The following is a 1103846-nucleotide window of genomic DNA, read 5'->3' on the forward strand; positions in this document are numbered from 1 at the left end:
AAAATTGTCACGATCCATTTTAAAAGGCGGCCATCCTCCAAATGGATGTGCAGCGAGCAGTGAATGTGATGGTGAGAAGCGCCTGCGTGGAAAGCATCAGAATCCAAGAATTACCCTGCTTTTCTTCCTTTTCCTGGGAGATTAATAATGGGTGGGGCAAGGCTGGAGGCCAAAGGGATTTAAGGATCACAGGCGAGGTGTCCCCAGGGCTCCGAGGGGAAGCGTGGAGGCTGTGTTTTGCACGTGGAGGGCGATCTTTGGATGAGTAGTGCTTACTCAGCACCAGGTCTGTACACGCAGGGTCCGCAGATCAAAGGATGGAGGCCAGGGGCTCGCTGCCAAAAAAGGTAGCCCATAAAATGGGTTATTAAGCACCGAGAAATGAGCTTTGGCAAGAACACTCTCTTACACGTGCAGGAAAAGTGATCAAGGTGAGGAAGACAGTAAAAGTCTGTAGCAGCCGGAAAAAACTGGGTATTTTTCAACCCAGATGAAAAGACGGAACAGTCAGCATGGTGATGACCATAAGCAAGCGACATTTCCAGCAACGGGAGATCATGACTTTAGGCCGTTTCCTCAGGGAAAGTTGGCTGAGGTTTGGGAACTTTGGGCTTCTCTGGGGCTTCTGTCTGAACAGTGGGGCTGATGATGGATTTGCGATGGCTGAGGCCTAGTGGCAACACGATGATTAGGGAACAACTCAGAATCGGTGGGAAGGGCTGTGTCCCAAGGAGGGTTCCAGTCCTGGCCTGACCCATCCTCCTCCCCTCATCTCTTCCGGTTTTTCCAACAGCCAAAAGCAGTCTTTCTGTCTCTCTCTCTTTTTTTTTTTTTAGGGCAGCACGTGCAGCATATGGAGGTTCCCAGGCTAGGGGTTGAATCAGAGCTGTAGCTGCCGGTCTACACCATAGCTCAAGGCAATGCCAGATCCTTAACCCACTGAGTGGGGCCAAGGGATGGAATCCACATCATCATAGATACTAGTTGGGTTCGTTACTGCTGAGCCACAACGGGAACTCCCCAAAGCAAACTTTTGCCAAAGCCTGGGTGATGGGTTTGTGGTATCAGCTATTTGGGGTCAAGGGAGCTGAAAAGAGTTCAGTTGCCTCTGTGCAAGTCTTACTGAGGTCTTTCTTTCTTTCTTTCTTTCTTTCTTTCTTTCTTTCTTTCTTTCTTTCCCTTTTTGTCTTTTCAGGGCTGCACCTGTGGCATATGGAGGTTCCCAGGCTAGGGGTCTAATCAGAGCTATAGCCACCAGCCCACACCACAGCCACAGCAACACCAGATCTGAGCCGCATTTTTGACCAACACCACAGCTCATGGCAATGCAAGGGTCCGCAACCCATTGAGCGAGGCCAGGGATTGAACCCACAACCTCATGGTTCCTAGTCGGATTCATTTCTGCTGCACCACAATGGGCACTCCTTACTGAGGTGTTTCTAAATGATGGGTGAGCTGATGCCTTTTGGAGGACTGGAAACACAGGAAGGAGACAGGAACTGACGGTGTTGGGGCGTGTAATTCTAAGAAGGGCTTTCAGGGAACCAAGGAGGTTGAAGTGATTTTGAGAAAACAAATCCAACCAAAAGATGCATTACCAGAAAAGAAGGGGAATTCTGTCTCTTACAGGATGATGCCTGGTTCTTTGGCACAGTTTATGAAGCCCTTGGAGGGGGGGTGTCTTTCCTAGCCTGCCTCCTGCTGCTGCACCAGCCTTGCTACAAGACTATCTGCAATTCCACAGGTGGACTGTAGGAGGCAGCCTTTCAGATGCCCACCACCTTGTAGAATCCTATCCCCTTGACTACTACAGAACGATAAAGGTCATGAGATGTCACTGTCTGGCTGGCAGACTGTGGCCTTCCTAGTTTGCCTGTTTCAGTGGAGCCGGTGGCCACAATGAAAAGGACTGCGTATTGAGGAGCTGAAGGTGGCCGCCAGCCGGAAACAAAGGCTCTCGGTCCAACAATCCTCAAAGAACAGAAATCTGCCAACAACCCCTGAGCTTGGAGATGGATTCTTCCTTCAAGCGTCAATTGCTACCTTGTGAGAGGCCCTGAAGGGGAGGGCCTGGCTAAGCCCAGGCCAGACTGCTGCCCCAAAGACCCTGAGGGATGGGGAATGCGTGTTGTTTAAAGCCACAGAGCTTGCGGGTGATTTGTTAGACAGTGCTAGATATTAACGTGGAACCCTTGCAATTTCATGAAAGTGAAGTGGTGTACAGCAAACTTTTGTAAAGCAGGGGTTTCCTGTGTTAGGGGGCAGATGAATGAACAGTGCAGAATGAATGCATGATGACAAAACACCCACGGCTCCATTTGGGGGGTTTTGGATGTGGAAAACAGGAGAAAGATTCCTACAGGCTGCCTGTGGCCTGGCCCTTGGAGCTGGAGGGGCTTGACATGAGCTTCAGGGTGGGGTCACGGCCAGAAGGGCTAGGTGCCCAGAGAGGACCAGACTCTACTTCGCCGGCTTAGGAGGTGATGGAGGAAGGGTCCAGTGGAGGCTGGAGGTGAGTGGTGGGAATTGCCAGGAGGCAGAAGGGAAGGGAGGTGATCTTTGCCCCCCAAGCTTTGACAGAACAGAGACGGAGCAAGAGAGAGGAGGATATGGTGCTTCTGGAGGGAGGTTTAATGCTCATGTGCGAGCCCCGCTCATCAGGTGATGCACGCTTACCCTTGGGGTGCAGTTTAGTGCCATGAGATTGATGTTGTGCCCCCAGTTTAAAAGGCCTTTGAAACTTTACATGTTATAATTTTACATGCTGTAATGTCTGCTTATTGCTTGGGCCACCCACCATATCGTCTTGTTTAACGTTGCAGTTGATGGATGGGGTAGGAGAGTGGAGGGCCCATGGGTGGTGTTTGCTAGGGATGAGCAGAATGAGAGAGGGTTGTGGTGCCAGCTGGGGGTGGGGGCTGGGGGGGGGCAACATGGGAAAATCGAGAACACAGAGGACCCTGCACCAGAGGCGAGATTGCTGATGCTGGGAGGAGCCACCCGTGCTTTTTCACACCAGGAGGGGGGACCCCCCCCAAAGAATACTTGGTTACTTAAGCCCCCTGAGCTCACCCCAGCCCTCTAATAAGCACCCAGCATTGTACGGAGGTTGGGGACACTATGACAAGACAGAATAAGTTTTCTAAGCTTTAGGAGCTTATAGCCAGCAGAGAGCTGGTGGGTGAGGGCAGCAGACGTGTAGATGGTTCCAAGTCAGAAGGGTAAGCTCTTTGAGCAGGGGAAGGAGGGTGCAGACACACTGTGGGGTGCGGTTAGGACAGACTCCTGGGAGCAGCTGCAGGGCTCAGGCTTGGAGGACTGAGAGGAGCTGGATGAAGGAGAGAGAAGAACGAGGTGGGGGTGAGGAGAGGGAACAGCTGTGCAAACGAGGCCTGCCAGGGAGGCCAGGCGCACAGGGCCAGGCGCTGTCAGCAGGACAGACGTGAACAGCTCCCCTGTCTCTTGTGAGTGTCCTCTCTGTCTCCTGGCGATGGGACCAGGGAGGTGGGGAGGGATGGGTGGTGGCGGGCGCTTTGGGGTGGGATGCGCCTGTGGAGAGAGCCTTGAACCTGCAGGGCTTCCAGGTGAGGGTGGAGGAGAGTCCAAGCGCAGGCTCAGCACGGAGGAGGGGAGGAGTCTGGAAGGTTCTCTTTGGGGCCCCTTGAGCGGCTAGATGGGGAGTGTCCACATGTCCCCCCTTGAGAAGGAGAGTGTCCTGAGCTGCCCAGGCTGCCATAGTGAACGACCATGGGCTGCGTGGCTTAAACCACAGAGACGTATTCTCTCACAGTTCTGGAGGCTGGAAGGTCCAAGATCGAGGTCTAGCAGACTTTGGTTTCTGGTGAGAGTTCTCTTTCTGGCTTGGAGACAACTGTCTTCCTGCGATGTCCTCAGGTGGGGGGTGGGGGGCAGGGGAAGAGAGATAGAGAGAGAGGAAGAAAGATAGAGATTCCTTTTCTTATATTCCTCTTCTTCCTCTTCTTATAACCCAATCCTATTGGGTTAGGGCCCCACTCTTAAGCCCTCCTGTAGCCTTAACTACCTCACAAAAGTCCCATCTTCAAACACTGTCACACTGGGGGTTAGGGCTTCAACATAAACATTTCAAAGGACACGGCTCTGTCCATAGCAGGTGTTTTTGTCCAAAGACAGGAGGTGCACCAGACCAGAGACAGCCCAGGCTTCCCCTGCTCTCCGGCTGCATGCCCAGGTGAAGGGCCAGGCTCCCCCAGGCGTTGAGTGGGGTGCTGGGGCATCTGCCTGGATCTGAATTGACTTCATGCGCCAGGGATGCGGAATGACATGTTGAAGCTCTGACCTTTCTGAGCTGACAGCACCCGGGCTCTGCAGCGGGTGTGATGCTTGTCATTAGGGGCTAAGGCCCTTGCCTGGATTGTATCTTGGTTTGGTCCTGTAGGTGTCCACCTTCTGAGAGTGCCTGTTATGCTGCTGGTGTCATTGGGCAAGGTCACTTCAGGACCAAGGAGAGAAGAGTGTTTCACACCCATTATCTCACCAGCCAGCGTGATGGACAGAATGCCTCTCCTGGATGAGCTCTGAGGTCAGCCTATAAAAACCTACCTGAAGGCTTGGGCCCAGCAGACTTGCTCTGGGTTCTGAGCCTCCAGGAGGGGGTGGGTTGAAGTTCTTGAACTGCCAGCAGACTTGATTCCATCATAGAAAATCCCCCTTCTCCAGGCTCCTCCATCTCCAATCACTGGTTCTGTGGTCCATTTGGCACCTGGACATGGGGACACTGTCTTAACCAAGGGAGGGAGTGAGGCAGAGGCAGAGGCAGAAGGTGAGGAGCAGAAGCCTGTACCTCTGGTGACCTGCAGACCCCATAACCCGGCCAGACTCCGCCTGGGGAATTAGCCCACCTCGAAAGCACCAACTGTTTTTCTATTAGAAAGTAATACAAGCACATTATAAAAAGTTAGAAAATATGGAAAAGTATAAGGAAGAAAAAATTGTCCATAATCCAACTATTCAAAGCCCCTACTGTATGGTATCTTTTTTCTGCTTTAATCCATAATACTTATATTTGTTTTATCAAGTTTCATTCATATAATAAATCTAATTTCATTTTGATTTTTAAAAAATTTCTATTAATATAAGCCTTTTAAAAGTTATTACAAACTTTGTAGACTATTTTATTATTGTCCTTTTTTAACTTTCTGAGTTAAATACTTTTTTTTTGGTAATTTAGTAATGTAAGTGTTTTAGGCAATGCCATTTCTTTTGGAAAAAGTCTTTTGGGGCAGCAGTGTATTTTTATTAATAGTACTTTCTGGATTTTCTATGTTCTCAATTTATATCTCCTATTAGATTTACAAGTTGATTATTAAGTATTTTAAAAATTTCTAAATGGCGAGCTTTTACTTGTTAAAGATCACTTAAAATGGCCATTATTCAAATTTGTTGATATATCATTCCTCTTTGCTGTACATTTTCAGTTATTTTTTTTTCTTTTTCTTTTTTTTTTTTTTTTTATTTTCCCACTGTACAGCAAGGGGGTCAGGTTATCCTTAGATGTATACATTGCAATTACAGTTTTTTCCCCCACATTTTCAGTTATTAACTACTTAGTTAATATTGTGTTGAATGAATATCTTTGCATGTGAATCTCACTCAATGGAGTGATAAATGCCACTAGGAGGCTAAAATTGATTCCTGAGAGTGAAATAAATCTTATTTTCCCCCCCGCCCCACTTTTTAGGGCTGCACTCTTGGCATGTGGAAGTTCCCAGGCTAGGGGTTGAATTGGAGCTACAGCTGCCTGTCTACACCATAGCCACAGCAACCAGATCCAAGCCATGTCTGTGACCTATACCACAGCTCACAGCAACGCCAGATCCTTAACCCACCGAGCGAGGCCAGGGATCAAACCTGAGTCCTCATGGATAACAGTCGGGTTCGTTACCACTGAACCATGATGGAAACTCCTCATTCTTCTAAAATATAAGGCACACATATAAATGTGGTACATAAACAAATATATCTGTGGTATAAAATGGTGAGGGGAGACAAGGGGAAAAATGTCTAAAAATACTATCTAGTAAAGGGCCGATAATAAAAAGGAAAGGTTAAGAGATCCTGCCTTAGGGTAGAGGCCCAGAAATGGAACCACTAACTCTAAGGGCTTGAACACTGTAAGAAGCTTGACACATATTTCCAGTTTGTCTTCTACAAAGGCTGTGCTGCTATATAGTACTTCTAGCAATATAATTGTTTTATCCTAATGATCCCTTATGGAAAAAAATACCACCTATGAAGTATCCACAAAGAAGAGGCCTTTTATAATCCAATTCTCATTTTGAATATTTAATAATTAATACTGTTAAGAATACAAGCTTTATAATCAAACATATACGAGCTGTGTGACCTTGGGCAAGTCACTTCACCTCTCTGAGTCTCAAATTCTGAACTGGAAATATAAGATTTTAATTTTGTATGAGCGAGGGTTTTTACTTGGAATTAACAGGGATTTAGTCTGACCAGCTTACATACAGAAGAACTTTTCCGACGGAATTTAGGTAGCTCAAAGAATCACTGAGAAGGCTGGATCGAACCAGGCTCAGAAAAAATGCTGGAAACAAGGGAAGAGCCATCTGCTCTACTGCCTCTGGAACAAATTTTTCCCTGTCCCCTTTCTTTTTTTTTTGCTATTTCTTTGGGCCGCTCCTGCGGCATATGGAGGTTCCCAGGCTAGGGGTCAAATCGGAGCTGTAGCCGCCGGCCTACGCCAGAGCCACAGCAACGCGAGATCCGAGCCGCGTCTGCAACCTACACCACAGCTCACGGCAACGCCGGATCGTTAACCCACTGAGCAGGGGCAGGGACCGAACCCGAAACCTCATGGTTCCTAGTCGGATTCGTTAACCACTGCGCCACGACGGGAACTCCCCCTGTCCCCTTTCTTTATGCCACTTGTTCCTGATGAAAATCTAATGGTTACACTATGTCCCACGCCCATGTCCTGGTTGCCCGGGGAAGGAGAAAGCACGGGTCTGGGCTTTGCTGCCTCTGGTAGGCAGTGCAAGAAACAGAGCCCAAAGCTGGTAGAGGGAGAACTTGCCACACCTGGGAAGGAGGACCAGATGCTGGACCACCAAGGACACAAACGACAGAACATCTCCAGACATCCTTTGCATCCCTTCTGAGGGCCTCTGGGAGGATTCCAAGAGCGGATGCAGGGAGAGTGCTGGCATTTGGGAAGAAGTCACCGAATGGTGGGTCTTTCTATTAAGTAATGATTCTTTGTCGTAATGCAACTCCAGCAAAGCCAGTCTCCTCAGGTCAGCCCTACCTCCTCCTCCTCTGATCCAATTCTGGCCATCCTGCACAGGCTAGATCAAGTCCATATTCACGATACAATCCTCACAGACTCAATTTCTCTTCATCCCACCACCCCTTTAATCCACATCCCCTTTCTTCTATTTGGGGCCTAATTACATACGACCTCGTCTTTCTCTGGAATTTTATGCCCTGTGTGTGTCCCTCTCCTACCTGACAAAAGGGGCAGGCCATTTGGCAAATGCAGGTAGCTGGTGGCAGTGTTCAACCTCCCCACCCAAGGGCTCAAGGGCCCGTTTTCTCTGTGACCTCGAGATTGTTACCTCTCCTTGGGTCCAGTGCCAACCCTTGGTGGTGAGCTCTGTGGACAAATATCCGTCATATGTCCGCTCGTTCATTCTTCCCACATGTATTGGTTGATTGCACAGGTATAATGATTATGAGGAAAGAGAAAAAGACACCTGTTTTCGGAGAGTCTTCTGTCTATTGTAGGGGGGCTGTATTGTTTCCTGATTGTCTCATAGTTCTGGAGGTCAGCAGTCAGATGGGGCTAACACCAAGATGGGAGCAGGGCTGCATTCCTTCTGGAGGGTTTAGAGACAAATCCATTCCCTTGTCTTTTCTGGCTTCTAGAAGCTGCCTGCATTCCTTGGCTTGTGGCTCCCTGCCTCAGGGTCTTTAAAACCAGCAAGGATGCATTTCTCTGTCTTCACATCTCCTTCTTATTGACTACAGCAGCCATGACACATTCTTTTGTTTGTTTGTTTTTGTTTAGTTTTTTTTCTTTGTCTTTTGTTTTTTTCAGGGCCGCACCTGCAGCATATGGAGGTTCCCAGGCTAGGGGTCAAATTGGAGCTATAGCCACTGCGATCCGAGCTGCGTCTGTGACCTACACCACAGCTCACGGCAACACCCGATCCTTAACCCACTGAGGGAGGCCAGAGATTGAACCCGCAACCTCGTGGTTCCTAGTCAGATTCGTTTCTGCTGCTCCATGATGGGAACTCCCCCCCTCCTTTTTTTTTTTTTTTAAAGGATTCATGTGATTACTCTGGGCCCACTCAGATAAGTAGGCATCCTTGGGAGCTGCTTTTCTGACAAACACAGGTATGTGTACTACTAACTATAGTTCAGTGTCATGAGATGTTCAAATAAAGAACCGTGGGGTTTAGAGGAGAGAGGGGCCACTCTGAATTGGGGAGAGGGGGTGAAGACAGAGGGAAAAAGAATTCATCAGGTCCCTTAGTCATGTTTGACCAGAAAGCTTTATGTAGAGTGGTGAGCAGATACTGAGCACGGGGAGGTCAGATACAGACAGGGTTTTCCTTATTTATACTAATTTAAAGGTCTTTTCTCAGCCTCCACTACTTTTCACTCCCTCAGAGCCTCCACTTTAGGGGCTGCAGGCAGCATCTTTTGGATTTAAGCTCAAGGAGTTATGGTCTGGTGGAATGACCTCTTACATCTTGATGAACATCTTTTTAAAAAATTTTTTTTGTCTTTTTCTTTTTAGGACCACACCCACAGCATATGGAGGTTCTGAGGCTAGGGGTTGAACTGGAGATAGTGCTGCCAGCCTACACCAGAGCCACAGCCACATGGTATCCAAACCATATCTGTGACCTACACCACAGCTCATGGCAACGCTGGATCCTTAACCCTCTGAGTAAGGCCAGGGATTGAACCCGTATCCTCATGAATATAGTCATATTTGCTGAGCCAAAGCTGGAATTCCCAGATGAGTATCTTTTAAAAGTCAAGTGGGTTTCTCAATTTTCTCTCTTCACTGGAGATTTTTCTCTCCTGATTTTCCAATCTTAATCTTTCTTAATTCTCTGGTTGTATACAGTATCTATCATCTATCTATTTATCTAGTTATCCAGCTATCAAACCTCTGTCATCTCTTTTACCACCAACCAGGTCCTTAACCTGATCACATTTTCTCTCTTACTTGCTTCCCAGGAATCTCTAAAGACGTATTTCTAAAGCCCGCTCTAGGACGAGTTCCCGTGTCGTGGCTCAGGGATTAAATAATCCGATTAGGAACCGTGAGGTTTCGGGTTTGATCCCGGGCCTTGCTCAGTGGGTTAAGGATCCGGCGTTGCCGTGAGCTGTGGTATAGGTCGCAGATGAGGCTCGGATCCCACATTGCTGTGGCTCTGGCGTAGGTCTGATTCGACCCCCTAGCCTGGGAACCTCCATATGCCGCGGGAGCGGCCCTAGAAATGGCAAAAAGACAAATAAATAAATAAAGCCTGCTCTATTTTTGCCAACTTTTCCTGGACCAGGAGACAAGAACTCCTTTATTGCAGACAAATTAGAGAAGAGACCAGTTCCTTCTACTCCAATGTTATCGATCACACCTTCCAGGTGCATCTCAGGGACTTGTCCCTTATGCAGAGCCAGAGCAGAAGGAGGGGCCAAGCCTTGCTGACTCCAAGCTTGTGTCTTCTCAGCACCACAGAGCTCACCCCCTGCTCCCAACAGGAGCTCCACATTAGGACACACACACACACACACACACACACACACACAGAAAATAATGCAATAGATATGTTTCCTAGAGGATGGAGGGACAGACAATTGGAAACTGAGGAAAGCAAGAGACACTGCTGAGGGGCTGGGCTGGGAAGTGGTGGGAACACACAAGTGATGGAACAGCCATTGCACCATCTGGCTCAAGCCAGGTTGCTGCACATACCACAGCTCTTCAACACAGGCCCAGAGCCCCAGGGGTACCTTTCAACTTGATCCATAGCTTCCAGAGCTTGGAGGCCGCATTGTTTGTGTGGTCCAGGGTCACACCCACTGGTGGACCATGTGAGGCCCTTTGGAAAGTCCCAAGTGGTTGCGGACTATCTGAAAATTCCAGCTCCCACAGTAACATTTGAGTGGATAGTGTCCATGTCCTTGGATATCTGATGCATACCAGCCCCAGCTCCTTTGAGCCTTTTCTGTTTCCTCCCGGAGGCTGGGGGCCTCCACACCGGCCCACATGATGAGCAAGCCCACCAACTCCTTGCCCAGATGGCAGGAGACTGCTTCCTGCTTTCAGTTTGAGGACAGAGATGAGTAGCTGTTTTCAGCTTTGCAGGGAAAGTCTGAGGGGGCAGGGAGAGAGTGGATCCGCCCCAAACCCTCCCGGGCCAGCTGCCCTCTCAGGTGACAAGGAGTAAAGAAGAGAGATGGGAGGCAGTGAGGTCTTGGCCACTCCACCGAATGCCAGCGACTTAGAGGTTCTCTTCACCCCACCCTGGAGGGCCCTGATCCTTAGGGACAGGGGAGAAATCCATCATTCTTGTGGGGGAAGGCATTCTTTGCCTGCGATAAGCCAGGAGGAAGGACAAGAGAGGTAGCGATGAGAGATCGCTGCCTTCCGAGAATACTGACCATCAGCAGCAAGCCTCCGAGGGAACTGCCATGGCACCAAGCAGGACAGAAGGTGGCCCAGTGCTCGAGACTGAGGTCCAGCCACAGGGGATGGGAGGAAGCCCCATGAGAATGTGGGCACTGGAGACTGAAGGCAGGCTGGGCTATCGATCCTCTTCGGGGGAGGGGGGGTATGGGGAGAGCTGAGCAGAGCAGAGGCAGGGCCAGGGCGGGGTTGGGGGGGGGCACCCTGGAGGTGTGTGTGGTGCATGGCGGGGCTTGAGGAGCCTGCGGTCAGTAAGTGGCCCCTGCTGTTGGGATGAAATCAGGGGCAAGCCTCTCAGCCTGAGAGGAAAGGGAATAGCAAGATGAGAAGAAATGAAGTGGCAGGAGGGTGAATCCGTCCTGGAGGGACAATGTGACATATTGGAGTGGGGCTGCCATAGTCCAAATTCTGATTATGATTCTTTTTTTCTTTTTATTTCTTATTCTTTTTTTATGTTATTTTTTTAGGGCTGCACTTGCAGCAGATGGAAGTTTCCAGGCTAGGGGCTGAATTGGAGCTGAAGCTGCCCGCCTACATCACAGCTCATGGCAACACTGGATCCTTAACACATTAATCAAGGCCAGAGACTGAACTATAGTCCTCATAGATACTAGTCCAATTCATTGAACTCCCAGATTATGATTCTTTTTTTTTTTTTTGTCTTTTATCTTTTTAGGGCTGCACCCATGGCATATGGAGGTTCCCAGGCTAGGGGTCCAATCAGAGCTACAGCTACCGGCCACAGCCACAGCAACTTGGGATCCAAGCTATGCCTGCGACCTACACCCCAGCTCATGGCAATGCTGGATCCTTAACTCACTGAGCGAGGCCAGGGATCGAACCCACAACCTCATGGTTCCCAGTCGGATTCATTAACCACTGAGCCACTACGGGAACTCTCTAGATTATGATTCTTATCAGCTGAGTGAATCTGAACAAACTTCTGGGTGTCTCTCTACTGTGGGTTCCCCACTGATATGTTACGAGGGTAGCTGTCTTCATTGCATCACCAGAATTTCATCTGTAGAAGCGCTGTGCTTTGCAGGAAAGCCATGCTGTCCTGTTTGCACAAGACAAGGAGAGCAGCTGGGGGGAGTTGGGGAAGGTGTGAGGATGGGCTGTGTGTCACCTCCCCTCCTCTCGACTCTTTGAGTCTCCAGCCAAGTTGTTCAGCCTGTGAATGATCTGGTGTGGAAAGAACTTTGGGGATAACCAGCAGAAGGGGTACAGCGCTGTCAGGGCTGATGTGGAGCAAAGAAGCAGCATTAGGCTTTGAATGGGGTTAGGGGAGGGGCTCAACTGACTTCCCAGTTCCAGGCAACAAAGAGTTTAATGAAACCCAGCACCTTGCAGGGCACCTATGAGGAGAAGGGTGGGAATAAAGCCCCCCATCAGCTGCCCGCAGGAAGTCAGGAAATCCCAGACTTACTCTTTAGCCTGCGAAGTCGACTCTCAGGGATGGATGGGACCCTTCTGTCTAGGTTTCAGGTTCAAGGAGGAGCTTTAGGCATGAAAATGAAGCCAAAGTCCACATACTGATCTGGTGCCAGATGGGGTGAGTCAGCTCAAGGATGAGCTGGTGCTGAAGCCCCCACCGCCAGGATGGGGCTGTGGGATAGCTGAGGAAGGGCTGGGCTTTGCCACCTAGAATGGCATCGTGGTCTCATCTTTCTTGAATTTGACTGATGATTGAGAAAAAACAAATTATGACTACTCCAAAATGATCTTCATGTTCCTGTCCTGAAGTCAAACCTCAGCGTTTAATAAACAGCTCAGGAATCTTTGTTGCTCTGTTAGCGGCCAACAATGCAAAGTCGTGTCTTTTTTCCCTCTGGTTCATTTAGTTTCATTAGTCTTGTTTTCAACTAACCTGCTTCATTTCTTTTAACCTGGTAGCACATCTACATAAAATACTGAAACAAGCAGAGGTAAAACTTGGGAAGAAGAAGGTGTGAACAATTTTATACATTTGTAGCATATAAATTTCCAAAAGCTGACCTAGGGAAGTTTAAGGCTTCTTGAGTTTGAAACTTTTTCCTTTGCTACATACCTGCCATAGAAAATTAAAATTACTGACCATTTACAACTTTATCTTTCCTTGAATATAAACAGACACACCCCAAGCACAATTTTCTCCCTCCAGGCGCATTCTGAAAGATGCATCATTCCTTGGAGAGGTGGGTGGAACCCCGCTCTGTCTTTCCTCTGATGCGTTCAGTTCAGGCAGCGGTGATCCCCTTCCTGGGAGTGGGGAGTTGGAGGGGAGTTGGATATGAGGCCACCAGGTGCCACCAGATGACATACACACAAAAGCACCAGGCTTTGAATTCATGGGGTTGGGGTGGGAGCCTTGTGGGGTTGGGGGTGAACAGTGAAACATCTTCTTTTGGTTAACCCCCCACCCCCATCCCGCCCCTTAGGGTTGGACTCTGTCCTCAGCCTGTGCCCTCCCCTCCCACGTGGTTGTGACGGCTGCGCTGGGTGTGGACCGTTGGCTTCCAACGTGCAGGGCATCCATCTCCGGGCAGGAAGCTCGTTTCTGTTGGAGCTTCGGGAACACTGTCTGGCGCAGGCTGTTTTCCCAGATGCCACCTGGAGACGAGGAACCTGGTGCAGGTGCTTTTTATAGGCGTGCTCCCTGGGGGGGCGTGGCTTGTGGCTAGCCAATGGGAGGATGTGATGTGAAGCGAGGTCCTGCTTCTCATCATCACATCACAAGGAGCTGTGAGTGGCGCGGGCGCATGTCCTCCTGCTCAGAATCAGGGGGTGGAGGGCTGGCTGAGGGCTGCCTCCAGGGTTCCCAGTCCCCGGGCATCTGAGGGCAGCCCCCAGCGGCGGTGGCAGTGCTAGCTGTGGGAAGTGAAACGCCGGGCAATGGTCACTGAAGGGAGAGGACGTGGACATGAGACAGCCTTGTCCTCTCTGTTACCCGCACGTCTCGACGTGTTTCCAGAAGTCTCTCACTTGTTTCAGCATAGGAACGAACAACCTCAAGTTATATCCGGATGAAGAAACGGCTGACCTAAAGTGAGCCACCTCCAGTTGACTCTGCTCTCTCGTCATCGCAGGACAAGATGGCTCTGGTCAGCGAGGCTTTTCTCTCTCCTTCTTGGAGGAAATTCAGCCGAATTGGGATGAGCGACCTCTGTCGCTGGCTCCTGCGAGTGGCCTGAGGATGGATCTGCCAGCACTCACCTGAGGGCTCCTTCTTCACGACCTCACATCTGGCCTCTGTCTATCTCCTTTTTCGGGGTACAGTGACAGGTCCTCGTGATCCTCCAGCTTAGCCCTCTACTTTCATTTTAGCAACACTATCCCCTAGTCTCCTCCTCTGTAGCCTTGTTTCGTGCCTCCAGCAAACCTGGATAGAGAAAGACCTACTCTGTGCCTATCACTGTTTCCAGCCTGGAGAGACAAGGATGAACAAGAGGGATGCCATTCATGCCTCTTTGGAGCTTGAGGTCTGGGATGGAATAAATGGGAGATATTGTGGGTGTTGGTACCCAAGTGCAGGGTGCCGAGGGAATGAGTAAAGGGGATGCCACCCAGGTAGGGGGGCTAGGATGCTTCCTGGAGGAAAGGACACTTCATTGGAGACATAAAGGGAGAGTTGGCATAAGCCAGGAGAGGGACAGCGGAAGAATGCTCCAGACAGCGCCAGGAAAGGTTGAGGCAACAAGGAAAAAACTCCTATTATTGAAGAACAGAAGCCCCAAATAGAAAGCTGGAAGAGGGAGGCAGGCCTGGGTGGACAGGCAGAGGCTGGCTTAGCAAGGGTGGGAAGCAGCGGCGGCTCCCTGCCTCGTGCAGGTTCTCCCTCACCCTGGGCTTCTAACCTGACCTCCCCCTGCCTGAAAAGTCTCCTTTCTAGCTAGCACCCTCCTCCAGGCTTTCCAGGTGAGTCATTTGCCCTCACAGGCATCATCCCACACCATCCTTGCCTGTTTCCTGTGAGCAAGCCAAAGGCGGGATTGTGCTGGAAAGGCCTGGCAGAGTAAATGCTGACAATCTGGGGCTGAATGAACCAGGGGACCAGGCCCGTGTCCTCGAGGGATGCCCACGGGCTGGCCTGGCCCCACCAGTGAGCCCACCAGCCTCCCAGGTGAGACGGTCTGGGGTCAGCTGAAGAGGGTCCACAAGAAGGGGAAAGAGAACACAGGGGCAGAGACGGCCAGAGCAGTGAGAGATGGAGAGAAAAGGGAAAGGAAAGAAGAGATTTGTCAGGCTCTGGGAAAGGGAATGCACATGCAGTTTGTACAACTGGAAAAGATCTCAGCAAATTGCCTTCCAGACAAAAGAATACGGGAGAGAAGCAGGGTGCAAGAGAATCACAGGCCACGTCAATGTGAAGAGGCTGCCACCGAGGCTGAGTGATGGTGGCGACTTGGGTCTCAGCCTATCAGATAAGGGTGCAATTCTGAGTCCTCGGAGCAAATCAGAATGGTCAGTCCCTGCTGCAAGACTGTGGTTTGCTTTTATGGCTTTAATTCAATTGAATTAACCGTAATAACCAGGGCTTCTGTTTGCCTCTCTCTCCAATTCAAAAGGGGCTATTTTAGCTGTTGGGCACGAGGCTGCTGAGCTGAAAATCAGAGCTGTGTGCATTCGCTCTCAGTTTTCGCTTGTACTGGAAGGGCAGGCTGATCTTGTAAGAGCTGGATTACAGCAACAGGAATGGAAATGAGTTACACATGGCAGCCAATGTAATGGCTAATTCTGTCGCTTCTCTGCATCTGTGAGCCCCACGGCACTGGCCAGCATGCTAGGTAAAGTGCAGCATTTGGATGCTGGTGCCCCAGCTTTCTTTGTTTACTAGCTGTGAGATCCTGAGAAAAACCCTACAGAGGGGCCTGTAATCCATAAAGCAGGAAGGATGGCTGCATCTACTTCTCAGGGTTGTTTGGGGATTTGATGTTACACATACAGCACAAGCCATGGTGTATTCAGCAAGTGCTTTGTAAGTGCTACCAGTGACGCACATTTGTGAAAAGTCCACAAAATCCCTCTTGTTCTCAGAGGGGTGAAAACAAGAGACCTTTGCTGGTACGGTAAAGGCCCTGTCTCCCCTCCTCCCCACCTCGTGTTGGTGCTTTTACTCTGAATTCCCAAATAAGTTCTCTTTGCTCCAGGATTAGAAGGGACCTGGCAGAAGTTCCTGCTGTGGTACAGCAGGTTCAAGACCCAGCATTGTCTTTACTGTGGTATAGGTTGGATCCCTAGCCCGGGGACTTCCACATGCCGGCCTATGCCACAGCAATGCCAGATCCAAGCCACATCTGTGACCTACACCACAGCTCACGGCAATGCCAGATCCTTAACCCACTGAGCAAGCCCAGGGCTCAAATCTGCATCCTCACAGAGACATTAGGTCCTAACCTGCTGAGCCATAATGGGAACTCTGATTTTTTTTCCTTGTGATAAGATCTCTTAAGATCTACTCTTCTAGCAACTTTCAAATATAAACTACAACGTTATTACCTGCAGTGCAATCCATCCCTAGGACTTATTCATTTTGTAACTGGAAGTTTGTACCTTTTGACTCCCTGGACTCCTTGGTTTCACACCCTTCAGTAAAATCAACCTGCTTTGAACCTCGCCGAGGTCCATCCTCAAGCCATCTCCACATCTGACATGTAAAAGCTCTGAGCACTGCAAGTTATTTCATATCTCATGACTCGCATGGGACTTTAGAACCAGCATTTGCCCACTTAAAGAGTGTTGATGAGCTGCTGCAGAATTGTTAACGTGTTTGCTTATAGGATGCTACTCAGGACTCCCAGACCTCCATCAGGGCCATTATATAATTCAAGGAATGCCCCTGAACTACTCCTCTAAAACTGGAAAATTCTGAATCACCTCTCTTGGACCCCCAGGTTTCAGAAAGGGCCTGCACATCCCTAACAACGACGGCCAGCCTTTCCAGAGCATCCCCAGGCATCGCACCTTGGAGCCCCCATATGGCCCTGTGGGTGGTTCTGCTGGCCTCCCTGTTTGGCAGTGGCTGATACACAGAAAGGTTAAGACACTGAGTTGAGTCTGCACCTTTGATAAGCGTAGAGTCAGGACTGGAGGAGGCAGCCTGGTGCGGGGCCTCTGTTCTTCGCCACCTCTCTTTGCTGCCTCACCCTCATGGAGATGTGAATTCCCTGTTTAAACTGGAGAAAAAACAGTATTTTGTGATGGTTCAGAACACAGACTCTGGAGGCAGAATGCCCAAGTTCAAATCCCAGCCCCATCACTTAAGAGCTGTGTGACTTTGGGCAAGTTACTTGGCTTCTCTGTGCTTCAGTTTTCTCATCTGTGAAATGGGAGGAACAATAGTACCTATTTATTTCTTTGGGTTGCTGTGTAGGTAAGTGAAGTCCCACCTGGCCCATGTTAGGATTAACTCCTTTTTTTTTTTTTTTTGTCTTTTCCTGCCACATTTATTAGGAAAACAAAACATTCTATGTACAGGACATATCTGTGAATCTGTGCCAGGGGTGAGGGGTTCACTGGAACCTACAGGAGGCCCACGGCTGGAGGAATTGCTCTCATCCACATGGTGCCTGCAGAAGGGCCAGGGTCAGGGCAGGACCTGGCCAAGCAGGACCCCTTCCCGTCCAACACTCGATTCCTTCTTGCTTGTCTTTGATGGCCACCCGCAATCGCTCTTCCAGCAGGGAGAGCTTGCTGATGAGGTCTGTGATGACATTGAGGAGGGCCTCCTGGGGGGTGTAGTCCGGTGTGGTCTGCACTGGGACAATGATCTTGTGCTCCCAGGGGTGGGGGACTTGGCAGCCAGCAAAAAGCACCTGGGGGTCCTTCAACAGCTGCGATTTAATAACATTTCCTAGCGTGTGGTCTTCCTTGTCGATGGTGAACAAACAGGCATTGGGTGCCTTGGTGTCCTTGTGGATGGTGATCTTTTCATCTTTGAAAAGTAAGAATGACTCAAAAGCAGGAAGGGCGTGCATCCAAGCACCGCAGCCACCTCCAGAGGTGCCGCTGCCGCCACCACCACCACCTCAGAAACCTATAACCCCAGGATTAACTCATTATTTCGTCTCTCCTGCATGCAGCTAATGCAGCACTAAAGAATCTCACTCTGGAGTTCCTGTCGTGGTGCAGTGGTTACCGAATCCGACTAGGAACCATGAGGTTGTGGGTTCGATCCCTGGCCTTGCTCAGTGGGTTAACGATCCGGCATTGCTGTGAGATGTGGTGTGGGTGGCAGATTCGGCTCGGATCTGGTGTTGCTATGGCTGTGGTGTAGGCTGGTGGCTACAGTTCTGATTGGACCTCTAGCCTGGGAACCTCCATATGCCATAGGCGTGGCCCTAGAAAAGATAAAAAGACAAAAAAAAAAAATCTCACTCTGTGTTAGTTGAATAGATTAAGCTCTAGGGGCAAGTCATGATCCCTTTTACAACAGGGGTTAGTGTCATCCTTGTCCAGTAGTGTCTCCCATGGGTTCCGAAGGGTGGCTGTGAATCAAGGGCTTCCAACTTCATAGCACAATAAAATGGAAAGATAGGAAATCACACTTGTTGGCCCTCTTACCACATTCTCAATTCCAAAGAAATTCATTTTACCTTATCACATTCTTACCAGAATGTTTGTGTATTTTAGTTCTAGAGGGGTATCTCTGGGAGGGGGAAAGAGTTAAACTTTTATAGTTAATACTTTAAACCACTTCTAAATACAGGCCTGTTTGGAGAAAAGGTAAAAGAGCATGCAGATGTCTCACTCTGCAAAAGAACCACAGGAAACCTCCTTTGGCAATGTTTTCCCAGGCACTTTAGAGAGATGAAGGTCAAGGTGCAGAAGTGCCACCTTCAGCCTGTTCAGGGGCATGGTGCCCCTGGCATCTCCCCTGATCAGCCTGGTCCCTGCCCCTGGAGCTTCTCTTTCCTGAGCCTTCTAGAGGCTTCATCCTGGGCGCTACATGGGGGCTCTGCAGCTTCCACATCACAGGCAGTTCAGACTCAGTGGAAAGTTTTGAGGGTCACCTATTCTTACATATGCTGGGGGAAAAACCCTTGAAAATGACAGGAAAGGCCATCCTTTCTCAGTACACAGAAATTATATTATGACTCCTGGAAATTGCAACAAGAAAACAGAACAAAGAAAAAAAACATCAACATTTCATTCTGTCTTGAAAATTCAAGTACGGAGGGATGATATATTCTGGCAGCTTTGTGTTTCTCCTGGGGCTGACTCTGACTAGATCTGCAGTTCTCAAGGACTTTCTGGATGGCCATGGCAGCCACTGGCATTGGGGGTCGGTGTGGCCAGGGCTCTTGCATCCTGTGGTGGTGGGGATGTGACACACAAGCAGAGGGGCGTGTGCTGTGGTTGTGCCCGTGGGCAGGCAGCCTACCGGCCTGCGCTCTAGAACAGCTGCCAGTTCACCCCCTACTTGTGGGGCTTCGGGCAAAGAACTGATTCTCTCTGCCTCAGTTCCTTGGCTGTAAATGGTGAGAATACTGGCCTCCCAGTCACAGGGTTGCTGTGAGCATTAAATGAGTGAGGACGGGCAATGTGTTTAATGCCTTGGACATAACAGCTAATCACTGTGTTGTTTATTATTGCTGAGTTCCAGTCCCAGTTGTGCAACCAACCTCTTTTAGTCTTCATTTCCTTCTTATAAAATAAAGTAAAAATACTTACCTTGGGGCCATTAAAGTTTAAATGAAATAGTGTACAAAGTGGTGTTTATTGAATTGGATTTGATAAATGGCAGCTTTCCCAGGAAGGACTTTTTTTTTTTTTCCTTGAGTCCTCTGCACTTTCTTAGATTCTCCATGACATCTTTACAAACGCAAATCCGGTAACTCTCCCCAGCTTCCCTGAGGAGACAAGGTGTGATCTTGGTTCAGAATGGCACGAATTGAAGTGGCAGTGAGGAAGGAGGGCAGCCCTCCAGCTGAATAGAAATGGAAACGCCCTGGAAGGAAACACTGAGAAAGTTGCATGCGATGCTAGGCACTGTTCTAAGAACACACTAATTTATTTCAAACTCAGAAACCCTTTGAGCTAGAACTATTATAATTTCTATTTGCAACTGTGATCCTTGAACAGAAGCAGGGTTCAGACCTCCAAGCATTTGGCTGTGGTGTATGTGTGTCCAGAGCCCACAGCCCTGGCCTTGAAGAGGTGCTCTCGGAGGAGAGAGGAGAGGTTGGTTAGAGTGCTGTGAACACCAGGCTCACCTTTGATTTAAAACAATTTCTTTAAGGAAACGCTAGTCCAGTTATTCTTTGTCACCAAAGCAGCTGCAATCTCTTGTCCTGCATGTCTTCATAATCGTTTCTCCCACTTCCTCTCTCCCCTTCCCCTGGCCGCCTCATGGACACGGATGCAGACAAAGGAGGCCAGAAAACTCCAGTGACTGCACACAGTGTCCTTCTCTGGGTCACTCGATCACAAGGTCAGCACAACAAACACCCCCCTGCAAGGACTGTCCCTGGGAAGTGGGGGGAGGAGAGGCGAGCAGGGCCGTGTATCTGTCTCCTACGGAGGCCAGCCTGGGGAGGCTGCTGATTAGAGGTGGAGCATTCTGGGGAGGGCAGGGGTGAGGCGGAGGAGGAGATGGGAGCTCAGCGGAACACCGCATTTGGGCATTTTGGAAGAGTCCCCAGGAGGCTGTAACTGGAATGTGCTTTGGCACCTCCAATGGCTAATGATCACTGCACACCTTGTTACCTTATTTCGGTAAGAACTAGTATGTGAATCGATCACCCTAACACGCATTATTTTTCAAGCCACGAATGTTAGAAATACAATCCTGATTGTTAATGCTACTGTTTGAGGGGAGGTGGGGAAAGATTAGCCAGCCTCTGAATCACCCACATGTAGTACATTCCATGGTGTAACTGGAAGATCTTATGTTCGTTTTCCCAACCAGAGATAACTTCAAGCATCATCATTTGTGTAACACCTAGTTTATAAATTATCTTACATACTTTACTAGGCTATTAAAAAATTCTGTTTCAGATTAAAAACCCTCTCAAAATAAAATCTAAATATCTTTCTTCCTGGGCACATCTTTCACAGGAAGAGTGGAGCTTTCTTTTCTCCCTTTATTGAAAGATTATATGGCTCTCAGGAAAAGAAAGCCACTGATGTTAGGTGGCTAAGGGCAAAGATTTAGGTTGAAGAAAAACTTGGGAAGATCTGCCTACTTGGGAAATGAAGAGAGTTTTATTTCTTAGAGGATTTATGGATTTACGTTTCCTCCAAAAGACAAATGACCCAGGAACACTTTTTTTTTCTCCCCAGCACTAACTCTAATCAATTACCTTTGTTACTAAAGAAATAAATAAACTCGAAAGAGTTAACAGAGTTAAAATGCACCGGATTCTAGTGTTTGGGGTTATCTGAAACTTTTTGTTGGGGGCGGGTAGGGGGCGTCCATTCTAGAGCTGAGCTTTAGCGGATCCCCTGTTATGGAGTTATTTTTCCTTTTGCCAGGAGTCTTGATCCACATGAGACAACTCACACAGGCTTAGAAGAATCACAGCATGTCAGGGCTGGAGGGCCCTTGAAAACGTCCCAGGCTAATGCCCCGCTTTACAGTTGGGACTTGGAAGGGCAGAGAGTGGGAACGAACGACTCTACTCTCCTGGAATTACCCAGCGGGGGCTGCCCAGGGTTCTGGGGTCGAATCCAACCCGGGGCTCACACAGCCCTTCTCTGCTCCCGACCCTCTCAGTCTTTGGCGACAGAACCCCTTTCTGCTCCGTCTGCACTCCAGCGCCCCCCCTCCATCAAACCAGGGGTGCGGACGTGTGAAACATTTCCACACTGGACCGGCTCGCGTACAGGCTACTCCGCGTCGGGCTCGGCGAGCGCGGCGGGGCGACGCCGGCCGGGGCGGCCCGGCTCCGGCGGGGCGGCCCCGGCCGCGGCGCGCCAGGCTCTCGGGGGTCAAGTCCAGGTTGCGGCGCAGGAAGGCGGCGGGGGAGGGGCGGCCCGGCCGCGCCCCCACCTCCTCTCCCCTGCGCCGTGAGCGGAATGTTGGGACCGTTCCACCGGCGTGGTATGTCTGCATAAACATCATTAGCCTCCCGAGGCGGCACGTTGTGCATTTTCAATTTCGCCCTACGAACTGCGGCCTCCCAGAGTTGGAGAAGAGGCTGGAGACCTCGCCTCTCCGCTTTTCTGTTGCATCCCCGGCGCCCGCTTCCGGGACACCAAAGAGAGGGGAGCGCCCAAGCGTGAGGTCCCGGCTGGATTCTTAACGCACCTCATTTGTGATATTATCGTTGGCTCCGGAGGAAATCTTTTCTACTCACCTGAAACTGACAAAACGTAGCTTCAAATTAGGGTTTACTTTTTAATCTCCTGAGGGGCGAGCAGGGAGCAGAATCATCTGGCCCCTCTGTCTTTGGCAGCACAAGCCCTGGCAAGTGGCAAAGGCTGGACCTCAGTCCCAGGCCGCCCGGAGGTCGGCGCGCTCCGCCCTACTCCTTTACTGGCCTCCACGTGTCCACCCTCACCTGTGTCCCTGCCATCGTCCCTCAGGCCAGCCCACTCCCTCCTCCTCCCTGCCTCGCTGATTTCTCAGAGCACAGGCCGAATTCAGAACCTCCTTTCAAATCCACTACCTAAAAAATATCTACCTCAGCATCCTTAAATCCTCTGCTTTTCCCTCTTTGATGGGAAGCGCATCATCCTGCCGCTTAGGGTAAGAAACCTCAGAGCGGAGGAGACTTCCTTCGGGGTTCGTATTTTAAGGCAGATCATACATGATGGAGATGATAAAATCCCCATGGCAGTTTTGACTTTAAACATGAGGCGAGTTAACAAGGAAAGCAGCAATAAATTCAGCCCAGGGCATGACCCAGCACTAAATTGTCTCTTACAGTGTCCAGATTTCTAGCTAAGTTGTCAACCTGACATCCCCTTTCCCTGCTCAGCCTCTTCAATTCTCCTTTCAGGTTGTGCTGTTGTTTTGTTGGTTCGCTTTTGTGTCACTGCCAAGTTATGTCTGCCGTCATTTTCCCCACCTCCACCTCATTTTCGGACTCTGTTTTCCAAGTTCCTTAAGCATGACCAGGGTAATACACCCACAGCCTCCCTACTCAATCTCTCAAGTTGCTTCCCTGGTAGACGTTTTGAAACAAGCTCATGTCAGAACGTTTTGTTCAGTCTCTCCACATATAAGCGGGTGAAAGATGGAAGGACTTGGTATTTGCTGGAAGTGAAAACACGGGAGCTGCTGGCACTGACACCAGAATGTTCTTCTTGTTCTTTGCACAAGGTGATCGTGTATCCTTCACATTCTGGGTAAGAACAGCCAATGAGAACAGGTTGCCCCCAACTGGAGCCCCACAGTACGGGGAGGGTTAACCCAGAAGCCCTTAATGTGCCTGAGTAAATAGTCTGGGGAAGGATTAGACCATGTTAAACTAATAGGCTGATAATACTGATAAAGTTTTCCCAAAGATTCTTTCCACTTTATGATTAACAGTTACTTTTCTTCAAAGACAATTGGGTAAATGGTGTTGGTTTTAGGGCTTGGATCCCTCCATTCAGATAGCTACACAACAAGCCTGCAGTACCCATGGTATTATCTTTCCTGCTCCTGTTAGAAGGAAACCACGATATCATGACACACACATCACGCAGTATTTTCCTCTTGATGTTCTACGAGTCAAAATCAGGGAGATCAAAAGCCGTCAGCACACTGAATAAGCTTCTTAGAATAAAGTGTCCACAAGGCAGACAACTCCAGCTGCCCACTGGACAGTGTAAGAAGGGACGGGCAAAGGAGGATTTTCCTCAGCACATGAAAATCGCTCAGAGCCCATCTCTACTGGTGGTGTCAATTGTCCTCTGCTTCTTGCTCAGCCATAATGATAATAAATAACAATAATAATCATATTAAAACTGCTAATTCTTACTGGACATGTATGATAGGCCAGGCCCTATGCTGAAGGCCTGCTTACATGATCTCATTTAATCCTCACAACACGTCAGTGAGCTGGGTCCCTGTTATCCCCAATTTTATAGATGAAGAAATGAAGTCAGAAAGCGGTTATGTCCCTTGCCCAGGGCCACACAGCAAAGAAACAGAAATGAATTTAGAGCAGCACTTTGAACTCCTACACTCTCCTGCCTCTCGTATGTCTTCATACGGAAAAGTCAGTGGCAAAACCAATCAAGACATTTCATAAGATCTATTAAATAATTTGGAGAAAAGCTACTAGGAAGGGGATATTTGGTATGAACTCGGCACCCCAGCCTCAAAATGGCCCCTCATTTAGATAGGTTACATCACCTCCAATTTGAGGAAGGGACAAAGAAACTCAAAGAAGGGGAGTAATTTTGTTAAGGTCTGGGCTTTTCCTCTGCACACCAGCTTATGCCCATGTGTGGGTACATACGTGCGTGTGTGTAGGAAGGAGGGAAACAGACAAGTCCACTTAGGATGAGTAGCAAGAAATGAAGTCTTTTGTTTACTTTTTAAATATTTATTTATTTATTTATTTAGTCTTTTTGCCTTTTCTAGGGCCGCTCCCGCGGCATATGGAGGTTCCCAGGCTAGGGGTCGAATTGGAGCTGTAGCCCCCAGCCTACGTCACAGCCACAGCAATGCGGGATCCAAGCCGCATCTGCAACCTACACCACAGCTCATGACACCGGATCCTTAACCCACTGAGCGAGGCCAGGGATCTAACCCTCAACTTCATGGTTCCCAGTTGTTAACCACTGAGCCATGATGGGAACTCCACGTCTTTTCTTTAATAACCTGTCATCCTCCTTAAACTCATATCAAGTGACTGCAGCTGCTGGGGTGTCCCTGAAAAAGGAGAGATGGGGTGGGTGGGAATGACTGTGGTGAGCCTCAGGGGTCAGGGGCTCTGGGGACTGTCCCTGAGGACAGATAAAGTCTGGATGGTGGCAGCTGAAGGGGCACAGGCTTGGCAAAAGGCTGGACTCTTAATCAGCATGGAATAGCACCACTTGTAGGCACCACACAATGTCGTTTCTAAATCCTCTCCCCACACTCAGACAGCAGCATGTAGCTCTAGGTCTCGACTGTTGAGAAAAATTTTTGCTAAGATAGGCCCATGTGAATCAACCTCAAGTTCAGAGTCCTGCTCTCCCTGCAAGGGACTTAACCCCACAGAGGAGAACTGTTCCACATGCCAGGCTCATCTGTCTTGTCTGCTTGTCAGAGCCTCGCAGAAGCTCAGGGTGAAGAAATGTCCTGTTCCAACCTTCAAACAACGGAGAGCGTTTCTCCAGCCACCTTCACCACCTCAAGCTGTGGTGCAGTTGCAGAGAAACCTGACAAGTTCCTTCAAAACTGGAAACAGGAAGCGGCCACACATGAAATTTTGGACTCCTGAATGTGAGTTAATACATCAAGCAGCTGTACTGAATGTGACCATGAACTGGTGTTCCTCTGAATGCACTTAATAGCACAGCCAAATTTGAACTTCCTGTATTCCCCTGCAAGCATCCTTGCAAATCTGGCCTCTCGGTGACGTGGGTGAGCTGAGCATTTTTAGGACTTGGGGACATTGTGTTAAAGTGGAGGCAAAGAACATGATAGAGAAGAATGATGTATAAGAACAACAAGGTGACCCAGGAAGAGAGATGAGCCCTTCTAACATTGGAGACTGACTCTGAGAAGAGCATGAGGGTTCCTACCATTACATAAGAATAGGAAATATTTTGTAGGAGACTTAGTAACGTAGTAACTATTGAGCATTCTAATGCAGCGTATCCAGATGAGTGTGGGAATTGGTAGCTGTTGAAAGCAAGGTCCTGATTTGTAGATTTACAGCAACCTCTCATTGGCCAAAGAGATGGACCATAGCTGGCTTGTTTAGGGAAAGCAAGGAAATGTTTGAGGGATCTTCAAAATCCTTGGGCTAAAAGTCCATATGAAACACTATTCAGGCAACTTCCTCGAGGCTAGGAAGTCAGTTAGTTTTGTATTTCTGCCAGTTCTAGAAATAAATACAATACCTTGCATCTTATTTAAGCCTATGATCTCACTCTGCCCTTCACAACAGCCCCGTGAGGTAAGTGGCCCATAATCTTCTTGACGTCTGTTCTGCGGATGAAAAACAGTCAGAGGGAGATTCAGGGGCTCGATTCCGGCTTCCAGGTTGTTTCTCCATGGGGCCTGGGGCCCAGGTCTTCTGACAGCCCTGCGGCTATGTCTCCGCCAGTCACACAGAATAACCTGCTCAGTTGTCACATAGTAAATGCAGGGTGTGTCTAAGAATGGTGGGGGTGCTGGTAATAGCTGAGTGTGGGGGTGAAGAAAAGATAGTGGAGGACACCTGGAGATGATATTCTGCTTCTTCCCAGGGCGAGGATAAAGGTTGAAACATGAACATGGGGCCCGTGGGGGTTCCCTCCCATCACAGGCTCCTTTCCCTTGTCCCCGGAGCTGTCTCTGGGTGAGGATAAGCACCGTGATTCATGAGTTGCTAAAGACTTCGGAGGAAACTACTCTTATATAAACACCACTGATGTGGAATAGCTGTAGAGATCCAATTATTCAAAGTTGACTTTTATTGTACTTTCCAACTGAATTTGTTGTCATTCCTCATCTCTGTCCCTTTCCTTTAGTTGAGAGGTTTTTTTTTTCTTTTCTTTTCTTTTTCTTTTTTTGCAAACACTCCTATCTCGGTAGCTTCATATAATTAGAACTGACTGTCTTGCTTGCCTCACATTGAAAATGAGTGTTTCTGGGAGTTCCCTGGTGGCTCAGCGGGTTAAGGATCTGGTGTTGCCATTGCTGTGGCATGGGTTTGATCCTTGGCCTGGAAACGTCTGTGTGCCATGGTATGACAAAAAAAAAAAAAAAAAAAAAAAAAAAAAAAAAAAAAAGAAAGAAAATGAGAGTTTCTGAGCAGTGTGCACTGATGATGGGCAGGCATGTCTGTCAAGTTGGGGCTCCTCATGCACCAGAGGCCTCTGGGATCACCAAGCGCATTTCCATCAAGCCCGCAGGAGTAAGAAAAGCCTGCAGCACTGCAGGTGGAAAGGCTGCCATGAGCCCTTTTGGAAATGATACCTGCCACTTCTGCTTAGATCCATTGTCTAAAATTTGGTCACAGGTACACACCTACCTATGGCGCATGCAGGGAAGACATCCTGATTTGTGCCAGGAAAGAAGGGAATGGGTTTGAGAAAAGCCAGCAGCTGTACCCCACTGTTTCTTCACATAGGTGTTTTTCTTAACAGAGCAGTGCTAGGCCATGAGCTTGGACCCAAAATCAGAATGTGCAGGGTGACTACCTGGATGGATGAACCACTTATGTGGAGTAAGTCCAAGTATAGCAGAGATGCCTCTACTGTAAATGCACTCTTTTAGGTTGAAAAAGGTTTTCAAATAATCAAGCTCGTGAACTAAAACACAGGAAAAATGAACAGGCAAAAAGAAAGAGAAATGCCTATAGGGAACCACTATTACCATTTGATACATTTTCTTGCAGTCAATAGTTTTGAGAATATTTTTAAATTAAAATAGTTTTATTTAAAATCCATTTCCAAACTTTCTGTTTATTGACATTTAAACACAGACTTTACGTGATTGCAGTAGGGGATGACAGTAATTTTTTTTTCTTTTTACAGCCGCATCTGTGACATATAGAAGTTCCCTGGGTTGGAGTCTAATTGAAATTCAGCAATACCAGATTCAAGCCACATCTGTGACACCAGATTCAAGCCACATCTGTGACCTATGCCACGGCTTGTGGCAACACCAGATCCTTAAGCCACTGAGCAAGGTCAGGGATCAAACTCACATCCTCACGGACCCCTTGTCGGGTTCTTAACTTACTGTGCCACAAAGGGAACTCCAAGAAGAAATATAATTTTGAGGCTTATCATTTTTCATTCTCTAATAACATTTTAGTGTTATTTAGTGTTTATTTAGTGTTATAGTGCATTATGACCAACAGAGGACATTTTGGCACCCATTTTCATGAACTCATTTAAGATTTTCCACATTTTTTCACATATCAGTACAGTCTTCATATTTACAATCTTTAATATCATGTATATTTTGCTGAGTTTCAACTCAACCATAATAGACTTAATTATCCTCTTTTTATAGATTTTCATTTACTTTTCCCCTACTCTGTAGTGTACAGGGTTGGTACCTCATTCAGATCTCCTCAAATCCTTTTCAGCATTTCTGTGTTAATAGAAATGCAAATCATTTTAGTTTTTTTAGAAGACTACCTGGAAGAACCTATTACAATTTAAAATTCATATGCTCTTTGACTCTAAAATCCCTTTTAGGGACTGGTGATTTTATTTGTACAGGATAGAGTCTCAGAAATAAGATGTTTGGATAGGAATAGAGATTATTCATAGTAGCAAAACAGAAAAAAAAATCACCAAATCCCAGAGGAAACTAACAAAAACATGGGAACAAAGTGATTATCCACTAATAAAATATTATGCAGCCATTAATGAGAATAAAATGGAGCTATACCAGTTGAATTGAAAGGATTTCTATGAAGTACTGATGAGTAAAACAAAATGCAAACAACTGTGTAGAGTGTATAGAGTATGATTCCATTTCTGGAAAACAGGACAGAAATTTTAAAAAGTCTATGTGTATAACATAGATGAGCCAAATAAAAGCACAGATGTATTTATTTTCCAGCCACAAACTATTTTTCCAAGTAACTGGAATACTGATATTCAAGTGAAGGTTATCTGTTTCTCTAGAGCAGAAATTATCACCCATTTCCAATATCTAATGAGAACAAGCACCTTAAATATGTGGTCCAAAGACATACATTTAGAATCCAAGGACTTAAGGGGACATTTGCTTCAGAGGCACAGAGGTGATGCCATTCTTTTTTTTTGGCCACCCAGTGTATGGAGTTCTCAGGCCAGGGATCAGATCTGAGCCACAGCTGTGGCAACACTGGATCCTTAACTGGATCAAACCTGCATCCCAGCACTCCCAAGACGCCGCTGATCCTGTTGCACCATGGCCAGAACTCCCCATGCTATTCTCAATTACGTAATGATTTTGTTTTACGTTTTCAGTCCTGCTTTAAAGGTGCTATGACACTTTTTTTCTGGAGGAAAATAAAATAATGTGATAAAGAGTGTCACTTCGAAATGATAGGGATGACAATAACTAAAAAAGTGCTTATATGTTCTAGATAGTGGGCAAATTGCTTTAAAGATATTACCTTACATGTCACAATTCTGAGTTATTATTATTCTCTCCATTTTCCAGAAAAACCCAGAGAGATTAATATTTATCCAAGGTTATACAACTTCTGCGTGGCCAAGCCAGACTTGGAATCAGTGTCTGGATTCAAACCTGTGTGCTTAACTGTCTTCCTAATGGCCTTTCTTTTTACTGTCTTTCTGTAACATGAACCTCTTTCCATACATGGAATGCATGCATTCTTGAAGTATCATAGGTAGAGTTCATTTTGGGGGGTTGAAGCATAGTTTTTTATCGATTTATATTTTAAAATCAGATATGTGTCCCTAAGGTGTCAATGGTGGTCAAATAACATTATACATTGTCTGCATGTGTATCAGTACATATCTATGTCTGTATGTTATATATGTGTATATATATATATAATATAGTATGTGTGAGTATACATATAATATATGTGCATTGTGTATACAGAGAGTAAGTGGTATAAATGCTGTAGAGTAGCATTCTCTTGTTTGGGTTCTATGTGAACTGTTACTTATCTTGTGTGTTTTTGCACTCCTTTGAGGATTTTGAGAGAGGTTGGAAGTGGTAGATACAGTGGCAGGTCACAGAGACCTTAAACATCCCTAAACAGGAATAGTTTGAGGCAATTAAATTAATTTTTTTTAAGGGCTGTGGGTATGGCATATGGAGGTTCCCAGGCTAGGGACTGAATCGGAGCTACAGTTGCCAGCCTACGCCACAGCCATGGCAATGCCAGATGGAGCCATGACTGCAGCTCACAGAAACACCGGATCCTTAACTCATGGAGAGAGGCCAGGGATCGAACCCACATCCTCATGGATACTAGATGGGTTCCTTTCCACTGAGCCATGACAGGAATTCCTAAATTAAAATTTAAACACTGTTTTTGTTGTACATATTGGTTGTTGCGTAATTATTAAGATTATTTTGCACACTGATTATTTAACATAGTGTTTTAGCTCCTAATGGCATTTCCACTTTCAATAAAACTCAAGTTATAAATAGAGTTGGAAAGAATGTATATACAGATATATGACTGAGTCACTTTGCTGTACAGCAGAAATTGGTACCACATTGTAAATTAATGACACTTTAATTTAAAAAATAGAGTTGGAAATATATTAAAGAGAATAGAATGAGATTACCTATGCTGCAAAGTGGAACTTTTGTCCCAGACTTTAAAATAACAAAAACTTTACAAACAGAGAAGATTAGTGGGATAATTGAGATCTCCATGTTACACTGACTGGTAAAAATATAGGAGTATTATTGGGCATATATCAAAATGTTTATGTATTGTAACTCTTGACCTAAGTTTCTTCAATACATTAAAGGCCATATAAAAATAATAAAATTCACAAAATCAATGACTACTTATGCTCCAAATGTTTGAAGAAAGATACTGAATTCTTCCTGCATAAAACACCAATGTCTTCCTTCTTAATGATTTCAAGGTAGGGGTGGGTTTTCGTTTTCATGAAGTGCAGCCTGGTCCACAGAGCGTTCATCTGTACAAAGGTGGGCGTGTCCCTCCTTACTATTATTTTGATCCTCATTTAGACCCTCCCATAGTTGGAAAAAAATATAGCTAATGGCTGGGAATCGGGATGGCTGTTTGTAGATCTGTTACTGAATCTTTCATGAATTGCCCGAGGGGAGAAAAAAGTAATTGCTCTTTCTGTAGGATCACAAGGTTGGAAAAAATGTTCATTTCCCATGCCAACTCTGACAACTTGGTAGTTGTTTCTTGGAATAAAAACAAGAAAAGAAGAATTTGAGGGGTTAATTTCAGTTTTGAATTTAGTCAGAGTGCTCTGGGGCCAGAATTTTATGCTGGACTTCTGAATTGACTGTATTTGGTAGATTGACCCTATTGCAAAAACAAAAATGTTAGGGGAGTTCCCATCATGGCTCAGCAGAAAGGCACCCGACTAGTATCCATGAGGATGAGGGTTCAATCCCTGGCCCTGCACAGTGAGTTAAGGATCTGGCATTGCCATAAGCTGTGGTGTGGGTTGAAGACTCCGCTCAGATCTGGCATTGCAAATCAGCTCCAATTTGACCCCCAGCCTGGGAACTTCCATATGCCAAGGGTGCGGCCCTAAAAAGCAAAAAAAAAAAGTTAGATGAAAAAAGTGCTTGAAAACTACTTTAAAATATATAGTTAGGCTGAAAGGAAAGGAAAAGTCATGGGTTTCAAAAACAAAAAGGGAACTCAGAGAGGAGGGAACCTCAGAGGGTGCTGAGATGACTTGTGGGCATAATGGACATGGGTGTCTGTCTTCAGAGCTGAGTGCTGGGAGGATTAGTGCTACATGGTGAGGAGGCATGGCCTTGATGTCTGGGACTGAGGCCCTCAATACGGGGGCCCTTAAAGGGCCACCAACCTTCCAGAGGGAGGACTGTAAAACCGTAATAACAATACCTTAGGGTCAGATAGGCTCTTGCTTTTTTTGAGGCTACATGATTGTTTATTAATTTATTATTTTAGATAGGCTCTTGCCTATGCCGTATTCTCTGACAGGATGCTCTTTTCCCAGATATTTACATAATTGCTGTCTTCATTTTCTTCAGTATCTGCTTAAATGTCATTTTGTCAAAAAAGGGTTTCCTGATCCCTTATAGAGTGCTTCCCCAGAACTCACTATCCCCACACCCTAATTTATTTTTCTCCATAGCAATAAGGTATTTGCATGGGACTGTAGTTTAATTCCTATTTCCTCCCACCAGAAAGTAAGCTGCATGAACACGGGGACTTTGAATTGCTTTCTGCTGGTCCCTAGTGTCTGGATCTGGCAGGTAATAGGTGCGCAATAAGTATATATTGAATGATTGGATGGGTCCTGAGCAGAATATTATAGATACAAATCCATACCTAGATGCATCACAATAAAAACTGCCAATATCCAACAACCAACAAAAATATTAGAAGAATCCAAGAGGAAAAAAGACAGATTACCTACACAGGAGTGATAATCAGTTGAGGTCAGAATTATCAAATATAAAACCAAAGGATGGTGGAATATTGATAAATTATGAAAAAGCAAAACAGTCAACTTGGAATGAGTAAGCAGAAGTGAAAGTATAATGAAGACACTGCAGATAACAGTGAGTCTATTAAAGAGCTACTTAAAAATACACATGCATTGCCTACTTAACTCTTAATTTGTTTCTGAAAAATCAGACATTCTAAATGAAAGCACTGCCAAGCCTATTTCCCATTATATAAAATGGGAAAAGTTCTAGTTCATTATATGCCAACCCAAATGAGTAACTACTTTCCTAAAATACATCCAAAGCACAGCAAACACATTCACATATAACCATCAAACACTTAAATAAACAAATGCTTAAACCATCACTTCCTGATTACAGAATAGTGAGCATGGCTATTAACAAACATCTGTTTGGAAACAGCAATGTAAAGCATCTCTTGTCTTTTTTTTTTTTTTTTTTTTTTTTTTGCCATCTCTTGGGCTGCTCCCACGGCACATGGAGGTTCCCAGGCTAGGGGTGGAATCGGAGCTGTAGCCGCCGGCCTACGCCAGAGCCACAGCAACGTGGGATCCTAGCCGAGTCTGCAACCTACATCACAGCTCACGGCAACGCCAGATCCTTAACCCACTGAGCAAGGCCAGGCATCAAACCCGCAACCTCATGGTTCCTAGTTGGATTTGTTAATCATTGAGCCACGACGGGAACTCCTAAAGCATCTCTTTAGTGCCTGTAACATACAGATTACACTTCACTGACTCCTAGTGGGCTTTTCAATATGTCCTCACATGATTCAACCAATTGAATTTTGAGTAAAACTCTGGACTCTTCTTTCACATTGCTTTGCTTAAAGTGTTAATTAGATTTTTGAGATGTACATATTTTTTTCTATAAAAATACATCCCCCATATATAGTATTCAGAAATACGTAAGTTTTATGAAGTTTGGGAATTAAAGGCAGGAAGATGTCAATCTAAGAATTAGTTTTCAGGGTAGCCCATATTTCTGTAAGAAGGAAATGGAAACCAATGGGAAAAAAAAGATCTCGGTAAACATATACATGTTGTTTAATAAGCACAGAATAAATAAGCACTGATGTAAAAAACCAAACAAACTAGAAGCAATAATACTGACTAATTGGAGAGGGTTAAAAATAAATTGGAATTAAGACACTGGATAATAATATGGCTGGCAGGAGAAGTGAATGTCTCTTGCTTTGTTTGAAAGGAGGATAGAGCCATTGTTGACTTTTGATTTTATTATGTGCTCATGTTAAAACTTTTTAATAGTAATCATAAAATAATAGAAATGTAATTTATAACTTCACATCAATCAAAGGAAACAAGAGAAAATAAAAGCTTGATACCATGCATGGCTAGACCATGGAGAAAAAGAAGCCAGAACTGTGGTCGTAGAAAACACAAAGATGTTGGAAATAAATCAGAGTATGAGTAAACAAATTCTTCAGTTAAAAGACAGGAAATCTTGGATTGTGTTGAAGATGCCCAACTATATTCTGTTTATGAGAGACATGGCTTAAATGTAATGGTGCAGAAAGATTTTAAAAAAAAGGATGTGAAAGAATCTTGTTAACTATCAAGCTATTTCCAAATGGGAAAGACTTATTAATTTAGGTTATATCACTCATCAGGTTATTCCATAATTATCTTTATTTCATCATCTATCCTGCTACAGTGTGAACTTTTTGTATTTCAACACTATCCTAGCATCTGACACCTAGTAGGCTCTGAATAAATATTTGTGAAATGAACATATGAATAGACGAATGAACAAATGGACACGATAATAAGTGATCCTTTGGCATTTACTATTTTATCTGTGGCAGAGGGCAGAGGATGTTCTTTTCTTGAAGTTGGTAAAAAGTCCCATGGGTATTTTTTATTTTTATTTTATTTTATCTAAAAAATTTTTTTATTTTAATTTTTTTTCTTTTTGCTTTTCAGGGCCACACCCTTGGCATATGGAAGTTCCCAGGCTAGGGGTCAAATTGAAGCTATAGCTGCCAACCTACACCACAGCAACACCGGATTCCCCAACCCACTGCATGAGGCCAGGGATCCAAACCACATCCTCATGGATACCAGACGGATTCGTTTCTGCTGCGCCACAATGGGAACTCCCCATGGGTATTTTTCAGATGCCGATTTTATTTTTTATTGCAGCTGGTATGAATATCTTGGTTATTTTTTTGTATATTAGGTCTTTATTTCCTACTTTCTGCCCTTTCTCATTCAATTGACTCCATGTTACTGACTTTCTTCTTCTTCTTTTTTTTTTTTTTTTTTTTTTTTGTCTTTTTAGGGCCACACCTGCGGCATTTGGAAGTTTACAGGCTAGGTTGAATGGGAGCTACAGCCACAGTGACACAGGATCTGAGCCGTGTCTGCAACCCACACCACAGCTCATGGCAATGCCAGATCCTTAACCCACTGAGCAGGGCCAGGGATTGAACCCAAGTCCTCATGGATCCTAGTCGGGTTCATTACTGCTGAGCCCTGACAAGAACTCCATCCCTTCTTGAAGATGAAATGATGCCACATACATCTGATTTTGTAAAGCCTGTTTTGTGAGTGTATATTGTATCTTATTTCAGTTTTACTTATTTGTGTTGCCCAAGGTTGTGAGGATAATTATTTCTGAAAATTACAAAAATGTCTTAAGGCAAACACACCCTCATTTGTAAACAATGGTTGTGTCACTTAAAGGGTGCGTATAGCTTGGTAACCATTGGAATTAGAACAGTTCCTATCAACGCACTCTGTGAGGCTGTGTAGGATCAGGGAGGCATTTGGTGGGGCTCTGTCATGTCTGTGCTTGTCCCCGAAGGGAGGCAGCCCTGTGCTGGTTTCAGGCAGGTGTGTTTAGAATGCAGTGACAGTTCTTAGTCCATCCTCTGGGAGACTAGAGGCAGGAAACACCACACGACATCCTATTAATAAAAGGACAAAACCACTTGGTGGTAATTAGTATCACCATCATGACTAAACATAGGTGTGAGCCAAGTTGTCCAGTATGTTGCTTATTCTAGAGAAAATGTTATCTGGGTTTGGCTTTTATCATTTTGCTATATTAAATCCAGCTTTACATTTTTGTGTGTGAAATGCTCTAAAAACATTGCCTCACACCCTCAGTTTAATTCCACATGATCAACGTCGAGGTGGAGACTGCAGGACACTAAACATCTGGATATTCCCAAACATTCAGTTTTTCGATTAAAGTTTGCTTTTGTTGATGTGGACTTGCCAGCCTTCCTTGACACTTCTGACTAACAACCAGCAAGAAAATTTCCCAAAGTAATCCATCTAGGTGTTAGTCAAATGCAGAGATTCCTTACCAAGAATGAGTTATTTGTACAGAAAACAAGCGAGCTAAAATGCTGTATTTCCATGTTCTACATTTTAAATCCTCTTTAGGCTTATTGATCAGCTCTGGATCTGGCTGCTCCAGAGCTTGACACTTGGGCTCGGGACCATCTCAGGAAAGGCCTGTGCTGGGAACCTGGGCATTGCCGAGGGCTCTCTTGGGCAGCGCACATCCAAATGGGAACTCTGAATCCTGCTGAATGAGACCTCCATCAACAGAGAAGACGAATCATAGGGCTGCAAAGTCCCCAACCATTCCTGGGCTAGAGGCTCCCATGGATAAGGGATTCTCAGTGCTAAAGCAGGAGAAGACTGGGTAGACCCAGAAGGTTAGTCGCCCTGGGGGGCTGCAGGTCTTTTGGGGTTGTGGCAGACATCACATGGAGCCAGTTTGTGATAACCTGAAGTGCCTTTCCTGGACCACCTCTCCTGCTTAGTGCATGTTGATTCCCTTTAGAGAAGATGTGTATTATTTCTTTGTTTTTTGAAAACTTTCTGGTTCTTTAAGGTATGGCTAAGATGTCACTTCCTTGTGAACTATCATGATTCAGCTCTCCATTCTCAGTGGACTGCTTCCCATGGATACCTCTCTGTACTTCCAGAAGCCAAAATTTAGCTCTGAAAATGGAAAAAATTTTTGTAAGTTACTTGGCACAAAATGTGACCTGACTTACAGTTATTGTCAAATATGAACATTCATATACTTTTTTTATGGCCACCCTGGCAGCATAAGAAAGTTCTTGGGTCAGGGATGGAATCTGAGCCCCAGTTGCAGCAACACCAGATCCTTTAACCCACTGAGCTGGGCCCAGGATGGAATCCCAGCCTCCATAGCAATCTGAGCCGCCATTGTCAGATTCTTAACCCACTGCATCACAGTGGGAACTCCTGAATATTCATACATTTATGCTGCATAAATATATTAATGTGCTTGATGACAGAGGGATGTCCAGACTCTGATGTGGGTGTTAGTTGATCAATGGTACATACACTCCTTTATCTGTCTAGAATCTGAAAATTTCTTACATGAAAGTGGCCTCAAGCTTTCCGATAAGAGATAGTGGGCCTGTACCTCTAAAGGGCACTGTTTTACTTGGCCTATTTATAGTTACTTATTTGTATCTTTCTGAGCCTCAACCTCCCTATCCATAAAATGGGAACAATAAATTCTGTCCTGACATATGAAATGAAAAGTGTTGCAAACAAATAAAAGGTATTATTGCTATAAGTTCTCTCATCTCCTTTATTCTAGTGTGTTTTCTATTTTAGTTGTTTTTGAGTTTCTGCAAAGAACCACCCTTCTCATAGCTGGTGCTCAACAAACATCCCAGTGAGATCCGAGTGTTAGACGTGTGCTCAAAGTGACAAGTTCATGAATGCTTTTCTCAGTGTCACATTTTGTAAGTCAAACTTATCATTATGTTAATCTATAATGAATTCCCAGAAAGTAACCAGAATATGGCTATTAAAATGCTTCCCCTTCCCTGTTGACCGCAACAGAAGACGAGTTCATTTGGCATTCAGCAATCAGAAATGACGTGACTCATTCAGAGTAAAGCAGTGTTCCTATGATGGGAGTTTGACCAGAACAATCGTACACAAACAGTTGGTCTTTAACTTAAAAACCATCTACTGCAACAAATAATGGGACACTTTTGACTGGTTCAATGTAAATGCCAAGATGAAAGAAACGTGGAACGGAATCTGTATATTCTCAAATATCGAGACATCCGATATCAGGAAAGCATTGTTCTTAATCCTTAGCAATCTAGAAAAATAATTGGTAATCTGTCACTCTTTTAAAGCCAGTTTTCTCATAGGTGACTTACAAATATCAATAGTGTCTTTTTTCAACTATCAATAATTAGAGTTCACAGGGAACCTGGAACTTCCCAACTCATGCAGAAATCCCTTCTTAGCACCTTTCTTGGGCAGTCAGCCACCCTTCTACTTGATAGTGTTTATGACGGCAGATCATTGATTCCAGAGGCAACTGTGTTTTCAAGCAATTCTATTTGCTGGAAAATAGTCTCTGATATCAGTCCAAAATCTTCCATTTTGTAACTGGCACTCTGTGGTTTCAGTTTTGCCTTCTAGACTGTGAGGGCCAGATGTGTTTTTCTTCCCATAATGACAGTATCAGCCAGGAGGGTGCTTGGTGGCAATGAGCAGAATACCTAGCTACTGTGATTAAACAAATAGGAGCTTGTCTTTCTCAGAAAGCAAAATATCTGCAGAGAGACAGCCCAGCTGTCTCTCAAGGGTTATAAGTACTTTCTTTCTGTCCACACTCCTGTTCTCAGTGAGGTTTCTGCTATATCCTCCAGTAGGAAAAAAGAAAGAAGGGGAAAGTGAAAGGCATACCAGTCAACTCTTCTTAAAAGTGAACAAAAACTTTCCTGGAAACCTGATTCATCTTTCTCCTTGGCCAGAATTGGGTACATGTTCACCTCTAGACTAATTAGTGGCCATGGGGATTTATTACTAGGGTTGGTTTGGACCCATCATGATTCTACCCCAGGAGCACGGGTAGGACCTCTTCTTCCTGAGATCGAAGAGTCTCTTTGGCCACCTAAACAAATCCACTTGGTTTTCATGGAGGAAAGGGGTCGGGTGGGGAGAATGGATGCTTGGGAGGCTGTAGAACAGAATCGGCCCACTTCAAAGATCCAAAGACTGCTCTCAAATCTCCCTGCATTTTTTTCTCTTCAAGTTTATAATGTACTCAGTTTCTTCACCCAATTCTCTGCTCCTTTCCTTGGCGCCTGGTGTACAGCTCCAGTGTGGGCCTGGACCGCAGCCCTGTCTTCCCGTGTGCTCGGCACCAGTGTCCAGCGCAGCCAGTCAGACTCCACAATTTCCATCCCCACTTCACGGGCTGCTTCTTACAGAGTCTGCGGTCAATGCTTCACTTTCATGGGAATCACCCCCAAGTCATACCGCTTATCCAGTATCTGTGTAATTGATTTTTAGAAAAAACCTCAATGAGGCCTACAACGTGCTGATTTGGGGAACCAATGTATTAAATTACACTAAGGATTTATTTTGGTTAACCTTAAACAGCTGTTCACTAATGAAATATGTTTAGAGGACGAAGACATGAATTTTATAAAGGGCCTTTTAGAAAATTTCTGTAAAATCCATAGGCAGCATTGATATATTTATTACTACATATGGAACTAAAAGAAAAACTGTCACCTCTTCATGTTTCTTTTTGCTTTCTCTAAAACACTTTTTTTTTTTTTCCTGGTACATTATTGTGTGCTACCACTAGGCCACACCAAATCAATTTGATTTATGCTATGACTGAGAAGAAAATAGAAAGTAAAGCACAATGACTTTAGTATGTTCAATAATAGGTATGTAATGGGCAACTTTTGGAAATATATTGTTTCACGAAATTTCAGGAAATACAGAATTCCAGTTCTAGGTGCTTTTTGGTCTAAAGCACTTTTATCCAACATAGGATTAATGTGTCTTGAAAAGCAGAAGTGTTCACAGTTACACTGGAATGATCACATTTGGTCTTGTGATACCCAGAATGTCTCCAGCTACTTCTAGGGTTGGCATAAAACACTGATGATGAATGCCAATGATTTCAATTCACTTGAATTATGTATAGATGAATAAATATAGATAAACTAGATATATAGATGGCATGTAGAATTTATAGGAAGAGCAAGATCTGTTATGAAACTTTGTATCCAGCATAAGTTACCAAGTATCCAAACCGTTATAAATCACAGCGACATATTGTAATGCGGTTTTATAAATATTGCAGTTACTTACTACAAGAATAAGTGTGTGGGTCTTAAGGCCTGTCAGGAATGTGTTCTGAACTTTAGAAGTGCTTCACAATCTGTAAGAGATTACTCTCTTTGAATCTATAAGAAGCCACTGAGATAAGACAAGATATTTATTTCACAAAGCTTATGAATAGCTCTATAAGCAACCTGGAAAGAACCAAGCTGGCTTCCAAACCCACATACAAAATTGGAAGGATCCTATGTTAGCAGACTTTTACATTACACTGTTGTCAGAGGCATGTGAGCACGACAGTATTTGTGAGTTATGCCCATGCATTGAAATGAATACATAAAATAATAAATTAAAAAAATCCAGAATTTGAAAAAATGTATATACTACTTACAATCATATAAAATAGATGTACAGCCTTAATAATAGGAGAATGTATAGAGCTATCATGAAAAGTTTAAGGTGTAGTAGGTTCTTTCTGTATTTTTCAAAACTAAGTTACTGGCTCATCCTGGTTACAGCTGAAAAGAGTGGTAAATTTTATCTCTAAAGAGCAATTATGGGCATCTACAAATTGAAAAAAACAACTCGGCAAACCCACTCAGCACTCAGAAACCAACCACAGATACAAAGTATCTGATGAGTCACATTTGTACTTGAAACACTGCTAAACTGGGTTGAGAAACAGGGGACTCTGTGGTGTTCTGGCTTCGGGACACTGCCATCTCTCCCCACCTCACCCCAAGCTCAATCCACACAGAAGTTCTGCTGGCAGCAGGTTTTGCTGGGTTAGGACTGGCAGCTTCTCTACCATAGTTGTGAGCAGCTCACTTGATTTGGTGGTGGTGGTGTTGTCGGTGAAAGTGACAGTCTCAGAGACAGGTGAGTGAACATGCCAATGGCTTCAGTCAGGTCACGGTAGTGAGTGGGACAAAAGATACCTGACTGAGGCTGCCTGACTGCATAGCAAGGAGGGAAAGGGCTCAAGCCAGCCATGGTCCTGACCAACCCTGAGGCTGTGCACATACACAGAGGAGATACAAAAGGGCCCAGTGGAAAATGATGTCTAGGAAGACTTGAAAACGACTTGATCTTTGAATCTTTTTCTACCCACACACGGATCCACTGACAGAGGACAGAAGGCTTTTAGGGGCTTGAGGTGGTTGAGTACTAGCTCTCCTCAATCACTGGCTGACCATTAGGCTTTGCCGACACAGGAATGCCATAGGCATCCGGGCTCAAAAACAATAAAATCAATGGAGCCAAAAGTTGTTTGAAAAGAATTTTATTTTTTTTTTTAATTTTTTTTGGCCATACCCATAGCATGGGTTCCTAGGCCAGTGTTTGAACCCAGGCCATAGCAGCAACCGATGCCACTGCCGTGACAACACAGGATCCTTAACCCCCTACACCACAAGAGAACTTCCTGAGAAAATTTTTTTTTTTTTTTTTTTTTTTTTTTTGTCTTTTTGTCGTTGTTGCTATTTCTTGGGCCGCTCCCGCGGCATATGGAGGTTCCCAGGCTAGGGGTTGAATCGGAGCTGTAGCCACCGGCCTACGCCAGAGCCACAGCAACGCAGGATCCGAGCTGCGTCTGCAACCTACACCACAGCTCACGGCAACGCCGGATCGTTAACCCACTGAGCAAGGGCAGGGACCGAACCTGCAACCTCATGGTTCCTAGTCGGATTCGTTAACCACTGCGCCATGACGGGAACTCCGAAAATTTTTTTTAAAAAGACAAATTTTTATCTAGCCTGACCAAGAAAAACAGAAAGAAGACACAAATTTCCAAAATCAGGAATGCAAGATGGGACATTAATACTAAACTTACAGAAATTAAGAGGATTATAAGAAACGCTAAGAACAAATTATGCCAACAAATTTAAAAAATTAGATGAATGAAAATTGGTACTTTGTATCTTTCAAAGAATTGGTTCATTTCATCAAATATTTAAGAAAGAAACAATCCCATTTATATGCAATGTCTTCCTGAAAAATAGAAAAGGAGGTTGACAGGAGCCCAGCATTACTCTGATATCAAAACCAGACAAAAAAGACAACAAGACAACTATAGATATTTATGAGATATCCCTCATAAACATAGATACAAAAGTCCTCAAAACTTTAGCAAATTGAATCCAGTAATGCACAAAAAGGAAAACATGTTATGACCAAGTAGGATTATTTCAGGAATGAAGGCTGGGCTGGTTCAATATTTGAAATATAGGGAGTTCCTATTGCAGTGCAGTGGAAACGAATCCAAATGGGAACCATAAGGTTGAGGGTTCGATCCCTGGCCTTGCTCAGTGGATTAAGGATCCGGTGTTGCCGTGAGCTGTGGTGTAGGTCGAAGACGCAGCTCAGATCCTGCATTGCTGTGGCTGTGATGTAGGCTGGCAGCTGCAGCTCTGATTCGACCCTTAGCCTGGGAAAATCCATATGCCATGGGTGTGGCCCTAAAAAGACAAAAAGACTATATATATATTTGAAATATAATTCATGTAACCAAGATATTAACAGACTAAAGAAGAAAAACCACATGATTATCTTAACAGACACAGAGGAATATTGAAAAAATTCAATATTCATATTTTTAAATTTAAGCAAAATAGAAATAGAGAGGAATTCCCTTAATCTGATAAACAATATCAATAAAACCACCACGGTAAACATGCTTAATGGTAAAAGACTGAATGCTTTTCCCTTAAGGTCAGGAATAAGACAACATTACCCTGGAAGTCCTAGCCACAATAAGGTGAAGGAAAGAAAAAGCTTTTGTATTGGAAAGGAAAAAAAAAAAAACCTTTCTCCATTCACAAATTGCATGGCTATACTATCTACCTAGAAAAATCCCAAGGAATCGTCTAGAAAGCTCCTGGAATTAGCAAGTTTATCAATGATGCAAGATACATGGCTAACACACAAAAACTATCATATATCTATCAACTAGCAAAGGACAATTATAAATAGAAATTACAAAAATAACACCAATAGTGACAAAAAAAGAAATACCTAATTATAGATCTAGCTAAATATATGCCAGTCTGATATGTTGAAAGTGATGAAATACTTATGAAACAAATCAACAAAGTCTTAAATAAATGAAAAAATGCACTTTGTACAAGGGCTGGAAGGCAATAATAGGACATCGATTTTTCCCATATTGAAAATAGATTCAATGCAATTCCAGAAAAATATCAAAAGGATTTATATAAATATAAACAAGCTGATTCAACGTTTTTATGGAAAAGGAATTAGTAGCCAAACCAGTTTTGAAGGGAAAGAACATGATGGAAGATAGATTGAGAAAAAGAATGTTTATATGTGTATGACTGGGTACAGCAGAAATTGATACAACACTAAATCAACTGTACTTTAATTTTAAAAATTAATATACATAAAAAAAGAAAATGAGCAAAGTTGGAGGACTCCCAATCTGAAGATTTATTGTAAAATCATAGTCATCAGTGGAATGTGTGATGGACAAAAGGAAAAGCACATAGATAAATGCAATAGAATAGAGAGTACAGAATTAGAACCACACAAATATGGTCAACTTATTTTTGACAAACGCAATGGAGAAAGTATTGTCTTTTCGACAAATGGTGTTGAAATAAAAGGATATTCATTTATATAATAAGAACCTTGACCTAAACCTCACACTTTTACAAAAATTAAAGTGAATCAGAGACCTAAATATAATACGAAACCAGAAAACTTTTAGAAGAAAATCTTTATGACCTCAAGTTAGACAAAATTTTCTAGATATAATACCAAAAGCTTAATTGATAAAGGAAAAAAATTGATAAAATGAACATTAAAATTAAAATCTTTGGCTTCGAGCAAGTCACTGCTAAGAGAATAAAAAGACAAGCTAACTGGGTGACAATATTTGAAAATTACATATATGTTAAAGGACTTATATTTAGAATGTATAAAGAGCTCTCGAAACTCAATAAGGAGAAAACAAACACAATTACATAAGCTGATGAAAAATTTTAACAGTTTACCAAACAAGATAGCAAAAAAGTACATGGAAGGAAATTTACTATCACTGGTCAAAGGAAAAAGAAAATTAAAATCATAATATCTTAATGAGAATTAAAAGAATACCTTAATGAGATACTATTATGTATTTATTTAGAATGGCTAAAATACAAAGAAGCAGACACATAAACCCTGACAATACTGAGGGCCAGTAAGCATTCCAAGCAGCTGGAAATTTCATATACTGTTGGTAAGGAAGCAAACTGACATAGCCCTTCTGGAAAAGCTGTTTGGCAATGTCTCATAAAGTGAAATATAAATTTACTAGATGGCCCAGCAATCCTACTCTTAGATAGTTGTTCTAGAGAAATGAAAGTTATGTTCACAGAAAAACCTGCACATGATTATTTACAGCAGTATTATTCATAATGACACCAAACAAGCCAAATATCCTTTAATGGGTGAATGGATACACAAGCTGTGGTACATCCGTATATGGAAATATTTCCTCATCAATAAAAATAATGAAATATTGACACATGCAATAACATGGATGGATCTCAAATGCATGATGCTAAGTTAGAAAAGCCAGACTCAACAGGCTGCCCATAAGAAGTTTCCATGTACATGTCATTCTGGAAAAGCCTACGCTATAGGGGTGGAAAACAGAGGAGAAGTCTTCTAGGCAAGGTGATCCATTACCATGCTTGCCTGGGATGATCCTAGTTTATGTCTATTATCCCAGCTTTCTGTCTAGTTTAGTAATTGTCCTGATTTTTAAAAAGTTTAAATGAAGTATTTATTATTATTATTATTAATTGCATTAAACAAAGCTGAATATTTGGTAAAACTTTCAATTGGGAGAAGACTTTCTTCCAAAGGTGTCTAACAGACTGGAATTCTCATTTGAACATGCTTGGAATTTTGACAGAATATTGGAAATAATCCAGCTTTCTTTTTCTGGCTCTTTATTGTTGTTCTTGTTCTTTCTAGGTGTAACGCAAAGAATACCTCCCTTTCAAGAACAGCATGCAGGGTGCTTGGTGATAACAGAGAACAGCCAGTACATCCTTTTGGTCTGAGCTGGCATTCGCTCCTACTGGCTGTGCTGGGCATGTGGTGTAGCCACTACCGTGCCAGGGCCCAGGCTGTTGCACATGAGATGCACGAGGCCAGTAGACCACTAGTCTTTCTGCTTCCTCCATGGGAAACAAAACTAATGTTAAGTCAGGTCTGTGTGGAAAATGTACAGGAAGTAGATGCTGAGCAGTTCTGCTGCAGAGCATAGTCCAAAGGTTCTTGTTAGAGCGTTGTTGGTACTTATTGGACAGTGTCACACATTTTGCTTTATTTTTATTGGTTAACATCTTTCTAAAATTTCGTAATAAATACCTTTAGCACCAAGAAGGCTGAAAGTCCTTATTTGAAAAAAAAAAAAAAAGTGCATAAACTGCATGTTTAAGGAAAAATGAACTGCTGGATTTCTATTTCTTAAGAAAATTGATGATGAAAGTGTTAAGTGACACAAAGTATTGATTAACACTCAAAGCACTATAGCACTGGAGTTCCCTGGTGGCCCAGCAGGTTGGGGATGTGGTGCTGTCACTGCTGTGGCTCAGGTCGCTGCTGTGGCACAGGTTTGATCCCTGGCCCCAGAACTTTCGCACATTCTGGGCACGGCCCAAAACAAAACAAAGCACTGCAGCATTAATACTGTCTGAAATAACTGAAGAACTATTAGCATCTGCTTCAGGCAATGGATGTTTGCCATCAGGCCAATTAGGAACAACTGTGGCACCCAGCAGGGCTGGCTAACTTACTAGCTCACTAACTAACTTCCTCCCTCCCTCCCCTCCTTGCCTCCTTTCTTTTCTTCTCTCATTATTTTATTATGTGAATTTTCAGAATTACAACAGACTAGTATAATGAGCCCTGTCCCTTGCCATCTAGCTTCATATCAAAAACTTGCCAGTTTTGTTTCATCTATCTCCCTCCAAATGTTTATTTTTGCTGAGGTTGTTTGTTTGTTTGTTTGCTTGTTTTAGGGCGGTGCCTGGCACACATGGAAGTTCCCAGGCTAGGGGTTGAATCAGAGCTGCAGCTGCCGGCTTACACTGCAGCTCATGGCAACACCAGATCCCTGGCCAGGATTGAACCTGTACCCTCATGGATACCAGCTGGGTTCGTTACCACTGAGCCACAAAGGGAACTCCCTGCTGAGGTAGTTTAACATAAATCCCAGAATCATGTCACTTTACCTATAAATACTACACTATACCTGATGATTTCTTCCTGCTAGCAAAAGGAATACGTGTTCACTATACAGAATTTGGAAAAACACAAAGGGAAAATTAAAGTTGCCCATATTTCCACAATCTAAGTCTCTGATAATATTTGATGTTTTTCTGTCTAGACTTTTAAATTACGCATGTGTGTGCACATGGGTGCATGTCTGTGACCCAGTTATGCACATACATGGGTATATGTGTATATTCAGAGTCATTTATTTAATGTCGTATCTATCATATGTTAGTCAGTTAGAAGGCCTTCCGTAGCAAGTAATAGAAAACGCAGTTCAAACTTGCTTAAAGAGTAAAGGGGACTTTGGGGCTTTTCTGAAGAGAAGTTCCGGGACAGGCAGCCTGGCTTGCCAGCTCTCAGATCAGCTCCACTATTAGTCTCTGGATGTCTCTTATGTTTCGATGGGCTCCTTTCTCAGGTTTACAGGCTCTTAGATCCATCTTCATAGGGAGAAAGAGCATCACTTCTCTTAGCTCTTGAACAAGAGTCCTGAGATCTGCTCTGATTGGCCCACTCCTGAGTTAGTCACTAAAACAGGAGACCTGGGATTACCCTGCTTGAGCAACCAGCATCCTTCAGAGCTAGAGCTGGGAGGAGAAACACAAACATCATGCTGGCCATCCAGCTGAGAGGAGGATGGATGTTGGAGAGGCGGCCTCCATGTGCCTTATTCTGTGTCTTCCTACTTTCTCTATCCGTCTGTCTGCCTGCCGATCATCTATCTATCTGTCTATTTATCTATCTATCCTTCTCCTTCCCTTTAAGACTTTGAAATTTTATTCAAAGCCCCATTCACATTCAGGGTAGACATACCCCCTCCTTGAATGTCTCAAGAGAAACAACTCATCAAAACTTTCATGTGAAAGATAGACTACATGCAAGGTTTTCGGGATGAGGGATATGGGGAGGAGTTTACATTGTAGTGATACAAATCACTTAAAAGAGAATACTACAGAACACTCTAATACTGTGGTTCTCAACCACTGCATCGGGGTGATATCCCCCCCTTCCCCCTCCTCCACCGCCAGGAGCATCTGCCCATGACTGAAGACATTTTTGGTTCTCACAGTGCTACTGGCATCTAGACCCATGATAGTGCTAAACAGCCTTCAATGTGCAGGAAAGCTCTCCCCCTCCACAGTGAATCATTCAGCCCAGAATGTCAATAAGTGCTTTCACTGAGAAACCTACTTTGAGATACTAAGAGTCCTTGGGTTTGACAATTCCTGTTGGTTCCTTTCTACTGTTCCCTCTTTATTGCTCTCCCTCCTCTCAGATTCCTATTTATTTCTAATAGGGAAACTTTAGATATTCCCCCCCCCCTTTTTTTTTCTCATCTCATCATAGATTACGTTTTTGGGCTCATACTTCTACCCCAAAAGGTTTAATAAATTATCTTCCTTGGAAGTTCCCACTGTGGCATAGGTTGCAGCTGCGGCTCAGATTTTATACCTGGCCCAGGAATTTCCATATGCCATAGGTGCAGCCCCCCAAATTAAATTAAATTAAAAAATATCTTCTTCTGCAATTATAGTACACTCTCTAAGAGGAACTTAATTGCCATTTATTAAGATAATAAGAAATTACACACCCATGGGATTATACTTGGGATAACAGTGGATATTCTTTTGCTACATATTTTTTCAGTTAATAAAGTATCATGAACATTTTCCCATTGCTTACCTAGTATGATGCTGTTTGCCAAATAGTTCTGGTCCTCCTTCTTTCTAAGCCCAAAGTAGGATCCCACTCCTGACTCTCTTGGGCTGGGTGGGGCCATATGTCTAGTTTTGGTCCATGAGTTGACAGTGGAAGTGACTCATAACCAGGCCAGAGTGTTTAATTGCTTGACACCATTCAGAGCTCTTTATTTCCTTATGGTAGGGGGACCAGCAATGTTTGAGATAGAACTCCTCCATCAGCCTGGATATCCAAGAGACCATGATGAAAAGAGGCCCTTGGCGTGAACTACATGTGACACAAAAAAGAAATCTACTTTTGCTATTTTACACCAGTGGGCTTTGTGGTTGGTTGTTACTGCAGGATAACCCGGCCTATCCTGATTGATATATCTGATACCCACTCATCAGTTTTGCTCCGAGGCTTACTCCCCATCATCAGATGAGGGTGACCATGTTTAAGATCCTGGAAGTTTATCTCCATTGCTCTACACCAGTAATTGCCATCGTATTATTCTTCCCAGTGATCAGTTTAGGAGTAGGTATATGACTCTTTTCTGAGATATAACAGGAGAGCTCCTGGGAGCTCCTGAGAAAGGTTTCCCTGATCCTAGTTAAGAGGCCTGAAGAGACAGTTCTTCAGGCCTCTGGACATTGCTATAACTGGATATGGTGTTCAGAGACTTTGCAGCCACTCTGAAAAAGTGAGGGAAGAGTACCTGAGGCAAATCTGAGCCATTGCCGACGTCAGAGCAGAGGGATGGAAAGAACCTGGTCCTTGATGACATTATTGAGGCTTGCGATCAACTGGCCTGAAACTCTCCTTACCTCTGGACTTCTGACATGTGTGAAAATAAAATCTCTTATTTTAAAGTCCGTTTCAGTCGGTTTTCTGTTACTTGACACTGAAAACATCCAAGTAATATATTGTTAAGTTGACTTCTGTAATGTTATTTTAATTGCCTCTAGAGCATGTCTAGACTATAATATATTTAATTATCCACTGTGACTTAACAGTTAGGCAATTTTCCACTTTCAGTCACTGTAACATAAAGAAGGTCCCTTTCTGCAAATTGTGCCAAATAAAATTGCAAGCATTTTTCTGTTTCCTAAGAACAGGAGGCCTGCCTTCTTTTGAGCCAAATCTTTCATTCATCCACTCATTTTTATTTTGTGAGTTCCTATGATGACAGAGGCTCTGGATGGGACAGTAACTTAAAACTGACAAGATCCTGAGTAGGGTAGCTCCGGAGACATTGTGTTCCTTTGATTTGGAAAAACCAACCAAGAGATGTGACACTAATTCCCACCTATGGGTTCTTGCAGAAAATGTGACAGCAGATATAGTGAGCAGAGCAATTTTAAGTGTTTCAATTGGTAATACAAAGTAAACATGTATTTAGCATAGAGTTATGGCTCCAGACTTTAATACCTTAGGGAAATCCACAATTTTCTCTGCACGAATTCGTTTGTTTGTTTATTTTATTTTTTGTATTTTTAGGGCTGTTCCCAAGGCATATGGAGATTCCCAGGCTAGGGGTCTAATTGGAGCTGTAGCCGCCAGCCTACGCCAGAGCCACAGCAATGCAGGATCCGAGCCGAATCTGCAACCTACACCACAGCCCATGGCAATGCCAGATCCTTAATCCACTGAGAGAGGCCAGGGATTGAACCTGTGTTCTCATGGATACTAGTCAGATTCGTTTCCGCTGAGCCACAATGGGAACTTCTATGCATGAATTTAAATTACCTATTCCTTTATTTATTTGTCTTAAAACTACTTTATTGAGGTTTAATTGACATACAAAAAGCTGCAGATATTTAATACATACAACTTGATGTGCATGGGAATAAGTACATACCTATGAAATCATTATCACAATCAGTGCTTGTGATGCAATGATAACTTGTTCATCGCCTTCAAAAGTTCATTCTTGCTCCACACATCAAAACCGTAATGAGACAGCACTTTACATCTATTCGAATGGTTAGTATTCAAAAAAAAAAGGACAAGTGTCGGCAAGGATGTGGAGTAAAGGGTACCCTTTTATGGTGTTGGTGGGGATGTAAAATGGTACAGTCTTTATGGAAAACACTATGGAGATTTCTCAAAAAATTAACAAAAGAATTATCATTTGATCCAGTCATCCCATTTTGTGTATATTTGCAAAGGAATTAAAATCTGTGTCTTAAAGAGATGCCTGCACTCCCATGTTCATTGCAACTATTACTCTCAATGGCCAAGATATGGAAACCACTTAGATGTCTATCGACAGATGAATGGACAAAGAAACTATGATGCAGCATATACATGGCATGTAGAACCTAGATATCTGGGGATGGTTCATAGTTCTGTTTCTGGTTTGCTGTGTGATATCAAATAAGTCACTACACTACTCTGAGTCTCAATAGCCTCATTAACCAAATGTTGAGTTAAAAATGAAATCACTTCATTGAGTTATTTTGAAAATAGCATCTTTATAAGTGCAAAAGAGCATTGTTGACAGGGAGACATATAATTTTTACTTTTTGCTTGGATTTTGGAGGTTAGTTAAGGGGAAAATACTTTGAAAGTTGAGTTTCTAGACATTTGTTGTAAAGAGTACTTCTAATTTTTATTACACCGTGATACATAATCATTGCTGAAAAACAAAAGCACATGCTCACATACACGTGCACACATACGCACACATTCTGAATGTCAAAGTATCTTCTCAGTGTCTCACTGCCCTTGGCTTCTAGTCAATGGGAAGCAATGACACTGCACATCTTGTCTTTATATGGAGTACAACTGATAAGTATTACCCTTTAAATTTTCTTGTGATTTTTTTAGGAGATCCTTCTCCATTCAGGTTTATGTAAATAGTCACCCATATTTTATTCCAGAAATTCAAGACTTTTTTGAATATTTCTGTAATTAGTCCACCTGGAATTAATTTGATGTAAGGTAAGAGACATGTATCATTTCACCATTGTGAGAGACACACAATAGCCTTTTTTGAATGACCCAGCCTCTTATCACTGATTTCAGTACCAAGTTTTGCCATACACTAAGTCACTAAATATCTTGAGAATGTTTCTAGATGAGCTATCCATTCAACTGAATTGACTGTCCTTTGCTCAATTAGTACCACATATTTTAATTACCTTTATTTATAGAAGGTTTTAATGACTTTATGTGAGGCCCTCAACCTTTCTTTTCCAACATCAGTTGGCTTTCTAGCAAGTTTCTTTTTGAAGATCTTGTAGAATCCTTTTATTTTCATATTACAGACATTCATGAAAATGCAGAAAAATTTTCAAACTCTCAACAATATAAAAATTTAAGGCAACAGCCAATATGATGCCAGAGGCAGTGTGTAAGATTTCTAAATCCTAAGGAAATTGGAGCTGGATTTAGAAAATTTCTAGAAGATTTGATTGCCACTTGAAAGATTCCCTAACTTTGCTGCCTCTGAATATACTCTGAATATATACACCTTTATGATGCAATTAGTTTGCATTTTAGTTTTTTTATTTAAAAAAATTTTTTAAATATATATATATGTATGTATATATATTTCTGCTGTACAGCATGGTGACCCAGTTACAATTATATATATATACATTCTTTTTTCACACATTATATGTTCCATCATAAGTGGCTAGACAGAGTTTCCGGTGCTACACAGCAGGATCCCATTGCTAATCCATCCCGAAGGCAACATTCTGCATCTATTTACCCCAAGCTCCCAGTCCCTCCTACTCCATCCCCTTCCCCCTTGGCAACCACTAGTCTATTCTCCAAGTCCATGATTTTCTTTTCTGTGGAAAGGTTCCTTTGTGCCATATATTATATTCCAGATATGTGATATCATATGGTATTTGTCTTTCTTTCTGACTTACCTCACTCAGGATGAGAGTCTCTAGTTCCATCCATGTTGCTGCAAATGGCATTATTTTGTTCTTTTTTATGGCTGAGTAGTATTCCATTATGTAAATATACCACATCTTCCTAATTCAATCATCTATCAATGGACATTTGGGTTGATTCCATGTCTCGGCTATTGTGAATAGTGCTGCAATAAACATGCGGGTGCATGTGTCTTTTTTAAGGAAACTCTTACCAAAGTGGATATAGAGGGAACATTCTTTATCGTAATCAAAGCCATTTATGACAAACCCACAGCAAATACAATACTCAATGGAGAAAAGCTGAAAGCCTTCCCACTAAAATCTGGAACAAGACAAGGATGCCCACTCTCACCACTGTTATTCAACATAGTATTGGAAGTCCTAGCCCCAGCAATCAGACAAATAAAAGAAATAAAAGGCATCCAAATAGGAAGAGAAGAGGTAAAACTGTCACTGTATGCAGATGACAGACATTATATATAGAAAACCCAAAGGACTCAACCCAAAAACTATTTGAACTGATCAACAAATTCAGCCAAGTAGCAGGATATAAGATTAACATTCAGAAATCAGTTGCATTCCTGTATTCTAACAATGAAATATTAGAAAAGGAATACAAAAATACAATACCTTTTAAAATTGCACCCCCCAAAAATCAAATACCTGGGAATACAAGGAGGTAAAGGACTTATATGCTGAGAACTGTAAAACATTAATCAAGGAAATTAAAGACGTAAAGAAATGGAAAGATATTCCATGCTCCTGGGTTGGAAAAATTAATATTGTAAAGATGGCCATACTACCCAAAGCAATCTACAGATTCAATGCAATCCCTATCAAATTACCCATGACATTTTTCACAGGACAACAAAAAATCCAAAAATTTATATGGAACCACAAAAGACACAGAATTACCAAAGCAATTCTGAAGAACAAAAACCAAGCAGGAGGCATAACTCTCCCAGACTTCAGGCAATATTACAAAGCCACAGTCATCAAGACAGTGTGGTACTGCTACCAAAACAGACAGACAGACCAGTGGAACAGAATAGAGAACCCAGAAATAAACCCAAACATCTTTGGTCAATTAATTTTGACAAAGGAGGCAAGAATATAAAATGGGGAAAAGCCAGTCTTTTCAGCAAGCATTGCTGGGCAACCTGGACAGCTGCATGCAAAGCAATGAAACTAGAACACACCCTCACACCATGCAAAAAAATAAACTCAAAAATTGCTTAAAGACTTAAATATAAGACAAGACACCATCAAACTCTTAGAAGAGAACATAGGCAAAACATTCTCTGACATCCACCTTACAAATGTTTTCTCAGGTCAGTCTCCCAAAGCAAAAGAAATAAAAGCAAAAATAAACCAACAGGAGGGACCTAATCAAACTGACAAGCTTTTGCACAGCAAAGGAAACCAAAAAGAAAACAAAAAGACAACTTACGTAATGGGAGAAAATAGTTTCAAATGATGCAACTGACAAGGGCCTAATCTCTAAAATACACAAAAACTTATACAACTCAACAGCAAAAAAGCCAACAACCCAATTGAAAATGGGCAAAAGACCTGAATAGACATTTCTCCAAGGAAGATATACAGATGACCTACAAGCATTTGAAGCAATGCTCAACATCCCTGATTGTTAGAGAAATGCAAATCAAAACTACCATGAGATACCACCTCACACCAGTCAGAATGGCCCTCATTAATAAGTCCACAAATAACAAATGTGGAGAAAAGGGAACCCTCCTGCACTGTTGGTGGGAATGTAAGCTGGTACAACCACTATGGAGAACAGTATGGAGGTATCTTAGAAAACGATACATAGAACTACCATACGACCCAGCAATCCCACTCTTGGGCATATATCCGGACAAAATTCTTAGTTTTTTTTTTTTTTTTTAATATTGACTTCCTCATCAGAGTATGAACTCATAATAGGCCAGGGCTATTCTTAGATGTCAGGACATGGTTAATGCTCACAGAACATTTAGTGACTTAATGGTACACAAACTTCTGTCCTGCAATTCCCAGATGAACTTTTCCTCTGTCTTTGCAGGAGTACAAGGTCTTAGGATATCGGAGGCTCACCAGCCCCTCACACACTGCAGAGTTGATTGATAAAACTTCGCTAATGGAGTCTTCCCTGGTTTCCTTCTTCTGTTTCTTTCCTCTCGGCAGCCTAGCATGTTGGAATTAAATAGCATCTCTGAAATAATAAGTATCTTGACCAAGGGTGGCCACTCTTGCACTTGTCTCCATTCTTCCCCTGATTCTGAATTCACCTGGTAGCCTGGTAGGTAGTGGGCAGATGAGCAGGTAAAGTTGATCCTATCCAGTTAATTGGGGGCCTCTCATCCTTCTACAGTCCTGCTTCTTTACCTCTGTTTCCAAAAACTGCCTTTCCTCCCCACCTGTGATATAGCAGGTACTCAACAAGTGTTGCATTCTATCCAGCTCCCCAGTGGGAGAGCCTGGCAAATAAGGTCTCGTGGAGTCTGTTAACATTTTCAAAGAAAGAAAAAAAAATTAGGATTGCTGCTCTGAGAACATGATGCATTATAAGGGAAAAATGCCTCCAAACAACTTCAGTTTCCATGTCCAAGTAGAGCTGATGCATTCAAAGGACCTGATCTAAGCCAGCGTAACGGACCTTGTTTTTGTGAAAGTAAGGAAATGGGAACTCAGCATGGCTCTGAAGTTTGCAGGCTCTGGCAGAGACCAGGAAGGAGGTGCAAGTTGACAGACCTGGGTGCCAAGGTCAGGAATATACATTATTCTTTTTAAGTTAATCTTCTTGGGTTTTACTTTATAAGGACATTGGCAGCTTTCCTGATAGTTTCTGGGGACCTACATATGTAAAATGAAGAAACCAAAGTTTTTTCTTGACCTACAGGATGAACTGGTCAAACTGGTGGTGGATGGATTGGACTAGGGGCGGCTGCCCTGAAGGAGACGAACTTAGCCCACAGGGTGGTCCAGGCAGCTCTTCTGTGGTCAGTGGAATTCTGGGATTGCCGTGCTTTTACCAGAGGAAAAAGAAAATTGTGTGATTGAGCTCTCGCCTCATCTTCTCTGTTTTTCCATAGCAATTTTATTCGGCTTAAAGTGGAACGTCAGAGAATTCCCAAAACCCACCAGCACAAATCAGCCTTGAGGCTGGAGATAATTTCAGCGCTTCTTAGGCGACAACACCTTTGTTTGGATTCAGCCCCCAGCCCTGGGGGTGGGGGTGGGGTTCAGGACAGAACCTCCCTGTCACATTTCCCGGGCCTACTGCTCCCTATCCTTTCCGGAGGGGCTCCTTCCCTGATGTGCTTCTGAGCATCAAACCCGCCCCATCCCCCGCAACCCCCCACCCGCCTCCCGGCCCCACGCTGCACCCTGCTGAGCCCAGGCCTAGCCCCAGCAGGGTCATCCTGCTCAGAATCAGAATGACCAGGAATCAGGGACACCTTTCTGCTCAGTCTGGTTTCCGCTTTGCTAGTTTTCCTGGCTGGTGATGTTTGCCATGAAAGCCTTGACTGCTCAGTCGTGGGAGAAAATATTCTCTCAGGCCCTCGTGGGGGTGCATTCTGTATAGGAAGGAGAGGTGCAGGTGGTTGGATTCCTCTCTAGCACATGGAGCAAGGCTTGAAGGGCTTCTTTGGATTCCAGCAGGTAGAGAGCATAGGCCTTGGGCCAGTGACCTGGGGGGTGATGGTGTGGCCTTCTGCCTAGGTACTGACCTCAGACCTCAGATCTTAGGAGGATGCACCTGACCTCTGAGAAACAGCCCGGACTCAGATTGGGCAGATGCCTCTTTGGCCAGGCCTGTGGCTTTGCAGCTGGGAGGAAGAAGGGACATTAGGGCTGGTTATGCCAGGTTAACTGTGGGCACAGTGGGGTGACACGTTGTAGCCAGACGGTCATCTCACACAGAAACAGTTAACAGTCGAACATTATATAGCAGACACCAGTGACTGCCTCTTGTAACCCCAGAGGTAAGACAGGAACAAGTGTCCCAGAGTTTTACAGGATTCTCTGCTCAGGCTGGACCATGGTCCCTTTGCTACCATGACTATGGTGCTTACCAGGGCCCACTGCATGTCAGGGCTCAGATAGGACTTGTGTTAATCTTACAAACATATCTTCTTATCAAAATTTACAACATCAGGATTTCTTATCATGTCTCACCAGAAATGAATCTGACTAGTACCCACCAGGACATGGGTTCGATCCCTGGCCTCACTCAGTGGGTTAAGGATCCGGTATTGGTGAGAGCTGTGGTATGGGTCGCAGAGGCAGCTTGGATCTGGTGTTGCTGTGGCTGTGGCATAGACCCGCAGCTACAGCTCTGATTGGACCCCTAGCCTGGGAACCTCCGTAAAAAGACCAAAAAAATAAGTACAACGTGGTAATCCAAGTAGTACTATTGCCCGTTTTCCTTTTCTCTTCCCTTTTGTTATTTTTACCATTAGAGAACCTGAGGCTCAGAGAGGAACAGCAGCTTGTTTCATGGTCACAGAGCCAAACTCAGATCATGTCACACACCTAGAAGGTGGTCTATGAATGGTGGTTGGGGATGATATTTAAAGAAAAGTAAAAGACAGGTGATTTTGTGTTTTTATTCATTTCTTATTAATTTGTTTATTACCTCTCAGGAGCAGAGCATTAACTTTTAGCATCATCCTAATTCCTCATTCCTTGTAAGGGCTGTGTCTGTTGTGGTTTACTCTTTCGTCTCTCATCCCCATTGCTTTCTCCCCTAGAGGCGCCACACCACTCTGGCACATGTCCTTGGGTGTGTGTGTCTATATGTATATATATATCCTTTAAAATGTATATAGCATTGTTTTACAAAGGGGTACATGTTAAATTGTAGACATGGCATTTCACGATTTCTTTTTTCTGAATTTTTTTTTTTTTTTTTTTTTTTTTTTTTACTTTTTAGGGCCACACTTGCAGCATATGGAAATTTCCACCCTAGGGGTTGAATCAGAACTACAGCTGACAGCCTCTGCCACAGCCGAAGCATCATGGGATCCAAGCCAAGTTTGTGATGGACACCACAACTCACAGCAGTGCTGGACCCATGACCCACGACCCACTTAGTGAGGCCAGGGATCGAACCTGCATCCTCATGGATACTAGTCAGAATCATTTCCATTCCTTCTCAATGATTTTAAGTTCTCCAGATGGTGCTTTCTATCCATCTGGCTCTTGCCTCCGAGCGCTACACTGTATTTCACAGCACACGTCTACATTTCCCTAAGGATGGCTACCCGGACCACCGCCACCTCTCTGCTACACAAATCATGTGGTGTTGGGCATCCCGGAACATGTGGGAGTTTCTCCGAGGGAAATATCAAGGCACTGTACTTTCTGTGGCAGGTCAAAGTATGAAAGGAGAGCTGGACAGCCGGAGATGGTGTAATATTTATTTTAAATGCAACCAATAGGAACTGGAGGGCACCCCCATTAAAGGGACTGCTCTACAGAGAGAACCATTAAAATGAATGTAAATCACAGTAGCTTCAGGGACAGTTTAATAACTATCTGACTTTTTATTGGGTGAGCAGGAGATGTGCCAGCTTTCTCCTTACAGAGTCTTCTGGATCTTTTGTAGAAAGAGATTCTATCTGAACTGCTCTGGAGATTACCGAGGGCAGAGGGCTGCTCTGGGAGTAATGGCCATAAATCCAATTAGTAACTCACTTTCTCTTTTGCCACAGGCTCCGTTTTCCCCAAACACATAGAAGATAATTCCACACTCTGGAACCTGGTAAATCCTGAGGGCTCCGTGATAGCATGCCACCAAGACACAAAGGTTTCTTACAGGAGGAAAGGGCTGGAGGGATACACAATAAACTGGTAACGCTGGACACTCCTTTCTGTGGTGCCAGGATGGGTAGTGAGGGGCCTCAGCCACTTTATTCCGTACACTTTTGTATTGCTTCAAACAAAAATGTGTTCCTGCCTTACTTGTGAAATAAGGGGATGGGGGGACCTTTACGGAATCTCTAGAGAATTTTAGCAAGATTAGAGATCAGAGAAATACCACTTTTAAGGGTGGAGGAAACTAAGGCAGTTAGGGCATTGAGGTCACATGAGCCTGCTCCAAAGCGGGGGGTGGGGGTGAGGTGGCGTGGGGCTGCCCTTGACCTCTTGACTCCTCCACTGGTCCAGGGGCCAGTCTCCCTTCATGGGGCTAGAGCCCTGGCTGAGCCTGAGGAGAAGGGTCTTGGATTCCAGACTAATACTTGTTTGGAAACTTGCCTACTTAAGGAAAGAAGTTCTTTAATGCCTAATCTTTATGAACCCAAGTAAAGAATTGAGATAGGGAGGTCCCTGGTTGTCTAGCAGTTAAGGACTCCAGAGTTGTCACTGCCTTGCCTCAGACTGATCTGTGGCTGGGGAACTTCTGCATGTGGTGGGGTGGGGTTGGGGCGGTGGGAGGATGGGGGCAGGGGCATTGGCCTCCCCCCCCAAAGAATTAAGATGCCTGGGATAAAAATAAAATATGTATCAGCTTAATTTTGATTTTTTAAAAAAAAATTCCATAATGGTTTCACTTTTGTTTCCTCTGAGATTGAAAAAATAAACCCTGAAAACAGCTTACCTGGAGGATGGAAGCTGTCATACAGGCTCCTTTCTTTCTCTTATTACATCTATACTTTTTTTTTTTTTTTGGTCTTTTTGCTATTTCTTGGGCCACTCCTGCAGCATATGGAGGTTCCCAGGCTAGGGGTCGAATTGGAGCTGTAGCCACCAGCCTACACCAGAGACACAGCAACTTGGGATCCGAGCCGCATCTGCGACTTACACCACAGCTCACGGCAACGCCAGATCGTCAACCCACTGAGCAAGGGCAGGAATCGAACCCGCAACCTCATGGTTCCTAGTCGGATTTGTTAACCACTGCGCCACGATGGGAACTCCTACATCATACTTGTTACCAAGCTATTTCTTGTGGGTTGGTAGTTTTGTTAAAGTTATGAGTGAAATAAAGATCTGAATGATTAAATCACCTTTTATATAAGCTTATAGAGAAATGCACACAGGATTTGGGTTTGAATCCCAGATCTGTCATTTACTAGTAACCTTAAGCAAGTGATCTAACCCTCTGAAGCTTTACTTTTATTATTTAAAAATATGAATGATTGTAGTTCCCATGATTACTGTGACTATCCAATAAACTATTCTAAGGAGGGCTTTCAGTACAACGCCTGGCAATAGTAAGCACTTAATAATTATGTCCATTAGTATTTTAACAGGTGCATATTTAAAATTATTATTTTCCCTTGGACAACTCCAGGGATCAATGAGATATTTGTTAGGTAAACTGGTATCTTGAATTCCTCAAAAGCAGAGCCTGAGATAAGGATTTGAAGGCAGGGTGTTTATTCAGCTGATTCCAGGAAGCACAGGGAGGACGGGAGTCCAGGAAGAGAAGAAGGCCAATAAATGTACCTCTGTGGGCAACAGGACACCACCCTGGGACCTTTCAAGGGACTGTGTGGCACAGACTTCCAAGAGCAGGAGGTGAGCACCTACACTACAGCGTCTTAGACAACTCCACAAGTGTAATCTCCATTTGGGTTTTGAGTGTGTGCCACCTTTGCACTTAGAAAAATTTTCTGTTGTTTTAAGTCAGATTAACTGTCTCTTATCAGCTGACTTTCTCTTGGGTTGGACCCAGCCCTTCGACTACTGCAATCTGCTTTGTCAGCTCCTTCTCTATAACCTGAAAGAGGCCATGGTTTATATGGTTTAGGTTCCGGCATGGTAAAATCACCTGTGATACTTAAGTTTACCACTTTGTTTCAGGTTGAGGTAGGCAATCTCTTAGGCTCTGGATCTTAAAAATTAAGTGAAGGAACTTCTGGAAATCATGACCCCCTTTTTTTTTTTGTCATTTTAGGGCTGCAAGTGCAGCATATGGAAGTTCCCAGGGTAGGGGTAGAATTGGAGCTGTAGTCGCTGGCCTTTGCCACCGCCATAACAACACGAGCCATGAGCCAGGTCTGTGACCTACACTGCAGCTCACAGCAATGCCGGATCCTTAACCCACTGAGAGATGCCAGGGATGAAATCTGCGTCCTTAAGGATTTTAGTCGGGTTCATTACTGCTGAGCCACAATGGGACTCCTCATGGTTTGCAGAGAACACCACACTCATTGCAGAGCATCCCATAGTTTGGATATATTTAATTTCAAACATAAATCAAAAACATAATTGCGAGAAATATGACCATATTATGAAATTATTAACACGAGCATTCAAACACACAGGTCAGTTAAATGTAATTGGCTTTTCATGGGTATCCACTAATATTTGTTTGCTAATTGATCATTAACTTGTTATCTGCTGGAATTTGCTAGCAGATAAGCAATGGTAGGCACCACAGGTATAAGAAAGATATGTGGAGAGACATATTAAACACAGATCAAAATGTACCCATTTTTACATTAATCTGAGATAAAGAATCCCTAATTCCTTTTTCAGGGACCCCTCTGCTTAATTTATAAAAAAACAGGCATTTGAGAACCTATTTTTAAAAGGTTAATTAAATGATTGCATTGCCAGTTTGGGGTAATGTTCACTAAACAAAGTGAGGAAAATCCCATGATTCCTAGCTACTTGGAAGTTTCTGAGTGTGGTCACACAGGTTCTACCTCTTAGCAGCTATGAGACCAATGTGGGAACCTCTGACTGGACTATGGGCACTGACCATTCTCTTGGGTTATCTGAAATTGTATACATATAATATATTGCTTTTACTGGGAAAGTTTTTGTTTGTTTGTCTTTTTAGGGCTGCACCCATGGCATATGGAGGTTCCCAGGCTTGGGGTTGAGTCAGAGCTGTAGCCACTGGCCTATACCACAGCCACAGCAATACCAGATCCGAGCTACACCATAGCTCTCGGCAATGCCGCATCCTTAACCCACTGAGTGAGATCAGGGATTGAACCCTCGTCCTCATGGATACTAGTCAGGTTCGTTAAACACTGATCCACAATAGGAACTCTAGGAAAGTTTTATTGTAATATTTTGCTCTAAATTGAGCAGTAAACAAAGCGAATATAACTAACTCACCTGCCTCTTTTGCCTACACTGTTCCTTGCTCTCAGACTTCCTTTTCCTAAAACTGGAATGCCTTCTACCATCTTTACTTAAGGACTAGCTCCGCTCTCATGTCCCCACAGAAGTGTACCCAGCCGGTTCAGCCATTGGTCATGGGGCCTCTCTTGAATCCTTATGATACTTTCTATACTGCCCACTTGATACTTAGTACCACCCTGTATTGTCAGTGACTTCTCTCTGTCTCTCTGTCTCTGTCTCTGTTTCTCTCTCTCTCTCTCTCTCACACACACACACACTCTCTCTCTCTCTCTCTCACACAGACACACACCCCCTCCTATCTTTCTAAACTAAACAAACATAGTTTGTGTTTTATCACTGTTTGCGTCCAGCAAATGTGCCCCCCCACCCCCACACCCGCCACACATAGGGAGCATTTGCAAATATATGTGAATCATGTAATTGGGCATTGCCCCCAACATCAGTTACAGACTCACTCTACCAAACATCACTGTTTCTCAAAATTAAACAACCTAGAGATCCCTTAAAGGAAAAGAAAGTTATGCACCTCTAGTGTTGGCTTAAATTTTTAAATATTAGTTAAATATGTTTAAGTATAAAACAAAGCATAAACTCCCTATGTTTATATCTCTAATATGACTATGAAACTGAAAGATTACAAGTAATGCAATAAAACTAATATATTCGAATTACTATTAATTTAATGTGACAGATGCTGCGGTTTTGCCGAAACTAAATTGCTGTTCAGAGTGAGAATGTGGTGCTGGCCACTCTAATGCAGGCCCTCTGTGACTCAGCGCATTGTGCTGAGGTGCCCTGTGCAGCCTCGACACTTCCCATCCATGTTCTCTCTTGGAACCAGCACGTCACTTGACCTTTGTTTGGCAGGTATATCATTTATGCGTTCATTTTAACTTCTCTTTTTTCTCATTTACCTGTAACAATGAATGTACTTCCTGCCATGGACATGGCCTTAAACAGAGATACTGTGAAATCTTGTGGCAGTACTTTGTTATAAGTTGGTCATCTGGATGATAATGATTGAAATATTATTAGCTAATATTTAAAGACTATTTACTTTGTGACAAATATCTTCCTTTTTTGGCCACACCTGCAGCATGCAGGAGTTCCCCAGGCCAAGGATTGAACCAGTACTGCAGCAGTAACCAGAGCCACAGCAGTGACAATGCCAGATCCTTAACCTAATGAGCCACCAGGGAACTCCATCAAACACTTTTCTACATCTAGATTATCTCATTTAATTCTCACATTAACCCCCCTGAGAAAGAAGCTATTATTATCACTGTCTTATTGATAGGGAAACTGCGGCTCAAAGCAATCCAATAGCATTCTCAAACCCCTGCTACTCATAAAGAATTTAAACCCATTAAATCTGACTGCAGAACCTGAACACAATATTAATAATAATTTATTTATCATTAAAATGATATTCAAAATTAGAAATGTGTTGAACAAAATGAACACACTCCAATGTTTGATGTTGTCATATATATACCCACAATTCATCACACACTCTGTAATCACACCTATTATTTTATTTTATTTATTTATTTTTTCGCGCTGCACCGGTGGCATGTACCTCCAGGCATATGCTACACATGGAGGTTCCCAGGCTAGGGATTGGATCAGAGCTGTAGCCGCTGGCCTACACCACAACCACAGCAACTTGGGATCCAAGCTGCATCTTTGACCTACACCACAACTCACGGCAATGCCGGATCCTTAACTCATTAAGCGAGGCCAGGAATCAAACCTTCGTCCTCATGATGCTAGTCAGATTCGTTAACTACTCAGCCACAACAGGAACTCCATGCCTGTAGATTTTTGAACCACTAAGTACAACTGCAGCTATAGCTAGGTAAAACGTGAAAGAATTTAGCTTCATGTCCACAATCAATGAGGAACTTTACTGATAAAAAATGTCACTTGTTATTTTCAAAAAATGTAATATATTTAAAAGAGTTGAGCAGTATGTGTTCATACTCTCTTCTGCTATACCATGCAAATTGTGTCTTCATTCAGAAGTTAACTGACTCTCCCAACACTCAGCTTCAGTGCAATCATTGCTTGCACGGAGCTCACCCACGAGGCAGAGAACACCCATGACTCCAGTTTAAAACCTGCAGGAGCCAAGTTCTTCTGAAATTGGAGTTTGCACTTTTCTTTTAGCTTATTGATTCAGGTTTGCCAAATTTCAGTAGGCCCTCACTCAATTTGGGAAATATGCAGACCTCTTTATTTCCTCTGATTGACAAACTAAAGGACCTCTTAAGACATATGACATGACCGGTGTCCTTCCTTATTCAAGCAACTGATTCTGTCAGGAAAATGTTTGGACAAGTAAAGGATATAGCTTCAGTCCCAACACCCTGTCCCCCTCCCCAGCTACAGCTACACCATACACATTTAGTCAAATCTCTTGTTATTCTTTTTTTTTTTTTTTTTTTTTTTGTCTTTTTTGTTGTTGTTGTTGCTATTTCTTGGGCCGCTCCCATGGCATATGGAGGTTCCCAGGCTAGGGGTTGAATCGGAGCTGTAGCCACCGGCCTACGCCAGAGCCCCAGCAACGCGGGATCCGAGCCGCGTCTGCAACCTACACCACAGCTCACGGCAACGCCGGATCGTTAACCCACTGAGCAAGGGCAGGGACCGAACCCGCAACCTCATGGTTCCTAGTCGGATTCGTTAACCACTGCGCCAGGACGGGAACTCCTCTTGTTATTCTTTTTTTAAAAAAAAATAATAATGTGATTAGCTTACTGGTTTCTGTTTCCCAAGTAAACAGGCAACTTAGGAATGAGAAAAAAAAGTTTGTACATTTTAGACCTATAAGGAATAATAATGAATTTCCTTATCACACTACAAAAGACATTAATTTCTCTGATTTATAAGTCATCTGCTGCACCCCTCGCATGCTCCACTGGCCAAGGCTGGACCCAGTGAAGTAATAGACAAAGACTTTATCCTTAAGAAGATTACAAGCTTAATAGCATATATTGGAGTCACGCACATCAACGAAAATAACTACATTTGGAGTTTGGCTAGTATCCCTTCCATCGTAAAAACAACTTAGTTGGGTAAAATTTGAGTGTTATTACCCTCACGTAGACGAAGCCATTAGGGTACAGGAGGTGAAATCTAAGGTCATACAACTAATTAGTGGCTGAGCCAAATCTAGAAGTCAGATTTCCTTGTCTACAGTTTCTCTCACTAGACCAAATTGCTTCTTCAGACCAATGCAGATACAGTGTTCTAGAAGGTATTTAGATTTATTTCTCAAGTTGATCCGGCTCCATCCTGAATATAAAAAAACACCTGATCTGTAATTGGAGCCGAGAGTATCAGCCACTGCCAGAGTTGATGATTTCGTTACCAGCTGCTGAAACACTTCAATGGGAAGACATGAAATTCCTGCAGGAAATGACTCTAGGCAGTTCTGAATAAGTAAGGAAATTAAATGACTAACTTCAATGTTTCCTGGTTTTTGTCTATCTTAATTAACAATTTATTTTGGTAAAGGAAAAACTGACCAACTTTCTAACAGTCAACATGTAAAACTTAATATTTGTTTCTAGTAAAACCATGATGCCCATGTCTGCTTTTATTTAAAGAAAAGGAAAATACATTTTTGATACCTTTCAGTAACCATATTTATGAAATGTTTCCTCTTTAAAAAAATAATTATAGGCGATGAGTGTGGGAAATATCAATTTCCGCCTCATAGTTCCCAAAGGTACACTTGAGAAAACTGTGTTGATTATTAACAGGGCTAATATTTTTGTGGTAATGTTATTACTGAACCCCTACAACAATTAGAGTTTGGGGTTGATAGAGGTATTGCAGTCAGAATATATTTTTGAATTCTATCTTAGATTAAATACAGCATGGATCTAATTGAAAGTTACTATTTTTTTTTTTTTTTTTTTTTGTCTGTGTGTGTGTGTGTGTCTTCTAGGGCCACACCGGCGGCATATGGAAGTTTCCAGTCTGGGGTCAAATCAGAGCTATAACTGCTGGCCTCTGCCACAGTCAGAGCAACTTGGGATCCAAGCCACGTCTGCAACCTACACCACAGCTCACAGGAACACCAGATCCTTAACCCACTGAGTGAGGCCATGGATCAAACCCGTGTCCTCTTGGATCCTAGTTGGGTTCACTACTGCTAAGCCAGGACGGGAACTCTGAAAGTTACTACTTTCGATACATATTTTATGTAGTTCTTACTTTGCCTTCATTCATTTTTCAACAGTATTTAATGAATGTATGCTATGTGCCAGGCTTCTAGGTGCTGAAAATACCGAAAAATTAAAGCTCAAACTTCTAATTTACCCCCCCACACACACTTTTCCCCTTTGGTAACTGAAATTAAATAAAGGCAATTCTATTTGGTGTGACCAGCACTGCTATTAACAACAGGGGTGGTACCTTTTGTTGAACAATATGATAAGCCAAGTACAGAACTTTATGCATGTTTTTCCTTAGTCTCACAACAGCCCTATGTGTAGTATGATTGTTCCCACATTATAGGTAAGGAAATTGGGACCCTGATATGTTAAATATGTTCCCTGAGGTTCCAGAACTAATAACACCAGACATAGTTGGAGTATGATGTCACCTCTGCCTCCTGAAAGGAATGAAGGAGATTATCTAATCTAACCCCTCGTTTTACATATGGGTCAACAGAGACAGCTCTGTGACCTGTCCAAGGTCACAGAGCCAGGGAGCTGGTGGCAGGGCTGGGACTTGCTCCTGTGGGAGCTCTTCCTCTAACCTGTGCTGTCACCCCATGAAAGCTGCGAAAGCCAAATTCTACAATTCACCACCTTTTCAATACATGTCCATGGATAGTTACTGGTCAACAAATCCTCCCTTGGGGCAAAGTTGTCTTGACCCCTCCCTCCTACCGTATTCCAAAAAAAAAAAAAAATCAATTCCAAGTGGGCCACAAATCTAAATATGAAAGTCAAATCAACAGAGATTTAGAAGAAGACCTGGGAAAATATCTTCATAGCCTTGGGGCAGGCGAAGAAGCGCTGACAGCAATGAAGGTTACAAAGGGGCAAGATGAATTACCTTAAAATTAAGAATTCCTGTTCCTTAAGGGGTACCATTAAAAAAGTGAAAAGGAAAATCAGAGTAAGAGAAAATATCTGCAATATGTATACCTGACAAAGGCTCACATCCAGTATGTGTTGTGTGTTTATTCCTAAAAATAACGGCCAAAAAGGCAGCTAATCAACAGAAAAACGGATTAAAACCTTGAACACAAACTTCACAAAAGAGGATATGCTACTTAGCTAATTAACACATGAGAGGGTGGAGTTCCGTGGCTCAGAGGTAAAGAACCCAACCAGGATCCATGAAGACTTGGGTTCAATCCCTGGCCTCGATCAGTGGGTTAAGGATCCAGCGTTGACCTGAGCTGTGGTGTAGGTTGTAGACGAGGCTTGGATCTGGTGTTGCTGTGGCTGTGGCGTATGTAGGCCAGCAGCTGCAGCTCCGATTCGACTCCTAGCTTGGGAACCTCCATATGCCATGGCTGCAGCTATAAAAAGACAAAAAAAAAAAAAAAAAAAAAAAAAAAAGACAAAAAAAGAAAGAAAGAAAAAAGAAAGGGTGCCCATATTATTAGTTATTAGGAAAATGTGAATTAAACCCACAATTTTACACTATTATACATACTTAAGAACAATTAAAATGAAAAAAATAGGAGTTCCCATTGTGACTGAGCAGGTTAAGAACCTGACTAGTATCCATGATGATGTGGCCTCTCTCAGTGGGTTAAGGATTCGGCATTGCTGCAACCTGTGGCGTAGATCACAGATGTGGCTTGGATCCCAAGTTGCTGTGGCTGTGGTGTAGTCTGGCAATTGCAGCTCTGATTCAACCCCTGGAGTGGGAACTTCCATATGCCACGGGTGTGGCCCTAAAAAGAAAAAAATAGACTTCCACTCAGGTTTCTCTCCAAATGACAGGGAAATGTATTTCTTTTTCTCTTTTCTTTTTAAAAATGTTACTGTAGTAAGAACATTCCACATGAGATATGCCTTCAACAGGTTTTTAAGTGTATCATATTGTTTTCTACAGGCACAGTGTTGTACTGCAGAACTCCAGAACTTATTCATCTTTCGGAATTGAAATGTCATACCTGCTGATTAGCAACTCCCCACAACCATTGTCCCTGGTAACCACTATTTTATTCTTTGCTTCAATGAGTTTGCCATTTCAAATAGTTCATGGGAGTGGATGCAGAATTTATCCTTCTGTGACTGACTTATTTCACTTGGTATCATGTCATCAAAGGTCATCCGTGTTATCATATGTTCTATGAGTTCCTATTTTTTTTTTTTAAAGCTGAGTAGTATCCTATTGCATGTATATCCCACATTTTCTTTTTCCATCTACCAATGGGCATTTCCACATCTTAGCTACTGTGAATAGTGCTGCAATGATCCTGGGAAGGCTAATACCTCTTTGAGATTCTGATTTCAATTCTTCAGAAAAAATATCTGGAAGTAGGATCTCTGGATCACATGGTAGCTTTGTTTTTAATTTTTTGAGGAACCTCCATATTATTTTCCATACAGACAACACCATTTTACATTTCTGCCAACCGTGTTCAAGCATTTCAGTTTCTTTACATCTTTGCCAATACTTGTCTTTTGCTTTTGTTTGCTTGTTTTTGCTTTTTGTTTTTGTTTTTGATAACAGTCATCCTGACAGGTGTGAGGTGATATCTCATTGTGAAGAGGTATTTCTAAGTCAATAAGGATAAATTTTCTTAAGCAAGAAAGGAATTCCTGCTTAAGAATCTGTTGTATCAACGTATTAACATACTTATAAATATGAAGTGGAAACTCAAGAGAGTTATCTTAAAGAGAGACACTCTGCAGTTTGACCAAAATTGGAATTGCTGTCCTGTCCTCTGGTGGCTGTGTGATCTTGGGAATGTCATGTAACCTCTTGTTAATGCAGCTTTCTTGTCTGCAAAATGGGGGTGTAAATAATCTTGTGGGTGCACCTATGCATTTTGAAAACTGGTAAATAAAGGAAAAGAATAAAGCACTTATTTTTCTTTCTGGGTATTTCAGCTGAGGAGGGAGGGTTATTTTTTTATGCTTCTCTTTCGCTTTTTTATGATTTTAATTTTTTCCATTATAGCTGGTTTACAGTGTTCTGTCAATTTTCTACTGTACAGTAAAGTGACCCAGTCACACACACATATATACATTCTTTTTCTCACATTATCCTCCATCATGCAACATGGAAGGGGACTAGATATAGTTCCCAGTGGGGCTATACAGCAGAGGAAAGTTATTTTTTACATTACAGTTAATAAATGTGGAAGAAAATGATAGAGTTGGCAAATTACCATTTGTTACCCTGATGAAGTCATGGTTCCAGGCTACAATCCTCAGGGGCCAATAAACTGTTAGGTAAAGTACTGGTGGGAATTTTATAATTGATAGGTCAGACTGACACTCCCCTGAACGCACGGGTCAACCTTATTAGCACCTAAAGTGGGACGAGCACCCATTTGTACATCTTGATAGGATAAAAATACAGAGCTCCACTCACTAAACATTCAGTACCACCTGCCAAAATTCCAACCTGATGCTAATCAAGCCTCTACCAACCAGGTTTAAAAAATGTGGAGGAGAGAGGAACATGTTAAATGACACAAGGAGGCTACAATTTACCACGTACATAATAAAGGAAGTCCCACAGAAAGGATTACTAGTTTCTACACAAATAAATAGCACTAGAAATAGACAAGAAAGTGGGGGGAATTCCCTTAAGGTATCCATCAACCATATGCAATATGTGGATATTTTTATGACCCTGATTCAGACAATTCAGCCATACAAAGACATTTCTGAGACAACTTGGGAAAATCAAAGACTGAGAAGAAGATGATATTAAGAGTTACTGGTAATTTTGTTAGGTGTGGCAATGATATTGAAGTCCAATAAGTCTGATAAAGCAAAAAAATCCTCATCCATTAGAGAATTTTGAATTGGAATAACATGCTGTCTGGGAATTGATTTAAAAACTACTCCAGCAAAAACTAAATGTGTGTGTGTGTGTGTCTGTGTGTGTGTTTGCGTGTGTGTGTTGGAGAAGACAGAGACATGAAAGGGAAGGAATGATTGTTGATAATTTTCAGGGCCAGGTGGTAAGTAAGAAGGGATTCACCCTACTATTTTATTTTGTGTGCTTGAAAATTTCCACAATAAAAAAATACATTTTTACGCCAAAGCAAACAGACACCACAAGTCAAATTTGTACATAAAATCTGCATAAAGTTTCAAAACAAAACACTTCAAGCAAATTTTCAAGCTTTCAGTGGTCGCTTCCAATGACCTAGGCACCAAGGAACACACAGCAGTGGTTGTCCTCTGCCAGGGGTGGTTGGGAGGTCTGAGAAACACCGAAAGCATTGATGGAAAATTTACAATCAACTGATCAAGCTCTGAAAAGTAGATGAACTAATGCCATGTTTTTTAAACGGCTGCCCATGGCCTTTATTGAGACACAGAGTAAATTTAGTAGATTCATCATTTTAAAAAAAGAAAGAGAAGGTCCCACTGTGGTGTACTGGATTAAGGGTCCAATTGCAGTGGTTTGGGTTGCTGCAGAGGTACAGGTTCAATCCACAGCCTGGCACAGTGGGTTAAAGAATCTGGCACTGCCACAGCTGTGGCATAGGTTGCAGCTATGGCTCAGATACAGTCCCTGGCCTGGGAACTTCCATATGCCATGGGTGTGGCCAAAATAAACAAATAAATAAAAATAAAAAATAAAGTAGCAGAATAGAAATAATAGGATAATTATTATCCTATAGGCTGTATCCCCCATAGCAGGAAGTTACTCCTATCAGTTCTGATGATGATTTTCAGTTCTGTGTGTTTTTTTTTATTAAAATGATATATTTGGGATATACCATTGCATAAATTTAAGGTGTTCAACATGTTAATTTGATACATTTATGTATTATAATGTGAGTGCCACTGTAGTGATAATTATCATCTCTATCATGTTACATAATTGTCATTTCTTTTTAGTGTTGGAATAATTGTTCTAGTCTCAGCAAGTTTGCTGATCATGCTACATACAACATTGTTTGTATTCACCATGCTGCGCAGTAGTTCTCTAGGGCTCATTTACTACTCATGGCAGATTTGTTAAATAACATCTATCTGGAGTTCCTACTGCGGCTCAGCGGGTTAAGAATCTGACTGCAGAGGCTCAGGCACTGAGGAGGTGTGGGTTCAATCTACTCGCCCACGAGGTGGGTTAAAGGATCCAGTGAAGGTCGCAGCTGCAGCTCAGATTCAATCCCTGGCCCAGGAACTTCCATATGCCCTGGGTGTGGCCTTAAAAAAAATAACATCTATCCTACCCCCACCTCCCTCCCCCAGTGACCACCATTTACCCTCTGTTTTTACAAGTTTGACTTTTTTAGATTCCACGTCAGAGTGAGATCATACAGTATTTGTCTTTCCCTGCCTGACATCTCCCTTAGTGTAATATCTTCTAGGTCCATTCACATGGTCGAAAATGACAAGATGTCTTTTTGAGTGTGCTCATTAATCGGTGGGGGATCTGGTTAAAAGGCTGATTTTGACCTAGCGAGTCTGGGTGAGCCTGGGATTCTGCACGTCCAAGGAGCTACCAGGTGACACGGATGCTGCCAGGCTGTGGACCACACATTGATGAACAAATGCTTACAGCTCACACACGTGATCTCATTCATTCTTATTCCCATCCTCCCTCCTCCTTCTCTCTCTCTCTCAGAGTAAACTTAGTGTGTGATGAAATAAAGCCTTTCCAAATCAAAGGGAAATGTATCTTCCTTCATCTCTTATTTCCATAGATCACTTGCTCCCTTATCAGCTCCAAATAAAGCCCTATTAAAAATGGTGAGTGATATCCAATCAGCATATGCAAAACAGCCCGTTGCAGTGTAGTGAGGCTGAGAAGAACCCTTGTTGGGCCAGTTTAAATGGGGATGAAGATGAACCCTGATGAGAAAAGTGAGATCCCTTAGAGCAGTGCTTGTGGGGGCCTGGTGCTCCTGGCTGTTTGTGGCACTGTGTGTTGGATGGAAGCCTGAGCTGTGGAGTCTGGGCCATGCCAAACCCTGCACACAAAGGTGAAAAGACACAGTCCCTGCCCTCAAGGAGCTTACAGTCTGTAATGACGAGACAGACATGCCAACATTACAAAAATGGCAGTAGTTACAAGCACTAGTGGGAGGGAGCAAAGAAAGAAAAACTAGTTCTGCCTGGAAAATTCAGGAAGGTGTCACCAACCATGGAGCTGGAGTTTTTAATGTGAGGCTTCGAGGTTGAATAGAAGTTTGTTAGAGAAATGGGTAAAGGGCAGTCCAGGCAGCAACCTGCATGCGCAGTGGTCTGATGTGCTTTTCTGGGTGTGACCACGTCACCCTTTCTTGTCTCTAACGGGTGGTTTTTCTAGGCCACCACAGTCACCCTGGGGCATGTCAGAGCCCACTGATATCTTCCCCTTGAGATGTGACACCTGTCATTCTGGCACCTGTCACCACATGGGGACTAATGGGCTCCCTTCCACAGCCAGTTTTCAGGACCACATGACATCTGTTTCTTTCCTACCTTTTCCAAAATGCACTTGCAGGCCCTCCATGCAGCCCCTGCTCTCTGTAGAGTCTCAGTTTCATCACTTAGACCGCCAAGGCATCTGAAGCATCTTCCTTTTTCTGTTCCTCAAAAATCACCAGTTTTCTCTCTGGGAATATCTTTCTTGGGCTGCAGCAGAGGCATCTGAGCCTGGGATGCCCCGTCTCCCAGCCCCTCAGGCACCTATTCCCCTCCCCCACCTTCGGACCCCTCCATTCTGCTCACAAACATGATACTTCTCCCAGCACCTATGGGATGACCTTAAACCCAGTTATTTTCTCAGGCTTCTTGAGAAGGTGGAAAGTGCCTTACTCAGTGAAAGTCTCCTATCCCTATCCCCTCCCCTCATGCTTCCTCACCCAACTCTGTGTCTGCATAAGAGCCAATGAAGGGAGGAAGCCATGAGGCTGCCGCAGCCCCCCTCCTTCCCTTCACCTCTAAACCCCCTCCCCTGTATCTCATCTCCTCTTCTGGCCTCCTCTGGACCGTGGCTCTCCTTGAGGCCACCACCCCACATAGCCTCAGGGGTGCTGTGTCCTCAACGCCTCAGTGCAGATGAGGTTAGACCATTCTTTTGTAGTTCCCCACAGCACAACGAAGACACTTCAGAAACTCCTCACAGGACGAAACAGAAGATCTGGGGAGCAAACTAAAGGAGTCGCCTGAAACCAAATTATCTGCCCAACACGATTGAACTTCCTCAGGGACTTTTAGTTTGAGGATACCTGACTGCTGGTTCCATGTGGCAGAAGGCGTTTTCCTCTATCTGGAAGTTTCTTCAGGTCCTTCTCTTGAAGTCCAGACTCAAGAAAATGAGGCCCAGAGAGATCTAGGAGTTCTCACTTCTGCTCACCTTCTGACCTTCAAGGTCCTCACTGGACACCAGGCTTTGCGGACACAGAATGTCCACCTTGTTCATGAGGTGAGGGTAGGGCCCTGACCCATGGCCTGAAGAGATCAAGATCAAGCCCTTCTCAGTAATTGTAACGAACCCAACCTCAAAGAGACCCAGGCATAGCAACACAGGTGTGGTTTCATTACAGAATTGCCATAGACAACTATCATTGACCACTCTGTCACCTGATTAACTGGTCTCCTTAACTTTCCTTCCCCTCCATCTCACTGAGACATTGGATGTCACTGCTCCCCTCGACACACTTTTTCCTCTTGACTTCTGTGATGCTTGTTTTGTCCAGTTTTTCTCTAAGTTCTCAGACCACATCCTATTTTTGCTGCCTGCATTTCCTCCTCTTACTTTTTGCTGCCTGCATTTCCTCCTCTTACCTGTCTGCCTTGCCCACAGCTATGTCCTTGGCCCTCGTCTCTCTATTCTTCCAACTGCTCTCGGCTGAGCTGATGTTTGTCTCCAGATGCACCCACTAAATGATGCCAGGACACTGGAACTACTACTGACTCTTCCCTCTGAGGACACAGCTCCTCCCTCCCAGCCCACGGTCCACCTGTGGAATACTCGCCCCTCAGACACCTCAAATAAACCCACTGTAAAGATATATCCTTTCTTGTCCACCTCTCCCCAATCTAATGTCAAGTCGGCCTTTGAATCCACAATGCATTTTCAACATTTTGTTTGAAGAGCTCGAATGCTCCAATGCCTTACATCCTCAGAACACATCCTTTAACTAGACATTATCATCCCCACTTTACAGTAGAGACTGGGCCTTGCTGAGTCCCAGGGTCACGTGATTAGTTAGCGGTGGGCCTGGCTCTGCGCAAGGGGTGACCATGGAGCTTAGTTTATGCTTTCTTGGGGCACCTGAAAGCACCCTATGCTGTAGTTATTTTTATAATTATTTAATTCCTGTGTATGCAAACCCTTGAAGAGTCTTCTTAGGTTCTCCTTTCAGTGCCTGGCGCCAAGCTTATAATTTGGAATTTTTTTGGGGGGTCTCAATTCTGAAAATTTTATCTCACTAATGCAAATAAGGACTCTTGACCCAGTTTGTGGCTTATAAAGTGTGGTCAGTGTATACAAATGCCTTGAACATTGCAGGAAATCGATAAATATCTATAAAGTTGAATCATGTGGACAAACAAGCCAGGCTTATTTCAGATTTGAGAGGGTAAATGATCCTAATCCAAATATAATGCTTTATTCAAACAACAAGCATAGATTGCAAGTGGTCCCTAATTACTAGCACTTGTGTATGTTTAGAAAGACTGATGTAACCCTGAAGAAGAAAGACCAGCTTTTGGCATCATCTCACTTCTGACATCAGAAGACAGGGAGAAAAGCTGACCATGGTCTAATTTTCTTGGTGATGACTTTGTTCTTACATAAAATTATTTTTCCTATAAACTCCCCTCTGTTTAATTCTCATCCTTTAATTTCAGGGAGAGTATACCCACTAATTGGTAAGAAATGCTGGTATTCACCATTCTAAGATGTTCCTTCAAGCCTGCTTCTTATAGGAAGTATACCTTTTTCTAAGCATTTCTAGAAACTGAAAATTAGAGGTATGAACTTATTTATTCCCTCGATTTTACCACCGATTGTCTCTTATACACCTTCTTTCCTGATATCGTAAGAGAAGCCCCATGTTCTCGTCAGCAGCATTTTTCAAATCACCTGCTTAGATGGCAAAGGGTTAACCTCATCAGTAGAATGAATTCTCAGCAACTGGAGACATACCAGGGGGTGCTGTCTTTATCATGACCTTTTCTCCTAAACCTTGGGCCTAGTTCATTTCAGAATTCAACTTCTGCCATTAAATCTCAACATGAAGTTACTTTCTTCATATGCCAAAATGCAAGAGACTGTTGGAATGGAAAGATCCCTGTCATTTGTTTGCAAATGACTGCAGGGTTTTCTTACCCTTCTACTCTTAAATTCATAGCATCCTAAATTCCCCTCTTTGAGGGGAGATCAGTTTTTCTTCGAATAGACAAATGGGAGAACAGTTCTCAGAAGGTCTGACAACACAGCACTAGATAAATTAAATCACCCTATGTGTTGTTGTCATTCAGCAAAGCCGTTTACAGACAGAGCTATTTTGAAGCCATTAAAAAATGCTATTCATCTCGAACTTGCCATCTGCCTTCTGTTTCTGGATTCGTCCATCGCGTTAGCTAAGAGATTAGTCTCAGCGGCCAACTTCCCTCTAGTTCTCTCGTGACACTTGGGGAGACTCTTATGGGAAGAAGGCAATTTATTTTAGCTGAAGGACCACATGGCTAACTAGACACAGCAATTATACAAAGCAAATGTATCAACTTCTGCCACAGGAGGCAGGAGTTCCCTTTCTGGTCATTAATAATGAACACTCTTCAGTAAGCAGGAAAACATTTACCAAATAAAAGGGCCTATTATAGACGATGCCCCAGGCAGCCAAGAGCCCGCGTGGCCATTGAGGAAAGAGCGAAGCCGACCAGACGGAGCAGCCCTGCTACTGCGCTGGGTGGTCCTGGGAGCATCTCTGGAATTGCCACAAGATATGACCTGATGGCACTCTGTACAGAAATGTCCAATCCGAAAAGAAGTGGCCTGGTCTTTTCTATACTGCAGTTCCATTGCTTCCTTTCCTGGCAGCTGCATAATCGGGAATGCCGCGAAATCAAAACTAGGAGGAAGGAAATTAGAGCCGGGAAGTGTCAAGTTGATCTACTGCAGCACTGGGGGCGGGAGTGCCCGGCAAATTCAGCTTCTGCCCGACCCCCTCTCACCACTTTACCCCCCACTTAAAACTCCCTTTCTACACACTCCTGAAGCTCTCTGGAGGCTCCTGTTTGCTCACATGCTTAGGCTGTGACTTGGCCTACAGTCACTCATTCTGAGGACTCTTTTGCAGCCGTTTTAATGAACAAAACCCCTGAAAAGGTGCTGACATTTTAATGCCTCCTATTGATACTTTATATTGAGACAACAAGCTTTGTACTGCATTCAGAGCCCTTGCAAATCCGAATGCTCTGGGGTCTCGGCCACCTGGCTCCCACGTGGGGTATAATTTAAAGAGACATGGAACACATGCACATACATGCTGCTTTCATGTTGAAGACTGCCCTGACCATTGCCTAATTAATTTTCAACACCTTTGTGAGGTAGATGTGTATTGCCCTGGCTTCACATGTGGATGACTTCAGGCCGTGGAACGAACAAATCCAAAGCCTCAGGGCAGAGACTGTGTCTTTGGTGAATTCTGTGAAGGGTGGAATGGTGACACAGTAATAGCAAAGAAAAAAAAAAAAAAAAAGGAAAAAAAAAGAAAGAAAGAAAAAGCCATTAATAATAGTGTGATGAAACCTGTGGCTTCTCAGCTGGTTCAACATGTAACCTTGCTCTGGTGCTTTACCAAACTCCATTAAAATTTGCTCTACTTGATCACAGACTTGTGAGTTGAATACATGCATGACTCCCTTCCAATAAACCACAAAGGATGGGATGATGAGAACCAACTTGGCAATCATACACTGACTTTGAAATTCAAAACACTTTTAAGACTTTCAAAATGTTGTTTTTAAAAATGTAGCCATGAAAGACGTATCCACTGAGAGGCAATATGGACAAAGGACTGATCTGGGTGCTTGGTGTCTTTCCGTCTGGACTTATTGTGCAATGGTAAATAAAAAGACAGAGGTGATCACCACACAGAGTGATAGATACAAATTAGGGAAGCAGACAACATGTCATGGGAGTGGACTCACATGAGGAGCCCCCAAACCAGTCTTGGGGAGTAGGAAAGACTTCCTAGAGAAATCCTATCAAATGATATGTAAACCGATATCTTAAGGACCAGGAGAAGTCTCTCAGCACAAGGAATGGGACTCGGTCATGGCATATTGGGCCCAGGGTCTGCCATTTTGGAATTTCAGAGGAGAGAATGAATGTGGAATATTAGTAAGACCAAGCAGCCTGGTTGGGTTCAACCAACTCTATCTTAGTTAAAGCCGCCTACTTGTCCCTCCACATCTTTGGAAGATAGGTCTGCTTCTCAAGGAGATGGTGCAAGTCAGTGACTTAGGAAATGCTACGCTTGAGGATTTCTCTATATGCTATTGGGAATGAAGGCACATAAAAGGCAACCAGTCTTAAAACTGGAGGAAAGAAATGTTTATACCTCTCATTTTCCATTTCTAGAAATTCTAGAAAAAGGCCTACTTCCCAAAAGAAGCAGGTTGAGAGGAGCATCCTAGAGCAGGGCAGAGTCCCCTTCTCAGTTGTGGGAAACTTAACTGATCATAAAGAGAGGAGGCAAAAAGCAGAGGAAGGAAGGGAGGAAGAAAAGAAAGAAAGAAAAGAAAAAATTGGCAACTGAGTTCACATGTAATGGGAATAATCAACCTGGTAAGAGAGTTTAAGAAAAAGATTTCTGAAAGAAGCCAATAAAAATTGACCCTTAACATGGACATTCAACCCTGTTCGTTATTCATTATTTTACTATCTTTTTAGTCCACAAGGAAAGTTCATGGAATAAACTTAGTCGTCATTCAACAAAAGCAACTATTCTTTCTCTTGGCCACAGGCAAGCAACGTCAGACACAAGGAATTGAAAGTGCCATTTTTATTTTCATTTAGGTGACTTTTGGGGAAAGGTGACAAAGTAAATTCAGCAGAATTATGATACCTTCTCATCTTGAACTTAATGAAATGGAATGAACAATAAATAGATAAAACCGATAAATGATATGGGAGCAATGCTCTAACTTTGGAAAGTGTCTCAAAATGGAAGACTCTGGAAATTGATGTCTGGTCCAATATAAAATTCCTCCAGAGAGAGTTCTGTGGAAATGAGGTACAGACAAAATTCATAAAAATCTCAACAATCTTGTCCACCCCCATCCTCCTTCCATTTGGGGAGTAGCATATGCCACCCAGGGGTAAAGATGAGGCATGCCTTTTCTGAGAAATTCTTCCCTGATGCCCTGGGATAAATAATACTCAATGGTGAAGAAGAAACCATGTCTTGCCTTTTTTTTTTTTTTTTTTTTTTTTTTAATTGACTGGAAGGAAGGCAGGAGAAATTCTATAGAAAAATCTCTAAAAGTTAAAATTTTCCAATAAGAAATTGGGCTTTTAGCAGAACAGGAAGAGAAAAGAAATAAAACAAAAGCCATGGAGGATGGGGGTGGTCCAAGGGAAGATGCATAGGAAGCTCACAGGGTAGAGGAAGGGCCCATCATCTCCAAACCCCTTCCTTATATTTTACTCCACTTAAGCTGAGGGCATTTGCAGCTGGGAGAGGCAGACGAGCCAGGAGAATGTCTTCAAACTAGGGAAGATTGTCTCCAACAGAAACAATAACTTGAATTGGGAGAATAATCCAAAATTTGAGGGCATGTCTTGAGGGAACAAGACACTCTGGAATTCTTAAAAGAATCCCAGACAAAAGAGCTGAGTCAGAGGTCAAATTTATGGATTACAATTAACAACCCCAAATTTATTCCTTTCCCTTGCCCCAGCAAGGGAAAAACAGAAAGTAGGGAGTTCCCATCATGGCTCAGAGGTTAACAAACCTTACTAGTATCCGTGAGGATGCAGGTACGATCCCTGGCCTCACTCAGTGGGTTAAGGATCTGGTGTTGCCGTGAGCTGTGGTGTAAGTCACAGAAGTTGCTTGGATCCCGAGTTGCTGTGGCTGGGGTGTAGGGCGGCAGCTACAGCTCTGATTATACCCCTAATCTGGGAACTTCCATATGCTGCAGGTGCAGCCATTTAAAAAGAAAAAATTGCAAACATTGGAGTTCCCTAGTGGCTCAGTGGGTTAAGGATCTCATGTTGTCACTGCTGTGGCTTGGGTTTGCCCCTGACTCAGGAATTTGCACATATCAAGGGCACAGCCCCCAAAAATAAATAAATAAGAATTAAAGAATAAATAAGAATTAAAGAATTACAGAATAAATAAGAATTAAAAAATAAAAATTGCAATTAAAAAAAAGAAAAACATAAAGGAGAATATAGAGTATTAGAACACAGAGGAAAGAAATGGGGAAGGTGTCAGGGAAAATCCATATAGTATAGATATATATCACACATATATATACACACGTATAATATATATACATATGTATGTGTATTATATACATATATACACACATACCTATATACACCATACATATATATGTGTATATATGCATATATCATACATGTATAATACATTTTTTGGAGGCAAGTAAAAGATGTGCATAGAGCTATACCCATCAAACAAGAATAAAATAAAAAGAAACCACACCACGGTTATGCAATGACACTAGGGCAAAGAAGGGAAGAAATTTCAATAGCTTTGAAAGGCAAATGGAAAAATCATCCTCAAGGAAGACAAGAGAGGGAACAGGAATACTTTCTCTAACTAATGTTTTACACTCACACAGTACTGAAAGAGAATAGAAATCTATGACAAGAGTTCTTAGATAGATCTGGATTGTTCTTTACTTAGAGTGAAACACTTTTTAACAATTACATTAGGATGCCACCTTCCCATCAGTGCGTTTTTATGCAGTTCCCACATTTTTCGCTATTAAAAGACAGCATGCTGACTCTATTACTTAAAGGCAAAATAATGTGAATGACAAAAGTAATTTGGATAAACAAAGATAAAAACAAGTAATGGAATGGAGAACATATGCAATGTGTATAAACTGACAATGGAATATTATTCAGGCTATCTAAAGAACTCTGACCAATAAGAAAAATATAATCCATCTAATAGGAAAATAGGCAAAGGGTGTGTGAAGACACAGGTTATTCTAAAAGAGGAAAAGGCAAATGTCTAGTGAATATATGAAATGATAATCAACCTCACTAATAATAAAAATTCAAATTTAAACAATGGGTTTGCATTCTGCTTCTGGAAAATAAAAAGTAGAAGTGCTTTTCTCTATCCCTCCTGCTAAGTACAGGTAACACTGGGCATTACTAATAAAATGAAAGGTAATGAGAAGGTAGCGAGAAGAAGGAAGACCAGCTAGAGACCCGAGAACCCAAGGACCAATGGGGCCGTGAGCCCCCTGGGTTTTCTTTTGGCCTCATCCATCCCAGACTAGGGGCTGGAGAAGTGGGTGCTTAAGAAATGCCAACAGGCATAGACAAAGAAGTCCAAGAAGAGCCTGCTCTTTCTGGTCGGAAGACCAGGAAAGGGAAACCTGGAGAGACAGAATACTTTTAGACAATAACTGGTCTACCCAGCTGGATTCCACAGGATACTGTGGCCCCATTTCACACCTCCAGCAGAGGCTGAGAGGGGAGCTGAAGCACCCCTCTGCACCCCGCAGCACCACCCCACATTGGTTGGTATCCGAGAAGGAAGTGAGGAGTCAGGCTTTCATCCCTACTTGAGGTAATGAACTGTCCACTTCCCCATTACAGGGGTACTTGCGGGTCCTGAACTTCCACCCCCACATGAGGACTCAACATCAAGAACATCTAAAGAACACTGGAACCTCATCTGTAAAAAAAAAAAACAAACCCAACTGGAAAATGGGCAAAAGACAGGAACAGATGCTTCATTAAAGTGTATATACAGATGGCCAGTAAGCACACATTAAACATCCCTGGCTTTAGAGAAATGCAAATTAAGACCATAAAGCAATGGAGTTCCTGTCGTGGCTCAGTGGTTAACGAACCTGACTACTATCCATGAGGATGTGAGTTTGATCCCTGGCCTTGCTCAGTGGGTTAGAGATCTAGCATTGCTGTGAGCTGTGATGTAGGTCGTAGATGCGGCTCTGATCCCGCATTGATGTGGCTGTGGTGTAGGCTGGCTTTAGCCCTGATTAGACCCCTAGCCTGGGAACTTCCATATGCCTCAGGTGCACCCATAAAAAGACAAAAAAAAAGACCGTGAAGCAACAAGAATGTGGAGAAAATGGATCTGTCAGAAACTCCTGGAGGGAAATGTAAAATGGTACAACCACTGTGAAAAAGAGTTTGGCAGTTTCTTAAAAAGCTAAATACTTACCATATGACCCAGCAGTTGCACTCTGGGCATTTATCCCAGAGAAGTGAAAATTTGTGTCCACCCCAAAACCTGTATATGCTGTTCAAAGGCAGCTTTATTAGCAATAGCTCCAAACTGGAAGCAATCACAATGTCCTATGACAGATGAATGAGTACACAAACAAGTAATCCACCTAAAGGAATACTACTCAGCAATAAAAAGGAACAAGCAATGATAAAAGCCATAACTTGGCTCTCAAGGGCTTTATGTAGAGTGGAAAATGCCAATCTCTAAGGTCATAAACTGCATGATCGCATTTATGTAATATTTTCAAAATGACACACAATTACAGAGGTGGAGAACAGATGAAGAGTTGCCAGGAGTCAGGGATGGTGGGCAGGTGTGATTTTAAGGGGAGCGGGGTGGGGGGGATCTGTGTGGTGATGGAATAGTTCTGTATCTTGGTTGTGGTATTGGTTATACGAACCCATAGATGTGGTCGGTGAGATAGACTATACACACTTTATACCAATGTCAATTTTCTAGCTCTGATGTGGTTCTGTCCTTATATAAGATATAGCCATTAGAGATACTGGATGAAGGGTACACAGATCTCTTCCATCTTTGCAACTTGCTGTGACTCTACAATTCCTCTGAAAGAAAAAGAAAAACCTCAGTGGGGTATGGTTTTTTGATCAGATTGGAAAACACTTTAACATTTGATAGAATCAGTCAATTCAATTTGGAAGAGGGCTAGAGAAGAGGGACAGTCATTCTGAAGGGTAGTTGATAATGTCTATGATTGCTAAACATGCACAATCTTCCAAGAGATTCTAGTGTTTCCTCTAAAGAGTCAGCCATGTGAAAGGACAGAGACATATAAGGACTCACTGTGATATTGCGTGAGGAGTGAAAAATGAGGACAGACTAAATGTCCGTCAAAAGGGAAAGATTAAGTAAATTATGATACAGTCATATAATGAAATATAGCAGTTAAAAAGAATTAATTACATTCCTATGTAGTAGCAAGATGAGATTTCAAAAATCCCCCCACAGTGTTAGATGAAAAAAGCCAATTACAAACGACATATATGGGATAATACCATTTTTAAAGCAAACACATAAAACAATACTATGTATTTCCTCTAGACAAATGTATATGAATATAAAAATATTAAAAGCAAAGTTATAAAATTCTTCAAAGTCCTAACTGTGCTCACACCTGATAAGGAGAAGAGGAGAACATAAGGAGATTATATTCATCAAGCATCACTGGGCTGATTAAAATTAATATGACCCTGCAATCATTTTTTATAAAGTCTGTTTTATTCTTTCATTGTACAAATAGTTCATCCCAAAACAGTGACTATTAATGTTTTGATCTTTTTCTTTTTGCCTTTTTTCCTGAGCATATTTTAACTGAGTTGTGATAGTGTATGCACGTGTGTGTGTGTGTGTGTGTGTGTGTGTGTGTGTGTGTGTGTGTGTAACTTTGAACATAGCCTTTTAGAAATCTAACATAAGCATTGCTTCCTGGTATAAACACTGCAAAGAGATTACAACAAAACCTATCATTTATTGAGCACCAAAGATTCACCAAGTTTGGGTCCTAGGTGTATTACACACGCATTATTCCTAAATCTTACCACAATCCTAAAAGTTGTTACTCTCCTCATTTTGCTAAACTGAAGATAAAACTGAGGGTAGAAGAGTTTAAACAATAGGTCTACGGTCACGAATGTGGCCTGGATCCCCATCCAGGTGAGGTGTCTTCAAAGCTCATGCTGGCTTGCTGAGCCTAGCAGTCTTCATCCTGTGGGTTAGTCTGACAAACATTAAAGCTGGAACACTTCCACAAAGCCACTTGTGGAAATTCCCATGATTCCCTGCCAATTTGACAGATGAACCAAGGAAGTAAACAGCACAACTGCCTTTCCTTAGAAGGGGAAGGGGAATGTTACAGCAAGATTTTCCCTCAAGTAGCCAAAGTTTGATAAATACCACTACACCACTGCCTATCTCAGGAAAGAGCTGAAGGAAGTAATAGATGATGGCTGACAACAGCCAACAGCCGAGAGAGAATATGAATAGCCTCCCTTGATAGACAGCCCTCAGAAAGATTTGATGAATAGTCTCACATTGCCTTCTAGGTCCTTGCTCTAACTGCAGCAACAACAACAACAGCAGCAGCAGCTAAAACTTATACTGATGTGCCAAGCAGTGTTTGAAGCACTGTTTTATATAAACTCATTTAATTCTTCGCGGTGCCAACTTACATATAATACTAACAGGGATAGAATAAGACAATTACATCATGCATAGCATAATATTGTCAGAAGCAAGGATTTTACCTCCAAGTACCATAATTTAAAAAAAATCAGCCAATTTCTCTTATTAGCACACAGGCTCCACTCAAAGCCCTTCACAGCTCACAGTCATCCACAGACCTGCAGGGAAGAAAAGAGGACACCAGCTTTCCGATGTGTGACTGCAATGCCATCATCTCTGCCTGTTCTGTGCAGGGGCTGTGCTAAGTCTGTCTGTGCAGGCTGAGGGGCAGCCATGACATTAATATGTATTGCCCCATTTAGCATTTGCAGCCTGAATGGCAATTCTGAATGATCTTTAACTGGGACACAGATAAATTGCTGATCTCAAGGCAGGGGTCAGTCCTGTGGTCCACGTGATGAGCACGGTACTGAGCAGGGAAAACTGGCCAATCTAATACTGCACATCTTATCTATTGTATTTATGATTTAATTCCACACAGGTGTTGACTGTTAGTGATATGCTCCCTTGCCCTGAAGAAATAGTTATGCAAAAAGAGAAAGAAGGAGCAAGAAAAAGTACTCTATCAGCTTCACTTACCTCCTTGGGGAATTAGAAATGTATTTTCTCTCCCTAAAGGATGATCTTTTGAGAAATAAAAACTCTACTTCCAAATAATAGTTGACCCAAATTAGCTCCATTTATCCTTTGGAGATGTTAAATATCATGTGTTTTCTCTACTTAAGAAATAAGGAGATTAGTGGCTTGCCCTCCCTTGCACAATCAAAAGTCAGTTCTAGGAGGTCTTTGACCCCAAGACCAGACGGTTCAGCTAAAGTAAGTGAAAGGTTGAGCAATGATCTAGCTTACTTGAGCAGTATACAAACAGCCAGTACAGGTCACAGGGGCCAGAATTCCATCAGGACCAGAGTTCCTTTGGAATCTCAATCCGTAGATATCTTCCCAAATGCTCTAGAAGAGAGATTCACACTCCAGAAGGGCATGTCCCTCACAATAAGCATATCAGAATTTCAGGGAAGATGGGGTGGGGGTGGGGGATGGGGGGAGAGTTGGAAGACGCAAGTCAATTTCATAATGCAATTTTATATATGAAAAAGGAAAGGAGATGCCTATTGATTTCCTACATGAAGGTAAGTAATCACAATCAAAGTCTCTTTAAAGAGAGCAGGACATTTTGCTTTCAAAATAGGGCTGTTGACTTAGAAATATTGCTCTAAAGCTTAAACTTTCAAGTCTAAATTGACGCTCCATGTGTAGGAAGCTCAGAGATTAGGTATGCAGGCTTTGGAGCCAGACTGTCTGGGTTCAAATCCTGGTTCTGTTGTCTGTATGACATTGGCAAGTTGCCTTAAAGTTCCTAAACCTTCATTTCCTCACTTGCAAAGTGGAGATATAGTAGTAAGACTTCATTATAAGGTGTCATGGGAATTAAATGGTATGATACATGCTAAGGTATGTGGAAGTGTTAGACACTTAGGAAATGGTCAATGATCGTAACTATTATTCCTAGACATCATTCTTTTTTTGATTTCCTGTTTTTCTCTGGTTCCGTTCAATCTTTCAAGGAACTTCAAGTTCTTGTCAAATGTTCAGTCTTGTTCCAAATGTATTTTCTCTGGTTCTAAGAAATATATAGGCATAGTGAAGTTCATCAGACATAATGTACCATGTGTTCTGTGCACCTCTCCATATTTATAATGAATAAACATTTGAAACAAACAAAAAATGTTCTTCTCACCCACCGTGGAGTAGACATAGTTGCCTACCCAACATCTATTCTCCAGTGGCCAGGGGTTCCCTTATTAATGGAACCCCTGGCCAACCTCCTAATGCCTTGTACTTCAGAGGAAATGAAACCTCATCCCCAGCTATAGGGGATGGATCCTGGGTCATTTAAACCAACCGTGCAACCATTTCCCATGCTGAATCTCAGACAGACGTGAGAGAAAAACATGATTCTCTTCGTTAATCATACGCCCATACTGTTGGTGTTTGTGGGAAGACGTGTGTGAACAACACTCCAGCAAACCCCACACAGGTCCAAGTGAAAGCCACTTCTTTTAAATTTCTATTCCTTTCCCTTCCTCTATTTCCAACCCCCAAATGATTCTTTTTCTCTCTGTTTCTCAGTTCCATTTGGATAAAACACATAACTGTTTTCCATGAGGCAAAAATAAAGTAAAATTAGAAGTAGACATGTGACATGTGGAAAAGTTATTGAGGCTCTTCTACATTTACTCCTAAGAAAAGACACAAAGGAAGAGATATCCTGTCTTTCTTTCGTCATTGTCTTGTCTGGATGCGAGCCCTGGGACTGCTGTTGCCACCTTAAAACCATGAAGACAGACCATGGGAGGGCAAAGCAGATAGACAGAAGGGGACACAGTAGAAGGGTGATAAGAACCTGGGGCTTTGATTACGTGCTGAGCCACTGATGGTACCAGTAGGAAGCCCTTAGTGCCACTGGACTTACGTGAATTGATTTCCTACTGCTTAACCCAGGGTGAGTTGGCATTCTCTATTCTTTATCTCCAAAAGTATACTAATACACAGCATGTAAAATCCACATTAGAATATCTTAAAGAAGAAGTCAGAAGGTTTCCCTTATGGTCCTAATATCACCCTTGATGTCCCTCAAAAACCCCTTTTATTCACATCAACTTTTTTTTTTTTTTTCTTTTGCCTTTTCTAGGGCCGCTCCCATGGCATATGGAGGTTCCCAGGCTAGAGGTTGAATCGGAGCTGTAGCCGCCGACCTACACCACAGTCACAGCAACGCCAGATCTGAGCCGCGTCTGCTACCTACACCACAGCTCATGGCAACACTGGATCCTTAACCCATTGAGCAGGTCCAGGGATCAAAGCCGCAACCTCATGGTTCCTAGTTGGATTCGTTAACCACTGAGCCACGACGGGAACTCCCACATCAACTCTAAAGTAATCCTAACTATTCAAACTATGTCTGAATCCAAACTCTTCTCCCCATCTCTGCTGCTAATCCACTCTAATCCAGACCCTGCCATCTCTCTCCTGTCCCACAGCAACAGCCTCATAGCTGCACTATCTGTATCATGCTTGTCCCACTCTGCAATCTGTTTCTTTCCAAATTGAGATAAAATTCACCCTATTAACCTTTAAGGTGTACAGTACAGTAGGTTTTTCATCTATTACCAATGTTGTAAAACCAATCAACACTCTCATTCTTTTATCACCACCCCCCAGAAGAAACCCATACCCACTAAATGCTCCCCAGCCCCTGGCAGTCACTAATATAATCCATTCTGAGTGCAGGAGCTGGAGTGATATTTTCCAAAGATAAATCAGCTCATGCCACCTCTCTGCTTAAAATTGTTCAGTGGCCTTGAATAACATTTATTTATTTATTTATTTCTCTCTCTCTCTTTTTTTTGGGGGGGGGGGGCGTGCACCTGCAGTATACGGAAGTTCCCAGGCTAAGGGTCAAATGGAAGCTGTAGCTGCTGGCCTGTGCCACAGCCACAGCCACAGCAACTCAGTACCTGAGCCACATCTTCAACTTACACCACAGCTCATGGCAATGCTGGATACTTAACCTACTGAGCAAGTCTAGGGATGGAACCTGTGTCCTCATGGGCACTACTTGGGTTCACCACCGTTGAGGCATGACAGGAACTCCCACATTTAAATGCCATAGCCTGACCTAGAAGACCATTCATGACCTGTCTCCCTCTCCAATTTCATCTTGCACTCTTCTCCCACTCGCTTGCCAGGTTCTGGCCACAAGCCTTCTCACACTTTTCAGACAAACCAGTTCATACTTCCTTCAGGGCCTTTTTGTCCTTGTTCTCACTCCTCAGATGCTCTTTCTTACTTTTCTAATCAGTGCCATCTCATCATTCAAGTTGCATCTCAAATGTCGCCTCTCCAATGGGTCTTCTTTGCCCCACTGCTCTTTGGCATCACTCCTTTTAATTTTCCTCAAAACACTTATCACTCTTGGAAATTATGATGTGCACATTTATTTTTAAAAAGTAACTGAACTCCACGGTTTATTCAGATTTCCTTAGTTTTTGCCTAATGTCCTTTTCTCTTCTAGGACCCTCACCAGGGATTCCACATTGCACTCACTTGCCACGTTCTCAAGCTTTCTTTGTTTTTGATGACCTTGACAGTGTCGCAGAGCTCCGGCCAAGTATTTTGTAGGATGCCTCTTTATAGAAATTTGTTTGATGTTTTTCTTATCATCAGACTGGGCATGTGGGTTTAGGGGATATAGCATAGAAAAAAGTGCTATTTCATTCACATCGCACTCATTTTTTTTGTTTTTTATTTTTTACTTTTTATTTTTATTTTTTGTCTTTTGTCTTTACAGGGCTGCACCTGCAGCATATGGAGGTTCCCAGGCTAGGGGTCAAATTGGAGCTGTAGCCGCCAGCCTATGCCAGAGCCACAGCAATGTGGGATACGAGCCCCAACTGCAACCTACACCACAGCTCACGGCAACACCAGATCCTTAACCCACTGAGCAAGGCCAGGGATCAAAGCTGTAACCTCATGGTTCCTAGTCAGATTCGTTTCTGCTGCACTACGACGGGAACTCCCCACATTCATTTTTTAAAAATTAGTTGGTCACCTATCTCTCCCACTGTTAAAATGTTGAGCTCCATAAAAGCAGGAACTGTTCTGCTCATAGCTTTATTCCTAGAATCTAAAATAGCATCTAGCACACAGTAAGCCTCTTTAATTACGGGCTGATTGAGTTAATGGATAAACTAATAGAAAAAAATGACCGATACACTGCCTTTACCCATGCATTTCATTGTTTGGCATGTGAAATGAAATGCGGGTAAAGAAGATTTGTTGAGCATAGGTCAAAGGCACTAAAACCCTTTCAAATAATCTGGCATATCCATGAGATAAATCTAAACCCTCATGTGAATAAATAATTAACCCAAGGCCAATGACACACTCAAAATCATTAATGAAAATTGATTTTCCTTCTCAGTGGGGCTGCTTCTCTCAGCCGCTCCACAATCCCATCTGCAGAGTCAGCCAGGATTCATTATTTTCACTCATTTCTACCCAAGGTCTTCTTCTTCCTGAATGATGCTAGCCTCTGTGAATTTAAAAAAAAAAAAAAAAAAAAAAGATATTTGACTTGGTTGACCTATTCATGAAAAGGGTATGAGTGCTTTCATGTAGGTAAGTTTCAGAAAGCAGTAAGTCTCCTCAGAACAATGAGCTAAAACATGATGGGAAGCTTGGCTTGCCCTGTAAAGAAAGCAGGGAGAAGATTACTGAGCCCCCGTGGCAGAATCAAGGTCTCTGCCAACTGATTTCATGGATGTACGGGAGCAGGAGGAGCCTGTCGGCAGCCAGCTAAATGCCTTTCCAGGAACATGGTGGAAACTGATTAAATATATATGCAATCACATGAATTGATAGAGGGAACCTGAGGGATGTCTCCAGCCATTAGAACACCAAACACCAATGGGGTCTCCCTAGCGGTCATGAGGGAAGTTCATTTTCTGGCACAAGCTCTCAGAGAATGAAATCCCCGAAAGGAAGAACTATTTGTATTCCATTCAGATTTCATTTAACCTTTTTCTTTTGGAAGCCCCAGGAAGCAAAGGCACATTTGTCAAGGCTTCAGGATGAATGAGGAAAGCTTTTCTGCATTAAACTTGCAGATATTCAGAAGGACTTACTGGAAAGGCAGCCCTGGGGTGGGAGTAGGAAGACATTCACCCTAGCTGGCCAGGCACTTGGAGTCTCAGCTATAATCACCTCCAATGAGCCGATTTCTTAACTGTGCATAATCCCCCAGTCAATTGATTTGAACATGAATTCTCCTAGGTAATTAACTGTGTTGAGTATTTCTGGTCAGAATATTTATTTTTCCTAAATATCCCTCAGAATATTGTGATTTATAGGTGAAATATTACCAAGTTATAGAAGAAATTTAACTAACGTTATCTCATTTAATTAATACCATTGTGACATATTTTGTCTCCTTGAATCTATGATGCCTTCAATGGTAGCGTTACGGATTTTTTTTTTTTTTAATTTAAAAATTTTCTTGTCTTTTGTCTTTTTAGGGCCGCACCCGTGGCATATGGAAGTTCCGAATCAGAGCTGCAGCTGCCGGCCTACACCACAGCCACAGCAACTCGGGATCCGAACCACTTCTGTGACCTACACCACAGCTCACAGCAACACCATGTCCTTAATCCACTGAGCAAGGCCAAAGATCGAACCCACATTCTCATGGATACTAGTCAGATTTGTTAACCACCAAGCCACGATGGGAACGCTCCACTATAGATTTAATACACAGCATTTGGGGAAGAAAGAAAACAATCACAAGAAGACACATCCCAATTTCAGAAATGTTAATATGTGGGGAAATTTACAATATGGAGCCGAAATTTGGGATGTCAACACCAAGCGAGTGCTGGCAGACACTGAGAATTCCCAATGAATTCAGTCTTCAAAGCCCATTCATCTCTCTGGTAACCATGAAACCTCTTGGGAACTGGCATCAGTGTTTAGAATTACAGATTTCCTAGGACTCCTCAAACTGAGCTGGGCTTGGAGGCAGCCTGGAAGACCATCTTGGGGCCACCTCCCCTCCCATCCCTCTACTTGCTCAGACAGGACAGTAGTGCAGTAGCCCCCTCCATTCATAAGCCCACCCCCAAAAGGCACAAGAATTCAACCCAGCTGCCACTGCTGGCCACTTCTCTGTTCCTCACCTATCCAGTTTCTCACTTTGACCAGCACTATCCCCACCTTTCATGAATTCTCTAAGCTCCCTTCTGCGTATTCATTCAGCCTTCAGTTCCCATGGTCCTCCAAATTACAGCCTGTACAGTAATCCTAATAACACTGCCATTTTTACCCAAGGTATACAGTCTTCCTCTCTTACAACCAAAGAAGAATTTTGGGATTTTCCATGTTTGGTATAGCATTATAAAGCACCACCAACACTATCATATCAACAGCTAGCATTTATTGAGCACTTACTGTGTGCCAGACACTGCATGATGTGTATGATCTCATAATTCACTACAACAACACTCTGAGTCAGATATGTTATTATCCTCTCTTGCAAATGAGGAGAATGAAGCCTAGTGGGTAGGTCCCTTGTCCACGTTGACACAGCTAGAAAAGGAAAGGTTAGGACTCTACCAGATCAGCCTGGCTGCAGGGAGCAACCTCACAACCAGTGCTCTGGATGACCTTGCCTCTGCCAGAGGTCTGAAGCTGTTGTACAAATAGCTCCTGTGGTTGGGCTCCTTGGTTAGATGGAGAGGTGAAGGAGAGAGAGGATCTGAGGACCAAGCTCAGGGTCCCACCTTGGGTAAGAAGGTAGCAGCAGCATCCTTCTTCACCCATGTTGGAAATTCAGGAGAAGGTGTGAATCCTTTCTCCCTTCCCCAACACTGTTCAAAGCCCCCATTGAGCTCTGACAGTTTTATTTGTTTCAGGACCATTAGAACTTCAAGAACCACACAAAGGTTACTATTCATTTCGAGACCTTCCAAAGCTCCCAAGCCTATGCTTTCAGGAAGCCTTGAATCCTCATCTTAGAAGGTGCCCATCAGGATTATTAAATGTGTGCTCTTCTGGCTACACTGTGCTGCAAACGGAGGTTTTTACACCACACCCAAAAATCCTATCAGCTGGGGAGGAAATGAATGTCTAGATTGTTCAATGTTTGGCCCTGGCTTTTTGAAAAAGCCCACAGGTAAGTTTCACTGGTAGGAGGAAAGAATTGATGTTAAAGTCCCCAGGCAGAAGCAGTGAGAGCGGAAACTGAGTCAAAGACCTCTCCATGTATTTCTTCTTTAAAAGAATCAGCCTGGCCAAAGCACCTCTGGGATGACTCACAGATCGCTGCCTTCGGCCCAGGCCTGAGCCTCGCCTGCCTGCTGGGTTTTCAGAGTTTCTGGTGAAGCCTTCAGTGTGCCATGCAGGAAGTGAGGTCATGATTGCTTTGGCATTTTGGGTGGTGTTTATCCCCTGGTAGCGGCTGAAGTTTATCAGCAGGCTTAGCCTTTGCACTTTGAGAAACCAACTATTATCTCACTCACAATTTAGAATAATAAAAAAGTCCATGGCAGAAAAGCATGCAGTAAGTAAAGATAAAGAACAAACGGGGGGGAATCCAGCGTTGCTGGGGATATTGGCCTCCAGAGCACACATCCTATCCATGGCCTCGGGGGCCAGCAAGAAAGATCCCCTGCAGTGGTAACGAACCTGACTAGGATCCATGGGGACGCCGGTTCAATCCCTGGCCTTGCTTGGTGGGTTAAGGATCTGGCATTGCTGTGAGCTGTGGGGTAAGTCGAAGATGTGCCTCGGATCCTACATTGCCGTGGCTGTAGTGTAGGCCAGCAGCTGCAGCTCCGATTCGCCCCCTAGTCTGGGAACCTCCATATGCTTCAGGTGCAGCCCTAAAAAGCAAAAAAAAAAAAAAAAAAAAAAAAAAGAGAGAGAGAGAGAGAGAAGAAAAATTCCCCTGCATCTGATATTAGCTTTCAGTTAAGAAAAAAATTAGAGGGAGAAATTTAGGAGCAGAGAAAGAGAATGTAATATGATATTTTCAGTTAATTGTTTAGGTATAGCTGCTTCCTGAAGTGACCTGCCGTAGGACACGGTTTTAGGGAGACCACATGTGCTTCATCCTGGAGGCTTGTTTCCTCCCTGGGAGCTGTAATCAGAGCAGTTAAACGTTGGAACACCCTCTGCAGTAGTTGCTGGAACTGACTTAAAGGACCTGGGGACTGCTGGTCAGGGAGTTGGCACAGAGGTTTTCAGCACCAGGCGTGGCACCAATTGGACTTTTTTTTTTAACTGCCACACCTGCAGCATATGGAGGTTCCCAGGCCAGGGTCAAATTGGAGCAGCAGCTGCTGGCCTACACCACAGCTACAGCAACACCAGATCCGAGCCACATCTGCGACCTACACCACAGCTTGAGGCCATGCCAGATCCTTAACCCACTGAGTGAGGCCAGGGATCAAACCCACATCCTCACAGACACTGTGTTGTGTTCTTAACCCACCAAGCTACAACGGGAACTCCTGGATTTCTGATTTGGTTCTAAGTCTGAGATTCTATGAGCATTATAAATACACCGAGAGTCAGGGTTGTTATCCTATAACACTTTCCCCTGGAGGGATCTCAGACTAAAAAGAATGTAACTGCACAAAAAAAGTCATTGCAAACCTTACTTTAAATAGCCAAAGCGATGGAAAAGTAACACAATGTTGTCATTGAAATGATCTAAGATTAGTTAAATAACTGAGCCACTATATTATTGTTAACTGGAAAGCACACACATAGATGAAGATGTTAAATAACTTGATAATTTATAGTCATTCAAGCAAGTGGGAAGGATTTATGCAAACACAGGGATTCTGGACTGATTTCTTCAAAGACCTTTGCTTTTTTTTTTTTAATTTTATTATTTAAAAAAATTTTTTTCTTGCTTTTTACGGCTGTACCCGTGGCATATGGGAGGTTCCCAGGCTAGGGGTCGAATCAGAGCTGTAGCCACAGGCCCACACCACAGCCACAGCAATGCCAGATCAGGGCGCATCTATGACCTACACCACGGCAACACCTGATCCTTAACCCACTGAATGGGGCCAGGGATTGAACCTGCAACCTCATGGTTACTAGTCAGATTCGTTTCCACTGCACCACAACTGAAACTCCTGCTTTGCTTTTTTTAAAAACTGGAATATATTGTGGGATTTCGAGTACATGGTTATAAACCCAAAAATATATATTTATATTTACAGTTTTAGGACTATTGTTAAAATAATTGTTAAAAAAGATTGAGGGTACATGATGCTGAAAGACAAAAGTTCGAAATAAAATGCGGACCTTATGAATTATCCTGTGGACTTGATGCTCAGAGTGAGAGGATCACAGCCCACAGTAGGATCAGGACATTCCAAAGGGACACAAAGCCTCTTAGTGGGTCAGTTTGACCCTGTCCAGGCCTGGGGTCTCCTCTGCTGCCTCCATCCACAGAGGGTCAGAGTTGCAGAATGGAAGCTTGTGACAGTGACTATAGAAAGTGTGCAGCGGTGGCTAAAGTGTTAGGTGTAGAGTCAAGCAAAGCACATTAAACCTCTTATCTGCATCTTGTTAGTTCCGTCACTTTGGGTGAGTTGATTAATCTCTCTAAACCCCAGTTACCCTGTGAGATTATTGTGAATATTAAATGCATCTATGGGTGGCCAATTCACTAATAGCCTAACTTTTCATTACCCATTGGGCCCTCAGGTCCTCACAGCCTTCTTTTTCTGGTTTGATAGATTCATTCTTAAAACACCTTCAAATCCCTTTTCCTTGTCTCTCCATTGTCCTGGTCGAGGAAGCCCCAACTGGAATGGACCCATCAAGCCATGCTTAGGGTTTCATCCTGATTCTCCCACTTAATGGGTGGAAGAAATCCTTCACACAAACTTCACACATTTCCCTCAGCTCTCAGCACCATTGGATTCAACTGGCTGCTCTCTCTCTGATTTCTTAATACTTTAAAATATACTTTAAAGCTCTCAGCTTCATTGTTTAAATTAAAATTAGGTTTCTTTTGTTTTTTGTTTTTTCCTTTTCAAAGGACAATGATATGACTTTTTACAGAAGCTGGAAATAATGATTCTACCAAAGAGCAAACCCTTCAGAACATGGAAGGTCCTTCCAGTTTTGGATAGAATCCTTCTCGCCCTGTCTTCTTTGTGTGTGTGTGTGTGTGTGTGTGTGTTTGCCTTTTCTAGGAGGCATACATATGGAGGTTTCCAGGCTAGGGGTCTCATCGGAGCTGTAGCCACTGGCCTAGGTCAGAGCCACAGCAACAGGGGATCCGAGCTATGTCTGTGGCCTACACCACAGCGCAGGGCAACGCCGGATCTTTAACCCACTGAGCAAGGCCAGGGATTGAACCCGCAACCTCATGGTTCGTGGTCGGATTCGTTAACCACTGAGCCATGACGGCAACTCCTTGCCCTGTCTTAAATAAAGGACCGATGTTCTCACCATAAATTCTAGAGTTTCAGAACTCTGATTCCTGGGGACTGAAGAAAACTCAAGGCGAGGCAAGGTCAGCAGTCCCGGTAATCCTCTGTGTCAGCCTCCAAGCTGGCCATCAGCTGACTCCTCTTCATTACTCTTCAAAGGCTCGAGAAGTGGATGGATTCCACCGGCGAATCACAGGACTTCAGAGAGATTTATAAATACCTAGTTGGTTTTCTTTCAGTTTCCACCGAGGTCTGAGTGGGTGGGGGAGGGGTTGGGGACTGCCCAGTCTCTAGGGTGTTGACTGACAGGGAGCAGACGTGATTCATGGGCCTGGCCTCTGTGAGAGAAACTCTCGGGCCAATGCTAGCAACTGCACTTTCACAAGTGCTCCTCCAGGGCACTTTCTGTCTGCAAATGTCTGCCTTCATTTGGAAAGGTTCTTTTTTTTCCATGTCTTTCACAGCTATGGTAATTTCTAGCTCTAGGAAAGGGGATGAGGGAGTTCATGTCTTGCCAGGGGTCCTGGAGGAAAATGAAACCGTCCTTGAAAATGAGTTACTTGCACTGTGCATTCATGGCGTAAGTAAAAGCTGAATGATAATGGGAAGAGTTACTCATGTACCGTAACAGACACTCACTCCATCTGGCCTCTTCGTGCCCACATAGTTCCTTACACTAAATGAGGTTAATGGGAATTAATACATATGTATTAGGGAAAGAAGAGCCCCTGGGGACATGCACTAAGTATCAGTAGAGGGCTCTTCCCTAGGTAGACAACAAGGGTGCCTGGGGAAGCACTGAGTAATGGTGGAGAGATGAATTGCATATAGACTAGTCAATGTCTTGCCAATTAAGCTTCCTGAATAGGATATCTCTGAGAAAAATGCTGGCATCAAAGCAGTTCAAAGCGTTGCTTTTTACTCTGCTATTTCACAGGGCACTTTCTCTCCACTTGGACTTTCCTACAAATAGACAGTAGCAAGATTTTTTTTTCAACTTACAAGAAAAAAAAATCCTTTGAAATTGTATCTGTAAGAACAGTGGTCCCCGAGTAGGAAAACCAGGCATTGCACGAGGTGATGCTTGATAAAGAATGTCCCTAAAATGTGTGGCCAAGCTGTGAATTTCTACCTGTCCATTAAGAGTAGAATATCTGAGCAGATATTCTTGCATACTATCTCTCCTACTCATATCAGGGCTACCTCTAGTCCATGCTCTTAATTATTTATATCATGCCCACATTGTGAAATATATATCATGCATTATGAGCATTAGACGGTGCATCTCCATGGCTTATATCACAGTACTCTATCAACCCACTATGTAAACAACTTCTCTCATACATAGGCCAGCATCATTACCCTGATGAATTGATTTTGTTCAGACCCTGTGTACATATTAGAGCAATGTTTTATCACTATATAGATATATACACACACTCAATACTCACTGGTGTTAAGATAAATATTGTGACTTTGTGGAGAGAATGGCCTCATTGCATCAGATGGTCCTTATCAGGCATGCAGATAGCTCGCCAGCTTGTAGCTTGGTTGTCTTGCTGTTGGGGTGCTTCCCCTTCTCATCCAACCAAGGAAAGGGTTCTGTTCTTCATCAGATCAGATGGTCTAAGTCTGTGTAAGATGGTCAAAGTCTGTGTGTGCTGCAGAGATCTGAAAGCATCTTGTCTGGTCAGTCAGTGAGTCTGACTGAAGTTTTTGCTCCAGTGATTAGCATTTATTTACCACTTAGCAGTGTATCCTGAGCACTGTGGGAAATACTAAGGAACACTTATCCTTTGATAGAATGTAAGCAGAAATGATTGGTGATTGAAATTCTTTGTTTTTAAAATAGATTTTTTGAAATATAATCCACACATTGCCAAAGTTATCCAGTTAGAGTGTACAGTTCAATGATTTTTAGTGTATTCAGAGTTGTGTAAGCATCACCACAATCAACCTCAGAATATTTCCTTACCCATAAGATAGATCTTATACCAAACGGCAATCAATCCCCATACCCCATCCCCCAAATCTCCCATCCCCAGGCAACTACCAATTTACTTTCTGTCTCTATGGATTTGCCTGATCTGGATAATTCATATAAATAGAACCATACAATATATGGGCTTTGTTAACTGATTTTTTTCCTACTGGGCATAATGTATTCAAGCTTCATCCATGATGTAGCATGCATATATCAGCACCTCATGTCTTTTCATTTTATTCCCTTTCATTTTGTATTCCTTTTTACAATGGAATTATATCCACATATGTTTTCATTTGTCTTGGGTGTGTAAGTAGAGTGGAATTGCTGGTAATTCATATTTAATATTTTGAGGAGCTGTCAGACTGCTTTCCAAAGTGACTGCATCATTTTTCATCACATTTAGCTATATACAAGGGATTTCAGTTTCTCCACATCCTTGTCAACACTTGTTACTATCTGTCTTTTTGATTATAGCTATCCAAGTGGGTGTGAAGTGTTATCTCACAGTGGCTTTGATTTGTATTTCCTTAATGACTAATCTTTCATGAGCTTATTGGCCATTTGTTTATCTTCTTTGAAGAAATGTCTGTTCATATCCATTGCTAATTTTTAAATTGGGTCACTTTTTATTAATGAGTTGTAAGGATCTTTTATGTATTCTAGATACAAATCCCTTATCAGGATTTACAAATATTTTCTCCCATTCTGTGGATTGTCTTTTCACTTTCTAAATGGTCTCCACTGAAGCACAAAATTTTAATTTTTATAAAATCTAATTTACCTAATTTTTGTTTTGTCACTGTGCTTTTGGTGTCATATGTAAGAAGACATCGCTCCTAGTCTCAGGAAATGAAGACTTTCTCCTATGTTAAAGTATTATTGTTCTTGTTGATCTTTCTAGTTGTTCTGTCTATTACTAAAAATTAGATAGAGAAGTCTCCAATTATTACTTTTGAATTATTTCTCCTTGAAATTCTGTCAGTTTTTGCTTCTTATATTTTGGGGCTCTGATGTTAGGTGAACATGTACTTATAATTGTTATAGCTTCCTTCTGAATTGACCCTTTTATAATTATAAAATATTCTTTTTTTGTCTCTAGTAACAAGTTTTGTTTTAAAGTCTATTTTGTCTGTATTGGTATAGCCATTCTGGCTTTCTTGTGGTTGCTGTTTGCATTATATAGCTTTTTTTCCCCCATTTTTTTATTTTGCATTCTGAATATATAAAAACCTCTACAAAACAAAAAGAAAATGGCAAACAATCTTTATGCATTCCCTATGATCCAGCAGTTCTACTCCTGAGTATACCCATGACATGTTGGCCTCCTCGATGACCTTGTCACACACAAGCACCACCTCCAGCTCCAACTTGGTGAGCCAGGCTAGTGTCAGTTCCAGGTCCTCCGTGCAGATGAAATTGTCAGTGTTGAAGTCATAGCTCTTCAGGCATAGTTTGCGGAGAGCTGACTCATAGAGCATGAAAAACATGCCCACAAAATCACTGAAGGTGAGATTCCCCTCCCCATCCTCAGAGGGAGCCTCCACAATCCTTTCCTTGAAGGGATTCTCCCAGAGCTCCAGCATCTGGATGATGAGGCTCATGGGCACATGGACAAAGGGGTTCTTCCTGTGGTCCACTGGGAGGAGGTTGGGGACCAGTTCATAGAATCGCATGTGCAGCTTGAGGATGTACTTCTTACTGAAGAAGGTTCAGTCTGGGTAGTTGTCTGCTTGTTCCCCATGGTGGCCGTAGTACCATCACTCAACCACCTGGGCCTCACCTTCCATCAGCACTGCCCGAGCCCCAGGCCAGTGGCCCTCTCCAGATCCTAGATAAGCATGATAAGCATTCTTCAGTATGTGTATACAATGGAATATTAAATGTCAATGGGAATGAATTGTATACAACCACACACAATAATGTGACTGAATCTCACAAGTGTAATAGTGAGTTAAAGAACAAAAAGAATGCATCTGAGTCTATTTAGATAAGGCACAAAAACAGATAAAATTAATCTATGCTCAGTCAAGACAGTGACTTAGATGGAAGGGAAAGAGAGTTATCCTTGCTCTGTAAGTTTACCTTAGAAAAGAGAAAATGAGGGGGGATTCTGGAGGGCTGACATTAGTGTTTCTTCATCTGGGTGTTGGTAACTCAGGTGTGGTTCCTTTTTGAAAATTGATATGTGTACTTTTCTAGAAATACATTATGCCTTAATAAAAAGTATTTTTAAAGGACTATGACTTGAAAAATATATGGAATGTTTTGCATTTTTTAAAAAGTTAGCATATTTTGAAACTTGACAAAGATGGCACAAAAATTTTTGACCAAACTCATGAATAAGATACAAAACAAATAAAACACTAGCAAATCTAATCTAGCATTATATTAAAAAAATAATGATCTAGGAAACCATGAATGATTCAATAATGGTAAATCTAAAAACATCATTGATCGCATCAATAGGTCAAAGGAGACAAACATTATGTTCATCTTGACAGATGTCAAAGGCATTTAACAAAATTCAATATCCATTTCTGAAAAAATTTTAAATAAATTGCATATGGAATATTCCCTCAATATGATTAAAAAGTTATCTCAAAACTAGTAGCTTACATCATACTTAAAAGCAAAACTCCAGAGCAGTGTTTTTCAAATTTGTTTTGTCAAGGAAAATTATTTAAATGATAATATATTGAAGAACTACCAGTAGGAGCACATGACATATTTATAACAGTATGTTAAGATGGGACTTTTCTTGCTGACTCAGAGTTGCAGCTAAGGCCCTCAAATTTGAGAATAAATACAATAGTTGTTAATCATCGCCACATCCTGCTCCTCTTTGAAGGTGTTAGACTGTCTATACAGAATGGGCTAAGAAATTGTGAAATCCTCTGCAGTACTAGTTTACTCCCCTCTAGACTATAAAAGAGAAAACAAAAAATTCATTATAGTTGAAAGAATACTGGGTTGACTATTTTTTTTTTCTTTTTACTTTTTAGGGCCAGACTTTCTGCATATGGAAGTTCCCAGACTAGGGGTTGAATCAGAGCTGTAGCTGCTGGCCAGAGCCACAGCCCCAGCAATGAGGGATCCAAGCTGTGTCTGCAAACCTACATCACAGCTCATGGCAATGCTGGATCCTTAGCTCACTGAGTGAGGCCAGGGATTGAACCTACGTCCTCATGGATACCTGTTGGGTTCATTACCCCTGAGCCACGAGGGGAACTACTGGGTTGATTATTTTTCTGGAATGGTTAGTAGGACATATATCTCTCCCATGATGGAATGGAGGAGGGGTCTTCAAGTCAAGACGTGGGGCTTTAAGAGTATAATTTGAAAGTTTAACACATGTCCTCTTGTTAGCAAGAGACAAGAACCGTGAGTTCCTTATGGGCCAAATGGAATAAAGCTGGATTGTATCATCTTGAAAAAGTCTGTAGCCAAGGTGATTCCAAAGAGGAGATAAACCTGTAGAAATCAAGGTGCTTGTCATCAGTAGTTAGAGGAAGGGAGCTGTAGGTGAGCAATCCTAGCAGTAGTCATGGTGGGTTACAGAGGAGAGAGCCCTGAAGAACACACAAGAGGAGTCCAAGAAAGAACTTGTCATCCCAAGGAGTGTACTATATGCAAAGAGCGTCCGCTCCGGTACAACTGCTTCAGCCAAGTAAGACTTTTCTCTCCCTTAGCTTGTCTTCTCTTCTCCTACATTCACCCAAATTCCCAGCCTATGCCCAGACTTTGAGGGGTTTAAAATAGCAGCTTGCAAATAGATAAGATGGTGCAGCCAGATATTGGAGAAGTTAGCCAAAGTGCTCAACCCCCACTGCAGCCTTCCAGGACCCCAGCGAAAGGGAGGTATTTTCACTGAGATGATGAACTAGAGATATGCGATTATTATACAGGATTTAACTTTCATTATCAGAAAAAGACCAGGTAAACTATGGACATGGTTGAGATTTAAGATAGGAGAGGGGAAGGGGTCAAAGAACAGGTCTGTAAGGTATGTGCTGAGAAAGAATAAAGTTGCCTTTTCTTAATGCCCCGTGAATTTGAGCTCATTCAATAAATTCAATGCATATACACACACACTTCTATGCATTTACAAATACATAATTTTTGCAAGATATCAAAAAGCTGACTCATACATTTTTTAAACATTAAAGCAGAACAGAGGAGTTCCCATTGTGGTGCAGTGAAAACGAATGAACCTCACTAGTATCCATGAGAACATGGGTTCGATGCCTGACCTTGCTCAGTGGGTTAAGGATCTGGCGTTGCCGTGAGCTGTGGTGTAGGTCACAGATGTGGCTCAGATCTGGCATTGCTGTGGCTGTGGTGTAGGCTGGCAATTGCAGCTCCGATTCGACCCCTAGCCTGGGAACTTCCATATGCTTCAGGTGAGGCCCTAATAAATAAATAAGACAGAACTAAAATCAGCAATACACTTAGGAGAAACAAATTTTAATTGCTAACTAAACCAATTAGGGGAAACAAAATTCAGTTGTTAACTAAGCACAAAATACTACATGGATGTGGAACTTGTTGATACAGAGGACAGACTATGGGACTTAAGCATCTGCAGATTCTGGTTTCCCCAGTGGGTCTTGGAATCAATCCCTTTTGGACACTTAGGGACCACTGTATACCAAAATAAATCAAGGATATATTTATTTTCCATTTTGTGCCATCTGATAAGACAGAAGAGATTAAAATACAAAAACATCATTTTTGGGGTCTGTTTAGCTCACATCCAAATTGTGGGGTGGTTGGTTTTTTTTTTGTTTTTTTTTTTTTGTTTTTTTTGGCTGTACCCACAGCATGTGGAAATTCCCAGGCCAGGGATTGAACTTGAGCCACTGCAGTGACAATGCTGGATCCTTAACCTGCTGAGCCACCAGGGAACTCCCACATCTAGTTTTCATGAAGCCTGTTCCTGCTGAGCTGCATCCTCATATACAGTACAGCATTACCTCTCCTCTTATATTTTGTTTCATTATAGTATTACACGGAAATTACATTATTTACGGGTAGAAGAAAAAGATCATTAACAGCGTGATTATCTTCCAAACTCCCCTCAGGCTTACTGGGGTCCAATGGAGGTGTCAGAGAATGTTCAGTCATACAACATACACTACGCATCCAGCATATCTCTATTTACAGTAGAAGAAAATCTAAAGGAAAAAATAACTTTCATTGTCCCTTACTACCTGATATTTATTTGTTCAAGTTGGGTATTGTTTCTTCTTGGAGAGTTTTCATCTGTGTTTTTAGAAACTACAGGATGAGAAAGATAATCTTGTCTTTGAAGTTTTCTGACTTTGGGCCTATTTATTTAAGATGGTTTCAAATACATCAGACTGCTTTGCTTTTATTGCCGACTTCCTTCTTTGATTCAAGCGGAATTTCATTGTATAAAGAGAATTAAGGATTTGTTCATCGTTAGGTGTCAAACACTGGGCTGAATTTCTTACAAATGAATTTAATGCTTAAACTTCATGGTAGACACCATTATTAAGCATGAATGAGGAAGCAGAGGAGAAGAGAAAGTAATTCGTCCAGCCAAACTCCATTACTCTATAGAATCTTCAGTAAAAAGCAAAACAAAGCAAACAAAAGTAAACAAAACTAAAACTTATTTAATAAACAATAACATAAGTGAATGTTTATAACGTGATCAGTGATTATTAAATAAGCAAGATGATGGTAAATGAGGCTTGTGGCAGAAGCCATGCAGTTTAAAAATGACAATAAAAAAATAAATGCACTTCAAAACCACTGTAAACAAAAATGAAAGGTGAACCAAAATCTCAAAGATAACTGGATAACTGCAACTTTCATAGCAGGGAGAGGATCAGTAACGAAAAAGAAACTTTATAAGTATTACAGTAGACAAATTTTTAATAGTAAATTTTGCAAACAACATGAACAAGTATATTACAGAAAAAAGATCACAAGTAGAAAGGAAAATGTTTCATCCCACTAGTAGTTATAGAAATGTAAATTAAAGCAATATCAAAAAATAGATTCTTGGAGTTCCCATTGTGGCTCAGCAGGTTAAGATCCCAACTAGTATCCATGATGACAGGGGTTCGATCCCTGGCCTCACTCAGTGGGTTAACTAAGGATCCAGTGTTGCCACAAGCTGCAGTGAACGTCACAGATGTGGCTCAGATCCTGCATGGCTGTGGCTATGGCGTAGGCTGGCAGCTACAGCTCCAATTTGACCCCTAGCCTGGGAACTTCCATATGCTGCAGGTGCGGCCCTAAAAAGAAAAAAATAAAATAAATAAAAATAGATTCTTCCCAACTATAAGGAAGAGGAAATGGCAAATCAGCAGGGATCCAGGGGAAAGAAAATTCAGCAGGTCAGAGACAGGCAGAGAGAGCCTTCAGGTAGACAGAACTACGGAAAAAAGGTAAATCACACCAGGCCTGACTGCACTATGGTAAGAAGCTGGTGAAGTTGGATATTTGGGTGACAGGAGAGACTAGAAAGATATGGAAGAAGTATTCAGTGGTGGACTTTACTATTTTCTTGAGATGACTTACTGGTTTTTTCCGGGCTTGGCCAAGAAAAAAATGAAAACAACATACCAACATACAACATACCAACATACAACATACAATGAGAAAAGCCACAACAGTAAAAATAAATGAATAAATAAACCAGAAAATCCTATCATGACAGGGGTTTGTTTTCTTTGCCATTTTATTTTTGTAGAGTTGTTACAAAAACATGAAAAATCTCACTGGCTTGAAGAAATGCTTTTTAAATTTTTAAATTTTTAAATTTTAATTTTAATTTTATTTTATTAAAAAAATTTTTTTTTTTTTTCTTTTTAGGGCCACCCATGCTGCCTATGGAGGTTCTCAGGCTAGGGGTCGAATCAGAGCTGTAGCCGCCAGCCCACACCACAGCCACAGCAATGCCAGATCTGAGTCCATCTGCAATCTGCATCAAAACTCATGGCAACACAGGATCCTTAACCCCCAGAGAAAGGCCAGGGATCGAACCTGTGTCCTCATGGATGCTTGTCAGATTCATTTCTGCTGAGCCACCTCGGGAACTCCAAGAAATGCTTTATTAGAGTTGATTCACAATGTTGTGCCAATTTTGAAGGAATGCTTTTGAGCCCAAAGGCAGTAAGTGGACTAGACCCTCCCAAGTTGTCTCTGCTCTGACCCTGGAGCACCTGGTGCAGATGCTCAATCATTCCTCTCCTCTGTGAGAACAGAGAATTTTCAGGTCTCACCATGCAGGGGATCATTTTCTTTTATGCTAGACTCTGGGAGCTATCACGGAGCTCAAAAGAGTAAATGCCATTCATGAAAGAATGACTGTCCTATGAAGTCCTTTAAAAGTTCCTTTTCAATATAGCATTTCGGGGGGAGGCAATTTTATATTTGCAATCATCTATAGAAAACCAGCAACTTCTAAATCTTTCCCGAAGGTGAAAAGTATGGGGAGGAGAGAGAGGGATACTGAGGATGAAGAAAATAAATGAGAATAGCAGAAATGTCAGCCCTGAGAAGCCTCTCTGAGTCATCAGAGGACTCTGCTGGACATTTCTGGCTGAGGGTGCCCTCCTGCTAGGTATCCCAGGGTCTGACATGCAGTCAGTTCCCAGACCGGGTTTCTCTGTGTGGCCACTAACCATCTATCATTGTAAATACGCTCAGTCAGTTTCCTTTCCAGTACAGATCTTTGCTGCCTTACCCTAAGATGTATTACAATAATTCAGGTTAATTAACCTCTGAGGTATTCATGTTACTGCAAGAGGAGCCTCATCCAACTCTCCCACAGGGATGATTCCAAAATTCCTCAAAATGAGGATGTACCTCAGTCCTTAATAACTGTTCATGTTCAGAGTTCTGTCCCATCTTGGAAAACAAACTCAGCCCTGCCAAGAGGTATTCTCTCTTTTCAGTAAGAAGCCTGTTATATGGGCACCAACTTGTTATTTTGGTAGTTGAAAGGCAATTTGATCCTAAGTCTAGAATTGATTCTTAGTTAACAGTTGATTAAGAATGTGTTGGTGACAATAAGCTGCTACTCTGACCTCCACCCAAAGGTTTATATTCTACTAAGGCTCTGCCTCTTCAGACCCAGTGTGGCAATATTGATTGATTGCTAAAAGAACCATTCAAAAGCACTATTTTAGAGAAGTGTTCTTCTCATTTCCACAGCATCTACATAATCACCTTGAAGATTAGAAACCAATCTTGCTCTTGGGGCTTTTCACTACTTGACAAGAAAGCTGGCATCCTTGTTGACTTCCCAAATAAAAAAATGCTCCAATACAGGGGTGCTTCTTTCCTGGGCAGTTCTTAAGCTCTTAAACATGGCTTAATGAACTAGTGGGACGCTTCCGAAAGTGTTACAATCTGGTGTTGATTTATTCTCTTCATCTCATACTCTCCCAAATTATTATTTCACTGGAAAGGAAAACCAGCCTATCACAAAGTGACGCATATTCCTAAGAAACTTTGGCAGGTAGACCTTAACGATCAGGAGACTGCAGTGGCCCCCCCATCAGTCTCCACCAAAGGTAACAATAGGTACCAAGGTTTCCTTGCAGGTGATTGTTCTTTCTTTCTTTATTTCTTTTTTCTTTTTTTGCTTTTTAGGGCCCATACGAAGGTTCCCAGGTTAGGAGGTCCAATTGGAGCTACAGCCGCCAGACTACACCACAACCACATCAACACCAGATCCAAACAGCATCTGCGACCTACACCACAGCTCATGGCAATGCCAGACCCTTAACCCACTGAGTGAGGCCAGGGATAGAACCCATAACCTCATGGTTCCTAGTTGGATTCGTTTCTGTTATGCCATGATGGGAATTCCTGTCCTTTCCTGTGTTCATTAAAAAAAAAAAAGAAAAAAAAATCTGATACACAGTTTCCCCAAGTGACCCAGGCCTGAGTGTCTGTGGGGTTTTCTGCCATGTATTCTGCAATAGTGAAAGGTAAAGGTCTATCCTAAGGTACTGTGTAACAGCTATTGGGTTGGGTGACTCAGGGCACCAAAGTGAGGACGAAAGCTGACACTGGCTCCAATGAGAACAGAGGCACAGAGGATGGTGAAGCAGTGGGTGAATTTCAAAGCAGGCAGGTTAAGATAACTCCGATTACTGTTACTGTTGACAAAATGAATGGTGCCTTCAAATGCTGGACAGGAAGATGTCCAGAAACTAAGGATGGTTCCCTTTTTAAGGCTCCCATTGGAGATGCTCACAAACTCCCCTGTAGGTGCAGGGGTCCTGCGGACAAGTGTGAAGGGAAACATCTCAGGCGGTGAAGCAATAGCACCACTTGCAGACTCTGATGGTGCCGAGGGGCAGGAAAGAAGCCACTCTTGGTTGGCAAACTCTAAAGGGCTCGGGAGTGAAAGACTTCAGAAGAAAAATTCGTCTTAAGATGAGGGGTAATGAGGATGCCATGGGAAAGATTTTGAACTCAAGGTCAAAGGATCTTGTTTGCAATTCCCACTCTGCCTCTAACTAACTAGCTGTGTGCATTTTGGCAGGCCTCATCCACATTCTGAGCCCGAGTCACAGCTAGAGGGTGTTAACCAGTGTCAAGCTTTCCTTCAGGAATGGCGATGCTATGACGTCCCTAGAGCTGACTGGAAGCTCTCTGTGAGGAGGTGTGGCATTGTGGAACTGCTAAAGAGGTTCTGATTGCTGGTAAAGTTTGCAAAGATATTATCTCCCATCATCAGAACTCAAACATCCCTGCACGCATCAAATCAGTGACCCACTGGCTCTCATTCAGTAGGTTAGTGTATCCCTTTTCCTACCACAGGGCCTTTGCTCATGCTAGTCTCACCACCTGAAATGCCATTTTCCCTAGTCTGAGCCTTCAGATTTCAGCTTAGATGTCACTTCCTCAGATGAGACGTGATGCCCCACCAAACGTTCCCAGAGCACTCAGCACTTTACTTCATAGCACTCATCAAAGTTAGATTTCCATTCTTATTTGTGTAATTATATCATTTTCTCTTTTTCACTGCACTTAAGCTCCATGAGGACAGCAGCCATTTTCCGTCTCATTTAATATAATTTACTTTAACAGCCAGCACCTGTGACAAGCATATATTGACCGTGTAATAAATACTTGTTGTAGACTGAGCCGATGGGAGTAATAATCACTTTTCTTGAGTACCTGCTATTTCAGGCCAAGTGAAATCTTGGATTTACCCACTCTCTTCCAAAAGAAACAGCCACTGTGGTAAGATATTTGGATTAATAACACCATTTGATGTTTTAGTGTGCATAGCATTTCCACCCTGTCGGTGTGCTGCAACAAAAGCTTCTTATAATGGTTTCCAGAAGGCCCAAATTTTTCAGTCATAGGGGATTCAGTCTGATAGACTGTAAGCTAGTTAGAAATTTGTGAATTTTTTTTTTTGTTGTTGTTGTTAACAGCACTGAACTCATCCTCTGTCCATTTGAAAGTGCTTCTCCTCCCTCTGAGAGCCGGCAGCAGATTACTCATTTGGTTTGAAGTAATCTAATGAGCTATGACATGGAAGCTGAGTTTAAAAAAAATAAAAAAGTATGGCTAACTGAAATGTTAACTTTCAGTGGCTTAACACACTGCCTATATACAGAATTGGCAACCGAAGGTTTTTTCCCCTCACTGTAAAAAGCTGTGAGGACGACAAACATACTGTTTTGATTAATAAAGTAACAAAGCTCATGAATATGGGAGGGCTAGGGTAACCAACTGGGCTGAGGGTTTTCTGAGAAGAGGATCTTTTGGTGCTAAAACTAAAAGAGTGCCTAGCAAATCTGGACAGAGCACCAACTGGGAATCCCCAGCTTTGTCCTATATCTGGGGTGAGGGTGAGGGTGGGGGTCCCACTCTGGGCGAGTTGATGGAGTTGTCTTTCCTCATCTGTTAAATGAAGCAATTAAAAGATGACTGATGCCCCTGTCAGCACTGAAATGAATGGTGTTCAAGATTCTGGGAAAGGGGAGTACTGTTGTGGCTCAGCAGATTATGAACCTGACTAGTATCCGTGAGGTTGCCAGTTCAATCCCTGGCCTCGTTCAGTGGGTTAAGGATCTGGCGTTGCTGTGGCTGTGGAGCAGGCTGGTAGCTGCAGCTTCCCTAGCCTGGGAACTTCCATATGCCACACATGTGGCATCCCCCCACCCCAAAAAAAGATTCTGGGAAAGGAATAGATAATGGTGCAGCAGTAGTGAAGGTACAGAAACTCCTGGGAAAGAACAATTTAAAAGTTAGCACTTGTGAGCCTTGGTGGCCTTAGGATGTCACACTGGAGCACAAAAGAGTTGGGGGTGAGTTAAGTGACTCTGTCCAGAGAGCTGACGGAGTGTGGATGATTCCACACACATTGGTCCATTAAATTGACTTACTCCTCATAACAAGTCAGTGGGTCTGGGGGTTGTAATTTACACGAAATAGATATTTGGTTTTCTTCAATGTTCCAGGCACTGAGGTCCTAAAACCCATGAGATTTCCTAAGTGATTTCCTAAAAGTGATAAAGCTACCTTTTGTTATGTTAATAAAATGACTTTGGAAAGTCTCTCAGAAACCTAAGGGTGGGAGCTAGTTGCCAGGGGAAACAAACCCTGTCCTCCACAGAACAGAGAAAGGCTGTCCAATGGCCAAAGATAGCATATAATGTGCTGTGTAATGAAGCCTTCCTAAAAACCTAAAAAGACACAGTGGTCCCTGATGGCTCAGTGGGTTAAGAATCCAGCCTCGTCACCACTGTGGCTCAGGTCACTGCGGTGGTGTGGGTTCTATCCCTGGCCAGGGAACTTCCACATGCCACAGGCATGGCCCAAACAACAACAACAAAACAAAACAAATCAAAACCCTCAAAACCTAAAAGGACAGGATTCAGAGAGCTTCTGAGTTGGGGAACACGTGTAGAGGGGAACGCTCGAAATGGCAGAAACCCTGTGTCCCTTCTCACAATATCTTGACCCTGTGCATCTCTTTTTTCTGGCTGTTCTTGAGTTATACACTTTTATAATAAACTAGCAAATGCAAGTAAATGTTTCTCTGAGTTCTGTGAGCTTTTCTAGCAAATTAATCAAACCCCAGGATGGGGGTCTTGAAAACTTATGATTAATAGCCAGTAGGTAAGAAGCATGGGTAACAACCTCCACTTGCCTTTGGCATCTGATGGGGAGTCCTGTTAGAACTGAACCCTTAACCCCTGGGATCTGATGCCACCTCCAGGTAGAGAGTGTGAGAACCGAGTTGGGTTGTAGGACCCTCTACTGGGGTGGGAGAACTGCTTGGTGATGTGAAAAAGCACATGTTGTAATTGTTGGAAGTGGAATGATTCTCAGGACTCCCGTTTTATAGGTGAGGACATGAAGGAAAAAGAGGTTAAGTAAAATCTTGCTTGGGAGGTCACCCAATGGGTGAGCTATGAACTTGTAGATCATATCAGCCCCACCCTCGGCCAGTCTTGCCTTTACTTGGGGACTCCTTCAGAAAGGGCTGGGAGAGCAGAAGCCCAGTCTGCTGCAGGTTCCCTTGGTGTCAACTCACCACAACCCTGTCCTCACAGAGCATCCAGAAACAGCCCAGTGGCACATGATCCTGCATTAGGTTTTGAATAAGAAGCCCCCCAGCCCCGGGCCCTGCCTGCTAAGAGTGTGTGTCTCAGCCTGTGCCTTGTGAAAAGATGCAAAAGAACATTGAAGATGATCAACCTTTTCATACAGAGCTTGAACTTCTTCAATCCAGAGTGTGCCCTCCCTACAACCAGGCCCCTGCAGAATGAGGGGGCCAGGAGCACACGCAATTCCACAGGTTGGGGAGCCAGCACTCAGAAACCTGTGGGGGTGGGGGGGCGAGGGGGAAGCTCACCCCAGAAAAATGCAGAGCGGGAGAGGGAAGCCCAGAGGAGGAAGGCACAAAGGTTAGTCCTGCTGGCAGGCAGAAGATAAGGTTGTGGGTGGAGGAGGAGAAAGGTAATGTCAGCCAAAGGCAATAAACAGGCCTTCCATGAGTGCCTCAGAGCAACACTGGGGAGTCGAAAGAAATAAACCCATTAATAAACGAGAAGGGAAGGAAATGACTGCTTCAAGAATGTCTGGGGCACTCAACTATTTTAAAAATATCTTGAGCGAGAAAACTAGAGAGGCCCTGCGAGAAGAGCAGGGGATCAGCGTCAACTTGACAGCCCCAAGAGCTAGTGCTTAGAGAGCGCAGCTGAGCAGCCGAGCAGCCGAGCAGCCAGCGGTCTGCTTGTCAGACAGGTGAGGTACAGAAAACTGTCATCTGAAGGAAAAGTCCTCCAAGCTGGTATTTTCTCAGAGAGAGAACATCGCAGCTGCCTTGCGTTGATGTACCCAGCTTTGAGTCTTCTCGCTGGCTCTGAGACTTCAGGCCCTTTTCCTAGACTCTCTCTGCTTGGAAGTTTCCTCATCTACCATGAAGAAACAGAACAACAGTACCTTCCTATGCAGGCCCTTGTTGATTACACAGGAGCATACAAATGAATGCTTGGTAAATGGTGGTAGAGATTTGCATTTGCAGATCCACAATCTCTTCCCTATAAAATCCCAAATCCCAAACAACTGAAAATCAAAAGGGTTTTGGTAACTCACTTGGCAACAGTGATCCGATCTAAAGTTATCTGATAGAGCCAACCTGACCTGATGCTAGACTCTATTTTGTATTTACCCTGCTTAGTGGGAATATTCATACACTTGTCCTCAGAAATATTAATGTGCGTGATAAGGGGGTGCCAGTTCAGACCCCAATGGGAGATGTTACATAATACACAGTATCTGCATATTTCTTCTCTGAAATCTAGAAAATTCTGAGTCATGTTGGTGCAAAGGGCTTTCAGAGACGAGCTCGTGGACCTGTATCACAGTGACTCTCATGTTCACCCCCACATTAGGAGCAGCACAGCTCTGGCGTGGAATCCTGACCTCACAGTCCAAGCAGAGGATCAGACTCGGAATAGGCTCCTGTTAAATTCCATGAGGGCCTGGCTCCACCAGCACTGCTCAAGAAAATGGCAAAGCGGGGCCTAATTTATTAGCTGTTAATGTTGTTACACAACAGACTTGATCCCCGAGTTGCAAAAACCCAGTTGGAAGAGGTAAGAATGTAAAGTGATCATAATAACTGAAGCGCTAAGCTCAAAAAATATCTGAGTTTCAGTAGTCAGAATAACTCTAAATCTCATGAAAAACTTTGAAAAAGAAGCACAGCTTCTATTTAGCCTTGCATTCTTCTTCTGTTATGGTTTAATGTCAGTCCTATCAATTCCAGCCAGTGTTTTCAGCACAAGTATATAAAAAGGAAGCAGCAAACCTCACCAGTGTCTGCAGCTTTCATAAAACAAAGAGAAATGAAGATCCAAGGTAGAACTGGAAATCTGGATATCCAGATCAGAGGAAGGACTATGCCAGCTGGCTGGTCAGGATTTGAGGAGTAAGGGGGGTGAGGATGGCAAGGGTGGTAAGAGTGTGTTAACTTCGGCATCGGACAGGGGGATGTTGGTAAAGAGGAAGGCAGTGCCATCTTGCCTGGGACTTTTCTTCCGTAGGCAAGTGAGTGTGTGTGACACATCACACTGCCTCACATTCTATCCTTCATCACGTCTCTCTCTTCCCCCCACTCCCTGCCGTGAACACACTGGAATAACTGCATTTCTACCTGCAGTGCTGTAGCAGGAAATGCACTTTCAGCAACCCTGCTGGATCTCAGGCGCTTTGGTAACTGCCACCCCAGCTCACCCCTAACACATCACTGCGTCTTCTTTCCAGGTTGCTAAGGAGGCTGGTTGCACGGTGGTTAGGAGCATAGCCTCTGAGTTCCTGTGCTGGAGCAAGAATCCCAACCTTGTATGAGCTTGGTCAAGATACTTCTTATCCCTCTGTTCAGTTTCTATTTCTCGAAAAAGGGTAACAGCCATCACACTTTATTCATGGGGTTTTGTGAGGATTAAATGAGATAATTCCTGCCAAGGATGACCACAGGGTACATAATTCCTCCAACCATGGACTCAGAGTCCTCTGCTTGTGGCAGATCTGGGGCTCTCAGCTACTCTAAGCAACCCATCTTTCACAGACATTCCAATCCCTAGAAAGATAATAGAAACCTAAAAAAAAAAAAAAAAAAAAAAAGCATTTGAGGTCTCCCTGGCCAACAGCTATTAATTTGGGAACTCATTTTCTTGATTATATTAAGCCCTCAGTTTCCAAATTGTTTTGCTAAATTACTCTGGTGCTCCCTATTTTCCTAATCATGGCCAACTCACTCCAGGCTCCTTTTTCTCTTCTCTACCCCTCTGTCAGTTGTGACAGTGTCCAGGATAATCCCAGTTGTGCAGTTTTGCTTTGAGAGGACTAACAGGATGGGACCTGGACTGAGTTTACAGGCAACATGGTGGCACCACATCTAAGATGCTTGTCCTGTTGAGGTTCTTGCAAAACTCCCAAGTTTTATTGGCAGATAGGATTCCAGGAATCTTTTTTTTTCAATTCAGATAAGAAATTCTAGAAGAGAGACCATTTAAATAATACATTTAGAATTTGAAAAATGCTCCCTGGCCTTTCTCCTACTCCTGATTTATGTCGAGAGACGTGTCTTTGATTGGTAGAGCACTCTTCTTTATTTTATGCTCCCAGAGCAGTTGCATCATCAAAAACAGGAAGGGCAGGGCTATAACAGGACTCAGGGTACCTCTGGGGACAGGACCAGCACCACCTCAGTCTTTGACCTTGTCCTCCACAAGCTGGTCAAGACACAGCAAAGGCATTACTTACTGAATCCTAATTCTGAAAGGAGTATGGGAATTACTTCAGTAAAATAAACATTAAGAATTTAAAAACAAGAGATGAGAATTAGAAGATATGAGAGAATAGTTCCATGGAATATGTATCATATTATTCAGCAAAAGTAAGAAATGTCTTTAATATTAGCTAGAATGTCATCCAGAGATAATTACAAAGCCTGTTAAGCAACCCCTTAACAAGCAGTGTGACTGCTGCAAGGCACAGTGGCAAGCACTTTACGGCGTTATTCTCTTGAATTCCATGACATGAGTATGGTGGCTGTTTTGATCGGCCTCGAAAGAGAAAACTGAGGCTTAGAGAGGTTTAGGAGGCTCGTAAGTGAGGAGGCCAGGATTCACGTTTAAGACTGTCTGTTGCCAAAACCAGCAAACTGTTACGTGCCTTTCTTGGTCAACATAGGTTTTTTTTTTTTTTTAGAATTGATTATTTCAGTCATAATACAAGAGTATTGAATATCAGTAGTGAATGCAGAAATGTAACCAGATTTTCTTCCTTCTTTTTAACATGCTCTCTCCTATTTCTTGATGATTCCTCCATTTTCCTGATGATTCCCTTTTGCAGTTTTATTCATTTATTCACGTATTTATTCATCCACTCACTCATTCACTTATTTGCTCTCTCTCTCTCTCTCTCTCTCATACACACACACAGGGATTACTATTATAATCACTGTCCTTGAAGAATTTATAGTGAAATCTGTTTAAAGTTCACTACAAAGTGTAGATTCACACATTTTACCAGTAGATAAGAGTAAAGAGACATAAGGGAGGAAAAACAGTGTGGAGACAAAGGGAAGAGAACGCCTGCTCAAGAGAATGTTATTCACTGATGGCCATTTGACCACAATCCTGGCTGTTTGTAGGCTGCACTGGGAATTCCTAAGAAGAGAAGGAGAAGCCTCTCTGTGTGCAGGGTAGAGAGTTCATGTTCTGTTTCTGATAAGGAGGGAGTCTGATCTTCTGAGACAGCACAAACATGTGCATCTTCTGAGAAGGCAGGGCTGGGTTAGCCTGTTGCTTGACTGAGGGCCATGCTGACTGCCTACAGATATTTAAAGGGTGTAAACGAAGACTTTATTGTTTTAAAGCCTCTTAGTACTAACTTAGTTTATTAAAGATGCAGGAGAGTCTTGTGAGACATTTCTGAGCCTCAGATCCCCAGAAACGTTGGATTTGGGGCCTGGGGCTATAACACAGCCAGAGACAGGACCCTGGGCACTGGGTCTGGACAGACTTGAAGAATGTATCAAAATGAGGAGACGAAGTCACAGAAGACAGTGGTCCCTCCAATGGCCTCCATAAAGACTTCATAAGGGAGAATGATTCTAGAGCAGTGGAAAGTACTCACAGAGTTCCCACTGTGGCTCAGGGGTAATAAACCTAACTAGTATCCATGAGGATGAAGGTTCCATCCCTGGCCTTACTCCATAGGTTAAGGATGTGGTGTTGCTATGAGCTGTGGTGTAGGTTGAAGATGAGGCTTGGATCCCATGTTGCTGTGGCTGTGGCATAGGCTGGCAGCTTCAGCTCCGATTCAACCCCTAGCCTGGGAACTTCCATATGTCCTGACAGACAGAAAAAAAAAGAAAGAAAAAAAAGAAAGAAAGAAAGAAAGAAAGAAAGAAAGAAAGAAAGAAACTACTCACTCCACTGAGGAGAGAGGAAAATCAGAGGTACCCCCAACTGTAGGAGGAATCTAGAAGGAAGGCCTCCAGCTCAGGGAAATGGAAGGTTGACTGTCCAGCCTGCAGATAACCAGAGACCCATTTCATCTCGTTCCCCTATGACTGTCCACCTTTCTGCTACATCTCTTTGGAACTTCCATGAACGCCTGGGATGAGAGCAGGGTAAAGGCCCTTAGTGTCGTTATGTTCCTTTTTGGCAACTCTAGTGAAAGGCTCTCTAGATGAATTTAGAATTACTAATGATTATGAAGTAGTTAAGGTTAAAGTTTCTTGGAACACTTAAAGATATCATTTGTCCAGATAACAGGTCCCACATTTTTATGGATAATTGGATTTGGGAGATATACACATGAATCTGAGGGTGGAAGGGGGATGTTGTTGCAAAACAAAATGGAAACACGTGGAAAGGAATCATGTCATCTATTGTCCAAGATGAAGGCTGACGGCACAGAACTTAGATTTCTAATGACCTGTAAATGCCCTTGGAGAGTCAGTGAATTGATGAAGTCTTTTGACTGGAGTAAAGTCACATAATTAAGAGATTATTTGTAACAGACCCAGCCAACCACAGGGCATTCAGAGCAGACCAAACCTCCAATCCCCCCACCCCCCAAAAAGAACCCCCTCTGGAGCAGATGACATGAAGATGGAGAGAACTTTCCTTCAGCTTTACATAAGAGGTGGCTAATGATTTCTTTACAAATACTGAGTAGTATAAGTCCTAAACAAGAGGCAAAATGTCTTAGTTTCATCCAAACACTATAAATGAAGTTAAATGGGAACATACGGTTATTTAACATTTCTATAGGACTGTCTTCTTGCCAAAAGATTTATAATCACTTGTTCCTTAATATTCATAACATCCCTCTAAAGCACAGTTTCCCATACTGGGACTTTGAGGCCATGGGGATGGTGGAAGAATTCCAAGAGGGTCATGGGGATTGGAGCTGTAGTATTTCAAACAGCTGTCTGGTGGCGATGGAAAATTGTAGGCTGGAGGAGGGAGGTGCGGGGCTCTCCCACTCTGAGTTCCCTGGGCAAGTCTCCCCCTGAGACCTGGGCCCCTTCTCAGGATCAGGCCTGCCTCTCTCCAGAATGCTAGGCTCCACCTATCTCCTCTCAGAATCACCAGCTCTTGCCTGAGCTTCTAGAGAACATGGCATAGAAGATTTGGGGACCTGTGTTTGAATCAGCTTTGGATCTTGCTCACCGGATGACTTTGGCAAGTTTCTTCCCCTGTCTGAGCCTTAAGTGCTGCATTCGTAAAATGTTGGATAATCATACACGCTGTGCAGAGTTGTTATAAAGAATGAATAAGGAGTTCCCGTAGTGGCGCAGTGGTTAACGAATCCGACTAGGAACCATGAGGTTGCGGGTTTGATCCCTGGCCTTGCTCAGTGGGTTAACGATCCGGCGTTGCCGTGAGCTGTGGTGTAGGTCGCAGACACGGCTCAGATCCCGCGTTGCTGTGGCTCTGGCGTAGGCCGGTGGCTACAGCTCTGATTCGACCCCTAGCCTGGGAACCTCCATATGCCACGGGAGTGGCCCAAGAAATGGCAAAAAGACAAAAAAAAAAAAAAAAAAGAATGAATAAGAGGGATCATGCAGTATTTGTCTTTCTGTAACAGGTTTATTTCACTTAGCTTAATATCTTCAAGGTTCATCCATGATATTGCATATCACAGAATTATCTTTTTTCTTTTTCTTTTTTTTTTGTCTTTTTGCTATTTCTTGGGCCGCTCCCTCGGCATATGGAGGTTCCCAGGCTAGGGGTCCAATCGGAGCTATAGCCACCAGCCTAAGCCAGAGCCACAGCAACACGGGATCCGAGCCGCGTCTGCAACCTACACCACAGCTCACGGCAACGCCGGATCGTTAACCCACTGAGCAAGGGCAGGGACTGAACCCGCAACCTCATGGTTCCTAGTCGGATTCGTTAACCACTGCACCACGACGGGAACTCCCTTTCTTCTTTTTTTTAAAGGCTATCATTTCATTGCATGCATAGACCACACTTTTTTTTTTTTTTTTATGCTTTTTAGGGCCGCACCCTTGGCATATAGAGGTTCCCAGGCTAAGGGTCAAGTCGGAGCTACAGCTGCCAGACTACACCACAGCCACAGCACCACAGGATCCGAGCCACATCTACGACCTATACCACAGCTCAGGGCAATGCCAGATCCTTAATCCACAGATCAAAGCTAGGGATCGGACCCGCAACCTCATGGTTCCTAGTTGGATTCGTTTCCACTGTGCCATGATGAGATATCCTGGACCACACTTTCTTTATCCATTCATCTATCAGTGGGCATTTACACATCTTGGCTCTTGTAAAGGGTGCTGATATGAACATGGGAGTGCTAACATCTATTTGAAATCCTGAATTCAATTCTTTTAGATAAATACCCAGAAGTAGGATTGCTGGGTCATATGGTAGTTTCTATTTTTAAATTTTTTGAGGAACCTCCATACTGTTTTCCATAGTGGCTGCGTCAATTTACATTCTTACTAATAGGGCACAAGTGTTCCATTTTCTCCACATCTTTACCAACACGTGTTTTCTACTGTCTTTTTTTTTTTTTTTTTTTTCTTTTTAGGGTTGCACCCTTGGCCTAAGGAAGTTCCCAGACTAGGGGCTCAATTGGAGCTGCTGCTGCAAGCCTAAGCCACAGCAACAGCAATGTGAGATCCGAGCCACATCAGAGACCTATGCCAGAGCTTACAGCAATGCTGGACCCTTAATCCACTGAGCGGGGCCAAGGATCGAACCCTCATCCTCATGGATACCAGTTGGGTTCTTAACCACTGAGCCACACTGGGAACTCTTTTATTGTCTTTTTGATAATAGCCATTCTGACAGGTGTGGTTTTGATTTGCATTTCCCTGATGATTAGTGATGTTGAGCATCTTTTCATGTGTCTGCTGGCTATCTACATGTATGTCTCTTCAGGTCCTCTATCTATTTTTGATTGGACTTTTTTGATATTGAGTTGTGTGAGTTCTTTATATATTATGGATATTAACCCCTTACTGGATATATCATTTGCAAATATCTTCTCCCATTCAGTAACCTGCCTTTTTGATTTGTTGATAGTTTCCTTTATTGTGCAAAAGCTTTTTAGTTTGAGGTAGTCTCCTTTGTTTATTTTTGCTTTTTTGCTCTTGCCTGAAGTATGCTCCTGCTTTTATTCCTAAAAGTCCTAGCTTTACCAGAGGATGGTGACTTTTGTTTTCTGGGATAATCTGTCTTCCCAGAGGATATAATTGAAATATGATAAGATTTTTTTAAAATGGAAATAGGTGATTTCTTGTCTTAAATAGAAAATTTATGCCCTCAGTTGTGTTCATGGCCATGAGGATACTGCCCTTCACAGAATTTATCCCATAATGAAAATTTCTTCACACTTCCTTATGTTCCAGGTTCTAATCTTTATTTTATTTTATCTTTTTTTTTTTTTTAGGGCTTTACCCATGGCATATGCAAGTCCCAGGCTAGGGGTTGAATTGGAGCTGCAGCTGCTGGCCTACACCACAGCCATAGCAACACCAGATCTGAGCCACATCTGTGATCGACACCACAGCTCACACTAATGCCAGATCATTGACCTACTGAGTGGAACCAGGGATTGAATATGAAACCTCATGTATACCGGTCAGGTTCATTACCACTGAGCCACAATGGGAATTCCCTCCAGGTCCTAGTCTTTAAACTGGATTGAAGAAGGAAGTTAAGGTTATAGAATTCCATAACAGTGGTTATGATGGTGGTGCCTGTGAGCAACCGTAGCCTTTTATTTTGGAGCGTCACTATTTTAAATGGAAGTGTCATGTGATCAGAGTTCCAGAAAACTGAGCAATTGGATGATTCGGATACTTAGTAATAATGAAAAAGTCATCATTTAGTGTGTTAGTGAGTCAGTGGAAGGAGAGAAATTTCCTTGTGTGCAGCCCTGCAGCTGCCAATCTCTATAGGTGGAGAAACTAAAATTTGCCAGCTAAGAATTGTCTCTCATCCATAAAACCTTTCAGAGGAGATTTCCTCCTAACTTAAATTATAGTCCTGGCCCTCTCCCAACATAAATTTCTTGCAAATAGCTGATTCAGAAAGATGAGTAATCAAAAGGGAACTATCACAGTACCTACAGAAAAAGATGAAAAAGAAATAAGAAAAACAAATGAATAAGAGTTCAAAAGAATTCCCTAGAAAAATATTTCCACGAATTTTAAAAGGAAAAAACAACTCAGTGAAGCAATAATCTTTAATTTAAAAAAAGAAGCTCAAAAAAAAAACCCAAAATAAGAAACAGATATATAATAGTTGAGAAAATATTTAGCAAGACAACAGGAAGTAAAATAAGAACTGGCAGAAATTACAAAGAAGATGACCAAGAAATAAAGACCATAACTGAACAACAGAAAAAAGATTAATTCAGCTGGGAAGACAAGAAATACTCATATGATGGGAGTGAGGAAAATGAATGAAATTAAATAGAAATGAACAAAGGTTTATAAAGGATTAGCAGGGAGGCAATAGATATGAAAGGCAGATAGTATATAAAATAATACCTTAAAAAGAATAAAAAAGTGTGGAATAGGAATAATAGTTTGAGAAATAAAACTTTAACACTTTCCATATATAAACAAGTGGATAATTCAGAATTGAAAGGGGCTACTCTATTGTGGGAAAAATTAACACAGAATGATGAATTTCGAGACATATCCTCTAAATGCTATTGGACTTTAAAGAAACAAGAGAATCCTTTGGGCTTTCTGATGGTAACATCTATAAAGAGACTTGAAAAAACTCAAACTGGTCTTAGTTTCACCACAACACCCAGAAGAGATAGAAGAGAGTTTTGTCTACAATGACTAAAGAATTTTACACCCAACCAAATCATTTCCAAATCAAAAAGCAAAAGACAAACATGCTGAATATGCAAAAACTGAGAAAAATTTAATCCCATGTATGAGACGTTAGTTCACTTTTATTGTGCTTTTTAGTGCTAGTCAATATTAAACTAATGTATAAGGACTCAACCCCAAAACTACTTGAACTGATTAATAAATTCAGCAAAGTAGCAGGATATAAGATTAACATTCAGAAGTCAGTTGCATTTCTGTATACCATCAATGAAATATTAGAAAAGGAATACAAAAATACGATACTTTTTAAAATTGTACCTCACAAAATCAAATACCTCGGAATACACCTGACCAAGGAGGTAAAGGACCTATATGCCAAGAACTATAAAACTTTAATCAAAGAAATCAAAGAAGATGTAAAGAAATGGAAAGATATTCCATGTTCCTGGATTGGGAAAATCAATATTGTAAAAATGGCCATACTACCCAAAGCAATGTACAGATTCAATGCAATCCCTATCAAATTACCCATGACATTTTTCACAGAACTAGAACAAACAATCCAAACATTTATATGGAACAACAAAAGACCCAGAATCGCCAAAGCAATCCTGAGAAACAAAAACCAAGCAGGAGGCATAACTCTCCCAGACTTCAAGAAATACTACAAAGCCACAGTCATCAAAACAGTGTGGTACTGGTATCAAAACAGACAGATAGACCAATGGAACAGAATAGAGAATCCGGAAATAAACCCTGACACCTATGGTCAATTAATCTTTGACAAGGGAGGCAAGAACATAAAATGGGAAAAGGAAAGTCTATTCAGCAAGCATTGCTGGGAAACCTGGACAGCTGCATGCAAAGCAATGAAACTAGAACACACCCTCACACCATGCACAAAAATAAACTCCAAATGGATGAAAGACTTAAATATATGACAGGACACCATCAAACTCCTAGAAGGAAACATAGGCAAAACATTCTCTGACATCAACATCATGAATATTTTCTCAGGTCAGTCTCCCAAAGCAATAGAAACTAGAGCAAAAATAAACCCATGGGACCTCATCAAACTGAAAAGCTTTTGCACAGCAAAGGAAACCAAAAAGGAAACAAAAAGACAACTTACAGAATGGGAGAAAATAGTTTCAAATGATGCAACTGACAAGGGCTTAATCTCTAGAATATATAAACAATTTATACAACCCAACAGCAAAAAAAACCAATCAATCAATGGAAAAATGGGCAAAAGACCTGAATAGACTGTTCTCCAAAGAAGATACACAGATGGCCAACAAACACATGAAAAAATGCTCAACATCGCTGACTATAAGAGAAATGCAAATCAAAACTACCATGAGATAACACCTCACACCAGTCAGAATGGCCATCATTAATAAATCCACAAATAACAAGTGCTGGAGGGGCTGTGGAGAAAAGGGAACCCTCCTGCACTGTTGGTGGGAATGTCAACTGGTACAGCCACTATGGAGAACAGCTTGGAGATACCTTAGAAATCTATACATAGAACTTCCATATGACCCTGCAATCCCACTCTTGGGCATCTATCCGGACAAAACTCTACTTAAAAGAGACATGTGCACCCGCATGTTCATTGCAGCACTATTCACAATAGCCAGGACATGGAAACAACCCAAATGTCCATCGACAGATGATTGGATTCGGAAGCTGTAGTATATATACACAGTGGAATACTACTCAGCCATAAAAAGGAATGACATAATGCCATTTGCAGCAACATGGATGGAACTAGAGAATCTCATCCTGAGTGAAATGAGCCAGAAAGACAAAGACAAATACCATATGATATCACTTATAACTGGAATCTAATATCCAGCACAAATGAACATCTCCTCAGAAAAGAAAATCATGGACTTGGAGAAGAGACCTGTGGCTGCCTGATGGGAGGGGGAGGGAGTGGGAGGGATTGGGAGCTTGGGCTTATCAGACACAACTTAGAATAGATTTACAAGGAGATCCTGCTGAATAGCATTGAGAACTTTGTCTAGATACTCATGTTGCAACAGAAGAAAGGGTGGGGGAAAAAATGTAATTGTAATGTATACACGTAAGGATAACCTGACCCCCTTGCTGTACAGTGGGAAAATAAAAAAAAATTACAAAAAAAAATTAAACTAATGTAATTAATAAAGTAAATATACTTGATATACATAGAACTCTATACCTTGAGACTATATTTTTCCAGGTGCTCTTTGAAGATTCAAAAAATTAACTATATATACAAGACTACAAAGAAAACATTAATAAATTCCAAAAATTAGAATTAGTATAGAAAACCTTCTATACTTTCTTCAAAACAGTTTATTTAAAAATTGTAATAAAATTAGGGGAAAAAAGAAAAATTCTCCTACCTGAAAATGCTAAAATACTTTTTTTTTTTTTTTTAATGGCTGCACCCACAGCATATGGAAGTTCCTGGACCAGGGATCAAACTCACGTCTCCACTGTGCCACAGCAGGAACTCCTAAAATAGTCTTTCTTACCAGGGATATATAGCATCAGGGATATATTTGAATAATATTTTTAAAAGTAAAAATAGTTAAATAGTGTATAGTAAAATATATAGGATAGACCTAAAGCAGAACTCAGCAAAATTTAATGGTTTAGTATTTACATTAATAAAATGAAAAGTAATAAATGCCTAGGCATGTTTAACCAAAAAGTAAGAATTTAACAAAAAAAAATATAAATTATATAGAAGGCAATTTTAAAATGCTATTGAGAAACAAAGGAAGAGTTCAAGAAATAGAAAGGCATACTATACTCTTAAATGGAGAGATTTAAAACAAAAATTTCAATTCTCCCTTAAAAAAATCTGTAAATAGAATGTGGGCAATAAAGATAAGGATTTTTAAGAACTAAATAAACTGCTTCTAACGCTTATAAGAAAAGTCAACAGGCATCATTTCACTTCTCGTTAACAGTAGATTTGGTTATTTAGGTTATCCTTTCCACTGAAAACAATAAAAAATTGAATAAAATGTTAAATAAGATCCTTCTCTTTTAAAGCACTGAAAAGCTGACAAATAACAAGGAGCTACCAAGTCATTAGCGTTTGCCATGAACGTCTTTGTTGATCAAGTTAAATTTCCTTGGCTATAGTTTTAATAGTGTCTCAGAATGAAGATAGAATGCAAAGTCCAGGACTCCTCCAAGGTAGAAAGGATCTCATAGGAGACTTTCAACCACATTAAACTGAGACTCCCAAATGTGAACCAGGGGTAAATCTACTCCCATCCCCCCTCCCCAGTGGACCATGAAGAGAGTTCCTAGACACTAAGCAAGTCAATGAAAAGAAAAAACAAACAAACAAAAAACCTGTCCCTGATGGGATGTCACCTTTGAACCACTGGCCAGCATCTGCACATATTTATAGCCCCAAATGCATGCCACTGGAGTGGGGCAAGAAACTTCAAGCTATGGATTTAATTTAAAGTGATACCAAACCATAGTACTCCAAACACTCAGCAGAAGCAAAATCTAATCCTCTCTAGAGGGAGACACTTTCATCCTAAGCCTCAAGTATTTGTACAAATGATTTTTCATGGGCTGTAAGCAATGCAGTTGAAGTCCACCAAATGCATTAGAAAGCACAGCACCATCAGTTAGTGCCAGCATAAATAAACAGACGGCAGAAGGAGCCACACATCTTCAGCTGTTGGAATAATCAGACACAGAGTATAAATAGCTATGCCAATTTTATTTAAATAAATGAGAGATAAGCTTTGAAATATCTGCAAGGAATAGAAGACAATAAAAAGTGACATAGAGGGCTTGAAAAAGAACAACTAGAACTTATAGAAATGAAAAATATAACAACAAATGAAAAATCAATGCATGAATGTGGCAAAAAAAATTAGACATGATAGAAGAGAGAATTAGAAAACTGAAGCTAGTGAGAATAAATCATATAGAATTGTAGTGCAGAGAGGCAAAGAAATAGAATATATGAGAGAGGCGTTAATAGATTGAAAGTCTCTCTTCTCGAAGAAAGTCTTCTTTCTCAAAAGTGTAAATGGTGTTTCTGAAGGCAAGAAAAGAAAAGAAATGGGGGGGGCTGGATTGATGAAAAAGTAATAATAGATCTTAAATTTAAATGAAAAATAAATTCATACCAAGGCATAATCACAAAGAAACTGTAGAATATTATAGACAAAGAGATTTTAAATTTTTTATTTTTTTATTAATGATTTTCTTTTTTTTCCATAGTAGTTGGTTTACAGTGTTCTGTCAATTTTCTACTGTTCAGCCAAGTGTCTCAGTCACACACACACACACACACACACACACACACACACACACACACACACACACACATATATATATATATATATACATTCTTTTTTTCACATTATCCTCCATCATGTTCCATCACAAGTGGCTAGATATAGTTCCCTGTGCTATACAGGAGGATCTTATTGCTTATTCACTCCAAATGCAATAGTTTGCTTCTATTAACCCCAAGCTCCCAGTCCATCCCACTCTCCCCTCTCCCCCTTGGCAACCACAAGTCTTTTCTCTAAGTCCACGTGTTTCTTTTCTGTGGAAAGGTTCATTTGTGCCATATATTAGATTCCAGATATAAGTGATATCATATGGTATTTGTCTTTCTCAAGTAGTATGAGAGTCTCTAGTTCCATCCATGTTGCTGCAAATGGCATTATTTTGTTCTTTTTTATGGCTGAGTAGTATTTCATTGTGCATATATACCACATCTTCTGAATCCATTCATCTGTCAATGGACATTTAGGTTGTCTCCATGTCTTGGCTATCGTGAATAGTGCTGCAACGGACATGTGGGTGCATGTATCTTTTTCAAGGAAGGTCTTGTCGAGATGTATGCCCAAGAGTGGGATTTCTGGGTCATATGGTAGTTCCATGTTTAATTTTCCGAGGCATCTCCATACTGTTTTCCATCGTGGTTGTACCAATTTACATTCCCACCAACAGTGTGGGAGGGTACCCTTTTCTCCACACCCTCTCCAGCATTTGTTATTTGTTGATAATTTTTTTGTTGAAGTATAGTTGATTTACAAATGTTGTGTCAACTTCTGCTGTTCAGCAAAGTGACCCAGTCATTCATATATATATATATATATATAGTATATATATAATCATGTTAGTTTCCATCATGTTCTATCATGAGACTGGATATAGTTCCAGTAGGACCTCATTGCTTATCCATTCTAAATGTAATAGTTTGCATCTACTAACTCCAAACTCCCAGCCCATCCCACTCCTTCGTCCTCCGTGGCAACCACAAGTCTGCTCTCCATGTCTGTGAGCAAAGAGAAGATCTTAAAAGCAGCCACAGTTGAGGTGGGGTGGAGTGTGATGATTAATGAATAAGACTAGCCCTACCAGATGTTAAAATACATGGTAATGTGCTATTAATTAATACCTCATGGTATTGAATGGTATTGTTACGTGAGTAAATAAAAAGTCTACATAACAGAACAAAAAGTCCAGAAATAAATCAATGATATATGGAAATTTTAAGATATGACAAAAGTTGGCATCTCAAATCAGTAGAGAAAGATGGTTTATTCAGTAAAGATACTGAAATGTATAAGCCTCTGGGAAAAAACACATACTTGGACTCCAGCCTAACACATTATTTCAATTAAATTCTAGATGAATCCAAAATTTAGAAGATTAAGGAAAAAAAGTGCTAGAAGGAAAAATAGAATATATTCTAAAAATAAACTCAAGGGTAGTAAAGGCTTTTCTCTGTATAATTAAAAAAACTCAGAAACCATAAAAAAAAAAGTGGTAACTTTTACTACCAAAACCACTATTTATTGTTTTTGCTTTTTAAGGCCACATCCGTGGCATATAGAAGTTCCAAGGCTAGGGGTCAAATCATAGCTACGGCTGCTGGCCTACACCACAGCCATAGCAATATGGGATCTATAACCCGCTGAGCAAGGCCAGGGATCAAACCCTCATCCTCATGAATCCTAGTCGAGTTCCTTTCCAGTGAGCCATTTTGGGAACTCCCCCAAAACATTTTTTAAATGTGTCTTGCACAACAATATCATAAGTGAATGAAAAGTAATGAACCACAGCTTACATCATGGAATAAAGATAAATTTTCCTTAATGTATGAAGAACTTGTACAAATAATAATCTTGAACAAAAAATAATCAAATATAAAATAGATAAAAGCCCTACGTCTGACCAAAAATCACAATAAAACTGGCTTCTAATCATTTAGAGAAATGATAAAAAGAGAAATGCATAAAAAGAGACATGCAAATTTAAACTAAAATGTAATACTACTTACTCTTCCACTATAAGGCTGACAAAGATGAAAACATCTGAGTATCTCGTGTTGGCAAGGATGGAAGCAGAGGCTCCTCTGGTAGAATGTAATTCAGTGCTCTCTTCTTGGAGAGCATTCGGTTCTCTGAACCAAGATTTTAAATCACATGCTCTTGGATCCAGCAGTTCTACTTCTAGGAATTTATCTTACAGATAAATTCACAAATACATGAAATAGAGTGCTCAGGAATATTCATTACAACATTGTGAAAACAAAAGCTTGGAAACAACTTAAATCCTTATCTTATCTTAGGGGAACTTACGAGCCTCATGCCAATTGACTCCCCCGCCCCCAACCCTCTTATCGGGTCACTTGCACAGTACCTGGCACACATACACGCCTCAGGGCCCTTGCACATGGCAGAACCTTCAGAGGACACCTTCTTGCTCACCTACTAATTTTACAAACAGTTTCAGGAGACAGCTCAGGTTTCCAAGTTCAAAGAAAAACTAGAAGAGTAGAGAGGAAGAATGACTAACAGCAAAAGTTATCAGCTTGATAAAAGAAGACAGTAAATGGATTAAAAAAAAATCAAAAGGAACCCCTGCACACCCCCATCTGTAACATGCCATGCACAATTCATAGCTTTCTACTTTTCTGCCTGCAGAATCTTTGAATGTATGTTTTAAACTTCTTAACACACATATTTACCTTTATTTGACTTTTCTACTCACATGTCTGCTCAAATTGCCCATGAAAGGGTCATGAACAGGCTTGGATTTACCTAATGACTAGCACTCCCGCTCCTGGCCTATGCTGCCTTCTTTCCCCTTTCCACAGGGATGCCCTGTATCTGTCTTGCTGATGTGGAATTCTGGGGGCCTCTGGGGTTCTGCCCTCCCCTCTTTCTCCCTGTGGATTCTCCCTCCTGGCATGCTCACCACTTCTGTGATTTCCTCTGTCGTTGGCAATGCTCCCATTACCTGTGACTCCAACTTACCTCTCCTTGTGAATTACACCTCCATTAAAAACTCTTTAAAGCATAATGCCCTTTAGGTCCATCCATCCATTCTATTGCAAAAGGTAGAATTTCCTTCTTTCTCGTGGCTAGATAATATTCTATTGTGTATATATATCACATCTTTATGCTAAGTGAGATCAAGTCAGACAAATCAGAGAAAGACATATAGTATAGGATCTCACTTATATGTGGAATCTAAAAAAAGCAAGCTTGTAGAAACAGAGAGCAGAGTGGTGGTTACCAGGAGCTGAGAGGTGAAGAATGGGAAGATGCTGGTCAAATGGCACAAACTGCCAGGGATAAAAGATGAATACGTTCCTGGCCTCTAAGGTACAGCTTGGTGACTATAGTTAATGATACTGTATTACGTACTCGAAAGCTGCTGAGAGAGTAGATCTCAAATGTTTTCACCACAAAAAAGAAAAGGTAATTAATTATGTGACGTGACGGACCTGTTAGCTAAGGCTTTTGAAATATATGCGGGTGAAAGCAACATGCTATACACCTTAAACTTACCCAGTGTTATATGTCAATTATATCTCAATAAAAACAAAACCTCAAAAATTGTTTTTAAGCAGATCTCCAAAGCCCATTGCAAATGCTTCTCTGCATGAATCTTTCCTTCCTCCCTGCTGGCAGAACAGTGTCAGCCCCCTCCCTCCTCTTCCTCCCATGTATTTTCAAGGGGGCAAAAAAGGTTCTTGGGGGCAGGGGTGGCAAAAATTCTATTCTTCTTATGTACAAAGCACAGACGATGTAGAGCATATAAACAGATACATCGCACAGCTGTGGTATTCACATTTCATGTGGGCGGGGAGATTAGGGGCAAACAATTCTAAAAAGGCTCCTACAGGGGTGATAATGAGAAGAAAGCTGAGAAACACCACTCCTAACATTTCCACCAGGCTGAGGAAGAGAACTGCCAAACTCAGTTTGTCCCAAATCAAACTGTTCCCCCACATTTTGCCCCCAAGTTCATACCTTACTCCTCCCATCTTTTTGTCACAGTGAATGCCAGTGACCCAGCACCCTTGCTAGGATTCTCAGTCATACTGGAGCACACCTGCTCTCACTGCTCACATCTAGTCATGACCAGCCTGCCTGGCTGACCTTTGGCCATCTCTCCTGTCCATTCCCTCCTGCCATTCCAGCCACCTGGCCTCGTCATCTCTTGCCTGGACCCCAGCAACAGTCCCTTAAATGGTTTTCATTCACTTCCCTACTCCAACCTACCTTTCACTCTGCCACTAGAGAGAAATGTTCTAAAACACAAACAGATCATTGAATTTTCATGTATTCCAAGTTCTATCCCTGTTTGCTTGAAATATAACATCTCTAGCAGAAAATATAAGCCTTCTGCCCTTTCCTGCCTCCTCCCTAGAGTCGTGTTCTATCCTAACACACTGACTGTGAGCTTTCCCTGAAACTCATTCTATCTTTTCATCCCTCTCTGTCTTTTCTGTACCAAGTCTTCTGCTCAGAATTCCGTTCTCCTTTCTTTTTACCTGAACTCCTATTCCTCCCTCAAGGCCCAGTTCAAATGCTGCCACTTCTACTGAGTCTCCCCCTTCACATGATTCCTGGCAGAATCATTTGTTGCTTTCTTTGTGCTTTGACACTGTGATGTCCATGTTTATATAGCAGTGAATGTACCACATTATTTTCCAGCCAGACTGCGAATTCTGAGTGAGGACACTTACCAAATCAACACATTTATTGAAAAAAAAAAAAAAACACTCTGTTTGGGAGGTATTGTGCTGGGTGTCAGAGCAGCAGTGGATGAACGTGGACTGCCTCCATAAGAATCTGGTGAGGAAGACACACTTCAGTAAATTAACAAGTGACTGTTTAAACAGAGTTGTGATGAAGGCAACGAAGGAAAAACATGTGATACCAGAAGTGTAAGAAACAGGGAAATCCACCTGTACCTGAAGGGATGGAGAGAACTTCCCCAGAGAAAAGACTTTTAAACTAACAAACAAATGAGTTAGCCAGGGGAAGGGCGGGGGGAGAGGAGAGATACCCAGGCAGAGGGAACATCACATGAGGATGCTCTGTGGCAAGAAAACCTGAGATGGTGGAAGACCTGAAATAAAACAAACCAAAAACCAAACACAATGTGGACCCGAGGTGTGGTAAGGCCAGGGAGGTGGGTGTGGATGACAACTGGTGAACTGATTTATGAAGGAAGGGGTTACTTGCTTAATATGAAGGGAGAACTTCATACTGTTTCTCTACATACTTCCTGGTGCCATGTGCATGGACCACTGACCTGGCGTTACACCAGGTGCGACCACCATTGTCATATAGTCTAAAATATCAACTCAGACGTTCTTTTCTCTATGACTAAAAAAAGGCCAAAAATTCTGATAGAAATAGATGAATCATGCTCAACACATCTAGAAATACTCGTCTCATTATGCTCAGTTTTGAGATCTCAACATCTTGTACAAATGACTAAACAGCCCATTGAGGTGTTCAGGACCTGATCTTGGTGCCTGGTGCCTGGGTGAAATGGTACCAAGTTAAGTAAGAGCAATGGTACCAAGTTAAGTAAGAGCAATGATACCAAGTTAAGTAAGAGCAATGGTACCAAGTTAAGTAAGAGCAATGTACCCGAAACTCCAGGGTCAAGTGTCAGGCACATGAATATGAACAGGGGGCAAAGAAAATATGGAAACAATGTGCTCAACCCTATGACTGGTAATGCAGCGGCTCAGAGGCAGCTTCATCCTGCAGCTTCTCTACCGTCATTGTCATCTTGTACAGGATACATCTGGGGGCATCTGGAGGGCCCCAGCTCTTCCCGCACCAGAGTTTTCTCAGCGTTGCCGGTAGAGATGGAGTCAAGTGAACTGGTTTGTTAAGACAAGCCAGCCCATGTTCCAGGAGTCTTGGAACATCTGGCCATCCACAGAAATGATTCACCAGTGGAAGTAGGTAGACAGTGTTGGAAAGAGAGAGGAGACTGAAAATAATAGCTCCCCCGAAGGATAGAGTCAGAGGCTGGTGACGAGTCATGGTTGCTGCTGTTTCTGAAAATTTCCCTCAGTTCAGGCAGAGAGTGGAGTCCTGGCTGCAGATGCCCAGGCCTGGGGAGAGACACAAACTCAGGGCAGCTCTGGGCAGGTCCAGCCTGCAGGAGGGCCAAGAGGCATCCACTGAGGCGGGACGTCAGCGCGTGAAGGCTGTATCCCTCACCGCTTTCTCCCAGAAGCCAATGCCATCCTAGAGCCGCACATCTTTCCCTAAAGATTGTGATTCTCAATAAATCAGGACACACAGGCTGGTGTTATTAATGAAACATGCAGAGGTTGTTGGAATTGCAAGGATGTTCAGGCGTTGTTTTCTTTTACTTTCTTTTCTTTTTCTCCCGCTGTTCCCTACACTCCATGGGTACAGAGACTTCGTTTGTCCTGTTTCCAGTTCCATCCTCAGTGTCCAGCCCAGAGTAGGAGCTAAATAAATATTTGCTTAAGGAAAAATGGAAGGAATGTATCTAGCCCAGCCCTCTTAGCTTGCAGACAAGGAAACTGGGCAGGGAACAGAAACTTGCCCAGGGTCACGCAGCCAGTAAGCAGCAGTGGGAGTGAAGCCAGCCAGGCCTGAGTCCTCGCTCTGTGCTCCCTGCACACTGAGCTACTACTCACACTCAGCATGGCTACACCTGTTTCACTGAGGGCAAGAGATACCTAACATGAGGTTCCCTGTGGCCACTGGACTGGGGGAGATGGCATGAAGAGGGTGTCGAGGGCACCAAGAAAGTGACCTTAGAGGAGGCGGGGGTGGCACTGAGGGCTGAGGGCTGTCCATCAAAGCCCCAAGGACACAGTTTCCCAGCTGGCTGTGTTTGCCTAGAATCATTTTTAATAAAACTTTGGAGAAAGCCGAAGTTCCTGGAGCAGTGGAGGTGGATAGCTCATCACTGGCGCCAGACCACACGGTCTTGACTGTATGTGGACAGTTCTATAGTCATTAACACTGACGGTGTGTGTGCTTCTCTGTGTTTTGGCTTTTTTCTTTTAATAATCAGACAATAGTTTACATCTGTGTGTTGGCAAGGAGCCATAAAGAGGAGCATCCAAACAAAGAGGAGAAAAGCCAGACTAGCAAGTGGGCTGGGAAAGAAAACCCAGATTCTTCGCCTTGAGTCCCCACGGATGAAAGGATTTAAAGTTCACCGTGGGGGAAGGGGAGACAAGAGGAGAGAGAGGCCTTTAAGAATTACCAGTGGATACAAAAATGGCCATTTTTTGAAGCCCATTTGCATTTAGTCTCATATTGCCTTGTGGTCTTAAAAAACCTCTCAAATTTGAGGCTTTGAGAGGGCAGGGGCATTGGGAGGAGCAGCAGGGAGAGGCTTAGGGCTTGGGAGTGGAGTGAAGGCCTGCACCCCACCCCCATCCTTCTCCCTCCCCCTCCCCCATCCCCCGGAGGCCCTGGACTGGCCGGAGCAGAGCCCCACCTGACTTGCAGTCCGGGTCCCAGAATAGATGGATTCTATTTCTGCCTGCAGCCAATGGGGTGGCAGGCGGTGACTCTGGGTCCTTCGAGACTGGGCCCCAGTTCTCAGGTCTGAGGGCGGCTCCAGACTTGGCCAAGGCTGGGTTTGCTGCTGGGTGTGAGAGCGGCACAGACATTGGATTATATTATAGCGGCACTGACATAAAATTGTATTATTTCAGTCTACCCCAGTCTGTGCTTTGGGGCGCAGAATTAATAATGCTTTGAAAATACCTGCTTCTTTGATCAAGCTACTGAATGGAAACACCCACAGGGACCAATGTGCCTATGGGTTGCAATCTGAGTGGGTTTTGGAAACTGGTGCTCAAGCAGCTTGTAGGATCTCTACTGAGAGGTGGTGAAGCTCCACAGGCTGAAGTCCGGGGAGGCTGCTTAAGGTATATTCAGGAATCAGAAGTAGTTTAGTATTACTTTTTTATATTCTAATTTAAAAATTAACAATCTCCTAATTGTTGAGGACGTTACTTGAAGGGGACTGAGAGGTAGGTTTATTTTACATGCAGGTTGAAAAGCATAGACTTCCAAGCCAACAGAACGCCCATATAAACTTCAGGGATGCAGAGTCTTTTGTTTGTTTTTAAAGCATTTTTAGCATAAGGACACATTCCAAACATATAATAAATAAGGACGTGCTTGATAGTACCAGTAATGGCAATGACAGTAATAACTGAGAAAGAATAAAGGAAGCTGGGGGAAAAAATGAAGGCCCTAGTGACAGCTACTCAGATGGCAACCTACATAAATTAGTCAGTTTCCTTATCAGAGATTTACATGTTAAAACCACTTGATATAACCCAGCAGGAAACTGAACAAGTGATTCTATGTCCAGACTTGGAAACAAAAATAACCGCTCAGGGCCTACACACATTAGTTTGTTCAAACTTGCGCTGATAAAAGTCTTTTTGGCTGGAGCTGTAGTGTGAGGTTATGAGACTGGAGGGCTTGGTTGGCGCATGATTGACACTAAGACAATTGCCAGTGCTTCATACAGGAAAGCATGTTTGATGAAAGTTTCGGCTGGTCCCCGATAGCCACTGAGATGCTGCAGTGTGAGAGATGGCATCTGATTTAGCATCCTTCGTAATGAAGGAGAAAGAAAACTTGCTCCATCAGCGCTACAAAGCATGTTTAGCCTCTTAATTTGGCTTATCGTCATCTTACATCCAGCACACATGGCCTTGTTCATACTCACACATACCTACTTCACATTCTCCTTTTACACTTACACTCATCCTAGGGTTTCTTAGTGTTTCCCCTAAGAGTGAGAACGGTTGTGAAATTTCTGACTTGTAACATTAGGGACAAGCAGACATCTGCCTGTCAAGCCCTTCTGGCCGAGACCCCATGGCTCCCCCTGGCAGCCCCAGACGCCTTTCCACACAGTCTTTCTCCAAGAGTTCCCTTGCATACCACATGCATGTTCTATTTATATGTTTCTTTGTCCTGAACAAGATTTGGCCCCATTGTGTGGGAGCAACACCAGAAAAGAAAATAAAATCCATCCACTGAGAGAAAATGGATATTGTGGGAGCTTGGAGAAATTTACATACTTTGCTCATTCCATTTTCTGGTGATGTCAGAGCCAAAGAATATCCCTTTTAAAAAATCACACACACATTAAAAAATGCTGGTCTCCCCAGCTCTGTCCATCACTCGGACTGTCATGCAAAGGAGAAATGTAAATACTCCCTTGCCTGCTCCCCCCAGGCCCCCGCTTCTATTTCCCTCACCAACCCCCTAAAGAACCTAACAAATTAGTCCAGACTCCATTTGGATGGAATTAAGGGCCTGTCTGCAAAAGGGTGAGGGGTATTAATGGACAGGGGTTGGGGGTGGGGGGATGGGAAGAGTAGTGGGAATGCGGACCGTGAGTCTGGGTGACCGGCTCCAGCGTTTTATGAAGACAGAGAGAAGGGCTGGCTGACACTTTACAGATTGGGTGTAACGTTCAGGGAATTTGGCATTTCTGCCACAGGGCTCCGGCCGCCCTGCTAACCGCTTTCCTTCTCCCTGCTGGTAAAAGTGCAGGAGAAAAGGGTTAAATAAATGTTTGTGATATGATAAGGTGCTTGTTTATTCAAGGAATGACAGATTATTGGCTCCAAAGGCAGCCCTGAAAAATAGTACAAAGGAACTGGCTCTCCCCTCACGATGATGTGATTTCCTCCTAAGATTCTGCTCTTTCCTAGGAACAATTTGCCCTGGGAATGAAGAACGATGCCTTTCCTGCAGTGGGAGATGGACGGTCTTGGTGTAGAGGGTTGGAGCCCCAGAAGCTGGCTGGGAACTGGGATGGCTGGTGCTGGGGAAGCTTCTCTCTGTCCTGGTACAGGCCCAGCTTCCCCCTGGGCCCCTGAGCCCAGGAGGGAAAGGATTTACCTGCTCGGGAGGAGGACTTCTTCCTTAGGACATCCTGTGTGCAAGATCTTCCTCCAGACACAGACCGCTGTGTCCATCCCATAGCCATCCTAGCACCCTGCAAATGTGTGACTGCACACACATTCGAATATTTATAGGCAAACACACCCTCCATACGTGAGCTTTCTCCTGTGGGCTCCAGCTATTTCCTAGCTGGTCCCAGAGGAGAATTCAGATCCAGATGCCACAACAATGAGACATTCCCCTAATGTCTGCGCACTTTTCTCGGGGGAGGAAACACCAGGGCCTGCCAACCCCGAAAATCACAGGCAGGCCTGGCCTGGGGCCCTGGAGGCACAGACCCTCCATCCAGTGCTGCCTGAGCTGGGCAGGCCTCACTGTGCCCTGGGCACTGATCATTCTGCCCTGCTTCTAGATGCTGCCCAGAGCCGGTTCCTGCCCACAGAGAAAGCATTCTGCTCCTCGCAGCCTCCCACCAGAACTCCCCCTGCACACACACCCTGTGCCTGGCATGCTACAGAGAGCTTGTTCGCATACTTGCTGAGTAGAAGGGTTAGGACAAGATGTTTGGCATAGTTCTCATTTGAAAAGAACTCGGTGCCAAAGTCAAACACCAGGGGAAAAAAAAGTTGTGATTGAACTGCTGTTTTTCCAGGATCCTGGGAACTACTGTGTGAGTCTTACAATAGGCCGCCGCCTTATCAGCCAAGGTGCTTGTCTGTAGGACGTAAGGCACCAGCCTGGGGAACCCAGTGCCCTTCGGACACGATGACTAAGGCTGACTGTGGGGCGTTATCACATCTCCACGTTTGGGCTATTTTTATGATTGCGTTCAGTACTAATAGGGCTTGTGGAGTGTACACAGCCATGTGCTCATTCTTGAACTACACAAGATAAGATCCCTGTCCCAGGGAGCTTACTGCCTGACTTTTGCAAAAACCAGATGGCAGAAAATGGTTTCCCTCTGCCCATCAGCAATGATTGAGGGGGTGGAGATGAGAAGGGGTGCAGTCAATTCATAACTCTCCCAGGGTGGGACCTCTGCTTTGGCATTTATCCCATGTGACGTTTTAATCATGGACTGTCTTTCCCCCATCATCTGCTGCTCCATAAGCTGCATCTCCCAGGGACGCTGAGGATTTAAGCTAATTTGAATATCAGCTTAATTAAAGCATCGTTAGATACATAAAGATGCCTCTCGGGAGTTCCCTATGTGGCCCAGCGGTTAACCTGACTAGGATCCATGAGGATACGGGTTTGATCCCTGGCCTCGCTCAGTGGGTTAGGGGTCCAGCATTGCCGTGAGCTGTAGTATAGGTCCAAGACATGGCTCAGATCCCTGTTGCTGTGGCTGTGGCATAGGCCAGCAGCCGTAGCTCCAATTCAACCCCTAGCCTGGGAACTTCCGTATGTCATGGGTGCAGCCCTAAAAAGCAAACAAACAAACAAAAAAACTCAACACATATTACATGCATACACACTCACAAATATATCATGGATTCTGAAATTAGCTGAAATGGTTTTTAGTCTGCAGCAGGGCTATCAGAAAGTATAGATTTGAGCTTCATTGTCAGTCATGTTGTGCTGCTGGATCAGTAAGGACCCACCAGGACACCTTATCAGGTGATTTCTGTCTCCAGGACAACTTCTGTCTCAGTCTGCCCCCAGCTGTGAAAGGCAGCAGAGCAGGGGTAAAGGGCTACCTGGATCCACACACCAGCACCACTGTCCCCAGAAGAACTTCCTTGCCTGTGACCTTGAATTTCAGGATAGTCCCCTAACTCATCAAGGCATTTGCAACTGCTTCAGTTTTCCTGAAGAACAAAAATACATTTTATGTCCACAGGGGAATAGTCTTATGAAGGGTACATGCCCTGGGGCCTCTGCAGATCCCTGTGAGAGGCCTCTAGAATCTTTCCCATTATTGGCAAAGGAGGAAACTCACTCCTCTATGCCAGAGTTTTCAATTTATGTAGTATTGACATTTTGGACCAGAATATTCTTTATGGCAGGGGTTGTCCTATGCATTGTAAGATGTTTAGCAGCAGCCCTGGCCTCTACTCACTGGATGCAAGCTGTACCCTTCCAATCATGACAGTCAAAATTATCTTCAGACATCACCACATGTCCTGTGGGGGTTAAGGTCATCCCTGGTTGAGACCCTCTGGCCTATCCAAACTTGGTGAAGTGTTGGCAAATCATGACCTCTGGGCAAAATCTGGCTTGCAGCCCATTTTTGCAAGGCTTATGTAGGAATGGTTCTTACATTTGTAAAGAATTGCTAAAAAAAAATCAAACAGGCGACAGAGATTATCTGTAGCCAACAAAGCCAAAAATATTTACTATCTGGATATTTTTTCTTTTTAAAGTTGCCAACTGCAGTTCCAGAATGAAAGAACACATCTTTGCAGCCATGAATGGGTGTACACCTAGCAAGTAACAATGAATTTTTCTTCTAGGTTTACACAATCAAAGTGTCAGGGAGGAAAATTTACCATTCTCCTGAAGGAACTGTGACCTTCCATGGCAATCGCTCCACAAAGAGATCAAGTTGAACAATGCATACTACGTGTTTCTTACTGCCCAGGGCCTGGAAAATGGGTCTTAGTATAAAAGTTAAAGTAACTCTAAGTGCCGTTAATGCATGTACAATTTCTAAGGCTTAACACAAGAGAAGTTTATTTCTTGTCCTGACGCAGTCTAACTGGCTATCTTTTAGGTACCTGGGCTGAGGGAAGCTCTGCTGTAATGAACAGGTAACTTCTCAAGTTATCCTGAATGTTGGCATCCCGCTAGAAGACGGAGGAAGGGAGAATGATGAGACACCCTTGAGAGGTTTCCAGGGGCCAGGCTTGGAAGTGATGCTCTTCATGTTCACTCTCATGTCATTGGTCAGAACTCAGTCACATGGCCACACCTAATGGCAAGGAAGGCTAGGTAACATCGTCTAGCTGTGGGCTCAGGGAGAAGGGGGATGGGTTCTGGCGAACACAAAGGAGAGTGTTCCTTTGCTTTGCCACCAGAGGAAACTTTGTATAAAACTGGAAATTGGTCCCTCAGTGATGACCAAGAGACAATGCTAAGAGGAAAGCTAATATTTGAAAGCCGTATTCAGAGCAAATAAAAACTTAATTGTTTGTAATGTCATGCAGAACTGCCTGCCTAGCCCTGATGCACTGGGCTTGGACACAAAAAAGACATCCCTCCTCTCTCCCCACTCCCAGCTCTAGGTCCAGGGCAAACCAATCCTCTGGCCGCTAAGTGTTTCTCAATCCAATGCGGGAGTTGGACGAGCTTCAGGATTTTGAGAGCTTACCTACAGCATCTAAGGACATGGGAGGACAGCAGTAGGACCAGGAAGAGACCTGTCAGAGACCCCACCACATTATCATCACAAAAGATTTGGTTCCTTATTCAGATATTGTCTTTTCACAGGGTACAGCAAGGGATGCCTTGGGAAGAACCTGGGAGAATGGTTTGATCCTCTCACAATCTAGTGGGTGAGAAAGGTTATAGAAAACCCTGTGACATTCAGCAATGTTCATGCCAGGATAAGCAAAGAGGAGTGACACAGATGGTTCACTTGAGGGGGAGACAGGCAGGTAGAAAGAATTTAAATTCAGCATGGTAGGAGCTATAAAATTGTTCTTCATGGAAACTAACCTGTGAGGTCCAAGCAGACTTCCTAGAGAAGGAGGCATTCTCTTGGAAGCTGAGTCTTAAAGGATTGGATATGTGACATGTGCTTGCAGAGGAGGAGGGAGAAAGGCATGGGAGGGTGCTCTATGAATAGGACACAGTAAGAATAAGCCTGGAAGCACTGAAGAGCATGGCACTGAAGAGCCACAGGGAGTCTCGTGTTGCCAAAGGATAAAGCCAGAAGTGAGGAGTTGGAGAACAGACAAAGGTCATAAAGGGCCTCATAACTCACGCAGGTGAACATGCCTTTTTTCCCACAAGCAATAGGAGGTCATTGAATGGATTTTTCCTCCCGGGATTAACATGGTATGATGGGATACATCATTCTCCCCCATTACGCTAGAATAGTCCCAGAATTGTCTTATGAGGAAACTGATTTTCTCATTCTATTTTTGGCTTTTTAGGGCCACACCTGCAGCATTATGGAAATTCCCAGGCTAGGGGTCAAATAAGAGCTGTAGCTACCAGCCTACGCCACGGCCATAGCAATGCCAGATCTGAGCTGTATCTGTGACCTACACCACAGTCCATAGCAACACCGGATCCTTAACCCACTGAGCAAGGCGAGGGATCAAATCCACATCTTCATGGATACCAGTGGCGTTCATTATCGCTGAGCCACAATAGGAACTCCATCTTACTCTTTTAAATGATGAAACTAATAAATAAACACTGCAGAAGCTTTGAAAAGTGTACCAAAGCACATTCAATAAAAGGAAAAATATTGCACATAAATTTGCTGAGGTAACCATTAACAACTTTTAAAAACACATCCTTTTGGTCTTTCTTCTCCATATTTTAAAATAGCTGAGATTATAAGTATTACAAATATTACAAGATTAGTTTGTTGTTGCTGTTTTTTAGTTTATTTCATATCCATCTCCCATGTCTCTGAAAATGGAGCCAGTAAGAAGCTTCCTAACTGGTTGCCCTTCTGCTTTTATCCCCTCCCAACCCCCCTTCTATTCTCAACACAGAAGCCAAAGTAACTCTGTTAAAATGTACAGAAAACTATAAATAACAATGAGGGGGGAAAAGTTACATGCACACTCACAACTTAGAGTCCCACCATTAATATACCGGTGTATTTTTTTCCTAGTCTTTTTCTCTATGAATATTTTAAAATAGCTTAGGTTACATGGAATATAGTATTTTTTTTTCATTTTCTTTTAGCATAAGCCCAACTTTTAACAAGAAGTCAACTGCACATAGTAATATTTATCAAGTACTTCCTAAAGCATTTCCCATTCATATAATCTTCTAAATAATCTAGATCCCCCACTTCTCTCCTTGGCCTCGGTTCAAGAAAGACCATCACAGAGTTCAGAATTGCTAGTGCAAGAGGATGGGATTAAGATGGTGGAATAGAAAGACTGGAGCTCAACTTCTCTCCTAAAAACAACAAAATTTACAACCAAATGCTGAGCAATCTTCAACCAAATGGACCAGAAACTTTCAAAAAGATATCTTACTCCAGAAGACAAAGAGGAGGCCACATCAAGAGGAAGGAGGGGCAATTACACGATATAAGCAACCCCATACCTCCCAGGTGGGAAGCCCCACAGACTGTAAAGTAACTGTATCACAGAGACTCACCTACAGGAGTGAGAGTTCTGAGCCCCACATCAAACCCCAACACATGGGGATCTGGCACTGGGAGACAGAGCCCCTGGAGCATCTGGCATTGAAGGCCGGTGGGGCTTGTGCGCAGGAGCTCCACAGGACTGGGGGAAGCAGAGACCCCATTATTGGAAGGCATACACAGATTTTCGCATGCACTGGGTCCCAGGGCAAAGCAGGGTCTCTGTGGGAATCTGGGTCAGACTTGGTTGCCATTCTTGGAGGACCTCCTAGGAAAGCAGGGGTGAATGTGGCTTGTTGTGGGGGGAAGAACATTGGAAGCAAAGCTCTTGGGAATCTTTACCAGAGTGTGTTTCTCTGGAGGTGGCCATTTTGGGAAAATCTGACCCCACCCATCAGCACTGAGAAGCCCCAGGCCAAACAACAATCCAGGTGGGATCACAGCCCTGCCCATCAGTAAACAGACTGCCTAAAGACACCCCCCCCCAGGGAAGGGGGGAACCACCTATAATATCACCCAGAGACAAAGCCCCACCCACCAGAGGGATAGGAATCAGCTCCACCTACTAGTGGGCAGCTATCAGTCCCTCCCATCAGGAAGCCTACAGCAAGACCCCAAAGTACCAGCTTCAGCCATAATGGGGGCAGATGCCAGAAGTAAGAGAGGCTACAACTCTATTATCTGTAAAAAGGTCAACACACCAAAAACTTATAAAAATGAAAAGACAGAAAACTATAACTCAGATAAGGGAGAAAGAAAAGACCCCAGAAAAACAGATAAGTGATTAGGAGATTCTCAGCCTCCTGGAAAAAGACTTTAGACTGCTGATGCTGAAGATGATGTAAGACATTGGAAAAAAAAGTGGAGGCAAAGATTGATAATTTACAGGAAACACTGAGCAAAGAGATATAAGATATAAAAATTAAGCAAGAAGAGATGCAAAATACAATAACTGAAATAAAAAATTGATTAGAAGCAGCCAATAGCAAAACACAGGAGGCAGAAGAATGAATAAGCGAGGTGGAGGACAGATTAGTGGAAATCACAGATGTGGAACAGAAAAGAGAAAAAAGATTGAAAACAAATGAAGAGAGTCTCAGAGAACTCTGGGACAATGTTAAACGCACCAACATCCGTATTATAGGGGCACCCAGAAGGAGAAAAGAGAGAGAAAGGGACGGAAAAAACATTTGAAGAGATAATAGCCACAAACGTCCCTAACATGGGAAAGGAACCGTTCATTCAAATCCAGGAAGTGCAAGGAGTACCATATAAAATAAACCCAAGGAGGAATACCCCGAGACACATATTAATCCAACTGACCAAGATTAAAGACAAAGAGAAAATACTGAAAGCAGCTAGGGAAAAGAAACAAATAACATACAAGGAACCCTGATAAGGTTATCTGCAGATTTTTCAGCAGAAACTCTGCAGGCCAGAAGGGAGTGGCATGATATACTTAATATGATGAAAGGAAAAAAACCTCCAACCAGCAAGGCTCTCATTCAGATTTGAAGTAGAAATCAAAAGCTTCACAGATAAGCAAAAGCTAAGAGAACTCAGCAACACTAAGCCAGCTTTACAACAAATACTAAAGGAACTTCTCAAGGCAGAAAAGAAAAAGCCACAACCAGAAACAAAAATACCACAAATGACAAGGCTCACCAGTAAAGGTATGTATGCAGTAAAGATATAAAATCATCCATGCACAATTATGCCACTAAAATCAGAAATCATGAGAAGAGGAGGGTACAAATGCAGGACACTGGAGATGGACTTGCAATTAAGAGAACAACAACTTAAAACAATCTCATATATATATAGACTTTTATTCAAAACTTTAGAATAACTGCAAACCAAAAATCTACAATTGATACACAAACAAAGAAAAATCAACACAAATACAACAATAAAGATAGTCATCAAACCAGAAGAGGAGAGAACAAGAAAAGAAGTGAAGAAAAAAGAGCAACAAAAACAAATCCAAAGCAATTAATAAAATGGCAATAGGAACATACATATCAATAATTACCTTAAATGTTAATGGACTAAACGCCCCAACCAAAAGACATAGACTGGCTGAATGGATACAAAAACAAGACCCATATATATGCTGTCTTCAAGAGACCCACTTCACTTCTAGGGACACACACAAATTGAAAATGAGAGGATGGAAGAAAATATTCCATGCAAACGGGAATCAAAAGGAAGCTGTACTCATATCAGACAAAATAGACTTTAATATGAAGAATATTTTAAGGGACAAGGAAGGTCACTACATAATGATCAAAGGATCAATCCAAGAAGAATATATAACAATTTTAAATATCTATGCACCCAATATAGGTTCATCACAATATATAAGGCAACAGCTAACAATCTTAAAAGGACAAATTGACAATAACACAATAATGGTGGGGGACTTTAACACCCCACTTACAGCAATGAACAGATCATCCAGACAGAAAATCAATAAAGAAACACAGGCCCTGAATGAAGCATTAGACCAGATGGACTTAATAGATATTTATAGGACATTCCATCCAAAAGCAACAGAATACGCATTCTTCTCAAGTGCACATGGAACATTCTCTAAGACTGATCCCCTCCTGGGCTACAAATCAAACCTCACTAACTTCAAGAAAACTGAAATCATATCAAGCATCTTTTCCGACCACAACACCATGTGACTGGAAATCAACAACAAGAAAAAAAAACTGAAAAAAACACAAACACGTGGAGACTAAAAAGCATGCTACTAAACAACAAATGGATCACTGAAGAAACAAAGAGGAAATTAAAAAATACTTAGAAGTGGAGTTCCCGTCGTGGTGCAGTGGTTAACGAATCCGACTAGGAACCATGAGGTTGCGGGTTCAGTCCCTGCCCTTGCTCAGTGGGTTAACGATCCGGCGTTGCCGTGAGCTGTGGTGTAGGTTGCAGACGCAGCTCGGATCCCGCGTTGTTGTGGCTCTGGCGTAGGCCGGTGGCTACAGTTCCGATTCAACCCCTAGCCTGGGAACCTCCATATGCCGTGGGAGCGGCCCAAGAAATAGCAACAACAGCAACAACAAAAAACAAAAAACAAAAAAAAAAAAGACCAAAAAAAAAAAATACTTAGAAGTAAATGACAACAAAGATACGACACTCCAAAACCTATGGGATGTACCAAAGCCATCCTAAGAGGAAAGTTTATAGCAATACAAGCCCACCTCAGGAAACAAGAAAAAGCTCAAATAAACAAGCTAACTTTACATCTAAAGCAGCTCAAGAGAGAACAGACAAGACCTAAAGTTAGTAGAAGGAAAGAAATCATAAAGATCAGAGCAGAAATCAATGAAATAGAAACAAAGAAAACCATAGAAAAGATCAATGAAATGAAAAACTGATTCTTTGAAAAGATCAACAAAATTGATAAACCCTTAGCTGGACTTAGCAAGAAAAAATAGTGGACTCAAATTAATAAAATTAGAAATGAAAAAGGAGAAGTAATAACAGACATCACAGAAATACAAAGGATCATAAGAGACTACTATATGCAACTATAAGCCAATAAAATGGAAAACATAGAAGAAATGGACAATTCTTAGAAAGGTACAATCTTCCAAGACTAAACCAAGATGAAATAGAAAACATGAACAGACCAATCACAAGTATTGGAATTGAAACTGTTATTAAAAAATTTCCAACAAACAAAATCCAGGGCCAGATAGCTTCACAGGTGAATTCTATCAAACAAATATTTAGAAAAGAGCTAACACTTATCCTTCTGAAACTATTCCAAAAAATTGCAGAGGAAGGGACCCTCCCAAACTCATTCTATGAGGCCACCATCACCCTGTAACCAAAACCAGACAAGGATACCACAAAAAAAGAAAACTACAGGCCAATTTCACTGATGAACATAGATGCAAAAGTCCTCAACAAAATACTAGCAAACTGCATCCAACAATACATTAAAAGGATTGTACATCATCATCAAGTGGGATTTATCCCAGGGATGCAAGGGTTCTTTAATACCCGCAAATCAATCAGTGTGATACACCACATTAACAAACTAAAGAATAAAAACCATGTGATCCTCTCAATAGACACAGAAAAAGCCTTTGACAAAATTCAACACCTGTTTCTGATAAAAACCCTTGAGAAAATGGGCATAGATCGAACCCACCTAACATAATAAAGGCCATAGATGACAAACCCAGAGCTAACATCATTCTCAATGGTGAAAACTTGAAGGAATTCCTGCTGAGATCAGGCACAAGACAAGGATGTCCTCTCTCACCACTACTCTTCAACATAGTTTTGGAAGTCCTAGCCACAGCAATCAGAGAAGAAGAAATGAAAGAAATCCAAATTGGAAAGGAAGAAGTAAAACTATCACTATTGGCAGATGACATGATACTATACCTAAAGAATCCTAAAGACTCTACCAGAAAAGTGTTAGAGGTCATCAATGAATTTGGCAAAGTTGCAGGATACAAAATTCACACACATAAATCAATGGCATTTCTATATATTAACAATAAAAGATTAGAAAGAGAAATTTGGGAAGCAATCCCCTTTACCATCACATCCAAAAGAACAAAATACCTGGGAGTAAACCTACCTAAAGAGACAAAAGACCTGTACTCAGAAAACTGTAAGATGCCAATGAAAGAAATCAAGATGACACAAATAGATGGAAAGACATACCATGCTCTTGGATTGGAAGAGTCAATACTATCAAAATGACTGTAATACCCACAGCAATCTATAGATTCAATGCAATCCCTATCAAATTACCAAGGACATTTTTCACAGAACTCGAACAAAATATTTCAGTTTGTTTTGAAGCACAAAAGACCCAGAATAGCCAAAGACATCCTGAAAAAGAAAAATGGAGCTGGAGGAATCAGGCTCCCTGGCTTCAGACTATACTACAAAGCAACAGTCATCAAAACCGTATGGTACTGGCACAAAGATGGAAATATAGATTTGTGGAACAGGATATAAAGACCAGAATTAAGCCCACGCACCTACAGTCAACTAATCTATGACAAAGGAGGCAAGAATATACAATGGAGAAAAGACAGAAAGTTCAATAAGTGGTGCTGGGAAAACTGGACAGCCACATATAAAAGAATGAAATCAGAACACTCCCTAACTCCATATACAAAAATAAACTCCAAATGGATTAAAGACATAGATACAAGACAAGACACTATAAAACTCTTAGAGGAAAACTTATGCCAAACACTCTCTGACATAAACCATAGCAACATCTTCTCAAATCCACCTCTTAGAGTAATGGCAGTAAAAACAAAAATAAGCAAATGGGACTTAATTAAACTTAACAGTTTCTGCACAGCAAAGGAAACCCTAAACAAAATGAAAAGACAACCCAGAGAATGGGAGAAAATCTTTGTAAATGAATCCACTGACAAAGGATTAATCTCCAAAATTTATAAACACCTCCTATGGCTCAATACCAAAAAAACAAACAACCCCATCAAAAAAATGGGCAGAAGATCTAAACAGACAGTTCTCCAAAGAAGACATACCAGATGGCCAAAAAACACATGAAAAGATGTTCAACATCACCCATTATTAGAGAAATGCAAATCAAAACCACGATGAGGTACCACCTTACACCACCCAGAATGGCCATCATCAAAACGGCTACAAACAATAAGTGCTAGAGAGGGTGTGGAGAAAAAGGAATCCTGTTACAGCGTTCGTGGGGTTGTAAATTGGTACAACCACTGTGGAAAACAGTATGGAGAGTCCTCAGAAAACTGAAAATAGAATTACTATTTGACTCAGCAATCCCATTCCTGGGCATCTATCCAGAGAAAACCATGACTCAAAAAGACACATGTACTCACTCCGATGTTCATTGCAGCACTATTTGCAATAGCCAAGACGTGGAAACAACCTAAATGTCCATCGACAGAGGAGTGGATCAAGAAGATGTGGTACATATACACAATGGAATATTACTCAGCCATTAAAAGGAACAAAATACCAGCATTTTTAGCAACATGGATGGACCTAGAAATTATCATGCTAAGTGAATTCAGCCATATCATGAAACACCAACATCAAATGCTATCACTTACATGTGGAATCTGAAAAAAGCACACACAATGAACATCTTTGCAGAACAGATACTGACGCACAGACTTTGAAAAAACTTATGGTTTCCAAAGGAGACAGTTTGGGGGGCGGGGGGATGCACTGGGGGTATGGGATGGAAACCCATAAAATTGGATTGTGATGATCCTTGTACAACTATAAATGTAATAAACTCATCAAGTAATAATAATTAAAAAAGAAAGCCCATCACAGAACCACAGAACTGGTCTGAATTGCTTAAATCCGCTGTAAAATTGCATTTTAAATTGTGTTTTGGTGTTATGTTCTCAGCTTGTAAAAGAGATAGCATTTTTAACATGAAATTTGCTGTCGTGTTTGCTTTAAGGATGCTACTGAGGTCTTGTCCACTACATCAGGCAATATCTTCCTTAAGAGGCCTCAAGAGAAACATTCTTCTCATAGCTTATTGCTAAAAAAATGTTTTGCTTCTCTTTAACAGAGAGCATGAGTTTTTAGGACACTTACTGACAATGCAAATCAGGTAATTCAATGAATTCTCGTTTTTTTATTGACCCCTGGGAGCTTAGAGCTGGCATACTATTATATGAACTAGTATATACTATGTGGTATTGTGTAGTATGTGGATCAGTATTGCATTTTTAAAATAAAAATCTTTACTGCAGACAATTTTGGCCCACACGCTACACAATACCAACATATAAGTTTAATCTTTTGAAATCATCATTTAAACAGCAAAAGACCAAGAAGTAAAATTGAGTCAATTGATTATTTTTCAAAATATTTTCTATGCACATTACCCTCAGTTTCCTTATTGTGGTGACTCATACAAATACAGAAAACTATCTCATGTTAAGTGAGGCATGAGTTGTGCCTCAGATACTAGCTACCATGTAGATCTTTATGGCATAAATTTGTGTCCTAAATTTTTATCTGGCCTTGTCTTATTCTATTCTTATTTTCTATTCCCCCAACCCCCTGATACACACACACACACACACACACACACACACACGCACACACGCACACACGCACACACGCACACACGCAGAGGCATACCTCAGAGATACTGCAGATTTGGCTCCAGGCCATCGCAATAATGCATATACCACAACAAAGCAAGTTATACTAATTTTTATTTCCCAATCCACATAAAAGTTGTGTTTATAATCTACTGTAGTCTATTAAGTATGCAATAGCATTATGCCTAAAAAAAATACTTTAATTTAAAAATACTTTACTGCTAAAAAATGCCCAATTATAGTGATAACATCAAAGATTGCTGAGCACAGATCATCCTAACAAATATAGTAATAATGAAAAAGTTTGAAATATTGCAAGAATTACCAAAATGTGACACAGAGACACAAAGTGAGCAAATGTTGTTGGAAAAATGGCACTGATAGACTTGCTTGATGCAGGTTTGCCAAAGACCTTCGATTTGTAAAAAACACAGTGTCTGTGGAGTGCAATAAAGTGAGATGCAACAAAATGAGCTGTACCCATTCATACATACCTATATGTATACAAAGTGTGTGTGTATGTGTGTGTGTGTGTGTATGCATGTATTTCCACAATGCAGTATCTCTTATGGTATAGTAATTTTTACAACATTTTTGGAAGGAGATAAGGTCTAGATAAGTATACTGTCATACAGATGATGGGCAGGGCCAGTGTGGAAGCAGAGACTCTAGTTCGAGAAGTCTGGCACAGTGATAGGCAATGCTAGTTTGACCTGGGGCCATGAATGCTCACATGGGCAGAAGGAAATAGAACTGAGAATGATTCGTAGGCATAAACATCTCAACTTAATGCCTGATTAGTTGGGATGGAAAGAGACATGACCTCAAGGTTTCTGGCTTAGACTATAGAATTACCAACTTGGGCAGGGAGTAGTTTGGGAGGAAATGTGAAGAATTCATTTCTGAACACAGTGAGTTGAAGAAAACCATCTAGGACAGCCAGATGGAGATTTCAAGCTTTCCCTACCACTCCATTAATTTCCATGTATGTTCATTTGCTCCCATTATTTTTGTCTGCCTGGAACACAGCCACCTTTGCTTCTAATAGTGACCAAACTTGAGCCATCTTTCTGAGTCCAGTTGAGTTCCTATGCTTCCAAAAAGTATCTTTGCCCACTTCATTCTTCTTACCTTCAATAGCACTTGTTATCAGTATTATATTAGAGCAAAGACTTGAAGCAACTCATGTTGCTATTCCACCTGTTTCATCTCTTATTGCATATGTGAATTCCATCTACTTATTCATTCACCAAATATTTAGTATAACCTATCCAAATATCTTGTGGTCTTGCCCTCAGAAAGCTGGCAGTCCTTTGGAGGAAGAGACAACACAACAGCAACAAGTCACTCTAGGCCTCTTAAAGGCACATGAGATCCATCCTCTTCTTTACCCTTTCTCATGGTGGCTTGCTTAAGCTATATGTAGGGACAACTTCAGCAAACAGCATATTAAGCAGAAGATTACTGATTTAAGCTTGCAGAAGAGAAAATCATAGCAAACCTTGGGGGAGGAAATGTGATGTCCTTCTGGGCCACCAAAATTCTCTTCTTATACAATGGGAGTTGTGAGAGCAAATAATGCAGACTGTCCCTAACATGTGGTTTTCATCCACTGGGCCACGTTAGGTCTGCTCATGCCAGGCTCACACTCCAAAAAGGCAAAATCTTATCTGAAGCTCTGACATGACAGCAATTGTTTGCTCTTGCAGGGTGGACTTGATTTTTAACAGCAGCCCAGAGGAATTCCAGTCACAGCAGTAAAGACCCTTTCTGTTCAGATGCATGAGGCATGAGAAGCGACTTCGTGGCAAAGCAGAAAGGAGTCAGGAGTGGGCAGGGAGTTGGAAAGGCACATGAAGAGTTGTCTTCAGGCTTTGGATCAGCCCTTAACTAACTGCTTTGACTTTGGCAAGCTGATCCCTGCTTCAGTGCCTAATTCATAAAAGAAGGTGGCTAAAAAGGTGATATTTCAGGATCTTTTGTGTTCTTCTCCATATGTGATTTAAAAAAAAGTCTTTCAGAATGAGAGGCGCTCAAAGTGAGTTCTCTTGTGCCCCTATTATGTCAATGGAAGATCCAGATGTAGAAACTACCAGCTTTAGAAGTTAGGCAATTTCGGGGTGTGTTGTCAAAAGGAGTTGTCTTGGAGAAACATGCACTTTTCCAGTGCATGAGTATGGTTTATCGAAAGGGCCTATGATGCGCCTGTATTGAAATGCTGTTCTGAAGTCGTTGCCCTGGAGGGCGAGGGCACCATGGATCAAGTTCCGGCCTAAACTCGCTCCTGAGGAGACTCGGGACAAAGTCTGAAATCTTTCTAGATGTCAGTCTTTTTAATTAAAAATAAAGGTTTCTCTTCCACTTTTCATCTAGCTCTCACATTTTATATCTTCTCATGAATTGTGTGTGTGCACACGTTGGTATGTGTGTGGATTGTGGGAAATGCTTTGGATAAAATTGCAAGCTCTTTTAGTTTTCCTAATGACAATGTCTGACAATTTCTAACAATCTGAAAACATTCTCTGCTTTCTTTAGTACACCATAGAGTTGTGAAAAGCAAATAGGCTTTGAAGGCTGAGACACCTGGATCCAAGGCCCACCATTGCCACCGCTGCTTATTGAACAAGTCACTTCTGATTCAAAGTTCTCTTTCATCCTCCAAAAGCTGCACATTATATATCACCAGTGTATGTTTTTGTTGTGATAAGTGACTGGTACAGTCCATCTTTAAGGTGATAACTCTTACAATGCCTGCAAGCTTAATAAAGACATTTGAGTTTACTGATGAAATGACTAGTGGATGAACAGTGAAGTCATTTTTTTTTGGTTTATTCTAAGAAAGAATGAGTTAACTTCTCCATGTAGGAGGAAAAAAAACAAATGCACAAACTCTATGGGCTCGGTTTCTTTGTTTATAAAATCAAGGGGTGCAGCAGATGATTTTTAAGGCCTCTCTCTGAGTCTATAATTTTGGCTCATAAACTGGATCTGGATGTAATTCCAAAGCAATTCAAAGAGATAAATTCCAAAATGGGGTTTTAAGTATAGCAGCATCATAGTAATAAATTAAGTATGACTACTTTAGGGGACAATATTCATTTGGATGTATAATTCAAGTCAGGTTATTTTAATAATACATATTGAATGCTTACTTTGCTACATTCCAGTGCTTTGGTAACATTTTGTGGTTCCACTTCAGACATGTGGGAAGAACAGGAAAAGATGGCAGAAATAGATGGAGACAATAGGAGGTAGGAGTTTAAGACAAAAGCGAAGTGATCAGGCCAGGCTGGTTCTGTCTTCTCTTGGCTGGACGAGGACTTGATTTTATAGTATGTCTTACTTTACACAATGAATCTATTCCTGAAAGAAGCTTAGAAACATTTGTAAATTGAATCATGTCTTAAAAGTACCATAGCTGTGTCCTACTGAAAACACTTCCGTGATAAAGCTTTTTGTAAAAAGAGATGTTATTCTCTAATTCTAAATCTATATTGGATCTGCTTAAAGGAAAGTTCAACTCTAGTTCTTTTCCTGGAGAGGAAAAGTGATGTCAAACTACCCTGATGAGGTCCCGGTGTGGGAACAGCCTGTCTGGCCTCCTGGGCTCTCTGGGGAGAGTAGATAGAGAGAAAGAATAGACACATATTCCAGAACTGGACTTTGAATGGGCCTTTGGCCAAACTTGGCCCAATTTCTCAACGGAGAGAGAGCACTGACCAAAACTGAATGCTGACTCAAAGCCAACTTGCTTTGGACACACTGTCCTCTGCCAGGGAAGCTCAGCACCCTCTCCCTGAGGTACTTACCCAGCCAGGGGAAGGAAATGCTGGGACAAGCAGCTTTGCTCTTTCCCCTTCTACCTCTGGTTCCAGCTTTTGTGCAGCTCTCACAATTCGGGGAGGGGGAAAGGAGGGGAGAAAAAGACTGGCTAGTGGAAGGAGAGGCAATAGGGCCACCCATGAAGATGCTGGGCTTAGAGAAAGCCAGGGAAAACCAAGGGGGAGTCATTGTGTAAGAAGAAAATTTGAACAATCTTGGGGACTAAGGAAAAAATGAGGAAAGGGTTCAGGGCAACCACATGAACACAAAGGAAAAGAGGAGGAAAGGAAGAATCCCAGGATGGAAAGTGAACTGGGAAGAGATACAGAGGAGGCTAGATCAAGCTGAGAGCAATTTCAGGTGCTAATTCAGATCCGAAGCTCAAATCTTTTTGATTCAGAAAAATGTCCTGTGATTAACCCTTCAATGTGAAGCCTAGTGTGTAGAAATTTCCTTTAACTGTAGCTTCTTTACATACATCTGGGATGATGAGAAATTTAGGCATGATAGTTCATTTTCCAGAAAGATTCATGGTAGGATTTCTAACTCTGCAGAGGCTGCATTTGCAGAAATTATAACAAGAATGGCTTGTTAAAGTGTTGATGAGGGTTGAAGAGGAGGGGTGAATGTTCAAAATCAGATTGCCATGCAATTTGAAATCACTACTTTAGTTTTGATGTAAACGTAAGCAATTTTAGAATTGTATTACTAAATTACTGGGATACCAGGCTTCCAATATCCAACATGTCATTTCCTGGAGGAGCGCAAGCACAGAGGACTCAGAGCTAATTTGAACATCCATGTCACTTCTCCCCTTATAGCTTGATTGACAGACTAAAATTGTTTGTACGAATCTTAGTTCTTTTCACAGTACCTGTCTTCCTGGAGGTAGATTCCAGGTAGACTCGTCAGGCAGAAGAAACACATGGGAGCAGAATCAAATAGTTTAAGCAACCCACACATTATGGGAACCACCTTTGGGAGATAACCAAAGGTAAGAGTCAACATATTTAACTGCTAAGTCATAGGACCAGCCAATCAGATCCTACCCTGGACACAAACAGCCCCTATCAGCCCCGGAGATAACACTCCCACAGCAGCTGATCCTTCTTCACAGAGTTGTTTGCACACTTGCAACTATGTGCCTATTCAGTTGCTATTATTGGTTCAATATCTGCCTTCCTCTCCAGACTGTCTGCCTAATGAGGGGTTTCCCTAGGTCCCCAATGAACCTTTGTGATCAGACACCAGTGACCCAGGTAGAAAAGACTTCATCTTACTGTATTGCGGCCAACTTCAAAGAAGTGGCACGGAAGGGTGGAAAAGTCCTTGATATTAGGACAGCTGTGCTCATGTCCCAAATTCGCTGTTGACTCATGTGATTTTGGTCAGGTCACTTCCCTGTCTCTATTTCTGACTCCTTTGCTAGGAAACTACAGGACCAGATTTGGTAACTTCTGAGGCCAATTCCAGCTCTTAGAGTCTGCGATTCAGCTTGCTCATTAAGTGGACAGGGGAGATTTATCTGTGACCAGAACAAAATGTTAGGAACCAATGAAAGTTGCCAAATACCATTCAGAGAAAAAGTGGGAACAGGATTTTGTATGAAATGTGCTTGGGTTGCACAATGCAAATATCACTTTGGTGAGAGAGGAAGGCCACGGGATATGATTACTTGATCTGCCACCAAGCTTCCTGCACAGCCCTGCAAGCTTTGCAAGCCCTGCAAGCTAAAGATACCTATCACTCTTGTTCAAGGTCCACTTCCTACTGAGTTGTCACACTGTTGAATTATTGCTGAGGTGAAGTCCAAAAGGGGAAATATTTTGCAACCTAGGGTTGGACCCTGGAGCTCGACGATCATGACTGATACATATTTTCCCAGAAACATCCAGGGCCACACTGAGGAGCCCTCGTACCTCCGTGCACCACTTTTGTGAGCTCACCCTGACAGTGGTGCTGTGGTTCCCCAAGCATTTTCCCAAACAAGCAAGTGAAAACATTTCCTTTTGCCTCTATTGGAATCATTTCTTTTCTTTAATTATGCATGAAATGAACAAGACTTTTTCAAAAAATAGCTCAGTTTAAAAAGCAGTTTAGAAACAAGGTCATATTTGTCTTCACAAGAAGAGTCATCAGTGTATTAAGCCAGAGATTCCTGAATCATAACACAGATGCTGCTCTGACAGTTGCTGAGTTTTAAAATTTCCAGGATCCTCAGAGAGTTCTTCTTTATGGGGGTATTGGCATGCTTGCAATTATGTCCCTAATCACTTTTGGTAATGCTGATTATGACATGATGTGTTCAAACACTCTTAGGTAGATATTCAAGAGCCCCAGCTTTTCCACCAGTTAGTATATGAGCCTGAGCAAGTCCCTGCCTCTCTGAGTCTCTGTTTGCTCTCCTGTGAACTATTCAGCTGGACATCCAAAGTTTTGAGCTCTACAGAGAGCCTCTGAGGCCTGGATGGGAGGACCTCACCCTTCTCCTCCCCACCAAGAAAGAGATGGGGACCTGGGCGTCCATACCCAAAGCTCTATTCTTTCCTTTACATATATTCAGAGTTTGCAGAAAGTTTCCCTGAGGAAAGGACACTTCTGCTTATAAAGTGTTTGAAAAGCACAGGATTTGGAGTTCCCCTTGTGGCATAGCAGAAATGAATCCAACTAGTCCATGAAAATGCGGGTTCGATCCCTGGCCTTGCTCAGTGGGTTGGGGATCTGGCATTGCTGATCCAGCTGGCATAGACGCAGCTGGATCCTGCATTGCTGTGGCTGTGGTGTAGCTCTGATTCGACCCCCAGCCTGTGAACTTCCATATGTCACAGGTGCAACCCTAAAAACAAAACAAAACAAAAAAAAAAAAAAAAAGAAGAAAAGAAAAAGAAAGAAAAAGAAAAATGCAGGATTTTATAACCTCTAAACATGCTCTCAATTGTAAAAGATGTCTCCTGAGTTCATGTTCACATATATTTGTGAACTCAGGTCTATACACGCTTACACACACACACACCCTCCACAGGGCAAAAAAAATAAGATTGTGTCACATCCCATGGCTCATGTTGAAAGGAATCCTGTGTCATTTTCTCTTCATGCCCCAAGGAAGTCCCAAGATGTTGCTGGGAGGTGGGGCAGCTCTTCATGTGGCTGAGAATTCAGCTGAAAATGAGTCAGAGGTGGAGCTTTAGCTTTTAGAAAGGAAGCTGAGGACGCATTTGACTATACCTTAACTTTATACAAGAGGAATCTAAGACTTGCCCAAGTGACTTGCCCAAGGTCATGTAACAAGTTGGTAGTGGAGCTGCTATTATAGGTCAGGTCTTTAAGTCCCTCCCCAATGCCCTTCCCAGTACACTGTGCTCTTAGGAAGAGATGGCACTAGAATGGGATATTTGGATATCCTGTATTGATGATTCAAAAGTAAAAAAAACATTTTACCCACCTTATCCACCTCTGTGGTATGGGGTTGACCTTTAGATCTGGCAAGACCTTAAGAAAATATTGCGTGTGCGTGCACACACACACACACACACACACACACACATACAGAGGCATTTTGCCCAGGGGATAAGGGGCAATGTAAAATCTTTGGCAAGTAAATACTTCAAAGCTTCAGAGGGTTTATCTGAAGAAGACTTTGAATAGAGTGCGATGTTTTATGGCTTCTCCTAATCCCCAGCAAATGTGCCTTGCTGAATAAGCAGAAATATTTTTAATGACTGCTAGAGAGCTACAGGCATAGATCTGTGACTAGAGCTGGATTTCCTGGGACCCTTAGTCTCCTGCATTACAATCTTGGAGAAAGAATTTGTATCTGGTTCTGCACTAATGAATTTGGAGGGCCCAAGGCTTTTCCCTCTAAAAGTTGTCTGAAAGTTACTCTTTATTCAGTCCTATCAACCATGATTTCTATCACTGCTAACAACTTCCACCTCTACCTCCACCTCTACCTCCACCACTAATAACACCTTGTCAGTTCATCTTAGCCTCACAGTATCCCAGGGAGGTATGTCATATATGAGTCCAAAAGTCCTTCTCCAGTGGGAAACGGGTGGTTGGCCAGCACCCTAAAGGGTTCAGTATAGCTTGTTGAGTTCAAGCTAGGAGGACAACACATGTCTGAGGAAGACGAGGGGAGTCAGGTCAAAGTGTGGGATACTAGAGGTCTAGAGAGACAAATGTGGTTCAAGATTCAGGGAAGGAGACTAACAGCAAGCTGAGTCCCTGGAAGCTGAGGGGCTATGAAGGTAGCAGAGCCTGGAGGTCAATGTTGGGGCTCTCCCAGCATTGTTCTGTTGTGGCCCCTGCCTTTCCTGCTTCTGGGGCCTCTGGGCAATTCCACCCCAGGCAGCAGCTTCAGAAGGGTTGGAATTATGAGAATTTGTTCAGTCATTTGGATCTTACACTCAGCTGGTTGAATGAGCAAAATGGGGCATTTTCAGAGAAGGCAAGACTTCAGGTTCTAGGCTACAAATTCAACAACTGTGGCTTTTTGAGGTCTCTTTCAGGCTCACACTGGGTCTCCTGACCTTAACCTCTATTTGCAGAAGTTCCACATTAGAAGAGTTCATGACATGTCCTCAGTCTTGTCCCCCTCTTGACAATTAAAACTCCTTTTCATGAGATGGAAATTTTAACTGTTACTTGTCCACTGTGTAGACTGAGATGCCAAAGCACATCTAGCATGGTTTAGCAAAACCTACTAAATATCATAGGATAAGGAAAGGTACCAAACTCATACAGAGAAGCTAAGTGAAGTAGAATTTCTGTTGCCTCTACCTTATGCAACAAAGGAAAAAAAAACAGGAATTGGGAAAAGTCAAGGATAGGATGGGCATGGCCTCTCCCAAGGCTAAATCTGTAGGAAACTGCTGGATGGTGGAAGGAAAATTCAGGAAGGAGACAGACACACACTTTAAAAAATATAATAAGTTACAAAAGTGATTCATGCAGGATATATGATTTGTTTTAGTGTAAATTTAAAAGGAAAGTCGAAAAATGACAACACCCTTCTACCTGAAGTTAAAATAACCTGTATCCTTTCTTTCAACCTCAGGTATGGTAATTCTTTACTCCATAAAACGGGGTGGAAGAAAAATAGCTGTGACTCATATTCCATGCTGAAAGCTTGCAGATTTTTATTACAAGAAGAGGTGATGGATGGGAAGGTCCAAGGAAGGCCTCTCTTATTACTCCCAAAGTAAGTTTGTCTTTTATTCTCATGCCATGGGTTTGGAAGGTGGAAATGCTGACATTATGTCAATTGTATTGGGTATTGACTACTGTGTAGGAAATTTTTAAAATGTGACCCAAGTCTATTCTGTTTAAAAGAAACTCATTTCAAATATAATAACCAGGCTGAAAGTAAAATTATGGGATAAGATATATCATGCAAATGCTAATCAAAGGAAAGCAGAAGTGGTTATATTAATATCAGATAGAGTAGACTTCAGAACAAAAAACATTATCAGAGATAGAGAGGGACATTATTTTAGGGTAAAAGGGTCAATCAACCAAGAAGGTATAGCAATTCTAAATGCATATGCACCAAACAATAGAGCTGCAAAATATGTGAAGCAAAAACCAATAAAACAAAAAGGAGAAATAGACAAATCCACAATTACAGCTGGAGACTTCCACACCTCTTTCTCTCTCAACAATTGATAGAACCACTCCACAGAAAATAAGGAAATAAAAGAAATCACCAACACCATTAACCAACAGGATCTAACTGACATTTTTAGAATACCACCCAGCAGTAAAATACACATTCTTTTCACATCTCTAGGTAACAGACAGAACATTTCTTGGGCATAAAACAAAACTCAAAAAATTTTAAAAAGTTGAAATTATAAAGGCTGTGTTCTCTGACCACATGGAATCAAGCTATTAATTAACAACAGAAAGATATCAGGACAATCTCCAAACACTTGGGAAATAAACAACACTAATCTAAATAACCCTAAATAATCCACAGGTCAAAGAGGAAGATTCAAAGTAAATTTAAAAATACATTCAGTTGAATGAAAAAACAGGATAAAATTTGTGGGACATTCCCAAAGCAGCGCTGAGAGTGAAATTTACAGCACTAAATGCCTCATTAGAAAATAAGATAGGTTTCAATGAAATAATCTAAGCTCTCACCTTGATATTTAGAAAGATAAAACTAATATAAAATTCAGTAAAGTCACAGGATACAAAATATATAGAAATCGGTGGCATATCTATACACTAGTAACAAACTGTCAGAGAAATTAAGAAAAAAATCCAATTTACAATTGCATGAAAAAGAATAAAATATCTAGGAATAAATTTAACCAAGGGGACAAAAGACCTTACCGTGAAAACTATAAGACAATGCTGAAAGAAAATGAAGAAGACATAAATAAATAGAAAGATATTCCATGTTCATGGATTGGAAGAATTAAAATTGTTAAAATGTCCATATTCCACAAAGCAATCTAGAGATTCAAAGCAATTTCTATCAAAATTCCAATGGCACATGTCACAGAACTAGAACAAATAATTTTAAAATTTGTATAAAACCACAAAAAACAGGATTGAGAGCCCAGAAATAAACCCAAACATATTTGAATAACTAATTTATGACAAAGGAGCAAAGAGCATACAATGGGGGAAAGAATAGTCTCTTCAATAAGAAGTGTTGGAAAAACTGGACAACCACATGCAAAAGAGTGAAGCTAGATCACTATCTTATACCAGAAACAAATATTAACTCAAAATGAATTAAAAACTTCAGTATAAGACCTGAAATTGTAAAATGTATATCGAGGACAAAGGAACTAAAGGTTCTAAAATAACTTTGAAAAAGAAGAATAAAGTGGAAGAATTCAGCTTACTCTATTTCAAGACATCATACAGCTGTACTAATAAAGACTATAGTATTGGTGGAGAAATAGACACTTAGATCAATGGAACAGAGCAAAGAACTGCAAAATAAATCCCCACAAATGTGCCCAACTGATTTTTGACAAAGGAGCAAATGCAATTCAATGGAAGAAAGATACCTTATCAACAAATGGTGCTGGACAATTGGATATATACAGGTCCAAAAATTAACTTTGACCTAAGTCTTCATTTTATTTTATTTTATTTTATTTTATTTTTTTTGTCTTTTTGCTATTTCTTGGGCCGCTCCCGCGGCATATGGAGGTTCCCAGGCTAGGGGTCCAATCGGAGCTGTAGCCACCAGCCTACGCCAGAGCCACAGCAACGCAGGATCCGAGCCACAGCTCACGCGTGAGCCACAGCTCACGGCAACGCCGGATCGTTAACCCACTGAGCAAGGGCAGAGACCGAACCCGCAACCTCATGGTTCCTAGTCGGATTCGTTAACCACTGCGCCACGACGGGAACTCCTAAGTCTTCATTTTATACAAAATTAACACAAAAATCAATCACAGACTTAAATGCAAAACATAAATCTACAAACTCAGCAAAAAAAAAAAAAAAATAGAAGAAGCTCTTGGGGATCTAGGGCTAGGAAGAGTTCTTGGACTTGCAATGAAAAAAATATGATCCATACAAGAAAAAATTGATAAGTTGGACCTTATCAAAATATACAAATTTTGCTCTGTGACAGGCTGGAAAATGAAAAGACAAGTGACAGACTAGAAGAAAATATTTGCAAACCACATGTCTGACAAAGGGCTAGTATCTAGAAAATATTTTAAAATTGTCAAAACTTAGTTTAAAAAAATCAAACAAATTCAACTAGAAAATAGGCAAAAAATAGAGACATTTCACAGAAGAGGATGTACAGTTGGCATCATTTGCCAATAGAGATCTGCAAATTAAACTACAATGAGATGTCACTAATATACCTATCAGAATAGCTAAAATTTTTTTAAAAAGTGAAACATCAAATGCTGGTGAGAATGCAGAGAATGGGGATCATTCATTTATTGCTGAGAATATAAAATGATACACCTTGGAAAATAGATTGACAGTTAAAAAAAAAATGAAACAAGCAACCCAGCGATTGCACTCCTGAGCATTTATCCCAGAGAAATAAAGACTTATGTCCACACAAAAACCTGTACATGAATGTTTATAGCAGTTTTATTTGTAATAGCCAAAAATGGGAAATAACCCAGGTGCTCTTCAATGAGTGAACTGTTAAACAAACCCTTAAATCCATACCATGGAATGTTTCTCAGTAATGAAAGGAATAAACTATTGATACACACAGTAAGTATGCATCTCTGAAGAATAATGCTGAGTGAAAAAGCTAATCCCCAAAGGTTACATACTTTATTCTTCCTTTAATATAACTTTATATAGGGATTTATATTCCTAAAGTAACAAAATTATACATATGGAAAAAAGATTAATTTTTGCCAGGGGCTAAGGAGTGGATGAAGACAAAAGGAAAAAAATAAAAATAAAAATAAAAATAAATAAATGAAAGGGCAACCTGAGGGATCCTTTAGTGACATTTTCTGTATCTTATCTGAATCAGCATCAATATCCTGATTGTAAAGTTGTACTATAGTTTTGAGATGTTACCATTAAGAAAAACTTAGGTAAAGGGTACATGGTATCTCTCTGTATTATTTCTTACTGGTGCATGCTAATTTACAATTATCTCCAACAAAAAGATGAGCCAATTCCATTTATAACAGTACCAAAAAACCCGCATAAAATACTTAAGAATAAGTTTAATGAAAAGCAGGAAAGACTTCTATACTAAAACTTGGAGAGATTAAAGAGGACAAATAAGTGGAGAACTATATCATGTTCATTGATAAGAAGACTTAATATTGTTAAGATATCAGTTCTTCTGAACTTGATTCATAAATCTAGTGCAACCCCAATCACAATACAAGCTGATTCTAAAATGCATACACAAATTCAAAGAAACAGAATAAATAAAACAATTTGAAAAAAAATATTTTAAGACCAATTTCAAGCCTTACTATAAAACTCATATAATCAAGACAATGTACCATTAGTGCTAAAGTAGACATATAGGTTAATGGAATATAATAGCATGTCCAGAAATGGATCCACACATATTGGTTAATTGACTTCTGAAAAAGGTGCCTATGTAACTCAATGGAAAGAGAAAGTATTGATGGAAAATTCCCTGCCTTGATTGTGGTGGTGCTGGTAACACAAGTACATAAATTTGTCAAAACCCATTGAACTGTACACTTAAAGCAGATGAAACTAATTGAATGTAAATCATGACAGTAAACGAGCCTGGGCCCCAAACTCACATCATACAGAAAAATTAATTTAAAACAGATCATAGACCTAAATGTAAAGGCCAAACTATAAAACTTCCAGGGAAAAAAATAACAGGAAGAAATCTTTACACCTCCAGGAGTTCCCACCATGGCTCAGTGGTTAACGAACCTGACTAGGAACCATGTGGTTGCAGGTTCGATCCCTGGTCTTGCTCAGTAGGTTAAGGATCTGGCATTGCCGTCAGCTGTGGTGTAGTTCGCAGATGCTGCTCGGATCTGGCGTTGCCGTGGCTCTGGCATAGGCCAGTGGCTACAGCTCCAATTTGACCCCTAGCCTGGGAACTTCCATGTGCCATGGGAGCGACCCTAGAAAAGGCAAAAAGACAAAAAGAAATTTTTACAATTCTGGTGTAGCAGACATTTTGAGATGCAGAAATCTCCAGTCACAAAAGAAAAAAACTGACTGACTTTACCAAAATAAACTTTTCTCCTCTTAAATCAATGGTTTGTAATGCTGGCAGCACATCTGAATTATCTGGAGAGTGTCAAAACAAAACAAAACAAAAACAAAACACCTCTTCCAGATTAATTGAATCATAATATTTTCTTGAGAAACACTGACTTAAAGTATGTTTTTGATACACTTTTCTATTTGTATTTGAATACATAAATGGAGATGGTGTAATGTATATAAATAAATTAATGTATTTAATTGGCATCCTTCATTATGTATCAGGGACTGTATTAGATGCATGGTTACACAAAGAACTCAGACAATCTCTGACCAGAATTACATGGGGAATCAGAATTATCGGTGGGATAAAAGTTGTGTGAACAAATGGAGTAAAGTGGGGACACAAAGAGATGTGTTCCACCTGGTGTGGGTGCTGAGGAGAGGAGTTAGAAGAAGGGGTGTCATTTGACTTACTTCTTGAAAGAAAGATGATTAGGTGCGGTCAGCTGTCCTGAGACAACTGGAGTGACCACACCCTCACACACACTTTTGTGTCCATATAGGCAGCATATATATATTTTTAATATAGCAATAGTATGTCTACTTTGGAGTTGGGGAGCTTAAAGGAAAAAATCCACTGCACCTTCAGATCCAATCTATTTTTTATCTTAAGAGGTCCTGGGAGAGAAGAAGGACCTTTTCCAATTGCCTTCCTCATGTATTTCCTCTATTCTCTTTTCCAGCTTGTGAGCCCCAACAGCCACAGATTTTCCAAATCTGGTAAAGTCAGGACAGAATTTCTGATAAATAGCCATTTAAGTTCTTTATTAAGCTTTTCCTTTGAGTTCCAGTGCTAATCCTCTCAACTGCTTCCTACAAACTTCTGTCAAGCTTATTAGCCAGATTAGTTGGGTATACTGTCGTATACTATGTGCCTTTCTGTCATATAACTCTTCCATCTTTACAGAAATACAGACAGCCAAGGGGGTTCATTTACTTTTTGTGCTGCTATCAGCATATTGGGGACATAGTCCATAGCTAAACTGGTTTCAGGGCATTGGGTCCCTGTATGGGAGGGAACTACCTATACAAAGAGTGACTGCTGTACAAATAGCAACTGTGAAGGAAAAGAGATGATAGCCATGAATATTCATTCATACCCCCAAGGTAATGTATTAGGTATGTATTAGCCACTGAATCAAACAAATAAATGCACATGTGTTACAACGTTCCTTCTCCCTCTCTGTGCCTGAGAAGAGGGGACGCCTGTGATCCATTTCTGCAGACTCCCAGTCACTCCTGAGAAACACACCCTCTTCGTGTTTACACATCGCAGCCTTCCAACTACTTCACCAACTGCCTCCTGGCCTTTGCTCAGTGAGCCGGTCGGGCTCCCAGAAAATCCTTCATTCTTTCCCAAGTGTGCCTCCCCAAACAGATGTTCTATATCATGAACACCAAGTCGTCCTGCCCTGAGGTCTTAGCCAGCAAAAACTGACAAGGGCCCTTGCCTTCGGCCGATGACGTAATGAGCCATGGAGATATGTGCTGCAGTCTCCCCACCCCCCAGCCCCTGCGCCAAAGGCGGAAGACAGTACGGACTCATGGGGGCTTGGACCGAGGAATCAGGCAGGCCATCCTTTCTTATGACAAATGGCTACAATGTGCAAGCCAGCCTGGGAGAATGTCTCTTGTTCCAGGCATCTCCAGGAGTGGCCTCCCCAGCTCCTCGACTGACAATCTAGCTCCCAGCCTGGCTTCACCATCTATGCATAAGCCAGGTCTCCCATGTTTGCTGAGTCCTTGGGTAAGCTGGAAGATGCACGAAAAGCCAGACATTCAGGGGAAAGTGTTCTGAGCAGCATAAAGTCCCAAAGCCAAGCATTCTACGTGGCAGGGCAGCCCTCGAGGGCCTCACCTATTTCAGATGCATTCACATAGTTCTGTTCACGGACAACACGATTAGCTCTCTGTTTCTGAGCCTACAGCCCAACAGGAGTGCTCAATTCTCAGAGGACCTTGGAGCCACAGGGACAGGCCTAGTGACATTGCCCAGCATGTAGTAGATGCTCAATGCATATTTGTTGAAATGGGGCAGCAAAAAAGGCACAGCTAACCACAAGAAGGCCCCTGAAACCCACCCCATATGTTAAAATGGTTGTCTTGTGCCTTGGGTCTTTTAGGACAAAGAAAAGATCCCTAAATTGCAAACTGTCTACTCAGTGGTAAGTACTTCATTTATTATCCTATTTACTTATGCAACCATCCTTTGAGGTATTAAGAACACCACATCATAGACAAGAAACTTGAAGCGCAGAGAAGTGAAGTGGCACCCCCAAGTCCTTCATCCAATAAGGGGCAAGGTTTCCATCCCAGCTCAGATCTGCCTGGAAGACCTGTGCTCTCAACCACACTTTACCACCTCCTTTGAACTCTTACCTCTTACCTCAAACTGAGCTCCTCCTCTTCTCCTCCTTGGACCAATTCAAGCCTCCCCCAGCCCTCTGTGTTGTTTTAACAGATGCCTCTGTTTCCAATCTCTCCCACCATTCCCATACAGCATTTTTCAGGCTCGCCTGAGTAATCTTTATTAAAACCAATGCAGATCACACCACTCTCTGTTAGAAACCTCAGCTGGCCCTCCCTGATATGGCACCCAAAGCCTTTCCTGGGCTGACCCCAATTTGCCCTTCCAGTGTCATCTCTGCCACATCCCACCACACTACCCACGCCCTGGCCCACTCCCAACTCTCTAGATCTACCTTATGCTTTGTTCATGCCACTTCATCATCTGGGAAACAGCACCCCACCATCCACCACCACACTGCCACCAATGCCACCTTCCTCCCCTACCATCAAGGTCCACATCCAATGTCATCTTACCTGTGACATCTTCCTGGACTCATGTGGAACAGCCCCTGCATCGAATTCCCTCCACACAGTATATTTATTGTACATATTAAACTTAGTTGTTTAGTATGTTTTTTCCTTCTTAGCTTAAAATTTCTATCTGTTAGGGATTTTGATTAATTTACTTTCAATTCGTAGCATAGAGCCAAATACACAGATAATTAACAGTAACCAACAAATGAAAGGAAACAGTCAGTGCTCATGGACTGAGTTATCATGTTAAGTGGTGGTTAGAAACACTGTTTAAGAATGCTGACAGTGTGCAATTTATTTTAGAATTATTTATGTTCACGGACATTTGCATTTGTAAAAAGTGTAATGACTAAAAGAGGTAAACTTCAATTATGTGGAACTATACTTCTCTAGAACACCTCATTCTGTTTCAGTTCCAAGTGAATGAGGACATTATTTTAAACAATATTGCGCACTTCAAAAAGGCCCTGGTGCACAGCATTGGTTCATAAGTGATCTCTAAACAACCAGAGAGCTATATGTTGTACCTTTTTGGTGATCATCTCATTCAGCAATCTGGATTTACTGGGATGGCCCCACGGTGGAGTCAGACAGGTTGAGGGATGTGATGATGTGGGCTGACTGGTTCTTTGAGGTCCACCGCATATTGTGGTTTATGGCTCAGTTTCCTTTGCTATAGAAAGGACACAACATTGCTTATCACACGGGATGGTATTAAAGCAACACAATTCAACCCTTTGGAATTAGGAGCCCATTATATTTGAATATGGATAGGCTCTAAGATGAAGTTACCTTTGTACTAGTCATTAAAGAAAAGTTTTAGAAAGTCAAGAACCATATAAACCACATTGCTGAAAGAAGGAAGGGGAAAATTTTTTAGCAAATAAACTGTGTTTAAGCCACATCACATTAGAAAAGCATTTATTTGCATATAGATGAATGATATGACTGCCTCTGCCTGGAACCATTTTTCACTTTCTCCTTTTTTCTAACTTTTACTTACACTTGAAGTCATGCCTTAACTGTCACTCCCCATAGGAAACCTCCACTGACCCCTAGACTAAGTGACTCACTCCTATTATATATTCTTAGACTATTCTATGTCCTCCATTATTTTAATTGCTTGTTCATTATCTGTCTTCCATTCCACAGGAACAGTAGCAACGAGGTCCTTAGCATTTAGCACGGTCCCTGGCACACTGCCAAAAAATACTTATTAAGTAGATGTGTAAACAAATAAGTGATACACCAACTACAAATCACAGGTTCCTCTTAAGAAACTTTTTCTGAACAAGTCACTAAGTGGATTGAACATTCACTTCTTTCACCCTCCTCTTTCATTCTTTCAACAATTATTTATTCAATGCCTACTTTGCATCAGCCTCTGTAAGGTAATACAATAGACGTTTTTCTCTGCCCAAAGCAACTTGGTGCATGCTGTCTGTGTGTATACAGAACCCCCACAATGCTTCGCAGCACTTATCTATTAACATATTGGTCTCCACTGCTAGGCTGTAAGCGCCTAGAACTCAAAGGGTCGAGGTCTTGTTTATCTTACATCACCAGAACTTCATACAATAAATGACGCAGAGTCAGTACTTCGTAATTGTTGTATGTAGAGTGGGGAATAAATATTTTAAGTGATACAGTTCTTTGGAAATCAATTTGGAAAAATGAATTGAGTCCTTAAAATACTATCTACCACTTCCAATGTTGCATAAGTAAATCATTCAAATTTAAACAAAAATATCTTTATAAAAATATTCATCATCAGAGTTCTCACTGTGGTACAGTGGGTTAAGGATTTGACTGCAGCCACTTGGGCAGCTGTGGAGACACAGGATCAATCCCCAGCCCCTCACAGTGGGTTAAAGGATCCAGCAGGTCTCAGCGGCAGCCTAGGTCACAGCTGCAGCTCAGATTCAATCCCTGGTCCATGAACTTCCATGTGTCATGGGTATGGCCATTAAAAAAACATTTATTATTTATTATTTAGAGTATCAAAAACTAGGAACTAGCTAAATGTGCATCTTCAGAGAGAAGGTTAAATAGTCTAAAGTATATGTGTCTACACATTGGGATATTGTCCACACTTTATAACTGATTCTAAGAAAGAGCATAGTAAAATAATTATGAAATAGTGTTAGAAAAATAAGTATTAAAATTGTATATTTTTTTTGTATATTTTTTTTTTAGGGCCGCACCCATGGCATTTGGAAGTTCCCAGGCTAGGGGCTGAATCAGAGCTGTAACTGCTGGCCCACACCACAGCCACAGCAATGCAGGATCCGAGCTGCATCTGCAGCCTACACCACAGCTCATGGAAATGCCGGATCCTTAACCCACAGAGCAAGGCCAGGGATCGAACCTGCGTCCTCATGGATGCTAGTCAGATTCGTTTCCACCAAGCCATGATGGGAACTCCTAAAATTGTATTTTAGATGCCACATTTATTTGTTGGTTTTAAAAATAATTTTTAAAATTATAGTTGACTTACAGTGTTCTGTAAATTTCTGTTGTACAGCAAAGTGATCCAGTCATGCACGTATATATATACAATTCTTTTTCTCATATTATCTTCCATTATGTGGTTTTGTTTTTTGGTGTTTTGTTTTGTTTTGTTGTCTTTTTTGTCTTTTTTAGGGCAGCCCCCGAAGCATATGGAGGTTCCCAGGTTAGGGGTCTAATCAGAGCTGTAGCTGCCAGCCTATGCTAGAGCCACAGCAATGCCAGATCAGAGCTGCATCTGCGACCTACACCATAGCTCACGGCAATGTCGGCGGATCCTTAACCCATTGAGCAAGGCCATGGATTGAACCTGCAACCTCATGGCTCCTAGTCAGATTCGTTTCTGCTGCGCCACAACAGGAACTCCCCATATTTTTTTTTAAATTAAATCCAGTTAATCATAGGAAACACAATTCCTGGATGAAATATACCCAAATTTCATGTGTTTAGTGAATGATCAATGGGAATTTTGTTCTAATTTAAGTATGCACAAGTAATTTCCACACATTTTCTTAAATAAATTATTTTCTCATTTTATAATAGAAATAATATCACTAAAGACTTCCATTTCCAGCCATCGTGGAGTAACAGGAACCAAGTTTTCCCTTCCATGTTAAGCTACTGCAAAGCTGGACAAAACATATAAAATAATCTGTTTAGGTAATGTACAGCAGGCAGCATAGGAGAATAATCCCTAGACAAGATAAACATATGAGGTATCCCTATGAATGCTCCAGCTCACTGCCTTGGGAGAATTCCAAGATCATAGCACAGGGAGTTGCACATAGCTCCTACACATAGCCAGAAGGGCTCCCTGAGTTGAGGAAGCAGAGTTCAGAGTTTAGGAGGCCTGGATTTTCCTAGTAGACTACCAGGGAGGAGGGAACTGCGCAGAGGGGGTGGGAGTTAGTTTTTGAGGACTGCAAAGGGTCTCCATTGAGTCTCTGATTGAGTTCTGATCTATGTATTTCTATATGAAAACTTCTAAGATTAAGGAAAGCACCACTGGAAAGAAGCAGATGGAAAAATCACCAATGCTTATACATAGCCTGGAATAGTTCATTTTCTGGATGAGAGAACGGAGAGGAAAGGAGGAAAGACCTCCTACACCTGGGCATTTGGTAGAGTCCTTGGAAATGTATTGCCTTAGGAGTGGGGCCAAGAGATCTCTAGACTGAAAGTTGTTCTGAAACCACCGCATAGCGGCAAACTCTGTAGCAGGACTGCAAAGGATCGAACCATTCCCAAGGGACCTAACTGCATTCCAGAACAAAGAAAATAATTTATAAAGGACTACATCTTTTCCAATTTCATCCAACTTCACTTATTATTATAAAATAAACAGAGTCTGGCTTTCAATAAAAATTACTAGGTGCAAAGAAGCAGAAAAATATGGCATATAATTAGGATAAATATCAACAGTAACAGACCCAAAGTGATAGAGAATTAGTACACAAGGGTGTTGAAACAGCTATAATAAATATACTCTATAGTTTCAAAAATTAGGGGAAAGTATGAGAATGATAGGATATAAATGGAAGATAGAAGACCCAAAGAAATATCATAGGCATGAAAAAATAAATACCTAAGATGAAAAATATACTTCATCAAATTAGGAGATTATACACTGCAGAAGATACGATCAGTGAACATGAAGACAAAGTAATAGAATCTATCCAAAATAAAATTTAAGGAGTACCCACTGTGGTGCAGTAGGTTAAGGATCCAGCATTGTTGCAGCTGCAGTATAGGTTACAGCTGCAGCTCAGATTTTTTCTTGACCAGAGAACTTCTACATGCTGTAGGTGGGGTCAAAAAAATAAAAAAATAAAAATTTAAATTTTAAATAAAATTTAAACAGAGCATATGTGAGCTGTGAAATAACATCAAACAGCCTGACATATGTAGAATTTAAATTCCAGATAGGTGGTGGGGGTGTGGTACAGAAAAATGATACTACTAAATTTTTTTCAAAAGTTTATCACCTTTTTTATTTTATAAGAAGTGTCAGGGAAACTCGTATGATACATATCTGGACCACTATTCAGACCACAGGAATAAAGAAGGCTTCTCTTCAGGGAGTTTTGTTTGTCCCCTCTCCTTCCACCTCATAATGTTTTATTTAAAAAAAAATGTTCATGGTAGTTTTGATTTGCATTTCTCTAATAATCAGGGATGTTGAGCATTTTTTCATGTGCTTGTTGGCCATCTGTACATCTTCCTTGGAAAAATGTCTATTCACTCTTGGGCATATATCCAGACCAAACTTTCCTTAAAAAAGACACATGAACCCGCATGTTCATTGTAGCACTATTCACAATAGCCAAGACATGGAAACAACCCAAATGTCTGTCAACAGATGATTAGATTAGGAAGATGTGGTATATATACAGAATGGAATACGACTCAGCCATAAAAAAAAGAATGAAATAATGTCATTTGCAGCAACATGGATGGAACTAGAGACTCTCATACTGAGTGAAGTAAGTCAGAAAGAGAAAGACAAATACCATATGATATCACTTATATCTGGTATCTAATATACAGCACAAATGAACCTTTCCACAGAAAAGAAAATCATGGATTTGGCGAATAGACTTATAGTTGCCTGGGGGGAGGTGGGGGAAGTGGGATGGATTGGGAGCTTGGGGTTAACGGATGCAAACTATTGCTCTTGGAATGGATTAACAATGAGATCCTGCTTATAAAATACAATACAATAAAATAAAATAAAATGAAATGAAATGAAATGAAATAAAACAAAATAAAATAATTATGTTCAAACCTACAGAAAAGTTGCAAAAATAATGCAATTAATGTAATCTATTCTTTACCTAAACTCATCGATTGTTGTCATTCTGGTATAGTTGCTTTTTCTCTCTTCTCTTTCTCTCTCATATATATATATATATATATATATATATGAGAGAAGTTACAAACATCATGATACATCACTCCTAGATACTACACCTCTTAAAAAGTCCTTTCTGTATATAACCATAATATAATTATCACACAAAAAATAAATTTAACATTGTTACAATATATTTATTTAGTAAACATTCTACATTCAAATTTCCCCACAATCAAGTTATCCTAGTAATGTCCTTTATAGCTGCACACTGTTTTCTTGTCCCTTTCTTTAGTCTTGTTTAATCTGGAATAAATTCCTTAGCCTTTCTCTGTCTTTCACAACTTCAACATTTTTTGAAGAATACAGAACAGGTGTTTTGAGAACGTCCCTCATTTTGGATTTGTCTGATTATTTCCTCATGATTAGACTCAGATTAAACATGTTTGGCAAGAGTATTGCATCATACCACAAAGCACATGCTGTAAGTCTGTCACATTATTGGTGATTTTGATTACCTGATTAAGATGATGTTTGCCAGACTTCTCCAATGTTAAGACATCATGTTCCCTTTGCAATTATGAAATAATCTGTTGGCGGATGATTTGAGATTGTATGACTATCTTATTCCCCAATGTATCAGGGTCCATAAAACCACACCTCCAGTGTTGATCATTTTCTAGGAGGACTCACCAGATCCTGCAAAAATATACCAAGTAAATCAGTGATGGGAAAAGATGCATGGGTAAATTCCTAAGGAAACTGGCACAAGCTTCCAAGGGTCTTCTCCCAGCAGCAAGTTGTGACAATGTGCAAAATGCTGTTGTTACCAGGTGGTACTCCTTAGAGACTCAGCACACAAGGTTCCTGTTGAAGTCTGGTCGTGTGGACACCCTCTGCATAGCATATACCAAAATTCAAGACTCCCAGAAGGAAAGCAGGTGTTAACACTTGCTGTACAAACAGTGTAGGCACAGTGAGCCACCCTTATCCATTCTGGGAATGATGGGAACCTTCCTCAAGTCCAAGTTCCCAGATGTCAGTCAAGGGCCAAGCAGGTCTTTCTAAGGATAATAATCTCAAGCTTGCTGTGTTAACTCTTTTCAGCGCACTCAACAAATTTTCACCCACTGGCTCTGGCATACACTGATGATCCTGATCTAAGTTTATTATTACAGCGGTGGTTGCAAAATGATGATTTCCTAATTGCCATTCCTTCTACATTTATTAACTGGTATTCTTCCATAAAGAAGAGCTTATTTTTCCTGTCCCCACAGAATCATCCTTTTATTTTATTATTTTAATTCAATGTGTAATGATCAATTCTGTCATTATTCTTTTTAGATGCTCAATTTGTCCCACATTTGCCTGAGATGAGCCCCTCCACATTGGCTCCTATGTCCTTTTGGCATATCCCAACCAGTCTGTGAGGACTGCCTTCCTTTCTGCACTGCAAGATGCTGCATGTGAGCATGGGAACATTCCTCCACCAGATCTAGAAGTGGTGATTTCCCTGAGGACTTTTTTTTTTTTTTTTTGGTAGAAGGAAATGGTATTTAGAAACCAAAACTTATGTGTGCTTATTTCTACTGGAGTGCCATTGATTCTAGGTCCATACAGTGGACAGAGTTAGAAAATATGATTTAAAAAAAAATTATTATGTCATAAGGTGGGGTAGGTTGGAGGGATGGACTGGGTATTTATGATTGGCATATGCACACTGAGGCATAGGGGACAATTAGCCAAAGGGGACTTGCTGTATATCACAGATAACTCTACCCAGTGTTCTGTGATAATCTATGTGAGAAAAGAATAAGAGAGAATGGATATGTGTATATGCATGGCTGGGTCACTTTGTTATACAGCAGAAATTATCACAGCCTTGTCAATTAACTATACTTCAATAAAACTTATAAAGATTGTTAAGTCACACTAATTCAAACCCATAGCATGGGGTTCTTCCTCTCTTTCCCTAAGTTCATATCTGTATTAGATTCACTAATATAACATTTCCTTTTGGGGGGTTAAGAACTCTTGAATATCAGCTATTTCGTATAGTTCAACCTTATGCATCCCTTCTCCCACAGTGAAGATATTGGTTCTCCTGGGCATGGATTTTTTGCAGTTCTTCTTGTTCTATATTTATCATCAGAGAAGTTATTTGGACTAATTCCTATTTTCTTCTGAATATTTTTATTATCAAATTGACATAATTAGGTTCACTTGCTTCTCTTTGTATTTGAATTTCCTATTTTCCTATCCTTATTATTTAGTTTTACTTTTGAATGTATAAAACATTAGTGTGCTCAAAGTAAAAACATTATTTAAGTTATGCTCAGGGAGTTCCCGTCATGGCTCAGTGGTTAACGAATCCGACTAGGAACCATGAGGTTGCGGGTTCGATCCCTGGCCTTGCTCAGTGGGTTAAGGATCTGGCATTGCCATCAGCTGTGGTGTAGGTCGCAGACGTGGCTCGGATCCCGAGTTGCTGTGGCTCTGGCATAGGCTGGCGGCTACAGCTCCAATTAGACCCCTAGCCTGGGAGCCTCCATATGCCACAGGTGTGGCCCTAGAAAAGACAAAAAGGCAAATAAATAAAATAAAATAAAAAATAAAAGTTATGCTCAGAGAAGTCCCATTCTCTTTCCTTTTACATCATTCCCTCTTACTGCTTGTGCTTTACAATTTCATTAGTTTCTGGTTTATCCATTTTGTGTTGCTCTTTGCACAAGAAGTATAGCCAAATACGTTTTATAACATAGGTAGCTTTATGACATATGTCCCATACCATACAATTAACTCTTTAAAAATATATAATTTGGTGGTTTTTAGTATAATGGAGTTATGGAACTATCAGTATCTATCTTGAGAACATTTCCATCACTCCACAAAAAATACCATGTAGTCATTTCTCATTTCTCCCTATCCCCATCCCCTGGAAACCACTAGTATATCTTCTATCTTTTATATGAATGGAATTACACAAAGTTTGGTCTTCAGTCACATTCTTCTTTCACTTAACATGATGTTTTTAAGGCTCATCTACATTGTAGTGCATATCAATACTTCACATTTTATTGCCAAATAATATTCCACTGAATGGATATACCACTTTTCTTTATTCCTCAGTTGATGAACATTTTAGATGCTTTAACTTTGGGGTTATTACAAATAATGCTGTTATGGATATTCATCTACAAGTTTCTGTGCAAACATTTTCAATTCTCTAGATATGTATCCATAGTGAAATTTCAAAATGGCAATTATATGTTCAACATTTTGAAGGAGAAGTTTTCCTAGGTGCCTATACCAGCAAAGAATAGAGCTCTAATTTTTCCACATTCTTATGAACATTTGTTATTATCTGTCATTTATTTTAAGCGTCCTAGTGGTATGAAGTACTAACCGTTATTTTGGTTTGCATTTCCCTAATGGCTTATAATGTTGAACATCTTTTCATGGGATTATGGTCATTTGTACAGATTCTTTAGTGAAATGTCCATTCAAATCCTTTGTCCATCTTTAAATTTGCATTATTTATCTTTTTATTTTACTGTTTGTTCAAAAGACTTCTTTCTCTATGGAATGTTCTATGACATTTTTAAGAGAGATCAGAGATTCTTCAATAACTGAAGAAAACCGAACCAAAGGAATATAATTATTTACATCTAATGTGGTAATTTAGAAAATAAAAATGCAGGCTATCCAGTTAAATTTGAATTTTGAATAAATGATGAATGATTTTTATGCACATGTTTTATATTTTTTATTACTCAATGAATTTATCACATCTGTAGTTGTACAATGATCATCACAATCCAATTTCACAGGATTTCAATCCCACAACCCAAGCACATCCCCCCACCCCCCAAACTGTCTCCTCCGGAGACCATAAGTTTTTCAAAGTCTGTGAGTCAGCGGCTGTTCTGCAAAGAAGTTCATTCTGTCCTTTTTACAGATTCCACATTTAAGTGATAGCATTTGATGTTGGTGTTTCATGGTATGGCTGACTTCACTTAGCATGATAATTTCTAGGTCCATCCATGTTGCTAAAAATGCTGGTATTTTGTTCCTTTTAATGGATGAGTAATATTCCATTATGTATATGTACCACATCTTCTTGATCCACTCCTCTGTCGATGGACATTTAGGTTGTTTCCATGTCTTGGCTATTGTATCTAGTGCTGCAATGAACATGGGAGTACATATATATTTTTGAGTCCTGGTTTTCTCTGGATAGATGCCCAAGAGTGGGATTGTTGGATCAAATGGTAGTTCTATTTTCAATTTTCTGAGGACTCTCCATACTATTTTCCACAGTGGTTGCACTAATTTACAATCCAACCAACAGTGTACTAGTGTTCCTTTTTCTCCACACCCTCTCCAGCACTTATTGTTTGTCGACTTTTTGATGATGGCCATTCTGGCTGGTGTAAGGTGGTACGTCAGAGTGGTTTTGATTTGCATTTCTCTAATATGGGTGATGTTGAACATCTTTTCATGTGTTTTTTGGTATGCACATGTTTTTAAAATTAAATTATAGTTGATTTACAATGTTGTGCCAATTTCTGCTGTACAGCAAAATGACCCAGTCATACATATACACCTTCCTTTTCTCATATTATCTTCCATCATGTTCTTTCACGAGAGACTGAATATAGTTCCCCATGCTATACAGTAGGACCTCATTGCTTATCCATCCTGAATGTAATGGTTTGCATCTACTAACCCCAAACTCCCAGTTCATCCCACTTCCTCCCCTCTTCCCCTTGGCAACCACAAGTCTGTTCCCTATGTCTGTAAATATGTTTCTGTTCTGTATATAGGTTCATTTGTACCATATTTTGTTTTATTTTGTTTTTATTTTTTGTCTTTTTAGGGCTGCACCCGAAGGGAACCCGCAGGTTCCCAGGCTAGGGGTCGAACAGGAACTACAGCCGCTGGCCCATGCTACAGCCACAGCAATGCAGGAGCCAAGCCACATCTACAACTTACACCACCCCTCACAGCAATGCCAGATCTTTAACCCATTGATCGAGGCCAAGGATCAAACTCACCTCCTCATGGATGCTAGTTGAGTTAGTTAACCACTGAGCCATGATGGGAACTCCTGGGCCATATTTTAGATTCCACATATAAGTGATATCGTATGCTATTTGTCTTTCTCTTTCTGACTAACTTCACTTAGCATGAGAATATCTAGTTGTATCCATATCGCTATGAATGGTATTGTTTCATTTTTTATGGCTGAGTAGTATTCCATTGTGTGTATGTATCACATCTTCTTAAGCCGTACAATGAATAATTTTTTAGCATCAGTATATCATAAATATTGCATGGACATAGTTATATTAAAATTATTTATTGTTTATCTGAAATTCAAATATAACTAGATATCCTGTAGTTTATCTGGAAACCCTATATAACATCTCCATTTTATGTATCAGGCTGCTAAGGCCTAAAGAGGCCAGTTATATATTGCATGGAGATAACTAGAAATGTCACAATTATTGGAATGCTATTCTAGTGTCTTGCATCATGCATCCAATACTACGTGACCTTGAATGTGTTTGTCTCTCAATACTTGAGTTTCTCATATTGCAAAATAGAATTCTCACTAGAGATAAGGAGAGCCAATAATTGTACACAAGGTCTCTTTACACAGTGTCGTATGCTGGCTAATTTAAAAAAGAAACTACAATGTGATTTTGAGATTTCTTTACATTATTGAGAGTTTTAAAGTCAGCCTTCCCCTTTTTCTCCATTCTATTCTGTATTTTTTAAGGGTGGGAAATTGAAATCTAGCCAGAAAGTTAGAGGACTGAGATGTTCTGGTATATTCTATACTTGACATATATTCTGTTCATGGGGAAAATTTCTTCTTGTTCTTGTTCTTCAAATCTGGGAAGAAATTTTTTGACAAGTTGACCAATATTCTCCCTTCTCCCACAAGAGAGAGCAAACTATTCATCAGATTCCAAGTAGACCTGCATTCATGCCCCTCAGAGCTGGTGTGGGCTACTTATCTAAACAGCCTATGAACCAGATAGCAGAGGCTGCTTGGTAGACCAGGAAGCCACATTGAAGAAAGCTTTGAAAACTGTTCACTGTACATTAGGTTCTATGTCAGAAGTGCAATGGAGACCTTGACCTCTGAAGGTTGAAACCCAAAGGGTCCTCTGCCTACTTTGTAAAATCCATTGACTTAATAGATAGCACCACTGTACATCCTTAAATAGTCTAATATTTTCTCAATTAAACAGATGTGTTCAAAGATTCATAAATTGCTGCACGACTCTCTGTAACAAATCTGATCTTTTGGGAGGGCAAAACTTAATGCTACAGAAATGAGACATTTATGTTTTTCCTACAAAATTTTAAATAACAACAGATCTTGTGGTTTCCAAGGGGGATGGGGAGGGAGTGGGGTGGATTGGGAGCTTGGGGTTAATAGATGCAAACTATTGCCTTTGAAACAGATCTGAATGTCCTTTTTTTGACCATTTCTTGAGATTTCAAAGCAAATCCTTTTGTACAGAAAAGGTCTGGATATGCATTCTCTCTCTTAGCACTTGCTAAAATTCTTTCTTCATAGCCATTCCCACTGTAAAAAATTCAAGAAAAACCAATTCCTCTACAGGTTTTTCCATAATCCATTCATGTAGCCCCTAAGCCATAACTGTGAGATATTTACAGCGTCTCAGTTCCCCCTGGAAAAATCCTGATAATGATTACAATCCTGGTAACAATTTACTAAAATTAGTGAATTTTAATGAGAGGATCAAAAGTAAAAAATAATCCCAAGAATTTAGAATTCACAAGGTTGGGACCATTTGAAAATTTTGCATTATCTATCTAGTCATCTGAAAAATAAACATATTGTTTCTTTTGATTACTTCAAGGGCATTATGGGAAAAGTTTCAGACTTTTAAAACTCCTTGGAGTCTGAGATTTTTTTCAAAAGAAAAAATTATTTTCTTCTGATTAGAACCTACACATTTTAAATATAGGTAATGGTAAGTTTCTCAAATGACTCATTCTAGCTTAAATTTTGATATTGCTGTAAGTTTAATTGCCATAGCACCTACTTTTGCTTCTTTTTCTTAAAACATAATGTAATGTGGCTCTACAAAAAATTGTTTCCTGCAATGAACACATTTCTGTGGAATATTAAGAAACAAAACCCTCACAGAATAGGTGTTATTATTCTAGTTTACAATGACACTGAAAAATTGTGTCATTTCAAGGGTACACAGCTGGTATTTTAACCAAGGTCATCTGCTTTGAATACAACTACAAACCACATTACATGAAATATTATTTGTAACCAATATTGGCTTAAATTAACTTTAACAAGATGAACAATTTAGGCACTGGTAGCTTTGGTGTGGTTGATATTCTTGTCAATAATAAATAAGGATAAGGCTGATTTCGAAGGAAGCCTGAGACTTTGAAAGCAATAAAGCCTTATGCATGAAGGAAGGCTCCTTTCTAAAGGACACGTTTACAAGAGGCATGGCAGTGAGCTGATATTCTGAATGGTTGCCAGGATGAACACATGCGCAGGGCGATGTGGATGAGGATCCGTTTCTCCCAGCAGCCAGGGCTCAGACACCTCAGATTGTGGTTATCTCTGTCCTTGATGTTACAGCCTCTGGGGTCAGGAGTCCAGCTTGGAAACAGCTCCTCAATTACCCATTTACAGGAGGCTCTCAGTGTAGCACCCTTGACATGTCCAGATTTCATGTTATCTTCCCTTTGATCTATGACAGTGTTTGAGCTTTGTCAAAACACAGGAGTCAGTGGGGATGGATCTCTTCAGGCTACCATAAAAGCCAAACTAATTAAGTCATTTAGCTCTTCATAAAAATCACCCATAATGGTAATTTGGTCTTCACTTAACTGAATAAAATCAAGAAGAATTCTGGTTGCTAGAATGCTGCCTCCAACATCTAAATTAAGTACCTATCATCTATTTATTTATTTATTTATTTTTGCTTTTTAGGGCTGCATCTGCAGCATATGGAGTTTCCCAGCCTAGGGGTCCAATCAGAGAAACAGCTGCTAGCCTATACCACAGCCATAGCAACGCCAGACCCCTAACCCACTGAGCGAGGCCAGGGATCGAACCCACAACCTCTTGGTTCCTAGTCAGATTTGTTTCCACTGCACCATGACGGGGATTCCCTCTTCCTGTCTTTATACTTCTACTTTTAAAATATGCCTTAGCTGTTGGGAAACAGATGAACGTATACAAAAGAACCATTAACTGTTTCTCAGTGTGGATTCTGCTCCACATGGGTTTAAAAGTGTACAGTAAAATCCAGAGCAGGAGTGGCCTCTTATGTAGGCTTTTTCTGGAGAATTCTAACTCGCCCCTCAGGACACTGGTTCTAGTTTTGCCTGCTCACTTAGCCACTCTGGTCTCCATTTTCATTCTGTGTAAAATGAAAGAATTGGATGAAATAATAGAACTCTAGATCATTTCCCATTTCCAGACTCTATGATTTCAGATTGCAAAATAGCTTCTCACTTGTACTGAATATCTCCTCCTATCACTTAAGCCAAAGTGGACATTGAGTGTGTTTGAATGTGGGGCAGTCGAAGGTGAGGAAGGGGCCCAGGAAGGTGAGAATAAAGCTCAAGGTCAATCAAAGCCCAGGCTGTGGTTTCCTGTCTGTCCTGAAAATGAGGTTTTCCCAAGCCTCAGAGCCAGAGTCTTACTTGTCACTCCACTATGGATAACAATCAGCATAATTAACAATGGGTGTGCACCACACAATCAAAAAGACCCAATGGCATTTGGCACAAAAATTTCATAAAGGAACTATTGGCTCCATTTTGTCTGTAGTTAGGTACAGAGGAAAAAATTTTAAAGTCAATTAAAATAGTCCTAGAGACTCTCCATCACTTAAAAAAAATAAAAATAAAAAAAGGTGAAAATAACCCCAGACTATACAATGCATTTGAAGACACTACTAGCTATTAGTGTTTGCAGATGTTTACCAAACCCTGTGAGATGAGATGTCTACAGAACTTCCTCATTCCAAAGGGTTCTGTTCTACCTAAGCAGCTGGACTGTCCCTCATGTGCAAATGATGTGCTTTTTGAGCACACAAAAAAGCAGGTCCTCCAGTGTCTCCCATTACGTCCCAGGTGGGAGGAAAACTCAGTCTTAACCAAATCACCATCCTATAGTGAAGGGCCTTTCATGACCTAGAGGAGAATAAGGCAAGTGGCATCAACTCCATGAGGACAGCTATATTTCTCTATCAGGGACTTCAGAAGAGATGGCCTGGATCAAGAAACAGGGCACCGTGGATTAATGCTGAGTGTCTACTCTGTGCTAGTGCTATTCCTCGGGAATAGGATTTGATGAGAGAACAAGGCCAAAGCGTTCCAGCCTTTAACGGAACTTAGAGTTCAGCAAAGGAGAAAGTTTCTAAGGAACTAGGTCCAAGTTATGATTTCCTAGCTGTGCACATATTTTCCAAACTTCAAAGATAGTTGTCCTTCAAATCATGACAAGTGCAATGAGGAAGAAGTACAAGGTGAAAGGAAGACAGATTGGTCAATTTTTAGTGACATGAGGCCTCAGACAACATCCATTTTTAGGACCTCAGAGGGATTCATAGAACCCTCAGGGTTAATAATAGGAATAAGTGTTGCCACTTTCTACATCTTAGTGATAGACTAGTGACCAGATACTTGCCATATGTTAACTCATTTAAAATAGGAGTCAGACACTAAGGGAATTAACTTGGAAAAGTTGATAGTCTGCAAACTAGAGTGTAGAAAGGGGCTTCTATTTAGAGATTAAATACAGAACATTCTTTCATATGCAATAAAAGAAAGACTCAGTGGGGTGATGTATAACTGATTTGTCTTAAGCATCAAGCTCAGAGAGTGGCCTCATTCTCTTTGCCCTCTCCCAGTACAGCTTCTTGGCCAGACATGGTACCCTGGGGCTTGAGTGTGGGGACTGGGTAATTTTACTAATGTCAGGATACTTTTATAAGCCACCGTGTAAAAAGTTAAAAGCAAATATTCAAATTCCCACTAAATACAGATTTTCTTGGACAACTAACAAAGCAACTGAGTAGACTAAGCAAAGATTTAGTTTTAAGAGACCTAAAAATAGTGTGCCACTAGCATCTTTGTCTAGTAACACTGATGATTAATAATAAATTAAAAGGAGAAATTCATTTATGGAGTACTTATTAATACCCATGTGAAACTATCCATCAGCATAAATGCCTTGTTTCCTATTTTTCATTCTTCAACATAGTTTAATGACAGGAAAAATAAAAAAAAATAGAAAAGTATTTATGGCATACTTACATTTAACATTAAATTCTAACCAGAATTTGACCAGAATAAAAGAGAATTGAGAAATCATGTAATATTCTAACTGTATGAGTATGTAAGGGAGAAAGTGGGAGGCAGATAAAATAAATGGTAAGAAAGAGTATATGACTCATATTGATAAAAATAGTTGTCCTTTGAACCAAAAATTTCCTAATGCCTAAAATAAGTCATTGTATAAGGAAGATTAATAGGGTCAAAATCTTTGCTATGCCTTTTAAATTACCAACAGATATTTTGGACTTCTTTTAGAAGTTTTTTTTTTTTTTTTAATGGTTAAAAGTTTTCATTGAATTCCCTCCCACATAACACTTAACTTTTTGACATGTGGTCACATAAATATTTAATCCAATATTTTACTAACTATTGGTGATGGAGATGTAGGTAGTGGAAAGAATAAAGGTGTGTGTGTGGGGGGGTGCCATTGCCTTTATTTCTTTAAACCTATGGGCAGGTCCCGCTGAGATCCCTGAGGATGCTGATCAATTAGAGTCCCACTTTTCTGGCCATTGTGCACCACTTTGATTAACTGGGTTTTTTCTTTTAAGGAAATGAGAGAGAAACAGCAATATTTCCTGTGCGCTGAATTAAAGGTAGGGTTTTTATAGATAAAGGTGGGGAAAGAAAGAGTCTGCATTTCAAGAAGGAAACAATGTGAAAAATTGTGGGCATGGGATCTGGAAAAAGGGGCAGCTTAAGGAGCCCTGTTTGGCCATGGGTCTCCACCACAATTAAATTATACAACCTCAGACATGTCTATAGCATTCAGCTAATTCATCTATAAAACTGGGAATCTAGAATCCACCTCTAATGTTTTTTCCAATTCTAACATTTTCAAATGCCTATGATACTATTACCATGAAGAGCCTTGTGGGGCTTGAGATACAACTTCAAGGATCATTCATATAGCAGTGAAATTTAAAACAATGGCTAGTGAATTTACCAAAGGATGATGTGGCAGAGAGAAGTTGAGAGGACCAAGAGTAATTTAGGGTCATACCCACATGTCAAAGGAAAGAAGAAAGAAGAGGAAGCACCAGGGAGATGAAAGTATTATATGGAGAAGGAGAAGAATCAGGATGGCACCCTCCTAATTGGGTCATCTACCACAAGAAATCAAGGAAGATGGAAAAGGGACAGAGGAAATTGAACTTGGCACTTAAGACATGATTGCTGATCTTTAAGAGAACACAGTAAGAAGCATGGCTAAGGAAAACCAGCCCATAGGTCTGAGCCACACTGAGAAAGAAGAGGTAAGGGAAACTCCAGAGCACCTGGTTCTCAGTTATACAACTGATACCTGAAAGTAGGTAACTTTGGCAAGATCAAGAAATCCAAGGGGAAGAACTCCTTAGAGGAACTGAATCAGCTTGTTCACTGTTTGGTCTCACTTCATACCACTAGCATCAGCTGGACTAGGAGGAGAGGTTAGACTCTGCCCATCTCGTGACCCATTTCTTGCCCCCAATGGAGAAGAAAGTTACAGTGATGAGGCCTAATTTAGAAAAACCTTGAGTCTCACCCAGTGCTCCCTGGCCCAGTACTTTTCTCAGAGCAGAGAGAACAGAAAAATAGGAAGAAATGGAAGTGCCAGAGAGGAAGGGGAGATTGAGGAAGAAGGAGGGTAGAGACAGGCTCTTTGCAATGACCCTGAATCCTTGGGTGACTATCTCTCCACAGAGATGAAGTGATGGAGCCATGATGGGGAGCAAGTTCCCCCAGATGGGATCGGTACTTTCCTCCCCACATTGTTCATACCCAATAATAAACACATATCGGATAACACACACGTTGAAGGCTGTGCTCTTGGAAGCAGACCCAGGCCTTTGGGAATTCCCAGAACCAAGGCATGAAAAACATTCTCTTCCTTAGCACCTGTAACACTCTCCCAGTATGACTATTGCTCTTAAAGCCATAGGCATCTGTTTTCCAGTTTGCTCCCTGGAGACAGAGACAGGATTATGAGGTTTTCCCTCATTTCCTGCTATGCACTGTTTTAAGTTTCTGTGATGGCTCTTCTATTCTTTCCTCCAAATGGCAAATCTATGTATGACCCCCACCCCCATCCCCACTTCATGTTGATGGTTGGGGCATAGACGTCCAATGGGAACATTTAGAAAATGGAATGTTCTGTAACCAGTATTATTTCATTTGCTATTTTTGAAAAAGGATCTTTCTACAGATTGCAAGCCACTTTGCTGGTGCAATGGAATTGATCAAATAGAATCTCTCTTTGATGATCTGGAATCATGTTATCCTCAGTCAAAATTTAGGTCATCATTTGGGTCATCATTGACCTCAGTGCTGCGGGCCGTGGGACAAGCACTGAGGATTGGAGCCAGAAGACGTGGGTTTGAGGACTGGCTCTGTTTAGAGCTGTGAGATTCGGGGCCAGTTACTTAAAAACAAAAAAATTATAAAGCTCCGAGTCTCAGTTTCCTTTCCTGTAAAATGGGGGATAAAAAGCAAACCTATCAACTTCATGGGATTATGTGGAGGTTACAAAAGTCCCCTGTGAAAGCATTAGCATTAACTTTAAACACTCTGCAACTATAAGGATTTTATAGAACTAGAGATATCACCCTAAGGGCGTATGACTACGTCCTAACAGATGGGGCAGGTGAGTTTGAAACACTGGCTTATAAAAGAAACCCACAAACTGAGCTTGACTCCATTTTATTTACCTCTTTGTCCCACCAGTGCTAGAAAAAAATAACCTGAAGTTTCCACTTAAGTTGTTTTCAGTTAGTAGTTGGGTGTCCCTGTATAACAGATAAGGAAACCAAGACTTAGAAAGTTGTTTGTTTTGGGGCAGTTCCCATTGTGGTGCAGTGGAAATGAATCAGACTAGGAACCATGAGGTTGCAAGTTTGATACGTGGCCTTGCTCAGTGGGTTAAGGATCCAGTGCTGCTGTGAGCTGTGGTGTAGGTTGCAGATGAGGCTTAGATCCTGCATTGCTATGCTGTGGTGTAGGTTGGCAGCTGTAGCTCCGATTAGACCCCTAGCCTGGGAACTTCCATATGCCTCAGGTGTGGCCCTAGAAAGGAAAAAAAGAAAAAAAGTTGTTTGTTTTTAAGAGACTTGCCCCAGATTTCACAGCTAGCAAGTGTCAGCAGCAGGATTCAGACCTGAAATGAAGGCCTGCATGGATAGGCAGCTGGCGGTTCTATTTTCATAATGGCATAAATTAAAAAGTGTGCACAGAAAGGAAAATGAGGGCACATCTGAGTCAATGCCAGATGGCCAGACCTAGACCTGTGCAAGCTCCTCGCAGACCCGCCCTCTGGAGAGGAGCTCATTCCCAAAGGAGAAACCTGAATTGGGACCTGGCTGGGAGGGCTGCTTGTGGATGCTGCTCTAGGGGGCGCCCTGAAGTTGCCTCCTAACCAACCCCTTCAGCAGCCTGGGCCAAGTCCCCGGGGCAGAGGAAGAGTCAATGGAGGGAGAGGAGTTCCCGTGGCGCAGTGGTTAACGAATCCGACCGGGAACCACCCTTGCTCAGTTGGTTAACGATCCGGCGTTGCCGTAGGCTGTGGTGTAGGTTGCAGATGCGGCTCGGATCCCACGTTGCTGTGGCTCTGGTGTAGGCCGGTGGCTACAGCTCCGATTCGACCTGTAGCCTGGGAACCTCCATATACCGAGGGAGCGGCCCAAAGAAATAGCAAAAAGACAAAAAAAAAAAAAAAAGAGTCAATGGAGGGGGAACGCGGAACTCTGTGAGAAATAGGGCAAGTCTGGGAAAACAAACAAACAAAAAAACCTCTATTGCTAGTGGAAGAGGAGCCCCCCAGGCTGACAGAGACCATCAAGACATCAAGACCATGTCACCCACGTGGGTGACATCACAAGACACTGTCTGGGAAGGGAGGTGCTGGGCCTCCATTGACAACGTGGCCCATTACAACTCCTGTTAAAGGAAGGACATGACTTACATAATACCATAACTGCACATGAATTTTTTCCTCTTGTCTCATTCCTCTTCTCCCACCAGTGCCTCCGTCTGAGTCAAAAGTTGAGAATCTCAACTTTGGATCTCAGTTTTCCTCGTTATTCAGTCCCCATAAACGTGGGCCCTGTTTTCCTACAGCTACACCCACCCGCCCTGAGAGGACACAGAGTGAGGCAGTGGATAGGAGCAGAGGCTTGGCCTGCTGCTGGCCCTGGCTTTTACCAACGCTGTGACTTCAGAATGTCATTCAGTGCCCAGGTCTGCGTTGCTAGATGAGAAAAACAAGAGCGTGATGGCTATGGGGTTGCTGAAGGGACTACATGCAGTCAGTTCAGCTGCCCTTCTATAAGCACTCACTACACAGGAGTTGTTATTAATAATAGTACGATGTTTCATTTAAAAACAGGACAGGAGTTCCCACTGTGGCATGCAGGATCAGCATCTCTGCAGCACTAGGATGCAGGTTCGATCCCTGGCATAGTGGGTTAAACAATCCGGCATTTCTGTAGCTGCTGTGTAGGTCACAACTGCAGCTCAGGTCTGATCCCTGGCCCCGGAACTCCACATGCCGAGGGGTGGCCAAAAAAGAAAAAATAAATTAAAAAATAATAATGATAAAAAGAAAACAACAGGACAGAGGACGACTCTTCAACCAAATCTCAAGGCACTGCAACTTTTCTGTGCAATACTGCCCAACTGTATCAGAATTGTCATAGAATTGTCTACCCAGTCTCTCTCTCAAAGCACCCAAGATTTCTGCCATGCTCACGATAAGGCCCTCTGTTAGCTTTCCCCAAACTTTTTTCTTCACATTTGAATTTTCCATCACTGTTTATTACCTTACCCCTTTCTAACATCTGTCAAAGCCTTCTTAACATTTCCCTATCTTTGCAGTATAGGTGGGTTTTGTTGTTGTTTTCAGAGAAATTCACATTTTCCTGTTAGGAAATCACAAACTTTGCCAGACACATATGAACACATCAGTTTCCCATTTGTGTTCTGCTTTCCAGGGATGCTGTGAGAATTAGGTGAAATCTGCGAGACAGAGCCTGCTCTTGGAGAAATATGATATATTAATATCACATTTACCAAAACACTGTTTTCACATAAAGCAAGTAACCATGGCCATCCACCTGTTTCAAATCGGCCCAACTCTGCCATGGGGTAAAACTCAGTGACCTATAGGGGCTTAACGCCTCCTTAGGCACACACAGTTCCACACACCAGAAGTCAAGCTTCTCATTAGCAAGAGCACCAGATTAGTGGCATTTTTTCCTCCAGTGTGAACCTAATAGGATGCTAAGAAACTCACTCAAATTTCCCCCTTAAAACTTGTTCCTACACAGTCTTCTTCTCCTACCATTCTGCAATAAGCAAAGGTTTTTCTTTTTCTCCGAGCAGAGAGGGCTTCTGAGTTGAAATTAAAGCATCCTTGAATTTCTTCCTAATTCATGCAGTATTTCCTTAGATTTGATGACCAATATCTGTGAAAGAATCAAATGACTTTAATTCTAAATCCACTCCATAAAAATGGAATTTTGCTGAAATGAGAAACTGAGTCAGATAGTGTTAGTGGCAACTGTTGATGCCTGTCAAGGCTGAAAAATAAATGTTGTATTTGGATGTGACTAGCCTCTTATCATTCTATTAATGACACATGTTCATAGAAAATGACATAGTTTGGTTACAGTTATAATCATATAGTGTGATTCCCCCCCCCCCCCCGTCTTCTCCCGTGTGGGCTATTGTACCTGCAACTCCAGCCTGAAAAGAGACAGCTTCCAGAAACTGGTAGTGCCCAGAAAAGAAGAGATCAGGTTGATATAGACAATCAAAAAACCGCCTTCTTGGTAAAATACTGCCCTATCCTTCTTACTTTAAAAAGAAGCATGGAGTTCCTGCTGCGGGGCAGTGGAAATGAAACCGACTAGTATCTGCGAAGGTGAAGGTTTGATCTCTGGCCTTACTCAGTGGGTCAGGGATCTAGCATTGCCATGAGGTGTGGTGTAGGTTGCAGATGTGGCTCAGATCCTGTGTTGCTGTGGCTGTGGTGTAGGCTGGCAGCTACAGCTCCGATTCGACTCCTAGCCTGGGAACCTCCATATGCTGTGGGTGCGACCCTAGGGGAGAAAAAAAAAAAAACTGTTGGGAAGTATTAGAATTTGCTGCTGCTGCTGTGTGTGTGTGTGTGTGTGTGGCCCGTGAGAAAAATAATTCCCAGCCCTCAGACTTTCCTAAAGTATGAACAATGTTAAGAGATCCAACTTTTGATTTGGATTTGAGATTTTAAATTTAATGTGACATATTAATGAAAGCAATGTGTGGTATTTACTCAAATCATAGTTTTCTTCAGAACAGTGCAAGATTCAGTCATGGATAAATCAGGAGAGTACTCAGGACACTGAAGGCAAAAAGGACCAAAAACCAAAATAGGGGAGAAACAAAAAGACATAACTCAGAAAAAGAGTTTGTGAGGCAAAGGATCCTATTTGAGGGGAAGTATTAAAAGCTCTGCAAAGTCACAAATTCTATGAAGGCAAAATGGTTGCATATGCTCTGTTCACCTTCAGGGAACTGGAGGAAATTGCAGTGTGTGTAGAAGGTACTGGAGCCCCTTGTGGAGCATCCTAGGTCCTGGGCACCTGGTCACTGAGCCTGCTTCTATCCTGGCTGAACATCAACCCACTTAACGGTGTAGTGCCGCTTGATAGCATTTTGTTGCTGTGCAGTTGCATTTTTCTTGCCTATTAATTCAAGTGAATTGAGAAACACAATAGAATAAGCCTAACATTTTAGCGAGGTTCCATAACATCGGTTTGATTTTAGAAGGACTCACATTCTTCTATTCAAACATTTTCTCTGAGGGCTCTAAAGGGTCAAGCACCTTTTTTTTTTTAAAAAAATAAAGGTGAGAATTATACCTGAGCGAAATGAAAAAAGTCATGGTTCAAATATGAAAATTTCCCTGAAATGCAGGAACACAGAATCGTGAGGATTCCACAGAAGCTTTGGGGGAGCTTTTATTTATGGAGTGCTTGCTTTGTGCCAGACCAAGTGCTTTACAAATAGTGTTGGATGGATGAATGAATGGATGAATGAACAAACCTACAGAGTACTTAGTAATATTTCCATTTTACCAATGAGGAAAGTGAGGGTTGGGGAGCTTGTAAGAAGTCAACCCATCTGATAAATGTTGGAAACAGAATTCAAACCCAGATCTTTCTGGTTCTAATTTGTGCCATGTCTGAAAGATTCATGACAGAATGCTGAGAACAATCACATATCATAAAAATCCTGCCGCCTTGGGCCAGCTGATGAAGATAACTTTTATTTTTCTCCTTGGAGTCACTAATTTCCCCCAATGAATGCCAATCTCCTCATTCATTTTCTCACATTACTCATCTATTTTACCCACAGAATTCTGGTCGAAATTACTCTTCATGCTTAAGAGCTTCTAATGACATAGAGAACTGGGAATAAATGTTCTGATCTTTTTAAAAAGCGCAGACAGAAAAGAATATTGGCCCCAGTGGTCAAAACCCAGACAACTCCAGTTTTGATGGGACAGTTCCCAAAAAGTTCAGATGCTTCCCTGAACTTATCCAAACCTTGGGCGGTCTCCTGCTTTTCCGGAGGGAACATGCTTGGTGGATGATGCACCAAGTTTGAAACACATGGAGAATGCCCTCCGTAGGGACTCATGGGTCTTATGTGAGGTTAAGTCCCAACTGCACATTGGGCCGTGTGGTATTTCTCCTCTGGAGACATACAGGCAGCTTTGTTGTGTTGAAAATAAAATCTCAACCACACAGAAAGCACTGGAAGTATATTAGGGGGAAGTCATCAAACTTCTGTTCACAGTCTTCATTTACTAAGCACCTGCCTTCTGCCAAGCACTTTCTCAGATGCTTCATCTATGTTATTTCATTAATCTTTTCAATGAACCTGCAAGGTAGTTGTCATCTCCATTTAAATGTAGAAATGGAGGCCCAGGTTGATTAAGCAACATGCCCAGTGTCATATGACTGGAAGTTGGCAGTTGGGATTTGAACTGACTCTGTCCATCCCCAAAATCCGTGTGTTTAACCACTCCATGATGTCCCCTGACCAGTCCAGAAGGACATGAGCAAAGATGGCATTTGTGGGTGGCTTTGTACCTTAGCTTTATTTCCATTTGATTGCAGCCTCTCCTGGTCCATTCTGGAAGCAGAGTTGGAAACAGTGGAGCTGGCAGGCACTCCTGGTTCTCATGTAGCCAATGTAGGCGATATGGCCAAGTGACAGGAGTTAATGAGATCCAAGGAAAAGCAAATCATCAACTGGATGGAACTTTTGAAAAGGCATCAGAAAAAGCTTGACAAGATAGCCTAAGAAATTCATGGATGACTTTAGAAATCAGAAATAAATCAGAGGGGGAAAAAACCCAACATGCAAGCCAATTCCATAAATACTAGAACCTCACAGAATCATGAAAAGTCCCCATAACTTGAGCCTAAATGAAACTGTGGTCCCTTCACTGTAGTAATTTAAACTCAACTATTTATTTTGGCTTCTGTCCTCAATGACTTGTTCTAATCGAAATGCTTTGATGAGATGTACAAAAGGAATAAAAATATGATTGAAAATCCAGAGAGTAATTTCTTGGTTTAAAATAATTGTGAACATAAACTTTAATCTTTGGCCATGTTATAAATGGCTATGTTAATCTTTGGCTATGTTTGACTGACCAGGGCAAAGGCTTTCAAGATCTTATTTGGAAAAGCATTTTTGGTTTTAGAGTGGGTGTTAATGTACCCTAACACCTTACAGAACATATTTACACAAAAATACATTATTCTGTCTCTAAATCAATGTACTTTTGACATCTAAAACTTCATTTCTTGGAGGATTCTATAACAATCCACGGCTTATAAAAAGCTAAGTTTTACTTTATGCTGAGCTTGAATAATATTTATGGGACTTGGGCTCCACCTTTTCCCATCAGCAAGTGTTTCTCTCCTGCGATATGTGAAAAGCCTCTGTTGATCTACATAAAATTCAACTCCCAGTGGTGTGCTGACCTGAATTGGATATTACCTTCTTGAAGCCAATAGTAGGAGTAAATAATAAGTGTTAATATTTATTAGAAATACGACCATATGTCAGATATCCTCCAGCAGAACTAGGTTCAAAACCTGGCCAAGCTACTTGCCCACCTGCAAGTCCATGGACAACTTACTTATCTCTCAAATAATGAGTTTTGTTTTTTTTTTTGTTTTTTTTTGTTTTTTGTCTTTTGCCCTTTTAGGGCCACACCTGCGGCATATGGAGGTTCCCAGGCTAGGGGTCGAATCAGAGCTATCGCCGCCGGCCCACACTACAGCCACAGCAATGCGGGATCCGAGCCTCATCTGCAACCTACACCACAGCTCACGGCAACACCGGATCCTCAACCCACTGAGCAAGGCCAGGGATCGAACCCGCAACCTCATGGTTCCTAGTCAGATTTGTTAACCCACTGAGCCACAACGGGAACTCCATCAAATCATGAGTTTTCTTTTCTGCAAATTGGTCATTGTAACACATTAGTTTTTGCAGAGGCGTCCATGAGATGACAGATGTTGTATCGCTTTGCCGGGGCTGCCATAACAAATACCACAGACTGGGTGGCTTAAACAACAAAAAAATATTTTCTTACAATGCTGGAAGCTAGAAGTCTTAGATCAAGGTGTCAGCAGGGTTGGTATCTTCTGAGGCCTCTATCCTTGACTAGTAGATGACTGTCTTCTCCCTGAGTTTTCCCATGACTTTCGCTTGTGTGTATGTGCGTGTTTATGTATATATATCTGAGTCCTAACCTATTCTCCGTAAAAGGAGTCCAGTCAGTTTGGATTAGGGTCCACCTAACAACTTCATTTTAGCTTAATTACCTTTTTCACAGACTCTATCTCCAAATACAGTCACATTCTGAAGTAGCAGAAGTTAGGATTTTAGCATATGACTTTTACAGGGAAGACAATTTAGCTTCTAATATATGTGAAATGTCTAAAACTTCCCTTCTCTCCTCTTCCAAGGTTTGATGGAAAGAAGACCCATGGCATGTAGCACAGGCTCTTGGAGTAGACTGCTGAGGTTCCTTGACAAAGATACTAAAATGAGATGTTCATCACTGCTCATGTGAAGGTCTTTAGTTTAAAAATGGAGGCAAACCAAACTTCACTTTACTTCTCAAAAAATATATGTCAAGGTACAAAGAGGAAGTTTTAATTCCAGAGCTCTCAGCTGCTATTGACCTGATTCCTGGTCAAAGCCAAGCAAAAAACTGCAATGATGATGACAGTGATGATGATGTGACAGGGATGATAATGGCAGCTATCATTTCCTGAGGACATACACATATGAAGCCCTTCAAATTCATTCTTCCATTCGATCTATTACAACAACTTCCACAAACAAATAGCTGCATGTGTGGTCTTTCAAATAAACTGAAGTTTTTTTGTTTTGTTTTTAAGGAGATGACATTGGGAATTTCTACATGTAAGAAAGGATAAAATCAGTGTTGATTGTACAAGAAGACTCACCCGTCATTACAACCATTGTCACTCTAACTGAGTTTTGGGGTTTTTGGTCTTTTTTTTTTTTTTCTCAGCTGCACCTGCAGTATGTGAACATTCCCAGGCTAAGGATCAAATCAGAGCTGCAGCTGCTGGCCTGTGCCATAGCCATGGCAATGCCAGATCCTTGACCCACTGAGGAAGCCAGGGATCAAACCTGCATCCTCACAGAGAAAACGTCAGGTCTTTAACCTGCTCTGCCACAACAGGAACGCCATAACTGTAGTTTTGATGTTATTGAACAACAAATACATCATGTCTGGATTGACTAGAGAATGCTGACTGACACCTATTTTGGAACTGGAGCACTTTCTGGAACACAGACACTCCTTGATTAGTGTTGATTGAACTGGAGCGCTAAAGACAGTCTGCCTGTGAGTCCTTCTCTACCTAGCACACTTCTTGGCATGATATGAAGATAAGTAAATATTTCTGGAACGAATGATGCATCACCTCATTGGACTCCGAGTGCCTCTCTGCTTTCAGGATGGATCAGCATGGCTCACGGCTCTGACGGACTCCCTGAGTGAGCATCTCTATCTATGCCCCCTTATGGACACTCAAGAGACTCCCAAGAACACACTGCTGTAGAATGAGAGGGACCGACACTTATGGTTTACTCTCAAGTGCTTTGGGGGCTTTTTAACAAGAATCTTAGTCATGCGAACATATCTGTAAAACAATTGTAGTGAAAGCAGAAAGACCAAATGTTGAAATTCCAAAGTTTTTACTTAAGGGCACCTCTACATACACCTCCCAGGACAGATGTGACGGCTGCCACTGACAGTGATGAAAATACACATTTCAAAATATTTCAAGTCAGAAACATCCAGGCCAAGGTGATGCCTGCTGCATTCTGTTTTGCCTATTTCTGTCAGACAGGTTGCCTTTTTCTCATTTAGGTCAGCAACCACCTGTCAACACAGGTCAGGTGGGCATTGCTTTGGTAACTCTTCCAGCTTGAACAAAGGCTAAGGGTGAGAGACACAGGCAGGGTGCACACAGAGAACTGCTTTCCATCAGCTCACTTTCTGGACATGCTCAGGCCTGCGGGCAGGGCTTTGAGTTTCTGGCCTGCTGTCAACCCCATTGAACAGCAGCCTTGGCTGGGTCATACACAGAATTTTTTCTGTCTGAAAGATGACCTGGTTAGCAAAGTACAAATAGTAGAGCTCCCAAAAAATAATTAAGTCTTTGGACCCTTTTGTGCAAACACAAATCTGTGTGAGGTTTTCTGGAGTGAATGCTGTAGATTGCATTCCAGAGGCCAAGAGGCAAAACACTACACTGGTCTGTCACCCGTGTTCTCTCCATAAATAGCACCATGCCTTACTGAAGTAATAAGACAGAGTGTCCAGCAGACCCGTTTATGGTACCAGTTGTGGGGCTTTTACTAACGGAAGTGGATATGACAAAGATAGCAATGGGCTAGACAGAGGGCGAATTCAGTCAAACCTCAGTATGTTGGACAAATCACTTAACTACCCTGGGCCTCTGTCTTCTCAGCTCTAACGTTAGGTTAATATCTCATTTCCATAAGGTTATCCACATAACACATTCATTGAGAACCTACCCTGTGTGTAGTACCATGCTAAAGGCTGGTGGTGAGGAGTATGGAAAATAGGGCCCAGCAGAGCAGCTGCCTCAAAATGTTTTCCATAAATTCTGGTGGACAGTGGGAAGGATTGGGAAAAAGGAGACCTTGGGCCCAAGTTCTTTGAAAATGTGGATGTTTATGCAGATTTCTAAATGTTTTATGACAAAATATTAAAAATTGATTTCTACTATGGGAATAATGATAAAGCACCAGAAACAGACAACCAAGATCCTGGGAGCAGAGAATTAAGATAGGACAGGTAAGCTGTGTTCCAGCTTAGGGTGACCCTGACTGAGGTTTGGTACACGTGAACAGACTCCCAGAAGAATCCATGGCTTAGGATCTAGGTTCAATTAGGTAACAAGTGAAGGGGAGAGATGCCAGTGGGTCAGAGGGAAGTGGTAAAAAGAGAAAACTGTGGAGTTCCTGTCGTGGCTCAGTGGTTAACGAACCCGACTTGTATCCACAAGGACTCTCATTCAATCCCTGGCTTCGCTCAGTGGGTTAAGGATCCGGCATTGCCATGAGCTGCGGGGTAGGTCGCAGATGTGTCTTGGATCTGATGTTGCTATGGCTCTGGTGTAGGCCAACACTGTAGCTCCAATTCGACCCCTGGCCTGGAAACCTCCATGTGCCATGGGTGTGGCCCTAAAAAGACAAAAAGAAAAAAAAAAAAAAAGAGCAAATTGATATCGCAAGGAAATTATAGGAGAATTCCTGGGAACAAACTAACAGACATATTTAGCCTATGAGAAACCTTAGTGATTTTAGTGGTTGGCTGGAAAGAGAGGAAAATTGGGCTAGCATTAATCATGCTTCCAAGTTCAACTCTAGCTGGTAACAAAATAGACAGTAACCGGTAATACCACTTCTGGTCCTCACAACCCCCGGGGTCAAGGCCTGGCTGGAATTACCCAACAGGATTTTAGATCAGGCCTGGAAACTTGTGCACTTAAGCTTATTCTGGAATGCACACTACATGCAGAAATGGACTTTTCTCAACCAAACTTTAAGAAAATCTAAACTTGATAAGTGAAACTGGGTGCTTTAGGTAATACCCGACTTTTTTCTCCTCAAAAGAAGCACTTCTGTGATAGAGACCAGCCCATGGCATTAATCAAACCTATCTCAAGCCCAAGGTTGGAAAGCAGCTTTTTCTCTTTAATAGAAAAATAGAAATCTTTTTAAATTACCGTTTACCCTCCAGTTGCCTTTTCCTCATGTTTTGTGATTTCTTTTGGCATTATTCTGCTCTGCAAAGGGGTTAACAAAGATGATTTCCCCGAGTCGGTGCTTCAGAACACCTCCTGGGTGGGGACAGGAGATGAGCAGAAAGAGCCAATATCATGCTTAGGCTGCCCGGCACGCGCCTCATGAAACCAGGCACACCCACGCTGAAAAAAGGAATTGGCCCGCACTCAGGGAAAAATCACAGATGCAATTCTTCTTCCACAGATACATGCAGTAGAAGTCAAAGGGTGGAGGTTGAGTATCGAGAGCGTAGGGGAGAGGGTGAGGTGCTGATGAGAAGGGAAAGTGAAGGCAAACCAGAGCATCTGATGCACCCATTTGTGAGGGGGAGCCCCTCCAAACCCTGGAGTGTCTTCCATGCCAAAGACTGATGTTCAGGATGAATCCAATTTTAGCCCAGGAGACATAAATCAACTATAGGGCAAAAGGCTGAAGGAGAAAAAAAGTATCATTCCAAGTATGCGATGTCGTTCGCATCCAAAATTTCTAGGTCAAATACAATGAGGAACTAATGTGGGAAAAAAGAAAGCAGCCTGGCCCCAGCGGCGGTCCTCGTCCTGGAATCACTGATGTCCTGGTGGGCGATGGGAGGGATACTCTCGCCTTGCACCTTTTGATGCCAGGGGAATGCGGGGTGGGGGGTTTCTGACTTATACACCCTTTAATTAAAAGGAATATGATCTTTTCTACCATGATGATGATAATAAAACATCTTGAAAGAGAATGGGGGCGTGCACAGGCTTATATATTATCCAAGCTCTGTGGAAGGCAGGAGGGCTTGGAACAGTAAAACCTTGTTTGCTCACGCGGCTCTGAGTAACTTAAGGGGGAGAAAGCTCAGAAAATAATTGATTAGATGCCAATTCACATAGCTCACTTAGTCTGCTTTTTATTATCAGTATTTCTTTAAAAGGCTAATAGATCCTGTTCTTGACAAGCATGAAGCCAGAAGGTGGGCTCTTATCCAGTGTTTTCATTTTTCAGCCCTCAAGAGGCAATGATTAGATCTTAATACTGAAGGCACAAACCACACTCACTGTGTGAACTCTCTAAGAGGGCTCCCCACCTAAGAGTAAAATAAGTAAAGAAGTTTTATTGGAAGGATTGTAAAAGGAAGGGAGAGGAGCACTTTGGGTCTCTTTGGGCCAGCTGATTAGGGATGAGTTGATTTTCTTACACCACTCTAAATCTGCCCTCCCTGGGGGAAGGGAAACCTGAGAAGGCTGGACTTCAGTGATTTAATTCCTGGTCTATGAATAGCCAAACTTAGAGCTGAGAGGAGCAAGCAAAAGTCAACCACTGAAAGAGCATTTGCAAATTGAGCAAAATCCTGTGAATCTTGGGTAATAGCTGTGAGCAGAGTTTCTTTCTTCCACATCTCATAAACTATAACCGAACTTGGGAAAACATGCCAATCAATGGATGCTTTCCACCGATTACATGATCTAAAACTGAGCTACAGGGAGCCAAACACGATTAAAATGTGCTTCCTGTCATAAGTTCATGGCGATGCTTCTCAGAGGCATCACCCTGTCCCGTAAGCACTGGACATATTGTATTCATTACAACATAATCAAGATCAAGTTGCCACACATTGCATCTGTGTCTGCCATGTAACCAGCATCACCACACTTTAAATGTGCAGCCCTTTCTCCTTCACAGGGGGATTAATGTGTGTGTCTCTGGGGTGCCCTCGGGGGTTAGCTACCCACTTCCCTTACCAGCCCAGTGAGTCAACCAGAAAAGAGCTTTTCTCCAAGGGGAAAAAAAACAAAAAACATGCAAGAGTAGAGAGGGCTTGAAGCCCTAACCTCTAGGGTTAGCTCCTGATATAATGCCAGTTCCTTCTGCTGGCAGAATCTCCCTATGAGGTGCTAGAGGGGCTGGCTGAGCTGGCCCACCTTCCAGTGTTTGGTTGGTTAGATAAAAATATCTTTCACCATACAGAATAACATTCAGAATAGAGCCGCCGGTGTAATGAATGTGTAGAAATGGTAACATAGTCCAAATATTAGAAAGGGAATACACAAATCAGTCTCATACTTCAAGGGCATTCAGTGTTGCTTCTCAATGTGATTTTGCACTGAGCTTGATCCCAAAGTGCTTCCTGGGAGCCACAAGCAACAGATGATACACTCAAGCCCAGGGAAGGTGACAAGGGAGGGGGGAGGGCACAAATTCACCTTTTCCCTTCTGTTAGGAGTGGGATGCCATGAACAGCTTTCCCCCAGAGTATCTCACAAACATATTCGGGGTTTTTTGTTTTGTTTTGTTTTGTTTTGAAGGGAGGTTAAATATGTTTGAGCCTTGGCAAATCTGTTACCATAACCATAGCACAGTCATTGTGAAACCCAAACATCATTGTGCTTTATTATTCTGCTTTGTCTACCGTGTTTTTCCCATGGCTCTTAATACAAAAGCGCTCAGTCAGGTTCTCACCCTTTGTCCGTCCCTCAGTGGGGTGCATGTTTTTGAAGGCTGATGTGCAGTGTGGAAAGGTAGCGTCACACATTTGTGTGGAGTTTTAAGGAGTTGGCACCCTAATGCCAACTACTAGTATTCTATATCCAGAAGGCAACATTACTTGTTCCAGTTTTTCTAATTTAAATCTGTCTATAAGATAGGGTTTATCTATTTCCTCCATGGTGTCTGTTGTCTTCTCATACTTTTGGCTGACTTACCTTCACCCCCTGGGCCCCTGGGAACACACTCCCAGCTGGGTGGAGTAGCTTCTAAGAGCTGTCAGATTTAGAGGGACTTTTGTCCTTCACAGAAAAATAGTTAAAATGGTCCAGTGTCGTTCCTCTGAGAGGGCTGGAACCTTTCAAGTTCTCTCCTGCTAGTTCATCAAAAACTCCTGGGTGGCCACTGAACAACATGCACAGTGCCAAAAATGATTGGTTTCTTATAGGAATTATGTATTTTTATTCTTAAGGCCAAAAGAACATCCACTATTCTCTTTTTACATATATATTGAATTGATTGGATGATGACGATGATGTGTGTGTGTGTGTCTCTGTCTGTGTATGAAAGAGACACACAGAGAGATAGAGACACAGAGAGAGCCAGATCCTGTCCTGGTCTAATGCGAAGTCCATACTGGATGCTATTTTTTGAAGTAGAGCAGTGAGAATCCCTGAAAATTCTCTGATCTCTTCCAATTTTCATCATTTCACAAGTTACTTTTAGAAGTGGCTTACTATGGGAATGTCATTTAAGCCCAAGAGTAAGTTAATACACCAAGAGAAACATTCAAGACCTTAATGCCTTTTGTTTGTAATTTCCTTGTGTGTTTATGTCCCCCAGAACAGATAAACAAGGGGTGTTCACTAATTAGAGTCAGAAACCCCTCAACCCAAGATGTCTGGAAAGTCTTGTGTTCTGTTAGTTCTAATATACATGCATCAGCCATAAGGGATGGCTAATAGTGCAAGACAATAAAATCCCTTCATGTTTTCTGTTTTAGGGAAATCCTGCATGGTTGCACTAGGGTCATAAAAAATTACTAATGTGTTTTCTCATGGCGCTGGGCCATAACATAAGACCCTGTGCAATGGTATTGTGTGCAGCCTGTAATCACAAACAAATGTATTCCACAAGCAGATGAGATGTTATATGAGAAAGTGTGAGAGGTTAGAGCCTGAGCCTTGGTGTCAGCTATGAAGCAGGTCCCTCCACAGTCAAAGACCCCCGAGGCCATGCAAATGAAAATGACAGTGTCTGGGATGTGGGGGAGGGAGGGGGATGCCAAGAGGGATGAGGTCACCACAATGAACATCCAGTTCCCCTCTGAATGGGAAACAAGAAAAGGCTTCAACTCTGGTGCTATCTGGACATAAAGGAGATGGAATTTGAGGGTCAAGTGGGTGGAGATGAGGAAATACCATGAGGAGGCAGGTGGCATCACCGGATGTCCCAGGGGGAGAGGTAGCCAAACATGGAGCCAGAGTCCTGGAGCCAGCCTCACTCACATCAGCAAGTGAAATGGCTGTCAGCTTCTGCCACCCCTTATCTGATGTGTCCTATGTCAGGTTAATGCACGAGGAGGCAGGTGGCCAACGTAACACTAAGTTTTGTCACTCACTACAGGTCTGGCTTGGAAAGACATTCAGGGATGCTTTCAGACACCAATATCACTGGCATCGTTCTGTCTGGATGAAAAGAAATTCTCTTAAAGAAATTAATGAATTTTAACTTAGCCTCTAAAAAGGAGTTTGTGAGCTGTGAACAGGGACGTTACTCCGAGGGACTTCCTGTGACAAGTACAAGTGTTTTCCAGAATCCTCAGATGTGTGAAAACAAACAAACAAAAATTCCCATGGGAGCAAGACAATCAGATTGCTCAGAAACAGTGCATTTATCCAGAAACAGTGGTGTGAAATGGAAATGCACAGGTTAAAAGCCCTAGCTCCACCACTCTCTGACTTTGAGCAAGTTATTAACGCTCTCTGAATTTTGCTTTCCTCCTCTGAAAACAAGGAGAGAAATATCTGCCTTAGCAGTTGTTGTAAAAATAAACCTCTCACTTTAATCCCTACCTTTATGATAACTACTCCAGGTCTTTTCTTTCCAGCCCAAACGTCTTTACTGTGTTTCACATTCACATACTCTCTCCCATCTCCCACAGGTTCTTCAAAACTAAATCTTCCAAACTGAAATCATCACCTACATTCCCTCCAACCTCGCAGACCTGTTTTCTCCTCATCTAAAGATGCTGTCATGTGTGGCCAGAAAACTCAGATGTCTCTCTAATTTCTTCCTCTCCGTTGCCACCCTAAAATCAGTCTTCAAATTTCAGCTTTTGATTCCAGGTTTTTGAAGCTTTCTAGCTATCTCTACCCCAAGTTTGAGTGCCGTCATTTCATGCCTAGATTACTGTAAGAGTCTCCCGTCCCTGGTGTTGGCCTATTCTCCACACTCTGTCCATCTTTGGAAAGGGCAAGTCTATTTGGTTCACTCCCCTTTCTAAATGGCAACCCACCACCCTCAGGATATTTTCCACCCTGACTAGCCAAGATCGGGTCCTTTCTTACTACCCCAGAGTCATCTTTAGTCTCCGTAGCTCCTAGCACTATGGTTCTCACTATCCTGAACTTTGTTGACTTTCACTCATCTCTGGGCTTTCACAGAGGTTGTTCTCTCTGACTAGAATCTGCTTCCCTCACCTTGTCTCCCTCCCTTTTCTGATTAATTGATAGTTATCCTTCAGATCCTGATTTAGATAGCTCCCATGGGAGCCTTCCCTGTGCCTACAAGGTTGAATATGGTCCCTTCTTATATGTGGCCACAGTACCTTGTAATCTCCCTATCATAGGCTCACAGAACTCACCCTATTGGACTTTCCTGTACTTGTCAGTTTCCTCCACTATAGATTAAACTCTGAGGATATTGCATCGTCAGTGGTATGTTTCAAACCACTCAATGAGAAAAGAAGGAAGGGAAGAGAGGAAAAGAAGGAGGGAGGGAAGAAGGATGGAAGGAACGAATGAAATGACATGTTAAACACCTAGCACAGAATCAGTCACATATCAACGAATATTAGTCTTCACCTTGTATTGATAAGTCACACACATTTACTTTTCTCAACCTATAATTACCTTTTCACATTTAGCGAAGTATCTTTCCGCCGAGATAGGTCAAATTTCTACAATCAGTCAAATGTCCCTCAAACCCAGCAGGTTACATCAGTTTCAGAAGTCTCCAAATTGGAGGGTTTTTTTTTTTGTTTTTTGGTTTTTTTGGTCTGATAAGTCTTTACTCTCCTTCACTTTTTTTCTTAATTTATAGCCTTTATTTCCTAGTGCAGTTTTGAGTTACAGAAAAGCTGAGTGGAAAGTACATAGTTCTTCCATACTCCCTCACCCCCATCCACCCAAAGTTTCCCCTATTATCAACATCTTGTATTGGCATGGTACATTTATTACAACTGATGAACCAATATTGATGCATTATCATTAACTAAAGGTCTTAGTTTACTTTAGGCTTCATTCTTTGCATTGTACAGATTTGGGGGTTTTCACAAATGTACAGTGGCATGTATCTGCCATCATGGTATCATATAGAATAGAACCCTATGTTCCATTTATTCATTGTTCTCTCATTCACCCTTCTCAACCAGTGATCTTTTTACTGTCCCTATAATTTTGCTTTTTCCAGAATGTCATACAGTCAGAATCATACAGTATCTGGCCATTTCACATTGGCTTCTTTCACTTAGTAATTAGCATTTAAGGTTTCCCCATGATTTTTCATGGCCTGATAGTGCATTCCTTTTTATCACTAAATAATATTCCATTGTATGGCTATACCACAATTTGTTCATTCACCCATTGGAGAAAGCACTGGATGCTTCCATTTTTTGGAAATCATGAATAAACACTTATAAGAAGGTTTCTGTATGGATATAAGTTTTCAGTTTATTTGGATAAATGACAGGGGCACAATCACTGGATCATATGGTAGAAAATATTTCGCTTTATAAGGAACTGTCAACTGTCTTCCAAAGTGGCTGTGCCATTTTGGGTCTTTTGTTGTTTGTTTTTGGCCACACCCATGGCATGCAGAAGTGCGTGGGCCAGTAATAAAATCTGAGCCACAGCAGTGACAACATCAGATCCTTAGTCTGCTGAGCCACTAGGGAACTCCCAAAGTGACTGTACCGTTTTACATTCTCACAAGCAATGAAAGAGAGTTCCTAATGCTCCACATCCTTGTCAGCATTTGGTGTTGTCAATGTTTTGGATTTTTGACAATCTAATAGGTGTGTAGTGGGGGTCTCATTATTATTTTAATATATAATTATCTAAAAAATGTATGTTGAGTATCTTTTAATATGATCATTTGCCATCTGTGTATCATTTTTGATGAGGTTGTTTGTTTTGGTGCTGGTCCGTTTTTTATTTATTTTTTTTTGTTATGACAAATACTGTTTGTTGTATCTACATCAAGCACTAAGTCAGGCTTATTTTTAATTCTCAGGCTGATCTTTCGAGGTGGGTATTTTTACTCTCGTTTAATAGAATTGAGGAAACTGAGGATTAGACAAGATTAATGGCCTCATCTAGACCACAAAATTTGTATTTCAACAGAGGTCTGCCTGATTTAAAAACCGTTTTACTCTGGTGCCTCTTAACCAATGGTGTACATTTCAATTACCTGGAGGACTTTTAAAAATGAAGTTTAAATTATTTTTTAATCAAAGAAAATATATACATGGATAAGAAAAGTCAAATAACACTGTTACACTGGCAGTGGAAAACAGCAATCCTCTACCTTTTCTCTGCCCATCCCTGATTTTCTTTCTCCAGAGACACTCAATTTTAACTCTTAGGTGCTTCTTATTGTACTTTTTTTCTAAGTGACATGTTTATATTGCCATTTTAGTGACTTTTCTATATTAGATCTTGATTGATTCTCCTCATTACAAATACATTTCCTCTCCAATTTCCCCAATGTTATCTAATAATTTGTTATATATGTCTTCAGCATTTACATAATTATGACTGATGTCATATAACTAATATTATTCACAGTTGAATTATGCAGTATAATTCTTAAACATCTTATATTTCCTGAGGTTCATAATTACTCAGCTTTGTGCCTTAATTTTAAAAAAAATCTGCAGATGACTAAATTATCTCCAGATTTTCTAAATACTAAAAAGCTCTTGACTCTATATTCAAACACATCAGGTAATGTATGTTTTTCTTTTTGAGATGTTCCACCAGAACTGTCACCTTTAGGCATTTCTTGTTGACCTCATGCTGTTTCCCTCTCCTTTCATCCCATAGTTATATTTTAGCAATTTTATGGCTACTCTCTAAATGATAAAATGCCCTCTTCCCCATCAACAATAGACTGTATCTCCCAACTTCCCATTTTATAAGGACTCCACTACCATTCCATGTACTTCCTCCCTCCATCCTCACTGGCAAACTGTACTTTTACACCATCAAGGCTGATAACACTTGCATTCAACTTTGTAACCATAATTAAGTATTCTCTTAAAAAGATGAAGACCATAAACAGCATTTACATTATTTAAATGCTATTCAATAAATCGGCAAGCTTTGTGCTATGACTGGATTTCCTTCTCTTTGGCTACAAGGTCTCGAACTCCATTTCAATGTCTCTACTCATAGTGACATTGAAATGGAGTCCACTTTCTTACACTCCAACCCTTTGTTCAAAATCTTGCACTTTACATACATTGTTTGGTATTTGAAGGATGCATTTCCTGAACAGATTTTTTTTTTTAAATAAAAGTATCTTTACTTTTGGCCACAGCATGCAGGGCTTGATGTAGGATCTCAGTTCTCAGACCAGGGATTGAACTCCAGCCACAGGAGTGGTGAAAGCAGAAAATCCTAACCACTAGCCAACCAGGAAACTCCCTCACCAAAAGTTTGATTATTTGTTTTCTTTTGTGGGATAGAGAAAATCTATGCCTTCCACAGCATAGTCTTAAGATCTTAGGCTTCTAAGGCGTTCAATGTCCTGCTTATAATCTAGTCTCTTAGTAGCCTTCCCTTTTTATAATGCATCTTACTGGTCTCATTTTTGTTTTAAAGACACACAGCTTCTTAAATATAGTCATGGGTCTTAACTGAAGTTCTTTGTTCCTGGAATTGCTTACTTCTTCTTCCTCATTTCACCAGCACTTCGGAGGTAGAGGCAGTTGGGGCGATGGGCTGTGAGCAGAGAGCGCAGCCTCGGCCGAGCCCAGGCACTCTTGTGAGACAGCGGGGCTCCTTGCTCCCAGCTCTGCAGCACTGCAGCGCCTCCTGGGAGTTGGCCATCATGCAGACCCATAGTGCCGGCTGCTTCCTCAGAGTTCTAGGAGTGTACCTGCAAGCAGATGTTGAGGACCACGGAGTCAACAATGTAGAAGTACAGGAAGTTCATGCACTGCTGCCAGGCCAACTCGAAGAAGGTGGGTAGGGTGCAAGAGGGACACTTGCAGAAGATCCCGTACAAGCTGGGGGCCATGACCTGGGTCAGGCCCCTCAGGGCCAAGGATGATGGAGTCATTGTAGTAGCCATGGACTGGTTGTCTGCTTGCCTGGTTCCGTGCCTGGAGCCAAGGGTGATCACAGACCCTGTGGACTCCCAGCTGACAGCCTTGACCAGGGTGAAGCTGTTGCTAGGCTAACTCTCATGCCTCACACAGCTGCAGCTCCATCCCGAGCAGCATGGAGACCAGGGGAAAACACTAGTGCTCTGCCCCTTCCTGTCTTGGTCCATTTTTTAATTGAGTTGTTTTTGTATGTTGAGATTTAAGAGTTCTTTTTATATTTTGGCTATAAGTCCTTTATCAGATATGTGCTTTGAAAAAATTTTCTGCTAGTCTGTGACTTGTCTTTCATTCTTTTGATCTCCTTCACTTTTGAATGACAGTTTTGCAAGGTATAGAACTCTATGATGGTGGGTTTTTCTTTTGACATTTAAAATATTTCACTCTATTTTTTTGTTGCTTGCATGATTTTTGATGCTATGTCAAATGTAATTCTTATCCTTATTCTGCTATAGGTAAGATGCTTTATTTCTCTAGCTTCTTTCAAGATTTTCTCTCTGACTTTGATTTTCTGCAATTTGAATATGATATGCTAATGTGTGTACTTTTGGTATTCATCCTAGTTGGATTCTCTGAGCTTCCTGAATTCTCTGAAGTAATAGCTTCTCCCCTATCACTTCAAATATTTTCTCTATTCTAGTCTCCCTTTCTTCTTTTGGTATTCCAACTATGAATATGTTTGCTCTTCTGAAATTATACACAATTCTTAGATATTTTATTCTTTATTTTTTTTTCAATATTTTTCCTTTTTGCATTTAAGTTTGGTAAGTTTCTATTGAACATATCTTGAAGCTCATTGATTCTTTCCTCATTCATGTCCAGTTTATGAGTCCATTGAAGGGATTCTTCATTTCTATTACAGTGTTTTTTATAGCCTTTCCTTTTTATTCTTTCTATGAGTTTCCATCTCTTTGCTTACATTACCCAGTTGTTTTGCATGTTGTCTATTTTTTCCATTAGGGCACTTATATATTAAAAATAGTTGTTTTAAATCTCCTGTCCAATAATTGCTGTATCTATGTCATATCTAAGTTTGGTTCTGATTCTTACTTTGTTTCTTCAGACTTTGTTTTTCCTTGCCTTGCAATTTTTTGTTGAACATCTGATATGATGAATCAATAGGTCTTTAGTGTGAGCTTTTATGTTAATCTAGCTAGAAATTGAGTTGTGTTTAACTTTTGCTGTAGCTCTTGATACTGGAGACTTCAAATTACTCTTGCATCCTTCTTTTATCTCCCCTATTAACTTTGGGCTTCTATAAGTTATCCTTCTTAGAGAAAATCTGTATCTTGCAGCTCTTTCAGCTGTAGGCCATTGTTATTATACTGAAGCCCTATTGGTGACAGTGGTGGGGGTAAATTTGGGGGAGGGGAAGCATTCTATAATCTTATTATTAAACCTCAGCCTTTTTAGTGGGCTTATGTCCCTGAGCTGTGAGCCTTTTTAGTGGGCTTATGTCCCTGAGCTGTGACCTTCACTGGTTTTTCTTTGCTATTCCCTTTTCCCCTTAGATGAGATAGGAAGACAGCAGGAGGGAAGAGGGGAAGTCTATGAAAATTAAGTGTAGGGAACGACTGTCTGTTTGGGGACTTATTTTATATTGTATGCTCCTATAAGCAGTGTTGGGAACATATGTGTTGAAAAGAGTGAGAAGGACAAGGCTTTCTGGAAACCTAACTCTGACAAAAGACTGGAAATACTTGGATTGCCTCAAACAGAATCTGGAGAAAGGCATGGCAGTTGGAGTGATCTGTGGTGATGTTAACTTGCTCATGTTTCCTCAGTGAGTTTAAAAAGAAAAAAGAAAAGGAAAGTCTTGAACTAGGAGACAGCATGCAGGTGAAACTAGTAAGGAAGATTTGGATAAATCAAGGATTGAGATACAATGAATGAGTCACCTAGACAGAAACTACAAGTAATAGAAATCATGGTCAGTGAGCTAAGTTACATCAAGGTACTGTGAGTGACCACGTACATTAACATAACAGAAACAGGCACATATGGGTGACCAGTAGAAACTATCCCATTAGAGTACATCAACCTTACACATTACTGATCTGCCATGGCTATTTTGCTATCTTGGAGATTTGACATGCAGAATGAGAAGTATATAACTGAGAATTTCCCCAAAGTAGAACATACCAGATATTTTAATGCTGTTTGAAGCACTTTGTGATCTTAAATTAGCAATGAATATACCAAATTTACACGTTCATCCATCTGTAAGTCTCTTTCCATTTCTACCCTAACTCACTACATCTCACTCCTCCTTTTTAGTTAACACAAATCTGATGATAACAACACTATTAACCATCCCAGTTTGCTCAAGGTCAAGAGCAGGAAAACTGGCTCCATGGTTTTTTACAATAAAAAATTGTTTCGGTCTCACACTGGCTTGTAGTTATCTGGGATATACAGGCCTACTCTAAGATTTCCTCAAATTTTAATAAGATAGTTTTGCTCTTTAAAATGGAACTGACTATACTATAGTAAAGAAACCATATGATAGAGGGAGAACAGAGCTAAGTAAATGGGAAGAGACAGCTGTCTCTTTACACAAGGACATGCTGAATACATTGTATAAGGACACAGTGTACAGGGGAATCAAAACAAAATAAAGCAAAACAATACAGCTTCTTGTTCTCTGGGGTAGTATAAGCAGATAAGTGGTCATGGATAAAATTTGCTCAGAACCTTGGATTTGGGCTTTACTTGAGGCTTGTTTCATGGCCTTGGGGTCAGATGCGACCATTCAAAAATATTAATATTTTTCTGGCCTACTATATGGCAGACATTTTTCTAGGCTTTAGGCACATAGCAATTAAAAAAAAAAACATACAAAAAATTTCTCTGTCCACATGGAGTCTACATTTTGTAGATGGGAATCAGAGCATCAATAAACAACTAAAATAAATAATGTATAGAATGATGATATGTGCAATGGGAAACAATTAAAGAGAAAAGAGGAAGAGGGGACGAGGGTGCTGGGATGGAGAATATGGTTGCAATTTTAAGTTGGTTGGAAAAGCTTTCTCTGATTAGGTGACATTTGAGCAAAGACCTGAAGCAGGTGTGGGAGTGAGCCATGTGGTTCCATGAAGGGAGAGCATTGCAGACAGAGGTAATGGTATAAAATACCCAAGCCAAGAGCATTCTTGGGATGTCAGAGAATCAGAAAGCAGGCATGTGGCTGGAGAGGTATTATAAGGGAAAGAAAAGAAGGAGACAAAATCAGAGCAGATGTAGTATCAGGTCACAGAAGGCCCTTTAAGGCATTGCAAAGATTTTGTCTTTTATACTGAGTGAGATGGGGACTATTATAGAGTTTTGAGCACAGAGGTGACATGAGCTGATATTGTTTTAAAGGTTCACTCTGATGTGTTATGGGTAGATTTTAGAGGTACATGGGGAAAAATCAGGGAGAGAATTTGATATCATTCAGGAAAGAATTATGGTAGCTCGGCTAGGGTGGAAGAAGTGGAAGTGGGAACAGGGTGTCACATTCTGGATACATTTTAAAGAAAGATCCAGCAGAACTTCCTGATAGAGAAGATATTGAGTGTGAGAAAAAAGAGGAGTGAAAGATGGCTCCAAGCTTTTAGCCTGAACAAATGAAAGAAGGAGTTGTCATTTCTTGAGGTGGGAAAAACTGGATCACAAAAAAACATTTTGAGGAATGATCATAAACTTGGTTTGGTCTCCAGTGTTAGAAGGTTGGGAAGATAAGGAAGAACCAGGAAAGGACAATGGAAAGGAACAGCCAGTGAGGTAAGAGGAAAATGGAGAGAATGTGGTATCAAAAAGATCAAGAAAGGAAGTGCTTTAAGGAGGAGGGATTGATCAATTATATCTTATATCAGCTGTTCAGATAATTCCGGTAAAATTAAGTCTGTGAACAGAACCATGGATTTAGCCAGAGAGAATACAGTTGACACTGACAATCCCATTGCCCATGATCATGCAAGGTAATACTTTAAGCAAGAAAAGAAAATGAGCTATATATAATTCTAGGTTGAGAAAGGAGGAAACGGGGTCATTGTCAAAAGTGTGAATACTGTTTGGCAAGTGCTCTGAATGGTAATGGTATGACTTTGGTCACATCTCACCTCCTGGCTCAACCACTGCTCAGGAATTATGATTCAGGTTTGTTAGTGAGTTCAGATATGGGGTCTATGCCTTCATTATATAACCTTGAGCCACTGCCCAAAATAACTTAGATTTTCTCACTAGGCAATCAACGTAATGGTCATCACTAAACTAAAATTTCAAAGCCTGCAAATTGCTGGCCTGAGGGAAAAATGCTGGCACTGGATTTTCTAAAAAGGAAAGCCACATTCCACAACTACCTTAAGCCTGTGGAAATGGAAATTTTTTTTTAAATAGAGAAAAGAAAAATTGCTAATCCAAATGCAAAAGGTGGATTAGGTGACTTCTGCTTAACTTGTGAGAATGGACATTCCTCACTAGCATAATAACTAATGCTGCCATTGGTTATTCAGGAAGTTTTATACAGTGAATGAAGAGGTTGGAGACAAGATGGCAGAGTAGAAGGATTTGAGCTCACCTCCTTTCATGAAAATACCAAAATCACAGCTAACTTTTGGACAAACATCAACAAAAAAGTCTCAAATCTACCAAAAAAGATATTCTACACCCAAAGATAATGAAGAAGCCCAATGAGACAGTGGAAGGGGTGCTTTCATTATACAATCAAATCCCCTATCTGCCGGATGTGCAACCCACAACCCAGAAAATAATTACATTGCAAAGGTTCTCCCACAGGAGTGAGAATTCTGAGCTCCACTTCAGGCTCCCCAGCCTGAGGCTCTGGGATTGGGATTGATGAGCCCCCAGAACATTTGGCTTTGAAGTCTAGTGGCACTTGAGTGTAGGAGCACCACAGGACTGAGGGAAGCAGAGACTTCACTCTTGGAGGGTGCACCCAAGGTTTCAGGTGCACTGGGACCCAAGGAAAGGCAGTGACTCCATAAGAGCCTGGGCTAGACCTCCCTGTGGGTCTTTGAGGGTCTTCTGGGAAGATGAGGGCCATAGCTCACTGTGGGAGCAAGAAGACTAGAGGCAGAGGCTCCAGGGAAAATTCATTAGTATGAGCTCTACTAGAGGTTGCCACTTTGGCACCAGGATCTGGCCCTACCCAACAGCCTACAGGCTCCAGTGCTGGGATGCCTCAGGCCAAATAACCAATGAAGTAGGAACACAGCTCCACCCGTCAGCAGACAGGCTGCTAAAGTTGTCCTGAGCTCACAAATGCCTATAAACACACCCTTTGACATGGTCTAGCCTACTAGAGGTACAAAACCCAGCTCTACCCACCAGGAGGCAGACATACAGAAAAGGTAGGAAATCATCCACACAAATATGGTATCAAAACCAGAAATCATGAGGAGAGTTACAAATCCAGGATATTGGGAATGCATTTGAAATTAAGAGACTAGCAACTTAAAACAATCTTGTGCAATATGTATATATATGAGGCAAAACTGCATGGTAACTGCAAACCAAAGACCTACAATAACTACACCTACAATAAATAAATAAATGACATGAATCAACAAACTGGATTCATTAGTTGCTGTTCAGTAGCTTTCACTGACCAATCTAACCACACACTAATCATTATTTCTTATTCGTTTGGCCCTACTGACTTGACTCCAAGTTCCTTGAGGACTTATCATAAGATTTATTTCTTCATATTCTTTACCATACTTAGTTTAGTGTTAGAACTATCTCTTAATGTGTAAGTCAGGGTTCTCCAGAGAAACATCGCCAATAGGATATATGTATATTAAGAGGAGATTTATTATAGGAGTTGGCTCACATGATTATGGAGGTTGGGAAATCCCAAGATTCACCCTCTACATGCTGGAGAACCAGGAAAGCTAGTGGTATAATTCAGTCTGAGTCCCAAGACCTGAGAACCAGGAGCACCAGTGTTTAAGCCTAGGAGAAGGTGGACATCTCAGTTCAAGCAGAGGGAGAGGATTTGCCCTTCCTCTGCCTTTTTGTCCTATTTAAGTACTCAGTGGATTGGATAATGCCCACCTGTATTTCAGAGGGTAAGCTCTATTCAGTCGATTGATTTAAATGTCAGTCTCTTCCAGATACACCCTTGCAAGACACATACAGAAATGTTTTAGCAGTTATCTGGACAGCCCTCAGTCCAGTCAAGTTGATACATAAAATTAACCATCACAATACACTAATTTACAGAGTAAAAATATTTTTAAAGAATTGAACTGACTCAAATCAAGAAAATAAATTTAATTTAAATCTTCAAGACAGAGAGATAAGAGGAACAATTCAAATAAGGCTCACCAGGCTCAGATTATTATGGTTTGTAAGATTAAATAAATTGGAGCCATATTTGTTATACATTCTTCTGATGTTTTGGTATCTAAGGCCCTTATCAGAAGGCTTCCAACCATTAATCTCAAACCATTATTTTCTGCTGCCAATCACTGGCTTCTGGTGTCCCCAGGGCTACAACCTTCTCCTTCCAAGAACACTGTATAACTTTTATGCAATGTTTTCTGCCAGGGAAGCCAACTGTTTTCTTGATTGCACAAACTTCGGGATATCCCAGTAAGATGGTGTGACTTTAGCCCCCTGTCCCCCACCCTACACACAATCTGACTCTATATGCACTACTATAGGAGATCTCAGCTAGCTTTTTTGCTTGGCTACCCCAACATGGGTACGTTTACATCATTACTGATATCAGTAACAAAAAACAGACAAACGCTGAGAGGTTTAAGGGTGGTCAATCTTAGTCAAAGATTGTTCAGTTCATGTCATTTGTTCACATTCAAGATATGAGTTTATCACACCTATGATCTTCAGCAATGGCATTGGTATTAAGAAGCTTACTTTAGAAAAGCAAAATGTTAAACACTAACCTGAGGCATAATTTTTGATCTTCTCTGAATTAGTAAAGCAAACACCATGAGCTTTTAAACAATAGAGATGTATATTCGGAAATAGAATGTTGGTCTTTTCTGTTTTCCCCACTGCTGTGCTATTGGTAATGTGATACTTGAGGTTGTAGCAGAATTTCCAAAATAAACTTTATCTTTAGAGTTTTACAATAATGATGTGTGAACCTCAACAAAATTTAGAGATTCTGTCCAATTTTCTGTACCTCTGAGTTATTGAGCTGAAGTTTTCACAACAATGACAATTTCTTGACTGTTTCAGCTAGTAATAGGAAATTACACAAAAAGAACAAATTTTCTCAACAGCCATTCATCTATTCAACAATTCATTGCAGTTTCTACTGCATTGCCTATGCTAGATAAAAATATTGAAAGTAAGGAATAGGATGATAAATTTGTAAAGTGAGAAATGAAAGTCCACTCTATATATTTGCAGCCTGACACACCCAGCCCTCTTTCATCCCCTGCCTTTTATGGAGGCCATCTTTCAGAGACCCTTACGCTTAAGTTGTCAGCCATGCCCAACAATGAGAAGGGTAGATTTCCCAGCCAGAGTTTATCAAAAAAAGGAGGAGGGATCTCCTTTTCTTATCTTTTGCAATTATAGCAAAAACCAAAACCAAAAAAATGAAAAAGATGTACTAAAAGATGTTTCATAATAATGGAGTCAAATCCTAACCTAAAATTCAAAAGGAGAAGCATTAAAGTTACAGCTGGTATTCTTTGAGATACTGGGACACACTAATGGGACCCCAGAGCAGTGATACTAATGTCTTACATCATAGGAGAATCTGTCCTTCACAATACACTTACACATTCGCTCTTCAGAGGTGACATCTCTGTGAGGAGGACAGAGCAGGCTTAAATGCCCCTCGCACAGCACTTGAGTTTGAGTCTCCATAACCACACAGGCAGCAAATGGCAAAACCAGGGCTAAATCATGATTTCCAGCTTCTAAATCCATATCACTACTCTGCCTGTGGGGTGAAATCTCTAGTTGTGTAAACAGTTTCTTTCTATTTTGCTAGATATTGTGAAAGTTAATTTGAATTGTAAAAGCATAGTTTGTGCAGAGGTTAAATCCTGATATTGCCATCTATCAGTGGGCATCAATGTAGTCTTGTTAAATATCAGTATTCTCAGCTATAAAAAGGGAGTAATAATACCAGCCTCTTCAAATTATTGTAAGAATTAAAGAGAGTAATTTATGTGAAGTATAGAGCCCAAGAAATGCTCAATAGAATGTGGCTCTAATTATTGATAATAAAAATAAAATACATCCATTACAGAAAATGCACCCAAGTATACAGTAGGAAATAACAATCATCATAAATCTACCATTCCAATATAATCACTGTACCATTATGACATATTTTCTGATTTTCTAAATAATGCTACTAATGTATTTCAAAAGTTAAACAATAAATACAATGAACTCTTACATAACTTCCACATAGTTCAATAATTACAAATACTTTGCCATAATTGCTTTACATATCTATGTATATGTATATTTTCACATATACATGTACATTATGTATTTTTTGCAGAAATATTTTTAAAGTAAATTGTGTTAATTGTGGCATCTCAATGTTAAATATTTCAATATGCATCCCTGTATGTAAGAACATTCTCCCACATAATCACAATACCAATATTACAACAGTATATTAATGATTATTCCCTAATATCACTTAATATTCAGTTCATATTCAAATTTTCTTAATTGTCCCCCAAATGATATTTTGCTGTTTTTGTCCCCACAAACCAATTCATGCACTGTGTTTAGTTACGTGTCTTTTATTCCAGAACAAACTTCTCACTAAATTTCTATCACTCTAGGCATACTTTTTAATGATATGTACATTCTAGTGTAGACAGACACACAGCCAATCTCTCAGCTTTAGATAAACAAATTGTTTCTTTTTTTTTTCCTATTACAAATCATGCTAAGATGAGCTTCTTAGTTCACCATTTTTTCACCCTTTCTGACTATTTCAGAATAGTTACTTCTCCTAAAAGGTATGAAAATATTTAAGACCCTCCTTACATATTAGCATCTCACTTTCCAGAAAGGTTTTATCCATGTTTACCCCCAAAGTATTTGAGTATGCCAGGATAACTGGGGTTCTCAATGCTTCCTCATCCTCTAGGTCCTGGTTGAAATATCACCTCCACTGGGGACATGCCATGGTCATCTGCACTGCATCACCCCCCTGTCATGCTTCTATAGTGCATGTGTCCTGGGATTACTTAGTTATCTGGCTCCTCCCATGAAGGAACGACAAACAAAAAACCTCTTCTTGAAAAGGCCACAATTTCTGAAACCAGTAGCTCCTCGAAACTGATTGATTGCTTTTTGTATTGTGATGATTTTCATAAGATTTTAACATAAAACCTCTGGTTCTTTTAATTTTTGCCAACAGGATACACATTAAGATTAAATATTACCATATGTACATTAAATAGTGCCATTACTATAAAACCAATGAAAATGTATCCGTAAGCGAATATTTTAAAAACACTTACTTTAACATAAAATAACCCAAATAACAATATTAGGTGAGTGGTTAAGTAAGTGAGGCAAATCTATGTGATAGTATAGTCCATAGGTACTAAAAATAATATTAATAAAGAGTTTGGAATAACTTGGGGAAATACTGGTTAAATATGGTATGTAATTATTATGGGTAAAATAATTGTTAGAAATTAGAATGCTAAATATAGCACAAAAAGACTAGTAAGCTATAGTTAATGCTGCAACTATGGGTGATCAAAATTTCTTAAGTTTTTCTTTCTTTCTGACCGTAGCACAACAGTGAAGAAGGAGGTTTGGAAAAACATTATTTAAGCATTCATCATTCCTGTTTACCAAACTATAGAAGAGGAAGAGGTTTTCACTCACTGTAACTTCTAAACTTTTCAATCTGACTTTTGTATCATGAATTTAATGTTAACATTACATTATATAAAGAATCTAACAAAAATAAGCCAGCCAACAAATGAATATTTTGGAATTCTCCATTTCCTTCTGAAGTTTTTCTTCCGTGTTCAATTACAACAGCATTACAATAACTCCATTTTTTATTTCTAGTCCCTTTGACAAAACGTATCAGCACCTCTATTTAATATGATGAAATACACATCAATAGGGGAGTACACAACACATGTTATTTTCACTGTCTTCAACTTAACCAGAAATTAAAGAGCATTTGCTAAGCATTACTTGAATCCAGAGTTATACTCAGTGTTATATAACACCGAGACTTGGCCCCAAGCTCTAGAACCTTACAGCTAATGACCTGCGATCAGGAGACTCATCTTTCGTTGAACTACATGATAAACCCCTGGACCCAAAGCCAAAGGAATTTACAGCTTTCTAGGGGAACATGATATTTGCTTTGACAGTTTCACATCGCTTTATCCTGGAGCCAGACAAAGGGCTGAAGTTTCATCTTCACTCGCCTTTCCAGGGATCAAGCTCTTTGATGGAAGGAGATCACTGGGAATCCATCCCTAGGCCTGGAGGTGTTAGAGGCAGAAACCAGACATACAAATCCTGCTCACTTTGGGCCTCTGGGAAAATACCTAGCCATCATTACCCTGATCTACCAGTCTCATGTTGCCCGTCAGCTCTAATATCAGCACAAATGCTGACTCCTAATACTCTGTGTGCAGGGACGTGGGAGGAGAGGAATGGGAGGACAAGAGGTGTGGAGAAGAACCAGCTAGTGATGCCCGCCCAGAGCACTGGCAGACCTTGTTAGGCTCCAGGCTGGTTTTTGAAATGAAAGGTTCTACTGCTGCTCCTGCCTAGCATCCAAACCCCTATCATTTAAAAAAAATCGTTTTTATTAAAGTATAGTTGATTTACAAAGATGTGCCAATTCCTGCTGTGTAGCAAATTGACTCATATATATGATACTATACACACACACACACACACATACACACACACACACTTTTTTTTTAATATTCTTTTCCATTATGGTCTATCCTAGGAGACTGGATATAATTCCCTGTGCTATACAGTAGGACCTTGTTGTTTATTCTAAATGTAATAGTTTGCATCCACTAATCGCAAACTCCCCAATCTATCTCTCTCCTTTCCTCCTCCCCCTTGGCAACTACAAGGCTGTTCTCTGTGTCCAACCAAACACCTATCATTTTAAAGTTAACTTTTAGCATTCCACTCTTAATGACAATCCTACAAGGTAGGATCTTTGCTTTTCTTACCACTCCAATATCAACACTCCTTTTGGGAAAAACTTTCACAAGCAATAGATAGCTAGTTTCTTTAGTCAAGGTAAAAAAAAGAAAGGAAATTTTATAAAAATTGGTGTTAATAGAATAGAAACAGACACAATAAACTATAGCCAGTGTGCACATTTAATGACCTAAAGGCTTAGAGCCCCAAAAGATTTCTAGAAGTGTCATGTGTAGATTTTTGAGAGGAGCCCAGAACTGAGGGACTCTCTCTAAATAGTCAAATATACCAGTTAAGATGCCATATGGCAAAATGGGAAGAATTATCTAGCTGTGCATCTAAAATACCTTCTCAGAATGGACATGATTTGTAGGATATACATGACTGTGAAGCAACCAGGCATGGCCACCATAGCCATGTGCTAGAACTCCTGTATCAGGGAACATGTAGTGGGTCAGAAGAACTGAAAGAGGTTCAGAGTGGCTAAAATGGGGGAAGGGGAGGTGGTGAAGGTTATTGTGAAAGACAAGTAAAAAGAGGCAAGCAGGACAAGTTCATGATGGGCCTTATATGTCCTTTTGAAGAGTTGAAAGTCATTTAAGTGTTTAGGCAGAGCTGCCGAAAAAAAGCATTTTTAAAAAATTAAAAAGTAGAGAGTGGGTTAAAGGCAAACAAAAGCAGAGTCAGAAAAACTGGTTGCAATATCCAAGCAAAGGACAACAGTGGCTTAGGTTGGGGTAGTGGCCATGAAGACTGACAGACCAATTTGGATTTGGGAGCTATTTAGGAGGGAGAATTCATAGGTCTCGGAAATTGTCTAAGGATTTGGGGTGAGGGGAAGAGTGAAGGAGAGAGAAGAACTTGGAATGACTGCCAGATCTTGGCTGAGGCATCAGGTATGAATGGATGGTGGCACCAAGTCAATGAGAGAGCCAAGGAGAGGCACATTAGGGATGATAATAATCAATTTGGCTTTTGGTGGGTTGAGTTAACATATGTTTAGAAAACTTCAGTGATCTTTATTAGGCAAATGGATATACAGCCCTGAAGATGTGTGTTTAACTTTTGGAGTTGGGAGTCATTCACACATAGATAATAAACGAAGCTGTAGCTGTACTGGGGGTAAGGGGAGGTTGTCTAGTAAGGAGAGACAGAAGGGCACATGTGTGTTTGAATACCCTGTTCATTCTTGGCAGCTTAGTGTAAATTCATTTAACAACCTTTCCCTAAGGGCAAGTTCTGGAGGCAGGCACTGGGATGACAGAGGGGTAACTGACAAAGGGAAAAAGAGAAATCATCTTCAGAGTGGCCTTCATTACTGAGCACTTTCTACATACCAGGCCCTGTGCTGAGAACTTTATACATATTGCTCTTTTTAATTTAATTCTTACGAAAATCCTACATTATGCAGATATTATTATCCCCATTTTACAACAAGAGCAAAACTTGGAGAGGTTAAGTAACTATGTATGCTGTTGGATAAGGTAGCAGATAGCTGCATCGGCTGTTAAGAATTTGAAATGGGAGTTCCAGTCATGGCACAGCGGAAATTAACCCGACTAGGAATTGTGAGATTGTGGGTTTGATCCCTGGCCTCGCTCAGTGGGTTAAGTATCCGGCGTTGCCCTGAGCTGTGGTGTAGGTCGCAGATGAGGCTCAGATCTGATGTTGTTGTGGCTGTGGCTAGGCCGGCAGCTGTAGCTCTGATTGGACCCCTAGCCTGGGAATCTGCATATGCCGCTGGGTGCAGCCCTAAAAAAAGAAGAAAAAAAAAAAGAATTTGAAATGTGTGATTGGGGGAGTTTTAAATTTCATTGAAATTCAATTTTATTATATAAATTTTATAAATTCAGTATTAGTTTCAATTTAAAAACTAATACTGAATTCAGTTATTGGGAAACGTTTAAGTATGTTTGGAACAACTTGGGTTTGTGAATCAACTTCTCCAACTGCAAGTTTTATGAACTCTAAATACAAATCAAGTACTTCCAATGGAAAACTAACATCTAAATTGAGGAGTGCTGTTAGAGTAAAAATACTGGATTTCAAAGACTTACCATAACAAAAAGAATACAAAATACCTCATTCATCGTTTTTTATATTGATTCAAAGCATATTTTGGATCTATTGGGTTAAATACTATTATTTAAATTAATTTCACCTGTTTTATCTTTTTACTTTTTCTTTCGTTGGCTATTGGAAAACTAAATCCTCCAAGTGTTTCTCGCATAAAATTTCCCCTAAAACTGACATGGGCATTTGCCTGGGAAGCAGCGTCCCAAGGACTTGGTATTTTAAAGAGCTGGGCTCCGACAGGGGTGGTCGCACGCATGCAGTCCCGCCTCAGTTGGACCGAATCTCACCCGGTGCCTACGACCAGCTGGCTTTCCTGTTTGCCTTTTTGAACTCTGTTTTCTCTGAGTCTTGAAGAGCCAGGGGCCGTGATGTCACTGTATAAACAGAGGGAAGGGTGGGGGCTAAAGCTGTGCTGGAGAGAACAGGCCAAGGAGGAGGGTGGGGGTGGGGAGGGGAGGCTTTCAAAGGTGGCTGGGTCTGGAGTGCGTGGGAGCAGCGGGAGACTGCAGAGTCGATAAGGAAACATAATGGGACTGCTAGTCACTAAACTGGGGCGGGAACGGGGACGTGGCTGCAAGAGGGGGTTTGGAAAAATATGGGACGCCTAGAGCTAATTCCCCTGATTAAAAATGCATTAGTTTGGAGGTGTCAGGGACACGCAGCTGTTTTCAAGGAAAGCCTGGCTCCAAAAGGTCCTCCTCGGCCGGGCCGCCTGGCGGCTCCATCTCGGGCTGGATGTCAGCGAGCCCCCGGCCCGCCGCCGCTTGTCCTCTCCCTGACAGGGCCCTGGCCAATGTCCTGCTGCTGAGGGTCGTGGTAATTTACATCCTCTCTGTGTACATTAACTTATCTGCAGCCGCGCTGGCTGCGCTCCTTCAGTCAGCCTGTCTCCTGTGCAGCCTGGGAGACTTCCCCCACGCCGGCCGGGGGCTGCAGGGGGAGCGGGGCGCCGAGTTCCTGCGCCCTCCGAGCAACAACAACAAACGCCTGGAGCAGGAGCCCCGCCGCCTGGTCCCGACCCGGGATTCGGAGCGCCGTGCGGGGCCTGGCGTGGGAGGCCGCGAGGGGCCAGCGCGGGCAGGGCAGAGGCCGGCGGCCCGTGGCTGGACGTGAAACACTTAGTGGCTAATTCATGACTCATGACTCATGTGCAGGCTCCTCTTCAGTGACAGCCGGGACAGTTACTGGTTATTTGTAGCCCCCCGGCTTTCATTTCGATGTAATTAGGCAGTCATTTGAGGGTCATTTCATACCAGTTATAGGTTTCCCTGTTTTAATAATGTTTTCAGTTTCAGGGGGGCAACAGGGAGTGGAAGGGGAGGTTGGGAAGGAGGCGTGGAGGGCAAGGGGGTAATCGTCTCTAAGAACGTGTGCACTTTTCATAACTCTTCCCTTGACAGGCCTAGTGTGCAGTTTGCTCAGATGCCGCCTCCGAAGCTCTGTCTCCCTGTTCCTGCTCGCAGGCCAGATCCTCTTCCAGGACATGAACGTCTGCCCTGAGAAGAGGTCTGGCCGGGTTTGAGTCAGATGTTGGATTTTCTTCTTTCCCCTCTGGCACCACACTAATCATTCTCTTTAATCACTGTAGCTTTTTAATGAGTCCAAGTAGGTATTTATGGAGCCGTCTACTTTCTAAACGTTAATGCTTGATAAGTCATTTATAACTTATCGGTGGGCTTTGCATGGGCCAAACCCAGAAGAAAGGAAGTGAGGGTAAAATAGAGTCTGGAGTTTGCTAGGAAAAACAGCGTATCTTCAGGTCCTAGATGGTACAAAGCCCTTGTGGAAACTGTTCAATCCATCAGGCATAAAGAATAAGGAACAAGTCTGTTCCAATTTGGTGAAAATTCCCTGGCTGTCATTACTGATTTTCTTCATCCCAACACTTTCTCCTTTGGCTGGTTCATGTATCTTTGGATATCATTTGAAGCTTCCATTCTAAGGCCAATTCTACAAAGTTCTGTAGAAAATCCTGGAACCATTACATTCAGAGGGTACACAGATGCAAAATGAAAGGACTAAGAAGAAATAAAGGACAGAAACCAGATTTCCTGTCATTGCAAAAGTAGGTGCCACATGTTCCAAATTTCAGTGGATGTTAAAGTTAAAGCAGGAATATGTGCAGAAGCAGGAATGCAGTTGCCTTCAAAGAGACTAGGAGAGAAAACCCTTCTTAGGAAGGGTGGGAGAAGGAGTGGTGAGGAAGAAGGCAAGACAGGACCCCACAGACTATTAAAAAAAAAAAAGCAGCAATCCATCAACAACTTAGTATTTAATATGCATTAGGAGATTTTTAAAAAGTTTTCAGCCATAAAAAAGGGCCAAGAATTCATATACGCAATAACATGGATGAAACTTGAAAACATTAGGCTAAGTGATAGAAGCCAGTTACAAAAAAACCAACATATTGTATGATTCCATTTGTATAAAGTATCCAGAATAAGAAAATCTATAGAGACAGGAAGATTGGTTGCCGTGAAGGAAGGTGGGGTGGAGAGGGAGGAATAACAATTTAGGGGTATAATTTCTCTTTGGGATGCTGAAAATGTTCTAGAATTGATCGTAGTTGTGGTTGAACAACTCTGAATATATTTTAAAAATCACTGAATTATAAGCTTTAAAGTGATGAATTGTATGGTATGTGAATTGTATCTCAATAAAGCTGTTACCAAAAAAAATTTTCAAAAAGCTAAATAGAAACAGGCAAAAAAAAAAAAAAGCTTCAAAAAATTCTCTTGCTAAAGGACATTGTAGCCTCCCTATGACATTGAAGTCAGCAGATAATGTCCACCAAGGCAAGGACTCTGCCTCATTCACCACTTGGCCACTAGTGCCTAGAACAGTGCTGCTCATTGAAGGTACTGGATAAATATTTGCTGAAAGAGAACTTGCAAATAACCAGACTGGTCTAATTCAGATGTGTGCCACACTCACCCCACTGTCTCCTCTGTGCATCTTCTATCCAGCTTTCCAACATACTATTATTATGATGATGATAAATTACTAATATAGCTAGAAACAATAACACAAAATTTTTATCTTTTCTGTGCCAAGCACTATACATATATATTTGCCTCTAATCCTTCTAAAACCTAGCAATATAAACCCACTGAACCCGGTTCTCTCTGGCTCCCAAAGCTTTAGTCTGTGATAAACAGTGCCTCCTAAAAACACTAACCACAAAGGTAAGGAGGAGCCTTGATGAATATGCATAGATACCCTACCAGCGTCATCAATAAAGGAAACCAATTTGGTTTCTGTTTAAACTGAAAGAAGAATCAAGAAGCATCATAAGCACTTTGCTTAATTGATGGTGGATTTTCTTACTTAAAATTATTATGAATTATATCACCAACAAACATGGAGAAAGTACTATGTACATAGCCCTGAGTGAAGCACTGGAAAGAGTTATAAAAGCGATTAACATAGGAGTTTATACTCACTCTTACTATAAAGGTCATTGTCTTAAAAAAAAAAAAAGAGTACTCAACGCGTTTGACTAAGTCGTGTACAAAAGATTTAAACTCTCACACAATCTGAAAAGTCCTGGTTTCCTGAGATTTGTTCCTAAAATTGAAACATTTTTATGGAATGCAAAGGATAAGCCCAGAGCTCTATGACTAATTGCCTAAATGCTCCCCAAACATGGCTGGGGAGGAACACAAGTAAGAATATATTCCAAGTATTTGAAAGCTACTGTGGTGGCTGGCTGGGTGTTTATTAAATGGTTAATATTTCACATATCCGTAATCCAAGATTCCACACTCACATCCCAACTAAGACTCAGACTCACTAATTTAACGCACACATTTTAGTAAGCATGTTATGATACCAACTGGAAACACATAAAACCTTCTAATCAAAGCTTCCCCTGTTTTACTTTAAGAATTTTGCTCTAAAGCTTATAATATATACCCCACATTTTAGAGTTGGGGAAAAAACCAAGTAACCTCTGAAACCAAGTAACTACTTACTGAAACTGTAGCAGAGATCCATAACAATATCAAGAAAAAATTACAAATATTTGTCAGCAAGTTCTCTTCCCAACTCTTAGGTACATCCCTCATTTAAACTGATGAGAGATGTTCCTACTGCTTAAAAAAAAAAAAAAAAAATCTATCTATCATCTGTCTCAGTTTTTCTTAGATAAGTATGAAAAGGGGGTGCAACCCAGCCCATAGATGTAAGGAAAAATCATACTTCCTCCTCTTTCCTCCATATGGGAGATTCTAGAAGTGAAGTGAAAGTCCAACCACTTAGGCTAATGATCTTCAAGAAACTCTACTCAGGACTTTGGAATGTGCCTAGCTAGGTACCATGTCTGTGGAATGGCCATCCATCCCTAAGTATATGTTGTTGTCACCCTCTAGTGGATGATCTATGATAACAGTTGGCAGCCTCCTGTGGGGGACAAGAGTGAATGTCATCCAAGACTGACCTATCTCAAAGAGATAGATGACAGAGAAGCCTGTATTAGGACTATTCAGTCTTGGACACGTATTTCCCAGGAAAATGGGTGAGCCTGGGATGTTTATTCAATCTGCAGTTCCTTGCTTCTTTTGAGCCTATCCTTTGTGCTTCCTATTGGTATTGTGGCATTTTCAAGTACAATACATATTTCCTTAAGACAGACTTCTCCTACAATTGAGATAGTTCGAGGTGATTGATTCCCAGAAGTCATTTGCCTCCAGACTGGCCTTGAAAGTTCACTTTGTCTGCAGGCCTACTGAGTGTGCCCAACTATTTAGCTGATAATGTAGAGCCTGCCAATTGAATGCCACTCCTGTGCTGAATGATCTGATCTGCCTATAAATATTGCCTCCATGTTCACTGTTGTGTAAGGAGCCTAAATGTAGGGGCCCGAACATAACACTCTAAAAATGAAATAGGCCTTTAATGTATTCATATTATGAGATTCGAAATATAAAACATGATTTTCCTGCTTCCATCTTATCAGGTACCTGAAGAATTACACTTTTAAATCTGGATGGGAATTGGATTTCTACATCATAGACAGTTTCTAGGAGGGAAGGATTATGCCTACAGGAAATACTCTACATTCTCAAAAGCCTACATTGTTGGTGCTTGCATTTGCTCTGTGAGAATGTTCTGTAAGAAACCATTTCTCCGGAAGACAAGTATAATTTCCTGAAGTCCTGTTTATTCATCAGCAGAGGAGCTGACTGTTTCAAGTCAAGGATAATCTTGGTTCCAAATCCGAGGTTAAATAATTAGAGCATTATAGAAATGAAATGCCCTTCCCTTGGTTTTACCCATTTGACAGATGAAGAAATTGAAGTGTGGCCAGGTTAGGTAGTGCTAGCTAATTACAAAGCTGGTACCCACCAAGAGCCCCTTCCATACCACCCCACAGCATGCAGAAGTTCCCAGGCCAGGGATCAAACCCACACCACAGCACTGTCCTGAGCCACAGAAGTGAAACACCAGATCTTTGAACTTCTAGACCACCAGGGAACTCCATTTGAACCATTTTTAAGTGCACAGTTCAGTGGTATTACGTGCACTCACATTTTTGTGCAATGATCCCTGCCATCCATCTCCAGAACTTTTCCATCTTCCCAAACAAAAACTCTGCACCCATTGAAATAACTCTCCATCCTTCTTCCTCTCAGCTCCTAATAACCACCTTTCTGCTTTCCATCCCTATGTGTGTTTTTTTTTGTTTGTTTGTTTTACAGCCACACCTATAGGATATGGAAGTTTCCTGACTAGAGGTCCAATCAGAACTGCAGCTGCAGGGCTACACCATAACCACAGCACCACCAGATCCAAGCTGCATCTGTGACCTGTGCTGCAGCTTGCGGCAAGGCCTGATCCTTAACCCACTGAGCCAGGCCAGGAATCAAACCCACATCTTCACAGACATTAACTATGCTGGGTTCTTGACCTGCTGAGCCACAAAGGGAACTCCCATCCCTATGATTTTGACTACTCTAGGTCTCTAATATAAGTGGAATCATATAGTATTTGTCCTTTTATGACTGGCTTATTTCACTTAGTATAATGTCTTGAAGGTATATCCATGTTGTAGCATGTGTCAGAATTTTCTTTTTTAAAGGTTGAATAATATTCCATTGTGAATATATCACATTTTACTTATCTATCAGTGGGTTTTTGTGGAAAACATATTTTAAATGCACAAGAAAAGCAAATACAAATGTTCTTTAAGAAGTAAAAGCAAGAAGCATCTTCTGCAAGAAGCTTGAAACTATATTTTTAAAAAGACTGCTGGAGATTGCTAGAGTAATTAATGAAAATTTAATAAATCCATGTAGACTTGTTTTAAATTAACACTATGAGATTTGGTTTTCTAATCTTTATAGACTCTGCCACCACCTCCCACCTCATCCCAATGTCAGGATAGGGTCACGTATAATACTCAGTAACTGTGTGTTAAATGTCTAAGTCAGGCACAGGGAAAATCAAATGTAGTCTATGTTATCTTGGTTTTTCCCTATGTTTCTATTGATTACAGCAGGGGAGGATACAAAGGTTACTGGCAGAAATCTAGTAGAAAGAGTATTCTCCGGGCAGAACAATGTGTCCATCAATATTCTTAATTTCAAGCAACTGAAACTGACTCTAATGGAGCAAGCCCTAAAGGAGTTTATTAAAAGAATATTGTGTAGCTCATGGAACTGCTGGATGGCTGGAGAACCAGGCTTGAGGTTTCCAAACCATGTCCAAAAAGAGCATGAGGAGAAAAACACCACCAGGAGTTCCCGTCGTGGCGCAGTGGTTAACGAATCCGACTAGGAACCATTAGGTTGCGGGTTCGGTCCCTGCCCTTGCTCAGTGGATGAACGATCCGGCGTTGCCATGAGCTGTGGTGTAGGTTGCAGACGCGGCTCGGATCCCGCGTTGCTGTGGCTCTGGCGTAGGCCGGTGGCTACAGTTCCGATTCAACCCCTAGCCTGGGAACCTCCATATGCCGTGGGAGCGGCCCAAGAAATAGCAACAGCAACAACAACAACAAAAGACAAAAAGACAAAAAAAAACCAAAACAAAAAAAAAAAAACCACCACCAAATGTTAGGCCAACCCTGAGCAGTGGGGGTCCAATTTGCATAGCTGCCAGGATTTAACAACATCCAACTACCATCTCATCTTGCCATTTATGCCCAGGATGCAAACCTTGCAACTCCTGCTATCCTAAGGCTGGGTATCTAGACATCTGCCACCTCAAAAGCACAAAGGATTTCATAGGGCCCCTCCTTCAAACTGTAAGACATGCCTCAGATAAGTATAGTGACTGATGGGGTGCAGATCAGATGCACATGCCTGGCTACAAAGGTGGCTGGAAAGTAAGTTGTGTGTTTTCTACCTGAGGCAGATGGGACAATTGAGCAAGACAATTTTCTACATAGAAAGGGTGAAGATAGAAGGGTGCTGGGCACCATCTACTTAAGGAAAGGGCATTATGTGCTCCCTAAAAATATATGGCAGAGGAACAGATAAAAATCCTAACTAGAATAATTAGAATCTGCAATTATTTTCAAACACCATTAACACCTGATCTGGAGAAAGCAAAATGAATTGTCAAGTTTTCCACCAGTTCATCTCATCCCCATACTGCCATTATAAACATACAAAGCCTCACTGGAGAACCTCGCCCTCTAGATATAGCTTCAGCCTTGATAAGGGAAACTAGAGCTTGATTAAGCAATAATTGGTAGCAGCTGAAATGTTTAAGGAAGGAGTTGTACCTTGTACTTAGACGTTTGAATTATTGTTCTTGCATTAATTCCCTTAAGTTTTCTTTTATATTTTGATAGTGAAAGATAATACATTTTTATTTTTAAAGTATATTCAACTTGGAAAGATAGAAGATATTAGATTATATGTTAAATTTTCTATTGTTCACACTTTATTAATTGACCCCTTTTCCCTCAATTGAACACTACTAAGCAAAACAGATATGTGCCTTTAAGGAAGTCTGTCCCAAAGGGTTAGTACTGCTGACTCTGACCTACTGGAGACGCAAACACAAAGAAAGTCACGTGCATCACTGCAGAAAAAAGCTTGGAGTAATATGTCAGAGCAAGGAGAACTTGGTTTCATCTGACAATGGATTTTCTCACAAAATTACCTAAAATGGATCAGTCTCTAAGTATCACAAATTGTCATGATTTTTAATCAAACCTGAGCTGCTGCAGAGACAAGGCTGGGTCCTTAACCTTCTGTGTCACAGAGGGAACTCCTGTCATAATTTTTTTTTTAAAAAGAAGCTTTATAAAAACCCATACATCTGAATACCTTCAAGTAACTCAATTCTTTCGTTTGTTTGTTTTTTCCATATGCCGCACCTGCAGCATATGGAAGTTCCCAGGCTAGGGGTCGAATCGGAGCTGCAGCCACCGACCTACACCACAGCCACAGCAACACCAGATCTGAGCCGCGTCTGTGACCTACACCATAGCTCATGGCAACACTGGATCCTTAACCCACTGAGAGAAGCTAGGGATCAAACCCATGACCTCATGGTTCCTAGTTGGATTCGTTTCTGCTGTGCCACGACGGGAACTCCTCAATTCTTGATAGAGTCACACAAATCAAGGATATCTACCTACCAAGAGACATGTGCAACAACTAATATTTTCCCATAAGTACTGGTCCTTGGATTCCTCAACTATGTATGGTCTATGTCCACAAAAAGTGATTCATCAAATTTACTAAAGTCGATGGAGGAAAAAAATAATTTATATTTCAAACATTCAAGGTGTAATGTTGTATAAGTAACTGATTTGGTTCATTAAAATGTCATTTAGCAAAATAATGACTAAAGGACTATATAAAAATTTACCTTTAAAAAGATCTACTATAATCTAATAAATGCACTATTAAAGAAAAGCATGTAATTCAAGGTAGAAAATAAAAATCACAGTCTAAAATAAAATAATGTTTAGCCTGAAATAAATTTTCCAGATCATCTAAACCAGGGTTGACAAATACATGAGGTAAGAATAGGCACTTTCCTAGTATCAAACTCGGCAATTCTCAGCAGAGCCCAGACGTATACAGTCACATTATTCTTCTCCCAGAGCTCTGGTAGCCTCTATCATTCAGTCAGTGCTGGCATATGAAAAGAAACTATTTGCTACCCCCGGTATTCTGAGCTCTTCAATTTACATGTATGTGGAGGCTGAGCAGTGATGACCAAAGTTTTGACCATATCACCCAGCTGGCAAACAAAAGACTCAGCATTATAACCCTGATTATCTATACACGACTTGGATCAAATCCATAGAGTCAGAATACACAGCACTCAGTGATTGCCATCCAGTCCCTGAACCCAAGTTTAGAAATTACAGTGCTCTTGAAATAGTTGATATTATCAACTTTATAATTTCCATTGTAAAAGAAGCAAAATAGGGGAAAAAAGAACCTTATGGCTTATGATTGAGTATGTATAAGTTCATTTATTCTCAAAAAGAGGTTTTTTTCCTCTTTACTGATAATTTAAAGGATAATATTAAAGCTTTTATTGCAAATAAAATTATGATTAGGTCTTAACTGCAAATTAAATGCAATGCCCTTAGAAACAAGGACTAGAATATATAGAAACTGGCACAAAAGAGCTCTTTTGCATAAAATCCTCTTTGCAGCAACAGCAAAAATCACCATATACTACAAGACCTGCAATTTAAATAGCTATTTACTTTCATATAAAATTATGATGGGAGCTTGGGCTTATCAGACACAACTTAAAATAGATTTACAAGGAGATCCTGCTGAATAGCATTGAGAACTATGTCTAGATACTCATGTTGCAACAGAAGAAAGGGTGGGGGAAAAAATGTAATTGTAATGTATACATGTAAGGATAACCTGACCCCCTTGCTGTACAGTGGGAAGATTTAAAAAAAATATTAAAAAAAATAAAATAAAATTATGATGATCAGACATTTCTTTTGGACTTAACAATGTCTTGCTCTATCCATTAAGACAGTAAGGTTATCTGATGTAAGTATGATTCAGTATATCCACCACTCTGTTCAACTCATGAGTATAATCAAAACACAGAAATTATATGCTTAGAAGAAAAAGTCTCCAAAAAGAAAAAAAAGAGAAACCACTCTTGGTTGATAATCATTCACTTAAGATCAAAGTCTACAGACTGACAAATGCTGTTTCTAGATTTTTTTCCTCAAAAATAATTTCACTGTTTCCTTTGAAATTTTTGTCAATATAAATTATACATTGTTTTAAAAATCACATTGTGCTAAAAATCTTGTAATAAAAAAGCAGCAACTTCATTTTCCCTCCCTACACACACACACACACACACACACACACACACACACCCTCATACCCTAAAGGCAGTCAGTTTTCAACTTTTTTAGCTGCTTATTCTGGTATGCATTTCTGTATTTCTAAATAATAAGCTTATACCTCTTGATTTATCCATTTAAAGATTATATATTATGATAGATTAAAATGTCAGCTCTCCTATATACCTTTTTTCTTTCCCTTTCCAGTCTCCTAATTTTTGGTTACATCCGTAATCAATGTTTTCTTTACTATGACCATGGAACGGTTGCTTACTATATTGCTCGAACTTCCAGCTAAGTAGAGTTTTATGATTTAATCTTTCCCATAAAACTTTCTCTTTTTTATGTATTATCATACCTCTTTATTTTTTGTATTGTTATTTCCCCAATACAATTTTTTTTTCCTACTGTGCAGCATAGTGACCCAGTTACACATCCATGTATACATTCCTTTTTTCCCATTATCATGCTCTGTCATGAGTGATTAGACATAGTTCTCATTGCTAAACAGCAGGATCTCATTGCTAATCCATTCCAAAAGCAATAGTTTGCATCCATTAACCCCAATCTCCCAATCCATCTCACTCCCCCCGCCCCAGGCACCCACAAATCTATTCTCTAAGTCCATGATTTTCTTTTCTGTGGAAAGGTTCCTTTGTTCCATATACTAGATCCCAGATATAAATAATATATGGTATTTGTCTTCCTCTTTCTGACTTACTTCACTCAGTATGACAGTCTCTAGTTCCATCCATGTTGCTGCAAATGGCATTATTTTGTTCTTTTTTATGGCCAAGTAGTATTCCATTGTCTATGTATACCACATCTTCCTAATCCAATTGTCTGTTGATGGACATTTTAGGTTGTTTCCATGTATTGGCTATTGTGAATACAGCTGCAATGAACATGTGGGTGCATGTGTCTTTTTAAAGGAAAGTTTTGTCCAGACATATGCCCAAGAGTAAGGTTGCTGGGTCATATGGTAGTTCTATGTATAGTTTTCTAAGGTATCTCCACACTGTTCCCCATAGTGGTTGTACCAGCATACATTCCTACCAACAGTGTAGGAGGATTCCCTTTTCTCCATACCCCCTCCAGCAATTGTGGACTGATTAATGATGGCCAGTCTGACTGGTGTGAGGTAGTATCTCATGGTTCATAAAACTTTCAAATTTTCTTGAATTAAATACTTACATTTATTTAGTTTAATATTCACATTTACTTAGTTTCTGGTTAAATTTTCCAAAACATTCCAACAACTTTGTAAAATAACTCTCAATAAAATTTTCCATAATGTCAAACCTAGAAGTTGCTGTTATTCTCATGTTTTTCCTGGAGTCATCTCCCTCCATCTGCTCTAGTTTGCCTGGCTGCTCACTCAATCTCCTGTACTGCTATTCCCTAATGCCCCCCTTTGTTTCTCTGCAGTGCCGGATTCCTTCTTTCCAGGATTCCATATCTTCCTCTTTCTTGGAATACTCCTCTTTGGTGTAGCACATCCTTCAAGAACTGCCTGAGAAAGGATGCATGGAAGATAATTTTTTTCTGAGACATTAAATGTCTGAAAATACCTTTATTCAACCATCACACTTGATTGGTAGTTTCTCTGGGTATCAAATTTAAGTGAAAATGTTATTTTTGCTGATAACATTACAGTCATTGCTGATTGTTGTCTAATTTCCAGTGGTGCAATTGGAAAGTTCATTTCCATTCTTACTCCTGACCTTTTGTAAATGTCCCTTTTCTCTACCTTTGGAAATTTTTAAGAGTATTATTTTAATTCCGTGTATTCTAAAGGTCCACAGTGATATGCCCCAGTGTTAGTCTTCTTTTAATTCATTGGTTTAGCACTTGGAAAGTTATAGAAAAATTTGTTTATAGGCTCTTCTAAGCCTCCTGTCCCTGTTTAGAGGATGAACATGGGGCAGGGAGCATTCATGGGGCTGCACCAACTGGTAGAAAGAATTCTGGTGTCGACAGCTCCTATGTGGACTTTTAAGCGAGTCCCATTTTTATCACATCTCCTCCACCTCTACCGTCTTTGGCAGAACCTGCTCTGCTCCAGTGCCTTTCCTGGGTTTTGTGGGGTGCATCACCTTGTCACTAAGTGTGGCCCTCTGTGGACATTTTCTGTTCCCTCCTCTTGCTCCTCATTGGATGGCTGAGGGTTACAGAGATCTTCAGGTACCATTAGAGATGGAGCTTGTGTGTGTTTCTTGCTCTCCTCATTGGATGGTGATATTGAGCAAAGAAAGAATGAAAGAGTTATTACTTGGCCATCAGGAGAGAGAGGTCTTGATCACTTCTTGGTGATGGCCCCAGAGCTGTTAGGGAGCAAGGTGTTGAGCATCCTATATTAGTCTTCTAGGGCTGCTGTAATGAAGTACCACAGACTACATGGCTTCAGCAACAGAAGTATGTTGTCTCACAGTTCTGGGGCTAAAGTCTGAGATCAAGGTGTCAGCAGGGTTGGTTCCTTCTAAGGCTGTGAGGGAGAATCTTTTCATGCCTCTCTCCTAGCTTCTTATGGTTCGCTGGCCATCTTTGGTGTTCTTTGGCTGACAGATGCATCACCCCAATCTCTGCCTTCTTAGCCACATGACATTCTCCCCATGTGTATCTATGTCCAAATGTTCCCATTGTATAGGGACACCAGGCACATTGGATTAGGACCTGCTCTACTCTAGTATGACCTCATCTTAACTGACTACATTTGCAACAGCCTTATTTCTAAATAAGGTTACATTCTGAGGTACTGGGGGTTAGGATTTCAACATGGAATTTTTGGAAGACACAATTCAACCCATAACACATCTGTGACATCTGATCAGGGTACTCCACCATCTCATTTGTGCAGGATAGACTCAGTTTACACAAGCCATACCTGCTTCCTTATCAATTGTGCTTTCTTCCACTCTCAATAGGGTTCAACTTTGAACAGGCAACTATGTGGTCACCCTACATGTGGTGGTTTCCACTTGCATGAAATTATGAAAAAATAAAGGATTTTACTGTCATTTTCAGTAGATTCTAGATACAAATCTGGGGAAAAGTATCTTCCTATTTTTATTTTATGGAGAAAAAATATATGTATATGGTTATACATATATATAGTTTTTATATAATCCTATGTAAAATAGAATATTACATATATGTATGTATATACAACACACCATATATATAGTTTTAAAATGCAATGAAAGCTTATTGTTATAGAGCAATATGGTATACAAGCAGAATTTTTAGTCTTAAGAAGTAAACAGATCCTCTGTATAGCACAGGAAACTAACCTAATCACTTGCGATGAAACATGATGGAGGATAATGTGCAAAAAAGAATGTATATAAATGTATAACTAGGTCACTCTGCTGTACAGCAGAAATGGACAGTTGATTATAGTAAATCAACTCTAATGAGAATTTTTTAAAGTAATAACTTATTTTTAAAAAGAAAGAAAAAGAAACAAGAGTTTTATGTTGCTAACAGTAAACAAACAAATTTCTAACAACTCAAGATTGGAAATTCAGAACTCCTAGGGTTCACAGAGGCTCTGAATTTGACCAAATCAACTGCTTCGAACCCATTTTGTTATAGGATCAGGGACAGCTTGGTTTTTTCCATAGCAACCAACTGTGCTATCATAAACACTACGGGATGGTCTTTAAATGATCCAGCAGTTGCTGGATTATGAGGAAGATAAGATCTTATTAAAAATACACAAGTTGGGAGTTCCCGTTGTGGCGCAGTGGTTAACGAATCCGACTAGGAACCATGAGGTTGCGGGTTCGGTCCCTGCCCTTGCTCAGTGGGTTAACGATCTGGCGTTGCCGTGAGCTATGGTGTAGGTTGCAGACGCGGCTCGGATCCCGTGTTGCTGTGGCTCTGGCGTAGGCCGGTGGCTACAGCTCCGATTCAACCCCTAGCCTGGGAACCTCCATATGCCGCGGGAGTGGCCCAAGAAATAGCAACAACAAAAGACAAAAAAAAAAAAAAAAAAAAATACACAAGTTGGAACTAACATACCAGAATATGGACATGTATTGACAAGGGGATTTGCATTAGATATAAATAGCCCTTTCTCATTTGATCTCAAAAGGAGTAGGCCCTGTTCAGTGAAAACCAATATAGATTAATGCTGGTCTTCCTTAATTAGTCGTTACACAAATTACCTACCAACAGAAAAGGTTTAAAGAGAGACAAAAGTAAATATAGATAGTCCCTACTGAAGTGTGATTTGTGCCTTTGTCCAGAAACATCATCCCAGTACTAAGGGTATTTCTTAGTTAAGAAATATTTTTCCCTTGAGAAGATAAAACTTGTATTTTGTTCAAATTATAAAATATATTCTCACTTTATAAAAATTAGAAATACATAACATGTAGAAAGTAAAAATCACCTAAAGTTCTCCCACTCTGAGAATTTTTAAATAACTAGAATCATGCTGAACATAGAGTTTTAAATCTTGACTTTTTTCACAAAGTATTACATCATGAGCTTTATCCAATGTCATAAAAAATGGTTGACAAACACGACATTTAGTGAATGTCTAATAGTCTATCATGTGAATAAACCATAATGTATATGCTATCTCCAATTTGTGGAAGGGTGTTTTTAATAAACACAATTTTTCAATATCATGAGTAATGCAGTGAACATCTTATAAATAAATCTTTATTCATATTTCCTATTATTTTACTAAAATACATTACTTGAAATGAAACTATTAGGGTTTGAACATTTTTAAGGTTCTCCTACTTTAAACATTTTTTTCAGAAGTTTCCTCTATTCTTACATGTTTACATTCCCAGATGCACTTTATTTAAATTTTTCACATTTTAGAAAAAGTTCTTTAGGGTTTTTATTGGGATAATGTTAAAACCATAAATTCAAATGGGAAAAATTGACATTTTTACAATTTTCAGAAACTTGATATGTATGTACATTTATCCAAATATTTTTATATCTCAATAAATATTTGTAGTTTTTTCATATTGTTCCCACACATTCCTTGTATTTTTAAATTTCTGTTGCTATTATAAATGCAATCTTCTTGTCATTCTATTGTTTAACCAGAGGTTGCTGGGGATACAAAAAACGGTTACTAATTTTATAAATATTTCCTTTAACCAATTTATTTAACTATCTTACAGTTTACAACAAGCTTATAGTTGGTGTGTGTTTACATATAATCAGCTGAAATGACTATATCTTGATTTTTTCCTTTCCAATAGGTATATCCTGTTTTTGTGTTCTTATCTCTTCCATTGGCCACAGCTTTCAGAAAAGTTAACTAGTAAAGGTGATAGATGACATTTTTATTTGTTCCTCATAGGAATGACAATAACCTCTTATTCATTACACTGCTAGATATGATTTTGGTGGTTAGGTTTAATACTGGACTAGAGAGCTTGGTGCAAACTGTGACAAACTGGAGAGGGCTCCTTCTGAGTGGAGCACACAGGAGATGCTCAGCTTAAACCAGTTATACACTATGAAAATGTGGACCTATTGCTAACAGATCTGCCATTTTTTACACCGGAAACCCTAATCCTAATTTTTTTTCACATAAGAAAAACATATGACTTTTACATGAAATATCCCAATTATAAAATATTTATAGTAAAAATCATTTTCCCAAAATGTACAGGACAAAACAAAAACATTTAAAGCAATGGTCAATATTCAGTCCATTCGCAAACACGGGTTTCAGATAAATATTCTTAACCATATTAAGGAAGGATAATTTAATCTAAATCTTCCAAGAGTTTTGCTGTTTTAGAAGTACATGTTATATTTCATCATGTCTTTTTTTTGACATTTGTATTTTACTTATTGAACCCATGGTCTTCCTAATATTAAAAAATTGCATGGCAGGGATATAGTTTACAATAATATATGGTTGAATTTTATTTGGGATTTTTATATTAATTATAAATGCAGTTCTTTTTAAACTTTCTTTTTTATTTTTATTTTTTCTTTTTACAGCTGCAATTGTAGCATATGGAAGTTCCTGGGCTAGGGTTCGAATTGGAGCTGCAGCGGTTGGTCTATGCCCCAGCCACAAAAAAATGTGGGATTTGCCCCACATTTGTGACCTACTCTGCAGCTTGAAGCAATGCCAGATCCTTAACCCACTGAGCAAGGCCAGGGATCAAACCTTCATATTCATGGATACCAGTCAGGTTCTTAACCACTGAGCCACAATGGGAACTCCTCTTTCTTATTTTTAACATTTGGTTTGGGCATATGTGAGTTTCATAAAATGAGTTGAAGATTCATAGTATTCTGAAATAGAACAGCATACAAATTATCTCTTCCTTGAAAGTTTGGAGAAACTTTACTGGGAAAATTATCTGGCATAAAGCCTTCTGAATTATTTCTGCAATATGTTTTTTATTTTTTCCCATGGTTATTAGCCTATTTATTATTGAGTCAATTTTGGCCACTTTCACTTTCCTTGAAATGCATATTCTTCAAATTTAATATCAAAGAATTTAATTCTCTTATAATTTTATCATCTTTTCTGCATCTACTATTACATTTTATTTCTCAATTCTAATGCCTTTCTTGTGGCTGTTCTTTGACTCAATCTTGAGACACTCTCAACTATGTGTTATATTATCTACTGATCTGGAACATGGCCCCTCCCTAATCCATGTGAAAGTGCTATAAGTAGTTGATCTAGGAATAACTAATTATCAGGTGAGCAACAATGAAAATGAACATAGGATTTTATTATTTAAAAACTGAAGAGGAAAAAAATGGTAGGTGAAGAAATACATCAAGACAATGTTGTCCAAAAAGCAGATGAAAATTTTGACTGAACATTTCATCATGAATTTTAAAAACCTGATGAGCAGAAAAATGTAAAGCTCTATTAAGCAATATAAGCCCTGAATAAATGAAGCTATATATCATGTTCACAAATGACATAACACAGTAAGATGTCCTCTCTTGTCATGAAACATTATTCTACTAAGGCAATGCAAACTAAACCTCCACTTGGATATTATTTTAGAACTCAACAAACTTACTCTCAAATGAATATTGAAGAATAAATGTTCAAGAACTCAAACAGCTAAGTTAAACATGAAAAAAAAAAGAGCTGGGAGAGTGGACTCCTTACTGGTTATCAAGATGCAAGTTAAGCATTAGTAGTAAAATCAGTATGCTTTTGGAGGACTGATACACAGATGAGTGGAATAAAGATAAAGAGTGCTCAAGAATGGATCTATGTGTATGAGACAAATTTAAATACTGTAAAAAGTACAAAGAAGAGATGACTGCAATAAATACCATGACCAATTCCTGAAGAATCAAAAGTATAAATGTGCTATGAACTGAAGGTTCTGATCATCTGATCACTCTCTGCCCCCAAAGTGAGTAAAAAAGGAGGAAGAGAGAGACAGAGACAGAGGAACAGAGAGAACTCAATGATCCCAAACAACATGAAATAAAGACTCAAGTGCTTAAGATAGATATGGGAAGACAACAGAAGGAGACAGACTGTATGGTGAGAGTGCCTGAGGTGGAAGAAAGAAAAACAACTCATTACCAAAATGAAGATAATAATTAGAAGCAGCACAAGGGGGAAAAGACCCTGTTGGAAGTACAGTAAGGAATGTAAATGGCAGGATTGAGAGATGTGAACAGAAAGAAATGAAATGAAAAATAAAAGTTTAAGAGGATTAAAGAGAAAATCTTAGACAAGGAAACAGTCAAAGGAAAGCTAATAGAGAGATACTGCAAGGGAGGGAAGTGAAATAATGAAACAGAAAATATTTTAAATTATAGTTTAAAAAAATCACTCCAAGCTAAAAAGAAGACTTTAAAAACTGAAGAAGCACAGCATGTTCTAGGAAAAATAGTCTTAAATGGTCAACATCAAATAAGTTGACAGGATCAAATCACCTTTAAGGTAAAGATAACAGGCTGTCTTCATACTTCCCCATAGTGACATTTAGTAATAGAAGAAATCAGCAACTCTACTCTCAAAGATTCTCAAGGAAAGAAAGGCTAACCTAAGGCGTTTATACCCAGCCAAACTCATTCAATTAAAAAAAAACAAGCTGAAAAACAATTTCAAACATATATAAGGACTCAGGAACTATAGTTTCCAAGAATCCTTTTTGAACTACTGAGCTTAAAATAACCAATAAATGAACGTAAAACACACACACATACACACATCCACACCTACACACAAGCCGCCACAAAATGGCAGTGAGGCTTAAACTTATTTAACTTTATGACTAAGATTAAAACAAATCTAGGAAACATGGGACAGAGCAAAATGTAAATGTTATAAATACTACTAAGTATACAAAGTAGAAATGATACAGATTTTAAAAGTTTGGAGAGGAAGGGAAGAGAATGCTGGAATTTAAGTATGCTAAATTTCTCATCATTTGTACAATTAATAAATTGTAATAATTTATTTAAAAACAATAAATTAACAAAAACATAAAATATTTAAAGGAAATACTAAGGAAGATAAAATGATAAATGAGAAGTAGGAGGAGGAAGATCACAGATCATAGTAGGGAGATAATAGATACTCTCTGAGGAAATAGAAGTCTAAGGGCATTATGTAACTTTTTTTTTTTTGCAAATATAAGTGTAGAACAAAATACAAACATTCTAATTTATCAGAATAAATGTCCATACAAATTAAAGAAAACAGACCATAGACTAACTGAAAGAAAAAAAGCTAAAAACAAAGTATTACATAAAATAAGACAAAATTGAGCCAAACATATGTCATGCTAGTAAATGTGAGTTAAACTAATATATAATTTTTAAAGGACTCAGATTGAATCACAAAGCAAAAACCAAAGACCAAAAAAGCAAAGGCAAATTAAGCATAGACAAAAATATTGCAAACAATGCAAACTAAAAGAAAGTGGGATGTGTCAGAGACAGCTGTCCTTTCCAAATATTTAATTGCACTATATTTTCCAGCCTATCTTGTAGAATGAATGGTCTCTATGACTAATTCTGGCCTATAGATGACACACAGAATTCACTGCTGCTTCCTCACTGAGCATACTTCTCCATCCTTCTCTTTCCCTGTCCTGTGTTTCCAGTGGCACAGCTACCAGATGGAACAGGGCCATCCAACCCATACTGGACATGGCAGGAGCATGAAATAAAATTTGGTTAGGCTATTGAAATGTGGGCTTTAAATTTTACTGTGACATATGGCTGGTCTGCTTTGATTAATACACAGGAATTGTGATCTTAATATCAAATCGAGTTCAGAAGTGAAAAAGTAATAACCACTACAAAAAGATAGTTTTAAGTGGTAGAGGATGGACTATTCTCAATGCATATATGGCACTTAAGAGTATCTTTAGGCCAAATAGCTTAAAATCAATATTCATAATGCAAAAATCTCAGTAAAAAAGAGCAAAAAGACTGCTTTTTAAAAAATGATATTCCCATTCCGTTATCTCAGTTCATGACAGAGCAAGTAGATAGATCATTAGTAAGGAAGTTGATAACCTAAATTACAAAATCAATAAATTAGATTAAACTATAACACATTGAACTCTATACCCTCAAAATAGAAAATATATTTTTCAACCCCCTCATGGAAATTTCACAAAAATTAACCATATATTAAACTGCAAAGAAAACCACAGTATATTCCAAAAAATAGATATTACACTGACAACAATTTCTGATCACAAATAAGTAAGATAAGAAAGTAACATTAAAATAAGAAAACAGAAAAAGACTCTACCATCTAGAAATTTTTAAACTTTCTCATAAACAGCTTTTGGGTAATAAAGTAATTCAAACCTGAATTTTCCGGGAATATAGAAAACAACAATAATAAAAACGCTATACACCTGAATCAATGGGGTATACCTAAGACAATGAATGCTTAAAGAAAAAAACCTTATGTATATTAAGAAGAAGACAAAATAAAAATTAATGAATTAAACAATCAATTCAAGAAGTCTGAAAACAAACAATACCCAAAGAAAATAAATGGAAAGAATTTTTAGACCTAAAAATAAAAGTTAAATAATTAAAAAGCATAAAATGGTAAAACCTAGAAAAGCTGAAAGAATTCCCACTGAAATCAGGAACATTGATCTCCCCACTACTTTTCAACATAGTTTTGGAAGTCCTAGTCATGTCAGTCACAGAAGAAAAAGAAATAAAAGGAATCCATATTGGAAAGGAAGAAGTAAACTATCACTATTTGCAGATGACATGATACTATACCTAGAAAAATCCTAAAGACACTACCAGAAAACTGTTAGAGGTCATCAATGAATTTGGCAAAGTCGCAGGACACAAAATTCATACACAGAAATTGACTGCATTTCTATATACTAACAACAAAAGATCAGAATGAGAAATTAGGGAAACAATCCCATTTACCATCACATCAAAAAGAAAAAAATATTTAGAAATAAACCTACCTAAAGAGACAAAAGAACTGTACTCTGAAAACTATAAGATGCTGATGAAAGAAATCAAAGATGACACAAATAGATGGAAAGACATTCCATGCTCTTGGACTGGAAGAATCAATATTATCAAAATGACAATACTACCTAAGGCAATCCACAGATTCAATGCAATCCCTATCAAATTACCAAGGACATTTTTCACGGAACTATTACAAAATATCTTAAAATTTGTTTGGAAGCACAAAAGATCCAAAATAGTCAAAGCCAGCCTGAGAAAGAAAAATGGAGCTGGAGGAATCAGGCTCCATGACTTCAGACTACACTACAAAGCTACAGTCATCAAAACTGTATGATATGGCACAAAGACAGAAATATAGATCTGTGGAACAGGATAGAAAGCCCAGAATTAAACCCACACACCTACAGTCAACTAACCAATGACAAAGGAGGCAAGAATATACAATGGAGAAAAGACAGCTCCTTCAATAAGTGGTTCTGGGAAAACTGGACAGCTATTACAAGTAAAAGAATGAAATTAGAACACTTCCTAACTCCATACACAAAAATAAACTCAAAATGAATTAAAGACCTAGATATAAGACCAGATACTATAAAACTCTTAAGAGGAAAATATGGGCCAAATACTCTCCAAAATAAACCCAGCAGCATCTCAGATCCACCTCCTAGAGTAATGACAATAAAAACAAAAATAAAGAAATGGGATTTAATTAAACTTAAAAGTTTCTTCACAGCAAAGGAAATCCTAAACAAAACAAAAGACAACCCACAGAATGGGAGAAAATATTTGAAATGAAGTGACTGACAAGGGATTAATCTCCAAAATTTATAAACACCTCCTACGGCTCAATACCAAAAAAACAAACAAGCCTATCAAAAAATGGGCAGAAGATCTAAACAACAATTCTCCAAAGAAGACACACAGATGGCCAAAAAACACATGAAAAGATGTTCAACATCACTCATTATTAGAGAAATGCAAATCAAAACCACTATGAGGGATCACCTTACACCAGCCAGAATGGCCATCATCAAAACGTCTACAAACAATAAATGCTGGAGAGGGTGTGAAGAAAAGGGAATCCTATTACACTGTTCATGGGAATGTAAATTGATGCAAACACTGTGGAAAACAGTACGGAGAGTCCTCAGAAAACTAAACATAGAACTTCCATTTGATCCAGCAATCCCACTCCTGGGCATCCATCCAGAGAAAACCATGACTCAAAAAGATACACGTACTCCAATGTTCATTTCAGCACTATACACAACAGCCAAGACATGGAAACAACCTAAATGTCCGTTGAGAGAGGAGAGGATAAAGAAGACGTGGTACATATACACAATGGAATATTACTCAGCCATTAAAAGGAAAGAAATAATGGCATTTGCAGCAACATGGATGGACCTAGAAATTACCATGCTACGTGAAGTCAGTCAGACAGTGAGACACCAACATCAAATGCTATCACTTATATGTGGAATCCTAAAAAAAAGGACACAATGAACTTCTTTGCAGAACAGACACTGACTCAGACTTTGAAAAACTTACGGTTTCCAAAGGAGGTAGGTTGAGGGTGGGGGAATGTGCTAGGGGTTTGGGATGGAAATGCTATAAAATTGGGTTGTGATGATCATTGTAAAACTATAAATATAATAAAATTCATTGAGTAATGAAAAAAGAAAAAATGGTAAAACCTATAATTAAATCCAGCTGCTGGTTCTTTGCAAATGTAAATATAAATGGATAACCCGTTAGCTAATCTGTTCAAGAAATACGGAAGAAAACACAAATACAAATTTAGAATTTATAAAGATGAAAATAACCACAAATATGGAAGAAATTGAAAAGTTGTTTTAATGCTAGGGAAATACATATGAAAAATGGAGGAAATGAAAAGTTTTTGTAGAGATATGTAATTTACAAAAACTGACACCAGAAGAAAAAGGAGATCTAAGCAAACCAATTACCATGGAAGAAATAAAGAAAATTGTGAAAGAACTTCACTTAGATTCCCTACCTTCCCAAATCTCACCCAAGAAAATACCAGTTTAAAATAATTTCAGAGGAAAATTTCCCCAGGACGTTAGGAAACAAATTACTTCAATGTTATTTAAAATGTTCCAGAACTTAGGCATAGAAGGAATTATTCCAAATCATTTTTAAAAATTTGTCATGTCAATATCAAAAACTGAAATAATATAGAGTTCCCATCATAGCTCAGCAGAAACAAATCTGAGTAGCATCCATGAGGCTGCAGGTTCAATCCCTGGCCTCACTCAGTGAGTTAAGCATCCAGCATTGCCATGAGCTGTGGTGTAGGTCGCACATGCGGCTCAGATCTGGCTTGCTGTGGCTGTGGCATAGACCGGTGGCTACAGCTCTGATTTGACCCCTAACCTAGGAAACTCCATATGCCACAAGTGCAGCCCTAAAAAGAAAAACAAAAAACAAAAAACTGACAATAATACTACATAAAAAAAAAAACCCACCATAGACTAATTTCTGGTGTATAATGGATAATCCTAAATAAAATATTATCCTTAAAGTGCAGTCACTTAACAGGTAAATATAACATAAATAAGATGTATTTTAGGAATTCAAAGATGCTTCAATATTAGGAAATCTATTTATTTATTTATTGCTTTTTAGGGCCTCACCTGCAGCATATGGAAGTTCCTGGGCTAGGGGCCAAATCGGAGCTACAGCTGCCACAGCCTCAGAAATGCAGGATTTCAGCCATATCTGCAACCTACACCACAGTTCACAGCAATGTTGGATTCTTAACCCACTGAGTGAGGTCAGGGATCGAACTCACATCCTTGTGGATACTTAGGTTTGTTACCACTAAGGCACAATGGCAACTCCAGGAAATCTACCGATTTAATTAGCAACATTCATAAACCAAAGGAGGAAAAATCTACAATTATCTTTGGAGGTAGTGGTGAGGTATTTTAGGTTGCTATATAAACAGCTGCAATACTCAGACACAGCTGGTGAGAGTGTAAATTTGTAGTCATACACACAGTATCTGCCAAACTTAATATTCTCTGTTATCTCATGGGTATATGCCCCCACAGAAATGCATACAAAAATGTTCATTACAAATCAAAAACTGAAAGAACCCAAACATGCATCAACTGTAGAATAGATAAATAAGTTGTGGCATATTTGTGCAATAGACTACAAACACAATTAGAATAAGCAAACTTTGAATATATACAACATGGACAAATCTCACTGACATCTTGTTGACCAAAATTCTGTTTATGTAAAATACCAGACCAGATAAAACTCATTTATGGTGTTAGAAATCAGGATAACAGTTATTCTTGGGAGGCTTTTACCTGGCAGGGTTACTAGAATGCTCTGTTTTCCACCTGGTTGTTGGTGAATGAATCTGTGTTCATTCATGAGTCAAAACATCAAAGACTTGTGCACTTTACTGAAGGTGTTTTACTCTTCAAGATAAAGTTCACTTTTCCTTGAACAAAGGGCACCCCCGGGCCCTTAGTTCTCTGGATGAGACCAGCCCTTTCCTCCTTGCTGCCATCACCATAGGCAGGAATTGAGAAGGGTCCAGGACTGTCTGCTCCCACCCTCAAAGCCTCAAAGCCTCACCACCAGGGTGTGGCAGGGGACCAGTGGGAACCATTTTATTATGCTTTTATCTCTGTTGACATTTACCACAGGAAGCCCAAAGACCCCTGGACCGTCACTCATCCTGTGTACTTTAACCCTGCATATGTCCTTTTTCCTGACCCCATATCTCATTCCTTTCCAAATTTTGAAACCTTTTCTCCATTTCCCCTCTGAAACAGACAGTTTTCAGCAAAACTCTCAAGTTTTCAGCCTCTTCTCCAAAAGTGCCTTCAGCTCCTCACTCTTTCAGAACCTGGCTCTCCTCCTGAAGACACACTGTTCCTGCAGCCCTCTTTAGAAGACAGCTTTCCCTTGCAACCTTCTCCCATGAGGCACAGGGCAGAGGAGGGGTCCCCCAGCTCTGAGTTTCCATTTTCTAACCATCCTTCCTCTGTCTTTCTTAAAACTCTCAGCCTAGAATTTCATGTTTTCAGGCTCTAACACCCATACCCCTCATTGTTGCATTCGCCTACCACTCTCCAGTCACTCCTTTTATATCTTGCCCCGCTGTCACCCTCTCCACCACTCTTGTCATAATTCCTGATATTTCAAGATCCACAATGATGATCCTTCTGGGATCGTGGCCAATCTGTTCTTCCAAAGATCTCCTCCTGTCCTCAGCCACACACCCCATGCCAATACCTCAGGCTTTACAGTTACCCCAACTGCACCTCCTCCATCATCTCAATTTCAAGGATGGCCACTTTCTGACCACCACCTCCAACTTTTCTGGCTCTCTTTCTATTCTTTTGACTTTGATACTTTTTTATCCCTTTCTACTGAAACTTATACAATATTGTCAGTGTTATGATTATTCATCTCTCTCATTTTTTCTTTCCAGTTTTTATTGACTTATAATTGATGCATAACATTGTGTAAGTTTAAGGTGTACATGTGTTGATTTGATGCATTTATATATTGTAAATTATTACCACCATAGCATTAGCTAACACCTCCATCACATCATCTCCCTCATCTTCCTTCTTTACCTAACTTAAATTCTGCAATCAGTACCAGTAACCAGTCTTTTATATACACCTATACCTTCTTGCCCTTCCCTCGCTTTGTGGTAGTAACCTCCCTATTGAAAGCAGAATGTTAAGTAAAGAAGAAAGGAGATAGATATTTCATATCAATAAGGCTAAGTAAAAACTCTGTTAGACATGAATTTGAGCTGAAAGTACTAATAGAAACTCATGATATAATTAATCTTTGAAACACCCACATACATACATTTCCCAGCTCTATCTACTGAAAAGGCCTACAAATGACAACTAGCATAAGAGTTGTAAGCACCCCAATGTCCAGACTGTAGTCTCTAAAAATAATTTCCCACTAAATGTGACTGAGCCTTCTTGGAAGAATGTCCATTTGGGGATCTGAGGCAGGAAATGTGCAAGATAAGCCTGGAACATCTTTTTGTACAAGAAAGTAAAGAACTATCAGTGATTTTTATCATGTTTAAAGAGCTCAAGAGCCAATGTCAATAGGTTCCCACTGGTCAAAGACAGAACAATTTGAGCATCAATAAGGATAATAACTTCAGTGGACAAAAACACATCGAGTGCTTAAAATCCATGTATTCATCATGATACAAAACAAAACACAATAGTTCTCACTGGCCACCCTTGGCAAATGTTAAGAATCAACTTGAAAACTAACAAATAAAGGGAAAGAATAAAGTATTTATTCTGCCTTTCCCACAAAAATGTACCTCAAGTTATTGCACCTCAATATGCATACAAATAATTGATGAGGAAAGTCTCTCTGTTTAGAAGTAGCCCATCTAATAAATGAAGAAAACTGATAAAATTAGAATATCACCATTTCAAAGCCCTAACGAATAGAAAGACACAGGAAATAATTACCAGTGGCTTCTAACACCACAAAAGAAAAACAATCTGACATCATTTATTCTTCCTTCCAAAAAAAATCAAATCCAAATCTAATCACATATCTAGATATAATTACCAATTTATAGAAAATAAAGAGATAGAGGGAGTTTCCTGGTGGCCTAGCACTTAAGGATTCAGCTTTACCACTGGTGTGGCTCAGGTTACTGCTCTAGCTCTGGTTCAATCCATGGCCTCGGCAAAGGAATATGATAACTCTATAGGGAGCCAATCAGCTACAAAAAAAAAATTATGGAAACCTCTGCAAGGATAAATGATTCAATTTCTTCAACAAAAAATTGCAAAGTAAAAAAGAACTAGAGGATGACCCTATAGATTAAGATAAATGTAAGAGACTTATCAAACAACCATGATATATGGATTTTATTTGGATCCCAATTCAAACAAATGACCCAGAAAAGACCTCAAAGTACAATTAAAGAAATAATGCACTTTAAATCAGCTATAATGGAATAAATAAATAAATCCTTAAAAAAAAGAAAGAAGAAAAAATATGTATACTTACTGGATTCTTAAAGATATTAAGAAATTATTATAGGAGTTCCCGTCGTGGTGCAGTGGTTAACGAATCCGACTAGGAACCATGAGGTTGTGGGTACGGTCCCTGGCCTTGCTCAGTGGGTTAAGGATCCGGCATTGCCGTGAGCTGTGGTATAGGTTGCAGACGTGGCTCGGATCCCGCGTTGCTGTGGCTCTGGCATAGGCCGGTAGCTACAGCTCCGATTCGACCACTAGCCTGGGAAACTCCATATGCTGTGGGAGTGGCCCAAGAAATGGCAAAAAGACCAAAAAAAAAAAAAAAAAAAAAAAAAGAAAGAAATTATTATAAAATATTTTAAGATATGACGTGTTTTTTCAAGTTACTTTTAGAGATATACTTAAATACTTACAGATGAAATGGTATGAAGTCTTAGATTTGCTTCACAAATCTGAGTCAAGGAGGAAAGAGAATTGTGGGATGAATGGAATAAAACTGGCCATAAGTTGAAAATTATTAAAGCTGGTCAATGAGTACAAAGAGCTTCATTATCCTGTTCTCTCTATTTTTGATGTGTTTGAAATCTTTAATCATAAAATGTTGGAAGAAAAGACTCTCTTTACAATAGGAACAAAAATATGAAACATCTAGAAAAAATGGATAATAAGTATATAAAATAAAACTTCAAAACATTACTGAGGAAAATAATATTAAAAAAAGGAATGTGTGTGTGTGTATATATATATATATAAAATGTATGACTGAGTCACTTTGCTGTATAGCAGAAATTGGCACATTGTAAATCAACTATACTTTAAAAAATAATTCTAAAAAAAATTACTGAAAGACACAGTAGAAGACTTTAAAAAATAAAAGAGCATACCAGTGGGTGGTAAGCTTTATCACATATAGATGATTTTCCTAACCCTAACCCTTCTCTAAAATGTAGTCTAAGAATAAAAGGCAATCCCAATAAAATACAGGAGTGTTCTTTTAAGCCAGATAAGCTTCACATGAAAACAAATAAGTATACATGACAATCCAAAAAATCAGGAGAAAAAGTATAATAGTAAAGGGATAAGCCATAGCAGACATTAAATATTGTGATATTAGTGCAAGAGTAGACAGATCAGTCAAAGAAAAAAATAAGAAATAAATCTAAAAATACAAGGTAATACGGCATAAAATATGGGTGGCATATTAAATCTGAAAAGAAAAGGTGGCTTGTTCAACAATGGCCTTGAGTTACCGGGTAATCATCTGAAAAAAAAATTAAGTTTGGACATATACCATTAAAATTCTAAGCAGGATAGAAAACCCAAAAGCCATGAAAGAAAAAATTTATAAATTAGCCTGTTTAAGTAGCAAACACAACAACAAAACAAAACCAAAATTAAAATCTTTAAAAAAAGCTAAATAAATAAATAAATAAATAAATAAATAAATGGAGTTCTTGTTATAGCTCAGTGGTAACGAACCCGACTAGTATACATGAGGATGCATGTTTAACCCCTGGCCTCCCTCAGTGGGTTAAGGATCCGGCATTGCCATGAGCTGTGGTGTAAGTCACAGACGCAGCTCGGATCTGGACATTGCTGTGGCTGTGGTGTAGGCTGGCAGCTGCAGCTCCAATTCGACTGCTGGCCTGGGAGCTTTCATATGCCACAGGTGTGGGGCCCCCCAACCCCCCAAAAATAAATCTTAAAAAAAAAGACAAACCAGGAAAAAAATACCACACCTTACTTTACAATTTTACTTTTATTGTAAGGAGGGCTTACAATAAAAAGGAAAATAATAAGAATTCAATAAGAACATAGATGCAAATGATCAGGCTGCAGAAAAATAAATGCAAATGACACTTAAACATGAAAAGATGCTCAAGCTCACCAGTATAAGTTCACAGTTCACTGAGTTTTCACAGGTGAGAGGACAGCTATTTACATGATCTGAGTGTGAGTGAAAACCTTTAAAACTTTTTTTTAGGGAAATTTGGACATATTTCAAATTTTTTAAATGCATATATACTTTGACCCAGAAAGGTTGGTGTAGAATGTATAATGTAACTATATTCGACACTGAAATGAGGTATGCACAAGTTTATTTACTACAATATTACTTGTCATAGCAAAGACTGAAAATACCCTGAATGCTCATCAGCAGGACTGGTTAATAAAGCATAGTAGACCCAGACAATGGAATAAAACACCAAAGCTAAAAAGAATGATGCAGGCCTTTTTGGATGATATGCAAGGATCGTCTAGTATTCCTAATATACTAAACATACTGTCATACAAAAAAGTCAAGTGCAGAGCAGCACACATAATGTGTAGCCATTTAGTAAAAAGGAGGAAAAAAGGCTAAAAGAAACTGGTAAATGCAGTTGCCCTTTGGATTTTGTAGCTTGAGCATAAATTAACTGTTCAAAATAAATAAATCTAAATTGCCTTCAAATGGTTTGTGAAGATTAATTTTCATGAGATGATTTACGGGAAAGTCTATAAACTTTAAAGCCTATGCAAATACAATTTCGAGAAACAATTTGTTACAGGATATTGGAACCTCGGGTCCTGGATTCAAGAACAAACTCTTCCACTTTCTGTACAGTTCTATAAAGTTACCCAATGTCTTAAGAGTCGAGGAAATTGTGCTGTGGCTTCCTTATCTCTGAAATAGTAACAGAAATCCCTTCCATCCTCACAGGCATTGTTGTGAGGACCACTGAAGACAGTATATTTGAAAGTGTTTCGTAAACTATAAAATCCTCAAAACTGTCATGTTTACAGAGTTAAAACTCAAAATATCTGGTACAAACTCTGAGTGACACAGGATTACAAAGATGGGCTAGACCGACTGACCAGACCTGCTCTGTTCAGTACTACAGCCACATGTCACATGCCACATGTGGCAATTAGCATTTGAAATGTACCAAGTCTGAACTGAAATACACTGTAAGTATAAAGTGGACATTGAATTTTGACATAGTTTTAAGAAAAAGAATGTACAGTATCTTATTGATCATAAGTTGAAATAACATTTTTGATACAGTGAATTAAATAAAACATCACTGAAATTAACTGAACTTGGTTTTTTAAACTTGCCTACCAGAAAGTTTAAGTTATCTGTACAGCTTGCATCACATTCTATTTGACAGCACTGGATGAAGCCCAGGAGTGACTTCCTTAAGACAAGATTTGCATTAGATCTGGAAGGATGAGTAGGACTGGGAAGGACAGAGATGACGAGTGAAGCATTTCAGGCATTACTGGCAACATAGGCAAACATGTCAGAAGATCCCATGCAATGACCAGGTTCATGCTACCATGAAGAGACTGCCTAACTTGTTGAGAGGGACTCAAGTGAAAGAGACAGCATCGGATAAGTACTGAGAGTCTTAAATAATGACAAACTTTGAGGATAGACCTGAAGTTTTCATCTCACTGGAAGTGTTTGTAAAGCAGGTTTGAGCATAAAGCAAATTGAGGCAGAGCATGATGCCAGCGTAGAAAGGTTCTGGCTACAGTCAACTTATTAATCCAGTTGCAGTATATATGTTCACTATGTTTGTTCTATTCTAAGATTGTCCAGATTTGGGATGTTTCACTATTGATGCAGAGGAAGTAAACAGAGAAGAGAAAGCAGGGAAGAGAGGAGCTCACATTTACTGATAGCCTAGAGCTTAAAACATACCACCCACCTGTTCTTGTACAATCCTATGAAAATCTGATATTGTCTCCATTTTATATAAGGTAGGATTATTCATAAATAAGTTGTTTTTAAAGGTCATTCCAACAAGTCTATGCAGGACCAGCAATGGAAGGCAGTTAGGATTGACTGATTTTTATTATCCAAAGCTACCTATTAAGAAAAGAAAGGAGTTCCCATTGTGGCTCAGCAGGTTAAGGAACCAACATTGTCTCTGTGAGGATTCAGGTTTGATCCCTGGCCTTGCTCAGTGGACTAAGGATCCAGTATTGTGGTGGCTGTGCATAAACTGCAGCCACAGGTCTGATTTGATTCCTGGCCTAGGAACTTCCATATGCCACAGGTGCGGCTATTAAAAAAAAAAAAAAAAAAGGAAAGAGAGAGAAGGAAACAAAAGTGAATTATAATTTTTTTTTCACTCATGAGCATACACAGTAAAGGACCTGAAGGGGAGAAAGATCCATGTATACAACAAAATATTGGTAGATTTGAATAATAAACATTCTATTTGTTGTTCCATGACTATAAATAAGACTTAAATGTTCTCATGCATTAATATATCTGGGATGGAAGGGCTAATTTCAAATAGTGGCTTTTAACTAGATTGAACGAAGGATTTGTTGTTTAACTGGCCACACAGTCAGTGAGAAACTTAAAGTGGTATGACATCACAGTGTTTCAGACTTTGAACCTCTGCAGGAGAAATGGGGGAGGATGAGAGAACAGAAGATGACATCAAGTAACTGTGGGAGGGGAGGAAGTGGCTCCCCTGGTATTCTCCTCAAGAAGCTGTAAGAAAGTGGGCGGTTTAATTGGCAAGAGAGAAATGAGATTCAGGTGAAGACTGGAGCCTGAGGTAGTAGAGGTGTCAGTGGAAGTTCTATCAACCTGTTTCCTCTCCCCCCTTTTTGGGGAGGTTGTTAGATGATCATGAATTTTTAATCTAGAAGATATTCATGCAAAACAAAACCCAGAAATTTATGGAACAATATAGCCTCTGCAAGGAATGGACGTGTCTGGTCAAGCTGTCAGAAACACCAAAAGTCTCTCAGCATGTGCCCCTTTGCTGTCCTGGAAGCTATGTCAGTGCTTTGAAGCAAACGGTATTTTTCTGGGCACCACACCAAGGAGTGATGTAAACCTCAGAGCCTGACAAGTTGGATCCCAGTTCTAGCTTTTTCTCAGAAAACTTTGTCCCTTAGAACAACTTTTAGAAGATGCAGAGGAAGAGACTTTTATTGGCTGGGATAATAACAGTATTAGGATATTAGAGAAAAACCAAGCTGAGGAGAGTAAGCTAGATGTCTGACACTCTTTGATGATAATTTTTCTTAATATTTTTTATGATTAGGTATCATAAATGCCTAGAAATAGATCCTGCAGGACTGAAATGCCAAGAGTTCTGGGCAAAACAGATTTCATGGGAAACTGCTAGTGTTTTCAACTGCATCTGTACAGGAAAATGGTGCTTTTTTAAGTGGCAACTCTGTTCTAGGCACTAACCTTAGAGGGGTTATAAAAAAGAATAAAAGAAATCGCTGCTCACATAGAACATATAGTGTTGTAAAATACGTATCAAATAACGTTACAAGATAATACAAAATAAGAGCACATTAGTAGTGTAAATAAGTAGATTACTATAGTGTATAAGCTTGTACATCCCATTGTTTATTATAGACATGGGAAAGTATGCATTTTCTATAAAAGTTAGCATTTCTTGACATTTCCTAGCAATTACCATGTCCACAAAGGGCTCTGAAACTTCATCCCTGGGCCCTTTAGAACTCAATGTAATCATCAGTAAAGATCACCTATTTTCTGAATAAATTATCTACTCATCCTCATCAAGTATTCCAGAAACTATCTCCACTCTAACTTCTCCAGCTTTGAAAGAGCAGATGTGTTCCTTCAGATGAGAAGGAAATAGAGAACAAGATTCTTTCACTTTCAAATATTTTTCAAAGCCGTTTACTTCTCATCATATCTCTCCATTCCCACTGCCAACCCTCTAATCTAGGCCACTATTGTCTCCAACATGGACAGAGTCATAATCCCCTAATTGGTTCCTTCTAATAGTTTTTTTAAACCTTTATTAGGATATAATTTATACAAAATAGAATGAAGCTTTTTAGTTGTACATTTCAATGAGTTTTAACAAATTGACACCTCGGTGCTAGCACCACCTCTATAAAGATGTAGAACATTTTCATCACCCTCAAATTTCCCTTATGTTCCAGCTCCAATCCACTGTATGGAAATACCACAACTTTATAATCTATTTCCTTCTTGATGGACACTAGAGTTCTTTCCAGTTTTTTGGCTATTATGAACAAATCCACAATTGATATTCATTTATTAGTCTTGGGTAGATATGTGTGTTAATTCCCTTTGGGTAAAAATCTAGGAGTGAGATTGCTGAACCGTATGCCTCACATAAATATTTAAACTTCATAAGAAACTGCCAAATTGTTTTCCAAAGTGGATGTACCATGTTGCATTTCTACCAACAATGTGTAAGATTTCCAGCTGCCAGAGTTCCCTTTGTGGCACAGTGGAAACAAATCCAACTAAAAAACCATGAGGTTGCTGGTTTGATCCCTGGCCTCACTCAGTGAGTTAAGGATCTGGCATTGCCGTGAGCTGTGGTGTAGGCTGGCAGCTGCAGCTCCAATTTGATCCCTAGCCTGGGAACCTCTATATGTCACAGGTGTGTCCCTAAAAACCAAAAAAAAAAAAAAAAGATTTCCATTTGCCAACATCTTTTGCCAATGCTAGGTATCATCAGTCTTTTTAAATTTAACTATTCTACAGGGTGTATATTGATATCTTCTTGTGGATTAAATTTGCATTTACCGGATGGCTAATGATGTTGAACATTATTTTATATGATTATTAGCTATTTGTATATCATTTTTTGTTGTGTCTCTTCAAACACACTGCTCATTTTAAAAATTGGGTTGTTTGTCTACTTATTGAATTGTAATTTTTTTTTAATGTAGTCTGGATACAATTTCTTTGAGAGTTAAGTATATATAGTGAATAGTTGCTCATAGTCTTTGGTATAAACTTTTATATTCTTAAAAATGTTTTGCAAAAAGCAAAAGTTTTTCATTTTGATGATGTTCAGTTTATCAAATTTTCTGTAATGGCTCATGCATGTTTTTTGTGTCCTAAGAAATCCTTGCTCACCCCAAGGATATAAAGACTTTCATCTATTTTTTTCTAGAAGTTTTATAACTTTGTATTTCTATAACATTTTTAGAATCAAGTTAGAACTTTTTAAACCCTCAAAAAAATCCTGTTAGAATTAAATGGGACTATAGTCTTCCTATTCATGAACATGGTTTATCTCTTATCTTATTTAGATCTTCTTCAATTTCTCCCAGCAATATTTTATGGTTTTCATTATAAAGACTCTGTACTCATTTTGTTAAATTTATCCTTAAGTATTTCATACTTTTTGATGCTCTTTAAAATATTTTAAATTTCAATTTGTAATTGTTCATTGCTCATATATAAATGTACAATTGACTTTTGTATATTGACTTTCTATTCTGCAAACTTGCTAAATTTATTTATTGGTTCTGATAACTTTTCATAGACTCCTTAAGATTTTCTTTGAACATAATCACATTATTTGCAAATAAAACTATAATTCTTTCATCTTTTCCAATTTACATACCTTTTATTATTTTTCTGTCTTTTCGCAGTGATTAGAACCTCTAGCACAATGTTGAGTATAAATGGTAAGAGTGGGCATTCCTGCCCAATATTGCTTAGAGATCATTTAGATTTTCAGAATTAATGATAATGTTAACTGTAGGTTCTTCATAGACATTCTATCAGTATCAGGTTGAGAGAGTTCCTTTCTATTTCTAGTTTGCTGAGTTTTTACTCCAAATGGGCATGACATCATTTTATACATTATTAGATTCTATTTACTATTGCAAGGATTTTTGCAATTATGTCTACGTGGTATATGGATGTTCTCTTTTCCCTTTTCTGTAATATCTTTGGTTTTGATAGAAAAGTAAATCTGGTCTCAAAAATTATTTGTAAAGTAGTTCCTTCTCTCCTATTTTCTGAATTAGTGTACATAGAATTGGCATTCTTTCTTTCTTAAATTTGAATATAATACACCAGCAAAAACATCTGGATCAAGGTTTTGTGTGTTTGTGTGTATTTTAAAGCATTCAATTATTAATTCAGTTTTCTTAATACATATAGGGCTCTTCAGAATTTCTATGTCTTCTTGAGTCAGTTTTGATAAACTATCAAAGCATTCTTCCTTTTCACCTAAGTTTTGAAACTTATTGACATGTTTTTCAAAATATTTCCTTATTATTTTTAATATATACAAGATCTGTAGAGATGTCCTTTTTTCATCATAGTCAGTCTACCTAGCATTTTAATTTTACAGTTTTTTTTTTTTAATTACCAGCTTTTGGTCTCATTCTTTTTCCCTTTTTTTTTGGTCTATTTTTTTAATTCTATTGCTTTCTATTTCCTTTCTTCTACTTACTTTAGGTTTAATTTGCTTTTCTATATCTAGCTTCCTAAGATAGAGCAAGTGCTTTGGTATGACATTTTTTTCATAATTTCCATTTCTTTCCTCATTATATTTTATATTTTCCTTTATACTCTGGAGCATATTTATAATAATTGTTTTAATGTCCTTCTCTGCTAATTCTATTATCTCTGTTATTTCTATGTCTGTTTATACTTATTTTTTCTCCTGGCTATGGGTCACTTCCATTTGTTTGTATGTCTAGTAATAGCTCAATGATTGCTGCACATTTTGAATTGTATGTTTTTGAGTGCTGGATTTTGCATTTTTTTGGCTTATGTGACTTTTTCTGGAAGGGAGTTATTTGCAGAGTGGTTAATCCTTTTTTTTTTTTTTTTTTTTTTTTGCATTTTTAGGGCCACACCTGAGGCATATGGAGGTTCCCAGTTTAGGGGTCAAATTGGAGCTGCAGCTGCTGGCCCACACCACAGCCACAGCAATGCGGGATCTGAGACGAATCTGCAAACTATGCCACAGCTCATGGCAATGCCCAGATCCTTAACCCACTGAGAGAGACCAGGGATCAAACCCACATCCTCATGGTTCCTAGTCGGGTTTGTTAACTACTGAGCCACAAAGAGAACTCCTGGTTTTATCTTTTGAGGCTTAGATATAAAGTAGCCTTTATCTGGAGCTAATTTAGCTCCATTTCTAAGGCATTACTCCTCTGGGGTCTCCACTAAATGCCACAAGCATTTAATATGGTCTCTCCTCTTGGCTGAAGGGAATTAGAACAATTCATAACTCTGAGCTGTGGAAATTACTTGTATCACATCTCTCCAGTAATAATGCTTTCCTTGAGATTTGTTCTTACTTAGCCTCATTGGTTTTATCCTATGCACATGTGTATTGATATTCAAGCCAAAGCCTCAAGGGTACTTCTATGCATAGTTCTGGAACTCTTCTGAGTAATTCACTCCTCTTGGGTATTCCGCCCCCCAAATTCTAAATGCTTCAGCTTCCTGGAATTTTGACCTCTTTCTCCTCCACTCATAAAGATTGTTGAGTTTTATTTGCGTTCATGCTTCCTATTCCTAAGACTGGAAATTACCTCCAGACAGAAAGTTTTAATGATACCAGGCCTTATATCATCTGTTTTCCTTTTCTCAGTGATTGCAATCCTCTGCTGCCTTTGTGTAATATATGAAAATAATTTTTCCTATATTTTGTCTAGTTGTCTCATTGTTTACAGGGAAAGCATAAGTCCAGGACCTAACTATTCCTAATAGCTGGAAACCTAAGTCTCTTCCCTCCACTTTTGACACATGCCGTCCATTCTTTATACTTTAGCCAGAGTGATTCTCTCAACACAAATCCAATCATATCAGCCCCTAACTGCGATGAGGGCTGCTAGCTCTACATGGCCTCATCCCGACCTATCCCTCCATTTTTCACCATTCTCCAAGTTCTACTTTATGTTTTAGCATTATTATTAAATTACTTCCACTGTTCTTCAAACACGTGCTCTCTCTCACTCTGGACCACTGCAAATATTCTTCTCTCGACTAAGGATATTTGTTCTGTACCTCACATATTCACTATTCCAGACTAATATCTACTTGTTCTTTATAACTAATTTATACGTCCCTTTTTCAGAGAGCTCTCCCACAAAACTTAGCATAGGTTTTACACCTGCCTGACATGCTGATAATACCCTGTATTTGTCTTTAAAATTACCCTCATCATTTCATTACAATTACAATTACAATTACTGTCTTCTCCATTAGACTTTAATCCAAATGAAAGTTCAACATTTCCCTCACTAAATCTGCTAAATCTCTAGTGCCTTGCACAGCAGCTGGCAGAGTAGATCTCAACAAATATTTGATGAATAAATTAATGAAAACATAAGGTAATTAACCAAAGAACTGATAGTGGGCAGGAGAGAGGCAAAGGGAGGAAGGAAATGCACAAATAAACAAACGCTAATGTTCAAAAAACCAGAAGGATCTTAAGGACAGCGTTTTCCACTTTGTTGACATCATGGGTCAAATTTTTCAGATGTCATTTAATTCCTACTTTTGTTTTACCATTGTCAACAGAGGCATTAAAAATGAAAATGGTACATTCGATACCTTTCTCTCTGCAAAGAATGAAAAAGATTCAGAGTGAATGCATTTCCATAATGGAGTTTTTAGAAACAATCATGATGAACAGAGCTTCACAATAATCAAGTGCAGTATCTGATGATTCTATTACTCTGTCTTGGGTAACTCCATGGAAGAGGGAGCTCCATTATGCCTTGACCTATTCTTTGTCACTACTGTTGTTTTAGTGTCACAGTAAAAGAATGTCCACAGACCTGATATAATATTCATCATCCTAATTAAGTCATGTGAACAAACAAAATTAGGTTGTGGCAATCAAAGATCTGGGAAAGAATGTTTAGAAGAATTGAGAGATTGCATGTTTCATACAATGTAAACATGCAGAGGTTGTAACATTTTATTTCAAAAGTGGTGGATCCAGGGTCTAAAATATAGAAATGGCCTGCTGATTTGTCATCATTCAGGCTTTATCAATTATCACTTTACCAAAAAGTGAAATGAAATAACAAAACGTTTCCTCTTAAAGTGATATACTTTAGCGTCATGTTTAGAATGTTCAACAAAGGGAGGCATTTCCAAACTAAAACTAAGATTCCCTTATGGGACGTTCTTTGGGTGGTGAGGAAATCATTTATTCAACAAAGATTCAGTGGCATTACAAAACAAAAGATAGAGCTCAAAGTATTTTTACAGACCATTTGATAAAATCTATTTTAGAATCAGAAAGTGCTTTTCAACACTATCCACTGGTCCCTTGAATATCATGTCTCCTTCTGCAGTTTGACCTCATTTGACCTCAGGGCCATTCATGCTTTTCTTCTTTCTCCTTCCATCAGCCCCTCTGTGTCATTCACTCCTATCAGTAGCCTGGACTCTCCCAGCAGGCAGTAGACCCCAGCTCTAACTAGCAAACTAGGCCACCTTACACACCTGACCTGCCCTGTCTGCCATTCCAACTCCCAGCTTTGGGCCAGCCTCATGTCCTCAAAGTCCGTTAGTTCAATTCTCTGACAACTGTCTCCTCTCCAGCTAATTTCACCTTTTCACTGATTTACAGAAACAAGTCACCCAACTCTGAGGATGTAATGCCCTCCAGAGACATACTCTCTGATTTCAGAGGGCTCCCAGTGCTGTTGGTTCTTCAACTCATCTTGTACTGATGCTCTGTTGCACTCCACACTCACAGAATCTTCAAATCACAGGATTTTATAAATACGTAGAACCCAGGAGTCCAGCAAATCCAAATACTTTATTTTACAAATAAGGGAAAGGAAGAAAGTCTAAGATAGGAAGTCACATAGTTAATGAGAAAGGCCTGACTGTAATCCAGAAAAGGGAAACCCAAATGACTTTATCCCACTTTAATTCACCTATGCTCTGACCCTTCAAGCCATGGGTTTTCACTTCAACACTTAAATAATAATACTTAAATAATGCACTTAAATAATGCACCAACAATAAAAAAAAAAAATCATCCAGTAAAAACTCCCTTAACTTTCCCAACCTCCACCCCAACATGATGGAGTGAAAAGAATGTGGTGCCCAAAAGCCCAGGCTCCAAACTCAGCTCTGTTATTTACTGTCTGTGGGACAGTGAAGAAGTTACTAACCCCATTTTGGCCTAAATGTCCTCACCTACTAAACAGCAACAATAGACTGGAAATCTACCGTGTGGGTTTTTGTGACTGATTAGAGTGCATGTGTCTAAAACAATAAATATAACGGCTGGCAGGGAATTAGTCAGTGATGGCAATTATTTTCACTTTATCTCTTTTAGCATACTCTTCTCTCTGCTTCCCAACCCCTCCTCCTTACAAACCTTTTCCCCTCAGAAGATGTGGTTTTCATCCTCTTTTTCCAAGTGAATCCCTCTTCCTTGGATTGTGAACCTGTTTTCTTCCCCTTGCTCTGGGCTCTGAGCCATCAGCTGTCTGTTCTCTCCAGCGTTTTATACTCATTCTGCTCCATGGACTCCTTTCCATCTGGCTTCTCACCTGCTCAGGACTCGCCTGGCCTTGAAAACACCCTCAGGGGACAGGTTGCAGGAGAGTGGTTCCAAATGGGGAGCAGGAAGAAAGTTAGTGACAGGTTCTGAGCATGATGGATATCTGATAACACTACAAGAGAATTTTTTTTTTTTTTTTGTCTTTTGTCTTTTTTTTGTTGTTGTTGTTGTTGTTGTTGTTGCTATTTCTTGGGCCGCTCCCACGGCATATGGAGGTTCCCAGGCTAGGGGTTGAATTGGAGCTGTAGCCACCGGCCTACGCCAGAGCCACAGCAACGCGGGATCCGAGCCGCGTCTGCAACCTACACCACAGCTCATGGCAACGCCGGATCGTTCACCCACTGAGCAAGGGCAGGGACCGAACCCGCAACCTAATGGTTCCTAGTCGGATTCGTTAACCACTGCGCCACGACGGGAACTCCTACACTACAAGAGAATTTTGATATGCTTTCTTCCACCCACATTGGAGAAATGTCCCCTTATTGAATAAAAAGGTTCTAGCTTCCTTATTCCAGTCACCACTAATTTCTGGGAGAAAAAAGTGGGGGTGGGTAATAGACCTTAATATGCCACTTTATCATTACTCATTCACACCTTAACACTCAGATGGCTTGTTAAAACACTGACTTATGGGTCTCAACCCTAAATCTCTGATTAATTTTAGATTAGGGTTGAGAATTTTTATTTCTAACAATGTCCTAGGTGATGCTAATGTCCTTGTCCAGAGACACTGCACGAACCACTGCTCCACAGGTTTGTTACTTGAAGTGTGGTCTGTGAAGCAGCCCTGTCTCATCTGGGAGTTGCCACAGATGCAGGATCCAGTTCCCAACCCAGACTTACTGACCCAGAATCTGCATTTTAACAAGATCCATATGACTCATATGCACATTAAAATTGAGATGATCTGCTCCAGAATCAATGGTTCTCAATCTTGAATAAATGTTCAAATCACTGGGAAGTATTTTTTTATTTTTATTTTTTTACTCAAAGAGTTTTATTACATTTATAGTTGTACAACGATCATCACAACCCAATTTTATAGCATTTCCATCCCAAACCCCCAGCGCATCCCTCTACCCCCCAAACTGTCTCATTTGGAAACCATAAGTTTTTCAAAGTCTGAATCAGTATCTGTTCTGCAAAGAAGTTCATTGTGTCCTTTTTTCAGATTCCACATGTAAGTGATAGCACTTGATGCTGGTATCTCACTGTCTGATTAACTTCACTTAGCATGATCATTTCTAGGTCCATTCATGTTGCTGCAGTGCCATTAGTTCTTTCCTTTTAATGGCTGAGTAATATTCCATTGTGTATATGTACCACATCTTGATCCACTCCTCTGTCGATGGACATTTAGGTTGTTTCCATGTTTTGGCTATTATGTATAGTGCTGCAATGAACATTGGAGTACATGTATCTTTTCGAGTCATGGTTTTCTCTGGATAGATGCCCAGGAGTGGGATTGCTGGATCAAATGGTAGTTCTATTTTTAGTTTTCTGGGGAATCTCCATACTGTTTTCCACAGTGATAGCACCAATTTACATTGCCACCAACAGTGTAATAGGGTTCCTTTTCTCCATACCCTCTCCAGCATTTATTGTTCATAGACATTTTGATGACGGCCATTTTGGCTGGTGTAAGATGGCACCTCATAGCGGTTTTGATTTGTATTACTGGGAAGTATTTTTTAAATACTAATTCCTAGCCACCACCCCTGATATTCTGATTGAGTAGGACTGGGGTGGGGCACCAAACATTTTAAATACCTGGGAATCTTGTTAAAGTGCAGATTTGGATTGAATAGGTCTGAGGTAGGGCATTTCTAGAAAGATGCCAGGTGACACTTCCCTGATGGTCTGGGAATCACATGTGAAGTAGCAATCCATTCCAGAAAGGGCCATTAATGCTCTCCTCATCCCCAGATTCAAACATCCTTTTTCAACCCTCATCCATCTTCATCTCTCTGCAGCTGTTATCCATTCTTCCTGCGTTAAAGCACTGGTTCTCAGCTTTGGCCACAAATCACCGTCACCTGAAGAGCTTTTAAAACTACTGATTCTTGGGCCCCACCCCCAGAGATTCTGATGTAACTAATATGGGGTGCAGCCTGGGAACTGGAATGTCTACATCTCCCTGGGTGATCCTAATGGGAGCAAAGTTTAAGAAGCACTGCTTTAAAACTTTGTTTGCCATACTCCTGAGGTACAGAGCTTTTCTATATTTTCTCCTACTTCTCAATCACTTATCAGTATCTGTCACTTGCTACTTTTTCCATCACTCTGTGGTTTTATCCATCACTACTACTAACATGTATCTATATCTGAAAACTTGACAAGTTCCTCTTGAAAACGTGCCTCTCTTGACTTCTGCATTTGGTTTAAATGTCCATCCATTCTCATAGTCACCCAGGCTCAAATCTAGACACACAGAAAAGTCTAGACACTTAGAGCTTGATTTGTCTTTCTGCTGCTTCTGCCCTGTCTAGCCAGGACCAGGCTGGTCCCACTTTTCCCCTCTGCTGCATTGCTTTTCAATTTCATTTCTTTTCACAGCTGCTTCCAGGTTTCATAGTTTTCCATGGCTGCTACAATAGCCTCCAAGAGTCTCTGCTTTTCACCTCTCTCTCCTGACCCAGTTTACATGCTTTGACCATGGAGCCAATTCCTCATCCCACCTCCATGGCATCTGTTAACACCGCACTGAAGTAGCATTCTCAGGGTCTCGCCATGGAAATATTGCAATGAATTATTTTACAAAATAATATTTCCCTACACACCTTATCTGGGGCATTTCTTCATAGCATTTATCATCTTCTAACTTTATATAGTTTGTTTATTATGTTTACTATTAAGTATCTGTCTCCCACCATTAAAGTATAAGATACATGAGAACAGAGATTTTATTTTATTTATTTATTTATTTATTTATTTATTGCCATTTCTTCGGCTGCTCTTACAGCATATGGAGGTTCCCAGGCTAGGGGTCGAATTGGAGCTCCGGCCTACGCCAGAGCCACAGCAACACGGGATCTGAGCCGCATCTGTGACCTACACCACAGCTCACAGCAATGCTGGATCCTTAACCCACTGAGCAAGGCCAGGGATCGAACCCGCAACCTCATGGTTCCTAGTCAGATTCGTTAACCACTGAGCCACAATGAGAACTCCTGAGGACAGAGATTTTTGTGCCTTTTGTTTTTTTATTTGTCTCAAGAACCTAGAAGAGTACCTGGCACTCAACCACTATTGGTTGAATGAATTACTATATTTCAACCATAGTCAGCAATGTAGATAACAGTTAATTATTTGTAAACTAGGTAAGTCCTGCTACCAAAGTTAGGAGCTTTCTAGCAGAATTCCCTCCAGCCCTTCTCTTTCCTGGGACAACTCTGGCTTCAGGAGGGCCCAGAGAAGGTGAGCAGAAGAGGTCAGGGAGGAAGGGAGATGGACAAGAGTCACAGAACAGCCACCACACAAGACTGACCCTGTATTGATTATTGATTTGGTTTGTTCTCACTGAATGTGTCTATAAGATATGGAAATCCCTCGTCTGGTCACTGGTCAGCCCTGATACAGGGCTGCAGAATTACAAAAGACAAGGGCTAACCTTGTTACTGGCTGAGGAGGGCTCAACAGGCAAAAGTGACTTCTTCAGGGCCTTCTAGCACCAAGGACACGCCGCCCGCAATCTTTCTTCTCTGAGATTAACCTGGCCTGGAGCCACAGTAAACACTCAATCTCCCTTACAGGGAGGAAAGATTAAATATCTGATTAAAATTTTTGGCTGCTAATTTATTGAACTTGGATGGATGAACCGTTTGGAAGTCACATGACTTTCCCTGTGTGTCTGCTGTTGTTGTTCCACAGAGAGAGGTCAGGGCTCCGCGTGGGTGTGTGGGGGCTGGTAGGCCAAGGGGCCATCTTTGAAAACTTAGGGGCCAGTTCTTTCCCAGTTAGTTGGGGAATGTCCACATCGACTGTGGCAGTTTCTGTTTCAACCTCTCACTCTGTTCTTGGCGCTTGGTGGCTTTGGTTTGTCTCAGCCCTCCCCCGCCTATTGTTCTGAGCCGCCCAGCGAAATGATGTCATGGGCAGCTTAGAAGTATACAGGAAGTCTTCAAAGCCGAATGACTTCAATATACTTCATTCCGTGGACTCTGGCTGCTGGCTCTGGGTGGAAACCACACCCCATAGACCTGGGAGAGGCAGCCGTAGGATGACATCCTCTCTCCTCTCCTCCTGCCATTCCATTCTCTCTCTCACCCACGTGGCCAGGGCACCCACCCCTCACCTCCAACGGAAGGTCTTGGACAGAAGCCACCAACAGCGGCGGGAAGGGAAGCCAGAGGAATAGGAGGTCAAAGGGAGTTTCCTCAGAAAAACAGGGGCACGGGATTCTCAGGAGAACCAAAGGTCACCTTTACCAGCCTTTGGGTGATAGAGTCAATCAATTTAGCTGAGCTGGCAGTCATGGAAATGTCCCCAGAGAGGGCAAAGTGACAGAAACCACAAGGGACTTGCCTCGACTTGCCAGCTGCAGCCAGAGGGCTGCATGGAGACTGCTGCCCAGTGATTTGGAGTAAACAGGATGCAGTTTGTAACAGAATAATAACAAAAATATGCTCAGGGCTGTATAGTTTCCTCCGTGTGCCTTTATGTATATTCCTGTATGAGTCCATCACCAAAACCTTGTGAAGCAGCAGCCCTACTTTACCAATGGGGATCAAAAACAAAGAACAGAGAGAACTTTTTTACTTCTCAAGGTCACCAGCTCAAGGGTAGAACTAGAACTCAAGTCCAAATCCCATATGCTTCCCAGCCCTCCATTCTGTGCTCAAACTGGGGTCCTAGCCTCCTTTCCTCATTACTATTCTGCATAGAAATTGCCCCAAATTAGTCTTTGGCCAGCTATGGAGTTTGTAGTACCATTCCATCCTATGGAACTACTAGAACTTTCCTTTGCCCCCTGTAAATGACACAGTTTGTGCCTAACCCTGGTGCCTTTGCCTGTCTGTGTCTGCTCAACCCTCTGAGACTTTGGAGATAACTGCTTTCACATGTCCACAGACTGGCCCTTGCAAACTATGTCGTGTGAGCCAGTGAAAAGGTCTCTTGCTCTGGCTTTCTAGACTTCCAGTACAATCTCAGCATATGGTGAAGTAGAAAGAACTCAGACTTTGGGGTTAGAGTAAGCTCAGCTCCAGCAGCAGCTTTTACACTTACTCACTGTGAGACCTGGGAAGATCTCTCTGAGCCTACTTTCTTACATAGATATGGGAAATATTCATACTTGAGAGTTATTGTGAGGATTAAATGGAACACCTAATATACGGCACCTGGTACAATTGCTACATCTTAAATCTTACTTCAAATATTACTTTTTTAACTTACGCTTGGATGTAAGATTCATTGAGGGGAGCTTTCTGTAATTGAATAACAAGCTTATTAATTAGAAAAATATTACTTGGCTGTTCACTAAGTCCAAAAAAAAGAAACAAAAGCAACATGACTTTGGTTACATGATGAAATAACAAAAGATATACTAATGATTAATCTGCAGAGTAAAATTAAAATTCTACCATTCGATAATAATACGTAGTAAAAAGAAAAAAAAGAAAAAGAGTCAGGGAAGAAAATGTATACTATTCATGTACTTGTATTTGTCAAGAAACAGTCCAACTTTTTTGTTGTATTCTCTAATGGTCGCATTATAATGAGGACACTGTCTTGATTCCAGATATCAAGTACCCCGGCTTACTTGGAGACATAAGTGAGTGTAGGCTGCTCTTCCTTAGGGTCCAACCTGAAAGCAGCAGAAGTCCCAAGCTCATGCAGGAGGAGAGCAGCACTGCTGTTAGACACGAATGGTATCCGGAAATCTGTTTACTTGTCACTGTTGCTCCCTTCTAGTAACTTCCAAGACAGCTTTCATTATGACTAGCTTTGATTGGAAACCCCCAGAAATTAAAAGCAATGTTCTTACTTAAATCTGTCAAAATTTGAATTCTAACAGAACTGGGGAGAAAGTGTGGGCAGGATTGCCCTTCTGTGCCTCCATATGATTTGATTCTATGACCTTCAAAGTCTGAAAAAGAAAATTGGGTTGATTCATAAACAACCAGGGACTAAAATACTTCTGGTTTCCTTTTATTGTACTTCTGGAAACCAACCAACTATGTTCAGAACTCTGGGTTATTGGTAGGGTTTTTGTTGTGGTTGTTTTTTGTTAAAGCTGAATGGAGAACCTTAGTGAGTTTCCTGGGTTGTTCATCTGAGCATTTTTGTCTAATTTTTGTCACCCAATCATAAAGGAATAGAAAAGGTTCATCCCAAAAGAAGGAAGCCAATCAATGGCCAAGGCTGCCAGGTAAAACAATTACAAAGGGCTGAATTCTCATGCATCACTCCTGGACCCATTTCCAGAACAGAACCTGAAAGGTGAGAGGCAGAAGGGAGGCTCTATTGCAGGATTTAGTATTTAATCTCAAGCGGCTGAAGTATGCCTGTGCTTAATTCAACTAAAAGGATGTTGAGGTATTAAACAAGGCCTATGTAACCCTTAAATAAATAGAGAAGGGAGCCAAGAGTTGGTGTAGTCATTATACCTTACACTTCTATAGCATTTGTAGTGTCCAAAGCATTTTCATAAACATTATGTATTTTGATTGATTCCTCATCGCAATCCAAATAGGATTAGCCCTCTTCTCACAGCTTTTCAGCTGAAAAGCTGCTGAAAAGGTAGTCTGAAAACAGTTAGGGAAGTACTTTGGACCACCCTCCAACAAAAGAGAAGTTTTCCCACTAGTGCTAAAGGTTTAGAAAAATGCTCTCTACAATCATCCTTCTAAAACACTTGCATAGAAGTATTGAAAAGTAATTGTTCTACATTTTTTTTAACTCTAATACTCTATATAAGTCAAAATTGGGAGGACATGCCACAAGATCTTTTTTTTTTTTTTTTTTTTTTTGGCTTTTTGCCTTTTCTGGGGCCATTCCTGCGGCATACGGAGGTTCCCAGGCTAGGGGTCTAATCGGAGCTGTAGCTGCCAGCCACAGCCACAGCCACAGCAACACAGGATCCGAGCCACGTCTTCGACCTACACCACAGCTCATGGCAACGCCGGATCCTTAACCCACTGAGCAAGGCCAGGGATCAGACCTGCAACCTCATGGTTCCTTGTCGGATTGGATTCATTAACCACTGAGCCACGACGGGAACTCCTGCCACAAGATCTATTTAAAAATACTTTCTTCTCCTTTCTTGTGTTCTGTTAAACTTGGGAACCCAACATAAAGCTAACAGGTAAGATAATGGGAATAACATAGTCCCCCATGTTTATAATTTATTTCATCTACCGTGAAACTGAAAACTAAGTTTCATTTTCTGGAATAATTAGTGCTTGCCACCTAGAGGCCTGCCAACTATTTCTTTGATTTAGGAAAAAAATAAAAAGGTGTTTTATTCTGTAATGTGTATGCAGTTGAAATATATATATATATTTTTTAATTTTTTTTGAAACTGATGTGGTATAAATCTTAAGCAATGATAACACAGGGCAACAAAGGTCCCCAAGGATAGTGTTATTTTATAGATAGAGGTTTGAATTGATAGGCACAAAAATACAAACAAAAAAGAGTGTTTTCTACCAACTTGCAGAAGTTTGTGGTTTTCTTTTTCATCGACAAGCAGTGGTGAAGTGGAATCACCCTCTTGGGAGGAAAAGGACTAGGAATCTAGCCTTCCTGTGTTTTCAACTTTAGGTAATACATATCTCTTCTGGATAGTGCTCATCAAATGAGGAATCAAAATACATTATATATTTGAAAGCAAGGAATTGGATCAATTTGCTTATAATCCTTTTATTTCTTAAGATCTATGGCCCTTTCATCAAAGCATTTCAATTTTTTGTCTTAGGACAATCATGCACAATAATTCAACCCCAAACCACAAAAACAGTCTAAAATTTTTTAAACATTCAGACATCCACATGGATTTTGCACTGATGTTTGAGAGAGAAGTAAAGTAAATCACAGTCTTTCTGTCTGGCTCTCATAATCTGTTGCTTGTCCTAAAAAAGTAACCCAAGTGCCCGCTGTGGGTGAGGCACAGACAATGAAATATTGCTGCCTTGTGACTTATATAAAAAGACTTGTCATTGATCTTAGAGAAATTTTCATTTCTAAGTGTATGTTTTTAAAACTTCTTTGTTTTATGTTTCCTAAGTCACTATAAACTGAACCCAGACAAACACTTTTATTTGTACTTTCTTCACACGCTGGATTGGAGTGCTGTGATTAGTTTCCTAGCTAGCCTCTGAGCTTGCTGAGATAACAGCTCTTCCCTCCTTATCCTTCCATCCTCCATGATACTCAACTCAGTGCCTCGCCTGCAGCAGAGACATAAAAAAGGCTGAACTGAATTGACCTGACTTCATTATTCAGCTGACTCTTTAGCTTTTGCTAAATATTTCTTAGTTCTAGTTGGGAGCCAAAGCATTGAGAAGATTTTACTAACAACTAAAAATAATACTAAAAGTAACTTCTAGCCCAGAAGAGATTATGTCTATTTCAAATTAAGAACAGATGAGAAATATTAAAATGTCCATTAGAGTACTGTAAAATGCTCCAATTCTTTGTCTGTTCCCATCATGAATCAGGGTCCCATAAGAAAGGCTCCCATGGCAAAGCATCAGAGTTCTTTTGCAAATTCAAAATATCCAGGTAAAGTGTTCATTCATATTTGTACTTGTAAATATTTTTGTCCAAAATAACTTTAATAGCATAGGCTCATTCTTAATAAAGTTTTGACGTGGGAATTTTTGACACCTCTGAAATAAAAGGTGTAGGAAAATATGGAAGGTGTAATTATCCCTGAAAATAAGTGATTCCCACAGAAGATACACAGTATGTTCAATATCTCCAGGTTGCCTGTAAGGAAGGTTTAACTCAGTATTTTGATTGTAGGGTTCTAGTGGCTGGTGCTTCATCTAATACCTTTTCAATAAAGGATGCCAATCCATCTGCTGTAACATCTCCCTAAACTTTGATAAGAGTTTCCTAGTACCATTTTGATGCCTCAGAGGAAAGCCAATTTGCTTTTTACAGAATCACTCACCGTGGAATGCTGTGAGAAAGCCACAAGCTGCACATATAAAACACCAGAGCTCCCTCTACAGCAGTTACCAGCAAATGTGCCCTCCAGCTGGTTGCCCTAGGCTGGGACCCAGATGGAAGCCCAGAAAATAAAAACAAAAGCAAAACAAAGGGAAGCTCTCTTGGCTTCTTTTCATGGGTACAAAATAGGGTGGGGATGAGAAGGTAGCCAAGCAGAGAAGAATGATGAAAGAGAAGTTATTGTGTAAGAGATTGTAATGTGTATGAGCAGATTATTGCTTGTATCTGTATGAAGTTTTCCTGTCAAAACAATGACAAATTTAGTTCATTTCAAGTTATTCGTATCCTTGGGTTTTTGCTTTGTCTTGTTTTGTTTCATTTTGTTTTAAGGTGGGAAAGGAATAGCAACAGGGATATCACAAAGAGAAGGGAGAAATTATACAATACAGAGGCAGGCTGGGCTTCCCTGCACCACTGCAGAGGCACGTCCCACTGCATTCCTCTGGGCGTGATCGACTGGCCAGATGAAGAGCTTCAAGGTCATCAAAGGAAGGAGAAATGAGGAGTTGCCTGAATTTGTGTTGATTGGTGTATTGCACAGAGCAAGGATGAAACGCAAAACTCAAAGGGAAAAGGCAAAGCAGATGAGGAATTATATTCCTGAAGAAACCGTGCAGCTTGAGAACTGTGAAATGTCATTGGCAGGTAGCCCATTCCCTTTAAGAAAATGTGAAGTATGTGCACTGCAGACAAAGGGGACCCACTGTAAACATGGCTCAATAACTCTTTCAAATGAGAGAGAGGGTTAGTATTTACCTTTCAGAGACGTTGGGTCACCCTGATTTACACTGAAAGAAGGAAATGTCTCTAACACCTTAAAATCTTGAGTGCATGCCACATACCACAAAACCAAAATATGGCTGATAATGGGCACAGCAGTCACTGAAAGGTAACCAACTGAGCATACGCATTCATGTGGGTAGTATGTTCTGATGACTCTAATTTATGCCCCTTTCCCAGACATCAGAGTGTATCCCTCTGTTTAAAATGTAAATATACTAATAGAATTAGACTCTTTCTCAACTTCCAAATCCAAAATGAAAAGTGGGTGAGAATGTTCTGTCCACCCCCCCACACCTGCTCCCCATCTACACAGAGACAACCTGAAGAGCTAACAGTGTTTTAAAGACTTCAATCAGATTCTCCTAGAAAAATAACCATTGGGCATGGCCAGAGATGGGATTCTGGAATATGTCTGACAGTGCAGTCTATAGGACTCTTTATTGGGAGAGAGCAAGTTAGGAGGGAGAAAAAAAATTAACAGAGGATTTAAAAGTCAATAGATAAGATGACTGGTCAATAAAATCTGGTACAGCCATACAGCTGAACGCTATTCAGCAAACTAAACAGGAATAAAATACTAATACACGCTACGATATCCCAAGTGAGAGAAGCCACGCCAAAAAACCCTATAATGTATGATTCCATTTATATGAAAGATTCTGCAAAGGTAAACCAATAGAGACAGAAGGTAAAACAGTATTTGCCTGGGGCCGAGGCTTGGAATGGGGATTAACTGAAAATGGGAGTATGGGACCTTACTGGAGCGATGGGAATGTTCTGTGACTAGATGATGGGGATGATTACACAACTTGGTAAATTTATGAAAAATCATGAATTGCATGCCTTAATTGGGTGAATTTAATGGCATGTAAATTGTAGCTTGATCAAGTAGTTTGGTTATTTAATTAAATTAGTGACTGCTTCAATTTGATAGAAGCAGTCACTAATTTGATATTCTAAGAGTTTAAGAAAAGACGGAGTTCCCATAGTGGTGCAGTGGAAACGAATCCGACAAGGAACCATGAGGTTGCGGGTTTGAACCCTGGCCTCGCTCAGTGGATTAAGGATCCGGTGTTGCCATGAGCTGTGGTGTAGGTCGCAGACGCGGCTCAGGTCTGGTGTTACTGTGGCTGTGGCAGAGGCCAGCAGCAAGAGCTTTGATTAGACCGCTAGCCTGGGAACCTCCATATGCTGCAGGTGCAGGCCTCAAAAGACAAAAGACAAAAAAAAAAAAAAAAAAAGAAAGAAAGAAAGAAAAGAAAGTTTTTTTTAATGAAAATATATGAAAGAGCTTAAATGGGATAAGAGAAAAGAAGAAGTATCCAAAAGAGTTAGACAGTGTGCAGATAGACTTATTTTCTCTAGAAAACCAACTTCCAAATAAAGGTCTATGCAAGAGAAAGCAGCTTTAGAGAGAACCCAAGTCCTCAAGGGAAGGAAGAGAAGTCTAGGTAAAAACGAAATACCAAAACCAAAAATTTATCCCTTAATATATCACAATAACATCCTCCATTTATGCACATATTTTTCCCATGTACTACCACCACTCTTTACACACACACACACACACACACACACATGTTAGAAACTACACACACAGGAGTAGGAGACACTGGTGAGTGGAGGGACACATCTTCAATTGGTCAATATATAAAATGCAGTCCTCTGTGCATGGCACTTTACTGCAATGACAGCTCAGCTGGCACATGACTCTTCTGTGTCATAAAGGATACGTGTAGAACCAAAACCACCAACTAGAATGTTTCCACTAGCCATACCGGTTGGTCTGATCTCTTGGACGAAGCTTCCTTCAGACCTTAAGATTCAGGAGTTACTCCAAGGGGTGGAGTCCATGTATCTACCCCCTCAGCAGCAGGCTTAGGACAAAGGCTCAGTAAACATCTGTCAGATTTACATTTGAAAAGGAAAGGAGGGAAGAGAGGGAGGAAGGCAGAAAAGAAGAAAGGAGAGAAGACAACAACCTTTGAAAACAGAAAAACAACAATTAAAGGGGTAGAAAAATAGCATTAATTCTATTTTACAGTTAGTTTGTGTGAGGAGCTGGGGAAGCTAAGGGATGATAACTGTTGTCACGTTTTTAAAAGAATTGTTATGAAGAAATAACTATTCTAATCCTCCAAAGAGCAGAAATTACAAGAAAAAGAAACTTCAATTAGCCACAAAGCAAGCTTATCAAGAAAGGTAACTCTGACTCCTAAAAGAGCTCACATGCCATTCATCCCTATGGATGTCTAAGAAGGCAATTATTATTTTTCTCAGCTGGAGTAAATATAGACCTGTCCAAGACAAGAAGTTGAATCAGGAACAACTTCTGCTCCCTTCCTGATCTCTGATTTTATTCAATTTTCTATTGCTTATCTTCTAAATGTTCTTGTAATAACCTGCCCTCTTGCTAACACCTTCTTGTAAATGAGATGCCTATCTAGGTTTATCCCAGCTAAATAAACTGAATTCAATAAAACCCATCCTGGGTTATCCTCCAGGAGAGTTATTACTCCACTAACATGCTACTGTTGCTACCGTTACCTAATGCTTTAACTTCTCCTTTAGGCTTGAGTTATGCTACGTTGTTGTATATCTAAGATAAGAGGCTGTCTGGAGTCTGTTCAATGTTATCGCATAACATACAGTGACTTTTTTATTGAAGGCACTCCATGAGTACCTCTGCACTGATGCAGGTTTTATTGAAACTAATTCAGATTGTGTGTGTGTACACATTCATGTAATATACATATATATTTATATATATTTTTTAAAATAAATGCTGAACTGAAAACAATCATGATGTTACTCTTCACAGTTAGATAATAATCTGCTTAATCTGTCAGATCGGTATACCCTGTGTTTAGTCTAGTTTAAAGCTTAAAGTGGGGACCCTGGTCTCTTAAATACACACCAGCACAGTAGGAGTTTGCTGTCTGTCCATGCTGACCAACCCAATCTCTGCCCAATATCTGTCACTTCAGATCTCTGAAGATGCAACAATTCCCAACCATAAGTCCCCAGACCTCTAGGCTTTCACAAAATTAAAAATGGGGTGTTCAGCTAGAGTGTCCATGTTTCAAAAACCTTAATGGAAATTTTACATCTCCCACAAAGGCTGCAATAGGTAAATGGTCCCCCTTCTTTGGTTTTGAGTTTTACCAAGTCCTTTGAATAATCCTGATTGTCTCATATTTATCAGGAATTCTGGTTAGCATCATACATGATTTTGATAAATCAATTATTGGGGATTAATTATTCCTTAAAACTGTAGTTTGAAAGAAGAAAAATATTGGAAAACATGAAACTCAAAAAAGAAAAATTACATAAGCTCCTTAATGACAAAAAGGTTGGTATCCCTATCATGAAAATAGCATCCAGTAACATGAGAGCACTGACCTGAGAATCATCATTTATGGAATGAAGTTATATCCAGACTTCTTATGAAATAAAGTCCAACTGAAAAAAAAAAAGAAAAATACATACCATACTCCGTCTACTTCCTGCCCTATTATTCAGGGCTCTAATGCAACGTGGATTTAGAAAATTTTACAATTTCTTTATTACACAGATGCAGATTTATGAGGCAGCCAGAGAAATATTCTACATCTTTTTCTCATGCCCATAGTCTTACATGCATTCAGAGAACACAACTTCTAGGGAAAAAATTGTGCAATATGTAAGGTGGAAAATCAGTGTTGGCATTTTTGTGCTTCCAACCAAGGGCAAAGATGGGAAAAACTTCTCTAGCTTTTTTCTGAGGGTAGGTGTTTGTGTACTCCATCACTTCTGAGTATTGAAGAAACATAAGAGTAAGAAAAGATACCACTTTAATAAAGCAAACTTGGCACAGGAGAATGCCTGCTAGAAACTGGAAATTGGACCAGTAGCCACTGAAAAGTTGCCCTCTAAGCTGTAAATCAAATAAGAGAATGTGACCATTACATGATACAAAAAGGTTGAAAACAAGAAAATCTATAGAGTGGAAAATTATTCAGCCATAAAAAGGAATGAAATACTGATCCACACTACAAAATGGATGATTGTTGGAAACATTAGGCTAAGTTAAAGAAACCAGATGCAAAATATCACATATTATATTATTCTATTTATATAAAATATTCAGAAAAGGTAAATCTATATACAGAAGTAGAATCATGGCTTCCTGGGACTAGGAATTGATGGGAATGGGAAGTGACTGCAAATGGGTACAAGAGATATTTCTGGAATGATGCAAATGTTCTGTCTTTGGAGTTGTGGTAAGGGTGGCAGAACTCTTAAAATCATTAAGTTGTACACCTAAAATGAATGAATATTAAAGTATATGTTACACTTCAATAAAGTTGTTAAAATATTTTTAAATTTCTTGAATCATATGACATGTTCACCGCTATATCCTCAGCACTTGACACAGTTCCTATCATATAGTAGGTGACTTACAGAAAGCCTACGCATACATGTTGAAAAGATTCATTATATTCCCAGAAAAGATTAAAATTATGAAGCCCGAATCTAGATACTCCATTTTTTTTTAAATAATATATTGGAGTTCCCATTGTATCTCAGCAGGTTATGAACCCGACTAGTATCCATGAGGATGCAGGTTTGATCCCTGGCCTCGATCAGTGGGTTAAGGATCTGGTGTTGCCATGAGCTGTGGTATAGGTTGCAGATGCAGCTCAGATCCCTCATTGCTGTGGCTGTGGTGTAGGCTGGCAGCTGTAGCTCCAATTCAACCCCTAATCTGGGAACTTCCTTGTGCTGCACATACAGCCCTAAAAAGCAAAACAAAACAAAGCAAAAGAAAAAGAAAGAAAGGTACCACAATAATCGCAAAATATTGTTATTATCACTTTAAAAGTTATCACTGGAGAGTGGTCCAAAAATGCAAATAATAATATCGTGCAGAAGAACTGCTACTTAAATTCAAAGAAAAAAATTATAAAGAATTTATAAAGGGTACCCTAATTTTTTTGATGTGACAGTAAATTTCAGAAGATAATAGGGAAACATATTTAAAATTTGGAAGGGAAAAGAGGGATCTCAAACATTTTCTCCCCCAGCTAACTCATCCTTCATAAAACATTTTCAAATGTGAAGAGCTTAAAAAATACATATCAACTATATATGCCTCTTGAAAATGTTATTTAATATTATATCAAATAGTACAGGCTAAATTAAGCTACAGTTATTAACAACCCCAAAACCTCAGTGACTTACAACAGAACAAGTTATTCTTTGATCACACTTAGTACCTATAGGTGGGGAGGAGAGAGTTGCAATTGTCTGCTGATGGCTGTTACTCTGAGATCCAGGCTGATGGAGAAACTTCCCCAGAGGGAAAGAGAGCTCTGGATAGTTCCCACTGGCAAGTCCATTCACACTTCACTGGCTAGAACTAGTCACAGGGCCTCACACCACTAAAAGGGTTAAGAAATGCAACTCCTTATTACCACAGAAAAGAAAATCATGGATTTGGAGAATAGACTTGTGGTTGCCAAGGCGGAAGGGGAGGGAGTGGGAGGAACTGGGAGCTTGGGGTAAACAGATGCAGAATGTTGCCTTCGGGATGGATTAGCAATGGGATCCTGCTGTGTAGCACTGGGAACTCTGTCTAGTGGAACACATAATGTGAGAAAAAAGAATGTATACATGTATGTGTAACTGGGTCACCATGCTGTGCAGTAGAAAATATACATATATATAAAGAAACAAAACAAAACAAAACAAACAAAAGAAATGCAACTCTAGTTCTAGCTTCCCCTCAAGGCAGGGTAGAGAGGGTGGAGTGAGGATTGCTCCAGTGGCTGCTGAAACCACCTGGGCTCCTGCAATTCCAGTGAATGCTCCAGCCCAGCTTACTCCACATCGCAGTTTGGCACTGGATCCAGAGCCACCTCTGGGAAGAAATCTCCACCATGGGACACAGAGGCTGCTTGGTCCTAGGGCAGTCTCTGGGTAAGGCAGCAGCCATTGTTGGCACCTACTCAAGCAGCACATCAGAAGCAGTCCAGAATTTTGACAGTGGCTGGTTCAACACCATTCACACCCCAGTACACACCAAGAGTTCATGCAGACCCCACCGACCCTGTGGTATGGCGGCACAGTGAGGGTGGAGGTTGTGGGGAGTGATCAGCTGTGAAGAACAAAGGGGACTTAGGCCCAAGACTGTATCTGAACAGAACAAGGGAAACAATCTCTGTTACCTGCACAGGCAGCACGTCAGAGAGAGCGCCAACCTCTCTGTGGCCAATATGAGCCTCCCTTGCTTCAGCACTACCCTTACTTTGGGGCAAGGGTCCTAGTGAGGGGAGAGGGAAAAGCACACACTTAAAGGGAACAGAGCCAGCTCTAAGTTGACCTCAAGGTTTCTCCTCTAGTAACTTGAGATCAGATCCCACTTCCAACAGAGTAGTGAGCCACTGAATAGAGGGGAAGCTTCGCCTCACACCCAGCTTCAGCTCTCATTCCTCCATCTCCAGCCCCACTTCCTACCAAGACGAGAGCTGTCAGCACACCTTGAGGAAAGACGTGATTTACATCTACATCAAACCCGGCTCTCCTATCCAGGACATTGGGCACATGCAATCTGTACAGGGATGATTCCACATAAGGACACTCCTTCACGAGTGCAACAGGTAACTATTGCACCTAAATTCATAGAGGCAGAGAAAGTTAGGCAAAATGAAAAGGCAGAGGAACAGATCTGAAGTGAAAGAGCAAAAGAAAATCCCTTAAAAATAAATAATTAAACAGAAATAATCAATTTGCCAGACAAAGAATTCAAAACATTGGTAATAAAAAAATGTTAACTGAATTAGGAGAAAGAATAGATGAACCACAGAGGGAATTTTAACAAAGAACTAAAAAACATTTTTCAAAAGACCCAATTAGAAATGAAGAATTCAGTAACTGAAATTTAAAAAGCACATTAGAAGGAATGAATAACAGACTAAGTGATACAAAAGAACACATAAGATAGCTGGAGGATACAATAGTGGAAATCACCCAGTCAGAACAGTCAAACAAAAAACAAACTCAATATAAAAAAAAAAATGTAATGTATGTATGTAAGGATAACCTGACTCCCTTGCTGTACAGTGGGAAAATTAAAAAAAAAATTAAAAAAAAATAAACACATAAATATTTCTGTAAAAAAAATATATATATATATAAAAAAAAATGTAATGTATGCATGTAAGGATAACTTGATCCCCTTGCTGTACAGTGGGAAAATAAAACAAAAATAAATAAATAAATAAATAAATAAATAAATAAATAAATTTCTGTTGTTTTCAAAAAAAAGCAAAGAACCAACCCAATGAAGAAATGGACAGAATACTTGAATAGACATTTTTCCAAAGAAGACATATAGATGGCCAAAAGGCACATGAAAAGATGCTCAATATTGCTAATCATAAGGGAAATGCACATCAAAACCATAATGAGATATCATCCCACACCAATCAGAATGGCTATCATCAAAAAGTCCACAAATAACAAATATGGAGAGGATATGGAGAAAATGGAATCCTTGTACACTGTTGGTGGGAATGTAAACTGGTGCAGCCATTAGGGAATACAATATGGAGGTTCCTTTAAAAACTAAACACAGAGCTACAATATGATCCAGCAATTCCACTCCTGGGTATATAGCTAGAGAAAATGAAAACACAAATTTGAAAATCTATGTGCACTTCAATATTCACAGCAGCACTATTTACAATAGCCAAGGTATGGAAGCCAACCAAGTGTCCAGCAACAGATGAATGGATAAGGAAGATGTGATATATATATATATGTGTGTGTGTGTGTGTGTGTATTATGAATATATGTGACATAATATGAATATTATTCAGCAATAAAAAAGAGTGAAATTCTGCCATTTGCAGCAACATGGATGGACCTAGAGAATATTATATTTAGTGAAATAAGTCAGACAGAAAAAGACAGATACTGTATGATATCACTTGTAGAACCTAAAAAATAAAACAAGGAGTTCTCATCATGGTGCAGTGGAAACAAATGCGACTAGGAACCATGAGGTTGTGGGTTTGATCCCTGGCCTAGCTCAGGGGTTAAGGATCCAACATTGCCATGAGCTGTGGTATAAGTCGCAGACATGGCTCGGATCTGGCATTGCTGGGGCTGTGGCATGGGCCAGTGGCTACAGCTTCAGTTTGACCCTTAGCCTGGAAGCCTCAATATGCCACAGGTGTGGCCCTAAAAAGACAAAAAATAACATAAAATACAAAACAAATGATATATAGCAAAATAGAAGCAGATTCACAGATATAGAAAATGAACTAGTGGTTATCAGTAGAAAAAGGGAAAGCGGAGGGGCCAGATAGATATATGGGATAAGGAGATACATACTACCAGTATAAAATAGATAAGCAACAAGGATACATTATACAGCATAGGGAATTATAGCCATTATTTTGTAATAATTTTCAATGGAGTGTTATTTATTTATTTATTTATTTATTGTCTTTCTTCTATTTCTTGGGCCGCTCCCACAGCATATGGAGATTCCCAGGCTAGGGGTCGAATCGGAGCCGTAGCCACCAGCCTACGCCAGAGCCACAGCAACGCAGGATCTGAGCCGCGTCTGCAACCTACACCACAGCTCACGGCAACGCCGGATCCTTAACCCACTGAGCAAGGGCAGGGACCGAACCCGCAACCTCATGGTTCCTAGTCAGATTCATTAACCACTGCGCCATGACGGGAACTCCTAGAGTGTAATTTATAAAAATACTGAATCACCTGAAATTAATACCATATTGAACTTCAACTATACCTCAATTTAAAAAAAAAAAGACATATGGATACATATGATAGACTGTCCTTCTCTTCACGAGTTTTATGAATCATTTTTGATGACTGAAACACAAATTATAATACTATATGACATTTAAGATATTTAAAAGTGGGCAAAGTAAAGAAATAAGATTTTCACACTTCATCAGAAGTTGTAAAATATTGATACTAGAATGTGATGAGTCACGTATGTATATTGTAATACCCAGAGTTAAGAAAATTAAACCAAAAATATACCCAAAAACAAATTAAAAAAATTAAAATGATATCCTAAAAATATGTGCAAGTAACACATAGAAAGACCAAAAGAGAGAACAGAGGATCAAGAAACAAGGAAACGAACAATAGAAAACAGGTAACAAATGACAGACTTAAGTCTTAACATATCAATAAGTACCTTAAATGTAAATGGTCTAAATACACCAGTTAAAAGGTAAAGAGTGAATATAACTAAACATGCAGTTACCACAGGACCCAGCAACTGCACTCTTGGCATTTAGCCTAGAAAAGTAAAAATTGAGTTCATACAAAAATCTGTACACAAATGTTCAAAACTTTTTTTATAGTAGCCCAAAACTAAAAAGAACCCAGATGACCTTCAGTGGGTAAATGACCTGACAAACTGTGGTACATCCATACCATGGAATACTACTCAGCAAATAAAGAAACTATTGACACACACAACAACTTGGGTCAATCTCAAGGGAGTTATACTGAGAGAAAAAGCTAATCCCAAGAGATTACACAGTGTATAATTTCACTCATATAACACATAAATTGAAACAATTATAGAAATGGCAATAAATAACCCCACAACTTTCATGAGATAACCAGAAATTTAAATACTGAGTGATAGAAAAAAATTAAGAAATTAATTTCTTTCTTTTTTTTTTTTTTTTTTGTCTTTTTGCTATTTCTTGGGCTGCTCCCATGGCATATGGAGGTTCCCAGGCTAGGGGTTCAATCGGAGCTGTAGCCACTGGCCTACACCAGGGCCACAGCAACGCGGGATCCGAGCCGTGTCCGCGACCTACACCACAGCTCACGGGAACGCAGGATCCATAACCCACTGAGCAAGGGCAGGGATCGAACCCGCAACCTCATGGTTCCTAGTCGGATTCGTTAACCACTGCGCCACTAAGGGAACTCCCAGAAATTAATTTTTTAGTTGTTATAATGTTTCCAAGTTTACTTTAAATGTTCTGATATTTAGGGAAACATTGAAATATTTATGAATGAAACATGATATGTGGGATTTGTTTCAAAACAATATGAGGAGTAGATGGGAGTGTGAAAAGTGTGGGATTGACCATGGATTCATGGTTGTTGGGGCAAGAAAATGGTATGTGGATGTTCCTTATATTGTTCTGTCTACTTTTGTATGTGTTCAAAGTCTCCATTATTATTATTATTAAGTAGCAAAAGCAGTTGGAAAAAAGTTTTTAAAACTGAATGTAGATATTACATTATTTTAAATAAATTTACAATGTATAAATTTAATAAGTTTTATTAAAACCTATGATAATATTAACAAAGGGACAAAGAATAAAGAGGTAGGAAGGAGAAAGTTAAATTGCATTAAAGGAATTGTTTAAGTAGAGATAATTCAAAAGATACCTCTTAATTTTGACTCTGTCAGAACATAATATTACAAATAATAAATCAAAAGATTGGTAAACCTTACTACTCTAAAAGTAAAATCATAAGAAAGCACCATAATAAGTTTTCATAGGAAATCTGAATCAAAGTTTTAAGAAACAGATAACTGTTCACAGTGCCTCAAAATCTAGTGACTTGAAAACAAAATTTATTATCTCACAATTTCTGTTAGAAATCCAGGGATGGCTTACCTTGATGGTCTGGCTCAGGCTTTCTCACCAAGCTATAATCATGGTGTTGACAAAGGCTATAGTCACCTTGAGATTCAACAGAAGGTGGCTCTACTGCCAAGCTCATTTGCATGGCTTTTGATGGATGTCAGACAATCTACTTCCAAGCTCACTGTGGTGGCTTCTCCATAGGGCTGCCTCATGACATAGCACCTGGCTTCCTCCAAAATAAGCAACCTGAGAAAAAGAGCATACAAGATGGAAGACAGTATTTTCAGAACCATATCTTGGAAGTGACATCCCATGGTTAGTCAATAGAAATTCCATGTCCTATTCAATAAAAATGAGTCAATATTTTAAATCTACATTCAAGTGGAGACTGCACAGGAGCAAGAATACAAGAAATTAGGACCATCTTAAAGGGTGCATATCATAGAATACAACCCTTTAAATTCTGTTTATGAAATCAGTGACCAAAACTTGAAAAGAGCAACAAAATAAAATTACTGATTAATCTCATTTATGAAAATCAGTGCAAAAAATAAAATATTATAGGCAGAATCCATAGAATATTAAAAGAATAATATACCAACTGAGGAGTATTCCAAAAATTTAAGTAAGGTTTCATATTAGAAAGTATATCAATAAAAACTACCATGTTCATTCAATGAAGAAAAATAATTTCACTATTTTGCATACACTGAAAAGGATTTTCATATAATACAACACCCATTATTGACAGAAACAAAACTGATGAAAAAATTGAAAAATAAGATTTAGTAATTAAGGTAGGCTAAATTGCTATAAAAAATGTATCCAAGTGATAATGGCTGTATTATAATAAAAGCTTACTTATAATTTATGTAAGTAATAGACTAGGATGGATGCTATTACTTCTGCTTCACCACATCATGACTAATTCAGAGTAAAAGATAAGTTAAGAGCTTTATTTATAGCATAGGAAACTATATCTAGTCACTTGTAATGGAGGATAATGTGAGAAAAAGACTATGTATATATACATATGAGGAGTCACTTTGCTGTATAGCAGAAATTGACAGAACACTGTAAATTAACTATAATAGAATAAATAAAAATAAAAAAATTTTAAAAAGAGCTGTTATTAGTTATCATTAGAACTAGTACACAAATTTGGTAAAGTTTCAGTTTAGAAAATCAATATACAAAAATCTTTTATGCTTTTAAACACTAATAACAAATTATTAGAGAAAAAATAAATTTCAAAAACAATACTTTTACAATTTCATCAAAAAGAATAAACTACCTAGGAATAAAGTTAACCAAAGATGTGAAAGACTTGTATACTGAAAACAATAAGACATTAACGGAAGAAGTTAAAGAAGACACACATTAATGGAAATATATTCCATGCTCATGGATTAGGAGAATTAGTATTGATAAAATGTCCATACTACCCAAAGCAGTCTAAAGATTCAATGTACTCCCCATCAAAATTCCAGTGGCATCTTTCACAGAAATGGAACAAACAATCCTAAAATATGTGTGGAATCACAAAAGACACCGAATAGCCAAAGCAATTTTGAGAAAGAAGAAAAAAGCTGGAAGTATCATGCTCCCTGGTTTCAAACAGTATTACAAAACTATGGTAATCAAAACAGTATGATATTGGCATAAAACAGACACATAAATCAATGGGACAGAATAGAGAACCCAGAAATAAACCCATGCATATATGGTCAATTAACTTATGACAAAGGAGCCAATAATATATAATTGGGAAAGGACACTCTTCAATAAATAGTGTTGGGAAAACTGGACAGCCACATGCAAAATAATGAAACTGGACCACTATCTTATATCACACACAAAAATTAACTCAAAATGGATTAAAGACCTGAAACCATAAAATTCCTAGAAGAAAACAGGTGGAAAGCTCCTCAACGTTGGTCTTAGCAATGATTTTTTTCGGTCTGACACCAAAGGCAAAGGCAATAAAAACAAAAATAAACAAAGGGAGAAAATAAACAAGTTTTGTACACCAAAGGAAATCATCAACAAAATGAAAAGTCAACCTACAGAAGGGGAGAAAATACTCAAATCATATATCTGATAAGGGATTAGTATTATATAAAGAACTCATACAACTCAATAGCCAAAAAAAAAAAAAAAAAAGGCTAAAAATTGGGCTGAAGATCTGAATAGACATTTCTCCAAAGACATACAGCCAACAGGTACATGACAAGATACTCAACATCACTAAACATCAGGGAAATGTGAATTGAAACCACAATGTGATATTACCTCACAACCATTAGAATGGCTATCATCAAAAAGACAAGAAATAACAAATTTTAGAAAGGATGTAAAGAAAAGGAAAACCTTGTGTACTGTTGGTGGGAAATTCAACTGGTACAGCCATTGCGGAGGTTCCTTAAAAAATTAAAAATAGGAGTTCCCATCATGGCTCAGTGGAAATGAATCTGACTAGTATCCAGGAGGACACAGGTTCAATTCCTGGCCTCGCTCAGCAGGTTAAGGATCTGGCATTGCCGTGAGCTGTGATGCAGGTCACAGAGGCAGCTCAGATCTGGCATTGCTGTGGCTGTGGCGTAGGCCAGCAGCTACAGCTCCAATTTAACCCCTAGCCTGGGAACATTGATATGCCACAGGTGTGGCCCTAAAAAGACCAAAAAAAAAAAAAAATTAAAAATAGAATTTTCATGTGATCCAGCAATTTTACTTCCAGATATTTATCCAATGAAAATGAAAAGGCTAACTTGAAAAGACATATGCATGTTCATTGCAAAATTATTTACAATGGCCAAAATATGGAAACAATCTAAGTGTACATTGACAGATGAATGGTTAAAGAAAATGTGGTAAGATACACACACACACACACACACGCACACACACTAGAATATTATTCAATCATAAAAATTAAGGACATCTTGCCATTTGTGACAACATGGATGGACCTTGAGGGCATTATGCTAAGTTAAATAAGTCAGACTGAGAAAGACAAATACTGTATGATGTCATTTATACATAGAACCTAAACAAACAAACAAAACAAAGCACATAGATACAGAGAACATATTGGTAGTTATCAGAGCCAGGCATGGGGGGGTGGGGCAAAACGGGTGAAGAGGGTCAAAAAGTACAAACATCCAGTTATAAGATGAATAACTCATAGGGCTATAATGTACAGCATGGTGACTATAGTTAATAATACTGTATTGTATATTTGAAAGTTACTAAGAGAGCAACTCTTAAAAGTTCTCAGAAGAAAAAAAAATTGTAATTAATGTACAATGACAGATGTTAACTAGACCTAAATTTTTTGTTTACATTATGGGGCAGGAGTAAACTAGCTCTACATGATATTAAAATATTAAAATGGCACGTGAATTCATTTCCTATTGCATCTGTAAAGAATTATCACAAACCTAAACAATTCAGATTTATTTTGTTATATCTCTGGAGGTCAGAAGTCTGAAATGGATCTCCTGAGACTAAAATCAAGGTATGGGTAGGGCTGTGTTCCTTTCTAGAGGTTCTAGAAAGAATTTGTTTCCTTACCTTTTCCACATTCTAAAGATTATTGCTTTCCTTGGCTCCTGGTCCCCCCTTTTATCTTGAAAGCCAACAATATTGCATTTCCCTGGCCATTTTTCTGTATTCACATCTACTTTTCTGAACACAGATGGGAAATTTTCTCTAATTTTAGTGGCCCTTGTGATTAGCGTTTTCCCACTCAGGTCATTTAAGAAAATCTCCCCATCTCAAAGTTTTTACCATGATCATGTTTGCAAAATCCCTTTTATAACATAAAGTAATATATTCATAGGTAGGGATTAGGAGGTGAACATCTTGTGGGGGCATTATTTTGCCTATCATAGCTTAATTCTGGTTCATATATAACTAGAGAAATAAAATGTAATAGAAAATATCAGGGGTTCCTGGCATGGCTCCGGAGAAACGAATCTGACTGGTATCCTGGAAGACACAGGTTCAATTCCTGGCCTTGCTCAGTGTGTTAAGGATCTGGTGTTGCAGGTCACAGATGAGGCTTGGATCCTGCATTGCTGTGGCTGTGGTGTAGGCCAATTTCACTACTGCTCCAATTTAACCCCTAGCCTGGGAACCTCCATATGCCAAGGGTGTGGCCGTAAAAAAAGACCAAAAAAAAAAAGGAAATACCACTGAAATATTCTAGAAAGTCTAGTAGCAGACTACAATAGACATAAGGGGTTAATTAGTTATTATAACTTCCATTTTGAATCTGTGAAGAAACAACTGCTTGTTCAATACTTATTATTGAGATAACAAAATTACAATTGGAAATTAAATTGAATATCAACCTCACCTACTGTAATAAAACTAATTCCAGTTGGAGTAAAGATTTTAAAGTTCTAAAAAAAGAAATCATAAAAAATCAATATAAACTATAGGAGAAATTGTTATATACTCTAAGTGAGAAAAACCATAACAGAACATGTTGATAAATTCAACTAACTAAAATTTTAAAAATCTGCATGGTAATACAATACCATAAACAAAATCAAAATGCAAACCATGAACTATATTTTTTACTGAAACTTGTCTCTTTGCATAAGGTTAATTTCCTTAATATGTAAGGATCTCCAACAAATCAATTAAAAATAAAAAAGAACTACTGGGAGATCCCGTGGGGCATCAGAAATGAATCCGACTAGTATCCATGAGGTGGGTTCAATTCCTGGCCTTGCTCAGTGGGTTAAGAATCTGGCATTGCTGTGAGCTATGGTGTAGGTCACAGACGCGGCTCAGATCTGGCTTTGCTGTGGCTGTGGTGTAGGCCAGCAGCTGTAGCTCCAATTTGATCCCTAGCCTTGGAATTTCCATATGCTGTGGGTAAAGCCTAAAAAAGCAAAAAAAAAAAAAAAAAAAAAGCACTACTCATGACAAAAGCTGTGCATTAATAGCTCAAAGAAAATAAATTCAAATGTCTCAGACACATGAAAATATGTTTGACCTCATTCACAGGCAGAGAAATGAAAAACTACCCAAAGGTACCATGTTTTACCTAGCAGTAACAACAATAAACAAATCTGATGACACACTTCATGAACCAAGGTATGAGTTTACAAGTAGATGTTAATTGATACAACTTCCATGAAGAATAATTTGTTTTGCTGCACCAACTAAAACTAAAATTGCATGTACACTTTGATAAAGCAATTTTGTTTCCGTAAATTATACTGCAAAATACACATGGGCAAAATAGAATAAAGACAGTATGTTTGGTACAGCAAAAAGCTGGACATAAAATGTCCACTGATAGATCTCTAGCTAATTATGTTAATCCACATATTCAAATACTCTAAAATAGTTTTCAGCCATCAAAAAAGAATGAGGTAGCTTCTATATATTGTTATAGATGGGTCACAAAGACAAATTCTAACTTAAAAAAAAAAAAAAACGTGGGATATGGTATGCTAACATTTGTGCTAATTTACAGACCAGTTTCCAAGGCCAAGTAAGAGTAATTTTTAAGTTATATGTTTCTCTCTTTTTTCCTTGAATCATCAAAAGTTGACTACAGCTCCATTTCTGATGCAAAATGTTATTGTTATAACTCATTCTTTAGGCATGGTAATAGAATATCAACTGTAAGAATTTGTGTGGGTAGCTCCCCCTTTTCTTTCCACCTTTCCCTAGCAAATATTCTGGGAAATGAGACAATTTTTCCTGAATTGAGTCTGCTCCACTGTGACATCATTCCTTCTTCCTTCACCCGATACTCCCAACTTGACCCATAACCCAAACTACATTTTTTCCCAATTGGAACTAAACAGTTTCCCCCCCAAAATATTTTAACCGCACAAAAAGAGCCTTCAAACTAAAGACTGATTTTCATAAATTCCCTAAATGTTATTGCAAAATCACTTGGCAAAGTGTCCGAGAATAGATTGTTATCCTACCTGCTTTGGTTTTCAGAGATGCTACACAGAATGAATAACTGGAAAGAGACATGTTTATTTTCAGAATCTATTTTCTAGAATGATTGTTGACTCCTTGATCTCTATTCTTTTCCTTTGCTTATTAGATATCCTGTATTAGAATATGATATCAGCAAAGTAATACAGCTCCAGTCTGTCTTTCACCCTTGATCTGGTTCAACCTCAAATCTTCATCTACCAGGAAATGTGATTGTTAAGATGAAAGTCCTGGAACTCAGATAAGGAATAACATTCTTCCCGAAGATGGAGGCCTCATACAAGGGCAACTCATGCATTTTGCTATTTGGCCTTATTTTTCATATCATTCACATTAGACATCATTCTTTGCGACTGTCTAGCAAGTGACACTTGTTGCCTATCACCAGGAGTAGAAGTCCAAACAGTTCTGCCCACTGCATCTTGGTATTGAGTCAACAAGGACAATCCGACACAGTCAAGCACTGACTGGATGGAACACTTCATTACTCACATAGAAAAGATGCAGAGCAAGATCAACTTCAGCGTGGGTGTTGGTCATCTATGGCCAGAGGGTGCCTCTTGGCAGCTGCCACAGAGTGATTAGACTAAAGGTACTCCTCTCATGCCTCAGAATGAATGACCCCGTCCCCTCCCCTCAGAGACAGATATCATAGTGGTTCCATTTCTTTAAAGAAAATAAAGGTCCAAAAGAGGAAAAGATTTTCCCACACAAAGCGACAAGTCCAGCACAGGCTGAGAGGATTTCTTATTCCTTGGTAAAGAAGTGTTCCAAGAGTTCCTGCTATGGTGCAGTAGGTTAAAAATCTGACTGCAGCGGCTCAGGTCGCTGCAGAGGCATAGTAGATTCAATCCCCGGCCCAGCACAATGGGTTAAGGAATCTGGAGTTTCTTGGATTCAGTCACTAGCCCAGGAACTTCCATATGCCTCAGAATTCCCACTGTGGCTCAGCGGGTAATGAACCCGCCTAGTATCCATGAGGATTCGGGTTCGATCCCTGGCCTCACTCAGCAGATTAAGGATCCAGCATTGCCATAAACTGTGGTGTGGGTTGCAGACATGGGTTGGATCCCATGTTGCTGTGGCTGTGGTATAGGGAAATTCCATGTGCCCCAGGTGCAGTCCTAAAAAAGAAAGAAAAAAAAATGTTCCAGGCCCAAGGCCCATTTTTATTTGGCAGATTGGGACCAAAAGACTGCATGCATGAGACTGCCTTTCCCAATAGTGACACCCCTGTAACTGCTGATTGCTCCTTCTACGGGAATGGCTATTTTTTTATACTGATTTTTATTTTTTTATACTGATTTTTATTTTTTTCCATTATAGCTGGTTTACAGTGTTCTGTCAATTTTCTACTGTACGGCATGGTGACCCAGTTGACCATGTCTATTTTTAAGACTCTGTTCCTCTAACCATAGGTGTGGGTTGATGGCTGACTTAATCTGGATTAACTAGTCCTTACACCCCAATTTTTGTCCCAGAAATAAATAGAGAGGCAGTCTCTCTCTGGGGTGGGAAACATAGAATGCCAAACCCAGGAACCTCTGGCTGCTATGGTTCCCACTCTTTTGGAGAAAGCTTATTCGCAGTAGACAAGAATAAAGTCGCCAGTGTAGAGACAAGCAAAAACAGTTATGTGAGGAGAGGCTTGGTGGCCTAGAGTCTTGGTTCCAGTGGACCCTGTACTTCACTGCATCTTTGTCTCTCCCACAGTCATGTGAGTTATTCTAATAACCTTCCTCTAAATTAGCCATTTGCCTAAGCTAATATCAGGGAGTTGGGTTTCTCTGAGGTCCAACCAAATCAGCCCCAATACACATTGCTTACACAAACATATCCACCTGCCCCAACCTACCTTCTACCTAAACATGTGAGCTCTGGGTACGAATCCTTGGCTCCAGGACTTCAAGCTTTGTGATCTTAGATGGTTATTTAACTTTTTGGACTCAATTTACTCATCTATATTGTGGAGTTTATAATACATAAGGATTCTTATGAGGTTTCAGTGAGTGAGTGAATGAAAATTGCTATCACAGTGCCTGAAACACAGTAAGGGCTCAAAAAGGTAACCATTATTATTGCCATGTATCATTCCACTCCTATGTTACCGTAGGTAAAATATAACACAATATAATATAGGAATATGTTAAAACATAATAAAAGCAAGCTTTTTTCTGTGCTTGTCATATGCCAGTCATGGTACTAATTTATCATCTCAACATCCACAGCACCTATGAGGTTAAGTATGATTAATACACTTTACAAAAATGAAATTGCATAATTTGCCCAAAGTCATACAGCTAGAAATTGGCAGGATCACTAATTGAAGACATGTCTTTTTTACTTCAAAACCTACACTTTCTTAAAAAAAAAAAAAGACAACAAACTTTGTTTTTGGAGTGTGTGTATTAAGGTGTATAATATATGTAAAGAAAACTATGCAAACCCTAAATATTCTGCTAAATCCGCATAAGTGTACACCATGTGATCATCACCTTGGCAAAGAAATAGAATGTTTTCAGCATGCTAGATGCCCACTCAGAGCCTTCTCTCAATCTCCCTCTTGCCTTCTTCACCAAGGGGAAGCCACTCTTACGGTGACTTGCATTGTGTCATGTTAGCTAAGCTGGAACTACAGTTCCTAGATTTCAGGCTAGGGTTCAATCACAAAAGAAGTTTGCTCAAGATTTGGAAGACAGGAAGAAAATAATAGCTATTCCACTGTTAAAGTCACTGGAGGGCAACAGGCATTTTTGCATAGACACTGATCTCGGCTCCCCTTGTAGACACAGGGCAGCAGCCAGGCTGCAGCTCCTTCAGCTCCCACCAACCTCCTCCTGCAGCTTCTCCCAGTCTTAGGCCGGGTGTTCTTGTAGCTCCATGGCAAATGGTGAGAGAAAATGTCATTATCAGTTTGCCCTCGTGGGCCGCAGGTGTGTCCATACAGGATTAAGTCTGTCCTCATTCCACCCCCATTTACCAGGGAGTTTTCCCTTATGGCTGCAGGTCCTACAGACTCCCAGCCATTCAGGCCAACCCCTTAACCCTTGGCCCAAGCACACTTTGCAGTTCTGCTTCACAGACTGGACACTAGTTGGTGCAACTTTCCTCATTTCTAGCACTATAGTTCATCTTCCCTGCTTTTGAACTTTATATAGGTAAATTCACACAGTATGTACTCTTTTGTGTTTGGGCTTTTAAAATTCAATAGTATGTCTGCATGATTGATGCATGTTGTTGGCATGTAGCTGTGGTGTGTTCCTTTTCACTGTCATTTCGTATAATGCATGAATATATCACAATTAATTTAATCTTAGCTAACAAATTAATCTTCATGTTGATTGTTGGATTGGTTTCTATCTGGGCTTATTGTGAATAATGCTACTGTGAACATTTTGTACCTATCAGTGCATATGACAAGCATTTCCATTGAGTGTATAATTAGGAGTGGGATTGCTGGGTCAGAGGGTATTTGTTTGATTAATTTTGGTAGAAAATATTGTTTCCTAAAATGTTTGCGCCAACTTATGTCCCCACCTTCTTCTGTTCTAAAACCTTCTACTCATGTCAGTTTGAACTTCTCAATTTGTACAATATATTCACACTCTCATCTTGCATTTTGTCATCCCCTTCCCCTACCATTGTTTTGTTTTTCATGTTCTGTAGTTTTATACAAGACAAAACTTCGCCTTGCATACTTCTTGCTGAAGCTTAATCTTGTGTAAATAAAACCAAATGTTTACTTCTTTAAAATACACTACCAATAGTGTATATGTTGCAAATATCTTATCCTACTCACCAGTAATAAGACATATCAACATCCTATACTTCCAGATATGATGTAGTAAAAAGGACACAATATCACATTCATGATATTCTCACCAAAAAATGCACAACCTCCATCTAATCATAAGAAAACATCAGATAAACCAAACTGGAAGACATTCTACAACATAATTCACTGTTACTCAATTTGGATGAGACTAAGGAGATACAGCAATTAAATGCAATATGGGATCCTGGAATGAATCCTCGAATTGAAAAGGAACATTAGGGGTTAAACTGGTAAAGCTTGAATAAGGACTATGGCCTAGTTAACAGTATTGTCCAATGTTAGCTAATCTGTTTTAATAATTGTACTATGGTTATGCAAGTTTTTAACTTTAAATAAATATGGATAAGAGTATATGTGAACTTTCTGCAGTGTTTTTATAACTTTTCTATAACTCTAAAGTTATTTCAAAATTTAAAAAATAGGAGTTCCCATAGTGGCCTAGCAGAATGAATCCAAATAGTATCCATGAGGATATGGGTTCGATCCCTGGCCTCGCTCAGTGGGTCAGGGATCAAGCATTGCCGTGAGCAGTGGTGTAGTTTGCAGACACAGCTCAGATCCTGCGTTGCTGTGGCTGTGGTGTAGGCTGGTGTAGCTCTGAATCGACCCCTAGCCTGGGAGCTTCCATATGCTGTGGGTGTGGCCCTTAAAAAAAGGCAAAAAAATAAAATTTAAAAAAATAAATAAATAGAAAATAAAGTTATCTTGGGTCATGAAATAAATAGTCCTCTTTATTTTTTTTATACTCTCTTTATTCTTTTTTTATACTCTTTGTGTAAGATTGATATAATTTCTTCTTTAATGTTTGGTAGAACTTATCAACAAATCCATCTGGATTCAAGTTCTCTTGGCAGGATAGTATTAAATTATGAATTCAATTTAATTAAGAATTATAGGGAACTTTCTGTATAGCACAGAGAACTCTACCCAGTATTCTGTAATAATCTACAGGGGAAAAGAATCTGAGAGAAAATGGATATGTGTGTATGTACGACTGGGTCACTTTGTGTACAGCAGAAATTATCACAGCATCCTAAATTAACTATACTTCACTAAAACTTAAAAAAATAAATTAAAAAAAGAGAAAGGAATTAGAGGACAGTGAAGATTGTCTAATTTTTCTCAGGACTATTTTTAATTTATCTGAGAACTTATCTGTTATTCATTTCATTTAATTTTCAAAACTGTTAGCATAAAGACTTCTAATATTTTATTATCTAATTACTGGCTATTGGATCTGTAGTGATGTCATTTTTTTCACTTCTAATATTAGCTATTTTGCCTCTCTCTTTTATCTGATCATTCTTGCTATGACTTTACCAACTTTATTTGTCTTTCACATAGAGACATGTAAACTTTTTAGAAGTTCTTTATTTTATGTTTGTTTTCTATTTTACTAATTTATTTTCTTATATTTGTCATTTTATTCTTTCTACATTATTCGGTTTTAATTTACGGTTCTTTTAGTAACTTTTAGAAATAGAGTCCTAGACATTGGTTTTCAGCCATTCTCATTTTCTAATGTATTCATTTAAGGCTATAGATTCCCCCCAAGTGAACTTATGTGCAGATCTCACTATTTGATGTCATGTTTTCATTATCATTTAGTTCAGAAGTGCTCCATTGCCTCAGAAACCTACTGTGCTCACTTCTGCAGCATTTCCCTTCACCCTTTCCCTTTTCTAAAAATGTTTTCTTAATCATTGGAATCTATAATGTGAAATAATTTTACTAGGCATATTAAGAACACAAAAAGATTCCTGCTCTGAAGAATCTTGTTGAAAAGTTAAGATGTATAAACATGAACATAAAATAATTAATGTACTGAAGTATGGTAAATGACGCATGAATGGTGCAGACAATAAAAGTAAACCTGACTGCAGTATCTGGAAAGAATTTCATGCAGAATGTGGACTTTAACTGGATCTGTACTTATGGGAGAGATTTAAATAGAGGAAGGGAGGGATAAGAGAGACTAGGGTGAGCAAAGACCTAGTGGACTGAAAGTTCAAAGAGCTGTTTGGGGGTACGATGACTAAATCAGTATGAGTAACTCATACTGAAGAATTTGTGTGGTGAAATAAGAGTGAAAGTTGATTAAAAATATATCCATGTTATACACCTTTTTGAATATTAAGATAATAAACTCAATATCATTTTATAGAGAACAGAGAATTATTCTCAAAAATTTAGATCGGCAATTGAAACAAAGAACGAGTGTGTGGAAACATTTACCAGAAGTCTTGAGCTGGGTAAATTGAAAGGAAAATAAGCTAAAAGCAAGAAACCGTGAATGTGTACTAGCCCTATATTGGGGTGATAATAGTGGACATTAGAAGGTCTATAGGGGAAACTGCCTGGGGATATCTCACTGACCCTTACTGTCACTTTGACTTGAGTGAATAAGTACAGAAATGTTTCTCTTATCACATTGAAGAAACTATGCATTTGATTTCAGGCTGAGAAAGAATCAGAAGTAACAATATAGGTAGACCTATATACTAGGTGTTAGTACTTTTTCTAATTTTTCTTTTTTTGGAGAAAGCACTTGCTGTTATTTTGGTGTCGCTTCTGTTATTTCAACATGAATGAAGAGAACTGTTGCAATTTTCATTTTGTCAATTACATAGGCCAAGAGATAGTGTATTGCATTTCACCTGATGCCTTCCATTTTTATACAATCCCAAACCCCCATAGTTCAGCAATATGCCAAAAATATGCCATATCTCTATGCTAAAGGTCATTCCCTTGAAATGTATCATACTAAATGGAATTTCATTTCTTGCCAAAATCATTGTGGGTGTCTGTCACATTTATCTTCCTTCCATCAACAGCAGCAGTGGCAGCATCATCATAATACTTCATGTTCAACCTTGGATGACATCAGAAACTCTCTAGCATGTTTCTGTGTATTTTCACCATATGCCTGGAAACTCAGGGCCACAGTTCCCACACTCCCCACCTCTTCATCATTGCAGATCAAGATTCACTTTCTTTGGAAACTCTTTGGTGAACCCTGCCCACTAACAAAATCATTGACTTAACTCTCAGTATAATAAAATTTTATACTTGCAAATGTTTATTTCTCTTGAATTTTGGGGTTTTATTTTCTCCACTGGTTATAAACTCTTCATGAGCTGTGAGAGTTCAAAAAATGTCTCATAACTGACCAACTCCTATTCTTTCATAATATATGCATTTCATAGGACTGTATATGAATGTATCTTTTTAAATTGATATAATTGACATACAGCATTATATTAGTTTCAGGTGTATGAAATAATGATATGATATTTGTATATATTATGAAACGATCACCACTGTAAGTTGAGTTGACATCCATCACTACACATACCTATGATATTTCTTGTGATGTGAACTTTTAAGATCTACTCTCTCAGCAACTTTCAAAAATACAATACAGTGTTAATAACTAGAGTCACCATACTGTACATTACATTTCCATGACTTATTTATTTTATAACTGGAAGTTTATACATTTTTGTCCACAGTCCTCCAAAGAGGTCTGTAGATAGAATTCAGGGGCTCCATACATTTAGATGGTAAAAAATTACATCCTCAGTTGCATAATCTCTAATAAAATTTAGCATTTCTTTCAGTTATGATAGTAGGCAACAAGCTACCATGGTACTAGGATATCTGCGCCTTGTTACTGACGTTAAAAATCACACTATTAATGTATCTTGTTCATAAATTTATTTTCTTATGCCACTTTCATGGGCTAATGTAATCAGAACACCTCCTGGCATTCTGAAAACACTGGAAAGCACTAACAATGCTGAGAAAATGATTAATTCTTAAACATTTACCTTCCCCAAACCATCTGACAAAGTTACAATCTTCTTATTGCTAATGGTGTCAATCACAAAAATGCTGGTGTCTACGCCAAGAGAATTTAAGAGGAAAGAACACATCTTCCTCACTCCTCTGGTTTCTTTGAGGAAGGACTTTTCTCCAAGCACTTCTAGTTTGTTTGCCCACCTCTTACTTTTCACCATGGATTTAGAGTGAGTTACATGATTAGATGAGTCTGGGAGAGGAATTAGACATGTACAACTCAGCATCACTTATCATCCTCTTCCTCTTGTAAGCCAGCTATGCTCCTCTATGCCTTGTGTTTCAGAGGGTAGATGCCATAGAAAGCAACCTGGAGAGGAGAAGCAGTGCCTTCATGCTAATACTTAATTCCAAGTATTAAGTGTTAGCATGAAGCTGCCCATTTTTTGCTGCACACTCAAGTTTCTAACATGCAGACTTGATTTCCGTCTGACTTACTCTTTTTCATAAGATTAGTCAGGAAAGGAGAGTGTTTATTGTGTCCCCCTCCAACCTCAAAGTGCTATTAGACATTTGGCTGGTACTGGCAAAAATCAGTAAGATCTCAAGGCAATGCTGCACTTTTTGCCTGTGGGCATGGCAGACATCAATTTCCTCCCTGAAAGCCTATGCTAGACTTAGTATTCACAATGGCCACTGTGGCCCCCTTTACTTTTGTCTCTGATAAACTTCCAAGTTCCTTTCATTTTACTGCCATGTGGCCTAAAGCCACAAACCAATCTCAAGGAACACATGGCATCCCACAATGATCAATCAATGCCTTCCTTCATCAGGGCACAGCCATTTCCCAGCCTCCTTGATTTTATCATCCTTTTTTGAATGACAACTGTGTACACATTGTGATCCTACCATGCCACTCCTACTTTGCAAATGCACTAAGACTATTCTAAATTGTGTCCAAAATTAAATTGCATGTTTGTAGCCTCTTTCTTTTAAGTAACTCCCAGCAAGTGGGATTATCACAATGGAGTGGTTTTTATGCCTTAAAGGAAAGGAGTCTTCTAGCTTAGTCTATAAATGTACACTTTGGAACTTTTCTGACCATTGACAATGTCTCTACCAATCTAAAGATGAGAAACCTAAAGACTCTTTTCTAACAAACCAGCCTAATTGAAGTCAAATACGAGTATGACCAGAGTCAATCTCAGCATGGAACACTGCAAACTTAGAGCCTTAAAAGTGACGCAGAGAGCCTTAAAAAAAAAAAAAAAAAAAAAAAGTGAGAAAAGTAGACACAAGTGAAACCTCTTTTCACTAGCTCTTTCCTTTCATCTCCCACCCACACCCACCTCGTGTCCAGATCTTTCTTTCTTCTTCTATCCCCGGATCTGGCTGATACCTATGGAAGTAAAATCTCCCAACTTTCATTCACTAAGACCAACTGTGCTTATTATATGATCTCAGCTCTTGTTCCAAGAAAACCAAGATCAATCTCAAAAGGCAGTCTTCTGAACTTGGCAGACACTTGTGTGGGAAAGTCTTTAAACAAAAACAAATTTGTTGACGTACTGGGACAAGAAACTCAGAGAACAGATAAAATGTTCCATGAGCCAACTCTGCCCTTAGCTTCAGCATTCATACTTTTCTCAGCCAATAGTCCCCGTTCCACTCTATAGATAAAGCCGACCCATCGGCTTATCATGATTAGGTCAAACGATTTTACCAAAGGACCAAAAGAACATGAAGACAATCATAAAGAGAATTCTCAATTGCAGAAATACCAGGCTGTGGTACATAAAGAAAACACTTAATCAACAAAAGAAATGAAGAAAGGTATCAACAATAAATGATATACTGAGATGGCTTTTGTATTTCCAGTCTACGTTAACCAATTAACTTCCTCTAGCTACACTTTCCCTTCTCTCCAAGGGTACATAGAGAGGGATCCCTCTGTCTTTGTTAAGGTGAGTGACAATAGTAAGTGAACAACTTACTGAGTTCTGCAACAAAATAGAAATACAAATAAAGATTAGGGTTGCCCGAGGAAGGAAATTGCTTTTCCTTTCCCAAGCAAAAAGTAAAAGAGACAGGGAGAAGAGGTTTCTGGGGAATATCAAAACAGCTACAGTTCCCTAGGCAAAGGAAAACTGTATTGTTTAGGGGTAGCCTCATGCTAGGGAAAGAGATACTGTTAAGAAAACTAATCTTATAAAGGACCAAGGCCGCCAGAAGCCAGAGTGAACCCCTTTATACCCAGGGGAAAACATTGGAGGCTCTTGGCAACTCAGTGGATTGATTTATTATTCAAATGGTAATGGAAACCTCTAGGATTTGTGTCTGTGTGCCTCTTTTTCCTCTGTGGTTTTAAGCTTAAAAATGGCACACAGGAGTCAGGAGATGTAAGAATGTCAAATAAATCCCAAGTGCAGTGCTGCACATTTTTTGTGCTGTGCATTTTCTTGAGTTGTTTTTCTCTGGAATTAATGAGTGGAACCCAACAGAATAGCCACTGAGATGTTTAGATATGCTTGCTTACCTATACTACTTTCTGAGCAAGGCAATTCTTTTCTTCCTTAAAAGCCCCTGTCTCCACTGACAGAAATCAATAATAAGAATTAGCATCAGGTCCAATGGGACTCTATCCAAGCAAAAACTTATTTCCCATGGGCTCAAAATGTTTCTTAAACACCAATCCTGAGATTCGCAATTCTGATCAGAATGTAGTTAATAGGATAGATGTATCTTCTAAATATCAACACGTGTTGAAATCAAGCACAGGACCAACCAACAGTGGAAGGATTAGAACATGTAATTCAATATTTCATCAATATAACCCAATATGTCAGTGCTACTAAAAATGATATTAATTAAATAGATGACCACCATTAATGCAAGTCATGATGTTATGTCATTGACAGTGTTGTTGTCCTAATGATTCATGCCATTCCTCTGAGCTTGGACCCAGAGCTACAGTCCATTCGTGTCCCATAAAATAATGAGGACCTGGAAGACTGATACTATTTTCTCAGGTTTTCGGATAATAGTAATACTCTTTGTTTTCTGTGAATAAACTAGTCTCTCCAAAGAGAAACTCATCTACAATAATTAGTTCCCTGATATTATTTCACAAAGTACAGGACTAAATGTATCCCATGGAGCTTGCAGCCTAGAACTAGCATTTGGGTTACAATGGCATGCTTCAGTTCACTGACAACAATAAATTGCTAATTGTGGAATAATATCTCTGGTATTTTATAGAATTCAAAAATAATAGTTAAGGAGTTCCCTAGTGGCAGAGTGGGTTAAGGATCAGGCATTGTTGCTGCTGTGATGCCGTTTTGATCTCTGGCCCCAGAACTTCCAAAAGAACTAGAAATAAAGAAAAGGGGAAAAAACTGAATTCCAGTCCTATCTCAGTCACTAATCCATCTCACCTGGAACACATCATATCATTTTCCTCAACCTCGGAATCTTGCTATATAGTGAGAGCAGTGAACCAGATTGTATATAAGGTTCTATCCAAAGTGAACATCCATGATTATATAAAATCAGATTTCTTTTAAAGTTGATTTGAGAGAAACAGTCTACATTCTGCCTTAGAGATATTTGCCAGGACTTTGTAACTCCCAACTAGTACAACACTAATTGTCATAACCTGACATCTGGGGTAATTTTAATGTACACCAAAGTCTGGATTCTACATTGTCATTAAAAAGTGAGAATAATTTTTTTTCTAGTTGAAACAACCTAGGAGAGGGACAAAATGAGAAACAGAAAATGTGTGCCACCATTTGTTCTTGTTGAATGCAATATGACTAGAGAGCAGATGAATAGAATACCTGAGCAGAGAATAGCTCAAGTCTCTCTCCTGGTGTTCCCCTTTTATATATGACAAAATCATATACAATAGAATAAACATTAATTATTCATATACAAAGGTGAAGTTTTCTGGATCATGATTAAAAACTTAGAAGAAACAGTAAGGTCCTACTTATGGGACAAGGAACTATATTCGGTATCTTAAACATAATTGAAAAGAATATGAAATATATATATACACACATATACATAACTAAATGACTTTGCTGTACAGCAAAAACTAACACAACATTGTAAATCAACTATACTTCAAAAAAATTTTTTAAACTTGCCAGAAGAATATGTCATACAAGTTACCTGCTTCTATATCTAATCCTTTACACTAGAACTAAAATACTCAGAGTTGAAATAATTCTAAAAATGAATATAAGTAAAAGAAAATATTTAAAGAACATTGCCAATAAAGCAGCATAAAATATAAAATCTGTAGGTAAATACTGTGTGGTTTAAAATTGATATCATGGCTTTGGCCTTAACTCTTTGGGCTAGAAATTTTTTTTTTTTACTTGATAGTTCCAAAATGTAATTAGTATAGTAAATGCCTTTATATCCTATAAGAGTGAAAAAGTCCATAGATACGGAAAAGTCTCTTCCCTAAAAGGATAATTTACATATTTAAAGGAAAACTTCAGATAATGGATGAAGTTTCAGATTTAAAACAAATGTGGAGAACTCCCTATTTAAAATGGTACATAGCACCTAATTAAGCCTCTTCCAGTTTCTCATAAAAATAACTTTGAAGACAATCTTAGTTTAAGGAAAACATCCTATGGAAGTACACAATTACTTAAAGATAAATGTATAAAGGTATCCACTGGTGGGCTCTTTGTTTTAAAATAATTAGAAATCACCTAGTTGTTCATCAAAAAACAAATGCTTAAATAAGCTATGTAATACTAATGAATGAATTAATTTGTAGCCTTTATAAATACCAAAATATGTACATCTTAACCTGAGAAAAATGCCTACTGCATAACAACAAAATTTTCAAAATGTTGGATCAGTATCTATAGCAAAGCCCCTCAAAAGATAGCCATAAAATATGTATGTATTGTGATAAAGCAAGGAAAATATCCAAATAAATATTTGCCAAAATATTTATATTGATTATCTTTAGGAGATAAAAATTATAGTGTACTTTCACTTTGCTTTTTACTGATTCATTTATTTTTAACAAATTTATGAGATATAATTTCCATACCATAAAATCTACCCTTTTGAATGATACCATCCAACAGCTTTCAGTATATTCATTAAGTAGAGCAAAAATCACCTCAACCTAATTTTAGAACATTTTGCTACTCCCTCAAAAAACCTCATACCTATTAGCAGTCACACCCCATTCCCTGTCCCCCAGTTGACTGAGGCAAGCACTGTACACTTCCTGTCTCTATGGATTTATCTATTCTGGACATTTCATATAAATGGAATCATAAAATGTGATTTTTTGTGTGTCTGGCTTTTGTCACTTACAATAAGGTTTTCAAGTTTCATCCATGTCATAACATTTATTAGTACTTTATTCCTTTTTATGGCTGAATAATCTTCCATTGCATAGATGTATCACATTTTGTTTACTCATTTGTCAGTTAAGGAACATTTGGGTTGTTTCCACTTTTTGGTCATGATGAATAATGCTGTTATGAACATTTGAGTTCATTTTTGTGTGGATTTCATTTTTCTTGGGTAGTTAACTAAGAGTGGAATTACTAGATTACATGGTTATTCTTTAACTTTTGAGAACAGCAGCTACTTTGCAAATTTTACATTGCCATTAGCAATGTATGATGATTCCAATTCCTCTACATTTTTGTCATCATTGTTGCTGCTTATCTTATTTATTATAGCCATCCTAGTGGATATGAAATGGTATCTCATAGTTTTATTTCCATTTTCCTGGTGAGTAATTATGTTGAATATCTCTTCATGCACTTATTGGCCATTTGCATGTCTGTGAAGAAATGTGTATAATTAATTAATTAGATTGCCTTTTACTGATAATTTTTGTAATAATTTTTTATATATTCTGGATGTGTAAAATATATATAAGCCTCTTACTAGATATATGATTTGCAGATATTTTCTCCAATTCTATGCATTCTTTTCACTTTTTTGATGGTGTCCTTTGCAGGACAAATTTTTTTAATTCTAATGAAGTCCAACTAAGATTTATTTTTTTCCCATTTGTGCTTTTTGTGTCATAGCTAAGAAATTATTGTACAATCCAAAGTCATTAAGACTTACTAATATGTTTTCCTCTAAAAGTGTTGTTGTTTTATCTCATACAACTAGGCATTTAATTCACTTTAAGTTAACTGCTGTTTGTGTGGGTCCACCTTCCTTCCTTCACACATGAATACCCAGTTGTTCTCACAACATTTATTGAAAAGACAACTCATTTCCCATTGAATGACCTTGGCACTCTTGTCAAAAATAAATTGATCTCAAAGTTAAAGCTTTATTCCTGGACTCTCAATCCTATTCCATGATCTACACATCTAGGTTCATACCAATACTATAATATCTTGATTTCTGTAAACTTGTAGTTAGTTTTGAAATCATAAAGATCAGAGCAGAAATAAATGAAATAGAGACAAAGAAAGCAATAGAGAAGATCAATGAAACCAAAAGTTGGTTCTCTGAAAAGATCAACAAAATTGATAAACCTTTAGCCAGACTCATCAAGAAAAAAAAAAGGGAGAGGGTTCAAATCAATAATCAATTAGAAATGAAAAAGGAGAAATTACAACTGACACCACAGAAATACAAAGGGTCATAAGAGACTACTATAAGCAACCATGTGCCAATAAAATGGACAACGTAGAAGAAATATACAGATACTTACAAAGATACAACCTACCAAGACTGAACCAGGAAGAAACAGAAAATATGAATAGACTAATTACACGTACTAAAATCGAAAATGTGACTTTAAAACTTCCATAAAACAAAAGTCCAGGGCCTTATGGCTACACAGGCGAATTCTATCAAACACTCAAAGAAGAGTTAACACTTACTCTTCTGAAACTCTTCGCAAAAATTGCAGAAGAAGGAACATTCCCAAGATCATTCTATGAGGCCGCCATCACTCTGATACCAAAACCAGACAAGGATACCACAAAAAAAGAAAATTACAGGCCAAATATCACTGATGAACATAGATGCAAAAATCCTCCACAAAATATTAGCAAAACTAATCCAAATATATATTAAAAGGTTCATACACCATGATCAAGTGGAATTTATCCCAGGGATGCAAGGATTTTTCAATATCTGTGAATCAATCATTGTGATACACCACATGAACAAACTAGAAAATAAAAACATATGATTTTCTCAATAGATGCAGAAAAAGCTTTTGACAAAATTCAATGCCCATTTCTGATAAAAACCCTCCTGAAAGTGGGAATAGAGGGAAACTTCCCCAATATAGTAAAAGCCATATATGACAAACCCACAGATGACATCTTTCTCAATAGTGAAAAGCTGAAAGCATTTCCGCTATGATTGGGAACAAGATAGGGATGTGCACTTTCACCACTATTATTCAACATAGTTTTGGAAGTCCTAGTCATGATAATCAGAGAAGAAAAAGAAATAGAAAGGAATCCAAGTTGGAAAAGAAGAAGTAAAACTATTACTATTTGCAGATGATCTAGAAAAATCCTAAAGACTACCAGCAAACTGTTGGAGCTCATCAATGAATTTGGTAAAGTTGAGGATACAAAATTAATACACAGAAACTAATTGCATGTCTTTATGCTAACAATGAAAGATCAGGAAGAAAAAATTAGGGAAACCATCCCATTTACCATCACATCAAAAAGAATAAAATGCCTAGGCATAAACCTATTTAAAGAGAAAAAAGATCTGTACTTTCCTTTCATTTTTGAGTGTATTTTTCTGCTTAGCAAAGTACCGATGCCCAAAGATTTCTTATCTGCAGGATCATTCAAACAATCGGGGGTGTGGGCAGCACAAACAAGCCAGGGTTGCCCCCACATCATGTAGAACCAGGGCAACACTGCCAGTTGCCTAATCACACTTTATTTTCACGGTCCCTTAGTAGCACCAGAGATCAGGCAAAAAACTCCTTCTTGGCACCATTAAGGAAAACAACCTGTGTCTGTCAATGGATGAATGGATCAAAAAGATGTGATGTGTATATGCAATGGAACATTATTCAGTCATAAAAAAGAAGGAAATCCTAACATTTGTGATAACATCCAAGGAACTTGAGGGCATAATACTAAGTGAAATAAGCCAGAAAGAGAAAACCAAATACTTCCTGGTATCACTTATATGTGGACTCTTTTTTTTTTTTAAGTCAAATTCATAGAAACGAAGTGTAGAAAAGTTGTTGCCAGGGGTTGAGGGCATGGCAAAAATAGGGAGACAAAAGGACACAAAGTTCAAAACTTATTTTTAAAAAAGGACGCAAACTTTCAGCCATAAGACGAATAAAGTCCAAGGATCTAATGCTTATTATGGTGACTAAACGACTATAGCTGATAAAAGTATGTCTATCATATAATTGAAATTTGCTAAGAAAGTAGAACTTAAAAGTTCTCACCAAAATATCTGTGTGTGGTGACAAATGTGTTAATTAACTAGATGGGAGGAATCCTTTCACAATGCATACCTACATTAAATAATCACATCACACGTTAAGTATCTTACAATTTTATATGTCAATATAAAAAGCTGGCAAAAGAGAGCTTTCTGTTAGTGTGGAAGGAATAAATGGGGTGAGAGAACACTCTCGCCCTGGAGTGTTTCCTTAGGAGCACCCATTGCTCCAAAAGCAGGGGACACTTTATGGATGGAAGAGGCTATTTTTAACAGGGCTGTCTTTTAAATGAGAGAAAACCCAGATGCCAGACAGCCTCCTGACACCAGAAGGCCTGTGTCACCATCGCTATGTGGATGGGTGCGGTGAAGCCCTGGAAGATGGCCTGGGTGGTGTCAGGCACCGGTCAGAGAGAACAACTCCAGCGTGTACGCTCCCAGCTCCTGAGAGGACGTGCCCGTGTGAACTCAGGTCACAGGCCTCCTCAGAACTCTCCTGGGAAAAGCAGAAATAACAACATTGGCCCAGGCACAAAGACCACGTGAGTACAATTGCAGCCCCGCTGAGAAGGTGCTGGAGCCGAAAATGTGTCGTGCCTTTAGAAAAATGAATCTTTCCACTAATCGTGTCTATGCCCCAAATTGTGACCGCCCGGTCCTTGATTCGAACAAGTAAGGGAAACAGTTCTGGAGAACAAACTGCCTTGGCCCTGAGAATAATTTCTTACTTGTTCAGTTGAGGACGGTTTATTATGGGTCTGTTTAGTGTCACAGTCAAGGGAGGGAAGGCATAAAACGCTGATCCAAGAAGCCATCTTGCTCTGAGGAGTGATGAAGTACATTTTTGTGTGCTGAGGCACTCTTATGGGTTAGATTTCTTTGCAGAACAAGCCCAAGTAGGCAGGTACAGGAATAGAACAGTTCGCTGAGAGATTATTAGTGAAACCAGAGGCTTATCTGGCTCTATGTCTCGGGGGAGATGCACAAAAAGGGAGAACTAATCCACTCCAAGAAGAAGAAAGGGATGGCGCCTTATCCCTAATTTGATATATCACTCATATGGTGGGTGGGAAAGTTCTTTCAAGTCCTTTTGGCCTGGGCAGTAAATTATTCCTCAAGTTTCTGTTTTGTAGTGGTCAGTGAGTTGTGAGTCATACAGTGACTCACAGCTCCATCATCAATGTATATTTTGGGGTGCTCTCTGGGTTCCTGGGTTCACACGATAAGGAAAGCTAGCCTTTGTTGTGACTGAGACTTTTTCCATGCTACGTGTTCTCTGTGTTTTCTTAGCTGCCACAGCCATCCTGATGGTGTCATACCACTCAGAATGACAGAAATGTAAAACGCTCTCTGAAACTAGGCAGACAAGAGCATTATGCATTGGGGGAATTTTAAAATGCACACCCACATGTCGGGCTTACTAACTGTATTTGTAAAATCATTTTTATTTTTATCTTGCTTTTGCAAAAGGAAGTACATTGACGCTTTATTCAGGGAAAGTCCATTAATTCTGTTGCTCAGTTGCTATCTGACCTGATTTCTGAGGGCCTCACATTTCCTCGTTTATCGTCCACTCCTCTGATTCTGCAGTAATACATTATTAGCCTTCCAATCAAGCCTAGAAAGGACCAGGAGACACATCTCTCTTTCGAAGGGTTCTCTCAGGCCGTGACCTCCTCAACACAGGTTATGCTCACTGATGATTTCTCTATGAGCACCTGGCTGTTTGAGTCTGTTTTACAGGAGATTCACACGATATGCTGGCATTAGCAAGAAATGGACTACTGGGAAGAGCCCCACTCCAGTACACTCATTCATTAAACAAACATTCATCCATCACCTACTACTGATATTCTTCCAAAAAACTTCTTTTTTTCCTTAAATTTAGGAAGAAATTGGTTACTATTTCCCATAACAAAAATTCCCGACTGGCACACCATTACTTACCCAATACCTATCCCCCCCATTATCCCTGCTACTAAAATCCACATTTTTGAAGGGTCACCTACGTGCTCAGCTCTAGACAAGCAACTCAGATCCCCACCTCCCATTTAGCTAAGTATATCCACATGACACATATCTAGCTAATAATTTATAATCAGATGTCTGCTAATATATTATTTTAGATAATCTTGTGTGTTCCTTCATATTCTTTCAATATCACCTGTCCCACAGACCTTCAGCTGCTTGCTCCATCTCAACTATTGCTGTGGTGACAAACTCCACACTGTGTGAGCTTCTACTGCCTGAATCCCACATCCAGAGTCTCTGGCTCTGGCTACTCCTCCACCCTTAAACTCAGGGGAAAGACCATATCTCAGGACATAGACACTTGTTTCCTCTAATGACTGTTGGAAGGGCCAGGTAACACATTCCAGAAATGTGAGAGTTAACTCTCCAAGGAGAGAACTTAAACCAGTGAGAGACAGGAAATGGGAGAAAACCAGAAGATAAATTCTCTTTCCACTCCTTCATGTAGTGGACTCTTCTAAAACATGGTTTTTCTATATTGCTTGTCTGGCGATGTCTCACATGGCCAAGAGGGCAGACTTATTCAAACAACAGTTGTCTCTTAGAGCTCTGTGCAGAGAAATAGTGACAGGCCTCCAATCTACATGAAGGAAAGTGGAGGGAAGGTAGGACACCAGGTTTATAGCAATAAACAACAAAAAACTGTATCTTTAGTCCATACAAATCTAACAGAGAAAATTTTTGATACTCAGGATATTTCTTTATTTCTCAATATTGTTTCAGAATTAGCTCAAAGTCCCACATACAAGATTAGCAAGAAGTCCGTTATTATACTCTTAGGGGTTCCTTGTCTCTCCTGAACTATCCCAGAACCATGCCCTGCAAAGAAGGTCTGCAGAAATTTCTTTCCAAAATGAAGGAAATGAGAGAACACTCATGTCCACAGGACACTGAATCTCCTCTCCATCTGGCATTGAACATCTTGCCTTTAGAAGATTTTCATGTACTCCTGACCTTCACCTCCTCAGAGATCACCATGCTCTTCTAAAAGAGGTCACTCAAAGGCAATTTCACTATCATACAACTGAATACTCCCTCACTGGTTTTCCAGGCTCTCCATCCCCCTTCAAAGCCTCAGTTCTCATTAGAGGCAGTCTTAAAATATGGCTTTCCCAGATTAGTTGGCTGTAGGTGTGTGGGTTTAATTCTGGGCTTTCTATCCTGTTCCACTGATCTGTATTTCTGTCTTTGTGCCAGTACCATGCAGTTTTGACGACTGTTGCTTTGTAGTATAGTCTGAAGCCAGGGAGCCTGATTCCTTCAGCTCCATTTTTCTTTTTCAGGATGTCTTTGGCTATTCTGGGTCTTTTGTGCTTCCAAACAAACTTTAAAATATTTTCTTCAAGTTCTGTGAAAAATGTCCTTGGTAATTTGATAGGGATTGCATTGAATCTGTAGATTGCCTTGGGTAGTATAGTCATTTTGATAATATTAACTCTTCCAATCCATGAGCATGGTGTATCTTTCCATCTCTTTGTGTCATCTTTATTTCTTTCATCAGTGGCTTATAGTTTTCAGAGTATAGGTCTTTTGTTTCTTTAGGTAGGTTTACTCCTAGGTATTTCATTCTTTTGGATGTGATGGTAAAGGGGATTGCTTCCCTAATTTCCTTTTCTGCTTTTGCATTGTTAGTATATAGAAACGCTGTTGATTTCTGTGTATTCATTTTGTATCCTATAACTATGCCAAATTCGTGGATGAGCTCTAACAGTTTTCTGGTAGAGTCTTTAGGATTCTCTAGGTATAGTATCATGTCATCTGCAAATAGCGATAGTTTTACTTCTTCCTTTCCAATTTGGATTCCTTTTATTTCTTTTACTTCTCTGATTGCTGTGGCTAGGACTTCCAGAACTATGTTGAAGAGTAGTGGTGAGAGAGGACATCCTTGTCTTGTTCCTGATCTCAGCGGGAATTCTTTCAGCTTGTCATCATTGAGAATGATGTTTGCTGTGGGTTTGTTGTATATGGCCTTTATCATGTTGAGGTAGGTTCCCGTTATGCCCACTTTCTGAAGGGTTTTTATCAGAAATGGGTGTTGGATTTTGTCAAAGGCTTTTTCCACGTCTATTGAGAGGATCATGTGGTTTTTATTCTTCAGTTTGTTAATGTGGTGTATCACACTGATGGATTTGCAGATATTGAAGAACCCTTGCATCCCTGGGATAAATCCCACTTGATCATGATGTACAATCCTTTTAATGTATTGTTGGATGCAGTTTGCTAGTATTTTGTTGAGGATTTTTGCATCGATGTTCATTGGTGAAATTGGCCTGTAGTTTTCTTTTTTTGTGGAGTCTTTGTCTGGTTTTGGTACCAGGGTGATGGTGGCCTCATAGAATGAGTCTGGGAGTATCCCTTCCTCTGCAATTTTTTGAAATAGTTTCAGAAGGAGAGGTGTTATCTCTTCTCTAAATGTTTGATAGAATTCACCTGTGAAGCCATCTGGTCCTGGACTTTTGTTTGTTGGAAGTTTTTTAATCACAGTTTCAATTTCAGTTCTTGTGATGGGTCCATTCATCTTTTCTATTTCATCTTGGTTTAGTCTTGGAAGATTGTGCCTTTCTAAGAATTTGTCCATTTCTTCTAGGTTTTCCATTTTATTGGCATATAGTTGCATATAGTAGTCTCTTATGATCTTTTGTATTTCTGTGGTGTCCGTTGTTACTTCTCCTTTTTCATTTCTAATTTTATTGATTTGAGTCCTCTCTCTTTTTTGCTTGATAAGTCTGGCTAGGGGTTTATCAATTTTGTTGATCTTTTCAAAGAACCGGCTTTTCATTTCATTGATCTTTTCTATGGTTTTCTTTGTTTCTATTTCATTGATTTCTGCTCAGATCTTTATGATTTCTTTCCTTCTACTAACTTTAGGTCTTGTCTGTTCAAAGGAAGCAAGAATATACAATGGAGAAAGGACAGCTTGTTCAATAAGTGGTGCTGGGAAAACTGGACAGCCACATGGAAAAGAATGAAATTAGAACACTCCCTAACACCATACACAAAAATAAACTCCAAATGGATTAAAGACCTAAATATAAGACCAGACACTATCAAACTCCTAGAGGAAAACATAGGCCAAACACTCTCTGACATAAACAACAGCAACATCTTCTCAGATCCACCTATCAGAGTATTGACAATAAAAAGAAAAATAAACAAATGGGATCTAATCAAACTTCAAAGTTTCTGCACAGGAAAGGAAACTCTAAACAACACAAAAAGACAACCCCCAGAATGGGAGAAAATCTTTGCAAGTGAATCGACTGACAAGGGATTAATCTCCAAAATTTATAAACAACTTCTGCAGCTCCATACCAAAAAAAAAAAAAACAAACAAGCCTATCAAAAAATGGGCAGATCTAAACAGACAGTTCTCCAAAGAAGACACACAGGTGGCCAAGAAACACATGAAAAGATGTTCAACGTCACTCATTATTAGAGAGATGCAAATCAAAACCACAATGAGGTACCACCTTACACCAGCCAGAATGGCCATCATCCAAAAGTCTACAAACAATAAGTGCTGGAGAGGGTGTGGAGAAAAAGGAACACTAGTACACTGTTGGTGGGATTGTAAATTGGTACAACCACTGTGGAAAACAGTGTGGATATTCCTCAGAAAACTAAACATAGAACTACCATTTGATCCAGCAATCCCATTCCTGGGCATCTATCCAGAGAAAACCATGACTCGGAAAGACACATGTACTCCAATGTTCATTGCAGCACTATTTACAATAGCCAAGACATGGAAACACCCTAAATGTCCATCGACAGAGGAATGGATCAAGAAGATGTGGTACATATACACAATGGAATATTAATCAGCCATTTAAAAGAATGAAATACCAGCATTTTTTTGCAACATGGATGGACCTAGAAACTATCATGCTAAGTGAAGTCAAGTCAGACAGTGAGACACCAACATCAAATGCTTTCACTGACATGTGGAATCTGAAAAAAGGACAGACTGAACTTCTTTGCAGAACAGATGCTGACTCACAGACATTGAAAAACTTATGGTCTCTTGATGTGCCTGGGCTATGGGTTGGAAATCCTGTGAAATCAGATTGTTATGATCATTATACAACTACAGATGTGATAAATTCATTTGAGTAATAAAAAATGCAAATAAAATAAAATAAAATCCCATTAGGTAACCTTAAAAAAAAAATATATGGCTGTCCCTTCCACAGTAGGACCCATGACCACAAGTCCACTGGCCAGTCTCAGGACCCATCCAAGAGTTGGATAACTTGGCTTTTCCAGTCCCAAATACAAAAGATTCCTTTCCTTTCTCAAAGAACAAAGGAAGATAGGCTGAATCCTTTAAATCATGCAAGGCCATCTACTGATTGATGTATTTGGGGAAGGCCACACTTGCCTAGGGCACCCTAAACACAAAGGCTCAACCTCAAGGTGGGGAAAATACTTTCTGATCCCCAAAGTGTGAATTATTAGCTCTTCTGGCTATCAAGGGAATGCTCAGGCATCCCTCTTGCCAAAATCTGTGAAGATGAAACAAAAATATTGTGTTTAGTAAGTTCTCTCCTATACATACATAACCAAGAAGAAAATTTCATGGAAAGCAACACCTGTTCTATAGTAGACTTCCTATTTGTTTGCCTGCATAGATTCTCAAATTCTGAAAAAAAAAAAATGGTCTCTACCATCCATATGGTCAAACAATAGTCTTCCAGTCATAATGTGCTATGGGACCTTGTACCCTTGGTTACAGGTATTGAATCAGAGTGAATAGCTGATTCAAGCTTGGCAAATCCAAGTCACATCATTTGGAACTGGAGATAAGACACAGAGAGAAGTAAATTGTAAATCCAGGCATTGTCAGCAGTCAAATTTTCAACCCTATAGACTGGAGAATAAGAGGAATTAGGTTCACAAAAAGAAGAGGAATAATGAGCCAGTATACCAAGAGAGGTAAAGATGAAAGAAGAAGGAAGGGTAGTTTGGCATAAAGTTGCTATTTCCAATTTACTCCTGAGTCTAGTCATATTCCCATCCTTAAATTCCATGAGATGCTCTTATAGTCTAAAAACAAATTGCGGAGTTCCTATTGTGGCTCAGTGGTTAATGAACCTGACTAATAACCATGAGGTTGCAGGTTAGATCCCTGGCCTTGCTAAGTGGGTTAAAGATCTGGCATTGTTGTGAGTTGTGGTCTAGGTCGAAGACACAGCTTAGATCCCACATTGCTGTAGCTGTGGCTGTGGCCAGAGACCACAGCTCCAATTAGACCTCTAGCCTGGGAACCTCCATATGCCACAGGTGTGGCCCTGAAAAAAAAAGACCAAAAAAAAAAGACCAAAAAAAAACAAATTGCATATTTTGCTAAAGCTATTTTATGTTACTCATAATCAAGGTTCCTGTTGATTATACATCCATAACAACAAAAGATCTAAAAACTTACAGAAAAATTAATAGATGCCAGTGCTATAATGAAGAAATTTAAATCTAAATTTAAACATATAGTTGAGTCTCGTTTTTGTTTAGTCGCTCAGTCTCTTACTACTTGATGTATTAACTATTCATATTTTTAGTGATTATTAATATAGCTAAGATATACTACATTTGTAACTGTTTTTTATTTGTAGTCCTTGTTCCTTATTTTTTTTAATCTTCTATTTTTCTGCCTTCTCTGGTTTTTAATAGAACATTTTATATGATTTCATCTTCTGTCCTTTCTTAGTATAATCAATCACTATTCTTTTCTAATTTTTTAGTGGTTGCCCTAGAATTTGCAATATACATTTATAACTAATCTAAGTCCACTTTCAAATAACATAAGATTTCAAGGGTAATGCAGGTATAACAGAGTAGTCCCAATTTCTTGTTCCATCCCTTGTAACGTCACTGTCTTTCATTTCTCTTGCCCGTAAGCTACAAGCACCTGATACATATTATTGTTTTGAACAGTTGTCTATTAGAGAAATTAAGAATAAAAAATGAAAGATTTTATTTTACATTCATTTATTCTTTCTCTAACATTATTCCTTTCCTTATGTAAAACCAAGTTTCTGACCTACTTAACATTCCTACTGTCTGAAGAATTTCTTTTTGTATCTCATACAAGGCAGGTTTACTGGTGGCAGAATCCCTGATGTTTGTTTGTCTGAGAAAGTCTTTATTTCTCCTTCACTTCTGAAGAATAATTTCACTGGAAATAGAGTTGTAGGTTGACTTCTTTTAAGGTTTTAAATATTTCTTTCTACTCTCTTCTTGCTTACCTGGTATATGAAGTGAATTCCTATGAATTCTTATTCATATAGGTAAGGTGGGTTTTTTCCCCCTGGCTTCTTTCAAGATTTTCTCTTTGTCTTCAGTTTTCTGCAGTTCGAATATGATATACCTAGGTCTTTATCCTTCTTGGTGTTCTCTTGTTTTCCTGCATCTATGTTTTGGTGTCTGTCATTGATTGTGGAGAATTCTCAGCCATTATTACTTCAAATATTTCCTCCTCTCTTTTCTCTCTTTGTTTCCTCTGGTATTCCCATGAATACATGTATTTCTATCACATGAATTACTTTTGTATTTGTCCCACATTTCTTGAATATTCTGTTGCTTTTTTAAAATTCTTTTTTCTCTTTGTCTTTCAGCTTGAGAAGTTTCTATTGACATATCTTCCAGCTCATTAATTCTTTCCTTGGCCGATTCAATCTCCTGATGAGAGCATCAGAGTCATTCTTTATTTTTGTTATAGTGTTTTTGATTTCTAGTATTTCCTTTTCATTCTTTTTTAGAGTTTCCATCTCTCTGCTTATATTACCCATCTATTTTTGCATGCTGTCTAGTTTTTTTATTAGCACCCTTAGCATATTAATCATAGTTATTTTAAATTCCTTGTGTGATAATTCCAAAATCTCTGCCATATCTGGGTCTGGTTCTATTGCTTTGCCTCTTCAGATTTCTTTGTTTTTGTTGTCTTTTAGAACACCTTCTAAACATTGTTGAAATCCAGATATTATGTTTTGGATAACAGGAGGTAAACAGACATTTTGTGTGAGGGTTTACCTGGCTAGAAGTTACACTGTGCCTATTGTTTGTTGTTGCTATAGGTGTCTGATGATTCAGTATCCTCTAGTGTCCTTGTTTTTGTTTCCTATATTGTACTTGGGTTTTCCTAGAAATTCCTTCTTAAATAGAGTGTGAGTGTTGCAGTTCTTTCAGCTGTAATTTGTTATTATACAAGAGCCTTGTTGATGTCTTGGAACATCAAGGCTTGTGGTGGAGGCAAGCATTCTACAATCCTATGATTACATCTCATCCTCTTAGTGGGCCTGTGCCCCCAGACTATGACCTTCACAAATGCTTCTCACTCCCCACTCCCACCCAGTTGAGACAGAAAGGTTAGTAGGGACTATAGTTGGATATTCCCTTTCACCTACTTCAGTTAGACTCAATAAGTTTCTTTGGGAGCAGGCAGAGAACAGAATGCTCCAGGCTTATTTCAAAATATCTACTTTTCCCCTAGGCATATTTTAAAATGGTTGCCTTCTCCCCCTTCCCTTTGCTGTAAACAGGGGGTTTTTCCTCAATCTTCACTTGTGAGAGAGAACTTCTGGGGCTTCTGAAGGTATAAATAATTCATGAAAGTGTGGAGAAGCCCTGCCTCTCCCAACTAAGTTTTTAATTCTCAAGTTAGTCCACACTCAGTCGCCAGCAGTTCAGCAATTACAATGTCAGTTTTCCTAACAGTTCCTGGTTCCAGTGGCTTCTGCTCCCAGGAAGCTCTGATTCTCTGTATTTGCCTGTCTCTCAAGTTTGGGGAGTAGTTATTTGCCCTGTGACCTCAATTCTCTTGTTGAATCTAAGAAGAGTTTTTGATTCTCAGTTTGTCCAGCTTTTTTCTTGTTTTGAAAATGAGTAACTAGTTCCAGGTTCTTTATATGTTGGAGCCAAAATTGGAAGCCTAAATCTTTTTTTTTTTTAATTTGTGGGAATAAATGATCTGTTCTTGGGAGAGAGTGATACAATAGTAATTCAATTTCATTCAAATTCCCATTTGGTTCTTTTTTAGAAGTTGAAAAATATTTTAATACACCTAAAAGATTAAAGGTGTGACAAAGAGCCTATAAAATATAAAAAAAAAAGAATGATGGAATTCCCTTGCGGTGTAGCAGGTTAAGGATCCAGCATTGGGACTGGATCACTGTTGTGGTGCAGGTTCAACCTCTGGCCTAGGAACTTCCACATGTCATGGGCACGGGCAAAAAAAAAAAAAAAAAAAAAAAAAAAAGAGCTTATTCTACCAGATATCAAAATGCATTATAGAACTATAGTAATTTAAACAGCCAGGAGCTATGTCAAAATGCACATCCAAGTAAATAGCACAGAATAGGTGGTGCAAACATAGATCAAAGTTCATTTGAGAATTCATTCTTTGATTGAAATGAAATTGTAGCAAAATATGGATTATGCAATAAAAGTTATTGAAACAACCAGTTGGACTTTTTAGGGAAGAAAATGAAGTGAAATCTATCCTGATAACTTGAACCAAAATAACCTGCAAATGGTTCAAAGTTTTAAATAATAAAAATTAAACAGTAAATATACTAGCAGCAAGGAAGATGGTGACTTGAATGCGTTCCTTCTGTCTTCTCTTTCCAACTTCAATCCAACGGCCAGTGCCTCCATTGTTTTCACTGTTATTTCCTTAATAATTAAGATACCTAAGATGATAAAATTTTCTTGAGTTTATCTGTGTAACATAAGTTATTTATGAAATGTCTTCCTTTAAACTATATATGTACACACACACTCACACACACATATATATATATTTTTGTTTGTTTGTTTTTTAGGGCCATACTTGCAGCATATAGAGGTTCCCAGGTTAGGGGTCGCATCAGAGCTACAGCTGCCAGCCTATGCCACAGCCACAGCAACACTTGATCCAAGCCGCATCTGCTACCTACACCCCAGCTCATGGCAATGCCAGAACCTTAACCCACTGAGCAAGGCCAGGAATCAGACCCAAAACCTCGTGGTTCCTAGTCGGATTCGATTCCACTGCACCATGAAGGGAACTCCAAACTATGCTTTAATTAGTTTGAATTTTCCATTTTTCTTACTTCTTTGCTTCAAGGGTTAATTAGGAGATTATCTCTTAAATTCCAGGTAGTTCAGTTTTTGTCATCTTTTTGTCATTCATCTTGCTATTCATTTTTCGGAAGATTTAAAGGAAATTTGAACCAAGAACCTTATACCTAGCCAAACTAGCATCAAAATTAAAAGTTCATAGGCATAGAAATACTCAATAAACCTACCACACACATTCTCTGAAAGAAATACTTAGTTACAAACTCCATAAAAATTAAAAATTATTTCCAAAAAATTCAAGATTTGAAATAAAAAGTGATGAGCAAATGAATGATTATATTTCACCGTAGTCTAAATAATTATTAGCACAGAAAATTGGCACATAAAATAATTATTAGTACAAAAACTTAATTAAAAATTCTGGATAATCTCAATATGAAATGTTATGGACAGACTGAAAGAAGGAAGAAAGAATGGAAAGTATGGTAAATTTCTTGTTTTGATACAGTGAAGGTTTGAGCCGGGGCTGATATAAGTACTGATTAATTTGAGATATCTGGATAATGAGGTAAATTTAAATATGTGCTTTAAAAATTAAGTAAAACTACTAGAAGAACATGAGTAAGATACTGAACTTCCAAACCACTATAAACAAATATAATAAAGAAAATGTGATCAATATATCAAAAAAACAGAGAAGGAATAAGAAAGAGAAAGAGGGAAAGATGAAAGGGAAAGGATCATGAGAAATGAGGAAGATGGCATGGCAAAGGAAACTGTAAAGATGTCAGAAATGTATCCAAATATGTCATTAATTACAAGAAATGCAGCTGTGTTAAATTTCTCAATCAGCTTGTAGGAGAATAAAATCCAGTTCTATTTCATTTACATGTGCTATACACAAAATAATTTTTGAAATTTTTTCCAAGATTTGAATTTTCCCATGTTGCATCCCATGTTGCTGTGGCTGTGATGTAGGCCAACAGCTGCAGCTCCAATTGGACCCCTAGCCTGGGAACCACCATATGCTGCAGCTGTGGCCCTTAAAAGCAAAGCAAAACAAAACAAAACAAAACAAAACAAGGAAATGCAGCCAAGAGAAACAACGTACAGCAATAAATGGACTATGGATGGGATCAGGTGGAAGGTGGGGAGTATGTGGAAAACCATGGGGAGCTAACTACAAGGAATGGAGTAAAAGATAGGATGGAGTCCTAACGACCTGACAGCACCCAAGCTCTTTAAGGACCAGAATAGCAGACAGGAATCCAAGTCAGGAATTCCATCATGAAAATGAGAAAGGAAACACCTACTTGGTTTACTGACTACATCAACATGGCCTTACTATTCCATTATCTTCATCAAAATGACATCATTATTCTGGGAACCTCTTGCCCAGGAAGATAAACATTCAAACAACTATATTATTTCAGTGAACATCACAACTCATTCATTTCTACAGTAGATAGAGCCACTTTAGATGTAATATTGGCCTCTTGTGGGTAAACACGTACTATTTTAGGGGAAGAATGTTGTGCTTAGATCCCTGCAGACCTCTCTAGGATCTACAATATTACTCAAAATAATTAGAAAACAAATAATCATTAATGTAGGTAATCTGGCTAATTATCTGGTTCTATGGGCACTCCATATTGGGGATAGGCTCTATTTTCTTGAATTAAATTGGGTGATCTTGGCTTCTGGCTAAGAAGTGGACAATGGATGCTAATTCATATTGCAGTGTTCAGGGGTCTTAAATGCTGCAGCATAACCACTATTGATTGATCCTTCTGTGTGTCTTGTGATGTCCATTATATGATCTACCAAAAAGAACAGGAAAATCCACAGGCATGACAGGTAAAATAACCATCCCCAGGCTAGTCAAACGCTTTGAAGTTATGAGCCTGCCTTTTAGCTTAGGATGAACAATGGCCGCTAAGTGAGACACTGAGAAGCAAAACCATGTCCAACCACACAGCTTACTATAAACATCAACATGATTTTATTATTTTCCAGTATTCACTAACATGGCTTTAACATTTTGAGAAACTCTTGCCCAGAAAGATAAGGGTTGCAAATAAACAGTATTGTTCTTTTTAGGAACTTCCCCTGAAATCCATTTAAATGAAATTGTATGGCTCAGTGCTTTAACAGGTAGCATTAAATGATAGTTCATCTCCAGGACTGTATCCCCAGCTACAAAGCCCGTTCCTTTCTATATTTTCTAGCCCTAGGGTATTATATTATAATCCTTACCCAATCTTAATCAAGCCCTGAGACTAAAAGACCTACATTCAGGTAGACTCCAAAACTAATTATATCCTAACTTTGCCCATTGAGGGTATTCCACTCTGGGACACCACTGACTCTCTCAAAATAATGTTCTCCCTTTCTGTGACAAAAATAAACTCAGTTTTGTATTATTGAGAAGGCATAGTTTCACAAGGGTGGGTTATGGGAGGGGCTTGGTTTTAGTATAGAGAAATGACAGCAAAAACTACAAGAGCCAGTTGCAAGACAATGTGGACCATTTGGACTGAGGAGCCCTTTTAGTGGCTTTTATCAAAATCCTGTTTCAAGAATCCGGAATGGCACTGACCCAGCACAAATGTGCTAAGTATTTCTACTTAACAGGCCATGTTGGAAGAGGGCTTCATGGGTAACAAGGCAGACAAGTCATTAAAAGGTATGCCTTTCAAGAGGAACAAGGACATGAAAGATAACTGAATTTATAAATCTTATCCTGTGCAGATTTAAATGGTGGAAACTTGGTTTCTTGTTTTGGAGCTAGGTTTAGGGCAATTCAGGAAGGAAAGGGCCCAAAAGAATTCTGTATTTCATTCATGGGATAAGTTCTCTCATTTCTCTGTGTCCAGGTTTTCCCCTATGCAAAGTATAAGTGGTAATTACTTTCTCTAGTCTTTTCATTATTTTGTGTTTTGTTTTTTTTTTTCTTTTTGGCCATGCCCAGAGCATGCAGAAGTTCCTGGGCCAGGGATTGAACATGTGCCACAGCAGTGACAAAGCTGGATCCTTCCTTCCTTAAGCAGGAGGGAAGCTAGGCCACCTCCTCTAGCCTCTTCATTGTTGATGCACGTGCTTCTTAGGCTTTGCCCTCCTGTCCTTTTATTTCTCCTTGTTTTTTCTCCCCTCTTTTTTTTTCTAATTTGTCATATTTTCTTCATAATTTGTTATGGAAACATATCTTCAGGGAAACCTGTCATTAGGATTAAAGAATTGAAAATTTTCAAATAAAAACTTGTTTGATCCAGCATGAATAAATCATTTGCTCTCTGCCTTTGTTTCAATACATGTAAAATTGGGTAAAGAGATCAACGTTAGCTCTGTTTCACATTCTCCAGCCAACTTACAGTTACTGAAAGGCTGATTATCCAACTTTCTTGCTTTGACCCCAGAGGGGGAAACAGGTATAATGTAAGAGAAAAAACACTGGCCAAGCTTGATAAGTCCTGGCTTTTTCAGTTATTACCTTTCTGCCCTTGTGCAAGCCATGGAACCTCTGTGAAACCCAACTTCCCACTGTTCGAGAAAGGCTGTCTGCTCCACCGTGTGGTTGTGAAGGGCCCACAAAATAATGCCTATAAGGTCCCGGGTGCACAAATGGTAGCGGCTGCTATAATCACAATGTAATAAATATTTATGGGTTGGTGTTGGCTTCCTCATTGTAGAAAAACAGAGACTGGGAAATCATAAAACTGAATTGGCAGAACCATTTAAGAAAGTGCTTTGTAAACTAAACAAGTTACGATTTCAAACTAGGCTTTATATTCTTTCTCGTCTACGTATCTTAACATTTTTATTGTTTTTTAGCAGCTTCAAAGAAAGTGAACTTCCAATAAAGCAGTACTTTTCATAAGTAATCATGAGAGGGAATTAAAACTACTGCTTAAAATGAAATCTGAACTATCTACAAATGTGGCCCCTCGTGGCATGCATCACCCCACCATTTCCACTGAAAATAGATTCCTTCCCATTTCCTTTTCCTCCCAGTAAAAACAGGGAGGCTTTGGGTTTAAGCAAACCTAAACTTATTTCCTGACTCTACTTAAAACAGGAAAATTAATACCTACTCTACAGGAAAAAAAGAAAAAAAAAAAGAAATAATGTGTAAAGCACTTGGTAGCCAAAAGATTGACTTCTTTCCATCCAGAAGACCTACGACTTAAAGCAACTTTTTTTTTTTCTTTTTTTCTTTTTAGGGCCGCACCCATGGCCATATATGGAGGTTCCCAGGCTAGGGGTCAAATTGGAGCTGTAGCCGCCAGCCTATGCCACAGCCACAGCAACACTGGATCCCAGCCACATCTGCTCACATCAATGCCGGATCCCCACTGAGCGAGGCCAGGGATCAAACCCACAATCTTATGGTTCCTAGTCGGGTTTGTTTCCGCTGCACCACAACGGGAACTCCCTTAAAGCAACTGTAATAAGCACTGTTTCTTGACTCTTGATACCACGCACCTCCAGTTTTAATCATATTGAACAAACCTACCTTCAAACTCTTCCATTAAATAGAAAATTATTCAACCTCAGTTTTTTTCTTTTATAAAATGGAGATAGTATGTTGTGTTTGGAATGGATAGGCAATGGGGCCCTACTGTACAGCACAGGGAACTGTGTGTGATTGGGCCACTTTGCTGTACAACAGAACTTGAAGAACTTGTAAATCAACTATACTTTAATAAATTAAAATAAAATAAAATGGAGATAATAATAGAACCTTGTTCATAGGGTTAGCAGAGCAGATAAGAAGGTGCATGCAAACACTTAACCTGGTGTCTGATACATAATAAATTTTAGCTAATAGAACTGAAATAATAGCAATAGCAATAACATTTCAGATATGTTCTAATTATCACTTTAACAAACACTTAGAGGGGCCGGCAGCAAAGTTATAAGAGTAGTTTGCCCTTCTTTCCTTCTTAGGTTTCCTTGGCTCTATTTCTCTCTCTCCCTTCCCGGGGCAGGTCTGTTTCAGTTCAGCTGCTGGCTGGAACATCTGGCAGGGTGCCCACCCTTGACGTTTTCTGTTTGGAGAGCCAACAGGGTGGGGAGTTGGGGGTTTGATCATCTTCACCACTAAGACACTGGAATCTGTTGAGTTAAACATTGCCCTACTGTTACCATCCCCTCCCTCGCTTCCTCCCTCCCTGTGAATGAATCTGGAAAGAATGAACCTGAAGTCTAACTTGAACAGCTATAAAACCTTTATGGTACGTGGGCTGCTCCTTGGGGAGTAGGGCATTAGCCTCCCTGTTCGTTCCTGGAGTAAACATAGCGCGTCAGCGTTTTCCCTAACACGGGGTCAATGTCTGAGGGAGCGGTGCTCTCGGTGCCTGGCACCTGCTGGTGTGGAGAGGTCTGTTGGCAGCAATACACTGCAATCAGCTTTGATGACGGCACTAAGTACGGAGCTCACTGCTCCAGTGCCTTTTAATTCCCCAAGTAATATTTATCCCATAATAGCACACCTCCAAGACTCTATACTTCTGCTCAATGCTCTACACTTACAGAATTCCTTAAGAATTTATTCCATGTTCTTGGGTAAGACTATATTAGATAATAGAATACACTTATGTGTTACAATATATTATATGGTACCCATGTAGCCAACATTAAATTCACACTGATTTTTTTAAAAATCATCTCTGTGGAAAAAAACCCAAAAAGAACTTCTCTCTTTCTTGGAAGTGCATGCTGATTCTTGATTCAGGCTTTGGGGTTGCCCCACTGTCTTGTTTGATGTCACCCATAAAATGCTGGCTCCTTGATGATAACAGTCAGTCTCTAGACCCTCAGTGTATGATTTATTACAGGTGCTATCTTTGAAGGATTAAAGTTATGGCACCTTTCTATAACTGTTGACTATTTACCTGAAACTTTACCATTTGTGAAAGCAGGTCTGTAACCCTTTTTGATTCTATGGAAGGGATAAAGAAGAACAGAATTCATTTTATTGGAGGTCACAACTATTCTTCTTTCTCTTTGTTTCTAGCCTGTGCCCACCAAACAGTCATGTTTTATGCCCAGTAAGTACTTTTTCCCCAGTCAGTTCCCCAAAGGCCTCTCTGTCCACACAGCCATTCTCATCCCTATGACACATTCATTTGGATTCTACTGTAGACTCAATTAGACCACACCCTGGGTAGAAGAACTGTTAATTGCCTACAAGCATCAGGCCACTAAAAGCTAGTGACATCCAACAACTAGATATCCATAATGATTGATACATTACATGACATGATCTTGGGAGCTCAGTTTGGAGCCCTAGTGCCATTTTACTATCAAAGATGATGACATTGAGAAGTTCAGCCTCTTAACTGTGGTTACCTAATTACTACAGAAGCAGTGCCATAGTTGGGGCTAAAATGAAGACAGTAGAGAGAATCTCAGAAAAATCTCAAAATAGTAGGAGGAGGAGGAAATAGAAACAACCTTGGTTGGCAAAGGTAAAAATTACTCTGAACATTTTACATTAACAAACAAAACTTTAAAAATTCAATCCCTGATTACAATCCCGGGTTTGATTTATTGTAGATTTGATTATAGTTCCTTTCTGCGATGAAAAATAACTGAGCTGGGGACTAATTTAGTCATCAAATATTTTCCATAAACAAGCCAAACCAGAATCTATGAGTATATTTCCTCTGAGGTGTGAGTTCATTGTAAACCTTAATCTAATCTCAGAATCAAATTCTATAAATTTATACTTCTTTTATAAACAACTGTGAAATGGCAAAAACAGTCCTATTTTTGTAGTTTCATTTTGAACACACTCTACTTTGTATTATTTATTTTTTCTAAATACATAATTATTATATAAAGTTAATATATTTAAAAGCACAAATAAAAGTTACCTATAGTCCCACCATCCAGATGAAACTGATAAGATTTTGCTCTCTTTTTCTATGTAATACTATATACTCAAGTATTTTTTTAATTTGGAGCATACTATCCACACTTTGGGGAAGTATGCTTTTTTTTTTTTTTTTTTTTTTGTCTTTTTGCCATTTCTTGGGCCGCTCCCGCGGCATATGGAAGTTCCCAGGCTAGGGGTCTAATTGGAGCTGAAGCTGCTGGCCTACACCAGGGCCACAGCAACAGCGGATCCGAGCCGCGTCTGCAACCTACACCACAGCTCTCGGCAATGCCGGATCGTTAACCCACTGAGCAAGGGCAGGGATCGAACCCGCAACCCCATGGTTCCCAGTCGGATTCGTTAATCACCGCACCACGACGGGAACTCCAAGGTAGGAAATGTTTTTTAGCATGGTGTTGAATTAAAAAAGCATACTTGGGAGTTCCCGTTGTGGCGCGGTGGTTAACGAATCCGACTGGGAACCATGGGGTTGCAGGTTCGATCCCTGCCCTTGCTCAGTGGGTTAAGGATCCGGCGTTGCCGTGAGTTGTGTTGTAGGTCGCAGACGCGGCTCGGATCCTGTGTTGCTGTGGCTCTGGCGTAGGCCAGTGGCTACAGTTCCGATTCAACCCCTAGCCTGGGAACCTCTCCATGCCGAGGGAGCGGCCCAAGAAATGGCAAAAAGACAAAAAAAAAAATTTCCTACCTGATGAACATCCTTCTAAAACATAATTTTAAATATCTACAAAATAGTTGGTTATGTTAATATAGTGCCATTTTATGCTTTGTTTCTCTGATATGCTGACTACTTGCATGCCTCTAAAAGCTATAAGCATGCGTATTCTTGAGACTATGTAATTTACTAATCTAGTATGTTCCAAATCTCCAAGTACCAAAGTTCCAACATGGGAATAAAATTAACTTCAATATACTCCCACTACCAAATCCACCAGTTTTCCACGTTTGTATACACTTTGTGTGTACTCTGCCTTCACTGCTGCCACAAAAAATGAACTGGTCTTTGACCAACTTCTTCACTTGTGCCCTGGATCCTAGCCCCTCAGGACTTCTCAGGGACTTTACTCTTACAACTGTTACCTCTCTCTCCTGCATCATCAGTCTTTCTTTCTCCTACCATCCTTCAAACATGTTGTAATATCTCTCTTCTTAAGAATCTCTCCCCTGACCCTTCAGTCCCCCTCCAGCTTCCAGCTCAGTCCTCTGTGCCCCTGTCCACTGTTTCCAGCTCCACTCTTCCTATTTCCTCTAAAGCATGAGAATCAGAATTCATTCCCACCACATCAAAATGCTCCTGTCAAGGTCACTGGTGACCTACATGTTACCTAATCCAGTGATCCCCACTCATGCTTTCTTTGAGTAGCACATTACACAGTTGATCACCACCTCCTTCTTGAAACCGTTTCTTCATTTGGCTTCCAAGACACAGCATTCTCCTTACCTCCCTGTCAGCTCCACTCAGTCTCCCTTGCTGGTTCCTTCCCACTTCCTGATCTCTAAACACTGTAGGGGGCAGGAAGCAGGACTCTTCCTTTCTCCATCTACACTCACTCTCAGGGTTGTGATTTTCTTTTTTTTTCTTTCTTTTTTTTTTTTTTTTGTCTTTTTGCTATTTCTTTGGGCCGCTCCCGCAGCATATGGAGGTTCCCAGGCTAGGGGTCGAATCGGAGCTGCAGCCACCAGCCTACACCAGAGCCACAGCAACGCCAGATCCAAGCTGCATCTGCAACCTACGCCACAGCTCATGGCAACGCCGGATCCCCAACCCACTGAGCAAGGGCAGGGACCGAACCCGCAACTTCATGGTTCCTAGTCAGATTCATTAACCATTGCGCCATGACGAGAACTCCAGGGTCGTGATTTTTAACCCTGGTTTAAGTTAGAATAACTCACAGAGCTTTTATAAACTCATAGTACCTGGAACTGACCCTTAGAGTTATAATCTAGACCAGAGTTGGTCTAGGATAAGGCTCAGTCATCCATTCGTGTTTCAAGCTCTCACATTGATTCCAATGTGCAGCTAAGTTTAAAAATTATTGGCTTGGGCCCTATGTGATCTCATACAGCCTCACGGTTTTAAATAATATCGATACAATTGAAATTCCTAAATACACACACACACACACACACACACACACACATATATATACACACATAAACACACATATATACACACACACACACACACACACACACAGAGATTATATACATCTATTATTTCCAGCCTGAACTTTTCTCCTGAACTCCAGATTCAAATATCTAACTACCATCTTGACATCTCCACTTGGATGTTCATTAAGCATCTCTAACTTAACATGCCTAAAACCAAATTCTTGATTTCATTCCACCTTCTCATTCCTTCTGTAGTTTTTTGCATCTCAGAAAAGAGCAATCCCAATCTTCCAGTTGCCAAACACAAAAATATTAGAGTCATCTGAAACACCTCTCTTTTTCTAAAAATGTTCTTTAATCTATCAGTAAAAATTTTGTTGCCATTATTTTTTAAAACATAGACAGTATCCGACCTTTCCTACCACTTAACCCACATCCTGACTTCCATGCCGCACTAAAATTATGATTATCTTGTACTCTTAATGCCCCCCTCAGGGCCTTTTATTCTTTCCATTAACAGATAGGGAAATTGAGGCAGAGACCAAGAAAAGAGAGAGTCTAAAAACACTGATATAGAAGTTCAATTTTAAGGTGGCTTGTGGTCATAGTTAACTACACAGACATTTACAGAAGGGGAATAAAGGAGGAGGCCATTTCATATCTAATAACCTGACTTTTATCTCCAGTCACTCTAGGTATTTAGTATGTGTGAAGGATGAGGATGCTAGCTGAGGAGTAGGGTAGATGTGGGATGTTAACCATTCAGGTTCTGTTCATTTGCTGTAAGCAGCAAATCCAGCTCTGAGCCCAACTCCTATAATGGAAGGTTAACATGATAACCAGTTGCACTACTTCCTCTCCCCAAAGACTCATCCTTAACTTCCTTTGGCTAAATCACAAAGTGTGTTTTTCATTTTCAGTTAAAATAGACGGGGGTGGTGAAGAGAGAAAGAAAGAGAGAAAAATCTGTTGTTTCTTTTAACTATTCCCCCCAGTTTAAAAAAAAAAAAAGCATTCAGCTTAAAAAAACAAACTTAAGCAATAGTCATCTTCAGTTTGTCTATAAAAGTAGAATAATTTATTTTTTATTACAGAGAAAAGTTTTGTTTCCTTAAACACTACTTGAAATAGTTTCAAAGTGTTGGGAAATCAGTGCATGAATCAACGACATATCCAAGGAATCCTGTAAATTTCAGTGAAATCTTGTTTGCCACAGATTTGGAGCATTTTTCCTCTGTCCTTTTGAACTTGTTTCTGTACTGCTGCTCTTGCAAAATATCCTTATATATACTTTAAAACCTCTCACAGGACAAGTCTCTTCATAGCTCATTTGTAAGTCATTTGGTCACTAGGTAGGGACCTGTAGGTGAGTGGGGAAGGGAGCTGGATAATCTTCATGGCAGTATTGGTCCTTTCTTCCCCCAAATCCTGAAAAGAACACTGCAGGCCTTATTTGTAAGAAGATCTAAATCTTATACAAACTTCCAGACACTCATGCCGAAACACAGACTACAGTAGGCACAGCCATTCAAATCTCATTACCTATAAGACACAAGGTAAATAGGGCTAGCGACCAAGAGAGAAAGGGAAATAGGTAAGCAGGGGACAGGGGAGGGGGTGGGCAATAGATCCTGGTTTGACTTCAATTTCTGTTTTAATATGAAAGCCATGGAGTTTTTAATCACTCAGTACCAGACTACTGCTGATGGCTAATAATCTGGCCACCCAAGAAGACATCATAAAAACATAACAAAATATATTGTTACCAAATGGCCTCATAAGATTTGGTAGTGCGTGCACACACTTGTTGGGGCTAGACTGCTCAGTTCCTAATATCAAGAATATCCTTAACCCATCCGGAGACTTGTCAGCACTACTTAAGAAGGTCCTCAGGGCCTCATCCCAAATTCAAGATCCTTTTCTGTCTTTGAAATCCAAAGGGGCAGCTAGTGTCACTTATCTAGAAAATATATGACTAATAGTTAAACCTTGGCCTGATGTCAACACAAGTATTTGGTTACTAGGCACAGAAAAAGTCACTTGGAGAGGAAAAGCCACCTGGAAACTTTTCTATTCAGCCTCTGTTCAATCCCTTAGGTGTTTATTAAATTGAACAACGCACAGTTCTAGGCATATTGACTTTTCTCCTCCACACCACAACCTAATGTTGATGAAGGGCCCTTAGAAACAAAATATATGGACCGTTTCTGCTGCTGAGGGCTCCCTACAGCCCTCAGAGTCTGAGCTCCTAGTGCCATAGTCCAGGCATCATAAAGACTTCTAGCCTCGGGAGTTCCCTTCGCGTCTCTGCGGTTAACGAACCCGACTAGGATCCATGCGGATGCAGTTTGATCCCTGGCCTTGTTCAGGGGGTTAAGGATCTGGCATTGCTATGAGCTGTGGTATAGTTCACCTGCTAGTTACATTCATCAAATCATAATTAGCAGGCCTTTGAGCAACAAATGAGGATTCTTCCTTTGGTTAAGGTAGGTTTGCCAGAACTGTCTACACACAGGACACATTCAGTCACAACTCACCCCTGAGCCCAGGCAAGGGTAAAACCCAAGAGACTCTCTCAAGTAGGCATCACTGAAGGACACCAACAAGAGTCTCCTTTCCCAGGGCTATGGACCAGATGTTTTATTGAGCAATAAGGTTATGAGAATTCTACACACAGACACCTTAGGCAAATTGTTAGCATATTTGAAGCCTATTTTCCCCTGACTGTCATCCTTCCTTTGACTTTATGGTTCCTCAACACAGATGACACCAGGATTTTTTTTTAATTCATACATGGGTTGCTATCTTCACGCTCTCCTATCACTGAGCAGGTTTGTAATGCCTCCCTTACAGAGGAGGACAAAAAAGAAGCACCCGAGGACATGCTGAATCTATAGCAGGTACTTAAACATTCTTTCTGGGTAGGTGAATGAATGAAGGAATGAGATGAGTGAGTGAACAAATGACCATACCTACCTTCTTTTCCTCTCTAGTAATAGGTCTTGCCTGACTATCTTCTAAGGTTTTTCTGGCTTACAGGATTATCTCACATCTTTTTATCTTTAGGGAATCAGAGTAAGTTCTACAACTTCTTTGTCCTCATGGTCTTTTTCTTTTCTTTTTCCTTTTTTTTTTTTTTTTTTTTTTGCCTTTTTAGGGCCTCACCACAGCATATGGAAGTTCCCAGGCTAGGGGGCAAATTGGAGCTGCAGCTGCCTGCCTATACCACAGCCACAGAGATGCCGGATCCAAGCTGTGTCTTCAACCTACACCACAGCTTGTGGCAAACACAGATCCTTAGCCCACTGAGGGAGGCTCATGGATACTAGTTGGATTCTTAACCCACTGAGCCACAACAGGAACTCCCCTCATGATCTTTCTCTTGACCTCACCTACTCATTCTCACTTTGTAGAAGTTCATGGTTTTTTGGCTCACCATGTTATCTCCCCAGGTGGATAGGGCGTGACCTGTCCCTCTCAGTGATCCTGATCTGCACTCCAGGGGAGTCCCATCCACTGCTCCTCTCCTCATGGCAGCCTCCTTCTCCTGTTTTCCTGTTTTCTGATTGCACCACGAGCCTCTTACACCTGAATTAACTTGCCCTGTATATTTGCACACATCAGTACGTTAACATGACCCTCAAAACTCCTCCCAAACCAACAATACCAAAATTACCAGAAGACAATCTCCCTGTCATTGCTATACAAAATCATGTCCAAAAAATGTAAAGCTGGGTTTCAAACCATGATAGACTTGCACACAGTAAAATAAAGGTCAAAGGCACTGAAATGATAATAGAGATTGTGTCTGGAAAAGAAAATCACTTATATTGTTACCTATCTTAAAGATCCTATATTGCTTTTCAAAATTTTAGTAATAACATAACTTCTACGACAGAAAATAAATGAACTTGAATGCTACTTAAAATATCAACTAACCAAAATGATTCATTTGCTTTAAATTCCATGTGTGCCACAAATGATCAAATAACACAAATGCTAAGAGTTTATAAAGGCCTTAGAAACACCCTCAGGTCATAGATCTGCTCATTGAAGCTGAAGAAAAGAGAAAACAGAAACTAGAGTCCTTTCCGTTTAACTTCACTCATCCTTCAGCAAAGGATCTTCTCATTCTTTAGTAGATTGTCCATGCTCCAGGATCCCCCTTTCCCAACCGCCCCCACCTTTTTCTTCTTAATAGCCGCAGTTGGTGATGAGTTTCCCTGACTGCGACAGGCAGTGGTCATCACTGAAGCCGAGCCGGGTGTAAGACGTGGCTCGTATGTAACAGGGGCAAATGATAAGCTCTCTAAGCATTAGCTCTTCATTTGGAAAGAAAAGCTTTATGAGGTTACTGGGAACACTGAGCAAAGTATGTGAAAACACTTTGTAAACTATTTTAAAGCTAAAATTAGACATTAATTGAATGTATAGTATGAGACAGTCTCTGTGTTAAGAAGTTCAATGCCTCCCCATCAGCTCATCTAATGTCAGCATTTCTACTTGGAAAAGCCCTTGGGGTCCATCCCCAAGTCAAGATCCTTTTCCCTCTTTGAAATCCAAATGCGGAGCTATTGCATTTCTCTAGGAAATATTTCAGTAATAGTTAAGCCTTCATTTTGCAGAACAGGAAACTGGGCCTGAGATAAGTTATTTACTTTCCAAGGTCACCCAGCTAGCATGTTGCAAAACCCTCGATTAAACCAGGTCTAGGAATTCCTGCCGTGGCTCAGCAGAAACAAATCTAACTAGCATCCATGAGGATGCAGGTTCTATCCCAGGCCTCACTCAATGGGTTAAGGATCCGGTGTTGCTGTGAGCTGTGGTGTAGGCCGTCAGGTACAACACCAATTCAACCCCTAGCCTGGGAACCTCCATATGCCACAGGTGTGGCCCTAAAAAGACTAAAACAAAATAAATAAAATAAAATAAACCAGGTCTATCTGACCCCAAGATTTTAACCACCTCCCAATTTTTTTTTTCATAAAATTCCTTTAACAGCTCTAAACTACTAAGTGATGAAATGTCATGAAAACTCTTTCTTAGGCTCCTTTTCCAGAGTAATTATGATGAATCAAAATCGTAATGTACAGAAAAATATTTGGTAAACCATAAATACCTCAACAATAGTAGGTTACTTCAGTTAAACACTATTCTCCAGCAATAAAAGGGTGGCTATGTTGTTTATAGGATTTATTATTAAAGCAAGTATATTGAGTGAATAGCATTTATTCCTGTTTATAGAAAGCATAAAAGCTACTAGAGGAATTGCCTTTCAGATGTGAACCATGGATTACTTCATGTTTTGTATAATAGAGTTACAGTGTTTTTTCTTAATCTTGAATTTCCTGCAATTGGCAATTACAGTGCTGCATGGCCTAAAATACCTCCATGCCCAGGCAGTTTGGGGTATCGTTAAAACCCCTCTCACCATACTCTCTCCTGGTTCCAAGCATTGACTACCTTTAAATTCAATCCTAAGTACCCCCCCAAAATAAGAAAAATAATATAATTTTACACATCACTTTTATACTTCAGAGTCCTTTATCATTTGATACTCACAGGAATGCTAGGTTTATTAGGGAAAGGGGCTTCGGCCTCATTTTGTAAGAATGAAATTAAAATGCAGAAAGGATAAAACATTGATCCACAGTCTCATAGGTAGAGTGTCCTGGAATTGACACTTGAATTCAGACATCCGAAGGTCCCCAGTTTTGCACTCCCACATATTTATCCACTTGGATGTGACCCATCTTGGTTGCTATGGTACTTCTCCCAGAAGTATCTGTATCTATTCAATTCCATTCAATTCAACAACAAAAAAAAGTATTGAGAATCTATTTTGTACCAGGGATTTTGTAGGTTCCGGAAATTGGATAGCAAAAAACATGGTCTCTGTACCAAAATAACTCCTAGTCTAAAGAGGGACAGACATACCTAGCTATGAGGATTGACTTCAGCATAGTAAACCAGAGGATTCCTTTAAAGCTTTTCTAATTATGGAATAAAAAGCTTTATAACAGCTAAAGGAGTTTTAGACATCAGCTGGCAGCTAAGGAGTTATTTGGTGACAGGGTGTGAAAACAGGCTTAGCACACCCTGGTCATGGAAGGGTGCCTGGCAGGGATCAGGACACATGGACCCCTCAGAATTTCTCCATATTCCCTCTGGAATGACAAGCCCACCCTCTGTGACTGTTGGTGGCCTCGTTCTGGCAAATGCTCCATCTGCCTCTTCCAACCACAGCTCTCGCTCCCAACACAGATTCTGGGTCTACCAAATCCCTCCCTCCAATCCAAGACTCCCCAAAGCCAAAAATCTAGTGTGCTCTCTCAACCTTCCCCCCTTCCCTCACATAGGAAAACCATGCCCTTGTCCTAGAAATCCTTACAGAACCAGCACATCAGGGCCTCGCTTTTTCCCCAGAGACAGAAAGCAGAATCCACAGCCCAGGACCAATTCTGTGGGAAAACCCTGAGAGCATCTCAGATCTGAGAAATTGGCAAGGGGGTGGGAATAGGGGACCCCAGGAACTGACTGCAGAGGTATCCGTGCATTTGAATTTGCATTAAGTCTATATAGTGTGACCGGGAAAACACTTGGCTCAGCTCTCCTGCTACAGGGAGCATAGCTGACTGATGGCCCTGCTGGATCTACCACCATGGTCAAGTCCAGGCAATGCTTCCAGCAGGCTGCTCCCAGCCAGTGACCAAGCCGAGTGGACAATTTATGCAGGCCTGTTGCTGCGAGAGTCAGGACTCCTCTGACAGGTGCCTTGGGCTCTGCACTTCCCCCTCCTCCGCCAGCCTGGCCAAACCTTTCTCGAAACTTCTATGCAGTCAGGGATTCTTCCCATCCAGTCTTCTTTCTTGACTCCTGTCCTTAACAAGTGTCAGGCTGCATCTTAGTCTGAAGTCTTCCCCAGACTGGTCCTGACCCTGCCCCTTTATCCTTCACAGCCATTTTCCTTGCAAATCTCCAACGCACCTAATTCCACCTTAGCATCCACTTCTTGAAGGATCAGAATATACACACTGTGCTTAATGAAATTTAAATTGTGACAATCGTACTTTATAGGCCACTCCAAGCTAAGAAATTATAAGCAAAAATGTCATAAAAATATGCCTTGGTTGGAGTTCCCGTCATGGCGCAGTGGTTAACGAATCCAACTAGGAACCATGGGGTTGCAGGTTCGATCCCTGCCCTTGCTCAATGGGTTAACGATCCGGCATTGCCGTGAGCTGTGGTGTAGGTTGCAGACGTGGCTCGGATCCTGCATTGCTGTGGCTCTGGCATAGGCTGGTGGCTACAGCTCTGATTAGACCCCTAGCCTGGGAACCTCCATATGCCGCAAGAGCGGCCCAAGAAATGCCAAAAAGACAAAAAAATAAAAAAATAAAATAAAATAAAATAAAAATATGCCTTGGTAGTATACAAGTAATAACAATTACAGGAATTTATAGGAACTGCTCACCATTTATGCCTAATTAGAACATGGAACAATCACAATCATGAAGGTTATTAAACACAGGTCAGAACTTTATTGTGGGCTTAATTAAGGCACTAAATTGTGTTCTTTTTTTTTTTTTTTTTTTTTTTTTTAATTAAATTTTATTTTCCCACTGTACAGCAAGGGGGTCAGGTTATCCTTACATGTATACATTACAATTACAGTTTTTCCCCCACCATTTCCTCTGTTGCAACATGAGTATCTAGACATAGTTCTCAATGCTATTCAGCGGGATCTCCTTGTAAATCTATTCTACGTTGTGACTGATAAGCCCAAGCTCCCGATCCCTCCCACTCCCTCCCCCTCCCATCAGGCAACCACAAGTCTCATCTCCAAGTCCATGATTGATTTTCTTTTCTGAGGAGATGTTCATTTGTGCTGGATATTAGATTCCAGTTATAAGTGATGTCATATGGTATTTGTCTTTGTCTTTCTGGCTCATTTCACTCAGGATGAGATTCTCTAGTTCCATCCATGTTGCTGCAAATGGCATGATGTCATCCTTTTTTATGGCTGAGTAGTATTCCATCGTGTATATATACCACATCTTCCGAATCCAATCCTCTGTCGATGGACATTTGGATTGTTTCCATGTCCTGGCTATTGTGAATAGTGCTGCAATGAACATGCGGGTGCATGTGTCTCTTTTAAGTAGAGCTTTGTCCGGATAGATGCCCAAGAGTGGGATTGCAGGGTCATATGGAAGTTCTATGTATAGATTTCTAAGGTATCTCCAAACTGTTCTCCATAGTGGCTGTACCAGTTGACATTCCCACCAACAGTGCAGGAGGGTTCCCTTTTCTCCACAGCCCCTCCAGCACTTGTTTAAATTGTGTTCTTTGTGTCTACTAAAAATGACTAAAAAAATTTTTTTAAGATTGGACAAAAGAATGTAGACAGAGACCAATCACTTCAAAATCCACATATTAGAAAGTGATAAAGTTTCAGGCATCTCCTGAAGACATTTAGCAGCAAGGATCTGTCCTTCTTGCTCTCACCTTGGATTGTGAGATTTCAAGTATGAGTAAAGAAACCACCTTCATTTCTTACGTCTGATCCTTTCAAATTTGCTTTTCTTCCAACCAAATGTTGCCTTTCTTGGATCACTCTATATTCTCTAATGAAAGTGGCTTCACAAAGCAGCTCAGGGTCTCCAGGGCACCTGAATCCACACTTGGAACAGGGGCCCCTCATTTGCTAACACTGAACATGCGCCAGGCAGCCTGGACCACAAGCAGGCAACAGCTTGTGCTGCCTGAGTCACGGAGCCCACGAGCCCAGGACTTAATCTCCAGACCCAGGCAGCTGCAGGTGAGTGTGGTCATGCCCACCTGTGACCCCACGGGCTTTTCACCCTCTTTGTGAATCAGCATGGTGCCCCTGGGGTAAGACAATGCTGTCTTTGGGTGGCAGATAGACAAGTGAGACAGGAAAGGTCAGAAGTTCACAAGAGAATGCCAAACCCTCACCCCAGCTCCTCTTAGCCTTCGGGTTTGGACACAATCTCCAAGGCAGCCTTTTTTGCCTTGACTCACACTGAGAAGCCAGGATCAGTATTTTCCCAGGGCTGGGGCGAGGGCCCTAACACAGGGTGGAAATTGCCAAGTGAACCATTTTTGCACAATAAATCTTCAATGATCTAGGGGAGAGTCAGGGGAACATTTCTTGGAGATCTATCTTGAAAGTCATCATCTGGGCATTATCCTGGGCATTTTACATATCTTATTATATTTAACTCCCTTTACCCCCTCTTCTCCTGGTGAAAAACTTGGGGGTCACAGGAGTTAAATAACTTATTTAATATTACACAAGAAGTGGCAAACCCAGGATTTAGACAATGGTCTGTTGAACTCCACCTTCTCTCTCTCCTTCACTATGTTACTTCTCGAGAGTTTTTTCTGAAGAAAAAAAAAAAAAAAAAAAAAAACAAACAGCTTTGGGTCACATAGGGATCCACTTCCTATCACTGATCTAATGAATCACCATAAACAATACAAGTTTATCAGAATTCCCTTCATGGCTCAGCGGTTAACAAACCTGACAAGTATCCATAAGGATGTGAGTTCGATCCCTGGCCTCACTCAGTGGGTTAAGGATCTGATGTTGCTGTGAGCTGTGGTATAGGTAGCAGATGTGGCTCAGATTCTGCGTTGCTGTGGCTGTGGTGTAGGCCGGCAGCTGTAACTCCAATTTGACCCCTAGTCTGGGAAGTTCCAAATGGGTGAGGCCCTAAAAACCAAAACAAACAAACAAACAACAACAACAAAAAAAAACAAGTTTATCATCTTAGAGTTATGGGAATCAGAAACGTCTGAAACAGGTCTCACTCAGCTAAAAGCTAAAATCAAGGGGCGGGCCAGGCATCATTCCTCCTGAAGGCTCCGGGAGAGTCATTTCCTGCCTTCCCCAGCTCCTAGGGGCCACCATAATATTTTCCTCATGGTCTCTTCTTCCACAGTCACATGCATCCCTTCAACCTCTGCTCCCGTTGTCACCCCTCCTGTTTTTGACTTTGATCCTTTGCCTCCCACTTAAAAGGACCCTGTGACTACATGGGGATCTCCCCATTTCTAGACCCTTAACCACACTTGCAAAGTCCCTTTCCCATGAACAGTAGCATACTCACAGGTCTGGGGATTAGGAGAAGGGCATTCGGGGGACCATTTTCTGCCTACAACACATATATAGAGGGTCCTGCCCACCCCCCATTGTGTCCTCCTATATAGATTGCACAAGATTCTCATCTGTCAGTGTAAATCACAAAAAAAAAACTCTGGGGACTTCTATTGGAAACTGAAACTTCCAGGCGGAGCAAAAAGGGTATATATCTATCACCTGAAAGGCCAAAAATATAGTTGTAACATTTCAACAAACCAACTAATGGGTACTTCTTGCTTTTTGGTTGTTTGCTAAAGAGGATGGGAACATTGGAACCTGCAGAAGCTATTAGTTCTCCTTAGGGTAAATTAATTTTATGTTTGAATTTCTTTCTGCTTTGAATGTTTAAAAATTGACATAACATTTAACTCTTCAGAGAAACAAAGAATAGTAGTATAAATCATGTTCTTTCTTTCAAACTAACAGGTTTTTTGCCTAAAAGTAAACTGTAATGAGCAGACAAAATAAATACCTTGAGGAGAGTCATTTCCTATTTAATCAAGGTTAACAATTCACCTTGACGTTATAATATATACTTGTTTAACATTCTGTCTATGCCTTTAAATCTGTTAGTTTATCTTTCTTTAATGGGAATCACTACATACCAAGTATTACATGTGTGTTTGATTGTTTTTTTTTTAATATTTGTTTTCCTAGATTGAAGGAAATTAGGGTAAGTAGTAGAAACCATGTAAAATAAGTGTCAAAAATGAATTATATCTAAATAGATGGAAATTTTGTTAATAATCTTAAAGACTTATGTTGTTTTAAAAATGGCACCCACTGGCCAATAGGCAAATGAAAAAAATGATAAACATTGCTAATTATCAGAAAATTTTAAATCGAAACTACAATGAGGTAGCACCTTACTCCAGTTAGAGTAACTAAAAAGTCTACAAATAGGAAGTTCCCTGTGGCACAGTGGGTTAAGGATCTGGCTTTTCCACAGTTGTAGCACAGGCTACAATTGCAGCATGGGTTCAATCCTTGGCCCCAAAACTTCCACATGCCACAGGTATGGCCAAAAAAAGAAAAAAGAAGTCTACAAAAGTCTACAAATAATAAATGCTGGAAAGGCTGTAGAGAAAAAGGAACCCCCCCCACCCACCCATGATGTTGGTGGGAATGTAAACTGGTACAGCCATTATGGAGAACAATATGGAGTTTCCTCAAAAAAACTAAAAAATAAAGTTACCATATGATGCAGCAATCCCATTACTGACATATATCCAGAGAAAATTATAATTTGAAAAGATTCGTGCACCCCTATGTTCATTGCAGCTCTATTTACAATAGCCAAAACATGAAAGAAATCTAAATGTCCATCAACAGATGAATGAATACAGAAGATGTGGTGTGTATATGTGTGTGTATAATGAAGTACTACTCAGCCATAAAAAAGAATGAAATAACACCATTTGTAGCAACATGAATGGACCTAGAGATTATCATACTAAGTAAGTCATACAAGTAAGTCAGAAAGAAAAAGAGAAATAGCATACGATATCACCTACATGTGGAATCTTTTTTTAAAAAAAAGCTACAAAATTTTCAAATGAACTTATTTATGAAACAGAAAGAGGCACAGAAAACATATTCATGGTTATTATGAAAAGGGAAAGAGGAAGGAGGGATAAATTAGGAGTTTGGGATTAACATATACACACTACTATATATAAAATAGGTAACAAACAAGAGCCTACTGTATAGCATAGGGGAATATACTCAACATTTTGTAATAACCTATGAGAGAAAAGAATCTGAAAAAAAAAACAGATAGATGTGTATAATTGAATCACTTAGCTGTACACCTGAGGCTAATACAACGTTGTAGATTAACTACCCTTCAATAAATAAATAGAAAATAAAAAATTTTAAAACAACAAAAATAAACCCTCCTAAAGCCAATTTGTTTCTACTTTAAACAAAAAATAAAATAAAAACGGCATCCGCACAACTAAAGGATTTGTTCCATTTTGAGTCTGCAATTTTGCTCTACCTGAATGCTGGAAAGAGGAACTTAATCTACAGCGTCAACATTCTTTGCAGTATTATCCATGATAGGTGCTAAATGACAATCACACACAAAACCTACCTCCATAGAGGACCTACATGGTAATGAAACTCAAAATAATTTGGAGGGGAAGTAAAGCCAGAGAGTAATTTATCACTACACTTACTAACTCCAAGTCAATACCAGACAGAGTCCACTGGTTGTTGATGGAAACATTACAAGCTAAAGTTTACATCCAATTCTGGAATGCCAGCTGCTACCCTGTTCCTTTTCCTCTTTTATTCCAATCATGGTGGAATAAAAGTGAGGAAGAATGAAAATTTATAAGAATAACCTTTGGGAGTTCCCATCGTGGTGCAGTAGTTAACAAATCCGACTAAGAACCATGAGGTTGCGGGTTCGATCCCTGGCCTTGCTCAGTGGGTTGGGGATCTGGCATTGCCGTGAGCTGTGGTGTAGGTTGCAGATGCCTCCAATTCGACCCCTAGCCTGGGAACCTCCATATGCCATGGGAGTGGCCCAAGAAATGGCAAAAAGACAAAAAAAAAAAAAAAAAAAGAATAACCTTTGGAGTTCCCACTGTGGCTCAGAGGATTAAGAACCTGACATAGTATGTATGAGGATGCAGGTTCAATCCCTGGCCTCGCTGCGTGGGTTAAGGATCGGATCGGTATTGCCATGAGCTGCAGTGTAGGTTAAGATGCAGCTCGGATCTGGTGTTGCTGTGGCTGTGGTGTCAGCCTGCAGCTGCAGCTCCAATTTGACCCCTAGCCTGGGAACCTCCATGTGCTGTGGATACAGCCCTGAAATGAAAATAAATAAGAACAGCCTTAAACATTGAATTTGATTTAAATTTACTTTTTAATGTAATTACAAATATATTTATATAATTAATATAAATATTATACAAATATGTGTGCAAATATTTACTAATTATAGAAACATTGGCACTTTATTATCAGAGATAAGTTACTTAAGATCAGGACAGTTGATGTAAAGCAGAACTGGGGAGGCCTGAGCTGTCTTCCAAAACCTTTGGTTTTCCACCTGACATTGTTTCTTTTTATGTCTGCTCTGAACAAAATCGTTAAGTAGATGAAACATATTTTGATGTCTCCCACATCTTATGTTTGGAGTCCCCCCCTCTCAAACTCTGACACCCACAGCCCTGACTCCTGACTCCCAAGGACTTCTGCAGAGCAATCCTACAGCACTGCCCCATACTTCACAGCTTTACTTTGTCCAACAAAATTTGCCTGTCCACCGCTTTGTTTCCTAGGACTCTGTTCTCTGCTGTGTGAATATGAGCACTCATGATCAATGTGTTATTTCTCTCCTGGCCACATACTGCATTTTAACAGGCACTTTCCAGAGTTTGTCTTAATTAAAGGAGTTCCTAGGAGGCAGCAGATATCTTTGGTTGGGTAAAGCCTGAAATCTCACTCTATATACTTTTCCTATCAGTAGAGTTTGCTTTTTAGTACTTTGTCCTTTCCCTTATTAGGCCTTTAATAACATAAAGGCCTAGTCCCTGAGAAATGTTTAACTTTTAACTGAATACACACACATGCAGAATCCGGTAGAATACACTTATGAGTTCTTTACTTCTGACATGATACCCATTGTAACCCACATAGAGTTTCACTAGCATGTGGAGCGGCTCCTCTGTCTTATTAAGCTCATTCTACCAGCTTCTCCAACTTCCTTCTTTATCTGGGGGGCCAACACTTGGTCACCATGTCCCCATCCTTCAAGGAGTTTTCCCCTTCTGCAAAATCTCTCTTTATTTTCTACTACCATGAGCCTCTTGGTCTCTTAAGAACCTCCAATTCTCCACCCACACCAATCCTGGGAATTCTTTTTTCACTTTGATCTTCAGAATATTTTTGTCAGTCATTTCCGTCTATCTGATTTTGCATTTTTCCTAGATAGATCTAGATAAGACTTCCACTCGTGAAAACAGAGGAAGAAATGGAAAACAAATTCTATTAGGGTCACTTATCGTCAAGATAATCACACTTTCACATCACCAAGAAAGACTGCACAATTCCCCTATGTTTTTAGACTGAAAAAGTCTTTGTCTCCTTTCCCTAGCTGAAGTTGCTCTAATTTGAGATGTACATGACTTCAGAAGGGAGATAGACATAGCCCATGCTTCCTAGAAGGAGAGGGAGGGGAAAAACCAATATTGTCACATTCATTCAATGATTTTGCAAATATTATTGGTCACTTTTGCCAAGCAGTAGGCCTAAGGAGTAAGCCAGACATGGTTCCCTGCCTTCCAGGAGCTTCTGATCTAAATCTTAGGGCTAGACAGGCTTTAAAGACTTCTTCATTCAGTGGCTCCCAAATGATCTACTAAAGATCATTAATATTCTATGCAATGTTAATTGCTGTTTCTTGGGTGCAGTGAAGGGAAGAATTGTGTTCAATGATTAAATTAAGTTTGAAATGGCAGGTTAAACAACGTTAAGCCAGTTTCCTCACTTCAGACCTTTAATATACTAACATACATGTGACTCTCTGAGGCGGAAGGGGAGGGGATGAGACGCAATAAAATAATTTGTTTTCCTCAAACTTATTTCAACACAAATCCTTTTTGAAGAGTATCCATTAACATCAACTATTGACAAGACATATTCCTGTAATGTTTCCAAGATCCAAGTGCAAATGCTTCTTTCTACACATGAGGAAACTAAAGTGGCCAAGAATGGTGAGGGGCAGAGCCAAGACAATACTGGGTCTCCTTATTATTCCCATCATCTTTTGACTGTTCCATACTGTTTCTACTGTCTTCTCTCATCCTCTGGCAAAACATAAAACATCAATGTTTCTTCCTTCTTCTGTCCTTCCTCTCAGGTAATTGTCATAGTACTTGTCTTTTCACTTGTTTGCTGAGTTTTTCTCTGTTGTTTATAACATTGGGTCTTAAGCTCTTATATGAAAACAGTCAGTCTTACAGACAATGAAATAATAGACAACTTGTGCTCAGTAAATGCTTGTAGCCAGAAGATGATGACAATATCCATAGACACTCTCCCCCAGCCTCATTTAGATATTCTTTCTAATAGAGACCATCCCTATCCCAGTTAAGAACCAATGCAGCATACTGTCCGCAATAATAATATCTTCCCTGCAAGGGGTTACTCTTGATATAGTGCCTTAAAAGTTCCATTTACAAGTTTTAGATTGATTTTTCCTACTTATACAAGAGATTTCATAATTATTAATAGATAAGATTCACACATGATTAAGTGCTGGACAGAATGTACAGAATATTCAGCTTCTCACATGGGACAGGTTGTATGTGAGAATTTTGTGCAACTTGGACTTCTTTGTATGTGTATCATTACAAAGTCTACATAACTACAAACTAGGTCATATGGATATGATGTTAGATTTTGGAAATTTAAGGGGGGAGAAAAAAAATTCTCCACAATCTCAATCTAAAAGATATCCATGTCCCTAACAAGCAAGTAGGGGCTACTATGCTGCCACCTTGTGGTAAGTATGCATAAGTGCCAATTAAATAAATACAGCCGACCCTTTTCAGTGAATTATTACATAAGGCCTCAAAGAAGAAAATACTTGTATCAAAGCATTATTCAAAAAAATTAAAAATTTTACCATTAATTAAGTAGCTATTTATATATTATATATTATTTGATGCCTTAAATTAATTTTTAGGTAATAATCAAAAAGGAAATGGTCACCACTGAGCACTTACTTACACGTGTGACCCACCCACCCTATGGAAGAATTTTCAGGCTTGTGCTGGATAAAGAAGGGAACACACATCAGTGAGCTATGAAGCAAGCTCTACTTGGTTATATTAGGAGGTGTAGCCTCAGAGAGTAACTTTAGTTGTTTGACCTCTGTGTATTACCTGCTGAGAGAACAAGGCTGATCCAGTCTTTGGGGATCTGGTAAGTTGAGATTGGCCATCTGTTTGCAGGGCGTTCCCACCATGGCTCAGTGGAAATGAATACAACTAGTATCCATCAGAATTCAGGTTCAATCCCCAGCCTTACTTAGTGGGTTGGGGATCCAGCATTGCTGCTGTGAGCTGTAGTGTAGGTCAAAGTTGTGGCTTGGATCCCAAGTTGCTGTGGCTGCAGTGTATGATGGTAGCTGTAGCTCTGATTAGACCCCTAGCCTAGGAACTTCCATATGTCGCGAGTGCAGACCTAAAAAGCAAAAAAAAAAAAAAAAAAAAATCTGCTTGCGTGTAGTCTGATGGGCCCCATGCGAGAGCAAAATGCAAGGGGCTGAGATGTTCTACTGAGGAGAGATAACAAAGGCTATCTCCTCACTTCTTGACAACCAGCCCCCTTCCTACAGGGCAAGAGAGTCACCCAGAACCAGATCAAGACAATATCTGTCCGTTCATTCTTTTATTTAACCAGTAATTATTCATTCACCCAATAATTATTAAGCATCTACCATGTGCTGGACACTCGCTAAATGAAGGGGATAGAATGGTGAGAAATGGTCTAGTGGTTAGACACAGCCTCTGCTCTCATGGATTTCACAGAGCACTAACTAGTCTTGGACAAAGTGAGGATCAATGAAAAGTGATAATTGTACATGTGCTGTCATTCTTGCCCTCCAACCACCCCTGAGGGAACTTAGGTTCTGAGAGAGAAGGGAGCAATGACACTCGAAAGAGCTAGCAAAATAAGCGTTTGACACTCAAGAGACTCTCCATGTTAGAGGCTCATTGAAAGATCATAGTTAGGGGTTTATCCCACCGGACAGATGAGTTTGTAGTATCAGCTAGAAGATATAGACAAAACCCAATCAACGCCTCCAGGTACTTCAATTTTCATTGCAGAACAAGACACACATGAAAATTTAATAAACAGGAGAGATCACAAAACAGCTTACAATAAAATGCTAAAGGAATGGTATAGCAGTCAAGGACTGGATGGAGGCAGCAAATCTGTCATGAGTTGGGCCTTATAGAGGAGCAGGGGTTGGCTAGGTGGACAGGAAGGGATGGGATACAGGAAAATCACCTTAGGTGGCAGAAATATCAGGGAGCAATGGGGGTGAGATGTGACTGCTAATGTACACTGAAGACCATGGAAGGAGGTTGAGACTCCTAGGGCCTGGCTAATGAGTCCATTTTCCCAAGTATAAGTAAAAATTTACAATTTTTAGGGGTTTATCCCACCGGACAGATGAGTTTGTAGTATCAGCATAGCTGATACTGTTCTAGAAGATATAGACAAAATATCTAGAGTGAGTTCTAGTCTGAGTTTCTCCTGCGTTCCCTCCAAGGCTTTGAGGCAGATCTAGCTAGCCAGGTGAGCAGGAAATTGTCACCAAATAATAAGATCATCCAATTAGAGCCAGAAATGGGTGGAAAAAGGCAAAGATCTATTTCCATTAAGTCTCCTGGCTTGTCTCCCCTGTCAAGGCTTCTGGTCTTGACCTGAAGGAAGAGCCTGCCTTTTCTCTTCAGGAAGCAAGTTCTGGGACATCTGTCACATCAGAAGGGGGATGACAGCTTCTGGGAGAAGCTCTCAGAGTAGAAACCATAGGGCCTATATCTTGGCTGAGGCGTGACCAAATCTGCAGTAAGGAAGAGAGCTGAGAAAGATCCATGAAGTTCCCAGGACACTCACACATTCAGAGGCACCTGGAAAACCAACTCATCAACATCATCCACCTTCCTAACCTTCTGTGGGTATCTCCTGAGTTCCTGTCCGCTCACTCTTAAGTAACCCGCACATTAGCAAGCTTCCCTCTGTTCATTCCTTGTTATCTGAGTCACATCAGGTTAAGGTGTATTCCTTTGCACTCCATTATTCAATATCTACATTTTGAGAATTCAAACTTACAAAAGTATTTGTTAGTCTATAAATCCTTAGTCTTGACATATGGTCAATTACAGCTTTAAGTTATAGGATAGGGATCTGCAAACTACAGCCTATGGGCCAAATCCGACCTGCTGCCTATTTTTATGAATAAGGCTTGATTGGAATGCAACAATGCCCATCATTCTGTGACAATAGTCTATGGATATCCAAGGATGTTTCCATACTACAATGGCAGATTTGAGTGTTTGTGACAGTGACAACATGGCCCATAAAGGCTAAAAAAAAATTTTTTTTTAGGGCCTCACCCACAGCATATGGAGGTTCCCAGGCTAGTGGTCTAATCAGAGCTGTAGCTGCCGACCTATGCCACAGCCACAGCAACATCAGATCTGAGCCGCATCTGCGACCTACACCAGAGCTCATGGCAACACCGGATCCTTAACCCACTGAGCAAAGCCAGGGATTGAACCCGCAAATTCATGGTTCCTAGTCGGATTCATTTCTGCTGCGCCACAACGGGAACTCCCAAGGCTAAAATATTTTTAATCTTGGCCTTTACAAAAGAAATTGCTGACCTCTGGCATAAAACAGATATAATTACTTATAAGACTGAGGTTCAGACTTACTGGCCAAGGTCTTATAATCTCTCAGAATCTCAGTTTATCACCTCAAAAATTAGAATGAAAACACCTGCTTTGTCTATCTCATGACACTTCAGTGAGGAGCAAATGAAAGAACACATTAGTATTTATAAACCTTAAAAGTAGAGCTCCAGGGCTCCAGGGTCCCTAATCTTCTCATTGCAACTGCAACTGCTCCAAGATACCTTCCTTGCTCCCCAGGTAGAGTGAGTCAATCTTCCTATTAGCCAGATTCCTTACCTTGGTTGGATTCTCATTCCCTCTCCCACTGTTGCTTCAAAAGGGCTCCCAAATATGTCTTTAGAGCTTGCTGGCCTCTCCTGCCCTTTGGTATTTTTGTCACCCACAAAAAATTAAAAGCAACAGAACTCAGTCATTCATCAACAGGTTAACAAAGCTTTAGAAGGGAGAAAGCCAAATGAAGGTATTAGAGGACTACTGTGGCTAAATCTAAGAATGGTTAGGAGATAATGCACAGATGTTTAAAGCATAATGAGAAGATTTTGAAAACAGTGGCCAGGAGTTTATATTTGATTCAGTGAATGGTAGGAAATCCCTGGAGGACTGAGTAATTAGGGGAAAGCAGCAGCCGTGGGGAAGGCGCCCAAGGGGCTGCCATTCTGCTTAGGGTTTCTTCCCGGGCTCCATTTGACACTGAGACTGGGCCTGACAGTACATTTCATAGCCTCCCCACCCCTCACCTTTTGGTTTCCTCAATGATTAAGAGCCTGGCTCTGGGCCTGACAGTAAGCTGTAGCCTCCAATTCAAAGGAAGCTCAGCAAGAATGACCTTGGTAAACTCACTCTGAAAAGTACCATGGATGTCAGCAAGCATCTCTCAGAGATTTATGGCCCTGAACCCAGTCTCCTGTTACTTAGTGATTCCGCTGAATTTTCCATTGAGCAATAAGAGCAGGATAACGGCAGAGCCGCCCAAGGTTAGCAGCCTTCTGAAGTCTGCCCAGTTCCACACAACTTCTTCCTAATGGTATACAGAGGAGATTTATTGGGATGTTTTTGCAGGCCAGGAAATTGCTGCATGATTTTGTCATTGACAAAGGAGCAAACGTCACTGCCCCGTTTCTGTTGGATTTTCTCCACTTCATTAGCTTTTGAACTGGAAATGATGAAAATAGGCTAATTCCTTGTTCAGTTATCAGGCTGAAGGGCAACCCAAACAATATTCTAATTTCATTGTTTTCATTTTAGATATTATTGATGGCAACTTTAGGGTACAGCTTATATTTGGATTTCCACTTGGTTTCCTGTTCTTGTGGGATTCATTTGAATTGCTACTTGCTTGGATACTCAACATTTCTCTTATTCTGGTTCTAAACCAGTGAGGGAAAGCTACAATGTCATAAGTAATTTTATCTCTACCATCATTGCAGATATGTCAAAGCCAGTGATCAAAATGGGTTTTTCTGCAAAGAAGGGGATATCAGTAACTATGACATCAATTCTAATTTCCATAGAATATCTGTCATCTACTCTTCCTCATAGTCAAGGAATTCTCAAGCCAGGCACATTTGATCTAATACTATTTCTGTCTGTCCTGGCATAAATGCCGTCAAAAAAACATGAAATAGTGATAGTACCATAGATAGTATACACCATATTGGTAATCACTGAACTGAACGCCAGTGACAGCATTTATACTTGCCGAATTCCCTCCATGACACCAGTTAGGACCAGGGCACAGTGTAGTCAGAGGTGACTTTTTGAACTGGGAGATTAGGAGTATAACAAGGCCACGACTGGTAGAAGATTGAAAGATTGGAAAGGTGTGCCATTTTTAGTGCTTTCCAAACCATCTTTCTTAAAGCCCATCTGAAAAATATTAACATTTTTCTAAAATTGCATTCAATGTGGTATCTTAGCATTTACTGATCCAAGAGTGTAAGGAGGAGAGGAAGTATTTCCAAATCTGTGAAAGAGTTCAGGGTCACGGGAGGAAGGGATTCAGCTACAGATGCCTAGGTGCCAGCAGCTGCTCTGAGTCATTTATTTTTTTCAACCATATTTTCTATCTGCCCCCAAAAAGTATGAATAACAACTTAATTCCATGCCTTGTCTTGACAATTAGAAAGGAGACAGCTTTGGAAAGCCCCTTGGAAGCTCAAACGTGTAACAATACCCCTCATCCCTCCTCATTCCAACGGAAGTTAAAGCTGGAATATTTTACATGGAACGGTGAAACAGCTTCCTCTCTAAGGCTGTGAGTTAGTAATGGAAGCAAATTATCAATATTCAGTCCCGATGAGTCGGGCCTGCTGAGGAAGACAGCTCTGCCTGCTGGAGATTTCCTCCCAGTGTCCCCCTCCCCCCCCACCTCCCCTCCCTGCTAGCTCAGTCTCTGCATTCTCCCGCCACCCTCCCTCTCACACACATTCTCTGTGGTTGAGGGCTGTCTGTGAAGCTCCACTCCCTTCCTTTTCCCAAGTCACAGTTACAGGAACTATTGCAAGATTAACTCTCTTGTATTATATTTCATTCAACAAGGGTTTTGGCTTCTGGAGCCAGACTGAAAGATCTTCTACAATATTAAGTTCCTTGGAAAGAATCTTTTAAGACATATTCGTGTTAGTGAAAAGTGTCAGATCAGCAGCCACTAAGTCTGAGTTTATGTTTATTCATCTAACAGGTAACAATTCACAATACTATACAAATATCCCACCAATTAACAAGGGTAGGATCAGGTAAAATGTCATGTAAAAAAGGTAATTCCTTACTCGTTCTCATATTGTAATCTTCACATCATAAATATGGTAACTTATAAGCACTTTTACATGAATTATGCCATTTGTTCTTATGAATCTTTAAAACAATAGTGATAATGACGATAGGTATAAATACACATCACTTAACCTACTTTAGCCAAGAATTTTTATTTTAATTAATTAATTTATTTTTTTTTTTATTTTTTATTTTTTTTTTTTGCTGCACACACAGCATGTGGAATTTGCTGGGCCAGGGATCAGATCCAAGCCACAGATCTGGTAGTCTGAGCAACACCAGATCCTTAACCTGCTGTGCCACAGCAGGAAATCCTATATCTTTTTTAAAAAATTAATAGACTTTATTTTGATCCATTTTAGGTTTATAGAAAAATTGAGTTGTCCATGTCTTTTTTTTAGAGTGGTTTATCTTCTTAAAAGTTAAGGTGTATTTCCTTGTGATGAAAGCAATTCATTATACAGGGGGAGAGGTGCTATATAAGACAGTAAGACCCTGGAACCGGATTCTGACTCCACCCTCATCAGTTCTGATATCCTTGATAAGTAGATTTCTTGTCCTCTCTGAGCCTCAATTTTTTCATCTCTAAAATGAGAATAACAATAAACATAATACAAAGGGCTGTAAGAATTTAATGAAATAGCAAAGATAGGGACCTAGCCCAGGGCAAAGCACAAACTGGTTGCTCAAGAAGTGTTTCATTTCAAATCACATTGAACCACTGGAGGCTGAAATATTACTGGATCAAGGTACCCCACACAAACCTCCTCTGGGATTCTGCTCTTTTGCATGAGTTTACTCTGCCTTAGGGCGTTTGCATTAGACTAAAAAGGAAGAAAAAGTTCCTGTGATCTGCACAGAAGCAGGAAATTGCAGACATCGGGTTTTTCACTCAACCTTGTCAACTGAGATTTTTGATGTGCTCTGAAGAGATAGGATTAGATGTAGAAACCAAAAGAAAACCAAGAGACAGCCTCTGCACTAGGCTAGGGCCATGCCTGGAAGAGAGGAATGGCAAAGGAAATGGCAGGGCACTGGACAAGAGTTCAGCTGAGTATAGCAGTGCCCAAGTCGACCACCTAGAGGCCCAGTGGGGCCACGCCAAGATGGCTCAGAGGCAATCTGGTAAAAATGCAATACAGCCCAGGAAACTGCCAGGAATGCAGAGGGGAGCCTTGTCAGGCCCTACATGAGTCAGTGTCAGAAATTAGAGGCAACAGCATCCAGGCATTAATGCTATGTGACCTCATTTGTACTCATAGGCTATGGAACCTGAAGATATTCAGGTTGTGTCCTCACCATGTCATAGATGGGAAGTTGCAAATCAGTCAGCCCTTTCTGAGCCTTTTCCTGCCCTTGATGGAGGAAAAGGATCAAGAACTTTGGAGATGTGCATGTGAATATGTGCTGAAGGGAAGATAATGAGCTAAGAAAACAGAAAAGAAAATGAGAAGAATAAAGATTTATTTGCTGACCAAGAGGACATTTACAAATATTTCTCCTACATCCCATCCAGAAAGGTTTCAAGGCCAGGAAAACAAAAACACCTGTCAGATATCAAGAGATTACAGCTCCAGGGAAAACCAGAAAATGTCTTCATTTTCCTACTCAAGGACTCTTTTATAATCAAACATAAGAGGAGAAAGTTTTGAGTAGGTGCCTGGTTATAAAATATATGAAATGTTTGACATGTGGCTTAGTTCTACAAAGAGAAACTTCCAAATAATTTATAATGCTTTTTTTTTTTTCAGATTTCCACTTTGAGGAGGAGTCTTGAAATCGTATAAACAGAAATACAAGGACTACAATTTTTTAAATGTTAAGAAGTAAGGGCTTCCCCATACATTAATTAATACAATTATGTATCTGTGACTTCAGACTTAAAAAGACAATGACTTAAGTCAAGGATCAACTATTTTTGGATCATCCATTCTCCTTCCTTGTGAATAATACTTTCATTGAACCAACACAGCTCTCTGAGAGTGATACGAGCCTTCCGGCTTAGACAGCAGATCAGCAGTTAACTTCCTTCTGGTTCTTTCTCTGAGAGAACAGGTCCTAACATATCCTTTAAAGATGGTATCACCAGTACCCTAGAATGTTTCCCTGATGAATCACATTTCGTAAGATACAAGAGTTGTGTGTGGGCAGCTTCTCACAAAGAAGCCCCCCCACACCCACCCCGCAAAAGTGAAAGGTGTAGTTATAAAGTTCCTTGAAAGAATGATTTGGTGGTCTTTGGAAGTGGCCATTTTCTGTGTTCCCTTCTCGTATCAAGCCTTAAGGCCAACCACATTTAAAAAATGTTTCAGGAGTTCCCGTCGTGGCTCAGTGGTTAATGAGTCCGACTAGGAACCATGAGGTTTCAGGTTCGATCCCTGGCCTCAATCAGTGGGTTAAGGATCTAGCATTGCCATGAGCTGTGGTGTAGGTCACAGACGAGGCTTGGATCTAATGTTGCTGCTGCTGTTGCTGTGGCTGTGGCTGTGGCTGTGGTGTAGGCCGGCAGCTACAGCTACAGCTCCAATTCAACCCCTATCCTGGGAACCTCCATATGCCGTAGGTGTGGCCCTAAAAAAGACCAAAAAGAAGAGTTCTTAGATAGCTGATGATTAGTATCATACTTTTTCTCATTTACATATGAAAAAATCCTTTGTAATTCTCTTGTGTAGCATAAGCAGCAAGGTATTATTTGATTTCAGTAAATTAATTAAAAGGGTGAAATTAAAGATAAAAATACAGATCGAAAAAGTAAAATATTTGATAACACTCTGAACTACCTACAGGCACATTTATATTTGAGTTTAGATTTCTTCTTACCTACACTTGTTGAAGTGAATCCTCTGAGGAAAAAAAAAGATATATTGTATTTTGCTAAGCTATAGTCATTTTGGGGTGGGTTTTAGAGAGAATTGGGAAAATACCTTGACTGAATCATAAACAGAGCTAACAAATTAGTCATAAGTTTCAAAAGTTAATGTAAAAATCCTGTAAAAATTTTTTTTCATAAAAAATTTTAAGCATGTAATATTAATCCTTGTAGGAGCACTGTTGCAAAACACATGTTGAAGTGAAATAACAATCAGTATAAGATGATGGGGTGGAAGGGATTTTTCTTCCCATGATATTAGACCAGATTCTGACCAATGGTCAATTTATATTTTACAGGCAAAAAGAAGGCACACTCAAGAATAAATCCATTCTCTTGGGCTCTTGAGACACAATCAACTGCTGTCCCTGTTAGGTGGTGGTCAGTAGCCTCAAGAGCTGCCACCCACTCCCTGTGTTTGACCCACCACAAGGACATGTCACCTCATGCATCAGTGACAATTCTGTATGTGGGTAAAATACTACCAAGACCTCCCAGTCTCACCGAGTAGTAGTCACTTTTCCATGCCTCTGTTAATCGCTCAAGTGTTCCTTTCTCCTTCCATCCAAATCTCTGCCCTGGGCCTCATGCTCTCCTGCCTGTCTTCTCGAGAATCTCATGTCATCTATTACTCCCCCTCTCTGGGGTTTAACTTCCTTCCCTCTCTTCTGTGGTACCTTCTTTTTATCAACATTTAAATCATTATTGAGTCTCCTCCAACTCATAAAACCCCTCCCTTCAGCATCTACCCTCTCTTTTCCTTTCCACAGTCAGACATAGAGATGAAATGCTCAGTTCACCACCTGCTTTTACCTTCTTCCTCATCCCCATCACTACTCCATTGAGTGGTACTTTTCCACTGAAGCTGCTTTAGCCATGGTTATCAATGTCCCCCATGGTATTTAATCCAGAGAACTCTTTTATATGCTTGGGTGATCTCTTGGCGTATTTGGGGCATTGTTTACCCCCATCTTCTCAGAGCTCTTCTCTGGGCTTCCTGGCACCACTGTGTCCTGAATTTCCTCCTGCCTTATGCCATTTTCATTTGTCAGACTCCTTGTTCTCTCTCAACCCCTCAAGGCACCACAGGACCACTGAACCTTGCATTCTGTACCTTCCCCTGGATGGTCTCTTCAATCTCCATGGCTGCCATTATCATCCAATCGCTGATGACTTACACATGTCTTTCTGCAGATCTCCTGAGCTCCAGACACAAACATTCAACTCCTTTCTGAATAACCCACTGGGATGGCCCATGGGTCCTCAAACTCAACATGTTCAAAGATGAACGTAGTCATGGCGATATTTTAAAAACTCACATCAGACGTCACCCTTCTGCATAGAACCTTTCGATTCCTGCCCACCATGATCTAAGTAAAAACCTAAGGATTATAATGGTCTACAAGCTCTATGTAACCTGTCTTCAACTTCTCTCTCCCTTACTCCTAATTACTCTCTCCTTTACTCAGACCCCCCTAGCCATGCTGGCCAGATACACTCTCACTACAGGGCCTTTGCATTCATTTTTCCCCCATCTATTCTTGCTCCTGATATAAGCACTTGTTCTCTCACACCCTGAAAGATCTCAGTCAACTATCACCTCTTCTTGATAAGACTTTCCCCAAATATCCTTATATAAAATTCAAACCACCCCTGACCAAGCATTATTTTTTTTTTCTTTTTTGGCTGCTCCTGTGGCATATGGAAGCTCCCAGAACAAGGATCAAATCCAAGCCAAGTCACAGCTGCCACTTACACCACAGCTGCAGCAAGACTGGGTAAGCAGAGATCAAACCTCTGCTACCACAGAGATGACGTCAGTCCTTAACCCACTGCAACACAGCAAGAACACCTGACCTAACATTTTTTATCTTGTTTTCCTGATTTCTTTGTCTTTATAACACTAATAAATATCTGACATACTATGTACTTTCCTGTCTATTTCCCTCCACTAGGTGATAGGCTACATCATGGCAGGAGTATTGGCCCCTTTTGATCATTGTTGTATTCCTAATTCCTAGAACAAGGCCTAGGTACACAGGATACAGTCAATAAGTATGCAGTTCATCTTTTCAGTAAAAGGCACTCCCATTTACCCAGCTGCCCAATACAGACACCCAGAGCTAGCTTAGACTTAGCTCAGTTGCTCTTATCCCATATTAAGCCATCACTCAACCCACTTGTTATCCCCGAAAAATCATCTTCCTCTCCTTCCTCCTGTCACATAGTCATTTCCTATTCATCATTCAGGTTCCAGCCTAAACATCATTTTTACAGACAACATCTGCAATGTTTCCCTTTAAATACCCAACTAGGCCTAATACATGTCTGGCCTATTCTAAGGATTTATCAAATATTTGTTGAATGAATTAATGGCATTTCTCAGAAATGCCAGATTAGGTTCCCCTGCTCTCTGTTGCTATGGTACCCCATAAATTTCATATAACAGTCATCTCTTTTTTCAATAATTACTTTTTTTAATATCCTTCTCTTCCACTAGATGATAAGCTCCCTGAAAAGAGAGACCTTTATGAAGGTGGGAATAAGCAAAGGAAGGTCCTAAAACACAAAGACAACTGGCCTGAATACGAAACTAGTCCTGCTGGTAATAGAAGAAGTCAGTTGAATAAGTTGGGAGCAGGAACTTGATTACAGATGGATGGATTCAGAGAAATGGACTTCATTCCATTTTTAGATAAAAAAGGGAGAAAGAATAAAAAAGTAAGCTAGGAAGATTTGGTCTCATACTTCTATATAAACTATTACAGCACCAGTTCATTTTTAGTGTGGCTTGATTATTAAATCACTAAAATTTAGCTCACACAGTATTCCTTTTTTTTTTTTTTTCATCTTTTTTCTTTTTAGGGCCACACCCGCAGCACATGGAGCTTCCCAAGCTAGGGGTCCAGTTGGAGCTATGGCTGCTGGCCTACACCACAGCCACAGCAACGTGGGATCCAAGCCACGTCTGTGACCTACACCACAGCTCAGGGCAATGCCGGATCCTTAACTTACTGAGCAAGGCCAGGGATCGAACCCACATCCTCATGGATACTAGTCGGGTTTGTTAACCACTGAACCATGAATGGGAACTCCAGCATTCATTTTTTAACTTGCCAATTTCAAATACTTCTAATTTCAAGCTTATATATTCTCTTAGATATCAGATTGCAGTCTAATTGCTCTAATAGTGCACTTATAAATTTACACACCATTTAATTACTATTTAGATAATATCTACCTATAGCTATATAGATAGATACATAGAAAGATAAACATTCATATGTGTATACGCATACAAATATCCATTTTATAGATGAGGAAATTGATATAACAGAATTTTTTTTACTTCATGATCATATAATTTATGAATGGTGGAGTCAGGATTTGAAATGAGGTCTTTATGACTTTGAAATCTATGCAGTTTTACTATTCCATAATATGATATAAATTTAGAGTGAAAAATATTTGTATGAAGAATTATGATAAAAATGAATACAAATTAAGATTATTTTAGCCCACTAATAAGTACTTATAGTGGTTCATGGATGTATTTAATATTAATTTGTACGCAGGTGATAATACACATGTCAACCGTGAAGGTCTATCAAATGTTCTTTGACCTTTTGTTAGATTTAAATGACAGAGCCACTATCTTCAGCTTAAACTCATATCCTCCTCTCACTAACAATAATCCCCAGTCAAGCCCAGTCAGCTTTATTATACTCTGAATATTTATCTCTACCACTTGAAGATAAACTTAAGAGGGAGATTGTTCCTTCTTCTCCTTGTTGTACCCCAAACAGCCTTTGGTTCTTGAATGAATGAATGATTTGAGATGAGAAGAAAACAGAAACAAGCTCTTCTATCCACTTCCATTTCCAGCACAGGCTAATATCAGTAACAAATCATAGCCTTGAATATTCCTGAGTTCCAGAAATATAAGATCAAAGCTGTTACATGTGCACTGAGAACACTGAATCTGCATTTTGGTATAATTTTGGTGAATATTAAGTACAACTTTATCAGTCAGTGACCAATCCTCAGGTTGATTAGAGTAAATAACTATGAAGCATGTATAATGGCATAAAACTGAAATCATCAACAGCTAGGATTTATCCCAATAAATGAGGAATGGATTTCTAAGAAGATTCAAAGTCCTGATGCTACATGTGACATAATAGTACTACAATCAAATGTGATACAAATTCTCATGCCTGAATAAGCTATTTGACTTTCCAAGGCAAAAGCCGAAATAAATTATTATTTATAACCATTCCCATCATGGTTTTTTTTAACTTTTAAAATTGTTACATTAATTTTTTTTTTTTTTTTTTTTTTTGTCTTTTTGCTCTTTCTTTGGGCTGCTCCTGCAGCATATGGAGGTCCCCAGGCTAGGGGTCGAATAGGAGCTGTAGCTGCCAGCCTACGCCAGAGCCACAGCAACTCAGGATCCGAGCCTGAGTTGGTCTCATACTTCTATATAAACTATTACAGCACCAGTTCATTTTTAGTGTGGCTTGATTATTAAATCACTAAAATTTAGCTCACACAGTATTCCTTTTTTTTTTTTTTTCATCTTTTTTCTTTTTAGGGCCACACCCGCAGCACATGGAGCTTCCCAAGCTAGGGGTCCAGTTGGAGCTATGGCTGCTGGCCTACACCACAGCCACAGCAACGTGGGATCCAAGCCACGTCTGTGACCTACACCACAGCTCATGGCAACGCCGGATCGTTAACCCACTGAGCAAGGGCAGGGACCGAACCCGCAACCTCATGGTTCCTAGTCGGATTCGTTAACCACTGCGCCACGACGGGAACTCCTGTCTTTTGTCTTTTTAGGGCGGCACCTGTGGCATATGGAGGTTCCCAGGCTAGGGGTTGAATCGGAACTGTTGCTGCTGGCCTATGCCAGAGCCACGGCAACACCAGATCCAGATCTGAGTCCCGTCTGCAACCTACACCACAGCTTACAGCAACGCCGGATCCTTAAGCCACTGAGCAAGGCTGGGGATCGAACCCACAACCTCATGGATACTAGTCAGGTTCGTTAACCACTGAACCATGACAGGAACTCCTGTTATGTTATTATTTTATAGCTTTGAATGTACGCACATGTTACCACTAGTGTCTACTTTTACCATTGTTTCATTAGAGTAACCCAGTCAACACCTGATTCTAACCTACTCAACTGCCTGATCTATTTAACTGCCCCATTAGATATTTTAAGTCCATTACAAACATCATTTAAATTACCATTGTCTTTGGCTCAAGGAGAAACAAAAGAAGAATTTAGGAGTTCCCATCATGGCTCAGTGGTTAACGAACCCGACGAGCATCCATGAGGACACAGGTTCAATCCGTGGCCTCACTCAGTGGGTTAAGGAACCCGCATTGCCGTGAGCTGTGGTGTAGGTCACAGACATGGCCCAGGTCCCACGTGGCTGTGTCTGTGGTGTAGGCCAGCAGCTATAGCTCCAATTTGACCCCTAGCCTGGGAATTTGCATATGCTCTGGGTGCGGCACTAAAAAAAAAAAAAAAAAAAAAAAAAACATAATTTATTGTTTCGAGAGACTCAATAAGGAGTTTTGATTTTCTAATAGACTAAAATGAAAACAGAAGCCACCAGAAATAAAAAAAAATAAGCCATTAGGATATAAACTAAATAATATTAATAGTTATCTTGTACCTACTATTCTCTCAGTCTCCTGCCCTTCCCCTTCACTGGACAACTCCTCCTTATCTATCCAGACACAGTATAAACAACACTTCCTCCTGAATTTCTCCTGAATTAGGCCCCTTTGTTATGTGCTCCCTCCACTTTCCCAGTCATTACACTCTTCATGCTTTGTTTTAATTACATTCTTAAAGTCTGACTTTTCTGCTAGATTATAAGATCCCTGAGGCCAGTGTTCACGTCTGTCTGGTTTACTACTCTGTACTCAACACCCAGTCCAGCGCCTAACCCACAGGAGATATGTGATACAAGTCCGTTAAATTGAAATGAAGTTAATTTGATCACTACCAATGATTTGTAGTTTGGGTCTTAGTGAAACCTGTTGATTTCTTTCTTATCACCTGTAGGAAATTCACCTCTATGGGCAAGGAATCACATGCAAAGATTTTTCAGAACAGCATCATAATAGACAAAAATAAGAAAATAGAGAAATAAATTATTATAGGTATAGTCATACCAGAGGATATTTCTAAGTCTACAAAAGGTTTTACTCCTGCAGTGTTTCTGAATGACATGGGGAAATTTTCATTATATGATGTTAAATAATAATAAAACTGATATCTGTCAAGTGTTACGAGCCAGCCATTCTTCTAACAGTTTTATACATATTAACTAATTTAACCCTCACAATAAATCTTCAAGATCCCCAAGTGATTCATACATTCATGAAAGTCTGAGAAGCACTGACCATTCCCCCCATTTCAGAGGAAAAAATGAAGGCCAAAGAGTTAACATCCCTTCCCCAAGGTCACATAGCTGGGGGTGGAGAACAGAAGACTTGAATTCAAACCCAAGATGCTTGAAACACAGGCCAGTGTTCTTTCTGTTATAGCGCATTGTAAACTTTTGAGTTTGATGGATCTTTCTTTTTCTCCCCCTTTATCCCACCTCCAAATGGTTTTTGCCCCATAGAGTACCTAAAGCTTGGTAATGCACAAATGCCGTGTGATTCCCTGAGGAAATTTAAAGTTGGCAGAGGGAGGCTTAGAAATTAAGTACCTGAAAGCCAGTGACTGGCCCCAGGGATCTCCAAGGACTGCTGTCCAGTCCAAGATTCCATGACATCTGCACCACAGCCTTGAATAGAAACCAGAATGCTGGTATCCGATGCAGTGAGAATTTATTTCGTAGTTATCAAAGCAAACCAAAGGTTATCAGTGGGTTGGACATTTAAAGATTAAGTACAGCTGATCGCACTCAGCTCTTATGCAGGTAGCTTAACTTCAGTGGGTCTGGTCTCTCTCTGAAGGGAAAATGGAGGTGTTTATGATCCTGTATCATAATGGGTTCCAGGTGACCCAGGCTAGGCGGCTGAGTCAGGCCCTCTCTTCTTTGATTTACATGGCAGGATCCAGGCCATCCTTAAATTGAAAAGATATAGTAATGAGCAAATGCAGAAAAAGAAAAGAGAAAAAAAGAGCTGAGGGAAAACGTGGAGTGCTTTTCCAAGTCCAAAGTGAGCTATGGCTGCCCTCTCTGCCTCAGAAGGTATGATCATAAATTACTAGCTAATGTTTAGCACTGAGGCTCTGGCTCATGATATATTACAGAAGACAAGATGCCTCCAAGCAGAAAACACTGTAATTGGGAAGCAATAACATCTGTGTCAGTCACGAGACTGCAGTTAAAGTGAACTGAGAAGTTACAGGCTGGGCTGCACATGCAAAATAATAATATGCACATTTTTTAGCTAAAAAGATATGTCATCAAGATATGGGCCTCTTTAAATTCTTTGGTGTCATGAGAGCCTGAAGAGTATCAGTAGGACCCCCAGATTTCTGTTTTAACGTTAGCACTGCATTAGCCAACACCTCAAGAGAATTACAGTTTAGAAGGCAAAGAAGCCTGAGGAAATTGGAGTTTGGGCTTAGTTTTCTGGGACATGGATTCTAGGTTGTTGCAATGCTTTGTTGCATTGAGCAGGTCACCTAATCTCTCTGAGCCTCCTAATGTGGCAAGGTCAAAGAATTCACACATGATGGAGTTGGGTCTCAAACCTAGATCTTCTGGCGATAAGTCCTTTCATCTTCCCAGTGTATCTCTGTTTGTTATGACATTAATATCTAAGTAACCATAATACAATGAGTAGATGCTTATTTATTCTGGGACTGAAATGTGTGCTCAGGATAGATCGAATAAAACAGAACTGCTTTCTTATAATCTTCCATTTAAAAAATTCTCCGGTCGTATGATAACTGCTACAAAACTAAGCCATCCAGAAGTGTTCAGGAAGAGACTGCCTATTAAGGGTAGTCTAGAGAGATCTAAATTGAAATCAAATTTTTATCCAGATGGCCAGACTCTGAGGTGCCTTTTGACTCTTGATAACTGATGACCTTGGGGCTCATTACTGATCCCCAAGTCCACCTGTGACTTCAAACACCCTCTTTCTTCATAGAGTGACTAGGACTATCCCAGTTTTGCACTTAAAGTCCCACGTCTTGCGACTGAGTCCCATGCAAATGAGAATACCCTACTTCTTATCACCATGCCGTGTCTCTTTGCCCCTTGTCCAGAGCACCACAGTGCTCCTAACTGCATCATCTTTCCACCCACAGGAAAGACTGAATCCACACTATGAAAATTTCTTTTCACTAAACCATGAATCTTGAGCAAACCTCTAGGAGGTTTCATCTCACTTTCATTGCAACCTGGGTACCTGGGTTTGTCTCTCTGTGAGCCCTCTTAGAGTGATGCCTCAGGTGGACCATCTGCTTCGATTCAACACCAGACACTGTCTTGCATGCATATACCTATATCTAACTCCTGAAGTAGGGGAAAAAGTATATACAACTTTACAGTCACGGACTGAGCACATGTTAAATGAATTGGAGCCCCTCTTCCTGACAGCTTGCACTTAAACTCTGAAGATGAAAGGATGCTCCCCCTGGAATCGGCTCCCTTCTAAAAATTGCTAAAAGCACAATATGAAACTCCAGATTTTTATCAGGTTTGTTGTTGCTCTGAGTCCCACTTGTTGAGTGGAGAAACTGATGTTTAGAAATCAGGGTATCCTAGGAGAGTGTTAGAAATGAGGTGGGGTGAATGGGGGAGAAGGTACCTCTGGAGAATAATTAGATTTTAACCTTGAGTGACCTGAGTATCACATGTTTGATCTTCTCTACCAACTTGCTCTTACCATGAGAACATTCCCATTTTTAGATCTCTTAAAAACCATAGACTGATCAGGCAAACCCGCCACACGGACTCACTTTACTGTGATTTAGCTTTAGCACTCCCAGAGAACATCCACAGAATCTGAATGGCATTAAGCCTCCTTGGACTCACAGATACAGGCCGCGATGGTCTAACATGATGAAGAGCTCCCTCTGAAGATTGCTGAATCACAGGAAAAGCACAATCCAAGCAGGAAAAACGTGCCTTGCACTTTTCCACAGAATTCACCTACTGCAATTGGGGGTGGTTGGGTTTCTATGAATAGGGCACCCAAGGAGAATAGCTAATAACAGACTGATCCAGAATTGAGAAAGAATAGCATGGCATCTTGCCCCAGTCATGAATAGATGACATAACAAAGAGAGAGGAAAAAGAAACAAGGAACTCAGGAGTAATGGGGAGACCGGGGCTCACCAGCCAGGCGTCTGGTAAGCACAGAGTGTGGGAACTTTTCCTTGCCTCTGAGACACGTATTGTTGTCCAACAATGGCACCGCAGCTGACGTTGCAAAGCCTCCATTTCAGAGGAGAAACCAGCAGAGGTGTTCTGCTCCTCCTCTCCCCTTTGGGAAATCCTGGGAATTGCCAGCCAGCTTGCAGTATTGTTAAAGACCTGAAATAACAACATGCAGCAAGCTCTGTGTTTATAACGGGCAGAGAATGGGATTAATAGAAGTCTCAGGGCCTTATGACAATGTCATGCAGTAGAACTTGCCCTGGATTAAAACGCTAGAGGATAGCAGTGGAGTTCCCTTGCTCAGACACCAACTTGACAAGAGATTTTGGCAAGTAACCCCAACTCCCTTGTCCTCAGCGCCCTCACCTGTAAATCAGGAAGGTTATACTGCCTGATTAATGCATCTCTTCATTCAACAATATTTGTGGACCTAGAGTTGCACAAGGGCCATGAAGGGGGAAAATCATCATAAAAGGGAAGAGAGCAATGAGTTAGGTTGGCACTCTAAAATAAGGCTGTCAGGAGGCTTTTCTGAGAGGAGGCGCTGAAACTAGTATGATGAGAAGGAGCCAGGTGAAGATCTGGGGAAATGAATGTCCTAGGCAAAGGAACAGCCATGTGCATCCATAAAATAGGATGCTTGGCACATAGGAAGTACCTCAAGGAGACCAATGTGGCTAAGTAGAAAGAACAAGGGGAAAGGTGGTTGGAGAGGAGCTGGGGAGAAAAGTAGGAGCCAGGTCCTATAAGTTCAGAATTAGAATTTAATATGTGACACAAAATCATTGGAGGATATTTGTTGAGCAGAGAGGCATCTTGAACCTTATTAAAAGAAAGAATAGCTTTAGCATTCCCAGAGAACATCCACAGAATCTGAATGGCATCAACTCTGGCTGATGAAAGTAGATAGATCACTCATTCATTAACTAATAATTTACTGAGCTTCAATATCCACCAGGCTTTGTTGCAAGTGCAGGGGATACAACAGTGAATAAAATAGGTCTGTGTTCTGATGGAGATTATATTCCAGTGGAAGACCACTTGGAAAATGATTATAGTGGTCTCCTGAAAAAATGACAGGAAAAAGGTAGCAGTAATGGAAATAATAAAGACTAGTCAGATTCCAGATCTATTTTGAAGGCAGAGCCACAGTGATTTGTTGATATGTGGATGGGGGGTAAGAAAATAAATAATAAAGAATGACTCAGAGAGCTAAATACCCATCCCTCTTTCTCCCTCTAGTTCCCTCTTTTTCTTGTTTTTTAATCTGAGCTGGTTCCTGAATGCATCCTTCTCATCATTCTAATTTCTGCTCAAATGTCACCTCTTCAGAGAGGCCCTTCCTGACAACTTCAGTTTAAATGCCAAATTAACTCATTACTCTCCTTCCTTTTTACCACTGTTATGCCATTTACTGCAATGAGGAAGATTTGAGGAGTACAGTTTTATTTGGAGTCTTGATAGGGAGGTGTTAAGTTTAAGATGCCTATTTAATATCCAGGAGAAGATACATATTCAGTTGGTTGACTTATAGCTTGGGGGTCAGAGGAAAGGATGGGAGTGAACATAAAATTTGTGTTATCACCTAAGAAAGACATGCATATACTTAAGGGGAGAGGACACAGTACTTCAAGGGTATTCTAAAAATTAGAGTTCAAGAAGGGGAGGAGTAGCTAGTGAGACTGAAAAAGAAGGTGAGCATGACGTCCCAGAAACCAGGGGGAGAAAGTGTTCCAGAAGGAGGAAAACACCAGCTTCTCAGTTGCTTGGAAGTTGAGTAAATATTGAAAAAGAAGAATTGAATTAGACAACATGGAGGCCATTGATGACCTCGGGTGGTTCCAGTGGATTTACAGGGACAAAATCATGATTAAAATGGGTTAGGAGTTCCTATCGTGGCTCAGAGGAAATGAATCTGACTAGCATCCACGAGGACACAGGTTCAATCCCTGGTCTTGCTCAGTGGGTTATGGGTTAAGGATCTGGCGTTTCAGGGAGCTGTGGTGTAGGTTGCAAATGCAGCTCAGATCCTGCATTGTTGTGGCTGTGGTGTAGGCCAGTGGCTACAGCTCCAACTGGATCCCTAGCCTGGGAACCTCCATATGCCTCGGGTGTGTCCCTAAAAAGACAAAAAACAAAAAACAAACAAACAAACAAACAAAAACAAAAAAACAGGTTAAAGAGAAAATGGGAGCTGAGGAATTAGAGACAACTCCTATAAGTTTAGACAGCTCCTTTACAAAACTGGATCATAAATAGGACTAGAAAAATGGGCAGCAACTAATAAGAAGGAAGTGTTTGTTCATTTGTTTTTAAGATGGGATTTGCAATTTGAAAAGCCAACTATAAAAAAGATTTTTTGACACAATCATGAAAATTTCAATGAAGACTGATGTAAAATGATATTAAGGAATGGTTATTGATTTTACTAAAAGTGATAAATGGACTTGTGATTATAGTTTTTAAAAATTCCACATGAAGTATGTATTACTAAATAAAATATTATCTGGGATTTGCTGTAAAATATATGAGCAAGAAAAAGAAAATTTGGGGGAGACAGATAAAACTAGACTGGCAAAATACAATTCTTGAATTTGGATGATAGATATATGGAGTTCACCATACTCCTCTCTCTACATTTGTGCATGTGTCAAAAGATTTTTGAAGTGAAAAAGAAGATGAGATTTAGTTATGCTCTGGTAGTCTGCTACTGCCATACTGATCTAGGAACCCTTGGGGTGGTAGAGGAAGCTGAGTGGGAACCAGGACTTTTCACCACCTCCAGGTGATAGTAATACCCTCTGCCCTCAATGTTTCAGTGGAGGGCATGTAGATAGTAGTAATAAGACACCCTCTCCCTTTCAGCCAGCATGCTGACCACAGAGATCTAGGGGGAACCCTGAGCCCATCCATCCCTATAATAACAGAGTGCTACCCCCCTGCTCAAGTGTCAATAGAGCCTGAGAGGGAGCTGGACTTCCACTCCCACTGGGCAGAATCAAGGCAAGACCCCCTTCCCTGTCAGTGTGGAATCAGAGGAAGCCTGCTAAAACAGAAGATTTAAGTAAGATCCACAGTCTCATAACACAATCACCAAAATGTCCAAGATACAAATGAAAATCCCTCGTCGTAGTGAGAACCAGGAAAATCTCAACTTGAATGAGAAAATACAATCAACAGAGGCCAACACCAAGATGACAGAGATGCTGGAATTACCTGATGAGAATTTTATTTTATTTTATTCTTTATTTTTTGTCCTTTTACTTTTTCTAGGGCCACACCCACAGCATGTGGAGGTTCCCAGGCTAGGGGTCTAATCGGAGCTATAGCCGCCAGCCTATGCCACTGCCACAGCAACACAGGAGCCAAGCCGCATCTGCGACCTACACCATAGCTCATGGCAACACCGGATCCTTAACCCACTGAGCGAGGCCAAAGATCGAACCCGCAACCTCATGGTTCCTAGTCAGATTTGTTAACCACTGAGCCACGAAGGGAACTCCACCTGACAAGAATTTTAAAGCATCCATCATAAAAATGCTTCAACAAGCAATTATGAACACAATTGAAAGAAATGAAAAAATTAAAAGTCTGAAATAGTTTCAGCAGGTTAGGAAAACCAGCTTGCAGAAAATTACTATCTTCCACGTTGTTCGTATTGAAAAACTGAGTCTCCCAGAGTCAGGAGAGTTGAATAAGGCTTGGTCCACAGCTGGTCCAGTTCATCACCATCCCTGGAGTCCCAGCTGTTTAACACGTCACATATTTCCGAAAACTGAGGCCACATTTCAGCAACTCCATAGCCTATTGCATCACTGAATGTTTTCCCAGCCTGGTCCCTGGAAAGAAGGTTTAAGGTTTCAGAGTGTCACTTCAGTAAGAATGTTGCATCCAAAGTAATTTTAGGTCCCAAAGACTAAGATTTCAGAGATTCCAAGATTTCTTCTGAAGTTTCATCTTGCTTCCTGGAGTTGTTAGCTTGAAAACATTTATTAATACATTCCAGAAAGTTCAGTTAGAACACACTCCAGGGAGATAACCAGAAATGAATTGTGGTGCTCATGCTCTAACCATTCAGAAAATGTCCGTATGCTTCCTATCAGTGCCACATCCATGGAAGAAAGGGGTAGAGAAACAACGAACAGCAAGAACACAGCATACATGTCCTCAAAACTTGAGGTTTGTGTTATTTTGTCTACTTTTTGGCCTCACCTCAGAGTTTACAGTTCCAATAGGTACGGCTTTTTAAACACAAGGTTCGAATAAGCTTATGTCTAAAATAAAGAGAAAAGGAACTAACATGTATTAAATTTTAAATAGTTACTACATGCCAGACTCTATTTCAGACACCTCACTGTGTTATCTTTTTATTCCTCAAAATAACTCCATGAAGTAATATTATCATCACCATGCTATAAATGAGACAATTAAAATTCAAATAATCAAAAAACAATATTTCACATGGCTAAGTTATGGAACTGATGATTTTGTCTTTTTTTTTTTTTTTTTTTTTTGCCATTTCTTGGGCCACTCCCGTGGCATATGGAGGTTCCCAGGCTAGGGTTCAAATCGGCGCTGTAGCCACCGGCCCACACCAGAGCCACAGCAACACGGGATCCGAGCCACATCTGTGACCTACACCACAGCTCACAGCAACGCCGGATCCTTAACCCACTGAGCAAGGGCAGGGACCGAACCCGCAACCTCATGGTTCCTAGTCAGATTCGTTAACCACTGCGCCACGACGGGAACTCCCGAACTGATGATTTTGAATGTGGAACTGATGGACTTCTAAGCTACTATGGCCTCTGCTGTACCATGAAGTTTATGAATAGGTACAAAGTTCTCAGGAGTACTTTCCAGCTGTGACCAACTCCAGGCCTCTCTTCCTCTCTTCCAAACCAAAACCTTTTTTGGTTTGCTTTTCTTCTTAAGTATTCATCCAAACCCCAATCCTAATTATTCTACCTGTAGAGAAAATGAGTTTGACAGAATGTTCAGTAGGTAGACTATTCTTACCTTGGTACTAGATCCTTTTTTTTTTTAGATACCAAGGGGGGGAAATAAAAGAGATGAAAACAGAGGAGGAATTTTTTGAAGTATCAGAAGAAAATAAGTTATAATAGATAGAATGGCTATGCATGAGCAGGAGGCATATTTTGGGAAAACTAGACCTATGATGTTCAAAGCGCTGTGCTAAGTACTATTAAGAATTAAAATACAAGTTACAATTCTACCCTTCTGGAGGGCTTAGGAAGAAAGTATATCACATAGAAAGCTACTGGCCTTTAAGTGGTCCTGGCAGTTCCTGACATAAAGACCCTGACACTCAAACAATCCAGCATCCAAGCAGCTCCTGAATAGACAGAGGTGCTGCTACCACCAAGGCTTTCAACTCTCCCTCCTCAAGCAGATCTGATGGGAGCTGCCACCACTGAGATCACCAGAACCAAGGATGACTATGCTCATGGGCAGGGCACCATAATGACATGGGACCCCCACGTCAAACTTTTCCAAAAAATAACATTACATATTATTGTTAGGTTCTAGTTCTGAATCTTAACAATTCAGTTCCACTGTGTGTTAAATGGAGCAGACTGTGTACCATTTCGGCGTTGCCTAAACCACCATGTGTAACATCATTCCTATGGTAGAATGCTCTCAGAGGTCTAAACAACCAACTTGCATATTTGTAAATTAATAAGAGGGGAGACAAAGAGGAGGCTGTCAGTATGGGACTAAGAAATGAGTCATCTGAGCAAGGGAAAAAAACTGGCCTGGTCAACAATAGTTTCAAAAAAGGCTGGAATTTACCTGGGCTCTGAAAGACAGGATTCAGATTGGCAGATGTTGGACAGCTTTTGCAGGTAGAGAGTGATATAAGCAAGCTTTAGAGATTAGGAAAGGGGAAAATCCACTTAGGTTCCCATAGAAAGAGCAGACTTTTCTCTTTGGAGCAGAAGGTCTGGTTTGGAGTATAAGCAGTCTGGTTTGGTGCCTGTGAGTGAGGGTTCCATCAGGTGACAGAAACCACAGCAATTATTTCAAAAGAGAGTATTTAATATAAAGAATTATTAACTAAGTATAAAGTTGTTAATTAAGGGAATAATAAAGAGAGAACTCTAGAGTATCATGGAGGTAGCAACTGCAGGAAGCAGCTATTACTCCTAGGCCTGGGGGACAAGAAAAGGGATGATTAAAATGGAGAAACTTAGACAAAGGGCCCATGTGCCTGGGGCCCAAATCTCTGAGGAGAGGTCGCTGAAGGGGCTCAAGGAGGCTGATTCTTCAAGTGCAAGGAAAATAGCAAAGTGGATTTGGCTGCTGCTACAGAAGGCACTGTGGCAGCAGGAGAAAAAAATAAGGCGGGAACTATATTCATGGGAGCCACAAGCAGACCGGAAGCAAGAGAAGAGACAGCAAGTTCCTGCTCCCCTCTAGCATGCCCATCTCTCTCTAGCGCCCTCTATTGGCAGAGCCAACAGGGATCCAACTGGCAAAGAGAAAAAGCCCTCAGAGTCTCCCAGCCTCCGAGAGGGGAGTGCAGGGGGGCCTTGAGCTGAGAGACAACAGCTTAATACCTCCTCCGGGCCAATCTAGAGTGCCTTGAATGCTGGGAACAGAAATTTTAACTGTTTCTTATAATATAAGGTGAGAAATTGAAAGCTTTTTTGTAGGAAAGTTATATGGTAAAAGTGGAATTTCTTAAAAGTTTAATCTGTCTGAAATATGTAGGATGACTTGAAATGAGGATAAATGTAGGAAGATCAATTAGGACACCACAGTACTTTAGACTAGAGTCTGAATAAAGCAGGCAAAATGGAAATGAAAAGAAAGGCCTTAGTGGAAGTTCCCATTGTGGCTAAGCAATAACGAACCCTACCAGTATCCATAAGGATGTGGGTTCAATCCCTGGCCTCGCTCAGTGGGTTAAGGATCCAGCGTTGCCATAAGCCGTGGTGTAGATCGCACACATGGCTCGGGTCCCCATTGCCGTGGCTGTGGTGTAGGCCAGTGGCTGTGGTGTAGGCCAGCGGCTGTGGTGTAGGCCGGCGGTTGCATCTCCGATTCGACCCCTAGCCTGGGAACTTCCATTTGCCATAGGTGTGGCCCTAAAAAGCAAAAAAACAAAACAAAACAAAACAAAAAAACCACAAGTGCAAGAGACACTGCATACAGAAGACTAACAGCACTAACAGCATGGTATGACTGATATAATGAGAGAGGAAAAGAGTGAAAATTCCAAGATGGTCAAATATTCTGTTTACAGTTATGTAATATATACTTTCAACTGATTCTAGAAATAAGTTCCTTGCTTTTAAGAAACTTTCCTGCTTAGAGTATGATGAAGATAGCAGTCCAAGTCTCTGAATAAAAAATGAATGATTGGATAATGATATTGAGATAGCTGGGTATTCATTAAAAATACAAAATGAAAATGTCTCAAAAAGTTAAAATGACACATTTATCATCTCACAGTTTCTGTTGAGTGTGAAGTCTAGGTACAGTTTAGCCAGGTTTTGTGCTTAGAATCTCATGAGGCCATCATCAAGGGGTCAGCCAGGACTGAGTTCTCATCTGGAGGCTCAACTCCCAACAACACTCAAGGCAGAGTAGGGGGCAGAATACTAGAACATGAACACTAGGAGGCAGAGATCTTTAGAGTCACACGAAAGCCTGTCCAACACGCCATGTGATGGAAAAAGTCTAGAGGGACCCTGATAACCTGCTAAACCTATGCCAGGGGCTTTCTGCTTTGGATGAGCCACATGTTGTTTGTGCTATTGTGAGACATTATTTGTTGTAGCACTACTGATTATAGCAGAGAATAGGAAACAACCAAAATGAACATCAGTGGAGAAGTGATTAAATATATTGTTATAGCCACACCATGAATTATTTTTTATAATGAAGAAAAATCATTTTCATAGATCAATTCAATTTCCAAGGCATATATCTTAAATAAAACTAAAGCAAAGTGTCCATTTAATAAATTGCCATTGCGTTTTAAAAAAAAATTAGTGGGAGAGGGAAAAAATATCACTTAAATGGTATAAATAACTGGTAAAAGTTGCCATTGGGAAAGGAAAATGGATGACTAAGAAATAGGAGTGAGAGAAGAACTTTGCGCTGAATATATTTTGTACTTATTTTTTAACTGCATACATATTGTCTATTGAAAATTAAGTTAATAAGAATTTTTTAAGGAAGTACACTATTCCATGAAGAAAATGTTGCCATTTTAATATTAGAGTGTTCTAAAGTAAATCGGTGTCCTGATTCAACTCAATTCAATTTTCCTCCATTATGCTACAGCCCAGCAGATGTGTTCCTCAGGAGACAGCTGTTTGGCTAACAATGTATTATTTTTCTATAGCTGTTTATATTTTAGTAGGCCAATACTCAAAAAACCAACTCACCAATGTTGAATTTTTTAGGCACATAATGAGCTGTTGGGAGTTATTTGGTGGAAAGGAATCTGCCTAGTGTCAAGAAAGGAAAACTCTATGGTACAGCTCTCCCAAACTATTGCAAGAGCTTTAAATTTAACTTAGATCTAAACCATTACGAGAACCTTAAATTTAAATTTAACTTAAATTTCAGCTGGATCTGGCATATTTCACCAGACAGATCTTGCCACAATTAAATTGCCTTGCCCTTCACCTTTCTGAGAAGTCAACTGTAAACACTTGGGATAGCCTCAGCTCATGCACCTCCTGCACAAAACACTCGCAATACTTCTGGATGTCTCTCCTCAGCTCCATTCCCATAGCCTTCATTTCAGTCATTTCATAGGACAGACAAATACCACCCAATTGGTGTGGACAAATAGGACAGGTCAGAATGATTGCCCATGGGCAGTCTCTCCAAAGGTGAGGATTAGACTCAATTATCTGACATGCTCACTAGCCTGCTGAGAGGCCACACTGAAGACACTGTCAATCTTTGTTCCCAACTGATACAGGTCCCACTTGGGGGATACTAATAATTATAAACAATACCTTCCTGCCAGAATACCATGTGCATCCATCCCCAGGACTGTAGCTGTGATGACACTAGACATTAATCTGTATGCTTCCCAAGATGATAGCGACATATACCCTACAACTGGTTATTAGCACCTTCAAGGATTTGAGGAAACCCAGTAGAAGTTGCAGTCTTCAGACTTCTGTGAACTTTCTCTGGAACACAACCACCCTTAGTTACTTGGGGAAAGTGCTCATCGTCTATTCTGTGGGTGTTTATCCCTCCAGATGGAGTCATTCAATTGGAAAATTTAAGAAAATTGTTCCTGACTTTAGCTGAAGAGATGAGTGACACAAGTTTGAGTCTTGAAGGCATTCAAGTCAGCCTAATCTCCTGGCCAGAGTTGTTATTGATGAGAGAATCACTTAGACTTCCTCCTCATAGGCCAAGGCAGATTCTGTGCAAGGCAAACTCACCCTGCTGCACCTGGATTACTGCCTTGGACCAAGGGTAAAGGTCAATACAGAGACCTCAGGAGAAAGCTCCTTTCTGAAGTAGGCCCTGATAGTTTATACAACTTGTTCAGTTGCATCCAGGGCCCTGGGGAGCAGTCTATACTGCAGGCTGGCTCCAGATTACTGCTTGAAATCCTTTAGAGAGTTGGTAGTCTTAATTAAATGCTGTATGAAACTACTGAATGGATTTTGACTCTTAGCATTTGCTGGCCATATTATCAAATCTCAGACCTGACAACTGCCTCTTTCCTCCTACCCTGTGGCTTCTCTGATGCCAGTGAGGGGTAGGACACCAACGGACCTGACTAATGTCACACACACATTTAACCTTTAAAAGCAGAGACATTAACAACACCCCTGCGTGTTCACACACTGATCGCAACTTGATCAGTGAGCAATGGAAGCTGCCAGAGAAATTCTTCTTAATTCCTCTTTTTAAAAATCTTAGGACATTTATCCATTATTATATTTATTTTCAATCTATAAAAAAAGTAATTGAACTTTATTCATATTGCCTGTTCAGATTAGCACTGGCTCCCACACATGGTATGACTGGTCCTGTGTCACATACATACACCAGAGGAGATATTCCAATTGATGAGTGGGAACTTCATGAAAGAAAGAAGCTTTCAGGGATCCCTCGCTTGTTTGCTTATTTTTCCCTACATGAACACGTATTTCAGTTCATATAGGCCTGGAGGCATGAGCTTTCCATCTCATCATCTAGCTTTAATTAAACTAGCCTTCAAAAAAAATGGACAAGTGGCTTTAAAAGATTCTGTAAAGAAACAGCAAATTAAGGGTAATAATTAACAAGTACAAACAAACAAGACAGCAGAGCAGAGCTTTCGCTTGTGATATAAATTCCTTGCCTACCACACTACAATGCCAGTCCAACCAGATGAGGCAGGAAGCTGATCCCTGGACAGTGCTCTCTTCTCAAGGTCCGAAATGACTAGTTATGCAGGTTTCATGTCACCTCAACTCCGTGAAAGCCCGCCAGCAACACCACCACCACCCTACCTTAGGAAAAGTTTGGAGAAATCAGAACATGTTCTTTTCCTAATCCCATTGGTTTATACATGGGAAGAGACCAACAAGATGTTACCCTCCTGCCAAAAGGAAAAAAGAAGTGTGGGGAGAGGGTGAGCTCTTCCTCCCCAGAACTGCTGAAAGGGCAGAAGTCTTAGTTAAGGTTCCCTTTTTATCAAAACACAAGAAGGGCAGATAGTAAGCATCCTCTGCTCACCTTCCACGGCCCCCAAACAGCATAGCTCCAGTTGAAGACATGTGGTTTTCTAGAGCTTAAACACTAAGACTAAATAGAAGTACATCAACAAAGCTATGATGTTAAGTATTCTTTATACTAAATAACATTATACTCATGTGAGGGGGTGAGGATATTCAGTGAGAAGAGTGTAAGGGGTCAACTTAAAGGAGATGGAGAAGCAGAGCAATGATTCTGGTTGGGAGGCCATAGATAAGGAGCAGTTCAAAATGAACAGTGAAGGCCTTTAGGCAGTAAGCATCCAGGCTCTGGTGTGAAGGAAGACTTCTCTGAGGCTTCGGGATTAGAGTATCTCAGTGAGTGCAAGTTGTGTAAAAAGATGGTGATGATCCACAAGTATTAGAGGGTGGAAGTCTTGAAAAAACATTACATAGTTCAGGTAGGCTTTGGGCAGAAAGTAAGATTCAGATCAGAGTGAAGTATAATGAGAAGAAAATAGGCTTTGGGTAGAACTGGGTTCAAATCCCACCTCTTCCATTTACCAGCTGTGTGACTTCAGACAAGATGTTTACCCTCTCTGAGCTTCACTTTCCTCACTAACAAAAGGGGGACAATATTGCCTATCTCAGAGTGTTGTTTTAAAGGGTAAATAATGTAAAACATGGAGCTTCTCTCCACATGTGTCTTCAGTAAGTACGGCTTGTGAGTGAAGAAAACAGCATCAGTTGAGCTATATATAAGAACACAGACATGAGCAATGTTAGACTTAAATGAAAAAGTGACTCTGCTCTTTGTTGCTGGCTCCTCATAAAGAAGGCATATGTAGAATAAGAACACAGAGAGGATAAAATCTGGACTTTTATAGATTGGTATATTTTCTTTGGAAATTTCGGCTCTGTTTCCAGTTTTCTCCATGGAGAATTCCCTGTGTTGGCCACTTGTGTTTGTCTGCCATGCACACAAAATTGTCATGGCTATGATGGTCTTTCCTTTCGTTGGCAGGAGAGACTCACTGAATGCCAAAGGCCTCCTCAGGAAAGATGTAATCTTACCGCCCCACAGATTGTCCAGCAAAGATAGCAGAGAATCACTGAGGATGTCCTAACTTACATGTGGCAAGTGTGTTATGTGCCACTTTGCTTTTCATGTCAGTTTTACTCCAGTGCAGGCTATAAGAAAAATGAAGACTTTTCCAAGGCAACACCACACAGACCCTCACGGGACTAATTTCAAAGGTCTAGAAAAGTTTTTGTTGTTTGTTTTTGTTTTGTTTTGCTTTTTTGGGCTGCACCCGCAGCATATGTAAGTTCCCAGGCTAGGGGTTGAATTGGAGCTACATTTGCCAGCCTACACCACAGCCACAGCAATTCGAGATCCAAGCCACATCTGTGACCTACACCACAGCTCCAGGCAATGCCAGGTCCTTAACCCACTGAGTGAGGCCAGGGATTGAATCCGCATCCTCATGGATAGTAGTCAGGTTCGTTAACTGCTGAGCCATAAAGGGAACTCCCTAGAAAATTTTTTAAATCTAATGGGCTCCCAGAAACTCAGCCATGAGGCCTTTAAAGACTACCAGTGAAGTGATATTTCAGTGATGAGTGTAATCCCAAGGATGGACTGAGACCTGTTTTGTTTCTCCTTTTTGAAATGATTTTTAAATAAACACATCAATGACCTATACATAATGAATTGGTGTCTGGATCTTTCTTGGAAGAGCTTTGGGTTAAAAATCCAAAGCATGTGTGCTCCAAGGCAAAGATCTCAGAACGTTTATACACATGTTTTTGGCTACATTCAGCAGGGAGCAATGACACAGGCAGGGAGACAGGGGTCCACGGTCCAGGCTTCTTAAGACACCATCTCAAACCAGCCCCCTAAGTGTGTTCTTAATTCTGGATAAAGAGCCCAGGAGGCGCCTCAGGGTCCACAGAAGGAAGCCTCTCTGTCTGAATCACATAATGCCAAGAGACTGGGAAAATAATCTCTATTGACAACAAGCCCAGGAGAGAATTCTCATCCTCAGCAACTCTGTCAGGTGGCAGCTAGCCTCGGTCTGATCACATCCAAGAACTGGATGCTTATTGCCGCTTAGGGCAGACCATTTCCATAGTTAAACAGTGAAAAGTTTTCTGGAAGTGCTTTTGAAACTTGATTCAAAGCCAGACACTGACCTATAATCCTAGCTTTCTAGGGAGCAAAGGTCTCCTTCACTGTGGAGGTAAAGAGAAACATACTGTGAAGTTAGAGTAACTGATAATTCTGGCTTGCCCAGGACCATCTTGGTTTTAACACTGAAAAGTCCTATGTTCCAGGAAACTCTACATGAAATATGCCACAGGGCTAAAAATCAAGGCTATCTAGTCACAAAAGGACCAGAAATAGAGCTCCAGCCTCATCATTTAACCAATTGAAGAGATTTAGGCAAATCAGTTCTTTAGGCCTCAGCTTCCTCATCTATAAAATAGAGATAATAACATTCACCTTACAGAGTCTATGTAAGGATTAAATAAGTAATATAAGTCATATATAAGAAGAGTAACAGGAGTTCCCGTTGTGGCTCAGTGGTTAACGAATCCGACTAGGAACCATGAGGTTGCAGGTTCAATCCCTGGCCTCATTCAGTGGGTTAAGGATCTGGCATTGCTGTGAGCTGTGGTGTAGGTTGCAGACATGGCTTGGATCCCATGTTGCTGTGGCTGTGGCGGAGGCCAGCGGCTGCAGCTCCAATTAGATCCCTAGCCTGAGAACCTCCATATGCCACAGGTGTAGCCCTAGAAAAGACAAAAAAAAAAAAAAAAAAAAAAAAAGAAGAGCTTAGTAGAGTGCCTTGCATATGGTGAGGATTTATAAATGCTATCAAGTACAGCTACAAGGAGTATACTTTGACATATATTGACCCGAAATTTCCTTCCTTCCAATTTCCAGTCATATTCTTTCCATCCTTTGAAACACTGCAGAGCAAGTCTATTCTTTGTCTCAATTAAAACTCTTCAAATACTTGAAGGCTGCAGCATGCTCCATGCCACCCACTATCTACCCCCAACCCTGCAACATTTCAGTCTCCTCTTTTCCAGACTAAACATCCCCAAGTTTTTTGACCATTGCTCCTATGACATGGTTTTCCTCTTGTTAACCTTCTTCTCGATCTGTCTCTCTTAAAGACAGGCCCAGAACTGAGCACAATCACTTGATGTTGTCCTCCCAATGCGAGGACACTTGGACGATTACCTCGTTTCTTCTGTGTGCTCTATTTCCATCACATGGCCTCAGATCGCATTAGCTTTTTGGCAGCCTTCACCCAGTTGGCTTACATTAATCTGACAGTCAGCTAACACCCTTGGGCCCTTTGCTTATGAGCTCTTAAGTGATGTCTCCCTTGTTCTGGTTTCAGATGATTCTTTAAGCACAAAACTAAGAGTCTAAATCTGTCCCTATTAATTTTATCATGTTGGTTTCAGGCTATCCTTCCCTGTTGTTGAGATGTTTATGGCTCCATAGCCTGTCAGCCAACATATTCGCTGTTTTGGTCAGTTTTGTGTCATCTTTAAATTTGATAAGAATGTTTCAACCCGTTGATTAAAAATACTAAATATGAGGCCAAGAACAGAACCATTCAAAAGTTTTATAAAGGTTAAATCTGGTTAATATTAAATGTCTACCATTTATTTGTACAGTAATTGCTGTGAGTCAGACTAAGATGATTATAAACATTATCTCATTTCATGGCACACAATTCTTCAAGGTAAGTATGATTGTTCTCTTCTTACAACTGAGAAAACTGAGGCTCAGTAATGTCAAATGCCTTACACAAAGTCAAACAGCTAGTAAGTGTTATAGGTGCGTTTTGCAACCAGATCTGTCTGATAACAAAGTCAAAGTTCTTTCCACACTGCCTTGCTGCCTTTGGAAAGGGCATTGTTGAGACCATGAAAAATCTTTAAGCCAAAGTCCTATTCAGAACCCCAGGGTTAGGTAAACCCCATTCACTTCTGCCCAGCTTGCTTCACACTTCTCTGTGGTCTTCATCACAGTGACATACAGTCACAATTTAGGGTATGAACTTCATACTACTCTCCCTTCATCAGGGCCCTGTCCTTCCTTGCTCCACCCTCACCCTTGCCACCTTCTTCCCACTCTACCCTTTAGTATTGTAGTTATTTTTCAGGAAACACTCTTGAATTTTTATTCTTTGCCTAGTACACTCCCCCTTTGCAACACCTGATATTAAACTAAAACCTAAGGACTAGACTTCTGTCATCAGTTTATCTCATAGAGATCCACTTATTAACACTCACTTAGCAAGTACTGACTGAGCAAATGCTCTGTGCTGGGCACTATGCCAGGAATAAGAACAGAACAATGGGGGAAAAGTGGTCCCTGTCCTCAAGGGGTTTATGATCTAGGGGAGGAATAGACATGAAACAATTATACAAGTAAGAACTTGGTTACAAATATAAGTTCGGCAAAGGAGAAGTTCAGTGTTCTATGAGAATATACAGTGCAAGCACCTATTCTAGTCTGGACAATAAGAAAGACCTCTTGACTTAAAAAGAATCTTTATTAAATTTGTTGAGCATCTGCTATGACTCAAATAGTAGTAGCACCTATTATAAATGACATAATCAATAGGTACACAATGTTAATAAAATACATGGAAGGAAATTAACTTTTATAATACAGTGTGATGCCTGATGTGTAAAAGATAAGCACAAGCACATCTGAATAAGTGCTAGGAATTAGAGAAAACTTCCTGGAAAGTACTTAGCTTCATTTTGATGCATAAAAATTACTGAGCCCAAGAAAGGGAACATTCCAGTGAAAGGAAAGAGCATTTGCAAAGTCTTGGAGGCAGTTATAACCTACACATTTAGAGAACTGCAAGGAGTTAACTATAGTTAAAGCAGTGAGTATGTTTAGGGGTAAGGATGATTTTGACCCATCTATATGTCAATCCAAGCCTTTAAAGTAAAAAAATCTTCAAGAATAGATGGTGCTTCATAAATATAATGTTCAGATACAGTTAAATTATAATTACAATATTTGTGCTAGAAAAAGCTATGTGTGGTTATCTGAGAAAAATAGATGGGGTGTATGTGTTTGTGTGTACATGTAGCAGAGGCCAATCGGAAGTTAAAACAAATTAGACTCCAAAAGTTATCTAATAAACAACCCACAACAGCTTGACTAGAAATGTGTTTACAGTCCAGTTCATAACATCATCAAACATGGCCAAAAAAATGTAGCTATGACACGACATAAACAAAAGGAAAATAAAGTACCATGATCCCATAACTGATCATTCATACTGGCTCGAATCTCACTAATTAGACTAAGTCAAAGTGGGTTTAAGTATCCAACTGATGAAAAGGGTTTTTTAAAAGTTGGAATGTAGTGCAGCAATTTGTCTGTCCTGGCGGTGTTGCATACAGACAGTCATTAATCAGAAAGGGAACGATTATTTCCTTATGGAATTCAGCTTCAACAATTTTCCTCCTAAACTTACCTGGGAATCTTTAATATGGAGAGTCAGGCTACTTCCCTTCCTAATTGGAAAATTCAACTCATCCTTCAAATGTATCTCCTGAAGCTTAAACCCTCCTCTTTATTCAGTCAGAATGTACCAACTGAAATTGAGTTCCTTTCTAGCTTTCACATATATGTTTCTCTCACTGTTAAGGATCACAGAAATTAATTTTAAGGGGAGGGTTGAAAGCTTACATGTGGGATTGTTTTTTTAAAAAAAAAAAAAAACACATCTTATAGCCACAAATTAACTGAAGCAGATGATCTAGAAACTTAACTTTGAAAAGTTTATTCTTAACTAAGGTTTTTGTTTGGTTTTAGTTTTGTTTCTTAAATAAAGTAACAATTGAGGTTTAAGGGATGTGACTAGAGTCTCAAATAAAATCTTGAGCTATCCTTTTACAAAATTTTTATATACCAACAAATTGGTTAAATTTTGTTTTAAAGACTGCCTTTAATTGCTGACTTCCTTTTTATACTAAGAAGCCATTTCATAAGGAGTATAGGTTACTGAGACATTGATCTTTCCCACCATATCAGGTTCACTACACAATGGCTTGCTCTATTGTTTAGACCCATTACTAATTATTATTAGAGTTAATAGTAAGTTTATTTCATTATTGGACTGTAATTTTCAATTTCACTTGCCCTTTGTTCTTAGCTCTGCCCTGCTAATACCAATGAGTAAGACACAAATATGGAAGTTAGGTTTAACAAATTCATAGATTATAAAAATCCAAAAAAAGGACAGCAAATATTGTTGAAAAAAGAATCAAGGTTCAGAAAAAAGCATGAGAGGCTAGAACAATGGGCCAAATATAACAAATAAAATTAGAATGAATAAGTACAAAATCCTTTACGTGAGTTCAAAAATCAACTGTGCAAGTGGCAGTAAGTATGTGAGAGACTTATGACTTTTTTAATAATAAAATCAATATGCGTAATAGTGTGATATGATTCCAAAAGAAATCTAATGGCTCTTTAGAGTGCTCTCATAAATATATAAGGAGTTCCCATCGAGGCACAGCGGAAACAAATCCGACTAGGAACCATGAGGTTGCGGGTTCGATCCCTGGCCTTGCTCAGTGGGTTAACAACCTGCTGAGTGAAATGAGCCAGAAAGACAAAGGCAAATACCATATGATATCACTTATAACTGGAATCTAATATCCAGCACAAATGAACATCTCCTCAGAAAAGAAAATCATGGACTTGGAGAAGAGACTTGTGGCTGCCTGATGGGAGGGATCGGGAGCTCGGGCTTATCAGACACAACTTAGAATAGATTTACAAGGAGATCCTGCTGAATAGCATTGAGAACTTTGTCTAGATACTCATGTTGCAACAGAAGAAAGGGTGGGGGAAAAAACTGTAATTGTAATGTATACATGTAAGGATAACCTGACCCCCTTGCTGTACAGTGGGAAAATAAAAAAATTATTAAAAAAAAAAAAAAAAAACAAGCTGGCATTGCCCTGAGCTGTGGTGTAGGTTGCAGACGTGGCTCAGATATGGTGTTGCTGTGGCGTAGGCCAGTAGGTGTAGCTCTGATTAGACCCCTAGCCTGGGAATTGCTATATGCTGTGGGAGTGGTCCTAAATATATATATATATATATAATATTGAGAATGAGAAAGTAGGTAGCTCAATTCTGAATTCGACTATAGGCACATATTAGAGTATGTTTTGGAAATGCTTTGTGAAAAAAAATAGTCTAAATTAATATTCCAAGAGGATGTGTTCAAGGGACTAGGTCTTTTAACCTAATGACAATACTTGGGGAACAAACAGTAGATATCTTCAAATAGTTAAAAGGGGATTTCACTTACTGTTCATAGACCCATAGGGGGAGAACTAGGATTAATGAGTGTAAATTTTAGGAAGACAGATTTCAGTGCAAAGGAAAGGACTTTTTTTTTTAGGGCCATACCCACAGCATATGGAAGTTCCCAGGCTAGAGGTCAAATCGGAGATGCAGCTGCTGACACGGCTGGGATCCAAGCCGTGTCTGCAAACTACACCACAGCTCATGGCAACACCGGATCCTTAACCCACTGAGCAGTGCCAGGGGTTGAACCTGCATCCTTGTGGATACTAGTCAAGCTCATTTCTGCTGAGCCACAGCAGGAACTCCTCCATGGAAAGGACTTTTTTATAGTCAGACAAATAGTAAGGCAAAGATGGAATGGGCTGCCTGATTCCCCTGCCCTTCACTGATGGTATTCAAGTTCAGGCTGGACAAACCCAGCTAGGATTATCAGCACACATTACAGTGAGGACTCCAGGATTACATGGATTATTGGACTGGACAGTCTATGATCCAGCCTTTTGGGACAAACTCAGCTATCACAAAGGGGCTCATCTGGGCCCCCACAAAGCATAAGATCTCTTTCAGCTGTCATAAAATACAGCCTTGAGTGTGGTAAAGCTGACAAAAAGCTAATATTTTAGTTGTTCTACATGGGATTTTAGCCAAAAGGTCAAGAAGCAATATATTTTAGTAGTGTGCAATGGCCTGAGAGAGAGAGGGACCATTATTTTATTATGTGACTCTTCTTCCAACTGGGTGAGATCATACTCATGTTTCCTAGAACACTGCCCAGAACTTGTGGGGACTGTAGGGTGAAGTAATGCCATTCCTGGGCCTTTCAGAAAAATGATGTGCTGAGAACAAACCCAATTCAGGCTCCATAAACAAAAATCTAAGGACCTTTAAACCAGAGTAAAGAATACAAAGACCCATAAAGCCAGAAGTCTCAGAGATTAAATGGGGAATTTATTTACCTAAAAAGGGAGTTCCCATGATGGCTCAGTGGTAACAAAACCGACTAGTATCCATGAGGACGTGGGTTTGATCCCTGGCCTCACTTAATGGGTTAAGGATCTGGTGTTGCTGAGAACTGTGGTGTAGGCCAGCAACTATAGCTCCAATTTAACCACTAGCCTGGGAACTTCCATATGTCTCAGGTGCAGCCCTAAAAAGACAAAAATAAAAATAAATAAATAAGTATTTACCTAAAAATGTTCAGATCATCTATTTTTCTTTTTGGCTGCACTTACAGCAAGCAGAAGTTCCTAGGCCAGGGCTCAAACCTGTACTATAGCCACAGCAGTGACAACACCAGATCCTTAAGCCACTGAGGTACAAGGGAACTCCCAGTCAATGTATCTTTAATGCTTCAATTTCCATCCTGAGGCATTCAATAAAAGAAGCAAACCCACCATGATGTCCTGCTTCACTTTATATCATATCTTCTAATAAGGGGTGGGGTCGTGGGGGTGCAGTAAAACCTAGAATCCTCGTTTCCTTAGATTTTGTTTAGGGTATTTTTCTAATTCTGTAAAAATACTTTCTCCCTCTCTGTCTCTCTCTAAGAAAATTATGGTCCCTGATACTTGATACTGTGATCACTCTCAGAATTGCAGAACTAATAGCCAGAAGCATGAAAACTTTTTCTCCCTCAAATCACAGCAGGAACAACTAAAGGAAAAGGAAAAGGTCTCTGCGCTTTAAAAGCCCAGGGTCTCTTCCACCAGAAGGTGATAGGGGGGGGTTCAACCAAACACAAGAGTAAAATAGGCTACCACAGAGTACTCCAACATGTGTTTATGTATTCGCTAAAGTCAAGAGCAAAGAAGCCTAGTTGGTATCTTGGTCCCAAATTCCATAGAAACACGTTAGGAGGCCCCAGAGTCTATTCTGACATTCTAGCAGTCAGCTGGCTTTGCTGAGGAAGCAGAGGGCTTGTGTCTGTTTCTAATGATATCGTGGTTGCTGCCCGTACTTTTGCTCTTCAATGCTAAAGGCATAAAACATCCACGGACACAGCTGCTTTAGTTGAATAATATGAAAGTAGGTTTAGCTCTGCGAAGGGAAGGAGGCCTGCTTTTATTTGCTTTGAATGTTTACTATTTTATGGGTAAAAATTATGTGGAAAGATTCCTCATATACACTGGTGGTTTGAAATCCCCAGTATAATTTGTTGCTCCTCAAAATATTTGCATTATGCTGCAAGACGGGGACTCCAAAGAGTGCAAAAAGAAAGAACTTTATCGTGTTCTCCCACTGCCCATTCAAATCCATTCTCCTCTTCTTCTTAGATAAACCTAAAGCAGGATGTTGACTTTTCTAATCTTTCTCAGATAACAAAATTACCCCCCAAAAGTCGTACCCTCACTTTTACCCCCAAATCAACTCATTTCAATAATTTAAATATCCAACGTAATAGTCAAAAAGCAGAACCCCCATCTTTAGCTAGAATTAATGTTTATTTCATTCCCTGGATGGGCTGCCTCGGACTGGAAGTCTGCTGTGGAAGAAACACAGTCCCCATCTCCCAGTCACCTTCTTCTCTGATGCCTTTCTGGGTGCTTCTTGTCCTCCCTGCCAGCTCATTCATGGTAGTTTCTGTCCTCTCCAGAAGTGGAGTAGGGCAGAGGGTAAGGTGACACTCTTGCGGAAGGAGCAGAGAAGACTGTACCCAACCACCACCAGCATTGCCTGTGTCAGTGCTCTCTGAATTTGGAGCATGTTTGCAATCGTCTCTTTTCTTCATGGAGTACTTCTGTTGTTTCCTTGGTGACCCTTCTCTTCATCGGAAACGCTTAGATTGAAGGGATCAGCTTCTCTCCTCTGGCAGGTTGCTAACAGTCTCCTCACCTCCTCCCCATCTGACTATCCACCTCCATCCTCCTTTCTGTGAGATCTCCTTTCTTGTGGCAGAAGCCCTCTTAAGTGTGATCCCTAGGCCTGTTCCTTCTGGCATATCTGGCACATTTTATCCATAGCACCCACATGCACACTTCCTGGTGCCTCTGTTTCCTAATCTGTAAAATGGAGATATTGACATCAACTAACCCATTTGGTTGTTGTGAAGGTCAAATAAGGAGTTCCCATCATGGCTCAGCAGAAATGAATCTGACTAGCATCCATGAGGACACAGGTTCAATCCCTGGCCTTGCTCAGTGCGTTAAGGATCTGGCTATGCCATGAGCTGTGGTGTAGGTGGCAGACGAAGCTCGGATCTGTTGTTGCTGTGGCTGTGGCATAGGCCATCAGCTACAGCTCCAATTTGACTCCTAGCCTGGGAACCTCCATATGCCACGGGTGTCGCCTTAAATAAAACAATAACTGGCCCAAAAGAAGCATAAGAATAGTAATAACAGTAATTTCCCCAAGATCACATCATTAGTAAGTTGTGAAACCAGATCTTTCCTCCTCTAAGCCAGGGGGTACTTTTTCCATCATACAACATTGCCAAGAAGGAGACATGTTGAACCAAGGAACCACCCTGTGCTAATCAATTTATCTACTCTGCTTACTTATAAGATTGTCTATGGGCATAATGTTGGGGCAGCAAATGGACTGGCCTGGCACCTCTGGCTCCATTGTCCAGCAGCACTCTGGAGGTGGAGATAAAGTTAGGGGAGTCCAGAGTATCTACCCCCTTTGCTTCAAAGCATCACCTTGGCTGCTCTCAAGAACTGTTGCAATGCTGAGACGAGTCCCAAATGAGTCTCTAGAGGCAAGGTGCCCAGACACTGGAAATGGATGAGAGGATACCTTTCTTCACATTCGAACCCACATTATGCTCTTCTCTTATAGAAAACTGTATAAAATCATGCTCCCAATAAGCAGCCTTCACACAGAAGCCTCTCTTTGGTACTGCTTAACCATGTGTGGTGGTTTTGCTACCACCACAGAGCAAAACTAGGAGAGAGTTCTGCTCTAGGTATCACCTCTTGAGGATCAGACTTCTCCCACTCTCTTCTCTCAAGGTACTCGCTTCAGAGGCTTTCTTAACTAACAACTTGAATTAAATTATAAAACAAGTCTCGCACAAAATATTCATTAAATATTCCCTCCCAGTAAGCCAGAGACACAACTGCCTTTTTTTTTTTTTTTTTTTTTTTTTTTTTTTTTTTTTTTTTTTTAGGCCCACAACCTGCAGCACATGGAAGTTTCCAGGCTAGGGGTCAAATCGGAGCTGTAGCTTCCTGCCTATGCCACAGCCATAGCAATGCAAGATCTGAGCCATGTCTGTGACCTACACCAAAGCTCACGGCAATGCCAGATCCTTAACCCACTGAGCGAGGCCAGGGATCAAACCCAAAACCTCATGGATATTAGTTAGGTTCATTACCACTGAGGCACGAGGGGAACTCCAGAGACACAATTACTATTTGTTAAAAGTCCATAACTTGTTTGCAAGCCTCATGTATCTCATAGGTGGAGATTCATTCTATTAGGTTCCTAAAAGGGACCTGATCCTCTAGAATATAAAGAGCATCTTTCTCTGGAAAGAACTAACTGGCTTCCATCAAAGCATTTTGCAATGTTTATGTATCATTCCTACAGATTACTTGCTAATTGCAAAGAGAAAGATGCACCTTTGCAATGGCAAGATCTGGCACCTTATCCAAGTAGTCAAGCAAGGCTGCACTAATAGTGGGACAATCTGATGTTATTTTCTTCCTGATATGATGCAACATAGAGCGTAAAGCATCACTTATGACGTGTTATTGCCAAACATGTTTAATCTGAAGCAGATCAATCTTTAGGTGTAATTTCCAGTTTACAGGAGATAAAGAAGATAAAGGAACAAGGCTAAAAACAAACGAAAATAACTATGAGGAAACAAGAGGGAAAATCCAGAATGTGGACTATATTAAAAGATAACTGGCATGGTTTCTTTAAAAAGTCAATGTCGGAGTTCCCATCATGGCGCAGTGGTTAACAAATCCGACTAGGAACCATGAGGTTGCGGGTTCGATCCCTGCCCTTGCTCAGTGGGTTAACGATCCGGCGTTGCCGTGAGCTGTGGTGTAGGTTGCAGATGCGGCTTGGATCCCACGTTGCTGTGGCTCTGGCATAGGCCGGTGGCTATGGCTCCGATTTGACCCCTAGTCTGGGAACCTCCATATGCCACAGGAGCGGCCCAAGAAATAGCAAAAAGACCAAAAAAAAAAAAAAAAATTAAACATAGTTAAAAAAAAAAAAAGTCAATGTCACAGGGGAAAATAGCTAGTGAGACTGTTCTAAAATAAGAGATTAAAGAGATATAATGACCAAAGGCAATGCATGAAACTTCATGGGTTCCCAGTTTTAAAGAAATAACAAGAAAAGATATTGTGGGGAAAAAGTTAAGTAAATTTCAGTGTGGATTAGATAGTACTTGTTATTAGGGAATTGTTAATTTTTGAGGTGTGATGGTAGATTTAGAGCTATATAGTAGAATATGATTATAATTAATATGTATGTGAAGTATTTGTAGATAAAGTGTCATGAAGTCCAACCAATATTTGTATGTGTGTGTGTGTGTACACATATGCACACATTCAAATAAAAATTTGTGTTCATTGTAATAATCTCTCAAATTTTCAGTATGTTTTAAATTTTTATAAAATATGACTGAGCTGTCCCTATTTATAGAGGATATAATTTTCTATGTAGAATATCCCAAGGCACCTACAAATCAATAAAACATAAACCTCCTGGCAAGGATGTGAAAAAACTGAAACCTTATACACTGCTAGTAGGAACGCAGAATGGTGCAGCTGATATGAAAAACACTATGGAAGTTCCTCAAAGAGTTAAAAATAGAACTACATGAGCTAGTGATCCCATTTTTAGGATATTTATCCAAAAGAATTGAAATCAAGATCTCAAAGAGATATTTGCACATGTATGTTTGCTGCAACTTTTTTTTTTTCCTTTGTCTTTTTAGGGCCGCACCACCCATGGCATATGGAGGTTCCCAGGCTAGGGGTCCAATTGGAGCTATAGCATCCAGCCTATGCCAGGGCCACAGAAACGCCAGATCCGAGCCAAGTCTGCGACCTACACCACAGCTCACAGCAACACCGGATCCTTAACCCACTGAGGGAGGCCAGAGATTGAATCTGTAACCTCATGGTTCCTAGTCAGATTCGTTTCCGCTGTGCCATGACAGGAACATGTGTTTTTTGTTTGTTTGTTGTTTTCTGTTTTGGTTATGCCCATGGCATGTGGAAGTTCCCAGGCCAAGGATCAAACCTGCACCACAGCAGTGACCCAAGATGCTGCAGTGACATCAGATCCTTAACCTGCTGTGCCACAAGGATCTCCTGTTTGTTGCAACATTATTCACAATAGCCAAGAGGTAGAAGTAATTTAAGTGTCCACTGACAAGTGAATGGATAAAGAAAATGTGGTGTACAACAGAATATTACTCAGCCATAAAAAAGAAGGAAATCGGAGTTCCCGTTGTGGTACAGTGGAAACGAATCCATGAGGTATGTGGGTTCAATCCCTGGCCTTGCTCAGCAAGTCAGGGATCCTGCATTGCTGTGATCTTGCAATGTGGGTCACAAACACAGCTCAGATCCCAAGTTGCTGTGGCTGTGGCATAAGCTGGCAGCTACAGCTCCAATTCAACCCCTAGCCTGGGAACTTCCATATGCCATAAGTGTGGCTCTAAAAAGCAAAAAAGAAGAAGAAGAAGAAGGAAATTTTATACAACATGGATGACCTTTGAGGACATTATGTGAAATGAAATAGCCAGTTAAAAAAGGACAAATATTTGCAATCACTCCACTTACATAAAGTATCTAAAGTAGTCAAATTCACAGAAATAACAAGTAGAATTGTGATTTCCAGGGACAGGTGAAGGGAAAATGGGGAGTTGCTGTAAAAAAGTTTCAGTCTTGCAGAGTAAAAAGTCCTAGAGACCTGCTCTACAGCACTGAGTTTAGAGTAAACGATATGGTACTGTACACTAAAAATTTTGTTAAGAGGGCAGACCTCACATTAGATGCTTTTTGCCACAATAAAAAAATTTAACCTCCTAGGAGTTCCCATCGTGGCGCAGTGGTTAACGAATCCGACTAGGAATCATGAGGTTGCGGGTTCGGTCCCTGCCCTTGCTCAGTAGGTTAACAATCCGGTGTTGCCGTGAGCTGTGGTGTAGGTTGCAGATGCGGCTCGGATCCAGCGTTGCTGTGGCTCTGGCGTAGGCCGGTGGCTGCAACTCCAATTCAACCCCTAGCCTGGGAACCTCCATATGCCGCGGGAGCAGCCCAAGAAATAGCAAAAAAAAGACAAAAAAAAAAAATTTTAACCTCCTAAAGCTAAGTTCAGTCAGGTTGCAGATTATAAGATCAATGCACAAAATCGTCACATTTCTTTATACAACAATGGACATGTGGAAACCAAAATTTAAAATATGATGCCATTTTAAATTGCTCCAAAGAAAATTAAACATGTACAGAATCTGTATGTTTTAATTATGTATATAATAAAAGAAAGCAAAGAAGGCCAGGATAATGGGAGAGTTCATAGGTTGGAAGATTCAAAGTTATAAAGGTGTCAATTCTTCTCCTAAGCCTGATGTACAGGCTTAGCATAACACCTATCAAAACCCCAACTGGGTGTTTTGCAGACTTATGCAAGCTTATTCTAAAATTTATGTGGAAAGGCAAAGGACCTAGATTAGCCAAAACCATGATGAAACCATGAGACATTGTGGAAGTTGCTACCTGAACTTTTTTCAATTTCATAATCACTTCTGTGTGACCGCTTCACCTTCATACAAAGGGTCAGGGGACTGACTGAACACTGAAGTCACTCACAAATAAACCACTGAACCTAAAAGATTTCATGACCTTAGTACCGTGTTTTCTTTTCTTACTCTCTGTTTTTCCAGAAATCCCATTTCTAAGATCGAAAATAAATCTAATTATGACAAATTCACAACTCTTCCCATATTACAGAGGCCTTCATAGTCCTCTGAGTTTGCTGAGGACCAAATACAGAGTAGGTGGTTCTTACTACCTCATAATCCTTGAAAAAATATCATTTTCCAGTTCTCCAATCCATTCAATTAATTTTTTGCACAGCTTTGAAATAAAAGTATTAATCATGCAAAAAAAAATCAATCTGTAGCTATGGGATTTGTGGACACCCAGTGTCTGTTTGCTTTCCCAACCACAAACAGTCTCGATTTAGGATGTTTTTCACTAAATTGGGATTAAAAGTATGAAGTCTGAACACACACAATCTGGGTTTGAATCCTCTTTTATCCCAGTAACTGCATAGATTCCTCTCTATTTCTATTTCTTTATCTATAAGATGACAATAAAAACAACAACCTCATAGTGTTGTTGAGGAAAAAGTGAATCAATATTTGCAAAGCACTTAGAATACGGCCTGGCACATAATAATTGCTAAAAAAAAAAAATTGTTAGTTTTTACCCATTCTGTCCCAATTGGTTTTCTCTTTATATTTCTCTTTATCTTCAATAAGCACCTCATTCCTACTCTCAAGCTTAACTTTGAAAGGATGGAATTTTTCTGCATTATGTCAAGACAAAATGTTATTGTTGGATCCTTCTTTGGTAGAAACCTCATGACTGCCTTAAACTTTTGTACTATCATAACTTTCTGAAATGTGGAGCTGGCTGTTGTGATGACTGTGTTCAGAAATAGCACAGAGATAAACAGTACCAGGATTTGAACCCAAGCTACCTGCGGGGAGACTAATAAGAGCTGCCAGGAAGTTAATAAGACTTAGACCATACCATGTCCCAAGTGGTGAAGAAATTTTCCCCTCTTGCCGGGAAGTTAATAAGACTAGACCACACCATGTCCCAAGTGGTGAAAAAATTTTCCCCTTCTTTCCCCCTGGAGGAGCCCAGGGATTTCTCCCACTGACTAAGGTGCAGAAGAATGGCATTTTCAGCCGACCCCAGGATTGTTATACCTGAAAATAAAATTTTCGCCCCATGGCTAAAAAGTTTAATTTCCCTACAGTCTACACTGTGCTTTCATTGAAAGGTGATGTTTAAATTAAACTAATAATAATCAATAATTTTTCACAAAGGACATAATAATGGCAGATTACATTTTATGCATTTTTATCTTTACTAAAATCATCCATGAATATTATCTCATTTGTTCCTTATGAAAACATAATATAATAAGTATTAGACCCATTTATAAATAAGTTGAGGCCCCGAAAGTCCAACTTGCCTGAAGTCACATAGCTAGTAGCAGAGCCACCTCTCAACACAGGCCATCTGGCTTCAGATAAAGTGCTCTTTCTACTAAGCACTGTGAAGGGAACAGAAATACAACAGAGAATCTACATCTGAGAAACTCACAGTCTAATGGGGAAACAAAATGAAAAGTTAAATAATGACATAAGAAAACATGCAAGTTTTACGATGTATGATTTTACAAGTGTGTTTATATGTACAGGGGATGTCACACTCTTAGTGGATTTCTAGATAGAACTGCCACCACTGGAGCCTGGCACTGTGGCTTATACCTTCTCTTCAGATTCCTGAAAGAGCCTCATGGCCCATTTCCATCTTCTACATGAAAACCTGAGAAAATCAGGAGAGCCTGACCTGTCACCAGAGGCTGGAAAACAGTACCTTATTGGAGAATCATTATTTAGAAAGCATGCCTTTTTCTTCTAAAAAAATAATATTTTTACATATTCTTTACGTATTTGACTTCTGCCCACCTTACAGGTGACAACTAAAATGGCACCTTCTCAAAAAAGCCTAAGTTTTGATGATCCTCACTGTTATGCTCCAACAAAGTACTCTATTTATTCCTGATAATTAAAGGAAAGAGGGACACTTGTTATAAAGGTCATAAGGAGGTGACAGCTTTTGCTGATGGAACATAGAGAAGACCTTTGTGACTGAAGCATGAGACAGAGTGACACAAGATAAGTCTGGCGAGGTAAGCAGTGGCCAGGTCTTCACATAGGCTTGTGGACCATGGTCAGGAGATTGGATTTTGTTTTTTATGTAATAAAAAGTCAATGAAGAGTTAGCAAGTGAACAAAATGATCCAATTTACATTTTTAAAAATTACTCTGGCTTTTATATGGAAACGTTTTCTACTCATAAAATGTCTTCTATGATCACAAATTCACTGCTAAACAATATCTACCACTTTTATTCTGCCAGCAAATTGTAAAATCTAAAGAAAACAGACGATGTTCTATCAAAATATAAATTTCCAAAACTGACTCAATGATAGGTAGAAAAAAGCTCTACCATTAAAAATGGCACCAGATTCAGGGAATTGGCAGGTGAGTTATCTCTAAATTCAAAGAACAATCATTTCCATGTTATCCCATTTCAGAGTAAGGGGGGGAGGGATGGTGGGAGGAAGAAGTCCTCCCAATTCATTTTATAATTCTATCATAAGACCAATGCCAAAACTTGATAAAGACAGTCCAATAAAGAAAACTAGCATGCTTATAGTTAACAATAATTAAAATCTTGAATCAGATATTAACAAATCAAGTCCTAACATGATGGAGGATAATGTGAAAAAAAAAGAATGTATATGAATGTTTAGCTGGGTCACTTTGCTGTGCAGCAGAAATTGACAGAACACTGGAGTTCCCGTTGTGGCTCAGTGGTTAACGAATCTGACTGGGAACCATGAGGTTGTGGGTTCAATCCCTGGCCTTGCTCAGTGGGTTAAGGATCCAGCATTGCCATGAGCTGTGGTGTAGGTCGAAGATGCAGCTCGGATCCCGTGTTGCGTTGCTGTGGCCCTGGTGTAGGCCGGTGGCTACAGCTCCAATTAGACCCCTACCTGGGAACCTCCATATGCCGTGGGAGTGGCCCTAGAAATGGCAAAAAGACAAAAATAAACAAATAAATAAATAAATCTCTTCTTTAAGAAAAAGGAAGAAATTGACAGAACACTACAAATCAACTATAATAAAAAAATTAAAAACAAATCAAGTCCAGTAATATGTTGAAATAGTTATAGTCTATGACTAAGTAAAGCTTATTCCAGAAAATCAACATGTATCGATTTCTTTTGTTTGTTTTTGTTGTTTTGTTTTGTTTTGTCTTTTTGCCTTTTCTAGGGCCGCTCCTGCGGCATATGGAGGTTCCCAGGCTAGGGGTCTAATTGGAGCTGTAGCCACCAGCCTACACCACAGCCACAGCAACGCCGGATACAAGCCGCGTCTTAGACCTACACCACAGCTCATGGCAATGCTGGCTCCTTAACCCACTGAGCAAGGCCAGGGATCAAACCCGCAACCTCATGGTTCCTAATTGGATTTGTTAACCACTGAGCCACGACGGGAACTCCAACATGTATCGATTTTAAGAAATATATTTGTACAATTTACTACATTAAAAATTAAAGGAGAAAATATGTCATTACATGAGTACAGGACAAAAATAATTTGAGATATTGGAACATGTATCTCTGAGCTTTAAAAAAAACTATAAAATAAGAATAGTTTCTAAACTTGATAATTAAAGAAATCAATAAATGTTGGGGGGAAAGCAAAATTAATTATTTGCAGAGGATTTGGCACATGCCTGGAAAATACAAAAGACTCAATAGAAAAGCTATTGACCCTAAGTAGAGAATTTAGTAAGTTGGCTGATAGGTTAATTAAGAAAATGGTGGAAGTGATGCATAGTTAGAACCTATTCAAAATAATGGCAAAACCTAGACCACATTTAACGGTAAAGGTATAAGACCTAGTGAAAACATAGAATAAATGAATAAACACATTATAATTCTAGGATGTGAAGCTAGAAAGAATTAATAGCACTAAGAGTCTATCATTCTCAAGCTAATGCATAAATGTAATATAATATCAATTACAATCCCAAAATATGATTTTGCTTTTGGTACGAAGATGGGGTAGATGTTGTGGTATTTTATTACATAAAATAACTTTCAAATTCAATGAGAAGAACAAATGTTCAAGAATTTCCGAAGAAAATTCTAAAAAAGAATAGTGATAATGGGGAAAACCTGCCAGATATTAAGTCTACAACATGTTTTGTGTAAACAAATAATTACGATACAGAAATAGCACAGGAAAGAAGGTAAGTGAAGGAGACAACAGAAGTTGAAGTATGTTCAGAAATTTAACATTTAATAAAAACAGCCTTTAATTCAGAGGGAAAAGATGTATTGCTTAAAAAAAATTAGAGATGGGACAAATGGCTATCCATGTAGAAAAAAGTAATTTGAATTCTTAAATAAATTTTAGGCATAAGGAAGTAAATTAGAAAAAACTACGTAAATATATTTTAAATGGTGAAACATTTTCATAACCTTGTGATGTAGATCTTCCTAAACAAGAAAAGAAACTCAGAAGCCATAAAGAGAAAAAACAGAGTACTGACCACAAAAATAACTAAAGTTTCTCTATAAAAAGTAAGACAAGAATTCCCACTGTGGTGCAACTAGATCCATGGCATCTATGGAGTGCTGGGACCCAGGTTCGATCGCTGGCCATGGTGGGTTAAGGATCTGGCATGGCCACAGCTGTTGCTCAGATCTGATCCCAGTCAGGGAACTTCCATATGCTGGGGATGGGCAGTAGAGGGGGTGGGCGGGGAGGGCAAAAAAGAAAAAAGAAAGAAAGAAAAAGAAAAACCATAAACAATGTAAAAAAAAACAATAACAGAGATACAAAGGGTTAAGTTTCTAATACAGTCAATCCTTTTCTGGGCATATTAGATGAATAGAAAGGGAAACAATAATTTCTTATTTCATATTATTTTAAGTGTTGAAATTATGGGTGACTTTTTTTGAGGTTGTTCAGTAGTTTTCAAATAAAACTAAGGATAATGCATCAAAGCAGAAGCCAGATTATGATAGATTAAGGAAGCAAAGAGAATTGATAAAGTAGAAGGGATGACAGGAAAGCATGAGAAAGGGAAAGTGAGGTCCCTGGTGGCACAGTGGTTTAAGGGTCAAGTGTTGTCACTGCAGTGTCTTGGGTGGCTGCTGCGGTGTGGATTCAACCTCTGGCACTGGAACTTCCACATGCCACAGAACTTAGGCTTTTACTCTGATTGAAACTGGAAATCATTGAAGGATTTTGAGCAGAGGAGTCATATAATCAACTTAACAATTTTTAAGGGTCATTCTGATTAGAAAGGAAAATAGAGTGAGTGCACTGGGGTAGAAATTAGGAAGGTAGGCTAGAGATGATGATGGCCCAGATGAGGATGAGAGCAGTGGGGTTCCTGAGAAATGGTAGGATTCTAATTACACTTTGAACATAGTTACAAGACTAGCTGATGGACTGGATGAGCAGTATAAGAGAATGTGAGGAGTCAAAAATGACTCCAAGGTTTTGACCCAAACAACTAGAGGAGTAGAGCCGTCACTTAACGAGGCAGGGAGGACTGTGGGCTTGGGGTTGGAGAAAATTAAACAGAGTTTAGGTCGTGTTAAGTATGAGATACTTGTTAAACAAGTGAGGATGTCAAATAGGGAGCTGAATATAAGCAGTCCTCTCTCTGCACAATTCTGAAACTTTACACAGATTTCAGTTACCAGTTTCCTTAAACAACAGCAGTCCTCCAACAGTGTGGTTCAAGTGAGTAACTGCAGAAAGTATAACTTTACTGCTTCCCTGGCTCAAATCTCACCACATATGTAACAGATGCACATTGTGATCAGAGACCAATTATGTCACTTCTTTCAGTCTGCCTATGATTGGTCACTGCATATCTTTTACTCAGTTCCCACACACACTGAAATTGTGTTGTTACATTGCCTCCTTGCCTCTCAGTAATAAAACCACATGACAGTCCACCAAAATGGGTACTCAAAAAAGGAAACTGACCACCAAAGATAAAAGTGTAGCAAAGAAAAAGGGGTTAATTCTAGAGGTTAAATTTGAATCAAACATAAATAGAGTTATAGAAGGAATAGTTGACTTGGCTGTGCTGTACCTGCTACCTACTATTCAAGAGACTCTACACAGGTAGCCAGAGTGCCTAGTGAAGGCAAGCTTATGGACACAGAGGAGGAAAGCAGTTGTAACGAAAAAGATGTAGGTGTCCCAGAGGAGGTGATCCTGGCAAAAACCTTCACATTAGAGAAACTCTTGGAGATATTTCACAACATTGAAAGCACAGAGGCTAAAATGCTGGAAGCTGATCCAAACTTAGAAAGGACTATGATAATTTGCCAAGGCATAGAAAAGATGCTGGCTCCGTACCATGTTATACAACAAGAAGAAGGCAAGCACGGTTCAAAGTACTCTTGGTAAGTATTTTACAAAGAAATAAAAATGCTAATTCTCAACCTTTCTAATAATTTAGCTTAGCTTAACAAACTAAATAAAGACTAAATTTTAAATATCAGCTTTTCCTTTTGCATTTCCCTATACAATTTATAACTGATGGGAAGAGCTTTTACTTTTTGACAACATTTTAAAAGTTCCAGAACAATCATAATTTTTCTCATTGATGATGAAGAACACTTCGCACAGTTTCAGTTTGCACGGCCATTTTTACAGTCCCACACTGTGCCAAGTGAGGACTGCCTGTATGTGAATTTGGAGGTTGGAAGAAGAGGTCTAGGCTGGAGACATAAATTTGTGCATTATCACTGGATAGATGATATTCCAGGAGGAGATCACCTTGAGAGTGAGTGTAGATCAAAGGTCTAAAGACTGGGCCTTAGGGAACTCCAGTGATTAGGGTTTAGGAAAAGGAGGAAGAATCAACAAGAAAGTTAACAGGGAAGGCTGGAGAGCTTGGAGAACTGACACAGAGGTGTCCCAAAGCCAACAGAGGGTTTCAAGGAAAGAGTAATCAATGTACTGCTGGTGAAACAAGTAAGACAATACCTAGGAGTAGACCCTGACATTTGGTTGACAATCACTGGTGCCTTGACAGGAGCTATTTACAGTAAAGTCACCAGATGAGAGCCTGATTAGAGTGAGTTCAGGTGAGAAGGGGAGGAGAGGAAATGGAACAACCACCATAGACCCTCTGAGGAGATTCTCTGTGGGCAGCTAGAAGAGGACGTGAGTCCAGGGAACTGTCTTTTTAAGATGGACACTATCACAGAACGTTTGTATGCTGATTAACTTATCAGCTAGAGAGTTGATATCAGATGTGGATGCCAAGAGAAGGGACAATTATTAAATGAGGTCCTTGAAAGAAAGTAATATCTTATACTCAAGAGCTTACCCTGGACTGGGATATGACTCTGGACTTCTTCAGGACTCAGTTGCCTCAATTATAAAATGAAACTGGACTGATTAGAGGTTCTCAAAGTATGGTCCTCAGACCCGCAGTAGCAGCCTCACCTGAGAATTTTATTAAAAATGCAAATTCTCAGACCTCATCCAAGTGCTACTGAGTCAGAAATTCTGGAGGTGGGCCCAGCAATCTGTGCTTTAACAAGTCCTCCTGAGGCTTCTTAAGCACCTAAGGTTTAGAACCCCCAGACCGGATGATTTTTAAAGTATCTTCAGGTTCTATCTTCCCTGAATCTTATGCTTCAATAACCTATTCCTTCCAATACTTATTAAGTTTTTATAATACTGAAGTACTATTTTCAAGTGAAAATTCAAGAACCCAAGCTGTTTTCTAATTTGTGTCAGTCCCCAATAGCCAAATGTCTGTATTTAGCCTTCACAAACAATAATAACATTTATGCATCTTAAAATCATGTTTATTCCAATTTCCAACCCAACTTTCTCATGGTGGGATATTCAACTTAGCTCTGAGGGCAAAAGTAAAGACTGCACTTTTCATGTCATTTTTTAAAAATTAATTTTATTTTAATTTATTTATTTATTCAGCCACATCTGTGGCATATGGAAGTTCCCTGGCCAGGGGTCAAATATGAGCTGCAGCTGCTACCTATGCCACAGCTGTGGCAATGCTGGATCCTTAACCCACTAGGCTGGGCTGGGGATCAAACCCACACCTCAGCAGTGACCAGAGCCATTGCAAAGACAAAGCTGGATCCTTAACCCATTGCGCCATAGCAGGAATTACCCATGTCCTATTTTATAATATTATAAGTATACTTTTTAATGAAAAATTTTTAGTAGCTAAAAGCTATTGCTCTCAAGTTGTTTGGTGTTGTTTTGTGTTGCTTGAAGCATATTATTCCTTAGGAGCAGAGCAGACAAGGAAAGACAGGTGATATTAATCCCATTCCACACTGTTGTTCTTTGTGAACTTGGGTCTCTCCAGCCACACACTTGGAGGAAATTCCATACAAACAGAGGAAGCCAGAGTCTTTCTGGGAGAACTTAGTAGCTGACTTACCACATTAGACATTGATGCCTGCTAAAGATAAAACCTGGGAAAAGACCTCAGGTCCTATTCTCCATTGTTGCTGCCTGGGCCAGTGTGTATGTCTGAACCACACACATTTCCCTGGGTGGGGGGTGCGCCATCAGCATGCAGCTGTCTGTGACAGGATTGCTGATGTTTACAGTAGCAAGTTAGCACTGCTTAATGCCAAATCAGGTTGTTTCTTATTTTAAAGATGAGAACAATCCCTTCTCTCCCCCACTCCATTGTTATTTGGTTTACTAGGCTTGCAGGAGAAGGAAGCAGTAAATTACTAAAGCAAAAAAGTGTAAATCGCACCAGGGTGTGCTCCTCAAATTTGGATGAGGTTTAGCATACCAATCTGATGTGACGATATAGAAACAGGTCCTCTCTGCTTTGTGGTAAATTTGTTGGGGAAGTGAACTAAAAGTCATTGGACATTTTCCTGTGTCAATGTCCGCACCTTTCTAGAAGCTTCTAATCAAGCCAGTTATCCTAGTGCCTAGTTTGATGGCTCCAGAAAGGCAGCTGTTTAGGGAGCAGTGAGTACCTGCTGCCCAAGGAGAACACTCAGTGCCAGGAAGCCCTCTCTCAAAGGTTTTCAAAAATCCTTTCCTTATTTAATTCCATTAGTTAATATCACATTCTCCCATCAGTATCTGTTAATGAAAAGTATTAGGGGGGCCAGGGGAGGGGAGAATAACAATTTTCTCAACCATAAAAGGAAGAGAAAAGAAAAGATTTACCTTAAAGCACGAATTATTTTCAAACCACATCCATAGAAAGCCAGGATTAAATAGAGGCCAACAGGTGCATAAATAACTTACCTATAATCTGAATAAGTCATCTACTTCCTCTTTTCAACCATCCTTTCCTGAACAGTGTCAGTTTACCTGGCTCAGCTGCCTCCCTCTACTTTAGTGGTTCTCAAGCGTGGCTGTACACTGGAGTCATCTAAAGAGCTTCAAAAAATACTGAGGCCTGGGTCCCATCCCCGAGGATTCTGAGGATTTGTAAAGGCTCTCCTTTGGTGGCTCAAAAATGCAACCAAAGTGAAGACACTGCTCTAATGCCTTCCTCTCTTTTCCCCTCAGTTCCCCATCTGCTCTTCAAGATCAGCACCTCCGTCCCTAGGAGAAGATGAGATGATAAGGGCAGACCTTGTAGTTCTCGGGACACTGATTCCCAGATTGACTGATAAGAGAATCACTTGAGACACTTAGGAAACATAGACATTCCTGGGCCCGCCCCCAGAGATTCTGATTTAGTAATTCTGGGACAAAGGACCTGGAATCTGTATTTACCCCCATGAGGCTCCTATAAATAGCAAAGCTTGGGAAACATTATTTTATGTATTTTCTACTCAAAAAAAAGTCCATGGACTTGCAGCATTGGCGTCACCTGGGAGCTTGTTAGAAATGCAGACTCTTAGGCCCCAATCCCAGGCCCACTGAAGCAGAATCTTGATGTTAACAAGATCTCAGGTGATTCCTTAGTTGGTTTCGCTAACTTTGACCTCCAAAGCTTACAATTTCCTTAGTTGGTTTCGCTAACTTTGACCTCCAAAGCTTTAGTTCTTCATTTTCCCTATCAGATTAATTCAGATTCACCTCTCCATTGCAATGACAAATAATGACACATAAGAAATAATTCTATTAAAACTGATAAAATATATTATCTTAATTATCCTAAGTAGGCCAATTACTTTATTCTGGTTTTGGTAATATATAAGATGAGCCTTTGGGAGACTCAGAATCAACTCAAGAATTGAATATTGGGAGTTCCCATCGTGGCTGTGGTAACGAATCTGACTAATATCCCTGAGGATGTGGGTTCAATCCCTGGCCTCCCTCAGTGGGTTAAGGATCTGGCACTGCTATGAGCTGCAGAGTAGGTTGCAGATGCAGCTCAGATCTGGCATTGCTGTGGCTGTGGTACAGGACAGCAGCTGCAGCTCCAATTCAATAGATAATAATCTATTTAAAAGCATAATAAACACTAATTAGAAGCTCAAAGTTGGAAAGAACTTTAAGATGAACAAGTCCTAGCATTAATCTGAATCACTACAAATCCCCAAATTAGGCAGTTTAAACATGAACATGTCTCAATGACAGGGAACTCATTACCTTCCTAGGCAGTCCACTTCATCTTTGGTCAGCTCTGACCAAAACAAAACAAAACAAAAAAATCATACATTGAAAAAAAAAAACTATTTCCCTGTATTTCCTTTAAAGTTTTTTGTTTGGGAATGTTTTGTAGAATTTTAAAGATGAAAGAATAGTTTATAGAGTGGATGAAGCTTCTCTGCATGTTTAACTTTTTATAGATATCTAAAAATGTTCAGTGGGTGGCAGGCAGTCTGGTGATACTGTGTACACACTTGTAAATAAAACACATTCCCCGCCCTCAAAGTACTCACAGCCTAATGACAAACAGAATAAATCAGAAGTTAAATACTTTGTGATACATGATAAAACAGGGGTAAATGCAGGACCACAGGGGTTTCTCAGGGGGTACTTAATGCAGTCTAGAGGATGAAAGCCCCTGAGAAGTGACCTCAAAGCTGAGGCTGAAGGTAAGCGGCGGTAAATCAGTGTTACCAATTTTTGTATAATAGAAAATGGTTTTATCTTTTCTCCAATGCTGTATTAAATCTCACTTAACCAATAACAACTTTCTATTTACTTTCCAAGCTTAGAACAGGCCAATGCAAAAATGTAATCCCATATCTGAGTTAAAGGCTCTAGCGCCCTCAGTGTGTTAGGAATGGGAGGAAGCTGAAGGAAAGGGCAAGTATCTCTTTATCTAACTGGACACAGTAATGGTTTTCTCAGTGTGTCTCTGGTGAAGATGGACTTCTCTTGATGAAGGCTCTCTTAAGCAAACGTTTGTGAGTTCTTCAGAGGGCCCTGCAAGTCGTCCCCGTTACACAGTTCTCGGACACTTCCAGTCTTCCACCCTCACCCACCGGTCCACCCCACAGCCTCTGAGAACCAGTGCCCCTTGCCCACATGCAGTCCTCTGGGCTAGGGTATTGGCAAGATGTCTTGACCCAGCTACTTTTCATGGTGTCCATTGTCCAGTTTGAAGGACACAAAGTCAAAACACAAGAAACCAATCATATTTCTAAATGCTAGGAATAAACAATTAAAAACCAAAAATTGTTAAACAGTATCACTTAGAATGTCCCCCCAAAGAATTAAACAGTGAGATATAAATCTAATGAGAATAGGCAGGTTCTGTGTGCTAAAAACTACAAAATGGTAATAAAATAAGACCTAAATAGATGGAGACACATAACATGTTCACAAATTAAAAGACTCAATGTACTTAAAATTCTCCCCAAACTGATCCACAGATCCAACACAATTATAATCAAAATCCCAGCAAAATTTTTTTGTAGATAAATATTAGCTGGTTCCATAATTCATACGAAATGGCAAAGAAACTATAAGAGCCAAAATAAATTTGAAAAAAAAGCAAGAGCAAAGTTGGAGAACTCACACTACTGATTTTTAAATTACTAATAAACATGGTAATCATGTTAATGAAGAAGCAAAGCAGCTATAAATCAATGGAACAAAATAAAGAGTCATACAAATATAAGCAATTGATTTGAAAAAGGTACAAAGAGCTTCAAAGGAGAAAGAATAGTTTTTTCAACAAACAGTCATGCAACACTTAGACATCCGTATGCAAAAAATTAACCCCTGCCTAAATCCTACACTTTATATAAAAATCAAATCAAAATAGATCACAGAAATAAATGTAAAACAGAAAGCTATAAAATGTTTAAAATAAAATATAGGAGAAAATATTGACTACCTGGGTTAGACAAAGAATTCTTAAGCATGACACTGAATATACAATTCATTTTAAAAATTAATAAATTGAGGAGTTCCTATTGTGGCACAACAGAATAGACAGCATCTCTGCAGTACCATGACACAAGTTTGATACTTGGCTTGGCACAGTGAGTTAAAGGATCTGGTGTGGCTTGTGTCAATCCGATCCCTGGCCCAGGACTCCATATGCCACAGGTGGCCAAGAGAAGAAAAGAAAAGAAAAGAAATTAATAAATTGAACTTTGCCAAAATAAAAAACTTTTATTCTAAAGCTCCTCAAAAAGGTAAACATAGAATGACCACATGACCCAGCAATTTTACTCCTAAATATATAGCCAAAAGAATTGAAAGCAAGAACTTAGATAAATACTCATCCACTCGTATTCACTGCATCATTATTCTAAATAGTCAAAAAGTGAAAACTGCCCGAGTGACCATCAAATGAACACATAAACAAACCGTAGTATATACATTCAATGGAATATCTTTCATGAAATTTTGATACATGCTATAACATGGATGAAACTTGAAAACGTTATGCTTCATGAAATAAGCCAATCACAAATATAGTATGTCTCCACTTATATGAAGTGCCTAAAAATAGGCAAATTCAGAGTTCCCTTGTGGTTCAGCGGGTTAAGGATCTGGCATTGTCACTGCAGCACCTCAGATTGCTGCTGTGGTTCAGGTTTGATCCCTAGCCTGGGAACTTCCACATGCCATAGGCATGGCCAAAAAAATAAATCAATAAAATAGGCAAATTCATAGTGACAGCACGTAGAATAAAGATTACCAGTGGTTTGGAATGGCAAGAAATGGGGAGTTATAGTTTAATGGGTACAGAGTTTTGTTTGAGGTGATGAAAAATTTTTCATAACAAGTAGTGTTGATGGCAGCAACACTGCGAACATAATAAATCATGCCCTTAAAAATGGTTTAAATGACAAATTATACATTATATTCATATATGTATATATGTATTTACCACCACAATTTTGAGAAAGAAAAGAATTGGGGAAAAAACACAGCATACAGAAGTTCCTGGGCCAGGGATCAGTCCCGTGCCACAGTAGTGACAAGGCGGGATCCTTGAACCCTTGAACCCAGGGAATTCCCAAAAAAAGTTTCCTTTGTGAAAACATACTGTTAGAAGAATGAAAGAACAAGCTATAGACTGGGAGAAAATACTTGAGAATCACATATCCATTAAAGAACTGGTATCCAGAACATTGAAAGAACACTCAAAACTTAACAGTAAGAAAAAAAAATTTAAATGGGCAAAAGAATTCAACAGATACTCAAGAGGATATACAATGACAAATAAGCACATGAAAAGATGCTTAACATCATTAGCCATTAGAGATATACAAATTAAAACCATGATAAGATACCACTACACACCTACCAGGATTACTGTAATTTAAAAATCATACAAAACCGAGTACTAGATGGAACAACTGGCCCTCTCATATGTTACCAGTGGGAATTCAAAATGATATCTGCCACTCTGGAAAACCATTTGGCAGTTTCCTATCAAATTTAATGTATACTTATCATACAACCCATTAATGCCACTCCTAGTTATTTCCCCTAGAGAAATAAAAATTGTATTCACTCCACAACCAGTACGCAAATGTTTATAGTAGCTCTATTCGTAATCACTAAATCTGGAAACAATTGAAATGTACTTCAGTGGGTACCTGGATAAACAAACTGTAGTCTATCCATCCATTGGAACACTAGTCAGCAGCAAAAAGGGACCAACCATTGATACTTAGTCAGCTGAAGCTGCTATAACAAAATACCACAGACTGGGTAGATTTAACAACAGGCATTTCTCTCTACCAGTTTCTGCTGGGAAATTGAAGGTTAAGATGCTAACAGATTTAGTTCTTGGTGAAGGACAACCTCATGAGGCAAAGCAAGGGAGTTCTGATATCCCTTCCTCTTCATTAAGGGCACTAATCCCATCATGGGTGCTCCACCCTCATGACCTCGTCTAAACCTAATTACTTCCCGAGGCCCCACCTCCAAATACTATCACATTAGGCCTCCAAAACATGACTTTTGAGAGAAACTTTCCATCTATAGCAGCTACGTACAACCACAAGAATGAATATCAAAGACACTGTGCTCAGTGAAAAGAAGCCAATCTCAAAAAGTTACATACCATATGCTTCCATTTATATGATATTGTGGAAAAGGCAAAACCACAGGAAATAAGAACAGATTAGTGGTTTCAGGGGCCAGGGGAAGAGGGGGAGATAACAACAAAGAGTCACCTTAAGGCAGTATTTTGAGTGATAAAACTGTTCTGTATCCTGCTATGGTTGTTGTTGCACAAATTCATACATGTTAAAACTTCCAGAACTGTACACTCTCCCACAAAAGTCAGTCCTTCCATGTGTTAGTTTAAAAATTAAATTTTTAGGATTTCCCATCGTGGCTCATTGAAAATGAATCCAACTAGGAGCCATGAGGTTATGGGTTTGATCCCTGGCCTTGCTCAATGGGTTAAATATCTGACATTGCGGTGAGCTGTGGTGTAGGTTGCAGACTCGGCTCAGATCTCATGTTTCTGCAGCTGTGGTGTAGGCCCACAGCTACAGCTCCGATTCGACCCCTAGCCTGGGAACCTCCATATGGCGCAAATACGTCCCTAAAGAGAAAGACAAAAAATTAAATTTTTAAATGGCATCAGATTCTAGTCAGGGAGCTAACCAAGAAAGGACATTTATTTAAACCTACACAAGAGATAAGTACTAGTTCTAGGTAGACTAGAGCAATGATCTGTTTAAAGCGAAAATTTTTTTTAAGTACTGGAACGACAGTTAACCTTGCAAATGTCAAAAGAGCAAAATATGTGGAAACAAATTAGCAGCAGCCTGTGAATCCAGCAAAGGGAAGAATGTTCACTGGGAGAGAAGGGGTATTGCTCAAACTACCTGTGTCCAGAGCATTCCAAGTGGGGTCTGAGCTTGAGGAAGAGAAGAGGAACCTAATGGCAGAAGAAAATGAGCCATGCTCAGACCTGAAGAAGGCAGTGGGAATTCCTCAGTATCCACTTTCAAAGGGAGTGATTTAGAGGGCTACTGACTGGGCATCTGAGTCCAAGAGCATGGGACTGCCTAGGGAATAGGGCTCCAGAGGATGCCACTGGAGTGAATGCTTCCTACAAGAGACCTGCCAGCATAAACACTAACACTCAAGTTAAACCTCCTCTGCCTAAGTGTTAAGGTGAGTGGCGGGGGCGGGGCGGGGCGGGGGCAGGGCAGGATTGCCCAGTGGCTAATTGCAAATGACAGAAGCTAAATCTTCCATGCTTTGGATCTTCTCTATTCCAATAGAAATAGAGATGGATAAACTGTTTATTTCTTCCATCTACCGGGTGGGGGTGGAGGGGGGGGCTCTCTTTAGGCTGTTTAGTTAGAAGGAGCTATTAAGTCAGACTTTTCAAAGTGAGAGTGAATTCTTTGAAATAAAACACATTATAGAGGTGAATATGTAATTCAAGAATTTTAATTACTGTAGAGAAAATGGCAATGCCCAGTGATAGTATCTTAAAATATTTTTACTGTGTACAACACATAGTCTTTGTGTATTTGTTTCGGAAACCCACCCCTTAATTTGGTAGAGTTGTATGTGGATGACTATAATCATCCACCAGAGGGAGACACAAAACTGTGTTTTCCCCTTGGGGTTCCTTCAGGTTTAATGAGTACTTTGGCCAAAATCTCTACCAAATGTCGGTATAGAGTGAGGCGATCCAAGATGGAGAATTATGGTCCTGGAATGAGATAAAAGGATGAAGAGAAGAGGAGTGGTTCTGGCCTTCTTAAATGTCCTGCTTTTCCTCTGGGCCATGGGTGACTTTCTCCTCCTGATCCTCTGGGGTCTGCAAACTGAGCTATTTGTCTGCTTGGAAAGCAAAGCCCTTTGGATTCCTGGCACTGTCCAAGCTGAACAAACTGCAGAGAAGTACTCCCACCCCATCCACCCGCCGCCAAAGTTCAGCTCCAGGAGGCATTTACTAAATTTCAAGAGATCCCTCTGGGGATTATAAATGCCCTGATGGAGCCAAAGGCAATCTAACCCGAGGCATATCATGGAATTTGGTGGAGGATGGTTTTAGTCTTCTTTGGAAGGATTCCTTTATTAATTTACTCAACAAAGAGGAAGACATTACAGGCACACAGGTATTATTTCATGTTTTAAAGGGGGTCTCTAATAAAAGGAAAGATCTAATGATGAAATAAGCCCATCATCAAAAGCAGCAAAGGCTGTTCTAAAACACATCTCTGAATAGAATATGTTGTTAGTGCAGTTTACGTAACAGATTCTAGGAAGTAGCTATACCTCACCTTTTATCTGCAAATGGAGATTCAAAATTAGAAAAGACTTCAGACAAACAGATATTAATGAGGATGTACAGTACAACTATAAGGTGCTGCTGAGACTTTTCATCATTTTTTAAAAATAAATCATACGTGTGTTTGCAAATTGCTTTCCATTCATGATCACCTAATTTCTTACATTAAGCCCCCAAGACAGATCTTTAAAATGAAAAAAAAATAGACTTCAGCTTACCACCCATGAGGGAACAAACACCTCTGCATGGCTTGGCTGCAAACTTTTTTTTAAATGACTTTAAATCCCACCTTATTTTAATATCCAGGATTTTGGAGTCTTGGGGGTTGGGGTAAAAGTAGGGTCATAAGAGAAGAATGTTATTCCCTGACTACAGATTAAAGCAGGCTAGTGTGGGGAAGCAGTGATTGTGTTAGGAGTGCAGGCTCACAGGAAAGAAGCCAGGATCTTAACATTCTTTTCCTTGGGCTCTAATCAGCTGAGGGAACCAGATGAGCAACAGGGCAGGATTGCTTAATGAGACCCTCTCCAGCCATGGTTTCTGATGCAAAATGCTCTCCTAGCTCAGTAGTCTCCTAGACTACAGGTCTTGCTACAGCTGCAAACACTGGTATGCTGGGACAGCCAGGGGGTTGCCATGGGCCTCAGAACTGGGTACCCACAGAGTTCAGTGAACAAGGGGCTTGTGAACTCATTCAGCCATCATACAAGTTCTTCGGTTCCAAAGGACATAAAATGACCTGTTTCAGTAAAACAGAAACTTAAGGAGGAAAAACAAACCAACATAAAATGTAAACTTAGCTATGTCTGTTTTGGTCCTAGAGGAGCAGAGGTGATCAGAATAACTGCAGAGATTTTGACACCTCACCCCCTTTTTTGTCCATGAACAGACACAGAATTGCAAGAACTTTTAAAGCCAAAGGTTAATCACAGAAAGGGATCAGTTTCCATCTCCCAGGAACAAAATCTGTGTAAGAAATCTGATGACATGTTCCTGGATTGACCGTAAAAATCATTTTCCCAAATAACATCAGCTAACTCTGGCTTCTATCTTTGGGACTATCCCCAAATTCATTGGGGAAATCAATGCATTAAATCAGTTCAGTTTTACCAGGGTATGATACAATTTGCAAAGCTGTGTCATATAACCACATAGTTAGTGTGGATGAAAACACTATTAATTAGAGATAAGCATTTGTCCAAGAACTTGCTGTAATCAGATCTTGTGGGGATTTAGTTCAGTACTTTGCCAATTAGAAACAAAAAATAGATTTAGTTGTGAAATGGAGGCCCCTGTCTTACAGGAGCTGTGACTTTTTCTTTCTAAGAAAAAATTTGCTAGATTCATCACACTCACCTTCCTCTTATGATTAAGAAATCCAATCTTGTAGTAAATAATAAGCAATGAGCCTTAATATTGACAAAAAAGACTTTCTTAAAAAAAATTTTAAGTAATTTGGCTTGATCTCCAAAATAATTATACTTAGGTCATAAAAATAAAATTTCCAAGATACAGAATTCTTTTAGAAAGTCTTTTACATGATAATAAAAACATAAAGCTCATTGTACATTTCTTTTTAAAAAATGGAAACTAGACCTGATAAAATGATCTAATTTCTTTGAACTTAGTCAACTTTCCAATGACTTTTTAAATGACAAAACAGATTTATTTCGGAGCATATCTGTGCTTCCTAACAGCAAAGTTGTAAGATAAAGTCCCATAAAAATGAATTCTGGAAAGTTCAATAGTTATACTTTTAATTGATGAGTGCTAACTATACAATTGTATGTTATAGCTTTAAAAATCATGTTACACTTTACTGTCATGAAGCTGATTCAGTTCACTGAGTAATTTCTCAATGTGCTCTGGACAAAGCTCAGAGAAAAATGTGACCCAAGCAAAGGAACACAGCTAGTAGTTCAGGCAGATCCAGGCCTGGAACCCAAGTCTCCTCACCCAGTGCTCTTTCATAGCCAGCATGATGCTTCCCTCTCCCATAGTCTAGACCTTCACCAATCTAGCATGTATCCCACACCCTCCTCTCAGTGCTAAGACTCTGCACATCCCTGGCCTGGCCTCTCTGATGCAGCCCCTCACATCAGGTAAGCCAAGGGCTTCCCTCAGCTCACCCTTCTCTGATCATTTTTCCTCGCCCTCTGCTAATCAGGCCATGCTAACATGTGTCTGACCTTTTCCTCCATCAAAAAGCCACATCAGAATAGAATGTGTACATGTACATGTAACTGGGACACCATGCTGTACAGTAGGAAAAAAAATTGTATTGGGGAAATAACTATAAAATAATAATAATAATAACAAAAAATTAAAAATACAATAAAATAAAATAAAAAGCCACATCAGGAGTTCCCGTCGTGGCTCAGTGGAAATGAATCTGAGGAGAAACCATGAGGTCGCAGGTTCGATCCCTGGCCTTGCTCAGTGAGTTAAGGATCTGGCATTGCCATGGGCTGTGGTGTAGGTAGCAGACGTGGCTCAGATCTGATGTTGCTGTGGCTGTGGTAGAGGCTGGCAGCTATAGCTCTGACTGGACCCCTAACCTGGGAATCTCCATATGCCACAAGTACGGCCCTAAAGAAGCAAGAAAAACAAACAAACAAACACATCATCCCCCCTCAATCCCAGAGCTAGCTACTCTGCCTACCAAGGTAACAGTTATTTTGCCTAATAATTGTGTCTGTCTATACACTAGGGAAAGAAGATTAGAGAAGCTTTCTCCCCTCCAAGGTGACACATGCAGTTTCTACAGACAGAAAGGAGATTACAGCAGCATTGAGGCACCCCAGGAAGGTGTCTCCATAAGTCTGTGTCCATGACTGGTTATGATCACTGACCATTGATCTTGCTGATCCCAACAACCCACTGCCTACCCAGGATGACCTCTACCTTGAGAATAAGTGTTTTGGCACAAAAGGATTCTAGCCTTTAGTTGAATCAAGATGGAATGTGACAATGGGGTTGGCAGTTTGCAGACAAAATGAAAAATAATAACGTCTATATAGAGAGCACTTGCTACAGGCCAGACTATTACTGATTAATTTATTCGCTAATTAATTCAACATATATTAAAGCGTAACCAACTACATGCTAGGCACTTTTTAAGGTCTGGAGATAAGAGAGAGCATGCTGTTTTCAAGATGGTTTAATAAGATCAGAATACGGAGTTCAGAAGGGAGTAGAAAGAGATGAGGCTAAAGAGGCAAGGCAAAGGGCAAATAAAAGGAGTCTTGGTGCCACGTGAAGGATTTTTGACATTATTCTTTTAGAAAGAAGGAACAAGAACTTCAGAAAGGTATCAGGACTGATGATATAGATGTGGTAGTTTCCAGTGCATTCATAATCCTCACCAAAGAACCGAGAAAAGCCGGCATTGTTATTCTTTTCTAACAGATTAAAAGCCCATAGGACACATCTATTGATTTTATCTGCCACAACCCCTTTCCTCTTCACCTAGTAACAGCCTCCCCCTTCTTTTAGTAAACTGCTCCTCCCCACCCAAGGCATGCGGTTTAAGTGGAGCCAATGTAGCACCCAGGGCCAGTGAGCTCCAGGGCCACTGATCCAAGCTGGGCCATTACAGTAGCTTACATTTCCGGCCAGTCTTAGGGTGACATGACCAGAAGGAGGAAACTTTTTCCTAGGTTGTTCTGAATTGTACTGGGGTGAAGGGCCCCTTCCTCCCACCACAAGGCTGTACACATGTCAGCACCTCAGCCACGGGCATATATAGCACAGAGAGGCAGAACTGCAGTGGGAAGGAATTTAACAGGGACCCATGAGAAGAAAGAGAGGAGTCCCAGTTGCAATAAGAGCTTGGTTCCTGTGGTGCTCTGTTACACCCCTGCCTTTCCAACAATATCAATAGCGAGTCCCTCCCAGGATCTAAGCTAGTTTAAACTAAGCTTCTGTGACAAGTCACTGGAAGTCCTGACTAATATGGAAACTGAGACTTAGGTAGGTTATAAACAACTGAACTAAGGCAGGTGGTAAGCAGAACTTGGAATTAAGCCCAGGATATTCTGGCCACTGCACCACATTGCAGAGTCCAGAGTTCTAAGATGATGTTCACTTTCTGGCTAGAGGAGAATCTCAGACTTTGTGGTTAAGTGAATGAAAAATTAAAGATGAGTCAAGAACCAGGTTCAAAATCAGACAAGCTAAATAACTGCAACATTAGACAAGTCAGTTCATCTCTTTGAGCTCCATTTGTTACATAATATAGATATATGTGCAGCTCACTTCATAGGTGTTTGGTTAGTTAAGGAGGATGATACATGTGGGAGCATTTTGAAAACAGTAAAGAACCCATCCCAAGGTAAGTAGTGCCAATCTCTATCAGTGATAGGAATGTGTATTAAATCCATTCTCTCTCTTGTTGCTTAAACCACAATCACATGAGTGGGAAACAGAAATCCAGAATGTTATCTCATCCATGTTAATTTCCATCTGAATAAACAGTCACTTCTGTGTTATTGTTGTTCCTGAACATTTATTGAAAGCCAGACAGGGTCTGGGTGCCCTGAAAAATACAAAATCCAGAGAAGTCTCTGGGAAAGGCAGGAAATCCAGAGCAATGGTTGGCATGGTACTTGGGAACAAGCAACCAAGGTGTGGTCCCTAAGTCCCCTTCAGAATTAACATGGCAGTGTGTCCACATTCTGAGTCTGCTTTGCACAGCCTTTTCCATTCCCCTCTCTCATCAGACGTTTTGAAGACTGGCAAGATAATTCAGTGTGCAGGTCTTGGGGACAGAACATGACGTTCTGTAATGAGGCTTGGTTCTGCTTATTGCAGACATCACTTCATTTTGAAAACAGAACCCTGTCTTTTCCTTTGGGGTATTTTATGACATTGTTAGTGTTTTTCTTTGCTGCACAGGTGTACCATGCTTAGACAATAAGGAATTCTTTGTCCTGGAAATGTACATGTAAATTGCTTTTCATCAGAATCAAATTATATCAAAATGCAACAGGATCCCTGCAGAATTCATATGGTAGGTAGTATTGCCAATAGCTAAGAGCGGTGGGTGGAAGTCAGAAAATTGAGATTCAAGCATTAGTTCAATCATTCCCTCCTTGTGTGATTCTTATAATTCATTTAACATCTTTGCTGGATAATTTTCACAGCTGTAATATAAGGATAAAATGAGTCTTTTACCTACACTATGGAGTTGCACGAGTGCCCAATGAAATGTTTTTGAGTAAGATAAAAAAAGACTAAATCCATGGCCTCTGAAGTTTCAATCCTTATTCATAAAAATCCAGTTACAAGAATTGGAAACAATGAGGAAAGAAGGCAATGGATGTGAAAATGAAGCCATCTCAAGCAATAGGCATACCGCTATACATAGCCAGAGCTCATAAGTATTTCCTGATACATAAAAAGAAAATATAGGGAGTTCCCTGGTGGTCAGTGAGCACTGATCCAGCATTGTCACTGATATGGCTCTGGTCACTGAAACATATCTAGTTCAGCCACTGTTTATAATCCTTCACAAGCAGTCCTACACTCAAGTGGCACTCACGTATTCTTACAACAAAGGCTATTAGCAACCTGTTAAAAATAACTCTTATGATCAGAAGCCACAGTTGAAAAAATCATTTGCATATCTTAAGTCATTCATTTACCTTATGTTTCCAGAGACAGTTCTCAGAAGGTGGTTCCTAAGATGCCAGCATCAGAACCTATCCTGAGGTTACATTTTGAAAATGTAGAATTCTGAATCCCAGCCTTGATTCAGTGAATTAGAAACTGAATAATTTGCATTTTAACAAATGCACACACACACACACACACACACAAACTGAACCCATTCCTACACTGTAATTCTAAAGTTCGAGAGCAGTTTTCAAGTTTCTAGGAATAAGAAAAATTATTTTAGAAAAACCTGGTTCTGTAGAAATGCCTTCAACCTGGGGGATTTTCTATGCTAAATGTAATAAACACTTCTACTGGGTCCTGGAAATTCATCATGCTATTAACAGTTAATTAAAACCTATTAAAAAATCAGATCCTGAAATTCCAGTGTTATATAATTATACATGTGCTCTGTGAAGTGTAATACAAATGTTATATATTATGTGCCTATTCATCTGCTGGTTAATTTTAATATTTGAATTATTCTTCATATCTGATTTTTCTTAAAATGAGGCAAGACTATAGTTAGAGCAAGGGCATGGTGAACTGGGATCCCTCCTTCTGGAAGGTGGGGAGGGCAGGCACTATTGAACCACAGAAGCCAGGCATCTAGCAATTGGGCGCTCACTCAGTAGGGTGACAGCCAAGAACTGCAGCGTTTGAGATTTCACCCTACTTAGGTGCTAACAAGTTCGGCTACTCAGTTTCACGGGTGCTGCTAGAAGATACAAGATTCCTGGATCAGGAGTTCCCGTCATGGTGCAACAGAAATGAATCTGACTAGGAATCATGAGGTGGCGAGTTCAATCCCTGGCCTTGCTCAGCGGGTTACAGATCCAGCGTGGCTGTGGCTGTGGCCGGCAGCTACAGCTCCAACTTTACCCCTAGGCTGGGAACTTCCATATGCCAAGGGTGCGGCCCTAAAAGGAAAAAAAAAAATCCTGGATCAGAGAAAAGGACTTTAGCACTCAAGCCAGAGCAGTAGCATTGGTTTCCCTTACTCCCCAGGTTCCACAGCAGCACAGGGGGAATGCCCCGGTGGATGCTGTGCATACTGTTGGTTTGCGTCACAGCTGAGCAATGCTTGGCTTAGGGAACCCAAATCTTATAAAAGCTGCAAGCAAAGCTTCCCAACCTTTTCTCCAGGAGGAGACATTATTTTTATTACACTGGACAAAGGCAAACCTCTGCTCTGCATACACTGTCTCTATTTTCCAAGACCATTCACTATAAAACACCCTTGAGGAGTTCCCTAGCCCACTAGTGGTTAAGGATCCAGCATTGTCACAGCTGTGGCATGGGTTCAATCCCTGGCCTGGGACCTTTCATATGCCGCAAGCACAGACAATAAATAAATAAATAAGTAAATCATCCTTGAGAACATAATCCGGAACAAAAGACTGTCGGTGCCTCTGGTCACTAAATATGCAAGAGACCCATACAGACTTGTCCCCTAACAATGACTTTGCAGGTTCTAGAAAAGTCCTGGAGTCGGGTAATAATATCAACCCACTGAATCACTCATTTGCATCAAAGAAGTTTTAGTGAGAGAAAAAACCCCAATTCCACTCCCTCAAGAAGAAAAGCAGAGCACACAGCCAGGAACATAGCAGTTGTTCAACAAATGCTAATTCCCTTCCCCAGTCTCCCTACATAGTTTCTTCCACATGATCTAGGTGCTCTTTTCTTTGTGACACATCCTCTTATGGCCCCTGTTTTCAACTTTATTAAAAAAAAATATTAAAGCTGAAAGTATGCATCCCAATGGAGTTTGTCCCAGATGGCCCTACCTATAGTTTCCCCAAAGAACTTACCTGGATGTTTTGTCCTGGAGTTTGACTTTCTGTTTTTGTGCATGTGTCATACACTAGGTGGTGCTAATGGCCCGATCTGAGCTGGGATGCTTTTTCCAGTGAGGCTAACTGATCTCTCTCTTTGAATAGCTGTTGTTATAAGAATAAATTCAGAGGAGTAAGTCTCAATTATTAGTAATTGGACTTCATGAAAATATAAAGGGAAAATAATGCTTTCAGTTAAGAATGATCATGGGCCTTTTTTGCCCCAAAATTATTTTTAATTCACCTACTTTGCCAAGGACAGGATTCAGCTATAATTTTGCAGAAACTGCCATGTAATTTTTATTTTCAAGAAAATCTGAGCCTAAGTGAAATATTCTAAACTGGAAAGTCACCAGTCCTGGAGGAGTGACAATATGGAGAAATGCTTTGTAGAAGAAGGCAAAATTTTCATTCTAGATCCAGGCAAGAATTTAAGACTACAGCCAGCTGAGGGGGCCGGGGGGCAGGGGGCCGGATTTCCTCTGATGGTCCAGATCGACAAACACCTAAATCACTAAACTAAAGGGCTCCTTTATCAATCTGTCTAATATGATCAGAAACTTTAAGAAAAAAGAAAGTCTGGTCTGAGTTAATTATTCAAAGACTAGCAGCTCACCAACCAGCACATAATTCAGTGTCAATACGAAACATAAAGGAAGATTCCTGTGAGTCATACTTCCTCTGAATTAGATTAAAGGAGAAAATAGTTCTAATTTGTAAATGTTAAAAGCATCTCTCACCCTCAAATAACTCGCTTATTTATACAACTAAACACACACACCAGCTTTTACTGTCTGTGTCCTTTATAGATGCTGGCACCATGTCAGGCAGCATCTTTGCAATACCACACTGATGTGCCCCTACAAAGTAAGGTCAACATAGTAACTATTCCAATTCTTAGCCCCACCTCTGGAATTTCCACACCAAGTCTTTAGATCTCCATTATATATATAACTTATGAGACTCTCTTTATAAACGGCTACCCCTCGAAATGTGGCATCTGGAGGAATTTTTGTTTAACTAGATTATATTTAGGTAAAAATATCAGCTTCACCTTATAATTGGCAATGGTCATATTGTTATAAATCAAAGGAGAAATTTAAAAGTAAGCAGAAAAAAATTCACAGGTAGATAATTGATTGGATGTATTAATTCTTGAGTGGGTAGTAGATTCATTGTCCATTATACTATTAAAAGCATAAATAAAATAAAGAGCCATTTATGAATGAAACAATAGCAATAGTATTTAATAAGCCAAGGTATGATGCATTCTATTCAAATAAATAAAGATAGCATAATTTCTTGCACATCAGTGTGACTGTGCCTTGGCCTTTGCACTACCAGTTCTTCTACTCAGTCTTGAATGATAACCTGGGGAAAGACATTTCAGAATCAGGACATCTGGTTCTTCCACCTTGGTGGGAACATGAGTGAGAAAGAGTCATGCTGATGATCTCACAAGGCTTCAGGTCAGAGCAAGGGGACAACTGCCTCCTTCCTGAAGAATGAAGAGTATCTGGGCCACAAGAAACAACAGAATTGTCCTGGGAGAACACAGAAGCCCATTGAGCAAGGGCACTAAGATCAGGGATCTCACCATAGAGTCAGGACAGAAAAGGACAGACTCAGGGCAGCTTCCCCGCCAGAGGCTCCTGACAGAGAAACCTAAGGAGTACAATGGGGAACATGGGACTAAGTTATAGGGAGACCCAGCCCAGCCCAGAAGATGAAAACAAACAAACAAAACAAAAACCTCTGGTTTTGCTCAAGGTTGACAAGCAAACATTTTTCTATAACAATTCTTGATGCTAAAGGTCTTCTTAAAACTAAAGGTAATGTCTTAGTTGTTTTAGTAACTGTAGAATGCTACATACAAGTTAAAGCTTTGATTCGTTATCCAGAGCATACATCTACTTGTTTGTTCTTGGGACTCTTCAGGCATCAGGGTCACTATAAGGAAAAGAGGATGGAAACAGAAGTTAAACAGCAACAGCCAGAATGGGTTCTGAATGTGACCTTCAAATCTCTGTTAAGAGACTTTCCTACTGACATCTTCCTCACTCTCCTTAACTTTGTGTTTAGGATCACGTGGATCAAAAAGTTTACTGAATTGGATGTCCTCCTTAACATAGAATCTATTCATTTACATTTCCTGTACTGTATTGGCCCAAGTGTGAAAGCCTAAAACCTCGTATCTTCATCATTCCCAAGACTCCAGAATGCTACAGATGCTGATGATGCCTTGGAGTTCAAAACAAATGCATTAGCAAGTCCCAGGAAGTCTGTAACAAACACTGGTAGGGACTTTCCATCCTGTCAAGAATATTCATTGCAGACCTTCTTAGCCCAGTCTGTTACCAGGTTAAGCATAATTCTTTGATGACTTGTTAAAAGAAAACAAATAAATTGGAGGCGATTCAAAGGCAGGACTATATTCTCAACTTCTTTGTAATGCCCCAAAATAACCTAGCACAATGCTTGGTTGATAGTTGTTCCTTTTTTAACAATTAGCTTTTGTTGATTTATCCCTTTTATGTGCTTTTTAAACCAAAAATAGGGCAGTGTAATGGATGCTACGCAAACAAGAGGATATTTTTAACACACTTTCCTGGACCATCAAATTTACTCAAAGATCTAGAGACATAAGATATGACATTTACATTTATTTAAAAAAATAAGTGTGAAAATCAGCATAAACTTTTAAGACAAATATGAAAATCAAAGACAATTCACACTTGTAGCTGGACATTTCTTCAAATGTACTCTCAGAACCTAAGAGATGCACCCTCACTCTCTTTAGTGGAAAGGTGTGTACAGCACACGGCTTGATGCATGGTTACACACACAAACAAAGAATTTGTTTCTCCTCTCCCCACCAAAAGTTATAGATTTAAACCCAGAAATTCTATTTTTAGGAACCTAAATAAATAAATAAATGTGCTTGAAAACTATCAAGCATTCTAAATATCTCTCCTTAGAAGATTGGTAAAATAAATTATGGAATAAACATACAATGAAATAATACTTAAGAGTGTGGACCTACATTCTTGACATTAAAAGATGTCCACAGTATGCTAAATGAGTCCATCAATAAATAGTGTGAACAGTATGATCTCAATTTGTTTTTTAAAAATATAATGTATAAAAAATAATGTATATGTATGACCATGTGTATATATTCAGGAAAAAGTCTAGAAGGACATGTAACAAAGTCATAATTATTTCTGAGTGGTAAATTATAGGTGTTTTTTTTCTTTATTGCACTTTCCTATAAATTCTTAATTATTTTTTTATTTTTTAGGGACACACCCATAGCATATGGAAGTTCCCAGACTAGGGGTTGAATTGGAGCTGCAGCTTCCTGCCTATGCCACAGACACAGCAATGCCAGATCTGAGCTGCATCTGCTACCTACACCACAGCTCACCACAAGGCCAGATCCTTAACCCACTGAGAGAGGCCAGGGATCAAACCCTCGTCCTCATGGATACTAGGCAGGTTCATTATCACTGAACATGACAGGAACTCCAAATTCTTAATTTTTCAGAATAAGCATATGGCAAATGTTAAAGTAATGCTTAGTAATTTATGTAATATAAAAGTATAAAGAAGAAAGTAAAATAATCATCCCAAAATCCAAAAATAATTTTTTTCATTATGTGGTGATCACTCTAGGTATCTGTATGCAAATCTGTATGTAAATCTGTATGCATAAATACACATAGGTATGTAAATTAGATTGATAAATGATAGCTATATAAGCAGACAGACTACAATTTATTAAAATAGAATCACAGTATACATGCTACATTTTCATAAAGAAGTGTTAAATCTAACTATCACCGATTTTAAAAGAAGAAAAAGAAACAGAAGTGCACTAAAATAATCACTGAACTTTAGCTAGCTTTTTTTATCACCATAAAATCTATTATTTCCTAAAATCTCTCTCTAAGGTTGTGGAAAAAATGTAAAATACAAGCAGTTTAAATCATTAAATGGTGATTAAGCTACATGTTTAACAAAGGCAGTATCAATTAACTCCTTCCTAAGCAAGAAAGGAAAATCAATAAGTTTCATTTCCTCCCACATCCTCATTTTACTTAGTTATTATTTTTATACTTTCAAGGTTTATAACATTTACATTAGCTTCCACAGCTATAATTCTTATGGTTGTTAATAGGTTAATAGGTAAAGGAATTCGGTAATAACTGTCTGTTCTTTTACCTTGTCTTTTTCATTCCCGAGTTCTATTATTTTAAATGTATTCTTTGATTACCAGTATTTCATAAAATATTGTTTTTTTTAATGAAGTTTCATATGTCCTATATTCACTGAGTTCTTGAATATTTAGGAATAACTTCCTGTTACCTTTATACATAAATGGCAGTTTGGCTGGGTATTACATTCTTAGATGGTTTTCTTCCCGCTATTGTCTTCTGACATCAAATCTTACTATATGAAATATATATATTCTATACATACTCCATGTGCATATTATATATTTTATATTATATTTATGAACATATTTTCTGGGCTACTTATCAGATTTTCTACTTTAGATGTTCCAATTATCTTTCTGCTATGCCAGCTTTGTCTCCTCTATATTATCTTCATCTAATTACTTTAATGTATTTTCTGACTTCATCTTATTAACCCTTTCCTCTATATCAGTAATTCAGCTTTAAGCCAGGTCAAAGCTGTTTCTCTACCAGATAAATTAGTTCTTACGGCATTTGTCTTTTCAGTTAGCTGTGTGTCTTCCCTCTTCATTTTATTCTATTTGAAATTTTATTATATGTATGTCATGTTCTTATTAAATCTTTCTGTATACAAAACACACATGGAGAATTTTTTCTGTTCCCCCCAATTATTATATGTTTTCTGGACTAGGTTCTTCCTTAGTGTTATTGTCCTATATTTCTTACTTGTATAATTTATTGATTTATTGCTATGTTATGCTTATATAGCTGCCACTTTGTCTTTTTTCATGTTAATTAACATCAGGACTTGTGTTTAGTTCTTCCGTTTGTGTTAATGTGGGTGAGTTCTCTTTACTCTTTGCATTTTATCAAGAACTTGTTTCATTTGGTTTTTAAGATACTAATTATACGTATTCTATCATTTCTAAATTTTTTTCTTTTTTTGCTGCACCCATAGCATGTGGAAGTTCCCAGGCCAGGGATTGAACCCATGCCCCAGCAGCAACCCAAGCCACAGTAGTGATAATCCAAGCCACAGCAGTGGATCCTTAACCCACTGAGCCACAAGGGAACTCATCATTTCTAAAACTTGAGGACATCTTATAATTTAATTGGCAGTATTTTTTTCATTATTTTATTTTTCCTTTCCTGGCTACTCTGTCAGAGTATCTATTGCAAACCTCTACTTTCCTCAAATTTCCAACTTAAAAATGACTTTTAAGGAGTTCCCACCATGGTGCAGTGTGTTAAGAATCCAGCTACAGTGGCTCAGGTCACTGTGGAAGTGCAGATCCAATCCCTAGCCTGGTGCACTTGGTTAAAGAATCAGGTGTAGCCACAACTGCAGCATAGTTATGGCTCAGATTCAATCCCTGGCCCAGGAAATTTTATGTCATGGATGTTACCATAAAAAAAAAGACTATATATGTACATACACACACACATATATATATGTGACCGGGTCACTGTGCTGTACAGAAGAAATTGGCACAGCATTGTAAATCAATTACACTTTTTTTTTTTTTTTTGTCTTTTTGCTATTTCTTGGGCCGCTCCCGCGGCATATGGAGGTTCCCAGGCCAGGGGTCCAATCGGAGCTGTAGCCACCAGCCTACGCCAGAGGCACAGCAACGCAGGATCCGAGCCGCGTCTGTAACCTACACCACAGCTCAGGGCAACGCCGGATCGTTAACCCACTGAGCAAGGGCAGGGACGGAACCCTCAACTTCATGGTTCCTAGTCGGATTCGTTAACCACTGCGCCACGACGGGAACTCTCAATTACACTTTAATAAATATAAATAAATAAAAATTTTAAATGACATTTCATACTCCAGAAATGACCACTTATCTTACTTCAAAAAGGAAATAAAGCCCATCAGATAGGAAATCTCTTAACCTTCCATCACAAAACGCAAAATTTCAGAATTCTTCCTTCCAGTTCCTCCTGTCAAAGGCTAACCCTTCCTTTATGTTCCAAGTCCCACTTCCTCCAGCCTTCTTCAGAACCTCAACCTTTCACCTGCCTCCTATCACTCATGATTCTTCAAAATCTTCTTCTACTAACTCCTTCCCATTGAGACTAGGCCATCCTTTTTTTAATTTTTTTATCTTTTTAGGGCCGCAACCAAGGATATGGAGGTTCCCAGGCTAGGGGTCCAATCAGAGCTGCAGCTGCTGGCCTACACCACAGCCATGTAGGATCCAAGATGAGTCTGCAACCTACACCACAGCTCATGGCAACGCAGGATCCTTAGCCCACTGAGTGAGGCCAGGGATCGAACCTACATCCTCATGGATACTAATCAGATTCATTTCTGCTGAGCCATGATGGGAACTCCTAGGCCATCCTTTAAAAATAAATAATAAGTAATCTCCTTCAATGTTACATTCACTTTACTCCTCCAAAGCCAAATTACTTAAAGATCTGTCTACACTCACAATCTCTATTTGCTCAACTCTGACTCACTCCTTAACCACTTCAATTTGTTTGTGACTCTACTATTCCAGCAAAAACTTCTCAGCAGGTCACCAAGGACTTCCTTGTTGCTAAACACAATGAACTTCAGTGACTTGTACTCTCAGCAGCATCTGTGGTACCTAGTCACTCCTTCCCCTCAAGACTCTTTCCCTTAGTTACCATTATGATACCCCCTTTCAGTTTTCCTTCTACCTCTGATTACTCTTCTCAATATCTTTTGTCATATCCTCTTCCTCTACCTGTCCCTAAAGTTTTCTGTTCTACAAGGATCATGCTTGGAACTTTTTTTCACTCTACATCCTCTCAAGTATATGAATCTATGTGCTTCAAAGGCTCCTATTATATCTACAAGCTTCAAATTTATAGCCCTATTAACAAATGTCTTTCCTGTGTATCCAATTATTTGTTGAGTATCTCAGTTTGTAATTTCCACAACCAACTCAAACTCTCAGGTTCAAAAATGAACTCATAGTCTTCCATTCCAAACCTGCTCCTCCTCTTCAGTTCTCAGCTTTTCTAATAAGTTGTTCAAGTCAGATTCTTGGGAATTGTCTCTAATGCCATGTTGTCTTTCTCTCACAGGTGGACTGATTTTACCACTTAATAAATTCTCTAAGCTACTTGCTATCACCACTGCCATTGCCTATTTCAAGGCAAGAGTTAGTACTATTCTCTATTTTCACTGTTTCTACAATAGTCTTCAACTTTCTTTCCAAAGTGGTTTTACTAAAATTCAGATCTGATCACACTACATCCTATTCCCTATGAAATCTTTCAATAATTGGCCCTTGCCTATGCAGTTGCCTAAACCTAGGATATATGATCCTTCATAATTACAGTCTCTCATACTTCTCCAAACACATATTGTGCTCCTCACATTATATACTCCAGTCATGTTAAACTACTCACAGTTTACTAAAAATAATCAGGTTCCCTTTCAGCTTTGTGTATGTTATTCCATCTACTTCCAGCACTCTTACCCTCACCCTTAGTCTGACTAAATCCTAATCATCTTTCCATTCTCAAGTTCTTTCTTCCAGGAAACTTTCCTGAATTCCCAGTTTCAAGTTAGATATCCCCTTCTTAAAGACCCTTGCAGCTTTCTGAACTTCCCTTACCAGATTTTACTATAAAAGAATGCCTATTTATTTCTCTAAAGCTGGCCCATGAACACCAGGAAAGTAAGTATTAAGCTGTCATTAAAAGTTACTTTTAAAGATATTCACAGTGACAGAAATGTAAAGATTTAGTTCCTTTATGTGAAGAAACAAGTTCAGATTCTGTGGCTTCTTTACTAAAAATTGCTATTCCCCTACTGTATATATAAGTAAATTCAAGAAATGTAGAAAGAATTAAGATAGGCTTTACTTCATATTTTGCCTGTAATAACACCACTATATTTGAGAAAAACTAGAATTGTCATTTATTTCCTAGCAACCAAATAAATTTTACATAGCTAAGTATTGGTCCAAAATCGCTTTTTATTAACATGGTTGATCTCTTTTCATACAAGCAAGCTATGCATATTACAAAATAAACTAGAACACTGAGAAAAAAACTAGGAAAATTAACAACCAAGCTGGATCACTTATGTTCCAAATGTTGGTTTTCATTTACCAGTTATTTTTTCCACCTGAACTCTTCTGACAGAATCCTCCACCAAAGTGAGGATTCATGCTAAATTGGCATAATTCCAATACCATTCGTTGGTATGAATAATTCAGTGGAGTAAAATCCAGTCATTTGGGGTTGTTTAATGAAACAACTGGCTGAATGGTTCACTTTTTCAGGGAGCTGTGTTAATGTAACATGGATGCAATCTATTATCACATCAGGTCAAGTGCAGAAAGAATTCATTCCCTATAAGGGATGAGCAGTTTTCACCCATCAGGACAGATGATTATCATCAAAACTTTTCCCCTTACAGTCCACCACCAGGCAATTTGAGCCATGATGCTAAATTAACATTTATATTAATGTGTAATATTCAGCCCAGAATGTTATCTTGTGAAGCAGGGCTCTTTTCTGTCTTGTTCATTATTGTTTATCTGGTGCCTATACATTTTAAGCATTCAGAAAATACTTCTTAATGAAAAAAATTATCACACCTGCCTATCTATCTAGACAAAATATTTGACTAGAAAAAAATCTGACTAGTCACACGTGCTGTCTCAAAGTCTCCCAACATAAAGACTCCTAGGTGATTAGAGAATTGAAAAAGTACCATTGGCTTTAGTACCAATTTGGGTTCATGAGAGCAGTTTCCAAAGTGCACATATGAACTGGTTAAAATACAGATTGCTGGAGCCCAGCCCTAGAGTTTTTGTTCAGTAGGTCGGAGCAAAGCCTTGAGAAGATACATTTTTAACAAGTTTCTAGGTGAAGTTGATGCTGCTGGTACAGAAACCACATTTTGAGAACCATAAATTAAGAGAATCAGATTATTTGGTAAGAAGAGCTTTTTATTTTGTTAACCGATATATTTTTGCAAAAATCATGTTTACAAGCTGCAGGCTTCTTGGATATGTAACACAATCTTATCAGTTCTCTAGAATTCATATAGTCTCTATTATCCTGTATGGTATCCAACAGTAAATTTTTATAGCTCAATTAGTACCTGTCAATTCAGTGGCAGGAAGAAATTCTGCAGGCATGTCATTCTTCTTGATACTACAAGAGTATCCAAACATTCGCACTTTTAATTTGTTTTGGGGGGCATTTTTTCTTAGACTAGTTTTAACTGGCCTCCACATTATAAGACACTATCTAAATAACTTTTGTCAGTAAGAGCACTAACAAACTGTAGTTGCTCTTCATCAAACTGAGGTACAACAGGTGCACTAATAGTAAATACCTCCAAATGGTAACAAGCCATATGAACAAAAATTCGGCTCACTGGTAAAAACTACATTCAGTAATAGTGTTAAAGTTTCTAGCTTCACCTTTGAAGGCTTGCCAGAGGAAGGTACCTCTTTGTTAAGGATTTTGCAGATGCCTCATAAAGGCTAAATAATACTCATCTTTTAGCAAAAGCATAACCTCTTGCAGGTTTTAGAAGTGTGAATCCATTAATGCTTTTTTAACAAAAGAAGTGGGTAGGATCCTTATCTGCTCTAGTAGAAAGTTTAATGAGTAATTAAAGAAGAAAAGCCTAGTAGATTTGCTAGCCTACACCTTGCTCTGAAAGGTATCACTTTCTTTAGAAGTTTTATATATCTCATTAGACAAGTAAAATTGAGAATTGAACATTTAATCTGGTTATTCAACTGAACTTGCAAAATCTTTCATGTTGGAGGTGGGAGGAGAGATGGGGAGAAGGCCTAAAGGAAGGAAATCAATCTGCTTTTCTCTTCAAAATATTACCCGTAAAGGGCCACAGCTCTGTATTAGCCATGCCAGCACCTGCTCAGGAGAGTCTTCCTCTCCCACCTGGGGCAAGTGCTAAGCAAGAAATGATTTACTTCAAACACTGCCAAGGTTGAGTATCTAAAGACCGGTTCATGTTGCACAGCTTGCAAGGAAGCAGGTTTGGGGCAAGTGCAAGCATCTGAGGACAATACAGGAAGGCTTTTTGACAGCCCCTAGTTGGGGATTTTCTCAAAAAGATTCACAAGATGCCAAGTTAATCTTGAGGCTTCTTGCCTCACTTCCTTTTATGTCCCTCCCTGAGCATTCTTGTATAAACTTGTCCTCAGGATGTCTTTCCTCCTCCTATAAACTCCCACTTCTGGGCAGCCTTGGCACCTCTGCCTTACCATGGGGCCTTTGAATTACTTGCCCATTTCCACATTTCTATGCTTTAAAACCTTTCTTCAAGGCAGGAATGCAAGATATACCACATAGTCCTTTCTGAGTCAGGCAGAGAAAACCATCACTTCCAAGCCAAGTAGCCTTTCACTCAGGCTATATCCTCTTTGTCCCAGAAGAACTCCCTCCCCTCTAGAAATAAGAAAATGAAATACCTTGACAATTAATTACCTACTAAGGACTAAGTGAGGGACTCAATCTTCTGATGAACCAGTTCCCAGACCATTCTAATTCAGAGCAAAATCCTGAACTGCGTCCAGGGGGAAAGTGGCCTGCACCCCATGCTGCATGGTGCACCCCTCCAGATGCTACTGGCTCCCCAAACCTCTCAGTCTTCTTGGAATGCTACAGTAAAATACAATAGACTAGGTGGTTTCAACAACATAAATTTATTTCCCTTTTTTTTTTCCCCAAAAATGGATAGGCTGAGAATTTTCCAAACCTTTAAGTTCCGGAATTGTTTAACAATTTCTTCCTCAATTCATCTCTCCCTTCTTACATTTTACTCTAAGCAGGTAGGAAGAACTAAGCCACTCTTTGGACACCTTGCTTAGAAATCTCCTCAACTAAATATGCAATTTCATTGCTTCCAAGTTCTACGTTCCATAAAATGCTAGAATACGAACACAATTTGGCCAAGTTCTTTGCCACTGTATAACAATAAGTGTTTCCAAATAATTTGTTACTCATTTCCACCTGACACCTCATCAGAGTTGCCCTTAATGTCCTTATTTCTACCAACATTACGCTCATGACCATTTATGTATTTTCTAAGGGAAGCTTTCTCTCTAGCTCTCCTTCTTTCTGAGCTATCACCAGAACCTCCCTTACTGTCCATATTCCTCAATGCACCAAACTCTTCCAACATCTACCCCCTCTCCATTTCCAAAGCCACCTCCATATGTCTATGTATTTGTTACAGCAGCACCTCACTTCTTCCTCCAAGCACCACTTCTCCCTCCAAGCAAAGTCCCATTAACCAGATTGGGATTTCACACTTTTCTTTGTTCCTCTTTCCACAGCTCCAAAATAACAAGTTTCTCACTGACCACATGAAACAACTCTTGTCCTTCCCTTATCCAACCTAAGTACTGTTGTGCCTTTATTTTATCACTTTAGCTTGAATTTTTGCTTATGTTGGCCTCATAGACTCCCCCACTTTCTTTCTATTAATTCTTCATGTCTTTTTCAAGATCCCTTTTCTTTATTGTCTCAAATATCTATATACTTCAGTTGTCTTTCCTTGGTTTTTATATCTTTTCACTCTAGAGACTAGTGACTCTTCCCTTTGGGTGTTAGGAATAAGAAAGAGGTTATGGGAGCCTCTTCAGAACACAGATTTATTAAATATTTTTAAGAGCTTGTTATGTGCCCTAGTTGCTGAGGATATAACAGAGAACAAAACAGGCAAGATCCCTGTTCTCACTAGGAAGACAGACAATAAGTAAATAACTTTAAATATATATATGATTTCAAATAGTGGTAATTGTCAAGAAGAAAAAACAAATCAGGATAGGGAGAGTCATGGAAAAGAAAGACCTCTCCGAGACAGCTATTTGACCAGATGTTATTTAAGACCATGACTCTGGATGAGATCACCTAGGGAGGACAGCAAACAGAGGAGAGAAGGCTGAGGACTCAGCACTGGGGTATTTCACCCTTTCAATTTTAGTAAGAATATAAAGACCCAGAGAAGCAGACTAAGAAGGAAGCAGCTGGTAGGAAAATAAAAGGAAAAGGAAAATATGAGGCTCCTGGAGCCAATGACAACAACAACAACAAAAATGTTCCAAGAAAGAGGGAGTAATCAACTATGTCACATGCTGCTGAAAGGATGAGTAAGATGAAGATTAAGAATTGCTTATTGAATTTGGCAAGAAAGATATTTTTGCCAATCATAAGATCAGTTTAAATGGAATCAGAGGACAAGAGACTGACTGGAGTGTGTACCAGAAACAAAGGGATGACAGAGTGATTATAGACAACTTTTTCCAAGAGAATTTCTATTTTTAAAAAATGGAGAGAAATGGGGGGAAGGATAGTGGGAGGGGAATGTGGGATCTTGAGAGACCTTTTTCAAGTGGGACGTATTACAGCATGGGGATGGGTATGATGAGTAAAGAGAGAAAAATGATGATGTATAAGAGAAAGGGGATAATTACAGAAGCAGAGTCCTTGAATACAAGAGAGGGGACACGATCCAGTGCACAACTCTAATTAGATAGCAGCTGGAATAGTTTACCCGCTGCAATAGGAATAAAAGCAGAGCATGCACAGAGACGCAGAGTATTACTAGTGGTAGAATGGATGGTGAGACAGCAAAACAGTTCTCTCGTGATTGTTCTTATTTTCTCAGTTAATCGGATGCAAAGTCATCAGCTGAGTGTGAGGAAAGAAGAGGGGTTGTTAGAAGTTTGAGAAATAAGATAGCTATGCAGCAATGGAAGGATCACTTGAAAATACATGGTCATAGATTTAAAGTGGAATCAACCAATCAGCAGAGTTGGACATTTTCCTGTAGCTACTTTCAGAGGAACTTCAGATTAAGAACTTCTGCTCTACAGAAGTTACTCTTTCTGGGTTACTTCATCCAAATTTATAATTCAGCTAACATTTATGTCTCATGATTCCCAAATATGTATCTTCATCTCAAACCTCTTTTTCAAACTTCAAACTCATAATGTCTACTAGATTTCTCACCTTAAAATCTCCTGCACACTTCTTAAACTCAACATATCCAAAACTAAAATAGTATGTTTAAAATCACTCCTATAGTCCTTGGCTCCACTAATGACCCACCACCCATCTAATGCCTAAAGGAAGAAGCGTTAAGTCCCGCTATATTTTTTCCTTGTACACTCCACTCATTGACCTTCAGATCGCACACACGTTCCCTCTAATTTCATTGCCATTTGCCTAAATTCAGTCCTTTGTCACTTTTCACCTGAGATCCTATAATAGTCTCCTGTCTCTTTGATGCCACTCCATCCCCACTTTACCCATCTTCAACACTGCTTCCAGGCTTCTTTTTGGAAAATGCAAACCTCATTACCTCACTCCCCTGCTTAAAATATTTCAACAGTTCTCTTTAGCTCAAAAAGTAAAATTCACTTCAAAGAGTGATGCTGACTATCCTTTATCCTAATATCCTACCAATTTGCCTCATGGCCTTTTCTTCCAGCCATTCCAAATCACTTGCCATTTGCATGTTGTGTCACACTTACGTACCTTCAAGCACTTCCCTCTTTTGAAAAATCTTCTCTTCACCTGCTATTACTACTAGCTCCTGGACTTTTCTCTAGACTTCATCCTGACAATTACTGCAAAGAAACGCCTTAAGTACTCCCAAAGCACTATGAGTATACTACACTTATACCCACTTACATGCTGACCTCACTTGAGCCTACATCCCCTCCAGCTATCTCCTCATTTTTCTGCTTGTCTTTGTGACAAATCCCATCAAAAAGTCATCAGTACTCACTGTCACCCCTTCCTCTCCTCTGTTTATCTCCTGGAGTACATTTAAATTGGTGTTTTCATCTTGAGTCTTCTAGCAAAATAACTCTTGGCAAAGTCATAAATGTCTTTGACCTGGCTATGAACAATGGTCAATCCTTAGTCCTCATTTGACTGACCCATCGCACTTGCATTTGATACAATTAGTTACTACTTCGTTCTTGGAAGACTTTCTTCTCTTGGCTCCTGGGCAGCACTTTTTCTTAGTTCTCCTCCTATCTCACTGACAGCTATTACTCCATCCCTTTTGCTGCATTTCCTGATCAGCCTAATCTATAAAACCTGGAGTTCTCTTTTCTGTCTATTCACTTTCTAGGTGATATCATCATTTCCATAGCTTTATATACCTTCTATAATGATAGTGGTGCCCAAATATGCATCCTAACCCAAACCTCTACCCTGACCTCTAGAATACCCAACCCATTCAAATACCCACAGGCATTGAATGTCTAATTAGGTGAGGCAGCTCACCAAACTTCTTCAGTAATCCTTCCCATTTCAGTAAATAGCAATTTCATCCTTCCAGTTGCTCAAGCCAAAAAACTTGGAGTCATCCTTGACTCCTCTCTTTCTTCCACACCTCACACTTACACTACCAGTAAATCTTGTAAGAGCTGCCTTCAAAATATATCCACAAAAACCACTTCTACTCATCACCCTGGTTGGCCCATTCTCTCTCACCTGGGTTATATAATAACCCCCAGCTGCTATCCCAGCTTCCATCCTTGCCTCCCTTCATACAACAGCCAGAGTGATTCTTTGAAAACTAGTTGTATCATGTCTCTTCTCTGCTCAGAATCCCCAAATTATTCTCCTATCAGAGGCATTAAATGGTTTACAAGATCCTACATAAGTTACCCCCGATTATCTCTCTAAACTCATCTCCAACTCTCCCCAATACTGTTACAAGTGCATCTGGCCATGCACAGTCCTGCCTCAGGCCTTTTCCATCTGATGCTTCCTCTGCCTAGTATGTTCCTCCCCGAGGACATCCACATGCTCACTTCCTCACTTCCTTCACATGTCTGCCATCCTCTCAGAGGCTTCATCTGATTAATTTTTGATTGGACTTAACACTATCTCTTACATTGTTTAAGGCTTTATCTTCTGTCTTACTCCATGATAATTCAGGCAGTATCAGGACAAGTACCTTATTTTATTCACTACTGTCATCCCCAATATTAGAATAGTGCCAAGCACAATAGATGTTTCATACTAAATAAAATGGATTTAAATACTGGTTTACCTGTGTGTTTCACCCCAACTAGAATCTATGCTCTTTTAAAAGAAGGACCATATCATATTCAATTTTAAATCCCCTTTGCCTAGCACAATGGCTAGTAAGTGTTCAAATCTATACATGAAAAAAAGCCCATAAGCATATAAGTGAATTGCAAACATAAGGATGTCTAATAGCCCTCAGGAAAAATGATTAACAAAAGGTTGACACGATCAGCCAAGTGAAAAGAGAAAATGTATTCATAAGAGAATCTGGGCTTCCAGAAGTAGCAGGAGATGCAGGCCAACTACTAAATGGAACTTTGCATTCCCTTGGCCATGATTTCAGACAGGGATCTCCATCAGAACCACAGCTTCTAGGAAAAAAGACAAGTGCTCTGTCTACTAGAACACAAGTTGAAAGGATAGGTCTGAAGTCTCTGCCACCATCTTGCTACCACATGAAGCTTTAGACTACAGAAAACACCACAGAAGACAGATTTCATAAGAAGTAGAGGAATCGAATCCTGAAGGACTGCTCGAACTCTGAATTCATACTCCTTGAATATCTACTCCCTTGACTTTTAAATTATATGAGTCAACACATTCCTTTTTTTTTTTTTTTCTTAAACTGGCTTGAATTTGGTTTTCTGTCACTTGCTACATAAAAAAAAAAATTCTTTATTGACCCATCATCTTTTAAAATAAAATAGATTCCTGTACCCCACTGCCAGATATTCCAACTGATTATGTCTAGGCCACAGAATCTGTATTATAACAAGATCCCCAGAAGGATCCATCAGGTACTGAGTTGCAAGCAACAAATCAAAGTCCAGCAAAAACAATCCACCGAAGATATTAAACATCTTAAAAACAAACAGGTGGACTGGAAAGCCAGGCTTGGGGCTACATAGTGAGAGATGAAGTCCAAAATTGTGCTGCCAAACTCATCCAGTGAAGCAGTCACTGATGCTGCCAAAGAACACTAAATGCTATGGGCTTGCCCAACTGCTCCCAGGAACTCAATCTTGGGACAACCATCATCACCTCTAGCATTGCTGCCACTATTACCCTGTAAATTCAGTCTGGTTGCAACTACTACTCTGCCAGCCAGTCTACTGCCACTGCCAAGCCAGAAGCTTGATTTTGCTACTACTGCTAATGCTACTAGAAAGTCAGAAATATTCTTCTATAATTCCCTCTCGTTTGCATCACTAGCTTCTCTGCATTGCACTGGGACTTTCAAATCCTAGAAAAGAAAACAGGTTATGCCTTATAATAATATTCATAAATTGGAGAAGCCTCCAATCATGCCTTCCATCCAACTCTGGTCTGAGAACGGATCAACCAAAAAGAAGTCTGTTATTCTCTTGTCAGTGAGCAAGACATGAAGAGGCCCATTCTTTGCTTGGGGTCTAGAATTTAACTTACGCCACTGGCATTGTTTCCCTATTTCTCATACCAAAAGATATTATAAATATTTCTGCTCATACCAAGTATACCATTTTGATCAAACTGTTAGAACGATCCAGGTTTACAAATAATTTTACTATTTTTTGACCAAATTCCTCAGAGAATTTAGAGTCCACACAACCTACTAATTCAATGCCCACAAACTAAAGATTAGGCCTACCTGAAAGAAAATTACTTTAGACTTATGTCCCAGGAATTTGACATATGTGGCATACCGACCAAAAATTAAAGAGAATTTTCTGTAATCTTACAGCAGAATTACAAACACCCAAAATCTTTCTCTATAACTCCTACCCTCTTTAGCATGAGAATGAGAGACTTCTCTCCTCCCACATAGATATTTGTACTCAGAAATTCTGTTCAGATTATTTCAGCCAAACAATTTGTCTCATCTCTAAAGATCCATTGCTTTTCTCTGATATCTGTCCATGTTCCTTTATGTCTCTAACCATGGAACTCTGGAAAAATGAGTCTGACTTCTTTTAAACTCAAGATAAAGTGTGTCCAGTATGTTCCCTGCTTCTTTGAACACGCAACCTTTATCAGCTTTAAGCCAGAGACATAGTGAAAATTCTCAGGTGACGGGTCAGATCAAAAATGAAGAATTCTCTAGTCCTCTTGCCACAGCAAAATCTGTCTCTTGCCATGACACCTGAAGAGCTGACAAAGTCCCGGCAGAGGAGTCATCTTCCCAGACCTTTTTTCAGACCCACAGGTTGATCAGTAACCTGCGGGCACTTCCTTGATCACGGACAACACTTTGACTAAGACTTCTGACTGCACCCTATACCTAATTTGTATACTGCCACAATTCCACTGATGGAAGCTGTTGCAATCCACCTTTCCCCTTGACAGTTTATTTCAGTGGATCCCACACACAGCTAAGGCTCTGAGTCACTGTCTGTTTTTCCACTGCATAACCTCAGGGAAGGATTTTGCTACTGTTTGATGATGGGGCTTTTACCTGTACCTTGGTTGGATCCCCTTGGACCACTGTTAGAAGGTATCCCTCCTGAGCACAGAGCCTGTGCCAGGCCCTTGTCTTTTTTTTTTTTTTTTTCATCTTTGCTCTCTAGTTCCTGGGGCTTCCCCCAATAGCCAGTATGGTTCTGTTTAGGTTATATTACCTCATCTGCAATTAGATTTGTACCATTCTTTTCTGGTAGCAAAAGTAGGATATGGGTTTTTTTAATATCCCAAAACCTGAATTTCCTTGAAAATCTACTGATTTGCTCTCATCATAAGCTTTAAATCTATTCTACAATGAGCACACTTCATATCCTGCTTTAATCAAACTGCAGCATACCTAAGATTTAACAAACGAGACTTCCCAGTTATTTTCTCTTATAAGAAAACAGAGGGAAGGAGCGGCAGCAGCCAAGCAGCACAGATTCGGGGAAGGCTTCTGCGGGCCAAGGACCGCAGGCATCTGGCATGCGCCCGCCCCTGCCACCACGATGCCTAAGAGGAAGATCAGCTCCCCTGAAGGGGTGGTGAAGGAGGACCCCAAGAGGAGATCAGCAAGGTTGTCAGCTAAACCTGCTCCTGCAAAAGTGGAAACAAAGCCAAAAAAGGTGGCAGGAAAGGATAAATCTTCAGACAAAAAAGTACAAACAAAAGGGAAAGGGGGAGCAAAAGGAAAACAGACCGAAGTGACTAACCAAGAGACTAAAGATTTGCCTGCAGAAAACGGAGAAACTAAAAACGAGGAGAGCCCAGACTCTGATGAATCAAGAGAGAAAGAAGCCAAGTCTGATTAACACCACACGCCCAGTCCTGTCAGTGGTCCCTGTCTCCCTTCTTGTACATTCCAGAGGAATTTTTTTTTATCAACTATTTTGTAAATGCAAGTTTTTTAGTAGCTCTAGAAACATTTTTAAGAAGGAGGGAATCTCACCTTATCCCATCTTTTAAGTGTAAACACTTTTTTTTAAGAGGTGAGATTGTTTGCTGGTTGTTTATTTTTTGGTACAGCCAGAAAATAGTGGGATATTGAATATGGGAGACTTTCATTGTCTTGGATGTCAGCTTAACATTCCATAGATGGGGTAGCTTTTATATCCTATAATCCAAAGCGTACTAAATGGCAATTTGGAGTCAGTTGTGCATTTAACATCTTGAACACTTTAAATTACTTCTCTTCCCATGTTGTTTTTGGTAGAACTATTTCCTAAAGCAAACCACTCCTTGATCTTGGCTCTCCTTGTCAGAATTTTGTGCACTCCGTAACATCTTTGGTCATGGTAGTCCAGTTTTCCTAGTAATTTTCTTAATGTGATGTGAAAGATTTAAAATTTGAGTATGTAGTGTATATGATATTAAATTGTGAATTAGTGGGACTTATAACAGCATATCAGCATTTGAAGATAATGGTATTTGATATCATGTTAAGGAAAATTTGCCTCCAAATTTTAAGCTGTAAAGTTCTTCCAACAACTGGAATAACTGTTGAAAAAAGAATCACAACTATATGATTTTTTTTTTAGATTTTTGGTAAATATTTTAAGAATTGTGTACAAATTGAAATGTCTATGTACTGATCCTCAAAACAACCAATAAAATCTCAGTTATGAAAGAAAAAAAAAAGAAAACAGAGATTCAGAGAAGTAAGTTATTTTTAAAAGATAAACAGCTATTGAAAAACAGATCTGAGGGAATTCTCTTGTGGCACAGCAGGTTAAGGATCTTGGTTTGTCATGCAGTGGTTTAGGTCACTGTTATGGTGTAGGTTTGAGCACATGCTGTAGGTGCAGCCAAAAAAAAAAAAACGTCTGGAACTAGAAGTCAAGTTCAGGGTTCTTTCTTCTCTATTACTTTGCCTTTTCTCAAAACTTTGGTTTTCTTTTTGTCTATATATAGCTTTTTTTTTTTGCTTTTTAGGGCTGCACCTGAGGCATATGGAGGTTCCCAGGCTAGGGATCCAATCAGAGCTACAGCTGCCAGCCTACACCACAGCTCACAGCAATGCTGGATCCTTAACCCACTGAGCAAGGCCAGGGATTGAACCTGCAACCTCTTGGTTCTAGTCAGATTCATTTCCGCTGCGCCATGATGGGAACTCCCATATGTAGCCTTTCTGCTAAAGACAATCTTTGCATGTAGTTACTTACTAAGTGATTCAGTGGGGGAAAGGAAGAAGGAAAATATACAACAATGCTTTGTACAATGGGGTGATAGGTTGAACAAGGCCCTCCAAAGATATCAATATCCTAATGCACAGAACCTGTGAATATGTTACACTACATTTCAAAAGAGACTTTATAGGTGTGTTTAAATTAAGGATCTTAAGATGGGGTGATTATTTGGGATTATCTGGGTGGACCCAATGTAACTACAAGAATCCTATTAGCAAATGATGGAGGCAAAAGAGTCAGAATCAGAGAAGGAAATGTGATGACAGAAACAGAGTTGGAGTGATGTGATGTGAATGTTCAGTCCATCATTGCTGGCTTTGCAGATGGAAAGGAAACATGAGCCAAAAATGTATAAGAAAAGGCAAAGAAACAGATTGTCCCCTAGAGCCTCCAGAGAGAATACAATCCTGAAGAAGAATGCAATCCTGGTGACACCTCTGTTTTAGTCCAGTGAAGCCCACTTTTGACTTCTGACCTCCAGAACTGTAAGATAATAAATGTGTGTTATTTTAAACCACTAAATTTGTTGTAATTCATTATAGCAACAATGTGAAACTAACACAAATTTTGGTACCAAAACTATGGTGGTAATATAATAAAAAATTTATAACCTAAAAATGTGGAAGTGCTTTGGAATTGGGTAATGGCTAGAAAGAGTTAGAGTCCCCTGAACAGACTGTCAGTAGAATGGGGTGAATGTACTTTATAGATTAGATGAATGTGAATCTTTAAGACACCTTGTAGGACTGTAGTAGGCAGAATTATGGCCCCCAAAGATGTTCATATTATATTCCCCTGAACCTATAAATACGGCAAAATGAACTTTGCAGACGTGATTAAGTTAAGGATCTTGAAATAAGGAGATCACTCTGGACTATCTGGGTGGGCCCAATGTAATAAGGGTCCTTATATGTAAAAGAGGGAGGCAGGAGTATCTGTCAGAGAAGGAGATATGACAAAAGGAATAATGTCAGTCTTTCACTGCTAACTTTGAAGATGGAGGGTGGACATGAGCAGTCTTTATAAACTGGAAAAGGAAAGGAAATGGATGGTCCCCTAGAGCTTCCAGAAGAACACAATTCTGACAACTCCTTTATTTTAGCCCAGTGAAACCCATTTCAGGGTTCTGACTTTCAGAATTGTAAGATAATAAACTATGTTTTAAGCCACTATGTTTGTGATAAATTGTTCCAGCAACAATAGAAAACTAATAGAAATGCTTTTAAGAGTTCCCATCGTGGTTCAGTGGTTAACGAATCTGACTAGAAACCATGAGGCTGAGGGTTTGATCCCTGGCCTCACTCAGTGGGTTAAGGATCCGGCATTGCCTTGAGCTGTGGTGTAGGTTGCAGACGCGGCTCAGATCTGGCATTGCTGTGGCTGTGGCATAGGATGACAGCTACAGCTCCGATTAGACCCCTAGCCTGGGAACCTCCATGTGCCATGGGTGCAGCCCTAAAGAGACCAAAAAAAAAAAAAAATGGTTTTAGAAATAAACATAATATGATAATAATAAAATTTTTGAGAATTTTTATATTTGGTAGGTATTGTGCTAAGTTCACAATATCCATTATCCGATTGCATCTTTGGAACGATTTTTTTATTATTCCTATGTGACAGTCAAGAAAAGTGAAAGTTAAGAATTTTCTCACTTGCCCAAAGTCACTTGTCCAGTAAATATTAGAACCAAGACTCTGATTGTCTGTCGGAGTTCTAAGTACACACTCTGACACTTAGAAGGAAAAGAGAATCTAAAAGTTCAATAGTTGAGTGTGGTACTGGTATCAAGACAGACAGACAGACCAATGGAACAGAATAGAGAATCCGGAAATAAACCCTGACACCTATGGTCAATTAATCTTTGACAAGGGAGGAAAGAACATAAAATGGGAAAAAGAAAGTCTATTCAATAACCTGACCCCCTTGCTGTACAGTGGGAAAATTTTTAAAAAATTAAAAAAAGAAAAAAAGAAAGTCTATTCAACAAGCATTGCTGGGAAACCTGGACAGCTGCATGCAAAGCAATGAAACTAGAACACACCCTCACACCATGCACAAAAATAAACTCCAAATGGATGAAAGACTTAAATATACGACAGGACACCATCAAACTCCTAGAAGAAAACATAGGCAAAACACTCTCTGACATCAACATCATGAATATTTTCTCAGGTCAGTCTCCCAAAGCAATAGAAATTAGAGCAAAAATAAACTCATGGGACCTCATCAAACTGAAAAGCTTTTGCACAGCAAAGGAAACCAAAAAGAAAACAAAAAGACAACTTACAGAATGGGAGAAAATAGTTTCAAATGATGCAACGGACAAGGGCTTAATCTCTAGAATATATAAGCAACTTATACAACCCAACAGCAAAAAAACCAACCAATCAATGGAAAAATGGGCAAAAGACCTGAATAGACTGTTCTCCAAAGAAGATATACAGATGGCCAACAAACACATGAAAAAATGCTCAACATCGCTGACTATAAGAGAAATGCAAATCAAAACTACCATGAGATACCACCTCACACCAGTCAGAATGGCCATCATTAATAAATCCACAAATAACAAGTGCTGGAGGGGCTGTGGAGAAAAGGGAACCCTCCTGCACTGTTGGTGGGCATGTCAACTGGTGCAGCCACTATGGAGAACAGTCTGGAGATACCTTAGAAATCTATACATAGAACTTCCATATGACCCTGCAATCCCACTCTTGGGCATCTATCCGGACAAAACTCTACTTAAAAGAGACACATGCACCCGCATGTTCATTGCAGCACTATTCACAATAGCCAGGACATGGAAACAACCCAAATGTCCATCGACAGATGATTGGATTCGGAAGAAGTGGTATATATACACAATGGAATACTACTCAGCCGTAAAAAGGAATGACATAATGCCATTTGCAGCAACATGGATGGAACTAGAGAATCTCATACTGAGTGAAATGAGCCAGAAAGACAAAGACAAATACCATATGATATCACTTATAACTGGAATCTAATATCCAGCACAAATGAACATCTCCTCAGAAAAGAAAATCATGGACTTGGAGAAAAGACTTGTGGCTGCCTGATGGGAGGGGGAGGGAGTGGGAGGGATCGGGAGCTTGGGCTTATCAGACACAACTTAGAATAGATTTACAAGGAGATCCTGCTGAATAGCATTGAGAACTTTGTCTAGATACTCATGTTGCAACAGAAGAAAGGGTGGGGGGAAAACTGTAATTGTAATGTATACATGTAAGGATAACCTGACCCCCTTGCCCTACAGTGGGAAAATAAAAAGTTATTAAAAAAAAAAAGTTCAATAGTTGATTTTTAGGACATGATGAAGTAACTGAGACCAGACTTACCCTACCACAACCTAAGCAAAATACTTTAAATGAAGTTTATTTCAGTTATTAGACATCAGGCAATGTAAGACTGTGGTCTGCAGGAAAAGGGAAACAAATTGGGACAGCCCTAAAATCATCCTGGATTTCTGCCTGGAGAAATTTTTTTTTCCTAATCTGGGTTTTATTTTATTAAAGTATAGTTGATTTACAATGTTGTGCCAATTTCTGCTGCAAAGTGACCCAGTCGTGTGTGTGTGTGTGCGTGTGTGTGTGTGTGTGTGTGTGTGTGTGTGTTCCTTTAATTATAGCACCTTCTATCATTGTCTATCTCAAGAGACTGGATATAGTTCCCTGTGATATACAGTGGGACTTCATTGCTTATCCATTCTAAATGTAATAGTTTGCATCTACTAACTCCAAACTCTCAGTTCATTCCACTCCATCCCCTATGCTTCCTGGCAATCACAAATCTATTCTCTAGGTCTGTGAGTCTGTTTCTGTTTTGTTGATAGGTTCATTTGTGCTGTATTATACATTCCACATATAAGTGATAGCATATGGTATCTGTCTTTCTCCTTCAGTTGTTTTTGTTTTTTTTTTGTTTTTTTTTTTTTTTTTTTTGTCTTTTTGCCATTTCTTGGGCTGCTCCCACGGCATATGGAGATTCCCAGGCTATGGGTTGAATCAGAGCTGTAGCCGCTGGCCTACACCACAGCCACAGCAACGCAGGATCTGAGCCCTGTCTGCAATCTACATCACAGCTCACGGCAACGCCAGATCCTTAACCCACTGAGCAAGGCCAGGGATTGAACCCACAACCCCATGGTTCCTAGTCGAATTTGTTAACCACTGAGCCACGATGGGAACTCCTGTCTTTCTTTTTCTGACTTACTTCCCTTAATATGAGAATCTCTAGTTGCATGCATGTTGCTGCAATGGCATTATTTCTATCTTTTTTTTTTATGTCTGAGTAGTATTACATTGTATATATGTACCATATCTTCTTAATCCATTTGAGATAATTTTTTGACTGTGTTGTGGAGAGTGGTGGCCCAAGCACAACCTAACAGTCTTTCTGAATTGAGACAAAAATTGAAATTCAACGAAACTGAGGGACAGAGCACTAGACATGAGTATGTATAGGGTCTGTTTACAGAAAGACCTCCAGAAATATGCATGTGGGGGGCCTTAAGTCTGTTTCAGAATACCAAGTCATATATGCCTAAAGTTAAATTCCATGAAGCAAGGCAAGGAGTGACCAAAGAAAAATAAGGTGACAAGGAAAGATCTTAGAACTCAAAAATGGCTGAGGTAAGCTTATGTTCTACCATCAGAGTGGAGGTCCTGGTTAAACACCTGAGCACTCAGTAGAAATGCCGGAGCTAAACAAGGTTTAGAATAAAGCCAATTTTTAATTCACTCTAACAAAATATATAAAGAATTCTCAAAACGGATCCAGGTGATATGCAAGTAATTTAAATGGCTGCCTGAACAAAGCCCAACAGGATTTAAAGAATTCAACAAAATACAGCACATCACAATGTAAAAATTACAATGTCCACCCAAGAAGCAAGAAAAAAAAAATTACTAGACCACCCAAGAAACAAGAAAACATGACCTATAACCAGAAAAAAAAAGGATCAATTAAAATAGAAATTAAAAAAATGACAGAAATGATAGAATTAGCAGACAAGGAATTTTAAGTAGCTGTTATAAATATGCCAAAGCACTTAAAAGAAAGCAGGAATCTAATGAGGAGAAAAAAATGAATAAATCAAAAACAAGTTAAAACTTCTGAAGAAGGAAAATACATATTCTGAAGTGAAAAACTCACTGGGTAGAATTAAGAGCAGAATAGGCACCACAGAAGAAAAGATCAATGAACTTGAAGGTATGGCAATAGAAACTACCTAAACTGAAGTGAAAAAAGAAAGGCTGAAAAAAGTTGAACAGCGTTTCACTGACCTTTGTGGAAATATAGAATGGTCTTACATTGTAGAGGCCCAGAAGGATAAAGTTTTGAGGATATGGAAAAAAATATTTGAAGAAATTATGGCCAAAATTTTATGAAAATCTAAGCTTATAGACTCAAAAGGCTTAATGAAAACCAAACAAAATTAGCATTAAGAAAACAATTCCAAGTCACATTTAATCAAATAGCTAAAAATAAGTGATTAAAAGGAAATCTTAAAAGATATCAGAGGAGAAATGACACATTATCTATAGAAGAATGGAAACAGGAGTATTGACAGAAACTATGTAAAGCAGATGATAATAAAATGAAATGCCACCTTTAAACTTTAAACTGATGAAAGAAAAAAAGCTATCAACCATGTTTTCTATTTCCAGCAAAAATGGCCATCAAAAATGAAGGTGAAATAAAGAGTTCTTTAGGATAAACCATATTCAGAAGACCTGTACTACAAGAAACATTAAAGCCAAAGGAAAATAATATTTGGTGAAAAATTAGACCCACACAAAGGAATGAAAAATGTCAAAAATGGCAAAAAGACATTTTCTCTTTTATTATTTTAAGGATAATTGAACAAAAATCAGGTATTTGGGATATACAATGTATGCAAAAGTAAAATGTATAACAACAATAGTGCAAAGGACAATAGGAAAGAAATAGAATTATACTATTGTAAGGATACTACATTAATGCATTATGTGTGAGGTAATACAATATAACTTGAAGGTAGATTTTCATCACTCAAAGATACATATAGGAAACACTAAAGCAACCACTAAAAAATAAAACACAGAATACAGCAAAATGGATACATAGCAGAATTTTTAAATATGTAATTAATTAAAAAGAAAGCAGGACAAAAGGAGCAAAGAACATCAAACAAATAGAAAACAAATGGTAACATGGAATAACACACAGCCTCAGAGACATCTGGGACACTATCAAGCATGTCAACATATGCATAACATGACTTTCAGAAGGAAAGGAAAGAGGGACAGGAGCAGAAAAAATATCTGAAGAAATAATGGCTTAGAACTCCCAAATTGGATAAAAGATTTTCTTTCTTTTTTTTTTTTTTTTTTTTTGGTCTTTTTAGGGCCTCACCTGTGGCATATGGAGATTTCCAAGCTAGGCATCGACTTGGAGCTGTAGCTGCCAGCCTACACCACAGCCACAGCAACGCCAGATCTGAGCCCTGTCTGCAACCTACACTACAGCTCAAGGCAATGCCTGATCCTTAACCCACTGAGGGAGGCCAGGGATTGAACCCACATCTTCACGGATACTAGTCAAATTCATTTCCACTGAGCTATGATGGGAACTCTGGATAAAAGACATAAATTTTCACATCCAAGAGGCTAAACTCCAAGTTTAATGAGCCCCGTATTGGGTATGATCTACACCAAGACACACTATAATCAAACTGCAAATCTTGGCAGCTGCAAGAGATAAGTAACTTATCACATATAAGTGATCCTTAAAAAGATTAGCAGCTAATTTCCCATTAGAAAGCATGAAAGCCAGAAGACACTGGGAGACTTATTTAAAATGCTAGGGGGTCGGACTTCCCGTTGTGGCTCAGTGGTTAACGAATCTGACTAGGAACCATGAAGTTGTGGGTTCGGTCCCTGGCCTTGCTCAGTGGGTTAAGGACCCGGCGTTGTCCTGAGCTGTGGTGTAGGTTGCAGACGCTGCTCGGACCCCAAATTGCTGTGGCTCTGGGATTCGACCCCTAGCCTGGGAACATGCATATGCCGAGGGAGCAGCTCAAGAAAAGGCAAAAAGACAAAAAAATTAAATTAAATTTTAAAATAAATAAATAAATAAATAAAGTGCTAGGGGACGGAGGGTGGGAGAATAGTGGTCAACAAAGACCTCTATATTCAGCAAAACTATCTTTCAAAATGAAGGAGAAATCAATATATTTCCAGATAAATAAAAACTGAAGGAGTTAATTGTCAGTAGATTTGCCCTATAAGAAATGCTAAAGGGACTTCTTCAGACTAAAATGAAAATGAAAGTACGTTAAGACTCAAAGCCATATGAAGAAATAAAGAACTCTGGAATTCCCGTCGTGGCTCAGTGGTTAACGAATCCGACTAGGAACCATGAGGCTGCGGGTTCAATCCCTGGCCTTGCTCAGTGGGTTAAGGATCTGGCATTGCCGTGAGCTGTGGTGTAGGTTGCAGACATGGCTTGGATCCCGCATTGCTCTGGCCCTGGCGTAGGCCAGCGGCTACAGCTCCGATTAGACCCCTAGCCTGGGAACCTCCATATGCCACAGGAGCGGCCCTAGAAAAGGCAAAAAGACAAAAAAAAAGAAAAAAAGAAATAAAGAACTCCAGTAAAGGTAACTACGTAAGTAAATGCAAATGGCATTTTATTTTTGGTTTGTAATTCCTCTCTGTTTCCTATATATTAAAAGCCAAAAGCATAAAAAACATTATAATTCTATGTTAATGTGTATACAATGTATAAAAATACAATTAGTGACAACAGCAAAGGAAATAGAGCTATATAGAGGCAGAGTTTTTGTATGATATTGAAACTAAATTGATATCAATTCAAACTAAATTATTACAAATGTAGGATTGTTAATTATAATTCCCATAGTAATCACTACGAAAATAACTAAAAGTCTATAAGATGAGGAAATGAGGAGAGAATCAAAATAAAACACTAGGAACAAAAATCAAATACAACTGAAAGCAGTATTAGAGGAACTGAGGAACAAAAAAGATATGATGTATAGAAAACAAATAGAATAATGGCAGAAATCATTCTTCCTTATCAGTAATCGCTTTAAATATAAGTGACTTAAACTGCTAGTTAAAAGATAGAAACTGCCAGGCTGGAAAAAAAAAAAAATGACTCAACTATAATGCTGTCTACAAAAGACACTTTTGATCCAAAGATGGCTTTGGTCCTGAAGTAGAAGCAAATATCGGAGTTCCCGTTGTGCTGCAGTGGAAACAAATCCGACTAGTGTCCATGAGGATGTGGGTTCAATCCCTGGCCTTGCTCAGTGGGTTAGGGATCCAGCATTGCTGTGAGCTGCGGTGTAGGTCGAAGAAGCAGCTTGCACCTGCGTTGCTGTGGCTGTAGTGTAGGCCGGCAGCCACAGCTCTGATTCGACTCCTAGCCTGGGAAGTTCCATATGGCAAACATGCAGCCCTAAAAAGAGAAAAATAAAACAAAAACAAAACAAACACCTCACATATAGTCCATCGCCCTATTACGGTTTGAAAACTCAAACTTAATAGTGCTTATCCGCTTACCTGCATATCCCAACTGCTGACTCTAGCACAAACATTCTGTTTTGACTCTAAGATCACAGAGCTGTTTATTCATTAAGACTCAGGGAATTTCTACAGCCCTAAACAGGGGGCACTGAAGTTGTAATATCTCCTTTCTCTGCCTTATCTTCATTATAAATCCAAGGTGTCTTTGGAGAGAGATAGGTACCAAGTTATCTGACTTAGCTTGGCCATACAGACGTCTGGAGAATTTCTCCTGATAATGCAATGAGAACAAAGGAGTCTCAAAACTACAATGGACATATACAAAGGTATGACTCACCATTCTTATCTTTTTCTACCCAAGCTTTATCACTACTCCCAAAATACAAAAGGAGAGACAAAACAGATATACCAATTAAAGGAATGAATTTCTCCAAGTTCATTAGAAACATAATGATTTGTCAAGGTAATAGGAAAAAGCACATACATACTCTGGCAGTATAAAAAGTTTATCTAACAGGATTCAGGGCGAATATATCCAGCATAAGCCAAAGAAACCCCTTGAATTGCCAAATGACAATATCCTTCTTATCAATCTCACTGATAATTATCAAATGTTTTGTGTGGTGTCGGACTCTAGTAATATCACTGAAATGGGTAAGGAGAGAAAACAAACACAGGCAAGAGAAAAACAGGGTGATTAGCAATGTAAGTGATAAAAACACCTGTATGATGCAGGAGTCACAAAGCACTCTGCCTGAATAAACTGCCCCGCACCACAGACTAGGCAGCAGGATTTTGCCTCTGCTAGTACTTTAGTAGGTCCAAATTTCTGCAGTGATATTGGTAGCATGACTGTCTGAATGAACTGAAACATTTAGTTATGCCATGGCACATCTGTCTGCAAAAAGGCACTTGCATATATCAATCAGGCCCAAGAAGCTGCTATGGAACCAGAGAGAATGGAAGTTTTGCATCTCAATTATCTAATTGGACTAGATTTGTTATTCCACTTAAACATGATGTAAACTATTTAGATACATTTATTAAGTTTGCCTTCCTCTCCTTTAAAATTAAAAATGGACCGTGGTTATCTGAATGATGTTAAAATAATTATCCCAGAAGTACTTATGTAGTCTATATCTTCTTAGCTATTTTCACCTATTAAACACAAATAGGAGTTCCTGTCTCAACAGAAACGAATCTGACTAGTATCCATAAGGACACAAGTTCAATTCCTGGCCATGCTCAGTGGGTTAAGGATCAGGCATTGCCATGAGCTGTGGTGTAGATCTAAGCCGTGGCTTGTATGGCATAGGCCAGTGGCTACAGCTCTGATTTGACCCCTAGCCTAGGAATCTCCATATGCCATGGGTGCAGCCTTAAAAAGATAGATAAATACATACATGCATACAAACATATCTAACCCAGTGAAGACTAGGAATCATCAGCAGTTGTGTTACCACATGCCACAGTCCTTAAAATGCTTTTCTCAGACCTCCTAGTGTGAGGAGGCCTGAAATCCTGTCCCTCTGGAACCACCACTGCATTTGCCCCAAGGTCACTCTTCCCATGTAGTGCTCCCAGTCAGTGATGGCGCATGGCAGAGGTGCTAAGGCAGGTCCATTCCAACAATATGCAAGACTCCTCAATAACTGATTCCAGGACTCCTCATCAACCTGGCCAAGCATTTCTTGGCACTGCACTGTAGTCTGAGATGCCTTCTCCCCAATCCTCTGTCCCTCCCTCCTCCCTTCTACATGGACAGTCTGAAGTCTCTCCTGCCTCCCCCTGCTCCCTCCCCCAAAATCACTTTCATGTCTAATGGCACCTTGGCATTTGCCTTGGGTGAATTCAAACTAACACAGGTGGTACAGAGAGTGGTCTGAGAAAACAGTCAGGAAGATGGGAATTTGGGATGGGCTCACTCCCTGCAAGATCAGAGCAGGTAAGAGATTTAACCAACAGGGAGTTGACTATTGTGGAGATAGTCAATAGAGCACAGTTTCCCTAGGAACAAAACAGAAGAGCAGCCAGCGAGTGTACTATTTAACATCTTTTTTAAAAAAGCAAGAGTGGGGGAATTCCCACTGTGGCACAATGGGATCTGTGGCATCTCTGGAGCGCTGGAATGCAGGTTCAATCCCTGGTCCCGTACGTTAGGTTAAGGATCTGGCATTGCTGGCCCAGGAACTACATATGCTTGGGGGCGGCCAAAAAAGAATAAATAAATAAATAAATAAAGGCATTTGTTTAAAAAAAAAAAAAGGTAAGAATGGGAAAGCAAGAAGCCAATAACAACATCTATTTTTAAAAAGTCACGAGTCTGGAATTCCCACTATGACACAGTAGGTTAATGATCCCACTAGTCTCTGCAGTGTTGCTGGATTGAGCCTCAACCTGGCGCAGTGGGTTAAGGATCTGGCAATGCCACAACCGTGCCATAGGTTGCAGATGAGGCCAGGATATAATCCCTGGCCTGGGAACTTCCATATGCTGCAAGTGCACCCAAAAAAAGAAAAAAAGAAAAAGGAAGGAAGGAAGGAAGGAAGAAAGAAAGAAAGGTAGGTCACGGTCCTTTGCTCAGTGCACACACCTGAGCAAATTTTCAGATCCAGAACCCTTTGGCTAAATACCACAGAAGGTATGTACTATAATGATTCCTATGAGACCCATTGCAGCAACCTAGCAAGGTTGTAAGCCTCACATTGAGCCCTTGGCCTATGAGGTAAGAGCTATCACAGTGGGGAAAACCAAGTGGCGATCTTTGAAACTGTCCTTTCTCACAGCCAGCACAGTAAATTGAAAATGATATTGCAACCTAGAAATGATGCCAGAGATTAGTTCTGCCATTAAAGAACTAAAGGAGGCAAAGATGACGGCTACTATCATATCTTTATTTAATTCACAAATCTGGCCCTTGCAAAATCCTTCTTGGAGAATGATTATAGATGAAGCTCAGTCAAATAGTATCCTTGTTCATGGCTACTGTGCCAGACATCGTACTATTACTCTGCTTCAAATTTTCCCCTCAGAAAGAGGCACCCAAGAGAAGTTGCTCCCAGGTCCAACATGAAGAAGTAGATCTATGTGGCACAAGGTTTAGACTGTGGCAGTCATGAAAATGCTCTCTCAGGACACTTGTTTTAGGAGTCTCTGAATTTACCACTACATTTGCCCCAAGGCCTCACTCCCCATGGACTGTTCTCAGTCAGTGATGGGAGCACAGCAAAAGTACCAAGACAGGTCCATTCTGGAAGTATGCGGGACTCCTCCATGGCTTCGATCCCAGGACTCCTATCAACCTGGCCAAATCTTTCTTGGCATTGCACTGCAGTCTGAGACACCTCCTCGGTCCTTCCTCTCTTCATGATCTGGAGACCCTCCTCCACTTTCTCCTGCTTGTTCTCCCACTAAATCTATTTCTTAGTGGACCTAAACTAGAACACCCCTGAAATCTGGAGAGATAGGATCTGCATTTCCACTGGCAATGTTTTAAACTACACAAAATGTTTTAAAACTATACAAAGTGACCAGACTTACTTATTTCTTTATTTTTACCACAATAAAGGTAACCTGCTAAAGTCTGAAGATGATTAAGGAAATAAACCTGGAACAAAAATGGTTTTGTATCCTAAAATTTGCATAAAACATAGAGGACAAAGGGGCAAATGTAGGCTCGGTGCCAAGGTAAACGTGCTCTGTACTGACAGTGCCAGTCACACAAACAGGGTCTGCCCAGAGCTGGTCTTACTTGTGTTCCTAACTTGTCTGAAAATGTTTGTCATTCCTGGATCAGCACTTTTAGTTTAGGTCTTGGTGCCAACAGTACCTTTAATTTTGTGGTTTCCATTCATCGGCTCTTGGTATGGCTGTTGATTCATGCAACCTCACCCAGAGAAGAATAAATGGTTTCCCACTTCTGGTGGAGTAAACCTAGATTAGAAGCCATAGTTTGGTGGACTCTGCTCAAATGAGCCACATTCTGCCAGGTTTGTGGTTGATTTAACCTAAAGTGCAATAATCTTTTCACTTTCCAGATATGTCCAGGATTTCAGAAGTGGTCCAAAGTTAATCTGGATCTGCGAAAGGTGTGGTTTTCTCAGAGTCACTCAGACCTAGAGGATCCTATAGTTATTCTTACTCTTGGTGACTAATGGACAAATCATTTAATGTCTTTGTGTTTCATTTCCTAATGGATATAATAACCCCTTCTTTGAGAAGGTTGTGATGCTTTATATATTTGTATGGAATGCCTTGAAACCCTTAACTGAGATAAGGGGGAAAAAAGTTCTCATATGCACCATTTTGAATTTAAGGACAAAGAATTTGATTAAATCTTGTGGCTTAGTTCATTAGGCTTTCTCAACTTAATTGATCTTATCTATGCTGAAGTCTCTTGAATGAATATTTTATTGGCACATTATATTTTATTTTTCGAGGGTGTGGACTGTGCCTAGCATATATTTGGCAGCAGTACCCAGCACCATGATGGATATTTAATAAACGCACATAAACTTGTAGGAAGCAAAGTGGCAAAGTGAAGAAGTTATTGACCCAAATCACAAGATCAGGGTTTAAGTTTCACATCTACTACTAATACACTATAGAATCTTCCACAAATCACTCAACTTTAATTTTCTCTCCTGAGAATGAGAATTGGCATTAGTCTTAAGTAACATTCAGGGTTTTTTAAAATAACATATCACAATTTATGAAGTTATCACTCTTTTATATTATCTAATGATGAGCCACATTTTAAAAAAGAATACAGAGACACTTATAAGTAAATACTTTTATTTTTCTCAAAATCTGTACTGCTTCTTAAAAGACACTGTGATATAACTCAAAGAGTGCTAGACCTGTGTTCTAAAATGGATTTGCTACTTCAATGCTTTTGGGGATTTAGGTAACTCATTTTACATTTGTAGGACTCGGTTTCTTCTGTGTAAAATTAGGGTATTAAATCAGATTAATTCTAGAGTATTCCTACTCAATCTAAGGTCTATTTGAGTCCTAACAGCCTGTAATTGTTCTAGGTGCCTTTTTTTTTTTTTTTTTTTTTTTTGGTCTTTTTGTCTTTTCTAGGGCCCATAGCATATGGAGGTTCCCAGGCTAGGGGTCTAATCGGTGCTGTTGCTGGCAGCCTACACCACAGCCACAGCAATGCAAGATCCAAGCCACGACTGCGACCTACACCACAGCTCAGGGCAACACCAGATCCTTAACCCACTGAGCAAGGCCAGGGATCGAACCTGCAACCTCATGGTTCCTAGTCGGATTCATTAACCACTGGGCCATGATGGGAACTCCTAGGTGACATTTTAAAATGTATTTTTTCCCCTGATTCATAGTTACTTTAAATTTTTCATTTAAAAATGTTTAAAGATTAGAGAAATACAGTAAGTAAAAAGTTGAGTTCATTGTAATGATGTTCCCTAGAGATTAATGTTAAAATCTGGTATGTAACGTCTCAAAGTTTTCACTTACAGACTTATATAGTTACATTATAATTATTGCCATTATTTACAAAAATGAAAGCATGTCATACTTACTTTTACGATTTTTTTATTTAATAATATATAATGAACATCTTTCAACCAGATATATGCATTTCTACCTCATTCTTTTTCATGATTCTTTTACATTGAATGGATGTTTCTAATTTATTCACTTATCTCCTATTGGTGAACATTTGTTTTAAAATTTTTATAATGGGCATTGTGGATAATCTATAGGCTTCTTTTTTTCATCTATTTTGTACAACTTTGGAAGTATTTCTTTAAGGTAGAGTTCTAAAACTGAAATTGCTGGGTGAAATAGTACAATTTCATACATAGAGCCAAACTGCTCTCTAAACTAGTGTTAACAATATACATCCCCACAAACAATGTAAGAAATAAGAACACTAGGTGGTGCTAAGAATGTTAATTCAGGTGTACCATGTGGCAAGAATTGGGGAGGCTTATTATCTAGTTGGGGCCTTTACCTCAGAATGAATCTAGACTAGTGCTGACGTAAAGGATATATCCTTAATTTGGGTCTGGTTGGTTCACCATCTGGCATATCACATGTAGTCCCATAAAGCAGAACTAGGGCCAATGTATGGAAATGACAGGTAGATTCTGACTTAATAAAAAGGAAAAAACTTCCAGCATCAGAATTTTCCCATAAAAAAGTGCTTTGCTTCTTAACTAGTGAGTACCCAGTCACTATACTATAACTGGTGAACACAGCTGAAGGGTGCATGACCTTTTGTGAAATAAGTAATTAGATCTGATGACTTCTAAGGTTTCTTTCAGATTCTATGGCTCAAGAACACATAGATTTGAAAAACAGAATTGAGGTTAAATCATCCCACAAACATTTGTCTCCCTGGATTCTGTTTCATGTTAGAATAATAATTTTTTTGTCTTTATCCTCCATATTTGAATATTGCATTGGTTAATTTTGTAGGTTTAAATGTCTTTCAAAGCTCAAGTTAATGTCTCTTTTTCATTCAATTATTCAACAAATATGTATACTGAGCCCCTACTACATGCCAGGCAGAGTACTAGCTGGGGATCTGACAGTGAACAAAACAGACAACTGCTGCTCTCAAAGAATTTATAGATTGTGCATGTAAACATAAGGCTATATTTTCAGGCATCCTTAAAACAGTTATTTTAACTGACTATTAAATTAATTGGGAGTTCTCTTGTGGTACAGTGGGTTAAGGATCTAGCATTGTCACTGTTATGGCACAGTTCCACCCTGACCCAAAAACTTCCCGTGCCATGGGCCAGGCCAAAAACAAACAAAAAAATTTAAAATAATTAATCAGATAGCTTGTCCAGTAAATCTGAATATGTTCACTAAGAATATCAGAAACATGTGACCATTTCTTTTAAACCATTTCTCACTGTTTTTTTTTTTTTTCAGTAGACAGAAATCATTACCTGAACATTTGAGGTAAAGGTAAGAACCAAAATAATTATCTAATCTAAAGGTAAAACAAAGAAAACACAGTTGCTTTAGTTGTCTAGGCAACTGCATCAATGTTCCCTTTTCACCTACGGATATTCACAGGCCCAAATTCTAAGGTTAGAAATCTCTGAGTGCTCAAATAATATAAACATTCTCTGGTGCCAAGCCCAAATGTCACATTTCTTCTGACAAAAATGCTATAGATACAAGAGAAAACAAGGAGAGAAGGGATCAAGGGATGGCTCAGGTTGAAATGTATGTGTTTATGAAGAAAAGTGCCAACTAGACCACATGTGTCAAGGGGGAAAAAACACCATAAAGAGATTTCCCAAAGAAATCCCTGAGCCAAAACTCACTCTTAGGTAAAAATATCATTATCTCAGGGCATATTCCTCTCTTATCATGCATACACGAGCACAATGCTTCCTGCTGAAAGCTCATTCTGAAAATGAAATGCAGTCCCATGGTAAGCCTAGCTTCCCGAGAAGGCAGGACAGAGTAAACAAAATAATCCTCACTTTCAGTTACAGTTCTTTATTTTAGGCAGGATCTAGAATGTTCAGGAAATAGAAATCCTTTGAGAAATTTTGGCCCTTTGAAATACAGCCCCACCAGTTAAATTTGGCCAAAGGTTTTTAAATCCCATTTCTAAAACACCCAGCAAGGAGTGTTTTTATAGCTCAGGAGCTTTAAAAAAATCAATTATTTCTTTATGAGGTTTCCAACCTGACATTCAGTGCAAACCATTACCTTTCACCCTGAGATCTAAATGTGTACTGATCATGTGTAACTAACTCAGGGCAAACATAATTCCTCTTGTACAATTTGGAGGCTAACCCACTTGATGTTTCATTTCACATAAAACCTTCACTTTCTATTACCATCAAAGAGAGTTCTGTATCCTGATATGGAATGTACGCATTGACTTTTTTGAGGTTGCAACAAATGAAATTGTCAATTTTGGACCTATTAAAACAGCAAATTAACACGGCTCATCTCAAGCAAGATGTCATTTTTTTCAGACCTCTGTTTCTTCATCTATAACTTGAGGGTGTTCAACAAGATGAACTCAAGGATCCCAGGTCTAATAGTCTATGATTCTAAGAGTTACAGAATCAAGTTTATACCCAGATAAACATATGCATAGGTGCCATTTGCTACTGTAATTTTGCTACAGAAAGAAAAAAATAATTCATTTAACAGGTATTTATTGAATACCTACTTTGGGGAAAGCCCTATTAAATAGGTAATTTTATGATATGGAGATACTAGAACTTACTGGGCTATTTATAGAGAGAAAATCCTAAAATATTTGGAGGCTTGAATTTCTTGAGCTTTACACCAAATTTGACTTTGTGTATATTGAACACATGGTCATGCTTAGGAGTTGTAAGGGGAATATTTAACAACTACAGTCATAATTTTCTTCCAATGTCCTCTGGAGGCCCTGGGCTGAGTCTATGAATAAGGAACAAGCTGAGCCACAAGAATTTCACAACTTCTTTCAAGCATTCACTTCATTATAAAGGATAATTTATGAAGTTATAAATGTGCCAAATTTTCCCAGGATAGGTGCCCAAATCTTATGAATAAGCGATAAACCACTGAAAGTGCATTAACTCTTTTAAGGAATCAATCATTCATCTCGCAAACATTGCCTGGATGTTTATTATGTCTGACACTGGGCTTATATTTGAGATATGGAAATATGCAGTCCCTCTCTTCAAGGAGCTCATATTCTAATGGACCAAAAAGATAAGTAGGAGTTCCCACTGTGGTGCAGTGAGTTAAGAATCTGACTGCAGAGACTTCGGTTTGATCCCCCGACTGGCGCAGTGGGTTAAAGCATCCATGTAGCTCACAGCTGTGGCTCAAAAACAATCCCTGACCCAGGAACTTCCATATACCACAGGTGAGGCCATTAAAAAATAAGTAAATAAACAGATAAGCAAACAAATACTTGCACTACCTTTTGACAAGTATTTGTGCAAAGTACTATGACAGGAGAGGGGCATTGGAGCACTTAATTCACAAAGAAGGCAACATCTGAATTGGAATTTGAAGATATAAATTTCATGAGGTGGGAGTGGGAGGGGGGATACCACCAGCTAATTGAACAGGATGTACAAAAATGCCAAGATCTGGAAGAATAGTCTTTATTCAGAGGAAGGTGAGAACACCTATAGGGTAGAGAGGCAAAGATGTTAAAGGAAGTAAGATGAGTCAGGTAGATTGGGACTAATTTTTGAAATGCTAAGGTCAACTAAAGAATGAACTGTTCCACGTATAATAGAAAACCACTAGGGGAAGTAGGGGTATAGCGTAACCAAATTAGGAAATTTTGAGATTATCCAATGGCAGTTTGAATGATAGTTTGAAATGCAGTAAGTTGGAGTCATCTTTTTTTTTTTGGTTTTTTTAGGGCTGCATTAGTGGCATATAAAAGTTCTCAGGCTAGGTGTGAAATCGGAGCTGTAGCTTCTGGCCTATGCCACAGTCATAGAAACGTAGGATCAGAGCCACATTTGCGACCTACACCACAGCTCATGGCAAGGCCGGATCCTTAACCCACTGAGCAAGGCCAGGGATCGAACCTGTGCCTTCATGGATAACTACTCAGATTTGTTACTGCTGAGCCACCACGGGAACTCCCTAATATTCTCCTAATAGTATGGAAAAGAGAAGGATTAAACTTCATAATCCTCATATAGAGTATAAGTAAAATACTCTATAAACAGCAGCTAACTATCACCCAGACACTTAAAATCATTCATGTGGATCATTCATTCCTGAGTTTCATCTATTCATAAATTAATCAATCTAAAATGTCAAAATATCCAATTTGATTGTATTTTTTCAACAAATTGGCTAGTTTTCTAGTATAATATAGAGATAATTATCTGCTTATTAATTTCTATAAAATCTCTTAGGCTGGCTAGACAAAAAGCAAGTTTTTAGCTTATGGAAGAGTTTTTATAACAAAAGATACCAAAGAGTATCCACTATAGATAGGAAAAAATTCTAATAGTACACTTAACTCATTCTGCTCAGATGTCACATTAACTCAATTTTCTACATAGAGAGGAAACTACAGGGATCACCCAATAGTAGAGAAACAAAAATTCAGAGTTTATTAAGAATATTTCAAGTAATTCTTTGCAGCAACAGTGCCATCTTCCTGTTTTTGCTTAGATTAATTTTAGCATTTATTTTCCTTATTTGGAACATGTCTATAAGAGGCAGGCCACAAGGAAGTAAGGGTATAGCAAAGCTTGGAGTCAGCATTTGCTACAGCTAATCCACAAATGCTGTATACACATGATGACAATAAAATTTTACTCTCAAATTCCAGATATCAGATAACTGGTTGGTGATACTCTAGCTATTAGATAACTATGTAGGATAGAAGGACTGAGGTTGTTGAATGAAAAAAGTGAATTAACTGAACTCTCACCAACTGTGAGTCAAAGGAACATGTTTCTCATGGCCCAAGGGAGGCCTGAGTAAGAGAGCTACTAAGGGCATACCTACCTATATACTGTCAAGAAAAAAACAGAGATGGTTGCCCGGGAGATGAGTAAAGATGCATCCTGAGGTTGCAGGACTGAATTCTAGCACAGTGGAATAAAAAGGAAAAAAGAAATGGGCACCTACATAAGTGGATCAGTAAATTAGGTAGGTAATAAAACTTAGTAAAGGGACCATCTGTTTACAAGCAGAGTGAGTCCCAGGAGAAAACAAAACAAAGCAAAACACAGATTCCTCTTTGTGGACCTGATGAAGACATCTGTTCCCATACCAACCTAGTTATTAGAGTCCAATCATTTTACTTTTAGGATTTCCTCAGAACCTAGAATGGTGTTCTATATATTATAAATTCTCAATAGAAAAGGATCAAGTTCATTTCTGTGTAGTCATAGTATGTATATCTGTTGATTGATTCAATTTAAAGTATTCCAGTGGATTGTCTCCAGATTGCACATAGAATATGAAGTTTATAATTTACTGCCAGTCCTAAATGTACTGTTTCACTTGCATTAATAACCAATACAGCGCCTATGAATATAATGGGCATTCAATAAATGTTTGAAGGATAAAGGTATAAAAGAATGTATTAGCTGGACTATAACCCCTGATGAAAGAAAGAAATTGGCCTATTCTTTTTTGCTGCTCCCTGCACCAAACTTTGGGAGCCAGCACGCCCACAGTGAAGGAACACCATCTGAACAAAGCTTCACAATTGCTCTCTCATTACCGCTGGGCTTCTGGCATCCAGCACGTCCTAGAGTTCTAGTGTTAAGGAATGCATTCTGAGCCTCTGCCGGCACAGGCATGTCACAGTGATGCTTCTAAACCAAACCGGAGCTCAGGTTTGTTTCAAGTCTTCACTTGCTTTTGATGGAAGGTGCGCTGGCAGTTGTTGTCATCATTAGCCTTGTGGCAATACTTTTTCCCTTAAGTGTCTCATGTCTCATATGAAAGCTTAAAGCTTGTTAAATAGGGAGGGACTTTGGAATATGTGCCAATGTCAAACAGTAAAGTTTTTATTTTCTCTTGTTATAACAGCATTAAAGGTCTGAATTTCCAAATCTCGGGTCCCTAATACCATTCAGAATTTTGAGTTAGATAATAGAGTAAGAAGAGGAAGATCCCAATTACTTTTCCTCCCTTTATGATCTTTATCATTAGATCTAGTAAATGAAAGATGTAGAGTCTGCTAGGCACCTAGGTGTGGAATTCTCCTGTAATCTTGGTGCTTATGGGATAAATGAGCTGTCCATCCATGGTTCTGTTACCTAGAGAGTCAAGATGTCTGCATTTATATGAACAACCCAATGCTTCAGTGGCATTGACATTTCCATGGCAACTGACCCAAGTGGCACGTTTAAAAATCCACAATAACTACTATTAGAAGGGAAAAAAATCCACAATAACCAAAGTTTCTTGAGCACTTACTATGTGCTGGGCAATATTTTTAAATGTTTTACATCATAAAACGTTCACAAAACACTGAGGTAGATATTTACCTCCATTTTGCAGGTGAGAAAACCTTGGATTAAAGAGGTAAGGAACTTGCTCAAGTTTTTACCCACTATAAGGAAGACTTTTTAAAAGAGTAATTAGCACTTCCTAATATTATGAAAACATCCACTCTACTAGATTATATATTCCTTTAAGGCATGACCTATTGTCTACTTCATTTTGCATCTTCCACGACCTCACACATATAAACAATGCCTCACACATACAAACTTCTTAATAAAAGCTTATTAAGCAAATGAAAGGCTTCATAGTTCTGGAATGGCTATTTCTCCCACCACCCCCAGCCCCTCAGTTTCCAACTTTTTCATATTAGATAAGTTTAAGTTCTAAAACCATTATATACTCTCATATACATACACATACTTTTTCACCAAGTTGACCAGGACCCCTTGTTCTAATCCCAAAAGGTACAAGCCTCTGAGGCCAAAGCAATAGCTGCTTAATAGGTGAACTTCAGCACCAAGCAACAAGTTGGTACAGGTAATAAAGGATATGAAATCCATTTGAAATTGCAGGGAAAATTTGGGGAAGTAGAATGTATTTATCAGAATTGGAATTTGGCCAGGATTCTAAGGAAAACACCAATTACCCTTTGATAATATAAAGTAGCATATAAACAATGTTTAACTGAATTTCTGTCTAAGTTAAGAATTTCAGAGACCCACAGAAGGGACACATCATCCCCAGACAAATTCTTCCATCAAGAAGAGTTCTTTGTACTTTCACAGTAACCTCCTGTATCTAAAAAAGAAAATTTCTCATCAGGTTAGTAGCAAAAGTGAATCCTAATTAATCAAGTTGAAGGATGTAAGAGGTCTTTCCAGCAGTTCAGTCTATTGTGTACATTAAATCCAGTCAGATAGCTCCCTTCTACAAAGCTATCCATAGATGTTTCAATGTAGAAGAGACCCAAGAGAGCTGATTTCATCAAAATGAAAAATTTCTCAGGCTGCAGTTCATTATCTAAGATAGTTAGGTGTGCTCTTGCTTGATGAAAAAGTGAAGGAAGAGATTAACTTTCCAAGGTCTTTAACCACCTTCAAGATAGGAACTATATGAAAGGGCTAAAGAAGCAAAACATAACAAATAAAAATTAAGTAACCTACAGATTTAAGAGCAATACCAACTAAATACAAAGAGTGGGCCCCATTTGAAATCTAACTCAAAGCCATTGTTTTTTTTTTTAATGAAATTGGAGATATTGAACATCAATTTAATATTTGATGATATTAAGGAATTTCTGTTAATTTTTAAGTGCAATAATGTATGTTTTAGAGATACCTACTACAGTATTTGTGAATGAAATTATATAATGACTATAGGACTGACTTCAAAATGACATGAGGGGAGGAGAAGTTGGTGAGGGTATGGATGAAACCATGTTTTGATAATTACCAAAGCTCAATGATGGGTACATGAGAGTTCATTATATTTTCCCACCGCTTTTGCATATTTAAAATTTTCCATAATAAAAACTTTTTAAAGTAAATTAATCTCACTATTCATAATAGATATTGCCTAGGCAGAATAATGGGCCATGACTCAGGTATAATTTCTAACAACACAATAATTCTCTCTCCTTTCAAAAAAAAAAAAAAAGAATATAAATAAATGTGACATTTTATAGCAATAATCTTGAACTTTTTCTAAGTAAGTTTTCCAAAACCTAAACAAAATTAAAACATAAGCCCTGATACTATTGTTTACTTTGAATGTTTGAATTTTTCCAATTAAAGTTTTTTCTTAAAACTAAATCAAGCAAACCACTTTATTTGTCTAAACCCCAGCTGAGCTGAACCCAATAAACTAATGTTTATTGACCAATAGATGAAGTAAAAGCACTTCTGGTGGGGTTTTGTTTTTTAGCACTTTTGTTCTTTAAATGTACAATAAACTCATTGATTTTGTTGTAAACATTCAAATGAAATTTACTGAATCATGCTCTCATTAAACCCTGAAAGATGTTGTGAATATCAGAAAAGAAATGGGATCTGCATTTGAGAACTCACAGCCAAATTTGCAAGATGAGATTAACATAGGAAATAATCAGAATGCAGTCTGAACACTCAATAAATTGTGTATTGCTAGTCAAACCTGTACTTAATATTTTAAAATAATCTCTAAATAAAACTGAACCAAACCAATTTATCGTTCAGTCCATCCTACATCTATTTACTTCATTTGCATTTATCATTACTTTATTACAGCTTCAGTTTTATTTTGAAGAGTCTGCTGCTGCCTCAAGTCCTTTAAGGACATGTGCAGGCTGACATCAACTGGCTCTACATGATGCTGTCTCTTAGTGTTTACACTTTGTCTAATCCCCTCTCCTTCAGTGTGGGCTTCTAACCAACAGAAAATGATAAAGATGTCCTGCTACTTCTGTGCTCACATTATGCTATATACCACTCTGTCTTACTAGCAGACTTACTCTAGAGACTCCTTACTGTCTTTATGAATTAAATTTATGTTGGGAAAGCCCACAAGGCAGGGAACTGTGAGAAGCTCCAAGGCATCTGCAGGCAGCTGTGAGCTGAGGGCAGCTTCAACTGATAGCTTGCAAGAAGCCAGGACCCTCAAACCAGCCAACAACTGAGTGAACTTAGAAGATTCTTCCCAGTCAAGGAGTTCCCTTCTGGCTCAGCGGTTAACAAACCCGGCTAGGATCCATGAGGTTACTAATTCGATCCCTGGCCTCATTCAGTGGGTTAAGGATCCGGTGTTGCCATGAGCTGTGGTGTAGGTTGCAGACGTGACTTGGATCCCGTGTTGCTATGCCTGAGCCATAGGCTGGCAGCTGTAGTTCCAATTCAACCCCTAGCCTGGGAACTTCCACAAGCCGAGGGTTTGGCCCTAAAAAAAAAAAAAAAAAAAAAAGCAAAAGAAAAGAAGATTCTTTCCAGTCAAGCCTCCAGATAAGAGAATGCAGCCCAGCTAACACCTTGATTACAGCTTGGTGAGATCCTAAGCAGAAGACCTAGCTTTTTAAATTTATTTATTATTTATTTATTTATTTTCCATTTTAGGGCCACACCCACGGGATATACAAGTTCCCAGGCTAGGGGTCGAATCGGAGCCACAGCTGCCGGCCTACACCACAACAATTCCAGATCTGAGCCTAGGCTGCGACCTCCGCCACAGGTCACTAGTTGCCAGATCCTTAATCCACTGAGCGGGGGCCAGGGATCTAACGAATCCCCATGGATACTGATTGGTTACCGGGAGCCACAACAGGAACTCCCAGAAGGCCTAGCTAAGCCACACCCAGTCTCCTGACCATAGAAACTGTGAGATAATACCTGAGTGCTATTTTAAGCCAGTAAATTTGTGGTAACTTTTCACAAAGTAATAGAAAACTTCTATAGCAGAAATTTTTAAATACTAATATGTAAGAGTTCAACTGAATCTTGCTATGCCTTGTTTTTTAAAAAAAGAAAAGAAATATGCAAAGCCAGAAGATTTGCCTGACAAAATCAAAATATCTTTAAAGAGGACTTTTATTCCATCCTGAGAACAATTTTTCAGATTTAATAAGGTTTTTAGGAGAACACAATAATTCCAGAGGAAACAACCTGGAAAAATTGCTGTGTGCTGTATCTGAGTTAGGTAAGAGAACAGACAATATATCAGTTCTATCAGTTTTTGCTTCATGTGTTTTTAAGTCTGTTAGGCAATATAAACCTTTAGATTGTTACATCTCCTTGATAATTGCCCTCTTTATCATTAGGAAATGACCTTCTTTATCCCTTGTAAATTTCTATTTAGCCCACCTTCTCCTTGTACCCTTATTCATGTTTTTCTGCCTTTTATAATTCTTGGAGTGATTTTTATGATTACATTTTTTCTTAATGTTACGTTAGTTCTAATTCTTTGTCCCAGTTTGTGAGTGTGTATGTTTGTGTGTGTGTAGCTGGTTATTTTAGGATTTACTTATCACAGTCTATTGTCAAGTAATAGATCATTTCGTATTAGTATAAGATTGTTACAATATACTTCCATTTCTCCCCTCCTGGTCCTTGTGCTATTGTTTGCATACATTTTATTTCTGCACATGTAATTTTTTTTTTCTTTTTAGGGCCACACCTGCAGCAATGGAAGTTCCCAGGCTAGGGGTCAAATTGGAGCTGCCGCTGCTGGCCTATGCCACAACCACAGCAATGCCAGATCCAAGCCACATCTGTGACCTACGCTGCAGCTTGCAGCAACACCAGAACCTTAACCCACTGAATGAGACCAGGAATCAAACCCTCATCCTCACAGAGCCTATGTTGGGTTCTTAATCTGCTGAGCCACAATAGAAACTCCTTTTGCATGTGTTATAAAGCCCACAGTATATTATCATGTCTGCTTTAAACAGTTATCTTTTAAAGAGTTTTTTTAATAATAAAAAAGTCTTCTATTTTACTCACATATTTACCATTTCCAGTATTTCCCCCCCCCCCTTTTTTTTTGTCTTTTGTGTTTTTAGGGCTGCACTCATGAAATATGGAAGTTCTCAGGCTAGGGGTCAAATCGGAGCTGTAGCCACTGGCCTACACCACAGCCGCAACAGTACCAGATCCGAACCGCATCTGTGACCTACACCATGGCTCACAGCAATGCCAGATCCTTAAGCCACTGAGCAAGGTCAGGGACTGAACCCATGTTCTCATGGATAACTAGTGGGTTCATTAACCACTGAGTCACAACGGGAACTCTTTTATTTTTTTAAATGATTTTTATCTTTTCCATTATAGTTGGTTTACAGTGTTCTGTCAGTTTTCTACTGTACAGCAAAGTGATCCAGTCACACATACATATATACATTTTTTCTCACATTATCCTCCATCATGCTCCATTACATGTGACTAGATATAGTTCCCAGTGCCATACAGCAATGAGATCCTGCTTATTCACTCCAAATGCAATAGTTTGCATCTATTAACCCAGACTCCCGGTTCATCCCACTCCCTTCCCTTCCCCCCGCCCTTGGCAACCACAAGTCTGTTCTCCAAATCCACGCATTTCTTTTCTGTGGAAAGGTTCAGTTGTGCCATATATTAGATTCCAGATATAAGTGATACCATATGGTATTTGTCTTTCTGACTTACTTCATTTAGTATGAGAGTCTCTACTTCCATCCATATTGCTGCAAATGGCATTATTTTGTTCTTTTTTATGGCTGAGTACTATTCCATTGTGTATATATATACCACATCTTCTTAATCTATTCATCTGTTGATGGATGTTTAGGTTGTTTCCATGTCTTGGCTATTGTGAATAGTGCTGCAGTGAACATGTGGGTGCATGTGTCTTTTTCCAGGAAAGTTTTGTCCAGCTATATGCCCAAGAGTGGGATTGCTGGGCCATATGGTAGTTCTATATTTAGTTTTTAAGGTATCACCATTCTGTTTTTCATAGTGGTTTTACCAATTTACATTCCCAGCAACAATGTAGGAGGGCTCCCTTTTCTCCACACCCTCTCTAGCATTTGTTATTTGTGGACTTATTAATGATGGCCATTCTGACTGGTGTGAGGTGGTACCCATTTCCTGTGTTTTTCATTCCTCTGTGTAGATTCAGATTTCTGGCTGGTATCATTTTCTCTTTAACGTTTCTTAGTATGTAAGTCTGTCAGTGATTAATTATTTCATCTTTAGTGTATCTAAAATTACTTTGCTTTCATTTCTGAAAGATATTTTCACTTGGCATAGAATTAGAAGTTAATAGTTTCTTTTTTTCCACAAATGCTGCTCCACTATGTTCTGACCTGCATTGTTCTAACAAGAAGTCTTATGTCAATGTCACAAGGACATAAAATATCATTTTCTTCTAGACATAATGTGTCTTTTTTCTTTTTCTTTTCTTTTTTGTTTTGTTTTGGTGGGTTTTTTGTCTTTACAGGGCCACACCCACGGCATATGGAGGTTCCCAGGCTAGGGGTCTAATCAGAGCTGTTGCTGCCGGCCTACACCAGAGCCACAGCAATGACAGATCCGAGCCATGTCTGTGACCTACACCACAGCTCACGGCAACGCCAGATCCTTAGCCCACTGAGCAAGGCCAGGGATCGAACCTGCAACCTCATGATTCCCAGTCAGATTTGTTTCCACTGCACCAAGACAGGAACTCCTTTCTGGGTTTTTTGTTTGGTTTTGTTTTTGTTTTTGGGATGTGGAAATTCCTGGCCAGAGATCAAACATGTGGTACAACAGGGACAATGCTGGATCCTTAATCCACTGAGCCAACAGGGAACTCTGATGTTCTCTTTTTCCTTACTGGATGCCTTTAATATTTCTTATCACGGGTTTAATATTTTCTCATCACTATTTTTTTTTACATTTTCTCTTTATCAATGTTTTATTATGCTGTATGTTTTTTATAATTTTTTTTTTTAGGGCCACATCTGTGGCATATGGCAGTTCTCAGGCCAGCAGCTGAATCAGAGCTGTAGCTGCTGGCCTACACCACAGCCATAGCAATGACAGATCCTAACCCACTGAGCAGGGCCAGAGATCAAACCTGCATCCTCATGAATACCAATCAGGTTTGTTACTAGTGAGCCACAATGGGAACTCCTATTCTTTGTAATTCTTTTTTCTTTTTTTATAAATCTAGGATCATTTTATTTTTATTTTTTCTTTTTTTTATTTTCCCACTGTACAACAAGGGGGTCAGGTTATCCTTACATGTATACATTAAAATTACAGTTTTTCCCCCACCCTTTTCTTCTGTTGCAACATGAGTATCTAGACATAGTTCTCAATGCTATTCAGCAGGATCTCCTTGTAAATCTATTCTAAGTTGTGTTCTTTTTTTTTTTTTGTCTTTTTGCCTTTTCTAGGGCCGCTCCCATGGCATATGGAGGTTCCCAGCCTAGGGGTCTACTGGAGCTGTAGCCGCCAGCCTACACCAGAGCCACAGCAATGCAGGATCCGAGCCGCATCTGCAACCTCCACCATAGTTCACAGCAACGCCAGATCCTTAACCCACTGAGCAAGGCCAGGAATCAAACCCGCAACCTCATGGTTCCTAGTCGGATTCGTTAACCACTGAGCCACAACGGGAACTCCCTTTGTAATTCTTATGCTTAGAATTTATTGAGCTTCTTGAATCTCTAGGTCTATAATTTTCAGCTATTATATCTTCAAATAATTTTTTAATTCCTCCCTCCCTTTCCTCTTCCTTAGAGATTCTAGGTACCATACATATTAGGTTGCTTGAATTTCCCCACTTTGCTAATTTACTGTTGGTTTTTTTTGTTTGTTTGTTTGTTTTTTAGGCTTTTTTCCACCTGTGTATACCAGTTTCCTGGGACTGCTATAATAAGTTACTACAAACTGGGGTCTAAAACAACCAAATTCTATTCTCTTGTGATTCAGGAGGCCAGAAGTCCAAAACCAAGATGCTGGCATTTTTTTATTCCCTCTGGACAGCCTAAGGGAGAAACTGCCCAATGCCTGCCTCCTTGCTTCCAGTGATTTCCAGCAATCCTTGGCATTTCTTGGCTGGCTGATAGATGCAGCACTCCACTCTCTACTTCCATCTTCAGGTGGCCTCTTTTACTTCTGAGGGCCTTCCTCATTTGTTTCCTTCCTCTCAGGTATCACAATGCTTCACTATTAAATGTCCATTGTTTGAAAACTGTCTTTTCAAATATTGTGTTGTTTTACAGTTATTTCAGCCAGGAGAGTGAATGTAGTCACTGTTTTCCATATTGTCCAGAGGAAGAAGTCTTCCACTAATCTTAAGTATAGTTGTCCCTCTGAATCCTTGGGTTCTGCATCTGCAGATACAGAGGGTCAATCGTACTACCCCATTTTATATAAGGGACCTGAGCCTCCTTTATATAAAATGGTATTCATAGGGCTCCTAGAACCCATCTCCAGCAAATACCAAGGGAGGACTGCAGTACACAACTGATGTAAATATTCTCTCCAAGAAATTGTCTTTCTTTTCCTGAAAATTACATGTACGTCTCACAAAAAGTAGTATATTTTATACTACTTTAAATTAAATCACTAAAGGAAAAAGTCAGGGTGGTTTACTATGATAAATAATTTTGACAATTAGAGACATACTCCTCTTTTGAAGAACTGAATTACAAATCATTGAGTTCTACATATCAAAGTTGTTGGAATGCACATCGATAATTTTGTTTTAGGGATTTTACCCCCCGGAATCCAATATACACAATGCTTTAATCCCTTTAAAAGAGGGAAGAATTTGAGTTCAGACAGCTAAGTGTATTTTCTTTAAGTCTTTAATTTGGGGAAAACTTCACTGGTAGTTTGTTTAGTTTCTCAAAGGCCTTGTGTCAGAACAACATGAAAGTTGATACCAATAAATTCTATAAGGTTGGTAAGAATTTCTGCTAAGGCACACTGGTAGCTGCCGATAGCAAGACCTTTTAAAGTCTAGTAAATGACAGAAATTTTTCTCATCATGGGATGCCCCAAGCCCATTTCCTCACAGTCTCTGTCCTCTCAAAGTATCCACTTTAGTGATATATGAGGGAGGAATGGTATATCATTAAGTCTGATTTTTTTCCCTTCCAAATAGCCTTTTACCCAGTGAGAAAATAGATACTAAGTTTAAATGTTATAAATTTCTTGTAGTGGAGTTCAGACAAGGGATACAGGGAGAAAAGTTCTAGGTATAGGAAAGCACTGAAAGGTAAATCCTTCAGCATTTAATTCTAGATGATGTAACCAAGCACCAGCATAAGAGTCCTCACAACTCTACCCACACACTGTAAGCTTCCAGAATATCTGTCCCTGCAAGCCCAGGCATTCCTTTAGCCTTCAGCTGCTTTGAGTAGTGAAATTGCTTGACTTGCCATGGCAAGGTTCTGTGTATTATGAACATACAGTGGGGAAAATTATCTGAATGGACCCAATTGTATATGATGACATGTCCCACTAGGACTGGTCAGAGTAAAGACAGTCACAGATCCTGCAGTGCAAACCTAATTGAATAGACTGTTTCTTTACCATGTTGGGAAAACACTGTCAACTGGCACATGCAGCCTCTTCTAAGATTTGTGCATTGGGTGCCAAAAATGGAAATAGCGACATTATGAGTCACTCTTATGTCAGTATTAGATATTTATTCCTTCGGGAAATACATTTTTAATTAGAAATTACTTCTAACTCCAAGCCAAGTCTCAATCCTGTAGAAAATGTTTTCCTTCAAACCCAAGATATTTCTATTTCCAGCAATAGACTCTTTTGCATTATTATCCAGATGATATTTACCTGCTGCTATGCTACAAAGGATATCTCCTGTTTCTTATCTTGTTCTCAAAGAAAAACTTTCCAGAGGAAAGTATTTTTAATTTGTCTCTAGTTTTGAGGTAGTCTTCAGGGTTTGGGTTTTGGGTGCCTGATGAAATTAGAACAACAGTTTCTGTTAGCACCTGAAGTTAGCCTCTCAGTGTTTTCAACATAATCTTGAAGGCTTTGCATATCGCATCTCATTTGTTTCCTTATCTGCTACATTTGATTAGAAATAGTGATATAGGTGATACTATTTTTCAGCCTTTGAGAGGGGCATATTTGTTTAATATTGTGAGACCTGGGGTTTATCACCTTTCATCTAGAAACCAATATGAATAAAGCAACTAGCAATAGGTATAATAACACTAACAATCAGATACTATTTTTGATATGTTCATACTTACTTGGTCATCTTGAATAAATATGAATATGGAAGAGTAAGAACCAGCTTCATAATTTACCAAATCTAGTGCAAAATGAAAATGTGGGGCCATTGCTCAAAAATTCTTAAAAATTTCACAACACAGCATTAAACCAAGCACAAGACTTTCTGAGAGCAGGGCCCTCTGTGACTGCACAATTCATACACACTGAGACAAAAGTCACTGCTAAGTCCCCCTCACATTCTTCTGCTATATTTCTTACCTATTCAGATAATTTCACACATCATTTTATGATGTCTTAATACCAATGCAAAGTTCATAGTAGTTCCATTGAAGAAGAGGAAAAACAGTCATTTGTGACAAGGAAATTAAAACACTTCTATATATTTTATAAATTAGATAATAGTCATTATTTAATTAGTGAGTTTAATGGTATTTGGGTCAGACTATTTAAAATGGAATTTAACGTTTAACTAATCCATGATCCCCAACTGTTAAACTTTTATGATTCTTATAATCCTCCATCCGAAATCCAGTTCATCAATATTGAAATCAGCTTGAATAATGGGAAGCCAAGGAGCTGAGCGGAACAGGTGAGAGAAGGTAATGGAGCTGAGGACATTAGCATTTTGATATCTCATGACTGCATATAGTAAAGACACTAACACCTCGTCTTAGTCAGTTCAGGCTGTTATAACAAAATACCATAGGCTGGGTAGCTCTTTTATAAGCTAAAATTTATTTCTCCAGTTCTGGAGGCTAGAAGCCATAGATCAAGGTGCTGGCAGATTGGGTGTCCAGTGAGGAGGGCCAGGGTCACAGATGACCATCTTCTCACTGTGCTCTCACATGGTAGAAGGAGTGAGAGAGCTCCTGGCATCACTTTTATAAGGGCACTTAGCCCATCATGGAGACTTCACCATCATGACCTAATCACCACCCACAGTTTCCACCTCCAGATACCTCTTTACATTGCGGATTTAGGTTTCAACAAATAAATTGTTCAAGGACACAAACGTTCAGTCACAGGAAGGGCACTAGGAAAATTAACACCCAGGCCTCACCCTCCTTCCTCTCTCAGATTTCCTGCTGGTGTTCTTCATGGACCAAACTCAACAAAAGGCCACAAGTTAAGGGAGCTTAATATGTACAGTCCAGTGCTTCTCAAAACTTAGCATGAATTAGAATCACCAGGATTAGACTGAATTTTTAAAACAGATTAGTGGGCCCACCTGAGTTTCTGATTCAGTAAGTCTGGGTGAGACCTAAATTATCTGCATTTCTAATAAATCCCTAGGTAATGCTGCTGGTCCTCAGGTCACACTTTCATCACACTGATGTCATCAAAACAAGATAACCTCTTTGGGAAGAAAGCAGTGTAGAGAAGGGTGGAGTGTACAGTTGGAAGATATTCAGTACTGGAACCATGAAAGAGGGTTTGAAGACAACAGACTTGTTTATCATCAAGAAAACAGCTGCCTCTGATGGTAGTTCTTCTGTTTGTTTTGTTTTGTTTTTAATGCATGAATGCTAAAAGATTTACTTTGTTGCCTTGGTAGAAGAAGAAAGAAGCTTTAAGTATTTTCAATACACCTTCCAAATAGCCCCTTTGAAGGCCCAAACTTCAGACAATGAGTTGCCTCTCACCAATCATATGTTGATGAGCAGAGCAGTAAAGAGCCTTGGTTTTCCTTATACCAGTGTTCAAGAGCCTAGGGTGCTCTCTTGAAAGGAAAATCTAGAAAACTGACAGCTTCAATGCTAAATCTATGATGGATGCTTATGACTTTCCTAAGAAGTCATAAGAAATCACTATTAGGTTTTGGGTGAGTGGGATAATCAATCGAGACTTGCAGTAACTAAATATAAGACTGAAGTGCCCTGACACCTATGGTCAATTAATCTTTGACAAGGGAGGCAAGAACATAAAATGGGAAAAAGAAAGTCTATTCAGCAAACATTGCTGGGAAACCTGGACAGCTGCATGCAAAGCAATGAAACCAGAACACACCCTCACACCATGCACAAAAATAAACTCCAAATGGATGAAAGACTTAAATATACGACAGGACACCATCAAACTCCTAGAAGAAAACATAGGCAAAACACTCTCTGACATCAACATCATGAATATTTTCTCAGGTCAGTCTCCCAAAGCAATAGAAATTAGAGCAAAAATAAACCCATGGGACCTCATCAAACTGAAAAGCTTTTGCACAGCAAAGGAAACCAAAAAGAAAACAAAAAGACAACTTACAGAATGGGAGAAAATAGTTTCAAATGATGCAACTGACATGGGCTTAATCTCTAGAATATATAAGCAACTTATACAACCCAACAGCAAAAAAACCAACCAATCAATGGAAAAATGGGCAAAAGACCTGAATAGACTGTTCTCCAAAGAAGATATACAGATGGCCAACAAACACATGAAAAAATGCTCAACATCGCTGACTATAAGAGAAATGCAAATCAAAACTACCATGAGATACCACCTCACACCAGTCAGAATGGCCATCATTAATAAATCCACAAATAACAAGTGCTGGAGGGGCTGTGGAGAAAAGGGAACCCTCCTGCACTGTTGGTGGGCATGTCAACTGGTACAGCCACTATGGAGAACAGTCTGGAGATACCTTAGAAATCTATACTTAGAACTTCCATATGACCCTGCAATCCCACTCTTGGGCATCTATCCGGACAAAACTCTACTTAAAAGAGGCACGTCCACCCGCATATTCATTGCAGCACTATTCACAATAGCCAGGACATGGAAACAACCCAAATGTCCATCGACAGATGATTGGATTCGGAAGATGTGGTATATGTACACAATGGAATACTACTCAGCCATAAAAAGGAATGACATAATGCCATTTGCAGCAACATGGATGGAACTAGAGAATCTCATACTGAGTGAAATGAGCCAGAAAGACAAAGGCAAATACCATATGATATCACTTATAACTGGAATCTAATATCCAGCACAAATGAACATCTCCTCAGAAAAGAAAATCATGGACTTGGAGAAGAGACTTGTGGCTGCCTGATGGGAGGGGGAGGGAGTGGGAGGGATCGGGAGCTTGGGCTTATCAGACACAACCTAGAATAGATTTACAAGGAGATCCTGCTGAATAGCATTGAGAACTATGTCTAGATACTCATGTTGCAACAGAAGAAAGGGTGGGGGAAAAAACTGTAATTGCAATGTATACATCTAAGGATAACCTGACCCCCTTGCTGTACAGTGGGAAAATAAAATTAAAAAAAAATAATAAATAAATAAATAAAAGACTGAAGTGGATGGTCAATTCTACTTCAGTTATAATGCAGAGTTGGCTATTACAGGTCTTTACTGTGTTTTCATTAAAGGCCAACAGTAAGAGTATGCTAAAGACAATGGACTCCTACCTAGCAAAGCAGAAGTAGGATGTAAACTAAAAACTAAAATTTTACCCCATATTATGTAAACAAAGTAAAGTATGCCAAAGTAGTGAATGACCTACTTGGGAAAACTTGTAGACAAGAGTATAATTTGTTTGATAGTGGAAAGCTTGTATCCATTTCCAACAGAAATCTCAGAACGCCTTATTTATATGAAAAATGGAAAGCTCTCAAGAAACATGATAAGCCATAATTATTTATCTCCTCAGGTGCTTAACATTAGTTTTAGTTGTCTGAATATACGTAGCATGTTTGTTTATTTTGTGTGGGGCTTTAAAATTTGGGAAATGCGCACATTTTTTTCTGCTTTTCCTGGAGAGAAACGGATTGAGGTGTCAGAAATAGTTTAGGTTTAGATTGATTGTTTAAATCAAAATTCTAGTTGCTGCATTACTGGGAAGAAGGGAAGTGGTAATCGTTACCCTGCATATTCTCTATTTATTTACTTATTTATAGGCAAATTTCTAAGGCTATAATCACCTTAGCATTTAAATTCCAAATTTCTTTGGTTTAACGATTAAACCAAAGAAATATTCCATCCAGAAGATCATCAAGTTCTATCAGCTACTTTTTTTTTTTTTTTTTTTTTAGTGTTCATAGGGTTCATCTATGAAATTGGGCTTAAGACCGTGTTCTTCAAAAACTAGATTATGATCAAAATGATGCTATATAAAATGGAGAAAGAATGGATGTACCCAAACCCTCTAAGGAACATAGTAAGTTGGATTATTGGCTGAGTAATAGAAATTAAGTCAGTCCATAGAAGAACAATTGTAAACCATTCTCCCTACAATGTTATTTTCCTCTTCCTCTGAAAACAGCTACTATGCTCTGATTGCACAGAAGCAGCACAACCCTAGCTATTGCTCTGGCCACCATCAATCCTAGACGTAATAGGGCCTCCATAGTCGGGTGGAATCTCAGAAAGAAGTGAAGCTAAATGGACTCTATGAGTCTGGTCAACCATCTAAATAACAGTGCCCAGGTTAGGGGACTAACTCTGGGCTGTTATCTTTTTCTAAAAGTATTGAGTAAGTAGATGTGGCACTAAATGAAAGCAAAACATCTGGAGGGAAAAAAATGGTCATCAACTGGTTAAACAGCAGTATCATTTTAAAAAATAAAATTAGAAAATAAAGAAATAAAATAAGTATCATTTTCTCATTCCCTGGTTGCTTAGTGAGTTAAAGATTTGGCATTGTCACTGCTGTGGCTCAGGTTCAGTCCCTGGCCCCAGAACTTCCACATGCCATGGGTGCAGCCAAAAAATAAATAAATAAACAAATACGTTTAGATGAAATTAACAAATTCCTAGAATACAACTTAGTAAAACTAACCTAAGAATAAATAGAAAAGCTTTTAAGAGTTCCTGTTATGGCTCAGTAGGTTAAGAACCCAGCATAGTGTCCATGAGGATGCAGATTCAATCCCCAGCCTTGCTCAGTGGGTTAAGGATCCAGCATTTCTGAAAGCTGCAGCATAGCTGCAGATACAGCTCAGATCCAGTGGCAGCTGCAGCTCTGATTCAACCCCTAGACTGGGAACTTCCATATGCCACAGGTGTGGCCCTAAGAAAAGAAAAAAGAAAGAAAAACATTTAAAAAATAAAATAAAATGAATTCTCCTTGCCACGAAAATGTCAAATGGTAGTGAAAAGTGTAAAGTGAAAAATAAAAGTATCTTTATCCTTTGTGATAAATAATTTTATGTATCAACTTGAGTAGGTCGCAGAGTGCCCAGATACTTGTTTAAACACCATGGGTCTAATAGATGCAAACCATTGCATTTGGAGTGGATAAGCAATGAGATCCTGCTGTATAGCACAGGAAGTTATATCTAATCACTTGTGATGGAACATGATGGAGGATAATGCGAGAAAAAGAATATACATATATGTATGACTGGGTCACTTTGCTGTACAGTAGAAATTGAGAGAACACTGCAAACCAACTATAATAGAAAAAATAAAAATCATTTTAAAAAAAATTTTTTAATTAAAAAAAATGCTTTAAAATTTTTGAAAGCTCAGCTCATCTACTTATCAGATTGCTTAAAGACTAAAATAGTATGAATTTACATGTCACAGAACTGGCTCAGCATGGATGTTCCATTCCTTTGTATTGAAAAGTCATGAGAACAAAATTTCCCTGTCCCTTATTTTACAGCATCAAAAGGAAGAGGAGTCACCTTGAAGAGTTCTCACTGGCCAAAAGACAATTTGATCATGAAAAATAACATTGTATCCAACCAATTAAAACACAACAAATATATATAAAACCATGAATTCTAATTAATTTTTTAAAACTTCATTTGCTACTATCAGAGGTTTGCTAATGCACACTAACTTATTGTTCTGGAAAATTAATGGATAAAGGGAAAGACTCAAGCATTTTTCCTGCTTTCATACACAAGCTATATTTTAGAGTTACCAACTAATTGATAAGGGAAAGATTTTCATTATAGAATTCCAGCTAACACATTACCATTTTGGAACACCTAGTGAAATAACAGATGTAAATAACAATCATCGATGGGTGCTAAAACCCTAGGTAAAAAGTTAATGGGAAAAAAAAAGCTAATGGAAGCCTTCTATTGGGTGGCTTCTATATCAGGCGAACAGCAATGGGACAGTTGTTAGTTATCTCCTGATATGATGTAATAGGAAGTATAGGACACCATCTAAGAAACAAGCTGCCCACCCCTCCAAATCAAACCTAATTATAAACAACCCTTTGTAACTTAACATTAGTTTTAGGAAATACAGGATATAGAAGAACAAGTTAAATGACAGTATGAGGTAAAAATGAGCCAAATCCAGAATACAGAAGATTCTATGGAAGATTCCAGAAGATTCCAACAAACCGGAAAAGAAAAAGGAGGACCATTACAGATTAAAAGAAACTTGGGAAATATAACAACCCAACAAAATATATAGATTTTGTTTGGATCCTGTATCTTCCTATTACTGCTGTAAAAAATTACCACAAATTTAGTGGTTTTAAAACAACAGAAACCTATTAGTTTATAAATACATTATCTTCTGAAGGTCAGAAGTCCAAAAATGGGCCTCACAGGCCTAAAATCAAAGTGCTGGGCCTGCATTTCTTCTGGAGACTTTAGGGGAGAATTAGTTCCTTGTCTTTTCCAGCTTCTGGAGCCTATCCACAGTTCCTAGCTGGTGGCTTCCTTCCCCAGTGGCATCACTCCAACATCTGCTTCTGCCATTATCTCTTTTGCTGACTCTGTCCTCCTACCTTTCTCAATATGGACCCTTGTGTACACTGAGCACACCCAAATAATCTCATTCAAGATCATTAAGTTAATTATATTTACAAAGCCCCTACTGCCATATAAAGTAATTTATTCATAGGTTCCAGGGATTAAGATGATGGCATTTGTTGGGAGGCGGGGAAGAAGGGGCATTATTCTGTCTATCACAGATTCTGATTCAAAAAAGCAACTGTAAAAAAGACACTTTTCACAGAATTAGGAAAATACAACTATAGGTTGGATATTATATATAGGAATTGTTCATTTTTAAAGGTATGACCATGAACTTTGATTGTGTTTTTAGTGTAGGTCATCTGTTAGGGATGCTTACTGAATTATTTATAAGTGAGATAATACAATATCTTGTATTTGCAACAAAACACATTTCAAAAGAATAAGCGAAATATGGAGTTCCCGTCGTGGTGCAGTGGTTAACGAATCTGACTAGGAACCATGAGGTTGCAGGTTCAATCCCTGGCCTTGCTCAGTGGGTTAAGGATCTGGCATTGCCGTGAGCTGTGGTGTAGGTGGCAGACACAGCTCAGATCCAGCATTGCTGTGGCTCTGGCGTAGGCCGGCAGCTACAGTTCTGATTAGACCCCTAGCCTGGGAACCTCAATATGCCATGGGAGCATCCATAGAAAAGGCAAAAAGACCGAAAAAAAAAATAAGCAAAACAAATGAAACGAGACAGGCAAAATGCTAAAAATTGTTAGAATTGGACTATAGTGACATAGATTCAGAATACTTTTCTCTCTGCTGTTGTATATATTTGGAAATGTCCACAATTAAAAAGTTTTTTCTAAGTCAAAGATAATTTAATATGGTTTAGAAGAAAAGGAATAGAAAGGTTAGGGGAGAATCCAATGCTTCAATGAACAGATCTTGTCTATATATCTCTGCATACCAGTGTGAATGTATGGTAGGATAAATTCTTCGGCACAGAATTGCATTTATGATGTTGACAGGAACCTCTTTACATGTATACTAAAGTTGAACAATTAAGTGAACAGAATGTGGATGAGCCAGGTTTCTCACTATCAGAGATGACAGATACAGATAAACAAGAAGGGAAGGATAGCATGAACCCTGTGGTGCTGGATCAGAGTCAGAGACATCAGTACAAACTCATGTTTAAATTTATATACAGATAGATAGATACAGGCCAATGATATGTGTATGTGCATACATGGGTTAGTGTGCATACATATATTACCTACTTCTGTCTATTGGGAGGACCTAAAAGCAATCATACCTCAACAGCAAACAAATCCAGCACCCATATCTTGGTTTCTAAATGCCATTTTCCAGTGAAAGGAACCAGGGATCCTTGGGAAAATGGTTAATTCTAGGGTTGGGGCAGGGAAAGAAAATTAAAGATAAGCCTGGAATATCTTGTAGCACCAGAAAGTAAGGAAGCTCACAAAAAACAAAAGGATAGGGCATGCCAAAGGAAAACAAGAGCCAACCTGAAAGAGGTCCCAACGGCCAAAACTGGGATAATTAGAGCATCCAAATAAATAACATAGTATTGGATTATAATCCCAAATTATAAAATAAGTATACATGAGTCACTACTGACATATATAAATGGTCAAATAAAATGAATGAGAAGAAAAGGGAAACTGTACTTATTGTATATAAATTTTTTCTCAATAAATCCGAAAAGGAAAAAATAATGGCTGAGTCAATTTACCAATAATGTTTACAGCTTAAGTAAAACTTAGATATTCTGTATAAGTTGTATTTGTAAATCTTAACTACAGGATGCTGGAAAAATCGTTTTCCCCTTTTCTCCATCTCAAGGAGTTCAGAGTGCTATTTTCCATGCATCTAGTGGGTAGATCTTTCTTTAGCTGTCCCAAAAGGATATTAAATAGGAGTTTTGAAATCAGCCAGCTCAAGCAGAAATAAGGAGCCTTTGCTCAAGCACAATTATAAAAGGAGAAATTATACTTAAGTGTAGATTCCATATTAATGATTACATTTTGCAAATTCACTTCAGCCATTGTTATCAAAATCTCAAAACACTGAATGCCCTGATTAATACTTTCCTTAAGGCCAAAGACATGGCACTTCCTTCTAAGTAAAATCTTCTTAAAATATTCATATAATTCTGATATCCACTCGATAGTCCACATGAACTGTAGCCACGGTGTTACAGAGAATTGCCAGTATTTACTACAAATACCAAACTCTAGTCTAAAATCTATAGAATTATCAATGCTAAAATAGAAAGTAAAACTAATTTTTAAATTGTTAATTTCTACAAAAACAGATTTTTAATACAACTGAAGAAAAGTTCACTTGTTTTTAAAATGAAGTTGCAGGGAGTTCCCGTCATGGCACAGCAGAAACAAATCTGACTGAGGTTGCGGGTTCCATCCCTGAGGTTGCGGGTTCCATCCCTGGCTTCGTAGTGGGTTGGTGATCCAGAATTGCCTTGAGCTGTGATGTAGGTCGCAGACACAGCTTAGATCTGGCTTTGCTGTGGCTGTGGTGTAGGCCAGTGGCTGTAGCTCTGCTTCGACCCCTAGCCTGGGAACCTTCATGTGCCACGAGTGCAGGCCTAAAAAAAGCAAAAAAATAAAAAAATAAAATGAAGTTGCAATATTGTACAGGAACTCTACAGACAGAGCAGAATAATGTGTTTCACAAGTAAGTTGAAATCAGTTACATTTGGTAAATGGGAAAAGAAGCAATAACATACACCACCAGTGTCTTATGTTCTTCTTTTTAACCAACAAAGCACTGAGTACTTTGTATTAAACAAAAGACTGGAATTAGACAAAGAGTAATCTTTACTGATTTTTACTATTTTCAATATAAAGTTTCTGGAGTTCCCGTCGTGGCGCAGTGGTTAACGAATCCGACTAGGAACCATGAGGTTGCGGGTTCGATCCCTGCCCTTGCTCAGTGGGTTAACGATCCGGCGTTGCCGTGAGCTGTGGTGTAGGTTGCAGACGCGGCTCGGATCCCGCGTTGCTGTGGCTCTGGCGTAGGCCGGTGGCTACAGCTCCGATTCAACCCCTAGCCTGGGAACCTCCATATGCCTCAGGAGCGGCCCAAGAAATAGCAACAACAACAAGAACAACAACAAAAAGACAAAAGACAAAAAAAAAAAAAAAAAAAAAAAAAGAATAAAATGTCAGAAAAGTAAAAAGTAAAAAAAATAATAATAATATAAAGTTTCTAACATTTACAATGGAAGATAAAATTTTTAAAACACTTGACATGAAAGCAATAGGAATAATGAACTCCTAAAATATGCACTATATTTTACCGAAGAACAGTAAAAGTACATGAAAGAAAAACAGAATTATTCCAAAAAATCTAGATTTGATGACAATAATAAATTGCTTGAAACTTCAAATTACACAGTTAGAAAACAGAAGCTTTGATACGTAATATCAATTACTATCTTGTGCACTGAAAAGATGAAGTCTTTTAAGTAATTCTGCCCTTCTTTTTTCCTTCTCAGCTATAGTTTGCCCAGTGGTCTGAGATTCATACTGTCCTCATTCTCCAGGGAATAACATGAAAGTGATTGTTTGAAAATAAAATGAGGGTTTGAAACCCTATATTTCAGAAGACAGAATGAGTTACCTGACATTCAATACCAATCCTCACTGTGTTAAGTATGTCAGTGTTTCACATGCCCCACTCAGGAAAAGAGTTGTTTCAATACATATTTCTGAGTCTTTATTCAGTTTGGTTACACTTCAGGGAGTTTAATTTCATGCAACGCTTTCAGGTAGTGCTTTCCAGTGATAGGAGCAAACACATACCATAAGGCAGCAGTTGGAAGTTCAGGGAAAATGAAAATAACCTATACTGCTGAAGCTTTTTTTTCCCAATATAGTTTATTACGATATTCTGGCAATTTCTGCTGTACAGCTAGCCTACTGATGCTTGATGAGAACTTTGGCCTTGCAGGAATTAGCCTTCAAGAACTGAGAAAGAAGTAGAGTGTTGGCTACTCCAGAGATAATTTTAAAAATGTAAACATAATGGAATGAAAGACGATCTGGTTGTATCAGGGGCTTATATTGCGGCCATAAAGGGAAATGGCAATGAGAAGTGGATGTCAGAGATTTAACTAAACTGAACTGATTTCATGAAAGGCTTAAGAATCAGCCTGACTGGGAAAAGAGAGGTAAAACACCTGCACTACTAGTCCACACATGAACAATGCATTTATTTTCAAACAAAGAGCAGATAATACTCAAGCTTTGGAAGGGGAGATCTATTTTTCAGAGAAAATATGGACACCTGAAAGGAACACAAGGGGCATTGTGTTTAGGAATGAAACATGTGATCTAGGGAAATGCCAGTTTATCCAAGCTTTGGCTGGGTTACTGCTTTGTTAAGAGAAGGGACATATTTTTGAAACAACTGTGATTAACTGAGGTTTAATGTGCCTTCTTATAATTAACTATAATTTTAAGAGATTACTCTGTAGCTTACAAGCCTGGTTAAAGAACAAATCAGGTGATGTTTTCTTAAAAATACAACTTCATATATGTTTTATTGTTTAGAATTTATTCCCAAACACAGAGGAACTCTAGGTTTTGCTATTTACTAAGAGTAATTTTGTTGATTCCATTTGACTTCTCTCTCTGTTTTTGATTATTTAACATGGTCACATCACCATCAGTTATTTAATATTTCTCCAAGTTTATTAATCATGCTAAGTGACTGAAAAATCATTCTGCACAACTGTGATTTCAAGTAAGATAAACACACAATTTATCTTTAATGGAGCTTCTTGTTCCATGTTCTCCTTAATTCAAAGGACAATACCTGAGTGAATTTTTCTCATACATTCCAGAATTTATAGACACAAGAACTCTCTGGGTCACAAATTAGCCTAGAGAATGAACATAGGTTTTGAGCCTTGCTTTTTGAGCCTCTACCTAGATAACAACTGGAAGAACCTATCTAATGTATCTATTTTGGTATCCTGGAGTCTAGTGAAGGCTTGCAATTTCCAGGGCAAGATTTTGACAATAAACTGCAGCTAATTTTAGTCACTCCCAGCTCCTAGCACAGTAGTAGCTACCTATCTCCCAGTCCTAGCCATGTGGCAGACAGTTGTGCACACGGTCCTAGGGCCACTTGCACATAGCTTGTGGGAGCCAGAGTAGGCAAAAAGGACCCTATCTTCCAATACGTAGGGGATCTGTGCTCTGATCACCGATTGCTACTTCTGGACACAGAGTTGCAGACAAAGAGATGATCAGCAATTGTTGCTGCACTTTCTCCCATTAATGCAAGCCCTTCCCCTATCTGGCTGAATAAACATCTATCTAGCTTAAAGGACTAGTGCCCTTATTCCCCCTTCATTTTTCTCCCTGTCTCCTTTGGGAGAAATATTCCACTCTTTGTGTGTGTTTGTGTGTGTGTGTGTGTGTGTGTGTGTGTGTGTGTGTGTGTGCGCGCGCGCGCACACATAGGCATATATATTTATTTATTTATTTATTTATTTATTTATTTATATGCCATGTCTTCTTTATCCTTTTATCTATTGATGGCAACACTTGTTATTTCTTGTCTTTTTGGTGATACCCATTTAATAGATATAAGGTGATATCTCATTATGGTTTTGATACGAATAAGTTCATAGCAGCATTGTTCACAACAGCTAAAACTTGGAAGTTACCCATGTGTCTGCCCACTGACAGATAAATAGATAAGCAAAATGTGGTGTATACATACAATGGAATATTATTCAGCCTTAATGAAGAAGGAAATTCTTCAACATGCTACAACATGGATGAACTTTGGGGGTATTACACCAAATGAAATGAACCAGCCATAAAAAGACAGATACTCTATGATTCCACTTATATAATATACTTGGACAATGACTGGGAATATCAGTCACAAAACCATAAGGAACTGAATACTGCCACAACCATATGAGCTTGAAAGAGGACCTCAGCTCTGGATGAAAAGACAGCCCAGCCAATACCTGGAGTTTTATCCCTGTAAGACCTTGAGTAGAAAAATAAACAAGAGATAGGGACTTTAGCCAAGGAAAAAACAAAATAGTACAAATCAATTCTGAGATGGTCCAGATGTTGGTTTTAATAAAGACATTCAGAAGCTATTATAAACATATTCAGTGATGTAGAGGAAACTATGTTCAAAGGGAACATGTCCTTAATAAGTGAATAGATAGCAAATCTATCTTAAACACAAACTATAAAATATAAGCTGTAAACTATAAACATAAAAAAAATTCACGGAGTTCCCGTCGTGGCTCAGTGGTTAACGAATCCGACTAGGAACCGTGAGGTTGCAGGTTCGATCTCTGGCCTCACTCAGTGGGTTAAGGATCTGGTGTTGCTGTGAGCCATGGTGTAGGTCACAGATGCGGCGTGTATCCCTCATTGCTGTGGCTGTGGTGTAGGCTGGCGGCTATAGCTCCGATTCAACCCCTAGCCTGGGAACCTCCATATGCCGCGGGAGCAGCCCTAGAAAAAGCAAAGAGACAAAAATAAATACATAAATAAATAAATAAATGTATGTCACTGCCTTGAATTAGGCAATATATTCTTAGACATGACACCAAAAACATGAGCAACAGAAGAAAACTAGATAAACTACATATCAACAAAATAAAATTTTTTTGTTTTTTCCCATTATGGCACAGCAGAAACAAATCTGACTAGTATCCATAAGGATACAGGTTCTACTTCTAGCCTTGCTCAGTGAGTCAGGGATCTGGCATTGCCACGAGGCATGGTGTAGGTCGCAGACATGGCTCAGATTCTGCATTGCTGTGGTTGTGGTATAGGCCAGCAGCTATAGATCTGATTCACCCCTAGCCTGGGAGCTTCCATATGCCACAAGTGTGGCCCTAAAAAAAAGGCAAAAAGAAAAACCGTGCTTCAAAGAACATTACTAAGAAACTTAAAGATAATCCACAGAAAAAGAGAGAATAGGATTTATAAATCACATATCTGATAAAGGATTTACATCTAGGATATATAAAGAATATTTACAACTCAATAAATGACAAATACTCCAAGTAAAAATTGGGCAAGTATTTGAATAGAAGTTATACAAAAAGCCAACAAACAAATGAAAAGATGCTCAACATCATTAGCCATCAGGCAAATACAAATCAAAACCACAATAAGATACCACTCCACACCCACTAGAATGGCCTAAATCAAAAAGTCAAATAAAAACAAGTGTTGGTGAGGATGTGGAGAAACTGGAATCCTCACCTGCTGGTGGTGTAAATGTGAAATCATGTACTGCTTTAGAAAATAGATAGTTCCTCAATAGGTTAAACACAGAGTTAGCATATGACCTAGTAATTCCATACTTAGGTATCAAGCCAATAGAAATGAAAATATTTATTCAATTTTATAACAAAAAAAAATAAAGAACCCAACTGAAAAATGGGCAGAAGACCTAAATAGACATTTATCCAAACAGGACATACAGATGGCCAACAGGCACATAAAAAGATGCTCATCATTTCTAATTATTAGAGAAATGCAAGTCAAAACTACAATGAAGTATCACCTCACATCAGTCAAAATGGTCATCATTTAAAAGTCTACAAATAATAAATGCTGGAGAGGATGTGGAGAAAAGGGAATCCTCTTATACTATTGGTGGGAATGTAAATTGGTGCCACCACTATGGAAAGAAGTACAGAGATTCCTCAAATAACTAAAAATAGAGTTGCCATGTGATCCAGTAATTCCACTCCTAGGAATATATACAGACAAAGTTATGATTCAAAAAGATACATAAACTCCTATGTTCATAGCAGCACTATTTACAACAGCCAAGACATGGAGACAACCTAAATGTCCATTAACAGATGAATGAGTAAAGAAAATGTGGTATATACACTGGGAACTCTATCTAGTCACTTATGATGGAGCATAATAATGTGAGAAAAAAGAATGTATACATTTATGTGTAACTGGGTCACCATGCTATACAGTAGAAAATTGGCAGAACACTGTAAACCAGCTATAATGGAAAAAAATAAAAATCATTATATTAAAAAGTTAGAAATAATAAAAAATAAAATGTATATACATACTATGGAATATTACTCACCCATTGAAAAGATCAAAATAATGCCATTTGCAGCAACATAGATAGACCTAGAGATAATCATACTAAGCAAAGTCAATCATAAAGAGAAAAACAAATACCATATATCTTCTATATATTGGAATCTAAAATATGACACAAATCAACATATCCTGAAAACAAAAATAGATTCACAGATACAGAGAACAGACTTGTGGCTGTCAAGAGGCAGGGAGGTTAGAGGAGGGAAGAATGAGGAGTTTGCAATTAGCAGAGGCAAACTATTACACAGAGGATGGATAAACAAGGTCCTACTGTATAGCATTGGGAATTATATATAATATACTGTGATAAGCCATAATGGAAAAGAATATATATGTATAACTGAGTCACTTTGCTGTATAGCAGAAATTAACACAACACTGTAAAATTAAGTATGCTTCAATATACTTTTAAAAATAAAAAAATAATTTAAAAAGAAAATATATGTTCACACAAAAACTTGTTCATAAATGCTATAGCAGCATTTATAATAGCCAAAAGGTAGAGACAACTCAAGTGTCCAACAAACAAATGGGTACACTAAATGTGGTATATATGTACACAGGAATATTATTTGGCAATATAAAGGAATGAAGTTCTGATAAATGCTACAACATGGGCGAATCTTGAAAATATTCTAAGTGAAAAAGCCAGAAGCAAAAAAATTTGTGTTATTCCATTTATATGAAATGTCCAGAATAGGCAAATCTATAGAGACAGAAAGTAACTGGTGGTCTAGGGTTTAGGGGATAGGGATTAGGGACGACAGCTAAAGGGTATACAGCTTCTTCTTGAAGTGACGTAAATGTTTTAAAAATGACTGTGGTGATTGATGCACATATTTTTGGTACCATGTCTAAAATCCATTGAATCATAGATTTTATCACTTTTTCATTTTATTGGAGCATAGCTGCTTTACAATATTGTGTTAGTTTCAGGTGTACAGCAAAATGGTTCAGTTATACATACAAATATATTCATTCTTTTTCAGATTCTTTTCCCATACAGGTTATTACAGAGTATTAATCTGTCTCTCTTCTCCTTAGTTATAGGAAGAAGCTTAGGGTTAACTTCCTTAACTTCTCCCAATTTCTGCCAACATAAATTCAGAAAAAAACAAAAGGATTATATTGTAACTGTTCATCTTAGAAATGTTAGGGGAAGATACAAGTTCCATATGATATGCAAGGTAATCTAAGGAGAAGCAGGAGTTTTACAAATAGAAAGAGACAATATTCTAATTTTTCATTGGATTTCAGTATATAGCCATGTATTCCCGTCTAGATGTGCTTAAGTGCATTTATGGATTACTAAATCTAACCCTCAAACGATGGCTTGAAAAGGCAAAGGCAAAATTAAGCAAGCACAACACCAAACAACAAAAAAGCAGGTCAATCTCTTGTCAGCCTACCTTCATTTAAAAATAGTAACAATATATTCAAATCTGGCAAGAAGCCAGCCCAAATAATTTTAAATTACTTCTTAAATTTTTAAATAATTGTAATTATTATTAACAATGAATTTTATTATGCACTGAGATGTTATTAGTAATAGCAGTACATGTAATAGAACTGAAATAAACAAATAAATAAATATCAACTGTCAGAAAGGTTTAGAGCCCTCTGAGCTAAAGCATGGGTAGCACCACTCTCTCCACCTCTCCTACCTTACCCTCCTCCCACTCCTTCCAGGTTAGACTACTTTTGTGTTTTTCAGGCTGCTGCTTTCAGCTCCTTTGCAGATCCCTTGAGTTCCTAGGTTTCTCTGTTCCATCTTTCTGCAAGTTGCTTGGAGGAAGTCTGGCCTTGGGTAATAACTAAATGACTTGAGCCTGTTCTCCTTTGCCTCAATTCTGGATAGACTGCCTGAGTTTCCATCTCACATTATAGTTCCTCTGCTCAACTTCCAAAGCTGAGAGCAGAGCTAATCTTCTAGGTTGAATATGGTTCATCATTTTGATACTGATACCCACCTGGCTGTCCTCTCCCTGCTACCCTAGGAAAGAGCCCAGCAGCTTGTGCGGCTGGAACAGAACTGAGAACAGGGCAAAGAATGCCAGCACCTACAGTTCTAATGAGTCATTTACAACAACTTGCTCTGAGGACAAAGCTCCTAAAATCTAAAGTTAAGAATAAACTTTACTGGTGTTTCCTTGTGGTGCAGTGGGTTAAGGATCCAGCAGGGTCACTGCTGTGGCTCTGGTTGCAGCTGTGGGGCAGGTTCAATCCCTGGCCCAGAAACCTCCACATGGAGCAGTATGACCAAAAAGTAAAAAATAAAAAAAAATAAACTTTATTTATAGGTGTTTTTAAAATAATAATGTAGCTTTAATGGAAAAACTAAGTCAAGGGCAAAGTGCCTTCCCAAAGTAAAGATACATTTACACTGATAAGTCCCACACTTTGTTGGTCTTTGAGTTCCTTTAAGACAGGGAAAATGCCTCATGCATCTTTGTATCCCCAGGCTTAGCATTGAAAATAGTAATTAGTATTACTTTTAACTATTGATACTACTTTTAAAACATTGACTATGTGCTAGGCTCTTGCTAAACACACTGCAAATATCCCACATAATCCTTTTAATAATCTTATTATCCCTGTTCACGAATGAATAAACTAATCTCAGAAGGCCAGTAATTTACCTAAGAACTTTCATCAACTAATATATGGTTGAACAGGGTTTTGAACCCAGGCCTTTCTCATTTTGAAACCCAAACTCTAACAACTCTACTATTGTAACCAAGGAGGAAAGAAACAGAGGAGTAGAGAGAGAGAAGTTTGCCACTGCCTTCCAAGCCAGAGGTAAAAGCATGTTGCTACTCAGAAAATGTGATCTCCAGCCATGTTTTCAGCTAATTATAACTTCTCTGGCACTAAAGACCCTGGTCATTACACTCTCAGACATACGACATCTCTTTCTAACATGTGTCCCAGCAAAAAATAAGTTGTAGTGACACAGGCATAGAGTTAAAGAAAAAAATGTATCATATATGAACTTCTATGAAGGTGGCTGAGGTTAACTTTCCTTGGCAAGTCTAGTTATTATTGCTGGCACACAGAGTGAATTTGCAAATTCATATCTCTTAATTTGGCACAAGGTAGCAATTTAAAGGAAAAAACTATGGGTGGAAAAAAAATCACTGCTTACAGCAGCACTTAGAACCAGAGTGATGCAATTTTCACTGCATGTCTCCTCAAGTAGGAGAATTCATTAGCACCTATGTAGTAGTTAGGCAATTTCAGACAAAGTAAGTTGCAATATTTAACCATAGTTCATTTTGCTTTGTAGTTCTGTGACTTCACATTAGAAGTTTAAATACACAAATTACTTCAACATTAAATACAGATGTAAAATACCCACTTCAAGTTCTTTCGCTTTTAAGTCTTGATCAATCATCAAATTTTCTCAGTAATAAATTCTCCAGGATTTATTCTACTATTAAAGTTAGTTTCCACAAAAATTGGAAAATATACAACATTGTTCATTTCAATTCTAAATAAATTTTAATTTACACTGTTCACACTTGTTTTTTAATGGTAGATAATGCTTAAGGTGACTGACCAGCTTCTAACTTTCTCACTTCACTGCAAACTGTTTCTGGTCAACAAAGATGGGGTCTATCAGCCTGACAGGTACTAAATAACTTCATGCTGGCTAACGCTGAGTGATCAGAGGTGGATATGTAATCTAAACTCCGTCAATCTGATTCTCTCTCCTGCCGGATTTGGAATTGCAACCTGGCTCTAATCAGTTAAAGCTGCTTACTTAAATTGACTTGCTATAGGGCAGACTTTTTCCCCCAATAAACACTAAGAAGCTAAAGTAACAAAGGTAAAACTTATACTATTTTAGCTATGAATACCAGTGCTATGGGCTGAATTATGTCCTCCCTAAGAGTCATATGTTGAAATCATAAATCCCAGTACCTCAAAAAGTAACTATATTTGGAGAAAAATCTTTAAAGAAACAAATTAAAATGAGGTCATTAGGGTGGGCCCTAATCCAATATGACCAATGTCCTTATAAAACCAGGAAATTTGGATGTAGATACACACAGAAGGAAGACATAGGGAGAAGATATCCATCTACAAGCCAAGGAGAGAGACCTGGAACAGATTCCTCCTCCGAGATCTTTAGAAGAAACCTTTTAACCCTGCTATCACCTTGATTTCAAACTTCTAGCCTACACACTGTGAGAATATAAATTTCTGTTTTTTAAGCCACCTGGTCTGTGGCATCTATGATGGCAGCCCTAGCAAACTAATACAACCATAAAGGGAAATGTCTTTGTTTGAGTTGCTAGGATAGAAGTATAAAACCTTAAGGTGTAAGTATTAGAAAAGACAGAAACAAAGGAGATGGTAAAGCTACTCTGCATGACATCAGAAGAAATTATTTACCTTCTGAAGAGAGAAGGAATTCAGCAGGAAAGTTTAAAGTAAAAGAACTTTTGTAGATGAAGGTCCAAAGGAAATTTCTCAGGAGTGGCTGAAGATAACCCCAGTGATCAGTGTTGATTATATTGCTGTGATATAAACCCTAAAATCTTCAACAGAGTCTACTACATATGGAAATGAGGACCCAGAGCCAGAGGTGACCAGGAGAGCATAGCCTGGCATTCTCCCAGCCCCTTATGTCACCACCCCTCACTCTGTAGAAATCTCATAGAAGCCTCCAGAGTTCAGTGGGTGTGGAATATGGTACATGCCAATAGCGTCTAAATCTCAAGTCTTAGGAAATTTTAGTTGACATTTGGATCTGCAAAAGAAAAGAAAAAGAAGTAGATTTGCAGGTGAAGGTGGACGTGAAAGACCACAAGCCCCAGAGAGGGAGAGAATGAGAGTAATGAGGCTATTTCCAGATTCTAATTCCTCATTTGGCCAGACTGACTCCTGCTTTTGACATACCTACATCCCTATATCCTTCTTAGGATAACTTTAATATTTCAGAATAAATCTCTGCCCCTTTTTTGGAAGTTCCTATCGTGGCTCAGCAGTAACAAACCCGACTAGTATTCATGAGGATGCAGGTTCAATCCCCAGCCCTGCTAGGTGGGTTAAGGATCCAGCATTGCTGTGAGCTGCGGTGTAGGTCACAGGCGCAGCTCAGAACAGGCATTGCTGTAGCTGTGGTGTAGGCAGCTGCAGCTCAGATTCAACAGCTCCCAGCCTGAGAACTTCCATATGCCCCTTATGTAAAAAAAAAATAAATAAAAAATTTAAAAACTTGGCCTTTTTTGGCTTAAAGTAGCTAAAGTTAGTTTCATTTGGGACAAAAGAACTTTAACTAAGATTTGTAAAATACAAGTAAAAGGGCATGGAAAATAAACAGCAAAACCAGGTAGATAATTACAAGAGGTTTTAATTACACCTGCTCCTGTTCCAAGGAGGATGTGTGATATTATAACATACAGTGAGTAATAGTGCTGTCTCGTTTTTCCAAACAAGTGACCTGCAGAATACTTCATACAGTAGAAGGTAGGAGGTTAACAAGTACGATAGTATGCTATAAAAAAAAGAGTGTTGTGAGGTCAAATACGTTTGGGAAATACTAATACAGAATAAATAGATTGTGAGTACAGAGGAGACTTTTGCGGGGGTGGGGAAAGGTGGTAAATATAAAACCCTTCCTTCTGACTGACTGAGTGGCAGAGAAAAGAAGCTATGTTTTTGAAAGGAACTTTAACAGTAAGTATCTCCTTAACAGATGCAAATAAAAGTAGCTAAATAAGAGAAAAAAATCAATTTGAGGATCAAAATCTAGTTCATCTCTAAGGCAGTATTATGTAATGATTAAACACATGAGTTCTAGAGATAAGCTGCCAAAATCTCTTTAAGTTTCCTCATTTCTGAATAATACCTTATAATATTTTATGAGAAATAATGTTACTATATAAAAAGTCCTTTAATGGCAAGCACCCTAACATATTAGTTATTACTATGAAAAATCTATAGTCCCAATGCAATATTGAAGGAGAACAAAATGGGAGGACTGACATTACGGGACTTGAAAACTTACTATAAAACTACAGTAATCAGGAAAGTGTGGTATTGGCAAGTCAATAAACAAGTAGATTTATGGAACAGGACAGGAGCTGAGAAATAGACCCATATAAATACAGTCAACTGACATTTTACAAAGAAGCAAAGGCAATATAAAATGGACCAGAGAAGAGTCTTTTCAACAAATTGTACTGAAACAACTAGATATGCAAACATATGAATCTAGACACAGACCTTACACACTGAACAAAAATGAACAGAAAATGATTCATAGACCTAAATGTAAAATGCAAAACTATAAAATTCTTAGATGATAACAAGAAAAACCTAGATTACCTTGGATGTGTCGATAATCTTTTTTTCAGCCATACTGAGGTGATGATTTGATATACATATATATTATAAAATGGTCCCCACCATCAAGTTAACACATCCATCACCTCATATATTTACCTTTTACTTATTTGTTTGTTTACTTGGTGATAAAACTTGTTTTACTTTCTCAGAAATTTGCTGAGAAAATTTCAATTATACAATGAAGTATTATCAACTATAGTTACCATGTTATACTTTGTATCTTCTGACTTTATTCATCTTATAACTACTGAAAGCTTATACCCTTTTACCAGCCTCTCTTATTTCTCCAACCACCAAGTTTCAGACAACCACCATTCTACCCTCTCTATGTGTCCGATTTTTTCTAAAGTGATATCATGCAGTATTTGTCTTCGATTTTACTTAAAATACTACCATGCAGGTTTACCCTGTTGTTGCAAATGGCAGAATTTCCTTCTTTCTTATAGCTGAATAATTTTCCATTTATGTATATACATACATACATATACATAATGAAATATATAGAAATGAATGTGATATATATGATATGTATCACATTTTCTTTATTCATTCTTCTGTTGATAGACATTTAGATAGTTTCCATATCTTAGCTATTGTGAATATGCTGCAATGAGCATGGGAGTAAAATTATCTCTTTGAGATATGATTTATTTTCCTTTGCCTATATTCCCAGAAGTGGGATTGCTAAATTATACAGTAGTTCTCATTCTAATTTCTTAAGGAACCTCTATACTGTTTTCCACAGTGTTGCACCAGTTTACATTCCTGCCAAAAAGTGTACAAGTATTTCCTTTTCTCCGCTTCTTTGCCAGCTTTTGTTATCACTTATCTTTTTGATAACAGACATCCTAACCCTGTGAAGTGTATGTCACTGTTGCTGTGATATGCATTTCCTGATGAGTAGTGATGTTGAGCACTTTTTCACATACATGTTGGTGATACATATTTTTATATCTTCTTTGGGAAAAATGTCTACTCAGGTCCTTTGCCCATTTTTTATTTGGGTTTTTGGGGGTTTTGCTATTGAGTTGTATGAGTTCCTTGTATATTTTGGATACCAACCCTTTATCAGATATGTGGCTTGCAAATATTTTCTCCCATTCTATAAATGGATGGTTTCCTCTCCTCAGTTTAATGTAGTTCTACTTGTTTATTTTATTTTATTTTATTTTATTTTATTTTATTTTATTTTATTTTTTGCCTTTGCATTTGGTGTCAAATCAAAAAAGTCATTGCCAAAACCAATGTTTAGGAACTTACCCTCTATTTTTTTTTCTTCTAGAAGTTTCTACTATTTCAGGTCTTACATTAAAGTCTTTATACTTCAAGTTTATTTTTGTATGTGGTGTATCAGTTTCAATCTTTTCCATGTGGCTCTTTAGTTTTACCAACACTATTTATTGAAGAGATTATCCTTTCTTTATCATATAGTCTTAGATTCTATGTCAAAAGTTAATTTTTCATATATGTGTAGGTTTATTTTTGGACTCTCTAGTCTGTCCCCTTAATCTATGTGTCTGTTTTTAATGCCACATTATATTGTTTCAATTACTGTAACTTGTAATATAGTTTGAAATCAGGGAGCATGATGCCTCCAGCATTGTTCTTCCTTCTCAAGCTTGCTTTGGCTATTTGGGTTCTTTTGTGATTCTATACAAATTTTAGGATTCTTCCATTTCTGTGAAAAATGCTGTTGGAATTTTGATAGAGATAACATTCATTGACTCTATAGGTCACTTTGGGTAGTATGTATTTTTTTTTTAATTCTTTTTTTTTTTTTTTTTTTCGGCTGTGCTCATGGCATGTGGAAGTTCCCAGGTCAGGGATGAAACTCAAGCAACAGCAGTGAAAGGACCAAATCCTTAACCTTTCAGCCACCAGGGAACTTTGTATGGGCATTTTAACAATATTAATTCTTGCAATCCATTACATTGGAATATCTTTCCATTTATTTGTGTGTTCTTCAGTTTCTTTCATCAACATTTTATAGTTTCCAGTGTACACCTTTGACCTCTTCAGCTAAATTTATTGCTGAGTATTTTATTCTTTTTGATGTAATTTCATATGGAATTGTTTACTTTCTCTGTTAGTTTGTTGTTGGTGAATAGAAACTTAATTGATTCTTCTATATTAGTTTTGCATCCTGAAAATTGACTAAATTCATTTATTAGTCCTAACTGAGTATTTTTGGTGGAATTTTTAGGGTTTTCTATGTAATATCATGTTATCTGCATACAGAAACAATTTTTCTCCTTCCTTTCTAATTTTGATGCATTTTATTTCTTTTTCTTACCTTATTGCTCTGGCTAGGACTTCTAGTACTATGTTAAATAAAAGTAGCAACAGTGGGCATCCTTGTCTTATTCCTGATCTTAGAAGACATTTTTTTTTTTTTAGCTTTTCATGGTAGAGTATGATATTAGCTATGGGCTTGTCATATATGACCTTTATAATATTGAAGTATATTCCTTCTATACCCAGTTTGATGAGTTTTTACTGTGAAAGGGTGTTGAATTTTGTCAGTGCTTTTTATACATATATTGAGATGATCATATGATTTATATCCTTTTGGTTAAGGATACACTAAATGTGTATCATATGTATTGATGTGTATATGTTGAAACATCCTTGCATTTCAGGAATAAATCCACTTGATCATGGTGTACAATTCTTTTCATGTTATGTTGAATTCAACTTGCCAATACTTTGTCAAGGAATTTTGTGTCTATACTCATCAAAGATATTGGCCTGTAATTTTCTTTTCTTGTAGTGTCTTTTCTGACTTTGGTACCAGAACAATGCTGGCCTTATAAAATGAGTTTGGAAGTATTCCCTCCTCTTCAATTTTTTAGGAGAGATGGAAAACTGGTATTAATTTTCCTTTAAATGTTTGGTGAAATTCACCAGTGAAACCATCTGATCCTGGAATTTGGGAGGGAGGTTTTTTTTATTTTTTAATTACTGATTCAATTTCCTTACTAGTAATCAGTCTGTTCAGATTTGCTATTTCTTTGTGATTCAGTCTTGATAGATGTATGTTTCTAGGAATAACCATGTCCTCTAGGTTATCTGCTTTGTTGGTGTATAAGTGTTCATAGTACTTTCTTATGATCCTTAGTATTTCTGTTACTAGTTTTAGTGTTTCCTTTTTCATTTCTGATTTTATTTATTTGACTGGTTCTCTTTTTTTTTCTTAGTTTGGCAAAAGATTTTTTGATTTTTTTTTACTTAAAAGATAGCTGTTAATTTCATTGATTTTCTATTATCTTTTTAGTTTCTATTTTATTTCTTCTCTAATCTTTATTTTCTTCCTATTGTTAACTTTGAGCTTACTTCTTTTTTTTTTTTCTAGTTCCTTAATATGTAAAGTTAGGTTGTTTATTTGAGAACTTTTTTTCTTATTTTTGGTGTTTATCACAAGAAACTTCCCACTTAGAAGTACTTTTGCTTCATCCTTTAAGTTTCAGTATGCTATGTTTCCATTTTCATTTGTTTCATGATTTTTCAAATTTTGTTTTGAGTTATTCTTTGACCCATTGTTTGTTCATGATTTTATTATTAAATTTCCATATATTTGAGAATTTTCTAGTTTTCCTCTTGTTTTTAATATTTGATTTATTAACATTGTGGTCAGAAAAGATATTTGGCATGGTTTCAATCTTCTTATATTTGCTAAGGTTTGTTTTTGACCTGCACATGATTTATCCTGGAGAATGTTCCACATACACTTAGAAATGTGTATTCTGCTGCTGATCGAATGTCCTATTTGTCTGTTAAGTCCTTCTGGTCTAATATGAATGGAATGTTCTATATATGTCCACTAGATTAATCTGATCAAGTGTGTAGTTTAAGTCCAGTGTTTCCTTATTGATTTTCTCTCTTGATGATCTATCCAGTGTTGAAAGTGGGGTACTGAATCCTCTACTTTTTTTTTTTTCATGAATGAGAGTGTTACTGGGAGAGGGATTAAGGTTAAAGGGAAGTAAACCATAAAATTTCAGAATTGAAAAGGACCTTGGAAAGTATTTAGCCCATAGCCCTTATTTTGCAGATATGGAAGCCAATGCTTAGAGAAAAGAACAAATTTGCTCAGGTCACCAAGTCTAATAGTTTCAATTCATATAATCCATATTTACTGAATGTTAACTTAATGACAGGCAGACTTTATGCTAAGTGTTGGAGGTACACTGAAGAACAAGGCCAACATAGGCCCTGATCTCACTGAGTTTGTTTTTAATTAAGCTATCCTTGAAATATAACATTTTATTATTTTCACATGTACCACATAATAATTTGATATATGTATATATTGCAAAATGATCACAAGTCTAGTTTATATCATTAACCACACATAGTTACTAATTTTTTTGATAAGAACTTTTAAGATCTACTCTCTTAGCAACTTTCAAATGCATGGTATAGTTTACAACTTTTTAGTTTGCTGTAGTCCTACTTGTTTATATTTGCTTTTGTTGCCTTTGCTTTTGATGTCAAATCCAAAAAATCATCACCAAGACCAATGTTAAACTGCTTATCACTTATGTTTTCTTCTAAGAGTTTTATAGTTTCCAGTCTTATATTTAAGCTTTTAATCCATTTTGAGTTGATTTTTGTGCATGGTGTTACACAGGGGTCCAGTTTCACTCTTACTATCTAATTTTCCAAGCACCATTTATTGAAGAGACTCTCCTTTCCCCACTGTACATTCTTGGTGCCTTTGCTGTAAATTAACTGACAACAAGCATAAACTCCCCTAATATTGTTGTATTGCTGTGTATTTTTCCCCACAAATCTGTTAATATTTACTTTATATATTTAGGTATTCTAATGTTGGGTGCATGTTTATAATTGTTATAGCCTCTTAAAGAATTGACACTTCTATTATTATTGATAAGTATGGCCTCACTGTTGCCATGTTGTTAATTGTATTCTGACTATTTTGTAATTCCTTTGTTCCTTTCTTCTCTTGCTCTCTTCCTTTGTGATTTGGTAATTTACTGAATTGATATGCTTAGACTCCTTTCTCTTTATCTTTTTTGTGTCTATAATAGGGTTTTGTTTTGTTTTTTAATTTTGTTTTCTCTTTTGCTTTGTGGTTACCATGAGGTTTACATAAAACATCTTGTAATAGTCTATTTTAAGCTGATTATAACTTAACTTCAAACACATACTGAAGCTCTACATTTTTACTCTCCCACCACCATTTTGGTTTTGATGTCACAATTTACATCTTTTCACCTTATGTATCCATTAACAAATTATTATAGTCAGAGTTATTTTTTTAATACTTTTGTCTTTTAACCTTCTTACTAGACTTATAAGTAATTACATTTCCATTACATCATTATAGCATTCTGAACTTAACAATATATTTTACCTCACAAATTTCAATAGGCTATGTTGTTATTACCATTTATCTCAAAATACTTTCTAATTTCCCATTTTATTTCATCATTGATCCATGAGTTATTTAGGAATATGCCATTTACTGTACAAACATTTGGGGATTTTCCATACATCATTCTTTTATTGACTTCCAATTTAATTCTTTTGTGGTCAAAAAACATACTTTGTATGACTGGAATCTATTTAAATATGAGATATTTTAGAACCCAGAATATTGTCTAACTCAGTAAATGTTCCATTTGCACTTGAAGAAACATGTGTATTCAGTTGCTTTTAGACTGAGTGATCTACAAATGCCAGTTAAATCTAGTGTATTGATAGTGTTAAGTCTTCTACACTCTTAGTGATTTTGTTTTCTTATTCTATCAATCATTGAGTAAGGGTTGTTGAAATCTCCAAATACAGTTATTAAATTATGGATTTGGGAGTTCCCATAGTGGCTCAGTAGGTTAAGGACCTGGTATAGTCTCTGTGAGGATGCCAGTTTGATCCCTGGCATCACTCAGGATCTAGCATTGCTGCAAGCTGCAGTACACCTCACAAAAGCAGCTCGGATACAGTGTTGCTGTGGCTGTGGTGTGAGCTTGAGCTAAAACTCCAATTAGACCCCAGCCCAAGAATTTCCATATGCCCCAGCTGTGGCCATAAAAGGAAAAAAATAAAAATAAAATAAATGTTATGAATTTGTTGTTATCCTTTCAGTTCTATCAGCTTTTGCTCCACATATTTTTTATTTACATGACTAAATGCATAAAAGTATAGGATTACTAGATTTCCTTGATAAACTAATCCCTTTATCATTTTGAAATGACCCTTTTTATCCTTAGTAAAATTCTCTGATCTAAAATCCACTTCATCTGATATTAATATAGCCACTCTAGATGTCTTCTTCTTCTTCTTCTTTTTTTTTTTTTTTTTCTTTTTCATTTTATAGCTGCATCTGTGACATATGGACGTTCTCAGGCCAGGGGTCAAATCCAAGCTTTAGCTGAAGCCCATGCCACAGCCACAGCAACACCATATCTAAGCTGCATCTGCAACCTACACCATGAATTACAGCAACACCAGATCCTTAACCCACTGAGAGAGGATGGGGATCAAATGGGCATATTCACAAAGACAGCATCAGGTCTTTAATCCGATGAGCCACAACAGGAACACCTGGATGTCTTTTGATTTGTGTTAGTATGGAATATTTTTTTTGATCCTTTTATTTTTCATCTGTCTGGATCTTTTAGGTAAAAGTATGTTTATTGGGGGAGCACATAGTTGAGTTTTCCATTTTTACCCAATCTAGCCATTTCCATGAGACCACTAAACTCTACCTGGGTAATCCCTCTCTTTTCCATGGCCTGAATACTCTTTCCAGGCAGTAAGCTGTACTGATTGCAGGACTCACCTTGTTTGTTTACTCTCTCTCTCAGAGATAACTTTGTTCTTTGTTGACTGATGTACAATGTCTTGAAAACCATTGTTTTATACATTTTGCCCTTGTTTTTTCAGGTGATAGGGTAAATATGATTCCTGTAACTCTATCCTGGCTGGAAGCAGAAATCTTAATGCTTTATTCTTAATGGTATAGCACCTACAACCCTCTTCAAAAGAATGTTCTTGCGTTACCAGAACCACTTCTCATAGAGAGCTTAAAGTGCCTGGAAGTTTACAAATCCTTGGAGCAGCTAGTAGCAAGTGACTGGTTCAGGAGTATGAAAGCTCCTAGTTCCTTTGCCTCCAGGTAGGATAAACTCTTTCTTTGTAATTTATGCTCCAAAGCTCCCTGGGACCAGGCTGATGCTGAAATCATACCCTTGCTTTTCTTATTCTCCTTTCTGATCCTGCCTTCCTGACTCCCTTACTAGTGTCACATTGGAGTGCATTTCTAACAAATCGCTTGCAGGTGAATCCATACTTCAGCGGCAACTTTCGGGGGACACAGCTTGAAATTAACTTGCATTTTAAAATTGCTTTTCTGTAAAATATCTCCTTGATTGGTCTATCTTCTTTTGCTTCAACATTTTCTGAATTGTTCACTTGCACAGAAGAACTTTAGAATAAAAGAATTGAGCTGAATACTTATAATACATCCAATCAAACACCCTCATTTTATTAACAAAGCAATTGAAGCTCAGGACATTAAATAAATAACTAACCCACGTTTCCATATGCTAAGGGCAGTTGAGGCAAGACCAAAATCAGGTTTCCTGATTTGGCCTTATTCAGGTAAAACATGCTCTTAATTTCATTGTGATCAGGTTTTACTAGCTATTGGATAGTATGTTGCAAACCTTTACTTATGAATATTGGCAGATATAAATGTTTGTACAAACTTTTTCTGCAGGTGCAAGTTTATGCCTGTACCAGTTTGACTGCCTTCCTCATTTTATGATCTGTGAACATTAACCCTTGAAAAGGGTAAAGTAATGAACATTTGCATTTAAGAAAATCTTTTAAATTTAAATCTAAAACCAAAATCTAACCACATTCACAGCTTCTTTTTCTCTCCTCTCCTCTCTCTCTCCCTCTGCACCCCTTCCCTTTTCTTCCCTCAGTCATAGGCAGTGTGAATTTGAGGTAAAAAATCAGAGTCTTCAATAACTTAATAGTGTGCCATGACCCTATAGAGTGCTGTAGCATTGGGATTGGTGGCCATGTTGGACTTTAAGCAAAGAGTAGAAATGGAGCTACTTCCATTTCTTAAGGATTCCATTTTTTCATTTTTCAATTTATTCTAATTTTATAACAACCTTCAATATTTTCTTAATTTTACTTTCCGGTAGACTCCCTCAACTTTATTTTCCAACTCTTGTTAACTTTATTTCTGCCATCATATTTTCACTTTCCAGTATCTATTTGTATTCTCCAAAAGTTCCACTTTTAGATAGCCTTCTATTCTTGTTTCATGTAATCAGTATTTTCTCTTCTTTGTTTGAAGAAATTAATATAGAAGATACTTTAAATTATTATTATTCTGTTCCCAATACATTGACTATTTTCTGCAAGTTTTTATCCACTTGTTTCTTTTCATCTCTTTCACATTAGATACTCTTTATATCTTAGAATGAGGCATAAAAATGCTGGTTTGCAACTATGTGTGCCTAGGTCAGACTTAATTTATTTATATTAGGGTAATATTTACTGGTAGGCTTAACGTTAGAGTATGGTTTCTCATCTTTGGCACTACTGACATTTTGGGTCAGATAATTATGTGGGGAGAAAGTGAGAGAGGTGAAGGATGTGTTGTCCTGTGCATTGTAAGATGTTTAGTAGCAGCCCTGCCCCCTATCCAGTAGGTACCAGCAGCACACCTCTCCACTACATCTCCCAGATGTTTACAATCAAAAATTTCTCCAGACATTGCCAGTGACCCCTGGGGGCAAAATTATCCCTAGTTAATAACCACTGCATTAAGGTGATGAGAGTTTTGAGAGTTTCTTGGAGAGAAATTCTCCAGTTTTCTGCTTTCACAACGAGTTTTACAAACCTGGTTACCAGCATTCAGAAGCCAAACAGTGTAATGGTACTGGGCATGTCACGATTCAGTAGAGAACTCTTATCTATACTGAATGGTATATTCTGTGGTAGGCAGAATAATGGTCTCTCAAAAATGTCCACATCCTAATCCTAGGAATCTGTGCATATGTTCTGTTACATGGTAGAGACGGAACTAAGAATGAAGATATAATTAAGGTTGGTAATCAACTGACCTTCAAACAAGGAGATTATCCTGGACCATAGAGCTGGATATAAATACAAAAGGGTAAGGCAGTAGAGTCAATGTCAGAATAATGTAATGTAAGAAAGACTTCACTGGCCATTGCCGGCTTTGAAGATGGAAAGGTGCCATGAGTCAAAAACACAGGCAGCCTCTAGAAGCTGGAAAAGATGAGAAAACAGATTCTCCCCTAGAGTGTCCAGAAAGGAATTCAACCTGTCTGACTCTTTGTATCTTAGAATGTTGATCCTGCTGACTTCAACCCAGTGATTCCCATTTTGGACTTCCGACCTCCACAACTATAAGATAAAAAGCTTGTGTCCTTTTAAGCCACTAAGCTTCCAACAATTTGTTATAGCAGCCATAGGAAAATAATACAATCTCATTACTTTACTATTCAACCTCAGCTTTGCTCAGCATGTTAAATAACGCAATCAACACTCATCCTCATATCTTCTTCCAAATTTATGGACACCTCTTTTCTGCTACCTCTCTCATTCTCTTCATGCTGTTTTCTTTACTATCATTTTGGTAGACTTTTAGAATTAATAGAAATAATCACCCATGTTCACCTACCATGTTTAACTGGTTTTATTTTTAGCTGACATTTTATTGGCGCCCTCACTGTGTACTAGATTTTTGGATAAAGCCTCATGTGAATTTTATTATTTGAATTTTATAATTACCCTAGGGGTTATGTACTACTACTTTCATTCACATCTTGTAAATAAAACAGATGCCTGATTCAGGTGACAAAGCTAATATGGAACAGAATTGGGATGGAACCCAAGTCTTTCTGACTTCCAAGCCTATATTCCTAAGCAATTATGCAATCTTGCTAATTTCCACAAAGTACACTCTAGAGCATGGGTCAAATCCAGCTTGTCACTTGTTAATAAAATTTTATTGGAACACAGCCATGTCCATTTGTCGAATATTGTTTACATCTGCTTTTGTGCTACAATGTTAGAGAGGAATAGCTAAAACAGAGACAATTTGGCCCATAAACACTAAAATACTTACTCTCTGATCCTTTACAAAAAATTCTGCTGATCCCTGCTATAGAAAATAACCTTCTTACTAAGTTTTGAGGTCATGGTGTCCTTGGGTACCTAAAACTTTTGTCACTACATCAAAGGCATTCTTTTTCTTGTTCCCTCAACATTTTGTTATCCTGCATATAGCAATCTTTGGTCATAGTTAAAGAGGAAAGTTTCTAAACCAATCTCCTTTGTAAGGTCTTTCCCATACTCAGTCATACTTGCTCTCTTTTCTGTGCTCCTACCTCAGTTATTCTCTCTTTCTCTCTCTCTCTCTCTCTCTCTCTCTCTCTCTCTCTCTCTCTCTCTCAGGACTGCACCGGCAGCATATGGAAGTTCCCAGGCTAGGGGGTCACATGGGAGCTGCAGCTGCCAGCCTATGACACAGCCACAGCAACAACGGATCCAAGCCTCATCTGTGACCACATAGCAACTTATGGCAACACTGGATCCTTAACCTACTGAGCGAGGTCAGGAATCAAACCTGCATCCTCACGGATACTGTGTTGGGTTCCTAACCCACTGAGCCACAATGGAAACTCCAGTTATTCTAATTATAGTACTCATGCAGTTCAATTCATATAACAGTTATCAGTTGTGATTACCCTGGGATCTAGCAAGTGTTGCCCCTGAGTAGATATTTACTCAGTGAGCATTTATTAAATACTTTCTAAGTTTCTGCGCTAGACACTGAAGACACAAAGATAAATATGGCATCTTGAAATTAATATATAGTCTACTTAATTAGGTACCAAAATAGAAAAGAAGCTAAACATAGAGGCTGAGCCTAGGTCCCTGTAACAACTACAGCAGGATCACCTGAAGTATTGGGGTAACATCCCAGACCTACTGAATCAGTATCTCAGGAGGTGAGGTCCAATAATCTGTGTTCTTAATCAACACTTCAGATTATATTTAACAGGAAAGCTGGAGAATCTCCATCAGTAGATAGGAAAGACTGTTTTTAAATGCATAAATATCATGAGAGTAAGAAAAAAATCTCACATGATCTCCCTTAATACAAATAAATTTCTGTCAAAATGTGATCTTGTGTTGCTCACTTCCTCCATCCAAAAGATTAGAAGACACACTTAGGTGGCAACTTGGACACTGATCCCATCTCTTACTAAATTTTCCTTTTTTCACCATTATAATCCTGTACCTAGCACAGTTTGTGGCACACAGTCATTTTCAAGAATTTGTGTTCAACTGATGAATATCCAAAGTAAAACCTCTCCAGGTTGTCCTAGTATGTAGAAATAGGCGTTTTTCCAATTTTAGACTGGAATGGTATGAAGATCATTTGAGTACAAGGAAGATAACACACCCAGGCAAAAGTCTGGTCAACCCACATCTTGTTTTCCTCCCTCTAGAAAGGGTTCCTTCAAACTCTCAGGGCTACTGCCCTTGTGGGGAATATCGACATCCTCCCTGCCACTTCAAAGCTGAGCAAGACCAAGTGGACTAGTGGAAAGGTAAGGTATTATGGATTCTTCTTCATTGTAATCTTCTAGAGGCTTTAGTCTGCAAAGCCCTGGAGTACATTTAAAAATGGATTACCTGCCCCTGAGGATGGTAGACACTCAAGTTATCTACAATGAGAGGTTTATAACAATGGACTCTTGCTGTACCTGACACAGATCTACCCCTCCCACTGGAACTCTGAATTATTTTGCTGGAGGCTACAACATTCTGAGCAGTTTGTTGGGAGTTGACGGGAGGTGGGGATAACTTACCTGGTACAAGCTTAGCAGAGCTGAGCCGCTGCAGCTTGTTGGGCTAGCCTTTGATGCAGACTGGTTGGACGGGTTCTGGATCTACAGAAGAACCGGTCTGACTGGCCTGCTGTGCCAACATATTCTGGTTTGATTCCATGTTCCACAGACGGTAGAAACCTGCCCAGCCAGTTAAATGAAAGGCATATTAGGTTATCCATTGCAAACCTTATATAGCTTAGATGCAGCAGAACTCTTCCACACAGCAGTGGTGTCTAGCAATCTAGCGTGGTCCAGAGAGGTGTCTCCCACTGATTTACTGTGTACGTTCATAGCTGTAGGGAAAGTCAGCAGTGAAACACCTGCTGCTTTTGACCAAGAGCAGAAGTTTTCTAAGTAAATTGAAGGGTAAGTTAATGTATTTTTTTATCTTTCTCAATTTTCTAAGCACTTTCAGAAGGTTAATTAAGAAATGATGTTTAAGATAATCTATTTTTAACACGGTAGTACCTGCATTCTATCTTTTATATAAAGCTGGTTAGATATTGTCTTATAATATTTGTACATATGTTCATTGATTTGTTTAGATAAAGGTTATTTGGTATATAATACACTTCTGCTATAAGTCTTTGTAAAATGGGCATGGCTGTAGTCATTAAGAAAAGTGGGTTGAATAATTTTGCTAAATATATTTTACCTATTAATATAATGATTCATCTTAAGCCATCTACTTCTTTGATAACATACTATTATATTTTACAGGCTGTTGCTATATGGTAATGTTTTATATGGCAAATCTAATTGTGGATAAAATAATAATGGCCTTTTTAAGGCATAAAAAATAGTGCTGGCCTGCCTGGTGATCGTTAAGTACTTTAGAAGAACAATTCACAGCAAGAAATGAGGAGTGTGAAAAACAAAGATTGTGGAATCTGGTAACTGATTAACTATTGGAGCTCAAAAGCACTTGCTGAGCTGAATAGAAAGGAATGAAGACAGGTTTTGTCATGCCTATTAGGTCTGAAAACCTTTTTAGGTTAAAGAATATTTGGGTCTTCCTTTAATTTATATTTTAAAATAATTCTTTTCTCTCTCTCTTTCATTGATCCAAATAATTTATTTTAGTAACCTGTTTCATTTAAAATGAAAATTATCAAGCCCTTTAGATTTGTTTTGGCATACCAAATTACCCCCTTAGTTATTAATATTAGATTGAATTGAGTGCACACATCCTCCGGGCATTCAACTTAACGTATCAGCTGACATATGAAATTTATCTGGAAATTAAAATAACTTTTTAAAACAGATTTATACTAAATATTTTCAAGGACTATCTCCAGGCCATCACATGACTTTCCTTGAACTGAGCAATACTAAGGCATCCTTTTCATAGTCCTTATAGAGCCCTCACTTTGTCATTATGTTCAAACTTAAAGGCTATATGTTTCCTTAGAATGCTAATAAAGAATTTTTTTAAAGTGAGGATGAATGTTCAGATGTGATTTCATTTTTTGCAGGGAAACCTTTTGCATGCTGTTTAGTCCTACCCCAAGGCAATTCTGCATAAAACTTCTGATAATCAGCTAAATTTCTAAAAAGCTATGTAATATTGAATCTGCAAAAGTAATGTGCTGATTCAGCATAAACTGTATTCTGACAATTTTTGGAGAATATAGATAAAAAATTTTAGTTGGTTGAGTTTTTCTCTTTTCAATTAATTTTCAAGCCAAATGTAGATATATGTCAACAGAGTACACTTTTACTGTTTAGAGTAAATATATATAGTAATTTAAGATTTTTAAACCTTGCTTAAAATACTGTTTAAATATAAACTTAATTTGGGATTCCAATTTATTCATTAAGGATTTTTTATGCTTATGGTTTTAAGGAAAGCTATTTAGGAACTAGATGTATATATCCATATAAAATTTGTGGGTAAAATTTCAAGTCTAACTACATTTTGGAGAGGGATTCTACATTTTGGAGAGGGATTCTACAGCTATTACCTATCCTTAATAGGATTTCCAGTTTCAAATATATGAATGTCCTATTAAATACTTTCATGTATTTTCCATAAATTAATTCCTTTAAAATACTGATACATTGTGATGTTTTGATTGAAATTAAGAATATATGGATTAATCAATCAAATTAGAAGTCTATGATTGCCTGTGTGTGTATTTTACATAGCCCTGTATTATCTGAGGGCCCAGGTCAAAAAATGATCTAGTCATTTAAAAATCTTTTTATTCCCTAAGTCTAGTTTAGGATGCATTCCTTTGTCTTTATTCCTGGCCACAAAGTTTCATACAATGACTCTTTTTGTCATCCATGCTAGTTTTCTTAACAACTACATAACCTCTTCCCTTCCTGAATATATTCATGTATTTCCTACCAAAAGCACTTAGAATCATGACATTTTGGGCTACAAGGACTCTTTACAAATAACTAATGAATTCAACTTATTTTTTAGTTGAATAAAAAGCCCCCAAATGTCGCTAACTCACTACTATACAAGCTAAGGGTAGAGATGAGACCAGAACATCCCAGGTTCCTAATACCAGCCCGGACTAATATTTTTTTCACTACTCCATGCAGACTCTTCTGAATACTACTTGCAATTTATTCTGTTTACTAAAGGACTTGTAAAAAGGTAAAATTGTGCTATATAAGGTATGTTAAGGAGTATTTGCTTAACCAAGAAATTATTTGCTTTTATATTTTAATCTATATAATTACTGCCCCCAAAACTTTTTTGGTATCAAGTGGCTGAATTTATGGGGATGCCATTGGTAATGGATATGACCACCTCTTTGCTACCTTCTTCTCTTAATGCTCTCACAAAATTTTGTATCAAATTGCTAAGAGTACCACACATTCCTTCAAATTTGCTCAGATTATTTCTAGGCAAATAAGTTATCTTCTGATTTATTATTGCTTTAAACTGTCTCAACAGTTTATTTTCTTAGTATGTATATAAGTATGTATATACTTTTGTATTGTTTTAATCACTTTTATGTGGCTATAGTTTAGGATTTAACCTAAGAAATTAGTACTTCTAAACTTTGGTTAGAACTGACAGGAAAATTTCAGTAAGTTTATGAAGTCCAGAATTGCAGGATTCAAAATCCATCTTAGGGGAGATATACCTGTTATTTAAAAGGTGAGATCTTAATACAGTACTTTGCACACAAGTGCTCAAAAATGCTTTAAATGTTTTTAACTTGAGGAATTTCAAGGAAATAGGACCACAGAAAGCTTGAAAACCAAAGGCTCAAAATTTTCAATTCTGATTCTTAAGCTAAAAGTTAATTTTCCTAAACCCCTTATCTTTTCACAGATAAACTCTTACCTGAGGGATGCTTCTAAATTTGGTAAATTTAGTTCATTCCAAGTGAACTCTAGAAAATAATTACCTCCATTTGTTTCTCATCTTTACAATCAAGAGAAAAGGTACATTGAGAACTATGTCTAGATACTCATGTTGCAACAGAAGAAAGGGTGGGGGAAAAACTGTAATTGTAATGTATACATGTAAGGATAACCTGACCCCCTTGCTGTACAGTGGGAAAATAAAAAAAAAAAAAGAGAGAGAAAAGGTAGTATATTGAAAAATGTATGGATTTTTGAGACAAACTGAGATAGGTTTGAATACTGATTTTGCTGCAAACTAGTTTACCCTTGGGAATTATTTAACCCTGAGTTCTCTTTTCTCCATCTGTAAATTAAGAAAACTATTACCATTCTCTAAGAGTTCTTGGAAGGATCAAACAAGATATTGTATACAAAATACCTAGCAGTCTCTAGAACATAGTAGGTATAGCACATCAATATTCTTTACACCTCTTTAATATAATATATAACAAGTTTTTTTGTGTTTGTTTTTTGCTTTTTAGGGCCCCACTCGCAGCATATGGAAGTTCCCAGGCTAGGGGTCAAATTGGAGTGTTAGCTGCTGGCCTATACCTCAGCCACAGCAACGTAGGATCCAAGCTGCATCTGCGACCTACACCACAGCTCATGGCAATGCTGGATCTTTAACCCACTGAATGGGGCCAGGGATCAAACCCACATCTTCATGGATACTAGACGGATTTGTTTCCACTGGGGCACGACAGGAACTCCCTAAAATATATTTTTTAAATGGTTCTATAGAAATAGCTAATTTGGATAACATAAGACTAAAAACCAAACTTGCTATGCATCAAAAACTAACTAGGAAATAGAGAACAGTATAGCTCATTGTGTTAAAGACATAGCCTTAAAAGTAATCAGAAAACATTATCTTAGAAATTATGTATTACTGACAAAGTGAAAATAAAATTTACATGGCAATTTTTATTTCAAAGTTCTATCTTAAGTCTACTCCCTTGAAGGTTCTGTGCCTATCTTTTCCACAATGATTAGAGCGAGGAACATTTCCTTCCAACATGAAAATATTTTAGATCTAATAAATTTCTGAATGAATCTTGAAATATTAAGAAATACAAGATCAATAACTTTCTGTAGCTCATAGTACAATATTTATGGACATGGAGCAATATTATAGAGTTCTGCAATGAGGCCTTCTATTAAAAATTTACATTTAACATAAACAGATCTTCTCAACTTATGATGTCTCTATAAACCCACTGTAAATTGAAAATATCTTAAGTTGAAAATGCATTTAATAATCTAACCTACTGCACATGATAGCTTAGTCCAGGCTACCTTAAATATGCTCAGAACACTTATATTAGGCTACATTTGTGCAAAATCATCTAACACAAAGCCTAGTTTATAATAAAGTGCTGAATATCTTATATAACTTATTGAATACGGAAGGGTGGTATGGGTACAGAATGGTTTAAGTGTACCAGTGTTTACCCTCGTGATCATGACTGGGAGCTGTAGCTGCCCAGCATCATGAGAGAGCATCATACTGCATATTGCTAGCCCAAGAAAAGATAAAAATTCAGAACCTGAGTCATAGTTTCTACTGAATGCATATAGCTTCCACTCCATCATAAAGTCAAAAAATCCTTAATATCAAACCATCTTAAGTTGAAGGCCATCTGCACAGGTCTATATTTGGAGGTCTCAATGGAAAGTAAATGAAATATAGTCTGAGATGGAAGGACCAATCACATTTCTCAAAATATTAACACTGTGATCAATTTTCAATCGTATAATACCATCTACGTGACACTTTAGTGAGCTGCTGCATTCTGCTCTAGTCACTGTCCAAGTGATTGTTTAACAAAATTTAAAACAAATATATGCTGCTCAGGAACAAGGATACTATTTTTTAACTAAAATATAGAACTAACCACTACAGCCTGACAATAGGCCAGGAATCTGTACCCTGGACCTGGAACCTGGCTACAACGAAAGCCGGTTACAGGCCATCCAGCAAGAAAAGTTGTTCAATCCATTCCAGCACAACAATACCACAGTTTTACTTGTTAAGAGGAATGACATGTTATTCTAGTTCCACCAGTAAATGTAAACACTTATACTGTAAATTAAAATCTCAGTGGTCCTTTGGTACCTCAACAAATCATTGTTAATACTAATGTTAAGGTCAAGTAAGTAATATTAAACCAAATTTGCTCAAAGGAAGAGCACAGTGACTCTGAAATTAAAATTGGGGTATATTTTTAATCTGACTTCTCAGACTATGGTTTGTTATCTGAGTTTATTAGAACAAGTGATTAATGGTGCCATGATATAATTCAGTCCCTCTTGAGTCAGTTAGTTTGAATTTATTTCATAGTCACATATTATATCCAGCAGTATTATTTCTGTAATTACATAGCAGTTTTCTCAAAGTGTAGACAATGAACCATCTGATTCACCTGGGGGATGCCTATTAAAAATGCAGATTGCTTAACTCTGTTCTAAATACAACACTTACAATCTCTGTTGGGTATATTCTATAAATCTACATACTTTAATATTTTCTATATTATTTTAATGTTGAATAATGATGGAGAAGCAGCAAGAAAAGATTATCTTGTGTATAAGAGACTGCGTAAGGAAGGGTGTATGAGTTTCTTCAAAACCAACCATTATCACTATCAGAAAAATATCCTTAAATGCACTTTTCAACCAATCTTGGGTCAGCATTGACATCCTTACAAATTAATCTGACTGTCCCATCCATGTATGCAAACTTTCAAAAGTTAAATTTTCCATTCATAACTTAAAAATAGTGAAATGGAAATCTTACATTTAACCTTTTTCTCTGAGTTTGGGTTCTCCATGGAAAGTAGAACCTGAGTCCTCCAGTTTATGCACAAATTCTTTACCAGGGAACAGGAATGGGGGATTAGGAAGAGGAATTGGGAAGGGAGGGAAAGCCAATACAAGAGTGCATCCAGTTTATGACCTAGCACAGGCAAAGGGGCTTTGGGCTCAATCCCAGTATCTTCCTTTTTTTTTTTTCTTCTTTTAAGGGCTACACCTGCAGTATATGGAAGTTCCGAGGCTAGGGGTCAAAACAGAGCTGTAGCTGCTGGCCTAAGCCATAGCCACAGCCATATGGGATCCGAGCCGTGTCTGAGACCTACACCACAGCTCATGGTAATGCCGGATCCTTAACCCACTGAGTGAGGCCAGGGATTGAACCTGCATCCTCATGGATCCTAGTCAGGTTCGTTACCACTGAACCATGAAGGGAACTCCCCAGTACCTTCTTAGGAGCCATGAAGCTACCTCAGAATTGCTGGCCAGAATACATGAGATAGGAAAATTTATGCACCAGTTCTGACTTCCATCAATTAAGGGTTGCCTCATGCATTGTTAATTTCCTCCTACTTTCAGGTTGTACTTCCACTTCCAAAGACTTCAGAGAAGTCCTCAAGGCCAAAAGTCAGGTAAGGGCTGTCAGGTTTCACCTGACAAGAATTCAGTTGCTCCTATAATGATCAGAACAAGCAGGACCCAAGAGATGACTAGTACGTCACCATTACAGAACAAATATAAACAGCTTTTTCCTTAATTTAACATTATACTTTTAACTAATACACTATACAACAAAAATGGATTATTTGAGAAATGAGTACAGCAATTTCAAATGGAAAGTGAGGAACTTTAGCCTATTTTTGTCTGATATATTTGATCCATTCCCACAAAACCTGAGATGCATGGAAACTTAATCTTCTGTGAGAAAGGTATTTTCTAATAAACTTCATTTCATTTCCTGAATTTGGTTGCCAATTTTTAAAGAGCCAAACAGCAGCAAAATGAAAAATTAGTGTGTACCCGGTAAATATTATGTCCAGCACTTACCCAAAGACTTTATTGTTTAAGTTTTCATTGGTAAAACCAGAAAAAAACAGATTTGACTACAGTGGACCCTCAAATAACACTTCTCACTATAGTAAAACACAGATTTTTGAATACTACAAGTTTGTCTTGGACTATATCCAATAGGGTCTGATTACAAGAGCTAATTCATTATAACCTATAATGTGATTCTGGAACATGGCTACAAAGATGTTAGATGGAGGCTCTAGTCAAATGGATTAAAAATAGAAAAGTGAATAGCCAGTTATGTGTTTAAATATATACTATATTTGTTTGCATATGATAGAAACTTAGCTTAGAGAAAATGGCAAAGTACAAAGAAAAGAAATCTGATTTAAAAAATCATATCCTCTTTTCATTTATCTTGAACTATGTTAGAATAGAATAATTATCTGAGTTTTAAAAAATTCTTCCTTAGAAGGTGGTTTTGAACTGAAAAGGGAAAACTGGACTGAAGAGGACATAGAAATAAGAAAAAGTGGGGACACACACTGCTGAACAAAGTCCTGTAATAACAGGTACTGTTTTCAAAAGGAGTTATCCTCAAACACACTCAGGGGTTCACTAAATTAGCTCAGATCATAATCAACTTGATACCAATATTCCCTTTCTCGGATTGAAGCTGAATAGATCATAAATCTCTATTAAATAAATGATTTCTTACAACCATCAATTTCTGAAATAAATATATAAATTAGTTTCTCTCTTCTACACAATTTTGTAGTTGGGCTAGGTAATTGTTAAAATCCCTTGGAATATAATGGAAATAACAATATAATACTACCTGACTATTTAACTGCCTGACTTATTTGAACTTAACTGAATCAAATAAGATATGTAAAAGAACTTCACAAATTGTAATTTAATCCCTTCTATAATTATAAATCTCTCACAATTTGCATAGCAATTCAAGAATTTCACTACAATATACATCAGCAATTCGAAAGATCCCTCTGATTAGCTATACAGCTCTTAAATCTATTAACAATAGCTTCTTATACTACTTAAAAACATATAATAATTCAATCCTTAACATTCCTGTGATATACCCACAGGTATATATTATTATCTTCATATCACTGGTAAACAACTGAGGCACAGAGAAGGTCAATTATTTGATTAATAGGATTATAGTTATTCAAAAAATTAGGCTGAGCTGCTGCTGATTTCCAATTATCAACCTATACAAATACATTACTATATACTTATAATTTCTAGAACTCACAATGATTCCCCACAGCAGAACCTCTTCACATGTCTTCTGCCTAGAAAGTCTTTGACCACTCTGTCCCAATAGGCAAGCTGCTTCCAACTTATATGAAATCTTCTTTAAGAAATTTCACATATATTATCTCATTTTTAAAACAAACCCTTTGGACACAGTAAGCATGAGTATTCTCATTTTCCATTTGGGGAAATAAGACTTGTCTAGGAAACATACAGAAAATCAGAGATAGGGCCAGAGGATAAACCCTGTTCATCTCTTAGCTCAGGACTTCCACAGAAACATAGGCTGGGAATATGGCAATATGCCATCACTGGCTTTAGAAAGAGACCACAATTTTTTGGAGCACTTCTTGCTCAGATCCCTTCTGAGAGTACAACATAATTCAATGTTCTTTAATCTATTTAGTTTTAAACTTACTTTATGAAAGAATCTACATCTCAGGGCTGGGAAAGCTAGTATAAACACTTTCACTAATTCCATAACAAGTCAATTTATATTCATCTCTCAAATGTCCACATCTATTATAAGCTAAGTAAAAGAACATGTGTGCCATAAAGAAATAAATTATTGCAAAAAAGTAAAAATAAAAAACCCCTGAGATTAATCCATATAGCAGTACTTCACTACAACTGCGACCAAGAGAGCCCAGTTTATTTTCCTCTTCTCAATGAGACAAATTAAATTGCTATCAAATTCAAAAGTCCTTTTAGTAACCTCAAATAAGGTAAAGCTTTCTGAAGTAAACAGAAAAGTGTAATGAGACTGGAGCTCCCGTTGTACCCAGTGGGTTAAGAGTCCGACTGCAGGGGCCCAGTGGGTTAAAGGATGCAATGTTGCTGCAGGTGCGGCTCAGATTCAATCTCTGGCCCAGGATTCCATAAGCTATGAGTGCAGCCATAAAAAGAAAATATAATGGGACTGCAAATTAGCCTTTAATAATTTTTGAATAATTTTTCACAAACTTTATTTGGTTATTTTTTCAAAAACATTTTCTAAATTTAAAAAATAGAAAAGCACAGAATACACTACATATAGATTTTATTATTCAAAAATTGCACGGTATACTGAAAAGATCATAGATAAAGAAATTATGTCCAGAAGACTGGGTTTGGAGTCTTGGGTCAGATTACTTACTAGTTTGTACATATAGTGCTAGTCATGCCACCTAATTTCTCAACCTCTGTGAAAAGATAAAAACTGCACCTATTCTACTTTTGTGAGTTATTTTTAAGTTCAAAAGAGGAGATATGTAAGAAAAGTAATTTGTATTTATCATTAATTTTTCTTGAATCCATTTTCTATGAGTAATAAACAAACCACTTCTCAACTAAGGAAATTTCAAAGTACTATCAATAAATCAAAAAATGAAATTATTTTATGACTTACATAATCTGTATCATAATATTCTTTAAAAAGAGTTTAGATGGGTCTGTACATTGTTGAAAAGGAAATACTCTTGACCACAAAAGGTCATTTAAATATTCCCTTTTTTTATTAGTTTCTATTTCTAATTCCACAAAGCTTCTGACCATTTGATTTATCATTCAAACCAGGACATTTCTTCGAGTAAATGGGAGCCCTGTTAATAGTTAAGCCAAAAGAACAGACATTAACTAGAATTGCTGCTGGTAAGCCAGGGCATATGGTCACTTTACACAAGAGGTGTACTAGATTTGGGATCAGGAATTCTATTTGTACAAAATAGTTCTCAAAAACAAATTGTCCCAAAGGGTGAGAAGTGAATTGAAAATAATTTAATTTCACTATTCATTTCTAATACTTCTAATTATAAAAAGTAAACCTGAGAAGTATAGGCTAAAACTGAAAGTCTCTAAGAAGTGAATTTTGAACATGAAACATTTTTGAAAAGGTAACTATCAAAGTTTCCTTAAATTTAGACTAACATATCAATTAGGCAAAAAGCCAATATTTTAAGCAAAGTCTATTTTTCTCAAAAACAGTTAGAATGGGGAAGAAGTCAGCCAGTGTGTTTGAGGACATATCTGTAATTTGCAAGGCATGAGTACATTAAAGATCATAACTATTCGGCAGCAGTGAATAAATTCATCAATTCATAGATGGAAAAACTACCATTTAAGATGTGAATCATTATTTTTTTAAGGTGGACAAAGCAAAGAATATTAAACATGTTTGCTCTTGTGAACCAATCAAGGAATGCTTTAATTGGTAGACTCCAAGTATTAGTGACTTGTTCCTACAGTTAACTCTTCATAATATTTTCTATTGACATTACTGTAAATAACTATTGATCCCACAGGTTACATCATGGTAGCATCATACAGATGTACACAGAATAATGCTGTATGGAACTATATTTCCTGGGATATAAAGATAAAGATGAGTTTTTCAAGATTCCCAAAATAAAATTTACTTTTCTACTCTACAGTCTTAGTGATCACTTTTTTGTGTGTGTGTCTTTTTGTCTTTTTAGGGACACACCAATATGGAGGTTCCCAGGCTAGGGGTCTGATGGGAGCTGTTGCTGGCAGCCTATACCACAGCCACAGCAACGCCAGATCCGAGCCTTGTCTGTGACCTACACCACAGCTCAGGGCAACACCAGATCCTTAACCCACTGAGTGAGGCCAGGGATCGAACCTGCAACCTCATGGTTCCTAGTCAGATTCGTTTCTGCTGCTCCACAAGGGGAACTCCAGTGATCACTCTTAAATTCTTTTATCATCTCTGTAGCAGTTAAGCTCTTAGAAACTTTGCCCAATGCTGGTGTGAAATGAAGTAATTAAGTATTTAAAAACACAAACTAGTAGTTTACAAAGGGAAATAAAGAAGGTATATGTAGCCACAATAACAATCAAAATAAGTGAAGCTTCTTTATCTAGGTTGGAAGTTGAGGCTAATTTTTCTAATTAGAAAGCAAAGTATATAATCTTTTATGTCCATTATAAGCACTTTAATGATTATCTAAGACTGTCAAAATAAAAACTGTGATACTGACTCCTCCATGAATGTTAAATATATCTTTTAAAACAATTAGAAAACTGCTCAACCTAACTGGAATCTTGGCACCATCAACTCAAATCATAAAACATTTTGGCACTCGGGGCAAGATCCCTAATTGATGTATACCCTTACCCCCAAACAACAGTTGATAATTACTGTAAACAACTTTTTAAAATTTAAATCAAGTGTTCATTTAGGTTGACACAAATTTTGACAGTTAACATAATTTTCCTTTATGTTAATGCTTCTCTTCCTTCTTATCCCTCTTATTTATCTTATTTGTTATCATACTATTTTTATCTCATTATCTCTTTTGTTCTGCTCTTAAAATAGTTATGTCTGTAGGTATACAGCTCAACCCAGTTTATTAGTATTGTGTGTTCATATTAGAAGCACTGGACATTATTATGTAAATAATCATAATGAGTTCAACCACTAAATTTTTTTGCCCAGGGATATAGGCCTGAATGTTGGGAGAGGAGGGGAATAGCAATGGCATTGTCTGCAGAGTGGGAAAGAGATGGGAAATACCCAGCACAAATAGCAGAAATAGCTTTAGACTAAGAATCAAGTATCCATGTCCTAGAACCAGCTCCATCCTGGTTCTTCAGGTAAATCATGTAATCTCATTATTTATGCTAGACCTATCCTATCTAATATTTTAGCTACTAGCTACATGTGGCTTAGAACACTTGAAATGCAGCTAATTCAAATTGAGATGTCCTGTTAAGGTAAAACATACATCAGATTCTGAAGATTCAGAACAAAGAAAAAATAATGTCAAAGTTCTCATTAATTAATTTGAATATGGATTACACACTGAAATTTCAATATTTTAGATAAACTAGGTGAAATAAAATAAGTTAATTACATTTTCTCTTCACCTTTTTTAATGTAGCTATTAGAAAATTTTAAATTATACATGTGTCTCTATTGGGCAATGCTGTGCTAAGACTCTGGTAAGAACTAGGAATACTGAGAAGAATAAAGAAAGAACAGTCTGTTATTACAGCCTAGTTGGATAATATAAAAGATATAAAAGTAATTACAATATAGTAATATTAAATGCAGTGACAAAGATACATATAGAGTAGTATGGGAGAATGAGGAGGGCTATTTATGGAAGGGGGTAGGAAGGGGAGGGACGAAAAGAAACACTAAGGTGGTGTCCCAGAAGCTGCACTATCTAAGTCTTAACAGATAAACAGAAAGGTGAACTATAAATGATATGTGTGGTAATTTCAAAAGAAGATTGTATACGCCAAGACAAAGAAATAGGAAAGAGAAGGAAGGAGGAATATAAGCAGTCTCTTGTTTTAGAGGGAAAGGGTGAAGTAGGGGTAGAGGTGTAAAGTTAAGAAGGTCTTCTGTGACATTTTAAAGGATGGAATTTTAATCTTTAGACAATGGAGAGCCACTGAAGGGTTTTAAGCAAGAGAGTGTAAAAATGAGAAATAATGCTTGATAGCTGTGTGGAAACTGAATTATGATGTACAACTGGAAGGAAGGAGGCTCTAGTGTAGGTAAGAAATACCAGGGTCCAAACCAGGGCAAAAAGAGTGAGGATGGAAAGGAAAGTACTAATTCAGAACTCTATTTAAGAGATAACATCAATGAATACAGTGATTGACCTGTCTCAGCTCCATGGAAAGAGGTTTGATATCACTCTAAAGCAAGGGGAAGACCCTGGAATGTCTTGAGCAGGGGAGTGTCATGTTGAGTTAGGTTTAAAGAATCATTCTGACTGCTGTTGGGAAATACACTGTAAAGGGAAAACAGTGTTAGCAGACTGTTGATTTAAAAGGCAGGGGGAGGCTATTGCTGAAGAGGTTTGAGATGATAGTGGCTTGGCCCATAGTGGATGAGAAGCAATTGCATTCAGGTTGCATTTTTCTCTGCAAAATGTTATTGCCTAATTCAGAGTTGAGAAAGGAAAAGGGAAGTTCAGGGAGATCACACCTGTTGAGTTCAACCGTCCTGTTTAACCAGGACATGAGGATGTCTGCTGAGAATGAGAATACTGTATAGAAGCTTGATGAAAACAATGAAGGTTTGGAAGACAGCAAAGTAAACCATGTTTCCTGGGGATTAATTGATGCCCTATAGGATGTCTGAAACCTAACTAAGTAATGTTAGTGATATACATCTAAGCTGTTATGATTTTTCCCTTCACAACCCTAGCAACCCACCTGCAGGAGTTAAACAGACTGTAGACTCAATAGAGTTTCAGTTGCAAAATGGTTTGTGTTAGAAGACTTTAAAACCTACATAGTTCCACAATTCTACAATTCTAAGAATCATAGAGTTCTTACTGCAAGTGCACAAATGTTCTTACTGCAGCTAAATGTACATATGTAAAAGTTACCATTTTAACCATTCCACCACACGATTTTTATTTTGCAATTATTACTTTTTTTTTTTTTTTTTTTTTTAGTGGCTGCACCCACAGCATGTGGAAGTTAAGACAGGCAGGGGCTGAAGCCAAGCCAAGCACTGCACTGGGCCAGGGATCGAACCTACACCTCCACAGCAACCAGAGCCACTGCAGTCAGATTCTTAACCCCTGCACCACAGCAGGAATCTCACCAGACAATTTTTTAATCAAGCATCCTAGCCAGGGCCCACCAATGGGTTATACCTAGCTAGGACATTAAAATCCCAGCCCTCAAGGGGGCAGTGCTGGGTCCTGAGGTGGCTGGAAGCCTCTGTATAGAACCAGTCTCATCTTTTTATCACACTATGTAATACAGGTACTCATTTTCCAAGTTTTGAAAAAGTTTTGGAAGTATTATTCTAAGCCACAGAATTTGAGAAACGCAGTATTACAAAAAGTTCAAAATATCTGCTTCTCTGTTAAAGGCATTTTCTCATAGATAGTTGAGATTTCATAATTTATCCCACCATGTGGGTCTTAAGGCTCCTTACTGAGAATAAGCCCACTATTAAAGGGACGATCATAAAAATCCCATCAAGAGAATCGAAGAATTTTGGAAGTTCCCATCATGGTTCAGTGGTAACAAACCCGACTAGGATCCACAAGAATGCAAGTTCAATCCCCCAACTCTCTCAGTGGGTTAAGGATCTCGTGTTGCCTTGAGCTGTGGTGTAGGTCACTGACTCCGCTCAGATCCTACATTGCTGTGGCTGTGGTTCCACCCCTAGCCTGGGAACTTCCATATGCCACAAGTGCTGCCCTAAAAAGTCCAAAAAAAAGAGAGAGAGAGAATCTAAGAATTTTGAATGGATTCAAAGATATTCTCTACTTAAGGGCTATCCAATTCATCTATTTATACACAGAGACTGTTTTCTGGCAAGCCACTGGGTTGGTCTCTAAGACAAAAAAATGAGTAAGACATGGCTTTGACCTCAAAAAACTTGAGTCTAGTGGGGAGACAATTAAATAATAAAAACTGTAGTAAGTGTCAAATGGGCAAGTATATAGTGCCATAAATAGATCTAATCAAATGAAAGACTATTAAAAACAAAATTCGCAAGTGAATGACAGTTAAAGATACCGAAGTTCCTATAACATTACTAGGATGGTACAGTAACATCCTGTTAGATCTACTGGCAATGAGTATGTTGCAATATTCATCCTTTAGGACCAGGATGAATGGGGAAACTACCTTTACACTTTACGTCCTCTTAGGTCTTATTACAGAAAAGTATTGTACTGGCTTAAAAGATATTGTGATTCTAGTCTATTCTGTTTATTTTCTCCAACTTCATTTACACAATTTCTAACGCTAAAAACACTTCTTCTAGAAATCAGGATAAATAGGAAGATACACCAACAACTTGAATGTTGATAAACAGCCACAGAAAACGTTGATTTAGAAAAATTACCTAATGGCATGTTGGTCCAAAAAATAATGCGTCACTTCCGATTCCGTCTCATTTCAGGTTCGTCAGAAACTTTTTTAACCTGAGCAAAATATACATCGTTTTGCTATATGGCCTCACCACCTAGTCCCGTCGGGTCACATCACTAAACGATAGGAAACAGCTACAATGCAGAAAGCTACGTCAGACTAATCCGTGTCCATTCCTTTCCTCAGATAATTTTTACTTTCCCTCTGGTACAGGCCACTCATACGTGCTTTCCCAGAAATGGGCTTAAGTCAGACACACATTGAAGACTTCTAAGAACTTGAAGCTCCGCTGACAGAACAGCGTGAGCTTTCCCCGTGATGTCTCAAAAACGCTGCGGCAGCCGCCAGCTCTGGTAGCCTCTTCCCACCGCTCAGGAGAGACACTCGGCTCTCCAGTCACCGCCCACCCGTGTGACTCTCCACCGACCCCGCTTCTCTGCAGGCAGCGTGAGGGGCACCGCCTCTTTCTGCGGCGGGAGGAAGGGGCGTGACGTCGCGGGAACTCCGCGTGACGTCGCGCGGGCTCCGGGCGGGGCAAGCCGGGCGGGCGCCCCTCGGGCCCTCCCCCAGCCCTGGAAAGCGCGGGCTGCCCCGAGGGGGCGGCTTTGCCGCTGGGGAACTGGCAGAGTAGAGGGAAAGGGGAGAAAAGCGAACGGCCGTTTCTTCACAGCCCCAGAGGGTGCCTGCTTCCCTGCTGAAACGTTCCAGGATCTAGAGGCAATCTTGCAACCCGTGAGTAGAAGGAATCCCTCTCCCCTGACCCAGAACGCTAGGTCCTAGCGGCTACTTCCGGCCCGGAGCTGCAGGCTGACCGAAGGCGTTCTGCCCCGAGGTGGCAATGGCTGTACGGCTCTGGGGCTGAATGAGGAGTCGGCCGGGGCTGCCTAAACTCGGAGGAAGTTGCACTGAAGCGAGAACACGTTAGTGCTCCTCGTAGTCCTTGGTTCTCCGCGCGAACTGAGAGCGCGTCTCCTGGAGCTGAGCCCGCCCCGCGCATGCGCCGATCTGCGTCGGGGGGTCGCGGCGCGCGCTTCCGGCGTCAATCCTGCGGTTTGCCTGTGTAGCGTTGCGGTGAGGGCGGCCCGCCAATCCTGCCGCGAGGAAAGAGAGGCTGATGGCTGAGGGTGCTGGGATGCGGGCCTCTGGGCCTTTGCTCTGCTCGTAAGACGACGACTCAAAGTCTCTATTCAGTTTGTTCAGGGCCTTTGTGTGAGCTGGGGCGCGGCGCTTGCCTTACTTGTGTAAGAGTACGTGTGGTGTCACAGGAAAGCAATCTTCCATTGAGCACCTTCAGTGTGGTGGTTTATAGTTTACAGTGCCACGGGATGCATAGAAATGGATTAAATTATTTCAGACCTTTTAGCGCAGATGAGACTTGAAAGGCAAGGTGCGCACTTCTGAGAAAAGCAGCGAATAACGGTTCAGTTTCAAAAGAGATGCCATCAAAAAGTGCTACGCATGCAGGCTAGGGTTGGAGAGGGTTTTGTCAGCCAGAATTTGCAAGTTTAGTATTGGTAAATTGTTAGGTGGGGTGGGCGGGAAGAACCTTTTTACTACCTCTGAAGATAAACACATTTCTTAAAGGACACTTACTTTACACTATTGGTTTTACACTATATAATATTATACAATTTTACATCGTTCATTGAAGTAACTAAAACTTTTTGAACTTTTTGCTTAATAGAAATAATTGGCTGATTTTTTCTTTTTTGGCTCCTTAGAGGTATTTTGGAGTTAATTGGAATTTGAGTTCCAGCTGTGATGGAGCATGTCCTAGCAGTGTGACCTTGGATGAGTTACTTCATCTCTTACAAAAAAAAAGTATCGGAAAATGTAGCTTAACTTAAGGCAAATAACTGAAATTGGGGTTTTTCTCACCATAATCATCTTTTATCCTCACTTCCACGCCTCAATCCCACCTCCAGCATTCTAAAGTAATTGATCCTAGGTGAATAAGGAAAACCTGAGAACAACTGACTGGGCTTGAAGTCATCCTGACTTCAAATTATGCAAAGATAAATTCACGTTTCAATCTGTCATTTCAGGTATTTAAACTGGCTGAAGACAACTTCAGATGTATATAATGTATCAGAAAAGATCTGAAAAACACTAGGCAATAGAAGTGTGGAGTATATTAAGCAAGATGAACATCTCAGGAAACAGTTGTGGAAGCCCTGGTTCTGCAGATGTATCTAATGACTTTAAGGATCTTTGGACAAAACTAAAGGAGTATCATGATAAAGAAGTACAAGGTACATTTTTTTCTGAAATAGCAGTATTCTGCTGAGACTGTAATAGTAATAACTAATTTGTGTGATGGTTTAAAGATCTCATTTTTAAAGGACCTTTACAGTTGCGATTTTTGTGATTCATTTTTTATTTTTGAATTACTGCTTTTTAACTATAGATAACCATCATAGGATGTAGCTCCTGCACAACTTGTAATTACTAGTGGTAATATGTGTGGTGTAGTGGAAAGGGCATAGGAATTGTTGACTGAAGATCTTGAATTATGATTTCATTTATCTATTTGCTTTGTGATCTCAGCTAAGTTACATCACTTCTAAACTTAATTTCCTTCTTCTACAAAATTATTTGTGGGAATGTTTATAGTATCTAAATCATTCGACAGACCTTCGGAATTTGTATCTCAGTGCTTGAGTTGGCCACCAAGCCCTGAGATCCTAAAGTAAATGGCAGTTTGCCTTCAGAGAGTCTTCAGTCTAATAGAAATAGTCATATGAACAGATAATTACAGTGCAATGAAATAAGAGCTAAAAGGTTTATATGAAATGCAATGAGCATACAGGGGATTGAGCTGTTGCAGTTTGGATGGTATATTGATGTGATTGTGTTAAAATGTACTATTAAAAGCTAAACCATTAAAACTAAACTCAGGGTTTTATATTAAGCGTTAATATATCTATTGAATTTTGTGACTTTAGTGTAATTCATTTTTTTCCATGTGTGGGAAATGTTACATTAGTTTCTTCTTTACCTATTGCAACCATGTGTGGGAAATGTTACATTAGTTTCTTCTTCACCTATTGCAACTATAGATTTAATTCTATGTGCTTAATAGTTTTAATTTATACCGGAGAGCTATTAAAACATGATCCACCTGAATCTAAAGTATGGATATGGGCCTGTGTTGAAACTGCCCCATGGTAAATTTAGTTTATGGAAGAACTTCGTAATGGACTCATCCTTAATTAATGGGTTCTGAAATATGAACCCAGAAGTATTCCTTGCAAGCCTCAGTGTACTTAGAGACACTTGGTCAGGAAATGTTTTGGGGGGACACTTACTATGTGCCAGAACTTTTGAATAATATGTGAATCATATATAGTCCTACTTTTAAGGGGTTTTGTAGTGTACCTGAAATCTGGAAATAAAGAAGAACCAGGATGTGTGTTTAGGGGCAGGGGAGAGTTGCCGTTTAATTGTCAGATCAAGCTTTACAATTGGATTAAGTCTAATTATCTAGGTACAGAAGATGGTGGGAGAAGAGAAGGGGATGTTCTGAGTAGAAAATAGCATATGCAGATTTGTAGGTAATAGTTTGATTTTATTCAAGGCACTATAGGCAGTTTGTTTTAGCTATCAGAAGGAATGTGTTGAGGAGTTCCTGTCGTGGTGCAGTGGAAATGAATCTGACTAGGAACCATGAGATTTCAGGTTCAGTCCCTGGCCTCGCTCAGTGGGTTAAGGATCCGGCATTGCCTTGACCTGTAGTGTAGGTCACAGACGTGGCTCAGATCTGGTGTTGCTGTGGCTGTGGTGTAGGCCGGCAGCTGTAGCTCCAATTAGACCCCTAGCCTGGGAATTTCCCTATGCCATGGGTGCAGCCCTAAAAAGACAAAAAAAAAAAAAAAAAGGGAATGCGTTGAAAGATGGGAGTTTATTGGGGAAGTAGACAAGAGGCGATGCTAGAGAAGTATGTAAAACAGTATGTACTATGCTAAATCTAAAACTTTCATCTCTGTGCCTTTTTGATTGATAGTGCATGGGGGAGTAGTGCTGTGTTGAGAAAGGACTATGGAATGGAATGGTTAAGTCCCTGAATTCTAGATCTGGACTGCCAGTATTCAAAAGCCATATCTTCCACTTGAATAGAGGTGGTGGCCTTATCCAAGTTTTTTACCCTTATAATGCTTCAGATTCCTTACCTATAAATAAGGATACTATATGGAACCATAAAAGACCCAGAGTTGCCAAAACAATCCTGAGGAAAGAGAACAAAGCAGGAGGCATAACCTTTCCAGAATTCAGACAATACTACAAAGCTACATTAATCAAAACAGTTTGGGGAGTTCCCATTGTGGCTCAGCAGTAGCAAACCAAACTGGCATCCATGAGGATGAGGGTTTGATCCTTGCCCTCACTCAGTTGGTTGAGGATCGGGCATTGCCATGGGCTGTGGTGTGGGTGGCAGACTCAGCCTGGATCTGGCATTGCTGTGGCTGTGGTGTAGGCCAGCAGCTGCAGCTCCAATTTGACCTGGGATATGGCCTGGGAACTTCCATATAACACATGCGCAGCCCTAAAAAGGAAAAAAACAAGATGGAATTGGCAGAAAAACAGACAACATGGATCAATGGGATAGGCTAGAGAGCCCAGAAATAAACCTGCACAGCTGTGGTCAGTTAATCTTCAGCCAAGAAGACAAGAAAATGCAATGGAAAAGACAATCTCCTCAGCAAGTGGTATTGGGCAAGTGGGACAGCTACGTGCAAATCAATGAAGTTAGAATACACCTTCACATCATGCACAAAAATAAACTCAGAATGGCTAAAATACTTAAATACAAGACATGACACCAAGGACTCCTACAAAAGAACATAGGCAAAACATTCACTGATATAAATTGTACTAGTGTTTTCTTAAAATAAGGATACTGATAATACCTACCTCATATGATATTAAATAACTTAATGTAAATAAAGCATTTGGAAAAGTGTTAAGTACATAGTAAGCAATATATGTGTTAGCTGTTGCAGTCATTATGAAGCAGCAACCATTATGTATTATCAATGCCTGCTGTGAACCATCCCAGCTAGAGACTGTGAGATACTACAAAAAAGTTGTATCAGGTTTCACATACTGATTACTTTTAATTGGCTCCTTTATGTTTTTTTAAAATGCTTATTTCTAGGTGGAAACAGAAAAAAAATGACCAAAATAATAAGCATGAGAAAATTGAAATGGTTGGGAAATGTAGAAAATCCTCACCTTCCATTTCTTTGGTGAGGGGGGAGGAGTGGAGATACTTGTTTAAAAAATTGTCGAGATGTGCATTACATAAAATTTATCATCTTAAAAATTTTAAAATACATAGTTCAGTGGTATTTAATAATATTGTGCAACCATCACCACCATCTCTATAACTCTTTTTATCTTGTAAAACTGAAACTCTATACCCATTAAACTCCCTATTCATTCTTTCCACTAGCCCCTGGCAACCACTGTTCTACTTTCTGTCTCTATGATTTTGACTATTCCCAGTGGAATCATACAGTATTTGTCTTTTTATGACTGGCTCATTTCACTTAGCAAAAATGTCCTCATGTTTCCTCCATGTTGTAGTATATTGCAGAATTTCCCTCCTTTTTAAAGGCTGAATAATACTGAGTTGTAAATATATATATGTAATGTAATATATATGTATATATATGTTGTGATCAACATGCATACTGTTTTGTATGTGACTTAATTTGCTGTTATTTCATTACTTAACCAAACTGCTTGTTTTTCACATGACACATGATCATCATTTTGGAATTTTTATGCGTACCCATTTAAAACTGGGCCAGTTTTATTTTTTAGGCTCTTAAATTAACAGATAGAGTATATGGCAGATTTCCTCTTTGTGCTCGCTCATTGGCATTTCAGGGTCTTCAGGAGACCTCTATTTTATGATGAGGAAGCATCAAGAAAATAAATAACATATTGTTGATAAGAACTACTTGCCACTCATCAGATTATAGAACATGTAAGATTCTAAAAGTTAATTTTTTAAAATTATATACTCCTCATGGCCATATTCTAATAGTCATCACACCCCTGGGAGCATTGGATTGTATATACTGAAAACCTTTAAGGGAGGAATACAGCAGTCCTGTATTCCTGATGTATTTGATTAATATCTTTGTATTTTCTTTCCCTTATTTTTTAAAGGCCGCACCTGCAGCATGTGGAAATTCCTAGGCTAGTGGTCGAATTGGAGCTACAGCGGCCGGCCTACACCACAGCCACAGCAACTCGGGATATGAGCCACATCAGCGACATACACCACAGCTCACAGCAATGCCAGATCCTTAACCCACTGAGCGAGGTCAAGGATTGAACCCACATCCTCGTGGATCCTAGTCGGGTTCATTAACCGCTGAGCCACAGAGGGAACCTCCTCTTTGTGCTTTTTGAATGGTAGGTATTGGATATATGTTTGAGCTGAGGAGAGAAGGTAACTTCTGGTACATTATAATACATTGATCAGTCTACTTTTATGAATTTTAAAGTCACTTATAGATTCTTAAAAGTATTAAATGAGGACTATTTTTAAAAATTAGTGTATTTAAAAACATTTTGATTGGGGTCAGACAGATTTGCTCTAAGTAAGACTTGACAGTCCCTTGTCAGTGTGTTCCACATAGTTCCATGTAAATTAGATCCTCTGACTCCATGATAACATCAAAGACATGCCTGAAGGGTACTTAAATTTTTTTTAAAGTAGGGTATCTACTTGGAGAAACCAGTATAAGAGGCTATTTGAAAAACATCAGACATGGACTTGTCTAGACTTTGCAGGTGTTGAAGTATGTATAGGAATTGAAATTGACTCATTACTTTTAAACCTTCGTGTCAGGGTAAAAAAAAATACAAAAGAAGTGTTATGAAGGTAGTACTTTAGTTATATAATTTTTACTTAGGTATGTGTAAGAATTTAGATGCATCAGAATTCATTTGGATACAATTTTGTTGCTTTTTATTATGAAAAAGAGTAAGTAATAAGGAGTTTAGAACATTTTTCAGAATCCCACCACTTTAAAAAATGGTTCCTTGTCTGTGCCACATTCTGCCATCAACATCTTGTTTAATAATATTTTCTGTATCTGATAAATATGGAAGTCAGTTTCATAGAGAAGTAGACAGATTTTTGAGTGCAGAATTGGAGCACCATTGAAGAAATGGAAAGTATGGAGGCCTAGTATGACAGGATACATATTTCTTGATTCAGTTTTAGATTACTCCTTTTATTTTCTTAGTTGTTTCATCAAAAATTCCAAAAAGATAACATTCAGATTAAGGCTACATGAATTAGCAGTAAAAGGAATTGCATGTAATTTTCGTCCATAATGTTTATGTCCTCATTATTAAGAATCTCTAGTCATTGGGGAAATGCAAATCAAAACCACAATGAGGTATCACCTCACACTTGTCAGAATGACTATAATCAAAAAGAATACAAATAACAAATGTAGGTGAAGATGCGGAGAAAAGGGAACCATCATAAACTGTTGGTGGGAATATAAATCAGTGCTCTGGAAAACAGTATGAAGTTTTCTCAAAAAACTAAAAATAGAACTACCCTGTGATTGGGCAGTTCCACTCCTGGGTATGTATCCAAAAAAACCCCCCACTAATTTAAAAAGATACATGCACCTCAGTGTTCATAGCAGCATTATTTATAATTGCCAAGATATGGAAACAACCTAAGTGTCCATCAACAGATAAATGGATAAAGAAGATATGTACACACACACAATGGAATACTACTCAGCCATTAAAAAGAATGAAAATTTTGCCATTTGTAGCAACATGAATGGACTTGGAGGGTATTATGCTAGGTGAGATACGTCAGACAAAGAACTACTGTGTATCATTTATATGTGGAATCTAGAAAATACAACAAACTAAAAAAAAAAAAAACAAAAAAACTAGTGAATATAACAAAAAAGAAGCAGACTCACAGGTATAGAGAACAAAGTAGTGGTTACCAGTGGGGTGAGGGAAGTAGAGGACAATAGAGGGATAGGGGATAGAGGTACATTATGTATGAAATAAGCTATAAGGGTGTGTTATACAACACAGAATATAGCTAATGTTTTATAGTAACTATAAATAGAGTATAACCTTTAAAAATTGACTCACTATATTGTACACCTGTAACATAACATCGTACATCAGCTATACATCAGGTAAAAAAATACTGGAATTCCCTGGTGGTCTAGCAGTTAAGGATCTGGCATTGTCACTGCTGTGACTCAGGTCACTGCTAGGGCATGATTCGATCCCTGGGCCAGGAACTTCCACATGCAACTGGTGTGGCCAAAAAAAAGAATACTATCATTAACTCTCAGGTATTATTTTCCATTTGCATGAATATAAATTCAATAAAATCCAGCAAAAATTAATTTACCCATTTTTTAAAAAATGGCTGCACTCACGGTGTGTGAAAGTTCCTGTGCCAGGGATTGAATCCAATCTGCAGCTTCAATCTATGGTGCAGCTGTGGCAAAAGCCAGATCTTTTAACCCACTGCTCCAGGCTGAGCATCGAACCCATGCCTCCACAGTAACCCGAGCCACCACAGTCAGATTCTTAACCCATTGCACTGCAGTGGGAACTCCAGTTTACCCATTTGGAGATAATTAAATCTTAAGATTAAACTAAGCACACCTTAGGTATGGCTGGACCTTATAAAGACAAATGGCTTTACTTTGGACTTGAAGTAATTGATTAGACAATTATAGAAATACTAGTAGTAGTGGTTTTGGTAGTTTAATTATTTGAGCTATATACAAAAAGTCACTATTTGTCAAGAAAAGTATTATTAGGCTTACAGTTTGATTCAAAACCATAAATAACTTGGTTTAAATACATACATATATGGTTTGTTCTAGATAGCGAACTAAAATGAGTAAAAATTAAAGCAGAGATTTTATTTTGTTTATAACAAATTGAATTCTTGCCTTATTTCTGAATTCTTAAATTTGTTTCTTGTGTTATGTTACTATACATAGGGACCCTTACTTCATTCCATCCAAAATTCACCTACATGTGTATGTAGGGTTAATTGTAGTGCATTGCTTTTGGACTTTTGAGTGCTGTTTCCTCATTAGGTGTCTCAAGTTGCCAGTGTTACAATCCCAAATACTTTTTTGAACAGACTACCTGTTCATACAGGAGCTACATTGTTGTGTAGCTTCATTCCTTCCGATGGGTGTGGAGCAGGATTAAAGCACACTTTATAGGGGTTCTAATTGTAGATGCCTAATTGACTTGATGAATAGCAAATGCTAAAATTTAAACACACACACGCATACCCATACACACATAAACCTGTTTGAGGACTGATCTGCATGACAGAACAAATGCCTCACAGGTGTTGAATGCTTATAAGATAAAAGAGTAGTCTTCCCATATTTCCCAAGAATTTTCTTTTGAAGTTTATAAGGATTTTCTATCTCATTGTTTCATTTCTTTTAAAATGGTTCATGATAATACTCCATTTCATCTTGGGTGCACTTTTCACTTCTTAAGACAGGCCTGAGTTTTAGAAGTCAGCCAAAATTAAAAACAGGAAGATCTGTCAGCAGGTAAATTTTCACACACTTTGGAAAGGGTAGAAGAGGGTGAAAAACTGCTGACTCTAGGCTTTGGTCTAGCATGGTCACATGTTATTTTCTTAATTCGACAAGAATGATTTGATGCTTTACCAAGCAAGTGCTTTTAAGGTCTTGTGAGTTTGTCCTCATTACCTGAAAAAAAGAGGAAGCTTCTCCAGCTAGGAACTTGACAGATGGAAAAGATTTTTTAAAAAATCAAAAGATCACGTAGGTTTTTATTTTTATGTTATTATTTATTTTTATGGCTGCACCTGCAGCATATGGAAGTTCCTGGGCTAGGGTCTATTCAGAGATGCAGCTGAGGCCTACGCCATAACCATGGCAACACTGGATCTGAACCATGCCACAGTTTGCAGCAACGCCTGATCCTTAACTCAATGAGCAGGCCAGGGAACATCCTCATGGAGACTACATCAGGTCCTTAAGCCACTGAGAACAATAGGAACTCCCAGATTTTATTTTTAACACTAAAATGTTTTCCTTTATTGTTATGTTTTACATTTTAACAGTTTTCTAACTCATATTTTTCCATAAGTTTTTTTTAGCTTATTATTTGAGCATATTGCAGATTTACAGTATATTATACCTTTTACCCAGTTTACCCCACTGGTAACTTCTTGTATAACTGTAGTACAATATTACATTTAAGAAATCGACATTGATACAATCTACCAATCTTATTTAGATTCTACTAATTTTACATGCCCTCATTTGTGTGTGTATATTTGTATATTTAGTTCAGTCATATGAAAGACTACCAAGGATCCCTGATAAGTCCCTAACAAGCTCCCTCCTACCGCAGTCCCTCCAATTTCTAGACACCCATATTTTGTTCTCTGTCACTATAATTTTGTCTTTTTAAGAATATTTTGTAAGTGGAATCACATAGGATGTGCTTTTTGGATTGGCTTTTTTTTTTTTTAAAAACTCGGCATAATTCCCTTGCAGTCTATCCAGGTTGTTGCATGTTTCAAAACTTCATTCCTTTGTATTGCTGAGTAGTATGTGTGATACGGGCATGTACCACAGTATTTTTTGTTTGTTTGTTTTTAATAGTGCATTCATTGAAGGACGTTTGAGTCATTTCTACTGTTTTTGGCTGTTATGAATAAAGCTACTGTGAACATTTGATGACAGGTTTATTCATAAACTTTTATTTATTCAAATTGTAGGCCATAGAAGTGAGGGTAAAAAAATGTATCAAATGTTGGAATTTGAAATGTCCAAATTTAGAAGTGTTGATTAGCAGTGAGATCCTGCCCTGTAGCACTGGGAACTATGTCTGGTCAGTTATGATGGAGCAAGATAATGTGACAAAAAAGAATGTATACATGTATGTGTAACTGGGTCACCATGCTGTACAATTGACAGAACACTATAAACCAACTATAATAGAAAAAAATAAAAATCATTATACAAAAAAAAATTAGAAGTGTTGGACATTTTCTAGAAGTGAAATTCGAGGTATCGGGCAAAAGTATAATAAAAAAAACTCCCCAGGGCTTTTATTTTTCCATAATATCTGAATTTCCTGGCAATAAACCCTTACACTTAGGCAGTGTAAGGGTGACTTCCCCATCATTATCTATATGACTTTTAATCTCATCCCTAGTCAGCACCATGGAGGGGGAGATAAAGGGGGAATGTATAGGTGTGATTTTCCCATCATTATCTATATGACTTTTAATCTCATCCCTAGTCAGCACCATGGAGGGGGAGATAAAGGGGGAATGTATAGGTGTGATTTCTAAAACTTATTTATCTAAATGTTATTGTTCAAAAGAGTATCCTAAATTAAGCAGATAATGAAAAATCCTGCCCTTATCATTTCTTTTTGGACACACCTACAGTATGGAGAAGTTCCTGGGCCAGGGATTGAACCAGTGCCAGAGACGTAACCTGAGCCACAGCAGTGACAATGCCAAGTCCTTTGCCTTCTGATCCACCAGGGAACTCCAAAAAATCCTGTTCTTAGAAATGACACATTTATTAATGTTTTTATACACATTATATTTCTATTTCATAATACACATCTATTTCTAAATGTATAACTTATTAGAATCCATAGACAAATGGTAAGTCTTCAATTTTTCAGAATGTAGTTAACTAATAACCATTTTTTGGAGATTATGTCCCAAGTAAAGTATATTCTTGAATAGATAATTTTTCCACTTTCTAGGCACTGTTTTAAAAAATGAATAAGAGTTCCCTGATGGCCCAGTGGCTTAAGGATCTGATGTTGTCACTTCTGTGGCTCTGGCCTGGGAACTTTTGCATGCCATGGGCATGGCCCAAAAAATGGAGGGATGGATAAAGTATCCACAATTGGAAAAATTATAGAATAGTAAAATGATTGGTTTAGGAATCAGAAAAAGTAAACACAGAAGTTTTTTTCCCCCTTTTAATAATCTCATTGTAGGCAATAGCATAGAGAAAATAGAAAACGAAACAGTTTAGTGTTGCTAAATAGACTTAATTTTTTACTTAATGATTTTAATAGCTGTATATTATTCTGCCAGGTGGTTGCATCATATTGTCCCTATTTTAAGCATTTTATATTTCAATAAATTGTTCAGTATTCCCAGTGACTATGAGTTTCTCTATAGTTTGAGTTATATTCCTAGGTTAGAATCCAAGAAGTGAGATATTGATGAAAAAGATTCTCATTATGTATTGCTAAATTGCTTTCCAAAAGAATTGTACTAATTTATAATATATCCTGCAAAGCATGGCAGTGTACTTTTACAGTACTTTTATCAACATTGGGTATTATAATTTTATAATTTTGTTAAGTGATTTTGGGGGTTTGGATTTATATGGCTAGTGGTGTTGGATTTGTTTTCATGTTTGTTTAATGGCTGTTTTTCTCCTCTTAGTTATTGTTTTTGAGAACGAGGAATGTCGATCTATTTTGTTCATATCCTTGCTTATAGTGTCAGTGCCCCTCAGCCTGCTTTCCTCACAATAATTATTCAGTTCCCATATGCAGTGGTTTTGTACTGTGTCAGACTCAAAATTAAAAATACATGTAACATATGTAATACATACCTTGATCTAAAAAAAATACCTAGTACCTTTTACTAAGGACTTCTGTGTAGGCAGTTGTGTTCCTAGTCCAGGACTTCCTGACACAATCTATTTTAATCCTAAGAAATTTGAGACTACATAAGCACTGTTGTTGTTAGCGAATACATAGGCTATGCCAAAACATAAACCTTCGTTTATAGTGAACTTCTAATTATATGCTTGCCCATGCTATTAGAAAGGAAGTAACTCACTTTAGGTGGAGAAAATTTCATTCTGTTTGGCCATCATACAATAGACTAAGAGCAGTAATGCTGCAGGTATTCTTTTGTGACCTAAGGGTACAAGTAAGGAAAATATACTCTTTTCAAACTAATGGGACCTGGCTTGTTGTTCAGAGGCTAGACTTAAGTGACTTAATAGTGCAGCATTAAACTCCTAAAGAAACTTAGATTAACTGCTTTAGAAATGGTAAATTGTATAAATAAAATACTGGGTTTTGTTTCTTCTTTTTCAGGTTTACAAGTAAAAGTAACCAAACTGAAAAAGGAACGAATTTTGTAAGTATTGGTATATGTAACACTGATGTCTTTATAAAGTAATTGATATTGATGTCCTATTTGACCTCAGTGTTTTCTTTATAAGGGAACTAGCTTTATTTAATGTGGACCTTGTATAGTTGACAGCAAGTTATTCAAACTTCTAAAGGAAAAAGAATAATTTTGAATATAGCCTTAATTTTTGTATATATTTGTATTTTAATATAATTTCAATATATGTATAATCCAGTGTTGTCGCAGCTGTAGCTCAGATTTGATCCCTGGCCTGGAAACTTCCATATGCTTTGAGTGTGGCCAAAAAAATAATAATAATCTGAAAATGGAAATGGTGAAGTTTTCTCTTATACCTAGAAAGTCATGTTTGGAAGATGACTTAAAGAAGTATGAAATCATAAATTTCTAAAACAGGAAGTTCCCATTGTGGCACAGTGGAAACAAATCCAACTAGTATTCATTAGGATGCAGGTTTGACCCCTGGCCTCACTCAGTGGGTTAAAGATCCAGCGTTGCCACAAGCCGTGGTGTAGGTCACAGACGTGGCTTGGATTGTATCCTGTGTTGCTGTGGCTGTGGCGTAGGCTGGTAACTGCAGCTCCAATTCAGCCACTAGCCTGGGAACTTCCATATGCTGTGGTTGGCCCTAAAAAGAAGAAAAAAAATTTTTTTCAAAAAATGTTTTCTTGAAATAATTTTATGATTTTTTTTTTTTTTTTTTTTTTTTTTTTTTTTTTTTTGGCCACACCTGTGGCATGAGACATTCCCAGGCCAAGGATCAACCCCAAACCACAGCAGTGACAATGCCAAATCCTTAACTGCCAGGCCACCAGGGAACTCTTGATTCTAGTGTTCTGGCTCATCCTTTTGTTAGTCTTGAATCACTGCAATATGGCAAGCTGGCTGTCATCATTCCAGTTATCACTTGCATAACTTCTTTGTGTCCCTTTTTACTAATTACCAAAGTTTGCCAGAAGCAGCCCCCAGCAGGCTTTCTCTAATTCATTGACAGTGCTTGTTCCTAAACAATAACTGGCAAAGGGAATTGAATTAATGTGATTGGCTTAGACTAATAAAGATTCTGACGCTACTTTATATGTATTCTAGGATTGAGTGAATGAGTAAATATATTGTTGATATGAGAGCCAGATTTCTCACAGTCAGGAGAAAAGAGGTTTAAATAAGAAAAATGAGAAGGCTAGAATGAACCCTATGGTGCTAGGTAGAAATTATATATATTATGTATAAAACTATATAGGTATATATTTACACAGAGTTGTCTATATGAATTCATGGTTTTTAATATATAGATGGGTAAATATAGAAAATAATATGTGTTAATGTGTGTGAGGGCATCCATGTATTTCTTTGGCTTGGTCCATTGAGAGAGCCTAGAAATGATTTCCGGTAGTAATGAATATACCTGAAGCCTAAGTCTTGATTTCTTTCTTTCTTTCTTTTTTTTTTTTTTTTTTTGGTCTGTTCTTCTTTTAGGGCCGCACTGGCAACATGTGGACGTTCCCAGCTAGGGGTCAAATCAGAGCTGTAGCCGCCAGCCTATGCCAAAGCCACAGAGCCACAGCAACACAGGATCTGAGCCACATCTGCAACCTACACCACAGCACACAGCAATGCCAGATCCTTAACCGACTGAGCGAGGCCAGGGATCAAACCCGAGTCCTCATGGATGTTAGTTGGGTTTGTTAACCACTAAGCCACGACGGGGACTCCTAGATCTTGATTTCTAAAGAAAATTCTCCAGTAAAAAGAATCAAGCAAGGTTCTTTGGAGAATTGGCTGATTCCAGGGCTTGGGAGTATGCAGAGTACATAATGAGCTAAAATGTCATGTGGTGCCATGAAATAGGGAAATGCTCAAAAAGTAATGGGGCATTTCAGAAAAATACAGAAGAGAAGTTGGGAAAAAAACCCTAATGGCAAAATCTGGGACAATCCGAATGATGAAATTATGATAGTAATGTATTATTCTATCCATAGAATAAACGGACAGTTCTTTCTTAGTAGAATTTCAGTTACTAAATGTATAAAAAAAAATATTAGAGAATCACCATTTGGCAAACATCACAGCAGTAACTTTGAAGGCAAGAATCATCAATGAAGGCTAAAAGTAGTAAAAGTATGATGAAGAACGGTAGTTGCAAAATTTGCAAATTATGCAACTATCTTCCCATAAGATACTTATTAATTACAAGGGGAAAAATATAATAATATTACATCAGAGAAACAGGCAGACTTCATCTCAAATGATCAAAGTTAACGTCACTAGTAATCAGATATGTCAACCTCATGTACCTCCTGATATCTTGCTCTAAGAAGAGTATAATGTCACATCTGTCAGCTTCTTAAAAAAAGAAACATCAAAACCAAGCTGAAGAATAGTCAACCAAAGAGCTGGCCATTTCTTTTCAAAGGTATCAAGGTTGTGAAAGACAAAGATGGAGAGATCGTCCCAGATTCAAGGAGATAAGACATTAAATGCAATATAGGGTCCTAGATTGGATCCAGGACTGAAAAATGATATTAAGAGGGACAGTTAGCCAAATTTGAATAAGGTCTATAGATTAATTGATGGTATTACATCAATGTTAATTTCTTTTAAATGTTTTTAATATTTCTTTATTATTTTTATGAATCTGAGCCACAGCTGTGGCAGTGCTGGATCTTTTAACCCACTGTACCAGGCCAGGGATCGAACTCACGCCTTCTCAGCATTCTAAGCTGCTACGGTCGGGATTTTTTTTTTGTCTTTTTGCCTTTTCTAGGGCTGCTCCCGCGGCATATGGAAGTTTCCAGGCTAGGGGTCCAATCAGAGCTGTAGCCTATGGCCTATGCCAGAGCCACAGCAATGCAGGATCTGAGCCGTATCTGCACCACAGCTCACGGCAACGCCGGATCCTTAACCCACTGAGCAAGGCCAGGGATCGAACCTACAACCTCATGGTTCCTAGTCAGATTCGTTAACCACTGTGCCACGATAGGAACTCCTCTTTTTTTTTTTTTTTAAATAGCTGCATCTGCGGCATATGGAAGTTCTCAAGCCAAGGATTGAGTCCAAGCCACAGCTGGTGCCCTATGCCACAGTTGGACCAATGCTGGATTCTTTTTAACTTGCCGCACTTGGCCAGAGATCAAACCTATACCTCCACAGCAACCTAAGCTGCTGCAGTCAGATTCTTAACCCATACACCACAGCAGGAGCTCAGTGTTAATTTCTTGATTTTAATAATTGTATTGTGGTTTTGCAAGATACTAACATTTTAAGAAGTTGGATGATAGATATACAGTTACTCTTTGTTCTATATTCATAAATAATTTTAAGTCTAAGTTGAAACATTTTTTTAAAAGAATTAGGGAGTTCTCGCTGTGGTGCATTGGGATTGGTGGTGTCTTGGGAGTGCTGGGATGAAGGTATGATCCCCATCTTGTCACAGTGGGTTAAGGATCCAGCATTGCCACAGCTGAGGCTTAGTTCACAACTGCAGCTTGGATCTGATCCCTGGCCCAGAAAATCCATATGTCGCAGGTTGGCAAGAAAGAAAAATAAATAAATAAATAAATTAGAATTCATTTCCTGAATCTGGAAAGAAGATCAATTTATCTCCAAGCAGCTGCTGGGTATTGAAGAAAATCAATATTCCTTTGTTTCTGTGGGCAATAGGGGCTTCAAACCGTTTCTAGCCTTTTAATCTACTTTAGTTAATTTTGGTGGATTATTTTGTTTATTTATATGAAAAGTTACAGAAGAAAACTTGATATATAAATTTCACCTATGATAAAAAATTATTCAAAAAATAAATATATTGAAATTGCATTGGTTGGATGAAAATGGATTAACCACATTCTTGGCTAGTAAATAAAATTTCTTTTTCTATCCACTTGAAATCGAAAGAGAAAATATCTTTGTTTTACATAGCAATAAGGCTTTTCTATAGTGGTGATTTACTTTATTTAATGGTCTGGGATTAAAAGTTATGAAATACACTCATTCTCTTGTTTCCACCTTTATTTTTGTTTATAGCCCAGCTAGTGGTGGTTACTACGAGCATTATTAAGAGAAGAGTGTATACTGTCAGTGACTTTGGTGATTTAACACATAACACACTAAAGAGCTAATTACTGTTTATTGGAGTTATTCTACAGGACTCTTCTTCTGTATATAATAGTACTGTATAGGAATTATTTTTCCATCTGATCTTTTCTAATACCGAAAGTGTAATATTTTGGAGTTGATCAGTAGTTAGACAGTGAGCTCTTTATATTGTACCTTGGTTCAGTGTTGGAAGTTAATGGCCTTGTAGATGCTAGATTAACAACCATTGATTAGAATGACATCCTTTAGGGTCAAAATGTTGGTCACTTTTGAGAAACATTGTGTTTGCTCTTTGATTATGCATTTTAAACTATGTTCTCTAAATGTATGTGAAGGAATTTTTATTAAAAATGGATCCTTCTTGTAGACCTAATTTTATTTTATAAAATATTACTATTTTAAGTGATAGGTTATAGCTATAAAATATTTTCCTTTAGCTAGAATCATAATCATTTCCCTGCAGATTGAATGATTAGATACAATTAGAAATAATCTAGATTTGCTTATAATAAATGTACTTTTTATAACAGATTTTTTTATACAAAATATATTTCTCCACACCTCTGACCAAACAGCCTATTGAATATTACTTTCTCAAAAATCACTTACAACATTTCTGAATCTTAAAGAATAGAAACACAGCTGGGTTATTCAGTAGGTGATAATAATGCTTTACTTCACTGTGTAGTTCACAGAGTCATTTGATCCTCTTAGTAGCCTTTTAATATATATTATAATTACTCTGTACCTGCTTGCCTTAGGTAGCTTGGGGTTATACATTTTAGAAGTATGGGTAAGTAAATTCCCTGACTAAGCCCTGAGTAAAGAGATGCTTTATTTTATAGTAGGATAGGTCATTGCATTTTGGGACCAGAACTTGGAATTGCCTATATTACCATAAACCCCTTTTCCAGTATATTTTACAATAGATAGGGTATAGTAACAGAATGTCTAGTCTCTATATTGTTAGAATACCTTTATTTGTAAGATGTTTCATTCCTTAGGGATTCCCACCTGGAAGAAGCAGTTAGAAAAGAAATCAATTACTATATTTGTCTATCTCTTTCAGACCTGTGTTTTGATGATTGTTGTCTCTACATGTGGCTAATGCTTCTCTTGACACAAATTTATTTACAAAATTATACATTTTGTAATGTTGTAAATGTTGACTGTTGAATACTCCTAAAATAGGATCAGTGAAAACCTGCTGCTGCTTCTGAATTAAATATTTACTTTGTTTTTGGCCATGCCTTGGGCATGTGGAAGTTCCCAATCCAGAGATCAAACCTTAGCCACAACAATGACAATGCTAGATCCTTAACCACCAGGCCACCAAGGAATTCCACCACCCCCCTTTTTATTTCAAAGAGGAAAGCAAAGTGTTTCTTAGAAAAGCAGGATACATGCAGATAGACATATGGATAAGCTCAGAGAGACAAGCCTCCAAAATTTTGTATATCTACACATGCTACCAGACCAATATTTATTGTATCACAGGATGCCACTTTTAGATGTATTGGTTTTTCATTCAGTATCAAATATTCAACCAGTATTTAACAAGTACGCTCATATTGCGTATCTGACATTTTGAATTAGTTGTTTTGCATATCTGTTTGTTGCCAGTGATGTTACATTCTACGTTTTAGCAATTTTGACAATAATTTGGACATATCCTTTTTGTGGTAGGCTGATTTGTCACCTTTATTTGATTTGATATTCAAGACCCTTCTGTGGATTTTGGGAAGGTGTTTGAACCATGGTGTTATCCTGTATTTCTAGCTTCCAAATCACACAGAAAATCCCTATTCAATTTCTAACAGGTTTTCATAGAATTAAATTATACACATACCTTATATGTGATTTTTTTTTTTAAATATAATGATGGAGGGGTAAAATATGACACAACCTTGGGAAATAACCAGGTAATGTACTAGAAGAAAAATTTAGATGTCTGTTTTTTTCTGACTAAAATCATAATGGTAAATACTTATAAATAGAACTTAAAATGTGCCAGCACTGTTCTGCATGCTATATATTTGTTAGTACTTAGTCCTTATATATGCCTTATGAGGCAGATTCTAATATATTATCCACATTTTTTGAGGCACAGAGTTTAGGTTACTTGTAGCAATTCACACAGCCGGTACCTTACAGCTGAGATTCAAACCTAGGCATCAGGATATGCAGTTTGTGTATTTCTACCTCACAGTAAGCCCTGACTTAAAAGTAATACCAAGTAAGCAACACAAAAAGTAGTAAAATAGAAAGTATAAATCCCTCATAGTTGGAATAGAGATGATATGAGTATCGTTATTTGTTATTTACATTAACAAATACAAAATAATTTTAGAAACCATAAATGTACATTTTAGTAGCATTTTTGACCATGTTGAGCCAGTGGTGGCATCAGAATTCACTCCTTCATCTGTGTGCCAGTGTCATATAATGAATGCCTGGTGCTTAGAATGGTACTTCTGTGGGGCATAAACATACTGCAGAGCAAATTCTAGTATAATTTTAATTCTGATTAACAAGATATTCAGACCTCACCTTTTAAGTTGTTTTGATACAACACATTCATAATATGTAAGTGGTGAGATCATATTTTGAAGTTCTTCATGACAGAATAATTTTGTTAGAGTATTTCTCCCTAAAAAGAAAAACTTTATTTCTTGACTTTTAGAGATGCACAGAGACTGGAAGAATTCTTCACCAAAAATCAACAGCTGAGAGAGCAACAAAAAGTCCTTCATGAAACCATTAAAGTTTTAGAAGATCGGTGAGTCTGGTTCTCGGGTCTTCTTGAGTAAGAGGTGATTTCCCTCTAAATAGAGTTTATATTGGTTTTCAGTTATAATTGGTTCTGAGACTTAAGGTGATCTTTTTTTTTAACCTTATGTCAACTTTGGATAAATACGAAATTAAGGATATACTCTTGTAAGTTTGTTTTTTCTTTAATTGTAGCAGTCACATCTATTTACTCTTTAAATGATGTTTCCTTATCTGATGTGTGATGTAGGACAGGCTTAAGAGTAGCAATGTTCTAATACATTTGATGTTTTAATTACATTTTTACTTCTAAGTAGATGGAAACTGCTTCAAATTCTATTCCTGTCTTTTTTTCTTTCTCCTGCCATCCTTCTTTCTTCTTGCATATTTCTCCACTTTCAGGCATTTCCGGGATTCTTTTTACTGAGCATTCCCAAGGTAATTACTTCACCTCCACATACAGACTTTTTTCTTTCCCATTCCTGTGAGTTTGACACTACATTAGAAAAGGCTTTGAGATTTTGCTGTATTCCCTTGTCTGAACTGTAAGGCTATTCAAGATCATGAACTACTTATAAGAAACAATGCTTCTTGCTTTCTTTATAGTTAATATTTTTCCTTTATGACCATTTATATGTATGTGCAGAAGGGCTAGTGGTTTGAATTTGCCACTGTGCCTTTAATATTCTGCATGTATGCAAACCGAAGTTGAAGACTCTTTTTCTTCCACAACCACTATCTCAGTGGATGTACATTTACGGGATTAGGCAACCTATTATTGGAATTAATAGTTATGAATTTGAATTCTAATTTCATACTATATCCTTAATTAAGTTCAGCAATAAATAGTTGAGCTCTTACTGTGTTTTCGGTGTTGCTCTAGAGGCTGGGAATAATACTATCCCTAGGATGCCATGGAGCTGATATTTAATTTTCAGAGGTTGGGAGTGGGCCTACAAATAAGATCTTTTCATATTATAAGTGCTGAAAGTGAAATAACATTGAATGATGTAACTGAATGACCACAAGCATTGGGAAATGATGGGCTACTGGTAGATATCAGGGATGACCTTTCTGAGGAGGTACCATTCAAACCAAGAACTGAATGATGCAACAAAAGCCAGTCACTTGAAGAACTAGAGGTGAGAACAAAGAAATGCAAAAGCCTAGGGTGGAAATAAATTTTGAAATATTTGAAGAATAAGACATCCACTGTGGTTCTAATTTAATGAGTAAGAGGATGAATGATAATATTAGAAAGGTGAGAACCTACTAGGTTTTGTAGGGACCTAAGTTTGGATTTTAATTGCAGTGGGAAGCCATTGGAGGGTTTAAGCAGGGCAATGCCAAAGTGATAGAAGGAAGTGCTAATAGCGTCTATTACATCCAAATGGAGATGCTGAGTAAGTAGTTGTATGTGTGAGTCTGAAACTAACTGGAGAGATTAGAGCTAGAGAAGCAAATTTGAAAATCGTCAACAGCATATAAATGGCATTTAAAAAACATTTTCAAAAATATAGGGAAAGAATGGAAGAGGGCTCAGGGTTGACTCCTTGGGCATATTAAGGTTTAATGAGAATTAAGGACCCAGCCAACAAAGAAGATTGAGGAAGAAATTATCAGAGTAGGAGAAAAGCCAAAAACATATGGCATGATACTAACAGTACCTTCTTCACAGGGATATTTTGAAGATTAAATGAGATGATGCAAGTAAAAGTGCATAATGGGAGTTTAAAAAGACTTAAACTGTCCCTCCTAATTTGTGACTTCATAGTCATTTCCTGTCTTTAGCACTCCAGTCTGTACACACAGCCGGACTAGTCGCTCTCCAGCTGAGATATAAGCTAAAAAGCCATCTATCCCTCTTATTCTTCCCCAGACCAGGATCAATTACTCTCTCTTTAGTGTGGTGAGGCATTTCCTTCTATTTTCTCTGGATATACAGTAGAGGATTGGGGGAGAAGGGTGGAGACCATATCCTTTCAACTCTCCAGGGTTTGAAGCACTTCCTTCTCTTACTTCATCATATTTTTCCTCTCATCTCCACTGCTTCACCACTTTGTACACACAATCAAGTTCTTCTTTCCTTGTAATAATGATAGTAATGGCAAGAAATGAGGAATTCTTTTTTTTTCTGTTAAGTGATTCCTAAGTATAGAAAATGTTAAAGTTGGTATTAGTAACTAAATGTGTTAGTCTGAGTTCTCTGAGAAAGAAACATCAAGATGACATTAGACTCAAGAGCTTGGGGAGGGCAGGAGGAGGCAACACCTCTAAGGTAAATGAGGAGGGAGAGCTATGAGATCTCCAGGTATCTAACCCTTTTGAAAAAGGGGGAAATGGAAGGTCTTAGACTGCATTGCAGTTTTAAGAAAGCTTTGTCAAGGCCAGTGGGGGGTTCTGGAGCCTTAGTATCCCAGTTCTATTCATTCATTGGCTGGCTTTTGACTGGCATGCCTGGTATATTCACCTGTATGAATAGGTGGAGGATTTCAGAGCACAACAGCTGGAGCCAGTGATTTTACTGCCTCAATAGAAGATACTTTTTCAAGGTTGCCACATCCAAAGACTGATTGTATGATTGTACTTATTTCTAGCACTCTGAAAGTTTAGTGGATCATTAACAAGTTTAGGACTCAAAGTTAATACACTGAAAAAAATCACAAGATAAAGTTTACATTATGTTTTGCATGAATTGATTAGCTTAATATGGTTGGCTGGCCATTTCATCCCCAAGAGACAGTGTTCTTCATCTTAGCTCTTGAAGACCCTCCTTTCTAGTATCTGCAGAACATTTCTTCACTTTATGATTTAAAGTTTTGGCTGTTCTGTTATTCTTTACATCCTATGCTTCTTAAGTGAGTTTTTCTTCTCCAGGCTCATCCTGAGAAGAAATGTCAGTTAATGAGTGCCCCTACCCTTCTCATGGAAGTATTTTCTAAATTGCTCTCTTTTATTCAGTTAATGTATTTAATTGTTAAAATTATCCTTTTTTTATTCTGCAGTTTTTTAAAACTAGATTCTTTTCTATTTATCATCTGTGGTCACTTATTTCATGTCAGTGTCACACTTCCCTGCTGTTTCCCAGCCTAAGTGTTCTCTTGCCTTTTATTCAGTTTTTCATTGATTACAGAGACAAAATGGAAGATAATGACTAGATACAGAAATATTTTTTGGAATTTTTTCTGTATTTCCTCTTCTTGAAAATAGATTTTTTATGAAATGGACCTTTGTGGATACTGGCTGAAAAATTATGAATTATTGTATTAACACATATGAATTGATAATTTCCATTAAGAGTATTTCAGATTAATTTAAAAAAATTTTTTAAATGTCCCCCATGGTAGGCTTACAGATTCCATTTAATTGCATCCATGAATATTAGATGTCCACCTTTACATTTTTAAGTATGTGGCCTATAATCATTACATAATTTGGGGGGTAAGGTAAGGAGTGTAGCTCATCTCTTTTTTTTTTTTTTTTAACTCACACTTTTTACACACTTCATACACACCCTTTTTCTCTCCTTCATATCTGAAATTTCCTTCTGAGATTAAGATTTGTCCCTCATTGTATGAAGCTTCACTTAATAAAATGAAAAATGATCTAGATCAGAACATTATTTTTTTTTTTAATGTAGGATCTGATAGGCTTGAGGACTCACACTTTATACCTAGACATCTAGCACTTAATATTCACTTTAACACTGTGAAGTAGATGGTAAATCCATTTTACAAATGAGGAAACTGCTGGCAAAGAGTTAAGAAACCTTCCCAAGATCACATAGTTAAATGGATAATTAAGTTAAATTTGACCCCTCAAACACCCCAGTTTCTACTCTTTGATGATGCCTCGTCTGTGTGTTGTCTTAATTTTATAAAATGTTGTGTGAATGAATTACAACTTAACTGATTATCTCAAAGTATTTATGCTTGATCTAAAGTTACTAAAAAATGTTCTGAAGTGCTCTGAAATATTAAATCTTCAACATTGCCTATTATCTAGTCTTGTTTTCTTGGAAGTTTTTTTTGTTTGGTTATTTTTCCTTTAAATACTACCTTTAAATGTCAAAGTAGGTAGCAAATGGTAAAGTTCTGCCTTACTTAAAATTTTAATTTTATGTCATATGTGAGAATAATAATTGAGAGTAAGATTTAAAGATCTATAAAAAATAATGTTGTGCTGAGACCTTTTAAAAGCAACATATATTTTGTTAAAATTTCTAAGTGGTAATCTTGAAACTTGCTATTTACTCTTCACAAGATGAAACATTCTTATTTCTTATGCTAATATTGTGAAAACATCAAGAGATGTTTAGAGGAAAGGAGTTATCCTTTAAAGGTTAATTATATAATAAAAATTCTAATTTTATGTGGCTTGTTTATGTTTTACTACTACTGTTATTACATTTACACACTTTCCTCCAAAGAACCAAAATATTTTCACTTAATCTAAGAGACAGTTGTTGTCCTGAAGAAAGAGATAGAAGGCATTTTTTTTAAAGTCTGAATAAAGCAGTTAATCCATAGTTGTCTGATAGATTTTAGCTTCTTTAAAAGTATATTTGGCAGTGATAGGAAAGTTGTTTCAGCTGTTGTTAAAAGGGGTAATTAGTACTCCTAATCAGAGAATTTATGGTTCTCTGTTTTTCAGTGCTGGACCAAATGTCTTTTGTCTAGCTAACTCTTTCTCAGAGATTTGAATTTAATGTATATCTTCAGGAGATGTTCCTGACTTCCTAGATTAGGTTTCCTTCTGCTGTGTGCTTTCATAGTATCCTCTGTTTCCACTTTAATGATGTGAATCATACTTTATTGTAATTACTTTATTAGCTGTCTTTTTCTAGTAGATTGTAAACTCTTTAAAAGAAGTGACAGGGAGTTCCCATTGTGGCTCAGTGGAAACGAACCTGACTAGCATCCATGAGGACGTGCATTTGATCCTTGACCCCACTCAGTGGGTTAAGGAGCTGGCATTGCCACGAGCTGTGGTGTAGGTCGAAGGTGAGGCTCGGATTTGGCGTTGCTGTGGCTGTGGCATAGGCTGGCAGTTGCAGCTCCGATTTGACCCCTAGCCTGGAAACTACCTTAAGCTATACTTGGGGTCCTAAAAGATAAGCAAACAAATAAATGAAAGAAGCAACAGTGTCTTCTCCATTGTTGTATTTTAGTACCTGCAGTACTCCTTGTAGGTGTGTAATGAAAACCTTTTGAATGAAAATTAGTAAATGTGAGGCAATCTTTTTAGGGTATGGCAAGCAATTGAGCACACTTACCAGCATGTTAATATGGTAAGTTTTAACTGCAAAATGAAAGCTTTTATTTCTTCATCTCTGTGAAAAAGCCGAAATATAACTCAAAATGCATGATACTTTCTGCTCTTGCAAGTGGAATAGCTCTTCTTTCCCTTGTACCTGTTTATAGCTACTGAAATTGCATTTTCCTATGAAACTGAGACTTTTTTCTTTCTTTGACAGCAGCAGTGGAAGATGGGCTGGAGGAAAGTAGTAGAACCCTGTTGATGGAAATAGGAACTAGCATATTTTCTCATATCCATTTAAATTTAAGCTAGGATCAGTGAGCAATCAAGAGTTGATTTTTTTAAACAGATGTTATCATCAAGAGTGGCAGTTAACTGGAGAAAATTAGAGTAAATGAGCTAAGAATATCGCTTCATTTTATAACTATCTATACCAGTAGCATTTTTAAACTTAAGAAACTAAGGATTTCAAGAGGTTCTTTTCCATGATATCTTATGGTATTTTAATATATCAGAGTTGATTTCTCGAAAACAAGTTGTTCAGTTTTTAATAACAGACTGGTAGAGTGACATTTAAATAGTTCATTAGAATTGCTTAATGCCATTTAACTCCTTCAGTATTTTTCAGTGACCTTTCAATGTCTCTTTTGGTTTCATCTATAGCTTAATAGTTCTGTGTATAAATTTTTTACTACAGTCAGGTCCACTATTTGAATGTTTATTGCGTGGTCCCCAAGCTGTTAATTTGAATAGATCTTAAAAGAGAAATGTAACTATGAAATGTCAAATATTTTATACAAATAGTTTTACGTTATTTCTTGTTATAACAGTTTAACAGTATCTTGGTTTTGGAATAGTTTAGAAGTAACTTTATTCTTATTTCCTTTGGGATTTTAAAGGCATAAAAAGACTTTACTACTAACTTTAGAAATGTTTGAAAATCTGAAAATATGAAGTATTGTAGCAGAAAGATAAGATGTATGTCCTTAGTACCTTAATTTTCAAAAATTTTATGCAAAGTTTACTAGAATTTATTTCTTTTAAAATGCTGTGATGAAAAGGAATATAATGTACTATTTAGCAAGTAAACACATGTATATTATCAAGTTGTATAGTTATCATAAAATAATAGTTTCCTGTTCCACTCTTGCCTACCCCTGCCTGTCCCAGTTTTTAATTCTTCAAAGGTCTAAATGATGTTATTTTCGCTTTTACACTTGATTTATCAACTTGAGACAATATCTGTTTACCTCTTGCTATGAAGAAGAGGATACTATTTTTCCCTCCCTTACCTGTTTTTGAAGTTATTTTAGTTCTTCTATTTTACTTTTGAACCTTAATACATATATTTATGCAGATATTCATATTTACATAAGTAAATCTATTTTTGCCCACGCCCATGGCATGTGGAAGTTCCCAGTCCAAGGATCAAACCTGAGCCACAGCAGTGACAACACCAGCTCCTTAACCCACTGAGCCACAGAGGAATTCCATTAGAGAGAGATGTCTAAGCAGCCTCCCTGAACTCGCCTCTGTGTTATAGGAGGATATTGATACTTTCACTTTTACCTTCATCACTCCTCCTCTCTTGCTACTTTCTGCCTTGTGTCAGCTGAACTATTGACAAAGTTCGAAATAGCTATATTCTTTTCTATTACCAGACTTCAGTCTCCTGTAATTTGTTTATACGTTAGTCGATGTAGAAGTTGGAAAATAGTGAACAGGGTTTATTTATTGACTATTCACTCCTGAGCCAGGATTCATTTCCATCTCTGCAGATCCACTTGCATGACCTCTGCGCCACTCAAGGACAGTGTTCCTAATGTCCAGGTCAAATAGATTCTTTTCTCCTCTGTCCCAAAGTAGTTACTCAAATCACCCTATAATTATATTATGACAAAGACAAGTTTGCTTTGTTTTTCCTAGAATTTCTCATTACCTTTTTCTCTTATCAAGATAAGAAAAATGTTTTCATCATTGTGTCATTAATATTATTTAAGGCCTGTTATTCCTGTTCATTGATTATGATCTTTTTCTTTTTTTTTTTCTTTTTACAGGCACATCTGAGTCATATGGAAGTTCTCAGGCTAGGATCCTTAACCCACTGAGCCACACTGGGAACTCCTGCTGTTCTTTTTCTTAAAGACATACTTCTTGGACTGAAACAATTTTCAGTACTAATTTGGACCATTTACTTTCTAGGTTATCCTACAACTGCAGTTTTGGAATTTCTCTTCACTGGATCCCTACATTAATTCCATTATTTCTTTCAATTCATGTTAGTAAACAAATATTTATGGAGCTCATGTCTTCTGCCAGGCACTGTTTTAGACCTTGAAGATACACTGGTGTACATGGTTAGAAAAATTGGGGCCTGTTTTTCCTTTTATTTATTTATTTATTGTCTTTTTGCTATTTCTTGGGCCGCTCCCGCGGCATATGGAGGTTCCCAGGCTAGGGGTCGAATCAGAGCTGTAGCCACCGGCCTACGCCAGAGCCACAGCAACGCGGGAGAGCCGCGTCTGCAACCTACACCACAGCTCACAGCAACGCCGGATCGTTAACCCACTGAGCAAGGGCAGGGACCGAACCTGCAACCTCATGGTTCCTAGTCGGATTCGTTAACCACTGCGCCACGACGGGCACTCCTCATTTTTAATGTTCATTTTTGTAATAGCTCACCCTCTAACTGCTTAAAAATGCACAGGAAGTAACTTTTCAGAGAGTCTTTGTATGTCTGAAAAATGTTATTTTACTCTTGCCTTTATATGATATTTTGACTAGATATAAAATTCTAGGTTCAGAATAATTTTCCTGTAAAACTTTGAAGACATTTTCTCATTGTCTGTGAGCATCTGAAGCTACTAACATCGTAGCGTTCATTCCTTTTAGGTAATGGATTTTTTTTCCCCTTTCTGTAATGTAAGATCTTTTTATCCTTGTTCTGAAATTTTATCATCAGGTGTGTGTATATGTACATGAGTCTTTCCTTCACTATGCTAGGCCCTTAGCCTATTAACCCGAAGATTAGTATCTGTTAGGTCTGGCAGTTTTACCTATTATGTCCTTTCTCCACTTTTATAGGTTCTTTCTTTCTGGAGCACTTCTTGGTCACAAACTGATCCTTTATAATCTTTTGTCTTGTTTCTGTTACTGTTTTTTTCTTCATGTTCTGGGATGTTTCTTTTCCAACCCTGTTATTGAAGCTGTTTTGATAATCACATACTTAGTATCCGAGAACATTTTATTGTTTGTTGATATACATGTGTGTGTGTGTACCCTTATTTTATGTCAGCATTACTGGTCATTTTTTCAGCGATAAGAGATCTTTTCATGTTATTTATTACAGAATTCACTGTCTGTAGTAATACTTTTTAATCTTATTGTCTGTTTTGTCTGATGTTAATTAATATAGATGCTCCAACCTCTTGTTTTTCATTTGCATGGTACTTTTCCCACCCTTTTGCTTTCAACCTGTTTTTATCTTCAAATTGAAAGTTATTACTATTGTAGGCAGAATATAGTTGGATCTTTTTCTTTGTCTTATCTGACAATTTCTGCCTTTTGATTAGATTTTTTTTTTTTGGTCTTTTTAGGGCCGCCCTTGTATTTGGAGGTTCCCAGGCTAGGGGTCAAATCTGAGCTGTAGCTGCTGGCCTACGCTACAGCCACAGCAATGCCAGATCCAAGCCACATCTGCAACCTACACCACAGCTCATGGCAACGCCGGGTCTTTAACCCACTGAGCAAGGCCAGGGATTGAACCTGCATCCTTGAGGATACTAGTCAGATTTGTTTCCACTGAGCCACAGTAGGAACTCCTTGATTAGAGTGTTCAATCAATTCATGATTAATATACTGATATAGTTGGATTTATGCCGGTTGTTTGGCTTTCTGAATATCTCATATCTCTTTTGTTCCTCTGTTTCTCTTTTTCTGTACCTGCCCCCATCTTGGTCTTTCTGGAACATCAGTTATTGGTATGATGAATCTTTTAGGATAATCCTCTAATTTTTTATCTTCTCTATTTTTTTTCCTTTTTTGACTGCACCCACAGCATTTGAAAGTTTCTGGGCTGGAGATGGAATTCAAGCTGTAGCTGTGACTTGTGCCTCCTATGCCTCAGGTGCAGCAATGCCAGATTCTTAACCCACAGCCCTGGGCCAGGGATCGAACCCATGCCTCAGCAGTGATCCATGCTGCCACAGAGATAGCACCAGATACTTAACCTGCTCCACCACAATGGAAACTCCTATTTTGATTTATTTAAAATTGAAATAGCTACATGTGGCTTGTAGCTACCATTGTGGAGAATAGTTCTAGACTTTTCCCACTGTTGGCTTAGGATTCAGCATTCTCAGGTCAATTTCTATTTGTCCCCCAGCTCCTTGCTTTCAATTTTTTTTTTCTTTTCCATTCTCTGTGTCCTCATAATCTTGTGTCTTTTAAAATATACACATATCTTTACTGTAGTTTTGTGGGATTTTGAGAGGGAGCAGTAATAGATGCATATATTCACTTTGTCATCTTTATTTACATCTTGATTGTCCTAATTCCTATCTCCAAAATGTACTCCAATTAAACCATGATGCCCAATCCTTTAGTCCTTCATCCTAGAAATTTTTGTTCTATTAATGCAACCTGTAGCCGCTAATTTTTATTTTTTATATTCATCAACACTGTTGACATGAGTTTTACTTTTATATAAAAATCTCTAGGGGAGTTCCTGTTGTGGCTCAGCAGATTAAGAACCTGACGTAGTGTCTGTGATGATGCGGATTCAGTCCCTGGCCTTGCTCAGAGGGTTGAGGATACAGGGTTGCTGCAAGCTGTGGTCTCAGCTTAGGCTCGGATCCAGCGTTGTGGCTATGGCCTGGCCAGCAGCTGCAGCTTCAGTGCAGCCCCTAGCCTGAGAACTTCCATATGTTGCAGGAGTGGCCGTAAAAAGGGAAAAAAATCTCTAGGTTCCTTTTTTTTTGTTAGTTTTATAGCTTTCATGTCTATAAAACTAAAATTCATTGGAAGGTCCCATTGTGGCTCAGTGGTAACAAATCTAACTAATATCCATGAGGATGCAGGTTCGATCCCTGGCCTCACTCATTGGGTTAAGGATCTGGCATTGCTGTGAGCTATGTCTATGTCGAAGACTAGGCATGGATCTGGATTGCTGTGGCTGTGGCATAGGCCAACAGTTGCAGCTCCGATTCAACCCCTAGCCTGGGAACTTCATATGCCATGGGTGCAGCCCTGAAGAAAAAAAAAAAGACTAAAATAAAATAAAATTCAAGTCATGTACTACATGCTATGATTTCCATAGATACTTACATACTAATATCTTATTGACCTAAGTTTTTGAGTTAAAATTATTATCTTAGAATTTATATTTTCTAGATACTTTTTTTTTTTTTTTTTTTTTGCTTTGCTTTTTAGGGCCGTACCCGTGGCATATAGTGGTTCCCAAGGTAGCGGTCACATTGGAGCTACAGCTTCCGGCCTATACCACAGCCACAGCAACGTGGGATCTGAGCCGTGTCTGCCACCTATGCCACAGCTCATGGCAACACCAGGTCCTTAACCCAATGAGCGAGGCTAGGGATCCAACCCACATTCTCATGGATCCTAGTTGGGTTTGTTTACCACAGAGCCACGAAGGGAACTCCAGTTTTCTCAGTTCTTAATGTAAGATAGGTGTCTCTTTTTTAACTATATTTTTCCTGCTATGTAAATAATGAAATTAGAGAAATTTTTGAAAAAATAAAGCAAAACACTAAGAGGAAAATCTTCTAAATTACTATTGCCTACAAGATAATTATTATTAACATTTAAACTTTTTTCTCCATCACCCATCCCTACTCTGTTAATATTTGTATTTCCCTCTTCCCTTCACCACTCAACAAATAATTAGTAAAAACTATTTTGTAACCTTTTTTTACATTATAGTACACTGAATTTCTAGTAACATTGGCGTTTTTTTTAATGTTGAAAAGAGCATTACTTTTTTTTAAACTTTGTGTTCTTTGACCTGTAGTATTCGTTCAACTAAAGAAGTTGTTGAACAATCATGTGTTATATGCTATGCTGAGAAAAACAGATACAAGCTTGCTTAGTATATATTTCTGCCTGTTGGTACTGGACTGGATTTATATTTTGTCTATAATAGATTAAAATAAGATCAGTGTCTTCAGTAAGTAAGTTCCCTTGGATAGAGTTTAAAATTGGCAGACTTTTATAGAACTTCACTCACAATTGCAGTCTGTAGACAATGATGTAGCATAATTTCAGCCTATTTGAGGATATGCTCAAGGCATAATAACTAGTTAATTTTCTTTATATTTGCCAAGACAATTCTTTAGGTATTAATAAAGTATAAAAATCTTAAAATTCAAAGATAAGGAGTATCTTTTAGTAGTTGAAAAATATTTTAATTTCAGATGGATGAGAAGATTTAAGTTCTACTCTGAAAATATTTTGCTTTTGTTTCATAGATTAAGAGCAGGATTATGTGATCGCTGTGCAGTAACTGAAGAACATATGCGGAAGAAACAGCAAGAGTTTGAAAATATCCGGCAGCAGAATCTTAAACTTATCACAGAGCTTAGTGAGTTTCCTTTCTTTCTTTATTAAGATTTAAAGCATAGTGTGCTATTATTAAAAGCTACTGTTAAATTGGTTATAATCTGATAGATTGTTTACATACATTTTTCTTTATTTAGGCAAAAAGTCATGTCCTTTTCTTCCTTTTTATAGATTTAATCTTATGCTTATTTTAATAAGAAATAGAGTACAGAAAGGTTGTACAAATACTGTCCACATGAGCCTTAAAGTCTCACCAACTATAAGACAAAAGAGAGAAAAGATAAAAGAAGCAGATTTCCTTTGGATATGTCCATATTTGCCTCTAGTTTTATGTTTATTTCATGTAATTTGACTCTTTATATTTGGTATAAGTTAAATACAAAGCAGATGATTTAGTGTCCTACAAAAAAAGTGTTTACTTTTTTAGATTGTTACTAATATTTTTGGACATATTATTACAAGTATGCCTTTTTCAGTTCATTCTTCTTCCCATTTGATGTAGAATTTTCTTACATTTATCCTCTTTTCAAAACTAATTCCATTTAATTGTATTTTTTTCTATTATATTGCTGTCCTCTGGTTACTCGTGCAAGAATATATGAACATATGCTCATTATTTTAAAAAGAGATAGAAAGAACATAGTCTTATTCTGCTCCCAGAGGTAACTACTATTAGCAATCTAATAAATACCTTTCCAGGTCCAGGTTTATCTGTCTGTCTGCCTGTGTCCCTCATTTTACCCCCTCTTCTCTTTTCTCTTTTAAATTTTAATGAGATCATGTCATAATGACTTCTTTTTTTTTTTGTCTTTTTTTGTCTTTTTTTGCTATTTCTTTGGGCCGCTCCTGCGGCATATGGAGGTTCCCAGGCTAGGGGTCGAATCGGAGCTGTAGCCACCAGCCTACGCCAGAGGCACAGCAACGCAGGATCCGAGCCGCGTCTGCAACCTACAGCACAGCTCACGGCAACGCCGGATCGTTAACCCACTGAGCAAGGGCAGGGACCGAACCCGCAACCTCATGGTTCCTAGTCGGATTCTTAACCACTGCGCCACGACGGGAACTCCCTCATAATGACTTCTTATTCAGACGTGTTATTTTATTTTAGACTATGTAAGTCTTTACATGTTTACATATTTAGATCTGTAGTTTATATGTATGAATGAATGCATGTGTTTAGGAATATAAGAATATAATCAATGAATAGAAAACTGTTACCCTTCAGTAGACACAGTTGATATCCATAATTATATGCACTTGAAGTAATCTCTAATAATGTCTATACATCTAATTGTCATGTTTCTAGCAATTTTAACCAAGCCAAAAAATAGCCAAAAACTCAACAAACAAAAAACCCAGGTGTTAAGGAGTAAGACAGCATTTTTTTCAGGGCTGCATTCTGTAGATGTCATTTATTTACCCATTTTCATTGATGAACACCTCAGTGTTTTGTTTGAGTGTTTGAGAATGTCCATCCCTATGTCCTCTTTAGTTTTGGACAAAAATATATTAATTGACAGTATCTAATTCAGAGGGTAAAGAATGATACCTTTTTAAAATTAGCATTCTCTTCACTACTATTGAGGCCAAGTATCTTTTCACATAATCTTCAGTTTGCATTTCTTTCGGTGAATGGTTTGAATATCCTTTGTCTAATTTTCAGATAGATAAAACACTTCATGAGTTCATGTTGAAAGTTCAAATTCAAGATTGTAGAGCTTTTTGTAATCTCTTCTCTAATAACATCAATATCTCCTTTCTTCTACACTAAGAATTGTAATTCTCAAGAACATTGGGATGATAGAATTAAAATATCCCCTGACTACTTTCTTTTTCAATCTCATGTTACAAGCACAGTAGTCTCAAAATAATTCCTCTAACAATACCCCCAATGAAATTACTGAAAAGGTCAAGAAAACTAATTTTACATTAAAATGAGCAACAGGAAAATCATCAAGGTCAAATCCTGAACAGAGTTATAATATGAATAAAAATACTAAAGGCTTCATGTTTAGGAATTTTTGGTGTTTCTATATATTGTTGCTACTTTCTTCTTGTCCTACCTTTTCTTTCTTTTTTGTTTTTATTTTTCCCTGTTAATGTGTTTTTAGGATATTGTTTCTCTTCTTATTTCATTTTTATTTTATCTTTTATGGCTTTTTTTTTTAAACTCAGTATTTTTTTGGCCACATATGTGGCATGTGGAAGTTCCCTGGCCAGGTATCACCCTAGTAACCTGAGCTGCATCAGTGTCAATGCTGGATACTTAACCTCTAGGCAACCAGGGAACTCCAACTCTGTTTCTGTTCTTTCTGAACAACCTTGAAGTTTTAACATGCTTCCTAAAATATAAATTATTTCTGAATAATACAACTTTAAAACACTTTCACTTCGATCATCTCCATCTTCACTTACATGCTGTTTATGCGCAGTATTTCATTTTTGGTTTGTTTTGGGTTTTTGTTGTTGTGTTTGGTAGCTCTGCAATTTAGAAACTTTTAAAAAATTTACCCTATTCAGAGTTCCCATTGTGGCTCAGCGGATGAAGAACCTAACTAGTAGCCATGAGAATGTGGGTCCAATCCTGGCCCTGCTCAGTGGGCTAAGGATCCGGTGTTGCTGTGAGCTGCAGTGTAGGTCACATATGTGGCTTAGATCTGGTGTTGCAGTGGCATAGGCTGGCATCTGCATCTCCAATTGGACCCCTAGCCTGGGAACTTCCATTGGCTGTAAAAAATTACCTTGTTCAGTTTTTAAAAGATTTACCTATGTGTTTATCAGTGTCTTTGCTTCCTATTGCTTTCTGCATCTCACTTTGCATCTGGGATTATTATCTTTTCTGATATTCATTCTTTAGAATTTCCTTTAGAGAGTATTTGTTGGTTCTAAACTGTCAGGTTTTTTGTTTGTTTTTGTCTTTTTAGGGCCGCACTTGCGGCATATGGAGGCTCCCAGGCTAGAGGTCTAATCAGAGCTACAGCCGCTGGCCTATGCCAGAGCCACAGCAACGCCAGATCCAAGCTGTGTCTGTGACCTACACCACAGCACACGGCAACATCAGATCCTTAACCCACTGAGCAAGGCCAGGAATCGAACCCACAGCTTCATGGTTCCTAGTTGGATTCGTTTCCACTGCACCACAATGGGAACTCCTAAACTGTCGGTTTTTTATCCTCAATGTTTTAACTCTTATTTTTGTAAGGCTATTTTACAGGGTAACAGTTATTTTTTTTCTGGCTACTATTAAGATTTTTTTCTTGGTATTTTATAGTTTTAGTACAATTTCAGTAGGTTTTAAGGAAAAAAATCTGCTTAGTATGCATCATAGGATCTATTGAATCCCATCTTTAATCATATCTTTAAAACCATCAGCTACTAGGTCTTCAAATATTATGTCTTCTTCCTTCTCCCTAATTGAGAGTTATGATGAGACCTTGGAATTTGATCTTTTGTGCCTATTTTAACATCTCTTTTCTATTTTTCATGCCCTATTTCTTTCTGCTGCATTCTAGGTAATTTCTCTTATTATACATTTCAGTTATTATTCTTTAGTTCTGTTACACTAAGTTATTTTATTTCAGTAACCAAATTATTCATTCTAAAAAATTCTATTTGGTTCTTTTTCTTTCAGGGGACAGTAGTGGTATACCTGTGGCTTATGTAAGTTCCCAGGCCAGGGAGCAAATCCAGGCTGCAGCTGCCACCTACAAACCACAACTGTGGCAATGCCAGATCCTTGACCCACTGTGCCACAGTGGGAACTCCCTATTTGGTTTTTTTTCAAATCCACATAGTCTTTTTTTTTTTCAGTGAAAATTTTCTTTTTTTGTCTTTTAGAGGTTCCCAGGCTAAGGGTCAAATCAGAGCTGAAGCTGCTGGCCTATACCACAACCACACCAGCTCAGGATTGGAGCCGCATCTGCCACCCACACCACAGCTCATGCAATGCCGGATCCTTAACCCACTGAGCAAGGCCAAGGATCGAACCTGCATCCTCACAGATGCTAGTCAGATTAATTTCTGCTGAGCCATGATGGGAACTCCCTGAAATTTTTTTAAAATATAGAAAACTAAGGAGAATAGTAAAAAATCCTCATAACAGTTGCTCATGTTTTGCTGTATTTTCTTCATTTCTTTTCAAACTGAAATATTTTAATGTGAATTACATGCATCAGGACATTTCTCCTCTAAATACTTAGATCATTTATACCTAACCACAGTAACCACCCCTTACCTACTAAAGATTACCAATAATTTTGTCTAATATTTCCTAATAGCCAATCCATATTCCTGTTTTTAATGTCCCTTTTAAGGTAGTTTGTAACAGTTTTGTTGAAGACTTGCCAAACCCAAACCATACATTGCATTTGCCTTCTTTCAATATGGAATAGCTCCCTTCCTATTTTTTTCTTTTATGACATTGACTTCTTGAAGAAGTAGAGTCATTTTCCTAAAATTTCTGGGTTTTTCTTATCATTTTCTTGTTTCTTCATTTCCTGTAAAATAGAAATTGGATCTGAAGGCTTGATTATGTCCAGAACAAACATTTTTGACAGCAGTACTTCATAGGTAAAACTGTCTGCTTTATATTGCATCACATCAGGATATAGATATTGTAACATTATTCCATTCTTAGGGATTGATGGCCAAATTTCTCCATTATAGAATTGTATTTTCCCTTAGTACCACCAAGTATTCTGATTTGGGAGGATGGATGTATGATACTGTGAAATCTTGCAAAAATACAGTTCTACCTCAGTCTTTAGTGGTTTTAGTATCCATTGGGGATTTTGCCCAAATCAGTTGTTTAATTAGAGATTACAAAAAATAATAATCCATTTCTGTTATTCTTTCTACATTTATCAGCTGGCATTCTTCTATAAACAAGAATTCTCCCCCCATCAACTGGAGCTCTTGCTTACCTTGGAATATAGTTCCTACTAGAAAAGCATGATACATCTTTTTTTTTTTTTTTTTTTTTTTATTTTATTTTCCCACTGTACAGCAAGGGGGTCAGGTTATCCTTACATGTATACATTACAATTACAGTTTTTCCCCCACCATTTCTTCTGTTGCAACATGAGTATCTAGACATAGTTCTCAATGCTATTCAGCGGGATCTCCTTGTAAATCTATTCTAGGTTGTGTCTGATAAGCCCAAGCTCCCGATCCCTCCCACTCCCTCCCCCTCCCATCAGGCAACCACAAGTCTCTTCTCCAAGTCCATGATTTTCTCTTCTGAGGAGATGTTCATTTGTGCTGGATATTAGATTCCAGTTATAAGTGATATCATATGGTATTTGTCTTTGTCTTTCTGGCTCATTTCACTCAGTATGAGATTCTCTAGTTCCATCCATGTTGCTGCAAATGGCATGATGTCATCCTTTTTTATGGCTGAGTAGTATTCCATTGTGTATATATACCACATCTTCCGAATCCAATCATCTGTCGATGGACATTTGGATTGTTTCCATGTCCTGGCTATTGTGAATAGTGCTGCAATGAACATGCGGGTGCATGTGTCTCTTTTAAGTAGAGCTTTGTCCAGATAGATGCCCAAGAGTGGGATTGCAGGGTCATATGGAAGTTCTATGTATAGATTTCTAAGGTATCTCCAGACTGTTCTCCATAGTGGCTGTACCAGTTTACATTCCCACCAGCAGTGCAGGAGGGTTCCCTTTTCTCCACAGCCCCTCCAGCACTTGTTATTTGTGGATTTATTAATGATGGCCATTCTGACTGGTGTGAGGTGGTATCTCATGGTAGTTTTGATTTGCATTTCTCTTATAGTCAGCGATGTTGAGCATTTTTTCATGTGTTTGTTGGCCATCTGTGTAAGCATGATACATCTTAATTTTTCCCTTTAATTGCCTATTTTCAGAGTAAGATCCTATATAATGTTTACCTATAGTGGTGACAGGTGAGCTTTTGTGTGTTGAGTATGCTGTGTTTCATTTTGCTTTTAATAGGATTGAGGCTCTCTCTTTTTTGAGCATAATAGACACATGGAATTTTGTATATTCAGTATGTGTCAAATCAGTTATGTTCATTACTCTTACTGATGCTCAAATTATCTCAATCTTGTGTGCCTACTAATTTTTTGTAATCATTTCTATCATGTTAGTTTTGGGTCTTCAATCTTTTAAATCCTTAAACATTTTATTACTATATGAGATAATTCTGTTACCTGAACTACTTGGGACTCTGTGTTTGAGTTATTTTTTTGATGACTCTAGTGTTAACGTGAATTGGGATCACTTTGGCTCCATTCCAGTAGCTCAGGCTTAAACTGGAAATTTCAAGTTCAGTCCCTCCACCAGTGCTGTTACCAACATCTGCTTGCTTATACTTCTTGGGTTTTAGCTCACAATTTTGTTTTGTTTTTGCTGTTGTGGTGGTGGTGTGGGAGTCCCTTGGATTTCTCTTCATGTATCCAGCTCATTCGTCCTCTCAGTTCCTTTCCTGATTTTTTCAGTAGCCCAAAGGAACTTTTTTTCCTCCTTGGAATTTCACTTAGTATTTTATCTGTCCTGCTTTAACGCCCTTGTACTTTGAGTTGTAAAAAATATGTGTATATAATTTTTTTTCTCTCATTAGACTATACTTTCCTTTAGGTCACTGTCATATCTTAAAGTTTTTTAAGATCCTCCATAGGAGGTTTAGTAATCTCACATATTATAGATAGTCAGTAAATCTTTATTAACTCACTGTAAGAAAATATGTTTAGATTTGTAAATCACTAAATTATTAATGAATTTTTTAATATGATTAACTTTCTTTCTGATAGGTTAATTTTGCTTACTCTAATTTGATCTCTTTGATATATTACTCCTAATAAAATACATGCTTAACCAGTGACATAATATCACAACGTTGATAAAAAATTTTGTGCTGGCAGCAGTAGAAATTATAGCCCAAAATTGAGTTTCTGCTTTGTAAATAAGGATAAATAGGAAAATTTAATCAAGGTATATACAAATAAGGAAATACTGTGTCAATGGATATATTTAAATTACTGATGCCATAATTATTTGTGAAATGTAGAGTATGATTAAGGAAGAAAATTTCCTTGTATGTTTGTTATAAAAATTATACTGATATTCAGTGTCATATTTTATGATCAGATTTATTTCAAGATAAATGACTCACTAAATGGTATTTGAAACTAGTAGGACTGAGTAACCGGATGGAATGCTTTCTTGTCATTAGTATGAATAATTAAACTATACTCCCCAGTACATGAGGTACTTTTTCTTTTTTGCCCAAAAGCATTACATAAAATTATCGGTTAATCATTTACCTGGGACTGGCACAATATGAGGTGTAGTAATCACTACCCAGTAACAAATTAGTTTTGAACAGTAGCATTAACCCTGACTAACATTATGACTTAGAATTTCAAATCCTAATTTCTCCATGATTTTGAAATAATTGAACGAGCCCGGCGTACATCTTAATATAGCTATAATTTGTGCTTTCTTTTCACATTATATTTAAGTGAATGAAAAGAATACTCTACAGGAAGAAAATAAAAAGCTTTCTGAACAGCTGCAGCAGAAAATTGAGTAAGTATTTTTCTTAATTGCAACGGAAAATTGAATGTTTTCTCCCAGTTTCTTTCTTCTTCATTTTACTTAGCTGTGCAAACTATAAAGATAGGTCAAAAGATTTCATTTTTTAAAATTATAAAGTGTTCTGCCACTGAAAATATAAAAACCACTGAGTTTTTGTTTTGGGAGTATATCTGAAGAGTGCATATGCATCTCTTAGGTTAGTGCATGAATATATATATATATATCAATTTAAAGCATTCTAATTTTTATAACTTATAAATAACAAATTATTCAAATAAATTATTTGAAATACTTATATTTTAAATAAATAGTTAGGTTTTGTTATCACCCTTCAGCCCTGTCCCAGAAACATCATAAAAGCCATCTGATTATTTCCTCTTAGACACTTCTCAGGCCTAGAGAACTTCTTCCTTCTTTTCTTCTCCCTTCTCTTCCCATTTCTCTTAATAAAAATAATAACTTTTGGAGTTTCTGTTGTGGTGCAGCAGAAATGAGTCAGACTAATAACCATGAGGTTGCAGGTTCGACCCCTGGCCTCTCTCGTGAGTTAAGGATCCATTGTTGCTGTGAGCTGTGGTTTAGGTCACAGACACAGCTCAGATCCTATGTCGCTGTGGCCGTAGCGTAGTCTGGCAGCTGCAGCTCCAGTCCCACCCTAGCCTAGAAACATCCATATGTTGCAAGTGCAGCTCTGAAAAGACAAAATAATAATAGGAGTTCCCTTAGTGGCTCAGCGGAAATGAATCTGACTAGCATCCATGAGGAGGCAGGTTTGATTCCCTGGCCTCACTTAGTGGATTAAGGATCTGGCATTGCTGTGAGCTGTGGTATAGGCCAGCTAGTACAGCTCCATTTCGACCCCTAGCCTGGGAACCTCCATATGCTGAGGGTGTGGCCTTAAAAAAAAAATGAAAATAATAGTAACTTTCAATTTGTGTACCAATTATTCTTCTTTGTGTCTTGTATTTTTTTTTTTTTTTTTTTTTTTTGGCTTTTTAGGGCTGCACCCTTGGCATATGGAGGTTCCTAGGCTAGGAATCGAATCAGAGCTACAGCTGCTGGCCACAGCCACAGCCACAGCAACACCAAATCCAAGCCACTTCTTCGACCTACACCACAGCTCACAGCAATGCTGGATCCTTAACCCACTGAGTGGGGCCAGAGGTCGAACCTGCAACCTCATGGTTCCTAGTCTGATTCATTTCCGCTGCCCCATGATGGGAACTCCACTTATATCATTTCTAATTCTCACTATGGTTCTTCAAGGTAGTTTTATTATCTCCTCTTTATAGACAAGGAAACCACATGTTAAAAAAGTCAAAAAACCATGTCTCACAATTATTTGATAATAATACATCACTCAGAATCCCATCTTCTGAGTTAAAGGGCTCTCTTCTTTCCATTATTTGACAGTATCTCAAAAAAAAAAATTATCTGTTTTTCTGGGACTAATCTGACCTATGCAGAGCAAAAATATGGCCAGTTCTTAGTTCTCATTTATATAAAGCTTATGTAATATTTTTTAAGAGTTAGGATTCAGGATAGTCTTAATGGTTTACAGGATTTTTAAAGACTTGCATTTGAGGGGACATCTACAAAAACCTTTGGTAAACTATGTAGACGTGACATTATTTTGGCTTGGAGATGCATAAACGCATCTCACAAGTGGAATTAACATGTTTATCATATCAGTATACTTTTAAGTAGTGGATGTCCAATAAGGATTTTGATATTTCTTCCATGTTATCAGTCCACTGAATATTGGTAGCCAAAGAGCATTTTCAGGAGATGAAAAGATAGGAATGAGACGGTGGGATCAGACTGAGGTTATCAAATATGTGTATATGAAAATGTCAGTGCTTTCTGATTTTATTCATGCTGCATATTAATGTGAGACTAGAACATAAATCCACAATCTTTTATATATGATTCCAAAACCTGATTTTTTTTTTGAAATGTGATTGACAACTAGCCTCAGCTCAACTGACAAGATGCTATTTATCATTGTCCTTATTTGTCCCACTTTCTCTGAGCATTCCTATGCATTCCTCTGCAAATATCAATATGCTTAACTGTAGGATGATCTTGGGCTCCACTGGAGGTGTTTTGTAACAAGCTATATATGCTCTGTAGTGCCCTTCATTTTTAAAAAATCTGGATTCTGAATCACATCCAGTTCCAAAGATTTAACATAGTAGTTGTTGACCTACATTAATTTACACTATGTGAAGCAGTTTAGCATATGTAGTGTATGTTATTTGGAACGTATCAGCCCTGATAGTTATGAATACCAATAATACATGATAACTAGTCTGTAGAGGTAAATACAGAATTCATTAGGTGAATGCCTCCAAAACCAAGGTTATAAAGTGAATTGAAACTAGATATATTTAGTACATGCCTTAACAGTGTAGGAGGTAATCTATTGTGTCTTTCTTTCAGTTCTCTCCTAAAATTTAATATAGTTATTCTTATAAGCCAACTTCTTTAACAGCTTACCCTCTTCAAACAAATTTCCTTCTGTTTTCAGTTAGGAAAAAAATAGCAAGTGTTATCTTGTAAGGCAACCTCATTTCCTCTGATTACCTAAACCACTGTAAAATCTGTTTATTTAGTGCCTAAAATTTCCCTGAACTTTAGAAAAAGTACTGTTTAGTTTATACCTTTTCTTGTTAAATGCAGTAATTCTGATTCACCTAAGCTGGGTTTGATGTAACAGATAACCTTTTATAATAAGGCAGTTGGTTTTTGTGACACTATGGTAAAAAATTATTCAGAAAAAAAAAATTTGCTGTTCTTAAGTTCAAAATATATATTCAACTCTACCAGTCACAGAAATCAAATAATTAAATGAGCTGAGTGTTGAGGTTATGACTCATTTTGTTTTGGGAAATGGATGAGCTGGGTCAGTGAAAGTCAAAAGGTCTCTAAACCCTTAAGGGCTATAAAGTTCATTTCATTCAATGCTCTCTTCTTTTGTTGTTGTTGTTGTTGTTCATTTCTTTGTTTTCAGTTTTTTTGTTTGGTTTGGTTTTTGTCTTTTTTTTTTTAGGGCCGCACCTGCAACATATAGAGGTTCCAAGGCTAGGGGTCCAATTGGAGCTACAACTGCTGGTCCAGATCTGAGCTGTGTCTGTGACCTACCCTGCAGCTCATGGCAATGCCGGACCACTTAGCAAGTCCAAGGATCGAACCTGCCCCCTCATGGATACTAGTCGGATTCGTTTCTGCTGAGCCACAATGGGAACTCCCTCAGCACTCTTTTAAATTGAATTCCTTGTATAACTTCTTTATCAAATAGCCATTGTTTGAACACCTCTTATACAAGTTCACTGTCTACCAAGCCTATTTAATTTTATTGAGATGATAACTCTTAGAAAGTGCTAAGTTCTGTTAAAAATCACTGTGGTTTTTTAAAAGTACTGTTTTTTCTGATTTTGCCTTCTGGGACCATTGGAATAAGTTTACCCCCCTTTTACTTAATGGCCCTTAGCATACATGAAGACAAGCTACCAAGGCCCTCCTGAGTCTTAACTGTCTTTAGAGTAAATATCCTCTCTGCATTAACTGTTCCCCCGTGGCATTATTTCAAGATTCATCAAATTACCATTTCTCTTAAATGTTTTGGTTTATCGGTATTTTAACTAACTTGGTCTTATAGGTATAGTCCAACCAGTAAAGCAATACAGCCCCCTCCATTTTTCTGTATCTTTTAACTTCTATTAATGTAGCCAAAACATACATCTGTTACTTACAATTCCTTATTGGGTATCCACTAACTAGAACCTTTAAGTCAAAGTCTTCCTTATCCTCTACTTGTAGACTTTTTATGTTAGTATAAAAATACAAAAATACATGACTTCAGAGTCATGGCTTTATAGTATTTGTTGACAAAACATTATAGCAAAGGAATCTTCACTTTAAGATAAGCACATTATTGATCAGATCTCTTTTTTGGGCATTGCATTACATTTTTTACATACATTATTTTCCACAACTTTCTTAACAAAAAATGAAGCAAGAAAATATAGTACTGTACTTTCTTTATAGATGAGGTAACTGAAGCTCAGAAAGGTTGTCTAATTTACCCAGTGTGACTAGTAAATGTCAGATGCAGGATTTGAATCCATGTTTCTCTTGATTCCAGTGAGGCTTTTATCTTGGATTTGTCCTGTAATATTGCAACCTCTGGAGGGTCTTTCATATGTTGATTTTTTTTTCTACTATGCGTTAAGTTAGCTTTTATTCTCAGTTTTGTGTCTTCCACAAATTTGATGACTGTTCGATCAGTGCCCTGCATCAAAATCAGTAGTAAATGTTGAACAGAACCTGCCTGAGGATGGAGCCCTGGAGTGTACTAGGGCAGGTTTTCCTCATTGATGATAATTCTCTGTATACTGTTTTCAGTCAATTTGGAGTTGTTCTCTATTAGTACCGAATTTGTATTTCCTTTGTATTTGCATTTGTAGTTGAATTATTCATATAATAAACTGGTTCTAAGACAGCAGGGTATCAGACTCACTAGTGTATATTTTTGGAACCCTCATTCCTTTTTTGAAAATCAGAGTGTTTAAACTTGATAGCTATAACTACTTCATTAAATTTAAATTACATTTTAACTGCAAGTGTAAGTTCTTTAGAGGAGGAGAAAAGCCTAAATATTAAAAACCTTTTTATAGATTCATTATGAAGGGAGACCCTGGATCCTGAAGGTCTTTGGGAAAAAAAAAAAACAAAACTGAAATCATTTTGACAGGAATTCAAAGGGAGGCAGTCAGCCTTTTAGAAAGAAAAGTGGAAGGAGAAAGAGAACCAGTGTGCATAATTAACTAAAACCTATGGCGAAAACTTTTAACTTTTCTCAGAAAATCAAAGTGAGTCCTAACACTTTAAAGATGAAACTTGGTTAACACATGAAAGTTGTTTTGTTTTGTTTCCTTTTTCTTTTGTGACAAAAAAAGGACAAAGGAGGACAAAGCCAGCACTTGTTTACGTAGTTTAGCCACCTCTAGTTAGAGCTGGTTTTTGGTGTGTTTTTTTTCCCCCTTTGATAAGCTCTGCTCCTTCTAGATTGACTCTTCCAGGAAATCAATTTCTTCTCGTGACTCATTCATGTTTCAGGTTGAATTTTTATGACTAATAGGCAGGTAGCCTCTGACGTGATTAGTTAAAGCAAGGTCAGATAGATTTCACACTCCATTAATTTGTAAGGAAGGGTTTCTCATATGACTTTAGCTTACTTTTTTCCAGAGTAAGATGGCAGAATTGTAGGTAGAGATTAGATATTAGCTCTAAAGGTTTTACTCAGTATAGAATGTAGGGTTATAGACCACAAATAATATTGATATTATCCAGGAAATTAAGATATAAATCTGTTTTAGGAAAAAGTCTTTGTCTTCTACTTTTTAAAAATCTATTGGTTATAGTTGGTAAAAATTCATTATCCAGGAATAAGTAGTATTATAAATTGATATGAGTATATTAGAGTGGTTTTTCATGTAAAGCCTAAGTGCCTGACAGACTGATAAAAATTTGTGGCAAATAGGTTCCGTAATGGTTTGACGAGGAAAGTCAGTTGAGTTAAAGTGAATTTACTTTACTCAGTGACCATAATTCAGTCCAGGCTTAAGGTGCCTTCAGTCTTGAATAAGGTAAGAACATGTGCCTAGATAGCACAGATTTATTTTTTTAGTGAAATCTGGGAATCTTTCATAGTCATTGATCCATCATATATTAATGAGCATATACCAGTTACCCACTATTGCAGACACTTGTGATGTATTAGTAACCCCCCCCAAAAAAAAGATCCTTATTCTCTTAGAGAATAAGGTAGGTGAGCAGTAGACAAATCAACTATGTACTATGTCAGAGAGCAGTAAATGCTATGGATAAAGTAATAGAGCAGAATAACAAGGAACAGGAATACTAGGGTGTGGGAAGGAGGTTGCAATTTTAAATAACGTGTTCAAGGCAGGTGTTGATGAGACGGTAAAACTCCAGCAAACACTTGAAGATGAGATAATTAGCCATGATATTTGGCAGTGATCATTCCAAGCAGGTGGAAGAGCTAGAGCAAAGACCCTACAGTGGGAGTATGCCCTGTGTGTGTGCGGAGCCTTGAAGAAGTGAGGATGGCTGGCGTAGAATATAATATGAAAGGAGATCAGAGAGGTAATGTAGGAGAGGGGACAATCAGATCACCTAGAAGAACCTTGTGAATAATTAAAAGGACTGTGGCTTGCATTTCCAGTGAAGTGGGAAGATGTGGCATGTTTTAATCAGAAGATTGACATGAGTCATAATATGACTTAAGTTTTAATAGGACTTTTCTGACTGATGTGTTGAGAGTACTATAAGTGAGCCTGGATAGCAGCAGGGGTAGAAACTCAAAAGTGTGAGTCCTACTCATAGTCAGTCAGTATGGACCCATGGTCTCTACCAAGGATAACAGTTATGTCCTGGGAGTCTGGCTGTCAGCATTTAGATTCTGCTTCTGTTACTCACTATTTTAGTAAATGACTTTACTTCTGGTTCCTTATTTTCTCATTTGTGAAATGAGAGTAATAATGATAATACCTGACAGTGCAAACCTGCAACAAATGTTGGTAGTTATTAGTGTTGGTATTATTTATCACCCTGTATTTGTCATTTGCCAAGTCCTGTTGATTCGACTACCACAGTGTTCAACAATGGGCCCTTACTTTCCATACCTATCTTCAGCATTCCAGTTCAAACCCACGGTAGTGCATGCCAGGACTGTTACAGCCATTGCCTCCTTTCTTTCTGTTCCAGTCAATCTTGCGCAGTCTTGCTTGCTGTTAGATTTTCATATTACTTCCATGCTCTAAAACCTTAATCCCCTTCTTCTTGCTTTCTAAATTATGTGCACACTTAGTCATGGCTCTCCTATAAGTACTTCCAGGTTGTCTTTCTCTAACACGGGTACACAGCACTGCCTGCCTTTACTCAACTTGGAGGATCCTCTGCTCATTTTCTCTGCCATTTGAAATTCTTTCAGTTTCACCTCAAATGCCACCAACTACACTTTCTCTTTTAGTGTCTCACAGTAATATTCCCTAGCTGATACTCTCGTCATTTGGGTACTTCTCTAATCCTTGTATTTATATTTTGAACATTAGATCCAAGGAATTCTGTCTCCTTCATACCTGTGTTCTGCTGTAGCTCTATACTAAATGGTTGATGTTTTAATAAATATATTTGTCAAACTAATTTTTTTTTCAACTGTTATTTTCCTCTAGGAATGATCAGCAGCATCAAGCAACTGATGTTGAATCTGAGGAAGACATTATTCCAGATTCACCAATAACAGCTTTTTCATTTCCTGGTGCTAACCGGCTACGAAGAAAGGAGAACCTTCACATCCGATATGTGGAACAAACACAGACTAATGTGGAGCACACTGGGTGTGCAAATGGTGAGGACAGGAGTTGTAGTTTAGTTATCTGGTTCTATAAAAGAAAAAAATATCCGTCTGTTGTTAGTTTTTGTGTTACTTTAATGGAAGGAAGATAGTTATTGCTCAGGTAACTTATGTTACAGCTGTTAGTTTCTGTTAGCAAAGCAACTGGGAAGGGATTTTTTTCAGCCTGTATTATATGTAGATGGGCATTGCTCATCTGAATATGTAAATGCTCAGCAATTTACAAAAGTTAATAGTTTTTTTGTTTAAAAAATATTTGGGACGTTCCCTTCATGGCCCAGGGGTTAATGAACCTGACTAGAATCCATGAGGATGCAGGTTTGATCCCTGGCCTCGCTCAGTGGTTAGGGATCTGGCATTGCTGTGGGCTGTGGTGTAGGTCGCAGACGTAACTTGGATCCCATGTTGCTGTGGCTGTGGTGTAGGCCAGCAGCTATAGCTCCAGTTCCACCCCCAGCCTGGGAACTTCCATATGCCACGGGTGTGGCCCTAAAAAGCAAAAAAAATAAAAGTAAAAAAATAAATTAAAAATATTCATATATGTGTATATATGGGAAATAGAAGGAAAAAAGGTTATTTAACATTCAAGTTCTAGCTACTGTGTGCCAGTTATTATGCTGAGTGATTTGAATATATTACTACTGTATTTAATTTTCATGACAGGTTGTAAGGTAGCTGTTATCCCCTTCGTTTTATAAATGAGGAAAGATTTGCTTTTTAGAGGGATTAAATAACTCACTTAGGGTCGCCTGTCAAGTTAAAATTCAAATACAGATCTTCTTGGCTCTAAACTTCTATACTTATCAGGTCCTACCTATAGCTGCTCCCACTGGTAACTTTTACTGGCTATCTTTGTTATAATATGTAGCAGTTTGTTGGTCAGGCAAGAAATGGCTTTATAATATATCTTATTTGTGACTTATCAATGACTAATTTATAATTCCAGGCCAGTTTACCATTTCTGCTAAATGCTTTGAAACTGACTTTTCATGTAGTCTTAAAATTTATCCTGCAGCATGCTAATACTGCTTATTCCTTTTAATATTGACCTAAAAGTAAATGGTAAAGACTTACCATATTTAACCTAAACTGTTTATAACAAGGACAGTATTAGGGGGAAAGGGTATGCATAGTCCTAGAGATATTTTTATAATACAAATAAATTGTTGACAGTAGCTATACTTTTTTTTAAAAAAATGGTACATCTTAATTGTTGCTACTGGAAAATTGACAGTTTTCCCCCCATTTTATATTAAGCTTTCATCACCATCTAGTGGAAAACAAAAGAACTGTTAAAAATCTTACACATAATTAGGAGCTAAAGTAAAACGTAAAACATGGGTCTAGAATGAACATTTCTGGGCCTTTTAGTCTGTCAGACAGGACATAAATCAATACAGATAATCATCTGCATAATTTAGATCATGTTTAACTCCATCTGAAAGAATATCCAGGAAAGATCAAATCACAGCAATTTTCTTTATTAGGCAAGTCATCTTTTGTATCTCATACAAATGCTTTTGTTTTATTTCTTCATTATATGAGAATAACCTATTTCAGAACTTACTTTATCTATTTTAATCTTGTTCTGATTATTCTTACTTGGAATCTGAAATTTTGGTTTTAAAATATCAGATCACTTTTTAGCCATGCAACTTATTTTAAAACAAATTTAATGACCAGTTAATCCTTTTCTTTCTCTAACCACTCTTGCTTGTTTTGTTTTAAAATATATATATTGTTGTAATTATAATTAGTAAAAGTCTGTTTCCCTTTACTTTCTCCTTCTTTTGGTTTTCTTCCAGTTAAATCCTTAAACAGTGGAATGATTTCTGATAAAGCATGTTTCAGATTTCTTTCCAGAAAATAACTCTAAAACAAAGATACATGATGCAGTATTCATCTCAGATGAACCTACTGATGTGCAACAATACACAAAGGAAAAATGTGTTAAAATATTACAACTCTAGAAGGCTTAGGTCAGAAGAAGCTTATCTGTTCTAGTCCTCTCTCTTCTGCTGTCCTAACTTTGTTTAGTTTCCTAGTGAAACTAAAGGAATAAACTTTTTATTAGAATATTGAAATTATGTCAATAAAATGCGCTTGTAGTGCATTTAGAGATAGTTTTGTATTGGCTTATTTTTCATCATGATTATTTATATATATAATCTCTCCTCTTTTTTCCCTTAGAATTGAGAAAAGTTCCGAAGTCTTCCACTCATCTACAACATAAGCCTAATGAAGGTGAAATTCTAGTGGCCGACACTTGTGATCAGAGCCAGGCTCCAATAGCTAGTAAGCAAGATGCTGAGATTACTGTATAAGTTTAAAATTTGAAGTTATTGGTGGGCAGGAGTGGCCAACCATCTGAATTAGACAATAGTTTAAAATATATTCCATATAATTTTGTTTGTATTATTTGTTCTTTAGCAGTCTTTTTTCTATTAGAAAGTAAAGTTATCCTGTTATTCATATAAATGTCCCTATCCATATAATACATATTGCTAATAATTTTCTTTTTTAAGGGCCACACCTATGACACATGGAGGTTCCCAGGCTAGGGGTCGAATTGGAGCTATAGCTGCAGGCCACAGCCACAGCAACATCAGATCCGAGTCACGTCTCTGACCTACACCACAGATCCTTAACCCACTGAGCAAGGCCAGGGATCAAACCCACAACCTCATGGTTCCTAGTCGGATTCATTTCTGCTGTGCCACAATGGGAACTCCTCTCTTTTTTTTTTTTTTTTTTGTTTGTTTTTGTTTTTATTTTTGTCTTTTTAGGCCTACACCTACAGCATGTGGAGGTTCCCAGCCTAGGGGTCAAAATGGAGCTGCAGCTGATGGCCTACCCCACAGCCACAGCAACACCAGATCCAAGCCACATCTGTGACCTACACCACAACTCATGGCCATGCTGGATCCTTAACCCAGGGATCGAACCTGTGTCCTCTTGGATTCCAGTCAGATTTTGTTTCTGCTGAGCCACGATGGGAATTCCCTCTATCTTTTAAATATTACTGTCCCTGGGAATTCCTGTTGTGGCTCAGTGGGTTACGAACCCAACTAGTATGTGTCCATGAGGAAACAGATTCAATCCACGGCCTCACTAAGTGGGTTAAAGATCTGGCCTTGTTCTGAGCTGTGGTGTAGGTCGAAGATGTGCTTGGATCCAGTGTTGCTGTGACTGTGATGTAGCAGCCCAGTGGCTGCAGCTCTGATTCAGCCCCTAGCCTGGGAACTTCCATATGCCAAAAGTGTGGCCCTAAAAAGGGAGGAAAAAAATTACTGTCCCCAAATGTATGTATGATCCTTGGCCTATTCTCTCATTTTGTGAGAGGAATCTTCACTTATCATTAGTATTCTGCTACCATCTCTATGATAATAAGTCAAATCTGTCTCTTCCTAAGACTTTATTCCTGAATTCTAAACTGCCAGTGTATCTGCTTGCTGTTGAACATCTGTACCTGGATATCCTTCCACTTCAGCATGTCCAAAATTGAAACTTTTCTTGTCAATTATCTTCTCTACCCATCCTTTTATTTATAATCTTGGTGAATGATGTACCTATACCTCTTTGGGTTACCTAAATCAAAAAACTTTGAATTATCATCCTATGTTCCTGCTTCTTCAGCTCTCATATCTAAATAGACTCCAAGTCTTTTTTTTTTTTTTACTTTTTAGGGCTGCACCCTTGGCTTATGGAGGTTCCCAGGCCTAGGGGTCGAATTAGAGCCACAGCTGCTGGCCTGCACCAGAGCCATGGCAATGCAGGAGCTCACAGCAACGCTGGATCCTTAACCCACTAAGCAAGGCCAGGGATCAAACCCTCAGCCTCATTGTTCCTAGTCAGATTCGTTTCTGCTGCTCCACAACGGGAATTCCCAGACTCCAAGTCTTGATTGCACCCCTACAAGTCTGTCGTGCACATTCTTCTGCACCCCCATTGTACTAGTTTAGGCCAGCAGCATCTCTCAGGAGGCTCTCTTAGTGATCTAAATCAATCCCTTGGCCTGTTGGTGACTGCTTCTTTTTCTGTCAACCTATCTGAATTACCTTTTTAGCCCAAATATTGCATCTGTCCTCCATTAAAAGCACTTGGGTGTATCTTCATTGCCTACAGGATAAATTTTAAATTCTTTAGCATAATCTGATCCCTCAACAACCTGTCTGGGCTCATGTTCTACTACTGTTGTATCTTTTGCACTTTGATTTCTAGCAATTGAATCACATGTAGTTCCCTGAATTTACAGTCTTGTTTCACATGGACCCTTACATATACTTAGAATCCTTCTCTCTGCCCCCAGCCAGTTTAATTTGTTTTTCTCTCAAGGGTCAATTTAGGCATCATTTGGCCTTCCTTGTTTTCTCAAGGTAGATTATATAGTCCTTCCTCTGTGTTTATACCACCCCTTTTATGTACCTTTAATGTTTATCATGTTTTATTACAGTTTTCTTTTTACCTTCCTATTTCAACTGTAATAGCCCATGAGTTCCTTGAGGGAAAAAACCTTTTCTTTTTGTATAGTGCCTAGCACAATGCCTGGACATGGTACATGCTTCATAAATACTTGTTGATTTATTGAAACTCTGTATACAAAAAGTTTTATAAAATATTTGAATACGTGATTGTGTTAATGTGTTAGCGGAAAACTTGAAAATCTCTCATAAAGTGTGTTTTCATGAAAGGTTCTATATAAACATGGTTTGATATTTATTCATGCTATGTCTTATGTCACAAGAAATCCATTTAATTATCTTTTTTTTTTTTTTTTTGCTTTTTTTTAGGGCCACACCTGCAGCATATGGAAGTTCCCAGGCTAGGGGTCAAATTGGAACTGCTGCTGCCGGCCTATGGCACAGCTCACTGCAATATCGGAACCTTAACCCACTGAGCAAGGCCAGGGGTAGAACCTGCGTCCTCATAGATACTAGTCAGATTCATAACACTCTGAGCCACAATGGGAATTCCATCTATCTATTTTTTATGATTTTTTTTCTAGTGGCAATAAGAAAAATAATCTACCTGTTGTATTCAGTTCATTTAGGAGAAATAGAAAACCTAGCTGGAAAAGTTTGGCAAGTATAGATGCTAGATAGCTACAACTTATTCCTATGTATAGTAGATATTTTGAACTTTTTACATAGAATTTTAAAAATTGTTCATCTCGTAAAGTGGGCCTTTGAACCTTTTTCTTTTCTTCTTTTTGTTTTTCATAATCCTCATTTCTACAGCTGTATAAATTGTTTGTTTGTTTGTTTTTAACTTAGAAACACATGGAACAAGCAGTTATCCTGGTGATAATTTAGCCACAGTTGTTGCTGAAACACTTGGACTTAGTGTTCAAGAAGAATCTGTAAGTAATTGTTTAGTTTGGTGATAATATGAATTTATTAGTGTCCTTTTAGGTCGGTTTTTAGAGAATTCAGCAAGAGAATTTATTTTATCAAAAGATTATGGGATAAAGGCCTAGAACTAGATTGATATGGCTAAAAAAAGGCCCATTTTTATTATCTACCCCAGGCAATCCCAGAAATCTAGAGTCTTTAGAATTCTTGAGATAGGGAATGTGGGTTGAGTCAGAATTTAGAGAAGTAACGATGACTTAGAGGATTAGGCCAACCCTCTCCCCTCTCCCCCACCCCGCCCCATTTCCTCCTACCCTGGAAGACTTAAACTTTTAGGTTGATTTCATAATCTATTGGATCTTTTCAACATCCTTTAAACTAGGGTTATATTTGAAAAATAGGCTGAATTCTTGGATCTACTGTAGATGCTTTGATTCTGTTCTTAAAAATGCCAATCCATTTAGGCCAGATTCTTAGGGATTGAGTCTGAAATTGACCCTATGATTTTCATTCCAATATTTAGTGCTTCCTTACATTGGGTACATTTACTTTTTTTCTTAATTGATCCCTAAAAAAATGAAAAAATTTGAACTTTAATAGTTTTCCTTTGCTTTAGTCGTCAGTAAATGTATATGTGTGCTTTGGAGCGGGGGGGCACAGCCAGGGCATACAGAAGCTCCTGGGCTGAAGGGTCGTCCTGTGCCACAGCAGTGACAATGCCAGGTTCTTGACCCACTGAGCCACCGGGGAATTTCTCTATGCACTCTTATAAACTTGTCTTGCTTTGAATTCCTAAAAATTGGTTTTTCACTGTATTTGGAAGGGGATGTTATGTTTTGTTTTGTTTTGCTTGTTTGTTTTTTGGTTTGGGGGTGTTGGTCCTTTCTAGTTTTAAATCCATTTATAAGTGATAGTGCGTAGTTTTTAACTTTAGAACTATAAATTTGTTTTAATGGTTTCTAATTCCCTCTAACCCATAAACCTGGCAAGTCAGTAGTTTAGACACCAGATATATTAAGGGAACTGACCTCTGAAGACCTGCTGCTCAAAGTGTGATTCGCACTTGAACAGCATCTGCATCCCTTAGAGTTTGAGATAAAAAATCTCAAACCCAATCCTCAGACCTACTGAAAGATAACTTATAATTTAACAAGATTCCCTAGTTGATTTGTGTGCACATGTGGGAAACACTCCTCTCTAAAGATCCTTTAAAATTCATCTCCTGGGAGTTCAGGAGGCTCAGCAGGTTAAGAACTCAACCAGTATCCATGAGCACTCAGGTTCAGTTCCTGGACTTACTCAGTTGGTTAAGGATCCGGTGTTGCCACAAGCTGCTGTGTAGGTTGCAGACGCGACTCGGATCTGGTGTTCCTGCAGCGTAGACTGGCAGCTGTAGCTCTGTTTGACCCCTAGCTTGGGAATATACTGCAGGTATGGCCCTAAAAAGATAGATAGATAGATAGATAAAATTCATCTCCTGTAAGTAAAAGTAATCTTCACTGTTCCCTTACTCTCATCTAAATAATGTTTTCTGAAATTGGCAACCACCAGTCTGCTTTCTGTCCTTAAAGATTGACCTATTCTGGATAATTCATAAAAGTGGAATCACATATATGGCTTTTGAGTCTGGCTTCTTTCATTTAGCTTTTTTTTTTTTTTTTTTTTTTTTTGTCTTTTTGTCTTTTGTTGTTGTTGTTGTTGTTGCTATTTCTTGGGCCGCTCCCGCGGCATATGGAGGTTCCCAGGCTAGGGGTCGAATCGGAGCTGTAGCCACCGGCCTATGCCAGAACCACAGCAACGCGGGATCCGAGCCGCGTCTGCAACCTACACCACCACCTACAACCTACACCTACTCCCATTTAGCTTATTTTTGAGGTTCATCCACATCATAGCATGTGTCAGTATTTTATTCCTTTTTTTAAAATAAATAATCTGGAAGTTCCCTTCATGGCTCAGTAGTTAACGAACCTGACTAAGCTCCATGAGGATGCGGGTTTGATCCCTGGTCTCCGCTCAGTGGGTTTAGGATCCAGTGTTCACCATGAGCTGTGGTGTAGGTCACAGACACCATTTTGATCCCACATTGCTGTGAGCTGTGGTGTAGGCTAGTAGCTGTAGCTCTGATTCAACCCCTAGCCTGGAAACTTCCATATGCCTCATGTGCAATCCTAAAAAGCAAAAAATAAATAAATAATCATCCTCTGTATTTATATACTTTATATTTTAATATCAAAGGAATCTCGAGGCCCCAGGAGCCCTCTTGGTGATGAGCTCTACCACTGTCTGGAAGGAGATCACAAGAAACAACCTTTTGAGGAATCAAGAAGAAATAGTGAAGATAGTTTAAGGTAATTTGGGGCACTTTGGTAAAAACTTATGAACTATTGGTAAGATTCCACTGCAGTGAGTTCCAAATATTTAAACTATCTCCCTCAACTTGTGATTCTGGTTATATTAATTTTTATTTAAAAGAATATTTCCCCTAGTTTATTACCAGTTGAGGGCTTTTTGCATTATTGTAGCAAGATGGATATTATTTTTAGATTTTTTTTCTTTATTTCTATCAAGCAGTACGTAAGAGGTCTCAGCCTTGTTACCCTGCCTCTTTAAAGTCCAGGCATCCCTTCTGTTGTCTTTTCAAAAACTGGATGTTGTATGAAATTCATCATAAGCTTGGATGAGCTTCCAGGGTGGGGCTACATCTTGTTTTTACTAATTTCAGAACATCCATTAACTAACAGTGCCTCTATTGAGGTGGCATTTTGCTTTTTAAGAGTTTTCAATATTAGATACATGAATCACATTTAATTTGTCATCAAAGTAGCTTATTAAAGTAGGTTTATTACCCCTCTTTTTTACAGTCAATAAAAATGCAGCTCCACAGAGGTTAAATATCTTTTTAAGGCCACAGAACTATTAAATACTAGAACCAGAGCTCTTTCTTACCCATTCCATGTTTTCAAACTTAACCCTAATGCTCTTCCTGCTGCCACAGCTGTCTCTGCTAGAGGCAGGCTGCGCCTTATGTTCACTTCTGTAGTATAGTAATTTTTTTTTCTTGGAGTTACTCATGATAAGATTTTATAACAACAGATGTATTTGAGTCCCCAGTAGGATTTATTAAAATATGATTTTCGTATATAGTAAATTTATTTAAGTAACTTAGGAAGACTATTTATAAATAGGTATATCATGGTATTGAGATAGGTTTGCTAAATAATTTTCCTCTGCTTTTTGTCAGCCAAATAAAGAGAAGCCAGCAATTATACTGTATCTTAAATTTTGGTTAATGGTCTGCCTCTTAAATATGTGGTTAAAATCTTAATATTAATAATTCTGTGTTAGCAGAAGTTTTCTCATTATGCTTGTCTTTTAATTTTTACCCTATTTCTTTAGTAGGAAAAAAGATTTACCACTCTTTTATTTTTTTAGATTTTCAGATTCAATTTCAAAGACTCCTCCTCAAGAAGAACTGACTATTCGGGTGTCATCTCCTGTATTTGGAGCTACCTCTAATATGAAAAGTAGTTTAGGTTTGAATACAAGTTTGTCCCCTTCTCTTTTAGAGAGTGGGAAGAAAAACCATCTGAAAACAGTGCCTTGCAGTAACACTTCTAATTCTAGATTGGAGAAACCTAGATCAAAATCTGAAGATAGTACCCTTTTCACACATCATAGTCTTGGGGCTGAAGCGAACAAGATCACTAACCAGTCATGTAACAAGCCAGTGCTTATAAATAAAAGTATAAGTGAACCCGTAGGTGAACAGAATGATATTGATCACATTAAAGATACTGTTACCGATAAAGATAAACATGTGGTACCCCTGAAATCATTAGGAGGCAGAACCAAAAGGAAGAAAATTGAGGAAGAAAATGAAGATGAAGTAAGCTGCCCCCAAGCCTCTTTTGATAAAGAAAATGCTTTCCCTTTTCCACTGGGTAATCAGTCTTACATGAATGGAGATTATGTGATGGATAAACCTCTGGATCTGTCTGATCGATTTTCGGCTATTCACCGTCAAGAGAAAAGCCAAGGAAGTGAGACCTCTAAAATCAGATTTAGGCAAGTGACTCTTTTTGAGTCTCTGAAGCCCGTTCCAAAAGGCTCTTCCTCAAGCCGTAAGGCCTTGAGCGGGGGCTGTGGGTTAGCCAAAGATTTCCCAGAGGAGCCCTATTTACAGGAGTCTCTTCTCCAATCCCTGAATAAATCTCCAGATAAAACACTGGTGCAAATAAAAGAAGAAAATCCAGTCTTTAAAATCCCTCTACGTCCACGTGAAAGTTTGGAGACAGAGGATCCTTTGGATGACGTGAAGGTTTGCGTTATATGTTCAAAGATTTTGATTAAAATGGTGGTTTGTGAATTCTCCTAGATGCTAATAATTCTTTCTGTTTTAGGGTGCTGGTTCTCATGAGCCAATAAAAATAAAAACCAGGTCAGTCCATGGAGCATGTGAACTTGCGTCAGTTCTTCAGTTAAATCCGTGTAGAATTTCTAAGACAAAGTCTCTACAGAACAACCAAGGTGTGTAAACTGTAACAGTCTATTTTAATGATGTTGGGTACTATAACATGCTATGTACGTTCTTTGGATAGATTGAATTTTTTCTTTGTCTTTCTTTTTTTGCTTTTTAGGGCCACATTAGCGGCATATGGAGGTTCCCAGACTAGGGGTCAAATCAGAGCTACAGCTGACAGGCCTACACCATGGCCACAGCACTGCCAGATCTGAGCTGCATATGCGATCTACACCACAGCTCATGGCAACACTGGATCCTTAACCTATTGAGCAAGGCCAGGGATTGAACCCACAACCTCATGGTTCCTAGTTAGATTCGTTTCTGTTGTGCCATGATGGGCATGATGGGAACTCATTTTTTTCAGAAAAAAACATCCCTGCATATTCCTGTGTTTATAGCACAATTTTTACTGATTTCATTTTGCATGTGATTTTCCTGCACTTCACTTTTTGAAAAAGTAAATTGATAACTTTAATATCTTTTTTTTTTTTTTTTTTTTTTTGTCTTTTTGTTGTTGTTGTTGTTGCTATTTCTTGAGCCGCTCCCGCGGCATATGGAGGTTCCCAGGCTAGGGGTTGAATCGGAGCTGTAGCCACCGGCCTACGCCAGAGCCACAGCAACGCGGGATCCGAGCCACGTCTGCAACCTACACCACAGCTCACGGCAACGCCGGATCGTTAACCCACTGAGCAAGGGCAGGGACCAAACCCGCAACCTCATGGTTCCTAGTCGGATTCATTAACCACTGCGCCACGACGGGAACTCCTAATATCTATTTTTATAGGTGATTTAATAAATTTACTTATGTAGTTATTTCTTATCTTTACAAAAGCTTTAAAAAATTTAAACAATACAGATTTTTATAATATAAAAAGTAGAAATTGCATATTCCTGTGGTACGTGGGTTAAGGATCCAACTACAGCTGCTCAGGTTGCTACAGAGGCATGTGTTCGAACTGGTGCAGTGGGTAAAGGATCAGACATTGCTGCAGCTGTGGTATAGATTACACATGTGGCTCAGATTCAGTCCCTGGCCTGGAACTTCCATCTGCCACGAATGTGGCAAATAAATAAAAAGTGGAAATTTATCATCCAGACTTTGTTTCTCACCTCATAGATAGCCTGTCCTTTTCTTTGCATTTACAGGTATATATCTATAAACATTATAGATTGATGTGGGTTTTTAAATTTCCTGTTTAAAAACATTGTTTGCTCTAATATATATATGATTCTTTTCATAATTTTGCTGTGTTTAAAAAATTCTTTTTGGTTTTTTAGCCACTAAATGTTTTTGTACTTTATATGCAATGTTTTTTCCTGTATTCGTCATTGGAAACTTACTCCTTCATTCTAGGTTTATTTTCCTTTTTCCCTGAAGCACATTCTTTTAGCTATTCTTCCAGTGAGTATAAAAACATTTTTTCACTCTCATTCCTGACTTTTTATTTTTTTGGCTGCGCTTACAGCATGGAGAAGTTCCTAGGCTAGGGATTGAACCCACTTTCTCATGAACACTAGTCAGGTTCGTTACCACTGAGCCATGAAGGCAACTCCCTTATTTTTGAGTTTTAAGAGTTGTTTATACATCCTAGATACAAGTCCGTTAGCAGACATATTATTTGCAGAACTTTCCTGCCATTCTTTGGGTCCCATAATGTTTTTAAAATGATGAGGTTTTTATTTTTGTTTTGTTTTGTTTTGTTTTTTTGGTCTTTTTAGCGCTGCATCCTTGGCATATGGAGGTTCCCAGGCTAGGGATCCAATCGGAGCCTTAGCCAGCTGTCCTTCGCCACAGCAACAGCAACACAGGATCCAAGCTGCATCTGCGACCTACACCACAGCTCATGGCAATGCCGGATCCTTAACCCACTGAGCAAGGCCAGAGATCGAACCCGAATTTTCATGGTTGCTAGTCAGGTTCATTAACTGCTGAGCCACGACAGGAACTCCTAAAGTGATGAGAATTTTTAAAATCCATTTTTGATTGTGTGTTTTTTCTCCTTATCTAAGATGAATCCTTTGAAAATATCCAGTGGAGTATAGATCCAGGAGCAGACCTTTCTCAGTATAAAATGGATATTACCGTCATAGATACAAAGGTAAGTTAGAAAGTAGAAGCAATGCCCTCGTGGTTATTCTAGTGCATTGTTAGTCCCCCTGCTCTCCTTACATACTCTGTGGCCTTGAGATAATCACACACCTCTTACAATCTTCTTTTATTTATTCCGAAAAATAAAAAATACTTATTCCTATTCCATCTTTATGGTATTTTTGAAAGAGTAATGATACTTTCTGACCTTAAAGATACTGGCTAAAAAAATATAGTTTTAAAATACTGCAAAATACTAGTTACATATTTTAAATGATTTTTAATCAAAATAATCTATCATATGCCTTGATTAACTTAAAATAATCTACCATTAAAAACAAATTTTCATTTTCCCAGTTGGCTATTTTTTTAAAATACTGTGTATTTTTTTAAAAATCAAAATGCGTAGCAGAAATAACTTTTTTGGCTTTTATTTAGGTTCTTCATAGTTTGAGAAGTTCTCTTTCACTTGGTAGCATATTAACAGTTGCTGGAGTATTATATATCCATCAAGGAATCAAATTTCACTTATGACCTTTTGTTATTACTATACATTGATGTTCATTTCTGTGAGGCAGGTTGGAGAAGAAGGGAGGCTCCAGGGATTTGGGTAGCACATAACTCTCTGTCCTTTGACAGTAGGTCCTTTTCCTTGGCTTGAGAGAAGGTGCTCATATATTGAAGTTAAAATGTTTTATAGGCAATTAAACCTAAATGTATCTGTATTCCTAAAGGGTAGAAGTAAATATAACTTAATGCTGCTGAAGTGTAGGTATATACTTAAAAATGGTTAAAATGGTAACATTTATGTTGTATATTTTAACCCCTCCCCCCAAAAAGTAAATATAAGACCATAAAAGGATGTTTAAATTTTTTGAATTTTTAAATATTCATTCAGGATGGCAGTCAGTCAAGATTAGCAGGAGGAGAGACATTGGATATGGACTGTACGTTGGTTAGTGAAACTATGCTTTTAAAAATGAAGAAGCAAGAGCAGAAGGGAGAAAAAAGTCCAAGTAAGATTTGATTTTTTTTTTTAATTTTAATACAAATGTAAAGGGAAGTTTGTAGTGATACCATTTCCCTGATGAGCATAAATGACCTCTACCATAAACCTGTATTATTCCCCTGTTCTCATAATACTAGACTTTTCTTAGAAAAGCTTAGTTTCAGTATTTCAGGAAAAAAGTTTGGTAAAAATAATTTTTATTTCCAAAAGAATTCAAATGGTTTCCAGGAATCAGCAAACTACAGCCAGCTGCCAGTTTTGTAAGTAAAGTCTTGCTGGAACCCAGCCTTACTCCCTTGTTTATTTATTGCCTTATGACTGCTCATGTGACACAGCAGCAGAGTTGAGTAGTTTCTGCAGAGATCTTATAGCCCCACAGGCCTGAAATATTTACCTTTTGACCCTTTAAGAAAGTTTCCTGATTCCTGGTTTAGAAAATTTTTTATAAATGGTGTAAAAGAGAATCCTTAGAGTCCTGCTTCAGAAATATGATTTTCCAAAGCAGTTGGATAAGGAAAAAGGGGTGGTGGATTCCACTGAAAAGTATTAGTATAGACTTGCAAATTAGCAGTAAACTAGAATGATAGTGTATATGAGTGACTCTGCCATATTGTATGTCTATAGAAAAGGGGATATGACTAAACTAGGTATCTCCAGCCCTTTGTAGTGAGAAACCATTAATTCTTCACCTAAAGCCTTGATTTTTCTGAAAGAGGTGGGAACAATGGATGGGTGTAGGTTGGCATCACCTTAGTTACATTTCTAACTACAGAAGCATATGACATGAGATAAACTAGACTAGGAATAGTTGGCATTTATCACCTTTTTGTGGTGAAGGGTTAGGACTGGCCACATGAGGATGGGGTGCGAAAAGCAGAGGCATCTTCCAATGATCATATGTTAGAAACTGAGGACATTCAGACTGTGTGCATTTCCTATCTTCTGCTGAATGTTCTCTAGTCTCTTGTCTACCTGCTTGGGACCCAGTACTCAAACAGCCAGTCTTGTCCTTGCTTCTTATGAAACACCTTATCTCTTGCTGCTGCAAATCTGCAGTAAGTGAGAGAAAAGTTAAATAGCCTTTGCCTTAATTGTTTGTTCTTTAGTAATGAATAATTATCCACATAATCAAGTAGCTGGTTGCCTACATTGACAGAATAGTAACTATTAAAAGAAAAAGCTTACAGTGATTTATCATCTTTTCATAGTGAATGACACTTCTTAAGAAAGACTCTTAAGATTTTGCTCTTGGTACCAGCTCCTGATGTTTTGCTCAGCTTTGCAGAAAAGGGAAAAACTAAAGTATGACAATTTTGGCTTCAAATTTATCTAGTTGATCTAAGAAGATAGTTTTCCAAATATACTTGAAACAAGAATCAAATGGAGGTCAAATGAGAACTTAAACTAATGAGTGAAAATAATTTTGCCCAAATAAGTCATCATGGGTACTGCTGCTGCCTAGGAAGTCACTCCAGTAATTCAGAGGATTAGAAGGACAACCATTCTCTTTTATAGTTTATGTGCCTCAGAAATTCAGGAAAAGCTGCTGGGTGGTTCTATCTCGCAGGCTCATGAGTTGTAGGCAGGTGGTGGCTGCAGCTGGAACAGCAGAGGGCTAAACAGATGGGAGAGACAGGCATCTCTCTCCTCATCCAGTTTAGGGCTTCTCCTTATGGCCTTTCTACAAGGGCTAGTTTGAGCTTCCATGTCACAGGAAGACTAGGTTCCCAGGGTGAGCATCTCCAACAAGCAAGGTGGAAGTGCATGGCATGTTCATGATTTGGACTCAGAACTTGCATAGTCACAAAGACCTGACCAGGTTCAAACGAGGACATAGCCAAAACCACTCAATGGTAGGAATGCCAAGACCACATTTTAAGAATAGTAAATGGGATAGGAGACATTTCAACAATGTTGAGAGAGAAAAAAAAAATCTGCACATTTTAAGGTATCTTTTTCATACTTAGAATTGGTTGAAGATGAAACATACCAAAAAAACTCCCAGTTACTGTAATATTTCAGTTCAAAGAATTTTTTTTTTTTATCTCTACCTCTGTGTTAGACTTACTAGGTCCTATGATAGAAAGATCAATAAGAGAGTTCCCCTTGTGGTAATGAGCCCAGCTAGTGTCCATGAAGACACAGGTTCAATCCCTGGCCCCACTCTGTGGGTTGAGGATCCAGCGTTGCCATGAGCTGCAGTGTAGGTCACAGACATGGCTCAGATCTGGCTTTGCTGTGGCTGTGGTATAGGCCAATAGCTGCAGCTCCAATTCAGCCCCTAGCCTGGGAACTTCCTTATGCTGTTATACCATGTGTACAGCCCTAAAAAAAAGGAAAGATCACTAAGAATGTAGTCTCTATCTGCAGGCCTTTTACAGTCAGATGTCAGACCAACAAAACAATAAATCAGTAAATTATTGTAAGTTACAGAATATACATATACAGAATGCTCTGGGAATGCCTAGCACGCTGCCTGGCACATAGAAGTTATTTTTACTTAAAATTTGACCCTTAGAATGAAAAATAAATGTTTAATCTTCAGAAATTATAGAGACACAATTCTGTATCAGGAACTGGAGATAATAGTAAACAGAACAGAAGTACTTACCTCATGGAACAAACAAATACAGTACACTAGGTGATGGTAAATTCTAGAGAAATATAAAATGGGGTGAAGTGCCAGATTCTGTATCTGGGGAGGTGGTAGTTATATAGATTAGTTTTATCAGGCTTCAGTTTTGTCATATTTGTTAGCTGAATCTATTTCTGTTTTTAGTGAACTGGTGTTTTTAAAAATGTGATTATATAATGGAAATATAGTTAGTACTCTGAAGATGAACTTAGCACTTTGCATGTCAAATATGGAATAGAATTCATTATTTTTTAACACTAAAACACCGAGTGTTAATGATAATGCAAGAAAATACTTTTTGCTACCATACTAGAAACATAAGCAGGTAAGCGAAACTCTAGAAATTTTGATGTCAGTTACTTACACACAGTTTATCTTTCACCATTTATTACACTGTATTTTCTGTTCTTCACAGTTCCTTTTGGTAGTATGAATTACATGTGAGCTGGTAGAGAGAAAAAGATTTTTTAATGCTTAAAATGACTAACAAAAACTAGCATTCTCTTCACATGATAAAGGACATTTGAAGGCATAACATAAAGCATTGGTAAATGTGCAGTAACCACCCAGACTGGGCATTTATTCTTGCCTCATACACACCTGAGTTATTTTGTGATCGTCCTACAAATTTCATATTGGTCTACATTGAAAGCAAAAGGCCTGCCCCTTGGCCTAAGCCAGTGCTCTCTTACATAGATGACGAAAGAAAAATGAATGATAGCTTGGAAGATATGTTTGATCGGACTACACATGAAGAGTATGAATCCTGTTTGGCAGATAGCTTCCCTCAAGTAGCAGAAGAAGAGAAGGAATTATCAGCTACTACAAAGAAACCAAACAGTAAGGCAATTTTCTTACTAATTATGTTTTTCTGTTACACTGAGTTTAGTAAATTAAGTCATCATGGTAATTAACAGAGGCATGATGAGGTATCTTAACAATTAAAGTTTCATGTTTCTTGAATAAGTTTTTTTAAAGATAATTTCAAATTAATGGAAGAGTTAAAACAATGGTTCAGAAGGTTCCCCTGTACCTTTCACTCAGTATATAAAAGTTTTGAGGAATTTCTGTCGTGGTGCAATGGAAACAAATCTGACTAGGAACCATGAGGTTGTGGGTTTGATCCCTGGGCTCGCTCAGGGGGTTAAGGATCTGGCATTGCCGTGAGCTGTGGTGTAGGTCGCAGATGTGGCTCGGATCTGATGTTGCTGTGGCTGTATTGTAGGCCAGCGGCTATAGTTCCAACTGGACCCCTAACCTGGGAACCTCCATGTGCCGCAAGTACGGCCCCAAAAAGCAAAAGAAAAGTTTAGGAAAAAAAATCTGTTAAATAATAAATCGATTCTTGTAATTGAAGAAAGTTTTACAGAAAGTTCAGCCCCGTTTTCTGTTTGAATACTTTACTTTCCCAGACAAAGTACTCTTCTTCAGATCTGTTTCATTAGAAGCAGTAATTTATAATGCAGGGTTGCAGTCAAAAGAAGAGAACTTTTGTAGTTCCCATCGTGGCACAGTGGAAACGAATCTGACTCGGAACCATGAGGTTGCGGGTTCGATCCCTGGCCTCGCTCAGTGGGTCAAGGATCTGGCATTGCCATGAGCTGTGGTGTAGGTTACAGACTCAGCTCGGATCTGGCATTGCTGTGGCTCTGGCATAGGCTAGTGGCTACAGCTCTGATTAGACCCCTAGCCCGGGAACCGCCATATGCCACAGGTGCAGCCCTAAAAGGATAAAAGGACCCCCCCCCCAAAAAAGAGTACTTTAAGCGAAACTCTTAGGTAGATAACCTGAATTGAAAATTAGTTAAAATTCTTACTAAATATCTCATTTTCTTACTGTGAATAAAATGGTCAAAATTCTTTTGTTTTGTTGTTGTTCTTGTTTTGCTTTGTAGGGCTGCACCCAAGACGTATGGAAGTTCCCAGACTAGGGGTCAAATCATAGCTGTAACTGCCAGCCTATACCACAGCCATGGCAATGTCAGATCCGAGCCACATCTGTGACCTACACCACAGCTCACACCAATGCCGGATCCTTAACCCACTGAACAAGGCCAGGGATCAAACCACATCCTTGTGGATACTGGTCAGGCTCCTTGCTGCTGACTCACAACAGGAACTCTCAGAATTCTTAATCTAGTGCAAAGATTGTCTTATAATGGCCTAAATGAGTACATCTTCTGCTATGGCAATATTCAAGTCATTGAATATAAATCTCTCTTGATTATATTTTCCATGTGCTTTTTAAAATGACAGCCCTTAGGATGAAACTTTAACCAAAGATATATAACAGCATACTTTTGCTTTCTCAGTCCATGGCGAAAACTTGATCAAGCAAATTTCATAATAAAAATTGACAGCTGTTCAATTCATTTTTTTCCCCTAGAAGAGCCTTTTGCAAATTGATTTCACTTAAAATAATATATATTTTTTATAGGATATGATTCATTTCTATCTTTTTTTTAAGTTGCATTTCATACTGACCATCCCATAGTTTCTTCTTACTTAGCCTTTGTGGTGATGATGCACTATTCTTTTGATCTCTGGCAACTTCTGTTTTCTAGAATATCTTTAAGATTCTGTTTTTCTCACATTTGTTTTCTCTCATGCTTTTATTACTTCTGAAGATAAAACTCCAGATCTACAGCTCTAGTTTGGATTCTTTGATGAATCCCAGTCCTGCATTTCTTAGTATTCCTATGTTTGTGTCTCTTCTACAGCTTAAACTTACCATATCTAAGCAAGTTCCATTTATTTCCTACCAAGTGACCTTTCAGATTTTATTTTTCCCAGTCACCCAGGCATAGAATTTAGAACTTATTGTCCATTTATTTCATTTTTTTGACCCCCATATCACATACTTCTACCGAGTCTTCCCTCCTAGGAAGGGGCAGGTTTCAGGGAGGATATCAAAAGCTTAGTTCTGGACATGTTAGTACTTAACTAGATATTCAAGTGGAGGTGTTTGTAGGCTATTTACATGTGTCAAGTTTAGAGGGGAAATCCATAATTTTTTTAAAAAAATGATTTTAGGGACAGGTGAACAGTTAGTAGACAGAGCTGAAAGCCATGGCACTGAGTAAGAACACCCAAATACTAAAGGTAAATAGAAAAGAGAAGCATTTTAAGTTCTGGCTTCTGGGGAAACTGAGAAGGAGCTACAGCCTGTGAAATAGGAGGAACTTGAGAGTATGTGCCGCCTGGAAGCCAAGTGAGGATATTTCTGTGTATTTATTACTCCCAGCCTGGTCCTCTCTTTTGAACCTCAGACCTAATTCCAGCTATGGATTGGACTAGGCACCTTAAAATCAATAATTTCAATTAGAAATCTTTATTTTTCTACCTAAATTTGATCTTCTTCTGCCTTTCTGGGTCTCATTAAGCCTCAGATACTGTCCTCCCACTTACTAAAGATAGAAATGTGGGAGTCATATTTGACTTTTTTTTAATTTTTATTAGGGTCACACTGGTGGCATATGGAGGTTCCCAGGCTAGGTGGTCGAATCAGAGCTTTAGCTGCCAGCGTACACCACAGCCATAGCAATGTGGGATCCGAGCAGCATCTGTGACCTACACCACAGCTCACGGCAACATCAGATCCTTAACCCACTGAGCAAGGCCAGGGATCAAACCTGCATCCTAGTTGGGTTTGCTAACTGCTGAACCACAATGGGAGCTCCCATATTTGACTTCTTTTTTAACCTCACCTTCACACCCAATCTAATACTTTGGTGGCTCTATCTCTAAAACATATAAAACTTCTCTTAATTTCTGTAACCACTACCCTAGTCTAAACCACTTTTATCTCTACCTGTCTTAGAGCAGGACTCCTCTAACTGGTGTTATATCAGACCAGTAGCTACAAAGAATTAAAAATGATTTTAATTTTTTTAAGTTTTTTTACTGAAATATATTTGATTTATAATGTGTTAATTTCCAGTGTACAGCAGAGTGATTCTGTTTTTTGAATATAAATGTATCCATTGTTTTTCAGATTCTTTTCCATTGTAGGCTATTAAAAGATATTAAGTATAGTTCCCTCTCTTACAATAGGTCCTTGTTTGTTATCTATTTTGTATTTGGCTAGTGTATATATTTTAATCCCAAATTTCCCTCTCCCCCTTCCCTGTGGTAACTATAAGTTTGTTTTCTATGTCTGTGAATCTCTGTTTTGTAAATAAGTTCATTTGTATCATGTTTTAGATTCCACTATAAGCAACATCTATGATATTTGTCTTTGTCTGACTTAACTTCACTTAGTATATTTCTAGGTCCATCCATGTTGCTACAGATGGCATTATTTCATTCTTTTTATGGCTGAGTAATATTCCTGTGTGTGTGTGTGTGGCTCCATCCCACATCTTTTTTTTTTTTTTTTTTTTTTTTTTTTGTCTTTTTTGTCTTTTTGTTGTTGTTGTTATTGTTGCTATTTCTTGGGCTGCTCCCGCGGCATATGGAGGTTCCCAGGCTAGGGGTTGAATCGGAGCTGTAGCCACCGGCCTATGCCAAAGACACAGCAACGCGGGATCCGAGCCGCGTCTGCAACCTACACCACAGCTCACGGCAACGCCGGATCGTTAACCCACTGAGCAAGGGCAGGGACCAAACCCGCAACCTCATGGTTCTTAGTCGGATTCGTTAACCACTTCGCCACGACGGGAACTCCGCCCACATCTTTTTTATCCATTCATCAGTTGATGGACATTTAGGCTGCTTCTATGTCTTTTTGTTTAAGGTTTCCTTTGCTGTACAGAAGCTTTTAAGTTTAATTAGGTCCCATTTGTTTATTTTTATTTCCATTACTCTAGGAGATGGATCTAAAAAAATGTTGCTGCAGTTTATCAGAGTGTTCTGCCTATGTTTTCCTCTAGGAGTTTTATAGTATTCAGCCTTACATTTTAGGTCTTTAATCCATTTTGAGTTTATTACTGTATATGGTGTTAAAGAATGTTCTAATTTCATTCTTTATGCAAGCTGTCCAGTTTTTCCAGCACCAAAAGTGATTTAAGTTAAATTTAAATTGGACTATATTATCTTCTTGCTAAAAAATACTTCAAGGAAAAGAAGATATTTGAATGGCCAGTAAGCACATTAAAAGATGGCCAATATTATTGGACATGAAGGATAGATATAACACTTCACACCCACAGAAATGGTAAAAAGATTGATAACATCTAGCATTAGCAAGGGTGAATCAGAGCAGCTAGAACTCTCATACTTTGCTGGCAGAGTACGAAATTGATTATTCTTTAGAAAACAGTTCAGCAGGGTTTATTTTTGACAGCTTTATTGAGGTTGGTCAATAGAGGCGTTTTTTGTGGGTTTTTTTGCTTTTTAGGGCTGCACCCGCAGCATATGGAGATTCCCAGGCTAGGGATCGAATCAGAGCTACAGCTGCCGTCCTACACCACAGCCACAGCAACACAGGATCCGAGCAGCATCTGTGACCTACACCACAGCTTATGACAACCCACTGAGCAAGGCCAGGGATCACACCCGCGACCTCATGGTTCCTAGTTGGATTTGTTTCCGCTGCACCACGACGGGAACTCCCAAGTTTTTTGTAAAGTTAAGCATACACCTATACTATGACCCAGCAGTTCCACTCCTAGGTATATACCCAAGAAAAATGGAAACATGTTCATGGGCAGATGTGTTCAAGAATGTTCATAGCAGTGCTATTTATAAGAACTCAAACTGAATAAACCCAAATGTCCATCAGCAGGTGAATAAATATAAGTTGTACTCATGATGGAACAAAAAGAAGGGAATTAGTGGGCTCAATAATATGGATTAGTCTCCAAAAGTTGTTGAGCTAAATGAGTGCAAAAGATAATAAAGAATACATACTATGTAATCCCATTAATATGACGTTTTAAAAGAGACATATCTAAGTATGGTGATAGAAATTAGATCACTGATTATGGGGGAGAAGATTTATGCCTCAATAAGGTAGATTCTTTTAAAAAATCTTCAGTGGCTTCCTACTGCACTTACGGTAAAATTCACACTCCTTCTCTTGGCCTCCAGGGCCCATTATGACCTGGTACCTGCCCACCCCCCCGACCCTCATCTTCTCCAACACCTCCCTTTCTTCACTAAATCTCAGCCACACTGACCTCTTACTTAAAAACTTTTTGCCATCTAGGACCCTTACCCACAACATTCCCCACTCCTAAATCTTCTCACGTCTTACTTCTCCTTATTCATCAGTTATTTCCCTCCATGTTCTTCCTCAGATAGTCTCAGCTGTCTGCTTACTTAATGTTTTTTTCCCTCACTGCACTGGAAACTCCATGAGGACTGGAGACCTAGTCTCTCCTGTTTTACATTTTAAGTCCAGATCTTAGCACAGTGCTCAGTAAATTTTTATTTGAACAGATGATAGGATGTAGTTGTTTAGGGCTAGATGATGTGGGACTCAGGTCCATGGGCACTAGTCCTTATTTTGTCACCATTTTCTGATGAAATTTTAAAAACTTTTTATTTCCTAGGAATTCCCATCGGGGCTCAGTGGAAGCAAATCCAACTAGTATCCATGAAGATGCAGGTTCAGTCCCTGGCCTTGCTCAGTGGGTTGGGGATCTGGCATTGCCTTGAGCTGTGGTGTAGGTTGCAGACCCAGCTCAGATCCACAATTGCTATGGCTGTGGTGTAGGCTGGCAGCTACAGCTCAGATTCAACCCCTAGCCTGGGAACCTCCGTATGACGCGAGTGTGGCCCTAAAATGACAAAAAGAAAAAGAAAAAAAAACCTTTTTATTTCCTAGTTATCATCTTACCTTAAAGACACATTATAAAATTCAATAGGACTAATAAGTGATGCAGACTAAAACCTGTCTTGTTCCTGTTGTTTGGTTCCAAATGATAATGGGCATCTGAGTAGTTCTTTTAAAGTCTAAAATACTTTTATAGTTATGATTTTTATCTCTTCACTAGTTCCGAGGTAAGATAATCAGCATTCTCCTTATGCTCATGAAAAAGAAAGAATTTATTATAGAAAATTTAGGGGTTCCCTCCTGGCTCAGCAGGTTGAGGATCCAGTGTTGACACTGCTATGGCCCATTACAGCTGTGGTGTGGATTCAATCCCTGGCCTCTCAATCCCACATGCCAAGAAAAGAGAGAATTTAAACAAATTGCCTAGGGACCTAGAGTACAGAAGCCAATAAAAATAGAAGTTTTGGTACATGTCCCTTCCCCCCCCCAAAAAAAAAAGCTAGTTATTTCTAAATTAGACACTGAATTTGTGGTATGCTTGCTTTGTTTACAGCTCATGGTGATAAACAAGATAAAGTCAAACAGAAAGCATTTGTGGAGCCATACTTTAAAGGTGATGAAAGGTAAGTTGGCCTTGGTTAATACCAGCCATGTGATTAGAAGTACAACAGAGCTGTCTTTGTCAGAATATCTCTGAATTGTTAAAATTGCTACTTAGGTTAAAATAGAATGCATATCATTTAGTTTAATACCAAAACAAAAAATGAAACTTAAGTATAAAAATGCACATTTTTGGAGTTCCCACCATGGCACAGTGGGTTAAGTATCCAACTGCAGCAGCTCAGGTGCCTTGAAGAGGTGTGGGTTCAGACCTCCCCCCACCGCCCCCACAGGTGTGGCCATAAAATTTTTTTTTAAAAAAGGACAGATTTTTAAAATAAGGAAATTTTTTACCACCACTACCCTTTTTTGGACATTGGTGCCAGTTCTTTTCTTTTCTATGCTTTATTATAACATATTTTATTCTTATCCTATTTTGTGAACTTTATTTGAACTCTGGAAATTGATTAAATATTGTAACTTTATTTACTACAGACTTTAGGTGGTGAGCCCTAGGTTGTGCTTCAGAGTTACTTTATGAGAATTTTTACCTTAAAAATATGTAAACATCTTGATATTAAACCATAATGTTACTGCTTTTTATGGAAATATTACAAATTCTATAATGTTCAGTCATGTACTATTCATTCTAGAAGTGAATTAAGGCATAGTAATTCATTCAGAAAACTTTTTATGGTTCTTTTTAACTTACTGGCAAATTTAGTCATTCCAAAGGCAAAATTATCCCTTATACTTTTATTTGTTGGGAATTTAGAAATCTGACATGCCAAGATAAATTTTTATTGGAGTTCCTATTGTGGCTCAGTGATAATGAACCCGGCTAGTATCCCCAGCTGGGATTCAGGTTTGATCCCTGACCTTGCTCATTGGGTTAAGGATCGGTGTTCTCATAAGCTGTGGTGTAGGTCACAGACGTGGCTCAGATCCCTCGTTGCAGTGGCTATGGCATAGGCCAGCAGCTGCAGCTCCAATTCAACCCCTAGGCTGGGAATTTCCATATGCTGTGGGTGAGGCCTTTAAAAAAATACAGGGAGGAGTTCCCATCGTGGCGCAGTGGTTAACGAATCCGACTAGGAACCATGAGGTTGCGGGTTCGATCCCTGCTCTTGCTCAGTGGGTTAACGATCCGGCGTTGCCGTGAGCTGTGGTGTAGGTTGCAGATGCGGCTCGGACCCCGCGTTGCTGTGGCTCTGGCGTAGGCCAGTGGCTACAGCTCCGATTCAACCCCTAGCCTGGGAACCTCCATATGCCGCGGGAGCGGCCAAAGAAATAGCAGCAACAACAACAACAACAACAACAACAACAAAAAAAATACAGGGAAAAAAAAAAGGATAAATTTTTCATGCCTGTGATACTCTAATAGGTAAGAGCTGTTATTTTGTTGATAAGTGATTAATTCCTTTCCTCTGTTTACTAATTTACCAAAGAAATAGTACCATTGCATCTCAAATGTGACTAGAGTGTCTTGTGTGTTTTTGTTGTTTTTTGGGGTTGCTGTTTTTGTTTTTGTTTTTTGGGGCATGGTGTACAGCAGCTTGATGTGGGATCAGAATTCCCAGACCAGGATTGAACACAGGCCACAGCAGTGAAAGTGCCCTGTCCTAACCACTACACCACCAGGGAACTGTTTGTCTTGTTTAAATATCATCATGAATTCACAAATTCAAGTTATGTTTGATGTTTCCATCCATTGTAGTTATCGCCATTATCGATACTCAAATTGTCCCATCTTTGCCCAGTGGAAGCCTCTTTGAATGCACACTATTCTAGTCGGCTTCCAAAGCTCGTTGCTGGTATAAGATGTTCCAGGCTGTCTGGTACACTTCCTGCCATAGGCTGGAATCTGCCATTTCTCCAAGGAGCCCTGGTGGTTTGAGGTGGTTTTTTTTAGTGAGAATGGTATTTAGGCCATAGTCTGCTAGGGTTGCTCACTGCTGCAGTCAGCCATGTTTCTAGACCTTTTTAGGTGGAGAGAGTTGGAAATAAAGTTTTTGTTTCATTTTGGTTCTTTTAAAATAAACTTCATTTGTTCATACTGATAGCTCCAATTCAAGTTCAGGACTATAGGGTTTCTCTGTAACCTCCTCTGTCACATCTGTATCTACTTTCCCACTTAATGAAAATCCCTCTTCTCAGTGCCACCATCATTCCTCATTCAACTTGATTCTATAGAACAGTCTCAGAATAATTCAAACTGTCACCAATAATATGATTTATGAAAATGGTTTAAGTTTTGTGTCTTTTCGTCCTTAAGATACATTCTATTAGAAATGTACAGTCAAGTCACTGTGCTTTCAAGTCACTTAGGATAATTATCTTCTGTGTAGTTATGCTACCAACCCAGTATCCACATTTGTTTTATTTTACTTTTTTTGGAAATTGTTTTTTTCTTTTTTTACAATTAAGGAAATTATGTACCTGATAACAGAGGCTGAAAACAGGGTATATTCAGATAAGTCTACCTTCTATCCTGTCACCTTCATTTTGTTAGCTATTCCTACAGGTAACCATTTGTTTAAAGTTTATGGGAGTTCCCGTCGTGGCGCAGTGGTTAACGAATCCGACTAGGAACCATGAGGTTGCGGGTTTGGTCCCTGGCCTTGCTCAGTGGGTTGGGGATCTGGCATTGCCGTGAACTGTGGTGTAGGTTGCAGACGTGGCTCGGATCCCATGTTGCTGTGGCTCTGGTGTAGGCCAGTGATTACAGCTCCGATTGGACCCCTAGCCTGGGAACCTCTATATGCCGCGGGAGCGGCCCAAGAAATGTCAAAAAGACCAAAAAAAAAAAAAAAAAAAAATAGTTTATGGTTTCCCATCCATTTTAAAAAATAAAAGCAGATTTCTATTTATACATCTTGATATTGATACAGATGTAGATATTTCTTCCCTTATACAAGTGGTAGAATGCTATATATATATATATATATATATATACACACACACACACACACACATACACCTTTCTCTATTTTGCTTTTTTTTTTTTTTTTTGTCTTTTGTCTTTTGTCTTTTTAGGGCCACACTAGCGGCATACGGATGTTCCCAGGCTAGGGGTCTAATCGGAACTGTAGGTGCTGGCCTACATCACAGCCATAGCAACGCCAGATCTGCAACCTACACCACAGCCCACGGCAATGCTGGATCCTTAACCCACTGAGCAGCAAGGCCAGGGATCAAACCCACAACCTCATGGTTCCTGGTTGGATTCGTTTCCACTGGTCCACGACAGGAACTCCTACTTTGATTTTTCATTTAACTATTTGTCCTGGAAATCATTCCTAGTAGTATGCAGTGATATTCTTCATTTTTTTTTTTTTTAATTTCATAGCATTTCATTGTACCATAGCTTATTCTCTAGTGGTGGGCATTTGGGTTTTTTATAGTTATGCTACCATGTATAGTGCTGCAGTGAATAGCCCTGTGCATTCTCTCTCCAAATTTCTGCTTGTGCAGCTTTGGAATAGATTCTTAGAAGACTGCAGAGCAAGAACTGTCATGTCAAATGCTTCATAGTAGAGGTTCACTAACTTTAACAAAAAATATAGTTTTATTTATTCTGAAACCATTACATAGCTGGAGATGCAGGGGGTGTGTAAAGATGTAGAGATGGTACAGAGTTACTAGCAAACCCTGGGAAGATAGGTTGTGTGGTGTTGGGGCAAGACTCTTCGAGAACATTGAGGTGATGCTTGATGTCTACTGCAGCTGTTAGGCTATTAATTGGATTCCCTGCTGCACCTGTACACTACAGAAAGTGAATAGGTAAGATTCAGAGGAAAGGGTATGGCTAAATTCTATTCTATATAAATTTCAGATTCATAAACTATTTGAAAGAATATACAATCATGGCAATATTGTTTTATGTTGTTTCTTAGTCTTCCTTTTTTAATTCCACCAGTTACTCCAGAATTGAGAGTTCTTAGTTTTAAGCACAAAAAGAACTTACAATGTATTTTGAAATAGAGCAGTTAAAACTTTCTTTTGAAAAGAAGTGCTTGCCAACTAGAGGTACATGTGATCAAAAAAGGAGTAGATGTGTTACCCACAAGTCATTTTAAAAATTAGTTTTGGGGAGTTCCCATTGTGGCTCAGCAGTAACGAACCCAGCTAGTATCCATAAGGACGTAGATTTGATCATCCCTGGCCTTGTTCAGTGGGTTAAGGATCCAGCATTGCCATGAGCTATAGGTGTAAGTCACAGATGTGGCTCAGATCTTGCATTGCTGTGGATGTGGTGTAGGCCAGCAGCTGGCTCAGATTCAAACCCTAGGCAGGGAACTTCCATATGCCACAGGTGCGGCCCTTAAAGATTAAAATAAATAAATAAAGAATAGTTTGGGCATGTTTCTGTTATAAACAAATATATGTGATGTCATGTAAGTCTTCATTTACTATCTTGTAAGTTTAGAGTAATTGGGCTTTTTAAAGCAGGATGTATTAATAAAGAAATGTTCCATGCTTCCTGACTGCTTTTTCTTATCAAAGTCCTGCATACCTCACCATTCCGTACCACAGTAGTTTTGACCTTTCCTAGATTTCCAGTGATTCACAATAGGATCTGATCCATTTAAGGACAAGCACAAATGGTAATAGTTCTTAATATTTTGAAGAATTTAAGATGGACAGAAGCAGCAAAAGAAATTTTTGGAGAAAATAGCAAGTGACGTACAAACAAATGAATCTGTTCTTTGGGGAAGATAGGTTAGCCCTGATAGATAGGTTCTTAGTACTAGAAACTGAGTTAACAGAGGCAGTATTCTCTCTCAGTTGTTGTAGAAGACCAATTCCCGATGTTAATAATAACAGTGTTTCTTTTTAATTAGGTTATTTTATATTTTACCTCCCAACCTAATTATTTTCAACCATCCAGAGGTGAAAATAAGAATAGTCGTCTTTTTCAGTTAAAGAAAAATATCCATATAAATACCTGATTAATATTTTAGTGAAGAGGGAATGAAAAAAATACTTGCTTTTCTCATGTACTGAGGAAGCAGTTCAAATAAAATGAATGAATGTTTTGGGATTATTTATCTGGATGCTCACCTTTGCTAATTTAAAACCTAAACCAAAGGTCTTTATAGTAATAGATAATGTAATTCGTTTTTCCCCCAGAGAGACCAGCTTACAAAATTTTCCTCATATTGAGGTGGTTCGGAAAAAAGAAGAGAGAAGAAAATTGCTTGGACACACATGTAAGGAATGTGAAATTGTAAGTACCAATGTAAATACTATCCTTTTGGTTTTTTAAAGTATGGCTTTATAGATCATACATACATGATTTAAAAAACATAAATACAGGGAGTTCCCGTCGTGGCGCAGTGGTTAACGAATCCGACTAGGAACCATGAGGTTGCGGGTTCGGTCCCTGCCCTTGCTCAGTGGGTTAACGATCCGGCATTGCCGTGAGCTGTGGTGTAGGTTGCAGACGCGGCTCGGATCCCGCGTTGCTGTGGCTCTGGCGTAGGCCAGTGGCTACAGCTCCGATTGGACCCCTAGCCTGGGAACCTCCATATGCCGCGGGAGCGGCCCAAGAAATAGCAACAACAACAACAACAACAAAAAGACAAAAAGACAAAAAAAAAAAAAAAAAAAAAAAAAAAAAACATAAATACAACAAAAAACAAAAAACACAAATCATAAAAATATTTGTATCTAGAAGCAAGTTTGAGCCAGGAATAACAGAACGAATACATAAGAGTGTACATATTAGCTGGGATGTAAGAGAGATAAATAGATGAAAATGAAAGCCCTCAATTTTTCCTAGATTCTCTTTCAATGAATCTGGAGCCTAAGCACTAGTTCTTATTTCTAGCTTACGACATTTGTGCCATTCATCTTTTGTATTTTTATGCGTATTTCTTTAAACTTTTTCCCCTTCTATTGTTTCAGCAGAGGCTTTTATAACATACTATTGTGGGGAAATTATTATATTTCAATCAGAAACTTTCCTATAATATTTTTTACTTATTTTTATCATATTTTGCTGTAATTGTTTTTTTACTTTACCAGCAACATTCAGGAAATGAGATAATACTCATAATTGTTTTTTTCTAAACAACTGGTACAACCATAAGCTCTTTTTTTCCCCCAAATTTTCCTTTCCAAACAAAATATGAATAGGCTCTACTTCATCCTTAGAACACAGATATTAGTTTACACAGATATTAGTTTACATTGGGTGTTCTAGACTGTATCCACTTAAGGATATTCTGATTGTCCTAAATAGTCCAGGCAGGTTCTGTGTTTTCTTGAAACATGTTGTTTTTATTTCTTCCCTTGCTGTCCTTTAGCTGTTGGATGCCTGTTTCTATCAGTGTACTTCCCCCTTTTAATTTTTTCATTAACTATGGCCAGAAAATTTGATAACAAAGCACATTGAAGTTAGGTGAGAATAGATTACAGAGCAGGTAAGCATTTGGTGAGAAATAGGCTCTCATTCTCTTAAGAGTGGGAGTGTAACTTGAGATCAGTATTTTGAAAAGCAGTTTGGTATAACAAGCAAAATCTGAATCATGAGTTTTTGTAACACAAATCAAATGTATCATGATTTCTTAACTAAGGAATATGGTCTGTTCTAAGTAAACTTCCAGATTTTAATTATAACTGAAATTGGTACAATTAGAAAAAAAAAAGCTCTTTTGCTTTTTTTAGAGACTTAATTTGCTTTCCTTCTCTCAGGAATCATTTTTGCGCTGTTACCCAATCTCTAAAAACACTATTTCATACATTTTATTTCTTTTTTTTTTTTTTTTTTTGGTTTTTTAAGGTAGAGGGTAAATCTGTTCCCTGTAACTCCCTCATGACTAGGAGTGAAAGTGCCAGCCCCATGTATCTAAATTTAAATATTGCCTATATGCTTACCCTAAAATTTTTCCATTGCCTAGTCCACATGTAGAATATGCAGTACATGTGGATGTGTAATAGTCATCTCAAATTTCACATGTCTAAAAGCAAAGTTTCTACCTCCAATTCTCGAACCTTTCCTCTGAGCCTTCTATATCCATTCTTCTAGTTGTTTAAACCAGAGATTTTGTAGTTGTCCTCTTTTTTTTTTTTTTTTTATGTTAAAAACATATCGGTCAGCAAATCCCATTGATTGTACTTACTTTTTTTTTTTTTTTTGGTCTTTTTTGTCTTTTTGCCATTTCTTGGACTGCTCCTGCGGCATATAGAGGTTCCCAGGCTAGGGGTTGAATTGGAGCTGTAGCTGCCAGCCTACACCACAGCCACAGCAACGCGGGATCTGAGCTGAGTCTGCAACCTACACCACAGTTCACGGCAATGCCGGATCCTTAACTCACTGAGCAAGGCCAGGGATGGAACCCGCAACCTCATGGTTCCTAGTCAGATTTGTTAACCACTGAGCCACAACAGGAACTCCATTGATTGTACTTTCAACACAATAATAGTCTCTTTTTCCAAATGATCTTTTTGGAAGAAAAGTTAAATCATGTCATTCTTCTGTCCAAAATCCTTAAATGGCTTCCTTTCTTAGTAAGAAATGGAGTCAAAGTCCTTATGAAGGACAATAAGCTCACACTCCACTTCCTCTCTAACTTTATCTTCAGTACTCTCCCATTTGATTGCTGTGTTACAGCTACATTTAATGTTCTTTTCAAATATGTTGTAATTTGGTGGCACTGTTTCTCCAGTATTGATTGGTAACCATGGTTCTCTAAAGGCATCCAATCCCAGTTCCCAGGCTAAGGTGACAAATGCTAATATTCATGGCAGTGGGAATGAAGAAAAAGATACCAGGAAAAACAAAGTTTTAGAGATATTACTCTAAAACCTTTAACCTACATAAAAGAAATTTTTCTTTCTTTTTTTTTTTGCCATTTCTTGGGCTGCTCCCTCAGCATATGGAGGTTCCCAGCCTAGGGGTCTAATGGGAGCTGTAGCCGCCAGCCTACACCAGAGCCACAGCAACACGGGATCCAAGCCGCATCTGCAACCTACTCCACAGCTCATGGCAATGCCGGATCCTTAACCCACTAAAAGAAATATTTTGAAAAACTTTACTTTAAAAAAATTCTAGTCCTGAGTCTACCACTTTCACTAGGTGATAACTTTGGTAAATTTATCACTTTGATTTTCAGTTTCTCAAGTGTAAAATGGAATTAGCGGGATTATGCGATCCTGTCATCTGTTCTATTAAACTGTACTGCTTTGTTTTCTTTAGATCTAGAGCTTGCTTAAAGACCTGTATAATTTTCACATAGAAGTTTTCTCTTTGCATGAAATTCAGTTATGATCACAGTTGCAAAAAATAATATGCCTTTGATCGTGGTTGAAAAATATAGTTTAAAGGGGAAGTCATGAAGCCGACAACATTCAAGGCTAAACTTTTATTTTAAATGATTATAGTGATAGGAAAATTACTTCAAAACACATGTTATATCCAAATAACATTTGAGAAACATGCTATTCAGAGTGCAGGCCTCAGCATTTTTGTTGCTGGAATGAGAAAGATGGAGAGTTTGCACCAGTATATAAATCAGTTGTACCACTAAGCACACTGTAAAGTTCAACTGGCTTTTTTTTTTTTTTTGGCCTTTTTTTGTTTGTCTTTTTGCCATTACTTGGGCCGCTCCCACAGCATATGGAGGCTCCCAGGCTAGGGGTTGAATCGCCTTCGCCAGAGCCACAGCAATGCAGGATCCGAGCCTTGTCTGCAACCTACACCACAGCTCACAGCAACGCCGGATCCTTAACCCACTAAGCAAGGCCAGGGATCGAACCCGAAACGTCATGGTTCCTAGTCAGATTCGTTAACCACTGAGCCATGACAGGAACTCCCAGCTTTTTTTTTTTTTTCATTGTGAGATTTTATTGATAAAGGAAGCAGTATCCTGGTTTACATGGTGATACAAGCTCCCTTCTCATATGTGGAGCAAACATTTCACAGACCCACACCAATTATTGTCAGTAATTTACAAATAGTAATTACAGATAGTATTAATTACTAACATTATCAGTGAGAATTCAGTTTCCATATTAGCATGCTGAATACTTTAATAGTTTTCTTAGTTTCTAGTTTATAATCAGTGACACTGCATTCATTATTACTGAGTGGCAATCTTACCAGTTTTATTATCAGTATTATGCAGATTTCCCAGCAGAAGAGAGAGAAAAGAAGTTGGCTTCTTGCTCAAGACACCGATTTCGCTACATTCCACCCAGCACACCAGAGAATTTCTGGGAAGTTGGTTTTCCTTCCACTCAGACTTGTATGGAAAGAGGTAAGAGATTATAACATTTTGAAAAAAAAAAAATTAATACTGTATATACCCAAGTCTAAACATTAAACTTTTTCTCCATGATTCTCTGTAGGTTGGGTGCCAGTTTTGTGACAAATACAATATCCTAAAGATAAAAGACTTAACCTCTTCAAATAATTTCATTGGAATCATATTGTTTATAAGCACTCCAGTGGGATTGTGTATGCATTATCTTGGTTTATCGTTCAAATTTCAGAAAGTAATTTTTTTATCCTATCAAAATGACTTTTAATAACTTTACAAAAGTTGCCGAAGTTAATATTGTTGAAAAGCATTTTAATTTTTTCTAAAGTGACTACTCTGAACTTTAGATGTCAAAACCTCACTTATCCAGAGTGCTGGTTATTTATAAATCATATTTGAGTAAAAAGGAAGACTTAACATGCAACTAGCTCCTTCGAATATAGTACTTACATTTCATGTAATCTGAGAACGTGTGCAGCTTTAAAGCTCCAGATATTTAGTGTTAATAGTTTTTCCAAAAGATACAAAGTCTCTTACAGCTATTACCATGCTTCCTGTTTTCTCTTCTTGGATGTGATGTCTATTCCTGGTCATCAGAAACAATTAGGCAGTCTGGATTGTCCTGTGTTGGCACCCCCAGCATGGCCTAGGGGATATAAGAGAGCACAGTCTTCCCCTGAAAACTACATGATTTGAGACACCTCAGGAGAACCATACAGTCTGAAGAGTACAGGGACATGTCATCTCATCAAATAGCTACTGCAGAAAGTCTTTTTTTTTTTTTTTTTTTTTTGTCTTTTTTTGTTGTTGTTGTTGTTGCTATTTCTTGGGCCGCTCCCGTGGCATATGGAGGTTCCCAGGCTAGGGGTTGAATCGGAGCTGTAGCCACCGGCCTACGCCAGAGCCACAGCAATGCGGGATCCGAGCCGCGTCTGCAGCCTACACCACAGCTCACGGCAACGCCGGATCGTTAACCCACTGAGCAAGGGCAGGGACCGAACCCGCAACCTCATGGTTCCTAGTCGGATTCGTTAACCACTGCGCCACGACGGGAACTCCAGAAAGTCTTTTTGATAAGCACCTGAATTTATCATAATGGTAAAAAGTTCATGATTAGCCATTTGTCCACATTTGCAACCAGAGAGAGGCAGAAGAGCAAAGTACTTAAGAGGTCTGATTCTGGAGTTAGATCTTGCTCGGGCAGGGCCCCAGCTCTATTTCCTAGCTTTGGAAACTCATATAACCTCCCTCAGTCTCCATTAGCCCAGCTGTGAAATAGGCATAATAGAAGCTACTGCAGAGGAATAGGAGAGTTATACTAGATAATGTATATAAGCACATTTAATAAATGTTTGCTATTGATTTTTTAGTATAAATGAGGAAAATCATGCATTGGCACAACCAACTAATAATAGAATCATGTAAAGTTTAGAAGGCATTAAATGAGACCGATGTTTACTGGATATGTGCTGAAAAGATCACGTCACAAATATAGTTTTCTAAATTTGTGATTTATTTTTAAGGTTACATTAAGGAAGATCTTGATCCTTGTCCTCGTCCAAAAAGACGGCAGCCTTACAATGCGATATTTTCTCCGAAAGGCAAAGAGCAGAAGACATGAATACTGAAGCAGAGGAGGGAGGGCAGTTTTCTTTTTAGTTATTTAAAGTTGGGATTAAACATTGATTTTTTTGATCTTTTGTAAACTGATTTATAAATCATTTTTCTATTGAAAATGTTTTTAAATGGCGTCCACCACACAGCCAACTATTTAAAATGTGGATAAACTCATGTTGTATTTCCTTGCTTTTGCACCTTTAAAATAAGGTGCTTTCATTTTTGCACTCTAACTTAAGAGTCGTTTATTACTTTATTTGGTAATATGCAATTACAGTTTTGAAAATAAGAGAGTTGTAGTCTGATTTGTTGCCTTTTCAGGTCTTTTAATGCTTCTTCCCTTGGCATTCATATTCAGCAGTGACTTTGTGTTAATCATTACAGATTTTTATTCTCTTGTTTTTATGTAAGTCATTACAATATCTGGCATTTAAGTCTTTTTTTGATCGGCAATGTCTTTGCATCTCCAGGACACAGGTTCACTCCCCAGCCCAGCACAATGGGTTAAAGGATCTGGTGTTGCTGCAGCTGCTTCTTAGGTCACAGCTGTGTCTTGATCTGATCCCTGGCCTGGGAACATACGCTGGGCGGGAAGGGAGGGTGAAGCTAAATTTTAATAGACTTTTTCACTTTCTAGCTTCTCCCTTTCACAGACTTGAAATGAGGTACTATTCTGTAATGAATTCCTTTCTAAGTGGCTACAAATAACTTTCTTTCCTTTGTTATGTGCTATAAATTAACACCACCTGATTATATTCCAGCTTTTCACATTATTCCAGCTCTTCACATGTTTTCTTTTTCATATTTTTCCTGGTGCAAGATTTCAAGCTGAATTGGTTGAGTTCTTCTCTATCCATGTGTTCAAGTTCAGTTATTATATTGTTTCTCTGAATTGACTAATGTTATGAACTTCCAGTATGGCAGCAAAATAGAATTCCCTATTTAGCAACTTTCTGCTCCTCTGGGGCTTAGCATCTGAGTCATCAAGATGAGCGACCACATTTGTGTCACTTTTTTAGTGTCATTTTGTTTATCAGTGTCTTGTGTACTCCCTTCATCCATATCTTGACAGTATTATATAAGGAGTATATTAATACACTGAGTGGAATACCTCACTAAAATCTAAATAACCTTACAGATATAATCTTTCCTTCTGAGTTTTTAAAAATCTTTTAGTCTCGTCTTCCTCATTGAATAAGTTTCTCATGTGGATAAATGACATCAGGTTTATGTTTTCACAGAGGATTGGAAAAGAAATCACTTATATTTATACCTATTATATGTCAGGCCCTCTTTGTAAATTGGTTCTGAATGTAAGTCTCAAAAATTTTTTTTCCAACAGCCCTATCATAACTTCAATTCAGCACTTTTCTTTCCTCTCCAAATTGTTTATCCTTTATTTGATTCTTGTTTTCTGCTGGCGGTCAGCTAATCTCCCTCAAATGATAGCACCACTTCATTGGTCACTTACTGTATGCCAGGAACCATGTTACACTCTTCACATAGAGTTTTCTCTTTAATCTTCATATAATCTTGTCAATTTATGTATCAGCTTAACATTAAGCTGCAAAAGATAAATCCAAAAAAACAGATTAAACAACAAATGACTAGTTTTATCTTTCTCACTTTAAGCCTGGAGGTCAGCAGTCCAGGTCCCCATGGACACAGATTTCTTTTAGCTCTTTCATACTTTGTATGTGATCATCATCCTTGTGGCTATTTAAAAGTTGTGCCACCTCTAGCATCATGTCCATGTTCTAGGCAGGAATAACGGGGGAAAAAAAAAAGCACGTATCATTTGTCCCTCTTTAAAAATTTTTTCAGAAGGCCCTTCCCAGTATCTTTCCCTATTTCAATGGGCAGAATTGTCACTTGGCTACCTCTACCTCTAATTACAGATGAAATTAGAGTTCTAGAGAGTTTCAGGTTGCCTGTCAGCTTTCTGAAGTTGAAGACCTGTGATTTAAACTTTGAAAGCATGCAGAACCTCTGTCAGCACTTAACATAGGATTAACACCTTTCTTGCCTTTAACAGGCATTCTCATTAAACCACTGAAAACCTAAGGTTGTCAGAGGCAGCAGTTTGAATGATTTAATCATGGATACCCAAATAAATATACAGAGGATATGATACCTTAAAAACAAATGAAGCAGAAAAATATTCCCTAACACCTTTCATATACTGGAAAATTTCTCAAAGGCCAACTGGAAAAGCAAATGTTAGTAGGCTTAATGTATTTAGTAACTCAGTTTAAATTACATCAAGCACATATTTAAAAACTCAGGAGTTTCTGCTGTGGCACAAGGGGATCGGCAGTGTCTCTGCAGTGCCAGGACACAGGTTCAATCCCCAAACCAGCACAGTGGGTAAAAGGGCCCAGCTGTGGGCCCTGTGACTCAGTTCTGATCTCTGGCCCTGGAACATCATATGCTTCCGGGTGGCCAAAAAGGCCGAGGGGCGGGGAGTGGGGCTGGGAAGTAAAAACTATAGGGAGCATTCCTAGGCCCTCTAAAACAACTCTGAAAGACTGCAGAGGAGTTCCCGTCGTGGCGCAGTGGTTAACGAATCCGACTAGGAACCTTGAGGTTGTGGGTTCGGTCCCTGCCCTTGCTCAGTGGGTTAACGATCCAGCGTTGCCGTGAGCTGTGGTGTAGGTTGCAGACGCGGCTCGGACCCCGCGTTGCTGTGGCTCTGGCGTAGGCCGGTGGCTACAGCTCCGATTCGACCCCTAGCGTGGGAACCTCCATATGCTGCGGGAGCGGCCCAAGAAATAGCAAAAAGACAAAAAAAAAAAAAAAAAAAAAAGACTGCAGAGATTCTTCCCCAGATTGTCTTTAATTCATGATTTCATTCCCAAAAAACGAACAGTGCTATACAAACCAAGTAACACTAGTACATTTACTTAATATTTATCAAGCACTTTATCTTTACCAAGTGTAATACAAATACAGCAAATCAGAATCAGGCAAAATTTGACAAACTTTTTTCCAAAAGGGCAAAGTTTTTTTTTTCTTTTTAAAGAACACACCTGAGAATCTTAATCAGTTATTCCTGACATGTTAATAAGCATGAGTTTAATTTTGAAATGTGCCACTTCAGAAATAAGCATTTACAATAGAATTTAGAATTTCACCATTCAGCTGTCTAATCCTGGCAAGCCTAGCAGTTTTGAGACATCCCCAAACCTTTCTCTTTGTTGAGTTGATGCTATTAGAATGGTTCCTTAGAAAAGTGCAGCATCCTTGAATTCATTAGCATGCACTTAAGGAATCAGTGAAGCAGTTGTCTGCTATCAACAGCAGAGGCCACAAGAGAGCTATTTTTGGAGAATAAGTGGAAACTAGGACCTGAATATGCCGTGGGAATGGCCCAAGAAATCGCAAAAAAAAAAAAAAAAAATCACCTGGAGGATTTATGAAATCAGATTGCTGGGCTCCAAAGTGGGAAGGGGCAAAAATTTACATTCTTCACATGTTCCCAGGTGATGCCAATGCTGTGGTCCAAGAACCACAAGTACCTAATCATAAAAGTCACCCAAATGTATGATAAATAAAGATTCTTGGGCTCCTCTTGTAGGAATTTTGATTCAGTTGTAGCCTAAGCATTTCAAGTTCCCAGATTATTAGTATGAGGCAAATCTAAGAAAAACTGCTTAAGACAAAAGGGAAAACTAATAGCAACATGTTTATGCTTTCAAGCATCTCCTGACGAAAAATACTTGGTTGTGTAGTAATGCATTAATTTATAAATCATCAAGCAGCCATATACATAAATCGAATTTTTTGGGTTGGGGGGCAAGGGGCAGTCAACAGAACCAGGTGTGCATTAAAGTTTAGTAATATTCCAAGCATGTAAATATTACAAGTTTAGTAATATTCCAAGACATTCCAAGAATATCTGGGCCAAGGAGCTCCTGCTGTGTGTGGCACAGTGGATTAGAATCTGCTGCTGCTTGGGTCTCTCAGGAGGCATAGGTTTGATCACTGGCCAAGTGCAGTGAGTTAAGGATCTCGTATTGCTGCAGCTGTGACATATGTTGCAGCTGCAGCTTGGATTCAGTCCTTAGCCTGGGAACCTCAATATGCAAAATATCTGGGCCAAGATAGTGGCAGTAGTAATGCGAAAGAAGAAACTGAAGTGGCCACTTGATGACTATTACATACCAGAACTGTGGCAGCTGAGGGAAGACACGAAGAGGAATATGACAGTTTCTCCTCAGTGAGCAGATAACCAACACAGGACTAACAAGGAACATAGCAAAGGAAGAATCAATTGGACGACAGCTCCCACTGGAAATAGGAAGAGACTCTTGTTCCCATTCATCATTTGTAATTGTAAAACTCTTATGTAGGAATAAATTCACATCTGTAATTCTAAAGTGAACTTTTACATACTAAAGAATGCAGCAACAATGACACAGTGGACATTTGCCCAACAAAAGCAGTTTATTAAATCACAAGCCAGACTAATGTCCAGGGCAGTAACAATTGGCCTAGAGTACCTTTCTAAGGCATGTCCTTCATGTACATTATGTTCTACTCAAATTCAAGGGTGCCCATTATCCAGTTGAAGATTTACCTGAAAGATTTTTCTTTTGTATTTACCCTTCTATTTATCTATTCATGCAGATAATCATTCATCTGTACCAACTCTGGGCCCTTTAGTGTCCTTTAACATTTCCAAAGGTTGGCAGGAACTAATGAGATGAAACCCAGATCAATCTTAGACCGTGCTGGGCTGCACCCTGCAGGCCTTTCAAGCCTTGTAAGTTGCCCAGGCTCTAGACTGAAGGAAGAACCCAGAGGCGGAGGCAGATACAGTTCTATCAGAGAATCCTACACAAAATTCTAGTCCAAAACAAAGGGCCACCGGTACTGTGTAGGACAGATGACAGCCATGGCAGCAATCCTAGCTACTTAGGGGAGGAGGCTACCATTTATAGGGGGAATTGACCTCAGGTCGGCTCATCTGTTACCAGGGGAACTAGTAACTGGGGCAGGTCCCTCACAGCCCCTCAGGTTAACAACCATCAGGAGGGCAGATGTTTTCCTTTAATAAACTAGCAGGTGAAGCTGTTCTTGCCTCAAGACTAAAACAATCACTAGCAGAGTCAGAGGACAAGCACATTTGTGTGAGTAGGGTGTAAGGGAAGCAGGGGATGTACAAAGAGCAAGACAACAGCCATCTTGAGTGACCCGACCATACCCTTCATCCCACATACCCTGCACAACCCCTTTTTTGGTCCACACTCTTCCATGACATCCCCGGGGTTATATATGTAGTGGTGCCCCACAACCAAATACCACAAATGCAATAGAGACAACAGCAGCTAAAGAGTATCAGAAGTCCAAGAGGTGGGCAAACTGGAGGTGCTCATCAGGTCAAACTTTCATGGAACCCCAGAGGCACAGTGGCATCTCGCTGTAATCCCAGCAATCAAACTCCTATGGCCACCACTGTTATCCAGTCCACTCAGACTAGGGACGAAATATAAAATGTGGAACAAGCACAATACAGAGAAGATCATGACCATTAAGCAAAATGCAAGAAGAGCATTCTGAGATAATACCACCCCTGTGGCCATGTCCTGGCCTGCGTACATACCCCTGGTTCACCATCAGTCCTTACAGCTGAGGCCGGATGCTGGAGAGATAGTATAACCGACCACAGGTTAATACAATGGTACCTTTCTCTGGTAGGGGGCCTGGATTACTTTAGAAGGTTTAGGTGGGACTGAGTATTACACAGATGAAATCTATAAGTCCCTTAATACTCCTATTCCCTAAGGGCAGCAAATGCCCACCGCCAGGGACTTACCTGCTGGTCCCAGGGCCATTTTATAATGTATCCCCCGGGGGTAGATCCTGTGGCAAAGGCAAAAGTTATTGTCCTGACCAATAGCTGGCAATGGTCCTTCAGTGGTCAACAGGTGAACTCCAATTGCGCTGACTCCATGCTTCTGGGTTGACATAGTGACAGTTGCTCCTGGGATATGTTACATGCTGAGAGAGAGAACAGTTTTCTGTCTCAACTGTTATTTAAGCAGTCCATTCATAGCCCAGCAGCAGTGGGGCAGTAGGGATATACCAATGTATTTTTAATCAGCCCATTCCTGAACTTCAGGGCCAGTAAAGTAGGTTCCTCGGTCACTATCGATGTCCATGGGGAGAGTGGGAGGCTTATGTCATGCACAGCTGTTCTACACCCCAGATGCGGGGATTGTGAGTTGCTTGACAACTCAGGTAGGCATTTTGTAATGTCTTCCACCTGTTGCAATGCCTTGTGGACAGCAAAGAGCTGTTGTTCCATCACACTATATTATTACTCTGCCCCCTTCCATAGCTGGGACCAGAAGCCCAAGAGTACTCATTACTTTGCTGCTATCGCAGGCCCCAGTCAAACCCTTCTGGATAACTGGGCACATCCAATTCACAAGCCTGCCGCTGAGTTAATATCCCTAAAGCCTATCTCTTTAATTGTTCAGGAGTGGTGGGTCAGGAGCATGCTTTTCTTACCCAACCAGTAACACCCAAGCATTTGATAGATAATCCAGGCCCATGCATTCTGTCTGTATTCACCAGCCATCACTCTGCAGTCAGAAGAGCCACAAGCACAGGGCTGCTACTTTTAAAGTGAAAAGATACTCTGAGGTTAACAGGATGTCATCAATAGAACATGAGAAAGGCATCTCTCATGGCAATCAGCTGCCACAGGGCCCTACATGCTGGTACACAGGCACCTCAGGATTTCTCCCGCAACATTCCATTCCCCATCCTTATTTCCCAACATCTCGGGGCTCCTGGGAGTTTCCTCTGCCTCCCTCCTGGCTGGGTCACCAACAGTTAGGTTGTACCCCACAGGCCTACAAGCCTTGTAGTTGCCCAGCCCCAAAACTAACAAAAAGAGCCTGGAAACAACAACAAAGACATTACTGACTGATTGGACAGGAAAATCTTACATGTCCAAAAAGAACCTAGAGAAACACACACACCCCCACGGGGTGAGTGGGTGGGCGGGTAGTTGGGTGGGTGGATAGGCGACAGCAGCAATCTTCACTACTTAGGGGAGGAGATTACCATTTATAGGTGGAATTGACCTGGTGGCTCATCAGTTACCAGGGAAACTAGCAGTTGGGGCAGTAACAACCCTCAAAAGGGCAGATGTTTTTCTTTAAAAAACTGGCAGGTAGAGCCGTTCTAGCCATGAGGGAGCAAGCACACTCATGTGAGAAAGATGTAAGTGAAGCAGGGGCTGTTCAAGCACTGGATGTACAAAGAGCAAGAGAACAGCAATCTTGAGTGGCTTGACCATATAGACCATTGATCTATTTTGATAAGCTATTTGAGAGAAAAAAGCAGACTTAAAATAAGGGTGATATGGATTTTCAGTGATCCAGGTAACAGCCTAACAAACCCAAGTCAGCAATCCCTGGAAAAAGAGTAAGGCAAGTTAGGGAAAGCCTCTAAATTAGAGAAGGGTATTCGGTTTTCAGGTGGGATGAATTAGAGAAAGAGCATCCCTGAATATCACAGAGAGCTGCTGAAGCAACAATGGCTGGAGAGACTAAGGTTAGAGAGAGAGAAGATAATCTATATGGGGAAAGAACCTGAAAAAGAATGGATGTGTGTATATGTATGACTGAATCACTTTGCTGTCCAGCAGAAATGATCACAGCATTGTAAATCAACTATATTTCAATAAAACTAAGAGGAAAAAAAAAAGCAAAGACTCCAAAAGGAGAGCTGAATTCTGCCAATGTATTTCCCTGGGGAAAGAAGCTGAGCAATCCAGGCTTCACCAGCCCAAGGGTCACTACCAGGGAAGGGAAAGCCGTGCTGGGAGTGTCCCCAGGCTGCACTGACAGAGTGGGCGAACTGAAAAGTCTTATTCAGTTTCCCCTCAAGATGTTAGTCAAATGCTGATGTTATACAGGATGGAGACTAAAAAGCTATGCTAAAAACCTTAGGGTAAGTGATTAATCATAAATTTCATGTATATTTTATCACCATCAGAAAAAAAAACAAACTTTTTTTTTAACAGTTTTCAACAGCCCCACTGTACTAAAAGGACCAACAATAACTTTCAGGACTTACCCTCTTAGGTGAAACTAACTTACCAGATTAACTACCAGACTCAACTGAAAGGCCTGGCAGGCTATGACATAGAAACAGGGGCTATTTTGTTAGGGGCTGTTAGGGCCTTGCTGAGATCAGAAGTGAGGAGTTGAGCTCAGAAATACCTGGGGAAGAGGTTTCCAAACAGAACAGCAACAGAAAGGCCATGAGGCAGAAGCACATTAGCATGTTGAGTCCTCATCCGAAGGAGAGAGAAGCACGGGACCTGGTGGGTGAGGTGGACAGGAAGAAATGCAAGGGCAAGGTGATGCAGTGCCTGGTGACCAGAAAGGATTGGGTTTAGTCTGCATGATACGGGGAACCGTGAGGGAAGGGAATGTGGTCTGACCTGGACTGGTAAAAAAGAATTATTCAAGCTGATGTGAGAAAGGGCAGTGATGACAGGGTGGGGCAGAGGGAGTAAAAGTGGGAGCAGAGATACTTAGATTCTTGCAGCTGTCCTGTGAAAGATGGTATTTTAGTTTAAGAGGGTAGCAGTGGAGTTGGTTATCTGAAGGTCAAGCATCAGGATTCACTGGGTGATTTTAAGGTGTCTAAGGGAAAATGAAGAGTTAGGAATCACTCCAAAGTTTCTGGCTTGTGCAGCTAGTGAATGAGGAAGAAGCAGATCAGCAGTGGAGCAACAGGGATTTACTTTGAACACGTTAAGATTGAGATGCGGAGTTCCCTTTGTGGCTCAGTGGTAACAAAGCCAACTGATATCCATGAGGATGCAGGTTCCATTCCTGGCCCCACTCAGTGGATTAAGGACCGGGCACTGCTGTGAGCTGTGGTGTAGGTCACAGATGCAGCTCATATCCCGCACTGCTGTGGGCGGCATAGGCCGGCATCTGAAGCTCTGGTTTGACCCCTAGCCTGGGAACTTCCATATGCCAAGGCACAGCTTCCTAAAAAGACGTGCTCGTGTGCACACTCTCCCTCTCTATGTATATTTACCTTAATGAGATGTATGTATATATATATATATATATATATAGAGAGAGAGAGAGAGAGAGAGAGAGATGCTTTGCAGGATTTCAAGTAGAGACATTAGGTAGACAACAAAATATGTGACTCTGAAGTTCAGAGGAGAGGCCAAGAAGGTGATTTCAACTTGGAACTCCAACCTCTAGATGCCATTTGAAGCAACTGGCTTGCATGAGACCACCAAGCTTATATTATAGATATAAAAGAGGTCTGGAAGCTTGAATTAGATTAGGGTTAAATGGGAGTTCCCATCGTAGCTCAGCGGTTGTTGAACTGACTAGTATCCATGAGGACACGGGTTTGATCCCTGGCCTCACTCAGTGAGTTAAGGGTCCGGTGTTGCCCTGAGCTGTGGTGTAGGTCACAGATGCAGCTCCAATCCAGCATTGCTGTGGCTGTGATGTAGGCTGGCAGCTACAGCTCCAATTTGACCCCTAGCCTGGGAACCTCCATATACCACAGGTGTGGCCCTAAAAAAAATTAAAGTTAAATGAAATTGTACGCATACAAATTCTGAGAAGAGCTGATTGCAATTTGGGCTTCTAGTAACAGAGATACTGGGTTTCAGGGCATGTTGGCATCTTGATGGTCCTTTAGAGCAGGTGGCCAATCAGTGATAAGTACAGCCTCCTTGGACTTTCCTGTCAGGGAGTTTGCGTTAGTAAGGGGGGAAGATTAGGACTATGAAGGTGGTCTACCTGGGGCAGGCTGAGCTTTGGAGGTGCTTCCCAACCATGGAGCCTCACAGTTCAAGGGTCAGGATCCCTAAAGGTCTGGCCTCTCTACATTTGCTCTAGACTGCACCAGAATGTGATGGACAACAGGGTCCTGCAAAGCAGACTTCACTAAACACAATTTTTTGTTGTTGTTTTGTTTGCTTTTTAGGGCCACATTGAGGCATACGGAAGTCCCAGGCTAGGGGTCAAATCGGAAGTACAGCTGCTAGCCTACACCACAGCCACAGCAACACAGGATCCCAGACCCACTGAGCAAGGCCAGGGATTGAACCCTCATCTTCATGGATACTAGTCTGGTTGGTTTCCACTGAGCCACGATGGGAACTCACAGACACAGTTTTCAAAAGGCTGTTTGAGTGCAGTCTGGTCAGTCACCCTTGTTTGGGTGGAGATGACAAGATGAGTCACAGTCACACACTGCTGATCTGGTCACCATTCCTTCTCCATTACATCCATGTGTGTGTCTACCTTTACTCTAACTCTAGTGTGTATAGACATGACTGTTTAACTCTCAAGAAAAAACTGCGTTTCCTTTCCTTCCAAGTTCTCAAACAGGATTTCACTGTGGCCTCCACGTCCTGTTAGCTCACTTGACAGGGTTTGTTGGGCATCTCCAGGGATCCACAGAAAAACCTGCCCATGGAATAATAGCAATCATAAGGCCAGATGGTGGTGCCAGGATGGAAGACATCTAAGAGGACAAGCTTGGTGACACACACGACAGCAAAAGAGGGACAAAGTTTCTGGCATTGGATTAGATTTAGTTGGCAATACTAGGAGTCATGCTTCCTGTGTTTTTTTAATTTTTTTCTTTCATGCCCACACCTGCAGCATATGGAGGTTTCCAGGCTAGGGGTCAAATCAGAGCTATAGCTGCTGGCCTATGGCATAGCCACACCAGATCTGAGCCACATCTTTGATCTACACCACAGTCATGGCAATGCCATATCTGAGCTGCACCTGCAACCTACACTATAGCTCACAGCAACACCAGATCCTTAACCCACTGAGTGAGGCCAGGGATGGAATCTGCATCCTCATGGACACTATGTCAGGCTCTTAACCCACTGAGTTACAAGATGAACCCCACTTCCTGTTTTCTAATGCTTGTTATTGAAACAGTTACTGGAGCAGCACTGAATCATCTCCATAAACAGGGCCTTTCTGCACTTGTACATTACCCTGTAATCAAACACCCTCCCCACCAGTCTCCAACACACCCTCTCCTATGCAGCTGCTCTCACTGTGGGTCAGGCCAATGACAAGGTACCATGTTAAGGCCATCAATGGTGCATGGCACTTCTGCACAGAGGCACACTAAGAGGAGGCAGGGGCTTACTCAATCCCTGTTTTAAGGCAGCTTTGGGTGTGAATTCATTAAGCTTGAAAAAGGAGCACCAAGAGAATGAGCAGCAGGAAGGATATTCAGAGCCCAATACAGTGTCTTAAATGTGGAAAGATTTAACAATGTTTGTTGAATTAATAAACGATAAGTGAGATTGAGAACCAGAAAAACTTGCTAGGCTCTGCCAACACTTCACTGTAAGTCTCTGCATTTTGGGGTTTTGGCTCCCCACCTGTACAATGAGAAGACTGGCTTAACAATATGACCTCTGAAATTCCACCCAGTTTCATTAGCTTCTCTCAATTATATGATTACCATCTTTCAGGAGGGCAGACTGGAGAGCAGTTAAAAGCATGGCCTTCAGGTGACCTCCTGGGGCTACAGGTCCACAGTGCAGCACCTGTTGCTCCAAGCTCCACACTCCTGCACCATCAGTCTGACTTTTTCTTCTCTGCCATTGTGCCTACCCCATTGCAGGCTGGGAAATCCTTGAATCCTTCTAAAGGTTGGCTTTTGGAGAAGTGGACACCTTGATTTGGGGTTGGGGGAAGCTTGGCCTTCAGAGCCAGGCAAACCAGGGCAGGAGTTCCAACTCTGTCACTTAGAGTAGGACATGGCCAGTGCACTCAAATTATCCAAGCTTTCTGCACCTGCAAGTAACAAGGTTATTGTGGGATTGAATGAGATACTACAAAACATGCTACAGAGCCTGGCACATAGTAACTATTCAATTACAGACCATTGTCATCATTATTGTCGGTACTGTATTCAGTGGTGATGATATCAGGAAGAAAGCCTCTTGGAGAAGAATTTGAGCTGAGCCTTAATAACTAAGTAGGTTTTAGGGAGACCAGGGGAGGAAAGTGGGAGAGGGGGATTCATAAAGGGAAAGGGTCACATGCAGGCAGCAGAACAGGAGGAGTGTTAGAGGCAGTGGTGGGGATGACAAGAAGAAGGAAATTACCCGAGTAGGGACATCACAGCCCAGAGAGCACACATGGGCGCTTAAGTTAGGATCCCTAAGGAAAACTGCACAAAGGTGGCTCCGTGACCCCAATACTCCTTCTAACCCCCCTGGATCCTCTCCACATTTTAATGTTCAAACTCTGGAGGAGAGAGAGAGCAGGTGTTACTTCTAGGTCATTAAGTCATTTCAAATACTATCATTTTTGAAGAGTGAGTTTAATTTAATTCTATAAATTTTATTCCATAGATATTAATTGACCACTACTTATTTGCTCATTTTGAAGGCAGCAGACTAGAGGCAGAAGTAGAAAAGCCTTTCCAGGCCCAGATGAAAGCCAAAAGACTGAATTAATACTTTTAGAAAAATACCTACAAAGGGATTTTTCCAAAACGTGCACAACCTTGTTTCATAATTCAGGCCTTGAAAGAGAAGCCAGTTTGCCTGTCTGCAGATGCAGCACACAGAAGGCTGATAGCTCAGCTCATAGGTATGCATTTCAGGTACAAGGTGTCTGCTGGGCAGCACCACCTGTCCCCCAACTTACTCTCCCAGGCACCCCATTTGTTCCAGACAAGAGGAGTAGCCAGGTTAACCTGACACAGCTGCTGAATTTTCCAAAGATGCTCCCCAGCACACCTCACCCTCTCTCTGCATAGAGAACAGATGAAATCCTCCTTCACTGGGAACACTACAGTGGGAGGTGCACTGAGGAGATTCCCCCCACCCACCCCACCAAAAAAAAAAAAAAAATACTAGAACATGACCTACTTAATGTCCAAACACCTCCAAAGGAAAACGATGTGGAAATGCTAGAAACATGAGTATCTGTGAAATCAGCTGTGTAAATGAAGATGTACAGCATTGTTCTATTTGTTTTTTGACAATGTATTCACTGCCTGTTCTTCATTCATTAGAGACTGAGACAAAAACCTATGGCCTTGGTCTCACGGGGAGATAAACCACTGCTGCGTGGCTTTAGTCTCCCTCCTAATTTACCTGCAGGAGCTCTAGAATCATTCCCATTTACCTGGGATCCTAATGAAATGCTCCCCATCACAGAATTACTCTTCATGGTCAGGTTTCCTACAGAACTCCAGGAGGCTCCTGATCAAATAGAAACTGACCCCCCCCTTTTCTTCTGCTTTTTAGGGCCACACCTGCAGCACATAGAAGTTCCCAGACTAGGGGTCAAATCAGAGCTGCAGCTGCCGGCCTACAACACAGCCACAGCAATGTGGGATCCAAGCCATGTTTGCAACCTACACCAAAGCTCATGTCAGCGCCGGATCCTTAACACACTGAGCAAGGCCAGGGATCGAACCTGCCTCCTCATGGATACTAGTCAGGTTCTTAACCCACTGAGCCACAACAAGAACTCCCACAACTGAAAACTTTCATGGTCATTCTCACCTGGGCAGCAATTCATTTCTCAGGTAACCAGCTACCATGTTGGAAAAGGAGAACAGGGTCTTGAGGAAGGGTTTTCTGGAAAGTGAAATGTTGAGGAGCAGAGGGAAGAGTCCAAGGTAAAATGTACTCCCCATAGAGCAGAGAGACCAGGCACTGCCCAGGAAAGGCAGCAAAGTAACTCTGGGCACCCCAGAGTTTGTTCCTTTGGGTTCCTAGAGTTGTATGTACCTGCAGTGATCACAGCAATGATGGTGGCGGGCCTGCTCTCCCAGATCTGTTCTTTAAAGCTACACTGCACAGCAGGGACCCCTCTTGAGTGGCCTTGGCTATCAGCTGTAGCAACGTTGAATCCTTAACCACTATGACACTCAGAACTTCCTATTTTCATAATTTTTCAGAGGAATTAATGAATATTTAAAATAGCTCACTTTTAACTTCTAATATAGGAAGTATCAATCTATATAATCCATTTAACCAAAGCATAATTTTTAAGTTGAAAGGGGTCCTGGAGTTCCTACTGTGGCTCAGTGGATTAAGGATCCAGCATGGCCACAGCTGTGGCTTAGGTCACAGCTGTGGCTTGAAATTGATCCTTGGTCTGGGAACTTTCATGTGCCTGGGGCATGACTGAAAAAGGGGTAAAAAGGGGGCTCCTGATACCCAAAATGTGAAGAACTGCAGGTCTGGTGGGGAGAGGATGTACTTTGGGTTGAATGAACTGAGGCGCCAGTCATGACTCTGCTACTTATTAGCTGTGTGACCAGGTGAGGACCACGTGGCTGGTCCTCAGGTTTTTTGTGGGTTTTTTGTTTTTTTTTTAACATATGTAAGATAGCAAACCAATCCTCCCTCATAAACTTATTAAGAACATAAAGTAATATGCTTCCTATCTGGCACACAGTAGGAACTAAAAAATAAGAAAAAAATTAAGAAAACTATTTCCTATAAAAAGATTTTATTTCCAGGATATGAGACTTCTGTCTTAGCAGATCTAAAGTCATAATCTTTTTAATGCTTTGAGCATCATCTGTTAGACAATTTCAAGACCTCTAAGAAAGGAAATCTCTTTATATGAGATTTTAGGAGCTAGAGGGCCATTAAGGGCTGCACGGCTCAGGGTCAGAGCTGCATATTAATTCATTGACATGCAAAGAACAAAATGTCTGCTCTATAAATTGGTGTGGGGAAGATGAAGGGCAGGAAGACGAGAAAGGGAAGAAAATCTGTTTTAGAGGGAAAAAATATTTGGGTGAGTACATCCAAGCAGATATATAGGAAAAGGGTGATGATGTGAAGTATCTGACATTCTGAGAATAATTTTTAGCATCCCATATGAGAACTGAAAGTTTGGCCTGGAGTTTTCTTGGACTTAGGCTTTTTAAAGAAAATGTTATGCTTATGATTAACATTCTTTTAATGTAAATTTTAATAAGTGTGGATTCACATGGGCAGTTGTGAGAAATAATAGATCTCACAAACACTTCACCAGGTACCCACAATGGTAACATCTTGCAAAACTATAATCCAATATACCATCCACCCATCTTAGTCAGATCTCCCCAGTTTCACCTGTACACCTCTGTGTGTGTGTGTGTGTGTGTGTGTGTGTGTGTGTGTGTGTGTTTAATTAGTTCTATAGAGTCATGCACATGTTCAGGTAAGTACCAGTCAACTGGTAACCAAAAATTTTTTTCCATTTCTAAAATTTCCTCATTGCAAAAGTGTTGAGTAGATGGAATTATATAGGAACATTTGGGGATTGGCTTTTATTCAAGCAGCATAATATATCCAACTGGTTGCATGCATCAATACTTCATTCCTTTTTATTGCTGACTGCTGTTTCACGGTGTGGATGTACCGCAGTTTGTTTATCCTGTTGAAAGAGATCCAGGTTCTTTCCAGTTTGGGGCTATTATAAATAAAGCTGCTATGAACATTCACATACTGATTTTTGTGTGAATACACATTTTCATTTCCCTGAGAAAATGCCCACGGGTGTCATTACTGGATCATATTAGGTAATAGCATGATTTGTTTTACAAGAAACTGCCAAATTGTTCAGAATGGCTGTAGCTTTTACATTCTCAGCAGCAATGCATGAGTGATCAGTTTCTCTACATCCTTGCCAGCATTTCATGTTGTCACTATTTTTTTACTTTAGCCACTCTGATAGATATGTAATAATATCTCATTATGGTTTTAATTTGCATCTCCCTGAAGGCTAATGATGCTGAACATCTTTTGATGTGGTTATTTGCCATCTGTATATCATCTGTATTCAGAAATGTCTCTTTATATCTTTTGCCCATTTTTTTCTGATTAGATTTTTTTAACTGTTGAAAATAGTTTATATTGAAGTGGAAACCTGCTTACTTGTGTCAATAGAAACCCATCTTGCAAAATTTATTTAAACAGAAGTTAGCTTTACCCCACAGCAATTTCAGAGGGGCTAAGGGTTTTTTATAGCCACCTGTGAGTACCAGTTTATAAGATAGGGTTAGATGAAAATGAAGCATTGATGCAACCACTATGGAAAACAGTATGGATGTTCCTCAGAAAATTAAATATAGAACTACCATATGATCCAATAATCCTACTACTGGGCATATATCCAGACAACACTACAACTCAAAAAGAGACATGCACCCCTATGTTCACTGCAGCACTATACACAATACCCAAGACATGGAAACAACCTAAATGTCCATTGACAGATGAATGGATTAAGAAGATGTACATATTATATATATGATGAAATACTACTACTCAGCCATAAAAAATAACAAAATAATGCCATGTGCAGCAACATGGATGCACCTAGAGATTCTCATATCAACTGAAATCAGAAAGAAAAAGACAAATACCATATGATATCACTTACATGTAGAATCTAAAATATAGCACAAATGAACCTGTCTACAGAACAGGAACAGATTCACAGGCATGGTTGCCAAAGGGACGGGGGGGAGGAAGTGAGATGGTTGGGTTTGGTAGATGCCAACTATTACATTTAGAATTGATAAGCAATGAGAAGACGTTCCCATTGTAACTCAGCAATAATGAGCCCGACTAGTATCCATGAGGATGTGGGTTGGATCCCTGGCCTCACTCCATGGGTTAAGGATCTGGTGTTGCAGTGAGCTATAGAGTAGATCGCAGACACGGCTCGGATCCCATGTTGCTGTTGCTGTGGCTGTGGTGTAGGCCAGCAGCTGTAGTTCTGATTCGACTCTGAGCCTGCAAACTTCCATATGCCATGGGTACGGCCCTAAAAAGCAAGAAAAAAAAAAAAAAAAAAAGATAAGCAATGAGGTCCTGCCGTATAGCACAGGGAACTGTATCCAATCTCTTGTGATAGAATATGATGCAGGATATGAGAAAAAGAATGTATATATGTGTGTATGTGTATGACTGGGTCACTTTGCTGTATAGAAGAAATTGGCACATTACAAATCAACTATACTTAAACTTCTTTAAAAAGGAAGTAAATAAAGCAACTCAATTCCCCAGATCCTTAGGATTCCCACCCCTCCTTGGGGATAAGATTCACACTCACATACACACACTCTCTCCTCCCACAGACCTGCTAATTCATACCCATTTCTTCTAGCAAAAGGGTGCCAAGTCCAGCAGGATCTGCCCTCGGATGAAGAGGTGGACTGAAGTGGTTTGTTTCAGAGCAGAGCATCTGTCCTTGCTGTCCCACAGTGGTGTCTTGAGGATCACCTGGGCACAAGTGAGGGTTGATAACTGGCTCAGTCTCTAGACCTGGGTGGAGAACAGACTCAGCTTTCGGAGAGTCATATGGCCAGCGGGTGTGGGCAAGAGTTAAGGAGTGGACTGAAAAATGCTTCTAAGCTGGGAGTTTGGAGAAAAGGAACTGGAGAGCAGACAGCGTGGAGGAAGGTGGCTATTGTATAAGTACCATCTGACCTTAGTCAGCAATCCCAACATTTCAGTCCTCTGCCCCTACCTTCCTTATCAAGGCACTTAACATATCAGCACTGGCCAGCCCTCCACAACTTGGAAAGCTTTTTTAAGCCTGACAAAAGAGTTGAAAAGTTTATCTGGAAGTGCTCTTCATTTCAAGCTTTGATTCCACTGTCTGCACATCCTCTGATGTCACATAAAAAGATTCATTACGCTAACCTTGCCCTGCTGAACACAGCTCCACCACTTGCTCAGAGAAACCAAAGATGTCTGTTTTCTCCTTCAGAAAAACAAAACAAAACTTTCCCATTTTCATTTTCTTTTCTGTTCCTTTTAGAAGACAAGTCAACAAGGAAACACACTGACTGGTCGGTCATGTTATTTTTAAATAAATTTTTAATAGCAAATAAATTTGTTCCATCTGGAAAAAAGCCGATGGCATTTTCAGCAACAAGGCTCAAATGAGGGTGAATTATTTCAAAATTTTTTCAAGTTTATTCAGATCCACATCACACTGGTCACTCAGTGTCAGTGGCACTTCCTGACCCTGAGGAGGGACCAAGCCCTTGGCTGCTCTTCCCATCCCTTGAGGCCACTTGCCTCTCACAATATCAAAGACCTTTTGCTCACCACACCCCCACCCCTCTAAGGTTTCTGCCAAGAGTTTCTGGGTGGCTGTAAGGGGTAAGGGGGGACACTGTGGGTCATACTGTGGTGGTAGCTGACACTGAACCTAACCCAGCCACTGGCAAAGGCATCAGATGGCATCATGCCTCAGCCGCCATACTTTTGACTTCTCTGAGTGTTGTTCCCAAAGCACACAGCTTCTCGTTTGAGAAGAGGGAGCAGAAACAGCCAGCAAGCATTTAGGGAGAGCAGAGAAAAGATGGTCCTGGGGCCCCATTTTGACCCATACAGCTCTCATCTGCTCTTCAGGGGCTCCAGAATTAAAGACATCCATAGAAAGGAAAGCACAGTTATTTGTACACCTACGGTTGTAGCAGTATAATTCATGGCAGACAAAAAGTGGAAACAACCAAGTGTTCCTAAATGTATGAATGGATAAATAAAATGTGGTGTATAACTCTAGGTGGGAATGAAAATTGGTACAGCCACTATGAAAACATTATGGCGATTCCTTAAAAAAAAAAAAAAAATAGAGCTACCATCCAGCAATCCTACTCCTGGGCACATATCTGGAAAAGATGAGAACTCCAATTTGAAAAGATAACATGTACCCCAATGTTCACAACAGCACTATTTACAACAGCCAACACATGAAAACAACCCTGTGCCCATTCACACATGAATGGATAAAGACATGTGGTACACACACACTGGAATATTACTCAGCCATAAAAAAGAATGAAATATTGCTACTTTCAGAAACATGGATGGATCTAGAGAATATTATATTAGTAAAGTAAGAGAGAAAGACAAATATATATCATTTATATGTAGAATCTAAAAAATAATACAAATGAATCTATATACAAAACAGAAACAGACAGACAGAGAAAACAAATTTATGGTTACCAAAGCAGAAAGGGTGAGAGAGAGACTTAGGAGTAAGGGACTAACAGATACAAACTACTATACATAAAATATAAAAGCCTCAAGGATTTACTGCATAGCACAGGGAACTATATTCAACATCTTATAATAACCTATAGTGGAAAATAACATGAAATATATATATATGTGTGTGTGTGTATATATATATATATATATATATATATAACTGAATCACCTTGCAGTACACTTGAAACACATTATAAGTCAACTATGCTTCAGTTAAAAAATGTGGGAAGTTCCCATCATGGCTCAGCGATAATGAACCCAACTAGTATCCATGAAGATGTGGGTTTGATCCTAGGCCTCACTCAGTGGGTTAAGGATCCAGCGTTGCAGTGAGCTGTGATGTAGGTCGCAGATGCAACTAGGATCCTGCATTGCTGTGGCTGAGGCGTAGGCCAGCAGCTGTAGCTCTGATTAGATCCCTAGCCTGGGAACCTCCATATGCCTCGGGTGCATCCTAAAAAGCAAAAAAAAAAAAAAAAAAAAAAAAAAAAAAAAAGTGTGGGGTATATATACAATAGGATATTATTCAGCAAGAAAAGGGCAATTCTGACACATGCTACAACATGAATGAACCTTGAAGACATAGCGCTGAATGAAGTAAGACAGACACAAAATATCAAATATTGCATGAATCCACTCCTGTAAGGTAACTAGAAAAGTTAAACGTGCAGAAACTACAAGTAGAATAGAGATTACCAGAGACTGGGAAAGTGGGGACTAGGAAGTTGTTTAAGGTTAAGGGCATGATGAAAAGAAGTTCTAGAGGTGGATGGTGCTGGTTGTAACAACAATGCAAAACGTACCTAATGCCCCTGAACTGTACACTTAAAAATGGTTACAATGGGGGACCGTGAGGAGATTATGTTGACATACCAAAGACAAACACCGTATTTCACTTCTACCTGGAATCTAAAAAACAAAACACATGAACAAACAAAAGAAAATCAAACTCACAGAGAACAGACTGGTAGTTGCCAGAGAGAAAGGGAGTTGGGTGAAATGAATAAAGGGAGTCAAGAGGTATAAATAAACTTCCAGGTATAAGTCATAAGTAATACATAGCATGGTGACAACAGTCAAAAATATTGTATTGCATATTTGAAAGTTGCTAAGTCTTTTTCTTAATTCTATGAAGTATAGTTGATTTATGATGTTCTGTTAATTTCTGCTCTACAAAAAAGTAATTCAGTTATACCTCTCTCTCTCTCTCTCTCCATATATATATATATATATATATATATATACATACACGCACACAGACATTCTTCTTCATATTCTTTTCCATTTGGTTTATCACAGGATATTGAACATAGTTCCCTGTGCTATACAGTAGGACCTTGTTGTTTACCCAGTCTATATATAATAGTTTGCATCTGCTAATCCCAAACTCCCAATCCTTCCCTTCCCCATCCCTCTCCCCCTTGGCAACCACAAGTCTGTTTCTCTAAGTCTGTGAGTCTGTTTGTTTCATAGCTAAGATCATTTGTGTCATATTTTAAATTCCACATATAAATGACATCATATGGTATTTGTCCTAAGAAAGTAAGTCTTAAAATCACTTTTTTTGGTAAGCTTTTTCATATCAAGAAAAAAAAAATGTCACTTTGGTGACAGATGGTAACTAGACTTATTGTGGAGATCATTTTATAATGTATGCATATGTTGAATTATTATGTTGCACATCTGAAACTAATATAACATTGTATGTTAATTGTACTTAAATTTAAAAAATAAAAATAAAAAATTATCTTAAAAAACAAAAACATAAAAATTAAAATTAAAAACTGCAGTTCCCAGGAGTTCCCGTCATGGCGCAGCAGAAACAAATCCAACTAGAAACCATAAGGTTGCGGGTTTGATCCTTGGCCTTGCTCAGTGGGTTAACGATCCGGCGTTGCCAGGAGCTGTGGTGTAGGTCACAGACACGGCTTGGATCCTGTGTTGCTGTGGCTCTGGCATAGGCCAGCAGCTACAGCTCTGATTATACACCTAGCCTGGGAACCTCCATGTGCCCCAGGTGCGGCCCTCAAAAGACGAAAGACAAAACAAAAAAACAAAACAAAACACCTGGAGTTCCCAGTGTGGCTCAGTGGTAACGAACTAGACTAGTATCCATGAGGTTTCAGGTTCGATCCCTGGCCTCACTCAGTAGGTTAAGGATCCGGCATTGCCATGAGCTGTGGTGTAGACAGCAGATGTAGCTTGAATCTGGCATTGGGGCTGTGGCGTAAGCCAACAGGTACAGCTCTGATTCGACCTCTACCCTGGGAACTTACACGTAACGTGGTTGTGGCCCTAAAAAGACCAAAAAAAAAAAAAAATTAAAAACTAAAAATAGTAGTTCCCACTGTGACACAATGGGATCAGTAGCATCTCTGCAGCGCCAGGACACAAGTTCGATCACCGGTCCAGCACAGTGGTCTAAAGGACCTATCGTTGCTACAGCTGAAGCTTAGGTCACAAATGCGGTTCAGATCTGAACCCTGGTCTTGGAACCCCATATGCTGTGGGGTAGCCAAAAATGAAAAAAAAGAAAGAAAAATAGGAAATAACAGTATTCCTCAATACAAACAGATACCTACATATACCAATTCCCACAAGAGAAATATATCACAGAAAAAGAAAACATGGCTAAAATGGTAAATTGTTATGTATATTCTACCACAATTTTTTAAAAAGGAAAGAAGAGATGTTTGTGCTTTTCACTGCCTCTAGGTCCTTTTCTAAAGGAAGGCTTCTGAGTATCATAGTTGTTAGGTGAGGCAATAGTTAGTGACTAAACTACCCAGTAATGTGCTGGTAAATGTTTAACAACTGGCTCTCGAACAAGAACAAAAAATACCTGTGTGCAAATACTGGTACATAAGTTTATTACAAATTTTACTGATATAAAGGATGTGAGTCACCCAATTTACTATTACTTCTACTACTACTAATAAAACGTAAAACACTCTTTATTTTAAATTCCACATAGCAATTGATTATTACAGAACAATATCTCTGACTTTTGCTGAACTCTTGTGTTTGCAGCCAATGATGGTTGCAACTGATGAACAAGTACAGTTCTGCCAGGAATGCTGGTTGATATTTTCATGTATCTTAATGACTAAGACAAAAATGAAAAGACAAATCATTTGTTAATGATTTAAGCAATTTGTTTTGATGAATCAGATGATAGTTTTTGAATACTGGAAGAATATTTCCTCAATTTTTTGTGTTCTTCATAATATAACAGCTACAGGCACAACACACTTTTAAGCTTAGTTTACACTTGGTGTAAATACTCCTACTGTGGCTGATTTTCATCTATCAATGTGAAGTCATTTGAAGGCAGTGACAACCATTGTAAATACATAGATTGTATCAGATACACAGATGGTATAGTAAAATAATTAGAATGTGATGAGTTTTAGTATGTTTTAAATATAATTTATTCAGCTGTAAATTTATATAACTTAATTTTTTTGTCCTTTTTTTTTTTAAGGCCACACCTGCAGCACACAGAGGCTGACAGGCTAGGAGTCAAATCAGAGCTGTAGCTGCAGGCCACAGCCACAGCCACAGCCACAGCAACACCAGATCCAAGCCTCGTCTGCGAACTACACCACAGCTCACGGCAATGCTGGATCCTTAACCCACTGACTGAGGCCAGGGACTGAATCTGTATGGTCATGGATACTAATCAGATTCATTTCCGCTAAGCCACGACAGGAACCTCCTAACATAATTTTTAAAATAACTGTTTAGCAAAATTCCTGAAAATTTAGCAATTGCCTCTCACAGGCCTGTACACATGTTTGGCAAGCCATGAAGGAACCTGTTTTTCTACAGCATTATGGAACCATGGAGTAGCTGCCCACCTCTAACTCAATCCCAGGAAGTAGAGAAATCAGGGGCTCCTGTCACACTGGAACTCACGACTCTTCTTTCTCTGTTAGTTTTGTGCATCCATAGATCTTGTTGCTTTGTGGTGCAGCATCCTCTGTACAATATTTCTCAGAGAATCCATTTTCTTCTCCATGTTTCCTCTGTGGCTCACTTTGGTGTTGTAACTTGTTTGTTTCTATTTCCCTGTTCCTTTCACTCTCATTGCAGTCTGGCTGTCCTGCAGGTGTCCCCCTTTCCTTTTTCCATCAGATTTTCAGCTGCCATTTTCTACGGTTTTCACCTATCTTCCTTCTCTTCTTTTTCTATCATAGGAGAGGCTTATATTTTTAAAAGGGGCCACAGGAATCTGTGTCTATCAAGCCATGAGGAAACCTACAGCAGACTCAACCTTCTGGGGGAATTTTATTCCTAATTTTCTGATGTTCAATGCTGCATTTTATTTTTATTATTATTTTTTCTTTTTATGGCTGCACCTGTGGCATATTAAGTGCCCAGGCTAGGGGTTGAATCGGAGCTGTAGCTGCCAGCCTACCTACAGCCACAGTAACGCCAGATTTGAGCTGCATTTGCAACCTACACCACAGCTTAGCAATGCTGAATCCTTAACCAACTGAGCAAGTCCAGGGATCAAACCCACATCTCCACAGACACTATGTCAGGTTATTAATCCACTGAGCCACAAGAACGCCAATGCTGCATTTTAATGAACTAAACATTGAGATGGGGGAACTCTACAGGATGTATCTTAAATGAGATCCTTAGGTGGCTGACCATTAAATGGGATTTCATTAGTGAGAAAAACATAGCAAAGGAGGAACTGGTGGAAAAGGTGACCCCAAGGGAACATCAATGACCCCACTAGCCCCTGCACTCCAAGAATGTGAGCTGATCTCTGCTCAATTCAGGGTCCAACAGGAAGTCTCTATGGACTCTTTGGCCTTAAAAGAGTTGAGGGGGGATTGAGGGTTGCGGGGCAGGGAGACCAGCTCTCCCATGTGGTCCCTACACCTAGACCTGCCCTGCTGTTATTCCTGCCCATTTTCACACACAGCACTCTGCAGCTGCAACCTTCTCACAGAGCTGCAGGTAGGAAATGAGATGCAATAACCTGGCCTCTTATCTCCAGCCCTATGTGGAAATTTATCTGTCTACCTCCCCCCACCATGAGTTCAGCACATGAAGGGTCTACACAGCAGTTCGCCTGTGCTCTTTTCTCCTAGTTCCCCGCCTTCCAAAATGTTAACAACAGACTCTCTAGGAAAAAGGCCCTGGTTTGAGGATTTGCCAACTTCCATGGTGAACACATTTCTATTTTTTTTTTTCTAGTGACACCCATGGCATATGGAAGTTCCCAGGCCAGGGATCCAATCTGAACCACAGCTGTGACCTATGACATAACTGCACCAACACTGGATCCTTAACCCACTGTGCCAGGCTGGGGATCAAACCAGCGCCTCCACAGAGGCAAGCCAGATCTTTAACCCACTGCACCTTAGTGGGAACTCCCTGAACACACACTTTTACCATGGTTGATTTTAAGTTACTGAACATGGAGTTGAGAAGACATGCCCATGGTGGGCTCTCAGGAACTGTATCCTGAGGTCACTAGTTATTGATGGCCCAAGCCCAACTTTCAGAATTTAAAATCCTGTCTCAAAAACCCAACTCTTACAACAGAAACCTTGACTTTCAAGACTTTCCTTCTTGCTATGCATATATCTTATCTATTTTAGAACTCAGAGTTAAGACTTTGTCTCTTTGTCAGCTCTCTCCTGAGGGCAGAGCATCTAGGATCCTACCCCTCTCTCCCCAGCAGTATGAGAAAGCCAATAGGTACAAGAAAGCCTGGAGAATTATTATATCAAATCAATTATTCAATCAAAATATTATCCATTACCCACTTACAACTTTTTTTTAGTGTTTGAAATTAGCAACTGTACTGCTGATAGAGACTACACTAAGAAATTTGTATCAAACTTGGTATGAAATTAAAGGAAAGGCCAGCCACTAAGCCCTCTCTGTGAATGAAGGAAGGAGGGAGGGAGAGGAGAAGAGAGGAGGGAAACAGAGGGAGGGGAAGTAGGGGACAAGAGAAGAAGAAAATTCCTAGAGTTACCAAAAATGTGGTATTTTTGTTCACATTTGACACATCAATGGTTTCAGTAAATGTACTTGCTAAGAACAACCAAACCTCATTTGAAGCTATCATTAAGATGAAGGAATCAGAGCTCTTGAAGGCAAGGCCCAGGTCCCCAGGGGCCCTCCCTAACCCCCACCAGGGGCTCTGCAGCTCTTAGCCACTGGGGGAATGGCAGTCAAAGCTCAGTTCTTGTCCCCACTGCCTCCCGCTTCCCTGCTCCTCCTGCTACTTGAGGGCAGAGTTTTGTACTCCACAGTGGGAGAAGCTAGGGTGCAGATGCTCTGGTCCTTTGACGCCTGACCCTAAGTTCCCACCTGGAAAATGCAAGGTAGAGAATCTTAAATATCAGGACTATCTTTTGATAGCTTGCGAATTGTTTTCTTTCCCCTCCTCACTCTGACAGATGGTAGATTGTCTGAGGTACCTCAAAGTGTCTTTCACTTAAAACAGTGAGAAATCATTAAAAGTGAAAAGTGACAAAGACAAGTTCCAATTAACCTAACCACCTAATCCTTCTGGAGCCTGGGGAAAGTAGAGCCTCAAGCCCAGGGATTTCTCTACTAGTTGTGTTTGTAAGAGTGGCTTAGCATCTCTCAGCTGAGGTTCCCTCATCTGTAAGTGGAAATGATGCTTACACCATAAGGTCAATATAAGGAGTAAGTGACATTTTATGTAAAAGGGTGATTTGAAAATTAGAGGGGCTTGTGTTTTGTTTGTACCCTTTGATTTTTCCCTTCTCCAATGCCCCCTATTTTAGTCCTCTTTCTACAAATATCAGCAACATAATGTATATGCTTCCAGGCTTTTCTTCAAGGAGTTGCCCATAGAAAAGATATCTATGTGTGTATATGTTTTTATATGGCTTAAACAATTTTTTATGTCAGTATATTTAGGTCCACCTCATTTTAGAAAACTGCAGCATATTTTCCACAAAAAGTGTGTACAAGATCCTGCTGTATAGCACAGGGAAGTATATCTAGTTACTTGTGATGGAACATGATGGAGGATAATGTGAGAAAAAGAATATATATGTATATACATATACACACACACATATATGTATGTATCACTGGGTACTTAGTGTACAGCAGAAATTGACAGAACAATGTAAATCACCTATAATAGAAAAAATAAAAATCCTTTAAAAAAAAGGTGTACAATTATCTATTTAGCTATTCCTGTTTTTAATGAATATTTCTATTATTTTGAATTTCTCACTGGTTTTTCTTCTTGCTTTTTAGGGCCGTACCCACTACATATGAAAGTTCCCAAACTCGGGGTCAAATTGGAGCTACAGCCACCGGCTTACACCACAGCTCACAGCAACGTGGTATCTTTAACCCACTGAGCTAGGCCAGGGATCGAACCCACATCCTCATGGATACTAGTCATTTCCACTGAGCCACAACAGGAACTCCCTTAATTTCTCACTGTTAAAAATAACATTACATGAAGAAGATCTTTGTAGGTGCTTCCTTTGGTACATGGTTCAAGTCTCTCTCTGGGGCAGCTATTAACAATAGAACTTCAGGGTGATGGGTTATACAAAGTGACTCTTAAGTGGCTGTACTCACACCCAGCTGTGCATGACTATAATTTGAATTTCCTCCATTAAAATGAGGTTAAGCATCAATTTATATAAATCTTGACCACTTTTATTATTTCTTCTGTGAATTCCCGGTTTAGACCTTGGTCCATTTTCAATAGTATATTTTTTTTCTTTCTTTAAATGATGTGTTAATTCTAATCATTTGCGTTTTGTTGTTGTTGCTTGTCAAAACCAGAGTTCTATAGAGACCACTGTTATCATTACTCAACATTGATTCTTCTCAAAGACAGAGATGCATTTTGTTTACCTTTGTAACTTCAGCATAAAGCTAGAACTGCCCTCCATGAGTGTTAATGGACTGAATTATTGAAAGAGCCATTTCTGGAGTTTCCGCTGTGCCACAGCAGGATCAGCAGCAGTGCCAGGATGCAGGTTCGATCCCTAGCCCAGCACAGTGGGCTAAAAGACACAGCGTTGCCAGAGCTGATGTAGGCAACAGATCTGATGAGATCACTGCCCTGGAAACTCCACATGCCATAGGGCAGCCAAAAAAGGAAAAAAAGAAACAGCCATTTCTGTTTTTTTGAAATCATACAAGTTTTGACAGAAATCATCTAAAACAGGACTTGGTTAAGCAGGTTTTGAAGTGCAAAAAGGTCAGACAAGAACCCAAGGTCACACAAAGACATACTCACTGCAGGAAGCAGCTATCACCTGGGGGCTGGGGTTAGTGGAACCTGGAGCCAAAGAGAGGCTAGGCTGGTGCTGGTGTCTCTAAAGTGGGTGCCAGGGAAGGAAACCTGGTAACTGGAACTTCAGGCTTCTGGAATCAACCATGGCTGCCAAGGTGAAGACTCTGCTGCGGAGACCATAAGCACTATAAGAAAGAGCAAGTGCCTTCTCCCCCTCCTGCCCTCCAGCACCCCCTATGGCAGGACTGAGTATAGCAGAGGTTGAGCTAATGGTTTAACTGAAACATTTCTAATAAATCAGGGTATTTTTCCTATGGCTGAAGATGCTAAAGGCTACTCTTTGATGACTTCCTCCCTCTTTTTACATTGCCTGAAAATTATCAGAGGAAATGGGAGTGTGGCACGTGAGTATCAGGGGTCTGAGATGCTTGGAGCCCTGCCTGTTGGAGGTCACCCCCATCCATCCCAGCCTGGCCTTTCTGAGTGGACCTGGCAGAGCACTCCTGCCACTGGCAGCAGGGAATCACATGCACATCCACACCAAGAAATATGCTATCACACTACTGGCCAGGGGCAGGAGAAATTGGAGAGCACATAGTCTGTGGCTCATACCTCATACCTGGGATGCTAGAGAGAAGGTGCAGAGAGGTCCTCTACGGCTCTAGGAGGCAGGAGTGCCTGGCACATCCTGCTGTGATTTGGGACAAACACCCCACATTTGCCTCAGTGGATTTAATGACAAGGAGAAACAGAGTACTTCCTTATTCAAAGACACACTGATTGGGGAGTTCCTGTCGTGACGCAGCAGTCACAAATCCGACTAGAACCATGAGTTTGTGGCCTTGCTCCATGGGTTAAGGATCCAGCACTGCCGTGAGCTGTGTTGTAGGTCGAAAACTAGGCTCAGATCTGGTGTGACTGTGGTATAGGCCAGCAGCTTCAGCTCCAGTTAGACCCCTATCCTGGGAACCTTCACATGATGCAGGTGCAGCCCTAAAAAGCAAAAAAAAAAAAAAAAAGAAAAAAAAAAAGAAAAGAAATATTCATTATGCTGAGGTATGAAGACTTTCCTGTTAGTAAGACTGATTAACTCCCTGACCCAAATTGATATGATTTGTTTGTGTTTTTCTTTTTAAGCCGGAATCTAAATGAAGCTTATTTTTTGCATGCCTCTTGAGCTGATGTTGAAGAGTTATGACCTATCTATCACATTGCTCCAGACAGGTAGATGGCATTGCCACATGGCTCAGGAGAGGATAAACTTCTACTACTTCACCAAGAGTAACCATCTGCAGACACTCAGCTCTGATTCCCCCAGGAGAAAGGCAAGAGTAGATGGAGTAGAGGTTATACTAATGTCTTATCTTAGCTGCCATGCCTTTCCAAATGCTTTGTCTCTCTTGCTCATGCCAAGGCAAGAGGCACCCTTCAGCACTGACATCGGGAGAATCCACCTGGGGGCTACAGTGAAGGACAGTGCTGACTCCTGTTCCCACTCCAGTTCTCTTTTCAACATGCCGTTTCCCCTCAGACCACCTGGGAATAGAATATGCTTTCCTGCTGGCCCCTGGCTACCTAGCACCCCTACCTCCAACACCAGCCCCACCTTAAGATAAGGTCTTCTTCCTGGGCAGAGTTTTATGCTCCAGACCATTCCCTCACTCCCAATGAACTGTAACCAGTTTCCTATCTCAGTCTACTAGGGCTCTGCTCTCTGTTTCCCAAAGGCTTGACTCGAAAGGCAGGGGAGACAGGAGGCACTGCAACTCCATGCACAACAAAAATCAGAGGTGGAGCCCTTCTTTAGATCATGGTGAACACCACCAAATTCTCTGGACCTACATAACAAGCCAGCACTGTGATTACTCCCTAAGTGCAGACAGTGAGTGGATCACTGATGGGCATTGTGCTATAGCAGCTGGGAGAGGCAGCACCAGGAATACCTGCGGGCACTATCAATCACAATGGATGCAAACAAGAATCAGAGTACAATGGGTAGGATCAGCCTTCTGTATGCAGAAGCCAGCACTTCAGAGTTGTAAACATGGGTCAGCAACTCTGCCAAATATAATCAGGAGACAAGAGCACCTCTCCTGTGGATTAAGAAACATAAGTGTCTCTAGAGTTTAGGACCAGTGCACCCTGAAGACTGGAACTTTTTAAAAAATCACCTATTTTAGCACTTTGTGACTAATGTCCTGTTAGAAGGATGGTGCTCTGCATGAATTTCAGAATCGAAAGAGGAAGCCAAAGAGTAACTATCACTTGGTATTTATCCTGTGCTGCAAACACAGGTCACTGGATAAAATAAAAGCCAATGTTTACAGTACACTTACTGTATTGGCCAGGCCAGAGGTAAGTAAGCTTTATATCCATGTTCTCATTTAATCTTCACAAGCACATGATGAGATAGGCTTATCTATCAGCCTTCTGTGAGTTTGATTACTAGGAATCAGTCTCCCAAAGCCTTATTTGCTCTGGAGGATCTGATGCTACTGAGCATCTGATCTTACAAAGCGAAGAGTTGGGGACTTGGTGAATCCACCAACATAGAGCCACCCTGAGGGTGCCAAGCTGAAACAGATGGCTGGACTCTCTTAAATTTCTTGATTACCAAAGAGATCATCTGTTCCAGCCCTTGGTTGACCTGGACAGCTAATCAAAGTCATGCTGTCCTTGCAAGATGAGAGGCTCCAAATGTGCAAAACCCAGATTGGAACAGAGACATGATATGGAGTTCAAACAGGCCAGTCTCTGCAGAAACCCAAACTGTTTCCATCATATGCTTTACTTTCAAGGACTGAAAATTAGAAATCAGAATGCATTCCACTAGAGACAAGTGATCTGTCTCAAATAGTCCTTGTAAGGGACAAAAGCGGATGTGGGGTAGGAAATGCCTTGGCAAGGATTCTTTTTTGTTTTTTTGCTTGTTAGGGCTGCGCCTGCAGCATGTGGAGGTTCCCAGGCTAGGAGTCAAATTGGACCTGTAGCTGCCAGCCTACACCACAGCCACAGCAACGCCAGAACCAAGCTGTGTCTGCAACCTACACCACAGCTCATGGCAACGTCAGATCCTTAACCCACTGAGCAAGGCCAGGGATCGAACCCAAAACCTCACAGTTCCTAGTCCTAGTCAAATTCATTTCCACTGCACCACAAAAGGAATTCCTTGGTAAGGATTCTAACTGCCCAGGAAAGGAGAGGAATCTCCACTCAAAAAAAAAAAAAAAAAAAAAAAAAGGCAGCTTCTTGATGAAGATTCGAAAACTGACCTGTTGATATTATAATCTTATTGCAAAGTGTAAATACCTAAAAGGAGAGAATTGGGAGTTCCCATCATGGCTCAGTGGAAACAAACCTGACTAGTATCCATGGGTTGGATGTGGGTTCTATCCCTGGGCTTGCTGCAAGCTGTGGTATAGGTTGCAGACGCAGCTCAGATCCCACGTTGCTGTGGCTGTGGTGGAGGCCAGCAGCTACAGCTCTGATTCGGCCCCTAGCCTGGGAACTTCCACATGCCACAGGCATGACCCTAAAATGACCAAAAAAATTAAAAAATAAAAAATAAATAAAAGGAGAGAATCATCATTCTGACATTATACAGCTTTCAACCTAATTTCAGTCAGAGCTGATGACTCCTGAGCTGATTACCTGTGACATGTGGAACACCTGTCTGCTGCCCTCACATAATCGAAAGCAGCAGGAGCAGGAGGGGCTGGCGTGCTGTTACTGAACTAAGATGAAAGTGGTTGTTGAAGTGTATCTGGTTTGGCAATTAGATGCTTTATTGTAGCTTTCGAATGTAAAGCCAGACCCAGCAACTTTCTTTGATAATGAAATATTCCTACTTTCTTCCAGACCTTGATATTGATCTAAGAGGTATATGCTTATAGTAACAAAAGTATAAAATATGGAAACCAAAGATCAGAGAAAGCTTGTAAAGAGTATATACCTATGACCTGAAAGGTAGTGAGACAGCATCCAAATACATACATATGGACCCCAAGATACAGTATCCACATGGACATTATTTTTAAAATATTAAATGTATATACATTTATATTTATACATATTTAGTGTGTGTGTATGTGTATATACACATTTTTTTTTAATACTTGTCTCCTTGAAGTTCATAATGATGTAGTATGCTGGGGTCCCCACTCATTCATCCCCCCTTCTCCACAATCAGGTAAGATTATAAACAATGAGCATAGGATTTGTGATATTTTAGTTTAAGGATGTAGGGAATGGTACAAAAGGGCATCCACTTCTAAGACTGTGTCTCAGCACACAGAAACAGAACAGTTCCAACAACGACTCCAACTGTCTCTTTCAATCAAGCCGAGCATGGTGATCTGTCCGCACCCCAGTGTGATCAGAACATCTAGCCCTTCCAGCTCCCCATGGCTATGTGGTCAGAAAACATCGATCAATCTGACCAAAAGCTACAGCCAAAGTAATTCTTAAGAATTTTCCTATCACAATTATTTTAAGAAGCAGTTTCAGAAGGATATAACAAATTGAAAGTTTGGATGAGTCTGTGAACCAGTGAAAATAATTTATAGTCAGGAAATGGTTTTTCTAATTTTACATTTTTAAGTTCTTTTTTTTCCTGATTATTAAAGTAATACAGCTCACTGCAGAAAATACAATAAAACATAAAGGAGAAAAAAAAAAGAATCACCAATAACCCTCCTTCCACCTTGCCTGTGAACACCTTTTTCAATCTAAAGCTAAAAGAATCTGGAGCTACATGGATCAAGAAATGTCCTTAAGGAGTTCCCATCGTGGCGTAGTGGTTAACAAATCCGACTAAGAACCATAAGGTTGCAGGTTCGATCCCTGGCCTTGCTCAGTGGGTTAAGGATCCGGCTTTGCCGTGAGCTGTGGTATAGGTTGCAGACTCGGATCGGAACCTGAGTTGCTGTGGCTCTGGCATAGGCTGGTGGCTACAGCTCCGATTAGACCCCTAGCCTGGGAACCTCCGTATGCCGCGGGAAGCGGCCCTAGAAAAGACAAAAAAAAAAAAAAAAGAAAAAAGAAAAGAAACGTCCTTAAGTGTTTTGGTGTCTGCCCTTCATTCCAAGAGTTTCTCATCCACAGTCCCAACACCCATGTTGACCCTTCCTGGGCCAGCTGCAGTCTTGGGCAGAACTGGGAGCCCCAATAAATGAATGTCCAGGGTCCCCAAGGGGCCTTCTGTCTATACAGTTTCAATCTGCTCCCAGGAATCAGAACTCAGGAAACAGCACTTGTTTCACACAATTGGGCTAAGTATAAACACCCATTGTCTTAAACTCATTCACACTAAGATGTAAATAAGGTCTGTTTGATGTTTCCTCAAGGAGAGAGAGGGCTGTCTCAGAACTCCATTTGAATTAGGAAGCAGGGTGGCATGAAAGACAGTCCTCATTCTGGAATGAGCCATTCTAATGACAGGCAACCCTTCTTTTTAGTGACTCTTTTAAAGCCTAAATGGATCCTGTCATAACCTGAAACACACAACACAGCTATCTTTGCTTTTATTTATTTATTTATTTATTTATTTACTTATTTATTTTTAGGGCCACATCTGCAGCATATGGAAGTTCCCAGGCTAGGGATCAAATCAGAGCTGTAGCTGCTGGCCTACACCACAGCCACAGCAATGAGGGATTCAAGCCAAGTCTGCCACCTACACCACAGCTCCTGGCAATGCCGGATCCTTAACCCACTGAGCAAGGCCAGATATCAAACCCAAGTCCTCTTGGATACTTATCAGATTCATTAACCACCGAGCCACGACAGGAACTCCCATGGCTATTCTTTGAACAAAAGCCTCCTAAATGGGCTTGTCCTCCAGTGAACTGGGGCTATGGTAAGTACCTCTATCACCTGGGAGAGCTGGCCTGACACACAAAAATCAAATCACAGACATCATTTCTTTTCTATCCTCTTCTCCTTTGAAAACAGCCTTTCCAAAATTCCCGTGGTGGCTCGGTGGTAATAAACCTGACTAGCATCCACGAGGATGCGGGTTTGATCCCTGGCCCTACTCAGTGGGTTAAGGATCCTGCATTGCCATGAGCTGTGGTGCAGATCACAGACACGGATTGGATCCTGTGTTGCTGTGGTATAGGCTAGCAGCTGCAACTCGGATTCAACCCCCAGCGAGGGAACTTTTTTAAGGTAAAAAGTAAAAAGCAGAGGGAAAGGAGGGAGGGAGGAAGGGAAGAAGGGGAGAAAGAAGGGAAACAGCCTCTGTCTCACATTTCCCAACAGTTCAAATGAATTTAAAGTAGGAGGGAGCCCTGTCAGGCCAAGCTGTCCAGTTTCACATGAGAATTTCTCATCTTTCCATAGCTCACGGTTTGTTTTCATGTTTGAATTAGACATGGCTTTGGGGTCATTGAACCCCAAATTGACTAAATCCCTTAAATTATCTTTGAGAAAGAGTTATCCTGTATATTTACTAAATAAAATTATCTAGTGTGTTCTTTCAGATTCTTTTACACTGAACAAATTCCCTTGTTTCTTGGGAATTCTTTGATGTCCCAAAAGCTTCTGGCACATTTTACATGAGACTTTTCTAGGTTCTTCTTCCTTAGAAACAGGAAGTTGACAAAAAGCCCCAAACATTTATTTTATTTCCCAAAATTGGGATGGTAGATGTCCAATAGGTTCTAAAAATAGTAAAAAGCCCTTCAACATGAATTTGATCTTTATCAAAAGATTCAATGGATTTAAATTTTGTCTGAAATTTGTCCAATATCCACCGAGTTAGGTTTGGAGACATCTTTGTACTCAATTTTCTAGGCCCTGAAAATATTACACCTGGAAAATTGTTTTGTTTCTCTTCCTTGATGGGATAAGTAATTGTAATAACACAAACATCCTTGACAGTAAAAACTCACTGTCATTGAACCATCCTATCTTTCTTTTATAACAGGAATTGGCATATTATCATCCATGCACCTTGTTGCCTGTTTTTTGTTTGTTTGTTTTTTGTCTTTTTGCCTTTTCTAGGGCCGCTTCAGCAGCATATGGACATTCCCAGGGGTCTAATCGGAGAGTAGCCACCGGCCTAGGCCAGAGCCACAGCAACTCGGGATCCAAGCCAAAGTCTATAACCTACACCACAGCTCATGGCAATGCCAGATCCTTAACCCACTGAGCAAGGCCATGGATCGAACCTGCAACCTCATGGTTCCTAGTCGGATTTGTTAACCACTGCGCCACAACAGGAACTCCTTGTTTTTTTGTTTTTGTTTTGTTTTTTTTTTTTTGGTTGTTTTTGTTTTTTTAATAATTTGTTGAGGCGAAATTCACATAACAGAAAATTATTTAGTACATTCACAGTGTTGTGCAACCACCATCTCCATATAGTTCCAAAACATTTCCATCATTTCAAAGTAAAATCCTGTACCCATTAAGCAATGTCTCCCCTTTTCCTCCTCCTCCCAGGCCCTCGAAACCACCTCACCTATTTGTGTTCTGTCTCTTTGGATTTATTTACTCTGGAGGTTTCACATAAATGAAATCACACAACATACAGCCTTTTGCATCTGGCTTCTTTCATTTAGCATAATGGTTTTCAGGTTTGTCCACATTACAGCATGTGTCAGTTCTTTATTCCTTTCCATGACTGAAAGTCATTCTTTTTTATGTATATGTAAAGATTTGTTTATCCACTCTTGGACACTTGAGCTATTTCCACTATTTAGTTATTGTGAATAGTGCTCCTACAAAACTACGTGTATATTTACTTGTTTGGATCCCTGTTTTCGATTATTTGGGGCATATACCTAGGAGAAGAACTGCTGTGTTGTATGGTAATTTTATAATTTGGAGGAACTGTCAAATTGTTTTCCACAGTGGCTACACCATTTTACCAGTTTTTATTTACACACACCATATTATTCCCACCAGCAAGGTATGAGGGTTGCAATTTCTCCACATCCTCATCAGCATTTGTTTTCCTTTTCTTAAAACAAAACAAAACAAAACAAAACAAAACTGCTATAGCCATCGTGGTGTCATTACCTGTTTTTGTGAATAAAGTTTTATTAGGACATAGCTATGCCTATTCCTTTACATGTGGCTCCTTTTGCTACAATGGCAGAAACTGTATGGCTCCCATACCTAAAATATTCACTCTCTGGCTCTTAGAGAAAAAGTTTGCTGAACTCTTTTTTTAGAAGATTAGCCCTTCTTTGTTCTATCATTTTATTTCACAGCTCTCAAAATAAGACCAAACAATATCACTATGACCTTGGGTGAGTTAGCTTATTTTTAGTCTTAAATTTCCTCATCTATAAAAAAATAGGGTAGGACTAGGTGATTTCCAAGTTCTCTTTTGGAACGTTATAATAATCTGAAAAACTATGATATTTCCAAAATAGGTATTTAATTTGCAGTTAATAATACTTCCTTATGTAGTCTGTAACTTGCTCAGCTATCTTCTGGCTTAAATCGATGCTTTCCTCTACTATCTCTTTGATCTATTCCTTATACCAACAGAGAACAGCAGCCAAGCCCAGCTCAGGTTGTTCTTTCTTCATACCAGTTGCAATGATTTGGTAGGGCTGTTTAGGAATATAAGAACAAACTACCCCAGGGAAATGCCCGGCTCCTCTAGTGAAGAGAGAAGGAATCATGTCAGAACAGAAGGAGGCATTGACAGGTTCTTAATTTAAAACCAAGTCCTCTTTCTCCAGCTCCTCAACCTGGTGAGGAGGCGGCAGGAAGAAAATGAAGGGAAAGAAAGGGAGTGAGAACAGGTTATTTAACAACACTTGACCGAAGGAACTGAAGTTGAGCATCTCATGCCGATAATCCATTCCCCAGAATACAAGCCCAGAGGAGGACCAGGGAACTTAGGCAGACACCTCAGTCTGAACTTCTCCAGCAAAGTTGGGTGTGGACAAGCTCATCTTCAAAATGGAGAAATGGAAATTAAGGGCCTGGCCTGTACTCACCGCAGGAAGTCTTTGCAGAACAAGGATGAGACCCAGATGTCCAGACTCCAATCCTGGCAAAGGAGGACCCAGGGCAGCGTTTGCTGAAGAGAGAAAAGCAGAGGTTTTGACCCACTTGAGCGGCGGAAATGTTACAGCAGCTGCTCAGCAGCCCTGATGCACGCAGTGTATCAGCTCTAGAGACAGCCCTGGGGCTGTAGTGTACCAGCTCCAACAGCTCTGTGGCTGCAGTGGATCAGCTCTTTCACCTGGAGAAAAACCAAAAGAGCACTCGGAGCATTGGAGAACTCAGGTTTATTATGCCGGCGGGCTCAGAGGAGAATGCTCTCCGGGGTCTGACCCCGGAAGAAGGGTTTCACAAGGCTTTTATGGGCTACCTCTTCCCCGTCCATGCTTGGCTGGTCGGACCAGAGTGAGGTCAGGCAAGGTAGTAGATGCGGAAACAAGTTTACAGAAGCAAATGCGTGGGGGAGGGTGGTTGGGGCAGTTGGCTGGGCTTTGCTTAGTCATCATGGCTGGGGGGTCTCTCCTTCCTACAGGGAGATTTTCTCCCACAGCAACGCAGCAGAGTGGAATGCGGGGTGCAGGGAGGAGTGTTCTGTGGGTTTGACCAGAATCGACATCGCCTGTCTTGGTCAGGAAGGACCCACCTGTCCTTAGGTAACGGTAAAACACACCAGGGCACTTCTTTCGTGCTTCGCCGTTTCACTTGCACACAGGGTGTCGCGTGGAAAGGCCTCACATGCAGCATGAAATGGCCAGGCCACCGGCCTCAGCTCCACAGAAGCGCCGCGCACGCACCTCAATCCAAGATGGCGGCGTGCAGAAGCGCTGCTCAGGGCCCTGCTCTGTGGAGCCTGAGCAGCGCTCGCGAGAACGCAACCCCCCTCCCCGTCCCCCCCCACCCCCCGTCCCCACTGACAAGAGCCTCACCACAGCCTTGTGTGGGCTGTGCTCTAGCTCACAGTCCTTCTCCATTACTTGATCAAAGAATACACCCATCCTTTGCCTCTGAACCCAGCTCAGTCTGAGTTTATAGGTGTGAAAGACACTGGGCAGAAAGACCCCTCTTGGGATCTGAATTGAAAGGGTGGGTAACAAAAGTCTTTGTGTTCTCCAGCTTTTTGTTTTTTGTTTTTTTCTTTTTATGGACGTTCCCAGGCTAGGGGTCAAATCTTGGAGCTACAGCTGCTGGCCTATGCTTCAGCCACAGCAATATGGGATCCAAGGCTCATCTGCAACCTACACCACAGTTCACAGCAACACCAGATCCCTAACCCACTGAGCGAGGTCAGGGATCAAACCTGCATCCTCATGGATCCTAGTTGGTTGGGTTCGTTAACCACTGAGCCACAAAGGGAACTCCTCTACAGCTTTATTAAGCTTTATTATTTATGATTTTCAAATAAAAATAGCATAGGAGTTCCCCTTGTGGTGCAGTGGAAACTCATCCGACTAGTATCCACGAGGGTATGGGTTTGATCTTTGGTCTCTCTCAGTAGGTCAAGTATTTGGTGAGTTGTCGTGAGCTGCAGTGTAGGTTGCAGACACAGCTTGGAGCCCACACTGCTGTGGCTGTGGTGTAGACCAGCAGCGGTAGCTCTGGTTCGACCTCTTGCCAGGAAACTTCCATATGCCGTGGGTGTCCTCCTAAAGAGAAAAAAAAAAAAAAGCATATATAACATACATAATACATTTTTTTTTCTTTTTAGGTGTAAGATGTGATTTAATACATGTATCTGTCATGAAATGATTACCACGACCAAGTTCATTAACACATCCATCATCTCACAGTAACATTTTTTTTCCAAAGTTCATTTTTAGAATCCAAGGTCACCTGCTACCTATGATATGCACCCTGAATCTCTGGCTGGTTCCACCCTGCTCCTCCCCACATTTTGCACAGGCTGTTTCCTCTGTTGGAAAGTGTAGGTCCTAGTCTCTGGCCAATTTCTACAGACCTCTCAAGACCCACGTTAAATGCCACCTCTTCCAGAAAGTCTTCCCCTAACTTCATACTTTCTCTCTTTTACCATAGCATGGATTGTACTGAACATGCTTCCCCTAGTAACTCCTTCCTTCACAGCTAGTCTGTGAGACTCTGGGGGACAGGCACTGGCTCTTCTATCTCTGCCTCCCTCCCTTTAGCTCCAAGCCAGCCCGCAGCAGGCACTCAATGAATGACGGGATGAAGAAATGAATGAATGAAGTGCCTTCCTTCATTCCATAGCTGAGCCCTGCCTGCTGCAGCTCCTCTGTACCTCAGAAATCCCTTCCTTTGTAGTGGGGATGCCTCTCCCTCTGAGAGCTGTCTCCCGAGGCCCCCACCTTACCTAATGCACAGGGGTTCAGCACCCCTCCCTGCTGGGTATTCTCACCATGGGTGCTTTTTGCAAGAGAGTAGAGTTTTGTCCCCATTACACTGCTGAGCTGGGAGCCAACACTGTCCTCATCTGGCTTTTCCTACCTCTGCTAAATGGTCACCACCTGCTCTGTCTATCAACTAGAAACATAGGCAGAATTCTTTCCCTGAGTTTTCACACCCACCAGTCACCAAATCCATATGGTGATTTCAATAATTTCCCTTCAATTCTCAATAATTTCCCTTCAATTCTCCCTCAATCACCTGACATAGAAGAGGCCACAGATGAAAGGGGGAGACAATCTCCTGACTGCTCCTCCTGCATACATCTATCCCCTCACCCGGCATCTGCACTTGTCTCTATTTTGCCCTTCCCTGCACACCTCCCTGGCTCAAAACACCTTCCCAATTCTCCCACTGCCAGCATAGCCACGTGCCTCTCTGCATGTACCTGTAGTATGGCTTCATCCCTAGTTACATGTAAACTCCCAGAGGGCAGCTTTCTGTGTGCTTCACTCACCTCTGTATCCCTAACAGCTCATACAGCGATTGGCAAGAGAAATGCTTTTAACATGAACATCTTTATGAACTGGATCATTGGCCTTAGGTAGGCATTATCGCTGTGGAAGTTCAGGGGGCAAAAGAAGTAAAACACTCACACTGAATTCCTACCTTGGGCCAGCTGAGGTCAGCCACGTATCTGCTAATTTCACATGTGAAACAACCTCATAACAAGCCCACCCAGACCTGGTATTGGTCATGGAAGCTGAGGGGGCTGAAAGGGTTGCTGGATGATGGTAGCAGCTGGAAGTGAGGGGAGGGCAGTAGCCAGTGATAAAGGGGCACCCAGGCAACACTTGGTAGAAATCCTGTACTCCTAGTCCTGTCTGCTGTGCGGTGATCACCAAGCAGGAGCCCCTTCTCACTCTGGCAGTGCACATCCATGTCTCCCTCCTGGCTGACCCCTTGTGAGAAGCATCATGGTACAATGGAAGAGCCATAAGGAACTGGACTCAAATCTCAGCTCAGCTGTTGCTAGCTCTGTGATCCCAAGCAAGTTACTTAACCTCTCTGGTCTTTAGATTCCTTTCCCCCAAAACAGAAATTTTTAAAAATTTAGCACAGGATTATTCATTCCTAGAACAAATATTGTGTTCAGTCCTCATTTATATCATCTCTGATCTAGCAATGGGAATACAATATCTTCCAAAATAATACATACTTAAATATTAGTTTCTTCACCTTTGCTATTTATTCCCTAGTCAAAAGTACAGAATCCTTAGAGAAACCCCCTCCATTCCTTCTTTCCTCCAGTGCACAGTATTTTGTCCTCCAAGTAAAGATCCTCTAATAGTAATAGTAACACCTAACATTGACCAGGTACTTACTATGAGCTAAGCATTATTGGAAGTACTTATATACATATTTACTAACTTAGTGATCACAACGCAGATTGGTTTTACAAATAAGAAAAAAAGGCACAGAGAAGCTAGGGAATTTGTCAAGGTCACACAGTTAGTGAATGATGAAGCTGGGATTTGAACACAGGCACCCCAGTTCAAGTCCAAGGCCTGAGCCAATACATTAGAGGTTATACATTTTAGCCTCTCTGGGTACCATGTCTTCAGAGCTGTCTCTCTCTTCCCCATCCCTTCTTTTCTTTTCTCTCTTCCCCTCAGCTGAAGAACTGGAGGTCACTTAGGTGACATGCTCAAAGTCACACAACTCCTTGTGGCATTTATCCTGACTCCCATTCCTGTGCCCTTCCTATGACACTGAGCAACACAAGATGATCAGTATGAAGTCAAATGTCTAAATTTTTTAAATTTTTTATAAGGATTTTTTTTTTCCATTATAGCTGGTTTACAGTGCTCTGTCAATTTTCTACTGTACAGCAAGGTGACCCAGTCACACATACATGTATACACTCTTTTTCTCACATTATCATGCTCCATCATAAATGCCAGGCATAGTTCCCAGTGCTACACAGCAGGATCTCATTGCTTACCAAATGTCTAAAACTAATTACTATTTTGAGTAAATAATTTATATGGCTTTCTCTCCCAGTTATACAAATCATTTGAAGGTATCAGATCTGAAGATTAAAAAAAAAATTCCATTAGATCCCACTATGTATCTTTTACTTTAATTAATACTGATCTGAAATGCCTGCTTTGTTTTTACTAATGTTGTTTGAATTTCCGCCCCTATAAATATTTGCACTGTTGTCTTAGTTTTAATTAGTTTCTGATGTTTTCCTTGGACTGGTTTTGTGATGGGATAGGAGTGGAGTATTTATAGTCTGATTTACCATCTGTGAAGCTCTGCATCCCCAAACTACTGTAGCCCCAGCTCAGAGACGACATTGATGTACAGTCAAAACAAGCCCAGGGTGTTCATGAACAAGGCAGTGCTCTGTCTCAGCTGCCAAATGACCCTGATGCACCCAGAGACAGCCATCGCATGGGTGATATTACAAACAAGGCTCCACCGAATCTTCCAGAACTTTGCCCTTGAACTGACACAAGGTCACCATAATCCAGAACCTAATTCCAGGAAGAATTTGTTCTTGGATCAAGGGGGTACTGAACCCAGGGAAGATAAGAGAGTGAATAGATGCTACTGAGAAACTGGGGCATAAGTCTACAGAGCCTGGTGAGGTGATAAACGAGACCTTGTAGGAAAAACACTATTTGCAGAAAGAAGAATTTCCCAGCTCACCTGTGTGAATCAATGAACTCTTCTGAGTTGTGATTTTCTTGGTTGTAAAATGAGGGTGATCATCTTGCTGATCACCCAGTGAACATATGAGGACATTAGGTAAATGAGATCAATTTAAAAACTATAAAATACTCTAGACATATGATGAATTGTATTATTGCTATTCTGTGCCGTGTATACAAAGGACATGGAAGTTCCACTGGAAGAACATATACAACAGTGATTCCCATTAAAGTGCACCGGAAAGAACAATGCAATTCATTATGAGACTTCTATTGCATTTTAAATTCAGGGGAAGAGGAGTTCCCGTCGTGGCACAGTGGTTAATGAATCTGACTAGGAACAATGTGGTTGCGGGTTCAATCCCTGGCCTTGCTCAGTGGGTTCAGGGTCTGGCATTGCTGTGAGCTGTGGTGTGGGTCGCAGATGCGGCTCAGATCCCACGTTGCTGTGGCTCTGGCATAGGCCGGCAGCTACAGCTCTGTTTGGATTCCTAGCTTGGGAACCTCCATATGCCACAGGAAAGGGCAAAAAGACCAAAAAAATAAAAATAAAAATAAATAAAAAATAAATAAACTCAGGGGAAGAGAAACAGCTTTGCAAGCCTAAGGTAACAAAAACACAGAAAGGCAGTGTTAGATGGGAACTTGACATCCACAAGGGCCCAGAGTCCAGGCACAAGGAGGGTGAGGCAAGTGAAATATGCAGCCTGGGAAGAGCTGACTTCTCCATGTGCACAGGGGAGACCAGAAGCAGTCACTGGGCTGCTCCCCCAGGTAAGGGGAGCTTGATGCCAAGGCAAATGTCAGTGGCTGCTACATCATGAACTGTGTCCCCCAAGTGCATGGGCTGAAGCCCTAACCCCATATATGACAACATTTAGAAATAGGGTCTTCAGGAGGAAATTAAGGTTAAATGAGGTCATAAGGGTGGGGCCCTAACCTAATAGGATTGGTCACTTTATACAAAGAAGAGATCCCTCTCTCTCTCTCTCTCTCTCTCTCTCTCTCTCTCGTCCCCGCCCCATTTCTCTTTGTCTCTCTCCCCTTCCTCTCTCCATCTCTCCCTCATAGGAAAGGCCATATGAGGACAAAGTAGCCAGCTATCTGCAAGCCAGGAAGAGAGGTCTCACCGGAAACCAAGCCCTGCTGGAATCTTGATCTTGGACTTTGCAGTCTCCAGTGGTTTCTCTTGTTTAAGCTACCCGATCTGTGATGTTTTGTTATGGCAGGCGTAAGAGACTAAGACAGTGAGAATAGCTTTATTTTCATTTTACAATTAAAAAAAAAATCAAGTTTTCTTTGAGATCTATTAATCTCTGCAATTTCCACCCACATACTCAATGAAAATGAAAAAAAAAAAAGTTTCAATGGAAAAGTCTTATTGGGTACCCTTTTTTTCATTTTTTAAATTACAGTTGATTTACAATGTTGTGCCAATTTCTGCTGTACAGCAAAGTGACCCAGGCATTCATACATATACACTCCCTTTCTTTTTTTCTTTTTTTGTCTTTTTGTCTTTTTAGTGCTGCACCCGCGGCATATGGAGGTTCCCACGCTAGGGGTTGAATCAGAGCTGTAGCTGCTGGCCTACACCACAGCCACAGCAGCGCTGGTTCTGAGCCGCATCTGCAACCTACCCCACAGCTCACAGCAACGCTGGATCCTTAACCCACTGAGCAAGGCCAGAATTGAACCGGTGTCCTCATGGATACTAGTCAAGTTCGTTAACCACTGAACCACAACGGGAACTCCCCCTTTCTTATATTATCTTCCATCATGGTCTATCTTATTTGGTACCCTTTTGTCTCAAGATGATAGCCTGGAGAAAAAGTGTAATTTCACAGCAAATTCTGCCCATCAATTCTTATCAGATTCCATCTGCTCTTTTAAGAGTTCAGAAAATCACTGGGCGCCAGGGTTGCAAAGATCTTAAGTATTACTCTCCAGTCGTCCACCTAAGTTTCGATTTTATTCCCATAGTTGGAAAGGCTAAACACTCACATGTTGGTTTTTGACCACCTGAGAGCATATCCTGGCTGCTATATTTCTTGGCTGTGGAAACCGAAGAAACTTAAAAAATCTCCAAGTCCTAGTTTCCTCATCTGTAAAATGCACATATTATTAATAATAACAAATCTACCTCGGGCTTCTTGTAAAGAAGAAATGAAATAACATACCCCAGTGTAATCTCTGGCACCTAGTAAGTGCCCAGTTAAGATTAACTATTAAGATCAATCTTAGAAAAGTCAGATATACAATACAAAATACTGGAGTTCCTGTTGTGGCCCAGCAGATTAAAAACCTGACATACTGCCCTTGAGGATGCGGTTTGATCCCAGGCCTGGCTCAGTGGGTTAGGGATCCAGCATTACTGCAAGCTGCAGCATTGATAACAGATGCAGCTTGGATCCGATGCTGCTGGCAGCTGCAGCTCTGATTCAACCCCTAGCTTGGGAACTTCCATATGCTCCAGGTGCCATGGCCTTAAAAAGGGAAAATAAATAAATTAAATGAAATAGAAAACATTCTGCAAGCAAGTTAAAGCTAGACCTCCCACTGGGTGTCACCCCTGGCACTCTATACCCACCAAGTAGTCAGCTATTGCTCTGTAAAGCCAATTAATCAAGTATTTATCAGAGTGAGGGGAGGGAAAGGTATTAAAGGAGAATGACGATAAAATCCATTTAAAGAAATCCAATTCGCTAAATCCTTTCACTCATAAATCCTTTCACTCAGGACGATGTACTTACTGCCGTTCAAAAACCTTACTCCTATGATTTTGAAGGGAATGTCAACAGAGAGACTTGCATGGAGCAGGCCCCTCCCCAGACTGGAGTATGGGTGACTCTGGGGGGCTGCGGGGATGGGGGGGGACACCCATGGCCACAGGAAACAAATATGGTCCACCTTCCTCAGACCCTGATTTAATGAATGCAAATGTCTGCATGCCTTCTTAAAAGTCAAAATATGGTACTTCAAAGAACTTTCTGGCATGCCTTATTCCATTTCCAGGTGTGCCTCCATTTGGGCAGGGGCTGTAAACTCTGCTCTGGGGTGGGGGTGGGGGGTGTTTGCGGTTCGGGCTAGAGGAAGAGCCTATACCAGGAGGCACTTCTCGCCTGGATTATCCCAGCTGTTTCCTCCTTTCCAGCAAGCCAATCGGGCACAGCCCATCCTTCCAGAGGAAATACCTTCAACCCGTCTCTTTGGCCTAGGGGGTGAAGTCCACGTTTCTTTAACTTGACACGAGACAGCCTCGTAAGCCTTTGAGATCCGCGGGCTCCCCACATACCGCACTCCCTCCCCCGCTTCGACCCCTCGACCCTGGGATCTCTGGCCTCCATCGAGCCAGCCCTGTGCCGTCACTCTCGCCTCCGGCGCCTCTGCCAGGCTGCCTCGCCCCCCAACCTTGGCTCGACTCCGACATCTCATTCTAAATCCCTTCCAGTGCTCTGCTTTCCCCACCCCCACCACACCACGGAGGTCGGAACACAGAACAAGTTTTACACGCTAAATACTGTCTATTTAGCCACCAGTGGCAATGGCTCAAATTAGCATTGAACTGGCTGTCAGGATGGCGACTACAATTTTGTTCTCATTTCCTTTTCTAATTTGCGGAGAAATTTTCTTCATGATGATGAACTGCTCTTTTGAAACGAAATCTCAGCAGATTTTATTTCCAAGCGGAATTAAAACAGGAAGTGAGACTCCACTGTGACAAAAGTTACATTTAGAAACCAAAGTGTCCTCATCTCCTGGCTCCCCAGGGGCAGAATGACTCCCCAGGGCTCCCAGCTGGGACTCCCGTGAAATTCATTTCAAGAGGTTCTGGCTGGCGTTTATTTCACTCCAAGACCTGAGCAAAACGTCGCAGGGTTTTAAATGCCAAAGAAAGTCCCTCTAGACTCTCAATGAGATCGTGGGAAGCCAGGGGCTGCAAGAGAGCCAGGCTGGGGGCCAACTGAAGCTTAGAAAACCCGAAAGTGTTTCTTTCATTGAAAAAAAAAAATCCTTTTGTGGAGGAAGTCCTGTGTGCCCAAGCAAGTTCTGACTTCACTAAAACAGCTGAGCTAAGCTCTGCCAGCCTCTTCCAGAAAGAGGGAGAAGCCTGTCTTCTCTCCGCACCGGGGCCCAGTGAATTGACAATGAACTCTGTTCCTCTTGTAAATAACAAACCCAACTCTATTCACGTTTACCCCAATTTCTTAGTAGGGACCAAAACTTCTGTCATGACATCACTGGTTCCCAAATGCTGCTGCTTCTGGTTTTGTCCGATTTTGTTCATTTATTTTGTTGTTTTGTTTTTCCCACAGCTGGCAGTGAACAAGGATCAATAAATTAGTGAGCAGGGAAAAAGAAATCGACAAACCGTCCTGAGAACACAGGAGTCTGCCAAAGCCAACAGAGAAGGCTGTGAGACAGAGCAGTTTTCTCCCATTCTTATAAATATGCAATCACTTTATCCGGTCCCTGGACTCTACAGCAGCTCATTCATTTTTGTTGTTGTTTTTGTTTTGTCATTCATTCATTCATCCATTCATCTAACAGTTTTTGAGCTGTTACTGCATTGGAAGTCATCCATTATCACAACTTTAATGGTCCTTAAACTTTAGTGTCTCACAGTCACCCTGTGACTTGCTAAAATACAAATAGCTAGACCAGAACCCCTGAGTTTCAAATTGCAATTGCGTAGCAATGAAGTGGGGCCCTGGAACTTGCACTTCTTAAAAATTCCCAGTTGGTACAGATGTTACTGGCCCCAGGAGTTCACTCTGAAAAGCACTTCATGTATATATGGGCCACCAAATCCTTTGGATGCCCAGAATGTAGAAGATGCTCAATAAATATTCATTAAGGTGAATTGAAGCTGCTTTGAGAAAATCCTGGGCTCTGAGATAACAGATTGGTTTGTACAAACATTGACACATTTTCCCAGCTGAGATAGAGACACAGTGGGCAAGAACAAATTTACAAAGCAGGGTGCTCTGGTTTATAGACCAAAGGTTAGGTTGAGGAGAGTGTATTCTACAGCTGACTTATTGGTGAACTGACACAGATGTGGACACCTCAGTGATTATTAAGTAAAAACAGAAAAATCATTTTTATCATCTTTACCACGTGCCCCTGCAGTCACCTCCTTCTTTTCCTCCTTCCCTCTTCCACCTTTTTCCCCCTATCTAGCCCTCCCCCCACTTCTCTTCCATCTCTACAAGGCTATCAGCTAATATTTGCATGCATACTTTGAGTTCTTGGAAGAGGAAACTGTATTGTTGCCAAATGATATAAATATTTTCTCTCTGTTCTTTAAGGAGATAGACAGGGCAATATTATCATCCCCCCAAAATTGTCCTCTTTATAACATCTTGCTTATCATACTTTAGAGTAAACAAAAAGCCCAATTTTTTTATGACCTCGAAGTCCATAATCTAAGGTGATTTGTGGTGTGGGTTCGCCCGTTGGCTATTTTATTTTTTGTTTTTTAAAAAATTTGTGCATATAAAACGTGTGCATATAAAATAAGTAGGAAAAGAGCAATTTAGACATAAAATATGTCAATGATAACTGCAGAGAAGGCATGTAGAACAATGGCAAGAATACAAGTGAGGATTCGTCCAATGTTTCAAAGCCCCTGGGTTCTCCTAGGACATAATGTATGCCAAAAAAGAAACAAAAGTTGCCTAACTTAATAATTCAGGATTGATGACTGATAGGTGGCAAATTGGTTATGGATGATATGGAAAAGCCATTTATTTTCTTAGGAATGAGCTTTTGATTCAATGGAGCTTCAAATAATACTTATTCTCTTGAACAGAAGACTGGGAAGATTTTAATAATGACTGGGAAGATTTTAGTAAAACTTGAACTGTGGTGCTATGGGTTAAGAACAAGATTACAGTGGCTTGAGTAGCTGCAGAGGCATGGGTTCAATCCTGGCCTGGAGCAGTGGGTTAAGGATCCCATTGCTGCAGCTGTGGCATAGGTCACAGCTGTGGCTGGGATTCGATCCCTGGCCTGGGAACTTCCATATGCCCAGGTTTGGCCATTAAAAAGACAAAAAAAAAAAAGAGAGAGAGAGAGAACGGGAGACATGAACGTGTCTCAATGTAGAACAGCTTCCAACACATATTTCTTCCAACATATATTTATGTTATATATGATTTATCCATCCCCTACCTTCCAATTTTATATAGGTTAAAATCTAGTTAAAATAAGTATTAAGAGCAGTCTAAGAGAAGGGAAGGAGCACTGGAATATCACAAACTGATATCCAGGGGGAGGTGAGGAGAGGGCACTGTTGCTAGGCAACTGACTTCAATCCCAGCAGCTGCCAACTCAGCTCTGCAAGGGTCTCCTTTCCCTCCCTCCCCTCTTTCATCCCCTCCTTTCCTCACCTGATAGAGTCAAGGAAAAGATCACCTGGGAGGGTGGGAGTGAGGAGTGAGAGGTTTACTGAGCAAATCTCACATCTGGGACAAAGCTATGATCTGGTTTCTAAAACGCATTACAGATTGAAATTTATTTTCCTCTTTTGGAGAAAACATGCTGGCATTAAGTTGAGGTTGTGACATGCTCATTTTGCTATCAAAGACTTGAGATCTGAAAGGTCCTCCAGAGAGGAGTAGCCATGTTTTTGAAACAAATTATCCCCTGATGAGACGCTCATAACAGAATCTGGAATCAGATGGGGGCTTCAGGGTAGGAATGGTACGTTCTGCTTTGGTTTTTGAGATGATCGTGGGATATCCACATATTTATGTCTGAGAAGGGTGGGACTGGAGGCAACTGAACTGTCTGAAGCGAAGACCTACATTTACGGGTCGTCAGCTGGTTATAAGTGGAGGTTGAAGCCCAGACGGCAGACCAATCGCAGCCGAGGGATGGTAGTTTGAGAAGAGAAGTAGCCGCAGGAAGACATGCCAGGCAAGGATGCAGACAATGAGCAGCTGGAGAGGTAGGAGGTGAAGGAGGAAAGTCAGGACAGGAACCATGCAGTGTTTTGAGGAGGAAGTGAGGACAGGGCAAATGCCAAGGAGAGGTTGAGGAAGATGTGCCAAGAGGACCTAGCACAAGTTAGCCATAGGTGATTGTGGTGGGTCGGTGAGTTCTGTCCCCCTTGTGCCTGGAGTGATGAGGCCCCGGTCGGCCAGTTTGGTCAAGTCACTTAACTTCTGTGGGTCTCTGGTGGCTCATCTATAAACTGGGCATGATAACAAGCTCCTTCAGGACAATTCTGAAGATCACTAAAAAAGGTTCTCAGTGTCTTGATATCTTCATGCCTTCTGTCTTCATCGTCCCTCACCCGGTTCTCATCCTCAGAGCTCATCTGACAATCTCCTGCCTCCCGTGTCATTTGAGCCTCTCTCTGCAAGTTCCTCTATATTTAAATTTATTGTGAATACCTTATTCTGAGGCAAGCATTTGTGACAGCAGAGTGCTGCTCTGCTTCCCCCATCCTGTACTTCCCAACTCTCCTGTCAAAGCACAATCCCCCCCACCCCAGATCTCAGTTCTTCCTTCCAACTTGATGTGTCTTCTGTGGATGTTGATGGAGCAAATGAAGTAAAAGTCTTCCTTGAGACAAACTGTCCTTTGAGTGATGTTAAGTGACCCTTCAGTTTTCTCCACCAAAAGGATGCATGGTTGCTAGGAAACCAACAGCAGGTGTTAACCAAACCTCACATGAAAAAGCTCCCAATCTAAAGCACTGTAATTATATTCAGAAGGATTTTTAGCTGCTGTTTCATTATAATCTTTCAAAACTTTAGCTTAAAAAATATTTATTGAACCTGTACACGCAAGTGTAACAGAGAAGAACAAACCTGCCTCCATATTGGATCTATTCCTTTAGTTCCAACCTTTGTGCTCTGGTGCCTGTGCTTGGTCATGCTGGCTCTGCACCTTTTGTAAAAGAATGTTGCCTATAGCTTGAAATATACAGGATAGCCCATTCTCAAGGTTCTGACCTTTAAAGATATAACACTTTTCTATTAAAAACTTGCAGAACAGAGAATAATATTTGTTTTGCTAGAAGTAGGAACTTTGTGACCACACCTGCGTGAACAGCTGCAAGAACAATGGGATTCTGGCATCAGAAAGTTTGCAACAACAAACCATACCCCCTTCCCTTTTAGTATAAAAGAAGCCTGACTTCTAATAGGGGTAAAATTGTTCTTTGGGACACTAGTCTACCATCTTCTTGAGCTGCTGGCTTTCTGAATAAATTTGCTATTCTTTGCCCCATCAACTTCTCTCTTGACTCACTGTCCTGTCATGCATCAAGCAGTATGAGCTTAGGCTCTGTAACACAAGGAACTTGCAAAGCACAAACCTGGCCATGGCGTTCCTTAACTCGAAAGGCTTTGGTGGCCTCCCACCCACAAAAGGATGTCAAAACTGCTTATTCTGACTTAAAAAGTCAGCCTCGTATTATAACATTCCCTAGTCCAGCCTCGCTTGGCCGCTATTCACTCTTCCACTCAATCTCTTGGGTCTTCCTGAAATCCCACTCTGCTCTTGCAGTGACTTGCCATTCTTCAAAACCTCACTTAAAAGATACTATTAAGTCCAGATAGAATGAATTGCTCATTCCTGTTCATTGATGATTTCAGGTGTGCATCCCTTCATTCAACAAAGAGTTTTGTCTGCTATGTACCGAGCATATCTGGTTTGCCTTCTTTCTATAGGTCTGTAATTGTGCTATGCCTGCCTCTATCATAAGGATTTCCCATTGCTGACAAAACTACAGCAACTGGTAATTCTTTGATTTCACAAATTATGGTCCTGACTTAATAAATACATAGTCGAGAATTTTAAAATTTAAAAAGCCCCTAATAATTATCCCAGAGTAGTTTTTAAAAAATTATATACGCTCTGTTACCCAATGATGCTTAGCACAGCCATAGGAGATGTCCTTCTACAGTCAGGCTTTGTTCAAGTTTTATTAAATTTAAGTTTCCCCAGGCTTCTACCCAATAGGGTAAGTATTGTTTGAAGCTCTGAGGAATAAAAAACTCATTCCTAAGGAAATAAATGGCTTCTCCACATGAGCCATAAACAATTCGCCAGCTATTAGCCATCAATCCTGAATTATTAAGATAGCCAACTTGTGTTTTTCTTTTGACACATGCTTAAAATTCTCTCTAAATCTCTGTGCATAAACAAGCCTCAGTTAATGCAGCCCTTGCACTTTCCCTGCTGCCACTGGAACAAAACATCTGATGGTGTAGTGCATCTTTGAAAAGTCTCCACTCTGCCTCCTTTATAGATGTTCCCTTGAGTTGCAGTACATTTCCCAGCATGAGCCTAAATTATAACCAGTTGTATTGCCAGAGTCAAGTGAAAAAAGCAGAAATTTGAGTATTTTGGAGGGAATTTAATATTGGAAATTCAATATATAAGTGATGAAAGAGTGGAAAAGCCAAACAGATTAGCAACATCTGGGAGCTGCTAAGGCTGAGAGGGCAAAGGCAGTAGAGGATGAGGATGAAGCCTGGAAATGGGAACTACCTGGCAAAAGCCAGTACCAGAGAGAAGGAAAATCTATAACCAAAGACATCGCCCAAGATGGAGAGAGAAGGGAAAAAGCACCATGGCCTCTACCCTTTTCCCCCAATCTTCCAGGAGCTTCCATTGGCCAAAGAGAAGTTGCATCAAGCCAGAGGCAAGGAACCTGAGAATGGAATTCCCTGAAATAGCAGATAAGAGCAGGGGAGAGGCAGGGGATGGGCGTGACAGCAAACAGGAACACAATCCATGCCTTTGAGCCCTAGAGGTGAAGCTCTGGCACACCAAGTGTTGCCCACTTCTGACTCAGGCACCTTCACAGACCTCCTCAGAATCACACAGGCAACAAGCCCTAGATAACTAGGTATAAGTAGGTATTGAAAGGCATCCCCATCATGGCTCAGTGGTTAATGAAACTGACTAAGATCCATGAGGACGCCGGTTCAATCCCTGGCCTCACTCAGTGGGTTAAGGATCCATCGTTGCCGTAAGCTGTGGTGTACGTCGCAGACGTGGCTCAGATCTGGCCTTGCTATAGGCTGGCAGCTACAGCTCCAATTCGAGCCTTAGCCTAGGAACCTCTATATGCCTTGCGTATGGCCCTAAAAAGACAAGAGACAAAAAATAAATAAATAACTAGGTACTGACAAACATGCTGCCTCTCTTCTCCAGGAGGGCTGGCCAACTTTTGGAAAATACCAACCTAAGTTTTGTTTTCCTAAGTTTTTTTTTTTTTGGCCATGCTGCAGCATGTAGAAGTTCCCAGTCCCAGGATCAAACCTGCACCATGGCAGCAGACACCTCAGAATCCTTAACCTGCTGAACCACCAGGGAACTCCCTTAATTAAATTTTAAAAATACTTTTCCATGAGAGTTCCCATTGTGGCTCAGTGGGTTAAGAACTCAACTAACATCCATGAGGATGCAGGTTTGATCCCTGGCCTCTCCCGGCAAATTAAGGATCCAGCATTGCCACACCTTGCAGCATAGGTCATGGCTCAGATCTGGTATGGTGGCTGTGGCATAGGCTGGCAACTACAGCTCCAGTTCAATCCCTAGCCTGGGAACTTCCATATGGCACGGCATGAAAAAAAATACTTTTCTAAAGTAGAAATTAAGACCTCTGCATTATGATCATGTCTCATGTTTATGTTTCAATGGGTTTTCCAAAGTTTATCTCCAATGAATATCTTTTTTCAACCTTAATATTCAAATATCTGCTCCAAAATAGTCCTATTTTTGTCACATTAACTCCCTAGAGGCTTTTCTTGGTTTCTTTCTATGTTTAGGGGAACTTTCAAGACCATGTTGAGAGCTTTAGGCAAATTTAAGTAATCTCCTTTAAATTAGAAAGAAACTGCAGGATTCCTTTGCTAGGCTGAGCCCCAGTCATCTGAAACTCATTTGCCCAAAACATTTAGTATGTACTCCTGGGAAATTCTGTGCATGCTGAGAAGATCTGAACCAGGTAGTGTAAGAGAAATCTGCTAAAAATCACCTAGAATAACAGAAAGCAATAGAAAAAAATCAGATTTCTATTCAAACTAAACAGGACTATTAAAAGCATGTTAACTTTTGGAAACTGTAATCTTCAGAAACTTTTGTCGGAATCCCTGCTGTGGTGAAGCAGGTTAAAATTCCGACTGCAACAGAACACTGTAAATCAGCTATAATGGAAAAAATACAAATCATTATTAAAAAATGAATTCTGACTGCGGAGCCTTGGGTCACTGCGGAGTCACAGATTTGATTCCCAGCCCAGTTCCATGGGTTAAAGGATCTGGCATTGCCATAGCTGTGGCTCAGATTTAGTCCCTGGCCTGGGAACTTCCATGTGCCCTAGGTGTGGTCATAAAAATTTTAAAAAAGAAACTCTCGTCTATACTTAAATCACAATATACAACCTCTTCACTATTTTACAACCATCTTATTAATTTTTTTGAACAGCTCATAACTCCAACATCTGACGATAACCTTTGATGCCTACCTTGTATGAAGATGTGTGCATGCGCGCGCGCGCGCATGTGTGTGTGTGTAAAGCAACCTTGTGGATGTACCACGACTGCAGTTTTATATCCTGATTTTTATCACGTATCATTTTATTTTGAGGATTTTCCCATACTTTAATTTTCCACATTTAAAATATCATTTTAGGGAGTTCCCGTTGCAGCTCAATGGATTAAGAACCTGACATAGGGAGTTCCCGTCATGAATAAGCGGTAACAAACCCGACTAGTATCCATAAAGATTCAGGTTCAATCCCTTGTCTCACTCAGTGGATTAAGGATCTGGTGTTACTGTGAGCTGTGGTGTAGGTCACAGATGTAGCTCGGATCCCATGTTGCTGTGGCTGTGGTGTAGGCTGGCAGCTACAGCTCCAATTCGACTCCTAGCCTGGGACTTCCATATGCCGCAGGTGAGGCCCCAAAAAAGGCAAAAAGCAAAAACAAAAACAAAAATTAATCACAAAAATAAAAAAATCATTTTAATTAGCTCAAAATCTATTGAATGGCTGCACTATAATTTATTAAATTATTTCCCTTTTGTTAGATCTTTAGGAACCATGTTGCCACTTATGCCTTGACAAGCTGATATGAAAAGACTGGTTTTTCCATCTATAAAGAGGAAGTAACATCATCCTGAAAGAAGCTGGCATTTCCTCTTCTCTGCCTTTAATTATTTCTTAGCTGTCTTTCGTTTCACACTAACATACTAACTGCATTTGAAGGCTTCTCTTTTTGTTATACTGAAGACTAGGAGTGAGAAAAGAGGCCACCACCTAGGGGAACTTGACTAAAGGTGTGAATAATTATTAAATTATTTTATGGAATATTTTAATGGAATTATTAATTACTAAATGGATAATTACTTGTAATGGATAATTATTAAAGTGATGACTTGGAAGAAGATAAGCTTTGTTCTTGTTCTTTATAGATTGCTGACATATTTAAGAACATATATACCTATTTATTTATATATATATATATATACATATGTGTGTATATATACATCTATAGATGTATATTTATATATAGGCACATATGTATAAATATATACATTTAGATGCTTAGAGACCCTGGTTAAGTGAGTGATGAATTATGAGTGCCACAGAAGGCTATGATTAAGGGCCTGATTTATTTGGACCTATTTGCTTTCCTTGTTCCTTTTGTATTTGTTTGTAGATATCAGTGATTTGGAGCAAGATTGGCCTGGCAAAGAAGCGCACTGAAAACTATCTTATTAATAAGCACATTTATACTTTTGCTATATTTATACTTTACCTTGTATATTTACACTACACCTTGTATATTTACATACTGATAGAAAAACAAGAATTATGACAAAAACATAGGACTGTTGTGAGGATTAAATGAGATGACGTATGAAGAATTCAGCTCAATGCCTGGTTAATAGAATGCTATTAGCATCTGCACCCTTATCTTCATCTGAATAGGGCTTCATAGCTTACAAAGAATTTTCACACACATTTGCTCTTTTTTTTTTTTTTGCTTTTTAGGGCTGCACCTACGACATAGGGAGGTTCCCAGGCTAGGGGTCAAATCAGAGCTACAGCTGCCGGCCTATGCCACAGCCACAGCAACACCAGATCTGAGCTGCATCTGTGACCTACACCACAGCTCATGGCAAGGCTGGATCCTTAACCTGCTGAGCAAGGCCAGGGATGGAACCCGCAACCTTTCGGTTCCTAGTTGGATTTGTTTCCACTGCACCACAACAGGAACTCCCACATTTGCTCTTTTAGTTGGCACAACAATTCAGAAGGTAGGCAAGGATGTGGATCTTTTTTGTCTCAAAGTCCTTCTACCCTGCGACTCATGATGGTGACTTACTCATCTGCTGAGGGCCGTTGAAATGTTCTTGCTGGACTCAATTATTATTGACTATGACTTTGGCAAAAGCAGACGGAATGAGTGGAAAAACCTGGCAAACTATTCTGGCAGAGACAAAGGATTCAGACTCTCTTCGAATGAACTGTTTGATTTAGGCAAATTCCTTAAATCACCGTCAGTATTTGGCTAGTGTCAATAATAATGATAATAATACCATTGCACTCTTGAAGCTAGGCTTAATGTTAGAAGCACAAAAGAAGATAAAGCAGTCAAAATTACACCTTTTTAGGAGTTCCCGTCCTGGCTCAGTGGTTAACGAATCCGACTAGGAACCATGAGGTTGCGGGTTCGGTCCCTGCCCTTGCTCAGTGGGTTAAGGATCTGGAGTTGCCGTGAGCTGTGGTGTAGCTCACAGATTCGGCTCAGATCCCAAGTTGCTGTGGCTCTGGTGTCGGCCGGCAGCTACAGCTCTGATTTGACCCTTAGCCTGGGAACCTCCATATGCCGCAGGAGTGGCCCAAGAAATGGCAAAAAGACAAAAAAAAGAAAAAAGAAAAACAGAAAATGTTCCGACAAGAGCTTTCTAAATAACAGTGCACTTACTAATTGGATATAAGCGTCTCCACATTTCTTTGGAGAGTCTGCTATGGGCATGGTTAGCACCTTCTTCTTTCTGCTGGATCTGCTTTCAGGTCAGGTGTACAGGGAGCCTTAAAACTGTTCCTAACACAGATCTATACTATTTTTAAACACCCATCTCGAAGCAAAAAAGTTGGAGGGGAGTTAATATTGGGGAAAAAAAACCCCAAGGGACTAGCCATAATTCAGTGAGAGTCTGGCTGAAAAGTTGCATCCCAGGTCAAGGTCATGGCTCCTAGAAAGAATTGAAAAGCCCAGGGGCTTCAGAGTCAATGGTTTGGCACTTATGAGTGTTCCAGGTCAAGCTTAGTGTTTACATGGTTCATCAATTTGTTTTTCAAGAGCTGCCCCAAAGTCAGCAGGGATAATCAATTCTAACCACTGGGCAATCAAATAGTCAGCAGACATCCCATGAGGGTGCGAAGGAAGAAGGCAAGACATACCATTTGATTGTCCTAATCCTTTAAGAACCAGTCATGACAGAACCAATCATTCTGATCTCCCACTGCTGCCTATTAGCACTCAACCATTAACTGACTCAACATGTGTTCCCCTCATTTCCAAAATATTTTTATAGTCACAACTGAAAAGCAATCTCTTAGGCTCATTAAGTGCTGGGATGGGAACTGTAACGCAAGTACATCAGCAGAAGGACATATACCTTTTCCAAGTGGGTGGGTCAGGCAAAGAACAAAATAGGAGGGCTCCTTAAGTCACAGACCCAGATTTCCAGGCTGGTGGAAAGTTTTCAGGGACTACAAAGAGAGAAAGAGAAATGATAGTTGGACAGTGTAAAACTATGTTAGGAAAGATGTGGCTGTCAGTTGCCTAAAACAGATCACCAAACTAGCACAGAGAAAACATGGAGCAGGAATGAGACTTGCATGATCCAAATAGCTTCTTCAAGACTCCCTCTGCTACAAACAGACCATCTGATAAATTCTTGATCTGTTGGGACATTTTTGTCTCAGGATATAGAGGAAGCAAGGAAATCAGCTGCCACACTGGACTCAAGTCTGGGAACCAGAAGCAAGCAGGGATATGAAAGGGTGGAGTCCTGGAGAATTAAGCCAGTGTTTCACTTTCATCCTTGTTGACTTCACACACACACACACACACACACACACACACACACACACACACACACAGAGAGATATCCAAAAGTTTATCAGAAAGCTGCATACAATGAATGATGTCTGTAATTTGCTTCAAAATTATCTCATAACAGCAGGAAGTGGGTGGAGGGTGGTAGGTGCAGGTACAGAAGAAAACAGGATTGTCTTTGAGTTGATCATTGTTGAAACTAGGTGACTAATCCTCTGGGGTTCACGACACTACTCTCTCTATTTGTATATGCTTGACAATACCCATAATAGTAAGTAAAACAAAACAATATATGATATTCCAAAGCAAAAATAAAACCCCTAAAAGGAAGAATAACCTAAAGATATGAAAAGCTTTCAAAAAAACAGCTGGAGTTCCTGTTGTGGCTCAGCGGGTTAAGAATCTGACTAGTATCCATGAGGATGCCAGTCTGATCCCTGGCCTCACTCAGTGGCTTAAAGAATCTGGCATTGCCGCAGCTGCAGCATAGGTCACAGATGCGGCTCCAATCTAGGGTTGCTGTGGCTGTGGCCTGCAGCTGCAGCCCCAGTTCAACCCCCTAGCCCGGGAACTTCCACATGCCAGAGGTGCAGCCCTAAAAAAGGAAAAAAAAAAAAAAAAAGAGAGAGAGAGAGAGAGAAACACTCAGAGATCCCTGATGCACAGTGGGTTAAGGATCTGGCACTGTCACTGAAGCAGCTCATGTCGCCACTGTGGCACAGGTTCAATTCCTGGCCTGGGAACTTCTACATGCTGTGGGTGCCAACCCCCCCACCCCGAAAAAGAAACAGTCTATTGACAGAGGCGAAAACAATCCCATTTCGGGAGAAAGCATGTTTTTGGAGTGTGGGGTGGGGAGATAGTATCAAAAACTGTGTGACTCAACTAGGAGCCACTTGGAAATGCATGGAAGCATTTTTACTTGTTCTAATGCTGGGTGTGGTGCTGGTTCTCAGGGGTGGAAGGCCGGGGATGCCAAAAGTCCTTTAACCTGAGGACCACAGAATTGTTCCCCTAATGCCAGTAGTGCCCCCACTGAACAGAACTGATGAAACCAAAGTGACAAAGTGGACACCAAGGAACTCTTCTATTAACCTGATCTGAAAAGCACATGGCCCACAAATGAGAAGGATAAATAGTAAGGGATGAATGGGTTTGATCCTTGGCCTCACTCAACAGGTTGGGGATCCACCGATGCTATGAGCTGTAGTGTAAGTCACAGATGTGCTCGGATTGGATCCCGAATTGCTGTGGCTCTGGCGTAGGCCAGCAGCTACAGCTCTGATTCAACCTCTAGCCTGGGAACTTCCATATGCTGCCGGTTCGGCCCTAAAAACCAAAAAGAAAAAGAAAAAAAAATCCAATTTTCTCTGGCACTCACGAGCCACATGCCCAGAGTTTGTCTCCTCCCCCCATTTCCAGACTTAGATGGAATACTCCCTACAGGACATAAGATCTGGCATCTCAAATGGCTACTAGCCACCTAGGAGTGTGGAGGAGTTAATGCTCTGAGGGTAGCATTTGACTAATGGGAGATGGGAGAAAGCCAAGCAGATAAATTCCCCCTTCTTCCATCCCTTCCCGGAATTGGTGCAAGACACCATTTCTCCAGTTCAGCCAATGAGAAGACCTCCAAGTAGCCAGTGGACACACCTTCTATGCCTCTTCTAGGTTTGTCATGAACGAGGCTTAATCTGCTATCACCTTGTGTTACCTCCCGTTTTTCCTCACCTCACATCCCTTTTCTTATTCTCAATGCCCTGGGTTTGCACCACCCAAATAAAAAAGATCAGTTCTTAAAAAAATAAAATAAAATAAAATAAAAATAAAGACCCATATAGAATTGTAAGAAAAGGTTCAAGAAAGTTAAGGATTGAACAAGAGGACATTTGCCAAGATTCAAAAGTCGACATCATATTGAGGTAGAATAAGAATATAATCTTTGCAGGTTTCGGAAAGAGGGCTGAGCTTCCTATAATCCAGAAAGGAAGCATCACCAAGAACTTAGGCCCACAACCCAAGGAGGCTGTGCTTGCACCACTCCTTCTGGAAGACTCAACCCTTGCCTCAGGATCTGGGAGGCATCCTGTTCCCATTCAGGAAAATCTACTAAAAGGCAAGCCCGTGGCTCCAGCAGTGGGTGAACAAGCCTGACCTCTGGAAACAAAGTTCCTGGTCTGGCCTCTCACACTGTGGATCACGTCCTCATTTCAAAGAACTCCTGGTCTGATTTGGAGAAACAAGACACACTGAAACATAATTTTGAATGTCGGAGTTCCCATCTTGGCTCAGTGGTTAATGAACCTGACTAGTATCCATGAGGACGAGGGTTCAATCCCTGGCCTTGCTCAGTGGGTTAAGGATCTGGTGTTGCCATGAGCTGTGGTGTAGGTCGTAGACGCGGCTCACATGCTGAGTTGCTGTGGCTGTGGTGTAGGCTGGCAGCTACAGCTCCAATTCAATCCCTAGCCTGGGAACCTCCATATGCCTCAGGTATAGCCCTAAAAAGACAAAAGACAAAAGACAAAAAAAAATTCTGAGTGTCAAAAAACATCATGTGCTATCACTTACATGTGGAATCTAAAAAAAAAGATGCAAATGAACTTATTTGCAGAACAGAAACAGATTCACTGACTTTGAAAAAGTAATGGTTACCCAAGGGGACAGGTTGCGGAGAGAGGGGGACCTGGAGGTTTGAGATGGAAATGTTGTAAAATTGGGTTGTGATGACGGTTGTACAATTATAACTTTTAAAAATGAAAAAAAACAAAAAACAAAAAACTCACCATATCAGCAGGTTAAGGACCCGTCATTGTCTGTGGGTTTGATCACTGGCCTTGCTCAGAGAGTGAAGGACCCAGTGTGGACATAAGCTGAGGCATAAGTCACAGATGCAGCTCTGATTCAACCCCTGGCCTGGGAACTTCCATATGCTGCAGATGTGGCTGTAAAAAGAAAAAACAAAACAAAAACAAAAAACCCCAACCAAACAAATTAGATTAAGTCTTAAATGAGTTGCATAGATGGTTCACCACAAGGAAGGGTATAGCCGTGGCTGGAGTCAGCAGGGAGTGAAACAAAGGGGGTGTAATCCTCATCTTAAAAGAGGGGCTAGTTTTGAATAAGCATTAAAAAAAAGAGAGCATGCAATTGCAGAAAAGTGCAGAATCACAAGGGGAGCAGGGAAGAAAACTTAAAAAGGCCTCATCCTTGGACCATGTCTTGACCTAGAACCTAGGCACCCTAGCAACGTGCCTGGCGGGCATGTGTGTGAACTCTGGCCTTCCTGTCTCGCTCAGCCCTGAGCTCTCTCTGGGCTCCGGAATTCCGTGGTGCACCAGCCTCTGACTGCTGAGGCCCCTGAGTTTTTCCTGTTCTCTGGCCTCAGATCTCTCAGATCTCTTTTGGCCAGTTGCCACAGTGCCTCGGCCTGATACAAGGAAGTGCCACTGGTCGCCCGTGGATAAACGGCTCAGATACCATCCCAAGAAAGGGAAGGAGCACAGCGTTTTACCTGAGAGGGAACTGCAATCATAATCTTTGGGTGTTTCATGTAGTCAAATCCAGAAGAAAATCTGTCCCCAAATGCTCTCTTTTCCTCTCTAGGCTTCAATGTGTACCTTTTTGGTTGTTCATTTTTTTTATTTTCTAAAAATCAGTACCAAACCTGACAGAGAAATTCACTTAACTGCATCATGAATGATAGACTGGAACATCTGAATAATATTGACTAAAACAGGGGTAACAGATGATATCTGGCATCGGCTTCGAATGCATTGATCTTGTGTTTTCCAGAGCAAGATGGCAGAATAGGAAGATCCTGAGCTCACCTGCCCCTGACGGACGCGCCAAACCTACAACTACATAAAGAACGACTGTCATGAAAATAACTTGAAGACTAGCAGAAACAACTTTCTACAACTAAAGACATACAGAAAAAGCCAATGATTTAGGTATGAGGGGCAGAGATGCGGTCTAGTCAGAAGCCACACCCCCAGGTGGGAGGGGTATCGCAACTGAGGAAGTCCCCCAGCAGGAGGGGACTTGCCCTGGGAAGATGAGCCCCCATAACACCAGGCTTTGAACACCAGAGAGCTTCTGTCTGGAAGAGCTGGAGGCCAGTGGGAAATTGAGACCCTGCTCTTGAAGGGCTGGCACACGAACTCACAAACTCACTTGCTCTGAGTCCCAGCGCAGAGGTAGCAGCTTGGAAAGTTCCTGGGTCAGATGAGAAAGTGGTTGATTGACTAGTTTAGGGTATGTGCTAGATAGGAGGAGGTCTGGAAGGAACTTTCTCTGGGTTCCAAGTGCTGGCAGGCGCCATTTAAAAAATTCCCCTTCCAGAGTTCCCATTGTGGCTCAGTGATAACAAGCCAGACTAATATCTATGAGGATGCAGGTTTGATTCCTGGTCTTGCTGAGTGGGTTCAGGAACCAGCATTGCCGTGAGTTGGTCACAGACAAGGCTCGAATCTGGCGTTGCTGTGGCTGTGGCTGTAGGCTGGCAGTTGCAGCTCCGATTTGACCCCTAGCCTGGGAACTTCCATACACCACACCTGCAGCCCTAAAAAGACAAAAATAAATTAATTAATTAAATAATGAATTAAAAATTCTCCTTCCACCTAGCTGGCCTGGTGCTGGCGGGTGCCATATCTGTCACTACCCATCAAACTAGCTAACATCGTGCATCCAGTCCCGGTGTTCCCCTGGGGACCAGCCCTGCCCAACCTGCCCAGCCTTGCTGGCCCCTCCAAAGTGGCTTCCACCCTGTCCCACCTAGCAGGCTGCCTGGATGGCCCCAGCGCCTGCTCCAGGGAGGGGCTACTGATCTGGGGGTCTGCCCTGAACACCAATACACCTGACAGTCACAGCCAGGCCTTGCAACACTGGGGGCTGGGCCTGCATTGCACCACTCCTCCCACAGTTGTGATAGGACTTCTTCGCCAGCGCAGCTGGGAAGCAGCCCAGCCCACCAGTGCACCTGCAGCAATTACGGCCCAACCACAACAGGGGGGCACACACAGTCCACACAGGGGATACCACAGGGGAACATCTGGCTCTGATGCCCAGGGGATGTAGAGCCAGAGGACCCCACAGTATACCTTCTACCTAAGACCACTCTTTCAAGACCTGGAGATGTAGCTAATAAACTTAATACATAGAAAAAAAACCACAGAGAGTTAGGTAAAAGAGTTTGAAGACAAAGGGATACCTTCTAAACAAAAGAACAAGTTGAAACTTCAGAAAAAAAATCACTAAATGCAACATAGATAAGCAACTTAGATAAAAATTTGTTCAAAGAAATAGCCATAAAGATGCTCACCAAACTCGGGATAAGAATAGATGAACTCAGTGAGAACTTCAACAAAGATAGAAAATAGAGGAGTTCCCGCTGTGGCACAGCGGGATTAGCAGCGTCTTGGGCGTGCTGGGATGCTGGTTCAATCCCCAGCCCAGCACAGTGGATTAAGGATCTGGTGTGGCCACAGCTATGGCTTAGGTCACAACTGCAGTTTGGATCTGATCCCTGGTCTGGGAACTCTGTATACCGTGGGGTGGCCAAAAAAAGAAAAAAAAAAGATAACAGACAAAAGAACCAGGAGTTCCCACTGCGGTGCAGCAGATTAAGGCTCCAACATTGTCTCTGCAGTGGCTCAGATCACTGCTGAGGTGTGGGGTTTATCCCCGGCCTAGTGCAGTGGGTTAAGGATTCCATATTGCCACAGCCGTGGCATAGGTCACAGCTGCAACTCGAATTTGATCCTGGCTGGAGAATTTCTGCATGCTGCAGGTGCAGCCAAAAAAACCCAAAATTTAAAGAAAGAATTTCAAAAGCAGCAACAGAAAAACAACGAGTTACATACAAGAGAACCCCTGTAGACTATCAGCTGATTTTTCAGCAGAAACTTTTCAGGCCAGAAAGGACAGGCACCATACATTCAAAGTCCTGAAAGGAAAATATTTACAACTAAGGAAACACTACTTGACAAGGTTATTATTCAGAACCGAAAGAGAGTTCCCCAGACAAGCAAAAGCTAAAAGAATTCATCACCACTAAACTGGCCTTACAAGAAATGTCGAAGGAACTTTAAACAGAAACGAAAGGGGCATGATCAGAAACAAGAAAATTATGAAAGGAAAAAGGCAAACATATAGTAAAGGTAGTATGAATGTCAAAGACAAAAGTAGTAAAATCATCTCTATCTAAAGTGATTAGCTAGTGACGTGTAAAATTTAAAAGGTGTGAGATACGATGTCAAAAACATAAAATGTTTGTGGGAGGGGTAAAAATGTAGCGCTTTTAGAAGGTGCTCAAAATTAAGTAACGTTTTATGTATTTTATATATATATATACATCAACTGCTATATACATAGGTTGTTTTATGTGAACTTCATGTAATCACAAACCAAAAGCCTCTAAAAAATAAAAAGAAAGGAACACCACCATAACACTAAAGAAAGTCATCAAATCACAAGGGAAGAGAACAAGAGGAGTAAGGAATAGAGAAGAACTATAAAAAACAATCAAAAAACAATTAAAATGGCAATACATAACATACCTATGGATGATTACTTTAAATGTGAATGGACTAAAGTCTTCCAATGAAAAGACTGTTTATTTATTTATGGCTGAATAAATAAACACTAATTTGAAAAGATATCTGCACTCTCATGTTCATTGATTGACAATCGCCAAGATAGGGACACAACTTATCATCAATAGATGAATAAGGAAGATGTGTTATATATAAATTCATAAATGGAATATTGAAATTGATTTATTACAATGAACTCTTTCCATTTGAGACACTGTGGACCTAAGGGTATTATGCTAAGTGAAGTAAGTCAGAGACAGAATGACAAATACTGTATGATCTCACTTATATGCAAAGTCTAAGAAACAAAACAAATGAATACACAAAACAAAACAGAAACTGACTCATAGATACAGGGAACAAACCGGTGGTCAACATGGAGAACGAGTGGGAGGTTGGCTGAAACAGGTGAAGGAGATTAATAGGTATAAACTCTCAATTATAAAATAAGTGGCACAGTGGAAATGAATCCCTACTAGTATCCATGAGGGTGTGGGTTCGATCCCTAGCCTCGACCAGTGGGTTGGGGATCCGGCATTGCTGTGAGCTGTGGTGTAGGTCACAGAGGGGGCTCGGATCTGGAGTTGCTATGGCTGTGGTATAGGCCAGCAGCTACAGCCCCGATTGGACTCCTAGCCTGGGAACCTCCATATGCCAGGGGTGTGGCCCTAAAAAGAAAAAGCAAAAGAAGAAGTAAGTCACTGGCATGTGATGTCCAGCATAGGGAATGTAGTCAATAATACTGTATACTTCATGTAAGATGGCTAAACAGCAAGGTCCCACTGTGCAGCACAGGAACTATATTCAATATCCCATGATAAACCATAATGGAAAAGAATATGAAAAAGGATATATATGTGTATAATCTCTTTGCAGTACAATAGAAATTGACACAACACTGTAAATCAACTGTACTTCAATGAAATTTTAAAAAATAATATTGTGATAATTTTGTGTGGTGACGGATGGTTACTAGACTTACTGTGGTGATCCATTTGTAATGGACATAAATGTTGAAACACTAAGTTGTACACCTGAGGCTAATATAATATTGGATGTCACCTATATTTCAATTAAAAAAAAAAAAAAACAACAGTCCAGCCAGAAAGACAACTGAAGTACATGGAGAAAATACTATACACGTTTTTATTTTTTTTAATTTAATTTAATTTAATTTTTGCTTTTTAAGGCCACACCCACAGCAAATGAAAGTTCCCAGGCTAGGGGTTGAATCAGAGCTATAGCTGCTGGCCTATACCACTGAGTGAGGCCAGGGACCAAACCCACATCCTCATGGATACTAGTCAGATTCATTTCTGCCCACAATGGGAACTCCCTATACAAGTTTTTAAATGGGGGACTTCTGTCACACAAAGTCCTATTTACATATAGTTATTTTATAATTTAAATAAATGTTTAATTTATTTTTTTAAAAAGACATTGATTTATCAACTTCACCAAGAGCTGGTAAATCTAGATAAGCCATGACACAAACTATGACCAAAAGAAAAACTGACTGTATAATTCATGTATAGGCTGGGGCTGTAATACTCATGATAGCCTGAAATAAATTACCCTGTTCCTTCTAAATGATTTGTATTACTACATACTTCATACACTTTTTTGCCTTAATTAAGTTACTGACATTCACAGTCCTGTAATTATGAAAACAATTTTGTTTCTTCTAAAAATCGGAAACTGTATTTCCTAGTAAAACGCTCAAGTAAACACAAATTACGACAGGGTTGGCTACCTAACAAAAATGCACGGAAATACAGTGCCTGTGGATGCAGTGAGGGCAGGCAGTCCACTGCTTTTTCTTTTTTCACTGGCTCTGACAGCACCATGTTTGGGTTTGTGGGTTGGTGCTTATCTGAAATCATGTTGACACAGGCATGAATGTTCTGAATTTTTGAAGGATAAGGATGTGTGTGTGTGTGTGTGTGTGTGTGTGTGTGTGTGTGTGTGTGTGTATCTGGGGTTGTTATTGCTATGCTTGCTGGAGTACATTTCTCTTAATGAAGAGCTTTTGAGAGGCTATAAAAATTTCACAACACAGATACTTGATAACAACAGCATGTTTTCCTTGGGAAAAACAACTGGCAACTCAAAGCAGTTGATGCTGTTTATGTACAACTGCTGGGTGAAGAAAACACTCCGAGGGGAAAACTAGAGAGTTTCTATGAAGACAGGTTTCTAGACAGTTTCTAGGAAGACCACAGCTTGGACACATCACTTTTAAAGTACTGGAAACTGAGCTTTTACGAAAGCTGTACTCAGCTCTTTATGATGAAATTTCAGTTTTATTCTGTTCCATATTTTAGTAGATTCAAAATTGCTAATACCAGCATAAACTGATAAAGGGATTTCTTCTGAACACTGAGCTAGGAAGAATACTTTTCTTTCCCATAGAGTCCAGAAGATTCTAGCACAGCATCTTCTACATTAAAGGTTCTTCCAATAATTACTCAAATGTCTGTTGATTGATCATTATGCAAAAAGCAGATCAAAGACAAATATTAAAATGAATTACAGGAGTTCCTCTTGTGGCTCAGTGGTAAATAACCCAGCTGGAATCCATGAGGATTCAGGTTCAATCCCTGGAATCGTTCAGTGGGTTAAGGATCTGGCACTGCTTCGAGCTGTGGTGTAGGCTGGCAGCCTACAGCTCTAATTCACCCCCTAGCCTGGGAACTTTCATACATTGCAGGTGCGGCTCTAAAAAGAAAAAAAAATTATGAAGCTCAGGTTTATTCAAAACCCAAGCACATGGACTTTTACTCATTGAAAGCGAGTGCGCTTCTAAAATCTTATTCTGGTTTCTTAACATTCTTCAGCTGTGTTTGGAGAATACGTCAATTCATCTTTGCCTAGTGAACATTGATTCTAAGAAACATAAGTGACAAATATAGTGTTATTTAATTTTTTTTTCTTTTTAGGCAGCACCTGCAGCATGTGGAAGTTCCCAGGCTAGGGATGGAATCGGAGGTGCAGCTGCTGGCCTACACCACAGCTCACAGCAACACCAGATATTTAACCCATTGAGAAAAGCCAGGGATCCAACCCGAGTCTTCATGGATACTAATCGGGTTCTTAACCCATTGAGCCACAAGGGGAACTCCATAATGTTATTTTCATGTAACATAAAAATATGTGAAGAATTTTGAACGTTAGATACATATCACTAACACGTGACATCAGCTCCTGCTGGACCACTGGCTGCAGGAAGCAGATGAACAAACCAGGACAGATGTGCAGCCTCCCCTGGCCAGGCTGGGAAGACATTCCTCAAGGATGTTGTCTGTGATCCAGCTGTTTGGCCAGCAGCATGACATAGCCAGCAGGTTACTTCTGGACCCCAGCCTGCTGAGTCTCTCCCCCTGTTGACTGTGCTGAGTCTCTCCGCCTGTTGACTGAGCCAGGATGACAACTGCAAGCATACCCTGAAGGTGTAGCAGTTAAAAGTACTTTATCTTTTAAAAAAGTATAAAACAAAACCCCTCAAAACCACAAATAGTTTTATCAAACAGGCTGTTTAAAACCATTTTCCTTTATCTGCTTGTCCCAAAGTGAAAGAACAGAAACAGTCAAAAGTCCATTACGTGTCCCCGCCTGCTCCATTCTGAACCCCAGTGCTAATTGTTTCAATGGTCCAGAATTTGCCGTCCTCAAAAACGGACACTTGTAACAGGTGCACCACTTCTGACACCAAATGAGGGCTTTCTTCCTCCGCATCAACCAATTTTCCAGCTCTCCTCACGCCAGCTGGGTGTCCTCCATTCCATTCCATTCTGAGACTAAGTGACACTGAATTAGTGCAGACCCCACAGGTTTAAAACCTCAGTCCCAAAAAACTGCCCCACTGCCCCCTGCCCCACTTCAGATGCTGGCCGTTAAGTCCCAGGTTGTCACTGGTACTTCTGACCAACCAGTCATAAATTTGGAGGTTCTTACAGCCCCTTCCTCAGGTTGGATAACTCACGAGAATGGTTCACAGAACTCACATATACTCTTGACTTACTATTTCTGGTGCGTTACAAAGACTTCAACTCAGGAACCGCCAATGGAAGAGAAGCATAGGGAAGGGTGTGGGGGAGGGAGGCAGAGCTTCCGTGCCCTCTCTGGGGGTGCTGCCCTCCCAACCCCATCATATGGTCACCAACCTAGCAGCTCTCCAAAACCAATGTTTAGAGATTTTTAGAGAGGTTTCATTGCATAGGTGTGATTGATTAAACCATTAACCATTGGTGGTTGAACTCAATCTCTAATCCATGTTTTCACCCATAGGTCCAAACCTCTAATCATGGCATAGCATTTCGGCAGACTAGCCTCATCCTGAAGCTACCTGGGGACCAGCCAAGAGAAACCTAGTTAGAATAAAAGAGGCTCCTATCCAGAGAACTGTGAGGGATGTAGGAGCTATGTGTCAGGAACTGGTGACAAAAACCAAATACCTGTATTTCTTTCTTTTTTCTTTTCCTTTTTGTCTTTCTAGGGCCATTCCCACAGCATATGGAAGTTCCCAGGCTAGGGGTCGAATCAGAGCTGCAGCTGCAGGCCTATACCACAGCCATAGCTATGCCAGATCTGAGCCACGTCTACGACCTATACCACAGCTCACAGCAATGCCAGATCCTTAACCCACTGAGCAAGGCCAGGGATCGAACCAGCATCCTCATGGATACTAGTCAGGTTCATTACCGCTGAGCCACAATGGGAACTCCCAAATATCAATATTTCTTATTGTAATCACAAAAAGTCTGTCACATTTATTGATTTAGTACAGAGAGGAACAAATCCCACTACTTCCTTCTCTCTGTGATACCTAGTCTCATTTGGAAAGCTTGATGATAGGTGGAAGCTAGCCATGAGAAATGGTTTTGTGTTAGGGGGCATTACTTTCTTGAAGTCTCCTTCAGCTTCCTTTCCCTTCTGTTTCTTGTGGGCAAGTTATCTGTCGATTTGTCGTCAAGCAAAAAGCAGATCAAAGATGGGTACTAAAAATGGGAAAGGCTTATTCAAACCCCAAGTACAAGGAGTTTAGCTCATTTAAAGCTACCTTTGGTCCACAGATCAAGACTGCTTTTCTCACTACTGCTGGTCTTCCTGTTGGTCACCAGCTCCTGGGGGTTCAGCTAGGAGAATGTATGGACCTTTGGCCACAGGAAAGTAGAATTCAGACCCTGATGGGCCCAGCAAAGTAGGGATACCTACCTATTAAGAATGAAACAGGATGGTACCGGCACTATGAAGAACAGTTTGGAGATACCTTAGAAATCTATACATAGAACCACCCTATGACCCCGCAATCCCACTCTTGGGCATACATCCAGACAAAAGTTTCCTTAAAAAAGACACATGAACCCACATGTTCATTGCAGCACTATTCACAATAGCCAAGACATGGAAAAAACCTAAATGTCCATCAACAGACAATTGGATTAGGAAGATGTGGTATATATACACAGTGGAATACTACTCAGCCATAAAAAAGAACAACATAATGCCATTTGCAGCAACGTGGATGGAACTAGAGACTCTCATACTGAGTGAAATAAGTCAGAAAGACAAAGACAAATACCATATGATATCACTTATAACTAGAACCTAATATACAGCACAAATGAACATTTCCACAGAAAAGAAAATCATGCACTTGGAGAATAGACTTGTGGCTGCCCAGGGGGAGAGGGAGGGAGTGGGAGGGATTGGGAGCTTGGGGTTATCAGATGCAAACTATTGCTCTTGGAACGGATTTACAATGAGATCCTGCTGTGTAGCATTGAGAACTATGTCTAGATACTTACATTGCAACACAACAATGGGAGTAAAAAAAATGTATACATGTATGTGTAACTTGGTCCCCATGCTGTACAGTGAAAAAAATAAATTAAAAAAAAAAAAAGAATGAAGCAGGAGAAGATGCCTCGACCTATAATTATTTTTACAGAAACACGGAAGTCTCCTCCCTTCCTTCTCTTCCCCTCCTTTGCCCCCACATTCACCAAAATGACTCCTAGATTCTCACCTAAAAGTGGTTATTTTTGAATTTTATATGATAGTAACTTCTTTTTTTTTTCTTTTGGCCACGCTTCTGGAATGTGGAATTTCCCCAGGCCAGGGTTCAAACCTGTGCCACAGCAGCGACCTGAGCTGCTAGGTGACAACAGAGGGTCCTTAACCTGCTCTGCCACAAGAGACCTGTGTATGATAGTAGCTTCTAGAGAATCTAGTCATATAATCACATGTACATTTGGGGATACCCTTGTCTCAGAGTCTCTGAAATACTTCTAATGACAAGAGGAGTTTCCTCTTCTAGGTTTTCAAGATAATGTGAGTTTTAGGCTTAGGTTATTGGTTCCCACCTGACGTGTCAGTGAGAACCGGAGGAACCCGAAGTGAAAGACCCCAGAACAGAGGTAGGCTTTGAACCTTAGCAGGGCTGGGAACATTCCAAGAGCAGATGTCATAGTCCTTCCCCAAGACTGCCACCCCTCCCCTAAAAATATACCATGAGAAATAAAGCAATTGTACAGCCAGGGCTGAGGCCTTCCGCAACTCCAGGGGGCGCCACTCATGAGAAAACAGTGTGAGTGGCCCTCTGGCGCCAGGCAGATCCAGGCTTCTGAGAACAAGAATGCTTTTTTCCACAAAAAAAAGACCTCACCACAGGGAGCTTCCTGGGAGAAGGGTTATTTCCTGTCATGGAGCTGGAAGCCACCCTGTGAACCTGAGAGGATGTGACTGTTGGGAAATATGACTTCATTCTGTTCCTCATGCACCCGGAGCCCTCCCTGAGGGCCTGTCCTTGTACTCTGGAAACAGCCCAAGCTTTGGAATGTGGAATTCTGAAGAAGACTGGTTCTGCTACTTGAGGGCTGTGTGGCCTTGGCTCAATTACCTGTCCTCTCTAAACCCGGGTTTCTCATCTGTCTGGTGAGTTACCAGTATCTAACACTTGGAGTCATCACCCTACAGAAGAGAATTCTACGGTTCCTGGTGGTTCTGGGTCTGGGGGTGTGGTGTTGGGGAAGGGGAGAAAAGGAGAAAGGCCAAGATAGGCTGATTTGATTTATATGAGAAAGAACAGAGAGTTGCTAGAGGAAGAAGGAAAAATCCATTGGAAAAGGATGAGAAAAAGGAGAGAGAGGAGACCAGAGCCAAAGGAGTCTGGGCTGGGAGATAATTTGGGAGAGGGTGGAGGAAAGGAGGAGAGAGATTCATGGTTCATAAGTGAACTATATTTACAGAGAGACCATTGGGGGACTTTGGGTAATTATTAAATTCTCCTTTAGCATTTTTAGAGCTAACTCCATTGAGTAAGCAAACAGTTTGATCAAAGAGGTTGTTGAAAACCATTTCCTTCACCGGCTTATCCAAAAGTGAACCAAGAAGAGAAACACCCAGAAGCCTGTTAAATGGTCATCCCTTCCTTGGCTCCATTCTCACTCTCAGCTATAAAACTCCAGCAGGTCAAAGACTCTAACACACACCACAGCCCCGGGCCCCTGGGGCGCGTCTGTTGGCGCAGGGAAGACGCCAATCTGATGTGTCACCGAATTTATCGTCTTCTGCAGTGTTTCCAGTTTTCCAAAGAAAGTCGAGAGCGAAACAGAGCCTCTTTTGACTTCGCTATCATGCCATGAGTCCCATGAGGTGTGATGCGGAGCTGAGCACTTCCTGGGAACCTTGCTGATGAGCCATAAACCTTCTAGAAACATCTACACAGAGCTCATTTATGTCATTCAAAGCTTCCTAAATCCAAAAGAAACCTCATAAAAAGTCAGCGAAACCACTCATGCATTTTAAGACATTTCCTGATCTTTTATACTAGCAATAATAAAATGCAATAAAAGATACCTTGGAGCAAAGGAAATGTTTTGTGTTTGTACCTGTAGGCAGGTGATATTTTGCACTGTGAATGGACAGGTTTTAAGTTTTTTTTTGTTTGTTTTTGTTTTTTTGCTTTTTAGGGCCGCACCTGAGGCATATGGAAGTTCCCAGGCTAAGCGTCAAATCGGCGCTACCAGCTGCTGGCCTACCCCACAGCCACAGCAACTCTGGATCCAAGCCAAGTCTGTGACCTACACCACAGCTCATAGCAACACCGGAACCTTAACCCACTGAGCAAAGCCAAGGATCAAACCTACATCCCTGTGGTTACTAGCTGGATTCATTTCCACTGAGCCACAGTGGGAACTCCCAGGTTTTAACATCTGATGCAAGTGTTTGAACACTTGTATTATAAAAACTTCCTTCTTTTTTCTGTCCTATAATAGTCACTTGTTCAGTGGTTTCCAAAGAGAAACGAGGCAGTTTTATATATGACATATTTGGAAATAGAGGAATTCATGGGCTGAACCATTGGTTATGTAATTTTTTAGTTGTAGAAACTATTTCCATTTGATTTCTTTGTGTGATTTTTGTGTATCCTCGTAAAATTGAGAGACAAATAAAGGAGAGAAATCAGTACATTTTGCGTCCCTCTTACTATCCAACTTCTCACACCCATCTCATTTTTATTGCGCTGCAGAATGTTGTAGTTCACTTAAGCTCCGCCCCCACGTATGGTGCACAGAATGAATTGCATCCCTTTTATTTCTGTTGGGAGCAAAAAAAGCAAGTCACTTGACCATGAAACTGACATGCTCCCAATGGGGTTGGAGTTGCATTTAGATTAAGGAAGCCTTCCACTCAGTGATCTTTCCACGTGACAGGGACAGAAGGACAGGAAACTGACATGTACGCCCCAGCTCTACAGAGCACAAAGCACCTATTCCCACACTTTTAAAAGATTTACTCCAGGATAAGCTGCAAGTACAAACATTCACCAAAATTCCTCCCGCCCCCACTTTATTCTCAGAAAAATGAGCTTTTGTAAATGTGCAGTCACGGCACCTGGAGATATTTTCAAAGGGAACAGCCAGGGAGTTCCCTTAGTGGCTCAGCGGTTAACAAACCTGACTAGGATCCATGAGGTTGTGGGTTCGATCCCTGGCCTAACTCAGTAGGTTAAGGATCCAGCATTGCCTTGAGCTGTGGTATAGGTTGCAGAGACACGACTTGGATTCCAAGTTGCTGTGGCTGTGGTGTAGACTGGCAGCTGCAGCTCCAATTCGACCCCTAGCCTGGAACCTTCCATATGCCAGAGGTGCAGCCCTAAAAAGCAAAAAAAAAAAAGGGGGGGGACAGCAGAAATGGCATTCCCACCTATATATTTCAGGGGCAACTTTCACACCACCTAAAATAAATAATGATGTATTTTTCCTGAATAGAAAATAACGGTAGTGCAAAACATTTAAGAACACGAAAAAGAGGTGAGTTAAAATACAATCACAGAATCCTAAAATTTTTGGTGTAAATCTTTTTAGGCTGCTTCTATGCATGTTTTTCTATATATATATATATACATACATATATATGTATATATATATATGTATCTCCATATTCCATTAAAAATTACTCTCCATTTGCTTGATAAATTGAATATTTTAAAATAATTTCTATTTTTTTCCATTATAGCTGGTTTACAGTGTTCTGTCAATTTTCTACTATACAGTCAAGTGACCCAGTCATTCATACGTACGTACATTCTTTTTCTCACATTATCCTCCATCATGCTCCATCAGATAAATTGGATATTTAACTATATAACATGAATATATTACCACTTCATCAAATATTATTTCATATCAGTACTTGATATGACTATATTATAAATGGCTATAAATGGCTATATAATGTCTTACAGGGTGGTGCTATGATTTATTTAACCAATTTAAATTAACCCCAATTGCTGGATATTAATCCCAATTTTCTGCTACTCAAATCAGTACTTCATGAAGTGTCTTTGTATACAGATCTTGGCAAACCTCAGCAATAAATTCTTTGGCACAAATTTAGGGATGTTGAAATCCTGAGTCACAAAGCATGCCCATTTTAAAGGTTTCTGACATGCAACTTTTCAGTCTTTCTAGTCTGGCCAATATTTCAGTTTACTCTAACAAAAATACTTTGCCAATTCGATAAAAGGGAAATGTTACTTCAGAGTGGTTTTACTATGAATTTCTATGATTCCTAATGGGATTGAAGGGTTTTGTCTCCTGTTTATTAGTCATTTTCTTTTTCTTTTTGTTTTTAGTATTTATATCCTTTCCCTACTTAAAAAAAAAAAACTGTCTTTTTCTTACTGACCTAGAAGACCTCTTCAAATATTAAAGACAGTAACCCTTTGTAAAATATATTGACAAGTTTTTGTGGCTTTCCATTTGCCTTAATTCTACTTATGATTTTTTTTTTTGATGTACAGAAATGTTTCATTTTTAGGCAGTAGAAAAATCAGTCTTCTCCCTTATACTTGCTGACTTTGGCTGTATAAGCTTAGAAAAGCTTTCTAAGTCCCACAGCATTTTGTCAATAAAGCATAATCAGCCTTGTGATAGTTCATTTAGTTAGGATAAAAGGTATAAATAGTAACTGAAGACTGGGACCAGCTCTTATGCTTACTTCCCCCTTAAATGTCCTGTTTTTAGTAGATCACAAGCCATTCACTAAAAATGTATTTTAAATAAGCACCTACTACATTCCAGGATTTTTTTTTTGTTTTTTTTGTTTTGTTTTGTTTTTAGGGCTGCACCCTCAGCATATAGAAATTCTCAGGCTATGGGTTGAATCGAAGTTGCAGCTGCCGGTCTATACCACAGCCACAGCGATGCCAGATCTGAGCCATATCTGCAACCTACACCACAGCTCAGGGCAATGCCAGATGCCTGACCCACTGAGCAAGGCCAGGGGTCAAAATCCCATCCTGATGGATACTAGTTGGATTCATTTCCACTGCGCCACAGCAGGAACTCCCCAGGATTATTAAATATGGATGAGATAGACACTGGACACAACTGCTTTTTCATGAGTTCCACCAGCACACACTGAATAATTAACACACAAACAGTGCCAAGACCAGGACAGAAAATTTGATAGTGACAAATCAAAAAAAACTCCCTGTCCCTTGAGAAATTTATAGCTCAGTATACATTTGAGGGATTAGAGAGAGTTAAGATTTAAAGGGACAGATAAATAACTGCCATACAAGGAAGAAAGTATAAGTATCTTGTGAGATGGGAGAAAATTCAGTGCTCAGAGTTCACATAAAAAACAATCAGGGAGGGTCTGTGGAGAAAGGGCATTTGAAGCGAGCCTTCCAGGTTAAGATGAAGGAGAGAACACTGTCCCAAAGAGAAGAGGAAGCAGGAACATTAGACTTAGTTTCTCTCTCCAGTGTTATTTTAAAAAAAAAAATGGTACTCAGCCAAATGGGCCTGTAATCAACCCACAATGCCAAGTGGAGGGGCTCAATGAGGACTTCAAGAGAAAGAGCCTTTTTTTTTTTTTTTTTTTTTTTTTTTTTTTTTTTTTTGTGGTCTCACCTGCAGCATGTGGAAGTTCCCAGGCTAGAGGTCGAACCTGCACCACAGCAGCAACCTGAGCCCCTGCAGTGACAACACCAGATCCTTCACCCACTGAGCCACCAGGGGACTCTGAAAGAGCATTTCTTTATGCTGTCTTTTGCATTTACATTTTGCTTGTGGAATTTTTTGCTGTACAGTTTTTTTTTTTTCTTATGTAGTTAAATCTTGGATGGTGTGACAGATTGTATTTCCCTGGGAAGGCTGCACCAATATATCTCCCACTGCATATGATCCTCTTAGAATGTGACCATAGGCGTTCCCATTGTGGTTCAGTGGGTTAAGACCCAGGCACAGCATACATGAAGATGCAGGTTCGATCCCTGGTCTTGCTCCATAGGTTAAGGGTCCTGCGTTGCTACAAGCTGCAGTTTAGGTTGCAGACGTGGATTGGATCCTGTGTTGCCATGGTTGTGGCATATGCCCCAGCTGAAGCTCTGATTCGACCCCTAGCCTGGGAACTTTCATACACCACAGGTGTGGCCCTAAAAAGAAAAAAAGGAATGTGACCTTAACAGGCTTCGTGGAAAGTTGGAGTCTGTGTTCTCTGCCTTTGTATCTGGGTGGGTCTTCATAACTGCCCCAACTAATAGAAAGTAGGAGAAGTGCTGCTGCATGACGCCCAAGGCTATGTCCTAAATGGCCGTCCTAATTGGCTTTCCTTCTCTCTTGGAACACTTGCTTTCTGAACCCAGCCACCACATTGCGAGGAAGCCCAGGCCACATAGAGAGGCTGGATGTGTGTGTTCTTACCAACAGCCCCACCTAGATTCCTGGTCAACAGCCAGATGAGTGAGCACAGCGGAGTTGAAGCTCCTGTTGAATTTATATCTTGAGATGATTATTGTGGCTTCTGGAGACTTAATAAAGGGGCGGGTGGAGAGACTACAGGCCAAAAATGGAAGCAGGAAGACCAGATAGGAGGCTATGCAGCAACAATCCAGGACAGAGGTGGTGCGGTTTGGGTTAGGGTTATACCAGGAGAGTAGAGGAGAAGTAATCCTATTTGGGAAATGTTTTGAAGGTAGAGCTGATGGGATTTGCTGATGGATTGGTGGGAGTTGGACGAGAAAGAGAGGAGTAACTATGTCTAGACTTTTAGCCTGAGCAAGTAGGTTTTGGGGAAGTAATGGCATCATCTATTGAGATGAGGGCAGCTGAGAGAAGGGCAACTTCACAGGGCAGGGTAGGTCAATAGTTGGATCTGAGGCATGTTCTATGAGAAGGCTGATTGACATCCAAGTGGAAAAGCTAAAGACACAGTGGGATATGTGAGTCTAGAGCTCAGAGAGAAGCCTAAGCTGAAGATGTAAACCTGGGAATCCATGGCACATAGATGGTGTTCCAAACACAACTGCTGTATAAGAAATGACCCCAGGAGTTCCCGTCGTGGCGCAGCAGAAACAAACCCGACTAGGAACCATGAGGTTGCGGGTTCAGTCCCCGGTCTCGCTCAGTGGGTTAAGGCCCTGGAGTTGCCACGAGCTGTGGTGTAGTTTGCAGATGCGGCTCAGATATGATGTTGCTGTGGCTCTGGTGTAGGCTGGCAGCTGTAGCTCTGATTCCACCCCTAGCCTGGGAACCTCCACATGCCGCGAGTGCAGCCCTAAAAAGCAAAAAAAAAAAAAAAAAAAAAAGACCCCAAAACTTAGCTTAAACCTAAGCCTAAAGCTATCACATTTACCCATCAACTTTTTTTTTTTTTTTTGTCTTTTTTAGGGCAGCACCCGCGGCATATGGGATTCCCAGGCTAGGGGTCTAATCAGAGCTACAGCTGCCGCACGGCCACAGCAACTCAGGATCACAAGTCGCATCTGCAACCTACACCACAGCTCACGGCAATGCCGGATCCTTAACCCACTGAGCGAGGCCAGGGATGGAACCCGCAACCTCATGGTTCCTAGTCAGATTCGTTTCTGCTGCACCACAATGGGAACTCCTCATTTACCCATCCATTTGTGGGTTAGAAATTTAGGGCAAGGCACAGCAGGAATGTTTAGTCTCTACTCCACAATTTCTGAGCCTCAGCTTGGAAGACTCAGGGCTGGAGGCAACATGATAGCTGGGGCTGCAGTCACCTGGAAGCATCTTTACTCACAAATCTGGCAGTTGAGGCTGGCTATTCACTGGGGCCTCAGCAGGGGGTGTCAACTGGCACACTTGGAGGGGCCTCCCCAAGCAGCTTGGGCTTCCTTACAGCATGGCAGCCCTGATGCCATGGGCGGGTGGACTATTTACACGGTAGTTCAGGGCTCCAAAAGTGAGTATACCACTGAATAAGGTGGAGGCGGCATCATCTTCCCTAGCCTTGGAAGTCATGCAGTTTTGTTTCCACCTCATTTTCTGGGCTATTAGAGAGTTACAGCCTGCCTAGATTCAAGGTGGGATGGGAAGAGTGATGAATAAGATCCCTTCTCTCCATGGAAAGAGCAAAGACCACATTGTAGAAGAGTATAGCGGATGGAGATGTTGTGGCCAATGCTACAAAACACAATGTGCTACACATGGTACTGATGTAGGGCCTTGTCATTGGAAGTGATCATTTAGAAACTGAGTGCAGACAGAGAAAAGAGGTCCTGGATGAAGCCCTAGGCCTCAACATTTAGAGATTAGGAGGAGGAGCCAGGGGGCAGAGGAAGGCTGGAGCAAATGCCATCTCTTGCCGTGGCTGCCACTTTCTGCTGAAACTCCTTAGGGAACAGGGTCAGAACATGTTCTTGCATCAGCATCAGCTGCAAGCCAGGGCCAGAACCAGCCCTTCCCAAGTGGGCATTGCCTGGGAGCTCAGCTGAGCACAACTCCTCAGCCCCACCAAGATGGTCCAACAGTCAGTACCTTTGGGTCCTGCAGATGCTCAATCTCCCACAAGGCAGGGTAGAGAGGATGGTGGACTTAGGCCCCTCCTCTTAGGAGGGGACCCCCCAGGCCAAGAAAACCCACTTTTTTTTTCTTTTTCCTTTTATAGCCACACCGGCAGCATATGGAAGTTCCTAGGCTAGGAGCCAGCCTACACAACCACAGCAACACCAGATCCAAGCCATATCTGTGACCTACACTGCATTTTGCAGCAACACACTGAGCAAGGCCAGGGATTGAACTGGCATCCTCACAGACACTATGTCAGGTTCTTAACCTGCTGAGCCACAATGGGAACTCTAATCCCACCCTTCTTCAAGAGCTAAAGAATCCTCCAATTTACTCAACTCTGAAGAAAATTTAACATCCATACAGCAGCATCTGGAGTTTAGATTTAACTTGACTTCAGTTTTCTCTAAGAATATTGGGTGAATTTTGCCTTACATCTTAAAGAATTACCTAAACTAAGACAGTCCACCTCCAGGAAACTGAACTGCCAGAAATTCTCTAAAAGGCAGGTCCCAGGAGACAATACAAAAGATTTAAGTTCCTCTTCACAAAGAGTCTGCTATCATAGTTGAAATAAACAATCTATGCATTGGAGTTGGAAATTCTGTTATTATATAAATGTCTTGCAAAGGTAGGTCTGACCTCTATGGAGATTTATAAAGAATGAGGCACAGGCTGTTCCTTTAACTTTATACTTGCTCATGCAAATGATGCCCTATTACACCCAGTAATGCTTAACTACTAAGTTAAAAACAACTACATAGCAATTTGGACCACTCCAGGGTCCCCTCACTATTTTGTGGTTTTATGCAATTTGTATATTGTATACAAGAAGACATGACCTGGAGCGGACGGCAAGAAATGTGTAATTAGAAACACTTCCCAAGGAAATTACAGCGACAAGTGAAGGCTTGAGGAGTTCCACGGGAGCCTGGAGCTGCAGATATTCATTATAGGTACTTGAGAGGCTCAGCTGCCCCGCTGAAAACCGTTTCTAATTGCTGTGAGGCTGGATGCAGGCGTGGAGGACAGCCCAGAGCCAGAAATGGTATCTATGGCAACACAACGCTCCATTTTTAAACTTTTCATTGCATAAAAAGAAATTACTTAGGTTTTTTTTTTTCTTTTCCCCTCTTTTCCTTCCTACCAATTTCAGAGTTATACCAGCAGGGATTACCCTCTAGGTCTAAAATCTCCTGGGAACTAATGACTAGCTGGGTTAAGTGCTTTTTGCTTTCCCTCCAGCCTTATCAGCTCCAGCTGGTCATTAATTACTGCACCGGGAAGCATTTTCCAATCAAATTATTGTTTATTCAAAACAAAAGAAAATGAACTCCTGTTGTTGTCAACAATTATCAACTCTCCCTGAGAGTCTAAATAGGAATAGTGGAGGTTTTACATTTAAGGAGTGTTCCTCTGGGGGGGATCATTTAGGAAGACACAGCGAAGTTGCCTAGTGTCCTGTCAAGGATGGTTTTCTGTGGGAGGGGAGGATGCTGACCCCCAAGCAGCAAGACCCAGGAAGATTATATAGCCACCACCCTGGGTCCCCAGTCATTCTTCTCCTTTTTTTTTTTTTTTTTGGCCATGCCCAAGGTATTCGGAAGTTCCGGGCCTGGGATCCAACCTGCACCATGGCTGTAACCAGAGCCATAGTGACAACACTGGATTCTTAACCTGCTGAGCCACCAGGGAACTCCCAAGTTATTCTTCTTTGTTAGTGTCCATCTAACCTTGCGGTTAGGCCAAATGCCCCAAATGCTTCTACGGGAGTCTAAGGGGGAAAGATTGCTTTCCTGAGCCGTGAATAAGTGAGGTCTGCGTGCCCATAATAACCGCCCTTCCTGGGAAGGGACAGCATGTCCATGAGTTACACATACGATTGTGTGTAATGCCCCCCAACCCCACCCCAAAGAGAGTTCAATCATTATCCCTGTTTCACAGATGGGGAAACTAAGACCCAGAAAGGTTAACTTGGCCAAGATCCACAACAGCCTGGAAAACAGCCGAGCCCATACTTGATTCCTAGTCTTTCCATCAGTGACTTTGCTCTTTAACTTTTTCTTTTTTTTTTTTTTTTTTGTCTTTTTGCTATTTCTTGGGCCGCTCCCTCGGCATATGGAGGTTCCCAGGCTAGGGGTCTAATCGGAGCTGCAGCCACCAGCCTATGCCAGAGCCACAGCAACGTGGGATCCGAGCCACGTCTGCGACCTACACCACAGCTCACGGCAACGCCGGATCGTTAACCCACTAAGCAAGGGCAGGGACCGAACCCGCATCCTCATGGTTCCTAGTCGGATTCGTTAACCACTGCTCCACGACGGGAACTCCTGCTCTTTAACTTTTTCTTGTGCTAAAACACACATATCATAAAAACTACCACCTTAACCACGTTTAAGTATGCAGTACAATTACATGTAGAATGGATACGCAATGAGGTCCTACCGTACAGCACAAGGAACTATATCCAATCTCTTGGAATTGAACATGATAGAAGATAGTTTGAGAAAAATAATTGTGTGTGTGTGTGTGTTTGTGTGTGTATGACTGGGTCAATATGCTGTACGGCAGAAATGGACACAACGATGTATAAGTGTGCATTAACAATGGCATTAAGCACATTCACACTCTTGTGCAGCTGTCACCACTATCCATCTCTTTTCATCTTGCAAAACCGAAATGCGTATCCATTACACAAAAGCTCCCCATTCCCCTCTCCTGCAGCCCCTGGCAACCACCATTCTACTTTCTGTCTCTCTGAATTTGACTACTCAAGACAGGTGAATCAGACCTGGCGTAACTGTCTTTTTGTGCTGGCGTATTTCACTTAGCATGTCTTCAAGGTGCATCCACGTTATAGCCTGTGTCATAATCTCCTTGCTTTCTAAGGTTGAATAACATTCCATCACATGGATACACCACATTTTTTTGTCCATCCACCCATGGAAGGACACTTAGGTTGCCTCCACCTTTTGGCTATTGTGAATATGCTGCTGTGTTCAACTCCTAACCACTAAGACACACTGGGACTTGCAGAGACTCTTATAGGAAGGCACACAGCATGGGCTGCCTGGCACGCCCCAACCTGGGCGAAGTACCATGTGGCCCATCACCCTACTGGAGAAGGGGCTATCTCACAGGCAGAGAAGAATGATGCCCGAGGCCAAAACCTCCTACAGGTGGGCCGATTGGAGAGCCATAGCCCTACTCTGGCACCTCTGATGAACAACTTAGATGACTGATGCCAGTGTGTTTCCCTGAGCCTTAAGTTCTGGGAAAAATAAGGTTCTTCAAATCCAAACTGCTCAGTCTAGACTTGACTTTGGGATTCCCCAGCTGGACCAAGTGTGCCCTGCGACTCCACCGCCAGTCCCTGCTGGCTTCTCCACTCAGCTGGGCGTGAGTGGGGTCCCCTCCCGAGGTTACCACCCTAGCGGTTTTGGAAATGTGAGGGACATTTCTGGTTGTCAGAAAGATCTGTCTGGGGGACACTACTGATAGTTAACATGTGGGGCCAGGGTCGAGAGGTGCCTGCCATGTGTGAGGGAGTCACCCACAACAAAGAACTGTCCCGCATCCTGAATCACTGCCAAATGTCTCATTAAAACATCTTGTAAGCAAAAAACCTCATTAGAATCATCTAGGCCTAAAACCTAATTACATTCTACAAATGAACACAGAGTCATCTTGCATGGTTTCTACATGCACCAGATTTCCCAGGAATGCAACTTTGAGTAAATTGAGGGAGACTGTATTTATTATTATTATTATTATTGCCATGTCTAAGGCATGTGCAAGTTCCCAGGCCTGAGATCAAACCCATGCCAAAGTGCTTAATGTGCTTAATGCCATTGTTAATGCACACTTATACATCGTTGTGTCCATTTCTGCTGTACAGCATATTGACCCAGTCATACACACACACACACACACACACACACACACACAACACCGGATCCTTAACCTACTGAGCCACCAGTGAACCCTGAGATTGTTTTTTTTTCTATTTGGAAATTTACCTAGAGTTATTCATTACTTTGGAAAATCACGGCAATGTCACTCCTAGCATTTGAGTTCCAAAAAAAGTATACACAACTTTATCAGTTGCCTTTGAATCGCCACATGCAACAAGAGGCTACTTTTGGGGAACTTACACCCCACAGGAGGGACCTACGTCCACCACCCCTGACCCTGAGTTAAGCCTTCTGGTGCAGTCCTGCCTCAGAATTTATATATTGATGCATACATTCTATTTTTGTAAATTTCTGTTTTTATTTCTTCTTTCACACCCAGGGCATAATATTACTTTTATTTTTAAAATTTATGTGTATTGGTTGATTACGTTAGACCACAAATCCTCATGTGGAACTCTTGTGGCCACATGTGTTTCAGAACTGAGAATTTTCCAGATTTTATAAAAGCACTATGGTGCACCTACAACATGTTACATAACCCCTCAGTGAGGCCTAGGGCAGCATCTTAACAAGCACACATATTTCGATAGCAGAGCATATAAACAGACATAGAGGGGGATGAATTAAGTCTAAGTATAGCTTCAGATCAGCTCAAGGCAGGTTTTGATGACAAAATTTAAAAATCACCTTCAGATTTTCAAAGCATTTTGGATTCTGGATAAGCGACGACAACAGTGGCCCTCTATCTGTGGCTCTTACTTAGAGATGATACAATGAAGGGGGCAGTTTAAGAATGAGGCACTGAGAGTTCCCATCATGGCGCAGCGGAAGCAAATCCAACTAGGAACCATGAGGTTAGGGGTTCAATCCCTGGCCTTGCTCAGTGGGTTAAGGATCTGGTGTTGCCATGAGCTGTGGTGTAGGTCACAGGCAAGGCTAGGATCTGGCCTTGCTGTGGCTGTGGCGTAGGACGGCTGGCTACAGCTCTGATTGGACACCTAGCCTGGGAACCTCTATGTGCCTCAAGTGTGGCCCTAAAAAGACAAAAGACAAAAGAAAAAAAAAAAAAAGAATGAGGCACTGGATCTGAGTCTTTGAGCTTGGCTCCACTCACATCTCACAGTCGGTCTTTGGAGGGGCGGGTTCCACTTGAAGTCCTTCCTTCCCAATCCCTCATTGGGGACCAAGTGTATGTGACCTGGTTATTTTCTTTTCTGTCAATAGCTCCTGGACCTTTACGATTTAATTTTGTCAGGTGGCCGCCAACACACATGAGGCCCCAGCGGTATTTGACCACATCTGACAGCTGCCCCAGGCAGGGGTGCATAGATGCTCTGTGAGCCCCTCTCCCTCCACTCTTATACCCAAAGATAAGCTGGTCTCTCCACATGAACTTTTTCCCCCTTGTCCTCTAGGTGAGGGATTCCATCTAAAAACCCCAGGTTAAATGTCATCTATTTATGGGACTTCCCCAACGCGTCCCAAAAGCATTTGTCACTCCCTCAGGCCAGATCTGTAACTCTTTGTATGTTCATTCATTCCAAAAACGTATTTTTTTGAGGACTTACTATGTGCCAATGACTGGACTGGGCTGAAGAATGTGGACCCCTATGACCTTGGATTTCATGTCTCCCAAGGCCCTGCTCAGGACGTAAGACACCCGTCAGCTTCTTGGCCTTGCCAGTGGAGTGAAGGTTCCCTCCGGCCCCTCTCCCAGAACAATTCTGTTCCCACAGAGACAGGAAATCACATTTCTAGGGCAGCTACTTGATGTGCCAAACACTCTGCAAAGCTGTTCTCTTCAGAAAGGAGATACTTGCTGTTGTGCCCAGGAGACAAAGTCCCAGGATAAATGCGCTGTGTCTTTCTAGAATTTTAATTTCACTCAAAGATATGGGAGGGAAAGTTAATTACTGTAAGGTAAGGAATTTAAAACATTATTTTTACATTAAATCAATTGTGGATGTACCATGGAGCAGAATACTAAATTAACGTACACTGTTCTTAATTTACTATTTGAAGAGGTCATACATGTTCATGAAGCAAACCTTGAAAGATATAAAGGAGTTTTGAATGAAAATTCATCCTTCTCGGGAGGTTAATGAACCCGACTAGGAATCATGAGGTTTTGGGTTGGATCCCTGGCCTCACTCAGAGGGTTAAGGATCTGGCATTGCCATGACCTGTGGTGTAGGTTGCAGATGCGGCTTGGATCTGGAATTGCTGTGGCTGTGGTGTAGGCCAGCAGATACAGGCTCCGATTCCATCCATAGCCTGGGAACTTCCATATGCCGCGGGTACGGCCCTAAAAAGACCAAAGACGAAAAAAAAAGAAAATTTATCTTTCTGTTTTCCAACCACCTGGCTTCACTTTTCAAGAGACCAACCATCATTCCCAGATTCCTGGGACGCATCTGCACATAGTACAAGTACCTATGTATGAGGGTTGTTGGGGTTTTTTTAAAATATAATGAGCATAAAATACACACTGCCCTGCAACTTGCTTTTTTTCAGATAAGCTACATCTTGGAGACCCTTTCATAAATATTCATAATGTTACTTCATTCTTTTAACAACAATTTTTCACTATAGGGATGTGCCAGAATTTTAACCAGCCCTACAATGGTTATTTCCAATACTTTCCCAGGTCAAACAACGTGACAACAAATATAACCCTGAACAGTCTTCATGGGCACATGTGTAAGTGTATCTGTAGGACCAATTCCTAGAAGTGGGCCACAGGGCATACTGTGTGGTCCACTTGTCCTCTGAAGAACTCTCACCATCTACACGGCACCAAAGCATCTGTTTCCTGATCCCTTAGAAATGCGCAATAGACAATAATGTGTTCTCAAACTTTCTGACCTTGGCCAGTCTGGTAGGTGAAAACTTGTCTCTCATTGGAGTTTTTATTTTTTTATTTGCTTTTCCTAAATTATGAAGGAGGTTGAGGTTTCTTTTTAATGTTCAAGACTCATTTGTATTTCTTATTCTGGGAACTGTTTCTTCATATCATTTGTCCATGGTTCTACTAGGATGTTAGCTTCTTTTCTTGTCAATATTTAGGATTTCTTGGAGTTCCTGTCATGGTGCAGCAGAAATGAATCCGACTAGTAACCATGAGGTTGCGGGTTTGATCCCTGGCCTCGCTCAGTGGTTAAGGATCCGGTGTTGCCATGAGCTGTGGGGTAGGTAGCAAACGTGGCTCAGATCTGTTGTCACCATGGCTGTGGCATAGGCCAGCAGCTACGGCTACAATTCAACCCCTAGCCTAGGAACTTCCATATGCCATGGGTGCAGCCCTAAAAACACCAAAAAAAAAAAAAAAAAAAAAAAAAAAAAAGATTTAGGATTTCTTTAAATATTACGGAAGCGTCCCTTTTGTGATGTAGACTGCAAATACTTCCCTCCAGTATGATTGTCTTTTGGTTAGTTTGGTTCCCTCCTCTTACCCACCCCCAATCCCACCCCATATAGTCATTTGTTTTATATAAATCACATATACATATATATATATTGTGTGTGTGTGTGTATATATATATATATATATATGATTTACCTTTGCTTTTATAGCTTCTGGGTTTTATGTCATATTTAGAAGGCTTTCCTCCTATCTGAGGTGATTTTCAAAATATTCTCTCATTAATTCATTCCACAAAAAATTTATTAAGTTCTGACTCTACACCAAGCACGGCTTTAGGTGTTGGAGATACAGTACTGAATGAGGCAAACTCTGAGTACATGTTCTGAGTTCTTTTGCTAAGGTCTTTAGCTCTTTTCTTAATATTTTTATGACTTCATTCTGTGCATTTAAATCTTTCTTCCATCAGAAATGTAATCTGGTGTAAACTGTGAGGGATCTATTTTTTTCCCAACTGGCAACCCAGTCAATCCCAAGATCACCAGCTAAATAATTTATCTCTTCTTTACTGATCTGAAATGTCAACTTTATCTTGGGCTAAATCCTCACAGCTCACACATTTTTATGCTAAAAAGAACACTGCAAATAAATGTCCCGGTTCCAGCTTCATCAACAGACCCCTCAGGCTGTTAGTCTCCTCTTTCTTGTCTTCAGGAGCACTTGGTAGGAAGTCTGGGTATAATTAATGTCTTTTTCTCCTCTTTAATCTTGACAATAGTAACCTCCAAGGTAGAGAGTGTGTCTCCTTTTTTTGTTTGTTTGTTTAATCTTTTCTAGGGCCACACCTGCGGCATATGGAGGTTTCCAGGCTAGGGGTCTAATCAGAGCTGTAGCCACCAGCCTATGCCACAGCCACAGCAACGCCAGATCTGAGCTGCGTCTGGTACCTACACCACAGCTCATGGTAACGCCAGATCCTCAATCCACTGAGCAAGGCCAGGGATCAAACCCAAAACCTCATGGTTCCTAGTAGGATTCGTTTCTGCTGCGCCACGACGGTAACTCCAAAACCTTTCTGTTTTCATCTTCTGGCACTTCCCTTCTTCTGCGAAGAATCACCCATCCATCTGCATGCATGCCTTTTAGTCAAGATGAGAGGTCCAGAGAGTTCCTGTCATGGCTCAGGATCCACGAGAATGCAGGTTCAATCCTTGGCCTCATTCAGTGGGTTAAAGATCCGACGTTTCTGTGAGCTGTGGTGGCAGCAGCTGCAGCTCCCATTCCACCCCTAGCCTGGAACCTCCATATGCTGCAGGTACAGCCCTAAACAGGTTAAAAAAAAAAAAAGAAAGAAAGATGAGAGGTCCAGGGCCTGCTCCACACAAGCTCTGTCAATCAATGTTTCTTTGAAAATTTGAAATGGAAACCTGAAGGCTCCAGGCTCTGTAGGTTACAAAGGTGGGACTCTTCCAGGGGCTGCGTTTCCTGCCCAATGGACTAGAGGAACAGAACCTGCAGAGGAAGGTGAAGGTGATGGAGCCTGAACCAGGCACTGGAGAAGGTTAGGGGGCAAGAAAAGGCAGGCCGCCAGGCTTTCACATCCGCGGTTCTCCATGTGTGCGGGCTCCCGACACATTCCTGTTTCTGTGTGTTCCTTGAGACCTGACTATAGCCTCAGATCAATTCTCCTTAAGCTGCTTTGACTTGGGTTTCTGTCACCAGCAATAAAAGGGGTCCTAGAAAATGGCTGGAATGAGCCTGGTCCTGGAGTGGTTTCTCTCCGTTACCTCACGAAAGGGAGCCAGGATGCTGCCTCAGCCCTGAACTGTGTCTCAAAGGTCAAATGGAGTGCATGATTATGGCCAGTGTAGGGGGCTCCAGAGACCAGTGTCCTCAGTCAGTCACCATGTAAGGAGGGTTGTGACCGCTACTTCTCTTTGCATCTGATTAAGTCATGAGTTAGAAAAAGGAGACCTTCTTTCTCCACTGGCCACTTACAGTGTGATGGCGTCAGACAGGAACTCGTGCCACAACGTAGCCAGTGTCTTACCCTCTCATCTGTTCTCCCCTGACCCCAGGACACTTTTGGTTCTTTCAGGAATTACAGCTGCCCCCCAGGCTGGAAATCTGGAAGCCAGTTTCTCCTCAAAGCCTCTTGCCCTTGACCCTTCTTTTCCATTCTCACTGCCAATTCCAAGTGTTAACCGCCTCAGGCCCAAACTGCTGTAATAGAGTCCTAACATCATTATCCCCATGCCTTTACATGGCCTGAAGTGCCCTATCTCACATGTACACAAGAGTTCAAGTTCAAATATCACCTCTGTGGGGCCTCTCTGACCCCTATGATTCGGTCCTTTCATGGGATGCAGATATTCACCCTAAAATGTTACAGAAGGAATTCTCCAGGGATTAGCTGTGTGACCGCAAGCATGACCTCATGCTTAACTTTTTTAAGCCTCTGTTTCTTTCTTTCTTTGATTTTTTTTTTTTTTTTTTTTTTTGTCTTTTTGCTATTTCTTTGGGCCGCTCCCTCGGCACATGGAGGTTCCCAGGATAGGGGTCACATTGGAGCTGTAGCCGCCGGGCCTACGCCAGAGCCACAGCAACGCGGGATCCAAGCCAAGTCTTCGACCTACACCACAGCTCACGGCAACGCCGGATTGTTAACCCACTGAGCAAGGGCAGGGACCGAACCCGCAACCTCATGGTTCCTAGTTGGATTTGTTAACCACTAGCCATGGATTCGAGCCATGATGGGAACTCCAATTTCCATGATTTTAAATGTCAAACTACTATGTTGTACACTGGAAACTAAGATAATATTGTATGTCAACTATATGTCAATTTAAAATGCAATAAAAATGGCATGTTAAGGGATAAATGATTGATCTGATATTAAAAAGTATTTCTTGATCAAGTTCTATGTTTTATGGAGTTAACCACTGTGCCACGACGGGAACTCCTTTTTTTTTTTTTTTTTTTTTTTAGGGCTACACTGGCAGCATATGGAAGCTCCGAAGCCAGGGGTCAAATTGGAGCTGCAGCTGCAGACCTACGCCACAGCCACAGCAATGTCAGACCCAACCCACATCTTTGACCCATGACACAGCTTGTGGCAATGCCAGAGCCTTAACCCAGGAGTGAGGCGAGGGATGGAACCTACATCCTCATGGATAGTCAGGTTCTTAACCCACTGAGCCTCAACAGCAACTCTGGCCTGTTTCTTTGTATATCAAACAGGATAAACAGCTGGGCTGTGGTGAGAATTCAATCAAACTAGTAGGTAGAAATGACCACTTCAAGTGTTTGCACATAAAAGGTACCCCTCCCTTGTTCCCTTTGCTCTCTTTCCCCTGTTTTCTCTGCTGACTGTTAACTCTTTGAAGCCTAGGACCTTGCTTTACCGGGTGCCCTGCAGACAGCAAGGCATAAAGCAGGAGGTCAATGCATGCTGAATGAAGAAATACAGAAATGGAAGAATGAAGAAAATACCCTCTCCCCCATTAAGACTCTGTTCAACCCCATGTGCACATTTGCCAAATTAAAACTCCTTCAGTGTGGCTTTCAACACACGTGTCACATCTTGTCTAAAAATCACCTACGGCCCTCTAGTTCCCAGAAGTTCAAATTCCTTTCTTTAGATTCAGGGCCCCTCGTGATCTGCCCCTAAATATTGTTTTTCAGAGTTATTTCCCATTATTCACTGCTACAGTCTTTTTTTTTTAAGTTTTTTGTTTGTTTTTTGCATTTTACAGCCACACCTGTGGTACATGGAAGTTCCCAGACTAAGGGTTGAACTGGAGCTGAAGCTGTCTGCCTACACCACAGCCACTGCCACGCCAGATCCGAGCTGTATATGTGACCTACACCACAGCTCATGGCAATGCCGGATCCTTAACCCGCTGAGCGAGGCCAGGGATTGAACCCACGTCCCCATGGATACTAGTTGGGTCCTCATGGATACTAGTCGGGTTTGTTACTGCTGAGCCACAGTGGGAACTCCCTACAGTCCTTTTAATGTCGCTGTTCTGGAGGTCTCTGCATTGCCAACCCCACAAAAAGTCCTTTCTCTTCTGATCCCTGTCTTTGCACCTTTGCTTAGACTTGGTTTTCTTATTAAAATGCACTTTCTTCTCTCTAACTAACCACCTCCTACCCATCTGTGACACAGAGGGCTTGTTGCTTCCTAATATTTCTAAAGAAATTGAAAAATGCCCCCAATAATTCCACCATTTAACACTTGGGCATATTTTCTTCCAAGCTTTATTTCTATGCATTTTTAAATGTTTTTAAAAGTATTAACTGGGAAACAGTTTCTGTAACGACCACACACTTATTTCTACTTACATAAGCAAAAAGAAGGAAATAAAAATCACCATAACCCTTCTGTCCTAACCAGTGATTCAACCTCTGGTCACATGAAGTCTTCAGGCATCTATTAGTATTTAAAACAATTCCATTCATTTTTTTTTCACAAAGTTGAGGTACTGTGATCCATCTAGTTTCTACTCTGCTTCATTTCGTAAGCCTTGTTTAAGAGAACACTTTTCATGTCATTAAGAAAGCTTGGTAGAGTTCCCAGTGTGGCACCGTGGAAACAAATCCAGCTAGTAACCATGAGGTTGCAGGTTCAATCCCTGGCCTTGCTCAGTGGGTTAAGGATCTAGTGTTGCCGTGAGCTGTGGTGTAGTTCACAGACGTGGCTTGGATCTGGCGTTGCTGTGGCTGTGGCTGTGGCTGGCAGCTATAGCTCTGATTTGACCCCTGGCCTGGGAACCTCCATATGCCGTGAGTGCAGCCCTGAAAAGCAAAAAAAAAAAAAAAAAAGAAAAAGAAAAAAAGAAAAGGCTCAGTAAAGAAAACTTCTTGAAAAATAGAAGCACAATATCCCATTGTTTGAGTAAACCGTAATTTAGTTTTTCCATTGCTCCACATTTAGGGTTTCTTTTTGCAAGTTTTCCTTATTTTAAACAATGCTACACTGAATATTTTTATGCATAAATGTTTGATCTTGTCTCTCAAGAGCTCCTTGGGATTATTACAGACAGTAACTACATTTCTTGAGCGCTTACCCTGTACCACGCCTGAACTTTTACTGCACTGAATCCTCCTAACAATGCTATGAGGTAGATACTATCATTCCCATTTCACAGATGGCAAAACTGAAGCACGAAGGGCAACAGGCTCCACACACTCCAAGCCATGTTAGCAGGGCCAAAATTTAATCTGGCCAGTCTGACTCCCAAACCCATGCTGCTCTCAATCCTGAACTTTTTTTTTTTTTTTTTTTTTTTGTCTTTTGTCTTTTTTAGGGCTGAACCCAAGGCACATGGAGGTTCCCAGGCTAGGGGTCAAATCGGATCTATAGCTGCCAGCTATACCACAGTCACAGCAACGCAGGACCTGAGCGATGTCTGCAACATACACCGCAGCTCACAGCAACTCCAGATCCTTAACCCACTGATAGAGGCCAGGGATCGAACCTACAACCTCGTGGTTTCTAGTTGGATTCGTTTCCACTGCACCACGACAGGAACTCCTCAATCACGAACTTTTTAAGGCTCTTGATATCTTTGTCAAATGACTTTCCAGAAAAGTTGTTCCAATCTACCCCAGCAGTACATGTGTCCATCACTCTTAGTTCTCCTTTCAAGTAACTGGTAAGCATTTGCATTTCAGTTTCTGTGAGCTCTCTCTTCATGTCGTTTGCCCATCTAAGAGGGATGGTTACCATGGACCAGTGATTAGCAGCTGAATTTCCCAGTGGCAGGCAAAGTGGTGATGTTTTCCCCCATAATCTGGCCACATTCATTCCACTCTGATGTGAGAGGGACCTGAACACATGCAAACCTTATGAAATAATGCTTTCCTACTGGGAGATATGGAGCCTTCTAGGCCTGTTGATGTGGGCACAGTTTAGAGGAGCCTTCATCTGGAACCAGTGCCTGCAGCCACAGGCAAGCTGCATGTTCAGAAGCTACCTCCTAAACATAAGAAGTGCTTTCCTCATGGGACGTGAGCTGGTTATTCATACACACTGGTATAATTTCCAAAAAATAAAACCAAGTGAATTTTGGAGCAATAAAATTTTGCTAAAATTCAAGTATAAAAGCAATACAATGAGGAAAATGCATTGATTTTCTTTAAAATGCCAATATCATAAAAATTCTGCAATTGGATTTTGGGGGGCATTAGGGGCCATGAACAATTCCCTTTTAGAAGACTGAGGACATCTCATCAACGTACCTGAAATGGTGGGTTTTTTGGGTTTTTTTTGTTTTGTTTTGTTTTGTTTTGTTTTTGGCCACCTTGCAATATATGGAGTCACCAGGTCAGGGACCAGAGCCATGGCAGGATCCTTAACCCACTGTGCCAGGCCAGGTATAGAACCTGTGTCCCAGCACTCCAAAGTCGCCACCAATCCCATTGTTCCACAGTGGGAACTCCATGAAATGTATTTTCTTAACACAGTTCTGATGCCGGCTTTCTTCTGGGGCAGTTAATGCCTTTGGCCTTGGACTGAGAAGTCCATGGCTCACCTGATCAGCATGCTTCCCTGGGGTTCCTTGTATAATGAAATTCACACCCACCATTCACAAGCACCCGCTATGTGTTAGACACTCGCAAGGCAGTCTGTAAGTGTCTTGGCTCTAATCTGCACAATAACTGTGCGAGATAGACAGGGTTTGCTCCAGCCTTGAGCCGAAGAAGCTGAAGCCCAGAGGTTACACATTAGTGGGAGAGCTGGGAATCTGAAAACCCAAACCTGGGCCTGCTGGCTGCACCCCTCTCATAGAGGGCTTGTGAAGGGACCGTTCATTATGAATGGCAAGCCCTCCTCCTTCACAATTGGCTGGGCTGCACGCAAGGGAGAATTCTGGCAGATCAGAGGAAATTTGAAGGGTAAAGGCATTTGCACTGTTGTTTTGGATATCGACTAGAAAAACACTGTGAAGGGTACCTGGCACATGTCTCCCTAGACTGACAGCTATCGAAATCCATTCTTGCCTTGAGCTGTTGTCCTTGATAAATTAGTAGCACATGCTTACGTGACTGTTCATGCAGTCCTGTGGCCATGTCCTATTGCCTATTTTTTCTCAGCTTCTCATACAAGTTATCATAGTCTGAAGGCCCTACATCATGCTAGGCAGTTACTGTGGTAAAATATCCTTCTTCTTCTTTCCTCCACATAAGGTAAAGGGTCTGCAGACAAAAGGCTCCTGTTTGGGCCTCTGGTTGAACAGTATCAGGGGCTGCTGGCACCAATCACTTAGGGATGGGCAGGTTCTCAAACTGGAAAAGGAGACTCAGAGGATGGCACCATGGCAAGTATCAGAAACTCCATTTCCCCTGGGCAGCTTCCGCCGTGTAGGGAGAGGAGAGGGTCCCAGATGGGTGGTGCTGGGGGCTAAGGTTGAAATAGCCCCTGCTCTGGGAGGTGTGCTGGAGGTGGGTTGAACCCTGTGCATTTAGCTTTCTCTCTCTCTCTTTAAAAAGATGTGATGTATTTTAGAGACAATTTTGCCATGACTTTTTCTGCTATTAGCTTGAGGGCTCCAGAAGAGGATCATATCCTGTTCTCTTCAGTACTCTCAGAGCCTAAGCCAGAACCTAGCATGGGATTGGCATTTAGGAAATCTTGAGATGCATATGACAAGTCAGGTACATGCTATTAGCTGCTAAATGTGGCTATCTATTACCTGAATTTCTCCATTTAATATCCTGAGCTGGTAGTCAAGCCTTATCTAAATGTTGTATCCAGTCTCAGATATCCCGGAGAAATTACAGAAGGACATTAAAATATCTATGCCAAACTGTGGAGGGGGAAACAGTAACCCCCCCCCCATCAATTTCGCTCCCCTTTTCCCAGAACAACAGAAGTGATCAAGAGTCCTCATGGAGAAGGTGAATTTCAAGGAGAACAGTTGGGGCATTAATGACTGCTTCTTGGACAGTCTCCATTTCTAGTCTTGGAAAAATCTAACTTTCATTCGATTAAGGAAAGTAGCAGGTTTCTCACCAGCACTATGCCTATATTTTATGCCTATAAAAAGCAGGCAGCAGCCTGCATTTTTAGGGAACATGCACTAAAATAATCTATTCTGAACTGGAGCTGACATCTGAAGCTTCTCATATTCCAACCTGCCTGGCAGGAGTAGTGAAAACTACAAAAACCTAGAACCTAAAACATCCTGGACTTTTTAGGTTCACCTTCTATATTTTGCATTTTTCTAATAATAGCTACCTACTTCAGATACTCCGCTCCTTACATCATTATACTATCTCTAAACCTCACTTCTCTGCAGGGTAAAATATTACTAAACCTATCTTTACAGATCAGGCACCCAATACAAAACTTTTGTACTTTTCCCAAGCATGAGTCCCCAAGGTCATAAGCTTATAAGGGCCTAAGCTGGCATCAAAACCCTTTGTTACTGACACTTAGGTCAGATGGCTTCTGCTATGAGTGATAGCCACTGTCATCTCTAAGCTAATTTTCAGACTTCTAAGTCTACTAAATTATTGTTTTAAGGGTCAGTGATTACTTGCAAGTTCTTTTTCTTTTTTTTTTAAGTTGACTCTCATATGTGTCCATCAAAACAGTTTGTGCATGCAATTACAGTTTTCAGAATGGGTGCTTGGAAGAGGCAAGCAAAATGAAAGTAAATGGAAAAAAAAAAAAACCAAACCTTGGCAAACCAGTAAAAATTACACTTCAAGCTTTAGTCCTCTACGTCTGCAGTCCACGAGGAATTTGCAGAATTTCCTTTTCCTAAACGGTCCTTCCTTGCTTCCCTCATTCCCCAGGTCATCTTAAATCCTGGCTCTTGCCTGACACCTACCCTCAAATAAAAAGCTCCCTTTTCACACCATAATCACCTTGACAGTCCCAGTCAGATTGCTCCTTCAATCACTTAATCAAAGTCTGCCTTATAATTTTACTTAAATGTGTCCTGAGGTTTGGTTTTCATGACTTTCAGTGTCAAGGGCACAAGGGCTAAAGGTTACATTTCTTCTTATCCTCTTTGTAGGAAGATAGTGTAAGAAGCTTGTGTAGCAAGAAGTTCCTGGGCTAGGGGTGAATAGGAGCTATAGCTGCCAGGCAACCCTACAACCACAGCAATACTGGATTCAAGCCGCATCTACGACCTACGCCCCAGCTTGCGGCAATGCTGAATCCTAAACCCGCTGAGCAAAGCCAGGGATCGAACCCATATCCTCACAGACAGTATATTGGGTTCTTAATCCACTGGCCACAACGGGAACTCCCAATAACAGACATTTTTTAAAGTACGTTCAAGTTTATAAAATGTTTCTCAAGCAACCTCATTTGTACCTCAGAATAACCCAGAGGAAACTGGCTTGGAGAAGTTAAGAGACTTACTCTTGAAATTCAGATCCCCTTCCCCCAAAGCCTGTTTTATTTCCATTATAGCTGACTCTCAAATATGAATGTGAGATTAATTATGGAGACAGGCCCCTCCCCCCCATAAAACATCCTCACCAGCAGAGGGCGTGAGAATATGGATGGGTCTTGGAGTCAGATCTGCATACTGGCCCAGCCACGTTAGGAGCTGGTGAACTTGGGTAAATGGTTTAATTTTTCTGAGCCTCATCTGTACTCTGTTGATGATAATCTCTCTCACATCCCCCATTGGAGAGTTGTCATAAGAATTAGAAATATTCTGTGGCTAGCACATATTAGGTGAACAGTAAATTGTATCTCTTCTGATCTCCATAAAAAGATTACAGGAACAGTTTGGAGGTTAAATCGATATTAATTCTTGTTTGATGTTTTAATAAATATTTGAAATTAGTTTGCATACTTCACCCTAAAAATAGCCTAAGGGTTGCATCAAATGGGCAAGGAAATGAATATTGATAAAAATTTTAATATCCAATGCTAGCAAGAGTGACGAAGCAAATTAGAACAACTTTTCTGGATAGAAAGCCTTAAAAACATATGTCCTTTGCCCCAGCATCTATTTAACCTGATAGACTAATATTGGATGGTAGCAAGATTTAGACAAACAAAGGATGTCATCACTACTCTTTATAACAGCAAAAGAGGAAACAACCTAAATGTTCAATATAGGGCACAGGCTTAATAATTAGATTCTCCATCAAATCGAACACTGTGCAGTCACTAAAATGATGCTGTAGAAGAATATCCTAAAAGGAAAGATAATCATAACACAGCAGCAAAAATCACAAGACACAAACAGACCGCTTTCACTTTTGTTTAAAAATACACACAGGACAGACACCAAAATTGTAATAGTTATTTCCATAGGAGATGAGATTGTTAATGATGCTCCCCCCCTTCTCTTTGCTTATCTTACTCTCTAAATGTTCTGTAATTAACATGTATCATTTTTATAATTAAAAAAATCATTTTTTCTGTTACACATGCAGAGCTGGTGTTTTATTTAACACTGCCTGCTAGGACAACCAGAGCAGTGGTCAGGTAAATTAAGTTAGCTATAATAAAGCAGCTTGGAAGTTTCAAGCAGTTAAACAGAGTAATTAAAATCCTAATGAAATAACACAGAGCTGGTCACTTAGCTGCAGTAAGGCTGCTATAAATAGACACTGGGTTCCACCTTTCAAAAGGTCTAAAAATGGCATAAAATAAAAAAATGAACAATTGTTCATGTAAAGGGTCATGTGTCATGCTTGTCCTAAGCAATTGTAACCTGAACACACCCGTATCTCATCCTCTGAGCTGGATGCCTGTCTCTGGAAGGGTGTATTTGCTCTACATTACTCAGTTTACTTTCCTAAACTTGAAATGGAGTGGAATTTCAATGCAAAGTTACCTATTAGCTCCAAGGCTAAATTTAAACCTTTAATTAAATTAATCCCTTGATCTTAACCATATTGTCTCTCCCTCGAAAAAGTGTAGAGGAGAGGTTTCTTAGACATCACAGAACTCAAGCAGTGTGACAATTGTTTCTATTGTGTTTGGTAGGTCACCCAAACCAAATAGGAGAATCTGAACGTGTTTTCAGATGGCTCATGGTAACCTACCCTCCCGCTCCCACTCCAGGACAGGCATTTGTTGGGGTGAGGCTGGGGTACAATATACTGTGAGTCCTCCCAGATCTAGCGTTGCAGCTCTGGAAGGCTCATCACGTCCTTGGACAGGTACCCATATTAATAGAAGGTATGGTAGGTGCCAAGCGGATGTTTATGAAATAAATGACAGAAAGTAACTGTGCCTATTGTTTCCAGTTTATATGGAAGAAAAAGATGACAAGTGGAAAAGGGTGTGAGGCCATCTTAGCTTACCTTGGTCTTCATGGAAAACGGAGTACGTTTCTGGGCCAAAGTAGAAATTTATGTGAGCCTTTGCTAAGAAAGAGATGAGAAGTGACAGCACCATCAAATGGTGTCAGTTGGTCTGGCCACATGGATGACGTTCGTGCGCCTGGGCTCTTACGCATCCCGGGGTGTGCATTTGTATCAGGGACTGCATCTTCAGTCTGAGAATGAATGAGACACAAACTCAACAGTTACCAACAGCTTTAAGGTGGGACTGTCCACATAGTTACACTGCCCTACCCGCATAACTATTAACAAAGACTATTTCTCTGGGCCCAACTGCAGCGCGGAATACAGTAAACAAGCTCGAGGGCCAAATCTCTGAGTCGCTCCAATTAATTGTTCTTCAGACCCTCAACCCTCCGGGGCCCACATCCTCACGCAGTGACTCAAGGGGTTCTGCTCGCGCCCCCAATTCCCAATCCAAGAGGGGCGGGGAAACGTGCTCGCCACCCTTACCTGGGCGCGCGCCCTGGGAGCCACCAATTCTCCCCGCAGGAAGCTCCGACTACCTTGACCGCCCTTCCGACCCCCGCCCCGCCACCCTCTTGGCTTTCCCTTCCTCCTTCTCTTTTTCCTCCTCCTCCGGCCCCCGCCTTCTGCCGCCTGTCTCTGCGGCCGCCGCCTGCGGCTTTGTTTTCCTCCCAGGTTTCATTCCCCACACGTGATACTGTTTTTGCAAAGAGCTCTTCGGAGCGCGAGCGCGGGGCGCGCGCACCTATAAATACGGACACTGGGGCCCGTGAGCCGGAGACCTCGCGGGCGGGGAAGGCCTGGGACCGAATGCTCAGGCTGCTCGCGGGCGGGCAGACGGCCAGGGAGTCAGCGAGCCAGCGAGCCGCGCGCGTGGGCCGGGGCGGCGGCGCCCCGCGCCGGAGCACCGAGGGGTGAGCATGGCCCGCCCGCTGGGGGGCCGGGCCGCAGCGCACGCCGCCCGCGCCCCGCGCCCTGCCCAGCCCGGGTCACCGGCGCTCGCGCCCGCCGCTTAGCACTCGGGCGCCGCTCGCTTCTCGGGGCATCGCGGAAATATCGCCGCAGACGGACACAATGGCGGCGACTGCCGCCACCACGGCCGCCACCGCCGGCACGGCTGTCCGCAGCAGCGGCAGCAGCAGCAGCAGCAGCGCCGGCACCGACGCCACGGGCACCAGCAGATTGCCGCAGCCGCCGCCGCAGCCGCCCCAGCCCGCGGCCGCCGCGCCGGCCCAGCCGCGGCAGCCGCCGCCCGACCCACCCAGGAAGCCACGCATGGACCCTCGGCGCCGCCAGGCTGCCCTCTCCTTCCTCACCAATATCTCTTTAGACGGACGGCCGCCGCTGCAAGATGAGGAGTGGGCTGGCAGCGAGGAGAGCGGTGGGGTCAAGCCCGGAGCCGGCAGCGCCTGCGGCGCGAGGACTCGGCTCAGTCTGCTCGCCGCCGCCGAGCGGGGCGGCTGCAGCGCGCTTGCAGTGGCGGGCACAGCGGCGGCATTGGCAGCTGGATCCGGCCCCTACCTCCCGCCGCCGTCGCCGCTGCCGCCCCTGGTCCCTGGCGGCTACGCGACCGCGCTCGGCCCTGGGGCGTCCCGAGGGTTCGCGAGCTCCCTGGGCGCGGGCCGGGCGTCGGGAGAGCAACTGCAGCTGCCCCGGCCCGCGCTTCTCGCCGCCTGCGTTCAGCCGCCGCTGCCCAACGGGCCCGGGGGCGCCGGGCAGGAGGAGTTGGAGGAGGACGATGCCTTTACCAGCGTGCAGGTGCCGGCGGCCGCCTTCTTGGGCTCCGGGACTCCCGGGAGTGGGAGCGGCAGTCGAGGCCGCCTCAACTCGTTCACTCAGGGAATCCTGCCCATCGCCTTCTCCAGGCAGACTTCGCAGAACTATTGCTCTCTGGAGCAGCCGGGCCAGGGAGGCAGCACCAGCGCCTTTGAACAGCTGCAGAGGTCCCGGTGAGTAACCTGGACGCCGCCGCGCGCGCCTTATCTCGCGTCCCTCCCGGCCGGCTCTGTGCTGCGGGACACGGGTCGTTCCCACTTTCCCGCGCCCCGCCGGATCCCAGGGCTTCTGGCGCGAATTCCAAACTACAAGGGTACGCGGAAGAGGGATGGTCTCCGGGGAGTGTGTGTGTTCACACGTGTGTGCACGAGCCAGGCATTCACAGAGCCAAAGCAGAGGCACCATGCTCAGGCAGTGGGTCTCTGGATTTAGGGCTTAAGGGCGCCCATTGAAAAGCGGCACCAAAACCTCCCATTACAAGGAGAGCACGGACTTCCAGGAACCCAATCCGGACCCAGAGACGCTCTCTCCCACGCCAGGCAAGGCTAGGCGGGGCGAAAAGTGGAGCAGTGGGTCCGGCCAGCGGCAGAGCGGCGCGTGTGAGCCTGAACTTGTCGCGAACACGCCGTGAATTCCTCCTGAGAAGTTGTGCCTGCGCTCAAAGTATTTCAGTCCCAGGGAATGTGTCCCAGGGAAACCCTTTGCTTTTCCAAGAGAAGGCAAACCCTTCTTAGGTTTCTTTGAACCAGGATGGGGCACAGGGAAGAAATAGGGTTTGAGGCTTCTTTTTTCCATTCCAAGATGAATTTGCTGAAATTAGTGAAAAGGTGATTGTGTTTGCTCGCTGAAGTCCCCTGCAGGTATCCTGCATCTTAGCAACAATATGAAATATTGGACATTTGCTTATTGTTCTGGAAATAGCTGGAGCTTGTCTCTGCTAGTTCCAGAGACCCCTTGGGAGTTAGGTCTGTGTGAGACAGTGGGACTGTTGGTTGGGAGAGAGTGAGGAAGTGTAGGCCTGTTCTCTGGTTGGGAGCATCTTGACTTGTCACCTAGGAAGCCCACCTGTGAAGTTAGTAGTAATCTAGAGGCTCCCATGGTTCAGTTATTTGAGCCTCCTGGGGCCTCAGTTTCCCCTCTGGCATGGGACCTTGCCAACATGTTGCAGGCCTCAAGACCAGAAGGGAGAACCTTTCTGTTACAGCTTCTTCCTCTAATGCTCATCTGAACACTTACTGGCCTAAGTAAGAAGGTGGCCTGTTGGAAAACTTAACACACACACACCCCCGCCCCTGCCCCGCCATGGACAGAAGGGGAAGAGCAAACAGGGCTCCTCCAGAATTTTGTTCTCAGTCTTCTTTCTTCCCAAGTGGTGAAATCAAGACCCTGCTCCGTGTGTCACATTCTAGTGCAAACGCACACGGGCAGCCTTCTGACTGAGAGGATGATTAGCGACACTGGGCCCAGGTGACAATCTGGGCCTGGCCTTTCTTGTCAGAGCATGCATCTCTCCATTAGCGGGCCAGCGCACAGGAGGGGAGGGGCATCCCTTCCTTTCTGGGCAAGTTGTGTGGCCTCAGCAGTTTCTGGGCAGCTTGACATCACACACTGGCTCCTAATGACTATAGTTTGAGCATAAGCCCAGCTTGTCCAGCGGGTTCGGACAGGAGCGGTAATAAACATGCATGTTATTCTAAGCCAGTGTTCAAGACTGGCCTGTGCCTCCTGGTAGACAGACGTGCTCCTTTGCACAGAGCAGCTGGAGATCAAAATACTTCATACTTTGTCTCCAAGAATCTCATTTCAGAGGACATGGGGAATCTTGTGTTAGTATTTCTAATCCCAAAATTAGCCAGATTTAATCTCTGATCCTATAAATCTGAACCCTTTGAATGCTTTATTGGTTCTCCCCAACTCACACATTAAGATGAGTTAGTCAGTGCTTCGTTACCTGACAGTCACATTCATCTCACTGATTTGGAATTATTCATATCTGGCAAGTTGACAGGCATTTAAAAGAATTCCAGCTGTCAACAGAAACAGCATCAAATTTAATGCACAGAGAGGAAGTAAGTGGGTAAAACAGGGATTTAAGAAAGGCCTTGAAGAGCTAGCATGGCCACTACTCATGTAGTGGCCAGGAACTTGAAGTCTCCTAGGACAGTTTCTTTTCTGCACTGCCCTACTTTCAAGAATTTTGTCAGAAGAGGAGTTCCTGTTGTGGCACAGTGGAAATGAATCTGACTAGGAAACATGAGGTTGCAGGTTCAACCCCTGGTCTTCCTCGGTGGGTTAAGGATCTGGCGTAGCCACGAGCTGTGGTGTAGGCCGGCAGCCATAGCGCTGATTAGACTCCTAGCCTGGGAACCTCCATATGCTGCAGGTGCAGCCCTAAAAAGACGAAAAAAAAGAATTTTGTCAGAAGAGTATTGCTTTTATGATCATTAAGAGTCCTTTCACCTGCCTAGGTGAATTGCGATCTAGAGAATAGACTCATTTGAATAAGGCCCAGGACCAACCTAAAGAATGTCAGTTGCTTTCCTGGTGTACCTCCCTTTAAGAAACAGCTAGCCTGGGTGGTGCCATATACAATTTCATAGAAGTTTTCCTGGGAGCTTCCAACCAGCCCTCCCCCTGCAAGGCCTCTCTTGGGTTGAGACCTGGACTGGTGCTGGGTCTGTGGTCTCATCTATACTGGGGAAAAAAATGTGAGTCAAACAGGGGATGGCCAACCAGAGTAAGGCAGGGGTGGGGGTGGACTTCTCTCCTGACATCATCACCTCCCTGCTTTGTGACTGCAGGCAAGTCACCACACTGTTCCAGCTGTAAGCCACCTGACCCTTCTGGGTTTTAGAAATCTGAAGAGGACTTTGTTCTCCTCCACAGTAAGCAAACCCAAGTTACAGTTGAGCCATCTTTCCAGCTACACGCATTATGAGGCAGCCAAAGCTGCAGTCCCGGGCCAGGTCTGGCCAGGATGCTCACCCAAGGCTCCTACCAGGGCCTGAGGCGAGTGGCCCGCGGTTCACCCACTGCTCTCCTCTTTATAGTCACAAAGTTGTCACATTGCGGGTGAACTCAGAAGGGAAAATACACCCGAAGCCTGGTCACTGCTGGCAAGTGCCCAGCGAGGGCAGTGAGTTCAAATGTGACTCTTTGCCCTCCAGGAAGGGCGGGGGAAGCCACAGCCTGGCTCTGCACTGTGTCCCCATGGCCATCCCAGGGAACCCCGCCTGCCTGGATTTTTTTTCCCCTGGGAAGAAGAGTTGTTAGGTGGGGAGAGGACCAAGGGCAGGTGGCCTTTGAACATAGGCGAGGCCAGGTGAGGTGACACAGTGTAGATCAGGAATGCCAAACTGGTACCCTGTACCCCTGGGCCTGCCCCTTCCCTGGCACGTCCCTGGCTTCAGTTTCCTTATGGGACGAAAGCACTGGGACAGATGACCGCTGTGCTCTCCCAGGCCCAGGGCCCCAGGCACCCTAGCCCCATGACTGCTGCAGAGACTGGGCATCTAGCCTGGGTGCAAGTGGATAACTTAAACACAGCGTCAAATGCGGAGGTAGGCTGAGTTTCTCCCATGTGGCTACAGTTGGCAGGATGGCACTGCTGGGTGAAGGAACAGGTTTTCCCGGGTGCAAGGGAGAACTTTAAAAGACTGGTTCCCTCTGGCAGCAGAAGTGTCCCAGCTGGCCTGCCCACTCTGGGAGGCCATCCAGGCTGGAAGCCACTGCTCCTGGGGTGGCCCGGCCCCTGGCACCACCACCCCATCAAGGAAGTGAACTGTGGTCCCTCCACAGTTGCCAAAGGGCCTTCAGATTTACAGAATGCTTTTGTACAAGTTGATTTCAGCCCCCAGACATCGTAGAGGGACAGGAATCCCAGGTCACAGAGTGGGCAGAGGATGACCTCAGAGGTTTTATTATCTGTCAGGTAGGCTGTGGAGGAAATGCTAGTTTGGAGACCTAAGGCCTAGTATTATTTATTCAACCACCGTGAACATAATGAATATCCATTATGAGACGCCACTGTCGGTTCCGGGAGGTGTAGACATGAAACCTCGTCCCCGTCTGTGTTGGGAGAAGCATATAAATGGGCTGGTTTTTCCAGCGATGAGAGTTGGTTAAAGGTGAGTCCATTGTTGAGCGCCCCCCCCCCCCCCCCACTGTGGGACTGGGCTCCGTGCCTTGAGCAGTATTTGCACTTAACTACTGTGTCCCAGGTGTTATTCTAAGCACTGTCTGAAGATCAAGCGAGTTCATGTTTATAACAGTCCTTAGGCAGCATCACCTCCATTCTGAAGCACAGAGAGGTTAAGTTACTGGCCTAGGGTCCCTCAGCCTGTCCATGGGAGCAGGGTTTGAACCCAGGCAGTCTGGCTCTAGGGTCTTACCCACTTCTCTCTGGTCCACTGGGCTTTGAGTCAGACGTGTAAATGCCTGTTCAACTGGCTTCAGCTGAACTGGGCTGAAGGTGGCCTAAGTGACCTCTCAGGGCACCGCTCACCCTGTGGTTCCTTATTTAGGCGTCTGCCTCTGTGTCACTCGGGGAGGACCTCTGTGTGAGAGGACCCAGAGGATAGTCCAGGGTGGACAGCATTCCGTGACTGCAGCAATCCAGTCCTACCTGGTTTCTGCCTGCCTGCCCCCACCCCCTCGGTCACACCTAAATTCCTGTCACCTTTGTTACCTCTTTAGAGCATCTGTGCTTTCCCTGCCTTACACGGTTTATTCACAGGGAGATGGAAGAGGAGCCAGAACCTGGCAGCCCTAGGAAGTGGGTTTGTGGCCCTGGTTCTGCCACTCTCTTTGTGATGAGATTCCCATCAGTGAAATGGGAAGAACAACAATACCTCCTTCCTGGGCGTGTTTCCTTTCTTTCGACTGTCTGTATCTTCTCAGCATCGCCCTTTCCCCCAGCCCAGGGGTCGGCAGACTGTGGCCTGTGAGCTGTTAATAAATAAGATTTTTCTGGGAAACAGCCACGCCTGTTCACTTCTGTTATTGTCTTTGGTGGCCCTTTTGCTATCAGAAGAGAGCTGGGCAGAGAGCACATAGCCCCGCTGGGCCTGAACTCTTTGTTTAGATTCCTTACAGAAATGTGTGTGACCTCTGCCCCGCCCAGGTCTCTGTCCCCAAAGCTGTGTGCTGTTCCCCTGGTTCCTCCCTGTCCTTGTCTCCTGGATGCTCCTAGCTTCTGTTTGGAGCCGTCATCCCATCTCCCCGGCTGACAGGAGGATCTTTCTGAAACCCACATCTGATCGGGGCAGATTAATTAATTAATTTATTTATTTATATTTGTCTTTTTAGGGCTGCACCCACAGTATAGGGAGGTTCCCAGGCTAGGGGTTGAATGGGAGCTGTAGCTGCCAGCCTGTTGCACAGTGACAGTAACACCAGGTCCGAGCCGAGTCTGCAACCTACACCACATGTCACGCCAATGCTGGATCCTTAACCCACTGAGCAAGGCCAGGTATCAAACCTGCGTCCTCATGGATACTAGTTGGATTCGTTTCTACTGAGCCACAATGGAAACTCCCGATCAGGGCAGTTTTAAATTGCTTGTCGTTCATGTGCAGCTGCCCCCGCTGCATCCTTGTGTGCCTGTCATCTCTGTGCTATGCTGGCTTTGCAAATGGCACATGGGCTGTGGCATCACCATGGAAAGGGTTCCTAGCAGATGTCCCTTCCTCCTTTTTGGACCCATCACCCCGCAGCACCCCAGGGTATGACACACCCAGCTGGGGGGTCACCTTCTTTCTTCCCTGTTGGTCTGTGGGCACCTGCCTCTGGCCCCTTGCTGGTTGGGGACTTGCTAGTGATAGGCCTGGGGCTGCCCCCCAACTCTCTAGGTCTTTCATTTTAACCATCTGTCACTTCTGACCTTTTACTTGATAAAGCAGCCAGCCTACCACGTCCTTCCTCAGTCCGGCAGCGACGAAACTCTCTCCTTAAATGTTTCACTAGGGAGTTCCTGTTGTGGCCCAGAAGGTTGCAAACCTGACTCATATCCATGAGGATGCAGGTTCAAACCCTGGCCTTGCTCAGTGGGTTAAGGATCAGGCATTACTGTGAGCTGTAGCATAGGTGGCATATGTGGCTCAGATCCCGTGTTGCTGTGGCTGTGGTGTAGGCTGGCAGCTGTAGCTCCGATTCAACACCTGGACTGCGACTATAAAAAGCAAAACAAACAAAAAGTTTCACTGTAGTCACATTGGCTGGTCCCTCTCCCTAGAATGGGGGGGCAGGACCTGTAGCATTCTGAGCCCTTCCCACATGCATTGTTTTGTTTTATTTTACGGCAATCCTGTGACACAGGGATTATACCCATTTTAGAGCTATGGATACTAAGGATGGGGGGAGGTGGTAAGGAACCTTGCCTAAGGCCTTGTAACCAGAATCTAGAGCTAGAATTTGAGCTCTGGGTTTCTGCTAGAGCCAGGAGTGTGTTGGACCGGCTCCTATGACTCAGTAGGTTCGGGATGACCAGGGAATCTGATCTGGTAACCTGGAGTCATTGACCTTGGGAGTATTTACACCACAAGAATCAACCAATTTGACAAGCCAGGGTTTTGCTTTTTTCCTTCTAGGGAGCTGGTTTGTCAGCATGTATACCCTGGCCTTACCACACCTCGCTTTGTTCTCTTCTCCCCCTGGGGGGCGCTGTGCAACATGTCGCCATCAAAGTGCCGAAAACCAGACGTTTTTATCAGATTTTGTTCCTTCACATTATTCTGGAAATCTCCCAAAGGGTCCGCCACCCATTTGCCTTCAAAAAATATCTTACATTTCCCTTCCCCTGCCAAGTTTTGACCTGCGTACAATTTAAACTCCAAACTTTTCAGACACCGTGGGGTTCAAACAGTCTGCTTAGTATTATCTGTAGGCATCACAAAATCATTAGCTGTTACTCTCCTTTACAGACTGTGTAATGTATTTTCATTTTTGTTTGGTTTTTTAAAAGTCTCTGAGAACATACAGTCAATCAGAGTCTGTTTTTGTTCCCCTTTTTGTTTGTGTTAGCATTTTGGATAACTGCACACTGGTTTATATTTAACGGGGTTATCATTAATGTGGTTTGGGGTTTACTGCTGCACATTTGGTCACAAAGACAAAAGCTTGGAAACAGCGTACAAATACTAGAAGTTTAGGACTCAGAATATTTGAATAACATGTGTGCATGAAAGAGGCCAGTCTTATCCCTGATATAAAGGCTAAGGATGTACTTAAAACTAAGATTAATTCCATGACAAATAGATGACAAACCATTCAAGAAGAGACAAAATAGTTGAGAATGCCAAAGATGTTTGTCTGCCTGGCACATTAATTTTTATTTTAAAGCAGTTTACTCACTGACCCAATGATTTATAAAGCAAAATGTCTACCTTGATCATCTTAGGAAGGGGTGGGGGCATGTGAAAGACTGGAAGACATGCAAAGTCTATGATGTTTTGCTTAAGGACTAAAATTGGCATGTTGTCGGGGGTGGGGGGGGGCGGAATGAGCAAAATAAGTGAAGGGAATGAAGAGGGGCAAGTTTCCATGATTTTATTTTTTTATTTTATTTTTTATTTTTTTATTTTTATGTCTTTTTGCCATTTCTAGGGCTGCACCCAAGGCATATGGAGGTTCCCAGGCTAGGGGTCGAAGCGGAGCTGTAGATTCTGGCCTACGCCAGAGCCACAGCAACACGGGATCTGAGCCGTTCTGCGACCTACACCACAGCTCACAGCAACACCAGATCCTTAACCCACTGAGCAAGGCCAGGGATCGGACTGCAACCTCATGGTTCCTAGTCAGATTTGTTAACCACTAGCCATGGATCCGAGCTATGATGAGAACTCCAGTTTCCATGATTTTAAATGTCAAACTACTATGTTGTGCACTGGAAACTAAGATAATGTTGTATGTCAACTATATTTCAATTTAAAATACAATAAAAAATGGCACGTTAGGGGATAAATGATTGATCTGATATTAAAAAGTATTTCTTGATCAAGTTCTATGTTTTATGGAGTTGAGAAAAGTTTGCTCTTGGAGGAAGAGTCGTGAGGAAAGAAGATGAGATTACCAATTCCCAGGTGATTGTGTGAGTAATTGAAGGATTCAGTTTTTCCATCACAAGACTGATCATTAAGGTCTCCTTGTTTGGGGCTTTACAGTTTACAGAGTGCTTTCAGATATATTAAGTTGTTTTCAAAAAGGCCATGTGATAGTTATTTAATAGAATAGAAAGTCAAGACCATGAAGAATTAGGTAACACATCCATGGTCATGTATCTCCCATACAGAGCAGAGCTAGAGTTTCAAAATCTGTGTTTTCTGATTCCAAGTTGAGAGGTTTTTTGTTGTTTTGTTTTTGTCTTTTTGGGCTGCACCTGTAGCACCTGGAAGTTCCCAAGCTAGGGGTTGAATTGGAGCTGCAGCTGCTGGCCTACACCACAGCTGCAGCAATGCTGGATCCCGAGCCGCGTCTGTGACCTGTGCTGCAGCTCGTGGCGATGCCGGATCCTTAACCCACTGATCGAGGCCAGGGATCGAACCAACATCATCATGGATACTAATCAGGTTCTTAAGCCCCTGAGCCACAACGGGAACTCCCCGAGTCAAGAGTTTTAAAACGAACAGAAGACCCTAATGTAGTGGTATTACTTAAGAAGAACGGGAGTTCCCGTTGTGGCTCAGTGGTTAACGAATCTGACGAGGAACCATGAGGTTGCAGGTTCAATCCCTGGCCTTGCTCAGTGGGTTAAGGATCTGGCATTGCCATGAGCTGTGGTGTAGGTTGCAGATGCGGCTCAGATCCCGCATTGCTGTGGCTCTGGTGTAGGCCGATGGCTACAGCTCCATTTGGACCCCTAGCCTGGGAACCTCCATATGCCGTGGGAGTTCCCAAGAAATGGCAAAAAGACAAAAAAAAAAAAAAAGAAGAAGAAGAAGAACAAAGAACTCTATTAAGTGCTGTGTAGCATTTTATTCTCCTTCCTGTCCCCAGTCTTCTGCTTGTATGTTAGTTAACCTCAAGAGAACAAAAATGCTGGGGTCTCATCCATTTCAGACCTATGGGCTCAAGTCAATCAAGGTCAGAATGTTAAAGTACAAAGAAATATTGTGCTGTATTTCTGGCCAGCCAGAGCCTTCCCGTCAAGCAAGAATACTGATTTTCATGTGATAACCTCCTGGGACAGGCCCACAGGGAGCCCCGGTGTGAGGCCCAAGTTGTGGAAAATTTTCCAATACTGCCAGCCCTCTCCAAATAATAAATTTGGTGTCAGTTCCTCCTTTTCTGCACCCCCGCTGCTCAGCCGTCTTTCCAGCTTTTTGGGGGAACGTATTCAAGAGTGGAGAGACCAGCCTTGGAGTCAGACAACTCTGCCACGTTGTGGCACTTTGGGGGGCGCTCATTTAACCTTCCTGAGCCTCCACATCCTTCTTTATAGGACAGGGATAGTAATTCCTGCCCATTTGGGGTGTTGTGAGCATGAATGAGAAGCAGCTCAGATTCTGAGTTGCTGTGGCTGTGGCCTAGGCCTGTAGCTGCAGCTTCAGTTCGACCCCCAGCCTGGGAACTTCCGTATGCTATGGGCATAGCCCTAAAAAGAAAAAAAAAATCTTTATTGATAAAAAAATACTAATCATCGTCTGAGCCCTTAGCAAGTTGTAATCTTTTTGCTGGTAGTGCGTGTCAGATATTGAAAGAATGATCAAAATGACAGAGACCCGAATTGAGCCAATGCTATGGAAAAATAATGCTGATAGACTTGCTTAATTGATACAGGGTTGCCACCAACCTTCATTTTTTTTTTTCTTTTAAAAAACAAGTATCTTGGAGTTCCGTCGTGGTGCAGTGGTTAACGAATCTGACTAGGAATCATGAGGTTGCAGGTTCGGTCCCTGCCCTTGCTCGGTGGGTTAAAGGATCTGGTGTTGCCGTGAGCTGTGGTGCAGGTTGCAGACGTGGCTCGGATCCCACACTGCTGTGGCTCTGGCGTAGGCTGGCGGCTACAGCTCCGATTAGTCCCCTAGCCTGAGAACCTCCATATGCCACCGGAGTGGCCCAAGAAATGGCAAAAAGACAAAAAAATAAAATTAAAAAAATAAAAAACAAGTATCTGCAAAGTATAATAAAATGAAGCACAATAAAATGAGCTATGCCCATAGAGTCTTTGCCTCATGATTAGTTAAGATGGAGTCACATTGGAGTCGGTAGGCCCTAAAGCTCATGACTGGTGTTTTCATAAGAAGCCCACAGAACACAGGGACAGAGAAGAGAGCACCTTGTGAAGACAGAAACAGATTGGAGTGGTGCATCCACAAGCCAAGGGAGGCCAAGGGTAGCAGGCAGCCACTGGCAGCAGGAAGACCCTCCTAAAGCCTCCAGAAGGAACCAGACCTGCTGACCCCTTGATTTTGCCTTTTTTTTTTCCTAAGTCTTTTTAGGGCCTCACCTGTGGCATATGGAAGCTACACCACAGCCACAGCAACACCAGGTCCTTAACCCACGGAACAGGGCCAGGGATCGAACCCATGTCCTCATGGATATTAGTTGGGTCCCATACCGCTGAGCCACAATGGGAACTCCTGACGCCTTGATTTTGGACTTCTAGCCTCCCAAACTGTGAGAGAATAAATTTATATTTTTGAAGTCCCCTAGGAGTTCCTTCTGTGGGACAGCAGGTTAAGATCTGACATTGCCGCAGCTGTGGAGTAGGTCAGAGCTGCAGCTTGGATCTGATCCCTGGTCCTGGAACTTCTATATGCCACAGGTGTGGCCGAAAAAAGAAGTCACCCGGTTTGTGATAGTTTGTTACAGCAGCTGTGGGAAGCACCTGCATGGTGGCATCTCAGAGTTAGACTTGCATCCTGTTCTCTGCTGCCATGCACCAGCCATCCTCTCCTTGGCCAATGGGAGTGGGCAGTTGTTCCAATACAGAGCCTGAAGGGGAGAGTCTGGAGGTTGCTGAGGCACCGTGGAATTTGGAGGGAAAAAACCTAAACCCCCTGCTGAATGATTCTGTTTCTGTTGACTCCTTGGAAGAACTGTAGATGGTTGTTCTCAGAAGGTGGTCCCTGGACCAGCAGCTCCAGCCCCATCAGGAGCTTGTTAGAAATGTGGTTCCTGCATCAGGAACCCTGGGGCTGAGGCCAGGCAGTCTGTCTTTACAGGCCCTCAAGATGTTCCACGTTTGGGAACTGCTGCAGACAAAGCCTCATATGTCTCAAGCTTTATTGTACCTCCCAGAAGATGTAAACAGGGTCTGGTGTTACAAGAAGTATTTTTCTTTCACTTTAAGACATTTATTCTCGCACAAATCAGTAGAAGGCACTTCCTGGATGCAGGGCTCTGCTGAGAGCCCAGGTCATTCAGGTTTGAGATCCTTTTAGGTTCACCCGTCCTTTTGTGCCCCCCTGACAGTGACACCATTGATCTGAAGAACATCTTCCAGACACCGTTCCTGCGAGTTCCCATCTCATCAGCCTTCCCTGCCTCCTTGCGTCTAGTGGGTCTCTGCTCTCATTTGTGTCCTAAAACATTTTAGGTTGACCTTTATTTTATGGTCTTGGCAGTTGTTTCATCAAGCCTTCACAGATTTGTCGAAAGCCTACAGCCACGTGCCACAGACTGGGGCACCCAGGAGATGGGGTCCCAGATCTCAGAGTCTAGTGTGGGAGACAATGGGCAAAAGGAAAATATAAGGGCAACTGAGGAACAGCACACACGGAATAGATTCTGAAAAATGCTACGAGGGAGTTGTTGACGTCTGTGAACATCTGTTGGAGACAGTGGTCAGGAAAGGCCTTTCTGGAGTTGCCATTGTGGCTCCGCAGAAACGAATCGGACTAGTATCCCTGAGGATGCAGGTTCAATCCCTGGCCTTGCTCAGTGGGTTAAGGACCCAGTGTTGCCATGAGCCTGTGGTGTAGGTCGCAGACACAGCTCCAGTGTGGCGTGGCTGCGGTGTAGGTCAGCAGCTACAGCTCCAATTAGACCCCTAACCTGGGAACCTCCATATGCTGCATGTGGGACCCTATAAAGATGAAAAGAAAGTAGAAAGAAGGAAAGGCAGGCCTTTCTGAGGAAGATGAGAAAGCAGTTGATCACCTAAGATGGGACATGGGTGCAAACACTGGAAACCAGGTGTCCTAGGACCCTGGGATGGGCATGTGCTGGATGTGTTTAAGGAAGAGAAAGCCCAGATAGGTGGAGCATGGGGAACTCGGGGCAGCAGGGAGCTGAGGCCCCAGAAGTGGGCAGGGCCACATGTGCAGCCTGAATCTCTGAGGAATCCACCCCCTTCTCCCCCCGGCCTCCCCCCCAGTCTACCGTGCCTTGTAGAACAGTGGGAAGTTCCCACTGCATTATAAGTTGGAAGCTGCAGCGGAGTTACCATGGGGGGGCATTGTGCTCTGGCTTAACATTTTAGGGCCCCACTGAGGGGCGGCGTGGTTTGGAGGGGGATTGAAAGTGGATTGAAGGAGGCTAGGCATGGACATGTGGAGACATTTGTGAGCCCCTCGCCCCTGGGTGAGTGTCTTGGACTAGGGTGGAGATGCCAAGGGGGTGATTGACCCCAGATGCATTTTGGAGACAGGCTTAACAGAACTCATGTGTGACTGGCACTATCCCTGCCAGCAGGGAGCTTAGGTCCCGCTGGAGAGAGACTCTTGAAAAATCCCCGCCCCCAAGTGTAGGACTGTGGCTGTGGTGCGTGGACAGAGGGGAGGTCTTGGTCCTTTGGAGCCTGTGATGGGCACATGGTGGATCTCACCTGCTCGTGGTGGGGCGGGCTGGCTTCGGGTGGTGTCTAAAGATGAAGACGTGTGGGGCCAGCCTGGGCAGAGTCCCTGGTGGGAAGAAGCAGGAGCCCTGGAGGAGGTGGATGGAGGGCTAGCAGCCGTGTGTCTGGAGCACAGAGAGGGGGGGAAATAAGAGCCATGTTGAGGCTTTCGATCTTCATCAGGAGAGAGGCGGGATGCCAGGTGGAATCAGGGTGAGACCTGTGTTTGGGAATGATTGTGCCGGTTGGCAATATGGAAAACCAGTTAGGTGAGGGAAGCCGTGGATGGGAGGAGACTAGGATTTGTTGCTTCAGTCTGGGACGGAGGTGGTGGCAACTTGAACTAGAGTGATGGTGGTGGGGGTGGGGGAAAGGGGGCGATTCCCCAGAGATTTAGGATGCAGTGGGGTGGACTGGGAGATGCATTGGCTGCAGGGGGAGGGGGTGGAGACGGAAACATCAGGGGAGGACCCCACCCCTCCAGGACTAATTTGATGGCAGAGCCATCTCTACGACAGGGAGGAGGGTGTGGGCAGGATCCAGTGCTAAAGATTTAAGAATATTTCCTAGAAGAAAAGTTACAGACCTGAAGATGACCTTGTTTCTTCTCATTGTTTTCTTTTCCGTAATCTCGTGCAAAGTAAAGACTTTCCAAATAGCTCAAGGTGAGATATAGTCATAAATAACTTTTTGCATGGGGATGTGTACATTTTCTTTTTTCCTCCCAGTGTGGAGAATGGTATTTCTGTTTAAAGAGAGTTCAAGTTTTATGCTCATCATCAACTCTTTTGGTCTAAAAATCCTGTTACTTTTTAAGGTAAACGTTGAGTGTGTCAATTTAAAAAAAAAAAAACATACCCCACATGTCTTATTCATTTAATTTCAGTTAAAGGCATGTAATTTCTTTTTATTAAAGAAAAAAAGACCCTTGAGTGAGATCGTGAGTTTTTTTTCAAACAATTCCTGGTTCAACTTGTATGTATTTGCAGCTAATTACCAGGTGTTGAAGTCTGATCTCAAGTGTGAAGAATAAAGGTATGTTCTCCAAGAGAAAAAAAAAGATGCCTTTGTAGAGCTGCATAGTGTTCTGCTGCAGTAACTAAACAAATACCCCACATCCAGTGATTTCCTACTTCCTCAGTGATACAAGGTGAGGCCAGGATGCCGTCTTAATATTCTAGCAGCAGTCGCATCTTTTTCTTGTTTTATGGATGTTTTTTCGTAATAATGGTGTGTTTATTTTTTATTTTTTTATTTTGTCCTTTTTAGGGCTGCACCTGTGCATATGGAAGTTCCCAGGCTAGGGGTGGAATTGAAGCTGCAGCTGCAGCAACTCGGGATCCAAGCTGCACATGTGACCTCTACTGCAGCTCACAGCAATGCTGGATCCTTAAGCCACTGAGCAAGGTCAGGGATCAGACCCCCATCCTCACGGATACTAGCTGGGTTCTGAACCTGCTCAGCCACAACAAGAACTCCTAATGGTGTGTTTATTGAACACTAGCTTTATGTGCTGCAGAGCCATGTGGCAATCGCTTCACATCTGAGATCTGCCATTTCTGAAATGTGACCATTCTCTAATCTCCAGGAGCCTCAGTTCTCATCTGCAAAGAGTTTGGGAGATATTAATAGTCAGATAGCTCACAGCAGGACAGCCAGGATCAAATCCGATGATTTCTCTAAAGCACTTTGCTCTGGCGCATAGTTCTCCATAAATATCTGATGCAATCATTCTATCCCATCTACTCTGCTGGTCTCTGCACCTTTCATAGGGGCTGAAGCTTCCGTCACTACGTAAATGAGGGCTTGAACCCTGGGGAGTTTACTTTTCTCTCCAAGTCCAGTAGACCTCAACAGAGCTGGGATCCTGTCTAACCCAGTATCTTACTGGTGTCACTGAGCCTGATCGCCTTTCTCATGTGTAACGTTGTATCTAAACAAATTTTGGGAACTTCCTGAGCCAAGCACCTTCCGTTTTAGGATCCTGATGGTTTTTGTGTGTGTGTGTGTGTGTGTGTGTCTTGCACTTGTCTAAGAATATGCACAGATGTTTGTGTCAGTTATCTGACATGTTTGACCATGGGTGTGTCAATAGGGAGCTGCTTGCTGTGTGTATAGAGTGACTATACCAGGTTCCTTACCTGACTCTATTTGCTCCGAACACAAGGGAACCACTGAAGCCAGGAAGATTGGGAGAGATGGGAATGGTATGTTTTAATCCACTCCTCCCATCTAGAGATACCCTCCCTGCAAACTGTATTTCACAGCACTGGAAAGAATTTAGCCAGTGGAGTTTTATTAAGAGGTGCAACATTTGTTATAACGTAACTAGCTCTTTGGAGCCAGGAAAAGAAAAGTCAAGACTGAAATACAAGGGAATGGGTAAGGTACGTGCTGATTGGTGAAATCTGGAATTTTTTTTGAAAGTGTATTTACATGGGAGTTCAGCTTTGATTTTGTATTGTCACAAATTGTTACCAGATGCTTGCCTTTCAGGCAGACTCCCCAGCTAATCCGAGAGTGTGAGTTGGAAAACACATCACTTTGCCATTTGGAATGCTGATTGATATTTTAGAAGTTTCTCTTTGTGTTCAAAGGGAAAATCATGCATGTTACGGGCCTAGCAAACAGAACTTTTTATAAATGGCAATTAACAGAAGATGCCCAAGGGAGGAAGTCTCCAGTTTCTTTTTATAACCCTGGCAGAGGGGATCGAGGTGACATTTTATTAGTATTGGCATCTCCCTCTTGCCCTGGGAGCTCGTTCAGCCATATCCAGAGCCAGTAGCATCACTTCTGAGTCTACTCCAGCCGCAGGTCAGAGGAGAAGCATAAGAGCCCTGGTATCTGGGGCAGCCAGCCTCGCGTGGTCTCCCCGTGGCAGGACCCCATGCTCACGGAGGGGCTCCCACCGTTGCCCCTGAGGCTTTCCAAAAGGGACTCTTTGTTTTGAGTCTTGCTTCAGTCTCAGCGGTGTTCCCATCTCCTGGCGGCCGTTTTTCCTGCTGCCGTTGGAATGACTCATGAAGTGAGTCTTGAGTAGCCTGACACCTCTGCCACGTTCCTCGCATGCTTTCTGAAAGGTGCCTCTATGCAGGAACATGTGCCGGTTTTCCTATCTGAATTGCTGGAGAGTCTCCCGGGCGACCTGCAGAGAGCTAAGTCCGGATTCTGGCTCCATACCCTGGATGCCATCAGGCTTGGTGAGCATCACCCCCAGAGGCTCAGCCTGGAAGAGGGGACAGTCAGAGCTGGCTCGTTGGAGGATCCCAGGAGTGGAGTGGGGTGGGGTTGCCTGGAGCAGAAGGGGGCTCCCCAGATAGGCCTTGGTATTTTCTACAGCAGCCAGGCTGTAGACTTTCAGGGGGAGAGAAGGGACCCTGAGGAGGTCCAGAGCCGTGAGTGCCGTGGAATGAAAGGATGAGAGCCCTTGACCCGCTCGCTGGGGCTAATATTGGCCAAAGGCTTCTGGGCTGTGAATGGAAACCCAGAGGTGCTGAGACTGAGCACCAAGTACTTCAGCGTTTCCTCTTTAGAGCTCAGGTTTGTCTTCCTGGGTTGGCCGCTTCTTCTCCAAGGGAGTGAGTTTGTATTCTAAAACTTTTTGAGAGTTCCCGTTGTCGCACAGTAGGATCAGTGGCATCGCTGGAGCTCTGGGAGGCAGGTTCAGTCCCCAGCCCAGCACATTGGGTTGTTTGGATCTGATCCCTGATCTGGGAATTCCTTATGCTGCGGGGCAGCCAAAAATAGGGAGAAAAAAAAAGGAAGTCATATTTAAAAATAAAAACTTAAGAGTTCCTGTCATGGCTCAGCGGAAACAAATCTGACTAGGAACCATGAGGATGCAGGTTCGATCCCTGTCCTTGCTCAGTGGGTTAAGGATCTGGTGTTGCCATGAGCTGTGGTGTAGGTTGCAGACGCAGCTTGGATCTGACGTTGCTGTGGCTGTGGTGTAAGACAGCGACTACAGCTCCAATTGGACCCCTAGCCTGGGAACCTCCATATGCCTCAGTTGTGGCCCTAAAAAAACAAAAAAATTAAAAAATGAAAACAAAAACTTTTAGCTTATATGGTGGTACATAGTTACGTTCTGTGAAGTCGCTGTGAACCCTGAGTGAGCAGCAAACACTGAAACAGTGACCCGTTGCTCGCAGGGTGGGGGAAACTGCGAGCCTCTGTTCACGTTTTCATCATCCAGTCAATACATAACCTGATTTTACATGTGTTCCTATTTGAAGATACCTTATTTAATAAATATTGTTAATTCGTTAGCACTGATCTCACAACCAACAGTAACTCATGTTCTAGATGAAGCTTCTTTCTCACAGGTTTTCCCTGTTGGTCACAAACTAGACAGCCCTTCAGCCCTTGGCCTGGGTGGAGGTAGGGTTTTAAGTCAAGAAATAACCAACACAAGCAGGACAATGCAAAAAATGTGGCACTAAAAGTACCTCAGAAAGGATACTTGTTTGCCGTATGAGACCTGGAACAAGAGGACCTGGTCTCCTCTTGTCACCTCAGCTGTTCACCATCCCCATCCCCCAGCCCTGACTCCAGCTCTGCATATGCACTTGTTCACAAATGACTGCAAAAGTGCTATAGGTATCGGTTTGGGGTTGCAAATAAATATTAGCAAGGATGCAAATCAATACAAAGGAGGCAGATTTGCAGCTACAGAATCTGCCAGTAATAAGACTTACCTGTACTTTATTTAGGTATAAGTACATGCCATGTGGTGGAGGCTTCCCAAGCCTGGGCTGCCTTGGGAGGAGTCTGTTTTCTGCTTTACAGACGCCTGTACCATCCATCTCATCATCCCCAGTGACACCTTGAGTGGGGTGCTGTTACTGTCTTCCCTTCGGTGAGGAGAAAACCAAGGACCAGGAATTCCCGTTGTGGCTCAGCAGGTTCTTAACTGACTAGTATCCATGAGGATGGGGATTTGATCCCCGGCCTTGCTCAGTGGGATAAGGATCCGGCGTTGCAGTTAACTGTGGTATAGGTCGCAGCCACAGCTCAGATCTGACGTTGCTATGATTGTGGTATAGGCTGAGAGCTGCAGCTCTGATTTGACCTCAAGCCTGGAAACTTCCATATGGGTGTGGCCCTAAAAAGCAAAAAAGAGGAGTTCCCGATGTGGCTCGGCAGAAATGAAACTGACTAGCATCCATGAGGATCCAGGTTCCATCCCTGGCCTCACTCAGTGGGTTAAGGATCCTGCATTGCCATGAGCTGGGGTGTAGGCTAGCAGCTGCAGCTCCGATGTGACCCCTAGCTTGGGAACCTCCATATGCCACGGGGGTGGCCCTATAAAGCCAAAAAAAAAAAAAAAAAAAGAGAGAGAGAGAGAAAGAAAGAAAAAAAAGAAAACCAAGGACCAGAAGGCAGATGTGACTCAGGGTCCCAGCAGAAAATGGAGTCTGGCCATTTTCTTCCCACTCTGCTGTGCAGGCAGGTGCAGTTACCAGATAGGACCAGTGCTTTGAAGAGCAGGATGTGAATGCTGACATCATAGTTTAATGCCCTTGAAAAAGTTATCTTCCTAGTAATTTCTTTGTGATTTAATTAGATAAAGGCAGTGTAGCATTGTGACTAAGGGCATACATTCTAGGACCAGATGGGTTTGAATCCTGGCTTTGCTACTCTCTACATGCGTGACTTTGGGCAGTTTCTAAATAAAGTACAACCTTTTCTGGCTTTTGGTTTCCTCATTTGCAAAATAAAGGTAGTATTCACACCCAGTGTGTGTGGTTAATATGAGAATTTGGAGAAAGTTAATGCACATTCAGTGCTTAGACCCCTGCCTGCCTTAGACACTCTTGCATCAGCTGAGATTATTCCTTAGCTGATGGGTGCTCGGGACCTGAGTGTTGAGTCATCAGCGATGGCTCTTAAATTAGGCAAGTGGTAAAGTATGGTTGTAACTGCACGGCCCAGAGCCAAGAAGAGATTTTGCAATTTTCCAGTCCTTTTGATCCATGTGGGTTACACAGTTCAGACCTGGAAAATCGGTTTTAGAGCTTTGTTTATCCAGTTTGACTGTCAGCAGTCAGCAGATTAAACAGACTTTTGTCAAGTCCCTGCCATTTTTGATGAGTGGACAGCTAATCAGATGAGCAAATATTAACAGGCACCTGCTGGGTGCCTGGCACCCTGCTGGGTTGAACAGTCCCTGCCTGTGACCATTCAGGTAACAGAAGACAAGAATCTGAGCTGTCACAAGGGAGAACATAATTAAGGCATGTGAAGAGCAAATTTCCGTGTTACCCTCAAACCTCTGTCTTTACAGCTACACAAGGGTATTTAAAACTGCCACTTTGGAGTTCCCGTCATGGCTCAGTGGTTAACAAATCCGACTAGGAACCATGAGGTTGCGGGTTCGATCCCTGGCCTTGCTCAGTGACCCACTGGTTAAGGATCTGGCATTGCCATGAGCTGTGGTGTAGGTTGCAGACGTGGCTCAGATCCCGAGTTGCGGTGGCTATGGCTCCGATTAGACCCTTAGCCTGGGAACCTCTATATGCCGTGGAATCCTGGCTCTAGAAAAGGTAAAAAGACAAATAATAATAATAATAATAAAACTGCCACTTTGCGTTCCCTTCCCTCTGTGACTCAGCAGCTGGTACAGATGTTAGTCAGAAGCAGTCATGTGCCCCACAGGGTTGGGAAAATCAGATCATGGGGAGGGTTCTGAACTGGAGTCAGCCCAGAACCCATCAGACATCTATCCATTTATCTTTCTTTCTCTCTCTCTCCCTCCCTTCCTTTGTTCCTTTCTTTCTTGCCGCACCCTCGGCATATGGAGGTTCCCAGGCTAGGGGTTGAGTCAGTGTTGTGGCTGCCAGCCTATGCCACAGCCACAGCAACGCCAGATCCAAGCCCTGTCTGCAACCTACACCACAGCTCATGGCAATGCTGGCTCCTTAACCCACTGAGCGAGGCCAGGAATTGAACCTGTGTCCTCATGGATACTAGCTGAGCCACAACAGGAACTCCATGCATGTACCTTTTTAAGCAGACCCCAGGCAGCCCACCCATCTCCTCAGTAATGCCTTTCATGTCACCAGCAGAAGAAAAAGGATGCAGCATTATTTCTGTATCCGTATAATTTTGATATTATAGTAATTTGGAATATTGGTTCTTTATTCCCCTCTGGAAGCCCCACTCTTGGGCAGTCATCTTACTTTCTGCATTTCTTCCCTCTTTCCACGGACCTGGGTCTCACAGTTGATGGGCACAAAATTAATCCTTTTGGGGGAGGATGCTTCAGTTAGGAGCAAGGATATAGGGCAGCGGACTCTGAGAGCAATGTGGGACTTTCTGTTTGCTTTCTAGAAACAGAGTTTGGAACTTTCCAGCCCTGGGAGCAGCGTGGGTGGGGGTGGGCGATGTGGTGAGGTGGGACTTTCTGTTACCTGCTTATAATTGCACACCTAAATTCGTATTTGTCTTTGTATCTAATATTAAACTTTGCTTTGCCTATCCTGCTTGTGTGCCTAAGTTTGCCAGACTTCTCTTGTTAAGAAACTCCTCTATTTCCTTAAAGGGAAAGGACACCTTTTTTATAATTGAGTGTTTTGTGACATGTTTCAAGTAGACCTTTTTCCCTGGATGGTTGTTTTTTTTTTTTTTTTCCTACTGTATACACAGTTTATCAGTGAACAAGTGATTCTTTCTTCCATGTCAGTGTTTATTCAGCCCGAGGCGTTGGTGCAAGATACTTTGCTAAATAGATTCCAGTCAGATGATCCTGGCTGTGTAAGCTTATAAAAGACATCTGTTGGAAGTTTAAAAAATAAATAATTAAAACACAGGCACAGACCGAAAAAAAAAAAAAAGTTGGTTGCTCCTAGTAAGATTAAAATTAGTCTGCTGTTCCAGAGGGTCTTTATATTTTCCTCAAAAAAAAATTATGACTCCCCCCCCCCCCCAGTTCATCTCATCATAAAAATCTAGGTAGAGAAAATGATAAAAATTTGACTTTTTTTTTTTAACTTACCATCAATTTACACCATTCAAATAGCGAAACCTGGCACTAGGATTCTTTTATGGTTCTGGAGAATTGTCAGGTAATTCTTATCTGTGGATACTTTGAAATTACCTAAATAAGAGGAGATTCTCCCCAGCAAGGACTTTCAGTAGGTTGTGTGGATTTCCAGATAGCTGTTAGGATAGGAGGTGCATTACTAGAGTCTTAAATTGAGGAAGAGACATAGACAAAACCTTCTTCCAGTTTTCTTTTGCAAGACCCTCTGCCCCAAGTGCAATGCCAAGTGCATGACGTGCAGAGCTGTGGACGGCTGTGCTACCCCATGCTGTCATCTGCACTGCCCATTTGTCCCACCACCCTTCCAGGGAGGCCCTCAGGTCCATGCATTTTCTGACATCATTACAGCAGAAGACCCAGCGGGGTGGGGCAGGGTTGGGGGGGGGAGTGGGTGTGGGCATCCCCCCCAAATGCTTCCCAAATGTCCTCTGTAGGGGCCATGTGTCCTCTCTGGACATCATCTGAGACCCCTTGTTGGCGGAGGCCCCTTCTAAATATGAACAGGCCTGCAGACTGAGATCAAAGGCCTGCTTTGAACATTACCACAAATAAATAAACCACCAACTCTCACTTTACCTGTCATTTCTCACCTTCATACTTCCTCCTGAAACATTTTCCTGGTGCTTTTTGGAAACCCGTGTTTGAGAAAAAGTGTCTCTAAATTAAAGTTGTGTTAAACATGAATGACGTGGCAGAGCCTCCTTGCCTGCCCTGCCCGCTTACATCTCTTGAAAGCGTCCTATCCTAATCTATTTCTTGCTATCGGGGGGGAAAAAAAATGAATGACGTGTAATCTCGTCACTGCTAACATTTTGGTGCACTCACTCCTAGGGTTTGGCTCTATCTTCCCTCCACCTCTCCAGCTGAGAAAAGAGGGGTTTTTGCATGCCAGAAATTGCTCCCTGCATTTATAAACCAAACTGAGTAGAGTGCAAACCCACTGTATTCAAGCTTTGCAGAAATTTATCCTCTTAGCTCTTTCAAAGAGTACAATTCAGTAGGGTTAAACATTCACATTTTTTTTTTGCAATTAATCTCCAGAACCCTTTTCATTTTGCAAAACTGTAACCTCATACCCATTATACAATAACTCCCTACTGCCTCCTCTCCCAGCTCCTGGAAACCACCATTCTACTTAGTGTCTTTATGAATTTGACTGCTCTAGGGTACCCCATGGAAGTGAATCATGTAGTACCTGTCCTTTTATAACTGACTTATTTCACTTAGCATAAAATCCTTATGGTTTGGAGTTCCCTTGTGGCTCAGCAGGTTAAGGATCCGTGTGGTCACTGCAGTGGCTTGGGTCACTGCTATGGTGAGGGTTTGATCTCTGGCCTAGGAACTTTCAGATGCTGCAGGTGCAGCCAAGAAAAAAAGGGAGAAAAAAAACCCCCACAAAACCTTATAATTCATCTATGTTGTAACACATATCAAAATTTCCTTCCTTTTTAAGGCTGGATAATATTCTGTTGTATGTATACACCACATTCTGTTTATCCATTTTCTGTTAATTGACACTTGGGTTATTTCCACCTTTTGACTATTGTGCCCAATTCTGCAGTGAACGTGGGTGTCCATCGCTCTAAACATTTTGCTGTTTTTTTCCCATCTCTCTAGAAGCAATCTCTTTTTTTGAGGTGATTTACAAAAGGAAGGGGAGGGTTGGTTTGAATGCAGTGATTCCTCATCAGACTTGGTGCCTGAAAGTTCACATTTCAGGGGAAATGAGTGATTTCCTGTCTGCTGGAAAGAAGCAATTCTAGGAATTTTTTAATGTGTGTGCAAACAACTGGCCAAGAAATCTCTTGATCATTGGGGTCATCTTATCAACCTTTTGTTCTATTTCTAGCCCTTCCACCTATTTTCTTCAACAATGGAGCCAGTTAATTCTTTACTGCCACCCAGAATACAATCACAACACACATACACACATATACATAGCTATGTCTCTGTGTATCATATGAATGCTTCACTTTTTAAAAATGCAGTATTTTTTCCTTGATAACAAAAAGAAATACTTGTGTGAAACCTTTAGAAAAAAAAAAAAAAAAACAAAAAAACAGGAGTTCCTGTCGTGGCACAGTGGTTAGCGAATCCGACTAGGAACCATGAGGTTGCGGGTTTGGTCCCTGCCCTTGCTCAGTGGGTTGACGATCCGGCATTGCCATGAGCTGTGGTGTAGGTTGTAGACGTGGCTAGGATCCTGCGTTGCTGTGGCTCTGGCGTAGGCTGGCCAGCTACAGCTCTGATTCGACCCCTAGCCTGGGAACCTCCATATGCCATGGGAGTGGCCCAAAGAAATAGCAAAAAGAAAAGAAAAAAAAAAAAACAGAAATTCAAATTACCCATGAACCTATTACCCAGAGATGACCAGTTAATAATGTTTTGGTGTAGGGCATGCACCTGTTTTGGGTGTGTTAGAATCTGTTAACATTGGTTATGGCGTGCATATATATTCTCTCTCTCTCTTTTTTCTTTTTAAGGCTTCACCTGCAGCATACGGAAGTTCCCAGGCTAGGGATCAAATTGGAGCTGCAGCAACCGGCCTACACCACAGCCACTGCAATGCCGGATCTGTGACATCTGTGACCTATGCCACAACTTGCCACAACACCGGATCCTTAACGACTGAGCAAGGCAGAGACCAAACCTGCATCCTCACAGACACTGTGTCGGGTTCTTAACCCACTGAGCCACAACGGGAACTCCTCTCTCTTTTAAAACTAGAGATCAAACTGCACATACTGTTTTGCAAGTTTCCCCTTTTTGCTAAATACATTGTGAACACCCTCCCTTGTCATTAAATCGCATCCTGCACGTGTCTGTTATGAGAGCTTATTGAATTCTTTCCGTAGTGTCAGCCGTCAGAGGATCCTGCAGGGTCTTTGTCAAGCACAGTTTCTCTGCCTGTGATCTTAACAGAGGAGGAAGCATGACGTTTCCCTCATTTTAAAGTAGAAAAGGCAAAGAGTAGAGAAGTTATTTCTGAATGACTGAACCAGGGCACGGGAAGCTGAAATAGAAACCAGATCACTCCCTCACTGCCTGGTGCTTGATTCACTTGATAAAACTAATCTTAAGATCACTATCAGCGGAAATTATTTTCCCTAATCTCCTGGGAGTGTGCTTCCATATTTTTATGTTTGCTTAACGGTAATTTCAATTCCATGTCTATTTTTTTTTTCCACTTAAAAAACTAAAACTTTCCATGCTTCTTTGGGACACTTCCTGGATCTTTCCCCTCACATGTCTAGAAATGGGGCCACAAATAGAGCCTGGGACCGCCCCCCACTCCCCCACTGAGAATCCGAGAGCTCAGGATGGTCCAGCTGCAGGCTGATTTTTTTCCAAAAGCTGTTGGGAATATTCAGGGTCTGTTCTATTTAACAGATGCCTCCAGTTTTGCAGTTATATTAGCTCATTCAAAAAACACTTAAAAAAGCTCAAAAGATTCCATCCTTAGGAAGCTCATATGGGATAGAGTCTATTAGTTATAACGTGTATAGTGTTCCTTTGGGGCTGTTTGGGGGTTTTGAAGAGCTGATTATCCTGGCTTGTTCCATAATTCAACAGATATTTATTGTGCACCTAATATGAGTTAGTCCTGGATTTAGGAGCCCTGAGTTACCTAAAAGAGCTAGACAGGAAAATCCACCAGGATGGCTGGAGGGCTGTGATGACAATGGGACAATGTCCAGGATGCCATGGGAACAACAAGGGGCTCCACCTGCAGAGAGGGGTGACATGGGAGGAGGGAGGGGCTGCTCCACATCAGGGCCCCAGCTGCCCACATGTGTCCTGGAGGGCTTGGCAGGTGGCTTTGCCTCCTTGGAGGAAAGGGTGCTTTTGGGGTGGGGAAGGAGACCGGGGACCTGGGCACACAGGGGCTTGTGCCCTTCCATTCATCTCCATGCTCAAAAGCAGCAGCCAGGTTCCCATAAACATTGGAGCTGAGCTGGCAGCCCTCTGGGTGACACCTGTGGCTGTGTGGGAAGCTCCTGCAAGGCCTCTGTTCCTTTCACACCTGAGCCCCCTCAGGGACACCCAAGGGCAACCCTGGGAGGGGGAGGCATCTGAAGGGGTTGAGGCCAGTTTGCCCTTTCAGAGTTCAAAAAACAAACAGAAAGAAGCCAGGCAGGGAACTGGAACAGATATTTGCCCACCCATGTTCATAGCAGCATTATTCACAAGAGCCAAATTTTGGAAGTAGCCCAAGTGTCCAGCAATGAATGCGAGTCAACAAAATGAGGTGTATAGTTTCATGCAGCTTTGAAAGGAAGTTCTGACCCATGCAACATGGATAAATTATACTAAGTGAAAAAGGACAAATACTGTATGATTCCACTTAGATGAGGTACATAGAAGAATCAAACCCACAGAGACAGAAAGGAGAAGGCTGGTTTCCAAGGGGGATGGGGGAGTCGAGAGTTAGTGTTTAATGAGTACAGAGTTTAGGTGGGAGGGCAGTGATATAGTTGTGTAAGAATGAATTTAATGCCAGTAAATTGTGCACTTCAGAATAGTTAAAATGGTAAATTTTATGTATATTTTATAATAATTTTTTTATGGCCACACCCAGGAAATATGGAAGTTCCTGGGGCAGGGATTGAATCCGAGCCACAGCTGCAATACCTGCAGTTGCAGCAACGCTGGATCCTTAAATCTCCTGCACCACAGTGGGAACTCCAAAAGAAGGGTTTCTTAATGGGGACAAAAGAAAAACAACAACCCAGGCCTTAGGGCAAAGCTGTGTCGCAGGATAGGGCTCACAGCTGAACCTGGAAGAAGGGTCCCCAGCCCCTCCACGTCTGGAGGCCCCCCCCACCAGGTGTCCATGGTACCTCATCTTTTCTAGACTCCAGTCACCTGAAGGCCTGATCTAATATTAAACACATTAACCCAAGTCCGTGAGGAAAACTCAGTCATTTATTTACTTTTTTTTTTAACCATTTCTTGGGCTGCTCCCGCAGCATATGGAGGTTCCCAGGCTAGGGGTCTAATCACAGCTGTAGCTGCCAGCCTACGCCAGAGCCACAGCAACATGGGATCCAAGCCACATCTGCAACCTACACCACAGCTCACGGCAACGCCAGATCCTTAACCCACTGAGCGAGGCCAGGGATCGAACCCGCAACCTCGTGGTTCCTAGTCGGATTAGTTAACCACTGAGCCACGACGGGAACTCCGAAAACTCAGTCATTTCTAACATTCATGGGGGCTTAGAGTTCCAAGAGTGAACTCCCTGGCCCAATCCAAAGTTCCAAAGGTAATTTTTTTGAAACCCACCATGCCTACCTCATTGGTCAAGCTGTCATATTTCTTCAGCAAGATAGCTGTCATTTGAAAAGAAACCTTGAAATTGAAGCTGAAAGAGCTTTCTTTCAAACCTAGCAGAAGCAGTTAGAGCTTCACTTTGTTTGAAACACATGTCTGGAGAGCTCATCAGAATTTGAAAGGACCATGGGTCCTATGCTCACATAAGTGCAGGAGGAGGTTTAAATCAGCCTGTGACCTGCAGAGACTCTCCAGAGACTCCTTTGAAACCTATTGGTCTCCCCTGATTGGAGCTGGCCACCTCCTGGGGTCACAGACCTCTGCGGGGCAGGTGGCTCCTGCCTGCGAGTGGCAGTGGCCTCAATGGGGAAGCCAGTCCCGGATTGAGGCGGGGGGCAGAATCCCTGAGCACCCTCCATCCCTCCCAGCTCCCCTCTGGAAGACGGCCCTACTCCTTCCTCTGTAATGATGCGAGCGGCTAGATCTGGAAGAGATTCGAGAATGAAGCTCCTTTGCAAAGTACCACCTTACACTACGCAGTATGAAAATTGCCCTTTTCCTTATCTACCACGTACCAGCTGGCTCTGGGCCCTCAGACAAGTTACATACCATGTTGGAACCTCATTTTCTCCATCTGTGAAATGGGAGTCAAAGTACTGCTCACCTGACAGGGGGGTTGTGAGAATTAAATGCAGAGAGTATCTATAAAGCCCTTGGCTGGCTCGGGATGTAATGATCACAGAATGGGAGAAAAATGGTAACTAGGGTCTGCCAGCCTTGTGGTCTGGTTTCGATGTCCTTCCTGAGAGCCTGGGTGCTGTTTGAGGGCCTGTCTCAGCACGTGCAGGATGAGTATCCTCTTTCTTCCACACTTTTGCTCTGGCCTCTGCTGGGGTTGGGGGACACAGGCTTGCCAGTCTTAGGCTCTGTATTTCTGGGACCCAGGACCACACACCCAAGCCTTCTTGGGCAGCGTGTTGATGGGCCTTGGGTCGGTTTCTGCCCCTTGTGCTTTTTATTGTCTAAGCACAGAGGCCAGACCGCTGGGTTTTTATGAACCTGCAAAAGTGGGCTCTTGATGATTATTAGGAGGCATTAAATCTTGGCACCAGTTTCATAGGTACAGTCCAGATTCAGAGTGAGCCTCATGTGTCCTGATGTTTGAAAGGCTTGTCAAAGGACACATGTCAAAATCCAGGAACAGAGTCTCCCGGACTAAGCAGGGAGCAGTTTGAAGGGCTGCTTTGCATGGTAGAGAAACAAAGACCACCTTTTAAGCTTCATTGATACTTGTTGCTGCAAAGATGGGAAGAGCCCACTGGAGATGAGCGGGCGGTGTTGAACATTAACTGGGGCTCCTGTTGGGGCTTTGTTAACACATGGTCTGTGAGGCCGGGCTGTGCGTGGTCTCCCCGCCTGGATGAGTGATCGCCAAGGTCCATCCCAGCGCTGACACCCAGGAAGCCTCCTATGAATTGCCTCATGGCCCTGCCTCCTAGTTCCCCTAGCGCTTCGAACACATCTATCAGTGTGCTCTCCTTTTTTGTCATCTCTTAAGGTGTCTCCTTGCCAGATTGTCCTTGAAGGCAGGGACTGTGCACTCTGCATTCTTGCTTCCCCAGCACCTTCTCAAGGGTTCTTAGTAAATGAGGGATGGACATGTGAATGAATGATAGTTTATAACTCAGGCGAGCTTGGTCCCAGGTGGTGGAGGGGCAGTTGTGTTGAACCCTTCCGCGGTATACATGCTCTCCTTTCCTCTGCCCTGTGTATTTTTTTTTTTTTTGTCTTTTTGTTTTTTCTGGGGTCGTACCCATGGCATATGGAGGTTCCCAGGCTAGGGGTCAAATCGGAGCTGTAGCTGCCAGCCTACACCATAGCCTCAGCAACACCCAGATCTGAGCCGCGTCTGCGACCTACACCACAGCTCATGGCACGGCCAGATCCTTAACCCACTGAGCAAGGCCAGGGATCAAACCTGCAACCTCATGGTTCCTAGGCAGATTCGCTTCCACTGAGCCACGATGGTAACTCCTGCCCTGTGTATTTTGATTTATGCCTCCATTTCTTTTTCTTTTCTTTCCTCTTTTTTTTTTTTTGCTTTTCTTTCTTTTTTTTTTTTTTTTTTTGCTTTTTAGGGCCACACCTGCAGCATATGGAAGTTCTCAAGCTAGGGGTCAAATCAGAGCTCCAGCCAGGCTACATCACAGCCACAGCAACGAGGGATCCAAGCTGAGTCTGTGACCTACACCACAGCTCACGTCAATGCTGGATCCTTAACCCACTGAGCAAGGCCAGGGATCAAACCCACATCCTCATGGATACTAGTTGGGTTCTCTTCCTCTGAGCCATGAAGGGAACTCCCCATGCCTCTATTTCTTGGTAATGTTTTTACAAAGTCCTTCCCTTTTACTCTTTCCTTTCCTTTCGATAGATCAAAGTGTTATTTCCTGCTGCCGTCTCTAGGAATCCACCCAAATTTCAGAGAGCGCCCTCATCTGTGCTTTCAAGTTGCTTTGACTGTCATCCCTCAGCTTCTTCCAAGATTCCTGCCACCCAGTGAAACCCTAGCCGCCTTGACCCCCATCAAGCGGAGCAAAGGCTCCACGGAGACTCACCAGGCACCCACTTTCTACATGCACCTTTCCTGGGATCTGGTTCCCCCATGATCCCATCAGCCTTGCCTTCCTGCCCAATGAGGCACAGCCCAGAGCTCTCTTGTGTTCTAAGCTCTGACCTGGGAGTATCTGATCGAAGTCTGCAAGTTTCAGAGCTGTGTTTGCCCTGTCTCCATACTAGGTCATGAACCACCCAGAACAGGGACCAAGTCTTACATTTCTTTACTCTTCTTTGCGTCCCTAACATGTAGAATTGTGAGTATTTGTGTATCTGTGCTGATGACAGTGATAATGGTAACAGTGACAACTTGCTTAAGTCCTGTAATAGAGACAGAACTGGATCTGGAACTTGGCTCTGTCACTCCAGCTACCCCTGCTAGCATCATTCTTTACCTGAAAACAGTGGTTTCTAATCTTTCCTTGGGGTCGCATGGATTCTCTTTTAGAAAAGAAAGAAAATGGACACACACACACACACTTACCCTTACTTTGCATCTGATTTTAAAGGTGCACAGAATCCCTCGGAAGTCCAGGGACCCCAGTTTAAGGATCCTGCCCTAAGAAATGACACTGTTGATTGTCCATAGGAAAATAAGATGGCAACTGATTGCATTTATTTTAGTTCATCACTTTGTAACACTGGTCGAAAACCATATAGCCTCCACCTTGGAGATTGTTTAGAATATATTATTTGTGGTGTATGTAAACAATGGAATACTACTCAGCCACGAAGAAAAGAGAAAAGTTGCTGTTTGCAACAACATAAACCTGGAGGTTATTGTCTTTAGTGACATAAGTCAGACAGAAAGACAAATACTGTGTGATACCACTTATAAGTGGATCAAAAAAATGAAATAGGAGTTCCTGATGTGGCACAGTGGGTTAAGAATCCCACTGCAGGGGCTTGGGTTGCTGTAGGGGTGTGGATTTGATACCCACCCTGGTACAGTGGGTTAAAGGATCCGGTGTTGCCAAAGCTGTGGTGTAGGTCACCACTGTGGCTTGGATTCGGTCCCTGGCCCAAGAATTTCCATATGCTGTGGGTGTAGCCATTAAAAGAAATTAAAAAATAAAAACGAAACAAATGAATGTTAACAAAACAGAAACAGACTCACAGATAATAGAGAACAAACTCATAGTTATCAGTGGGGAGAGGGAAGGGGGAGGGGGCAAAATAGGAGTAAGGGCCTAAGGACCAAACTGTAACACATAAAAAGGGGTTCCCATTGTGGCTCAGTGGGATGCAGGTTTGATCCCTCGCCTTGCTCAGTGGGTTAAGGATCTGGTGTTGCCACAAGCTTCAGCGTAGGTCACAGATGTGGCATGGATCTGGGGTTGCTCTGTCTGTGGCGTAGGCCGGCAGAGGCAGCTCTAATTCGACCCCTGCCCTGGGAACTTCCATGGGCCGCAGGTACAGCTGTAATAAGAAAAAAAAAGTTGCAAGGATATATTGTAGAGTACAGGGAATATAGCCAATATTTTATAACAACATTAAGTGGAATATGATCTATAAAAATATTGAATCTCTATGTTGTACACTTGAAACTAGTATAATATTGTGAATCAACTATACTGCAATAAAACTTTTGATTAAAAAAGAATATATTATTCTTCGTAACAATCACATGTTATCACAGAAAAGTCCTGGCATAGAGAGCTACTCAGACTTCTGTGTTAGACTTTTGCCAAAATATCCAATAAGTGGTTGAATTCACATGACATCTAAGTGAATATTCCTGTGGTTTTCGGTGCAGCTCTCATGCTGCCAATTCACTTTAGAAACCTTTCCTGAACAACGTGGTAATTAGAACTGCGGTTGCTAATTAGGTAGATGGTGAGGCCAGTGAGTTAATAATGTATTTTCAAAGGACCCCTCACAGGCTGTTAAAAAATTAAACTACCTCCCCAGATGCTGACGTGTGGAGAGTTCCCATTGTGGCTCAACGGTAATGAACCCTACTAGTATCCATGAGGACCTGGGTTCTATCCCTGGCCTCCCTCAGTGGGTTAAAGATCTGGCCTTGCCATGAGCTGCGGTGTAAGTCGCAGATGTGGCTCAAGTCTGCAGCTCTGATTTGACCCCTAGCCTGGGAACTTGCTTATCCCGCAGGTGTGGCCATTAAAAAAAAAAAAAAAATTGTATTATTCAGTGGTTTTTGGTGTATTCACAAAGCTGTGCAACCATCACCACTCTAATTTTAGAACGTTTTCATCATCCTAAAAAGAAACCTGTGGCCAAGCAGTCACTCCCCATTCCTCCCACCCCCACACCCCCAGGCAACCACTTATCTTCTGCCTCTGTGGAGTTCATGGAATTGGAACCATACACTGTGTGGTCTTTTGTGACTGTCTTCTTTCACTTTGCCTAATGTGTTCAAGGTTTGTACATTTTGTAGCATGTATCAGTACCTCATTCTTTTTTGTGACCGAAAAATCCTGTATTTTATTCATCCATCATCAGTTGATGGAATTCAGGTTGTTTGCACATTCTGGCTATTATAAATAATGCTTCTGTGAACATTCATGTGCTTTTGGTGTGAGTGTGCTTTCATGTCTCGTGGATTATATCTAGGATTGTAATTGCCAGACATATGGGGTGATCCTATGCTTAACATTTTGAGGTATAATTCATATGTGTATGTATTATACACATATGTGTAGTTGTATATAAAGTACTTCAAACTGCAGTAAAATACCAACTCAGTAGTGTTCTATAGCAAACACTATTATGCTGGTGACTCAGTACATTCATTTCGCATTAATTAACTTACGCTGCCAGAGTAAGTTGATTTTGTGCAGCTGAGCTTCACCTGCCGTATCTATTTCATTGAAGTGGGTCCTGAGATGTTTAAAAATGGTTACCTTAGGAACCTACTTAGCTGATCATCAATTGGGATTATGTCCGCAGTGTGCCACCAAGACCCAAAGAAATAAGCTAGAAACTGAGCTTGACCTCAGGCTAGAAATGTCATCCCTGACCCCTGGTCTCAGATTTGCTTGTACATCAGAATAGCTTCCTTTAATAGTGACTGAGTTATACATTTGAATGTGAAAATTTACTTATAAAATTTATAATTTTTCTCATCTGTTTTATATCTGGCAAATAGATGTAAGATTTAGTTTTGGGGAAAAAAATTCTGCTGCCCAAAAGAAGTTTGACCATCAGTGATCTGTCATCCCGGAGGTCCCAGCCATCACTGGGACCTCATTCCTGATGTGGTTTGGGGCTCTGCTGGTTTGTCCAGGGGTCTCAGAAAAGTCCCTCCGGGCAGGGTTAACCAGACTCCCTGGAACAGTTGAGATCTATCCTTGCCCTTTGTGGGCCAGCTTCGGTGACAGATGGTTGTCCATGATGCATTTAAGGATTTATTGAGCACCTCCTAGGACAAGGTAATGTGTCAGAAGGGAAGACAAAGTTACCTCTTCAAAGTATTTGCCGTCAGGTTGGTGACACAGGGTGTAAAATAAGAATAAAATCTGGAGTTCCCGTTGTGGCTCAGTGGTTAACAAATCCAACTAGGAACCTGAGGTTGCAGGTTCGATTCCTGGCCTTGCTCAGTGGGTTAAGGATCCGGCATTGCCGTGAGCTGTGGTATAGGTTGCAGACACGGATCGGATCAGATCCTGTGTTGCTGTGGCTCTGGCGTAGGCCAGTGGCTGCAGCTCCGATTAAACTCCTAGCCTGGGAACCTCCATATGCCGCAGGAGCAGCCCTAGAAAAGGCAAAAAAATAAAAAATAAAATAAAGTTAGAATAAAATCAGTCATTCTACAACTGTCTAGATATCAATATTTCCGTGTAATAAGGTAAAGGCACCAGATGTTGTTGGCGTTCAGAAAATATCAGAGATGGCTTCGCAGAGCAGGTGACACTGCACGGCCTTAGGAGGATGGTAGGTTTTGGGGGCGGAGGATAAGGAACAGGTGAAGCAGATTCTGAGTTTTCATTGGATCTAAGATTTGGTCACCTCTGGGGTCTCCCTTACCCCTGAAGTCCCTTCTGAGGCCAACAATTCAGTGGTGCCCAGTCCCCATCAGTTTTGATGAAGGGGATAAACCTCAGTGACCAAGGAGAAATAAGGCATTTTTTTAAAGGCTTCCAAAAAGGAATGAGATCATGTGGGCCCCTCGGTAGGAAAAGGGATGCTGATGCCTAAAGCTGGGGAGACAAGGGAGCATCAATCTTCATTTCCACAAGCTGTGATCGACCGTGGGCCATGGCTAATCGGAAAAACCAGAAAATAAAGATTGATGAAACCCCATCAATCCCAAATTTGCTATAAATAATTGCGTGCTGTTTCTGAGCTGTCAGAAATCATTTCTATGGGAGGCCCTTTGGAACAGAGAAAGGTCAAGCTGGAAACCAAGGGAGAAACTCAGGGGAGCAATTCTGCTGGAAGGCAGCCTCTGAAAGGTTCGGTGGAAGCAACCAGCCCTGCCTGACTCTGCTGGTTCTAATTAAATCATCTCTCATTGACATCTCAGCTCTTCAAGCCTGGGGAGCCAGGGAGAGGAGTTCTCCTCTGGGGCAGGAATTGGCTTCCTCTGGTCCATCTCCAGTCTTGGTGCCACAGACCTCTGAACTGTGGACACCAGGGTCCCCGTTTTGCCTTCTAAGTGAATGTGTACCTGGCTTAGACTGTCTTCAGCACGTAAAGGCATTTTGGCAAAGCAGCAGCTAAGTCCTACTAGCAACTGGCAAAGAAAGTCGAGGTCACCCATGCTTGGACTACTGTCAGTGTGGACTGTTTAAGAGAAGGCCCTATGGAGTTCCCACTGTGGTGCAATGGAATTGGCAGTGTCTTGGGAGCACGGGGATGCAGGTTAGATCCCTGGCCTGGCCCGGTGGGTTAAACATCTGGCATTGCTGTAACTGCGGCTTAGGTTGCAGCTACAGCTTAGATCTGATCCCTGGCCCAGGAATTCCATATGCTGCCAGAAGCCGAAAGAGAGAGAGAGAGAGAGAGAGACAGAGAGAGAGACAGAGAGAGAGAGAGAGACAGAGAGAGAGAGACAGAGAGAGAGACAGAGAGACAGAGAGAGAGAGACAGAGAGAGAGAGAGAGAGACCCCATCCTGATTACAAAGAAGAGAGTCCAGGATGATACACGCTTCCTGAAGAGGCTGGAGATGAGTGGAGGCCATGGGTCCATCCACCAAGACACAGAAGGCTCAGAACAGGTTGCAGTCAGCCTCCTGAGGTCTAAGGAATCACCTCCAGACTGTGGTGCCTGCCCTTTGCTCCGCTAGCAGGCCCTGCAGGGGCTGCTACACCTCCTTTGTTTTTCTTCTTTTTTTTTTTTTTGGTCTTTTTGCCTTTTCTAGTCCCGATTCTGCGGCATATGGAGGTTCCCAGGCTAGGGGTCACATTGGAGCTGTAGCCACCAGCCTACACCAGAGCCACAGCAACGCGGGATCCCAGCCGCGTCTGCCACCCACACCACAGTTCACGGCAATGCCGGATCCTCAACCCACTGAGCAAGGCCAGGAATCAAACCTGCAACCTCATGGTTCCTAGTCAGATCCGTCAACCACTGAGCCACGGCGGGAACTCCCCTCCTTTGCTTTTCTGATGTCAAAAGGAAACCTTGAATGAATGCAAACCCTAGTGCACCCACAACTGTGGTGCACACGTAGGTTCTATTGCACCATGGTGCCAGCCCCCAGCCCACCCATCTGTGTGTTCACTTGTCCCTTGGGGTCCTGGCAGCTCCTCCTAGGACCGACCTCACCCATCTGACTGGGGGCACTGTCTGGGTCCAGGCTCCTGTTGGGCTCCTCCCCTGACTTGGCTTCAGGGAATTCCTCTCTGTCTGGCAAAACCTCGTGTTCCATCCTGTTCAGCTCCCGCAAGGCATGTGTGTCGGTCCCTCCTGCGTTTACCCTTGAACCTCCCTCGCTCGTTGGGTTCCTCCTTCCCCAGGAAGTCTCCCAGGTAAGTCCTGGTTCTCCTTTGAGCTCACATGTGTCCTCCTGCCTCTCGCACACTCCACACCTGGTCTGAGGGCTGGGAATATAGCTCAGTGGTAGAGCCTATGCTTTGCATTCACACCTGGTCTGTCCTGCCTTAAACTCGGGGCCCAGCTGCTGGATTCCCAGCCACTCTCCCCACCTGGCTCAGGGCACCCTTTCCACAGAAATACCTTGATTTGATTCCTTGGATTCTGGTGCCGACATACGTGAGAGCAAACGTGAGCTGGACTGTTTCTGTTCAGTCAAAAAGACTCTTTCCTTTCCAGGATGAAGCCGATTCTTTTATTTTGCATGATTTTCCATTGTTCATGTCTCCTTTCTACCCTCACCCTCTCCTGGCCTGGCCCCTCCCTTGTTACCCTCTGTGGGTATCCAGCGTGTTCTATGGCAAGAGCACCGTCATCTATCTCATCAACCTTTCTGGGTCCTGATTTTTTTTTTTCAGTCAACACACCTTCTTTTGCTTCTGCTCTAATGGCCATTTGGCCAACTGGCTCCCTCCAGCTGCAGGGCCCATCCCTTCCCTCCAGGATGAGGCTGAGGGGGTATGAGAATGTGGCATTGTCAGCTCATGACCCTGGCCCAGCCCCTCTATTTCCTGATACTCCAGGAACACCCCAGGAGACAGGGAGATGACTTTGAGATGGCCATGTGTGCTGTGTCTGCTCTGTCTCCTGACCTCCCTGCCCTGTCCCTTTGTCAGGAGTTTGAACTTGTTCCCAGAGGGCTTCATTGTGGACCTTCAAATTAGAGAATGAGGGAGTTCCCGTCATGGCTCAGCGGAAATGAATCCAAGTAGTATCCGTGAGGATGTGAGTTCGATCCCTGGCCTCACTCAGTGGATTAAGGATCCAGCATTGCTGTGAACTGTGGTGTAGGTTGCAGTCATGGCTCAGATCTGGCATGGCTGTGGCTGTGGCTATGCCAGCAGCTGTAGCTCTGATTCAACCCCTAGCCTGGGAACTTCCATATGCCATAAGTGCAGCCAAAAACAAAAAAATAAAATAAAAAATAAGGAATGACCTGATGGAGAGGGTGTTTTGGAAGATCCGCAGGCCGTGGTGGGAACCTGGGGAGTGAAAACCTGGTTAGTTCTTAAATCCTGCCAACAAGTCTGTCTCTGCACAGCCCTCAACGCTAAGATGACCTCACACCTGGGTTTTCTAGGATTTAGCCAGTCTGATGAGAACCTTGAAACAAAAGTAGACTCAAGGAAGCTGAGGGCCTCCGTATTCTCTGTATTCTCCATAAATATTTGGAGTTGCTGGAGTTCCCGTCGTGGCGCAGTGGTTAACGAATCCGACTAGGAACCATGAGGTTGCGGGTTCGGTCCCTGCCCTTGCTCAGTGGGTTAACGATCCGGCGTTGTCGTGAGCTGTGGTGTAGATTGCAGACACGGCTCGGATCCCGCGTTGCTGTGGCTCTGGCGTAGGCCGGTGGCTACAGCTCCGATTCAACCCGTAGCCTGGGAACCTCCATATGCCGCAGGAGCGGCCCAAGAAATAGCAACAACAACAACAACAAAAAAGACAAAAAGACAAAAAAAAAAAAATATATATATATATATATATTTGGAGTTGCTTTCTTGACACGTCTGTACACATGTAGAAACAAGGACTAAATATGTTTACAAATAACTGAAATGTATCCTGCAACTAGCCCTGCAGTGTTACAGGTATTTTGTTTTCTTCCCCCTTTGTGTTAATTTCTTTCACAACTAGAACTATTTTATCTGTTTATCCTCTATCTTCCTAATCATAAATTTAAACTCCACGAGGGAGGGACAGTGTTTATCTTATCTCTGTGGTATCTCAGCATCCGGCCTACTGCTTGATATTTGATAGACCATTCATAAGAAAATGTGTGCAAAAATAGGAAGAAAATGTCTGAGTATTTTTTCATTTTTTTTAAGTTTTATTGAAGTATAGTTGATTTACAATGTTGCAATAATTTCTGCTGTGCCACGAGGTGATTCAGTTTTATATGTACACACATCTATTCTCTTTCAGGTTCTTTTCCCACAGAGATTATCACAGAATATTGGGTAGAGTTCTCTGTGCTATACAGCAGGTCCGCATTTGCCAGTCATTCCATAGACCTCAGTGTGCATATGCCAATACCAAACCCCCAGTCCATTCCCCCCACCCCCAAACCTGTCCCCTTTGGTGATCATAAGGTTTTCAAAGTCTGTGAGTCTGTTTCTGTTCTGCAAATAAGTACATTTGTATCCTCTTTTAGTTCCAAATATAAGTGATTTTTTTTTCATATAGAAACAAATCCATTTGAACAAGCGGATTGGCAACTCTTGGCATATTGGTTTCAGTTTGATTTCTTGCCTGATTCATCAGCTGGAGGCTCTCAAATGTAGCGGGACTCAGAATCATTTCCAAACATTTTGTCTGTTTCTTGATCTAAGCAGCCTTTCTTTTCTTAAAGAGGATCTGTTTTCCTTCCTTTTCGAGGAAGACTACGCTGACCTGCTGGGAGCTGGGAGCTATGTCCATTCTTATCTTCAGGCTGAAGCCAGGGCCATTTTTGCTTTAAGACTCTGTAGCTTCTGTGAAGAGGTGACAGCTGACTTTTCTCTCTTCATCTGTGAACACATATGTGTTGGTGTAAAAACAGTTTGCTTTTTCAGGGAACGCAATCTGATTTGACATCTGCTGCAGGGACATCTGGAATGTTGGCTTTAGACTTTGTCAAATCATGACCAAAGTTATCATAACTTAATTGCTGAAGCAGGAGGTCAAGCTCCCGGTGCTGTGGCCTCAAGAAGTTGAAGCTGTGTCAGAGAACTGAAGGAAAGAAGAGGGGGATGCTGGAGATGCATTTGACTTTGAGAGAGCCTGGCATTTGAAAACCAGCATTTTCACAAAAGATGTTATCAAGGAGAGGTTGGATATTTAGAGGTTCTTCTCTTTAGGGCTTTTTGAAGTAGTAGGCTCCCACTCGTACTCTGTATTTATGTCTACAAGTAGGTGTGGAAGTAGGAACGAGTCTTAAAGGACAGACACCAAACTCTGAGAGGATGCTCTCTGGGCCCTGGGGTTTCCCTGTCATTTCCTCAGTTTCTACTTCAGATGTTTCCTGATTTGAATTTTTTTACAGTCACCAAAGCATGGGGTAAAAAAAATCCATTTGGAAAAATGAATGTGTAATAAACTCAAGCAGAAGAAATCCATTTTAAACGAATCTCATCTTCAGGGAGTATGCGTTGTGGCTCAGTGGGCTATGAGCCTGACTAGTATCCACGAGGATGCAGGTTCAATCCCTGGCCTTGCTCAGTGGGTTAAGGAGCCTACGTTGCCATGAGTTTCCAGTGTAGGTCGCACACACAGCTCAGATCTGGCGTTGCTGTGGCTGCGGTGTAAGCCGGCTGCTGCAGCTCTGATTCGACCCCTAGCCTGAGAACTTCCATATGCTGTAGGCGTGGCCCTAAAAAGCAAAAATAAATATGTAAATAAATAAACAGATCATGGCTGCTACGTGTGAACGGCTCAGCTGTGCTGGGGGCAGGGTCCCTTCTACCCCCCGATCTCCCACCCTCAGGATAAGGGTCTCCTCTCTCCACTACTTTTTGCTGTCGTGGGGTGTAGGGAAGCTTTCTGAGGATGATTTCTGGACTTCTGGTGATCAGACTGCAACCTTGTCTATGAAACAGAGAGGGCCCTATAATAATTGCTCATAGAAAAGCCTTGAGTGGAAGGTTGGGCGCTCGCTGGGAAAAATCCCCAAACACCCACCTGCGGGTGATGGAGCTCATTAGTTTATTCAGCTGGCCTTGATCCCTTGATCGAGAACCTGCTGTTTGCTGAGCACACTCCATCCCTGCGGCCATGGCTACGCAGGTGAAGAGGGCACAGTCCCTCCCTGAGCAGCTCGCTGGCTGGAGGGTTGAGTTTTGTCTGCGGGAGGGAGGGAGGTGGTCTGTGGGAGAAAGACCCAAGTGACAGAGCAGATAAATTACAAGTGTGTGGTTGTCTCGTGACTATCGGAAGGTGTTATTTTTATGGTTGGAGGTTTGGTTTGGGGTTTGGGGGTCATGACAACTGTCTGAGAGGACCTGCAGTAATTATGACCTCAGCTTGCCCATCTCTGTGTAATTGAGGGGCCTATGGTGCCCTCACTTCCCTCACTCGTGAACAGGTAACCCTGCCATCCCTGGCCTGACGCCCCTTCCATGGGGAGAACCAGAGCCATAGAGCTAAATTACCTTTTATGAGGACAGTGATGCTTGGCCCAGATGGTCAGGCAGGGCCCGTTCTTACTCTCAAAGTTTGTGTTTTTCTCCCAGAGATTTTTTGATGTTCCCTGGGTGCAGCCAGGGTGGAGAGCATTGCTCCAACCTGATTTTCTTTTTGACAGCGGTGTTTCAGCCGAGGGTCATCTTCCTCGTCCCGTGTTCCTAACTCACAGGCCAAGCTGTCCCCTTTGGTGCCTGCTGCCTGACGGATTTCAAGCCAAGTTGCTGCCCCAGGGCACCCCATGAGGTGATTGTCCTAGATGGTGCAGCTGAACCCTGGATGAACCTGCCCTGGCCTCTCTGGTCAGCAGGGAAATGAGTGAGCTCAGAGTCCAGCTTCGGGGAGACTCTGCTGACATAACTACCACGGTGACCAGTGCTGGGTCCCAGAAGCACTTGGTGATGTGTGCTGATTACCATTAGACGTAATCATAAATGGATTCATTTGGTCCAAGTAGGTGTATCCAGATGGGAAATCGTCATGAATTAGCCTCTCCTTGCCTTGGCACACTCCAGCATTCGAAGGGTAATATATTTTTTTTTAACTTTTTAAATTTTTTTTGTTTTTAGGGCCCAGGCTAGGGGTCTAATCGGATTACAGCTGCCGACCTATGTCACAGCTCATGGCAATGCCGATCCTTAACCCACTGAGCAAGGCCAGGGATCAAACCCACAACCTCATGGTTCCTAGTCAGATTCATTTCCACTGCGCCACAATGGGAACTCCTCAAAGGGTAGTATTCTAAAATGAGTCTGGGGGCTTTGGGGAAGGTGACTTGCATATGCGCATTGAATGTGAACCACATTGGCCTCAGAAGTATCTGTGGCCGGTGTGGAGAGGCCCAAACTGTAATTGTCAGAGAAGGTGGGGAACCCGAAAGTCTGAGGACTCAGTCTTCTATTTGGTGATGTCAGCGCTTAATGCTTGGGTTCTTACTGCATGTCTGCTTGGTTAATAAGGGGGCATGCTCTTTTGGTCCAAGGCTAAGTATTCCTCATCAGTCATTAAAATACGCAGAGACCTCTGCTTGTTAGCTGCGCCTGATGGTAAGGAGTCTGCACAGTAATGCACTTGGTTTAGGAGGCAGATTGCAAGATGAAAAGTGTCTGGTGAAGGTTGGCCACCTGCCCTTAGGCTTCCCTTCCATAGCGAGCTTTCTGAGGATAGAAGGCAAGGGACGGGGTTGGGGGGGGTTAACCACGTGGCTTGGAAGGGTCTAGCAGCGTGTCAGGGGCAGAGATGAGCTACCCGCCCCGCCCCGGGGCATGTCCTTAGGACAGGAAGGGCAGCATCACATCTTCATTTTCCTAGTGCCTGGTGACCATTTCTCTACAGTGATCCATGGTAGTTGTTTCCAAGCTCTGTATGTGCATCCCAAGGAATATATTGCTTGATTTTCTTCAGGAGGAAGAGAAGTGCATCTGCTGAATTTAAAGGAACAGGTGGGCCTTTGGGTTTTGGATTCTTTTCCCTTTAAGGAATCCAAGCCTTAAGTGCCTCTGTGTGAGAGAGAGAATCTACACCTGTTCAACTCATGAAGAGAATATTAAATGTACTGGCTTTTAAAAAAACAAATCCTAGGCGTTCCTGTTGTGTCTCAGCCCATTAAGAACCCAACTAGTGTCCATGAGGATGTGGGTTCGATCCCTGGCCTTGCTCAGTGGGTTAAGGATCCAGCGTTGATTCAAGGTCACAGATGTGGCTCGGATCCAGCATTGCTGTGGCTATGGTATAGACCGGCAGCTGCAGCTTCTGTTGAGCACCTATCCTGGGAACTTCCATATGCCACAGGTACAGCCCTAAATAGAAAAAAAAAATTTGAATTGAAAAAAGCACAGGAGTTCCCATCGTGGCACAGTGGTTAACGAATCTGACTAGGAACCGTGAGGTTGTAGGTTCGATCCCTGGCCTCGCTCAGTGGGTCAGGGATCCAGCATTGCCGTGAGCTGTGGTGTAGGTTACAGATGAGGCTCGGATCCCGCGTTGCTGTGGCTCTGGCATAGGCCGGTGGTTACAGCTCCGATTCGACCCCTAGCCTGGGAACCTCCATATGCCGTGGTTGCGGCCCAAGAAAAGACCAAAAAAAAAAAAAAAAAAAAAAAGGCACAAACAAATCCTAGCACTCACAGGGGACCTGCACAGGCAGGTCCTGCTTTCTAATGAATTGGCCACCTCTCAAATCCCTACTTATAAAATCAGTTCCCCACCTCCTGAGGTAAGACCGGTATCTCCCCACAGCCCTTGCCTCCAGACTGGCTGATGGCTGGAAATCTAGCAACATTACGGAAATGGAACTTCAGTGTTAAATTCATTGCAGAGTGAAACTACAGATCTTGCAAAAGGTCTGGCATGTCATGAAGACACTGAAGGTGATACAACTCTTGGTTCTTGATTGTGGACAAACGAGGGTCATTGGAGAGAAAAGCAGGGAGGTGTATGCTGAGTATTTTAGAAAGGACTGGAATATCAAAAGAGGAAGATAGGCTCTGAGAAAATCAATGAAGCCCTCAAGTAGTTTGCGAAAATGACCTTTCTGATTGTCTTATTAAAAATAAAGCATGAAGCAAAAAGGTTATCAGTGCAGATGGTCAGAAAGACTACACACAGGAGCAAAAAAACGTTCATTTTTTAGAACATGGTTTTCATTGTATATTCTTGACCTAAATGTTGTCAAATGAATACAAAATCGGCATATCTTTCTAATTTTAGTCTCATTTTTCCAAGATAAAGGCTTGGATTTTTTTTTTTTCTTATCCACTCCAACTCCTCATCCAATTCATTTGCGATGAAATGATGATCCTTGTTCAAAGAGATCAACTGTAAATTTACCAAGAACCACCCCATGTGGTCCCTGTATCAGATTTTCTTAATTAACTAGGAACTATTCATATTTCAATCTGGCAAAAGAAACTAGAATAAGGAGGTTTTAGCAGGTGGTTTTCAATTCTTCAGCAGCTGGGAAGAGTTCATGTTTTGCCTAATTGTGCCCTGATATATATTCTCACTGGTCTCTAAGAAACTCTCCCAGGGGAATAATGTCTTCCTTGTTTCTAGCTCCTTTTGAAATCATGGTCCTCTAGAGACTGTACATGTTTTATGGTCTCCTAATAATTTTTAGATTGTATTTAATAGGGTTTTCAAATTTAGTATTTATCAGCTCACCTGGTTCAGATCACTGATATCTGAATACTTAACCATATTAGCGAGTGCTCTAGAAAAAGTGCAAAAGAGGAAGCCGCAGGAGAAAAAGCCTCCATCACTCTCCTGATCATCACCAAGCAGCCCTAGGACCGGGGAGAAAACTCAGGATTCAGCAAAAGACAAGATGGGCTTGGGGTTCAGAATACTGGCTGGTAATATGGCAGCCTCTTAAAGACACCTTTTGTCTGATTTTTGATCAGATGGTCTTTATTTTTTAGAACAGCTTTAGATTTACAGAAATGACTGATCCATTTCCACAATACAGTTTTAACTCCTAGACTTCTTCCTTATCTCTGCAGACGTCGTCTCATCTCCCAGAGATCGTCCTTGGAGACCCTGGAAGACATTGAGGAGAACGCCCCTCTACGGAGGTAAGTTTTGGGGTTGCATTTATGTGGATGTGAATGACCTGCAATACAAGGTGCAACCAAAAGTTTGATTTTTTTTTTTTATAAGTTCTTGATCTACAAAATTAAATTTTAAGAATGATGATCTGGGAATTCCCTTTGTGGCTCAGAGCTAACAAACTCCACTATTATCCATGAGGACTTAGGGTTCCATCCCTGGCCCTGCTTGGTGGGTTAAGGCTCCAGCATTGCCATGAGCTGTGGTGTAGGTTGAATATGTGGCTAGGATCCTGAGTTGCTGTGGCTGTGGAGGAGGCCAGTGGTACAGCTCCAGTTGGACCCCTAGCCTGGGAACCTCCATATGCCAAAGGTGCAGCCCTAAAAAGACCAAAAAAAAAAAAAAAAAAGGAAATAAATAAAAACAATTATCTGCTCTCTCCAACCTCGGTTTGGAAACTCCAACCCTCTGAAACATTAGAACTAGGATACTATGAAATCCCAATCATGTATCAGAATAACCCGGTTTGCATGTGAATTCAAGTGCTATTACCCTTGCATTTTAAAACTGCTGCTTGGAGTTCCCAGCGTGGCGCAGTAGTTAATGAACCTGACTAGGAACCATGAGGTTTCGGGTTCGATCCCTGGCCTCGCTCAGTGGGTTAAGGATCTGGCGTTGCCATGAGCTGTGGTGTAGATCAAAGATGTGGCTAAGATCCTGCGTTGCTCTCACTCTGGTGTAGGCCAGCGGCTATAGCTCTGATTAGACCCCTAGCCTGGGAACCTCCACATGCTGCAGGTGCCCAAGAAAAGACAAAAACAAACAAACAAAAAAAACCCTGCTTCTTGATGAAGAAGCAGCAGCATTGCCCCTGCCTTCCCTTGGCAGTGACACAGTCAGTATAGCCCCTCACTTCATTAGCAGATGCCTGCAATGTTCCTCCAGCACTAGGTTCTGGAAAACTCAATTAGAACAGCCAGGAGTGCTCCTTTGGGGCTGAAAGCAGTCCATTTCTCCCTCCGGATTAGAAAAGTGCTTTCGAGGCATCTTTTTGGGGTGACCGCAATTGCTGAGCTGGGTGTTGCCTCTCGCTGCATTTCTCATTCCTCTAATCCTGCACCTCCGTCTCCCTGGCCCACCGCATCTTCCTTAGTCCTCACTGCAGCCCCAGCCAGACTTGCCAATGTGAGGACTCCTCCCCATGACTTCACAGGGATGTATGGCAGGCTGCAGGGGGCACCAAGGGAGGGCCTCTCATCCCCTCACACCAGTTCCTCTGGGAACCCACATCTGCACCCCTGGTGCTTTGACCGCTGGCCAGCCCTCGCCAGTGCCTGGCCTCTCTCTTTGAGCCTTGGAGGGTTCTGATGTGGAGGGAGGCATCTTGTCCTGGAGCCAGCACCTTCCCAGTCTGGAGCTTCACCCCTAGGTCACGGGTCATGGCCACAGAGCACCTGGATGAAGGGTGGAGCATAGAGACGCCTGCTATCTGCTCGAAAGCATCAGTGACTGTGCATCTGGTCACCGATCTCATTTCAAAGAGACTGTCGGGGAGTTCCCTTTGTGGCTCCATGAGGATGTGGGTTTGATCCCTGGCCTCTCTCAGTGGGTTAAGGATCCAGCATTGCCGTGAGCTGTGGTATAGGTTGCAGACGCGACTTGGATCCAGCATTGCTGTGGCTGTGGCGTAGACCAGCAGCTGTAACTCCAATTTGAGCCCTAACCTGGGAACTTCCATATACCGAGGGTGCGGCCCTAAAAAGCAAGCAAGCAAGCAAACAAACAAAAACCAAAGAGGCAGTCCAATTTCCATTTCTGAAGTCTTGAAAATGGCCATAGCCTCTGGGACCATCTTAGGCTGCGTGGTGTGTGGCTGTGTGGTCCACGTAGCCCAGGTGCAAGTGCAGTCCTAACAGCCCCTAAATAATCAGCGATTATGGGAGAGAAACGTGCTCATGTGGCACAGAGTGGCTTTGGCACTTAAACACAGAGAACAGATCTGCAAAGTCCTTGGTGTTTGGAGAGTCTGGGAGGGGCCATGGTCATTGAAGCAGTGTGGTAGCTGTGACCAAGGAAACCAGGTTTAAAAAAAATGTTACTGCCTCAGGGATTCCAGGTGGTGAAGAGGGGCCGGAGGAGGAGCTGGGCACTGTGTTCCTAGTCAAGTGCCCCATCACCCCTGTGCCCTCCTCTCGGTTATCCACCCAGGCTGGTCCTCTGCCCTCTACCCCTCAGCCCAAATGAGCAGAGAGAAAAACGACTTATCTGTCTGGACCATAGCTTTATCTGACCCCTACTTAGAGAACACTCTACTTAATTTCCAACAAATCTCTTGTAAACTTAAGGTTTAAAAAAGAAGTCAGGGAGTTCCCGTCGTGGCGCAGTGGTTAATGAATCCGACTAGGAACCATGAGGTTGCGGGTTCGGTCCCTGCCCTTTCTCAGTGGGTTAACGATCCGGCGTTGCTGTGAGCTGTGGTGTAGGTTGTAGACACGGCTCGGATCCAGCGTTGCTGTGGCTCTGGCATAGACCGGTGGCTGCAGCTCCAATTCGACCCCTAGCCTGGGAACCTCCATATGCCGCGGGAGCGGCCCAAGAAATAGCAAAAAGACAAAAAAAAAAAAAAAAAAAAAAAAAAAAAAAGTCAGGGAGTTCCTACTATGGCACAGTGGGATCAGTGGTGTCTCTGCAGCACCAGGACACAGGTTCAGTCCCTGGCCCAGGACATTGGGTTGAAGGATCTGGCATTGCCACAGGTGCTACATAGGTCAAAACAGTGGCTCAAATTCAGTTCCTGGCCTGAAAACTCCATGTGCTGTGGGGGACAAAAAAGAAGTTAGGAATCAAGGGAGTTGAGCAGTTGAAGAAGTCTTCATTTTCCTTAATGAGCTTTTTCTTACTAAAAAATTCTGAAACTTTAAAAAACTCGAAAAGAAATTTATGATACTGCAGAAACACACTCACAAAACAAGCTTATGGTTACCAAAGGGGAAAGGGGGTGGGGAGGAATAAATTAGGAATTTGGGGAACTACTGTATATGAAATAAACAACAGGGAGTTTCCATCATGGCTCAGTGATGACGACCCCAACTAGTATCCATGAGGATGAGGGTTCGATCCCTAGCCTTACTCAGTGGGTTAAGGATCCGCCGTCCCATGAGCGGTGGTGTAGGTTGCAGATGTGGCTCAGATCCTGAGTTGCTGTGGCTGTGGTGTAGGCCAGCAGCTGTAGCTCTGATTTGACTCCTGGACTGGGAACTTCCATGTGCCATGGGTGTGCTCCTAAAAAAAATAAAAGAAAAAAATAAACAACAAGGAGTTCCTGTCGTGGTGCAATGGTTAACGAATCTGACTAGGAACCATAAGGTTTCGGATTCCATCCCTGGCCTTGCTCAGTGGGTTAACGATCCGGCATTGCCGTGAGCTGTGGTGTAGGTCACAGACGCAGCTCGGATCCCACATTGCTGTGGCTCTGGTGTAGGCCGGTGGCCACAGCTCCGATTAGACCCCTAGCCTGGGGACCTCCATATGCCATGGGAGCGGCACTAGAAAAGGCAAAAAAAGGCAAAATAAATTAAATAAATACATAAAAGTTTAAAAAATAAAATAAACAACAAGGTCCTGCTGCATAGCACAAGGAACTATATTCAATATCCTGTAATACATTAAATCATAATGAAACAGAATATGCATGTGTAGACTGTATAGCGGGATCATCTGGCTGTACACCAGAAACGACCACAATGTTGTAAATCGACTCTACTTCCATAAAAATCCTGATATTTACTTAGAAACGTACTTTCCTAAGGAATAAAAGTAGCAGAAGGGGTGTTGGTTTGGAAGTCAGGGGACTTGAATTCTTGGCCTCATTCTTCTACCTGGTTCCGTGGCTTTGGAAATTCACTTCCCTGTTCTGGGGCCTCGGTTTTCCCACCTGTAGGGTGGGAGGGGCAAATCAGCTGATCTCTAAGGTCTTTTCAGCTCCCCAGTTCTGTGAAATGAATATACCATCATGACGCCGAAGTGTGTTGTGAACTGTGGGGGCGGAAGACTATTAGCCCAACTTGCTTTTAAACGCAGCACATAGAACATACTGCTCCTAGGCATCTATTAAAAACCTTTTGCATAATTAAGTGTATCCTGTAATCAGTGCTAACAGGAAAGAGCTAATCTTTCATTAAATTAGTTTTTAATTTAATTCTATCCTAATTTAATTTTGCGTCACTGAAAATGTATGGTTTTAAATGGGTATTTACACGTTAGTGCAGGCAGCTTTGAAATGAATTCCTCCTTTACTTAACCTGCCACAACCTGAGTGCTTAGCCTTTCCAGTTTCCTTGGCAATTGTTGCTAATGCCACAGTTCTCTTAAAGCGTTTCTTAGATGGAGGTGGTGGTAGCCAAATGCTTTAAAAAGTGCAGGACAGGGAGTTCCCGTCATGGCGCAGTGGTTAGCCAATCTGACTAGGAACCATGAGGTTGCAGGTTCTATCCCTGGCCTTGCTCAGTGGGTTAAGGATCCGGCGTTACCATGAGCTGTGGTGTAGGTCGCAGATGCAGCTCGAATCTGGTGTTTCTGTGGCTGTGGTGTAGGCTGGCAGCAACAGCTCTGCTTAGACCCCTAGCCTGGGAACCTCCATATGCCATGGGTGTGGCCCTAGAAAAGACAAAAAGACAAAATAAATAAAAAGTGCAGGACAACAAACAGCTTGCTGATCAGTAGCGTATGCAGTTAGTATCGGGTGCTGATAATGAAATAAAGCTCCTCCGTTATCTTTTTAAAAGTCTTTTCTCTTGCACATCACACTTTGTAAGTTAGTTTCTGTGTGTCCACCTTGAACTCGCAGAAATGAGCAATTGCAGTGCGAGGGTTTTACACTGGGGAGTTTTCCACTTTGCCTGGTGGTTACCTGGTATCCTAGAAGTTAAAGACGTAGGATGGCTCTGTTTGGTGTCCAGAAAAACCTCAGTTAAGCTGCAGCAAATGTGGCAGCTGTCACCACCTGCTGCCCCAGTTTCCAGCGTGTCTGGGTGGATGGGTCGCGCTGCTGTACCATTAAGTAATTACTGGTGCCTACAGCCACCTGTGCCCCTTTTGCCGACTTCCGGTTTCAACAGCAGGTTGGGAGATTTTGTGCCCAAACCAGAGGGCAACAGCACCTCTCTCTGCAGGTATGGAGGCAGAGAGCAGCTCAGGGTCATAGGAAGTTATCCTCACGGTCTAACTCTTGGCCCATGGCCCTCAGACTGGCAGACCCAGGAAGCTCTGCAGTTGGGGGGAAGTGGGGTGAGGGTGTAAAGACACTTATGAACACTTGGCCCTGTCCAGAAACCAGTGGAAACCATACCTTCATGCCTTTAAAGATTCTCCTCTCTCCAGTGACTGCATATTTCTAGAACCTTCTACTATATTGGGGACCTTAGGTGGCCTGCAGTCTGGAGGTAGACCTGAGGCAGTTTGGGATGCTGGGTCTGCTTGCAGAGAGCTGCCCCCAAAAGGCAGAGTGAGGCTGTATCCCCTTGGACCCCAAGAAGGCTAAATCTGGGTTTAGAAGCTTCAAGCGGGGGAAGGGGATTGGTGGGTGCTGTTCTCTATTCAAACCCTTTCTGAGGTCCCCAGGAAGCATCTATGAAATGTCCTCAGGCAGGGCTCTATTTAAAACCAAGGATTCAGGGTCCTTAATAAGTGCTGCAGGTTTAAAAATAGAGGAGGCAGAAGTTCCCATCATGGCTCAGTGGAAACAAATCGACTAGCATCCATGAGAACACAGGTTGGATCCCTGGCCTTGCTCCGTGGGTTAAGGATCCAGTGTTACCATGAGCTGTGGTGTAGGTTGCAGATGTGGTTTGGATCTGGCGTGGCTCTGGCGTAGGCCAGTGGTTGTAGCTTCGATTAGACCCCCTAGCCTGGCAACCTCTGTATGCCATTGGTGTGGCCCTAAAAAGACCAAAAAAAAAAAAAAAAAAAAAGAGAGAGAGAGAGAGAGAATAGAGGAGGCAAATAGTAACAAAATTTGCATCCTTTTTAGTCAAAGCTCTTAATGATCACAACATTTGAAACACATATGTGAATACTTACATGTGGGGAGTTCCTGTTGTGGCTCAGTGGGTTAAGAACCCAACTAGTATCCATGAGGATTCGGGTTCAACCCCCGGCCTTGCTCAGTGGGTTAAAGATATGGTATTGCTGCAAGCTGTGATGGAGTCATAGATGTGACTCGGATCTGGCGTTGCTATGGCTGTGGTGTAGGTCCAAAGCTACAGCTCCGGTTCGACCCCTAGCATGGGAACCTCCATATGCTGCATGTGTGGCCCTAAAAAGCAAAAAAAAAAAAAAAAAAATTAGCATTCTCTGGGAAAAAGCTTCTAGGAAGACTGGCTCTTTCTAAAGGGTAGGTGAGAGGGTTGGGGGCAGGGGATGTACACCCTGAGGTCTAGACCAGGGCTAGCCCCCAATTTCCCTTGAGTGGGAGGCTTTTGTGAAGGGTGAAGATTGGAGTTGCCAGGCAGGTCTGTGATGCTGCCTATTCCTTAATCCTTTGCCTCCAATTTGCCCCCCACCCAGCCTGCCCTCAGCTGTACCTCCTCGTTGAGTTAATCTTGTTACTCTCTTACCTGAAGCCTCAAAATTCAGAACTGATTGAATTCAAGTGATGGCCCTGCCCAGACCCCAGTGTGGCTTTGGGAAGCCAGGGACTCCTTCTCAAGAACTCACACTCTGAAGCATCAGGCTTCAGGCATCCACATCCACTGGCAGGAACCAGCCCTTGGGGGTTCTTGGCCAGAAAGGTTTAAGTAAACAAAAAATGTAAGTAGCAGAAACCCAGGTGGAAAAGTGCTTGCTCCCTTTCTCAAGACAAGACCAAACTTCAGATTCTCATTTGTTGGGATTTTTGCTTTTTCCTAGTTATGATTGCCTTTGTTTTTCTTAGAATTGGCCAGATAACTCTGAGAAATATATACACAAGTAAGATCTTTTCAGCCTGTAACCTGTTTAGTCACTCTTATAGTGCAAGTGTATGTCAAATATTCTAGGAAAAATTAATTTGAATCCAAGTCATTTTTTTTTTCTTTTTTGGCCTCCCCACAGCATATGGAGTTCCTAGGCCAAGGATCAGATTTGAGCTTCAGTTGCAACCTATGACTTTGCTGTCATAGGTTGCAGCTGTGACTTTGCCGGATCCTTAACCAGCTGTGCCTGGCCACAGACTGAACCCGAGTCCTGGTGCTGCAGAGATGCCACTGATCCCATTGGAGTTCCCGTCATGGCTTAGTGGTTAACGAATCTGACTAGGAACCATGACGTTGTGGGTTTGATCCCTGGCCTCGTTCAATAGGTTAAGGATCCGGCACTGCCGTGAGCTGTGGTGTAGGTTGAAGACGTGGCTCAGATCTGGCATTGCTGTGGCTGTGGCGTAGGCTGGCAGCTACAGCTCCAATTAGACCCCTAGCCTGGGAACTTCCGTATGCTGTGGGTGTGGCCCTAGAAAAGACAAAAGAATAATAATAATAATAATAAATAAATTTTTAAAAATAAAATAAAATTTATCTTTAAAAAAAAAGAAGACGACGAAGACAGCCATTAGCTGGGTCTCTGAGTCCTATTCAAAGTAAAGCTGCGACTTCCATGCATAGCCAGGTTGAGAACTGAGGAAACTGTCCAGGTAGTTCAGGCCAGAGTCCTGCTACTGAAGAAAAATGACTCAGGGATGTTTTTAAACTGAATTTTCCAGTGTTTTCTCCCCCTCTGAATTCTTTAAATTTACAGTTTTCTCTTCCCAGTACCTGTGTGGATACAAGAGGATTCTTTTTAAGATGACAAGAACGAATAATATCTTTGGAATGCATGTAGGTTATGTTATTGTATCTAGAGGAAAACCATTTTCATGAGCTGACGCTTCAGAGACCCATATAAATTATTATCAGGATTATCAAGGAAGTTGTCCGTCATTGCGTTTTTTTGCTTTTCTTTAAAGCTTCCTTGCTTCCAGCCATGTTGTATCGTCCTCGTTATCCTTGGGGTGACTCAGACCATTTGCCTGGTCTTTCCTTCCTGTCTTTGTGTGGAGATGTCTCAGCTGTCCAGGCAACTGACTGTGTTTTTCGAAATGGCTTTATTTTTCAGATGTCGAACTCTCTCAGGTTCCCCCAGACCAAAGAACTTTAAGAAGATTCATTTTATCAAGAACATGCGGCAGCACGACACCAGGAATGGCAGGTACATGCTAACAAGAGCAGCTTCCGTTCTCCCTGCTGCAGGAGGGGTGGTTCCCCCAGGGAAGGCAGGAGGGGACTCTTTGAATGGCCAGACCTCACAGGGTCAAGCCCACTGTCCAGCTGAACAGGATCTGGAGTTACTATTGTCGCTTAGTGGGTTAAGAACCCAACTGGTATCCATGAGTATGCGGATTCAATCCCTGGCTTCACTCAGTGGGTTAAGGATCCGATGAGCTGTGGTATAGGTCACAGACGTGGTTCAGATCTGGCATTACTGCGGCTGTGGCATATGCTGGCAGCTGCAGCTCCAATTCAACTCCTAGTCTGGGAATTTCCATATGTCTTGGGTGCGGCCCTAAAAAAAAAAAAAAAAAAAGATGAATGGGATCACATGTAACCCTCCTGAACAGACTGCTCTTTCCACCCCACTCCAACCAGAATCATCCAAAGAAGTCTGAACAGCACTTTCTAAAGGCAGCCAAAGGCTTGGTGAGATTTTTAGGCTAACTTAAATGGAAATTTTAATAATACTGAAATATATACACTTTTATTATGAAACTTTGCACAGGAAAACTGTTGAGTATTTCATTTGTTTTTTTGTTGTTTTTTTCCGCCTTTTTCTGCTTTGTTGGGTTTTGGTGTGTTCTGGTCAGTAAATATCTCGCTACATCTGCACCTGAAGTCGGGCTTGTCTCCCTGATGATTTTCGTTGCAGAAAGGGGAATCGTATATGGTATTTGTCTTTCTCTTTCTGACTTATGTCCCTTGGTATGAGAATCTCTAGTTGCATCCATGTTGCTACAAGTGGAATTATTTGTTCTTTTTTTATAGCTGAGTAGTATTCCATTGTATGCAGAAATTGGCCCAACATTGTAAATCAACTATATTTTAAGAAAGAAAGAAAGACAAATCACAACTTTGTCAACAAATTCATCCTGGGCACTGATTCAGAGTCCTAGACCTGCTTACGTCTGGAGCATGTGTTTCTCCAGCAAAGAGCTGCTGTTTTGGAAAGTGCTGTGAAATGAAAATTATGATTGAAGTGTGGGTGACCTTGGTATTAAAACTGTCCTGATGACAGGTAGAGATGAATTCTCATTGCCAGCATTGCTTGGGATTGAATGGCTAAATCTGTTCGTGGTAGCCCCACGGCCATGCTGGGAACAGGGCTTCAGGACCTCTCGGGGTCCCCTGATGCTCTGATACCCCCTGGGGTGGCTCCCTCCGCTGACCTGTGCTCTGGATCATAGTCTCCCTTGAATGGGAGTTAGAGACACATCCCAGGGCAGAGTTTCTGCCACAGACCACTGCTTTGATCTCCTCCTGATTTACAGAAGATCCTGTGTCCCACCCCGCCCCCCGCCCGCCCCAATCCTCTCTCATCTACATCAAATGAAAACTGCTAAAAAGTTAGACTCATGATGTGATTAAGGCCCAGCATGGCTATAATTTGGAGTAAAATACACTGTACTACCACTCTACCACCACTAACTCTAAGAATTACAGTGTTTAAAGACTTGTTTTCTAGACGTTTATACTTTTTAAACCTCACTTGACTAGAGAACATAATTTTATAGTTATTCGATGGCTTCAGAGTGGCAAGATTGAGCTCTCCCGCAAAATAGTTTTTATGCGGTCAGCTTGTATTCCTATTTTAAGTACAGGGCTTTTTGCGAAAATGAACCCAACTGTCATCCGTAAAATAAAATACTCTGAGTTTCTTTCTCTCACCCTGACTTTCACTGTCAGAGTCACTGTGCCTCATTCACTTAACTTTTAACCACTGTGTTTTTCTTTTTTCTTGTGGCCTTTACTTATGGAGTCCAAATTGTACTTGTGCCATTTTCAGTATCATTATTCATCATGTATATTGGTGTTTTTGTCCATGGTCTCTTTAACTGTAAAATAAACATAGAAAGCCTTGAATTCCTATGTAAAATCAATGACCAAGCCAAAAAGTGGCCAAATTCATAGTAACTTCTTAATGTTGTCGAGGATACAGAGTCAGGTAGTCACCTGGCATGGTTCATAGTGAGAGACTGTAGGTAATAAAAGATTCGGGCTAAATGGGCATGCCACTGCATAGTATATCATGAAGCCGCCTTCCCGGGCACACCCTTGACCCAGGAACAATGTAAACAGCCTGTAACGCATGCAATTGCTGCAGTTTTGCTGGGGAATTTTCAGAGAGAGCCAGGAGAGACTGTTACCTTTGTCTGAAGATCTGAGAACTGGAACTTAGGGCAGAAAAGCAAGCGCTCAGCACAGGCTGCAGGGATGGCCAGTTGTACCTTCCCAGGTGAGAACTGCTTTTTCGGGGCCACAGAAGATGAAAGGACTGGAGGTAGTCTCCTCACTCCTGCTGGTTGATTTATTAGCAGGGCTGCACTGTTCTCAGATGAAAGAGAGAACTCAGGAGGGTGCCAGGAAGAAACTTCAATTTCTGAAGTGACAGAAGGAAATTGTGGTCAAGAGCTAATGCAGGGAGGAGGGGGCCCAGCCTTTCAAGAGGGGAGAGGAGGCTCCCCCCACCAGCCAGGCAGCAGGTGGGAGGTTGTCCTGCTGGAGGTGGCCAGAGATGGACAGGGTGAGCCCAGTGCACCAGTGGTGTGTAGGAGGGGGCCTGTGTGTGCTCTCAGAAGGGTGGGACTGGGGTGACAGCTAGGGGGGTCTCCTATTCCTCCACCTTGGGCATGAGAGGCACAAACATGACGACACACCCAAGGGGACATTCCTGCAGCCGGTGCTAGAGCCACTCATTTCAGCTTTGCCTTCCCTGTTAGGAGGAATGAGGCTTTGCAGAGAAGCCTGAAGATGTTTGTTAAAGAACTTGAAGCTCTGGGAGTTCCCGTCGTGGCTCAGTGGTTAAGGAATCTGGCTAGGAACCATGAGGTGGCAGGTTCGATCCCTGGCCTTGCTCAGTGGATTGGGATCCAACATTGCCGTGAGCTGTGGTGTGGGTCGCAGACGCAGCTCGGATCCCACGTTGCTGTGGCTCTGGCGTAGACCGGCAGCTACAGCTCCGATTGAACCCCTAGCCTGGGAACCTCCATAAGCCACGAGTATGGCTCTAGAAAAAGAAAAAAAAAAAAGAACTTGAAGGTCTGGATTGAGGACAGAGTGAGTACTGGTGGGTTACCTCTTCCCAAACTGGAGCAGAGAGACTGAAAGGGGGCTTGCTTAGCCACATCCCCCCTCACCCCCGCCACCCCCAGGCCCAGAGCAGGCACTCTCCGGCTGGCCAGGCTCATCCCTGCTCCAGCCCCAACTTCTGCCCCACTCAGCTCCACCCAGCTCTGGGGTCTCCTTGTGACCAGCACAGTCCAGCCTCTCAGACAGCAGGCTGAACCCCAGACCCACTCGCTGTTCTGGACCCAAAGACCTTGGTGTCTTGACTCCTCCGACCCCAGGTCTGCAGACCATGGGGCAGAGGCACGGTGTCAAGGGGGACTTGGGCTCCAGTCCCAACAAGGACTAGAGCGCAGGGCGTGAAATGAGTATGAGTGTTGGACAAGATTCCAGCGTGACCTGACTGAGAGGTTTTTTTTTTTTTTTTTGCCTTTTGTTGTTGTTGTTGCTATTTCTTGGGCCGCTCCCGCGGCATATGGAGGTTCCCAGGCTAGGGGTCCAATCGGAGCTGTAGCCACCGGCCTACGCCAGAGCCACAGCAATGCGGGATCCGAGCCGCGTCTGCAACCTACACCACAGCTCACGGCAACGCCGGATCGTTAACCCACTGAGCAAGGGCAGGGACCGAACCCGCAACCTCATGGTTCCTAGTCGGATTCGTTAACCACTGCGCCACGGCGGGAACTCCTGACTGAGAGTTTTAAGCAAGATTTGAGATAGGAAAAAATATGTATATATAAATATAAAAACTGAGAGCCAAATACAATAAAAGACAATACTTCTGTCATTCAGAAAACAAAAAGTCCAAGTTAACTTCATGATCTGTAATATTAAGGAAGCTGCTTAGAAATAAGCCTCGGGGACAAAAAAAAGAAGATGAAGAAGAAATAAGCCTCGGGGTTTCACTGGCCCTGTGTTCACCCACTTCACTTAGTGACATTAAACAAATTCCAGCTGCCTGTGAAGCCAGCCTCTTCTGTAGAGGGTGCGGCCCCGATGGAGGATGGCGTCTGTGTTAAGTGGAAACTGTCTTCCTCTGGAGCTGGCGTGTTCTGGGAGGCTGGCATTGGGGACTGGCTAGAAAGCTTTGTGTCGGATCAAGAGCAGAGAACCACGCCAAGAGCATTTGGGACTCAGGCCGCAGGCTCTCAGGCAGGAGGAGCAAAAAAGGATGGAGCCGGACAAGGACTACAGACCCCATGATGGGAACTTCGCCTCCACTGTTAAAACCAGGCAGTGTGGTGGGTCCCTCACTGGCCTGTGGTGTTTTCTCTCCCAGCAGGTAGGAAAGTGGTGAGGGGAGCTGGCACCCTCTTATTCTACTTCTGCTTTAACACGAAGACAGGTTGGTGATGGGACTGTGTGGGACTTGACAGTTATGAAAAGAAAGCAGTGTTTGGGTTTTAGGAAGACAGATCTCAGAATGTTCAGACTCAGAAGCAGATTCTTGTGACTGCATCCTATTGCCTAAAGAGATTATAACATTAAGAGTATCATAAAGTGGAGTTCCTGTTGTGGCGCAGTGGAGAAGAGTCCGACTAGGAACCACGAGGTTTCGGGTTCGATCCCTGGCCTTGCTCAGTGGGTTAAGGATCTGGCATTGCCATGAGCTGTGGTGTAGGTCACAGATGTGGCTCGGATCTGACGTTGCAGTGGCTGTGGTGTAGGCTGGCAGCTACAGCTCCAATTAGACTCCTAAGCTGGGAACTTCCATATGCTGCAGATGTGGCCCTAAAAAGCAAAAAAAAAAAAAGAGTATCATAAAGTGATAATGGGTAACATCACTGAGTGCTTGAGTGAGTGCTTCCTGGGTACCCAGACTCTTAAGTACTTTATAGGCTTTATTTCGTTAACTTATTTTAGTGGGTACTTGTTAAAGTATACTAAAGGAGAGACCTCTTATTTTTTCTTCAAGTTTTATTGGGCTATAATTGACGTACAGCACTGTGTAAGTTTAAGACATATAGCATAATGATTTGACTTACAACATCATGAAATAATTACTCCATTAAGTTTAATAAACATCCATCCTCTCATATAGATTCAAAATATAAGAGTTCCCTGGTGGCCTAGTGGTTAGGATTCAGCGTTTTCACCACTGAGGCCCAGGGTTCAATCCCTGGTCTGGGAACTGAGATCCCACTTCGAGCTGCTGCAAAAAATTAATATTTAACTAATTTTAATTAATTTATTTGAAAATTAGTATTTAATTTTCAAATAAATTAAAAAAGAAGAAAAGGAAAAGAAACAAATTTGTGATGGAAACTCCCAGCATCCACTCTTGACAGCTTTCATCCATAATGTTCAGCAGGGTTAATTACATTCATCACACTGCACATTCCGTCCTAGTACTTATTTAGGTTTATACCATTTAACCGCTTTCATCCAACTACCCTTCCCCCATCCAAGGGCCCCCTACCCCCTAGAGAGACCTTTTAGATGAGTTCAGTCTTTAGGACTCTATTTCAAGGAATGGAGAGACTTAGAAATACAAATAATCCTTCAAACAGCCTCATGAAGAAGGGATTACCGTGGTTGTGTTAGGCAGAATAAATGCCCCCAGACATGTCCCTGTCATGTTCTCAGGACCTGTGAATGTGTCACTTACGTGGCAAAGGGCACTTAAAAGTCGTAGATGAAGTTGGTGTTGCTCATCAGCTGCTCTTGAGATCGCAGTGTTATCCTGGATTATCTGGGTGGGCCCAGTGTAATCACAAGGGTCCTTAAAAGTGGAAGGAGGAGGCAGGAAGAGTCAGTGTCAGAGTGACAGGATGGGACGGGATGGGATATGAGAAAGACTCAGATGTCCATCACTGGCTTTGAAGGTGGAGGAAAGGGCCACGAGCCAAGGACTGTAGCAGCCCCAAAGCTGGAAAACGCAAGAAAATTTTCAAGTCTCTGGTGGGAAAGAGCTCCAACACCTTGATTTTAGCCCTGTGAGACCCTTTGCAGAGTTCTGACCTCCAGAATTGTTAGATAATTTTGTGTCGTTTTAAGACCCTAACTTTTTGGTAATTACTGCAGCCATAGGAAGTGAAAACACCCATTATCCTGGTTTACAACTAGAGCACATGACTAGAAGGTGGGGGGCCTGGTAGGAATGCAGATTCCAAAGCTCATCTCATAATTGAAGTGGGGAGGGGTGAGAAATGAAGGTCCAGATGCTGTAAGGCAGCATATTGTGGTGGATTTTCAGAAAACTCTGTTGAATTTTGATGTTTTAAAAATTATCTGTTAAAAGCCAATGACTAAGGAATAGCTTGAGCAAACTTTTAAGATTAATTTAAAAAAAAAAAAAGAAAATTGGGACATTCATACATTGCTTGTGGGCATGTAAAGTGGTACAGCCACTATGGCAGATAGTTTGGTGGAAAACAGTTAACTCAAAAAGTTAAACATAGGAGTTCCCATCATGGCTCAGTGGTTAACGAATCCGACTAGGAACTATGAGGTTGTGGGTTTGATCCCTGGCCTTGCTCAGTGGGTTGGGGATCTGGCGTTGCTGTGAGCTGTGATGTAGGTCACAGACATGGTGCAGATCCCAAGTTGCTGTGACTCCAGTGTAGGCCGGCAGCTATGGCTCTGATTCAACCCCCAGCCTGGAAACCTCCATGTGCCGCAGGTACAGCCCTAGAAAAGACAAAAAAAAAAAAAAAAAAAAAAAAAGTTAAACATAAAGGAGTTTGCCCTGTGGCACAGTAGGTTAAAAAAACCTACTGCACTAGCTCCAGTTACTATGGCGGTGCAGGTTCTATCCCTGGACTGGTGCAATGGGTTAAAGGATCCAGTGTTGCTACAGCTGCGACATAGGTCAAAACTTGGATTCAGTCCCTGGCCCGGGAACTTCCATATGCCACAGGTGCAGCCATTAAAAAAAAAAAAAAGTTGAACATAAAATTAGCGTATGATCCAGCAATTGCATTGGTAGGTATACTTAAAAGAACTGAAAAGAGGAATTCAAGCAGATATTTTCACACCAGTGTTCATGGTGGCATCATTCTCAGTAGCCAAAAGGAGGCAACAACCCAGGTGTCTATCAGCAGATTATGAATAAACAGAAGTGGTGTCTACATACGGAGGAATATTACTAGCTATAAAAAAAGAACAAACTGCTGATACATACTACAGTATGTATAAACCCTGAGAAATGTTATGCTGATGGAAATAAGTCAGACACAAAGGGCCAGACACAAATGTATGATTCTCTTTATACAAAATATCCAGAATAGGTAAATCTATAGAGATAGAAAATAGACTAGAGGTTACCAAGGCCTGGAGGTAAGGAACAGAGTTTCCGTTTGGGGCAGTTGAAAAGCTTTGGAAACAGTGGTTATTGTTGCACTGCATTCTGTGTGTACGTCTTGGCACTGAATTATACACCTAAGAATGGTTAAATGGCGTATTTTATATTACATCTGTCTTCCCATGATAAAATAAAACACTGATGATAGCCATGGAGCTTTTAAAACCATATTCAGAAAAGGGAGGGAAGGGACGGTAAACTTCTTGGAGCTGATTGTACAGAGACAGAGCAGAGTCAGCTGCTGGGCTGGCATTAGCTTCGTTAACCATTGAACGAAGAAATGGGGACTGAACAAAGCCAGGTGTTGGGCACACACAGGTCCTCAGCAAGACGCGAGCACCCAGCAGGTCCTTAGCAAGTGTTTGTGAAATAAATGAATACAGAGGCCTTACATTTTAAGTGAGTTTCAGTCATTAGGACTATATCTGGGAATGGAAAGAATTTGTGATCTTTAAATACAAATGATTATGAAGTGCCGTGGAGAAAAAAGTTCCGAATTGAGTACCAGGCACACATGGCCTTTAAAAAGTCAAAAAGAGGAGTTTCTACTGTGGCATAGTGGGCTTAGGATCCGGCATTGCCATATCTGTGGCTCAGATTTGATCCCTGGCCTAGAAGCTTCCATTTTTCTGCGGACGTGGCTGAAAAAAGTCAAAAAGAAACGGAGATGATAGCAGAGGATAAGCCCGAAAAATCGTAACCAGCAAGCCTAGTGCGGATTGCTGGCAGAGTTTCGGAATGGACTGCTGCTAAACAGATGGTTTGCATGCTTTCAGAAAAGAGCGGAGGTGGCCACGGTCAACATGGCTTCAACTGAGAAAGAGTCAAGTTAACTTCTTCTTATTGATGGAATAACGAGGCTAGTACATTAGAGGACCTCCACGATGACACTTCCTGATTTCAGCAAAACATTAGCCTGTTCCTCGTAATAGCATCTCCCAGGGATGCTGGGTGACCAGCTGGGGAGCCTGGTCACAGCTGAAGCTGGTAAACCAATCTCTGTCAGCCAGAAGGGGAGCGTGAGAGGACCAGCACGTGCTCTTCCCTTGAGCATCATCTCTGCAGCTCGAAGGCCAGTAAACCTTGTCATGGACGACGTGGAAGACCAAAAGCAGCAGGACCAGGAGACCGTGTTCCAGAGAGAAGGCTCAGTTCTTTCAACAGCTCCCTGAGGTTAAGCTTAGCAGGGATAAATGTAACTTTTGGAGGCAGATAATCAACTACAGTACAGGAAAAAGACTTCAGAAGTTCATGGGAAAACTATCTTGGACTCTAGACGAACAGTGTGCTCCCTAGAGGCTGACAGTGTGAAGTCACAGAGCCACAGCAACGCCAGATCCGAGCTGCGTCTTCGACCTACACCACAACTCACGGCAACGCCAGATCCTTATCCCATCGAGTGAGGCCAGGGATCCAACCCGCAACTTCATGGTTCCTAGTCGGATGCGTTTCCACTGCGCCATCACGGGAACTCCTGCAGTACATTTTATACTAGTTTTCTTTGCCTCTTTAAGTATCGGTCCTGCTTGAGGAGAGTCAAGTTCTTGGCAGAAGTTGTGAATTTCAGTTGTAACAAAGACGTTTTAAGTAGAGGAGCACATTCTGGTTTTGTAACTGCCTTCGAGAATGTAGAAGTGTCACATTTATATTCTGTTGACTGATCTGCTTCATGGAATTACACACTAGTTGGGGAGACAGACAATAGGCAAGTATATGTGTCCTCTGAGAGATGGGATAGAAAGCTACGTGGGGCGGGGCATTGATGGGGCAAGAGGCTTCCCTGATGGGGAGACCTGTGAGCAGACATTCCCAGCGGGGAAGAGCATTCAGGGGTGGATGGATCAGCAGCTGCCAGGGCTGGAATGTAAGGAGTGTGCGCGAGGAACTGTAGGAAAACCGAATAGGTGGATTCATCAGAGAGAGAGGGAGAACAAGATGTGCCTCACCCCCCCATCCCCTGCCCCCCGAAGTCCTGGGAAGGTGGCTTGTGAAGACGTCTGCTTTCACTGTGCAGGAGGTGGGAGCCATGGAGGGTGCTCAGCAGAGGATCGACGTGAACTGCTTGCCTTTGAACAGGAGCACTCTGGCCAACCAGCCATCAAGGGCAAGCATCACAAGTGCTCTTTGGTAACTTTATTCTTATAGAAAATTAGAGGAGGGTGTCTATTGGGTATTATCTTCTAAAAATGAATTAATTTTGATATGAATTTCAAAAAATGACGTAGAGGAATTCCCTTGGAGGCTCAGTAGTTAACAAATCTGACTAGGAAGCATGAGGTTGCGGGTTCGATCCCTGGCCTTGCTCAGTGGGTTGGGAATCTGGCGTTGCCATGAGCTGTGGTATAGGTCGCAGACGGGGCTCGGATCTGCCATTGCTGTGGCTGTGGTGTAGGCCAGTGGCTACAGCTCCGATTAGACCTCTAGCCTGGGAACCTCCATATGCTGCGGGAGCGACCCTAGAAAAGGCAAAAAGGAAAAAAAAAAACGACGTAGAGTCTTTCACATTAAACTCTTGACACATGTATGAGCAAACTTTTTGTCATGAAAGAGAGGGGACCAGGGCCCTGTGACACAGTGTCTGCAGTGGGCCCTTGAGCATCCTGAAGATGGTGGCTGGGGACAGGGAGCTGCCACTTTGTAGAGAAGAGCTGGTTACCGGTCCCGCTGATCTGTGTCTTCACCCTGAGCCCCGCTGTCTGCTGGGTGAGGACGTTACCAGAAATGAAGACAGACCTTGGTCCTCAGGGAGGAGATGCCCTTGAAAATGACAAACGTCATGAGGCCAGCTGGTGCCAACAGAGAGCTGCTTGCTGGCCAGATAGAACTGGATCATCGGAACGAGGTGAACATGAAGACCAGCCAATGGCCAGAGAGTGGCCCTCATTGTCCTTTGGAAGAGGACTTCTCTGGGCACTTGCAGCTCTCAAGGTGCAAAAACATTTGTTCTCGAGAGCGATGGGAGACAAGGGCCCTGGTTTCAAGTGGGCAGCACCCTCCCCACAGGGATTATTTCGCATCCTTTTGAAGTCATCTGGTTTTCGAATGTCAGCCAGGTACACAAGCGGTGGTGGCCACGTCCCCGGGCAGTGCCCCCTCCTGGATCAGCTTCAGGAATCGTTGTATTCCGAACAGAGAAATTCTCTTCACAGTGAGTGGACTGGGCTGTCTTGTCCCTTGACAGGGATTTTCAAAGATGTGGAGATGAGAGTGGACAGAGAAGCAAGCTGCTGTGTTGGCTCTTTCAAGTGTGAACTCAGTAGGAAAAACAAAAACATAAAAGATTTCAGCACCTTTTATCTGCTTCGTAACGTAAGATGGTTTTTTTAAAAAAAAAAAAAGTGCAATAACAAGGCAAGTCATATCCTTTTGATTTTATATAGAAAATTTTGGAGCGAACGGGGGAAATGGGTAATAACTACATAACGATCTTGTTTGTCATCTCATCAGTTCCAATCTGTCAGCTTAGTTTCATTTGAAAAATGAGTTGGAGGAAGTGGCACGTTTTAAAAAACAAAAGAGCTACTGACAAGCTTTGGACAGGCCTTCTAGAAAGAAGAAATATGTCATCGCCTTTTCCCCATGAAATGATCCAGTCTGATAGATGTCGAGCATCCTCTGTGAGGTCCGTGCCACATCTGCCTTCTCCCAGAGCTTTTGTTCTTTCTTCAAAGACTCCATTCCCCCAGCAGCAGGAGGCTGGCAGGAAAACATCTTTATCTGCATCATCATCGGTGTCTATAACCAGTTGTCAGCAAAACCTCAGTCCTGAAGGACAGCGACTTCAGGCTGAAGGACCTCAGACTGAAGGAGCCTTTAACAACCCCCAAACCTCGCCAAGATTCCTGGGCTCAGCTTCTCCTGCCACCAAAGTGTCCCCCAGAGCCGATCTCACACATTGCTGTCCCTCTGCTTCTTCCTTGGTGCTGTGAGCCATAGGAGGAGAGGAGGAGCAGGGGCCACAGACCCTTATGTTAGCTTTTTTTTTTTTTTTTTTTTTTTTTTTTCCGGTCTTTTGTCTTTTTAGGGCCACATCCACAGCATATGGAGATTCCCCGGCTAGGGGTCCAATCGGAGCTGTAGCCTCTGGCTTGCGTCAGAGCCACAGCAATGCCAGACCCGAGCCATGTCTGCGACCCACACCACAGCTCATGGCAATGCCGAATCCTTAACCCACTGAGCAAGGCCAGGGATTGAACCCGCACCCTCATGGTTCCTAGTTGGATTCTTTTCCACTGCACCAGGATGGGAGCTCCTTTTTTGGGTTTTGTTTTGTTTTTTGTTTTTTTGTTTTGTTTTGTTTTGGTCTGCATGAGGCTTTTAAGAGAAATTATTTCCAATCATAAGCGACCATGCTTGGTGCTTCTGGTGTGCAGATGAACATTGCTGAAAAGCTCTTGGCCTGAGAATGCTGGTCGCCCCTTTTCTAACCAGTGCAATTTCCAGGAAATAAAATGAGTCACAGAAGAAAAGGATGAAGGGCTGGGGAGAACTTTCTCTTGGTGGTTACATTTCAACTCCCTGGTTGGTGAGAGGGCCCTAGGAGCCTGGGGGGAGACCAGACCTTGGTCCCCCCCAGCGGTACATGGCAGCTGGGGAGAAGCCATCATTAGGGCTGCAGATGGCTCAGGGCTGGGGCCACATTCAGGACACAGCTACTTGAGCTGTGCTGGGAGAGCAAAGATGAGGGGACTTCCTAACCTCTGTGCCACTAGGCTCAGCTTTAACACCTCCTATCTCCTTGTTATGGGCTGGATGGGGTCCCCCCCCCAAATTCTTATGCTGACCCCCAATCTTAGAATATGACCTCATTTGGAAATAGAGTTGTGACCGGTGTAATTGGTTGAGATGAGATGAGATTGTGCCAGGGCGAGGGGGGTCCCTAATCTATAATCTGACTGGTGTCCTGATAAAAGGGGGAATCTTGGAGACAGACATGCACATGCAGAGATCTCCTCGTGGCCTTGTAAGGGCTGGTGTCATGCTGCCCCAGGCCAGGGAGTGCCCAGAACCTGGAAGAGGTGCCAGAAACAGATCCTGCCCTCAGAGGAAGCCTGGTCTCGAAACCCTGGGCTCTGGAACTGTTCGAAGATTGACTTCTGTTGACTGAGCCATTGCCCCGGAGCATGGCATGTGGCACCTTGTCACCTCAGCCCCTCCCACTCGCACGCTCCCTTGGCCTCTGTCACCACAGTCATGAGGGCCCCTAAGCTCAGGTCCTGATCTGCTGAATTATTTACAGTAACTGCTTGGTTAAGAGAGGAGGTTAGTAAACAGTGGAAAAAACACGTATGTAGGTTAAACACTGTGCTTTAATTTAAGGCATGTTGGCCGTCACCTGTTCCACAGCTTCTGCTGCCTGGTCCTTTTCTACCCCCGGGGCTCGATGAACAGAACCTGTGGCATCGACCTCACACATCACCCTTCCCACCCATGGTTGCCGGGTCCAGTTGGATTCTTGAAAGTGACCCAAGAAACTAAGTGCAGAATCTTTTTGGATTTTCACAATCTTTTCCTTATCTCTTTTTTTTTTTCTTTTTACTGCTGTACCTGCAGCATATGGAAGTTCCTAGGCCAGGAGTCAGATGAGAGCTGCAGCTACCAGCCTACACCACAGCCACAGTAGCACGGGATCCAAGCCGAATCTGTGACCTGCTGCAGCTTAAGGCAACACTGTATCCCTTAACCCACTGCGTGAGGCCAGGGATCGAACCCACATCCTCACAGAGACAACAACAGGTTTTTATCCACTGAGCCACAAAGGGAATTCCCCTTTCCTTATCTTCTATAGATGTCTCACCCTTACCTATTTCAACTGCAGGTTTTCTTAGTGACTTGCCTTGTTTGAAAAAATTTTAAAGCAGTCACTGCTATTTTTTTTTTAAATACAAAACAACCTTTCTTTCTTTTTTGTGTTCATGTATCAATAGTTTGTGCAATCTTTAATAAACATGGAGAAGTGTAACTAACAAATACAACTGGCACAAACAGGTGAGAGGCTTCCAGACCTGATCTTTTCAAGTATACAGCTCAGTGTGGGCATCTTAGAGAGCAGCCTGCCAGCCTGAGCTTTGGGTGTGCTGCAGGTGTTGGTCAAAGTGATTTCATGGAGGGGAGGGGAGACCCTAGTTGATCAGGTAGGGGAGGTCGGCGAAGAGAGACTTAGTTCCTCCAGTTGGCCTTCTGCTCCCCCACCCCGAGCCTGGACTCAAGCCAACACCTCTGCCAGCATATCTTCTCCTTGTTGCCTGTTGCCCCTTCACCCTAAGGTTAGTCAGTGTAGCTGTCACTTCCTCCAGGAAGCCCACCAGGCCTCCCTCAGTCTAGTTTAACTGTGCCTCTGATGTGCTCGGTAGCGCCCCTACTCCCCAGTCGGGGGAGTGACATCCCTGGGTACCTGTCTTCTACCCAACCCTAAGCTTTGTGGGGATGAGCCCTTGCCTGTATCACACGGCAGCGGGTCCCTGGCACCGAGCACAATGTCTGGCACAGAGTACGTGCTCTGAAAATATCTGTGGAAGGGAGGGAGGAGGAGAGGAAGATCCTATAACTTGTTTCCCAGAAGTCTTCCCTCACTCCCTGGACTGTAGGACCAGGTACACCTCAGCAGGTAGAGGGGGCCGCACTGTCGTTGCGGTGACTTAGCAGTAACGGAGGGGATCGTGGAGATAGTGATGGTGTTGGCAACACGATGAGAAGACTCACGCCTCCCCGATGCTTATGCCTCCGTCCTGTGTTAGTGGGCTACTCAGCATAGAACTTCACATGCATTCTCCCACCTAATTTGTGCCAGCTCTGTGTCCCCCAGGCTCCCTGGCTTGACGCTCTGTGTGGCCTCAGAAGGCACCACGTTGGTCTGTTTCTCTTCATCCTGGGCTCTGTGTTCCCTGTTCTCACCTGTCAGGATCCCACCCCTCCACCCACCTGTCCTGGGCTCCAGCTCTTGCTCGGGTTTCTAGTTCGTTCAGCTCCTTCCCTCCTCCCAGCTCCCCAGACTGGAATCGTGGCACTGAGCAGCATGGGGCCCAGAAAGTGGCTGAGGGCCAGCTATATTCACTCTCTGGGACTGCCTTGCAAAGTGCCACAAACAGGCTGCTTAAAAGAACAAAAATGGGAGTTTCTGTTGTGGCTCAGAGGTAACGAACCCACCTAGTGTCCATGAGGATGCAGGTTCCAGTCCTGGCCCCACTCAGTGGGTTAAGGATCCAGCATTGCCTTGAGCTGCAATGTAGGTTGCAGATGTGGCTCAAATCCTGAGTTGCTGTGGCTGTGGCATAGGCCTGCAGCTGTACCTCCGATTAAACTCCCTAGCCTGGGAACTTCTGTGTGCCGGGGATGCAGCCCTAAAAGAAAGAAAGAGGGGGGGGAGGGGGAGAGAGAGAGAGAGAGAGAAAGAAAGAAAGAAACAAACAAACAAATACACACTACCACCACAACAAAAATGCATCCCTGCGAAGTTCTGGAGACCAGGAGTCAAGGTGTCAGCAGGGCCACGCGCCCTCTGAAGCCTCTAGGGAGGGATCATCTTTTGCCTCTTCGAGCATCTGCTGGCAGTTCTTGGCATCCATGAGTTTTGGCTGCGCTACTCCAGTCCCTGCCTCCATCATCATGTGGCCTCTTCTCTGTGTTCAACTGGGCGTCTCCGGTCTCTCTCCTTATGAAATCCAGCCTTTGGACCTAGGGCCCACCCTTATCCATTATGACTTCATTCTAACTGATGACATCGGCAAAGACTGTATTTCCAAATAGGGCCACATCCGCAGGGGCCGGGATTAGGACATCAGCATGTATCCTGTGGGAAACACGATTCAGCCTGCAACACCAGCATTGTTAAGTGTGTTCATTCTTGCTTCCTGGGCCTGTCATGTAAGGGGATGAAATACGGGGTTTGAGAATGCATTTCTACATGTGTGTCCAGGTACCTAACACAGACCCCTGGGCCACATTCATGTAGCACTCTTCTCACCCACCACTGCTGCAAATGTGATTTTCTTTGCTCTAACTTTTGAAGTTGGTCACTTGTTTTTCAAGTCCTTAAGTGAGTATCTTGGCTATCATGGAATATTCCACCTGGAAGAGATCAAAACGTCATACAGCCAACAGAGGCTCCCCAGGGTTCTGGAACTAGAACAAGAGGCCAGTTTTTGGCATAAAAGAGAGCATTGAAGGATCCTGGATGGTGTTAGACGTTGTCTGGTGGAACAGTGTCAGCACGGGGCTGAAGGGTTGGAAGCAGATGCAGGGAAAGGGCTCCATGGTCCCGTATCAGCCGTGAGCCCCCTTGGGCACCTTCACGCTCTTACAAGCACTCTGGTATCTCACGGGCCAAGGGTGCCTTTGGAAGCTACGTGGCCTGAAGCTGTTAAGCTCCCTCATACCAGAAACACTTTCCTAAGCCTGGAAATGAAGCTCCAGAAAGAAAAAGACCCTGTTCCAAGAGCAGAGCCTGCTCAGCCCTTCTCGGAAAACACTGTGCATCAAGAGAGAGCCCTGCCCGCCTGAGCTGCAGCCCTAGGGAGCTCTTCCTCCTGCTGTTTTTTTCCCTTCTGGCAGATGTTTGTATGGAAATGTGATCTTTAATTCCTTAAAGACCCATCTCCCTGGAGTTAATTCCTCTTTTGAAGTCCTAATCTTTTGTGTAATGCTTTCTGGTCATCTTGACTCCTAGTGAAGTGTTATATGTTACAGATGGGGAATTCTGCGGGCTTTCTGCATGACATTTGGGCACAGAAGACGATAACTATAGCGGCGGAGGGAAAAACATGGTGAATTTCCAAAGCCCACTGGAAATGGAGTTTGGCCGTCCTAATGTCATTCCTGACAACGAGCATCTGATTTCATTCTTCCACAAATATACTCAAAGGAGGCACACAAATCTGATTTTCTTCTTGAGCATCTCAGTTATGATGGATGTTCCCCTGATGCTTGGGAAGAACAAAGCTGCAAATTCATGTGAACCCCTCTGGCTTCTGGACACAGCAGTTGGTCCCGCTGGACCCATCTTGAGATTCTCGCTCTTTGAAGGCGCTAGTGCAGGAAACAGTCACAAACTTGACACTTGTTGATACATGTCTGCTCCTGCTAAGAATTCAAGTCCCTCCCAACTCCAAAGCTGTTTCAGGAAACATGTAGGATGTATTCTTGGGAGCTCCGTTGGCTCCTTTCAGCTCCCCAGGGCATGGACAGCCGCAGACCTGTTGCAGAGCTGCTGTGCAGGTCTCTGCAAGGATTCCTCCTCTGGCCCCTGCAGAGAGTGGGAGTCTGGGCGTGGTTGGACCCAAGAAGGAAAGAAAAGTGCCCCAAGTGTGGTCTTCCTTCCTCCCCTCCTCCGCCCTTCCTCCCCTCCTCCGCCCCCTCTCCCCCAGCTGCTTGAGAATGGCCAACCAAAGGATCAACTCTCCTGGAATCCTTGGCAACCGTCCACCTTGTAGTTGCTAAACTTGACCTGTGTTTTAGAGTAAGGCTTTTTTTTTTCCTGAATGAGACCCATGCTCCCAGCCTCTCCTTCACCTCAAAGGTGAGGACCACACAGCGTGAGCACCCGATTCAAGTCACGTGCCCTTCGCCAATGGGCACATTGTGGTTGAAATTTTGGAAAGAAAGCTTACATATTACATGCATTTATATCCTATCCTTCCCCTTAGTCTATTAAAAATGTCCAGGGAGGGAGTTCCCATCGTGGCTCAGTGGTTAACAAATCCGACTAGGAACCATGTGGTTGCGGGTTCGATCCCTGGCCTCACTCAGTGGGTTAAGGACAAGGATCCGGGCATTGCCAGGAGCTGCGGTGTAGGTCGCAGACGCGGCTCGGATCCAGTGTTGCTGTGGCTGTGGCGTAGGCTGGTGGCTACAGCTCCGATTGGACCCCTAGCCTAGGAACTTCCATGTTGCCGCGGGAAGCAGCCCTAGAAAAGGCAAAAAGAGAAAAGAAAAAAAAAAATGTCCAGGGAGTTCTCATTGTGGCTCAGCAGGTTACAAACCCAACTAGTATCCATGAGGACTCGGGTTCAATCCCTGACCTTGCTCAGTGGGTTAAGGATCCGGCATCGCCTGTGGTGTAGGTTGCAGATGCGGCTCAGATCTGCTATTGCTGTGGCTGTGGCGTGGGCCTGCAGCTGTAGCTCCGATCCGACCCCTAGCTTGGGAACCTCCATATGCCGCAGGTGCACCCATTGAAGAAAAAAAAAAATTCCTCAGACCATCACACCTGCTCCTGCATCACCTTTGTCACTTGACTCACTCATGCCTCACCCATCAAAGCATTTAGAATCTGGTACCTAATTAACAATAGGTGTGAGCTATTGTCATGTGTGCCTAAGTAAATTTACTTGGCACTACAGTGGCAGCTCTGCTCTTGTCTCTGTGAGAGCTGGTGTCCAGCTGGGTGGTGTGTCCAAAGTGTATTTAATCCTTGGCCCTTTGCCCTTCAGGCCTGGGAGGCCTCCCCTGGACATGGTGCTTCTGTCCTTGGAGCTGTGACCAGGGTCTGGGTCTGTAATACCTGATGATAAACATCTCCCTGGAGAGAGGAGAGACATACGTCTGTGTGCATGTCACACCTCATGACAGGCCACATGTGCCATCCTTCAACTGTCCTTGCAGGCCTCTTAGCAGGCCTGTGCATTTTATATTTTTTGTCTTTTGTCTTTTTAGAGCCACACCCATGGCACCCTGGAGGTTCCCAGGCTAGGGGTCGAATTGGAGCTGTAGCTGCTGGCCTACACCACAGCCACAGCAAGGCCTGTGTATTTGAGCACAGAGGTCTGAAGAGGTTCTGAATCCACCAACTCTGGTGAGAAAGCTTACCTCAACCCCAGAAGGCAGTTCCCAGTAAAGATCGTGACTATTTAGTGAGTGCTTATTACTTGGCTGAAACTGTTCTGAAAGCTCTCCCATAAGGGGATTCATTTACTCTACAGCATTCAATAAGATAGCTCCTAATTGTATCCTGTGGTTTTAGATAAGGGCACTAAAGAATTCGCGAGCTGCCTCAGGTCAGACAGAGGTGACAGAGCTGGGATTTGAAGCTGGGATGTAGCATTGGTCCTGCCTTCCCAGTGATGGGTACCCAAGTGCTGCTCTGAAGCTCAGCATTGCCCAGACTTCATTTCGGGGTGGGGCTACCATATACAAAACCCTCAGACTGTCTAGAAGAGGAGAGCAGCAAATGCTTAGCAAATGCAGTGCCTTTATGACCAGGGTACTCCTGGAAATGGAAATACGGAGTAGAGGCGGCACCAACAAGGGGATGAGTAACTCAGTGAAAGGGGAAGAAATGCCTCCTGGGGAGGTGACTTTTGAGCTGGGTTTTGATGATTAAATAGGAGTTCACCTAGCATACCTAGTAGGACACAACAGTCAAAAGAAATAGCATGCTAAGGACAGATATCTGAAACAGCGAGGTTTTTTAAAGGTGGGGGTATTTCAAGTACTTGAGCAGGGATGTGATAAAATGCAGGGGGAAATATTGTGTGTGTTAAGATCTGAGAGGCAGAAAGCGCCAGAAGACAAAGGGCCTGGTTCACCATTGGCAGGAAACCTGACTTAATCCTAAGCATGTAGGCAATTTAATATCGTAGTTTTAAAACAAGGTCAGAATACTCAAACCTTGATGCAGTTAGTACTGCTGGCTTTCTCCTGGTTTTACTTTTATAACTATTAAAGGAAAAACTGACAAAAGTCGGGAAGCTCTGTATCTGAAGTGTGTGGCCATCATGCTAAAAAATGTTGGTTTTTAATCTCCTTCACTGTTTCTCCATTTTTTCATCAACAAGAGGAGGGCAAAAATTATCCTCAGCTGCCAGAATAAGTGCATTTGAGAGGTTTTTTTTAATGTTTTTTTAAGTGCTTTTGATTGCATAAGAGCTTCATGTAGAACCGTTTCCAGTGGTATCTTTATAGCAAGAACGGAGGCTAAGACGGATTATGTAATTGTCCCCTCCATTTATTCTCAGAACCTAACACGCTGCCAGCATATAAAAATCCCTAATGATCCCAATGGCATCTGAGTGTCTTTCCTGCTCACGGTTTCTGGCGCTCTTGCTCTTGCTTTGTTTACTGCAAAGTAGAAACTGATGGTTTAAATGCAGCATGACGGTTCAGCCAGCCTTGGGCAGCCAGGACTCATCGCCCCGCCTGCTCTGTCTTGCACGTGCCGCCCACAGCCGGCAGTGGATTCCCATGTGCTCCTCAGAGACCCTCGCCCGAGCCTCACTGTGTTAACATTTGAATCGGGAGAGGCAGGCACACTTCTGCTGCGCTGAGCTTGCATTTTGCAAGGAGAGCAGAACACCATCTGTTAGAGGAGGTGGCGGGAGTGTGCAAATGCGGCTGTGAATTCCATGAATGCTTAATTGCTGTAGAATTTTATTTTTAGTTTAAAAGCTTTTGCATTTAGTTTGTTTGTTATTTGTTCTTTATTTTTTTTTTTTAGAATAGTCCTTATCAGTGGCAGAAGATCCTTCTGTAGTATATTTTCAGTGCTGCCATATCGCGACAGTGCCCAAGTTGGGTATGTATATGCATGCTTGCTTTGTAGTTCTCTGGGTGAAAACATCTGACACTATGTATACACTGTGGCCACCCTTTCCATTTCAAAGAATGTGCCTTGCTTTGACCCTGCAAATTCAGTATTTGTATATTTGAAAGAAACAAAATGCCATTTTCTTTTCAGCCAGAAAGCTTCCTTGTTATTGGGGGGGTGTGCACATGTGCACATGCCCTTGAACACACATGTGTGCGAGAGTGCACATATGTGCGCATGTGCCTGCATGTGTGTCCTTACCACATTGCCTGATGTTCGAAACATGCATTTTGTCACCTCTTCCAATACCGTAAAGCAAGAGCAATTTGGGGCCCACCCATCTCGCAGGGCCTCACTGACTTCTGGAGAAAGGTAGGTCAGGAAAGACTCAGACAAACCATGCGGCCATCCTGTCTCCTTGCGTCTTGGGCTTGGGGCTGGACATGGACCTGCAACCTGGAGCAAACATCCAAGCAAAAAAGCGGTATCAGGAACAGACCTGTGTGATCAGCCACAGGCCAGGGGAATGCACACCTTTCTCAATCAATGAGCCTCTCCTTTTGCCCTGAAAAGAAGTAGGTAAGTGAAGCACGGACCTGGCAAACCCCCCTCCTCGTTCTTTGTCCGCAAACTCTGGGCTCTTTCTCCCCCTGCGTCTGACTCACTCACCTGTCGCGTGTTCACTGTGTCCATGGTTTGTCATCAGGGAGCTGCTGGTATTTGGGGCAGGACAGTTCCCTGCAAAGGATGCCGGGAGCATTGTAGGAGGTCGGAGGTCAGCTCCGTTTCTGCAGACTAAATGCTGGGGTTGCCCTCTGATCATCGTAGCAATGACACACGACCACTGCCCCTTAGGGTGGCAGTATGGCCCCTGGTGCTGATCCACCATTTAGTCCTCTTCCACCACTTTCCACAGGCTCTGCCTGGCCAGCCCCGGTCACCATGACCTTTGCTCCCTGCCACAGACCTGTCAGACTCTCGGCCTGTTAAACTCATTGTAGTCCTTATTTTTACACCAGGGAATAGAACATAGTCCTTCGTTATTCATGGAATGCTGACTCAGTCATTTATGCCATGTGTGCCTTAAAGAGCGGGCATCATCATACGGTTTATTGAGCACTTACTCTGTGCCAGTCCTCTTCCCTCTCTGCGTGCTTATGACAGCCTTGCAGGGAAGGTGCTGTAAAAAATGGGACAGCAAATCCTGCAGTTCAGAGGTTCCAGGACCACCTGGGTAGGGCCAGCGGGCTGTCTTAAGTGACTCCTACTCTACCAAATAGAGTGAAAAAAAAAAAAAAAAAACTTTATCTTTTCAACCTGCTTCAGCCCCAGGTCTGGCTGCCCCTGAGGGCAGGCTCATTTCTTGCAGACAGAAGCTGGTAGCAGCTCATGGACCTGTGTGTCACCCAGAAGGCCAGTTCATTGCTCTATTTACAAGTAGTGGCCCTAGGGCTTAGAATGTCTTGAGTGTGACCGGCCGGTGGGCGCACTTGCAGGGGATATGAAACTTCAGTGGGATGCTGACCGCGGGTAGGTCTTCTCACAGCCAGGACTTGCCTGGGCTTTGCGCTTCCAGCTTTATTTTTCTGGGCTTCCTGGATCTTTTCTCTTTTTCTTTTTTTTTTTTTTGTTTGTTTGTTTGTTTGTTTGTTTTTGTCCTTCCCCACAGCATATGGAGTTCCTGGGCCAGGGATCAGATCTCAGCCACAGTTGCAGCCTCTGTAACAGTTGTGGCAATGCCAGATCCTTTAACCCACTGTGCTGGGCCAGGAGTCGAACCTGTATCCTGGTGCTGCAGAGGCACCACTGATCCCGTTGTGCCACAGTGGGAACTCCCCTTGCTGACTTTTCTGATTAATGTATTCTGTCCTTAGCTATGTTCCATTCTTTGATTTACTGAGCGCTTACTGTGTAACTAGGTCCAGGGGGTAAAGGTAGTAAAAGGATGGACCTTGTTCCTGTCCTTCTGGAACTTGCAACCAAGAGGGGAGAAACACACATATTTCACAGGGAACTGATAATGACCTATTGAAAAGGCTTAAAATGTTCAGTCAGGTGACTGCCAGATCTTTCTAGCCAAGGACTCATTCGGTTTCTCTAACACAATCTGGCTTCTCCATGCTTTCACTTTTGAAGTGTTCGGGTTGTTTCATTCATGGAAGGTGATCTTGTTTCCAGGTCCTGGGGCCCCTCACTATGGTACCCAAGTACTTGTCTCTATTTTGTAAATAAAACCACTGATCTTCCAGAGTTAAGGTCTCAGATATCAACACTGGGCCAGTGTTGTCTCTGCTGTGACTCAGGTCACTGCTGTGGCGCAGGTTCAATCCCTGGCCCAGGAACTTCCCATGCCATGGGCACGGCCTAAATAAAGAAATCAGTAACTTGCAGGTGTACAGCATTATAGCTCCACATCTGTATGTACCACAGAGTGACCGCCACCGTGAGGCTAGTGACCATCCCCACATCTGACCCTTTTACTCATTTCACTCACCCCAACCCCCTCCTCCCCTAGTAACCAGTGATCTGATCTCTGTATCTGTGAGTTTGTTTTATTTTGTTTGTTCATTTGTTTCATTTTGTTTTGATTCCACAAATGAGTAAAATCATTCATTGTTTGTCTTTCTCCATCTAACGTATTTCACTTGGTATAATAACTTCAAGGTCAATTTATGTTGTCACAAGTAGCAAGATTTTTTGTGACTGTGTGTAGTATTCCTCTGTGTGTGTGTGTGTGTGTGTGTGTGTGTGTGTATACCACACATTTATCCATTCATCCATCTCTGCTTCTGTATCTTGGCTGTTGTAAATAATGCTGCAGTGAACATAGGGGTGCACATAGCTTTTTGAATTAGTGTTTTCATGTTCTCCAGATAGATACCCAGAAGTGGAACTGCTGGGTCAAATGGCAGTTCTATTCTTAATTTTTTTAGGAACCTCCGTACAGTTTTCCGTGATGGTGGCACCAATTTGCCTTCCTACCAGCTATATACAAGGCAAGGATTCTCTTTTCTCCACATCGTCTCTAACATGTGTTATTCCTTTTCTTTTTGATAATAGCCATTCCAACAGGTTGGACGTGATATCTTTTTTTGAGTTGTGTTTCCCTAATAATTAGCAATGTCGAACATCTTGTGCCTTCTGACCATTTATATGTCTTTGGGAAAATGTCTATTTATATCCCCTGCCCAGTTTTTTTTTTTTTTTTTTGGTCTTTAGGGCCACACCCGCAGCATCTGGAGGTTCCCAGGCTAGGGGTCAAATCAGAGCTGTAGCTGCTGGGCTACACCACAGCCACAGCAACACCCCTGCCCAATTTTTTTTTTAATGATTTTTATTTTTTCCATCATAGCTGGTTTATAGTAGTCTGTCAATTTTCTGCTGTACACCCTGCCCAATTTTTAATCGGGTTTTTTGTTTCTGGATTGTATGAATTCTTTATATATTCTAGCAGAACGAGAATTTGAACTGAAGTCTGTCCAGCCTAGGGCTTTCCATGACTCACTCTGGCTCCCAAGCTCCATAATCACAGAAACCCGTCTGTGAAATGGAGTTTTCACGATATCTGCCTCCTAGAAGTTAATTGAGGTTCACAGGTTCCCTGCGTATGGGACCCAACATAGCCCCGGCACACAGAGAGAGACAGGTGGGTCCCTCCTGTCGAGGCCCCTAGATTCCTTATAGCAAACGAGATGTGGGGGGGTCCATGTGAAGAACTTGGAGACTTGGAGCTTTTCATGTGGGCAAATCCCATACCATCTGCGAGCCTGGGCTTGGTCCTCTCTAGAATGGGGGTGGCAGTTTTCTACCTGTGCCCTTAATTTGAGCATCACTGCATTTTATGCAAAGCCCATAGGAATGCATCGTAACTTAAATTACCTGGGAAGACATCACCCAAACCGTCTCTGTTTGACCCCCTTGTGGAAATAAGTGGCCATTCCCATTTTGAACACCTCAGGGAGGTGCTAGCTGGCAGCTGGGGTGGGGGGACATGGGAGGGTTGGGGGGTGTTTCTGTCAGAGCCTGGGTCTCCTCCCACTGCTGGGATGGCCTGGTGTGTTTCAGGAGGCTGTTTCATAGGATGTGTCAGCTCTTCTGCTGGATGGCCCCAGATAAAGAAGCAAAACCAGTGTGTGGGATCCCAGGGCATCCATCACCTTTTATATCCTAGACATGAATAAACTCAGACACACCACCCTCCTTCCCATTTTATAGGTAAGGAAACCGTAGCACAAAGGGGTTAATTTTCTGTAACAAAACACATAATCAGGTCCTTCATAACCCTCAACAGAGAAAACAACATGCCTCTTTCTACAGTCTATCCTCCTTAAGTTCTTATATGAAACTCTGAGCACCATTTAAAATATTGTAATTGTGTGGAGTTCCCGTTGTGGCTCATTGGTTAACAAATCCGACTAGAAACCATGAGGTTGCGGGTTCAATCCCTGGCCTTGCTCAGTGGGTTAAGGATCCGACATTGCCGTGAGCTGTGGTGTAGGTCGCAGACAAGGCTCCGATCCCGCGTTGCTGTGGCTCTGGCATAGGTCGGTGGCTACAGCTCCAATTGGACCCCTAGCCTGGGAACCTCCATATGCCATGGGTGTGGCCCTAACAAAAAAGACAAAAATAAAATAAAATATTGTAATTGTATCAGGATTAAGAAGAGTTCTGCTTATGCTTAAAATAGGTCAACAACAAGGACCTGTTGTAGAGCACAGGGAACTATATTCAGTGTCTTCTAATAACCTATAATGAAGAGAATCTGAAAAAGTATACATATTCATGTGTGTGTGTGTGTATCTGATTCACTTTTCTGTACACCTGAAGCTAACACACCATTGTAAATTAAATTAACTATACACCACAGCCACAGCAACTCTGGATCCAAGCCATGTCTACGATCTACACTGCAGCTCACAGCAGTGCTGTATCCTTAACTCACTGAGTGTGGCTAGGGATGGAACCCGCAACCTCATGGTTCCTAGTCGGATTCGTTTCCTCTGTGTCACTGTTTTTGAAATTTTTTAAGGAGCAGACATCCTATTTATAAATAACTGCCACATCATAATTATGATTTTTTAAAAAACTAATTGGGAAACAGCTGTGCCCAAATAAAGAAATATGTATCCTACAAATTCTATGCATATAAATTTTAAAGAAAAAATAGCCCATGTAACTAATACTTTTCCACTGTAGAAAATTACTTTTATGCTAAAGTTCTGCCTGTGGCCTGGACATAAGTCATAGAATGTCAGGGATGGACAGGACTTTAGAGATGACAAGATTTGGCCTCCCTGCCTCATAGCTCAGGCCCCTGAGTAAAGGAGAGGGGGGTGACACTCACCCACACCCCCAGCAGACCCAGCCACCTCCCAGCCCAGGACTCTGGCCGCCCCGGCCTGCTGACTTTGTGGTTTCCAGCTCCCATATTTTCTGCTGTACTCATGCACGTGGACTAGGCCACATGTGCCTGATTATTCCAGACCAGCAGAACCCTCCCCCCGCCCCGCCAAAGGGGATAATGTACAGTTCCAACTGCAGCGCGAGAAAGTTTTCAAAACAGGAAACTCAAAAGTTCATCCGCTGTGTACTTGAACCTCCTTAACATGGAAAGCATCTATCAGGATGGCCTTATCTCTTTCCGGTTTTGTTTTCTGGCTGCTCGTCCTGCACTGGAGCTTCCCAAGTCCTGCTCTCCTATCTTGGTTTGCCCTCCCTCCCACCCTGCCCCCAAAGCTTTGTTCTTGGCCTTAAATGGAACGGAACACTTGCTTTGGCTCCTGCCATTAGTCGATGAGAGCCGACAGTACAGTCTTAGGAGAGGTTTTTATGACCATCCACCATTTATTCCAACATGCATGAGTTGGGTCATTTCTTCTGCACCTTGTGGGTATGGGGCCCCGCTGGAGGCTGGGAGGGTGCAGGCATGACTAAGACCTGCAGCCAGCCATGGGAACCACCAAACCAAGACAACCAGGGAGCCCCACACAGGCGCTAAGAGCACTTTAACTGCCCCAAATCTTTTTTTTTTTTTTTTTTTTTTTTTTTTTTTTTTTTTTTTTTGTCTTTTTGCCTTTTCTAGGGCCGCTTCCCAAGGCATATGGAGATTCCCAGGCTAGGGGTCTAATCAGAGCTGTAACCACCAGCCTACGCCAGAGTCAGAGCAACGCCAGATCTGAGCCGCGTCTGCAACCTACACCACAGCTCACGGCAACACCGGATCCTTAACCCACTGAGCAAGGCCAGGGATGGAACCCACAACCTCATGGTTCCTAGTCGGATTCGTTAACCACTGCGCCACAACGGGAACTCCCTAACTGCCCCAGATCTTTGTCAACATCCACATTGACTGTAAAGCTACAGTTTACAGTAAAAGCCAGGTGTGTGCTTTGTGAAGTCCCTCTATCTCCACCTACCCCTCCAAGTACATTGCCACCCCTTCCTGCCTCCTGTGTAGACATTCAGGTGCTGACCCTGCAGAGCAGACTGCACTCATTCACCACACAAAGTCTGTGGAACCCACTACATTCTAGGCAGCATCTAGAGATCAGTGGTGAACAGGAACATGCCCTGTTCCTCCCACAGCTCACCCTCTAATGGAAGGCGTCAGAAGCAAGCTAGTAAACTAGCTGAGCAGTAAATAAAAGAGCAAACAATCCAGTCCCACGCATTGTGCAGCCAGAGCACAGGGAAATGAGTTGGATGAATCCAGAGGGATGAGGAGGAGGGCTCCCTACAGAAGGTGGCCCTTTAGCTAGATTGCAAGAGGCTGGTGGCAGTGGCAGAGGCAGGGGTAGGGCGGGCAGGCTGGCTGTAGGCTCTGCTCTGGGGCCAGCCGACCCCACAGAGGTCGTCCTGGGAGGGCTCATGCCCAGTGTGTCCCCTGCACCATCAGCACATCAGGACTGGGCTTGCTGGCTCCAGACCAGCAACACGCAGGTGGCTCTGGCTGACAGGTGTGCATCTGGGTGACACGGAACACCATCTGCCACAGGAGGGTCACCTCCCAGGGACCCGGTGGCTGCGGTGCTGGGTGGTGACCTTCTAAAGGCTTTGGAGATGGCCGGTTTACACTGCAGCCTAGGCTTCTCCAAGGGTAAGCCCTAGGCATCTCTGGGCGGAGCCTTGGCTGGACAGTGCTCTCTGTCATTCTCCCACGTGGCTGTTTATTGCCTGCAGAATAGGAAGTTGTGTGGAGAGAGAGGATCTGGGCATGTTCTCCAGGTGTCCATGCAGTGCAGACCCTCAGTGCAGACCCCGGCCGTGTGCTCGTGACAGTGAAGGGCTGCTCGCTCGAGTCTCCTCTCACCTTCCCAGCCGCACCCAGGCTGACTCACAGGTGCCACCAGGAAGCAGTTCCAGGGCTGGGAAGGGTCTTCTGCTGTCTTCACCCTACACGTGCAAATAAGTGTGCTGAGCAGTTACGTTGGAGGATTATTGTGCACAGCATGAAACAGACGTGATTGGTGACAGGGCTTTTTATAGTTAAGTACGTTTTTTCTTAATACACTTTCTTATTTCTCAAAATATCGTTTGAAACGTCTTTTTTTTTTTTTTTTTTTTTTTTTTAGGGCTGCACCCGAGGCATATGGAAGTTCCCAGGCTAGGGGTCAAATCAAAGCTGCAGCTGCCAGCCTACACCACAGCCACAGCAACCTCAGATCCAATTCATGTCTGCAACGTACACTGCAGCTTGTGGCAATGACAGCCCCTTAACCCACTCAGTGGGGCCAGGGATTGAACCTGCGTCCTCATGGATACTAGTCGGGTTCGTTACCACTGAGCCACAATGGGAACTCCGTCATTTGATACTTCTAATCACTGTCCTTTGTCCCCACTCTTTCCCTGAGGGAATTCAGAGTGGTGCCTGTCACATGAACCCACAGGTCCTGTGATGGGCCTGGAGGGGCCCAGGCAGGGTGGGGTACACTCAGACCACAGGCTCCTCACTGATGGCTGGCGTGGCAGGGAGTGGACTTGGGGTTGTTCACAGACAATCCTGGAAAGACAACCCGGTATAGACACTGAGGAACAGCTGGGAGCCCGTGCAGCACACCCCAGGGCTTCTCCTGTTGACATGCTACTGTTGATACCTCTGCCCAGCGTCCCCCTAGTCATTGCCAGGGATGGATGGCCCTTCCTAAGAACAGGCCTCCTGGCTGAGGTCAATGATCAGAAACAACTTCCCAGGGTGTGGAAGGCCCCCCTGGACATAAGGGCATTGTGGCTGTTCTCCTCAGGGGGTCCCCAGCTAATTCATGAAAGGGCATCTGACATGGACATCTGGCCAGCTAACACCAGGTGCTGGGAGCTCCAGAGATAGACTTTCAAAACTCCAAGGAACTTGGAGACTGTCTAGCCCTGAGGCTTGCAGACTTCTCTTTTAGCTGAAGAAACCATTCTTCCAACACAGGTTTGCACAGAACATCAATAAATAAACCCTGAACCTCAGGGTTATTCCAGAAAAGTGGGAACAGGGACAAGAGGCCCACTCATGTCCACTCCATTCCTCTTGGCCATAGCGTCCAGCGCATCCGTGAGTCAGGTAGAATTTGAGTCCCAGCAAATGAACTAACCTTTCTGGCCCTGGGCTTACTTGTCTAAAAAATTGGCTATATTACAGTAGAAAATTGATAGACACTGTAAACCAGCTATAATGAAAAAAATACAAATCATTACATGTTTTTTAAAATAAAAAAATTAAAAATTGGCTATAATGTCAGCCTCGGCATTTTGAGAGCATTAGGTAGAAAAATACATACGAACGCTCCGAGCACCCCATCAGCCTGCAGCATATACTCATTAAATGTTAACTTTGGCAGTGTGTTCGTCTGGTTGCTGAGCTACTTAATCACCCTTTAGATCTGCCCCAACACAGCAAATCTCAGCCCCGTTCCTAATGGGTTAGCCAGTGAGTGTTTCTACAAACCTAAGGGATTCATCTTCAGATCTGCTTTTCCTTGGTCTTTAAATTGTTTTCCCCAATGGTACATGCTAATTTTTAGAAATCTGGAAAGTACAAAAAATAGAAGGAAGATAAAATTTACTGAGCCCCATCGCAGAGCCATCGTTAACGTTTTGGTCTATTTCCTTCCAGTCTTTTTTTTTTCTCCCTCTCGTACATGTGCTCGTGTGGAATATGACAAGATGATTGTTTTGTTTTGATCTTTCTTGCTGGTGGAAAGAGTCTCTGCCAGATCCCACCTTTCAAAACAAGCTTTGGAAGCTGGTTGCCGAGAAGAGGAACAGATGTTGCCTGTCTTTTTCACTATAACTGTAACATCAAACCTTTCCCATAGCTGTAAACACTCTTCTCAGATTAAGCTTGTAAATTATGCCATTTTCTGGGAAGAGTCCCAGCCTAAAACCAGCATCTCTTCTCTCCACCGACCCTTGCCAAGGCCTGGCTGAGTCTTTTTGCCTTTTATCCACATTAGTCACTGCCTTCTCTTTTCTAGCGTGGATTTGTGGTTTGGCTTGGTGACCCTCCATTTATAAAATGAATTGCAAGCAACGTGCTTGCCTTTCCTAGGTAGGCAGGCCCCACTTGATTAACAGCCCCTCCGCCCTTCAAGGACCACCGCCCTCCTCACGCGCCTCAGCCCTCACCCCATCCTCTGGGCAGCTGCGCCATTGCCATGGGACCAGGCGTGGAAAATCTGGGAGCTGTAAAGGAATCTGTGGGTTCAGAAGTAGAGAGGAAATTGTGAAAAACAGGAACAGCTTGGGAGGAAGGCTCCTGGAGTCCTAAGAAGGAAGAGGAGGCTCAGAGAGAGCGGTGGAAATAATGCAAACATGACCTCCTTTCTGATGTTACAGTGTCAGCCCCAAACTGGGAAACCACAAGAAACCCAACTTTCTCTTATTTCTTGACCTCTTCCACCCTCTGACCCAGTGCTCCTACAGCCACAGCTCCTGCTTGTGCTGTTGGGCTAGTTCTGTTATATTGAGGGCCGAAAGGGCACTGTGTAGGCTCATCGCTGTTAGAACATCGTGTCTGTGGGAACATGCATGTTGCGCTCCAGAGGGCCGACTCAAGAGCTTTTGGATAAGAACCCACTAGTGAGTGAGAGATGCAGGCCTTGCATTGAGGACCAGTCCCAGGTTTGTCCTTGTGCATCAGGGGGGTGAAATGGGTGCCCATAGGCTCTTATTTCCTGAAACATATGGTCATCAGTAGGTATTTCTGTATGTATGGATCCAACCAGAAGGAATAATGAACCCAGTTAACTTGTGACTCAGGGCTATGTAAAAGAACCAAGTTAGTGATTTCAACAAAAAATAAAAAAGTTTCTGAAGGTGGGTATAGTTACAAACCCATTTAGGTAACCATACCTGATTGAATGACAGTCACTCGGTTAGTTTTACTCAATGTATCAGACGGTGTGATGAAGAAAAGGGCTTCCCAGTGCAGCCCAACGTATCTCTCGGGGGCATGTTTTAAAATAGTGGTTTCCACGTGGCGTTTCTGTCCTTAGCTTTCTGGCATTGGGGCATTTCAGATGAGGTCATCCTTTTGGGTCCATTTCCTGAGTTGATCATTTTGTGACGGGAGAACAGCTTCTTCTATTCTTAGAGAGGGCCTTCAAGCCGAAATGCTGCCTGCCTGGCTCCCAGCCCATCCTCCCCTTCCTCCCCTCCCATTCCCCCTGCCCCCCCCCCCCCAAAAAAACACATCTCTTTTCATTGTGGAAAATTGCACATTCACAAATTGTGTTTCTTTCCTCACACCAAGCAAATTTCCACAGAGAGGCAGATTCAGGAATGATCTCATGGATGAATCATGCGATTACCCCGCTGTTTATAGGCGCTGCCTTTAGACAAAGATTTTGGTGTTAGCTGCGTTAAGGTCCCTTCATTGTCTTTCACTTACCCTAAGGGGGTGGAGGGGTGGTTTATCAATGAAGTGCTGAGTGTGAGAGGGGCTGGACTTTAGACTGAAAGCTGCTTTGATTTTGCTTTTTCCTGTCAGTTCTGGGCCCTGTTCCACGGGCTGTGATGTTATAACATTCTGCTCTGAGACAAGGAAGCAGAGCCAGTCCAAGATGGCACCATGTTGGAAGAGGCGACAAACAGGACCTCTTAGGCTATGGTTGAGTTCCAGTGGATGTGTAACCTCTTTTTTTTTTGCTTTTCTAGGGCCGCACTTGAGGCATGTGGAGGTTCCCAGGCTAGGGGTCCAATCACAGCTACAGCCGCCAGCCTACGCCACAGCCACAGCAACATCAGATCCAAGCCTCATCTGTGATTTACACCACAGCTCACGGCAACGCCGGATCCTTAACCCACTGAGCAAGGCCAGGGATCAAACCCACAATCTCATGGTTCCTAGTCAGATTCTTTTCCGCTGCGCCACAGTGGGAACTCTAGATGTGTAATCTCTTAATTAAAATTAGCTCACAAGTGGTATTTTCTTTCCTAATACAGCGCTCAAGTTTTGCCTTCTACGCAGCAAATCTCTCTCCCTTTTCTTTTTGAAGGATCTGGAAATCCTGTTAATATTTAATTGGCTTTTAAATTATTTACATCTCAAAGTATTCAATCAACTGTGGTCCTTTAAAGAGCAAATGCCCAGTGGAGCTCCAAGCCAGCATTCCAGTGTCTTGAGTTTAGAGCACCCTGAGTGGAATGACCCGGGTAGAAGTCAGGTCATCCCCATCTTGGAAGTAGAAAGCCCTGGAAACTACTTAATTGATCCCACACCCACGCTTTTCCCATCTACTTCCCAGGTGTTAAGTATGTAAATTGTATTTTTTTTTTAATTAAGACCAATATTGGTTCATATGCTCCCTAAAGAAAGGGACTTATTTAAATTTTTGGTTATCAAATAGGGAATCTTGTCTGATCAGTTCATGTGTTATGGCCCAGTGAGCTTTAGAAAAGGAGATGAAAGACCATTTGGGGAGTTCCCATCCAGGCTCACTGGGTTAAGAACCCAACTAATACCCATGAGGATGTGGGTTCGATCCCTGGCCTTGCTCACTGGCGTTGCCGTGAGCTGTGGTATAGGTCACAGATGCAGCTCAGATCTGGCGTTGCTATGGCTATAACATATGTCGGCAGCTGCAGCTCCAATTTGACTCCTAGCCTGGAAACTTCCATATGCCATAGGTTCGGCCCTAAAAAGACCAAAAAAAAAAAAAAAAAAAAAAAAAAAAAAGATCATTTTGTCTGTTACACAAGATGAAATCAGGAGTTGGCCATTGTGTGGTTAATAGCAACCTGGGCAACCCCCGTTGGGCACCAGGATATCTAGAGAGGCCATCTGCTCTGACCAGATGACTCCACCGTTGTGAAATCATGTGCATTCATGGCCGTGAGAACCAAAACTAAGATAGTGGTCCAGGGGGTTTCCAACCATGATGTTACGGGCTTTTATAAGAGCGCTGTGTTAAATAAATAACTTCCAGTGCTATCCTGTGAAGGATGGGTTTACACCCCCAGAAGAACCAACCTAGATTTCCACTCCTTGCTTAAGGGTGTGACTGCTGATTGGGTGGCTGTGTCCCCCAAAGCATTTTCATCTTCTGCTTTCATCTCCCTCTTCTCCCCAACCCACTTGCTCCCCAACCTCATCGGCCACATGTTGTAAAAAAATCTTTGTGCTGAGTTTTCAAAGCCTGTTTGTGGCTACAGCCTCTGCAAAAGTTAACCAACTTGAATAGAATGAGAAATGAGCTCTCACAGCTAAAGGAGTCCAAGTTGCAGTGTCACCCAGGCCTGTGGAAGAAAAGGAATCATATCTTTGCATTGTCCACGGTTTTATTAACCAGGGGTCTCCTAGCATATCTGCCCAAATGAGATTTTCTTCTATGATCTGATTGACCCTGTTTGTCTCTGAGTGCAAATGACAGCATTTAAACCTTAATGCATGCTGCATGCAATTTTGGGCAATATCCACATCTGGTATTTGAACTTGCCTTCATTCCATTTTTAGAAGGAGGTAGAACATAAATAAATTAATGTTTGAACTCCAGAGGTATCTGGGGGAAAAAAATCTTCTAGGCTTTTCAAAGAAACAGAAAAGTCCAACTTCAGTTTGCTTTTAATTACTTTCAGCTGCAGCTCTGTTATCCAGCACAATCTCCTGGTCCTGGAGGGTTAATGCTGGCATTTGAGCCAAAGAGATATTTCTATTTCCATGCACCATTTTAATGAGAATTCAGAAGGATGATCTTAGAAAGAAAACATCAAGAATTCATCACTACTCCTCTGGGACTTGTGCTTAATTCTTTTTCACTGGCGTTTCTAAAAAGATTCTCTTTGGGTGAACCAGCAACACCAATGAGAATTCCTTTCTGTAGTCGACTCCAGTCCTTGGCTTCCAGAACATTGGGGCATTGAGAACACGCATCTCTTGCTTGCTTTACACTCACAGGTAAGGCCTGAGCCGTTACCTTGTGTGTAAATTACGTGCCGCAATATGAAGTTGCTGTTCATGTAGATCAAAACAAACAACAGCAAAGTCATATGGTTCTCGTTAATGTCATCCCTCAGGGCCCCCGGGGGACACCAAAATCCACAGATGCTCAAGTCCCTTATATAAAATTACATAGTAGGAGTTCCCATCATGGCTCAGTGGTTAACAAATCCGATTAGGAACCATGAGGTTGCAGGTTCAATCCCTGGCCTTGCTCAGTGGGTTAATGATCCGGCGTTGCCTGTGAGCTGGGGTGTAGGTGGAAGACGCAGCTCAGATCCCACGTTGCTGTGGCTCTGGCGTAGGCCGGCAGCTACAGCTCTGATTTGACCCCTAGCCTGGGAACCTCCATATGCCGAGGGAGCAGCCCTAGAAAAGGCAAAAAACACACACACACACAAAAAAAAGACATGGTATTTGTATATAATCTACACACATCCTCTTTGTACTTCAGATCGTCTTTTAGTTGCTTATAATACCTAATGCAGTGTAAATGCTATGTAAACAGTTGCACATTCACCACAAATTCAAGTTTTACTTTTTGAAACTGTCCGGAATTTTTTTTCCGCATAATTTTTATCCGAGGTTGATTGAATCCATGGATGCGGAACTTGTGGATACGAAGGGCCAACTGTATACAGTTTCAGCAATTCTTACGAGAACACTTAGCTAAGGCCCCTAGAGAAATTTGTCAGCCTCTTTGTGAAAGATGTCCTTTTTCGTTTCCAAGAGTCTCAATAGAAGCTGTTAAAGGGACTGGCATTATTGACATAGATGAGATGTGTTTCATTTTCCATGAACACGTGGCTGTGCGAGCGGATGTATGTACACGGGCGCCCTTAATTCAGTTCCACCAAAACAGCAAACCCGAAGTTAGTGACAACCTCTTCCTGAATCTGAAGCAGAAAAAATAGAAATGTGTGTGCCCTCAGTCACCACCACGAAGCAGTCAATTTTCTAGAGCAGTCATGATATTTATAACCACGTCAGTGAAATTTCTGAAGTGGAAATGTAGCCAATACCCGCTTGGCTACAAGCAGTTAGTGTTCCAGCTTCAGTGTGCAAGAAGTGTAGCATTTTTTTTTTTTTAAAGTTTACATAATATATGGAGTTCCCCTCGTGGCTCAGTGGAAACGAATCTGGCTAGCATCCATGAGGACGCAGCTTTGATCCCTGGGCTTGACCAGTAGGTTAAGGATCTGACACTGCCGTGAGCTGTGGTGTAGGTCGCAGATGTGGCTCGGATCTGGCTTTGCTGTGATTGCGGTGTAGGCCAGCCACTACAGTTCTGATCAGACCCCTAGCCTAGGAACCTCCACATGCTGCTCTAAAAAAAAAGAAAAAAGAGACCAAAAAAAAAAAAAAAGTTTACATATTATAAATCATATAAACTCCCTTATACAAGGCTGGAGGGAAGCTCAGACTTAGTTATTCCCTGGGCACCACCTGCTCCTCCCCTCCAGGTTGCACAAAGGACCTAGAATGCCATGAACTTGGGAGCCCCTGCTGCGTATTGTCCATTAGTGCGCTCTGGCACTGCCGAAACTTCATGGCCCCTGTCCCCATGGCCCCTCGGGGTAAAGGGATGTGCAGCTCTGTGTCTCATGTAGAATGTGAATTTTTATCACAGCCAGGAGCCCTGTTCCTGGGGTGCTGGTGGCGTGCATAGCATGGATCCTCTGTGATCATGGACCCCACAGTCCTCATTTCCTCCCCACCGAGGGTGGTCCTGCTATACTGGCTCCACCCACAGGCCCTGCCCCTCTCCCGCCCGTGCTGGGGCTCCCAGTGTGGTCTCTCCTTCTGTGAGCTGGGGCCTGGGATGGAAACATCCCTGAGGCAGTGGGCAGATGGGGCCAGGCCACTGTGGGAAGGTTCCTTAGTTGTCCAGTACAGTAGCCACTAGCCACATATGGCTATTCACATTTTAACTCAAATTCACCAAAATTAGCAATGCAGTTCCACCTCAAGCACCACATGCGGCTCGTGGCTGCCCTGTGGGTCAGCTCAGATGGAGGTTTCCATCCCTCCAGAGGGTTCTGTTGGACTATAATGAGTCAGGCCACCTCTGCTGGTAGAAGCTTCTTTAGGCACCTTTACACATCAGACACTGACTGTGTCCACAGGCTACAGACAGGGATTGAGACTCTGTCCCTGCCTGCAGCCAGCACTCCATCCAGGAGTATTCCTTCCCCTCCCCACACACACACCCACCTTCAGCATACAGAGTTTCCCAAGTCAGGGGATCAAACTTGAGCCTCAGCAGTGACAATGCCAGATCCTTAATCCACTAAGCCACCAGAGAACTCCCAGGAACACTCTTACTAGGGGCCTGTTTTATTTTATTTCATTTCATTTTGGCCACGCCCACGGCATGCAGAAGTTCCTGGTCCAAGGATCGAACCGGAGACACAGCAGTGACAAGAGCCAAGGCAGTGACAATACCAGGTCCTTTAACTGCTAGACCACCAGGGAACTCCAATAGGGGCCTGTTTTAATATTCCTTATCTCTTTTGATCTTCTCTCCCCATAAAGATATTCCCTGCTTCTGTATTAGTTTCAGTCCTAAATAACATTCTCAATCTGGGTGAAGTAGAAACAAGGAGACAGTTGTTCGGGAGCTGGGAATTTGTGGCATGTGCTCGCTCAGTTAGGTTTTGGCAAAGCAGGAAGTCCACGGAAGCATGCTGTGGATCCTTTAGCAAAACTCCACGCTCTGCTTCTTTGTACCAGCTCACCTCCTGGTCTTCCACCATTGGGCCCCTCCATCCTTTCCCACCACCGCTATTTTTGCCTCCTCAACTTGTTCAGGTTCTTGCTCTGTAGGCGTTTCCCTTTGTTTGTGCCCTGATGTCATCATCTCCATCCTTCATTGTTTGAGGAGGTCTTTTGAGAGCTGCCTGGATCAGCTACTTAGGAGTTGAGGTTTCAGGGCCCATGGTCTCTGGGGATCTATGGTCCTGAGGTTCTGGCAGCCTTGCTGAGCCCTGCTCTGCTCTGGCCCTTTTGATCCTTCCAGCTTCAGATTTGAGATCAGTAACTGGAATGCAGGTCTCTGTTGGCACAGCATGTTTATGAAGCGAAGTGACTTAAATCACCCTGGACCCCAGAGCCCTCAGTGAGTGTGGTCCCCAGCAGAGGCGGAGGAGGAGCTCAGACATCCCCAGAGCACTGCTCTTGCTCAGAACATTTTTAGAGCTCTCCATGGGGTAATTTGCACCTTCTAACGAAGGCTTTGCAATTCTATGGAGTTCCCACCGTGGCTCAATGGTGGCAGATCCAACTAGTATCCATGAGGATACTAGTTTGGGTTTGATCGCTGGATACTAGTTTGGGTTTGATACTAGTTTGGGATACTAGTTTGGGTTTGATCGCTGGCCTCACATAGTGGTTAAGGATCTGGCATTGCCGTGAGCTGTGGCGTAGGTCACAGCCACGGCTCGGACGTTGCGTTGCTGTGTCTGTGGTATATAGGCCGGCAGTGGCAGCTCCTATTCGACCCCTAGCTTGGGAACTTCCATATACCAAACCCTAAAAAAAGACCCCCCCCCAAAAAAAACCCCAAAACCAGACAATTCTATGAGTTACTGTCCCGTTCTGAATTATCCTTCAGGGTGAGTTTGATGTTTGAAAGCACCTGAAGAGGGGGGACACTGATTAAAGTAATAAGTGTTGACGGTTAAAAAAATTAAATACACACACACACACACACACACACACACACACTCACATACATTCACCTGCACTGGATAATATATAAAGTCTGAAGATTGGGATGGGTCGGTTATGTTTTTCTCCTGCATGACCTTAGTGTTGATTCCAAAAGGGGCTCCAGAGACACTTTGAGCTTGGCAGAGCCATGGCCTCCCAAGGAGACTCCCTTAGAGTACTTGGAGTTCCCATCGTGCTGACTGGGGAGATGTCAGTAACCCATTGGCCTCTGAGCCTGGCTCTCATGTTCAGGCTCTCTGTTTGGTTGCATGTCATTTCTATCACATGAGTGTTGCTGAGAAGCCACAAAGGAGGGACAAAGAATGGGTCCCTTCAGGCAGGGCCTCTTTCTGGGAGTATGACCGTGCTGTCCCATCAGTCAACATCTCTGTGGCTCTTTGGGTGCAACCAGAAGCATTTTTTTCTTTGGCTTATCCCCGCCAGGGATGTGAAGTTGGATGGAGGGAGACAATCAGCGGGAGCCGTGAGCTTGAAAGACATCGTCGGCCTGGAAGGCGTGGAGCTGGGTGCAGACGGGAAGGTAAGGCTGCCTGACTTCTAGGCCACGAGTCTGTGTGATCCCCGGGGGGGCGGTGGTCAGGAAGCAAAGGCTGTGTGATGGACCATGACCGTGCTCGTGGTGTAGGGAACGGGGTGCGGGGCGCGTTTCGGTGTGCGTGACACCAGCCCGTCCCCACTCCCCAGCCTGCAGGTGGGGTAAAGAGCAGCACAGCAAGAGAGTTCCCATCATGGCTCAGTGGTTAACGAATCCAATTAAGAAGCATGAGGTTTCCGGTTCGATCCGTGGCCTCACTCAGTGTGTCAAGGATCCAGCATTGCTGTGAGCTGTGGTGTAGGTTGCAAACGTGGCTCGGATCCCACATTGCTGTGGCTGTGGTGTAGGCCAGCAGTTACAGCTCCGATTCGACCCCTAGCCTGGGAACCTCCATATGCCCTGGGAGCAGCCCTAGAAAAGGCAAAAATATCAAAAGGAAAAAAAAAAAAAAGAGCAGCACAGCGACTTCTCCATTTCTTTACAATGGGATGCGCAGTCCTGACCAGTGCTGTGTTCCCCTCTCATCCTCAGGGATACGTACCCAGACCCCTGTGGATGCTGGAAACCTTGGGGAGGACAGAGCCCTATGTATACCATTGTCCCCTATACCTACCTCTGATACATTTAATTTATAAATTAGGCACAGTAAGAATATCCTAGTTGCCAGCATCACTACTTTGTGCTTTGGGGCCATTGTTAAGTAAAATATGTCACTCAAACACAAGCCCTGCGACACGGCGATAGAGACCTACGTGCCTAAGGGGTGGGATGAGCTGGACAAAGGGATGATTCTCGTCGCGGGCAGGACGTACTCCTCTGAACGCGCACCGTTGAAAACTTACGATTTATTTCTGAAATTTTCGATTTAATATTTTTGGACCCTGAGTATCTGAAACTGTGGGTTTCCTTTATCACATGCACGCATGCATGTTCTGAGATGGAGCGGCGGGTGGCTTGAACATGTGTGGACTGAGGGTGGTGGCATGTCGCATTCCCACTACTAGGCAGTGTTGTTGGTGTCTCCTGGTCCTGAGAGCCTAAGGGTCCCTCGGCCTTAGCTGTCACATTCCCGCCCCACATCCATAGTTCACTGCGCTGCTGGGTTGGAATCTGAGGAGTGAAGTTTGAAATAGGAAGTTGACCTTTTTGTGCTGGATCCGGGCCGTCTCCGTCCACCCTCCCAAAGCCTGTTTATGGAGACAACGCAAGGTGTCTCCGGGAACGTCATTCCAGTGTGGTTTGCTTGTAGGTGAAGCTGCCAGGGTGGCAAATGACCTCCCTGTCACCCCTCCTGCAGAACAGCTAGTCACTGCCGTGCCTGAATGGCATCGGCCCTGAGTGCACACATAGGTGCGTGGGTCGTGTTTCCCCAAATAGGTGAAAGAGACACGTGCTATGTCTTCATTCGTGAAGCCCGAGTGTTCACAGAGGCAGGGGGAGGGTGCAGTAAAATGAGCATCAGAGACACAGCATCTACCAGAGGAACACAGGAGGAAACAGTCCCTGGTCAGACTTTTGGGGCCTGATGTTCTAGAATTCTGCACTTGGTGGTTTATAAGGAGTTCTACACACAATATATGCCTCCTGTGTTAGACAAACCTCAGCAACTCCTGACATGGTACCTTGTTATCAGATACACTCATCTCAGCCCCACAGCCAGAATATTCAAGCCAAGTGGGATAGATTAAAATTGTGGATGGCCTCAGGTCAGTTGAGTTTAGGTTTTGGCACAAATGAGTGCCAAAACAAATTTCATCTTTCGGATCTCCTTGGATTTTAGAATTGCAGCCGTGAGAATGTGGATCTAAACTGGGCATGGCAACACAGCTTGGTCAAAAGGCAAACCTAACACTGCCTGGGATTATTCACTGGCCCATGTTTGTCTTCCCTTTTCAGACTGTTTCTTATACCCAGTTTCTGTTACCCACGAATGCCTTTGGAACACGAAGGAACACCTTAGACTCCACGTCCTCCTTCTCCCAGCTCCGTACCCTGAGCCACCGAAGCCTCTCCATAGGACGGGCGAGTAGCACCCAGGGGAGCCTGGACACAGGTAAGCTGGGACCTGGCTGGTGTAGGTAGTGGCGGCAGGAAGCACCTGGGTCGACAATGTGGACCAGGTCTCCCCGTATGTGTCAGAGGACAGCTTATCCTGCAGGTGACATGACTTTGGGGCTGCCTGACTTCAGGCCACGCAGGCTCACAGCCAGGCCACTGGGCAAGCTTGCTCATGAGAAGCCTCAGTTGCCAGCCCCTAAGTTCCTATGAGGAGCAGCACCCGGGCCACCTGGCGGAGATGGCTGGACGCCCCAGCCTCTCTCCACCATTCAGTGCCACGTCGCTCCGATTACCTGGTTCTCACCTGCATTTTCATAGTGAAGTTAGGCCTTTCTTCAGAGGTTTGGGGTGTAAACGCAGGATCAGGTGTGAGAACTTTTATGATCCTTACAGTGGCTGAGCTTCTCAGCAGACAGAAGACTTGGATGCTTCCAGCTTTACCTGCACAAGCCTGTGTGAGAATTGACACAGGGAGGAAAATGCTTTATGAGGCAGGATTATTTCTACTCTCAGAGAAATTTCAGGTGAAGTTCCTTAGGCCTGTCCAGGGGCTGAGATCAGAAGCCCCGTCCTGATGTTCCCGGCCGCCTCTGGTCATTGACTGATGTTTGCATTGGTGTCCGCTCTGGTCTGGGTGCATCGGACCCCGTAGCCTGCCCAGAACCATTTACACCAAATGCACTTCTCATGAGGGACGGCTTGAGGTTCATGTGAACTACAGGTTTAGAAAATGAGCCTTTTCTGTGCCGCATTTTGTAATCAGTGTTCATGGCATCTTTCATGCTTGTGAGGTGTTATGGTCTTTCAGGTCAGGGAAATGAATGCATAATTTTCTAAAATTGAAAAAAAAAAAACTGTCAGAGATTAAGTGTTTGGTGAGCCCCTTTGGCGAGGGGGCGGGGGGGAACACACCAGTGGCACGCAGAGGCGTCTGCTGACCATCAGAGAGAGCAGTGGGACTGAGCTCAGGGACCTGAAGCCAGTCTTTCTTCACTTGAATGTTGCACTAGGCAATCACCCAGCCGCTGCTGCCTCATTATCACCTTGCATGTGATCCTTAGGTAGTGACCTGGGAGACTTCATGGACTATGACCCTAATCTCCTGGATGACCCCCAGTGGCCTTGCGGCAAGCACAAGCGAGTTCTGATCTTCCCTTCATACATGGTGAGTAGCAGTGGAGGGTGGTCAGGCAGCTGATCCCTCAGCCTCCTCAGAGAACTTGCATCCTCGCCTCAATGGACAGCGGCTCTTCCTGGGCTTGGGGGTTTGTCCAAACACTGCCCTGCCTGGCTTTTCTTGAGGATCTGCCAGTGTGGCTCATTCAGGGAAGGACCTGCACCTGCATCTCATCCAGGATTCTTCCCACTACCTGGCCAGGGGACATCCCTTCAGAGGGTTGAGAACCCTGAGTCGTCCATGTCTGCAAAAGCTGCCAGGTCAGGAGGCAGGTCACCTCTGAGGTTATGTGTGCATGGACCCCACTAGGCAGGGGAGGACCAACCACGCCCATCACTAGCAGTGCTAAGTTCAAGTTCAGCTGTTTGGAGTTCCTTGGTGACTGTGGGCCTCTGCACACACTCTGAGCAAACATCTGGCACTGGGCTCTGGATGACAGAATCATCTCCTGGGAAAGTGAAAGTAGGACAATGTGGGTGTAAAATGTAAAACCTTTCCTTGCCGTTTTTATTTCACGGGCTCTTCCTGTTTTTCCCTTTGGGTAATTCTGGTTTCTGCTTTTGGCTGACCACCGTTTCCCACCACTCTGGCCGCTGTTTCTTCAGACACCAGTAGGGCCTGTATACTTTCACCGGGCAGACTTGCCCTGACGTGGAGGTGGGCAGAGCCCGGGCTGCTGCGGGAGGAGGGAAGCTGGGCTTTCAGAAAATCCTGCTGCACCAGGCCCATCACACACACCATCCGCTGACCCAGGATGCCCCCCACTGCCCCTCTGACCCCCACCAGACTCAGACGGGTGGGCACATCCGGCTCTGGTTCCCTTGCTCTCCACCCCCCACCCCCCGCCCCACCCCACACCCTGGGCTGATGTCAGAAGCTATGGCCCAGGAATGAGCAGAGGGTCCTTTTTCTGTTCTAGGCTCTTGGGACTGCAGAGGCAAATGGGGCCCAACCCCATGCACTCAAAGGCCATCGGAGCCCTCCCTTTAAGCTTAGCATTCTCAGCATTGGGACCCCAGCCCCCAGCCTCTCTCCTCACTGAGCATTTGGCAAGTAGCTACCATCAGAGAAACACCAGGCAGATCTCAGGCCTTCACTGATTATTTTCAACATACGTCCTCTTGCAATTTGGCAGATGGCTCAGAGATCATTCTAAAATCCATATTGAGTCTGAATGAATTGCCAAAGACAATGTCTCGAAAATTGCCCTGGCTCCTCTCTCTTCCATCCTTAGTCTCCAGCTCCTAACCCTGAAAAACAACAACAAAAAAAAAAAAACATCCATGTAGAGTTTTTTCCCCCACCTGTGACCTGTTAGATTAGTTACTTTCTAAAAACTAAGGCTCATTCATATAAGCTGGCACATAACAAGTGTCCAGTAAATGACCAGAATCCTTGCCCGGATGTCATGGAGGGAACAACTAAAAGGTCGCGACTTGGGTAACAGGGAAGAATCTTTGTGTTATTTATTGCTTTATTTATTAACATTCACTCTATATATTAAGTAATTCGGGCAGGAAACTGTGGCTCAGGGAGTCTGAGTGAGGCTTCACAGTTGACAGACAGGAAGTGGGGGGCTGAGGCTCGAACTCCAAGCTTAGTGCCTTTCTTATTGTGCCTCTGACTCTGCATCCCTCCGCAGACAGTGGCAGAACCCCTGACCTTAGGGTAGGACGTGAAAATGATTCTCTGGGTCAACAACTTAAATTTCTGGGTAATCAAGAGAATGAGAAGGGGCGCTGTTTTTGACTGGCATTGAGGTTTGGTGGGAACTCTTCTGCAGACCTGTTTTGTCTGGTGATAACTAACCTCTCCTTATATAGGCCTGCTGTCTGGCCAGTGTGGCTTGGTGTTTTGTTTTGTTTTTTTTTCTTTCTTTAAATGATTTAATTGCGAGCTTCGAGGTTCTGGGCTGGAGTCTATATGTGCGCGCCTGTGCACAGGGATCATTTTTCCTCCTCGGACGGTGCACTTGATGACCTGCCAGGTCAGCGTATATGTCCTACCCTACTGGTTTTATGATCCCAAGTGGGTCATTTTTCAGTTCCCCACATTGAGTCTGTAGCCTGTGCTTCCTGTCATAGTCCATTTTTCAGAGAATGAAATTGCCCATGAACTACATTTGCCTGGTCAGCTTCGTAAGACCTACGTCTTCTCCTCCGGCCACAGATATTGGTGCTTGGATAAAACGTGGGCCGTCCACTTTTCAGCACTGAGGTATGTGTCGTGGGCTATAAAGTGCCTCACACTGGCTCCCAGAGGCTTCCTGTCTAGAAGCAGACATGGATTCTAGGTTCTTTCCCATGCGTTTTTGCACTGAAATTGCAGGAGCAAGAGTGAGAGTGGGGGTTTTGCTTGCTTTATTTGTGTGTTGAGTAACAGGGATAGAATTTGTCCATCCAACCAGTATTGACTGAGGCCCTGCTGTGCCAGGCCAGGAGCTTCCTTATACGTAGCAGAGGACAGACAGACCAGCCGCAGCGCCCATTCTCCTCAATGGTGTAGTGAGTGGGGAAGTCGGTGAACAGTAGGCAAGTCCCTGTAGTAAGAAGGGTGAGGAAGGAACTTTCTTACAAAAATGAGAAGGAGGGATTCCTGTTGTGGCTCAGTGGATTAAGAACCCAACACAGTGTCTGTAAGGATGCAGGTTCAATCCCTGGAGTTGCTCAGTGTTGGCCACAAGCTGAGGTGTAGGTTACAGAGGCAGCTCGGATCCTGTGTTGCTGTGGCTATAATATACACTGGCAGCTGCAGCTCCAATTCAACTCCTAGTCTGGGAACTTCCACTGCCACAGGTGTAGCCTTAAAAAGAAAAAACAATGGAAAGGAGTTTCCTTGTGGCATAGTGGGTTAAGGACCTAGCATTGTCATTGCAGCAGCTCATGTCACTGCAGTGGTATGGGTTTGATTCCTGACCCCGGGAACTTCTGTACACTGTGGGCACAGCCAAAAAAAAAAAGTGGTGAGAAATGACAGGGAGGGTTAGAGGTTAGAGGTGGGCTTCCAGGAAGGCTGGCCTGAGGAGGTGGCATCAAAAGTGAACACAGGGTTGAGAAGGAGCAGACCTGCTAGGCCTTGGGAGGGAGACCCCGTGTGCAAGAGCACAAAGTGTGCAGAAGGTTGACTTTGTGTAAAATGAATAGTTTTAATGGTAACAGTCACTGCCCTACACACACACACACACACACACACACACACACACACACGGGCAAATCCATAGACTGATGATCCCAAGAAACTCTCTCTGCTAACTTGACCCCATGCACAAGGAGTCACACTTGTGCACAGGTGCTAGCTACCAACATGGACAGAGGGAGTTACAGGGTTACCTGACCCAAGTGGTCAAAGGCCCTTCTTGAGGGTCTGGGGCACATCTTGGCTTAAGGGTGGGTGGGAGGTGCTCAGCCCAGACATGGCAGGGCGCCTCCTGCAGGCAGGTGTTGGCCCTGTGAGAAGCCAGGGCAGCCCTGCTCCTCCACCCCTCCCCTGGGCTCCCTGCTAACGCCTTTGCCTGGAGTTTGGAGACGGGAGCTGGCAGGTTCCTCATAGGCTGACTGTGTGAGCTGCACCCCCGCCACCCCCTAAATACCATCCTCCGAGGCCTCTGGGGTCCTGCTGCCACATGCCTGTCTCTGCTAGGCCCCCAGGGCTGTTTGGGTTCAGCCAGCCCAACAGAGGCCCAGGTCTGAGAAGCCACGGCTGTTGCCCTGGGTTTGGGGGGTGGGTCTCATATGCCTGTGGAATTTCAAGGTCTGAGGTGTTGGTGTGGCCTCAACAGAATCAAGCAACTTTACCAGTGATGAGCTTCGTCTTTTTATCTTGTCAAATCCTGCAGCAGCCATTTTTTCCCTCTTTTTATGTTGATATAATTTATATTTAGTTACATGTATCCATTTTAAGTATACAGTTCCATGCATTTCGTATTCTCCATTCTGATCAACGTGTAGTGCACTTTCTGTGCCCTTAGAAAGTTCTCTCCTGTCCATCCTGTTCTGCCTCCCACCCACTCGCAGCAAAGTCAACTGCTGTTCTGACTTGTCACCCAAGATTGGTTTTGCCTCTGAAACTTCATAAAAATGGAACCATAGGGAGTTCCTGTCGTGGCTCAGTGGTTAATGAATCCGACTAGGAACCATGAGGTTGCGGGTTCGATCCCTGCCCTTGCTCAGTGGGTTAAGGATCTGGCATTGCCATGAGCTGTGGTGTATGTTGCAGACGCGGCTCGGATCCCGCGTTGCTGTGGCTCTGGCTTAGGCCGGTGGCTACGGCTCCAATTGGACCGCTAGCCTGGGAACCTCCATATGCCGCGGGAGTGGCCCAAGAAACGGCAAAAAGATGAAAAAAAAAAAAAATGGAACCATATACTATGTGCTTTTTTAAAAATCTGTCTTCAGGAGTTCCCCATGTGGCTCAGAGGATTACAAACCCGATTAGTATCCACAAGGATGCAGGTTCCATCCCTGCTCTCCCTGAGTGGGTTAAGGATCCGGCGTTGCCGTGAGTTGTGGTATAGGTTGCAGATGCAGCCTGGATCCCACATTGCTGTGGCTGTGGTATAGGCCGGCAGCTACAGCTCTGATTCATCCCCTAGCCTGGGAACATCCATGTGCCAAGGTGCAGCCCTGAAAAGCCAAAAAAAAAAAAAAATTCGTCTTCTTTCACACAACTTCCTATCTGTGAGATTCACTCATGTTGCGTGCGTCCGTGGTTTTTTTACATTGCCGAGTAGCTTTCCGTTGTATGGACATACCATCGTTTGCCCATCTCCTATTGATGGACACTTGTGTTGTTTCCAGTGGAGGGATATCGTGATTATTGCTGCTGTGAACATTCACATACACATCTTTTTGTGGATGTATGTTTACATTTTTCTTGGGTAAATACCTATCAGTGGACTTTCTGGGCCATAGCGGAGGTGATGTTAACCATCCAGGGTGTAGTTGAAGGTATATTTTCGTTCACCTTTGTTCTCGGTAAATGATAACAAAGGCCACTCATGGCCACCACTGGGATGGGCCTTAAAGTGGGAGAGTGCCAGAGGTGAACATGTCCCCCAAGGCTCAGAAAGAAGCCTGTTATTTGCAAGGTTTAAGTGGCACCCCTTGGAGACCCGGCCCGGTGTTCCAAGTTAGTTGTATTTTTTAACTTTGAAACTTTGATCCAAGCAAGTCACTCCCAGTTATTAGCCTCTGAGAAAGGGCAAAGGAGAGGTTTTGAACCTTCCCTCCAAAAAAAAAAAAAAAAAAAAAAAAAAACCCTGGGGCAGCTATGGAAATCAAATTGCCACTGTCCCCATAATGTTTCTAGACGGTGACCACAGAACATAAAAGTATGTCGAGCCTCCGGGGTACAAGCAGGTTCTTGTCGGGCCTGAGCTTAATGATGGTTTCTCAGTGTTTGGCGGGCGGAAGGCCTCCGTCAGAACTGGTGCTGCCTGCTCTGTGCGCCTCCTGGCTTGTAATTAAATTTTCACTAGAGCGTAGTTATTTATCATCAGAACCTGGCAGCTGAAGTTAGTGGTGTTTCTCCCTCCCCTTATGGGTGTGAAAAGCAATTAAGAGAAGAAGGTAAGTGAACGATCGGATGGAGGGGATGGCAACAAAATTAACATTCTTTGAATGGATTTCTGGATCCTTTTCCTTGTCTCAGGAAGAAATCCCTCTGGTACTGTTTCGACATTAGAAAGAAAGCCGACTCACAACCTTTACGCTATCTATAGGTGCCTGAGTCTCAAGAGGACATCCCTTGGCGTGATGTCCATGATAAAATGCCTGGTCTCTAATTTTCTTAATGGTACCGTCTAAGTACTTAGAGAAAAGCCCCTTCTGCAGTTCCCTGGTGGCTCAGTGGGTTAAGGATCTGGTGTTGTCACGACTGTGGCTCTGGTTATAGCTGTGGCGTGAGATCAGTCACAGGCCTGGGAACTTCTGCAAGCTGCAGGTGTGGTAAAAAAGAAAACAAGAACAAAAAAAACCTTCTTCCATCTCAGCATCTCTCCAGTGTTGGGGGAATATATCTTAGAACTTAGTTTTTCATTACAGTGTGAGATGCTGAGCAGAAGGAAATAGAAGACAATAAAATGAAGATTAATCCAGGCTACTGTGTGATTGGAGCCTGGATTCTCTCTCTCTCTCTCTTTTTTTTTTTTTTTTAATTGAAAACTGTCTGGATGATGTAGGCACTTAATTACTCGTCTGCAGGTGGATTGATTGAGAAGCTAAAGCAGCTTGAGCCCCAGGAGACCCTCCCTTGCAAGGCTCTTTCCAGGCCTGCAGGTTTCTAGGTGCATGAAGCTTATTCAATTTGAGAGTCCTCCTTTAAAACAGCAATGCAGCATTACAAAAACACCATTGCTGGGCCTCTCTGAAGATTTGAACGGGGCCTGGAACTTCTCTAGCTCAGAGTATCCTCTGCTGGGGGAGCAGTGACTCTTTGAGGCCTGCTAGCTTTTGGTGTAAATGCTACAGTGAAATGCCTGATTGCGTCATGGTAGGTTTTGTTTTCTGTTTTGTGTTGGTGTGTTGGAAAGTGTCTGATCACGGTTTTATGGGATATAATTCACAAGTACAAGTCACCTCTTCAAATGTACAATTCAGTGGTTTCTTAGTATACTCGCCAAATTGTACAACCGTCACCACTCAATTTTTTTTTTAAACATTATAGAAATTCCTCAGATTTTTATTTTTTTTATTTTTTTATTTTTTATTTTGTCTTTTTGCCATTTTCTTGGGCCGCTCTCACGGCATATGGAGTTCCCAGGTTAGGGGTCCAATCGGAGCTATAGCCACTGGCCTGCACCAGAGCCACGGAAACACCAGATCCGAGCCGCGTCTGCAACCTACACCACAGCTCACGGCAACGCCGGATCATTAACCCACTGAGCAAGGGCAGGGACCAAACCCGCAACCTCATGGTTCCTAGTCGGATTCGTTAACCACTGCACCATGACGGGAACTCCTGTCACCACTCAATTTTAAGGCATTTTCGTCATCCCAGCATGAGGCTCCGTGGTCTTAACCACCTCCTAGGAAGCCACTGACATACTTTCCGTCTCTGTAGACGTACCTGTTGTGGACATTTCACAAAGATGGAATCACACACCATGTGGTCTTTTGTGCCTGGCCTCTTAGTATAACGTTTTCAAGGTTCATCCATGTGGTTACATGCCTTACTATTGTGGAAGGTTTTTAACTTTTTTTTTTAATCCTATGAAAATAATATAAAATGAAACCGTGCTTCACATGTGACCCAAGATGTTGCCGCATCTGCTTCCTTGCTGTGTATTTGTCTCAGAGCTTCAGTGATGGCTTTGTGATTTTTTTCACCCTGACGCTGCACGCACAGTTCATCAGCTTGCACTCTGAGACCACCCTTTAAGAAGCATGTGTTTAAAAATGCGTCCAAATGCCATCTGGGTATGTGTGACCTCGGGGCCACCTCCCACCAGTGTCATCTCGGGTGGGTAGACCCCTGTTCCAGAAGTTTCTGTAGTACCTGGTAAACATCTGACCCCGTCGCTGAAACTTGGAACGTGCTCTGCACACCTGGTCAGCCCCCGAGTGGTGTCATCCCAAAGCAAAGCAACAGATCCCACGTGCATCTCTTCCATCTGCAAAGCATTTCCTTTCGGTGAGAGAACCTGCAAGAGCTGCCGGCCTGAGTGCAAGGGAGGAGGTTAGATGCAGGAGTCTGTGTTTGAAATCCGAGGGATAGAAACTAGAGCAACAAACCCAGCCTCAGGCCACGCAGGCCGTCTGCCCGTACCTGTCTTGTGATTTACTGTTTTCTTAGGGAGAAAGAGTAAGCATAGGACAGTCAAAATGGCCAGTGGTGTGTGGTTAGATTGATTTCATCAAGGCTCCGCTTACCTTAGCAAGATAGCGCGTCTGCTTGCCGGTGCCCAGCTGGGCTCAGAGCCCTGAGGGGCATGGGACAGGTGCAGTGGAAGCCAGGGAGCCCCTCTTGTGTGGTGGCTCTTGGTGCTGGAGGAGTGGCAGGTGTCACTCTTGTACCCCTCCTCTGTGTCACAGGCCAGGAACACAAGCCTTGGAGGGGCTCCCTGCTGCTTCCATGTAGCCCTGTGACAAGAGCCCAGCTCCTGTGGAGTGTTCTGTCCCCAGGGGGCTCCCCTGACCCAGGATATGAGTCTATGCTAACATGTATTCGGAGCTGCTCTGAGAAGTCCCAGGGAGATTTGGGGGTGGAAGGAAAGGGAGCCTTACCAGCCCCCATGTGGAAGCACCATCTCAGTTATTTCTGTAGGAGTCAGACCAGCAACCTGTTAGTCGGAGCCCCTTATTCTTATCAAGCATTGTCACTGGGGCATAGGCGACTCCCCATCCACACCTGCTGACTCCCTTTCCCCCTTGCTTGCCGCCACCCACCTCTGTTGCACCCAGCCCCACCTGAGGGGCCTTCACTTTAGGGCATTCTGGTGCCATGGGCCAGAAATGGGCCCAAGTTCTGTTCCGTGGGGGCTCCCTCCCTTCTCTTGTGATGAGTCGAGCCTTTATTAGTTTTTGTAAAAAGCCAGAGGTGTCTCAGTGTCTCCGCCATAGGTGCGGTAGACTCTTCCAGTTGGAGAACTAGGTGCTGGTCTTAGCATCGCTTCCCGTTGTCTCAGAAGGGATGCAGGGCATCAGCCTCCTCACTGGGCCTTCCTAATTCTACCTCCATCTCTGGAAGGGCAGGCTGGGCAGGGCTCCTTTCTGACTTGCATCTCCTTAGACCTTCTGCGTGTTTTATGGTCTCCTCCTCCCAGCTGACCTCCCTCTTCCCCTCTCTGCAGCTGCGCACACACAGCTTCCCTGCAGCCAGGCAGCTGCAAGAAGGTGCATTTACACCATCTCTCACCCCTTTGGCAAAATACAAGTGCCGAGAATGGAGCTGCCTGCCCCTCGCACAGCCTGGCCCAGCTGTCACCCACACAGTGTCCTGCCTCTGGAAAATCCCATGGCCTGGAATTTGGTGGCACTGAACGCAGGGGTCACTTGGTCTGTCCCAGACCAGAAGGGGACCACAGCCCATTTATGAGCACATCTATTCGTAGGGATGTGAGTGCACTGGCAGAACCCTGGTGTTGTGACTTGTGAGTCTTTTTTTTTTCCTTTGTGTTTTTTGAGAGCCGCACCTGCAGCATATGGAGGCTCCCAGACTAGGGATCGAATTAGAGCTGTAGCCACCAGCCTACACCACAGCCACAGCAACGCAGGATCTGAGCCACATCTGCGACGTACACCACAGCTCACGGCAACACCAGATCCTTAACCCACCAAGTGAGCCCAGGGATCAAACCCATATCCTCATGGATACTAGTCGGGCTCATTACCGCTGAGCCACGACGGGAAGTCCTGTTACGAGTCTTTATAAACCATGCAATCAGACTGACAGGGAACTGGAACAAAGCGTGCCCCCCCTTTTACTTCTTCTCTCAAGTTAGAACGAGTGAGTGGCTGGGGGCCCACTGAACCCATTCCTGCAGCTCAGCCTCTGGCACTGCCTCCTCAGCTCACCCCGATCCCTGGGAAGACAACCACTGTCTCGGCCGGTGGGGAGGGAACGTGGGGAGGTCCAGCCTCTAAAGGATGTCGTAAGGCTCCCTCCAGACATATAGGACCACACAGGAAGTCATGGCCACTATGTTCCAGAAAGTGTGTCCTAGAGGGAACCAGCGCTGAGGACAACGGGGACTGTCATCCCCCTGGAAGTTGCCTGAGGGGTGATTCTTCCTGTTTGTGGCACCTGGCCCGTGCTGGCTGGGGTGAAACAGTGGCCTTCAGTGTAGCATATGTGCAAGGCCCTGCCGAGCAAGGCCTGGGAGGAGATCATCACTTTGAAGGCCCCCCCCCCCAGCCACTTGGATCGTGTGCCCTGAAGAGCCCCACACATCTGGTGCCCTATGGTTGCCCACGTAAAGCACACGACAGAGAAGCCAGGTAAATAAATTGAGGCCCAGAGAGCCTGAGCCGCATGCAGTACTGTCCAGATACCGAGTAGCAGAGCTGGGGTTTAAACACAGGGGTCTGGCTCCAGAGTCTGGATCTTCCCACGCTGAGCTGCAGCTCAGAGAAGCAGAGATAAGAGCAAGACTGAGAGAAAGCTTGGAGTTCCTGTTGTGGCTCAGTGGGTTAAGGACCTGGCGTTATCTCTGTGAGAATGTGGGTTCAATTCCTGACCTTGCTTAGTAGGTTAAGGATCCAGCGTTCCTACAAGCCGCGGATGCAGCTCAGATCCGGTGTTGCTTGGCTGTGGCACAGGCCGGCAGCTGCAGCTCCCATTCTACCCCTGGCCCAGGAACTTCCATATGCCGCATGTGCAGCCAGGTGAAGGAGCGAGGGCAGAACGAAAGGGCCCCCTCAGACCAAGGCGAGGGCCAGCACCTACTGCCTGGGACAGAGTGGGGGCCTCGCAGTTGGGGCATCATCCTGGGAGGAAGAGCCGGGATCAGAGGCTACACACTGGCACCAGCAGGAGCAGGCACCACTACTGTGGGTGGAATTGTGTCCCCAAAAAGAATGGCACAAGTCTAGCCCCCAGTACCTCGGAATGTGACCTGTGCATAGGTTGTTTGCAGAGCTAGGATGAGGCTGCTTATAAAAATAAGAGCATCTTCTGCAAGGTCTGGGCTCAGAAGTGGGCTGAGCCCTTCTTGTCCCACCTCCAGGGCTGCAAGCTGAGCTGTGTTGTTGATGCTCACGGGGTCCTTTGAAAGCTAGGACTGGTCAAGCAGTGGTGTGGGAAGACCCCCAGTGCTGCAGTGAACTGATGACATGGGTACCTTTAGGGGAAGTAGAGCTCTGTCCTCATCCCAAGTCCTGCCAGTGGGGTTCTGTCACAATAGTGGTAAGTGCCATCAATGAAAACCATGTATACATCAGTTACGGTTCAATTACAAAGCACAGCTTCCACTCAAGCTAGTTTCCAAAGAAAGGGATTTATTACAGGGTACTAAACAGCTTATAGAACCACCTGGGAAGCTGACAAAACAGCCGAAGTTGGGATTTCAGGAATTATCCCCAAACCATACTGCAGAACCAGGTCGCCAGGGGAATCCATACCAGCTGTCAGCTCTGGGTCTAAGAGTGCAGCCACCTCCAGCACCTGCTCCTGCTGTGGGCATTAGATCCCTGCTGCCCTGCTGTGCTCTACACCTGACAGTGGAAGCCAGGATTCTAGGACTCCTGCCAAGACTCTTGGCAGCAGAAACAATAGAAATGCAGCCTCTGCTTCAGCTCTGCTCTCTGACACCAGTGCATCGGACGGAAGGAACTGGAATCGTATTTGGAATCCTAGCTGCAAAGGAGTCGGGAAGTACAGGAAGGCATCCGTGAAGGGGTTGGATGTCCAGGCCATAGTGTGTAATGGAGGAGAGTCACTGGGGTTGAGGGAAGATGATCCTGCAGAAGTGGCATTGCAAGCCAGGCAAGGAGGATCCGATTCACAGAAAAGTCACCTGGGCAACATCTCGGGGCCGAGAGCGGGCCCCGCCCTCAAACACTGACTCAGTGGGACTGGAGCCCAGCCCAGTTTGCTGCCTTCTCCCCTGTTGTGTTCTCTGTAAGATTCGCCAGGGTCCTTTAGGCGCATGATGTTCTCTGTGTTTGATCTTTGAGATAAACCCATGAAGAAGCCCATCAGGTATTCTTATCTCATACATAGAAGAGGAAGGCGAAACTCAGAGAGGTTAAGCTGCTTTCTCCTGACTCACTGGAGGTGGAGCCGCCAGCCACCATGGCAGCCCTTTCTACCTGCCAGCTGCCTGGAGCTGCTCCCTGCTGCTGCTAAGTGCTGCTCTTTCAGTCTGATTAAGACCTGGAAAGCAGTGCTCCCTGCCTCAGTGGGTGCAAGCCCCATCACCTCTCTGACCCTCTGTTTCCTCATCTGTAAGGTCAGATGCTGGAAGGCACTTGCAAACTCCTCTTTTGGCAATGGGAGCCTCCTTTCAAGAAAAGTGTTGCAGAGTTCCCATTGTGGCTCAGCAGGTTAAGAACTCAACTAGTATCCATGAGGATGAGGGTTCAGGCCAGGGCCTTGCACAGTGGGTTAACGATCTGGAGTTGCCATGAGCTGCAGCATAAGCTCGCAGATGCGGCTCAGACCCCGTGTTGCTGTGGCATAGGCTGGCAGCTGCAGCTCCAATTCAACCCCTAGCCTGGGAACCTCCATATGCCGTGGTGCAGCCCTGAAAAAGAACAGAGAGAGAGAAGTATTGCATGAATCTACATTTAAGACAGAAAAGCAGCACTGCTGTGTTCACGGCAGGTAGGGATGTGACCCCCAACAAAAGCTGGCGCCTCTTTCTTTGAACTATCTGACATTGCTGCAGACCTTGGGACTCTCATCTGCAGAGGAAGAGCAGGAGGGGCCGTGTCTGGGAGGTCAGGATGTGGGGAGGGGTGGGAAAGAGGGTGGGGGGCTGGGTGCGTAGGAAATAGACGAATTGGCTGATTGGCCAATAGGCCAGCTTGAGGTAAACGTGTTAGAAGTGGTCCCCCGTTCTGCTGCCTCTTTCCTAAATGAAAAATCTTACATCCTCTTCCACCCAGAGGAGACGTTTGAGATGACAGGCATGTCTTAGAGGGCTGCCCCAGGGAAGGCGTCCACTCTTCTGACCTTGGCAGTAAAATGTGTGCACCCCCTTCACTGCCCAGCAGAGCCGCACTGCACATGTCCACACACGGCAGTTGCACGGCTTTGTGACCACTTCCCTGCCCCTCCCCAGCGTGTCGCGTGTACACGTGGCAGCTACCAGGGTGAACGTTTCCTGGGCCAGCTGAGGGAGAGCCTTCCTGGTTAGACCAGAAAAACCACACGTCTGAGGAAGAAGTCGTGGCAGTGCACCTACCGAGTCCACTTCTGTCCAGAATTTGGGAAAACTCTGAACAAGCTTGATGGAATTGTGTGAGTTAATACAGCTGTGGTTTGCCCTTATTCACCAGAGAAGCCACGAAGGTGCCGCTGAGATCAGAGTGAATTTGGACATGCAGGCTGTTTGCCTGCTCTTGGTTATAAAGTGACCCAGAGGCATACCCTGTGCCTGTTCTGAAACTGTGTCCAACCCAGCATCCTCTGGATGTTACAGAAAGCCACCAACTTTTTTTTTTCTTTCTTTTATCTTTTTAGGGCCACACCTGCGGCATATGGAAGTTCCCAGGCTAGGGGTTGAATCAGAGCTACAGCTGTTGGCCTACACCAAAGCTCACGGCAATGCCGGATCCTTAACCTGCTGAGCGAGGCCAGGGATCAAACCCGAAACCTCATGGATACTAGTTGGGTTCGTTAACCACTGAGCCATGACGGGAACTCTGAAAGCCACCAACTTTTGTTATAGCCGTGGAGGAAATCGTGGACACGACTTCTGGAAAAGGCTGGGCACTCTCCTGAGAAAAGGCTGGCAGCGACATCCACAGGAATCAGCCTTATCATTTGTGCTTTCTTCTTTCTCTGGCTTTTCCTGACAAAGGTTATCACCTGTAACCAGCCAGGACAGGCATTACATGTTGTCACAGCCCTTGGACACTCCTGTGTAGGTGGGATAAGATTAACCTGGTGAGGGAATTCCCTAGTGGCTCAGCAAGTTAAGGATTTGGTGTCGTCCCTGCTGTGGCAAGGGTTCGATCCCTGGCCTGGGAACTTCCATGTGCCATAGACATGGCCAAAAAAAGATTAACCTAGTGAGATCCAGCCAGACTGTTTAATTCAGAGTTAACAGTGTAAGGTGCAGAGAAGCAAGAGAGATTGAGGTAAGCAGAGAAGGCTACAAGGAGCCAGTCTTTAACAATGGATGGAATTAGGAAGGGGAAGACGAAGAGGGGAAACCTCGAGGTTCAAAGGACTGTTAATAATGGCTAATGTTAGGAGTTCCCACCGTGGTGCAATGAGATCATCGGCATCTTGGGAGCGTTGGGACAAGAGTTCAATCCCCAGCCCAGAACAGTGGGTTAAGGATACGGCATTGCCACAGCTGCAGCTCAGATCGTGACTTCAGCTCAGATCTGATCCCTGGCCCGGGAACTTCATACCTGCGGGACAGCCAGAAATGAAGAAAAACAATAATGATAATAGCTAACATGATATACCTGCATTGGAGTATTATCCAAGCTTAGGAAGAGTGGGGATTCTGATACATGATACAATCTGGATAAACCTTGAGGATATGATGCTCGATGAAGTAAGCCAGACACAGAAGGACAAATTCTGTGTGACTGTAGAGACAGAAAGTTGAATGGTGGTTTCCAGGAGGAGCTGAGGGGAGGGAATGGGGAGTCGGTGTTTCATAGGGACCGAGCTTCACTTGTGCAAGATGACACCTGTGTCTGGAGGTGGGTGGTGGTGATGGTTGTACAACAGGATGAATACACTTAATAACACTGAACTGCACACTTTGAAACAGTTAAAATGGTAAATTTTTGTCATGTATTTTTCCTCACTTAAGAAAATAAATTTAAAAGCTAAGAGCTAACATTTGTCACGAAGTTGGTGTATACCGAGCATTGCACAGAGATTTCTCATGTAGTTCTTGAAATAGCCGTATGAGGTCGGCGCCGTTGCTGTTTTCTTCGGATAAATGTGAACAGGTTGGGGTCATTAAATACACCGTACCTCCCACAGCCAGACACAACTAGTGGTGGTCCAGTGAGGATTGTACCCGGACCTGTACGAGTCCAGATCACACTGTGTGAAGAACCGACTGGCATGCAGGCCTTGAAAGAGGACCCCCCGCCCCCCCAGCAGGCACTGACTCCTGGAGGCTGGAGTTTCTGACTGTCACGGGGTCCTGTGGATGGCCGGGGTTTCCATCCCCCTCCAGAGGCCCTGCCCAGCCAGGCTCCTGCATCTAGCAGAGCCCTGGAGGTGGCTCCTGTCTGGGTTCCCCATTGCTGGGAGTGTTTGCATGTGAAGGTCCGCTGTTCCTTGCACACAATGATCACCCGTGACCTGTAGTTTAAGGAGTAACCTGTCACCCAATCTGTTACAGACCACAGTCATTGACTATGTGAAGCCCTCGGATCTCAAGAAAGACATGAACGAGACTTTCAAGGAGAAGTTTCCTCACATTAAGTTAACACTCAGCAAAATAAGGAGGTACGTGAGGAGGGGAGGTATGTGAGCTTTGCCGCAGGCCCCTCCCATTCTGCACTAAGCCCATGCTTTGTACAATGCATCTTCCTTTTGTTCTGGGCAAGTGAAACGTGGCCACATTCAGCAATAAGAGGCTCGTTTGATGCTGGCTGACTGGTGCCTGGAGGCGAGAGAGCTGCAGAGGCTGGACAGTGGTAGAGCCTTTGACAGGAACTGAGAAGGATCTAGGCAGGGACAGTTCCTTATGCAGGAATCTTTGCATACAATCTGTGGCTCCCAGTTTAGTAAGATTTATGTTAGGGAGAACTCAGGTTAGGATAGGATAGTTCCTGCTTTCTCAAAGGCAGGCAAAAATGAAGAGTTCGCATCCTAGAGTTTGAGGTGACTCTTTACCCACAGTCGTCCACCTAGAGGTGACAGCCAAGCCCTATCTGTCAGCAAACAGCCAAAGCAAAGTCAGCAAGATTTTAGGGTGTGTGTGTGTGTGTGTGTGTGGAGAGAGAGAGAGAGTGGGGGTTAGGCTATATGCAGACATGGTGTTGGAATATGTGCCAGCCTTCACACGTGGGTATCCCAGTCCTGATTTGGTTCCGGCAAGTTCCTAGCCAAAGAGGTGAGGGAAGACTGTCTTCGCATTTTGTTGGCTGGCAGCTTTCCTAAGAAGGCCATCGCTGTACTCTTAACCTGTCCCCTCTTCTGCCATAGTTAGCGACCACATTGGGACCGGGTACCAAGTGCCTAATTTACCTCAGGAGCTGTTTCTCCAGAATGACCCTCATTTCCCTCTGTCACTGTGGATGAGCCCACTCCTAGTTTCCAGACCCTCAGGCATCCACTCGGGTTCCCCCTGGTCCTGGGGCCACATGGTCTATGCGGCTTGACCAACAGAGAAGGGTCCTAAGCCCCAGCGACGGAAGTCTGTGGCCACGTGAAATGTAACTCTGTCACTCTTAGGGCTTGAATCCCATTCCATGTCGCCCTTCTGGGAATGAGACAGAGAAGATGCTCTCAAGACAGGCCATCTTTTTTTGAGGGGGGGTCCCCTGAAAGTCCAGCTTCTAACCAGACTCTTCCCTCCTTCCCATCTCTCTCTAGCCTGAAGCGAGAGATGAGGAAGCTTGCCCAGGAGGACTGTGGCTTCGAGGAGCCCACGGTGGCCATGGCCTTTGTCTACTTTGAGAAGCTCGCCCTCAAGGGAAAGCTAAACAAACAGAACCGGAAGCTTTGTGCCGGGGCGTGCGTGCTCTTAGCAGCCAAAATCGGAAGCGACCTCAAAAAACATGAAGTCAAGCATTTAATTGACGTAAGTGGGCTGGGTCCCAGTGGCTGCAGAGGAGAGCCTGCTGGTAACTCTGCCCCGGGAGAAGTTCTGAGTCCTGGTACCAGCAAAGGGCTGAGGCCAGCCCTTCTGAAGGGGACATCAGACTCCACATCTCAGGGATGGGATGTCAACATAGGAACTTTGGGGTGACAGTCCGTAAAAGGGGCCCCACCACACCACGGGGGCCTTGTGGGGAAGCTGCAGGGTCAGCCAGGTCCCAAGGTGTCAAAGCATCAAAATACAGAAAATAAAAGACATGATTAATACAATGGCCCATGTGTCTAGCTGTGCAGCTGTCTTTTTAAAATTTTTTTATTTTTTTAATAGCTGCACCTGCAGCATATGGACATTCCCAGGCTAGGGGTCAGACGGGAGCCACAGCCACAGCAACACAGGATCTGAGCCGCATCTGCAACCTACACCACAGCTCATGGTAATGCCAGATCCTTAACCCACTTCGTGAGGCCAGGGATCAGACCCATATCCCCATGGACACCATGTTGGGTTCTTAACCCACTGAACCACAGTGGGAGCACCAAGATGTCTCTCTCGCTTTTTTTTTTTTTTTTTTTTTTTTGTCTTTTACGGCTGCACCTGTGGCATAGGGAAGTTCCCAGGCTAGGTGTTGAATCAGAGCTGCAGCTGCTGGCCTCCGCCACAGCCACAGCAATGCAGGATCCAAGCTGTGTCTATGACCTACACCACAGCGCACAGCAACGCCAGATGCTTAACCCACTGAGTGGGGCCAGGGATCAAACCCGCATCATCATGGATACTAGTCAGGTTCGTTACCGCTGAGCCACAATGGGAACTCCCAAGATTTTTCTTTTTAATTAAACAAAAGCTGAGTTTAAGCCAGAGCCGAATGTATTCTAGCAAAAGTGAGGCCTTCCCTACCCACCCTTACCCCAATTTTTCTCCATTCCTGCTCTGGCAGCCCCTGCAGCTGGCAGGGACCAAGAAGCAGTGCAGGAACCCACCCCTGGGGTGTGGGCTCAGCCAGTCAGATACACACAAGCTGTGTGATCCTCTGAAAGGGAGGCAACCTCACCAGCACTTGGTTCTCGAGCATAAGATGAAAGACCCAAACTACATATAACCAGCTCGTCCAACCCTGAACTTACCACGTGGTTATTTTTGTTGTGGATGATCTGCTATGTTACTAGTCTTACATCTAAGCTCAAATAAGAAGATTTTGAGTCTCTGCTGTCTGAATCTCAGCATTGCAGTTCACTGCCCATGTCACTTTGGACAAATTACTTAACCTCTTGACCCTGCCTTCTCATCTGTAAAATGGAGAGAAATGTTACACTGACCTTGTAAGATTATTGAGAGATTAAATGAAGTCGCAGGATGTCCCTCAGGCTTCTGGCAGACTGTCAGTCCTCAGGCAGGTGTGATTGTGATTCCCTCTCCACCAGAACTGGGAGCAAGAAACAACAGGTCCCTCCCTTTATTCCTCCACTGTCTAGCCCGAAACAGGTTTCTCTGTAAACACTCACTGACTGATGGGTACAGAGGTTACCTGTGGAGAAGACCTAGGATTTCTATTTCAGAGCTAAAATGGTTTTGGTTTTCATTCCGTTGCAGAAACTGGAAGAGAAGTTCCGGCTGAATAGACGAGAACTGATTGCCTTTGAATTCCCAGTGTTGGTGGCCTTGGAATTTGCCCTCCATCTGCCAGAGCACGAAGTCATGCCCCATTACAGACGCCTGGTCCAGAGCTCCTAGCCCAGGCCTCCCGGGGGGGCCAGGGACGACGTCCTCTGAGCTCAGTGGGGCAGCACTGACTACTGGAAATGCAGGAGTAGAACTCAACACAGCAAATGTTTTTCCTCTCGACCTGTTTTTGTGTAGAAGCAAGACTGGAAACTTTTCAGGGAGCCTTCAGTCTGGCCAGCCTTGCTGCGCCCTGAACTGTTCACTGCTCAGCAAAGAAGGGGAGACCCACGCAGAAGACGGCTCTCCCATCTCGCCACTCGCAAGATTTCCTAGCTGGCACCGCCCAGGCTTCCTCGAGGCCACACACAGACCTTGCAGGAATGGTCCAGGGACTTCTCTACAGACCCATTCCACCTTGGAGTGTGAAGGCCGAGAGCAGAGCGAGGAAGAGAATGTGCAGACGTTGGGGGAAAGCTTCTAAAAGATACTTTCACTGCATCAAAAGAGCGTGCCAATCTATTTTTGTATCCGCTGTCGAAAGTGCACTTTCCCCCTGGGGGCGGATGAGCGAGGGTGAGCGTGTGTGTGTCTGAGATGCCGCATCAGCCCTCCACCTCCAGGGCCAGCCCCACCCACTACAGAACTGACCTCAGCCAGGGGTCAGGAGCCAGGCTGACCTTCAGCAATTATTCCAGACCATCTCTGGGTAACAGTCACTCCGTACCAGATTGACATCGTCTGCCCTTAGAAAATGACACGGTTTCTGTTACTGCTCTTGCCACCATTGGGACGAAGAAGACAGTTCTCACTGTCGGATGGACTGTGGGGAACGGCGTGGCATATGGCACTCTGTCCCTTTCCACTGTCTCGCCCTGTGTGTACATCGAACCTGCACACTTCCCCCCTTGTGGAGATGCTGGGGTTGGGCTCCGTGGTGTGCATTCCTGTGCTCTATGTTAGAGTGCATCATGGGCACATTTATTGTGCTATATATAGACATATACATATATATAAAGCATTTTATAAAATCCAGAATAGGGGAAAGGCACATGATTATTGTTTTGAGGCTTTGACAACTGGGACAAACTGCGTCTTGAGCTGTGGTTGAGTCCATCAAAGAGGCAGCAACTCTTATTGCCACGTCCCCAGGGCTGTTCGTGCAGTTTTAATTATAACTTGTACCGATTTGCTGGGATGACCCAAAAGGAGGCACCTTACCATGCTGTCACCTTGTAGCTGCGAGAGGTGCCCGCTGGGGTTCACCAGACTGACAGAAACCTGTGGCCCTGTAAAAAGAATTAAAATATTTTAGTGTTTCTATAGCCATGTATGTGTATGTGTAGACACGGAAGTGTTACCTGTCACCTGTTGCCCTGCATTACGGATTCGCCTGCCACCCTCCCCTCCTGGATTTCACACACAGACTCAGAGTTTCTCCGTCACCCCCAAGAACAGGTGACGGGGGAAAGGAGCATACCCAGCTTTAGTTAACAGGGCTTGAAAGAGTCTGACAGTCACAGGTGGGAGGAATTCAAGGAGTGTCTGGGGCGAGCAAGCAAGATGCTTGCCTTCTGCAGAGTCGTAGACAGAACAGAGTTGAGTCCTAAATATTTTACTGAGAACTATCCGGAGCTGGCTTCAGTTGCACGGTGATCCTGTTGAAGGGTTTGATGTACCTGATCTCTTTGGCTCCATAGATTATTACAATGTAGGAGGCACCTGTTTATGAGGCAAATTTGAAAGGAAGCACAGAGTGTGCAAAGCATCTCCATCACCCAAATGGAGAATGCGCTTGGCCTCTGCTGCTGCCTTTCGCCTGCAGTTCCCTGATGAGCCCTTGGGTTCCCAGCCCACTCAGCTCCCTGGTGAGTGCCTGGCAGGTGACGAGCCTTCCTGAGAAGCAGGGCCGCTGGCACCTAGAAATTTCCTGCAGAGCTCCCCACTGTCCATCTGTCTTGAGTCTCCTGCCAAGCTATGGGGACATGGGATGGGTGACACAGGCCACCAGCCCAGATGTGGGGAAGGCAGGATCCTGTATCCTTCCTGTGTCTGAAAATGAGGCTAAGTTTCTTCGATTTGAGGCAGTTTGGTGTTTAGCATTTATGAGGTGGACTTAAGCTGTGGGTCTATTTTCTTTTAAAGATTTATCTTAATTTAAAAGTCTGTTTTGGGAGTTCCCATTGTGGCTCAGCAGTAATGAACCCGACAAGTATTCATGAGGACACTGGTTCGATCCCTGGCCTTACTCACTGGGTTAAGGATCCGGTGTTTCGGAGAGCTGCAGTGTAGTTCACAGACGAGGCTCAGATCTGGCATTGCTGTTGCTGTGGTGTAGACCAGCAACTACAGCTCCGATTCAACCCCTGCCCTAGGATCTTCCATATGCCTCAGGTGTGGCCCTAAAAAGAAAAAAAAAAAAATTCTTCAATTCTTTTTGTCATGCACCCAGCAGGCCTTTTTTGCACTCCCCTTACCCTGCACAAACCACTCGGTAGCACCAGTCCTGCCTTGCTGATGTGGGAACAGGAGAGGTTGGAGGTGCGTATCCCCTTCATTCCCCTAACAGCACCCCTGCTGCTGAATTCCTTGGCTTTCCCAGGCATGTCCAGTTTGGGGCTGAATGGCCAGATCTCATGATCCAACCCCCTACCCCCACTCCGTAACACTTCTACCCTGAAGCCTCCCTGCTTCCCTTGCCATCTGCAAAAGCAGAGGAAGGGTAGGCTGGAGCAAATCAGGTTTGACCCAGGTAGTTGTATTACGTGTTAATTGTGTTCACTGTCCAGTGATGGAAGAAGTCCTTCAAAGAGAGAGGTTTGGGAGCATCCAGGGGCTGGATCCTAGGGGAGTTTATCTCTGAGGGGCTGTCGGGACCATCTGGTTAAGGACAGGGCTGGCCGGGTCACGGCAGGTCAAGGGCTGAGAGCTGAACCAGGGAGGAAACATCAAAACTATAAATCTGGAGTCACACATTGTCAACACCAACTTAAAAGTGGCTTCCAGGAAAGCAAACTACAAGGTAGAACCAGGCAAAGCGGTATAAAAGAAGCTAAGCTGATAATGGAAGTTGGAATGGTCCTCTTACTGCCAAAGGAACCCCAAGCAGAATGTGAGAGGGACGGCCCCCACCGCGTAAAGGGCCATGCAGACTTCTAAGCGGATATTCCAGAAAGTCTGCGAACACAGGGCCAGCAGAGCCATGAAGATGCAGCTGGCCAGGATGGCGCTCACCTATGCTAACCATCTCACATAGAAAGTCACCAGAGCTGCTCCTGCCAGGACAAGGGAGATTCTGCCTTGGGGACAACTTGCAGCTTCACTCTGTGGTATACTGACTCTGCCCACAGCCTCACCTGTTTGAAGAGCCGGGCCTCACCTCCAACAACGAAACAGCTGGCTTCTCTACAAGGGCCGATTAGCTCTGCTGCAGAAAATGGAGACGTCTGAGATACCTGCAGCCACGACTAGTGCCCAGTGAGCATTCAGTGGGTATGTGATGAAGAGGAGATAAGTGAAGTGATATCAATGCTAGGATGGTTAAAAAAAAAATGCCTGGACAGGGAGTTCCCATTGTGGTTCAGAAGTAATGAACCCAGCTAGTATCCATGAGGATGTAGGTTTGATCCCTGGTCTCACTTAGTGGGTTAAGGATCCAGCATTGCTGTGAACTGTGGTGCAGGTCGAAGACGTGGCTGGGATCCAGCGTTGCTGTGGCTGTGGTACAGACCCGAAGCTACAGCTCTGATTAGACCCCTATCCTGGGATCTTCCATATGCTGCAGGTGAGGCCCTAAAAAAAAAAAAAAACAAACAAACAAACAAACAAACAAAATAACCTGGGAGTCTCTCCCACTTGGAGGCTTGCCACTAAACAGCTCTCCTTAACTTCTCTTTGTCATTCAAATCCACTGGCTGGGACATGGTGCCAGGATGAAGTCCCTGGATTTTCAAGGACTCCACTGCTCTCAAAAGGACAGTGTGATGGTGACAGGGACAGAGGCCTTGCCTCCGCCAGCTCTGTGTGACCTCTTCACACAGCGAGCTGGAAGGAAAAGACTCAAATGTTCCCTTTGGCTCAGGCAGTTGTTTAAATGGGGTTTCACTCTCAGTGGCCAAGGGAGGGGAGTTGGGTGTGAAGGGAGGCGTGGTTCCTTCAAACTCCTCCCCCACGGGTCCTGGTTGGAACTCGATGAAGATGTGTATGTCAGTGTTTGTTTGCTAAGGGCAAGCCATTGCTGGTCAGGCCACCAAAAAATCAGCTCACTGCAGGAGCCAAGAATCTCTCATTTCACTGAAGAGCCTGGGATGTCTCAGTCTCTGAAATGTCTATGGAACAGCAGGAGCCTCGTGCACACTCCAGGATGGACTTGGCCTTCCCAGCAGTTTGCTGCCCAGGTCATAGGACCCAGGAGCTGCTGGGGGCACCACTGCCCTGGGCCTTACAGGGGCCTTGGCTCCTCTGGTTTGTTCAGCGCCTACTGGTCTGGGATGGGTGTGAGGTGGGCAACACCCAGAGACAACCCATAACAGGGGAGGGGCTGAGGCAGAAGGGTCGTGAAAATGACCCGGGAATCACCTCAGGGGAGTGTGGCGAGGTTTCTCGTCCTGTCAGGGTCTCGGAGGCCTCATCTACAAGTTCAGGGTTATGGGAAGTAGATGGCATCACCCAGGAGAGGGACTTGCACCCCATCTGGAGCATCATAGTCACTCACAATCGTGATTTCACAGCCAGGTATTCAAATCACCCCCCCAACCCAGCCCAACCCACCTCCTGGACTCTTGGGCCTTCCCGCTCTGTCACTCCAATGTGGCCAGACTCCCCAGCTCTGACCCTGCTCACTTGGGTCCCCTATCACTCGCATGGGGAGGACAGACTACCATGGGATCTGAGAGCCAGGGATGTGAGGTCTCAGCCTCCCTCTAATCCTCACGCCTGCCCCCCGCCAGCCCAGGACCTCGGGGATGTCACGGACCTTGTGTGCCTGCCTTCCCTTCTGTGAAACGAGGCCAGTGCAATCCCTCCACTAGAGGCTCCCTGTGCAGATTCTCTGTGATGCCTCAGGAGCAAAGCCTTTTGGGCAACACGCTGCATAGCCCACCGTATGCCTCCATGTAGGCCATGGTGCTGGGCCCTCCCCATCCCGCCTCTCTCCAGCTCCTGTCAAGTGCATCACGCCCTTGAGGCTGACCAGGGATCCCTCTTTAAGTCTGCATATCTCCTCTCCCACAGCAGCCTGAGAGAGTCCAGGAGGCAGGGCCGAGCTCCCTAAGGCCACCATTGTCTGCACAAGGCTGACCTGTACCAAGTGACCCAGCCTCTCAGAACCAGGGGAGGAGGGGCCCCTGGACAGTCAGCTGCCCCCACTCCCCCCATGGCTGGAGCTCAGCCGGGGCAGAGACTGGTTTTCCTGGAGCAAGTGTCTGCTCAGGGGAGAGGCTCAGATTGCTCAGATTGGATCCACCGAGAGGAGGACCATGCCAGGCTCTCTTGCTGTGTGATGCGTTCTCCCCAACTTTTTTTTTCTTCATTTTTTAAAGTTTTATTGAGGTATAGTTGACTTACGATGTTGTGATCATTTCTGCTGTACAACGTGATTCGCTCATCCATGTACAGACATCCATTCTTTTTCAAATTCTTTCCCATATAGATTAGCACTGAATCTTTGGTACAGGTCTCTGTGCTGTACAGCAGGTCCCCGTTGGCCAGTCATTCCATAGACCAGAGTGTGCCTATGCCAGGCCCAAACCAGTTTTCCCAAAACGTAATGGCTTCAAATAATTCTGCTGTATCTTACGGTTTTGAGGTCAGGAATTCACGAAGGCTCTGATGCTTCTACAGCACGTGGCGTTGACTGTGATCACTTGATGGCACTCAGCTGGCAGATGGACTGATCCTGAAGGGTCTAGGACATCTCCCTTCACAGGTCTGGTGGCCTGGGGGGATGGGGGCAGGGCCTGGAAGGCTGGGTGCAGCAGGGACTCTCTTCAGGCTCCTATACCTGGTCTCTCCAGCACGGCTGCCTCAGGGCAGCTCCGGATTCCCAGAGGCTATTCCAGATCGAGGCAGAGGCAGCAAGACTGCTTTCAACCCGGCCTTAGAAGTCACGTAGCAGTGCTCCTATCACCTCCTCCTGGCAGCAAACACGTCACAGAGCTAGCCCAGATTCAACAGCGAGAGACAGGAACAGCAAGGGGTATAAACGCCACAGTGGAGCAAGGCGTGGGGAGGGGGGCGCCCTCTCAATACTCAACAGCCCCGTAGGGCTGGTGGCCACCCTACGGGACAGGGCAGGTCTAGAAGGAGGAGTTGGGTGGCCCTCCCTCTGCAGGCTAAGTGGCTTGGTTGCTGGTAGAAGTCTGGGCCTGTGTTTAAGATGCAAGAACTCCCTCCCCGAGGGAGTCCTGCAATACCAACGCTGAAGAGAAAGAAAGGCAAATTACCAAGAAAATAAATGCTTTATTTTTCCCTCATATCCATAGCATATTAGTAATGATACACAATCACACAGAACCTTGCCTCTCTTGACAGAAAGCATATTCTTTTTTTTTTTTTTTTTTTTTTACTTTTTGCCTTTTCTAGGGCCGCACCAGCGGCATACGGAGGTTCCCAGGCTAGGGGTCTAATCGCAGCCATGCAGCCGGCCTACACCAGAGCCACAGCAACACAGGATCCAGGCCGAATCTGTGACCTACACCACAGCTCATGGCAACGCCGGATCCTTAACCCACCAAGCAAGGCCAGGGATCGAACCTGCATCCTCACGGTTCCTAGTCAGATTCGTTAACCACTGTGCCACGATGGGAACTCCAAAGCATATTCTTTATTTGGACAAATTTTAAAAACGAAACACCCTGGCCTTGACCTGTGGCCAGCAAGCACATGACCCAGACAGGACATGACCAAATACATCTTTTCAGGTAAAAAGGGAGTGCTGGGGTTACCCAGGGATGCCCCTCCCGGGGGCTGGGGGCCCAGAGAGCCATAGAAAACAAGAGCTAAAGAGACTGCAGCCATCTGGATCAGCGCCTTGATTTACAGACCTCTGGGCACCTTCTGCATTCAGGGCTGAGCATGTGAATATGGGCATAAGAGGGGGTGGTTAAAGCCTGAAGGAAAAAAAGCCCAAGGAGAAGTGGAAGCTGAAGGAAACAGGAGGAGATACTGAAGAAACACCTTATCCTCTGCCTCCTGCTGGTGTCAAATTAAGAAATGATCTGAGATTTTTAAAACAATGGGATTCTGGGGCACAGTTTTTAAAACCCACACAAACACAAACAAAAAATTCTTGCTAGAGACTCTTTAAAAAAATAAGTCTAGGAGTTCTCGGTGTGGCTCAGTGGGTTAAAAACCCGACCAGTATCCATGAGGATGCAGGTTTGATCCCTGGCCTTGTTCAGTAGGTTAAGGATCTGACGTGTAGGTCACAGACAGCTCAGATGTAGGTCGGCAGCTGCAGCTCAGAATCGCCCCCTCGCCTGGGAACCTGCATATGCTACAGGTGTGGCCCCTAAAAAAAAAGGTCTACAACTTTACAGCAAAAGTTTAGAGGTCAGTCCTGCGGGAACAGGGGATGGGGCTTGTTAATGGCGCATGGCTCTTTCCAGTCTTAGGAACCTCCAGTTGCTCAATGATGTTCGGAAAAGATACATAACATGACATTTGAACAGATGCCACTTTCCGTAAACAGAGAACTGGTCTCAGTTGTACAGACAGGGTTTTGTGGGAACAAAAGAACAAGGAAAATTTTAAACCCAGATTTTCTGTTTGATCCTCAGGAGAACGTGAGACATCTCAGACTAGGGAAAAAAGCAAAGTGACATGTAGAAAGGTCATTCTGAACATTTTTACCTTAAATGACAAGGAGAGACCAGGAAAAGACAAGGAAATGAATTTAAGATACTCAAAGTCCAAATATACGGATCCATTCATTTTCTGCTTCTTTTTTCAACAACTTGAGAAAACCTGCAGGAAGAATGGCCTGACTGAGCTGACCTTCGTCTTCAGAGGGCTGAGAATGGACAAGCCTTGTTCCCCAGATGCTGGAGAAGGTCCTTCATCACCCATACGGGTGTCCAACATGGTGGGGCCTGGGGCCTCCCTGCACAAGACTCCTTGGACCTCATTACCTTCTACGTCTCAAAATGACCAAAACCGACACCTGCAGAGTAGTAAGGTATTCAGAAAACTTATTATAAGCAGGGCCATTTGGAGCTAAACATTCTTTTCTTAAACCTCCACTGCGGGTTCAGAACAAATGACCATTTCGTGCCAATTCATTTCTCTTGACTCCCATCAAGGCGAAGTGTAGAGTTTTGATCCAATTTTTAATCTGGCCTGAAAAAACATATTTCAGTGTTCCATGATTTGAAACCTCCTCTGAGACAGCAGGGGATTGAGTGGATTATGACTGTACATATGTGTATGTTTACATATTTGTGTCTGTTTCATTCATCAGAACTTACTAATCCTATTCCCTCTGGCAATCATGAGTACCAAGTCAACCTCATGGTAGGCAAAAAAGGGTGTGCACAATCCGACCCAACACACAACCACAAAACGGCTCCAGCACTCACTCAGGAGAAACAGTCCATGCCAACATCTTACTTGGCCCAGAACTCCCATTTACGCCCATTTACCCCCACCCCCGCTACCCCCCAGTGGAAGCCCCCTTGAGGAATTCTCTCTGTACCCCTAAGGGGGTGAGTGTGGGGGTTCTAGCCAAGCCAGCATGACAGCAAGAAAAGGACGGCCCCAGAGGAGTCTCCAAGGACATAAAGTCCCAAACCAAAACCCAAAATGCAACACAATACCTTTGGGCTCACTACCAGGTAGCTTGTTGGGCGAAGGCCTGGCCAGTAATCGGGGTGGGTGGGGCCATCCCCAGGCGGGCGAAAGCCTGCATCTGTTTCTGCACAACTGGGAGCAGCAAGGGCAGCAGGACTGGGGGAGCCTCTCAACACAGTCCAGTCTCTGCAGTAGCCCAGAGACGCCCAGAAAGAGTTCTTGACGCAGTGAGCAGCAGGGCCTCACCGTCCTTGCTTTTCTTCTTTCTACTGCCCCGATGGGGCACTCCGAAGCCCAGGGCTGTGTCCTCCAGCTGCAGCCGAGGAGTCCTCTTCCGTGTTCAGGAGCCTCTCTGCTCTGAAAACACCAGCAAGGCCTCTCCAAGTCCACCCAGCAGGAGGCTGCAAGAAACAGCAAGGGGTCAGCTTTCTCCCTTCCTGGAGCCTCCATGGATGCACTGAGTTGCCTGGCATCCACTTACCACAAGGGCCAGCGATGCCCATCATCCTTGCCACTGAGCTGCTTGCCACACACACATACCCTGCCCCATCTGGAGATCAGGCCCAGGGACCACCCAGTCGTCCCCTGCAAACTTCAGCTCTGTAGGGGGAGGGCAGTGGGCTGCAAGGTGGGTTGTGATTCCTCCCCTCTGGGAAGAAGGTAACGTGTCCCAACCATCCTGACCAGGTGACGGTGACTGCCCCTCAGGTAATGCTCTCTGGCAGAAATATAGGAAGGCTTCCCACAGAGCTACCTGGTGCTTTTTGCTATAGAGGGGTGACAGATTTAAAATCAGGCAGGTCTCCATAATCTTAAAATTAGTAAGCTGGAGATCTCTGAATCCTTTTATTTAGACCAACAGAACATTTAAAGACAAAATATAAATGGGGAGTGAATTTCCCACCAGAGCCATAAGAAATATGGTCAGTGATTTGAAAAATGAAAAAAATAGCAGGAGAACGGAAGACTGAGAAAACGAAGAGGTGGATGTTTTGACATGCCTGAAATGTAGCATATCCAAAGGTCCGCACATTTGCTATTTTAAACTTCTCAGTACACAACCTAGTGTCTGTCTGAATTAGTGTCATTCTTATCAAAAACTTTTTTAGGGTCTTTTTTTTTTTTAGGGCCACACCCACGACATATGGAGGTTCCCAGGCTAGGGGTCGAATCAGAGCTACAGCTCTCAGCCTACGCCAAAGCCGCAGCAATGCCAGATCCAAGCCACATCTGCGACTTACACCACAGCTCACGGCAACATTCGCATCCTTACCCCACTGAGCGAGGTCAGGGATTGAACCTGCATCCTCATGGATGCTAGTCAGATTTGCTTCCACTGAGCCATGACAGAAACTCCTCAAAAGCATTTTTAGGGAGTTCCCGTCGTGGCGCAGTGGTTAACGAATCCGACTAGGAACCATGAGGTTGTGGGTTTGGTCCCTGCCCTTGCTCAGTGGGTTAACGATCCGGCGTTGCCGTGAGCTGTGGTGTAGGTTGCAGACGCGGCTCGGATCCTGCGTTGCTGTGGCTCTGGCGTAGGCTGGCGGCCACAGCTCCGATTCAACCCCTAGCCTGGGAACCTCCATATGCCGCGGGAGCGGCCCAAGAAATAGCAAAAAGACAAAAAAAAAAAAAAAAAGGCATTTTTAAGGCCTGGTCTGGGCCATGAGCAAGGGATTGTGCTGCAGGTCCCCAATGATGAAATGCTTTCATTTAAAGATGCCAACAGCCCTCTCAATTCCACCTTCTTCTTCCTTTTCTCTCCCATTTATGCACCCAGGAGCCCACTGCTCCAATACACCCACACACGATACACATTTTTAGGCTATGGCGCCTCCATATTTCTAACATATATCTGGAGGTACCAAATGTATGAAACACACATTGGCTGTGCATATCCTATTCCCAGAGAAAAATGTCACCTCTGTGGGTGACTCAGACATAAAGATAACTTGTACCGTGGACTGCTTCCAGTATGGGAGCGAACTGACTACATGTGAGAACAGAAAAACAATACGCAATCACTTGTGATGGAACATGATGGAGGATAATGTGAGGAAAAATAATGTATATATATGTATAACTGGGTCACTTTGCTGTACAGCAGAAATTGACAGAACACTGTAAATCAACTATAATAATAAAAAAAAAATTTGGAGTTCCCATTGTGGCACACCAGAAACGAATGCAACTAGGAACCATGAGGTTGTGGGTTCAATCCCTGGCCTCGATCAGTGGGTTAAGGATCCAGCATTCCATGAGCTGTGGTATAGGTCTCAGACATAGCTTGGATCTGGCACTGCTGTGGCTGTGGCATAGGCTAAGAGCTGTAGCTCTGATTCGACCCCTAGCCTGGGAACCTCCATATGCTGCAGGTATGGCCCTAAAAAAAAGGCAAAAAAAAAAAATTTTTTTTTTGAAGTTTAGAAAATTGGGGAAAAAAAAAAGAAAAAAAGAAAAACAATAAGCAGAGTTCAAATTGCACTTCGGTGTTTTTAGCTAGGCAGAACTGGGCGTGTTGCTTTCCTCAGCTGTCCCTGGGGAGACAGTCTCATCTCACAGTCTCTGTGAGGCTTAAAGGACGTACTTGAAGCAACTGACCCCTGTGTGTGGCCTATAATGGACAAGCAATAAAATACTATCCTTTCCTCATCCACTACTGGCCCAGGGCAGCGATCCCTTCCTCGGCGGCCCTCGCAGCTGGCTGGCTTTCCCAGCTCTGCTTGAAAACTTCCTGTGAAGCACACATCCTGCTCTGCAAAGCTAGCTGTAGCTGTGGGATGTGGGCAAGCCGCTGCGGGCATCTTATTCGTGGCGGGTCCCTGGCACGTGGTTCCTCCTGCAACAGGAAGTCCTGCCTCATACTGACCCCACAGCAGCTTCCTATAACCTCACCAATGAGACCACGTTCTGCTTTTCAGAGCCACAGAGAACAAGTCCACGCCCGCCCCCCATCACCACCTGTCAACCCCGGAGAGTGGAAAAATGCCCTGAACCCCACCATCTCCTCTCTCAGATGATGTCAGGCCTCTTCCTGGGTGGAGGCAGAGAGAGGCACTAGTCAAGCAGCCAGACACTGGGATGTGGGCAGGAAGGATGACACCCCCCCTCCGCCCCCACCAGCCTGCTAAAAACCAGGGAGGAGAGGAGAGGGGTACGAGGGAGACATCTGCCTGATAACTTAAGCTCCAAGCTGGAACATACATTCCTCTTTCCTACAGGAGAATTATCAGTAGTAACTGGAGTTCCTGTCGTGACTCAGCAGGTTAAGAACTCGACAGAGTGTCCATGAGGATGCAAGTTCGATCCCTGGCCTTGCTCAGTGTGTTAAGGATCTGGCATTGCCCCAAGCTGCGGCGTAGGTCACAGATATAGCTCCGACCCCTCGTTGCTGTGGCTGTGGCGTATGCTGGCAGCTGCAGCTCCAATTCGACCACTAGCCTGGGAACTTCCATATGCTGCGGGTGCAGCCTCAAAAAGAAAAAGAAACAGTGGCAATAAGCCGCTGGATTCTAACCCACACGGAACTCATAAGAATGTAACTGAGGTTCATGCTGACGTTAGGAACCAAATACATTTCTGAGGACTTTCCTAGGGTTATAATCATCATTTTATAGGACTGTTTCTGGGAGGCACTGGGGTCCAAGTTCCAAAAGACCACATTATGAAACATGACCCTTCTGTGCTTATCCCCGGTCTAGCTCAGGGACACAGATGCTGGCGGGTCCTACGGCCTCTTCTCTTTGGATGAAGAGGGAACTGGGAAGAGGAAGCCATTCGTTTCGTTCACAGGCTCCCCCTGAAGACCCAGCTTTCCCTTCTAAGCCAATCTGCTGTTTCCTTGCACATCCCTTAAGGAATGCACACACCATCTTCTTAAACCCCTGGCAAGCGCAGTCATCGTGACCTGATACAAGATCTGTACAAAACGTTGGCTTTGGAAGAGTTTTAGTTCTGCAGTGTAGCCGAGGGCTTGGTCACTCCATTAATCCTCCTTAATCAGCCAGGGAGAAGAACAAGGTATAAACTGGCTCTTTGCCACCCTCACTCCCACAGCCTTAGAACAATGCTGAGCCATAATAACCTTGCATTTTCATCCCTTTGGCTTAGTGATTTAATGAAACACCAAGCGGCTTAGGGAATGCTGACATGAAAACAAACCTGGTTCCGTTTACTCTTAAGAGAGTCAGGGAGGTGAGCTTTGATGCTGTTTTCTAAACAGCGGGAGACACTGACATGGGGTGCAGGAATCTTAATAGCATTACAACTGTTTAAGGCAGAGCTTTCCTGAACTGTTTGCAAATCTTGTAATCCCCATCATTCCTGAAATGAACAAACTTCACGTAACTAAGACATAAACATCAGATTGCAGAGTGGAGCCAGCCAGAAATAGTCATCGCTCGCTTCTCTTCCAGGGGGTTATTTTCAGCACCTCTCCTGCTCTTTTCTCTCAACAAGAGCCAAAGGCCCCATCTCAATTTATTATTGTGATGACTCAATGAATTCCTATGGAACCCACCAGATGGACGGCAGAAACTGTATCCTTTTCCCGGCCTAGCACTTAACTCAACACCCAATAAATATTTGCTCAGTGAGTGATGGAATTCTTATACCTGCTCCCTCTTGTCCCATCTAGATTCCAAACTATTTTTGTTTTTCTCTCTTTTCCTCACCAAAACTAATGTACCATTCCCTTGGGGACTTGAGTGACACTTCAAAATCTGATCAATTACTCTGTGCTGAAAGGTAATGAGCATAGTTATTGAGAAGGTCCTTCTCAGCATTTCAAAGAGGAGGTTTCCCATTTTTAATTCAAATGGAAAACTGATAAGACGAGGTGGTTGTAAATGCATTTCAGGGTGTGTTGGGCGGAAGTTCTTTCCTCACCCCTATATTCACTCTTTCCACAAAAAGACTTGGGCAGTGTCTGAGCAGTCCTCTAAAAGTTAAAGGCAGAGACACCTTTATTCAGAGATGATTTAAGATCATTTTCTAAAGGCTCTCAGTGTTAGTGAGGCTTGGGCTAGGATCAAACGCAAGTGATGCTCATGCGTGTACCCCAGGATCAAGGGCAGGCTCAGTGAATGATGGACAAAGGCGAGAAGCTGATCTCGAAATCCTACAAACAAAGAGGTCATGTTTTGGTTATTCCTGTCTCTCCTTGTACCTCAACTATCCCACAGAGAAGAGTGACTCTCCTCTTCTAAAGAGGATTCAAAGAGGAAGCCCTCACAACCAATTCTTCTCAACCGGAACACTGCCCACAGTTTAGGATTTTTGTTTGTTTGTTTTCCATGTGTTGAATCCTCTTTGCTGAAATTTTGGAATAGAGGTAATTCATCTGGATATACACCTTAATTGATTAAAAAATGAATAACTATTAATCTGGATACTGAAATTACTGGACGTGCAACAGATATTCAAATCCTGGGCTTTGATCATTAAAAACAAGAGAATTAGCTGGACAAGAGCAGTTGCATTTAATTAAAGGCTTTACAAGTTGACCAATGTTGGGGGCTTAGGTTTATCACTTTTCTCAGGTACAGGATTTAGAAGGCTGGCACCTGTTGATTCAGCAAGCATTTAGTGCCAGGCAGTGACATGAAGGTGAATGAAACAGCCCCTTCCTGGGGAGCTCCAGAGGCAGGTAGGTGGGGAGAGTGCACCTGTCATGCCCTGTGGTACATGCTGATGGCTGGTACACAGAACGGGTAGGAGGGGCTGCTGAGGATTTGACCTTGGAGCTGATCCAAATCTCTAATGAGGAGATAAGCCAGTTCCTTAAGAGCTTGATGAAATTTCAAATGGCATTTTCTCCACTAACCATCACAAACCTTTAGATCCGTAAATTCCCAACTGGGGTGATTCTGCCCCCAAAGGGAGCCTGGACCATGTCTGGAGACATTTTGGGTTGTTACAACTGAGAGGAGGCTACAGGCATCTAGTGAGGTGAGGCTCAGGTTTGCTGCTTAAAATCCTACCAGGCACAGGACAGCCCCTCACCACAGAGAATTATCAGACCCCAAACATCAACAGTGCTGAAGGTGAAAACCCTACTTTAGATGATGAGCTATTTTGCGCATCTAAGCTATTGCCCATCCAAGAAGGTGGACAATGACTTGTGCCCTCCTAGATGGTGACCTTGCTGGGGTCTTGGACTGTGCCTGTTGCCTCAGAGCTCAGCAAGCATTTCTTGTACAGTGAATGAACACACAAGCAAAGGGAGGCAAGGACGTTGGCTGACACAGGGTCCCCCAGCCTCAGCCAGCCTGCAGTGGCAGCAGCCGTGCTGACTCGAGCCATGCCCACGTGAAGGGGCAGCCTTTTCCACCCCAGCAGCTTCTGCCATGTGGAAGTGCAGGCCCAGCTTAATAGCTGTTTCATATTTTTTCTTTTTTCCATTATAGAGCCGCACCTGCAGCATCTGGAAGTTCCCAGGCTAGCAGTCGAACCAGGGCTGTTAGCAGCCAGCCTATACCACAGCCAGGCCATGCCAGATCCAAGCCACATCTGTGACCTAAGCTGCAGCTTGTGGCAATGCCATATCCTGAACCCACTGAGCAAGGCCAGGGATCAAACCCACATCTTCAGTGGATTAGTCAGGTTCTTAATCCACTGAGCCACAATGGGAACTCCCATATTTTCAAAGAATCTGGAAATCTGGACTTTTAAGGGGAAATCACCTGAGTTCTCAATGTTGACTAATTTGAAATTTGAAAATCAAAAAAGAAGAAACAATAACACTACAGGCAAACACAGTAGGTCCAAACAGAACAGGCCTGCAGCCCTGCCTTTTGTGACTTCTGATCAGTTTCAGCCCCCTCTGGACAGAGACCAGCCACGGATCCCTGCCCAGGATCTGAGAGCTGGTTCTCCAGTTGTAGCTTGAGCACACCCAGCATGTGGACAATGCAGACCAGCTCTGTGCAAAAGACAGGAAATCTGAAACACAGTCCGACACTCCTCTTCGGGTGGTTCACTTTGCGGTTGGAAAATTCTTTGAGGCTGAAAACACACCACCCTTAAACTCAAAAGTTCTCAAAAATCAGGAAATTCCAAAGTCAAGGTCCCTTTTGCAATAATCACACATGCTGTTTCCTTGATTTGGGTACACGCAGCCCTTCTTTCCATCTTGTTCAGGGCATACCATGAAGTTCACAGGATGTGGCACAGCCTGGAGACACAGCCTCGCACGGACAGCTGCTGTGACCTTCAGACCAGTCACATCCTCCATGCTGGAGAGCATCTCATGCCTATTTCTACACTCAGGTCAACACCTGGGGTTTGCTTCTTTGTTTGTTTTTAGTTTCCTCTAAATTATGTACAATTTCAACCTTATTGATGAGGTTTATTTGTAAGAAAGAAAAATACTGTCAAGAACTGAGTTGAGGAGTTCCTGCCATGGCACAGTGGAATCTGACTGCAGTGGGTTGGGTCGCTACAGAGGTGCCAGTTTGATCTCTGGCCCAGTGCAGTGGGTTAAAGGATCTGGTATTGCCACAACTACGGCTTGGACTCAATCCCTGGCCCAGGAACTTCCATATGCCAACGGAGCAGCCATTAAAAAAAACAAACAAACAAACAAACAAAAAAACGAGGCATTCCCATTGTGGCTCCACAGAAGTGAACCCAACTAGTATCCATGAGGATACAGGTTCAATCCCTGGTCTCGCTCAGTGGATTAAGGATCCAGCATTGCCATGAGTTATGGCGTAGGTCACAGACGTGGCTCTGATCTGGCATTGCTGTGGCTGTGGTGTGGGCCGGCAGCTGTAGCTCCAATTTGACCCCTAGCCTGGGAACTTCCATGTGCCACAAGTGTGCCACTAAAAAGCAAAAAATAAAAATAAAAAAAATAATTGAGATGATCACTATGAAGGTAAGATACAGACATTTGGGGAGAGTCTCAAGGCTGCACCAAAATATCTTGATGGTTGGGTTTGGAAGGTCAGCCTGCCCACCATTTGTGCCCTGCCTTCCCAGAAGGACAGGTGCAATGGAAGAAGGAGGGGGGAGAACTAGCACCTGCCCATATCCCCAGCTCCAGTTCCAAATCATTAAGTCTCACCATTAGCATCTCCCGCTCCTCCATCCTTCCCTGCCTTCCTGGGGCCGGAGGGACCAAATCCTCTTCCACCCACAGCCTAGCTAAGCCTCTCCCTTCTGCATAAGGTCTAGTTTCAAGCCAATTCCCAGGGCCTCCTGCTCACCCCAGCCTCTCTCTCCCCTCATCTTCACCTCCATTGTGCAAACAGTTACTATCCTATCGAACAAATTATGATTTCTCGTTCTGAAAACTCCTTGAGGCCCTGGATAATGTCTTATGCTTCTTAATGACTTCCCTATGCTTTGCATACAGCAGTCACTCAAATATTTTTAGTTGACTCATAGAATTATAGCTTACACTATTAGAAACCTGCGGCAATGAGATCTTTTCCCTAAAAATGTTCCACTGGACATTCTTAGCTCACTGTCAGCCCCTGAACAAGAAAGAGCTATGGCAGTATCCCCGGTAAGGATCCTTCTACTGCTGCTGAATCAACTGGATTCTCTTTATAAAAGATCAGACTAGTGGGAAGAGAAACATGTGGCCAATTTGTCTTCATCTCCCTATGACACATTCTACTCACACATTATCTACACTGATGGTAGGTCCTCAGCGTTTCCTCATACATTTCTAAGGCAGTGTGTGGAGTTTATGGGATCTTGGATACACACAGACCTGTGTATGAATCCTGGGCCAGTTACCAAGTAGCTCTAAAATCTTGGGACCATCAATTAAATGTCTCTGAATTTCGCTTCCTCCTCTTTAAAATGGGGCTAACTTGGAGGGTTGTTGTGAAAGTCAATGCGATAATACTAATATGAATATGTTTGAAATATAGTAGCTGCTCAATAAATGGTTGGATGAAACAGAGGAACTGGGAGGAGGAAAGAAAAGAGGAGAGTGTAGGAGTATTTCTCAATTTTTCTTTTTCTTCCATTTTTCTTCTTGGAGCAAGAAATGCCCTCATTAGGTGCTCCTGAGAGAGGCTGAAAATCGCATTCACTGAACCCTTCAAGCAAAAAGATTCATTTCTGTCAGTCTGGATGGTTTAGATTTGGACCTGCCCCTCTAGCAAGGAAATGAGCCAACAATAGACATTCTAGGAGCAACGACTTTTCACTTGTATCCAAGAGATTTTCCTGGCACATATTAGGACCCAGGAAATATATGTTGAACAAAGCCCTTCCGGCCCAAAGTCACCTCTTGGACTTCTTCAGCATGGTACTGCCCAGAGCCTGTCCTATCCTCTCGTTTATCCTGCAAGAACCTCATACTGATTGATGTTAAAAATTACACCTTTGTGTGTGTGTGTGTGTGTGTGTGTGTGTGTGTGTGTGTGCGTGTGTGTGTGTGGCTATGACAGCACCGGGGGACTATTCTGGGAGAGGGGAGCCTGGCCACATGGGCACCAGGGCCGGCCCCCACCAACACAGCACTGCAGTTTTTGAGCAAACAGGTGACAATTCTGCAGGTCTCATGTGCAAACAAAGGCAAAAATTGGGGTTGGGGGGAGTCAACCCTTAGGATTACCCTCATCCCAAGCATGAGGAAAAAATACTGATTTTCTACAACTATGCCTTATTTGAGCAAAGATGGGCAATAACATGCTTTTCTTACCATGATGCTGGTAACAACCTATAAAAACCTATTCCAAAACTTGTCTGTGTTTCAATTCTGGAGTGCCATTCCGGGGGCAGGGGGCTGGCAGGGAAGGCCTGCCAAACAATATATCCAAACTGGCATGGAAGTAAGCATTATCTTTAAGTGGCCCTAGGCTTGGTTTTAATTAATTAATTTATTTTTCCTTTTTATGGCCACACCTGCAGCATATGGAAGTTCCTGAGCTAAGGGTCAAATCAGAACTGAAGCTGCCAGCCTACCCCACAGCCACAGCAATGCCAGATCTTTAATCCACTGATCAAGGCCAGGGCTCGAACCTGCATCTTCACAGACACCGGTCAGGTTCTTAACCCACTGAGCCACAATGGGAACGCCTTTGTTTTGAAAACAGAGGTTAGGAGACCAGTACGTAGCAACAGCAACTATGAACTAGTCTCCATCATGTGCTGCGTGAGTGACTTAGGCCAGGCAGTAGGAGCCGTGGTCACAGGGGAGGGACACTGTGTGTCACCAGGCCAGCAGCCTGCAGGCCAGGTGAAGACTTGGCAAGGACTAACCCCTTCTCGCGTGGCTGAGAGGCTCATCTTGCTCGACAAGCACCACTCGGTGTGGTTTCCCTCTGCAGACGATGGAGCCCACCTCACTCGGCAAGGCCAACCCAGACCAAGAGTCTACTGTTCTCAACATTGAACCACACTGGTATGACTTATGGCAAGTGGAGAGAGTGGAAACAAAGGAGAGCCAACCTTAACTTTTCACTCCATGCGTTTCTGTCCTGTCCTGAATGTCTCACCAATAGCATGCACTACGATATAATCCTAAAATACCTAAGTATGTACCCTCAAACAAAGTGTACCCACTGATAAGGGGAGCGACAGCAGCCTTAACAGTTTATTATTATTATTATAATTATTATTATTTGTCTTTTTGCCTTTTCTAGGGCCACTCCCGCGGCATATGGAGGTTCCCAGGCTAGGGATCTAATCAGAGCTGTAGCCACTGGCCTAGGCCAGAGCCACAGCAAGGCGGGAGCTGAGCTGCATCTTCGACCTACACCACAGCTCATGGCAATGCCGGATCCCTAACCCACCGAACAAAGGCAGGGATTAAACCCAAAACCTCATGGTTCCTAGTGGGACTCGTTAACCACTGCGCCACAACGGGAACTCCAAACAGTTTAAACTCACCGTCTCTCCCCACCTTGCCTTCGCCTTCCCTGAAGATGATGACCACAACCCCTGGTGATGATCACATCAGTCGGCTGGAATATTAGCAAGCCGGAGCAGGTGGAAGTCTGAACGTGGTCAGCTCGCCGATGGGCGGAATCTGTATGGGGAGTTCAGGGGCAAAATCCTATCTTCCACACAGCAGATCGAGGAATGCTTTGCTCAAAATCCTCTGCTCACTTCCCTTCTTCACTCAGGATAAAGCCGCACCCTCACAATGGCCTTTAAGACCCCGCAGGGCCAGCCACCAACTCTCTCTCCAGCGTCACCTCCTATTAGTCTCCCCTATCAACCTGCTCCGGCCACACTGCTCCCTGAGCAGCCCAAACATATGCCCACCTCAGGGCCTTTGCACTTGCTCTTCTCCTTGAAGTCCCCAGGGCTCACCCACCCAATTTCCTTCAGGTCTCTGCTCAAATATAGGAGGGAGAGGCAGTGCTGTATTTGAGCAAATGGCTGAGGGCATTCTAAACAAGGAGGGATGTGGAGCTGGCTTACGAGAAAATGAACTGAAGTATCAAAGGGGAAAAACACAAACATAGTTACAGTTATAGCTACAGTTACATGCACATATAATTGATGGTTCACCAGTAGTGGCTACTGCTGTGTGGGTGAGTGGCTGAAAGGTGTCCTGGTGAGGCTCTGTTTCCTGCTCTGGGTGCTGCCTGTAGTAGGTATGGGATATTCAGTTTGTGAAAACATTCATGATATATGCATTCTTCTGAATGTATATTCATATGTCCCTAAAATATATACCCCAAACGCACAACCTTTCTTCAACTTTTGAGAGCAGATATCAGTATCCCAAGGAAATCCAAACAACTAATTTGCTTCTTCTCTCTTTGCAAAAAAGACTTACCATCCCACGGTGCCCCTGGTCAGGATGGTATCAAACAGCAATATCGATAAAGCAGCCGTGATCACCTGCAGAAATAATGTCAACAAAAGGTCAGCAGAGCAGCAGGAGCTCGGTAACCTTCTCTAAAGCCATTTTTCACAAGCTCAGTTGGCGCTAATTCAGATCCCAGACATCAGACGTCTCCCCACTTTTGTATCTTTTTCCCCACACACTTCCTAGCCTCCTGAACTTAGCAGAAAATGCTAAGTCCTAGCCTATTTTGAGGTGAGAATCTTTGAAGAGACATTTAACTTCTGAACTCTCCAAAAGAGGAGTCACAGAGCCAGCATCTCAGTCATCTCTCCAGGGCAGGGGCACAGCAAGAAGCCCTGTTTCCATCTTGTCTCAGCTGCACAAAAACCATCCCCAAGGTCAGAAGTACTCATTCACCTGTTCCCAGATACGCCAGCTAAAAACCTAGCCCTCAACCTGCCTTTGCCTACAGCACCATCTCTCGCTCTGTCAAACGCCCCTGTCTTGCTGGCTCATGACATACAGTCCTGGAAACCAGGTGTATCCTAAGGGAGGGGCCAATGAAATTATTTTTTATTTTTTATTTTACTTTTTTTATTTTTTGCTTTTTCAGGGCTACACCCGCGGCATATGGAAGTTTCCAGGCTAGGGATCGAATTGGAGCTACAGCTGCTGGCCTGTGCCACAGTCACAGCAACTCCAGATCCAAGCCTCATCGGTGACCTATACCACAGCTCTTGGCAATGCTGGATCCTCAACCAACTGAGCAGGGCCAGGGATCGAGCCCACGTCCTCATGGATACTAGTTGGGTTTGTTACTGCCAAGCCACAACGGGAACTCTGAAATCATTAATTAATTGTTTGCGAAATAATCTAGAGGCCAAAGGAGAGGGAAGAGGTTACCCCCCATGTCTCGGAGCTAGAAATTACAGAAAAGTCTCTTGAGAATGGCAGGAACAGGACTCAGACTCCTGAGCAGCCTCTAAACAGTCGGCACAAAGAGTGATTATGAACCAAAGACCCAATGTTGGCAATGCTTGGAATGTCTGTTCAGGAAAGATGTTTTTTTCCAGAACCCTGCATTCCAGAACGCACAACAGCTTCCACCAGGAAGGTCACCCCAAGGACTTGCTTCCTTGCCATGAGAAGAGAGCAGCAACTGACTCAGGATGGGTCACTCAGGCTGGATGCCCGTGGAGATGTCAATGGCCATTTCTCTCATGGGGACGTCATATCCTGCCTTGGAGTCCTCTTCAGGTCCCAAGCTCAGAACAAGGCAGCAAGCAGATGTTCAGTATGTGGAATGAATCTCATCTTCATTCATTTGCCATCTCAGAAACAAACAAACAAAAGTCTGGAAATATAAACCAGGAACCTTTGGTCTGAACACTCTGTGAGATCTTAGAACCATTGTAGCAGTTTATTCATTTGAAGTCACTTTCTGTTCGCTTCCCTTTTTTGATGCGCCACAACAAAAACCCTGACAACAAAAAAAAGGACCTGTGGTGTCTTCGGGAACAAAAAAGAAGTGAGAGCAGGGTCAAAGAGACAATTGCACAGTTGAACACGAAGGATGAGAGGAAACGGATTTCTCAAAGGGAAAACTCAGTGGTGGCTTTTATCTTAAAAAGCAGCTCTTCTTCCCAACCTCCTTTCTCCTTGTTTGACATCCTACGTAGGACTTATGCATCTATGGTCATAAATGAAGTGGGCCTAAAATTCTATTATCTTGCAAAGCAACTGTCTGATCCGGGAGACAAGGTTATACAAACCACATGAATTCATTCATCAGTTTCACTGCCTCTTTTCCTACAAAGGATAAAGACGGCCCTTACTGTGGTCTTCACTCTGGTCTGACCACAAGGCGGGATCCAAGCCACATCTGCGACCTACACCACAGATCATGGCAATGCAGGATCCTTAACCCACTGAGCGAGGCCAGGGATGGAACCTGCATTCTCATGGATATTAGTCGGGTTCATTACCACTGAGCTACAACGGGAACTCCATTTCTTGCATTTTGTTTCCCCCCTTTCTTTTTCTGGTCTGAACCCAAATTACTCTCATTAATTCCTCTTTACTTTTGCAACTTCTTGGGTATTTCCTGGGGTGGTGCCAACAGAGATTTCTTTCTTGGAATTGCTCAAAGGCCTTCATTCTGCTAATGGAGGTTGGTGATGACAGCTTGGCGTTAATGGAACTCGCAACATTTCTGAAGCCCTCTTTAACCCTTCACCATTGTCCTCATCTCCTTTGCCCTTTTGGACCAGCTCTCCTCTTTCTTTCCAACTTTATTGGCGAATACTTGACAAACGTAACTGTATATATTTCAAGTGTACAACAGGATGATTTGATACACATGTACAGCCATGGTCTTCTCTGACTGGCTTCTCCGATGGCCTCTCTTCTATGACTTTCAGGCTCATCCGGGGAGCCGTCACCTCCCCCATGCACTATAACAGTCACAGCCGAGGACTTGTGCCACTGTGCCTCTGCGGGTTTCTTCGGCTTCGAAGACATCTTGTGTGCCCTGAGATAGACAGCGGGCCTGCTTATTCCAATTACTGCACCTTTTGCCAAGACAAACACCTCTGGAAAATGTCAAACCAGCCCCGACTTGAAAAATAAGGTTGGGTTGGTAGTCAGACCGGTGCCTTTCCACCTGCTGCTTCCTGGAGACGCCTGCGCGATCCCTGCTTTCTCCTGGGCTCCTCTTTCAAACGTCTCTGAAGTTTTCTCTCTCAACGAGCAAATTCGCCGCTAGCTGAGACACTCAGTGAAACTTCACAAAGAAGTTCGTCTTATTTCTGTAGGGAATTTATTTATTTATTTATTTATTCGTCTTTTTAGGGCCACACCTGCAGCCTATGGACGTTTCCAGGCTAGGGGTCTAATCAGAGCTGCAGCTGCCGGTCTACACCACAGCCATAGTAATGCTAGATCCAAGCTACATCTGTGACTGACACCACAGCTCATGGCAATGCTGGATCCTTAACCTCACTGGGCCAGATCAGGGATTGAACTCCCATCCTTGTGGATACTAGTCAGGTTCGTTTCCACTGAGCCACAATGGGAACTCCCTGTGTAGCGAATTTATAGTGGACTTACACGTTCCGGAGAGCTACTGAAGAGTTAGATCAATCACTTTTTAACCTATTTCCAAAAGAGGCCTCAGTTCCTTAGGCTTCTCTGCTTTCTTCCAGCACTGGCCCCAGCAGTCAGCTCTCTTTTTGGAAACACTTCCCCCACGCTCCACCCCCACCCTCAACCCCACCCCTGTGTGTGTGCGCGCATGACACAGTCACCAAAGTTCTACCACTTCACAAGTCACTGTATAAAGTGGACAAGTAGCAGCCAACAATGCTTCACTGAGGGACAGACACTGGGCAGGTGGGCAACCTGACTTACCCACTAAGTGACATCCACCCACACATCCACCTCACCATGTACGAGCTTCAAATTCATGCCTTGTCCAAATGACAGATTTCCATATGCCATGGGCCACCAAGGCTACTCAAGAACACTGGAAAGTATGAATGATAAATCTGTTTGTGCCAACAGTCCACTCCACTTCTTTTTTTTTCTTTTTAGGGCCACACCCATGGCATATGGAAGTTCCCAGGGAGGGGTAGAATTGGAGCCGTAGCCGCTGGCCTGCACCACAGCCACAGAAATGCCAGACCCAAGCCACATCTTCGACCTACACCAAAGCTCACAGCAACGCTAGATCCTTAACCCACTGAATGATGCCAGGAATTGAAGCTGCATCCTCACAAATAATAGATTCTTAACCCTCTTGACCCACAATGGGAATGTTGGGAGTCAGTGTTATTAGGTATAGAGTTTGAGGTTGATGAAAAAATTCTGGACATGGAGTTCCTGCCGTGGCCCAATGGGATTGGCAGCATCTTGGAATCGAGGACGTAGGCTCAATCCCTGGCCCAGCACAGTGGGTTAAGGATCTGGCGCTGCCAAAGCTGCAGGTTAGGCTGCAACTGCAGCTCGGATCTGATCCCCGGCCTGGGAACTCCACATGCCACAGGGTGGCCAAAAAAGAAAAAACTAATTCTGGAAATGGATGTCAGTAAAAGCCTAATTATTATTATTATTATTATTATTTTTAACCTTTAAAACGGCAAAAATGTGCTCATGAGAAAGAAGACTCCAAGTTACTCTTGGGACTTGCCATTCAAGAGCGGGAAGTAGCAGCCATTTCTGCCAATTGTTGTTCTCGCTTTCAAAGAGCGTTTTTAAAAGTACAAATGTTTCCCCAAAGAAGAAAGAGCCCTGTGGTCTGAGGAATGTCTCCCTTATGCAGCACATGCAGACCTGAATGACAAACACCAGAACCTGCCACAGTCCAGGCTGCCAACAACAGCAGAACTCAATACATTGTGTCAACGGCGGGGCTTTGAACTTCCTGGCTTTGTCAACGGATGTCACAACCTCTGTGTTATTTAAACAGATTTTGGTATTTAAAGCAGATCAGGTTTGTTTTTTAAACATTCATTTCGATCCTGAGACAAATTTCCTGTTTGTTTAAGGGAAAATAAAGAGAGACGGTTGTCAGTGGGAACTTGCCAGAAAGTCATGTATTTGGGAGAGAATCGGAGAGGTAGCTTTGTTGTTTGGTACTATTTTGATGCTGCTGTTGTTGTTTAAATACATAAAACTTAAGGGAAAAGTGACCAATGGCAGCGTGTATACAGGGTCCTTTACTGTAATTGCCCCAGTTTCAGCCATGCACCTCCCACGTAAACTGGTTATAGTTTTCAAACACTGTTTCATGCCATCATCTTGCCTTTGCTCAGCAAGTTCTCTCTGCCTGGAATCATTTCACTGGCCGCCTCAAACAATTCCAACTCACCTTTTGAAAATCCACTTTTAGAAAACTTTCCCTGAGCCTGGCCTCCATCCCCATATCCGAGGGGATCAGCAGCTTCTTCCAGGGGCTTCCGTAATCACTTATCATTGTACAAGCCAAACTCTACTGAAATGGGGGTCTCCCGAACCAGGGTGTGAACTGGTCATCTTTGTATGTTCGGGGCACACAACAGAGACTTGTATATGGTTAGTGCCTGAAACATTTTATGGAAATGCTCTGGATCATCAGAGCTGGTGATATAACCCCCAAGGTCACCAGATTATTTTTAAATCTCTTCTCATATATGAAGGACAGTTGGAACCTAGACCTGAGAATGGGGAGAATTTCTTCAATCAATTACCTCGATGGGCCTCTGCAGAGAAGATCTGAGACTGGCCCTCTGGTTCCAAGACCAAAAATGTCAGGGAAGATTCTGACTGGCACCTGAACCAACTGACTGTGGCCTGGGATACAGAGTCATGGGAGAACATGGAAGCTCATCCTTGAAGTCCATGGTTGGAAAGGGGGAAGGAACGTTTCTTTGGAGGAAGGTAGGGAAAGTGCTGGGCAGACAGGACAGATGTTTCTCTACCCTTGCCATCAACACCACCTGGGAGCTTGTAGGAAATGCAGAATCCCAGCCCCCACCCCACCCCCAGGCTTAGCGAACAACATCTACCATGGAACAGACCCCCAGGTGAGATGCATGCACATACAGAGCTCTGCCCCACACCTGCCAGCTCCAGCACTGTCTCAAGAACTACTCCATCCAGGTGGTACTGTGGCATCTCCAGGCAAGGGCAGGATCCAGCTTTCTCACAGCGGCAGAGCTGGAGCTCGTGGCAGACTGTACTGGAATCCCTCTGTGCCACAGACTCATATATGAATGTTGCTAACCCAGGTGACTGTTATTCTTTCAGGTGAAAGAGGAAACCTCATGAAAACATTTACTCTGAGAGCAGGCTTTCTTTTTTTCCAGGACCAAGGAAACTATTCCAAATCCACTAGACAGAAACCACAGCTATGGCTGAGAACTCTGTGTGGGGTTTTAAAAACATTGAATTAATTTATTCAACAGCAATCCTATGATTTAATCCAGGATCAGTGTAATTATTATTATTATTCGTCTATTTAGGGCTGCACCCATGGCATATGGAATTTCGCAGGCTAGGAGTCGAATCAGAGCTGTAGCTGCCGGCCTACACCACAGCCACAGCAATGCAGGATCTGAGCTATGTTTGTGACCTACACCACAGATCATGGCAATGCTGGATCCTTAACCCACTGAGCAAGGCCAGGGATCGAACCCGAACCCTCATGGATACTAGTCAGGTTCCTTACCGCTGAGCCACGACGGGAACTCCATTAATGATAAATATTGGGCTAAGCTCTAGGCATAGCTATTAATAGCATCTGGGATCACCTCATTAAAATATACAGTGAGCCACGATTTCTATCAAAACACAGCATTTATAATAAGCACAATGGGACTGACAATACAGATGAGGAACAAAAAGAGATGAGAGTCATGTGAGGGAAGGATAAATTCTAAACCAAGAGAAACCTCGGGTGACTTTTAACAAACTCCTACATTTTAGAGAAGAAGAAATAATAGAACGTAATTAGGAAAAGCAGTGACATGAATATCTAGTTCATAGAAGGTAAGAGAAAAAGTACCCAAAATTTAAAGAGGGCAGAGAAAATGATGTGACTGACAGACTTGATTTCCAAAGTATAGGAACAGCTCATACATCTTCATAACAACAACAACAACAAAAACAAAACCCAATTTAAAAAACTGGCAGAAGACCTAAAGAGACATTTTTCCAAAGAAGACATGCAGATAGCCAACAGGTACATGACTAATTTGCTCGGCATGGCTAATTATTAGAGAAACACAAATCAAGACTACAATGAGGTACCACCTCACACTGGTCAGAATGGCCATCATTTAAAAGTCTACAAATAACAGCTGCTAGAGATGGTGTGGAGAAAAGGGAACCTTCCTACACTGGTGGGAATGTAAACTGGTAGAGCCACTATGGAAAACAATATGGAGGTTCCTTAAAAAAACTAAAAATAGAGTTGCCATTTGAGCCAGCAATCCTGCTCTGGAAACAAAACTATAATTACAAAAGAGATTTGCACCCCTATGTTCACAACAGCACTATTTGCAATAGCCAAGACATGGAAGCAACTTAAATGTCCACTGACAGATGACTAGATAAAGAAGACGTGGTATATTTTTACAATGGAATTATTACTCACCCATAAAAAAGAAGGAAATAATGCCATTTGCAGGAAAATGGATGGACCTAGAGATTCTCATACTAAGTGAAGTACGAACTTTAAAACCTATGGTGCTAACTGAATCTGGTAATTTTAAATTCTTCTTGACATTAGAATGGCAATGGTTTCTCCACACACCAAGGAAAAGCTCATTCTTTTCAATTAATAAGCGTGAACATTAACTGCTCGACACACATTTCACACAATCCCTGCAATATTTCTGCAAAGTTATACAACTACTCCCATTTTACAGATGAGAAAATTGATACATACAGAAGCTAAGGAATTTTTCCAAGGTTACAGTGCTGCAGAGTGGGATTCTTATTTTGCTTTCTGGCTCCAAAATACTGGGTTATTTGTCACTACTGTCTGCTGACAGCTCTTCCTTGCCTGGAATATGATAGGTCACTCTACAAATTTCTGCTGAATAAATTTGCTGAATCTTCACACAGAGCAACCAGAAAAAAATTTTTCTCAAGGAAAAGAAAAACCTCCTAAGAGGCATGAGTATGGCAACTGGGTCAAGCATAATATAATTCTCAGAGTGAAGAGTCAACCACCTGAGCACACTTGAGGAAAATAAGAGTAACCATGACAGGCTTCACAGAAGATGTGTCGGGACTTGATCAGACCTGAGTGGTTCACATGGTGTAACGTAGGCGCCAGGGCGGGTACACTTCATTGGAAGAGGTCCCTATTATTCATTGGGCTGAGAACTGGGTTGGTTTTTTTCCTTCAAGTGAGAGTAAGAGACGTCCTCCTAACTTCAGGCCTTTTGTTCCCACCTTAGAAATCCCACCGAGAGCAACATCAGCACTCCTGTTCCAAACTGCCAAATGTTAGGCCACACCATTCAGAGCTTTTGACTTCTCTCTGTGTGCCCTTAAAATGCTAGGATTTGGGGAGTTCCCGTTGTGGCTCAGCAGAAAGGAATCCAACTAGTATCCATGAGGATGGGGTTTGATCCCCTGGCCTCACTCAGTAGGTTAAGCATCCGGGGTTGCTGTGAGCTGTGCTGTAGGTCGCAGACCTGGCTCAGACCCTGTGTTGCTGTGGCTGTGGTGTAGGACGGCAGCTGTAGCTCCAATTGGACCCCTATCCTGGGAACTTCCATATGCTGCTGGTGCAGCCCTAAAAAGTAAAAAAAAAACAAAAAAAAAAAACAAAAAAAAAAACCAACCCCACCCCCCAAAAAACAAACGCAGTCTACCAGGCAATTCATTGTTGACTGAAAAAGACCTTTGTTGATGCATATTTGACTAACGGACTGGCTATTTGAGTATCACATAAACAAGCACAACCTGCTTATACTTAACTGTCTGGCCTTACCATCAGATGAGGACTACTGATGGATAAATAAAACATCAGAAATCTTAACCTGGAGCTCTTGCTGTGGCGCAATGGGATCGGCAGCGTCTCTGCAGCACCAGGACACAGGTTTGATCCCCGGCCCGGCACAGCGGGCTAAGGGATCAGTCATTGCCGCAGCGGCGGCGTAGGTCACAACTGTGGTTTAGATCTGATCCCTAACCTGGGAACTCCATATTCCGAGGGGCAGCCAAAAAAGACAAAGGAAATCTTAATCTAAAGATTGTCTGGGTCGGATCAAAGTGCCACTGTAGAGTCAGGAGGGAAAAAGCAAGTTTAGACGAATTTTTGTAAGAGAGACATTTTTTTTTTCTTTTTTTAAAGCAATTTTTATTGTAGTTGATTTACAGTATTCTGTCAGTTTCTGCTGCACAGGAAAGTGACCTGGTTATACATGTATACATTTTTTCTCATGTGATCTTCCATCATGTTCTATCACAAGTAATTGAATCTAATTCCCTGTGCTATATACAGCAGCACCTCATTGCCTATCCACTCCAAATCCAATAGTTTGCATCTACTAACCCTAAACTCCTCGTCCATCCCATATCCTCCATCTCCCCCTCAGCAACCCCAAGTTTGTAGAGAGACATTTTAAAGAGGAACAAATGAGCAAACGGCTGTTTATACAAACTCCACTTTGGAGATAAAACAGGAGAACAAGTGTGAGTGGGATCCAGACGGGAGAGGGGTACCTGGGACCCCTGCCCCCCCGGGGGTGGGGGTCGGGGGCAGGCCACCAAGCCCAATGGAGAGATGAGCTCTTTTCACAAAACGGCACCACATAAATATCTACTAAGTCTTTCCAATCCACATGCCATTTCTTTTTTTTTTTTTTTTTTTCCCTTTTTTGGCCACATCCAAGGTATATGGAAATTCCTGGACCAGGGATCAAATCTGGGCAGCAGCTATGACCTACGCCACAGCTGTGGCAATACTGGATCCTTAACCTACTGTGCCACAGCAGGAACGCCTCCTTTCTATTATGTGCCAAAACTTAGCTTCCCCATAATGAAATTCTGCTCCTTCAGATCTCCCCAGTGTGTTTCATTTTATTAGCTCATTCTCTAATGACACAGGCAGTTGGTTCTGCCCATGGCCTGCCCTCTGGTTTGGGCATGTGCAGGCTGTGAAGTGCTCCGCTAACTACCTTCCCTCTGCACACACCTCAGGGGCCTCAGTGCTAGGGAGTGGGATAGAGGACCTTCATAAGGAAAAGGGGACTCAAACATATAAAGAAAGGAGTAGTACATGACAAGAGCATTACTGCAGTGGGAGGTACGTCGAAAGATACATGCAGAACTGCATCTTCTATTTCTGACCTGAGTGCGCAAACCCTGCAAACACATGAAAATAGGATCAGTGCATTTAAGCACTGGCTTGGCCCTCAATTATTCAATGCTATCTTAACAAGGAACCAAGGACCTATCACTTCATTTCCCCCTTCCCACCAGGTGGAGAGTGTATAAACCTTCCCAATTAACTGGCCTTTGTGCTGCAAAAAATCACTTGCATTTAGGTGCTATACATTATCTTGGATACCAACAGCATTCGCCTAAACCTTGCAGTCAGAACACTTTAACAGAAATTCAGAGTATTTCCTTAGTAAATGAGCTAAAGCGAATTCATCCGGGTCAAAAGTTGTGAAACCCAGAATCGTGATCATATTTTTGCAGTACAGAACATTGCGATGATCAATGGCACTAAAAATAGCCCAGAGAAAAATGAGGAGTTCGTAATCGGAAACAAGAAAAACAACAACCTTATCCAAAATAGCAAAATGTCCATTAGCATCAGTCACTTCCCTAAGAATTATTTTGACAATTGGAAACGGAATTTAAATTTTTTTCCTTCAACCCCAAACTGTATTTCCCCTCCCATGTGTCCTCTGGGAAAACCGTGTCTATAAACGACTAATTCCCAGATAACTAGCTTCTCACTGCCTGTTTCCATACAGCTCAGCAAACACAGAGTGGCTCCTGAACTTGCCATTTCACGTTCCTGTCGCTTCCACAGTGATGTCATGGAAAGACATGGACAAGTTCTTGTCGCCCAGCGAGAGCCTGTAAAGGAAATTATGCTGCTGCCTCTGGGTTTTAATTTTCCATGAAAAATTATTCCCATTGCCCTTAGCCGCTTTGACTGTGAAAAGGAAAAATGATTTAATTAGAAAACAGTCCTAATTAGATTTTGTAAGCACACTCTTTCAACATAAAAGTTACATTACAGCACAGCTTCATTGGGTTTAATCATTTGTTCTCCAGAATACATCAAGGTGCTGAAAAACAGCTGGAGGAAGAAAATAAAAGGAGTACAACACTGCTGCCCAGCAAATTATCCGTTTAAATGAGCTTTTAAATGTGACAGAAAGAAGGAGTGAAAAATCTTAAGACGCTGAGAAAATGGGAAGAAATGCAAATAGTGAACTGAAGGGAGTAGCCCTTCTCTGACGGTCTTTTTCCATCGAGCAAGTGCAGAAAGCCAGCAACGGGCTCTCCACACCCAACAGATGGTGAAGATGATGCAGATGAATAAGAAGAAGATGATGATGATAAAGGAAAAGAAGTAACATTGCATATACTAAAACCAGCATGATACAGAGAGGGATGATATGCTAATGCCTGAAGCAGTCAGTATTATTTGCAAACATGGGAGGTGGGGGATGTCAACTAAATTTAGTGCAGTGGTCATTCTGCAATATACACAAATATCAAATCATTATATGATATACCTTTAATACAATGTTATATGGCAATTATATCTCTATAAAACTGGGGGAAACGAAGTAAGAAAAATCATGGAGTAGGAGGCAGAACATGGAGGAGAGCCAACAATCTCTCTGTCAGCATAGGCTTGACACAGTGAGAGTGAAATGTGTTGGGGATCATGGCTGTACCTCCAGAATTTGTCTGTCATCTGTTAGTGTGTGTGTGTGTGTGTGTGTGTGTGTGTGTGTGTACACACCAGAAACTAAATCTAAGTCTGACTCCAGAACCTGAAAGATTTATTTACTTTTCCCCGCCTTAGAAGTTCAAGCTTGATTCCATGTCAAGCTCTGGAACTTCCTTGGAAATAATATCTAAAAAAAAATTAAGGGAGGAAAAAATGATGTTATTTAGAAATCATGAAATCTGTGTGATTCCATCCTAACATACAATAAGCTTCTTCTTTTTCCTTCTTTTTAAAATTTCCACCAAAAACTGCAAGAGTTTCACTCAGGGTCATGGGAGATATTTGAAAATGCCCAATATCCAACCCTCACAGCAACTTCTGAGGACACGTTTACAAGTTCATCCTATACTTAAAACAGGTGTGACTTTTATCTAGTAAACTCACATAGCCAAGTCTCCTTCTTGGTTCAATACGTGGCAAGAGGTCAAGAGAAAAGTCAACACGTCGCTGGAAGAAGAGAGGCATTGCCATGCATCTGAGACCTGGCCAAACAGCCTGAGAGAGAGGTGACTGAAACTCAGAGAAAATTCCTACCCACTCAAGCGTTCTTCTTAAAGATAAATCAAATGGAGACTGAAACTCACCAGCAGAATCTTCTCCACTCTTTCAAGAAAAACTCCTAAACAGGAACCGCAGTTCAGGACTGCGGTCCTCTTACTACACAAGGAGGTGTTGTTATGGAGACAGCTTTGCAGGCTCCCTGGCAATCTCAGTGTATAATTAAGGCTAGTGATCCCAGAACAGCCAGAAGGTGGTCTCCATGGAGACCAACAAACACACATTTCCACAGGCACAGCAACTGTTCCGAATCAATGACTCTTTACATAGGTTTAACAACATTATGAATGGTACATCAATGGCTTCTTTTGTTAGACAATGTCTGATTAAATGCCCTGTGAGAGAGCCTGTTCTCCTGCAAGCTGAATTCTGAGAAGTGTCTAGAGGAGGCAGTTCCCAACTCAATTCACAACCTAGAACTAGTGAATACAAATGGAAAATCCTGACTCAGGAAATCGCTGGTTGATCTGGTGGAAGAATTAAACCAGTGACGGTGGAGCCAAGGAGGGCCTGCCAACGGCTGGCACTCACCAGTCCATGGCTGCCTACATTATTCAACCCTCTTGGGAAGGTAGACATTATTATTAAACTTGTTTTCAGATGAGAAAATGAAGCACACCCCTAGAAAGTGGCTGAGCCGAGAATCAGGCGAAGGTACAATTAAGTCTTGGCTGGGGTTTAAGGGACTTTACACGATGCTCTGGGTCCTCATGGCATCTTGTGACTCCCTAGCTGTCCCACATAGATTATCTCATATTTTTTGCTTTTATCTTGAAATGCTGAGGACTCAGGTGGGTTCTAGAATTTTCTAATTGTGCAATATTTTACCCCTTGTTCCTTGCCTCCTTGCTCTACTGCCAAGCCATCCACACACTCCAGGATAGAAGACTCACAGAAGACCACATTTCAGAAGGCTGCCCCAGCTACCACCCGGACTGAGTGAGCAGCATTCTAGGCTAAGGAGCAATGGGAAGGGAAATCCCGTTCCATTAGCATAACTGTGCCTGTACAAACTCTACATCAAAACAGGGACAAACATTCCAATTAACCACTTAAGGCATTTCTATGTAATCTTCTCTATCTCTGCTGATAGAGACGGAATTAGGTCAGATTGAGAGTGCTTTTATACTTTATTCTGATTGAGTCTATTAAAACCTTTTTAAATCTGGCAAATGCTTTATTATGTAGGCACTGATAATTAATGATATGGTTCCTAGCAGATCATCCTTATATCCTACAACTGAATGTAAATGCCATAGCATTTAGTCTTAAATATCAGATAGAGTTAACACTGTCAAAGCTTATTCAAATCATAATATTTTTGAGCAATGTTCATATATTTTCTACTCCAGATTCCTTGCTTTCTGGGTGAAAAAAAATAGAAGGGTTCAGTGCATAGTGATTAAAGCCAAATATTCTTTCCTTTCCTAAATCCCCTGAAAGCCCAGCCTCTCTACCATGTGACTGGTTGAGAGTTTTTATCATGGATGGACATTGGATTTTGTCAAATAACTTTTCTGTACCTATTGATGTGACCATGTATTTTTGATTAATATGCTATATTAAATTAATCTTCACATATTGCATTCCTGGGATAAATCTCACTTGATTACAGTGTATAATCCTCCCTGTGTGTTACCCAATTTGGTTTGCTAATATTTTGTTAAAGATCTGTGTTCATGAGGAATATTGGTCTGTCGTGTCTTAGAATTTTTTGTCTGGCTTTAGTATCAGGGTAACACCCTTTACAGACTAAATTGGGAGTTATTCCCTCTTCCTCTATTTTCTAAAACAATTTGTAACGAAAAAATACTTCTTTTTAAAATATGTGATAGAATTCATCAGTAAAGCCAACTGGGCCTGGGCTTTTCTTCATGAAAAGATTTTTAAATTATTACTTACATTTATTTACCTTTTATGAATATATTCAGATTTTCTCTTTATTCTTGAGTCAATTTTCTTAATTTGTTCCTTTGGGGAATTTGTCCACTTTATCTAAATTGTCTATTTGCTCGCATAAAACTATACAATGCTTTTGTAGAGGATCAATGATACATAGGATCAGTAGTGATGTCCCTTCTTTCATTTCTAATTTTGATTATTTGTATAGCTTCTTTCTTATTTTCTTCATCAGTCTAGCTAGAGGTTGGTCAATTTTGTTGATTTTTCAAAGAACCAACAATTGATTTTCTCTATTGCTTTTCTGTTTTCTATTTCATTAATTTCCACCTTAAACTTTATCATAGCCTTCCTTTTGCTCACTTTGGGTTTATTTTGATCCTCTTTTTTCTTGTTTTTTAAGGTGGAGGCTTATGTTATTGATTTGAGACCTTTTTTCTTTTCTACTACATTCTGGGCTCTGTTGTACTTGACAAGAAGTCATCCACTAATCATAATTTTTTTACCTAAACTTCTTTCTTCTTCTGGAATTCTTATTATACATATAATGTTGTCCCACAGGCCTCTGGGCCTCTGTTGATATTTATTCAATGAAAAAAAAAAAAAAAACCCACAAAACTTTGTTCTTTAGATTGAATAATTTCTTTTGCTCTACCTTCCAGTTCACTTATTCTATCTTCTGCTATCTCAAATATGCTGTTGGATACCTCTAAAGAATTTTTCATTTCATTTTAGTTATTGTACTTTTCAACTCTAGAATTTCCATTAGGTTATTTATTTAAAAATCATTTCTACCTCTCTGAGATTCTGCATTCATTGAGTCTTTAAAAAAAAAATTATTTAAGCATAGTTTCCTTTATATGTCCAAACATATTGAAATAGCTGCTTTGTAGTCTTTTTCTGCTAAGTCTTACATCTGAGGACAGACACCTAAACACAATTCCTATTGACTAATTCCTTTCCTGTGCATGGATGGTGCTTTATTGTTGCTCTGAATGCCCTCTTTTTTTCACTGAATACTGAACATTTTAGATAATATAGCAACTCTGGATTCTGACTTTTTCCCAGAGAATTTTTGTTGCTGTTGTTTTGCTTGTTTAGTAATTTCCTTGGACTAAGTCTGTGAAATATGTCTCCCATGTAAGATACGGGTGCTCAGGTCTTCACTCAATTTTGTTTCTTGCTTTTATTTTTAAGCATGCCTTTCTAGGGGTCATCCCCACATCTGCATAGCTTAGTGTTCTGGCAAAGACTAGCTTTGAGCCAGAAAGGCTTCTTTCTGCTTCTGAGTCTGTGTGTGGGCTGCAGAACATATTCAAACTTCAGACTGTTTTCATGTACGCCCTGGCTTCTCGTTCTGCTGGCTCTCTCACACCTCCTCTGTGAGTGCACACAGGCTCTATTGGCCAGAGATGTGTGGGTGTGTGGCACACTCCATCGCTGCTGCTCATGCATAGAGACTAAGGTCAACCTGGCATTTAAGGCAAGCTAGCAAGTCCCTGATGGCTGTTACATCTCCCAGAACTATTAAGTCCCCAGCTAGACCATTGCTCCATTGCTTGCCCCAAAGAGGACGGAAAACTAAAGCCAGGGAGCTACTGGCTCTTCCTGTTCATTCAGCACTGACAGGGCCACTTCACCCAACCATACTTCAAACAGAGCAAGCCTCTTCTGAAAGCAGCCGCAAGCCTGTCAGTTTTCACAGCCTGCCCTGCTCGGGTTGAAATATCATACTTACAGAGATGAGGAGGAGGGAGTGAGAGCAACCCTAGGCAAGAAGCTCTACAAGCTCATGCTATTCCTACCCCAAAATGTAGTAGTTTGGATGAACAAATGTGTCTTAGTTTGTTGTGTGCTTTTGATCAATTTTTAGAGAGCTGAAATGTATATCATTGACAGTCTTTTTCCAGCTTTCTAGCTGCTTTTCAGGGAGATGATTTAACAACCTCCTCATTCTGTCATGCTCTAAGTTAGTATCTCAGCCACTCTTTACATTCTGTTGGAATGCGTATTACTAAGGCTTTTAGAAAGTAGACCATGCAGATGAAAACATCACTGTGAAATCTTACTTTCAAATAAAAGTGTGTTTGTTTTTGCTTTATGGGAGAAAAAAAAAATCAACCAACAAACATAAATATGGCTAAAGGCCAAGTTTAAATGATTACTTCATTAGATTAAATTAATTAAGAAACAATGCCCCAGGGCCCTATAACTTGACTCCTTTATAGACGTTAGAGATGAAATGCTCCACTAGAAGGAAACTAGTCCCAAAACACTGTAGTTAAGACTGTGCACCTACAGCTGCCTTTTCCGCTCCTTTTTATTTTCCCACCTCTCTATCTTATGCTTCAACCGTGGTCAATCAGTTACATGCCGGGCGTTTTTATAATAGTCCCTTTTTTGAAGGGTCCATCAAAGTTCCCCAATGTGGCCATTTGTCTGTTTTTCTTTTTCTATTGTCTCTGACAGGCTGAGAGCTTCTGGGAAAGTCACGGAAGCTCTAGATATCCTCACAGCCCCCAGAAAGGAAGAGGAGAAGTGTGCGCATGCAAAGAGGAATCCAGTCTCTTTGAACTGAAGAGTTTGGAGGGGTTTTGTTTGTTTGTTTGTTTTTCAAAACCTTCATTTTCAGATGGTGAAATTTAAGGCTCAGAGAAGTTAAGGGGTTTATTCAGGTCACCTTCCAGGAATGTGATAAAAACTGACATGCCATGCTGACAAAACAGGCAGAAGCCCTCAGAAATTGTTACCTGAACGAGCAAAGGATCAAGCTCAGGACCAGCAACTAGAGGTGATTCAGTGAAGACCAACCTGACATTCCATGGGCTCCGAGAACACTGGACACAAAGGCCCTGAGTTGGATTTTTCCCATCCCTCCCCTCTCTCTTACCTTAGCACAGAAAATCCAGGCCGCACACTGCCCTGGGGCCATCAGGCTTTTTAGCTTCACTGTGCTGAACATGAGAAAGAATCCCAAAAATCCACTGGAAAGAGAAAATAAACTTTTGTTAGACTTGCCTTCACATAGCCAGTAACTATTTTCTTTTACACTTTATATTTACCTTTGTACAACTTAGTTTTTAGTTATTATACCACTTCTATCTCATCTCTGTTTTCTAGTGATCTCTGGATAAAAACACCCAAAATTTGGAGTGCCCTTTGTGGTGCAGCGGAAACAAATCCAACTAGTATCCATTAGGATGCAGGTTCAATACCTGGCCTTGCTCAGTGCGCTGGGGATCTGGCGTTGCTGTGAGCTGCCGTGTAGGTCACAGATGCGGCTCGGATCCTGAGTTTATGTCGTTGTGGCGTAGGCTGGCAGCCGTAGCTCCAATTCGAGCCCTGGCCTGGGAACTTCCATATGCTGCGGATTTGGCCCTAAAAAGCAAAAAAAAAAACAAAAAACAAACAAACAAAAAAAAACCCAAACCCAAACCCAAGCTCAACCAAAACTGAAAAACTCATTAAGCTCTACATTGTTAAGGAGCTAGGAGGAGATCATTTCACTGGAGGCAGAGAGTGGGAGATCGCTGGCAAAACCATGTAAGAAAAAAAAAAATCTGGAGTTCCCATCGTGGCTCAGTGGTTAACGAATCCGACTAGGAACCATGAGGTTGCAGGTTTGATCCCTGGCCTTGCTCAGTGGGTTAAGGATCCGGCATTCCCATGAGCTGTGGTGTAGGTCACAGACGTGGCTCGGATCCCGCGTTGCTGCGGCTCTGGCATAGGCCGGTGGCTACGGCTCGATTCACCCCCTAGCCTGGGAACCTCCATATGCAGCGGGAGCGGCCCAAGAAATAGCAAAAAGACAAAAAAAATAATAATAATAAAAAAAATAAAAGAAAAAAAAAATCTGGAGGCAGTATCTTCTGCTCCCTTTTGTATTACATCTGGAGCTTGGTACTTGCCAAGGTAGAGCTTCAACTTTGTTTCAAGCAGAACAGAGTGTCAGGAAAAGATTTCCAAAGAAAAAAAACTTCCCATATGAAGTCAGAGTGTCTGGACTGGCCCCTAGGTTCAAGGTAAGAACTTAGAGGAGGGCTGCATAATAGAAGCCCCCCCAAACCAGGGTGACCTCCACAGAAGCTATGCTTTGGGAATGATGCCTGAACAAGCCCTCGCCCCTCAAGGGAGCCTGAGGCAGGGCAGCATTTGGGGGCTCTCTAGAGGTGTGAACCTCTCAGTACCTCCTCCTTTGTGCTTCCAGTGTGTCAAGTGCCACACTGCGATTTGACCTCTGTTATAGGTGCTGGGTGTAGCTCCCACCCAGATCATGAGTCCAGACAGGCAGAGAGCCCAATCTTGAGCCTAGTATTTTCCCAACAGAGCTGAGAAAGGTGCCTTGGTCACAGCAGATATTACATAAATGCTTAACAGGTGAACTTGGAAGGAGACCGAATCGAACAGACCTAAGGTCAAATTTCATAGAGACGTGAGCCTTCACTTCATTAGGTTAGATTAGTTCACAGCCACATTCTTGGGGCAGAACCAGAAATAGGGATTAGTTTTCCTTTGTGTATATTTCAGCCTGTTTGGCCTAATGACCGGCAAAGGTTGCACAGATTTGCATCTGCAGTCACGGGAGGCTGTGCGGCTCGGGATTAAGATGCTGAATCACTCCTTCGAGGAGCCCCTGTGTAGAAGCAGCAGACTGGAAATGTGGTGACCTGGGGGGCTATTCCCAGCTGTGCTCACCGAGTCATGTAACCTTGACCAAATCCTCATTTCCCCCTTTTTTTCTTGCCTCAGGTTCGGTTCTGTGTTCTTAAAGCAGGACTAAGCACGGTGCTCTTTATGCTGTCTTACGGAAATCAGAGAATTTCAGAACAGAAAGGTTCCCCAGCCCCAAGTCTCACTTTATTAACAAGCAAACTGAGGCATAAGCACAACTGGAGTTCAGGTTTCCTGGCTCTTTTGAAGCTCCCCTTGGCCCCTCAGACCTTACCGAGGAATGTGCTCTTGGCCATGAGTCAGACCGAGATGCTCTGGGTGCCGGTGGCTGTGAGGTGGGGGGAGCGGAGGATGAGGCAGCCAGCCCCCCAGGGCTCCTCTTGGTGGCCTCCAGCCCCACCCCCCCGCAGCCCCAGCTTCACAGGTGCCTGTCCCATCCCCCATCTCTCCTCCCCTCCGGGTCTCTTCTTTCCGCCCCGGCCAGGGGAGGGCACAGATTCACAGTGACCCTTCCATTCCGCACAGACAAAGTCTGCTTGGACTGAGCTACCCCAGGTTTGTGATCCGCACGCTCCTGGAAGCATCCATGACTCTCTTCCATCACCTGACCTGCTGTCAGTGAGTCTTGTCTTTTTCGTTTTAGGGCATATGAAAGTTCCCAAGCTAGGGGTTGGTTGAATTGGAGCTGTAGCCTCCAGCCTGTACCACAGCCACGGCAACACTGGATCCGAGCTGCATCTGTGACCTACATCTCAGCTTGTGGCAACACGGGATCCTTAACCCACTGAGCGAGGCCAGGGATTGAACCCATGTCCTCATGGATACTAGTCCTGTTGGTAACCTGCTGAGCCACAACAGGAACTCAGGTGAGTCATTGCTAATGGCTCATGGGCCCTCTTTCACCTGCCTCTTCCATTCCCAGCTTATCTCCCGCTCACTGTTGAGACAGGTCTTAAAAGCACTGGGAGGACCTGAGAAGTGAAAGAGCCCAGGGCTCTCTGTTGATAGAGTCCGCACTGACCCCTCAGGCCTTCATGAGCCCTTTTGAGTTCCTTCAGAACCTCTGAAGGGGACGCTCTTAGTCTGAGATGTGGTTACATGGAAGACATGAGATGACGTGGGGAAAACCAAGAGGTTCCTTTTTTTTTTTTTTTTTTTTTTTTTTTTTGGTGGCTGTGCCCATGGCATGTGGAAGTTCCTAGGCCAGGGACTGAACCCATGCCACAGTAGCCAAGCCACTGCAGTGACAACGTCGGATCCTTAACCCACTAAACCTCCAGGGAACTCCAAGATGTTCTTAAAAGGGGTAAGCTTGGTACGGGAGCCAGAGGGTCAAACATAATAGAGAGGTAAACCAATTCAAATAAAGATTTCCAAATCTTTTATTTATTTATTTATTTTGTCTTTTCTAGGGCCACACCCGTGGCATATGGAGGCTCCCAGTCTAGGGGTCTAATTGGAGCTGTAGCTGCTGGCATATGCCACAGCCACAGCAATGCCAGATCTGAGCTGCATCTGCAACCTACACCACAGCGCACGGCAACGCCGGATCCTGAACCCACTGAGCAAGGCTAGGGATCAAACCCACTACCTCATGGTTCCTAGTCGGATTCGTTAACCACTGAGCCAGGACAGGAAGTCCCCAAATCTTTTAAATGAAAAAAAAATCCTTGATCTTTCAGAGTTCCCATTGTGGCTCAGTGGTAACAAACCTGACTAGTATCCATGAGGATGTGGGTTCCATCTCTGGCCTTGATCAGCAGGTTAAGGATCTGCCGCTGCCATGAGCTGCAGTGTGGCTGTGGCGTAGGCCTGCAGCTACAGCTCCGATTCGACCCCTAGCCTGGGAAGTTCTATATGCCAAGGGTGTGGCCCTAAAAAGACAAAAAAAAAAAAAAAAAAAGAAAGAAAAGAAAAAAAAGAAACTTGATTTTTCATGTTGGGTTATAAGAAAGTTGCAAATTAAAAGGGGCAGAAATAAATGGAGGCAGAAGGTCACCCCACAAAGCCATCACCACTGAGCAGTGAACTGTATTGTTCTGCTTCAAATAACCAAATCTGCTGGCCTTCCCTCCACACTGAGGTCACCCAAGCCACCAAATACCCAGGCCCAATGGGAAACAAGCCTGCAGGCACCAGAGGCATTGACACTCATGCCACACAATCCCAGGGCAAGTGAAATGGATCGAAATTGAGGAGATTAATTCTGTTAGTGTTTTCCTAAGACTTTTCTGAGGATGATTTTAAAAAAATCATTCAAAGGATCCAATGCAGAAGCAAACTCTGTAATATTGATTTTCTTTTTTTTTTTTTTTTTGTCCTAACAGCAATGAAACAGCACCTTGCTGCCTATCAGCTTTTGGACTCGGTGAATAATCCCAGCTCTACAGAGTACAATCTCTTACCTGTGGGAACAGGAGGTCTGGCTTTTATGTAGCAATTGCTCTTGATCAACTGACATTTTACTTACGGATAATAATAATAATGCCCATCCTTTACTGGGCTGGGCAAAATGCTTAGAGCTTTATGTTACCTTATTGAATATATGCAACCAAAGAAAGAGGTATTATCTTTCTATTGTACAGATGAGAAAACGAAACTAAAGTTTGGGAAAACCAGGATAATTCGCCCAAAGACACAAATTAGCAAAGAGCAAGGCTGGAATTCAACCCAAGTCTGGTCTTTCAAGCCTATCCTTGCTTTGAGACTGTCCTTAGAAGCCTTCCCATTTCTTGGAGTTCCAGTTGTGGCGAAGTGGTTAACGAATCCAACTAGGAACCATGAGGTTGTGGGTTCGATCCCTGGCCTTGCTCAGTGGGTTGAGGATCCGGCATTGCCGTGAGCTGTAGTGTAGGTCGCAGATGCAGCTCAGATTCCGAGTTGCTATGGCTCTGGCGTAGGTTGGCGGCTACAGCTCCAATTGGACCCCTAGCCTGGGAACCTCCACATGCCACAGGAGTGGCCCAAGAAAAGGCAAAAAGACAAAAAAAAAAAAAAAGACTTCCCATTTCTCAGCACAATAAAGTCAAGCAAAGTAGGGGTGGAGGCAGGAAAGAGGAGATGGAGCGGGGATGAACTTCTGTGTATCTAAGTAAGACAAAAAAAAGTATCCAACCAATTGGTCCACATCTCTGATACTTCCCAAAGCCAAATATTAATGATCACTTTGTTGTGCAGCCAACTCCTAGTCATTTCCGAAATCTGTCTGTCAAAATCTGAGAGTTCAATCCAAATTTTCTGGAGGTTGTCCTAATTTAGGAACAAGATAGAGGCCATGGTGGAAGCTGAGAGGGTGATTCTGGATCCAAATCTTCCCTTGAACTGAATCCATTTCATTATTTTTATTTTATTTTATTTCTTTTTAGAGCTGCACCTGTGGCGTATGAAGTTCCCAGGTTAGGGGTCGAATCAGAGTTGCAGCTGCCCGCCACAGCCACAGCCACCCAGGATCCAAGCCACCTCTGTGGTCTATGATGCAGCTTGTGACAGGGCTGGATCCTTAACTCTTGGAGCAAGGCCAGGGATTGAAGCTGCATCCTTATGGATACTATGCTGGGTTCTGAACCTGCTAAGCCACAACAGGAACTCCTTCTTTTTTATATATTGAAGTTCCGTTTAAGCACTGCTTGTGGAGGAAAGAAAAACATGGGAGAATTCTCTGTCTCCTGCAAGTCTGAAAACCACAGCCCTGGCTGAGGAAATTCTTCAGGACAGGGGTCGTGGCAGGTCCCGGGCCGGCCCTGACACCTGAGGATGTTCTCATAACCCTCTGCCGGCGGAAGGGGGCTGTTTCCTCCCTGCCCCTGCCAGCGCTTTCTTCTGCCACTCATTCAGATAATGGGCAGTGACCCTGGACTTCATGAAGACACAGCAGGTGGTGCAGAAACATGCAAGTCCACAGTGCGAGGGCTTTTATGAGTTAGGATTACCTGGCACAGCAGCTGCCGTGGAATCTGTAGAAAGACAGGAATGGGAAGTCCAGGACGCTGAGGAGATCACCTGAAGGGTACAGCAAGGGTGAGATGAGGATCCAGACAGCTCACACTCGCCCTACCCCCAGTTGTCCCCAAACCCAAGGCAAGGGTCTTAATTATGTGTTGAGCTGCCCAGCAGTGAATTCACGCCAGCATTCTAGGGTTTCTGTGTCACTGGCATTGTCTTATTATAATAATATGATGATAACACTATCCATTGAGTGAGAGCCTGTCCTGTGCAGGTGCCTGTGTTAAAAGCTTCCGTACATTGTCTCTTTCAATCCTTTTTTTGGGGGGGTGGGGCCCACATCTGCGGCATATGGAGGTTCCCAGGCTAGGGGTAGAATCAGAGCTGCAGCTACTGCCCTACACCACAGCCATAGCAGGGTGGGATCCGAGCCCCATCTGTGACCTACACCACAGCTCACAGCAACACCAGATCTTTAACCCAGTGATCGAGGCCAGGCATCGAAGCAGTATCCCCATGGATACTAGTCAGGTTCCTTACCACTGAGCCACAATAGGAACTCTGTCTCTTTCAATCCTCATAACAACTCTGGGAAGCTTTGTTATCCTCATTTTAATTGGAGCCCAGAGACGTTAAGAGATTTGTCCTGTGCACACCAGCCACCCCAAGCCCTAAGATCCTTCCTCCTGTTCAGGCAGCCACCCCTGCCCCAAGCACGGCGTAAGACAAAAAGAATCTTTTCTTAGGATTCTTCTATTCTTTTCTGCCTTCTATCTAAAAAAAGATCGTGAATGCATGCCTCTGACATCTCGTTTCATTTTTGTGTTTAATTACCACACAAACAGAGCAAGGGCCAACAGCCCATGCATACTCATTTCAGTTTAAGGTCCAAAGGGTACATTTATTTCTAGTGAAGTAAGTTCATTCTTTTAGTTCCACTTGGTGCAAGAAGGAATAATCACACATATTGGCTGCGTCCCTCTCTGGAATTTGAACTTGGTCACAAACAAGAAGTCAGGAGATTAAAAAAGCAGAAAGCCTTCCAAACATGTCCAGAGAAAAGGAATTAAGCATCTCTACCACCGAGAGCCTAATCCTTCCAAATCTGGAATTTCTGAGATTCTGGAGGTGCCAGACCTTCCACCCCCCACCCTGGGGCCTGGGTGTGTCTCTCAGTCCTGGATGGTCTGGAGCAAGAAAATCTGGTTTTCCTGAATATCCACAGCACTCCACGGGTAGTGGAATATCCTTCATCACTGCATGTATTAATCAAGAGTTTCAGCACAAAAGACACGATATCACCACACTTCCTTGGACTTTAATGATCTCACATGATCCAGCCATTGATTGAGAAGGAAAGATCTGAATATCATTTCTCCGGAGGATTGTTTGGTTTTCCTACCATAACTATTGTTATTTGGTTGGGTGGGTTTGTGCATCTCCTAGGATGTGGTTTTCATGCAGCCCAAAAAAAGGCTAAGAGTTTTTGTTCTCTTCCTGCCCTGGCTCCACTGAATACCATTATCATCTCCTCGGGACCTGTACCAGTGGAGGGACCTTCTAAGCAACATCAGTTCCAGGCGCCCAGCATGAACAACTCCACTGCTTCTAGGGTCCTGCTCCCCCACCCCCCCAGAAGCTACAGCCAAGGTAATCCTGAGCACTGGGTCCTAGCGGGCAGCCCCAGCCCCCAGTCAAGGCGGGTGAAGGATGTCCATAGGAAGGATGTGCTCAGTCGCTTTGGTGGCTGTTGGTTCTTGACTCTTTCCCAACCTCCCTCTCGGTGTGATGGTGTGAAGCGGGCTGAACTGAGCTCCTGGTGCTAGGCCAACCTTGATAGCCCAGCCAGGTCACAGAAGGGTCTGAAGGGCAGTGGAGTGACCAGAGGTAGAGTGGAGGGACGAAGAGAAAGAAAAAAAAAAAAATCACCATTCTAGGGAATTTATCTGTTACATAACAATCTTTACCCAAATCCTTTTAAAAATTGATCCTATATGGAGTTCCCATCGTGGCTCAGTGGTTAACGAATCCGACTAGGAACCATGAGGTTGCAGGTTCGATCCCTGGCCTTGCTCAGTGGGTTAAGGATCCAGCGTAGCCGTGAGCTGTGGTGTAGGTCGAAGATGCAGCTCGGATCCCGCATTGCTGTGGCTCTGGCATAGGCTGGTGGCTATGGCTCCAATTAGACCCCTAGCCTGGGAACCTCCATATGCCATACGGGAGTGGCCCTAGAAAAGGCAAAAAGACAAAAAAACAAACCAACAAACAAAAATTGATCCTATAAATGATTGACAGCAAGAGAGAGAATAGCTCACTCTTTGAGCCATTTCTAAAACCTCCACCATTTCTCACTTCATTGATTCCATGACTGTCTCACCTTCTAGAACCATCGAATTCTTGAGAGCAAGGACTCCGTCACACTCACCACTCGTTTCTGCTGTGTTAGGACCATCTCTGGTAAATAACAAGCACGAAGGAATCAATCTGAAAGGCCTAAACCCCTCTTGCTTGCCCTGGAGAGAATGTTCTACACACTTTCCAGTTGGCTCTGGGGGTCCTCAATCTCAAATTGACTCCCAGTGCTCCCCCTCTGATGCCTTCAGCCTGCCTCATCTTCTACTTCAAAAGAGAGGGTCACTCTAACCTCTAAACAGCCAATGTGAATGACTGGGCTATAAAAGTCGCCCCAAAGATGCTTCACTATGCAGCTGGCTGGTTCCAACCACATGAGAACTAGACCTAAAAGCTAAAAAATGTATAAAAACGCTCAAAAGACAATACTCCTGCACCATCTAGTGCAGAGCTCACACTTTAAGCACAAAGTAAGCAGTTCAAGTGTTGGAAACATGTTTTGCAGCATCCACATGCAGCTTGTGCAAAGAAGTTTGAGCTAAGTCTTCATTCTTGGGCACAGTCAAAATTCTGCTGACTCTCTGAGTGACGGAGTGAATTCCATCTTTCTGAAGATAACGGAGCATGAAATTGCCATGGCCAAATGTGTGGGGCGATCTTATAACAGTCAAGAACAATTGATACTTGAACATCAAGAAAATTTCCTCTCACCAATTTCAGTCCTCAGAACTAGCAGGAAAATGGAAGGGCATTTTGAACTGCAGCGCAAGTTCAATTCCTGGTCCGGGAACTTCCACATGCCGAGGGTGTGGCAACAACAACAAAAAAGGCGCCTTTATATTACTTAATACACATAAAAGTAGGTGTGGTTTTACAGCTTTTCCCTGGGAGGTTCAACTTGGTGCTGGATCTCTGGCTCCTTCTGGAAGGCTGCTGCCAGTTCATGGGCAAGCTCTCACCCAACTTTTTGGGGCCTTTGCAGGAGCCCTGCTATGATGGCTACTGAGGCCCGCAGGACTCCTGACCTCTACTTCTCTGGGGCGTCCTCTCGCTGGGAAGGGGCAGCTAAGCTCCAGTCTCCCTCTGCTACTCACCGACCGCCTCAGCATCACCTTCATCACATCACTTAACTCCTCTGGGCTTCAATTTTCTCATTTGTAAAATGTGGTAGCACCTTAGATAATCACCAAGATTCCTTCCAGCTCTGATCACCACGAATGTCACTAATGAACTAGCTTAACCTCTTAGTTAAAGGCAGAATTCTTCTTTTTTTTTTTTTTTTTAATGGCTCCCCCAACCCCGGCCCTGGCACATGGAAGTTCCCAGGTCAGGGACTAAATCCAGGCCACAGCTATAACACTACACTGCAGCTGGGACAACACTGGATCCTTTAACCCTCTGCGCTGGGCTGGGGATCAAACCCGAGCCTCTGCAGTGACCCAAGCCACTGCAATAAGATTCTTAACCCACTGCGTCACGGCAAGAACTCCCAGAGTGACATCTTTAAATTTTGGATTATTCAATATCCAAATCTGCCAGAAATCACTCAAGGAGAAAATGAACACAGAAACCAAGGAGATCCAGGTACTTTCCAAAGGTTTTTGACAAAATCCTACTTCAAAGGCAGAGGACGTTTCATAGGCTCTGAAACATCTATTGGGCGGCAACCCTCTGGTTGCATGAAGGAATGGTAAAAAGCAGGATTTGAGGGCAGATACCCAGCAGTACAGCTGGTCAGAAACTGTTTAGGGCCAATACCATGGTTTTGTATGATTCGTTGTTTTACAAAGGACAGGTTTTCAATAGATGATCGTGGAGAAGGCACTCAAGAGCAGGCTGTGGGGGCAGACAGAAAATAGCAGGTGTGCTTCAGTGTGGGCAAGGGTGGAAGCAGTCACAGAGAAGAATAATTCAAATTAGGCTTCTGAGACACTGATTCAGATATGTCATGTACAACCTGGAAACATGACCAGAGTCACTACTGACACAGTTCCCTGAGGACAGTAGTTCAAACAGTCTGAAGCAGCTAAAAGCACAAACAAAAAGGGGTTGCTGTTTGGAGCACAGCAGGGAATTAGAAGGGGCTTTAGAAGTAATGCAGCCCGGTTTCCGCTGTGGCACAACAGGATCGGTGGTGTCTTGGGAGCACTGGGACGCAGGTTCGATCCCCACCTTGGCACAGTGGGTTAAGGATCTGGCTTTGCTGCAGCTGTAACTTAGGTTGCAATTGTGATCCAGATCTGATCACTGGCCTGGGAACTCCATATGCCATGGGGCAGCCAAAAAAAAAAGTACATGTGGAGTTCTCCGGTGGCTCAGTGGGTTAAGGATCCAGCATTTTCACTGCTGTGGTGTAGAGTCAATATCTGACACAGGAACTTCTACATACCACAGGCACGGCAAAAAAAAAAAAAAAAAGGTACAAAAGGATATCAAGGAAAATTAGGGAGAATTTGAACTTCTTTACCAAATCTTTAGCACTAGAATTAAAGAGCAATTCTGGAGGCGTGACAAGGGAATTTCAGAAGAGAACAAAGCATTAGTTTATTTAACAGATAATAAACCTCTCTGTACATCCAAGATTGCACTGGATGAAAACATCGACCAAAAATTCAAGAAAGAATAAGGATAGGTTCATGGGCCATAAATCCATAATGGGATACTAAGAACAGTTTCAAGTATGTGGGCCATTCCTAACCTCTGAGCTGGACATCCTGGAAGGCAGCCACATTCTCTTAAAAAAAATTCCCTCAGGAGTTCCCATTGTGGTGCAGTGGAAATGAATCCAACTAGTATCCATGAGGATGTGGGTTCAATCCCTGGCCTCGCTCAGTGGGTTGGGGATCCGGCATTGCCATGAACTGTGGTGTAGGTCACAGATGTGGCTCCAATCCCACATTGCTGTAGCTGTGACGTAGGCCAGCAGCTATAGCTCCAATTCAACTCCTAACCTGGGAACCTCCATATGCCACAGGTGCAGCCCTATAAAGCAAAAAAAAAATTTTTTTTTAATTAAAAAAAAAAAAGTCCCTCAGAGACATAACGGGGGTCAGAGCCCTGGGTTGAATGGGCACATAAGACAAACAGACAAACAAACAAACAAACTATGGTTACCTGTGGGGTGAGATGCCAATGCCAGGAACACCACACTGAAAAACAGAGAGCAGACTGGTGAGGAAAGCGACCTGGCACGGAGAAGACAACATCCACACCCACCTGTTCTACTCGGAGAGAGACTTGCCTAAAGCAACTTATTGGCACTGAATGGTCTCATTCTACCTAAAACTCACCCGTCAGGAATGAAGACTGAGAATCTCTTGCAATGCCTCAGGTTTAGGCAAGAGGGACGGCTCTCCCCTGAGATGGACTCTGAGGGCCCATCAGCCCCCTCTGGGGGTCAGCCGTGCCACTGACGGTTATCCCACTCAGCTAATCCGGAGAGGATCTGCTGGCTCAACAACGTAGGTGCTAAGGGACAATTAGACTGCAACCTAAAAGCTAGCTGTTGAAGTGAGCTAAGTCTATTTGTGAGCTAAATCATAAAATCAACTACATAGAAGGGGAGTTAAATTTCCAAGGAACTAGCCCACAAAAACGATCCTTGCCGCCCACCTTGCATCTGAAAACTACCTGGACCAAGTTGCAGTTGATGCCATGAAGGACGATGCAGGCCATACGGGTGCTTAGCACCCTCCTATCCTCGTCTCTGGAAGCCTGCCCATCTCCCAGTGCTAGCCTACAGCACCTTCACATGGCCCCGAGCCCGCCTTCATTCTGTCATTCACTGAAACTACTGCCATGTACGCAGCCCATTTAGTTGGAGGTTAGGAATGAAACTTTCTATTCAAATATAAGGAGTCCTTTGTTTTTGTTTTTGCTTCTTAGGGCCGAACCCACAGCATATGGAGGGTCGAATCAGAGCTGCAGCTGCCAGCCTACACCACAGCTATAGCAACACCAGATCTGAGCCACGTGAGACCTACACCACAGCTCACAGCAAGGCCAGATCCTTAACCCACTGAGCAAGGCCAGGGATCGAACCTGCATCCTCATGGATACTAGTCGGGTTCCTTACCACTGAGCCACAAGGGGAATTCCCAGAGCATTTCTATATATTTCCTGAATTTTGATTAATCACTTCTAGGTATGTGTGTGGTGGGAAAGTGTTCAAAGGTAAATATAACTTGAAGCCCCCTAGAGCTCTAAGAGTATATACTACCATGTTGCCACATGTAAAAGCTAATGAAGAAATTATACTAATCTAAAAAGCATATCATGCCAGATAGCAGATTTTTAAGTTCAACAAACATTTACTGGGTGTCCAATAAAGGCTAGGTACTGTTCTGTTATGGGCATACAGCTGGGAACAGAAGAGAGCACACTGCTGTGTTCACAGGGCATAAAATGGGAAAATATGAGGAAAATATAATCTCCACAGGCTGAGCTCCAATATATTTACTCTGTCATGAAGTCATACCCTGGAAAGAACACTTGTCATTTCCCTCTCTCTCTCTCTCTCTCTCTCTCTCTCTCTCACACACACACACACACACACACACACACACACACACACACACACACACGCAAATTTCATCTGCAAAATAAAGGGATGGAGTATGAACAGGAATGTTACAGTGATTTTCTTTTTTCTTTTTTTTCTTCAATTTTTAGGGCCACTCTCACGGCATATGGAGATTCCCAGGCTAGGGGTCAAATCAGAGCTACAGCTGCCGGTGTACACCACAGCCACAACAACACAGGATCTGAGCCAGGTCTGCCACCACAGCTCACAGCAACGCCAGATCTAGGGCCAGGGATTGAACCTGCAACCTCATGGTTCCTAGTCGGATTTGTTTTTGCTGCACCACGACAGGAACTCCATAATTTTCTACTTAATAGACAAGGAGAGACTAGTGTCTGCTCACATGGCACTAGGTGTACCACCTACAATATCTATCCCTTCTAGATTGCCTAAATTCCTAAAAATGCAGATCAAAGCCATACCATTTTTAGACGTTCCCTTTCTTTTCTGGCCCCAGAGACAACTTCCTCCTTTATTCCTTCCTTCTTCCCTTCTCGCTGGGGCCTGAGACCTCTATCAATACAGAAATGTCAAAAATCAGGGTCAGGGAGCAAACACATCCTCAAGAAGAGAGGAGGATGTGGCCAAGCAGAGAACTGTCCAGCTACCGGCCCCTCTCAAAGGCTGAGGTGATCGCAGCAGCAGGCAGAGCCCCAGGCTGGCACCCACAGCAACAGCTGCCCCACAGATCTCAGGAGCCCGGGGCCTGTGGGAAGTTGAATCGCAGCCCTGGTTCCGATCTGCACGTCTTCATCACTTGTACTGCAGGAAGACTTGGAAACAGAATTGTGGCTGTAGAGGGGTGTGCAGCAGACTTGGCCAGGAAGCCTGCAGCCCCAGGCTCCCGGCAGGGCATACCCTCCCACGGGTGAAGGAGCTGCGAGAGGAGGGGGCAGGAGAACTAGGCGGGGGTCACAGCGGCTCATCTTTCCCTCCCCTTGTGCCTCTGCTGCATGACTTGGCTGTAAGTTCTGTGGGGGAAAAAGAACTGTCTAAAGTGGTCCGACGTCATGGAAACATTTCAAACACCAAGAGTCTTCTGCATTTTCTTGAAAAGGCAGCTGGTGGGTCTGGGCACAGTGGAACTAATGACTGTTTTCAGCTGAGTACAAAAGAGGCCACAGCTATGTTTGGGTTGAATCCTGCCTTCAGAAAGGCGTTTTCATAAATATTAAGCTATTTGGGAACTTTACCTGCAGGGGGAGAATACAGCTCATGTTGAATGTTTTCAGCTGAGTAACCTCCTCCAGAAATCCCCGTGGCCAAATGCTGTGAGGCACCTCACCACCTTGGTCCTCTGCGCCGACAGTGCATTAGGCAAGGCTGAGTTCCAGACAGCAAACCTCACTGTTTTTCAATTAGGTCCTGCAGCACCCCGGCTGGGATGCTTAGAATTCAAGGATGCTCCCCCCTATTTTACTTAGCAGACAAGTCCTATTCTTTGCTTGGCTTAGGGCAAGGGTACAGATGGAAGTCTACAGACTACACTTAAATATTACAGATCAGGGAGACAGGGGTATGGACCGTGAATCTGGGGTTAATAGATGCAAACTAGTGCATTTGGAATGGATAAGCAATGAGATCTTGCTGCATAGCACTGGGAACTCTATCTAGTCACTTGTAATGGAGCATGACGGAGGATAATGTGAGAAAAAGAATGAATATATGTATGTGTGACTGGGTCACTTTGCTGTACAGTAGAAAACTGACAGATCAGGAGTTCTCATCGTGGCTCAGTGGTTAACGAACCCGACTAGCATCAATGAGCATGAAGGATCCCTGGCCTCACCCAGTGGGTTAAGGATCCGGTGTTGCTGTGAGCTCTGGTGTAGGTGGCAGATGCAGCTTGGATCCTCTATTACTGTGGCTATGGCATAGGCCAGCAGCTACAGGTCTGATTGGACACCTAGCCTGGGAACCTCTATAGGCCACAGGTGTGGCCTTAAAAAAAAAGACAAAAAAAAAAAATTGTCAGAACACTGTAAACCAACTATAATGGAAAAAATGAAAATCATTTAAAAAAAAGTTATAAATCAAGCCTCAAATTTCCTCCTACCTTAAGGAAACCTTCAAAACAACCCAAAGTCCAGATTAATTTTTTAGAATTAACTGGAGTCCTTGGAGCTTCTTTGTCAGAAGGTAGTGGCATAGGGAGATACCCTCTGGCTCCCGGCCCTCAATGCATCCTCTTCTCTTCCCACCCCAGGCAGCATCCTGCACCCCAAGGACCTCATACAACAGGACACATGTGTGTGGACACCTCGGCCTACAAACCCACCCTCCATCCACACCCGTCCCACTTAAGAGCCTTTCTTTGGACACCCACTGGGTCTAGGAATGAGTTAGGAAGACAGATCAAGGGAGGCCTTGACATTAAAAGGAACGAAATACCGGCATTTTTAGCAACTTGGATGGACCTAGAAATTATCATGCTAAGTGAAGTCAGTCAGACAATGAGACACCAACATCAAACGCTATCACTGACATGTGGAGTCTGAAAAAAGAACACAATGAACTTCTTTGCAGAACAGATACTGACTCCCAGACTTTGAAAAACTTACGGTTTCCAAAGGAGACAGTTCGGGGGGTGGGGGGATGCGCTGGGGGTGTGGGATGAAAATCCTATGAAATTGGATTTTTATGATCATTGTACAACTATAAATGTAATAAATTCATTGAGTAATTAAAAAAAAAAAGGGAGGCCTTGGAATCCACATGGGGAGGGGATTCCAGGGTCCCATCTAGAAGGTAGAGTGTAGGCACTTAGCCTACAGCTCAGCATCCCCTGGGAAGAGGCATAGCCCTCGAAGTGTGGGGCTGGACGGAAGACCTTCTTGCCTGGACTAAAGGCATGACTACTATTTAGTTTCCTCAATTCTGATCATCTCATCAATTATTCCACTTGCCCCTATGGCAGACACCCTGGCTCAGATCTCCCCATCAAAATACTATTGGAAAATAAAAATCGGAGTTCCCATTGTGGCTCAGTGGTAACAAACCTGACTAGTATCCATGAGGATTTGGGTTTGATCCTTGGCCTCCATCAGGGGGTTAAGAATCCGGCATTGCCATAAGCTGTGGTGTGGTTTGCAGACGAGGCTCAGATCTGGTGTTGCTGTGGCTGTGATGTAGGCTGGCAGTTGTAGCTCTGATTCAACCCCTGGCCTGGGAACTTCCATATGCTGCAGGTGTGGTCCTAAAAAGCGAAAAAAAAAAAAAAAAAAGAAGGAGAAGAAGAAGAAAGAAAGGGAAAAAAATCCATTAGCTCTAGAATAATATGAATTATTCTTTGAAAATGTTAATTATATTTTACCTGAATAGATAGTTTAAGTACTGCTGGTCAATGTCACTAAGGAATAAGAAAAAAAAAAAGTTAAATACGTGAAATAATAAATATACATATTTACATACACAGAAGTTATTTTCCTCTAATAATAAATTAAATCTATGAACAAGTTACTACATTTATAAATTATCAATAAATAGTATGAAGAGTACTTTATACTCAAAACCATTGCCTGGCTTGTTTCTTAAAAACATTTCCTAGGTTAATACTATCACATACATTTCTATTTGTGGCCAATTATTTCCTACGTGTACATGTGCCACTTTAAAAGCAGTGGTCAGCTCTCTCAGGTCACTGGACTAGCTTCTAGGGCTACCATGTTTGAGAAGTTAAAATACAGACACCCAAATAAATTTGAATTTCAGGTAAAGAATAATGTTTTAGTGTAAGTATATTCCAAATATTGCATGGGACATATTTAAACTAAAAAGAATTATTCACTTCTTATCTGACATTCAAATTTAACTGGGTATCCTGTATTTTATCCAACAACTCTATTGGCTTCTTATTTCAAAAACACTAGTCAGGAATTACTGTCGTGGCTCAGTGGTTAACGAATCTGACTGGGAACCATGAGGTCATGGGTTTGATCCCTGGCCTCACTCAGTGGGTTAAGAATCCAGCGTTGCCATGAGCTGTGGTGTAAGTCGCAGACACAGCTCAGATCCCACATTGCTGAGGCTCTGGTGTAGGCCGGCCCGGTGGCTACAGCTCCGACGGGACCCCTAGCCTGAGAATCTCCATATGCCACCAGTGCGGCCCTAGAAAAGACAAAAAGACAAAAAGACCAAAAAAAAAAAAAAAAAAAAACAACTCATCAAAGAAAAAAATGGTGCCCTAGGGACCTGCTATAGCCCCTGAGAGTATATAAACTTCTCCCAGGAGTCAGTCCCTTCAGATCTTTTCTGTGTGGGCCTCAGGGGGCCCCAAACCTAGAGACCAGCTGACCAACTGAGGACTCTGAACTGGCAGCTCCAGCCCAGTCAAGGCCTGAACTCTTTTTTTTCATTTATATTTACCAACTCTATCCACAGACTGCTCTGAACAAAGGCCTCATTCTACCCCAGAACAGTGATGGTGGAGACTTCTGGGTCTGAGTTAAGAAGCGGGAGTTGCTGTTGTGGCGCAGCAGAAACAAATCCGACTAGGAACCATGAGGCTGAGGGTTTGATCCCTGGCTTCGCTCAGTGGGTTAAGGATCTGGCGTTGCCGTGAGCTGTGGTATAGGTCACAGACTCGGCATGGATCCCGTGTTGCTGTGGCTGTGGTGTAGGCCAGCAGCTGTAGCTCTGACTGGACCCCTAGCCTGGGAACCTCCATATGCCGTGAGTGCGGCCCTAAAAAGCAAAAAAAAAAAAAAAAAAAAGAAGAAGAAGAAGAAGAAGAAGCAGTTGGAGGAGTTCCTGCTGTGGCACAGCTGGTTAAGAATTCAACTGCAGCAGCTCAGGTTGCTGCAGAGGCACGGGTTCAATCCTGGACCAGCACAGTGGGTTAAAGGATCTGGTGTTGCCACAGCTGGGGGGTAGGTCGCAGCTGCAGCTCAAATTCAATGCCTGGCCCAGGAACTTCCACATGCTGCGGGGGTGGCCATAAAAAAAGAAGGCAGGGCTGGAGAAACAAGAATAAAGACTTGTGCCTCTGAGCTAAAGGAAGTGAACTTGGGCCCAAAGCAGCCGGTCACATAATTTTTGTCATCAAAATAGCCACCCCTGAAGGAAGAGGAAAGAGACTTCTAGGCTCCTCCCATGTTGCTGGTGGCTGGCCCACTTTGGGTACAGGGGACCCGGCCTAGAATCGCCCAAGAACACAAGAAAAGGCTTCAGAAGCTAGACCTGCCGCCTTCACTGCACCCTGGACTCATGGAGTTGCGCTGATGAAAGAAACCCACAATACCTTGGGTCTCACCCCTTTCCTTTAACCAAACATCAACTCACCAACTTTAAAAGTTTACCTTAAAGTGGTGGGTTTCTGGGATTTCTGTAGTATCTTATAAGCCCCTGGAAAGGAAGAAGCACAAGTCACTGGCACGTGGCATTCTGCGGAGGGGGCGACCTGTGCCATCTTTTCCCCGTGAGGGTCACCTGAGTGGCCAACGAGGGAGCGATCAACTGCGCTCTGAAGAGTTTCAAGGATGCGCCCTGGATGGATCCACCCCCAACCCCCACCATGCAGTTCACAGGGAGAGGGCTGGGCTGAGAGGGCTCGTGGTCCACAGAAGATACACTTCACAGGAAGTGGGGTTCCTTGATGGTGTGCATGAGAAAGAGAAACATCCAAACCCTGTGTCACAAAGTCAGGGTACAGTTTTCCACCTAAGACTACAGATAGAAAACAGTGAACACAGGATCTGAAATAAAGTAGATGCTTTTATTTCACCTTGTTTAAAGAAAAATTTTTTTGGGGGGGTGTACTGCTGAAAAAGAGGGTTTTGACACAAACTTCTGGATCTCTTCCCACCACTTTAAGAGAAGGCTAATCAGCTCTGCATGAGTCAGATGTGAGCAAGCAGAGCCAGGGATGAGGAGGGGTTCATTAATGTTTGTCATGAGAAAGGGGACACACTATGGGAACTGGAAACGTTTCAGGAATACTCCAAAACAGGAAAATCAAACCAGAAAAATGCCCATTTAATTTTAACCTTGACTCCTTAGATTTAATCTTCCTATTGTCCAAGATCACTGAAAACTAGATATACGATAAGATCTAGGAGTTCCCACTGGGGCTCAGCGGTTAACGAACCCAACTAGTATCCCTGAGGATGCATGGATCAGTGGGCCTCGCTCAGTGGGTTAAGGATCCAGCATTGCTGTGGCTGTGGTGTAAGCCAGCAGCTAAAGCTCCAAGTCGACCCCTAGCCTGGGCACCTCCATATGCCTCGGGTAGAATCCCAAAAAGACAAAGAAAAAAAGAATTGAAACGTTTTATTTATAGTAAGCCTTGACTGTTTAAATAAGAATTACTTGAAAACTTACCTACACAGAAAAAGTGAATTACTGCCCAGAAATATCCATCTGGGTCATACTGTAACACAGGATTTAAAAAAAGAAAAAGGGCTGTTAGTACAGATGAAAAGGATCCAGGGTGGCGCTAAGAAACCCTAAGTATCAATGCACAGTGTTAGCCAGGACTCTGGGGCCCTGGGCCAGTCCTTCCTTATTTCTCACCCTGTTGCCTACGACTTCTTCCTAACAGGGCGCTCTGCCTCCAGCACCTCTTTCCCTCCCACCCTGCCCCCCACCCCGTGCTCCCCAGCACTGCATCACTAAAAGGCAGATCTGATGGTGTCACCTATTGCTTAAAATCATCCAACAGCCCCCCAGGAACCTCAGGATGAAATCCAAACTCAGGCACACAAGAATCCCTACAACAAGCCTCTGTCAACCCAACTAGTCCCATCCACTGCCCGCCCCCCACCCAGAAAAAGAAATCTGGCACCTCCCCCAACACGAACACCTCCCCTGGCCACCAACTCAGTCAAGGAGCTCCCCCCCTTCTTCCTTTCCTCATTTTTTCCATTTATCGCATCTGACACATTCTATTTTACTTATGATCTGTCTGTCTCACCCCACCTTAGATCATCAATTCCAGGAGGGCAGGAATTAGCCTAGGGGTGCGCACATAGTAGGTGCTCAATAAAGCTGAATCGCAGGACACCTGACACTTTCAGGACTCTGTCTGCACCTACCTTCTTCTCCTGGCTCACTCCTCACCCTTCAAGACTTAGGTCCAGGAAGCAGAGCCTGGCTCCAGCCTCAGAAAGGTCTGGGTTACTTTCTAAAATCCCCACTTATTCATTGGCTGGTGACCTTTAGGGCTTCGTTATTCTTTAGCTATGAAATGGAAATAATAACAGCTGCTACCCTTGTGGAATTGTTGTGAGATTAAATAAAATAAGGCACATAAAGCATTGGCATGGAGCCTGGCACACAGCAAGCTCCCTGTAATTGTTAACTATTCCTGCTCTGAGCCTTCCATTCTTCCCAGATGCCTCCCAGGGTCCCACACCTCCCCGGATGGAGCCCTGGCCTCTCCATGTTATAATTATCTGCTTTCCCTCTGCCCCTCCCCTTTGCTCTGACTAGGCTCCTGCCTGGACAATGGCAATTCCCCTTTGTGTCCCCAGAGCCTGGCTCGGTGCCTGACACTTGATGGGGACTTGATAAATGCTGGGGAAAAAAAGGAAGGAAAAAAAGACCCCACAATGAGATGACTCTCAGAGATGGGGGTAGGTCTTTAATGCCTAAGAAAGACACACTCAGGATAACAAAGGGAAAATCACGGTGCAGATGGGCCCTTGGGAGGAGAGGAAAAAAATCAGCTTCGCCTCAGTGTGTGAGGCTGGGGTAGTTGGGGATAGCAGGTTCTCCAAGCCTATACGGAGGGCAGATTGCCCCCATCAGGACCCAAGGGGCCTGAGTTCTGAAGGCCACCCTGCCGCAGCCTTGAGACAAGGCAAACACCTGGCCGAAAGCTTGCTTCCCCATGCCTTTGCCAAGGCCAGGCTTATCCGCTTCTCAAAGGAAGGACTCGGAACTTCTGTTCATCCAAGCAGGTTTCAGAGATACTTGGGAGGCAAAGAAAGTCTACCTGAACTTACCTGAGAGTCATTGAAGGGCAGGCACCCTGCAGCGGCCAGGAGGAAGAGGGCGCTGAGGAGAGGAGATAAAACACGCAGCTTAGCTTCTCAACATCGAAGGGGTCCCAGAGAGCTCGGAGGTTGAAATACACAACCACCCGTTCATCCTGGAAACCCCATTTCCCATGTAGGGTTTTTTGTTTTTTGGGGTTTTTTTTTTTTTTTTTTTTGCTTTTTAGGGCCACACCCATGACATATGGAGGTTCCCAGGCTAGAGGTCCAATCAGAGCTACAGCTGCTGGCCTACACCACAGCCACAGCAACACCAGATCCAAGCCGCATCTGTGACCTACACCACAGCTCATGGCAACGCCGGATGCTTAACCCACTGAGCAAGGGCAGGGATCGAACCCGCAACCTCATGGTTCCTAGTTGGATTCATTTCTGCTACACCACAACGAGGAACTCCCCATGTAGCTTTTGATTATGTGCTCTGCTGTCACCGGAGCAGCAGTGCCTTCTTCCCTGGGGTTCAGCTAACCACCTTCCCAGAGACAGACATTTGCAGGACTGGAGCAAAACCAGAGCTGGCTCACTCGAGAAAAACAGTATATATAAAAGGAGATTTTTTAAACTATAGATCCCCCAAAATACACTCATGGAAAATTGGACAATCAGACAATAAGTTTAGCAATAGGAAAACACCGTGGAAAGCACATTACAATCTTATCGCCTTATCCAAATGATCCTATCATCTCCAATAGTGGGACAGATCATGTGCCTCCTGATATGAGGCAATGAGACGCGCACAGCGTCACTCATCTGCTATTCCTGCCAAATATGCGACAACCTCAACGGAATCATGAGGAAACACTGAGACAAATTCAAATTCAGGGACATTCCACAAAACAGTGGGCTTATACTATTCAAAAATCTGAAGGCAATGAAAAGCTAAGGAACAGTTCTTGATTAAAGGATACAAAAGAGACATGACATCTTTGAGAGAAGCAATGACTATAAAAAACCATATTGGGATAATTCAACAAATTTGAACATGGACTCAATATTATGTAACAGAATTGTTTCAGATGTTAATTTTCTAAATGTCATTATCACACTGTGGTTATACAAGAGTTTGTTATTTTTAGGAGATACACTTTGAAGTATTTATGGGTAGCATCATAATCCCTGCAAATTATTCTCAAATGGTTCAGAAACAAATAAGTAATAAAAAATAAATATGGTCTTATATATTTTATGGGATAGGTATGTAGTATGTATGTATGGGGAGAGAAAGAAAGTAAATGCAAAAAATCTTATCAATGAATGCATTTTTTTTTTAGGGCCACACCTGTGGCATATGGAAGTTTCCAGGCTAGGGGTTTGAATCAGAACTGCGAGAGCTGCAGCCGCCAGCCTACACCACAGCCACAGCAACACAGGATCTGAGCCACCTTTGAAACCTATACCACAGCTTTTGGCAACGCCAGATCCTTAACTCACTGAGCGAGGCCAGGGATCGAACCCCACATCCTCATGGATCCTATTTGGGTTCATTTCCGCTGAGCCACAACAGGAACTCCCAATGAGTGAATTTAGATATAAGGTATACAGGAGTTCATTGTGATATTCTGGCAACTTTTCTATAGGTTTCAATTTTTTTTCCAAAATAAAAATTTCATTAGAAAAAATCTCTCATACATACCAAAATATTTATGAATGAAAGGCTAAGGTGCCACAGATACAGCACTGGGTGGAGCCTTAGGTTGAAAACTGTTGCACCTGGGTGGTAAGTCTAAGTGCTTCATGATACTATTCTGTCTACTTTTATGTCTGTTTAGAAATTTCCATAATAAAAGGTTTTTATTAAATTCTTGCACAAAAGGTAACACTGCCAATCACGGCTATTTTCACATTTTCCCATTCATTGGAAAGTTGATTTGGAGCTACTTGGGGCTTAGAAATCAGTGGGGTTTTATACGGCCTATGGGTTTCCTACCCCCAAATACCGTGGCCTCTAGCCTTTCCCCATCATTCTCTCCTTCTAAAAGAAGGCATCGGAAAACATAACACCCAAACGATCACATGCCCTCCCCTCCTCTTTCCATGTTATGACGCAACAATGTAGGCGGGTTGGGCCTCTTCACTACTGACCATTCCCTTAGGTGGCAAACAGCAAAGGGTCATCAGCATGAATGGAGGCAGTGAAGAGAGCATCTTCACTTTTAGGGCACTTTTTTTTTTGGCCACATTCACAACATATGGAAGTTCCCGGCCCCAGGAATCAAACCCTGACTGCTGCAAAGACGACATCAGCTCCTTAAGCTGATGAGCCACATCGGGAACTCCCTAGGGAACTTTATTATATGACGTCGTAACCAATATACATTCCATATACGTACTGAATTCTCTACTACTTACACATGTAGATGTAGTACACAACAACCTGACATCCATATCCGAAGTCCACTGGCTAATCAATTCTGTCCACAACTCCACCCCCGATAGCCCTCACTGTTGTCATCACACATAACAGGCTAGCATGGCAGCTGGCCCAAGGCAGGAGGACTGGCAGGAGGAAGCCTGGGAGCTGGGGCTGGGGGCCTTGGGAAGGGCAGGACCACACAGGAGATCCTGAAGCTTAGGAAGGTTCTCCACTCCAGCCCGCCCTACTCCTAGAGCCTCGCCAACAGTCCAGGCACACACACAACGGAGTCTCCCTGGCCCGATGGCCAATGGACTCAGAGGCACAGGCTGGGGGCATGGAAGGCGGTTGTCAGGGAAGGTTCTGGGGCTGCACAGCAATACAAAGGTCCAAGGTCGTAGGTGGAGGACAGGAGAACCCTCAGGGCTTTTGTGTCTGCCTGCAGCAGAAAGAAGGCTTTATAGGATGTAGGACGCTTCCCCAGCCACAGGCAAGGACTGTTAGATTCCTTCAAACAGAGGACCCCCTGAGGCTGAAGGGACACCCAGGTGTGAGACGCGCACCCCCACCCTTTCCCATCAAACTTGGCTTTGAGCAACACCTGATTACATCAGGCATGAATGGGTTTTAATGCCTCTCTTTAACACCTGCTAATCTTTTAAACAAGAGAATGAGTCCTGACTGTTTTTTTTCTCCTTCAAGTAGCAGCCTGTAATAAAAGCAAAAAAGGAGCTTGGATGAAAGCCCAGGAATATCTGAAACAAAAAGTCCTAAATCCATGTATCAAAGCATCTCTGCTGGTCTTCTCTCTACGAGACCAAGCTTCTTCACAGCTATTGCCCAGGAGGTAAGAAGTCAAACAACGAGGCACCCAGGTCAGAACTAGCACAGCAGGGGACAGGGACCCGCCAGAGGGTCCAGCCCTGTTGATGTTTCATCGAGGGAAAGTGAGGAGCAGAGTGGGGAACCTGCCCACGGTCACTGTGCTGTGTGGCCCAGGACCATGCATGACACAGATCCCTGGGCTCATGGGCTGGTGCCTTTTCCATCATGGGAAATCTTAAAAACCCCATAAACTGTACATATTATTTTTTAAACTTTAGGTCATTTTCATTTTTCCCATTTTCATTCTTCATCAGTATTGCACAACACTTAGTGACGTTTTGGGCATCAATGGCTGAAATCTAGCACGGGTTGTTTTCCCCTTAGGAATAAAATATTTCAAAAAAAAAAAAAGTAAATTTTAGAATAAGACACAAAATAGGGACATACAAGAGTTTGCAATAAATTCCTCTGTCAACTCTCAAGTGAGAATCGTCAACAGATGGTTCATCATCAAAGTTTAAAATTAGGTTAAATCTATTTTAGAGTTTTGTGGAGTTTTTGGGTTTTTTTTTTTTTTTTCAACTTACCTACAGATCTTTGCAGGTGAAGTTTTCTGTATGAAAATAAAGAGACATAATTAGTCCTTAAAAACCCTTTTTTTTTTCCTTTAAAAGAAAACAGTTATATCAAGAGGCATATAAATTATGAGTGAGTTCATCGGGGGCTTAACAACTTGCTGCACTTCACTATTTATTGAGGCTTTTTCTGCTTGGACCGAATGAAGGATGACTCAGAGGTTCGAGGCTGAGTCACTTCGGCAAAGTGCTCTGGCTGTGTAGTTTTACCACCCTCACCATTAGAATTATGTTTACCCACAGAAAAGCAAAATGATGCCAGGCCCAAGCCTTCAAATACCTGACACACCAGGAAAGTGAAAGCGAGAGGGAGAAATTGATGTACCCTCTGTAGGAAAAGAAATTAAGCTCTTGTTCAACCTCTATTCCAGTCTGTCTCTTTAAATTTTCCTTTCATTAATCCAGCTCTGACTCTGAGCAGTGCTATAAATTCTCTGGTATGATGTGTAAATTAGGAAACAGAAAAAAGGAGAAGGGACATTGGACTCCGCCCTTGGAGAGAAGGAAAAAAGGGAAGATTGGGGAAATCTGAACTTAGCATATAACGCTCCCTGAAATGAAGAAATTCTAGTGTAGACTCTACCTTTTTCTTTTTTTTTTTTAATGGCTGCACCCATGGTATATTAAGTTCCTGTGCCAGGGATTGAATCTGAGTCACAGCTGTGACCGACGTGGCAGCTGCATTGGTCAGATCCTTTAACTCACTGCACCAAGCCAGGGACTGAACTCGAGCCTCCACAACAGGAGCAGCTGCAACCAGATTCTTAACCCATGGCACGACGGTGGGAACTCCTGGGCTCTACCTTTTTATTAGTTAAAGAGAATTAGTCCTTGGCACTTGGGAAGAAAGTTCTAGCAGGGAGAAGCATAGATTTTCCTATATTTGATAGGGAAGATGGTCAGGAATGACAACAGATTAATTCTAGATATTACAGAAGGATTATTTTGCTAATTGAGGACAAATTACAATGTTTTTTTACTCCAGCGTGAAGCATAAACATACTTTTTAAAAATGAAGCACTCAGGAGTTCCCGTTGTGGCTCAGAAGTAACAAACCTGACTGGTATCCATGAGGATGTGGTTTCAATCCCTGACCTCACTCAGTGGGTTAAGGACCCAGTATTGCCCTGAGCTGTGGTGTAGGTCGCAGATGCAGCTCCGATCTGATGTTGCTGTGGCTGTGGTGTAGGCCTGTAGTTTCAGTTCTGATTCAAACCCCTAGTCTATAAACTTCCATGTGCCACGGGTGCAGGCCCTAAAAAGCAAAAAAAAAAAAAAGTGAAGAACTCAAAAGGTACCAACTTTCAGTTACAAAGTAAGCAGGAGTTCTCATTGTGGCTCAGTGGCAACAACTCTGACTAGTATCCATGAGGACACAGGTTCGATTCCTGACCTCGCTCAGTGCGTTAAAGAATCCAGTGTTGCCACAGTTGCAGCCCAGATTCAATCCCTGGCCCAGGAACTTCCATATGCCAAGGGTACAGCCATAGAATTAAGGAAAAAAAACCCACTTGCACATACCTGAAATTAATACAATGTTATATGTCAGTTGTATCTCAATTTTTTTTAAAAGTATAGCGCTGGCAAGAGAAATGTGTTTTGCTGTGAAGGCTGTCTTAAGTGTCCATGTGTGATGAACAACCCAGATGGCATTGTTTTTGTTTGTTTTTTGTTTTTTGTCTTTTTGCCTTTTCTAGGGCCGCACCCGTGGCATATGGAGGTTCCCAGGCTAGGGGTCCAACTGGAGCTGTAGCCACCGGCCTACACCACGGAAACAGCAACGTGGGATCCGAGCAGCATCTGCAACCTACACCACAGCTCACGGCAACGCTGGATCTTTAACCCACTGAGCAAGGGCAGGGACCGAACCCGCAACCTCATGGTTCCTAGTCGGATTCGTTAACCACTGAGCCACGACGGGAACTCCCCAGATGGCATTGTTTCAATGAACACATGATGTCTGTGTACAAAGCATTGGCTCCCATCTTTAGATCCTTTGTTATCTCTTATGTTTTTGCTCTTCTTGGTGGAACCCGCCTCAGCAGAGTCCAAAGGCAAAGCCAACCTTGACTCCACTGCCCCCCAGTGGGGACCCTTATCCCTTCCGTACAGAAAGGATGACACACACAGAGATGACCCGGCTCCCACCTGGAACACTGCGCCCAACGTGGGAAAATACGGTACTAGAAGATTCTGAGCTAAACAGAAACAACATCTCCACGGTCTGGAGGAAGAAGAGCAGAGGACGGGAACGACAGGGCTGCTCCAACTCTTCCCCGGGTAACAAACATTCACCAGCAGCTCTTGGGGGCCGTTAGGGGGTTGACAACCAATCCAGGGCCTGGAGGAGTTCACCCACCCCACAGAGGACAGCACCCTTTTTCTTTTAACCTCCGCTGACTAAAGGAGCCCAGAACTTGAGATAGGCAGAGCAAAAACAAGCAATAAATTCTTTACTGAGCTCCAGTCGCCCAAGCTCCAAAACAACCCAGAAGTGCATGTCAGGGATCCTCCTCCACAGGCCCCTGGTCCCCGAATCACTGGACATCTCATCTCTGGAAGGGTCAGTGCAACTCCTCAGAAGTCATAATAGGGAGTTCCCATCGTGGCGAAGCGGAAACGAATCCGACTGGGAACCACGAGGTTGCAGGTTCGATCCCCGACCTCGTTCAGTGGGTTAAGGATCTGGCATTGCATGAGCTGTGGTGTAGGTTGCAGGCACGTCTCGGATCTGGCGTTGCTGTGGCTGTGGTGTAGGCCGGCGGCTACAGCTCCGATTGGACCTCTAGCCTGGGAACCTCCATATGCCATAGTGCAGCCCTAAAAAAAAAAAAAAAAAAAAAAAAAAAAGGAAGAAAAAAAAGAAGTCATAATAAATAGCTAACCCACCCTCAGGGCTGCTGGGCACCATCCTAAGCACTCGACACATATCAACTCATGTCATTATGGGTTATTGAACAGGCTTGGGTTGTGTGCAACAGATGGGAATGCTGAGGAATAGAGAAATTAAGGAACTTACCCAAGGTCACAGGGTTTCAGCCCAAGCCATCAAGTCCAGACCTTAACCCTTTTAGGCCCTATTCTGCCACAGCCTGCCTGCCTGTCCTGCAGAGACACCCACCAACGCTTTTGGGCCACTAGCCTTCGTTTGCTGCTTCCTCTCTGCCTGGAGTAACCTCTCTCCCTGACCACCCAGAAAATTCCTACCCATTAGCGTGACTGGGCTCAAATCTAGCCCCTGGCCCTTCTAAGCAGACTTACCAGTGGTCAACCCCCCAGTCCACCCACAGGCCTGCTCCAGCCCATAGGACATCCTACATGTCAACAGAACATGTTGACACGTCGGTTCCTCCCTTCAACCTGAGTTCTGGGAGGGTGACAGCTGTGTCTGTCCATGGCTGTAGCTGGTGGTCTAGCAAGATATTTGATCTATAGCACTGACTTCGTAAATGTTGAACGGAAGAACAAATGAATAGCAGTATTCTAATGTTAAACTGCGACAAGTATATCTGCAAGGTAGCATGACTGATTCTATAAGTCACACACTATTATCTCATCAAACTGTGTGTGCATGTGTGCATACATATGTGTGTGTGTGAACGTACACAAAGAACCAGTTATGGGGGGTGACAGTGAACCACAGCTCCAGAGAGAGCTTATTCTTTTAATCTGGGAACAAGGTCATGAGCAGGTCAACGCCATTCTAGGGAAATGGGACACACAACGGACACAAGAGCCCTCGTCCTGAGTCACAGGTAAAGCCTGAGAGGTGGCATCCGAACATGTTCCTCATGACACCTGGTCACTTAGTCAAGGCTCCAGGCTGAATGATCAGGAATGTAAATGTATGAAGAATATGTCATGGCAATCTTCAGCACAGAGCCGATTTTAACTCCAAACTACCGGAAATCACCTATAAATCTACGAACAGGGACCACCCAACACATCATGGAGAAAAAGGAGGCCACACGTAGGGATTCTGACAAATTGATTGAGGGAAAAACAGGATGTACGGTAGGTAGTATTTCTGTAAATATTCTATACATGTCTGAAAGAACAGAGTTGTTTCTTCTAGGAAGGAAGAGCACATTAATGTCTGGAATTTTTTTCCTCCGCTTTTTCTTTTTCTTTTTTTTTTTTTTTTTTTTGTCTTTTCAGGCCTACACCCACGGCATATGGAGGTTCCCAGGCTAGGGGTCGAATCGGAGCTACAGCTGCCAGCCTACACCACAGCCACGGCAATGCCAGATTTGAGCCGCATCTGTGACCATCTGTGACCTCCACCACAGCTCACGGCAATGCCAGATCCTTAACCCACTGAGCAAGGCCAGGGATCGAACCTGCAACCTCATGGTTCCTAGTCGGTTTTGTTTCCACTGCACCATGATGGGAATTCCTGCATTTTCTTTTAGAAATTAAAAAAAAACAATTTTTTTTTTTAATTTTATAGCTGCACCCATGGCATATGGGAGCTCCCAGGCTAGGGACTGAATCTGAGCAGCAGTTGCTACCTACACTACAGTTGCAGTAACACTGGATCCTTTAACACACTACACCGAGCCAGGGATAAAACCCAAGCTTCTGCAATGACCTGAGCTGCTGCATTCGTGCTCTCAACCCATGCACCACAGTGAGAACTCCTCCACTTCACTGTCTACAAGTTATTACATCTTATTACATTCATAAAGGAAAGATTTTTGTAAAAACTAACTAAATCAATCCATAACCCACTCAATTATTCCCTAATTTGCTCTGACAAGAAATGCTGTTGTTTTGTGCAGGTAATGAAATGGAGTTGAAAAGTCACAATATTTTGGTATTCCCCCAGTTCCTTCCAAAGACAAATCCTCTCGGCCTAGAAGTCCGGCACCTGGGCTCTGTTTGATGGGAAGACACTGTAGACCCTGCAGCCCCGTGTCCTATGCTCACCCTCACTATCTGATCCAACTTGGCTATCAGGAAGCAATACCCCTTGGAGGCCATGCCCCTAGAACAGGTGAATCTTCATTTTCAATGCACACACAAAAAAGTATCCATTTTGTGAATAAGAAGACTTCTTTGGGAATGTGAGTGGAACTGAGGTTCAACAGTTCTTGGAACCTCAGTGACTAGTTGTGAATTATTTCAGCACAGCATAAGTTCTGAGAGTCACAGGAAGGGCACCCCCTCCCCTGCACAACTGTAAGAAGTGTGCTACCTGAATGGCTGACTAGCCTCTTTCGACCTCAAATGTTCCAACATTTTGATATGAAATCCTTTGGGGTTTTTTTTGTTTTTTTCTATTTTTGTTGTTTTTTTTTTTTTTACTTTTAGGGCCACACCTGCAGCATATGGAAGTTCCCAGGCTAGGGGTTGAATAGGACCTGCAGTTCCGGCCTACACCACAGCCACAGCCATGCCAGATCTGAGCTGCGCCTGCGACCTACACCACAGCTCACAGCAATGCTGGGTCCTTAAGCCGCTGAGCAAGGCCAGGGATCAAACCCACGTCCTCACGGATACTGGTAGGGTTCTTAACCCACTGAGCCACAAGAGGAACACCACAATTTGATTTCTTTTTTTTTTTTTTTAATACAAAATCATTTGAAATGGGCAGATGTTAGAACAAGAGAACTCTCAAAAGAGGTACCAAACTAAAACTAAAACCACTACCAATAATGTTAAAAATCAGAGCTGATGAGTACGAAGCACCTACTTGTGCCAGAAACGTGTTGGGAGCAACACTTGCCCAACGATTCTTTGAGCGGGTAACGTTCCTCTCTCCTTTCACAGATGGAGACACAGGAGGTAAGAGAAGGTCATCCAACTGGTGGAGGGCAGAGCTGGGATAGGAAAGAAGAGAGGATTTCCCCGGGATGGGTAAAAGCTCCCAGCACCCTGTGGGAAGTTGGCCCTATGTTTCCCTGTGGCACTGGATCCACCTCCGACCCACAGGTCCTGGCTCGGCGCGGGCCAGCAGTTGAGTTTTGTTCAGACCAACAAGCGTCACCATGTCTGCTAGATGAATTGAAGGGATGTCAAAAGATTCTTGAAGTTAGTGACCACTGTCAGACAGTCCGGACTGGAAACAGATGGCAGGAAAAGGCAGACACTAACTTGGGCCATAAATAAAAAGCACATCTTTGAAATTTCAAGCAAGGGAAGTGAAACTATAGTGCCTTTTGCAACCTCATTTACCTCTTTCCGAAAACACTTCTGGTGCCCACAGATGATAACTTCGGCTACGTTATGCAAAGTGAGAAACACGGGAATGGCCTGAAAGAAAACACGAGAGTAAGTGTGAAAATATTTTCTTTGATCTCATAATTACATAATTCTTGATTTGGGCTTAAAAATAAAGATCTGTGGGAACTCTTGGCATCCACCCAGATGCTCCTCTCCAGCAAAAACTCTTCCGCATGGATTAGTGCTCTTGTTCACAGTGTTATGTTTGGTAGAGTGGATGCAGAGGCTCCCCTCCTGGGTTTTCTCATCACACACATTTATTAAGCACCTACTATGTGCCAGGCCACCATGCCAGGTGAAGGGGACACATTCTGTGAACAGGTGGGCACATGATAGGGAGGCTGCCCCTGAGAAGATGAGAATTCTGACCAAATGCACAGAAAGGCCTAAATAGCCTGGTGTGGGGAGATCAGGCCTTCAGGGAGGAAGTGAGGTCCAGAGTCTAAACGGGAACAGAATGGTGAACTTGAGCGAGCCCAGGAAAAGGAGAGAAGGTGGGAGAGGGCTAGAGGCAGAGGAACACACAAGGCCCAGAGGAGAGAGGGAGCCTGCCTCCTCTGGGAACCGGGGGGAACTGATGGGGTGGAACCCTGCGTGGAGGGGCACAGTGGGGGAGAGGACGGTGTGGCCATATTGGGGAATCAGGACCAGCCCAAGAGCCAGGGGAGACGCTGAAACATTGAAAGCTGACAGCGATATGATTTGATCTGCATAGTTACGGGAACTTGGGCTGCTGGGTAGAGAAGAGATGGTTGCCAAGGGCCAGCGGCATAATAAACTGAAAAACCGCTCCCCCCGAAATACACCTGTGTCCTAATCCCTGGACCAGTGAGTGCCACCTCACTTGGTAAGAAAGGGCGTTTGCAAATGTGATTAAGTTCCCGGTCTGAGAAGAGGAACTTACCCTGGATTATCCAGGTGCCGACCCTCGATGCACAAGAGCGTCCTCCTAAGAGAGGGGCAGAGATCTGACACGCACCTCGGAAGAGGCGAAGTGACCCCAGGGGCAGAGCCTGGAGGGAGGCAGCCACAAGCCAGGCAGAAACTGGAAGAGCTGGAGGATTCTCCCCTAGAGCCTCTGTCGGGGGAGCGAGGGGCAGCCCTGCTGGCACACATTGATTTCGGCCCAGTGACACTCACTGCAGACCCCTGGCCTCCAGAACTGCCAGCGGATCACTTTCTGTTGTTTCAAGCCACCCAGGTATGTGGCAATTTGTGACAGCAGCTACAGGAAGCTAAGGTAAGGAATGACAAAACAGGTGCCTGAACTTGGCAGTGAAGGTAAAGGAAAGTGGCCACACCAAGGAAGCGTTTAAGAGACTGAAATGAGGTAAATGTTGGGATAATTGGGATCAACCTGGTACAAAAAGGGGAGGAGGGGGAGATGATGTAAAAAAAATTTAACTCTTCAGTGAGTTCTCAAAATACACAAAGTGGGGAGTTCCCATTGTAGCTCAGTGGTCACGAACCTGACTAGTATCCATGAGGATGCAGGTTCGATCCTGGCCCCTTTCAGGGTTAAGGATTTGGCGTTGCCATGAGCTGTGGTGTAGGTCAAAGATGAGGCTTGGATCCCACGTTGCTCTGGCTGTAGCTCCAATTAGACCCCTAGCCTGGAAATGTCCATCTGCTGCGGGGATCAGCCCTAAAAAGACAAAACAAAAGCAAAAACAAAAACACAGGCTGCTCATTGCTCATTGACTATGCTGGGCTGTCTGCTAAGAACAGCAATCTCTTCTAATTTGATAATCCTGACAAGGTGAAGAGGCGGGATGAAGCAGGGAGGAATTTTGCTCTTGTCTATTGTAGCTCATGATGCTGTTTCCTGGAAAGCAGAAAAAGAGGAAGAATACACATGGGTTTTGGTATCAGCCTGGGCGTCAGGCTCCAGCTCCGCCATCGGCTAGTGGAACAGGGCACGTAGCCAAACGGGCTGCTCCTCTGCAGTATGAGGATAACAATACCGAGGACCTGGAGCTACTGGGAAGGATGGCGCAAGAAAGCTGGAGCGAGGCATGGAAGGCTGTCCGTCTGAAAGGCTACCACGCCCACTCTCAGTGGCCTTGACAGAGGCCCCTAAGCTGGGAAGTTGTTCCAGTTTCAAGGACCCTTAAGTGCGTCTTTAACCAGATGCTGTTGCTCACCCACTTCCAGAGGGATTTATTCTTTATCTTTCGGGAGGATATGTTTTTACCTTGTCTTTAAGACCTTTATAACGTTAGAGCTCTGCCCTATTTCAGTATTTTAACTTGCCATGTTTCATTTCATTCTGAGCTCTTGCCTTATATTTTTCTTGTCTTTTTAAGGTGTTCTACTCTCACTTTTTCATTAGAAGTTCAAATCAAACTTCTTTTAAAATCATATTTTCATTATTTTCCTTTTTGGTCTTTTGTGCTTTTTTATTGCTCTTAAACTTTCATATTTTGAATTGTTTCATGTGTTTTAAAATTATTAAAGAGCTTTTTTTCTAATTGGCTTTATCCATTAGGCTCATATATGGAAAACCTGGGCCCTGGCTCTCTAGGTCTGGCCTTAAGAAAAGAGCACATAAAAGCTTGGTCAGGTTAATCCTATGGTACATGACAATGAAAATGAAAGAGCAGTCTGTATCGTATTTAAGACCTGATGTAAGGGCTGAGATTATGAAACTCTAGACCTTAGAAGGCTCAATTTTCTCAATTATTACCCATGGATAGGTTTAATCTCCCTGGGCCCTACTCTGCTCAGATTCTGGAAAAAGATCTGTCTGTACATATAGAATTGATTTTAATGTTCATTGATAATAGTTACCAATAATGTGTTAAGCACAGGGCTGATCATCTTCATTTGTTCTCTTACCAAAACCATCTCTCAACAACTGCATCAGTGGATGCTGTTCCCCTGATGTACAGACAAGGAAACTGAAGCTTAAACGGATGGGGCAGCGGGCAGCTTACTGGCAAGCTTGCAGCTAGTCCAAGGTATGACGCCATGACACCAACCCACCAACCTAGGGCTCTCTAATGGCAAAGCCCTCACACCCAGCCTCAATGTTACAGGACCCAAATCACAGCAAGCCTCCAGAATAAACGTCCTATGCCTACAGCTGTGCAAAGTCCAATACCAGTGCATGTTCCAAATCCTGCCAGTCTGCTTCCTCCAGCAATAAAACTGGTATGCTCTAAAACGGATGAACTCAGAGTAAACTCTGCGTCACTTTTTAAAGGGATATCTTCCATTTCTACTTTAAAATTTTTAAATCTGATTTTCTCAAGCCATTTTTTCTTCTTCTTCTTTTTTTTTTTTTTTTTTTGATCTTTTTAGGGCTGCACCCATGGCATATGGAGGTTCCTAGGCTAGAGGCTAAATTGGAGTTGTAGCTGCTGGCCTACACTATAGCCATAGCAACACCAGATCTGAGCCCCATCTGAGACCTACACCGCAGCTCATGGCAACACCAGATCCTTAACCCACTAATCGAGGCCAGGGATCGAACCTGCATCCCCATGGATGCTAGTCAGATTCGTTTCCGCTGGGCCATGATGGAAACTCCTAAAGCCATTTTTTCAACTGCGGAGCTAGCAGGCTCTAGAAACAGTAATTCTATTATTGACTTTTATTGGCCTCCACAGAGATCTATCAAAAGCAATACTAAGGCAGTTTGCAACTTTAATTTCTGGTGTTCCTCTGGCCTCTACCTCTGTGTACCAAGCTCCTATCTTATTAGCTCAAGAGACCCCAGTGACTGATTCTTTGAGAAAACCTGCCCTTAATCCTTCTGGGGGGAGGTTTAGCAGGACTCACTTTTTTTTTTTTTCCTTTCTATCTTTTTGCCGTTTCTTGGGCCGCTCCTGCAGCACATGGCGGTTCCCAGGTTTGGAGTCGAATCGGAGCTGTAGCCACCGGCTTACACCAGAGCCACAGCAATGCGGGATCTGAGCCGCGTCTGCAACCTACACCACAGCTCACAGCAACGCCAGATCCTTAACCCACTGAGCAAGGCCAGGGATGGAACCTGCAACCTCATGGTTCCTAGTCGGATTCGTTAACCACTGAGCCACGACGGGAACTCCAGGACTCACTTTTGTGAAATCAGACACAAGTTCTGAGCAATGATAATAGCAATAATAATAGCTCTGGTATACCAAATGCTTATTTTGTGCCAGACTCTGTTCTACATGCTTTTCCATATTGAACCAATAGTAACTCCATGAGGGAGATACTATCAGCATCCCTATTATACAGCTGAGAAAAAGGAGGGATATATTTTGATTCTCTTTTTTAACCTGCCTCTTAATAATCTGAAACCACTCTTAGTCTAGACACTAGCCTGCTGCTAAAGAGAACAGAAAAACAAATCTGTTCTTCCATGTCATCGAGACTCTAGGAAAGGCCTCAATAACGAAAGGTCCAGAGTTCCTGCTGTGGTGCAATGGGATCAGCAGCGTGTCTGGAGCACTGAGACACAGGTTCAATCCCCTGCCCGGCACAGTGGATTAAGGTGTACTCACAACTGTGGCCTGGATCTGATCCCTGGCCCGCAAACTCCATATGCCTCAGGGCAGCCAAAAAAAAAAAAAAAAAAAAGCCCAAGATTAACTACCATGAAGCCCAAATCATCATTTCTGACATAAAATGTAATTGACCAAAATCAACTACACCGTAGTTCAATTCATTTCATTACTCAGGGGCAAAATTTGCAACTAATTTATTCTTAGAGTCCACTCACTTAAAATTCAACATTTTATCCATGTACATCGGAAATTTTTCCCTGGCTGTGAAGAGAAATTGGTAACTATTACTTAAGATTTTTCATTATTCCCATGCTTCCCAGGGTGGAATTTTCAGGCCTTGACTGTTATTTGTTCAGGTGTTGGACAACTGACTTAACATAGTTTTTTTATGAAAAAAAAAAAATCCTGGCTCTGCCCCCAGGCATAGCCTTGGGTCACTCTGCAGGGGTGTGGATGGCTCCTTTAGCCAAACCGTGGGTCAGCTTTTTCATTTTGGTAGAAGAATGTCAATCCTACCTTCAATTTGGGTGATTTTTATTTCTTTTTTATTTTTTGGTCTTTCTGTCTTTTTAGGGCTGCACCTGCGGCACATGGAAGTTCCCAGGCTAGGGGTCGAATCAGAGTTATAGCTGCTGACCTACACCACAGCTCACAGCAATGCCAGATCCTTAACCCGCTGAGCGAGGCCAGGGATCGAACCCGCGACCTCATGGTTCCAGGTTGGATTTGTCTCCACTGAGCCACGATGGGAACTCCTTGGGTGATTTTTAAATATGTGGGTGTGGCCTTTATCTACAATATAGAATAATCACTCTCCAGGCCCTTGCCAAAGAATGTACCTTTGAACTGTTAGCTGCCTAGTTTTTATCAAAACCATGCATGCCAGAAACAAATGTTCCTAAAGGAAGAAAGCCAGATAATTGGAGAGCAGCAGTTTTAGCCCCAGAGAATTGCTCCTGCTCAATGATGCTGTCATCATGCCTCCAAAATGCACTAAGAATCCCAGAAACCACATTATCACTGGGTTTGTTATCAGGACGCTTTTGAAGACCCTAAGTGGCCCAGTCTGCCCTTTAAGAGGAATTGAGAGCAAGGAAGGGCTTTGCTTTTCTTCAGCAACAGCCTGCTTTTATCTTACAAGCACCGAGAGTCTTGTAACGTCTTTATTTGGCTGCAGAAAGATGAGAGCTGAACCCAAGGCCCAAGTGTATTTATTTCATAAAGTACAACAGCACAAAGGTCTGTGTGCTGAGTCTCTCCGTGGCCTCATTTAGCTCTTCTTCCATTACCCTTGACCTAGATTTCTTTTAAATAATACTCATAAGAAATGTTTACATTTGTTGTACAACTAGAAATATAACACAACTCATTGAGTAATTAAAAAAAAAATGTTTATCTTCTTTTCTTTTCTTTTTTTTTTTTTTTTTGTCTTTTTGCTTTTTAGGGCCGCACCCACAGCACATGGAAGTTCCCAGGCTAGGGGTTGAATTGGAGCTGCAGCCGCTGGCCTACACCACAGTCACAGAAACTTGGGATCCAAGCCATATCTGTGACCTACACCATAGCGCATGGCAACACCAGATCCTTAACCCACCGAGCAAGGCTAGGGGTTGAACCCAAATCCTCATGGACACTAGTCAAGTTCATTACTGCTGAGCCATGACGGGAACTCCCATTTTAACCATTTTTAATGTACCATTCTGTGGCATTAAGCCCATTCACAAGGCTGGGCAACCATCACCACCATTCTTCCACAGAACTTTTTTCATCTGAAACCCTGTCCCTATTAAACAAGAATTCCCCATTCTCCCCTCTGCCCAGCACCATTCTACTTTCTGTCTCTATGCTTTGACTACTCTAAGTACTTCATATTAGTAGAGTCATACAGGATTTGTCCTCTTTTTTTTACTGATTTATTTCATTTAACATAATATCATCAAGGTTCATCCATGTTGTAGCATGGGTCAGAATTTCCTTTTTTTTTTTTTTTTTTTTTTTTAAATGGCTGCACCAGAGCCATATGGAAGTTCTCAGGCCAGGGACTGAATCCGAGCCACAGCTGCGACCCAAGCTGCAGCTGCACCAATGCAGAATCTTTTAACCCACGGAGCCTGACTGGATATCAAACCCACACTTTTGCAGCAACCCAGCCACTGCAGTCGGATTATGAAGCCACTGCACTATGGCAGGAACTCCAGAATTTCCTTCCTTTTCAAGGATGACTAATACTCCATTGTCCTGATATACTATTTTGTTTTAGCCATTCATCTGGTGATAAACACTTGGATTGCTTCCATCTTTTGACTTGTGTGAGTAATGCTGCTATGAACATAGGTATACAAAATATGTGTTCATATCCCTGCTTTCAATTTTTTTGGATATATACCCAGAAGTAGAACTGTTGGATCATATAGTAACTCCATTTTTAATTTTTTGAGGAATTGCCACAGTTTTCCATTGCAGTTCTACCATTTTACATTCCCAACAGCAGCGTACAAGGGTTCCAATTTCCCTACATCCTCACCAACACTTGTTATTTTCTGGGGGTTTTTTGGTAACAGTCATCCTAATGGGCATGGAGTGGTACCTCACTATGATTTTGATGTGCATTTTCCTAATGATTACTGATGCTGAGTATCTTTTCAAGAGCTCAGTGGCCCTTTGTACATTCTCTTCGGGGAAATGTCTATTCAAGCCCTTTGCCCATTTTTGCATCAGGTTGTTTGGGTTTTGTTGTTGAATTTTAGGAGATATATATGTGTGTGTGTTTTCTGGATTTTAATCTCTTTTCAGATAAACAATTTGCAAATATTTTCTCCCATTCTGTGGGCTGCGTTTCTACTGTGCTGATGGTGTGCTTTGATGCACCAAAGTTTTCCATCTTGATGAAGTCCAATTTGTCTGCTTTCTCTTTTGTTGCTTGTGTCTTGGTGTTATACCCAAGAAATCACTCCTAAATCCATAGTCATGAAGTTTTCCCCTGGGAGCCCACTTTTAATGGCATCTTATAAGGGTTATGGAAAACAGCTTTAGATGGAGCAAGATGATAACCAACATCCAGAAAAGGGGTTTATTATTGTGCCACAGAGCCCACATCTTAAGTGATCCCTGCAACCGGATTCTGACCACCTTTGGTAAGAAAACATGAAGGAGAAGGAGCACTGCCTCTACTGGGCAATAAGACAGCATTCAGGGAAGGGTCCCCAGCCTGCATCAACACCTACGTCCTTTTCCCTGGGGATGGAGATCCCTTACAGGATACTGGAGCCAAACAAAGCGGAAGGAAACTCACCGGCTCCAGTTTACTTAACTGAGTAATTTTACTCCCCATGAATCGAAATCTCCGTGTGTGCTTCCTCACCAGCACCCCCATCCAATCTCTATTCCTACGTGTTGAACACATGTTATGCTCATGAAGACAGAAACCCTGAAGGGGAATTAGGGAAACCTCAAGGTCAAAGTGATGGGTGAGAAACCCAGCCCATTCTGTCAAGATGCCTCAGTTTAGATTTGCAGAGTCAGGAGTTCCTGTTGTGGCTCAGTGTTAAGGAACCTGACTGGTATCTATGAGGACGTGGGTTTGATCTCTGGCCTCCGAGCAGTAGGTTAAGGATCTGGCATTGCCTTGAGCCACGGTGTAGGTCGCAGATTTGGCTCAGATCCCGAGTTGCTGTGGCTGTGGTGTAGGCCAGCTGCTACAGCTCTGATACAATCCCCAGTCTAGGAATTTCCATACGTCTCGGGTGCGGCCCTAAAAAGCAAAAAAATAAATAAATAGATTTGCAGAGTCTTCCAATAGCTGAAGCTCAGCAAGAAAACAGCCCAGTTGGTATGAGCAGCCAAATCACCAACACTGGGATGGCCCATCCCAGGCAAACTCCTTGATGTGTGAATTTGCACATCTGTTCTTTTTGTTGTTATTACCGGCTGCACATGAAGCTTGTAGAAGTCCGAGCCAGAGATCGAACCCAAGACACCCAGGGGGTTACAGTGACAACGCCAGTTCCTTAACCCGCTGAGCCACACGGGAACTCCTGCCCATCTGTTCTAAATACTCATCCACACAGGCTTTAAGGCAATCCCATCCAGCTGAGAAAGCTTCCCTCGGGAAAACTATAACAAGAGTAATAATGACTGTTTGAAGTTGTCCTGTCCCTCCAAAGACTGACACTTAGGCTGTCAGCCCTCACTACTGTGACCTTCCTCAGGGCAGGACAGCTGGAGAGGCAGAATCGAATCAGCCTGCATAGAAGGGAGAAAAATCAAGCAGTTCCTCTCCTCCCCACTCAATCTTTGGTCATTGCAATTTAGGGAGGAAAGAGGTTGAGCGCTGCAGATGAACCACTACCATTGGACAGGCTTGAATTTGCACCTCTGCTCCCCCTCCACCCCTCCCCACTTTTTAGGGTCACAGGTGCAGCACATGGAAGTTCTCAGGCTAGGGGTTGAATCGGAGCTGCAGCTGCCGGCCTATGCCACAGCCACAGCAACGAGGGATCCAAGCTGCATCTGTGACCTACACCACAGCTCATGGCAACGCCAGATCCTTAACCCACTGAGCGAGGCCAGGGATCCAACACACATCCTCATGGATACTAGTCGGGTTCATTTCTACTGCGTCCCAATGGGGCCTCTTGCACCTGTGCTTTAACATTTACAAGTTGGTGACTTTGGCCAAATAATTTGCATCTCAGTTTCCTCATCTATAAATGGGAGTAATTAAGTCAGACTTCACACGTCATGAGAGTTGACAACAGGAAGGGTTGACAACAGGAAGTGCCTGACACATACCACATACACAAAACCCTGAATATTCATAGTGGCTGTTCCCACGGTGAGCTGTGTGTCTCTCTCGGATTTCTCTTGAAGTTCTTCAAAATCAGGAACCATGTCTTATTCCCCTTCAAGCCCCCAGCAGCAGATTCCCCAATAAATATTTGCCGAATGGAGAGCCCCAAGAGCCATTTTCCCTTAACTCCATTACGCAGTTGTGAGTTTAAGGTGGAAAAATCAATAAAGAACTGTGCCCACCTCATCTTTGCAGAGTTAAATCAGGTTTCTCTCAGGAGTCAAAAAAACAGCTTCAAAGTCTTGTAGGATAAAGGATGCCTTTACGGAGCAGAGCAAGTCCGTAAGCGTTTTGCATAACAATACACCCACGGATTTTAACGGAGCACTTTTCCCCCAGTTCTTTGTGGATTCGTGAAACTGACAGCTTGGCACCAGCATATTGCTGCCTGTGTTCTATCTAACACAAGCTGTACAAGAGTCTTATGTTGAATCCACTCTGTAAATTTGTAAGCAACTATGTGAAAACAAAAAGCTCTGAAAACAAAGAAAAAATGCTGGGTTAAGTTATTTCCCTGAAAAAAAAAACAAAAGCAAAAACAAAAGCAATAAGTTTGTCTCCCTCCTGTCCTTCTACTCTAATCAGGTGTATTTGGTTTGGGGTGGTTCCCCTTCACTCAGAGTCTGAACTGCAGCAGCTTCTTTCTATGAAAGCCGTCTGCGCTCTAGGCCAGGGCCCTCCTCCAAAAAGAAGGTCCTTGCACCAGAATGTCAATCAGCGCATAACGTTCTTCTTCTTCTTCAAAAAAAAAATCACTGTGAACGTGTTTAGTGCCGAGCTTGACATTCATTCTGGTACGATCTTACGAACAGGTAACAGAGAGCTCACAGACTGTCACCGCCTGTGGACCACACTTCGAGAAGCATTGTTCCAGGTTACAGAACTCTCCATCTGCCTGAGATGTACTAGACTGGCATTTACAATGGACTTTTGATGGGGTTCTTTGCCAACTAATCTCCTTATCCCTTCCTTTGGTAAAGCACCCCAGTAATGAGGAGCAGCCTCACCCTTTCCTAGCCTGTGGGTTCATGTGAGGATCCTGCATGACCAGAGCTGGCCAAGTAGCGCTCTGAGTCTCTCCAGTCACGGTGAATGGTTCAGGCAAGTCACCACCCAGGGCCAGCCAATCAGCATAATTCCATCCTGGTTTGCTTTTAGACCTGGGATGGGCAATGGCCCTGACTGATGCAATCAGAATGAATCCTGGAGCTCATGGAGAAGCTACGAGGAAGACAGTCTTGTTCCATTAGACTTAAAGTTGTGAGGATGAGAGCCTGGAATCAACAACACCCATGAGGGGAGAGTCTGGCTGTGAAATGAAGCAAAGACAGAAACTGGATTCCGAGTAGGTCATTGGAACTGCTGGATCAAGCCATTCCTGAAGCAGTTTCTACTCTATGACTTTTCACTAATGTGAACCAGGATATTTCCCTTTGGCTTAGACCAGTTAGAGCACTTTCGAATACTTGCAACCAAAAAGAGTCTCAAGTTATACATGACTGCTATACCCTGGGCTCATTCTAAAATCCACATACATTGATCCTAAAGAAACAAATCTGGAAAGACAAAAGGTGGGGAGTCAGAAGAGCTGCCACTTCCTGGCACTAGAGACAGGTTACCAAGACTTTCCACACCTGAGTTCCTTCCTCTGTTGGGTGATTAACATCTATGGGTGAATCCCATAGAAAGATGCAAAGGAAATCACTCCAGAATCATATAAAAAAGCACTATACAAACAAAAATTATCATTTTTATTAGCTCAACACCTTACTTATTCAAAGTTCAGAATTCTGGCATTCACAACTATCCAAAGCCTACAAAAATGTTTAAAAGCCTTTGTACAACAATGGATTGTTTTTTAAAATCAAATCCTATACTCTGCTCTAGGAGAGGAAGCTCCCTCTGCAGGTCAGAGGGGGTAAAGTGAGACCACAGACTCAGAGGAGCTTGACAGAATCAAGAAAGGTAGCTGAGAGCCAGCCTGACCTCCCGTTCTGGGCTCAGCACCAAGGCGCACTGTGGCTCATTCCTTAGGTCCACCCAGGCTCTTTTCTCCCCCATTGCAAACATCATCCCATCGACTCAAGCTTATGAATCATGAAAGAAGAACGATGATTTAATTTAGAAATTACTTCTATTAATTCTCATTCGCTATTTTGCAACTTTGGACTTGTCCTTACAATACTATTATTATCCAGCAAGGCAGATTTTATTTTTACTGTTTTCATATCTGAGATCTAAGGGGCCTACACAACAACCAACTTCACAGTAAAAGACTAAACTGTTTGAAAATTTTGCATTTTTTTCAAACATCAAAATACAGTCATTTTTTGCTAAATAAAAACAGGGAGTTCCCTGGTGACTCAACGGGTTAAGGATCTGGCATTGTCACAGCTGTACATGGATTGGATCCCTGGCTCAGGAACTTCCATATGCCTGGGGTACAGAAACAGCAGTTAGAATATAAAACGAGGAGTTCCTGTTGTGGCGCAGCAGAAACGAATCTGACTAGTAACCATGAGGTTGCAGGTTCAATCCCTGGCCTTGCTCAGTGGGTTAAGGATCCGGCATTGCCGTGAGCTGTGGTGTAGGTCACAGACACGGCTCAGATCCCACATTGCTATGGCTGTGGCATAGGCTGGCGGCTGTGGCATAGGCTGGCAGCTGTAGCTCCGATTCTACCCCCTAGCCTGGGGACCTCTATATGCCATGAATGCAGCCCTAAAAAGCAAACAAAAAAAAGAAAGAAAGAAAGAAAGAAAGAAAGAAAGAAAGAAAGAAAGAAAGAAAGAAAGAAAGAAAGAAAGAAAGAAAGAAAAGAAAAAAAGGAATGTAAAACAAGAAGAGTTTCTGACTGTTAAGCTGCATTTTGAGTCTTTAATCAATGGTGGTACTTATGGATTCTCTTTCTCTCTCTCTCTCTCTCTCTTTTTTTTTTTTTTTTTGGATACACCTGTAGCATGCGGAAGTTCCCAGGCCAGAGACTGAACCCTCACAACAGCAGTGACAACATAGATCATCAACCTCCTGTGCATCCAGGGAACTCCTTATGGATTCTCTTTTGATGGCAAAAGAACTACATTTTTGGAGTTCCATATAATACATAACGTCAGCTGGAAGAAATGTGGCCTTCACAGCACCCTCCTTTGACGAGCACAATCCTGGGGGCTGGGGTGGGAGGACAGGATGGACATGGGTTTCACTAGCGTCCCTGATTACTGGGCATCAACTCTGTGCCAAGTAAGTGCACCCATGACTAGACCCAGAAGGCCCCAGGCCACGTGACCAATGGGCAGGGTTAGGGTTCCCCAGAAGCAAGGAGCAGACAGGGCCACTCCTCCTTCCCCAAGGACAGGCTGCGTTCACACAGAACAAGCCCCACAAATACCACCAGTCTGTCTTCCCCATCTCCATCAGTGCCTCTCCATCTTATAAAACAAGTCGGCCCTTCCCTGTTCGAGGGTAACTTTCAATTCAGGGAGAGGGGGTTAAAGTCTCCATGCTGCCCTCGGGCCCAAGACTTATTCTCCAGTCTAGCTGTACCATCATTAAAGCTGATGCTTTGTCCCCTACCATCAGAGGTGCAACAAGTTACAAGGCAAAGGACAAGAGGAGGGAGGGCCTGTCTCCCTGCCTCCCCAACCTCCAACACTTACCAGTCTCGACAGGGCTCTGGAACCAGCATAGATGATACCCACAAACAGCAATGAGGCAGGAAGCCATGTCAAAACATCAGATCTGGAAAAAGGAAGAGGCCATACTATTTCTGTCACTTTATGTCCCAAAGACCTCACTGGAAGGTATGAACCTTCCCATGTACCAAATGCAGCACCCATGGTTGTTTAAACGTCCCCAGGTGACTTGTGAAGCGTGATGCGATCTGTATCATTGAGAGGGATGGGGGCTGACCAAGCCATCCTGCCTACAGCCCGTCACTCAGCCAACGACATGGTATCACTGAGCCCACAATCGGGCACAGATGAGCTGGAGACAAAAAAGGCTTCCTGCAGGTTGGGAGAGAGAACCGATCAGACTTTTTTTAAGCAGCAGTGAACATTATTCTTTGAAATTTAAGTAGCCAGAGGCTTTGAACTCATGTCAAATTATTTTTTTTTAATTTTAAAAGGCTATTGACTAGGCAATGTACCAAACAGCTCCATGCAACCACAACGAACAGTGTGAGAGGATGAAATTGAAAAGGGTGCTCGAACTTGAGCTGGGTGGCCATGTGTGGAGCCGCAACCATTAACCTGGAAAGCCAGTTCAGGGAATCTCTAAGGATCTCCAAAGGCGTATTTCTTTGATTCTATCATGGCCACATCAGGAACTGCTTTTTCAACACAGTATAGCATCCTGCTCTCCTCAAAAGCAAAATCCCGGTCTTTATATAGAGAACTGATTACACAGGCTTCCCCCATCAGTTATAAATGTATTCGGTTTGCTAATTCAAGTTCCCGGAGTCATTCGAATAATAAATATAAATTAATGAAACCATCCCAGTGAGATATAACATAATCATCCCAGGTAATTCAATGAACTGCTCTCCTGTGATGGTGCCTGTTCAAGAAATGGTCTTTGTTAATGTTATTAACGTGGGCAGGCACTCTATCCATCATCAGACCTTCCCAGAGAACACGGCAAGAAAATGTTTCTAGTCTCTTAATAAGGTCTTGAACGCTACTTCCTATACACATTCATTCAACCAAAACTCAGAACAACTTGCAAGGTGTTCACACCACCAGGGTTAACATTAACAGGAGCAGCGTCGGTGACATTTTTTGAGCCCTTGCTACGAACCAGGCACTGTGCTGAATGTTTTCTCCCCTGTAATGTTTTTAAAATCTGCACGACAATCTCATGAGGGAAGTGTTGTTATTGTTGTTATTATCACTGTTATTGTTATTATCCCCCTTGTGTAGACGAGGAAACTGAGACACAAAGGGTTTAAGGAATTTGTCTATAGTGAGAAGAACTGGTCACAGCAAAGCCACAACTTGAGTTCAGGTCTGACTCAGGACCTTGCTTTGAACCACCTCTCATACTTCATCCTCAAGGATCTCACCATCTAATGGGAGACAGACACTGACATATAGGTAAGCTACAAACATGACATGATTTTGCTCTGGAAGCAGACCCAGCAACTAATTAGCTGAGGACTATTCTGCTATTACTAGTCCTGCAACAATCATAGACATCTGTACTTCCAACCGAAAAGTGAAGAGAGAATGGAAATGCAGCCTCCATCTTAATGAGCCAGGCTAGGGAGTTCCCCTCATAGCTCAGTGGTAATGAACCCAACCAGTATCCATGAGAATATGAGTTCCATCTCTGGCCTCACTCAGTGGGCTAAGGATCCAGCATTGCAGTGAGCTGAGGTGTAGGTCACAGATGTGGCTCAGATCTGGCGTTAGTTGCTATGGTGCAGCCTGGCAGCTGCAGCGCCAATTTGACCCCTAGCCTGGGAACTTCCATATGCCACAGGTACAGCCCTAAAAATAAAAAAAATAATAATAAGGAGTTCCCGTCAGTGGATAAAAATCTGACTAGGAACCGTGAGGTTGTGTGTTTGATCCCTGGCCTTGTTCAGTGGGTTGAGGATCTGGCGTTGCCATGAACTGTGGTGTAGGTCTCAGATGCAGTTCGGATCTGGCGTTGCTGTGGCTGTGGTGTAGGCCAGCAGCAACAGCTCTGATTGGACCCCTAGCCTGGGAACCTCCACATGCCGCAGATGCGGCCCTGAAAGACAAAAGCCAAAGAAAAAAAAACAAAAAAAAAAAACCCACTAATGGGCCAGGCTAACTGTTCCTCTTCTATGAAAAGGCTTTCCCATTAGACATGAAGGGTCAGGGTCCACAGTGTGCCAGGCACGAGAAGGAAGCCCAGAGCATGACGTGCAGGGAGCGTGAAGAGGCAGGAAGGTGTGCTTGGGGTGAAACAGCGCTGGCCCAGCTGCAGCGGGTACTTTGGCAGGAAGGTCAGTGAGGCCCCAGACATGCATGCTCCACTCCTTCTTAAACAAAGAAAACTCCTGCTGACTCATATACTCCAAGAGACATCAAGGCATCTCAGCAGCCATGGACGTGAAGGAAAGAAAACAAGGCTAGGGAACAGCTTGTATTTTCACCTCTCTGCCCTAACATACAAAGAAATAACTTAAAAAAAATTTGTTTTAAGTATAGCTGATTTACAATGTTGTGCCAATGTCTGCTGTATAGCAAAGTGATGTAGTCATACATATATAAACATTCTTTCTCTCATATTATCTTCCATCATGTTCTATCACAAGAGACTGGATATAGTTCCCTGTGCTGTACAGTAGGACAAAGAAATAACTTTAACCAGAAAAAAATATGTCCAACCAGGTCTAGCTGGACTAAAGAAACTTCTGGGGAAATGCTACAGGGCAGCTATGTGAGCATCAGGCTCCAAACATGGATTATGGCCCAGAACCCAGGCACTGGTGCTCTGCTTCCCCAGGCACTGGTGCTCTGCTTCACTCAGGGCCCGTCTTCAGGGTGGATGGAGCCAGGGCAGCATGTGCCAATGGGGCAAGGCCTGCAGGAGAGGTAGTGGCCACAGAGCCCTTTCTTGCTCCTCTGAGCCTTGATTCTGGTGAGACCAAGGTCCACCTGCACCACACACCAACATAAAGCCACAGCTAGGACTTGCCGTTGTGGCATAGCGGAAACAAATCCGACTAGGAACCATTCAGGTTCGATCCCTGGCCTCGACCAGTGGGTTAAGGATCCAGCATTGCCATGAGCTGTGGTGTAGGTCACAGGCGAGGCTCAGATCTGGCGTTGCTGTGGCTCTGGCATAGGCTGGCAGCTACAGCTCCAATTTGACCCCTAGCCTGGGAACCTCCATATGCCGCGGATGCGGCCCTCAAAAGATAAATAAATAAATAAATAAATAAAGCAAGCAAGCCACTGCTGCAGTTGAGAATGATAAACAGGAATCCCTGGGAAAAACTGCTGCCGAAACAGGTGTAGGTAAGACAAGCAGGAAAGGATGGGGAGAAAAGGAAAAAGGATGAAAAATCGAGAAGGGTTCTGCATTTATACTGTTTCAAAGTATCAAAACTCTCACTCCCCTGAAAAATCAGAGCATATATGTATGTTATATAGATTATGCAAGAAAAGACTCAAAGGAACAATTGCTGATAATCCATACCCAAAGGAAAAACCTTACCAAAAGCTTAGCAAATGCATGCGTATTTATGCATCTTAAATTAAAATAGATTGTTTCGTCAGCACATAATTCCTTGATTTATCTCTTTCAATTAACCCACTAATTATCTAACAGAGAAGGGAACTTCTGCATATATATTAGTGTGTACCCCAACACTCAAACTGTAAGTTCCATAAAGGTAGGAATCATGTTTGTTCTGTTCATATAAATAAATGTAAAATAGTACATGATAAATAAGGCAAAGAAGACTAAGGGACTGTAATATACCATAAGGGCACCCAACCTAGTCAGTGAAGATAGGAAAACCTTCCTCAGATAGGTGATGCTGAGATAAAACCCAAAACTGAACTGGGTACAGGGGGTGGGATGGAGCAGTGGAAGGGATACAATTTTCCAAATATAGCATGTGCAAAGGCCCTGTGGCAGGGAGAAACTGGGAAAAGGTAAGTTCAGCTTGAGCAGATGGAGAGAGAAACCCAGGGATAGGAAGGATGTGATGATCTGATCTACATTTTTGGAAGGACTGCTCTGGCTACAGTATCGAGAAGAGGATGGAATGGGGCTAGGAATGAGAGTGTGGGAGGTCAGGTAGGTAGACACTGCAGTGGTCCAGACAAGAAATGATGGTGATGGAGAGAATGGACCACTTTGAAAAATCAATAGGACTTGGTGATCATTTCCACTGGAGGTTGAGGGATAGAGGACATCAAAGATGACTCCCAGGTTTCCAGTTTGAATAAGGGGATGGACGCTGGTGCACTGAGATAAAACAAACTGGAAGAGGTTTGCCTGGGAAAATCATGAGCTCAGTCTTGAAAATCACAAACACGCAAACAGAGACGTCAAGTGAGGACTGGACATAAGAGTCCAAGAGTCCCTCCCCCATCTCCCCTTCCGTTCTCTGGTGAGCAAGAATACACTATTAAATATGTCTTACCCTTGATTGTCCTGTATTCCCTTATCCCTCAGTTTTAAGTATAAAATTCAAGTATCTTTCCCTTCGGTCCATTATTCACAGCAATAAGAGTCTCTTTGTGCTTCTTTGTGCTTTTGCCATCTCTTAAAGTACTTTTGAAAAATCTTTTTCTTCAACAGGAAATGAAACTATAATCTCAATATCCTAGTGAGGTCTGCTAAAACTAAGGATTCTTTCCTTGGGAGATACAGCAATAAGTAATGGGAATCAGACCAGCTTCTGGGCACTGGAGAGTATAATTTTATAATGTTCACATGGTTGCCCAAATCTTTGGAAATTATAATTAGCGCTCTTCACTCCCAAGGAATGTTCCAGCAGTTAGCTGACTAACTTTAACCAACAGCTCTAAGAGAAGGACAAACTTCACCCATGTCTCTGGGCCAGGGGCTCTAGGGCTGGGTTCATCTAGGGGTCATCTAGGAGTAGGGGCAAGAGGGATGCACAGGTACAGAGCAGGGGTTGTGGGCAGTGGAAAGAATATAGTTAAGCAAACCTTCCTATTTAGGAGGTTTATATCCCTACTTTCAAGCTGAGTTTGCGCTGAGAGCTCAGGGTTTTTAAAATTTATGAAATGGCGATAATAACACTCAGAAGGCAACTGAGAGAATTTCCTAAGAGGACGAATACAGCATGTGGGGCAGCGCATGACATGTTGAAAATAGCGCCACCTCTCCATAAATGTTCTCCTTCTGGCTTTTCCACACATTAACTCCAAGGACAAAGGCCACTAGGAAAGAATGATAGATCCACCCAAATAAAATGGCCCAAAACACCACAAAGACAATTGAAAGATGATTTACAAAGCAGGAAAAATATTGGTAATATATAAACAGGCTGGAGTTTAATATTCCTGATACATAAAGAGTGTTTACAAATCAACAAGAAAAAAAAAAGTCAATGGACAAAAACAGGTAATTTTCTCTTTTCTTTTTCTGTTTGTGTTTCTCTCGCTCACCTCTTTCTCTCTCTACCTCTCTCTCTTTCTCACATACACACACATAAGAAATACAAATGGAAAATAAATATATGAAGTTATTCAATCTACCAAATACAAGAAGAATTCTATTTTATTTTATTATTTGTCTTTTTGCCATTTCTTAGGCCGCTCCTGAGGCATATGAAGGTTCCCAGGCTAGGGGTTTGAATTGGAGCTCTAGCCACTGGCCTGCACCACAGCCACAGCAACACAGGATCCGAGCCATGTCTGTGACCTACAGCACAGCTCACGGCAACGCTGGATCCTTAACCCACTGAGCGACGCCAAGAATTGAACCCTCATCCTCATGGATACTAGTCGGGTTTGTTACTGCTGAGCCACAATGGAACTAACTCCCTGTGCTGGTTTATTTTTGCACTGCCCTGCCTACCATCAAAGGAGGCAAGATAGGGTTAAGTCCTGAGGAGGTCCTGCAGAATCTCGAGTCTCTGCTGTAAGGACCTCTGGGGAAGTGCTAAGCGTGTGTGTAAGTGTGTGTGTGTGTGTGCAAGCGCGCACGTGCGTGTGTGGTGGGGGGAGGGTCTCACAGCAAATCCCAGGCGCCTTTTGAAAGACTATTTGCTAAGGGGTCTGCTTTGAAAATAGCAGTGATTTTTCTTACATGATTTATAAGCACAAATGCTGCATCTTATTTGCATCGTGTACTTTTTGTCTTTTGCTGGTGTACATTCTGCTGTCCCTAAGAACCCTGATGAATAACGCATTTTACAAGAAGCTAACAATAGTCTGTTGGCATGAATCGTAAAACTGTTGTTATTGAGATGAAGGCTAATTAAATTAAATCACTTGTTTTTCAAATAGAGCATGCATTATTGAGGGAACATCTGCTCCCTGAAAACACTCAGTTTATCTATTCCTGGGAGCCTGGTGGGATTCTTGAGCTGAATTCTTGAAAATTCTGCATTATACTGACACCTAGTGACCTAAAAGCAGTTTCCAAACATGAAAATAACATGACCAAGATACTAGGGTTCCTATACTAACTATTGATTGGCATTACCTAAAACAGGTAATGATTGGTAAATTAGGTCATGATTGGCATCACCTAAACCTCAGTAACACACTGGAGTTCCTGCTGTGGTGCAGTGGGTTAACAACCCCATTGCAGTGGCTCAAGTGGCTGCAGAGGCATGGATTCGGTCCCTGGCCGGGTACAGTGTTAAAGCCTACACCACTGCTGCAGCTGCAGCTCAGATTGAGTCCCTAGCCAGGGATTTTCCATATGCCATGGGCGGGGCCATTTAAAAAAAATTAAATAAATAAAATAAAAATTAAAAATCAGTAATACACCTTACAACTGCCAAGTCAATATCTGCTTCACAGTGTACAGGGACTTCTGTATATATTAACTTCCTAATTACAGAACTTGCCGAATTTCATTCTTTTGGTCCATTCCCGGTGAATATGGTCCTCAAAGAGTCTTACTCCCTTTTCTATCCCTCTCCTACCATTCTGAGAGCTTTCTCCTTCTTTACTCCTCCCCTGACTCACAGAGGGCCACACTCCCTCAACAAATCCCAGCCCTAACATGGTAAGGGCCCTCCATGAGCAAAGTAAGGCTTGGTGTCCTGTCTCTCTGTACGTAAGTCCTACAACACTAATGTTACCAGAACCCAAGGACCCTTGATGACAGCTTCTCACAGAGGATAGCTTAGAGCCGGAGGTGGCAAATAAATCTCTTGGGCCAAATCCCACCTGCTGCCTGTCGCTGAAAATAGCATTGCTGTGGCACACAGCCACACCCATCCATTTCCATTGTGCGTGGTGCTCTCTTGCTACAACAGCAGAGTTGAGGAGTTGGGCCAGACTGTATGGCCCACAGAGCCTAAAACATTTACTCACGGGCTCATGTGCTGACCCCTGATTTAGAGTCAGCAGCTTGGGTCCCAAGGTCTGGAACTTCTGAGCTGTGATACCCTCTGGCATCGCACCCCTCCTCTGGGAGGACCAAGGCTGGATGTGCAGCTGCGTGAGCCTTAGGAGACGGATGGCAGGGACTGCACAGAACAGGGACTGCCAGCACTAAGAAATACAGTCCAAAAAAGAACTACAAGCTACCCAGGTCCCCGAGTCAGTGAAGCAGGACAGAAGAGGCATGGATCTCATCTCTAATAGAGATGAGAAAGAAAGAAAACCCAGTACGAGTACCTTGTGTGCAAACAGTGCACGAGGGACTGCAAATCCAAGCTAAGGTGTAAGACAGAACACCTCTGCTCTCAGGTCTGGGTGGGTTTACATTCCATATCGACTTAAGAGGCCAGAAAGGGCTGTACGGACACAGAGTGACACCACAGAGTGGTGAATCTATGATAAATTGTGAGTTCAAAAGATTTCTATGTACTGAGTAGTGCCCGCATGACCTGCAGGGGTCAAAGGCGAAAAAATCCCATCCTAGAGTTCCCGTTGTGGCTCAGTGGGTTAAGAATCCAACACAGTGTCTGTAAGGATGAAGGTTCAATCCCTGGCCTTGCTCAGTGGGTTAAGAATCCGGTGTTGTCATGAGTTGTGGTGTAGGTCACAGATGCGGCTCGGATCCCTCGTTGTCATGGCTGAGGTGTAGGCCTGGCAGCTACAGCTCCAACTCTGACTCCTAGCCTGGGAACCTCCATATGCCACAAGTGTGGCCCTAAAAAAAGAAAAACATCCCGTCCTAAGACAAATACTGCATGGTATCCCTTATATGTGGAAATCTTTTTTTTTTTTTTAGAGCTGCACTCACAGCATATGGAGGTTCCCAGGCTAGGGGTCTAATCGGAGCTACAGCTGCCGGCCTACACCACAGCCACAGCAATGTGGGATCCAAGCCGCGTCTGCGACCTATACCACAGCTCACGGCGATGCCAGATCCTTAACCCACCGAGCAAGGCCAGGGATCGAACCCACAACCTCCTGATTCCTAGTCTGATTCGTTTCCACTGCGCCATGACAGGAACTCCAGAATCTTTTTTTTAAAAAGTCCAATTCATAGAAACAGTAGAAAAGTGGTTGTCAGGAATTGGGGGGAACAGGGAGAGTTTGGTAAAAGGGCACAAACTTTCAGCTACAAGGTGAATCACGTATATTGATTATTCATGGATGACAAATAATGTATCCTATGAGCATCTAATTATAATATGGTGACTTCAGTTGATAACATGGTCTGGATAACTGAAACTTGCTGAGATAGTAGAACTTAAAGAAAAAGATAAGTGATAGATGGGTTCATCAACTAGATGGTAGGAATCTTTCACAATATATACATATAGCAAGTCATTGCATTGTCCATTTTAACTACATTCAAATCTTATTTGCAAATGGTACTTCAATAAATCTGGGAAAAAAAATCCTTCTCTTTTACCATCACTGACCTCCTGGCTCCCCCCAGAGATGCCCCCAATCAGCACACCAGCATCAATCAGATTTATTCACTATTATATGCTACCAGTAGCTCTCAGAATGTCTCCTGGGGAAGTTTTTTGTTGTGTTTTTTTGTTTTTTGTTTGTTTGTTTGTTTGTTTAGGGCCACCCTTGTGACATACGGAAATTCCCAAGCTAGGGGAGCTGCAGCTGAAACCAACATCACAGCCACAACAATACCAGATCCAAGAAGTTCCTGTCATGGCGCAGTGGTTAACAAATCTGACTAGGAACCATGAGGCTGCAGGTTTGATCCCTGGCCTCACTCAGTGGGTTAAGGATCTGGCATCGCCGTGAGCTGTGGTGTAGGTCGCAGACACTGCTCAGATACCAAGTTGTTGTGGCTCTGGCGTAGGCCAGCGGCTACAGCTCTGATTAGACCCCTGGCCTGGGAACCTCTATATGCCAGGGTGCAGCCCTAGAAAAGACAAAAAAACAAAAACAAAAACCAACACCAGATCCGAGCCAAGTCTGCGACCTATGCTGCAGCTCATGGAAACGCCAGATCCTTAACCCACTGAGCAATGCCAGGGATCAAACCCACATCCTCAGGGGTACTAGTCATGTTTTTAACTGGCTGAGCCACAGTGGCAACTCCCCTTCTAGGGAAGTTTTGAAAGTTGGCTTTATTTCCCCCAAAAGTAGTTTCAACATATGTATACTTGTGAAGCAGGGAAGACTATCTCAAACACATGAATGTGAATGCAACTTTGTGAGCAAAGATGACTTTTTATAAAACTACAAGTCACTCAACATGAAGTATCAATACACTGCAATATTATTTGGGAAATTTCAACCACCAGTGACTTTGATGAAGGTGGGCTAGCTCACTTAAAATCCAATCAATAATCAATCATTAAAAAGAAGTACAATCTAATTGGTTGTCTCACTGTTCATTTCCTGAGGGACAGGGCTGAGTTAATTTGGAGGTTTTATATTTACTATGGTTCTCCAGTAAAGACGCTCAATGGAAGACTAAGGGGTGGGGATTGCTTCATCTGTTAGAAATCTCTGGTCACAAAGGTACTATCATATAGGGTTTTTGTTGTTGTTTTGTCTGTTTGTTTGTTTAGGGCTGAGGTGAGGCATATGGAAGGAAGTTCCTGAGCCAGAGGTTGAATCCGAGCTGCAGCTGCCAGCCTACACCAGAGCCCCAGCAACGTGGGATCTGAGCCCCATCTGTGACCTACACCACAGCTCAGGGCAACACTGATTTTAACCCACTGAGTGAGGCCAAGGATTGAACCTGTATCCTCAGGGATGCTAGTCAGGTTCTCAACCCACTGAGCCATGATAGGAAGGCCATGGCATCAGCTTTTTAACTGTGAATTTCTCATACTTGAAAATCTTAAGAGTCAAAGATTGGGAGTTCCCATCGTGGCTCAGTAGTTAATGAATCTGACTAGGAACCATGAAGTTACAGGTTCGATCCCTGGCCTTGCTCAGTGGGTTAAGGATCTGGTATTGCCATGAGCTGTGGTATAGGTCGCAGACATGGCTCGGATCCCATGGTTGTGGTTGTGGTGTAGACCAGAGGCTCCAGCTCCAATTAGACCCCTAGCCTAGGAACCTCCGTATGTCACAGGTGCAGCCCTAGAAAAGACAAAAAGACAAAAAAAAAAAAAACGTCAAAGATTTTCTCTCTTATGTGTAGTGGACAAAAAGTGGCAAGGAGGTTAGAGATTGCTTTCAAAATGTTTTCATTTAAACAAGTAGCCTGGTAATACAGGGGCCAGAAGACGGCACCTAAAGTCTCCAATAAAATCGCACCTGAGTCTGTCCTCAGTGATGGTTCTAGAATCTAATAGAGTGACATGGTCTCACTGTGCTACAGACCTCTGGTCAGTTGAAACAGGTCATAATGTTCTTTGAGGATCACGTTTTGGAAATACAGAGAGCCTTTGGTGCAAGGCTCCAACATCTGCTAGGAAAATCACTTCAATGTTCTACAAAGGCTTGACCACAGCAGGAGCCACTACATAATGACACACTTGTGGCTGGACACCAGCGCTCTCTTTCCCAAGACAGAGGCTTCCAGAACATCATCCAGCAATCGCTCATAACAACTGGTTGCTGGGTAAACATCCTGGAAGGAGAATGATTCCACAGGGTCACTTAGTGGAGTCAATGATGATGTGGCCAGAGGCTGACCGATACAGCAGGTGTGGCCCCTCTGCAGTGTAGGAAACACGGTTCCAGGTCCTAAGACTTGTTTGAGAGGGAATCTGGGATTGTGCTGTGCTCTGGCCTATAAGGACAGTCTAAACGATCTCTCTATGTTATATTCTATCAAGGACTACTTTGGGGCCCACCCTTCAGCCCCATCTTTATAATCCCCACTCCACAACGTCATTGGGGACTCCTAACTGTCTTCCTGCTGCTGTTCCCATTTTTTTTTTTTTGTCTTTTTGTCTTTTTAGGGCCGCACCCGCGGCATATGGAGGGTCCCAGGCCAGGGGTCTATGGGAGCTGTAGCCACCGGCCTACACCACAGCCACAGCAATGCCAGATCCTTAACCCACTGAGCAAGGCCAGGGATGAAACCCGCAACCTCATGGTTCCTAGTCAGATTCGTATCCTCTGTGCCACGACGGGAACTCCTGTTCCCATTTTCAGTAGAGCCCAACCTTTGCTCACTCTGCACAAGGACATAGTCACACAGCAAAGCTGAGTTTCAGTTCTGTAATGACATAATTAGAAAGCCAAGCCCCAGGGGAACAGCAGCCACAGCAAACACAAACACAGCCCAGGCACACATGAAGGAACACTGGGGCTGGGTCTCTGCTGCCAGCTATCTGGTCACACGCCCCTTTGCCAAGAGCCAGTGGGAACTGGAAACCCTGAGCTGTGATGGCAATAATTAAGCACAAGACCCACTACAAACTAAGACACTGGAGTCTTGGATAAGAAGCTTAACTGAGCTGACATCGTGTGGGCAGCGGTGAAACCATCTAAGGGGATAGAGGTGAAAAGGTCTCTAGGACATTCTGCAAGGCGACTAAAAAAGAGTATGATGGCGGCTCTTTCAAGATGCATGGCACCTAGCGTCATGCAAGTTCAAGGGACAGCAGTGTCCAGTGGGTCTCAAACGTCTCAGTCCAGGACCACTTCTTCTGGGAAAAGCATCTCGAGAATCTTTGACTTCACTCAGTTCTACTAGTCGTTCTCCCCACCCAACAAAAAAAATGCGATAACATATGAAGAATTGCATCAACAGATGACTAGATAAACAAAATTCAGTGTACATGTGGTATAGCAACAAAATATGGTGTATATACACCATGGAGTATTATTCAGCCTTAAAAGGAAGGAAATCGACAGAGTTCCCATTGTGGTTCAGTGGTTAACGAACCCGACTAGTAACCATGAGGTTGTGGGTTCGATCCCTGGCCTCACTCAGTGGGTTAAGGATCTGGTGTTGCCATGAGCTCTGGTGTAGGTTGCAGATGCAGCTCCGATCTGGAGTTGCTGTGGCTGTGGTGTAGGCCGGCAGCTACAGCTCTGATTTGACCCCTAATCTAGGAACCTTCATATGCCGCGAGTGCAGCCCTAAAAAGACCAAAAAAAAAAAAAAAAAGGCATGTTTTAAGTATGAACAATGGCATTGCTTTTAAGGGAATGTTTAAAAGATCATGATTGGAGTTCCTACTGTCACACAATGGGATAGGCAGTGTCTCTGCAGTGAAAGGATGAAGGTTTGATCCCCAGCCCAGCAACGCGTGTTAAAGGGTATGGTGTTGCCACATCTGTGGCATAGGTTGCAACTGTGGCTTGGATCTGATCCCTGGCCTGGGGAACTCCATATGTCGAGGGGCAGCAAAAAAGGGGAAGAAAAAAAACAAACCATTCCATCAGAAATTATACGACAATCACAGTAAGGAACACTGTAAGCAGAAGACCCATACTGATCAGCATGGTGGACCCCAGTCCAAAAGCTGACAGCCAATTCTCTTGCTTCTGTTGAGGGATACATTCAGCTATTTAGGAGTCAAAATGCCTAAGGATTTAAATAAATATTAGAACTATCACAGGCCTTGTGAATTCAGGGCTTGTATTTGTTTAAACAAAGACCCAATTCTCCCGAAACTATCCACTATAACAATGGAGTATAAAGTAAGACCTGTGTATGACATCACGTATAAAAATCCCAAAAGCTCCTGTATTTTATCAAGTAGAGGATGCTCTACTATGGAAATGCAAATTATGACTCAATGAACTATTCCTTGGGATTAGTTAAGCATCTTGTATGGAATATTCTTTTTTTTTATTATTTACTGAAGTATAGTGATTTACAATGTTGGTTAATTTCTGCTGTACAGTAAAGTGATCCAGTTATAAATATGTACATATACATACAGAGTAGTACATATATGTAGTTCCCTGTGCTATGCAAGAGGACCTTGTAGTTAATCCATCCTATACATAATAGTTTGCCTCTGCTAATCCCAAACTCCTAATCCTTCCTTTCCCTCCCTCCCTGCCCCTCAGCAAATACAATCTGTTCTGTTTGTGAGTCTGTTTTTGTTTCATAGACATGTTGATTTGTATTGCATTTTATGTTCCACATATAAATGATATTATGTGGTATTTGTCTTTCTCTTTCTGACTTACTTCACTTAGTATGATAATCTCCAGGTCCATCCATGTTGCTGCAGATGGCATTATTTCATTCTTTTTTATGGCTAAGTATATTCCATTGTACATATACCACATATTCTTTACATATATAAATATATATCATTTTTTCTCATACTTGAAATACATATATATATATATATATATATATATATATACACACCACATATTCTTTAACCATTCATCTGTCAATGGACATTTAGGTTGTTTCCATGTCTTGGCTACAGTGAATAGTGCTGCTATGAATATTGTGTGGGATATTCTTTTGGGATGTAGACTATGATATAGTAAGGTCAGGGAAATTAATCCACACCCAAGTTTCCAGGGCCTCTCTTTGTAAAACCTCTTCTTTTTTTTTTTTTTTTTTTTTTTTTTTAGTGGCTACCCCATGGCATATGGAGTTCCCAGGCCAGGGATCAGATTTAAGCCTCAGTGGCACCCTATGCCACAGCTATGGAAACAGATCCTTTAACCCACTGTGCCAGGCTGGCGATCAAAACTGCATCCTGGTGCTGCAGAGATGCTGCCAATCCTGCTGCACCACAGCAGGAACTCCTAAAATCTCTTAATACCAGTATTTTGCTCTCCAGTTATACATTTTTAGGAGAAGCCAAATTATTAATATTTATACTAGGCTTGTTCTCAAAGCTTCTCCAAAGTGCCAAGTCAAGGGATGACTTAGCAATAAAGCAGTTAATCTGATTCATGGAGAAGTTGGGCAGATAATTTGGACTCCAAAGCAAATGACTTGGCCGGATCACTCATTTGGGATGTTTATCTTATTCGTGTAAGCTTGACTTCATTTTCTTTTCATTTCATGCATCATTTCAGGCAAGGCATGGTGTTCTCAAAGAATCATGAGGCTTTATCTAGGTGATGCAGGACTGGATAGCCAATTCCAATTAAAATTTTGGCTGGAGGAGTTCCCGGCGTGGCGCAGTGGTTAAGAATCCGACTAGGAACCATGAGGTTGCGGGTTCGGTCCCTGCCCTTGCTCAGTGGGTTAACGATCCGGCGTTGCCGTGAGCTGTGGTGTAGGTTGCAGACGCGGCTCGGATCCCGCGTTGCTGTGGCTCTGGCGTAGGCCGGTGGCTACAGCTCCAATTCAACCCCTAGCCTGGGAACCTCCATATGCTGCGGGAGCGGCCCAAGAAATAGCAACAACAACAACAAAAACACACACACAAAAAAAAATTTTTGGCTGGACAAAAATGTCGTGATCTCTGACATTTGTTTTAAATGTATTTGAAAAGCTGTCTTAATAGAGTCATAATAACAATGCGTGATCTGAATGGGACCCTGGCAAAATATGAATTGGTCTATAGGTGGGATAATAATATTGTATCAATGTTAATTTTCTCATTTTTATAACTACCATAGTCATGTAAAAGAACATCCTTGCTCTTAGGAAATACATGCTTAATAACTTAGAAGTAAAGAAAATCTGGAGTTTCCATCATGGCTCAGCAGAAACGAAAACTGACTAGCATCCATGAGGACATGGGTTCAATCCCTGGCCTTTCTCAGTGGGTTAAGGATCCAGTGTTGCCGTGAGCTGTGGTGTAGGTCACAGACTTGGCTCAGATCTGGCATAGGTGTGGCTGGGTGTAGGCTGGCAGCTACAGCTCTGATTCAACCTCTGGCCTGGAAACCTCCATATGTCACAGGTGCAGCCCTAAAAAGACCAAAAAAAAAAAAAAAAAAAGAAAGAAAGAAAGAAAAGAAAAAATAAAATCTGCAAATTACTTTCGAGTAATTCAGAAAAAAATTACATATAAACATGTATGTATGTATATATAAAGAGAAATGGTAAGAGAAGCAAGGTAAAATAATAATTGGGGAATCTGAGTAAAGGGTATGGGAATTCTTTTTTTTTTTTTATTTTTTGGCTGCATGCACAGCATATGGAAGTTCCCAAGCCAGTGACTGAACCTGTGCCACAGCAGTGACCCAAGCTGCTGCAGTGACAACACTGGATCCCCAACCTGCCAAGCCATGAAAGAACTCCAGGCATGGGAATTCTTTGTTCTATTTCCAACTTTTCTATAAGCAAGTAATAACTCCAAAATAAAAAATTTACCAACAAAATTTAAAGCTGATTTAATAACTTATTCATAGAGGGCCTATGATCTAAAACTAAGCTAAACTAATATGTATTATAAACTGTATGTCTCAGTTTATTTTAATATTGCATTAGTGGCCTCATTATCCAGGAAAATACTGCTTGAGTTCTATTTGATTATAAAATCATTGGATCTCAGGATTAGAAGGGAATTAAGCGATCAAACTCAAATAACCATCTGTGTTTCCTAATGCAACACCAGAAAAAGTTAAATAATATAAAAGGAAGCAGAGTATGAATCATGAGTCAAGCACAGAAGAGGTGGTTCTACCTTGAACTGCTGTTGATTTCCGCCCAGCCCAGTTTCCATGACGCATGAAGCAAGATTCCACCAATTAAGGTCTGCCACCTGAAAAAGATCAAGGCCAGTGTGAATTTCACAGCATGCCATGAAACGCCATCCAGCTCTGGCAGATCTGTCGATGGACACTTGATCCTTCTTATAAAACTTTCCTCCCACTTTCTCCTAATGGTCATCCCAATTCTCAAGCCCATTTTTCTCAACCTCTATTATTCCTTGAGTCCAGCTGTACCATTCAGTGCTGACACAGATGTTCCTCTCTTCTTATTCCAGATGTTTCCTGAACGACCTCCCCCATAGCCACTTCTCCATTACCTCTGTCCTGATGATTTCCAAATCCCTCTTCTCACCATGAGACGTCCACTCCGATACCCCACCAGCTCCCGATGAAAGCATGTCTAAAACAATACCTTGAACCCCTCCTCCCCATCGTGGTCCTCCTCCCTATATGCCTAATCAGCCAAACCAGAAGGCGAGATGTCATCCTAGCCCTCCACTACCATCACCTCTGTCATCTACTTACAAAATCCTATTGACTTTATCCACATAACATCTCTGAAATCCAAAGCCTTCCCCTCTATCCCTCTACTTAATTCAGACTCTTATCATCTCACACCTGGACCACAGCATCAGTCCCCTAACTGGTCCCCCTCTCTCCAGGGTTGTCTTGTATCATCCATTCTCCACCTCATAGCCAAAGGGTTTCTTCTAAAACATAAACCTGGAGTTCCTGTCACGGTGCATCAGAAACAAATCCGACTAGGAACCATGAGGTTGCAGGTTCGATCCCTGGCCTCGCTCAGTGGATTGAGGATTTGGCATTGCCATGAGTTGTGGTGTAGGTTGCAGATGAGGCTCAGATCTGGCAGTGCTGTTGCTGTGGCATAGGCCAGCAACTGTAGCTCCAATTAGACCCCTAGCCTGGGAAGCTCCATAAGCTGCAGGTGCAGCCCTCAAAAGACCAAAAAAAAAAAAAAAAAAAGAAAGAAAGAAAGAAAATGGAAACCTAATTGTGCTCCTTACTTTAAAAAGAACTGATTCTTCCCTGTGCCTTAAGCAGCAGCTCTCAGCCTCTTTCCTGCCCCAACACACCTGGGGTCTGAAGCTCACGTGAGACACATCTCCTCACATGCAGAGGGGAGGGGGAGCCCAGGTGACAAGATCAACACCTCTCCCTGCCCCACTGCAGGAAGCACGGCAAAACGCCAATGAGTGACGGGTACTATAGACATAACTTTATCCTGTTTCACACTTAGTGCTTTTTTACTTTCAGTGAATCACACATAAATTTCAAAACCTTATATTTACTTATGACTTAAGACACCTCACCTGGGAGGTGATCACACACACCCACATGCTAGGACACAACAATGAAGAACCCCTGGCCTACAGGACAAAGTCACTAGTGTGTGACACACAAGCCTGCCGAAAGTTCCTGTTTGCCAGGGTCAGTTCCTGTCCGTCTGCCGATGGCAGCCACATTCCGGCCACACCCAACAGCCCAACCAACAGATTATTGAATTAAATAATCAAAATAATTAAAAACAAAATGAAATGGCAAGGAACAAATTGAAAAAAAAAATTTCAAAATATATGATGGAAAGGTGGTTGGCATCCTTCAAATATGAAGACTTAATTAAATTAATAAGAAAAATACTAAAACCCTAGTAAAAATAAAAGGGTAAAAGGCAAAAATAGGCAATTCACTGAAAAAAGAGATACAAGCAGATAGCATAAGAAAATGGTCCAACTTTATGGATTATCTAAGAAATGATAAGATAAAACAATGTGATACCATTTTTTGCTCATGAAGTCAACAGAGAGGAAAAAAGTCAACAGTCATGTTTTGCGTACAGTATCATAGGAACTTTCATATACAGTCTGGGTGACAATGTCAATTGGTAAAACTGTTCTGGAAAAGAATTTTTTAATATTCAAGCAGAATACTAAAGAATTTCATGTTCTTTAATTTAAATTTCTTATATAGGAATCTATTCCAAATGGTTAAAAATGTGGCAGATGTGAATGTAAAGAGTATCTGATCACACTGTTGTGTTTATCCCCAAAAATGGGACACAATTTAAATGCCATTAGCCAAATGGCTAAATAAATTACAGTATGTCTAATGAAAATTTCACGCAGTCATTACAAATATTTTAAAGAACATTTGGAGTTCCTGTCGTGGCTCAGTGGTTAACGAATCTGACTAGGAACCATGAGGTTGTGGGTTCGATCCTTAGCCTCGTTCAGTGGGTTAAGGATCTGGCGTTGCTGTGAGCTGTGGTGTAGGTTGCAGACGTGGCTCAGATCCTCCGTTGCTGTGACTCTGATGTAGGCCTGCGACTACAGCTCTGATTAGACCCCTAGCCTGGGAACCTGCATGTGCTGCAGGTGCGACCCTAGAAAAGACCAAAAAAAAAAAAAAGATTTTTAAAGAACATTTAATGAAGCTGGTTGGACCTTCCTACAAATGAATATAAAGAGCATAAAAGATACTCACCCTTGGAATAATGTAGGGTAGGTAAATTTCAAGACAGACAGGACATACTGAAAAAAAAAAAAACCAGATTAATGGATATTTTCATATTAGAATTGATAGACCATATATAATCAAAGAAATCCCTACTAAAGAAACATAAGTAGCAGAAATTTCAAAAAGGCTTTTATTCCTCCCAAAACATCATACACTGGTGTTAACAAAAAAAAAAAAAAAAAAAGAAAAGAAAAGCCTTCCAATTCACACTAAAGAGAGGGGACCTGCTTTTCCCAGGGTCACCAGAAGCCTGACCACCTCTCAGTTGGGGACGGAGCAAAGTGAGACACAGAGCAACTGGGCCAGATGCTGTGGACACTCGACCATTCAACATCTTCCCAGACCCCAGGAGTGCCATGTTGTGACTACAGCAGCTCCAGAAAAAAAACAAAAATGAAACAGACGAACCCCTGGACACAGTCTGTTTTCTTGGAGTACCCACTTTATCTGCTGCCCACTTTACCTAAAAATCCATCTCCTTCTGTGTTTCTCTTCAAGCAAGAACTGCTCCATCCTAGTTTTTCTTTCCTTTGTTTTCCTTCCATTTTTAGGGCTTTGTTTGGTTTTTGCATTCTAAGGATTTAATTTTTCCTAATTCTGCTTAGGTGTCTAACAATTTTTGGTGTGATTTTTAAAGGATTTTTTGTTAATTTTTCTAGTATTTATTATTTATTTATTTATTTCGCTTCTTAGGGCCACACCTGCGGCATATGGAAGTTCCCAGGCTAGGGGTCTAATGGGAGCTGTTGCTGCTGGCCTACACCACAGCCACAGCAATGCCAGATCCGAGCTGAGTCTGCAACCCACACCACAGCTCACGGCAATGCTGGATCCTTAACCCACTGAGCGAGGCCAGGGATCGAACCCACAACCTTATGGTTCCTAGTCAAATTTGTTTGCCGTGTGCCACGACAGGAACTCCTAAGTTTTGGGGTTTTCTTAAGGATTTTTAAAAGCCAACTCAGCTAAGACCAACTTATATTCCTATGACGCCTTTTAATCAAATTTAGAGTACATTATCACTTTGTCCTTTTGGGTGTCTTTTTCTATTTTTTTCTATAATTGAACACGAAGAACTTTTTAAAAGTCTAAGAACCATTAAATGCTTTTAAACAAGGACTCTTCTGATTCTTGGCATGATCTAAAAAGCACAAGAGACTGGTATTGGGGAAATTTACATTTCTATTTTTTCCTTCATGGATTAGTCAACACATAATTCCTCTTGCATGAGCTCCAAAATGCCCTAATTATGGCTCCCTGCCTGTCTATATTTGCTAGGTCTATATATACTAGGAATGGACTTTCATTCTTCTCTGAAGTCTATTTACTCACATCATTCAATATGTTCTTCTCCACTTTTACCTGCTATTTTCTTTGCAAAATGGAGACAGAGAAAGGATTAAGTGAGCCATCTGGCCACGTCCTGCACCGACCATAACAATCATGGAAATAACAAGTGCTCATTTATTGTGTGCTGAGCTTTGTCCTAGATACTGAGGGAGACAGAAAATGCTGAAGCTCTCACCTCACTTTGCTAAAGAATAGTGAACAAAACCATGGGAAAAGAAATCTCTGATAAATGGAATCTAAGTCCTAACCATCTCTCCTTTCAGCAGCCCCTCAAGCCTCTGAAGAGCGTTGCCCAGAGCAAAATGCTATGTGGTAGAAAAACAGGGAGCAGTTCTCAAGGAAAAGAAAGAACAAGGTGGGAGCCTTTGAAAGGAGAGAAGACGTGGACTCTGTCTCTGGGCTAAACACTGTGAGGGGACAGAGAGGTAGCTGCCTGGGCTCTGGACCTGGTTACTGCTGGAACCTCTCACAGGATGGAGGAACAGGCCAGCCCTCAAGGGCCAGGAAAGCCAAACTACTTGCTGTTCAAACTTCAAACAAAAATCAACCATATTTTAAATAATTTAAATAAATGTGCAAGGTGTTTTTTGTTTAGCGATTTTCTTTCTAGAAATAGAAAAGAGCGTGAGGAGAAAACTACACAGAGAAATATGAAAATAAAGAAACTAGCATAGAATCTTTTAAAAACGGGAAGAGCACATCCTCTACTGTAGACACAAAAAATTCTTCACAGAGTTCCCTGGTGGCTCAACAGGTTAAGGACCTGCTTAACCAGCAGTTGTCACTGCTGCGGCTCAGGTAGCAGCTGTGGCATGCATTCGATCCCTGGCCCAGGAACTTCTGTATGCCTCAGGCTCACCCAAAAACAAACAAACAAACAACAACAAAAAAAAAAACTTAACTAACTTAAAAGAAAATTCACTTGGCAGAGACTAGAGGCAGGAGAACCTATGCTGTGCCCATGGCACAGCTCCTTTTCCGTCTGGCTTCCACCTGGCCCACCCTCACCTGCCTTGGCTGCCACAAGGAAGTGAACCTGTCCTGGTTGAAACAATGGCATAATCTAAAATGTACAAAGTCCCTACCCAGAGACCTGTTATCAACCTCTCTCACCCCTACCTGGACCTGTATCTCCTCTCCACCACCTCGATCCCATCCCCTTTCTCTTTCCACAATCTCCTCAACTCTTTGCAGATCTGATTCAGCCCCTAGCCTGGGAACTCCCATAGGCTGCAGGTACAGCCCTTGAAAAAAAGTTTAAGAAAATGCTACCTGCTAATAGTTCTTTTCCAGAGAGCAAGAAGGTTTTGTTTTGTTTTTCCTTAAGCGGGAGTGGGGAGAGAGCAGTAGGACCTTACAGTGGGGGAAGGTGGTTCTAGGCCCCCTATCACCACTTTGGCTTGGTGTCGACCCCAAAATCCTGAACAGGGGTGATGGCCCACCCTAGCTTACAGGGGTCCAACATTTCATTGCATGGTACCAAATCCAAGGCCAGCTTCTCCCTCCTAACAAAACAAAAAAATAGTACCACTGTCTTTTTGTCTCTTCATCAAAAGGGTTTTTATGACATTTACTTTAAATAAAGTTTACATTTTATTTTTTTAAATAGTTCCATAAACAACCCTTGAATATACTGGAAGTGCCTAAAATGGAGACTTAGAAAAAACAGGTTTGGGAATCAGTAATGTACAGTGGAGATGGATTGATATTTTCTATTTAGAGTCTTTTGGAGCCCTGCGGTTTCTGGGGCAGGAGCTGTTTAGAAGAGGAGGTAGGATGTGTGTGATTTCTTCTCCTACTCCTCCTCCTCCTCCTCCTCCTCCTCGGGGGAACAGAAGCCAATTGTTTTTCTTTCCCTAAAAAGTAGCCCACATATCCAAAAAATAAGTTCCTGGCAATTCACCGGTCAAAATGACCAGTTTTCCAAGAGATGTAAAGGATGCACTACAGGACGAGAAACGGGGACAGTACCTCCCAATAATCCTACTTCTAAAAGAGCATGGTACACAGTCGTTTTCTTCTCCATCATCATTAGAAACAAATCAGATAAAAAGCTGGAGGCAGCATCTGTTCCACGTCCGATTTAGGGACTCATCCCCCACCGGCAATTATCACCACCCCGCACCGCTCCCGCCTCACCTTGTTCGTGAGGTAAGAAGCCAGGTAGCAGGTACAAAACGTGAGGCCGACCAGGCACCTCCTCATGCACATCTGCCAATGTGCACCCCTTCCCGGGGACCCCCGGGAACCCCAAAGCCGCCGCGGGAGCCGGCCAACGCCGCTACTGCCAGGACCGCCACGTGGGTGCTAACTCCGCCAATCCGCATGGGGACCGCCTCTTAAAGGGGCCTCCGCTCAGCAAGCTCCCCCCTCCCCCCCGCCCCGTCGGCGGTGGGTAGGGCGGCACCCAGCTGCCCGGGACTGCAGGGGGCAATAAGAGAGGCTACGACAGCCTGTGGAGCAAGCATGGATCTTTGTTACTGCAGAAAAGTAGAAGAGGGGAAAAGAAGCAATTGACAAAACAATTCACAATCTATTACCATTCAAAAAAAAAAAAAAGTGTTTATAGCGCTCTCTGATGGGACCAGAATGTTATTTGTGCTTTACTGAATTTTCCCAATTTTCTACACTGAGTCTGTATTACTTTAGCAAATGACACCCAAAAAAGCTAACAACAAAAGTATTATTTTAAAAGAAGGAAGACTGAGAGTGGAGGAAATATAACGAGTATAGTTTTTTCTGTAGGGGAAGTAAAAAGCCCTTTAAAATGTCCATAAAATAAATTCTTCAAGTACAAGCAAGCACAGCCGCTCTTCGTAGTCTCTAGCGTGGAAAAATTACCCACTTAGGCTTGGGGCCGATAATAGTAAGTATGCACGAAAACATACTGATGGACTTTGTCAGGAACTAGAGGTACAGGTGTCTCCACCTGTAGAAACATACAGATTTTTAGAAATAACCCAAACACCTGGAAACCTTCACTTTTTTAAATCAGTATTCCCAATGTGAAATTGCTTATCAAGCTATATTATCCAATACTAGATATATTGTCTCCACCTAAGACACAATTAAACTAAAAAGTTAGGATTTCCTCTACATTATTTTAGAAAACCTGTTTCAGAGCTAAATAGTCCTTACAAAGAAAATTTTCCCTAATAGAATTTGCTTGAAATTAATGGTTGTTATTTACCTGAGATTTCCCTGAGCTCTTTTAGGAGATGAATAAATTCGATTTGAGCCTTATTATTTCCTAGCTATTGGGTTTTTGTTTTGTTTTGTTTTGTCTTTTTGTCTTTTTAGGGCTGCACCCACGGCATACAGAGGTCCCAGGCTAGGGGTTGAATTGGAGCTGTAGCTGCCAGCCTATGCCAGAGCCACAGCAATGCTGGATCCAAGCCGCATCTGCAACCTATACCACAACTCACAGCCACGCTGGATCCTTAACCCACTGAGTGAGGCCAGGGATCAAAGGGCAACCTCATGGTTCCTGGTCAGATTCGTTAACCCCTGAGCCACCACGGGAACTCCCCTAGTTATTGTTTAACTTGTTTTCTTTGACAAAATTTGTTTAGCAATCAGGAACAACCAGAAGTAAAGAACCACACAAGGGAGTTCCCGTCGTGGCGCAGTGGTTAACGAATCCGACTAGGAACCATGAGGTTGCGGGTTCAGTCCCTGCCCTTGCTTACTGGGTTAACGATCCGGCGTTGCCATGAGCTGTGGTGTAGGTTGCAGAGGCGGCTCGGATCCCGCGTTGCTGTGGCTCTGGTGTAGGCCGGTGGCTACAGCTCCGATTCAACCCCTAGCCTGGGAACCTCCATATGCCGCGGGAGCGGCCCAAGAAATAGCAACAATAACAACAACAAAAAAGACAAAAGACAAAAAAAAAAAAGAACCACACAATAGAAGTTGACATTTGTAGCATAAGTGCTAATAGATCTTGCTAGGGGTATTGGTTTTTCCAAAACTGCATTATTTTGTTCCACAAAATGAACTAAATTAAGGCTGTATAAAATAAAATCATCGGGGCTTACACCAACAAACAAGCTGCTGTATATGACTAAGTTAGACCTTTTATATACAAAAAAAGTTTTAACTACTTTAGTGAGATCTTGAGCTCAAAGGGCCATAGTTAGAAATTTACTTTTTGAAAATTGATCTATAAGTACTCAATTAATGTTTATTGAATTAAAAAAAGAGGGGGTCTTGGATTAAACAATACCTTGTGGGTTCCTCCCCCCCACAAATCTTTCTTAATAATAAATTTTTTGACCACACAATGGAGAATTCTCAAAAATGGCAGAAGCAGCTGCATACATTTTGAAACTCCCTAAATTCCCCTTAAAATGTAATATCAATATCTCTTATGACTATGGATGCAAAAATCCTCAACAAAACACCTAGCAAATAGAATAAAATAGAAATATACACCATGACCAGTGATTTATCTCAGGAAATAAGGTTGGTTTAACATCTGAAAATCAATTAATTTAATACCAATAGAATAAAGGACAAAAATCACACCATCATCTCAGCAGAAACAGATAAGGCATTTGACACAATTCAACACCCTTCTGGGAGTTCCCTGAGGGTCAGACAGTTAGGCCTCTGTGCTTTCACTGTTGTGGCCCAGGTTCAATCCCTGATCTGGGAACTGAGATACCACATTCAAGCTGCTACACAAAACATAAATAAATGAAATAAAATTTCAACACCCTTCCATAACAAAAACACAAGAAGGAGTTCCCACTGTGACTTAGCAGGTTAAGAAACCAATTAGTATCTATGAGGATGCAGGTTTGATCCCCGGCCTCATTCAGTGGGTTAAGGATCCAGTGTTGCCATGAGCTGTGGTATAGGTAGCAAATGCGGCTCGGAGCTAGTCTTGCTGTGGCTGTGGTGTTGGCCAGCAGCTGCAGCTCTGATTCTACCCTTGGCCTGGGGAATTCCATATGCTGAGGATAAGGCCCTAAAAAATAAAAATAAAAAATAAAAAATTCCATTTTGTTTCTCTGCAGTAATTAATAAGCTGATCCTAAAATTGAAATGGAAATTCAAAACAATCTTGAATAAGAAAAAGTTAAAAGACTCATAATTCTTGATCATGTTATCTGTCCAACTATATCTCACAGTTCTTTTTTGCTCCCATGGGAGAAATCCTAGGCAGTCACTAAATATTTGTTGATTGTCTGAAACAGCTGCTTGCAAAATAAACTTAACTGGTTTCAATAATGAAGACTAAAGAACTTTATTTCTGTTCCCTTTAGAGACCAAAGAATCTGCTGATCCCATGTGTTTAAGCAGTGCAAATTCGAGAATAGCTTTGTCTCTGCAGAGTACCAGTGAGTTTATCAACAGAGATGACAGGGATTAAAAACAGGAGCTAAATCTTTTAAACATTGTGCTTATTCCACTGCACAGCAAAATCATCATTACCTCATTCAAGAACTCGCTAGTAAATAACATAGGCCTACAGGCTCATATTGACAAACTGCATTTTTCCTATTAATAATATTTGTTAAATACTGGAGACAGTGTGGAGAAAAGGGAACCCTCCTACACTGCTGGTGGGAATGTAAGTTGGTGCAGCCACTACAGAAAACAGTGTGAAGGTTCCCCAGAAAACGAAACATAGAACTACCATATGATCCAGAAATCCTACTCCTGGGCATGTATTCAGACAAAACTATAATTCAAAAAGGTACATGCACCCCTATGTTTATAGTGGCACTATTCACAATAGCCAAGATGCAAAAACAACCTAAATGTCCATGCATCAGTGAGTGGATAAAGTAGATGTGGTACATATACACAATGGAATACTACTACTCAGCCTTAAAAAAGAACAAAATCTGTAGCAACATAGGTGCTATCATACTAAGTGAACTAAGTCAGAAAGAGAAAGACAAATATCACATGATATCACTTATATATGGAATATAAAATATGACACAGAATAAACCTATCTATGAAACAGAAACAGACTCACAGACAGAGAACAGACTCATGGTTGCCAAAGGTGGTGGGGAGGGATAGACTGGGAGTTTGGGGTTAGTAGAGGCTAACTATTGTATATAGGATGGATAAACAAGGTCTTACTATATAGCATGGGGAATTATATTCAATATCCTGTGATAAACCATAATGGAAAAGAATGCAAAAAAGAACATGTGTATGTATAACTGAATCACTGTGCTGTATAGCAGAAATTAACACAACAGTATAAATCAACTGTACTTCAATAAAAATATTATTTATTAGTGTCAAATTTGTAAATTTCTATCATCCTTTATAGGGAGCACATAGTCGATGGCATCAGCTATATGCCTTAACTGTTGACACACAACCATTACATTGTTAACTCACAAACTCTGTTCTAACCTGAAACTCTGTCTCAAGATGAATAAACATCCCTTGTCCCTTTACCCTGGTCTCTTAAGTTTCCTGACCTCATCCTCACCATTGCTTCACTGTGGCTTCTTCTGATTTGGGAATAACCTGCATCTGCTCTACTCCTAAAACTCTTGAATAGCTTACTCACACAGTCTTTCTGAGGTGAAATCCACTTAACATAAAATGATCATTTTAATGCGTAAAACTCAGGGGCATTGAATAGACTCACAATGTTATGCAACTATCAACAAAACAGGTTCATCACCCCCTAAGAAAACCTCTTACCCATTCAGCAGTCATTCCTCCCCATCCCATTCCCTGCCAACCACCAGTCTGATCTCTGTCTCCACAGACTTACCTATTCTGGATTTTTTTTTCCCTATTCTGGATTTTTCATATAAATGGAATCATACAACATGTGCTTTTTGTATCTGGCTTCTTCCATTTAGCATAATGTTGCCGAGGTTCATCCACATTGTAGCCCATATTAGTACTTCATTCCTGTATTAGTTTCCTTAGCTGCCATAACAAAATACCATAGATTGAAATTTATTTTCTCGCAGTTCTGGAGGCTGGAAGTCCAAGATCAAGGGCAGACAGGGTTGGTTTCCTTCAGAACCTCTCTCCTTGGCTTGCCGGTGGCTGCCTTCTTGCTGCCTCTTCACACGGCTGTCCCTCAGTGAGCACACTCCTCTGGGGTCTCTTCCTTTTCTTATAAGGATACTAGTATATTGAATTAGGGAACCACCCTACTGTCTTCATTTTAACTTACCCACCTTTTTTTTTTTTACCACCTCTTTAAAGACTTTATCTCCAAATATTATTACATTCTGAGGTACTTCAATATATGAATTTGGGGGAGACACATGATTCAACCCATAACAATTGCTATTTATGGCTGAATAATATTTCATTGTATGTATAAACCATATTTTGTTGATCCATTCATCCAGTGACAGGCATTTGGGTGGTTTCCACTTAACATAAAATGATCATTTTAATGCATAAAACTCAGGGGCATTTTGTCTATCATGAACAGTGATTTTTAAAGAACATTCAGGTACAAATATTTGGTTGAGTAGAAGTTTTCAATTCTCATTGAAAATTGGGCTAGGGAGATACCGTCGTGGCTCAGCAGAAACGAATCCTACTAGGAACCATGAGGTCAAGGGTTTGACCCCCGGCCTCGCTCAGTGGGTTAAGGATCTAGCATTGCAGTGAGCTGTGGTGTAGGCGCAGACTCGGCGCAGATCTTGGGTTGCTGTGGCTGTGGCATAGACTGGCAGTTGTAGCTCTGATTAGATCCCTAGCCTGGGAACCTCCATATGCCTGAAAAAAAAGAAAAGAAAAAAAAAAAAGAAAATTTGACTGGAATTACTGGATCATATGGTAATTCTACGTTTAACTTTTTGAAGAATTGCCGCACTGTTTTCCACAGCTCCTGCACCGTTTTCTAATTTACTTGCCATGAACAAAGGCTTTCATCTCTCCACATCCTCACCCACACTTGTCATTTAGCCCACTCTCTCTTTTTAAAAATTTTATGGCGGCACCCATGGCATATGGAAGTTCCCAGGCCAGGGACTGAATCTGAGCCCCTGTAGCAACTCCAGATCCTTTAACCCACTGCAGCAGGCCAGGGATGGAACGTGCATTATAGCAGTAACCCAAGCCACAGCAGTGACAATGCCAAATCCTTAACCCAATGAGCCACAAGAGAACTTCCAGCCCACTACCTCTTAACTCATTAGCTCCATTATGCTCTTTCTCCCACTGAATTTTTTTTCACTCCAGGTTCATCAGAATCTCTTGTTCCTAAGTCATCTTCTTTTTCATTTCCTCCCATAGCCAGTATAAACCACATAATTTGTAATGTGTGATGTTGGGCTCTCTCCCTTTATGTCACCACTGGGCCCTGCATGTGCTTCTGCCATAACATCTTTAAGACTTAATTGTACTTGTGTTTATGACTCCAATGTCGTGAGGACAGGCAGCTATTTTTATCAATATTTGTCATTCCAATGTTAGGCATTTAAGAAAGCATTCAATAAAAATTTGTTGAATACATGATCTAATGCAAACATTTGGGTTCTTAGTTTTACTCTCAACTTCCTCTCCTTTTCTGATATGTCCACCCAAGAGCTTCTCACTGGCACATTTTTGTCATGCACTGTGTCTGGGTCATTTTCTTTCTTCCCTCCTTCCTTCCCTCCTACCTTCCTTCCTTCCTTTGTTCCTTTCTTACCACACTTACAGCATGTGGAAGCTCCCAGGCCAGGGATCAAACCCACGCCACAGCAGCAACCAGACTTTCAGGAGTGAGTTCACTGGATCCTTAACCTGCTGTGCCACCAAAGAACTCAGCCTCTTTCTGATCTGCTCTTTTCCTTTCAATCTGTTTCTTTAGAAATTCTTAGGACATTTAATAGGAAGCTCAAATACCTCCTCTTGATTGATGCTCTCTCCTGTTTCTCTCCTACCCAGAACTGAGAGGTCCATTTAATTTCTGGTTAAATCCACTTCCTCAACTACTTATACCCCGCTTGTAATCCTTTGAATACTAAGAGGGAAACACAATTTCCACATACATTCATTCATACATTAGATAATATTTGCTAACTGATGGGAAGGAGGCAAGGATTGTGTCCTAATGGAAACCCTTAAAGTCTGTATCTCAAGGAATCTCAAGAATTGACAGCTAGGCATCTTGGCTCAGAACTCCAATTTAGGAAGAATGCTGCTATCAGTGTGTGTTTCTAGAAAGTCTTAATGGTCAGCACATATACAATATACAGCCATTCCCCTCCTCAACCCCGGCCCAGCTTGCCTGGGTTCACCGCACGTCAGCTTTGCCATTCATTTGCTTTTAACTTGATAACAGAAAATTTCACATATTGAGGTCATTCTAGCTTAGACATGAGTTACCTTGAATTTTATGCTAACTAAAACAGTCTGCTTAGGAGTTCCCATCATGGCTCAGTGGTGAACGAATCTGACTAGGAACCATGAGGTTGTGGGTTCGATCCCTGGCCTTGCTCACTGGGTTAGGGATCTGGCATTGCTGTGAGCTGTGGTGTAGGTCAAAGACACAGCTTGGATCTGGCATTGCTGTGGCTCTGGCATAGGTCGGTGGCTACAGCTATGATTAGCTCCCTAGCCTGGGAACCTCCACATGCCACGGGTTCTGTCCTAGAAAACACAGAAAGACCAAAAAAAGAAAAGAAAAGAGAATCTTGGAATTCCCATTGTGGTGCAGCCAAAATGAATCCAACTAGGAATCATGTGGTTTTGGGTTCAATCCCTGGCCTGGTTCAGTGCGTCAAGGATCCAGCGTTGTCATGAGCTGTGGTGTAGGTCGCAGATGCGGCTTGGATCTGGCATTGCTGTGGCTCTGGTGTAGGCTGTCAGCTACAGCTCCAATTCGACCCCTAGCCTGGGAACCTCCAGGTGCCGCGGGTGTGGCCTTAAAGAGAGACAAAAAAATTTTTTAAAAATAAAAAATAAAACAGCCTGTTCGTGCCCTATCAAACCTATATTGTACATCTGCTTCACGTATTAAAGAAAAGCGTGCATTGACTGGAAATAAAGTCCATGTTAAAAATAAAGATTAAATGTCTCCCTTCGTGGAAAGCCAATACTGGCACGACTTCATTGATAAGACTCCCTTCCCAGACCAAGGTTGTATATACTGACTCCCTGTGTACCTGCCCATCTAGTTTGTTTGTTTCGAAACTAGAGGAATGTATCTTTGATTTGTTTGATGTTCTTTGTTCTGCTAAGATATAAAACTGTGCTGCAAAACCGTACTTCTCTGGAGAAGTTCCTGATTTATCTAAGAGTTTGTCTTCTGTGCTAGAGTCCTCGGTTTGGCTCAAATAAATCTCTTTTGTACTACTATTATAGGTTGATTATTGATTATTTTCATCCACAGACCACCGGGCAAGTTACTTTACCTCTCTTGTGTCTGTTTCATCATCAGTAAAACAGAGATAATGATTTAATTTATCTCTCAGAATTATTTTGAGAAGTGTTATTGCAGTACTTTGAGCACCGCCTGGATATAATAAATGAGACACAGGAGTTCCCGTCGTGGCGCAGTGGTTAACGAATCTGACTAGGAACCATGAGGTTGTGGGTTCGGTTCCTGGCCTTGCTCAGTGGGTTAAGGATCCGGCGTTGCCGTGAGCTGTGGTGTAGGTTGCTGACGCGGCTCGGATCCCACGTTGCTGTGGCTCTGGCGTAGGCGGGTGGCTACAGCTCCGATTAGACCCCTAGCCTGGGAAACTCCATATGCCGAGGGAGCGGCCCAAGAAAAGGCAAAAAGACAAAAAAAAAAAAAAAAAAAAAAGAAAGAAATGTAATAATGTTTGGCTACTTTTATCCTGCCATGTTATGAAAATCTCGCTACAAAATGTCAACTCAAAACTTCTATGTAGTCCTATTTTTTTTCAATGTTACACAACACACTACAAAACTTGACATGCCACGCCCCGCCTCCTACCGACAACAATAAAAACAAAATCGGACTTCTTCAGTTTCCCATCTCTAAACCTGCCATTCTAGGTCTCCCACACCATCCCAGTTTAGCGGTCACCCGGGAGGAGTTCCTCTGGTGGCACCGCGGACACGAATCCGACTAGGAACCGTGAGGTTGCGGGTTGGATCCATGGTCTCGCTCAGTGGTTCGGGATCCGGAGACACCCTCAGCTGTGGTGTAGGTCGCAGATACAGCTTCGATCTGGCGTGGCTGTGGCGTAGGCCGGCAGCTACAGCTCAGATTAGACTCCTAGACTGGGAACATCCATATGCCTCAGGTGGGGACCTATAAAGACAAAAGACAAAAAAAAAAAAAAAAAAAAAAAAAAGTCAGGGGGAAATAAATGATGAATGAATGGAGAGCTGGCTTGCTTGTTTATTTATAGTCCATACAGTCCAAATCTTGTTTAATGAGACCCAGAAGCCCCCTCGGCGAGCCAGGACACAGGATGGACTGCCCAGAGGAAGCCACGCCCGACACCGCTCCGCGGGGCAACCAAGACAGTGACCACCACCTCCCGGTTGGGAGCAGCAACTGGAAGTGCGGCCCGCCGGGGGCGGGGAAAGGTGACATAAGGCGGAGCCGCGGGCGGCGGCCAATCGGAAGCGAGCGTTCCAGCGAAAAGGGCGGAAGAGAAGAGGTCTAGTTCCGGACGCGGCGGCCGCCGCCGCCATCTGTCACCTCAGCTCCGGCGTCAGCAGCCCGTCGCCCCTGCCCCACCGCCTCTCTCCTCGACGGAAGCTGCTTCCCTGTCCTGCCACCTCTCTGCTCTGTTTCCGTCGCTGTCTTCTTCCCTCACATGGATCTGGTCGGAGTTGCATCCCCTGAGCCCGGGCCCGCAGCGGCCTGGGGACCCAACAAGGTGAGGGGCGGTCGTGGCTGACGTGCCTGCCCTAGTCACCTGGGCTGGTCCTCTCGGAGGGCCCGGAGAGGGTGGCAGGCGCCGGGGCGGCCCCACAGGCGACTCGGAAAGTTCTGGGCAGGACCGGGGCCACCTCGGAAAGGGGGGTGGGGGTGGAAGAGCAGGGACGGGGCGCAGGCTGCCAAGGGCCACCCTGGGAGGTTTGGAGTCTCTCTTTAGTTCGGCACCTTGATTTTTGAGCCTCTGTAGCATATATTTGGGCAGGACTCGCTTAGAGACGCTGACGTGTGAGGGAAAGCAAGTACGAACTTGTTTTTCTTGGGCCAAGTGAGTCAGCCCAATTATACACAGAAAGCCCAACTGAAAGGTGGTTTAGGAAGCTGTTTCCTTAGCTTGGCAAGTGTGGTAATCCTGTTTGGACAGTTTCTTGTTTTTGAGGCAGTAAGAGATCAATCCAGGCGCACCCTCCCTCTTCTTTAGGTTAATCAAGTGTTTTGCTACTGTAAGACTGTTATTTCTACCATCTGCCTGGGCTTTAACGTTTAAGCCTTTTCCTGTAATGGCCAACTGAAATGTTTATTTCACATTACTGGTTTCAGGCTGCTGCTTTTCAGGATACTTTCATTACAAGGGTGAAAAGATTGCCACTTTTCAGAGGATTTGCTTGGAAGCTGAAGTGCTTCAATTGAGATTTTGTGTTCCTCAAAAGAGATTCTGAAGGAAACTAACTTTTTAGCTTCATAGTTGTTCCTTTAAAAATAATGGACGTATAACCACATATTAGTTTAAGGCGTACAGCATAATGATTTTATATATGTATATATTGCAAAATGCTCACCACAATAAGTCAACATACAGGGTTTCAATCTGTGCGTGTTAAGAACTTTTAAGATTTACTCTTACTGGAGTTCCCGTTGTGGCGCAGTGGTTAACGAATCCGACTAGGAACCATGAGGTTGTGGGTTTGATCCCTGCCCTTGCTCAGTGGGTTGGGGATCCGGCGTTGCGGTGGGCTGTGGTGAGCAGGCTGCAGACGCGGCTCGGATCCTGCGTTGCTGTGGCTCTGGCGTAGGCCGGTGGCTACAGCTCCGATTAGATCTCTAGCCTGGGAACCTCCATATGCCGCGGCAGCGGCCCGACAAAAAAAAAAGGTTTACTCTCACCAACTTTCAAATATATGATACAGTGTTAGTTAATTACAGTCACCATGCTGTACATCACTCCCATGACTATTTTGTAACTGAAAGTTTCTACCTATTGACCACTTTTACCCATTTCACTCACTTCTTTACATGCTAACACAGAACATTTGTTCTCTTTAAAGGGTCACTCGTTAATCTTATTAGATCTTCGGACTAGGTCTTAAGAGAAAGTGGGAGGGGGGAAATTAGCTGTTCAGTAAAGGAAATTTTTATGAAAGTTCTCCTACAACCCTAGGGAGATTCTAAGATATTCTGGTGACAAATGTGGGTACATTTATGTGTTACTTTGTGTGTTTTTTTCTACTATGGCCTTGTTTACCGGGGCAAGATCAGTAGACATAAAAGGATGAAATCAGTGCTTTATTAAATTCCTCAATTAAGCATCTGTAAAGCTTGTACAAATGTCAAGTGAGATGAACTTTGCTCAGAATGCCTAATTTCTGTAAAAGTTCCCTTACAAAATTAATTTAGTAATAAAATATTTGATATCAGTGATATTTTCATTTAAGTGTACATCATATGAACTATAAAATTTCATTTTCACCTTTCAGTGAAAATCATCCTGGGATTTATTGCTCTTCTGTTGGGAAGACAGCATCTTCATAGGCAAAACACCACAAGTATCGCTTACTCTTTTCCTTCTCTGACTTCTTAGAAAACTGAAGCAATTATAGATGCATATGTAGAGGAGGTAGAGATTTGAGGAACGTCTTAGAAAATGAAGGAGTGTTAAAGGCCAGCAATTCTCAGAACTTTTCCATCAGGACTTCTTTTCACTCTTAATAACCATTGAGGAATCCAAGATTTTTTTTTTTATGTTGATTAAATCTATTGATATTTGTCATATCAGAAATTAAAGCTGAGATATTGAAAATATTTACTATGTGATGTAAGTCATTATATTAATATAGATAACATTTTTATACTTTATAAAAAAGCTATTTTCCAAAACAATTAGTGTCTTGTGTTTTTGCAAGTCTCTTTAAGGTCTGATTTAATAGAAGACAGCTGGATTCTCATAGCTCTTTTTTTCTTCAGTCTGTTGCAGTACAACAGAAGTCAAATTAGTTGAAGTAATTGAAGATGGGGAATAAGAGCATGGTAGACACACTAAGAACAAACTGAGTTAATCTCTAAAAATGTACATTTATATCCTAAACCTATGGCCTTTGAAAATTTTGGAAAACATAAGAATACACATACACACATTCTAGTAGCCACCACAGGGCTGCCGTCGTATCTGATGGAGACTCTGAAAAACTCCATACTCTTGAGAGAACGAGAGTGAAAAAGATGAAGAATATCTTAGAACTATTCTGAAAGTGATTTTGACTTCTTAGACACCCTAAAAAGGACTTGGGGTCCCCAGTTATAAAATTCCAAACTGCCATTATGGACAAAAGAATTTTAGGGAATATTCCAGGAAGGGCGTATTTTCAAATGGAGGCACAAATGAGGAAGTGTGTAGCTCTTTTGGAAGAAGCTGTAGCAAATGAATTAGTGTTACTCTTTAAGACTGTCAGGGTTGATAAAGGAAAATCTGAGAAATTCACAGCCAAGAGGAGCCTAAGGAGACATGATGACTAAATGTTATATGGTATCCTGAAATAGAAAAGGGACATTAGGGGATAACAGAGGAAATCTGAATGAAGTATGGACTTCAGCTAATAATAATGTATTGGTTCATTAATTGTGACAAGTGTACAGTACTGATGGGGAAAGCTGGGTATGAGATATTTGACAATTCTCTGTACTATCTTTGTGATTGTTCTGTAAATCTGAAAGTACTCTAAAATTGAAAGTTAAAAAAAATGGATTAGTGTTGTATAGACCCATATCACATTTTACAGAGATCCTTGTTTGGAGAAGTTAAATTACCCACTTAAATATTTTGCCTAGATTATGGCTTCTAGGTGAAAGGGAGCAGAAGGGGACCTTCCTGTGGGTTATGGTTCTCTTGACTTACTTCAAGTTGAGGACAGAAGTTTTGTTATGTGCCTCCTTCATGTTTGCTGTTTTTTCACTTGACTCTTTCCCTGTGGTTGTGTGCAGTAAAACCTTAAAAAAAAAAAGTGAGATGGGCAGCTGGGGGCACATCTTTAACAGTAGAAGGAAGGGGGATTGATTTCCCTCTGCTCTGCAGCCAGCCAGGTGTAGGAGAACGGAAGTTGTGAAGACCCCAAGTTGCTGAGTTTAGTGGTGGCAGTTTCGCAGAGGAGAGGAAAACAGGGTGGGTCAGGGGGTCTTCAGGAAACAGGAGTCAAGGAGCTGGTCATGGGCTTCATTTAAAGCAGAGAATGACTAACTGAAGAGGACTGTGTGGGGTTTCCCATCAGATCTTGCTGTGGTGGGGAGTTTATGCTGATGAAGGGCGTAGTGGGAAATGAGTGTGATCTCTATGATAGAGCAAGTTGATGAAGGGCTTTACGTCTCCTTAGATTTATAATTGTTTAACCATTTGGCAGAGTTTCTCTGTTCACAGAAAGTGTTTGACTTACTGAAGAGTTGCAAGATGACAGCAGAGGATTCCCTGCCATGCACCTTGTGGTGCCTATTTGTAGGCGGAGCTCCCAGTACCTTTTCTAAGCCCTCTTCAGGTGGTGAACTACTTGTGCCTGTGGAGGACTGCCCCTGCCTGGCAGCTGTCCCTCAGCCCAGAACATTTTACAGGGAGATTTTGGCTAGGCTACTGGTTTGAAGAGTTTGGATTTGATTGCAGAGTAGATAAGTTGGCAAACTTTCGGAAGTCTTTACCCCCACCCCCAAGGAAATTGCCTCAGCATGAGGTGGCTCAGCTGAGCTGTCAGCGGAGGTTCAGGGAAGTACAGCGCTGGAGTCTAAGGTTCTGAGGAGCAAGGTCAGTGGGAGTGGGCAGTTAGGGTGTCCTGATGCTCTCTGCCGACTCTGCATGTTTTTCTTTCTGGTTCATTGTATCTCGGGAATAGGTAAATCTCTGCCTCAAAGTAACAGTTACTGCCTGTCGTTTTTGCCTCTCTGAGGGATTTTCAGCTGATGTTTAACACCTTAGTAGAATTGACTGACTACTAGCAAGAGACTAGAAGCATCAGAAGTGGGTGGGCAAAGGGGCCAACTGCAAGGTGGAAAGAAGGACTTTAAAATGAGAGGGGTGTAGAAAGGCACCAGAGGAATTCCTGTCATGGCTCAGTGGAAACGAATCTGACGAGGAACCATGAGGCTGCAGGTTTGATCCCTGGCTTCGCTCAGTGAGTTAAGGATCCAGCGTTGCTGGGAGCTGTGGTGTAGGTCGCAGATGTGGCTAAGATCTGGCGTTGGTATGGTTGTGGTGTAGGCTGGCAGCAACAGCTCTGATTAGACCCCTAGCCTGGGAACCTCCATATGCTGCAGGTGTGGCCCTAAAAGGACAAAAGACAAAAAAAAAAAAAAAAGAAAGAAAGAAAGAAAGAAAGAAAGGCACCAGACCTCTACAGCCTAGGGACAACCTGGCAGTTCCATGAAATATCTCCAGGTTTCCTTTTGGCACATGTTATTCAGTAAATACTTGAAGGCCTCTTTATGACTCAAGTTCTATGCTGGACTCAGAATGAGAAGACCCTGCCTTTCAGGGGCTCTTGCTATGTTGTGGCTGACGGCATTTAACTGTCTAACACTGGTATGGGAAGATAAAGCAAAGGACCTAATTTTGTCTGATAAGACTGAGACAACTTTGCTGAAGAGCTGACATATAATTGGAGGAAACAGAGAAGGAAGAAAAATCTCAAAGAAGAGCATGTGTGGCGGGATGAAAATATGCTGTATTTGGGTTTGGGGGGGGCGGGGCAGCAAGGTGGTTAGGGAAGCAGTGTAGCAAAACACTGAGAGTGCAGCCTCTTAAGTCCTCCTGCCTTGGTTCAAATCTCAGCACTTCTATCTACACTGTTATCTTGGATTAAAAAACTTTCTAGGTCTTAGTTTTTGAATCTGTAAAATGGAGGTGACACTGCAATTACTCTGGTATGTATGTGACTTAATCTATCTGAGTTAAGTATGTTTAGCCAAAATGGTGAATATTTCTTTTCCTGGGGGTTTTTTTGTTTGTTTGTTTGGTTGGTTTTTTTGTTTTTTGTTTTTGGTGTTTTTAGGGCCGTAGCCACAGCATGTGGAGGTTTTCAGATTCCCAGGCTAGGGGTCGAATCAGAGCTGTAGCCATTGGCCTACACCACAGCTCACAGCAATGCCAGATCCTTAAACTACTGAGTGATGCCAGGGTTCGAACCTGCGTCCTCATGGATACTGGTGAGATTTGTTTCCACTGAGCCACAATGGGAACTCCATGGTGAATATTTCCATGGTGTCCGTTATGCTACTATTAGTCATGGCAAAATGTGATTGACAATTCTGAGTTAGAGAATATAGTCATTTGCCTTTTGGAACCTGGACTTTGAAACTGATTAGACAAAACATGTCTAGGCTAAGAGGCAGTATTTTATCATCTCTCTAGAGGATACAGAAAGAAGTCAAGAGTTATATGCCCAAAAGATAACCTATATTTTCTTTTTTTGTTATTGTTGTCTTTTTTGCCTTTTCTAGGGTTACTCCCTCGGCATATGGAGATTCCCAGACTAGGGGTCCAATCGGAGCTGCAGCCACTGGCCTACGCCAGAGCCACAGCAACTTGGGATCCAAGCCACGTCTGCAACCTACACCACAGCTCACGGCAACACCGGATCCTTAACCCACTGAGCAAGGTCAGGGATCGAACCTGCAACCTCATCCTGCAACCTCATCGTTCCTAGTCAGATTCATTAAACACTGTGCCACAATGGGAACTCCTGTATTTTCCAAATTACAGAGAGCTTCAAGATTCCAGACCCCAAAATCCTCACTGGGAGAGTGCTCAGTTGCTGACAAGATCTGAGTCAGTGAAAGTCAGGTCACACCTTTTTTTTTTCTTTTTACAATCACACCTGCAGCATGTGAAAGTTCCCAGGCTAGAGGTCAAATTGGAGCTGCACCTGAGGCAAACAACATAGCCATAGCAACACTGGATCCAAGCTGCATCAGCGACCTATGCTGCAGCTTGCAGCAATGCTAGATCCTTAACCTACTGAGCGAGGCCAGGGTTTGAACCCAGATTTTCACAGAGACTAAGTTGGGTCCTTAATCTGATGAGCCACAACGGGAACTCCCACATCACACCTTGAGGAAACCTCCCTGTTGTCTGGCTTTAGACAAGGCTGGAACAATTCTGCAGTAGGCCAGTACAGGTGTGTGCTGGGGCCTGGGTGGATCTTACCAATCTCAGGGTGAGACTAGATAAAACTTGATTCTGATTCACTTAGGCACAAATATAATTATTATTTATCACCCTTACAGTACTCAATTCTAACAGTTTGAACCAAGTAAATCCCTAAACCTCAACATTGTGGAAACTGAGCAAGGGTTACTCACCCAGTTAATCCGTGGGAGTCACTCCAGCAGGCCCTTAGGCCAACTAGCGGGCCTGTACTAGCTAAACGTGATGAAACAGTTTTGTGGTTAAAATGCCATCTTACACTGTATTCTAAATTAGTAAAGGAAGGAGTTTGGACTTTATCCTAAAGGCAGTGGGATACATTAAAACAATAAAAGAGGTTTAAGTAAGGAAAGTGAACCAATCAAATCTGCATTTTAGAAAAAACACTTGCGTGGAGAAAGGAAGTGAGCTTGACTGGAAACAGAAAGATTAGTTAAGAGGCTCTTACAGCCCAGTGATGGGAAGATGCTATCTTGGAAAGGGGATAGAGAGCCGGGCAAGTTCAAGAGGTACTTAGAGATCTTATTCAGTATTAACAGTCTTAATCACTGGACTATCAAATGGAATAATTTGCTGCTGCAAAACAAAGTCTGCTTCCTTAAAAACTAGGAATTGTAAAATAAACCTGTGGTTCATACATATTTCAGGAGAGCTGAGATGATGCTGCTGCCATTGAGGGCCAACTGGCTCCCCACTCTAGAAGGGCCTCACAGAATTTTGCTTTGCTCTAGCATTAAGAATCTATTTCTCAGTTTCTAAAGAAAGTTCAGATATATAGGGTTCGTAGTTTGCCATTGCTATTTTTGTTTTAGCATATTCTAAGATGTCTTGAAAGGGGCTGACGCACAGTTTTTACATGTAGACTTGCTGCTTAAATTAGAAGTAAGTATAATTTCCCAGTGGGCTTTGAATTGTGGTAGTTGGTGTGCCCTGTTCTTATAAGAGAATCTACCAGGAAGCCAAGTTGAAAGCAGAAGACTGCTTGGTGAACATGGGATCTGAACATGGTTCATTACATGAACTCATTGGCTAGTTGGGTGATGCTGGAGTAGCCTGGTATTTCCCCTCAACTGTAAGGACATACAGCCAAGCAGGCCAGAAAGTGCTCGGGTTAGGGGGGGTGGTATTGTCTTTGATTAGATTTGAACTGGGAGATATTTTTACTTTTAAGATGATTTCTGCAAACAGGAAATCATTCCTTTGGAGTTGATTAGACTAGTCTAATTCTCAATAGATAACCTTATTTCCAAGTTTGAGAGGTACCTTAATTTCATTATTAGAAATTGAATTGCCCCCCTTTTTTCTTAATAGTGTCCATGGGCTACCCCTCAAAATACAATATCTTGTTCTTTGTCTGATGTAATGAGTGAACAGTTGGCTAAAGAATTGCAGTTAGAAGAAGAAGCTGCTGCTTTTCCTGAAGTTGCGTAAGTAAAATGCACAAAGACTATTTTATCTCCCAGCTTGTTATAACGGCCTTAGGATTTGATTAGTGATTGTCATGACAAATGATTAAGAAATACATATGGAAAAGCAGTGCAATAGAAAGAGCACCATACTGGGAGTTCACTAATGCTTGGGGTTTGGTCCTGATTTTGTGACTAGTTTTTAGCATCATCTTGGGCAAACCACTCTGTTCCTCTGGGTTTTAGTTATTCCAACAGTTAAACTCTATTATCTCCAAATTAACAAATAATGAAGTAGGGTACAGTTTTGATCAAATGTTTATAGCGTGTCTTTTCATATATATATTATTACTCCTTTGATCAGAACACAGAACAAATGAATTTGGGGTCTGTTTGGTTTTTATTATAGGCCCTTTAGCTTTCTCTTGAAGCTCTTAAGAGAGCTAGTTGGTACTCTCACAGGTGCCTGCTGTTGGTCAGAGGGCAGCTGGGCAGGAAAGTGAATGATTTGGTAAAGTTCTTTCCTATTGTTGCTTCAGTACAGTTTTAAAGTGAAAAGGACACCCCACTTGTAATTGGTAGCATCTCTTTACACAAGCACATTATATTAGTCTATATTGTCTTATTTTGAATAGTGTTGCTGAAGGACCATTTATTACTGGAGAAAACATTGACACCTCCAGCGACCTAATGCTGGCTCAGATGCTACAGATGGAATTTGACAGAGAATATGATGCACAGCTTAGGCGTGAAGAAAAAAAATTCAATGGAGATAGCAAAGGTACTATGACATTATTGTGACAATATTGGGTGGTAGAAAATGCTTGTTATGTGCCCCTAAATAAATCTTCAACTATTTTTGCCTTTTAAGTTTCCATTTCCTTTGAAAATTATCGAAAAGTGCATCCTTATGAAGACAGTGATAGCTCTGAAGATGAGGTTGACTGGCAGGATACTCGTGATGACCCCTACAGACCAGGTACCAGTGATTTTACTTTCTGGGGGCACAGAATGGGGATATAGGAAGACTAACTTTTCTGGTGATTCCTTGTGTTTTATATTTATCTTTGAATCTCACTTGGTAACTTATTATTAGATTCAAATATCTTTTTCAGACAATAGTGAATGCAGCAATTTAGTCTTTGCTATTTTCACATACTTGGCTTGTCTTTATCGCTTTCAGCAAAACCAGTTCCTACTCCCAAAAAGGGTTTTATTGGAAAAGGAAAAGACATCACCACCAAACATGATGAAGTAGTATGTGGGAGAAAGAATACAGCCAGAATGGAAAATGTAAGTTACAGAAAGTATTACTCTGAATTAAAAATTTTATTAGACTAAATTAAAAACATAGGATTCTAAATGCAGTGTTTTAAACTTCTAAAAATATCCTTTGTCCTTTCTAAAGATAATTTTATTTATTTATTTATTTATTTATTTGTTTTTTTGCCATTTCAAGGGTGGATCCCGTGGCATATGGAGATTCCTAGGCTAGAGGTCTAGTCGGAGCTGTAGCTTCCAGCCTACACCACAGCCACAGCCACAGCCATGCGGGATCTGAGTTGCATCCTCGATCTACACCACAGCTCATGACAATGCCAGATCCTTAACCCACCGATCGAGGCCAGGGATTAAACCTGCAACCTCAAGGTTCCTAGTTGGATTCGTTAACCACTGAGCCACGACAGGAACTCTATTTTATTTTTTATTTATTTTTATTTATGTTTGTTCATTTTTTTTAAAGAACTTTATGACATTTATGCTTGTATAACGATCATCATAACCCAGTTTTATAGCATTTCCATCCCAAACACCCATCATATTCCCCCCACCGCCCAATATGTTTGTTAATTTTTATTGCGGTAAAATAAAAAAATCATAACACAAAACTCACCATTTTAGCCATTTTTAAATGTGCAGTTTAGTGGCAGTAAGTATATTTACATTGCTGTACAGGCATCTCCAGAACATTTCATCTTCTCAAACTGAAACTCCGCTCCCGTTAAATAGTAACTCTCCAATTGCCCCTCCTCTAACCCCTGACAACCACCATTGTAGTGTCTCTATGATTTAGTTATTCCATGTACCTTGTGTAAATGAAATCATATAATATTTGTCCTTTTGAGTCTAGCCTTAAAGATATTTTGGATAACAGTACAGCATCACCATGAAAACTCAGCCTCTAACTGAATATATAATGTACCTCAGAATAAAATTCTACAATATTAAGAAAACTGGTTTGATTTACATTAATTCCAAAGCTAAGAAATGATCCTTATGAAAGTAACATTTATTTTTCAGCATCTTATTTTCCATAAAATAACCAAGAAATAGTATCAGTGGTGATTGGGGAATAAGAATGGGAGATCAGGGAGGGGGTGGGAAGAGTTTGGGCTTAGTAGTAAATGTAAACTATTAATTAGTAAATGTTAACTATTACATTTATTTATTTATTTATTTTGTTTTTCGTCTTTTTAGGGCCACACCCTCGGCATATAGAGGTTCCCAGGCTAGGGTTCTAATCAGAGCTATAGCTGCTGGCCTACACCACAGCCGAAGCAATGCCAATCCAAGCTGTGTCTTTGACCTCCACCACAGTTCACGGCAACGTCAGATCCTTAACCCACTGAGTGAGGCCAGGGATTGAACCTGTAACCTCATGGTTCCTAGTCAGATTTGTTTCTACTGTGCCATGATAGGAACTCCAGTAAATGTTAACTATTACATTTAGAATGGATAAAAAACAAGATCCTACTGTATAACACAGGGAACTATATCCAATCTCCTGGGATGGACCATGATGGAAAATAATATAAAAAAAGAGCATGTATATGTATATATATGTATTACTGAGTCACTTTGCTATACAACAGAAATTAGCACAACATTGTAAATCAATTTACGTCAATAATAATAATAATAATAAAGAATGGGAGATAAAAATAGTTCCTACTATGTACCCTGTTACACTTTTAAAAGTTTTTTCTTCCTTTGGGGCTACACTCATGGCATGCAGAAGTTCCTGGACTAGGGATTAACTCCTGCCATATCTGTGACCCCGAGCCGCAACAGTGGCAACGCCGGATCCTTAACCTACTGTGCCACAAAGGAACTCCTAAATTTTTTATCTTATGCCTAAACTACCCCTGCAAAATCAAAACAAAATGTAGTTTTGAAAGATTGGAGAAAAAGAAAAAAAATGTTATTTTTTTCATCCATAAGTATCATGGTTAATATAAAACATTTGGACTTTAGAACACAAATACTTGTTAAGTAAACATTAAATTCTAGAAATAGTCCAGATCTGACTCGAGATAACCCTGTCTAATAGAACTTTCTATGGTGATGGAAATGTTCTACAGTAGCCTTATTGGCAACTGAGCACTTGAAATTTGGGTGATACAACTGAAGCACTGATTTTTTAATTTTACTCAATTTAAATTTAAATATCCACACATGGCTAATGGTTTCTGTATTGGACGTAATGTCATGATGTGGGCATAGCTTGCTGTTTTACCCAACTCTTCAAAGATAATTATGGAATTGTATTTTTTGGGTAAGATTTGGTGCAAAGATAATTATGGAATTGTATTTTTTGGGTAAGATTTGGTGTGATTTCAAAATATAATGTACCCTTTTTGTCTGATGTAAAAGCAAGATACAAAGCATGTGCTAAAATATCTTAGTTTTAAGAGGTGTTGGATGTTCTTTATGCATAGAATAAACCCTCCCTTCCTTTGGGATGCAATTTTTTGAAAAGCTTGTTTCCCTTTCTGCTGGGCTTGGCAGTGAGTTAATTTGTTTTTTCCTATATAATACCTATGTGTTCTGCTTTCATAACACTAATTATCTATTGAGTGGGAAACCTATTTCAAGTAAAGAATAATTTTCTCGTTTTTTGTTTTTACTGTCCCCATTTTAAAAGTATTCAGATGCTGATTTTTCTTCTTTTTGGCAGTTTGCACCTGGGTTTCAGGTAGGAGATGGAATTGGAATGGATTTAAAACTTTCAAACCATGTTTTCAATGCTTTAAAACAACATGCCTACTCAGAAGAACGTCGAAGTGCCCGCCTGCATGAGAAAAAGGAGCATTCTACTGCAGTAAGTATTCTTATTTATTTATTTATTTATTTTTGTCGTTTTGCCATTTCTTGAGTCGCTCTCGCAGCATATGGAGGTTCCCAGGCTAGGGGTCGAATCAGAGCTGTAGCTGCCAGCCTACTCCAGAGCCACAGCAATGCTGGATCCAAGCCGCGTCTGCGACCTACACCACAGCTCACGGCAACGCCGGATCATTAACCCACTGAGCAAGGCTAGGGATGGAACCTGCAACCTCATGGTTCCTAGTCGGATTCATTAACCACTGCGCCACTACAGGAACTCCAGTATTCTTATTTTTATATTATTTTATTTTGTCTTTTCTTTTTCTTTTTTAATTTTAGGGCCACTCACGGCATATGGAGGTGTAGCTTCCGACCTACGCCACAGCCACAGCCACGCCAGATCTGATTCGTGCCTGCAACCTACACCACAGCTCACAGCAACACCGGATCCTCAACCCACTGAGTGAGGCCAGGGATCGAACCTGTGTCCTCATGGATGCTAGTCAGATTTATTTCTGCTGAGCCACAATGGGAACTCCCTTTTTTTTTTTTTTTTTTAATGGAAAGATTCATGTTAGAAAACTTTGTTATTAGGGGGAAAAAAAAAATAAGACAAAACTTCATATTTGATGTTTTTCCACGAGATTGACTTTTCAAATCAAAGATCTAAATAAAACCCAAATAGCTTTGACATTTGACTTTTCAGATTTCAGGAAATGGTTATTAATCACTTATTCAAAATTTTAGTGGTCAAAATTAATTTGGACTGTATAGTTTCCTGTTATGGTATATTTATAATAACTTAATAGTCCATAATGTTTTATACTAACAAAGAGTGTATAACATCTTGAGGATCAGACATTTACAAAAACAAACTACGGATCAATGCACTAGGAGGGGTAATAATTTTGGAGAAAAATTTTGACTGGAGTTCATGTTGTGGCTCAGCGGTAATAAACCTGACTAGTATCCATGAGGATGCAGGTTCAATCCCTGTCCTCACTTAGTGGGTTCAGGATCCGCCGTTACCATGAGCCATGGTATAGGTCACAGACATGACTTGGATCCTGTATTGCTGTGGTATAGGCCGGCACCTATAGCTCCGATTCCACCTCTGGCCTGGAAACTTCCATGTGCTGTCATGCAGCACTAAAAAAGCAAAAAAAAAAAAAAAAAAAAAAAAAAAAATTGACTAAGCTAGTTTCTAACTTTTAATACTCATTTTTTTTAGATATTTACTTTTAAAGATATTAGAGTTATAAGAATGAATTACGTCTTTTGTTTGTTTTTATGGCTATGCCTGCAGCATATGGAAGTTCCCAGGCCAGGGATTAAATCCCAGCTGCAGCTGCAGAAATGCCAGATCCTTTAACCCACTGCACTGGGCCGGGAATCAAGCTGCAGTGACAGCAGCCACCACAGTTGAATAAGAATGAATTGTATCTTGACAGCACTCTTTTAAGAGCCTGTTGTATATACATTTAGGTAAATTAATAATAAAGGTTTTTAAAAGTGTGTATTTTGAATATTAGCTATTAGAAATGGCTCAGAAAATGATGTTTTGTTATTACCAGTCGTTTTTACTTACAGCGCTTTATGTTTTGCAGGAAAAAGCAGTTGATCCTAAAACACGTTTACTTATGTATAAAATGGTCAACTCTGGGATGTTGGAGACAATCACTGGCTGTATTAGCACAGGAAAGGAATCTGTTGTCTTTCATGCATATGGAGGGAGGTAAATGAGTAAAATAAAATACCATCATATCAACAAAAACTTAGCCCCTTCTCCCTGATATTAATGGATTTTCACAAAATCAGAGTTCATTCTGCATGGCAAACAGTAATTTTTCATTTATTATTGTAGGAAGTCTTGGCAATATAGGGATGCATAAAGTTCCGGTGTTACCATATCCTTAACCCGCTGAGTAAGGCCAGGGATCGAACCCGTGACCTCATGGTTCCTAGTCGGATTTGTTTCTGCTGTGCCACCACAGGAACTCCCAAATGCAGTGACATTTAAACTTAGATTTAAATGACACATCTAGTATGCTTGGAGTGTAGTGTGTAAGGGGGAGAGAGGAAGCTGAGAAAGCAGAGGGTAGGCCAGGCAGCACCTTGTAAAGCTGGGGCAAAGAGTGGGAACCAAAGCTTTGATGTGAGTTTCATTCTCAAAAGTTCACTCTGACACCTGTGTGGAAAATGAATTATAGGAGGGCAAAAGAAGCAGCAAGCAATAAGATCAGTTAGAAAGTTATGATAGTAGTTCAAATGAGAGATGGAACAGGTGATAGCGAAGATGAAGAATGGGAGACTGCTGGTGTGTGCTTTGAAGGTGAGAGTGGCCAGTCTGGGCTGTTGGAGTGGATGTGGGACGTGAGAGGATAGATCCTTGGGTAGAGCAGCTGGGTGATGCCATTTATCGAGGCGAGAGCCTGAAGATGGGCAGGTTTAGGGTATGGTTATCAGGAAGTTTGTTTTGGACACGGTAAATCTGAGATGCCTGCTATACATCCAGGTGAGATCAAGTAGGGATGAAATAAATCGGCCTGAAGTTCTGGAGAAAGTCGGGACTGAGGAGGATAGAAATATAGCAGTTATCTGTAGCAAAATATTTAAAGGAAGAGAAAGCAGTTAAGAAGAAAGGATGTTACTTAGAACCAGTCAGAGTATGTACTCTCAACCTTCTGAGGCTACCCGGAGGAGAAGTCTGCTGGGGAAATATGGTTCAGAGGAGGGGGTTGGGAGTTTGAGTCAGATTCTGTCCTCTGGAAATACAGAGTCTTTCTTTTCCAGATTAACAGTACGTCAAATATTTAAAGGTAAATCTTGTCTCTCTTTCCACCCTCTTTTTTTTTTTTTTTTTTTTTTTTTTTGTCTTTTTAGGGCCACACCTGAGGAGGTTCCCAGGCTAGGGGTCCAATCAGAGCTGTAACCGCCAGCCTACACCAGAGCCACAGTAACATGGGATCTGAGCGGTGTCTGTGACCTACCCCACAGCTCACAGCAATGCTGGATCCCTAACCCACTGAGCAAGGCCAAGGATCGAACTTACATCCTCATGGATGCTAGTCGGGTTTGCTAACTGCTGAGCCATGACAGGAGCTCCAACCCTCTCCTTTTTGTTTGCACTGCCACCACCATGATTCAGGCCCTCTCGGTGGCTCACTGTTGCAGAACTTGCATTAGCATCCTAGGTGGGCTCCATACCTCTAGCCTCTCCTGCTCATTCCATCCTGATATTATCGTAGACTTGATCTTCATGAAGTGTGCCAGGCCTTGGGGATTCTTGCTCCCTTTGGGAGTACATCTAGGCTTCTCCCCAAGCAGTCAAGGCTTTCACAAATCTGCCTGCATCCTGTTCCTTCAGCTCTAACTTCTTTCGTTTCTTCTCTCTGGCCCAGTTGTAACTGTGGTATCTGCTATTCCTCAGATATGTTCCCCGCCTCTGCTTTCGTTAATCCTGTGATGGCACCTGTTCAGATCTCCCCCTGTCCTGCCTCTGTTTCAAATGCACCTATGCCAGGAAACCCTGCCTGACCTTCCCAGTCCAAAGGGACCCGTCCTGTTCATGAATTTCATTTATCTTCCCCCACCCCTCCTTGCAGACTCATAGGGCAGGGACCCCTTTACTCACCTTTATATCTGCTGGGAATGAGTTTTTAAAGAGCCATTCTATTTTGTTGCTTTCACTGAGTTTTGCCTCTGAAGCATCCCCGGTAGAGTACACTGTAGTTCTTTATTGCTCCTCAAATTTAAATCCATAGCCATTAAATGAATATTATATTATGGATTGTTGAAAACTGGTTGACAGTTTATTTGAAAGTGTGTTTTATTCAAAAGCTTAAACCTAAGGTTTTATTAAGACATCAAATTTGAAAGCTTTAAAAAGAAAAAAAAGGCTTGACATTTTCAGAGAAGGTTGATCTACTTTCATATCATAAAATCTTTATTTTGAAATTGTTTCATTACTTGGCAACTTACACTGACTTCATGTTTATTTCTTCCATTTAGCATTGAGAATGAAAAGGAAGATACTAAAGTTATACCTACAGAATGTGCCATCAAGGTATTTAAAACAACCCTTAATGAGTTTAAGAATCGTGACAAGTATATTAAAGATGATTTCAGGTTTAAAGATCGCTTCAGTAAACTAAATCCACGTAAGATCATCCGCATGTGGGCAGAAAAAGAAATGCACAATCTCACAAGGTAAAGAAAATCATTGTGCTAGAAGTCATCTCAGTGATTACCTCTTTGTATTAGGCCTACCAGCCAGGCAAAAAAATCTACACTTTCGTTTAAATTCGTTTATATCAAGTGTGGAAGGCCTTGAAATTCTAGTGTTTAAGGAGGGTTTCTATAAGAAAACATTTCCATGCATATAACCTGAATTTATATTGGTAGGATGAAGAAGCTATTTTGTTTTTTCTTTCCTCAGTAAATTTTGAGGAAAATTAAGTCATTCTTTGCTTAAGATATTTTGTCATGTATCTAAATGCTGTCCTTTCCAGCTTCCAATTAGGCATATTATAAATAATGATTTCCTGTTTTGTTTTAGAAAATAGTTATTCCAGCTAATGTTTATTTGGTGGTGGTCGGGTTTTGCCAAGTTACCCTTTGCCTTAATATTAGGCTTGTTTCTCAACTTTCTAAGCAGAATTTATAAAGGAATTTGTTTTGTCAACCAAGAAGTTGAAGAATAATCTTTCTTATTTATAAACCTTCCCATGTCTTAATTATTAAAAGCTTCATTTTAGTTTGCTTTTCCTAAAGATGTTTGCTTTCAGAAGCAAACAGAGTTCCTGTTGTGGCTCAGCAGGTTAAGAACCCGATTGGTATCCATGAGGATACAGGTTCGATCCCTGGCCTCACTCAGTGGGTTAAGGATCCAGTGTTGCTGTGAGCTGTGGTATAGGTTGCAGACGCAACTTGGATCCCACGTTGCTGTGGCTGTGACATTGTGCAGCTCACATTGGACCCCTAGCCTGGGAACCTCCATATGCCGCAGGTGCGGCCCTAAAAAGATCAAAAACAAAAACAAAAAAGTAGTTATTCATATTTATTAGTTATAAAAGTCTTCTACTTAGTAAGACTTCTAATTGGAATAATTTCCTAAGAGGTCTTACTTCCCTCCAGTCTCTTCTCTGTATCACTAAGGTCTCATCCCTGCCTTTCCTAAAATTTGTCAGCTGTTCCCATAGCTTTGGTGTAAAGCTCAGTGCTTTTTTTTTTTTTTTTTTTTTTTTTTTTTTTTTTTTTTTTTTTTTTGTCTTTGTTGTTGTTGTTGCTATTTCTTGGGCCGCTCCCGCGGCATATGGAGGTTCCCAGGCTAGGGGTTGAATTGGAGCTGTAGCCACCGGCCTACACCAGAGCCACAGCAACTCGGGATCCGAGCCGTGTCTGCAACCTACACCACAGCTCACGGCAACGCCGGATCGTTAACCCACTGAGCAAGGGCAGGGACCGAACCCGCAACCTCATGGTTCCTAGTCGGATTCGTTAACCTCTGCGCCACGACAGGAACTCCAAGCTCAGTGCTTTTGTGTTGTGGAGCCTGCCTTTGTCTGTAGCCTCAACCCACATTGCCCCCCCTTCTGTGCACAGTCCAGCTGTGTGGATTTATACACACTCCCCATGTGAACTGTGCTCTTGGGAGGCTTCTGTGCATCTCCCTAGCACCTTCACACAGCACTTCCCCACAGTTTGAATCTGGCTAATTCCTGTTGGCCCACTTCTTCCCTGATGCCTTGTGCTTGCAAAGTTCCTGCCCCCAACTCTGCCAGTGCACATCCTGCATTGCACTGTAACCATCTCCTCACTTGTCTGTCATTTTCACCAGTCCACAGGCCCTATGAGGGCAGAGGCTGTGTCTTACTGCCTTTGCATTCCAACATTCTCCAGAGTAGAACATAGTGCCAGCTCATTCCAGGCCCTCGTTAAATATCTGTTGAATAAATGAAATAATCTCTCTCTGACCTTTACATTCTTAATCATTTCTTTCTGTATAGAATGCAAAGAGCTGGAATTCCTTGTCCAACAGTTGTACTACTCAAGAAACACATTTTAGTTATGTCTTTTATTGGCCATGATCAAGTACCAGCCCCTAAATTAAAAGAAGTAAAGCTCAGCAGTGAAGAAATGAAAGAAGCCTACTATCAAACTCTTCATGTAAGTTGCGCCTTTCAGAACATTCATACATCAACTTTTAAGAGTATTTCCTCTAAGCTAAAAAAAAATGTCCTAAAATAGCACTATGTGAGATAACAAGGACAAGCTGAAGTTTGTGAAGGAATGTTAATATTGAAGAGTTGTCTTTATATCAGTATGCATGTTTCTGAGGTTTTTTAAAAAATCATACCAGTGGAGCAAGTGAAGGTATTGGTGACACAGAAGCCTGAAGCTATTATCCACAAAACTGTATTAAATAAAATTTGACATGACTGTATTTAGTAGCAGATAAATGACCTCATTAGTGTCCCATTGTGATATTAGAGGCAGATTTGGTCTCAATATAAGAAAGTGATGATGAAGGTGATAAGAAGTGGCTTCTCCATCTCTGCAGGTGTTAGAGTTGAAACGCCTGTGTCAGGAATCTTAAGTTATTTATGCTTCAGACAGCAACTGAATTCAATCTGAGGCTCTTCTAGCTTAAGAAAATGCCCCTGAGGTTGTTACTCCTCTGTACTATCTTAATTGAACAGTGCAGAAATATATGAACATGCATTTTTTTTTGCACTCTCTGCATGGAACTCTCATGTCACGCAGCAGTTGATGTGAATATGAATGTGTTATCCAAATTAATTTTTTAAAATATAGCTAGAGAAAGACAAATATATGACATCACTTACGTGTAGAATCTAAAAAAAGGATACAAATGAACTTACTTGCAGAATAGAAACAGATTCAGAGACTTTGAAAACAAACTTATAGTTACCAAAGGGAACAGATGGTAGGTTGACTGGGGGTTTGGGACTTGCATATGCACACTGAGGTATATGAATGGTTGGCCTATCAGGACCTACTGTATAGCACAGGGAACTCTACCCAATATTCTGTGATAAAATCTATATGGGGAAAGAATCTGAAAAAAGAATGGTTGTGTGTATATGTTTAACCGAATCACCTTGTACAGCAGAACAACCTTGTAAATCATCTATACGTCAATCAAAAACCTCAAAACTAAAATATAACTAGAGAGAGAATCCAACTTTCTCTGCCTCTAGTAGGAAAACATTTAAAGAAAAATCAAGTCTTAGAGTTCCCATCATGGCGCAGTGGTTTAACAAATCCAACTAGGAACCATAAAGTGGCCTCACTCAGTGGGTTAAAGATCCGGGGTTGCCGTGAGCTGTGGTGTAGGTCGCAGATGTGGCTTGGATCCTGCGTTGCTGTGGCTCTGGCGTAGGCTGGAGTCTACAGCTCCAATTAGACCCCTAGCCTGGGAACCTCTCTATGCCGTGAGTGTGGCCATAGAAAAGACAAAAAAAAAAAAAAAAGAAAATCAAGTCTGGGAGTTCCCGTCATAGCCTAGTGGTAACAAACCTGACTAGTATCCATGAGGATGCAGGTTCAATCCCTGGCCTTACTCAGTGGGTTAAGGATCCGGCATTGCCATGAACTGTGGTGTAGGCCACAGACTCAGTTTGGGTCTGGTGTTGCTGTGGCTGTGGTGTAGGCTGGCAGCTGTAGCTCCGATTTGACCCTTAGCCTTAGAACCTCCATGTGCTGCTGTTGCGGGCCTAAAAAGACCAAAAAAAAAGAAAGAAAAAATCAAGTCTCCTTTTCTGGCTTCTTTTGGTGGTGGAGTGGCTGGAAAGAGATGAAGTAGTGATGTCCTCTTCCTATGTGATTCTATTAAGGCTGGGAGACAAATCACTGCTATAAATCTAATTACCATCAATAATTAATATATAATGCCATTTAATTTATAAGAATATCTCTTTCCCACTGTGTCTGGCAGGAAGAACTTTCCACCTTGGAGTTGTATACACCCTGTAGAGGTCTCAGTGTGGCATTTGCCCTTTTTGGAAGGGTAAACTTCGTCAGTGACTACAGCTCTCTTAAACATGTGGGAATCCAGGTCTGCCCTTTGGCCTCCTGACCTCATTGCTGTCACGTGGACAGGGAGATCATGTCACACAGTAACATATCCCCTCCATAGTCTCATTATTCTCCCACCCTCCTTCGAAGGGGAAAACAAAACCAAAAAAAAAAAAAAAAACAGCCCTAGTCTATACAAAGAAGTTCTTTAACCTAGTTTTGCTCTTTCTGGGAAATTGGTTGACATAGACCCTTTAGTTGGGTAGGTAAATTAGAATTGTTCCTTCATTTCTTAAACGTCTGCCTTGCCTCCTCACAGTTGATGCAGCAGTTGTATAATGAATGTATGCTTGTACACGCCGACCTCAGTGAGTATAACATGCTGTGGCATGCTGGGAAGGTGAGGAGCGTTTTGTTAGTGTTCACATTAAATGACTTGATGTAAACTACTGAAGGCAAAGAAATCACTGTGTGCTGTTTAAATAGGTCTGGTTGATCGATGTCAGTCAGTCTGTAGAACCAACCCATCCTCATGGCCTGGAGTTCTTATTCCGTGACTGTAGGAATGTCTCACAGGTAGGCATGTAAACTGTCTTTTTTATGGGCTATGACAGATTTAAAGATTTTTCTCGTTCCTAGGAAAAGTAAGGTGACTGTATTCTCAGAAAGGAAAGGAAGTTCTCGTTGTGGTGCAACGGAAACGAATCTGACTAGGAACCATGAGGATGCAGGTTCAGTCCCTGGCCTTGTTCAGTGGATTAAGGATCCGGCGTTGCTGTGAGCTGTGGTGTAGGCCGGCAGCCGTGGCTCTGATTAGACCCCTAGCCTGGGAACCTCTATATGCTGCGAGTGCGGTCCTAAAAAGACAAAAGACGAAAAGACCAAAAAAAAAGAAAGAAAAAAAAAAGGGTTTAGTTACTGATTGCTTTTGAAATAGAGAAAGATTGATTTGTCAGATTTCATTTTTGCAACAAATTGGTAGCGCGCCTCACATTTGGGCTGTTGAATTAAATTTCCAAGGGAATAAGTCTTTATTTTGGTTCTAAATATTCAGTCCATCAATCCATTCAATCCACATACACCGTGCTTTAAGAGAAGCTGGCCTGTAGCAAGCCTGAATGCTTAATGCCATTGTTACTACACTGAAAAGAGAATAGGCTTCTTGGTGGCCTGGTGTGATCACTGTTTCTGTGAGGCGGAGTAAACGGATTAGGGAAGGTAAAACTCAGTAATCACTGAGTATTGGGGCACATTTGCTTGCTATTTTTAAAGGAAATGAATTGTTAGCAACAGATTCAGATGAGAATGGTCTTTCTAAGTGATAGTGCAACGTCATTTTGGAAGCACCTTCTAAGTCTACCGGAAAATTTTAATTCATGAGATTTAGTAATTATTTTTATTTTTTTTCTTTTTTACAACCACACCTGAGGCATATGCAAGTTCCTGGGCTAGGGGTTGAATCAGAGCTGCAGCTGCTGGCCTACATCACAGCCACAGCAACGCAGATCCAAGCCTCATCTGTGGCCTACACCATGCCTCATGGCAACGCTGGATCCTTAACCCACTGAACAAGGCCAGGGATCGAACCCACATCCTCACTGACACTATATCGGGTTCTTAATCCACTGAGCCACAGTGGGAACTCCAGCTTAGTGATTATTTTGAGAATACTCATGCAGAGCAGTGCCAAGCAATTTTATAAATACCACTCATGTTTATAGTATATAAGTTGCAATATGACAAACTTACAATCCAGAAGACAGCCCAGATGTGTGAGAGAGACAGTAAGCAGATAGACCTGAATGGAGTTATACTTGAGTTGGGAACATCTATGGCTTAAAAATTGTAGACGGAATTCATTAATAACTTACAAGTACACTATACCCTGTTTTTCCTTTCTGAGAGAACCTTGTTAATATCCCTACTGACTTTCTTATATTTCTTTACTAGTTTTTCCAGAAAGGAGGAGTGAAGGAAGCCCTTGGCGAGCGAGAACTCTTCAATGCTGTCTCAGGCTTAAACATCTCGGCAGATAATGAAGCTGATTTCTTAGCTGAGGTAAGTGTTGTATGGCTGTTTTTACGTTGCTAATAATGGGGAACCACATAGAGTAGATAACTGGAACCCCGAACTGACTAGATCCTCTCATCCCCTCAAAAACAAAATTCGAGGTTTTTCTTTTCTAGAGATGTTGTTTTTGGTTCTTTCCAGGCTTAAACTCTAGGATAAACGTAACAGAAAAACACTTCTTCAAGGAGTTCCCAGTTTGTTTGATATGGACAAATAACATTTCCAGTATATGCCTCCCCCCTCCCCCGTTTATGAATGAGGAAGTTGACCAGTGAACACCGAGTAATACAAAAAGCAGTAACACATGATCCCTGCCTTTAACTGATCATAAAAATTCAGCAGTGGCAATCCTTGGAAATACCCAGTTATTACAATTTGGATCTACAGAACCATAGAAAACTTCCTCCAGGAAAAATCTCTTAAAATTGAACAAAACCTGCAAAGTGAGGCAGTAGTTAATTATTCCCAGCAACCTGCCAAAGCAGAGAATGATTATAGAGGCTGTTCCAGACATCTCCCTTGTGGTTTGAATTTGACCAAGCTCTGCTGGAGCCTAAGGCCAGAAAAGAAGTAACAGGAGGATGATAAATCCAGCTTTTAGCTCGGTACAGTTTCTAGGTGTTACTGCTGTTGAACCAAATTTGGAATTTTCTTTTTCCTGATCCCTGAAGGCTATATAGATTATATAGCAAGGCATATCTGATGCCAATTGCTGGCTTGATAAGGACCCTAAACAGTGACCCTGGTAATGTAATCAAATAAATACATATGCGTGTCACATTGTAATACATGCATGTGACTCACTATAATATGTGTCCAACACTAATTCTAATTCAAGGCCAGTGTCATTAGGGATGACCTTGTGTTGAGAGTAAAAATAGCTGGTTAATTCCCAAGCATGATTTCTGTGAAGTCAGATTTTGGCAAATGGATTCAATGTATTAATTTTGCAGATAGAAGCTTTGGAAAAAATGAACGAAGATCATGTTCAGAAGAACGGAAGGAAAGCTGCTTCATTTTTGAAAGATGATGGAGGTCCGCCAGTCCTATATGATGAATAGCACTAATAGCCACTGCTTTCAGTGTTAACACAGCGGTGATTGTCAGCTGCCAATGGCACATGAAGTTATGGGTGACTTGAAATACCAAAACATGAGGAGTGTACAATGGTGCTTCTGTGCTTCTTTTCCCTTGTAACCCATATGCCAGGTGCGTGGAATTTTTAGCTCGGTATCGAAAGAATAAAATGTCACTACCTCTCATGATATGAATAAGGTAATATAATTCTTAATAGCAGGTTATCTAGCTGAAATCAACCTGATTTTACAGGATTTGTGGCATAAAAAGTTTTGATGAGAATTTTTAACATTTCCAAATATGGGAGGAAGGGACAGATGTGTTTACAAGGGAGGCTTTTATTACAACGTACTTGCCTTTTTCACCTCCCTGTTTTGTGTTGCGTCTTTCCTCAGATATTTTATTGCCCTAAAATTAGCCCTTCTCAATTCTTTTTCCATATTGTGACCATGATTTTAAAGGAAAATTTCTTCTCTTTAGTACATAAGTTGAAATTTGGTTTCAGCATGACTGACAGAAATAGACATTAGCAAAGTACTTTTTATTGGTACATTATGAACATGAACTGAATTTTTCTTTTTCATACTCATATCCAAAGAAAGGCATCATAGGTCCCTGAAAGAGAGAAATACATAAGTACTTCTCGACTATCCACATTTTTTAAATTTAACTTTCAGATTTTCTACATTTAGGTGAAATGGTTAGGATGTAACTCATGGTACAGCCACTCTGCATTTATAGTGAAAATGTGAATTATCTGGAAGGACAGAATAGACTCTTTAACCATGTTTGACATATTTTAATGAAGTCAGTGAAACAAAGTTCAGTTTATGTTTCACTCAAATTATGTACTGATTGATTTTGAGAAAAATACAGCAAGCTAATTAGAAACATTATATAATCAAATGAGGAAAAGTATATATCAATCAAGTTGGGGTCCAGATTAACCAACTAATTTGAACTATCTGGCCTCACTCTTAATAATTTTAGTACTGGCTGGATGCCACTTTTTGATACAAGTACTATACTGGGAAAGTACATGCTTTGTTAGGATTGAAGCTCATTAACTACCACAAAATCATTCCTCATTACTGAAATCAGATTGGACTCACTAAAGACCTAAACTCTGGTAATAGAAAGTAAAAATCTAAACATTATTTATACTCGAAAGCGTCTCCATTAAAATTATTTTAAAATGCCAGATATGTTCTTTCTAGAAAAATATTTATTTTTGTTCCCATTGTATAACTTTTAATTGCATTTGGAGAAGTGTGATTTGGGATAGATATTTGTTACACTTCTGAAAGGTTTACCACTATGAAACAAATATTTAGATGACTGGTGATTATTGGCTTTACAGAAATTTCAGAGAACTAATTTTAAAAACTATTAACCATTAAAAATTTTTTTTGGTTTTGTTTTCTGACATACTGTTTAACAAAGAGCAGCAAACCATTGCTGTGTGGCATTCTAGTAGGAGTGTGCTGTGAACATGCTTTTTAAGAAATTAAAAATGAAAAGATCATTTTAGAATTGGTTCTTTGTGTGGTTTCTTCCCATTCCTTGTATTAACGTATGTCCTGGCACCAAGTCGCTCCTTCTGCTATGTTAAGCAGTTTTTTTTTTCCCCCCTCAACTTCCCATCTTTAGATTTCACTTTTTGTTGTTATTTTTAGATTTCACCTTTTTTTTTTTTTTTTAATATTAATGGCTGCACCTGGGGCATATGGAAGTTCCTGGGCCAGGGATTGAATCCAAGCCACAGCTCTGGCAACACTGGACTTTTCAACCCCACTGTGCCAGACCAGGGATCAAACCCGAGCCTCCTCAGCAGCCTGAGCTGCTGCAATCAGATTCTTAACCCACTGTGCCACAGCGAGAACTCCCAGATTTCACTTTTAAATGACCTACTTTACATTACAAATTTTTCACACAGTGGGGAAAAAAAAAATGGAAAATGTTGGTTTGCCTGAGTTCTGTGGTGGCCTAACATCTAAAGATTCAGTGTTGTCACTTCTGTGGCTCAGGAGTAATCCCTGGCCTGGGAACTTCTGCATGCTACAGGTGCGGCTGAAAAAAAAAAAATCATAAAATCTACTTTTTTTTTTTTTTAAGGGCCTCACTCACGGCATGTGGAAGTTCCCAGGCTAGGGGTCCAACTGGAGCTACAGCTGCCAGCCTACACCACAGCCACAGCAACATGGAATCTGAGCACATCTGTGACCTATACCACAGCTCATGGTAACGTGGGATACTGAGCAAGGCCAGGGATCAAACCTGCATCCTTGTGGGTCCTAGTTGGGTTCGTTAACCACTGAGCCACAAAGGGAACTCCCCATAAAATCTCCTTTAAAAAAAGAAAAGGAGGAGTTCCCGTCATGGCTCAGTGGTTAGCGAACCCGACTAGGAACCATGAGGTTGTGGGTTTGATCCCTGGCCTCGCTCAGTGGGTTAAGGATCTGGCGTTGCCGTGAGCTGTGGTGTAGATCACAGACACGGCTCAGATCCCGCGTTGCTGTGGCTCTGGTGTAGGCTGGTGGCTACAGCTCCTATTCAACCCCTAGCTCGGGAATCTCCATATGCCATGGGTGTGGCCCTAGAAAAGACAAAAAGGCAAAAAAAAAAAAAAAAAAAAAAAAAAAAGAAAAGGAGTTCCAGTTGTAGTGCAGCAGAAACGAATCTGACTAGGAACCATGAGGTTGCAGGTTCCATCATTGGTCTCACTCAGTGAGTTAAGGATCTGGCTTTGCTGTGAGCTGTGGTGTAGGCTGGCAGCTGTAGCTCTAATTGGACCCCTAGCCTGGGAACCTTCATATGCTGCAGGTGTGGCCCTAAAAATCAAAAAAAAAGAAAGAAAATGTCGGTTTGCTCAATAATCAAATACAAATGGGAAAAACCAAAAATAGAGAAATAAGGCTCTTTTGCCACACTTGAATAGAAATGGATATATGAATATCTATAAGATAAATTAATCAAAATGAAGATCACGTGTAGGGAATTTTTATTTCAACAGGGTATTTTTTTTTTTTTTTGCCAGATTCCTTTTTATTAAAAAAAAAAAAAAGCTTTTCTGCTTATCAAACTAAGACATGCATGCTCATTTAAATTTGAATATTACATAAATTCAGAAATGCTCAAATAAAGATCTCTTATATTCCAAAAATCATTGCATATAGTGGGGAATACATCCCTGCCAAATTTTTTTTCCCTCAGCAAATGTTATATTCTCTTTTTTAAAAAAATCTTTAAACAGAAAGTGAGATGAAGTGAGGCAGCTGATGGTGAAGTGTTGATCAAGGTAAAGCCCTAAGGAAGATGAAGGAGACAGAGGTCCTAAGGGGCAGTACACATATTGCAGCTCATTTAGGCCCTGGCATCAAAAGAGATTGTTGTTGGCACCTTTTGAAATTCTGAGCAGTTTTCCAACACTTTAGGAATTGCTAGGGAAGGGAGTTCCCGTCGTGGCTCAGTGATCAATGAACCCAACTATCATCCTTGAGGACACAGGTTCAATCTCTGGCCTCACTCAGTAGGTTAAGGATCCGGCATTGCTATGAGCTGTGGTGTAGGTTGCAGATTCAGCTTGGATCCCGCGTTGCTGTGGCTGTGATGTAGGCCAGCAGCTGTATCTCCAACTCGACCCCTAGTCTGGAAACTTTGATGTACCACCAGTGCAGCCCTAAAAAGACAAAAAAGAAAAAGAAAAAAAAAAGAAATTGCTAGGGAGAAGTTCATCCAATTATATATAAATCTCAAGATTTCTTTTTCTTTTTTTTTTTTTTTTTTTTGTCTTTTTGCCACTTCTTGGGTCGCTCCTGCAGCATATGGAAGTTCCCAGGGTAGGGGTCTAATTGGAGCTGTAGCCACTGGCCTTCGCCAGAGCCACAGCAACGTGAGATCCGAGCCTCATCTGTGACCTACACCACAGCTCACGTCAACGCCGGATCCTTAACCCACTCAGCAAGGCCAGGGATCGAACCCACAACCTCATGGTTCCTAGTCGGATTCGTTAACCACTGAGCCACGTCGGGAACTCCTATTTTTGAAGATATATATTGTAAGAATGATTTACGTTTTCAAAGTTTGGGAGAGGGTGGATCGGGGGCACTGCCTGCTCACCTGATCAGAGCCCTTAAACCAGCCATTTTGGGTTGTGTTCAAAGTGAGAATCTTACCCCATTAATGTACAGTCTCGAACTAACTGCTAATAATTAAAGTGGGTTCTGTTTAAAAAAAGTTCTCAAAGTTTGTACTTAAAAGACATCAGTTTATTCATTTGAAAGCCTCTTATGTTTGTATCCTTTGATTTCATATTTGTTTCCCAATTCATATATAGAAATATACTAAGGTTACATTTGGGAACAGCACTGATTTTGCTGTCCTAGGCTTTCCAGCTTTTTCCCAAAAATAGCTAGCTTTTTAAGGTGTTAGGACCAAATATAGTAGAAAGATTAGAACATAACAGGTGAAAGGGTAAGGTGGGGTGTTCATTACAGAATAAATGGGTGAGCTACTACTTACAGCTTTAAACTTTGTATCTCTCTAACGCCTTCTGGGATGGAAAGAACACATCACCAAATAGAATGCTTAATGCATAACCATAAGAACATAAGAACAGTATCTGGGTAACGTTCCAAATGTTGAGCCAAGATTTATGGAAAATGCGGGAAACATCAAAAGCACACCTGTGTTTGAGACCTACTTCTGATGTTAATAGCTCTGTGGTTGGAGCAATTAAATTACTTTTCTTTCCTCCTCTTTTTTGAACTATTATTATTATTATTTTGGTCATGCCCATGGCATGTGAAAGATCCCGGGCTAAGGATTAAACCTGAACCACAGCAGTGACAATGACAGATCCTTAACCTGCTGAGCTACCAGGGAACTCCTTGAACATTATTTTTTAAGAATTTTTATTATTTATTTTTTGCTTTGTAGGGCTACACCACACCTGCAGTATATGGAGGTTCCCAGGCCAGGGATCGAATTGGAGCTGAAGCTGCCAGCCTACGCCACAGCCACAGCAATGCCAGGTCTGAGCCACATCTGTGACCTACACCACAGCTCGAAGTAATGCTGGATCCTTAACCCACTGAGCAAGGCCAGGGATTAAACCTGTGTCCTCACGGATACTAGTTGGTTTTGTTACTGCTGAGCCACAATGGGAACTCCTGAATTTTGTTTTTTAAATTGTTATTAAATATAGATATCATCAAATTTACCATTTTAAATATTTTAAAACATGCAGTGCAGTGCCATTAAGTGCATTCACATTTTTATGATGCAAACGTCCACATCCAAAATTTGTGTATCTTCACAAATTGAAAGTTGGTACTCATCAAACACTGAGCTCCCTGTTCCCCTAATCTTTGGTAACCATCATTTTACTCTCTTTCTCTGAATTTGGGTGTTCTAGGCACCTCATATAAATGTTAGTTTGCGCCTGGCTTCTTTCACTTAGCATAATGTCTTCAAGGTTCATCCAGATTGTAGCATGTGTCAAAATTTCACTCTTTTTAAAGCTGAGTAATAATCCATTGTTTAGATATACCACATTTCATTTATCCATTCATCTGTCAATGGACACTTGGGTTATATCCACCTTTTGGCTAGCCTGACTAATGCTGGTAAGAACATGGGTGCACAAATACCTGTTTTGGGTTCCTTTCTTCTTTTTTTGTGTGTATATACCAAGAAGTGGAATTGCTGGATCATTTAGTAATTCTGTTTAATTTTTTGAGGAATCTCCATCCTGTTTCCCACAGCCACTGAACTATTTTACATTCCTGCCAGCAATGTAGAAAGTTTCCAATTTTTTCATATCATCATCAACACTCGTTATATACATATTTTATTATGGCCATCTTAATGGGTGTGAATTGGTGATTGTTTGAAATTTTTTTTCAACTTCATTTGGAAAAAACTCAAACTTACAGAAAAGTTGCGTGCCCATTCCCCCAGATTCACCTGTTAACATTTCACTACCTTTGCCTCTTTATATTTTTCCTTGTTTTCCTCAGTCATTTAAAGTAAAGGACACTGCAGACATGATGCCTCCTCATGCCAAGAACTACACCTCAATATGGATCATTTAAGAAGGATGGTCTACAAATTAACATACTTCTATATATTGTCTAATAAATATTCCACATTCAGATTTCCCCATTTGTCCCCAAAAAAATGTTTTATAGGGTTTGTATGTGTGTGTCCAATCATGTTTCAGTCATTGAACATGAGTTATATCTCTTTAGTTTTTCTTAATCTAGCTTTCCCCCACATAGACTTTTAGTTCTTGTTTGCATTTTAAAAATAAAGATAATTGTAATACTTTTTTAATGAGTCTTAACATAATATACGAGAGACTTAGCTCTGAAATGTAAGCTCTACGAAGGCAGGGATTTTTGTGTTTTTTCCCTGGAAGCCCAGCACCCAAAATCGTGTCTTACATATAATAGGTGCTCAATTAACTTTTGAATGAATGAGTGCCTAACTAAATAATAAGTGGAGGACAGGAACTTATGCTGTACAACATTTTCCAATTTTTATATTTAACATCTTAACATCTCTAGTTGGACGTGTGTTGGGCATCCCAAACTTTCTTTTGTGCTCCACATCTAATTAAAATACATCTAGAATCTGACCACTGTTCAGGGCATCCAGGGCTACTTTCCCTGTTCAGTTAGTCTTTTAACCAGTCCCTGCTTCTGCTCTTGCCTGTCTCGGACAAGTCTCAACACAGCAGCCAGAATAATTTTTTTAAACAGAAGTGGAATCAGGTCACTTGTCTGTTCAAATCACTAGCTTTACTAGCTTATCAAGAAGGGAACAAGTTCTTCGGCAGAACATGAGCTTCTTACTACCTGAGTTGTAAATACAGGGGCTGGACCACTTCATAGAAGGGCATGAGATAGTTGGTTAGATTAGTTAATTGTTATGGGCCTTAATCTTCTGTTACCCTATGTTTCATTTTTTTTCAGTTTATGAAGATTATGCACATTAATTTTTTCTTTTAGAAAAAAAGTAGAAATTACCCACAGCACAAGATAACCGCCATCAATACTGTTCCTGACACTTTTTCTATGTACATATACACACAGGACACATACGTAAGGAAACACTGAAAAGCAAGTTGTAAAACAATGATACATAGTCAAGATTTGTCAGTAAATACAGGCATGTAAGCTTTTTTGAACTGTTCCTTTTATAAAAGTTACATTCATTTTAAAAACTGAAAGGAATCTGAGAAGTTCAAAGAAGAAAGTGAAAGTCACCTGAAAACCTGCCGGGCTATGAGGACTGCTATAAAAATGTTGATACCTAATCCTTCCAGATGTGTCACAAAGCCTGAAAAAGAATTCAAAACAAAGCCCAGAAAAACAAAAGCCTGTGTGTTTTGTGTTTAGGTTTTGAACACTGTCAGAAGCGCTTTTTTAAGCTACTGTGGGAGGAAAACAAGCTTAAAGTTGCTTATCTTAAGCACCAGAAGTTACACTGAGCTTTCAGTGGTTCTGATAAGCACAGGCTCACAGTAAAATAAGAAGAAAACAAATCAAACCAGTTATGAACTTAGAGCTGATTCACTAACATCCAGGGCAGTCAGGGCAGAGCAGGTGAGCCTGATCTCATTAGGGGTTGAGCTGACTCAGGCTGCCCCTCTTTTCCCCACTCCTGGGTAGGCACACCCTTGAGGGCATCGCTGAAAGCCTGGTGGGACCAGCACCGCTCCTCCACCGCAGCCCTGACAGGTATCTAAAAATGCGTTCTGCTCAGCTTTTCAACATCTTGTCTTTCTCTCTCTGTTCAGTGCCTCAGCCTCTCAGCCATCACTTCCAAAGCAGCAACTTCACTGTAGAACAAAGTGGCAGCAAACCCTCTCTTCTCCAGGCCACTGGGCTCCCCAGGGTCATGGCTTCTCTGGCTCCAGCTGCCTTGGTGGCTCTCCAGCACTTCGGGAAAGGTGCAAAATCTGCTTTCACAAAATAAGGAGAACAAAGATCCTAATCTTTTTGCTAATTGTCGTTTCATGTGTTAAGGGTTCAAGGCTCCAGATGAACCCCAAATTGTTGAGGAACCATGAGAAAATCCTTTATTTTAATCATTTATTTAGAGCTCATCTTGAGACAATACCACACATGACTTGTTCTCCCTGTGTTGACTCTGGGGGGCCCATAAGCCTGGCCCTGCCACCACCTCTGCACAGCGCAACCACTTTACATGCTCTCTGACCTCTATTTTCTGCGAGCACACACATTTCAGCTGTGTGACTTTGTGTAAATGCACACATGTGGAAACAGCCTGGCTGTGGGGCAGCTCTTTCAAGCAGAAAATGGCCAAGACAGGCTTCCTATTACCCCCGGATCTGTAGTTTAATTTTTAAAAATTTGATCTTATATAAATATCACCCACAGTTGAGACAGATGCTAGGCCCAGCTGTCACATGATACATCGTATTAATAAGAACAATAAACACACAGGCATTATTTTACCTAAACACAATTTAAAACCAATTCAACTCTAGGGCACATTTGCTCCTCGTATTTTATCTTTATTATATGTCCATAGCAATTTTTTTGTTATTTCTTTGGCTGCACCCAAGGCTTGTGGAAGTTCCCAGGCTAGGGATCAAACCTCAGCCACAGCAGCAACCCACTGACAAGCCAGATTAACCCCCTGAGCCGGGAGGGAACTCCCTGTAGCAATTTTAATATAAAGGCATTTCTACTTAAATAGTATCTGATGATAACATACTGTTTTGGAGTTCCCGTCGTGGCTCAGTGGTTAACGAATCTGACCCCCATGAGGTTGCGGGTTCGATCCCTAGCCTTGCTCAATGAGTTAAGGATCCAGTGCTGCCGTGAGCTGTGGTGTAGGTTGCGGACGTGGCTCAGATCTGGCGTTGCTGTGGCTCTGGTGTAGGCCGGTGGCTACAGCTCAGATTGGATCACTAGCCTGGGAACCTCCTTATGCCGCGGGAGCAGCCCTAGAAATGGCAAAAAGACAAAAAAAAAAAAAAAAAAAAAAAAAAAAAAAAAAAAGACTAACACACAGATAGGGCTTTGCATCCCTTCTTCAATGTAATTTTTTTTTTTTTTTTTTTAGAGTTGCAACATTTATTTTAGGTTCTCTCTTGTTTTTTTGTTTTTTGTTTTTTCCACACCCTCAGCATGTGGAAATTCCCGGGCCAGGGACTAAACCTGCGCCACACAGCAGGGACCAGAGTCACAGTGGTGAAAACACAGGAGACCCAATGGGCTTGGCCATCAGATAACTCCCTCGATTTAATCTTTAGAGAAATAACAAAAACATAAACTATTACATAAATAACTGAAATGAGGAAGGCAACATCTACCTAAGTAACAAAGAAAATTCACAGGAAAAAACCTCTTGATAACAGAAGTAATTATTGGGGGGGGGGGCAGATACAATATAAAGGAAATTCTCACCTAATTCTAATTCTGGCCTGTCATTTATGATGACTTCCAAACCGATATGAGGCACTTACACATTTGGGACCTGGTAAATTTTAGTCTCAAAATTCTAGAAAAGTCTATTGGTCCATCTTTAAGGACTATTTTCAGGGACCTTATGTCTCCCAATGAAAAGATTTATATATGGGAGTTCCCGGCGTGGCGCAGTGGTTAACGAATCCGACTAGGAACCATGAGGTTGCGGGTTCGGTCCCTGCCCTTGCTCAGTGGGTTAACGATCCGGTGTTGCCGTGAGCTGTGGTGTAGGTTGCAGACGCGGCTCGGATCCCGTGTTGCTGTGGCTCTGGCGTAGGCCAGTGGCTACAGCTCCGATTCAACCCCCAGCCTGGGAACCTCCATATGCCGCGGGAGCGGCCCAAGAAATAGCAACAACAACAAAAGACAAAAAGGCAAAAAAAAAAAAAAAAGATTTATATATGTATACATGTATACATATAAGATTTATATATGTATATATATATACACACACACATATATATATTTTTTGCTTTTTTTATTGGGGGGGTTAGGCTAGGGGTTCAATTGGAGCTGTAGCTGCTGGCCACAGCAATGCAGGATCCAAGCTGCGTCTGCACCACAGCTCACAGCAACACCAGATCCTTAACCTATTGAGCAAGGCCAGGGTTTGAACCTGCACCCTCATGGATCCTAGTCAGATGCATTTCTGCTGCGCCACGATGGGAACTCCAGATTTATTTATATTTTTTAACTTGGGAAGAATAGAGACTCCTATATGGGCATGGGGCAAATATTCAAATTGTCTTTAATGATGAACTATATGGAAAAAATAAGTTTGCAACTGAAGGAGATGGAACAGCAAAGACTTGGTTTGCCCAGGGTACTTCCAGATTCTGTAGGGCCTATGGCCGCTGCCCAGGTGCTCAGCACTTCCTGGGCCTCAAGCAATGTTGAGATCACTGTGCTCCCCGGCCACAGCCAGGTGGATCTCAATGCTGCTTGCAGACCCAAGGGAAGCTGCACAAAATGTTAAGCCTGGTTCTCGATCAGAAGCAAAAATCTGTCATCATTGCGGATGCTTCCTCCCTGGACAGAGGGATAAGATGCCCAGTTTCAAAAGGACACAACAGTCTTTCTCAAGCAGCACCCCAACACGCACAAAACACAGTGCACTACTGCCTCGCTTCATTCCTGGCAGGTAGGGAGGGATATGTACCAAATATGCTCTTTGGTGGAAAAGCCTGGGTTCCCTGGGAGCCTCCTCACTTTCCAAACTTTTCTCATTCCCAGGTGATGGCCTATCCGTGAGAGGGCATGGGATGGTGACCAGGCTGACTCCAGCTACTTGTGCAGCTGCATGGGTTGAGATGACATTTACTGGGATAGGGGACCCTTGGAGAGGACCCTGGTGGGGGCCACTAGAAGTATTATTTTATTTTGGCCACACCCAGAGCTTGTGGACGTTCCCTGGCCAGGGATCGAACCTGGGCCCCAGCAGTGACACACTGAATCCCTAACCAGGGACTTCCGTGGAGTGTTATTTCAGAGATATTGATCCCAGGTGGTCTGAGACATGTAAGTGGAGATGGGAAGCAGGCCACTGGATGTAAGGGGCTGAGACATAGTGACACAAATGACAGCCCCTACCCTCACACCCTCACAGATCTGACGGTTCAACAGGAACAGATTTTAATCAGATAATTATAAAAATAAACAACAGCAAACTTTCATGAGAATGAGGGAGTGATTAAGAGACACTGAATGCTTCTGGAAAGCACCTACAATGACTGAAAAATCCTCATGGACATAGTGACACGGAGGTCCCTGGCGATTCTGATGAGAGCTGTTTTGTTTTCAGAGTGATGGGGCAGAACAGGTGAGTGGGTCGAGCATGAGGAAATGGAGATGGGGCCCTAGCTCTTAGGGGAGGTTTGCTGCCAAGGAGAGGAAGGGCAATAGCTGGGGAGAAAAGTGTTTCAGGGAAGGTTTGTGTGTTTTGTCCTTTTAGAGCCACACCCTCAGCATATGAAAATTCCCAGGCTAGGTTTTCCCATTCTGGCTCAGTGGAAACGAATCTGACTAGTATCCATGAGGATGCAGGTTCGATCCCTGGCCTTGCTCAGTGGGTTAAGGATCCAGTGTTGTGTAGACTGCAGATGCAGCTCGGATCCCAAGTTGCTGTGGTTGTGGTGTAGGCTGGCAGCTATAGCTCCGATTCAACCCCTAGCCTGAGAACCTCCAGATGCCACTAAAACAAAAAAACAAAAAGAAAGAAAATTCCCAGGCTAGGGGTCGCATTGGAACTGTAGCTGCCGCCCTACGCTACAGCACCCAAGCCATGTCTGTGACCTACAACGCAGTTCGTAGCAACACTGTATCCTTAACCCACTGAGTGAGGCCAGGAATGGGACCTGAATCCTCATGGGTACTAGCTGGGTTCTTAACCCACTGAGCCTCAACGGGAATGCCCTGTGTTTGTCTTCAGTTCCATTTTTGTTTTGCTTTTAAGGAGGAAGTAAGGAACAAATTGAAGGGCTATTTCTAGGAGCCAGGGTTTGAGCAGAGGTGGGAGAATCAACTGCATTTTCTACCCTCATTTTCTATCCTCCTGGAGGATCAGCAGGGTGGAAGCAGAAGCTGTGTGGACTGGACCCGGTGTGAAGTTCAGTTACCGTCCGATGGCCTTGGTTTTCTCCACAAAGAAAGCCAAGGCAATCTACGTAGGGCGATGAGGCAGGAGAGAAAAGTGGAGAAGGCAAGGTGTTGCAGAGAACCGGAGAACCAGTAGGATGGCAGGACCCTGGGCCATCTGCACTCCCACTGGTGCCCTCTGCCAGCTGGGTGGCTCCTCCAGCTTCAGGTGCGAAAAAAGCAGGTGGTTGAGGTCATCCAGGGCTGAGGCTTTGCCAGGCAAGTGCAACCAGGACAGAGGAGGAAGGACGCCAAGTGTAATGGCAAAAGTAGTACTGGAACAGGAAAATGTTACTGCGGCTAAATGAGGAGAGAAAAGAAGAAAGGAGAGGGTGATAGACCAGGCATAGAGGAAGGGACAAAGGGCCGAGGATCCAGGAGATGGTGCAGAAAGGCAGGGAGTGGGATGGATTGACCACAGGAATGCTGGTAGGTGATGGCAGGAAGTGGTGGAAGGATGCTGTAATCCTGGTTAATAGATGACAGAGGCAGGTCAGGCACAGCCAGCTAGTAAGGGCCTTAAAGGAGCAAGTTTTGTTTTTCTTTTCTTTCCTTTGTTATTATTTTGTAGGGAGACGAATGCCTCCATCTTCCACGTGTAACCCCCCCAGCTCCCCTAACTCTTGGTCTCACCCCACCTCCTCTTGTCTGGATACTCCTCTTCTCTGCATATCCCATTTCCTTCCATGCCAAGATGCTTTGGTCCACTGTTCATAGACGTGGTCCTCCAACTCTGCCTCAGGGTCCCTGGGTTCTGCAAACTCCTGGCCACCACACCAGACTTGCATGGTTCTTACGTGAAGTAGAGTTGGAACAGCCTTGCTCTTACTTTCATTTAAAATACCTAACTCATCCCTACATCCTTCCACCCAGAGCCACCACTACCTCCATCCCTCTTCTCCCCTCAGAGGCAAGAATCTCCAGTACAGTTACGATGGATTTTTCGCTGGCTATCACCCTGTTCTCACTTCCCATTCTCACTTCCACCTCCCACCCCTGCAGCAATGATGTTCCTTTGGAAACACCCCTGGGGTAAAAACAGAGGCCACTTTTCAGTGCTCTCCTTAGCTCCCTTCTCGAAGACTTTGTCAAAGCGCACTGAACTTCCTCCAGAGACAAATCCCTCCCTGGTTTTCTGTCTACTTCCCTGGCAGGCTCTCCTCATTCTCCTTTACCAATTCCTGGACCTGGCCTCTAAAGGTTGGTTTTGTGTGTGTGTGTGTGTTTCATTCTCCTGTCATAGTAGAGCCTTTGCAATACCATGGCTTCAAATACCATGTATATTCCAATAACTCCTAATGTCTATCTCCAGTTCTGTCACTCTTCTGATGAGCTTTAGGCCTATATATCCTAGTTGTGTAGCTGTCATTTCTCCTTGGATTCACATGTCCAAAACTCAACTCCTGATATTCCCTGCCAAACTTCTCAAGCCTCATATCTTTTTTTTTTTTTTTTTTTTCTTTTTAGGGCTGCACCACTGCACATGGAAGTTCCCAGGCTGGGGGCTGAATTGGAGCTACAGCTGCCAGCCTACACCACAGCCACAGCAACACCAGGTCTGGAATCTACACCACAGCTCATGGCAATGCTGGATCCTTAACCCACTGAGCGAGGCCAGGGATTGAACCCACATCCTCATGCATCCTAGTCGGGTTCATTACCGCTGAGCCACAACGGGAACTCCAAGCTTCAATATCCTAATGGTGACAAAATCCATCAGGTGGGAGTTCTTGTAGTGGCTCAGCGGTAACCCGACTAGTATCCATGAGGATATGGGTTTGATTCCTGGCCTTGCTCAGTGGGTTAAGGATCCGGGTGTTGTGGTGAGCTGTGGTGTAGGTCGAAGACCTTCTGGAACCCCAAGCTGCTGTGGCTGTGGCTAGGCTGGGAGCTGCAGCTCTGATTAGACCCCTGGCCTGGGAACTTCCATATGCTGCCGGTGCAGCCCTTTAAAAAAAAAAAAATCCATCATGTTGTTGAGAATAGACACTTAGGTGTCATTCGTGATCTTCCCTTCTTGCCTTCCAGCTCTGTCTCTATCCCTTGGAGAGGAGCTTCCACACCTACTCCCCACTAAATGTCAAAGCCATCAAAAATGGCTTTCTGACCCGCAATCTAAAAAACAGGTTTTCCCGTTGCCTGGTCACAGCATCTGGGCGCCGACCATAGCACTCATCTCCCTTACTAAGCTTCCAGAGGCAGGCTCAAGAAGCCCTCCCGAGAGAAAGGATGTTTTCTCCAGACCCGGTGTGTGGGTGCGGGGCAGCCCTGCCCCACGCGAGCATCAGGCCCTAAGCAAACTTCCCAAGACAGAGTAAGAGCCAAGCTTCGCTAACTCCAGGGTTAGTTTGGCTGGGATCCGCAACCCAGGAAACCGCCCTAGGCACCTGGGCTTCCGGGTTTACGCTGCAGTCTGCAGCCATCCGCACCCGGAAAGGGGAGGAGCCTCCCGAGCAGAAAGGGGCGTGGTCTCGGCTGGTGGGCCCCACCTCAGCGGGCGGGCCGGCCGTCGCCAGTTTAAGCGCGTAGAGCCGATGATCACGTGCTAGAGGCTGGGGGCGTGGCACCAGGAAGAAGCCTCCAGGCCCTTGAGGTCGCCACCTCCCCCGCTGTCCCCTTCGCCTCTGCTGCACAGCCGGTTTCCCAGCGCCCGGCACCTCTCACTCAGCTTCACGCTGGCGGCAGCCTCTGGATCCCCCGCCGCTGCCGCGGCTCCCGCTATGGGCGAGGAGAACTACTACCTGGAGCTGTGCGAGCGGCCGGTGCACTTCGAGAAGGCGAACCCGGTCAACTGCGTCTTCTTCGATGAGGCCAACAAGCAGGTTTGGGCAGGCCCTCGCCTTGTTCCCCGCGCAGCGCCGCGCGCCCTGCCGTCACCTCACCGGTGTCCCGCGCGTCGGGGCCGGGCGCCGGGCGACCAGGCCTTGGGCCTCCCCTGCAGTGCGGGCGCGGGACCCTCATCAGGCCTTTCCTGTGGGGTGGCCGAGGGACCAGGCTCCGCTGCGGCCGGGGCTTTCGCCCCCGAAGTGACAGCTCGGGTGGACACCCCCCCCGCCGCACCGACCCTGGCCCCCCCCCCCCCCCGGCCGCTGTGGTCATCTATTAGCAAGCGGATCTTTCCCCGGCGCCGTTTGTTGTCTCTTTGCCATCCGTTCCGTTTCAAAGATTTAGATCCTCAGGTTTTCTTTATTACCGGAATTTAAAGGTAGGGGGAGTAGGGTGGCGGATAAGCAGGGTGTGCCTAAGTGCATCCGCGGCGCCTTTGCAGAGACGGATTAAAACTTGCAGCCTCCTCGGATGTCTAGTCACTTGTGATGGAACATGATGATGTGAGACAATAGAATGTGTACATGTATGTGTAACTGGGTCACCATGCTGTACAGTAGAAAAAAAATTGTGTTGGGGAAATAACAATTAGACAAAACGAAACAAAACACAAAAAAACCCACCTTGCAGCCTCTGGACCAACCCGGTCTTGCCCAGGAATGGTAGCCTCTTTTGGTCTCTATTTCTTAAAATTCATGCCGACACCAGACATCTGCGATTGATACGTGCCGCGCGTTAGTTTAGTTGAACCAAGGTTGGGGTGTAGCAGAAATCATCATTACAGGTAGGTATGTGTGTCTAGAGCCTTTCAAAGTTCGAACCATTAACGTTGCTGCTTTTCCCTCTCAGGTTTTTGCTGTTCGATCTGGTGGAGCTACTGGCGTGGTAGTTAAAGGCCCAGATGACAGAAACCCCATCTCATTTAGGTATCTATTGACGTTTTCAGGATATTTCTATCTGGGAACAAGATGGTGTGTTTATTTTTGTTTCTCTTTCAAAAAAAGGTTTTAAATGTTGTGCTTTGTCTTCCCTAAGAGATCTTAAGTCTGTGTGGCGGCAGGGGTGGGGGGTGGGGTGGGAACGGATGGGGGCATGGGGATGGGGGGCACACCGCTATCTTTAGGAAGAGGAAAGCAGACACCTGCAGGGCAGTCTTGGTGGCATGCCCTAGCACTTCGTATGGAGTCCTTCCCTGTTGTTTTGGGATCCAGCTACACCAATGTAAGGCACCTACTTCCTGGCACTTGAAATTAACCATGCAGGGCATTGATGTGTCTGTTTCCGGTTTCTTGACAAAGGAGGGCCTGCATTTCCTCTTTTGGCCCAGGGTCTTTCCAGAGTGTTTGGGAGGCAGAGAAGATTTCTGGGTCATTGCTTCCCATGTCATAATGTATATTAAAATCTCAGCTTCCACTAGGCTGAAGGTGGCTGGATGCCCCAGTTTATGCAAGTTGAACCAGTGTAATTATGAATAGCAGCCCCTTTCACTTTCAGCAGTATCTCAATTTGGGTGATAAACTATCTGGTCACCTTAACCCTTGTGATTACAGAAGGGGAGAAAGTACAGTGTCGGCCCTCAATTCAGTGGTGACTTCGAAAACATTTTAAATTTGGCCCATGTTAATAGGAAACAGTTTTTGAAGTAGAAAATGAATCAGGAGTTCCCGTTGTGTCGCAGTGGTTAACAAATCCGACTAGGAACCATGAGATTTCAGGTTCGATCCCTGCCCTTGCTCAGTGGGTTAACGATCCGGCATTGCCGTGAGCTGTGGTGTAGGTTGCAGACACGGCTCGGATCCTGCGTTGCTGTGGCTCTGGCGTAGGCCGGTGGCTACAGCTCCGATTCGACCCCTAGCCTGGGAACCTCCATATGCTGTGGCAGCGGCCCAAGAAATAGCAAAAAAGACAAAAAAAAAAAAAAAAAAAAGAATCAGCTTCTTCTTGGCAAACACTGATCGCAGCCCCTGTGCTAGGCGCCAGGTATGTGAAGGCCTTTAGATTGCCTGGCCCCCTTTTGGAAAACTCATACCCTTAGTGTGGGAGGCTGGTAAGCGGACACATACTGTTTACTGTGGTAGATGCTATAATCGCGATCTGTTCAGATTGTGACCTCACAGAAGACATGGACGTTTATCCTCAGGTGGCCTGGGGAGAACCACTACCCAGGAGGCTTTTTTCAAGCTTTGAGCAAGACTTGAAAGGGAGGATTCTGGGCAGAGGAGAGAGGAGGCTCCCAGATGGAGAGAAAAGGAGGCAGGCAGGCATCATGAGTTGTGGGGACCCCAAGTTCATGTAACTGAAGATTAGGTTTCATGCAGGGAAGGGGTGGGTGGTGCTGTGGCCATTGGCAGTGGTGGACTCAAACGTCTATATTCTGCTGTGGAATTCAGTCTTTCTCTTGTTACTGAGGATAAAGTTGGGGCGTGGCACAGAGGTCACTCTTTGGGAAGAGCACACTGTTGCAGCATTGAAGCTTGATTAGTTGGGAATCTGTCAGAGTCAGGATACTATTAAGAGACGGTTGCTGTAGTCTGAGCAGGTGCGGTGAAGACCAGCCTGAAGGCAGTGTAGATGGGCATCGACTCGGTGGTTGCTTGGGTGTGGAAAGTTGAGGCCATGATGATCCAGACTGGGGAGGCTCAGGAAGGCTTGAGCGGGGCAGGGACTCGGGGGAGATGCTAAATTTACCCTCTTTTAAAAACGTTTATTTTGAATAGCTTTATTATGTTCTAATTATCATTAACTGCATATGTTTGACATGCAATTGATGGGTTTTGACATGGGTGTCCATGAAACCATCCCCACAATCAAGACAGTGAACAACTCCTTTTCTCCAGGAGTTTCCTCTGTGACCCATCCCTTGGGTTCCCCAGGAACACCTGTTTGAGGCCTTTGTAAGACCCAGGGGGAGCCGTCCTGGGCAGTGCAGCCTGTTGGCTATTGGGCCGGAAAGAGTAGATACTTCTTTCAAAAGCGCTGCTGTACTTAAATCAAAAATAAATAAACAAATAGTTCACAGCTGCTAGCATCTCAAAAGAAAAAAAAAAGAAAGCGCTGATGTGAGGGTGATGGAGAGAGAGCAGCAGCCTGTGAAGGTTCCTGTGGGGGTATAGATTTATTTACATCTGAAAGGAGCCTCAGGTGAAAGTGAGGTCTCAATTCTTCAATCACTTGTTGCTTGCAGTTCTGTCGATTTCTCCAGCCACTTGTTGAAAAGGACTTTGTTATTTGAAAAGAGGTCTGACTGAGAGCTTCAGAAACATGGTTTGAATTTTCGACTAAGATTTGCTGCTTTCTGAATATTTAACTTGGCTTTTTTTTTCCCTCGCAAAATGATAGAAGCTAGAATGCAGTTAGGAAGTGTAAGCTCATAGCCTGTTCTTTCTTCTTAAAGGATGGAGGACAAAGGAGAAGTGAAATGCATCAAGTTTTCCTTAGAAAATAAGATATTGGCTGTTCAGAGGACCTCCAAGACCGTGGTAAGACATAGCTTTAAATATAGGGTGAAGAAATGAAATTGACCCAACATTGTAAATCAACTACACTTTAATAAAAAAAATTCAGATAAGTAAATATAGTATGAAGAAATGGACATTAGAGGTACATTTGGAAGAGAATGTGCTACAGAATATACAGTGTTAGAGGAACCATTATTTTCTTTTTCTTTCTTTCTTTAAATTTTTTTGTCATTTGACCTTTTAGGGCCATACCCACGGCATATGGAAGTCCCCAGGCTAGAGGTCTAATCGGAGTTGTTGCTGACGGCCTACGCCAGAGCCACAGCAATGCCAGACCCAAGCTGCATCTGTGCTGGATCCTTAACCCACTGAGCAAGGCCAGGGATCGAACCCACAACCTCATGGTTCCTAGTCGGCTTTGTTTCCACTACGCCACAACGGGAACTCCAGGAACCATTATTTTCCCTATCACGGAAGCTGTGGTTATGTTGTGTTGTATTTGAGCCTTTGGATTCTTGAAGATGAGAAGGACATTAGAATGGATAAATATTTATGGCCTTAGTTAGTCATTTTTGACTTGAAAATTTTCTTAAAGTAATTTCGAACATCAGGCATCTTTTGTATTGATTGATAGCACCATTGATTATGCAAAGCTTGTTTTTTGTGGCTTTGTGGTAGCCTTACCTGAGTAACTCCTTTAATTCTCTCTTTCTTTTTTTTTTTTTTTTTTGTCTTTTTAGTGCTGTACCCTCGGCATATGGAAGTTCCCAGGCTAGGGGTAGAATTAGAGCTGCAGCTGCCGGCCTACACCACAGCCACAGCAACACCAGTTCCGAGCCACAACTGGGACCTAGGCCACAGCTCACAGCAACGCTGGATCCTTAACCCACTGCATGAGGCCAGGGATGATCTGCAGCCTCATGGATACTAGTTGGGTTCCTTAACCTCTAAGCTGCAAGGGGAACTCCAGTTCTCTCATCTTTGAGTGCTTGGCCTCACAGAAGCAGATATTCAAAGCTGGAGCAGCTTGTTGGCATTTGAACCTTTATAAATATTCACCATTGCCATTTGCAAAGTAGAGAAAAAGCTGTTGGAAGGAGACAGAATCCTGTTTCCTCCTGTCAGTATTAATTGCTAAAAAAAAATGTGGAAAGCCGCTTGTAAAATATAGCAAGCCATTTTTCTGAAATGAACCATTTGAGGAATGAATTTTCAAAATCAGTTTCTAAACTCTAATATTTGGATTAACTCATTTTAAAAAATGGAATTGTCAGTCTGCTGCTGTTAATGGGCAGGTTGTCCAAATCAGTCTTTATTTTTCCTGTCTTTGGGTTTTTATCAGGTGTTTTTTTGTTTTTTGTTTTTTTTTTTCTTTTCTTTTTCTTTCTGATCACTTTTAAAATGTATTTGTCTTTTTTTGTTCGTTTGTTTCATTGTAGCCCAGCGTAGGGTGGCAGTGTGCTGGCCCATCCAAATTTCTCCTTGTGTGCATTTCTTTCAGGATTTTTCTAACTTTATCCCGGATAGTTCTCAGCTGGAGTACACACAGGAGTGCAAGGTAAGGGCTCTATCCTTTCTAGCTGGTGAGTGGTTGACGGGAGAGGCGGGTACTTAGTTGCAGAGGGGGAGAGTAGCTTGGTTAATTGAAAGCAGGACTTGGAAGCAGGTTGTGCTTGAACCCTGGGGCCGCTTTGACTCTGGACACTTCTTTTTAAAGCCCGTTTCTGGAGTTCCCGTCGTGGCGCGGTGGTTAACAAATCCGACTAGGAACCATGAGGTTGTGGGTTCGATCCCTGCCCTTGCTCAGTGGGTTAACGATCTGGCATTGCCATGAGCTGTGGTGTAGGTCGCAGACGCGGCTCAGATCCTGCGTTGCTGTGGCATAGGCTGGCAGCTACAGCTCTGATTCGACCCCTGGGAACCTCCATATGCCACGGGAGTGGCCCAAGAAATGGCAAAAAGATAAAAAAAAAAAAAAAAAATCCCGTTTCTTTGGAAGCTGGAAAGATGAATGGATGAGGTATTTAAACACGAGCCATGTCAGCACTTGGCCGTGGTGCTCCTGTCGCCCCTGCCCTTCTCCGCTGGGCTGGCATTTCTGGGTCAAACCCTGGAGTCCTTTCACAGCAGCCTCTTCTGGAGTTTCTGGAAGAGGAGTTTTTCTTCCCGTTTCCTGATGACGTTTTCTTTCCTGGATCGGTGCCCCTTCGTGTCCCTCCTCTTTCCTCCCTCCTCCCGTCCTTCCCTCCACTGGTAGAGTCTAATCCATTTTAATTAGATTTGCTGGGTCCGGTGAACCAGGCGAGAGGGGGCAGCTCAGAGGGCGTCCTGGCAGCCCGGAAACCAGCAAAGGTGCTGGTGGATGGGGCGTGGATTCTTGCATTCTTGTGATGGTTTTGCTCATTGGGGTGGCACGTGGGTTCCTCAGCAGGGGGAGGCCCTTCTGCCAAACACCCGAGCCCCCGGCAGACCTCAGGTCCTCTGTGCAGAGCCCGGGTCCTGGCCCCGCTGCCCTCAGGCTCCCAAAGCGGCTGTTCACCACGTGACTCAGGGGCGTGGCTCCAGGCCTCCAACCCCGTTTCCGGCAACTCCCACAGAGACTCTTTAGGCTTTTATACTTTCTTGCCGCCAGCTTTTATGATGTTTGACTCAGTGTCAGCTGTCCTTTGATTCCTAAGGGGAAAGGGTGATATCTGTGAGCACTGGGCGGTTCCCTTTCTGCAAAACTCAGGCCTTTCCCTCTGTCCTGTTGACAGATTCAGGTGCTTTGGGGAGGTGTGACAGGTGAAAATCTAGGGACACGGTATTTAAAAGAAAGTTTCATCATAAATAATCAAAGCTGGGTAACTTTTATTGAAGAGTGATATAAGTAGCAGGGTATTCTAAGCTTTTGAAGAGAGTTATACATACATTTTTCTTATTAATTAAAAAAAGTTATTCTGTAATTCTTTTCAGACCAAGAATGCCAACATTCTAGGATTCTGCTGGACCAGTTCTACTGAAATTGTTTTCATCACAGATCAAGGAATCGAATTTTACCAGGTTCTGTATTTATCACCTACATCTGCTAGAAAAAGGTCTTTGTGTTTGGTGGCCTTTTGAATTCAGCTCAGGATAGAGATTTTGAAATTCCAGCGCTTTAGTTTCTCATTTGGGTTTTTATTCTTTCTTCCTAATTGCAAGTAATATATGGCTTTTATAAAACATTAAAATGTTACCAAGAGAGATGGAAGGTAAAAGCCCCCCCATGGCCCTAGAAGTAACCATTCTGAATGGTTTTGTTCATGTTCCTTCATTTTTTCCTACATGCATGCAAACATTCATTTATTTTATTTTATAAATAAATGGTTATATTGGAGTTCCTGATGTGGTGCAGTGGGTTAAGAACCTGACTGCAGCAACTCTGGTCACTGCAGAGGTGCCGGTTTGATCCCTGGCCCCGCATGTGGGTTAAAGGATCTGGAGTTGCTGCAGCTGTGGCTCATATTCTGTCCCACGCCTGGGAACTTCCATATGTCATGGTTGTGGCCACAAAATAAACATTATTATTGTTATTATTATTTGGTCTTTTTGTCTTTTTAGGGCTGCACCCATGGCATATGGAGGTTCCCAGTCCTGGGACTGAATCGGAGTCTAATCGGAGCTGTAGCCATCAGCCTACACCACAGCCACAGCAACGCAGGATCCAAGCCAGGTCTGTGACCTCCACCACAGCTCATGGCAACGCTGGATCCTTAATCCACTGAGCGAGGCCAGAATCAAACCTGTGTCCTCATGGATGCTAGCTGGGTTCGCTAACCACTGAGCCATGACAGAAACTCCAATATAAAAATTTTTAAATGTTTATATTTACATAAACTTTGGGGGCTGGCTTTTTTTTTTTTTTTTTTTTTTGCATAGCAGTGCGTGTTTGGCATCCTTCTGTGTTTTGTTCTGTGTCATGTTCTGCTGTGTGGATGTACTACAGTTTGACCAGTTCCTGCCGATGAACATTTGGCTTGTTTTCGTGACTGCAAACACTTCTACAGTGAATTCAAGCAGTCAGCAGGCTTGTAAACATTGCTTTATACTCTTAGGTGAGGCAGTTCTCAGAAGGGAAATCACAGCCTAGGTATGAACATCTGAAAAGCTGAGCAGATATCACTAAATTTCTTCTGGAAGTTTGCATTCTCATTAGTAGTGTAGGAATCTCCATTTTCCACACCTTTGGCAGAGCTGGATGTTATTGGTCTGTAGACATTGGCCAATCTGAGAAGGGAAAGCCATTCAATTTGCATTTTTCAGTACGAGAGAGATAAGCATCTTTTCATTTGTGTATTGTCTGTTTCTGTTTCCTCTTTTGTGAACTGCCTCTTAAAAAGGATTTTTAAAAATTGTGATAAAAAGCACCTGATATGAAAGTTCCCATCTTAATCATTTTTTTTTTTTTTGCTTTTTTGGGCCACACCCGTGGCATATGGAGGTTCCCAGGCTAGGGGTCTAATCAGAGCTGTAGTCACCAGCCTATACCACAGCCATAGCAACGCCAGATCCAAGCCATGTCTGCAACCTACACCACAGCTCAGGGCAATGCCAGATCCTTAACCCACTGAGCGAGGCCAGGGATTGAACCCATAACCTCATGGTTCCCAGTCAGATTCGTTTCCACTGCGCCACGACGGGAACTCCCCATCTTAACCATTTTTAAGTGTACAATTCATTAGCATTAAGTATATTCACATTGTTGTAAAGCAGATCTCCAGAACTTTCTCCTCTTGGAAAACTGAAACTCTGTGCCTATTAAACAACACCTCCCTCCTTTCCCCTTTCCTGGCCCTTGGTAACCACTCTTTTACTTAGTTTTTAGGAATTTGTCTGTTTTAAGGACCTACTTCGCGTAAGTGGAATCATGCAGTTTATCTTTTTCTAATTGGCTTATGTCAGCATGATGTCCTCAAGGTTCATCCATGTTGCAGCATTTGTCAGAATTGCCCTCCTTTTTAGGGCTGAATAATATTTTAAACATACACCACTTTTTGTTTATCCACCTGTCCATTGATGGATGCTTGGATTTGCTTAACATTTTTTGGCTATTGTAAATGATGCTGCTATAAACACGGGCATGTAAGTATCCCTTTGAGATCATGCTTTCTATTCTTTTGGGTATATATACCCCAAAATGGGATCGTTGGATCATAAAGCAGTTCTTTTTTTTTTTTTTTTGCTTTTTAGGGCTGCACCTGCGACATATGGAAGCTCCCAGGCTAGGGGTTGACTCAGAGCTACAGCTGCCGGCCTACACCACAGCCACAGCAACGCCAGATACGAGACCTACACCACAGCTCCCGGCAACCTCGGATCCTTAACCCACTGAGCGAGGCCAGGGATCGAACCCGCAACCTCATGGTTCCTAGTCAGATTTGTTTCCTCTGTGCCACGATGGGAAGTTCATAGCAGTTCTATTTTAATTTTTTGAGGAGTTGCTGTACTGTCTCCCACGGCAGTTATGCCATTTTCCATTCCCACCAACAGTGCACAAGGCTTCCAGTTAGTTTCTCTACATCACCACCAACAGTAGTTATTTTCTGTTTCGTGGGTAGCAGTTATCCTGAGATGTTATCTCACTGTGGTTTTGATTTGCGTTTCTTTGGTTAGTGATGTTGAGCATCTTTTCATGTTGGCCATTTGTGTATGCTCTGGACAATGTCTATTCACAGTCCTTTGCCCATTTTTTTTTTAAAATGAGTTTTATTTTTTCCATTATAGTTGGTTTACAGTATTCTATCAATTTTCTACTATCCAGTAAAATGACTCAGTCACACATACATACATACATTCTTTTTCTCACATGATCTTCCATCATGCTCCATCATAAGTGATTAGATGTACTTTACCCATTTTTTTAATCAGGTTATTTCCTTTTTGTTGAGTTGTAAGAGTTCTTCATATATTCTGGCTATGACCCCTTTATCAGATGGATGGTTTGCAAATGTTTTCTCCCATTCTGTAGGTTGATTATTTCCTTTGCACCTGCCTCTTCATCTTTTAATAAGTTTCAACTGCCTGACCTATTGAGAATGCTTCTGAGATCTCTATGTGGAGCCAGTATGGAGGGTGTTAGGTTTCTTTCAGTTGTTAACTTTGTTGTCCCATGAAAGCAGCTTAATCTAGAATGTATGAATAGGAGCTCCTGTTGTGGTTAATGAATCCGACTAGGAACCATGAGGTTGCAGGTTTGATCCCTGGCCTTGCTCAGGGGGTTAAGGATCTGGCGTTGCCGTGAGCTGTGGTGTAGGTCACAGATGTGGCTCGGATCCTGCATTGGCTGTGACATAGGCTCTGGCTTAGGCTGGCGGCTACATCTCCAGTTAAACCCCTAGCCTGGGAACCTCCATATGCTGCGGGAGTAGCCCAAGAAAAAGGCAATAATAAAAAAAAAAAAGACAATAGAATGTACAAATAGAAGAGATTCACCTGTGTGAGAAAGTGTGCGACATGAATGTCATGGTGCTTTGCAGGTAGGGCTGTCCTCCAAACTTGTCTAGTGACCGTCAGAAAGAAAGAAAAACTCTTCAAGGCCCATGCACACATAGAATTTTATACCTATCATAGCAAGGAAAGGATTGCTTGCTTTTTGGAAGGGTTCCCTGGGGCAGTCATTGAAAAGTGTAGCTTTCTGTTCTCTGTAGTAGAAAAGCGTACGTTCAGGTCATGTAGATGGTCTTCAGATCTTCAAGAAATAGAGAACTCCAGCACATTTTTATCTTGTGACACCTGGATTATCGAGAGGCCTGCATCCCCCTGACCCTGACTCCCACGTCAGTTCTTCAGGGCAGTGTTCTGGGAGCGTTAATGTCTTGGGCGTTCCTTCCTGTATCAGAAGATTTAGAGTGTCTTTAAAATGTGCCTTGATTAAAAAATACTAGGTTAGTGTGCAGACTCATGAACCTGTCTGTTAGAAGAAGGGAGCCCCTCCCAGCCTCAATCAGGTGGAGATCAGGAGGGAGGCAGATGCCGCAGGCTGGGCGGTGGCTGATTTGGTGCATGTGACTCCAGGGACATGGGTGTGTTTTGACGGTTTCCATGACGAGTGAGGAGGATGCTGCTCCCCACTCTTTGGTGGATGGTGCCGGGGAATGTGGAGGCTCAGCCCGGCCCTGCAGAGAAGTGCCTGCCTGGGCCTTCACTGGATCACTGATGAGGTAGGTTCCTGCCTCTCAGAGCCTTATTTTCTCCCCTCAGGTGGGCCTAATGCTGCCCACCTCTCAGAGTGATGGCAGGGGTAAACGAACTAAGATTTGTAGGCTCTCAGCACAGGGCTGGATAAGTGGTAGCTGCGATAAATAAAAATGGTATTTTTTCCATTTGACTGGGTTTTTTCACCTACTTTTTATTTTTTTCTTCATTTACTTTTTTTTTTTTTTTTTGTCATTTTAGGGCCACACCCAAGGCATATGGAGGTTCCCAGGCCTAGGGTCGAATTGGGGTTGCAGCTGCCAGCCTATACCACAGCCACAGCAACGCCAGACCTGAACCGAATCTATGACCTACACCACAGCTCACGGCAATGCCAGGGATTGAACCTGCATCCTCACGAATACAAGTCAGATTCATTTCTGCCGAGTCATGACAGGAACTCCAGTTTTTTTCATTTACTTTGTCAGTCTTCAGACAGTTTACTGTTTTTATTTTTAAATTATTTAAAATTTTTATTTGAAAAATATTTATTTTTTACGGCCGCACCTGCAGCACATGCAAGTTCCCTGGCTAGGGGCTGAATCAGAGCTGCCGCTGAGGCTCACAGCAATACCAAATCCTTAACCCACTGAGCAAGGCCAGGGATCAAACCTGTATCTTCATGGGCTCTATGTTGGGTTCTTAGCCCAGTGAGCCACAATGGGAACTCCACATATTGCTGTTTTTAAATGAAGGTTCTGTTTCTTGAACTTTGCTTTAGGTATTACCAGAGAAAAGGAGCCTGAAACTCCTAAAGAGCCAGAACATCAATGTGAACTGGTACATGTACTGTCCTGAGAGTGCCGTGATCCTGCTGTCCACCACAGTGCTTGGGAACGTGCTGCAGCCCTTCTACTTCCGGGTAAAACTCAGCTTCTCTTAAAAAAAAAAAAAAAAATCCGGATTTGCCCCTCCTGCCTTGTTCCTCTAACTTCCTAACTGGTTCGGTAACTTCTAAGGGGCAAGTTCCTCCAACAAGTGCCTCAGCACTTCTGACCACTAGAGGGCGCCCGGTACCATCCCATCACCGCCTATCCCATCACCGCCAAGACAGAGGCTTTGGGAACAAGCCCCTGGAACCCTGGAAAGGATAGAGAGACGGAGTGCGAGTGTATCCTTAAAGACTTGAGTGCTGAAACGTAAAAGAAGTTTAATGAGCTTTTGCTAAAACTTCTTCCTCCCCCAAACAGGCTGGCACCATGTCGAAGTTGCCCAAGTTTGAGATTGAATTACCAGCTGCACCTAAATCAACTAAACTGAACCTCTCCGAGAGAGACATTGCCATGGCGACAATGTATGTCTGTCCTTTGAGGGAATTCCTTCTCGTTATTGCTTTCAGTCATATCAGTAAGAGAAGTGTGTTGTAAGCGCTCCAGGGCTGCCTGGCATCTTTTTGACATTCTTTTTTGATTTGTTTTTGTTGTTTTTGCTTTTTAGGGCCACACCTGTGGCATATGGAAGTTCCCAGGCTAGGGGTAGAATCGGAGCCACAGCTGCCAACCTATATACCACAGCCACAACAATGCCGGATCTGAGCTGTATCTGCAACCTACGCCACAGCTCACAGCAGCACCGGATCCTTTAACCCACTGAGCGAGGCCAGGGACTGAACCCATGTCCTCATGGATACTAGTTGGGTTTGTTACCACTGAGCCACGGATGGTAACTCCTCTTTTTTAATTTTATTGACTTTGTGATCTTAGGGAAGTTTTTTTCACCTTTCTCGTCTGATAAAATGAGAATATTGAACCAGTTTATTCTTTAAGTTTCTTAATTATAGAATTTTTTTTCAAATTTTTTTCAGTCTGTGAGTTGAAGTTTAGCAGAGATTGTTTTTTAGCTAAAATATACTTGTTCTAAAGAAGAATATACTTTGCATTTTACTATCTCGCAAATGTAGACCTGAATTATTTATATAGAAAGGTATATTTTCATTTGCAAATGCAGATATCTGTTTTAAAACTTATGCAAATATCAAGCATAAAGCAGAAACTGATACAAAGAACCCCCTGTATACTCATAACCCTATGCCATGCATATCAACACTTTGCTCCTAAATTACTTCTGATTCTTCTGTATCCTAAAACATTGGTTTCCAAATATTAAAAATTTTTTTTTTTTTTTTAAGAAATTTGGAGTTCCTGTTGTGGCTCAGTGGGTTATGAATGTGACTAGTATCCATGAGGATGCAGGTTCAATCCCTGGCCTGGCTCAGTGGATTAAGGATTTGGTATTGCCGTGAACTGTGGTGTAGGTTGTAGATGTGGCTTGGATCTGGCATTGCTATGGCTGTGGTGTAGGCAGCAACTGTAGCTCTGATTGGACCCCTAGCCTGGGAACCTCCATATGCCACAGTGTGGCCCTAAAAAGCAAACAAACAAAAAAAAAAAAAGCAAAAACGAAATTGGAGGTATCCTGGTTTAGAAAAAGAAAAAACGAGAACAGTCTTTGCAGAAGGACACCCTCCCCTTTGTCTCTTCCTTGTTCCTGGGGCAGGCCCAGCACAGTGTGAACTCCTGGGATAAAATGTGTGTGCAGGAACTGGTCACAGCTGCATTTATTAAAGAAGGCCTAACAATGGACAGTGATTCTATTTTCCTGTGTTTAAGGGATATACTCATACAAAACTTGGAAATTGCAGAAAGTTAAAAAGAAAACAGACTTAGCATATTCCTCAAGGACAGGTGTTAACAACAGGAGTTTTTCCCCCCCAGTAGCTATGGACATTCTGCATAAGTTTATGTTTTTCTTTTGCAAATATTGCAGTCAAGCTGTATTTAGTTTTTCATCCCCCCTTTTCACGTAACTTTATATAATAGGCTTTTTCTTTCTTTTTCTTTTTTTTTTTTTTTTTTTTTTTTTGCTTTTTAGGGCCGCACCTGCTGCATATAGAAGTTCCCAGGCTAGGGGACAAATCAGAGCTACAGTTGCCAGCCTACACCACAGCCCCAGCAATGCCAGATCTGAGCCACATCTGTAGCCTAAACCACAGCTCGAGGCAGCACTAGATCCTTAGCCCACTGAGCGAGGCCAGGGATCAAACCTGCATCTTCATGGATGCGAGTGGGGTTTGTTACCACTGAGTCACAACAGGCTTTTTTTTAAAATCTTAATTGCACTTTCTTTGTAAATATATTTATTGGCTGTAGAATATCCCATGAAGTGACTATCTAAGTAATTAATTGTGGCCTTATAACTCAGCACTAGAAGGGAGGGGTGTCAGAGGCCAGCTTGCCTCACGTCTCTCTCTTCTCTGATTAGATACGGCCAGTTGTACGTTCTCTTCCTGCGGCATCACTCTCGGACGTCTAACAGTACAGGAGCGGAGGTAGTCCTGTATCACCTACCACGGTATAGTCAATGCTTTCCTCCCTCTTTCTTCAATTTTAAAATATGAACAGAAGCTTGTTTATCAATTTTTGACCTTTCTGTTGTCCAACAGAGAAGGTGCCTGTAAAAAACTGCACATATTGAAGTTAAACCGGACGGGGAAGTTCGCGCTGAACGTCGTGGACAACCTGGTGGTTGTCCATCACCAGGACACAGAGGTAGGCCTGTGGGAGGGGTCCTGCTCGAAAGAGCTGTGGCAATTGACGAAACATTCTGAGCAAAGATAGTGCTTTTGACACTCCAAGTTTGGGTCTTGCAGGTGGACATGGGTTTGGTTTTCTAGATGGTTTAGGAAAAACAGTGATTTCCTATCAGTTGATTAGGGTAATTAAAAACTCTTCTGGGGAGTTCCCATTGTGGCTCAGTGGAAACAAACCTGACTCTTGTCTATGAGGATGCGGGTTCGATCCCTGGCCTCGCTCAGTGGGTTGAGGATCCAGCGTTGCTGTGAGCTGTGGTATAGGTCACGGACGAGGCTTGGATCCAGTGTTGCTGTGGCTGTGGGGTTGGTTAGCAGGTATAGCTCCAATTTGACTCCAAGCCTGGGAACTTCCATATGCTCTGGGTGCAGTCCTAAAAACGCGCGCGCGCGCGCACGCACACACACACACACACACACACACAGTGCCAGAAAATAACACATGTGAGGAGATTGGACTTTGAAACAATTGTTTGGTTGAATCATCTAGGCTGGGAATTCCCTGCAGAGCCGTTGTGTTATGTGAGCACGAGCTCTGTGCTTTGGGAATGTAGATGGTGGTGGTTTTGAGGCTGTGTGGCCCAAGAGAAAGAACTAGGGTGGTTCTGCTCTTTCTTTTTGGCTATACTCACAGCATGCGAAAGTTCCAGGCCAGGGATGGAACCTGAACTATAGCAGTGATGTGAGCCATAGCAGTGATAATACCAGGTCCTTAACCCGCTAGGCCACCAGGGAACTCCCTGCTTTTGCTACATCATTAGCTGGGTGTCTGGGGGAAGACAAGCCCCTTCCCTTCTTGCCTCTCAGAGTCTCATGACACTGTAGCATATGAAGACTTTATAACTTAAAGTGAAAAGATCCTCTTATGTCACTGAAGCCCCCCAGGGGAGGCAGGTCCCCCTAGGCAGGAACATCTGTGTGCCAAGGGAAATGTACAAGGGAGCTGTCACGTTACGCAGAGTCTTCCTTAAATGAGACTCTCTGATCTGAAAGAGCAGCTGTGAGGTCAGGAGGGGCACGGATCCAAGGGGGGCTTGATCGGGCCACACAGCCTTGCCTTTCTCCCCCTCAGACGTCGGTGATATTTGATATCAAGCTGAGGGGGGAGTTTGATGGCACCGTTACCCTCCATCACCCGGTGCTTCCAGCTCGGTCGATTCAGCCCTACCAGATCCCCGCGGCAGGTAAAGGGGAGGCTCGCTGCGGGTGGATGGAGGGGGGAGCAGATACAGGGCTTTGCAGATCTGTTCGCTTTGGTAGGGGGTGAATCTGTGGTTTTTAATATGAAACATCTATTGATTCCAAAGCTAAAATTGTGTTCTGTGAAAAGCGTTTTTATGAGAGGAATGAGTCTTCACTTAGAGAAAATAGAATGATTCTCTTCTCTGAGCCTTAGAATGGAGAATTGCGGTTACCCATTGAAGCTGGATGACTCTTTTAATGGTGGAGAAGCCCTTGACATTTCTGGTTATCTGAGCTCTGTAACCCTGAGGTTAGAGGTGGCTGCTTATGGCTGTTATTTTAACCAGGGATCACTTTCCTTATCTTCTTGACATTCTGTGTCGTAAATGCTGCCTTCTCTCCCGACATAGTAAGTGCTTAAGGCTGTGGTTCTGAGGTTATTCTGAACCGGTCCTCCCACCCAAGGAGGTGGCAGGAGGAAGTCAGAGAGGAGACAAGGTCAAGATTTCAGAAGGAGAGAAAGAAACCATTTGGTTCCTTTTGCTTTATCCCAGGATAATTGATTTCAAAGTAGAACTCAAATAATACTTTTTTTTTTTTTTTAAAGGAGATTGGAGTCTAGAGTAAGCTAGTTGAAGTTTCAGTGTGTAGGAATTCCCATGATGGCTCAGCAGAAAGGAATCTGACTAGTATCCCTGAGGATGCGGGTTCAATCCCTGGCCTTGCTCAGTGGGTCCAGGATCCGGTGTTGCTGGGGGCTGTGGTGTAGGTCACAGATGAGGCTTGGATCTGGCATTGCCATGGTTTGGTGTAGGCCGGCAGCTGTAGCTCTGATGCGACCCCTAGCCTGGGAACCTTCATATGCCACAGGTGTGGCCCTAAAAGCCAAAAAAAAAAAAAAAAAAAAAAAAAAAAAGGAAAGTCTGTGTAAACCATAATCAGAAGGTATACCTTTTTTTTTTTTTTTTTTTTTTTGCTTTTTAGGGCCAAACCCACGGCATGTGGAAGTTCCCAGGCTAGGGGTCTAATTGGAGCTACAGCTGCTGGCCTACACCACAGCCACAGCAACGCCAGAACCAAGCTGCATCTGTGACCTACACCACAGCTCAAGGCAACGCTGGATCCTTGACCCACTGAGCGAGGCCAGGGATCGAACCTGCAAACTCGTGGTGCCTAGTTGGATTCATTTCTGCTGTGCCACGATGGGAACTCCAGAAGGTATACGTTTGAAATTCTGAGAGAAGTGTTTCCTCCCCTTCCCTCCCGCCACACCTGAGGCATTTGGAGGTTCCCAGGCTAGGGGTTTAATCAGACCTGTAGCTGCCAACCTATATACCACAGCCACAGCAGTGCTGGATCCAAGCCGCGTCTGCAACCTACACCACAGCTCATGGCAATGCCGGATCCTTAACCCACTGAGTGAGGCCAGGGATTGAACCTGCAACCACATGGTTCCAGGTTGAATTCATTTCTGCTGCACCACAATGGGAACTACTTTCTTTTTTAAAGACATCACAACTTAATTTTACATTGTCTTGGGCCACATCTGTGGTATGTGGAAGTTCTCGGCCCAGGGATCGAACCCATGCCCAAGCCACTGCAGTGACAGCCCTGGATCCTTAACCCACTGAGCCACAGGAGAACTCTGGGAGGAGTGTTTTGTTAAGAAGCACACCCATCAGACAGCTTTGGTGGGTCGGCCTTGCCTGCACTCAGGATGTCCCCGTCCCTGTCCATGTCCCAGGGAATAAGCGAATCAGGCCTTGGCTCATAGTTTAGCCTGCCCACCCAGTCTTGACATCGGATCAGCCAGAAGCTGAGCAGAGTTTGAGAATAAGCTGCAGTTGACCCTCGAACAGTGGGGGCTAATCTGCATATAATTTGTGGTCTGCCCTCTGTATCCAAGCTTCCATGTCCAGGAGGTCAGCCAACCACAGATCGTGTAGTTCTGTGGTTTTTACTACCGAAAGATATTCCTGTATGAGTGGATCTGTGTAGTTCAAACCCACCTTGTTTCAGCCTCAGCTGTAGTTCTCATGTTTGATGAGGTCTCTTGGCTGCCTCTGTTCTTTCTAGCCTCTTCCTTTTCCCACATAGTGATGTTAATATTAAAAGAATAGATTGTGTCAAATGATTGGCTTATGTCTGCCGGCCACTAAGCATGAAGGTAACGGCCGGTGAATTGGGGGAAAAACAGCTCTAAACATTGCAGACTCTCGGCTGTCTTCCAGTTGTTTGGGACCCATTGGAAGGCAGTCAGGTTCTGATTGGCTGGCTGGTCAAAATAAACCCAAAAGTTAATAAGAATTCAAGGGTCCATATAACTCTGGGCTTCTAGAGAGTGAGTCGGCAAAGGTTTTGGGGGGTTAATGACTTTTGTTTTTCCTACTGAACTGTGAGCCCCTTGTAGGCTTCTAGCATCTTTGCATCTTGTCCACCTGTGCTGTCACAGGTATGCCATCAGGAAGAGCTTGTTGGGCTCTTTTGAAAGATGAGACCCGCAGCTTTGGAAAGAGCCAGCCACCCTCATTTCTCCTTCTGGTTTTGGTCTCTTCCAACAGTGGCTCTCCATCTGCCTACACATTAGGATCTCCTGGCGGTGGGGGTGGGGGTGGGGGTGGGGGCTTTCAAAACCAAAGCCACCTGAGAGCATAAGTCCACGTGATGGGCAGCCAGGATCAAGGCCCACGTGTAAGATCTTCACTCACAGTTTCCAAATGCAGGTGTTCTTTGCCTTTGCTTGTCTGACCTGGACCTGTCCTCTATTCAGGGGTCTGTTCAAAATTCCCCACCTTTTCTTTTTGGAGTTCCTGGGCCAGGGATCAGATCTGAACCAGAGTTGACTTGAGCCACAGCTGCAGTAACCCTGGATCCTTAACCCACTGTGCCGGGCCGGGGATTGAACCTGTATCCCAGTGCTCCCCAAATGCTGCCGATAATCCCATTGCACCGCAGCGGGAACTCCAAAAAGTCCCTCCTTTTCTAACCAGCAAGTTAAAACCTATCTCCCGGAGTTCTCGTTGTGGTGCAGTGGAAATGAATCTGACTAGGAACCATGAGGTTGCGGGTTCAGTCCCTGGCCTCGCTCAGTGGGTTAAGGACCCGGCATTGCCATGAGCTGTGGTGTAGGTTGCAGATGCGGCTCGGATCCTGCATTGCTGTGGCTGTGACATAGGCTGACAGCTGCAGCTCCAATTGGACCCCTAACCCGGGAACCTCCATTTGCCTCGGGTGAGGCCCTAAAAAGCAAAAAAACCTATCTCCCTAGTGTATCTGGGTACCTGGAACAGAACTAGGGATAGTGGTGTTTAGTTTGCAGGCTGTTTCTCAAGTTCACTAAGCTCCGTCCTCCCCATCCCCCACATGAGCAGTGTCAGTGGTTGTTCTGAGTCCCTGTCACTTGAGGATTTGGGGGTCTGTTTCCCAGATGAGATCTCTGCCTGGACCTACTCTGAGCAGTGGAGAATTGAGCTAATTATTTAGATAATTAAACCACAAGATACCTTTATTTGGAATAGTTTCAGTGAATCATCTTGAGTATGTGATTCTGAATCACCCAGGTAAACTTCTCACTTCTTTAATGCATGTGTGTGAACGAGGGGGAGTCATTTGGTTATTAAGAAAGAAAATGCTGTGAATGGAGCCTTGACTGCTTTCCCCTTTTTGGCAACATGTGTTCATGGGTTGTTCTTGACGCCCCCTTCCTCCTTGTAGGTGTGTTATCAGTGGGATGTGACAGTTCATTTCTTATTTAACTACAGTCGAATGAACGTTTACTGAAGGCTTTAGAGAGACTAGTGTGACATTTCCATCCCAGCGTTGGCAGCGCTTTCTGGCTGCGTCGCCAGCCCTCGAACACGTGTCTTCTCCGTTTGTAGGTCCTGCTCCCGTGACCAGCCAGTCCCCCGTCCCGTGTAAACTTTGTATCCTTTCCAGAGGCATTGGCTGGCGGGGGCAGGGGACCACTGTCAACCCCTGCTTCTGCTGGGGTCTAAGGGTGGTCCCAGCCCCCACCCCCATACCGGGTCAGGGCCAGGCACCGGGATGGGCCTCAGCAAACGGGGCGGGGAGTGTGCGGATCGGAACTGGGTTCGCCTTCTGTTTGCCTCTCTTGCCGGTTTAGAATTTCCTATAACGTGTAGATTCTTCGTCCTGGATTGTATTTCAACCTGACATCATCATCAGCGCCAGCCAAGGTGGGTCAGGGACTCGTCCTCTTAGAAGGCCGTGCACCCTCGAGGGGTGCAGCTTGGGGCCCGCCCCGGGAGGGTGGAGAAGGGGACCCCTCGGATCATTTCCAGGGGCACCTTCAGTTCCCTCATGGAGAATTCCCAGTTGCGAAAGGCACTGCTGGCCTCCCCAGCAGTTTGGGTGTCAGGAAACTCGTGGGCTGGTGGACTGATGAGTTCTGGGGTTCCTTTGGGAGCCTCAGGAGTTCCCTTTTGATGGTGAGCCAGTGCCAGAGCACCTGGGGCTCAGGACCGGAGTCAATGCCCACGTGGACCTTTTCCTCCCTTCAGGGTTAAAGGGGGTCAGGTGTGGGGGAGGCGCGGCTCAAAGCTCGTGGCCCCAGGTTTAGTAGCGCCTCTGTTGAGGACGTGCAGGGTCACGAGTTTGGCTGCCAGGCCTGCTGATGCCAGGCGTGTCCTGACCTCCGCTGCCGCCACCTGCGCTCTGGTTAGTGGGAAGTGGCCAGGACTGTGTTTGTGGCAGTTCCCCCATGAGCCACCTTTGGGGCTTTCCTTCTGGTTCACGTCACACTGTTTGCCACCCCTCGATCCAGGTTACCTCTGGAACCTGCAGGTGAAACTTCAGCCCATAGTGAACCTCTTGCCAGATAAAGGAAGACTCATGGACTTCCTCCTGCAGAGGAGGGACTGCAAGATGGTTATTCTGTCTGTGTGCGCGCAGAGTAAGTGGGTGGGATCTCTCCTGTGCTGCCCACTGGGACATCGGCCACGTTATTATCTTGTCTGCAGCTTCAGTCGTCATTCGAAGGGGGGGTCATTGAACCCCTGGGAAAGGCTCTTAAGTATGAAAACGACTTGTAGAGACCTGGGTGGAAAAGACTAACACAGACCTAAACGTGGGCATGTGTGAGGGTAGAGCCCCCCCCCCCCCCCCCCCGCCGCCCGCGCTGCCCCCTGCAGCTTGAAAACAGAATCCAGGTCACTCGTGACATTTATATTGATGAGACCTTCTGACGCGTCCACAGCTGCTTTAGTAAGTAACCAGTAAGGGCCGGTGAGCACCTTCTAGGCCCCATGTCCCCCAGCACCCGGCGCCCCTTGGGGATGCGTCCCTTCTCTCACAGCACCGTGCTGGAGTTCTGACCTTGACGCCCAGTTGGCCGACCTGGGTGAACCTTGCCTCCTTCCAGTGTTGACCGAGTCTGACAGAGCCACGCTGCCTGTGATAGCCACTGTTTTTGACAAACTCAACCAGGAGTATAAAAAGTACCTGGACGCTGAGCAGAGTTACACGATGGTAAGTGGCATGTCCTGTGATGAGGGGCTTCACCCCACTTGCCAGGGGTGTTTCCTATGTGATGATAATGCAGGATTCTGGGGGAATGACACCACTGAGGTTCGCTGTGTGCCAGAGGGCAAGGTGGCCGTAGTGGGCCAGCAGTAAATTCAGAGTCCCTACCACCCATTAGCTTGAGGCTCAATGTCACTTAATGCCGTCATATTCTTTTTTCTAGTCTTTTATTTATTTTTTGTTAAAGTATAGTTGATTCACAGTGTTAATGCCAATTTCTGCTCTTCAACAAAGTGACTCAGTCATATGTGTATATATATATTCTTTTTTAAATATTATTTTACATCATGTTCTGTCCCAAGAGATTGGATATAGTTCCCTGTGCTATACAGTAGGACCTCATTGCTTATCCATTCTAAATGTAATAGTTAGGAGTTCCCATTGTGGCACAGTGGATTACGAACCTGATACAGTCTCTGTGAGGATGCAGCTTCATTCTCTGGCCTTCCTCAGAGGGTGAAGCATCTGGTGTTGCCACAAGCTGGTGCGTAGGTCACAGATGTGGCTCGGATCTGGTGTTGCTGTGGCTGTGGTGTAGGCCGGCAGCTGCAGCTCCAGTTTGACCCCTAGCCCAGGAACTTCCTTATGCTGCAGGTGTGGCCATAAAAATAAAGAAGTAATGGTTTTCATCTACTAACCCCAAACCCGCAGTCCACCCCCTCCCTCCCCCTCAGCAACCGCAAGTCTGTTCTCTGTCTCTGCCTTGTAGATAGGTTCATCTGTGCCATATTGTAGACTCCACATAAGTGAAGTCTTTTTCTGACTTGACTTCACTCAGTATGAGAACCTCTGGTTACACCCACATCTTATTCTATTTTGTCTTTAATCTGTTTGATCTTGTACGTAGGTAGATCCTTGGTCTGCCTTTATTTTATGGATAAGAAAATCAGTCTCCATTTGCAATATTTCCTATATCTTTCTGATCCAGAGCCTATACTTGTAAATCAGAAATATAATCACATTTTGCCATGCCTTCTTCCTTTTCTTTTGGAGGTAGTAGCTCTAAAAATAAGACTTTCCTGGCATTTGCTCAGGATCCCCTTAGGATGTGATGATTAAATATGAACCCAGTGTAGGCTCAAGTGTTTGTCGCAAAGGGCTGGTCAAAAGGAACATGGCTTCTTAGCAGGTTCTGCTGTACTGTTTTGTATTGTATCTTTTGAAGCTGGAAAGAAAAGTTCAGGACAAGTGGGATGAATTACTTTACTCCAAGGATCTGAGTAGTCCGAAGGCTAAAAACACAAGTGGTTTTAAACAAGAACAAAAAAGCCAGAACTCCCCTCCCTTTTCGGCTACTCAAGGACATCGGGGCTGATGCAGGCTGCTTGCAGGCCACCTCGGGGCACGTGTGTTCCTGTCCCGTCAGACACGTGGAGCGGGGGGGCCAAGCTCTTCCAGAGCTGTCTCGTTCTTCCTGCTGGTGTCCTGGGCTGGGGAGGCAGGTCTGGTCCTGAAGGGCAGCTTCAGGGCGTCCCTCCTCTGTGGCTCTCAGGCCATGTAAACCCTTGCAAGTTAAGAGTGGGGTCCACCAGCAGCACCACCAGACACTTGGAGCTTCCTGGAAATGCAGGTTCTCAGGCACCCCTCCCCCCCCAACCTTAGAAATTCTGTTAACGAAGTTGGGTGAGGTATCAAGACCTCCTCACAGAGCTTTCCTATTCAGTAGAGGAGCCTCGCTTACCAGTTAAAAATCCACAGATGCTCATCACACGAGGTGTTCACTCACTGTAACAGATGCTGTAGCCATTTCATGAAACAGATGCTGTAGCCATTTCATTTTTATTAGAAAACAAATGCCAGCTAGTTTGTGATTAAGAAAAGTAGGAAGATGCTCTATAGTCCAAGGAACTATAACCCAGTCACTTGTGTTGGAACATGATGGAAAATATTATGAGAATAAGAATGTATAACTGGATCACTTTGATGTACAGGAGAAATTGAAAGAACACTGTAAATCAACTATAATAAAAATTTTTTTAAAAAAGGAAGAACTTTAAGAATTAAAAAGTCTTGAGAAAACTATGACTTACACTTTTTAAATTCCAACTGTGAACACGGTTGTGTTTTGCTTTTTTAGGGCTGCACTCACGGCATATGGAGGTACCCAGGCTAGGATTGAATAGGAGCCACAGCTGCCAGCCTACACCACAGCCACAGCAACGCAGGATTCAAGCCAGGTCTGCAACCCATGCCACAGCTCCTGGCAACCCCGGATCCTTAACCCACTGAGCGAGGCCAGGGATCGAACCTGCAACCTCATGGTTCCTAGTCGGATTTGTTTCTGCTGCGCCACAATGGGAACTCCTGCTGGTGTATTTTTAAGATGACTAGTTCTGACCTCCTGAACCCCTCCCCTGCCAGTACAGGAAGGAATTTTGTCCAAATAGTGAAATAAGTGTCATCCTCACAGCACCTAGGAACTCAGTCCTTTGGGGTTACCTGTGACCACACTGTGACCCCGAAGCTGACTGAGATGGAGCTTGGCTTTACCATTTAGGCCATGGAAGCCGGGCAGAGCCGCAGCAGCCCGCTCCTCAGGAGGCCGGTGCGGACCCAGGCGGTGGTGGACCAGTCTGACATGTACACCCACGTCCTGTCAGCGTTCACGGAGAAGAAGGTGGGCAGGCCCACCCCCCCATGTGGACTGAATGTTTCCCCAGAGAGAGATCTTATTTGAAGGGAATTGGGGAAAATGAGTCGAACTTGGAACGGGGTTAGAGTGACCGGGTTATCTGGGTGAAGACCAAATGCACATGGCATCTGCTACTCAGGCGTAAACCTGATCACTGACCAGGAGGGTTCTGGTCAGATTTGTGCAGAACCAGCCAAGAGCCACCCTGGAACCTGGGGATGTGGTAGGGGTGGGGGATGAACAAGCAGTGACACTTAACCACCTCTGCAACCATTTGTCACCATTTTTCCCTGTAGGAGACGCCTCATAAGTTTGTGGTAGCTGTGCTCATGGAGTACATCCGCTCTCTGAACCAGTTTCAGATCACAGTGCAGGTACTTTCAAATCAGCACCTGTGGGCCGGAACTGGCGGAGCAGGGGCTGCTTATTAGAAGTACTGGCAGCAGCTTAACAGAGATGACGGTCGCTCATGCCACCAGGGTCTGCACGCCTGATTTAGCCCCGGATTGACCTTCCTGATGTGACCTCGTGCTCTTAGGTGGAGTCAAACCCACTTCTTAGTAATGGAAACTCACCCATGCATTAGAACAGCCTGGTCCTAGATGCAGCTTGGATCCCCTGTTGCTATGGCTGCAGCTCCGATTCAACCCCTAGCCTGGGAAACTTCTCTATGCTGCAGGTGGGGGGTCTAAAGAAAAATTTTAAGTTCCCCTTGTGGCTCAGTGGTTATGAATCCAACTAGTATCATGAAGATGAAGGTTTAATTCCTGACCTGGCTCAGTGGGTTAAGGATCCGGCGTTGCCGGGAGCTGTGGTGTAGGTTGCAGACCCGGCTCGGATCTGGCATTGCTGTGGCTCTGGAGTAGGCCGGTGGCTACAGCTCAGATTGGATCCCTAGCTTGGGAACCTCCATATGCCATGGGTGTGGCCCTAAAAAGACAAGAAAAAAAAAAAAAAAAAAAAAGCTCATCCCCATCCTCACAAACCGAGCCCCTTGTCTGTCTAGTTGAGGGCCATGGCAACCATCTCTCCCTCTGTGTCTCAGCATTACCTACACGAGCTTGTCATCAAGACGCTGGTCCAGCACAACCTCTTCTACACGCTGCACCAGTTCCTGCAGTACCACGTCCTCAGCGACTCGAAGCCTCTGGCGAGTACCACCTGCTGCTTACTTTTGTGACTTCAAGTTTGACCTTCCAACATATTACGGCGAATCTAATCTGAAAGTGTCTTTCAGGCTTGCCTGCTATTGTCCCTGGAGAGCTTTTACCCCCCTGCTCACCAGCTGTCCCTGGATATGCTGAAGGTAACGCTGATACCTCTGCATCTTAAACCAAGGAGATAGCTCTTCCTGTTGCCTGCACTGACTTGGATTTCTCTTTCTCCCTCACTTCAGCGCCTCTCCACAGCAAACGATGAAATAGTAGAAGTTCTCCTTTCCAAACACCAAGTGTTAGCTGCCTTAAGGTTTATCCGGGGCATCGGTGGCCATGACAACATTTCTGCCCGCAAATTTTTAGATGCCGCAAAGCAGACTGAAGACCACATGCTTTTCTACACTATATTCCGCTTCTTTGAGCAGCGAAACCAGCGTTTGCGAGGGAACCCTGGTTTCACCCCAGGTGAGGCTCCCGGTGCAGGGGAAGAACTCAGGCAACCAAAGGCTCCAACAGCAACGGGAGCGCACTGGCACCTGCATGGGTGGAGGGTGGGGCCCGAGAAGCCTTTCTGTTTGGAGAATCCTTGGGTTCGTTTTTAAACAACATCTTTTACCAGCCCACGTCATCGTCAGCCTGTTGTTACTGGTAGCAAGTGGATTCCGGGTGCTGATGGCATCTAAGTTCTGTTCTGTGCCGGGGCCGGGGTGTGTGTGTGGGGGGATGGGCGGGTGTGGTCCAGGCCCAGCCCTGACATCTATCTGGTCCTGGAATGTCCCTTTTTGAAGAACTGGAACAGGGCAGGAAATGGCTCCTGAGGGCTGTCACTGACCTGGGGCTTGGTGGCCAGAAACGATGGCGAATCACCCTCATCTCCCCAGTTATGAAACCTAAAGCACCCTCTTCCTCAGGAGGGGGAAGGAGGCTCCGCCTGTCTCAGGGCTCCCAGCTGCTCGAGCTCAGCTGGTGCAGCGAGAGGGCGCCGATCACCGCGCTTCTCTGCCATCTCTTGGAGGAGAGCGCGGTTTGCTGGGGGCAGTGCAGGTCAAGCAGTAAAGGCATGAGCTACAAAGAGACAGGACAACTGAAACGTTTAGGAAAACCAAGGGTTTTATGAAAGAAAAATAAGTTAAAACCCAGTATCCACGTCTGCGAGCTGCAAAGGGTTCATTCTCTTGTTTTCCTCCGTTCTTGGCTAACACATGACATCTGTATTTTCCTTGACAGGAGAACACTGTGAAGAACATGTTGCATTTTTCAAACAAGTTTTTGGAGACCAAGCTCTGATGAGGCCTGCGACGTTCTGAGGTCATTTGCTAGTTGTTTTATATATATATATATATAAAATGTGTACAAAGTTAATTTATTGCATTAATAAAGCTCTTTAAACTACAAAATGTTGTAATAAAGTATATCTACGACACCCTCGAATGTTACTAAAAATACGGTGTAGAACTGGTGATGGCTTACTCCTAAAAAAGGAGAGACATTGCATTGATTGGCCTTTAGAAAGTGTCAGTGAGCAGACGGCGGCCTTCCTCGCGTCCCTTCCGCTTGCCCGAGAACCAGGCCCCGCTGATGGAGAACCGGCAACCGCTCCAGTGCCCTGGGGCTGCCTCCGGGTTCAGTAATACTGCTTCACAAGTCAGAGTGTGCGTTCCTGAGTTTAAAAGCGCCGTGGCCGAAGCTGCTGCTGTTAAAGAGCCGGATGGCTGCTCACAGCCAGGGTTCAGCTGAGCCTTGACAACACAGCTACTGTCCAGTGGTAAATGGACCAACCCGCAGACAAGTCTCCAAAGCCTGGGAGGGGCTAGAAATTGAGGAGCTGTTCTCGCTCTGTACCTTTGTAGTGCTCTTGAGTGGCCAGACTTTTGGCTTTATTTATCGATGGTCCTGTGAGGGATAAAAAGAATGAACTTTGGGATCATTGCTTTCAGAGGAAAGGAGATGGTCTTTACTGCAAGAGAACTTCCTATTCTCCAGAGATTAAGAAAATGAGGCGTTTGGGTTTTTAATGTATTTTTCAATGCTTCAACTTGGTCATAAAGCTATAAATCAAGCAGATCAGGGCTGTTCTTTTAACTACAGGTCTTGATAGATACTGAAGTAAAAAGATCCTGAGTAGAGCTCCAAATTAGAGATGAAGCACAGAGGCAGCATTTTGCTCCAGGAGCAAATGGGATAAAAGCAGTTTTCTGGTACTGCTGGGCGGCCGCGGCGGGGGCTGCTGTTCCACTGTCAGTGGGAGGGAGCCTGGGCCACAGACAGACTCACTCCCAGTCCGATGACATCGAGCCTCCCAAAAAAGCATCAGCAGTTTCCTAATGAAGCAGTCTGGATAATCACGAAGCCCTAGCAATGTACTTCTCTTGGAAGTTTTTTTACTTGGTGTTATCACATGACCAGCAGCATAAATAAGTTTAAATACTTCAAATGAGTGCTTCAGGCTATCATTTCCCTGCGTATCATGCTTCCTCCATCCACTAGTTTAAAAGAAAGAACTCTTACCTATGTAACTGAGTAAGACAGGGAGGAATATTAATCCATGAGTGGCTCCCAGCAAGACTATTGCTAAATACATCCTGAAGTAAAATATCTGGAATATTTGAGATTTGGCAAAGGCCAACACCACAATGCCTCCAAATTTGGTTAGTGTGATTCCACTGAACACCTAAGAGAGGAAAGATGGGGTTAGAAACCACTTTTATCAACTTAACCATAATTGAACATTTCTCTTTATGAGAATTTCTTACAGGTCAAGGTCCATTCTAACGGGGGAACTGAACCCCAACTCTCAGTTACTGATAAAGTAGCATTATGCTCTGCGGACATTGTTTTGTTGATTACGAATCTGGAGTCGGAGGTGTTAAATGGGTAAAAGCTGTGTATTCTACACAGACCCCATGGGAACCCTGCAAGTCTATCAGAGCCATTTTTCCGACATAATTATTTTTAAATCAAGCTATGAACATTGTTTTTTTAGACAATGCTATTGTACACTTAACAATGATATCAACATAACTTTTATATGCACTGGGGAACCAGTATATTCGTGTGTGACAAGCTTTATTGGAATATCTGCTTTACTGCAGGGGTCTGGGATCCAACTGTGTGTTCCAGGAGGTGTATCTCTCTCCGAGAATATAAGGAACTATATTATCTAAAATTGTTACGGAACAAAGTTTTCATTGTTACCCTGCAACAATAACTTTCTACTGTGGTGAGCTAACTGGTTCATAGCTCAACCAGTATCCTTCTCAGGTTTAGCCTGAGAAGATTTTTCAGATTTTTCAGACCGTGAACCATGGGTTGCACACTGGGCTCTGAGCACGGCAGCTCCCTTACAAGGCCTGGGCTTTCAATGGCAAAGGCTTCAGGATCTCTCTATTTTCCTGCTTCAGCCACACGGCCACCTACAAAGGAGTCACCAACAGCAATGGTTCTAAAGAATTTCAGGATATAACTACATGCAAGATACTTTCCTCAAGTGCCTGGGAACTCAGCATCTTTAGGAGCTGCTGCTGAGCAAAAGATACACATTCTGTTTTCCCTGCTCAACTGTGAAGTGCTTTCTCCTGAGGAACACTCAGGGGCCAGGCTGGGCACTTCATGGGGAAACTTGTGCCCAGGTCGCTGGCTTGGGCTGTACTTACGGAGCTGCCCATGTGGGCGAGTGCCTCCTCGGCCCGGTCCACACGGCTGCCCTTTGTGCTCAGCGTGAACGCCCTGGTTATGTGGCTGCAGAACTCCACGGAGATGCCGCAGCTCTGAAATAAAGTGCTTCCTTTACAACCGCCCCCTCCTGGTAAAAGTCGTAAGCGGCCACCCACCCTCCCAGGACCTGTGGTTCCCCGGGTACCTCGGTGCTAAAGGAGCCCTAAGCATCCCCTCTACCCTCCAAGACAAAGCTCCCATCACACCACCTTCAACTGCACCAGGACGCCTGTGCCCAGCACTCCACTTTCCTCCAGCAGATGTGCCTTTATTAGGGGAAGCTGCAGAAACCTCTCCAGGTCCCCCACCCACCACGAGCCAGCATGCTGTCATCATTTCCTGTTAGCTGGGCCTCACTGCCATTCTACCTGAAGCCATGTTCCTATCTGTTAATACTTTCTCAAATGCGGCACAGGGAAGTTCCTGGGCTAGGGGTCCAATCAGAGCTACAGCTGCCGGCCTGCACCACAGCCACAGCAACGCCAGATCTGAGCTGCATCTGGGACCTACACCACAGCTCACAGAAACACTGGACCCTAAACCCACTAAGTGAGGCCAGGGATTGAACCCGCAACCTCATGGTTTCCGATGCTCCACGACAGGAACTCCAAGACTAACTATTAAAAAGCTTCCTGGCAACCACAGAGAGACAAAAGGTGCTTGCTGGTCAGAAAATCCCATTGGGAAGGGGCAATTTTTCTAAATGGAAAATGAACATCTTACTGTCATTATGCTACTTGTTTTTGCAAACCCTTCGGATGATGAAGCAAAGGCCGAACACCTAAGCTAGACCACGAGGTCACATTTCCACTGCTACATGCACCACCCAGGTCCCGACTCCATCTGCCACCTACCCCACGTGCACCAGGGGCAAGAGCTGACCCCGGTCTCTCGCCCCCAGAAATAACCCACGTCAGGGGCACAGGAGGAATGAGCCGAATGGACTGGGACTCACCATCACCAAGTTGACCAAAGATACCGCGTTGAGACTGATGCCCCACAGCCACATGACGCCAAACATGTTGACCAAGATCATGGCGATGGTGACGCACATGATCACTGTGGCCCACAGCTCACAGCCCATGAGAACCACCGTCACCAGAAAGATGGCTCCCAGGGACACGCCGAGGTTAAAGATGGTGTCGTCGATCACGGTCAGGTACTGTTCGTAGAAGACGTAGAACACACTGGGAGCAGGGAGAAGGTTCTGTTACAGCTTGTTCTCACGTCTGGAAGCTTCTTCTTCATTCTGACCCTAGTGCAAAACTCAGACTACCTTGAGAGACACGGCTTGGATAAGACCTCCGTGTGCTGCAAGACTCACCTATGGCAGTTCAGCTGGACCTCTGACCACCGACCCCCAAAGAAGGCCCTCCAAGCTGCTGTGTATTTTAACTTTATTTTTCTTTTTTGGCCACCCTGTGGCATATGGAGTTCCCTGGCGGGGGATCAGATCTGAGCCATAGCTGCGACTCATGCTGCAGCTGGAGTAGTGCTGGATCCTTAACCCACTGGGCCAGGCCTGGGGTTGAACCTGCGTCCTGGGGCTACAGAGACACTGACGATCCTGTTTCACCACAGCAGGAACTCCTAGATGTGTATTTTTTACAAAGCTGTTTTGTTCATGTGCCCAATGCACTGTGCTTTAGAGGCATTTATCGTTAAAGAATATTCCGTGGCATTATGGAAAAACAAGCCCTTGTCTGTCCTAAAGATTACCCTGGCCAAACAGCATCTACTCAGGGCCTGAGGAGAAAACACTTTCTTGGTAAAGTTAATCAGCTCCTCCCAAGAGTCAGAACACCCACTCTAAGAACTCTTTCCACAGAAAAGCAGGCCGTCCTGCTGCCAGAACAGGTCAAGACTCCCTTAAGTGAGATCATAGGGTTGAGGGACAAAAATCACTCTTTTTTTCTTTCTGGCTGCAACTTCAGCCTGTGGAAGTTCCCGGGCCAGGGACCGAAGCTGCACCTCAGTAGTGACCCAAGCCACAGCAGTGACAATGCCCCTGTGCCACAAGGAAACCTCAAAAATCACTTTCTTCTACTTTTTTATATTTTCCAAATTCAGTGTTTTATAAAATACTTTCTCTACAAGGAAAAAAACCCAATAAACAAGAGAGGAGTTCCCATGTGGCTCAGCAGAAACAAATCTGACTAGCATCCATGAAGGGGACGCAGGTTTAATCCCTGGCCTCGCTCAGTGGGTTAAAGATCTGGTGTTGCCGTGAGCTGTGGTGTAAGTCGGAGATGCAGCTTGGATCCCAAGCTGCTGTGGCTGTGGTGCAGGCCGGCAGCTACAGCTCTGATTCAACCCCTAGCCTGGGAACCTCCATATGCTGCAAGTGAGGCCCTTAAAAAAAAAAAAAGACTAAAAAATAATAAAATAAAATAAATAAACAACAAAGAGAAAGCTCCACAAAGGCGCCATCCTCAGGAATCAGCAGGGGGGACCCAGCCAGTTACTGACTAGCCAGGCCCTTCTGCAGAACTATTCCCCAGGTGCTGCCATTGCCCGCCCCCTGCTGCTGCTCTGCAGTGGGAGCTCCAGCACCAAGACCGTGGTAGGTGCTCCAGACCCTGGCCTCCTCACCCAGATGCCATTTCCTGTGACAGACTTCACCTGTGCTCAGGATGGAGCCGGGGTCAGGAGGAAAGCCAGGCATCAGCCTCCTACCAAGGGGGCCCAGGTATAGGCCCTTCCCCAGGCCCCCCATGAACAGAATCCACACAGTACCTGTAGGGGAACACACGGTAGCTACTTGCTTCCAGGCCCATGGTTCTGGTGATGTTGCTAGCGATGAGGCGGGCCTTCTGCATGGCATCGATGAAGTCAGCAGAGGCCTGCAGCACTGTGTGGTAGGTCATGAAGTAGGTGGCTCCGACCCCTGAGCCATTGCCCAGGATGTTAACGGCTGAGCTGTAAGCGGCGTGTCCCCTGGGAGAAGGCACTGGTATCAGAGGCCACGCACACCTGGTGCCAGACCTGCAGAAGCTGAGCACTCAAGGCGGAGTGCTGTCATCTGACCCTGGGCTCAGGGGTCAGACCAGCTGGAACTTTCAGGGCAGAGAAGGCCCTGAAAGGCCACGATGAGGGTTTAGCTTATTCCTCCCCACACTGGTTTTTCTTTGCTCCTTTGGATTCACTGGTGTGTAACCGATGTTGTTTCTGTAGCTGGTTCTGCTTGCAATCAAATGTATTTTTATACAGGGTTTGCTCAGCAATGCTGTGTAACAGGAGGTGGGAAGGGACAGGGGGCCCCGGGGTTACGGCCGAGGGCTCGGCCTCAGCCCCGAAACCCTGGGCAGTTTCCGGATTGGGGCGGCAGGGTCATCTTCTGTACCCCCTACGCACAGGGCCAGGGGACGAGCCCCTGGAATGAGGGCGGTGAGGTGTCTCCCACGATACTGGCATGTAGGAGGCTCCCTGTGAGTGGAGGCTGTGCCCTCCTACAAACAAGTTCAGTTCACCATAACTTGTTTCATGTGGGCCAAGCATTCAGTCTGCAAGGAGACCGAGTGGCAAGATTCATTTCTACCTAATTTTTAGAAAGAGCCCTCCTCCGGGCCTAGCACAAGTCTCAAACCTGCAGACACGATACGTACGACTGACGGGATTCTGGTCAAATGACATATTCTTAGGAGAAACAGGGCTGTCCAGGGATTACCGAATGTACACGTGTATTTTCCTACCAATGCGTTTGAATCCCCCAGCTCCAGACGTCCAGCCGTCTTTGCTATTTCGGGGCCAGAGGCCCTGTTTCTCCGGGTAACTGACTGACTGGCCGGATGGGGGAGCGAGACAGCCCACGACCCCGTGTATGGGCAGGCTGGCGAGAAGCACAGTGGGGCTAAGAGAATCTAAACCTTCATCTCGATTGACAAAGCAGAGCTGCTGTCCCAAAAGCCCCGAATCCCTCCCCCGAATTCTTCATGCCGCCAGGACGGCTAGGACACAGAGAGGGGCTAGGACACAGAGAGGAGCGCGTGACAGGAACGCTCAGGCCAGGACGGGATCGGCTGAGAATGAGGAGAGGGAGTTCTCTTTGGGGGTGTTTTGGTTTGTCTGCTTTCACAGAAGGACGAGGATGGGGTGGGGGGTGGCAGAGAAGAGTACCACCCCCACCGGGACCCCTACCCCAGCTTTCAGGGCAAATTAAAGGGGCGGGGCCCACAGGCGAATGGCTCCGTGTCACTTACCCTTTGCCACACTTGGGGTTCGGGTTATCGGACAGGAACATGGGCAGGAATCTCATGAAGTCTTCGCCCTGAGGCCTCTGCTTGCCCTCCGAAGTCAGAGGCCGGCAGCGGATGCAGGTGGGATCGACCACTAGTGCAGACACAGCAGGGGAAGGACGGGGCTCCAGTTAAAACGATTTAAAGTAATGAAAAAGAAGTGACGAGAATTCTTTCCCTGAATCGTTGTGCTTATCCAAAAGCTTCAAACACACATGATTTTCAGCCTAATAAACTTGAGGTCCCATCTTCATCGAAGGTAGGCTGTATAAATTTTCTTCCCTGAAGCAAGTTTCCTGCTTCAAGGACAACCTCAATTTGTTAGGACCAGAGCCCAAGGCCTCTGGGTTGTTTGTTTGTTTGTGTCTTGCTTTTTAGGGCCACACCTTTGGCAAATGGAGGTTCCCAGGCTAGGGGTCGAATCAGAGCTAAAACTGCCAGCCTACACCACAGCTCACAGCAACGCTGGATCCTTAACCCACTGAGGGAGACCAGGGATTGAGCCTTGGTCCTCACAGATACTAGTTGGGTTCATAACCCACTGAGCCACAATGGGAACTCCTGTCGGTGTTTTTTATCAAAAAAATTATAGGACGGCCTTGACACTCCTCCAAAACCACAGGGCAACAACGACAAACAAAGGAAAGCACACTCTCGAGAAACAACGGCCAGATACCAATCCAGAGAGGTGAGCGACTGGCACTGTCAGGAAGATGAGAAAGCTGAGAGTCCCCTGCCCTGGGCCGTGTTCAGCCCGCAGCCTGATGGGGCTGCTGGAGACGGGACAACGAGGAGTCTCCAGAGTGGACAAGGGAGGAAGCAGGTGATAACAAAGGAAGGAGACCCAGCATGGCAGGTACACAGATGTAAGTGGTGGTGAAATGCAATTGGTTTTTTTGTTTGTTTGTTTGTTTTGTCTTTTTGCCTTTTCTAGAGCCGCTTCCCACAGCATATGGAGGTTCCCAGACTAGGGGTCTAATCGGAGCTATAGCTGGCCTACGCCAGAGCCACAGCAACGAGGGATGTAAGCTGCGTCTTCGACCTATACCATAGCTCACAGCAACACTGGATCCTTAACCCACTGAGCGAGGCCAGGGATGGAACCCGTAACCTCATGGTTCCTAGTCGGATTCATTAACCACTGCACCACAACGGGAACTCCACAATTGATTTTTAACTTATTATTATTTTTTTAATGGCTATACCCATGGCATATGGAAGTTCCCAGGTTAGGGGTCAAATCTGAGCTGCAGCTGACGGCCTCTGCCACAGCCACAGCCTCGCCAGATCTGAGCCACGTCTTCGACCTACACCACAGCTCACGGCAACACTGGATCCTTAACCCACTGAGTGAGGCCAGGGCTTGAACCCTCATTCTCATGGATACTAGCCAAGTTCATAACCCGAAGAGCCACAATGGGAACTGCCTGATTTTTAAATTATAATGCTTAAGGTTTTTCGGAAAAAAAGGGAAAGAGCTAAAAAAGGATCAAGTACCTGAGGCGTTGCAGAACTGGTCTGTGCTATTGTAGACTCGACAGCAGGACGACTGCGGCTTAATCCAGTCAAAATAGTCGTCAATCCAGGACGAGGGAGCAAAGCCTATCCTGGTACTAGGGGGCAGGAGAGAGGAGTTACCCCCACAAGGAGGGAGCCTTCAGTCTCAGTCCCTTTTCCAGAAACCCCAAACTTACTTTTCTAGACCTTTTTAACACAACCCAGTAAGAGCACAAATCACATTAGCACTTAATGGAAAGAGCTTCAGAGTATGAGCTTTTGCACGAGCCCTTTAGAAGGTTTTGCACAGGTAAAGCCACGCTCAGCCTATACGGACAGACAAATTCCCCAATCTTTTTTTTTTTTTTTTTTTTTTTTTTTTGCTTTTTACGGTTGTACTCGAGGCATATGGAGGTTCCCAGGCTAGGGGTCTAATCGGAGCTGTAGCTGCCAGCCTACACCACAGCCACAGCAACACAGGATCTGAGCCGAGTCTGCGATCCATACCACAGCTTATGGCAACACTGGATCCTTAACCCACCGAGCAAGGCCAAGGATCGAACCCACAACCTCATGGTTACTAGTCAGATTCGTTTCCTCTGTGCCACGAAGGGAACTCCCAATCTTTCTTCCTGAGACATCCCGGGTGAGGGGTCTGGCCTGCGGTACTGACTAGTTGTCCAGCTGCGCGGCGGTGAAGATCTGCTGCACCAGGGAGTCATTGTTGCAGCCCAGGCCCCCGCACACCATGTTCTGCCCTTTCAGAGAAGTGTAGTTGTGCCCCTCCTCCACGACAAAGTACACGGGCGGGCCGGCGTGCAGGTACCGACTGAGGGACTGGAAATAATCCATCACATACGAGTCCTGGGAAAGAGAGGGTGGACAAAGGGTGATTGTCCTGACGGTGTCCAATCAAAGGGAGGGTCCCTGAGAATCAGGGGGTGCTGGGAGGCTCCCAGGTTCATGATTCCCTCCACAGCTGGCACCCCCTCCCCACCCTGGGCCCAGGGGCTCCTCTGGCTGGTCCTACAGTTAGGAGGGCACTTCACGAGGTTCAAGGCTGGCTGCCTGCACTTGGTGGCCACACCAGAGGCCTGAGCTCAGAACACCCGGCCCAGCTAGGCAGAGCTCTGGGCAGTTCCTACATCACAGAAGAGCTGCCAGCACCCGTGTGGAAAAAGGTGGGCTAATGGCTTAGAAGAAAAGAGAAGCATCTTACATCTGGCATCGAAAGAGACTGATCCAGTCCAATTTCTACTTTGTTCAGGACGGCGATACTGAACGACAGAACACCCACAAATACTGCGATCTGGAACGAAAAGTGAGTTGTTACAGGACGGCAACTGCTTAGGGTTAGCCTGAGCTTAAGGGCATAAATTAAATCTCAAACACAAAAAGCTGAAAAGTAGGTTTAAATGACAGACCAAGAAAACAAAGAACGTGGGGAGGTCACTGTCTCTAGAGCCAAACTACCTGGGTTCAAATCCCGCCACAAGCTGCGTGACCCTGGGGAAGCCACTTAACCTCCCTTAGCTTCTAACGCCTCCTCAATAAAACAGGGGAAATAAGACTTGTAACATCAGACAGTTTTGGAGATTTAATGAGAAAATTCTAGGGGTGATCCAGAATTTAGCCCAGTACTCAGTACTGATGCCAAATATGAAGTGTTTCATAAATGTGGGTATTATTATGACTGCTACTAGAATGAGTTTATATTCTTTTAATAGAGACACATGAGATTATCGCTGCTGGCTAAATCCGGTGTCTAAGCTATAAAAGCCTCTTACGTAGCTGCTGGGGGATGAGGCACTATGCAGGGGAGGGAGGTGGGTGACACTGAAGGTGCAGCACAGGGTGACGAAGATTTCTATCTGGATGGCAGTGGTGCTTACACGGATCTGCACATGATAAACTGACACAGAACTGGACATACACTGCACCCATGTCAAACTCCTGATTTTGAGAGTGAACTACAATTACATGAAGATCTGGACAAAGGGCAGCTGGGTCTTCTCTGGGCTACCTCTGCAACTATTCATGAGTCTCATTTTTTTTGGGGGGGGGGAGGCGGGGCGTGCCTGTGGCATGGGGAAGTTCCCGGGCCAGGGATCCAATCCGCACCACAGCAGTAAGCAGAGCCACAGCAGTGACAATGCCGGATCCTAAACCTGTTGCACCACAAGAAAACTCCAGAATCTGTCGTTTAAAAAAAAAAAAAAAAGCTTAAAAGAGAAATTCTTGCTTACATCGACTGCTAAAAATATTTCACATATGAGTCCATATTTGTTTTTGCATTCTTGCATATGTACTTAACAGCTGTCAGATCCTTTCCAGGCTGAGTGCTTAGAAGGCACGTGACAAATTTGTTTGGGGAGAAGGAGGAGAAAGACCACAGTGAGCTCCTACCACAATGGGTCGCATCCAGTCCTTAAGCAGAAGCGGAGCATAGGAATTTTTGAAGAAGCGAAACAAGCAGCTTTCTGAGGCCTGGACGCCCGCTCCGTCCTCGGCGCCCTGGACACAGCAAACGACGTCCAGCCGGTTTTTCTGCGGGGACGAAGAGGAACAGGGGTCACCCTCTGGCTGCTTCATCTCGATTCTAGACTCAAAGGGCAGAGGCTGCAGTCTGGAAGACGACGTACCTCTTGCCGCTTGATGTCCAACCCCAAGAGACTCACGAAGCAGGTGATCTGAAGGAGGAAGTCGATGAGGACCGCCATCCCCGCAAAGAGCGAGAAAGTGTGCACAGCCGGCACCACGGACAGGCCTCCTGCGGGCAGAGGCGACATCACTCCCTGCACCCCGGGGGGCTTGGCGGGCCTTGTGTGCTTGTAGACATAGGGACACGAGGCGCCAGGACAGGCCAAGCCTGTGAGAAAACCCACTCTCCCAACCCCAGGGCATGCTGCCAAGTCTTGGGGGATGTGTCACACCAGAACCACCCCACGAGGCAAAGTGGGCTAGGAACCCGACTAGTATCCATGAGGACGCAGGTTTGATCCCTGGCCTTGCTTGGTGGGTAGCTGCAGCTCCAATGTGACCCCTAGCCTGGGAACTTCCATATGCCAAGGGGGCAACCCTAAGAAAGCCCCCCCCAAAAAAACCTCATGCAAACCAAAAAACCCCACAGGCCATTTCTTATAGTGTCTGCTATGCTTCAGTCCACAAAGAGGGATGGTATTTTTGACCTAACATTTTATCATTGAATCTGTCTCTGTTCAGATACAATCAAATGCAGGTCCTCCTAGAATCCCCTAGGCTAAGACTCAGAAACTGAAAACTGGCAGCCTGAAAGATGTATATCAACTTATTTTAGGGTTAAAAACATTTTTTTAAAAAATAAGGAGCCAATATTCAACAATGAGATTTTACACAAAAATCTAGATTTAAAGTGTCGCTTGAGGAAAAAAATTGGACCTAGCAGCAATGGGCAGGCAGCACAGAACTGCCTTTTTAAGAGGGGACCTGAAGATTTCCCTTTATGGCGCAGTGGAAACGAATCCGACTAGAAACCATGAAGTTGTAGGTTCGGTCCCTGGCCTCGCTCAGTGGGTTAAGGATCCGGCGTTGCTGTGGCTGTGGTGTAGGCTGGTGGCTATAGCTCTGATTAGACCCCTAGCCTGGGAATCTCCATATGCCGTGGGTGTGGCCCTACAAAAAGCAAAAAAAAAAAAAAAAAAAAAAAAAGATGGGATCTGAGACTACTTTGGGTACCATGTCCCCATCATTCCTCCTGTCCCCCCAAAGTCACTCTAACCTTGAGGCCCAGGGTCAGCTGCTAACATCAACGCACTTGCACTGGTTTTCTTAAAATGGAAGTAAAAAGAGGAAATAACATTTTTCGTCTGTATACATCAAAAGGAACCACAAGGGCCACAGGGTCCGAAAGGCAAGACTGTGGAAATGGAGGCAGATCCAGCTGACGCTGCGTCTGTGTGGGAAGACCTCCCTCCTTGAGGCCCCTCATAAGAGGACCTGATGGCCCTGCAGGCCTGTCCACCTGTGACACACAGATCATGTCTTCTCTAGACTTACTGGGCGATTCTCACTGGTGTCCTCTTCAGAGGATACGGCCAGAGACGGGGCAGAGCGCCCTGCTAGTAAGGCTACTGATTTCTCCACATGAAAGGACACAGAAGTGCTGGTTTTGTTCCAGCCGATTCTGGCTCCTTGTTACTGAGGAAGATCTGAGACTCTTTGCTCACTTATGAGGCTGCTTCTCTATGAACTGTGTGTGCGAGGAGGGAGGCTGCCTACGGGGACAGGGACAGACACCCCGAGAACTGATGCCCACGATTCCGGAACGGCTGCATGAAAAGCTGTGCGGGGAAGGATTCTGTGGCTGTACAGGAATGATACTGCTAACTATCAACACCTGCTGGGGGTGCTCCAAAGGGGAAGGGGCAGAGGGGTCCTGGTATTTGAACCCTAGCATCAACAATGTCCTGAAACCACAGCAGAAAGAAGACAGTTGCTAATGATACCTGAGATACAGCCACCAATTTTTCTCATGGTCCATTGTGACTCTGTAATCACGGACAAAGCTTAGAAAGGAAAGAACACAGAAGGGGCATACTGAGATGCCCAGGCTCAGGAAACTGCGGGACTGGTAGAGGTCACAGAGTAATTACCTAAGAAGAATGCCACTGTCTCGGAGAAGGATGACAGGAACATGCTTGGAGCCACTTCTCCAAGGACCCGGCCCAGCTGCTGGTCCAGGGTTTCCCCTTGAAGACGTTCATCTCTCTTAGAAATTAAAGAAAAGTTAAACATGCGAAATTAAAATTTCTCAATTATAAAACACGACCTCTTGGAGTTCCTGCTGTGGCGCAGCGGAAACGAATCCAACTAGCAACAATGAGGTTGCGGGTTCGATCCCTGGCCTTGCTCAGTAGGTTAAGGATCTGGTGTTGCTGTAAGCTGTGGTATAGGCCAGGAGCTGTAGCTCTGATTGGACCCCTAGTCAGGGAACCTCCATATGCATGCGTGTGGCCCTAAATAGCGAAAAATTTAAAAAAAAAACAAAACACGACTTCTTTGCTTCTCAGCTGCCTTGTGTTAACTCCATGGCAAAGGAAAATGATTGGCAGCATCTATTTCTTGTATATAAACTTTATACAATGAAGTAGTAAGGACCCAAACCTTCTCACGCTGATTCTTTGGTGTTTCTGAAGCCCAGAGCCAGGGAACAGGGGAGAAGCTCAATGAAGGGCTGAATCACATTATCAGGAAAATACATCAACACAGGCTGCAGGGGCTGGACCTTTAAATACCACTCCTACGTGCCACCAGGTCTCTGCCCAGGTGAGGGCTACAGAAAAGGGACCGTGGGAATCAAGCGAGGCTGTTTACATCAACAGGTCCCATGTCAACCTTCTGCCTTTTTGTGGTCCCTCTGACAAATCCTTCATTTTGCTACAGTGTGCTGAGAATCTTTTTTTTAACTGTAAAAAAATTATAGTTGGTTTACCATGTACCAATTTCTGCTGTATGGCAAAGTGACCCAGTCATGCATAGATATACATTCTTTTTCTCATATTCTCTTCTATCATGTTCTATCCCAAGAATTATTTTAATAGAAGTTGTACCCAAAGTATCTTCCACACACATTAGCCCTTTTTTTTGCAGATATGTTGTCCATATTTAAACTAAATTCTCACTTTGTCTCCAGTCCACCAACCAGAGAGAGGGGTGAACTCCCTGGTCTCAAAATGTACAGAACAAGATACCGGCACGATGAGCCTCGCGGAGGAACAGAAACAGCCTCCCATGTCACGCTCACAAATACTCTATGTGGAGCCCGAGAGCCATATGTGGGGCCCCATACTTGGCTTTGTGATTCTGAGACCGTACCTGGTAGGTCTGGACCAGAATGAAGATGTTGTCCACCCCCACAGCCAGCACTAGGAACGGGATGACTTCAATCACGATGAGGGTGAGGGGGACCCCAATGTAGCTGAAGATGCCCAGGGAGCAGGCCACTGAGCTCAGCACGATCAGGATGCCGGCGATGCCCAAGGAGATTTTAGAGTCCACCTGGGAGACACCACAAAGACATCAATCATTGCTTAGGCTGTTTTTTGTCCTGTTCCTGAAAGGCCCTCATTTTTACCTCTTGATATGGGTTTAGTCCATCTAGATTTACAACTGCAATTCCTTGTTTGTGAGAAGATACGAAAACCTGTCCAGGTCTTGCCTAGCAATGTATGTTATGAGCCTACATTCTTAGGTGAAGGGAGTGGACAAATCAGAAAAAACTGGATTATGTGGAATAAATTTTAAGTTGAAGATGAACACAAAAATTGGAACTGATGAAAATAGATGCAGGAAGCAGAAAATGCGACATACAATTAAAATAGGACAATTTAGGGCAGTTTTGAATACAATGAATTAGGATTAAGCAGAGGCAAAAATATGACATCACACTGTGCACTGCCATTTCTCTCTCTCTCTCTCTCTCTCTCTCTCTCTCACACACACACACACACACACACAAACTTACCAGAAGCCTGCTACAGCTTTTGATATGCCCCAGGGCTATGGAAATATATAAAAACATGATGGCATAGCTGATTAGAATAGTGAAGAGATCACTGTTACTTTCACGATTTAGTTCATCTTCAATACTTCGTTCAGCCATAAAAGAAATGGTCAGATTTGGATTCTTGTAGTTTTTCACAAAATTTATAAACCTAAAAGGGTAAGAAGAACTTCATTTTTTTAGTTAAAACTTAAGTGACAGCTAAGTAAGGAACTCCTTCCCAACGTCTATGACACAAAAGCCACACTTAACCCTTGTTCCTCACTGGGGTCTTCTACACTCGAGGGGAAGGTAAAACGCTTTCAGGTTATAAAATTCCAGACATGCTGGGTTTAACCATTTAAGACAGGTTTAGAACAGGTTTAAGAAGTGGCTCATGGTCTCACTTTTTTACTGAAAAAGGATTTATCAATGAAGTATATTATAATATAGATATATGCTCATGGAACAAACATGTTCAAAGTTGATCTACTGATTCAATGCCGTCCCTATCAGAATCCCAGCTGACTTCCTTGTAGAAAGATGGGCTGATTCTAAAATTTACACGGAACTGCAAGGGGCCCAGAATAGCCAAAACTCTCTTTTTTCAAGAAGAACAAAGTAGGACAATTCACACACTCTGACTTCAAACTTATTACAAAAGCAATAGGGATCAAGATGGTGTTGTTACTGGCACAAGGACAGGCATACAGATCCAAGGATCAGAACTAAGAGTCCAAAAATACGCCATGGATCTGTGTTCAATATCGTTTTCAATAAAGGTGGCAAGTCAATCAAACGGGGGAAAGAAGAATCTTTTCAACCAATGGTCTGGGACACTGGGAGAGCTCTATGCAAACGAATGAAACTGGACCCTTACCTCGCACCAAATACAAAAATTAACTCAGTGCAACTAAGACCTGAATATAAGAGCCAAAATAGAAAACTCTCAGAAGAACACATAGATGTAAATGTCCAGGTCAGGGGTTAGGCAATGGTTTCTTATCTATGACACCAAAGGTATGAGCAACGAAAGAGAAAATAGATAACCCGGACTTGACCAACATGAAAAACTTCTGTTTTTCAGAGCAAATGTAAAATGGTGCAGTCGCTTTGGGAAAAAGTCTGGCAGTTCCTCAAAGAATGACCACACGACCAATCAATTCTATTCCTAGGTATATATGACCCAGGAGATATGAAAATGTATGTTCACACAAAATACTTGTACAGGAATGTCTACAGCATAATTCATAGTGGCCAAAAGGCAGAAACAACTGAAATGTTCATCAGCCGATGAACGGATAAACAAAAATGCACTATAACCACAGGAATGGAATGCTCTTCAGCCATAAAAAGGAATGAAGGACTGATACATGCTACGTCTTGGATGAACCTTGAAAACAACATACAACTTGGATGAACCTTGAAAACAATATTCTAAGTGAAGGAAGCCAGACACAAAAGTCTGCATACATGTTTTCATTCATGTCAAAGTCTGGAACAGGAAAATCTACAGACACAGAAAGCTGACAGGTGGTTGTACAAAGCTACACGTTAGGAAGGTGAGAGGAGAGGAGGGTGACCAGGTTTCCTTTGGGGTAAAGAAAATGTTCTAAAATTGACTGTGGCAATGTTTGTACATATCCATGAATACACTTCAAGCTACTGAACTGTACATGTTAAATGGGTAACGTGTATGGTACATGGATTATATCCCAACAAAGCTGTTCAAAGCCCCTGTCCTCCCTCTGCCCCTTCTTCCCATTCCCTAGAGGTGATGTCACAGCTAACCGCTTCCCGGCTCTTTGGCTTGATAGCTATTCTAGGCATGGACAGCACCCATGGCATATATTTGCCCAAACACGCTGATGGCAGTTTTCATTTAATACGTCTTGAGCCATTTACCTCGTTCTCTTTGGTGACAGCATAATATTTGGCTGTACCTCCCTTACTGACATACAGTCAGCTTGCTCCCAGGTGCTGCTGTTAGAAAATGACACGAGGGGAGTTCCCATCATGGCTCAGTGGTTAACGAATATGCCTAGAGCTGTGGGTCACAGACAAGGCTCGGATCCTGCATTGCCGTGGCTCTGGTGTAGGCCGGTGGCTACAGCTGATTAGACCCCTAGCCTGGGAACCTCTGCATGCTGCGGGAGTGGCCCAAGAAATGGCAAAAAAAAAAAAAAAAAAAAGAAAAGAAAAGAAAAGAAAATGACACGAGGAACCCTCCCACCTGGACACTTCTCGTCACAGGGATGTGTATGTAAAGACTGTTTACAGGCAAATTTATTTAATACAGGATTTTTTTTTTTTTTTTTTTGGAATCACTAGTACCAAGTGAAAGCACTGACATAACTTAAATCTAATGTTGGTTAATGTAGCTGAACAAATAATTAGGTGCTTTCTGGAAGCATCCAGCTTCCCACAAACAAAGCAGCTTGTTTAGACCCTGTGGGCAACTCACTCGCTTTCCCAGGCCTGGGCCCTCTGGAGCTTCTCTGTATCGTTATAGTAGTTATTGACAGGAAAGGTTATCACAAGGGCAGTGGCGTTGTTGTAGTTTTGATCTAGAAAGGAAAAAGGTGACATCAAAAAGCAGGTTACAACAAGCATGCAGAAGAGTAGATAAATGCGAGCGGAAAATCACAAGCCAGCTAGGTACCTGGTTTCTCATTTGGGCTCTTTTTTCCCCAAGAGCTCTTCATGGATTAAGGAAATGCTGTTACATACACTATTTTTTTTTTTCCTCCAGCTTTCTGTTTTTTGGCTTTTTAAACTTCATTCTCTACATAGGAATTTAAAATTTTCATGTAGCCAAATCCATCAGTGTTTCTCTTTCTAGCTTCTGCATTTTGTGTCTTGCTTAGAAAACCCTTTTCCATTTAAAAATTATTTTTAAAATTCCTCTTCCATTTTCTTCTGGTTCTTTGCTGGTGTCATTTCTTATGTTTTAATATTTGATCCACCTGGAATTTACTTTGGTGGAAGGAATAAGGTAGAAACCAAATTTACCTTTGATGGCTGTGACTCCATCTTTTCCCCCGGGATCAGAAATTTATTAATACATAAGGCAGAGTAAAAATTAAGTATAGATCACAACTTCTCCCCTCCCACTATATGGCCTCTTCATTAGGCTGCAGAAAAACCTGCTGAGCTGCCTGTAATTAGGCTTCCGATGCCAAGTTGTCACATGAATCATTACCTCATTGTATCATCTGTTCCAAGAGGCTGTAGGAACCAGCAAAGAGCAAGCCAACTGCCCTACCCACCATGAAAGTGTTTGAAGTCTTAACCAACTGGCTTAGAACGAAAAAGCAACCCATCAACTTTGTTTTCCCCCATCTGTCTCAAATATTACCTCTCCCCCATCACAGATGTTCTTAACTTGAGGTCCACAACTCCCTACAGGCGCTACTGATGAATTTCAAGGGTTCCACGAACTCCTTGAAACTGGGCAACATATTATGTGGATGTACACAATGGCATTATTCTGGGGAAATGTCAACAGATTCCCAAAGAATAACCTAAAAATGGCTAACACCATCCGCTTCTTTTCTTTTTTTGCTTTTTAGGGTTGTGCCTGCGGCATATGGAAGTTCCCAGGCTAGGGATCGAATCAGAGCTACAGCTGCTGGCCTACACCATACCCCACGGCCACAGCCACGCCAGATCCTCCAGATCGAAGCCACGTCTGTGACCTACACCCACCTCACAGCAATGTTGGATCCTTAACCCTCTGAGTGGGGCCAGGGATTGAACCTATACTCTCATGGATACTAGTCAGGTTCATAACTCACTAAGCCACAACAGGAACTCCTGTCCACTTCTTTCCAATTGAGAATGAAACCCAAGCCCAAAGCCAAAGAAGAGATTATATTTGGGACCCAATATATTGGGGAGCTAATAAGAGTGCTCAATTGATGAAATCTTTGTAATTACCACTTGATTATTAACGACAGAGGCAAGACTCCTTTACCTAGTAGACAAAGTAAAAGCTGCCCTCACTTACCATCGTAGCCTCCTAGCACGAGCCACGGGAACACTGGTCCACCGAACGTCCCCAGACAAGGATCATGGAGCAAACTGGTGTCATTCAGGGAAGCAGGAGCCCTGCCAAGCATTTAGAAAACACCTCCCGATTAGAATCACCTCAAGATATCACAGAGACCTAAACGTTTAACAACAGAAATGCGGCTGATTATATTCTTTTTTTTTTTTTTTTTTTTTTTTTTGTCTTTTGTCTTTTGTCTTTTTGTCTGTTATTGTTGTTGTTGCTATTTCTTGGGTCGCTCCCGCGGCATATGGAAGTTCCCAGGCTAGGGGTCGAATCGGAGCTGTAGCCACCGGCCTACGCCAGAGCCACAGCAACTCGGGATCCGAGCCACGTCTGCAACCTACACCACAGCTCACGGCAACGCCGGATCGTTAACCCACTGAGCAAGGGCAGGGACCGAACCCGCAACCTCATGGTTCCTAGTCGGATTCATTAACCACTGCGCCACGACGGGAACTCCCTGATTATATTCTAAGTATAACTTGGGTGCTGAGGTTCCTGAGGTGAACCTCAGGTGAATAACACAGTTCGGTACTTGCTTTGGGCGCTCAGCGTCACAAAGGGAGAAGCAGGTAAATACAGTATGAAGTGGGCAATACCGCCCGGTGAATGATACACAGAGGAGGGAGCCACTGATACGTGGGGAACACTGTCATCACAGAGGGGAGAGCAGGACAGACCCAGGTCTCTGAGGCCTGGGGGGAGGAAGGGCGGGCATTCCTTGCACCACAACAGCGGGAGGAGAGGAGAGAGCACTGCAACAGGTACGAGAGGAGAGAGGAGGGGGGTGGAGGGATGTGCTTGGGTTATGGGATGGAAATCCTGTGAAACTGGATTGTTACAATCATTATACAACTACAGATGTGATACATTCATTTGAGTAATTAAAAAAATAAGAATAAATAAAAAGAGAGAGGAGAGAGCAGACGGCATCTGAGGGACCACATCACGTACGGGTCTAGAGCACAGGGTGCCATGCGGGAGGCCTCCCAGGGAGGGGACGGGGCCAGGAAGGGTGAAGAAGCCATGAAAAAAGGGTTAAGGGCCATGCCAGGCAGTTTAAATTTTTATCCTCAGGCACTGGGGAAGGATTAGATCTGGGGAAGAGGGAGGCTGTGAGCTGTTTTACACAGACAGCTGACTCTCTGGGCACTCATGAAGGTCCTCGCACATATTCCGAACCACAGCCCCTCAAGCCAAGGGAGGGAATCAGGCCTTGGAGGCCAGGTCATGGCTCAGGGTGGACAGGCTGCAGGGCTGTGGCCAGAAGCCAAGGGCCGTCAACAACCACCCCCCACCCCCGCCACGGGGCTCTGCCACCACATCAGGGCTTGAGAGCTCATCCTGAGGTTAAAATCCTTAAGAGTCCCATGAGGAAGAACCCAGGGATCCTGTGACTGGTAGGTGTCAGTGCCTTTATACAAGGCAGGAGGTCTGTGCTGGGCTCTGAGCCGGCGGGGCCCCTGCAGGACCACCTCCAGGAGAAAGCCCAGGGAAGGTTGGACAGTGAGGGGGGAGGTGAGAGCTGAAAATGCACAAGTGTGAGCACCGACCACACAGATCCCTGCTGCTAGGGTGAGGTGGTGCTCACAGCCTGCAATCCACACCTTCGTGAATCATGCTCCCTGCGGGAAAACACCAGTTTCATGTGACCCTCATTGCCAAAATTTTGATTTTTTTTTTTTTTTTTTTTTTTTGGTCTTTTGTCTTTTTTAGGGCTGCACCCATGGCATATGGAAGTTCCCAGGCTAGGGGTCTAATCGGAGCTGTAGCCACCAGGCTACACCAGAGCCATAGCAACTCAGGATCTGAGCCGCGTCTGCAAACTACACCACAGCTCTTGGCAATGCTGGATCCTTAACCCACTGAGCAAGACCAGGGATCAAACCCGCAACCTCATGGTTCCTAGTTGAATTTGTTAACCACTGAGCCACGATGGGAACTCCAGATTGATTTTTTTTTTTTTTTTTAAGTGGCTACACCCGTGATATATGGAAGCTTCTGGGCTGGGGATTGAATCTGAGCCACAGCTGCAGCATTGCCAGATCCTTTAACCCACTGTTCCGGGCCGGGGATTGAACCTGGACCTCTCCAGAGACCTGAGCTGCTTCAGTGGGATTCTTAACCCATTGTGGGAACTCCCAAAGTTTTGACTTTTATTTTATACAATAAGAGAAAGTAAAATAACGCTTCTTCTTAAATAAAGTTAAATAATACTAAAAACTTTTTTTTCGACTGACCATGGCTGCCTCTCAGAGAAGGCTGGTTTGGGGTACACGGGCTACACCTGTTTCACGGACTCGTGCTTATAGAGGTGACCTCCCTGGAAGAGTAAACACAGCCCAACACCGGAAGAGGACCGTGCTCTAGACCCAGGATGTGGTGTGGTCCCTCAGACGTCATGTTTCAGGACCAAAACCAAACAGAACCTCAAGTCCCCAAACCAGGCCAGTGTTCAGAGGGCTTGGCTGTTGAGACGTGGTTAACTGAGCGGTACACTTGGCTGTTGAGAGGTGGCTGACTGAGCAGCATGCTCAAGTAATAAGCAATAATTCCTCTGCTCCCATAATGCTGAAACAGCCCCAGTGGCTGTCCGACTGGCTGAACAACTGTGTCCGGGTAAGATCAGGTTAGGCCAAGCAGCAGGGCACTGAGGGAGGGAGAGCAGAGACCAAGCCACACCTCCTGCCTTCAGACACGCCTAACCATCAGCCCACAGGCCGCCAAGCATGGCTTCTCTGTGGTTAATTCAAACCACACACATGCTCCCTGCCTGGCCAGCTGACAGGACTCAGCTTCTGAGCACTCTGATCCAAACTGCACTCTGATTTGGCCCTCACCCCTCGAGGGGATGCTGTACATTTAAAAAACTCGGTATGGAGATGTCAATTTATATTGGAAAGCAAAGGCATTACCGGCTTCTATGTTTGCTCTATGACACCAGCTCAGAAACACCGGAGTTGTGTCGTAGATGCAACCAAAGGTTATCGCCCAGCTTTCATTTCATTTCCCTGTGGCATTGCCTCTAGGACAAGAACCACTGTCCACCGTCTGCCTCCCTCCATCAGGATGCAGGCTTCGCTGGGAGGGTTCCATTCTTTGTCCCTGCTGGGGCTCTAGCACCTACAAGGGCGCATGGTCACAGCATGTGCTCGGATATCAGCGGGATGAAGGGAAGGCTGTCTCTGCCACATACCGTACGCAGTACAGGAAGTGTGTGTGGTAATCCGCATACACAAAGAAGAAGTCCCCTACTTGGTGGTCCAGCACGGAATGGCTGTTCTGGAAGTAATTTAACACACTCAGGATGGTGCAGTTCTTGTTATATGGTGAGAGAGGGGCCAAGCAGATGTCCTGAAGCGTCACCGTCTCGTTGTTGTAGGATGCAGTGATGTTTTCGATTGCTGTTTGTAAATCAAGAACCTGGAAGACGATTTTCGAAATCAACCAACCCAGAAATACATCAAATTTCTCTCAGATTTGGACTAACCATTACTGCCCCGAGGGCTCAGAAGATGAAAAGTCAGGGGACAACCCTTCCTAAACAGGAAAGGAGACTAAGACGAACTACAGTGAAGTATCAGAAGACAGCGAGGACCCACTCATAGGGAACAGCAAACTGGGATGAAGACCCCACTCAGAGGCACCCAGGGAGATGGGGAGGGGACACAGCGTCCAGACCATGTCTGGGTGCAGGACTCACGAACATCCCCCCATCCCTCTTCTCCAGCGGTGACCACCAGGACACAGAGGGGAGCCTGGGGAATTCTGCTTGGTTTCCCTGACACCCCCCTCCCTAACAAATACCACCTTGCTCCATACTAGGATTATTTATGCAGATGCTGATATGTTCTAAGAGAGAAGACACTCCAGGATGTAAATTACAATAGTTGCACCTTTGCAACAAGCTGGGAAAAAGCAACAGATAATCACTGGGTGGCAAAAAGAGTCTATGAAAGTTTTGGGAACATTCTCATGTTCTTTCAAGGCATTAGACCTTCTGTAGGCAAAGACCAATGTTTAAAGGAAAACCACGCAGGGAAACCATGCAACTGTTCATTAAAAAATAAGTAGGATACAGAGTTCCCTTGTGAAGTCACGGGTTAAGGGTCTGGTATTATCACTACGGTGACTTGGGTTTGATCCCTGGCCCAGGGAACTTTCACATGTCATGGGCATGGATTAAAAAAAAAAGAAAAAGAAAAAAGTGGGATGCAGTCTCTCTACAGACAGTTCTCCAGGGCAAGTGTGTTAAGCGAGAAGGTCAGGCTTGAAGGCCTGTGTAAGAGAATGGCCTGGATCTTTTCCCAAGTGCATCTCTTGCCAAATGCGGGGGGGAATCCCACATTCAGGCAATGATGAATCCATTCTGCAGGTGGAATCTGCCAGTAGCTCCTGCCTATGTCCCCAGGACGGCATAAGAGGCTTCATCCTTTTGGGTCCTGGTGTGTTACTTTTCAATTACCAAAGGAAAAAAAATTCCTAAGTTCCTAAGGTGAACTACACATACACTGTTTCAAAAGAGAAACACATCTCTTACTTACTTTTTTAAAGACTCCGCGAAAAGTGCCTTTACTTTTATCATCAAGGTTTACGAGATATATTACCACATTCATCCCCCAACTCCCGTCAAACGAACTGGTCAAAAGCTGGCAAAGCGCCAGGTCCCCCTAAATCGATCTCTGCAAAGAGCAGCTTACTTGGTGTAAAATGTCTCTGCTGAGCGGAGGCCCGAAGGGCACGTCGGCTCCCGCGGGGTAAGGGTGGTAGATGTGTGACTGGTTGTTCGTGGCCCGGATGATAAGCTGCTCCGTGCGGAAGAAGGGCCCGAAGTGCGTGTCAAAGTACTCCTTTTCCCGGCGTGCCTGGCTGCCTGGGGCAGACCAGAGGTCGACCGGGTCAGTCGTGACCCGGATAAACACCAGGCCTGAGGAACACGCGACGATGAAGGCCAAGGAGAAGAACACGACGCAGCCGGGGTGCCGGACGCAGAATGCGCCCCACTGGGCAAAGAGCCGCCGCAGACCGCGCTCGAATGCGGCGCCCAGAGGGTCGCAGCAGAAAGCCTGCCCTGGAAGAGTAGGAGAGGGAGGGTGGAGGTTAAAAGCCAAGCCATTCCTGAAAATCGAACAGGGAGAGCGTTAGCTGTGACTGCGTGCGCGTAGCGTGGTGGGAATTACACCCTGGCAGGGCACACAGGTAAGCGGACCAGGCAATCCCCTGCCAGGCTCAGTTACCCAGCCATCGGCGCTGGAAGCAGCCCTCCTCGCAGCCCACAGGGCCTGCCATCCCAACCCCTGGAGGAACTTAGGGCGCCCACACACACAAGCCTGGGAAAAGCAAAGCTGTCAAATGTCCTGTGCCCCGAGGAACAGCAGGAAAGGTGCTGCTCCTGCTCTCAGCCTGCCCAGTTATCACCTCCACAGCTCTGATCCCAGGCCACGGCTATTCTACTGTTGCTATTAATGACACAGTTCTGACCTGCCCTGACTGTTGTTAGTGCCACAAAGGCAGGGACCCTGTCTCAACCACAGCCCTGTCCTCAGCTCCAGCTCAGTGCCTCTCCCAGAACAGGCGCACGAACATGCCGCGGTCCCAACCCCTTTTGTTTAAGCACAAACGTGCCTACCTTTGTCACTGGAGTTTACAGAGAAAGCTATATTGCCATCAATGGGGGTGTACTCAGAGACAAAATACCGTTTTCTGAAAAATAAAAGCATGTAAGTTGTGTCAGTGGATCTCAGCTTCATGAGGCTATTCTGACATTCCCACAACACTTAAAAGCTTACTTCCTCATCCTGTGCCCTTCCTCCCCTTAAGTCCCCTTGTTCTGGGTCTCTCTGCTCACCAGTCTCAGGGGAGAACTGAAGAGGGTATTAAAAAAAACCAAATTAACAGGATAATTTCACCTTGTAGCTCTCATTTAAAGTTTTAGGTCCCTTAAAAACACAGTGAACACTAATTGTAGGAGCTATGAGCACACCTAGTGTCAAGATCTTGGTTTCTTTTTTCTTTTTTCTTTTTGCCTTTCCTAGGGCTGCTCCTGCAGCATATGGAGGTTCCCAGGCTAGGGGTCGAATCAGAACTGTAGCCGCCAGCCTACACCAGAGCCACGGCAACGTGGGATCCGAGCCGCGTCTGTGACCTACACCACAGTTCACGGCAATGCCGGATACTTAAACCACTGAGCAAGGCCAGGGATCGAACCTGCAACCTCATGGTTCCTAGTCAGATTTGTTAACTACTGAATCATGATGGGAAGTCCGAGATCTTGGTTTCTAAACAGCACTCTCCAGGAAAGGAACAAGGGCTCCTTGCAGAAGAGGCTGCCTCTAGGGCTGGGGGAGGGCAAATACCATATGAGCCTAGAACACCTTGTGATTCCAGAAAATAAGAACAAGATTGAGAAAGGTAGAGGCGTGCTTAAACAAACACAGAGCCACCAGAAGGTGCTCCCAGTGGTCAAAATTGGGAAAATTTGAGCAGCAAGATAAAACAATGGTATGAGACAGAGTCCATAGAATTAAAGAAAAAAAAAAATCTGTGATATAAACATAACTGAAAAAAATAAGTAGGGGAGAAGGAATAACTCTGCACAGGGTAGATCTAATTAGTAAATGGAGAAGGAATGAGAGAAATACAAAATCACAATGAAGCAAAGGCAACAAGAGTACATGTTGCAGACAAGATCCTCAGATGAAAGCTAAAATCAGTGGGTGACAGTTTGAGGAGAAATGAGGTATCAGCATAGTTTCAACATGTCTTCCTTTTTTTCTTTTTTGTCTTTTCTAGGGCTGCACCCACGGCATATGGAGGTTCCCAGGCTAGGGGTCTAATCGGAGCTGTAGCCGCCAGCCTATACCACAGCCACAGCAATGCCAGATCCGAGCTGCATCTGCGACCTACACCACAGCTCACGGCAACACCAGATCCTTAACCCACTGAGCAAGGCCAGGGATCAAACCCACAACCTCATGGTTCCTAATCGGATTCGTTAACCACTGCGCCATGACGGGCACTCCCTTTTGTCTTTTTTTTTTTCTCCCCTTTAGGTCTTTATCAACTCTAAAGGGAGACATAGTAACTGCACAGTGGGGAAGCCAGCAGACACCTTCATAATGAGGCAATTTGGGTTAAATCACCAGTGATGAGACAAAATGACCTCATATATCCTCTGACATGATCTTGAGAAAATAGCAGATAAAGCCAAAGCGGGGCACATTCTATAAAATAACTGGCCAGTACTCATCAAAAGGGTGAAGGCCATGAAAGAAAGATGAGAAACTCTCACAGACTGGAGGAGAAGAAAACAAAAAGTGAATGTGCCATGGGTCCTGGAAGAGAAAAAGGGTGTTAGAGGAGAAACTGGTAAAACTTGAAGAAAGGACTGTGGTTTAGCCAATAATAGTCTGCCAATGGTATTTTCATGGTTTTGATTATATTATATACTAGGGGTGATGTGATTTATATGACATTAGAGGAAGTTGGAGAGGATAGAAATAAACTCTACTATTTCTGTACCTCTTTGGTAAGTCTAAAGTTATTTCCAAATAAAAAGATTTTTTAAAATGTGCTGTCCTACACCAAGATGTTAATATCTAAAAAGGACAATAGTAATGTGTTTATTTTTATTTATTTTATTATTATTATTTTTTAGGGCCGCACCCAAGGCATATGGAGATTCCCAGGCTAGGGGTCCAATCAGAGCTATGGCTGCCATCCTACACCACAGCTACACTAGATCCGAGCTGCTTCTGTGACCTACAGTACAGCTCACAGCAATGCCGGATCCTTAACCCACTGATTGAGGCCAGGGGTCAAACCCACAACCTCACGGTTCCTACTCGGATTTGTTTTCGCTGCACCACGATGGGAACTCCTATAGTAATGCATTTAAATAGATTTGAATCAGATTCAGCTCACAAAACTTTCTGCTAAAGAATGGATGCTTTAAATCACATGCCATTCTAAACAAGAGAATGAAACTGACTTCAAATGTTTCGATATCTAATAGGCTTTTGGTTGTAGACCAGTTGTAGGATATAGGAAATTCAGGTGGTACTAATGCAGACATTTGCTTCCTATTCTAATGAATCGAAGCCGGCCAAGTGAAAGCCAGAAGTGCCACTTGGGTAATTTTATTCTTGCCCTGGACGAAAAACAAATGGATTACCTGTAGCACCACACAGCAAAAAATGCTCCAAAAAACACGATCAGGAAGGCCATGTAGCTGCTCCACATGATGACATACATGGCGTCCAGGCCCAGGATTCTCCAGGGAACAGGAGGTGGCGGGGGCTGGGGTTTGGGGCCACAGACAATGGAGCAGTCCTGGCAGCTGCACGGCCCCGTGACCTCATCCACGGACTCATCACAGCCCTTGGTGGCATTGTTCATGGGCTCCATCCCGTGGGTGGGAAGATCTGCAGGGAGGATTGTGCTGAGTAAGAAAATCCATTGGAAAAAAACACTACAAGTGGCCTAGTGGTTAAGGATTTGGTGTGTCACTGCTGTGGCATGGGTTCAATCCTTGGCCCAGGAACCTCCGCATCCCACAAGTGCAGCAAAAAAAATATATATATTTAAACCCAGTGATAAACAGACTGAAATAAAGAACACAACCAGAAGAATAAAAAGGACCAGACGTTTGTGGGTGATCGAGATACATTTTGCTGCTTAGTACTGTAAAATTTTCAGTTACTTCAATAACTTTGGGCACAGGGTTTGTCACTGAGATCCAAGTCTCACATTCCAAGGTAAACCTTTGATCAAGTTTTATCTCTAGATAAGGGGCTAGTCTAATACTATTGCAGAACTTCTGAAAGGCCTTTTTAAAAAAAAAAAAAAAACCTCAAACTAAAAAACCCAGCTTATTCTTTCAATTCTGTAGCAACACCTAAAGGCAGTTCTTCCTCCTCCAGGCCAGCCCTTAAATTAACCAGACAGATAAATGCTCTACTTACCTCTCTCAGTAGAGGAAACTCTAGGACCTAGTTTATTTGAATTTATCACCCTATTGTAATTTAAGGTTCCTGGGCTTTAAAAAAAATCATAAATAAAACACAGCAACCCTGGGAATCTTTATCCCTACCTGAAAAGATGGGTGTGATGGTGAATGGTGCCTGGCCATTGTCCTTGTTGAACATGTACTCGATCCAGTTGGTGGCGTTGCAGGCTTGGGCTTCCCTCCCACACAGCAGCCCCAGTGCTTTTTCATTACTCGAGGGGGCCTCCACATCCCTGCAGGCATTGTACATGGCTGGAGAGGAGAAAGGGAGAAAGACTGAAAGGTCGCGCTGCTTTAATTCACTGGGCGAGATCTTATAGAAGCCTCCTCCCACGTGAACTTGGCCATGCAGACACACTGCCATCGGGAGCCACGGACAGTAGACACTAAGGGTAGGAAGGGTGATCACCTGTGAAACTGGCTTATCATCCTGCAGGTAACATGCTAGGCCAGATTCCAAGCGACTTAAAATTCAAAGACAGGAAAGGCTCTGCTCCCCATGTAGCCTGCAGAGGCATTACCCACAGTGTACACAGGGCCACACGAAAGGCTGCAGAAGGAGAAGCTGAGAACCCCAGGGCCTCTTCAGTCAATGAAGCTGGTTCGGAAACTCTATACATGGAGAATTATGGAACTTACAGGATTAAAAACTGGTTTTAGGAGAGAGGTCATGTGTGAATCAAACCAATGCTACTCTTTTTGGTTTTATCACATACAAAGACAACACATGAAATAAGAAGGTCAATGACATTTTGCACAAAAGGAAGTAGTAGTAATGGGTCCTATATTAACATTCAATTACCAGTCCCTGCTTGTTAGAAAGTTCCCAGGTGCTTCTTCGCCTAAACTTTAAGAGGATACTTATAAATTCATTGCGTTTTACCTTTACTCTTGGAAGATGGTTTAACTAAAGCAATAGTTTCCTTAGAACTGTGATCATTCAAGTGCCTCTGAGCCTCCATTAATTGCTGTTAGAAAATATCCAATTGTCACTCTTTCAAAGTGATCTGTATTTTTTTCTCTACTTGCCTTAAAGATATTTATCTTTGGAATTTTATAGTTTTTCTGAACTATATTTAGGTATTGATTTCTTTTTTTAAAAAATAGCTTTACTGAGATAATTCACATACTGCACAATTCACCGATTTAAAGTTATAATTAATAGGTTTTAGCATATTTACAGATATGTGTAACCATCACCACAGTTGACTTTAAAATATTTTCATCACCTTAAAAAAAAATCCAGGAGTTTCCAGTGTGACTAAGTGCGTTAAGAACCCAACTAGTATCTACAAGGATGCACGTTCAATCACTAGCCCTCACTCAGTAGGTTAAGGATCTGGTGCTGCCGCAAGCTGAGGCATAGATTGCAGATATGGCTCAGATCTGGCATCGCTGTGGTGCAGGTTGGCAGCTGCAGCTCTGATTCTACCCCTAGCCTGGGAACTTCCATGTGCCACAGGTGTGGACCTAAAAGGGAAGAAAAAAAACCCTAGGGAATTCCCACTGTCGCACAGTGGGTTAAGGATCAGGCACTGCCACAGCTGTGGCATAGTTTGCAGCTGTGGCTCAAATCTGACCCCTGGCCTGGGAAGCTCTATGAGCCTCAGGTGTGGCAAAAACAAAAAATAAAAAACCAAAAATCCAGTACCCTTTAACTAATGCTCCCTTATCTCCCCATCCCTTCAAGCTCTAAGCAACCATTAATCTACTTCTCTCTCTATAGATTTGCCTATTTTGGACATTTCATATAAATGGAATCATATAATACATATAATAGTCTTTTACGACTGGCTTCTACCATTTAGCATGATGTTTTCAAGGTCCATCCATGTCGTAGCAAGTATCCACATTTAGAATGGCCAAAACACTGACCTCTCCAATAGGTGTAGTGATATCTCACTGTTGTTCTCATTTGGAATTCCCTAATAATATATGATGTTGAATATCTTTTCACATGCTTATTTGCTATTCATATATCTTCTTTGGTAAGGTGTCTGTTCAGGTCTCTTTTCTGTCCATTTTTCAGACTGTTCACTTTCTCACTGCTGAGATGTAAGGGTTCTTCATATTTTGGGTAAGAGTCCTTTGAGTCCTTTGCAAATTGTATCTCCCTGTCTATGCTTGTCTTCTCATTCCCTTGATATCTCCATTTTTTCATGATCACGAAAATGCTACAAAAATATTTTTATATGGTTTTCCCTCCTTATATGCATTAAGAGTTTCTCTAAGGTAGGCACCTATAAGTGGAATTTCTGCGTTTAGGGTATATTTTATCTGTAAGTTTACCAGGTATTGCAAAACTTTTTCAAATAGTTTTCAAGTATGAACCAAGTCATGGTTACCAGCAGGGTAGTATTAGTACACCTACTACTCCACAGCCTCACCGATTTGGAATTGACCAATTTTTACTTTTATTTGTATTTTTTAAATTAAAAATTTTTTGTTGTTGTTGCTTTTTAGGGCCGCACCCATGGCATATGGAGGTTCCCAAGCTAGGGGTCCAGTTGGAGCTACAGCTGCCGGCCTCTGGCACAGCCAGGCTTCCTCCACAGCCACAGCAATGTAGGATCTGAGCTGCATCTATGACCTACATCACAGCTCACGGCAACACCGGATCCTTAACCCACTGAGCAAGGCCAAGGATCGAACCCGCAACCTCATGGTTCCTAGACAGATTCGCTTCTGTTGCGCCACAACGGGAACTCCTGGAATTGATTGACCAATTTTTAAATCTGTGTCAATCTGCTGTGTGAAATGGTAGCTCACTGTTTTAATCTGCATTGCACCAATTGCGCTAGACACTAATCCTTTATAAACCCTTTCTAGTTTCTGCTTTTCCTCTCGTCTAGAATCCTTTCTTACCATAAAGTCATAAAAACATTATATTTGCTTCTAAAAATTCCCAACATTAGGATTTTTAATCTGCATATTTTTACTCTGATCATCAAAACCAGGAATTAGATGAAAATTCTATTTCTTACTCCATTTATCAATTAGCTCACCTTTTCTCTTAATGACTTTTAATGACACACCTGCTATATATCAACTGTCCACATGCACGGTTCTGTTTCTACACAGAACGATTTCCATTCAGTCAGGGTGTCCTTTATGTCACATCTTTTGGTATTTATTCCTAGGTACCTTACTTTTTGTCGCTTTGTGAATGGGACCCCTTTCCTATTAAATGTTTTGCTACATTTTTAATTTTTACAATTAGATTTATATATTGCTCCTATAGTCAACAACTTTGCTGAATTATTCTCTTATTTTATAGACCGTTCTTAGGCACATTCTTTATTTAGCTGCATCTAACCTTCTGTTCATTTTTTCAGTCCATATATACGACCATTTCTCATTAACAGACACAGTTGGTTCTATTTCCAATCTGTTCATTCTTTTTCCCTAGTGATCTACTCTCAGAATTCTTTCATCTCAGTCATTTTCAACAAACACGACATGGTCTTTTTCAGATTGTTCTATGATTTCCAGTTGTTGGGGTACCCTCATCCCATCTGTGACCCTTGCTCACTTTCTCCTATGGTGATCTGTTTCTTCATAGTCAAAATCTCTTCTTTGCCAACTAGTTCTATCTGCCACCCCATATCTTCAGTCTTGCAATAATTCGTGAAGTTATGCATTTCATGTCCACCAGAACCAGAGTTCCAATAGTTTTTCTTTCTTTCTTTCTTTTTTCTTTGTCTTTTTAGGGCCGCTCCTGTGGCATATGGAGGTTCCCAGGCTAGGGGTCGAATCATAGCTGTAGTTGCCGGCCTACGTCACAGTCACAGCAACGTGGGATCTGAGCCACATCTGCGACATACACCACGGTTCACAGCAACACTGGATCCATAACCCACTGATCGAGGACAGAGATCCAACCTGCATCCTCTGGATACTAGTGGGGTTCACTAGTGCTGGGAACTCCCCCAATGGTTTCTAAAACTGATAGAAGTAAACTTGCATATACTGAAATTTCCAGGTGGGAACGCATACTTAGGAAGGTCTTAGAGCCGAATACTTATTAGAGAGTAAATGTTTTAGCGGTTATAGCTCAAGTCCTAGGATATAAGCAAAGCAACGATTTGCACTTCATGGCCAACGGAACTAAAAAATGCCATTTTCAGAGTTGACAGGACAACAAAAAAGGACCACTTGACTTACTGTCCTGATACCAAATGGAAAAGAGAATAACTAGGAGTTCCTGCTGTGGCGCGGTGGATTATGGATCTGGCGTTGCCGCAGCTGAGACCTAGCTGTGCACAGGTCTCAGCTACGGCTTGGATTCAATCCCTGGCCCAGGAACTTTCATATCGTGCCCATGAGGCCATTAAAAAAAAGAGAGCGAGAGTTAACTAAAAGGTTTACTTACCATTGGCGAAAGTCTCTCCAACATAGTACTCTAATTCTTTTACATTTGTTTTTGTCTGGTTTGTAACGGGATCAACATAATCTTCAGTTGCTGTAACGTTCAGAAACTGACTTTGTCGAGGGCTACATGTCAGCTCACAAAACAGGTTCATTAGGTTATAAAAACAGGATGGACATCTAAAGAAAAAGTAAACTATTTTGTATGATCTCACAAATAGGGCCAGCAAAAAGATGATTTAAGATAGACAAAGACCATGTAAAATTTATTGTAAAGTGGCAAATGGATTACGAGGACATACTAAACCCAGCGATTCTAACCTAAAACCTCTTGCTAAAGACACCTCCTTAAAACCGGCCCTAGTTACTATATTTATGTTGACCAGAGGTAATTTCAAAAAGAGACAAATACTTCCTGAATTCTGCACTTTATAATTTACATCTTTGTCTTGAAGCTAAAGGGACTTAGGAATGTCATGGTGATGATTGCGATAGAGAAGGAAAAAAAAGGGGGGAGGGAATGAGATTTACACACTAGAGTTTTCATTTTAAAACCTCCTGAAGGGCTCTCTCCCAAACCTCTAGGCCCCCTCTAAATGCAAGAGGACTCCCTGTGTCTTGAGAAGATAAGAGCAGCAGGGGTGCTCTCTGGCTGTAGAAATATTTCAGAAGCACTCAGGTTTCCACAAGAACCACAAGCTGTCTGCTGTCCTCCAGGTTCAAAGTTCAAGCTCCTAACATTGACCCGTTATGCGGTAGGAGAACTCTCTCTCTGTCAGGTCACTGTTATCAGAGCTACCACGTCATCAGACTTGCATTCTCGAAACACAACCAGTCAAGATTGCTCCCCACTGTCATCCAAGCCAGACAATCTACACACGACACAGAACAAGGAAGGTGTGGTCCTGCCTTCAAAGCCTCCGGTCTAGTGGAGGTGCAGACCCCCCACGTGGACTGGATTTCAGGAGTCCCGTGCTTTACTGTGACAAACAGAAATGATAATCACACCATTCTAGCAGAAATCACTCTCAGGGGAACAGCTTTCTACCACTTTTCATAAACTACAAACCTCTTTCCATGTTACTCCATTTAATCTCCACAATCATCAATTCTGACAGCTGCATAATATTCCATATTAGCAGCTCACTGTTTGCTATTATAAATAAAGTTTTGGTACCTCTGACAACATGAGGAAAACTTGGTTATCTTTTTGATGTTTACACCCATAAGGCCTCACGCAGAGCAGGTGCTAAATAAATGTATTTTGGCTGAATGACAGCTTGCATCTGGCTCCAGGAACACCCACTAGACTTCCTTCCACAAGATACGCTGGTCTGAACAGAGTCTCAACTTTTTTTTTTCCTTCTTTTTAGGGCCTCACCTGCAGCATATGGAAGTTCCTAGGCCAGGGGTCCAATGAGAGCTGCAGCTGCTGGCCACAGCCATAGCAACTCGGGATCCAAGCCGAGTTTGCAACCTACACCACAGCTTGCAGCAATGTCAGATCCTTAGCCCATTGAGTGAGGCCAGGGATTGAACCCATATCCTCATGGATACTAGTCAGGTTCTTAACCCACTGAGCCACAATGGGAACCCCTCCAAGTCTTAACTTCTTGATTATTATATTGTATGGTTGTCCTGGGAGAACAATTTAGGGATGGAGCAAGGTTTCCTCAGTGGACACTGACTTGTGGCTTATCATCTGCAGTGACACCTGCACAAAGAAGCATATGTCCTTCCCATTCACCTTTATCAGGGGGCCGATGTGCTATTTAAAAGCATGTTACAATGTACTGCTCTAAAGACCACACCAGCCGCTCTTTTGCACATCTGATAACTGCTGGGTAAGCTTAGAGAACGTCTATCACACAACCCTTTTCACTGCCCTGGACACAGAACAGACTGGACAGCAAACCAACGTTGACAAAACCAGCCGACTATGCCAGAACAAGAGCAGTCACCAAAGGCCAGCTTGACTGAGGTCTGGGTCACTGCAGCAAGAGAGAACCATGTACAAAGCAGGGGCGATGAGGGAGTGATGCAGAGTTGGGCATGGGTGAGGGTCTCAGGTCGAAGGCCTGGGCAGGACCATCAGGAACCTCTTCTCCCCACAGAGTCTGAAGGGGCCCAGGGCACAGCGCAGGCTCCTCTGGGGTGAAGATGACGCAGAGGGAAACCAAGGAGCGACTCTCAATGTAGCTAGAAAGAGAGCCGAGTCTGATAAGTATTACTTTATCTCAAGTTCCTCTTTATTTCTGAGATGTCACAAGATGGCTTTCTTGAAATAAGACAAAAACTAAGCTTTTGAAAGCCCCCTTGTTGGTATGCCTGGTGCTCAGCCTACCTGGACAGGAACTGCAGAGGCAGCTGCAGGTTGTCCTTCAGGGTCCGCAGCTGCTGAACATCACAGCAAAGACTGACATTGCCGAAGAAGAAGCCCGGACAGAGTTCCTTTTGGGTGAGAAGCTCGGTTAAATAAGGACAGACAAGGCTCAGTGAGGTAAGATCGTTTTATTCATATCTTCCTCTCTAGGTACACGAGGGTGAGACACCTGTTTGCAAAGGTCTTGCAGAATTCTTTTAAAAGGCTATCACATTTACAGTTAATAACTAGGGATTCACGAAAGGAGAGCAGGTAGAGACATGTCAAATTTTCTTCTAATTGGAAAGCTCACGCTCTTCCCCTGGTAACCCTTTTAGTTCTTTTTAGGTTTTTCTGGTCAAGTTTCTCCAGAATGCTATTTACCCTATCTGTGAGTCACTCCAGGGAAAGTCGAATGCCTCTGATAATTCTGATGAAAGGAACAAGTCCATCCAGGAGACCTCGCTACTGCCTCGACTGGATTTTAAATTGCTTCCGCCTCCAACACCAGTCTTTTAACCTAAATTTTCCAGTTCTTTTCTAATATCTCTGTGTATTAGAGATGGTAAGACAACAGGAAACAGATTCCTGGCAGCAGCCACAGTTCACAGGCTCTTGGTGGAAAACAGAGGAATCCCTAACGTGAATGGAGGATGAAGGACTCATAGCCACTTAGCAGCCTCGTCCATCCAGGTCCTCAAATCGAGGAACAGAAAGAGCTAACTTTGAATGTACTTTGAAGAAGCTGCAGAGAGTAACATTTGAGGCACCAAAAGCAGCCCCTAAATAGTAACCTGCTATTGAGAAACTTAATGACCGAGGTGTAGGCAATCCCAGAAAAATTAAGCCTCTGGAGTTATGTTATCTTCTCGGAGCTATAGACAAAGACTTTGGGATAAGAGAAGCCTACTCATTTCATCTCTGCCCCCGTTCTATGATACTATTTAAGTATAACTTCGAGGATATCTGATGAGCATTGTGTGTTCAATGCCCAGGACAATGAACTCACCTGCACTAGGTCATAGCCGTCCTCTGGCAGTGGTTTTGGTGGCCCAGAGTATCTGCAATTGTACCTCTTATCTCCAGATGCGATTCCACACTCTCCATACCAAACACAGGACTGTGAAAATACCTACAAAAGTCAACACAAAATTTGGGTCATTAGTGTCTTCAAAGGCACCCGCTCAAGCACCATTTCCAGATGCTCACAATGTTACCTGCAAAGCAAAGTAGCAGTAAGGGGCAATGGGTAGCTTAATATTTTGAAAAATATTAATTCAAGTAGACCCAAAGCCCAAAATGGATCTGTCAGGTCAGTCAGTGAAGGAGGTAGAAATTCCTTATTTACATGATTTCTACTTCCTGCTAGTTTATTTGTTAAGAAGAGGAAGCTACAGTTTCATGTAAGAGTCACTAAGAATCAGTGCAGGAAATAGAAAGCAAGATAGTTCGGGGTTTGCGACTACTAAGGCACTATGTTTGCTTATCTGCCTAAGGAACTGTGCCAGGTCTAGGTAATTAAGGAACATTTCCATATCTATTTAGGTTAATTAACATCAGCACACCGTAACTTGAAGAAAAAACCGTAAGTAAGGAGGAGGAGCAAAAATGAGTATCTTGTCCTTGAGATGTGAGTAAAAAGAAAAGGGCCCACTTTGAGGAAAACCATCTCAGAATCTTAAAAGAAAAATGTAAAGCCTCTTGTGCAAAGATTTCTCAAGAGCCACTGCTAGTCCCCTGTGAGAGTCACACGGCTGTCAGAAAATTCAGAAGGGAGGAGGGTGCGGCAGTGTGACTCAGCCCGTCGGCAAGGCCACTGAGCTCCGCCAAGCTGGCCAGGGTCACGGCCAGCATGACCTTGCAATCAGCAGTCCTAGGGAAACTGTGGCTGTCGGGAAGCCTGCATGGCTCCCAAGACACCTCGTGGAAAAGCCATCAAAAAAAAAAAAAAAAAAAAAAAAAACGGAGTAGAAGCAAGAGAATGAATTCTCTCCAGGGGCAGTGCACATGACCCATACAGTGCAAGGCGCTAAGCCAGGCTGCCCTGGTCCCTGGTGTCGAGATAACAAATCCCACGGCAGGCCCCGAAGCCCTGAAAACGTGGAAGGGACAACAGGCAGGAGGTTGAGAGGTGTGGTGGGAAATCTCAGGGTCCCTATGACTTGGCTCTGAATTTATTCTTCAGATAGTTTAAAACAGAACATGATGATACCCCACTCTTGATTCATTAAGTCATATGTTTAGGCCGAAAGGAAGGGAGATTATACAAATGAGGAAGCGAAAATTGTTAAGCAACGCCACATCCCAAACCTATGGCAAGATGTTGCAAAATTCTACCATTTTTCTATCAAAAGGATTATAGTAATTTCCATAAATCTAGTGATTCTAGGGAAAGGACTGCTCTTTCCAAAGCTCTGGGTTTCCCACTAAAAGGTCATTATCCATCTGCCGAAGTTTGAAAAGGCAAATAAGCTAACTCAGCAGGGGTGACAACTGCTGGTATTGACCTGCAATTCACATACCAGGGCCCCCTCCCCTGAGCTCCCCCTCATAGAATTCTCAACGGACCAACAGGGCGGGCAGATCTGGGTCAGGGGGCATCTGCCATGTCACCCACAGGAGTGGCAGGGACCCAGTCAAAAAACCGACTGGAGTTCCTCTCATGGCTCAGTGGTTAATGAACCCGACTAGTATCCATGTGGACACAATTTCGACCCCTGGCCTCGCTCAGTGGGTTAAGGATCCTGTGTGGCTGTGGCTGTGGTGTAGGCCGGCAGCTGCAGCTCCGATTGGACCCCTAGCCTAGGAACTTCCATATGCCGCAGGTGGGGGCCTAAAAAGACAAAAGACAAAAAACCACCCCACCCCACCCCCAAAAAACCACCACGACTCTGGCGTGACTAACAGGATGGGTGTCTGGAGTCTAGGTTCCCCTTCTCAGCACTGAGTGCTCTGGGAAAATATGGATGACCCAAAGTTGTTTGATTCCTACCCACAGGCCCATCCTTTACAGTCTACACCATCTGTTTCATAGCAGTGTTGTTTCTATCCACCAAGGAGAAGAGATGGGGCTGGGGGCGGGGGAGGGAAGGAGAGGAGGGAGGTCAGGAGTCCTGGGTTCTGAGCCTCCATACATGTTGAGCCTAGGTGCACCTGGAGCAGGTAACCAAGCCAAGGGCACGGGAGCCTCCCACCTACGAACTGCATGCATAATCTCCACTTATGGCACAGTTGTGGTGTGAAGACTAAATGTGGGAATAAACAAGGAAGTGCTTAGGAAACTAGAAAGCACCACCTATCAAACGTAAGGAATCTGGGGTTCCTGTTGTGGCTCAGTGGTTAACGAACCTGACTAGGAAGCATGAAGTTGTGGGTTCAATCCCTGGCCTCACTCAGTGGGTTAAGGATCTGGCTTTGCCATGTGCTGTGGTGTAGGTCGAAGATGTGGCTCGGATTCCGAGTTGCTGTGGCTCTGGTGTAGGCCAGCAGCTGTAGCTCAGATAAGACCCCTAGCCTGGGAACCTGCCGTGGGTGTGGCCCTAAAAAGACAAAAAAAAAAAAAAAAAAAAAGAAAAAAGTAAGGAATCTTTTGGTGTAGGCTGCAGAATGTGGCTCGGATCTGGCATTGCTGTGGCTGTGGGGTAGGCCGGCAGCAGTAGCCACAATTAAACCCCTAGCCGGGAACCTCCATATGCCGAGGGTACAACCCTAAAAAGCAAACAAAACAAACCAGTAAGAAAATTTTTTTTTTTTACACTGCACCTAAGGCATATGGAAGTTCCTAGGCTTGGGGTTGAATCAGAACTGCAGCTGAAGCCTACACCATAGCCACACCAGATCCTTAACCCACTGAGGCTAGAGATTGAACTTGTATCCTCACAGATACTACGTTGGGTCCTTAACCCACTGAGCCACAACGGGAACTCCAAAGGAATCATTCTTAATGTCTTCCAACTATTTGGGACCTCAGCAAAGAGGTTCCAAAAACCTGAAGAAAACACCTGAGGTTTCTTTGGGGCCAAGAAAAAACTGGGCTTGACTCACGGCTCTTACGTCTGCTTCCCCAAATCATCTTCCTAAAGAAGCAGGAACCATTGGGACCCTAAGGTACTCACGGAGCACATGCTGTGTGCAGGCATTGTTTTAACTGCTTTCATACATTAACCCAATGAATCCTGACAAGTGGATAAAGGAGGTGCCACTATTGTGCCCATTTTACAGATGAGGAAATGGAGGCACAGAGAGGCTAAAAAACTTGTCTGAGAGTGGCAGAGCCAGGATTCAAAGAACATTCTAGTTCTAGAAATAAACCCTCAATAAAATAGAATCACCCCCCAATTTAAGTCCTCACTCTAGCATCACCCCCCGCCCCCATGTGTAGGTGTGCGCACACACTTGTGAACTCTCTTATGGTTGTACCGATAGGGGAGGCCTCTTTCCTACCTCGAATCTCTCTCTTCAGCTCCCCTCCCCTCCCCTCCAGAGGACTCCTTACACTACACGAGGGTCACTCCTCAGTGGACACTGACTGAGCGAGCCATGCTTATCTCTGCTGCCTGTCGAGAACCTAGCTGAGATCCAAACCCTGGCACTTCCAGGCTCCAAGGCACCACACCACAGCACTAGGTCAGGATTTTATCAAAAAGACAATGGAGGCACCTGAAGATCCCTGGACTGACAGGGCAGCACAAGCTGACGAGGAGACCTAGGGTGTGCTAAGCAACCAACGGCTCAGGCACATGCCACAGGCTTCCTTCCTGAGCAAGGCGCCTGATTCCCAAAAGCAAGGTTATCTGGGTGCGAGCTGCCTTTGCTCTGCCGCGAGGACACCTGGTTCTGGTTTCATACTAATGCTATTCGCCTAGGGAAGGAAGTCTCAGGCCCGATACTGAAACAAAGCCACCACGGGCTAAGGTCTGCCAGGGCCCAAAGGGCACCCGACTGCACCTGAGCTGAGATCTGGAGATGGATGGTGGGGGAGTGGGGGTGGCGGCTGCACATGTGATGTACCTAATATCCCTGAAGTGTACTTTAACTTGAAATGGTTAATTTTATGTATATTTTACCATAAAACACAAGCTTGGATGTCCTTCACCACGTAAGTGAAAAGCCCAGCGGCAAGGACAGCAGAGAGCACATTTTCTCAGTTACACTGGGATTAAACGGAGGACAGCGACCGTCAGCTCACACCCCATGGGTCTGAACATCACGTGGCACACGGGGCATCTCTAATAACTGGTGTTGTCAAAGCTCCACTGAGGGGTGGGGGACAAGTCCCAAGAAAGATAACTCTTTTTTAAAAAATTAATTAATTAATTTTTGTCTTTTTAGGGTTGCACCCTTGGCATATGGAAGCTCCCAGGCTAGGGGTCGAATCAGAGCTGTAGCTGCATGCCTACACCACAGCCACAGCAATGCAGGATCCAAGCCGCATCTGTGACCTACTACACCACAACTCGTGGCAACACCAAATCCTTAACCCAATGAGCAAGGCCAGGGATTGAACCTGTGTCCTCATGGATACTAGTCAGATTCATTTCTGCAGAGCCACCATGGGAATTCCAAGAAATAGAATTCTTCACAATTCATCTCCTGGGCACTGACCGGTCTTACAGAGCTATTCATGACCACAGGAACTATCCAATTTAAGCATTTAAACATTTGACCAATTCCCAAAACATTGAAAATAAACAACTGTAGATTTTATTTTCTTTAACTTCAGAAACAATACTCACCCACCACAAATATTCAAACCTCAGAGTGGTGTACACGAGAACACTGGATGCTCCCCCTCACCTCGCCGTCCCCTATCCCATTCCACATTTAACCCACAACAATTTATTAATCCAGGTTTTCCAGACTTTCAATGCCTCCCCACAGGCAAATCCACAGAGATGTATGCACACAAACACACACAAGTGCAGTAACTTTTAAATGGCTTTTTCCACACACACAAAAAAAGCCCCTCTACTACTTGGCTTTTGGCTCTATTTGAACTGCCCTTAACTATACTTATCAGGAGCCCCAAGGCTAGACTCCAACCCTTATCTGCGGTCCCTTGTTTTCATACAACCCATCTTGGAATGAGCTCCTTTCTTCTTCTTTTTTTTTTTTTTTGGCTGTGCCTGTGATATGTGATAGTCCCCAGGTTGAACCTGAGCCACAGCAGAGGCCATGCTGGATCCTCAACCCTCTAGGCCACAAGAGAATGCCAAGGAACAGCCTCTCGTTCTTGCAAGCCTCTCTCAAGACTCACTGTCTCCACTAAATTTAACCCTGACTCTTTTCATCTGGATCTAGTCCCAATGCTCCCCATCAGGTGAGGTGCCCTGGGGCAGAGGTGGGTCAGTCCCAGGCAGCCACCCTCCCTGCTGAGTCAGCAGGTGTCCTGCACCCAGAGCTCCAAGCAAGCTTTCCGTCACTTGTACTCCACAAGCTCTCACGTGGATCCACTAGGACAGGGTGGATAAACTTTCCCTTAGAGGGCCCATATTAAACATAAATATTAGACTTGTGGGCCTAAGGGGTCTGTGGTACATACTCAACCTTGTCTACTGCAGCTCAAAAGCCACCACAGACAATAGGTAAAAGATGGGCATGGGGGTGTCTCCCCAATTTATTCACCAACCATGGCCAGGTCATAATTTGCTGGCTCCTGCTCTAGGATCAAGAGGAATTTCTATTTACGAGGACAGCAAAGTTATGTATGTGGGAAGAGGCTGCAAGAGTATTTTCTTGCTTTTGTCTCGACTCCCCTGTAAGACCATAAAACCCTTTAAAGGGCAGATTCCAGGTGTTCACTTCCTTTGAAATTCTCTATGGAATCTCATCAGTTCACTGATTCAGAAACTATCAAAATGCACCATGAGTTGAAGGAGCCTGACTGTATTATGTAAGAAGTTGCTCTGGCTTTATCCCAGAATTTTGTAGTTAGAAGGCTAGACCATCTCTGCTCTTAGAGGTTGGGCCATATGGGTATTTCACAACATGCTCCAAGCTAAATTGCTGGGTATAAGACTGGATCAGAAAGTGTCTTTCAATAATAATAACAGCAAAAGTTTGGAAAGTTTGGAAAAAAGTCCCTTTTGCTCTATGTCAGCAACTCTAGCAGCTGCTAAACAGCCTCTCAGAGGGAGCTCCATGAAAGCACATCTTATTACAGGGAGAAGCTCTGAACACCAGCAGCAGAATCCTATACTCCAGGCTGCTTTTAGCAAATCCTGCTGAATATTAACTAACTCATATTCATATGCTTAATGAACATCAGCCCAGGGCCAGGCGCAAAGTTAAGTGCTCTCCACCTTGCTGCCTTGGTGATTTCTCAGACACCCTAGGGAGGAGCATCCCAGAATTTTACCTAAAGAAAGCAGAGCTAGGAGAGGATTCTTCGAGGTCATATGGCTTGTAAGTGACAAAACCAGCAATGAGAACTAAGACTTGAACATGAAGTTAAGTATTCTCACTCCTACCCCCCAAGCCCACCTCCCAGCTGCTGCACTGTTTAAAACTCCAGCTCAGTCTGTACTTAGGTGTATACCCAGACGGTGACAATGCGCCAGGGAAGGGCTGGCCCATCTACTCTCATCCTACGCAGGTGCCCTTCTACCCAGACTTGTTCACTTGTAGGAATAAGGCCCACTGTTAAATTCTCTAGATACATCTCCGGCCAGCTGTCAAGTCCTGACTCACTTCCTCAGGACCCATGACTGTCCTCAACTCCAGGTCTGTACCTAGTCCTCCCACGGAGGTGGAGGGCAGGGCCTGGTCCCTCACCTCTGTGCTGTGCATCCTAGATGAGTAAGACTCATGTCAGAACCTAGACACACACACCTGGTTCAGGTAAGGGGTGGAACAGAGGGGCTGGCTTGCCCAGGTCGAGTAACCCAGAGGGGTGGACGGGGTGGCTCCAAGAATCCCGTCCAGGGATTAAGCTCCCTCCTGTGTCCTCTGGAGTCAGGTAGGCAGACCAAACAAACAGGAGAGGACCTTTGGGGTGGAGGCTGGCCTGGTCTGACTTTTATTGATGAACTCTCTGGAACTCGGTTTTATAGCCAACCTTGAATAAACACACCCACATAATGAAGGGTAATTTGTGTGAGCACTGGGCACACCTTTAGATGGGTCTTTGAGATACATTTTTTAGAGCTATACAGGCTCAGCCGGTCGTTGCTTTATAGATAACCTCCTCTCCAGCCCGTAGTTTAAGTGACTCACCCAAGGTCATACTACAAGTTCTATGAGTTTGAAAAATAATCCAAAAGCTACAAGAGTGAAACAAAACCATGAATGTGGAGGGGGGAACCTGTCTGCAGGTGTCTGCCTATGGAATGTTCACACAACGGGATAGATGAACCAGGGGTTGGGCCAGCAGGCTAAATCTACCCCTGACCGATCACTGGCTTTTGGAGAAGCCACACTGGAGCCAGGAACAGACCTTGAACCAGATGTGTCACTGGCCAAGTGGAACATCTGCCGAATACCCATTCAATTGAGCTTGCTAAGTACAAATAATCTGGTAGCAATATTTTAAATGTGAGCAAAGTGGAGCAACGAAGTCAGAAGCCTCAAGGCCCCTGTCTGCTGTTTACTAGCTATGTGACCTTGCGACAAACTTGAGCCTTAACATCTACATCTGTAAAACAGGAAACACAGCATCACACCTATCTTAAAGGGATCCTGTGGGTTAAAACAACACTAGATGCACTGCTGCAATGGAGAATTTAAAAAAATCAAAGAATGTATATATGTATGTGTGACTGGGTCACCTTGCTGTACCATGGAAAATGGATAGAACACTATAAACCAGCTACGATGGAAAAAAATAAAAATAATTTTAAAATAATAAAAAAATTTTAAAAATCAGGTAGTTCTTTTTACTTTAGTCTCTTGTAATCTAGAGTGCCATTTAAAAATATTTTTGAGGAGTTCCCGTCGTGGCGCAGTGGTTAACGAATCCAACTGGGAACCATGAGGTTGCGGGTTCGATCCCTGCCCTTGCTCAGTGGGTTAACAATCTGGCGTTGCCGTGAGCTGTGGTGTAGGTTGCAGACGCGGCTCGGATCCCGCGTTGCTGTGGCCCTGATGTAGGCCAGTGGCTACAGCTCCGATTGGACCCCTAGCCTGGGATCTCCATATGCCGCGGGAGCGGCCCAAGAAATAGCAAAATGACCAAAAAAAAAAAAAAATTTTTTTTGAAATCATTAACATACTATAAAATTGACCCTTTTCAAGCGTAGTTTTTACAAACCACTGGGTAACTTTCCCTGTTTTCTCCAGTTTTCCTTTGTCTGCCTGGCAAGCATTAATTCAACTCTCCAAAGCTCAACTCAAAAATAGACTCCTCATAACATTCTGTCCTTTTGTTAGAGCACATTTTTCTTTGCATTGTAATTTTCTACACATCCACATTTACTCCCATCAGCTATAAGGCAGGGATAGCAGCTACAGACATTTACACAGCACTTTACAGTCTCTAGACAAACTACTTTCTGCATAGGTGGTGATTCTTTTTGATCTACTTTTGTATCCCTCACTGCACTCCTTCATATTTATGAAATTAGTGAATGATGGTAATTTGAACTCCTCTGTGGCCTAATTCTAAAGATTCCCTTTCAAATCCCCCAACAGTACACTTGCATCAGAGAGAGCTGGGGGTTTTTGTTCTTTGGTTGTTTTTGTTTTGTTTTGTTTTGTTTTTTAAAGTTTTCTTGCCAATGCAAGTAGTCTAAAGACTGAAAGTAACAGGCACAGTCCAAGCAAAAGGAAGCCTGTTGGGGCACAGTTGATCTTTTCAATCGCCCAGACACCAAATGCGCATCCAATTCTCATCTCTGCTAGCCTCTGAATCCCTCTCCCCCTCCTCCAAATCCATGAAGCCCCAGTGATTGGCCGGTTGAGATGGGTAAAAGGGCCAGGCTGTGTTGGAGCTGGTAAAATAGGATTCTTGCCCTCAAGAAGCCTGTCGTCTGGGAGTTCAATTCGAACAATATTTCCCTGTCTTCCACAAACACCTTGAGATGTAGGCAGAGTTGTTAAGCCCATCTTACAGACGAGGAGACAGTCTTGCATAAGAGGAAGAGTCAAGAACTCTCCAGAGTTAAAAAACTCAAAAGTCTTTTGCCAGGCAGTAAATGCTACTGCTGTAGCAGTTTAAACAAAAATTTAGAACTTCAGAGGGCAGGCATTCTAGTTGAGGGGGCAGGATGACAACATCACAGATGATGATGCTTTTGAACTGGGCCTTGGAAGACAGGCAGGGTTTGAACAGCAAGTAGTTTATGTGGCTGGAGAGCAGGTGCCCTTCACAGAGCTGTGGGTGAAAAAGCAGACGGGGCACCTGAGAAGATGAGAGCTGGCTCACTCCAGCTTCCACACAGGTAATGTGTCATCTGTAAAACACCCTGAAAAGCATCCCTTTTCGGAGGAGTGCTGGGAGGGCACGGGTTACACAGGAAAAGAGGAATCTTTGTTCTGGGTAACAGGACAAACACTGAAGGAATACAAAGACCTATTCAGCAAGTCGTTTTCTTTCTGCGCACTTGCTGGTAATAAACAAAGCAAAACAAAACCAAACAAAAAGCCATTTCCCTTGATTACTTACATTAGTAAGATAATTGATCACAGCATCAATCAAGGGATAGGAGAGACTGGAAAAGATTATCCACATTTGCTCCAATTTCAGAGGGTTATTCCTCAATATTCTCAGGCCCAAAGATCAATCCATTCCCAACCTCCTCAGGAAAAGTAGTTTTTTTTGTTTGTTTGTTTTGTTTTTTGTCTATTTTAGGGCTGCACCCACGGCATATGGAGGTTCTCAGGCTAGGAGTCTAATCAGAGCTATAGCCACCGGCCTATGCCAGAGCCACAGCAATGAGGGATCTGCAATCTACACCACAGCCCACGGCAACGCCGGATCCTTAACCCACTGAGCAAGGCCAGGGATCAAACCCGCAACCTCATGGTACTTAGTCGGATTTGTTAACCACTGAGCCACAACGGGAACTCCAGGAAAAGTAGTTTTGACAGCTTAATACCTACCCAGGCCTCATTAGGGTCCAGGTTCAAGAAAATTATAGTCAAGAGAGACATGTACTATTTCTCAAAACTGCACATATTATTTGGATAAGCATGAGGTCTGAAAATCATGCAGTGTAGCAATGTTATTTCATCATCTATAAAAATTAAAAATTAAGCAGAGCAGGAGTTCCTGCTGTGGCTCAGCGGTTCACGAACCGGACTAGGATCCATGAGGTTTCAGGCTCAATCCCTGGCCTCACTCAGTGGGTTGGGGATCCAGCGTTGCTGTGAGCTGTGGTGTAGGTTGCGGTTGTGGTTCCGATCCTGTATTGCTGTGGCTGTGGTGTAGGCCGGCAGCTGCAGCTGTGATTGGACCCTTAGCCTGGGAACCTCCATATGCCGAGAATTCGGCCCTAAAAAGCCAAAAAAAAAAAAAAAAATTAAGGAGGGCAAAAATCCCCCCAAAACATATTTCAGACCTTATGGAGGACAGTTAGTCTGGAATTCTGCGACAGAACTTTATTAGAGCTCACACTGAACCCAGACGAGCTGCTGTCATCAGTGAGAATTCTAAAAGCAGGGAGTCCTACCACCAGCCCTGCTCTCTGTTTGGGTGTACTGAAAGCCTGTGTAGACAAGAGGGAGTTAATCCTAAAATAACAAAAGCATTTCCAGTTCATATTTACAAACCCTCTCAAGGAGTTTTGCAAGAAACTTATGATCAACTTCTGACCTGTCTCAAAAGTCCTAGGAGAAGAGGCCCTCACTGGCCATCAGCCTTGGCCACTACCTTGAGGTAAAAGGATTTCCGAGATAAAAGCTACTTAGCAATGCAAAGCCTGCCTATTAGACCCTGACCTAAAACTCAAGGGAAACTGAATCACTCTATTTTCAAAGCAACTAACTGCTACTATTTCCTGAGTTTTTACTACAGTGATGAGGTCTCTCCACATATCACATTACTAGTCATGTGAGGTATTATTTATCTTCGGAAAACATTAGACTTGAAAGAATAAAGTGTGCAAAGCCCAAGAGCCAGCAGGTGGTCTACCAGCTGACCCCATTCCAAACCACCTGCCTGAAACTTGCTTTCCTCCGCCTCCCATCACATCCAGGCACCAGAAGGGTGAGCCCCCCACCGCAGGCACAGCCAGGAGGCCTCTCCTGGGTCAGCACCACCTGTCTCCTTCTGAGAAGGATGCAGAAGTCCAAGGAGAGGTTTTTCTAGTACAGGAAACCCCTTCGTTTGCTTTCCCCTATGACTCACTAACCCCTCATCACTGACACACCCATGAGTGGGCACCAGGGCAGGGGATTCCAGAGGCTCATTCCTTCATCTGGATCTGGTTTAATCAGCACTACATCCTTAGACATTCCCCCTGACTTCCACAGTTTTAAAAGAGAACACTCTAGACACAAACAGCAGCGAGGGCTGAGGCCCAAGGCTATTAAACCAAAGGAAAGCCGACCCAGGGAGTCAGGACTCGGAGCTCCAGGCCCCATTCTCTCCAGAGCTAGTAATGTGACAAGACGAAATTCAATGGCCACTACACCTGTGAGCCTGTTTCTCAAGACGTAAAGGGAGCGGATAAGAAGTCACTTGCGCTCTTTAGAAGATCACACTGACATACATAAAGTACTTAGGTCTGCTCCAATTTGGTGCCTAAGTGGATAGTTTCCTTTACCTCCTCTCCCACCCTCAGCTTTAGGGAAGGAGAAAAAGAAACATAAAGTGGTCAGATCTTCTAAATAAATTTATAAAGAATTCGTGTGCATGTGGCAGAATTAAGAGGAGGAAAAAAGCAGACTAAATAAGAACCCTACCCTCTCTACCCACTTTCCTCCTTCCCTCTGATTCCACATCCTAAACCCATAAATTAGGTGACCACAGGTGGAATGGGTTCAAGACAGGTCAAACAGGCAGCTTTCAGTAGCCATCCTCTTGCAGACCACAGGGAAATGTGCGTGGACAGAAGGCACGGGAGAGGTGGGCGGGGGGCATCTCCAGGAGCTCCACCGCTAGACCAACTTCTTCAGCCGCCCAGCGGCTGGTCCCCGCTGGGACCGGAGGCGTCTAAGCCGCAGCACAGCCCGCCACCCTCCCCGATTCGCGGCCCCACTACATCCCCCAGAGCCCGCCCAGGTCGCGGACATCCGCTCACCTGCACAGGGCAGAGCAGCAGCAGGAGGAGGCCGAAGGCCGGGCCGCGCGCGCTCATGCTGCCGCGACGCCGGGCGGCGGACGTCCGAGGTTCAGCTGGCAGTCCGGTTCAGCGTCCCGAGACGTCTCAGGCTGCCGCGCCGGCTGAGGGAGGGAACAGACACCAGAGCCGGCTGGCTGCGCGCGCAGGTCAGGAAGGAAGGCGTCGTCTGCCCCTCCCACTTCTGGGTGGAGCCACTGCCGGGACGCCCTGGACTCGTCTTGGGCGGGACAGGGGCGGGGCTAAGCGGGACCCGACCTCGTGAGGCCACGGCACCCTCCCAAGGGCCGGCTCTGCGCTTCTCCGCCCTGCTGCGCCTGGGGGCACGTCAAGGGGTTGGGGACGCCCCGACTTGAGCCGCTGAACCTTTGGAATCCGGCCTGAAAAGGATATTTCTGAGTTGTCCCATCGATGTGTGGGTTTGATGCTTCAACTCATTTCTCCCCTTTTTGTCTTTCCTGGATTGGAGACTGTGGACGAGAAGGTTTTAGTAAATGGGAATGCTTGGGGACCGTTTTCTCAATGGAGACCCCACTTCTCAGAGGAATATGTGTTTACTTCGTCCCCAGTTAGCACCCGGAGCAAGCTTTTCTTCCAAACCCAGTCACCCAAAAGGAAACCCGTGTCTGGACACTTCTAGCAAAGCTGGGGGCGGTGCCACGTAGTGGCCTGACAGTGTTGTGATCTGACAGTTCGATGGGCGGAGCGTGGCAGTGGGCGATGCCTCTGAGCTACCCAATCTCTGTTTTCTATCTGCTCAGCCCATTTTGTAAAAGCGCTAGAACTGCACCATCTGCTGGGGGAACCGAGCGTGACAGAGAACCGGCGGCCGGAACAAGAGCCCCCTCCACCCCCAAATCACCCCTGGTGGGTGGGACTAGAGTCCTTTAGGTTCTAGGTGAACTATCACGAAAGTAAAAAAAAAGAAGCATCTTGGGTTTTGAGTCTTACACTTGGTTGAGATAATCTTTTTTGGTTTTAATACCTATTATTATTATATTCATTTCTGGTAACATTTCTCCTCAGGTTTCAATTATTAAGAGCACTCAAAAGCATAATTCATTTCGATTTTGTAGTTAAGGAAATGGAGGAAAGAATTTCTTCTTCCCACAGTAGAAGCCAATTTACAATGAAAAGGTTGACTATCCATCTGTAGCAATGATCAAGTCCAATTGAGTTAGGACCACGATGCAGCTGATGTTCTCATTCCTACTCTACAAAGTGGCTGATTCAGTCACTGACTTGCCTCCCGACCGCCTCTGCCTGCTCTGAAAAGTCCACGTAACTGGCTGGGTACTGAAACTATAGGAATCTCCTCTGGACCATCAGCCCTAGATCTTCCATGATGACCTCCTAGCCTCATGCACTGCTTGCTCTCAGGCTCTTAGTGCTCGCCCTGATGATCAAGTATCAGGCTTCCTGCAGAGGTATTGAAAATATTGTTACTGAGGAGTTCCCTTGTGACTCAGCAGGTTAAGGATCCGGCATTGTCACTGCATGGGCTAGGGTCCCTTCTGTGGCATGGTTTCCATTCCTGGCCCCAGGGGCTGCCAAAAAAAAATGCTATTACTGAACCATTGGCAGCAGCACCACCTGGGGATCTGTTAGAAATTCAAGTTATGGGCTCCACCCTGGATGCTCTGAATCAGAAACTCTAGGAAGTGAAGCCAGTTCTTTGTGGTTTAACCAGCCCTCCTGAGTGAAGGAAACTTCAAAGCACCGTATGAGATATTTCTGGGATGGGCAGAAATTTTGATACTGGACAAATTATGTCCACTATTCTCCAAAATAATAACAAAAAGATTTTTTAGACATATTTTTTTTCTGCTTCTGTTTTTTGTACAGCTTCAACAGTACCCAAAAGCCTAGCATATATTTGAAAAATAAATGATCATATATTTAAAAGATTTTTTGTTGTTGATAAAGTAATCCATGCTTACAAATTACTTTGAATAGTAATAGAAACTTTGAAAAATACACAAAAGTTTACAATTTACAAGAAAATATCATTTATGATCCTCCATTATGGATAATCATAGTGGTGCATTTTCTCCCTCTCTGAAAATTGTTTTAAGGTGTGTAAAGGAAAAAAAGTTGCTCATAATCTACTTCTACAAGGATTAAGCCATTAGCCACTGCAGTTGCTACTGTACGAACCCTGAGGGGAATTCAGGATGGAAAAAAAGACAAAGCTTTCTGTGCATAAGATATACTGGCCACTAGGTAGTTAAGATGCATATCTAAGGAAAATTTCCAAAGACTCCAGATTCTTTCATCTTCCCAAACTTAGAAAAGTAATGCAATCATTAACTTGAGATGTCTGTTCTTTGTGATTAGTGGTAATCTTTTTATGCCTGACAACATATTTTTACCTATTGAAAAAATTTCATATACACCCTGGCTCTTCCATCATTTCTTCAGAAGATTTCCTCATATCTCTCAGAGGCTGCCTCTTGGACTATGGTCCTCAGTGAGTTCCCCAAATAAAACTTGTTTTTACATTGTGCATTTGTATTTCATCTGACATGTTGTTCAGATTCTAAGAGACTTTTAAAGTAATGCTCTATTCCACTTTCACTGTAAACACCATTCAGCAATGATTGCATAAAAATAAAGGACAAAAAACGAAAGGGTCTATGAAATTATGAGATGATGCATCTTTATAAATTTGCAGAAACAGCCTCCAGAAAACTTCTATGCATTTGAAAACACGTATGTGAATATAATTTATGGGCTTTTTAAACAAGAGGGAACATATGGTGGTATACGGTTTGCAGCTTGCTTTTTTACATTTAGCAATATGCTTTTCCACCTCCCTATCTTTACTAGCTTTATGGGATTCCATTGTGAGTAATTGACATTTCTTTCTTTCTTTGTTTTTTGCTTTTTAGGGCCGAAATAGTGGCATGTGGAGGTTTCCAGGCTAGGGGTCAAATCTGAGCTACAGCTGCCAGCCTACACCACAGCCACAGCCAAGTGGGATCTGACCTGAGTCTGTGACCTACACCACCTCTCAAGGCAACGCCAGAAACTTAACCCACTGAGTGAGGCCAGGGATCGAACCTGCAACCTCATGGTTCCTAGTGGGATTCGTTTCCACTGCACCACGATGGGAACTCCTATATGACATCTCTGAAGCCAGCAATGTAGGCTTAGTCTCAGAGCAGTGCCCAAGTTAGTGAAGTAGAGTTCCTCAACCAAAAAGTATTTCAAAATAACTCCAGCCTCAAATGCATTTCTACATGTGAAGGGGTTGTCTATCTCCAGTAACATTACATACATTCACCTTTCATTTTCTTATACTTCCTCAATGCCTGAGCTGGTCTGGATTCCACAAAGCTTTGCATCTTTCTGTGCCCTCTGCTTTCTTCCAGATACTGCATGAGAAAATTCTAAAAGCTATTGAACATTTTCCTTAAGGAGAGAGATGAGAACATGGACCCAAAACAATTTTTTTTTTAACCTAGCAAATGGAAGGAGAAGGCTAGAAATAATCTGTTAATAGTTTTCAATCCATTGAATATTTTATTTAATCAGTCTCCTGTTGGATGTTTGGTTTGTTACTTTTGTTACCGGAAACAATGTAATGGACATTCCTGCACCTAAATCTTTACTAACATCTACAGATGGAGCTGTTTCAAAAATTGTATACTGCTGAATCAAAGGGAGTATTTACTTTAGTTTTGATTATTACCAAATTGCCCTCCAAAGAGACTGCAGTTTATATCTTTGCTAACAGCACTTGGAAATACCTGATTCTATCTCCTTGCCAACACTTATCTTTGCCATTCTGATAGGTGAAGAATGACATCTGTGATTTTAATTATTTTATTTCTTATTTTAAAAAATACTATGATGCTTTAATTTGTGTTTCATTAATTATGAGAGCCAGAATTTTTCATCCATCTATAAGTGATTTTATTTCTTTCTGTGTTCATTTTCTATCAGTTTTTTTCATATTGATTTATTTAAGCTATTTATTAAGAAAATTAACCTGAGAGTTCCTGTTGTGGTTCAGCAGATTACAAACGTGACTAGTATCCATGAGGACGTGGGTTTGATCCCTGGCCTCAGTGGGTTAAGGGACCGAATTGCCGTGAGCTGTGGTGTAGGTCACAGATGAATATCTGGGATCCAGTGTTGCTGTGGCAGTGGTATAGCCCAGCAGCTTCAGCTCCAATTTAATCTCTAGCCTGGAACGTCCATAGGCCGCAGGTGCAGACCTTAAAAGCCAAAAAAAGAAAGAAAAAGAAAATTAACCTGTTGGTTTAGCATATGCATTGCAGATGCTTTTACTCATTTACTAGTTTAAAGGGTTTAAAAAATTGTTTTCCTTTAGAGCTTCAATGATTTCATGAAGATAATGATTCATCTGGAATGGTTTTGCTGTAAGGATCCATCTCCCCACCTTCCCCCAGAGCCTCAGCCATCAGATGGATAGCTGCTCTTCATAAAGTTGTCACTTGTTATTATGTTGCCAAACCAATGACAATTCTTTGTTTTCACCTCACTTGCTCTCTTAGTGGTGTTCAACACAGATGATCACACCTTCGTTCATAAAACATGTTCTTTAGCCTTTGTTCTCCTGGGTTACCTCACTGGCTAAGCATCTATTGCATCTCATCTTCTAGACTAGCGATGTGATTTGAGCAGTATATTCATGTTCATAAAATTTTATTACAACAAAATAACTTTGATTTCTTCTAATATGGAAGTTTTTGTTTGTTTTTCTGCTGCTGACTTGCAACAGTTCAATTAGGCAGTGATTCAAGTGGGCAAAGAAAAAAGACTGTCTAACCACGGCACTGATAACAAGCTTACCTAGATACTAACTTGAAGGCTGAGATTCTGTAACAGGAAATGAAGATCAAGCTGAGCCTCTGGGGCACTGGGATGCAGCCGACTTCATCTTGTGCTAAGTGAGGTCCTTTCTGGTGGCCCCAGCACTTCTTTACTTTGCTTCCTTTTCTCCCCCTACTTTCTCCCTCTTTTTTTTTTTTTTTTTTTTTTTGCCTTTTCTAGGGCCTCTCCCTTGGCACATGGAGGTTCCCAGGCTAGGGGTCTAATCAGAGCTGTTGCCGCCGGCCTACACCACAGCCACAGGAATGCTGGATCCTTACCCCACTGAGCAAGGCCAGGGATCAAACCCGCAACCTCATGGTTCCTTGTCGGATTCGTTAACCACTGCGACACAACGGAAACTCCACTTTCCTCCTCTTATGTTAGCTCAGGCTGCCATAACAAATACCACAAACTGGGTTGCTTAAATGACAGGAATTTATATCCCACAGTTCAGGCATCAGATCCGAGTCACAGTTGCAACCCATGCTGCAGCTGTGGCAAGGCCGGATCCTTTAACCCACTGTGCCAGGAGGGGGGTTGAACCTGAGTCATAGTGCTACAGGGAAGCCTTGGATCCTGTTGCGCCACAGGAGGAACTCCATCCAAGTCAGCTGGGTTTCTGGAGAGGCCCCATTTCCTGGCTTGCAGACCGCTGCCTTCTCACTTTGCTCACATGGTTTTTTTTTGTGCGAGTGTGTGGAGGGAGAGAGATCCGCCTTTTCCTCTTGGTATAGTCACCAGTCCTGTCTGATTAAGGCCTCACCCTTAAGGTCTTGTTCAACCTTAATTACCTCCTAAAAGCTCTGGCTCTAAAATAGGTACTCTGGGAGTTCCCGGTGTGGCTCAGTGGTAAGAATCCCACCAGTATCCATGAGGATGGGGGTTCCATCCCTGCCTTGCTCAGTGGGTTAAGGATCTGGTGTTGCCATGAGCTGTGCTGTAGGTTGCAGATGAGGCTCAGATCCTGTGTTGCTGCGGCTGTGGAGTAGGCCGGCAACTGTAGCTCTGATTGGACCCTTAGCCTGGGAACCTCCATATGCCGCAAGTGCAGCCCTAAAAAGCAATAAAAATAAAAGTAAAAAAGAAAGGGTACTTTGGAGGTTAGGGCTTCAACATATGAATTTGGGGGCAGGGGGACACAATTCAGTCCATTGTACCCCTCCACACCCTGGCTTGGGTCTGCACTGTGACCTCACTTAAAAGAGCTCACAGCTACAACTCATGACTTTAGTGTCAGTGGTTTATGAGGGTTCAGGAAAGGGGTACTGTTGGTCAGACTTTTGGTAAAGTATTATTCACCATACTCAGGGTATTCTGAATTGGTGATTAATCCAGTCATGGGTCACAGTATATCTTCCACTTATATAGGATGCAGTTAGTATGGGGATAACTTGAAACTTGGCCTTTGGGGTTTTGCATTGGCATTCCCTAATCTGGAGGATTCAGATACATAACACGTGTTCCTTCTGTTAGGTCTGTAGAGGAAGGAAGGTGCAAGGCCATGGTGGTCAAGCAAGAGGGATTTATCACAGCATCAGAGGGGGACGGACTGAGCTCGAGATGGCACCAGCCGCAGCTGTGAGGAGGTTGCTAGGCTTATAAAGTATCTGTGGTAGGAATCCATGGCTGGAGTTCCTGGCCAGAACTTGTGGCAGGAACAATGAAGAGGGAGGGGTGAAGGTCAAGAGGGGTGGTGGGGGTCGAGTTCCATGATAGAGGGCAGTTAATCCTTGCAGGTGTTTAATCTATGCAGGCAGTTGTTTTCCGCAGGCTGTTGTTTCTTGCTGCCCAATTTGAGCATCCACATTCCAGGTGCAGACCTTGTGTCAGCCGGACCGGTGTCCGAAGCAGGTCTCCAAGGTGAAGAGCCACAATCAGAGGCGGGGTCGGAGATCTGCGTCCATCCTCCTAGGAACCTATCGCCTTCATCTGGGGTGGCTTGGGGGTCTAATCTTTCCTAAAACAGGAAGTCCAGAGCTTAGAAAGGGAAGACTCTATTTCTAAGGTTATTCTTAAAAGTCCAACTGCAAGAAATGGGAACAATAACAGCATTTCCCTTATTAAAAATTAGAAGGTTAGGAGTTCCTGTTGTGGCTCCGTGAATTAAAAACTCGAAAAGTATCCATGGGGATTTGGGTTTGATCCCCAGGCTTGTTAGGGATTAAGCATCCAGCATTAAGGATCCCGTGTTGCTGTGAGCTGTGGTGTAGGCTGAAGATGCGGCTCAGATCTGGTGTTGCTGTGGCTGTGGTGTAGGCTGGCAACTGCAGCTCTGATTCGACCCCTAGTCTGGGAGGGAACCTCCTTATGCCCCTGGTTGGGCCCTAAAAAGATAAAAAAAAAAAAAAAAAAAAAAAAAGGAACTGTACGAAAGGGAAGGTTTCCAAAGGTAGAAAGGTGGTGGGTCAAGAAAATCTGAAACAAAAGAAAAAAGGTTATTTCAGGCAAGGTCACCTTCCTTTAAGGGAAAGGTGGGGATCTATCATGCAATTTACCTCACAGGAACTAATCTGGTAATTCCAGATTGACTGGTTAAAGTTCACACTACTGGGAACTTTGGAATTAAAGTGCTGGCATTGAAATTAAATCTTGGTTTGCTGTCCTGGGAGGATAGGTGACTCAATTTGGGGCACGTTCTTGCCCTTATTTTTTTTTTTTTTTAAACACTCTCAAAGCCTCCTCAGCCGCAAGATGAGGTTGATAATGGTGCCTGTTCCATAGGATTGTTATCAGGGGTAAATGAGAAAATGCATATGGGAGTTTCCATTGTGGCTGAGCAGGTTAAGAACCCAACACGGTTTTTGCTCAGTGGGTTAAGGATCTGGCATTGCCACAAGCTACACGGTGGGTTGGAGATGCAGCTTGGATCTGGTGTTGCTGTGGCTGTGGTGTAGGCCTGTTGCTCCAATTCCACCCCTAGCCCAAGAACTTCTGTATGCTGCAGGTGCAGCCATTAAAAAAAAGGAAAAAATAGGGAGTTCCCGTTGTGGCGCAGTGGTTAACGAATCCGACTAGGAACCATGAGGTTGCGGGTTTGGTGCCTGCCCTTGCTCAGTGGGTTAACGATCCGGCTTGCCGTGAGCTGTGGTGTAGGTTGCAGACGCGTCTCGGATCCTGCGTTGCTGTGGCTCTGGCGTAGGCTGGTGGCTGGAGCTCCGATTTGACCCCTAGCCTGAGAATCTCCATATGCCGCGGGAGCGGCCCAAGAAATAGCAAAAAAAAAAAAAAAAAAAAAAAAAAAAAAAAAGACCAAAAAAAATAAAAATAAAAATAAAAAAAAGGAAAAAATAAAATACATAAAAACTGTATGAGATTATCTACGTAAAGTGCTTAGCACATTACGATTCTTTAACAAATGTTAGATGCTCTTCTATTGTTAGTATTAATAATCTGTGGACTCCACCTGGTCACTACCTGTGAGGCTCAGACAGTTCTAGCATAATAAACTATTTTATTATGAAATCAGGACCTTAGTTTCTCACCCTTATAATCCACAGTGCAGGCCCACCCCAAGATGCAGGCATCTCCATCAGATAGCCTGGTGTTTGGTGGGTGCTCTTTTCCTCCAACGAGGTGTCCCAGTGCGGGGGAGGTGATGATGAGACAGCTTTTTTTGTGGTTGCAGAGGGTGGATGGAGCAGCGGAGGACCCCAGAAAGGCACAAATTTCTCCAGATTACAAATGTTACTGTTGCAGATACTTGTTTCCTAAAAAATCATTAGTTATTTCAGAATTAAAGCCCACTGCAAAGGACCAAAGAGCCAGGAGTGTCATAGAAATTAAGATGTTCACACACACACGATCAGTGAGGTGGTGGATACAGTAATTAATTAGATGGAGAGAATCCTTACACAATGTCTACAATTATCAAATCACCAAGATATTTAATTAAAAGTTTCTATTTTCAGTACCTTTCTTGACTATCCCAGGAATTTTTGGGGGGCCACACCCATGGCATGTGGAAGTTCCCCAGCCAGGGACTGAACCCATGCCACAGGTGTGGCAATGCCAGATCCTTAACCTGCTGTGCCACAAGGGAATATTGTAAATATTGTATCCCAGGAATGTTTGTTTGAATAAACGAAACTTTTGGGATTATTACAAAAGTTCTTCACAGTAGAAATAATGAAATTATAGGTTCATAAAGCTTAAAAACCCTATTTAGGATTTGAAGTATCAATATATTGATCAACAGAGCTAAATTCAATGCTCTTAAAAAATCACACAAAAATAACTTCTGGTACAAACAGGAAAAAGCAGCTAAGGCGAACTGGGTAGTATATTAACTTTATTTTGAATTATAACATGGAATTTGTCATCAAACAGTTGGATGTAATGAAAAACTTTGAGGTTCAATTAAGCAAATGATTTGCATAGGGATTACTTCTAAATCTTAAGATGCAGAGCTCATTGAATTGTGGCTTAGAGTAGCATAAAATAAGAATTATCTACCTGTGTGCAAAATAAATGCAGTTTAAATAACAGAATTTTTTTTCAGTCTTTGGTGGTTGATTAATCATCTTCCCTGTTATGGATAACATTATAATCTCATCCTAATCCTTTCTAGATCACATGTGATCCTTCTAATCTAGAGAAATCTCTTACCTACAGTTAAAGCTTCCATTAAATATCGTTAAAGCTAATGAATTCATTTTTATGTCCCTACTATTGATCAAGAACATTATCCACTTAAAAGGATCTAACAAATAGGCCAACAGGCTTCCAGGAAAAACATTAAGTTTGTGATCTCATCCCATGTTGTCTTTTGGAACTTTGTTATCAGGATCCATTACCCTCTTTTGATTTGTATCAGTGATGAGCAACCATTTTTTGGTTGGGGAAAAAATAAAGCGTTTTGGGTCACATTGTTTACCTCTTCAAAATGAACACAGCTTTATGAAATTCCTGTGAAAGAAGATGTGTATTTGTACAACTTTGCTGAATAAAGAAAGCCAATGAGGAAACTGGCACTGCTTTTTAACTACTAAAATATTTATATCCAGGTGTTTTAGCAATATAGAGAGAGCTTTCTAATTTGTATCCCCAAATTAGACTGCAGGCTGGTTGCCTGGCTGGTCACATTGTAGGCCTCTCAGGTGGCTCTGTGGGTTGCTCATTAGTGGCTTTGCTTGTGATATTGATTAAAATAAGGTGACTTTGGTTGATTGATTGTTTTACTGATTAGAACAAACTTTAAGAGAATATCTTCTAATTTCAAAATTATAATTCATCATTTACTGATTTAATGTCTTAAGTACCACTACTAGTTGGTTAAAAAAAAATATATATATATATTTTTTTTGGGGGGGGGGGGAATATTCCCTCCATCTTAACATGTTTTCACATAGAACAATGGATGGAAACCACAGCAGAACATGAACAAGAAAACTAAATATGTGTGTAAATAACAGAAATACTATCAGTGTTTATCACAGTAGATTACAGAAAGAAGATTTAACTTTTGTGTGTGCAATGAGGCACTGACTGAGGCATTTAGACACCACTGATTGTAAAGTATATTGAATGTAAATTCTGACCCCCCTCCAAAGGAATAATTAAATAAAACCCAGGTTTCTTTCTTGGAATCAATCAGCTCAAGAACATGCATAGATGAACACTTATTAAATATTAGTAACAGTCTTTTATTACTTATACTCCTGCAAAGGTAATAGCAACATATTGTACTTGCATATATCTCATTTCATCCAAGGACCCCAAAGTCACTGTATCAAGCCATGTGGTGTTGGAAGTTCAAGATTCCACAGCATATTAAGTCTACTTAGTGATGGCACATGAAACAGACTCCCAACAAGAGACCCAAAAGAACAGTTCAAAGAGACAAGACCACAATTCTCATGGTTTGTAATTTTCTGAATTTTCACATTTGCCACCTGTATCCTACCATACTTACAACATCGACTCCAGGTAAAAATGATGTTTCCATGTTAGGATAAGATGAGGACCAATTCACACATGAACAATTGGTTTTTTTTTATAGTTTAACAGTCCATCTTTGAAAAGCATATGGTAGAAGGTCAGAAGTGGCTTTTTTTAGTAACGTAACGTTACACATTATTGACCCATAATCAATGGCCGGGACCCTTGGGTAGAAGGAAAAATTTTACATTGGAATGACATACATATTTACATAAATCATGATGGATAAATCATGATGGTGCTATATCTTTGAGCACACCTACATTTAACACAAAAGCAAAAGTGCATCAATTTCCTGAAGGTCAGACTTTCAGTCTTTTTAAAGGAACAAAGGTTTCTGTTTCCTTGCTTAAAACTTCCTAGAGGCTTTATCTCAAGAGTTTAAGTGAAAGACTCAAGTTGATGATGTTTAAAATGGGTTTCTTGGAATCCATGAATGTGCCAGGCCCCATTGGAGGGGGGCTATAGGCAGTGTGAGAAGCCCACTTCATGAGGGGAAGGGATCCCCTGAGCTGCTCTGCTCTTAGCTCAAGGCACAGAACACAGCTCTTCTTGGTCAGGGACCCAGGTTGGGCATTCTGGGCATTTTCTTTCTTATAGGAATTTCCAACACTATTTGAAAAGCAATGTCTTTTTGGACAATAGGATTAAGGTTTCTATCTTTCGGTCAAATATGGAACTAAGTTAGCTCTTCCTGTGTCCTTCTTTACTTCGGAGGAGACGCAATATACGTTCATTTTTGGTTAGTTCTGCCGGAAGTTCATTGGCCTGAAAGAAGATAAGATAGGCGTTAGTGAATTCCCACAGTCGAGTGGTTTCGGGGACTCCAAAGAGGAGCCCCTGACCCACACTTGCTCAACCACTGGTGAAAACCCCCAGTGGACCCAGTCTTTTGTATCAAGGCATTAAAGGTTTTCTTTAAATGTATTTAAATGTAAATAACAACTGTTACTTTCCTTTGGCCACGCACACAGGATGTGGAATTTCCCCACCAGGGATAAAACCCAAGCCACAGCAGTGACAACACTGGATCCTTAAACCCAAGGATCCAACAGGGAACTCCTCACCTGTTACTTTCTTATCTCACTGTTAGAGTTATTTTTCTGTCTAGCCATATCCTTTACTAGACTGTAATCACCAGAAGGCCAGGGTCCTTGTCTTACTAATCACTGTATCCTAATTTCCAGCACAATGCCTGGTTTATCTAGGGTGTACTCAATAAATGGATTTGATAACTTAATTAGTTTATTGTATCAGGCAGTATGTTCTTTAGGGACTTGAGACTTATATTTTGATGGGAAGGTAGAGTTAGGAAACATCCAGAGCATAAGAGATGTGGGACCTAAATGTCCATCAACAGGTGAATGGAGAAAGATGTGATACACACACACACACACACACACACACACACACACACAGCAATACTATTCAGCCATAAAAAGAATAAAATTGGAGTGCCCATCGTGGCACAGTAGAAATGAATCCAACTAGGAACCATGAGGCTGTGGGTTCGATCCCTGGCCTTGCTCAGTGGGTTAAAGATCCAGTGTTGCCATGAATTGTGGCATAGGTTGCAGATACGGCTCAGATCTGGTGTTGCTGTGGCTGTGGTGTAGGCTGGCAGCTGTAGCTCCAATTAGATCCCTAGCCTGGGAACCTCCATATGCCTGGGTGAAGCACCTAAAAAGACAAAAAAAAAAAAAAAAAAAAGAAATAATGCCATTTGCAGCAACATGGATGGACCCAGAGGTTATCGTATTAAGTCATTATCATATTAAATCACACAGAGAAGTAGAGAAAAACAAATACATGAAATCACTTATTCGTGGAATCTAAAAAAAAATGATACAAATGAGTTTAATTACAAAACAAAAACAGATCCACAAACATAGAAAACAAACTTACGGTTACCAAAGGGGATAGCAGGGTAAGGGGATAAATTAGGAGTTTGAGATTAACATACACACACTACTATATATAAAATAAACAAGGACATACTGGATAGCACAAGGAACTTTACTAAATATCTTGTAAGAACCTATAATGGAAAAGAATCTGAAAAACAATACATATGTATATATATATATACACACACAAACATACATATACATATAACTAAATCTCTTCGCTGTACACTTGAAACAAAACTTTGTAAATCAAAAAAAAAAAAAGAAAAAATATGCGGATAAGAGCAGCTTTGGGGGTCCCCACTCCCCACCTGAACCAGACTCACTTCATGTCCCTTCTCTTCACAGTGCTGCTGAGACACATTCTTTAAGCATTTATTTTGTGAATCACTATCTTAAGAAATAGGGGGTCCCATTTTGGCTCACTGGTAATGAATCTGACTAGTATCCATGAGGATGTGGGTTTGACCCCTGGCCGTACTCAGTGGGTTAAGGATCTCGCATTGACGTGAGATGCAGTGTAGGTCAGACTTGGCTCGGATCTGGTGTTGCTGTGGCTGTGGTGTAGGCCGGCAGCTGCAACTCCAATTCGACCCCTAGCCTGGGAACTTTCATATGCTGCAGGTGTGGCCCTAAAAAGAAAAAGAAAAAAAAAAAAAGAAAAAAAAGAAATAGATGTTACAGGACAATGGTTCCCAAACTTTTTGGTCTCAGGACCTTTATACAACCCTTAAAAATTATTGAGGACCCCCAAAAGCTTTTGCTTCTAACTTATTAGAAACAAAAACTGAAATAAATTTAAGTATATTTATTAATTCATTAAAAATAATTCATGACAGCTTAACATACATAATGTATTTATGAAAAAGGAGTAAAATTTCAAAAACAAAAAAGTTACAAGAGTAGCACTGTCAACAGTTTTGCATATTTCTTTACAGCGTAGCTTAATAGAAGACAATTGGATTCTCCTATCTGCTTCTGCATCTAATCTACTGTGATATCTAATTTATCAAGTATAGGGAGAAAATTAAGCTTCGCACAGACAGGTAGCTGGAAAATGGAGGAATATTTTTAACAGCCTTTTAATTTTTATTTATTTTTATCTTTTTAGGGCCACACCTGTGGCATATGGAAGTTCCCAGGCTAGGGCTCCAATCAGAGCTGTAGCCGCTGACCTACGCCACAGCCATAGCTGAGCCGCATCTGCGACCTACACCACAGCTCATGGCAGTGCTGGACCCTTAACCCACTAAGCCAGGCCAGGGATCGAACCTGCGTTCATGGATCCTAGTCTGGTTCATTACCGCTGAGCCACAACAGGGACTCCTAACAGCTTTTTTAGAAGGCAGTAGGTATCCTCCTTTGATGCTACACCAGTACAGGACAAGTGGTAGTTTTTCTTTTCTTTTAAATGATTTTTATTTTTTCCATCATAGCTGGTTTATAGTGTTCTGTCAGTTTTCCACTGTACAGCAAGATGATCCAGTCACACATACATATATACATTCTTTTTCTTACATTATCATGTTCCATCATAAGTGACTAGACATAGTTCCCAGTGCTATATGGCAGGATCTCATTGCTTATCCGTTTGAAAGGCAATAGTTTGCATCTATTAACCCCAAATTCCAGTCCATCCCAGTCCCTCTCTCTCTCCCCTGGCAACCACAAGTCTGTTCTCCAAGTCCATGAGTTTCCTTTCCTTGGAAAGGTTCATTTGTGCCATTATCAGATTCCAGATATAAGGGATATCCTATGGTATTTGCCTTTCTCTGACTTACTTCTCTTAGTATGAGAGTCTCTAGTTTCATCCATGTTGCTGCAAATTTTGTTCTCTGTATGGCTGAGTAGTATTCCATTGTGCATATATACCACGTCCTCTTAATCCATTCATCTGTCAATGGATATTTAGATTGTTTCCATGTCTTGGCTATGGTGAATAGTGCTGCAATGAACATATGGGGGCATGTGTCTTTTTCAAGGAAAGTTTTGTCCAGATATATGCCTAAGAGTGGGATTGCTGGGTCATATGGTAGTTCTATATTTAGTTTTCTAAGGTACCTCCATACTGTTTTCCATAGTGGTTTTACCAGTTTACATTCCCACTGACAGTATAGGAGGCCTCCTTTTTCTCCACACCATCTCTAGCATTTGGTATTTGTGGACTTGTTAATGAGGGCCACTCTGACTGCTGTGAAGTGGTACCTCATAGTAGTTTTGATTTGCATTTCTCTAATAATCAGTGATGTTGAGCATTTCTTCATGTGCTTGTTGGCCATCTGTATATCTTCTTTGGAGAAATGTCTATTCAGGTCTTTTGCCCATTTTTCCATTGGCTTGTTGGTTTTTTTGCTGTTGAATTGTGTAAGTTGTTTGCATATTTTAGAGATTACGCCCTTGTCAGTTGCATCATTTGAAACTATTTTCTCCCATTCTGTAAGTCGTCTTTTTTTTTTTTTTTATGGTTTCCTTTGCTGTGCAAAAGCTTGTCAGTTTGATTAGCTTTCACTGGCTTATTTTTGCTTTTATTTCTGTTGCTTTGGGAGACTGACCTGAGAAAACATTTGTAAGGTTGATGTCAGAGGATGTTTTGCCTACGCAATCTTCTAGGAGTTTGATGGTGTCTCGTCTTATGTTTAAATCTTTTAAGCCATTTTGAGTTTATTTGTATGCATGGAGTGAGGGTGTGTTCCAATTTCATTGATTTACACGTGGCTGTCCAGTCTTCTCAGCACCACTTACTGAAAAGACTGTCTTCTTCCCATTTTATATTCTTGCCTCCTTTGTCAAAGTTTACTTGACCATAGGAGTCTGGGTTTATTTCTGGGTTCTCTATTCTGTTCCATTGGTGTGTCAGTCTGCGGCTTTATAACATTGCCTGAAGTCTGGGAGAGTTATGCCTCCTGCTTGTTTTTTGTTCCTCAGGATTGCTTTGGCAATTCTGGATCTTTTGTGGTTCAAAATAAATTTCTGGATTGCTTGTTCTAGTTCTGTGAAAAATGTCATGGGTAATTTGATAGGGATTGCACTGAATTTGTAGATTGCTTTGGGTAGTATGATCTTTTTGTTTTGTTTTGTTTTGTTTGTTTTTTAGGGCTGCACCTACGGCACATGGAGGTTCTCAGGCCAGGGGTCCAATCAGAGCTGTTGTTGCCGGCCTATGCCACAGCCACAGCAAAGCCAGATCCGAGCCACGTTTGCGACCTACACCTCAGCTCATGGCAATGCCAGATCTTTAACCCACTGAGCAAGGCCAGGGATTGAACCCACAACCTCATGGCTCCTAGTTGGCTTTGTTTCCACTGCACCACAAGGGGAACTCCTGGCCATTTTTATAATATTAACTTTTCCAACCCAGGAGCATGAAATATCTTTCCATTTCTTCGAATCCCCTTTAATTTCCTTGAATTTAATTTCCTTTGAATCCTCTTTAATTTCCTCAGCATATAAGTCTTTCACTTTCTTGGTCAGGTTTATTTCTAGGGGTATTTAATTTTTTGTGGTGCAATTTTAAAAGGTACTGTATTTTTGTATTCCTTTTCTAATATTTCATTGTTAGTATACAGAAATGCAACTGATTTCTGAATGTTAATCTTATATCCTGCTACTGTGCTGAATTAGTTGATCAGTTCAAGTAGTTTTTGGGTTGAGTCCTTACGGTTTTTCTCTATATAGTATCATGTCATATGCATACAGTGACAATTCTGCCTCTTCTCTTACAATTTGGATACCTTTTACTTCTTTTGTTTGTCTGATTGCTATGGCTAGGACTTCCAATACTATGTTCAATAAAAGTGGTGAGAATGGGCATCCTTGTCTTGTTCCAGATTTTAGTGGGAAGGCTCGGCTTTTCTCCACTGAATATTATATTTGCTGTGGGTTTGTCACAAATGGCTTTTCTTATGTTAAGGTATATTCCCTCTATACCCACTTTGGTAAGAGTTTTTATCATGAATGGATATTGTTCTTTGTCAAGTGCTTTTTCTGCATCTATCTAGATGATCATGTGGTTTTTGACTTTTCTTTTTGTTAATGTGGTGTATGACATTGATTGATTTGCATATGTTGAACCATTCTTGTGAACCTGGGATGAATCCCACTTGGTTGTGGTGTATGATGTATATGTTGTTGGATCTGGTGGCTATAGACAAGTGGTAGTTTCTTAAAGATTAACTGCCATGTGGAATTCGAAACCACATCAGTGAATTTGTACTATGTTGCACTAAAATCATAGGTCTATCTATTTGCAGGTAGATTTTTTTTTTAAATTTATGCATGCTTTGTGACATCATATACTGGCCATTTGGACTATATTAGTTCATTGAGCTATGCATACCTTCCAAATCTTCACACATTTCATTATATAACCCCCTCAAACTCACATTCATTAATATTACCACTGATTCATCAGAAAAGCTGTAAGTACTGGGAAGCTGTTAGGGTCATTGTGACACACGTCATTCTTTCAAGTAAAAGTGGAGTTCCATGAAAAAAAAAAACAGCTAGCTCCCTTTGCAATTCAAACAACCACACATGTGCTTCTCCTTGAGACAACTGTGCACTCTAGTCTACAGCAGAAGTGCATGATGAGGGAATTCCCGTCGTTCAGTGGTTAACGAATCCGACTAGGAACCATGAGGTTGTGGGTTCAATCCCTGACCTTGCTCAGTGGGTTAAGGATCCAGCGTTGCCGTGAGCTGTGGTGTAGGTTGCAGACGCAGCTCGGATCCTGTGTTGCTGTGGCTCTGGTGTAAGCCAGCAGCTGTAGTTTGGATTCCACCCCAGCCTGGGAACCTCCATATGCCGCGGGAGCGGCCCCAGAAAACGCGCAAAAAGACAAAAAAAAAAAAAAAAGTGCATGATGAAAACTTCATATCATGTCACACAGGATATTAAAAAGACATATAGCAAGGGTTGTGGTTTCATAAAATTAAAGTTGTTTATTGGTTCATCAAAGACATTCTTAGGTAAAATTGGCACTTTTTTTTTTTTTTTTTCTTTTTGGTTGCACCCTTAGCCATGTGGATGTTCTCAGGGCCAGGGATTGAACCCATGCCACAGCTTTGACGCAAGCTGACAATGCTGGATCCTTAACCCACTGTGCCCCCAAGGGAACTCCAAAATTGGTATTCTTGCAAAATAATAAAAGACCTTAACAGAGGTTTGTAAAATCGTTTGCCTGTACACTTTATGCCCCTGATGTGACATGTACTAAAGTGCCAACAGTTTCATCTGTCATTGTTTTTGCATCATTACAGCAAATGTCAGCACAGTGGAAAGGGCAAATAATGTCTCTGTATTGTTAAGAATATAGTTTAATCATAAAAAAATGAAGATACAACTTACAGAATGGGAGAAAATATATGCAAACAATGCAACCAAGGGCTTAATCTCCAGAATATTTAACAACTTACATGAATCAACAACAACAACAAAAAAACCACCCAATTGAAAAATGGGCAAAAAACCTAAATAGACACTTCTCCAAAGAAAACATACAGATGGCCAATAGGCACATTAAAAGATGCTCAACCTGGCTAGAACTAGAGGAATGGAAGTTAAAACCACAATGAGGTACTACCTCACACTGATCAGAATGGCCATCATTAATAAGTCTACAAATAACAAAAGCTGGAGAGGGTGTGGAAAAAAGGGAACTCTTCTACACTGTTGGTGGGAATGTAAATTGGTACAACCACTATGGAAAACATTACTGCGGTTCCTTAGGAAACTAAAAATAGATTTACTAAATGATCCAGCAATCCCACTCCTGGGCATATATCTGGACAAAATTATAATTCAAAAAGATACATATACCACTACACTCATAGCAGCACTAGTCACAACAGCCAAAACATGGAAACAACCTATATGCCCAATGGATAAGAAAGATGTGATACATATACTCAATGGAATACTACTCAGCCATAAAAAAGAATGAAATAATGCTGTATGCAATAATATGGATTCGACTAGAGATTCTCACACTAAGTGAAGTGAGAAGGAGATACCACTTATGCAGAATCTAAAATGTGGCACAAATGAACCTATCTACAAGACAGAAACAGATCCAAGGACAAGGAGAACAGACTTGTGGTTGCCAAGGGGGAGGGAGAGGGAATGGGATGGACTGGGAGTTTGGTGTTAGCAGATGCAAATTATTACATTTAGAATGGATAGACAATGGGGTCCTGCTGTACAGCATGAGAACTGTATCCAATCTCCTGGGACAGAACACGATGGAAAACAATATAAAAAAGGAATGTATGTATATGTATGACTGAGTCACTTTGCTGTACAGCAGAAATTGGCGTAATATTGTAAATCAACTGCAATTAAAAAATATATTGTTTTGATGTATTCTAACTCCTGAAAGCATTTTGAGGACCTTCCAGGAATTTACAGATCACACTTTGAGAACAGTTGTCATAGATGTAAAAGAATGTTCTTGGGAATTCAGGGAGGCAATTAAAGGGTAGAAAAGCAATGCAAGTTGGGGAGAAGACATGGTGTAGTTTTTTCTCTTTCCTACAGCCAAGCCTGGAGCCCCACCTCTTTTTTTCTGAAAAATCCGATCCTGTGTGAAGCTCCCACAGTGTCCACCTTCTAGGCTGGATCCTGCTCCCTGCCCCCCACCCGCTCACTGGGACCTCAGTTGTTGGGAATTATGAGTTTGCCACAGTAGCCTGTAGTGCTGCATGTCCTGTCACTGCACCTCTGCCCAAAGGACCTTTGATGTTGGCACTGGACCTACCCAGATCGTAGTTGCTTTGCTACGCTGCTTTAGACCAGAGGCCCCTCTGTGGGGTCAAATTCTACCATCTGCTTGGTTGCTGCTGGAGCAGACATTGTACAGGCCTGATGCTGGGCAAACTGCTCCAGGAGAACAGACCTGAGTGCTACCCAGTCTCAGTGTACACTCGGGAAGAATCAACTGCTTTGCATCAGTTATTGGTCCTTGGTGAGCAGGCTGGCAGGTAGCCAGAGGATGCTATACAATCAGGAAAAGGAACGGATCTAGGAAGCTGAACCCCTGTCCGCAAGCTTGTGGACACCGTTTATGTGACAGCAAGCATGTGACCATCTCCTCGAATGTCCATATCCTTACTATTAAAATAAGTGTTAAAGGAGTTCCTGTCATGATTCAGCAGAAACAAATATGACTAGTATCCATGAGAACCCAGGTTCGATCCCCAGCCTTGCTCAGTGGGTTAAGGATCCAGCGTTGCCATGAGCTGTGGTGTAGGTCATAGACGAGGCTCGGGTTCCACCTTGCTGTGGCTGTGGTGTAGGCCAGCAGCTGCAGCTCCATTGTGACCCCTAGCCTAGGAATCTCCATATGCTGTGGGTGGGGCCCTAAAAAGACAAAAAAAAAAAAAAAAAGTGTTATACTCTTAAATTGTGTTGTCAAGTTTTGGGCAATCACTGTTCTATGTGTCATCCACATAGTTTTAAAAGACCTGGTCATTCCTCCTCTCTCCCAGGTGGTTCCTCACTGAATTCTCAGATTGCTGAGGTTGGGCTGATTTAAGATGGCTCGTGCCCAGACTAGTCCCTAAAGGCCATCTTATTCATTATGGATCAGGACCCTAGGTCCACATTCAAGACACAGAGCATCAAGCCACTCTGTGTCCCTGCTCCTGGGAGAGGACATGTTCTGAGTCTTCCATTGGGAATATGAGGAACACAAGACCCCTGCAACCACGGGGAAGGCTACAGTGTGGGAGAGGCTGTTGGGGCCACTGGCTACCCTCCCTTCTAACATCTTCCTCAAAGCCCCAGAGCAGAAGTCCTAGATCCTTTAGAGCAGAAGGGTGCTTTGGTGCTAGCTGAGAAGTCACTCTCAATAGCATTCTAGGATTCCTTGTCCGCCCCCCCCACCTTTCTTTGTGGTTTTTAGGGCTGCATCTGCGGCATATGGAAGTTCTAGGCAAGGGGTCAAATCGGAGCTGCAGCTGCTGGCCTACACCACAGCCACAGTAGTGCCAAATCCGAGCCACATCTGTGATCTACTTCGCAGCTCACAGCAGTGCGGAATCCTTAACCCACTGAGCGAGGCCAGGGTTGGAACCCTCATCCTCGTGGATACTAGTAGGGTTCATGATTGTTGAGCCACAAAGGGAACTCCCATTCTTTACTTGCTGATGACAGCTCTTGTCACGCTGTATTGCAACTGCTTAGTTTCCCTTATTCCCCAGTAAACTCTGAGCCCATGAAAGCAGACACTATGCGAATCTCTTTCATCATTATCTCCCCATAGACAAGGTACATCACACAGTGCATGGTATGTAGTTGGCGCTCAATAGGGGTGTGTCGGATGAGTGAGTGAAGGTCAGGAATACCCCTTTAAGGGTCCCAAGGGGCTGCTGGAATCCCAGTACCCCTGCCTCTGGAGCTGCCTTTGAAGAGTTTGGCTTCTACAGAATGCCTGGTGGCCAGATGGGAGGTGTCCTGGCAGCTACTCCCTGCTCTCTAGGGGCTTCTGTGGGATGCAACTCCAACACGAGCAGCCCACTTATACACTCAAGTAGCTCTTAGGGAGGGTCTAAAGGCCAGCACGTTGGTCACTGGAAATTCCCCATAAGCATTACTGCTGAGATTCCAGGACATACACAAAGAATGTATTTTTCAGGTTCTATATAAAGGTACTAAACGTTTCCTCCTCGCCTTAATTCAGTACCGGATGGCTCGGCAATGAAGATTGATCTCTTTAGGACGTCTGTGTCGAATGTGCAAAGATAAGAGAGCAATTGTGATTTCAGCAGGCTTATTGCAGCCAGGCCAGGTGGTGGAAAACAAATCCATGTATCTCAGGAAGAGATAAGCAGAAATATTATCTTTAAGTTCAATGATAGGAAGAGGGGAAGTAATAATTCCACATGCTAAGTGGAATCAGAAAAAGAGACTCTTGGCATGTTGTTTAATTCCACTTCTTCTTCTTCTTCTTTTTTTTTTTTTTTTTTTTGTCTTTTGTCTTTTTTGTTGTTGTTGTTGTTGTTATTGTTGCTATTTCTTGGGCCGCTCCCGTGGCATATGGAGGTTCTCAGGCTAGGGGTTGAATCGGAGCTGTAGCCACCGGCCTACGCCAGAGCCACAGCAACACGGGATCCAAGCCACGTCTGCAACCTACACCACAGCTCATGGCAACGCCGGATCGTTAACCCACTGAGCAAGGGCCTGCAGGGACCGAACCCGAAACCTCACGGTTCCTAGTCGGATTCGTTAACCACTGCGCCACGACGGGAACTCCTTCTTCTTTTTTTTTTTAATGGCCAAACCCACAGCATATGGAAATCCCTGGGCCGGGGATTGATCCAAGCCACAGTTGCCTACACCAGATCCTCTAACTCACTGTGCTGGGCCGGGGATTGAACCCTTATCTCCACAGGGACCTGGGCCACTGCAGTGGGATTCTTCATCCACTGTGCCACAGCGGACACTCCTAATTGCATCTCTTAATGGTTTCTTTTCAAAGGATCATGAAATGCTATGTTTTTGGTTTTATTATTAATAAAATCTAACACAGTAATAGATGCTTATAAAAACTCAAACAGGGAGTTCCTTAGTGGCTTAGTGGTTAGGGATTTGGCATTGTCACTGCTGTGACTCAGGTCACTGCTGTGGCTCAGGTCACTGCTGTAGCGTGGGTTTGATTCCTGGCCTGGGAACTTCCGCATGCCACAGGCACAGCCAACACCCCCTGCCAAAACCTCTCAAACAGTATATAAGTATAAAATGAAAATTGCTTTTCATATCCTTCCCTATTAATAAGCACCCACCCCGCTTCCTTCTGCAAAAGTTAGTAGTTTAGTGTGTTTTCTCCTGGGCTACTCTGCCGCCCCCCGTCCCTGCATTTGTCTGCTTATGCAGATGTCGAGGGGGAGGGAATACAACACAATCATTTTTTTCCTGTGGTTACTGGGCATCCTCCCACTTCTAAGTTTGGCTTTATGGGAACCTAAGAAGAATTCTGAGCTGTGAAAACATATAGGTTGGTTTTGGAACAGTGAGGCAAAGTCCTGTTAACAACATAAGAGCAGTATCTTCCCCACACCGTCACCAAAGAGCACAGGCAATTCTCTACCATGAGTAACTCAACGGACAGAGGTTGCTGGTAAAACTACTGGAACTCTGACACTTATTACACTTCTCTGATGATAGGACATCAGAGACTCTTGGCATCCTGAAAATCATGGATGATATGGGGATTTTAATATAATCCTCTGGGTCCAAATGCACGGCTCACTTGTAACCTACCAATGACAGCATTTTATGCCCTTCCTGTGCCCAAGTGTGAAGGTAGTGACTGAGGCCAGAGAAAGATGTTGTCTTGGCTTTGGAAGACGCTGCCTGATTTCTCTGCACAGGCGCCTGATAGTGGGAGAAAGATGACTAAGACAGTACCTTGTTTCTCAGTGCTGGGTCCGCCCCTGCTTCCAGGAGCAGCGCGACTGTCTTAATGTTCCCACTGAGCACTGCCGCATGGAGCGCCGAGGTCCCATTCTAGGAGAAAATGACATTGTGGGTCAGGGGAGAAAGAGCTCCCAGGAATCAGCACTCGGCTTGGCTTTCTTCATGGACCAGCCTGAGTGATGCACCTGTAATGCTGGAGCCTTGCTCATCCTTATCCTCCCTTTCAAAGTCATGTCAGCACCCAATACAGTGTCCTCAAGGACATTGCAGTTAGTCAGTATAAATACTGCCAACATCCTTTTGTAAGTGAAATAAGAGATCTGCCCAGTGTGCACATGACTTCATGCTCACGTGGTTTGTTGTTGTAGATGCATTAGAACTTGCTGTGGGCAAAATAACAGTGCTATATGTCAAACATGTCTTTTTTCCCTTAGAATCTTTGTGCTTTTGGGGAGCACACTCCCTGCAAGGCTGGAGGCTCAGCCAGCTCACCTCCCGGAGAGCCCTCAGCCCAGCTGCACACGCTCTGCCCACACGGGTGGGCAGGATAGTTACAGGGCTTAAGAGTAAGAGTTGGTGAGGTGAGGACCACCCCACCCCCAGCTCCGAGTTGGAGCATTTCCAGGTAAAGAAGGGCCTAGGGGAAGGTGGCTGACATTTTATGAAATTTTCTGTAAATATTTATTGAAATAAAGGAAGCAGCTGCATGCAGTTGGATTTTGGAAGGGGAGAAGAGATGATAACAAACCTAATAAAAGAAAGATGGGCAAGAGTTTCCTTGTGGCATAGCGGGTTAAAGATCTGGCATTGTCTGCAGCAGCTTGGGTCCTTGCTGTGTTGTGGGTTTGAGCCCTGGCCTGGGAACTTCCATATGTTGTGGGCAACGCCAAAACACACACGCACGCACACACACACACACACACTCTGAAATAACAACAACAAAAAAGATAGGTAGTCATAAGCCATCTGTTCTGGAAGGTACGTATGTCTATGAATAGTACCTAAGTGTAAGCTTAGCTTTCAAATTAACTACTTCGCGTGTATGTGTGTATATATATATATATACATACACATATATACATATATATACATGTATACATATATACATATACATATATACATATACATATATACATATACATACACACACACACACACACACACACACACATATATATATATATATATATATATATATATATGACACTTTCTGATTTTTTTAGGCAAGTGAAACATACCCGGAGAAAAATTCCAGCAAAGTAGCAGTTTTCCATGTTTGCCATGTGTGGCAATACACTATCTGGTAACAGCTCACTTATCTAAATCCTAACCAACCTACCAACTTTGCCTAAGTGCAACATGGCTAACAATAAAAAAAAAGAGCCAAAAAAGAGCTGTTAGAAACAAGACTAGATATTGGAATGTCCATTACTTTTCTTTTTTCTTCTTTTTCAGCCACACTCGAGATGTATGGCAATTCCAGAGCCAGGGATTAAATCTGAGCCACAGCTGCAAACTCTATCACAGCTTCAGCAACACACTCGAGATGTACGGCAATTCCTGAGCCAGGGATTAAATCCTTAACCCACAGCGCCAGGCTAGGGATCAAACCTGCATATCTACAGAGACAAGCTGGATCATTAACCTATTGCACCGCAGTAGGAACTCCTGAAAAGTCCATTTGTGAAGCTCATTTCTTTTATTCACAGAGAATTTACTTTCATAGACTGTTTATTCTTTCTTTCCAAACAATATTTAAAAAGTACAGATTTCTCACTTCCAAGATTGGAATTAGCTCACTGAGGCAGGAAGGGCCAGGACACCCACCACAGCAGCTCTGTCCCAGCTGACAGCTACAATGGAGCATAAACATATGAAAATCAGATACAAGGCATCCAAAAAGTTTCTGGGGTCATTTAAGGGCAAGGAGACTATTTATTTTTATTTTTTGTCTTTGGTCCTTTTATGGCCACGCCTGCGGCATATGGAGGTTCCCAGGCTGGGGGGTCTAATCAGAACTACAGCTGCCGGTGTACTCCACAGCCACAGCAATGCCAGATCTTTAACCCACTGAGTGAGGCCAGGGATTGAATCTGCAACCTCATGGTTCCTAGTTGGATTCGTTTCTGCTGCACCACAATGGGAACTCCAAGAGCAAGGAGACCTTAGACATGTCAGTAAACCTCAAAAGTACCTAAACTGCTGTCCCAAGTTTAGAACAGGCTGGGTGTCCTCTATTTAACAAAACAAGAGAGTGTACACCAGGAGTCAGCAAACTACAGGCCTCAGGCCAAATTAAGCCGACCCCCCATCACCTATTTTTCTACATCTTGACACGCTCAGAATTTAAGAAGTTAAAAGACTATTTTGTAATGTGAAAATATGACATTTCAGAAACACAATGTCCACAAGTTTTTGTTTGTTTTTGTCTTTTTAGGGCTGCACCCTCGGCAGATGGAAGTTCCTGGGCTAGGGGTCAAATCAGGGCTGCAGCTGCCGGCCTACGCCACAGCTCACGGCAACACTGGATCCCTAACCCAGGAGCAAGGCCAGGGATTGAACCCGCATCCTCATGGATACTACTCAGATTCATTAGTGCTGAGACATGTTTTACTGGATGCAGCCACACTTTTTGTTGTCCTATTTTCTATGGCTGTTTTCTTTCTAAAACAGCTGAGTGGAGCAGTTCCAACATAGACTGTACGGCTCACAAAGCCTAAAATATTTGGTATCTGGTCCTTTATTGAAAAAGATTGTCAATCTCTGGTAGATATTCTTGTTTATAAATATTTTTATCCAAAATGATTACAACTTAAAGAGTTTCAGGGCTCCGTTTTCTGGAGGACCCAGCCCTCCAGAATGACACATTTGCTGAGGTGTCCAGATGTTTGAGGCTTATTTTATTCCATCTAAGTTAACAGTGTGGATCTTTGCTCCAGATCACAAAGAGAAGCAATGGGAGTACCTGTTCCTCATGTAGCATGGCACATAAATCATGTCTTTCATGACTTGTGGAGGATTTCACAAATCTTCCAATGATAGATCAATACGGTTGACTTTCCAATTTAGTAATTTCATTACTACATTCTAATTTTTTTTTCCCCTAGAAAACTAGGTACCTATAGACTTTGGCTCACACCTTTTATTACCTTCTGATTTCTATCAGTGCCAGGCAACCTCCAACATTAAGAAGTTGTAGGTATGTTCTCTCAATTCAGCTAATCATGCAAATGATACCCAGATTCTACTCTAGTCCTCAAGCACCAGTGTCTTAGTTTCTAACCTGTCTCTTTTGGAGATGGGTAAAATTTCTCCATAGGTCTTACCTTCAAAATACCGAGGGTAGGTGAGAATTTCAGCAGCTCCTCTATAACATTATTATACCCTTTGTTGGCTGCCTTCAATAACGCTGTTGTACCATCCTTTACAGAGGGAGGAAAAGAAAAGTTGCTTATCAACACAGGTGTGTATTGGCTAAGGATGAAGTATTCATTGAGAACCAGGAATATGCTTGTCAGAAAGAAGCAAAATGTGTAAACTAATTCACAGACCTGCAACGTCTCTCAATCTAAGAGCATTTTAGACCATATTAACCAGTTAATGCTGCATGAAAGAATCCCAGACAAAATATGGGACTTCTTACATCACCTTAGAATCCTGCCACTTGGGAATTCATGGTCCTCTAGTCCCTTAGGATACTGGGTAAGGAACAGGAGGAATTCCAACAGGATATTTTTTGGACCTTGAAGGACTAAAGAGGCACTCTCTGCAGTTCACAACTTAGAAATAAATTGTCGAACGTTTTTTTTTTTTTTTCCTCTTTTTAGGGCAGCACCCATGGCACTTGGAAGTTCCTGGCTAGGAGTCGAATTGTAGCTGTAGCTGCTGGCCTACACCACAGCAACGCAGGATCCAAGCTGCACCTGGGACCTACACCACAGCTCACAGCAATGCTGGATCCTTAATCCACTGAACGAGGCCAGGGATCGAACCCCCGTCCTTATGGATACTAGTTGGGTTCGTTACCGTTGAGCCACAACAGGAACTCCTGAACTGTTTTTTTTTTTTGGCTGTGCCCCCAGCATGTGGAAGTTCCTTGGGCCAGGGTCTGAACTCATGCCCAGCAGTGACTGGACCCGCTGCAGTGACAATGCAGGATCCTTAACCCGCTGCACCACAAAGGAACCCCTGGACTGTTTTTTAATGATTTAAATAATTGTTGAGCTGTATCTACTGTTTTAAAATTTTTAATGTCCTTTTCTTTTGCCTTCCCTTGTATACACCCTTGGTCTTGTCTTCCCTAGGTGCCTGTTTGACTGTGGTGGTGCTGGGGTGAGGGTAGGGAGGGGACAGATTGAAAAGAAGACAAAGACAAGTTCAAATTAATATTCAACTCCTGTCATCCTTTTCTGGCCTGAGAAGAGATCTTCCAGTTTCCCCTTCTGCTTTAATACATCCACTGCTGAATTTGGAGGATTTTGCTGGCAGGATCCTCCTGCAGCAAAGGAAACACCCAGTCTGCTCTAAAGGTTTAGCTGGAATCAGGATGAAGAGGAGAACAAAGGATTTTTCTTTTCTGACCTCAGAGGTTGTGGGAAGAAACCGAAAGAGTGAGAAAGAGGGCAGAGAAGCAGTCTGGTTAGTGGTATGTGTGTCTTCCGGTTTCCTCTTTCTGGGCTCAGACTTGGAAGGGGAGGGGGGGAGTCACATAGGCAAGGGTAATATTAAGGGTGAAAAGGCCAGATACTGTTAAAGAAAATGGCAGAGTGAGGTGACTCCAACTGAGGCTAAGCAAAGGTCAGTGGGGGATGTGGACACCCCAAACCACAGATCCCGTGTGCCAGCTGCACTGCTGCCCAGAGGCTAGCAGGAGGCGCAGCGCCAGGCGGACCAGCAGCCGCTGCGGACACACCGATAAGGTCAGCCTAGGCTGGGTCTCCTATCTCCCCAGTCCTCCCAGGTCATCTCAGGTGGAGGAGGATCTCCTAGGAATTCAACATTTCCCCTTAGACTGAACAGCACTTGCTAGGTTTCAACTGATTCAGACCTTCCCCCTGTTTTCCCGCTAAAAGGTGGGTGGAGGTTGGGAGCAAACCCTGGTGAGCTAAAGAGATAATAAAGCAGCATGTTCTCAGCAGAGTTCAACCTGGAGGTCAAGGCTTCCGTGGAAGGCACCACCACCCGAGCCCGCGCGGCGCGCAGCTGTCCCCCACACTCACGTTCCGGGCGGCGTCGCGGTCGGCTCCACGCAGTAGCATCACGCGCACCACCTCGCTGTGGCCCATCTGCGACGCAATCCACAGTGGCGCCGTCCCATCCTGCGGGCAGAGGACACAGCGAGCATGGATCGGCAGGTTAACGCTCCGTGAGAGCTCCGGATGACACGCGACGAGGGCAACTTGAACCCACCTACATAGACCGGCATTTGTCAGTGCCGGGACTACTTGGGTAATTACCAATATTCAGATCTTGGCTTAGAAAAACCATTGCCCCACAGGGTCTTTTGCCCCCTCGAGAGGGGTGCAGTCCCCACAGAACCAAACACCCAGGCAGAACCTCCACAAACCTAGGGAGGAGAAGCCAGCCTGCCCTAACTACCCCACCACCACCCCCATACACACACTCCTCCTGTCTGGGTTCTCCTTGCCCTGCTTCCTGGATGCCCTTAATTCCTGCAGAAGAGGAGGCAGTGTCTTCCAGTAAGGGTCAGAGGGTCAGAAAACCAAAGACATTTCTCCCACTCTTCTCCCTGGTCCAGAACCCCCCACAGCCACGTGGTCTTCAGGGAGGACAGTTTTATGCAGAATGTGATGCTGTGTCTTCTGGGAAGTGCTGAGCACTGGCCAGTGTTAGCAGAGCCCCAGTTTTCATACTTTCTGTGTATTATTCACCCAACCACCCTTTTTTCTGGACCCTAGGCCATGCAGGTGAGGTGTGTTGCTCCAGAGAGGAAAAGGTGAAACATCTAAGGGACAGAGAAGGATTTGACAGAAATAAAAATAGAAAATCTTTCTCCTGTAGAAAGCGAGACAGGCTGGGACCTGGGACCCTTTACTGCAGTGACTGCACCTGGGCAAACGTCTGGAGCAACAGAATACAAAGAGACGAAGGGACTAAAAATAATTGCAGACGTGCAGTTGGAACAGTTAAGACACAGAAAGGCCAAGCCCAAATGCCACTTTTGAGGTGCTGGGAGCAAAATCGGGGTACTGTTCATGACCCCTGCACACAGCACCACTAAGGGGGTAGGCAGACTGCTTAAGCCACTCCTCAGGCGGGACCCACCAATCTGCCCCCACCCGCACCCAATTTAAGAAGCCACTCTGCCCACCCCTCAGGGACTGAGCAAGGGCATCTCTTTTTTGTTTTCACTCCCTCCTGCCCCAGCACGAGGTCCAATAAAGCCTTGTCTGAAGTTCTTGTCTAGCCTCTTATCAGTTTTTATTGATTAGAGAGTTCAAGAACCCAGGTGGGGAGTTCCCATCATGGCGCAGTGGTTAACGAATCCGACTAGGAACCATGAGGTTTCGGGTCTGATCCCTGGCCTTGCTCAGTGGGTTAAGGATCCAGTGTGGTTGTGAGCTGTGGTGTAGGTCACAGACACAGCTCGGATCCTGTGTTGCTGTGACTCTGGCGTAGGCCGGCAGCTACAGCTCTGATTAGACCCCCTAGCCTGGGAACCTCCATATGCTGCTGGTGCGTCCCTAAAAAAGACAGAAAAAAACCAAAAAAACCAAAAAAAGAACCCAGGTGGATAATGGAGGGAGGCACTAAAGAGGGAGTGCAGGAGGTGGGGATCATGAGTGTCTTTGTTTTCCTGCCTCGTTGGGTGGAATCTGGGTTGAGTAAGCTAGACTGCCAGAACCAGATCAATTATGGTGAATTCCAGAGGGGAAAGACTTTCTCTTTCGTTCTTGGGATGAAACCCAGGAATGCTGCAAGCCCCTTATTGACAGAAGAGAAATAGCCATGGGAGTCATATGGGCCAATGTGGGACATGCCCCCAATACCCCCGGGTCCACTTCCACCCAGGAGCCCCCCCCTGCCTGTGGGAGATCAGAAGTGCTGGGTAAACACGGGCCTGGGATAAGCCTGGGATGAGGAGATAAAGCCACAGGAACACTGACGATGGCAGGGCTGGCATAGGGTGGACAAGCTGTGCTTTCAGGGTACCTGTGTAGGATGCTCAGGGACCCGAGAGGCTGACAAGCCAGCGCAGGGAGCAGACACGAGCAACCCATCTCCACCCCAAGGCCAAGGTAATAGTCTGGCCTCCGAGAACTTAGGTCACTTGGAGAGAAGGGCAGGAGGATGGAGAATCCAGACCTAATTGAGGTAATTAAGGTTATCAGGCCCAAGGAGACTGCCTTAGATAGGACTGAAATACTCATCAGTGGAATGTGGGCTGAAGAGCAAGGTGATTCAGTTACAGAATCTGGTTTCACTTGATCTTGGAGGATATGATTTCAGCTCCAGTGTGTCCCCTGCAGCAGGCACAGGGTCATTGCCCACTGCTGTCCTGGCAAAGGGACAGAGGATGAAGACCTTTGAGCAAGGTGGCGGATGATGGCAGATCAGGAGTCTAGAAGGACTCCTAGAGGGGCTGAGGGGAGGATTTGGCACTGCTGTGTCTTGGGAGAGGTATGGGGGGCGAGGAGCTGGAACAAAGGATGGACGAAGGCTGAATACCTTGACCTACTTTATGCTCTTACAAGGGCCTCTTAGACATAGGCCTGAATCCGAATGTCCTTTATCATCAGCAATATAAATAATACCTCCACCTGTACTTTGAATTTACAAAGCACTTCTTCATTCATTGTTTAATTTGATTCTCCCAATTCAGGACATAACCAATCATTCATTCATTCAAACACCCAACAGTTATTAAGCATCTTCTAAGTCTTGGGGAGAGTGCTAAAAACAAGACACGGTTTCTGTTCTCAAAGGAATGCTGTCTAGTGGAGAAGAGATGTGGACATTTTAGTACAATTGTGGTATCACAATACAGACAAAAATGCCCATGATGAACCAGGAGAGGGACCTTCTTACCACCTGGAGGCTACAGGGTCAGCTTCACGGATGGGTGGGATCTGAGCTGGGTCTCAAGGGAGGAGCAGGATTTTGCCAGGAGAGAGAGGAGGGAAGGGCCTTCCATGGAGAAGGAAGAACATTTCCGGTCACAGTGGTGTGTACAGGGGTGGCTGGCTCAAGCAAGGTGGGAAACCCAGCTGGCTGCAGCCCACGGGGTGCGTGTGGGACCCCAGAAGCCAGGAGAGGCTAGTCTGGGCTCCACAGCCCTTTTCAGAGCTCAGGTACCAATGCGTTTTCTTTCCTCTCCCGCTCACTCTGGGTTCATTTGTTCTTTGTCGATATCACCACCAGAGGGCAGGCAAGGAAAGGCAGCCCCAGACTGTTCCCCGCGATTTCCAGGGGTTTGGCTGTTTTTAGTGAAATTCTACTAATTGACACTGATGTGTGGAAAAGTGCTGAGAGGTGCTATATTGGGAGCTATGTTATTATTTTAACACTAATGCTAACACTCAAATATTATCACCTTCACTGCAATAGTCATAGCAGATGGAAAAAGAACTCACCACGTCCTGGTTATAAGAACTTAGGTAAATCCCTCTGCGCCTCAGTGGCCGCTTCTGCAAAAATACCAGCCTCACAGAGAAACACGTGAAGGAGAAAACAGATAGAAATGCGCTGAACACGAGGACTGGCTGACAGATGCTTAGAACATGATAATTGAATCTGAATATTATTTATCATGAAAGACAGGAAGTAACAAACTGTACTTTTGTTTACAACGCATTTCATATGGTTTACTTAATTTGATTCTCCCAGTTACCCTGTAAGATAACTGACTGAGCAGGCAGCAGGAATGATTAGAACAATGAGATTTGGGGGAAACCTGTGTATTTCATTACTGGTGCTTACTTCTCCAAAGCAGATTTTTTTTTTTTTTTGCTTTAGGGCTACACCAGAGGCATACGGAAGTTCCCAGACTAGGGGTCAAATTGGAGCTACAGCTGCTGGCCTACACCGCAGCCACAGCAATGCCAGATCTGACCTGAATCTGCGACCTACACCATAGCTCATGGCAACACAGGATCCTTAACCCACTGAGCAAGGCATCCTCACAGATACTAGTTGGTTTAGTAAGCCACTGAGCCAAGACGGAGAACTCCAAAGTTCTTTTTTTTTTTTTTTTTTGCATTTCTTGGGCCACTCCCCGAGGCATATGGAGGTTCCCAGACTAGGGGTCTAATTGGAGCTATAGCCACCGGCCTACGCCACAGCCACAGCAACTCAGGATCTGAGCCAAGTCTGTGACCCACACGACAGCTCACGGCAACGCTGGATCCTTAACCCACAGAGAGGCCAGGGATTGAACCCGCAATCTCATGGTTCCTAGTCGGATTTGTTAACCACTGAGCCACAACGGGAACTCCCAAAGTTCATTTTTGAACCCAGCAAGTTGAATGTGAATTAGAGCATTATCATCAGATCAAATTATTTATCAGTTGATTATCTAAAAGAGAGATTTTCCTCTTCTGTACACCTCAATTCCTCTTTTCTCATACTTTTTCCTTCTATTATAATAGAATCTTCACTGTGAGGACGATTTCATAATAAAAATGATGGAAATAAAGTCAATTTAACTCCTTTATTGTAGAGAGAAGTGGAGTAGGCAAAAAACTGAAAATGTTTTAAAATACTTCCTGACAAAATTATATACTTTTAAAGTAAATAAAATCAAAGAAATCATCACGAAATAGAAGTTACAGCCTCAACAGCACTTTTTTTTTTTTAAAGCAACAGAACATTTAATTTGAGTAAGATGGGATTCAGAGGGATTTTGATGGCTGTCATTTACTATTTATGTCTATACCAAGCAGAAATGGGTTTAGACTTATTTTGCATACCAAGTGATTGATTCACTGGCTGACTGTAGGAAAGAAATGATAATGAGGGCTCGTTAAAGACTAAATATGCTAATGAGGTAGAGTTCCCCAAGCCTGGAGGGTTTCCACAGTGGCTGAAGGCCAAACAGCAGGATTGACAAAGGCTTCTAGTACCGATGGCTGGTTAAACAGGGGACTTTTCCTTCCAGCTGTTATTCCCTCATTTCATCTGGATGATATTTTCCAGTACCCTCTAATATATTTTTATAGTGTGGTCACAGCAAGAGATGAAGTACATGATGTAACTTGTATTAGAGACTACATTTTCTTTTCTTGCTTGTTTTTGAGGGCCACGCCCGCGGCATATGGGGGTTCCCAGGCTGGGGGTCAAATCGGAGCTGCAGCTGCCAGCCTACACCACAGTCACAGCAACGGGGGATCTGAGCCGTGTCTTCGACCTACGCCACAGCTCACGGCAACGCCAAGATCCTTAACCCATTGCGTGAGGCCAGGGATCGAATCTGCAACCTCATGGTTACTAGCTGGCTGCGTGAGGCCAGGGATCGAATCTGCAACCTCATGGTTACTAGCTGGATTCTTTTCCACTGTGCCACAACAGCAACTTCAGAGAGACTAAATTTTCTTTGGCCTCACTTGGGCTCCTAAGGATGATTTAGAAAATAAGAATGAAAACCATAAAACCACTCTCTTCCATGACAATGAGTATATTAAGTGGCACCAGGCCTGCTTCTACTGCCTTCCAGAATCTCACTTAGGCTACTTCACCTGCAGGCTCAAGCCAGACAACTGCTGGGGACCAATTCTATTCTAAGTTGGGGATTCAAGAGGTATGAAACCAAATTAGGAACAGAGGGGGTTCAATATGGAGACAACTTTGCTACCAGCCCTGGAGCCCTGACCTGGAGCCCATTTCTCATTACTGTGTCCATCTGCTCTGTGTCCTTGGCCCAGCAAATAAGTCTGTAAAGGATGTTACCAGATGCCTGAATTGCCCACTCAGGCCCACTCTCCCCACCATCAGACCAAGGATGGGCAGGCCAGCCAGTCCACTGTGGCCTGGGGGACAAGGACAAGCTGTAGCCATGACATAACTACTCTAAGAGTTTGGGAGTCTGACCTGTACACTGGGGACCACATATAAGATAAGTAGGCAGAGGATGCTGATCAAAATAAAAAGGAGTTAAAAACAGAAAGAAAGACAAGAAGGAACTTTGAGATGACAGAGACCACTTGGACTATTAGAGAAACAGAGCAGCCTTGAATTTGGATGGGTTTCCTATTCCAGGAAGGCCTGAATGGAACAGAAATCATAATGGTGACAGTGATATCTCACATTTACGAGGTGCCTAGGTACTGGCCACTGCATGAAGAGTTTTGCAGGGATTCTTTTTTCTTCTTAGGGCCGCACCTGTGCATACGGAAGTTCCCAGGCTAGGGGTCGAATAGGAGCTACACATGCCAGCCCACACCACAGCCACAGCAGTGCAGGATCTGAGCCACATCTACGACTTACATCGCAGCTCACAGCAATGCTGGATCCGTAACCCACTGAGTGAGGTCAGGGACTGAAGCCACATCCTTGTAGACACTGTATTGGGTTCTTAACCCGATGAGCTAGGGGAACTTCCTAGAAACTTTTAATTAGGCTTTCTTAAAAAAACCCCAAAAAAACCTATTCATAATGTGTGACAAAGTCAGTGGGATTGGTATCACTTTTGCTGTATTTCTGACATGTCTTGTTTTCTTGGAATGGAATTAAATATGCAGTTTACTCTTTTAGAGAAGACATAACGTGAACCACTCTGACCTGACTAGATAACCTATACGCTTATGGAAGGCAATAAAAAGATTATGGTTTGAAGGTACAAAGGGGTTAGTGTAGTCTATGAAAGGAAAGAAGTCTCATCACATCACCCTTCCCCCCGCAAAGCAATTCTTATAAAATACCCCTTCCTAAATAACAATCATTTCAGAGCTGGGCTCTCACAGTTCTAAGCAGTTGCATTAGATGCAGTCTTTGGAAAGGCATGTCACTTGCTCCTTGACCCAAGGGCGGGGTCCTCCTGTTCCCAGACCAGGTCATCCATTTGACCAGGTTATTCTCACTCTGGAGGAATGAGAAACAGCTGGGGTGTGTGGCGGCTACCACTGCACTGCTGGTTTACTCTTTAACTTCTTGAATTTACCGTGGAAGTTCCCAAGCCAGGGATCCAACCCTCCTCACAGCAGTGACCAGAGGTGCTACAATGACAACACTGGCTCTTTAATTCACTACAAGAGAACCCCTTGATTTAGGTTTAATGGACGTGATCCAGGCAACATTTGAAATATTATCTGTTATGTCAAGCTGGGGTTTTTTTTGTTTTTTTGTTTTTTTGTTTTTTTTTTACAAACAATACTTTCGACATACAAATAAAGCAATTTATTTTACAAACAGATTTTTCAAAGTGCCAGATGTACAGAGAAAGAGATTTGATCATCTTGGTAATTGCTCATTTCTAAATTCAGTGGTACCCTCACTAATAGCCTCCCAATCAAACTACACAATCTAAAAATAGCTAACTCTTTTCATTAACTTTGATAAAATGAAGCCTCTGATTCAGAATCAATCAGTAATTTCAAAATAAGAAGGACCAACAAGAAAAATCTCCAAATATCACCACTGGCAGGTATGGAAGTGCTACTTTTTCTAAAAGCTTCCTTTCCCAGGAGTATTCCTGGGGCCCTCCAAACCTAAGAATATCTTTAAAATTCTAAAAATGTGATCTTACTTTCATGCCAGTGTCTGGCACATGGCAAGCGCTCATGAAATGCAGATTGAACACTGAATAAAACAATCATCAACAATTTGGGACCTTGAAGGTATTATCGGATCATTCTGTCCAGTCTTCTAATTTTCAGATGAAAGAAGAGAGATCCAGAGAGGTGGAGTTACTTATTCAAAACCACACAGCTAGTTACTGGAACCAGAACCAACACAGCTAAGGGCTACCAAGGCACTGCTGGTTTACTCTTTAACTTCTTGGATTTAATGTGCAAGTTCCCGAGCCGTGGTAGCCACCAGAGATGGATCTAGAATTCAGGATTCCTGACCTCAAATCCACTCTACCCAAAGGTTCTTTCTTTTTTCAGGTTCCTTATGCACTTGGATGTCTACAGGCTGAAGAAGCCTGTGGCCAAGAGCTCAGACTGCCTTAAAGTTCCTGTGGCTACTCACTCACAGGAGCACACAGGCCTTCTCTGATCACACCATGTTACAGTGGCAATCTGCCTGTCTGTCATCTACTGGTAAGTTATCAGCTTGACTTTTCCCTAGAAAACTACATTTAAAATAATGTTACCTTAATCTGAAATGTTTTGTTAAAAACTAATGAGTGCTGGGAGTTCCCGTTGTGGCTCAGTGGAAACGCATCTGACTAGCAACCATGAGCACGGAGGTTTGATCCCTGGCCTCGCTCAGCGGGTTAAGGATCCGGCGTTGCCATGAGCTGTGCTGAGGGTTGCAGATGCAGCTTGGATCCCAGGTTGCTGTAGCTGTGGTGTAGGCCAGTGGCTACAGCTCCGATTCGACCCCTAGCCTGGGAATCTCCATATGCTACGGGTGTGGCCCTAAAACGACAAGAACAAGGACAAAAACAAAACTAATTAGTGGAGAAATAGTTCCTGTAAAAGTGAAGCTAATTCTAATGCTTTACATTTGGATGGTTCTTTGCCATTTATAAATGTGGCCTGCATCACCTTGTAGTTCTGTTCCTTTAAGTATCAGTTAATTGATTTGCCAGATAAAACCTTGCTTATGGTAAATGAAGTCTCAATAGTGTTTAATTGTGAGAGATGAAGGGGCAGAACCCCCCTTTGATTCCAACCACACGGGCTCCTCTCCAGCACAGCATAAGAAGTGCTGGATAGAGATAAGGCAGCCTATCAGCAGAGGGATTGGGTGGGGCAAGGTGACCTGATTCATCTCTGTTTACCTATGTCTCAGGTGAACTTACTCTCCTGACCTCAGTGCAGCCATCTTTTATTTGAATAGGAGGTGACAGAGTATGTACTTGACCTCAGACACCAAACACTGAGTTAAAAAAGTACTGAATGGTGATGTCAGCCTGATTTCATAGGCTCTCGGGTGGACCCAGAGCAAAGAACAGGAGAAACCCTAATCCAAGACGAACTCTCATCCAGAGGCAAAAGGGTTTTAAGACACCCACAGCTGATGGGTTATCTCAGGCAGGGGCTGCTGCAGGATGGTGGGTCCTCCCCACCCATCTCTGCACGCACACGCGCAAGCATTACCTGCCTGGGCTGGTTGACTTTCGCTCCTGAAGACAACAATAGTCGAATCACATCCAAGTAACCCCCCTGGGCAGCTAAGAAGAGGGCAGTGGCTCCATCCTGACAGAGAACAAGTTGAAAAGGTTAACTAGTCATCTTTCACATTTACTTTAAAAGAAAGTTGATTTAAAAATAATACACTTGGGAGTTCCCGTTGTGGGGCAGTGGAAAGGAATCCGACTAGTATCCATGAGGTTTCGGGTTCGATCCCTGGCCTTGCTTAGTGGATTAAGGATCTGGCGTTGCCGTGACCTGTGGTGTAGGTCACAGACGCAGCTCGGATCCCACATTGCTGTGACTGTGGTGTAGGCTGGCAGCTGTGGCTCCTATTCAACCCCTAGCCTGGGAACTTTCATGTGCCGTAGGTGTGGCCCTAAAAAGCAAAAATAAATAAATAAAAAAAATAAAAATAATACATCCAAGGACAGGAAAAATGAACACAACATTGTAAATCAACTATACGTCAATAAAATTTTTTTAAATGAAAAAAAAAAACCCCAGATTTAAAACAATTTTCCATTTCCACCCCCTCCCCCCACTTTTTTCACATGCTTGGTTAGTGTTTTATTCTTTGAAGAATTATTCTGAAACATCACACTACGTCATGCTGAAAGGTAATGTTTAAAATAGAGATTTGTATAAGGATGAGCTACAACCTATGTAATGTCTGTTCACTCAACAAAATCTTTGTCACAGAGCTTATGACACAGCTAGTTGGACAGTTTAGGTTTTCCAAATAGCCAGTCATCATTTTCCTTGTGTCTGCATAGATTTCTCATTAGCTGCCTTCTGCTTTTGTTGCCATGATCTCAGAGTTCACCCTGTTTTTCTTCGATTAAAAAATGTATATATTCAATACAATTTCATTGCAATCCTTTAGTCATTAAGAGCTGTGTTGGTTAACAAAAACAAAATAAAGTCTGTTAATAAAAACCAAGTCTCCCAAATCCATTTTGTGTGCTTTGATGAACAGGGAATGAAAAGTGTCCTTTTTTACCTTTTTACTTTTTAAAATGATAGTTGACTTACAATGTTATGCCAATTTCTGCTATACAACAAAGTGACTCAGTTATATACATACATGCATTGAAAAGCGTCCTTTTAATGACATCTTCCCTACTCCTTTCTCTTGTGCGCTTGCTTTTCCACATTCTCCTAACATGCAGTTTCTCTAAGCTTTAAAACACAAGATACTTGCAGAATGCTTGGCCTGGTAAGAATGTCCATGAACTCTCTCCATGCCAGCCCAGCAGACTCCAACCATACCTATACACACAACTCAGCAATCCTGCATGCAAGCCCAAAGCAAGAGCTTGTTTCCAATTTTCTTTAGTTTTCTCACTTCTTTTTTTTTTTTTTTTTTTCCGGTCACACTCGAGGTATGTGTAGGTTCCTAGGCCAGGGACAGAACTGGTGCCACAGCTGCAGCCTGTGCCACAGGTGCGGCAACACTGGATCTGTAACCCGCTGTGCCACAAGGGAACTTCCTCTAGGTTTCTTTTTAACTTCCTTTTGGTTTCTACATCTTCTGGGCATTTCTTTTTTTCTTGAAGATGTGTCATTAATTTCAGCAAGTACATTAGTCAGCTGGGACCTGCCCACCCCACCCTCCCCAAGGTGAGGACAGCACTCCCAGGACACAGTGAGCCTCATTACTTTAGGACCAGAGTGCAGAACCCAAGCACATCTAATGGGAAACACCTAGTTAACGCAGCTAATTAGCACCCCTCCCGTCGGTGTAGTTAACCACATGCTCAGGGCACCTTCCCTGCAAGTCCAACCAGGCAGAGGGTGCTGGATTTCCAGTGGGTGTCAGCTGAGTTGCCAGACACCCGTGAAGGCAGTCATTAAAATATTTACTCAGCCTGTACAGATTTTTAAGCAGATTTTTTTTTTTTTTTAGGGCCACTCCCGTGGCATATGGAAGTTCCCAGGCTAGAGGTCAAATTGGAGCCACAGTGGCCAGCCTGCACCACCAGCTACAGCATTGTGCGCTCTGAGCTGTGTCTGTGACCTACACCACAGCTCATAGCAATGCTGGATCCTTAACCTACTGAACAGAGCCAGGGTTCGAACCTGCATCCTCATGGATGCTAGTTGGATTCATTACTGCTGAGCCACAACTGGAACTCCTAAGCAGATGTTTGATACGGGGATATGATTTTCAGTTGTGTTGCTACAGGAAGTCTTCCAGACCCTTAGCAGCTGCTAGCTCTTGGGAATTTTCCAAAACAGATGTCTACGCTTGTTTTGTGTGTGTGTGTGTGTGTGTGTGTGTGTGTGTGTGTGTGTGTGTTTTTACTGTGGATTACAAATGTCTGTTCCTAGAAGTTTTCAGGTACCACTGACACCTTCCCCTTCCCCTGCCCCACATTTCAGTTGTTGTTAAAGGAAACACTTATAGTTGGACTGTTCAGATAAGGGTAAGAAGTGTTAACATAAAATGGAAATTCTGGTCACCTTACAACAGGGGAGTTTATCATGGGAATGGGCTCTCCCCAAACTCTATGTTTTCATACTCAGTGAGCCTAGTGGAAGGATATTATCTAACAGTACAAATTCTATACCCACAGTCAATCTGGATTGCTGACTATTGGTGGTAGTCACCATTCATTTTCCTTTTCCAAAGACTGGGGCTCCTCCTATTCAACCTGCACAGACATATACTCATACACACTCTCAGATACCTTGCACCACCCTGCTGAAGAAATACAGAGCTGGAGACCTGTGTTTCTTGGACATGGGCACATGTTAGAAGCACCTGCTGCCCATGCTGTGCCTTAGCTTGTCTGGGGTGGGCCCAGGAAGCAGAACTGTCTTAAGCTCCCTATGTAGTTCGAATGGGCAGCCAGAGTTGAGACTCACTCCTTCAGACTATTGTCAACTAGTCCAGGCATCAACCTAGGAATGCTCAGGTTCAAAGACTGTTATAGATTTTGAAGTGCAAAGGGTAAGGCTAGATCTAGATCCTATGTACCTCACAGAGGTCTGTTATTTGTCAGACGTATTTGTGTAAACTTTGGAAAGGGTGCGACCACGGAAAAATAAATAAAATAAAAGAGTGCTTGGGTAATGTGCTGATTTTCAATTAGCTGCAAACAGACTCACCCTGGCAGTGGCTGCCTTTCAAGGTCAATGGTGTGCATGTATTTCACAGGTTTTTATCCACCCGTCTTCACTTCTCTTTGAAAAAACTTAATTTGTCCTTTTTTGCTCTCTTCCTTCCAAATAACTCTACAACAGGATGATTTCTCTTGGATTTTCAGCAAGTCCATACACTGGGCTTATCACATTACAATAAGTATGTATCACGTGATTTTTGAAGCTAACTGCATAAATATCCAGATGTGCAAGAGATTTAAAAGGGCAGAGCAAAGATGGGTAAATAAGATCATGTGGTTTCCACATAGAAAAAGCTCATCTGGTAAACTACGTCTTTCTCCCCTTGCTGTCTCAGATGCCACTTCTGGCTTTGGATCGCAGTGCTGTGTGCAGCGAGTGTCCCTCTAAAGCCCCCGTGAAACACACTCACATAAAGTTGGTCATGGATGTTGGCTCCGTGCTTCAGCAAGGTCTCCACCACCTGCATGTGCCCATACTGACTGGCGGCCAACAGGGCAGTGCCCCCATCCTGTGGTTATGCAAGGGATAAACGCATTAGAACAGTGCAGGCACAAATCTTACCAAGCAGGTGCTCCTCATGTAGTGAGAACTTTGGAAAGGAATTTCCCAAACATAATAACAAACTCACGTTTCCCCTTGTATCTCTTTTACTTTTTCTTTACAATCATGACAGAGTTCACATTTTTTTTTTCTTTTTTCTTTTTAGGGCTCCACCTGCACCATATGGAGGTTCCCAGGCTAGGGGTTGAATCAGAGCTGCAGCTGGCAGCCTACACCACAGCCACAGCAACACTGGGTCTCAGCCACATCTGCAACCTACACCAGAGCCCAGGGCAATGCCAGATCCTTAACCCGCTGAGCGACATCAGGGATTGAACCCATGTCCTCATGGATGCTAGTCAGATTTGTTTCCGCTGAGCCATGACGGGAACTACCAGAGTTCATCTTAAGAGGTACATTATGTTGTATACTCGGGTGACTTGTTTGAGATAGAGTATAGCTATCTGACTAAGTTATTATGATTAATTCAGAAATTTTCCAAGTCAAGTGCAGAATCACCTATTTGCCTCTCAATAGAAGAAACAAAGAACAGAAAGCCTGGGGAGTTCCCATTGTGGCTCAGCAGCAATAAACCTGACTGGTAACCATGAAGATGTGGGTTTGATCTCTGGCCCTGCACAGCGGGTTAAGGATCTGGCGTTGCCATGAGCTGTGGTATAGGTCACAGATCTGGTGTTACTGTGGCTGGCAGCTGCAGCTCTGACTTGACCACTAGCTGGGGAACTTCCGTATGCTGCAGGTGCGGCCATTAAAAAAAAGGAACAGAAAGTCTGTACCAATCAATTGTGTCTTGGAATCATCAGAACTGTCTCCTGTGATTTCTGGCCAGAGACCCGAATAGCGAATGTTGGCTTCTCCCTGTGGTTTCACCCAGTTGTCGGGCTCTGCGATAAAGGTGTTTTTAAGGAGTAACACTCCAGGGTCCCTGCCTTCACAGGATAGGATCTGTATGCGTTAAAGACGGTAACTCCAGCATATTCTGCATGCTTCTCACCCTCCTACTTTGCATTTTCCTTTGAACATGTGCCAGTCTGTCCAGATCTCTTTAAAAACATGGGCCTAGAACTCAACCGAGCACTAGAAAGCAGATGCGGTCTGCTGTGCAATGGGACTTTCCTTAGTTCCATCTACTCTACTTTGATCTCTGCAGCCTAAATTAGAATTAGCTTTTATGCAACCACACCACGCTACTGACTCACTGAGTTTGTGGTCAATTGAAACCCTTAATGGTTTTCCTCAGGTGCCAGGCTGAGGTATTCTCCTTTTCTATCTAGGACTGCTGTGTTGTCTGTTTGGCTCTGTGAATTGGTATGTGGACATTTGAGCTAATTATAAATAATACAAGAACATGGAATCTGGTTCTAAAATATGAATCATAAATATAAGATAGTGTGGTTTCTAAATTTGGGTCTAGAGTGTTTATTCAAAATGCCTTGGAGTTCCCATTATGGCGCAGTGGTTAACGAATCCGACTAGGAACCATGAGGTTATAGGTTCGATCCCTGGCTTGCTCAGTGGGTTAAGGATCCAGTATTGCCGTGAGCTGTGGTGTTGGTCACATAGGAGGCTCAGGTCTGGCGTTGCTGTGGCTCTGGTGTAGGCCGGCAGCTACAGCTCCAATTCGACCCCTAGCCTGGGAATCTCCAAATGCCGCGGGAGCAGCCCTAAAAAGACAAAGACAAAGACAAAAAAAAAAAAAGTCTACTCTCAGAACTCCACCTTCAGATTCAGTAGATCTATTTAGAGCAATGCCCACAAATAGGCTTTTGACCAGTCAGGTGATGTGACTGTGAGATGCAGGTGGCAGGTGGGCCTCAGGTGGAGAAACCCTTCTATAAGGCTCCTGCATTCATGGCCAGGAAGATCCAGGGGATACACATGGCTGAGTAAGCCTTTGGCGAGGGACGGGCTGTATGGAGGGAAGAGCTGCATTTTGAAGCATGGGAGATGGAGCAGAAAGATTGGAGGGCTGAGGCCAGTGGGTGTAGGAGTGAGGGGGGGGGTGGGCATCAAGAAATTGTTAAATAGCAGAATGAGTACCAACATTTCCAAGTTTTGTTGTGTCAATTTTCCCAGCTCTTTGCCTAATGGATTTAGAGAATAGAGAAAACATGATGATTGTTATAGAGGAGCTGACACCTTTTATTTGAAAAAACACATTTTTGGAAGCTCCTGCTGTGGCACAGTGGATTAAGAATCTGACTGCGGCAGCTGGGGTCACTGTGCGGGTTTGACCTTTGGCCTGGCGCAATGGGTTAAAAAGGATCCAGCTTCTGGTATAGGTCACAGCTGCAGCTCTGATTCAATTCCTGGCCCAGGAACTTCCATATGCCATGGATGCAGCCATAAAAAAGCAAAACAAAACAAAAAAGACACATTTGGGGGAACATAGGTTTAATTACAATGACAACCGTTGTTGACACAAAAGTCAATTTTGATGACAGGATCACACTAAAATTCAAAGCCTCTGGACACTCTCTTCTTCCCATGGAAAACGCTCAGACACCTGCAGCTGACCTAATGGAAACATGTGGAACGGCTCACCCTGGGCCACGTTCCATGGATTTCTGGGACAGCACAAACAGGCTCATGTGCAAAGGCCAGCATTAACTTGCTAACCAAGAAAGATGAAGCAGCCACATGATCACATATAATCATTTTTTTTCCCTTCTCTCTTTTTTTTTTGGCCACCCTGTGGTATAAGGAGATGCCGGGCCAGGGATCAGAGCTGAGCCTCAAACTGCACTGCAGCTACAGCAGTGCAGGATCCTTAACCTACTGTGCCAGGCTGGGGCTCGAACCCGGATCCGGACACTCCCAAGATACTGCTGGTCCCAGTGCACCACAGCAAGAGCCCCCACAGGATCATTTTAACTTGGTTCAGAGTTGAATTTTTTTTTTTTTTTTTTTTTTTTTTTTTTTTGCTATTTTAGGGCTGCACCCGAGACATATGGAGGTTCCTAGGCCAGGGGTCGAATCAGAGCCGCAGATGCTGGCCTACGCCACAGCCACAGCAACATCAGATCTGAGCCAAGTCTGCAACATACACCACAGCTCATGGTAACGCCAGATCCTTAACCCACTGAGCAAGGCCAGGGATCCAACCCGAATCCTCATGGATCCTAATCATGTTTGTTAACTGCTGAACCATGAAGGGAACCCCCAGAATTGAATTTTAGGTGTGTATAACTTTATATTTTAATTGTAGTTGTATCACTTTTGTAATTAAAAAATATAAAATATATACACCCATATCTGGATTACTCTTTATTATATTCAGCATGTTTGGGGACAGGATCAGTCTGACAGTAGGTTTTAGGAAAGACAGAAATGCTGACTGAAATTCGTATCTATTCAGCATTTGAAAGAAAAAAAACCATTGGAAACTCCCTTGATATCAAAATATCACATACAATGGATTAAGAAAACCTAAAAGTTTCCAACTAGGGCAGATTTTCAGGAATTTTTTTATGACTAGGCCAGAAATAAGTTTTCAATTATAAGAACGCAATGGCAGTTCAAATTCTTCTACTACAAAAAATTACCATGAAAAGTCACATTGTGAACGAAAAATTGATCTTTCTGCAGGCTCAGTTTTCTTATCCATAGGTCAAATGTGAGGAATCAATGACTTCTTTAAAGGAAGACCAACGGTTCCTTGTTCAACTATATAAAATGTAATCACACACACACACATAATTTTTTTTTTTTTTTTTTGGTGTTTTGTCTTTTAGGGAGGGCCGCACTCATGGCATATGGAGTTCCCAGGCTAGGGGTCCAGTTGGAGCCGTAGCTGCTGGCCCACACCACAGCCATAGCAACGCAGGATATAAGCTGCATCTGAGACCTACACCACAGCTCACAGCAACACTGGATCCTTAACCTACTAAGTGAGGCCAGGGATCGAACCTCATGGATACTAGTCGGGTTCATTAGCCACTGAGCCATGACGGGAACTCCATGTAATCACATGTTTTAGTGAGGATGTCTCAGAAAGTAAATCGCCGGCCAAACCCTCCTTAGAAATCTCTCAGATTCACTAGGATTAGCTTAATACTCCCAACAATTCCTACCATAGCGCTGGGCTTAACTTTGAAGCACAAAAAAGCTTAGGAAAACAGGGGAAGTTACAAAGCTTTGGATCTGCTACTGCATCCATCCTGATAACAAGTTAGTGTTAAAAGTTATCAACATTTTAACAAGTGCTAAACTTGTTAAAGTTAGTGTCCCAGAGTAGAAAGCTATTAGTACAAGAAAGAATCTAAGTAGTCCTGCCCCCAAATTCTCCAATTATGATTCCAGAGTAACAACATCATGTTTTGAATTGAAATCCTGAGATTCCTAAACTATCATCAGTAAACCAAACCTACCTTCTTAGGCCTGAAAATTTTATAAAAAGCAAAGCAGAAATTTGCACTACAGATAAAGAGAAATGAATACGTGCATGACTGTTGAAACTTTTCAAACAGGTATAAAATCAAGAAAGTTTTCTTACTTTGGTCCTAAATTCAGTGGATGCTCCAAATTCAAAGAGAAATCTCACGACGTCATTATGTCCTTGTTGGGCAGCAAAGAACAGGGCCGTTGTACCTGACTGGGAGAGAGAGAGGCTGGCTTTAAAAGACATTTGGGGAGTTTCCATAGTGGCTCAGTGGTTAACGAATCCGACTAGGAACCATGAGATTTCGGGTTTGATCCCTGGCCTCGCTCAGTGGGTTAAGGATCTGGCGTGGCCGTGAGCTATGGTGCGGGTTGCAGACGCGGCTCGGATCCCACATTGCTGTGGCTGTGGCACAGGCCGGTGGCTACAGCTCCGATTCGACCCCTAGCCTGGGAACCTCCATATGCAGCGGGAGCGGCCCCAGAAACGGCAAAAAAAAAAAAAAAAAAAAAGAGAGAGAGACATAAAAGACATTTGGTTACATTACGTTTGATTTATGCATTTGCAAACAAAACAGAACAATATCCTTGCACACAAACTTCTAGCCTAGGAAGGAGCTACATTTGAACTGACTGTACTCCTTGCTCAAGTTAAGGGACAAGATGAAAGGAAAACGTTATTCTTGCTGTAATGGGATGAATGGTGGACTCTCTCAAAGCTAGGTTCTTGTCCAACTTCCTGGAACTTGTAAATATTATCTTACACGGTAAAAGGTGGGATTAAGGAAAGGACTTTAAGAGGCAGTTCTTATCCTGATGGGCCCTAGATCCAATGACAGTTGTCTCTGTAAGAGTGAGGCTGAGGGATATTTGACACAGAGAAGAGGAAGAGGCAATGAGACCACAGAAGCAGATTAGGGTGGAGGAATGTAGACAGTGACCAAAGCGGGAAGAGGGGAAGAATGAAATCTCCCCGGATCCTCCAAAGGGGGTACAGCCCTGCTCACACCTGAAACTGTCTAGCCTCCAGAACGGAGAGTGTATACATTTCTGTTTTTATTTTTATTTTCATGCCTGCACCCGCATATGGAAGTTCCTAGGTCAGGGATTGAATCCGAGCCACAGCTATGACCTATGCCACAGCTGCGGCAACGCCAGATCCTTTAACCCACTATGCCAGACTGGGGATGGAACCTGAACCTCAGCAGCAACCTGAGCCACTGCAGTCAGATCCTGAACCCACTGCACCAGGCGGGAACTCCACATTTCTCTTGTTTTAAGCCACCTAGTTTGTGGTAGTTTGTTACAGCCATCATAGGACACTAACACGCTAGGTAAAATGTTTGGGAAGCAATGGGATTCATTCCTATAGGGAAGAACTCTGGTAAAGTTCTGGTTACAAATTTGAGTGCCTGGAGTAGGAAGCTACCAGCAGAAAGCAAGGATCTAAGTAATTCATGCATGTGAACTCAAAGGAATTCTCAAAAGAGGACCTATGAACGAATAACAGTCTGATTCCAAATTTTAAACTTACTGAAGACTTATTGAAGATATTCAGAGATGAGTTTTAGTATCCTTTCTTCCCAGGCTCTTTTGGGTACCAAATTATTGTGTAATATGAGCAAAATCACCATACCATTCTGGGCAGTGTATATATTTCATATAAAGATGCTCTTCATGCCAATGCTTAGAGTGTGAGATGAAGCCAACACTATACTTTCCTAAGCACGGGGAAGAGAAATCTCTCTTTCCACAGCTTACCTGGGAGGGTTAAGGTGGAAGGTTCTTGCTCAGGTATGGATACATTAATTACAAATATCCTACCTACAGCCATTTGAGCCGATTTCGGAACATACATACTATGAATCATTATGCACATTAACGCAGCAATTTGCTGACAACAGGAACCAGACTCCAGTTTGGAGTCTGAATAAAGGTCTTAAGTTCATGTGCTTTACTCCTGAAACCCTGAGCTTCATGACAACTCCATGTGTGACTCCCATGCCTGGGAGTTTTTCAGTCAATACTGCTGGTTCTTGAGAGCGATGGTCTTTCAGGACCATCACTTCCAGTTTGTCTTTCTTGCAAACTATGTTTGCCAAGCTACGAAAACAATGGCAGGTACATTTTCAAGAGCAATACTCCGATCCTGCAAAGTGGACCACAAATGAACCAAGGAAGAAGGCTGCTCGAGGAAGAAGTCTCTCAAAGAAGAGTCAGTTCCACAGCACTGCCAGGCACTCTCTTTCAGCTTCCAAAACATTCGAGGTGAGGTCAGGGCCTCCCTCAGGCTGTTTTTCCAGGTCAGCCTGGCTCAGGGAATTTCAGGGATCACTGGGAATTTAACATGCCATTGTTATTTGTGCCACACAAGTGACCTCTAGGCCTGTCACACTTTGGCAAGTCCTCAAGGGCCATTGTGTTCAATGCACAATAATTTTCATCTCCAAGAACATCAGGTGAGCCGTTGGAACCAAACAGATAAACATAAAAGCCATAAAATGCATACACTGGCTGGAAATCAAGCAAATGTTTTGCTTCTTCTCCCAGCTTTTCTCCATTGTTCTTGAGAGAGTTTTGTGTATCTTGAACTAGCCCTTTGGGATACAGTTTTTGAGTGAGCAGCCTTGGGTCGTATTGTTTTCATTAATCTATCTTTTTTTTTTTTTAAGTTAAAATAAATAAAGCCTGTCAAGCAGAGAGGAAAAAGTAAAAGATTAGGGAAATTTTAAAGCAGAGGTCTAAATGGGCCAAACACTTTCCTTCTAGAAGAAAATTAGATGAAGTGAAAATGACCTCAAACAGTGATCCAGCATTGTGAAATTGCTCAGCAGACCGTCTAGGAGAAGGCTGGGTGGATTAGCTGTACTCTATACTGCTCCTCTCAAAGCCCCGGCTTGCAGATCTGGGGATATAGAGAACCAGTCTCCAGATTCTTTGTTAAGGATCATTCATTCCCCCAAGGGCCACGGCCAAGGGGACACCCAGTGGAAGATAGGAGGGACTTCTAGATGCCTGTGAAACAAGGAGCCCTTATACTTGGTGCTGAATTTTCTGCACTTAGGGATCAGGGGTCTGGTCTGGAAGGAAGGTGTATTGCTTGATGAAAGTTTGGTGGATGAACTGTCCTTTCTGAAACAACTGCAGGGCAGGCCCTCAGAGAAAAGGGGATCACGGAAAACCAAGCGTTCCTGTCTGGTCTTCAGGATTCGGTGTTGCCGCGAGCTGTGGTGCAGGTTGCAGACGAAGCTCGGATCTGGCGTGGCTGTGGCTATGTCGCAGGCTGGCAGCTGCAGCTCTGATTCGACCCCTAGCCTGGGAACTTCCATATGCCACAGGTGCAGCCCCCAAAGCAAAACCAAACCAACCAACAAAAAAATCCCCCTCAAAGCAAAACCACCTGGCCAGTCAGAGAAACCCTTTGAAAACACCGTTTGGTGAGGATGGTAGGGTAGGCCAGCCAGGGAACCTCACTAACAACAGGTGGATGATGCAATCCTTCTAAAAATATAACGTCTACGAAACTCCTATAAACTCTATGGCATCTCATCCCAAGGGAAGAAGGAAGAACTGATTTAGGCTCTGGGTGAAACGTATGAGTGTTTAAGGGATGTAGCTGGAGGTCTGGTTACATCAGATGCAACAGAAGAGAAGATTTGTTCACCTAAAGTAAAACCAACGGTCCCTCCCTGAGCCTAATTTAAACACCATTCGGTCTGCAATCTGGGCTTTAATGTCACACAGGAAAAAAGAAATGATTACAGTCAACCCTCTGTACCTGCAAGTTCTGCATTCATGGATTCAACCGACCACAAATAGAAATAATAAGAAAGGAAAAATTCCAGAAAGTTTCAACTTGCCATGCACCAGCCAGAATTTACATAGTGTTTATGCTGTATTAGGTATTATAAGTAACCTAGAGTTTTTTTTTGTTTTTTTTTTTTTTTTTTTTTTTAGGGCCGCACCTGAGGCATAGGGTTCCTGGGCTAGGGGACGAATGATAGCTGCAGCTGCCGGCCTACACCACAGCCAGAGCAACACCAAATCCAAGCTGTGTCTGTGACCTACACTGCAGTTTGTGGCAATGCTGGATCCTTTAACCCACCAAGAGAGACCAGGGATTGAATCTGTATCCTCATGGATACTAGTCGGATGCTTCACCCACTGAGCCACAAGAACTCCCAGAGATGTTTAAAGTATATGGAAAGATACGTGCAGATGACATGCCAATACTATGCCAGTTTATATAAGGGACTTGAGAAGCTGTAGATTTTGGTATCTGCAGAGGCTGGGGGTGGGGGCTGCTGGATTCAATCCCCCGAGGATGCAGAGGGACAACTGTATGCTAGTCCTGCTTAACATTCGCTACTGTGAAAGCTTCAAATTTCTGTCACCTGTGTGATTCTTGTTCCAGTGCAAAAGCTGGCCTACCTCTCTCTGGAGGTTGATGTCAGCTCCTTGCAGAACGAGCTCCTTCACACAGTCTATGTGGCCGGCGTAGGAGGCAACCATGAGGAGCGTGGTGCCGTGCTGGATGGAGGAGAAACAGAAGAACCGTTAGGCCACCGGGACATCAGAGGTGTGGCGTTGAGGAGGGACTGCGGGACATCAGTCCCACCAGGGGGTGTCCAAGCCAAGGCCAAGGTTTCCCACAGTAAATAAAAGAGTCTCATGAATTACCTCATCATGCAGACCAGACAGGAAAAAGCAAAGTGACAAACTGCTGAGGCTGGAATTTGCAATGTAAAAATTCACTTACTGCCATCACCTTCAGAAATGCAGGCCAAGTGAACCACAGTGACTGCATTTTGAGGCAGCAGCAATGTAATGGTCTCAATTTATGATGCTTAAATGATTCCTGAGCCAAGACACGTTATTAATGCAAAAAAGAAAAGAAAAGAAACAGGTTAAGCGGTACTAGTTGGTTTTCTGAATTTACAATTCTTTTTTTTTTTTTTTTTACTTTTTAGGGCCGCACCCATGGCATACGGAGGTTCCCAGGCTAGGGGTCCAATTGGAGCTACAGCTGCCAGCCTACACCACAGCCACAGCAACACCAGATCCAAGCCATGACTGTGACCTACACTACAGCTCATGGCAACGCTGGAACCTTAACCCAGTGAGCGAGGCCAGGGATAGAACCTGAAACCTTATGGTTCCCGGTCGGATTCATTTCCGCTGCACCATGATGGGAAGTGCTGAGTTTACAATTCTTTATCTGTAAACTGGTGCAGGTAAAGAGGAAACGGGAGACTACAGGTGAGAGTCAGGAGCCCTGGGGCCCATGTCCACCTGTCATCAACCAGCCAAGTAACCTGGGGCACACGTCTTACAATTCCCTGGCCTTGTTTACTTCATCCTTAAAATGAGGAGTGGGATGAAGTGATTGCCAAGGTCTCTGCCAGCTTTAGATGCAAGGACTTGAGACTCACCAGTTGATATGAACCCTCTCAGGAGGACTTTGGTGGCTTAATTTACAGTTGTTTCCAAGGACTTGGAATGTAATCTGAACTGGGACCCTCTCTGTGTGTTCAGCAGCCTGCTTTTGTAAAGCAAATGACAAGAGAGAGACAGCTGGTTCCTCGTGAGGCAGGCTCACTAGGTAGGGGGCTAGTGACACTTAGAAGCCTCGTGCTGTTTACATCTGTGGGATTTTGTAGGAAGGTGGTATCGTTGAGTGGTCACTGACAGTGTGATTCTGGGCTGGCTATCAGACCTTCAAAGGCTCATTTTCCTTATCTGTAAGATGCAAAACAATACATTTCTACCTGATTAAATTAAATGAGAAAAAGCACTAAGTCAGGCAATGTGCTTAGCATAGAGACTTCTTGTTTTAAACAAGCAGGAATAACTTATAAACATTTTGGGGCTGCACTCATGGCATGAAATTCCCAGGCCAGGGATCAAACCCATGCCACAGCAGTGACAACATCAGATCCTTAACCTGCTGAGCCACCAGGGAACTCCATATTTTTTAATCAAAAGACCTACTGGTTACCTAGCAATCAGAGAGAGATGGAGCATGAGCTCTTGAGGGGAAAGGACGTGGTGGGACAGGTGACTCTGATGGGGAAAGGGCACTGAGCCCGCCCAGGGTAGGTGGTCCAAGTGTGTGGGGCACTGTGTGACTTCCAGCTTCCCGGAAGGGAGGCCAGGGATCGAACCTGCATCCTCATGTTCCTAGTCATGTGGCTTGCTTCCTGGTACCAGGAAGCTGGAAGTCAGGAGAAGGTCATGGGGGGTGTCTGAAAAGGGGTGACCTTAAGAAAAAGGAGTAGGGAGTTCCCTTAATGGCACAACAGAAAAGTAATCCAACTAGAATCCATGAGGATGCCGGTTCGATCCCTGGCCTTGCTCAGTGGGTTAAAGGATCCAGCATTGCCATGAGCTAGGTCATGGTCTAGGTCTCAGAGGTGGCTGTAGCTGTGCTGTAGGCCGGCAGCTGTAGCTCCGATTCAATCCCTAGCCTGGGAACCTCCATATGCCGCAGATGCAGCCCTGAAAAAGTTAAAAAAAAAAAAAAAAAAAAGGAAAGAAAATAGAGAAAAGGGAGTAAAGTGGTCATTAATATGGTCCACAGGTGAGGTCACTATGAAAAAGAGCGTTCCCACTCCAGCTCCGTCCAGTGTGGTGCTGCTGCCCAGCAAGACCCAAGTAAGACAGGATGGCCAGTTCCCAGATGCCCAAGACCCCGTGTTTGTCTGGGTCCTGGCAAAGAAAAGATGGTAAATTCAAATTGGGATAATTGGAAGAAAGTATAATAAAAAGCCTGTTTATCAGGCAGTGCTCTGGATGTAGGGAAATGACAAAGAACAGGGCTGGAAGTTGTAACAGCGGGGCTGCACGGCCATCCCAGGCCTGAAGGCGCAAGGGGAAAGCCCTGTCTCCCAGGATGGAGAGGATGAGGGCACTGCCACCAGACAGCACAAGGAACACTGGACTCCCCAACGTCCTTGTTCTCCACCCGCTGATTCCTGCCAACACTTCCAAGCCCTGCTGAAGGTCAGAGGGATGTGAGTCCCCCGGGCCAGGCCTTATTGTCCCGGCTCTGGGACACAAGAGCAGGCTGGAGAAAGTCACAAGTGGATCTGGAGGTGAAACCACGCCCCAGGGGGCAAAATGGAGCAAACACTGATACCTCACTTGGGCTGGTGGCTGATGTCACCTACCAAAGTTGTGCCATAAAAGCTGGAAATGGCACGCCGTGTTTCCAGGAAAACAATAAGGGTCCTGTGAAAACGTGTTTATTTAATCCCTAAAATCAAAACATCTTGTCTCTCTCTCCTCATCTGAGGTCCTCCTAGTCCCCAGGGATAGGACATCCTGCTGGGGACAGAGAAATCGCTGCCTCTGGCTGGGGAGGGAAGGGCTCCAAGTGATACCTGCCAGGGGGCAGTGGGATTTGCTTTTACTTTCCGTTCATCGCTGATTAGTGTCTCGATGTCTGCAAAGGTAATGAGGCATCAGAGGCTGGGTGGACGCTTTCATCTCCGGAGAAAAAAAACGAGCTCCCATCTCCACGGCAGCCCCCTCTGCTCTGAGTTTCCTCCACCTTTTCCCAAAAGCAGCTGGTCTGAATGCTTTGACTGCACACCCTTTCCTTCTTGGACGCTGACAATTCAGATTCCCAGTGAAGCGTCTCTTCTCCTATTGTGGCCCCTCCTGCTTTATGCATATAATGGTTTCCTCGGTCTGCTCTGAAGTCCCTCAGGGTATGCTGGACTTTTTGCAAAGGACAGAGCAAGCCAACACACGAGAAAGGAACAAGCACCACGAAGGGAAGTGTATTCAGAAGAAGCTGGCGTGCCAGCAGGGGATGGTGTGCTTGTGGCATGCGTGTACCGAACGGGTGGTCCTTACACTGTCCCTGCAGTCCACGTCCACCCGGCCGCTGTTCAGCAACAGCCGCAGCAGAGTCAGGTTGCCCCTCCTGGCCGCCCAGAACGCCGCGTTGGCCAACGGGGTTTCCTTCTGCAGAAGCAAAATGAAACATCTTAAAACCGACCTCTGTTACCGCGGCCACTTCTCTGCAAGGATGTCATACCACTCAATAGGGCGACGTTCTAGATGTGCCTGGTCATTTAAAAGACTGCTCGACCCGCCAACAGGGAATTCCATGTACTTTGTAATGGGATGCAGATGCCTGAGCCATGGGGCTGTGATGAAGAGAGATGCTATTGATAAGGCGGCACCATTAAAAACCCTCTCTCCCACCCATGTCCTCACTTTCCTGCCTCTGTCTTTGTTCAGTTTCCTTTTTGCTTGAAACAATTCTGCCCCAACCTTCAAGGGCAAGGTTCTGCTTAAATGCTATTTTCTCCCTGAAGTGTTCCCCAATCTCTCTTCACCTTTGAGCGGAGGGAACTCTCCCAACTCCGAGTTGCCCACATCTTTTCTGTGCCCCCCCCACGCTTTCCCCGATTCCAGCTGCCTGGGGAAATGCCTCACTTTCCCTCTGTCTAACTTTCTTTGTTTCAGGTGGAATTTACCAGCACAAGGAACTCTGGGCAGAAGAGACTGCTCTGTGTAATAGGGAGACTGCACAGGGACAAGATGAAGTTTGAGAGAGTGAATCTGAAAGAGAATTTAGCATGGGCCATGTTATAGCTCTGCTGGCTTTTCCTAAAACATGAAAACTGGAGGAGTTCCCATGGTGGCTCAGTGGTTAACGAATCTGACTAGGAACCATAAGGTTGTGGGTTCGATCCCTGGCCTCCCTCAGTGGGTTAAGGATCCAGTGTTGCTGCGAGCTGTGGTGTAGGTCACAGATGCGGCTCCAATCCTGTGTTGCTGCGGCTTTGGTGTAGGCTGGCAGCTACAGCTCCAATTCGACCCATAGCCTGGGAACATCCATATGCCGTGGGAGTGTGGTCCTAAAAAAGTCAAAAAGACAAAAACAAACAAACAAAAAACCAAAACATGAAAACTTGAGAGTAATAAATTGTAAATCATTTTCAGTGATTTTTGTTGTTTCACTTTAACTCCAAATACCTTTTGAAAGCCATTGGCAAAGCACAAACTTCTTCATTCTAACACACTCTCCTGCCAGGAGCCTCTTCTGCCTTTAGGATGGCCTCAGGGATTCCTCTCCTGCACAGGCTGGACATCCTGGTTTCCTACAAGGTTCTAGACACTGAGCTTTGAGAGGAGGTGTACATCTTTCATTTTCCCTCAAGGGTTTGATTTACTGGGAGGTGGAGGCATGATAGAGTAGTTGATTTGGGGTAAGCGAGAGCTGAGTTCAAGTCCTGACCCTGTTGCTTGCCAGTTCTGTGACCCTGGGCAGGTTACTTAATTTCTCTCTGCCCTAGTAAAGTGGCATAATAATAACAGTGGTAGTAAGTCATCCCTCAGCATCCTTAGAGGATTGCTTCCAGGACCTCCTGCAAATACCAAAATCTGTGGATGCTCTAGTCTCTTATATAAATTGGCACAGTAGTTGCATAGAACCTCCACATATCCTCCTATATACTTTTTATTTTTTGTCTTTTTAGGGCTGCACCTATGGCAGATAGAAGTTCCCAGGCCAGGAGTCAAATTGGAGCTGCAGCTGCAGGCCTACACCACAGCCACTGTGACACCAGGTTTGAGCTGCATCTGCAACCTACGCTGCAGCTTGTGGCAGTGTCAGATCCTTAACCCACTGAGCGAAGCCAGGGATTGAAGACACATCTCCATGGATACAAGTCAGGTTCTTAACCTGCTGAGCCACAAGGGGAACTCCCCCATATAGTTTCAATCACCTCTAGATTACCTTTTTTTTTGTCTTTTCCTCATTTTCTTGGGCCGATCTCACGGCATATGGAGGTTCCCAGGCTAGGGGTCGAATCAGAGCTGTAGCCGCTGGCCTACGGCAGAGCCACAGCAACCAGAGCCACAGCAACATGGGATCCGAGCTGCATCTGCGACCTACACCATAGCTCACGGCAACGCTGGATCCTTAACCCACTAAGCAAGGCCAGGGATCGAACCCAAAACCTCACCGTTCCTAGTTGGATTCGTTAACCACTGCGCTACCACAGGACTCCTCTAGATTACTTATAATAGCTAACATAATGTAAATGCTACGTAGTTGCCAGTGCAGGGAAAATTCAAGTTCCGTTTTTTGAAACTCTCTGGAATTTTTCTGATCTGTGGTTGAATCCACAGATGCAGACCCTGCAGACATGGGGGGGCCAACTCTACCTCTGACAGGTATTGTTAGAGGACAAACGAGATTAATACACGCAAATGAACTTCGACTGTAAACACTCAAGAGACACTAGCTCTAAATACACAGCCCTCAAAGCCTTTAACATTCTTTTTTTTTTTTTTTTTTTTTTTTTTTTTGGTCTTTTTTTTTGCCTTTTCTAGGGCTGCTCCCGAGGCATAAGGAGGTTCCCAGGCTAGGGGTCGAATCGGAGCTGTAGCCGCCAGCCTACACCAGAGCCACAGCAACTTGGAATCCAAGCCGCGTCTGCAACCTACACCACAGCTCACGGCAACGCTGGATCCTTAACCCACTGAGCAAGGCCAGAGAGAACCTGCAACCTCATGGTTCCTAGTCAGATTTGTTAACCACTGCGCCACAATGGGAACTCCCAAAGCCTTTAAGATTCTTGTCCAGGAGAATTCATTTGCTTGGTCACTGGCCTGTGCGAGGGAGAGTGGTACTGGCCAGGGGCTAGAGCTACCAGTCAGCCTTGATCTCTGCTCCCATGGCTTTGTGGACTAGTGGGAGATAAGCAAACCAGGCACACAGGGTGGTGATGCAAAGACATGGGGTCTCACCAGGCATCCTGGGAAGAGTCATCAGCTTGGAAGGGCTGGGGTAGAGGAGGCCAGGGCACAGAGGCCAGGAGGTCAGGGATGTGATGCAGTTTGGACGTTATCTGATGGCACTGGTGAGTCAAGGAAGTTAAGGTGGGGAGAGACTGCCAGTTATGCAGTTCAGAAGGTCCCCAGGGCAGCCTTGGGGTGAACGGACTGAGGACTAGGCAGCTTGAGACCAGTGTCTACAAGGGTTTGGGGACCACACCACCTAGACAGGGAGGAGATGATGAGCAGAGGCAATGACCTTGGGGATGGTGGGATGAGACAGACGGGAGAAATTTCAAGGAGCTGAACCGAGCAGTCTCGGTCCGTGCCTGTAAGTGCAGGAGTGGAGGGAGCCTGGTGGATGCGGTCCCTCTCGTCAAAGTCACAAGTGCCGAATGAAGGACCAATTAAGGGAAAAAGCGGTGAGTTCAGCTTTGAACGTGCTTAATTTCGGGTGCCTAGGGAGCACCCATGTGGAAATGGCTAGCAAACCACTGGGTAAGTTCTATCCCAGCGGGGCTGACACATTACTGGAGGGCAAGAATCCTGAGCTAATACTTACCAAGTGCTTATTCTGCACCACGGTACACCCTCAGCATAGATCAGCTCATTAACCCTCATCACTGTTCGGGGGAGTGGGTACCAGTACTATTCCACCGTGTGGACGACGTATGTGAGAAGTGACAAGGCAGGCTTCAGCCCCCAGCAGTCTGGTGCTTGAGGCTCGGCTTTCAGCCATCCCACTGGCCTGCCTCTTGCAGAATTCTCCTCCTGAGACCGCAAGGAGCAGGCAGTGTGGACCTCAATGACCTCCTTCCTACCCTCATTCCAAGCTCCTCTTCTGCCAAGATGGAAAGTCCCCTAACCTTCTTTCTCTCTGGGGCCTAAAGACCACACTGCCTGGTTAACTCCCAAACTTCCTGTGGGTACCACAGGCACGTAATCGGGAAATGCTATTACAAAGGGCAGCCCTTTAGCTTTTAAAGGAGCTGATGTACGTGAAAATGCACAAGTCCTAAGGTATCTTGCCAACCATTTAATCTCTTTTTTCCACTATTATTTTAAAAAACTTCTTATTAAAGTACAGCTGATTTACAATGTTGTGCTAATTTCTGTTGTGCAGCAAAGTGGCTTAGTTATACACACATATACATTCTTTTTTTTTTTTTTCTAATTCCTTTCCATTATGGTTTATCCCAGGAGACAGTTCCCTATACCATACAGTAGGACCCTGTTATCTATCCATTCTAAATGTAATAGTATGAATCTACTACCTCCAAACTCCCAATCCATCCCTCTCCTCTCTCCACCTTGGCAACCATAAGTCTGTTCTTCCTGTTCATTTGTTTGGTAGATAGGTTCATTTGTGCCACCTTTTTTTTAGGGCCACACCTGTGGCATATGGAAGTTCCCAAGCTAGGGGTTGAATTGGAGCTACAGCTACCAGCCTATGCCACAGCCACAGCCAAGCCAGATCCCAGCCACATCTGTAACCTACACCACAGCTCAGAGCAACTCCAGATCCTTAAGCCACTGAGTGGGGCCAGGGATTGAGCCCGCATCCTCAATGTATCCTAGTCGGGTTCGTTACTGCTGAGCCACAAAGGGAACTCCTGTGCCACATTTTAGATTCCACGTTAAGTGATATCATATGGTATTTGTCTTTCTCTTTCTGACTTACTTCACTTAGTACAATGATCTCTAGTTGTATCCACGTTGCTGCACATGGCATTATTTTGTTCTCCATGTGGCTGAGTAGTAATCCATTGCGTACGTTTATCATATCTTATTAATCCATTCATTTCTACAATAACAAATGGGACCTAATCAAACTTACAAACTTTTACACAGCAAAGGAAACCATAAAAAATCCAAAAGGACAACCTATGGAATGGGAGAAAATATTTGCAAATGATGCAACCAACAAGGGCTTAATCTCTAAAATACACAAACTCATACAACTCAACAACAAAAAAACAAATAACCCAATATAAAAATGGGCAGAAGACCCAAACAGACATTTCTCTAAGGAAGACATACAGATGGCCAGTAGGAACATGAGACAATGCTCAACACCACTAATTATTAGAGAAATGCAAATCAAAACTACAATGAGGTACCACCTCTCACCAGTCAGAATGGCCATCATTAACAAGTCTACAAACAACAAATGCTGGAGAGGGTGTGGAGAAAAGGGTACCCTCCTACACTGTTGGTGGAAAGGTAAGTTAGTGCAACCACTATGGAAAATGGTACAGAGGTTCCTCAGAAAACTAAACATAGAACCACCATGTGATCCAGCAATCCCACTCCTGGGCATAAATCCAGAGAAAATAATGATTCGAAGGGATACATGCACCCCTATGTTCATTGTAGCACTATTCACAATAGCCAAGATTTGGAAATAACCTAGATGTCCCTCAACAGATGAATGGATTAAGAGGATGTGATATTTTTAACCTCTTTCTTGCTTGTTCAGGTCTCGGCAATCAGGCTGTTGGTTGCAACATTACGAGTTACTGCAAGGACAACCTCCACTGCATTCCTGCTCTGTATCAGGCAGTGTGCTGAGGACTTTCACTGCTCTAATGCCTTTTTTTTTTTTTTTTTTTTTTTTTTGGTCTTTTTAGGGAGGCACCTGTGGCATATAGAAGTTCCCAGGCTCAGGTCAAATCGGAGCTATAGTTGCCAGCCTACACCACAGCCACAGCAACGCAGGATCTGAGTCGTGTCTGTGACCTGCACTACAGCTCACAGCAACACTGGATCCTTAACCTACTAAGCGAGGCCAGGGATCCAACCCGCAACCTTATGGTTCCTAGTTGGATTCCTTTCTGCTGCAAACGACGGGAACTCCCTCTAATGCTTTTTAATTCTCAGAACAACCCCACGAGTCAATATTACTGTTCCCATTTGTAAGACCGGGAAACTGAGGCACAGGCACAAAGGTGACTTACTCAAGGTCACCCAGCTAGGAAGTAACAGAGCCAGGAGTCAAACCCAAGTCTGTTTGGGTCCAGAGTATGAGACTGTGAGAAAACCCGAGTATAAACTTCCACAGATGCCATCTTTTCTTCTCTTTCTCCTTCCCATTTACCGTTGGAATTTTGGCTTACATGCTACTCATTAGCACATTACCAGAAATTAAGTACAGGAAGGAAGCAGCGAGAAACACAGAAGGGAAGTTGTTACTTGAACAGAACTGGAAATCTGATTAAAAGCTAAGAGGGGGTAGAGATGTAAACTACTGATTTAAAAAAGGGTTGAGAATAATGTGGATTTCAAGTGTGTACTGTGACCTACGCCATAGCTCACAGCAACATAGCTCCTTAACCCACTGAGGGAGGTCAGGGATTGAACACGCATCCTATTGGATAGTCCGTAACCTGCTGAGCCACGATGGGAACTCCTCAAGTGTGCATTATTAATTCAACCAAGAGAACATTAGCTTTGTTCAATGATGAATTTCTTTGATGTTAGAGGCCATGTGAAATAAAGGGATATGGAGGGTTGAGAGGCTACGTGCAGGAGGTTTTTGAGATGTTGCTGGCTATTCTAGTCCACTGTTCCACTTTAGAGAACTGCTTGATAATTAACTAAGCATTAACCCTGTGTTGTTGTGTCATCACACTCCTTCCTATGAGGGCTAGGAAACCAAAAAGGAAAAGTGATTTACTCGCCCAGGCATTCTGCCTTAGGAGGTAGGTCTGTGTAACACTGGCAGTTCTAAACTCAGAACTCAAGACCACGTTTAAAGTCTCTTTAAGGAGTTCCTGTCATGGCTCAGTGGTTAGTGAACCCAACTAGTATCCACGAGGACCCAGGGTCAATCCCTGGCCTCGCTCAGTGGGTTAAGGTTCTAGTGTTGCCGTGAGCTGTGGTGTAGGTCGCAGACACGGCTTGGATGTGGAGTTGCTGTGGCTGTGGTGTAGGCTGGCGGCTACAGCTCCGATTTGACCGGAGCCTGGGAACTTCCATATGCCACAGGTGCCTCCCTGTAGGCCGGCAGCTGTGGCTCCAATTAGACCCCTAGCCTGGGAAGTTCCATATGCCTTGGGTAGCGGCCCTAAAAAGACAGAAAGACCAAAAAAATAAATAAAGTCTCTTTAACACACAGATGTTCAGAATAGGCAAACCTATAGAGATCAAAAGTAGATTAAGTTATCCGAAATGAGGATGTTTGGAGGAATGCAGAGGGACTGCCACGAGGTACATAGTTTCTTTTGGGGGTGATTAAAACATTCTCAAATTGATTGTGCTCATGGTTGCACTACTCTGTGAATATGTTAAAAAACCACTGACACAAACACTTTAACTAGGTGAGTTATATGGTATGTGACCTGTATTTCAATAAAGCTGTTAAACAAATACATGGTTTCGTTATTTTCCTACGGCTCATCCAAATAATTCCAGCTGACTGATGAACCACAGTTGATTTTGAGATAATCTGCACATTTTCAGAACAAGGACAGAACACACAAGTTCCCATATACATTTGGCCAAGGCACTTCCATCACCAAGAAGAAACCTGGTACTGAGATGTTTTATTCTCTTGGGTAAGACACTACTCTTTTTTATTTTTTCCTTTGGTCTTTTTAGGGCCACACCTGCAGCATACGGAGGTTCCCAGGCTAGGGATGGCATTGGAGCTGTAGTTGCCAGCCACAGCCACAGCCATACCAGATCCAAGCTGCGCCTGTGACCTATACCACAGCTCATGGCAATGCCGGATCCTTAACCCAATGAGGGAGGCCAGGAATCAAACTTGTGTCTTCATGGTTACTAGTCAGGTTCATTACTGCTGAGTCCCAGTGCAAACGCCACCCAGGCATTACTCTTAAATCTAGTTGGTGTTTCCTCTGTGATGGTGGCCTCCCTCCTCGGGTGAGGGTCTAACCCCCAAACTGCGCTAGATTTTTGGGAGCCTCAGCCCTGGAGAATAAGTCTTGAACAGTTGAAATAGCTGTTATAAAGATAAAAGCCAAGGTAGTGAAATCCATGAGCTTTATTCCACAAAATGACTCATATCTGCTTTTACTTTAAAAACAGTTACAACAGACATGTTTCTCTTTTCCCAAGCAGAACAAATTGAGAGTTGCCAAAGGCAGAAGAGGAAGTTTACTGGAGGCAAAGTGATACTAGCAAGAAGGGGCTGCTGACAGCGTAATGGAGAAAGGATAAAGAGTGGGTCCGTGTGGTTCAGAAGCAAATAGCCCTACATGTGGTGACTCTGAGTCATCAAGGAGAAGCTAAATTGTGATTTATAACCCTCTGTTTATCCTCCCACAGGCTCAGCCAACAATATAGGGTCTTTTAAAAGCAGGCCTTGGAGATCCAGGGCCTAGGACTTACAAGCCTTTTAGCTGCCTATGAAAAGGAAACAGTTCATCTATGGCTCCAACATCAAAGTTAATGAATATTTCATTCCCTATCTACAGAATGTAGCAGATTGTCAACTTTATTCACCGCTAAAATTGGTATTCATAAAATATCACTGACACATGAAAATAATTTGTAGGTCTGATTTTCTCACTCCACAAGAATTACTGAATTGCAGAACAATCATGGACAAAAGTAAACTAAATTTTATTCATGGCTTTTCTTTATAATATAAAAGCAATATTATAAAAATTGTTCCAAAACTGTACAATAAAAGTCACTATATCCTTATCATGAGCTGAGGGCACATTTTAACATACATGGTATGACATCAGCTGGGGCAGGTGCAGGGTTAGTCAACCCGCCTGCAGCTCTGCTCCCCTCCCGCCTCAAGCCATCCCTCTGTGCCTTTTGGAACTCCTCCACTTGCTGGAAAATCATTCGGTTTTCATCCTTAACCTAGCACAGAGCTTCCTCTGTCTCCCTGCCTTAAGGTCCTCAGCACCCTCCCTGGCGGAGGCTGGGCCTGTTCTCACACCAGCTCTAGCTCAGGGAATGGGGTTGGGCCCTTCCACCTGGCTTCCAGGTGTACCAATTTCAGCTGCTTCAAGACTCACGCCATCCCACCCTCTCATCCTCTGCTTCACCTCAACACAGTTGTCATTTCTTGATCATTCTTCCTTTTTTTTTTGTCTTTTTAGCTATTTCTTGGGCTGTTCCCGTGGCATATGGAGGTTCCCAGGCTAGGGGTCTAATCGGAGCCGTAGCCACCAGCCTACGCCAGAGCCACAGCAACGCGGGACCCGAGCCGCGTCTGCAACCTACACCACAGCTCACGGCAACGCCGGATCGTTAACCCACTGAGCAAGGGCAGGGACCGAACCCATAACCTCATGGTTCCTAGTCGGATTCGTTAACCACTGCGCCACGATGGGAACTCCCATTCTTCCTTCTTCACCGAAAATGTTGGCACCTTCCTTTCTGCCCATCCCACACACTGACCTCATCTTGGCCCTCACTTTACAAAACGTCAATGCCCCTGCCCCTCCCACCTCCTGAGTACTTCATCACTCAGCTCAATCATCCTCTCCACTCCAAGCTTTCTTAGCACTCCCTATTGTAATCTTTTTTTGTCTTTTTCGGGCTGCACCCGCAGCATATGGAGGTGCCCAGGCTAGGGGTCCAATCGGAGCCTTAGCCATGTCTGCAACCTACACTATAGCTCACGGCAACACCAGATCCTTAACCTACTGAGCGAGGCCAGGAATCGAATCTGCATCTTCATGGATGATAGATTTGTTTCGGCTGAGCCACAACGGGAACTCCATATTGTCATCTCTTTTGGGGGGGAGGCTATGGTGCACAGTAGCCTGATGTGGGATCTCAGTTCCCAGACCAGGGATTGAACCCAGGCTGTAGCTATGAGAGCACTGGACCACCAGGGAATTCTCCCTATTATCATCTTAAGATACTTTTAAATTGAGATATAAATTTATATATTCTAAAATTAATCTTTTAAAGTATATAATTCATTGGTTTTTAGTTTATTCTCAAGGTTTTACAACCATCACCACCATTCCAGAACATTTTCATCCACTGAAATCGAAACATCATACCTACTAATAACTGCTCCCCATCTCCCCCTTTTTCCCTCAGCCCCTGGCAACCACTAATCTTTCTGTGCCTATGGATTTGCCTATTCTGGACATTTCAAATAAATGGAACCATAAAATACCTGGCCTTCTGTGCCTGACTTTTTCCACTTAATGTAATGTTTTCAAGGTCCACCCGTGTTGCTGCATATACGAGTGCTGCATTCCTTTTGTTGTTGTATGAAATTCCATCATATAGATATACCATATTATGGACTGAATGTTTGTTTCCTACCCTCTCCAAATTCCTGTGTTGAACTCCTAACCCCCAATGTGATGATATCTGGAGGTGGGGCATTTGGGAGGCAATCAGGTTCAGATTAAGTCATGAGGGTGCAGCCCCCATGACAGGGTTAGTGCACTTTTAAGAAAAAGACACCAGAACTCCCTCTCTCCCCTATCTGAGGACATAGTAAGAAGGTGGCTGCCTGCAAGGCAGGAAGAGGGCTCTCACCAGACAGTGTACCTGCCAGCAACTTGATCTTGAACATCCCAGCATTCAGCACTATGCGATATAACTTCCTGACACATGTTTTCATTCCTCTTGTATAAACATCTAGAAGCAGAATTGCTGGGTCATATGCTCCATGTTTAACTTTTTGAAGAATGACCAGACTGTTTTCTATTCCTATTTCGTTTTACATTCCTACCAGTAATGTATGAGGGTTCCAATTTCTTCACATCCTTGCCAGCACTTGTCATTGTCTGTCTTGTTGACCGTAATCATCCTAATAGGTGTGAAATGGTATCTCATTGCGGTTTTGATTTGCATTTCCCTGATGGCTAATGATGTTGAATATCCTTTCAGTGGCTTGTTGGGCATTTGTATATCTTCTTGGGCAAATGTCTATTCAGATCATTTGACCATTTTAAAACTGGGTTGTCTTTTTATTGTTGAGATGTCTATTATCTTTTAAAGATGCTACCATTTTAAAGCAAACAACCCTAGGCCAAGTCTGGATTCCTGCCTGCTACAGCCACTGTTTCTTGCAGAATTTTTTGAAAGAGTTCTCTCCACTTGTGGTTTCCCACCACTCCCTTTTCAAGCTATTATAATCTGGCTTCTGAACTCAATACTGCATTGAAACTGCTCTAAGCAAGGTCACCAGTCTATTTTGTTATTGAGTTCAATGGGCACTTTTCAATTTTTAGCTTGTTTGATTTCTCTGTGGAATTTAGCTCTGCGTCCTTCTCCACCTTTATTGAAAGGCTAGAGATTCTTGGCTGAATGACAGCACATGTCTCTGATTGTTCTCTTACATCCCTGGCTGCTCCTCTATTTTCTCAATGGGCTTCTCTTATTCTGCTCATTCATAAGGGATGATCTTTAAGATTTTGTCCTCAGCCCTCTTATTTTCTATCTTTAGATGATCTCACCGGGCATTCACATTTATTCCCATGGGTTCAAAGACCATTTAACACAGCTTACTCCTAAATCTCATCTCTATTTCCTGCCTAGGCCACCCTCCTGGGCTCTAGTTCATATATTTGTCTAACCAACATCTCTAAGGACTCCCATCTATCCTTGAACATTTCAAGTCCCACACCAAACTTTTTTTTTTGGCCATTTCTTGGGCCCATCTGTGGCATATGGAGGTTCCCAGGCTAGGGGTCGAATCAGAGCTGTAGCCACCGGCCTACACCACAGCCACAGCAACACAGGATCCGAGCCGCGTCTGCACTACACTACAGCTCACGGCAATGCCGGATCGTTAACCCACTGAGCAAGGGCAGGGACCGAACCCGCAACCTCATGGTTCCTAGTCGGATTGGTTAACCACTGAGCCACACGGGAACCCCCCACACTAAAGATTTTGTCTTTACCTCTCTGGCCTCCCCTAACTCAGTGAAAAACATCAGTGACTGAATTCTGAAGATTAAAAAATTTTGTCTACTTCCTTCCATCCTTGAATCCTGTGCCCCTAGTCTGGTACCGTTTAACAAGATGATCCCAACATCATCCTGACTGGACCCCCAGCTCTATTTTCTTCTCCAAACTGTTGCCAGAGATCTTTCTAACCTGCAGATCTCACCGTATCCTTCCTCTGCTTAAAAGAGCTATTGTAAAAGATGGGATTACACTGGAGCTGGACACACAAGGGTTTGAATCTGAACACCATTCACTCACTGGCCGTGCGACTGTGGAAGGAATTACTTAATTTCTCCATGTTTCACTTTTTTTGTTTGAAAAAAAAAGGGGGTGGCCACCACCGTACCACCTCGTGGGTCCTCCTGAGGATTCAGAAGATGCACCTTTAGTTGAGTGGGCACATTTTAAGTGCTCAATACATTTTAGCTGTTATTTTTACTAAAACTTCCAACAGAGGTAAATGAATAAACTTCATTTTTATCCTAAGATGTGGGGGTTAAATGAAATGACTTTAATAAACTCTTTTCAGACTCCTCTGGACACTGTAGCGTGGTAATCAACTGCCAGCTTCACTCTGCGCTGGTTACTCAGCTTTAGTGTCAAAAAAGTACTCTGGGGAGGCAGCGGCAGTGGTGCGGCTGGCGTTCGGGAACCAGGACGCAGGATCGGGAATCGGTGCAGCAGCCCCAGTTCCTCCGAGGCGCGGCTGCAGGGGAGCGCCGACCCAGGGCTTCTTCCCCGCCCCCGCCCGACCGTCCCCCGGTGACCTTCCCCGCCGCCCCTGGCCCCGCGGCGGAGCTCACCGTATCTGCAGTCAGAAGAATCGAAAGCCTTTCGGGAGAAGCCCGCACCACCAGACCACAAACCACGGGGGCCACCCCAGCCCTGCCGCTCCCCACCACACACCGACCCCCTAAAGCCCCGGGGCGGCGCCCACCCCACCCTGCCGGCCCGCGTAGGTTCCAGGCAGACGATGGGGGCCGGCCCCGCCGCCGCAGCTCAGCCGTTCGCCCGCCTGGCGCTCCCTCCCGGAGCCCGCGGCGCTCACCTTGAACGACATCCTGCACATGGCCGCGGCCGCCCCGCCGGGACCGGCGTGCTTCCGGCCCGGACGCCAGCCCAGCCCTCCCTCCGCTCGCCTGCCGCCTTCCGCAGAGGGACGGCCTCGGTGGCGCCGCGCTCTCCCGCTGCCGCAGACCGAGCTGGGCGGGGAAGGGGGGGCTGGGCTGGGAGAGGAAAGGGGGAGGGGCTGGGAGGGGAAAGGAGGGGATGTGAGGGGCGGGGTGGGGGGTGCACCCAAGACAGCTCTCCGCCGCTCTGCAGCACACACACGCCCGCCCGGCTCCGCAGCCACTGTGCACACTGCACACACAAGTTCACACACGCACCACTGTACACTTACAACCTCACGCTCACTCTGCACACATCCAGGCTCACTCTCTCTCACACTCCAAACTGTATACCCCACACTGTGCACCCTCTCCACTTTCCACACAAACGCCATCCACACTCCCGTTCACCCACCCACACTTCTCACACTCCTCACACACAGCCTCTCATACACACACTCTGTGCACATCCATATTCCTGTTAGACACACACTCACTCCAAACTCCACACACACTGTGAAGTCTCCACATTCCACAAACACAGACTCACACGTAATACATAATTCCACATCCACATCCACATATACACACCACACACCCACCCACACGTATATATACACACATACACATCCTCCCAAAGGGCACGGCTTGCATCAGATGATTGTCAATCTTCACTACAGCACAAATATGATGATGGAAATGAGACATGAGAAAAAAATTCACCCATCATCCCACCACTCTTTCAAATGGCTATTTTCATTTTTATTTCTGCCCTTCTAGGTTATCCTTTCTCCTTTTCTTTTCTAAGAATCTCGGCTTTTTTCCCTCCTGGGGAAAGAGTGGAGGAAACCTTTTGATTGAATGAGTAAGAAGTAGTGTTTTCTTTTTTGAAGGTGAAGGGCGTAATTTGAAATATATGCATCTTCCTCTACCTTTTAACCACACCAGTCACTTCTTCCTCTTAGCAGAATCCTACACACCTGCCCTTTCAGGAGCCCCTCACTCCTTCACATATAATGCTTGCTGGTTGTTCAGGGTTGGTTTGAGGGAAGTTAAAGTGAGAGTCATGTTTTTTAAAATTAAAAAATATTATTTTTAAAGTATAATAAGCGATAATAGTCTTCCTAGAAAACTCAAATGCTAAATTAAAAGTGGACAGCTCTGCGAGTTCCCGTCGTGGCACAGTGGTTAACGAATCTGACTAGGAACCATGAAGTTGCAGGTTTGATCCCTGGGCTTGCTCAGTGGGCTGAGGATCCAGCGTTGCAGACACGGCTTGGATCCCATGTTGCTGTGGCTCTGGTGTAGGCTGGCGGCTACAGCTCTGATGGGACCCCTAGCCTGGGAACCTCCATATGCTGCGAGTGCGGCCCTAGAAAAGACAAAAAGACAAAAAAAAAAAAGTGGACACCTCACATTACAGGAGTCCACACATCCTCCCCCTCACCTGTTCAAGGTTTCCTTTTCCTCAGATGAATTTCTAATGAATTTTTAATTTAAAAGTTAAAAAAATACAACTACAAATTGAAGTTCATAAAGGACATAAAAATATTTATCCCATGTAGATAAATTGTATGAATTTGTGCTTAAGACAATTTTAAGAAAAAAGTTCCAAAATTTGATAGGAATTTCTAACTTTGAAAAGCAAGAAAAACTCAAAACTTTTCCCCTGCCTTGGGTGTCTATGGATGAGATGTTTTGCTGCATGACGTTATTATATAAGATCAAGTATCAGAGATTTTGCTTTGATAATTTTGATAAACAAAAAGAGGGAAGGGAAAGACATTAATATTTTGAGTGCAATGTACCAGGTGCTTCCTTCATAAGAATGCTAAGAGATGAGTTTTACGCTCATTCCACAGCTGGGAAAACTAAGGTTCTGAGAGATGAAGTAATTTGCTAAGGAGTGATCAAGCTAGATCTTTAAGTCTTTCTGGCCCCAAAGTTTGTTTCCTTTCCACAACCACACTTGCTACTCAGAGTTCTTTTTGACATTGTCTCTGGCCAGGCTGCTGATGCGATTCTTGTTGAAGTCACAGGAAAGAATGTGCCTGCACACCTGGTTCATCTTGTCTTCGTGAAAAAGCCCCCCAAACACAGCAAAACTCTCATGATCACAGACTCTGAGTCTTAGAAAATGTCTTTTATTTTCTTCAAGGGTTAGTTTACAGTTGGAGACATGGTAGGTGGTCAAATCGTTGATTGATTAGAAGGGGTTAGTTTACAGTTGGATATACGGTAGGTATTAAGCATTGATAGATTAGAAGTTTCAGGGTTGTGTTCTCCATATCTGCACGGTCAGAAAGCCCACTGCTCCTCCAAAGACACCCACAACACTTAAGCATAGACAGCTGAGTCCATCTCAATTGAGGCCATATTTGTTATCACCGCTGTTCACACCAGCACAGGCTGTGTTTGTTCTCAATTTCACTCTGTCCCAGTTTACACTCTAGCAGGACTTGCTCTAGACAGGACAGCGAAGTAGGTCAGGCTGGTTTATTGAGCCCTGTCCCTCTTTTTTTTTTTTTTGTCATCAGCCCCCTTCACCTCAATTAAGAGTCTACCCTGGACAGTTTGCCTGCTGACATTCCATCTTCTGACTCCTTATCTCCCAGCTGGTTAACTCAGTTCCTCCTGAGTTATAAGGGGGACTGAGTCCTCCTCATAAGGGGGACTGAGTTAACCAGCTGGGAGATGTGGAGTGAGCCAAGAATGTAGCAGACTTGGCATTGAATAATCTGCCCCAACACCTGTTGTCCCCAGCTTTCCCCACTCAGAACACCAATTTTTGCCCAGACATCTACTGCTCCTCCTTGGGATATGCTTCAGGGAACCCAGTCCTTTTTTCCGTCCAAAGCTTTCTGATCTAAGCTAGTGATAGTGCTTGGATTGGGTGTGGGCATGTGACATATTTTGATCTCTGATACATGAGAGGAGATATGCTAGGGGCTCCTGAGAGAGATTTCATTGCTTCTAGGAGAGAGACCTAGGAGGAAGAAGGTTTTTCTTCTTTGTGATGCTGTCATGAATGGATGTGATGCCTGGAATTGCTGCAGCCACCTTGTGACCATGAGGGGAGCTATCCTCCAAGGTTGGCAAAGCAAACAGATTGTGTCGCTAAAGTCTGTGTTGACCACTGGGGCTGCTCTGCCCCAGGACTTCTTCCTATTTAAGCCACTTTTCATTGAAAGCATTCTTTTTTTTATTTTATAATGATTTTTTATTTTTTCCATTATAGCTGGTTTACAGTGTTCTGTCAATTTTCTTTTCTTTTCTTTTTCTTTTTTTTTGTCTTTTTGTCATTTCTTGGCTGCTCCCGCGGCATATGGAGGTTCTCAGGCTAGGGGTCAAATCGGAGCTGTAGCCACTGTCCTACGCCAGAGCCACAGCAACGTGGGATCCGAGCCGCGTCTGAGACCTACACCACAGCTCACAGCAACGCTGGATCATTAACCCACTGGGCAAGGCTAGGGACTGAACCCGCGACCTCATGTTTCCTAGTCGGATTCGTTAACCACTGCCCCACGATGGGAACTCCCTGTTCTGTCAATTTTCTACTCTACAGCAAGTTCACCCAACCACGCATACATGTATACATTCTTTTTTCTCACCTTGTCATGCTCCATCGTAAATGACTAGGTAGAGCTCCCAGTGCTATACAGCAGGATCTCATTGCTTATCCATTCCAAATGCAATAGTTTGCATCTATTAATTCCAGATTCCCAGTCAATCTTTTACAGGGTACAAAGGGAAGCAAGAGGTGGGGGCAAAAGTTGAGGAACTTAAGCCACATTGATTAATGTTCTGGCATTTTAACTGTGTCCCTGAATTTTATTCTCATTCCAACTTTATATGAAAGTATTCTCGTTGATGAAACTGAGACTCAGAGTGGGTGAGAACTTGTTTATAATCCCAAGGATCAATAGTAGGAAAGTGGTTTTTGAATCCAGGCAAATTTGAGAGTAAAACTGCTCAATTCACTTTGCTATCTTACTGTATCTGTATATAAATATTTGTTGAGTAGAAGTCCGAATGAAGTTTCCTCTTCTGCATTTTACAGCCTTAGTGTTACAGAATATCTCCTTCAGAATATGTGAATTGTGGACAATTCCTATATTGAATTCAGATGCTAAAAGAAGGTACTGGGGGTTACCAGAGGGCAACGGGAGGGGAAGGAATAAATTAGAAGGTTGGGATTAACATATACACTGTAGGAGTTCCCTTGGTGGCTCAGTGATTAGGGAACCCAACTTGGATCCATGAGGATGCGGGTTCAATCCCTGGTCTCCCTCAATGTGTTGGGGATCTGGCATTGCCATGAGCTGTGGTGTAGGTCCCAGATGTGGCTCAGATCCCAAGTTGCTGTGGCTGTGGCGTAGGCCTGCAGCTGTAGCTGCAATTAGACCCCTAGCCTGGGAACTTCTATATGCCTCGGGTGCAGCCCTAAAAAGCCAACAAACAAACAACAACAAAAAAACCCCCAAACATATACACTGTATATAAAATAGATAACCTACTGTATAGCACAGGGAACTATACTCAATATTTTGTAATAGCCTATAAGGGAAAAAATCTGAAAAAGAATACACACACATACACACACACACACATATATTCAGTTAACTGAACATATGCATGTATTCAGTTATAATTGACTCACTATACTGTACACCTGAAGCTAACATGACATTGTAAATCAACTACACTTCAATTTAAAAAAAAAGAAATAAAGAACTGGAGCACTAAATCAAGTGATACTCATGGATTTTGATGAATGCCTTTGAGAGGCAATATCACCACATTTGCTGTCTACTCAATAAATATTTTTAACGTGGAAGTTTTAGCCTAGTCTAATTTTTCAGAGTGCAAATCCCAAATATAAAGAGAAAAAAGCCAAGGATAACAGTGACTTTTAATACAACTTCCTGGAGTTATCAGTTACTAACTCTGTCCCTGGTCTTTTGAAAAGTATATAATAACACAATTGAAATTATATGTATTCTGTTTTTTTACAAATATGCCAAAGTGGGCATTTTCCTCTGGCATTAAAAATTCTTTGAAAATCCTGCTTTTAATGGCTGCATTTAAAATTGAGTCTATTATAATTTATTTTTCCTTTATCCTAGTATAAGGTTTTTAGTTACTTTTAGTTTTGTTATAAAAAATAATGCCAGAATAGCCAAGACATGGAAACAACCTAAATGTCCATCGACAGAGGAGTGGATCAAGAAGATGTAGTACATATACACAATGGAATATTACTCAGCCATTAAAAGGAATGAAATAATGGCATTTGCAGCAACATGGATGGACCTAGAAATTATCATGCTAAGTGAAGTCAGTCAGACAATGAGACACCAATATCAAATGCTATCTCTTACATGTGGACTCTTAAAAAAAGGACACAATGAACTTTTTCAGAACAGACACTGACACACAGACTTTGAAAAACTTATGGTTTCCAAATGAGACAGGTTGGGGGGTGGGGGGGTGCACTGAGGGTTTGGGATGGAAATGTTATAAAATTTGGTTGTGGTGATCGTTGTGCAACTATAAATGTAATTGAGTAATAAAAATGCTATAAAATAATTCCAGAATAATTATTTCATACCTAAATTTTATCCTCTTCTCTCATTATCTTAGGATAAATTTCTAGAGTTTCAGAGCCAAAACATAGGAACACGGTGAAGCCCGCTAATACATATGCACCAATTGCTTTACAGAAATGCTATGGCAGTTTTATACTTCCATCCCGCCTGGTTAAATTATTTGGGGGGATTTTTCTGGATACTGTCACTGTAGGCAGACATGATATGCATTAAACTTTATCCTTCTCGGCTTGCTTATTTATACCTCTGCCAGACATTATTTACATTCTCCTAAACAATTGAATAGAATAAAACAGGGTAAAAATAAGAGATTAAAAAAAAATGAGACAGAGAAATTGAAAAAAGGAAAAATAACACAAAGCCAGGAATGAGAGAGAAGACAAAAGAGAGGCAGGAAAGACACACTCTTGGTTCTAAGCTTTTCAGCAGCAGCAGCAGCAACAACAACAAAAAGGCTTTTCAGTAACCAGTGCTGAGCGGGGACACCATCATTTCTATGATTCACAAGCGTCCCTAAGATCCAAACTCTCCAGGTGCACATGAAAATGTCAACTATCACAGACAGAACTGAAAGGGTATAGAGCCCTGCACAGCTTCCTCAGCATTGTCTTTATGGCAAATGCATCAGTAACTTTCACAGAGCTGATGTGGGTGCTTCCTTCATGGAGGCTGACAGCGTAACATCAAAGGGACTCAGAGAAACTCAAAATAGAGGAGTTTAGGTACAGCATCTTCTGGGCTGGCTTCCAGGAGACTGGGGAAGAACTACAGACCCTTAAATCATCCTCTATAAATACTCTTCTGTTCAAGTCATTGTGTGGCTCAGTTTGAGGTTTGTTTCCTAGTCGGTACCTAGAGGGCACAGGTGGCTTAGGCTAAGGGTTAAATCATGTGAACATGGGAATAGGAACTCCTTTCTAATAATAGCTCAGAAACCTGGCAAGAGCTTAAATGGGAGACCACCCACCCAGCCAGGGAGCAATCACTTAGCTATTACTATTATCATTTTTACAGTCTCCTTACCCTGCACATATGTAGCTGTTATCTGGAACCCAACTGTAAGGATGTCTCTTCATCAGTGTTAGATTTCATCTTGCTATTTTCTACCATCATTCCAGCCTCTTTCTCAGCTTATACTTGCTGCTGTTTAGGGAAGCCCTTGGGACAACCTACTGGAGAATGCATGATCTTGAGCCTGGGTCATGGCCTGCCTGGCAGGATGGGAGATGTATACAGAGGTAAGCTGACCATGGAAGGTGGTTGCACTCTAGTCCCATTTAGAGGTGGCTTCAAAACAGAACTTTAGGTGGAGGACATGGCCACCCACTTTGGGTGGGAACAGAAGGGCCCAAGGTTAGTCCATATGTGACTCTTGGGAGAGGAGAATGGCTGGATTTGTGGTCAGGTCCCAGGAAGGAGAAATATTGGAGGATTTGGGAGAAGGAGCTCAGGAGGGGTCCTGTGGGTGACACACAGGAGTGGGCAGAAAGTAAGAAGATTTTTGTGGTATGTATTAATGCCCAACAGAGAGCGTTCGCCACAAGAAAAGCACTAAAGGATCAAATAGACAAAATGACTCACCAGTCAGCATCAATCAGCCTCTATCATCGATGGGTCTCCTCCTACGTGCTGGCACAATGGGCTTGTGAGTGACACAGCTGTGGTGGTAGGGGTGAAGGCCACTGAATGGGCTTGAGAGCGTGGGCTCCCACTTATCAAGCCAGATCTACCTACCGTAGCCACCACCTAGCCAATGACAGGCCTCGATACTGAATCTCCAGTATGCCATCATCCCTTGAGGAAACCACCTGGTCACTTGGTGGCAAATTGACTGTATTTGACACATCTCATCCTAGAAAGCCAATGATTTCTTTGGACAGGAATAGACACATTCCATGACATATGGGTTTTTCATTCCTACCTGTGGGGCCTCAGCCAGCACCACTATCTGAGAGCTTATGGAGTGTTCATGGACTAGCACAGAATCCAGAACAGTGTTATGTCAAACCAAGAAACCCACTTTGCTGCAAAATAGGTGCAGCCATAGGCTGATGACCTATGACTATATGACCATGGAATCCACTGGTCATATCTCATACCATGTTACCTGAAGGTGACAGTCACTTCAGTGTTGCGGTGGCTTTTTGAAGGCAGAGTGGAAGCACCAATTTGGAGATGATACTTTACAAGTGTAGGGTACTGTCTTCCAGGACATGATATACAGTTTGTTTATTTATTTATTATTACTCAAAGAATTTTATTACATTTGTAGTTGTACAATGATCATCACAAACAATATACATTTTAAATCACAGAGGTCTCTCTGGCGTTGTGTCCCACGGGAAGTATACGAGTGCCTATAGGCCAAGGGGTGGAAGCAAGAATGGCCCCGCTTACCATTACTCTCAACTATCCACCTGTGTTTCCTGTCCCTGCAGCTCTAGGCTCTGCCAATTTAAAAGTCCTAGTTTCCAGGAGTTCCTGTCATGGCTCAGTGGTTAACGAATCCGACTAGGAACCACAAGGTTGCAGGTTCAATCCCTGGCCTTGCTCAGTGGGTTAAGGATCTGGCGTTGCTGTGAGCTGTGGTGTAGGTTGCAGACATGGCTTGGATCCCACGTTGCTGTGGCTGTGGTGTAGGCTGGCGGTTACAGCTCCGATTCAACCCCTAGCCTGGGAATCTCCATATGCCACAGGAGCGGCCCTAGAAAAGGCAAAAAGACAAAAATAAATAAATAAATAAATAAAAAATAAAAGCCCTGGTTTCCAAAAGGGGGAACACTTCCACCAGTGGACACAGTAATAGTTCTGTTGAACTATAACCTATGGCCATGGACTGGGCACTTTAGGTTCCTTGTGTCCAGGCACAGCAGGTGAGAAGGTGAGTCACCATCTTGGCAGGTGTAATTGACCATGATCGTCATGAGGAGAGGGCTGCCCTGACATGATGGGACAGAAGGAGTACTGGTGGAACCCAGGTGCTTTACTTGAGTACCTCTTGGTACTCTTCTATTTTTTTTTTTCTTTTTAGGACTGCACCCATGGCATATGGAAGTTTCCAGGCTAGGAGTTGAATCAGAGCTGAGGCCGCTGGCCTACACCATAGCCAGAGCAACGCCAGATTCATGCCACTTCTTCGACCCATACCACAGCTCATGGCAACGCTGGATCCTTAACCCACTGAGCAAGGCCAGGGGTCATGTACAAGGGGTATGGGAGCTTGTCTGGGACATGTGTCTCCCTAACTGGATGTTTCTGCAGAATGACTTGTCACTCCCGTTATTCAAGGCTGTTGGCAGATAACCATCAGTTACTAGTGCCCTGGGACTGCCTCAGCTGGAGAGAGCCACACTGCCAAGGTCACGCTGTCTTCCTGGAGCCCATATCTCATGACATTGACATGGAAGTATAAACACCCAGCTTTCTTCTTCTTTTTTTTTTTTTTTTTTGGTCTTTTTAGGGCCTCGCCTGAGGCATATGGAAGTCCCAGGCTAGGGGTTGAATTGGAACTGTAGCTGCCAGCCTACACCACAGCCACAGCAACACAGGATCCTGAACCTACTGAGTGAGGCCAGGGATCAAACCCACGTCCTCATGGATACTGGTTGGGTTTATTACCACTGAGCCAAGATGGGAACTCCCAAGACCTAGCCTTCTTGCCCCTCATCAGTGCTACTCCGACCCAGTGGACTAAGCACTGGGATAGAAATGTCAACCCCAGGAATCTTCATCCCTTGGTTAGATGTCCATATTTTGCCTGAAGTGTTTGATTTTTGGGGGGGATGTCTAACGTTATTGCATAACTCTCGCAGCTGCCTTGGTTTCCAACATTTGTTTAAAGAGAGTCTGGGTTAATAACTGGAAAGTGCTCCATCACTAATCTGGCCCTTGGGAATAAAAGCATCTATTATGGATGAGCCCAAAGGAGGCACATCCTAACAGGAGCTGCCTTGGCATTGCACTGAGGCTTTGGAGTATGCATGCAAGAACTTTATTTTTTAATGTACTCAGGACTGTGAATGCTGACAAGGTGAAATCAGTCCTTACATTTTTTTCCCCTTTCTTTTTAGGGCTGGACCTGTGGCATATGGAAGTGCCCAGGCTAAGGGATAAATTGGAGTTACAGCTGCCAGCCTAGGCCACATCACAGCAATGCCAAATCCCAGCTGCATCTGAGACCTATTCCACAGCTTGTAGCAACACAGAATCCTTAACCCACTGAGCAAGGCCAGGGATTGAACCCGCATCCTCATGGATACTAGTTGGGTTCTTAACCTGCTGAGTCACAATGGGAACTCCCCCAGTCCTTACATTTTATTACCAAGTTGTTAAACCCATGGGGCAAAAGTACAGCAGACACGTGCACACAGACTAAATTATTTTCAATGTTGGGTGTGGTTTCACTTACTCTTTAATTGAACCAAAACCATTTAAGAGAAACCATTTAAGAGACAAACCATTTAAGAGAAACTAGATATAGTTCCCTGAGTTAAACCCTTAGGGAAAATGGACTAGAAGACTCCTTTGCTATGGAAATTCTCTCCCAGTCTTACATGGTGGCAAGAGTGGATTGCAACTTTAATTTTGTCTGTGGTGATAACAGATCCCCTCCCCCCATGGATGAAAATGCAGAATTTCATATTTTTATTAACATTCAGAGGCCTTTGTTTGGCAATTATGCAGTAATGTACCAAGCTGTGTCAAAATTTTGTCAGTTTCGACAGTGGTGGGACCCTCATTCTTTCAGTGAAGACTCCTTGGTTGGTGTCTTAGAGCTTAGAGGTAAGTCTACAGTTACACTGCAAGTTATAGGGTTGTAGGAACTTAACCCTATGCTGAAAATTAGACCATGAGGCAAATCGTATTTGCCTCATTCTCTTTCTAGCCCCAACGCCAATTCCAGGCCGTAGAGCATAGTAGGTACTCACTGAGTTTTTTTTTTTAAAGATTTTTATTTTTGCCATTATAGTTGATTAACAATGTTCTGTCAATTTCTGCTGTACAGCAAATTGACCCAGTCATACTTTTGTATATACTTTTTCTCACATTATCCTCCATCATGCTCCATTACAAGTGACTAGATATAGTTCCCTGCATTACATAGCAGGATCTCATTGCTTACTCACTCCAAATACAATAGTTTGCATCTAATAACCCCAAACTCCCAGCCCATTCCACTCCTTCCCCCTCCACCTTGGCAACCACAAGTCTTTGAATGAACAAACAAATGAGTTCTCTGATTATCTGAGGACCCATGAACTTCTCAAAAAATGGAGCTAAAATCTTCTGATGCTCTTTTCTCTAATGAGATTTGGAATCTGTTTGTGTGGTTCTTCTCTTTATTCAGGAAGCCAAGGCATGTAGCTACTAGTTTGTAAGGAAGATCATTGGGCTGACAACAAAAAAAATTCCCATTTTTACACCAGGGCTGCTGCCTGGTAGAACAACCATCATGGCTTCACTGAAAGCAGAGCCTTCCTATCCTATGCCCCAAATCATCACTGATCCCCAGTATGGAGCTGAAATGTGCCTGAGGGGCCTAAAGGTAGTTGCTAAGGGGCTGGGATTCCATATTTGTATGCATCTGTGTGTGTTTTATTATTATTATTTTGTCTTTTTGCCTTTTCTAGGGCTGCTCTCAAGGCATACAGAGGTTCCCAGGCTAGGGGTCTAATCGGAGCTATAGTTGCCGGCCTACACCACAGCCACAGCAACACGGGATCTGAGCCATGTCTGTGACTTACACCACAGCTCATGGCCGCGCCAGATCCTTAACCCACTGAGCAAGGCCAGGGATTAAACCCACAACCTCATGGTTCCTAGTCGGATTCATTAACCGCTGAGCCACTACAGGAACTCCTGTGTGTGTTTTAAATTAACTGATACTCCATGTATGTGTCTGTGTGTGTGTGTATTGGGGTGCTCTGGAATTTTGACTTGCATGCAGGGAACTTAACGCTGATACAGGACACCCCCACAATCCCCACTCCACCAGAGGTGCAGCACACAAGAAGCATAGTCACAGTCCTCCCTGGTCTCTGCTGGCTTTGATGCCTTTCATGCAGGTGTAGGACTCTCAGTTCCTCCAGAAAGTGGAATGGGGCTGAAGAAAGAAGCCTGAACAAAAAATGGAAGGGCATGTGGGGAAGATCAAAAAGATTTCACTGCGAAGAGAAGTGTCAGCAGAAGCTCTGAGAAGAGTCACATTTTGTCTAGAAAAAATGGTGAAAGCTGACCTAGTGAAAGCTTGGTCAGGTGAGCAGGGCAAAGTGAAGGGTGAGTGACAGTCAACCCTAACCAGGGCCAGTCCAGTGCTGCCACAGACAGGTTCACATAGGCTATGTCATTTACTCTTCACAGTGTCCTTGTCCTCATTAAATTTTTTTTTTCCAATGTGTGATCTGAAAACTGAGACTAAGTGGCTTGCCTGAAATCACACAGGAAGGTGGCAATGACCGAATTTAATGGGACTGAGGCACAGGTCAGGACAAAACGAACACTGATGTTGATGTGTGTGGGGGGAAGGAAGAGACCTACAAATCAAGAACCTAATATCTGTTGCACACTCGGGCCTTTTTAATCTGGAAGCTGAGTTAGTCAAGATCCTCTAGGGTAGAGAGTGGTCTTGAAGACACGCAATTTCAAGGAGTCTGAGGAATCCCTTACTGAGGGTAAGGAGTGGTTTTCACCTGACATAACCCAATGATGCATTTAATCTTCCTAAGGAGTGAGTCATGGATTTAGTCCTTACATTGAGCTCAACACCTTACACCATCTCCCTGCTCAAAGCTAAGTCAGCAGCTGCTATTGTGGAGTAAGTGAAGGCTAATTTTAACTTGAGCATATGTGTCATTTCTTCTGAGTTTTCTACCTTGGGTATAATTAATTACTCATACCAAGCCAAGAGAAATAGGCAGGTTATTTCACGCCCTTAAAAAAAAAAGGGTTGCAACTCCTAACTTTATGTGTCTGTTCTGTGTACAGTTTAGTGAACGGTAAAGATTTAACATACTATTAGAGCATCGCAGGATTAGAAACTATCCATCAGATAAACATCAGTCAATTAACAAATGTATTACTGCCCATTCTGGGTCCCCTACTGTTTTAGGTCTGAGGCTGGAAGGTCATTTGGAGAGATTTTCAGACCAGTGCTTTTTATTTTTCTTTTATTTTCTTTTCGGCTGCACCCATGGCATGTGGAATTTCCTGGGCCAGGGATCAAACCCTTGCCACATCTGTGACAAGGCTGGATCCCAACCCGCTGAGCCACCAGTGAATCCCAGTGCTTTTTAAACTATCTGCGAAGGAAGACCGTTTTTTAAAAATTCCAATTCATTGTTGACCAATATTTTGTAATATACAGTAAAACTGGATTGTGAGAAAATGATCACATGGTTGGATGCCATGAATGTAAAATTGCTAAAATGTTTATAAGCACACTCAATTTTTGTACTTTTCTCATTGCAACAACAGTTCATGGATTGGCAGTGGTCCACAAACCACACTTTGTTTTTTTTTTAATTTTTAATTTTTTAAATGAATTTTATTACATTTATAGGTGTACAACAATCATCACAACCAAATTTTACAGCATTTCCATCCCAAACCCTCAGTGCATCCCCCCATCCCACAAGCTGTCTCCTTTGGAAACCATAACTTTTTCAAAGTCTGTAGGTCATTGTCTGTCTGCAAAGAAGTTCATTGTGTCCTTTTTTTAAGAGTCCACATGTAAGAGATAGCATTTGATGTTGGTGTCTCATTGTCTGACTGACTTCACTTAGCATGATAATTTCTAGGTTCATCCATGTTGCTGCAAATGCCATTATTTCATTCCTTTTAATGGCTGAGTAATATTCCCTTGTGTATATGTACCATATCTTCTTGATCCACTCCTCTGTCAATGGACATTTAGGTTGTTTCCATGTATTGGCTATTGCATATAGTGCTGCAATGAACATTGGAATACATTTGTCTTTTTGAGTCATGGTTTTCTCTGGATAGATGCCCAGGAGAGGGATTGATGGATCAAATGGTAGTTCTATTTTTATTTTTCTGAGGAATCACCATACTGTTTTCCACAGTGCTTGCACCAATTTACATTCCCGCCAACAATGTAATAGGGTTCCTTTTTCTCCATACCCTCTCCAGCGCTTACTGTTTGTAGACTTTTTGATGATGGCCATTCTGGCTGGTGTAAGGTGGTACCTCATGGTGGTTTTGATTTTCATTTCTCTAATAATGAGTGATGTTGAACATCTTTTCATGTGTTTTTTGGCCATCCATGCGTCTTCTTTGGAAAATTGTCTGTTTAGATCTTCTGCCCATTTTTTGATGGGGTTGTTTGTTTTTTTGGTATTGAGCAGTAGGAGGTGTTTATAAATTTTAGAGATTAATCCCTTGTCAGTTGATTCCTTTGCAAATATTTTCTCCAATTCTGTGGGTTGTCTTTTCATTCTATTTAGGTTTTTCTTTGCCCACAGACCACACTTTGATGAGCAATGATTTAAATAAGGCATGACCATTCTTTCTTCTTCTTCTTTTCTTTTTCTTTTTAGGGCCTCACTTGTGGCATATGGAAGTTCTGGGGCTAAGGATCGAACTGGAGCTTCAGCTGCTGGTCTACACCACAGCCACAGCAACTTGGGATCTGAGCTGAGTCTGTGACCTATACCACAGCTCATGGCAACACCAGATCCTTAACCAAATGAGTGAGGCCAGGGATTGAACCTTCATCCTCATGGATCACAGTCAGGTTCGTTAATTGCTGAGTCACAAAGGGAACTCCCAACATGACCATTCTGACACCACCTCAACAATGGAAAAAAACCAGCTTTTGCAGCTTTTCCTTTTAGTATGTATGTATGTATTTATATATTTTCTAAACAATATTATTTTACTGAAGAACCATCAAACACTGTAATTAAGAAATACACACTTTGTCCATTCTAAATGTAATAGTTTGCATCTCCCAAGGTCTTACTGTACAGTACAGGGAATTATATTCAGTCTCTTGGGATGGACAATAATGGAAGATAATATGAGAAATAGAATATATATATGTAGGACTAGGTCACTTTGTTCAGTTTTAAAATTCTTTTTGCTTATCATGTTAGTGGACTTTCCAATGCTTGAGGAACTTACCACAGAAACTCTTATTCAAGGTAAACCACACTTTTCCCAACTGAGAGGTAAGGGAGAAATACTTCAGAGCTCAACCTATGAAAGATACATAAAGAATGAAAGGAGGGGAGTTCCTGTCATGGCGCAGCGGTTAAGGAACCTGACTAGGAACCATGAGGTTGCGGGTTCAATCCCTGGCCTTGCTCAGTGGGTTAAGGATCCGGCGTTGCCATGAGCTGTGGTATAGGTTGCAGACGTGGCTCGGATCCCATGTTGCTGTGGCTCTGGTGTAGGCTGGCAGCTACAGCTCCAATTAGACCCCTAGCCTGGGAACCTCCATATGCCATGGCCCTAGAAAAGGAAAAAAAAAAAAAAAGAATGAAAGGAGGAAATCTAAAATATAAACCCAAGCTGAAGGAAAAAATTGAGGCTGAGGCCGCACAAACAGTGAAAAGCCTTTCAGAGAAAAACAATGATTGACAAGGGCGGTGCTAAAGGAGTATCTGACTGTGTGGAATTCACACAGATACAGAACGAAGAAATCTATTTTTGTAGAATTGTTCTTTTTGGCACTGTTCTCGATGCCGTGGCAGAAAGCATGTTCACAAGAGCTTTTTTTTTTTTTTTTTAAAAAAAACGAACAAACTTGGGATGAAGTTAACAGAGCACTTTGGCAAGAGCAAAAAACAGGGCAAGAAATTCATGACATTAAATTTTTTTCCTTTTCCCTAGATATTTATCCATGGGCAAAAGCCAGGCGGGGTGGGGGGGGGAGAGAGATAAACTTTGTGTTAAAGATGTCAACTACACAGAAAAAAAATTCTAAATCCAAAAGTCAAATTCTAAAATCTCAGTTTCCCAGACATGTCTAGAAATAAAAATTTTCTCACTTGAACTGGAAAGAGTATTCTAAATTTCACTTTTAGAACCTGTAAATAGTAGGTGATACTGATCTGCTCATACTGATGAATAAGAAGAGACAAGATTCTGACTATTGTGATTGTCTACTGTTGTGTAAGAGACTACCCTAAAACCAGTGGCTTTTTTTTTTTTTTTTGTCTTTTCTAGGGCTGCTCCTGTGGTATATGGAGGTTCCTAGGCTAGGGGTCGAATCAGAGCTGTAGCCACCAGCCTACGCCAGGGCCACAGCAACTCGGGATCCGAGCCGTGTCTGCGATCTACACCACAGCTCATGGCAACGCTGGATCCTTAACCCACTAAGCAAGGCCAGGGATCGAACCCGCAACCTCATGGTTCCTAGTCAGATTTGGTAACCACTGCGCCACGATGGGAACTCCAAACCAGTGGCTTTTAAGCATCTCTTCATTTGCTCAGGATTCAACAACCTGGGCTGGAATCAGCTGGACAGTTCTGCTGGTCTTACTTGGGATTTCTCATACAGGTGGCTTGATCTGATGGCTTGAATGGGGCAGTGATGACCAAAAAAATGGTCACATGCTTTGCCAAGTCTCACATATTCCAGGACCTCTCTCTGCACACCTTCTTTTGTTTTTAAGGGCCGCAATTGAGGCATATGGAAATTCCCAGGCTAGACGTCGAATTGGAGCTGCAGCTGCTGGCCTACACCACATCTACAGCAATGCCAGATCCTTGCACCTGTAACCTACGCTGCAGCTTTCAACTATGCCAGATCCTAACTCCCCGAGCGAGGCCAGGAATCGAACGCACATCCTCATGGATACTAGTCAGGTTTGTCACTGCTGAGCCACCACAGGAACTCCCATACCTTCTTTCTCCAGCAGGGTGGTTGGACTTCCTTACAGCATGCAATCTCGATTCCAAGAGGAAAATTCTAAGATGACGAACACTTGCCAAATCTCTACTTGCTTCACACTTGTTAAATCTCATTTCCCAAACAAGTCACATGACCCAACTCAGACTGGGGGAAGGAACAACACAAGGAGTTTTGAGAGGCATGGTTCACTGGGGGCCACTAAGGGAACAGTGAATTATAAAATAAAAAAATTTAACCACAATGTTTAAAAGTTATATAAATACAAATTCTGTTTTTCTGAATAAGGCAGAATTAGGTTACTTGAAAAATCTAGCTGATGCCAGAGCTTTCTAAAATGGCATCAGTTTTTAGGAACGTTCTTTTTTTTTTTTTTTTTTTTGTCTTTTTAGGGCCACACCCATGGCATATGGAGGCTCCCAGGCCAGGGGATGAATCGGAGCTGTAGCTGCTGGCCTGTACCACAGCCATAGCAACTCGGGATCTGAGCTGTGTCTGTGACCTATACCACAGCTCATGGTGATGCTAGATCCTTAACCCATTGAGCAAGGCCAGGGATCAAACCTGGGTCCTCATGCGTCCTCAGGGATGCTAGTCAGATTCGTTTCCGCTGAGCCATGATGGGAAGTCCAGGAATGTTCTTAATGGCATGTATAGCTCTAAAATCTCACCAGATTATACCAACCAAGCAACTGATAAATCCATAAATATTTATTGAGCACCTATTAAGTCATTATCACTATGCAAGGTGGTATAGAAGACACATTTTTCTTGCATTCAGAGTACCTACAATGGAGTTGAATACAAATAATATTTAATGTTGGAAATATTATGGGACAGAATAGAACCATGTGCTAAATTGCTCCATAAAGTAGTAAAGAATTTCAGATGTTTAGTCATGCCTTAAACTGATGAGGTTTTCAACATAAGGAGACATGGTCTCAGAACTGGAATAATCCATTAATACTCCAAGTCGGAGCATGCTGACTACAGCAGATGTTTGGCTCTACTAGTCCTCCTCTCGGGGCTGGAGGGTCCTGGCTTCAGGAATGCAGAGAACAAGGACACTTGGACACTTAGAGAAAGGTGATTATATTTTCCTTAACCTCAGTCCTTATTCTTTGAAATGGCAGGTGCCTTACAAGTCAATCTGTCAGCATCTGCCAGGTGCTTCTTATCTTTCTTTTTTTTTTTTTTTTCGTCTTTTTGCTATTTCTTGGGCCGCTCCTGTGGCATATGGAGGTTCCCAGGCTAGGGGTCCAATTGGAGCTGTAGCCACCGGCCTACACCAGAGCCACAGCAACGCGGGATCCGAGCCTTGTCTGCAACCTACACCACAGCTCATGGCAACGCCGGATCATCAACCCACTGAGCAATGGCAGGGACCGAACCCGAAACCTCATGGTTCCTAGTTGGATTCATTAACCGCTGCGTCACAACGGGAACTCCGCTTCTTATCTTTCATAACCTACAGTCTGGCCATAGGGCTACATTGAGATGTACTGGGAGGGAATAACAGCTGGATAGTTATGTTGAATGATGGGGAACATGGTGGTGTTTGGAGGAACAAGTTCTCCCAGGTATGAGGTACTGAAGAGCAGGGAAGAAAGAACACTGATTGGACTCTAGGCTCCTACTTTTGTTCCAGACATGCTGCTAGAAACTGGGGATACAGAATGAATTGAGCCTGATGCCTGGCCCAGCGTTCCTCTCTAATAAGTAAGCAGATGTAAATGCCACAGCAGATGTGTGGATTGTGTGCTGTACCTGCACTGTGACAGGAGTGGCCAACCCGCAGAGTAAAGGGAGAGCCCTGTGTGAGGCTATGGAAAGCCTGCAGAGTAAGGTGATGCCCAAGGTGAAGCTTCAAGAACAAATGGGAGTATCCAGGCCACCAAGGTGGAGAAGGACATTCCTGACAGAAGATATAGCTGTGTGCAAAGTCCTGGCGACACTTGGAGAAGCCAGAGATCCTTCAGTAAGGCTGGAGACTAGGATCCAATGCAGGCAAGTAACAAGGAGATAGGGCAGAAAGGAAGGCTGGGGGCCCTCTTACAAACCAGCCCACCAAGGAGCTTAGACTTTATCCTCACTGATAAGAAACTTTAAATGTTAAGCAGCGTACAGACATGATCAAATTTATTTTTAGTAATAGTACTGCCCAAATGGACTTTATGATGATGAAAATGTTCTATAATCCTCTCTATTCAATATGACAGCCACTAACCAGTGGTTGCTAAGCCCTTGAAATGCTGCCAGTGTGATTGAGGAACTAAATTTTTAATTTTTAAATGTATTTATTTATTATTATTATTTTTTTAGGGCTATACCTGTGGTATATGGAAGTTCCCAGGCTAGAGGTCGAAACTGAGTTGCAGCTGCAGGCCTATGCCACAGCCACAGCCATGGCAGATTTGAGCCTCATCTGTGATCTACACCACAGCTCCCACAATGCCGCATCTTTAACCCATTGAGCAAGGCCAGGGATTGAACCCACATGCTCATGGACACAAGTCAGATTCTTAACCCACTGAGCCACAATGGGAACTTCTAATTTTTTTTTTCCTTTTTGCATATGGAAGTTCCCAGGCTCAGGGTCAACCTATGTACGCCACAGCCACAGCAACACTGGATCCCTGACACACTGAATGAGGCCAGGGATCAAACCTGCATCCTCATGGATACCAGTCAGATTCGTTTCCACTGAGTCACATCGGGAACTCCCAGAACTTCTGATTTTTAATTTTAGATAGCTACATGTAGGTCTTGGCTACCATACCAGAGAGCTCAGCTCTAGAAATCCCTCTGGCAGCAGTGTGGAGGATGGGCTGGATGAAGGCAGGACTGGAAGGAGGTAGAAGACTGTCACAACTCAGGTGCGGACAATGTGGTCTCAAATTAAGGTTGGAGTCAGGAGAATGCCATTGAGGCGACTAAATTGAGAACTATTTTGGAAATGAAACAGATAGTATTTGGGGTCTTATTTGACAGGAGGGAGCAGCCCTGATCATGAGAAGAAGATGGGTCCTCAAGAGTAGGGACAAATCAGTACACTGAGGAGGGTGAGGCCAAGTCCAGAGTCTCTGGAGCAGTAGAGTTTGGTAGCCAGTAGGAGGTTGTGTTGATCTGGCCTATAATGCTGGTCTTCCATTGATATGCAAGATAGATTGTCAGGGAGAGAGACTGGAAGCAGAGAAAGCAGCAGAGCACTTGGGGGTGGACTGGACTAAAGCAGAGGTAGTGAAACCAAGCAGGCATGCAAGCCTTTCTGTGACGCCATTTCTTGTGTTTAGGGAATAAGCTTCAGCCTCCATGACCTTCCTTGAGTTCCAAAGGGCAGGTTAGTTGCTAATTAGGGAAGAGAGAGGAGGAGGGGATGCAGAGGCCAGGAGGGAGCAATCAAGAAACAATAGTGGAGTTCCTGTCATGGATTAGTGGAAACAAATCTGTCTAGGAGCCATGAAGATGCAGGTTTGATCCCTGGCCTCGCTCAGTGGGTTAAGGATCCAGCATTGCTATGAGCTGTGGTATAGGTCAAAGATGAGTCTTGGATCTCACATTGCTGTGACTGTAGGCCAGTGGCTGCAGCTTCGATTTGACCTCTAGCCTGGGAACTTCCACATGCCACAGGTGCGGCCCTAAAAAAAAGACAGAAAGAAAGGAAGAAACAATAGTGCAGCTTTGGGGCAGGGTTCTGGTCCCTCCTCAAGGAATGTAGACAGCAGTATCTTTGAGTTCTGCACAACTAAAACCCCCAACAAATGGAAGACGTTAATGAAGTCTTTGTGTGTGTGTGTGTGTTTTTCTAGGGCCGCATCCACCGTACATGGAGGTTCCCAGGCTAGGGGTCTAATGCGAGCTGTAGCTGCTGGCCTATGCCACAGCCATAGCAATGCCATATTTGAGCCATGTCTTCAACCTACACTACAGCTCACAGCCACGCCAGATTCTTAACCCACTGAGCAAGGCCAGGGATCGAACCCGCAACCTCATGGTTCCTGGTTGGATTCATTAACCACTGAGCCATGACGGGAGTTCCTAATGGAGCATCCTTTATTTCGGAAAGAAGACCACCAGACCACTGAACACCAGCCTTGAAAACAATGCAAGCTGGCCTCTACCCTGATCTTAATCTATGGTTCTATTTTCAGTCCCCAAACTATAAAACCACCTCCAAATCTCTTCTAAAGGCGGTGACACAGTCTTTGACGCATTAGTCTGCTGTGACCCGCCTTTGCCTCACAAAGCAATAAAGCTATTTTTTCTCCTTCACCCAAAACTCTGTCTCCACATTTCACCGGTGAGCTGAGGCTGAGTTCCGGCAACAGTAGCAGGAGATAAATAGATGAATTCAGGCAAATGGCAACCAATATCATTTAAACATAAGGGATCATAGAAAAAGAACAGTCAATGAGAAATTCATGTTTTCTAGTCTGATAGAGGAAAGAAAAGGAAAAAGTGAATTAATGATTGTTAGGCTCTATGAATGAGTGCTACACTATGTACATTCAAAAAATCTTTCTCTGGGATGTTAGACAGATTGGTATTGTCATTGACGGAAATGGATTGGCCAAGAAGGGGGCATGTTAGTAGGTTCCACTGAATATATTTTGAATATGAGTTATATCTTAAGTGGAAGATCTTTTTCTGTGTATTTTTGTAGAGGAGGTGAGAAAAAAGAATTAAAGATGTATAGGGACACAGCATTGCAAATCAACTGTACTTCAATAAAACTTGAAAAAATAAAAAAAAAGAAAAAAGATGTATAGGAAATGGGATTGAAAAAATAATGAACAGTTTTAAGAGATTTCTTTGATAGTGGGTAGTTTCAAGGTAATAGATCTGATAATATTTTATTTGCTGACCCACATCACTGGAAACAGCTAAAAGGACTTTGTCCTTCAGTTAATAGAAAAATACTTTAAAGAATGGTAGGCGTAAAAGATTGCAAGCAACAGGTAACAGCTCAACTAAATAGGTGTTTAATATTATTGGCCCAGCTAAACCCAAGTAAATCCAGTTCAATATTCCAACATAGTTCTAAAATAAAACAATAAATCTACTTCAGTTGTAAGATGAGAAAAATGGAGTTATGACTTACGTGATAGCTTAGTTTTGAGGCCTTGGTTAGCTTCTTATTTACCATTGAATTTTTCTTTACAAGGATCTTCTTTCTGCTCCTGTGTATGTACAAATATTACAATAATAGTAATTCAATCAGATGTATGAGTTCGGGTAACACTAAATACTTTAACAGCAGATTAAACCCCCAAATCTTGGTGGCTTAATTTAATGATCAATTATTTCTCATTTATGAGAGTCCAGTGCAAGAGTTCCCGCTGTGGCACAACAGGATAGTGGCATTTCTGAAACACTGGGACATAGGTTCGATCCCTGGCCTGGCACCGTGTGTTAAAGGATCTGATGTTGCTATAGCTGTGAGGTAGGTTGCAACTGTGGCTCAGATCTGATCCCTGGCTGGGGAACTCTATATGCTGTGGAGTGGCCAAAAAAAAAAAAAAAAAAAAAAATCCACTGTAGGTGTGTGGGAGGCAACCTTCCACATGGGACCCAGGCTCCTTCCATCTTGTGATCCTCCTCTCCTAGGGTGTTGGAGCCCTTTGCTTCCAGGCAGGAAAAGAGGTAGAGCATGAAGGATCACGCGGGAAGTTTTTATAGACTGCTTCTGCTCACTTTTTCATTGGTTCAGAATCAGCCAGTGACTCTACCTTGATGCAGGTAGGGTGGGAAATGTGTTCCTGAGACAGGCAGCCACTTCCCAGGACATCTGTGCACCATGGAAGGGGAGGACCAGTCCTTGATGGGCAGCTGGTCATTTTTATCCCACCAGACCCGGTTATGCTGAGAGTCCCCGTGACCATGGTATTTCCTTTCCTCATCTCTTCATATTATTTACGTACCGTTGATTCTGTCCCTCTCTCACCTCCTCCCACCTCCTCAGAGCCATGCATAAGGTTTACTCATATTTTCCAGTTGCTTTCTAGGCCTGGCTGTCTAGCCAGCTACCCTCAGAAGCATCTTTGGAATTTCCATGAAGAACACACTGTATGAGATAAGGAAATAACTTGTGAGTCCCAAAAACACCTTTCAGTACTCTATTATAAATCTAGAGTAAAACTGTAGAGAAATGAGCAAATTGGATCTACACTGACTCCTTAAGTAGTATTGAAGTTAGCACTCCCATTTGTTCTGTGAACCGTGCAGCAGTGAGAGGGCTATAAAGAACATTAAGTTAGGAGAGATTTTGGTGGTTACATAGTTTACAAAATTGCCTGGGTTCTAGGGCCCAAGTGAAATTAATTCGATCTGAATTTTGACAAGTATTTACCAACCTGCCGCCCTGTACAAGGCACCTCTATAGTGATCTCAAAGGATACAAAGAAAAAGAAAAAAAATCCCCGGGCCAGCCTCTGTTCACAAGCATTTTCATCTTTTATTGTGACATAGTCCATTATTGGATCAGTGGGGCAAATTCTTACCAAAATGCATGTCTCTGAAGTGAGGTATTTTGGACATGGAAACCAAGTGCAGTGTAGCTGAACACTGCCAGTAGTGGTACCTCCTCTGGTCACAGAGATCATTCAACTGGGTTCAAATCCTAAACATAGGGTGACCCCAAAAGGGAACATGTGACAATAGCTCAAGAGGATAATTTAGAGGCTGCTTTCTAATTTTCACTCAAAATCTCTGCCAGATAAATTACTTAACCTTTGCGTCAAGAGAATGAAGGCTCCATTTCTTAAATCGCCACCAAGCCTGAGCCAGATGCTTTAATGACTCACTACCTTATATTCATTCATCCACAAAAATGAGAATAATGGCTTCCACCCACGTACCTTTCAGGGGTAGCTCTGGGCTGATAGGAAACAATTCAGTGTAAAGAAAAGGTACCATTACCTAGGTGTAGGCTTGCTTTTATCTTAACACGACTGCTTGTAATAACACACACCTGGGGTGGAAAAAGGACTCGTTCTTAATAACAAGTGTATAAAATTACCTGCTCTGCCCAACTGCATATTTCACACAAAGGCCAAACTCAAGTGTGTGAAGCAAGAGCTGGGGAGGAGATTCATGCAACTGGAATGTGAATGCTTCACAGGGTCTTTGGCAGGGCTAACTACCAGGGAGTGCCCTGATGGGAGGTACCCATGTCAGGGTTCCAACTGGAGTTGGAATCTGCCTGCAGCGAGCAGAAATATTGGATCCTGAGAATGCCACTCTAGTTGGGTGAACACTAGGGGTTCTGAGCTGAGATGGTAAACCAGACACAGACCATATGCCCGGGGAGTATCACTATCTTACAGGGAGCCATTAGACTAGGGGCCTGCAATAATCCCAGGCAGGCATTCACTAGGTTCTGGATGCTATTTTGTGGTTAAAGAGGACTTGGTCAAGTCCCTTAACCTTGACTCTGTAAATAAAAGCGGGTGTTAGATTTGTGTTTTCCAAAGCCCAGGGGCCCAGGGGGCAATTCTCAGTTTTCAAAATGACGAGTAGAAACCTTGCCTTTATTCAGCAACATAGGTTAATGGAAGCTCACTTTCCTTCCTCTGAGCTGGAATGATTAAATCTCAGTGTGGTCACGCTAATTACTTCACACTCAACAAAAGCTTGTGTTGGCGGTTATATAGGTCCTGGATAACGTGGAAAATATTTAAGAAATACAGTTCATGAAATTCTTTCGAAGCAAGAGGTCATGGGAGAAGAGTAAGAAAAGGATATTGATATATACCCTTATATTTATAGGTTTTATGATGGAATGGTTGGGTTCCAAAAGATGCTCTTGATCTTAGGGTTTGCAGCAAAGGTGGCTGGTTGGACAGCAAAACTTTCCTCACTGTTTAGTTCCTTCTGGTTTTCAAGGGGAGGTCTTGCCAGGCTTGTGTTTTTACAAGAATCAGGAATGTCTTCTGTTTTTCTGTTTTGTTTGTACTCTTTTCATTGCTGTTGGTGACCCATATACTGTTACTGGCCTAGAACTATGTCATTGTTTCTCTATAAAGTGATGATAAAAGAGGCAAACTTCAACCTGTGAAACCAAGACAATGGTAAGTTGTGGTTTAACAATACAATTTTCTTTCTGTCTGTCTTTCTGTCTTTCTTTCTTTTTTTTTTTTTTTTTGTCTTTTTGCCGTTTCTAAGGCTGCTCCCGTGGCATATGGAGGTTCGCAGGCTAGGGGTCGAATCGGAGCTGTAGCTGCTGGCCTACGCCAGAGCCACGGCAACACGGGATCCGAGCCACGTCTGTGACCTACACCACAGCTCATGGCAATGCCGGATCCTTAACCCACTGAGGGAGGCCAGGGATCAAACCTGAATCTTCAGGGATCCTAGTTGGGCTCCCTTCCGCTGAGCCATGAAGGGAACTCCCAGGACCCAGGATTTATACTTCCAGTTCATATTCCTAGGATGACTTGGGAGGGCAGAAGGAAAAACTGGGGAGGGAGTAGAAAGGAAGGGGAAGGAGAAAACCTATGCTTTGACTTAAAGCAGCATCAGTCATGAGTGTAGTTTCAGGCCCATCCCTGTACTAAAGGGACGTGGTAGAGTTTGATTATGCCTTTGCAAGACAGTGAATTCACCATCCTCGCATATCTACATTCTTGATTCTAGGGAAATTTTTTTCAAAAATGGCATGGACAGTTGCATTTCTAGCTTAAGATTTGAAGGGCAGGAGTTCCCGTTGTGGTGCACGGAAATAAATCCAACTAGGAACCATGAGGTTGTGGGTTCAATCCCTGGCCTTGCCCAGTGGGTTAGGGATCTGGCATTGCTGTGAGCTGTGGTGTAGATTGAAGATGCAGCTAGGATCCCACATTGCTGTGGCTCTGGCGTAGGCTGGCAGCTGTAGCTCCAGTTTGACCCCTAGCCTGGGAAACTCCATAAGCCGCGAATGCGGCCCTAAAAAGCAAAAAAAAAAAAAAAAAAAAAAAAAAAAAAAAAGACAAAAAGATCTGAAGGGCATAGCTATGCATGAATCACTTCTGAAGTATTGAGAGGTCAGCCAAACCCCAAATTCACTGTGTTAGTTTGGGTTTGTTTACACCCAACTTAGCACCCACTCCGTTAGGGCTAAGTAAACGGATAGCAGCTCTTGTGCTTGGGACACTTCTGCAGCCTTCACACCCTAGGTGGTCTTTTCCTCTGTCCTCCCAGCGTCCTCCTAGGAGCCTGAGCTGAGAATCCAAAGGCCTGGGTCCTGCTTATTTTTCCCATTTTTCTTAAAACACCGGCAAGTCATTTAATTTCTCTAGGCATCATCTTTCCCTATCAAAACATAAGGGCGCCGTTGTACCTTATGTAAAAAGTACATAAATACAAAAGTGCAGCTTTATATATATTTATATATTTGCTGCTTTGGTGTTTAAAAGCACTTGCTCATACGTTTCTTCATTGAAACTTCATTCTTTTTTTTTTAAGGGTCGTACCCATGGCATACAGAGGTTCCCAGGCTATGGGTCAAATCAGGGCTGTAGCTGATGGCCTACACCACAGCCACAGCAATGCCAGATCTGAGCCGAGTCTGTGACCTACACCACAGCTCACGGCAATGCTGGATCCTTAACCCACTGATCGAGGCCAGGGATCGAACCTGCATCCTCATGGATACTAGGGAGATTTGTTTCCACTGAGCCATGATGGGAAATCCCATTGAAACTTTAGAGCAGCCTTTCTCCCCACCCAAACCGCAAAGTCATTATTCCCATTATAGGGCCAATAACTAGAACTATGGAGGGCAGATTGTCCTGGGATGTTTGTTTTAGATCCATAAACTTTAGAGAGATAACTTTACTAAAGAATATGAACCTTAGGTATGCAGCTTTTATTTGTTTATCTTTGAGGCTGTTCTCAGAGGGCAAACCCACCTCTTGCATGCTAATGTCACAAAGTTATTTTTAAACTGCAATGAGGATGTGAGGTCAATGACATCTCATGTCTTCAGATTAGGGAGTGTAATAAAACACATCAGAGAAATATTGTCATGTACAACAAAGCAATTTGTATGTCATGCTCTTAATTGTTGCCTTTTATAGCAAAATATGACGTTCTATGAGGAAGAAGCTTTGATTTGAATCCACAGGTGGTCAGTTCTGCTGCTGAGGATTCTGACAGCAGAACCTCTCAGGGAATGGGCTTGGCCTCATGTGGAGTTACTGGCTGGGTGAAAAAACCAGCTTCTTCAGTGTAGACTTTGCTTTTCCATTTGTCTATTGATAAAATAATTTTGGAATCTTAGCCATTTGTTGAGTATTTTCTTTCAAAGGACCTTATAAAAGAATGTAAAAGGTGGAGTTCCCACTGTAGGGCAATGGGACTGGGAGTGCTGGGATGTGGGTTTGATCCCTGGGGTGGTCAAAAGTGAAAAAAAAAAAAAAAGAATATAAAGTCTATTTTTTTCACTTTCTCTCGATCTTCTTTCATAAACTTAGATAGGACCATACCACTTTGGCAGGGCTATTCCAGGTAGTATTGGGCATTCATTCAGTTGATTTATTAAAATATGAATGTTGTCATTAAGGCAAAGTTACATAGATTCATTATTGGAAAAAAATTAAAATCTAGACATAGCAAAAAGAGTATAAACAAAAAGTCCTTTCTCTTTTCCCAATCTATTCACTCTCGAACAACCCGTAGTACATAGAGCCTTCAAAATCTCTTTGAGTCTGCTTTCATACACACACTCTCACACGCACATTCATATATAATACATATTTCTTTTTTTCCCCTTTTTATGGCCACACCAGCAGCATGGGGAAATTCCCAGGCCAGGGGTTGAATAGGAGCTTCAGTTGAGGCCTACACCACAGCCGCAGCAACACTGGATGCGAGCCACATTTGCAACCCTCAGCAGCTTGCAGCAATGCCGGATCCTTAACCCACTGAAGGTGGCCAGGGATTGAATCCATATCTTCATGGAGACTACATCAGGTCCTTAACCCACTGAACCACAGTGGGAACTCCATAATGTGTATTACAGTTCTGCAACTATTCTTTTAAGTAACAGATATATTAAGATATAATTCACATACCATAAATTGACTTTAAAAGTGGATGATTCAAGAGTTCCTGTCGTGGCTCAGTGGTTAACGAATCCGACTAAGAACCATGAGGTTGTGGGTTCGATCCCTGGCCTTGCTCAGTGGGTTAAGGATCCGGCGTTGCTGTGAGCTGTGGTGTAGGTTGCAGATGCAGCTCAGATCTGGCGTTGCTGTGGCTCTGGTGTAGGCTGGTGGCTACAGCTCCGATTAGATCCCTAGCCTGGGAACCTCCATATACTGTGGGAGCGGCCCTAGGAAAGGCAATAAGACAAAAAAAAAAAAAAAAGAAAAAAAAAAGTGGATGATTCAATGTTTTTAGAACTGTGGTTGACCCTTGAATAACATGGGGGCTAGGAGTGATGACCCCCCCCAAGTCAAAAATCCAAGTATAACTTTACAGTATTCCTTGCTGTGCAGTAGTACCTATTTACTGGGGAAAAAAACCCATGTAAGTGGACCCAGGCAGTTCAAATCTATGTTGTTCAAGAATCAACCATATATATTCACAGAGTTGTATAACCATCACTGCTATCTAATTCTGGAACATTTTCATCATTCCTTTTGGTTTTAGAAACCCCAAAGTTACTTCCATTACAGTATGTGGACTTTGGTGCCTGACTTCACTAATCACTTAGTGCAATGTTTTCAAGGTTTATCTATTTCTCTCTCTCTCTCTCTTTTTTTTTTTTTGGTCTTTTTGCCTTTTCTGGGGCTGCACCCATGGCATATGGAGGTTCCCAGGCTAGGGGTCTAATCTGAGCTGTAGCTGCTGGCCTACGCCACAGACACAGCAATGGTTTATCTATACTGTGGCATGTATCAGCACATTTTTATGGCTGGAAGATTTTCCATTTTATGGATATACCACATTTTGTTTATCCATTCATTATTTGGTGAGCATTGGATTCACTTTGGGGCTATTATGAATATTGTTATGAACATCTATGTACATGGTTTTTTTTGTGTGTTTGTGTTCAGGGCCACACATGTGGCACACGGAATTTCCCAGGCTAGGGGTTGAATCAGAGCTGCACCTGCTGGCCTACACCACAGCCACAGTAATTCAGGATCCAAGATACATGTGCGACCTACACCACAGCTCGTAGCAATGTTAGATCCTTAACCTGCTGAGCTACGCCAGGGATCGAACCTGCATCTTCATGGATACTAATCAGGTTCATAACCTGCTGAGCCACAATAGGAACTCTCCCATGTACAGGTTTTTGTGTGGATATGGTTTCAATTCTCTTGAATATATACTTAGGATTGGAATTGCTGGATTACATGGTAACATTGTTTAAATGTTAAAGTAGAACTCTCTTTTTGTTAAATTTATTCCTAAGAATTGTTTTTTTTTTTTGTTTTTTTGTTTTTTTGTTTTTTTGCTTTTTAGGGTTGCACCTGCAGCATGTGGAAGTTCCCAGACCAGGGGTCGAATCGGAGCTGTAGACGCCAGCCGACACTGCAGCTCATAGCAACACTGGATCCCTGAACCACTGAGCAGGGTCAGGGATTGAACTCATATCCTCATGGATACTAGTGGGATTTGCTTCTGCTGCACCACAATGAGAACTCCCACGAATTCTATTCTTTTTGATTCTAAGTGGAATTGCTCTTAATTTCACTTTTGGATTGTTTGTTGCTAGTGTATAGAAATACAATTGGGAGTTTCCATTGTGGCTCATCAGGTTAAGAATCTGACTAGTATCCAAGAGGATGTGGGTTTGATCCCTGGCCTTCCTCAGTGGGTTAAAGGACCCGGTGTTCCATGAGCTGTGGTGTAGGTCGAAGATGCAGTTGGCATCTAGCAAGG

General features: G+C 42.2%; 8 protein-coding genes, 4 long non-coding RNA genes and 2 pseudogenes across 94 annotated transcripts; 8 read left to right on the plus strand and 6 right to left on the minus strand.

Annotated features, from left to right (window-relative positions):
• Positions 1 to 17244: 17244 nt before the first annotated feature.
• On the minus strand, positions 17245 to 17667 carry LOC100525756 (DNA-directed RNA polymerase II subunit RPB11-a pseudogene; annotated as a pseudogene).
• A 49009-nt stretch (positions 17668 to 66676) lies between these two features.
• Positions 66677 to 496535, minus strand: LOC106510680 (uncharacterized). 7 transcript variants are annotated; one of them, XR_014807803.1, is made up of 7 exons: positions 496389 to 496535; positions 495551 to 495629; positions 480226 to 480384; positions 271355 to 271570; positions 166079 to 166259; positions 160729 to 160874; positions 149671 to 150811 (listed from the first exon to the last, which is right to left on the minus strand). It is a non-coding gene; the product is annotated as an uncharacterized LOC106510680 (long non-coding RNA). The 7 variants fall into 7 exon arrangements; XR_014807801.1 differs by lacking the exons at positions 149671 to 150811; positions 496389 to 496535 and adding an exon at positions 66677 to 71606 and having other exon boundaries at positions 495551 to 496045; XR_014807800.1 differs by lacking the exons at positions 149671 to 150811; positions 496389 to 496535 and adding an exon at positions 95069 to 96665 and having other exon boundaries at positions 495551 to 496045.
• Positions 293704 to 304119, plus strand: LOC146402763 (uncharacterized). Its single transcript, XR_014808649.1, has 2 exons — positions 293704 to 293920; positions 298295 to 304119. It is a non-coding gene; the product is annotated as an uncharacterized LOC146402763 (long non-coding RNA).
• LOC146402764 (non-histone chromosomal protein HMG-14 pseudogene) lies at positions 415272 to 415574 on the plus strand (annotated as a pseudogene).
• RBBP8 (RB binding protein 8, endonuclease) lies at positions 480445 to 576608 on the plus strand. 35 transcript variants are annotated; one of them, XM_084964355.1, is made up of 21 exons: positions 480445 to 480612; positions 483545 to 483657; positions 487009 to 487061; positions 497622 to 497828; positions 508747 to 508789; positions 515577 to 515672; positions 527407 to 527519; positions 534996 to 535062; positions 542331 to 542506; positions 544703 to 544807; positions 547786 to 547871; positions 550099 to 550211; positions 551296 to 552181; positions 552264 to 552390; positions 554396 to 554484; positions 555373 to 555490; positions 558815 to 558958; positions 565390 to 565459; positions 570570 to 570666; positions 574546 to 574699; positions 576226 to 576608. In XM_084964355.1, the coding sequence occupies exons 4-21, from the start codon at positions 497720 to 497722 to the stop codon at positions 576321 to 576323; spliced, it is 2691 nt and encodes an 896-aa protein (XP_084820481.1). In that variant the 5' UTR covers positions 480445 to 480612; positions 483545 to 483657; positions 487009 to 487061; positions 497622 to 497719; the 3' UTR covers positions 576324 to 576608. The 35 variants fall into 35 exon arrangements, 32 of the variants coding, with proteins under 32 accessions (XP_084820481.1, XP_084820486.1, XP_020953394.1 ...); XM_084964360.1 differs by having other exon boundaries at positions 574558 to 574699; XM_021097735.2 differs by lacking the exon at positions 483545 to 483657.
• On the minus strand, positions 574261 to 673345 carry LOC106510679 (uncharacterized). The gene is made up of 7 exons (XM_084959116.1): positions 673305 to 673345; positions 672786 to 673274; positions 672294 to 672487; positions 612618 to 612700; positions 580484 to 582322; positions 577791 to 577883; positions 574261 to 575348 (listed from the first exon to the last, which is right to left on the minus strand). The coding sequence occupies exons 1-3, from the start codon at positions 673343 to 673345 to the stop codon at positions 672397 to 672399; spliced, it is 621 nt and encodes a 206-aa protein (XP_084815242.1). The 3' UTR covers positions 574261 to 575348; positions 577791 to 577883; positions 580484 to 582322; positions 612618 to 612700; positions 672294 to 672396.
• Positions 673043 to 785026, plus strand: CABLES1 (Cdk5 and Abl enzyme substrate 1). 5 transcript variants are annotated; one of them, XM_084964377.1, is made up of 11 exons: positions 673043 to 673159; positions 673536 to 674248; positions 716505 to 716576; positions 724675 to 724767; positions 744629 to 744706; positions 762294 to 762390; positions 764302 to 764458; positions 765525 to 765628; positions 780618 to 780724; positions 781817 to 782024; positions 783633 to 785026. In XM_084964377.1, the coding sequence occupies exons 2-11, from the start codon at positions 673575 to 673577 to the stop codon at positions 783771 to 783773; spliced, it is 1731 nt and encodes a 576-aa protein (XP_084820503.1). In that variant the 5' UTR covers positions 673043 to 673159; positions 673536 to 673574; the 3' UTR covers positions 783774 to 785026. The 5 variants fall into 5 exon arrangements, with proteins under 5 accessions (XP_084820503.1, XP_084820504.1, XP_020953402.2 ...); XM_084964378.1 differs by having other exon boundaries at positions 673043 to 673155; XM_021097743.2 differs by lacking the exon at positions 673043 to 673159 and having other exon boundaries at positions 673188 to 674248.
• LOC146402765 (uncharacterized) lies at positions 726925 to 729648 on the plus strand. Its single transcript, XR_014807811.1, has 3 exons — positions 726925 to 727065; positions 727550 to 728305; positions 728594 to 729648. It is a non-coding gene; the product is annotated as an uncharacterized LOC146402765 (long non-coding RNA).
• On the plus strand, positions 747911 to 753425 carry LOC146402766 (uncharacterized). The gene is made up of 2 exons (XR_014807816.1): positions 747911 to 749119; positions 750995 to 753425. It is a non-coding gene; the product is annotated as an uncharacterized LOC146402766 (long non-coding RNA).
• Positions 784661 to 886919, minus strand: TMEM241 (transmembrane protein 241). 23 transcript variants are annotated; one of them, XR_014807769.1, is made up of 17 exons: positions 886744 to 886919; positions 883222 to 883268; positions 880692 to 880769; positions 864760 to 864841; positions 851714 to 851791; positions 845489 to 845514; positions 841673 to 841724; positions 840048 to 840096; positions 839027 to 839072; positions 834152 to 837078; positions 832262 to 832296; positions 826783 to 826852; positions 821073 to 821166; positions 804241 to 804305; positions 803343 to 803481; positions 792735 to 792889; positions 784661 to 784990 (listed from the first exon to the last, which is right to left on the minus strand). XR_014807769.1 is itself a non-coding variant. In XM_021097745.2 (15 exons), exons 1-15 carry the CDS (start codon positions 886813 to 886815, stop codon positions 792829 to 792831), a joined length of 891 nt encoding a protein of 296 aa, XP_020953404.1. In that variant the 5' UTR covers positions 886816 to 886919; the 3' UTR covers positions 790141 to 792828. The 23 variants fall into 23 exon arrangements, 6 of the variants coding, with proteins under 6 accessions (XP_020953404.1, XP_020953408.1, XP_020953405.1 ...); XR_014807759.1 differs by lacking the exon at positions 784661 to 784990 and adding an exon at positions 790141 to 790454 and having other exon boundaries at positions 791188 to 792889; positions 837043 to 837078; XR_014807758.1 differs by lacking the exon at positions 784661 to 784990 and adding an exon at positions 790141 to 790454 and having other exon boundaries at positions 791119 to 792889; positions 837043 to 837078.
• A 9265-nt stretch (positions 886920 to 896184) lies between these two features.
• RIOK3 (RIO kinase 3) lies at positions 896185 to 921079 on the plus strand. 8 transcript variants are annotated; one of them, XR_014807743.1, is made up of 13 exons: positions 896185 to 896396; positions 904164 to 904279; positions 904894 to 905039; positions 905130 to 905237; positions 905442 to 905551; positions 908217 to 908360; positions 909970 to 910097; positions 912374 to 913091; positions 913691 to 914530; positions 916722 to 916802; positions 916889 to 916978; positions 918353 to 918460; positions 919426 to 919734. XR_014807743.1 is itself a non-coding variant. In XM_021096177.2 (13 exons), the coding sequence occupies exons 1-13, from the start codon at positions 896334 to 896336 to the stop codon at positions 919531 to 919533; spliced, it is 1560 nt and encodes a 519-aa protein (XP_020951836.1). In that variant the 5' UTR covers positions 896185 to 896333; the 3' UTR covers positions 919534 to 921079. The 8 variants fall into 8 exon arrangements, 1 of the variants encoding a protein (XP_020951836.1); XM_021096177.2 differs by having other exon boundaries at positions 912374 to 912571; positions 914371 to 914530; positions 919426 to 921079; XR_014807744.1 differs by lacking the exons at positions 916722 to 916802; positions 916889 to 916978; positions 918353 to 918460; positions 919426 to 919734 and having other exon boundaries at positions 912374 to 913253; positions 913683 to 914476.
• Positions 921080 to 934248: 13169 nt separating this feature from the next.
• RMC1 (regulator of MON1-CCZ1) lies at positions 934249 to 960683 on the plus strand. 3 transcript variants are annotated; one of them, XM_021096180.2, is made up of 20 exons: positions 934249 to 934508; positions 935362 to 935438; positions 937907 to 937991; positions 939472 to 939528; positions 940926 to 941012; positions 945907 to 946047; positions 946376 to 946479; positions 948447 to 948536; positions 948628 to 948733; positions 949847 to 949958; positions 953835 to 953879; positions 954099 to 954152; positions 954740 to 954868; positions 955337 to 955443; positions 957995 to 958114; positions 958426 to 958503; positions 959175 to 959279; positions 959367 to 959435; positions 959526 to 959751; positions 960514 to 960683. In XM_021096180.2, the coding sequence occupies exons 1-20, from the start codon at positions 934407 to 934409 to the stop codon at positions 960591 to 960593; spliced, it is 1974 nt and encodes a 657-aa protein (XP_020951839.1). In that variant the 5' UTR covers positions 934249 to 934406; the 3' UTR covers positions 960594 to 960683. The 3 variants fall into 3 exon arrangements, with proteins under 3 accessions (XP_020951839.1, XP_020951840.1, XP_084820501.1); XM_021096181.2 differs by lacking the exons at positions 957995 to 958114; positions 958426 to 958503; XM_084964375.1 differs by lacking the exons at positions 934249 to 934508; positions 935362 to 935438; positions 937907 to 937991; positions 939472 to 939528; positions 940926 to 941012 and adding an exon at positions 942434 to 943191 and having other exon boundaries at positions 944330 to 946047.
• On the minus strand, positions 960634 to 1008366 carry NPC1 (NPC intracellular cholesterol transporter 1). The gene is given in 25 exon segments (NM_214322.1): positions 960634 to 961179; positions 961795 to 961957; positions 962940 to 963053; positions 963956 to 964187; positions 965737 to 965937; positions 967200 to 967329; positions 968733 to 968848; positions 969406 to 969596; positions 969952 to 970041; positions 971139 to 971279; positions 971375 to 971502; positions 973364 to 973478; positions 974586 to 974768; positions 975235 to 975424; positions 977717 to 977819; positions 979262 to 979362; positions 982503 to 982729; positions 984007 to 984377; positions 984936 to 985009; positions 987480 to 987729; positions 988398 to 988565; positions 992686 to 992861; positions 995026 to 995132; positions 996053 to 996175; positions 1008222 to 1008366. Coding segments are annotated over 25 exon segments (3834 nt in total). The 5' UTR covers positions 1008279 to 1008366; the 3' UTR covers positions 960634 to 961096.
• A 9007-nt stretch (positions 1008367 to 1017373) lies between these two features.
• ANKRD29 (ankyrin repeat domain 29) lies at positions 1017374 to 1074992 on the minus strand. 8 transcript variants are annotated; one of them, XM_021096183.2, is made up of 10 exons: positions 1074431 to 1074581; positions 1061545 to 1061655; positions 1058116 to 1058214; positions 1053800 to 1053898; positions 1049153 to 1049251; positions 1045582 to 1045680; positions 1036579 to 1036677; positions 1034686 to 1034781; positions 1031351 to 1031449; positions 1017374 to 1019807 (listed from the first exon to the last, which is right to left on the minus strand). In XM_021096183.2, exons 1-10 carry the CDS (start codon positions 1074449 to 1074451, stop codon positions 1019724 to 1019726), a joined length of 906 nt encoding a protein of 301 aa, XP_020951842.2. In that variant the 5' UTR covers positions 1074452 to 1074581; the 3' UTR covers positions 1017374 to 1019723. The 8 variants fall into 8 exon arrangements, 3 of the variants coding, with proteins under 3 accessions (XP_020951842.2, XP_020951843.2, XP_084820508.1); XR_014807751.1 differs by lacking the exon at positions 1017374 to 1019807 and adding an exon at positions 1026246 to 1028181 and having other exon boundaries at positions 1030185 to 1031449; XR_014807750.1 differs by lacking the exon at positions 1017374 to 1019807 and adding an exon at positions 1026246 to 1028148 and having other exon boundaries at positions 1030124 to 1031449.
• Positions 1074993 to 1103846: the final 28854 nt, after the last annotated feature.

The sequence above is a fragment of the Sus scrofa genome, chromosome 6, assembly GCF_054392235.1.
Source record: "Sus scrofa isolate SSC_HxYL_T2T_F1_AM1 chromosome 6, Sscrofa_HxYL_maternal_Yorkshire_Landrace_v2.0, whole genome shotgun sequence".
NCBI classification, from domain to species: domain Eukaryota; kingdom Metazoa; phylum Chordata; class Mammalia; order Artiodactyla; family Suidae; genus Sus; species Sus scrofa.

Coding starts and splice junctions, on each gene's coding strand:
- ANKRD29 (XM_021096183.2), bottom strand. CDS start 1,074,451: ATGTGCAGGATGTCGTTCAAG. Junction 1,036,678..1,045,581: donor AAGTCAACCAGCCCAGGCAG/GTAATGCTTGCG, acceptor CTCTGCCCGCAG/GATGGGACGGCGCCACTGTG. Junction 1,019,808..1,031,350: donor ACCCAGCACTGAGAAACAAG/GTACTGTCTTAG, acceptor ATCTTCTTTCAG/GCCAATGAACTTCCGGCAGA.
- LOC106510679 (XM_084959116.1), bottom strand. CDS start 673,345: ATGCCCCGAGAAGCGAGCGGCGCCCGAGTGCTAAGCGGCGG. Junction 673,275..673,304: donor GCCCGAGTGCTAAGCGGCGG/GCGCGAGCGCCG, acceptor CGGGCTGGGCAG/GGCGCGGGGCGCGGGCGGCG. Junction 672,488..672,785: donor CTCCCAGGGCGCGCGCCCAG/GTAAGGGTGGCG, acceptor ATTCATTCTCAG/ACTGAAGATGCAGTCCCTGA.
- RBBP8 (XM_084964355.1), top strand. CDS start 497,720: ATGAACATCTCAGGAAACAGTTGTGGAAGCCCTGGTTCTGCAGATGTA. Junction 527,520..534,995: donor TAAACTTATCACAGAGCTTA/GTGAGTTTCCTT, acceptor ATTATATTTAAG/TGAATGAAAAGAATACTCTA. Junction 574,700..576,225: donor TCAGACTTGTATGGAAAGAG/GTAAGAGATTAT, acceptor TTTATTTTTAAG/GTTACATTAAGGAAGATCTT.
- TMEM241 (XM_021097744.2), bottom strand. CDS start 886,815: ATGTGCATGAGGAGGTGCCTGGTCGGCCTCACGTTTTGTACCTGCTAC. Junction 864,842..880,691: donor GAAATCAACAGCAGTTCAAG/GTAGAACCACCT, acceptor TCCTTTTTCCAG/ATCTGATGTTTTGACATGGC. Junction 841,725..845,488: donor TCACCTGCAAAGATCTGTAG/GTAAGTTGAAAA, acceptor TCCTCTCCTCAG/CGCCCTCTTCCTCCTGGCCG.
- RIOK3 (XM_021096177.2), top strand. CDS start 896,334: ATGGATCTGGTCGGAGTTGCATCCCCTGAGCCCGGGCCCGCAGCGGCC. Junction 912,572..914,370: donor GAAATGCACAATCTCACAAG/GTAAAGAAAATC, acceptor CTTTCTGTATAG/AATGCAAAGAGCTGGAATTC. Junction 914,531..916,721: donor CCTACTATCAAACTCTTCAT/GTAAGTTGCGCC, acceptor GCCTCCTCACAG/TTGATGCAGCAGTTGTATAA.
- RMC1 (XM_021096180.2), top strand. CDS start 934,407: ATGGGCGAGGAGAACTACTACCTGGAGCTGTGCGAGCGGCCGGTGCAC. Junction 958,504..959,174: donor AGTTTCAGATCACAGTGCAG/GTACTTTCAAAT, acceptor TCTGTGTCTCAG/CATTACCTACACGAGCTTGT. Junction 959,280..959,366: donor TCAGCGACTCGAAGCCTCTG/GCGAGTACCACC, acceptor AGTGTCTTTCAG/GCTTGCCTGCTATTGTCCCT.
- CABLES1 (XM_021097743.2), top strand. CDS start 673,374: ATGGCGGCGACTGCCGCCACCACGGCCGCCACCGCCGGCACGGCTGTC. Junction 716,577..724,674: donor GAGAACGCCCCTCTACGGAG/GTAAGTTTTGGG, acceptor TTTATTTTTCAG/ATGTCGAACTCTCTCAGGTT. Junction 762,391..764,301: donor AGCTGGGTGCAGACGGGAAG/GTAAGGCTGCCT, acceptor TTCCCTTTTCAG/ACTGTTTCTTATACCCAGTT.